The 1,131,273-nt window shown below is 40.4% G+C and overlaps 45 protein-coding genes and 1 long non-coding RNA gene across 68 annotated transcripts; 33 read left to right on the top strand and 13 right to left on the bottom strand.

Moving 5' to 3' along the window:
- The first annotated feature begins 3,567 nt into the window (after nucleotides 1-3,567).
- Nucleotides 3,568-11,988, top strand: LOC137279685 (uncharacterized). Its single transcript, XM_067811833.1, has 5 exons — nucleotides 3,568-3,689; nucleotides 6,681-7,093; nucleotides 8,537-8,614; nucleotides 9,356-9,436; nucleotides 11,024-11,988. The coding sequence occupies exons 2-5, from the start codon at nucleotides 6,697-6,699 to the stop codon at nucleotides 11,686-11,688; spliced, it is 1,221 nt and encodes a 406-aa protein (XP_067667934.1). The 5' UTR covers nucleotides 3,568-3,689; nucleotides 6,681-6,696; the 3' UTR covers nucleotides 11,689-11,988.
- A 3,555-nt stretch (nucleotides 11,989-15,543) lies between these two features.
- LOC137292304 (selenocysteine-specific elongation factor-like) lies at nucleotides 15,544-26,256 on the top strand. The gene is made up of 7 exons (XM_067823822.1): nucleotides 15,544-15,988; nucleotides 17,847-18,016; nucleotides 18,724-18,816; nucleotides 19,915-20,091; nucleotides 21,984-22,067; nucleotides 22,898-23,594; nucleotides 24,213-26,256. Exons 1-7 carry the CDS (start codon nucleotides 15,709-15,711, stop codon nucleotides 24,359-24,361), a joined length of 1,650 nt encoding a protein of 549 aa, XP_067679923.1. The 5' UTR covers nucleotides 15,544-15,708; the 3' UTR covers nucleotides 24,362-26,256.
- Nucleotides 26,257-33,872: 7,616 nt separating this feature from the next.
- Nucleotides 33,873-68,766, top strand: LOC137273109 (contactin-4-like). Its single transcript, XM_067805568.1, has 30 exons — nucleotides 33,873-33,903; nucleotides 34,646-34,748; nucleotides 36,508-36,677; nucleotides 37,128-37,406; nucleotides 38,044-38,189; nucleotides 38,279-38,417; nucleotides 39,099-39,226; nucleotides 39,891-40,038; nucleotides 40,474-40,593; nucleotides 41,167-41,328; nucleotides 43,082-43,230; nucleotides 43,757-43,877; nucleotides 46,816-46,953; nucleotides 47,450-47,584; nucleotides 48,085-48,293; nucleotides 48,544-48,637; nucleotides 50,137-50,412; nucleotides 51,086-51,328; nucleotides 52,778-53,065; nucleotides 54,104-54,196; nucleotides 54,534-54,667; nucleotides 55,111-55,189; nucleotides 55,833-55,900; nucleotides 56,017-56,245; nucleotides 58,338-58,545; nucleotides 63,496-63,669; nucleotides 64,168-64,255; nucleotides 64,541-64,583; nucleotides 65,304-65,436; nucleotides 65,744-68,766. The coding sequence occupies exons 1-30, from the start codon at nucleotides 33,873-33,875 to the stop codon at nucleotides 66,513-66,515; spliced, it is 5,100 nt and encodes a 1,699-aa protein (XP_067661669.1). The 3' UTR covers nucleotides 66,516-68,766.
- A 560-nt stretch (nucleotides 68,767-69,326) lies between these two features.
- Nucleotides 69,327-70,037, bottom strand: LOC137273101 (putative uncharacterized protein ENSP00000383309). The gene has a single exon (XM_067805557.1). It carries the CDS (start codon nucleotides 70,035-70,037, stop codon nucleotides 69,327-69,329), a length of 711 nt encoding a protein of 236 aa, XP_067661658.1.
- A 622-nt stretch (nucleotides 70,038-70,659) lies between these two features.
- LOC137279659 (uncharacterized) lies at nucleotides 70,660-84,363 on the top strand. 2 transcript variants are annotated; one of them, XM_067811831.1, is made up of 7 exons: nucleotides 70,660-71,000; nucleotides 76,190-76,420; nucleotides 76,657-76,771; nucleotides 78,775-78,883; nucleotides 80,542-80,693; nucleotides 81,556-81,663; nucleotides 84,105-84,363. In XM_067811831.1, the coding sequence occupies exons 1-7, from the start codon at nucleotides 70,697-70,699 to the stop codon at nucleotides 84,337-84,339; spliced, it is 1,254 nt and encodes a 417-aa protein (XP_067667932.1). In that variant the 5' UTR covers nucleotides 70,660-70,696; the 3' UTR covers nucleotides 84,340-84,363. The 2 variants fall into 2 exon arrangements, with proteins under 2 accessions (XP_067667932.1, XP_067667933.1); XM_067811832.1 differs by lacking the exon at nucleotides 84,105-84,363 and adding an exon at nucleotides 83,065-83,353 and having other exon boundaries at nucleotides 70,683-71,000.
- A 6,362-nt stretch (nucleotides 84,364-90,725) lies between these two features.
- LOC137279643 (uncharacterized) lies at nucleotides 90,726-96,871 on the top strand. The gene is made up of 6 exons (XM_067811829.1): nucleotides 90,726-91,125; nucleotides 92,844-93,074; nucleotides 94,042-94,271; nucleotides 94,576-94,727; nucleotides 95,356-95,472; nucleotides 96,355-96,871. The coding sequence occupies exons 1-6, from the start codon at nucleotides 90,819-90,821 to the stop codon at nucleotides 96,581-96,583; spliced, it is 1,266 nt and encodes a 421-aa protein (XP_067667930.1). The 5' UTR covers nucleotides 90,726-90,818; the 3' UTR covers nucleotides 96,584-96,871.
- A 4,302-nt stretch (nucleotides 96,872-101,173) lies between these two features.
- LOC137279627 (uncharacterized) lies at nucleotides 101,174-106,636 on the top strand. The gene is made up of 6 exons (XM_067811828.1): nucleotides 101,174-101,480; nucleotides 102,296-102,526; nucleotides 103,536-103,765; nucleotides 104,070-104,221; nucleotides 104,687-104,803; nucleotides 106,393-106,636. Exons 1-6 carry the CDS (start codon nucleotides 101,174-101,176, stop codon nucleotides 106,619-106,621), a joined length of 1,266 nt encoding a protein of 421 aa, XP_067667929.1. The 3' UTR covers nucleotides 106,622-106,636.
- A 4,476-nt stretch (nucleotides 106,637-111,112) lies between these two features.
- On the bottom strand, nucleotides 111,113-122,777 carry LOC137279611 (equilibrative nucleoside transporter 4-like). Its single transcript, XM_067811827.1, has 8 exons — nucleotides 122,389-122,777; nucleotides 119,181-119,655; nucleotides 118,058-118,132; nucleotides 116,550-116,797; nucleotides 115,094-115,313; nucleotides 114,070-114,257; nucleotides 113,188-113,428; nucleotides 111,113-112,515 (listed from the first exon to the last, which is right to left on the bottom strand). Exons 2-8 carry the CDS (start codon nucleotides 119,626-119,628, stop codon nucleotides 112,361-112,363), a joined length of 1,575 nt encoding a protein of 524 aa, XP_067667928.1. The 5' UTR covers nucleotides 119,629-119,655; nucleotides 122,389-122,777; the 3' UTR covers nucleotides 111,113-112,360.
- A 25,738-nt stretch (nucleotides 122,778-148,515) lies between these two features.
- On the top strand, nucleotides 148,516-159,339 carry LOC137292288 (sodium/potassium-transporting ATPase subunit alpha-like). The gene is made up of 19 exons (XM_067823821.1): nucleotides 148,516-148,852; nucleotides 150,691-150,867; nucleotides 151,228-151,431; nucleotides 151,634-151,747; nucleotides 152,055-152,189; nucleotides 152,328-152,445; nucleotides 152,825-153,093; nucleotides 153,343-153,541; nucleotides 153,920-154,031; nucleotides 154,249-154,381; nucleotides 154,577-154,769; nucleotides 154,888-155,063; nucleotides 155,172-155,308; nucleotides 155,445-155,764; nucleotides 156,145-156,394; nucleotides 156,698-156,872; nucleotides 156,998-157,128; nucleotides 157,325-157,426; nucleotides 157,548-159,339. Exons 1-19 carry the CDS (start codon nucleotides 148,820-148,822, stop codon nucleotides 157,666-157,668), a joined length of 3,099 nt encoding a protein of 1,032 aa, XP_067679922.1. The 5' UTR covers nucleotides 148,516-148,819; the 3' UTR covers nucleotides 157,669-159,339.
- Nucleotides 159,340-170,373: 11,034 nt separating this feature from the next.
- On the top strand, nucleotides 170,374-180,032 carry LOC137292272 (tetraspanin-18B-like). Its single transcript, XM_067823820.1, has 8 exons — nucleotides 170,374-170,592; nucleotides 171,100-171,179; nucleotides 174,014-174,235; nucleotides 174,674-174,748; nucleotides 176,319-176,426; nucleotides 177,704-177,913; nucleotides 178,695-178,778; nucleotides 179,348-180,032. The coding sequence occupies exons 2-8, from the start codon at nucleotides 171,126-171,128 to the stop codon at nucleotides 179,402-179,404; spliced, it is 810 nt and encodes a 269-aa protein (XP_067679921.1). The 5' UTR covers nucleotides 170,374-170,592; nucleotides 171,100-171,125; the 3' UTR covers nucleotides 179,405-180,032.
- Nucleotides 180,033-181,175: 1,143 nt separating this feature from the next.
- Nucleotides 181,176-185,764, top strand: LOC137292256 (uncharacterized). Of its 2 annotated transcripts, none has more exons than XR_010957324.1 (4): nucleotides 181,176-182,652; nucleotides 183,303-183,542; nucleotides 184,057-184,284; nucleotides 185,330-185,764. It is a non-coding gene; the product is annotated as an uncharacterized lncRNA (long non-coding RNA). The 2 variants fall into 2 exon arrangements; XR_010957318.1 differs by having other exon boundaries at nucleotides 181,521-181,630.
- Nucleotides 185,765-189,758: 3,994 nt separating this feature from the next.
- LOC137279595 (gamma-secretase subunit pen-2-like) lies at nucleotides 189,759-198,184 on the bottom strand. Its single transcript, XM_067811826.1, has 4 exons — nucleotides 198,031-198,184; nucleotides 194,179-194,265; nucleotides 192,164-192,268; nucleotides 189,759-190,506 (listed from the first exon to the last, which is right to left on the bottom strand). Exons 2-4 carry the CDS (start codon nucleotides 194,237-194,239, stop codon nucleotides 190,367-190,369), a joined length of 306 nt encoding a protein of 101 aa, XP_067667927.1. The 5' UTR covers nucleotides 194,240-194,265; nucleotides 198,031-198,184; the 3' UTR covers nucleotides 189,759-190,366.
- Nucleotides 198,185-198,459: 275 nt separating this feature from the next.
- Nucleotides 198,460-484,334, top strand: LOC137292176 (splicing factor U2AF 35 kDa subunit-like). Of its 2 annotated transcripts, none has more exons than XM_067823739.1 (8): nucleotides 198,460-198,585; nucleotides 200,795-200,882; nucleotides 203,128-203,194; nucleotides 208,236-208,309; nucleotides 210,519-210,590; nucleotides 213,183-213,316; nucleotides 213,452-213,547; nucleotides 214,744-215,199. In XM_067823739.1, exons 1-8 carry the CDS (start codon nucleotides 198,542-198,544, stop codon nucleotides 214,886-214,888), a joined length of 720 nt encoding a protein of 239 aa, XP_067679840.1. In that variant the 5' UTR covers nucleotides 198,460-198,541; the 3' UTR covers nucleotides 214,889-215,199. The 2 variants fall into 2 exon arrangements, with proteins under 2 accessions (XP_067679840.1, XP_067679849.1); XM_067823748.1 differs by lacking the exon at nucleotides 214,744-215,199 and adding an exon at nucleotides 484,325-484,334 and having other exon boundaries at nucleotides 198,507-198,585; nucleotides 213,452-213,564.
- On the bottom strand, nucleotides 216,861-225,370 carry LOC137292190 (persulfide dioxygenase ETHE1, mitochondrial-like). Its single transcript, XM_067823758.1, has 7 exons — nucleotides 225,018-225,370; nucleotides 223,077-223,221; nucleotides 222,326-222,511; nucleotides 220,072-220,164; nucleotides 219,611-219,700; nucleotides 218,900-219,016; nucleotides 216,861-218,485 (listed from the first exon to the last, which is right to left on the bottom strand). The coding sequence occupies exons 1-7, from the start codon at nucleotides 225,249-225,251 to the stop codon at nucleotides 218,445-218,447; spliced, it is 906 nt and encodes a 301-aa protein (XP_067679859.1). The 5' UTR covers nucleotides 225,252-225,370; the 3' UTR covers nucleotides 216,861-218,444.
- Nucleotides 230,400-265,252, bottom strand: LOC137292052 (TPR repeat-containing protein DDB_G0287407-like). Its single transcript, XM_067823603.1, has 26 exons — nucleotides 264,899-265,252; nucleotides 262,472-262,648; nucleotides 261,602-261,739; nucleotides 260,880-260,918; nucleotides 259,635-259,830; nucleotides 259,024-259,167; nucleotides 258,324-258,532; nucleotides 252,282-252,443; nucleotides 251,765-251,869; nucleotides 251,065-251,132; nucleotides 250,455-250,536; nucleotides 250,001-250,140; nucleotides 248,955-249,017; nucleotides 247,554-247,602; nucleotides 246,204-246,346; nucleotides 245,031-245,202; nucleotides 242,262-242,357; nucleotides 240,271-240,416; nucleotides 239,432-239,537; nucleotides 237,335-237,484; nucleotides 235,810-235,928; nucleotides 235,366-235,510; nucleotides 234,741-234,855; nucleotides 234,132-234,375; nucleotides 232,082-232,290; nucleotides 230,400-231,551 (listed from the first exon to the last, which is right to left on the bottom strand). The coding sequence occupies exons 1-26, from the start codon at nucleotides 265,169-265,171 to the stop codon at nucleotides 231,547-231,549; spliced, it is 3,495 nt and encodes a 1,164-aa protein (XP_067679704.1). The 5' UTR covers nucleotides 265,172-265,252; the 3' UTR covers nucleotides 230,400-231,546.
- On the top strand, nucleotides 271,271-655,298 carry LOC137292233 (anaphase-promoting complex subunit 13-like). Of its 2 annotated transcripts, XM_067823819.1 has the most exons (3): nucleotides 271,271-271,352; nucleotides 274,965-275,212; nucleotides 655,288-655,298. In XM_067823819.1, exon 2 carries the CDS (start codon nucleotides 274,974-274,976, stop codon nucleotides 275,199-275,201), a length of 228 nt encoding a protein of 75 aa, XP_067679920.1. In that variant the 5' UTR covers nucleotides 271,271-271,352; nucleotides 274,965-274,973; the 3' UTR covers nucleotides 275,202-275,212; nucleotides 655,288-655,298. The 2 variants fall into 2 exon arrangements, with proteins under 2 accessions (XP_067679920.1, XP_067679919.1); XM_067823818.1 differs by lacking the exon at nucleotides 655,288-655,298 and having other exon boundaries at nucleotides 274,965-275,301.
- On the top strand, nucleotides 305,676-318,553 carry LOC137273082 (uncharacterized). Its single transcript, XM_067805534.1, has 6 exons — nucleotides 305,676-305,806; nucleotides 307,957-308,102; nucleotides 313,625-313,706; nucleotides 313,935-314,136; nucleotides 315,851-315,989; nucleotides 318,269-318,553. Exons 1-6 carry the CDS (start codon nucleotides 305,676-305,678, stop codon nucleotides 318,337-318,339), a joined length of 771 nt encoding a protein of 256 aa, XP_067661635.1. The 3' UTR covers nucleotides 318,340-318,553.
- LOC137279579 (L-proline trans-4-hydroxylase-like) lies at nucleotides 319,385-329,965 on the top strand. Its single transcript, XM_067811825.1, has 9 exons — nucleotides 319,385-319,442; nucleotides 323,613-323,691; nucleotides 324,232-324,313; nucleotides 325,030-325,140; nucleotides 325,601-325,692; nucleotides 326,592-326,682; nucleotides 327,320-327,449; nucleotides 328,022-328,173; nucleotides 328,645-329,965. Exons 1-9 carry the CDS (start codon nucleotides 319,430-319,432, stop codon nucleotides 328,744-328,746), a joined length of 852 nt encoding a protein of 283 aa, XP_067667926.1. The 5' UTR covers nucleotides 319,385-319,429; the 3' UTR covers nucleotides 328,747-329,965.
- LOC137292023 (uncharacterized) lies at nucleotides 336,351-339,233 on the top strand. The gene has a single exon (XM_067823579.1). The coding sequence runs from the start codon at nucleotides 336,737-336,739 to the stop codon at nucleotides 337,964-337,966; it is 1,230 nt and encodes a 409-aa protein (XP_067679680.1). The 5' UTR covers nucleotides 336,351-336,736; the 3' UTR covers nucleotides 337,967-339,233.
- Nucleotides 340,969-361,860, bottom strand: LOC137279563 (coiled-coil domain-containing protein 191-like). Its single transcript, XM_067811824.1, has 18 exons — nucleotides 361,692-361,860; nucleotides 361,408-361,446; nucleotides 360,946-361,081; nucleotides 359,067-359,264; nucleotides 358,141-358,316; nucleotides 357,019-357,123; nucleotides 355,267-355,385; nucleotides 354,652-354,826; nucleotides 353,477-353,667; nucleotides 352,478-352,748; nucleotides 350,732-351,366; nucleotides 346,854-346,936; nucleotides 346,020-346,102; nucleotides 343,642-343,743; nucleotides 343,153-343,331; nucleotides 342,907-343,024; nucleotides 342,196-342,350; nucleotides 340,969-341,698 (listed from the first exon to the last, which is right to left on the bottom strand). Exons 1-18 carry the CDS (start codon nucleotides 361,776-361,778, stop codon nucleotides 341,539-341,541), a joined length of 3,012 nt encoding a protein of 1,003 aa, XP_067667925.1. The 5' UTR covers nucleotides 361,779-361,860; the 3' UTR covers nucleotides 340,969-341,538.
- LOC137292005 (PR domain zinc finger protein 10-like) lies at nucleotides 364,297-386,207 on the top strand. Of its 2 annotated transcripts, none has more exons than XM_067823561.1 (16): nucleotides 364,297-364,329; nucleotides 368,275-368,485; nucleotides 369,274-369,531; nucleotides 369,636-369,791; nucleotides 370,128-370,277; nucleotides 370,570-370,648; nucleotides 375,960-376,241; nucleotides 376,981-377,096; nucleotides 378,366-378,471; nucleotides 379,238-379,384; nucleotides 379,511-379,623; nucleotides 380,305-380,484; nucleotides 381,154-381,226; nucleotides 381,721-381,941; nucleotides 382,286-382,350; nucleotides 383,034-386,207. In XM_067823561.1, exons 2-16 carry the CDS (start codon nucleotides 368,315-368,317, stop codon nucleotides 384,919-384,921), a joined length of 4,005 nt encoding a protein of 1,334 aa, XP_067679662.1. In that variant the 5' UTR covers nucleotides 364,297-364,329; nucleotides 368,275-368,314; the 3' UTR covers nucleotides 384,922-386,207. The 2 variants fall into 2 exon arrangements, with proteins under 2 accessions (XP_067679662.1, XP_067679669.1); XM_067823568.1 differs by having other exon boundaries at nucleotides 364,313-364,329; nucleotides 368,302-368,485.
- On the bottom strand, nucleotides 387,092-400,669 carry LOC137279547 (uncharacterized). Its single transcript, XM_067811823.1, has 10 exons — nucleotides 400,288-400,669; nucleotides 398,231-398,331; nucleotides 397,942-397,981; nucleotides 397,253-397,401; nucleotides 395,311-395,432; nucleotides 394,376-394,533; nucleotides 393,374-393,476; nucleotides 392,678-392,858; nucleotides 391,027-391,168; nucleotides 387,092-389,299 (listed from the first exon to the last, which is right to left on the bottom strand). Exons 2-10 carry the CDS (start codon nucleotides 398,291-398,293, stop codon nucleotides 389,217-389,219), a joined length of 1,041 nt encoding a protein of 346 aa, XP_067667924.1. The 5' UTR covers nucleotides 398,294-398,331; nucleotides 400,288-400,669; the 3' UTR covers nucleotides 387,092-389,216.
- On the bottom strand, nucleotides 404,447-438,787 carry LOC137279511 (uncharacterized). 3 transcript variants are annotated; one of them, XM_067811821.1, is made up of 13 exons: nucleotides 438,637-438,695; nucleotides 436,693-436,754; nucleotides 425,888-425,945; nucleotides 422,655-422,715; nucleotides 415,777-415,797; nucleotides 415,387-415,432; nucleotides 415,002-415,153; nucleotides 411,420-411,589; nucleotides 409,709-409,851; nucleotides 408,844-408,955; nucleotides 408,327-408,522; nucleotides 406,779-406,932; nucleotides 404,447-405,634 (listed from the first exon to the last, which is right to left on the bottom strand). In XM_067811821.1, the coding sequence occupies exons 4-13, from the start codon at nucleotides 422,712-422,714 to the stop codon at nucleotides 405,576-405,578; spliced, it is 1,113 nt and encodes a 370-aa protein (XP_067667922.1). In that variant the 5' UTR covers nucleotide 422,715; nucleotides 425,888-425,945; nucleotides 436,693-436,754; nucleotides 438,637-438,695; the 3' UTR covers nucleotides 404,447-405,575. The 3 variants fall into 3 exon arrangements, with proteins under 3 accessions (XP_067667922.1, XP_067667921.1, XP_067667920.1); XM_067811820.1 differs by lacking the exon at nucleotides 425,888-425,945 and having other exon boundaries at nucleotides 438,637-438,734; XM_067811819.1 differs by lacking the exons at nucleotides 425,888-425,945; nucleotides 436,693-436,754 and having other exon boundaries at nucleotides 438,637-438,787.
- Nucleotides 454,558-464,564, bottom strand: LOC137292153 (uncharacterized). Its single transcript, XM_067823701.1, has 9 exons — nucleotides 464,550-464,564; nucleotides 464,076-464,121; nucleotides 463,706-463,854; nucleotides 461,958-462,124; nucleotides 460,022-460,161; nucleotides 459,210-459,324; nucleotides 458,079-458,274; nucleotides 456,575-456,725; nucleotides 454,558-455,756 (listed from the first exon to the last, which is right to left on the bottom strand). Exons 3-9 carry the CDS (start codon nucleotides 463,706-463,708, stop codon nucleotides 455,698-455,700), a joined length of 831 nt encoding a protein of 276 aa, XP_067679802.1. The 5' UTR covers nucleotides 463,709-463,854; nucleotides 464,076-464,121; nucleotides 464,550-464,564; the 3' UTR covers nucleotides 454,558-455,697.
- On the bottom strand, nucleotides 537,822-596,660 carry LOC137291963 (uncharacterized). Of its 6 annotated transcripts, none has more exons than XM_067823525.1 (11): nucleotides 596,163-596,448; nucleotides 562,968-563,028; nucleotides 556,273-556,293; nucleotides 555,885-555,930; nucleotides 555,500-555,651; nucleotides 551,874-552,043; nucleotides 550,168-550,310; nucleotides 549,290-549,395; nucleotides 548,767-548,962; nucleotides 547,176-547,329; nucleotides 537,822-539,625 (listed from the first exon to the last, which is right to left on the bottom strand). In XM_067823525.1, the coding sequence occupies exons 1-11, from the start codon at nucleotides 596,219-596,221 to the stop codon at nucleotides 539,567-539,569; spliced, it is 1,167 nt and encodes a 388-aa protein (XP_067679626.1). In that variant the 5' UTR covers nucleotides 596,222-596,448; the 3' UTR covers nucleotides 537,822-539,566. The 6 variants fall into 6 exon arrangements, with proteins under 6 accessions (XP_067679626.1, XP_067679646.1, XP_067679652.1 ...); XM_067823545.1 differs by lacking the exon at nucleotides 596,163-596,448 and adding an exon at nucleotides 587,083-587,182; XM_067823551.1 differs by lacking the exon at nucleotides 596,163-596,448 and adding an exon at nucleotides 567,367-567,530.
- LOC137291947 (nicastrin-like) lies at nucleotides 611,211-639,553 on the top strand. Of its 2 annotated transcripts, none has more exons than XM_067823503.1 (15): nucleotides 611,211-611,300; nucleotides 616,107-616,202; nucleotides 616,791-616,914; nucleotides 617,399-617,532; nucleotides 618,428-618,576; nucleotides 619,036-619,290; nucleotides 625,127-625,288; nucleotides 625,673-625,897; nucleotides 626,573-626,742; nucleotides 627,575-627,761; nucleotides 627,942-628,029; nucleotides 628,567-628,715; nucleotides 629,027-629,153; nucleotides 629,827-629,924; nucleotides 634,918-639,553. In XM_067823503.1, exons 1-15 carry the CDS (start codon nucleotides 611,222-611,224, stop codon nucleotides 635,038-635,040), a joined length of 2,166 nt encoding a protein of 721 aa, XP_067679604.1. In that variant the 5' UTR covers nucleotides 611,211-611,221; the 3' UTR covers nucleotides 635,041-639,553. The 2 variants fall into 2 exon arrangements, with proteins under 2 accessions (XP_067679604.1, XP_067679612.1); XM_067823511.1 differs by lacking the exon at nucleotides 634,918-639,553 and adding an exon at nucleotides 631,103-631,245.
- LOC137279485 (cyclin-dependent kinases regulatory subunit-like) lies at nucleotides 640,651-646,418 on the bottom strand. 2 transcript variants are annotated; one of them, XM_067811818.1, is made up of 4 exons: nucleotides 646,308-646,418; nucleotides 645,010-645,083; nucleotides 644,242-644,369; nucleotides 640,651-643,496 (listed from the first exon to the last, which is right to left on the bottom strand). In XM_067811818.1, the coding sequence occupies exons 2-4, from the start codon at nucleotides 645,066-645,068 to the stop codon at nucleotides 643,432-643,434; spliced, it is 252 nt and encodes an 83-aa protein (XP_067667919.1). In that variant the 5' UTR covers nucleotides 645,069-645,083; nucleotides 646,308-646,418; the 3' UTR covers nucleotides 640,651-643,431. The 2 variants fall into 2 exon arrangements, with proteins under 2 accessions (XP_067667919.1, XP_067667918.1); XM_067811817.1 differs by having other exon boundaries at nucleotides 646,318-646,405.
- On the top strand, nucleotides 648,055-655,507 carry LOC137292224 (succinate dehydrogenase cytochrome b560 subunit, mitochondrial-like). Its single transcript, XM_067823806.1, has 6 exons — nucleotides 648,055-648,117; nucleotides 649,312-649,362; nucleotides 652,061-652,162; nucleotides 652,866-652,927; nucleotides 653,821-653,984; nucleotides 654,474-655,507. Exons 1-6 carry the CDS (start codon nucleotides 648,101-648,103, stop codon nucleotides 654,579-654,581), a joined length of 504 nt encoding a protein of 167 aa, XP_067679907.1. The 5' UTR covers nucleotides 648,055-648,100; the 3' UTR covers nucleotides 654,582-655,507.
- Nucleotides 655,508-657,285: 1,778 nt separating this feature from the next.
- On the top strand, nucleotides 657,286-661,924 carry LOC137258296 (succinate dehydrogenase cytochrome b560 subunit, mitochondrial-like). Its single transcript, XM_067795932.1, has 6 exons — nucleotides 657,286-657,302; nucleotides 658,822-658,929; nucleotides 659,774-659,872; nucleotides 659,977-660,038; nucleotides 661,217-661,380; nucleotides 661,817-661,924. The coding sequence occupies exons 1-6, from the start codon at nucleotides 657,286-657,288 to the stop codon at nucleotides 661,922-661,924; spliced, it is 558 nt and encodes a 185-aa protein (XP_067652033.1).
- Nucleotides 661,925-671,491: 9,567 nt separating this feature from the next.
- Nucleotides 671,492-713,420, top strand: LOC137292033 (protein capicua homolog). 2 transcript variants are annotated; one of them, XM_067823595.1, is made up of 18 exons: nucleotides 671,492-671,582; nucleotides 675,970-678,650; nucleotides 696,090-696,275; nucleotides 696,953-697,113; nucleotides 697,614-697,799; nucleotides 698,113-698,266; nucleotides 698,992-699,191; nucleotides 699,832-700,090; nucleotides 701,014-702,796; nucleotides 703,037-703,155; nucleotides 703,696-703,866; nucleotides 705,399-705,569; nucleotides 705,963-706,525; nucleotides 706,833-706,972; nucleotides 707,499-707,644; nucleotides 708,289-708,450; nucleotides 708,859-709,002; nucleotides 709,428-713,420. In XM_067823595.1, the coding sequence occupies exons 2-18, from the start codon at nucleotides 675,983-675,985 to the stop codon at nucleotides 709,715-709,717; spliced, it is 7,503 nt and encodes a 2,500-aa protein (XP_067679696.1). In that variant the 5' UTR covers nucleotides 671,492-671,582; nucleotides 675,970-675,982; the 3' UTR covers nucleotides 709,718-713,420. The 2 variants fall into 2 exon arrangements, with proteins under 2 accessions (XP_067679696.1, XP_067679689.1); XM_067823588.1 differs by having other exon boundaries at nucleotides 708,856-709,002.
- A 1,454-nt stretch (nucleotides 713,421-714,874) lies between these two features.
- On the top strand, nucleotides 714,875-718,992 carry LOC137279459 (uncharacterized). Of its 2 annotated transcripts, none has more exons than XM_067811815.1 (2): nucleotides 714,875-714,956; nucleotides 716,467-718,992. In XM_067811815.1, the coding sequence occupies exon 2, from the start codon at nucleotides 716,467-716,469 to the stop codon at nucleotides 717,595-717,597; it is 1,131 nt and encodes a 376-aa protein (XP_067667916.1). In that variant the 5' UTR covers nucleotides 714,875-714,956; the 3' UTR covers nucleotides 717,598-718,992. The 2 variants fall into 2 exon arrangements, with proteins under 2 accessions (XP_067667916.1, XP_067667917.1); XM_067811816.1 differs by lacking the exon at nucleotides 714,875-714,956 and adding an exon at nucleotides 715,508-715,601 and having other exon boundaries at nucleotides 716,467-718,986.
- A 4,898-nt stretch (nucleotides 718,993-723,890) lies between these two features.
- On the top strand, nucleotides 723,891-725,762 carry LOC137273071 (NXPE family member 3-like). Its single transcript, XM_067805527.1, has 4 exons — nucleotides 723,891-724,612; nucleotides 724,719-724,768; nucleotides 724,969-725,130; nucleotides 725,239-725,762. The coding sequence occupies exons 1-4, from the start codon at nucleotides 723,891-723,893 to the stop codon at nucleotides 725,760-725,762; spliced, it is 1,458 nt and encodes a 485-aa protein (XP_067661628.1).
- A 2,372-nt stretch (nucleotides 725,763-728,134) lies between these two features.
- On the top strand, nucleotides 728,135-738,109 carry LOC137292160 (hepatitis A virus cellular receptor 1 homolog). Its single transcript, XM_067823714.1, has 6 exons — nucleotides 728,135-728,328; nucleotides 731,879-732,074; nucleotides 732,662-732,985; nucleotides 735,691-735,864; nucleotides 736,187-736,303; nucleotides 736,471-738,109. Exons 2-6 carry the CDS (start codon nucleotides 732,011-732,013, stop codon nucleotides 736,608-736,610), a joined length of 819 nt encoding a protein of 272 aa, XP_067679815.1. The 5' UTR covers nucleotides 728,135-728,328; nucleotides 731,879-732,010; the 3' UTR covers nucleotides 736,611-738,109.
- A 19,610-nt stretch (nucleotides 738,110-757,719) lies between these two features.
- Nucleotides 757,720-1,123,033, top strand: LOC137292078 (uncharacterized). 2 transcript variants are annotated; one of them, XM_067823625.1, is made up of 12 exons: nucleotides 1,114,329-1,114,922; nucleotides 1,115,407-1,115,733; nucleotides 1,116,163-1,116,258; nucleotides 1,117,215-1,117,382; nucleotides 1,118,944-1,119,057; nucleotides 1,119,235-1,119,280; nucleotides 1,119,628-1,119,674; nucleotides 1,120,228-1,120,314; nucleotides 1,120,701-1,120,787; nucleotides 1,121,039-1,121,143; nucleotides 1,121,968-1,122,078; nucleotides 1,122,278-1,123,033. In XM_067823625.1, the coding sequence occupies exons 1-12, from the start codon at nucleotides 1,114,865-1,114,867 to the stop codon at nucleotides 1,122,286-1,122,288; spliced, it is 1,257 nt and encodes a 418-aa protein (XP_067679726.1). In that variant the 5' UTR covers nucleotides 1,114,329-1,114,864; the 3' UTR covers nucleotides 1,122,289-1,123,033. The 2 variants fall into 2 exon arrangements, with proteins under 2 accessions (XP_067679734.1, XP_067679726.1); XM_067823633.1 differs by lacking the exons at nucleotides 1,114,329-1,114,922; nucleotides 1,115,407-1,115,733; nucleotides 1,116,163-1,116,258 and adding an exon at nucleotides 757,720-757,860 and having other exon boundaries at nucleotides 1,122,278-1,123,030.
- LOC137292201 (mucin-5AC-like) lies at nucleotides 764,661-771,399 on the top strand. Of its 4 annotated transcripts, none has more exons than XM_067823776.1 (6): nucleotides 764,661-764,801; nucleotides 766,587-766,772; nucleotides 767,391-767,679; nucleotides 768,412-768,585; nucleotides 769,132-769,248; nucleotides 769,415-771,382. In XM_067823776.1, exons 3-6 carry the CDS (start codon nucleotides 767,466-767,468, stop codon nucleotides 769,585-769,587), a joined length of 678 nt encoding a protein of 225 aa, XP_067679877.1. In that variant the 5' UTR covers nucleotides 764,661-764,801; nucleotides 766,587-766,772; nucleotides 767,391-767,465; the 3' UTR covers nucleotides 769,588-771,382. The 4 variants fall into 4 exon arrangements, with proteins under 4 accessions (XP_067679877.1, XP_067679895.1, XP_067679869.1 ...); XM_067823794.1 differs by having other exon boundaries at nucleotides 764,692-764,801; nucleotides 767,357-767,679; XM_067823768.1 differs by lacking the exon at nucleotides 764,661-764,801 and having other exon boundaries at nucleotides 766,476-766,772; nucleotides 769,415-771,399.
- On the bottom strand, nucleotides 793,668-798,915 carry LOC137258288 (ependymin-related protein 1-like). The gene is made up of 5 exons (XM_067795920.1): nucleotides 798,790-798,915; nucleotides 797,477-797,584; nucleotides 795,593-795,677; nucleotides 794,894-795,067; nucleotides 793,668-793,675 (listed from the first exon to the last, which is right to left on the bottom strand). Exons 1-5 carry the CDS (start codon nucleotides 798,913-798,915, stop codon nucleotides 793,668-793,670), a joined length of 501 nt encoding a protein of 166 aa, XP_067652021.1.
- LOC137279443 (large neutral amino acids transporter small subunit 1-like) lies at nucleotides 821,023-838,250 on the top strand. The gene is made up of 10 exons (XM_067811814.1): nucleotides 821,023-821,808; nucleotides 822,417-822,542; nucleotides 823,578-823,677; nucleotides 823,892-823,936; nucleotides 824,869-824,992; nucleotides 825,223-825,326; nucleotides 825,833-825,929; nucleotides 826,985-827,134; nucleotides 837,030-837,207; nucleotides 837,851-838,250. The coding sequence occupies exons 1-10, from the start codon at nucleotides 821,193-821,195 to the stop codon at nucleotides 837,937-837,939; spliced, it is 1,629 nt and encodes a 542-aa protein (XP_067667915.1). The 5' UTR covers nucleotides 821,023-821,192; the 3' UTR covers nucleotides 837,940-838,250.
- Nucleotides 890,840-894,898, top strand: LOC137279427 (uncharacterized). Its single transcript, XM_067811812.1, has 8 exons — nucleotides 890,840-890,929; nucleotides 891,189-891,234; nucleotides 892,504-892,550; nucleotides 892,830-892,916; nucleotides 893,990-894,035; nucleotides 894,197-894,240; nucleotides 894,386-894,466; nucleotides 894,663-894,898. Exons 1-8 carry the CDS (start codon nucleotides 890,842-890,844, stop codon nucleotides 894,746-894,748), a joined length of 525 nt encoding a protein of 174 aa, XP_067667913.1. The 5' UTR covers nucleotides 890,840-890,841; the 3' UTR covers nucleotides 894,749-894,898.
- Nucleotides 906,463-912,210, top strand: LOC137258279 (uncharacterized). Its single transcript, XM_067795909.1, has 6 exons — nucleotides 906,463-906,468; nucleotides 907,879-907,981; nucleotides 909,604-909,909; nucleotides 910,614-910,732; nucleotides 911,072-911,240; nucleotides 912,203-912,210. Exons 1-6 carry the CDS (start codon nucleotides 906,463-906,465, stop codon nucleotides 912,208-912,210), a joined length of 711 nt encoding a protein of 236 aa, XP_067652010.1.
- LOC137258275 (uncharacterized) lies at nucleotides 912,398-920,922 on the top strand. The gene is made up of 4 exons (XM_067795896.1): nucleotides 912,398-912,731; nucleotides 913,438-913,556; nucleotides 913,896-914,064; nucleotides 920,804-920,922. The coding sequence occupies exons 1-4, from the start codon at nucleotides 912,398-912,400 to the stop codon at nucleotides 920,920-920,922; spliced, it is 741 nt and encodes a 246-aa protein (XP_067651997.1).
- LOC137258268 (uncharacterized) lies at nucleotides 921,977-931,079 on the top strand. Its single transcript, XM_067795881.1, has 8 exons — nucleotides 921,977-922,021; nucleotides 925,483-925,837; nucleotides 926,470-926,628; nucleotides 927,543-927,665; nucleotides 928,750-928,816; nucleotides 929,338-929,384; nucleotides 929,951-930,034; nucleotides 930,955-931,079. Exons 1-8 carry the CDS (start codon nucleotides 921,977-921,979, stop codon nucleotides 931,077-931,079), a joined length of 1,005 nt encoding a protein of 334 aa, XP_067651982.1.
- LOC137279385 (uncharacterized) lies at nucleotides 940,073-948,564 on the top strand. 2 transcript variants are annotated; one of them, XM_067811811.1, is made up of 6 exons: nucleotides 940,073-940,080; nucleotides 944,558-944,631; nucleotides 946,281-946,586; nucleotides 947,231-947,349; nucleotides 947,684-947,852; nucleotides 948,368-948,496. In XM_067811811.1, exons 2-6 carry the CDS (start codon nucleotides 944,571-944,573, stop codon nucleotides 948,463-948,465), a joined length of 753 nt encoding a protein of 250 aa, XP_067667912.1. In that variant the 5' UTR covers nucleotides 940,073-940,080; nucleotides 944,558-944,570; the 3' UTR covers nucleotides 948,466-948,496. The 2 variants fall into 2 exon arrangements, with proteins under 2 accessions (XP_067667912.1, XP_067667911.1); XM_067811810.1 differs by lacking the exon at nucleotides 940,073-940,080 and adding an exon at nucleotides 941,735-941,878 and having other exon boundaries at nucleotides 948,368-948,564.
- On the bottom strand, nucleotides 991,306-995,453 carry LOC137279369 (uncharacterized). Its single transcript, XM_067811809.1, has 3 exons — nucleotides 995,153-995,453; nucleotides 993,126-993,260; nucleotides 991,306-991,778 (listed from the first exon to the last, which is right to left on the bottom strand). The coding sequence occupies exons 1-3, from the start codon at nucleotides 995,451-995,453 to the stop codon at nucleotides 991,519-991,521; spliced, it is 696 nt and encodes a 231-aa protein (XP_067667910.1). The 3' UTR covers nucleotides 991,306-991,518.
- On the top strand, nucleotides 1,002,872-1,021,832 carry LOC137258259 (uncharacterized). Its single transcript, XM_067795869.1, has 19 exons — nucleotides 1,002,872-1,003,393; nucleotides 1,006,302-1,006,628; nucleotides 1,007,722-1,007,808; nucleotides 1,009,126-1,009,230; nucleotides 1,009,476-1,009,524; nucleotides 1,010,094-1,010,140; nucleotides 1,010,443-1,010,520; nucleotides 1,010,663-1,010,740; nucleotides 1,010,882-1,010,959; nucleotides 1,014,271-1,014,420; nucleotides 1,016,713-1,017,024; nucleotides 1,017,815-1,017,883; nucleotides 1,018,717-1,018,782; nucleotides 1,018,965-1,019,069; nucleotides 1,019,310-1,019,367; nucleotides 1,020,525-1,020,559; nucleotides 1,020,688-1,020,765; nucleotides 1,021,105-1,021,215; nucleotides 1,021,386-1,021,832. Exons 1-18 carry the CDS (start codon nucleotides 1,003,306-1,003,308, stop codon nucleotides 1,021,188-1,021,190), a joined length of 1,896 nt encoding a protein of 631 aa, XP_067651970.1. The 5' UTR covers nucleotides 1,002,872-1,003,305; the 3' UTR covers nucleotides 1,021,191-1,021,215; nucleotides 1,021,386-1,021,832.
- LOC137292168 (uncharacterized) lies at nucleotides 1,071,102-1,081,283 on the top strand. The gene is made up of 7 exons (XM_067823726.1): nucleotides 1,071,102-1,071,259; nucleotides 1,073,866-1,074,201; nucleotides 1,075,395-1,075,475; nucleotides 1,076,165-1,076,278; nucleotides 1,076,671-1,076,757; nucleotides 1,077,725-1,077,789; nucleotides 1,078,680-1,081,283. The coding sequence occupies exons 1-6, from the start codon at nucleotides 1,071,172-1,071,174 to the stop codon at nucleotides 1,077,760-1,077,762; spliced, it is 744 nt and encodes a 247-aa protein (XP_067679827.1). The 5' UTR covers nucleotides 1,071,102-1,071,171; the 3' UTR covers nucleotides 1,077,763-1,077,789; nucleotides 1,078,680-1,081,283.
- Nucleotides 1,083,425-1,095,092, top strand: LOC137292119 (uncharacterized). Of its 2 annotated transcripts, XM_067823663.1 has the most exons (12): nucleotides 1,083,425-1,083,940; nucleotides 1,084,134-1,084,457; nucleotides 1,084,824-1,084,919; nucleotides 1,089,766-1,089,909; nucleotides 1,090,868-1,090,975; nucleotides 1,091,178-1,091,223; nucleotides 1,091,578-1,091,624; nucleotides 1,091,879-1,091,965; nucleotides 1,092,248-1,092,334; nucleotides 1,092,625-1,092,729; nucleotides 1,093,453-1,093,557; nucleotides 1,093,762-1,095,092. In XM_067823663.1, exons 1-12 carry the CDS (start codon nucleotides 1,083,889-1,083,891, stop codon nucleotides 1,093,770-1,093,772), a joined length of 1,212 nt encoding a protein of 403 aa, XP_067679764.1. In that variant the 5' UTR covers nucleotides 1,083,425-1,083,888; the 3' UTR covers nucleotides 1,093,773-1,095,092. The 2 variants fall into 2 exon arrangements, with proteins under 2 accessions (XP_067679764.1, XP_067679771.1); XM_067823670.1 differs by lacking the exon at nucleotides 1,089,766-1,089,909.
- Nucleotides 1,123,034-1,131,273: the final 8,240 nt, after the last annotated feature.

Genomic DNA, 1,131,273 nt, shown 5'->3' with positions numbered 1-1,131,273 from the left:
AATCGGGAACGATGATATGTGGCAATCAAGTCAGCGAGCCTGACCATCCGATCCCGTCGCCTCTTACGACAAGCATAGTCACCTTTCATGGCAAGCATGGTTTGCTGAAGCCCTTTACTGCCCGGGACCTTCACGGGTCTCTTGTTTATGCGAATTAGTAATGCAGCGTATAAACTGCATGTCAATTTGTTCGTTATGTTCACAGTGGCGGCAGAAACCTCAGTGACTATGAAAGCATCATATCAGTTTTCGCTGTTCGCTGTGCAGTAAAGACGTGTCAGTATGCATCATCGTTAAATACTGCTTGGCACACCCAGTTATCAGCGACTTCCATACTACGACTAATGATTGTGTGCGTGAGTAAATTTTGCTTTACGCCGCATTCAGCAATATTCCAGCTATATGGCAGCTGTCTGTCTACACAATCCAGTGATCAACAGCATGAACATGTATGTATGTATGAATGTATGTATATATGTATGTATGTATGTATGTATGTATGTATGTATGTATGTATGTATGTATGTATGTTATGTTATGTTATGTTATGTTATGTTATGCATGCATGCATGCATGTATGTATGTATGTATGGTAATTATGTATGTATGTATGTATGTATGTATGTATGTATGTATGTATGTATGTATGTATGTATGTATGTATGTATGTATGTATGTATGTGTATGTATGTGTATATATGTGTGTATGTATGTTTGTATGCCTGTGCATGTGTGTCTCACACGCACTCTCTCTCCCCCTAACTCCCTGAGCGTATGTGTGTGCGTGTGAATATGTGTGTGCAGCCTGCTACATGCGTGTTGTCACACCGGTATGTAAGTGGGCGTTGCTGGACTGCAGTTTGGGCTTGGTTTGATGGAATTCGGTGAAGTTGACGCTCGGATGTTACTGAAGGAGAAGACCACTGGGAGAACAGCCGTTTCACAAGCTGTGTCAACTCTCTAACCAGATAGGATATTGAGTTAAAATATGACACCCAAAAAAGACCTTCACACTACACAATATGTAAATGACCGTCTAACCATCGTACAACTAAGCTTGTCATAAGATGCGAGTAACGGGATCGGGTGGTCAAGCTCGCTGACTTGGTTGACACATGCCATTGGTTCCCTGGAATATTGCTGAGTACGGCGTTAACTAAACTCACTCACTCACTCAATATAAAATCGAAACATGACCAGTAGGAATGACATTCAGAGTATTTATGTTTACAAGACGATCGGCCAGTCTGCTACGTAATCTTATGATTGAGATGCGTCTCTATTCCTTAACCATGTGATGAAACAGAATTCATAAGAAATCCGCGATTGCCTGTGTTCACTGGATAGGGGGAAATGCTCCCTACTATAATTGTATGTATTTGAATGTGCCAATGAGGATCAGAAGCACACTGCACTCAAGATCTTGAGAAGGTGTGTTCGCACTGAGTGTCTGTAAGCCTTGTGATGTGAACGCTAACTTCCCGGCTGTTTTCGTACGCTTTTCGCGATTGTAGTACCCGGGTCCATACGCTTCCTCAACCCGAGTGAGTGAGTGAGTGAGTGAGTGAGTGAGTGAGTGAGTGAGTGAGTGAGTGAGTGAGTGAGTGAGTGAGTGAGTGAGTGAGTGAGTGAGTGAGTGAGTGAGTGAGTGAGTGAGTGAGTGAGTGAGTGAGTGAGTGAGTGAGTGAGTGAGTGAGTGAGTGAGTGAGTGAGTGAGTGAGTGAGTGAGTGAGTGAGTGAGTGAGTGAGTGAGTGAGTGAGTGAGTGAGTGAGTGAGTGTAGATTTACCCCGCTTTTAGTAGTAATCTACCAATATCTCGACGGTTGACACCAAAAATGGAGTTCACACATTTTACCCACGTGGGAATCCGAACCCGGTTCTTCGGCGTGAGGGGCTGTGAGGTAACCCTGTGCTTAAACCGTTCTCTCGTCACGCTGGAGATCCTGGTTCGATTCCCCACATGGGTACAAGGTGTGAAGTCGATTTCTGGTGATATTATTGGAATATTGCTACCAGCGGCGTAAAACCGCACATACTTACTCACTCCTCGTCGTGACGAGCCGAACGCTTTAACTAGACTACACCAACGCCCCGCCCGGCAAACATCTGTAGTATAATATGTAACCAGCTAGTAACTTACAACTTTACAAGTTAACACTGTTCTTGCTGTATCCCTCACCATTGAATCTGTTAAATCGTTAACGTTGTCTCCAATATGAAATGAATCCATGCTCTGTTGTTTGTGAACACCCATCTACCTTCACCGGGGTTTAAGTGTATAGTTGGCAAACCTCATTATTTTTCTCAACATACTCGTTATGCTCTTGTAAAATCGTTATAAAAAACGAAAAATATTTAACTGTATTACATGACAAATCTTTGAGAAGAATTTTCTGTAAATTCAGAGACTCCTTACGTGATTTCAGTGCACTCGGAGCGTAAATGTAACAATCTGAATCCAAGTGAAATTACATGTGTAACATGTAACAGCAGCCACGTCGAAGATAAATATTATATGTAATTTGTATGTAAGCACTGTCGAGACCCGCGAAATACATGTCTTCCAAACTTAAGTACCAGATCAAAGGATCAACATTTTATTTATTAAAGTCTAAGAATGAAGGTGTCAATACCTCTGCTGCTCGTTTTCTCAAGCAGTGTGTATTTATTGATGTAAAGCGTCCTAAATATGTAGACTTTGAAAATACGTAATTGCACCATGGGTCGTTTGGCATAAGATACTGAATAAACTGTCTGTCTGTCTGTCTGTATTTTGTCATTTACGTTTGTGAGGGACATATCCTTTAGTTGAAAATGTATATAAATGTTTCACTACGCATTTAATTATGTTATATAAAATGAATTGTGAATGTATAAAGAACCCTTGTGACAAGAGTGTGATGTTTTCACCGTATTAGTAGAGCAGATATTGAAAGATGGATTAGATGGTAGGTTTGTGGTGAATGTGTTGCTGTGTTCAGTCAACTAAGTCTGGTTAGAGTAATGTTGATTATAGGCAAACTATGGATTGGTGTTTATATATGCACATCTCTTGGCTTACGCATTTTAGGATTGTGTAGGCATTCGTCGAATCCTTGTCTGCAAAATAAGCCCCATCACAGGTTAACTAATCGCTTCAAAAGCTTTACCGGATGAAGATATTCACATGCACAATTCCAAAACAAACCAAATTAATCACCCAGGCATAGTTTATCATGGGAAAGTGGGAAAGGGAGCACAGATGTAGGGGGATTGCCGTGGGGGAAGTATAAACCGAGGGTACTAACAACTTCCAGTATCAAGCAACAGGCAGCCGTGGGGACGGGTGCGGCAGTGCTGGGGACCTCAAAGGAACACAAAGCTACTATTATCTATTGAGGCTCGCGATGGACGGAATCACAACGGTTTCTTATACAAGATATAAATAAGACTAAATATCCCAAGTTGACTAAGATACGACTGATATTCTGTCGGCTTTCACACACCCCCTCACTGACGAGGGACAAAATATGACTCATGCGTTGTCACGGCTTTTTCCGGAGACCTCTGTAAAAGTCTGCCTCCTTGTCATCTGTTTACAGTGTAGTAGAGGTTGTCGACTGTGCCGCTGTAATATAATTCCCCTGGTACCAGCGTTGCAGCCACGTCGGGGGGCTGACACAGTTTGCACAGTTGATACTAGTATCAGGTAGGCCCCGTATCAAATATGCATGCTTACTTCATAAACTATCAAGTCTCTTAATGCAGCTTTACAGTATAATCATATCAGTGTCTGTTGTGTAGTCCTAATTTTGATATGCGTTATGTTATACAGTTCAGCTCCTATTGTCTCGTAGTTTCGTGCAGTTATATGAAATATGACTGTTACGTCTCTTCTTAAGGGTTCTAATTTACACATGGCAAAGTGTGTGAATAAATTCCTGGTATTTCCTATAGCTGAAACCCTGTTTCCAGATACTGCTTATGGTTGTGAAAACTGTCCCTTACGTGTTACATACAACGATGCTGTGATGAAGGCATCCCTTACGTGTTACATACAACGATGCTGTGATGAAGGCATCCCTTACGTGTTACATACAACGATGCTGTGATGAAGGCATCCCTTACGTGTTACATACAACGATGCTGTGATGAAGGCATCCCTTACGTGTTACATACAACGATGCTGTGATGAAGGCATCCCTTACGTGTTACATACAACGATGCTGTGATGAAGGCATCCCCTACGTGTTACATACAACGATGCTGTGATGAAGGCATCCCCTACGTGTTACATACAACGATGCTGTGATGAAGGCATCCCTTACGTGTTACATACAACGATGCTGTGATGAAGGCATCCCCTACGTGTTACATACAACGATGTCCTGCTGTAAGCATCCCCATGTCACATACGATGCCGTGCTGCAGGCATCCCCTATATGTCACATACAGCAATGTCAAGCCGTAGACATCCCCTCCATGTTACATACAGTGATGTCCTGCTGTAGGCATCTCCTACATGTTACATACAGCGATGTCCTGCTGTAGGCATCTTCTACATGTTACATGCAGCGATGACGTGCTGTAGGCATCTCCTACATGTTACATACAGTGATGTCGTGCTGTAGGCATCTCCTTCATGTTACATACAGCCATGTCGTGCTGTAGGCATCTCCTACATGTTACATACAGCCATGTCGTGCTGTAAGCATCTCCTACATGTTACATACAGCCATGTCCTGCTGTAGGCATCTCCTACATGTTACATACAGTCATGTCCTGCTGCAAGCATCTCCTACATGTTACATACAGCCATGTCGTGCTGTAGGCATCTCCTACATATTACATACAGCCATGTCGTGCTGTAAGCATCTCCTACGTGTTACATACAGCGATGTCCTGCTGTAGGCATCTCCTACATGTTACATACAGCGATGTCCTGCTGTAGGCATCTCCTACATGTTACATACAGTCATGTCCTGCTGCAAGCATCTCCTACATGTTACATACAGCCATGTCGTGCTGTAGGCATCTCCTACATATTACATACAGCCATGTCGTGCTGTAAGCATCTCCTACGTGTTACATACAGCGATGTCCTGCTGTAAGCATCTCCTACATGTTACATACAGCGATGTCGTGCTGTAGGCATCTCCTACATGTTACATACAGCCATGTCCTGCTGTAAGCATCCCCTACATGTTACATACAGCGATGTCCTGCTGTAGGCATCTCCTACATGTTACATACAGCCATGTCCTGCTGTAAGCATCTCCTACATGTTACATACAGCCATGTCGTGCTGTAAGCATCTCCTACGTGTTACAGACAGTGATGTCCTGCTGTAAGCATCTCCTACATATTACATACAGCCATGTCGTGCTGTAGGCATCTCCTACATATTACATACAGCCATGTCCTGCTGTAAGCATCTCCTACGTGTTACATACAGCCATGTCGTGCTGTAGGCATCTCCTACATGTTACATATAGCAATGTCCTGCTGTAGGCATCTCCTACATGTTACATACAGCCATGTCGTGCTGTAGGCATCTCCTACATGTTACATACAGCCATGTCGTGCTGTAGGCATCTCCTACATATTACATACAGCCATGTCGTGCTGTAGGCATCTCCTACGTGTTACATACAGCGATGTCCTGCTGTAGGCATCTCCTACATGTTACATACAGCGATGTCCTGCTGTAGGCATCTCCTACATGCTACATACAGCGATGTCCTGCTGTAGGCATCTCCTCCATGTTACATACAGCCATGTCCTGCTGTAGGCATCTCCTACATGTTACATACAGCGATGTCCTGCTGTAGGCATCTCCTACATGTTACATACAGCCATGTCCTGCTGTAAGCATCTCCTACATGTTACATACAGCCATGTCGTGCTGTAAGCATCGCCTACGTGTTACAGACAGTGATGTCCTGCTGTAGGCATCTCCTACATATTACATACAGCCATGTCGTGCTGTAGGCATCTCCTACATATTACATACAGCCATGTCCTGCTGTAAGCATCTCCTACGTGTTACATACAGCCATGTCGTGCTGTAGGCATCTCCTACATGTTACATATAGCAATGTCCTGCTGTAGGCATCTCCTACATATTACATACAGCCATGTCCTGCTGTAAGCATCTCCTACATGATACATACAGCCATGTCGTGCTGTAGACATCTCCTACATGTTACATACAGCCATGTCGTACTGTAGGCATCTCCTACATGTTACATATAGCGATGACGTGCTGTTGACATCCCTCCATGTTACATGAAACAATGTCGGGCGGCAGGTAAGTTACAGAGAAGAGAGCACATGTTACAAAGAAGGATTGTGTATAATAATCACGCACATTGTACATATATGCATGTCCCGTATGGTAGTAGTTTGTTCATGAACACGTTAATGTAGACACTTTTCACTCTTTAGTACCTCTGTACCCGTCCTCTCATGTATTAACACTTTTATTCTGAACACTGATATTGTAAGTTGTGCTCATAATAAGCGTGCTTCCTTTTACTAATGAATACAAATGTTAGTACTACGACATGGCGAATCGCCTCTTTATCGACTTTACCTTTTCTTTCATGAACAATTAACATACGATTTGTGATTCACGTTACTTCATATGACATAAAAGAAACGAAATGTTCCCGTGAACACGTGTTTCTTCAAATTTCAGTTAACTTAACAACACAATGACAGAGCGCCAAAGTAGGTTGTCGCCGACTACGACAGACCAAGCTGACCCACAACTTCTGGGCGCATCTGATCACTACTTACAGTCACTTCCGGCCTGTACGTTCGTCTCTTTCGGTAGTCCACCATCGCCGGAAATTACGTATCCCTACGAAAGGACGGACCTGACCCCTGTGAATCCACTTCACCTCAAGCGCCCTCCGTCATACGAGGAGCATATGGAGCGGAGAGCAATGGGGCATCGTTATGGTTACGGTAACACAGACGGCAGTCTTCTCGCCGGGATGTGCCAGACAAATCGCATGACAGAGACTGCAATATGTCCAGCGGGTGAACTGGTCGACACAGCAAACTTGTTGAATGATATAATGGACTATATTGTGCAGGATGGCCAAAGTAAGAACAATTCCACGTTTTTCCCAGCATGTTTAAACGATACGACATATAGACTATTCATCTTTAAAAAATAGCTAGATATAAAAGGTAAGAAGATACAGTATGGTTCAAAATTATTGAGAATAGCTAAACCATTTCATATTATTAAACGAGAACAAATCAGATAAAATTGAATGTATTGTGAAAGTGAACTGACCTTTTCATGTTGTGTAGGTAACAATTTAATATTTTATCAAGTCTCCTTGAGCTTCACGGCACAGTCTAAGACGGGTAGGCATACTTCCTATCAGAGAGGTTAGTGTCTCGTGAGTTATGCTGTCCCAGTATCGGACCACTTCTCTCTTCATGTCTTCAATTTTTGTCAACCCCTTTTGATTCACACATTCCTTCATCATCCCCCAAATGTTCTCAATGGGATTTAAGTCAGGACTATATGCAGGAAATGGTAATGCAGTCACATTTTTCTCCTGAAACCACTGCTTGGCATGTTTTGCGGTGTGTTTAGGATCATTATCTTGCTGCAAAATCCAGTCATTTCCATAAAACACATGTGCACTTGGAAGGAGAAAATTATCTAATATGTTAGTGTAGCGTTGACTTGTCAGATTTCCCTCAAACACACACAGCGGGGTCGTTCCTAATAAGGATATCCCTCCCCATACATGAAACTTTGGGCTGTATTTAGGTCGTCGATACAACGGTGCTGATGCAGACTTTGTCCATATTTTCACATTATTGGGATATACCCATATTGAGCTTTCATCAGTAAAAATCACATTTTCCCAGTCAAAGTTTTCATGTGCCAAACACCACTCAACACGCCTGTCTTTATGTTCTTGTTTCATGAGAGGAGAAGGAATTCCAGTCTTTTTCTCCCATCCAAGATCAATCAAATTTCTTCTAACTGTAGATTTTGATACAACTGTTGATCCCCTTTCTATCATTTCATACCTGATGTTGGAGATGCTTGCCCTTTGCTTTTTAGACGCTAAAATTCCCAGCCGGACGCGATCTGAGAAGTCCAATTTTCTGTGTCTCCCTGCTCCTTTCTGGTGCCCAAAATCCTTTCCCTCTTTACAATTCTTCCTAATCCTATACACAGTAGAAAGAGGAGTTCCTGTTCTCTCTGCCAATGTATTTACATCATCAATTCCTTGATTACACAACTCAAAAATCAACCTTCTTTTATCTTCAGCAGACATTGTTGACAGTGCTGAGGAAAATGACGTCTGCTACAAATTCAGGGGAGGTAACTCTAATTGTACTATACTCAGTAGGCCAAGATGAGTTACCTCCCTGATACCATTACTTAGTTTTAAGTATCAGTGAATCAGTTGAGGTGTTAGGATAGCTCAAAGTAAGAAGAAAAATTCTCAATAATTATGAACCAGACTATATATATTTTCAACATCCTACAATGGATACCTTTCTTCTGTCTCACAGATGTATTCATGATCCCAGAAGCTGGCCATGCACATTGCGAGGAACAGACTTTCCAACAACCGCTGCCCACGTGCGTCTGTGAGTCTGACTTCTTGAAATTCCACAGGTCTTACTAGCCTGCGATATAATTTTGACTAAACTTTGAAATACAAGTACTTAATTCATTTATCAATCGACTTGCAGCGAGAGGAAAGTATTTCACATGGGCAGCACTTCCTTATACAACTGAATTGTGACAGTGATAATATACAAATGCATATATTATGGAATCAAAACAGGCACTCTGCTTTTGGCTGTTTTTAGATTTTAGAAACATATGTTATATATGATAATACTCAGTAAAGTACATATTTTAACACGGTTGGGGGATGGGTCGAATGTATGTTGGTTGAATATATCCAGCCTCACCTAGTATTGTATTTTGATTGGTTGAATATATCTAGCCACACCTAGTCTTGTATTCTGATTGGCTGAATATATCCAACCTCACCCAGTGTTGTATGCTGATTGGTTGAATATATCCAGCCTCACGCAGTGTTGTATTCTGATTGGTTCGGTATATACAGACTCACTCAGTACTTTCACTGAAATCAAACGAGTTGATCTTTGTTTGTATCAATCAATCACTCACACACTACATATTCTGTTTCAAGTTTGATTGATAACCGTTGAACATTTTGGCATCGCTGCATGTTAATATTTGATAAAGTAGCGTCAAACTGTCAGGGGATATTAAGACAAATACAAACCAAAACAAATTAACAAAATTCTGAATTCAGAAACTATCGTCAAATATATTTACGTTATAATCTGTTTTAGCGGTGAAGCAATCTACAGCTGAAGAACATCGAAGCAGCCAAGTGACAGATCTGAGACAAATTGCATCACTTCTTCTTGCAGGTAAGCTTATGGCAAATCTCAGCATTGAGTATAATGTAAGCCAAATGTCAGTCCGAAGCAACAGTTGAATTTTTAAGATATTCCCTAACCCGAACATAACTGGTCTGGGTCGGTCTTAATGAGTACTTCGACAGTCATAATTTAAGTGACCACTTCACTCTTCTTTCCTGAGTGAGTGAGTTTAGGTTTACACCGCATGCAGCAATATTCCAGTTAATGATCGAGTCTGGACCAGACAATTCATTGATCAACGGCATGAGCATCGAACCGATGAATTATGTCAACCAAGTCAGTGAACCTGAACACCCAATCCCGGTAGTCACCTCATACGACAAGCATAGGTTACTGAAGGCCAATATTTTAACACACGGACCATCAGGGGTTCTCGTTTTATTTGTTTTGTTTTGTTTTGTTTTGTTTTTTTGTTTTTTGAGGATGGGTCACGTTTTAACCGATCCTATCTGTCGTTCTGCCGTGTATGTTGCAATTAAGCAGGATCCGACTGGTGTGTTAAGAGCATTAGCAGTCTGTCAAAAAGCGTTTCTGACCAAATCGTGACAAAATCTAAATAATAATTATTCATTATGATTATTGTTGTACAAAGTAGTCAAGTAATTTTTCGCTGCCCTTCCCACCTATTTATAACAGTTTCGAAACGTCACAGCCACGTCACTATTATGGGGACTTGACACATCCGACCAGTTGTGTTCATTTATGACGCATTTCCGGCTTGTGGATAAACACCTAAGAAATCATAATAAATTACCACATGTTTTAACAGTTTTATGGAGTTCACCTTTAGGAAGTAATACCCATCCTTGTGCACATTACCATAATTACGAAATTCCTATATCACATAAGATGCATTTGTTTCAGTCCAAAATGTAAACTGAATGTGATAAGCACTGCTCTCTTAATACCATTCACAAATACGATATCAGTGTCACGCTGAATTTTGCTTGTATCCGATATATATGTACACGATAACGCGAAAACAACAGACGTCTGAGCAATTAGAAACCTCACACGGGCACATGGGATGATGGTAAGAAGGGTGATCAAGCGTCCAGTCGTGACCATTCTTCACAAGAGAGGTCATCTGGGGTGGTGTTTACCCCGACGTCATTGAAATTTGACGTCATATAGGACGGTGAATTGGTCGGATGAGAGTCACCTGTTATGGATCTGTCATGGTCTGAGGTTGTCTCTCCAATGATTGTAAACTAGACTGTGTTTATGGATGAAAATAAGTCATAACTCGCGATAGTCTTTTACAACAACGCTGTAACCAAATTCTCATGGTCTACTATCAGCTCCGATCTGAACTAGCGGTTGGGGCATTCTTCATTCTTGGGCGCCGAGCACAGTCACTGGATCCACCTGCACAAGCTCTCTCTCTCTCTCTCTCTCTCTCTCTCTCTCTCTCTCTCTCTCTCTCTCTCTCTCTCTCTCTCTCTCTCTCTCTCTCTCTCTCTCTCTCTCTCTCTCTCTCTCTCTCTCTCTGTCTCTCTCTCTCTCTGTCTCTCACTAATCGCCACAATCGCCACATATACGTTGTGACAAATTACTTATATCTTATCTTTACAGGTGGTGGTCAGGTACAACTGTGGCAATTTCTTTTGGAACTGCTCACAGATCCGGACAATGAGGTGTGCATCAAGTGGGAAGGTTCCGAGGGAGAGTTCCGAATGACTGACCCGGAGGAGGTGGCAAGACGCTGGGGATTCCGACGCAACAAGCCAAAAATGACATATGATAAAGTGAGTCGAGCCCTGCGGTACTATTATGATCGACTTATCCTCAATAAGGTGCCTGGGAAAAGATACACGTACAAGTTCAACTTCAACATGCTGATGAAGATGCAGAAGACGCATTCAGATCCCAAAACACATTCATCTGCCAGTTTCCTAGCCGACAAAAGTGTTCTCCATAGACTGATTGAAAGCGCGACAAACCCATTAAACGGTAACCAGACCCCCGTCACAGAAGAACGTCTGTCACCGTTATCTGTCCAATATGTCCTATCACAGCAGTCTTCAGCTGAACCATCGATGCGTTACCATACGTCAAGTGATTTCCAGTGGACATGTTCAGACAGTGACGTTCTGACTCGAGACATCAGTTCACAGTACTCACCTCGTAACGCTGGTTACGCACATATTCACTCCCACAACACAGCTCAACGTCTTGACGAGAACACATTTCATCAAGTCGGCAATAAACACAGACTGATCTCGTGTGGCTATTACTAGAGGTGACTTGAGATTTTGTTTGACATTCGCTCAGTATTATCATGTTTTTCCTTCTCATCTCCTTGCACGAATGTCAGTTGCACGCCTGTTACATGTCCGAACTCTTGGTGACATTTCATGCTGGGACAACCCTTGATTCACAATGCATCGACCGTAACACATTAGAAACTGTGTTGTGTGGATCAGCGACTGATGTTGTTATGTAGCACCATGTCCCGGTGGTGCTTCGGCCATTACTGGGTTATAACCATGTATCCCTTAGTCTGTTGTGTATGAAAGTAAAGATTATTTTGTAATAAACCGGATACTTTGGATTATTTTCCAAAATCACAACAGTCGCGTTTCCTGCTGACTGGGTTCCGTCCTATTGCGCAACTTAATACAATATTCATTTAAACATTTTTAGACAAACTCATTAAATTGGCTATATAGATAGTAATCAGGATTATTTGACACATCTAATCACTTGTACATTGCAACAGCTACTCACCTTCTAATCCTTGCAAACTCGTCATGCAGCGTTCACATCATACGTTACAAATACAAGCTTAATAACACACAAAACAGGTGTAACCAGTGACACAGATGAAGTGTCAATCATTTTACGACCTCATCAAACAGGGGCAGTTTGTGAAGTGATGATCAGCGTCATGCTGCCTACACCACCACATAAAATGCAGAAATATATTGTACGATTTTTTTAAGTTTAAAAAATTCATTTGTAAATACCATATTATTATGAAACGGGGATTGGAATTAACTGTAGTTGTTTGAAGTGTCTCTTTTCACTTTCACACGAGAAAATTCGGATCTCCTAAAATGTCATTGTCGCGGCGTTTTGATACCGCTACAACTTATAAGAATATACTTAAGAATATTTACACGTGATCGAACAAGACGTTTAAATTGATGGGATGACAAGTCCACTGTTAACAAATGTTTCCTTGCCTGCACGTGTTCGCTTCAAGATACATTTGCATTTGCGAACTGCTAATTTCCCTTAGAATTCACGAAACAGGTTGGAAATAGATAGATTTGACGTTTGTCACATCTACACTTATATGTGTAGCCGCTCTATTCTGATTACTGCAACGAAATCGACACGTAGATCTACTTCCCCAGTTTTCGCGCACACAAATATCTTGACGTACGTATCGTTTAGCTGTAAAAGATTTGATTTAAATTCCACAGTCAAATATTGTTTATAACGTCGATTCCAAACACAAATTACACACATACACACTCACGTAATATGGATCACGATTGTGCTGTTTGTGACGATGAAGATGATCTTTGATTGGCATTCTAGACGTTGATGTTTTTTACGGTATACAACATCTACATTTTGTATTAGCGACGTTTCAACAGAGATTATAATGTCGTTGTCAAGCAAGTGATGTCAAGTGACATCACTTGCTTGAAACTTCACTTGCTTGACACATCACTTGCTTGACAACGACAGAAGAATCGGTCGAAACGTCGCGAATACTAAATAAAAAGTTGTGTATCCATAAAAAAGTCCTCATCCTTCAATGAAAATGATATGTACTAAGAATTCGATATAATCCGACATCCTCGTTATACGACAATCTGCTGTGCAGCGGACGATGTCGGATTCAAGAGACTTGACAGTATACCAGTTAATTACCGGCTGTGATTATTACTGACAGCACCTAACATACACGTGTGGTTCCGGAAACTCAGCACGGCTATATATCTAATGATATGAGTGGTATTTTGGCTGCACGTACCACAAAGTTTGTGACTTATAGTTACAAATACAATAAAACACTTTTCAAAATATGTAGTTCCTTTCAAATATTCCCTAAGTACCAAGGATTATATTTTCGTTTGCACATCAGTTCATTTTCACGGGGTAATGATATGTTTTCGACCTGGAGATACACCAGATATTCAGGATGCTGACAACCCGCTCTAGCAGCATCTACCTTCTGGTGTGTACGAAGGTAATTTCACATGGTTTCTGTGTGATGAATACCAATGATAATAGGTTCCATGTCCATTTCATCATGACCACCATTAAACATATACCTTAATTACACAACTGTGTATTTGCCCGCACAATGCGTTGGTAAAGGTTTTTGTTTTGTCTGTGTGGGGTGTTTTGAATTTTGAATACAAGAAAAGACTAAAAGGACGGTTTACTTTAACTATTTAATCACGGGTATGTCAAGACATCCGCTACATCCTATACATCGACGTGATTGTTAAGCGCGTGCATAAAATGATCGCCGTTAAAAGCAAGAAGTGATGGGATCGAGCAACGTGAGGAGAAAATGCGTCCATTCAAAGTGCAAAGCTTCTTACTCACATTAACCATTACCATTCGTACCATCATGCACACGCTGAACATAACCATAGTTCTGGCAGAGAGGTTAAATATTTGTGTGTGCTGAACACTCGGGCTTATGTGGGACATAAAAAATGATGAGAATAGGTTATAACTTTCGCTGATGTAGGATATGACACAATCATGTGAGTAGATTATAGCTCAGGCTGATGCAAGATGAATGAATGAATGAATGAATGAATGAATGGTGTGAATGGTGTGAATAGGTTATTACTTTCCTTGATGTATGTATGATATAACACTACCATGTGAGTAGGTTATCGCTCACACTGATGTGATATAACACAATGGTGTGAATAGGTTATATATCTCACGTCGGTGCATGGCAGGCCATGGTCACATGAGTGCTACGCATAACAGTCACTTGGATGCAGAATATCAATAGATTTCATATATAACATGCAAGTGACATCAGGATATAGCAGAAAGGAGTGGATTGAGTGAACAGTCTCTCGAATTTATTGTGTAACACAGTCACAAGACAGTTGAATACAACAGTCACGTAAGTCTTTGACATAACACAGTAACGTGTTAGCATGATTACTTTGGTCAATGGACACTTTAATACAACACGAGGCGATGGTGGGCAGTACAAGCATATTATATGACTGTTGTACAGAACAATGTTGCGTTTCTGCAAAACCGCCCCAGAGCGTTTATAAGAGGACATAGGGTACCTCGATTGGCCATAAGCGAATCATCATTAGTGAAATACCCATTGACTTGTAACCATGTTAATTAGCTCTTGCAAAAAAGAATTTCGTGAATTTAGTTCCGGTCGAAATATCTTCAATACCTAGTCTATACATAATTTCCGACCCGTGAAGTTCTGGGGTAGAATAGGCCTTCAGCAACTCATGCTTGCCATAAAAAGGTGGCTATGTTTGTAGTAAGAGGCGGCTAACGGGATCGAGTGGTCAGGCTTACAGACTTACTTGACTTGACAGATCGATGCTCAATTAAGCTGTTGATCACTGGATTATCTAGTCCAGACTCGATTATTTACAGACCACCGCCATATGTCGCTGAGTACGGCGTAAAACTTAACTCACTCACTACACTCAATTTCCATTCAATTTACCGATGAATATTAATAAAACATTATGTAACTATTTAAAAAACCACACATTAGACATACCAGTCAGGTTTAACAGTCCTGACTATAGGATAGATTAAAAGTTGTGCTTATGTACGGTAACTAATCAACGGAAAGATGGAAGAAAAGTATATAAAGGTAGTTGGAGATAATTTCCAAGATGTTTGCAGAATATCAAAATAAAATGACTTCTACTCCATTTATGATTATGAAAATTATTCTTCCAACAGTTAATTAGCATGTAAGTCTATTTCAGTTTCACAAATGATGACTCACTTATTTCCATGTACTGTATAACCCATGAGAAGAATATTCAGTAACCAGACCGCGCTCATTGAACTCCACTGAATACCATCAACCTCCAGCGAGCATTCGACCATTCCGTTTTGATACGATTTTGTTTCGCTCCGATTTGAGCCAGGGACATGTTGCTGTGTACTAAAGAACGACAACTCATGGTTACCTTAGCGTGACTAGGTACGGTCGTCGCTATTTCGTGAACCAAGGTGGAAAGTGAGTTGTGTCAACAGATTTCACTTCTGATTTTGTGAAAATGGAATCAAGGCAGTTTAATTTCAACGTTGGGGTGTTGGGACATGTGGACAGTGGGAAAACCAGCCTGTCAAGGGCGCTGAGCTCAGTTGCCAGCACGGCGTGTTTTGATAAAAACCCTCAAAGCAAAGAAAGAGGTATTACTCTGGACCTTGGCTTTTCGTCATTTACTGTGCCGCTTGATGATGAATCAAAGGAAAGGTTTGGTGGACACGACCGAGTTCAGTATACACTTGTCGACTGTCCTGGCCATGCAAGCCTTATCAGAACAATTATTGGAGGTGAGGTTCACTCATAGTCATAGCCTTATAGTAGGCTAGAATTGCTGAATCATGTTGGTGAGGGATCCACCCGTATCCCCACCCCAGTCAAAATTAGAAACTGACATGCATACCTCACTCTGAATATGTATTCAGAAAACTAGAACAGGTATGAAAAACAATCAATTAACTTATTTCAGTGTTGGAAAATTACACTGAGGAGGGTGGAGACCCGTGAAGATCCTGGGGTAGAATAGGCCTTCAGCAACCCATGCTTGCCATAAAAGGTGACTGTGCTTGTCGTAAGAGGCGACTAAGGGGATCGGGTGGTCAGACTCGTTGACTTGGTTGACATATGTCATCGGTTTCCAATTGCGCAGATCGATGCTCATGTTGTTGATTACTGGATTGTCTGGTCCAGACTCGATTATTTACAGACCGCCGCCATATGGCTGTAATATTGCTGAGTGCGGCGTAAAACTAAACTCACTCACTCACGAGGAGGGTGGAAATATTCTATGTAATAAGAGGGGGTACAGGCGGAAGTCTTTATAATCAGTCTTTAAAATCATTAAAATCAATAAAAAAGAATTCCTTACAGTACTTTATTAGCTACTCATGATGTACTCATCATCCCTTTCACTACTGCCGATCATGATTTTATGTAATGCGGTGAAGGGGAATCATGACAGTATAATTAGATGTCTTCTAACAACTAACTGTAATCGCCATTTCGAATTTCTCATGACGTAATGGAATATTAATTTATGAAATAATACATATATTTATATCATAATGTAACCTCCAATTATTATTCATTGTGTGAATAGAGGGTTCGTCTCTCCCATAACAGTTACTCCACAATGATTGGAGAACAATAACGGTTATTCAACAAAGCTAAGAATGGAGAATGTTAACAGTTATTCAACAAAGAATGGAGAACAATAATGGTTATTCAACAAAGAATGGAGAATATTAACAGTTATTCAACAAAGAATGGAGAACGATAACGGTTATTCAACAAAGAATGGAGAATATTAACAGTTATTCAACAAAGAATGGAAAACAATAACAGTTATTCAACAAAGAAATTGATGATGGTACAACAGACATTTTGCAATGCTTGGATTTTCAGATCGGTACTTTATACCAACGACCAGAGGCAGTGTTTGCCATGAAGCCTAAAACCTGCATATTTTACATACAAACTATCTCTAATATGCAGTAAATTTAGAATCTTGTGTCATTGTGGACACAATGCTACTGGACCCTTAGTTCAGATAATCTAAAGTTTGGTTTCTGTGAGATTGCGGTGATTGAGGCGTTTGATCAATGTAGATGAAAGTATCTCTTGTGTAAATGTCAAGATATAGAGTGAGTGAGTAAGTTTATGCCGCATTCAACAATATTCCAGCTATATGGGGGCAGTCTGTAAATAATTGAGACTGGACCAGACAATCCAGAGATCAACAACATGAGCATCAATTTGCACAATTGAGAACCGATCACAAGTGTCAACCATGTCAGCGAGTCTCACCATCCGATCCAATTAGCTGCCTAGGATGGGTTGCTGAAGACCTATTCTACCCCGGGGACCTTCACAGGTTGGATATCTTAGAGTTTGGAATGTTGTTGTAGCGTACTGATGATAGGTATGAGGTTATGTGCTCTAGCAATGTGTTGGACTGAGATGTGAGTAACGTCCCCTTGTATCACTCTTGCGAAGTAAGGCAAAAAAACATTCAAGACACGTGTTAGCAGACAACATTTAGTTCTGTACTTTCTGTTTTGCCAAAGTTAAGAACGCAACAGCTGTAACAGATTTCAGATGCATTTTGACAACTTTGAAACATCTGAATGTAGACTTTGTGATTTCCAGGTGCACAGATAATAGATATGATGTTACTGGTGGTAGACATCGTAAAGGGAATGCAAACACAAACAGCTGAGTGCCTTGTCATTGGAGAGATACTCTGCCGCAAAATGATTGTTGTGCTAAACAAGATGGATCTTTTACCACCAGAGAAAAGATCTTCTGGTTTTGAAAAGGTAGGAGTGAGTGAGTTTTACGCTGCATTCCAGCTGCATGGTGGCGGTCTTTAAATAATTGAGTCTGGGCCAGACAATCCAGTGATCAACAGCATGAGCATATAGATCTGCACAATTGGGTAGCGATGACACGTATCAACTAAGTCAGTGAGTCTGACCACCTGATCCTGTTCGTCGCATTTTACGACAAGCATGGTTTGCTAAATGCTAGTCTTCTAATCTGAACCTTCATGGGTTGAAAAAGTAGGAACACAGTACATATAGTCTGTATGTGCAGGTCAGGCTAGTGTGAATAATAAGGAGATAGAGCTATTATGTTTTTCATTGTTTATGTATTCAGCTTGTGATTCAAGATTATAGTTTGTTTCAAGTGAAAACGTATCAATGTATTTAACTTTGAATAAAAAAGTAAATCAAATAAAGTGAAATTAAGAAAATTATGACCATTTAGATCTGAGAATTTTGTTTAATTGAAGATAAAAGTTGTGTAACAACTAATCATAGTTTCAAATCACCATTATGGGTTGGTGTTACAAGAGGTAATGGAAGACATGCATGCTTTTAAAGAATACTGTAAAGGTTATGAGAAGGTTAGGTTGTTTGAGGTCAAAATATGCTTTAAATTTTGGTGAATATGCATGAATTTAGCCCTGTGTTAATATTTTTTATATTATGCTTTGCACTTGACAACCAATGTTTACCATCAGATGAAGAAGCGCATGCTGAAGACACTTGAGACGACACGATTCCGAGATAGCCCAGTGATAGGAGTGTCTGCCTGCCCAGGAGGCAAGGACGATGTAAGTGAGTATGGTAGACAGGGTATAATCATTACCAGTGATGGTTTGATTAATTGAAATAGTCGACCACTTGTCGCAGTGACTTAATGATCATACAATCAGTCATGTTTTCTCATAATCAAACACAAACCCTTCTAAAAAATTTGGTGCACTTGTTTGAATTAACAATTTTTTTTCACCAGCTTGGTTTGGTCTTTTACATTTCCAAATCACCACAAGCTCATTCATGATTGAATTTATCTTAAAGACTCAAGTAAATTTATATTCTTAACTTATGAGTCATCCTTTAAAGATATTAAATTTGCAAATGCAGCTTGTGCATTTTGAAAAAATAACCTGAAAGAACTACATATATTTTCTTTATGTTTTGTGCATTAACAAACATAACCAGCAAAATTAAATAAATGATGCCATCCAACTATTATTTTTCAGTTGTAATGAAGCAGTCATCAAGTATGATGGCCAATTCCCAACGCTAAAATCGATGATAGTTTAGTTACACTATGATTCTGTGTTTGCAGGTTTAGACAGTGTTTAAGTATGTTTTTATTTATTCATATATTCACTCATGTACTCATTTCTTCACCCTGTGATCTATCATATACCATCCATACAATGATGCACACCAATGCACTGATAGGTAGTACACCAGAATGTGTCTTCCAGAAGAATTTGTCAGTCGTTAATTGATCTGTGGTTATCAGATCATTTCATAATTTATATCTTTAAGCACCAATGCGAAATGCACCCATCACATTTTGACATGGATATCAAACTGTAACACTTAGATAGACAAACAAGCAAGTCTAAGACAGCTACAGTATTCAAAGTCAAACTAACATAGTTACAACAATCTTTTGACAGTCACAAAATAAGGGAATACCACCCAACTCGAGAGTGATGTAGCTTGTTTCATGTCTGAGCTTTGCGGTAGGGTAGCCAAATGGTTAAAGCATCTAGTTGTCTCACTGAAGACCCTACATGGATACAGTCTGTGAAGCCTATTTCAGATGTTCCCTGTCATGATATTGCTAGAATATTGCTAGAAGTGGCATAAAACCATAATTAATCAGTTACTCCTGAGCTTATATTTTCCAGGATGTTGTACCAGAAGGATTGAATGATCTTATTTCCTTGCTGGGTCAACACACATATCTCCCTCAGCGTTGCGCATCTGGAAGCTTCATCTTCTCAGTGGACCATTGCTTTGCTATCAGAGGACAAGGAACTGTCCTTACAGGAACTGTCATAGCTGGAAAAGCCACAGTTGGTGATGTAAGTATTTTTAATCTATGTTGTGTGTTAAACAAAGAAAATCATTTGCCCCCATCTTCTTTGTGAAAGGAGGACTGGGTATTGGCTTTCTAACTTATTGTCATTATTGTTGTGCATACCTGTACGATACAGCAGAAATGTTGACTGGTGTATGATCTATGCTGTAACAACCATGCAGTGATTGTGTTCACTGCTGCAATGAAAACAAAATGCAAAGTTGACACTAGTTACTGTAAACAAGCAGCTGTCCTGGTAGTCTAGAAGGTAAAGACGCCGGTTTGATGCCCAATACAGCTACAATTTGTGAACCCAATGTTTGGTGTCCCTGCCATGATATGGCTGGAATATTGCTAAATCTGCGTAAAACCAAACTCACTCACTCACTACTGTAAGTTTTGCAAGTGTGATACTTCCGGGAAAACTACGGCTTACTTTAGCTTGCAAAAATATCATGACACAATTGGCTGGTCAAATGCAAAAAATGATCAACAAATAATGTCTCTCATCATATTTTTATCATTCACCAGTTCATATAATCAACAACACTTCTAGATAATACATCAATTAAGCAATGAAACAGCTTGGTGGAAGAGTGATTGCGAGCGTTACTAGTACTTACGTGTCAAACAAGTGATACTCAAACTAAGGTTACTCAATCAGAACGTCTGATAGTCCAGACATGCTCCAATCACAAGACACCCTTACTTTGTCTTTAGAGATTGTTCAAGAGGCAAATATCATCCAACAGGCATGGATAGGTTTCATCTCATTTATCTGGTGATCAACAGCATTGGTGATGTCATTGTCTTTCACATTCACCGACACTTCCTCACCATACCAGTGACTAACCTGATCTTTCATCACAGTTTAAGGCATATCAAGCCTGTGTAGCATGTGTTGTTTTGTAAGGACAACATCACTGATTTCTACACACGGACATACTCTACTGAGCTCAGTTAAGGATTAACAGCAACCTTTCGTGTGTGATTAGATTTACTTTTGGTAGAACTTGCAGATGCAATATTTTCAAGAGTTAGGCAAGCTGCAAAAAATATTGTGACTCAAAACAAATTACAATTTACAGTATGTGAAAACCAACGAGCTGTTACCATCGTTACAGAAAGTATCCACAAAAACAAATGAATGTTACACTGAGAGGAATGGAATTTTATGCAAGCAGGCAGCATTCCTGGTGCATGTGAGCTCTCCCGTATCCAATCAGTCACATCTCAATACAGAACTGGATAGGATATCTGAGATGGGGCCAGCTGGTGCCACTTGTAAGATACAAAAGTCTTTAAAACATCAAACGTATTAGGAATGCGGTCAATCTATATTTGCTGTACTGAGCATCCTAAAGGATAGAACATTCATACTGATATAATTGTTCCTTAGTATAGAATCAGACAAGCTGAAAGTGGATGTTTGTTGTGACTGCCATTGAATCAGACATGCTGAAAGTGAATCATTGTTAAAATTAGAATTGAATCAGAATTGATGAAAGTGGATCATTGTTACAATCAGAATTGAATTAGACTTACTACAAGTACAATCAGCAATGAACCAGGGATGTAGGGTGTACATAAGGGTGTATACAGGGGTGTGGGGTGCACACAAGGGTGTATACAGGTGTGTGGGATGTATTCCCTTGTATACACCCCTGTATACCCTTGTATACACCCATGTATACCCTTGTATACACCTCACACCCCTTTTTACCTTTGTACACATGGGTATACATGGGTATATATACATGGATATGGGGTGTATACAACGGTATACAGGGGTGTCGGGTGTATACAGGGGTGTGTACAGGAGTGATTTGTATTTCACTGATACTAGAGCAGTTACACTATCATCCAATAGCTGATCAACTGGGTTCTGTCTTTCAGACGCTGGAATTCCCAGCAATGAAGGTCAGCAAGAAGATCAAGTCAATACAGATGTTCAAGAAGCCAGTAGATTCTGTTCAGCAGGTATCTGACAAACAATGCTTGAATGGTATTATTTTACAAATTCAGACAACTTGATTCAATCTCTGTCATATGTCTGTCAAGTGTTAACTGAAGGGTGTTGAAGTAACTTCATTAATGCTGAAATAGCCATTTGCTTTCATCTGATGAAAGGGACCAATGACATCATCTGTTTCTATTTTTTGAGCTAAATGAATACTATCCACACAACCTTCAGCTTTGAAATAGCTAACCATCAGATTGTGTAATAGTTTCCAAGCAATATTCCTGATACATATGTGTCGTTTGAGAGAGCATAATCTTTGCATGTTACCTCACTTTAAAGAGAACTTCAGGACCCTTTGTTACGTAATTGTTTGGAAAAGACACAAATGCTGAAGTAAGCTACTAGTATCTGCCAAATTGGATAGTGTTTATAAAATCTCTTTTTGCGAAAACTGGTCACATGACATTTGATGGCAGTTGTGTGTGTAAAACCCTGATTTTTGCCCCCATTTAACCATGAGACTGTTTATATTGTATGGCTTCTCCATATTAATGGCCTACTGGATTATGCTGGGGACGTCAGGTAGCCAGGTTGAAGTGTTTGCTCAACATGCTGAGGACCCAGGTTTGATTCCCCATATGGATACAATGTGTGCCCATTTCCGGTATTCCCCACTACAATATTTCTTTAATATTGCTAAAAGGGACTTTACACCATACTCATTCACTCACTCTGTATTATGCTTAAATTTCATGGATGTCACTAAATGATTCATTTTATAATTTGTATTTAGGAAAATAGTATTCAGTATTAAGCAGTGATAAATACATGTTTTTATGTATTTCAGGGAGACAGAGCAGGTGTCTGTGTAACTCAGTTTGACCCCAAACTACTAGAGCGTGGATTTGTGTGCACCCCAGGCAGTCTTTCAACAGTAGTAGCTGCCCTAGTATCAATACACAAGATCCCTTACTTCAAAGGAAATATCACCAACAAATCCAAGTTTCATATAACTTTAGGACACGAAACTGTAATGGGCCGAGCTTCCTTCTTCAAATGCAGTAAAGGGAAAGATGGCCCAGAATTGAAAAGCTTTAACTTTTCACAAGAATATGACTTCCTGGATGACTTGGCGGAAATCTGTGATACAGCACCAGAACAGTCTGTTGACAATTTTGCTCTTCTGGAGTTTGATAGGCCAGTGGTTTGCTTGCCATCAGCAATATTCATCGGCTCAAAGCTAGATTCAGACGTTGATGCAAATATCTGTCGTCTTGCTTTCCATGGGAACATATTAGAGTCATTTGGTGATGCTGATTACCAGACAACTGTCTTACCCAAAGTTAAAGTTGTTAAGATAAAAAGGCGAGAAGGGCTTATGGAGCGAGCCACAGATAAGTACACTGTGATTGCCAAAAACTTGTTCAAAAAGGAAACGGACATAACATTATTTACAGGGATGCAAGTTGAGCTTTCATCTGGACAGAGGGGTACTATACAAGGGAGCTTTGGAAAAAGTGGAAAAGTGAAGATTTCACTTTCAGGTATTGTTCACTTGTCTTTCTCTTAGATAAAGTGGAATAAATTCATGTTTTCCCTACCTGTATCTAGTGCAATAAATCCATTGTGTCCTTCACCAGTACTAAATTGTTAAATCAAGGGTTACTTGGTTTTAACTCTGAATGGTTTGCTGATGTTCAACCTCTCTGGTTTCATATTCACAAGATATTCCCTCACAAGATAGACATCAAAGATGAACTGGTAAACAAGTAGCTAGGTTGGGGCGATGAGGTAGCCAAATGGTTAAAGTGTAGGTTTGTCACACTGAAGAGCAGGGTTCAATTCCCCACAGGCTGTCACATCATGATATTGCTATAGTATTGCCAAAAGCAGTGTAAAATCTCACTCACTCTCTCACTCACTCTCACCCATGGTAAGGTAACACTGGTCAAGTTATCAGTTATCATGACTCTTCTTTCGAGTTTGCATGGAAACCAAGCTACTTTCCTGCTTACTTCCTTGTTTCTGGATGTCAACTGACTCTAGGGGACATGATGTTGTTGTAATATATCACTGTAATATATGTTTTTTTCAAATATTAACTGTCAGGCTAACACCAGGCAATGAAGGTGGAGGTAACATTCTCTATTTGTTTGTTTCAGAGGGGTTGAGTGATGAAGCATATGAGAAGTACTCCCACACCAAGAAGAAGTCCACAGAGGACAGTGTAGTGGATACTACAGGATCCATAAAGGTTATCCTCAAATTCAAGAGATATGTATATGATCCCCTGAAAGCTATGAAACAGTAACAATGACAGTGAAAGATGACATTCTCTTCAGTGATGATATTCATTTAGGAGAATAACATCATGTGTTGGCCAATTTCTTGGTGTTATTGAGTATTTGAATTCATTTGGAACTGACGATTGTAGCTGGAGGTTTCAAATGAAAAAGTCTCAAGCTACAAATACTCAATAACACCTGGAAATTGGACAACACATGATGTTTATTGACGTTGTAAACACAAAGGTAAACCAAAAGGCCCACATGGGTATTACTGTCTGCACTCACTGACATTGAGTACAGCAGTGAAGTGTCATCAGCTGGCTGTTTCAACTGGTTCCCATGGTAACGTCTGGAACTGCTCATTTGTAACAATACCACTGCTGACAATGCAACAATACCATCGTATGGGATATTTATATGTATGCAGCAAATAGTCTTGCAATTTCCGGAGATCGAAAACCATTTGATCATGCTTTTCAACCAATCAGATTAAAGAACACAGTGATTTTTGGTTTACATTTGAATGTAGTAACAATATCTGACTTGTTGGTCAGGCTACTGTGTAATATAAGGAGATTGAAAGACTCAGTGATGAACGGTGTATTATTTGCTTGGCGCCATGGAGCACTAATGACAGTGAAGCAGATTTTCTGTATTGTTATTACACTAGTCAACCGTCAGAAACAGACTGACAAGTATGACTACCCAGTAAAGTTTACCAAAGATTATTTGTTTATGGATGACAACAATCTGAAAACAGCATGCGACCAGTCTACACTTTGAGTATTAATCAATCACAAGCCACTTTTTGTGAGCACAAAAACAAGTTGTTTCAATTATGTTGTTCTGCAGAGAGACAATGATGAATAAATAGTGGACAACGGGCAAGATTATCAAAATGTGGCACAACAGAGGTGCTGTAGCTAATATCTGAGGAGGCCAATGAATGGACAACACATCTTTGTATAAATAACAACTGAACAACAAAAGAGCAATATTTGAGTATGTTGTAGCATATGTGATTGTTTTGAAAATAAAGCCTCTTTTGAAATGTGTCTTTAGGCTATCATCACACTACAAGAATCCACAGACTCTCAAATCTCTTCCATGTCAACTCCCACGCTAGGAAAACCTGTTCTGCTTGTAACTGTTACATATTGTTATCAACAACAAGCTATTAAATGTATTGTACAATCACTTCAGTATTGTTACAACTTCTAACCAGGAAGCCTTCTTGACATGACCGTTACTGTTATAAAGCAAAACAGATGCCTTTTCAATCACCCTGCATTGTGTATGGTAGACCAAGTGTAGTTTAAAGAACCCAAGAAGCAATTCAAACCCATAATTTGATTTTTTGTTTTTGTCCTGGTTTATCAGGCACATATTGGTTTCTGTCACACTGTAATGCAGTTATCCTTTGTTACTAGAGAAAGATCTAGTTCTTTGTTCATGTATTTAGGAGGTGATCCCATGACAGAGCCACACTTCTATGTAATGCTGTAACACGCAAGCGTTGTAATAACAACCCACGGTCTTAGCATAGGTCGTCAGCAACTAACGGTAACTATACTTGTCTTAAGAGGCGACTAATGGGATCGGATGTTCATCCTCACTGGATTGTTTGGTCCAGACTTGATGATTTACAGACCACCACCATATACTGTAGCTGGAATATTGCTGAGTGCAGTGTAAAACTAGACTCATTCACTTACTCACTGTCCTTTAATTATGCAAGAGTGATTGTCCATGATTTTTGTTAACTATAAGTCACTTTATTGAAAGTGGAGGATTATTATGGTTATGATAACATATACATCACACACACACTCACAGGGATGCAAATATACCGAGAACTTAAGGTTGCAGTGACAATTGTTGATTTGCTGACAAATAAATTAAAATGTGACTTGCTAAATGTGACTTGTGGTTTTATTTTCGTTATGGGTATTGCGACCCGTGAAGGTCCAGGGTAGAATATTGGTCTTCAGTAACCTGTACTTGTCGTAAGAGTGACTAACGGAATTTCTTACATACTGCCACCATGTAGCTGGAATATTGCTGAGTGCAGCATAAAACTAAACTCACTCACTCATGGGTATTGCAGTGTGCACAGTTACTTTAAAACAGCATTGTGAGTGAGTCAGTGAGTTTAGTTTTATACTGCACTCAGCAATACTCTAACTATATGGCGGCGGTCTGTAAATAATCGAGAGTGGACCAGACAATCCAGTGATCAACAACATGAGCATCGATCTGCGCAATTGGGAACCGATCCCGTCCGTCGCCTCCTACGACAAGCATAGTCGCCTTTTATGGCAAGCATGGGTTGGTGAAGGCCTATTCTACAGGGGACCTTCACGGGTCAAACACCTTTGTAGGCACCAGTGTATTTCATATAAGCAAAAGAAGATGAGCATGTTAAATCCACACCAAAATCACATACACGGGTCAGTGCAAGGGTAACAGCAAATTGAAACTACTGTGGCAATTTGTACCCATTTTGAGTATATACATGAGCGTTAACTGAACACCAACGGAATCCAAAGGAAACCTTGAGGAGCAGTCTCATTCTTCAAGACACTGTTCCTTCTCATGTAACACTATACATCGGGACCCGTGAAGGACCCGGGGTAGAATAGGCCTTCAGCAACCCATGCTTGCCACAAAAGGTGACTATGCTTGTCGTCAGAGGCGACTAACGGGATCGGGTGGTCAGACTCGCTGACTTGGTTGACACATGTCATCGGTTCCCAATTGCACAGACAGATCGATGCTCATGTTGTTGATCACTGGATTGTCTGGTCCAGACTCGATTATTTACAGACCGCCGCCATATAGCTGGAATATTGCTGAGTGCGACGTAAAATTAAACTCACTCACTTTTCAGGACACTGAAACACACATAAAATCAGGTGCATCAATCTACGTCTCATCAGTCGTCGGCCACTTGTTCACACGCAGCAAACAGGATGGATACTTGGATCTTTGTTTATACTGTGGTGTGTCGGGAGACTGGGTCCTTAGCATTGTATGTAGTTCAATATCTCGGGATACTGTGATCGATGGCTTTGTTTATATGTCAGTGAGTCAGGAGATTGGGTCCTTAGCATTGTTCTAGTTCAATATGTCAGGAAACTAGGATCGACAGTTTTGTTCATATGACGGTGTGTCTGGAGATTGGGTCCTTAGCATTGTTTACAATTCAGTGTGTCAGGATACTAGGATCGATATCTTGTTCATGCGACAGTGCGTCAGGACACTGGATCCTTAGCGTTGTCTATAGTACAATGTGTCAGGAGACTGGGATCGATAGCTTTATTTATACTTCAATGCGTCCTGAAACAAGGATCGATAGCTTTGTTTATACTTTAGTGTGCCAGGAAACTAGGATCGACAGCTTGTTTATGCGACAGTGCGTTAGGACACTGGATCCTTAGCTTTGTTTATAGTTCAGTATGTCAGGAGACAAAGGATCGATAGCTTTTTATTTATACTACCATGTGTCAGGAGACTAGGTCCTTTGCACTGTTTGCAATATTTAAAGTTCAAAGTTGTCAGGAGATTGGGTCCTTAGAAATGTTTATAGTTCAATGCGTCAGGAGTCTAGGATCAATAGCTTTGTTTTCACTTCAGTGTGTCATGAGCGTTCTTTACACTTCAATGGCAGAAGTTGTATGATGTAGGGTGTTTCGGGGTTTTTTTTATCTTGAAATTTAACATACTTAATGGAAGAAAAATGCTGTATTTTGAGGTCAAAGGGACCCTTTGACACAATCTGAATGAATGAAATGTATAAAAATGACTTATGTTTTATAATCAGTAGTTCAGGAAAGAGATGGTATAATTTGAAAATGAATGGATGGATGCTATGTGAACAATTCCTTCAGCTTTTTGTCAGTGGGTCGAACAATTCACTTTACTGAAGGAAAACGTTGAATATCTCAAGCAGGTGACTACCGCAAGCGGCAGCTGGTAACACTCTCCGTCCGTGTATTGTGTGTACAACAATGTCGCACACATAGTCTATGCCTGAATCGATTATTTGGTGCGCCATATGGCCTCCACGATATCATCGATAAATGAACAAATATGTTATTGCTTTATTCATCTAGTTATGTGGCATGCACGTATTTACGCATAAGGTACCTCTGACTAATCGGCGACATGGATATACTGGAGTGTTCTTACTTTATCTCAATCACTGACCTCTATTAGTTTAGGTTACGTTCAAGATTTCAGTCTACAAAAAAGTGTGATCGGGCTGTGAGAAACATTCGATTAATTGGGAGATATCGCCTGTACCTGGATCTTTGTTCACCGACAGTCGTATGCAAAATAGAAACCTGTTGAATTGGATATCTTGGAATCATATCTGTATGGATATGCAGTGACGCCATGGTAAGTCTCTTTAACAATTATATGTGAGGTGATGTAAACGTAGGTGTATAGGAGACCTCGTACCGGTGGGTTATAAATATTATTGACCATGAGATTTCTCTTGTGCGGTCAGATTGATGTCACCGGATATGATATAACTTAATGATGAGGTGATTCGTAAATGTGATCTCGAATTTCACCTTTGAGAAATTGCATCGCACGTATTGGAGACAAACAAATATAAGGTGAATAAAGCCTGTTGTACACTTGATAGAACAAATATTACCGAAAAGGTAATAAGTGAAAGAACCGTAGAGGCAATAATCATGCAACTGACTGTACAGGCGAGTCATGTTGCCAGCAGCCAGAACGAAATGTAGAAGGGACTTCTTGCTCAAAATTATATTAAACTGTAAAGATGAGATTTCCAAATTGAACAAAAAAGTAACGTTTGCTGGCATGCCTGTACAAGCTTTATTACGCAGTATTGTACTGCTTGCACACCCTGACGATGAATACATGTCCATGAGTATGTCAGGCGTGGCCCGCAATACCTGGAAGATCAATCTCCAGCTCCAGCTGGTATGAGATGTAATGGGCAGGCTGATCGATCTGATCATCTCACAAAGCCTGTGCGCCATTTATGCACAGGAAATATGTGGCTGTGTGTTTGTGTGTGTGTACATGACAAAAGTAGAGATGCCAACCTCTATGATTTTATCGTAGTCGCTACGAATTTTAACTTCAAACTACACAAATACGATTCCACTGGAAATCCTACGAAATCTGTATATAATCAGAGCTATCTAGCCAAATATCATCTGGCAACTGACCCCATTTGCACATTTTGTAATCAAGAAGAGGAAGATCTTGAGCACATCTTATTCAGATGCCCCGAATATGATGAAATCAGGTCAACAGCCAACAACAATCTTAAAGAAGCCCTTGAAAACAGAAATAATGAATGGGCTCAATTCATCAATATAATCAAGAGGAGAAACGAGAGGGTACATGCAAGGGCCACGACGCCAGAGGCATGCTCCACTACCTAACCTAACCTAATCTGTATATAATGCATTAAAATTGGGTAATATAGACAGTAACAAACAATACCTTTGCGATTTGACACATTTAGTTCCTGCGGAAATAATTTAACCACGTGACTGTAATATCGTTCATTTTTTTCTCAGAATGCCTCATGATTTTGTTTATTTAGATGACAACGAATTTTATGGCCAAACTACTAATTTTGAACATTGAAACTACTAATTGCAACACTTTGGGGTTGGCATCTCTGCAAAACTTCATGAAGCCGTATTTGCTCACATATATAAATTGCTCCTGAAGTATCTACACTTGTTTCGTTAGAGCCCGTCCATTTTATGTAACTCGGGTTTTTAAGTTAAACAATGTATTTTTCTCTCGTTGATCTCCTGGAACAGAAGACCCTTGAAATTTACCAAAGTGTTTTGCATCAACAACTCGTATGTCGTAGATGAGCTAGACGGACTTTAGATCAAGGCTCAGTCCAGGCCAGTGGAATATCTCAAAGCTGCAGAACGATCCCACATCACGGAACCATTGTAGCCTAACGTCGTTATCAATGAATGTGAAGTGGGTAACCTATGGCTGATTATCAAAATAACAAAGAATCTCCTTTGTGTAGCACTGACCAATACGATTTCCTCGTGCAGTCACCAATGTTTTACAGTCACTGGAGACACATCCAACAACATAACAGAGCTTCCGCCAAAAGGAACAGTAGTAGGAATGGTCTTGGGCTCAAAAGTATTGTTACTTCACCTCCATACTCTCAGACGTCCGTTTGTAACATGAAGCAGTAACCTGATTTCGTCTGACCAAAGGACCTGTCTCCAGGTCCGACAATTCCATCGCCGTCCATGACAACCCCTCTGCAGAAGTTGCCATTGATGTTGATGTGTTAGAGGCCTGATGACTCTTGGGCATGCTACATCAAGCGCTTGAGACGGTTACCCGAGGTCTTCATTGACAAACGTCTTTTGGACATCCTTTAAATGAGTGCACGTGGCAAAGAGTCCATGCGTCCGATATCAGGAAAGGGAACTCTCTTCCGCTGGAGTAGTCTTCCTGGACTATTCTGGTCTTAGTCGATCCTTGACAGCGGCAGATTGGTCATTCTTTTCCAGATAAGCCTCCTGATGACGGAAATTGACCCTTGATTGCCTTGAATACTATGTCAGCTGTATGCACTCCCACTGTCTTCCAAACCCGTCCTTCCAGCAGCCATGTTACAGAGCGTATGCATGCAAGACGGAACGAACATTTCCACCACAAAACAATCAATTTAAACACCAAACTTTATTTTAAGAGATTACTATTAAAAGTGTATAGTACGACTACTATTGTAACACTAGGTGTAAGCAAGCTTCGGTCTAAGTCTTCATTTAGGACCATAAAGCGATGTACTTAAAGTATACACTTTCAAAAGTCGGTGATCGGAACACCTTATGCAGTAACGTTGATGGACCACCAAAACACATCCGATATTAATCTAGTTGCCAGTTTCAGTAGCACCGCACGTGTACTTGGAATACTTCCAGATTTACTCACTTTCAAGGAAGGGCATTCAGTCTCTGCATACCATACTTTCTTTCACAATTGTAGTGTTTTCATATCTTTTAGCTTAGCGTGTATTGCATTCATATTTCGGATCTGATTTTAAGGTAAACCAGTTATCTGTCATCTGCAAATCACCTTTTGTATAAACCCTAACACGTCCAGATGCAGAATGAAGTTTCTGTACAAGACCGTTTTGTTTCTCACTGTTTGGTACAACCTATTTTGGCGACGAAGGGGACGGAGTTTTGCATGTCGGACCCCCTTCCATGTCTTGCAACCACAAGTGAATGTCCCATACACTGGAGTAGGTGGCATGACATGTTTGCAAACTGCCTGCTGGTCAGTGGTAAATTGATGAACATGTCTGCAGCAAATCATAAGCCAGTCCTCAAGCGTGCGCGTTTGATACAATGCCTGGGCACTGAAGGACAATACCAGAATTGTGGAGATACTCCTGAGCCCAGCAGTATACTGTCTCAGCTTTACGCACCGGTGTCACTGGATGATCGTGATCACAGATCCATTTTTGCTCAAGGATCCACTCACCAACTCGCCACACCATTATGAACTGATTTGCCTGTATACATTTTACTGCCTGCTCAGTAAAGAGGATCTCCACGACAGTGATCTCAAACACCACTTATTCGTTTCCTTTCTATGGATAACACCGAGCTCCGTGCCAAAGAAGACGCCAGTTTATCGTTGTGGAGTCATTTGTTAATGGCATATGTATGGCATTTGGACAGATGCAATACTGATCATTTGAAACATGTCAAAGCGCTGAATGATTGATCGATCCTGTTACAATGAGTGAGTTAAGATTTTAGCCACCTTTGCAGTATTTCAGCTGTATCGTGACAAAGTTTTATGTCCATGATATAAAAGTTAGATCATAAAGTCCTGGTGTTAAAGAGCTGTAAAACGACTAGAGTATTACATGTATAGATGTACAACGGACACGGAACCTAAAATGTATCTGATTATTAATGAGAACACAAGGTGAAAATGGTCAATGGATCGCCAGTTATTGTGTTACTAATCGTAAAGATTCGGGTTCGAAGTGATCTTCCGTAGCCCGTGTTTGTCATAAGAAGTGACTAACGGGAATCGGGACCAGACTATCCTGTGATCAAGAGCATGAGCATCGATCTACACAATTTGGACACGATGACATGTGTCAACCAAGGAAAATTTAAAGTTACTGAGTATTGTGTTACCAGTGATTCCAATTCTTCCATCTGAAGGCGATGTCGTGAGGGTCAGAAGCAATTCAATAATTTCCGTGAAACAATACATATCACTTAATATTAAATATTTTCGTTTCCTGGTTTCTTCACGTTGCCAAGCTTTCTGTTTGACTTTGGGTGCCATTCTGGACAAGGACATTGGAACACTTGTACTTTCAGGTGTTTACTTATTCGTTTCCATGAGTATATGATGGGTATCTTTTGCATGTGAGGATGAAAAGTAACTCTTAAACGTTTCACATTCAAAATCAGCTCACCCGTCTACAAGTTTCCTTCATTTAAGGTGACGCTTCTGGGAAGCCAACTCACCGTGCCAAAATATATGCAGTACGTGAGACAGAACGGTTTTTGCCTTGATAAAGATCGCTTTTGTATTGCTGCCAAGCAACAGTGACTTGCTACTAGCAATCGCCAACATGTGAATCTTTAAAGAGAATGTCGATATGAACTGTAGATGATGAATTTGCTGAGACTGTTCAACACCTTCCCAAGGGATATCCTTCTCAGGGGATGGTATTACTCGATATGTTACCGTCTTCGCCATACCTGTGGCGTTCACTCTGAGGTTCACACAGGCTCCAAGTCCTGGGTCCGACATGTCCGGGGCGTCATGGAAATGGTGGTTTTGAATTTCTTAGGAATAGGCCCACATTCAGTCTCTGACGTAATAAACCTGATATTGTTCTATTTTACAGCATGAATGAAAAGTGATTGCCAAGATTCAGGAAAAGCATCATCAATATGGGGACCTCGTCTTTGAAATATATCGTTCGCAGCACATAGTCTCTGTCGTTCCTCTAGGTACCCATTCTTCGGTGCCTCCAGATTTCCTGGATGCAGATCTCTCTAGTACCCGGGTTCTCCACCGAAAGTACTGCCATTCTGCAGACGGCAACAGTGTTAGCAGTGTCTCCAAATACCCCGGGAAGTGTTGAGTGGGTTCTGCCGGCGCTGTGGTGACATGGGCTGGGGAGGAGCCTTACCAGTCGGAACATGATCTTAATCGTTAAAACATTCCGCGATTTTACCGATAAAATAAATAGTTAGTAGTACTCAAAAATGAAGTAAATAATTAGTATTGTCTCCACGTATGATGCATAAGCCACCCAATTTCCTCTTTTGTCAGTGTTGTTTCGTATTACACATTAAAACTGAAATCATGGTTGTCAGAAGTTGCATCACATCTGCTCAGTTCATTTCATTACGAAACCGTAACGGATCTGGAGTCTGTTTCGTTTGATGCTGATACCGAGGGAGGAGGGATATGAGATGGTGTTCGGAGTGATCTCCAGTACATACTTAAACGATGGTTGAAAAATATCGTATACGCTACCTGGGTAATACCTGACAACGGTTATGCAGACCCCGCTCTGGTAAACTTAAGTATTTTGATACTGCGACATCATATTCTGTTACTGGGCGCATTCGTGGCACTAGTCTGTCGCAATCCATCAACCACATTATTTTGCCTGCTGCCAAGTCCTATTTGCACTACTCTAATAAAGCAAGTCTGGATTTCCTCAGGTTCTGAATATCTGGTTTCCCTAGGGCTCCTATTCACTTTTAATGGGCTTGTTTGTTAGTATCAAAATTACATGTATTCATCTGAAGTCTCTCTTCATGACAGCCTGTTTTTCGGCCATTTTACAGAACATCATCACCGACTGACGGACTGGGGTGCGTGGCATGTCCTCTGTCATCGTACACTGTTATCAGCCATGAATTGCAGTGGAGGCGTGTTTCTTGTATGTCTGTTGACTGTATCAGTTGGTAAGTGACGTGCACATCTCCGTGTCTTGACTGACCTTATGCAATATGGTAATAACTTGTACTTTCTGCCGATGGTCTTTTTGAGTGAAAAGGTACCGACGAATTTCACTGTAAACAAAATAGGTAATTTTTATTCTGAGTTGAATAAAATTCTGAGATTTAAATGTCCAATTGGCAAGGTACAGTTATGAAGATTCGCAATCTATGTTTCTCTTTATTCGATTTGCTTTTTTTTTTTTTGTTTGTTTAAAGTGAAATTCATCGATAAGGTTTCACTGCAGACAGACCGTTTATAACGTTCTCTTCCAGCACTTCAGTTCACCAGGGAGCCGAGTGACGTCGTTGTCGGACCTAACGCCTCCGTCTGGTTTGAGTGCAGTGCAACAGATGATACAACGACTGTGTACTACAGGTACGTATGTCAAAGTACGATGTGTCAGGACAATGTGCAACAGGTTTCTGTACCCGAGTTTTATTTATCATGAGAATGTGTATACGACGTACCTTGTCGATAATTTGATGGTGTTGGTTGGCAACCATAACGACAATGTGTATAACTAAGGTCAGCCGTCACATCGTAGTATGAATCTGAACTCCCTGGGGAGTATAAAACTCTAGCTACTACTAGGCGCACGGGGTTTATTGTTGCTCTCTCATCCCGACGAGGTAACCACAATGTGTTTGCACGTATTCATATGGCCACCATCTGGTGATATACCACCGGTTCTTTAATGTGCACAGGGCTATGTACTATACACTAGGGGTTGTAGCAACACTGAAATAGTCTGTACACAAAGTTGACTCCAAGGTTTTTACACCCGGTCACTGGTGGGCTCGATCCCGACACCTCAACCTCGCTGGATCACTAGCCTGGCGCCTTAGCCAGCTCGCCCACCCAATCCCAAATAGTTCATTTTTATATTTTAATTGCAAATACGAAAACAGATCCATTTGTGCCGCGGATTTGATGGAACATTGCTAAATGCGACATAAAACCTTACTGAGTCACTTACTCCACTTGCTATGGGGATAACAATTTGATGAAACATTATGTTGAAGGGAATTCATCAACGCTTTAATACCAGGAGTGATCCCTATTCAGTTAGTGAACAGGTATAATTCATCATGAAATGATTCAATAATTTCACTGTGTGCTATTTAGACAAAATCTTCGAACAGAACTCGAATATATATGTTTGAAAAACGTCTCATTTATACAGATATATCATTCCATACACTTCCTTGTTAAATTAATACAAATATTCACTACACGATGTCAGTATCCTCCCATTACAAATAAAAATCTCATCCCAAAATATTTCTGGCAATTTCCATCTCTCGATAAGATGATAATGAAATAACAACTAAGCTTGGAGAGTACACATGTCTTGCATTTAAATGGTTTCTGTCACAATGACCAACTCGCATGTTGATTTTTGCAATTGTTCGTCATTGCCTCCATTGTCATCTGCCATCGATACCTCTGATTTTACAGGCGCTTCCTGTGTTTCTGCACTATTCTGACATGAAATACTTTGCACAATGGCATCATCAATAAATATAGTCAATATAGTAAAGTAATAGTAATGCCATCGATGAATTGTAAGGCAAAATGCAGTCACGCTTGACGAACACCTGTTAGTGCTTTAGAATGTTCCTCTAGTTGATTTTGGTTGACGTTCTCATTACACTAACGTTCATCAATTGCTCCAAGGTGAATCTGAGACGTTAAGAGATGGGCCGCATAGGACCAATTTTAACCCACCACAGTAAATCGGTTACTCGTTTCATCTGTGAAAACAACTTTGTTTTATGGCCTAGCGATTGTTTTCCCACATTTACCTCACAGTACAGTTGAAATGATATAAACTGGAATTGCTGATGTCGGGATTGTCTTGACCCGACTCGATTATTTAGAGACCCCCGCCATATAGACGGAATATTGCTGGGCGAAACCAAAGAATCAAACATGTCCCGGAATTGCACTGGGCATAAGTATCATCACCAAACATACTTGATTTATCCTCCACATTAGTAGTAGAAAGAGTTATGGAAGTTGTAAGAACTCTCGTCACACAAGTTTGAGGACACAAAATTAAATCCCATAGTTATTCATATTTATTGAAATTGTATGAAAGCTTGAAGGTTTATATCCATATTGTTCTTGTCAGTTGGCGCTTCAGAGACGCTGATCTTGTCCCAGACCAGAACACCTTGATCTATGCTAACGGCAGTCTTCTGGTGAAAAACGTTCAGCCACAAAACACCGGAACCTATGTTTGCCTCGCCCTTACCGGCAGACAGAGCATTTACTCAATACCCGCAAACCTGACACTAGCAAGTAAGTGTAAATAGTACATCGTCTGTATGACGCTTGACCCACTTATATTTTTATTGTTAACTGGTAATGTCAGAACAAACTCAACTTCTTACCTGTTGACATCTCTCATCATCTGTCAAGAATTGGTCAGCGGGTGCACTGAATAAATATGTTAATGAGCGGTGCACTACACATTCATCAGCGGTACACTCGACAAGCATATTCATTGTGAGCACATTAGACCAAAAGTATGCTCAAAGGCAAAAGTTGTTGTGACTGACTGCCGCGATAGTACATTCAAACAAGCATCGACTGTGGAGTGTCACGATCTAATGTAATTCCAAGGACTGTCCATGGAAAGGGCGACCTGTTCGAACAACAAATCTCTGGTAAACAAGACCAGACCAATATAATAACGAAACGTCGATGAAATATTGCTTATTACTATAATATTTGTATCTTCTAACACAGGTTTGCCACCGTTTGCAATTGACCCTACAAGCCATACAGCAAGAGTAGGTACATCAACCTCTCTCGAGTGTGCCGTGGAAAGTGTACCCTTCCCTGTCATTCTGTGGGTGAAGGATGGCATGCTACTGACGTCAGGGAATGTTACACAGACTGATTACAGAAGCACATTGACCATCCCCTCTGTGACGTACAGAGACCAAGGGTACTACAGCTGTGTGGCAACAAACACAGTCCTCCTCCAGTCCACCAACAGCAGCCAAGCACTCCTCACAGTCCAGGGTAAGGCACCCATCCGCAACATATTGTAGTGTGGTTATGTTAGTTATAATAGTTAGTTACAGTTAAAACATATACAGTGGGGTTAGTGCAAGAATGACCCTTTAAGATCCGAGGTAGAATGGACAGCCATTGCTTGCCATAAAAGGCGGCTATGCTTGTCGTAAGAGGCGACTAACGGGATCGGGTGGCCAGGTAAGCTGCGTTGGTTGACACATGTACGTCATCTGTTCCCAATTGCGCAGATCGATGCTCATGTTGTTGATCACTAGATTGTTCCAGACTCGATTATTTACAGACCGCCAACATATTGTTAGCATATTGATGATAGCGGCGTAAAACTGAAGTCATCTGCTCCATCGCTTACACATCGACAGCGGTTTTGACATCCATGTGCTCAGCACACGCGGACACGTAGTGCTTAACACAGATGGACACACGGTGCTCAACACACATACACATGCACGAAAAGTAGCTCTTACATAAATATTGAATTCACCAATTACTATGCTTACCTCTGTATTTGTGTACACATATCATTCCAACATATATATTCCTAAGCGCACAGTTTCTTTGTAAATGACATGTCAGTTTCTGCAGGTGTGTCTTAAACTCATACCCATACTATCGTCACCATTAGGTAGACCTGCTCTTGTACTCCCACCCAGAAATGTGACTGTTCCTGAGACGTACACTGCAGTGTTTGACTGCGTAGTCATAGGTAACCCTCGACCCGATGTAACTTGGCTCAAGGTTGATACGAAAGGACTCCAAACTCCCCTGACGGTGAGTAGGTTTGGTGTTTCCATCCAAAGTGTACTGACAACAATCGGAATATAGATAAATATGAATACATTTATGTTCTAAACTTCCAGTTCCAAGGTAGAATATCTAAATACCCAAATGGAACGCTGGTACTACGTGGCGCTGTTAAGGAAGACGCGGGACGATACACATGTTTTGCCCGGAACGCCATCGGGGAGGATAGCGCTACTGCCAGTCTAACGGTAGAAGGTCAGTGTCGGGGTTTCTGGGCTTTTACTTGCACTGGTCAGAATCCACTGGCAGATAACGGGTATCAAACATACACTACCCATCAAAAGTGTAGACTCACGAGTGTAGATGTAGTCACTTGCTTCAGTCAGCTGTTCTAAACTGATGATTTTCATGATTGTAGTGTATGGTAATATCGATCTGGGTGGTACTGTGAGATGAACATGATTCTTCAGCGACTGTTCCCATCCCGTGATCTAAGTGGATTTTTAAAATCAGTGAAACATATTCTGACAAGCTCAAAACTGTTTTTAAAATGATTAATTGTGTTTATGTTGAGTGTATAAACGATTCAATAAATGATACAGTTTAAATAATAGTTAAAATGTGCACATAGGGAATTTTAAACAGCTAATCGAACGGGTTATGAACTCCGTGCACTCCATGCGTTATATTATGGCGTCATACGATTGTTAATGATACAGCTACTTAGCTGAGAGTTTGTTGGTTACACCCCTGGGAGTGGTGACACAGAAACTTGTTAAAGAGTCATTGACGAATGAAATTACAGTATTTTACATGAAGGTGAGAAAATGACGTAAACGTTTACACAAGTGCACACCATGTATGTGCAAAGATACCCAAAGTTCTGCTGTCGATGGCTGTATTCAGATTGCTATGATTATTTTTTGTTTTATGCAGGACCTGCACGTTTACCAGTGATATTTCTTACTCCGAATACTACTACTCTGACCACGGAGTTAGGGTCCGCAGTCTCAATGCGATGTGTGTCAGAAGGGAACCCAACTCCCCGTGTCAGCTGGAAGAAGGTGAGCACGCCAGATGATTACTGGTGAAACCCGGATGCGGTGGTATGCATCCCGGAAGTACGCCTTTCATAGAAACACTCCTGTCATAATACAGTGTATGAACACAATGCCATATACAAATATATGTTACATATTGAATTTTAGCTATTAAGGACAATTAATGTTTTGGAGAAATTCATATAACTAATCCCAGGCGTATCAGAATTCACCGAACCCGTGAAGGTCCGGGCTAGAATTGAACTTTAGCAACCCATTATGGGTTAACCCGCAAGAGGCGACTGAAGGGATTCCTGACATGGTTGACGCATGTCATCGATTCCCAATTGTGCAGATGGATGCTCATGCTGTTGATCACTGGATTGTCTGGTTCAGACGCAATTATTTACATATATAAACCTGGACTCATGCTGAGTGCGGTGTCAAACTAAACTCACTCAGAATTCAACGGCCACTCAGCATTAACCTGGGTGTAATTTGCCTCATCATTCAGAGACTACCCCATGTATAGAGATCATAGCGCCTCCTACAGGGCCCCATTGATACATGCGTCATTTAGTGGTGTGTAACAGATCATATGCTGGCCAGTATATTAGCCAGTGGTGCTCTTGTTGCGTGACAAATGCCTATCAAACACCCAGTATTCTTGTTATGTATATATCCGCAGGCTAACGGCTCGCTCTCCCCCAATGTGCTGGTGACTGGAGGGGTGCTGACCGTGGATCGTGTCGAGAGGGAGAACGACGCAGTGTACATCTGTGTAGCCGTCAACGGTCTTGGACAGACGGAGAAAACACTCCGACTATCCGTACAGTGTAAGTGCATCTAGCTTTCTCTATACCCCACTACTCTACATACTACAGTGTTAGTGCATCTACCTTTCTCTATACCCCACTACTCTACATAATACAGTGTTAGTGCATCTAACTTTCTCTATACCCCACTACTCTACATACTACAGTGTTAGTGCATCTAACTTTCCCTATACCCCACTACTCTACATACTACAGTGTTAGTGCATCTAACTTTCTCTATACCCCACTACTCTACATACTACAGTGTTCAGGACTGAAGTCCTGCCCCATATTTTATGTGGTTCTTATCTCCAACGTGACATACCAAGTGTAGATATAATAAATAAGACAAAATCCCATGTTTACCTGTTGTTTGATTGTCATTATTTCTTTATGATTAAAATAAATCCATGTCTTTTTGTATTTTGGTGTTTATATACTTTTATTGGTGTCCAGATGGCCCCGTGATGAACGAAGGTCCCGTGAGCCAAGAGGCCGATATAGGGACAGCTGTACAGATGATTTGTAGAGTAACTGCAAACCCTCCCCCAGTCTACACGTGGCTAACACCAGCTGGTAACACAATTACCTATACATATCAGAAATAGCTCTATTGTGAGTTACCAACTGTGTCACTGTGTGAGTGAGGATGCGACGTAGGAGGAATGTTGAGAAGTTGTCCTGAGGCACTGCAGTCAAAGGCAGGAATAGGGGCGATTGTGACGTAGTAGACAATGGCAGGAATATCGAGCCATTGTGACACATATCTGACATATCATGAGTTTGATTTGACTATAGTTGTAATATATTCATATGTTTGATAAGTGTTATTTTGTCTGTTCCCCGAACTGACCCGTGACGGGTAGGATGGGCCTTCAGCAACCCATGCTTGCCCTAAAGGTGACTCTCGATCTGCCTGTCGTAAGAGGCGACTAACGGAATCGGGTGGTCAGGCTCGCTGACTTGGTTGGTACATGTCATCGCTTCCCAGTGGTGCAGATAGATGTTCACCCTGTTGAGCACTGGATTGTCTGGTCCAGACTCGATTGTTTACAGACAGCCGCCATATAGCTGGAATATTGCTGAATGTGGCGTAAAACTAAACTCACTCACTCACCCTCTCACTGTTCCATTAACGTCGTCACCTAGGCAACGTGAGTGTCACCAGTGGCAGTGTTGATGGAATGATAGTCACCGCTGGGGGCAGTCTACAAATTACAAATACTCGGCCCTCGCATCATGGAACGTACACGTGTCTGGCAGCCAACAGCATTGCAACCATCTCAGCAGCAGCTGTTCTCAATGTCAAAGGTAATGCATAAAACATCCAGGACGTTTCGAAGACAAAACCCAAGGGATCTGGACATGTTAATCTTTATATTTTCTTTAGATATTTTATTGACGCCCTTACATGACAACTGAAGTACTTCTATTAATATACAAAAGGTGACTATGCTCGTCGTAAGAGGCGACTAACGGGATCGGGTGGTTGACACATCGATGCAGGTCGATGCTCATGTTGTTGGTCACTGGATTGCCTGGTCCAGGCTCAATTATTTACAGACATCCGCCATATAGCAGGAATATTGCTGAAAGCGGCGTAAAACAAAACTCACTCACTCTATTAATATAACATAATTATGCGAATCCCGGAAATTTACTGCTTAAAGAGGTTTTGAGACTTCCCTAAACATACCATGATATATCATCAAGAGAGCTGAAAACAATATTATGTATTAACTTTGAAAGTGTTGATCCCTAGTTAGCTTTCGGTTGTGTGTATAGTCGCCAGTGAGCTCCCTGTGTGCAAATCGAGTTGTTTGTCTGTAATCTACCTTTACGAAACTGAAAAGTTTAATTGTTGGTTCATAAACAAAGTTCTATTTTTATGGGTAATGTAATATTTGACCATAATCTGATCTTAATTGACTTTCAGAAGCGATGTCGGCACTTGAATACTATATCAATATTTGCAGCATATTCTTTACCTGTTGTTGTATCTATCACCCTACGTCCTGTGCGGTATGTGTCCGTGCATATTTATTATGTCATCGACCAGATGCAAGTCAAAGGTCGAGCAATGGTCTAAGTACAATGTATGTACAAAATGTGACGTTTGCCACCCACACTCTGTGCATAAACTGGATATCTTGGTCGTTTCTACCATAGACATGGACCATTTCGGTTAGTGTGTTATCATCAACAATGCATTGTCTTTGACCGCTTGGAAACTATAGCCTGAAAATACACCAATCAAGCAGGGTCACCTAACGGATCACACATACAATACGGCAGTTACGTTTGTGATTGTGTCGGTTCTTTTCTTTTTGTTGGAATCCGCATGCTATCCCAGCGTTCTTGACTGGTTCAGGCCTCTGTTGCGTCACCCGTAGCTGTAATTTATAGTATTATTGCGTAGTCTCATTCAGTCAACAAAGACGAAACACGGTTTCATTATGGAATTGACTGAATAGCTTAACCATCTCTATGACCTCATAATGTGACACTACGTTACCAAAATATGTCTATCTCGTACATAGTCTTCACATTTTTTAAGTTCAATTTAATCTCAATTGAATGTCATATCACATTTCTATGCTATCTTGTTGAAACTCCTAGCATCATATATGGTTATGTTTTTATTGACGTTTGAAATTCATAAAGTAGTTAGCCGACGTATTGTTTCATGTTTTTTAGTAATATCCGAATATTTCATAAGTCGTCTACAACGAAAAGATGTGTGAAAAAAACCCATTTAGTGTGGATTGTCTCGCATGTTTACAAACTTAATTTTATTAAAGTTCAATGATTCTGTTGTGGTGATATTGATAAGGTAAGTAACCTGGTTCGATGAGCGTATCGTTTACCTCATACTGGAAAATAATGTTGCGTTTCGGTATGGCGTGAACTGTCATTGGTCTGACTGTCGTTGGTCTGCCTGCCTACGTACATACTTCAGACAAATCCGCTGAGCAAGCTAACAGTGATCAACGTGTCAGTTTGTGCTTTCATCGGCCTTTTCAGAACTTACCTGTAACCATAGTATCTATGTGTCTGTCTTCAGGACCCCCTAGGTTTACGTCCACGCCAGCTGGTCAGATGGTCAATGATGGGGAGACGGTCAGATTCACGTGTCAGGCGTCTGGATACCCATCTCCAAGTATACTGTGGACCAAAGACGATATCATGCTACGCACCAATGACAAATATCAGGTAATAATCATTATCAGGTACCCTTTCCTCCACCTATAACATCATCACATACCCTGTCCCCCAACTGTGACACTATCAGGTGCCCTGTCCACTATCTGTGACACACAGGTATCCTATCCTATAACTTTGACACTATTAGGTACGCAACCCCCCAACAGTGACACCATCTGATACCCAATCCTCCAACAGTGACACCATCTCAATATCCTACCCAATATCCCAACTGTGAAACTATCAGGTACCCTATCCTCTGACACTATTAGGCACGCTGTCGTCCAACTGTGACACCATCACGTTCCCTATGTTCCAACTGTGTCAATATCAGATACCCTATTCTCTAAATGTGACATTATCAGATACCCTATCATCCAACTGTGACACTATCAGGTACCCTGTCCTCCTACCGTGACACTATCGGGTACCTTATCCTCCAACGCTGACACTATCAGATACCCTATCTTCCAGCTGTGACGCTACTCTGCCAGTGTACACACTGAATGTGCAATGTTGCGTGTTCTTGTCATAGGTTGATGCAAGTGGGACCCTGGTCATACGACGGGCTGGCAAGGAGGACGCAGGCATCTACAAATGTTTCGCCAGGAGTACAGCAGGGCAGATAGATGCTCCAGCAACTCTTAATATCATAAGTTGGTCAAACTCATTTTACACATTTTTGTGAACGATTTAAGTTTTAATCCTCTTTTACCAATATTCCAGCAATATTCACACATTGTTCCCATGTGGGGAACCGAACCCAGGTCTTCAGCGTGAAGAGTGAAAACTAAGCTACCCCCACTGCTCTAGACATTTATGTCTCTCTGTGAGTGTTAATAGTGTTGCTTATACAAACGTCAAGTTACAGTTATGGTAAACAGTTTAAATTACACTTTCAGTTTAGTAGGCACACACCTGTCACTCGTGTTTTCCAAGCTATCAAACATAATAGTCACAATGTTTAACGTTGTCTTCGTCATGAAGGGTGCACAGACTTATATCTCTCAGGGAAATGTTCAAATATCTGCCTATTGCTATTTTGAAACCATGGGGTCTGCAACAAATTACTTCTACCGTTATTATTTGTTTGTAAAAGCATAATCTGGATATCGTGCATATGCAATAATCTACTTCATTTTTAATGGTTAAATGCAGGAATATGTGAAGTGAACCTACCACAAGCACCTGTGTGCATTGGCGTCGAGCTCAACACTGAAAACACGAAGACACGTGAATTGTTTCTATACATCCTTTTACATTAAGCACCAAATAACACGCCCATACAATATAATATCCTCAAACCATCCAAAGGAAATAGATTTAAATCTGGGTTCTTTTCTGCAGACTCAAACTGTATCAAATATTGGAATGATATCATCGGTAAACTATACCACTGAATTATCCCTTATCTAAGCTGTAAAGATTGAAAATATAGTCTGGTTCATAATTATTGAGAATTTTTCTTCTTACTTTGAGCTATCCTAACACCTCAACTGATTCACTGATACTTAAAACTAAGTAATGGTATAAGGGAGGTAACTCATCTTGGCCTACTGAGTATAGTACAATTAGAGTTACCTCCCCTGAATTTGTAGCAGACGTCATTTTCCTCAGCACTGTCAACAATGTCTGCTGAAGATAAAAGAAGGTTGATTTTTTAGTTGTGTAATCAAGGAATTGATGATGTAAATACATTGGCAGAGAGAACAGGAACTCCTCTTTCTAATGTGTATAGGATTAGGAAGAATTTTAAAGAGGGAAAGGATTTTGGGCACCAGAAAGGAGCAGGGAGACCCAGAAAATTGGACTTCTCAGATCGCGTCCGGCTGGGAATTTTAGCGTCTAAAAAGCAAAGGGCAAGCATCTCCAACATCAGGTATGAAATGATAGAAAGGGGATCAACAGTTGTATCAAAATCTACAGTTAGAAGAAATTTGATTGATCTTGGATGGGAGAAAAAGACTGGAATTCCTTCTCCTCTCATGAAACAAGAACATAAAGACAGGCGTGTTGAGTGGTGTTTGGCACATGAAAACTTTGACTGGGAAAATGTGATTTTTACTGATGAAAGCTCAATATGGGTATATCCCAATAATGTGAAAATATGGACAAAGTCTGCGTCAGCACCGTTGTATCGACGACCTAAATACAGCCCAAAGTTTCATGTATGGGGAGGGATATCCTTATTAGGAACGACCCCGATGTGTGTGTTTGAGGGAAATCTGACAAGTCAACGCTACACTAACATATTAGATAATTTTCTCCTTCCAAGTGCACATGTGTTGTATGGAAATGACTGGATTTTGCAGCAAGATAATGATCCTAAACACACCGCAAAACATGCCAAGCAGTGGTTTCAGGAGAAAAATGTGACTGCATTACCATTTCCTGCATATAGTCCTGACTTAAATCCCATTGAGAACATTTGGGGGTTGATGAAGGAATGTGTGAATCAAAAGGGGTTGACAAAAATTGATGACATGAAGAGAGAAGTGGTCCGATACTGGGACAGCATAACTCACGAGACACTAACCTCTCTGATAGGAAGTATGCCTACCCGTCTTAGACTGTGCCGTGAAGCTCAAGGAGACTTGATAAAATATTAAATTGTTACCTACACAACATGAAAAGGTCAGTTCACTTTCACAATACATTCAATTTTATCTGATTTGTTCTCGTTTAATAATATGAAATGCTTTAGCTATTCTCAGTAATTTTGAACCATACTGTAGATATGGACTAAAACACGGCACTGTCTTACACCCAAGTTGGAATAAAACATATCCGATTAGATATTATTACATTTAACGTACTCGATCATATACAGATTATGCTCCATTTAACACTGACTTTACTTTTCAAAATCGTTCATAATGTCGACCTTTCAAGGGAATTTAACTCTTTGTAATATCATGCCCCTTGTTACAGGAATATGTAAAAGTGTCGTCTATATTGTATACACATAAACCCTGATAGTTCATACGTCCGTATGTAATCAATCGGATAATTTGTGAATTGGTATGTATCATGACAGCTTTAAATAAAACACATTATGTTTTGCCAACAAGGTTCCAGCAGAAATAACATGTGATGGTCCGGGTTAGAATACTGATCTTCTGTAACCCATGTTCGTTGTTAGAGGCAACTATAGGGATCGGGTGATCAGACTCGCTGACTTGGTTGACGCATGTCGTCGAAGCTTTGTTAGCGCTAAGATAGTCGTAAGATAATGTATGTCACTTACGAATATCTTAGCGGTAACAGAGATCCGAAAATCTTGGCCCTGTTTGGTACTGGTCCACGATTTCGAACCTTTCATAGCGTTAATATAGTCGTAAGTGACATACTTTAACATAGACTTACGACTATTTTAGCGCTGAGAGAGAGCTTAAAAAATCTAGGCCCAGCTTCTCTAGTGCGCCGAGCGTACAAGTACCCCGCCCTAGTATTTAGTAGTAGTGACACTGCATGCTGCAGTTTGTGGTATTCATGCTGCAGTTTGTGGTATTTGCATTGGTATTATGTGAACACATTTCTTTACTGACTCCGCGGACAGGGTGATGTACTGAAGATTGAGGTCTGTATTTCCAGGAGTCCCTTATTTCACGCTGCCGTCGTCCAGTGTATTAACGGTCGGGTTAGGTGGGGATGTTAAACTGGAGTGCCAAGCCATGGGGGACCCAGTCCCCATACAGAAGTGGGAACGAAATGGCAGCGCTATGATTATAGGTGAGAACATTCTTTAAATGGAAGATACGTAGATCGATGTATGACATAGTTCTACACATATATGTTTTAACATTTCATCCACCGTTATCCAAATGGAATTAAGAAGTCATTATAATATTCATTTCAATAATCTTCACGTGAAATATGGACGTATGAGGTGCTCATGAAACTAATGTTCCGTCAACATGTGACTGGAATGGTGGTTTTGTGACTGCTGCTCCAATGTGACACAGATATAGGCAAAAAGAGCTTGGCAGTAGGTAAGCAAAGAAACAACTCTAAGATTTGTTTGTAAACGTTTCTATAGCGCTGTCAAAATGTGTTTAGTATTGATGTTCGGCCGAAGTCACCATTAGGGGTATTGGTGAGTCCTACTCACGTGATCGTCACGTTTTGAAGAGTTTCAAATTACTCTCACTCGATGGTGCAGGTGCTGTATGAAGTGAGGGTGGCTAGGAAACAGCGGTGACCACCGGTTTTGTTGGTGGTGTTTCAGATGGCAACATGAAGCTGTTCCCTAACCACACAGTGCTGATAGATGACATACGTAGCCATCAGTTTGGAGAGTACACATGTGTGGCAATGAATATAGGCGGGGTCAACTCAACTGTTGTCACCATTTTGCCCGGGGGTACGTATCACAGAGCGAGTGCCAGCTCAACCCATACTCTTTCAAATAAACGCAGTTCCTCAGTCAGCGGGACAATATTCCAATGGCATAGCGCTTGTTCTACCCTTTGCTGAGGTACTGTCTGTTAGTAAACGCTGAGACTTCACCGACTGAGCATATGCAAAACGTCAGCAACAGCTATGAAGGTCATTTGGGAACACATTAATCCATTAATCGCGGTTGTGATAACACGTAGTAGTAGTATACGTAGTAGTAGTAGTAGTAGTAGTAGCTGTAATAGTAGTAGTAGCAGTAGTAGTGTAAATAGTAATAGGAGCAGTAGTAGTGGAAGTACATGCAATAGTAGTAGTAGTAGCAGTAGCAGCAGCAGCAGTAGTAGTAGTAGTAGTAGTAGTAGTCGTCGTCGTCGTCGTCGTAGTAGTAGTAGTAGTAGTAGTAGTAAATGTAGTTAGTAGTAGTGGAAGTACAAGTAGTAGTAGTGATACACACTTATCTTGCAGATTTTCCTTTCCTAATCACAAGACCACGAAACACTACCTCTGTCCTGGGGACCAATGTAACGCTGCAGTGCAGGGGACAGTCCCGAGGCCCGTTCTCTATACGATGGACGAAATCCAGGCGAGGTGGCGGCAGTGGGACCCACATCGGTACCAGCACGGAGCAGTCTGCCGGAGTTGGAGTGAAGCTGAATGGAGACCTTCAGTTTATTGTGAGTTGTTGACTGATCCACGGCTTCGGTTTCTTCAAACAATCAGACGACATGTTGCCCATCTGTTACGGAAGTGTGATATCAAAACTCAGATGGCTGAAGGCCTTAAACATACCGCCCGTTCAAGTGCATTCATATATACAACACTTTTTTATCTGAACTGTAGAACTGTTTCACACAGAGAATTTTCAAGTGGTGTTTGTAATTACTGGGTTTTTTTCATAATGATTAGTTTAATATCTTTTGACAGAGTATCCGAAAGTCTGACGAAGGTTGGTACACGTGTTCCGCCGTCAACACCGAGGGCAACGTGACTGCCGATCCCGTCTTTGTGCACGTACAGAGTGAGTTGTGGTCAAATGTAGCACAGAATTTCAATTTCAGTGACGATGGCTGTAACTTCATCTATTTTGTTTGGTTTACACATGTGTTAAAGACTATGCCACGAATATATACGTATGACCTCTATCTTCCTTTGACCTCGTGATAATATGTACTGTAATGTACATGATCGTTCGGAAACACCAAGATTTGGGGTAATTTGTGTGGGGGACTCTTACATTGGCATCCATTGTGCGGATTCCTTTCCATGAATTCTTATCACCGGTGTTCATGCGTTTGTTGCCATAGGACCGTTTAGTGGTGAGGGCGTCGAAGAGCGGAAGGTGGCGGGTTTGATCCCCCGCGCGTCATACCAACCACAGGCAAACTGTAGCGCAAATGGGGTTTGCCAAGCATAGAGAATATGACAAGTCTTCATATATGCGAGCGAAGCGAGGAGAAGTTGACAACGTACTTTCCTCGCTTCGGATCGAAAAATATTTTTCATCTTAAAATAAAATATCGCCACCATCAAAGGTACACTACCATTTCCTCACTTGACTGTGCTCTCACATTTCCTCCCCACGTGATTACTCACGTGAAATATGTTTTATTCAACATTTTAAGCGCCTCTCGTGGTATTCGGGTCGTTCTTCACCTCCATTACCCCTGTCAGCTTCCGGTTGAACGGAGTGACGGAACAAGAATAAGCAGAAATTAAAAGAAATACCATACTGCCTAATTCTATCATGAACCTGTTTTGGTTTATTTGTCTTATCTGTTGTCGCTAGTGTTAGAAGTTTCGTAACGTTTATTCAACATAAAACACTTCGTGCGTAATGGGTGAATGAAGCAGGGGAGGTAACTGTAAGGATTCCATCTGGAATAATACCCTCCCGTTCATTCACTCCGTTAAACCGGAAGCTGGAAGGAGGAATGGAGGCAAAGAACGGTCTGATCTACCACGAGTAGCGCTTAAAATGTTGAATAAAAATATTTCACGTGAGTAATTGTTCAACATGGGGCTGGAAATGTGAGAGCACAACCCACTGAAGAAATAGGTGTATACTTTTGGTGGTGGCGATATTTTATCTTGACATGAAAAATATTTTTCGAACTGAAGCGAGGAAAGTACGTTGCCAACCTTTGCTCGCTTTGCGCGCATGTAAGAAGACTGGTCATTTTCTCTATCCTGCGCAACCCATTTGCGCTACAGTTTGTCCATGTGCCAACAGACGTTAAAATATGTTACTTGTTTGCTCCCGCCTGTCGCTCGGCATTAATGGGTACAAAGATTAGTCGTCTAGATCTCTGAGTCAGTATAATAAATTCGAGTGGGGTATTCATGCTTAACTGCGACATGGCATCTGAGTGAGCTAACACTATACAACCAGCTTAAGTCTGGGCTAATACAGACAGACACACGCATGCACGTCGTCATATATGCGGAATATTCTTAAGTAAAGCGTCAAACCCAATTTCACCTCACCTTGTTGTCTTAGTATGTATATTGTTCCTTCAGCACCGCCGACTATACTGTCCACCAACAGTACAGTGTCCGTCCTGGAAAACACTCACGTCCAGCTCAGCTGTAATGTATCGGGGGACCCAGCACCAACCCTAAGGTGGAAGTCACCTGCGGGTACACGGGTGACGCCCGCCACAGTACAATACATACCTACAGGCTCTCAACTCAACATAACATCCGTGAATTCAGAGGCAGACGGGGGATGGTGGACGTGCGAGGCTTGCAATATGGTGGCGTGTGCGATTGGAGGAGTTCAGCTTCTTATAGAAGGCGAGTGAGTGAGTGAGTTTAGGTTTACGCCGTACTCAGCAATATGCCGGCTATATAGCGGCGGTCTGGAAATAATCGGGTCTGGACCAGACAGTCCAATGATCAACAGCACGAGCATCGATCTGCACAACTGGGAACCGATGACATGTGTCAACCAAGTCAGCGAGCCTGACCACCCGATCCCCTTAGTAGACTCTTACGACAAGCATGGGTGGCTGAAGGCGTATTCTACCCTGGACCTTCACGGATCCTTATTGAAGTTAGGGACGGGATAGCGTGGTTGAAGTTGGCGAGGATAGGCTACGTCATATGCTAAAAGATAGGGCTGGGATATAACTGATTATTACAGGAGGAGAGCAGTTTACAGTTGCTGGTATAGCGTGTGTGTGTGTGGCGGGATATTGGTAGATGGAAGTACAATCTTTCCTTGTGGTGCACTGTCAGTATTAGATACCGGGGTAATCTGACTCTCTGACTTTCCTAACAGGTGCTAGTGTAGACAATAGCACTGTCCTTATCAGGGACAAAGTGCAATCACCCAGCTGACCCGAAAAGTAACTCCCAACAATATTGTCGTGCTTTGGTTTAGACGAATTCATAGAAATCCATGACCGAAGAAATTCACCTCGTCTTAACTGTAATGAAAGTAACGACTAGGTGTTGTTTATGACAGGAGAACCGGTGATACGCTCTGACCAGTCTCTGCGGAATGCTACAACCGTGGCATTGGTCTGCAGGGCGTTTGGACTGCCCAAGCCCACCTTACGGTACTTCCGAGGGTCTACAGCTATAGGCCAGTTGACTCCTGGACACAGCGTGGTGGGGGCTTGGCTCTATATATCAGTCGCCACTCTTGGAGACACGTACACGTGTACAGCCGAGAACAGACATGGATCAAGCACCAAAATATTCACAAGTAAGATATGATGGAAATATGAAAACAATGTCCTCAACTGCTTGAATGTACTGTATCATATACGGAAATCACCGAGGTTTTGCAAATGCAAAACGGACATAACTCTAAATCTGCTTTTCTTGTCTCTCGCAAAGTGTAGCGATTTCTACAAAGGGTTTGTACCGGTGCTTCGAACAACCCAAAATTAACACGTAGCTTTTCGGTAAGATAAATACGTTGTTCACAGGTCCCTCGGGGCCCATGGGTTGATGTACCCTCGATGTTTGTTTATTTTCCACTCGCTCTTCGGGCTCAGAGAACATAAACAATCATCGAGGATTCATGAACTCTTATCGTATCTCACACATAAATGTCGATATCTCATTGGCTTAGCGCTCTTCTATTATTTTCAATGTACTCCATGCACAAGCGAGGTACATTGCAATACACCCCGCTGCCAATAGCATCTCACTCAGTACTTTGTGGTACTTACATTTTTTTTATTTCGAATAACATTGCATGACGCACGATGCACGGAAATTGCCGATGTTTAGTGAATGGAAATCAATGGGTGGGGGATAACTCTAAATCTGCTTTTCTTGCGTCGTGTGCAAAATCTGACTCTCTTTCCAATTAATTAATCGTGGTCCCCTCGTGATTGATGATATTCCCTACGTGGCCAGTGAACAACTACAACGACACCAGGAACAGTTTAACCCTGAGGTAAACCAGGGTAGACATGCATTAAGTAGTCTTGATTTAAGACCAGGGTCCCTATCCACAAACCGTTCGTATTGTTGCGACATGTCGTGACTCTATAGCTTACCGTTTCCATGATTTCCATAGACTTACATGTTAAGTGTAGTATTTATAACTTTCATTAAGTGAATGTAGGATGGATCTTCGTAAAGTTTACAGGCAAATGTGAAATCATCTCTGCTGTGCACACATTATTTTTGTTAAGTTTCCAGACCACTGTTTCACTACTAACATTTGTCAACTTACGTATGATTCCACAGTGCACAATCCCATAGACCGCCATGTTAAAGGAGTTCTGCACTGTGTATATTCTGATCAACTTGATCAACTGACATTCGATAAATAAACAACGGAAAATGTAACAGACATTATGTGATTGTAGATGAGATGATTCCTCTCAAATGTCTGAAATCTGACTTGGATCTGACTTGGATCTTTACATTCAAAAAACATTATTCATGCTATAATAAATTAACATGTGCCTCTGTGGAAACAATGTCAAGTGCTCGAGTATAACTGGCATGGATTTGTAGGCTTAAAATGTCGTAGAACTACGAACGGTTTGTGGATCGGGATCCAGAATAGTATCAAACGTCTGAACAGGAAACTTGGTAACATCTGGACTTTTGCTTGCATTCAAGAGTACACATATTCTGATTATTTTGTGTTCACAGAGTGAACTGTTTACTGTTTACTTTATCACTGCTGTAGAACCCGACACGGGACCCTCCTTCTCGTCAACGAATGTCTCATCGAGGGAGATAACTGTCACCTGGGAACCTGTTGAGATATCCGGCAACTTATTTGTGACTGCAGTCCACATGAAATACTTTACGTCGAGTGCGATTTCACCGATTGTTTCCGAAGTCTCCGGAATGCCGCCCTACAAAGTGACGGGGCTCCTGCCATACACAACCTATGTGTTTGCTGTGGCTTTGAGCAACGTGTTGGGAGCGGGTCTGTATGGTCCTTCTCTCACCGTCACAACCGCAGCAGAAGGTACAGTACTCTGTAGTGAACGTGAGAAAGTGATGTCCATTGTTCTTGTCCATTTCTATTTTAAAAAAGTAAAATTGTACATTTGATAATCTTCTTCATACCTAATACGACCCGTGAAAGTCCCGGGGTAGAATAGGCCCTCGGCAACCCATGCTTGCCATAAAAGGCGACTATGCTTGTAAGAGGCGACTAACGGGGTCGGGTGGTCAGACTCGCTGACTTGGTTGACACATGTCATCGGTTCCCATTTGCGCAGATCGATGCTCATGTTGTTAATCACTGGATTGTCTGGTCCAGACTCGACTATTTACAGACCGCCTCCATATAGCTGGAATATTGCTGAGTGCGGCGTAAAACTAAACACACTCACTCAAAATCACTCATACCTAATACAGACACGCTTATTGAATAAGTATGCCCAGTCGGTGTAAGCCGTTTAATCACATTCACTGTGGTAGGCATTTAAATATCTAACGTGTAAGGGTTACTAGCCTATACTAGTTTCACCCCCGACAGGGTACACTTTGTAGGTGAATTGTCAAAGTCATAAGGAAACAACCCGATCCACAACAACACAATGTCGATGCTGCGGTATTTCGAATAAAGGAACATACCCATCACCTAACATTCAATAATTCATCATACGAATGTTCAAATTCAACCAAAGCATCTATGCTTATTCATCAATACTGAAAGAAGCACCCTCTTATAAAACATGGATCCTGGAGCCTATGTAACAACATGGGTGTAGGTATAATTTACTTAATTTTACATGTGCGCCAGTGGACCAGTTTGTGTGGTCGACTGTTGATTCGAATCCGACCTTCAGATTAAAATCTGGACACATACTACATGCAGATGTCGTATGCACATGTATTCATACAGTTATAAAATACTACATGCAGACGTCGTATGTGTCTCCATCACTATAATATTCGCAAGCGACTTCAATGGAACTGAAGGTTAGATCAAATATATTTATGCAACGCCATGATACTAAATGTCTGTGTCCCATCATTTCCACTAACTGTGTTTCAGCCCCTACATCCCCTGTCGCCGTGGCAGCTCGTGTGTTGAATACAACGGTCACAGTCACATGGTCCCACTCACTACATCTGAACGGAAATATTGGTATGTAGTACATTGTATTTACATATTCCAGTTAAATCGACTACAATCATTATTGTATAACAAGCTTGACAAACCGTACAGACGTGATCTATGTCTGTGTTCCCGTAGGCTAATGAAATATTCGTCAGTGAAAATCGTTGGTCCTTTCAATTAATCTAGTGAACCTGAGAGGGGAACACTGCTTTACTCTTACGATACGAGGTACAATATGATTGCCCAGCCTCAATGTGCTGCCAAGAAAATACCAATTGTGCGTTATAAAGGGCACCTGATGACCTGTCGTTGTATCTCCGTCGTTAGTTGTTGGTGTAGTGGTTGTGTATGTGTGTTGTTCTAGATGACGTGGCGTACCGAGTCTCCCTGTGGGGGATGGGGACCAGTGGAGAATATGACACATCTGCCAGGCAACAGACTCGTTCTGCCAACAGCACACTGGAAGCCAGCATTGATGTCGAGTACGGTTCTTACCAGGTAAAATATTGTCCTCCTTCCAGTGAGATATAAGCCCACTGTTGACCAAAGTGCATAATGTTGCCTTGATTTGTTTAGAATTTTGATTGTTTTTGGCGAACGTAACCTACAGCCACTGATAATCTAAGAGATGGCGTAAATCCTGCTGGGAAATGATGTAGGAAGAGAAAGTCACTGTAAATCCTCTTGGTCCCCTGTAATGTGGTCGACCCCTGGTTGTTGGTGGTTTATAGCCTGGTTCTAGTTGGTAAGAATGAATCTATTCTACTTCGTATTTTAATGATGGTCAGGTTGGTTTTATTTTACAAACTGTGATATACCCACCTATTTTACTGCCCTTTGACCACAGATAACTTAAAATGATTATCTTTGTTCCATCGCTATATGGCTGTAATGTTGCTGACGTCATGTAAGATTTTAACTCACTCACTCACTCTGACCAGGTGACAGTAACAGCAATCAACATCGCCATCAACATGAGCAGTGAGCCTACACGCGTCAGTGTGAATGTCGCCAAACCAGGTATATTGAAACTGTTGTGGTTACAGTCTATGTATATGCGATGTATCAACTGCATTGACGTAATCTGACTAGTGCTGCGAGTTGGTTGAAATCTCACAACTGATGACTGCTTCATAACCAACGAACAATCATCGAAAATAATTGGTTAGCGTCATTTTTCATATTTGCCACACCAGGTTGTTACTATAGACATGTACAACACGATGTGATGCAAGGTACTCCTTTACACAGATGACACTATAGCACTATACATGTACAAAACTTTCCCGAGTGAACAAGGAATATTCAGTAATGGCTTTTCAGTTAATGAAGTGAGTTTTCTAAGCATTAAACAAGTTTTCAGGCCCTGACAACTTCTAAAATCTGTTCCATTGTCAAGAGTTTCGAAGATAAAAATAGCAGTTCCAAAATCGTTTGTGTTCGATTGTGAGAAAATGTGATCGATTGCTTCGTCGTTTGGTCACTGCTACCAATCTTCGATTATTTGATTAATCGGAACACCTCTAACTCTGACCTAAAGTATATAAAAATAGTTAGTAATGGTATGTAGGACGTATATACTGTCATCATTCTGGATATATGTTGCATTGGAAGGTATGTCCTTATGTCTGTGTATAAGATTCAAAGCTGTGTCTGTCTGCAGCGCCTGTGTTTGTGCCAGAGGTCACAGTGTACCCCATCGACCACCAGTCAGTGTCTGTCACATGGAACGTAAGTAAACATACGTCAGCAAATATGTTGTATCCTATTGACACTACACCAAATAATTCGCCTTATGAAGTTCTGTCATTTCGTTAATGTGAAACGAGTTTTTGTATCTCACCTAGACATCGAACACCGCCGCCCCCGACGACATACAAGGCTATGTGATATTCTATAGAAAGGTGGACAGAGACGACAGGGAATTTTCCTCCATGACAATTGACAATGCTACACAAGAGTCAGCCGTCATCTCCAATCTTGAGGAACAAACTACATACGAGTTTACTGTAGCAGCTGTAAATCAAGGAGGTCAGGGTCCGGTGTCTCGTGCAGAGTCAACAAAGACCAAACTGAGTACGTACTATATTGATGATGAACTAATTAGTACTAACCTATATAAAGTGTGTTAATTTGCACGTTATATGTACTACTTCAAACAATTGATAGGAACATCCGGTACTTTGTATTCCCTTTTGTATAGATCAATCTGTGATGTCTTGGGGAACATTACATACATACCGCAAGTACACATTCAGGTGGAATCCTTTTGGTGGCCGTCAAAATTAATGGCATGTAAATTTGAACGTTCATCAACGCAACCGTGTTCGTTGTCACTCGACGCTGAGTGCTACCCGACGCTGAGTGCCACCCGACGCTGAGTGCTACCCGACGCTGAGTGCCACCCGACGCTGGGCGCCACCCGAACAAGGCCATGCACATCATACTCGAGCTTTTTTACCAGCGACGTCACAACACACGTGGGTTTAAAACTGGGGCTCGCCGATACGTTTCAGTCTTTGGTTTTGGAAACGCCATAACGCTGAGGCCATTTAATGTTGTTGGTCGTGGCATTGTAGTTGCATGGCTTCACGATGGTACGAAATGGGAGAGCTCGCATGACTCCTTCAGAGACGAGTCACCCTAGGTCACCATTTATTGTTACGCTGTCAAGCCACGTGAAGAATATAGAACCGACCACATTCAGGTAGACCCAGATCGGAGCCCAGAGGTGACGTATGCCACGTCATCGTGATGGTCTTGCGTCAGAGATTCATCGCCACCAATGCACTCCAATCGCGACTGACACGTCAGCTCAGAGACTTCTCGTGGCATGCATCCTGCTGTTAGGCTCTCTTCCTTGTCCTGCATGGTGTTGGGACCATCAGCTTTTGGATCCTCGGTTTTATTGCTGTGTTGTCCTCGGATGAGTAACATTAGTTAACAGTACCAAGATGGTCGTATATATTCGGAAGGCGAGGCGAGGGTCAGTAATGTGTCGCCCTCAGGACTGGACAGATGTGGTGCATGGCAAATGGTCAGGCTGTGAGTGAGTGAGTTTATTTTTACGCCGCACTCAGCAGTATTCAAGCTATATGGTAGATGCCTGTAAATAATCGAGTCTGGATCAGACAATCCAGTGACCAGCATGAGCATCGATCTGCGGAATTGGGAACCGATAACATGTGTCAACCCCCTCAGCGAGCCTGACCACCCGATCCTGTTAGTCGCCCCATAAGACAAGCGTAGTCGCCTTTTATGGCAAACATGGGTTGCTGAGGGCATATTTTACCCCAGACCTTCACGGGTATCATGCTTGTGAAGTGAGGGTTGGATTTGTTTCGCAGGATAAGCTTCCACGTACACATTTCAAATTGACTGGTATCCAGTAGAGGAATGAGATTGTGGACCACATGTCATTCCTCAACAAAATGTCTCCGTCCCGTTACAGTAATAGTCCGCGTATTTGGCGCTCATATTTAAGCACGTTGCCTGCTCCAGGCTCTCAGTACATTACTTTTCCCGGTCGCAGCACAATCTTTCCGATGCTTTTCAACTCCCTTGGGATCATACAGCCTTGCTACCTGCTAGACGCAATGAACTAAACACTCACATTGCTATTACATTCTCACAGGTACCCAGTTTACAGATGGGTGAACTGAGACAATGTGGATCTAAGTATCTTGTCCAATAATACGACTAGGGATGTGCCCACCTCGGGACCCAACCTAGGTGCCCCTACCGTGGATCGAACTCTGACCTTCAGCGTCATAGGCAGACGCAATACCACTGGACTATTGGTCCGTCGTGTTTCCTTCAGGCAGACATTATCGCGGGCAGCTCCATATACACTTGTCAGGTCAATGAGAGCTCGAGTTACATATACATATTACTTAACTACGTGGTTTGGCATATGACTTACCATATTGACAACTCACACCCCACACACTTCAGTACAACGAACAACACTATTCAGTTTCACAGATGTGATCAGAAAATCAATTAAATGATTACAGTCTCTAAAAGTACCCAACGTGTTCTGGCTGTCTTTGAGTGTTCCCATACATATTAGAGCTAGTACTCCTGAACTTCAGCTAATCGTCTCACTCTGTATTATCGTTTTCATTCTTAAGCAATGGGTGAAGACAATGTTATGTGTTGTTTTCAGAGCTGTTCAGTTTAGCAGCATACACTGGGGTGGACCTGGGTACTAGCGGCGTGGCGCTGGCGGTGCTGGCTGGCTGCATCTCCCTCCTGCTGCTGCTCCTGGTTATGCTTTGTATATGTTTACAACATCGTCGACTCAAGAAGATGGACAGCGTGTCCTTCCTCAAACCCTCGCACAGACTAGATAGGTTCTACCTTGAAAACCCCAAGTAAGTGATCTACTGGCTCAGACACCACATGTAGAAGGCTTCTTGAGTTGCTGTCACTATGCTAGGACTAATATTCGTGGTATCTTTTATCCATTTTCGATTTTCGGTGCGCAGGTTTCCAATAAGTGTCACAAAATTTACTTCTCAAACGAGCTGAACAAAGTATAAGATGCGTCAGTTGTGGCTTGGTACGGTATAAAAGAGTGTATACTCCCAAGGTGTTGAGGCTGCTAACACGACGAGCTGTTGAGATTTGCAAAAGATACCACCGCCTTGAGCAAGCACTAGTTGCGTGGATATGTCCGTTATATTGATATCCAATAATAATAACACGCGTTGTCTGCCATCTTGCCTGTTGCAATTATTTGTTACATGAACCGTCCCAGAAGGTTATTGCAAAACTTAGAAGGTTCTAAAAGAAGACTAGAGGGCTGCCATGGTTGACTGTCGCGCAAAGTAATTTGACCACGTCATACTCGGACTCAAGGGACTTCACTGGCTGCTCATGAAATTTAGAATTATTGAATTTAAGACTTGAAACATATTTTTAAGGCAAGACATGGATTGTCACCATCAAACATAATTATGTGATTCGCAAACTGAACACAATGGTGAAAATGGCGTGTGGATTTCACTGACGGTGCCGTTTACTTTACCGTTGACTTTACCTTGAGACTATCAAACAGAATATGAATGGTCAATCGTACATTAATGACATCTGTTTACCATATTCGCATAATCATGCTCTGAACACAAGGCCATATTTGGTCACATCGAGCAGGGGTCGCAGGTGATATCTACCGTGTCCCTCCAGGAGCCCAAATCCCAGTCCCTGATGTTTTGGGATCGCAGAGAAATCCTCTAGTGCAAAATCTTGATGTATTTAAACAAGTCCTTCATGGACAATAACACCCAGTCATATCCAACATCTAATACAGTGAATTAGGGGGGATTTTACTGAATTTGGCGACGGATACACAAGGTTATTCTTGGTTAATGATCCTTAATGTGATTATTTTAGTATTATATACCAGAATCTTAGAAATGTCCGCATTTGCTAGCGTCGTGCGATCTTTGTTATGAGTACTGCAACGAGTCTGATTGTCCGCTGTTCGCTTCTCTGCATCAACAGCAGTTTTTCCGCTCCTTTTTGCGTTTAGATATGCCATTGAATATGTTATCCAGATTTTATATTTAAACTCCCTGTAGCTCCTTTCCTATGGTTAATGGTAATAAATATTGGTGTTGAGATAAATTTTTCCACGTGTACATTTAGAAATTAATTCCTGCGTCTGCATTTAGTTTTTACTGGGGACAACATGGTACCGAAAGTAAACGTATTTTTGTTTCTGCTTAAACATAATGCCGGTAACAATGGCTGAAAAGTAAACAGATATAACTGTTTAGTTTACTAGTATGTAATATCGCATTGACGGTCATCTTTCATGTCTATTTCAGTGTCGAATTGCATAGAAACCCTGATACTCTTCTCTATTAGCTAGGTCTGTATGAGGAGAATACTAAAGCGCCTGCCTGCCTGCCTGCCTGCCTGTCTCTCTGTCTCTCTGGATGTCTGTCTGCCGACTTGCACCCGCACAAGCAATTACCTGCACGCATGCCCGTGGTTGCAGCGGCTACCTCCTGCACACACCTCAATAGAGGAATAGGGATTTCATAACCTGATACCCTGACAACCCTCACATAGAAGGGATAAATACCTCTGTGCATGACTAGCAGTACCATGCTTCTCTCGGGGGTAACACGATTCCATATCTACCTCATTGTAGGGATGTCACCCAAGCCTGTAGGCGACGTGCAGATAAAATGACCCACACCACTCATACGTCAGGACAATATTGAGGATTAGTTATTATTAAAGTCGGTGAAACTATCATTAATAAAGTTATACTGTTACAATGCTCCAAACTGCATATAACACTAAAAGTGAATGATATGCTCAACGTTCAAGCACACATTTAAGCACATACTGTAAGACGTTCTTTCCTTTGGTTTTACTTGATTTATACGTTGTAAAAGAATACTATCCTTTCTTCAGTTTTGTAATACAGCCTTCTATTCTTCTTGGGGACAGACACTAGGATTTCCTACCTATAAAAAGCATGACGCAAAACTCACCAAACATCCCATCAATGTTACGAAAAGTGCACCATCTCCCCCGCAGCACTGATATGGTGTGTGATCTATGGGTGACTTACAAGGCTGCAATATGATGTCTCCTGTCAGTGTCCCCCTACCTCTGTGGTTGCATAATGTGGTGGTGGTGCAGATTCGTGGCAGGGTACCCAATATATATAGCCTTGCACCTAATGGTGTGGGAAGCATGACAGAGTATAACGACAAGATACTGAGCGATTACAGGAAGCGCGCTTAGATAACGTGTCGTTAGACCTCCCATGTACTTGCCTTGTGTGGATTCTGAAATCACTTACAATAGTTTAGCTGACACACGACAATGATGTACGTAGCTGGGAAAATGGTCGTTAGGGAAAGGCTCACTCCCGCCTGTCATCAGACTTTGAATATGCACACCTGAAATTAAACAGAATAAGCGAAACTCTTGCACTATGACTTGCATAATGATATGTCTATTTCCTTGCATTGTCATCTTGTAGAAGTGTGCATGTTATGATCTTGTTCTAACAGTGCAGGTGTTGGTCGACACAAGTTTACTGATGTATATAAATTGGACATGTACTGGCTGATATTCTAAACAGACGCACCTCTTTATCATCGTCTAATAGCCTAACATGGTGGCGGCATTGTTCGAGACAATCTGCATGGGGATGTGTGCACTTCTGTATTTTGTACAAACTACTGATGTATGTAGGTTTGTTCAGGACCATGATGCAAGGTGACCTCTTGTCCACTTGGTGTGACTAACTCTCTGTGTGAGATAACACAAGCAATGGCGTCTGTCCCCATCACTCCCCAGAATCTGTGTGGTAGATGTAGTGCTCCCAGCAGACAACTGATTCAGTTATAGTTCATAGAGGCAACTGTAAGTGGAAATCATGCAAACGATGACTGACCAGTCTAATGCCCGGACCCGCACTTGTTCGACATGTGTGGTATGCAAATATTCGTTGTTTGTTTACTGTTTTATTCATGTTTGTACCTAGTTATACTGCATTCTATTCTCAAAGTAAAATCTCGTTAGGTTTTTTGTCAAAGTGAAAGAAAAAAATCACAAAACATATCCTACCAAGTCATCTTGTTTCAGAATGGTTCGAAATTGATGCATTGAGATAGCAAATAGCCATTCAAAATCCTATTTTGCTACCTAAAAAAACATACAGTAGCATCAACTTGCTACCTGGTATTTTAGTGACTAGCCGTCATTTGCAGAGGAAAGATCTTCACTTAAACGTAACGATGCTACATTTTAATTTCCCAAAAATGTTCATTGTAGTTTTTCTCGGTCACCTACGCATCACAATACTCGCACGATTGTGATAGAAAACCTGTCAGCTCAGTGCGCATGTGCAGAAGGATAACATTACTGCTTCATGTTTCGTAATGGACATTCATTTCCTCAAACAGTAAGGGCGATACAACGCTGTCTGCTAATACAAGTAAAGGTATTTTTTACATAACTTCAGACATACCAGTATACAGAGGTGCTTAACACCCTATTAACTGATTATGTGATGTATTTTACGCAATAGGAAAAATGCTGCTACGTGGTAAGGGACTTTATTACCTATTTTTAATCCAAGTAGCAAGTACTTGCTACTTCACAGAAAAGTTTTGAACACAATTCAGGTATACTTTACTTCCTGTGTGTGGCTGTACTGTTCTGTGATAATGTCTGGAAACGGTGCATTAACCAATTAGGACGTTTGTAGATGTCAAAACCAGTGTGGAAACTTGCAGTCCGTTTGTAACTTACGTCACTTTTCGCGCTGTTCATTTAGTTGTTTTGTTGTTGGTGGTGTTGTTGTTGTTGTTAGTGTTTGTGTTTTTATTTCATTTTTTAATTTTTTTCATTTCACTAATTAATAATTTTATTTTTTCTGTCTGTTGTTTTTATTGTACTTTGCGTTGGTTCGATTCGTCTATTTGTTTTTGTGTTAGATTTCCATTCACCAGTACCATTTAGTCTCAAACAGGCTGTAGTCAGGATTGAAACCACCAGTCACGGGTTTGTGTGACCGAACACTGCACAGTGCGACAGCTCAAACGTCTGGCCTAACTGTGACTCTCATTGCACTATTATACGTAGGACATACAAGAGTACAAACAACCACACAACACGAATAATTTCCAACATGTTTCAGTGTTATCTGCGGTCAAAGTGGTCCTCCCGGAACTTAAAACAGGGACTCGTCACTTGTTACTATTTTTGAAGTTCTTCATGTACCGTTACAAAGTAAGGCTATCGAAAACTGCTAGAGAATCTGTATTCCAAAACTGTCTCAAGTTCTGAGGCTATGATGGCTTGACGCACAGACCTCAGTGATCCAGAATGCGGACAGTAAACTGGCCAGGACGAACCTGAAAAGAGACGATGCCTCAGGTTACGACGTTGTATAAACACCGTGACGTATGTTGTCAATAGTATGTAACTGGCGGCATGACGCGTGGCCGTCCAGTGTGCAGGGTCTAGATTTTCGAAGCTCTGTTTGCGCTAAGATAGTCGCGAGGTAGTATATGCATGGCTGTTACGACTGTCTCAGCGATATGAGAGCTTACAAAATCTAGGCCCAGATGATTCCTCCGACCCGTGAGACGTAATCCAGTAGTTACAAGAAAGGATTTCCGGTGGCTCTCTCTAGCAACATGTTCGATTGTATGTTCGGGTGTATACATGTGATATCCTCTGTTCATCGCTTACGTTATAACATACGCTAAGCTGACAAACGTAGGATTTGTTATATATACCTATTACTTGCAGTACTAGTGTTGATACAGAGACCTATTCTGTTGCAGGGGTCTGTACAGAGACAAGCCCAGGCGCCGGGGAGCCAGGATGGAGGGCAGGGGATTATACACTTTTACTAACACTGGCTATTTGTGGGACTTTGGTGACGGGATATCAGCGGACAGCGATGTAGAATTAGTTAAATCAACGTGGCTTCCGGACACCGGCAGATATAATCCAACGTAAGACAGCAGCAAGTGAATGTGTTATCTGTGGTAGACAAAATGAACGATTTTATCCGCAGCCAAATCTCTGACTCGTTCAAACAGAAAACACTTTTGAAGCTATTACTTAATCATTCTCATCACCGTCAAGTGGACGGCATGTCCTTGACCGTGAAGATCGGGGTTTGAATAGGCCTTCAGCAATCCATGCTTACTACAAACGGGGATTACGCTTGTCGTGAGAGGCGACTAATGGGATCGGGTGGTCAAGCTCGCTGACTTGGTTGACACATGTCATCAGTTCCTAATTGCACAGATCAATGCTCATGCTGTTGATAACTGGATTGTCTGATCCAGACTCGATTATTTATATATAGCCATATAGATGGGATATTGCTAACTAAACCCACTCACTCGTTACTTTCCCAAGCTTCTGTTGAAATCAAGCGTTGTGCTATAGCGAAGGGGGAAGTCATTGCATTAATGTTTCATATTACAAGTGTACTATATTTCCAGATTTCAAGTTGATCACTCACGACTACTCGAGGCCTATCATGACGACCAACGTGCTATCAGTTATGTGAAACCACCACCGCTTGGAGAGGTATAATAATAATAATGCATACCTATAAATTGGTTGTTTAATTGTTGATACCTCAACTCGATCTAGCTTTCTTACGTTCGTTTTTGAAAATGGGTAACCTGTAATTGTTGGTGACATTATGCACAAGCTAGCCATGAAAATACAAAGAGCTAGAGGTTTTTTATGGGCCGGTATTTGATATGGAATGTATAACATGTCCGTCATATACTGGTCCGATAGATGGATCCCTGCGTTATTGTGTTCTTGTATTCTTGTATTTACTGGCTCGGCCCAATATTTTGGCAGATCGAGATTCTCCCGGACATTAGAATCGACACTGCCAATACAGGTGAGACTTTATTTCCCTATTGGAACCAACAAAGAGGCAATGTACACATCACTTGGTGCTAATACTTCTAAATATCTGTCTGTACACATTGAAGAAGAAACTTGATAGATAATTTTTTGCTTTGTTACGTCTCCTATCTTTACCGACCTGTTACTTGAATCTAACTGATTTCAGCGCCCATAACAATGCTTATCTTACCTCACACATAAATGTCGTTTTCTGATTGGCTGAGCGCAATAACAATTATGTATATTTCGAATAACATTTACTCACGTATGATGTACGGAAATTGACAATGTTTTTGCAAATCGATCGAAGGGAGATAACCCCAAATCTGGTTTTATTGTCTGCAAAATATAGCGATGGCTACAAAACGTTTCGTACCCGAGCTTCAAACAACGTTGAGGCGTCCGGTCAGATAAATACGTTATTCACTGGTCCTTGGGGGCGCATGGGATGATGTACCCTCGATGTTTGTTTCTGTTCCCTTCGCTCTTAAGGGCTCGGGGTTCATCTTCGACTAGTGAACAACTTATATTGTCGCATAGTGTTGGGGACATGATTACTTGCGGAACATATTGTTGTCATATGGTCACCGATCCCTGTTCACACATCAGTAGGTATCCAAAGAATATGTTGATGTGAATACGATTATATTCATATTCACACATGTATTTCATATTGGCTAGGGCTGACAAATGTGCATTGTTGTGTTTGTAGGCGCTGGTGTACGATACGATATGTCAAACGGTGCCGAAAATTCCAATGTTCTGGATAATTTCATCCTCCAACCAACGCCAGCAGTTTTCCACTTTGAAGGGACGTCCGGTGGAGCTATTGACCAAGAGAGCTGGTAAGTGGTTATATGACCAATAGCAATGGGTCAGAAGATCATCTTTTAGAATCGAATAGATTTGTTAGTCTGCTGTTAGTTAACTTATGCCGCGTCTGAGTGAGGGGGTGAGTGTCTATAGTTTCACGCCGCTTTTAGCAACATTCCAGCAATATCACGGCGGGGGACACCAGAAACGAACTTCACGCATTGTACCCATGTGAGAATTCGAACCCGGGACTTCGGCGTGACGAGCGAACGCTTTAACCTCTAGAACACCCCACCGACCCGATGCCGCGTCTGAAGTATAAATACTTTCTATTCACAGGGACAAATATTCCGCAGACCGTGTTGCGCTGGATGCAGACTATATTGAGGAGTTTAAAAAACCATCGTTTCGCACAGATGATCCCAATTCTGCCCTCCAGCCTTTGTTCACTCCATCCCAGCAGCGCATAATGTCAAGTGAAGAGAATGTTCCAAAGGACCTCTCGGACCTTCCAGTCGAAGCTTTTATTGGAGACACAAACATTCCACTAGTCGAGTTGGAGCCTGCAGCTACAAATAGCCATACTAATATGGGGGTGGCAGGAACACAAAGAGAGCACATGTCACTAGAACCCCCCGGAACGGTAGCTACTATTCATGGAGACTCTAGGGGAAAGGATGAAAGAAAGACAACTCCTGATCGTGTTGAAACGTCAGCTCCACCTGGTACGAGTGTTGGTGAGGATAACAGCGATGACGTGCCACCTCTTGTCAGAGGATTTCCTGCTGAATCAACATCGGGTGGTAAGGAAATGAGCCCATTATTTACCGACCTCTCTCCGTTACAAAGTCATGTGACAGAAGATCCCACCGCGCCATCCGATGTGCCGACCTATGTTAGCTCTGCTCGTCTACAGCTACAAATACCATCTGATAACAGACCACACACAAGTGCAGACACAGATATTGATGAATTTATTGAAAATGCACCAGAACCGGAATCTGATGGTGCCAGCATTCATTCTTCAGACTTATTCACTGACAGCGAGGATGAAACTCAAGCACCACTGTTTATGGATGATCAGGACAGGAAAACAGCTGCGTTGTATTAAGGAACGGCCAAGACAGCCCATGTACTGATGCAGCAGTGTATGTTTGCTTAAATGTAGGTCCATGTATTGTTGCAGGATTGAACTTGTATATTCTTGCAGCCCATGTACTGATGCAGCAGTTTATGTTTGCTTAAATGTAGGTCCATGTATTGTTGCAGGATTGAACTTGTATATTCTTGCAGCCCATGTACTGATGCAGCAGTTTATGTTTGCTTAAATGTAGGTCCATGTATTGTTGCAGGATTGAACTTGTATATTCTTGCAGCCCATGTACTGATGCAGCAGTTTATGTTTGCTTAAATGTAGGTCCATGTATTGTTGCAGGACTGAACTTGTATATCCTTGCAGCCCATGTACTGATGCAGCAGTTTATGTTTGCTTAAATGTAGGTCCATGTATTGTTGCAGGATTGAACTTGTATATTCTTGCAGCCCATGTACTGATGCAGCTGTTTATGTTTGCTTAAATGTAGGTCCATGTATTGTTGCAGGATTGAACTTGTATATTCTTGCAGCCCATGTACTGATGCAGCAGTGTATGTTTGCTTAAATGTAGATCCATGTATTGTTGCAGGACTGAACTTGTATATCCTTGCAGCCCATGTACTGATGCAGCAGTTTATGTTTGCTTAAATGTAGGTCCATGTATTGTTGCAGGATTGAACTTGTATATTCTTGCAGCCCATGTACTGATGCAGCTGTTTATGTTTGCTTAAATGTAGGTCCATGTATTGTTGCAGGATTGAACTTGTATATTCTTGCAGCCCATGTACTGATGCAGCAGTGTATGTTTGCTTAAATGTAGGTCCATGTATTGTTGCAGGACTGAACTTAAGTATATACTTGCAGTCCATGTACTGATGCAGCAGTTTATGTTTGCTTAAATGTAGGTCCATGTATTGTTGCAGGATTGAACTTGTATATTCTTGCAGCCCATGTACTGATGCAGCAGTTTATGTTTGCTTAAATGTAGGTCCATGTATTGTTGCAGGACTGAACTTGTATATACTTGCAATTCATGTATGGGTGCAGCGATCTATGGTTGTATACAGTTGCAGTCCATGTACTGGTGCGACGATGTATGGTAGAATAAAATGTCAGCACATGTATTGCTGCATCAGTCTCTGCTTTGTATGCAATGGCTTTTTGTGGAGAACACCCAACACAGGCATAGGCTATAAGGTTGATAAGGGTATTACACTCGTCAGATGTATTTAGATGTATTCAGTGGCATCTCACTTCCTATATGTATGACTAACATTATCAGTACACCATTCTCTGTGTTGTCCGCTGATGTCATTTGTTCCGTTGTAATCAAGCTAATCTGGATGATTGTAGGCAGCACTAGTTGCTGCGTCACTCCTGTATGTGTGAAGATGTATCCTAGCTAATGACCTTTGGTATGAATATCCGATATCCTATAATTCTGAGATTCTCTCTCTACAGTAGTTAGCCAGTCTAAGTAAACCTAGTGTCAGTATTATTCGTTACACTCCTCTACTGAGTCTAACAAATCCTAGTAGTGATATTGACCAATCAGAGCACAGATTCACATACCTTTTAAACTTTACCTGAAAAGGTTCCGAATGCTTTGTCCGCACGATCGTGTCCGGGTGATATAGAGCACGCTACAACATTGTCAAGAGTGAGAAAGATGTCGCTGAAATTTGCGTTTTCGTCAATATTAAGGGATGTCAACTTGCGGAAATATTGTATAGTAAACATATATGTATATAGTCAGCATGTCATCAGAAAGCATAAAACGTATATATCACAGATCAAACATCTGTGTTTATGTGGATTTTGATTTTTGAGGAATACGTGTCGGTAACTGGCGAATTTTGCATGTCCCACCAAGCTCTAAGCAGTAACTGTTGCCTGATTGGTTAAACCCGTTCCACAGACTTGCGTTTGATTGGACGGTCATAGGTTGTTCGAACGTTACCTGGCGCGATCTCCTTCTAGGGTTTCTTAGACTTGTAATGTAATAATACTGAGTTTACTTAGATTGAGTATTTAGCATGGACACAGTCAAACTGGAAAACATCATCACGTTTGTTACTAGGGTCAACTAATGTTTCAGTATAAACATGATGTATAATGTCAATCTGATTAGCCATTGTATATTTATGTACATTGAAGCGCTCACCCCCTCATTATCATATAATAGTAACACATTTCCATCTCTTTTCTTGTACATTTTCTACTTAAAATGTTCTCACGTATTTTTAATAAATAATTGCACTACCACAGTCCTGTGTTGATGTCATGATAACCGCTCTGAGGGTACAATTGCAGTGGTAGTTAGTGCTTGGAATTTGTACTGAGCCAGTTTGTTTGTTCAACAGAGCTGCAGAGCTAGATATTTATTATTAACCTATGAGCCTCATCTTCAAAATCAGTTTGACACAGAGTATTGTTCATAGCAGACACTGTAATTTTAGTTAACAATCTAAAGCATAATTATTTTTCAAGCATTTTCTGGAACAATTGCTGGGTTAAGAAAAGTATTCTGTGCATGAAATATATGTTTTCCGAAGTAAGTCTTGCACGTTGCCATGGTTACTCATCATCAGCTCTGACGAGAAGATATGATGTTACGGTAACCATTAATGTCTTGACAGTTCGTTTCCTGTTTGCAGCCATTGCTGCAAGGCCTGCGTATGCACTTTGAGCTTCAATTGAAATATCTTCAGTCATTATCATTGTGTCCTAGCCAGTGCCTTTTGCACCAGATGTTGTTAAATGCCCCATGTCAGCAATACTTATCAGTTTCTTGTCTTACTTAACTGCTACCCATGGAGGCTCAGACTCAGTTTTGTCCATGGCGGATCCATTTCAGTGTTGTCCAACCAAACAGCTTCCCATGACGAGTCCGACTCAGTCTTGACATGCTGAACAGCTTCCCATGGCGAGTCCGACTCAGTCTTGTCATGCTGTACAGCTTCCCATGGCGGGTCCGACTCAGTCCTGTCATGCTGCACAGCTTCCTATGACGAGTACGACTAAGTCTTGTCATGGTGTACAATTTCCCATGGCGGGTCCGACTCAGTTTTGTCATGCGGAACAGCTTCCCATGGCGGGTCCGACTCAGTCTTGTCATGCTGAATAGCTTCCCATGGCGAGTCCGACTAAGTCTTGTCATGCTGTACAGCTTCCCATGGCGGGTCCGACTCGGTCTTGTCATGCTGTACAGCTTCCCATGGCGAGTCCGACTCGGTCTTGTCATGGTGTACAACTTCCCATGGCGAGTCCGACTAAGTTTTGTCATGCGGAACAGCTTCCCATGGCGAGTCCGACTCGGTCTTGTCATGCTGAACAGCTTCCTATGGCGAGTCCGACTAAGTTTTGTCATGCGGAACAGCTTCCCATGGCGAGTCCGACTCAGTCTTGTCATGCTGAACAGCTTCCTATGGCGAGTCCGACTAAGTCTTGTCATGGTGTACAGCTTCCCATGGCGAGTCCGACTCAGTCTTGTCATGCTGAACAGCTTCCAATGGCGAGTCCGACTCAGTCTTGTCATGCTGTACAGCTTCCCATGGCTGGTCCATTTCAGTGTTGTCCTACTAAACAGTTTCCCATGGCATGTCCGTTCAGACTTCCCAACAGGTGGTTTGTCTCGCCCCCACTGACCTCGACAAATGCTAACTATCATGAACAACTGCAGATGTGATAGAAACACGTGAAAGTACCAATGATATAGTAACTAACATCAATACAATACGTGACTCCTTTGTGAACGGCGATTATTGTGATCATTCGCCATTCTGTGGAATGAAAAAGGTTTGACATAGTAGTTTATTCCTCGGAGTATCTCAACATGGGCACATACTGATTGCTGGATTACTAGACATGCTGGAGTTGTCCTATGTGAATTGTTCAGCAGACCCGGAACGTGTCGTGTACTTCATGACTCACGTCACCAAAACATGAAAGTGCTCGTTGATCATTGCTTAATTTGTTCTTTGATAATGTTCCAAATGGGCTGAAGTCTAACCTTAAAACAAAAGCAGGCTTCATAGGTCCATAACTTGTAAATTGATTATCAGAGATTTGTGCGTGGTAACTGGTTCATGAAAAGCAGATGTATGAACAGTTGTCAGTGAGAATGAACATAGGTACACTAATGCTATATAAACACTCCTTCAATCTTATCGGTTTTGGTCTTACACGCTATTCACCATGATAGTAACTGCGACGATCTTGCTCACTGTGGCGACATTGGCCGTGGCTGTGAACCCACAAAAAGTTGGGTCTTTTCCGGTCAAGAATGCTGCCTTTACCAACATATACCGAACATTTGATAAGAAGACAAACAAAACGTCGTATGATTTGCTGATAACCTCTTTCGACGCAGTTCCCTTCAGCACGGACTATGCGTACATTGTGAGAGATGTGGGGCGTTACATGGAGAACGTAGGAGCTATCAAACCGCAAACACTGACGGACAAGGTCACCTGGCCAAATGAGATATCAGGCGTTCCACGTATGTTTAGTTTCTGTTGTCTATTACAGTAACCGGGTCTAGGTTTTCGAGCCCTCCTAGCGCTAAGATATTCGTAAGTACCATACATTAACATTACCTTACGTCTATCTTAGCGCTAAGAGACCTTCGAAGGACTGGCGTTTACTTTGTGAGAGTTTGTTGGAGTGGGAATCTTCACACTACTTACGAATGCGCCTGTATTCTTCACCAAAGCCATGAAACGTCAGACTCATTGATATGCTTTATTGAGAAAGCATAATCCCACATAAAACATATACTGGACAAAAATAGTTAGGGATACATGTATATGCAGATTTTAAAATTGTGAATAATGATCTATTTATTGGCTGACAAACTGATAAAATATCAATCATAAAAATACCATAACTTAGTTTGCCCAGTATATTTTACTTGAATGAATCTAAGAGCTGACGGCGTGTACCTATCCCGTGGACAAGAGAAACTGAGTCAATACCAAGTGGCAATGTTATTTGGCGGTTTGTTTGAGCTAGAATATTGAACATATCATTCGAACAAGAGTTCCAGATGTAGAGTGCACGGAAAAGGTTCAAAGTTAATTTAAAGTCTGGAAATTTGAGACAAGACGATGGAACATGATCATTATACTTAGTACTACGAATTTAAATTGCATGCCGGTAGGCGTAATACTAGAAAGTATATTTGTGTAAACTTGTTAAAGCTGATAATTATCGTGTATATCACGATGTGTTCGTAGTAATAGGTAGAAAATCATAAACACAATAACACGTTAATATATTTTATAAATGCACCTGTATAAATCGCCCACTACACCTGTAAACGCACATAGAGAGGACCTTCACATAGCTTATTGTGGACATTAAAATTAAACGTATTTATCATTCAGCTTTGTGAATGTATACTCTCCCCTTAAAAAGAATTGCCACCGTAGATTGAACTCAAGAAACTGAAGGCAGATACACCATTCAATTTATCTGTGCACCACTCTGACCCATTAGTTTGTCCACTGTCGGGTATACCCTCTCCTCCTGCTTTCACACAGTGTTTAGGTTCGGAAAGCGTCTCTTGACTTACTGACTAAAGGCAAGTGTTGTGATTAAGACAGGTTCAGTATGCTTGAGTCCATGACTTGCAGAATTTGGCAGAGATTTCTGCAGACATGGAACGTAATGATCTGCAACACACCTGGCATTCTATTGCAGAAATCGAAGTTCAATATCAGTCCACCAGAAACAAGCTAGGTATTCATCTGAAAGCCGCAAAATCAGTTCAGAGCATATAGATAGGTTGAGGGGGTTACACTTTACCATTTGTATAAAACCAACAAGCATTGATATGTTGATGATACAGTCCATTTGTAGTTGGTTAAGCAACTTTCCTATTTTTAGGACATAAATTCTCACAGAGTTCGTCTGATGTTTTGATTCTGATCAGCGTTTAATTTGTTATTTTATGTCTATTAGTTAGCATAACTCAAAACCCGTTCAATATTTTTAGACCAAAATTAGTAGATATAATAAACTGAACCTATGGTTGTGTCTTTTGCTATTTGCAGATTTTTGGCATTTATTTTCATGGAAACGTTTTGGACTTATGGGCGGGGTGGCCTTCAGTTCCGGATCATAACTCAAAAACCGTTCATTATTTGTTTTGCAAAACTTGGTAGATATATCAACCTAAAGTGGTGGTACTTTCGCTGTTTACGGGTTTTTTATGATTTATTATTTTCTCGGTTTCCATGGAAACGTTTTGGACTTAGTCTCAAAAGGGAATTGAGTGTTTCGTTTCCGGAGAGGTCTTAATGTCTTTTAGCAATACTTGTCAGATATATGAAGCAGATCTCAGAGTGGTACCTTGTGCTATTTGCAGATTTTTGTCAGTTTTGTGTTTCTGGGTTTGCATGGAAACGATTCGGCCTTAGTCTCAAAAGGGACGAATGGGCTTCGTCGGCGCAGCACAACTCGAAAACGTCTTGATATCTTTCAATAGATCTTGACAGATCATGGGGGCGGGGGGATATGTCATCTTCTGATGACTCTTGTTCGGAACTTCTCATAAAGCATGTGTGCTTTTACTTAATAAAACAAATATACATTTAGAAACTTATGAACTGCTTCGGTTATTTGCACGTACCTGTTCTCAAACCGCCATCCTGTACACCATTACGGGAAGAACTATAAGATCAAAAGACAATCATGTTGTACATGATGACTGTTTGACCACAAAGGATCCTCGTCCCTTTCTCAATCGTTTATATGTGAATCAATTCTGGAGGTCGGGGTTTGATTAATGTTGAGGCTCTTCACAAAATTGCGGAACTTGCTTCTGACTTGCCTCGCGTGCATCCCAAGTACAATGTCGTCAGACTTCCCATTGTTCTCGATGCCTTTGGTTTGGTACTACCTGATCTCCAGGCGCAGATCAGAAGACTGTCTGGGTTCTCCACCGGGAGCACATCCCTGCTGTGACTCTGGGTAATGCAGACGGCTACATTGTTTGGGAGCCTCCATGTTCTCCTGAAAAGTTCTTCATTGGTTCGACTAGGCCGCGTTTCCTGGGAGAAGTCCTATTCCCATGATGAGCCTTGCCGGCCTGACTGTGCCAAGATTACCTGAACCCTCACTGTCTGTGAAACATCGTAATAATACATTAGGGCCCGGGAAAGGAATTCTTTTTACAACAGCTAGCCATGCAGCATGGATGGTTACAACTATTATTATAGTCTGTATATGATGAAAAAGTATCGATGAATTTCACTTTCAACAAAAAGCTAGAGCGAATGAAGTTGAATTAAGATAGCGACTCCTCAGAATTTTACCTTGTCAATTCACATTTAAATCTCAATATATTTTCCAACTTAGAATAGAGTCTGTTTAACAAACGATCATAGTTTAAAATCGCTATTAATGTTTGTATTACAAGAGGATATGCGCATTAGATGAAACACTGAGAACAAGTAGGGTTGGTCTAAGTTAACGCGCATCACATATCGCACGTGCATTTGTTTTACTGTGCCACATACTGCGATCTTGTGTTCTTTTCTTTCAACTCCGTTAGTCACAACTGGCTACAATATTGCCGATGTGACTTAAAATCTTAACTCACTCACTCTTACAACTCCAGATTCAAATATTACAACTAACATAAGAATTCAAGGTCCTTTTGCAGACATTTCTTCCGAAGTATCTATTCATGGCATTCTGCCAGTAACACCGGATTACACGAATAGAACCTTTAGTTTTCTGTTATCAAAATTTATCAACGTTTACTTTTGTAGTAATTTCCTCTTCAGTATATCATCTATGAATGCTAACTAATCAACGAAAAGATGGAAGAAAATTATGTACATGTTGCTGAGAATGATTACCAAGATGTTTGTAAACTCTATGAATATAATGACTTCTACACAATTATTGAAGATTATTCTTGCAATAGTTAACTAACATGTGCATGTATGGAAATGTCACTAATGATGACTCACTTATGACCAAATACTGTGCCTTGGCCTACCGGGACTATCATTTCCACTCCCTTCCACGACACCAGCTTTGCCTTTATCTTCTCGTTTAACGGCTGTTCTTGAATATCGTCACTCATGAATGGTCCTTTAGTTTTCAATGTTCTTTTCTGGTATTTTCTGGCTATCTAAGTCGTCCTTCAACTTTCACGTTACATTGTGATTGGTATTCCTTTCATCTCCCATCTCCAATTCTTCCAATTTATTGTTAAGACATTCACTACCTGAGTTCGTTCTTCCAGTATTTTAAGTGTTCCATACATCAGGCAGGATGCATAGGTAGGTACCGTGCCTTCAGTGTGGAACTGATCACCTGAGCTGAGCTGAGCTGAGCAGAGCAAGGACTTCGATTTTGTAGATTTCTGCTACTATACGTCATTTCCGGTTGTATACCCGGTTTGACTAGTCAAACCTCCACGACTGTTCAGTTCTACATATATCGCTACATCTTTGTGAGACTGGCCAGTCACATGCAGCTCCTCGTGTCTCAAGATATCGATGAGTAGAACTCGTTCAACCGTTATTTGAGTTTGAATGTTGTAATTGTACTGTACATTCTAAATATTGTTGAAATCTGAAAAGCCAGGCCACCGTCAATGACTGTAGCAAGAGAATTGTACTTTACGACATGTTGCCGGTGGGGATTTAAGTAATCAATACTGTTCAATAATACGAATACGTTTCGTGACATTAGACAAGTGACACAGACAAGTCTAAAATATCCAGTATTGTGCACTGAGCAGACTCACAGCAAGATACAACGATTCACAACAGAGCTTTGTAGTGCAATGCAACTGTCAAATCTAAATCTAAATCTAAATCTATAATGGGTCACAAATATTATATCAACTCACCAAACTCTTGGTTTACGGTGAAACAGTTATGCTAAATGTTACGCAACAGGTAGTCTTGAATGTAGGCTGAACGTTGACGAAGAGGCAGACAGATTGGGGATAGATCGGATGTTGACATACGAGTGTAAGTCCGTGTGTGTGTCCCGTTAACACAACAACCGGCCTTTATATACACAGTCACTGATGCTTGAGCATTCCAGCGAAGTATGGAACCTTCGTGTTTACCAACAGTCTAAAGACACACCCAACGAAAAGAGTGTCTAAAGGGAGGCAACTCTAAAGTGCTACCTTAAAAAGCGTGCAACTAAAATACTATTACCGTGATACGAAATGTGACCCATAATAACTATCAAACCTCTAGAAATTGTAACCCAATAATAACTATCACTTAATCAATATTACTACAAATTACAGAATACACTCTCTCGTAACAGTATACCATCGGAAATATTCCTAATACTATAGTAACACTCATCAAAACATGTTTAATTTCTATTAAGTTCTATTAAGATAATAGGCGAGTTCTGAAAAACCTTCACACCCAAAGGCAGCTGTTCACATGTATGATATTTGCACATGATTTTGAGCCATTTAATGCATGATCCACGTGGAATTCATCTGCGTAAAGTTTGCAGTTGTATGTATGTGTGTATATATGTATGTGTGTATGCATGCATGCACGCACGCACACACGCATGCATGCATGTATGTATGTGTGTAACATAATAGTGAGTGCATAAGTGAGTCTAAACTCTAAACTGATGGGAAGTATATTATGTAAAAGTAATTAAAACCAAGTATTCGGTTTCCTTTAATAGAGAACGTTTTCAACACCAGCATGGTTGCAATCCCAGATGGATTCCTTGTTCCTTTCAAGACTAAAGGTGGAATAAAACTGGTGAATATTAGTGGAAGTGCATTTGGTGCCCCGGTGCTGATCACAGAGGAGTCTGGCGAGGACTGGTTCTACCACAGAGTGCAGTGGGTGGACATGGACAACGACGGGGACTACGACGCCCTGACATGCCGAGCTAGGAAACCTTTGTTTGGTAAACTGACTTCACGTTATGTAGCGTTCAGCTAATTTAGATATGCTAAATTGCTATGAAATGTCATCTTTGAAAAATATGTGATTACGTATCAACGGGTTTCGATTGAGGATTTGAAGACTAATGTAATGTAATGTAATGTAATGTAATGTAATGTAATGTAATGTAATGTAATGTAATGCTAATTGTATTATAATCAGTGTTTATGTTGTGCTATTTTGTCCTGAAATGTATAGGATCCGAGGAAGGGGAACTTCTGTGGTACGAAAACCCTTCCACTCCAACTGTGCGCCCTGGGTGGACTCCCCATGTTATCGCCAAAGGACCGGATGTGTACTTTGAATATTATAGGTAGAATATAATAATATATATGTTCAATAATTTAATATGATTAATCCCATGTGATGATGCTCTGTCCAAATGTGCATGGGTTTGTATACATGTGTGACGTGCCATGATAGTATTAAAGTTCAAAGCGTCGTTAACACCATTCAGTACGTCTGGTCAGCCTCCTTATCGTTTGACGAAATACCCGTGTAATTGATGAAATCATCGACAGGTCTCACTACAAGGACGGAAATATACGCTAGTTCTAAGACTTTCATTAATGTCACGCTATTGTAACATTCCCTACTATTGTTCTCTGCGAAAGTGTTTTAAAAAGTGCGCTTTATCTATTGTTTTAATTGGTGAAAAGATGATCAAATCACTTTGACTTATTTTCGACTGTTAGTCTAAACCGCCAGTCATTAAACAAAACTGGAAATTTGCGTCCAGTTGGTCCGACACCAATTAACGGTTACTCATTGACGTATCATCTCAGCAGATAAATATGTATAATAGTTTAGGCACAACATTCATAACAAAAGCCGCAACGTTTCATATGTAAGAATGATAATATCACAAGCTGGACTGGAAGTCGCCCTTGAACGCCATTGCAGTCTTCATATGAAAGAGTTATGGAGTGCTACCTTCTACTTACTGCTCTTTCGAACTTTGTTATAGAGCACACACATCTATGATGATTGCACTACCTTATATCTGTCAGAAGAGCATTTCTACGATTGAAAAGGTTAATTTAACAAAATTTAGCATAATGTCCCTTGCAGTCGTATACTTCCATCCACGGTGCTCCTTAATACACTTACAACTACATATGTCAAGAAATGGACATTGCTTACATTTCGTATTCATGGTTTTAAGAACCTAGTCGTTATAGCCACTGATGTGACCTCCCAAGATGGCCATGTTTGGTTTTCAGCTTATCTGAGGTAACTTCTATCTGTATGTTGGACTTCAGGAACTTCTAAGCTCTCCCTTCCATCGAATTTGTAAAAGTAAAAGAGTTTACTGTCCTTAAATTATGTCATGGAGTACAATGAAGTTTCTGCATGGTTTTATTGTCAGTACATTCATCATTACACCAGTAGGGAAAGTAATGATCATTGTTCTTGAAAGTGTTTTATTGGCATAACTGGTTAACTTACCTATGACGCCGATTAACTGTTGTGGGCAATTATTTCCATTTAAAAAAACATTAAATTGTACCTATTTCTATGATCTTCATGATGGATAATACATTACACACGCATGGAATGAGTATACCTTCGTCGTATAAGCCGTCAACCGCCCTCACTACGGTAGTTATAACTACCTTGTCAGGGTGATTAGCATATGCTTACTCTGCGATCCCCTGGACCGAAAGGAACGCGCAGTGATCGGATATAACACAGGCTTAATAGACCAGTAGACATGTAAGGACTACGGCGTGCAGCACGAGGGTAGGATGCCCCTTCACTGGCGTCCCAGTAGATGTTGACAGCAATATTAAGAGCAGTTTTGAGAGTTTAAGAAATAGTTACTATTTTTTAAAGGTTCCTTGTGTGAGCAAAACTGAAAATTATCCAGAGAATACACGTTGGGGCGGTGAATTGGACCCACATGATATTGTCAGAGTGGGTGGCATTTCTAAAGAGAAAAACTTTGAAAAAGTAGTAGAAAATATTAGCACTGTGGAGTTCGCAAACTTCTACCACCGCTTATAAAATAGAGTGTAGATTATGTTTTGTGGCGATCATCTGTTGGAAGCTGCACATGAAAGCGTCTTACAACAGTTTGTACCTATTGCCGAGACCTTGAGCCACCACGTCCATACCACAATAAGGAAGGAAGTGGACACGTGTGACATCACACCACCACTAACATCAGCTGGACAAGTGGTGGCGTCCGTGGCGACCGACTTGTCATTCCAGACGAAGAGAAGTGGAAATATGAGTAAACATGTATCGATCTGTTGTAAATAGTCACAGAACAGTCAAAGTTGTCACCCTTAAATGAATTTATATTCTCACTAGGCTCAACACTCCGAATGGCAACAAGAGCTGCATCTTCACTGCACAGTTTTTCACGAAGAGTCTATCTGTGTATTGGACCGAGAGTGGGAACTGGTTGAATAGTGACGATGTGAGTAGTCCAATATTTCTATATCGATGTTTTTACTCACCCACAGGGATGTTAGGCCATTCGTTCTATTTTTTTTTTTTTTTTTTTTTTTTTTTTTTTTTGTTCCCTCTTTTTGTGATACTCTACACTTCTTGAGTGTCGAGAGAAAACAGAGCAAACTTAGTATACGAATGTTTTAACTTAAGAAATACATTTCTATATGTGTTATATTTTGTATTCGGTCTACAACCGTTGAAACACATTTTAGCTGAATCAGACCAGTGGCTGTTGTGTTGATCCTGATAAAAAAAATGGCCAGCGGTATTACACAGTTCACCTGTATCCCATCCGTCTAATGTACCAGCTTCCGGATACACGAATGGTACTTTGCCCACACTGATTCCAGTTCGCTTGTGCATGTCACAAAAAACTGACATGCACTGTGCCTTGGTAAAAAGTGGTGTGGTCTGATTGATTGTTTGGATCAGTATTATGCTGCAGGAGACAGTCTTGGCCCTCTCAAAAGACATGTCACCAACGACCTAACTGGTGTCAATATATTTCCCGAATCCAAGCCGCCATGAATGATTTCTCTAAGAGTTTATTTCAAGCCTAGACGCAACTGTGCTCCATCAACATATATTTGATACCATGAGGATGAACGATCAGTAACTTTGGTTAAAATTACACATTACAATAATAAAGTGGGTTGTGAAATTGGGTGTAACGTCGCGATCACGAATATCAAACCTTTTGGCAGAATATGTCGTTACTGTTTTTTTATAAAGTTCAAAATTCAAGGAACACAACAAGGTATGTCATATGGCATTCTATGTCTTCATCACCTCGACTTCGCTGTGCCCACTTTTGACTTCCGGCTAAGTCGGTCTTTACGCATGGTACCGAGAGAAATGACAATTTTGTACCTTTGTGAGTGGACCTGGGACAAACCCAAGCTTTTTCGTGTCTACTCTTCACCAAGACAATGGAAAATCACTAGATTGTCGTGTACTCGAATGAACTATGACATCAAAAACATGGCATATACGTCTCGTCGCTATGACGTCACGGCCAAAGTCTGGATTTCGATACGCATGTCGTGGGATTAGGGCAGTTGGTAGGTGCCTTTCAGATAGCAACATTATCAGAAATGTGTTTGACCTCTTATCATATTTTAAGAAGCTATATTCAACATGTTCTTTTAAACAATATCAGAACACCACTAACAAGTTTCTCTGTAAATAGTTTATGTTCCCGTACAGGAAAAAAATACGTTTGAACGAAATTCATGACACATTGTGAATGGAATAATCATTTTCTAAATAAGTATACAATCATATGTACCAAGTATGGAATATCAAGCACGGAATACCTTGCTTTTCTAATAGAATATATTAAAGAAGATAGTGAGAATGGGTACGGTATTTTTGGCCATGAGGGTTTTACAGCCCAGTACATGTCTTATGACCTTCTCCAAATCACTCATCAACATGTACAGAAATATTCTTGTACATGTATTTCCTTTTACGACGTTTCTCCTATTATGCAGCAAGGTGACCGATGGACACACTGCCTAATTAGATGCCACTGACAATGAACGTAATGTCTTGAGTATGTAGATGAATAAGATTTGGGTGATCATGGTCCTGGAAGTTTTGATCTTTTTATTCGCCTTCCAGGTGAAGTCCAGGATAATCGACAACACTACAGGTGCAGTGTTCGATGTTACAGTAAATGATATAGGGAATGACGGCAGCTTGGACCTTTTAGTTACCACTAACAACGCGGCGAATGGCTCAGTACTGGCGTATGAAATCCCTCCTGATTTCAGGTAAAAGGTCACCTTGGGTTTATATCCAGTTTCCGATTTTCATTTACAGATGTATATCCAGTTGTCAAGATGAGTGAGTTATAGTTTTACGCCGTTTTTAGCATTATTCCAGCAATGTACCCATTTGTGGAATCGAACCCGGGTCTCAGGCGTGACGAGCGAACGCTTTAACTACTAGACGAGGTGTGCGAAAAGAAGTCACTGAAAAAAGGTCCTCTGGAAAAAAGTCATGTCTTGAAAAAGGAATTTTTTTACCAAAAGAATAAAAAGTATATTTGGGTTTTTCATAGCGTTTATTGACTTTCATGTTTTGTATATTCATACAACAAATGTAAAATAAGAACACCTCATGTATGCATAACAGAGATTTACACCTTCATTCCACCTATATAGTATTGGTGAGTATTAATGTCTAGTGATGCATTAACACTATAATATTGTCTACTCCATGTAAATGTAAGACATTTTGACTCTTACAACTCGTGCTTTTGAAAACATTGTCTTAGATTATCAAAGATCAATTTTAATTGCTAATTTGTCTGTATGTGAGTAATTCATGTTCAATTTATCTATAGAAAACCCATATGTGTGAGTTATCAATGTTTGGGTTTTGACTCTTGATCTCAAAACTGACGAATAAATAGGTTTTTGGTACAATAAGGCTTTTGTCGAGGACTTGTTTTCCTGCAATTGTTCAGGTTCATATATGCATATGCATCTTATCCCATGTACTTAGATCGATGCTCAAGCTGTCCGTTACAAGATTGTCTGTCCCCTTTCTTTTTACGGTCCGGTGTCATGTAACGGGAATACTGCTGAAGGCGAGGTAAGACAACATACAAACTTATATTCATGTCTTCAGGACAGGTGCATTTCCTCGGCATTTGTTGGCGTCTGGCTTTAAACCAAGAACGCAGGGGATGGGGAAAGGAGCACCCGGGTCGGCGTATCCTATCAAGTACATCGTTCCGTAAGTCCTGTTAATGGATATATTTATGTTGAAAAATGAGTTCATCACTGTGAAAAGAATCAAATTTCATGCCCGATTATAAACAATACCCGTTTATGATATGTGTATTTGACATGGAAGGGCATACATATTCACTTCGAATTGATATGAATGTGTCATTGCGCTTAAAAATAACTGAGATGAAACAATTTGTCTTTGCACAAACTTTTAGTTTAGTAATGCAGAATGGAATATAAATTTTAGTCAGTAATTGATGAGAGAGAATCAATCACGTCGGTAACGCTTTGAAGCCAGCGTCATCTGTAATATCGTCTGCTCAGACACCACAGTAAAAGCTGAAACCTCCCTTGCTGTTTACACTAACGGTGGTACCCCAAATTGCTCGAAAGATTTGAATCCACGTTTCAGTATGACTGCTATTTATTGCTAAAGCAATGTGTGTTCAATTCCAAGGAACTATGATATCAGTTCAGTAACTGTGCGACTCAACACAGGTGTCATGGTTCCGTGTATGTGCAACTCGCAGCTTCTAACAACTTGTACGTTTTTCAAATCGCTCTGAAACTTTCCAGTTTGGTGTAAAATCGTATCAACAATCTATACTGAACAGCAAAAGAAACGCAGCTCTGGACTTTTTGCAAGTATTTTAACAGAAGACATAAACAGGAACGCTTATTTTTATGAGATTTCATTTTTTTCGAAAAGTGTGTTTCTTTTGCTGTTCAGTACATTATATATAAATTTAGATAAGTGTAATTTATAGTAACAAAGACACTTCTAATCCATAAAAATATCTCTGGTGAAAAGAAAATCCACTGTGATGCTCGGAATTTGCAAATGACATGGACCAATATCAACAATGATAACAGGTGTTTGCGAAACCTGCCCAATCAGTGGTATCCGTCACAGACAGGTTTCAATCGTAAGGCTGTTCGGATCTTATAAAAAGTACATTATTTAGTTGGGCATATGCTTAACCATGTTTATTCTAATACCACTGCCATGTCTGACATCTGGTATAAACATACTCGTCATAGCATCTATAGACGCGATTGTGTGAATTTGGTAAGTTTTATTTGTTCAGTCAGTATGTATCTGTTCCTCGTGTTCAGTCCAAATAACAACGGTCTTCATAACACATGCTTCTCACAAAAGTCGACTATGCGTTGTCGTAAGAGGCGACTAACGGGATCGGGAAGTCAGGTTCGGTGATTTGGTTGTCAGATGTCGGTTCCGAATTGCGCAGGTCGACACTCATGCTTTTGGTCACTGGATTTTCTGTTCCAGACTCGATTAGTCGATTATATGCAAACCACCGCCATATTTTTGGAATATTGCTGATTTCGGCGTAAAACTAAACTCACTCACTGACTCACAAAGGTGTTTCCTGTGTTTACGTAGCCCATACAAGCGGCCATTTATTGTGTCCGGCGATGACGACGGCCGTGCCTATGTCCTCCTGTGTACTTCATATGACTGGACATATAATCTAAGTCCTTTCCTCGATGTGGGTCAGGGCACAGTTGGACAAATAACTGTTGAAGATGTGAATGAAGATTACAAGTTGGATATATTTGTGCCTGCATATAACCAGGGTCTCGTACATGTGTACCAGTACAATCCGTGAACAAATATTTCATATTTACAAGCAAACACATGTTGAGGGAAATAAAACCATTCTTTAATACCAGACTGGGGTATTTATTAGGCGGTGAGCCTATATCCGTTAGTCTATCAGGATGTCAGATGTTGTTTGTTCCATGGTCGTTAAAAGAGACTTCCTAAAGAACCCTACAGCCTTGTGGCTGAGCTGAGTGGCCCATTGTGACTTGAAGACAGCCACTTACTGTTCACCATACGCACTTGCTAAAACACACACAACCACACACGCTCTCTCTCTCTCTCTCTCTCTCTCTCCCTCTCTCTCTCTCTCTCTCACACACACACACACACACACACATACACGTTCGCACAGGCACTCGTACACACTCTATCTTATATCTTAGTTACATGAGCGGCTCGGTAGCCTAGTGGTTAAAGCGTCAGCTCGTCACGCTGAAGACCCGGGTTCGATTCTCTAAATGCGTCCAATGTGTAAATCTCATTCCTGGTGTCCCCCGCCGTGATGTTGATTGAATACTGCCGAAGGAGGCGTAAAATCAAACTCACTCTTATTCACATATTTTATGTTTTACAACAACTTGTATAAGTGAGTGTGGATTTTTCAACGCACCATCAGTATATTGCAGCCATTAACAACTTGAAAGCAATCGGAATGATTGCAGTATCTATATGTCTTTAAACGAGGTCATTTCTGCATAGTGGTTAAGACACTGTATGTGCTAGAAATATGACCTGACAAAGACATCTTAAAGGTACGTACAGAGCATACAGATTGAGAAAATATTATTATATTTTGAAACTCCTTATTTGCCAAACAGTCGAAAGAAAGCGCCCGTTATTTTGTCGGGGGATGATGACGGTCGCGCATATATACTATATGCTGCACAAGATGACATACGCGATTGGACTTACACGCTACAACCATTCCTTGACGTGGGCGAGGGAACAGTCGGACAGATTACAGTTGAGGACCTAAAGCAAGATGGCAGTCTGTACATTTTTGTGCCGGCGTATACTCAGGGCCAAGTACATGTGTTCCATTACCAGCCTTAACCCCGTCATTAAACATTATAAAAAGTGTGTACATGTTCACAGTTGATTGTTTTCGTTTATTTACCTAGTTCTTTACCTTTACAATGTATCAAAACCTTTGATCTTGATACCTGTCGTTGGCTAGGCTTTCGGAGCTGATGCCTGGACTAGCCTATCGGAGCAGATATCCAGACGTACTGATCAGGGCTTCGTGAACACAGAGTGGCGCAGTACTTCAGATAGGACTATGCTTTGGTTAAAACCTTAGAGTCAACATTGTGGACTCGTTCCATGTTATCACAAACCCTAGTGTACAGTACACAATCCTGTGCACTTAAAAGAATCCAAGAGTCCGTTGGTATATGACCAAATGGTGGCTTCAAGAATACGTGCAAACACCTAGTTAGGTACAGCAACGTGCATTTAAGTTAGACCAGGTATCCCAGTCTACCCAGGTGTGAATGGGTACCTCGTTAGGCTGAGAAAGTCACCTGAACTCGGTGCGCCTAGTGGCAACAAGGGGTGTATACTCCCCGGGGAGTTGAGTTATAATAAGACGTGCCGTCGACATTGACATCCAGTGATCGAGGATGAACTGGATATCGGCGCTATACAATAGTTGTATGTATGTATGATATACACTGTGCAAAGAGAGACGAGTATTTTTACTTACTGATCGCATTTCACAACGACACATAATATAAGGATGTATAGCCCCTGTTTTCAGTTTATGCAAAACCTTGTATATACCATACCATGGAGATACCATGAGAGCCATCAAGTCAATGAACTTTGTGCATGATCTGGGAAATCATTTTAGAAATGATAATTGCAGTTGAATACAAGGGTTGTGAAAAGACAAAATCATGGGAAATGGTTTCAGTATCATGGAAGAGAACCGTTCCTTATTGCGTTTGATGTTCCAATGATTTATCAAATACTATAGAACTACTATATCTTTCTCGGAATTAGATGTCGCTCGTGTCAAACAAATACGCCACATATTTTACCACTTTAGAGATTGTGCTTTGTTTGGTGTTCCAAGACACATTCTTACAGCAAGGCAACAATAATCGCCAGTCTGTGGCACTGCCACTACCACAGAATGGTAGTTTTGGATTTTGGACTTTTGAAGGATGAGTGTCTCAGAGCAACGCACCAACAGTCAGCAATCAAAGAAACTCCGGCACCGCCACTTCGAAAACGAAGTTTGACAACCAGTCGTCACGATTAAGCCCTGTCAAACTTTTGCGTACGCCTCTAAGTTCCTTATGAGAATATTTCAATACGCCTGTACGCTCAAAATAGAAAACTTTTCCGATTACTTTGATCTGTGTCTGGCGCACATTTATTATGTAAATAACGAATTCAGCGCATTCATTGCAAACGAGTTGCGTATGATTGCGTAACACTGTTTGTCTTGCCGCAAATAGCTGCAGATGTAGTGCGCATGCCGAACGTATTTCGGACGCATCCAGCGTGGTTTTGCGTATGCTCAAAACTATCACGCATACTGGGCTTTAGTATGCGCATCTCGGCGTACATAAAACGTACACAAAACGATTAAGATGCGTGTAAGAAGCGTACTATGCGTACTACTGCGTATGACAGGAATATCAATCCGCAACTCATAAGCAGGGACGTAGCTACCATTAAAAAACAAAAAGCTATTACTAATCAGGTTGGGCAAGCCCTCAATACTCCCTGAATATACAACTTTGGAGTCTGTCAGGTTTACACGGAAAGACTCGCCTTATTGGGATCAGGATATAAAGAAGTGACAGGGCCCTTCCGCACTCAGTGTACTGCTATGAGCTATTCGTACATAACGATATTTAGAAAGCACATATGGTGATAGGTAATAATCAAGAGTGAGTGAGTGAGTTTAGTTTTACCCCGCACTCAGCAATGTTTCAGATATCTGTAAATAACTGAGTCTGGATCAGACATTCCCGTGATCAAGAGCATGAGCACCCGTTAGTCACCTCTTACGACAAGCATGCTCCCCATTGTGGCCAGCATTGGTTGCTGAAGACCTATTCTACCCCGGATCTTCACGGGTCTGTTGATACCAGAGGTAATATTCAACAGGTTCGGTTACAGTGGCTACAACATCTGTTGCCCTCCTTTATGTTTGAAGTTGTAACATGATTCTTCTAACATGAATTATGATAAACCGGTACACACAAAAAAACCCAATTGGAAACGCTAACAAATGGGCATTGCATACTTTTGCACATGTTGATTTATTTGATGAACCACCGGTGACGCATGTCAGGATTCATGATAGCAGCATGAACTATCACAGCTATTTACAGAATATCAACGCTGAGGTTGATTCATGGGAAAGTACTGCTGGACGGTACAGTGCCATTTATGTCTGCACATAGCCGGCCATTTAAGGATAGGTTTTAGGGGAAACCACGGCACCTTGTACACATGGTAACAAATAGCAATCAACCGACTCATTTTCCTGGAGGACGTCTGTTTGGCTAAAAATTTTGCTGCCCCTGACAATGACTTCCACTTGCAATCGCCAAAATGTGATTTCTTGGGAGAACCTTAACATAAAACGTGGACTGTGTTATGAATTTGCTGAGACTGTTCAACCAACACATTGTCAGTGGTTGTCCAGTGTGATGACATAACGTGTTGCTCCTGTAGACGTCTTCGCCATGCATGTGTGTTTCACCCCGAGGTCCACCCAGAGTACAACTCTGTCAAGGGGCTCGTGGAATAGCCCAATATAGAGACGTAGATATGTCCAACTCAACAAACCTAATCATGTGCTCTTTAATTAAGACAATGGATAACAGCGCCTCCTGGGATAAGTCTTATTCACTATATGGGGTGCGTGTAGGGAGGTAACTGAGCTGATGAGCTTTAGCACCAAAACCCTAATACTAACTAACTAACTCATAATATATAGCAGCTGAAAATGAGCCATACAGTTCACTCAGAAATTTCCTGAACGTATCCCAGCTGAATGTCAAGAGTGAAATATGTGCTTGTTAGGACCTATGAAACAGTTGTATTAATCATGAACAGTCGATGAAGGATTCGTACTGGAACATGGATAATATACAGGTTTAATTTCTCTTTATGTGGTTAACATTTCTTAAGTGTAATTCATCGGTACGTATACAGACTATAGGTATGGGTGTCCTGTTGTCGTGGATGATTTGCCCGGTGACGTGTTCGTGAATACCATGTGAAGGTGCCAGTCACGGCGATCCCAACACACACCAGAATGAACAACCCCCAAAAGTCTGACTTGAACTTCACGAAAACGTTAAATCCGTCTACTCCGTGTTCCGTGCCTAACGCTATCGTTCTGATAACACGTCACTGTGCGGCAGTTGTGACACTTGATCGTCGTCAGTGTTATTTGTCTGTCGGTATATCGTGACTGCCATCTGCTCTTTGCTCACTATGAAGCATACATGTGAGCTTTAAACAATGTCAGAAAACCTCCTGTCTGGTTTTCATCTTTTATCACTGTAATGTATGTCACACTCTACATGTTGAATTTTTCACGGACCGTGTTCACATGCTCATCATAAAGGGAGCATGCACGAAATTAGTGTACTTGCTCAAAGTTTTTAATATGTTGTGAATGAAATAACCATTTTCTAAATTTTTAGATAGGCATACAACTTGGCATATCACCCCAGAATGTAATACACTCCCCTTTGTAAAGTTATGAATACTAAGCTTTACCGACTATATTGTGAAACTCCTTAATTGCCGAACAGTTCAAAGAAAGCTCCTGCACTTTCAAAGAGACCTACTACCTGATCCATTCCTTGACGTGGGCGACTGAACAATCGGACAGGTGACAGATGGCCGTTGACGATTGTCTGTCGGTTGGACAGTTACATGTGTTTTATTACCAGTTTTAGATCCGTGAAGATCTGGGTTAAAATTGTTGTTCAGCAACCCATGGTTGTCGTAGGATGCGTTTTACACGATCGTGTTATCAACATCGATAATTTAGTTGACACATGTTATCGTATGCCAACTCTGTTGATTGCTGGAATGTTTTTTCCAAACTCGATTTGCAAACTGTGGCCATGTAGCTAGAATACTTTTGACAGTAAGCATGATAAAACACATCTGGGTTTTTCTTTAATTTTTAATTCTTTATCTTTAAAACCTATCCTGTTCAAAATGTTTTGTCCAAATAGAACAATCTGAAAAGCCTCAAATGAATCGGCTGCCCATTGTTGTCCCTAAAGCTCAACTCAACTAGACTAAGGTTGTGAAAAGCTCGAGATCACAAATTAAGGTCTGTTTTGCAACCAGAAAACAGGTTTGGTCTTGGACGAACCTGACTTTGAGTATAATGACCATTCGTAACTACTCGTGTCTTTCCGTGACCTACAAGAAGACTCGTACCCCTCTCGTGCGCCATTATTGCCAAGAATCATGGCAAACTATTCAAATCCCGCGTAGTAAAATAACATTTAATGGCGGAACCTTTGAACTTTGAAACTTCGCTAAACTATACTAAAGACAATTTAAACATAAACTGTGAGCTACACGATGAACAACGTTCAACACTGAAACATATCTGCAAAGGGAATGACCGGATTGCTGTTTTGCTCACGGGGTGTAGGATCTTGTAAGTGCTATGTTTGGAAATTCAGAGTTACTTTTCTTTGATAATATTACTACACTATTTTAATCTCCATGCACATTTGCGCTGAGACAGGACCCAGTCGTAAACATGGCCACGAGGGGAGTAGGAGTCACCATCCAGCTTGCCGGAATGACACGAGTAGTTACGGATGTATAATGACTAAAACCTTAATTGAAACACGTTTGAAAAAAAAATAGCAGTTTCCCTGAACTTATTCACCTTCGTATTATGTTTCTTAATCCAGAGAAAAAGTATGGATTGGCAACTTTGAAGCCGGTCTGGTAACATCTGAGAATTACCAGAACAGTTGTCTGGCTGAAATTTTGGGAAGTTTACAACAGTGCCATGGGGACGGTTTCTGTTGTTTATGATTGATGGCCGAGCAGTGTTTGGAGAAACACTGCATATGCACTAGGGAGTATCTTGGAGCAAAAACTGTTTGGCTTGGGGTTCAGTGATGATGCAGTAGTGACACTTACTTCATTGACAACTAGACCCTTCTCTTCATGCTGTACGGATTGAACGTAAATATCCTGACTTTGATGGACATAAATGTCAATCGATCATGAAAATGTGTAGAAAGCGTTAAAATCGCTGGTTAAATAATATTAATATGTAATTTGACAAAGGCAAAATCCTTGCATTGTCATATTCTTTTCAATTAATTTCAATCATTTTGCATATCTATAACAATACTGTCTGTTAAATAGGTCGCATTGTTTACTTTATATTCCTGTCTACAAGATACAATTGTACTGTATTATTGACAATCATCTATTTTTCTGATATCTCAATAACCACATCTCAATTTTTATTTTATGAATACCAGGTATGTCCTCGCCATACATTCCTCGGTCATATGTTCAACTATTTACATCCGTGAGACCTACAGTCTAACACTGCTCTATCGAACTAGCACTTGTCTCGAATCCATTCTGTTCATCATTTCCGGTTGAGTCAAGAATTTGAAGTATTTCTTTAGATCCCATCCACTAAGAAACAAAGGCTAGACATAGTAAGCATCCATTTCTAGGTCAGTCAGGATTCATAATTCTTAGGCAAGGTGTGTATAGACGCACCTTGTTAACATCTTGTGATACTAGATAAATACCTAGAGTATTTACAAGAGAGGTTCAAAACATTAGTGTCAAAACTGTGCACTTTTCCTGTTGAATAACACCAGTATTTTGTGTGCAAGTTTGTTTATATACTGGACAAAGATAGTTAGGGATGCTGGTATATGTAAATTTTGAAAATATGAATAATGATCTATTTATTCACTGATACACTGACAAAATATGAATAAGAAATACCAATATCCATACCTTATTTTGTCAAGTTTACTATGGGCTGTGAATTGTTTATTTCTGTCCTTAAACCTTAGTATGAGACCATTATGTGTGATCTAACTGTCTATCTCAATCCATATTGATATGCTCTGACCTTCCTCCTCACGTATTATGGTGCAAATATAGTCAATCATTTTGTGTAAACACTATCTTCGTTTCAGGAGTGTAAAGAATCGTTATAAGAGATGTTATCATGACAAATAACAACCCCCTATGCAAAACAGTATTATAGCACAATACACAATCGTTGTGCAAAAATATTCTATGAAGGAAGATACATGTATATAGCATCAATAAAAAGTGTGCAAATTGTTTGACCTTTCCCAGGTTGGAGTGGCTTAGAGCTCCCATTTTTATCACTACTAAAAATGCTTTACAAGTAATCGTGACAGCTTTTATCAACTCTAATCTCCAGCACATATGAGCAGATGTACGGCAAGCCCATCAGATAAAGGTCAAGAAATAGGTACTTATTGGCGTGGATCACTGGCCACATTACATAAGACAGTATGTTGCATAAGTGCCTGCTTGTGTTGGCGCTGTTGGCGCCGTCTGGGCGATGTGCGTCAGTGAAATTATTGGGGCGTTTCCATGCAAAACAAGCAGCTTTCATTCAAGTAGAAGAGGACATACATGCTGTCAATGTTCTTGACCGCTACAACCTGTTTATAGCAGCTTTTAGCGGATTCCCTTTTTCAACAGACCACGTGTACGAGGTAGCCGCCATTGGACGCCAGTTACCAACCATAAATAGCACGAAAATATTGGATGTGTCCCACAAAATTACTTGGCCAAATGAAATCAGTCAGGTTCCAGGTAGGCGCTTGAACAGTTATACCTGGGTTCAGGGAATAGGCGAGAATAGGCTGCTGTGACTATATATATGCACTGACTTTATGTGCTGTCGTGGAACACACTCTGGCTTAAATCAATATTTGTCATTGCTGCCAAATGCCATGTACATTTAACTTCATGGACCGTAGTCTGGATTTGCCACTTAATCCACTGGGTTTCACCTGAAGGTGTGTCGGACATATATATATATGTGTGTGTGTGTGTGTGTGTGTGTGTGTGTGTGCGTGCGTGCGCGCGCGCGCGCGCGTGTGTGTGTGTGTTACCATTTATTTGGAAACACTGCCTAGTCAAACCCACCAAGAACCTTTCTGGGAATATGAAGGCTCCCCAACACTGCAGCCGTAGAGTGTCAGAAGAGTCGTGCTCCAGGTGGAGAACCCAGGTACTCTCCTGATCTTCGCCAGACCAGTACAGTACTTGGGATGCAAGCGAGACATTTCAACAGAGGTCTGCATATTTATTATGCTTTTCTGGAGTCTTGCCATTCACATTTCTGTCAAAATGTAGAAAAAATTCAATGATATAAATACTTTCATTGGCCTGATCAAAACGGACAAGATCACGTTTGTTAGCTGGAATTCTGCTGAGGCTCTATATGGACCTATTCCAGAGAAGTTGGAAAGCATAATTTTCCATGATGCGTTGGACGTGTTCAAGGTTGTACCATGGATGGGCATCGGGATCAAAGCGACAAGCATGGCGGAGACGGTTATAGAACCAGCTCTACCATCAAGTCGTTATATTGTTTTTTGCCAAGGAAGGAACAGTCTCACCCAATTTATGGCATTCATGCTATAATGGTTTTTTTTTAAGATATGCTGTCTGTGCCAAGGAAGGTGTTGGGCAGTCTCCGTAAATTCATTTATATAGTCCTAATTTCATGTTAATATCTTAATTACGAATCATATTCTGGCGAAGTGCGAGTGGGAAGTGACTGACCTTAGGCAGCAAAAAGGAAGTCCTCAGTCTCACATTTGAGACCAGTCGACTTCATCAAGGCGAAGGTGTCGATTGGATTGCTGTTCCACACACAGCATGTGCACACGCAATACCACCATGCATCGCTGTACCGTCCACCAGCACATCGCTCTCAACAAAATCAACCTCAAATTTCAGGTTCGGTCCAACAACATTGGTACGTTTAAAATAGTTGTGGAATGCCTTGCTTTCATCATGAATCTTGACATGTATCACCACAGGATCATCCGATAAATAAATATGTGCCAAGTACACAATAAAGGTTTATCATGAAAAGCCTCCACATTAATTAAACCCCGACTTCCGGAAGTGATTGGCATATATAAAGGATTAAGAGAGGTACGAGGGTGGTTGACTCTGTCCTCAGACATGAACCTTCTGGTCAGGCAGTTAAGACTCTGGATGTTCTGCTTGATCCTATCAACTACTCCAAAGGAATAGGAAAGGACTTATTGGTGGCTTTCACTTTGTTTCCAGCATTTAGCTCGGAGCTCCAGATTTTCTTTAAGCGACATTTATGCTCGACCCTAAGTTTATCTTCGGGATTCATTATTATAGGAGAGGGGGAGGGAGAGAGCGTACGAGTAATGTTTCATTAGAGTAGTCATTTCCAAAACGTTAAAGCTTACTGTTCATTTTCAGTTGTCAGCAAATTGCTTTGATGTAATTACTTTGTCCTAATCAGGAGAATGTACGTTCAGATGCAGTGTTCCATAAGGAACTGGTAGTCGCAGCTGGGGGGTTCCTGGTACCCCTGAAGACTCATGGAACTATTGGCCTGTTTGATCTGTCTGTGTCCCCTCCTCGTGGCCCGTTCACTATCACCAGCAGTGCTGACAGCGCCTGGTTCTACCACAGAGTCTTATGGAAAGACATGAACGGGGACGGGCGGATTGACGCTGTGACCTGCAGAGCTAAGAAGCCGTTGTTCGGTGAGTCATGGGAACTAAGTATGACCAGTTTGTTAAAAACACGTGAATGATAGGGGCTACTCATGCACTAAACATCGGCTACTATACACCCTGATCTCGACATATGGCAAGCAACGATGGTAGAGAAACCAGCACAGCTGAAACTCATTCCAACCGTATTCCAAAATACCCGCTTGATTAATTGTCTAGCTTCAACACGTGTGTGTGTGTGTGTTGTTTAACGCATCCCCCATTCATGCTGTGTGAGGGCGGAAGAAATAGGCAGATGCGAAGACATGTTTGGAAATACCCTAACCTTGCTAATCAGCGCTTTCACCAGGCGTTCGGAGCAGCTACCCAGCAACATACAAAAACGTCAGCAGCAAATATAGACCTCTCCTGGTTGCAGCAAAACGTCATCAGTTCGTGACTGCCAGAAATTACCCGCGGAACGCCATTGTCCTTAACGTGCCTAGTCTGCTCGGTGTATTCGTAAGTCTGGTCTCCAGGCACAGAGGCAATGCAGCTGCATCCATCAGAGGCATAAACGTTTAAACTGGGTTAAAGCTCACTTCAGTTCGGGCAGTACATTCACTGTTGAGTAGAGATATTGTCGCGTTGGTAAACATTACCAATTCAGTATTTCCCTGAAGTTCAACATGACTGCTATGTAGTGGGATCGGATCTCTGTTCCCTACATTGGGGCCCGATGACAGGTTAAAGTCTAAGAGTCATTATGTGTGCATTAAGTCGTCATTTCTTGATTTGGGACCCATATCTGTTCACATGTTCGTGTCGAATGTAAAATGAAATCACTCGCCGTTTCTGTATGTATTCGTTAGTTTACATATTGAACCGAATCCGTGTCTTTGGAGAACCTTTATTGCTTGGTGTATTTCGCGTCTCTGTCTTTAACAGGAATCGGTGACGTCAGAAATCTATGCCATTCCATTCCGTGTTCTTGTAGGTGACTTCTCCACTGTTTCAGGTCATGCACAAGGAGAACTGGTGTGGTACGAGCATCCAGCAACAGGTGCACTGGAACACCCCTGGACCATGCATGTCTTAGCCAAAGGCCCCGATGTGTATTTTGACTTTCTCACGCTCAAAACTCCAGGCGGAACATTCGACTGTATTGTGACTGCCGGATTCTTCTCCAAGAGTCTCAACATCTACTGGACGACGGACCCAAGTAACAAGTGGAATGACGCGTCTAAGGTAACTGTCATTCCAACTGACTTGGCGACATTCAGTTATGAAATGTAAATTCTTAATGATCAATTAGCATTGAGAGAATAATGCTCTGCAAAAATTTAGATATGAAGTTAACTACGAATGATGATGTCAGTATATTTTATATACTGTTATCTGCTTGTGTAGATGTATCATGTTGGATTTGACCAACATGGATTCTTCCATAAACGTTTCAGTCAATTATTAATGCTCTACGAAACATTTAACAGGCGATTCATATCGACTTACAATTTATGAAGCAGGTGAGGGAATATGATCCGTGTTTCAGATCAAATCACGTGTCATTGACAACACCTTCGGAGAGGTGTTTGATGTGCAAGCTGTGGATCTCAACGGCGATGGTGACCTTGACCTCCTTGTCAGTGGTTATGATACCCAAAGTGCAGATGTATACAGCTTTGAGATACCAAATGACTTCAGGTACTGAACACATACGCACGTGAAAGTTGAAAGGCACATGAGGGAAAGTCATAATTGTGAGCACAGGTTCAGATTATCACTGACAAAGTAAAGGAAATATGTATTTGTGTATGTAAGATGGGACAAGTGATTGAGCGTTTACTCTACTCAGCGCGTAATATCATCCCTAGTTAAACATTCAATGATCAGTGATAATTGCATAGCATAGGCAGAGGGTTATAACGATGTTTTCACTGCACACAAGAAATGCATATGACTTTCTTAAGAATATGCAAGTGGGGGTAAGGGACCTCTTTTGTTATACAAGACTATGCTTGTCGTAAGAGGCGACTGACGGGATCGGATGACTTGGTTGACACATGTCATCGGTTCCCAATTGCTCAGATCGACGCTTATGTTGTTGATCACTGGGTTGTCTGGTCCAAACTTGCTTATTTACACACCTCCGCCATACAGCTGGAATATTGCTGCGTGTGGCGTAAAACGAAACTCATTCACTGTAATAAAGTTCGCTTGTTCTTCAAACTTGTTTCTCTGCTCCCATTAAACCTCGTTCAATACAAAACTTCCAGATGCACTAGTATGACGTTCTATACATATATGTGTGGACTGTGCTATCTGCTGGCAGGACCGAGAAGTTCACACGTCATACACTGGCTTCAGGCTTCAGTCCGCGACAGAAAGGTTCGAGCCACGGGGCCCCAGGTTCAGCACAGATTGTGTACCCCACAAGCAGCACCAAAGGGTAACCGTTGTCCTCATACTACATTATCCTCCCTCACTAGACAACTTTCAACATACCATTGGCGTTTACAATGCACTGTGCATTGACCGTCATTGTTATTTACTTCTCACACAAATGTGGCGATCTTATTGTCATTTTCTCATTTTCTGAAACATTTAAAAGCATTTTTAAAAACTCGATTACTTACAGACCTCCGCCATATACATGTAGCTGGAAAATTGCTGAGTGTGGCGTAAAACCAAACTCACTCACTCACTCCAGAGAAATGACGTCACATTTAGGAATCGTGATATGCATAGAGTACGTAAAGAGTGTCTTCACTACTCTACAAGGTGAACTGCTGCGCGGTTGAGAGGTTGAGTGTCATTAAATTGATGTTTTTGAGGAACATTCAATGCAATAGTATTTTATATTATTCCATATATTTAGAAGACTTATTGTCATTAAACACGTGTGTGCTAATTGTAAAGATCCACACGTGTAAATGTGTGAAGCGCCCGCCATGATGTTGCTGGGATATTGTTAACTTGGCGGAATAACCTTATTCACACACTAATTGTACAGACACCTGCGACCTTAATGGGCCAATCTAATGATTTATGATAAGTTCTTGTGTTCACTCTTACCACAAACATTCTTTCAGTATACCCTACTACAAGTGGCACCAACTTCTGAAAGACAGGATACCAGCGTTGTACAAACCTGTCCTCTTTAATCGAGTGTGCCCCATTCCTTAGCCCTGTATTGCCAAGATGATGATGGCCTCATGACCACGTGCTGAATTTCTGATATCATGTCTCTGGTTTGAAACTTCAAATTTACCAATGTAATTGTCAATGGTCGTGGTTGAGAAAGTATTCCGTACGTCGTTTGTCTCTATAGGAAGCCTTTGGTTCTGTTATCGGGGGATGACGATGGAAGAGCATACCTCCTGAAACCATCGTCAGCGTCGGCCAGTGACTGGACGTACGACAAGGAGACGTTCCTTGACGTCGGACGGGGCACTGTTGGAGAACCCGCCGTCAAGGATGTGGACGGGGATGGCTATAAGGAAATATTTGTACCTGCATATAATCAAGGTTATGTGTATGTGTACACATTTAAACAATAAATGGGACGCATATTCCTTTCACTCTTAATGTTACATATTACATTTGGCTGTTGAAATTACATGCAGAGCGTTGCACAAACAAATGTTGTCTCGTTTAGGTACTCTGATCTGTTAGTGAATGCAAAATGTAATCTGCGGCTTTTATAAATATCTGTTAATGTATACTGCCGCACTTGGAATACACATGCATCTTATCAGGAAATATTTTAACAAATGTTAATAAACTAGTGAATTTTGTAGACGCAATAAACGGACGCGTTTGGGAACCGTTGTCTGAATTCAAATCCAGTTTGGTGTTTCCTGGTTATCACATATTCACATGTTCTCCGGGTAAAAATGCCAGGGCAAAATGTTCCTCAAAATGCAAATGCAAGTGCTGTCCCTGTAGTCGGATGCATTTAAAGCATGGACATGACGAGAGCAGCTTGAAGCCATGAGTTTGAGTTTGAGACCGGAACTCTGCAGACAGCATCCGTTCACGTCAGAAGAACGGTCAACAGCAAACAAGAACAGAGGGGAACACAACATACAACCTTGTATTACAATTCCACTTTGCTGTGTCCGTGAAGTAGGTAATTTTGATTTCTGGTGATTAGGTAACTCACTATGAGAGTGTGGAATCGAATTCCGGATGGATGAACGCAGTAGGCTTAGTCTGTTTGCAGTCTGTTAAAAGTGAAATTAAGGTTGCCAATCCTCATAACTTACCTTGCCAACTGAACATTCAAGGAATTTTATATCAATGCAGTTGTCGGAGCACTCTGATGAATTTCACTGTAAACATAGACCTAAACTAAAACTGAAATTAAGGTTGCCAATCCTCATAAGTTATCTTGTCAATTGAACATTTAACTCACAGAATTTTATATCAATACAGTTGTCGAAGGACTTGTTAATCATGAACATAGTGTCAACGCGTAGTATATTGAGCGTTTACTGCTGGGGAATCAGTTCGGTATTAAATGAAGAGTTTGGTGATGATGACGAAGGCATAGTTTAGTTCGAACTTCTGTAGTTGCTTACACAATACATGACAAACAAGTATACATGAATGAGGTGAGGGGACCTCCAGCTCAACCCCAGGGCCTTTAATGCGAGCTGTATAGTCCTGCTCGCGGTCGTCCCTATACAGTCGGAATATTGGACACAGCCGGAAAAGATGTGAGCATGCACAATATGTATACAGTGGACAGGCAAAGATTCAGCAATTGGTAAATGGAGAAACAACAGCACTTCCTTCTACAGATGATGTGCTGACAGACACAGCCAAGGGGATGACCAATAAAGACCATAAATGTCTTATAGAATAATTAATGGAAGTGACAAAAAGGTAGCTGACAAGACACTTGGCTTGGCTTCATAGCTTGGGTTTTTTAGAAATATTTGGACGCTAACTGTCGTGAATTACACACTATAACAATAGTATCCACAATGGCCAGTTATCAGCACTATATAATACATAACTACAATTTTCATCATTTTGTGTTTACATTTGCCATTTAAAAGGTCATTTTGGATCTGTTTATGTTGCCATTGAGTACAACTGATGCTTGGATACAGTTAATGGAAATGTATTGATAGTATGAAAAAATATTGCATTTTGCGTTATTTTTTTGTCATGTGTACAACGGAAACATCAAAGAGCATCCATATAAACAGGTCCAATGACATTAAATTATTGATCGCATTTCGCAGCTACACATGATACAACTAGCTTAGTTATTATTGTGTGTACAAATTTTGCAACAAAACTTAAAAAACTCACTTCACGGATTAAACGTATGGATGATATATGATGGACATAAATGTCAACTGATCATGAAAATGTTTAGAAAATGCTACAATCGCTGGTGAAATAATATCAAGACGTAGCTGGACAATGGCAGGATGCTTGTTATGTATAAAATCATTTTACCTGTTCAATTTGTTTGATATTCTTTCAATTAATCTAAATCATTTTGCATGTTTATGACACATAGTGGCTAATGAAATATGTCGCATTTTTTACTTTATATTCCTGTATGCAACAGTTGTAATATATATAATTGACAAGACAAATTGGATCTTTGTTTTGGATGCAGAAGGAAGGTTTCTGTAATGAGAATATCCACTCATATTTTTTCTAATGTCTCAATAGGCTAATCTATCGGTCATGTACATTCAACCAATTAGTACATTTTATGAATATGAGGAATGCCCCCACTAAACATTTATGGGTGATATGTTGAGCTGTTTACGTCTGTGGCTCAGAGGCGTGCAGTCAAACAATGTTCCGTGAAACTTAAGCTTACCTCGAATCCTTTTCGATCATCATTTCCGGTTGAGTCAAGAATTCGAAGTATTTCATTAGATCCCATCCACTAAGACACAAAGGTATTTCACAGTAAGCATCCATCTTTAGGTGAGTCAGGATTCATCATCTTTACGTATGTAGACGCACCTTCTAGCACTACTATGACTGACAGGAAGTACCTAGAGTATCTACATAGGTCCAGTGCAAGCGAGCTTCAAAACACAAATCGCATGCCCATTGCTACTGCGTACAAACCTACACGCTTTTGAGATTGAATAATACCACACGCATGCCCTGCATTTTTTAGCAACCTTGTATACACTGTGGTCTGCGAATTGTTTGTTTCTGTTTCTGAGAAAAAAGTGAATGAAATTCCCCATATGTAAACAGCCATCACTTCAATTTTGGGAACACATGTGTTTTTATGCTACAAGACTGAAATGCATTTTGAGACGTCTGGCGTTTGTAGTGATTTCCCAGCAATGATACTACATGTTCCTGCAGCCACTGAGTTCGACGTTGGTTATACAATGGAATACGTGTGTTGGAAAACGTGTATCAAATATATGTCGTAGTTTTTCTATTATCATTTCAGAAATAGATTTGACTTTATACATAAGGGATATGCAATGCAACGCCATCATTTGTGTTCTAAACGCCCAGCTCAGTTCGTATTGATATACACTGAAAATATGCGCGATCAGTTCGCGTAAACACTATGTTCATTTCTATTGTATAAAATGAGTTAACAGTGATCCCCCCATCCCCCATGCGAAACAATATTATAATACAATTCATAGTCGTAGCCCAATAATATTCTACGAAGCAAAAAAAAAAATATACTCAACGCCAAGAAAGATACGCGAAATTCATCAGCAGCTACTGTGACGGCCATACAGTGTTGAATGGGTCTCTGGTACATATTGATTCCGTTAACACCGTTTTTCACGGCAAAAGAAAAATGGTTACCACAAACGCAGCATACAAGACGTCTCACGTCACTAAAACGTGAACTCAACGGTTTTCATTTTTGCTTTGCATGATGTTCCCTCACTGACGATGCTACCTAAGGAATGGATTCTGCTGTCACATTTTCATGTAACAGTGAGCATGCCACATTTATGTGCTATCGAAAGCTATATTGAGGCAGGCTGGAGCATTCAATGCGTCGCCAGGCAAAACGGAACACATCAGTCCACCACCTACAGCCTGCCTCACCGCTATCAGCACACAAACACAGTTGCTGACCACGCTACATTGTGACCTCTCATTTGTAAATCGCCTCACACCAGCTACCAAAAGACCCCGTAACACCACAGGAAGACACAACAGACCCATCAGCAGCAACACTGTACGTCGCCGTCTCACTCATACCCATCGTCGGTCACGCTTGATAGACGCCACACACGTGTTCAGCTTAAGTAGGCAGCAGTCCATCACAACTCGCGCAATGGACAGTGGCAGATCATTGGCTTCTGAGATGAAAGTCGCTTTTCTATCAATACCGCTGAGAATATGGAGTCGCCAAGGTAAAAGATTCTCAGAACTCTGTGCTATGGAGAGAGATCTTTGTGGAGGACCCTCCCTCATGTTTAGGGTACATCGACAAAGTGTTGAGACCAGCAAGTCGCCCACTTTTGTTGCCCATAGACGTCATCTTGTTTTCGTCCAGAACAACATCCAGGCTATGTATTGGCCAGTCTTAAGCCACGATTTGAATCCCATCGCAAACGTCTGGGATGAGATGAAAAGACACATTCACCAGGACAGTTCAGGAGGTTCATTCAAGGTTTCTTCAACAGCATAGGGAGGAGACTGCAGCTGTTGCTGATTCCAGTGGAGGTCACATCCGTTATTGACGTTAACGTGTGTTTCCCAATAAAGGACAATTATTGAAGCCATGCGTTGTGTGCATTTCATGTTGTTTTATTGGATGTTCATGCAATGTGACGAATAAACATGCTATGTGCTTTTTCGAATTATCATTTACTTTTGTGACAGTTAGAAGAAAAAAACACCATGCTTTCACTCATTGTCGATATCATCATTTAAAAAGATTCCCGTTTCTTTTGGCGATGAGTATATATAACCTCAATAAAAGCATGATACACTCCCAGGCTGGAGTGTTCGTAGAGCTCCCATTTTTATCACTACTAAAAGGTTTTGCAAGTAATCGTGACAGTTTTTATCAACTCTAATCTTCAGCACATATGAGCAGATGTACGGCAAGCCCATCAGATAAAGGTCAAGAAATAGGTACTTATTGGCGTGGATCACTGGCCATTACATGAGACAGTATGTTGTATACATGCCTGTTTGTGTTGGCGCTGTTGGCGCCGTCTGGGCGATGTGCGTCAGTGAAATTATTGGGGCGCTTCCATGCAAAACAGGCAGCCTTCATTCAAGTAGAAGAGGACATACATGCTGTTAATGTTCTTGACCGCTACAACCTGGTTATAGCAGCTTTTAGCGGATTCCCTTTTTCAACAGACCACGTGTACGAGGTAGCCGCCATCGGACGCCAGTTACCAACCATAAATAGCACGAAAATATTGGATGTGTCCCACAAAATCACTTGGCCAAATGAAATCAGCCAGGTTCCAGGTAGGCGCTTGAAATACCTGGCGGCGTTTCTGATATACGAGAAACACTGTGTGTGGATCTCCTTCAGTTCAGGACCCGTAGGAATGGACTACAATGATTATATATATGCACTGATTTTATATGCTATCGGGTAACACACTCTGGCTTTGATGGTATTCTCTGATAAAATTCATAGCTGTCATTGCTGCCAAACAGCCATGTACATTTGTCTTCATGAATGGTGGTCTCGATTTGCCACTTAATCCACTGGGTGTCACCTGAAGGTGTAGTGACAATATTGGGTCGTGATTTGTGGTGTCCACCGTGGCTCGAATAGTGCTGTCTAAATGCAGTTGTACGAATGGACACTACATAAAAAATAAGCATCATTACGAAATGAAATTTGTAAGTAGAGCTGTTATAGAAAGCGTTCGTTCAAGATTAGTGAAAGGTGAATTGGACATTTCAGTTTAGAAACACATTGATTGACATTTTTTGGTTTTACATATGCTCTTTTTATTGACTGACTTGTTTAATTTTAAGTATTTTTCATTTTTGTTTTATTGTTTAAATTCGATGGGGTGGGGGTGAAGTGTGTGTGTGTGTGTGTGTGTGTGTGTGTGTGTGTGTGTAGGGTAGGGGGGATGGAGGGGTAGTGGAGGTCTGATATTTTCATCTGTTTCTTGGCCCCTTTTCGTCCTTTGAGTAATGTTTCATTAGACTAACTTTAGAGCTCACTGTTCATTTTCAGTTGTCGGCAAAGTACTTTGTTGACAATAATTACTTTGACGTAATTACTTTGAAGCGGTTGCCTAATCAGGAGAATGTACGTTCAGATGCAGTGTTCCATAAGGAGCTTATAGCCGCACCTGGGGGGTTCCTAGTACCCTTGAAGACTCATGGAACTATTGGCCTGTTTGATCTGTCTGTGTCTCCTCCTCGTGGCCCGTTCACTATCACCAGCAGTGCTGACAGCGCCTGGTTCTACCACAGAGTCTTATGGAAAGACATGAACGGGGACGGGCGGATTGACGCTGTGACCTGCAGAGCTAAGAAGCCGTTGTTCGGTGAGTCATGGAAAATTATGATGACCGGTATGTTTAACGGACGTTAATCAAAGGGGCTACTTGTACAACAGATATACCATATACCCTGATCTCGACATATGGCAAGCAACGATGGTAGAGAAACCACGGAAGCTGTAACTTTGCGGGCTCATTATAAAATGCCCTCTTCAGAAAGTAATTGTCTAGCTTGAACATTTGTGCTTTTGTTCTTTAACGCAGCTCCCGTTCCTGCTGTATGACGGCGGAAGAAAAAAAAACGTATGCAGATGCAAAGGCATATTTCAGACATAACCTAACCTTGCAGATGTTTTGGGTGTTGACCAAATTATAATCAGCAGCGGGTGTTCAGAGCAGCTACCCAACAACATGCATATGGTCAATGGCGAGCATAGGCCTGCCTGGTTGCAACAAAACGTCATCAGTTCGAGACTGACAGAAACGGCCAGCAAAACGTCATTGTCCTTAACCTGTCTAGTCGGCTTGATGTATTCGTTAGTCTGGTCACGGAGGCACTGCAATTGAATCTTTTAGTGGCATAAACGTATTAAGTGGGATAGAGACCATTTCAATTGGCAGACAAGAGTTCAAGTACATTCACCTAGGAGTAGAGATACTGTCCAAAACTCAAATATCGTAATGTCCAAGTGTGGCGTAGATAACGAGTTCAGGATTTCACTGAAGTTCAAAATGATTGCTATGTAGCGGGATCAGATCTTTACGGCTTACAGTGGGATACGATGACAGATTAAAAAGTCATTATGGGCATAGTAAGCCATCATATCGTGATTCAAGACCTCTATCCCTTTACATATTCATGTCGAATGTTATTGTAAAATCCCTCGCCGTTTCTGTATGTCTTGGTTAGTATACATTGAATCGAATTCACGTGTTTACAGAATATTTATTGCTTGGTGTATTTCACGGTTCTGTCTTTAACAGGAATCGGTGACGTCTGAAATCTATGCCATTCCAATCCGTGTTCTTGTAGATGACATGTCTACTGTTTCAGGTCAGGCACAAGGAGAACTGGTGTGGTACGAGCATCCAGCAACAGGTGCACTGGAACACCCCTGGACCATGCATGTCTTAGCCAAAGGCCCCGATGTGTATTTTGACTTTCTCACGCTCAAAACTCCAGGAGGAACATTCGACTGTATTGTGACTGCCGGATTCTTCTCCAAGAGTCTCAACATCTACTGGACGACAGACTCAAGTAACAAGTGGAATGACGCGTCTAAGGTAACTGTCATTCCAACTGACTTGGCGACATTCAGTTATGAAATGTAAATTCTTAAGGATCAATTAGCATTAAGAGAATAATGCTCTGCAAAAATTTAGATATAAAGTTAACTACGAATGATGGTGTCAGTATATTATATATCGTTATCTGCTTGTGTAGATGTATCATGTTGGATTTGACCAACATGGATTCTTCCATAAACGTTTCAGTCAATTATTACTGCTCTAAGAAACATTTAACAGGCGATTCATATTGATTTATGAAGTTTATGAAGCAGGTGAGGGAATATGATCCGTGTTTCAGATCAAATCACGTGTCATTGATAACACCTTCGGAGAGGTGTTTGATGTGCAAGCTGTGGATCTCAACGGCGATGGTGGCCTAGATCTCCTTGTCAGTGGCTATGGCGCCCAAAGTGCAAATTTATACAGCTTTGAGATACCAAATGACTTCAGGTACTGAGCTCTTACACACGTGAAAGTTGAGAGGCACAGGAGGGAAAGTCATAATTGTGAACACAGGTTCATAATTGTGATGACAGCTTTCACCGCTCATCCTCAAGGAAATCTCTTGATATCCAGAGTGTCACTGATAAAGTAAAGGAAATATGTGCTTGGTGTGTATGAAAGACATACGTGTCTAATGTGTGAAAGACAAGTGATTTACTTGCGTTTACTCTAGTCAGGAGAACGAGTCATCCCAAGTTACACATTCAGTGATCAGCGATGTACATGGCATAATACAGGCAGAGGGTTTAATGTTCTAACGACGCCCTTCACTGCTCACAAGAAATGCATATGACTTTCTAACGAACAAAATTCTTGTGTTGTGAATTTCATGTGTTCTTCACACTCGTTGCTTCTCTGCTACCAGATGCACTAGTATGACGTTCTGTATATATATGTGCAATCTGCTGACAGGACCGAGAAGTTCACACGACATACATTGGCTGCAGGCTTCAGTCCGCGACAGAAAGGTGTGGGCCACGGGGCTCCAGGATCAGCACAGACTGTGTACCCGACAAGCAGCACCAAAGGGTAACCATTTTCCTCACATACAACTATATACATTATCCTCATTAGAGAGAACTTCAAAGGTGCAATGTGCATTTTCCATCATTGGTATTTCTGATTGACTTATCGCTCTTCTACTGTTCTCAATGTACCCTGCTTACAAGCGAGTAACATTTCCATGTACCCCCTGGGAATGCCGAACTCATTTGGTACTTCGTCTTCGTATTCTTTCTGTCGAATAACATTGAATCACACATGATGTACGTAAATTACCGATGTCTTACAAATGCAAATCGATGGAAGGGAGATATGTCTAAATCGTTTGTTTTTTCTTGTCATCCGAAAAATCTAGCGATGGCTACAAAACGATTTGTACCCGTACTTCAAACAATTCAAAACTAACTCTGGGTGTTCACAAAGATAAATAAAATACGTTGTTCACTGGTCAAGCGGGGCCCATGGGTTGATGCACTGACGATGCTTGTTTTGTTTCCTGTGCCCGAACATAAACAACCAGTGCCGGTACATCAACCCGTGTGCCCCTTGTGATCAGTGAGCATTTTTATGTATGATATTGACAAACTTGTAGCAAAGATTAATTCATTGATGCATTGTGATATTCTACATTTCATTACACACAACAAGAATTATCTCGGATTTTAGAGTATCACCGGGAAAGATTACTGTTCTCAGTTATTGTATTTGACGAAACATTGCAAAGCCTTTTTTTCAGTAGTGCCAACTTAATGTGGCTTTTGATATTTCTATGCCACATAGTTGAAATGAATACTCTATGTACAAGTGCTGACTGAAATAAATATAGGAAATAGATCGTTTCACAAATGTATCATATCAAAGACAGGGTATACATTCTTCACGATGCTTCGCATGTCTTCACCAGGTGGGGCAAAAACAAGTTGTAACAGATGTTAAAAGAAACATGCTCGAAAAATAATTGCTAATGGTTTCTAGTGCCAAACTACACGCGACTCAAACTTCAATCCATTATTCATTTGCATTCTTATTCATATATAGATAGATAGATAGACAGATAGATCTTTTATACATATATATATATATATTATATATATATATGAAAACACACACACCTACTGAGGGAGGGAAAGAGAGAGATGGCCTATTATTATTAAACACATGTTTGCTCATTATGAAGACCCACATTGGTGAAGCCCATTTATGGTGTCCCCAGATGTGATGTTGCTGGAATATCGCTAAAAGCGTCGTAGAAAAACTTACTGACTCACTAACTGTAAAGATACGTTAGACCTTAATGGGCCAATCCAATGGTTTATGTAAAGTTATTGTGTTCACCATCCTTATATATCCTACCACAACTGATAAGACACCAATGTGGAAATATAACATGGCAACGTGGTATCTTCTCGTCTATCGAGTGTGCCCTACGTCCCAGTCCTGTAGCGTCTTGGCATGTGTCTACATAGCTTACAGACACTCCTCATTGCTATGACGACGATGGTCTCATGACCACGTGCTGAATGTCTTATATCATGTCTAAGGTTTGGAGCTTCAAATATAGCAATGCGATTGCCGATCGTCGTGGCTGAGTAAGTGTTTACTATGTCGTTTTATAGGAAGCCTTTGGTTCTGTTATCGGGGGATGACGATGGAAGAGCATACCTACTGAAACCATCATCAGCGTCGGGTAGTGACTGGACGTACGACAAGGAGACGTTCCTTGACGTCGGCCAGGGCACTGTTGGAGAACCCGCCGTCAAGGATGTGGACGGGGATGGCTATAAGGAAATATTTGTACCTGCATATAATCAAGGTTATGTGTATGTGTACACATTTAAACAATAAATGGGACACTTATTCCCTACACTTACGTTTCAATTTGCCGTTTAAATTACTTTATTAAATTATTTGTGCGTTTCACAAATATATGACGTGTCTTTTAGACATTCTGATCTGCTAGTGAATGCGAAATGTTATCTACTTGTTTTAACATCTGTCCATATATAATGAACTTCTAACACACACACGTCTTATCAGGATATATTTTAACAAATATTTATGAACTAGTGAATGTTCCAAATGCAACAAAAGAACGCATGTTGGAACCGTTGTCTGAGTTCAACCTCAATTTGGTGTTTTCTGGAAGCAGACGAGATCACATATAAGCATCTTCTCTCATTAAGATTGCCAGAGTAAAATGTTCTCCATGATGTGTAAGCTGGATTCATTTAAAGCATGGACATGAAGAGTACAGCTTGGAGCCATGAGTTTGAGTTTATAAGGACGTCCTGAAATTCGCAGACAGCATCCGTTCACGACAGAACAACATTCAGCAGCAAGCAAGAATTTTAAGTTACTGGCACACATCAGCGGTCGATCGAGAACACCAACAGCGGCAAATACAGCTCGTAGCCAAACTCATCCAAAAACCAAATACTGGCTGTGTTAATTAACTACGCGACCGACGTCCTTTAGGGTGAACCAGTGTTTGCAACCAGACACCGCCAAGCCCAACGTCAATTTGCCTATCACTGTAGACGGCAACCGTAGAATTGTTTTTCCCAGAATCACGGAACTGCATTTCATGTGTGGGTGGTAGAGTGCATGCGTACGACGTCGAGATCGTTTACGCCAGTGCATGTGTCTAAGGGCAAGGCCGACTTGTATCATGGTTAAAGGAGTGACCTTCTTGAAGTATGAGTCCAATTAAGGGTGTTCCCCGCCATGATGTTACTTAGATATTGCTAAAAGCGACGTTAAATTAAAACTCACTCACTCACGCTATGTGCCTGAAGGTTTGAAGTCTGAAGAGTTTCCATCGTTCATGGTAACGTCACACCCTAGCGTCAATTGACATCTAAGCATGATAAATCACGTCGTCGTACAGCAAGAACAATCAGGAACTCATGAGATTAATTTACTGACAAATTCAACAGATCTGAATCCCTGACTGAATCTTTGTGGGAGATCACAGGACATAGTGTTTAAATGTACATCTATCAATATTTGTGTCTGGGATGGTTGGGGCTCCACAAGACAATGCCAGGATAGTGTTACGGTTAAGAATTTGCCGTGACAAACAATGTAAGAAATCCCCCGTGAACCAGCAAAACATTTAGGCAAATAGAGCAAGTTATACAAGGTCACGAGTCAATTTCACGATACCGATTTCAATACAATACAAATGAGACAAAATCTAAGGCAATGGGTCACAAAATATAATCTAGCAAACTCACCAAAGTCTTAGTACGAGGAAGAAACAGTTATGTAGAATGTAAACACAGCGAGCGGTCTGGCGGCAGCTATGAAGATTCAGGCGTTGACAAATGCAGAAAGATATTACTCCAGTTAAACCCTGTGTCCCCCTCAACACGGCAACTAGCCTTTTTATATATATTATCAGTCATTTCTCGAAAGTTTGGGCACATACTGCCGTCGCCAACATCGTAGAATGCCCCAGAATAACCTCCCAGAAAACCTGAATCCTAAAAATGCGGATCATCAATTATACGAAATGTGACCCATTATAATTATTATTCAAAACACTAAACATTGTGACCCAATAATAATCATTACTTAATTAATAACATAATATACAGAAAATACACACTTGTAACAACAGTAGACATGTAGGATTCCCTGTCCAATGGCCACAATAGCATGGGTTTTTTTGCCTGAGAATGATATCCTGTTTACTGTGTCATTTACATGACCCTCTATTATGCCTATATTATGTTCTTTACACACGAAAATAGTGTTGAACGTTTGTGGGTCAATGGCGCATCCAACATTCTAGCATGCATTTAGGTCTCTTTGGGCTTTCATTGGTCAGTCAAACGTTTCAAACAGCAACGTATCCTGAATAGGGCTATCTGCGTACGCCAGTATTTATTAACAACGACTGTTTTCGTGAGCTTATGAACTACATGCACTGGTTACAATATATAGAGTTGATTCTACGATAAGGCTCAAAATGTGCACAGTATGTTTCCATGATATTCGCGTTCATCTATTTTGATAGCCAAGTCCAAAATCAGTATCGGTATATTCTGTTTCCTAATCTGGGGATTAATCGTGTATAAGTGTTCATTAGCGCCAACGCGAGATTGTGCTTTATGGTACGGGGACGGTAGAATGTTTGGGTTATCTTTCCTTATTCATGTCTTCTTTAAAAAGATTAAGGCTCGGGGACTCATATTTGTGTATATCATCATCAATTCGTAAACAGGATGCCGGTCTTCATTTTTATTCTGTCATCCGAGTAGGTCTCTATATCAGAAACAGTAATAGTGGATTTAGTAATAATGGATTTGAATTGCGCTTTTTTCATACCTGGATATTATGCTCACAGGTCAAAACGACCTTATAATTTGCAAAATGCTCACTCACAAGAAAGTTTCCAACCAGTCAGTAGGTGAAATATAGGCCGTGACCTGTTGGAATTGTCACGAGTTGGTGACCAGTGTAAACTACAATTACAATACATGTTAGCATAAATGGAACAAAGGCATACAAACTCACGACCGGCAATTTTTTTCAGCACCTAAACAATCGTCAATTCTTAGTAACGTGAAAATAATTTGTACAAGCAGCGTGCACGCAACAAACACTTACGCATGTAAAGTGCACGTCATGCGTAAACATGAGCATGCAAATTGCGAATCGCTGACTTAAAGTCTGTCTGATGTATTCACGAATATGGTTTTAGAATAAATGTACTTTTATATGAACACAAGATACTTTTTTCAGAATTGGTTTTTGGATCTGTAATTTTTTTTTATTACTTTCTTTCTTACGAGATTTTGTGTGAAGCCGATTACACAGTGATAATGCTGGAATATTGCAAAAAGCGGAGTAAACTCATGCTCACTCACTTCAATCTTTCGAGATTTGTCTAAATATATCCACGAAGAGTGCTCACAGTCAAACTGCAGTCAATGTTATCTAGCTTGCATGTACAGACTGATCCAAATCATTACAAGTCGCCTTTGTTTCGATGGGAGAGTCGTCTGTCCTTAAATAACTATTTAGCTGAACACAATTAAATGCAAACAGTCCAAATAATGATACAAAACCATCATCAACATGAACATCACACGTCACAATCACATATTTCAAGTTTGTGGGCAATCGCTTTAACCACATGGGTACAATGTTCGAAGCCCATTTCTGGCGAAGCCCATTTCCGGTGGTAATGCAGGGATATACCGAGGAGTTCTCCCAGCACGGAAACTAAGATCTCAACACCGGAACTTTCTGACAGTGCCACAATACAAACTCAAGCAATTTGGTCAGAGATCTCATGAAAAGTTTGCCCCAACATGTGGAACTTTCTTTCCCAAGATCTGAATCGTTCTCCTGCATTTCATTCATTGGAAGTTGGTCTCAAAACCTGTCTTTCCTGCTGGACTTAGTCGTCATTCTTTCCTATGTATGTTTTGAATGTTGTGATAGGGTATACTGCAAGCGTGTAAAAGAGGACATTATAAATGTCCACTATTATTTTGGTTATTGATAATGATATAGCTAAAAGTGGAGTAAAACCAGACTCACTCAGTCGAGTCTGAAATGGAATACATCAACCCGAAACTGAACACATTCACTTTGCATGACACAGACTGCCAGTCAGTTCTCTGTGTACTACACACACACACACACACACACACACACACAGAGAGAGAGAGAGAGAGGGGGGGGGAGAGAGAGGGAGAGAGAGTGAGTAAAATATTATGTTAACGGTTACACAAAATTCGATCGTCACCCCTCAGACCTGCCACAGCAGGTCATTTAGAATTTGGATATATAATATTCCTCAAGTATCACTGTCACAAGTATCACTCAAAATAGTACAATGCTCTTGTGGTATTTGGAGTAGTTAGTCATGGGTTGGGGATGACCAGTAGATAATTATTAGTAATGTTACTGTGTCGAAATCCATGATACTACAACGTATACAGACTGATTAGGTTCCGGTGCCCACAACAAGGGCGACAATCCCAGTTGAACTAGCCCAATGAGGCACGGGAAGGCGATAACAGACTGGGCTTAGAATTTCGGAGCGCTAAGATAGTCGTAACTGTAATATATTATCATTAACGTAAGATTCTCATAGCGTAAAGAGAGCTTCGGAAATCTAGGCCCGGAGCTGAAAGGTAGCTCCAGGGAGACCAGAGCCTGAACCTGAGGAAATCCAAACTTGCTTTATGTAGGGTTTTAGCATTGCTAAAGGGCTTGGCAGTAGGGAACACAATGCGGTTCAGGTACTGTGAGACTGTCCTGACGGTTGCGGCACAGGGTTTACATAGTGCTTCACCAGAAATGCCAACAGAACCCAAGTTACTTGTTGTATTGTTTATTCCAAGCTTACTGTACGTAATACCTATACATGTCAATACATTTTAACATATCAATACATAGGTTACCTTTCCGTTTATTATTCACAGTGTGTTGTTGGATGGGGATACAGGAGGGCCGTTTACTACTGTTGGAATGACGGTGAATAAGGGCGGGGTTGTGAGGTGGCATTAACATGTTCTCATGTCACAGAGGAGGTCCGATTCAGAATACTTATCTTCAGTAACTCGTGCTTGTTGTAAGAGGCGACTGACGCTCTCTGGTGGTCAGACTCGCTTACTTGGTTGACGTATGTCATCGGTTCCCAGTTGAGCAAATCGATGTTCATATTGTTGATCACTGGATTGTCTGGTCCACACTCTATTGTTTACAGACCGCCACCATATAGCTGGGATACTGCTGAGTGCGGCGTAAAACTAAACTCATTCACTCATGTCACAGAGAATATGTTGTTTTGATTCGTCGCAAAGAAAGTATACGTTGTGATGCCTATTCGTCATTTCCTTCTGTGCTGATTTCCGGTTGGCTAAGCAGTTAACCATGCTATTGACACGATACGACGAAAGAGTTTATGTGATCGGGCTGTGGGACTCGGGAACTGAACTAATATAATGACTTTGTACCCTGCCGAGAGGGATCGTTGAAATATCGATCGCTTGATTGTCTGGTCCAGAATAGTACAGAATATGTACTGGCTGATTCCTCCTAGCGAGGATATCGCTAAGCGTGACTAAATAACAAATAAGCATGTGTCAAATCAACTGCCGTTCTTCTTCAACGTTATTGAAAGCAGCGTCTGATCAATAAACACCCAGTCATTTGTCAAATACGCTGTGTGTATATATATTATGTTGTTATATGAGTAATGTTGTCACAGTGGGCGGACATGCCCTGACACTCGCACAAAGGTCAAGCTGCGTAACGTGTTAAAGTATGCGTGTTATTTCAAAATAGGATCAAGAACCGAAATAGAAGCTAGTGTGGTATTCGACAGTGGAACATCTGCCACATCTGTAAATTATCTGTAGTGACGCCAAGATCATAACTGAATGTTGTTTGTGAGTATCATAAGATAGAGCTAGGTGTGGTATAGGATGTGATGAAGGTGGGTAGTTTCTTGAGTACTGGTATGCTGACGAGCGGATGGGTATTTAGGCCTCTGGTTTGGTAGGTTTGAGTGTATTGGATGAGATATGTATCTGGGTAGGGTATATATATCCGCGGACTATGTCAGGTAAAGGTGGTGTTATAGGGGTGGAACTGCGTAGCGTTGATAACTGCACACGGATCTGTTGTTTGGTGAGGTCCCAGCCAGACGTCCAGGAGGTACGCTGCACCAGAACCCGTTGTCAGTCCCAGGCTGTAGGACAGAGTCATGATATTGCCTGCAACATGAACAGCACTTGTTGATTGAACGTCGCATCAGTGTAACTTCGTCATCAAATACTGAGGGGATACCAATACGGGATCACTTGAAAAAAATAAGTGTTCCTTTACTTTTTTCCAGGGTTTCTTCACAAGCTTTTTATCGCATAGTTTGTGAAGAAACTTGCGATAACATAAAGGAACCCTTGTGCTCTCTCTCATGTGTTCTCTTATTTTGTCCCTCAGTATATAACTGTTGGTGTCTGACATGGACTATAGCTTTACATCACGTGATATACACTGTGCAGCATAGCTTCACATAACATGACATACACTGGGCAATATAGCTTCACATAACATGACATACACTGAGCAATATAGCTTTACATCACATGACCTACACTGTGCAATATAGCTTTACATCACATGACCTACACTGTGCAATATAGCTTTACATCATATGACATACACTGTGAAATATAGCTTTACGTCACATGACATACACTGTGCAATATAGTTTTACATCACATGACCTACACTGTGCAATATAGCTTTACATCACATGACCTACACTGTGCAATATAGCTTTACACCACATGACATACACTGTGCAGCATACTTCACATAACATGACATACACTGGGCAATATCACTTCACATCACATGGCATACAACGTTCATTACTCACTTACCACATAATTCTCTCTGTTCCTCTGACACTTTCGATGGCGCTAGGATCATCGGAACACTGCCAAAGTAGCCGTTGGTGATGCCGAGGATGATGGAGAGAATGATGGGCCAGCCATCTCCCTTAAGTGTTGGAGAGAGACGTGGCGTAGCACACAGCATGAGCAGCGGCACTAACACCACACGGCACAGGGTCAGCACTGCCAGCCGACACGGGGGCCAGTCGTAGTTTACAGACGCAACCACCTACAAGACAGGCACAATGACAAGCTACAGTGATCAACGGACGGGGAGGGCCATCAGTTCCATTTCTTAACATGCATCAAAATCACCTTCCCAATTTGACCTCCCATCTGAATGTTAGGGGGACATATATACCCCTACTAACAAACCCTGACGTTGAAGCAGGGGACACCAGTTTGACTATATTGAAAGGATGAAATTGAAGATGAGTGCCATATCTTACTGACATGTCCATTGTATATGAATGCAAGGTCTGTTTTGATTAACACATGTGGTGATGAATGTGATAGTTTTAATGGTTTTAATGACAATCAAAAGTGTACTATATATCTGTGTGTGCGTGTGTGTGTCCAGCGTATGTCTTATGTTGTATACAAAGCATAGCTATATAATGCCTAATTCAACTGTATATTAAAATTTTTATAATAATGATGGAATAATTTAATTCATTTTTCATACTACATACCGATCTATATATTAATTTTTATCTTCGTCTCTCATAACAGTGGCTCATCTTTTAATGCTTTTATGTACTGAATCGATTTTAATGTTGAGACTTTAACACAACTATGTGTCTGTCTTTTAGGAATCACTGTTGATGTACGCACATAGTAGGGGTTGCAGATTACCAGACTCTATCTTACCTTTCCAATAAAGTCAAACAGATTGAACACCGCCATCAATAGAATCGGCATCCATGTTCCGATGTGGCAGCTTATTACTTCCGACTCAATCCCCGGAAATAGGCACAACGTCACAAAGTAGGCTAAGCCTATTGATACCATATATGGCCAGACTGTTCTCGACACCTCGTACCTCATTTCCAGTCCCTCTGTAAGTAAAGGTACATAGAGTTTCGTTTGTTTGTTTTTTATTGTTTTTATATATTTTTTAAAATTCTTTTTATTCATTTCAGAACGTAAAGTTATATAGTTCTGTACATGTAGATATTTATGCCCTACAGCTGTCTTGAAGTACGAGTTGTTGAAAATAGTTTACAACCGATAGATATCTAACAGTCGTAAGTGCAAACGAAATATGAGCAAAATGTCTTATCAATGTCTATTTTACAAATGAAACGGGCATATTTGGGGATGGGGGATGGGGGGTGGTTTGGAAATATTTGGAGGTTTTTTGTGTTTTCTCTTCTTTTTTTTTTCTTTTTTTTTTTTTGGTGGCGTTGGTGGAGCCAAGGGGGGATTTCAGTGACCCCCTGCACGTCCCCTTTCAAATTCTTGGATCCGCGCGTGTTTTTCGCCATTGCTTAATCACTGTTATGTTATCTGTTCCCATATCGTATCTTTCCCTTGCCATGGTAAATTATCGATGACGTACACATACATGGACGTAGCTCCCATTAGAACAAAAAAGCAATAAAGCTTAAACAAAACGATTGAGATGCACACAAGGAGCGTGCTATGCGTACCAGTGGGTATGAAAAGAAATGTCAATCTGCAACTCATAAGTAGGGGCGTACCTGCCATTAAAAGCAAAAACCCCTGGCTTACACATGATTGTTGCTAAACACGTTGGGCAAACCCTCAATACAAACTAAATGTAAAGCTTTGCAACATATCACGTTTACACGAAAAAGATTGCTTACTACGCGCCTGACATATCTATCAGAATCGACATGTAAACGAATAATCTGTCAAGATACCATCTCACTTTTAAATGCTGATACTTTAGGTATGTGCATCTTATAGTGTTGGCCTTGGAATGTGACTTCTGCTTCATTGGCTCGTGTGATATCGTTCACGGAGGCTTGTCCGGTGACGGGCTGTACGGACTTGGCGTCGAACTGCCTAGAGGGGTCTGTCGGGGAGGTTGGACTCTGAATGACTAATACGCCGTAGTGCTGGCCGGTGCTTGGTTCCTGGAAGTCGACCTGTATGAGAAGACGCATGGCATCTGTAGCACCTTGCCTTAACATTATACACAGTCGAGCACCATTGTCTCGGTATCTGTGGGACCAAGACATAAACAATCCGAAAATATGGAGTTACCCGATATCTATATCGAGTTAAAAGAAGGATTTTGCCGGGACCGAGATGTTGTATCGAGACATCCGTGTTATCGAGTTATCAGAGTTCGACATAACGGTGTTTGACTGTAATAATTATGATGTAACGCCAGTTCGTTCAGGAAAATCGTTAAAAGGAGATCGTTCTAAATGGAATACAGTGCCCATCAATCCCATGGTGGCTGGTCAGAAGTCCCTTACATCAATATATCAGTATATTTATATAGCTATGGTACGTGTACAAGAATCCTGACGCTCGGCTATGTCAGGTGTTACGACGACAATAAAGTGAGAGTTAGTGAGTTTTACACCGCTCTTAGTAATAATCCAGATATATCGAGGCGGGGGGACACTAGAAATGGTTTTCACACAATATGCCCATGTGGGGAATCGAACCCGGGTCTTCAGCATGACGAGCGACCGCTTTAACCACTATGCTACACTATCGCCCAGACAGAGGTAAAGCGTTTTGACTGTATATGTGGGATCAAATCACTCAACTCTTGATATACATACATCAGGTCGATAGTGTAGCGATTTGGGACTGCCATCCTAGTGGTGGCTCCAGTTTTCACCTTGGAAAGCAAATATACTGGAGCACTTGTATTTCAAGATAACAATGATCTTCAACAACACATGCCTAATGTACACAACTTTGTCGTGAATCGAACTTGAAATCGGAGAGTAAAATTGTGGAGTGATGCCTTTGATAAACACATATGTCCGAATGCAATGAAAAATGTACGTATTTAACCTACACTACAATTCGACCGGTGAAGGTACGGGGTATAATAGGCCTTCAGCAACCCACGCTTGCCATATAGAGGGCTACTATGCTTGTCGTAAGAGGCGACTAACGTGATGATCGGATGGTCAGGCTCGCTGACTTAGTTGACACATGTCATCGGTTCCCTATTGCGTAGATCGATGCTCATGCTTTTGATCACTGGATTGTCTGGTCCAGACCCGATTATTTACAGACCGAAGCCATATAGATGAAAATATTGCTGAGTACGGCGTAAAACTAAACTCACGTACTACATAACAATTCGATATAACTAGGCATCAATGAAAGAAATGTACACTGCAATCAAACCTTACCAGGCCTACTTCTTCTGTGTACGTGTTGCCTTTAGTGATCCCTCTCTGGTCCTCCGCCAGGCCAGCACTTTCACAGAGGCTGACATAGAAGCGAACAAAATCCGTGCGTCGAGTGACGTGGAACACGATAAAGCACATCCACACCAGTGATATGGAGACGCAGAAGAATATCATGGTGTTCACCTTTTCGTCCTTCAGTAACGCCTTCGTCAGGATCCTGTTCATAGATATGAGGAGCCCAGCAGCACCTGTGGACAAGGGGAAGTCACTCAGGCAACTTTTAGAAGCTCATCACCACATTGTTAAATGCCCCTTCACACGTATTTCGAACTGATAGGAATCATGTCACAAACAAAATCTTTCCAAAATTCGAACCGCATTTGGAAGGGAATGTCAAAATAAACATTTTTTTCAAGCTTTATGAGAATCTATGCTATCAGTCGTTTCAGGTGCGATTCGGCGGTGTGCTGATAACTTCAGGACGTTTTGACTGTATTCCAGGTGCATTCGAGGTACATGCGTGTATTCCAACTTCAGTTGAAATATCCCCATACATCTAAAGGATATTCCACCTGAAGTCTAGCAGTAATCGCGATACATTAGTGACATTCTTATAGGATTTGAAAGTGGCCTGTCTTTTCTCTTCTTCCCTGAATGTATTCAGAATGCTTAGAATGCAGTTCGAATGCAGTATAAATACTTAGAATGCAGTAATGTTGCTTAGAATGCAGTTCTAATGCACCTCATATGCCGTTCAATATTTTTGTCCACTTTGAATGTACCATAAAAGTTTTGAAAATGTTCAAAACATTCCGGAATGTCACAAGAATTGGCCCAAATAGTTGGAATGCATTCGGATTGCAGTAAGAAATTTTAGAATTGAGTTCGAATTTCCAGGAATCTCAAGAAATGTTCATTCCAACCGCATTCCGGCTTATTCCCCCTCAAATGTGAAGGGGAGATACCCCGTTCTGCAAGATGACCATGACCTAATAAATACTGTAAAACATCCAAGAATGACCACGCAAGTCTAGAATATGGGACACATCTAGATTTCCACAGCTTCTGAAAATGACGAAAATCCAAGGGCTCCTTTTCATTATAATCGGTTTCTTATACTATAAGAACTTTTTTGTTTGTAAAATAGGTTCATATCAGAGATTAGCTATTCGTCTCGCCTATAACTTGTATTGGGACATGAGAACATACCTCTGACTCCAGGGGCCCATTTGCCAAAAGCTGATCTACTTCTCGTTGCTGAGTTCCTAAGCTCTTAACATGAAAGAGTTCTATGATTGTGGATGGTTCGAATCTCATGTCCATCCGGTGTTCGGCGAAAAAATAATTAATAAGGTTTTACTATAAAAAGGGTCTTGTTTACCAAGGACAATTTAACGGGTAATTTTCTACAGAGAAAAGCATTCCTGTAATCGTCCATCCATATTTGATACTTTAAACTGTGGTAAGACTAGGCTGTGTCCACTGGTAGGCGTGATCTTTTGACTTACTTTCCCCGGTCATTACAGCCTGTGTGTAACGTCGAGGCAGCATACTGGTGAACCCGTAAAAACTCGACTGTTGAACTGAAATGTTAAACATCAGTATCTGGTAAACAGGTTTAAACTGTGTTACGGGTTTAAAATCATACAATGTAAGCTGTAACTAATTTAGAATTTCAAGAACAATTGTTTATTGATTGTTATTGCACATTCAGAGCCCAAACAACGTGTAGCTGATCATTAAATGAACTCCTATTTCCCAAAATGTGATAGTCTCCTCGTTACTGTCCGCGACATCGAGAACAAAAAAACACACAGAAATATTAACATGCTGTCTGCATCAGCACATATGTCTGTCAGACTGTTATACATGCTATCTCTAGCACTATGTGTGTGTGTGTGTGTGTGTGTGTGTGTGTGTGTGTGTGTGTGTGTGTGTGTGTGTGTTTCAGACTGTTACACCTGCTGCATGTATCAATACATATTATGTGTCAAACTGAAGTTATACATGCTGTCTATCAGTAAATGTGTGTATCAGACTGTCTACTATTCTTGCTGTCTCTATCAGTAAATGCGTGTGTCAGGCTGTGTGTTACACGTGCTGTCTCTATCAGTAAATGTATGTGTCAAACTGTTTGTTATACGTGCTTTCTGTTAATAAATGTGTGTCAAACTGTCTATGATACGTGCTATCAGTAAATGTGTGTATCAGACTGTGTTACATGTGCTTTCTATCAATAAATTTGTCTGTCAGACTGTCAGTTATACGTGCTATCAGACACTCTTCCATTCTTGCCGTTTTTGAGTAAATGTGTATCAGACTTTCATTTAATATTGCATCAGAGTAACATTCAAAAACCAATATCAGTCAAAATATGCTTTTGCCTTTTTGTCTTTTACTTAGCTGCAATTAGCGATCCAAGTTCCTCACCGGCACTGGCAAAACTCACAATGTTTTAACGAAGTAGAATATCCTAGATCCTATCATTGGGTAAAGATACAATGCAAAACCTGCACATATCCAAGTGGCACCCTCCCTTCATATTACAGATAGCTTGGTTCGAAAATAACATGGACGTTTTATTATTGTGCGTCAGTTCAGTATTTTAAATGTATTCAAAATCATCCGTACCTGTGGAGCCTACTGCAACAATGGCAACAGCGCCGAGCGTTATCGTGTAGGCCATGTCGTGCGTAAATACTTGGAACCAGACATCACACAACGCGATAATGAGGAGCATGACAAATGACAGTAGATACCCAAACGTGATCCTTACAGGCAAACTCAGAGTCTCCACAAGGGCGTTATTGATACATACGCTTATGAAAGCAACGATGATGTAAGTTAAACTCATATCAAAGATGATCGTGGTTCCCGGAAACCGACTCTGATAGTAATCAACTGCTGTGATGAAACTGTTGTAGGGAAGGAGGAAGCCCGCTCCAGCAAGAACCAGCCCCAGATAGATGCAGCTGCAGGGGTCATGCGGAGGGGTCAAGCCATCGCGTGATGTCACTGGCCTCTTTTTCAGCTTTGGCGACCTGAGCTGACAATATCCTCTGGTTAGGTTTTCATCCATGTTGCAGGATTATACCTTCATCTGAAACTAATAGAAAAATAAAAATATAAGGTCGATACAATACCATCTATAATTCTACAATAACTTAATTAAATCAAGGTGTTATTCTTTAATTGCATTAAAATCCCATTTTCAAAAGAATGTCATGTCATATCAGTGCTGCCTGAAACGGATGGCAAATGGTGTGAGATCTAGCATCTATGAGGTATTTCCTCATGATATTTGGATACGTTTTTCTTTTGTTTCAATAAACTCTTCTTCTTCTGTCAAGATCTTGATGTTGTTTTCCATGTGTTTATAGTCCAATAAAAGAACCGGAAACTGAATTACATACGATGGGGACGCACAACAAAATGTATACAATCAAACAACATTACACAACGCAAAGTCCATAGCAGTTTGTTGTCATCTTCCCCTCTCAGATAAAACAGTAATTCAGCTGTCACTGGACGCTCCCAAGAGAGCGCCTATTACACCATTATTCTCGGCGTGTTGATGACACGAATATCAGGTGTGGGTTGACAAGGCGCATACTCATATATATCCAGGGTCGATTGAGTAACCGGCTTAATCACCACATTGTCCGTAATTAAGTCAGTGTAGATCATGTATATGGTGGCGCCCGGGAGCCTAGGCATGGTACTGACACAGTGAATACTATACACCTAAATCTTAATTTCGAATTGTTTGAAGTACTGATGCAAAACTTTTTGCAGACACCGCTAGATTTTGCAGACGAAGAAAAAGGCAGATTTAGAGTTATACCGCTTCCATCAATTTGCATTCGCAAAACATGGGTAATTTCCCTACATCTTACTGATTAAATGTTATTCGAGACAGACAATCGCAGCTAGAAGTATCAATTGAGTTCGGCATTGCCAGCAAAGTTTACAGATATATTACTCGCTTGAATGCCGCGCACATTGAACACAATAGAAGAGCACTCAACTAATTAGAAAACATGTATATGTATGGCAGGATAAGCAACAATGTACGTAGTATGACAACTCTACAGTTCCAAGTATTTCAATAATTCTTATTGTCCTTCACGGACAGTGGTGGGTGTCTTCCTAGGTCTAATGGAGAACTGCTGTAGAACACTGGTGCTACTGTAAAGTGTTGCGTGGGTCTTTCGCATGAGAAAAATATTTAGGAAATGAAGACCCTGTATTGACTTCTGTTTTTCACTTAAGGGACAATTTTAGGCTTGGACTTTACTGGTTGGCGCGGCGGAGTTGGCATTCACTGATTGTGTTTCATGTTGTAGGTAGGTGGGTGCGTGGGTGGGTGGGTGGGTAGGTAGGTATGTAAGTAGGTGGGTAGGTTCTTCTCGGGAGAGATCGAATTTCTTCAGCCATTTCTCAGACTTGATGTGAACACAAACAAAGGGACGTCACTCTGAGGTGGGCACAGATGTAATCGACAGGACTGGACAAGAGCCTGCCATGTGTAGTAGGAATCAGAACAAGTCGTATGACTTACAACTCGGCAGCAGCCAGACCTATGCGATTTAAAATCGTTACGGGTATGGTGTTCTGAGGGGTTAACTGTGTCGCATGCTAAAAGCCGTTACTAAACAGCATGTGAAAGTACCAATATTTCATTATCGAGGCAACTGAATGTTTCTGGATTAAACAAACACTACCTCCTCTGATAAGTAATATTCCTTTTCCTCAAACATAACGAGGACAACATACGTACAGCTACATGCTTCGGTTTTGTTGATTTGGGTTTTCTTGTGAGTATTGTGTTCTTGTGAGTATTTGGGGTAAGGGTAGTGTGCGTGTGTGTGCGCACGTGTGTGTGTACATGTGCGTGTGCTGTGCTGTGCTCTGTGTGTGTGTGTGTGTGTGTGTGTGTGTGTGTGTGTGTGTGTGTGTGTGTGTGTGAAGAGTACCTTTCACTTGTATCACACGTGAGAAAGACGATTCCCAGTCATAACGACTATCAATGACTCAAAATGACAGACAGGAATTCAGCGTAGTATTGGATAGAAACTGTGATTATGACAAACTGACACCGAGATGTTCTCATAATATGACTGCCGAAGTTTGACAAATCTTTGAGTTTTTCACATGCGAGAAATTAACAAGCATGACAACGGCGTTAACTGTCACGACTATTGGTGATTAACTGGACTCATTCATCATTCTCCGTGTTTAGCAGATTTACCTCTCCCAAAACTGTCTAGCAAACATTATGTAAATGATGACGTCATTTGAACTATGAAGGACTTGTACAAGGAGTTTGCCTTTTATACCACCGTGGCCTGGATACCTCAGCGTCGTAGACAGATGTGGTGGGCCTAGGCATTGCTTCATTAAGCAGTCAGTGAAAATCTCCATTAACACAGTGCATCTTTTTGGCTCATGCAAGCAACCCCTCGTATTTCGGAGTTTGGCAAACTGGAGAAAGCAATCAATGTTATGCTGAAGGAACCCAAACCACAAGTAAAGGGATGTACTTGTAATTGCCTATATATATTGCCTTAATACTTGAAATAAAAATTATAAAGATTCTATCGCTGTAAGTAATGTACGACGTCACTGACAACGTCCCTCGCATCTTCTGATGCCGCATATGACATATATACGTTGTGCTACACTGGTTGGGTACTCCAGTTTGTGCAACCATCGCTCCGTGTGATATACTCTGGAGATAAACACGTTACCTGATCGCAGATCCTAAACATGACCTGCTTGTACACAAAAGACCGGTCTCCCACCATACTGTGGAAATCTAGGAACTGACGATACTAACCTTGTTTTCGTCCACAATGTCAGCCCGAGCCTCGAAAGTCCTGCCTCGGTACAGAACGCAATTGCCAGCAGTACACACAGATGGAACCTAAACAGACATCTGTAGTCCTTTCCTCAAATGTCTGAGAGAACACATGCTCCAAAATGAGGACATCTACGGAATATCAGTATCTACTGTCAAGTATCAAGCTAGTGGTCACTTGGCACGCAAGTCTGTGGCTACAGCACGACGCCATGCCAGCTCAGTGTATAATCGATTACCATGTCATGCACAGCCTGACGTTCGTGTGGTCCTCTTGGGCTTGGAATAACCAAACGATCGTCTTCGCGGGCGCGGTTAGTTGCGGTATTCAGATCCCTTGTGTTCCGTTTTGTATTATTAGCAGTATCGCCATTTGCACGTGACAACATCAAATGTGTAAACATACATGACTCATAACGATTGCAGTGTTGTTAATTACACACGAGAATGTTTCATCGATCTTTGCTAAGATTTATTCATACACATATAGCTAATATAGGCGTGCATCTCATCAGAACTATATGCCATAGTCGGCACTAGATCTCCTGTTGCATAATACGTGTGTATATACCAGTCACCACTAGATACACCTATACATAATACATCTATATCTGACACTTGATCTCCCCATATACAACGTATCTGTATGTGTAAGTTGGCGCTCGATCTCCCCATCTGTAACACATATTTATGAGGCAGACAGCGCCCAAGCTCTCCATTTGTAATTTGTCTATATCTGTAAATTGGAACAAGATCTCCCTGTATGTATAACTCATCTTTACATGCAAATCGGCTCTATGTTCCTACAAATATGCATTGCGCCATTCTAACACTTGATACTCAGCTGTGGCAAGACGTGTATGGCGGTGTGTTGTCCTGTGCATAGAGCTCCAGTCACAAATCAGTCGACGTTAAGCAACGTCGGGCGCGGAGGGGCATTGTATGGGTGACCGCAGCTTGACTCCAGAGAGATTCTAGAACGTGTGGTACATGTGGTCATACCGAATACAAGCAGGTCTGTTCCAAATTGCCTCTGGAGAAAATGGGTACCCGGTGGGATAAGTCATGTGACTATAACCTTCCAGCTAACGGGCACCTTAGGTTATCCGGGATGATATGTGTTAATGCGCTTTAAGTACACTATCGTGTACAGCGCAATATAAATGTCATCATTATAATTATCATTATATGACTCCTTATATGATGTCGTGTAACAGTGTATGACATTCTGCCTATCGTCCATCTATGCCACCAGTTGATGTTGTGTGCATTGGCAAAGAAATACCGTTAACTGTTTACTCCATTGCTAACTCGTTGGCCTGCTTCAGTATCGATCTGTCACATAGTCAATCAGCTAGCAATGAGATCGATAACGCACTTCCCCTCTCCTTACAAATGAGGAGGTCGGGGCATGATTGATTCTCTGCAGATTGAGAATAAACAAAGTGTTAACTGTTCTGTATTCAGTGCACTGATCTTCGTGTATCGGTTACACATATACTGTTTAAAAACGTAGGGGAACTGTACTTGTAATGTACGAATGTCGAAATTGGTAGATATATGGGATTGAATCAATGTTGATTCAATGTTGATTCAATGTTGAATCAATAGTGGATGCTTCGAGAGTGTATCACCACATGGATTTCATTAAAAGCAAAGCTTTTCGTTCAGTTATTCCCCTTGTTAGGTGACTGGAGTATGACATGAAAATTTCAGGTTTACATGCAGTGTGTTTGCAAGTGGTGATCACGTGAAACTGTTCAGCGCGTATTTATCAATTTTTTATGTACCTCCGTAGGACAAAGTGGGTGATCCCCTCCCTAAATTCATCATCACCCCCACCCCGCCCTACCCCCAGCCTTAACTTATGAACGGTCACTTACAGCCAACACTGTGCCCATGTGTATGACATATTCTGATATTCAGCATGGTCGTGAAATGGGAAATACATGGATGGTGTGGCAACCAAGGTGTCTTCCAGTCTGGGTATTCCCGCCTAGTAGACCGGGGCGTGTCCAGTTACACTCTTCCAGGTTCTTTGAAACACAGTTGTAGCTTAATTAATAATCACGTATTTATTTCGTAAATTTCCACAAATTTGAATTTTCACATCAACCTTTCGCCCGAAATGAGACGTGTGCGCATAGAGTGGACGAGGTATACTCTGTGTTATAGTGTTCGATAATGAAATGAAAGTTGAATGAATGTTTTCAAAACCTCTTCTCTGAAACTTTCGTTCCTCTAGAAGGGAGTGTCTTCTCTACAGATGAACATATCATCTAGGTAGTGGGAAGTATCATCTCTGCAGATGAAAATATCGTCCAGGTATGAGGAAGTCCATATCCAATTGTGCAGAGTAAGTAGCAGCCTTGAAAAGGTAAAATGGGGTTTCGTTAATGAAAGTTTATTAATCAAATACATATTAATAATTTTACAGATTAATAAAACTGATATTATGACATGGGACGATTAAATGTTGAGCAATGAAACAAAGAAAAGTAGTCACTTTCAGTCTTCTTATCACCCATATATCAGAAATCCGACAACTGGGGCGTCCTAACGACGAGTGGTCGCGACGACAAAATTAGTACCCCTTTTGTACATTAAATCTGGATTGGTAACGAGTAGGACATTGTGTAAATACACATATCTTCAGAAGAACGTATTCTGCTGTGTGTATTAATATACAATGTACACGTTAGTGTTAACTGTGAATGGACAATTAAAAGGAATTTATGTAAATAGTAACACAAGAAATAAATAACCAGAGCGGTATCCGAGCTAGGCAGTGTAGCATCTAAATTATATTATTGTATCCAGAATGAATATATATTGTGATTACTATTCGAATCTTTATCTTTTAACCCATAAAATCGTGGGGCGGTGGGATAGCCTTGTGGTTAAAGCGTTCTCTCGTCACCCGAAGGCCGGGTTCTATTCCCCACATGTTTACAATCTGTGAAGTCCATTTCTGGTGACCCCCGCCTAGATGTGACTGGAATATTCCTAAAAACGGCTTAAAACCTTCGCTGACTTTATGCAGACAATCATGGAAGCGACAAGGCATGCACCAAATGTAGAATTGTCAGCTTCTGTCATCCCATCGCATAGGGATGCGCTGCCCTAGCGTATCTCAAATGTGTTCGCTGGGTGACAAGTGTCCATTGACAGCTGCCCTGGCATATGACTGGTTATGTTCTGCTGGAGATAACCAGTAGGAAAGATATGTACTCTTGTGCTTTCCTACTGAAACAAAAACGACGCCCATGTCGGAAGATAAATGGCACTCGATTACTTACTCTGATTACAAGTCGTCTGTCCACTCTAACATATGCAGCTTTCTCTCATCTGCGGTTGAGAGACACTTGAATCCCCTTTTCGTTACACAGTCATTCTGAAAATACGATCTTGTGCACTAGTTGTCGTCCATGGTTGACCAGACAGACGTGTGTGGTCAACTTAATTTGTTTGGATTGTAATCTGCTATTTACTGACTATGAAACATTTAGAATAGTGTCGTTGTGTTTGGCTGTGTTCTAGCTGCCAGCATATTCCTGTCGTGACAAATGCCGCATGTGGAAAACGTTATTAAACAAGTGCCAATTGTCTGCGTGAGAGGATTCAACATTGTCGCTTGGGTATTTTTTCATTATCGATACTCCTTATGTAACACATAACAACGACACCAGAGAGAAAATTAAATTGGTATGAGACTTGATTTGCTGTTGAATCCCTGGACAGACATTTTTATCGTACGTTTGTCTACGGGACGTCATGTCTGAAGAAACGGAACAGATACTTGGATTGTACATTGTTGAAATCTTTGAAATACGCAAGTTGTAAATGCTATCATTTTGTTTAACGTCTGTTTATTTGCTGGTCAGTCATACTCAACAAAATCCCAGCTATATGTAACGATAGTCAGTAAAGTTTTTTGGTGATTGACATTGTGAGCACTATTTGTGTCACGATGCCATGTCCCCAATCATCTGATGACTCGATACCGTTACTTGCTGAAAATGTAATGTCAGAGTTAATTCCATCGTTTTTGAATTGCTGTCTTTCTCACGGTAAACGTGAAACAGGTGCTTGACGAACCGCCAGTAAAATATTCATGTTTTGCCAGTGGTTGATATAACAGTCGTCCTTACTTTTCTTAAGTCTGTTTGCAGTGTAAACGTACCGATGAATTTCACTTCAAACAAATATGTAAACCAAATAAAGTAAAATTAAGACTACGAATTCTTATGATTTTACCCTGCCAACTGAACATTTAAATCTCAGAATTTCAGCGTAGTATAAAACGTTTATCACAAACGATCATAGATTCAATAGCTATTACTTGTTTGTATTACAAGGGGGTATGCAGATTAAATGAAACAATGAAGAAAATGTAGTGTTGGATGAAGTTAACTCTCATCATGTACCTCACGTACATTTAATTCACTGTTCCAACTACTGCGCTTACCCCCTTGTAATACAAACCGGTAAAAACGATAAAAACGTTAATTATGCCTTGTGTGCAAAAAATGACATTTTGAAGACGAATATCAAAGATTTGATTCCCCACATGGGTACAATGTGTGAAGCCCATTTTCTGGTGTCCTCCGCCGTGATATTGCTGGAATATTGCTAAAAGACGGCGTAAAACTATACTCACTCACGTTTACCAAAGAAGTACTATTTGTATCCTACTGCACATAAATTTAACACGTCAATGTCACAGATAAATCCAAAAACTTAAACCAGTTACCATTTTGTGTATAGACAGACATACAGATTTATTTAATAAAGAGACATTGAGCTCATGACACATACTTTCATTTCATATCTTTAAAATGAGAATGTAGCTGCTGAACAGGCACAGGTGTGAGGTTTGTGATAAATAGTATTATATGGACAACAAAATGCATTTATACATCTTTGTTTTTTAACAGCTGAGCCTTAGTGTGTACCAGTGATAACTGAAGGGCTGAGTGCTCTGGATTAGTGAGTGAGTTTTCTTTTACGCCGCACTCAGCAATATTCCAAACATATGACGGCGGTCTGTAAATAATCGAGTCTGGACCAGACAATCCAATCAACAACATGAGCATCGATCTGCACATATGGAAAACTGATGATATGTGTCAACCGAACCTGACCACCCGATCCCGTAAGTTGCCTCTTACGACAAGCATAGTCGCCTTTTATGGCAAGCATGGGTTGCTGAAGGCCTATTCTACCCTGGGACCTTGACAGGTCGCTCTCGGTTAGCAGTGATGGGTTTACATTTACTATGAAGAGTAAAGACATCACAGTATACCAGTAATAACTACAAGGCTAAGTGCTTATGGACTATAGCGTTGGTTCTCAGTTTCCATAGTTTATATAAACACAAACATATACTATGCAGAATAGAGATATTATCGAGAACCAGTAATAACTACAAGGCTAAGTATTTATGGGTCAGTAGTGTTGGCTCTCAATTTCAATACTTTATATAAACACAAACATATACTATGCAGAATAGAGATATTATCGAGAACCAGTAATAACTACAAGGCTAAGTATTTATGGGTCAGTAGTGTTGGCTCTCAATTTCAATACTTTATATAAACACAAACATATACTATGCAGAATAGAGATATTATCGAGAACCAGTAATAACTACAAGGCTAAGTATTTATGGGTCAGTAGTGTTGGCTCTCAATTTCAATATTTTATATAAACACAAACATATACTATGCAGAATAGAGATATTATCGAGAACCAGTAATAACTACAAGGCTAAGTATTTATGGGTCAGTAGTGTTGGCTCTCAATTTCAATACTTTATATAAACACAAACATATACTATGCAGAATAGAGATATTATCGAGAACCAGTAATAACTACAAGGCTAAGTATTTATGGGTCAGTAGTGTTGGCTCTCAATTTCAATACTTTACATAAACACAAACATATACTATGCAGAATAGAGATATTATCGAGAACCAGTAATAACTACAAGGCTAAGTATTTATGGGTCAGTAGTGTTGGCTCTCAATTTCAATACTTTATATAAACACAAACATATACTATGCAGAATAGAGATATTATCGAGAACCAGTAATAACTACAAGGCTAAGTATTTATGGGTCAGTAGTGTTGGCTCTCAATTTCAATATTTTATATAAACACAAACATATACTATGCAGAATAGAGATATTATCGAGAACCAGTAATAACTACAAGGCTAAGTATTTATGGGTCAGTAGTGTTGGCTCTCAATTTCAATATTTTATATAAACACAAACATATACTATGCAGAATAGAGATATTATCGAGAACCAGTAATAACTACAAGGCTAAGTATTTATGGGTCAGTAGTGTTGGCTCTCAATTTCAATACTTTATATAAACACAAACATATACTATGCAGAATAGAGATATTATCGAGAACCAGTAATAACTACAAGGCTAAGTATTTATGGGTCAGTAGTGTTGGCTCTCAATTTCAATACTTTATATAAACACAAACATATACTATGCAGAATAGAGATATTATCGAGAACCAGTAATAACTACAAGGCTAAGTATTTATGGGTCAGTAGTGTTGGCTCTCAATTTCAATACTTTATATAAACACAAACATATACTATGCAGAATAGAGATATTATCGAGAACCAGTAATAACTACAAGGCTAAGTATTTATGGGTCAGTAGTGTTGGCTCTCAATTTCAATACTTTATATAAACACAAACATATACTATGCAGAATAGAGATATTATCGAGAACCAGTAATAACTACAAGGCTAAGTATTTATGGGTCAGTAGTGTTGGCTCTCAATTTCAATACTTTATATAAACACAAACATATACTATGCAGAATAGAGATATTATCGAGAACCAGTAATAACTACAAGGCTAAGTATTTATGGGTCAGTAGTGTTGGCTCTCAATTTCAATATTTTATATAAACACAAACATATACTATGCAGAATAGAGATATTATCGAGAACCAGTAATAACTACAAGGCTAAGTATTTATGGGTCAGTAGTGTTGGCTCTCAATTTCAATACTTTATATAAACACAAACATATACTATGCAGAATAGAGATATTATCGAGAACCAGTAATAACTACAAGGCTAAGTATTTATGGGTCAGTAGTGTTGGCTCTCAATTTCAATACTTTACATAAACACAAACATATACTATGCAGAATAGAGATATTATCGAGAACCAGTAATAACTACAAGGCTAAGTATTTATGGGTCAGTAGTGTTGGCTCTCAATTTCAATACTTTATATAAACACAAACATATACTATGCAGAATAGAGATATTATCGAGAACCAGTAATAACTACAAGGCTAAGTATTTATGGGTCAGTAGTGTTGGCTCTCAATTTCAATACTTTATATAAACACAAACATATACTATGCAGAATAGAGATATTATCGAGAACCAGTAATAACTACAAGGCTAAGTATTTATGGGTCAGTAGTGTTGGCTCTCAATTTCAATATTTTATATAAACACAAACATATACTATGCAGAATAGAGATATTATCGAGAACCAGTAATAACTACAAGGCTAAGTATTTATGGGTCAGTAGTGTTGGCTCTCAATTTCAATACTTTATATAAACACAAACATATACTATGCAGAATAGAGATATTATCGAGAACCAGTAATAACTACAAGGCTAAGTATTTATGGGTCAGTAGTGTTGGCTCTCAATTTCAATACTTTATATAAACACAAACATATACTATGCAGAATAGAGATATTATCGAGAACCAGTAATAACTACAAGGCTAAGTATTTATGGGTCAGTAGTGTTGGCTCTCAATTTCAATACTTTATATAAACACAAACATATACTATGCAGAATAGAGATATTATCGAGAACCAGTAATAACTACAAGGCTAAGTATTTATGGGTCAGTAGTGTTGGCTCTCAATTTCAATACTTTATATAAACACAAACATATACTATGCAGAATAGAGATATTATCGAGAACCAGTAATAACTACAAGGCTAAGTATTTATGGGTCAGTAGTGTTGGCTCTCAATTTCAATAGTTTATATAAACACAAACATATACTATGCAGAATAGAGATATTATCGAGAACCAGTAATAACTACAAGGCTAAGTATTTATGGGTCAGTAGTGTTGGCTCTCAATTTCAATACTTTATATAAACACAAACATATACTATGCAGAATAGAGATATTATCGAGAACCAGTAATAACTACAAGGCTAAGTATTTATGGGTCAGTAGTGTTGGCTCTCAATTTCAATACTTTATACGGATACAGATACAAACGTATTCTATGCAAGGTAGAAACATGGCGGTATGTCAGTAAATTCACTATACCTTGCGACACATAATGAGATTTAACATAGGGTATAAGTGGATATATGTAATTCTCTATGTGTATAATGATATGAGACTTAGACACATTGCAGCACAACCGAATTGTTTATATTGTACATTGTTAGATCGTATCTAATAGCCAACTGTATATGTAGAATGGGTCAGTGGCTTCCACCACAATCAATAAAGATTGACTGAAATGGCCAAGGTGACAACATACGGTTAAAGACAGATGATGCAGTGTCTGTTTCATAGGAGATTTCCCATCCTGTGTCCTACAATAACGACTTTCTCTACGAATATCCTGATTCAAAATCATCTTTTTCACGTCTTTTCCACGGGATTGGTACAAATTAAAGACAGATTTCTTTTCAGTTCACAAAGTAACACACCAGTAACCACATCTACGCATATCCTATACACAGTATGTGTGGAATATTCCCTGTGAACGTTTTTTCACAAGAATACATGGCTCTGTCTCAGTACTTCCAGTGAAAAGAGAAATTTTCTTCTGTTCGATACAACATAAATTAAACTTTCATATATAGTGCACACAGATCCCTTAGAGTTTGGAGAATATAAGTAATTTTAGAATTTGTGTGAGATCCAGTTGTAGAGTTATGAGAATATCGCGAGTATATTATCCCTGCTTGTTCTCAAGTTAGATCTGGTGACATTTGACACTTATTTCCGAACACAGCCCACACCAGTAGAACTGGGATGTGTTGAGGGAGTAAATCTTCATGTCAGACACAACTGCAGCACTAATGAGTGATAAGAACCTTTGTATATGTTGTGAAATTCCAATAAATTATCCCTCTGCAGATTTGCTTAGTCTCTGAAAATGAAAAAAGTCTCAGGGCTCCTTTTCATCATATTTTATGTTGTTGTTTTGTTTTGTTTTTCTTTTTGACTATGGGCTTTTTTCTGTAAGATATGTTTATTTCAGAGACCAAGAGACCAATGGTCAGTCTACTTTTGGCCTTCATTGTACCAGTTCCTGTGATGTGGAGCAACTGAAGCGGACATACAATTCACCAAAACTGCCTTTCAAGTATTTGTTATCAGATCGTTATCCTCCTTTCGGCCTCAAAGGCATTGCCATCAGAAGAATGATAATCGTAATTATTCACGTTGCGAAACGAGTTTGAAAACTATTTCTGTTAGTGTGAATTATAGTTGTCCTTCACTGACATGAAACTGATTGGAGATGGTGCTTCAACATCCAGGGGATCTGTACAACACCTAGGTAGTCTGCACAACATCCAGATGGTCTGCACAACATCTAGGTGTTCTGCACAATGTCTTCCTTTGCGACTAACGGGATCGGGTGATCAGGCTTACTGTCTTGGTTGGCATATGTCATCGGTTCCCAGTTGCGCAGAGAGATTCTCAAGCGGTTGATCTCTGGATTGCCTGGTCCAGGCTCGATTGTTTACAGACCGCCGCCATATAACTGGAATAATGCTGAGTGCGGCGTAACACTAAACTCGCTCACTTTCTTGTACCGCAGGTTAGTAATGGTCTTGTCGTAATCTTGATATCCCACTGAATCATGTTGTATATCAGTATTTAACAATTCTGTTTGTTAATGTATATGTCAAGGGTTCTCTAATGGCAGGTTGCCAACGGCGACGATGTATCTATGTTTATGGGGTTTGTATGTCGCCCTGAAAGTGTCTCACTTGCAAGATTTATTACATCATGACTTTGAAAGGTCATATTAATCTTCAGGCGTTCTTGACTGATTTAGCCGAGTTATCACATGACTATCACATGGGGACAGGGTCACGTGTCTCTCTGGGCTACTGAATCCCACGTCGTGCCCAATAGTCAGTGTCCGTCATGCGTCAGCGACCGTGGAGTTCACTACCTCCAAGGCATGTCTTCATCGTGCTAGCGTCTTACGAACGTTCATTTCACAATGTAACACCATTTATGAACACCTCAGGATGATCTACCCCTGGTCTCATGTCGGGGTGGAGGGTCGCACCTGTAGGCTGTATAGTCTTTCAGGGCTGACAGTTTGAGGCCAGTATTCCATTCCTAAACACAGACAAGGTACAGATGGATCCTGTAGTAAAGACAATGATCTGTTCCTCAGCACGTCTGCAATAGAATTGTAAATTTGTAAATTTGTACATTAACTCTAATGTAAAATATAGATTTTGATACACTGACAAAACTCATTCATATTTTTGGCTTCCTTAGAATTAGGTGACTAGTTTCACTCGACAGCAAAATGAATAAAGGTACATGGGCACTAATTATCACAACATAACATATTGTTCAATAGTATCAGTATGTTACCATAAGCCATACCAGTGGAACTTATCCAATCCTCAAATTAACTCACTATCTCGGTAAACTGACTCTCAGGGAAAGCTTAAACGACACATCTAAACGAAGCGAAGGACAAATCACTGCAGTTTCTTCTAACAGGAGGCATGTCATAAGAAATGCCGAGTTTGTGGTACTGATGTACTGATAATTCTGGTGGCTTAAGAATGAGCTGCTACCGCCTCTTTACGTAAGAAATCAACAATCCCCATGACGTCAAATTCTAATGACGTCGAACATGACTCTACCTGACCGAGTTTGGTGGTTTTGTTAGACAAACAAGCGTGGAAGCCACTCTGAAGTCGGATGAAGTCTCCCAAACAGATGACATTCGTGATCGACCTGTTGTCGTGAACGCTATAAGTTTGTTGAACGCTGTTAGTTTGTTGATGTTCGTTTTTCCTTTTTCCTTTTTTTTTGTTTTGTTTTTTTGGTTGTGTTTTCTGTTTGGTCGTCAACCAACACCTCATGTAATAACCCTCACTAACATGCCAGCAGTCTGCACATGCACATTACTAACTCGCCATCTTTGAGCCAGTTGGGGAGGCCCTATACTTGCTTGTAATGAAGCTATGGAGCTTACTGAGACTTGATATTTGTTTGATAGGTGATGGTCGCCTTTAACCGTACAACCTCAGATTTAAAATTTATGTGCGCCCGATGGATTCAAATAGCATTCAACCACAATTATGACTGATCACGACAAATGGTTGTATGGAGATTAAAACTAAGAGCAGTTGCGATATTTTCATGAGAATATGAGCCAACGAGGTGTTGGCTGTTAAGTAACCTGCAATGACCTTGTGCTATTTGTGGATCAAGCATGTGTCAGTGCTGCTATTCCTGGACTCATTGACACCGAAGAGATACAACACCTCCGTACTGCTGGGCTTTACGAGGCATTGTACAGGCTTCCCTGGAATATATTCTTATGGTGTCCTGGCATGTGGAACTATATACACATATGTTGTCCTGGCATGTGGAACTATATACACATATGTTGTCCTAGCATGTGGAACTATATACACATGTTGTATTGACATGTGGAACTATATACACATATGTTGTCCTAGCATGTGACACTATATACACGTATTGTGATTGCATATCGAACTATATACCCATGGTGTCCTGGCATGTGGATCTATAAACACATGTTGTGCTGGCATGTGGAACCATATACACAAGTTGTCCATACATGTGGAACTATATACACATGTTGTCCATACATGTGGAACTGTATACACAAGTTGTCCATACATGTGGAAGTAAATACACATGTTGTCCTGGCCAGTGGATCTATATGCACATGTTGTCCAGACATGTGGAACTATATACACATGTCAAACCAAGCTGCACTTAGCTGCAAGCTAAGTATAGTATCATTCCAACAGTCGGGTATACATCCTATTCTGTCAGGCTAACGGTCAAGTATAAATGTAGGTCTGACTCACTTATACTCAGGCATTTATAGAGAGCTGTCTTACAGTTAGTTATTTACATAAATCTGTCTGACTTTTCGTGGGGTATTTTTATAGATCTGTCTGACTTACAGTTAGGTATTTATATAGATGTCATAATGAATAATAATAATGATAAATGACATCGCCTCTGCACCGCGTTATTGCTTGAAACTGATACCGTCAAGTAACCTGTCAATCAAGCTGACTTTTTCTGCGGCTCTGTGACCCCGTCAATGTCAAACGACTGCGTGTCACACAATCAGAATGACGTCACCTTACAACACGCGCCGAGCCGTGACAGACAACTGAAAGCCCGTGCTGTGTGGGGTCAGTGATTGTTTGTGTGAAGGATAATGCATTTCCATACCTGGCAAACAAGCGAAAACGTGAGGTAATGTTGTGTAAATGAAACTATCGAACTAGCAACAGGTTACTCTCAACAAAGGCATATTTTTACCCGGAGCGTTGTGGACCCATGCAAATTACTATGTTACGCAAACCTGTGTTAAGCCCCTTTGTCAGTGTTGTCAACGCGAGGCAATCTATTTGAAGTTGCGCATACACCGCTCGATAGCTCCGGCTTCATCTGGACGGATTACTGGAAAGACAAGACAAAACCTGTCTGTACTCATTTCGTTAAATATATACCACTGGTCCGCTATTTCTTGATACAGTGTGGTTATGTTTGATGTTGGATCCAGAGCACAGTGAACAGAGCCGTCAAATGGGAGAAGAATCCATGCAAAGTTTCAAGACATATTCGGTGTACAAGTGTGAAATGCAACGCCAATGTCAAACATGTGTCAAACGTACTTTTAGGAGCACGTCAATGTAGTAAATATATGTTTACGTTACTGATATATATATATAGATAGATAGATATAGATAGATATAGATAGATAGATAGATAGATAGATAGATAGATAGATAGATAGATATACACACACATACATATATACATACATATATACATACATATATACATACATATATACATATATATATGTGTGCGTGTGTGCGTGTGTGCGTGTGTGTGTGCGTGCGTGCGTGCGTGCGTGTGTGTATATATGCCGGACACTGAAGATCAATTCTATCCCGGATCTTCACGAGTTTCATAACAACACATAACAATGTCCCGTAGATCATCAGTAAGAACACATTGTGTGATTCCTGTCTTCAAACAATAAACCATTATCTAACTTGACCTTTTGTCGTATGCTAAACTGAATGAGTGGAAGATACACAGAGCCCAGCCAAATCTGCTAATTATACATGTAGTTAAACAAGAATGTGTGTAATCGATAGATCTGTGTGTTGTGTCCTTCCAACATGAGGTTGTCTCATTATCGTCATATCTTTATTGAGCTAATGATAGTTACAGCCGGTCAGAGGAATACGACCTGTATCTCACCTTACATATAACGAGACATTACACAGTTATAAATAACTAGGTGCGTGGTAACAGCGCAGATAAAAGCCTCGCGTCAATTGCCACATCCATCATATTCCACCTATATCATTTTATATATATATATATATATATCTATATCTATATATTCTCGATTATGTGTGTATGTATATGTATATGTGTATATGTGTGTGTGCGTGTGTGCGTGTGTGTGTGTGTGTGTGTGTGTGTATAGGTATAGGTATAGGTATATAAATAGGCATGATCTACACAGACACACGAAATTAGTCTATATACAGATATCCCCCGCACATGTACACTACACAGAGATATATACCGAACTGATGGTACACTGGCTACACACAGAGATATAACCAACAAAGGTACACTACTTACACAGATATACCCAACACGGGTACACTACACACAGATGTATACCCAACACAGATACACTACACCAAGATATAACCAACAAAGGTACGGTACTCACAGAGATATACCCAACACAGGTACTCTACACAAACACAGATATAACAGACAAAGGTGCACTGCACCTAACAGATTCACTACATATAGATATACCCAACAAAGGCACACTTCACACGTATATATACACGACACATACTTTCGCCACCAGCTTAAGGCATAGCATAGGAATCAACTTCAACACCATTAACATAGGCGTCCTTTGTACTGCGCATTACACAAATAAGGAGAGGTTGAGTAATGGTGGGTGTTCGGCAGTCTGATCCTTAATTGGCAGTTTATCGGCTTCGGTCCCGCTTCACACTAAAACGCTTATATACCGCGAATAAAAAGTTAAGCGCCAACCTATTTCAAAACTAAGATGCGAAGCTGTGGAAATGTTAGGCTGAACTAACTGGGAAGACCAATCCATATTTAGAGAAGGTTCATCTGGTAACTGATTTAGGGGTGTCATTATCATTTGTGTTTACAATGAAAGGTAATATTGTTACAGATATGATGACACAGCTTTTTAAAGCAAAATAACTATTTCTGTTGTGCTTATACAAGACCATTAAACTTGTTAAAAGTGGCAATCATGTGACCATGTAACAGTCATTTCTGATTTTCTTTTTTTCAAAACAGGCTTTGTTTCTAAACTAAAAGTACTAAACCAACTTATTCTGCAAGATTCCCCCTGTGCCAACCTACATTTTTGCAAAATATACAGGGTACAGGTTCACGGTACAGCACATGTGGTGAACAAACGTCAGTGTGATTCTATTTACCCAACATTAAATGGGTACCCAGTAAGAGGAGATGTGATATCAGGATAAACCCTCTAGCATCTCACAGGCATGGTGTGTGCATGGATAGATACTATTTATTGGTATATTATGCACCTGTGCGTGAACAGATGACCCGGTAATATTGGCGTGACCTACACCTGATGCGTGAACAGATGACCCGGTAATATTGGTGTGACCTACACCTGATGCGTGAACAGATGACCCGGTAATATTGGCGTGACCTACACCTGATGCGTGAACAGATGACCCGGAAATATTGATAGAACAAGTATATATGGATGACAACTTCTTAAATTCTAGAGCACAACGTTTCGATACAAGTTGTATCATTCAAGATACAACGACTAGTACAATGAACTACAAGTCATAACTTTCATTGTCATTAGATACCATCGTCATCACTCATTAATTAGCCTTTTGTTGCACACACACAGAGAGAGAGACGACTAATTAACGAGTGATGACGATGATAACGATGATATCTGATGACAATGAACGTTATGACTTGTAGTCAGTAAATTAAAATCATGATGCTTGTATACACTGATGGCCCAGTAGTCCGCTAGTCATAGATCCACGATCCATAGTGGTATCGCTTTGGGATTCACAGGTTGTAGTATATGATTTGATCAGGTGAAACGCTTAGTTTCAATTATAAACAGATGGACTGATATTTAAGATGTATGATTGAGTTTATGTGTTTATGGAAAACGTTCCGTACAAGATTGAGTCTACGGAGAAGCCATTGGTATAGCAAAATCTATTTTCTCTTATAACATCAAATCTAGGACATATAAGGAAATGATGGATTTCTTAATACTTTTAGTATAGAATATAACATTCACTTGCAATTGTTCTCATCTTGTACATTAACCATATTTGCAGAGAAGTGCATTGGTTTCAGAAACTACCTAAACAAATTGATTTTCTGACCGGTCATTCGTGTTATCGCCAGTGGCCACACTGTCCCATAAGATCGCCTAAGCCCATACTGGCTTCATGTACACATTACCTACCTTCATAATACACTGCTGTTCAGCTGTAGCGAGGGGCCTAGTATCACAGCTGCCTCGTGTATGTGAGGTCATGCATTATCTCTGACCTCGGACCCTAGCTGATCTTTTATTGCTACAAAGTAGGGAGCGACATAGGCTTTATATTTAACCACGTCACATTGACTGTGGTCTTGAGACAAGCAGTGGGACTTTGTTGAATAGTTATTTGTCAGCGTTTCCTAAACATGCTTTTGCAAATTAATGTATTTTGACGAGAGTAGATTGTAGTACAGCTTTTCCCAGCAGCCAGTCAACTGTGACAGGTTGTGACACACGCGCCGAGCAGGTACAGACCACGGTACCTGGTGGTGGTGTAGGCAGTAGTGCAGATCACTCTGTCAATATGCCCCGAGAACGAAATGTCGATATATCCACTGCAACACGTTCACACTTTGAACACATTCAATTTTACTTATTTTCTAAACTGCATGACTGAAGGAACAAATATCTTTCATAAACTAATACTTCACGTGAACATACATCACTTTAGAAAATGATAATGCTAATTCTTATTAAAACATCGATAGCGCGGTTACACATACGGTCCGAGGAGCTTAACGGTGTCCACCTCAGCTTCAATTGAGGTGACCCATTATTACGTCTTTCACTGGTGCACAAAGACGTTTCACCTCAGGGCAGTGTCGATGTGTATGACCGTTTTGTCCTCTACCTTAGAGCTGGAGTGAGACATAAAGCGAGGCCTCATTTCCTCGGGCAATACAATGTCGGCAATATACACCGAGCTGTCAGAGGGAAGTGAGCGCCCAAGGCGCTACATACTCATGGTTTATTCCTGGTCTCACACTGACAGAACCACTCTCTTTCTCACATTCACACATGCAGTCCTCTCTCACACATTCACACAACCTCTCACTCACACACATTCTCACAACCTGTCTTTCGCATTTACACATCTCGCTCTCTCATTCACACACACACACACACTCTCTCTCTCTCTCCCTGTCTCTCTCTTTCTCTCTCTATCTATCTATCTCCCCCCAACACATTCACACAACCATTTACTTTTCACACCTGTCGCTCTCATACACAGTCAGACAACTTCTCGTTCTCACACATTCACGCAACCTCTCGCTCTCACATTCACACAAACTCTCCTTCTCTCTTACTTTCAGGCAACCTGCTCCCTCACATTCATATGACCTCTCTCTTATTCACACAATCTCTCTCTCTCTCTCTCACCTCTCTCTCTCTCTCCTCTCTCTCTCTCTCTCTCTCTCTCTCTCTCTGTAACCTTTTGATAAACCAACGTGATCAAAAACTATACGCAGCATAACAGTGACATAAAGGTGAAGTACACTTGGCACCCCCTACCCCCGACCCACTCTGTGTTAAGTATTACACCTCACGTTTTATATCCATAACAAAAGGAGATTTGCGTTTTGTGATTCGGCAATTCCGTGATCGTTGCATTTGTTGAACATATGTGTAAACAATTATGAGTTTGTCTTACGTTTTCTATATGTAATGCGATAAAACCTAACGAAGTTCTTGCCCACTGCTTGTAAACCGAATAACCTCCCAACAATGTTCACTGTGACGCAATGTGTTAGTTAGTTTAGGAACGTGATATGTGAGGACATTTCCGTCACGCTGTCACTGCCGGGGACTCCGGTCATAGTGACTTGAGACCGTCAGTGCAAGACGGGACTTTACACTGCCTCCACAGATGAGCACATTTAGACGCCACATTGGTGTGTCTCACAGGTCCCAAACTACATTATTTTGCCCACTGATTTCTCTGCAATCCTGAAAGCCTTAAATGGAGCAAGTCTAGATTTCCTCACGTTCTGAAACTCTGGTCCCCCTGTGTCTCCTTTTCAGTTAAAATTAATTTGTTTGTTTCTGACTGAAATGTTGCAGTGGTCTAGGGCCAGATGGCAGTGCTGTTGTCATGGTTACAATGTGTTTTCTTTGTGCGGAAATAATCGTCCAAAGTAACCAGCAAAAGGTTATCTACTGTGATAAAATGTCCATTGTTCGGCCAAATGTTTTGAGCGTCGTTGAGTCGATGTTGACACTACAGCTGTAGCTGCGATCCTACCGGACAGAGAACTAACAGGTGGATCCCAGTCTGTCGCCTTAACTGTCACCCGTTCTTAAACAAGCGATCTTCATTAGCGATAAGGTGTTGATTACTCCCAGCTTCACAACATAGGCTGACTATCACCGTAGAGCCAAGATCGATAAGTGCAATCAAGGGGTTGAATTTGTGGGGCTACCACCTTATCCGGCACATGCTGACCTACCGCTCTATCCGTTATTTGTTAGCCTAACACCCTGTCCGATATGTGTCAGCCTACCACCCTGTCCAGTACCTGTTAGCCTAACACCCTGTTCGGTATCTGTTAGCCTACCACCCTGTCCGGTATGTGTTAGCCTACCACCCTGTCCAGTATCTGTTAGCCTACTACCCTGTCCGGTATGTGTTAGCCTACCACCCTGTCCGGGATGTGTCAGCCTACCACCCTGTCCGGTATCTGTTAGCCTAACACCCTGTCCAGTATCTGTTACTGTTAGCCTACCACCCTGTTTGCTATCTGTTAGCCTACCACCCTGTCCAGTATCTGTTAGCTTACCACCCTGTTCGCTATCTGTTAGCCTAACACCCTGTCCAGTATCTGTTACTGTTAGCCTACCACCCTGTTCGGTATCTGTTAGCCTACCACCCTGTCCGGTATCTGTTAGCTTACCACCCTGTTTGCTATCTGTTAGCCTACCACCCTGTCCGGTATCTGTTAGCCTAACACCCTGTCCAGTATCTGTTACTGTTAGCCTACCACCCTGTCCGGTATGTGTTTGCCTAACACCCTGTCCAGTATCTGTTACTGTTAGCCTAACACCATGTTCGCTATCTGTTAGCCTACCACCCTGTCCAGTATCTGTTAGCCTACCACCCTGTCAGGTATGTGTTAGCCTAACACCCTGTCCAGTATCTGTTACTGTTAGCCTACCACCCTGTTCGCTATCTGTTAGTCTACCACCCTGTCCAGTATCTCTTAGCTTACCACCCTGGTCGCTATCTGTTAGCCTACCACCCTGTCCAGTATCTGTTAGCCTACCACCCTGTCCGGTATGTGTTAGCCTACCACCCTGTCCGGTATCTGTTAGCTTACCACCCTGTCCGGTATGTGTTAGCTTACCACCCTGTTCGATATGTGCTAGCCTACCACCCTGTCCGGTATCTGTTAGCTGACCACCCTGTTCAGTATCTGTTAGCTTACCACCCTGTTCGCTATCTGTTAGCCTACCACCCTGTCCAGTATCTGTTAGCCTACCACCCTGTCCGGTATCTGTTAGCCTACCACCCTGTCCGGTATCTGTTAGCCCACCACCCTGTCCGGTATATGTTAGCCTACCACCCTGTTTGGAATGTGTTAGCTCACCACCCTGTTTGGTATCTGTTAGCCTACCACCCTGTTCAGTATCTGTTACTGTTAGCCTATCACCCTGCCTGGTATCTGTTAGCCTACCACCCTGTCCGGTATGTGTTAGCCCACCACCCTGTCCGGTATATGTTAGCCTACCACCCTGTTTGGTATGTGTTAGCCCACCACCCTGTCCGGTATCTGTTAGCCTACCACCCTATCCGGAATGTGTTAACCTAACACCCTGTCCGGTATCTGTTAGCTTACCACCCTGTTCGGTATGTGTTAGCCTACCACCCTGTCCAGTATATGTTACTGTTAGCCCACCACCCTGTCTGGTATCTGTTAGCCTACCACCCAGTCCGGTATGTGTCAGCCCACCACTCTGTCCGGTATCTGTTAGCTTACCACCCTGTACGGTATGTGTTAGCCTAACACCCTGTTTGGTATCTGTTACTGTTAGCCTACCACCCTGTTTGGTATCTGTCAGCTTACCACCCTGTCCGATATATGTTAGCCTACCACCCTGTCCGGTATGTGTTAGCCCACCACCATGTCCGGTATCTGTTAGCTTACCACCCTGTCCAGTATCTGTTACTGTTAGCCTACCACCCTGTCCAGTATCTGTTACTATTAGCCTACCACCCTGTTTGGTATCTGTCAGCGTACCACCCTGTCCGGCATATGTTAGCCTACCACCCTGTCCGGGATGTGTTAGCCCACCACCCTGTTCGGTATGTGTTAGCCTACCACCCTGTCCGGTATCTGTTACTATTAGCCTACCACCCTGTTTGGTATCTGTCAGCGTACCACCCTGTCCGGCATATGTTAGCCTACCACCCTGTCCGGGATGTGTTAGCCCACCACCCTGTCCGGTATCTGTTAGCTTACCACCCTGTCCAGTATCTGTTACTGTTAGCCTACCACCCTGTCCAGTATCTGTCAGCCTGCCGCCCTGTCCAGTATTTGTTACCCTATAGCCCTGTCCAGTAGGTGATAGCCTACCACCCTGTAGTCTCCATGTAGATCCTTGTGAATGCACTATGTGTATAGACCCATATTAATGTAATATCTGCTTCTGACTAAAGTGAATATAGTATCAGTATCAGATTCTATGTGGATGTACTATCCCTATCAGATCCGCGTCAGTGTACTATCCGTGTAGACCCATGTGAATGTACAATCCCTGTAGACCCATGTGAATGTACAATCCCTGTAGACCCATGTGAATGTACAATCCCTGTAGACCCATGTGAATGTACAATCTCTGTAGACCCATGTGAATGTACAATCCCTGTAGACCCATGTGAATGTACAATCTCTGTAGACCCATGTGAATGTACAATCCCTGTAGACCCATGTGAATGTACAATCCCTGTAGACCCATGTGAATGTACAATCTCTGTAGACCCATGTGAATGTACAATCCCTGTAGACCCATGTGAATGTACAATCTCTGTAGACCCATGTGAATGTACAATCCCTGTAGACCCATGTGAATGTACAATCCCTGTAGACCCATGTGAATGTACAATCCCTGTAGACCCATGTGAATGTACAATCTCTGTAGACCCATGTGAATGTACAATCTCTGTAGACCCATGTGAATGTACAATCCCTGTAGACCCATGTGAATGTACAATCCCTGTAGACCCATGTGAATGTACAATCCCTGTAGATCCATGTGAATGTACAATCTCTGTAGACCCATGTGAATGTACAATCTCTGTAGACCCATGTGAATGTACAATCCCTGTAGACCCATGTGAATGTACAATCTCTGTAGACCCATGTGAATGTACAATCCCTGTAGACCCATGTGATTGTACAATCTCTGTAGACCCATGTGAATGTACAATCCCTGTAGACCCATGTGAATGTACAATCCCTGTAGACCCATGTGAATGTACAATCTCTGTAGACCCATGTGAATGTACAATCCCTGTAGACCCATGTGAATGTACAATCCCTGTAGACCCATGTGAATGTACAATCCCTGTAGACCCATGTGAATGTACAATCCCTGTAGACCCATGTGAATGTACAATCCCTGTAGACCCATGTGATTGTACAATCCCTGTAGACCCATGTGAATGTACAATCCCTGTAGACCCATGTGATTGTACAATCCCTGTAGACCCATGTGAATGTACAATCCCTGTAGACCCATGTGATTGTACAATCTCTGTAGACCCATGTGAATGTACAATCCCTGTAGACCCATGTGAATGTACAATCCCTGTAGACCCATGTGAATGTACAATCTCTGTAGACCCATGTGAATGTACAATCCCTGTAGACCCATGTGAATGTACAATCCCTGTAGACCCATGTGAATGTACAATCCCTGTAGACCCATGTGAATGTACAATCCCTGTAGACCCATGTGATTGTACAATCCCTGTAGATCCATGTGAATGTACAATCCCTGTAGATCCATGTGAATGTACAATCCCTGTAGATCCATGTGAATGTACAATCCCTGTAGATCCATGTGATTGTACCATCCCTGTAGACCCATGTGAATGTACAATCCGTGACATGTCCATAAAACTAGTAGACCATGTCTTCTACTTCCTGGGAAGGATCACAGCACATTGCCTGTGCTCATCTTGTGGATGCTGAGTTTGGTGCAGGTGAACGGAGATGCAAAGGGAGCAGACACCTGCTGTGTTAGGATGAGGGAGCCTAAAAAAACTCGGTGCACCAAAAGGCAGCAAGAGTTGTATACTCCCAAGGGAGTTGGGATTGAAATATGATGTGCTGTTGAGATTGACATCCAGTGAACGAGGGGAAAATACCAGTGCCTTGAGCATGCACTAGTGCGTGGATATGTGCGATATCTATCTATCTATCTATCTATCTATCTATCTATCTATCTATCTATCTATCATTGCATATGCCTGACTTTTTCTCTTGAACCCAAGAAGGGAGTGTATTTCATCAGTAGGCTAGATGTTGTAACGGTTGCTCCGTTACGTGGTTTGCGGAAGAGGCGACTAACGGTGTCGGGCGGACAGGCTATCTAACTTGATGGACACGTGTCACGGTATCCAATATTTATAGATCGATGTATATGCAGATATGCAATCGTGGATTGTCTGGTCTAGACTCGATCATTTACAAACCGGCACCATATAGCTGGAACACTGCCGAGTGGGACGTTGAACAACAAAACAACTGTCACGTGGGTAGTTTACAGTTTTGTGTGGCATGTGTCGCTCGTCGTCAGCTGATTACGCAGCGAATCCGTGAATGTCCGGAATAGAATAGGCCTTCAGCAACTCATGCTTGCCATAAGACTCGCGGACATGGTTGACACATGTCCTCGGTTCTCAGTAGCAGACCGATGCTCATGATGTTGATCATTGGATTATCTGGCCCAGACTCCATTATTTACAAGCCGCCGCCATATAGCTGGAATATCGCCGAGTTCGGCGCAAAACTAAACTCACTCACTGATTTCATAGCACACCCATATTCGTGATCGCAGGTTGACTTATAAACGACATCGGCACAGACTTCGGGATGAAATCAGTTGTCTTTGACTTTTAAGATTTCACTGGAGCAGCATGTTCACATGTTTGACTCGTCCATCAGATACTGTTCCGTCATTTTAGCGCACCTGTCACCTGGGTAGGGGGGTGAAGATAATCCTCACCGTAAAGCAGGGTACGCAGTGCATGGACGGGCGCCTGTAGTGTGGCCTTCATCAGGTGACTGAGAAGGAAGCCTCCTCACATCATTGCGATGTAATGTGAGATTCAAGTGGTTTCTCTTAATCACTGAAAACAATCTCATTAGCCAGGGACGCCAAATCATGTCTTATGCCAATAAAGGGGCACCGGGTATGAATCATTGCCACTCGGCCGTCACTCAATCTGTGTCTGCTGTTCCAAACTACATGGACGCAACGGCATGCGTGCTGATGAGGGATACGTGTAGTCGACTGAAACTCTCTTGCTTGTTTATCCGAGGCTGCAGCTAAGGAAAGATCTATATATAATTATGCACTACGGAAAATAATGAGGGTCAAGGACTATGAGAGACTTTTTATGCAGTCTCTCTATCACATTCACACAACCTCTCTCACACGCACATTCACACAACCTTTCTCTCACACATTCACACATCTCTCTCGTCTCTTATTCACACGAACTCTCTCTCTCATGTGTAACTGCAACGTTCGTCATTGTGACCATGACGTTATCAGCCTGTTGATGTTATCAAAATGTCAAATATCTCTTTCTCACATTCACACATGCAGTCCACTCTCACACATTCTCACAACCTGTCTTTCGCATTCACACATCTCGCTCTCTCATTCACACACACGCACTCTCTCTCTCTCCCTCTCTATCTATATATCTATCTCCCCCCCAACACGTTCACACAACCATTTACTTTTCACACCTGTCGCTCTCATACACAGTCAGACAACCTCTCGTTCTCACAAATTCACGCAACCTCTCCCTCTCACATTCACACAAACTCTCCTTCTCTCTTACTTTCAGTCAACCTGCTCCCTCACATTCATATGACCTCTCTCACTCTCTCTCTCTCTCTCTCTCATGTGTAACTGCAACGCTCGTCATTGTGACCATGACGTTATCAGCCTCTTGATGTTATCAAAATGTCAAACGAGCCATAAACATTCATTGAATTATTAACAGAGGTACAGAGGTGGTATATTGAGTATCAGAGAGCACACAGTAGACCCGCTATTGTGTTTGATAGCTACGCCAAGGCGACGACTGCATGGACACATTTAACACTAAGTTCAAAACTTATACATTTCTATTCATTGATTCTTTACAGAAACCATCAGTAGTTACGTATAAATGGAAGCATATGTTTGTATGGGCCGGTAGGCACTTCGCACAGTACGACGGTCCCATCAAACTTCACAAACAGACTCAAAAGTGTCGGTCTTGATCGGGATTGGAATGTTACGTGAACAAAGAAGCTGAGCCAACACGAATCTTTGTTTACAGGTGGCCAGAGGGAAGACATTACGTAATTGTACGTAATATTACGTGACAGGTGATGTGTCAGGTTTATGGCCGGCGTTGTTTGTTTCGGACATCCGTGATACCCTCAGGTCACCCCTTGAACATTCACACTGCTCTTTCAATACGATCTATTATTGTACCATAACCCTTTGCTTCTCTGACCCATGCGTTATTATATTGATTTGGGGGTAAAATCAAAACTCGTTAGGAATTTCCGCAACATATAGCCTGTGAAAGGTGAAAAACATAAAATTGCTCAAGTTGGTTGTGGTGGAATAGAATACTTAACCATGTCAAATCAGGAATGACGAAAATAATTGTGAATGTAATTCATCATTTTTGCTGCATTTATATACAGTTGCACATGTACATCAATGTCTCTATCAAGGATAATCTACAACAATCTCTATATAGTCTGCCTGTCTGTATAAACAAAAGGAGACACGGTGACCAGAATTTAGAAAATTGCTTAAGTGATCTGTAAATTTTAGCTGTGTAATTCGTAAGTTAATATAAGTATGTGGGTTCTTCCTGAAGCGAAAATAAACTGTTGCTTGTTCCTCTCGTGCATACGAAAGCTACATTCAAGTCTAAGTTGTTAAAGGCCACCAACATTTTACATATTAACTTGTTACAATTTTAAATGTAATATATGTATATCCTAGATAGTTAGTATTATACTTTAATAATGACTAAATGTCTTACGACACAAGGAGCACCAAACTGCAAAACCCGCGTATGTTTACTCCTAAAATCGGGAAAAACTTGGATAAAAGACGAATAGCCGCTAAAAACAATAGATCAATCTATAAATGTCAATTAGGTCGCTCAGCCAGGTATGACAACGAACCGTTGACTCACCTGGCATGAAATGCATGTGCTGGTTATCTCAAAGATATTGTCGGTATTGAGTTTCATCTTAACCGAAGATCGACAGGACTGGATATTGTTTGTAAATTGATACGATGTGCCGTTTGCTTCACCAGTTTAATTCCCCGAAAGGATTATCATTTTTCAACTGACATGTCAATACGACAGTCATACTCCAACTACCGCCAGCGACACGCCAGTTTCAGTTTGACAGTAATTAAAAATCCGCATCTTCAATCTCTACTAAGGTGTCTCCTTTCTACGTTTCCTATCTCCTTACCACCGGGACTGTAGTTAGGCGGAACGTGTATTATTTTACCAGATATTTCACACTTCACACATTAACAACACAAACTGTATACATACAAATGCGAAGTTTTATTTTCAATTTACGACCGTAGTTTAAACATTCAATCTATTCGTATTACACGCGAACGAAGGAACATTCATAGTCTGTTAGTGAATACTGTCTGACCGAGCTAGTTTTATTGATATATAGTCTAACATAGATCCACTGTATTAAAAACTGCATGTTTATAACGGGCTTCATCACAATCCGTACCGCTACCCTCAAACTACTTCCCAACACAAGTAGAGCTCAAAGCGGGTATTTGAATTAAAAACATGTAAACTATTAAAATATATATACATTTCCGACAAGTGCATAAATTTTATACAGACATAATTTGTCGTTAAAGGCACCAAGATGGCGTTGACGTAAACGATTATATTGGAGTAGTACTCGTGTTGTCTTCGTGCAATACCAATGACACAATATTACCTAATGTTACCCATAAATTAGGAAACCGGTTCGACTTTTGTCCCCGTCTTCTAGCGGTCAGCCGGTGACCTAGTTTTGACTGTTGCAAGAGGTCTGCCAATCAAATTCAAGAAGAGGCTGAGAAGGTGCCTCCTCGGGACAATATAAAACCGCTGGTGAACCGAACAGCGTCACCAGTTGCTGTGCATTGGTGGTCACGGGCACTGTGAGCTCCGGCCGCCATTTTGGACAGATTACCCTTCTGATCACGTGATATAGGAACCGGGGAACATCATTGTTCAATAGTATTTCACTACGCACTGTTAATAGCGTAGTTACTTCTTTCGTTAACCAAACCTAATACCGAGTGTTTCTCGGTAGTTAGGTGGAATATTTCGAAATCCTCCGGAATTTTCCTTGGTGACGTCACTTGATTGACAGCCCTCAAGCTCACACATACGTCACGCTTGTGAGAGACCGCCCAATCGAAAATGGCGTCGAGTAAGGTGTCCAAGGCAAACCAGGTGAGTTTCTGTTCTGATTTTACAAATATATCGAACAAGATGTGTGACATATGACTATGGTTGGTGTATCTGCCCTTAACATTGTCTCAAGCTATTTTTCTTATGGTTATCTCTTCGCTGGAGAAGTAGACTCTCAAAATCACAAACGCACCTTCTGAACATGGCGTGCCATCATTGGTTTCAAGGGCCTAGGTCAGCCCGCATACCTCGTTCCCGCTACCAGTTGTGATTGGAAACTGTAAAGGCACTTTTTCTATAAGAGCATACATGTTAAACAAAATAGTCAATGCTGCATTTGCACCATGACCATTGTGGTATGTTGAAAAGCATTCTCGGCTCGTGCTTGCAATTACAAATTCGAGCTGGTTATGAATATTCATGAGCATCCTCGGAGTTTGAAGGGCAAATGCTCCACGGACATTTCACTAGAGTAAATAGGAAAAGCTTTTTTTTAATCAGTAAGATGCGCGTTGAGAAGTTTTAAAACACCGAATGTACATGCGGATCTTTGATATTAGTAATTACATGCGTTGCCAAGCCTTTTTAGAATCTTCTACTTGCATGCGAGCGCATTGTCCTTTTGAAGGATAGAATTAATTATGGACAAAAATAGGCGCTACTGCCGGCATTTTTAGCTACTGAATATGCGTCATGTCTGATAATATCCATTTGTTTACTAGGAAACTCGAGTATGCCAGAAATTTGTCGATCGTAAATGGTGATCCGATCAGTTCACAATGCTTGAATGAGTCTGAAGTCCCGTTCGGGGTTTGCCCAATCAAGTTTACACCCGCTGTATTTGGCACGTTTTGCGTATTATTGATTGTACGTTGAGCTTGTTTATTGCTTAAAGTGGAAGACTGTTTACACTTCTGCCAATGATCAGTTAGAGGTGACCTTGTAAGATGTTTGTAGAAAGTGAATGAAAAGTCATGTGATCTCTCACGTGATAACAGACTTAGCTACCGTGAAGAAAAACTACAGTACATCTTGTCAAGGATAGTGAATGTGAACAAACTGGATGATTTCAGAGCGTTGTAATTTTATGATGTGAACATGAAGTTTAGTCTATGGTTCTTAATGTACTTCAGAACAATAAGATCTCCAAAGACGAATGCAATGTGAGTGTCATTAAAGTGTACATTTCACTACAGTTAGTGCTACAACATGCTCTGTTATGCTTCATGAAGACTATATAGGTCAAGTAAACAAACGCTCTGACTTGACCTCAGCCTAGCCCAATTTTAGCGTCTTTTGGTCTAATGAAACAAACACACACCATGAAGGTTATGCAGGTTTTCTTGTATCTGAATATTCACAAGGCATCGCAGATTTTCATTTTTTTCAGATAATATTTGCGAATTTGCATATTTCACTTCACATGTATTCAGGGTTCCTGTGTGGTCAGTTTGGGGGAACATTTTTAAATTTGAATTTATACTGGCATATTATTGCATCCAGTGACCTGAAACAGAAAGCACTCAGTTTTTATTATACTTGATTGAGCAAGGTTTTTGGAAGTCGGGAATGTATTAATAGAAGCTGTAATGTAAGTTTTTACTTGATTTGATATAGATATTTGATTTATAACAAACAAATAATCGTAATTGCCATGATGCTTTCTCAACTGATGTAACGTGAAATGAACGCTATTTTTAGGTTGAGTTGTGTACATAGTTGCCAGTGACATATTAGAATTTACACTGTAAAGCCATTATGCATAACTTTATTACATCAGTCAGGATTGTTGAAACCTACATTATGGGCGTTGTCTAAAAGCTCATAGCATTAAAATTTGGTTAGAATCTGTTTCTGCTATTTAGTTCTTTCTGTTTCAGCCACGGGCTGAGAGCTACCGCTATGCGGTCACACCCAGTGAAAATGATGATAAGAAGAAGTCGAAGAAGGAGAAGAAGAAGGAAAATCTTGATGAACTCAAGCAGGAGTTGGAGATGGAAGAACACAAGATTCCACTCGAGGAGCTTTATGAGCGACTTGGAACAGATCCCAATATGGTATAAAACCTTTACTCCAGATTTCATCCATTGGAAGTCTTGCATATCCTACAGCTCATCTGTCATCCTCAAATATTACTTATTTTTTCATGGCAAGTTTGAATAAAAACACACTGACCTATTAGTATTGACATGCTGATGTAAAGTTACATTTGTGTTCACTATGTTGTACTTCATGTGACAGTAAGTTCTTTAGTGTGCTCACATGGTTGCAGTAAAGTAATCACAGACTACAAGATTTAAGTGACAACACTGAATCGGTTAGTCACTGATGGTTTAATTATTTGGCATATAAAGAAGAGGGTTTTGACATAGTGTCTTCTATATTTTGTCTCTATAAGCCTTTTATCACATTTTCAGGGTCACAGTATTGAGAGGGCAAAAGAAATTCTGCTCAGAGATGGTCCAAATATGTTAACACCGCCTAAAACAACACCGGAATGGGTCAAATTTTGTAAAACATTGTTTGGTGGCTTCTCTCTGCTACTGTGGATTGGGGCCATTTTGTGTTATATAGCATATTCCATCCAGGCTGGCGCCATGGAAGATCCACCGGGTGATAATGTGAGTCATCTGAAAGTTCATATCTTCACTGTGTGTTTGAAACTAGCTGAAAATTTAAATGAATCTCTACATTTTTAAATCGGGGATTCTTGATGTCATCTGAATTTTATCAATTCTTTGTCCTCCATATAATTTTATGAATGAAACCCGAGGAATCCCATTTTTTGTCATGATGTTTTAACACTGTGACAATCTGTTCCAGTTGTATCTAGGTATAGTGTTGACGGCTGTTGTGGTTGTCACTGGATGCTTCTCATACTATCAAGAGGCTAAGAGTTCAAAGATTATGGATTCCTTCAAGAACATGGTCCCACAGGTAATAATATATTTATTGGTGAATGATATTGTATTTTTTCATTGTTTTGTTTTAGTAAAGTTTGTGGTCACATAATTTTTATTTTTAATCAAGGTAGTCTTTCTGTTAATTGTCAGCTGATGACATAACATATGGCTGGAGACACAGCTTTAGGGCTTGTTCATGTTGAAGCCAGGTGTTGTTGAAACATTTAGACTGCTAAGGAAGTTTGCCTCTTTAGTTCCCACTAAATTGTAATTCTTTTGTTCAGTATTATCAACACTGATGTCTTTGTCACATGTTTATTTGGAAGTTGTTGTCATTGTAGTTTGCCGTGGCTATCCGAGCTGGACAGAAGCACAATATCCATGCAGAGGAGCTTGTCCTTGGAGACATCATTGATGTCAAGTTTGGAGACAGAGTCCCTGCTGATATCCGTGTGATCACAGCTCACAGCTTCAAGGTATGTCTGCTCATTGTGTACAGTACTTGAATGTAAGCCAGGTTCATATTTTGTAGTTTGAAATTTTATTCACTAATCGTGTCCTTGTCTGGTGGTAGAGGTGTGGTTTATTAAAACTGCTGAATGCTGTCTTTGCAGGTGGACAATTCTTCCCTGACTGGAGAATCTGAGCCCCAGACTCGTACTCCTGACTTCACACATGAAAACCCTCTTGAAACAAGGAACTTGGCCTTCTTTTCCACCAATGCTGTCGAGGGTAGGTTACTGTCAGGGCTGACCTGTACTTTGTTAATATGTTTACGAAGTAGCAGGATATTGGGCCTTGTAAGTTTCAGATGTTTGTCTGATCCACTGAAAATTCACAGGACCCATAGAATAATAATTAAACTCATGCTTTTCTTATAATCCTAACAAACATAAACAATATAGACAGTAAACATGTGTCATATGACAGCTTCAAGCAAAGTCATGAAATATACAGTGAGACACTGCGGCCTGCAGGATATAGACTTCAACCGAACCATCCATGAATCTGTCGGATTTGAGGGTCATAGTGTTAGTGCATCAAATTTGATAAATGTTCAAAGTCAACCTTCAGTAAACCTTTCTGAACACTGGATTTGTTTGGTTTGCAGGAGATTGCCGTGGCATTGTTGTTCGTACTGGTGACAAAACTGTAATGGGTCGTATTGCTAACCTGGCCTCTGGTCTGGAGGTTGGTGAGACTCCTATTGCTAAGGAAATTGCTCACTTCATTCATATCATCACTGGCGTGGCTGTGTTTCTTGGAGTCTCCTTCTTCATTATCGCCTTCATCTTGGGTTACTTTTGGCTGGATGCTGTCATCTTCTTGATTGGAATCATTGTCGCTAATGTCCCTGAAGGTCTGCTGGCTACTGTCACAGTAAGTAACTTTAAGAGATGTCGATAAATGGTATGGTCTCAGAAAAAGTATTGATGTATTATTGCATAGATGTATCATTGCATCCCTAGTAACTATATGTGGTTCCATTACCTGTTTAAGACCTCATAGTGCCTCATACAGTTCAGTAGCAGAAAATGATCTAAACTTCCAATATGGACTGTGTAATGCCATGAAGCTGAGATCAGGAAGTGATAGCCTGCTACACAATGGTATTTTGTATTTTCACAGGTTTGTCTGACACTCACTGCAAAACGTATGGCCAGCAAAAATTGCCTTGTGAAGAATTTGGAGGCTGTTGAGACCCTTGGATCTACATCCACCATCTGCTCGGACAAGACTGGAACCCTGACTCAGAACAGAATGACTGTTGCCCACATGTGGTTTGATGGCCGTATTGTCGAGGCTGACACCAGTGATGATCAGTCCAGTGAGTAGATCAGATATATGCAACAGTTTTGTGTCTGTGTTACATAAATTGCAAGTTTGTAGTGAAAACATGCCAACAGTCTCAGCTTCGAAAATTGCTACGAAGTAACTTGTTGCTAGTTGCTAGTGTACTCCAGTACAGTCATACATGTAAAGTCTCTTGCCCTGATAATTATTCAAAATAGGTCCATTTTGTTACAAAGATGTTTTTAAATAAGCAACAAAATTAACATTGGAATATCAACTTGACACGTGTACAATGTGATGTGCAAATCTACTTGCCCGAAAAGGAAAAATGCTGCACTGGGATGTAAGGCAATGAGTATTTCCACACCTGATATTGCAGATTAAATGGTGCATGGTTGTTTTGTGTTTACAGATGCCACATACAGCCGCACTGACCTCACCTGGATGAATCTGGCTCGTATTGCTATGTTGTGTAACAGAGCAGAGTTCAAACTTGGACAAGAAGACACCCCAATCCTCAAGAGGTGAGTGTTCATCCCATACCTTAGTTTACATTACAGTAGATTTTATTTGCTGTGTCTTCACATAATTATTACAAAGCAATGGATTAACAGTACTCATGTCATAGGCTTTATATTTACTCCCAATGTAGAAAATAATCAATAATGACAAACTGGTATCAGTTTCATAACCTCACAAGTCTTACTTTGTAATTTATGTGACATTATTTTCTCTTTTCAGAGAATGTAACGGAGATGCATCTGAATCTGCCCTGCTCAAGTGTGTTGAGTTGTCCATCGGAAATGTCACTGAGTTCCGTCGTCGCAATAAGAAGATCACTGAGATTCCATTCAACTCGACCAACAAATACCAGGTAAAATCCTACAATTTTTTTTAAAAAATGTTATGTTTATTTAATAATTCTATCCTAAAGAATTTAGGCCTTTCCATTGGCAACCTTATTTGCTGTATTTCTTTGCGAGTCATAAACTTAAGCTGATCATCGAGTGCACTGTTGCTGAAATACAACTTTGTGGAAGAGGATGTCAATCGCTGTTGTGTATTTCAGGTTTCCATCCATGAGACTGAGGACCCCAACGACCCACGCTATCTTTTGGTGATGAAGGGAGCTCCAGAGAGGATCATGGACAGATGTAGCACAGTACTTCTGAATGGCAAAGAACAACCCATTGATGATTCTTTCCGTGAGGCTTTCAATGCTGCTTACCTTGAACTCGGAGGCTTGGGAGAGCGTGTACTCGGTATGTAAAACATTTCTGTATACTGTAATTTATTATGTAGCTCAAATCATTTTGTATCAGTAAAGTAAGACATTTCATTTATGCAAGCCCTCATTTCATCATGACTTTATATTTTCAGGATTCTGTGACTACTTCCTGCCAATCGATCAGTTTGCCCCAGGCTTCAGCTTTGACCCTGATGGTCCTAACTTCCCCATTACCGGTCTGCGATTTGTTGGCCTAATGGCTATGATTGACCCTCCCCGTGCCGCTGTGCCTGATGCTGTTGGAAAATGCCGAAGTGCTGGAATCAAGGTAGGTTCTGTTAAACCTTTGATATTTTGCAGTTGTGTGAAAATGGAACAGTGTTGGAAATATGTTTTATGTTTCAAATTTAAAAACATTGTGTTTTTTGTTTTATAGGTTATTATGGTGACTGGTGACCATCCCATTACTGCCAAGGCTATTGCTAAGGGTGTCGGTATCATCTCAGAAGGAAGTAAGACTGTAGAAGATATTGCTGCTGAGAGAGGAATTCCCGTTGAAGAAGTTGATCCAAGGTATGTTACAGACATGTGTTCATTCTTACAGACAACTAAAAAATCAAACCATCGAAATTTGGACAAGCTCTCTCATATATAATAAGTCGGATGTGTCAGACTTACTCCAGTGTTCTGTACCCTGTTGTTTTTCCAGAGAAGCAAAGGCTGCTGTTGTCCATGGCGCTGATCTCCGAGACATGACCCCAGCTCAAATTGATGAAATTCTCCGAAACCATGGTGAAATTGTGTTTGCCCGTACCTCCCCACAACAGAAACTGATCATTGTTGAAGGCTGTCAACGTCAAGGAGCTATTGTAGCTGTAACTGGTGATGGTGTCAATGATTCCCCAGCCCTGAAGAAAGCTGATATTGGTGTTGCTATGGGTATTGCTGGAAGTGACGTCAGTAAACAAGCTGCTGACATGATATTGCTGGATGATAACTTCGCCTCCATTGTTACTGGTGTTGAAGAAGGTTAGTAATGGTTGTGAAAAGAAAGCTAATGGTGGTGTTGGAGGGTGGTTGTTAAATTGTAGCAAGGATCAACATCGGTCAGTAATGTTCACCTGTGCTATGCCACAACAAGCTTGCTTATCAGTTATAGCTGTATACAGATCTTTAATGCCCTTCATTTATTCACCACAAAAGAGTTGTAGTCATGTCACTCTTGTTTGTGATGTGAATTTTGCCAGTCATGACATGTGGCAAATTTCATATCAACATGTATGATTTCTGGCTGTTTAGGGTGAGGTTGATCATGCTAATTATTTAAGTCATAAGAATTCTCTGTTATCCTTTATTTAAGTTTGTTTGTTTAAATGATTGTTTGTGTAAATGACTGTTCTTGCTTGCAGGTCGCTTGATCTTTGACAACTTGAAGAAGTCAATTGCCTACACCCTTACCTCCAACATCCCTGAAATCTCACCCTTCCTGCTCTTCATCCTGGCTGACATTCCTCTGCCTCTTGGAACCATCACCATTCTCTGCATTGACCTGGGAACTGACATGGTCCCTGCTATCTCCTTGGCCTATGAACAAGCTGAGAGTGACATCATGAAGAGACAGCCTCGTGATCCAGTCAAAGACAAACTTGTAAATGAAAGGTAAGAATAATATTGTTTTGCTAATATTTGTAGAGTTCATTCATCCTGTTCAGCTGCACAAAGGCCATTTGGTCATGAATATTTCATGTAACTTTTAACAATTTACTATCCAATGGCTGCATTGTCTGGCTGACCTCAAACCAGTTTTGTCCTTGGCCTCATAAAACTAAACTCTCTCGCTCACTCAACCTCCTCAGTACTATCAGCTTACTATGATACAGCTGGATAGAAAAGAGACAACTAGAATAACACTAGCTTAACAGTATACCATTTTAGTGCAATCTTTATGTTCTTGTGTTTCAGATTGATCAGTATGGCTTATGGGCAGATCGGTATGATCCAGGCATCTGCTGGATTCTTCGTGTACTTCGTGATCATGGGCGAGAATGGTTTCTGGATGAGCAAGTTGTTGGGTCTGAGAGAGGAATGGGACTCCTTGGGCATCAATGATCTTGAAGATTCCTACGGACAGGAATGGGTATGTTAATCAGCTGACCTGAACTTGTTTCGAAGAAGTTTAAAAGTTCTGTTAATTTGATTGCTGAAGTACTTTGGGTATTTCAATTCTTGATTGTGCTGACAAATATGTTTGTGTTTTTTCAGACTTATTCTCAGAGGAAACGTCTGGAGTACACCTGCCACACTGCCTTCTTTGTGTCCATTGTGATCGTGCAGTGGGCTGATCTGATCATCTGTAAGACCAGGAGGCTGTCCTTATTCCAACAGGGAATGAAGTAAGTTCCTGAATTTGTGTACTCTTGATGATGGAGACTGAGATTAATGAAAACTATGTACTTCTGGAACCGTGCTAAACATTTTGAGACTTATGTCAGCTTTTGAAGTCCAGTTCGTGTCCTTGCATCTTCGTTATTGATTGCTTATGATGTGGTATTTGTGTAGTTTTACATTGCAATATGTCTCTTGTTACAGAAACCACAGACTGACTTTTGGTATATTCTTTGAGACTGCCCTTGCCGCCTTCCTGACATACTGTCCTGGTCTGGACCAGGGTCTGCGTATGCAGCACTTGAGGTCAGTACTTGAGACTAACATCTGTAAATTCTTTCCTTCCACCTTGAAGTTTCATCAACTCGCTACTTGACAAGCACTACTTGTATCCTGAAGTCTTAATCCATGTTTGTTTGCTTTGCAGGCTATCTTGGTGGTTCCCAGCCATGCCGTTCAGTTTGGTCATCTTTATATATGATGAATGTAGAAAGTTCATCCTGCGACGAAACCCCGGAGGATTTGTAGAGAGAGAGACATATTATTAAGGATTGTTCATCCTTAGTAAGGATAATTTAGGATGACCATAGAATCTTCAAATGCCATGGGGTGGGGATTTCGCAGGGGAAAAGAACATTGGGAAATGGGGATATTCACTTGGGTCATTCAGATGTGAAAGAAAGTGATTTTATGCTCAGGAGCATTTTTATGGTCTTCGCTATGATGTCATACTGCATTTAAGTGAACTATTATTGCAAGTGATCCTGTCGTTGTTACCTGCAAGCTGGAGGTGTGTGATTGAGAATCAGAAACATGAACCACCCGTTGTCCCCTGTCCAACTATTGGGAAGTGATGCAGGCAAGATGACTGCCTTACTACAGTCACTTCACAGCTACCGCCACCGTCTTGTGTGGCTAGATCTGCCTCTTTCATCGTGTTCGATGGTTCACAGCACACACATACTTACTCAAGATTAACTTGTAGCTATAGAACACTCTGCATGGGCCATGTCAGCTGTAAGTTCCGACAGGCTTTGCATAGATTTATTATTGTTATTACTCTTGGATATAATTTAATGGAATGATTTTAGACGACAGAATTTTTATCATAAATCTTTATTGTACAAACTGTTTAATATTTTTTGTGCATTTTAGTATGTATTTCGCCATATTTTTCAAGTTGTGATTGTAGTTACATGTGTATGTCTGTGTCCGAGTGCCCTGGATATGATAGAATGGATGATAATTGCACTTCACGTACCAACATATGCTTTTATTTTGTTCCCCACATTCCATGTTAAAATGTGACATTGACTGCACACCAGAATTAATTGATGAGGAGCAGTTCCAGTGTTCTGGACAGCCCCATCAAACACATGCACAGAAAAAATGGGTCTGTCACAAGAGTGGAGTAAACTTATCATCATTTCCTTGTCACTTTTGTCTGTATATCACTCATTTAAAAAGAAATCTGAACATCTGTTCAAAAGTTTGGGGAATTAAAATCACAATTTGTGTTTGTACTATAGACCTTAGGCTTTATTTCCTATAAGAGAATTCTGTGTTACATGTGGAGTAGTGAAATGTTGGGCAGTTTTCAACTGTTGTCATGTCTGCCAGATTGACGCCCATGTAAGCTGCTATTGTAAAGCATCACGCATCCCTCCTCAAAACAGCATAAAATACTCAGATACAACTACGTAACTCCTGTAAGAGTTTGTATCTATTTATCAGTTCCAGTTTGAATATTAGTCCACACAGTTCATGTATTGGATTTCATTTAACCAAGAATGTGGGAATTGACTAATGCCAGAATTGTAACAATCAAATTTGCATCAAGATTTGATATTATTTGTTGTAAATGACTCCTTACCAAATAATGCAGTTGATGTTAGGTTGCTATGTATCAGTGAGATCATGCATGTAGAATATGCGACTGAAGGGTCCATACTTCTGTTTGTTTTACATACTTTTTCTGTTACACGTTATCTGGCACGGCAGTAATGATTGTTGATTTTGTCCTCAACTTTGAGAGAGATATATGTATGTTATGACATATGCAATACAAATGATTGTAAATGTGTGAAGTATGTTGCTAGCCACATGTCACTCCACTGTGTAGGGACGGCCTCGCCTGGTGGGCCACCATTGCATTACATTGTTACATCTCCGTGGAATTTTCTTTGAGGTTGAAAAAATAAAGTCATTTAGGCTGACAATTTGTGTTATGTGTGCATTCTCTCAGGCTTAAACAGACTTCGCGGAAATATCTGATCATCTGATGGGGACAGTATTTCCAATCCATGTCAGGCTGTGCACATGCTGTGTTCAAATGGAATACCTCGCCCAGGCGATATTGAACAATGTGCTAACAGACAGAAAACTTTCAGTAGGCTCCACCTAAGCTGACTAATGGCATAGGTACATCTAACCCATTACACCCTTACCTGGCTAACTCAGTGTTCCCTGGATATGAGATAACATTAGTGTGCCTCCTACACACACGCTGGCGCTGTGAGAATTAAAAACTATTTTTTGTCTTTTTTTAAAATATTATTCCCCTACGCGAAAGGTTTCACACTACAATAAAGCTTGATATTTTTTTCTGTGAATCATTTCGAGTCCGGGGCCATTTTTTTTTTCATTTTTCTTTGTCCTGTCTTTAATCTTCGTAAAGACTCGGTCAGGACCTGTGCCTCCACGTGGCCAGACTGTTGACAGATGACATTCGTTGACCTTGTTTGACGTGGTGTGAGAAATTAACTTCTCCACCTGGAACTTAGTTCTCAAGATGGCGTGTATCTAATGAAACATACTTTATGGAAAGGGGCATTTTATGAAATATATTAAGACTGTCTATTCTTACTTCGCTCTTTATGTGCAATTACTACAACCTGAGGAACATGATGACCAGCTCATAGATTATAAGATAAAATCTGACCGCATTACGGATTCAGGTCAAGATAATTAACTCACAGCAGGTTTACTATTGTTGGTGGCCTTGAGGGATGACGACATGGATACTGCCAGCAGCCTGATCCAGAAAGTCGTCTACTAACCAGTCTGGAATTGTAGTATCGGCCTCTGCTTCATGCAGCCAGTGTGGAAATATGTAAAGTGTTCCAGGAAGCTAAGTTATGCTACTCGAATTTGTAGCATTCTTGTAGAGCAGTAAAGGAAATTGACTTGGCCAACCATCATACTTACATAGGTTTTCTCTGTTTGCCCCTCACACAATAAACTATCAGGTTCAATGCAGTGAGGTTATGATTTTCATCCCACTGTAGTGATGTACAGTATGGTTCAAAATTATTGAGAATAGCTAAAGCATTTCATATTATTAAACGAGAACAAATCAGATAAAATTGAATGTATTGTGAAAGTGAACTGACATTTTCATGTTGTGTAGGTAACAATTTAATATTTTATCAAGTCTCCTTGAGCTTCACGGCACAGTCTAAGACGGGTAGGCATACTTCCTATCAGAGAGGTTAGTGTCTCGTGAGTTATGCTGTCCCAGTATCGGACCACTTCTCTCTTCATGTCTTCAATTTTTGTCAACCCCTTTGGATTCACACATTCCTTCATCATCCCCCAAATGTTCTCAATGGGATTTAAGTCAGGACTATATGCAGGAAATGGTAATGCAGTCACATTTTTCTCCTGAAACCACTGCTTGGCATGTTTTGCGGTGTGTTTAGGATCATTATCTAGCTGCAAAATCCAGTCATTTCCATAAAACACATGTGCACTTGGAAGGAGAAAATTATCAAATATGTTAGTGTAGCGTTGACTTGTCAGATTTCCCTCAAACACACACAGCGGGGTCGTTCCTAATAAGGATATCCCTCCCCATAGATGAAACTTTGGGCTGTATTTAGGTCGTCGATACAACGGTGCTGACGCAGACTTTGTCCATATTTTCACATTATTGGGATATACCCATATTGAGCTTTCATCAGTAAAATTCACATTTTCCCAGTCAAAGTTTTCATGTGCCAAACACCACTCAACACGCCTGTCTTTATGTTCTTGTTTCATGAGAGGAGAAGGAATTCCAGTCTTTTTCTCCCATCCAAGATCAATACAATTTCTTCTAACTGTAGATTTTGATACAACTGTTGATCCCCTTTCTATCATTTCATACCTGATGTTGGAGATGCTTGCCCTTTGCTTTTTAGACGCTAAAATTCCCAGCCGGACGCGATCTGAGAAGTCCAATTTTCTGGGTCTCCCTGCTCCTTTCTGGTGCCCAAAATCCTTTCCCTCTTTAAAATTCTTCCTAATCCTATACACAGTAGAAAGAGGAGTTCCTGTTCTCTCTGCCAATGTATTTACATCATCAATTCCTTGATTACACAACTCAAAAGTCAACCTTCTTTTATCTTCAGCAAACATTGTTGACAGTGCTGAGGAAAATGACGTCTGCTACAAATTCAGGGGAGGTAACTCTAATTGTACTATACTCAGTAGGCCAAGATGAGTTACCTCCCTTATAGCATTACTTAGTTTTAAGTATCAGTGAATCAGTTGAGGTGTTAGGATAGCTCAAAGTAAGAAGAAAAATTCTCAATAATTATGAACCAGACTATATCTATAAAACTACTCAGGACATATTTTTGAAATGGCAGTTTTAGTTACACGAAATATCAATACATGTTTTATTACCTATTCAAAGATGGACACAAATGGTAATGACTGTAGTTTTGCTGTAGATGATGTCAAATGACAGGGATAAAACTGAAATATCCCAGATTTTGTCTCCAATCCTGCTGCGTATTTGTCAAAGTGAGCGCGAAAGGGGAGGCCTTGTCTATTTCAGGGCCCCATTCTTTGAGCACTTGACATATATCAGAGGACCAGTTGGAGTGTAGGTGGAGTGGATGTTTCCGAGTCTTGTTTATAGTTTATGCATGAATAGTCATATATATATATATGTCCATGTTCCAAAGTTTCCCTGATCACACCCTAAGTGTGAAGACTTAATGTTTTAAATTTGATTTAAAATCGAACGCGTAGCGTCAGGCTAAATGTTCCTTACTGGAGGAATGACGTGCTGTTTACCGGCCCTCCTTTCAGGTCGTCCTCGTGTTATCTGTACAAACCATATATCGGTATATGGTATCTGCTAATTGTTGCAAGTTGGAAAATTGAAATATTACAAAATGATTTTACTGGTCACGACCTCGAATGTACAAAATTGCTTATTACGGAGTTATGTCCCTTCCTTCGTGCGTTTGAAATTTATACATTTCGTGAACATTTGATCTGAGAAACGCCTGCAATTACACCTATGTGTGGTCGCTATTTCATGGTGTGTGGAATGGGAAAGTTCAAATGACACTACTGAAGCTAACATATGCCATGTTTGGGATTACGCTTTCTCAGTAAATATATACTACCTATCAAAAGTTTAGACTCACTTAAAGCACCCACTACGTGTTATGTAGATACATGGATATATCGAAGATGGATTTCTCCTCAAACTTGGGATAACAGATGAATTTCACGAGGATCATGTATCAAATTGCTGGGAAGCATGTGCAAATACCTGCGCGTAAGGTGAACGTGTGTGTTAAGAATTCGTCGATTTGTACTGAGTTTTATCATTTATCAAACTGATGGCAATAATCTTTTCATCGCAAAGAATTTGTTATACGATACGAGTACACCGGTTCATGTGTAAACAGTACCTTTAAACAGTTTGGTATATTTTGCAAAATCTAGTTCAGAACAGTTGACTGATGTAAGTGGCTACAGTTACACTAGTTAGTGTAAAGTTTTGATGGGTAGTATATGCAGGACACCACACAGGACTCGCACCTCCACTTCCGCCATGTGCTTATACCACGACATGTGTCTGGTATTGAGCATGCACATTTACCGTGCTTCATCTGTCTACAAAAGGTGGTGCCGTAAATCATTTACCCTGAAAATGGGTCTTTTTGCGGGTTTAAATCCCGGATATACACCTTGTTTTCGTGAGGCAGCCATCCGAGTGACTATCGCTTCTTTGCAAAACTCTTTTCAAGTTAACATTTAATTTAGATATATTGTGAGGAGCTACCACAAAAAAGTCGTCATGAGGAGCGACCGCAAAAAAGTCGGCCACACCTGGAAAATAATACAAATGCATCCTCTTCTATGTTTTATTAATATACATGTTACCTGTCAACCTCAGCCAAATTGGTCTTGCTGTGTTCCAGCCTTACGATCCCCGTTTAGTTTGACCTTTTAGTTTAGTAAAATCTGCAATAATTGCATCACAAACTTTAGGAAACAATATGCTGGTGGTAGGTAGAAATCAGCTGGAACCAAACACAGATATTAAAGTTCCCCAACAACGCAATTTGAAAACGCAAATCGCTTGTTTGAATCACACTCCTATGCAACGAAGACTTGGCATAACATGCTGGCTGGCCGCATGGAACTCTGATAGGAGAGTGATCTTGGGCATGATTTTTACTTGGGACCATTTCAAACATTGGACATGGAGAATAGAGTGAGTGAGTGAGTTTAGTTTTACGCCGCTTTTAGCAATATTCCAGCAATATCACGGCGGCGGACACTAGAAAATAGGCTTCATCGAGAATAGAGTTAGACCTACTAGTTTTGGGTCGCCCGTCGTACATCAGTTGTATACTGTCACTGTCTTAGCATTTTATACAACAGACATCAAGGTTTATCTTTCCTCACACATAAATGTTGTTTTCTGATTGGCTGAGCGCTCTTCTATTATTTTCAACGTACCCCGCTTACAAGCATGGAGCATTTCAGTGTACTCCGCTCGGAATGCTAAACTAATTTGGTACTTTGTGGTATTAATTCTTTAGATCGAACATTGAATCACGCATGATGTACGGGAATTACCGATGTTTTGCGAATGCAAATCGATGGTCGGGAGATATTTCCAAAGCTGTTTTTCTTGTTTGTTCTTTATTTTGTACCCATGCTTCAAGCAATTCTAAATTAATATTGAGGTGTTCGGTTGCATAAATTCGTGGTTCACTGGTTCCCTCGGGCCCATGGGCTGGTGTACACCAAGCCATGTTCTTCTCGTGACCAGTGAACAACGCATGGTATATCTACAACTGGCATCAAGGTATATAGTATCACTGTCACTGAATGGGTCTTAGCACTACATACAACTGGCATCAAGGTATATAGTATCACTGTCCCTGAATGGGTCTTAGCACTATATACAACTGGCATCAAGGTATATAGTATCACTGTCACTGAATGGGTGTTAGCGCTATATACAACTGGCATCAAGGTATATAGTATCACTGTCACTGAATGGGTCTTAGCACTATATACAACTGGCATCAAGGCATATGGTATCACTGTCACTGAATGGGTGTTAGCACTATATACAACTGGCATCAATGTATATAGTATCACTGTCACTGAATGGGTCTTAGCACTATATACAACTGGCATCAAGGCATATGGTGGCATCAAGGCATATGGTATCACTGTCACTGAATGGGTCTTAGCACTATATACAACTGGCATCAAGGCATATGGTATCACTGTCACTGAATGGGTCTTAGCACTATATACAACTGGCATCAAGGCATATGGTGGCATCAAGGCATATGGTATCACTGTCACTGAATGGGTCTTAGCACTATATACAACTGGCATCAAGGCATATGGTGACATCGAGGCATATGGTATCACTGTCACTGAATGGGTCTTAGCACTATATACAACTGGCATCGAGGCATATGGTATCACTGTCACTGAATGGGTCTTAGCGCTATATACAACTGGCATCAAGGCATATGGTATCACTGTCACTGAATGGATCTTAGCACTATATACAACTGGCATCAAGGTATAGTAGGGATAGGGGAAGGGTCGTCTTGATTGTGTAGCTGTTAAACTTTTGTGTATTTGATCCTCTGTGGCACTGGTAACCAGTTCTTTTTTTTTTTTTTTGGCTTTTTGTTGTTGTTGTTGTTGTTGTTCTTGTGACTTCGACTTTTGATTTTATTACAACTGGAACCTTCCTGATCAGATAGGATGGCTAACCTTCCAGGACTGAGTTACAGCAGTCAAGACACAGGCATGAAACAAGGAAATGGCGCTTCTTTTGTTCATGTTCTTTCGTTAGTGGGTGGGGTTTTTACGCTGCTTTTAGGAACATTGCACCAATATCACTGCAGGGGAAACCAGAAAAGAGCTTCACACATTGTATTCATGTGGGGAATCGAACCCATGTCTTCGGCGTGACGAGCAAACGCTTTAACCACTAGGCTACCCCACCACCCATTGTACTTTCGCACAAAGGGAATGTTGCGGATATGAAAATAAGATTTCTTACAGACAGAATTCATGTGAGACTAAAGCGTCATCTTTGCATCGAAAATGACAATGTTGAAAATGTTGGTTAAGGCTGATCTTATGGTTGCAGATATGGAAGTTTGACAATATGTCAAATGTCTCGGTGTTATGGTGAGAAGCTCTGTTAAGCTTTAGATAATAGGATGCCACCCATTCTTTTATCTCGTCAACGCATGTTTCTAGCCCTGTGACAGATATTCATGATTTAACCAAGTGTTGCCTTCGTGTAAATGGAACATGTGATCATGCGATGTCACCAAGTGGCGAGTTGTAGATTGTGAACAGTACTTGGGCCCAAATCTGACCCTTGCCAGCCATACAGCAAATCTAATGAGACACAGAGGAATTCCATCAGTGACAACACCTTGCCGCCTGCCAGTCATGAGGATTCACACCAACCCAGAGACTGTCCAGTACAGTGCGATGATCAATGTTGTCAAATGCAGGTGACAGGTCTAAAGGAACAAGAAAAGCTGCTCCGGTGGACCCCACTGCTTTCTGGGTGTCACTTTGCACTTTGAGAAGGGGGAGGATGTCAGTAATGTAGTTGTGGTGGCTGTGGTTGGCGAAGTGTTCTTCCAGTCTTGGAGCGACCACACTTTCAAGGACTTTGGGCAAAGACAAATTAGAGACGGGGCGATATCTTGATACAGTTTCCTGATCAGGGCCTGCTTTTTAAGGAGAGGTTAATTATAACTTCTTTGGGTGACGCATGAACACACGTTTCACTGAGCGATGCGTTGATAACGTCTTTATGGGGACAGTGATGCTGATGCACTTATTGAACATCCAGGATCAAGACTTACAAGACGTTTCAGGGCTCTGTTTGATGATCCTTAACACCCCTGTCATGCTTGCTGGTCGAAACACTACAAGTAACACTTTCACCTTCACTGAACGTGTCTTAGCACTATATAAACAACTGACATCAAGACATGCTGCCAGGTCACCATCAGAAAACTGATAAACCGCTACCTGTAAACAGGTCAGACCCAAGTCCTTCCAAGATAAGGAAGACCGAGAGTCAGGACACCCGTCAACAAATCCATCTCTGGAACGGTGACGGTACTGGGAGAGAGTTCGCTTGATGGACTAAAGTTGTTTCGATCTGTTCAGAAACGATGGTACACTTCTGGTTTTCCTCATAGAAGCCTCACACCACCAGAACTGTTCCAAATTACTTGCACAAAGTCACCGTCATCAACCAGTGTGTTCTCCAGACATTAACCCTACTGGACATTTCTTGGATCATCTTGATCGACCGCTGAGATAGCGTGTACCATCTCCAGTGATATGGCCGGACTTGAACAGGCACTCCAGGACTCATGGATCAGGATTCATGCTGATGACGTCAATGATGAGGCGTGTGTTGGCGTGCATGACTGCCCAGGGTGGTCACACACGCTACTGATGACGTTGGGCAGATAGATTTTAGAGTTATTTCGTGAACTATGGTCCGTTTGGTCACATTTGAGACCGATGGAATTGCGCACAAACACAAACTCCAAGAATTGCAACAAAACCAGATTTTGCACAATTACGATGGTTTCAGTATAGAATTTTAAACCAAACCCTTCCATTTGGAAAGCATTTGTTTAAGATTGGATTCTTAACAGCAAGGCTGAATCCAGTATAAAGCTTACCAAAGAAACAATTCGGTTGGGCTTTCCTTCTAAACGAAATGACGTTTTAAAAGTAATCTGTCCCTAAATAGAAAACCTAATTTTCAAAGTTTATCTTAGACACCAGGATCAATTTTCCTGGCTTCGATTCAGAGGAAGTTAACAAACTACTATAACAGAACAAAAGCCATAGGTTACTTTAATTTAACACATTTGTCAAATTTGCGCTGGTTATTGGAACCACTCCATTCAAATATCCTATTTGATGAAACTTATTTTTGGATTTATGACTTTGGGCCATTTACCATGAGCAGTTTGTTTGAACCATTCTATTCAATTACCCTTTCCGATGAAACTTCTTTATTGCTGTACGAAAATATATGATATTGTTTAAATGAAACATGTTATGGCATATATGATTTGCTGTACAGCAACAAAAATGTGGAATTAAAAACATATTTTAAAATAATCTCTATTCTTTATAGGCGAGGTTTCAACGCATATTCTTATGCCGTTTGAAATGTCGTCTATACAGAATAAAGGACTTGTACATCCAAACAATAGTCCCCATTCTTTAAGTGAAACAAAGTCATCTGAACATAAATCCGATATCGAAAAGAATATCCAATGACAACTTTATTAATGGAGTTACACTATAACATCCTATACAGTCATGCCCCGTATATCCGGACATCTGTGTTTTTATTATCGTCCGGATAAGCGGATTTTAGGATATCTGAATCACGGGTCATCTGTACAAAGAGACGTGCAAAGAAACAAACATAGTAGGCATCAGACATAATCTTTATTGATTACACATAAACAAATATCAGTGCATACAAATTACAATGTCTCATACCTGTCTAGTAAGGGCTTGTTGAAGGATACTGCTCCTTGTATCTACAAATTTCTCTGTTTTCCCTCGCTAAAATGGCAGGCCGTTTACGTTTGTTTGGTTGACTTGCCATTTTGATCGACTGCCTTATCCATTAGAAGCTTAGACTCGCTAACGTAAATGCAGATTTTGCAAAATATGTCTTTCTGCTTAAAAGTACTGTTTACACATGAACTGATGTATTGTAAAACAAGTTTGTAACATTGAAAAGATTGTCGTCACGAGCTCAATAAACGATAAAAATCGGTGAAAATTGGCGAATTCCCAACCAAATTTTACATAAAATCACAGGCGTTCACATGTGTGATATTCAGACATTCTTTCCAGCAATTTGATGTATGATCCTCGTGCAGTTCATCTTCACAAGGTTTCGAGTTGGTTCCCCTCAAATTAGTGGAGAAATTCATCTTCGACGTCACCACAGTATCCTATAGTGAGTGTTTTAAGTGAGTCTTAACGTTTGATATGTAGTATCTACAGTGGAAACCGCCTACGCACAGACAGCAAACTACACAGACAGGATAACTAAACACTGTTCTTTAGTCCCAACAAATTTCGTCATTTCTTATCACTATTACAAAACCAGCAAGTCAGTTCAGGGACATCTTGAAGGTTGATGTTACAGTACTTATCAGCCATAAACCGCTGAAGCAGTTCCTAGTAGACAAATAGAATTTTTTAACTTATACCTAACCATGCGTCAAATATCATCAAAGAATGTTGGGGCACACATTCCAGTTAATATTAGTCTGGCCCTCATTTGTCCCAGAATACTTAACATTGTTATTGGTTTATAGTTACCGACATCCTCGGTATATCCCGACTACTGCTACCATGGCAACAATTTCCGACCATGATTCCAACAAAATAGCCACAAATTCCAAACTGTCATCTTGTCTAAAACGTTTTCAACGAACATAAAACATTCACTATCGAACCCTTTTGTTAAACTCCGTGGGACTAAACAATCCAATAGTATATGTTTTACAGTTTGAAAGAAAACCCGATTTAATGTTGATACTTGTTGCACTATATTTTCTCAGCCCTCCATTTTGACAACAGTATTGCGCGTACTATACATAGAACAGGTTTAGACGCACGTTACGCGTTGCTAACACACCTATCAACGATTAATCTTTTAAAGGGTCACATGCACGCCGGTTCTTTTTTTTTCTTTCTGTTTGTCATTTAAACAATTTGAGACACAGTCACACAGGTTCAATTTACGACTGGGGCAGCGGAGTAGCTTAGTGGTTAGAGCGTTCGGTCGTCACGTTTCATTGAGTGTTTTTTCGTTTATTAGTTTTCGATTTAGATTGCAATTTATCGGTACGTCTGAGCCGAACAGACTGTAGATGAATACAGTATTATGTTTCAGTCCCGAAATGAGCTGACGTGACATAAGCATGATGTCAAAGTCGATCTACCAAAAGGACACTTACCAGAGACGTACACCGTGTACATGATCTGGACTACCAGTTTTTGGACTACCTTGTTTTAAGAAGGCCAGTATCTAACGGCGAGACAGCGGTGCTGGCATACATTCTTTCTGTATCAAAGAGAAAGTCTACTGCAATATGTAGTATAGGCCGAATATATAATATACCGAGGCATTTTACAATCACTGATACACCACATTCCACACGCAACATTAATGTATCTTTATTAGCACAATCACCACTTCACCGCATACCACCCTGGTCAGTCAGTGAGTGAGTTGGGTTTTACGCCCTACTCAACATTATTCCAACAATATGGCGGCGGCCTGTAAATAATCGAGTCTGGACCAGACAATCAAGGGATCAACAACATGAGCATCGATCTGCGCAATTTGTAACCGATGACTTGTGTCAGCCAAGTCAGTGAGCTTGACCACCAGATCCCCTTAGTCGCCTGTTACGACAAGCATAGTCACCTTTTATGGCGTGCATGGGTTGCTGAAGGCCTATTCTACCCCGGACCTTCCCGGGTCCTATCCAGGTCAGAATAACACAATATCTTCATTGACCTAATCATCAGTGCATGCCACCCAGGTCAGAACAACACAATATTCGTTGACACAATCACCAATATATGCAACCCAGGTCAGAACAACACAATATATATTTGTTGACACAATCACTAGTACATGCCACCCAGGCTAGAACAAAATGATATATTCTTTAGCAACTAATTTTTACCCGACATCATGTTTGTCTAGGCAAATCAATCTCGTTATCAAATAAGGTTGACTTGGCACGTAGGAATCACTTTCTCTTCTAGAGAAGTGAACATGGAGGTGCGACTTTGTACAAAGCTCGCTTCATCATCCTCAGACGTGTATCACTGGTCACGCTTCTAAAAAGACTGTATTTCACAACACTGGTCATGATCACCACATCAGAGTCAAGAGATAGTGACTCAGTATCGTACCGACACAATATTCCCAAACAATGTGTTTATGCTCGATAGGGTCCTTACCTACAGGCAACGTGGCCCCGATGATGGTTATGTCAACAATCCGACACCTGATAAGTTTATGTGACGTAGGTTCTCGTGATCAGGTACCTGCGCTCACTACTTAAACGCCATTTGGGACTTGATATCGAGTGGACTACAGATCACTTGTAAGTTTAACAATTTCCACCATGTTTTGTTTAGCGTGTTGTCATGAAATGGTTACTTGTTTAATGGTTAATGTGTTTAGGGCTGATGAGAAAGTAATGAGGAGAGTAAAATCTTTAATAGAGAGAGTATTTTGAACAGCTACTGCCCAGTTCATGATGAATACTGTTTGTTGTAATTTGTTACCTGTGTGGTTATATCTTGTAGTTCTGTGTCTGCATGTGCCTGGTAAGGAGACTGGGTCTTGACACATAGTGTCAGTACTTTTCCTTCAGTTGATATATATTGTGTCCGGTTATAACAAGGCAAAAAGTAATCGTTAGTTCCTCATTACAAATGTCAACAGCCGACGTGGCAGAGCGAGAGGTTTTTGACTGGCGACAACACGACAATATCGTGCAGTCCGTGTAACCAATATACGTGCATCCGGGTTCTGACACAGCGGACTATCCACCGTTAGAGTATCCATCTCCAGCTTGTTTACAACTCTCAAGCGTATTGTGTTTCAGCGTCAGTACAAGGGATATCTAACACAATGGAAGGCGGTTGTTCGAAGGTCTTCCTCATCATCATAAATGTCATCTTTATGGTGAGTGCTACCCACGCCCCAATACCTGTATCTAATATGTTCCCACCACACTGCCCATCAGTCTGTACGTGATACGTCCACACCTCACTGCCCATCTGTCTTTATCTGATGTGTCCACACCTCACTGCCCATAAGTCTGTATGTGATACGTACACACCCCACTGCCCATCAGTCTTTATCTGATGTGTCCACACTCCACTGCCCATCAGTCTGTACGTGATATGTCCACACCCTACTGCCCGTCAGTTTGTACGTGATATGTCCACACCCCACTACCCATCAGTCTTTATCCGGTATGTCCACATCCCACTACCCATCAGTCTTTATCTAATATGTCCACACCCCAATACCCATCAGTCTTTATCCGGTATGTCCACACCCCAATACCCATCAGTCTTTATCCGGTATGTCCACATCCCACTACCCATCAGTCTTTATTTGATATGTCCACACCCCACTACCCATCAGTCTTTATCCGGTATGTCCACACCCCACTACCCATCAGTCTTTATCCGGTATGTCCACATCCCACTACCCATCAGTCTTTATTTGATATGTCCACACCCCAATACCCATCAGTCTTTATCCGGTATGTCCACATCCCACTACCCATCAGTCTTTATCTGATATGTCCACACCACACTGCCCATCAGTTTGTACGTGATATGTCCACAATCCACTGCCCATCAGACTGTATGTGATCCGTCCATACCTAATCGTCCATTAGTCTGTATCGGATATATCCACACCCTACTGCCCATCAGTCTGTAGCCAACATGTCCATACACCCATGTAGATCAGTATTGGAGCTGGATTTATGCGACATTAGAGCCGATGCACTAGTATGTAGTAGCTGAGAACTCCTTCAGGGAAGGACACGCATGGCACTCAACACGGGAAACATCAGATAATTACACGTGAGACACTATTTTGTGGCTACATGTGTCTACATGTGTCTACATGAGCGACATAGACTAACACACCAGGTCTAGGCAGTTTATCGACAAAGAAGATTGTCGTACCGTACCTTATCACGGGCCTATCTAAAGTTAGCTAGTATCAAAGTTCACCACATTCTGTCCACAATCTCACGTCCTTGCACAGCGAACCAAATACTTTGTTTGTTTATTGATTAACGTTGCACTAAGCAATATTCCAGCTAGAAGGCGCAGTGTGTAAATACTCCTGTCTGGAGCAGACACTCTAGTGATCAACACCATGATCATCGATTTACGCAACTGGCCAGCCAAAAAGATAAGCATATATTGTAGGTTAAAAGAAACTTGATGCCATGATATGCCATGTAGTTAGTGTCCGCGTGCTGTGACATGCTGTGTGGTAAGTGTTCTCGTGCTGTGATATGTATGCCCTATTGTTAGTTTTCTAGTGTTGTAATATGTTCCGTGACTAGTACTCTAGTGAGGTGATGTGCTCTATGGTTAGTATTCTAGTGATGAGATGTGCTCTATGCTTAGTACCCGACGAACTTGGTCAATATTTTGTGAGAGTTTGTTCAACAACCTTTTTCATTTTTATAAAGGAGAGAAATTCTGGGAAAAAAAATCAAGATAAGCGTGTCATTGAGCGTTATACATTTGTTAGTTTTCGAGTTAGACTGCAGTTCATCCGTCGGCTTTTGAGCCAAACGGACTGCACGTCATGCCAAAAGGACTGTAGCTGCCGCTGAAACCAGTTTTTTTTGGAAAGCCAAACCACACCTAGTGCCTTAGACAGGAGGTGAAATCATTTTGAAACTATGTGCTGAGTAAACTATGAAGACATGTTCCAAGACTAATATTACCACTACTATTACGGTCACTGACGTTTTCTCTGGTTTCGTTTGTTTGGTTTTGTGACGTATGTCACAATTTTCAACTTTAATATTGTTTGGCTCTAAATTTTCTATTCATAGATATGAAATGGTTTGGAATGATATTTAACATAAACGTTTTGTATCGAATGAAATCAACAAACATCTAAGTGTGGTTTTCTTGTCACGGTAAGGACAGTGAAGCATAACGGCTGTGACAAAGAAGAAACCAGGTGTGACAGGTCCTTTACGGTAGTGACATTATATACTGTCACAATGTCACTATCGTAACATGACGTCAACAGTCTAAGATATCACTCTCCCAAATTTCACTAAATCAGCTTTTAAAGTAAGGATAAAGAAACGGCTATTATTAAAAATTTCATTAATATTTCAAAACTCACTAGCCATGATATATTGTAAAATGAGACAGCCTAATGTATTTGTACATCAAATGATTTCTATACTACAAGTTCTCCGACTTCCATTTTTGTGGAAGGTTAGGCGTCTGACTTTGTGTGCTGGCTATTAGGTGTCTGACTCTTAAGGTGTGGGTTCGATCGGACCTAACCTTGCACAACTTCTACAATCTGTACGTCACTAAGAAAGTGCTATCCAGCATATGTAACACATTACACAGGTTAAATGATTTCAGCTTTACATTTTTTTTCCCTTTCAAAATGACGTCACAAATTACTTAACGGTAGTGACACAATTTCGTGAAGTTCCTCATGAAAAGGTGAAATATGATAAATGAAATGGCATTAAACTTGCATATTTATATTTTGACATTAAGCTTGCATATCATAATTTATATTTTGTATGTTCAGTAATCTGCTAAGGTAATCAACAACATTTCAAAGTAAAACGAGCAAACACAATTTACAATTTTTATCTACATGAAATATACACTTATAAACAGATGGGCTGTTCTTGAACTTCTCCACAGTTATATACAATATAGAAGTTATGTACAGGGCCTGTTACACGCAAGTGTATGCCTCTAACTGTTATGTCTCTCTAGATCTTTGGCCTGGCCATCCTGATTGCTGGGATCGTTTTCAAAGTTGGCTTTGACGAAATCAAAGATGCTTTGGTGGACAACGGTGATAAGGTGGACTTCAACCTGAAGTATGCTGGCGAGACTTTTGGACTGATCGTCATTGCCTTCGGCTGTGTCATTCTTCTGATCGCTGGCCTTGGTTGCCTCGGAGCCTGTTGTCAGTGGCGAGTGCTGCTCGGCATTGTGAGTTAATGTGTGAAATCTGTTGTTGAAACAGTTTTACCTGTGTCTGTTGAGGTTAGATGGAAGTTCACACACACACACACACACACACACACACACACACACACACACACACACACACACACACACACACACACACACACACACACACACACACACACACACACACACATTTGTTTTTAATACTTTGTTACTGAAGGACATCATTGTCGTTGTAATGTATAAATGCATACTAATGTGTTACAGTTTGACATCATTATCGTTGTAATATATACGCACACTGCTGTGTTACAGTATGTCGTCATTATCGGTGCAACATATAAGCACAGTACTGTCTTACAGTATGACGTCAGTGTCGATGGAATTTATATGTATAGTAATATGTTACAGTATGGCGCCATTGTCGGTGTGATATACATGTGTGGTACTGTGTTACAGTATGGCGTTATTGTCGGTGTGATCCTGCTGGCGGAGATTGTGGCAGTAGCCGTTGTGCTGGCCAAGGGTAGTGAGGTATGTATTCTGTGTTTACGGTGTGTTATGGAACACCAGACAATCAATTCCGACGAACACAGTTATTTACACTCCGCAGTGATATGCAAGAACATAAAGCTTATCCTCTTTTACTTGGTCACAGCTGAAATTCTGCAAAGGCATTTAGAAGTGTGTGTAATAATGAAAGACAAATCTTTTGGATAACAATTTCTTGATTCTTTTCACAAGGTTTCTGCGCTGATAATGTTTTAGTAACACCTTGAATTATACAGTGTATCTCAATCATTCTTTAGGGTCCGAAGAACATAAATTTGGGAAAATCCAGTAGCATTTCTCTGTGCCACGGCTCACTAAAAATGAAAAGTTGCGAGCCATGGGAATGCTTGAAGTCTGAACATCCCAGTGCAACGTTGCACAGCAATTTAACGCGCAAAGGAACACTATGTCACTTGTGGAGACGTTATAATAAAAACACCGTCGTTGCACACCGTCTCCGAAGTGGTCATCCACCTGTAGTTACGGCACACAGCGATCGTTGGATTCGAATAAGCCACAGTGAGAGTCGGAGCAGTTCCTGGTGTCAACAGGATATCGCAAAAGACCATTCGCCCACGTCTGGCTGCTACACTTCCTGCCATACCTCAAATATTGACATTATGTCACCAATTTCTACGACTACAGTGGTGCAGACAACAGCTGCGGTGGAGAGCATGCAAGTGGAGACTTCACTGGAGAGTCCAGATTGCTCTTGCACAGCACTGATTGCTGAATCCATATCTGTCCCCCTATCGTCCACGTCAAGGAAATGGATTGTGACGCTGGCAAACCCCCAACCCCTGAACTTCAAGGCAATAACAATAACTTTTGCCTTTGAGTATACATCTGATGGGTGGCAGATCCGCTCAACAGAGATAGTACGAGGGTGGGTTTGAAGATAACGTGCCACTCAAACTGGCCAGTAGATGCTCCCCAAGACTGCCCGGCAAGCAATGCCATCAGGTTAAAGCTTGGGCTCCTTTGTGAAGATGACTCTATTGACCTTGTGCTGCACTTCATGCGTGCACGTAGATGACGTGCTAGCAGGACGTTACTGATGGAGTCCCTAACGGTCCCTAACATCGGATGTCTGCTGGTAACGAATTCAAGTGACAGAATGATGTGTCGATGAACAACAAAACGCCTAGCAACAGCTGTGGTTTCAAGCACGCCATGCTCATGCTGTTGATCACGCCGTGCGACGTAAAACTAAACTCACTCACTCAAACCAGCTGTAGTAATAACATACACATGGGTGAGGTAGTTGTTAGACTGAGACTTACAGACTAAAGTGAATTCATCACCTGTAATAACTTGAAGTATACAATAACCAACGCCCTTCTGCAACACTCACTAACTGCTCTGGTGTCTAGGGGGCGGTGGGGTAGCGTAGTGGTTAAGGCGTTCGCTCGTCACGCCGAAGACCCGGGTTCGATTCCCCACATGGGCACAATGTGTGAAGCCCATTTTCTGGTGTCCCCCGCCGTGATATTGCTCGAACATTGCTAAATGCGGCGTAAAACTTAACTCACTCACTCAATCTTGTTTCTAGGCAAAGGATGTCATGGAAAAAGGCTTAAGAGAAGCTCTGAAAGGTTACGACGACGCCGTCGCGAAAAAGAATGCCAAGGATAAATCCTTTGACGCCATCTTCTCCACCGTGAGTAGACTGGAGCAGAGTATTGCTAACACCCTTTGTGTTATGTAGCATCTCGTCCCCCGCTTAGCGACAGGATACAACTAAGGTTATCCCAGTTACCAGTGTTATCCAGAGCGGCATACAGGTGTATTGTCATAACGTCCGTAAGAATTATGTTGGTTATAAAGCCTTATAACGTAATACATTGCTCTGGTGGGTTATGCCTGGTAGGTATGGGGAGGATCTACCTAACTACCTTCCTCGAACTGCAGGCCTTTATACGTATGCTTGGGGAACATCTAACTATTTTGTTTAGACCCGTGAAGGTCCCGGGGTAGAATAGGTCTTCACCAACCCATGCTTGCCACAAAAGGCGACTATGCTTGTCGTAAGAGGAGACTAACGGGATCGAGTAGTCAGGCTCACTGACTTGGCTGACACATGTCATCGGTTCCCAATTGCGCAGATCGATGCTCATGTTGTTGATCACTGGATTGTCTGGTCCAGACTCGATTATTTACAGACCGCCGCCATTTAGCTGGAATATTGCTGAGTGCTGCGTAAAACTAAACTCACTCACTCTAATTATTTTGCTTAAATTTTAACACAGATCATTATATATGGCACTCTTCACAGTTACCGGAGCCAATATCCCCCAAATCCTTGCTAAATTTAATCAACGTTTCCTCCACGCATTAAAGGACAGCTATGCTTCTCTTTGGTATGAAATCTTATTATAATAATGATAATGATTATTATTGTGATTTGTCAACATGCCAGTCGTTGTGACGAGATCGACGACAGGCGACGCCATATTTGTTACAATCTTCCCTTTCTACCTGTGGCCAGTGTGTCAATAGTTTCCCAATCTTGTTAGTCAGTCTTTCCAGCTATGCCTGGAAGTTACTTGCCCCCAAAATAATTCACTAGCCCGAAATTTGAATGTAGACATGGGCTTCATCATTTAGCGGCTGTTACGATGAACAATGTAAACTTAGTCTCAGTGTATTTCGTTACACCCCACCAGTAGTGGAGTGTAACAAAAAGTACTGAGGATAAGTTTACTTAGACTGAATTAAAGAGTATCATAACCTAACAAGTAGGAGATACTGATAGACATGTATTTACAAAATGACTCCAAGAAAATTCTCAAGTCAGTAGGGCTAGCAACTGTGGAGATTTACTGGCCCGCCTGGATTTTTAACAGTCACAGTTGGTGTTGAACATACACATTACATACAGAGTACACAAACTAGACTTCTTAGACGACTAATAGACAACTCATTGTGTCCATCCAGTTCCAATGTTGCGGGGTCGACAACTACACAGACTTCCAGGACCCAGCCATTAATACCCAGTGGGATCCACGTAATACCGAGAAAAAGATTCCCGTAGCCTGCTGTAAGAAGACAAACTACGAAGACATTGGAAATACCACGTTCAATGATCCAGACATAAAGCAATGTTTGGGCATCAGCAGCATGAACAACGATTATGCCTATACTACTGTGAGTATATTACTATGCCTAGTGTAAGTATATTACTATACGTGTGCCTTCTGTATGTACGCATGCATGTAGTCTTTCCGATATGGGGCGGTAGGCCAGATAGAACCTTGCAAAGTGCAGCATTATACAACAAACTAACGTCCTGTCTGCACTCAGTGTAAATAAACATTATAATTGGCTAACTGACGAAGGGACACAGATTCATGTACCCTCATGTTAACATAACTCAGCATCGAGGGAATATCAACCCATGGGCCCGAAGGACCAGTGAACAACGTATTTATGTTACCGAACACCGTAATGTTACTCTTTAATTCTTCTAAGCATGGGCATAAATGTTTTTGTAGCCATCGCAAGATTTTGCTAACAAGAAATACCGAATTAGAGTTATCTCCCTTCCATCGATTGGCATTCGCAAAACATCTGCAATTTCCGTACATCATAAATGTTATTCGAGATAAAGAATTCCTAACAGGAAGTGCCAAATGAGTTCAGCATTCCCAGAATGTACATTGAAATGTTACGCGTTTGTAAGCGGGGGTACATTTGAAAATAATGGAGGAGCGCTCAGCCAATCAGAAAATGACATCTATGTATGAGGTGAGACAATAATATATCCAGCCTCAATGTGAGTAGAAACACTAGTATATCTAGTCTGGATGTAAGTAGAAACATTAACAAATCTACCCTTGATTTGATATGAAACATTTATCTAGCCTCCGTGAGAGTAGAAATATTACCACATCTAGACTGACGTGTGTAATATCGGCTTTCGTTCCAGGGTTGCTACACCGATCTGCTGGACTTCATTGACCACTACAAATATGTAGCTATTGGAGTTGGTGTCACTATCTTTCTGATTGAGGTACGTGCATGTGTAAAGTCAGTGCAAAAAAAACCAAACATCTAACTGCATTCTCCATGAGGTAATTCACCCCTGTTGGTGGAGTGAGATGATCGCCCATTTCTGCGGATGTAGCTGATCTCTCCTTGTGATATCTGTCATGTTGCCCATTCCTATTGATGGAGTGTGGATATCGCTAATGTCTGTTGGTGGAGTGTGGATATCGTTAATGTCTGTTGGTGGTGTGTGGATAACGTTAACGTCTGTTGGTGGTGTCTGGATAACGTTAATGTCTGTTGGTGGTGTGTGGTGATCGTTGATGTCTGTTGGTGGTGTGTGGTGATCGTTAATGTCTGTTGTTGGTGTGGTGATCGTTGATGTCTGTTGGTAGTGTGTGGTGATCGTTAATGTCTGTTGTTGATGTGTGGTGATCGTTAATGTCTGTTGGTAATGTCTGTTAGTAGTGTGTGGTATACACAAATGTCGGAACTGTTCATGCACGCGGGTGCCTTTGCCGACCAGTATGTTTGAATGCTGACCTGAAGAATGTCCATTCACTACTTGCAATTAAGTCCTTCTGTGTGTTTCAGCTACTGGTTATCGTGCTGTCCATCTGCATGTGTCGGAGCAGCAGCAAATATGTATAGCCGTAAAGAGCCTACACGGTCGAGCCGACGTCGTGTGCTGGTTTGATTTTACAGATAATAGTGACAATTGCTTCCATCTGTCTCTGCCGTGCAGTGTCTGTGGATTAGGACCCGGATGTACGAAGACACGACACACACTGCTCGTCAGTGATCATGTACTATGTGAATAATTATTGTCTCTGATGGACTGTACTTGCTGCGAAAATGGAACTCAAATATACCTTGCGTTGTATATAGATTGCTACAATGGGTCTGTAGGCCATAAAAGACCGAAATGCTCTGAAAAAATCCTAAGGGCTCAAAACATCATTTCTCCTAATTGACTATGAGGTTAGACCTTAATGATCAAAGTTGTACACATGTATCAGCTTTTCAGTCACCAAGGTACGCCACAGTACTCATACAGCTCCTGTTGCTTCACCTTTCTAAATATCCGTGTTATTCAATGCTTGTAATTTTATTTGAAATTATTTGTTGTGGTCCGCGATTTGTATCCACAAACTGAATAAGGACACACGTAGGCTCATCATCTTCACCCACACATAGTTGTTCCAAATATACATTGTTATGTTTCATTGTCAAATCACGGGCCATAGTCCCGTCAAATAAAATATTCATTCTTTTTCAATTTCGTCTTGAATTTTAACAATTACACTCAGCATGTACACGTGAATATGCTGATATGTACCTATATATACACACACGAACCCTGTCATCCTTATGACAAACACATTAACCCTACCATGCTTATAACCGACACAATAATTAACCCTATCTGTTACCATAGGTTCATTAACCCTACCACCCACATCACAGCCACATTAACCCTACCATCCTTATAATCGACACATTAAATAACCCTGTTACCACAGGTTCATTAACCCTCCCTGCCCTATCACAGCCGCATTAACCCTAACAGCCTTATCATAAATACATTAATCCTGTCATCCTAATCATAAGCAAATTAACAACGTCATCCTCACACACGAACTCTGACATCCTTAATTATCATACACACACAACCATGTCACACTTATCAGGACTCGCTGGTCACACTATAATTAGCACAAACCTATCATTCTTTTGACACAAGTCATTGCCGTGAAGGTTACAATTCAAACGGAGTAAAGTCATTCGATGGCGGGCAGAAACATGCTATTCTGTACTGAGCTAAACACTGCTTTAGCGGGTAGAAACAGCCCATTCTGTAATGAGCTGAACATTGCTCTAGCTGATAGAAACATGTCACTCCCTTATGTCAGACTGGAAAAACTCGAAGACTTCTTGGTCAGTTTGAAATCTCGTTCATTTAATCAGGGAATACCAAGCTGTCTCCGACATAATCAGTTCAAAAGTTTTGTGATGCATGCACAAGAAGGCATAATGTGGCCGATTGTACGATGACGTAGTGCGGGGGGGTTTGGCCCCATGCACTGTAGGGATATGGGTGTGATGATGTAATGCTGCCGGACAAATTTCTCACACAGAACAGGGCGGTGGGGTAGCCTTTGTGGTAGAAGCGTTTGCTCGTCACCACTAAGACCCAGGTTCGATTCTTCGTATAATTACAATGTGTGAAACTAATTCCTGGTGTTCCCCGCAGTGATATTGCTGGAACGTTGCTAAAAGCGGCGTAAAATCTAAACCCACTCACACATGGAACAAACGGATGACGTCATAAGCATAATTTGTGACATTTTAAGGATGATTAAGTAGTCATGCAGGTGTGAACCCCCTGTGCGTTACTGGGCCACTGCCTGCAACAGACGATATTGTGAGCGATCGTATGCAACTTACATACACGTTTCATACATCTAGGACAGATTCCTATTGCAGTCCGTGGAGACCCTATCTCCGTTAACGGAGGTGTCTCAGACACGTGGATACACGTTAGTCCTTGTACATATGTGTCTCCGGAGATTCGCATGTGACAGCTAGTGCTTCGAGATCATTGTTCGGGTCGTAATGGAACAGAATACCACGCCATGTTGCCGCATCTGTATGGACTTCGCAGGCGGGAACGTAACGAGAATATGTAATAACGTCCCCCGAGCACGCCTCCCTGTATCTGCACGGAAAGAACGCGTCTAGGGTGTACTGATCGATAAAACGGATCAATGTGCATCAGACCAGCCGCCACGTTCTCTTCACTCTCAAGAAGAGGAGTACTTCCACGCCACAGTCGAGTCCTTCGCCACCAGGAGTCGGCCGCCATCTTCGAGATTGGTATGTTATCGAGCTGTGTCCACTAGCGGCGCTAGTTGATTGGCTGACCTGTGTTTCTGCTCAGTTGATATCAAATGTGTATTTTCTGTTTGTGCTTATTTCATCGTTTACGTTGAGCGAGGAGCAGTCGTCTTGGTTACAGGGAGGAGGCTGCAGGTCATATACACCGACGTGTAGACAACCAGCAGTGCAGTCTATTAATAATTCGAGGGTGTGCAGTGAGTGAATCATATCGCACTTTATCGACCGCGTTGCTACGCAAACAATGGAATGTGTATTAAATGTACCAAAACGACATAAAATTCATAAAACCAAATACACAGCTCACGGACTATATTAAACATAACTGGCAATACAGGGACGATGCCATTATAATCAACACAGCAGAGTGCACGTGTAAACCAGGGGTGTAGCTACCATTTAGAACAAAAAAGGTTACACGTCTGTAGTCTTGACTCTCAGTCCCTGAACCACATTATTTTCCCTACTGACTTAAACACTGTCAAGCCCTCTTTGCAGTGTTAAAGCCCTAAATGAAGCAAGTCTAGATTTTCCCCGGTTTAGGATCTTCCTGGGTCTCTTTTCAATTTTATGTGGCTTAGTTTGTTACTATCAAAATTATATATATATTCAAAGACTAAGACATGATTGTAGCTAAAAAGGTTGGGTACTATATGCCTCAATGCTATATGAATATAAAGCTTTGCAGCCTGCTGGGCTTACACGAAAAACATGGCTGACTACGCGCCTGTAAACTGTCATCTTGGCGATATGACCCCGGGGACAGTCGAAGATGTGCTCATTAAATGAATTCTTTCGATAGTCAGTAGACTCCAAAGGCTCCACAGACTCTGCGACTGAAATGGTGCCTATGTGACGTAGAGCCCAGCTCAACTCAGCTGTCATTACTTTGCCCCCACCGTTGCAACACAGACTGCACGCAGAGGCAAACAGGGTGTCACGGTGTCCTTGTTTGGGCTAGGACGAAGATGAACCAGGAGGGGGTCAGTAATCAAGCGCCTGTAAGTTTCCTCGTGTCACATACATTTATGAACCATGTGACAGATCACAATAAAATGTACTGGCACATGTTTTTATGCTCTGATCACAACGAAATCTAAGGTTCGTTTTGTGGTGTAGGTTAGCGAGACAAGGCTGGAGTGACAGGTTGATAGGACAAGGTTAGCGTGACAACGTTGACCTGACAAGGTTGGTGTGACAAAGTTAGCGGGGTAAGGTTGGCGTGACAATGTTGACGTGATACGGTTGACGTGCCAAGGTTGACGTGACTAGGTGGACGTGACAAGGCTAGCGAGATAAGAGTAAGGGTGACGTGACATGGTGGACGTGACAAGGTGGGCGCGACTAGGTTAGCGTAACAAGGCTGACGTGACAAGGTTAGCGAGACAGAGTGGACATGACGCGGTTGACGTGACAAAGTTAGCGGGACAAGGTTGACGTGGTAATGTTAACGTAACGAGGTAGACAAGACAAGGTTAACGTGACGTGGTCGCCATGACAAGGTTAACATGACGAGTTCGACGTGAAAATGTTGACCTGACAAGCTTGGTGGAATAAGGTTGACGTGACAAGGTTAGCGTGATCAAGTTTGTCGTGACAAGGTTAACGTGACGAGGTTGACGTGACAACATTAGCGTGGTTTACGTTACAGGATGGCTCATTGTCGGCGGGACCAATGGCGTCTAGCGGTGTTCCTCCTCGTCATGATGGCGTGTGAGTGTGTGTTGATCTACTTGGTCATGGAAGGCGAGCACGCTGCTGCAAGGCGGGCGGTTGTGGCCAGACACAAAACAGTACCTGTCTCCACAACACCACAGACCACACCAAGAAGTCTCCTCAGACAGGTCCTTCTCAGGGACAAACAGCTTTAATGCTTCAAGGATATTCACTGGTAACGAATAACAATTATTCTCTCAACCCCAGTTACGATGCGAGTGTGTCTGATGATGTGGTTATATAGCTGACAGCTGTGGTACTGATGAATTGACATCAGTGCTACATATCTACATACTGTCTTCATTTCACAAACAAGATAGCATGTTGGCTCAGTCTGAAACCCGCTACCCCATTCAGCCCGTGACGGTTACGGTGCATAATGGCACCTCCATTGTCACCAGACAATACATGTGCGTGCTGCTTCTGAAGATTCTGAAGACTAGTATAGGCCTACAGCTACCCAAATTTGTGCTTTGGATTCTCGCTGACTTGATTGAACCATGGCGTAGTATCCCAGATGTGTAGAATGACGTCAGTCAATGGGTTGTCTAAGTTGCCTCGTTCGCTTGTCACGCGGAAGACTCGGGTTCGATTCCCCACATAGGTACAATGTGTAAAACTCATTTCTGGTTTTCTCCCATCGTGATATTGCTGGAATATTACATGTTTAAGCACATGAACTATAACAGGTACAGAGCTCCACAAGTGGGAATATTGGTGGATCTTCCAGGCACCGTGAATGGGTCACACGGTTGCCTCCAGACCGGACGTACTTGAAGCACCACAATGCATGTAGCGGCCACTCTGCCCTCGATATGATAGACTGGAAACGACTACCTCCATGTACAAGGTCGCTCTGGTTGATAGAGTGCGTGGCATATTCTCAAATCATTCCTCTACAAGCAACGAAACTGCAGGTAGGTTTCTGTATTCGAAATTGGCCCTTGGGTACGTTTCCCTGTACAGGGGTGGACCTCGTGTAGGATTCTCATAACAGGGTGGACCTCGGGTACGATTCTCTGTACAGGGTAGACCCCGAGTAGGATTCGCTGTACAGGGTTGAACCTCGTGTAGGATTCTCATAACAGGGTGGACCTCGGGTACGATTCTCTGTACAGGGTGGACCTCATGTAGGATTCGCTGTACAGGGTTGAACCTCGTGTAGGATTCTCATGACAGGGTGGACCTCGGGTACGATTCTCTGTACAGGGTGGACCTCGAGTAGGATTCGCTGTACAGGGTTGAACCTCGTGTAGGATTCTCATAACAGGGTGGACCTCGGGTACGATTCTCTGTACAGGGTGGACCCCGAGTAGGATTCGCTGTACAGGGTTGAACCTCGTGTAGGATTCTCATGACAGGGTGGACCTCGGGTACGATTCTCTCTGCAGGGTGGACCTCGTGTAGGATTCTCAGTACAAAGTGGACCTCGTGGTGGTGTTATTGTACAGGAGTAGACGGACATGGATTACCCACATGGGTGCAATATGTGAAGCCCATTTCTGGCATCATCCGCATTGATATTGAGGGAATATTGCTTATATTTAGGGTCATGTGTCAGATTATGTTTTGTCCTCTTATCCCTATTTCCAGATATTTAATCATTCTCCATTCTCATTTGAACCCAACCGAACTAAACGTATAATAGACAAAGAAGTGAAGTAAGGCTGACAGATAGGTTAGTTTGGCTGGTTCGGGTTCCTCCCTCATTGTCCCTGCCTTTCTGCTGCCTGCCGTCTCTCACTTCGCTTGCCTATTGCGGCAGTATTCAATGACTATGAACGATTATCAATCCGCTTAGGTACATGGACATATATAACCTGCCGGGCTGGTTATAGCTTGACTAACCTTTCTGATCACTGACAAGTCTACACGGCAAATACTGATATTATGAACAAATACTGGTGACAACAGTACTAAATGAGAGAACGGCTTGTCATTGCAACATGTTTTCTGTTACAGTCTGACAAGACCACAGCTGTAAGAGGTTGGAACTTTGTAGCAGCGAAACAGGTTCTGGAATATCCAGATGTGATGCTCTGACTACTTTTGGATTCCATTTACCCGCATCAGAGGTGAACCTCAACTACTGTGATAAACACTTTCTCTTTCTTACAAGTGGTTTAGACATCGGAAGGTTGAAGGCCCACAATAGCAATACAGCACAATACATTACATCCAGGCGAATAGTGGCACTGTATCTTGGTTGTTGCATTTTCTTGCAATTTGCTATTTAATTTTCTTATATTAGTGTCTTGATGAAGATGTTTTATGTCTTGTCTTTTGTCATCATGATATTCCATTGCAGAGTGTATCTGCTGGGCACACACTTGTCTGAACAATAAAGATGACTGGTGCTTTGGTGACATTTTACAATAAATACATGCAGTTGATAAAGTTGTGTTGTTATTTGTCCAGCGTCTGTATTGTCTGCCACAGGAGCTGTCCCCAGTTTAGTTGTTACCTCATAATGCTAGTACTTGAACCCAAGTATGCTTCCATGGCCCAGATTGACAGTAGCCCTCCAAAGAAAGTTGATGTTTCATTATGACAGGGGAGTATGCACTCTGACCTACAATACGTGAGCGAGTGAATTTAGTTTTACGCTGTGCTCAGCACTATTCCAGGTGCAAGGTACGAGTCTGAACTGACCTAGTCGCCTCTTATGACAAGCATAGTCTCCGTTTTTGGCAAGCATGAGTTGACCTACCATAAGCGTACAGGAAGGCAGGAAGGAGAATAGGTCTGGGGGAGAATGTCAACATGTGTATAATCATGGTGAGGGTTGTTAGTTAGATTGTACAGATGGCTGCTTAATTTATGTGTCAACATACTGGTTCTACTGGTACAGCTGCACTATAACACAGGCCAAATGGCTACCACACACTGTCTACATACTGGTAATACAGATACACCTGCTACACACTGTCTACATACTGGTTGTACAGGTACAGCTGCCACACACTGTCTACATACTGGTAGTACAGATACACCTGCTACACACTGTCTACATACTGGTTGTACAGATACACCTGCTACACACTGTCTACATACTGGTTGTACAGGCACAGCTGCCACACACTGTCTACATACTGGTTGTACAGATACACCTGCTACACACTGTCTACATACTGGTTGTACAGGTACAGCTGCCACACACTGTCTACATACTGGTAGTACAGATACACCTGCCACACACTGTCTACATACTGGTAGTACAGATACACCTGCTACACACTGTCTACATACTGGTTGTACAGGCACAGCTGCCACACACTGTCTACATACTGGTTGTACAGATACACCTGCTACACACTGTCTACATACTGGTTGTACAGGCACAGCTGCCACACACTGTCTACATACTGGTTGTACAGATACACCTGCTACACACTGTCTACATACTGGTTGTACAGGTACAGCTGCCACACACTGTCTACATACTGGTTGTACAGATACACCTGCTACACACTGTCTACATACTGGTTGTACAGGCACAGCTGCCACACACTGTCTACATACTGGTTGTACAGGCACAGCTGCCACACACTGTCTACATACTGGTTGTACAGGCACAGCTGCCACACACTGTCTACATACTGACTGTACAGGCACAGCTGCCACACACTGTCTACATACTGGTTGTACAGATACACCTGCTACACACTGTCTACATACTGGTTGTACAGGCACAGCTGCCACACACTGTCTACATACTGGTTGTACAGATACACCTGCTACACACTGTCTACATACTGGTTGTACAGGTACAGCTGCCACACACTGTCTACATACTGGTTGTACAGATACACCTGCTACACACTGTCTACATACTGGTTGTACAGGCACAGCTGCCACACACTGTCTACATACTGGTTGTACAGGCACAGCTGCCACACACTGTCTACATACTGGTTGTACAGGCACAGCTGCCACACACTGTCTACATACTGGTTGTACAGGCACAGCTGCCACACACTGTCTACATACTGGTTGTACAGGCACAGCTGCCACACACTGTCTACATACTGGTTGTACAGGTACAGCAGCCACACACTGTCTACATACTGGTTGTACAGGCACAGCTGCCACACACTGTCTACATACTGGTTGTACAGGCATAGCTGCCACACACTGTCTACATACTGGTAATACAGATACACCTGCTACACACTGTCTACATACTGGTTGTACAGGCACAGCTGCCACACACTGTCTACATACTGGTTGTACAGGTACAGCAGCCACACACTGTCTACATACTGGTTGTACAGGTACAGCTGCTACACACTGTCTACATACTGGTTGTACAGGTACAGCTGCCACACACTGTCTACATACTGGTTGTACAGGCACAGCTGCCACACACTGTCTACATACTGGTTGTACAGGTACAGCAGCCACACACTGTCTACATACTGGTTGTACAGGTACAGCAGCCACACACTGTCTACATACTGGTTGTACAGGTACAGCTGCTACACACTGTCTACATACTGGTTGTACAGGCACAGCTGCCACACACTGTCTACATACTGGTTGTACAGGCACAGCAGCCACACACTGTCTACATACTGGTTGTACAGGTACAGCTGCCACACACTGTCTACATACTGGTTGTACAGGCACAGCTGCCACACACTGTCTACATACTGGTTGTACAGGCACAGCTGCCACACACTGTCTACATACTGGTTGTACAGGTACAGCTGCCACACACTGTCTACATACTGGTTGTACAGGTACAGCTGCCACACACTGTCTACATACTGGTAGTACAGATACACCTGCTACACACTGTCTACATACTGGTTGTACAGGCACAGCTGCCACACACTGTCTACATACTGGTTGTACAGGCACAGCTGCCACACACTGTCTACATACTGACTGTACAGGCACAGCAGCCACACACTGTCTACATACTGGTTGTACAGGTACAGCTGCCACACACTGTCTACATACTGACTGTACAGGCACAGCAGCCACACACTGTCTACATACTGGTTGTACAGGTACAGCTGCCACACACTGTCTACATACTGACTGTACAGGCACAGCAGCCACACACTGTCTACATACTGGTTGTACAGGCACAGCTGCCACACACTGTCTACATACTGGTTGTACAGGTACAGCTGCCACACACTGTCTACATACTGACTGTACAGGCACAGCAGCCACACACTGTCTACATACTGGTTGTACAGGCACAGCTGCCACACACTGTCTACATACTGGTTGTACAGGTACAGCTGCCACACACTGTCTACATACTGGTAGTACAGATACACCTGCTACACACTGTCTACATACTGGTTGTACAGGCACAGCAGCCACACACTGTCTACATACTGGTTGTACAGGCACAGCAGCCACACACTGTCTACATACTGGTTGTACAGGCACAGCTGCCACACACTGTCTACATACTGGTTGTACAGGTACAGCTGCCACACACTGTCTACATACTGGTTGTACAGGCATAGCTGCCACACACTGTCTACATACTGGTTGTACAGGCACAGCTGCCACACACTGTCTACATACTGGTTGTACAGGTACAGCAGCCACACACTGTCTACATACTGGTTGTACAGGCACAGCAGCCACACACTGTCTACATACTGGTTGTACAGGTACAGCAGCCACACACTGTCTACATACTGGTTGTACAGGTACAGCAGCCACACACTGTCTACATACTGGTTGTACAGGTACAGCAGCCACACACTGTCTACATACTGGTTGTACAGGTACAGCAGCCACACACTGTCTACATACTGACTGCACAGGCACAGCAGCCACACACTGTCTACATACTGGTTGTACAGGTACAGCAGCCACACACTGTCTACATACTGACTGCACAGGCACAGCAGCCACACACTGTCTACATACTGGTTGTACAGGTACAGCAGCCACACACTGTCTACATACTGGTTGTACAGGCACAGCTGCCACACACTGTCTACATACTGGTTGTACAGGTACAGCAGCCACACACTGTCTACATACTGGTTGTACAGGCACAGCTGCCACACACTGTCTACATACTGGTTGTACAGGCACAGCTGCCACACACTGTCTACATACTGGTTGTACAGGCACAGCTGCCACACACTGTCTACATACTGGTTGTACAGGTACAGCAGCCACACACTGTCTACATACTGACTGCACAGGCACAGCAGCCACACACTGTCTACATACTGGTTGTACAGGTACAGCAGCCACACACTGTCTACATACTGACTGCACAGGCACAGCAGCCACACACTGTCTACATACTGGTTGTACAGGTACAGCTGCAGCATAAAACACTCAAACTCATGGTGTTTAATATATACATCAATGCTTACTCCTGTCTGAAAGAAATTGAGACGGCAAATAACAATGTACAATTATCTTTATTATTTCACATTGCAACCAATGACCTAGTACCACAGGTTAATTCCAGACAAACCTTGGTCCCTCAATTTGTTGTTGGTGTTTTAAGTGCTACCGCAAGGTACTGAATGTGATATATTCCAGACCGTGTAAAACCTAAACAAAGATATACAAATGAGTTAAAAGAGTGTAAGTGAGGAAAATATGAGTGTAGGTGTCAGGTTATTGTCACGCATACTAAACCTTGACAATATAGACTCATTCATTCTTCTTGGACTGCAAGCAGCAAGTGATGATGGAGACAGATCCCACAGACTTACACCTGCGACACAGAACTAAAGTAGTCTTACATCTCATTGTAGTGAGGACATTATCATACACACTTAGTAACCTGTTGAAAGTGTTGTCCACGGATTGCTCTTAAAAGAACACAGTGACCTTTGTTACATCACCATATAATTACTCTCTGTTTCATTCTTCACATTCATTCCTTAGATGACATATATACAGCTTCGTGATATCTGACAGGATTCCAGCTAGCCTGTCCTGCTACTAGCAGGGCACAGAATTGTGTCCTCCCCTTTATCAGCAGTCACCAATGAGTGGCCCCTACGGCTCTCCTTTAGGAATGATGAAAGACATGTAGTCAGCTGTTGCTCCCCACGATGCCCGGTTCAGCTGGAAGATGACCACCCATGTGACGAGGGCAGCTGTCCATATCACCGTACCTATCAGTGACCGGATCACATCTGTAACATGCCACAACACAATCAGTTACATCTGTAACATGCAACATTAGAAGCTGAATGTTTCTCTCAAGAGAAATATGGTCTGATGTAGCAGTATTACCCGAGCCAGTACACTTGGTAAGGCGTACATCAGACCATATTACCGTATTACCCGAGGGAGAAGCATACAACATATTTTTCTGATCAAAATGTTAAATATCCAAAATATTTTATCTTGCTTGAAGATCACTACCAACTGTAACCAAAATGGAGTCTGTCTTTCAAATGGATATTTAAAATCAGTAAAACATATTCTCAAAAGCTGAAAACTACTACAAAAATGACCATTATGTATAAATTGAGAGTGCAAATAATTCAATGTATAAAATAGTTTAAAGCGATGAAAGTTGGTAAAATGAATGTCTACATTATGAACAGAAAAACACCCAATCACAAAGTTTTTGAACTCTAGGCACTGTATGCTTCACACTATGACATCATACGATTGTTAGTGATACAGCTCCTTGGCAGAGAGTTTGGCAGTTACCGTGGCAGCGGGTATTATTTGTCCCATTTGTCACCCTCCTGGAAGGGGTGACAAGGAAACTTGTTAAAGCAGCATTGACCAATGAAACTACAGCATTTTACATGAAGGTAACATTCAACTTCATCTGCAAATGGTACGCTATTTGATCTTCGAACTGTTGTAGGGAATACATGTAACTTCAAGTCACCACATCTTGTGCCCTGAGTGACTGAATATGGTGGTAGGCACCGTTTACATATATGTGTTCATATTTCACCACAATAAGCTGTACAGACTGAAAGGGGTTGGTTCAGGACCCTCTAAAAGACAAGGGAACACACCAACAAATAACAACAGACTAAACAGCATGATGCCATTGCTGAAGACAAAGAAGACTATACTCCATTTGACTCAAAAGCGAACTGATGAATTTCAATCTAACTCGAAAACTAATACACATAAAATGCTCAATGAAATGCTGATCATAATCAAAACATCAGACCAACTCTGTGAATGTAAACTTATCTAGCCTTCCACTGTGATGTTTCAGTGAAGACTGTCATACATTTACCAAACCAGTAAATGATATTCTGCTGTTGAACAGAATTTTCTGGCCCATCTGCTGAAGGTTCCTGTTACATAATTTGTTATCCTGCTCGTAGTTTTGTTAATCTGAGTGTATGTAACCTTAGACTTACAAACTTTCATAGTCTCACTTCAGTGTAATAAATCATTAGCTTATGTCTCTGCTAGATTCAAAAACGTTTTTGCAGAAACATGACTTTAAACTTAGGACAAATGGTCACTCACACTCCTGTAAATATGCATTGTTTCCGTTGCTACTTCAACGGTTCAAGTGTACAGTTGTGTAGTTTTTTAAGCAAGAGGTTACATGATAATGAGATTATTACCCTCCTCAGTCACAAACATACAATTGCGTCTCTCTTTCTGAGAGATAAGGTTCAAATACTACATGTGACACAGCCCGAGCAGGTACTAAAATCTGTATCTTACTAAAATGTAATCCCTAAAAAATTACATGCCACATCAAACTGTCCAATATCTCACATGTGCTTGCTTTTAGTTATCAGAAACACGTACTAAATTCATTCACAAGTTGTACACTGAATGCTGCTGAAACATTAGACATACACGTTCTGATCTGTTTCTGTTCTTCATAAGGGGGCTTCCTGAATGCTTCGTTGAAAAACCAAAAGAAGTTGATGAACCACAGAAATGGCAGCAATGCAAAACCACCTGAAGAATAGAAAACAACACAGGTGACAAGACAATTTCTACCTTTACATTTCACTGCAGCAGAAATATGTATGCAATGCAGAATCTAAGGCCATACCAATTTTAATTCATGCTTTACGGAATTTTGTCCTCACAAACTTAAAGACAGAAGGGCAAGAAAATAAGAATAAAATCACCAGTCAAAGTAATATTCCTTCTAAACACTAAAAGTATTTTACTTTGGAGAATGTATGAACAGTGTTCGTGTTAATGCATGAACATGCATTTTTCAAGCAAAAAAATAATAAAACCATGCAAAAAATATTTTGCACATTTGTATGCATAGATTCTGATCATGCATAATTTTAAAAAGTACCTTAAAACGCACATACAGACATTGACAAACAAAAAATTTTAACATGATTCAAGATTGTACTGAAAATTTCACCCGCAAAAGATTTGGACTACATATTTATAATTTTATTTCTGCACACACTCTTACAAAACTTACCGTGATCACTGATGAAGTGTATATTTGGGGCGAAAAAACAATCTAAAAGATGTTTTCTTATAAGTCTACATTTTTTGGCCAAAAAAACATTGGATTTTAATCTGAGCTTTGAAAGTTTCTTTCCCCTTATTCTTAAAAGTATACAACCTACAGATCTGTAAAACAAGAAATTGGTTTTGCCTAAAGTAAGATAGTCCGGTACAGTTTGATATCAGAGATATACTCCACAGTGATGTACGTAGACAGAAGGTTTGTAAATGACATACCAGTACATCCAGTTTCGTGCATTAAGTATCATTATGTTTAAATGATGTAAACCTGAGGCCTCAGTTAAAATAATTACTTGTTTGCTACAAAATAGCAACCAATTTCTCTTGGACAAAACAGCACAAGAAACACTGGAGTGTCGAGGGTGAAGCAAGGGTTACTGTTTCTGTATGAGGGGCTGTAGGACATGGTCTGATAGTAGTATAAGCAGTGCAACAATTCATCCAGGTGACCTAACACATTGAAAACTTTAAACATTAAGTGAGTTTTACGTCGCCCTCAGCAATATTCCAGCAATGTGACCAAAAATGGGCTTCACACAATGTACTCATGTGGGGAACAGAACCTGTGTCTTTGACATGAGCGAACACTTTAACCATTATGTTACCCCACCGCTCCGAATACTTGAAAAACTGAACATGAGTTCACATTATCACTATAGCTTATAAAGTCCTCACTTTGTCATCTCATCATGCTCATGCACAAGCCCTTTACTTTTCAGATGACCCACTGACCACACCCCAGTTTTGTGTGGGTATATTGTCAACTATCTGTGTCAAGATCATGTAGTTGGGGGCCAAAACTGGGTTTCAGTCAATGATAACTAGGAAATGGTGGGTGTCATCGGTGGTGATTAATCGACCAATCATCCATGATCATGTTTACATTAGGTTTTAATCGATTGCATGTGATGGTAGCATAGAGATCGGCAAACCACACTGGTGGGGTACACCAAAGTATCCTGCCTTGTCATCACTCATTGAACTGTGAAGCATTTCAAGTTTGGGGTCATCTCACATCTTTTATGACTATCATTTTTCTAAATCTTTAATCCTCACTACGACACAAGGGCCTGTGATCTCATGACATGTCCTCATTTAAAACAAAACCATATTTTACATATAGATGATAAAAACTATCTGACTTAATTAATCTTGGAATTACAGTCCCTGTACCACATCAGATGTCTCGCAGGGTGGTTGGGTAGAATAGTGGTTAATGTGTTGTCTTGTCACACAGTACAGCCAGGTTCGAATACCCACGTGGGCACCATGTGTCAAGCCCATTTTTAGTCATGTTGCCCCCACCATGATGTTGCTGGAATATTGCTTAAAGCAGCGTAAAAACAAAGTCAGTCAGTCAGGTATCTCACCATGGTAGTACTTTCTACACAAGTCTAGCTTATCCTCATTCTTCACTCTCCGCAGATCCATAGTACTATTAGTAGAGACTGTCCAACCTGTCACACAAGAAACAAAGTAATGTTAATGACAATATGAGAAAAAGTATGTCAAACTTTGTAGAAATCCCCGATCTAAATGAAACACAGCCATCATCTCCAGCACAGCTATTGAACCTGAGAGAAGGAAAAGTCAGTTCATATTTCTCTTCTGCAACCTCACAAACATGGCAGTGAAACTGATTCAATTTGGTCCACTCAGAAGCCACTAGGTCAAAACATCCTTTCCAACAAAATATGAAAAAAATATCAACAGAATCAATTTGAGCACAGAGTAAACCAGAGTACATTCACTATCCTTTCTGAAGAACTGGTTTCCATACTGTTATCACCAAGTTACACTTCCTGCATTTATGCCCATGGTATTTCACAATAATAAAGGACAGCAAAATATCATTCTTTGTGGTAAGTAACACAAGAAAAAAAATTAAAGATATAAACATGAATCCTATAAAAATGTTTACCTTAATCAGAGAGGATGTCACACAACCTATATAACAGCAAGTTCAAGTTACTTATTCTTTCCTTCACAATCAAGCTACTGTGAAAAAACACTCAACTAGTTACACAATCAATTATTCAAGGTTATATTACAATATAAACATATAGTATTTCACTAATGATCTGATAACTATCACAGATAACTGTGAGAAAACTTCTATTTGCACCGCCATGATTGTCTTCTGCAGCTTTATACAAGGGGATGTCAATAAGTTTTGAGCCTTGAGCTTTTTTCATACCCAGGTGTCACAGCCTATGGTACGACATTGAACCTTGGGGTGTAGCTGATGTGATATATAAGTTTTGGTATCCTGCTCTCAGAAGTTATTGAACAGATCACATTGACAGAAAGAGACCACCCCCTCGCGGCAGTGAAAATGAATAAAATTGAGTATAGATCAGTAATTTTAGTTCTTGAAGGAAACTCGACGAAGAACATTGAAGAAAGGCTTTTAGCAGTTTATGGGAAGTCTTCCCCTTCATCTGCTACCATCAAACGATGGGTCAATGAATTTAAGCATGGTAGAGAGAGTCTTGAAGGTGACCCCCATCCAGGTCGTCCAACAACAAGCACTAGTCAGGAAAACATTGACAGAGTGCATAGACTTGTGCTGGAAAATCGTCGAATCACACTCCACAAGTTAGAGGAGACCACAGGCATTTCACACGGATCCATTGAGACAATTCTTCATGAACATCTCGTCATGTCTAAGGCGTGCGCAAGATGGGTGCCAAGAATGCTTACAGATGAAATGAAGCAAACAAGGGTCACCATAAGCAACTCCATGCTAACCAGATACAACAAGAATCCAGAAGATTTTCACTTTAGGCTAGTAACCTGTGATGAAACCTGGATCCACCACTATGATCCTGAGAGCAAAGAAGAATCCACGGAATGGAAACATGTCACTTCTCCCAGGACCAAAAAGTTCAAAGCCTCCAGATCAGTGCAGAAGGTAATGGCGACAGTCTTCTGGGATAGCAAAGGCGTCATCCACACAGATTACTTACCAAAAGGAAGAACAATGAATGGGGAACATTACGCTAACTTGTTGGCAGTGCGACAGTCAATCAAGGAGAAGCGCCGGGGCAAGATCAGACGTGGTATTCTTCTACATCAAGACAATGCTCCAGTACACACCTCTCGCGTTGCAGCCGCTGCTGTCCAGGAATGTGGGTACGAAATCTTGCTGCATCCCCCATACTCTCCAGACCTGGCACCAAGTGATTACCATCTGTTCCCAAATCTCAAGAAACACTTGCGTGGTGGCAGATTTCAGGATGATAATGAGCTTATTGCTGCTACTGAGGCTTGGTTTGAGGACCAAAATAGCGCCTTCTACAGAGATGGCATCAGCGCCTGGCAGAAAAGATGGAACAAGTGTCTTGACTCACAAGGGGACTATGTTGAAAAATAAATGTGGTTCATACCAATATTTTGTGTTTTTCTATGCAAGGCTCAAAGCTTATTGTCATCCCCTCATACATAACAACACGATCAGTGGCAGTGCAGTGAGCGGGGTGGATGTGTCAGGTTAATTAAGTATGAGAATTAATCCTGTTTCATTAATTCAACTAACAGTGGAGTAATTTTGTAAATACCAGTAAATATGATGGTAACTGTTCTGCAGTCAGTATATGACTGGTGCTTATTACTGTTCAACCTGAGCCACGTTCCATTAAACAATTGTAACTGCCATACTGGCTAGAATGTAGTTTACTGGACACAGCACCAGCCACCGCCACAGAGCAAATACCTCACTATAGTGCCTCCACTCTTTACGATACTTAGGGTTGGGGTTGGGGGGTAGCGATTGGCACGCTTTATAATCCTTAGGGGTAGGGAAAGGCACCCTTTACGATCCTTAAGGTCAGTGTTTGGGGTTAGGATCTGGTACCCTTTCTGATCTGTTAGGGAGCGCTAACTAATGTGAAAAAGTGTGCATGGTAAAAGGGCAGTACTCCTTCACTAGGATCATTACTGGCTAGTGACCAGCTATCACCCTGTACCAATTATCTGCAATACTTTGCTGTAGCGCTTGCGCAGACAGATTTATTTGTACTTCTGTAGTATTTCACATATTCACACATCCGAAAACCGATGGGTTACAAGATTTAAAATTACTGTGAGTATTTTACTTTGTATACGATACAAATATGAATCCCTCGGAAGATGAGATCCAAACACGTTGAGGTAAGTCACATGACCAATACTGTATTGACATCAAATTTCATAAACAATGCGAATTGAATGAAAATCATCCAGGCTGTGTTGTGAGTCTATGACTTGACAATTCAGCCCATAAAAAGTGCAGATTTTAATTTGTCTGAACATACCCATAATGCCAACATTCAATCACTTAACACTGAATTGACCCAAATTTCCATCCCTATTTTATGAACTCGACAGATACCATGCAGACGAACAAAATGTACCTGTCAATTTTCAACTTCATCGTTTCGTTTTCCCCCGAGAAAACAAACATTGCCAGAATTGCAAACAACTCAATATGTCACGTTTGATAAGTTCAACCCAGCTGTGACATCTCTGTTTTCCCATCAGCTTATATCAGCATCCGTCAACATCCATAATGAGATCGAGTTTTGTTCTTTTAAATTTCTTTTTTCAAAACAAATTCCAAATATGAAATTTTTTCAATATGCCAAGGTTTGAAACACGATAGTTTCATTACCAAATTTATGTCAAATTTGGTGAATAACATAAAAAAAAATTCAGATATGGCGATAATTGGTCTTGTTACTTGTTGAGATAGCACAATATACACTACTGCGCTTCCTGCTGACCGCGTTTCGGAGAAACACGATCGGCAATTGTAAACAAGCAGAAAACATCCGTGAACAGCTGATCTATCATCAAGATAAATCTTATTTCTTTCCCTTAAGAAATAATGGAACAAATCGTTAAAATCCGCTTTAAAATTGCGATAACTGGTCGCTAGCCAGTAGTTTTCTGACGCCTGTGTTTACTTCCGCTGTAAGAAGGTGTGTTGGATCACTTCAACATTGCTAGTACTAGATTGATGGCTAGTGTTTCAGATGCAGTTGTCTTTTATGTTTAAGTTAGTGAGAATTTTTGCAGTCGGTTATCTTGTTATCCCGAAAACAACAATTCTCTCTTTACTTAATCTTGGGAGTCCGAAAACCAATAAAACAAGGATTCGGGAAATTCACATCAAATATGAAGATAGTATCGGAAAACTGAATCTGTTGATTTTAATTAGTACCACAACTACGCACACTTACCAACAAAATCCAAATATTATACACTGTCCTTTAATTTTGCATTAAAGGTAGGCAAATCTTTAAAAGTGATTCACAACTTCCGTCGTATTTACCAAATGATGTCAACATAACCTGTACAAAACGTCACTGAAGTGATAGCGCACAGAAACAGTAAGCTGGGCCCCGTCTCGGAAAGGAAGCCGGGGACCAGCTTAGCAGAAACATTGCGCAATTTATCGAAAAATACAGTTTGCTGAGAACCTCAAACTCGAAAACATTTGGTCCCAGTTTATTTTCCGGTTTTTGTTGTGTTTTTTTAAATATATTTCTAGTCATATGTATCTGTATACACGAATGTTTGGATAAAAATACCCAAAGAAAAATAAATAGTAAAACACGAGGAGTAAACGTCCATAGGACGATTTCTAAACTCCACATTCGCTTTGAACTAAAGCGATACCTTTCTGTGGGATTAGACAAAGGGAAAACGAAATTTCAGCACTGTCAGGAGTGTTAGAGGTTAACCCAGAAGATGGCTGAGTACTTGGCGTCAATTTTCGGTACAGAAAAGGATAAGTAAGAGGCGTTTTGTTTTATAGTTTTAGTTGATGAATAGCAAATTTGCATACTTAACCCAGCGGTTTAGTTATTCACATGAAAGTAGACTCACTCAAATGTATGTGTTATATTATACACGCCTCACTAAGAATGAGGGCAATATTGGTCCGCAATATCTTATGGCTACCAAGGTTGATCAAATGAAATAGTTATCTGGAATTATGTCATTATAATTATAAGCAGTTGAGTGTGTATGTCATTTACAACTTGTAAGAGATTGCTACCATAAATTCCAATAGGTGCCAATTACTGGATATGTTTAATCAATATTCCCAGTCGTTAGCTTAACAAGTTGTGCTTAAAGATCTACATTGGTGCTTAGTTTCATATGCTGAGGAAGTGAATTTTAAACCATATGAATTTGGATATTCTCTGAAATTTGGATCTCAAGTTACTGAATGAGCATTTAATTAATGGCCCAAGTAACATGGATTTGATTTTAATGTCCTTTTATGAAGTGGTACAGGTAGTTTAGTTCAGCAAGAGCATGACAGTTTAGTTTCAAATGAAATTTATTCATATCAAATGCCAGTGTATGAAGAGGTAAATCAAACCCATTATTTTAATTTATACAATTCTTCCTACATAAAATGTGTTACTGATTCAAAAATATCATTATTACAGCAACTGATTTTTCGCTGATTGTGGATGTTTGTAAACAGTAAACTGTCATAAACTTCATAAATTGTGTGACTTTCATACCATATAGATTGGCACCGGCACTCCTTGATGAACAAACCAAATTGGGGGACGGTGCTGCAGATGCTTTATCACGAGTTCCAAACTTTAGAGTGAAGTTTTAAGTTTGGAAACATTTTCAATCGATCTCTTGCGCAATCATATCTGGGTCATGACAGTGAAGTTGTTTCTAAGGAAAGGGAACAGTAATTTCAGTACCTAAAGCATGTCTTACACTTTCAGTTTCACAATATTTTGCAATACATATTGCAATACACCAAAACATATCACAATATATCGCAATCCGAAAATATATCCAACCTTAGTTGTGTGTCAAGCTAAAATTTCTAAAGTTCGAATTGTTTTTGATAGAAAAAGGAAAATTAAACATGATAATTTTTGTAATGTTTTTTTTTTATATGCATATGTTGTATTTATAAGTAACATTCAACGAAAAAGTGTATGACCACAAATTAATCAATATGGATAAATTTCACTGAAATTGATAATAAATACTGATGAAAGGACACATGCAGTAGATTAAATATTGATGAAAGGACACATGCAGTAGATTATGTTAAGCATCATGATAAATGAAGCATATTTGGTGCAAAAGCTGAAAGTCTGGTCACAAACAATTTCTCTGAAATTAATGTAATAAATATGAAATCATGTCAAGTTCAGTAAAACTTATATTCAGGTCACTGACAGAGATCTCTCCACAAACAAAAACCCACATATAACACAGTTATTTGACCTGCAGTATATACGCTTTGGGGTTTCTGTTGACATGGTTACCATTAGCTGATATTTCCTCAAGATAACATCCTTTAATATTGCCCAAAACACTACTTTCAGTGTCTGTTTACTCACCGTTGTCATGGTTGTACATACGCAGTGTGCATCACCCAGAAGCGAGCGTACGCTAAATAGCATTCAGAATTGTTCGGTTACGAACCTTTTTGAGATAAAAAGTTCAAAAGGTATGTGTGAATGTCCACTTCAGCGATTTGGTAAGATGTTCTGATTGGTCAATCTCAAAGGTTACCTGACGCGACCTCCCATAAGGTCTTGTTAGACTCAGTAGTGGAGTTTAACGAAAAGTACTGAGGATAAGTTTACTTAAACTGACTTTCCGCTGTGCTGTTTATGTTTTGGGAAACTGGACAGCTAGTGTACAATCAGTATGTAGCAAACAGGAACACAAATAACAAAAAACCCTGTTAGTCGAATTGTTTTGTCAGTTGTCAGGATTTGTCACTTAATCAGCTAAAATAGGGGTTGGGCCAGTGCTGGAGTATGGGCTAGAGTATTTTGTTTGAAATAATTTCGTTCACAGTTCTTGTATGTATATGAGAATGTGATAATAATTGTTACTTAAAGTGATTAAAGTAACTATTGCTCTGTGCCTTGTGGGATGCCTGTGATACCATGATTATGTATCTGTATGCACATTGCATTGTAACCTTTGCGGTTCTTTCCTTTACAGAGTCAACTGTTCCTTTTACTTTAAAATTGGAGCTTGTCGACATGGTGAGAGATGCTCTCGACTACATAACAAACCAACATTTAGCCAGGTATGTGATTGTCAAACATTCTTTTTGAAAAATGAAGTTGATGTGATGCAGTTGAATGGAAGTTGCGTTTAAACAGTATGCCATCTGTTTTGATTATTGATTCATTTTATGTTCCTGAAATTTTGTGGAAAGAGCCAAGATCATTCATTTCTTTTAATCACGCAACGTCACTAAGATATGGCCCATTGTTGACAGCACAAGAGGTTTGAATTCAAAATTCAAATGTCCGCAAGGATGGTCCTATTGAAAATCTATTTGAATCCATTACATTGTTTATTTTGTTCACAAATTTGATAGAATTGAGAAAATATGACATTAGTAACTGAAGCTGTACAGTGCACTCTGTCCAACTGGGACTCCGTCAGATTGCTCTATAACTGATGTAATGCTTTGTTGTCAAAATGAAAAAGCTCTGTATGACAGACTCTCATTATTTCAGATTTCAGAGCAAAGTGTTACATGTGAAAGCATTGCTTTCTAATCTGGACTGAGCAGGAAGTCTGCTTGGCCAATTTACCTTCAATAAGCAACTCATTGATTAATTTTGGTATTTTGTCTACAAAATACAGGTCTGTTCATAGCTTGACGAAGGAGCAGGTGTTTTCTTCTGGTGCAGGTGTTGGCTTGCAGCATAATACCCACTTTAGCTTAGACACATATATTATTTAGACCCATGTTTAATTACATGTTTGAATATGCAAGCATTGATTAAGGTTTTGTGAATGTAATCTGTTATGAAATCATGGTTCTAAAAATACAAATATTCCTGAGAATATAACACGTGATTGAAACAAGCGATTTGCTGGGCTGGTCATTGATTGGCTCTAGTTAGTCAGTTCACCAACCTCTTGCCCAGGGAATAATTCGAGCCTTCAAGTATTGATATAGGAAATTCAGATACAGTGGAAGCTAGCTAATGCGGACTCGATTGCGACCGACTTTTGTGTCCGAATTGGACTGGTGAGAGTCAAGAGTTAGCTCCCTTGACCAGGAGATATGCAACTAAATGAAGAAATGAACAAATTAATAAGTAAACGTACTGTATAAATTAATATTTTATTCAATGGTTTGATTGACAGCATGGCCATGCTTTACTTGCTGAAATTGTCCCTGAGGTCGATTAGTTTGTTTTCTGCAAACCGCCGATTCAGTACAGAGTTTTGCATCACTGTTTCTAACTACAAACCACATTGCTGCATTTGGACGTCTCTGCTTCAGTGGGGGCTCAGCCATTTTGTCACTAATGAGAAATTACTGGAGTATCGTCTTTTTATAACAAAATCGCATACCATCAAAATGACACTGAGTAAGTCGTGTCAGCTTGCTGAACTGCTTTGTTAATTTGTTTTGTTAATTGGTTATCATCACACCTAATAATCTGTTTGAAGTCGGTAATCGGCTAACTACAAAGCACTTCCGCCTCAGGCAGTCCCGCTAGTCTGAGTTAATTAGGAATGTTTTCATAGTAAATTACCTTGAAGGGCAGAGGTTTCAGTCCTAAATCTGAGTTACATGAAGTCCGAATTAGTTAGCCTATATGTAATGATAACTTAGTTAACTTCTGCCAGGACCAACAATTCGGTTCGAATTATGTAGAAAACCGAGTTATTCTGGGTTCGAGTAAGACAGCTTCCACTGTAGCTGTTTATATTGGACTTCTTAGTTGGTCCCAAGCCAGTCTGAATTAAGCAGAGTGCACTGTATATTATATGCTTTTGGGATGTTAATCAATTTCCACTTCTAACCATATGAGCATCACTTTGGTATATAGTGTCTATACAAGGATTGATACAGTCATTTTTAACCCAAAATCAATGGTAACTTATATTACTGGAGCGATTATCAAACAATTGCTTTAGATTGCACCAGCAATTATCTTATGCTCTGGGAAACTATTTGATAGTCATCATATTCATGAACAAACTGAACATCAAATTAATTTCTCGGGATGAACATTTTTTCATAAGTTCACTGGACAATAGCGCTGTGTATTGGCAAATAAATTATTTTGCAATATATTCCGCTAGCCATATTGCGATACATATTTCGATGTATCTAGAACTCAAGTATTTGACAGTTTGTGTTTGACAGTAAATGCCACTTTAAAGTGTAAAGTCATAGGTACCCATTCTCTTTTGTGATGGTACAAGTACATTGCAGTATTACGTCTGGAGGCATATATTGTCTGTGGCACAACTGAAAATATGCCATTTGTATTACATACTTTACTCCTATTTGTGTTCAGACGGTGCTGCTGCAGAATCTGTACCTGAATCCCCAGAATGCAGCTCTCACAGCCGATGGCTCCCACAGTGAGTAGCCTACCTCCACACTTGCTTCTCCTGCTGTTGTTGTAGTGCATACTGCCTTACAGAGATGCCAACCACTCAAATTTTGGAGGAGTTTCTCCAACCTTCCATTATGCCTATAAAAAAATCCAATTTTGTAGAAAACACAAATATGTTTCCTAATTTAGATTGTTTGGAAGAATTTTAGTAAATAGCCAGTTAAATATGTTCTTTTGAGCTAAGCCCAGGAATTGCACATCTCCTGGATCTCCTAAATCTGAAGATTTTCATAGCACAGTCCTCCAGTCCCCCACCGTCGAAAGGTGCCCAAGCCCCTCACACTCACACCTAACTCATACCTTCAGGGTTCGGCAATTGCTTTTAGCAAGGCATGACTCCACTTTCATTTGATTAAGGATTGGCATCTCTGGGTGTGTCAGTTCACTTCCTTCATTTTGTCTACTATAACATGTCTCTATGTTGTGATGATGATTGTGCTGAAAGGAAGGTATTGGCTGATGGTGGAGACCTTTCTATCCATACAAATAAGGGTTTTACACATGTCCATGCTGAAGTAAAGCATAACATGAAAGTGCATGCTTATAATTATATAACTTAAATGTTGGACATCACATAAAACCTTGTGTCATCTATGAGTTGATCATAACTGATCCTCCAGCTGTGAAATATGTATACTGAGAGTTTACACGTGCCTTGGTGCTTTTACAGGCCTCGATTTAGTGCTTACTTGCACTGTGCAACCTAGTTAGTTGTCAGACTTGCACCAGGTGCAGATCAATTTTTCAGTGGGTAAACTTATGAATAACTCATCTTAATTTTTTCTACATATTGCAATTAAAAAACAGTGCAATTGGAATTTTGGTGGTGCTGCTAGGCTTTCATGTTAGGTTGCATCTGGAGGAAGTAGGTTTATATTTCTTGAATCAAGCCTTGTTTTACTGATATTTTTTCACATCACATCATTTTGAAATGTGATCTTATCAGATTATTTTTTTTGGTTTATGTCAGGGTACCTTTTTTCACAAATGAATTTTAGTGTAGGCATCTTCATGTATAGTTTAATTCTTGCATGTAGTATTTGACAATGTTTTCAGTAAGCATGTCTATCTGTCTGAGTGCTGCTTCAACTCTTCATTCCATGCCCTTTACTGTAGATACCATTCCATTTCACTACAGTGTATGCCTGAATCAAAGCAGTATGTCACTTGGTCATGTCATTTATCAGTGTCATGTGCTCTTCATCAAGACAATGGGATATTTTTACAATTTGTCAGTAGTAAGTTCTATGTAATTGCTCGGTACATGTAGCTGTGTTATATCATTCCTTGAGTGCCATGTCTTAGTAGTATGTGTGACGATCGATAGTTTGATATTTATGGGCAGCTCAGAATACAGGAAGTACCAGATTTGTTCACTTCCATTTATTTACCTAAACTACTTCAAACTTGTTTTAATTTCATATAAACAGTACTATGCATTCATTTGGGAAATGACTTCAAATGAGACAGTTCAAGGTGCAAAGACCTATTGCAATAACATTGCAATGGTAGGTCGCAGTAGACATTTGCTGCTGCAATAGTATGTTGCAATCGACTATGTTGCAATAGGATGTTGTAATAGACTATCGCTATTGCAGTAGTTCTTTCCCCTTCAATAGTCGCCCTAAATGTTTTAACAGAAATTGAGTTGCTAATGAAAAATAATTCCTGGATAGCTAGCCACACCTATCAGGCAACTGTAATTATTCCAAACCTGTATTTGAAAACCCCAAACTGTTTATCCGGTCACACTCTCATTCTCACAGCTGTGGCTATTTCAAATGTAACACTACAAGTAACAGGAAATCCTGCTTTGGATGATAGTCAAGTTTTGGGGTTAGTGAAGGGATGGGTTCTGATTTATTAAGCAATGAATCAAAATGGCATGATTATTGTGATGTTTTACGTTTCATTGGATCATCAGAAAGTATGGGCACACATATTTTCACAAAGGCACACCTAAATTATCTGTCTGGTGCCCTGTGGCACCCTTTGTAAAAATTGCTCTTCTGTCTTGAGGTTCATTTGAGAAGTACTATTTATTTATTTGTGAAAGTAGACAAGATATTCCACATACTGAGAGTGATGGCATTATAAATGGTGAAATGTAATGGTGTCTGGATCCTTCAGTAAGTGGCAGTGAAAGGCCTGTCTGTCTTTTTGTTTGACAATGCATTCATAATGACAATAATTTTACAGTATTCTGCTGCAACCAGTCTATCTTGAACTGTAATGAACATTTTATTTCAGTATCCATGTTTTGCTTTGATTTTGTTTTTGTAACTTGTTTCTTTGCCTGTTCTGGGGTGTTGTATGTGATATGTACAATTGCACCAAGTGATGTACTGTATCCATGTAATCTCTACCATGTAATGACCATGTTCTCTTTATCAGCATACAATTTGCAAGCTGCTATTGGTTACAATTACTTGTAGGTAACAAGCTTGAAGGCACCTCATCATAGATGGGCTCCAACCTTGATGTAGAAGTTTTCTGAATATCTACTTGCTCTTTCAGGATTGCATGTTGCTTAATGTCATGATTGTCGTTGACACTTCACTTTCATCCTGTTTCTGTAATTGGGGGTCCATAAAAAATGTAAAAAACACACTTCTGTTGTGTAATAACATTATATCATTGAATATATGTTAGGCTTAGTGTAAAACAATACAGTTTGACACCATTTACTACCCACAATGAACCTTGTGCTGCTTGTGCTTACTGACATGTGACTGCAGTGTCTGAATTGTACATTTGATACCTCCACGAACTTGCTAAAAAATCACAAAGGTAACTCTGAGATACTACTTTATGACAAATGTTATGTTGTACTTGTATTGTTTGGATATTTGTCACTGTGTTCTGTGTACATATGTGATTGTGCACTAATATGTTGAAAGTATGTATGCTGAAGCATTTCTTCAAATAATAACATTATCCAGCCAGTGTTTCATAACTGACAAATCCTAGGCTAGAGGAATAGGGGAAGTATATTCATTGAGTGTTTTGTGTTTGTTGTCTGTGTATGGGGTGTGTATGTGGTTTATTTTGACAGTGTCTGGCATGTTTATGGTGACAGTCTTTGCCGTGTGTTTAGTGTCACACACGTGTGTTTAGTGACAGTGTGTGACGTGTCTGTAGTGACATGTTTGATGTCTAGGGCTGCATCAAATACACTATGTGTCACAAATATTGGGCAACAGCCCCCCCTCCCCCTGATTGTTGACTGATAGTTTGTCCTTGTAATAACCACTGATCTGACATGATGCTCAAATTTGGTATGCAATAGACTAATAGTGCTAGTCCACAGTACCATGTGCAGCAATTGCAAACTAACATTACTTGCACTACTGCAAGGCTAGTTCTTATTCTGTTCTTGCATATCTCATCTTTTTGAAAATGGACACAAGGACTCAAGTAAAACATGCTCCATTAAATAAATGTAAATATTCATTCATATTTGGTTCTGGTGACCACGAATAACGAATTGTATTCATGAAGGGCTGCGATTTGATTCACTGAATCAGTGTAAGATTTGGGTGAAATTTTGAGTGGGTCCAAATTGATGAAAATAATGTTTCTGGACCCCTTCCAATGTTAAATAGATGGGCAGATGTGAAATAGAGGGGGTCCTCACTGAATTTGAGGAGTCAAAACACTCCAAAACACTCTCTTGAGCCAACACTCCTGAATATTAGAGAGTATCGTAACAGATTGTTTGTTTTCACTGTGCTCATTGAGTTCATTGTGTTTATGTTGTCACTGTGTGAGGCATGTAAGTTTGTTTCGTGTATGCGTGCGTGCATGTGTGTGTGCATGAGTGTGTGTGTGTTGTCACTGAGTGAGGCACGTATGTTGTCACTGTGAGGTGTGTATGTTGTCAATGTGTGGGGCATGTATGTTGTCACTGTGATGTGTGTTTCACTGTGTGAGGTTTGCATGTATGTTGTCACTGTGCGAGGTGTACATGTATGTTTCACTGTAAGGTGTGCATGTATGTTGCCACTGTGTGAGGTATATGTTGTCACTGTGTGGGGTGGGTGTGTTGTCACTGTGTGAAGGGTGCATCTTGTTATTATGTGAGGCATGTATTTTGTCAGGTGCATGAGTGTGTGTGGCATGTGTTGTGTGTGTTGCCACTTAGTGAGGCACATATATTGTCACTATGAGGTATGTCTTCTGTGTGAGGTGTGTATGTTGTCGCATATTAGGCTTGTGTGTTGTCACTGTTTCAGATGTGTATGTATGTTGTCAATGTGTGGGGCATGTATGTTGTCACTAAGTGGGGCATATATGTTGTCATTAAGTGGGGCATGTATGTTGTCAGTTAGGTGTGTGTGTTGTTGGTGTGTACACTCTGACAGTATGTATGTTAAGTCACAGTGTATGTGTCTCTGTATGTTGCCTGTTAGTAATGTAACCGGATGAAGTGTGTACATTATGTCACAGAAGCATGGTGTCTTGTATACATTACTACACCAGACATTCATGTGTATTTTTGTTTCAGTCACTGTCGACGAAGTGGAAGCACAACAGGAGTTTGACGATTTTTTTGAGGAGGTATTTACTGAATTAGAGGACAAGGTAATTGATACATGTCATCTGATTTCAGTGCTGCCAGACCCACCCACAGTTACCTCACCATCATCGTTGACATCAGAAGTACAGGCCTCATGTACTGTTTGTACTGTGTCTTGTGTTTCTGTTGGTGATCACACATAGGAGGACAGACAGATTAGTAGATTTGTGCAACAATTTAAACATTTGTTAAGAAGTAATCGCTTCAGTGTTTTTCTGAGAAATTGTATTGTGGCAAGGTCAGTCCTCCTTGTGTGGTGTCATGTACAAGTCACACACATCACCCCATGTGATCATCGTCCAGTAACACCCACTTTGTTTCTGTTTGTAGCCAGCGGAGGGTATTGTTATGATTATAGCTAAGTAATTTCATTGTCATCATATGTGAATTAATGGCCACCATTTTTGTTTTTCCCACTCTATTTTAGTCCAAATGGACGAGTTTGAGATTCAGCAGCACTATGACGAGTTTTTTGAAGAAGTTTATGTTGAAATGGAAAAGGTAGGCTGCAGCTCGTCCCCAACCCCTCAGCAACTTACATCATTAACATTGTGACTCCCTGCTAATGCATGTCAGTCTTGCTATTCAGGACTGGCATACTGCACTAACCACTACTTACAGGATCGTTTACACACTTGACACTACAGGAGTCTTAGTTTCATATGTGTTTGGAGATTACAGTTGAGCCTTTAAGACCAAGCATGTCATTGCACTGAGTATTGTGACCATAGACATTTGCTTTGTTAAGGTTTAGCCATAGTTAGCTGGACCACGAATCCAATATTTGATAGGCCTTCCACATGTTTCAGGTCACATAAAAATATTGATGTGTATGCATCAATAACATGAAACTGTGACTTTCACTGGTATTAAGGAACATAATGGGAATGTTTGCTCTGAATCAAAATTTGTCTTCAGTTTTGATTGTATCAAATTTCATTTAGCTTTTGAAGGGAAATTTGGAGAAGAGACATCTTGTGGTTTTCAGTTTTTGAAAGAAGAGCATATTATGTTGTGTCATTCTTGGAGGGGCATGTTACATGACAGTGTTGGTGGACATGGTATGTTGGATGTCGGTTGCCATTGGCTCCACGTAGGCTTGTCTTAGCATGAATATTGAAACATGGCTTGCATGTGGTATTTCATTCATCATGTGTGTAATTCATTTATCATTTGTGCTTGGGCGCTGCACTTTTAACCATCCAAAGTAAAATGGAGTGTTGATTGTTGAGGTAGTATTCAATGGTTACAGATGTAGAAGGAATGTGATGCTCATTATGTGGCCTGTGTAGGATTAACTGTAGCCTGAAAGTAACACCCAAGCATGTTTTCAGATATTAGGAAGGCTAGTACATGTGTATTGTAAAATCAAGAAAATCAAATCTAATTTGTATTGTCCAGTGTTCCTTGGACAACGCTAAATGAATTCATGTCCTTGTTACTTGAGTTAGAATATCCAAATCAATCACAGACTTGATGTACGTGAATTAAGTCACATGAACGGCAGTGTAATGCAGTAAGCCATTTTGACAGACAGTTGTCAACTGGGAGAAATGGATTTAAACCCAGTAGATGCTAAAGTGATTTTTAGTGACTTAAGTTCCCTCTGAATTTAGACTGGGGATTCCTGATATGTGGATTGTCTGAAAGACAAAGCTGGTCGCCAGTTGTGGTACAGTATGATAATATAAGTTACGGTTCTCACAAAAATTGTATTTATAAGTGCTTTCCTTGCTTGATGGGAATTTAGAAGTTGGATTAACGTATGTTGTGGATTTACAACTTCTTAAATATTTACAGTTCAACATTTCTGGGCTACTTGACAAGATGTAGCCCAGAAACAACATATTGTAAATATCAAAGAAGGTGTATGTCCATGTCATATGTCGTTATGTGCTTTGTGTGGTCAGTCCAGCAAGGGGAATTGTATCTGAAACATCACTTACCTAAACATGGTTTTAATGACATTATTTGAAAGATTATTAACAGGTATTTTTTTTTTCAAATTATAATTATACTGTTACGTGTTCGAAATGGTATACAAGAAAAAATATCTCTATATTAGCTTGACTACCTCTTGTCTGCTACCTTTTATCTCTTCTTTTTAAACTTTGTTCCCATTGGAATCTCTTAAATAATGTGAATTAGATGTGAAACCTAAGCTTCTAAGTGATCACAGACTGGACAAATTGTCCATTCCAGAAACTTGGGAATTCACAAGCCAAAACCTGTTTTTTAGGCATTATCTCATTTCATCTTTGGTTTAATGTATTGACTTTGATCTGGAAACCTACTGATCAGATGTTACTTGTCACAGCTTGTACCAGAGAATTTTTTAACAAGGCTGGCAATAGACCCGATGCCTTTTCAGATTTGGATATATTGCTCACATTTTTAGCCTTATTCATTATTAAACATGGTTTTATGTTAAAATTATCACTGAATGCAATAGTTTGTGTGTATGACCAGAAGTTTAGAATGCAGTGAAGGGACAGATTTGATTACTACCTCATGTGTTACAAGTTACTTAGGAACATTGGCATTTTAAGATGCTAAAGAGTGAGAGACGTGTATTCATAATTGAGTTTTCATCACCTACTGAAATTGGAAGGAGATATAATATTGTAAGCAGGAGAGTTTAGTGAGGAGCCGTAACTACCACAGTTTGTTGCTCTTTGTCCCTGCATAGTTACATGTATGTCTATTTCAGTACGGTGAAATCGAGGAGATGAACGTGTGTGACAATCTTGGAGATCATCTGGTGGGGAATGTCTATGTAAAGGTAAGAATCATTGAATCCATCTGTACATATCCATGGTGGGTTTTCATATTGCCTTGTCCTTTGTAATTCCTGGGAGTATAGGACATTGCCCCATCAGAACTTCAAAATTCATGTAACTAACGGGTTCGGGTGGTCAGACTCGCTGACTTGGTTGACACTTGTCATCGGTTCCCAATTGCGCAGATCGATGCTCATGTTGTAGATCACTGGATTGTCTGATTCAGACTGGGTTATTTACAGACCTCCGACATATAGCTGGAATATTACTGAGTGCGGCGTAAAACTGAACTCACTCACTCACTCAAAAATCACATTCTAGTGACTTAACTGACCGTCATACCCCAGATGCACAGATTAATGAATCTCATTGCATCTATTGTGCTACAGTTTTATGATGCGTGTGGGGTATTGTCCTTTTGGCTACAAAACAGGTATGTGGAAATGTCATGTGGGGAATTGTCCCATTAAGAATTGTCTCTACACCAGTTCCTGGACTGGTGTCTACTACCACATGTCACCAATATTATAACTAGTGTTTGGAATCAGGAACTAAATCCACTATTGATTATCAGAGGACTTGTGAATGATTATAGATTATAAACGAAATATATGCAATTGTATTGTCATCACCTGTCCAATGCATTTTTCCCCAGTGTTTAATCTAATTAATGTTGTGTATACCTAATAATGTCATGCAAGAAAATGCATGCATGCAGGAAAGTCACTGGAATTGTAATTAAACAATAAAAGTGTTTAATATTATATAATGTGCTTAGCTTTACGCTCTTGAGCGCATGTTTGTAAATATTCCTCAAATTTAATGGTTAGTTTACTTCATTTGAGTGTGTTTACTAAAACAACTAAATTCCTTTTGATCAAAAATATGTTTTTTTTACAATAGATAATAATTTGTAATCCTTCTTTTGATAAATTTTCTATTATTTTCAATTATAAGAACATCACTAATTACAACACATTTTACCACAAACACCTAAAGTGCTCAAATTTTCCCAAATGATGAAAACAGTGTTGCAAGGAATCCTAAGTTGGTCCCATGTACACAAAGCAGCACTGTCGACCTGCCAGGGTTGAGGCATGTTTGTGAAATCATGATCATCACTAGCTAGTCATAAACATCAACAGTCTTTGATGAGTTACAGGTCATAGGTCAGTCAGAAAAAGAATCTATTCTTCAATTCTACAGGGTTTAGATTTGACAGTTAGTGAAGTTTTTTTCCAATGTCACTTCAAATTTCAACATTTTGCAAAATGTAAACAGTGGCTCTTCAGCCTTTTCTAACTGTTGCGTAGCTGTCAACAACTGCTTCCAAGAAAATAAGTAGGTCAGATGATTCAATTATAGTGTGGCCAGCCGGGTACAATAATATGGCACGCAAAACAATAGGCTGTTACAAAAAACAAGCTCATAGGTATTACTTTTTAGCATTGAATAAACAATTTTCTTTGGACGGAATATTTTTTTATGTTGCAATGTTGAAAATAATAGGAACGGCACCTACCACTCAATTCACAGACAAGTTCAATTTGCCTCTCTATTTATTTGGTGTCAAAATTGATTTTTAGAGACTGTCAATTCGGTGTAACATACATCTAATTTCCAAACACAGTACATTTATCTCCTTATTCAACTATAATAGAACCCAAGGTCAATCCTGTGCTACCATAGAATGGACGCTTGTTTCATTAACATGATAAACCCCAAGTTTCCATTTGACTTCCACAAGTGACAATTTATGTAGTAGTTTCTAATGTTGGAATGTGTGTGGGAGTGAGGCCACTGACAAACTAAGCAGTGCTAGTATGACCTCTATATTTTGCCGTCAGTGATTAAGATCATACCTTGATAAAAATAAAGAAGACTGTTTCCTTTGAAACTGCTGACATTATATGTGTGCTGTAATTTGTTGGACTTAGAAATGTAGTGACATTCACCATATTGACTGATAGTTTGAGTGGTACTGGAATACCGCAATCCATACACAGAGATGCCAAGCACTCCGATTTTGGAGGAGTTACTCTGATTTGTCTTTAGAAAATCAGATATGTTTATGAATTTTTAATGTTTGAAAGAATTTTAGTAAATAGCCATTTAAATATGTTTATTTCACTTAAGTATTACCTGGTTAAGTATGCCCATAAATTGCATATTTCCAGGCTAAAATCTAAAGATTTTGATAGGGATACACTGAAATTTGATTTTAAAAAATGAGCAACAAATATACTTATGAAATGTCGTTAACATCAGACTAAGAATAGATAACTGATATTGCAATACGACATTAGGTAGTAATTGTCAGATGGTGTATTGATTGGTTAATGCCTTGATTTATGGAATTTCAGTTTTTAGTCAGTGATGGGTTGTTTGAAATTTTTAGGCTGAGCATGTCAATATGGTAAACAGTCTACATTTCCTTCCCATGGTTTTTCAGTGCCATTGAAAGCACCTGCAGAAAACTGAAAGCAACAGGGACCGAAACAGGATATTTTTTATATAAAACTTGAGACAAACTAAAATAATTCACTGTCCAATCTCTTTCCAAGCTTGTAACATGTGTTGACCATTTGTTTTAGTTCCGTTATGAGGAAGACGCTGACAAGGCTGTGAATGACCTCAACAATCGCTGGTTTAATGGGCGACCCATCCATGCTGAGCTGTCACCGGTGACTGACTTCAGAGAGGCATGTTGTCGGCAGTATGAGATGGGGTGAGTGGGGAAAGGTTTGCAATACAGTGTCTTATGTTATAAAATATTCAGCATTCTATGGGTAGTTATTAAAGTTCGTATGTTCATATGTCCTGTGTACAACCCATAACCTGATGTATCTGATTCTGTTATCAGTGAGTGTACCCGTGGAGGATTCTGCAACTTCATGCATCTGAAACCTATTTCCCGGGAACTGAGACGAGAGTTGTATGGTCGACGCAGGAAGAAGAGGTGAGTTGGAGGAATAGGTGTTATTCTGGTGCACTGAAGTTCCCTTGTCTGAAAGACATAGTCATTAACAGTGCATCCGTGACACACACAAACACTCATTCTATTTTTCAGCCATGAATAGTTACATTACAATATCACTACACAAAAATCATACATTGTACATGTTGAAGAGTCAGGTCACTGGCGACGGGTGAAGGTCTGGGGTAGAATAGGCCTTCAGCAACCATGCTTGCCATAAAAGGCGACTATGCTTGTTGTAAGAGGCGACCAATGGGATCTGGTGGTCAGACTGACTGACTTGGTTGATATGTGCAGGTCGATGATCATGCTGTCAATCAATGGATTGTCTGGTCCAGACTCGATTATTTACAGACCACCGCCATATAGCTGGAATATTGCAGAGAGTGGCGTAAACCTCAACTCGCTCACACACTCATTAACAGCACTTCAGCCAGGATTTTTGTGAGTGTTTCCACTTGGCACCTTTGCTAACAAAATGTGTGCCATGCAGTTGAGACTTTCGCCATTCATGGTAGCAATGGTATAGAAGACCTGTAGATTTCATTAAATGTTGCAACAGTGGGTATGGTCTAGTATTGAAAAAATAGTGCCATTGCATATTTCTCAGCGTGAATGGCACTGCCTGGCTAAAGCACTGCATTAACCATATGGAGACCATGTGTCATCCTTCCATGGCATGTTTCAAAAGATAGGACCTAGGAAAATGTTAAACTTGAAGGGTGCACCTAGCAATGGTATTTCAAAAAACCCTCAGACACATTAAATGAAACTTGGTATGTAGGTTTTTGGTAATAAAATATTGGTTTTAGCAGCTGAAAGCTGTGTGATTGATCTCCATTAATATTGTCTCTTAAGTTTTACCTGTGGGAATCATGAAAATTTGACTTGCCGTTCTGCCACTATGGCATGTTTCATAATCAAATGACCATTATGTAGTGTTTTAGACATCAAAGTGAAAAAAGGAATCTGTTACCAACTTGTATGCACTCTAATCTTCAGTTACTTAGGACTTGGTTACCAAATGTTGAACACCAAGGTCAACTACCTCTTTCAGAAACATTATCTCAAGCCCCAAATACTCATCATTATATATATTATCAGATTGCAGCGTTCTTGGTAATGATTAAGTGTCATATCAGCTCATTATATGACTTAACTTTGTTCTTTTCTTTTAGATCAAGATCGAGGTCACCACCCACACGCCGAAACCGCAGTAGCAGTAGGGAAAGGGATCGACGTAGGTCTCGCAGCAAAGAGAGAAGGTCACGTAGTCGTGAGCGCAGGAGGTCCCGGTCACGTGACCGACATGGACGATACTGAGGGAATCTGGATAAATATTTACCATGCTACTGTGGTGAAGTATGAGGAGTAAAAGAATTGATATTTTTTTTCCATCACAGAAATGTATCATTGTGACGTTATCTTGAAATGTCACTTAAGAAGATGGCATTGGATGTTATGTTAAAGTTCTTTGTCTCTTTCTCTTCTCAGCAGACACCTATGATGTTTGGTTTGATTTGAAATTTTCATGTTGATTAAAAAGACATCTGACAGATCCATAATGTCATCATTGTGCAACATGCATTATTCATGTTTTAATTGTAATATGAAATAAATACCTTTTATAGATACATCATGTTTTGTTGTGTTGAATATAAAGGTCATTGATATCCAAAGCAGTGGTTCACCGCGTGTGTATAGGATAAAAATACTCATTGTTCTTTGAAAATTTAGCATGTATCTTCCCTCTCCTTGGTCATGTTAGATAAACACTTTCCAACTTTTTGCACAGGAGTAGAACCCAGTGATCTGACATGTGAAGATCATTTGTAGATATTCTTCATGAAATATTCGGAATCTCTGAAAGAACTAGTGAACTCTCATATCCTAGTGATACGATGATTGAGACAATCCCGTCTTCATGCCAAAGTTGATACTTTTGAATCAGCAAGTAATGCCACCACTATTGATTGAGCTTTCATTCATTTGACTCATCATACTGCACGTGAATCTATCTTGAGGGCTCGGGTAGACATTGGCTGGACTTCTCTTCTTGTGTGGCATGGCACATCGTTATCAAGGACCAAAGCAGAAGTCTGCTGAAATATGCTGCAATATGTTTTAGGTCTTATTTGTTGGGCATATGCATGCAACAAACTATTATTAGAGGCGTTTTACTGTTTTTTGACGCCTTGCCTCTAGGTGTGGCTTATGACACACTGCTGATGTTAGGTGTTATTCTTTCATGAATGCTTTTAAATAGCTGGGAGAAATCTCTCAGCACTGAAAAGAAAAGGTGGAAACATGTGGATGGTACCACAATTATTTGTATTTATGATTTGGTGAATTCTTTCGCATGGTGTAATCCTCCTTTGAAACATTTTGGTGAACAGTCAAAGTCCAGGTCATCATTCTGTTTTGTTATGTATTGTAATTTGTCAGATTTGTTGCTTGGCTACCATCAGAAGCAGAAAGCATTGTTTCACATTTCTACCCTTACATATATCAAATGCATTTTGGTTACACATTAACTCTCTACAATGCAAGATGCCATTCTTAGAGCAGGTTTTGAAAAGATAAATTAGATAGGTAAGGTAAGTTCTCCAACAAACTTGAAAAGAAGTTGACATCCATAAATCTTGCTTTTCTTAGCATAAGTGTAAGTCTAGTTCTATCAAGTTTCTGTGACAATGACTTTGAATAAAAATTGGCTGTAGTGCTTCTTCGCAGTGTAAATCTAGTTAACTAGAGAATATACCGTCACCAAATTTGGGGCATGGCAAAAGTTTCATTTGGCATAAGGCAAAGAGTTTCATATGTTTACATTCAACAATATCACCAGTGGTGATGACCTTTGTTTTCACCTGCATTATGGGATACACAAAATACCAGTCAATAGTCCAGAAAGGAGTAATATTTTTCGTTTACTCCACAGAGAATTCCAGTTACATGTATTCGGCAACGGTCTGTAGGTAATCAAGTCCAAACAATCCTGTGACCAATAGCATGAGTATCGATCTGTGCAATTGGGAACTGATGACTTGTGTCCACCAAGTCAGCGAGCCTGACCACCCGGTACTATTATTCGCCTCTTAGGACAGGCATAGGTTACTGAAGGCCAATATTCTAACCCAGATCTTCACGGGTATAGCCTGCTACTGAACTTGAGTTTGTCAATTGTGAAACATAAAAACACATGATGAGGAGGGGCAGCCTCCCATACAGGTATTACTCTGAGAAACCAACCTGACTCTACCTGAACATGCAAATATTTCAGAAAATACAAACATCATTTGACTCCCATGTTTAATGTCAGCAGTACAAAGTCAAAAGACTGAAATATCATTTGATATACTTGATATGAAATGAAATTATCAAAATAATGTATAACCTGACAAGTCACAACCTCATACTGTCCAGTTATACACAACATAAAACACATTTACAGGAATGGTCGGGGGGGTGGGGGGACTGTCTCTCCAATGTTTTTAATCTCCACTGTCAGATAACCTGCCAGAATGTACTCTAAAAATGCCTTCTAACCTAAGACAATGATTTCAACCTGTTCACCAAACTCAGAACATAATTTCATTTTGGTCACGTCAGACCACTTCACATCCTCCATGTCTCCATGGTATGCATTCCGATAAATCTCCACTATACCCTGGAAGCATCTACTGCTCGGCCTGTTGAATTTATTACCTCCCTTGACTGGCTTTTTATCCTATTAGGTGACTGATGGGAAGTTGAGCGTACCAACCACTACTCGCTTTTGCTTTTTAAATTATCTAACCAACTGAACTTGGCAACACAAATGATGCAGAGGTATTCTGAAAGAGGTGGAAGGAGTTATTGCAAATTTGTTTACAATTTCAGACATGTCAGTTTGAATGAGTTACATTACGAACAAACTTACACAGTTGCAACTGCTTTCTTTGTTTACACTGGCAAGCTTGATTGTAATGGCGGCTTAGCTGATTGGCTTAACTGACTGAGAATGCAGAGCCAGCAAGGGGAGGTAATAAAATTATCTGTCTGAGCCATAGTGATGAAAATCAGTGACGAATTCTTAACCAAACTCTACACCAAGAGGCAGCTGTTCCCATGCACAATATCTGCACATGCTTTTTATCAATTTGATACCATGCAGTTCATCTGCATACAGTTTGCACTTGGTTTCCTCAAGTTAGTGGAGAAATTCATCTTCGATGTAACCATATATATATATATATATACATAACATAGTGAGTGCTATACATAACGTAGTGTGTGCTGCAAGTGAGGCTATACTTTTGATGGGTAGGATAGATGCTGAAGAAAACATTGTGACAACTCACTCAATGTTTCAAATCTGGATAAAAATTCAATAAATGTGGACTTATAAAGTAAAATCTAAGTTTCAATTGTTAGTAAGTATACTGAACTTTTTACTGCTTGTTATAAAAATATTTGAAAAAAAAAGATTCCATATGTGAGATAATTATTTCTGAGTGTCATGAGATATAACCTTGAAATTCTAAGTTGAGTGAGTTTAGTTTTACGCCGCACTCATAAGTATTCCAGCTACAATACACTGGTCTGTAAATACCTGAGTCTGGACCAGACAATTCAGTGATCAACATCATGAACATCAATCTTCAAGACTGGTCTCAGTGAGCCTGACCACTCAATCCCATTAGTCGCATAAGCCTATTTGGCATAGAAAGAGAGCAATGAAATGAACCACTATTGTTTTTAGCCCAGTGCAACAAAGAAAAACATGTTAAGATTTGTGTCAGCCTCCAGGCTTTGGCAGTATTGAAGTAAAGATCCCAGGCAAGAGAAGGCTGTGAGAGATGTGAGTGAATGGTTCTGATGACACTCGGTGAAGGTCCAATCAAAACACCCCACACACCATGTTAGCAGGCAATGCACGATCTGCAACAGCAAGCACTCCATTTACTTCCAGCCACTGGAAAGTATGAAAAAAGGTTAGATTCGTGAAGTTACTTTCCTCTGCAGTCTCTGTAGTAGCACTACAGTTTGCCTGTGTAGGCACTGGCGATGCCCTACAATACTGAACACTCACCTGTCTGTTCAGATAGACACTGCAGGAGTCGACACTCACCTACCTGTTTAAACAGAGGCACTGAAAGACACAACACTGCAAGACCTGACCCTCAACTGTCTGTTCACACAGAGAGATACTGCAGAGGCTTGATGCTCACCTGTCTGTTTAGGCAGAGTGACACTGATGTTAACTGATTTTCACCTGTCTGTTTAGGTACTGATGTTAACTGATTCTCACCTGTCTGTTTAGGTAAAGTGACACTGATGTTAACTGATTTTTACCTATCTGTTTGGGGTAGGGCAACTTGAGGTCTTCCATTATTTTAATGAATTGCTGCTTGGGTTTAGTGAGGCGAGGGTTGTACTTGCGCTCCTCAGCAACTGTAGTCATTGTCTGACCTGCAAGACAAGCAACACAGTGGAAGTTGTTAACCAGATAGTTCTCCAATAGTGCTGAAGTCTTGAGTGACAAACTCTGATTTTTCCTAGTAGGGGGGGGCAGACTCAAGGAGGGGACAAGTCACAAAAGTCCCTGACTGGCCAAACCCTCGCCGATTATATCCCCTTGCATTACATGTCGGGGGATAAAAACAGTGTCGAACATCAAGCATGTCAGTTACTGTAAATAGCTGACTTTTGAGACAAATGGACTGTAGTCATGTGCCGAGTAGGCTGCTAGCATCTCTCACCTGTAAAATCATGTGCAAGATAGGCTGCAAGCATCCCTGACCTGTATAGTCATGTGCCGATAATGCTCCTAGCATCCCTTGCCTGCATAGTCATGTTCTGAGTAGGTTCCTAGCATCCCTCACCTGTATTGTCATATGCTAGGTAGGCTGCTAGCATCTCTCACCTGTTTAGTCATGTGGTATGTAAGGTGCTGGCACCTCTTACCTGTATAGTCATGTGCAAGCATCCCTCACCTGTATGGTTATGTGCTAGCATCCCTCACCTGTATGGTTGTGTGCTAGGTAGGCTGCTAGCATCCCTCACCTGTATAATCATGAGCAGGGTAGAGACGGAAATTGTCTGGAAGTGAGAAGATCTTGTTGTGTACCGAATCATACAGCACACCTGAATTCCCTGCAACACAAAACAAGTTGAAATAAAGCACAACACCTCATGTACAAATCAGCTTGGATACCAAGAGGATGAAGTATGTTTTTTTGTGTGTACAGTCTTGTATGTACATGTACACGCATGCACTCACTCATGTTTTTCTCCATGTACATTTCCGTACACATCCTCTTATACATACACACTCTATTATAGCTACACATTCCATAAACTTGATGCTATAAACTCGAATTCCTTATGAAGACACCAGTTAATTTCAGCACCAAGTAGACAAAATCAACTGTCAAACTGTCTTCTGCAACCATTGCTAACACACATCATGATCTAGAATAGAGTTACTGACACACGAGAGGTGACAATGTCATAATTGTAGTCACCTTGCTGGAAGTCCGTCCGCCCACAGCCTCTGACAAGAATAGCATCTCCTGTAAAGGCCATGCCTTGCTGCTGCCACACATAGGTCAGGCATCCTGCAAGCAGCAGATACTCAGTGCACACAATTGCAATGAAGATTCATGTAAATTCAATACAGTAAAGTTCACTTATAACGTACACGCTTACAACGAATTGCCGGTTAAAACGAACAAATTCAGAAGTCCCGACTGCTTTCCTAATTATTGTTATGAATTAACTACCATATACACTGAACACTGATAGTACGAATTATCTGTTACAACAAACAATTTGACGGGTCCCTCTGTGCTATTTCACGCGTTAATTGACGTGTTTACAACGAACAGCTGATCCGAATCCACTCGCGTGTCATCTCACGTGTCACCAATTAGCTTGTGAAAACAAACAGGCTTCCTCACATGGGATCAAGGGGATAATAAAATAAACTTACCTGTGACTGACATTGTAGCATTACCGATTTGTTAAAGATGCATATTAAAATACATGATTGATGATGAAATGAATGATCCATGACAATTATATGTTCGTTGGTTTTGTCTTATTTTATTTTCTGTGTGAACATGATCTTGTTTGAAACCAGTGGCGTGGTTCTAGGTAATTTCTGAATATTCACGAACATTCCCAAATCGCTTAGAACGAACTTCGCTTACAACGAACTGAAAACAACAGTCCCTTTGAGTTCGTTATAAACGAATATTACTGTATTTGTATGTTGTTTGATGATGATGAAGTTAGCAATATTGAAGCTGCTTCCTAGCAGCTTTCAAACAAGTGAATCTAGACCAGGCTATAGTATGACAGACCACTGTTATGGTATGACGAACCAATATCAGGGTATGATGGAACACAGTATAAGGTTATACAGACTATAGTCAGGGTATGACGTCACACACAGTCATGCAGACAATTTTCAGGGTCTGATGGAACACGGGTAGGGTATGGCTGAACAATGTCAATTTTGCACAGACCGCTGTCACAATGTGAAGAAACACTGTCAGGGTATGACAGAACAAAGTTAGGGTATGACAGACCACTGTCCTTTTTTCACAGAACACTGTCAGGATATTATGTAACATGTTTGGGGTATGACAGAACACAGTATCTTATGATGGAACACAGGGTATGACATAATACTGTCAGGATATGACAAAACATTGTCTGGGTATGACGAAAAACTGTCAGCATATGAAGGAACACTGTCATAGTTTTACAGAATACTTTCTGGGTTGTATATTTTGCAATTAATAACACAACAATGCCTGCTGCTGAATGGTTTTCGACGGGTATCATTCACAATTTCTTAATTTCCACACTGTCTACCAGAATTGCTTGTGTCACTAACACTTTGAACAGTTAAAGGTCACATGCAACCAAAAAATTGAATATACTGAAAACACAGTTATCACTTGCTCATGATATATAAAATGCATTGGTGATTGTGAAAAAACAAATAAACAAAATTAAAAGCATATAAACGCAAATCAAAAGTGCAGTATTTTGTACTTAGGTTTACCTCCCTCGAAAAGAAGCCGTCACGATACAGAACCCAGTCAGGGCCAGTGGATGTGCACTCATGTGTAATGTCGCCTTGTCATTGGCGACTGGTTCATTTGCTGATACGCTTAGCCGGCTCTCTGTTTATGGTTTAAAAGCCCGATAGGTGTATAGATGTTAATTTCAAACTGCAAATGGTCAGTAATTCAAGTTGTGCATTGCATTAAATGTCATTAGCAGACAGGCAGGCAGACATATAGGTGTCAATAAACCAGACATTGAGTTTTCTCTGTGACAGTCTGCTTATAACAATCAACAGGTGTTTGTTTTTTTATGTAACAAGTAGATTATTTCCTTGTTTATATACACAACCAAGATCAGACTACTGCTCACGATCTCATACTCCGGACAGGCATACTGTTTCAAGCTCTGCGAACCTACTCACTATGCATGCTTTATGAGCGCAGCGCAGCAGAGCTGTTGAAACCACTTTTCCCCCCAGCACCAGGAGAAAATTAGTGAATCGTTTGAACTCCGATTTCGCTGGCTTTTCTTCATCACGTTTTTTTTGTAGGTTTTATTGGCATTTTTGATGATATGTTTCAGTAACTGCATACTGATAGGCGTCAGAATCTGCAAAGTTGTTTTACATTGCATGTGACCTTTAAACATAAGCCAAGTATATGGCATGCTCACTGGAATACTGCTACCTAATCATCTCACCGTCGGTGTGTCCGGGTGTGCTGCGCACCTCCAACTGATGTGAACCAAACTTTATGAGATCTCCCTCCTTCAGCTTTACATCCGCAACAGCTTTGCTGATCTCTGCTATCATGCTCTTACATGTCGGCAGTCGTTTCTTGATCTCCCCCGTCCCTGTTATGTGGTCAGCGTGTACATGGGTGTTCACTGAAACAACAGGAGGTTAGCTTGTACATGAGTGTCCACTGAAACCCACGAGGTCAGCTTGTACATGGGTGTTCACTGACACAACACAAGGTCAGCTTGTACATGGGTGTTCACTGACACAACACGAGGTCAGCATGTACATGGGTGTTCACTGAAACACAACATGAGGTCAACAGGTACATGGGTGTTCACTAAAAATGAAACACAAAAAACATCAGGTCAGCATGTATAAATGGGTGTTCACTGAAACATAACACAAGGTACCAGGAACTAAACTGTCAGTCAAGACTAGTTTCAACAAAGTCACTTGTTTAAATATGATTGTGGATAGTGGATACTGCAACGACAAAATGTGTTCTGTTTATCAGTTCAATTACATCTTCCTGAAGTATCTGATGTCAGAGTAACTATCTGGAGCACATTCCCATCTAGACAACTCCTGCTGCACACCAGCGTTTTTGAATAGTTGCCCCATCCAACCACCACTTTAAAAATAACTGCCAGACAAGATCTCTGGTAACTGCTTGCTACATAATAACATAAAAGATCTGAGAAAATAGTTTACCTGCATAAACCAGATTGAGGCCGAGGTCTTTGACAATTTGGCAGTCTCTTTCCACCATTTCAATGACAGGGTCAATTAATACTGCCTCATTGGTCGTAGTGTCAGCTAGCAAGTATGTGTAAGTAAATGACTTGTAGTCCAGCAGCTGCAACAAAGAAAAATTGGCCTTTTTAAAACATGTTCCAAACTCAGCTGTTCATCATACTTGATGGCAGACTGTTAATAATAGATTTGACAAGACAATCCTGTGATCTGCAGCATCAGCACTGATCTCCTCAATTCGGAACTGATGACATGTGTCAACCAAGTCGGTTAGCCTGACCACCTGATTACATTTGTCACCTCGTACAAAAGCATAGTCACCTTTTGCGGCAAGCATAGGTTGCAGAAGTCCTATTCTAACCTTATCTTAATGGATCCAGTGCACAACACACATACGATTGCTCACTTAATGTCAAGACTAATGCTCTATCTTGTGTTGACCACAAAACATGAAGTCTGTACATCTTCACAAAGGACCAGTCCTATCTCAACTAAATATTATCCTGATCTTTTGATCACCTGGAAGTTACATCACACATTAAGCTGGTGATGTTAAGGTTGTGCAGGTTGCAAATGTTATTATGCAACTGAGCTGCTACCTCTACAAAAGCACTGAAATCTAAGCCTAGACTTTTTGTGCTATCATCAACTGATAATTTCAGGTAATAGTGCAGAAATAGTACTGTTCACTTTAACTTCATAATGTATTTCAGCAAAAGTGTGATACTCGCATTAAATTTGGTGAGACATCAACATTTTAGTCAGAACGCTAAAGAAAGTGTGATCTTCGTTTAAGTTCTTAGAATTAAATTGCAACAGATACAACAGCTTGCCAAATGTTACTATTTCTTTAACTCCAATGAATTCTCGTAATAGCTATTACCCCTGTTGAGCAGCTACCATGCTTGTTAGTCAAATGTCTTCTCATAATATACTCCTCACAAAAAGTTAAGCAACAAAACTTTTGTCTCATTACACTTGCATTTACTGAAATTGCAAATCATGGAATTTTGCAATAGAAAGCAGAAACATCTGTTCACACAGGTAACAAAATGAAATGAAATGGTATTGAACAATAATATACTTACAAATCATCAAAAGCATGTACCTATAAAACAATCATGCTAAATGTGCTGCTTTGATGGAGAAAAATGTTACCATTAAAGTTAGTCAGTTTTTGAAGCAGTGTTCAGAAACATGTCTGACAATCAGGAGTACTAAAGCATGCTAATCTTTTCATTGATCAAATGAGCCTTTAAAGTTGCTGTTGTGGATTGTTCTGTCCATCTCTCAATAACGCCTGTTCAAGTTGATCCAGCGTCTGGGTGTAGCCCTTGCAGTAAATTATGAAGGGTCCCTCAGATGTACCAAGCATGTTGGAAGGGATTAAGATCAGGTGACCTTGAAGGCCAGTCCATAGATATGTGTGACGATGTTATTCTATACAGCATCATTAACAACTCTTTCTCGTACATTATCATCAATACAAATAAAGCTTGTTGTGTCTGAGGAATGATCAATGTTATCAGATAAACCAGTTCGACAGTCACTAAAGGTTATGTATTCTTTGAATACTTATCTTTAAGTACCATGCCAACAAAAATCGTTATTATCGAGATTGATGAAGATATTTGTCTACACTGAAAATACTTGTTGCATATGTTGTTTTTTTTATTGAAGACTACAGTCGTTTAAGCTGCTACATTTAAGAGTATAACGAGGCATATTCCATTCAGGGTTGTCAAATGAGAAATAAAATATCCCTTAATTGCTGCCATCCCAGCACCCCAGTGACCCCGGTTACAAAGTCACTTGTTAGTGTACAAGCGGTACGAGCGTCGCTCGTATGTAAACAAGTGTACAATGAAAGAAAGTCTTCCACACCATTCAACAACTTACCTGTCTAAATATGAAGTCTTGATGTTTTCCTGCGAATGATGACATGCTCCGGCAATTCTTGTTGACATCTGTGTTCTGACTTGAACGATCAGGATGCAGACGATCTTGATATAAAAGGCACCTGTTGGCCGATGTAAACAGGGTGGCAATGGAGAATTGATTAACGTATTTCTGACACGCCAGTGTCATTGGCTTTCCCACAACTCCGAGACATTTCTTAATTATATTATTCATGGCTGAGTGGAGAGGTTACTAAACAGTGCGCCTATCTGTAGCAATTACCAACACCTAAAGTCCCCTTGTTGACATAGTACGTACAGCAACGTGTTTGTAACAGGGGTTTACGCATGCGCAACACTGGAGGCGTGTTTGATGTAGCCAATGACCAAGCAGACTATCTTCTCCGCCCCATTCACATGGAACTCACGACCTTGAAGATTAGGAAGTATATGCTTCCGATCACGATCCTGTCCACAAATAGTTCCGTCGTCTTTTAATATTGATCCATTGGCAGTGGATCAATAACCACTGATTGACGTTCTCTTTGTTCATTCATTCATTCATTCATTCATTCATTCATTCATTCATTCATTCATTCATTCATTCATTTATTTATTTATTTATTTATTTATTTATTTATTTATTTTTGTGGGGTGGGGGTGGTGGGTCATTCACATTGTACATGCAACTCCATAAAAAATCATCATCACCCTCTTAGCCATAATTTAAATTTTGGACGACCCTAAAATGTTTTTGAGTTACGTAGAACAATTAAGAGGAACCTAGCTCCCTTTGACCACACATTTCACCTTACAAGTACGTAATATCTACAGTGGACAGTTATAGCTTCCTTGAAACGGCATTTCAGCCAACGACATATATCTATTATTGCAGCAAGGCGTGCATCGATGTTCATGCTGTTGATTGATGGACTGACTAGTCCAGACAAAGTGCGGTGTTAACCCCCTGGATGCCGAGTTTGTTTTTTCTTTCAGGCGCACATTTTCGTAAGGTTTGAAAAGTGAACGTTGTGCGCAGAATTCAAAACTGTGAAGTATTTATATATGCGTGGTATATTTAGAATTTTATTGGACTTCAAAGTGAGGGATGTAGAGGAAGGACATATATGTCCCCGTGGCATCCAGGAGGTTAAAGGAACACTGATCCATGGCGATTCATGTCTCGCAGTGGTCAATGTCAGGTAGTCAACACCTGCTCCCTCGATCGTGACGAACACAGAAACTGGGCAGCTGTCACCTTGGCACAACTTCTTCAACTCAGCATCAGTAAATGACTATGAATATTTTACCTCACAATCGACAACAAAACATTTGACAGGTGTGTTCTTGTTTTTTCACCATGACAATGACTGTTGACGACTCAAACTCGGACGAAAGTTATCGTTCCTGACAAGGACACTGACGCAAGCCGAAACTAGGTCACAGTCCGTTTTAGCAAAATGTTGACAAACGTCCACAATTGTGTTTCGTCTTCTTTAAAAAGGGTTCACCATTCTGACGTTTTCTTGTGTCCTTGCATATTTTCACTGTTTTGTAAGTTAACGTTAAAACAATTGACAAGTTTTGTTTCTGTTTTGTAGCCAACAAAAGTGCACTCACCTTCAGACACGAGTAGACTGGATGGACACATTTGCGATACACGACTAAATCTTGAATATATGATTATAGTTGTTCAAAACAAACTTTTTAAGGGGAATTGGTTAATAAAACGCAATCAAACGAAATTTGGAAACTGCTGAATTGTGTTTTTTTCATACCGTTTTCTACGGTACTACATTGTGGTTCGGATGCGATTCTATTGAGCTTGAGCCGTTTCTGGTTTCATAGGCGCAAGAATACAGATCAGCTGATTTAGTATGCTTGAGTATGTACGTACTGCATATTTGTTCTGTGCAACATCCAACAATTACGTTTTTTAAGTTTTGAAAAATGCACGATTAGTACAAGCTACGTTGCATCTTCATATCTGCCACTTAATGTCACGCCATGGCAGAGGTGAGTTGTTATAACAGCTCCGCCCCCGACCCCTAATCAAAATCAAAATTGCAAATTGACATGCATATACCTTTAAAAACCTAGAAATCTGTTTGAGATACGAAAGCTTGTGAATTTTACGGTGTATTAAAAGCAGATAAGAGGAAATTACAAAACTTACAGAATGCGATGCAGTGTCACAAGCTGTCTTTCCATCATCACACATTGACATGATGCGTGGTTAACATGAACATGACTGGTCTGCCAACTGTAGTTACAGCTGAAACTCTCTGATTCCCATATCGTATGGAAAACGTCGTCAAACAACGGCGTCTTTTGGTGACTTCACGACACCGCGTCAAATACCAGCTTCCAGTGGAGAAACATTGGATTTGCGAACCATTTAAAGGACCACTAAACTCAATTTTGGGGTACTCTTTTTATCACTGCATATGAAAGACTTCTGGTTAGTCATAAACGGAACTTGTGGTTAATAAATACCAAGCGCTCAAAAGTTGCTAAAACGTCGTCTTCTTATCTCTCGCCCGCAAACGAAACCGCAGACTGGTTACGTATCTCTGTCGCCAGAGCCCTACAGTGACGTCATAGAAGGAACCGATTTTCAGCTCGTTGTGTAGAAAATGTGTAGGAAGCTCGTCATTTTGCTGATTTCTCGACGTCAACAAAGACATGCCGAATTGTTGTGTTGCCGTCAATAGCTCCTTGGGGTCGGGTGATGGTGTCTCTATGCACAGATTTCCACCGGAAACCGTAGTTTGTGCTTAAATTGCTTGTTAGTGTGTACGAAGCGAGCGTTGTGGAAGCCTGTGGTATATACTAAATCGGATGGCTCGCCCCTTACCACGCTTTATATTACACGCAATATTATATTGACCTCCACCTCACTTCCAAGAGTGAAATTGTTATGTTATAAGCAATGTCATTCAAAATCCTATTGTCCATCAATAAACTACATATTTTACTACCAGTAGAAAGTAATTTTGATTTTGTAAGTCGGTAAAAACAAACTTAAATAGCATTCATTCTAAGACAGGGCGCCGCCATTTTTGAAAATCGTGAAGTCAAATCCATTTGAATTAATGAGATTATGGTTTGTTTTCATCAGGTTAGGAAATCAAAACTACTTTCTACTAGTAGTTAAATATGCATTTGAATCATTACCAAAAGGATTTTGCATGACACAACCTGTAACATAACCTAAGCGAGGTCGGTGTCGAAGTGAAGATACTGCGCGATAACTTTCTTCACTTGCTAAATTTGCTTGGTTTGTATGTAGTTGTCACTCACCAGTATGTAGACACTTGTCAATATGCGTCTTTATACTTGGTCTCATAATCCTAATTTCCTTATAATCATACTTGTATGCATTTTGAAACTTAATGAAAAGAAGCGATCTGCGAATGTATAACAGGAATGTAATTTATAGACATTTTAGAGTTATCCTATATGAATCAGAATTCGCATGCACGCCCTAGTGTATGTCGTCTGCATCATCACACTTCACGACGAAAACAATGATTCTGTTGAAAGCTACGACAACTGAATAAAAACAAAAATGCAGATATTAAAATTAAAGTTATAGGAACAATGTCAGACTATTACCTTGTTAGAGTAATGTATCCATCAATATCCACAAAAAAACGAGTGGTATATATTTCATCTGCAGAATTCCAAAGTGATGTGTCTTTTAACAGTCTAAAATACGAAAACGTGATGTATCGTTTCAGGTTTTTCACATTGCTGTATAGTTTCATTGGGCTTCAAGATGTGTGTCATTCTATCTAAAAAGTTATTTAGTTAGCCAATAATGAACAATCAACCAATGAATTGGCGGTTAATCCTTTGAAAGAAAGGTGTTGTTTTTACATAGACAGACACGACAAAGTGTATTCCGCATAGATTAGTAAATGTACATACATAAACACTACCTTTTGACAAATCCCCCATTTAAATCCCCATAAAACTAATTAATCAATCAGCGTGTTATCGGTTAATCCTTTGACCGATCCAGACACAAGAAATGCCAAATGGGGGCCTTTGTCGGGTAATCTAAGTGGCGTTACCACTAATTATACCTGTTATAAATTCATTAACTGAGCATCAAGTGAATGATGACAAATAACGTTTAGGTTTATACCACGTAACACAGATTACAACCTAGCAACACCAAGTGATTTTGACAGAATCGTCTATTTGAGAACAAGGGTTGTAACTCGAAAGCTAGGCAAAGCAGGAGACAAAACTAAAAGATAGTAGATTGTGAGCACATAGCTTTCATTTTTCACAACAGCTGTCGCGATTTCAGGTTTGTACAAACCTGTAAACGAAATAGTTTAACCCCTGAAATGTAGATGAATACTGCACAGACCCTCATTTCTAAATACGTCACGGAGACGCGCCGCTCTGATTGGTTGAAATTTCGTTTGCGGCTGAGAATTGTACACTGTTGACAAAAAGGTCGATTTAAGTTAATTAAAGGTCGAAATGAGTAGTTTTAATGACGAGGTTTCATTTATAACGATGTCAGCAAGTGATTTTGCATTTGTACCCTATTTGAGTATATGTGACCTTTACCCTGTTCGTGGGAGTTGACTGAAACCGTTTTGCTTCATTCAAACAAGTCTAATTTGCCATTGTCATGTGTCAGTGAGTGACTTAATTTAGTTTTACGCGCACTCAGCTATATTCCAGCTATATTAAGGCGGTCTGTAAATAATCAAGTGTGGACCAGACAATCCAGTGATCAACAGTATGAGCATCGATCTGTAAAGCTTAGAACCGATGAGATGTGTCCGTCAGGTTATCGAACCTGACCACCTGATCCAGTTAGTCGCCTCTTACGACAAGCATAGTCACCTTTTATGGCAAGCATGGGTTGCTGAAGGTTTATTCTACCCTAGTTCTTCACCAGTCGCCAGTGTCATGACTCTTCAACATGTACAATGCATGTTTTGTGTGTAGTGATATTGTAATGTAATTATTCACAGCTGAAAAATGTCGGTGTGTGTGTTGACAGCATGGACTGATGTGTCGTGAATTATCAACATGTATAGGCCTGATGCCACGATGCCATTTAGAAAGTGGTCAGTTGTAACATATGTCATATTTGGGATTACACTTTCCTAGTAAAGTACAAATTGTAGCATTTTGGGGTTGAGTCCCACTTGGGATTCGAAGCCGCACCCTCAGAGTCAGGCACCTAACCACCAGCACACAAAGTCAGCTGCCTATACTGCTCAACCACCATGACTTCCACAAAAATGCAAGTCAGACAACTGGTAGTCCAGACTGCGTACTTTGGGTACCCCTCTGATACGTGTCAATTGTCATGGCTCCCACAGCTGAAAGCTATGATTACACAATGCTGTTTAGACTTATTAGACTTTATTTAAAAGTAAAGTAACAGCAGAGAGGATATAAATATTATTATACGATCTCTGGTAATATATAGAAATAGTGTTTGATTTATCACAGTTGGCTGGCAGTACACATACATAAATGATCGGGTGGAGGTCATCTCAGATTGACAATGCAGGAACACACATGACTTCTATTGTTTTCTAGTACCACAAATAGGAAAACATAACAAATTCTTCAAATTAAAGACAACAAGCATGAACATAAATACCCAGTCACATCCCAAGTCTGAGACATTTCAAAGAGCCTGTTACCCGATACATGGAATATTGCATGCTTAAAACCATCAAAATGATATATTTTCTGAGGAGTTTTAATAGCGAAAGTTAGAGCGATACCTGCCTCAAATATATCTTCTTGTGTGATATTCACACCAAGCTTCGAAAAGACAGGCATTTAAAAATATCAGCCAGATAATCAGGCTGGTGGAGATCTCTTGCAGGCAGCATGACACGATAGTTGCCAGCCTCGGGCAGGTGGGCAAGCGGTTATTTCGATCACTGCCTGACATAGCCAGCACTCAGTGACCCTCCATGGGGTATCCTTGTATTTGGTATATCACAACCATCAACCACTTTCAACAAACTTAGCAGTGCTTTACGGGGAGAATGTATAGAATGAACCAACTGGACATTGAACAAGAATATGCCACAACGAGATTGTCTCAAGAATAGAGGTGGATCCACAGGACACCTACGAGTTTGATTTTCATAGTAAGTTTCGTGATGGACAATTGTTCTCTAACACTGTCATCTGACATAAAAAGACCAATGCAAATCCCTTTCACACTGTTAACTTATCGTATTGCTTTCATGTCTAGTCTTTCCTACACATGCTCTTCAGCTGCCTCTCTAATAAATGCGGTTACATATAAATGGATGTGAGTGGAAGAAAGGAAAGCTAGTCATCAGACATAAATCAAGAAATGATTCAAAACATGTCAAATGTCCAGTGTCGTCTTTTTGAGCAGGAGAAACAAAGCTGTCCATGTTATTATCTTCTTGGGGAAAATACTCTCAATGTTTGCTGGAAGTCAGTTGTTGCTCAGGAGCCAGACCTGAGAGCTGATGACAGATCACTGTCACTTGACTCCATCTTCATCCTAAAACATACAAGACCACTGTCTCAAACACTCCCCTGCACAACACAAGAGGTCAATCACATCAAGTCTCACACTCTCCTCTGTACAACACAAGACAATCACACTGAGTCTCACACTCTCCTCTGTACAACACAAGAGGTCAATCACATCGAGTCTCATACACTCCCCTGTACAATACAAGAGGTCAGTCACACTGAATCTGTCACTCTCCCCTGTACAACACAAGAGGTCAATCACACCAAGTCTCACACTCTCTTCTGTGTAAGACCAGTCAGTCACACTGAATCTCACAGACTCCCTTTGTACAACACAAAAGGTCAATCACACTGAGTCTCTCACTCTCCCCTGTACAATACAAGAGGACAATCACACAGTCTCACATGCTCTTCTGTACAACACAAGACCATACACTGAGTCTCACACACTCCCCTGTTCAATGCATGAGTCACACTGAGTCTCACACACTGACCTCATTATCAGCAGTTATTCTCAGTATGAATCTTGGTGTATCTTGTGTTCAAAAAGCTTACCTAGATCAGGGAAGAGCTTGAGGGCCTGCTGCAGTACATCTGCTGCCATGCGTTGCTTGCCTACCTCTTGACACCACTCCACAAGTGAAGCATAGTGCTCTGCCCTGGCTCCAACTGAGCGCCAGTACTGCATGGCTCCTTGCACATCCCCACTACAGATAAAGCGTGTCACAGCTTTCTGCTTCATCAGATGCAGGTTGTGAGGGTATCTGTAAATAAAGGAGCTCTGAAAGGTACAGGTTGTGAGGGTATCTGTAAATAAAGGAGCTCTGAAAGGTGCTGGTTGTCAGGGTATCTGTAAGTAAAGGAGCACTGTAAGGTGTTAAGGTTGTGAGGGTATCTCTAGGTAGAGGAGCTCTGTAAGGTACAGGTTGTGAGGATATCTGTAGGTAAAGGAGCACTGTAAGGTACAGGTTGTGAGGGTATCTGTAGGTAGAAGAGCTCTGAAAGGTGCTGGTTGTGAGGGTATCTGAAAGTAGAGGAGTTCTGTAAGGTACAGGTTGTGAGGGTATCTGTAGGTAGAGGAGCACAGTAAGGTACAGGTTGTGAGGGTATCTGTTGGTGGAAGAGCTCTGAAAGGTGCTGGTTGTGAGGGTATCTATAAGTAGAGGACCTCTGTAAGGTACAGGTTGTGAGGGTATGTGTAGGTAAAGGAGCACTGTAAGGTGCAGGTTGTGAGGGTATCTGTTGGTGGAAGAGCTCTGAAAGGTGCTGGTTGTGAGGGTATCTATAAGTAGAGGACCTCTGTAAGGTACAGGTTGTGAGGGTATCTGTAGGTAGAGGAGCACAGTAAGGTACAGGTTGTGAGGGTATCTGTTGGTGGAAGAGCTCTGAAAGGTGCTGGTTGTGAGGGTATCTATAAGTAGAGGACCTCTGTAAGGTACAGGTTGTGAGGGTATATGTAAGTAGAGGAGCAATGTAAGGTGCAGGTTTTGAGAGTATCTGTAAGTAAAGGAGCACTGTAAGGTACAAGGTGAGGGTATCTGTAAGTAAAGGAGCAAATTTCAGAATGTTGTTTACAGAAGATGATGATTTAAAAATTATTCTGCAACAACACTAAAATACCATCCCAGTGCTCAGCAACTCTTCTGTGATTGTCCATTAGGAGGAGTAGACTTAATTCCCCAGCATGACTGCTGTGTCTTAGGCAACATCTGCACATTTGTTTATCCTGTGAAACAGCACCCCCTGGGGTCTGGTTGCATTTGCAGAATTTGTTAAAAACTTGATTTGTTCTGCAAACCCATTTTTTCCTCTGTACCATCCTAGGAAACTTTTGTCAGATGGTAAATGAATAACAAAAATTGCCGTCAGTTACACTGCAGTTTCAAAATTTGATGTGTTGAGCATAATTATGTCCAGCTTTGATTTGTGAAAGCTGTCTCCCTTTTTTTGTCATCATTTTGTGTTGAACTTCAGATAGCTAGGATATATATTTAGGTCTACATGACACTGCGACTGTATATGTACTAAACATTTGTACATTATCAACTTTTCCTTGGATACCTTTGGAGGAAGGCATTTGTGATTAATGGTGATGTATTGGCTGCCCTAATCCTCAAGTAGTATTTACCAGGACATGCTGAACATTGACACATCACTATTTCGCCCTATGCTCATTACTTGTTTGATCCCACTGCCATGCTACTGAATATACACAAGCACAGAGATGCCAACCCTATTGCGGGCCTAAGTGTAATCTGGAGGTCAAACAGTGTAATTTGAACCTAACAAGCATAATACTTGTCTGCCAGTCACTTTCCGGTGCATGTTTTCATAAAAGATTCTGGACACAATGCAAGTGACCAATCATTATGAAGCTCCATACAAGGAAAAGTGTTGGTCCTGTGACACAAAATGCTGTCATTCCGTACAAAGTTAGCACTTCTTCCCCGTGAAATTGTATCAGTTTTCATTGATTTTCGTAAAATGAGTAGAAAAGTATAATTTTAACATATTAAGCGTAGTGGCTTAATTTAATGGTCAAAATCTTAATAAAGCGTAAGGGTTGGCATCTCTGCACGCATAGTGCACACATTATATTACTCACACAGTAAGGCCATGGTCAAGTGTTTCCTCTTTAGGGCGGTCAGGTCTGGACTTGGCTGGTCTAACCTGATCAAGCTGGTCGATGTACAGAAATGTAGCTGCTGTCTTCCGTGGACTGTGAACCAGTGCCTTGAGAATGCGATCTGCTTGGTCATATTGACCTCTGTCCAGGTAGTGTTTAGCCATCGTGTTGTGCACCCATGTAAGGCACTCACTCATCCGACCTTGAGAGGTCAGGGCATCAACTATAATATCAACAACACAGGACGATCAGCACTTGTGGCAGTGGACTGGAGAGAGAGTGAGTGGGTTAGCATAGTTTTATGCCACACTCAGCAATATTCCAGCTACATGGCAGTGGTCTGTAAATAATTAAGTCTGGACCAGACAATCCACTGATGAACATCACAAACATTGACCTGCATGATTGGGAACTGATGACATGATTGTGTCAACCAAGTCAGCGAGTCTGACCACCTGTTACCGTTAGTCACTCTTACGACAAGTGTTGGTTACTAAAGATACATTCTCACACAGACCCGCACGGGTCAGTGGATGGGTGTCTTACACAAACTGGTGTTATCTGTCATGACAATATGTGCGTACGTACATACAGTCCAGTAGTGGGAGGTGGCATCTTCATACTTCCCCTGGTGCAAGTAGCCGTTGACGAGGTTCTCAAGGCAGTTGCGGTACTCTTTGCTCTCCACACCATAGCTGTTTGCCTGAAAAAAACCCAAACAAACCACACACATAAATACATACATCACACACTTGACAACACACATCACAGGTGTAAAAGCACACATCACACACTTAAAATCACATATCACAGACATAAAAACACATCACACACTTGAAATAACACATCACAGACATAAAAACACACATCACACACTTGAAATCACACATCACATACATAAAAACACACATTACACACTTGAATACTCACATGAAAACACATGAAAAAACACCACACACATCAGTACACACACCACACATCAATACACACAACATGCACGAATACACACATGAAGACATCACACGTATGAATACAAACTCCACAGACATGAAAACACACACCACACACATGGATACAGACACCATCAACACGAATACACACACCACACACATACTACACACATGGATACACACACTCTACACATGTAAACACACATCAGTCCACACTCTCCTCCATACAGTGGTGAACAGTTATGTAAGATAAGGTAGAGTACCTGGTAGATGTGAAGGGCCTTGAGTGTGTACTCCTCCACCCGACTCCAGTCCTTGCGGGCCCCCTCTAGTGTTCCCAGGTTTAGGTAGGCTGTGGCCAGGGTAGGGTGTTCTCTGCCAACTGACTTGGCCTTCACCTCCACTGACCTGGGGACAACAGAAGTGGCATCACTGGATGAGTCAGACCAGATACCAGTCAGGAGCAATAGCTCTCAACACAATGCTGTAGTCCAGAAACAACCACAGTGGGAAACAATTAGAATGTGCAACTGGCTCTAGGTGCTAGTGTAACTAATTGGAGTAGTACTTTACCGTAAGCTTAGAAACAGGTGTATCTTACAGGAAGTAGAACTTCACTATGTGCTACTGGTGCTGGATACAGTTGTATCTTACTGGAAGTAGAACTTCACTATGTGTTACTGGGGCTAGATACTATTGTGACTTACTGGAAGTAGTACTTCTCTGCCAGATCGAGTTGATTCATGTGTTTGTAGGCTAGGCCAAGGTTGGTGTACAGGTTTCCAATGGTGTGTGGCACAGAATCATAGTGGACAGCTTCATACAACTGAAAGAATTCAATGCATTGACCCCTGTACAAATGCAAGGAACTCTCCATGACAACACTGTAAGATACTGGTACAACAAGCACCCAGTGAGATACTGGTAGGTATAACTATCATCCAGTGAGATACTGGTATAACTACCACCCAGTGAGATAATGGTATAACAACCACCCAGTGAGATACTCGTATAACTACCGCCCAGTGAGATACTGGTATAACCACCACCCAGTGAGATACTGGTATAACTACCACCCAGTGAGATACTGGTATAACTACCACCCAGTGAGATACTGGTATAACAACCACCCAGTGAGATACCGGTATAACTACCGCCCAGTGAGATACTGGTATAACTACCACCCAGTGAGATACTGGTATAACTACCACCCAGTGAGATACTGGTATAACTACCACCCGGTGAGATACTGGTATAACTACCGCCCAGTGAGATACCGGTATAACTACCATCCGGTGAGATACTGGTATAACTACCACCCAGTGAGATACTGGTATAACAACCACCCAGTGAGATACCGGTATAACTACCGCCCAGTGAGATACTGGTATAACTACCACCCAGTGAGATACTGGTATAACTACCACCCAGTGAGATACTGGTATAACTACCACCCGTTGAGATACTGGTATAACTACCACCTAGTGAGATACTGGTATAACTACCACCCGGTGAGATACTGGTATAACTACCACCCAGTGAGATACCGGTATAACTACCATCCGGTGAGATACTGGTATAACTACCACCCAGTGAGATACTGGTATAACTACCACCCAGTGAGATACCGGTATAACTACCACCCGGTGAGATACTGGTATAACAACCACCCAGTGAGATACCAGTATAACTACCGCCCAGTGAGATACCGGTATAACTACCACCCAGTGAGATACTGGTATAACTACCACCCAGTGAGATACTGGTATAACTACCACCCGGTGAGATACCGGTATAACTACCATCCGGTGAGATACTGGTATAACAACCACCCAGTGAGATACCAGTATAACTACCGCCCAGTGAGATACCGGTATAACTACCACCCAGTGAGATACTGGTATAACTACCACCCAGTGAGATACTGGTATAACTACCACCCGGTGAGATACTGGCATAACTACCGCCCAGTGAGATACCGGTATAACTACCACCCGGTGAGATACTGGTATAACTACCACCTAGTGAGATACTGGTATAACTACCACCCGGTGAGATACTGGTATAACTACCGCCCAGTGAGATACCGGTATAACTACCACCCGGTGAGATACTGGTATAACTACCACCTAGTGAGATACCGGTATAACTGGGTGTAAAACTACCACCCAGTGAGATACTGGCATAACTGGGTGTAAAACTACCACCCAGTGAGATACTGTGACAGTTCACCTTGAGAGCAGCAAGGAACTCTTCTACAGCCTTCTTGGGGTTGTCTGTCCTCAGCTGCACCAAGCCCAGGTTCACCAGACAGTCCGCCTCATTCAACTTGTTGCCATGTTTCTTGTGGTAGATTTCAGACTCCCTCAGTAGGGGCTCAGCCTGGAATGAACATGGCAAAGAGTAAGTAGGGCACATGGTAACTTCAAATGTTCACATGATCTAGATATTAAGGGCACACTGTAGCCTAATATGTTCACATGTTGTAGATTTTAGGAGCACATGGGATGTGTAATGCAAACATGATCTACATTTTGGGGCCACACATAAAGTCTACATGATCTATATTTTAGGGGCACATAGCAACCAATAATGTCTAAATGATCCAGATTTTAAGGGCACATGGCAACCTATAATGTCTACATGATCTATATATACTGAACATCATTGAAAACGCACCACCTGTAAATTTTGAAATAAGGCAATAGAATCTTTTGGAAATGGAAAATTAATGGTGGGAATTTTGATAATAACACACTAGATCGTAAATAACGCTCTACAGTAAAAAACGGATCGTTCGAACACATCATCGAACACATCACATGAAAACAACAAAATTCATGCACATCACACACGAAGGGCACAAATTGCATGCAGAAAGCATGCTGTTCAGGGGTATAAATGACCTTCGGCACAAAACCGTTCTCATTTTCACAGTACTTTCGTAAGTAAAGTTTTTTCGCCATGCCAAGATTGTCACCAGAGGAACGAGAACAGGCCTTGGGTATGTTGCAGGTCGGCGCTTCAAGCAGAAACATTGCACGACGATTTGGGTGTCATCATTCGACCATTCTGAGGCTTGCTAACAGATACCAACAAACAGGAACCAGCAGGGACCGGCAACGCCCAGGTCAGGCACGTGTTACCACCCCTCGTCAAGATCGAGACATTGTACGGCGCCATATTCGGGATCGAACCTTGCCCGCTGCCAGAACCGCCAACGCTGTCCAGGGTCGATGTGGTTTGATCAGCGCTTCCACCGTCCGACGCCGTCTCCGTGCGGCAGGGTTACGTTGTCGACACCCTTACGTTGGACCCATCCTGACTGACAGGCATCGCCGTGAACGCCGACAATGGGCTGAACAGCATCGTGTGTGGTTGTTACGACATTGGCATGGTGTGGTGTTCTCCGACGAGTTGCGTTTTCACTTGCGAAATGCTGACGGGCGTCTACGGGTATGGCGTCGACGGGGTGAACGTTATCATCAGGATTGTGGTGTGCAAACCGATCGGTGGGGTAGAGGCAGCATTATGGTGTGGGGAGGGATAAGTTATCACCACAGAACCGCTCTGATTGTTTGTCGTGGCAGAGTGAATGCCGTTTACTACCGTGACAACATTCTTCAGAACAACGTCGTTCCCTTCTTTCACCAGCATCAAGATCTGCACACATTTCAACATGACAATGCACGAGCCCACACTGCACGTGTTTCGATACAGTATCTGGCTAACAACAACATTCCTCTACTTCATTGGCCTGCATTGTCACCAGATTTGTCACCCATCGAACACTTGTGGGATTACATCGGCCAACGCCTCGCACGTTGTCCGCAGATCAACAACCTTGGGGAACTTGACAATGCCTTGTAGCAAGAGTGGAATGCAGTGCCTCAGGACTTTATTCAGAGACTTATCCGTTCAATGAGGAGACGTTGCACAGCTTGTGTTGCTGCTAACGGGTGTCATACACGCTACTGACTTTCCATTTTGACCCCATCTTTATTTCATTGTCAGCTGCATTAAATCTTCACAGTTTTGCTTGATTTTTTTTTGCTTCTTTTCTTTATCAAACATTGGTCTACACAAATATGTAAAATTTACATAGATTGCTCACTTCTGCTCTTAGAAATCCACAATTTTAGGGGTGGTGCGTTTTCAATGATGCTCAGTATATTAGGGGCACATGGCAACCAACAATGTCTACATGATCTAGATTTTAGGTGCACATGGCAACCTATAATGTCTACATGATCTAGATTTTAGGGGTAGATGTAGAGGTTGATTCACTGAGGCAGGGTATAATGTCAGTCAAAGGAGTCTACTGCGTACCTCTGCATACTGCTGCTGTTGGAAGCGAACCAAGCCACGGCCATTCAGAGCCCAGGCCAGTTTAGTCTCAGCTTGTTTAATGTCCACTACTCCACTGGCAATTGTGCTAGAAAAGAAGCATCAGATCTGTTATACAGCATTAAAGAAATTCATGTGAAAAACATTTGTTAAGGAAGCCTTATGAAAACATGTCTATACACATAATAAACTACATTAATGTTTTCACCACTGCAGTAGGACACAGCAGAAACATATTTTCATTTCATATGAGAAGAATGTATACATTTTCTGTCTTCTCAATCTCACTATCACACAGACACTACAGACTGGCTACAGGTAACACCTCCAGCAGTCGCTATGTACTCCCTCCATTACTGGATGACCTGTGTATGTAGTGCCTCCATCACTTCGTGGCCCTGTCACACAGACACCTGACTACAGGTAACACCTCGCACAGCATAGCTACATACTCCCTCCATTACTGGATGACGTGTGTATGTAGTGCCTCCGTCACTTCGTCTCCCTGTCACACAGACACCTCGCACAGTAGCTACTTACTCCGGCCATTACTGGATGACGTGTGTATGTAGTGCCTCCGTCATTCCGTCTCCCTGTCACACAGACACCTCGCACAGTAGCTACTTACTCCGGCCATTACTGGATGACGTGTGTATGTAGTGCCTCCGTCATTCCGTCTCCCTGTCACACAGACACCTCGCACAGTAGCTACTTACTCCGGCCATTACTGGATGACGTGTGTATGTAGTGCCTCCGTCATTCCGTCTCCCTGTCACACAGACACCTGACTACAGGTGACACCTACCACAGTAGCTACTTACTCCCTCCAGTACTGGATGACCTGAGCATGTAGTGACTCTGACTCTTTGTATTCTCCCCTGTCACACAGACAACAAGCAAGGTAATATCGATGTTCTGAGAGGAGATCTTGTCTGGTTGTCTCCTCACACTGACCCTTCAGCTTCTCCTGCAATACAACAACATAATCCAGTCTCCTCTCACTGACAGGGGCGGTCACATAGCCTTGTGGTTAAAGCACTGGCTCGTCATGCCAAAGACCCGGGTTCAATTCTGCACATGGGTACACTATATGAAGTTTATTTCTGGTGTTCCCCGCTATGAAATTGCTTTAATACCACTAAAAGCGGCATAAAACCATACTCATTCATTCACTGACAATGACCCTCCTCCTCCTGGCAATGTCCAGATGTTATGATCGATTAAAACATTTGTGACATGGCATTGAGTTGGAGTTACAATGAAGAAGGTGTCATTTTTATTAAAAGATCTTCTGCGTAGATATCGGGTTAAAATTGACAAATTTGACACACTATGACAATTTCAAAAATGTTCCTCACCTACAATAACGAATGTAGCAGGTATAAATAGTTCAGTATTATAGCTTATGTTTCCTAACACAAAGTAAAAGAACTCATGACATCACTCACTCACTGAGTAAATACAGTTTGACAGGCTGTAGTCAAGGTGACACAACATCTTATTAACTGGCATTGTATCAATAATAATTACTTGTCTTCAAAACCGTGATGATTATGATGATGATAGAAAACAAGGAAATGTGACAAAAATAAATACAGTGGAATCAGTCAGATATGGACTCTGTGTTATCCATTTTAATTGAAAAATTCTTTTAATTTATCATTAAAGTGTGCTTTGAAATCCAGACTCAGACTTGATATAAGATTGCTTTGTAATCAAAAAGCAGCTGACCAAGATAACATTTCATCAAATAAACATCTCTGTTAGTCCTCTCCACATTGGTTAATGACTAAAATCATTGTATTAACAGATTTTTCCAGTGGAGTATAAATAACATGTTGAGTAAAAATAAGAACGAAAAAGAATGATTCAAGATGTTGGGTGTCCTTCACAAAGGGAGACAACTCATCAAAGCAATGAACACGGTAATTGACAGAAGCAATCTGGACAAATAAGGCTACATAAAAATAATTAAATGTTTCTTGGGCACATTTTTTTAAAAAATGACGAGGGCGGTAGAATTTTTATCAAAACTTTTTTATTGACAAGAAGTGACAAATGAGGAACTCAGTTTTTGTTTTCTTTCAGAAATACAGCTGGGGAAGTTAAAAGGGAGTTGTAGATTCAGTCACTTTCGTTCTTTCTGACACTTTCTGACGTTGCCAAGAGAAATTTATTCTTTATAAATGGCAAAAAAAATCTGTTATGCACACAAGTAAAAGTGACACTCTGATGCCCGAGAAACATTTCACTTTTTGTATTTAACCTAAGTTGGTCCCTTACTGACAGATTCCACTGTATACAATAAAGTCAACACTCTTGTCATGCCCAGAAGCAGCCACAGAGAGTCAAATTACAATATATGCAATATACTGATGGTGTCCAACATGTCATGTATACTCCGGATCCGTATCACTCACTAAATGTTTTAATTATACATGTGGTTACAACGTGTATGAATTTCTCCACTAAGTTGGGGTAACCAACTGCAAATCTTATGCAGATGCAGTGCACATATCGTGCATGTAAAAGGCTGCATTTTGGTGTAAGGTTTAGTTAAGAATTTGCCAATTTTCACTGAGTTTTATCATTTAATGAACTCATGACAATAATCTATTCAACAGTACAAATTTGTTTTACAATACATAATTTCATGTGTAAACATTACCCTCAAACTGTAGGGAACATTTCCAAAAATTACTTTAAAACAGTTGCCTGAAGTAAATGTCTATATTCATCCTAGTGAGTGTAAACTTTTGATGGGAAGTATAGTTATAAGGACACAGCAGTGTCTAGTACTGGTGGATCTTACTAAGGTTTGGATGATCTTGTGTCCGGCCTTTGCCACCCCATCCTTGCATCCTGCTAGGTCCATGAAGTAGCGCACGTTCTCCAGGTGAAACAGGAGCTGTAGCAGGAAGACGGGATTAACACAACGTACCTTATACCTACGGAGGGTAGAAGGGTAGCTGGACATTCTACCTGTATACAGTCATCCCTTGCCATTTGGTGGTTTCACGTTACTTTAAACTGACACTGTGCGCATGCGCAAATCAGGTGAAAAAATATCCTCTGGCCATGTTCCAGTTTGGTGGTATGACTGTGCTATTAGTGTAAATACTCTCTCAATAAAAGTTGTTATGGAGATTATCTACACATGACAAATGTTCATAACTGAGAACATAGAAAGTCAAAAATTAATGTGAAACCAATTAATAATGCAGGTCTTTGGTCTGTACAGGTTAATGTGCGTTCTACAAACATTCATTGGACACAACATCTTGTTTCACCCATAAGCACCAGGGGTGGTTGATTCATCAAACAGAAGACAAAATATAAACACACGTTCTTTGACACTTACTGTCATGCAGACAGCTATGCAGACGTGCACATGGGAGCTAACATGCAACTGCCTACAGGTAAAGATTTTAACTTGTACCGTTATTGAACGTTCTGATATATCATGTAAGGTAATCCCCAAGCAGGGGAACCAGAGTTGAAATTGCTCTTCAGCGACCCAAGTTGGGCGAATAACAGATCCGGTGGTCAGGTTAACTGACTTTTTATCGACAGATGTCATCATATATCCCAGTTGTGTAGATCAACGCTCATAGCTACTGATCACTTGATTGTCTGATGCAGATTTGATTATTTACGGACTGCTGTCATATAGCTGGTATATTGCTGAGTACAGCATGAAGCAAGTAAACCAAACCCAAAGAAGGGGATAAGACATGGAGATGTGGAAGGGATAAGACATGGAGATGTGGTATGTGGAAGGGATAAGACATGGAGATGTGGTATGTGGAAGAAATAAGACATGGAGGTGTGGTATGTGGAAGGGATAAGACATGGAGGTGTGGTATGTGGAAGGGATAAGACATGGATATGTGGTACGTGGAAGAAATAAGACATGGAGATGTGGTATGTGGAAGGGATAAGACATGGAGGTGTGATATGTGGAAGAAATAAGACATGGAGATGTGGCATGTGGAAGGAATAAGACATGGAGATGTGGTATGTGGAAGGGACATGACATGGAGGTGTGGTATGTGGAAGAAATAAGACATGGAGGTGTGGTATGTGGAAGGGATAAGACATGGAGGTGTGGTATGTGGAAGGGGTAAAACATGGAGGTGTGGTATGTGGAAGGGGTAAGACATGGAGATGTGGTATGTGGAAGAAATAAGACATGGAGGTGTGGTATGTGGAAGGGATAAGACATGGAGGTGTGGTATGTGGAAGGGGTAAGACATGGAGATGTGGTATGTGGAAGAAATAAGACATGGAGGTGTGGTATGTGGAAGGGATAAGACATGGAGGTGTGGTATGTGGAAGGGATAAGACATGGAGGTGTGGTATGTGGAAGAAATAAGACATGGAGGTGTGGTATGTGGAAGGGATAAGACATGGAGATGTGGCATGTGGAAGAAATAAGACATGGAGATGTGGCATGTGGAAGGGATAAGACATGGAGGTGTGGTATGTGGAAGGGGTAAGACATGGAGATGTGGTATGTGGAAGAAATAAGACATGGAGGTGTGGCATGTGGAAGGGACAAGACATGGAGATGTGGTATGTGGAAGGGGTAAGACATGGAGATGTGGTATGTGGAAGAAATAAGACATGGAGGTGTGGTATGTGGAAGGGATAAGACATGGAGATGTGGTATGTGGAAGGGATAAGACATGGAGATGTGGTATGTGGAAGGGATAAGACATGGAGGTGTGGTATGTGGAAGAAATAAGACATGGAGATGTGGTAAGTGAAAGGGATATGACATGGAGGTGTGATATGTGGAAGAAATAAGACATGGAGGTGTGGTATGTGGAAGGGATAAGACATGGAGATGTGGCATGTGGAAGGAATAAGACATGGAGATGTGGTATGTGGAAGGGATAAGACATGGAGGTGTGGTATGTGGAAGGGATAAGACATGGAGATGTGGTATGTGGAAGAAATAAGACATGGAGATGTGGTATGTGGAAGGGACATGACATGGAGGTGTGATATGTGGAAGGGATAAGACATGGAGATGTGGTATGTGGAAGGAATAAGACATGGAGATGTGGTATGTGGAAGAAATAAGACATGGAGATGTGGTATGTGGAAGAAATAAGACATGGAGATGTGGTATGTGGAAGAAATAAGACATGGAGATGTGGTATGTGGAAGGGATAACACATGGAGATGTGGTATGTGGAAGGGATAAGACATGGAGGTGTGGTATGTGGAAGGAATAAGACATGGAGATGTGGCATGTGGAAGAAATAAGACATGGAGATGTGGTATGTGGAAGAAATAAGACATGGAGATGTGGTATGTGGAAGGGATAAGACATGGAGGTGTGGTATGTGGAAGGGATAAGACATGGAGGTGTGGTATGTAGAAGGAATAAGACATGGAGGTGTGGTGTGTGGAAGGGATATGACATGAGATGTGATACGTGGAAGAAATAAGACATGGAGATGTGGTATGTGGAAGAAATAAGACATGGAGATGTGTTATTTAGAAGGGATAAGACATGGAGATATGGTATGTGGAAGGGATAAGGTATGGAGACATGCTGAGAACATTTTACCTTCTGTGCAGGTGGAGCTGTTCCTCCTGCTGTCTTCTTTGCTTCCTTTTCCTGCAGTGTCAGACTGAGCGTCTTCACTGCGTCATCATATGCTCTGATGTACCAGTCCGTCACATCGGTCAGTGAGTGCCCAGTACACTTCCACAGGTCCAGCAAACTGTATTCATCCCCTCTGAACACACATCATCTATACAGCATGAGGCTCAGTCAAAAAGTAGTCAGCCTAACTAACTTTTCGATGTCCAATGTTTGAAAAGCTTCCTTTTTATTATAAACAAATTATTAGCTATGCTATATCCAAAATTTCACATATGTGGGTAATGTGTTTGACGAGATATCAGACATCTATCATTTGGTACCTCTTAGGTAATGGTATGCAGTCAGAGAACCGACACTTGTGTGACCATTCAGTATGTAGATCAAACCCTTGGTACCATGCATGAATAAGTGAGTGAGTGAGTTTATTTTTATGCTGCTTTTTTAGCAATATTCCAGCAATATCACAGCAGGGGACACCAGAAAATGGGCTTCACACATTGTACCCATGTGGGGAATCGAACCCGGGTCTTCGGTGTGACGGACGAATGCTTTAACCACTAGGCTACCCCACCGCCCCGCATGAATAAGTGACAACATTAGTATAAGTATTGTCCTTATGATTACGCCATCTGAACGGGGATTGGAAAGTGTCTCCAAACAAAGATCTTCAGTAAACATGAAGGGGGAGTTATTTTAACAAGCAACTGTTTTAAGTTTCAAATTGCTTTCTTTATTAAAGTTTTTTAATATCTAAGTTTGATTTCAGCAGGCTTCTACTTACCTCAAACACACAAAATTGTTTCTTCAAGTCTGTGATGCAATTTTTGCAGATTTTGCATATTTTGGGGGAACCAAGACAAAAAGTCAAACAAAAAGGGGATCATGAGGCTGGCTGGAATCAGCAAACGAATTTGCTTGAGATGGACAGATAAAATGTAGAAAAATTAAAAAAATAAACCATAAGAACAGCTGTCACTTCATGAAACAAAGTTGCCCCAAACAACTACATGAACATTTTGTGAACCTCATTATACGTCAAATGTCGGCTCATACCTGTAACATGAGAAGGTCTTTCTCAGATATACTCAGCAGTCACATGGACTAGATTCATTTACATAATGTCAGTGCACTTACTTCATCAGTGTGCTGAACACATTCAAGTCAGTCAGAGTCTTGCTGAGCCCTTCCTTGTCTCCTATTTCCTCTAGTAACCATGGTAACTCAAATGCAGGACGTTTCCGTATTGAGAAAGGCACTTGTGGCCAGATAGGGTGGCTCTGTCAACACAAGGACATTCTAGACAATACATCACCAGTCATTCCAATTCATAAAAAGTGAAAATTATATAAAGATCTATGAAATATATATATGAAATATTTATAACATATTTACAGTAACATTCTATCTTTTGATAACATACAGGATACCTGAAATGACTGGTGTCTGCATCACCCAATGGAGGCTGTTCACATTAACTGGGTGGAATGTTTTATGAGATATCATGTTTATTTATGTTTTAAAAGTAGTCAAAGTGTTGTGGAGACCTGGAAAATAAAGTCAAGGTCACCAAAATCAGCTGGTGTCTAATCCCCAAATGTAGACAGTCACCAGATTTAAAGACATTATGTACAACAATTCAAGAGATATCATGAGAACAAGAACTAGGACGATGTAGCAGTATTCGAAATAATTGCCGGCATGGAGGTCCAGCACCAGTTGTTATTTTATCGGGCCAGCAGTTATAAATATCTGCAGGCCCTTGTGGCCTTCAGTAAATCAATTATCTGTCATCTCTTTTTTCAGCTGGAACCTTTTCCATAATTTGTTTTAACATTTTAATTAATGTTAACTTACAGCTTCACTTCCTGGCATTTCTGCACTTTTGCATAAGGAATGTCAACACCAGTCTTTAAAAACAAACAAGAACTTTGAGAACCTTTGTGCCCATTGGCTTTGCTGTCTTGGTTTCGTAGAAACAGTGTGAAACTGTGTACTCAATTTTGTTTTTATTGGTTTGACTATCAAAATGGGCCTGCAGCTTTCATTCAATGCCTGTAGATTTTAGAACCGACACTGCCAAGCAGCAGCAGGCTCAGATGGACACCTGCTAAATTGAGTATTGCAAACACTGTGACGTAGGGACACTACTGAAGACATAGTTTACAAATATTATCATTATGATGTACACAACTGCTGTTTGGTTGATATATGTCACAACAGCCCAGTAACTGTCTGATTATACATAATATACCTGTGATGACTGCCCCTGTCATAAGAGTCCTGACTACCCCCATAACTTGTATGAATGTTTACAATTCCATGCACATCATCTAAATAAGTTAATACACTGTGGGTCTCTCACTCGCTAATCATTCTAAGTGAGGCCTCAGCCACTGTTCTAGGTATGGACCAGTCTGGACTATATGCATCCTGTGATTGAATGCAATGAATAATTGTTATGTAGGAAAACATTAAAATTCATACCTTACGTTTGTCTCCAAAATACTGTATCAAAATCCTTAAGGCTGATGACCTGAAAAAGAGACAACTGGTCTTGTCTTGAGCGTGTTTTTCACTGTAACACGGCGACATGGGTTTATTTTGCTGTACCCCAGCACAAAGGGTATCCTTCATTGAAATATAATTACATCCATATGCATCTATTTCAACTACAGTTTGTAATGTAACATAAGTTGTATATTGTAGTTGAGGGTAATACAGTCTGATGTACACCTCTTTGTAGCACACAAGCCGGAAGGCACGGGTTGACAAACATATCAGACCATATTAACTAAGGGAGAGGCATGAAATGTATTTATCTTACTGACATGTTAAATGTACAAAATATCATTTTATTTTATTTTGAAGATCTCTACCAACTGTGACATGTAAACAAAATGGACTCTATCTCTCAACTGGATTTTTAAAATCAGTGAAACGTATTCTCAGACAAAATTAAAACTGCTATAAAAATGGTTAATGTTTAAGCTGTGTGTGCATACAATTCAGTGTGTTTAAACAATGCAGTGAAAGTAGGTAACATACTGATAGACACATATTAGATGATCCTGCGCACTAAACGCCTTTGTGACAAGAGAAGCAGTACAACGAATTGGGCAAGTACACTTGGCTGCTACAGGTAGTTTGACGATTATGCACGTGCAATACATGCTAACCGTGACATGAAATCAACACCGCATATTCCTTCGAATGATAAGACTGCAATTTCAGGCATAAGATACTGATATTCCACACTAACCTTTAGTTAAGACGAAGACAAATAGGTGATTGGGGCATTGACAAGCATTTTAGATATTCAACAATTCTGTTTAAAAAAACCCCAGGAAAATGTCATTTGCTTCGTGAAATGGATTGGTGGTCCTAAACATATTTGCTCAGTATATTGTGTTGATTCAATTCGTTGGGATTGTACCTGTTCCCTAATCGAGTGTGCTATAACAATTCATGTGTGAAATGCACAGGGGAAAATGAACTTCTCGATATTTATCAGACAACCTGTCTCCCTCTTGTTTCAAGTGGATTGTTCTGTGGGGCGTTCCCAAGTATGCAAATTGGTCATTTGTCAGGTCGTGGATCATCTTATATGTGTTTACCAGTAAATGTCTACATAGTGAACTCAAAAACAGCTAATCGGATGGGTTTCGCAATCCCTGCATTGCATGCCTCCCTTTATGACATCATATGATTGTTAGCAGCTTCTCAGCAGGGAGTTTGGCAGATACCATTTTTCTAGTTGTCACCCTCCTTTGGAGCGGAGACATGGAAACTTGTTAAAGCGTCACTGACCAATGAAATTCTAGTATTTTACATGAAGGTAAGATTATACTTGAAGTAATATCACATAACAGAGATGAAGCTAGTGACCTGTCTTGTGTAGATGTGAGGTACCGCTTCTCTACCGCATGTCCTAGCTGAGGGAAGGAGAACCTGTAACAGGACAAGAACAGTCACACTACCAATATGATACTGCTCACACATGTTTATAATGTTTTTTCTGAACACTGTTGAACCCAGATTATTCAGATGTTTTGGTTCCACTCAGAAATCGTCCAGGAAATGACACATCCTATTAACTGGATCAAACAACCAAGACGTATTGATGATGTATGGTGAAAATTTATTGCTGTACTTTTTTAAAACTTAAAACTGCATTTCTTGCGTTGAAAACATTTGTCATCACCTCAAAGTTATGCCATCTGTAGAATGTAAACTTCTGGCCAGGATCACATAACTAAATCATTTTTCCAATAAAATCTCAGGGAATGGTTTGAAAATTCACTGTTTGGGTCCAGAAACATCACCAGGGATCTGGCTGGGTGAGTACAAGTACTCAAGGCAAAATTTGTTTCTCCTGAAAGCCATCCTGAAGATGCATTTTCTGGATATACAGGGTCCAAGTAAACAGGGTTCCACTGTATGTCATATATTCAGTAATCCTTGATTCTGTCAACTGACCCACCAACAAAAACAGGACCAATGCATCAGGCACCATTCCCATGAGTTTGACAGCCATCACTGGATGCATAAATGTGTATACACAATGGGATATTGTTTAAATAATAAATTTGCCCTTCCAAACTATTAATAAACGTGAGAGTACCATACTTTTCTGATTCTAATTTCAAATGACCATTTTGTATGCATGAATACTATTTATGTCTCTATTTTACCTCTGGCCCTCAGTAATGTCACCTCAGGACTACAGTAGTGAAAGGAACTGTGTCAGTATATTTTGTGTACTCATACAAATACAGATGGGCCAAGATTTTCAGTGCTCTGTTAGTGCTAAGTGCCATACAGTAACATTACCTTACAACTCTCTAAGCCCTATGAGAGCTTCAAATATCTAGGCCATGGTCTATGACAACATTTAGTTCTACTGGAAACTTGAAACATGAAATGACAATCACCTGAGCAAACCTGAGCGTAGAACTATAAAGTGTTCCAGAGCACAGTACAGTGGCAGCCATACTGTGATAGGGATGTTCAGTACCTCCATGATTTCACTCTCAGACAGGCCTTCGTGTGCAACCTGCAGTAGCTGGAACACCTGCAACATCATCACACCACCCTGTACACCTCCAACATCACAACACCCAGTATACCTGCAACATCATCAGACCACCTTGTACAGTAACACATCACCATCAAAACACTCTTGCCATCTGTACAACATTAGGACACACCCTTTCACACACATCCCACCTGTACAATATATATAGGACTCACCTTTCACACAAGTACCACTGGTGCAACATTAGGACACACCCTTTCACATGCATCCCTCTTGTCCAACATTAGGACACACCCTTTCAGAAATGTACCGCCTGTCCAACATTAGGGTACAGCCTTTCACATACTTACCATTTGTACAACATTTGGGCACTCAGTGATGTTGTAGTCAGCTTCTAACCGTTCTAAGAGTAAGGCACACAGTTCCTCAATGCTGGAAAAAACACAGCACTTAATGACTCGAACAGCATTTTGCAAAAAACTGATGAACATATATAACTTTCTTCAATCACAGATATTGAAATTTTAATCATCTTAGACAATCAACAACTTTGCCATGATCAACACATGTACAGTATCTGGGAAGATAGTTGTTGTTATGTTTGTACCACTCTCAGTCCAAAGCTGATCATGATAGTTTAACAAGCTTTTTGTCTGATACTGTTTATTTACCTTACTCTACATACACAGGAGATACTATTTACGCTATGCGCTAATCCATTTACAAACTAGCTAACCATTTACATTCACCCTCATACAAACATTTTCATACAAGCTACTTGAAATAAAACTGATGCAGATGCTCCCAATTTCTTAGTCTTCTAGTCAAGAATATTTTGATGTTTATTCTATCGATATAAACAACATATACAATTGTTCATCTGGGTTTGGCTTTTGATAAATATCACATACAATTGCTTCTTTATTTGAGAAACACTAACAAGTGAAAGATGGCACAAACCTGTTGGATTTGAGGAGAGAGTTAATCTTGTCATCCAGCTGTCGGAAGGAGCCAAACACCTCCAGCTCCTACAGAACAATAACATAAATAAGCTGAAGCTTCACACATGGTTAAATATGTCCAGTCAATCACTCTGACGTACAACAACACTTGGTTACCTGCTACATGTTGGTACCAAGTCACCTGGCACCCTGATGTACAACAGTACCATGCTACCTGCTACATGTTCGCACCCAGTCAAACACCCTGATGTACAACAGTCCCAGGTCACCTGCTACATGTTGGTGTCCAGTCAAACACCCTGATGTACAACAGTGCCAGGTCACCTGCTACATGTTGGTGTCCAGTCAAACACCCTGATGTACAACAGCACCAGGTCACCTGCTACATGTTGGTGCCCAGTCAAACACCCTGATGTACAACAGTGCCAGGTCACCTGCTACATGTTGGCACCCAGTCAATCACCCTTACATACAACACTGCCACATTACCTGCTACATGTTGGTGTCTAGTCAAACACCATGTGAAACATTAAATATTAAGACAGGGGATCATTAAATATTCACTAAAACATGTTTGTGAATTGTCTAGGGAATAAAAAATATTGATTTGAACTGATATCCTTCATTTCAAGTATCCATTTATTATTAAAACGCTGTTATTCCTAGTGTTGTAACAGAGATACAATATGAGATCTGACCGCAACAAGGATGTTGAGGTAGAGAGGACTGCTGGTGTTTGTGTTGTCCACCACTCTCTGCAGCTGTTCTTTAGACAAGGACTTGCCATAGCCACCCAGAGCTTTCTGTAAACAAAGTATACAACCTCAGTTACTTCCATTACTTTCTTCACTATCAACTCCTTTCTGCACATGCCCAGTCAAGTAACATTCAAAAATTTGTATTACTGGCAGATTATTGGGCATCAGAGTGTGTGGCTGTTTGGGAGAGAGAGAGAGGGAGAGAGACTTATGTTGACAGCATGGTGTTTGTATGAGTGTATGAGAGAGATAGAGAGGGATAGAGACATATTGACTGCATGGTATATATGTGTGTATGAGAGAGAGAGAGTGAGAGTGACTTATGTTGACTGCATGGTATCTCTGTGTGTGTATGTTTATGAGAGGGGAAGAGACTTATATTGACTTTATGGCATCTGTGTGTGTATGAGAGAGAGAGAGAGGAGAGACATGTATTGACTGCATGTGCCTGACTCACCTCACAGATCTGTTTTCTATGTGTAACTTCCAGGCCCTCGACAGTGAGGTGGCGGTAGTGTCGATGTGTCAGCAACTCCTCCAGAACAGCAGCGTCTGTATTGACGGTGGACAACACTATCTTCACTGTTTTGGGTAGTGTGTCTGGCAACCAGAATAGTGTCTGCAAGGAACAGTGTTACTGTGACCAACACAATAATATTGTCATCATAATACGCTATGGCGGACCTCCCATATGTCCAACAGAGGAAGGAGAAGGGATTCTTCAGTGTGAGTCAGAAGGGAGGGTCACAGGGGAGAGGGACAGGAGGCAGGGGGAGGGGTAAGGGTAAGGGCAGTGGGAGGCATGAGAGGGTTAGGGTAGGGCAGTGGGAGGCAGGAGGGAGGGTGAGGGTAAGGACACTTGGATGTGGGAGGGTGCTCGGGATAAGGGCAGTGGGAGGCAGGAGGGAGAGTGAGGGTAAGGACACTTAGATGTGGGATGGTGCTCGGGATAAGGGCAGTGGGAGGCAGGAGGGCGGAGTGAAGGTAATGACACTTGGATGTGGGAGGGAGCTGAGGATAAGGGCAGTGGGAGGCAGAAGGGAGAGTGAGGGTAAGGACACTTGGATGTGGGAGGGTGCTCGGGATAAGGGCAGTGGGAGGCAGGAGGGAGAAGTGAGGGTAAGGACACTTGGATGTGGGAGGGAGCTCAGGATACGGGCAGTGGGAGGCAGGAGGGGGCATGGGGGTAGGGCAGTGGGAGGCAGAAGGGAGGGCTGAGGGTAGGAGCAGTGGGAGGTAGGAGGGAGGGTGAGGATAAGGACAGTTGGATGTGGGAGGGTGCTGAGGATAAGAGCAGTGGGAGGCAGGAGGGAGGAGTGAGGGTAAGGACACTTAGATGTGAGATGGTGCTCGGGATAAGGGCAGTGGGAGGCAGGAGGGAGGAGTGAAGGTAATGACACTTGGATGTGGAGGGAGCTCAGGATACGGGCAGTGGGAGGCAGGAGGGGGCATGGGGGTAGGGCAGTGGGAGGCAGAAGGGAGGGCTGAGGGTAGGAGCAGTGGGAGGTAGGAGGGAGGGTGAGGATAAGGACAGTTGGATGTGGGAGGGTGCTGAGGATAAGAGCAGTGGGAGGCAGGAGGGAGGAGTGAGGGTAAGGACACTTGGATGTGGGAGGGTGCTCGGGATAAGGGCAGTGGGAGGCAGGAGGGAGGGTGAGGGTAATGACACTTGGATGTGGGAGGGTGCTCGGGATAAGGGCAGTGGGAGGCAGGAGGGAGAAGTGAGGGTAAGGACACTTGGATGTGGGAGGGAGCTCAGGATACGGGCAGTGGGAGGCAGGAGGGGGCATGGGGGTAGGGCAGTGGGAGGCAGAAGGGAGGGCTGAGGGTAGGAGCAGTGGGAGATAGGAGGGAGGGTGAGGATAAGGACAGTTGGATGTGGGAGGGTGCTGAGGATAAGAGCAGTGGGAGGCAGGAGGGAGGAGTGAGGGTAAGGACAGTTGGATGCAGGAGGGTGCTGGGGATAAGAGCAGTGGGAGGCAGTAGGGAGGAGTGAGGGTAAGAGCAGTGGGAGGGAGAAGGGAGGGTGAGGGTAGGGGCGGTGGGAAGCAGAAGAGAGGGTGAGGGTAGGGAGCTGAGAAGGGAAGGTGAAATTAGGGGCAGTGTGAGGCAAAGGGAGGGTGAGAGAAGGGATAGGGGTTGACAAGAGGGCAAAAGAGGAGGAATAAGGGTGCAGGATGGGAGATTTAAGTGGGCAAGAGATGGGGAGAGGCTTAGGGAGGCAACACCTGATCGAGGGGCTGTGGGAGGCAGTAGGAAAGAGACAAGGTGGGAGCAGCAAAGGGAAGGGACAAGATAGGAAGGGAGGGACAAGATAGGTAGGGAGGGACAAGATAGGAAGGGAGGGACAAGATATGAAGGGAGGGACAAGACAGGTAGGGAGGGACAAGATAGGTAGGAAGGGACAAGATATGAAGGGAGGGACAAGATAGGAAGGGAGGGACAAGATATGAAGGGAGGGACAAGATATGAAGGGAGGGACAAGACAGGTAGGGAGGGACAAGATAGGTAGGAAGGGACAAGATATGAAGGGAGGGACAAGATAGGTAGGGAGGGACAAGATATGAAGGGAGGGACAAGACAGGTAGGGAGGGACAAGATAGGTAGGGAGGGACAAGATAGGAAGGGAGGGACAAGATGGGAATCGAGGGACAAGATAGGAAGGGAGGGACAAGATGGGATGGGACAAGATAGGAAGGGACAAGATAGGAAGGGAGGGACAAGATAGGAAGTGACAAGATAGGAAGAGACAAGATAGGAAGGGAGGGACAAGATAGGAAGGGACAAGATAGGAAGGGAGGGACAAGATAGGAAGGAAGGGACAAGATATGAAGGGAGGGACAAGACAGGTAGGGAGGGACAAGATAGGTAGGAAGGGACAAGATATGAAGGGAGGGACAAGATAGGTAGGGAGGGACAAGATAGGAAAGGAGGGACAAGATGGGAATCGAGGGACAAGATAGGAAGGGAGGGACAAGATGGGATGGGACAAGATAGGAAGGGAGGGACAAGATAGGTAGGGAGGGACAAGATAGGAAGGGAGGGACAAGATGGGAATCGAGGGACAAGATAGGAAGGGAGGGACAAGATGGGATGGGACAAGATAGGAAGGGACAAGATAGGAAGGGAGGGACAAGATAGGAAGTGACAAGATAGGAAGAGACAAGATAGGAAGGGAGGGACAAGATAGGAAGGGACAAGATAGGAAGGGAGGGACAAGATAGGTAGGAAGGGACAAGATATGAAGGGAGGGACGAGATATGAAGGGAGGGACAAGATATGAAGGGAGGGACAAGATATGAAGGGAGGGACAAGACAGGTAGGGAGGGACAAGATAGGTAGGAAGGGACAAGATATGAAGGGAGGGACAAGATAGGTAGGGAGGGACAAGATAGGAAGGGAGGGACAAGATGGGAATCGAGGGACAAGATAGGAAGGGAGGGACAAGATGGGATGGGACAAGATAGGAAGGGAGGGACAAGATAGGTAGGGAGGGACAAGATAGGAAGGGAGGGACAAGATGGGAATCGAGGGACAAGATAGGAAGGGTGGGACAAGATGGGATGGGACAAGATAGGAAGGGACAAGATAGGAAGGGAGAGACAAGATAGGAAGTGACAAGATAGGAAGAGACAAGATAGGAAGGGAGGGACAAGATAGGAAGGGACAAGATAGGAAGGGAGGGACAAGATAGGAAGGGACAAGATAGGAAGGGAGGGACAAGATGGGAAGGGACAAGATAGGAAGGGAGGGACAAGATAGGAAGGGACAAGATAGGAAGGGAGGGACAAGATGGGAAGGGACAAGATAGGAAGGGACAAGACAGGAGGGGAGGGACAAGATAGGTAGGGAAAAGATAGGAAGGGAGGGACAAGATATGAAGGGAGGGACAAGATGGAAAGGGACAAGATAGGAAGGGACAAGACAGGAGGGGAGGGACAAGATAGGTAGGGAAAAGATAGGAAGGGAGGGACAAGATATGAAGGGAGGGACAAGACAGGTAGGGAGGGACAAGATAGGTAGGAAGGGACAAGATATGAAGGGAGGGACAAGATAGGAAGGGAGGGACAAGATATGAAGGGAGGGACAAGATATGAAGGGAGGGACAAGACAGGTAGGGAGGGACAAGATAGGTAGGAAGGGACAAGATATGAAGGGAGGGACAAGATAGGTAGGGAGGGACAAGATATGAAGGGAGGGACAAGACAGGTAGGGAGGGACAAGATAGGTAGGGAGGGACAAGATAGGAAGGGAGGGACAAGATGGGAATCGAGGGACAAGATAGGAAGGGAGGGACAAGATGGGATGGGACAAGATAGGAAGGGACAAGATAGGAAGGGAGGAACAAGATAGGAAGTGACAAGATAGGAAGAGACAAGATAGGAAGGGAGGGACAAGATAGGAAGGGACAAGATAGGAAGGGAGGGACAAGATAGGTAGGAAGGGACAAGATATGAAGGGAGGGACGAGATAGGAAGGGAGGGACAAGATATGAAGGGAGGGACAAGATATGAAGGGAGGGACAAGACAGGTAGGGAGGGACAAGATAGGTAGGAAGGGACAAGATATGAAGGGAGGGACAAGATAGGTAGGGAGGGACAAGATAGGAAGGGAGGGACAAGATGGGAATCGAGGGACAAGATAGGAAGGGAGGGACAAGATGGGATGGGACAAGATAGGAAGGGACAAGATAGGAAGGGAGAGACAAGATAGGAAGTGACAAGATAGGAAGAGACAAGATAGGAAGGGAGGGACAAGATAGGAAGGGACAAGATAGGAAGGGAGGGACAAGATAGGAAGGGACAAGATAGGAAGGGAGGGACAAGATGGGAAGGGACAAGATAGGAAGGGAGGGACAAGATAGGAAGGGACAAGATAGGAAGGGAGGGACAAGATGGGAAGGGACAAGATAGGAAGGGACAAGACAGGAGGGGAGGGACAAGATAGGTAGGGAAAAGATAGGAAGGGAGGGAAAAGATTGGAAGGGAGGGACAAGATGGAAAGGGACAAGATAGGAAGGGAGGGACAAGATAGGAAGGGAGGAACAAGATGGAAAGGGACAAGATAGGAAGGGAGGGACAAGATAGGTAGGGAAAAGATATGAAGGGAGGGGCAAGATAGGAAGGGAGGAACAAGATGGAAAGGGACAAGATAGGAAGGGAGGGACAAGATAGGTAGGGAAAAGATAGGAAGGGAGGGGCAAGATAGGAAGGGACAAGATAGGAAGGGAGGGACAAGATGGGAAGGGACAAGATAGGAAGGGACAAGACAGGAGGGGAGGGACAAGATAGGCAGGGACAAGATAGGAAGGGAGGGACAAGATAGGAAGGGAGGGACAAGATGGAAAGGGACAAGATAGGAAGGGAGGGACAAGATAGGAAGAGAGACACACGATGGGAAGGGAGGGACAAGATATGAAGGGAGGGACAAGACAGGTAGGGAGGGACAAGATAGGTAGGAAGGGACAAGATATGAAGGGAGGGACAAGATAGGAAGGGAGGGACAAGATATGAAGGGAGGGACAAGATATGAAGGGAGGGACAAGACAGGTAGGGAGGGACAAGATAGGTAGGAAGGGACAAGATATGAAGGGAGGGACAAGATAGGAAGGGAGGGACAAGATATGAAGGGAGGGACAAGACAGGTAGGGAGGGACAAGATAGGTAGGGAGGGACAAGATAGGAAGGGAGGGACAAGATGGGAATCGAGGGACAAGATAGGAAGGGAGGGACAAGATGGGATGGGACAAGATAGGAAGGGACAAGATAGGAAGGGAGAGACAAGATAGGAAGTGACAAGATAGGAAGAGACAAGATAGGAAGGGAGGGACAAGATAGGAAGGGACAAGATAGGAAGGGAGGGACAAGATAGGAAGGGACAAGATAGGAAGGGAGGGACAAGATGGGAAGGGACAAGATAGGAAGGGAGGGACAAGATAGGAAGGGACAAGATAGGAAGGGAGGGGCAAGATAGGAAGGGACAAGATAGGAAGGGACAAGACAGGAGGGGAGGGACAAGATAGGTAGGGAAAAGATAGGAAGGGAGGGAAAAGATAGGAAGGGAGGGACAAGATGGAAAGGGACAAGATAGGAAGGGAGGGACAAGATAGGAAGGGAGGAACAAGATGGAAAGGGACAAGATAGGAAGGGAGGGACAAGATAGGTAGGGAAAAGATAGGAAGGGAGGGGCAAGATAGGAAGGGACAAGATAGGAAGGGAGGGACAAGATGGGAAGGGACAAGATAGGAAGGGACAAGACAGGAGGGGAGGGACAAGATAGGAAGGGAGGGACAAGATAGGAAGGGAGGGACAAGATGGAAAGGGACAAGATAGGAAGGGAGGGACAAGATAGGTAGGGAAAAGATAGGAAGGGACAAGATAGGAAGGGAGGGAAAAGATAGGAAGAGAGACACACGATGGGAAGGGAGGGACAAGATAGGAAGGGACAAGATAGGAAGGGAGGGACAAGATGGGAAGGGCTGAGGAAACATTCTTGATACCTTTTTTGTCTTGCCTGGTGTCTCCATTTTGTTAAGGCCATCTACCACTATGACAACGACAAGTTTTGCCTTCTCTGCCCTCTGCAAGCATGTCTCAAGATCTGTGATGATCTCCTGAACGTTCAGTTTGGTGTATCGAACAACCTTGCCTTTCACGTCCAGGTGTTGGGTAAGCTCCACCACAAGTCTCCTCAAGATGTTCACAGCCTCTGTCAACACTCACACAATCATCACCTTACACAGATAAGGAACACATGATATCAACTGACAACTGATTCCACTATGCGTCATCCTGGTAATAAGACAAAATCGCCCAGATGCCAGTTCTATACCAGTTTACATAGCTAAAACAATCTTCTCAACTCTACTGCAGTTGTTAATGAAGCTGTTCTATTTAAACAAGATAACAAGGAATAAAGTACCTTTATTCAAAAGCTAAAGATGAGTAGGGGTGATTTTGCCTGTTTTTATGTTAAGAATGGGGTGAGGGGTTGGGAGAGAAGAAATCTGTCTGTACAATATGAATGTGTGGTCGACATAACTGTATAGTTTACTGATTACAACCACTTATAATATCTGTGTGGTCAACACTGCTGGATATTTAACTGATTACACGTACTATTTCAGACATCTGCCATTCACACATTAATGTGATGTCAACAGACATAGTTGTTATAATAAATAACAAGTAAACTCTTACTGTCACTGAACTGGCTGCAGCCGATGTAGTGGCTGATGACGAGGGCCTTAGGCTGGATCTTCCTCACATGAGCTCCCCAGTTGGCCAGCAGTGCTGACTTGCCTTGCCCTGCCTCCCCGGTCACTACCACTCTCTCTGATGTACCTGGAACATACCACACACAGCACTGATAACATACCACACACAGGACTGACACTCAGGGCAGACAACATACCATACACTGGGCTGACAACATACCACACACAGCACTGATAACATACTGCACACAGGACTGACAACATACCACACACAAGACTGACCACATACCATACACTGGACTGACAACATACCACACACAGGACTGACAACATACCACCCACAGGACTGACAAACAACATACCACACACAGGACTGACAACATACCACCCACTAGACTGACAATATACCACACACAGCACTGATAACATTCTGCACACAGGACTGACAACATACCACACACAAGACTGACAACATACCATACACTGGACTGACAACATACCACACACAGGACTGACAACATACCACCCACTAGACTGACAACATACCACACACAGGACTGACAACATACCACACACAGGGCTAAAAGTGCTTACCAGACATGAGTGCCTTGTCCAGCTGTTTGAAGTACTTGTCTCCCCCTACATACAGACTCTGTCTGGCAGACTGGAACCGGTCGTGGTCAACCTGTTCCGCCTGGCGTTCTGTCACTCTGCTCATTTCTTCATCCTCCTCTGTCAGCAGAACCTTGGTCAAGTACTCCCAGATGGCATTGAACATGTGGTTGGTGCCCTAAAATGAAAGGTTTACAAAATACAGCGCACTCTGTCCAAGGTGGACTCTGTCTTTCTCGGATAGCTGTCTAAAATGGACTGAACTTGAGGTTCGAGCTTTCAGGCATCAATATAACAAATGTCTGTGAAACTCAGACTGCTCTCTAATTCACATTTTTAGTCGGTCCCAAGCTAGTCTGAATTAAACAGAGTTCACTGTGATGCTTTTAATGGTTTTATAACATTGTTTTTCAGCAGGAAGATGTTATCAGAGGAGTTGCTCCCAAATATCCATTTATCCTAAACCCTACAGGTAACAAACTGTGCCGTGTTACTCAACAGTGTAATGCCTGACCCCAAGCCTGTTCTACAGTACATATGCATACCAGTGGTAAGGCATATGGTCCATCACACAATCTGATTCTGTAACATGCTTTGTCACACAAAAGCCGACTTCTCACTATGTACCACTGAACCTTAGTGGGTAAGCTGTTTTCATACTCTTACATCACATGAATGCTATATGTAACATGGTACGTGTGAAGTTGTTCACTGCATGGTCACAAGGGGTATATGGGTTGGTGTACCCTTGATGTTCCCTGAGCCCCAAACGACCAGTGAACAATGTGTTCATCTTACCTAACACCTCAATGTTAATTTTGAATTGTTTGAAGCACACATACAAGTCTTTTTGTAGCCACCACTAGATTTTGCTGACAGGAAAAACAGATTTAGAATTATCTCCCTTCCATTGATTTGCATTTGCAAAACATCGGTAATTTCAGTACATCACATGTGATTCAAAGTTACCTGAGATAAAGAATTACTATCATGAAGTACCAAATGAGTTCAACATTGCCAATGGGGTACATCGAAATGTTACTCATTTATATGTAGGGTAAACTGAAAACAATAGAAGACCACTCCGCAAATCAGAAAGTGACATTTATGTGTGAGGTAACATAACAAAATATAGATGAACATGATGTCATGAACATGACATGAATGCTGTCTTTAACACAGTACAGTCTAGATGAACACGACACAATGAACACATTAAGACTCTACCTCCTCTGGTGAGAAGTAATCCATGTGTAACGATATTGTCTGAAACAAAATAGAGAAAATCAGTATTTCCAGTTTCAGTGACAAAATTGTATATACAAGATAAAAATTTGTATAAACACTGAATGTATAGAGCGGATAGAAAAACAAGGATAAAATTTTTCCAAAATTTTGGCAAAACTCTGTGAGTGGGAGAGGGGATTGAATCAGAAGGATAAATGAATTCCAGATCTTAAAATCCATTTATATGGTGCCAAATTCCACACAAGGTATGCTCACTGCACAAACAATCATGGTACATTATTACCTTATATAACCAAAGTTGCTTATCAGGCACTAAAAGATTACAGTCACATGACTTATCCCACCGAGTACCCATTTTCTTATGGATGAAATGACAGAAATTTTAACAAGCTCACTTACCAAACAAGGGCATAGCTATTATTGTAAAAAATATCTTGGTCTTACACATGATTTAAATTGTTGCTAAAATGGTTGGGCAAGCCCTCATTACTACCTAATATAAAACTGTGCAACCTATCGGGCCCACACTATCCACAATTTCGAAATGAAAGTTACACTGTACTCTAACCTCACAACTGAGGTACAGGGGTAGAACATGTATTTCGGCTGGAAGTCAGAAATACAGAAATTCTGACAACTCCTTGTTATGTTTCTGATATGTGCTGACATGGATTGTGGTTTTAGGAGCTAGTTATTTTCACCTTGCTTTTGGTTGCCTCAATTTTTCGTTTGAGACTGTCCAGCTTCTTCTTGGCTTCAATGCTCTCGCAGCGGAACTTGACAGCTCCTTTCTTGTCACCAGCCTTCTCAAGACTTGAAGCCTTTCCATCATCATAGCCCTGTACATGTATAACCAACTGTCAGCCCTGGACATGTATACATCACAACTGGCACATCTGTACATGTATAACCAACTTTCAGCCCTGGACATGTATACATCACAACTGGCAGATCTGTACATGTATACATCACAACTGGCAACCCTGTATGTGTATAACCAACTGTCAGCACTGGACATGTATAAACAACAGTCAGCCCTGTACATGTAAACTGAACTGGTAGTCCTGTACATGTATACACAACTGTCATCTCTGTACATGTATACACAACTGTCATCTCTGTACAGGTATACACAACTGGTAGCCTTGTTCATGTATACATGTATACACAAATGGCAGTGGTGCACATATATGTATACATGTATGCACAACAGTAAGCCTGTACCTGTATACACAACTGGCAGCCCTGCACATGTATACACAACTGGCAGCCCTGCACATGTATACATGTATACACAAATGTCAACTCTGCGCATGTATGCACAATTGTCAGCCCTGTACATATATACATGCATACACAAATGGCAGCCATGTACATGTATACACAACTGTCATCCAGGGTACATGTATACACAAGTGGTAGCCCTGTACATGACTACTCTACTGTATACAGCCTTGTATGTAAGCCAGAAAGATCTAGTCTACATGGGATGAGAGAACTCCCTGCATCCAAACAATATGTCACTTCAACCTTAATTCATTCAACACCAAGACTGATCACACCAATCTCACCTTGTCCCTGAAGCAGAAACAGGCTGGAGTTGCCCCTGGCTTGTTGAGGTGTCCTTGCAGGAACTCAAGCTCGGTCACACTACAGTCACGCTTGTTCTTCAGCCAGGGGTAGCGACTCAAAGCTTTGTCAATGTTCTGCTGGAGAGCAGTGTCCTGGAGACCATGCCACCCATATCTCTGAAATTGAACAACGCCAACAAAACACTCTACACTGTGGAACAGTTGGATATTTAGAAGAGATATGCTGGCTGCCACTAAAGGCGACTAAGCTTGTCGTAAGAGGCAGTTAATGGGGCGGGGTGGTTAGGTACACTCACTTGTTTGACACATGTCATCGGCTCTCAGTTTTGCAGGTCAATACTCATGATGTTGATCACTAGATTATTTCTAGACCTGCACGGCGGCCGCCATATATTTGGAACATTGCTGAGTGTGGTGTAAAACTAAACTCACTCACTGCTATCATAGTCTAATTAATGATCCTGACACTTCTTTTCAAGTGAAAGTATAGAAGTGAGTAGTGAGTCAGTCAGTTTAACTTTATGCTGCACGAGAGCAGTCTGGAAATAATTGAGTCTGGACCAGACAATTCAGAGATCAACAGCAGGAGCATCAATCTGCGCTGTTGGGAACAGATGACATGTGTCAACCAAGTCAGGGAGCCTGACCACCCAATCCCGTTAGTGGCTTGCTGAAGGCCTATACTACCCCAGACTCTCATGGGTGTATACAAGTAAAAGATATAATCAGTAACTTTATAAATCCAGTAGGTTACAAACAGTTTAACAATGCCAAATGCCATGTTGATCATAGGCATCTTTTAAATGTTTTCAAATTTCATGGGCTGGTATGTTTTTGATTGGCTATGGACTGCTGATATATATTCTCAGAAACAAAATATATAGTCTGGTTCATAATTATTGAGAATTTTTCTTCTTACTTTGAGCTATCCTAACACCTCAACTGATTCACTGATACTTAAAACTAAGTACTGGTATAAGGGAGGTAACTCATCTTGGCCTACTGAGTATAGTACAATTAGAGTTACCTCCCCTGAATTTGTAGCAGACGTCATTTTCCTCAGCACTGTCAACAATGTCTGCTGAAGATAAAAGAAGGTTGATTTTTGAGTTGTGTAATCAAGGAATTGATGATGTACATACATTGGCAGAGAGAACAGGAACTCCTCTTTCTACTGTGTATAGGATTAGGAAGAATTTTAAAGAGGGAAAGGATTTTGGGCACCAGAAAGGAGCAGGGAGACCCAGAAAATTGGACTTCTCAGATCGCGTCCGGCTGGGAATTTTAGCGTCTAAAAAGCAAAGGGCAAGCATCTCCAACATCAGGTATGAAATGATAGAAAGGGGATCAACAGTTGTATCAAAATCTACAGTTAGAAGAAATTTGATTGATCTTGGATGGGAGAAAAAGACTGGAATTCCTTCTCCTCTCATGAAACAAGAACATAAAGACAGGCCTGTTGAGTGGTGTTTGGCACATGAAAACTTTGACTGGGAAAATGTGAGTTTTACTGATGAAAGCTCAATATGGGTATATCCCAATAATGTGAAAATATGGACAAAGTCTGCGTCAGCACCGTTGTATCGACGACCTAAATACAGCCCAAAGTTTCATGTATGGGGAGGGATATCCTTATTAGGAACGACCCTGCTGTGTGTGTTTGAGGGAAATCTGACAAGTCAACGCTACACTAACATATTAGATAATTTTCTCCTTCCAAGTGCACATGTGTTTTATGGAAATGACTGGATTTTGCAGCAAGATAATGATCCTAAACACACCGCAAAACATGCCAAGCAGTGGTTTCAGGAGAAAAATGTGACTGCATTACCATTTCCTGCATATAGTCCTGACTTAAATCCCATTGAGAACATTTGGGGGATGTTGAAGGAATGTGTGAATCAAAAGGGGTTGACAAAAATTGAAGACATGAAGAGAGAAGTGGTCCGATACTGGGACAGCATAACTCACGAGACACTATCCTCTCTGATAGGAAGTATGCCTACCCGTCTTAGACTGTGCCATGAAGCTCAAGGAGACTTAATAAAATATTAAATTGTTACCTACACAACATGAAAAGGTCAGTTCACTTTCACAATACATTCAATTTTATCTGATTTGTTCTCGTTTAATAATATGAAATGCTTTAGCTATTCTCAATAATTTTGAACCATACTGTATATGTTTAAAAAATGTTAATGTTGATATGAGAAAAGATGTTGAAGTAACTTAATTGATAACAAAATAAACACAGCTGTACATGTAAACTTTCTGCATAGCGCATTGAAGGCAACATGCAGACTCTAATGACAAAGATTTGGGAGTTTGCCAAAAAACAACACTTTGTTACATTATATACGGTAATCAGCTGATCGCGATGACCATTTTGAACTGGCGTAATCGCACCTGTCCATAGAATCCGACGAATATGTCACATCTGTCAACCTCTTTTAGACATATGTTGACGGTCTGGGCGTTGTCTGCAGCCTCTGATGTGATCCCCCAGCGCATGTCGACGGGTACAAACTGCACCCCTCGGGAGCTGCACAGGTGTTGAAGCTGGGGGAAGTATTTACGCGTCAGTTCGTCTCGCTCCTCTTCCATTCCCCCAAAAGGTGAGGAGAAAAAGATACGGCATGTCCGTGGATCCTTAAGTTTGCCTTTGAAGCTTTTAGCCATAATAATAATCTCAAAGTCTATGTCATTTGGTAAATGTGATGTGCTAAACGGAAGTCATCGATTCTCGCCAACCGTTGTCACTGTAAACAGGAAGTTAGCAGTTACCCACGATCTCCCATATCCTCCTAAAACTAGCAATAGAACAATGTTGACAGTCGTCGGAACTCAGAACAGTGATCACGCTTGTTATGCCATTATTTCAGGAAAACAATAGAGCTCGTTTTTCAAAGTATTTTTCAACGATCCGCCACGTTAATATATTAACGATTCTATCGATCAAAGTGGGTTCGAGTTTGAACATGCACGATTTGAACACCGGCTTGCTAGCAGTCTGTATACAAAGGCCCAAAGGCAGTCAGCCGTCACGTGTGGCTCTGGGTAGTCTTCGTTTTCTTGAAATGAAGTTGCCTTAAAATATTACCATTTCTGTTGTATTCCGAAAGAGGTATACATAAGAGTTCCTAGCTCCCGTTCCCCGATCCCAAATAATATTTATGAATTGACATTTACTGAATTGAATTACTCACAAAACCTAACACAACAATTACTACAGTAGAGGACTTACAAAAATTACTAAAAGAGCCTCAGTTAAGTACAGTACATAGGGTTGAACCACTTATAGTCAAGTTAGTGTAACCTGAGTTAAAATAAAGAAAGAACATGGGGGAACGAAAAGAACTCTTTCCCCTAAAAAAAGTCCAACATTTTAATTTCCAGTGAGTGTTTATGTTGTTTGGTTTTTGTTTGTTTGTTTTTTGTTTTTGGTTGTTGTTTTTGTTGTTTTTTTTTTGGTTTTTTTTGTTTTTTTGTTTTTGTTTTGGTTTGGTTTTTTTGGGGTGGGGGATTAAAGACTAACCTCTGTAACCTACCGAACATGGGTTAGTCGTACCTACCCGGACCGCTTATCCAGGTGGCTGATAGCGGTTAGTAGTAGCAAAGCATGCAGGGATTCACTTTCAACCGTGTGCGCATGAGTCATATTTTACTGAGAACAAAATATATTTGCCAATATTGCAGCGTAATATGAACAGACTCCTCGAATTCAAACACTACACTGTTGTCCCTACTATAATTTTGTTTGACAACTGACAACTGTTTTAGCTGTCTGATTGGCATTTTAGAAGTCGGTGAGTAATACGAAAGTAAGATTCTTTATAGATAACAACTTCTTTTATTAATCTTGCTCTCTTGTAACTGACATTGTGTTAAATAGACTGATCATTGTCGCCTCTTTTGTGTTGTTGCTTAATTACCAACCTATAAAATAACACACATAGAAAGGAAAATAAAATAGTACTTCCACTTCATATTCATGACACATATGTCCGGGAAACATTCATTTTTTTCAGCCTGACATATAGCTGGTTGTTTGGTAAAAAAAAACCTTCTTTAGTTTTTGTCACTGCGTTTCCGTGCTACTTCGTTGCTTTTTCCTCAGATGACTGCTGTGTAACTACACATAGGTTATGTATAATCATGATATTTACACACCACAAGGTGGCATATACATATTACTATCTAGTAACTGAGCTAATGATATTAAATATTCTACATTTCTGTGCAATTTTTTAGTCGTACGCACACCACACGAGCGCAAATCTCGCACAACGTTCACTTTCCAAACCTTACGAAAATGTGCGCCTGAAAAAAAACTCGGCATCCAGGGGGTTATGAAATAATGTTCGCTCTGCCATGTCTTTCGCTCTGTATCGTGACGTCGGTTACATTGTGATGTAATGCAAAAGTTTTCGATGCGAGAAAGAGGAAGGGGAGGAATAGGGCGTCTCAGTGACGCCAATACATTATGACGTCAAATGCAAAAAAGGTAACATCACCGTCGGTGTCCGACCCACACTCTGGCGCAGCGCTGACTTATCATAACATCGCGGTACTCTGCCCAGGAAAGGCTCATTTGAAAATTCAATAGGTATGTGGTGCCCAAGTGCAAACTTAGACTAAGCCATAGTCTTTGACTATATAAAATTTTGATAGTGTAAAACAAACCCATTTTATTTGAAAAGGAGCCCAAGGGAGACCACAGATTCAGACCCTGAAGAAATCTAGACTTGCTTCATTTAAAGGGGCACTGATGCGGAGCATTTTCCGTGGACTGGTGTAAACTTTTGTTATTGTTTTTCTCCCGTGAGTACCCGGATGATATCCCAGAATTCGTGACTGGTTCGTGACCTCTGCTGCGCAGTCCGTAAGCGCAATTGATAGTTTAATTATAGACAGATCAACTGAGGTGAAGTCAATTGTACTTCATTACAAATGTATTATGAAAACAAATGAAACACTTTGAAGGTTAATCATCTGCCAGTGGTAGAAATGGTAAAAAACTAATAGGACGGAAAATAACGAAGCCAATGTACGTCTCTATATTTTGCCTCATAACCCTAATTAGTTTATTGTCATATTTGTATGATTCTGAAAATTAATAAAAGAACACACGATTTGCTTATACTCATAATAAATTTCTAACATAACAGCAACATTTATACATTGTATAGATTGCCAATGTGGATCCTATTTCACATACATACGCGATCTAGTGTGTGTTTTCTGTCATACAGATTCTGCTGAATGCTACAACAAATAAATTAAAACAAAATGCAAACAATGAACGTAAAACAGACTAATTTTATAGCAACAGTGTCAGGCTACTACCTTGTTCAGGAATGTATCCATCAATATCCACGTAAAAGAAATCGTATTCCATTCATCTGCAGCTGGTAAAATAATCCTGCTCTGTGTCGCGTGTCTTACAACTGTCTCATTTGCGAAAAAGTAACACATCGTTTCACGTCTTTCGTTGGTGAAAACTAGATAAACCTCTCATTGGTCTCCCAAGATAGCACACCTGGCAACTAATTGTATGATGTCCACTATTCTAAGTAATTTAGTTGACCAATATTGAGCAATCAATCAACGCAAGGGTGGTTAATTCTTTGAAGGGAGGATGTTGTTTTTGCACTCACACTTTACGACAGGGTGTAGTCATCTACACACACTGCCTTTTGACAAATCCGCTAGAAGAACAAAAGTAATTAATCAATCAGTGTGTTATCGGTTAATCCTTTGATCGATGTTTGTTTTTGTAACTCAGGTGATAAACCCTCTTGCATCACTTACATGCACATATTACATAACATACAATACATTTGCCTTTACAGACCTTAATTTATAATGTTGAGTATTTACTCCAGACAGGAGAAATGCCAAATGGGAACCTTTGTTGAGTAACCGAAGTGGTGTTGCTACTAATTATACCTGTTATAAATTCATGAATTGACCATCAAGAGAATGATGACAAATAACACGTGTAGGTTTACACCATCAAACGCGAGTTACAGCAAGGAAGATGTAATCTCTGTGTCGCATGCAGCCTGAAAACACTTATGGGCCGAAACTGTTTTGAGGATACCAACGGAATGTCGTTACATAAGGAATACACACAGACATTTGCTGTGTACTTTGGTAAATAAGTGAAATAAGTTTTTTTTACGTAAGACAATTTTCAGATTTCTCTACCAAAGCCAAGGTCATCGTTTTTTTTTTGTTTACGAATTCAAATAAATCAACTGTGTGTTTTATTATCATAAATAATAAACCATTGTAGCTACCATAGCTACCAAAATTTACGTATGCTATTTGCTATCACAGCTCAACCAACACTCAAAACTACCTAAATATAAAGCTTTGCAATCTTCCGTACTGAAACAAATGGGTTGCTACGTGCCTGTAGACATCATATTTTCATGTAACATGATTAAATATAGAGGTTAAAACACAGAAATAGGATCAAATTGGATCAGTAAGTATACCATCCAAGCATCCGAAAAGAACTACACTGCTGGGATATATGGTTACGATCAGACAAGGAATACATGGATATTTTTAAACAAATGGCATGTGATGGGCATCCGGCCTCCTGACTATTTAAGTGAAGAAATTTTGCTAATATGGACAGGAGCCCAGTTCCTTTGTCCGTCACGGTCGAAGGAGTGGGCGCTGACCAATTTGCGGTCTGCTTTCGTAATTAGACCGTTGGCGAGAAGCATTATTCGCTCCGCATCAGTGCCCCTTTAAGGCTTTTAGCACTGCAGAGAAGGCTTGGCATTAGGCAAAATAGTCTGGCAGGACTGTTCAAACCTTGTTGCCGCGAGAGCCGCAATGGGTATGGGAATCATTACCTTTCTTTCTTTTTTTTCAAATCACATCACCCATTGACCACAATGCATTAAAACTGTTTTAGTAGCTTGTCCGTTGTTTAGTTGACATATGTGATTGGCGACTTTTTTCTCGCTGAAATTTTCAATTAACAATAATCTTTTTATGTTTATTTTTTTCTTTAATCTTGCAGTCTCTTTTACTGTGTCTGCTATTTATTATTTTATTTCCTATGCGTAGAATCTGTTCTAAAATAAAATGATCCATGCTGATGCGTCAGTGTATGGAAAAGGGCAATTTCAGCTTTTACTCTGAAGTACATTTTATTGGTATTTTTTGTTTGTTTTGTTTTCTTTCGTTTTGATTTGATTGTGTTAAGTTTGTTTGTTTTTTTCTTTTTAACAACTTTGGTTTGTGTGATTGATATGTTGCATCAACAGAGATGTTTGGACTAGAATTTTACATGAAATGTATTGTTACGTCTTAGCTTCAAATCCAAATGTCATTACCGCAACGGCGGCAAAAATACCGATTTTAGAAAATATGGTCGTAAAGTTTGCTTAAAACAGGTATAAAACGGAAAGAGTTGTTGGGTGTCACATATGTGACTGTTCACATATATAATCACACAATAAATGGTCATTCTTCACTTATTTTTTCTTTTTAAGTTTTTAGCATGAATGTAAAGAGAATACTTGAAGCACCAATGGCTCTTATCTCAAAATGTTATCAGATAAGAACAAAACATTGAATTTCTTTGACCCGATCGTAAGTTAAAATGCTTCATAAATAATTCGTCAAAAGTGTTTGAGTACACGCTTGAGGCAGCTAGTTTGTTATCCATTATTTACGGTAACATTGGTTATTTACAGTAACACGATAACTCGACCATGTCCATCGCCGGTTCAGCAACATCATTTTCAACCCCGTTTTCTGTAAATGTCGCTTCCCGGACTGTAAACTTATCGTGGATTTTTCACTGAAGTATTGATTACTAGTATATGGAATGCTCGATTACATCGATAAGCGAACGAATTTGAACGATGGGTTATCGACAGCCAACAGTTGTATGGAGGATACTAAACGACACTCCGTGTTATACCAATTAAACGAGTTAATGATTTAATATCAAATCAAATGCGTGTTTTTTTTCTCAGAACCACGCAGTTATGGGAGAGTGAGTTGAGTTTTATGTCGCACTCAGCAATATTCCAGCCATAGGGCGGCGAGTCTGGACCAGACAATCCATTGATCAACAGGATAAGCATCGATCTGCGCAACTGGGAACCGATGATTTCACAAGAAGAGTGCTCATCGTGTGAAGAACACGTGGAGAACATTCTTGTCAAAGATACTTAGACTGATTCTGACTTTGCCTGTTCGTCTGATTCAGGTGGCAGTGGCACTAAATGAATCAACAATGACCGACAAGTTATTGTCCCAACTTTGTTTTGCACATGCTTAAGTGTATACCTCACTAAGAGTATTCATTAAATACATTATTTAAGACATTATCTCTCCTCTGTTTCCAGTTTTTAATACAGGGCTAGTTACATGTTAACAGGGAGAGCAACATGTTTCAGTTAATGGGTTATCAGCCCCGTGGGCTTCCTGTGTATTTTTTTTTTTTTTTTTTTTTTTTTGAGTGGGGGGTGGGGAGTTCCATACACTGCAGACAACTAGTCTCTGAAATGAAAATATTTTACAATACAAAAGTTCACAGCCGTGAGACTTTCTAAATCTACTTTTTGATGCAGTAGATTATCAAATTTTCTATCAAAATGCCTCAAATTATTATTGCTTATGAAACAGGGTTTCCTACCAGTTTTAAAATGCATGGCAATCTCAGTGTTGTCCTGTCGCCGATGTAAGCGCTTAGATTTTTGCGCGAATGACTGGTGGATTCAGTTTACCAGTTTTAAGGTGAAGGTCTAAACTAACTTGAATCCGTCTCAAATAGCGCAGTATTTGTGTTCTTGTATTTGCTCGCACAGCGATCATTCATCTTAAGGTATGTTTGCCGAATTGTGATAAATTTGAAACCAGGATAGAACGCATTTTCAGATTTAAGATTTGGCTACTGCAGTAGCAATACGATAATTTATGTTTAGGCGGCATTTACCCCTACCCTGACTTCCGGGGGCCTGTAAAGTGCAGTCAACCCTCGAATAGAGTCTAACATGATGAAAACAGTTAATTTAGAGAAATTAGTATTCCGAAGTGGTTGTTTGCCTCGAGCCCAGTAATTTCTGACTCTTATATTCTTACCGATTGTCTTAAGTCTCATATCCATGTCTCAAAACATTGCTAAGCATGAAAGACAAGCGAGCATTGTGTTATATATCACAATATATGTAGATCATTAACAACACATACACATTCTGTGTTAAAAAGCAAGAGTATTCTATGTGAGTACTCATTCTATATTATCACCAAAATGACACAGCAAATGAAACGGTGAGCATGGATTATTTTTGTGATGTGAAAGTGCACTTTCAAAATTAGCATTAACAGTCTAGTAGAATAGTTTGTTGAATTACCCCTTTGAAACTAACAAATGTATATGTCTCATTCAGAGATAATAACTTCTGATAGCAAAGTATCCTGCATCTTCAAACCACCCCTTAGAAGTGAATAATAGTTTAAGATACAAGTACTGTGTGTAGTTGTGAATTCTAAGGGAAATTTCCTATTCGAAATCGAAATATCTGATACTAGCTTATGGAATTCAAAAGTATCACATTAATGATCATGGCATCTGTGATTTGTCAAGACACCAATAACCACTGTTATATTTGTGGAGGTTGCTCTAGGAAAAGAACAAGAAAGTTGAAGTGATAATATTTTTTATGATGTCAAAATCTCATTTTGTGTGTGCCAGTTAAGATGCTAATTACATCATTAATCTATGTATTTCACAATCAGGTACATTACATACTTGTCAAAAGTAGTTAGTTCAAATGTTGAACTGTCTTAGTGATAAATACATATGCTTGAAATGAAATAAAACCAAAACCACGAGATGCGAAAATTAAGGCCAAATCGTCCATCTTTGACCATGTCAACAGCCAAATATAGTTATACTTTGTGCAGCTTTTCCTGCTGGTTTCAGATACCCTGTTCTGCCATTTGTCAGATGTTATTACTGAGGATGTGCGGGGAATGATCATTGCACAAGGAAATAGGGATTTCAAAACAAATAAAATGAAAGAATAAAACCTGATTGTGGTATTAATGTACATCCAGTTTTTTGGATAGTGTTTGAAAAAATTAGACAATATTCCTATTGTCAGAATCTTATTGCTTACACTTGATGCATTTTATTCATCAGTGTATTAAAGACAACACAAGCCATGATGTCAGTGTGGTGGTGGAAGTATGTGTGAGCTTGTGTCTGGTGGTCAGAGGTAGTGTGGGTGAGCTTGTGTTTGGTGATCAGAGGTAGTCTGGGAGAGCTTGTGTTTGGTGATCAGAGGTAGTGTGGGTGAGCTTGTGTCTGGTGATCAGAGGTAGTCTGGGAGAGCTTGTGTTTGGTGATCAGAGGTAGTGTGGGTGAGCTTGTGTCTGGTGATTAGAGGTGGTGTGGGTGAGCTTGTGTTTGGTGATCAGAGGTAGTGTGGGTGAGCTTGTGTCTGGTGATCAGAGGTGGTGTGGGTGAGCTTGTGTTTGGTGATCAGAGGTAGTGTGGGTGAGCTTGTGTTTGGTGATCAGAGGCAGTGTGTATGAGCTTGTGGCTGGTGATCAGAGGTAGTGTGGGTGAGCTTGTGTCTGGTGATCAGAGGTAGTGTGGGTGAGCTTGTGTCTGGTGATCAGAGGTGGTGTGGGTGAGCTTGTGTTTGGTGATCAGAGGTAGTGTGGGTGAGCTTGTGTTTGGTGATCAGAGGCAGTGTGTATGAGCTTGTGGCTGGTGATCAGAGGTAGTGTGGGTGATCAGAGGCAGTGTGTATGAGCTTGTGGCTGGTGATCAGAGGTAGTGTGGGTGATCAGAGGCAGTGTGTATGAGCTTGTGGCTGGTGATCAGAGGTAGTGTGTGTGAGCTTGTGTTTGGTGATCAGAGGTAGTGTGTATGAGCTTGTGGCTGGTGATCAGAGGTGTGTATGAGCTTGTGGCTGGTGATCAGAGGTGGTGTGGATGAGCTTGTGTTTGGTGATCAGAGTTAGTGTGGGTGAGCTTGTTTCTGGTAATCAGAAGTAGTGTGGGTCATCAGAGGTAGTGGTTGTGAGCATGTGTCTGGTGATCAGAGGTTTTGTTGGTGATCAGGTGTAGTGTAGGAGATCAGGGGTAGTGTAGGAGATCAGAGGATGAGCTTGTGCCTGGAGGTAGTGTAGGTGAGCCTGGTCATGAATGATAGTGTGAGTGATCACAGGTAGTGTGGGTTAGCTTTTCATGTGTAGGACCAGGTAATGTAGCTGCACGTTTGCTCCCATATGTTCTAGAATTGGATTATATGTTTTCCACACCTGTTTTTCATGAGTAGGAATTTAATACTAAACATGGAAAGAAAGGTCCGAATGTCTATGGTCAGGTCAAGTGTCTGGGCAGCAAATACCCTGAGCTCATATCACTGCTTTAAGGGACATGAGTACAGCAGATATGTAGATTTTGATAAAGAAGGGCATAATCACAAATTCTTCAAGATTATTTTTGAAGAAAAGAAGTAGGGTGAAACTGACAATGAAAATGACTTATGAAAATGTTCCCTGAATGGGAACAACATGCCCATGGGTAAAAGCTGGTGTCAGTGTTTCAGACCCTGTGGGGTTTTAGTGATTGGGTTGGCACCATGTCTGCCAGCTTCTGCTTCAAGTGTTTTCACTTCAATACAGCACTGGTGGACAGAAGGATTCGCCCAAACAACCCCCGTTCATGGACACACAGTAACGTTCGCGGGAACGCATTTGCAACTGAACTTTTCTGCTGAAACATGTGCAGTTTAGCATGTGGTTGTTTGTACTTCGATGTTTGACTTGAATGAGAGCAGTCACACTTTGGTGGCTCTCTCTATGTTTAATTGGGTGTCTTTGGGAGTGAGTTTGGGTCTAGTTTGTAGACATATGGTTGAAAATGATGGAGATTACACATTTGGTGTATCTGTGGTGTAGTGTCATATTTTGGACACATTGTAGTATTGTGTTTGGATATTATAACTGTTGTGTCATGCTTGGACACACTCTGATAGTGTCTTATTTGAACACTTGAATGATGCCCTTTTTGAAGACATTTCTAATGTCGTAGTTGGTATGTGAGCAAATTGAGTATATTTGAGCAAATTGGGGTTATTCATATTTGGGAATAAAACTATGAAATAAAATTTAAGAAAAGTGCTCTGTTATCATTTGACTTAGTATTCACAAGCTTCCACTGCGAACCAACTGGTAAACAGCATCAGTCTATCATACACAATGCTATTTATTTAGTAACCATAGTCAGAGTCAAGTTACAAAAGACTGAATGGTGAAGCATAACCATCAGCAACTAAAACAGAAAGGAACATGAATCACTTATGATGTCACTGGCTTCATGCAGTATTTGTTGAGAGAAGTTCACTGTCAAAAATTATTTTATGGTGTTTTCAATTATCAATGATCAGTGTTTCATGTGTGCATCATGTTCAATATTTCAGGTGTGCACCATGGATAGTGAAGTGCAACGAGATGGTCGCCTGATGGACATCATAGATGAGAAGTGGCGTGAAGACAGGCTGCCGATGGAAGACATCATGGTGCCACAGTTAGAGCTGCCTGAGATAGAGCCAGACAATGGTCCCACTACAGAGACTCTCCGCGAACAGGAGCAGAAGTGGTCTGACCTGGCGCTGTCAGTGTTGCATGATCAGCCACCCACAGCAGGCAGCAGCTGATGAAGCCATAAGTCTCTGTGTGCAGGACAGATGTGGTGTCTGATGAGGCCAGGCTGACCATCTGATACTCCCTCTTTGTGTAGGACAGATGTGTGTGTCTGATGGGGCCAGGGCTGGCTGTCTCATGCTGCCTCTGTCTGCAGGACAGATGTGGTGTCTGATGGGGCCAGCCCTAGCTGCCTGATGCTCCCTCTTTGTGTGCAGGACAGATGTGTCTGATGGGGCCAGGACTGGCTGTCTCATACTGCCTCTGTCTGCAGGACTGATGTGGTGTCTGATGGGGCCAGCGGTAGCTGCCTGATACTCGCTCTTTGTGTGCAGGACAGATGTGTGTGTCGGATGGAGCCAGGGGCTGTCTGTCTGATAGTCTTCTACACATCTAGGATTGTGGTGTCTGATGACAAGTTTTTGTAATAACAGATAATGTGTGCAAAGAGACTGATGTTTCTATGGAGCAGGTTCATGAATGAGTTCTATCCAAAGAGGAGGAACATGTACAGACAGATTTGTGTCAGGAACAATATCGTTCTCCTTTCATGGAAAGCAGCCTCTACATTATCAGTACAGGACAGTTACGTTATGTGTATGTGGTAGTTAATAAAGCTTCCATCCATTCTGATATGGTTAGTAATATTGTGAGGCGGTTAAGGCAAAAGTTGGGCAATTTGGGTTAAAAGCACCAAACTTGGCACACTTCATCATCGAACCATTCCAAACATTTCTGGATATGGATCCACCTCAGCAGTGTCCCCTGGTGGCAAACATTCCAAGACGGCAGCCAATTTGACAGAAATCTCTTATGATGTCAGTCTAATCAAGTTTGATGCTTTTAACCCTGCACAATTTTGACAAAATCCTGGCCATAACCACCCACTAATACTGGATAGCGACCAGTTATCGCCGTGTACCAGTTACCGCCAACACCTGACTGTAGCGCTTGTGCAGACAGCTTGGCTTGTACTTCTGTTATACTTCAAATATCATACACTTCACAAAAGTGATAGGCTATGACAGTTGAAATCATTGTAAGTAGTTTACATTATAGAAGTTACAAACATGAATCCCCTCGGAATACTAGACCCAAACACTTCAGCGGATGTCAAGAGACCATTAGTGTGTTGACATGCAATTTCATAAATGAAGGGAATTGAATGAAAATCATCCTGGCTATGTTGTGTATCTATGACATTACAGTTCAGTCCATAAAAACTGCAGATTTTAATTTGTCAAAGCTTACCCATATTGCAAACACTCAATCGCTAAACTCTGAATTGACCTACATTTCGTGTTATGGACACGACTGACACCATGCGGATGATACTGTCAAATGTAACGGGCAGTTTCCACTTTATCTCTACTTTTTTTCCCAGAGACAAACAATACCAAGATTCAAACAACTACTCAAAAAGTAACTTTGTTAAGTGCAATCGCGCAGCGACATCTCCCGTCAGCTTATGAATTACATCAGCATCTATTAACATTCACAAGGAGAGCGAGTTTTGTTCTTTTAAATTTCTTTTTTTAAAACAAATTCTAATCTTGAAATTTCTTCCATATTTCAAGGTTTGAAACACAATAGTTTTATTACCAAATCTGTGTCACATCTGGTTGATAACATGAAATTTTCAGAAATGGTGATAATTGGTCTTCTTAGTTGCTGAAGAAGCACATTATACACAACAGCGCTTCCTGTTAACCGCGTTTCAGAGAAAGACGACTGGCACTGTAAACAAGCAGGAAATGTCGGTGAATAGCTAACCTATCATGATGATAAATTTTGATCCCTTATGTGACGAAACATGGAAACAAATTGTTAAAAAACTCTGAAAAATGGCGATAACTGGTCGCTAGTCAGTATGTATTTCTTTGATGTTACATGTAACAGTGTCAGGGGATTGGCAAGAATGCATTTGTATTGTCTTGCCCCACATTAAGCACAACAGAGACAGTCACAAGCAAACATCACATTAATTAAGAAAAACAAAACACATATCCAAATTGTTGAGTATGGGTACCAAGTGAAGTTCCCTGGAGTTTGAAAATGTAATATCAGTACAGTCTTAATAGAGTAGGTAAATACATGTACAGTTATAGATTTTATATATACTAGAAACAAAAATACGGGAACAGTCATGTGTAAATTTAAACATGGTCATTAATACTCCAAGGTAAATGCAACTTGAGTGCTTAATGGTCACTTTAAACTACATGTTGGAACATGCAGTGAAGCAACTGATTCAATGTTCGTTGAGTTTGGGTGAAATAACACGCAATGCTTGATTCAAACACCCAAACACAACAGCCTAGTGCATGTGGAAGACATGTTGGCTATCCATGTCTAACTGTTTCACGATACCTCATTATGCTGGCACTTTAACAACACCATCAGTATGAACTAGTATATGTGTCCCTATAAGTGCAGGATTTATCACTGTAACATTAAACCCTATTTCACCTGACATCTTCCTATTTATTTATTTAGATCCAGATCTTATTTACCAAGATCCATGAGTGGCTTTTTTCTTCCTTTAGAGATCGGTCAGGTGGTATGAAAATATTTTGGAGAATCTATACTAGGCTTCATGACAATGAAAGTAAAACCAAATTATTTATTTGATGATTTGTTCCTTATGTAAAGACTGACAAAATGTGATGATTAGTTCTGTATGTATACAAGACTTACAAAATTTGATGATTAATTCCTTATACAGGACTGACAAAATGTGATGATTATTTTCTGATACAAGACTGACAAAATCTGATGATAAGTTTCTAATACAAGACTGACAAAATCTGATAACTAGTTTCTAGTGCAAAACTGACAATATCTTATGATTAGTTGATTATGCAAAACTGGCAAAATCTGATGACCAGTTCCTTCTACAAGGCTGACAAATTTTGATGAGTCCCTTATAACAGACTGACAAAGTCATGTGACCAGTTCCCTATACGTGACTGGTCAAGTGACCTGCAACAACGGCCACATGACAATGACTATCAGATAGAGCTGGTCCGTATCATAAGTCACATGGCCAGTCTGAAGTTGCGCATTCTTCTACAACACTTGCTGAATATTCCTTGACCAGACAGGTCAGAGGTCACTTGACAGAAGCTGATCAAGGATTGGCTTCCAGATGGTCACTTCAGTAAATATCTGCGTTGATTATACCTGACAGGACTGAATCGGACTGCTCACTTACTCCTAATACCACAGTTTTAATGTGAGGGTCTGTTTTATGTGAAAGAAACGGCCACAGTGACTTGAAAACCTGCCCAAACATTTGAAGTGAAAACGTCGAGGTAGGTGGTATATGCATTATGGTAAAGGAATAAGAAATATTAATTGGTTAAGTAGTCGCTTGCATATCTTTTCATGTCATTAATGAAGTAAAACAGCAGGATATGTAACACCTAGGTTCGCAAACATTTAGTGTCGATAATTTAATTTGACACTAATTCTTTTTACAGAAATAACCATTTGTCATTAACTTGAGTGACAATAAGTAACCGTGACAAGTTATATTGTTACTTGCTACAGTGAATGCAGGGCTATTGCGAAGGGTCTAAGTTTGCAGAGAAAAATATAAGTTTCTGCAAGTGTTAAATATGTATGTGTTTAAATACATGACAAATCATGTCAGGTCACAGTGAGACACTTTCAGTGAGTAGCTCATGCTAAATAACGTGTCATATGCTGAAATATAATATTCACACAATAACTGAAGTTTTCATCGCAGTAGAATGTAATTTACCCGTCATCCTCTCTATTTGGTGAGTACCAGTCAAGGTCCAGGTTAGAATACTGGCGTTCAGTAAACCATGCTAGTCATAAGAGGCGACTAACGGGTGCTCGCTGACTTGGTTGACGCATGTCCTCTGTTCCCGGTTGCGTAGATCGGTGCTCATGCCGTTGATCATGTGGTCCAGACTCAATTATTTACAGACCGCCGGAATAGCTGGAATGTTGCTGAATGCTATGTAAAACTCAACTCACTCACTCACTCCTGTTACTGGACCTTGACTACCTTTAGCCACGCGTGAAAGATCAAGGTAATTGTGAGATTTCGCAATAAGAGATCTTCATGCAGTCAGTTCTGTTGTCTTACGTTGGACATGTGTTGTACATTACTGTCGTATTGAAACACACATGATGTGAAGTCATGGACTATAATTGTATTGTAAAATACCTATCCGTCTTCATGTGCTTGAGTAAAATACTTTCAGAATCAATGAAAAAACATTGTATTTCGTGAGCAGATCTTCGTTGACATATACTAGTGAGCATCAGAAAAGGTGACAGAGACCCGACAGACAACATGCATATGTTACAGCTGGGTTGCTGTACTCGTATGTGAACACATAAGCCTCAACCCTTATTGGGGAGTGAAACATTCTTCTTTATTCCACGTGTATGTATATCTGACACAAAAAACACTCACTCTCCTCTCTTTTTCCGGAGTTTTCTCCCTTTTTGTACATCATAAAAAACGGAAAAGTAACATACTTAACCGAGCAAAACCCATGTACTGGTAAGAAACTCTTGACGGGTTCACTTACCCGTCACATCACTCTCCCCCTAATGAAAGGATTTGTGATTAACCAAAATTTAATAATAGGTCGGAAGTATGATACCAATCTAACAACAGTGCAGGGCCCTTGCACTAGTGTGAGATAAGTAGGACACTTAAAGCTTTACAGATCAAACATGCTGAATTATCGATGAAATGTTGTGAAATATCTAACTGAATGCAATGGATGTATCAATCGCCTTCATAAAGAATATGTGACACATGTAAGAAACTAAACTATATAGGTGAGATAAACTTCAAGTATGCATACAATGCAATGTCAAGATGATTAATACTGGATATTGAGCAAATATATAGTATAATAATAATACTGTTTAACTGAGTACTAGTAGATAGTGTTTGTTTCGAAGGAAGCAAACCGACTAGAAAAAACAATATATCAAATTCTATACCATACACTGCATAAGTAACCAGAATCATGATAGATGCATAGGTAACTAACAGAGTATAACATGATCAAATATTTACCAAATTGTTCACAACTGCAGTATTTCACAAGGGTTCATGATCAGTCCCTGTGGTCCAGTGAAACATATACAATGTTGAAATTGGCATTTGAATGCACCATCATTTTCGTGGTAAAGTCAGAAACCAGTAAAAAAAAATGGTTAAACATATTCAAAATACCATTCATTGGCTTTGTGTTTCCGAAAGGGAAACTGATTCTTCATTATTAGTCATGTGTTTCGAATTCTATTCATGATTCACATTTCAGTGCTGTCGTGAAACTAATGTCACAATGATAACATTAGAACTAGCATGTATGTTACAACTGGGTTGCTGTACTCGTATGTGAACACATAAGCCTCAACCCTTATTGGGGAGTGAAACATTCTTCTTTATTCCACGTGTATGTATATCTGACACAAAAAACACTCACTCTCCTCTCTTTTTCCGGAGTTTTCTCCCTTTTTGTACATCATAAAAAACGGAAAAGTAACATACTTAACCGAGCAAAACCCATGTACTGGTAAGAAACTCTTGACGGGTTCACTTACCCGTCACACATATAACACTTATACACACATGAACAACTATGAAGCACCTTCCAAAACTATTAAGCAATGTAGGTTGCCTTTAGGTACAAAAACCTTACTTTGTACATGCTTTCAAAACTGCATTCTTCGTCCGCAATGGTATCTTTTGCATATTTAATTAGGATTAAAACAAAAGGAAACTGAAATTATATACAAGTGTATTTGCTGTCCGAGGGGAAAATATACAAAAGCCGTGAATATCAACAATTCTGGAAAGTATGGTCACCATGATTTGGCCACCAATCAGATTGTCATACAGCTCTCAAAGACTGATTGTTGTGTATGTATGAAGCACCTCTAACGATCACATCAGTACCTGGTGTAGCCACCAATCTGACAGCCACCACCTTATGCGTACGAATGTTCAGCATCGGAATCTTGTGCCATACCCTATGAAGGTCCTGCGTCAATTCCTGAAAATTCTGAACGGGAGATTCGCTAGCTCGAATTGGGGTTTAAGACAATCCCAAAGATGCTTCGATGGGGCTCATGTCGGAGCTCCTTGTTTCGATGTCCTTGCTCTACAAATGGGCGATGACAACTCGAAAACGATGTAGCCTACCAGTGAATATCAAACGCCTGGCAAGGGAATAGTTTTCTCAGTGTGGCACTTCCTGTGTATAGCGTAGATCAATGGGTGTCCCAAGCACAGTAATGAAATCCAACTTATAGTCATGCGAAATACAATCCACACAATGACGGAATCACAACCAAAGGATTCAGTTGCATGGGCCATGTGTTGGTGAAATGTATTGGTACGACGTCTCCAAACGCGACAACGGCCGTCGGTAATATCCATACGTTCTCGGAGCCTGTGCCTCCCTGTGAGGAAGGGACGACTTTTCGGACGACGTTCCCACAGACTATCAGCTGTAGCCTTCTCTTATGGGCACTGGTGGAAAGTTTCTCAACTGGGTCCCCGGATAGAGCCTGGCCAGAGAAGCATGAACATCGCATGTCCGTCTTCGGTCTTAGACGATCGTTACTTCACTGGTCAAACCCACTACCGACCGTGTGGCGTCACGTCAGCACCGATGTTGCAACCGGACACCCCGGCCATCAGTATTTTCTGAAAGTCGACGATTTGTTATGGTAAAAAAAGTAAATTTTTATCTCTGGCGTCTTTGAAAAATCAGTTCATAAAAGTGTGTAGCGCATATACTGCTATTGGTGAATTTACAACCCTGTGCATTTGATGCGTTTGTAGCACGTGGGTGTGCGATCAAAGGTTGTGCGATCAAAGGTGCGATCAAAGGTTTTGTGCGATCAAAGGTTTTGTGCGATCAAAGGTTGTGCGATCAAAGGTTTTGTGCGATCAAAGGTTTTGTGCGATCAAAGGTTTTGTGCGATCAAAGGTTGTGCGATCAAAGGTTTTGTGCGATCAAAGGTTTTGTGCGATCAAAGGTTTTGTGCGATCAAAGGTTGTGCGATCAAAGGTTGTGCGATCAAAGGTTTTGTGCGATCAAAGGTTTTGTGCGATCAAAGGGTGTGCGATCAAATGTTGTGCGATCAAAGGTTTTGTGCGATCAAAGGTTTTGTGCGATCAAAGGGTGTGCGATCAAAGGTTGTGCGATCAAAGGTTTTGTGCGATCAAAGGTTTTGTGCGATCAAAGGTTTTGTGCGATCAAAGGGTGTGCGATCAAAGGTTGTGCGATCAAAGGTTGTGCGATCAAAGGTTTTGTGCGATCAAAGGTTTTGTGCGATCAAAGGTTGTGCGATCAAAGGTTGTGCGATCAAAGGTTTTGTGCGATCAAAGGGTGTGCGATCAAAGGTTGTGCGATCAAAGGTTGTGCGATCAAAGGTTTTGTGCGATCAAAGGTTTTGTGCGATCAAAGGCTTGTGAAATATTGTCTAAAGTATATGTTTTACACTTGCATGCCAGGACACAAGGGTGTGATCACCTGTTTGGACTGAAATTTCAAAACTGCACCAGGATTTAGGTGCTGTTGAAGTAATGTTCATATGCATATACAGTCGTTCCAACTTATCATGCAAGTGACTATATTGTATTCTATGACAAAGGTATTATTTCCACTTGTCACAGTATCTTGTAACAAAAGCTCTTGTTTGAATGTAAAATATAGAACATAGAAAACATGTAAGTGTATTACCTTTATTATTTTTGTGAATATGGAAAAAAATCCTTTTCCAAGTGTTGAATTTGAAATGTGATGTGTCGAAAACACACTGTTGAACGTTCACGTTGTTCCTTTCGTCACTGCCAACGACGAACAACTGTAATATGTGACGTCTGTCAACACCTGTCCTTTGAAGAGTCTGTAGGCTCTGATACCTGCTGCCCGGAGACGTCTACCCACCGTGTAACAACTGACACGGTGATCAAGGGAAGTTGCTGCTGATGACCTTACCGTCAGCTAACGTCTTCAAATGCCGGTCTCCAGCTGGGGTTGTTACTTGCAGTCCCCCACTTATTGGTCTGTCCTATGTCTGTCCCGTCTGCCTGTACCGTTGCAGCACTCTACAGACAGCTACACGGATGCAACCAAAGGTTCTTGCAACACTGGGGTGTGCCGACCCCATCTGGAGCATACCTGTGACTATCTGACGTTCAGCTGCCTGTGCATACCTGTGACTCTCTGACGTTCAGCTGCCTGTGCATACCTGTGACTATCTGACGTTCAGCTACCTGTGCATACCTGTGACTCTCTGACGTTCAGCTGCCTGTGCATACCTGTGACTCTCTGACGTTTAGCTGCTGATAGTCATGACATATTTGTGGCGATCTTTTTCAAAGTGCATGTGTACCCTTTCCGCAGACGAACTTTATACCCAAGTGAAACGCTAACAGATGCCCAAATTCATGGTTTATACACTTGAACACTTCGACGTTTTATTCACCATGTGCACGTGAGTTTCACTGCAGGTACTAAAGTGCGACGTTTGGGCGACATGTTTCAATGTATAATTTACCTACGAAAATAGGTTTTTAAAATTTGGCAAATGGTAACTTTTGATACACTTTCTTTTGCCGGTCAGTTTATATTAATTTTCCTCATATGAATTGACGTTGGCTAGCGGTATGCTCGCATCAATCAAATTACATTTGTGACGTCGTTCCATTGTCTACTCGCTGTATTACTTTTCAGGAATGGAGCTATGCGACCAGTTTCACTTTAGAGACTTCATTTGTCATTTTGACATTTACTTTTGATAAAAGAAATATCCCCAATACGTTGAATGTAATTTAAGTAGGGTAATATCCTCGTATCTCTCCATTCCTTGAAAATAGGGTCCACCAAGGTCTCGATTCCAGTATTTTTAAGGAATGGAGAGTGTCTTCGGACACTGCCATATACTGAATATCTACTATTTTTAATGGTAAATAATTGAAGTCAGAACAATTGTTAATTCCTCGACATGAGGCAATGTGGACCTAATCATTCTGATGTTTGACTTTTTTCTACATGTATACATACGATCGCTCCTATCACTCTGATTCAAACCGTAATGTAGTTTAAAGATTTGTTTTCAAAATATTAATTCTTATTTGAATTCTAAACCACACCGTGATATCTTGGCTTGTGTGATTTACTGTATGTAGTATCGCTATTCCCAGGAGAGACTTGGTATCCACAGCAACGATTACATGGAAACAGATGCTATCTCACTGTCCTGTTGACCTTCATTGAATATGTGACATCGCCTGGTTATCATGTTTGTGTGTTTCCATACGTGAACTCTGTGGACCCGACAAGCTGTTATCTGTCCCACGCTGTTCCACTCGGCCATCTAGAACTAGGTCACTGTCCTGACCCAGTGCTGCACAACAACCTGACCACACCCAGACCACCTTCACCATCACACAGCCGATGTTATGTTAAGGTGACGATGAGACGTGGACAGCTTTTAGGAAATAGCCGTCAGTTGTCAGTTACTGCTATCCATTAGACAGCTTGGAGTAGACGCTACTGTCAGGCCTAATCAGATTACCTCACCCGCCAGGTAGCGATGGACAAATTATCTTTTTACCAAACGAACTTCAACCTGTACCCTGTACCAAATATACTTGTGTATGTGATCTAGCATTTGCTTACAGTAATTCTTGTCACAAACAAGGTAACAGTTTGGACCGTCATTTTCGTTTTAAAAAATCAGGACAAAATGCTTTTTTATTTTAACAATCAGTTTTCTCAAATCATCGAAATTAACACATTATTATTTATGCTCATGGGTTCAATATCATACCGAAACATGAGGCGCATGAACCTATTCAGACAATGACCTGATTCTTCCAAACATTCCGAATTTTCTCGTAAGAAAGTGCAAATAAACACCATAAACAATTCTGGTTAGACTGAATTCCAATTCCTTGTTTCATGAGAAAATAGTATTTACAAGTTAATCTTAGTTTTAAACTTTAATTACACCGTATTTCTATACATTATGTCAAGTTCTATACTTTATGTCAAACCAGTTATAATAAAGTGTTTAAAATGTCACAATTCAGACATACACTGGCATTAACCCATCTTCTAATAAACACGTTATGAAAAAAACAAAACATAAGAACCATTCGTAACTACTCGCAACATCTTCTTGTAGGTCACGGAAAGAGGCGAATGGTTACGAATGTATAAAAACCTGTCTCTCCATGTCACGAAAGTAACGATAAACGGCGGCTGTGAATTCTCCCTGGACTATCGCGAGAAAAGCACAGGCGAGGACATCTTGAAACGGAAGTGTCTGCCCAATAGACGAATTTCAGACAGAACCGTACGGAATCGCTTGAAAGCAGCAGGCCTCCGTGTCATACGACCTGTTGAACATCCTCTGCTAACAGCTGCTCACAAAGCTCATCGTCTGGGCTGGTGTAGGGACCGTATGAACTTGGCATTGTGAAGAAAGGCCCATTTGTCAGATGGGAGTAGATTTTCACTTTTCATGACAGATAGCAGAATCCGTGTTTGGCGACGGAGGGGCGCTGCTTACACACAGAGGACATTATAGAACAATTCCCGCTTGATGGTATGGGAATGCTTCTCCTATCATTTTAAACTGCCTCTGGTGACTGTAACAGGCAACCTCGGTGACGTTAAGAATCAGAGAGACATCTTGCAACAGGTCGTTGTTCCACATTTTGATTACCACCCTCTCCGTACAAGGCCTGGCCATTTCAGCTCGAGGAATACGACAAAGACGACCTCTAGTGAAAAATCTTGCACAATTTGATGTTGCGCTCCATGAGGAATAGAACCAATTGCCGCAAAGGCAAATCTAACGCCTTCTTTTGTCAATGAGGAGACGTGTTACTGCAGACGGCGGATGCACCAGATATTGAGGTTCATGTCAGATTTGAGTACTGCAACATTCTTTTTGGTGACATTAGTGCTCCATTGACGTCTGACCAACAGTATATTGTTGCTGTTAACATAGTTATTCTGTCACCTGTTTACTGAGTTTTGTACGGTCGTTTTAAAATGACCATGGTCGAATGAAAAAGTAACACAATTCATGCAGTTTTGATGTCATTTTATTGTCAATACTCTATTTATCTAACAATAACAGGTTTTATCCCAATTGTTAGCATTATCATATAGCACCATTGGCATATCTAACAGCGGAGTTCCAAAATCCTGGTGTTACAATACATTTTTCACAGACGTATATTTATGTATTCAGGTAAATGAATTAGTCTAAACTTCTGGACCGTGTACCCAATAGGACGAAACCCAGTCCACAGGAAACGAGACTGTTCTGTAATCAATGTTTTGACAAGTTTACTTTATAATAATGATTTCGCTGCTTTTGCCTTAATCGTTGTCTTATTTTGACGGCCATGCCGATTACACGTGGAATCATGTACACATTAAGTCAGTTCACTCTACGCTTCCTGTGACTCATATATCAAGGGCATCAACCTTCGACTGGGCGTAACGCTGAAATGAGCAAATGATTGACATTCTTTGCGTATGCCGTTGATGTTCTCAGCACTGATATCTGTAATATCGTGATGTCGGGAGACTGTACATCATCAACAAGCAGACATGCTAGGTCGCCATGCTGATGTCCCACATGAAATTACTGATACCAGACTTCTTTATCTGCGCTAGTTTCGACCTACGACGCTCTCCTGAATGCTCATTATACTGAGATCAGATGTATGCATTCAGTCATTCAGGCTTCCGCCAATATACCAAGGTCAGATGTATGCGTTCAGCCATTAAGGTTTTCGTCAATACATCGAGGTCAAATGCATGCGTTCATCCATTCAGGCTTCCGCCAACATACAGAGGTCAGATGTAGACGTTCAGTTAGTCAGGCCTCCACCACCATACCGAGGTCAGTTGCATTGGAAGCTTTAGCTATGGATATTGGTACATTAAGGTCAAGGAAGTGTATGCATATTTCCTGTGCATGATCATTTTGCAAATGGCATGTGTACACATGATATAGTCATGGATACTCGTAACAGAAAGAAAATGTGCACTGATAAATTTTTAAATTTAATTTGAAAAAAAACAACGACAGCAAAGTTTCCGTGAACTCTAATAGTGGGATATTGTCATCGCAGGAAGAAGCCGGACAGTATGTGTGTTTAATGTCCTTGACATTCACATTAGGAGTCCAAATGCGGGGCAGGAGTCAAGCAACCGATTACCAGTTATGTCTTCCATCATCAGAAGTGGATAACATGCCATCTTCCCTGCAACTGTTCAGCCAGATCGGGAACATTGTCTTGCATATTTGTCAGAAACCATCCTGCTTACCTTCATGCGACATCCACGATTCTTCTGTACAGATCACATTCTGTACAGGATTTATTTATCCAAAACACCGTTTAATTTTTATGGTCAGGCTTAGTGTAAATTCTGTACGTCTGAGACGTACCGATACCGATGAATGGTAATTTAACACAAGAACAAATAGACATAAAGGGATCAAACCAAATCGAAGTGCAATAAAAACAACATAATGATGAGGGGAAGTATCAAAATCTTGGTGGTGAAATAAATGGTGAAATACATGAGGCTTTAATTTATGATTACGCACTTTTGATACATCTTTGTTTTCGATTAAATGAAACTGGACAGACGGCATCTCTTAGAGATGGTTTTATTCGATAAAGCTGGACAAGTCACGGAAGAAAAATACTAGAATGACGACACGATTTCAGATCAAATACCTTCAGAGTTGGAATCTGAATCCAAATCTGACTCAGTACCAATGCTACCTCTGTCCACTCTTAAAAAACCGTGAAATCGTTAAATACCTGAGACTTTTATACTGATGTGTAGATTTTGTATAAACGTGTACAACATATCACGTATGCAAATTGCCCGGTATTTGACGTTCTTCCTGTAAAGTTCACCTGTTGGAGACATCCCTGGGAATCTTTTGGATGTCATCTGTTTGCAGATGATACTCAACAGTATCTGAGTTTTAGGCATATTGGTGGAAACTCAATTCAACAAATATTCTCTGTAATAACCAGCTGTGTGTCAGGCTTTGGTTCATTGATAGCTTCCTCGAGTTGGATGAAGCACAAAAGTCACTTTTTGGTAATAGCTATAGACTTTGTTGCAACTATCAGTAACTATTAACTATCATCACAAGCCTCAGACTTTGTTGCAACTATTAGTAACTATTAACTGTCATCACAAACCCCAGACTTTGTTGCAAGTATTAGTAACTATTAACTGTCATCACAAACCCCAGACTTTGTTGCAACTATTAGTAACTATTAACTGTCATCACAAAACCCAGACTTTGTTGCAACTATTAGTAACTATTAACTGTCATCACAAACCCCAGACTTTGTTGCATGTATTAGTAACTATTAACTGTCATCACAAACCCCAGACTTTGTTGCATCTATTAGTAACTATTAACTGTCACCACAAACCCCAGACTTTGTTGCATCTATTAGTAACTATTAACTGTCATCACAAACCCCAGTCTATATTGAAAACGACATAGTTCTCATACCACTAGGAACAAACAAGTCTCTATCATCAATATATTCGGACAATATTCAAGTCCTATCCAGTGCGGAAATAGTGTTTGGAGCATCAATGCATATGATAACACACTTACAGGTTCCTCTGAAACCGATACCGTCAGATAACTATTGTGTCACGTGATATTAACTAGCCATTTGCACAGGTGCAGTAAGGTGATAGAGGCAGTACAACAGGAGACGGGTGTAGGGTGGATATGAATGAATGAATGAATGAATGAATGAATGAATGAATGAATGTCTTTATTTCCTCCAGATAGGTCCGAAGATCCAGAAAACATGGTCATGCAATTATATAACTAGGTAACAGAGTATTCAACAAGCGTACATACACACACACACGCATATATATATATACATATATGTACAAGCATAGGATATGGGAATATTTCTCCAAATATATACAGGTCACCAACCGTCAGGTCTTGGCTAGATTATTACCACAAGTGATTGAGGATATCTTTTAGTTTATACAAATATTTTGAGAACTCTATAATAGTAAAATGCCGTGTTGTTTCATCAATATCACTGTTATTGGCCCCTAGAAAGAATGCTAGCATGTCATTCTCTTCCATCATCTCTATTTTGACATACATTTCAACATCAAGATTATCTATTAGAGTTGAGAAGAATACATCCCTCTCTGAAAGCAAGCATCCACAGTTTAGGATAACATGGAGATAGTAATCATTAGCAAAAGTGTTACAGTTTTTACATTCTTTTGATATTTTGGTTCCGGATCCAATTCTTATTACATACTGCAGTTCTTCTCTCAGTTCTGGATATAACAATGTCATGCTGTATAACATATGAGGTGAAAGTGCTGTGTGTATTTTAAAATATCGAGACAGGTCAGCTCTGCATGATAGTTTGTATTTCCATGCTTTTTCCTCGTGGATACTTATTTCATTTACTACAATCTTTCTCCAGTTATTTTTCGTCGGGAATTGTCCGGTGCAGATATAGTGAAATACATGGTGCATTAGGTTATATTTCTTAGCTGTTGATAGCAACACGCCACATAAACTGTCTAAGTTCTTAGAATGAGAGTAATAGAGTGAGGTAGATGCACAAAATATTGTTTTACAGATTGGGACACATGATATATTACAAAGACGCCCAAGCAGCTGTAGTCTGCATTTATCGATGTAGCCAACCATTGTCCAGAGTCCTAGATCAGCAATAGTGGCATCAGTGGGAGAGCGTTTATCAAAACCTTGTACAATTCTGGCAAAGTAGCGCTGTATACTTTCAGTTAGTTCAAGATCTTTACCATAAAGAGTGGGTAATAATTCACAGCCATAGAAACTCGTTGTTAATATCATTCTTTTCCATATCTTAACACTTGCATACTGATGTAGATCCCTGCTGTTTAGACCAACAGAGATGAGGGAACTAACAGTGCGCCTTGCTTTAGTACAGCTGTCCTCAATATAAAGCTTAAAAGAAAGATTACTTTGGAGAAGGACACCCGCGTATTTTACACGATCAGACATAGGTATGTCATGATCTCCAAGGTGATAAGCATGCGTACGGATTAGTTGCTTCTTTTTATGAAACACCACAATGTTACTTTTTGATGCATTATAGGTTAGTCGCCATTTGGATGCATAATTAGCAACTGTGTTTAGAGCTAATTGTAGACTTTTAGGACTGTAACTAATAAGTGTAGTATCATCAGCAAGTAATACACATGGCAACCTGATATTATATAAGCATATTCCAGTGTCTAGCTGCCGGAGTTCAGTTATGAGGTCATTTATATACACAAGAAATAACCAAGCTGAAATGACTCTACCCTGACCGATGCCTTGTCTAACAGCAAAAGTGTTTGACTGTTCACCCTTATACTGAACGCACGCATACATGGAAGTATAGCAGTGACGTAACAGAGACCACATTTTACCTCTTATACCTAGGTGATAGAGTTTAACAAAGAGACCTGATTGCCATATTCGGTCAAAGGCCTTCTCATTATCTAGGAATGCGGTGTAGATACACGACCCCCTATTAAGATAGGTTTGCACACATTCAATAAGGGTAAATAGCGCCATGACTGCGCCATGTTCTTTCCTAAATCCGAATTGTAGCACATCGGGAAAATTACAAGTATTTTGGGAGGTCCACTTTTCTAGTCTTTCTAAAAGAATTTTCTCAAAAAGTTTACTTAAACAAGATGTCAGCGTAATACCTCTATAATTGGCAGGGTTTGATTTATCCTTTTTACCCTTGTAGATGGGTATAATCATACCGTGTCTATACGCAGTGGGTGTGTACTGCAGTCTAAGAATAGCACTGAATAGTAGTGCTAATTTCTTTACCAAAAGCTCACCACCAAACATCACATGTTCATTATTAATTTTGTCAGGGCCAGGCGATTTGTTTCTACCCAGTTTGTCAGGTAGTGTGTCGGCTTGCCGGCTTCTCACCAGTTCTATAGTTTCATTTCCATTTAGTTTATAGACACTTTAGAATTTGTTATTGAAAACTGTTTAAAGGGCGCGAACATTTAGACGATGAATCCGGTAATGTGGATTGCGTCTTGTAATGATTTGTCTAGAAATATTTTGAAAGTTTGAATTAAAAATTACGTATCATTCAAAGCTTGTCAAATGTAAGAGAAGGATAACAATATATGGAAGAACGAGTTCCTTTTTACAGTGAGAGTGACGTTTCGTTCTATCAAAGTTAGAGTGCAAGTCACTGCGATAAAGATGCTCGTCCATGTATTATTATTCTTCCTCCAACGTCTGAATGCCTCCCAAAGACCTTACCAATGCATGTTTTGGTCTGAAAAATGCACTCATCTAACTGCAAAATCATTTCTTGTAGCTTCAAACACTGACAATGTATACGCCAGGCTTGTTTACACCCAGTGTCCATCAGGCGTCAGCACACATAACGCCAGTGATCTCGCACATTCGAAAAACAACTCAAATGTATCAATAATTTGATTTTAAAATCAGTAACAAAGGTTCGGTATTAATTAATCTAATCATGTTTTTTAGTCTTCATAGATTCTTTAATGGATTTTTGCCTGCATGTATTGACATCGGATGGAATGAATCATTGAGTCGATCAGAGCTTTGAATATTTTTTGTTTTGCACATTGGTCAGATCTTTTATTGATAATATTGAAAGGAAAGGTGAATCCTTTGTACGTTCCGTACGTGCTTGGTTTTCTCAACTGATGGTATACGAATGGTGTTTACACTGAGATTACATTGCTCAAATGTTCAGCTGAATTCTACCAGTATAAATAATCAATAATTAGTGCGAAATGTGACTAATGAGCAATCAGGAATTCTACAGATGAGGTTAGATTATACGCCTTTGGCAATAGCTGATGTTAATATTTAACGCATCACATAGCTGATTAGTTGTCAGGTTTCTGTGGAGTCTCACTTGAAGTCATTTCCCCAACCATCTTTATCAATCCTCATCAGTAACAGCTATAGTCTATTTGCTGTTTAAAGGTACCGATAAATTTCACTTTAATTAAAATAAGTGAATCAAATAAAGTTAAATAAAGATTACGAATCCTCATAATTTTACTTTGCCAACCGATCATTATTTTGAATTTTTTTTATTCAGCTTAGGATAAAAGTTTTTTAACAAACAATCATAGATTCAAAACGCTGCTATTGGACGTGCGGTACGTGATGAGCGTTAACTTTGACCAACCCCACGTGTTCTTGCTGTTCCATTTAATGTGCATGTGTTACAAACACAAAAAATATAGCGTTTTTAATCTATGATCGTTTGCTAAATAACTTTAACTTAAGTTGAATAAATTTCTGATATTTAAATGTTCAAATGGCAAGGTGAAATTAGGAGGATTCGCAATCATAACTTCACTTTATTCGATTTACTTTCTTGTGTAAAGTGAAATTCGTCGGTACGTTTTCACATCAAACAGACCACAAATAACACCACTCGTACAATGACAGAATATCGTGGATATCTTATAGTCAATGTATTACAACCGTTGTCACAATGGAGGACCGGGTGTTAACTGTTACAGTGATATTCATATCTACGTTACCCTTTTCACCGAATTTATCTATTTTAATGTGTAGATAATAAAAACAACAACATTGTAAGTGCATCATGTGAAAAAACTAATTTGAATGACATTTTAAGAACAAGTTGTACAAGCATATGTTTATCACGTCAACATGTAAAGTCTTCAATTAAACGAAACTTCGGAATATTTAGCTAGTTCGTTGGTGCTTTTGACTTTGAAAATCCGAGTCAGGTTGGATAGGACCAAACATGGGGTGTTGGTCATGCTAGCTCGTGCTAGATTGGCTGATGATATGAGTATATGATTGACAGAAAACCATCCCATGTTGAATAATCTCTGATAACCTATATCAAACACTGGCATAGTTGGACATTGTAGAACATGTCTGTAAAGTGACGTTAAGCAGGGGACAATCACCTGATAACAATGTGAGCACCATGTAGGACATCCATGAGAACGCAGCATGCCCTAACACTGCCTACATTTAGAATTCAGCACCACAATTTTTCAGCACAATTTTATATTACATCACAGTGCCTCATTGCCATGTTTTACATTGATACCGTCAAGACTGATTTGCTCACGTCTGCTTCACAAATAGTCGGTTATAACCGAACGAGTCTTTGCGGGGGTATGGAGCAGTGGCTGGTTGGTTCCATGCATGGACAAAATGGATGAAACCATTATTCGTGCTAACCTGGATCCAAATTCAGTCTAAATCCGCTATCAACTTTATATGTCTGGAGGACGTTGTGTTGCTGGTATATTATGGAAATAGTATGACCTCAGGCTTTCGTCAACCACTCAAACGCAAACCTACCTCCTCCCGCATACCCGTTCTGAAATGGAAACTGCACAATCCAGCTTTATACTGCAAGGATGTTTAACAGTGACAGAGGAAGTGCGGAAACAAAATCCGCATCACTTATGAACATGTTATTATATACTCGTGACGTTTCAAAGGTCAGTGTTCATAACATGACCCTCACGACTCTATCGAAAACCTCAAGCAACAGTTCAATTTACGTTCTTACCTCTTTTCAGGATGAACACCTTTAAAGCACTGCTACTCCTAGTGGCCTTCATGTGGCAGGTACGTGCACTCGCGAAACTACCTTACTGACCTTCATGCGGCAGGTACGTACATCTGTGAAACTACCGTACTCACCTTGACGTGGCAGGTACGTACACCTGTGAAACTACCTTACTGACCTTCATGCGGCAGGTACGTACACTTGTGAAACTACCGTACTCACCTAGACGTGGCAGGTACGTACACTTGTGAAACCACCGTACACACCTTGATGTGGCAGGTACGTACACCTGTGAAACTACCGTACACACCTTGATGTGGCAGGTACGTACATTTGTGAAACTACCGTACTCACCTAGACGTAGCAGGTACGTACACTTGTGAAACCACCGTACACACCTTGATGTGGCAGGTACGTACACTTGTGAAACTACCGTACTCACCTAGACGTGGCAGGTACGTACACCTGTGAAACTACCTTACTGACCTTCACGTGGCAGGTACGTACACCTGTGAAACTACCTTACTGACCTTCACGTGGCAGGTACGTACACCTGTGAAACTACCTTACTGACCTTCATCTGATAGGTACATACATCTTTGAAACTACCTGACTAGTCTTCGTGTGATAAAACCACGCGTTACAAACTCTACATACATTTAACTTTACTTCTGTACAATAACATGAACAAAGTTTTTTACAGTCTCACAAGTCTGAGAGGTTCATAGTCATACATAAACTTAATCTTAATGGTAAGAACATTGATATGGAAAGGTAAATGCAGCTCTTTGTGTGCTTATTGGGTCCTATAAACGACGTTTTACTACATACTGTGAGGCAACTGAATCATAATTGGTTGAACAGCAACAACAGCCAAGGCAGTCTTCCCTTGCAGCGTGGTAACTGGGCACTGGTAGTTGTGAATCGGTTTTGATGGGATTGGTGCACAACATATCAGGATGTTTTCCTGGGTCTTCCAAAGCGAAGTCTGTCCTATACTGTACCAGTGGCCTGGAATCTGTTCCTCAGTCTGTGAATGACAGAAGCTAGGAGACACAGAGGGAGATTCACCATCATGTAACCATGCAATGGCCCTCCTACTGTCGTGGACGGTTTTCGGTCTCAACTGTGGCATGATGAAGAAGCTGTTTAGCTTTAGTACTGTCTGTAGCTTCTCTAAAAGGAAAGTGTTGCACAGGAAGTCTGTCTTCCACATGCGCTAGGCCGTTATGCTTCGGTGTTTGAATCAAACTCGGTGCTGGTGTGTTTCAGTACACTTGTTTCTTGGTGTTATATTTAACAATGGTTTCATTTAACTCAGTGCCAGCGAAAATTGAATCAGTTGCTTCACTGCATGTTCTAACATATCGTTTAAAGTGCCCGTTGAATGCACAAAATGTTGCATTTACCCTAGAGTATAAATGACCTCACCATGTTTAAGTTTATGTATGAGTCTCAAATGTTCGGGTGTTTCCATACTTTAATTTGGTAATAACATTGTAATATTTGTAATATATATTTATGCGGCTTATCACATGAACAGTAAAATTTTGAAATAATCAGTTGTATTCATATCACAACAGGAGAAGCCATCATCATCAGCAGCAGCAGGAGCAACTCCATATACAGTAGGTATGTGTGAACTTTGTTTATGGTTACATCAGGCTTATGGCACTGAAATATTTCAGGCATCAAATGTTCTTTTCAAGTTCGTGATGTCGTGGCACGGACAGATCTTCATGACAAACACTACTAACCTACATGGCACACCACTACCCTACATGGCACACATCACCACCCTACACGACACACATCACCACCCTACATGGCACACACCACCACCCTTCATGACACACATCACCACCCTACATGGCACACGTCACCACTCCAAATGGCACACATCACCACTCTATATGGCACACATCACCACCCTACATGGCACACATCACCACCCTACATGGCACACATCACCACCCTACATGGCACACGTTATTACCCTTCATAACACACATCACCACCCTTCATGACACACATCACCACCCTTCATGACACACATCACCACCCTTCATGACACACATCACCACCCTTCATGACACACATCACCACCAATCCTGACACACATCACCACCCTTCATGACACACATCACCACCCTTCATGACACACATCGCCACCCTACATGGCACACATCACCACCCCACAGGAACACATCACCACCCTTCATGACACAGATCACCACCCTACATGACACACATCACCACCCTACATGGCACACATCACCACCCTACATGGCACAGATCACCACCTTTCATGACACACATCACCATCCTACATGGCACACATCACCACCCTACATGACACACATCACCACCTTACATGAAACACATTATTACCCTTCATGACACACATCACCACTCTACATGGCACACATCACCACCCTACATGGCACACATCACCACCCTACATGGCACAGATCACCACCCTTCATGACACACATCACCATCCTACATGGCACACATCACCACCCTACATGGTACACATCACCACCCTACATGACACACATTATTACCCTTCATGACACACATCACCACCCTACATGGTACACATCACCACCCTACATGGCACACATCACCACCCTACATGGCACACATCGCAACCTTACATGACACACATCACCACCCTTCATGACATACATCACCACCCTACATGGCACACATCACCACCCTACATGGCACACATTATCACCCTTCATGACACACATCACCATCCTACATGGCACACGTCACCACTCCAAATGGCACACATCACCACTCTAAATGGCACACATCACCACCCTACATGGCACACATCACCACCCTGCATGGCACACATCATCACCCTACATGGCACACGTTATTACCCTTCATGACACACATCACCACCCTACATGGCACACATCACCACTCTATATGGCACACATCACCACTCTACATGACACACATTACTACCCTTCAAGACACACATCACCACCCTACATGGCACACATCACCACCCTACATGGCACACATTATTACCCTTCATGACACACATCACCATCCTACATGGCACACGTCACCACTCCAAATGGCACACATCACCACTCTATATGGCACACATCACCACCCTACATGGCACACATCACCACCCTACATGGCACACATCACCACCCTACATGGCACACGTTATTACCCTTCATAACACACATCACCACCCTTCATGACACACATCACCACCCTTCATGACACACATCACCACCCTTCATGACACACATCACCACCCTTCATGACACACATCACCACCAATCCTGACACACATCACCACCCTTCATGACACACATCACCACCCTTCATGACACACATCGCCACCCTACATGGCACACATCACCACCCCACAGGAACACATCACCACCCTTCATGACACAGATCACCACCCTACATGACACACATCACCACCCTACATGGCACACATCACCACCCTACATGGCACAGATCACCACCTTTCATGACACACATCACCATCCTACATGGCACACATCACCACCCTACATGACACACATCACCACCTTACATGAAACACATTATTACCCTTCATGACACACATCACCACTCTACATGACACACATCACCACCCTACATGGCACACATCACCACCCTACATGGCACAGATCACCACCCTTCATGACACACATCACCATCCTACATGGCACACATCACCACCCTACATGGTACACATCACCACCCTACATGACACACATTATTACCCTTCATGACACACATCACCACCCTACATGGTACACATCACCACCCTACATGGCACTTCACCACCCTACATGGCACACATCGCAACCTTACATGACACACATCACCACCCTTCATGACATACATCACCACCCTACATGGCACACATCACCACCCTACATGGCACACATTATCACCCTTCATGACACACATCACCATCCTACATGGCACACGTCACCACTCCAAATGGCACACATCACCACTCTAAATGGCACACATCACCACCCTACATGGCACACATCACCACCCTGCATGGCACACATCATCACCCTACATGGCACACGTTATTACCCTTCATGACACACATCACCACCCTACATGGCACACATCACCACTCTATATGGCACACATCACCACTCTACATGACACACATTACTACCCTTCAAGACACACATCACCACCCTACATGGCACACATCACCACCCTACATGGCACACATTATTACCCTTCATGACACACATCACCATCCTACATGGCACACGTCACCACTCCAAATGGCACACATCACCACTCTAAATGGCACACATCACCACCCTACATGGCACACATCACCACCCTGCATGGCACACATCATCACCCTACATGGCACACGTTATTACCCTTCATGACACACATCACCATCCTACATGGCACACATCACGACTCTATATGGCACACATCACCACTCTACATGACACACATTATTACCCTTCAAGACACACATCACCACCCTACATGGCACACATCACCACCCTACATGACACACATTATTACCCTTCATGGCACACATCACCACTCTATATGGCACACATCACCACTCTACATGACACACATTATTACCCTTCATGACACACATCACCACCCTACATGGCACACATCACCACCCTACATGGCACTTCACCACCCTTCATGACACACATCACCACCCTTCATGACACACATCACCACCCTTCATGACACACATCACCACCATTCCTGAGACACATCACCACCCTTCATGACACACATCACCACCCTTCATGACACACATCGCCACCCTACATGGCACACATCACCACCCCACAGGAACACATCACCACCCTTCATGACACAGATCACCACCCTACATGACACACATCACCACCCTACATGGCACACATCACCACCCTACATGGCACAGATCACCACCTTTCATGACACACATCACCATCCTACATGGCACACATCACCACCCTACATGACACACATCACCACCTTACATGAAACACATTATTACCCTTCATGACACACATCACCACTCTACATGACACACATCACCACCCTACATGGCACATATCACCACCCTACATGGCACAGATCACCACCCTTCATGACACACATCACCATCCTACATGGCACACATCACCACCCTACATGGTACACATCACCACCCTACATGACACACATTATTACCCTTCATGACACACATCACCACCCTACATGGTACACATCACCACCCTACATGGCACTTCACCACCCTACATGGCACACATCGCAACCTTACATGACACACATCACCACCCTTCATGACATACATCACCACCCTACATGGCACACATCACCACCCTACATGGCACACATTATCACCCTTCATGACACACATCACCATCCTACATGGCACACGTCACCACTCCAAATGGCACACATCACCACTCTAAATGGCACACATCACCACCCTACATGGCACACATCACCACCCTGCATGGCACACATCATCACCCTACATGGCACACGTTATTACCCTTCATGACACACATCACCACCCTACATGGCACACATCACCACTCTATATGGCACACATCACCACTCTACATGACACACATTACTACCCTTCAAGACACACATCACCACCCTACATGGCACACATCACCACCCTACATGGCACACATTATTACCCTTCATGACACACATCACCATCCTACATGGCACACGTCACCACTCCAAATGGCACACATCACCACTCTATATGGCACACATCACCACCCTACATGGCACACATCACCACCCTACATGGCACACATCACCACCCTACATGGCACACGTTATTACCCTTCATAACACACATCACCACCCTTCATGACACACATCACCACCCTTCATGACACACATCACCACCCTTCATGACACACATCACCACCCTTCATGACACACATCACCACCAATCCTGACACACATCACCACCCTTCATGACACACATCACCACCCTTCATGACACACATCGCCACCCTACATGGCACACATCACCACCCCACAGGAACACATCACCACCCTTCATGACACAGATCACCACCCTACATGACACACATCACCACCCTACATGGCACACATCACCACCCTACATGGCACAGATCACCACCTTTCATGACACACATCACCATCCTACATGGCACACATCACCACCCTACATGACACACATCACCACCTTACATGAAACACATTATTACCCTTCATGACACACATCACCACTCTACATGACACACATCACCACCCTACATGGCACACATCACCACCCTACATGGCACAGATCACCACCCTTCATGACACACATCACCATCCTACATGGCACACATCACCACCCTACATGGTACACATCACCACCCTACATGACACACATTATTACCCTTCATGACACACATCACCACCCTACATGGTACACATCACCACCCTACATGGCACTTCACCACCCTACATGGCACACATCGCAACCTTACATGACACACATCACCACCCTTCATGACATACATCACCACCCTACATGGCACACATCACCACCCTACATGGCACACATTATCACCCTTCATGACACACATCACCATCCTACATGGCACACGTCACCACTCCAAATGGCACACATCACCACTCTAAATGGCACACATCACCACCCTACATGGCACACATCACCACCCTGCATGGCACACATCATCACCCTACATGGCACACGTTATTACCCTTCATGACACACATCACCACCCTACATGGCACACATCACCACTCTATATGGCACACATCACCACTCTACATGACACACATTACTAACCTTCAAGACACACATCACCACCCTACATGGCACACATCACCACCCTACATGGCACACATTATTACCCTTCATGACACACATCACCATCCTACATGGCACACGTCACCGCTCCAAATGGCACACATCACCACTCTAAATGGCACACATCACCACCCTACATGGCACACATCACCACCCTGCATGGCACACATCATCACCCTACATGGCACACGTTATTACCCTTCATGACACACATCACCATCCTACATGGCACACGTCACCACTCCAAATGGCACACATCACCACTCTAAATGGCACACATCACCACCCTACATGGCACACATCACCACCCTGCATGGCACACATCATCACCCTACATGGCACACGTTATTACCCTTCATGACACACATCACCATCCTACATGGCACACATCACGACTCTATATGGCACACATCACCACTCTACATGACACACATTATTACCCTTCAAGACACACATCACCACCCTACATGGCACACATCACCACCCTACATGACACACATTATTACCCTTCATGGCACACATCACCACTCTATATGGCACACATCACCACTCTACATGACACACATTATTACCCTTCATGACACACATCACCACCCAACATGGCACACATCACCACCCTACATGGCACTTCACCACCCTACATGGCACACATCACCACCTTTCATGACACACATTACTACCCTTCATGACACACATCACCACCCTACATGGCACACATCACAACCCTACATGGCACATCACCACCCTACATGACACACATCACCACTCTACATGACACACATTATTACCCTTCATGACACACATCACCACCCTACATGGCACACATCACCACCCTACATGGTACACATCGCCACCCTTCATGACACACATCACCACCCTACATGGTACACATCACCACCCTACATGGCACACATCACCAGCCTGTATGACACACATCACTACCCTTCATGGCACACATCACCACCTTACATGACACACATCACCACCCTACGTGAAACACATCACCACCCTTCATGACACACATCACCACCCTTCATGACACACATCACCACCCTTCAAGACACACATCACCACCCTTCATGACACACATCACCACCCTACATGGCACACATCACCACCCTACAGGAACACATCACCACCCTTCATGACACAGATCACCACCCTACATGACACACATCACCACCCTACATGGCATACATCACCACCCTACATGGCACAGATCACCAGCCTTCATGACACACATCACCATCCTACATGGCGCATATCACCACCCTACATGACACACATCACCACCTTACATGAAACACATCATTACCCTTCATGACACACATCACCACCCTACATGGCACACATCACCACTCTACATGGCACAGATCACCACCCTTCATGACACACATCACCATCCTACATGGCGCATATCACCACCCTACATGACACACATCACCACCTTACATGAAACACATTATTACCCTTCATGACACACATCACCACCCTACATGACACACATCACCACCCTACATGGCACACATCACCACCCTACATGGCACAGATCACCACCCTTCATGACACACATCACCATCCTACATGGCGCACATCACCACCCTACATGACACACATCACCACCTTACATGAAACACATTATTACCCTTCATGACACACATCACCACCCTACATGGCATACATCACCACCCTACATGGCACATCACCACCCTTCATGACACACATCACCACCCTGTCATGACACACATCATCACCCTACATGACACACATTATTACCCTACATGGCACACATCACTACCCCTCTTGACACACATCACCACCCTTCATGACACACATCACCACCCTACATGACACACATCACCACCCTACATGGCACACATCACCACCTTTCATGACACACATCACAACCCTACACGACACACATCACCACCCTACTTGGCACACATCACCACCCTACATGGCACACATCACCACCCTACGTGACACACATCACCACCCTTCAAGACACACATCACCAGCCTACATGACACACATCACCACCCTACATGGCACACATCACCACCCTTCATGACACACATCACCACCCTTCACGACACACATCACCACCCTACATGGCACACATCACCACCCTACATGGCACACATCACCACCCTTCATGACACACATCACCACCCTTCATGACACACATCACCACCCTTCATGACACACATCACCACCCTACATGACACACATCACCACCCTACATGGCACACATCACCACCCAACAGGCACACATCACCACCCTTCATGACACACATCACCACCCTTCATGACACACATCACCACCCTACACGACACACATCACCACCCTTCATGACATACATCACCACTCTACACGACACACATCACCACCCTTCATGATACTCATCACCAGCCTTCATGACACACATCACCAGCCTTCATGACACACATCACCACCCTTCATGACACACATCACCACTCTTCATGAAATACATCACCACCTTTCATGACACACATCACCACCCTACACGACACACATCACCACCCTTCTTGACACACATCACTACTCTGCATGGCGTGACGGCCTCATTAGTAAAACGATAGTTCGTCTAACCGAAGGCCCAAGTGTTACGTCCATTGTGAGTTCCCCGAAGTGATATACTAGCAAAATTGTTCATTCAAGGTGATGTAAAAGCTTTTTCATTTACAAAATCGTGTAAAATCGTTTTTATTCAACAGTGAGTATGGGAATGTGCGTCGGGTGAGGAATACTGGTGAACCACGACGTGAAGATATGAATGTAAAACAGGTGCTTAGAAAACTACCTTGTTTATGATTTCAGTCTGTACATCCACTGATGAGGCGACGCTGACTCTTGTAAACAGCTCTTACACAGCTGTCTTCGAAACTGGATGCAGTGCAACTGGGCCGACTTACACACTTGACAAGTCTTGTCTAGGGGTACATACCAGAGGAAACTCATTAAATTAGCAAATTATTAAATATAGTAAAGTACATTCTTCGGATATCGGTTTATAGTAAAACCTAGAGGTATATTAACAGTGAGAATGCATACAATCACATATTATCGTCTAGATATACTTTAATAATTAAATAAACTGACGTCCAAAGGAAAACTCACAAAAGAATTACCAAGAACAAATCAACACACTAGTAAGGACATTGTCCAAACACGACAATTAACGTGAGTGATATACATTCACGACAAGCTTGGCAATCTGAAACTACAAGTGCAATCTTGGTACAGAAAACAGGTACCGATAAAACAACACCACGGAATAACACGAACTGGCCCGGTTATGATAACGACAGGAGCCAACCGTGCCCACAGTGCTCTAGGTTTTCGTTGTACCCCACTGATGCAACGTATCGGAGTTATTGACAGACCAGGCTGTGTGAAACATGGCCATGGTATATGCGTCCAATGAAGGCCAGTATGTACCTACTCCGGAATGGTTTCCCTAACAAAGACATAATCAACTGGCATTTGCAAGGGTTGAAGTGATTACAGCAGACAGTTACCTTCAAGACACAATCTGAGTCAGAGACTGAGATGTTCGCAGACTGACCGTCTGTCGGGAACGACGTGATTGACATAGGGCCATCTTCACTGGTGTTCTGTCTGTTCAGAGCTGATGTAAGACATCCTGACTATATAACATTACTAACACCAGGTACCATACCGCTCAGTTCCACAGAACCTTCGCGCAGGTAAACAACGTCAGCGTATACCTGAGACCTGCATCTGGCCACACTCTCTAAAGCCCATTTTTAAGAACCGGGCCCTCTGCCGTCCAATTCTACTGAACCTTCACGCAGGTGAACGCCAGCGTACTGCTGAGACCTGCACCTGGCCAGACTCTGTACCACCCAATCCTACTGAACCTTCACTAGGTAAACAACGCCAGCGTATTGATAAGACCTGCACCTGGCCAGACTCTTTACCACCCAATCCTACTGAACCTTCACTAGGTAAACAACGTCAGCGTACTGCTGAGACCTGCACCTGACCAGACTCTGTACCACCCAATCCTACTGAACCTTCACTAGGTAAACAACGTCAGCGTACTGCTGAGACCTGCACCTGGCCAGACTCTATACCACCCAATCCTACTGAACCTTCACTAGGTAAACAACGTCAGCGTACTGCTGAGACCTGCACCTGGCCAGACTCTATACCACCCAATCCTACTGAACCTTCACTAGGTAAACGAAGTCAGCGTGTTGAGAAGACCTGCACCTGGCCAGACTCTTTACCACCCAATCCTACTGAACCTTCACTAGGTAAACAACGTCAGCGTACTGCTGAGACCTGCACCTGGCCAGACTCTTTACCACCCAATCCTACTGAACCTTCAGTAGGTAAACGAAGCCAGCGTATTGATAAGACCTGCAACTGGCCAGACTCTATACCACCCAATCCTACTGAACCTTCACTAGGTAAACGAAGTCAGCGTATTACTGAGACCTGCACCTGGCCACCCCACCTGTAGCTAACCGTCAAGCACTGATCAAGGTCCTCCGAGAATAATGGCGTCGTATTATACGGGACGTTACGAAAAACTCCCTACTTCGGTCCACCAGAAATTTTTTGTGTCTCATGTAGCAGATTGTGGTCAAACAATCTCTCTGTGTGACGTGTCGTGAATGAGGTTATGGATGTGTGTATTTCGGGCAACTGTCAGGCTATTTCTGCTTATTGTATATCAACGACTGATTCCGTTGATATTTTAATCTTGTTATACTTCATGCATCTATCTTTTATGATTTTAGATTATCGCTATGACAACTATGATCACGTTTTCGTTTGGTCGTCAGTTTAGTGCTTTTTACATCGACATCAACAGATTGTAAGGTCGGTATAAAATATGTAATTAAAATGTTGAATCAAATATCCACCAGAAAAACATCTTCCTATACATGAAACCTCTCACGTCACCTCAAGTCATCGGAGGCCTCGGCACAATCAGCCTCAACATAACATGCGTAGTGCCACCAGACGGAGTAACGGCTACACCAGACATCCAAGTGAATATGGTGTCTCCATTGAGGTTAGTAGACGTCTTTAACCACTAGAGAATGCATAACTGATTAACTGACCAAGGGCGGCTATTTCAATTTTAACACTTAAAATTGTAATTATCTTGATGATCTTCATCATACCCACTGCACTACATGTGTGTTAAATAATTATGCCCTCGTGGTATTCAATCACCCACTATGGTATTTTTGTGAATAACTACCTTGAGAGGGTTATTAACCTGCACATCAAGAAGATGTCGGTAGTTACGTAGATACAGAGGCAAAAGTCATTGTGACATGCAAGTTTAATGATTGTGTTGATCTGATCGACATCAGCATCATTGTTCTGACTGGTAGACATTTGTACCGAATCCAGAAAGTCATTCACAAGGTAGCCAATGAAAACAGCCCACGTCACAATGAGCTTGGCCTCGTGAATATTTAATCTGCGTGTGGTAAAGAACATTCGGTCTTTATGGCGTGTATCCTTTTGAAATGACTCAGTAATTTGAAGGTGAAGGTAATATATGTGCTACAATAGTATGTATGGCTGAAATGTGTGCTACAATAGTATGTATGACTGAAATATGGGCTACAATAGTATGTATGACTGAAATATGGCCTACAATAGTATGTATGTCTGAAATATATGCTACAATAGTATGTATGACTTAAATATGTGCTACAATAGTATGTATGACTGAGATATCTGTTGCAACAGTATGTATGATTGTAATATGTGCTACTTTAGTATGTATGATTGAAATATGTGCTACGTTAGTATGTATGACTGAAACATGTCCTACAGTAGTATGTATGACTGTGATATGTGCTACTATAGTATGTATGACTGAAGTATGTGCTACAATAGTATGTATGACTGAAATATGTGGTACAATAGCATGTATGACTGAGATATGTTCTACAATAGTATGTATGACTGAAATATGTGCTACAATAGTATGTATGGCTGAAATGTGTGCTACAATAGTATGTATGACCGAAATATGTGCTACAATAGTATGTATGGCTGAGATATGTTCTACAATAGTATGTATGACTGAAGTATGTGCTACAATAGTATGAATGACTGAAATATGTGCTACAATATTTTGTATGACCGAAATATGTGCTACATACAATAGTATGTATAACTGCGATATGTCCTACAATAGTATGTATGACTGAAATATATTTTACAATAGTATGTCTCACTGAGACATGTGCTACAATAGAATGTATGACTGAGGTATGTCCTACAGTAGTATGTATGACTGTGATATGTCCAGCAATAGTATGTATGACTGAAATGTGTGCTACAATTTACTGTTTATTTGGGGTGAATGCTATGATGTGTTTTATGACTTGTCTGCATGTTATATTAGTTTACATCTCAGGGATACATGCTACAACAGCTGTGGCATATGTATGCTCCGGTATTCAGTATCATTGACATAATGCTACAACAATCTGTATGGCTGGGGCTCATTGTACAAAAGACTACACGGCTTAGACATATATGTATGTTGTTACGGTTAAAAATTTACCGTGACAAACGCTGGAAGAAATCCGCTTGTGAACCAGCAAAACAGAGTCGATGGGTCACAAAATACAATATAGCAAATTCACCAAAGTCTTAGTGCGAAAGAAAACCATCTATGCAGAATGAATAAACACAGCAGCAGATAATGTAGATTCAGGCGTTGACGGATTTTGATGATCAAGCGTTGGCTGTGATGTATATACTCCAGTTAATATGAATGAGTGTCGCCCTCAACACGGCAACCAGCCTTTTTTATATATACTCAGTCATTTCCCGAAAGTTCGGGCACTTAGGAATATCGTCAACACTGTAGAATGCCATCGAATAAGACTCCGGAAGTAAACACATAGAAAACTAAGAGCAGATAAATTCCCGAAAACCAGAATCCTAAAAGTGCTGACCATCTATAAAACGAAATGTGACCCATCATAATTATTATTCCAAACACTAAACGTTGTGACCCAACAATAATTATTTACTTAATTAATATACAAAAACAAAAATATACAGAAAATACATACTCGTAACAATGTTACAACTCTCAACATTATCTATTTCCATGTCAATTGGGTTCTTTTCTAATACTTTGTCTATGCCACAAGGAGAGATTTTCATCACGATCATCGTTTTTGTCAGTCCAACGGTGGAGAGTCACCCTTTCACTGCAGTTACAATGATACTGTCAAAATCCGACCCAACTACCACAACGGTGACTGAAGTGACCCAGGCCACGCTGGGCGAACACCTGTATCTCGTCATCAAGAGCGAAGTAAAGGCAGCAGGTATATGGTTATACGGAGACAATACTAATGACCAGTGATTGATTTCATGCATTCTGAATGTAAGTAAATCCTTATTCACCATTCGTGGTACCGGTTGTTGCTGAGAACCCGTACATATCAATACGCTATAATATTAATTCGCACCAGCATCATGGACCCGTGAAGGTCCCGGGGTAGAATAGGCCTTCAGAAACCCATGCTTGCCATAAAAGGCGACTATGCTTGTCGTAAGAGGCGACTAACGGGATCGGGGTGGTCAGACTCACTGACTTGGTTGACACATGTCATTGGTTCCCAATTGCGCAGATCAATGCTCATGTTGTTGATCACTGGATTGTCTGGTCCAGACTCGATTATCTTCAAACAGCCGCCATATAGCTGGAACATTGCTGGTTGCGGCGTAAAACTAAACTCACTCACTCACTCTAACATCATGTCACTGGCAAAAGCACAAGTTTATGTACAGAGCGGCGATAGGAATGTCTGTGCATTAGCTTAGTCGCAATTTGAGTTTGTTCACATCCACATTCTGAGCAGCATTTCAACGTAAACTTATCAGGTAGCTTGTTTAAGTGACAGTTTAGAAGTTGGTATGATGAGGATTAAAACTTTTATGGATAGACCCTGGCAGTGGTACGTCGCATCCACTACAAGAAAAACGTGGTCTATCCATTAAAGTCTTCATCCTCATCATCAGGTGGACGGGTGGTGACCCATAGATATGCTGTTTAGCATGTAAGGTAATTTAGCTGTATGGTACGTGATCTCTCTCTCTCTCTCTCTCTCTATCTCTCTATCTATCTATCTATCTATCTATCTATCTATCTATCTATCTATCTATCTGTGTCTTTTCCACACAGAGAAAACGATGAATGTGATGTAATGTTACAGTTCAACAAGTCTTTCTTTGTTGTTGGAGTACTCTGTTTCCTTTAGTTTTAAGTTGCTATTAAGTGTTGCTCAAAGGGCATGTGGTTGTAGACTTTAAACTAGGCTTCTGGTATAATTTCGTCAATGTCTCGTTCCCTTTTTATGTGACTGTGTAACTTTCCTTGAAAATGATTTAGTATTGAATATTGCATATAGTAGTATAGAATATATGCATCCCTTGTTTCTCCCTGTACAAGATCGTCCTGCATATTCTATAAAGTTTGTCTTTATGTTGTATTCAGTTGAAAATTCGCCCAACGTTAAGAACGTACCGTCACTCTTGAGTAAATCATTGGTGAATTTAATGTTTACTTTTAAGTAGTGTTTATATGCCACAGGTTTCTTAGCAGTGGTGATATTGTCATTTGCCCATATAAATTGTTTTGTTGTATCTGCCATATCGAGTTCTTGTAGTGATTGTATGCTGCATAAAACGCACGATGAATTTTAGGAATAATAGAATTCCGCAGATAATGATTTCTGTTGGAATGTTGATATCTATCGGAGCTTTTGTTATGTATCGATTGTGTATGTTCTTCCGAACTCAGAGTTCGTTTGAGACTGTGTTGTTCCTAAAATGAGGGGTACATTAGGTTACCATCTTCACATGTCAGTATTGCGGTAGTACTTTATGTTTTGAAGGATTTATCCTTTAACACAAACTTAAAACGCCTTTTTCGTAGATCGTTTCTTCTAATCAGTTTTGGATTAGGAAGCATGGTTAAAAGATGGTTTATGGAAGGTAGAATCAAAATCTTGAAAACTGTTATTCTGCCACATAGTGTCACTCGGGGTCACATTGTCATTGTTAGGTACTAGACTTTTATTTTATCTTTATAATTATAATTTCGTTCAACAATTTCTACCTTGTTGGAAGGTAATTGCTAGTAAATTAAATGCTTTGGGATTATTATTATTAATTTTTGTTTGTTTGTATTTTTTACCAATCTAAGTCCATGCATTTACAGTATTGCGTACTAGATACATGTTTAGAGCCTATCCATATTATTTTGGTTTGGTATGTTTATTTTGCTTACATATTAATTGTTGGTTGAATATGACGATACTCCTGTGTATATGTCTCCGCAGTTGCATGCAATTTCGCACACATCTAGGATTTGGGATGGATGGACTCAGTGGGACCTTTTCCGTTTTCATGTAGCACATGCTTGTTGTTTAGTGTTCGGTCTTAAGTGAAGGTGTCGTCTGTTTAGTCAGTTCTGGTGAGCAGTCTGTCGATCTGGTGACTGGCTGGACCTAGGTATAGGATGTTGATGATGGGACTCTTTTGGACTTTGGACCTTTTTGCCGGGTGGCTAGGGTTTTGCGTGTGTGATTTTTGCACTAGACGCTGAGGGCAATAAGGATGCAGTTGAGGTTATGAATTTCTTATCTGAGGCTGCCTGAATGGCAGATGGATGTCGCTCGTCGAGTGAGGCTGCCTGAATGGCAGATGGATGTCGCTCGTCGAGTGAGGCTGCCTGAATGGCAGATGGATATCGCTCGTCGAGTGAGGCTGCCTGAATGGCAGATGGATGTCGCTCGTCGAGTGAGGGTGGCTGAATTATAGATGCATGTGGCTCGTTGGGGGAGGGTGGCTGAATTGCAGATGGCTATGGCTCGTCATGTGAGGGTGGGTGAATTGCAGAAGGCAATGGCTCGTCGGGTGAGGGTGGCAATGAGAGTGGTGAGACAGGTAGTTAATGTGCTGGTTCGTGTTGGTTTGCGGCTGTGTGGATGGCGTCTTGGTTGTTGGATAGTTTTACATCGAAAAAGGGTAATTGGTGGTGGTTTTCTGTGTCCACTGTGTATCTGAGTCTGTGGTGTAGACTGAGGTGGTCCTGAATGGGCTCGGGGTTCAAATCCTTTTGTCTAGGCTGGTGAAGGTGTCATCTACTTTCAGCGTTGGGGCTGTGAGGGGAAGGTTGTTCAAAGCTAGACATAAATAGTTCTGTAATATGCGGGAGGCCATAGGGAGGCCACAAATCTTCCGGTAGACCTTGCCATCCAATGTGATGTACGAGGTAGTGAAACAGGAGGCCTTTAACTTTAACATGCTATGTGGTATGGCTTGTGTCCAGTTGGTAAATGTGAGTCTGTAACTTGCTGTTTAGGATTTGGAGGGCTTCTCGCAGTGGTATGTTGGGGACGAGTTCTACTACATCGCAGTTGACTTGTGGACGTAGCTGGTTTAAACATATTTACATTCTTAAACAATCTGGTTTGGAATTCAATACAACTTCGCTTTTGTTAACACCTTACCGGTAAATATATCATGTGAACAAACTACACAATAACTAGATACACAAAAAACGACAACTTAAATCATATATGTGCATTGTATCTCCTTATGACCCTTGAGCTGGCAGTTACATCTCATCAGTCCATGTAATGGTCTGGAACAGTTTATCAAATCGCTTAGTCTTATTGACTTATTGACGTTGTTGTTAGCGGGGGATATTCCGTATAACACAGTGTGGAGACTGTGGCCATTTGCATAGTGAGTATAATTTCTAACAGCTTTGTATAACATACACGTAAAACGATAATGACAAGGGTATTCAGGGATGTGAGAGATGTCTCTGTTTACTTCATTCGCGTTCAAATCACTACAGACCCGTGAAGGTCCCGGGTTAGAATAGGCCTACTGCAACCCATGCTTGCCATAAAAGGCGACTTTGCTTGCCGAACGGGATCGGGTGGTCAGGCTCGCTGCCTTGGTTGACACATGTCATCGGTTCCCAGTTTCGCAGATCGATGCTCATGTTGTTGATCAATGGATCGTCTGGTCGATTATTTACAAACCGCCGCCATATAGCTGGAATATTGCTGAGTGCGGCGTAAAACTAAACTTACTCCCTCACTCAAATCACTACAGCAGAGCTTATGTTGACAGTGTACGATGTGACAGAATGGACTGCCATAATTCAGATCAAGATAATTATTGGATTCATTATTTTAAGAAGAGATTTGAATTCTCCGGTTGAGTAAGCGAATACGAGGTTATCAAATAATTTTGTCAGGTAGAAATGACTGTACGTGTATTTTAGTCCTACAATTTATTGTTTGTAGCTTAGATGTATTATGGAGATTATATTGTCGGTTTTCAGAGACAGATTTAGGAACAAGGTCTCTTGTTTTATCAGTTTTTTATCACGCCTTCATTCTTTTAACGGTTTAAACTTTGTTTCGTCATAACCGTTGAAGACTAAGAGATTGATGATCTTTCGTGCAATTATCCCAGATATGACAACACTAGTCAGTGAAGCCTGGCTTCTTTAAGTTTGTTGGCAAAGGTACGGGATTGTACGACTAGCCTTCATTTCCCAATGGTGCTAGTAATGTTGTTGAAGTCTGAGCCCCGGAGGCACACACATATTCAACCTTTGAGTGGATAATTTATGGATTTTGAAAGTGGCTCTGGCGTAAGGGGACCATGGGTTTCTTTGGGTTCTGTTTATTTCTCTGTTGGTCTGGAGTTCTTGGAGGGTTTTCCTTGTGCTGTCTTTCCAAGTTACCTGTAGGGTCTTTTATGTATGAGGATCTTGCAGGCAGCGGTTTCTCTGATGGTCTGATCATGTTTTAATTCAGCTATGCCGCTTGTCTCATCCCGAGTTAGTTCAGTCTTGTCGGACGTCTTTAATGCGGCGATGAAATGTTGTCTCAGATAGTCTACGTTAATATTCTTTGCTAGTTATATATTCATTGCAAGGATGTTGTGGATATGAAGCTGGATATGAAGCGACATCCTAGCCTCTTATTGACACTGTTCACTACTGTAACTATGGTGTTCTCAGAGTTTCATTTCTTATTGGTTATTCCACAGAGCCCCCGGAGAGGGTAAATTACTGTAAGAAACATAAACATTAGAATGGCTAGCACTCAAGTGGTGAAAAGTATGGATTTTAGATAAGATTGTAGAAAATTTGACATGATTCAGGCTTTATATGATGGAATATAGCAATACACTGATGAGATCGGAAAAATATTCATTTACATGATTGTGATAAAATTTGGATGGCGCCAGTCTGAAAGTTAGGAAGAATTTTCCTGTGTTCAAAACATGTACTTTGTAAAGGGAAGTAACTCTAAAACTACCACCTTAAGATACCAGCCTGCTAAAACAAACCAATGGAGTGTGGGTTCAAAACTGGTGAACCACTACCAACGGAAATTCATTACTTATAGTTTTTACTTTTAAAAGTTTTTTTGTTTTGCTTTTTTTGTTTTTTTGTACAGAAGGTATTCCATTGCAATGAATAAAAAATAACACCTTGCATGTGGCCACACGGAAAGAGGTTGCCTTTAATTTTGCAAGTTGAACAAATCATGATCAACCGATCGATCGGTTAACACCATACAGCTGTTTTTCAACTGTTATATAAAGTTGTATACTGAAATGCACCAACCAAACAACGTACGACGATTACCCTTTTCAAGCCATGTTGATTATCATTAGACGATCTCACCAGTATGCTGCGTAAATTTTGCGGATAAGAACAACTCAGAACCACAGAGAGAGGTGTAGTCGATTATCACATGGCATCAGACACAGCTGTCTGGGATTGACCAGTTGTTTATCGCTTCGGCAGGGGGAGACAACGTTTTGATACCAGAGAGCTGTTCGGCTACAGGTGGGAACGATACAGTAGACTTGTGGACCCTCAATCCTAGGTAGGTGCTACCAATATCTGCGACCATCCAATGACAATAGATGCTGACAAGGAAGCACTGGCACTTGTATGCACGGAATTCATCTATAAGAGTTTTTTTTAATATTATAATCAACGCCAGTATTACAGTATTGTTAGTTTCCGATTTAGACTGCAATTAATCCGTCGGTCTTTGGGCCAAATGGGATATTATCAAGACGTATTGTCTGTACTTATATTGTCTTTCCAGCGGTGGTGCCAGTTGCGGTAGCCTTCAGACTACACTGTTCGGGAATTTCACAGTTGATAGGAAAGTAGTACAACTGCGAGGGAAGAATGAGGATATCACATTCGCAGATCTATATGCTTTCAAGTTCAAGACCAGTGCCACCATCACGTACAAATGCACTGTACTGGTGTGTCCGAAAGGTTCAAACGGCCAATGCAATAATGTATGTGCTAAGCAGAGCTGCGATTATGACATGAATGATTAGTACTCCAACCTTTGTCGCAATACACATGTTTCTTTCACAGAGATCGTTTTGTAAGCCACATTCGCTTACCGCCTTGCAACCTGTCTTGCAACAGTTTTCAAGGAAATTATTGAAAAAATTGTTTCCTAATACCGACCCAATAGAATTTTGAAATGGTTGTTAAGATATAGAGTAGGGTGGGAGAAACTCTTATGAACCTTACTACAGGTTAAAAAAACATGTTTCAGACTAGCCAGCTTCAGCCAAGATCAGAACCCTGTTAAAAATGTGTATGGACAATAAAGGACAGACCAAACCAAGAAGGACTTAGCAATATTGAGGATATGAAATAGAAGAGGTTAATATTGGGATATCTCTGTATCAAACTTTAATCGATAGTGTACCACCTAGGCGCATACAGTTGTGTAGTGCAGGGCAAGAAGGTCTCACAAAGCACTGAAAAGACGCTTAGACTGTAAGAGAATCATACCTCAACACATTCATCTAAATACAACTTCTATAGTTGACCTGCATGTAATAGATATTTGCCGAAACAACTTTCTCAATAATTTGTTAGAATACTATATATGTACAAGTAAGTATAGATAAGCCGCCAGGCTGCTTGACCACAGGCAAATACACTGATGCCCTACTTTCCAAGGCCTACAGACAAGGTCGTTACTTGCCAGGGAGATGACGTTTACCTGTCAGTATCCTGCACGTATCTTAAATATATCATTAAATCCTATCGTTATTCCTATCTCATTACACTTTGAACACGTGTTATTATAACTTTATTCGTAGATTTGATATTATAATAATAATCATAATTATATGCCTATAATACTACACCCATACTTTTAATGGATGAAAAAGGTTCTGCATAATCTACAGCTTAAGGCATGTATGCATGCTGAGGCATCTCGAGAGATGCGGTCGCATACAGCCGTCCATAGTTATCACATAGTTATCACATAGTTATCACATAGTTATCACGGGGTGACGACTGGTGAAAATACACAAGATATGTCACCTGGGAAAACAGTTTGAAAAGCTGGTGTTCCTTTCTGATAACAACTATGGTGGAGACATTTTGACGAGGTGTGAGCATCCTCATAGCTCAAGACATTGATGTGTCATTTTACAAGTTTCATGAAGAAATAAATGAATTACATTCGCCATTTCTATCAGATGACGCTAAACAACTGAACGGATATCAGTCTTTTCAAGCATGTAGGAGGACTGCCATGTACATCTGGTACTGTCATGCACTCACATCAGGATCCATAGCATTCAAGATAACAAGGCATCACACTTTTGTGGTCAAACACATACATCAAAGTCGTATGATGCGAATATTGATAATGGTTGAACACTTGGTTCAAGTCACGCTGTAATTTTTCTGTCATGTCAGACGATGTTAGATTATGTCGCTAGGAAAGTAGGTGTAACAGAGTTGCTCTCAGTTGTGTGAATTGCATATGTGTGTACTCATCAAAACCAACCAAACCACCAAATGGCAGCGTCATGATAAAGGTACAAGAATGTGTAGAATGTATTGACAAAGACATGATTACACCCCTGTCTCAATCTCGTACCTCCTTCTTCCTGTAATCTATCGAACCATTATTAGATTACGTGTATAGTGTAATTGTGTCTTTACAGCGAAAAGGTTATTCATCCTATTTTGCAGGAGCTGACTTCAGTGAGAAATCAGAAATGCTTTAAAACTATAAAGCGTCGAAGCGTTGAAAGCAAGTCGGTCGTGCCACACGTCAGGAAGACAGTGTCTGCAACGCTGACAGTCTCGGACTTCCACGGGCTTTCTGAAGGTAACCCTCTAGATGATCGTGAGTCTGAAGGTAACCTTCTAGGTGATCGTGAGTCTGAAGGTAACGTCTAGATGATCGTGAGTCTGAAGGTAATCTAGTTGATTGTGAGTCTGGAGGTAACCTTCTAGTTGATCGTGAGTCTGAAGGTAACCTAGTGGATCGTGAGTCTGAAGGTAACCGTCTAGTTGATCATGAGTCTGAAGGTAACCTTATAGGTGATCGTGAGTCTGAAGGTAACCTTCTAGTTGATCGGGAGTCTGAAGGTATCCTTCTCGTTGATCATGAGTCTGAAGGTAACCTTCTAGCTGATCGTGAGTCTGAAGGTAACCTTTTAGCTGATCGTGAGTCTGGAGGTAACCTTTTAGCTGATCGTGAGTCTGAAGGTAATCTAGTTGATCATGAGTCTGAAGGTAACCTTCTAGTTGATCGTGAATTTGAAGTTAATCTTCAAGTTGATCGTGAGTCTGAAGGTAACCGTCTAGATAATCATGAGTCTGAAGGTAACCTTCTCGTTGACCAGGAGTCTAAAGGTAACCTCCTAGTTGATCATGAGTCTATAGGTAACCTTCTAGTTGATCATGAGTCTGAAGGTAACCTTCACCTGAAGAACAGACTAGGATCTGTCTCGAAACGTTGTGACCTTGTATAATAAAGAAGTTGAACCATCAAGCATTTGTACTTTGGTTCCTCCAACTCCTAAATGCCTTTAAAACAACTTCAACCTTCTAGCTGATCATGAGTCTGAAGGTAACCTTCCAGTTGATCATGAGTCTAAAGGTAACCTTCTAGTTGATCATGAGTCTGAAGGTAACCTTCACCTGAAGAACAGACTAGGATCTGTCTCGAAACGTTGTGACCTTGTATAATAAAGAAGTTGAACCATCAAGCATTTGTACTTTGGTTCCTCCAACTCCTAAATGCCTTTGAAACAACTTCAACCTTCTAGTTGATCATGAGTCTAAAGGTAACCTTCCAGTTGATCATGAGTCTGAAGGTAACCTAGTTGATCGTGAGTCTGAAGGTATTTTAGTTGATCATGAGTCTGAAGGTAACCTTCTAGTTGATCGTGAATTTGAAGGTAACCTTCAAGTTGATCGTGAGTCTGAAGGTAACCTTCTAGATAATCATGAGTCTGAAGGTAACCTTCTCGTTGATCAGGAGTCTAAAGGTAACCTCCTAGTTGATCAGGAGTCTAAAGGTAACCTTCTAGTTGACCACGAGTCTGAAGGTAACCTTCTAGTTGATCGTGAATCTGAAGGTAACCTTCTAGTTGATCGTGAGTCCGAAGGTAACCTTCTAGGTGATCGTGAGTCTGACGGTAACCTTCTAGGGGTTCGTGAATTTGAAGGTAACATCTAGATGATCATGAGTTTGAAGGTAACCTTCTAGTTGATCGTGAGTCTGGAGGTAACCTTCTAGTTGATCATGAGTCTGAAGGTAACCTTTTAGCTGATCGTGAGTCTGAAGGTAATCTAGTTGATCGTGAGTCTGAAGGTAACCTTCTCGTTGATCGTGAGTCTGAAGGTAACCTTCTCGTTGATCGTGAGTCTGGAGGTAACCTTCTAGTGGATCGTGAGTCTGAAGGTAACCTTCTCGTTGATCGTGAGTCTGGAGGTAACCTTCTAGTGGATCGTGAGTCTGAAGGTAATCTAGTTCACAATGAGTCTGAAGGTAACCTTCTAGCTGATCGTGAGTCTGAAGGTAACCTTGTAGGTGATTGTGAATTTGAAGGTGACATCTAGATGATCGTGAGTTTGAAGGTAACCTATGTAGTGGATCGTGGATTCAAAGGTAACACATCTAGTTGATCGTGCGACAGGAGGTAGCAGATGAAGTTGATCCCGAGTCCCAAGGTAACACATCTAGTTGATCGTGAGTCCGAGGGTTTGTGCACATGTAGCATGTCCTTGGTTTAGAAGCGGTCTGATGCACCGTCATAATTATGGTCTAAGACACGTCGTCATAATGATGGTCTAAGACAACCCGTCATAATGATAGTCTAATACACGTCGTCATAATGATGGTCTAATACACACCGACATAATGATGGTCTAAGATACACCAGACAACGTCTAAGACACGCTGTCATAATAATGGTCTAAGGCACACCATCATAATGATTGTCCTATGTAGGTGAAGACCTATGCATATATTCACCTAAACAAGTAGAAAAGAAGTTTGTGGTACAAAATACATGTCCCCCGTTTCCATTTTCACCGTTCTTCATCTACCCATATACAGTCAGAAAGTTTACAATTTGAGAATATCTCATGTTGCAGGCAGTCAAACTAGAGTGGAAGGTGTTATGCTGTTGGTGGCTATGCTTACAAGTCTCCTCTTGTCGAAGTGAAGTCATCAGGCACACACACGACAGCAGTGCAGTGCACACGTGCACAAACACTCTCTGAAGATCCTCTTGAGCCTTTTCCAAGATCAACAACTGACGTTTCAATAGTAAATCTGTAAAATGCATGAACACTCTGATACAGTGCAACTTAACCTCAAGCGTAACTGTATGAAATTGTAAAAAGTCCATGATGTGATCAATAAATTGTTGCAGCATTCGTCCGGCGTTTGTAGCGACCCACATTATGCATCTTCAGTCTATGAGCACGCACGGGAGCAGTTCACTCTGGCTGGCTGCTCATGGCTTTCACTGTTGTATACAAGTGTCAGCATGTAGGGTAATAATACAAGAGAGTAATGTAATGTGAGGGTATCAGAGTATTGATAAAATAATGTAACAATGTATCAATGAAATAGTGTAACAGAGAACCACTGTAATAATGTATCAGAGTATTAATGTAATAGTGTAACAGAGTATCAATGTAATAGTGTAACAGAGTATCAATGAAATAGTGTAACAGAGTATCAATGTAATAATGTAACAGAGTATCAATGTGATGAAGTTCCGACATTTCCCATCTCCTGACACTGTTAAACTGACTGGTCTATTGTTGCAACGAACATTGATAGGCTTTTCTGATGGGTTCATCCATAGCTTGACATTATTACAGCGAACACTGACAGATTTGTCTGATGGGTCCGTCCATTGTCCAAGGCTTTAAACTGTTCGCATTTAAATGGTCTTGCCCTACCAATAACAATACCCCTCTGGAAAAGCACATAGCGCATTCACTCCTTGCAGTTCCTTATTATTCGTGGTTCTCTACATGAATCAATACATACAAGTTTCACTGAATTATCTGTTCTGCTCCACCAGCAGCCTGCACATGGAGCTGAGCATGTTTATTTGTTGAATAATGTAATTGTACACTATGCGATGTTTGTTTTAACTAAACTTATGCATTGGCAATGAAGCGTTGTCTATCACACATTGTGGCACAGCCTATCGTGTTACGTATGTATACAGTGACCTACTTGCCAGCGCAGTACGACCTAACGACTACACCAGCTGGTACCAGACCACACGCAGCGTCATGGCTCTCACAGGTAGGTACCTTTCCTTTTCCGCGATGGCTCCCATTCGTAGAAAGAGGGTGTTGTGGTCATTGCTCTTTAGGAGACTATATAACTGATCCTTTGTCCGAGGTACTATCGTGCGTTATGTAACAGAGATATTTATTACTGAAAGTGCCAACCCTCTCATACAGCCATAAGTAAGTTCAAAATGGATGACAATACTGTTACTTAATGCCAGCTAATTAATGACCGCTTGTGTTGAATATTGAGTCTCTCGTGCAGACTGTGTGTATGAAAGTGTATTAAGCTACATTTTTCAGATCGGACAACGCTTAGATCGCTTTTTGACCGTCCTTGGACTTTGTATGAAGTTGTAGACTTGTGCTATGTTTAAACATAAGTGCTACCATAACTGATCACATTCAAACATCTTTTAACATGTATCAACAATTATTCCGTGTTTGCCCTTCACATAAGCCAAGCTGCAATGCTTTAAGCTTGGATTTCCTTTCCATCTTTTGGTGGGAAGTCTGGGTTGTGTTCAGTACGAAATACAAAAGACTAAATGACACTTTAAACGGATGCAAAGCAAACAACAAAGCAACAGTTACTTTTTTCCAAGATGGAATGGTGTGAGAACTTCGCGAATACTAGCAGATAGGACATCTCCATCACCAACGTCACATGCTTCTACTGACAATGGAAAGCTGTTCCACCACTTGGGGCAGGGAGGACAGGGGGTTCATGAGAATGTACTTAATGATCATTGACGTTTGATCGATGTTTTGTTTATTTTCCCCTTTCCGTAAGTCCACTCCTGAGTGACTGTCACGAGGTGATAAGGTTACCTGTAATCAGGAGACCTTCATTCAGCGAGGTGAAACACTCCGTCTGCAGGTCCTGTAACTGATCCAAACCGTGGGTATCCATTCGGGGACACCACACTGCAGAGACAGAGTGCCAGTCGGCTGTGGTAGACAGGGTAGCCATACGGGGATTCACTATAGTCTGTTGCAGTAAACAAGATTTATACTCTGTTCATCTATTCATGTGCATGTAATAACATCCATGACATTCTATCCACATACAGAATGTATTCTCATAATTTACTCATAAATGTGCCTTTATTAACAAGCACATTTACATTTAAACCTCAACCAAATGTGACACAAGTCAAGTCCCTTTTCCCCATTTTCAATTTTTGTGTGGAGATTCAGGTACTTTCTTCTTGGTGCCAGTCTACCACCAGACTGAATCTTATGGGCCTAATTTTTTTAAGCTCTCTCAGCGCTAAGGCAGTCGTAAGTGCCATACATTAACATTAACTTACGACTGTCGCAGTGCTGGAACAGTCGTGGCTCAGTGTAAATGTATGACACTTACGATTGTCTTTGCGTTAACAGAGTTTTGAAAATCGAGGCCCTGGAGAAGAACAATAGGGGACTGTTTCTTTTTGATCATATTCACGAACTTGTATATGTTTGGATGGTTGGTACCTAAGTTGTTTAGCTTCGACTGCCAACCTTCCTGGGTGATTGGTGCTGGAACTATTTGTATGCAAGTGGTGCCAAATATTGCGTCCATCCACTTCGACATACTGTTCGGTTACGTAGTCAGTGAATTTCACAATCCTAGCATCTTCGAAGTCATGCAAGGACATTCAGCCAGACGTCGTCTATGTCACGTGGATGGAGGAAAGGCTGGGCATAGGCATGGCGGATGAGTCTATTTACACTGGAATCATTGTTGAAGAGTGTCTGGAGACCACATTGATGAGTTTTTCTCCGGAATCGTCCGACAGTACTGCACATGCATGCTTACAGTTGGCAACTGGCAGCATTGTGGGCAGTTTGTTCAATGTCTGTGAAGATGGTCATTGGTGCCAAAGGAATGTTGTTATCGGCAGCTTTTTAACAATCTGGAAAATGTAGCCAGGCACTTATCTAGAAGAAGGTCATGAACTAGAGGAGACATCTTATCTTCAACAGCAGCATGGATGGTATGCAGTTGTTGATAGATTTCTGGGCACATGGTACCATCGCTCAAGTAGTAGAGGTCTCAGGTTGTCAGTGGTTGGAAATATGAGCATCTTTTCGTCCTTGCCCCGTTCCTCGAGGCTATCGCAGCGCTACGACTATCGTAAGTCAATGTTAAAGTAAGGGAGTTAAAATCATCTTGATTAGCGCTACGACAGTCGTAAGTCTATGTTAAAGTAAGGGAGTTACAATCATCTTAGCGCTACGACAATCGTAAGTCTATGTTAAAGTAAGGGAGTTACAATCATCTTAGCGCTACGACAATCGTAAGTCTATGTTAAAGTAAGGGAGTTACAATCATCTTAGCGCTACGACAATCGTAAGTCTATGTTAAAGTATGGGAGATACGACTGTCGTAGCGCTACGATCGCTCGCTTTGAGGAAAAGGACCCTGGTGAAGTAGGAATTCGCCTCCAGAAAAGGTTTGAATGTAGACTGGAGGAAGCTATACGTCAGAGGAGGTGATGGGTAGTTCGTATTTTTGACATTGAAGGGTACAAAGTGGCCTGTACACCGTAGTAGGTTGGCACATCTTTGATCACATCATCTTCTTCATTGGTAGCTCGAAAAAGAACAATATATATGTATATAGTACAACAAATATATGCACACTCATATACACAAATAGTGATGTAATTTGGGTTTTCTTTATGAATTATGCAAGTGTGACTAATCAAGTATCACATTATTTTGTACATTCGGCTTACCCATCAATTCTTCTTGGTATATTGTTGGCTTACTCTCATTTCGAGCTTTACATTTCAGGTTGAATAAGAATTCCTTGGCATGCTGATCACGCCATGATCCAAACCTCGGGTATCCATTCCTTGACGTGCTTATCACGCCATGATCCAATCCCTGGCATGCTGATCATGCCATGATCCATTCCTTGACATGCTGATCACGCCATGATCCAAACCTCGGGTATCCATTCCTTGACATGCTGATCACGCCATGATCCAATCCCTGGCATGCTGATGACGCCATGATCCAATGATTGGCGTGCTGATCACGCCATGATCCATTCCTTGACTTGCTGATGACGCCATGATCCAATCCGTTGCGTGCTGATCACTCAAAGATCCAATGCTTGGCGTGCTGATTGCTCCATGATTCGATCATTGGCGTGCGCCACGATCCATTCCTCGACTTGCTGATCACGCCATCATCAAATCCCTGGCATGCTGATCACGACATGATCCATTACTTGACTTGCTGATCACGCCATGATCTATTCCTTGATTTGCTGATGACGCCATGATCCAATCTCTGGCGTGCTGATTACTCCATGATCCAATCTTTGGCGTGCTGATCACGCCATGATCTAATCCTTGGCGTGCTGATCACACCATGATCCAAACCTCGGGTATCCATCCCTTGACGTCATGGTCCAAACCCGTTATCAAGTACACCGTGCCCATGCCTGTACACCGTTAATCATGAAATGCAGGTCCTCTAGGGTTTTCCCATTCTCTTCCCACAGAGGTTACTCCTGTCATATCTTCCTACGTAACCTAGCTCTGTTCTAATACGGCCATATTTCCCGCACATCGAGAAATCCCCTTGCGGCAAAATCTCGCAGCAGGAATTATCTCCCTTGTTACTATCCAATCAGAACACGCGTTAAATAGACTTAGCTTCAATGTGGCGGCCCCCATAGAGTTGGTTCATCAACGTGCGAAGGAACGATTCGGTATTTCATGTTTAACTGAAAATCAGAAACTGGCAATAGAGAGTGCGGGGATCAATCGCCATGATATGTTTGTAGAAACAAAAACTGGTAGTGGCAAGTTTTCCCGATGCATTCGGAAATTACCGATCTTGCGAATGATCACTCTTGAAACAATGTCTCTGATTGCACAACTAAATCTGTACGCCTCCAATCGCGAGTCCTGAACACTTACACCATGAAAGGGTCGTATTAGAACAGAGGTAACGTTGGAAGATATGACAGGAGTAACCTCTGTGGGAAGAGAATGGGGTTTTCCCTCCCCTTTCCACTTTCTATGTAAACGTACTTGATGAATTATTCATAGCAGACGCATTAAGTAGTGTGTTGGCTTGTTTACCACTCCAGTCATTGAACAACGATCTGTGTATTATACTTTACACGTGGGTACAGTGTAATTGGTGATATCATATCATATCATATCTTTCCTTTCAGATTTTAACTACACATCGCCCTTTGAGGCTACTGACGAGATGAAAAGAGGATTTGATGAGAAGGGGCATGTTATAATCCGGTATGTGTTATAATCCTATACTGTCATCTCTAGAACCTTTGAAGCAGTATCTTCTGCTATCTTCTGTAGGACCTAGGCAGTATCCTATACTGTCTTCTGTAGGGTTTATCATGCACTTTCTACTGTGACACCTTCTAGGCAGTACCTCACATATCTTCTAAAGCTAAACTCACTCACTCACTCACTCAAGGCACTATATAATATGCTGGCTCTTATGGGACCTGCTTGACAGTATTCGGCATTATCATACAGTGACATCTGGGCAATACATGGTACTGGCATCTGGTGTCCCATGAAACTAACTCGGTTCTTAGTGTTAAATGTATTGTGTGAAAGTACCAGAGAATGTGTCTTCTCAGACCTGTTACCTTTCTGTCATCCTTAGCAGGTATGTCAGTCGTCGCTGATTTGTAGGGGACCTTACAAATTCATTAAGTGTCTAGGGATTCCGTTATTAGTAAGTAAATGCAAGAAATAATTTTGACATTGCAGTGAGAACCTGTAGTGTTTGTGTTGAATGCACTGTTTGCTTTGTTTCAGTGGCTTGTTGGAGCCCGACGAGCTGCTGAAGGTGACCCGTGCCTTCGAGGAGAGTGAATACATCAAGTCTAATGCATATTCGGTGAGGAGCGGAATAGATTCAGTTAACAACATGCTGTAGTAATAGAACTCACTGCTTCTTAATTTCAATGAACACAAGACTATGCTGCAAGAATACAATCCGTGAAGATCCGGGTTAGAATTGAACTTCAGTAACCCACGCTAATTGTAAGCGGCGATTAACGGGATCGGGATCACATTAACGGGACTGGGTTGACTCATGTCATCGGTTCCCAAATCGATCGTTGGATTGTCTGGTCACGACTTTACAGACAGCCGCCATATTGCTGGAATATTCCTGAATGTGGTGTAAAACTAAAATCAATCACTCATCACAATCAAAAGAATAGAACCCACTGCTTCAGTTTCAAGTTTTATTGCAACGTAACTAAAATATTAAATATACTGGATGTTTCTTCTTATACGCTATAAGACTCTAAAAAATTATGTTTCCAGAAGCGATTCGAAGTTAATATTGTAGAAAATGGCAAACGTATATTAGCCAGACAGCTGTTATATTGGACAGCACGTTACATACATACATGCATACACACACACACACACACACACACACACACACACACACACACACACACACACACACACACACACACACACACGCACGCACGCACGCACGCACACACACACACACACATACTTGCAAAGCATGCACGCACGATGTGCCTTGGATTTGTTTTATGTGGACATAAAGTGAATGTTTGTCAGTACGTCTTTCAGACAAGTGACGGCACCGGAAGGAAGACTCGTGTAGCATGCTGGAAACAACCAGGTGATGACGTCACAGGTCTTGTCACGCGCTGTGAAAGGGTTGTAAGGACTTGTGAAAAGGTATATCCAATAATACTGGGTACTGAATAAAACTATTCTGGTTCAGTGAACGCTTGTTAACCTACACACATGAATGGCTATGTTCTGTCGGTAATCTCTCATACTCTCAGGAAAAGGAACAAACCTAAATTGGTTCAGAAATCACATTTAAGTTGTAATTTTAATGCTACATGCGATTGGAGAAGTCCTTCCAGTAAGTAGTTTGATAAGAAAGACGTTTACCCCAGCAACAATTTGATCTCTCGTGCCTCCACGGTTCTGACTGTTAGTTGTTTAAGGGTCAGGGTTGGTAATCTCAAGCCTTTGTTCCTGGATCCATAGGGTAGGTAATCACAAGCCTTTGTTCCTGGATCCATAGGGTAAGTAATCACAAGCCTTTGTTCCTGGATCTATCAGGTAATCACAAACCAACGTATCTTTAGGGACTCCTTACATTGTAATGTGTTTGTTGTGTTGGCAGCTGCTGGGGGGCGAGGTGTACCACTACCACTCCAAGATTAACATGAAGGAAGCGATGACGGGAGGACAGTTTGTATGGCACCAGGACTACGGGTAACGGAGACTGATGCTTAGTCCCTGAATATATATAACTTTGATAGTAACAGGCACATCCATTCACACTAGAAAGGAGCCCCTGGGACACCAGTCAGAACCACGATTTGCTTTATTTAGGGCTTTAGCACCGCAGAGAAAGAGTAAGGCTGTAGGGAAAATAATGTGCTTCAGGGACACTGAGACAGACTACAGCAGATAACGGCGGTAAATCATATACACCCGATGAAGGAGCAAGCACACGCCCCGAAATGTTGTGTTTTCCACATTAGAGAAGTTGACATCCATAAATCTGGCTTTTTTATCATATACACTGTTTGTGTTTAAGCAGATTTTGAAAACAAGTCACATAGTTTGTGTGGGACAATGGGCGATCTATGTCAACAGATAGGATGGTAGTAAACCGTGTATGATGTTACTCAGGTTACCCTTTGACGTTAATGCTACTACAGTTGTGTAATCAAATCTATCGTCGAGACTCAGGTTACATTAGGCTTTGACCTGGAAGCAACTCGGTTAAAATATGTATCTTTAACATAGATAAGCCGGGACCTGGTGAGTCTGCACTTGTAGGGAAGTGACTTATCATTTTACGGAAACAGGATAGAGGTTTGATACTCATCTCCGCCGGCCGTTGCCATTATTTCAGGCTAAACATTACGCTCTTCCACTCACTGACGCAGATGTATCAAACATATGATCTCCCGTTGGCTCAATATAGATGCAACCCTCCACGTGCGTTTGTAGATGGTTTGCCAGGGGAGTGTTGCCAAAAGCAGTAGTGGTATACTCACTGAAAAACCTACAAATCCATCCACCCATCCATCCATCCTGCCATTTATACAATTGTTCGAGAACACGAGTGTCCACAGCTAATGACAGCCTTGTCTACTGCCCAGGTACTGGTACCAAAACGGGATCCTGTTCCCTGACATGGTCAGTGTCTTCATCGCTCTGGATGAAAGTGTTAAGGAAAACGGCTGTCTGCAGGTACGTGAGACAGTGAGTGTTCTGTATGTCGGCAATGTTCTGTGTGTCGGCGGTCTGTAAATAATCGAGTCTGCACCAGACAATCCAGTGATCAACAGCATGAGCATCGGGCAATTGGGAGCCGATGACATGCGTCAACGAAGTCAGCGAGTGTGACCACCCAATCCCGTTAGTCGCGTCTTACGAACATCTGTACACTGGGTAGCAGAGTGACACTGTACCGGGGTAGCAGGGTGGCACTGTACCAGGGTAGTAGGCTTTTGTCAAGATAGGAGGGACTGTATCAAGTACGTTGGTGTGTTACAGATAGGTATTGTCAGTTAGGAGAAGGCGCCGTCTACAAGTATCACGAAATAAATTTTTCTTCGCATGGATGAAAAAGGTGGCAGTCTCCTTGTTTCCGTGCAAGAGCGACATTGCCATTAGGACATGTGATGAGGTGTTCTAACGGCGCCACATGTTGCCTTGTGTTCCGGCATCAGTCGCAACACTTGACCATTAGTCAGCCGAACACTGACCATGGTGTAATGAGAGTTAAAGTTGGGCTAATCACGTTCTGTTGAAACTTTCTGCCTCCGTGTTGACCTAAACGTGTTATGTGGAAACGTGCAGCCCAGTCACTGTGTGTTTGTTTCAGATACTTGAGGGCTCACACAAATGTGGCCGTATCGATCATGGGAGAGTCGCGGGGCAGACGGGGGCGGACATGGCAAGGGTGGAGCAAATTAAAGGCGCACTTCCCCTGAAATACGTCGAGCTGCAGCCAGGTGAGCTTTGGCATGCCATCTGGAACAGTAGTATTGTATAGAATGGATAGTCTTTGGTTACATTAAGTATATATTCTATTACTGAATGAGTGACTAATTGTGATCAGTTAATGTCATTAACCCACTATACGGTTAAAGAGCCGGTTGCTACCAGCTAATTGTGATTGCAACCATCGTGGTTCGGGGAATAGGGATATGCGCATACAATATATGAAGTGATTTGTTCACTGACGTTGAAACTTCAACAGAGTGAGGGATGAATTTTGTTTGAGGGCCGTTGCAAGTCCATATAAACTCACACAAAGTTAAAAAGTAAATACACAGTCGTGGCGACCTCTGGCAAATACATGATATCAGACGGTCGTGATTCTAAACAATAACTTTGATTTTGAATTTTTGAAACATGTTTGTAAAGTGAGATAGATGAGACATCAATATTATTATCGGAGTGTCAAATACGTGCGATTGTGATATGTGTCATAGGATGTGGTAGAGTTGATCTTTGCACAAACAAATCCGGAACCTTAAAGATTCTCAGAATGTCATTCCGTCCCACCATTTGGTGTTTGTAGGGGACGCAGTGTTCTTCCACTGCAACGTCCTGCACACAAGCAGCCCCAACGTGAGTGACAGACGCCGCTGGGTGTTCATCTCCTGCTACAACAGGGTCTCCAACAAAGCAGTTACTCAGCACCATTTCCCTTCGTGTGGAAAACTGGATATTGTAAGTAGCTTGCTGTGACAGTCGCCTAGTTAACCAACAACACTCTTGACCAAAGACACGTGGGTGCTCCAGGTGAAGAACCCTCTACTCTTAGTCTCGAGGGCTGAACTGGTGATTACAGTCCCCATATTGTTCAGAGTACATCGACATTGTGTGATTGGTGTGTGACTGGCCACAGATAGTGAAACTGTCGTTGACAGGTATACTTGTATGTCTGTGTTGTCCAGGAGTGTGACTGGCCACAGATAGTGAAAATGTAGCTGATACCTGTGTTTCTGTGTTGAGCAGGTATGTGACTTGCCACAGATAGTAAACATGTAGCTGATACCTGTGTTTCTGTATTATGCAGGTATGTGACTTGCCACAGATAGTAAAAATGTAGCTGATACCTGTGTTTCTGTGTTGTGCAGGTATGTGACTTGCCACAGATAGTGAAAATGTAACTGATACCTGTGTTTCTGTGTTGTGCAGGTATGTGACTCAGCCATCAGGAACTGCACTAACCTCACAGACATGTCTGCTAAAGACTTCCTGGACCCCAAGGACAACGCCCTGATTTCAGCTGCGCGATAGAATTGGATCTGGCAGTCCTACTCCCGCGTTCATGTTGGACCTGGGACAAACTCTGTACCAACAGTTCCTGCAACACTGGAAATCGAAGTTACAGTTGAAAGTTGCTCTTATCAAATTGTCTACATCAAATGCTTTATTCTTACGAATTCAATATAATTCTTACAAATTATTAAAATATTACATTAGCATTGGTTTGTCGTTGATATGGCTTTTCAACTACTTTATTCATCTCTCATGAGAGCTTTCAATGGAGATGCCGACAGATGCTGCGTACCAAAAACTTGTGATACTTAACGTCGGCTTCTTAATAACTGGTCCATGCTACCTTAGTGATAATGTCCCCTAAATAGTCCCCCGATTCACAGACAAAATAGCTACTTACGGGTATCTTGGAGAAGGGGTCTGGGTGAACGTCGGAGGTTTCACACACAGGCTCTCTTGTCTTTGCGACGATTACTTTTAAAAAAAAATACACGTGTATACACACACACACACACACACACACACACACGTGTGTGTGTGTGTGTGTGTGTGTGTGTGTGTGTGATGACCCCGACTCGAAAAGCTTATCATGATAAAGCCGGACACGTCAGTGTTTATAGGATTTGGAGTTTATATGATCTAGTGTTTATAGCATTTGGCGTTTATGGGATTTTGTGTTTATAGGATCTAGTGTTTATAGGATTTTGGGTTTAGGATGTGATATATATAGGATTTGGTGTTTATGTGATTTGGTGTTTATAGGATCTAGTGTTTATAGGATTTTGGGTTTAGGATGTGATGTTTATAGGATTTGGTGTTCATAGGATTGAGTATTTGTTTTTCAGGGGGGTTTTCAGGGCTTTCTGTGAAGCATTGAACCCAGATTACTGTGTACCTTGACAATTCAGAACTACCCCATGACGTGGCATGAAGAGTGCAAGGAGAACATAATATCAGTACTCAAAACTTGCCTTTGCCCTATTTACGGCATGTGGATTGCTGTAGCTACTCACACCTGGGTGTCATTGCCCTCTATATGCCATATGTGAATGAATAAGGGTTTGCATCAGTATTTCTAATTTCAAGAACTTGGGTTATTGACTCGTTGTTTCGTGATAAAGTTATGTCACTTTTGACGGCAGTTTCTAAAAGCCAAAATGAAAGAAATTGGTAAAATATGACGTGTATCAATAATGAGCTCTTGCATTAATTTCATTAAACAAACAATTTGATACAATTAGTCATCACTGTTGTTTTCTACATAGATGATCAGCTGTTTTTATCCTTCGCATTTCAGAGTTACATATTCAACAATCAACATATATACATGCATTCCAAATAACATTCACTCTTGGATGCTTATCTAAACCGTTCACACTATATAACATTCATATTCACATTCACACAATTCATACTATTTCGGAAGAAGAAATGCTGTTAGTGTTAGTCTGTATCTGCTTAATCTTCAGTTTAAAACCAAAATGTATTCACTGTAACAAGTAAAAAAAACAACAACATCAATCCTGATTTAATATTTAACCATGATCAAGGTTGACTATTTGACGTATCGCCTTTAATCCGTTTGCAGCAAAAACGTACCGATGAATTTCACTTTAAACAAAAAGTAAACGGTACAAATTGAAATTAACATTGCGAATTCTCATAATTTTACCTTGCCAATTGTACACTATATTTCACAATTTTATTCACCTCAAGACAGAGTGGTTTATGAATGATTATAGTTTCAGATCGCTGTTATGCGTCTGTTTTACACGGGGGTATGAATATTAAATGAAACACCGAAAACAAGTAGAGCTGGTCGATGCTAACACTCATCACGTACTGTGCGTGTATTTGTATCACTGCTCTAAGTACGGTGCTTCCCCCTTGCAATGCAAATCAATAACCGTGATCTGAAACTATGATCTGATCTATAAAATTCTGAGATTTAAATGTCAGTTACACTTACGCTGCCTGCACATGCTTTTTGCAATAGTAAAGAGGCGATAGATGCTTTCATTGACACTAAATATCAATTGTTCATTCAAAAACGTTTAGATTCACGTATACTTGTTGCATTGTTCGTAGATTGGAAGGTGGAACAGCCACGTGAATGCTTGAATGTTGGTTTTAAATAAGCATCCACACTGTCTGACCCCTCGAGTACTCGTGTCCCAAATTTTCGACTCCTGAGAGCTCTAACCTTAATTTAACGTTAACCTTAGTCAGAAAAAAAAAATAAAAAAAGAAATCCAGCCGACTCCTTCGCTTGGATGAAATCGGCTGGTCTTAAAATGTGATTCTTAACGAAAATATTGACATGCCGACATTCAAATGAATTTAGAGAGACTGTGCAACACCTTGTCGATGGATGCCCTTCGTTGTCACAAACAACATATCTAGAAAAACAACAATATGGTGACATGACTCGTTGTTTCTACAGTCGTCATCACCATACCTGCGGCCTTGAATATATCCATGGAGTCAGGGAAAATGGTGATTTAAAGTTTCTTTGTAATAGCCCATTAACTGCCTCATGAGAATTTCGGTCAACAACCCTAAGCAAATGATGTTTCTGTCCCTTTTGACAGCAATGTGATTAGCAGGAATCCGGATAAGCATGATAAATATACGGTCTTCGCCTTTGAAATACATCTCATGCCATGCCTCCCAAATACACTGACATCGGGATCCCCATTGTTCTCGGTGCCCTTGGTTTGGTTCCCCCTGACCTTTTGGCGCAGACGAGCAGAGTGCCCGGGTTCTCCATCGGGATCAGAGCCCTCCTGACACTCAGGATAATGCAGAATGCAGCAGTGTTTTGGAGCTTTCATAGTCTCCGGAAAGTTCTTCGTGGGATCGTCTAGGCAGCTTTCCTTTGACAGAAGTACCATTCGCTGTCTGGGCTGCGTGTAGAAGGAGCGAGGGGGATGAGCTGATGATGGGCCTTACCAGCCTGACTGTGCCAGGATCACCCGAACCCTCTCTGCTGCATTTTCACCTCAATCTCTAAAACATAATGATTATTCTTGTAATCGGCGAAATGTCCGATCATATTGTTTAAACAGCGCTAATAACGACATTATCGCTTACAAATAAAAAGATATAAAAAAATGAACCATTTCTGTCAGTACGAATGGTTTCATCTCTACATCTAAGTTGCTCCCTTACAGATGACAGTGTTTTTCCGCTTTGATAGCACATCCGCGAAACATCTTCAGGTCACCCTCTGAATGTGGCAATCAAAAGAAACAACTAGACTATATCCATTGTGACATGTGTTCAACATTGAGCACCATTCAGTCTGTGTGATCAAGATCAGTCTTTATTTCGGAGCTTAAAAATCACTCACCTCGAGAGCAGTCATGGCCCTTATTGGGGCGATGGCGTAGTCTAGTGGGTAAAACGTTCGCACGTCACGCCGAAGTCCCGAGGTCGATTCCCCACATGGGTACAGTGTGTGCAGCCCATTTCTGGTGTCCTCCGCCGTGATGTTGTTGAAACAATGCAAAAAGAGGCATAAAAACGAACACACTCTCTTTTTCACTCACTCAGTCATGACCCGTGTTACTTGTGAGTTTCCTTAACTTTGTAGGTGTTTTCTTCCTAAATAGACTTACTAATTCCCAGCAAGTGCAGGATGAAAGTAGGATCAAACTATATGTGAAAGCAAACTTTAGGAACACGGGATACACAGTAAAGAAATGCCATGAAGTTCAGTCGTAAAAGACGTGTGTCGGCTATTTAAGGAAACATGGTTAAATAGTTGTCCAACAACTAGATATAAACCACAATGTGATGAATGGATATAGTTTTACGCTGCACTCAGCAATATTCCAGCACTATGGCGGCGGTCTGTCAGTAATCGAGTATGGACCAGACAATCAAGTGATCAGCAGCATGAACATCGATCTGGGCGATTGGGAACCGATGACATGTGTCAACCAGGTCGGCGAGCCTGACCAGCCGATCCCGTTAGTCGCCTCTTAAAAAAAGCATGGTCGCCTTTTATGTCCAGCATGGGTGGCTACTGACGAAACACTCTAACCCGGACCTTCACGGGTACCACTATTGAAGCACAGATTTTAGGCAACGTAGCGTCATTCCAAAACATTGTCTTTCCTGAAATATACAGATTTCAAGATATTGAAAATTGAAAACAATCATATAAAGACTTAATAAGCATATTTCGGAGCTATTTCTTGAAAACTAAAAATCGACATTATCTTCATACATTTTAATTCTTTCGGGGCAAAATGTTATGTAGTATTAAACGCACTTTGTCCAAGTTAACTGCACGATTCTGTACCCGCAGCTATGTGTTTCCATGCATTCATGTGGCCACAATCTGGTCATGTACCAACGAATTCGTGGGCTCTTTTAAGTGCACAAGATTGTGTACAGAGTTCTGACAATACTGAATGAGCCTGCACACAATGTTTACTCCAAGGTTTTCACACCCGGTTGCAGGTGGGCTCGATCCCGCCACCTCAAGCTAGCTTGGTCACTAGCCTGGCGCCATACCCAGCTCACCCACCGTGCCCCCATAATAATGCCCCACCATTACTTTGTAAACTCCGAAACATGACTAATAACTTACAGTAAGAGATGATGTCATTTCTTTTGTTTAGAAATGCTCTTACATTGTTAGACTTCCTATTTCAGATGGCTCTCGGCTGTAAGTTTTCGGTGATTGTGTACATCCGCTTTGACTTCCTACATAGAACAAGAGTCACGTGATATCAAAAGAATAAGTATTAGAAGTTCACAGTCTATATGTAGTTTTCAATACCCTGGGAACGAACATTTGATTTTGATTTAAACATATTTTATTCAGTGAAGACAGGAATTAGGAACAAGTTATCCAACTTAGGTAACCCTCTCCCGAATATTTACGATATGATAGATGATATACAACAACATACCTGTGATAAAGAAAGAGATGTAGTACAGAAATGATAGAGATCTATGTGCAGAGATAGCTATTTACATTTATGAAAATGTACACAGCATTCAAGAAAAACCCTTGCTATTTGAAACGTACTACTGAACTGCTTTAAATATTACATGGTTTTGAGTACATGATAAGTTCTTGCTCCCATTTAACAATAAATTTAAATTTAAAATATCATCACATACATGTAATTTTACCAGGTTAAACACTTTCGCTCTGTGGTTTTGTAGATATAAAATGAAATGTGGTAATGCACCTTCATACCTGATAGATTTACTTACTCAGACTGTTAGTGACTATACAACTTATGATCTTAGAAACTCTGAAGATTTTGTAAGACCATCAGTTAGTGACTCTACAACTTATGATCTTAGAAACTCTGAAAACTTTGTAAGACCATCATATAGACTTAATTTAAACATCCATGTCAGTCTTTTGTCCCATCAACTGCAGTATTATGGCATAACATTCAATTAGAAAAGCGAATGTTATCATCAACAGAGACCCCTAAGTCATATTTGAAAAAAAAATACTATTGACATGGCACCATCATATTTTTACAGGTATACGCAATGGAGATATTATTCATACTCGTTTAAGATATCATGTAAGTGAATTGAATTACGATTTATTTAATGCTGGCATTAAGTCAAATTCAAAGTGTATGTGTGGCTATATCTGTGAACATGTTTATCACGTCATGCTTGAGTGTTTCCTACAAAATGAACGAACATTTCAGTAACGGAGATTACATCCTCTGGCAAATCAAGCAGGGAATTACCATTAACCAAAGCTTGAAAATTTTGATTTTGATTTTCCCATTTCCTGATGAGGGGGCAATAAGTAGCCCAGAAACGTCGCGTTGTAGACATTAAAGAAGTTGTAAATCTATACAGTACCATTTGTTGTCATGTCACTCACCAGCATCTAAATGTCATTCAAGCAACCAAGTCTATACACTGCTGGGATGCTTCAGTACAATCAGGCAAGAACTGCCGGGGATAATTTCAAATACATGGAATGGCATCTGGTGGGCATCCACCCTTCCTAATGTCAGATTCCCATCGTTTTAACACAGACATTTAGGGGATAGGCAGAAGCCAAGTACGTTGATAGATAGATAGATAGATAGATAGATAGATAGATAGATAGATAGATAGATAGATAGATAGATAGATAGATAGATAGATAGATAGATAGATAGATAGATAGATAGGTAGATAGATAGATAGATAGATAGATGTCATTCATTCTCTCACGTTATAAAATATTTTCTGGTTTGCCTTTTTTTTATTATTCCAAACGTAACCACAACCATTTTGAATAAAAATGCACTTAGATTAATCATCCAATTTCGCTTCCCATTTTTACCATCATATACTATCATCGTATTATAACATGTCTTAGGGAATCTGATCAATAAAATAGTATTGGGCTCACTTTAATATCTGTTATTGTAAAGAATGGTTTGTATGACACCTCTGTCAAGTATGGATATTTCTGATCAACCCAGCTCAGTGTTAAGAAGTCAATGAATTCACTCCGACAAATACATGCTGGGTGTCTTATTCAAGCTGGGTGTTTTTACGCGAACTTTTATCAAGTAAATACATATTAGCAGGATTTAGTTCTTTTGTGCGTGTTTGTTTTTTTTCTCTTTTTCTTTTTTGCTTGTTTGTTTGTTTTGATTTGTTTTGTTTTAGAATGGACAGAAGTGAATTCTGAACCAAGCTGAGGGTCATCAAGTATGATATTATGCCCTTGACTCTGATACTGGGATCTTCGTATGAAAGTATGAAAGGACTCTCCTTCGGGCAAGTCATATCTCCCACTGTTTGCCATGTGCTTGTAGATTTGGTAGACATGGGAAAGTTCCAGATGGTTAATTCTCATGTAACAGAGTGGTAGATAATCGTCTATCGTGTATAACTCTAAAACTAAGTTATATCCGTATCTAACTGACACGGGTGTCTGTTTCTTCACACCTTTCCCCTAACTTTAATTTATAAGGAGGTGTCATAAATCCTATTTTTTTAAAGAATACCACCCGAAACATGAAAATATTATTATTATCATTATCGATTTTGTATTTGTAAGTAAATGGGAATAACAAAACATATTACCGGACATCTTTCAGAAAACACGCGGGACAGCGGAAGCGTTCACGTCAACGAAAACTATTTATTAAGCTTAGCTAGGAACTACGACTCTAAAAACACGTCGTGCATTGTATATCGGTCATTTTAATTATAACTTTAAATTGACTTGGAGTGTGAATCATCTGATGACACACGGTCAGTTGAGACACAATCAAATTTCCACCCCAAAACACATTCATTACATTAAAATTCCCTCTTACTTGGGAATAAACCTTGAATGGGCCTGTTGGCTAAATATAGACAATAACGTCAGTTCTAGAATCCTGCCTCACGATGGGGCAGCATACAGAGGTACTACTAAAACAAGACAAGTATTATATAAACGGTTCATATTATATACTATGTGACATTTAATTCGTAGATTTTGACTAGAATATACAAATATATAAACAGTGTATTGCAATTTAGTATGGTAATAACATGTTGGATGAAACGAAGGAAGTAATACCGGATTTGGTTCGTGTATACAATATGTATTTAAACAGTTGTAAGGAGAATATTATATGTGATTGTTTACATCATACGAGAAACGACGAGAAGCTTCATGTATTGATAGCGTTTACCTTATAAATACAACCACTTGTGTGAATTACTCACACCCTGTTTGCAAATGACTAAGATGTTCCAAAGTTAAATATTTCTGAAGTCAGACGAGAGATCTCGTTTGTTGGGAAGTCTTGACGTGGATAGACCTAGATTCAGAGGGAGAAGCTCTGTTCTGCGGATTCGATCGATATATCTACCGACTGAAACAGCAATATATATTTACAGTGCCTGCAAAGTTCACTTGTCACCATTTTGACAGTGTCTTCGTGTGAGTGTTTAAACCTTGAAATCGATACACAGTAAGCTGATTGTGAAAACTGAAGGTAGTTATTGTGACTAGTTCGGGGAAATGAAGGTACACGATTATTCAGTTTTAACGGATATTCCATTCATTGACATGTTTCGTGTTGGGCCTCCTCATCATCACGGATTGTGTGAACACGGAAGTGGATATTTCTCTGAACGGATCCCTGCCACTGGATCTCCAGACGTCAACAGAAGGCGTGGCAGGTCAAGAGAGGTTGTTATTCCCATACAGATTGAGGGGAGGGACGCGCCACACAACACACAACCATTGATAGATCTTACGGAGGATTCCATTCCAAGTCCAAACAGAAATAATAACGGAGTAAATAGCCGTTCAAGGAACCGGAGAAGGGCTCAGGCAAGTTCTCCAAGTCAGAGAAGCAGCAGCCATGTTGGAGCCAAATCTGGTCAAGACAATTATGTGTCAAGTTTTCCAGTTTCACAAGGAGCTCAATCATCAGCAAGAGGTCGATATTCAGATGACATTCAAGCCTCATCCCAGCAACCTCACCCGTCAGATTCATGTCTGTCTGATGAGTTAATTGATTTGTGTATGTATGAAGACTTAGCATGCGATTCTGCATCGGATGTGTATATTACTGAGAGCTACAACAGAGCCTTCTTTGCTGAGTCAAAACCAACTTCCTCCCACAGTGACAGCGTTCTGTCAAACCAAGTAGAGACCCCATCAAGGAGGAACCAAGATTCAGGTAAAAGGGTAACTCCAACACCAAGCTACCCAGTGTATCGATACCTCAAATCCAAACTGTCATCAGACGGACGCCAAATTGATTACATTCGTGGGGATGGCAACTGCTTTTTCCGAGCTCTGAGTAAAGACATTTATGATTCAGAAGAATTCCATGAAGATGTGCGTCAAGCAGTAGTAGACTTGGTGGAAAAGTTCCCTCGAGAGTTTGAACAATTTCTGGATGCAGGCACCCAAATGCCTGATCATATCAAAGAAATGAGAAAAACATCAACTTGGGCCTCATCAGCTGAAATATATGCTGCAGCTACACTACTTCAGCGTGATATTTACGTCTTGTCTCCTGATCATTCTGGTGATGCTTACAACTGGATGCTGTTCAAGCCCCGATTCACTTACACCAGGGACACATCCTACCATCCATGTTTCATTACCCTGTGTCACACCCATGGTAATCATTACGACAGGATCACACCCAACCATGGAAAGTGTAACTGTGATTATGAACCTCCTGCTCTGTCAGGAGTTAGTGCCTATGTGGATTTAACCGGAAAGGACTGCTGAGATATCCATTCTCCATGTACAGTTTGTTTGTTCACTGTGTATAGCATTTTGTAAACATTTAGTTTGTTGATATTCTTAAACATAATTCATGCTGTCAGTAATTATTATTTGTCAGATATTTCCTGTCTTGACACTTATGTTTGTAACATTTTGTCAAAGTTTTGCTTATTTATGATTAATTATGTGTTGAAAATGAAATCATTTCATTACAAGAGCTTGAGCCAGTAGATTGTTCTTGATTTATGCATCAGAATTTTGTATTGTACAATGAAGTTATCATTTTGCTTGTATTATTCATCATCGTGCCAGCTGTAAATATTCTTTATGTATATCACTGTTACCATGTGTCTTTCACCAAATACTTGTCAAGTGAGATGTAAAGAAGAGTGCCTGGTCTAAAGAAATCCACTCATATTATACGACCTTGATGTATTCAAACAGTCATGTAACTAAGTGAACATATCTAGTCAACGTTGGTTTTCTGCAGCACAACAAAAATATCAGATTCTGAATGTTAACATGTAGCCCCTGAAAATATATGCCACTGATCATATCGTGGAAACAACTTAATTTCCTATGAAAAAGTGAGATGGGAGATAAAGAACCTGTAGAAGTGTTGGTTTGTTTCAAGTTCTTTGAGAGGCATTTTAGAAGTTGTATTATGTGTGCAGGTAACAATGTTCTATGGAAAGTAAACTTCTTTATTGCAGTGCGTGTCACGTTTAAGTGTAGGTACTAATATCATTATCATCTCTTCCTTGATAATGGTGTTACTACCTACATAAAAATGTCACACTCTTGTAATAATGAAGTTCACTATCCATAGAACTTTGTTTTCCTTGGTTTGGTTCACTTAGATAATTGCCCTACTGTACAGGGTTGATGGGAGAGACGATCATATCAACAAGGGATACAGACAAGAAACCATAGAAATGATCACAAAGTATGAAAATTAGGGTGTTTTGGTACCAGCAGTGTCAGTTAATCTTTTACCATGTTCACAAACGGAAGTCACATCTCAGTTCCTGGAATTTTTTTCAAGATTTTATATTCCGAGTCGACGTGTTTGCTACTATCCAGCACCATCCCTTAGGTAGATCCAAACCTGATACAATCTGTCATACTATTTGACAGTGATATCCTGCTTGCTGCAGAAAACCACATCCTATTAAGGAAGAACTAGCTTCACCTTAGTATGTATCCTGTAACAATCAAAAGTGCCAAATTTCTATTGACATGTTCAAGTTAATAAATGTGTTATTGTTTATGTTGCATTTGTGTTTTAATAATTTTATATGTGTTACACAGCTGAACTGGACCAGGGCTGTAGGTAAACCTGGGGTCACTTGCAGAATCACTTTTGTGCAAGAGTGGTAAGAGTTATGATTGCAAATGTAATCTCAATTGCCAATGGCTACAGTTAATTGTAGCTATGATCATTTATGTGCAAGTGAGCCCTGGGGAGCAAAGGGGCTCCCCCCTATAATTTCACAGGTTACTCTTTATGCATCAAAGTATTGATATAACTCTCTTTTAATGGTGACTACCGACTACTTGACAAAAGTTAACTATGGTCCTGTGGACATAACAATTTATTGTCACAATGTACAGATGACCAACTATGTGCTTCTCGGATTGTAGTAGAACAAAGGATGAGGAAGGAGGACCATCTGGAAATGTCAGATTTGAAACGTACAAAAGATGCAAGATAATCATGGAAATGTGGTGTCCGATGGACACAACTGTACAACCTTAAAGTTCTAAGGATGTTTTGAGACCAATGTAAGATTACAAAGGTAATTCTACATAATTTCTTTACCGCTTAGAACTGAAAATATGACTTCTACAAATGTAATTGCAGACAACTATTCCTCCAGCCATGCTCGCTTAAATTTGTCCCCAAGATACAGTGTTTAGATCTGCTGGTCTGACTGATGTACTTATACAAGCTGCTCCCATTTGATATAATGTATTTGTTTATTGTTCAACAACACACTTGGTAATATCTCATTCGTGTGGACCAGACAATCCACTCAAATAAGTTGACATGCAATCACTTCACAAATCCTGATGACCTGGTCCTTTGTCATGATCATCCTCAGTAACATGATCACTTTCTTTCCTCCATTGATCTGACATCCTGTAACATCCATACAAAGCACCATTAATATTGTCATCTGCCAACCTGAGGCAGACCCAATATCTGCCATGACAACATGCTGGTGAACAAACACCTACAGATATGATCCTTCTGTTTTGAATAAGGTCTAATGAGGGAATGAGTTTAGTTTTACGACACACTAAGCAATATTCCAGCTATATGGAGGTGAGTCTGGACCACACAGTCCAGCATGAGTGTTGACCATTTGGGAACCAATGACGTGTCAACCAAGTCAGTGAGACTGACCACCTGATCCCATTAGTTGCATGGGTTACAGGAGGCCAGTATTCTAACCTGGACCATCATGGGTTGATTAAGGCCTAAAGGACAATATTATTATGACTCTTAAGCAGTGAAAATGAAATTTTCAAGCCTAAAAATATAAGCTGTGTTTTAATGGTATTTGAATAACTGTATTTGAAGAACTGTGTTCCACACATGAATAATCAGATCTCTGAAGTTGGACAAACTTTGGTATTTCATGAATATTCCTGAACAAACACCAAAACAGGTACACATCTTAATCATATTAATTCAAATGTACTGCTGACCCCTCTCAGTGTCCTCCACTTTATGATTTAATTGAAAGAGAAGACTAACAGGATCGCATGATCAGGCTTGCAGACTTGGTTGACATGTTATCGTATCCCAGTTGTGTAGAACCATACTAATGCTATTGATCACAGGATTGTCTGGTCCAGTCTCATTTATAGAACACCACCTTAGAGCTGGAATATTGATGGGAGTGGCGATAAACAGCAAACAAAACTTGACTTGGAGTCAAATGATAGTGAGGTTACCTAAAAACAATGAATTCAGAGGAAACAACAAATGATAGAGGTTGTTTTCATGACTTTATACACTTTTTACAGATCATTCTTCAATATCATTTTCATACATAAAATAAAATCTTAAGGTCATTTGAGGTTATGATAAGTCAATGTACAAAACAAAATATACAATAAAAAGTATGGAAATTACACCATTATAAGCCACGAGTAAAGACGTAATACAATCAATGGTTCTGAAAATAACTGATGCTATCAGTTACCAGGCCACAGTGCTTAATACCTGTTTGGGCAGAGAAGGAAATGCTACAGTCTGTTTGGCTCAAAAGCAGGCTGATGAATAGTAGTCTAACTCAAGCTAGATTGCTTTTGAGCCAAACAGACCTGATGATGAAGCAAGAATGTGCTTTGAAACATTGTTATTCACAATAAAGCAGTTGACATGCATAATTCTTGCTTTTCTTAACGTGTGGTTACATCACTACAACAGACCCAAACGTCAGTTCAGCCTCCACACTGTCCTCCACTGTCTGTGGTCTCATCACTGGAGTTCAGTGCTGACCTTCAACTGACCCTCAAAGTCAGCTCAGCCTCCACACTGTCCTCCACAGTCTTTGGTCACATCACTGGAGTTCACTGCTGGCCTTCAACTGACCCTCAAAGTCAGGAAGAAGATGAGATACTTTCTTCCTCATCTCATTTCTTCTCTTCTCTCGTTCTAGTTCCCTCCGTCTCTCCTCAGGCAGACTGCGCCATACTGTAAACATCTTCTTCTTCAGGCTCCTGAAGTGACAAGTTCAACCAACATCTAAGAGAATACACCGGCAAAGCTGACACACACTACAGCATTCACAGGGCTAACCCCCGTTTCACATCGAACTACGACTGTTGTACTTTTATACTGTAACATAGTCTTACAACAGTCAAAGTGCTATGACAGCTTTCTGAAACGGGGTCCAGATCACCATTACATGAAAGACCTTATTTTTTGCAATCAACCTGTGTGTATCTGAAGACACTCATCTTCATCATGTCACTAAGATGACTCACCATGTTTTCATTATGACACTGAAGAGATTTTACCATGTGTACATTATGACACTAAAGAAAGTCACCATGTTATATTACGACACTAAAGATATTCACCATGTTAACATTGTGACACTAAATAGACACACCATATTTACAATATGACACTGAGTTAGCCGAGTTATAGAGCCCTGTTACTGGTGCTAACATATGTGTCTCCCAGCATTACATGCACTTGTATAGCTACTGACCAGATGTGATGTTCTTTGGCCGCTCTCTCTCGATCCCATGTTGCAAACTTCTCCTCAGCAGCATAGTCTGCCCAGGCATCCATGATGGTGTGTAGCATCCTTCTCTCTCGGAACCTCCTCGCTTTCTCCATCTCAATCACCAGGTGGTGCTTGTACTGTCAGACACACATTACATATCTTGTACAGTCAGACACAGGTTACACAACTTATACTGTCAGACACACATTACACAGCTTGTATTGACAGACATGTTACATAGCCTGAAGTGTCAGACAGATGACTTACATACCTTGTACTGTCAGACAGATGACTTACATGACTTGTACTGTCAGACACACGCTACACAGCTTGCACTGCCAGACACATCACATATATGTCTTGTATTATCAGACACGACTTATTTGTCTTTTATTGTCAGACACCTGATGTAAATGACATGTATTGACAGACACCTGATGTAAATGACATGTATTGTCAGACACCTGATGTAAATGACATGTATTGTCAGACACCTGATGTAAATGACATGTATTGTCCGACACATGGTTTATATGACTTGTATTGTCAGACTTGATGTATGTGGCTTGCATTGTCAGACACATGATGTATATGGCTTGTACTGTCATCCAAATGACTTGTATGGCTTGTATTTACAGGCATATCTGACACACATCAATGGTGCATGTGTTGTTTTTGATAGAGCGTGCTTACCATTTTCCATTGAGTGAAGCATCTTTTGACAGCAAGGAAGCTGTTCATCTCATCTGCCAGCTGCTGCTTGTCCTCCATCACAGCTGATGTGAGTTCCCTCCATGACACCAGCACCTTCCTAAAGGAGACAACATAGTCCATATATAGCAGTGTATAACAAAACCATCGCTGTTACGGAGTAGGCTGTCATAGCAGTTTGGGCAGTGAGTAGATTCAATAGGAGTCACCGAATATCCTGTTACCTACCTCAAGAGATGCTCCTTGTGGTGTGTGATGGCCCGCTGCTGGTTCTGGTGGGCCATGAGCACCAGCTTCTGAAGTGGCCTGATACCGCGGTACTTCATGACTGACCGAGTGTAGTGAGCCTCTGCCACTTGGGTCAGCTCCTTAATCTTCTCCAGGTGGCGCTGCTTCTCCACCTCACGCTGACAGGAACAGAGAAGACATCACTTGCTATGTCCACAGAAAGGCAGTGTGTAGGCTCTTAAAGGCTGGACTAAGGTCAGATATGCCAGTCATACTCTCATCAGCATTATAGATTTGGCTTTTCATTCAAACATTAGGTTTGCCCTGTTCTACTGTCACACAACAATTATGTTGTGTATCAAACATAAAACGTGGAAATAATAAGCACAAATATGTAATGAGATCTATTTTCTATGTTTTACAAAGAACTTTCAACAGAGAGAAACGGGCATGGTGAAAATGATGCACTGGCTTCCAAACATCTGTCACCTGCTTCTCCATCCTCCTCTTCTCCCGGAAGGCTGCAGCACGTGCCTTTTTTTCTTCCTCAGCTTGCTTCCTCAACTCCTCTTCTTGGGCTTCCAGCAGTGCCTACGACAGTAACATTTACAACACATTACAACCTACAGCAACAGCAACATACACAACACAGTAGTCCCTATAGCAACAGAAACATGTACAACATAGTAGTCCTTACAGTAACAGAAACGTACAACACAGTAGTCCCTAGAGCAACAGTAACATGTACAACACAGCAGACGTTAAAGCAACAGTAACATGTACAACACAGTTCCTAGAACTTCAGTAACACAGTAGCCACAAAAGCTTCAGTAACGTACAAAACAATAGCTCCTGTAACAAAATAACATGTACAACAAAGCAGTTCCTAGAGTAACAGTAAAATGTACAACACAGTAGCCCCTGTAGCATCAGTAATATGTACAACACAGTAGCCCCTGTAGCAACAGAAACATGTACAACATAGTAGCCCCTGTAGCAACAGAAACATGTACAACACAGTAGCCCCTGTAGCAACAGTAACATGTACAACACAGTAGCCCCTGTAGCAACAGAAACATGTACACCACAGTAGCCCCTAGAGCAACAGAAACATGTACAACACAGTAGCCCCTGCAGCAACAGTAACATGTACAGCACAGTAACCCCTGTAGCAACAGAAACATGCACAACACAGTCGCCCCTGTAGCAACGGTAACATGTACAACACAGTAGCCCCTGTAGCAACAGAAACATGTACAACACAGTAGTCCCTAGAGCAACAAAAACATGTACAACACAGTAGCCCCTGTAGCAACAGAAACATGTACAACACAGTAGCCCCTGTAGCAACAGAAACATGTACAGCACAGCAGCCCCTGTAGCAACAGAAACATGTACAACACAGTAGTCCCTGTAGCAACAGAAACATGTACAACATAGTAGCCCCTGTAGCAACAGAAACATGTACAACACAGTAGCCCCTGTAGCAACAGAAACATGTACAACACAGTAGCCCCTGTAGCAACAGAAACATGTACAACACAGTCACCCCTAGAGCAACAGTGACATGTACAACACAGTAGCCCTTAGCATATCAGTAACATGTACAGCACAGTAGCCCCTGTAGCAACAGTGACATGTACAACACAGTAGCCCTTAGCATATCAGTAACATGTACAGCACAGTAGCCCCTGCAGCAACAGTAACATGTACAACACAGTCGCCCCTGTAGCAACAGAAACATGTACAACACAGTCGCCCCTGTAGCAACAGAAACATGTACAACACAGTAGCCCCTGTAGCAACAGAAACATGTACAGCACAGTAGCCCCTAGAGCAACAGAAACATGTACAACACAGTAGTCCCTGTAGCAACAGAAACATGTACAACACAGTAGCCCCTGTAGCAACAGAAACATGTACAACACAGTAGCACCTGTAGCAACAGAAACATGTACAACACAGTAGCCCCTGTAGCAACAGAAACATGTACAACACAGTAGCCCTTAGCATATCAGTAACATGTACAGCACAGTAGCCCCTGTAGCAACAGAAACATGTACAGCACAGTAGACCCTACAACGGTGAGTTAGTGAGTTACAGTATCATGTCACAAGGACAATGTTTCCGCCATATCATGACAAGAAATTAGACACTGAAACATAGACACTAAATGTAGTATGAATAAAAAGCCTGTTATTTATGGACAATACATCAACTAGATCATCACAGACAATTTAAAACTAACAGTTTTAAAAGAAAACATTATTTATCAACAAGACAAAATACAATTGGCTATAGACCTTAATTAGATTTCTACTATTGATTCAGTCACTGGTGACAATTGATGAGTTTAGGAAAAGTAAACTAACAAATATGGTGCATTGAAAAGTCTGGCATGCATTCATATACTTCAGATGGTGTGGAACTTCCATACCCTCTAAGGGGGATAATCCATGAACTGAATTGGTTTTCAGTAACCCATGCTTGTTGTAAGAGGCAACTAACAATATACGGTGGTCAGGTCAGTTGACACATGTCATTATATCCCAAATGCGTTGGACAATGTTCATGTTCACTGGATTATCTGGTCCAGATTTGATTATTTACAGACGTCATATAGTTGGAATATTGCTGAGTGCGGTGTAAATCTAAACTCACTTAGTGTGTATTGCCTCCACCACAGGAAAGAAATCAAAGACAGTCACAGAAATATCCCTCTGCTACAAGCCGCTTCGCTTGCATATATGAATACTGGTCATTTTCTCTATGCTGCGCAGCCACATTTGCGCTACAGTTTGCTTGTGTACAAGCTGAGGTCAAGGCTATCTACCCACTCCCAACCAGTACAAGACAAGTGAGCTCACCAGTCTGTCCTCTTCCTCCTTCTTCCTCCGGGCTTCTCTCTCAGCCTTCAGCCTCTTCCTCTCCTCAGCCCGGTCCTCCATGTCTACAACATACACACATGCAACAGGCGAACACATTAACAGAGATGTGGATTACATATATGTGTGAAGATAAAAAAACCACTATCACTATCCAAACACACTATAGTACTATCGCTAATCATTGGTACCATCAGTATCCACTGGTAACGACCTGACAGCCAGGATACTAGACATTCATGGTACATCAGTATCTACTGGTAATGACCTGACAGCCAGGATACTAGACATTCATGGTACATCAGTATCGACTGGTAATGACCTGACAGCCAGGATACTAGACATTCATGGTACCATCAGTATCTACTGGTAACGACCTGACAGCCTGGATACCACACATTCATGGTACATCAGTATCTACTGGTAATGACTTGACATGTGTAACTACTGGTAACCATCAGACACTTGTTGCACTACCATTTGTAGTTCTTTCTTCACTACTAATTCTGACTTTACTTGATAACATCATCTCCGCCACTAACACTTCACATACCACTAACGCTTCACATACCACTAACGCTTCACATACCACGAATGCTTCACATACCTCTAACGCTTCACATACCACTAACACTTCACATACCACTAACGCTTCATGTACCACCAACAACAGAAGACAGTCTACTGTTAGATTGATACAGTTAGACAGTTATACAGTCTGTATCTGACATTGGGCTGTATTTGAGGACAGACTTTTATGTTTGGATGAGTAAAGTGCCTGAGCATTCTGTGCTATATTGCCCCAGTTGTACCTACTTTTGAGAACTTGGAGATACTTGGTGTTGTTAGTCGTGTTCGACGTGGATGTCCGGGCAGACTGGAGATTGCTCACACCAGACCTGCAGAGATACAACCACTGATGGTCAACATACTGTCAAAGTTGAAAAGAACAAAGTACAAGAACAAACACTTTCATCACTTAATGTCCATCAACTCAAACTCCATTGACACAGACATCATTGACAGATGGTAGGAAATTATCCCAAACAATAAATGTCACTCAGATGTCTACTTTAGTTTAAGAAGAAATGAAATCTGACAATAAAATAGATTGATATTTTTCAAAACAAACCTCAGCAGGAATTAAAAAACTATACAAACCTGTAGAGGTTATAAATTCTTTGAAAGAAGGCCTCTTAGGGGTGCATACATATATATAAGCATTTTTATGCCCGTTAAAAATCCCCTGACAGGTGTAACTATATTTTGCAGTAAAATACTTACAAAACAAAAACTTATGTCTTGTGAGACTACCCTTACAGGGCCCCACTAGTACCCCATACAGCCAAAAGAGCAGGTAACTCTAGCCATCAACCTTGTACCTCACTTTTCATGCTGAACAAATCAGACAGAATGAGGGAAGGCCAGTGGCTGTACCCCAAGGAGGAATTTCTTCAAAGAATTCATAACCTCTACAGGTTTGTATAATTCTTTTTCAAAAGAAGTCCTCCTTGGGGTACATATAAGCATTAGACAGACTCGAAAGCCAGGAAGTGGTATTCTGTCTGACAGGGTGTGTGACTAAGGCGAGCACCCATACTGTCAGGCCTATGATATTGTGATTGGCTGATGGGAAACACACCCACCTATAAGTCCCACCCCTCGATCCAGTCGTTTGAGTGAGTGTAAACATAGCAGACTTGTTAAAACAGAAACTTGTACATAGCACACAGCTGCTAAGTGGAGAAAAATGGAAAGTTAAAGCCAGGCACTGATCACCAGATGGAACCTGACCCCAAGTGCAAAACAGAGTTAGTCATTCATAAAGCTCACATGACCAGAGAGTCACTAGTGTGTCCACTGTAGAGAACCTGGCCAAACTGAGCACGCTCATGTGAGTGTTTGTCCAGCTGATAATGATGGATGAATGTGCTCGGCTGGGTCCGAATAGCCATTACGCAGATCTCCTCAATGGGCAGAGCAGTAGCATACGCTTTTGACTCGGCTGCTGCACGAACCGAATCTGTGGAAGCTAACCCCTTGTGAGTATAGGCCATACAAATCACCGACACTATCCATCGTGAGATGGTTTGTGGATTGTGGATGACAGGTCTTACCCCTGCCATAACAGCAAAAGAGTTGTTTACAGATATTCACAGTCATCTTAACATATGCTTAAAAATTTTACACACATCCAACACATGTGAATTACGGTGTGTGTTACTGGGCGCAAGAACCATACAGGCAGGGAGATCATGTGCACTATGGTGTGTGTTACGAGATGCAAGAACCGTGAAGGCAGGGAGATCGATAGGTCATGTCAAATCGATATAAGAATGATTGGAATCAGGCAGCCGAACTGACCTGATCCTTAAGAAAATTGGTTAGCACCAGGTCCACAGACATAACATCCATGTCCTCGACCTGTCTACCAGATGGGACTGCAACCAAAAATTTCATCCTCCAACATAACATACGATGGATGACCGGACGCAATCTGTCCACGCATGCTGAAAAAAGCTGCACAAGAGGGTGTTGCCCTAAAAGACCCTAAAAGAGCACTCTCAATGGGAACATGGAAGGCTGTAATAGCCGTAGAGTAGCCATGGATAGTAGATGCGGCTAACCTGGCTTCTTACTGAGTCTGTAAGAACTTTAATATCTCAGCTACAGTCGAAGAAAAGGGATCGAGAATCCTTCTATATCCAGACCAGCGTGCATTACAGCCCATGTATCCTCATACTGTGCTTTAGTCAAATCCCTCCGCAAAGCCAGAATTGTGTCTGCAACTGGTGCAGGAATTCTGCTTGCTTGGAGGTGATTCTGGACAGTGGCCAAGCCACTCAGTGAATGATGGGATAGAGAGTTTGGTCGCTGAGGTAGTAGTACAGGTGGCTGTACAAACAACCCAAGTATTACCGGTAGTCAGCGCTGAGATGACCACAGAGCTGCAAAAGGAACCTAGAGATCAGTGGTAAAGGTGGTAACGCCCTCAGAAACCTGTCCATCCAATCGAGCTGGACGGTATCAGAGGTGATTGCTGTCAGATCCAGGATCGGTGAACAAAAACTGGAATCTCACCTGCAACAAAACGGTGGCGATATGTTCTCGCACCTGCCACAGGGATGACCCAAGTGAGAAGCCATAAACTTCCCCTTGCTGGTCCCGAGCCCCATCCTCATCCATGGCCTCCTCCTCCCGCTCCTCCAAGAAAGACTCTCATTATCGAGAGTCAACTCGGAGGTAGCAACAGAAGAATCCCCTAACAAGGACATGGGATCAAGAAGAACCGAGGTGCCAGGTGCACTCAATCCTAAGAAGATCTCGTCAATGGGCAGAGCAGTAGCATATGCTTTTGATGTGGCTCCTTCTCGAACCGAGTGAGCTTTTAATCTGTGGGAGCTAGGCCCTTGTGCATGTAGGCCATACAAGTCACTGACTCTATCCATTATCTAGCCTCATGTAAGAATGTCGAGTTTTGATTGGTCCATGTGACGCTGACAAAATGCCATGTACATTCATCACGATCCGCCAGCGGGAGTATACGACTTTTATACTCCCGCTGCGAAAGTCATATCCTCCCGCTACGCCTCCGTGACGACGCGAGAAGTGAGAAAAGCATGCATCAACAAGCCTTTAGTAACGTGCGGTGCATTGAGGTCAAACGATCAGCTGGTGTCAACATGGCAGCAAGTCGATTCGATGCGTGTTGTTTTGTTTTGATTTAGTGAAAACATTCAGCTAGATAAATGCGTTATCACATCATGTCTCGGGAAATACAGGGTTTTATCAGTCCCTCGTAAGGTTGTATTCCCTTACTCAGGACTGATAAAACCCTGTATTTCCCTCGACACGATGTGGTAACTTATATAGTATAACTTATAAGTGTTACCCCTGATATGTTCTATTGAAGGGATGACAAACAGCTGGTTGAACAATGACAGCCATTTCCTGACAAGCAGGAGACTATGCTGAGTTGCACCTGAAGTACATGCCTGTGCTGTTCCACCAGGATGTTACAGGATAGCTTCTCACACAACTATTTCCATGATCCATCACCAAACATCACATTTCAGATTCTACTAGGTGCAGTGGCTTCAGGACCATGTGTTTTATTTATGTTTTATGCACTTGTCCCTATTTCGAGTTATTTAATCATTCATCATTTTCTTTTGAAACCAAACGAACTGTAGTATCGATGGATATTTGAATCAGTCTCATTCCTGTTTAGATGGACTCAACTGCAATTGAGAACTAAGTTTTCTCCAACTTAATGGAAAATTTACATGCGTCCATCATTTCCAAGCTAATGGTCCATCAGAGTAGATAGTAAATGTTGCTGGATAGAAAGTTGGCGCTTTTACCAGACACATGGCAGTACTGACTGAGTGTGTACGGTGTTATGTCACTTTTAGCACTATTCCAGCAATATCACAAAGGAGGACACCAGAAAGGGCTTAATGTGTTTTACCCAAACTCAGGTCTTTGGTATGACTTGGTAACACTATGCTGCGCCATCACCCCTCCATGGCATTAACACATTTCGATCATTTTATAGGTTCTGCTTCCTTGCAATTACCATGTGTACAAAAATATCTTAGTTTTCAAAGATAAATGGGAAATTAGACTGATTGGAAAGATTGGCTCACAGAAGTTCAGTGACGGGTAAATGCCTGCAACAATTAATGTCTTACCTGGCAGTTACAGTACTGTGTCCTGTGGAATCAGTTCTGGCAGTTTCCATGGCAACATTTGTAGCCTTCTCCTTGGTAACATTATTTCTTTGTTTAGACATATCTATCTGTGGTTGACCATTGTCAGACAAATTATTCATTAACTGCAGTCCAGTCCCAGGTGGCTGGTCACTCATGGGAGATAACCCCTGCTTAGTAAGAAGCTGTTGTATCAGTTGTTGCCTAGCAACCTCTTCTAGATGCATCTGTTGTTTCTGCTTGAACTGCAACTCTTCAATCATGCGATGTTGTTCCTTTAACTGCTTATGCTGATCATGCAACATCTTTTGTTGTGATGTATATCGATGTTCAAAGTTATTTACAACAAAATGGGTATTCATCCATGGCTGTTTGCCAAACCGACGTCTAATCTTGGTGTCTGTATGATGCGAGTTCTGTTCCATGTCTCCACCAGCTAGACTGGCAATCTCCTCATTTGTCAGGTTGACATGACGTCGTGTAACTTGCCACGCTTGAGTGGGTAGCTTGTTTGGGCGAGACTTGGTACCGGTCACTGAAGAGTCACTTCTGCTGGATGCTGGGTCAACTTTTGTGGAACCTTGGTGGTCTCTGGTTGGTTGTTCAAAGAAGTCCTCCTGTCAAAAGGAAATGAGTGACACTAACCAGTGGGGGCTGACACTTTCATGATGACTAGCAAGAAATGCTTCTCACAATGCTCCAACTCTCATAACACCAATAAATGGTGAATAAATTTGATGTGCAACTTCAAAACATGAAATACTTAGTCCACGTGCTGACATACTACACTTTCTGACACTGAGAGAATATGTGTACATGGAATCACCGATAGGACAACCCTTCCTGGCATAATTCTTTTTATTTTGACAGGTTTTTATTTCCCTATGGAAGGGCACGTCACCTTCTCGGTGAAGACAGAGGGACAAGTTGGAGAGACGTGTGAATGTATCAACTACACCCTACTCTGTCGCTGTCTGAGCAATGGTTTGATGTCATGTAGAGCATGCCCAGTCCCCAGCAGCAGTCAGTACTATAAGGGCAATGCTATATTTCACAGTATTATCTGACGGAGGGCAGAGGGCAGAGGGCAGAGGGCAGAGGGCAGAGGGCAGAGGGCAGAGGGCAGAGGGCAGAGGGCAGAGGGCAGAGGGCAGAGGGCAGAGGGCAGAGGGAAATGATAATGCCTTGAAAAACAGTGTCACACCTATTACAGCTAAAACAGATGGAATGTCTAATAAAATAGGAATAAAACCAACAGCACAAGTTTTGAAGCATGTACTGCTAAAATCAAAAGACGGTGGTCACTGACACACTCATTACAAAACAGGTGACATTACAATTGAGAGTGACGACATTTGACCTTGACCTTTGCCCATACTGTCAGCTGCCATTTATTTCATTGTTCCAGTCAACGTTTACGTTGCTGTATACTGTAATTTATGGTACAAATGTTATGGTTGGCACTGACAAGAAAGTGCATGATGGCACAGGGACATGTGACGAATGTGCCAGACATATCGTCAACTTGCAACCCCAGTTCAAATGAGCCATAGGTGATTGAACATCAACAACTGAGCTGCTTATGATGTCACCTAACAACAGGCTTGATAACGGTTCATCGTTAATCATTATCATTGCGAGCATTATCAAGTTACAATGGCTCGCTCATTTCTGATAATGTGTGGGCATTTTAATGATAATTCTAGTCATTTTAGTTATATGACATACCAGGTCCTCCACCACCATGACTGAGTTGACACCACCATCCTTCTTCCTCCCAAAATCCCCAGCATTCTTTCTGTTGTCCTCCTCTTCCCTCTCACTCCACAACTTGCCGCTTGCCGCAGCGTCAAGCAGCGCCATCATTTTGCTGCGTGTATTGTTCTGCTCCTCTAGCAGATGAAATCGGTCCTTCTCTGTTTGCACAAAGGTCTGCCATGCTGTCAGGCAGCGGCGCAGCAACACATAGCGGTGATGCTGCTCTGCAAGTTGCTGCTTCCTGCAAATATACAAATCAGGGTAACACCTCTACAGTCAACGCATGAGAGATTACTCTTTCTGTAGAATCAACTCGACCTGATTACAGTATAGTCAACTCATGACCTGATTACTGTTTATGTACAGCCACCTCTTGACCTGATTACCATATAGCCAATTCATGATCTGATTACTGTACAGTGACCTGATTACTGTTTATGTAGTTTATGTACAGTGAACTCTTGACCTGATTCCTGTTTATGTAGTTTATGTACAGTGAACTCTTCACCTGATTACTGTTTATGTAGTTTATGTACAGTGAACTCTTCACCTGATTACTGTCCAGTCCACCCATGAACTGCTTACTGTACAATGAACTCTTGACCTGATTACTGTTTATGTACAGCCAACTCTTGACCTGATTACTGTTTATGTACAACCAACTCTTGACCTGATTACTGTTTCTGTGCAGCCAACAGTTGACCTGATTACTGTTTATGTCCAGCCAGTTCTTGACCTGAGTACAGTTATGTACAGACACCTCTTGACCTGATTACAGTTATGTACAGCCAACTCAAACACTGATCAATGGCAAATCAACTACCTACATCAGCTGACTGCATTCAGTGTACGAACTGAGCTAGGAGCAGGCACCAGTGTACATCAAAACACAGCACCTACAACATAAATCCAACCATCATCCCATAAGATAGGAAACTTACAAGGATTCATTTTCAGTGATGTACACACCTATGCATATCCAGTACTGACTGTTCATACTGCCTTGTCTCGACATCCAGACGTCGAGTGCGTGAGTATGACCTCCAAGCATTCCAGGCTCGGAACAGCAGCTTCCAGTCTGCCAAGGCCCTTGCCTTCCCGGTCTGCAGACGTCGATCCAACACAACCTTGTACCAGGCTGAGAAGTGGCGCTGAAGGCACTGGGGAGACAGGAGAAGATAATGTGGCCATAATCGCATCAAAACCTATACCTCTTGCTTTGAAGACATTGTAAACCATCACTGGGAAGTTGTAACAGTATAATGAATATTAGCAACAAACATCATGAGAGTTGTTATTTAACCAGGATTATGTTGCACAGTATGTAGCTCCTGTCAACACAGCAGCACCTGACATCTCTATGATCTTCATGTACATGCTGCACAGTATGTAGCTCCTGTCAACACAGCAGCACCTGACATCTCTATGATCTTCATGTACATGCTGCACAGTATGTAGCTCCTGTCAACACAGCAGCACCTGACATCTCTATGATCTTCATGTACATGCTGCACAGTATGTAGCTCCTGTCAACGCAGCAGCACCTGACATCTCTATGATCTTCATGTATAGTTTGCAAGAAATGGAAGCAGGCAAAGATCAATTAATGCTTCAAGAAAATAACTTTTCAGTAACCATGTTACTATGATCAAACTATGATTACACGATGCCATTTAGAAAGTGGTCAAATGCAACATATGTCATATTTGGGATTTCACTTTCTCAGTAAAGTACAAATTCTAGTCCTTTTTTGGTTGAGTCCCATCCAGGATTTGAACCCGCACCCTCAGAGTCAGGCACCTAATCGCCAGGGATGCAGAGGGGTCATGGTCTTGGTCACACACCTATCAGAGGGGTACACAAAGTACGCAGTCAAGACTACCAGTTGTCAGACTATCATTCTATGGAAGTTGCAGTGGCTGAGCAGGCTAGGCGGCTGACTTTGTGTGCTGGCGATTAGGTGCCTGACTCTGAGGGTGCAGCTTCGAATCACGGATGGGACTCAACCTAAAAAGGACTAGAATTTGTACTTTACTGAGAAAGTGAAATCCCAGATATGACATATGTTGTATGATCAAACTGCTCACTGACTAAGAGAGAGTATACTCTGTAGGTTATAAATGTGGGGGTTCCACCGGTGTTACCTTCAGGTTTTTACCCGACTGTTTAATCTGGAACTTGTGGACTCTGTCGTACATCTTCCGTTGCTTCTCTTCCTTAGCCTGCTGCTGTTGTTGTTGTTGTAGTCGTTCTTGCTCAGCCTGTCTGCTCAGCTCCTCCCTCGCCTCCTGGTCCAGCTTCTCACGTGCTCGTCGCTCTCTGTAGCACATAGAGCACATCAGTGACTTGGTCTTGCTGAGTATAATCCTACTTCCTGCTCATCTAATGTGACAACTTCCTTTTGCATGCATGATATTGCAACATGGCACAGAACAAGTTGAAACGTTTTCACATTTTCAGAGTTCATCTTCACAAATGATTCTATGAATCCAATATTACATGCTGTTATAAAAACAAATCATGGCTTTCAAATTTAGTTGGTTCAGCACTAATTTCTAAAAAAATCATCATACTGGCATTTGAACCACTTAAGGTAAAACATGATAAATATGCACATTTTGAAAAAAAACATGTAACTGTACTATGGGCCTTTGGCCTAAAATACTGAATATACTGTCTGTCTGTCTGAAGTACTTTCCAACTTTCACAGTCCATTTAGGACAAAGTGATGACATGTTGTAAAGTGTAAAGATTCTCACCTATCTCTCTGCTCCTGCTCCTTTTGTCTCTCCTCCTGCATCTCCTTCCTGATGCGAGCCATCACCTTCTTCAGCTCCTGTTCCTCTCTCCTCGCCTTCAGATGCCGGTCTCTCTCCTCCTGCACAACAGTGCAAAATGACTCAGTATTCCTCCCTGTCTAGTTCCACCCACTCCCTGTATCATCATCTGTCTAGTTCCACCCACTCAATGTATCATCATCTGTCTAGTTCCACCCGCTCCCTGTCCCACTGCCTGTATCATCATCTGTCTAGTTCCACCCACTCCCTGTCCCATTGCCTGTATCATCATCTGTCTAGCTCCACCCATTCAATGTATCATCATCTATCTAGTTCCACCCACTCGCTGTCCCACTCCCTGCATCATCATCTGTCTAGCTCCACCCACTCAATGTATCATCATCTGTCTAGTTCCACCCGCTCCCTGTCCCACTCCCTGTATCATCATCTGTCTAGTTCAACCCACTCCCTGTCCCACTCCCTGTATCATCATCTGTCTAGCTCCACCCACTCAATGTATCATCATCTGTCTAGCTCCACCCACCCAATGTATCATCATCTGTCTAGTTCCATCCACTCAGTGTATCATCATCTGTCTAGTTCCACCCACTCCCTGTCCCACTCCCTGTGTCATCATCTGTCTAGCTCCACCCACTCAATGTATCATTATCTGTCTAGTTCCACCCACTCGCTGTCCCACTCCCTGTATCATCATCTGTCTAGTTCCACCCACTCCTTGTATCATCATCTGTCTAGTTCCACCCGCTCCGTGTATCATCATCTGTCTAGCTCCACCCACTCAATGTATCATCATCTGTCTAGCTCCACCCACTCCCTGTATCATCATCTGTCTAGTTCCATCCACTCAGTGTATCATCATCTGTCTAGTTCCACCCACTCCCTGTCCCACTCCCTGTATCATCATCTGTCTAGTTCCACCCACTCAATGTATCATCATCTGTCTAGTTCCACCCGCTCAATGTATCATCATCTGTCTAGCTCCACCCACTCAATGTATCATCATCTGTCTAGTTCCACCCGCTCCCTGTCCCACTGCCTGTATCATCATCTGTCTAGTTCCACCCACTCCCTGTCCCACTACCTGTATCATCATCTGTCTAGCTCCACCCACTCAATGTATCATCATCTGTCTAGTTCCACCTACTCCCTGTCATCATCTGTCTAGTTCAATCCACTCCCTGTATCATCATCTGTCTAGTTCCACCCGCTCCCCGTCCCGCTCCCTGTATCATCATCTGTCTAGTTCCACCCACTCAATGTATCATCATCTGTTTAGCTCCACCCGCTCCCTGTGTCATCATCTGTCTAGCTCCACCCACTCCCTGTATCATCATCTGTCTAGCTCCACCCACTCCCTGTATCATCATCTGTCTAGTTCAATCCACTCCCTGTATCATCATCTGTCTAGTTCCATCCACTCCCTGTATCATCATCTGTCTAGTTCCACCCACTCCCTGTCCCACTGCCTGTATCATCATCTGTCTAGCTCAACCCACTCCCTGTATCATCATCTGTCTAGCTCCATCCACTCCCTGTATCATCATCTGTCTAGCTCAATCCACTCCCTGTATCATCATCTGTCTAGTTCCACCCACTCCCTGTCCCACTGCCTGTATCATCATCTGTCTAGCTCCACCCGCTCCCTGTGTCATCATCTGTCTAGCTCCACCCCTACCATACATCCTAGCAAACTGTCTCTCTGCACTCACTGACCTGGATAACCATCTGCTTGGCCTTATGCAATGAATCCTTTTTCTCCTGCTGTTCTCTTCGCTTCTGCTCCAGCTCACGCTCTCTCTTTTCACGGTTTTCCTTAACCTGACAATCAAAAGGAGACATTTGTTACCAATTCGTTAAGTTCAGATAAGATTTGTCAAATTACTTGAACAGGTATTTCAACGTTTCAATGTATTTGACAAGGCTCAGTTAGAAAACATAATTCCAGATCCCAAGAATCTAACATGGGCACCAGACAGATCTCATGGAAAACTAAAGCCTGACTGATACAGACTTAGTGCAGATGTTATATTACTCAGACTACAAAATGATAAGATGTCATGGCAATTTATCAGTGGTTGTTGTTATCCTTCAAATCTGCACTTCCTTCTTATAGACATAACGTCCATGTCCCTACCTGCTCTTCTAAGTAGGCAACACTGTACACAACATCACAAATGTGGGGACATGTCAAACATATTCTTCCATTTGTCACTATCACAGCACAGCTATGACACTAGACATTGTCCATCACATTAAACCATTGACACGGTATTTAGATAAAACATATGCCATACTTTGGATGACACTTTTGTTGTACAAATTCTAGTGCCTCATGCTGACCGTGAGTAAACATTAGGAGGCAACAAATGAAATACTTGTATAATATTGACTGTGAAGGAGTGATTGTTAGTGGTACACATTGAAAAAGTAGTTAGCGTTACCTCACTCCTGTTGTTCATATACACGCTTGAATGTACAAAACGTTCGGTGAAGTGAGGGTTTATTGAAGTGAGACAAGAATGATTCAAAGCCTTTCAAGACCAACTTTGTGTTCTATTTGTCAAGTGCTGACAGAATGCCTATCTGAAAATACTTACATACTGCTACTTCCAACACTGTTTCAGTTCTCAGGAGCAAGCATATGTCCACTTAGGAGACTTAACAGTGAAAGCATTTCTGAGTTCACTACTGACATCAATGGATTTGTTGCTGAAAGCTTTTGTTTGATCCATTCCATGGCATGTTTCCAATAGTAGCAATGAGGCTGATTACACTTGAGTCACCATGTCACAATATTAATGTGGTGGATTACCCAAACCTGAAAGAGTGGCGCACCTGCTTGTGCCGGAGTTCCATCTTTATCCTAGGGTCATGCTTCTTCTTCTTCTCCTCCTCTTCAAGGCCAAGGTCATTAAGGAACTCCTCCCTCACCACCGGTTTCTGCATCATGTTGCTCAATATTATACCCACAGCATCCTCTTCATCAGAGTAGTTGAGGGTGGAATAAGGGTCTGGGATCATAGCAAAAGATTAGCAGTGAGGATGGTGTGTCCTGTTTTAGTGCACTACTAACCTGGAGGTGATGCCAGTGCAATGGACTAACTCATACTACTCAGGAGACTGCACATATCTAATCAGGATTATAATATAATCACATTAGTTCAATGACATAATTAAATAAAAGAGCATTTTCTCGGTTTGCGGAACACCTCAATAAGCAAAACATAAATATGAACAAAACAAACATTTCTCTCACCGTAACCTGAAAAATGGAATGGAGGGGTCATGCAATTCTCCAATATGACCCCTCATTCTTTTCAGTTTCTCTTTTATTTATTTCAGTGATTCTTCTCAGTTTGTCACATTAGACTATTTTTTGCAAAAGGAAACTTGTTTCAGCATCAAATAATGTAACTTCTATGGTAAATTTGATATGTTATACTTATTTTGACTCATGCTATGTTGCTGATCTGAGTTATCTCCCTTTCAACAGTTACCCCGCCAAAACCATCTCAGGTGAAAACCAAACTCACTCACAGTTTCATAGTAGTTCACATGAGAGTCAGACAGTAAATCTGTTATCTTTGGTAATAGTGCAAACATGCAAATACTTATGCTGATACAGCATGACATGTCTTACTTGAACCATTATCATGTCTGGATGATGCCATGTAAATCATTTAGTACAGTTCAATGACATTCAATTTGCTTACACTGATTTTCCAAATCACACCTCATTACAGATAAAATTACTTGTGTACCTTTGTTTGGTATTTTGACCCTTGACCTTGGTGTGACATCCAGCTGCCAGTCATTGACACAGTCGTCAAGGAGATGATCCCATTCCCTCTTGACCTCTGCCTGAACAGCCCTCTGATGCCAAGGGTCGTTATGATCATCATCATCATCATCATCCACATGAAGTTTCTGTTGCATCCAGTCGCTAAGCAACTCTTGAGCTACAAAACAAAGTACTGAACATGTTGAATTTGAATCATGTACCGAGTCAGTTCTCAGCATCAATAACCATGACAGATACATTTGTCAATCACTTTGTATGCTAATAATGCATTAATGACAATACATTTTGAAAAAGAGTCAGTCAGTTTTTCAGGCCATTCACAAATCCTAAAGAACAAATTGTTACAACATCTCTAACAAGAGGCATCTTTATGAAAATATTCCTGACACAAGGGCTTGTAAATCTAAATATTGCGAGTTAGGTATTTATTGTCACTAAGGGGTTCTTAGCACTATATATAAAAGGAAAGGGATGTACCAATGTCAACACACCAAGTTTGTTTCAGCCTAATTCAACAATGACCACCAGATCTTCATGGGTTCCAAACAGAAAAACTAACAATCTCCAAATAGGCATCAGTCATCCTTGCTAAAAATGTCTAAATATCAAAAGGCAATAGTTAACAAACTGATTTCCATGCGTGTAATTTCATGAAAAAAAAACACAATTACTTTTAAAGATATGGTCTGGGGAGAATATTGTTACCATGAGACAGATGAAAGGACAAACTAATTACTATGTTACCTAACAAGTGGATAAAATAGTTAGTTCACATTTCCTCAGTCTTTAACCTTTTGTCACTCATAAAAATGATATGATGTATTACAGCTAAAGGACATGAACTCTCATTTTACCAGATTATCACCTTTCACGTTGACCATGTTTGAACACAACTGTTCGACCCTTTGAACTAGGGCTGCAAACAATTCAGTTCGATTCATCGAAAATCAAACGAGTATCACTAGTTCGATTCGATATGTGAATGCTGTTCTGTGTTTAAGCATCATATTTATTTGTTTGAAAAAGGTTACATCATTTACATTCCTGATTCCCGAGATAAATGTTGGAAAAAGTTTTCAGTGTGATATGTTTTGTTTAATAAACTCTGAGAGTCAAATGAAATCTGGTGTTTCCACTTGTATACGGAATAAACTTGAAAATGATCAAGGCCTGGGTGAATTGTTGCAGCCCTACTTTGCATCATGGTACAGTCGAGGCCTGTTTATCCGAACACTTGTGTTTTCATTGAAATTGTCCATAAAGTGAATTTTCCGATATCTGAACCATGGGCCATATGTACAAAGAAGCGTTCAAAGAAATGAACTTAGTAGGCATCAGACACAATCTTTATTGATTACACATCATAGGAGTTTGGATAATATCCACATGACGAAAGCTGTTAGCAGTTGTCTTTTCACTTACAGCTGCCGAGGCTTACTTGATCAACCGGACTAATTAATCATAATAACCTACAAACTGACACGCATCAAAATCAACTCAGTGTTACCTTCTACTCTGAGGTTGTTAATCTTCTCACACTTCAAAGACTGCCGACTTTTTCCATGTTACGGCACGCGAGGCCTTAGGTAATCGCGTATGTAAACATACAGGTGCTCAACCATCCAGATATACGAGACAAAAAATGGACATAATTTAGTGTTTTGTATGTGAAAATGACTGTACAGTTACGGAAACCTGATTTCCGGATAGGTGAGTAGTTTTACAATGTTGTGGATTCGTTTTAAGGAATTTTCGTTCAGAAGGCAAGTTTTCCGGATATCTGAGGTTTGGATAAACGGGGCAAGACTGTAGTTGGGAATAGTAACCGGCATCCTCACCTTCAGTCAAAGCTGAATCTTGTTCTTGCACATGTTGTCTGGTTTGCTGGGCAGCATACTTCCCTCTCTCTCTTCCAGAGTAATGGTTCAGTCCAAAGACAGTCTCTGCTGCTATGTCTGAGGCCTGCTCCACTTTCTAAATCAAAAGGTTGAAAAATTAAAACACAACTGTATGAGTGAGATGCTCTTTGGGTCACTTCGAGACTTATTATCTAAACATTTTGCATGTTTGGATCTACTTGTCATTTCGGTACATATCAAACGAAATTTCTACTGACCAGCCAGTCACTTGTGAACAAGTCATTGAGTGAACATGCTCCCTTTTGCAAGTCCCTCCTTTCGGACCTGGTAATTGTCGTCTACTACTTGCAAGTTTAGCCCAACACAAATATGAGAATGCCTATTTTCATGACATTAGTATACCAAAAAATTTCACACACACAGAAAAAAAATCAGCCTTACTGTTATCCAGTCCTGAATGTCATTCTGGGTTTTGCAGTTCTGAAAAATACAATGTTACCGGATATTATTACATTATTTTCATGTACACAATATCTTCATCAAAATGGCAATAACGGCATCGCTCCCAAATACTGAAAACGATGATCTTGTCTTTGCACAAGCACGTGGTTACACCATGATCAACAAACTGTCAAAACTACGAGGCCGACTATCGTATGATAGGGCGTATAGCAGTAAAACGGATTTTACTATATCTTGAATGGAGATTGTAAACTGCGTGGCACCTGCGAGCGAGAATACACTCTTGAAGAGGACTTTGGGGTTTGTCTTTTCCATTTATAAAGCCCAGATTTGTGAATGGCATCATCCATTGCAGATATTTCAAGACGTTCCGTTGCAGGTCATGCACTTGTTCGAGCGAGTCGCCATGTCTAAACAACATGGGTTATATTAAAAGAATCCGAATAATTTAAACGAAACGAAGTAAGCAAACATCTCCCAATGCGTCAAGCATGGCATTGCGTTGGCAAATTTTATATCGCCGTCTGTTGCCGAATTGAAACACAACAATTTTATTGTAAATATAAAAATGTGAAATGAGTGAGACATTATTTTGCCACGGGATTATGACCATGCCCAATCAGTGACAAATAAGGGATCACATGAAGGCAAAACTGGAAGAAACATACAGGAACTGTTGATCACTGGACTGCCTTGTCCAGACTCGATCAATGACAGACCGCCGCCGTATAGCTGGACTATTGCTGAGTGCGACGTGAAACAAAAGTCAAACACTCCGTTTCTAAAGGTGGTAAATCAAATTCAGTCACTGAACATTAGCCGTATTTTATTTGGAGATAAGCGGTAAAATAACTGTATGGTTTAAAACGTCTTTAGATTTAAATCTTCACTCGTGTGGAATCACGCCGGTTAATCACGCGATTAGTTCTTGCAGTTAGTCACGATGAGGCAGAAATATTGACGATTTTACTGAGAATCCCAACTCGCTGACTCATCAGAATACTTTAACGTCCTACAACTCCGTATAACCTTTATGATTAGGATGATTTGGTATCCAAGGTTCGAAATTAACGCAGCCGTGAAGGTCCCGGGGTAGAATAGGCCTTCAGCAACCCATGTGTGCCGTAAAAGGCGACTATGCTTGCCGACAGAATACCACTCGGGCCCACAAGTACAGTTGTTTTCTGCAGGTCCTTATGGCCGACAGCTTTTTCATCTCCAATGACTATGAGTACTATTTAGGGGAATATACCATTCGGTAGTTTTTAGTTTTTTATCTGCTGTTGTCTATCATTTTCGAGAAGTCAGTAACATTACTGAGACATCATCATTTAGCCTATACAGAGACTATATTATATGGTCTCTGGCCTATAGAACCAGTTATCCGAATGCATTAAAAAGACTTGTCATTCCCTACTGTTAGATTACACTCCTTAACTCGATTTGCTAGTTGTTTTAATTTTTTTTTATTTAATGGCAAGGACCAGCACATTATAATCCATCCTCGATATCTCCAGGGTATACGTTCCGACAGAGACCATATAATGGTCTCTGGTTCCGATAAGTCTCCACTATACCCTGTATGCCGCAGCGCGATAAATTTATTACCTCCCTTGGCTGGCTTTTTATCCAATCAGGTGTCTACGTTAGGACGTTGAGCGAACCAGTCACTTTTTAAAGTATCTACCCGATTAAACTTGGCAACACAAACCATGCATAGGTTCTCTGAGAGAGATAGAAGGAGTTCTTGCATATATTTCTTAAAGTGTAGCCTATAAATTTGTCTCTATGATTCCCCCAAAATCTGAATCGCACTGCCAGCAAACCTTGGCGGTTGCGACCGCTACCTTTGTTAACACTGGCAAGCTCGGTTATAATGGCGACCTAGCTGATAGGCACTGTGAGAATGTGGGGCCAGCAAAGGGAGGTAATAAAGTTATCCGACTGGGCGGTAGATGCGTCCAGGGTATAGTGGAGACTTATCGGAACGTATACCCAGGAGATATCGAGGATGATCATAATCAGGACCGACAACTTTTTATGGTTCAGGGTTAGGGTCTGCAACTCATCAGGGATACGGCAAACACTGTTTGTACAAAGCTCCAGATAAGGCGCGCATTTGTGTATTCTACTCAATCAAAATCACATTTACTCAATTAATTATAAATACAGGAGTAAAAAAATCATAAGAATCACCCAAAACCCAAAGTAAAAGTACTCAGTTCTTTAAGTTAGTGGGAGTACACAACGTGCCAGACATGGGAGTAAATACCCAATTGCTTGAAAAACTATTTGGAGCCCTGGTTTGTATCGTCGGGAAGAGGAGAGAACTGGTTCATTGTTCCAAAAGAATTACAGTTATTTCAGTCCATTCATTACATGGAGGAAAGAGATATAAAAATCAACATGATCGTTTAGCTTTGTGATGATTAAACACAGTGCGTTTAATGATCCATTTCTAGTTTCCTTGATTTGCATGAATTATCTGAGACTTCGTGCTTAATTTTACTGAGATTCTTTGGCAGCAGTAGGTGAATGGGGCAGTGGAGTAGTCACAACATATGGAGATACTGCATTGAACGTAACCCTTTTGTGTTCTGAATCTTTTGTGGCGCTGTAGCCACGTACACACCACACACACCACATATCACACACACAACACACTTGACTGGGCATTTCAGCATAATGCATCCATGCAACTTTAGAACATCTCTTGGAGTTCAATAAAAAGGAGCTATTTCTTAAAAACAAGAACGATTAAGTTTTGTGTCTTATTATTAACTTGATTCTTGGTTCAGTCAGATTCAGAATAACCATTTTCAAGGAACCCACATATTTTCATGGCGTCAGTGATCACGTGGTAGATCCACGAGAGGAAACGAGACTTGAGGCAATCGGGAGGTAGGTCAATTTTCATACAACGATATTTCTTGTAAATTTTCTATTTCTGCTTGAGAATAGTGTAAAACACTTTGCTAACGAAACGAAAGAGCATGTGCTATAACCCTTTGAGAGTTTTATGATGGTTTAATGCCCAGAACTGTGTCTTTTGACCGAAAAAGTGAGAGAGGAAATCGAGGTCAACTTGCCCCCCACCCACTCGGGCCAACGATGGTGGTACCTTCCTAAACTGCATTATTTGCCGTGAAATGGGTCCGTCCTTTATGGATCAGTCTAACTAAGGGGTGCGGGGTCGTTAATGGGCTTAGAAGATTCCAAATTTGACGGACAATACCATCTTAGTTCGATTAAATAATATAGTGGTAAGGATTTATCGAATATTGTATAAAAATGCGGCTTCGTCGCCATTAGCATAATTTATATCGCAAGCTCGACGTGTCGGCCATATCAGCCGCAGCAAGTTAGAGTCAAAGTGGCATTGTGCACCACGTCCCATTAGCGTAGTTTGGTATCACGGTCAGATTTTTTCAAGTACGAAAGGGTGTTGACACTTTCTTCCAATAATCGTATCCTTGTTACTGTCATAATATTAAAGCGCACATAAGCCCGTTAACTGAATATTAAGCCCAGTGAATGCTTACAACTACCAATAAATGTGTGTGAAAGGCTTCTGACCTTTGCGCACTGACAGATGTTTTGTCAATGGGACCTTCCCACCCATACCCCCTCTTGTCTTTAATGACAGGGACAGCTTCCCTGTTGGATGTGCCCATTTAATATCATGGGGTGAAAGTCAGTAAGAATTTAATTATCTACTAACCGTTACATACAAACAAGAGATACAGATGTTAAACTTACTGACAACATCACATTACTCTTTTATTTTTGTTTTACACTATATCATGCCCTTAGTGGCCTTTGTGTGCATGCCTCACCTTAATGAATTAAACTTGTTTACCATAAGTTCAAAGTTAAAAGTTATGGGAAATTCTGTTGTTTTTCTCTATACCACAGTGGCAATGTTCTCATGGTAATCAGCATGCATGTTGTTATATAAGTTTTCTGACCTGTAATTTACAGGTGTAAATCCATCTTTAGTCCATGCCAGCAACAACAGTTAAACAACAAGTAACCGTAAGCCCGTCATGTTGCCAAAGTATACCTTCAGCTTCTGGTGATCTGGAACTGCTTTTATACTTAGTTCCTGACAAATAATTCATTCTCATAAATGCTAAAAACAATATATTTTTCCCGTCAAAGTGTCGTTATTTCAATGTCCATCAATAGCAGGCTTCCTTCTTATTCTGACTAAATTTAGCAGATATTAGGAATGCCACACAACACAATACTTTTGCTAAGATGCTATAATTGTTGATACATTCAAAACTGTATATTTACACTATATGTAAACTATATTAAGTTTTACAAGTTCCAGTTTAAATATGTTTATGTATCATTTGCATTTTGCAATTGTATCACACTTTTTGGCGTTATGAGTGTTATAAGTGAATATTTCTCATCTACAAAGGTGGGATATTAGAACCTTTTAGTATCTGAGATCCTTTCATGGACAATTATAAAATATGAAATATTAATGTAACAAAGTTTTCAAAATAATGCAGCAAAAAAAGATATTGTGATAAGTATTGAATTGTGATATGGGTATCGTGATACATATATCAATGAATGAACCTTTTAATATCTGAGATCCTTTCATGGACAATTATAAAATATGAAATATTAATGTAACAAAGTTTTCAAAATAATGCAGCAAAAAAAGATATTGTGATAAGTATTGAATTGTGACATGGGTATCGTGATACATATATCAATGAATGAACCTTTTAATATCTGAGATCCTTTCATGGACAATTATAAAATATGAAATATCAATATTTAAAATGTAACAACATTTTCAAAATAATGCAGCCAAAAAAGATATTGTGATAAGTATTGAATTGTGACATGGGTATCGTGATATATATATCAATTAATGAACCGTATGTATCGTGACATTCTAAGTAGATATATTCACTTCCATGTCACCATATAGCTGATAATGTGATGCTATAATTAACCATGTGACATTCAGTTTTAACTACGTCACTGACTCACTCTTTTACTTGATGTCATCTCTACTGATTTTTGCTGTTTAGTGTGTAACCCGATATGGCCTACAAAAAATGTTGTGGTCCTTATATTACCCAACCGACCTTGGATTCTGGTGCTGACCCTATTTTTTTAAGTGTTATGAATAAAATAAGCTTTCAGATACCATTGTTTTTTCGCAGTAATGATGGACATCGACCATTCTGAATGAGAAAGTCGACATGATGACTGCATTGTTAGCTTCATTGAATAAATAATTACACATTGATAAATGTGTTATTAGTTCGTACTTTGAGACAAAATGTAATAAAACATAAATAAGAAATCGTCATACCAGCACTAAATTTTAAAGAGGTGTAATTGGAACCTGGACATTTTTTTCATTTGTTGTATATTGACTATGGCATGAGAACATTGAGAGGTTGATGTTGATAGTATCTTTTGGCCAGTGTAATGGCAGTGAATGGGTTAAGTTTGTGCTGCTTTTAGCAGAGTTACAGCAATGATACGATGGAGGACACCAGACATGGGCTTCCCATATCGTACCCATGTGGGGAATCAAAGCCTAGTCTTCCGTTTCATGAACCAACACTTTGACCTCTAGGCTGCCCCACTGTTGGCTTCATTGTTAGAAATTACAGATTTTCATATAAGTATTTGTTGAGGAATGATAAGCAGCCATGACAGTTTAGAATACTGATTTGCATGATAAAAATACTTATAGATTCACATTGATGATTTACATTGTTGTTATTTGCAATCTCCATTCTTGACGTCGGTAAAGAATTTTTCTGCTCATGAGGATAATTTCACTGGATGGGTAGTTTCAGCAAGGTGAAATCAGGCTCAAACCTACCTGTGGCTACATATTGGTCTCAGGTATTTGTTTACATACAGATATTACTGGTTACTGGCATTGTGACATGCATCTGGCAGCTGTAGCACTTGCACGAGGGGGCGGTGGGGTAGCCTAGTGGTTAAAGCGTTTGCTCGTCACGCCGAAGACCCAGGATCGATTCCCCACATGGGTACAATGTGTGAAGCCCATTTTCTGGTGTCCCACGCTGTGATATTGCTGGAATATTGCTAAAAGCGGCGTAAAACTAAACTCACTCACTCTCACACCCTTGCACGAATCCTCTCTCCTCCATCTTTAATAATGATCACCAAACTCTTCCACACTCAGTACAGATATAATACCAGTGTATGAAATAATGGCCCATCCGAGTGCCTGAGATGGGCTAGATTTCTAATGGATAGTCAAAATTTACAGCTAGCCAGCCCGATGGTCGGGTGCAAATTTTAGATAAGATAAGATGTGATAATATTTTATTGTCCATATAGTGGAAATTTTCATTGCACAGTTTCAGGTCTCAGTCACATTAAAATAAACATAAAAAAACATCTATACACAACAACAGCATCAAAGAACAGCAATCTCGAAATTACGTTCTCGAGTATGTTATGTTCCATGCAGTTGAGTGGATTCTTAGTGTCTGGTCTAGTTAAATCCTTTTTGGGCTGGTAACATTTTGAAGTTATCAGCCCTGATGTGTGGCTGAGCTTTTGGCTTATTTCACATAAGCAGTGCTTATACACAATGTAATCATGCATGGCTCGCAAGAGGCAGAGGAATAGAGCAGAGCAGTCTTCAGGAACCATACAAATCTGACTGATTTATTAGTTATGGTTTCATGGCACACCCAACGCATGATGTCAAAGACACAGGAAAGGTGTACAGACACAACTGTTGTAAGACTGTGAAGTCATATGGATTGTTCCTATTCTTCTAGTGGATGTGACTACACTAGGATGTTTCATTTCATGTCATTCCAGGTAAGAGTATTATTTCCCATAGAGTAGCTGCAGACCCACCATGGAGGACCCCCCAAGTCCTTCCGGTAACCATAATTGGGAACAGCCGGACCAGAGTCAGTTTGTCACAGCATCCTCATCCTCCATGAATCCTGCATCACCAGCGCCGCAGCAACCACAGCAGTATGATGCCAACAGTGCACAGTCCATGCAGGCTTATAACCATGTACAGGTATGTAGGCTTATGACCAGGTACAGGTGTGTCAGTGATACAGGTTTACACCCATGTGCAGGTATGTTAGTGATGCAGGACTATAACCATGTACAGGTGTGTCAGTGATACTGGTTTACACCCATGTGCAGGTATGTTAGTGATGTAGGTTTATAACCAGGTACAGGTGCACTGCCAGACTTCAGTGTTTTCTAACTGCCAAATGTTAGTGCACTGTGATAGCCATACCATGGTTTGTAGAAAGTCTAGACCTTAGTCTAGTAAGTGAGTGAGTATAGTTTTACACAGTGTTTAGCAATATTCAATCAATATCAAGGCCAAGGACACCACAATTGGGCTTCACACATTTGCCCATCTGGGGAATCGAACTCAGGTCTTTGGTGTAATGAGTGAATGTTTCACCACTAGGCTACACCACCATGCAGACTTGGGTCTATGCAGTGCTTTGTTTGAGTGCTTACTTACTAACATTTAAGTAAAATTGCATTTTTGTGGTGAACAAGATCAAGGGTATCATTGATGTATTGTCATGACTGAAGACATGATTAAATAGAAACATTATATTACCTGTTTACTGATCAGCTGCTATTCCAACATGGCCCGTGTTCATGGTGGTGAGGAACATAGCCAGTGTTCAATTTGGTGAGGAACATGGCCAGTGTTCATGGTGATGAGGGTCAGTTTGGAAAAGGAAAACAAGTAGGCTCAGGTTCAGATATTTTTATCCTTATTTATTATAAGTTCAGATATTGTCATGCTGCAACCAGTGATCTACATTCTCTTCCCAGGCTGCTGATTTTGAGGAAACACACTACCAGTCCATGCGGCCCTCAGCTACATTCTCCGGGGAGTACAGCGGACAGCAGGCGGATGTGTACCAGGCTGCACACTCCACGTATGAGAGGATATCTCCGGTGGATGACTACCGCGAGGTGGCAGCGGCTGCAGGAAGTGATGGGATATCTTCCTACTCTGCGATCCAGCCGGCAGAAGCACCTCAGGTTATACGTATGTCTGCTGTAGACAGCAGCTCCCTGCAGCAACAGGTACATTCACACTTGTCCTCTATCTTCAAAACTTTGTTCATCTTGATTCAGTAGCTTTTTACAGGATGTATATATACTTCGATTAATGCCCTCTTGTTGTTTAGGGTTACCAAGTGCATCAAGTGGTTTTGGATCAAGATCATCGAGTTGTGGCTGTACAGAGAGTTATCTCCCCTGCTGACTGCACAGTCAGTCAGTCATCTCTCAGTCTCAGACAAGATGGCTCAGAGGCACAGCCAAACACTGCTCTACTGCCTGTGGTAAGAGTTACCTCCCTTATTCTGTAATGTTGCAAGGCTGAATTTAGGAACACATTTAGAATATGTGTGACCACCGTCCAAAAGGCTTTCAGTTCATTTTTGTGTAATGTTGGAAAATGTGCATTTTGCATCAGTTTTATTTTCTTAGCAATGATCCCAGGATATATGGCAAAGTGAGAACCCAGGATATATGGCAAAGTGAGAAACAATGTATTTGGTTTCATTACATTTACAAAACACAGAATCTAATTATATGACAGAAACACTCCATGCATATGGACTGACTGGTGTAAAGTATTAAGAAAACTTAAGGCTTCACATGTCATGATGTTGCAGCAACCTCAGCCGAGTGGTCCGCCCTCCTATGTGACGGTGCACGTGACGTCCATGCCACAGTTTGCGTCACACGGCGAGGTGAGCACGTCTGGAGATTCCCCTCTCATGTCACAGTCGGCTACACTTGAGGACAGAGACACCCACAGAACGGTATGTCACACTCTGTCACAACATCTGAATTACAGTCATTGTTTGCAGGAATAGATGTAAAACATAGAGGCCTGGCCCTTTCCCTTGGCTGAAAAGAAGTGTATGTTTGAAGTTTCAAGGAATTGTTGTTCAGAACATAGTAACGGAATGCCGTTGAGACTGCCATCTTTATTTCCAACAAACTTGAACCTCTAAAATATTGGCAACGGCAGACAGGGAGTCAAAACCATGGTGAATCTGTAGAACCACTATGCTTCCGTTGGTAGTTGATGTGTTGGAGTGCATGTTGCAGGATGACAGAGATCTTGACAGTTTGAGTGGAGAGCCGGACACCACTCAGGAGGATGTCCATGACTACAGTCACACACATGGTATGTACAGGCCACATCCACGCTCATGGTATGTACAGACCACATCCACGCTCATGGTATGTACAGACCACATCCACGCTCATGGTATGTACAGACCACATCCACGCTCATGGTATGTACAGACCACATCCACGCTCATGGTATGTACAGACCACATCCACGCTCATGGTATGTACAGACCACATCCACGCTCATGGTATGTACAGACCACATCCACGCTCATGGTATGTACAGACCACATCCACGCTCATGGTATGTACAGGCCACATCCACGCTCATGATATGTACAGACCACATCCACGCTCATGGTATGTACAGGCCACATCCACGCTCATGGTATGTACAGACCACATCCACGCTCATGGTATGTACAGACCACATCCACGCTCATGGTATGTACAGGCCACATCCACGCTCATGGTATGTACAGACCACATCCACGCTCATGGTATGTACAGACCACATCCACGCTCATGGTATGTACAGGCCACATCCACGCTCATGGTATGTACAGGCCACATCCACGCTCATGATATGTACAGACCACATCCACGCTCATGATATGTACAGACCACATCCACGCTCATGGTATGTACAGACCACATCCACGCTCATGGTATGTACAGACCACATCCACGCTCATGGTATGTACAGGCCACATCCACGCTCATGGTATGTACAGGCCACATCCACACTCATGGTATGTACAGACCACATCCACGCTCATGGTATGTACAGGCCACATCCACGCTCATGGTATGTACAGACCACATCCACACACATGGTATGTACAGACCACATCCACACTCATTGTATGTACAGACCACATCTACACACATGGTATGTACAGGCCACATCCACGCTCATGGTATGTACAGACCACATCCACGCTCATGGTATGTACAGGCCACATCCACGCTCATGGTATGTACAGACCACATCCACACTCATGGTATGTACAGGCCACATCCACGCTCATGGTATGTACAGACCACATCCACGCTCATGGTATGTACAGGCCACATCCACACTCATGGTATGTACAGGCCACATCCACGCTCATGGTATGTACAGACCACATCCACACACATGGTATGTACAGGCCACATCCACGCTCATGGTATGTACAGGCCACATCCACGCTCATGGTATGTACAGACCACATCCACACACATGGTATGTACAGACCACATCCACGCTCATGGTATGTACAGACCACATCCACGCTCATGGTATGTACAGACCACATCCACGCTCATGGTATGTACAGGCCACATCCACGCTCATGGTATGTACAGACCACATCCACACACATGGTATGTACAGGCCACATCCACGCTCATGGTATGTACAGACCACATCCACACTCATGGTATGTACAGGCCACATCCACACTCATGGTATGTACAGACCACATCCACGCTCATGGTATGTACAGACCACATCCACGCTCATGGTATGTACAGGCCACATCCACGCTCATGATATGTACAGACCACATCCACGCTCATGGTATGTACAGGCCACATCCACGCTCATGGTATGTACAGACCACATCCACGCTCATGGTATGTACAGACCACATCCACGCTCATGGTATGTACAGGCCACATCCACGCTCATGGTATGTACAGACCACATCCACGCTCATGGTATGTACAGACCACATCCACGCTCATGGTATGTACAGACCACATCCATGCTCATGGTATGTACAGACCACATCCACGCTCATGGTATGTACAGACCACATCCACGCTCATGGTATGTACAGACCACATCCACGCTCCTGGTATGTACAGACCACATCCACGCTCATGGTATGTACAGACCACATCCACGCTCATGGTATGTACAGACCACATCCACGCTCATGGTATGTACAGGCCACATCCACGCTCATGGTATGTACAGACCACATCCACACACATGGTATGTACAGGCCACATCCACGCTCATGGTATGTACAGGCCACATCCACGCTCATGGTATGTACAGACCACATCCACACACATGGTATGTACAGACCACATCCACACTCATTGTATGTACAGACCACATCTACACACATGGTATGTACAGGCCACATCCACGCTCATGGTATGTACAGGCCACATCCACACTCATGGTATGTACAGGCCACATCCACACTCATGGTATGTACAGACCACATCCACGCTCATGGTATGTACAGGCCACATCCACACTCATGGTATGTACAGGCCACATCCACGCTCATGGTATGTACAGACCACATCCACGCTCATGGTATGTACAGGCCACATCCACACTCATGGTATGTACAGACCACATCCACGCTCATGGTATGTACAGGCCACATCCACGCTCATGGTATGTACAGGCCACATCCACACTCATGGTATGTACAGGCCACATCCACGCTCATGGTATGTACAGGCCACATCCACACTCATGGTATGTACAGGCCACATCCACGCTCATGGTATGTACAGACCACATCCACACTCATGGTATGTACAGGCCACATCCACGCTCATGGTATGTACAGGCCACATCCACACACATGGTATGTACAGGCCACATCCACGCTCATGGTATGTACAGACCACATCCACACTCATGGTATGTACAGGCCACATCCACGCTCATGGTATGTACAGACCACATCCACACACATGGTATGTACAGACCACATCCACGCTCATGGTATGTACAGACCACATCCACGCTCATGGTATGTACAGACCACATCCACACTCATGGTATGTACAGGCCACATCCACACTCATGGTATGTACAGACCACATCCACGCTCATTGTATGTACAGACCACATCCACGCTCATGGTATGTACAGACCACATCCACACACATGGTATGTACAGACCACATCCACGCTCATGGTATGTACAGACCACATCCACGCTCATGGTATGTACAGACCACATCCACACTCATGGTATGTACAGGCCACATCCACGCTCATGGTATGTACAGACCACATCCACACTCATGGTATGTACAGGCCACATCCACACTCATGGTATGTACAGACCACATCCACACTCATGGTATGTACAGGCCACATCCACACTCATGGTATGTACAGGCCACATCCACGCTCATGGTATGTACAGGCCACATCCACGCTCATGGTATGTACAGACCACATCCACACACATGGTATGTACAGACCACATCCACGCTCATGGTATGTACAGACCACATCCACGCTCATGGTATGTACAGGCCACATCCACGCTCATGGTATGTACAGGCCACATCCACACTCGTATGTACAGACCACATCCACACTCATGGTATGTACAGACCACATCCACGCTCATGGTATGTACAGGCCACATCCACACTCATGGTATGTACAGACCACATCCACGCTCATGGTATGTACAGACCACATCCACGCTCATGGTATGTACAGACCACATCCACGCTCATGGTATGTACAGGCCACATCCACACTCGTATGTACAGACCACATCCACACTCATGGTATGTACAGACCACATCCACGCTCATGGTATGTACAGGCCACATCCACGCTCATGGTATGTACAGACCACATCCACGCTCATGGTATGTACAGGCCACATCCACGCTCATGGTATGTACAGGCCACATCCACACTCATGGTATGTACAGGCCACATCCACACTCATGGTATGTACAGACCACATCCACGCTCATGGTATGTACAGACCACATCCACGCTCATGGTATGTACAGACCACATCCATGCTCATGGTATGTACAGACCACTTCCACGCTCATGGTATGTACAGACCACATCCACGCTCATGGTATGTACAGGCCACATCCACGCTCATGGTATGTACAGACCACATCCACGCTCATGGTATGTACAGACCACATCCACGCTCATGGTATGTACAGACCACATCCATGCTCATGGTATGTACAGGCCACATCCACGCTCATGGTATGTACAGACCACATCCACGCTCATGGTATGTACAGACCACATCCACGCTCATGGTATGTACAGACCACATCCACGCTCATGGTATGTACAGACCACATCCATGCTCATGGTATGTACAGGCCACATCCACACTCGTATGTACAGACCACATCCACGCTCATGGTATGTACAGACCACATCCACGCTCATGGTATGTACAGGCCACATCCACGCTCATGGTATGTACAGACCACATCCACACTCGTATGTACAGGCCACATCCACGCTCATGGTATGTACAGGCCACATCCACACTCGTATGTACAGACCACATCCACGCTCATGGTATGTACAGACCACATCCACGCTCATGGTATGTACAGGCCACATCCACGCTCATGGTATGTACAGACCACATCCACGCTCATGGTATGTACAGACCACATCCACGCTCATGGTATGTACAGACCACATCCACGCTCATGGTATGTACAGACCACATCCACGCTCATGGTATGTACAGGCCACATCCACACTCGTATGTACAGGCCACATCCACACTCATGGTATGTACAGGCCACATCCACACTCATGGTATGTACAGGCCATATCCACACACATGGTATATAAGGGCCACATCCTCACTCATGGTATGTACAGGCCACATCCACACTCATGTTATGTACAGGCCATAACCACACACATGGTATGTAAGGGCCACATCCACACACATGGTATGTACAGGCCATATTCACACACATGGTATGTACAGGCCACATCCACACAGATGGTATGTACAGGCCACATCCTCACACATGGTATGTACAGGCCACATCCACACTCATGGTATGTACTGGCCACATCCACATACATGGTATGTACAGGCCACATCCACACTTGTGGTATGTACAGGCCAAATCCTCGCTCACTGTATGTACAGGCCACATCCACACACATGATATGTACAGGCCACATCCACACACATGGTAAGTACAGGCCACATCCTCACACATGGTATGTACAGGCCACATCCTTGCTCATGGTATGTACAGGCCACATCCACATACATGGTATGTACAGGCCACATGCACACTTGTGGTATGTACAGGCCACATCCACGCTCATGGTATGTACAGGCCACATGCACACTCGTGGTATGTAAAGGCCTAACACCCACACATGGTATATACAGACCACACTCTTATGCTTGGTATGTACAGACAACATCCACACAAGTTACAGAATGCAACACCATATAATTTGTGTCTCTGTTTTTTAACCTTTATATGAGCGTGTTTCAATATAAACTGGACGTTCCCTCCACACAACGTCTAGACTTGTGATATGTTGTGGATGTGACCTTGACCTGGTCTCCTGTTTCCTGCAGCATCCCGCAGCTACCTGCACCCCTCCACCACCTACTCCAGCACCACCTCGGCCATGGACTCCGAGGCCCTTCACTCCACCATGCCAGGACCATCCTCCCTCACCTCCTCCAGCAGCCATGTTGTGATGGACGCCACGATGGACAGCAGCCACCTCTCCTCATCACACGAGGCAGCGATGAGTTCCTCACTTGATACCTCACTGCATACGCCTGGGGATGTCATCGTCATGGATGCTGGCATGGATCGGTCAGTTGGGAGCTCAGCAATAGGACCAGATCTAGGTGAGAGGGTATGTTGCAGTCTTTGACTGGACAATGGACAGGTGTTGCGTGGGTGTGTTTTGAATACTAAGCCCACAGGTGACACTCAGGTAGTTTAAGTAGCACAAGCTTGGCTATTTGTCTCCTGTCTGCCGTGTGTATTGCAATATATGGTGAAAGTGTAACATATGGTTTAAGACAATGAAATGACTGAATCCTATCTTTTGAAACAATGCCACTGGCCACTGGCCACTGTCACTGTCAGGACTTAGATGTGATTGTACAAGAGATCAACTGAAAATGTTTCCAAACTGAAGAGATCACTTTAAAGTGCACACAAAAGCATTTGCAGCAACACCCACCTTTTGTGACCAATATACATTCCCCAAACTATTGATGTATAGTAATATAAAAGAAATAAAAATGTTATTAGTATTTTACTACTAGCACAAAAAAGACAGGTGAACTGGTTTGAGAGAAGTGTTCTGTTTTGTATTGTAAAGTTTGAATTGCAATATGCTGGTTAACCAGTATTATCACCCATCCCTAGTAGAAATTAGTCTTGATAGATTAGAGGAATAGTTTTACTATGTTGTAAAACGGTCAGGGATCAAGGTCACAACTTTGAAAAACTGAAATTGTCTAGGGCATTCTTCCAAAAGAGACCATAATGCTACAACAGTAGTAATGCCCAAACTTTATTGTAAACATATCTTACGTGAGGCAGTCTAGGACTTATCAGCTGTACTTGTCTGTTCAGCTCAGGCAGTGGCAGACAGCATGGTGACTGGCAGCGATGCAGCTCTGGGGCAGGTATACAGCAGGTCCGTGGATGATGATGACAAGGAGAACGATCCTCAATCAAGTCATGGACGAGTAAGTGCATCAGAGGGTATAGCTATCACGGGTCAGCATGTTGTATACCTCAACTTGTTTGGGTCTCTAGGTTCAGAAGGGTCCCAACCAATCACTTGTTTTTCCTAAAGGCTCCATCACACATGGAATTCACAGGATAAGGAGAATCAGTCAGAAAAAATAATTTCATAATAATAAGCATGAGTCAGGATAAGTATAAAATACCAGTTTTAATCAGAAAATTACATTTTCCAAAATTCAAACCACATTCAGGAGAAGATGTCAAAGGGAACAATTTTTTCAAACTTTATAAGCACTCCCAAATGCTGTCTCACATTTCAGTGACAGATGACCATGTTTTTATGCGATACAGTGGTGTTCTAATGACGTCCAGACTCATTTAAACTATGAAGCATTTGGGACATTCTGTCTGTATTCTGGGTACATTCACGCTGCATTCCAACCTCAGACAAATTATTCCGATACATTTGAAGAATATTCCACCTAAAGTCCAGCAGCAATCGAGACACATTTCAACTCAGTCAAGGCACATTTGAAATACTGGTATTCTGACAGGATTTGAAATGGCTTGTCTTTTCTGTTCTCTCTAAATTATGTTCATAATACTTAGAATTTAGTTGTAATGCTTTAAGAATGCTTAGAATGCAATAAAAATAATTAGAATGCAGTTTGAACACATGAGATATAGTCATGAAATCAATCCTGGCAGCCATCACAACTGAAATATTGCAGGCTGCTGCAAGAAACGTCAAACAAAGATATGAGCAGTCAAAGAATCTACTTGCCAAAAGTTGTCATATTTCTTATGTGCAGTAGGTTCTGTTGTGTGACTGTGAACAATATCAAGTAAGCATACTTGATCACAGAAATGTTACTCGACTCTTTTCACCAAGAGGTCATAAAGATCCGGAATTGAACAGGCCTTCAGCAACCTTTGTTTGCCACAAAAAGCCAACTATGCTTGTCATAAGAGGCGACTAACGGCATCGGGTGGTCAGCCTTGCTACTTGGTTGACACATGTCATTGGATCCCAACTGCACAAATTGATGCTCATGCCGTTGATCACTGGATTGTCTGGTCCAGACTGGATTATTTACAGACCGCCACTATGCAGCTGGAATATTACTGAGTGTGGCGTAAAACTAAATTCATTCACTCAGTATTCAACAGGTGACTTAAGGCTGTGTAGAAACCACCTTCACTGAATGTTGTCTGATCTCTGTAGCTAATATCTACAGTGTCACCAGGGTAAGGATCATGTGTTTCAGGTGAGAAAGTCCAGCCGTATTGCAACGTTAGACCAGGAGCAGGCCTCCACGTCCTGGCGCCGCCGCCACACTTACATTCCCAAACCCTACAACTCGGATGAACTGTGTAAGTATCTCATTTCCGGGATCTTCTTACAGCATGATGGTAACCCTTGTCAGAATCTGGGGGCTGCACAACACAATGCCTGTAAATACAAACAAATATTACTGCAACGTGTAGGAAGTGCTTGGATTTAGAGTTTTTGTATCTGCAATCACCACTGTGTATTGCAGTTCAGATTTCCAGAATGAGTGTCATGCACTAAATATTGCAGGGATGCCGACACCAGATTGTGCAATTGGGAATCTGAGCCCCTTAAGACAGAAGGAAAATAGGAGTTTTCCTACAAATTCATGATCCCTATAAATTGTTTCACTCTAGGAATGAAACACTGCATTTTCGTGGCCACAAGCGATGCTTATACAACTTACACTGGTTTGCAGTACTCTGCAGCAGTGTTTGTGAATGTTAAGTGAGTAAAGTGAATAGTGCATGGAGTTTATCAGGCAGCCTACTCAACTCCTGGATTACTTTCTTGTGTAAACAATTTGAGACCTGTAAATAAAGATCCTAGCCCTGCAGTAATGCAGATTACCTTTATCTTTGTTATATTTTGAAAAAAATCAGAGTGAATTTGGCTTTGCTGAAATGGAATTGACATGCACTTTTGGGGATGATTCCGATAAAGTTCGGGAAGGTAGGAATCTCTGAAATTGTTGGGCGGATCATGAGTGCAGTGTTCCTTATATTCTTGTTATTGATTTCATGGGCAAGTGCCGTTGTTGGTTGAATTGATGAAACAAATGTGATCAGCCAGTGTGTTTGCATCCAGGGTGTGAAGAGTGTATGACTACCTACCCAACTGAGTGTCCTGTCCACCGACTGTCCATAGTGCTGGACAAGGTGGTGCTGTCCCGGGCATGGTCAAGTCTGCCACCGCAACTACAGATCTACCGCCTCAGTGAAACAGGAGGGGCAGGTAACTCTTCACTCTTTAATCACAGATAATGAGATACCATTGAATCATGCTTTTTCCTGTAAGATGTCAATATTCTTACTCATGTTACCTGACTTTAGTTAATTCAATGTATGTATTGTCTTTCAGACCTGGGAGTGTTTGCGAAGAAACCAATCCCCAAGTATACCCAGTTTGGTCCATTTGTGGGAGATTTGGTGGATTCTCAGGACAAAGTCACTGTGCACAAATTTCCACTGATGGTATGATGTATTTTGAAGAAAGTCTGTGACACATTTGATTGCCTCAGCAGCAGGGCGATGGGGTTGCCTATAGGTTAAAGGTTCACTCATCATGCTGAAGACCAGGGTTCAGTTCCCCACATGGGTACAATATGTGAACACATTTCTGTTGTTCCCTAAATACAGCATAAAACTATACTCACTAACTCACTCCTCAGCAGCATGTGTCTGTGTGCTACATGAAGCTGCTATTACGATGACATGTACAGACTGTTCTAGAAGAATCAAAATGAATAAGAATTCAAGATGAATAGATAATTGGGGTATGAGAAAATGAGATTACTGGTGTATGAGGAGATTAGTAGATACCTGGTGTATCAGCAAATGAATAGATAATTGGTGAATGCAAAGATTAGGAGTTAACTAGTGTATAATGAAATGAGGAGATGACTATGTATGAGGAAATGAGGAGATAACCGGTGTATGAGGAGATAACTGATGTATGAGGAGATGAGGCGATAACTGGTGTGTGAGGATATAACTGGTGTATGAGGAGATAACCGGTGTATGAGGAGATAACTGGTGTATTGGGTGAAGAGGATATAATTGGTGTATTAGGTGGTGAGGAGATAACTGGTGTATTAAGAGATAACTGGTGTCTGTGGTAACTAGGTCATGTGGTTGTTGTTTCTGCTGCTGCAGCTGGACCGGTCTGACAACACCCTAGCCTACTTTGAGACCTCTGATGAGAACAAGTGCAACTGGATGATGTTCGTAAGACCAGCAGAGAACTTCATGGAGCAGAACTTAGTGGCTTACCAGCACGGTCAGGACATATTCTTCACTGTCACCAAAGCCATTGACACAAGACAGGAACTGAAGGTAACCTTGAACCATTATCTAGCCTCATGAGTTTTGATTGGTTCACGTGACTCTGATAAAATACCATGTACACCCGTCACGATAAGCGAAGAGGGTGTACAAAAGTCATATTATCATGCAATGCTGTTGTGACCACTTGAATGTAGAAAAGCGTGCATCGCCAAGCCTTTAGTAATGTGCACTGCATTGAGGTCAATCAATCAACTGGTGTCATCATATCAGAAAGGAAACATGAACCATGGCATCTCCCATAAATAATAACAAGTCGATTTGATGTGTGTTTCTTTGATTTAGTGAAAACATTTGGCTAGATAGATGCATTACCTCATTGTGTTCCCAGCTTGGGGAACACAACCTTACTCGGGACTGATAAAATCCTGTATTCCCTGGACACAATGTGATAACTTATATTGAGGGAACAGGAATCCAACACACTTGTTTCAGTTGTGCCCTGAATCCACCTGCTAGCAATGTGATGTCATCTTGTTATAACACCTACTGTATTTTCAATCATTTTCTGAAAAGTGAATGGTCGTAAGTTCATTATATTTTTCAAAGAATTCTGTTTTTGTGTAACATGGTGTTGCATAGAGGTAAACTTTTGATGAAAGATGACAAATGTGTCTATATTTTGTTGTACAATCTGAGTGTATGTGTTTGTACATCCAGGTGTGGTACGCTGCCCATTATGCCACTAGGATGGGGCTGAAGACCCACGACATGACACAGGAAGACAGAGATGGTGGGTAGTCATCTCACAATGTGGCCAACACAATATCACTAACACACATGTATGGTATAGTCAGAAAGGCAAAACAGATGTTGCTGGAGATTGTGTGGATGTCCAATGGCTTGTTGTCATTGATCTCTCGTTAACATAACCATAACTACTGTGGTCAGAAAACAAGTGAACAATTCCCAGTTAAGCCATCAGTTCATGCGTGACGCATATGAATCTCAATTTCAATGTGGTGTTTGTGTGACCCAGACTCCCTTGTCCACAAGCAAAAACATTTTTAAAATCAATCTCAAACAATACCTTATTGAGCAAAACAGGCTATACGACCATGATTCATGTTTTCCTCAAAGACTTCTGTTGTATATGTAAAACAAAAACAGGTTCAAATATGCCATGGATACTTAAGTGTCATTTCTGGTATTATAGCTTTTCTTTTACCCTTTAGTATATGTGGTAGTTTTGATGGTTATGAAGTGTAAGATGTGAATGTGTTTCAGCACTTGATGAGCAGGAATATCGCTTCCCATGTTATGAGTGTAACAAACGCTTCAAGACATCTGTAGCACTACAGCGCCATCTGCTGGGACATGAGGAAGGCACTGCGAACCAGGGCGATGATGATGAATTCGATGAGAAGGTTGAAGCCCGCAGTAAGGCCAAGAAGCGATTGTTCACAAAGGGAAGCCTCTTCAAGGCACGGGCAAGAGCAGGGAAGAAGGTCAGTACTCAATATTCACCATAGTTATCCAGAATTCATTTATAACTGGTATTGAAATATGCATCAGGTATATGTGTCAGAATAATCAGAATTTTTGCTGATTCTGTTGTTCCTGAGTGTCCACTGGGCCAATCAGTTGTTCCTGAGTGGCCATCGCTGTGATTCATTTGTCCCTGAGTGGCTACCAGCCTGATTCGGTTGTCCCTGAGCTGCCACCAGCCAGAGTCTGTGTCCCTGAGAGTTCACCGGTCCACTTCAGTTGTCCCTAAATTCAGTTTATGATATAATAGCATATGCTTTCCTGTGTGTACTGTATTTTCATTAGTCTTGTATTTACATAACAGGATGGTCTTGGAGAAACATCAGGCTACCAGTGGAAGAAAAAGTCCACCAGTATCTACTTAAACAAGTGAGTAACATCAGCTGCTCTCCAAGTGGTCAGTGGTGTTCACTGAACTAGATCCTCAGTCCGTAGCATCATCATCAGCCTATCTTTAGGTGGTCAAGGGCACAGGGAGCTAGATCATTAGCATCATCATCAGCCTGTCTTTAGGTGATCAAGTGCACCAGGGAACAAGATCATTAGCCAGTAGCATCATCATCAGCCTGTCTCCAGGAGGTCAAGGGGCCGAGCATCATCATCAGCCTGTTTTTAAGTGGTCAAGGGCACCAGGGAACTAGATCATGAGCCAGTAGCATCATCATCAGCCTGTTTTTAAGTGGTCAAGGGCACCAGGGAACTAGATCATTAGCCAGTAGCATCATCATCAGCCTGTTTTCATGTGGTCAAGGGCACCAGGGAACTAGATCCTTAGTAGCATCATTTTCAGCCTGTCTCCAGGAGGTCAAGGGGCCCAAGGAAGTGTTCCTCCACTAAGTCTCACTCTGACATTGCCACTCTCCCATGTCATAACATTGTTGTCATGTCATGTATTGTATTTGGTAGTAAATCATTGCTAAAGCTTGTTAACAGGGAAGCATGGTTATGGAGAAGGAATACTATTCAACAAACTTTACGTATTACATCATGTGTTGTTCTGTATGACAAGGTAACTGCTCATCCTTACATGTCTTTATATTATTTGGCTTCAGGACCCTGAAGAAGTATCAGCGGCGACCTCACACTGAGAAGATCCGCCAGACCATCAAGTCTCTCTACAAGAAGAAGGGCAAGGACACTGGTGGGAATGAGTGGGTGTGCATGCACTGTGACCTCACATTCGACAACTCTAACCTCCTAAATTTGCATACGCTGACCCATGCTGCAGAAGATGTTGGTTTGGATGAAATCAAGAAATTTGCGTGTGATGTAGGAGAAATGCAGAACACCAACTCAGATAGTGACATGCGCACTGAGGATGGTGAAATTGTTAGCATGGAGACATACCTTGCCTGTCCAATGTGTCACCGACAGTTTGCCAATAAGAGAGACCTTATAGACCATGCCTCTGAGCATGGAAAAAGCAAGAAGAAATTACTGAATCCAAACAGACCTCATAAGTGTGAAAAATGTTGGAAGGCATTTAGCTCTCAGGATCGTCTTCAGAAGCACATGTTGTGTCATGGCGAGGAGGACAGCAAGCCCCTGCAGTGTGATGTGTGCTACAAACGTTTCATGAACAACTCCGCACTGGCCTGTCACATGAAGACTCACAGTGACAAGAAGTACTACGAGTGTCCCATATGTCGTCTTGGATTTGACCAGATCACCACCATGAAGAATCACATAGTTCTCCACGCTCAGAGCGGCTATTTTACGTGCCCTGAGTGTGGGAAGCAGTTTGATGATTATCATATTATTCGTAAACATATGAAGGCGTTCCATTCTGAAAAACGTTATCCGTGCCCCGAGTGTGATAAAGTGTTTCCTCGACAGGACAAACTGAAGCTTCATATGCTTAGACACTCTACGCATCGTGAGTTCATGTGTGAGAACTGTGGGCGTCAGTTCAAACGGAAAGACAAACTAAAGGAGCATATAAAACGGATGCATTCTCTAGAACGGGAGGTGAAAAATGCTCATAAGGGTGACAAGTCTCCATCCAAGAAATTCATTCCGAAAGTGTCTCCAACTGACTATCACAGGTTCATCTACAAATGCCACACTTGTCTTTTAGGGTTCAAGAGACGGGGCATGCTGGTCAACCATCTTGCCAAGAGGCACCCAGAGATTAAACCTGACCAGGTACCTGAACTCAATCTCCCTATCTTGAAAACCCAACGAGATTACTATTGTCAGTATTGTGATAAAGTATACAAATCAAGTTCCAAGCGGAAGGCTCATATCATTAAAAATCACCCTGGTGCAGATCTGCCAATCAGCAGCAGGAAGAAATGCCTCATTCCGGAGATCCCCGGACTTCCGAACCCAACCTATTCCCAGACAGTCGGCTCCATCACAACCATGCCCCACTCATGTCAGTTCTGTCATAAGCAATACGCCAGTAAGGCGAAACTTATGCAACATCAAAGAAAGAAGCATCCTGACTTTGTTCCCCAGTTACCTGACCGACCCAAGATGAAGGATGAACTTCCTCTTCTTGAAGCTGCCCAGCAGCCAGAGCGCTACGAAGAGGTGACCGCAACTGTCCAGGGAGCACAGCCTGAGACCCTGCAAGCTGCTGATCTGCTGACTCAGGCCATGAGTGAGCTGACTCAGACACTGCAGGAGTACAGGCCAGGGGAGTTCCACATCACGTCCCGCCTCCCAACCATGGTGATCACTCCAGCCCAACACCCCACCCAGCAGCACACCACCATCGAGCTCAGCCATCTGGGACACGCCCTGGCACACACACAGTTTGCTCAGGTTGCCACTTCTGGAGCCACAGTGATTGCTGCGGCTCCACCTCCAACAGGCCAACAGGCAATTGTTGCTGGTCATCCAGTGTCAGTGTCAGTTGTCACAACCAACCCAGGACAAACTCAAACTATTCAAGTCCCAGTGTCAACATGGGCCAATTATCAGACTTACCGATAGACAGACAGCCAGGCCTTGGCAGACTTTCCTGAACAGATTCAGAGCGTGAAACGTCTTATGTATATTTCTTCAGAATCACAGCTTAGCTACATCTTCTATTATATATTTCAGGCTATTATTTCATATTTTGATAACTTTTGGCTACCCTCTTTGATCTATGCCGTCTCTTTGTATGTATTTCTGTTGAATGGGATCATTTGTCTTGCTAATTAGCTCAAGAAAACACAGAACTTGAGCACTCAACTCGTAGTTCATATATGCATCATTAAGATACGATGTCCAGATGTGTCAGAAGTCATGATGTGTGCCAGTAACTGCTGCACTTACCTAGCACAATTATTTACTTTCAACACAATGCCAGTGCTCAGTGCTGACGGTAATTGCAGTTACTTCCCCTCCACATATCTGTTTACACCTGGCTCGTCTGCTGTGCAGGATGCAGGGAATCAAATCATGTTGTCTTTGATTAATTACGTGTTATTTTACCATTTGGGTTGTGAAGTGCTGCACGTATCAGCATACAAGACATATGTTTCCATACATATGTTACACGCTTATCTTGTAGATATATGCAGTCTTCGTAATATAATGTTGCTTTGATACGAAGGCTAAGTGAAGACAACTGCTCATGTTGGTATGTGTTCACCTCACTGTCACTGCGTCCTGTACAGTGCTTTTTCTCACATCTGAATGCATTGTCTGCCTATACTGAATATTACATATGTATTATGTATGCTGACAATCAGAGTTTATACCGAAGGTTGATCTGTTCTGTTTATGTTTATTTATTCAATGTGTTTTTGTTATAACATGCAGTCTGAGCAGATATGAACTTTTGGATAAGCATTCTTTCAAGGAAACTCAGTCAGGATATGACCAAGATAGGTCTTTTTTGTAGAGATATTATGGTATTTTGGCTTAGTGACATAGAATGACATGTTTATGATTGGCTACGACAGTGATTGCCTTCAGCTTATTGCCCTCGACTTCCCAGTGTATGGGGTCTCTGGTCCATTGTGATAGGTTCACATCATGGTGTAATGGAGGTGAATGGTACTCTGGACAGTCGTGGATCAGCTTGTAGAACATTTAACTGTTCACACAGGTCTGTCAGTCCTAGTCATAATAGACAATGGGTATTATTTATTTTGTTGTGACATAACTTAGTTGAACGACATGTTTTACCAGCATGACCGAGCTGACACGTCTTTGTTTGCAAGATATGCTTCCTTGAGAGTTACATGGTACTGACATTACTCTTCGGTGTAATAAAACTTTACAATTGATGCAGGAACTGTTGTGAGATGTGTCAATATCTAGTGCCTCAGCAGGAATGTAACCAAGGTGACAGTCAATTCCTGGATGGTCAAAGTCAGCAGAAGGTTCCAGTGAAACATGAAGGATACAGCAACAGTGATCAGAGCTGGTTCAAATCACACAGGGGCTAACGTTGGTAAAACTACCATGGCCAGTGTCACTGTCACAAACCTTTAAGTCAACACTTCTCATTCCACAGTTTGTAGAAGCAGGGCAGAGGTGACAGAGATTATTTACCCTCAGCTTTTCATTACCGTGTGGGTTTGTTTCTACTAGATTGGACTGCCTACACACAATTCCATTTAGAAAGAGATCAAATATTTGGGATTGCACTTTGTCAGTAAATTACAGATTCTAGCGCTTTTGTTGGGCTGAGCTGCATTGGGATTCGAACCCAGAGTCAGGCACCTAATCCTCAGTGAGACACTTAATCCACTCAGCCACCATGCCTTCCCCAGCTAGAATAGTCTGGACTACATATGTATCCCACTCAGATAGCTGCTGTAATACACAGTATACTGACTCTGACTGAGTTTAGTTTTGTACCGCACACATCAATATACCAGCTATATGGTGGAGGTCTGTAAATAATCGCGTCTGGAACAGACAAACCAGTGGCCAACATCAAGAGCATCGATCTGCGGAATTGGGAACCAGTGACATGTCCCAACCAAGTCAGTGAGTTTGACAACCGGATCCTGTTAGTTGCCTCGTACGACAAGCATAGGTTACTGAAGGCCAGTTCTAAGCGGATCTTGACGGGTTTTATTGACTCTGAGCTGACGACATTGTTTTAACAGGACATGACAGAATTTAGAACGAGTGCCCGTATCTATAACTGAACAAGACGACATCTATACCAAGGTTTATTTCTTTCATGTATTTCCAAAGCATAGCAGTACACACAGCAAGTTTAGGCGCATCACGAAATAATCAACACGCACAACATGCAACATAACTACAGGACAGCAGCCAGTCACAATGTGAACAGGGCATAATTGTTAACAGACTGCACATTTTCACATTTTATAAAATCAAAACACACTCAGAATTTGAAATGAGTTTGTTCAAAATGATCAGTTTAACAGTGACGGGAAATTTCGTTTGGATTCAGGCTAAATTTCATCTTTCTGTAGTTGTCAGGGTGATAAGTATGGATGCGTATTGGGGTCAAAGTCTAATTTCAGCTTCCGTAGCTGTCAGGGCCATAAGTATTGAGGCGTGTGAGGGCCATAGTCTACATTTCAGTTTTCCATAGTTGTCAGGGCCCCGTAAGCCTAAGATCTCGTAATTTTCCTCGTAGCATTCCTGCTTCCTATGCTTCAGTATAGGAGGTACCAATGCTACGAGAAAAGTTACGAGACCTTAGGCTCACGAGAGTTTTGTGAAACGGGCCCCAGGTTCATAAGTGTGGAATCATATAAGTCTAAATTTCATTTTATCATTTACGTAGACGATGCTAACAAAAGATACTGATAAGTTTATGTGAAGACCTCCCCCTTACAAAGACAGATAATGATTAGATAATTTGGTTGTTAGTCATGTATAAACGATACGTAGCTCACTGAAATGAGGTATGCCGACATCAAAAATTTACAGTAAACAATTACTATCTAAGCCATTTGTAATATCATGGATGTAAATTATATACAACAAGGGTCCAAGGACTGATCCCCGTGGAACCCAGCTAACACAGCCCGCTGAGATGAGTTTAAATCCTGGATGACTATATTCTGTGTTCTATCATTCTGATAGCTTCTGAACCAATTTAATAGATTGCCCTTAATACCGTAACGCTCCAGTTTATCTTTTGCCTTTATGTCACACTACATCGAAAGCTTTATTTATGTCACAGAATTCAACTCTAATTTCTTTACCTTGATCTAATGTTTATGATGTAAAGGTATAGAGGCATGCTAATAGGTTATAGGTTGAGTCACCGGACATAAAACTTGACTGCAGGTTTGAAGGTATAATATTGATTATCTTTAAGGAACATGAATAAGTATTCGGAGACACATTTTAAAAAAACCCAACAAAATACCCCAACGATTTTGGTTATTACTTTCCAGTTTTAAAAAACAAAAAAAAAAAAAAAACCAATCAAAAAAACCAACCAAACAAACAAAAAACATTATTGATATATGATTTTTCTTTACTTTAAACGAGATGCATGCGTTGTTTTTGGAAAATATGCATTTTGTTTTCCTTAAACAAGTCACCTGCTTTTTAAATGCGAAAATCAGAAACTACTTTTACATGGCCACATGACGGCCGTTTTTGCCAAATGAAACCTAAATTTAAGTGTTGTATAGGCAGGATAGGAATAATTATTTTACTCCAAAAAGCACCACCATCATTTGTTTAACGATATTTCCTTTAATTGTAAACACAAATGGTTATGATATTCCTAAATGAGTTACCAGAGGAACCTTCTCTAAATATCGACAGGTCATCCAAATCTTAGGTTTGAAATTAATTGGCGCTTAGCGTTTTATTCTTGATATATATAATGTATGCATATGCTCAACATCAGGATTAATCTTGACGTAAACTGCAACGCCCAATCATCTTTATGGAATATTAATTTGGAATGTAAATATCATCTACGCAGATGTAAGTATCTTGTACGTAGCCGTACGTATCAATTTTTGCGCAGAAGCAAGAATCATCAACGTATACGTAGGTGGAGGTGCCGTGTACGTACGTAATGTATCTTCCACGTATCTATGTTTTATGCAGAAGAGAGTATCATGTACGTACATGTAAGTATCACTTGCGTTGTCGTAGTCGAATGTATCTGCTATGTATCTATCTCATACGCAGAAGAGAGTACCATCTACGTAGATGCAGCTGTCGTTACATTGCCGGATGTATCTTCTACGTAGACGATATATATTGTGCAGACTGTGGAATTATTATGCTTATCGACAACACCTTTAAATATATACCCCGGGTATAGAAATGATAGCATGTGTTTACACCAGAAAGCGGGAACATTTCACACCAGCCGCCATTACAGTCACGAAGAGGAGCAGCCTCTCCACAGTTGTAACTGTCCCTGAAATATAAGAGAATAACAGTGCATGAGAATAACATGCACTGTATCTATAAAATTACACCAAGGTAAGGGAATGCCTTCCGTACATACAGAACACAACAGTATATATGACAGTAAAATAAATCGTATTTTTTAAACAATGTATTCAAACAAACTGGTCTAATCTTCACGCGGGACAACGGAGACGGAGTCACCCTAGTGTTCTCTGTTGTAAAAAGTCGATATAATGTTGTTAAGCAGAAGTAGAGAAGGAGAAGTTAAGTAGAATTACATATTATTCCACATAATTCACTTAATAGATAACACAGTAAGACACAGAATCCGACATCTTTGTGTAGCATTCCTGCAGATCTTTCGTTCGTTATGTAGGTTGATTGATTGGTTGGTTGCTATATAACCTCGCACTCAGCAGCATTCCAGCCATATGAATGCGGTCTGTATATAATGCAGTATAGACCAGACAATCCAGTGATCAACAGAATGTACTCAACTAGGATACAATGACATGTGTCAACCAAGTGCGTGAGCATGGTCACCTAATCCCATTCGTCGCCTCTTACGACAGGTATGGGTTATTGAAGATCAATTCTCAACCGGATCTTCACGGTCTCGACCTGCAGAACAGGAACGCTGCTAATATACATCGTTCTACCTGCTGAAACCATATTTGAGACCTTCATGGGATATTCAGCATAACTGTCAGACCATATCAATATCGGTTTAAATGCAACGTTAACACCTTTCCTAACCGGGGAATAGAAGACTACACAACGTACTTGTACACCCTATCTATGAGGAGGTATGTTACATCTTTCCCAACCTGCGTGTACTAGCTGTACTACTTTCCAAGCTACCACACTGCATTTGGACCAAATACATATTCAAGCAGCACATTTCGCCAGACATCCGTTCACTGTTGAGGAAATATGACAGCACTGGCTATCACGCTGCTATCAGTTCCTCTTGAAACTCAGAAAGTCTTTCAGACATTGCCAAATGTTGTTTCAGATGCTCCTTGCTTAACCACTGTTAGATGGTGGGCAGCAGAACTGAAGACGGGACCGGAAATGTTGATCCAAAATTATGATCACGTCGGCTGCCACCACTGACGATGCTGTTGAAACGAATGGTGTGATTATGGGTGACCCTCACAGCCTCGGGTCACATGACCAACACAACAGATATCTCCCATGAGATTTGAGAGAATGACCTGGCATGGATCAACACCAGGTTACAAGGCGCCTAAATCACAAATGGTCCAAATACCACATCTTGTATGTAGCTCATACATAAGGAGAATGTGCATAGGCTGGATACAGACAATTGAGTTAGTGGCGTCATGTGTAACTCTATAAGACCCCCCCCCCCCCCCCCCCTGTCATTAAACATGCTCCCTATTCACAAAGTACGGCATGTCCGGGTTTCCATCACACTCAGTACAGGAAGAAAGCTGTCTAGCCAGGTAATTAATATACATGATAACGTATGTTAGATTTGGGATTACAGTTCTCTCAGTTAAAGTCCACATGCATAAAGACATGATATTGACGCTAAACTACTGTGCAGGGTCTTCTTTAGAAAGTCAGGGAGAAGCCTTCCTCGGAGGAGCAATAAACCAAATGGACACACCATACTGAGGTAGGGGACATCGCATACCAATCCCCCGCCTCCCCCCTCCCCCCTACCCCCATGACTGTTGGACCCTACCGGTCCTGAACATCACTTACCGCTTGATGCTAAGCTTTGCTTCAGCTTAATCCTGGTTCGTGCTGTCAAACCTGCTTCAGCATGGACGATGTCATGTGGCATACTGACGAAACGCTTCCGACGTTTATTGTAGTCTTGCCTAATGTAGCAACTATTGCTTGCCTGCAGTGAGAAACAAAGATATTCGGTTTTAAAATTATAATCAATGTTGGTTTTAGGATATCAGATTTTGCAGAATATCATGACTAAATGAGTTCTTAACATTCCTACCATTATTGACACTATTTTCAGAGAAAGTTATGTTTGATTGTATGGATTTTTGTCCCCCAAAAGAACCGAAGAAACCATATTGAATGACATGTACATATTCACGAATAGTATTTGACTGTCTGACAGGAACTCCTCGTCTTCTGTTTAATACACGAATAATTCAAATTCCCGAATATTAGAGAAAAGACTCCTGGTAAAATGATTATTTCAAAATTTGTTTTGAAGAGTCAAGATACTAACTGTGATATATCAAGAGGTGATTTGGATACTTTTGGGTACTTATGTGACTATTTAATGTTTCTTTCTCAATATTTATGATTCACCCCCGAGAAACCAATCCATACACCCCGTGAAGATCCTGATCTTCAGTAACCTATGCTTACAAGTCGACGAGGAGACTATAACGGGATCGGGTGGTCAGGCTTGCTGACTTGGCTGACACATCTCATCGTTTCCCTGTTGCGAAAATCGACGCCCATGATGCTGATGCTGATCATTGGATTATCTGGTCCACACTCGATCATTTACAGACAGTCGCCATGTAGCTGTGATATCACTGAGTGCTGTGCTGACCAACCAACCACCCACCCACCCACCCAACCAACCAACCAACCAACCAACCAACCAACCAACCAACCAACCAACCAACCATTAAAACTTGTAGTGACACTTGGGTGTCTTCTTTAAGAAAGATACGCTTGCACACAGTTTGAAAACTGGATGCTCTGATACGAGTGACATGTTGCTGTTTAATTGTGGAAACAAATGGCGTAGTATCATGTGGCAGTATGATTTAATGTGGCATGTGGCATGTTCCTTAGAGCAGACTGTGCGTCCATAGATGTGGCGATTTGATGACTTCTTTCCATCTGAGCGGTTTCCCAATTATTTAGGAAGTATTGGCTACTACAATTAAACAGCGAATTCCTGCTAGCTTTCAACACTATTCCTGAAATACCGCGACCATTTCGCTTAGTCTCTAAATAATATAATTTTGATTGAAACAGATAAACCTATTTAAAGTAGAAAGATCCCCAGTGAGATGTAAAATTCCCGAATCTGAGGAAATCTGGGCTTGCTTCATTTAGTTTTACAATTGCAGAAAGGACTAAACAGTAGGAAACACAATGTGAGTTTGAGACTGTGAAAGGTAAAAGTGATATGTGTTATGTTGGATATTTGGCATTTGTCTAAGGTGACCCTTAGAGTGTCAGAAAAGAAGTATTGTGGGTCCCAATCCAGGTTCGCTGTTAGTATATTTCTAGTGTCAGCGACACATTCGAGTTCGTGGGTTTAACCGAAGTGGTAAACATTTAGCTTCTACTGCCACACAGCATTACTGAAGTGCTGTGCAAAACAGTAATGGATCGAACAATATTCTCCTTGAAATATTGCGATTACCCCGCATCTTCTTTGACGGCGCGACGAATGTGGCGAACATACGAGCACTGTGCACTCAATGATGAGGTCGGAGTCGGGGTAGCTGGCGAACTTGAAGCCGTACAGGGGAGCCCAGGCTACGTCAAAGTCATTCGCTTGATCAATGGTGAATTGCCCGATGACGCCATTCTGCTTTGTGCATCTGTTCAATATACGTGTGTACATGTAATGGCAAGGTTTTCACTGTCCCCACAAGAATACACACGTGTCCAAAATGTCCCAGCTGTAAAACAGATATGCTCATAATGTCCCCACAAGAATACACACGTGTCCAAAATGTCCCAGCTGTAAAACAGATGTGCTCACAATGTCCCCACAAGAATACACACGTGTCCAAATGTCCCAGCTGTAAAACAGATATGCTCACAATGTCTCCACAAGAATACACACGTGTCCAAAATGTCCCAGCTGTAAAACAGATATGCTCATAATGTCTCCACAAGAATACACACGTGTCCAAAATGTCCCAGCTGTAAAACAGATATGCTCATAATGTCCCCACAAGAATACACACGTGTCCAAAATGTCCCAGCTGTAAAACAGATACACTCACAATGTCTCAGCTAGAATACACACGTGCCCAAAATATGCTCACAATGTCCCCACAAGAATACACACGTGCACAAAATGTGTGAACTGTAAAATAGATATACTCACAGTGTCCCATTATCCCCCTGCTGCAGCAGAGTGAGTCTGACAGACCTGTTGTCGGCAGGGTATGCTTCACACAGCGTGGGAACAAGCATATAGGAGGCCCTTCCTGTAAATATAACATCACATATTTACAAATATTCATAAAACCAAAACCAAAAGAACAAACAAACGAATGACGACTATGTCAACTCTTTTCTCCTTGTGCTCCAGGAACCAACACGAAAATGGCCTGTAAAGGTCTGGGTTGAACCAGGCCTTCAGCAACCCGTGCTTGCCTCAAAAGGCAACAATGCTTGTCGTAAGAGGCGACAACGGGATCGAGTGGTCAGACTTGCTGACTTTGTTGACATATGTCAGATCGATGCTCATGCTGCTGATCACTGGATTGTCTGCTTCAGACCCGATTATTTACAGACCGCCTCCATATAGCTGGAATATTGCTGAGTGGGGCGTAAAACTAAACTCACTCACTCACGTCTACAATCGCGTCTAGACACCTGTGTCCTGTGAGTGACAAGAAGGCGTGCATCAAACACGTCAGAGATCCCGTTTGTCGCTTCTTACGACACGCGTAGTCGCCTTTTATGGCCAGCAAGGGTCTATTCTACCCCGGGACCTTCACGGGTGCGATTGCAGACGACGTCATTTTGCAAGAGGGCGGGATTAAAACAGCAAACCAAACATGACCCTTGATTCATGACGGCATGTGTTAATAGCAATAGCACTGGTAAAGCGTTCCATTAAGTCAGGGCAGTCAGTGAGTCCACTTTTCCACAAGTTGTACTCCCGAGTTACCCCGGCTACCCCCTCCTCTTCCTCACTGGCCTCACCTTCTGCACACACACACCCTCCACACCTCCTCACTGTCCTCACCTTCTGCCACTTCCCCTGCCCCCTCCTCATTGGCCTCACCTTGAACCTCTGCCCCCTCCTCATTGGTCTCATCCTGTGCCCACCCCCCAACCACACACACACACACCCTCCACACCTCCTCATTGGCCTCACCTTGTGACCTGTCGTTGTAGATGGTCAGCATAACTTCTTGACCCAGGTACATGGAACTCACACTCGATGCTGTCATTGATGTATTGAAGTCTGTTTTAGCGGGCAATATGGCCATATGTAATGTCGGTAGTACAACCTCCTCCAAATATGAAACGTTTCTGAAATGACTAAGGCATCGTGACTCGATGTCCCATGCTAACCATAACTGTGAATATTCCCACAAGGCCGCATTAGGAGTCTAACATGTGCATGTTATTATTTTCAGGTACAGTCTTGATTAAAGGATTGTCTTGAATACCTGTAACACGCTCGCCGTGAAGAACTTTCATCATCACCACGCCCATACCATCCAACTTTATGTTTCATATTTGGATTATGAAAATGCATATATGGAAATGACATATTGTGTCTACAGGCTGCAAGGGTGCCTATAGCCACCATACTTAACATGGTGATAGACAGAGCTGACATGACACTCCCACGTCCAGACATATATGTGCACACCCATAAACATATAATCATTGCACGTCTCTTGGAAAACCGCCGACAATAATGGGTGAGTGAGTGAGTGAGTGAGTGAGTGAGTGAGTGGGTGGGTGGGTGTGTTTAGTTTTACGCCGAACTCAGCAATATTCCAGCTATAGGTGGTCCGGAAATAATCGAGTCTGGACCCAACAATATAGTGATCAACAGCATGAGCATCGACCTGTGCAATTAGGAATTGATGACATGTGTCAAACAAATCAACGTGCCTGACCACCCGATCCCGTTAGTCGCCTCTTACGACAAGCATAGTCACCTTTTATGGTAAGTATGGGTTCCTGAAGGCCCTATCTATCCCGGACCTTCACGGGGCCCGGCAATAAAACGAATAATCTTTCACCAAAAATGCAAACAAGTCGAATCGCAAAAGAAAGATTTGAATGTTCGCTTACTTTGCTGGGGTGGTGGTTATTTGACTGCTGTTTTGACATGAGTCAGTGTTCACAGTCAGGGTGAAGCCTGCGGCGTTGGGCTTGCTGAAATCTAGTACCTGTAGTATATACCCGTTGTTGGCCTGTTAAAACAGAACGAGGTGTTAGGGAAATGACTGCAAGATTGCCAAGATCATTTCAATAAAGCATTATAAGGAGTTTTAAGATCTGATTTACATGAAATTGTACCAGTCATAACAACTATGATCCATGTTTGTAGTGCCTAGGTTTGAGTTGCCGCCCACAATGGCTTTGTGGTAGAAATAGAGTTATCTACCCTTATCATGCTTGCGGCCCCTTCCCAGGGATTGTACACACGTCCTTTCCGCGATCACTGTTTTATCTTCTAACTCAATACTTAACTTGACTTCCTGCTCAACCTCAACGTCATGCGTTTAAAAATAACTTTGACAATACCTTTGCAATAATGCACTATTTTGTGTAAATAAATTTCTGGCAAACAAAGACACACTTACATCATCAACCACAAGTTGTTTTCCTTCCTGGGTTGAAGGGCCGGTGGGATATCCAGTGTAATGTGTGGCTAGTTCAACCATGTGATAAGTACCATGTACAGTGCACGACCAGTTGTTCTTTAGTTTGCCTTTACTTTAGTTGAAATAACATGAACCTACGTTTACCAAAGTTTGGAAGAGCAATTCTCCATACACGTGAATTCACCAACACTTTGTCACTAAACATATACCATCCATGACATGACATACTTAAATCAGATACACCAGTTTAGATTCTTCTAATCTCATTCCTAAATTCACCAACAACATGCGAGAAATAAGAAACGTTGCTAAATGATTAAATAGATTTGAGACAATACACAAACACTACACAGAATACTAACTTTCTGTTCTTTCAGTTATTGTTTATGTATAATTATATGAACTAAAAAAGATCTGTTGAAAACGAAACTTCTGGGTAAGTGCTCATTGTCTTTAATTAGGAAGAAAATCCACGCCATATTTTTTCCAGAATGCACATTCAGGAGTGCTACCACTCTGTAGTAATCTGACCCGTGATGGTGTGTGTTAGAATATTGGCCTTCAGTAACCCATGCTTGTGGTAAGAGGCGACTGACGGGATAGGGTGGTCAAGCTAGCTGACTTGACTGACCCGTGTCATAGGTTCCCAATTCCGCAGATGTGAGTGAATAAAGGCGTGGACGTTTCACTAATGTGTGTTACTGAAGGCCTTTATGTTTCTCTAATGTGTGTTAATAAAGGCCTTTATGTTTCTCTAATGTGTGTTAATAAAAGCGTTGATATTTCTCACAACATTAACACTGGTCCAAGGGTATTATGAATTGTGTGAACCTGAGGTTCGACCTACGGCCAATATGCTGCTGTTGCCACCAGACCATATACCCCAGTGACGTGATGGCTTGGATTGCTCAACCTTCACTATGAAATTAACAGCAGGACCATAGTTAACTTTTTCTTCTAGGTGAACAAGATCATGAACTGTTACGTGTGGTGTACAATCATCAATATTTAGGAGTACTTTTAACCGAACACATCTGTTACATGACAAAAGCCGTATCCAAATCTGCGATGCCATGCAATGCTTTGCAAAATCCCAAAATCTGGGTTGTCTGCCCTTTAATGTATTTACCAACGTATATCATTCCATGGTCTGCCCTTCATGGTTAATGTATCAACGCTGATCGTGGACAACCTGGGTAGCCTTCACTCACAATGACATCGCCAGTGTCGGCACTCATACATGCTGATATGGGTCAGTTTTGAGGTCGGTACTCAACTTATCTTTGTTTGCCAGTACGTGCTGTACTGACATTGTCTTGACATTGGCACCAGTCCCCACTGATTCAGATGCAGTGTTTGCTTACTATGTTTTAAGTGATGTTATAAATTCTAGCATGATGCCTTACTTTACATGACGTGTTCAACAAGTGGTCCCCGGAGTTAAGTGTGAAGTGTCGCATAGCATCAGAACAACCGGGTCCGCTTCCAAGCACAAATATCTCACGAGTATCACTGGTGTTCAGAAGAACGTTGATAGATCCATTTGTGATACAGCCTGAAGTATAAGATACATCATATACTAAAGCATTTTATTCTTCCTAGCCAGCGCCTCACGACCTCAACTATGGAGGGACATTTGAGTCCAGGATAACGTTGTATGCTGTGTGGAATAAATAACATGTACCCTCTAGACGTGACGGTGTGGGAGGATTTTATCGGTACTTTTTTTCTGGGGAACGCTATTTTCTTTGGTATACTGGTTGGTTGGCTCGGTGTTTAACGCCACACACAGCAATAGTCCAGCTATATGGCAGTGGCCACTAAATGATTGGATCTGGACCAGACAATCCAGTGATCAAAAGTATTCTCATCGATCTGCACAATTGGTATACAAAACATGTCAACCAAGGCACCAAATCAGAGGTTGTTGAATATCCTAGCCCGGATCTTATTGAGTGTTCTTTCAAATGGTTACATACTCATTCTTATCAAAGTATATAACTAATGGTATTGATCTGATTACACTGATTACGTTAAGTATACCTGTATTGAAGAGATATATTTGACAAAGTATGTAAGCGTTCCGTTGACTCACTTATGTTGAGGGGGTTTGACTGCACATTAGCTGTCATAACCTACAACAGAAGACAGCGCGATAAGCATCTTCATTAGTGATATATACCAATATATGATGATAGATAACAAATAATTTGATTTCTTCGACAAAGATTGTCTTCTTGAACACATTTGTTGACACAACACGTCAGCATTATTACACTTCACAACTGAATTAAGTTATGACTGCAGTCAATGAAAATACGAAGCAGTTTAATGAAACCGAAACGCAAGTTTTGAAAGGATGCATAAATCTGTGATTCTCTTACTTGAGATACCCATACAAGAAGCCATGCACCCAAGGTCAGCCGTGCACCTAAGGTCAGCCACATGCTGAAGCAGTGAGGTATCGTGTGATATAACTTGATCACTGGAAAGAACAAAGACACAAAGACATACAAATACACAAACACACATACATATACCCAGAGACCGGCAAATTTTGCCTGAACTATTGCATGATGCACGTGCATCTCAATGTCAATGTTGCGTTTGTGCGAACTAACCTCATTCTCAAACAATACTTTATTGGGAATGCAGGCTTTACGACCATATTTCATGTTATGATTACACAATGCCATTTGGAAAGTGATCAGATGTATTCCCGGATTCGAACCCACACCCTGAGAGTCAGGCACCTAATCGCCAGCACAAAAAGGTCAGCCGCCTAATCAGCTCAGCCACCACGACTTCCAAATGAAAGTCGGACAACTGGCAGTCTAGACTGCGAGCTTTGTGTACCCCTCTGAAAGTCGTGGTGGCTGAGCGGGTTAGGCGGCTGACTCTGAGGGTGTGGGTTCGAATCCCGGATGCGTGAATGAGTTCATATTTAACGTCACATCGGCAATATCTGAGCCATATCGTGACGAGAACATTCAACAATGTGCATTATAAAAACCTGTCAACGAAGGACAGTAAAACAACTAGAATATCACAAATGGGATTAAAACTAGTGTGGAAAGTTAAAACTAATATCACTATTCGGGCAACACAATATATAAACAGTCTATAGATCGCCATCAACAGAAGGTAGATCACCATACTAGGGACCATGGGGACTTACAGTGCCTTTGCTACCTGCATGGACCCTAGTTGGATTTACACCATCCCTTCAGCTGTTAGCAGTTTAGTCACATGTAGCCACAAATTAGAAATACACATATACAACGATTAAAACAGTGGAAAGTCTAAACGTACATGGAATGTTTTGGGACTTACCCCCTTTGTAAGTACAGCCACTAACAACTGAAGTTACTAATCTAAACTACCATGAATTAAAATGCAACTGTCTACAGAACATGATAATCAAAATTCAGTTATGAAATCAATTTCTTTTAAAACTCCAAGAATTAGATGAGAACTTACGGTGTTAAAAAGGTCCTTAATTGTTTTTACATTGAAATATTTATCCCTTATGATGGAGAATTCAACACAGTTCCCGGATGGGACTCAACTAAAAAAAGTACTAGAATTTGTGCTTCACAAAGAAAGTGTAATTCCAAATATAACAGGTGCTACAATTCATGTTTTCAACATGAACGGTTCAGATGCACGCACGCCATTTATACTTAAATGTCACTTCAAATATTACGACGATTTTTCCCTTTCAGTATATGTTACAGTCAGATTGTGAAATCAGTCAGTTCGTGAAATTGTATGTAGGTTCTGCACGTGTTTCTCCGCGACCAACAACCACAATGGCTGATGTCTCCGTGTATTAGTGACAATAAGTGATGTTCAAATTCTGATACGCTTTTGTAGATAAGAGAAAAGTCATAAAATGACTGCAGTATATTGACATATAAACTATATTACTAAACATTTCTGTCATTGTAAGATGACCAGCATCCGTAGTTAAGTCCGTAGATAACTTCTAATCTGATATCTCTGTGCGATTACTAGGAACGAGCAAACACGCCTCTCTACGTATGACTTAGACTATACCGGCAAACGCTCATATACTCCCTGATAAATCAGTATGCTCAAAGCAATAATGACAGACGATGCCATCTGAGAGATTCACGTCAGCAATCAATTCGTACATGTTACTTCTGTCCTTTCAGATGGACCTCAATCACATGCAGAAATATTCAGGGGTCGAGAGAGTTTAGTTTTACGCCGTTAGCAGCAGTGTCACAGCGGAGGACACCAGAAACGGGCTTCACGCATCAAAATATACAAATACACATACAGCTACATATAGACACATACACATAAATATGGACACAAACACGCAAACACATTGTCACGAATACAGAATAAACTTTTCATTGTGTATTGAAAACTGAACAACAAACGAACAGAAAATAAAGGAACTGATACAAACCTGCACCAAGCAGCTTATAAATTTGTTGATATGACTCACTTCAACCTCAACTTCATGTGACCTTGAATGTCAGTTGTACATTTGGACTGTCTAGTACACTTGATCCCGACAGTGCACACTCTCCTATCTCCTAAAAATATATCTATAGCCTTACACGTAACGCTGTCTTATGTCCTCGCTATACTGTCATGTATCCGCGTTTTACCGCGTCGTTTCGTCACAATAATTCTTACGTTCCCAAGCAATATAATCTTGGTACCGCCACAGTCACCGCACTTATGAACACCCGTCGAAATAGGTTGCTCAAACGCTGCATGTTTCTCAGTCTGTCATCAGCCTGATATGAACAAACGCCTGCATGAACGACGCCGATCTTGGACTCAAGGGAAAATACTCGGGTTTACGTCAGTCTCACGGATGGTATTAAGGAATGCCCAGTAGACAGTGATCTAACCGCGCAGGCACCGAGGCTTTCGGAAAAAACGGATGACTAACAACTGGTAATCTTGGTACTGTGTGTGTACTCCTTTGAAAAGTGAAGCATGAAAACACAATGCTTTCTAGAAAGTGGTCGAATGTAGCAACTTTGGTGTATTTGTCCGTTGTTCGAATCACATTAAACTCTCAGAGGTACCCGCATCTTATTGCCAACATACATTCAGGTATATTTGACCTGAAGACATGCACTGATTCTCATCTTTTTGGTATATGTTAATCAGGTTTATATAGGCCCAGCAAACATGTCGTGGCTCAAAACACAGTGGACAGTTAAATTTCTCTGTATATTTAAATTATTGGATGTCCCCAGAGGAAATCAATTATATGTTGAAGAAAGTGCACTCTTCCAAAGAGAAAAGCAATATCACTGAAAACTGTTATCTTATTCCATGTTGGCCGCCATATGGCTGGAATACTGCTAACTGTGGCGTAAAACATAACTCACTCATTCTTATTTCATGTTGTGTAAATCAAGGAAAATAAAAGGTGCAGCATTGAAATTATGTAGAACATTGGTATCATTTGTATTTGGTAGACATTTCACAAGAATGACTGCCATCGTATGACATATTGTGATGTGCCTATACTCCTTTCTATGATATTGTGTACTATGTTCTTGTACATTATGGACCTGTGGCCTTCAGTATAAATAGAGATTGACTGATTGAGAGTCATCATAGTCTTTACATATGTCCAACTTGTATGCTCACCTCTGACTGAACTGCACTGCAGGTCCTTGACACAGATCGAATCAGTTGTTTGTTTTGTTGTAGAATCATTCTACATTCTTCCTACAACATGTTGAACAACTATTAAAGGGTCAATGACGTACACGTTTATCGATCTGGTCCTACAGATAATCGATTGGTACCTGGAGGGCAAGGGAGGACACTGACATTGTTATTGGCCAGGTAGTCCACTGTACCACGTCTATGAGGTCTAGCATTGTCCAGATGGTACAGCTCCCTCGGGTGGTCGGGTAGAAAAGACGATGCACGTGAGGACCGAGAATCTAGTCGATATATCGAGCGGCCGTTAGACTGACTGCCTTGGACGAGCTCTACTTCCGATCTGCAGAGCTATGAGATGGCACCCCACACCATAACACCACCTAACCTTATCTGTCCACTTGCCTGATGCGGTTAAGTGCCAAACGTTAATTGTGTAGTGTGCAGCCACGCTGTCTTCCATCATAACGCTTGAAGGGATATTGCGATTTATCACTGAAACATACGTGCAACTAGTTTCGAGGCTTCAGGACTCGTGGACGTCTGGCATGCATGCATTTCTGCCTTTCAGGGTGGCTTGCAATTGTCTGTGACTCGCAGTGTTCCTGGTCTTAGGTGGTCATTTGTCGAACTGGAATGCACGAAACGATCCCAGAGTTATTGTGCTGCGACAAACGCTGAAGGTTCTCATTTTCTCATCCAGTAATTTCAAGGGTCTTGGATGAATTTACGAGATGGTTTTTGGCCTGTTATAGTCACAGGTTGTACTCCTGTTTGCACATGAAAAGCGATAATTGCGGCTTTCGGTTGTGTTCCATAAACGTTCATGCTGTTAAAATCTCAATAATGATCGACAAAAACATTCAAAATAGTTTATGCGGCATTCGCTCACGCATGTTCTTCTAAAGCACACTAACAATCATTTGACATATGCGTGCAAACTTTCGATTATTATTATCAAATTTTATTCTGCATTTCTTTTCTTTTGAGAAGTGTATGTACACAGGTGTGTCCCCAAAGTTAAGTAAAAAGGGAATATGAATAATATGTCAATGTGGGTGGATTTGAATGATTTAAAGTGCCAGTACACAGTAGTAATTTAAAATGTTATAGTGAATAGAGATTGTTTTGCAAGGCGGAAGCATGTTCTCCTACGAGGGCCTTTCTTGTTTTCAAAGTACGAAAACATGCGTAGAATTCATTCTTGTTTTTTGTATATCAAATGTTTTGTGTATCAAGTATATAATAATTTCAAAGTTTATATTTCAACAGCATATTTTGTTATATTGCCTCGACAATGCAACTTACTTAACAATGTTAAGTCCATGTGAAAGCAAAAAATATATACTAGTACACATTGTATATTGCACTTGCACATCCTATTTGTTATATACAGGTGTCTGTTCCCTATAACATATTTTGTCACTCCTGTATTCACACATTCAGTTTATATTGACTGCAGAATTTTGTTTATTTTATTTGTCATTCAATTACTCAGACACGAGTGCTATTGTTTCTGTTCTGACCGTTAGGCTGATTTGACTGATTGTGCGTGACTGTATATGTGGTGGTCACATTAACCTTACTTGGGTTCTTGAGTTACTACATACCTGTGACATGGTAGTATATACTCTTCAGAAAATGTAGGGGGTCTTCATGTTTTATTTACGATGAAAAATATTTAGGAGATTTATCGGAGTCAATCAATGTTGATATGATTTTGTTGAATGTTTTGAGAGTGCATCACCATTTGCATTCCTTACAACCATAGTTATTTGGATTGTAGTCGCTGAAAGATGATTAGTGTATGGCAAGTAATTTGCATGTATACGATTTTGATTTTAAGACAAAAGACTAGAAACAAACACTAACAAATATGTGATGCAAGATGATTGTAAAAATTAATGTTCTAAGTGATTTCTCGACCTTCTTGAAAAAAACGTCAAAATCAAGAAAGAGACCCCATGCACGTGTATGGGGCTACTGCATTGTGCACGTGCATATCATGCGTTGTGTTTAGGAGTGGTAATAGAGGGGAATGGTGGTATGTTCATAAGATGTCTGTTCTTGAAACGCTTGTTAACGTTTACACTTCCTATCCAAATTGAAAGTTCATTATCCCCTACTTTTATGAAGAGTATATATTGTGAAAAGGGAGAATACATTTATTAAAAAAATAGGTTCCATTATTACTGGCCAAAGTCTCAAATGTTTAAGGGATTATGAAATATATGTCATATGTTATGTCAACAAACTGAAACTCGAAGCGTATTATACGGTCATTTCTACATGACGCATCCTGACATGTTGTAATAAGTTAATGAAAATAGATGGTGTCGGATTCTGTGTGAAATGTTCGCCCTGCCCCACATAGCTATACTGCTATGATAACACCCATACCTGTACGCCACTACGACCTGTAGTGCCAGGTCAAGAGTGCCAGATAACAAGTCACAGGTTTCAGGCGCGCACAGGGGAGAATTCTGCACTACAAATTACGGCGTATTTGACAACTGTCAATCCAGTGCCTTCAAGCTGGTGTGACGGGAGTCATCGAGATTCTAAGTACTCAAAGACCTTCCATATCCAATCTGTCAGATAATGTTTCCGTATCATGGTTTCGTTATGACTGAGTCGGTTACACCTGTTTCCACAAAACCAGTGTATTCCGGTAACAAATCACTATATTCACCGTGTCCATCATATCACGGAACTCCATTGAAGATCCTGGCTGGAATTGGCCAGCGAAGTGCCAGATAAAAGGTAGCACATTTATCAGTAGAGTGAGTGAGTTTAGTTCTACACCGAACTCAGCAATATTCCATCTTTATAGCAGCGATCTGTACATAGTCGAGTCTGGGCCAGACACTCACGTGATCAAGAGCAGTATGTTAGACTGATGAGTGCTGTACAAAATGCAGCAGAGATCATGATTGGGTTTGAAGTACCGTTTATTAAAGATATTCCTTTTAAAATAATCAGATTTTATTGTTTACAAGGCACCAAAGCGTACAATGACTCAATGTTCAAAGGATATCAAGCTGAAGAGATAACATAATCAATCTAATCAACCACTGGAAAAGATTACAAACAAATATTTTTCGGATATATCTCCAGAGTCAACAATAGGGACTCTTGAATAATTTTACATAAATATGCTGCAAAATATGTGCTAATTAAAATAGGCTCATAGGCTCTAACATGATAATTCGTATAAATTAATATGCTAAAAGAGTATCAAGTAGAAGAAATATAATGATTCAATCGTCCATTCCAATCAGTGTGCGTACATTTGTTCTGTTGCGCAACGTTATGAAAACATACTTAATAGCTTTTTCATCGGAAGCGAAAAATACCAAATTTCCATGCATGTTATTCTTATACAAAACATCGTGATACTTAAACAGGTTCATAGTTCCTCATGTTATAAATTAATTGAACGTCATTAAGCGTATACATGCAGGAAATCATCGCGGATATGTGTTAGGATACACTGTAATTCGGATGCTGATTACTGAGAATGAATATATACTTAGAATAAAGTGATAAGTGCCACCCAGTATATTTTGTTAACAAAGGGTGTCTGATAGGAAATCTGAAATAATTACTATTGTAACTGGTTTAGTACGTTTCAGTCTAAACATTAAACCATTATTTATATTATCTTTCACTTTAAACAAGATATATGCGCTTTTTGAATACAGGTGTGTTGTTTTCCTCAAACAAGTTGCCTTTTTTGAAAAGTAAAAATCATTAATGCATGCTATATGGTCAGTGATTGTCATTTTTGACAAGTAAAATCCTTGTTTAATAGTGTTGTAGAAGCAGGAAAGGAATAGTTATTTTTTAATTGCCGGTACAAATGATTATGATATTCCGAAGTCAGTCACTAAAATAACTTTCTCTAAAGATGGATTCGTCTTTCAGATTATTTTAGTCTAATATTTCCACAGCATCACATGTTACTTTTGAAATAGGGTGACGCTTAACTTTTTATTCGGGGTATATATGTCATCCGTCTGGGTGTTGTGGCCACGTGTGTTCACGGTGGGGTCCTGTAGATCACATGAAAATGTACACAAGCGCTACCAGTCCCCAGATCCCCGTAAAGCACCTTGAAGCTGGAAACAGAAACGAAGGATACAAGCATCAGTAAATATAAAGGTCACACTGAACTAATACACGAATGAATTGTCAGACACGTGCTACAACATTGTAGCTCACCTTAATACGTAATCAACAGCCTAAACCGACGAAACATAGCAAGAATAGAATGTCTGCCATGGGGGTAATAGCAAAACCCTTTTATGGTAATGTAGATAGCAAAGCATGTGGAGTCTCAGGTCCAATGTTCTTGCGGTTACGAGAGGGGAAGCGCGTGCAGGGGTTGTTTGGGTGTTTATAATGTCAGGAAATATATGTGGAATTAAAATGTCTGATTAAATATTGGAAACAAAGTACATTACTGAACTCTCTAAATAACTACACATAGTTCAAGGTATGATGCATTTTAACACAAATGGCTACATTTTGGCAAACAATGTTCCAGATTTCACACAAAGATTCCAGAACCACATTCGTGCATCACATTTCAGTGTATTTTTATTAACAATGGTCGAAGAATGGCAACACAAATACTGAAATCAAATCAGAACAAATTATATTGCCGTCAGTCGTGGGAAACCGTATCAAAAGATTCATTTCTATTGGTCAAGTGGTTAAAACCCAACGGACGATGGACAAACGAGCCATGAGTTAAGGAAACTTGACTTTCAGTCAGGGTAGATAAACTCAGGTTCACGAGTTTAAAATATGTGACCTGGGCCCAATTGCACAACGCGATCTTAGTGCTTCGACTATCATAAGCCTATGTTGGAGAATGGGTGTTACAATCATTGTGGCGTTAAGATCGCTTTGTGCAAGTGTGCTCTCCCTCTTAGTGTCTCGTTCATACATTTTCTTTGCCCAGATTACGATTACGTATGTTGGTAGAATTCTGTTGACCGAAGGATATGAATGGCCAGATTGAATATCCGATGAGGTATTTACTCCTTAAATATAGCGAAGAGGATCTGTGCAAAGACATTAAGCTGATTTAAGCTTCAGAATAATTACTCGGTTAATTATCACTTGTATTGATGAACAAAATACAGGCGAGATAAGGCAAAGAAACGAGTCTTAATACTGGAGAGATAACTTCTCTCGGGCAGTTCATCTGTTGGGATCTGATTTGCGTATAGACGAAACAAAATGTTCTGTACACACCGCTAGCTACCAGTGGTTCTTGAACGCTGAACGTGGCTCTCAGGGTCGCCCTTCCCACGCCACTATCGCCGACTCCAACATCTCTCCTCCGCCTCTTCTTTGAGTAGCCAGAAGTAGGGCTCACAAGACTACATCTGCTACCGCTATTCAAACTCTTAAGATGACAAAGAAAACAATGGGTTTTAACAGATGTGTATTCTGATATTCTGATTTCGATGAAGTTGTGACATTGACCATTTTAACCTGTCAAAACTAAACCCTTTTGGAAGTGGTCCATTATCTCTGAAAGCGATGCAGTAATGCTGAAAATAGGCATTCTGTTTATGATACTGATGCTTTCAGTACATTTCTTCATACTGTCTTAATACTAATACTGAAGATCACCACAACCAACTGGATCAGGATTCACAGCTGATCCTAAGAGCTGACTCTAACGGAATCAGGTGGTCTTGCTCGCTGATTTCGTTGACACGTGTCATCGCCTCCCAGTTCCGCAGATGGGTTGGTGACAACACACTCGATAATTTATCGCCGCCATATAGCTGGAATGTTACTGAGTGCGGTGTGAAACTAAACTCACTCTCTCACAGCTGATTCTAGCTCCACTGGTTGACAGAACTGGGCATATGACTAAAACAACACACAGGGTCCTAAGTTGATGTTTGGATTAACCTAGCACAACGCTTAAATACTTTAGATAGAACGGAAGTGATGGGTAGGTCGTCTAAATGTGTAACATGAGCCAGTGGTCGGCATGCTGCATCCAAGACCGTCTGTAGCCGACGTCGCATTGGCGATAATTTGCAGTCAAGGACAGTTTGATGTTAAACTAAAGAATACCACCTTTGATCACCATCGTTCTTGCAAGGGTCATTGACCAAACATTGTCTTTCAAATGAATTAAGGTTGACTTTGGGCTTCCTTTATGGCAGATTGTGGTAAAGACGAAATACGGCGCTTTCATGCCATTAAAGTCACACGGAAGCATCGTTTCAAAGATATCCTTGATGGAGTGAAGGGCGACTTTGACCAATCAACTTAACAAAAGCTATGTTTATATCTGACGTTCAACTCAAATCTCATGTCTGATGGTCCATTTACAACTATAAACTATTTATTTAATTAAAGAGATAAAATATCAGTTGCTGTGACACCCTGTCACTTAATACCCCGTACTTGTCATGGAGAAACACATGTATTCTAATGTGTACAATATAATGTACACATTGTACTCACACCCAGTTCATTTAGTCATGGAAAGAAAGTAGACCACATTACACCCAGAATACATGGGCACCGGGACATTTGCACGACTTCATCAACAGGACAGATCAGTTTCCTTTATCAGAACCACAGTGTAGGACATATACGATAGGCTGCACCTCAGAGACACTGTATGACCAGGTTTGCATTACTAGTTCTGCTGAGGAGAGTAAATTGAGTAATTGTTTGTAAAGTTGTTGGTATGTTGATCCATTCAATTCCTGTGGTTTAGTTCCTTTGCTTCTAATAACTATATACACATTTCAAAAATAAGGATTTAGTTACCCTTTTCTCGCAGTGGCCAGTTCGTATACCATCCACTGCATCATCGTTGGGGCATATATACACAGTACACTCCAGTACCACGGGTGCGCCAGGGTAGCCTTCAAACTTGAACGGGTACAGGGTGGCATAAGCCATATCGTATTCATTCATCTTTGGAACGTTGAATGTGCTGAGCAGTTTGTCTTCATGAGTACATCTGTAATTGGCACATGTGTTCATGTACTTTCAAATTACCGTAATCTGAGAAGTACCGAGAAAAAAGAAATGTACTTTGTTTTCAAGGCTTATATAACACATCGCGTGATTCCACTTTGTGAGAGTTTGACAAAAATAATGCTGGTTTCCGTGACACGACTGATGTTTAATCTTGAGAGATTTTAAATAAATGTTATGACATTACTTTTGGTTCTAAGAAACCAATCGTTTCGGCATTTCTGTTAAGCGTGTTTGAGTGAACGACTGTACACAGTTGTAGTGAATGACAATAGGTCTGTTTTGACAAGATGACTTCACGAACTGTGTGTTTGTAGTACTGTCCTCCAACAATGATAGTAAAGCATCCTTTTTGTGTCCTTGAGGGTAGGCAGAGCACGTGGACGGGATCAGCATGTAGGACATTCGTTTACCACCTGTAAATAGAAGATATTTATCTCAAGTGTATCATTCTTTATCCTGAACATCAGTCAGATAAACCCGTCAGACACTACATGCTCTCTCGTATAGATTATATTGACTGATACTTTTAAAACCAAAATATTTGCACAAAACAAATCTTGATCAAAGCAGTTACATTTCAACATCAAGACATCAGGAGGAGCAAGTCATTTGTGTAGTTCGCTGTAATATTCTACATGCCACTTTTGTCGGGTATGTTTTGTATTGGAGGTGCACCTGGTTTTGTATATTTCACCTCCTGTGTGTAGAACTGCCGTTCTGTCATCTCTCTGTCTGCCATAAAAATGTCAGCGCTTCCCTTTCTTTATCCCAAATTGCACATCCAAGAATTTTATAATGCGCATCTCATTCGTAGGAAATGGTAAGAACTGTGACCAATTTAACATTAACAAACACCAGTTTGAGCTCGTCTTGAGAGCTAGCATGAAATAGACCTAATTCCCAGACCTGTGAAGATCCGGGATAGAATTGCTCCTCAGCAACCTATGCTTGTCGTAAGACGTGACAAACGGGATGGATGGTCAAGCTCGCTGACTCGGTTGTGTCATCATCTCTGATTGCATAGATCGATGCCTATGCTGTTGATCTCTGGATTGTCTGGTTCAGACTCGATTATTCAGTCCGCCGCTGGAACAGTGCTAAATTCACGGAATATCCGTCTGTTCTGCAAGTTATCAAATATCAACCAACCCACTCTCTTTACTTACGGAGATCGTTGTAAACAACTAACTTCACTTCTTTGCCCAAAGTCAGTGAGTTTTGGGGTTTTTGTAAGTCTGGAGCTGGGGATCCCTCAAAAACGCCTATCTTTAATGCGGGCAGCACCAGTTCTGAGGCAGTCGCTTTCACGCTGAAGATGAAACAATGTGTGCAACATTATACATAATACGATATATCTCATATAGAATAATCAATCGACTAATCAATAGAAATATCATTTGACATATCTGGAAACTAAAATTCTTTGACTTGCCACTGATTCCGTTACATGACGTGGAAGCCATGTGTATTATGGCAACATAATTCATATTGAAGAAACCAAACCATGGACTGGAATGAAAGACATAATTGCAAACAAAGACATATACGTGGTATTTATCCAACAAATTCACTTGTGAAGCAATACATCTCTGGTGTTAATTGTATTAACCACACACGTCACACATACGTTATACAGCAAAACCGTTCATGATTCTTTTTCATGAATTTGACTCCGCACGTAGGTATAAACATTGTAACTGTCCCTATCTACCCACTCACTCGTTTCCAAACAAATTGCAAACTATATATATCCGGCGGTATTGTTTACATAAAATCTTAAACGTTGAAAACTGCTCAACTCATACTGAGAGATTGGAAATCTAGTGTAAACCGTCTGATGGACGACACCAAGAACTGGTTGAGATAAAGTCCGTGATTTCATTCATTCGATACTCTTTTTTCACGAGAACGAAACTGCTTTCAATTGGGAGATGAAGTTGTCATGGTTTTATATCTGTAGCTCTTTGATGTGTGATTTCAGAGAGGGAAATTTTGTGTTAGCGCGAGGCTTTGAATGGCACCTTTAAACGTATCCAACCACAAGGTAGAGGACAGCAAGAACTGCTTTATCTCTATTCAGGCACAACTGACATACTATTCAAAACGGGACATTTTCACGAGCAAGAGCGAAGATGCGTGACAGGGCGTCTTTCCATTGTGGATTCGTCTAACTAAGATCAGGTTGTGCAATGAAGAAAACAATTCATTTGTAATATTTCAATAAAGCAAATTAAATCACTGAAAACGTCCAATAAACAGAAACATTTGTCTTAGTTTTCAACAGGTGTGCAATTGTGGTTGCATTACCCCAAGGACGTATTACTGATTGACTCGTCCGTGACCTCGGACTTTGGATGGCTGTCTGCCTACAAAGGCAACGGGTTAGGTTTTGTATCGACACTGCCAGTTTAGAGATTTTTACTATATCATCTGGGGAAATCTTATTAATGTCTATTTATCTGTATGGTCACCTTATATCATGTTCATCAGTTTTATGTTTCTTATAGTTAGAGTAGCAATCGTATGCAGAACGGCTGTTCTTTAGACATGAACTTAGAAACATTTGAGTTTACTATTGTTATGCTAATATTTCTACCTGAATTATCATGGTTAGGAATTTCACTAGCGTCAGTCGAATCTGGGATATCATCCTAAAACGAAATGAACGCAAATGTAAATCCCCAACCCCATCCCCAACCCCCACGTCACCTGGCGATTTATTTCTTAATATTCTTAATATTGTAAAGTTTAGCAACTTAGAGTGCGTTTAACATCATTTGGAACTATTTGAAGTTGCATTGTGGAGTGTTGTTGGCACTTTATCAAGGCGTATGAAGCAATGTACAGTCAGTATCCCACGCTATCTCAAGAACTCACCTCACTGGCGGTACAATTGACACACTGACCGGATCTCCATTTGTGTCGGGAATGCAGGTCACTCTGTAGACAATGGAACCAATCCCTCCCATGACAGTTTTCTTGCCTGTTGATATGGTGGGAAGTGTTCTATTGTGTGCTTCGATGAGAAATGCACCTTCCTTCGTGTCCTGTAACAATACACGACATATTACGTCATTCTGATCTCTGTGTGAATCATCATTTCACGCTTTCATTTATCATCATTTCATTTATCACCATTTCAGCAGATGGAGTTCGACATTCTTTTATACAGATGTTACATGATATATTCTGTAACGGTGGGTAACCTTGCGTTAAAGTTTTCACACAATATATTTTACAAAGGTGACACAGCACTGATAGTCTGTCAAAAAGTACCTGAGCAATTATATAGAAAACCAGATACTCGATGATTTGCATACATGTGAAACATACGGTCTCACCGTAGGCAAGTAAGTTTGTTCAAGAATTACCTCTGTTCACCCAGCAGAAAATGGGTACCCGGTGAGATAAAGTCATGTGATTATAAACTTCTAGCGCCTAACAGGCACCTTGCGTTATCCGGGGTAATAATAATGATGTTCAGTATGATATGAGCTTAGAGCATGTCCCTCAGTGATGTGGATAAGGCGCAATATAAGTACGCTTCTTATTATGATTTAGAGATCAGGATAGAATGTAGCAGAGAGGGTTCGGGTAATCCTGGCACAGTCGGGTCGGTAAGGCTCATCATCAGCTCAGGGCCCTCGCCCCCTCAACACACAGCCCAGACAGCGAATGGGACTTCTCCCAGGAAACACTGCCTAGTCGAACCCACCAAGAACTTTTCGGAGAATATCGGAGGCTCGGAGGCTCCCCAACACTGCATTACCCAGATTGTCAGAAGGGCTGTGCTCCCGGTGGAGAACCCCGGCACTCTCCTGATCTGCGCCAAGAGATCAGAAGATACCAAACCAAGGGCACCGAGAACAATGGGGAGTCTGACGACTGTGTACTTGGGATGCAGGCGAGACATTTCAAAGGCGAGGTCCGCATATTTATCATGCTTTTCCTGAATCTTGCCAATCACATTGCTGTCAAAAGGGACAGAAAATTCTATGATATAAATCATTTCATTGGTTTTATAAAAAAGGACAAGATCAGGTTTGTTGGCTGGAATTCGTCTCAGGCTGTATATTGGCCTATTCCAGAGAAGTTTAAAAGCGTCACCATGGATGGACCTCGGGATCAAAGCCACAGGCATGGCAGAGACGATAGTAAAAGCAGCGAGCCATGCCATCATGTCTTTTAAGATAAGCTGTTTGTGCCAAGGAAGGGCATCCACTGACAAGGTCTTGAGCAGTCTCTGTAAATTCATTGCAAAGACGACATTTCATATTGATATTTTCTTTAACAATAACATTGTGGCGATTGCGAGTGGGAGGTGACTGGTCCTGAGCAGCAAAAAGGAAGCCCTCAATTTCACATTTGAGACCAGCCGACTTCATCCAGACGAAGGAGTCGGTTGGATTGCTGTTCTGTTCCACACACTGCATGTAAACACGATGTAATGGCTTCTCAGACAGCTTCTCCACAAAGGACCGACTCTGGGCAGACTTGGTGAAGGACTTCACCTGGTTTACTCCCATCACTGTACCGTCCAGCAGTACATCGCCATCAACAAAATTAACTTCAAACTTCAAATTGTGTCCAACAACCTTGGCACGCTTAAAATAGCTGTGAAATTCCTTGCTTTCATCGTCAGTCTTGACACGCATCACCAGAGGATCATCTGATAAATAAATATGTGCAAAAGTACACAATAAAATTCTATCATGAAGAGTTTCCACATTAATCAAACCCCGTCCTCCCGAATTGATTGGCATATATAAACGATTAAGAGAGGAACGAGGGTGGTGTGCACTGTTATCGGACATGATCCTTCTAGTCTTGTTTTGTCCAATCAACTACTCCAAAGGAATAGGAGAGGACTGGCACAGCAACAATATTGGTGGCTTTGATCTTGTTTCGAGCATTTAGCTCTGAGCTCCAGATTTTCTTTGAACGAGATTTATACTCGGCCCGTAGTTTATCTTGAATCTGGGCATTCTGGAGCATTCCAAGATAGGTGTAGGCCTGATCTTCCACAAGATGCTCAATAACTCCTCCTCCTTGTAACCTGACCGATCCATTATTAGTTACCTTGCCACATTTCAAATGAAGAGTATTACATTTGTCGAGGCCAAAAGTCATGCCAATATCATTAGAGAAGGACTCGACAAGGAGAACCTGTTCTTTCAAATTGGTCTCTCCTTTGGCAAGGAGTTCGATGTCATCCATGTAGAGGAGATGAGTAAGAGGTGTTGGGGATCTGTGCTGAGGAGGTCCGGGATGGTAACCCTCCTCCCTATCGAGCAGAAAACTCAAAGAATTTAGAGACAAACAAAAAAGCAAAGGACTAAAGGAATCCCCCTGGAAAATTCCCCTTCTGATTGGAATAGATTCTGAAGTCTGCAGCTGCCCTTGTGAGTACATCTCAAGTTGAGCCAATCAGCAACTCATTAAAGACTTGAGTGAATCAAGTAGTCGCTCAGGGAGGTCAAGTACTTTGTCCACCTGAGTTAATCAATGATTCTTCTGATCAATACGACCAATCTGAAGACATAGGTAACGGTTCAGAGTACGGGGAGACGACTGACATAATGCCACGAAAGGATATGTAACCAGTTAATGTCACCTTAACTTTTTCATCAAATACCTGAACTGCCGGCATTTGCTATAATCAATGGTTTTCACTTAAGGACATTACGTTTTTGTCCATTTTGGAACTGAATGATTACAAACCGAAAAGATATGTCATCACTCATTCACTTACATATTTTGAGCACAATAACTATCTCTAAGTTTGGTTCAGTTTGTCAGATATTTTACGCCATTTGTAATGGGTACAGCTGAAAAGAATCTTAATGACAGGAGAAAAAACGACGTAAACAAAAGAGCTTGATCTGATACATACCGATGTTACCCCTTAACATTCACAACATTATCGAAAAGCACATATTTCATATTCCATATTCAATATATTCATATTCCCCATTCATACCATTTTTCAGCCCTATAGGTGCTAAAGATACTGCGTGTGTTACTGTTGTCGTCCCTTATATAAGTAGGACTTACAAACTGAACCCTTTGTACAGAGCACTGGTCTTGAATCAGTGAAAGCAAAGAAGGTTGGTGAAAGAACGGCAAATTATTCTATGGGTTTTCTTCCCTCAGACGTAAATGCGGCTGACCAGGTAAAATACAGATCTTGTTGTTAGCTTATTGGCAAGTCAAACTCAGATGGAGAAAAACATGCATATAATTACTGTTTTATCTCCCTGCCATTAAAGTTTTGGTATCACACTTCTGCATGCAATGTGTTTGCCTAGCCTGTGCAGTGGCCTCTACGTAATATTTAGAACTAACGTTTCTCACAGAGATGTTAAGTCGTTTGTTAACCAATGAGATTAATAAGATGTTGTTTAACGACTGAAATCTGCTGATGTGGCTGAAACCGGGGGAAAGTACAATGTCACTTACCATACATGAAGAGGTAAGATTCACATCCTTATCGTCAATCGTGAAGTGGTTTGTACGATTGGGACATGGTGATGGCACATTTCCAGTGACAAAAAGATCGAGGTGGTATGAAGTGTTTTGATGTATGCCGACCGAGCTGTCATTGTAACAAGCTGGAACAAAAGCAACATTATCTTTATTTCCATGAACGTGACGTGACTACATGTTAAATAGACTGAACTCAGTTTGCTATCTCAAGTTGTAAATACGGAAGTAGTTTGCAGAAACAAAGTGAAAATAATCGCGTGCTGGAATTAGCTCTCAATCAAATATATCCATTTATTACACAATCCGTAGTTCTTTGGGTATTCAGAGGATGGAATCTCACAAGCTGAAACATACGTACTGATCTTGAAGGGGTGAACCAAAGGCAGGTTTGATGGCCATAGATGCTGTCAAACAACAAAACGTAACATTATTCCGTGAGAAATACTCAAACTGAACAAAACCACTAAAGAACAAAACACTCTACGTATACCGATTACCATGACCTCTATGGTCTGCACGAAGACTTGCACATTCTATAGCATTGTCTAAGACCATGAGTGGTTTGTTATTCTTAGTCCACAAGGACGTAATGAACTAACAGGAAAATTATCATTGTCACAGCAGTGGTCATTTACCTGCAGTATCAACTGACACTTTACACCTATACACCCAAACGAAAACGTGAACAATCTTACAAGGGGTATATGAAATACATATCAAGATTGGGTTGATAATATAATGTGCTCACAGTTGGAATTGGAGTCGTAGTCTGAAACACAAATGTTTGCAGTATGAGTAATTATCAGTTTGTCAGTCACATTTGAGTACAACATCATTGGCAGTATTCTTTAATAACATGCTGTAATGTTATATGGAAACAAAAGCACAAAGAAACACTACAAAACACTGTGTATCGATTACCATCACTTCCTCGGTCGAGATTGAGACTTATGTTCTATCACATCGTCTAAGCCCATGAAGAGTTTATTATTGTCTGGCTACATGGACATAATGAACTTACATTAACATTAGAATTGTCACATCTTCAACAGAGGTCATATAATATAACAATCCCACTAGTGACAAGCTGAATAGCAACTCTGCCCCTCTTGAAGGATTTCATGCTTGCGAAGGAACAGCACAACTTTATCAAACAGGAACGATAACTCTATGCCTCTTCGTACTTAATATCACCAAAGCATTCGTTCAGTATTTTGCTGTTTTTGTTTTCGCATATTTATTTTAAAGAATTAAACCTCCTTGCTACAACTGAAAGAACTGAACGAATATTTGTTAGAAACACTCAACTGATACTTTTAGGCATTCATTTTGACATAGATTTAGAAAATATGGTTGAGAACCATTATGCAGATGAATTGTCCCAAATTACGAAAGAAATAAGCACCTGGTCAGCACGATCACGTACTCCCTTGGGACGAAACACAGTTTTGAAATCACTCCTGCTTCCTAAATCACCTATTTCCGATACTCCCAAATCCTCCAGACCATGTTTTAGTTAAACATCAAGATCCATGTTTTAGTTAAACATCAAGATCCATGTTTTAGTTAAACATCAGGATCCATGTTTTAGTTAAACATCAAGATCCATGTTTTAGTTAAACATCAAGATCCATGTTTTAGTTAAACATCAAGATCCATGTTTTAGTTAAACATCAGGAACCATGTTTTAGTTAAACATCAAGATCCATGTTTTAGCTAAACATCAGGAACCTGTTTTAGTTAAACATCAGGATCCATGTTTTAGTTAAACTTCAAGATCCATGTTTTAGTTAAACATCAAGATCCATGTTTTAGTTAAACATCAGGAACCATGTTTTAGTTAAACATCAAGATCCATGTTTTAGTTAAACATCAAGATCCATGTTTTAGTTAAACATCAGGAACCATGTTTTAGTTAAACATCAAGATCCATGTTTTAGTTAAACATCAGGATCCATGTTTTAGTTAAACATCAAGATCCATGTTTTAGTTAAACATCAGGAACCATGTTTTAGTTAAACATCAAGATCCATGTTTTAGTTAAACATCAAGATCCATGTTTTAGTTAAACATCAAGATCCATGTTTTAGTTAAACATCAGGAACCATGTTTTAGTTAAACATCAGGATCCATGTTTTAGTTAAACATCAAGATCCATGTTTTAGTTAAACATCAGGATCCATGTTTTAGTTAAACATCAGGATCCATGTTTTAGTTAAACATCAGGATCCATGTTTTAGTTAAACATCAGGATCCATGTTATAGTTAAACATCAAGATCCATGTTTTAGTTAAACATCAGGAACCTGTTTTAGTTAAACATCAGGATCCATGTTTTAGTTAAACATCAGGATCCATGTTTTAGTTAAACATCAAGATCCATGTTTTAGTTAAACATCAAGATCCATGTTTTAGTTAAACATCAAGATCCATGTTTTAGTTAAACATCAAGATCCATGTTTTAGTTAAACTTCAAGATCCATGTTTTAGTTAAACTTCAAGATCCATGTTTTAGTTAAACATCAAGATCCATGTTTTAGTTAAACTTCAAGATCCATGTTTTAGTTAAACATCAGGATCCATGTTATAGTTAAACATCAAGATCCATGTTTTAGTTAAACATCAGGAACCTGTTTTAGTTAAACATCAGGATCCATGTTTTAGTTAAACATCAAGATCCATGTTTTAGTTAAACATCAAGATCCATGTTTTAGTTAAACATCAGGATCCATGTTTTAGTTAAACATCAAGATCCATGTTTTAGTACCATGTTTTAGTTAAACTTCAAGATCCATGTTTTAGTTAAACATCAAGATCCATGTTTTAGTTAAACTTCAAGATCCATGTTTTAGTTAAACATCAAGATCCATGTTTTAGTTAAACATCAAGATCCATGTTTTAGTTAAACTTCAAGATCCATGTTTTAGTTAAACTTCAAGATCCATGTTTTAGTTAAACATCAAGATCCATGTTTTAGTTAAACATCAAGATCCATGTTATAGTTAAACATCAAGATCCATGTTTTAGTTAAACATCAGGAACCTGTTTTAGTTAAACATTAGGATCCATGTTTTAGTTAAACATCAAGATCCATGTTTTAGTTAAACTTCAAGATCCATGTTTTAGTTAAACATCAAGATCCATGTTATAGTTAAACATCAAGATCCATGTTTTAGTTAAACTTCAAGATCCATGTTTTAGTTAAACTTCAAGATCCATGTTTTAGTTAAACTTCAAGATCCATGTTTTAGTTAAACATCAAGATCCATGTTATAGTTAAACATCAAGATCCATGTTTTAGTTAAACATCAGGAACCTGTTTTAGTTAAACATCAGGATCCATGTTTTAGTTAAACATCAAGATCCATGTTTTAGTTAAACATCAAGATCCATGTTTTAGTTAAACATCAGGATCCATGTTTTAGTTAAACATCAGGATCCATGTTATAGTTAAACATCAAGATCCATGTTTTAGTTAAACATCAGGAACCTGTTTTAGTTAAACATCAGGATCCATGTTTTAGTTAAACATCAAGATCCATGTTTTAGTTAAACATCAAGATCCATGTTTTAGTTAAACATCAAGATCCATGTTTTAGTTAAACTTCAAGATCCATGTTTTAGTTAAACATCAAGATCCATGTTTTAGTTAAACATCAGGAACCTGTTTTAGTTAAACATCAAGATCCATGTTTTAGTTAAACATCAAGATCCATGTTTTAGTTAAACTTCAAGATCCATGTTTTAGTTAAACATCAGGAACCTGTTTTAGTTAAACATCAGGATCCATGTTTTAGTTAAACATCAAGATCCATGTTTTAGTTAAACATCAAGAACCATGTTTTAGTTAAACATCAGGATCCATGTTTTAGTTAAACATCAAGATCCATGTTTTAGATTTACATGTAGAGGAAAACCAGACAAAATTAAAAGGGACATTATTGCATATCCGAAACATGTTCCAAAACGTGGTGGATTAGAGGTACCGAAAATTGAAAAGACAACTGATGCCAAAAAGCTTGGATGCGTAAGAAAATTATTACAGAAATCATATAAGTGGAATTATCTTTTTCTTAGACAGATGACAGGTGAAATTTACCTATGGTCTGCAGATAGTAATTACATTAAAATCGTGCTACTCCAACCTTAACTAATCAGTTTTTGAAAGTTGTGTTACTTGCTTGGGCCTGGTTCATATCTAAACAAAAAAGATACTATTGCAAGTGAATTTGAAATCCATTCACAGTCTATCTGGTGTAATGAGGACATATTAGATAACAAACCTATTCTGCATAAATACTGGTACAACAATGGAGTTGTATTTGTATCTGACATGATGACAGCAGAAGGAAAACTTGTATCATTTGATGACTTTATATAAACTCAAAACTAATTTCCTGACCTATGAAGGGGTCAAACAAGCAATTACTACTCACAGGTCACAACATGTCACAATTCTGAGCACTTAACCGACACACCCTTTAAATTTCTGTGCTCTAAATTTAAAACCGAATACTATAATAAAAACTAAAAATCTAAACCTTCTACCAAAGGACTGGGAAATAAATGGAAATGCACTCACAGCACTGATCCAAGATGGTTGCAATACAGAATTATTCACAATACTCTACCTACAAAACGGTTTTTGCTTAAGATCAAGTATATAGACTCTCTCATTTGTTGTTTTTGTGAATATAACATTGAATCAATTACCCATCTCTTTTTCGGCTGTGAAATTGTTCAAAAAATATCTGAAAAAACTCCAGTCATGGCTCTTAATATTCCGTTGCATTCCACAAAACAGAATGAGATCAAAGGGAAAAATAACAATCCAATTAAAGCCATAATACTTGTTGTGAAACAAGTTATCCTAATACACAGTAGACATTCAACTGAACCCTTTCAGTCATGTGAAAAGGGAGATAATTAAGTATTTTGACATTACAAAATATGTTTATTCCTTTCTTGGGGTGTTGACAAATTCTTTTCTTTTTGGTCATCTCCACATGCATTTTTCCAGCACTGTAAGGAGAGCAATGGATAATCTCGTCTATGTTATCTATGTTACGATGTTAACTATGTTATCTCTCTCATATCCATCCATCCATACATCCATCCATACATAATTGACATTCAGCAGCCTCTTCCTATAGAAACACTATTTATATACCATGTACCACGTTTTGACTGAATGTACAGTACCTGTAAATGAGCGAAAACAATTAAATAAAAAAGTATGTTTGTTAGACACATATTCTGACGTAATTATTACCAGATGTTCACCTTAAGTTTCCAATTATATTTCTGAATAGGGTTTAATAATTACACACGCAACCAAAAAATCAAGCATAAATAGAACACAATTATCACTTATTTATGACATATAATACACATATATGCTGCTTGTAAAAAAACAAATAAACAAAATTATAAGCGTACAATCGCGATTCAAAAGTGCAATATTTGGTACCTGTGCTTACTTCCCTCGAAACGAAGCCCTCGGAAGACCGAACCCAGTCATAGCGGGTGGATGTGCACTCAAGTGTATTCTGATTGGCTGGTTCATTTGCAGACACGCTGAGGGCTCATTGTGTGCACAGAAAGATTATCTGATTGATGGGCATTTTAGAAGTATGGCGAGTCACAAGAAAGTAAGATTCTTTATGGATAACAACTTCTTTCATTGTATTTGATGCGTCGTGTCAGTATGGATTCATATACCGTTGTCAAACAAAATCATATACACTAGAAGTTGTTATTCATAACGAATGTATAGGGATATGTTGGGTTTTGTAAATACATGTTCTCTGAATTTGCGTCCCATCCAGTCAAAAAATTATCTCAGTAGAGATGGTAAACTACTGAGTGGCTGGAAACTGTCATTCGTCCAAGTACAAAGCAGGGCTTAAAACTGACAAGAGTTTGCGTCAGTTTCCGTCAGATCCAGTCATCCGAGAAAAATGGATGTAGTTTGTTTGCAACCCACAGACATCAAACATGTCATGCGTACAAATATCACACCTGCCTAATTACATAATGTGGCAGAGACAAGACTCGGGTGCACGACTCATAAATCAGTTTATTTTGTTTATGGCGTATAGCCTGATACCTGTTAAGTTCAAATTGCATGTGGTCAATGATTGAAGCTGTGCATTGCATAATGTCTTCAGCAAACAGACAGGCAGACATATAGGTGTCAATAAACCAGACATTGAGTTTTCTCTGTGACAGAGGCTGCTGTCCACAATCAACAAGTTCTGTTTTTTTTTATTATTGTTTTTTTTTTTTGTTGTTGTTGCTGTTGTAACGAGTAGATTATTTATAAGTTTGTGTACACAATCAAGATTAGACTACTGCTCACCAACTCATACTCTGGGCATGCATACTGTTTCAAGCTCTGTGAACCTAGTCACTGCGCATTCGTTATGGGGGCAGCACAGCACAGCTGTTGAAACCACTCAGCGCTGGGGAAAATTTAGTTTTCATCGCGTTTTTTTACGCGTTGAATTGAACTTTACAGGTTGAATTGAAATTATTGATGGTATGTTTCGGTAACTGCTTACCGAAAGGTATCGGAATCTGTAAAGTTGTGTTGTATGATGCATGTGACCTTTAAGACAACAACATAATGCCATAAACGATTGATCTCATAACGAGCATCGAGACGGGGTCATTTGGAGGTTGTTTGTTGTTTGGAGGTTACGGTAAGGGGTGAGTGGTGACAAATGATTAAATCCTTCCAGAGGGGCACGAGTCGCTATCGGCTTGTCCGGAATAACTCGAGTTGGTGACGAATGCCCAGCAAATCCGCCAACAATTTCTCGTATGCTGTGGCTATTGACAAATATATTTTAAGGGTAACAAAGATCAATAAAAGCATTTTCAAACTGTGATGTCACAGCCTGTGGTGAAGTAACTGGGATCGCAGACCTTGTCTAAAACTGTGAAGTTGAGTCAAGCGGATGACGGCCAATATAATGGCTTTCAGTGGGCTGACATACAACAGTTATCCATATGAGTAATTCAAGGTCTGACGTGAAAAGAAAACCTTCAGAGAAAACAACATTATGGAAATTGTAAAATTGAAAACAAGGTTTGATCTAACAACTCAATAACTACTTGTAACTAACTTTCCATATGATTTTCATGATATTAAAGATTTTAGTTCTTTCGATGTTATTCAGCCGTTATAACAGCTCAGATTGCAGCATACAAAAAGACACTCAGGAAGTAAGTCTTCAAAACAAGGTTTTCCGGCACATTAGTGAAATATGTAGGCCAAACACCCAAACCAAGAAATCCAGTGTTAAAATGTAATTAAGGGATGGTTCAACTTCATAGTAATGTACTGTTATAGGAATCAAGATAAAGCACAATATCAATATACATATATAGAGTACAATATACAATATATATATATACATACATACGCACGCACTCATACATACATACATACATACATACATACATACATACATACATACATATATATACATATATATATATATATATATATATATATATATATATATATATATATATATATATATATATATATATATATATATATATATATATATATATATATATATATATATATATATATAAATGCCAAATCAACACTTACAGCAGCATGTATACTCTCCAGCCACACAGCAACAAACAAGGCAAATAGGAGCAACTTCATCCTGCAAGAGATATGTCTAGTTTCAGTTAAAAGATAGAGCTGAAGCATCTGGGATTACGTGACGTCTGATAATATATAATATTTTGTGATAATTTTGTGATATATTTCATTGTTATCTTTTTGTGATGACCATGGCACTTTGATTGTGCTCCTCGGTGTTATCGTTTGTGACATCTGAATATCGTATATCCATGACGGAGTGAAAGTTCGTACATCAGGGTCTGTACAGATCTTTGAGATCCACTCATGCCACAAGTACTTACGCTATACTCAGTTTTGCTGTAAGTATGTGCTACTGGTGTAGGGTTAAGCAAAGGGTCCTTTTGCGAACAGGTTTAATGTCAATACAGTGGTGACTATTCAGTTGTTCAGGTCCAATCTCCAGTTCATATGAGTAATGGACCGTATAAGTGAAACAACTAGTCATTATTAAATTATGATGCTAGTATTGTGATGATGCAGTTAAAGCTAAATATGTCCTTGACCTGGATCACGCCATGGCACTTATTGCCAAACCAATTGTTGTCAACTTTACATGTCATACAGAGAATGCTTTCTGGATGAAATCATCTATCACAGAAACTCGTGGTTGACTGATGTTCAAAGTTGAAGGTGTCATCATATATTACATATACGGTTACGTTTAGATTAGAAACGGTTATACAGTATTTCCCGTGGATGAATCTGGCAACAATCACTACTTCATGGTTTGATGACACTACTGCACTTGCCGCTATATATACTGCTACGTTTAGATTAGAAACGGTTATACAGTATTTCCCGTGGATGAATCTGGCAACAATCACTACTTCATGGTTTGATGACACTACTGCACTTGCCGCTATATATACTGCTACGTTTAGATTAGAAACGGTTATACAGTATTTCCCGTGGATGAATCTGGCAACAATCACTACTTCATGGTTTGATGACACTACTGCACTTGCCGCTATATATACTGCTACGTTTAGATTAGAAACGGTTATACAGTATTTCTCGTGGATGAATCTGGCAACAATCACTACTTCATGGTTTGATGACACTACTGCACTTGCCGCTATATATACTGCTACGTTTAGATTAGAAACGGTTATACAGTATTTCCCGTGGATGAATCTGGCAACAATCACTACTTCATGGTTTGAAGACACTACTGCACTTGCCGCTATATATACTGCTACGTTTAGATTAGAAACGGTTATACAGTATTTCCCGTGGATGAATCTGGCAACAATCACTACTTCATGGTTTGATGACACTACTGCACTTGCCGCTATATATACTGCTACGTTTAGATTAGAAACGGTTATACAGTATTTTCCGTGGATGAATCTGGCAACAATCACTACTTCATGGTTTGATGACACTACTGCACTTGCCGCTATATATACTGCTACGTTTAGATTAGAAACGGTTATACTGTATTTCCCGTGGATGAATCTGGCAACAATCACTACTTCATGGTTTGAAGACACTACTGCACTTGCCGCTATATATACTGAGAGATACAAATAAATGTTCTGGAAACTGGAAAATATTAAATTTGAAAATTAAATTTTGCGGTGAACCTTTATTTGTTTCTCTCAGTATATGGTCTTTTTGTAAATGGTTGTTATTCCCCTTAACAAACAGTCACAAGTAGTCTGACCAAGAGTCATGTTTTCCTGTTACTTAGTAAATAAAGCACCGTGAAAATGAAAAGTCATTGTAATAAGCGCGAGAAATGGACGCTTTGTAAAGGTGTGAGAGATGCTATGAAATATATAGATGATCAAGAGGTCATAAGATTAGATTTGAATGCACTTTACGAGAGAATTGATAAGTTGAAAGTTGAAAGTTATGTCAATGATATCCAAGCACGAATATAGGAAAAACATCGAATAAAAACAGTTACGACATGGTCATCTGTGGTAACCCAAAAGTGGCAGCATTAGGCTTCCGTAACAGATAGGTCGTGCTACGGTGAAAAAAAAGAATCGGCGGGGCAAATGTTTAACACAGCATCCTGGACAAGAACTTCACAAACACTGCTGGGACAATCTGGACCTTAGGTACAACCAGATGGGAACGCACGTATTGAAGAGCTGGAACATAGCTCGAAGCAGGATCTTTGAATCGGAATCTTAGAGAGTACGAGATCTACTTCCGGTGTCAGAAACAGCGTTTCATCAGGTGTAAAGGGGAAGGAGAATTTGTAAAGTTTGTAATATAAATGTAATCGAAGGCAAATACACAGTTCCATTGTGTCTGTCCAGCATACTAGTGCACGAGAACCAAGTATCTGAACACCGATTTCTTTGAACAACAAAACGTTCCTATCTGAGACAGACAGACACACACGCTTTAACTTCCTACCTGACAGCCAGAGAGGTAATCACTCTACTAAGGCAGGATCAAGTACGACTTCCTACCTCAGACAGCCAGAGACAGACAGTCCTACGGACAGATCAAGTGCAACATCTTACAACTTCCTACCTGAGACAGCCAGGGAAACATTCACCCTTCTAAGGTTGGATCAAGTACAGCATCCTACCTGACTCAGAGAGACACCCACGTTTCATCTTCCTGCCTGACGGCCATGAGACAATCACACTACTAAGACTGGATCCAGTACAACGTTCTACCTGAGATAGCCAGAGAGACATTCATGCTACTAAGGCTGCATCAGGTACAACTTCCTACATGAGACAGCCAGAGAGACATTTAAGAATAACTGCCTACCTGAGACAGAAAGAGAGACATTCACGCTACTAAGGCTGAATCAAATACAACTTTCTAAACGAGACAGACACACGCAGGGTACAACTTTCCACCTCACGTCCAAAGAGACAATCACGGTACTAAGGGTGGATCAAGTACAACCTCCTACCTGAGCACAGCCAGAGAGACATTCAATATAATAATACTGGATCAAGTACAACTTTCTACACGAGACAGCCAGAGAGACAATCAAGTACAACTGCCTACCTGAGACAGACAGACAAACATTCACGCTACTAAGGCTGGATCAAGTACAAGTTCCTAAGCGAGACAGACACAGGCACGCTACAGCTTTCTACCTGACGACCAGAGAGACAATCAGGCTATTAAGGCTGCATCAAGTACAACTTCCTACTTGAAACAGCCAGAGCGGCATTCATGCTACTAAGGAAAGATCAATTACACCTTCCTACCTGAGACAGACAGGGAGACATTCACGCTTCTAAGACTGGATCCAGTACAACGTCCTACCTGAGACAGAGAGAGAGACATTCACGCTACATATTCTGGATCAAGTACAACCTCCTACCTGTGACAGTCTAAGGGATACATTCACGCTACTACGGACAGACCAAGTACAACTTTCTACATGAGGCAGCCAGAGAGAAATTCAAGTACAACTGCCTACCTGAGACAGACAGGGTGACATTCGCGCTACTAAGGTTGGATCAAGTACAACTTTCTATAATAACACTGTTATTAATCTTTTCAAACAGCTACCTGGACATAGGGTTACTACTCAAGAAGTAAAGGTTTCATTGTCTAAACCTAATACAAAAGTTGATCAAATGTAATTTCTAAACATAAATAAATCGTTGATGTATTAATGCTCCATGCACTCTTTCACTTAACATGGTCGGTTTGTTAATTTGTGACCAGTTAAACTGTACTAATAGGGTGTTCTATATAGCAGTAGAACTGTACCAAAAACATACTCAATACAGCAAGTAAACTGTACCAGCAAGATGCTGTATACAGTAGTTAAACTGTGCCCAAACTGTTCTATCCAGCAGTTAAACTGCACCACATAAGACGCTCTACATAGCAGTTAAACTGTACTTATAAGATGCAATATACTGCAGTTAAACTATACCAATAAGATGCTCTATACAGCAGTTAAACTGAACCAATATGAAACTGTAGCAATAAGATGCCTTTAGCACATCGAAACCGTTGATGATATAGTTTTATTTTACTTATTAAATAGCGTGCCAGTGTTAATTTACGTTACTCCTTACCTAGTCACAATACTTGCCCAAGTTTACTGGGTTCTTTTAAGTGCACAGTGTCTTGTAATCTCTATACAGATATCCGTGGTGACATGTTCAGGAAACTTTATAATAATTCACTGTTACCATTATCTGCCCCAGACCTCTTCATTGCTATAATAAAATATAATATTAACTGTAACGCTTTAGCCGCAGGGGTTTTCAATATGTAGGAACGTCGTCTTAAACATCGCCCGGAATTGTGTTTAGTTAAGGAAATAATAATGATATTGACAAAATGTTTTACTTATCCACGAGGTGCATTTGTTCTGTGGAGTCCTTTTGTATTATATGCATCATCTTTGTATTGACAATTATTTTATGAGTTTTGCACTCAATATATTTAACGCAATTTTAATGTATAATCGTGTCCCATAGTCCTGAATAGGCTGTCGATGAAAAACATTTCCACATGTTGAAACGGCCGTGACATGGAATAAACTAATTCTCTTCTTCTCTTAATCTTCTTCTCTTAATCTTCTTCTTCTTCGACAGCTCGCCCGCCACGCCCCCATTATACATGTACAAGTTCAAGAAGAGCCGTGTCCTGATTCGCTGGTGAGAACAGCGACTACAGTACGGAACAGCTCTCTGTATTCACGTACACACACCAGTGAAACATTGACAATATGGTACCTGAGACATAAGTAAGGCTTGGTAAACGTCATTAATATAGTTTGAGATATTTAACCTAATAGCAGGATAGTTTTACCAGAAACCTTGCGGTGGCATAGTCCTTTAAACCTTTTTTTTGCTTAAAGCGTTAAAACAAATCGGTTTGTCAAGAACACACAAATCGATTATTTTAACGGATATAATCTATCCCCATCTCCTAAATCTCATAGAAAAGATAACAACCATTCTCAAGGGTAATGTTTATGCTTCTCCATTTGGAATAAACAAGAACAGGGGGTAATTAAACTGGATACTGATGTTGTAGACAAAGGCAGTTTGATGTAGAAAAGTACTTACAGGACATAGCCTCTAGACTAGAAGAGCATGTACAACGCAGTAGGCGTAACAATCACCTGCTGTACGGTGTACCGGATATTGGCGACAAAGAGATATATACAGAAACAAAAAATAACGCCTTGACATTTGTGAAAAAGCTGGTCCCCAGAGATATAGAAAGGGTACACAGGGTATCCTCCAGGTCGAGAAGGAATAGGGAGTAAAGACCACCAATTGTTCGCATGGCCAACTGGGAAGACAAGTGGCTCTCGGTCTAGATGAGGAATGTGCAGAAGGAGCAGGGTGTGGGCATCGCAAATGATCTGACTAATTAGCGTGATCTGTCTAGCGTAATGAACCATACCGACATCGTATTGACGTCATTGCGCGAATTTCATTTGGAATTTGGAATTTTGGTCTTGGCCTTATTGTTGGTCGAAAACATTTTAGACCTCGAAATTTGTTATGTTATGAACTTTGCCTAGACTCTTATGCCCCGAAGGCGGTGGCTCATGGACCAATCTGGTGCATTATAATTATTTTTAATTCTTTTGCCGGAGTATATTCCAGCACATGTTGGGTACTATCATGGAGAGAACTTAGCTTGGGCCGTGGCAAGTGAGACTGATCTAACGTTGTATCGATACGAAACAGAAAACTACTTTCGTGGCACCGATATTCACATTGCTCAGTTCGATAACAATGAAGATTACAGTGAGTACTATTGTGACTATATCACACGCTCTTTACATGCTTCTGATACAGGTAGTATATTTAACGTCACATCGGCAATGTCTCAGCCATATCGTGACGAGAACATTTAATACTGAAATGAAATACATGTATTGTATAAAAACCTGTCAGCGAAGAATATCACAAATGAGATTAAAACTAGTGTGGAAAGTTTAAAACTAATATCACTATTCGGACAATACAGTATAAAATCAGGCTATAGGTTGCCAGCAACTGAAGGTAGATCACCATACTAGGGACCATGGGGACTTACAGTGCCTTTGCTACCTGCATGGAGCCTAGTCGGATTTACATCATCCCCTCAGCTGTTAGCAATTTAGACATATCTAGCCAAAAATTAAAAATACAGATATACTACGACTAAGAACAGTGGAAAGTTTAAATTTACTGTGAATGTTTTTGGACTTACGTACCCTCTCAGGAGGACAATAATTTTACAATACTTCAACCCCCTTTGAGGGTACAGCCACCAACAATTCAAGTTACAAATCCAAACTTCCAATAATTAAAATACATCTATTTACACAACATAATTTCAAAATTCAACCAAAAAATCAATTTCTTTTAAAAAATCAATAATTAAATGAGACCTAACGCTGGTAAAAAGATCCTTAATTGTTTTTTGTTTTAACTGTAAAATACTTATCCCTTGTGATGGAGAATTCAACACAGTCAAGCAGGATATGCTTGACTGTAACTCTCTCATCACAAGAGATACAAAATTGAGGATCCTCACCTTTTAAAAGGTATGAATGAGTATATCTAGTGTGGCCAATACGACATCGTCTTAAAATAACCTCTTCAAATCTGGACTGACAACCCAAGTAGGTGTAACCAATATACGGTTTTATTTCATGTAATTTATTGATACCTACTTGGGTGTCCCACCTCTTCTGCATCAGACCACGGATATAAGATCTAATGGTGGCTTTGTAATCACTGTAAGGAATAAGAAGTGGTGTCACAGATTTGTTGAGTGCTGCCTTGGCAGCAAGATCAGCCATTGCGTTACCAGAAATGCCGACGTGGCTTGGTAACCAACAGAAGACGATGTCGTACTGGCCAGTAGCAAGATTATTATACAATTCAATAATGTCAATTAAAAGTGGATGTTTACATGATACATTTTTAATAGCTTGAAGGCAAGAAAGAGAATCAGAATAGATTATATATTGTTTACGTTTAGGGTGTCTTTGAATATGTTTTAGAGCTGTTAATATGGCGTTAGCTTCAGCTGTAAAAATAGAACTATTATCCGGTAACCTAGAAGATATTGTTCTGGATCCAGTGACAGTGGCACAAGCTACTGCGCCACCGTCCTTGGACACATCTGTAAATAAGGATTTATAATTGCTATATTTATCTTTCAATTGATTATATTCTTGTTTATACTGTAATTCATTCGTTTCTGATTTTTTAAGTGATGTTAATGTTAGGTCAACTTGTGGCCTAACCAACTGCCAAGGAGGAGAAGAAAGAAGACGGGAAGGAGCTATATGGTTCAACTCAATGCTGGAAGCAGCAAGAAATGGCTTAATTCTGAGCCCAAGAGGCGGAACAAGGGAAGACTTTTTGTTGTACAAATCCTCATAGAGAGGATTAAAAACACAATTAAATGCGGGGTTAGACTCATTAGAAGCTAATTTTGTAATGTATTGTAAAGATAGTTTGATACGACGTAAGTTGAGAGAAGGCTCATCAGCTTCGACGTATAGACTGTCGATAGGAGAGGTTCTAAAAGAACCGAGACAAAGTCTTAGCCCTTGGTGGTGCACAGGATCAAGTAGTTTTAGGTTGCTTTGACAAGCGCCACCATATACGATGGAGCCGTAATCAAGTTTAGATCGGATCAGTGATCTATATAAGTGAAGAAGGGTAGATTGATCCCCTCCCCATTTTGAATTTGAAACAACCTTTAATAAATCGAGTGTCTGCAGGCATTTGTCTTTAAGGGATTTAATATGTGTCAAAAAGGTCAAATGTGAGTCGAAAATAAGTCCCAAGAACTTGGCCTCCTTGACGACTTTGATGGGGGTACCACTGAGAAATAACTCTGGTTCTTTATGGGGTTTGTATTTACGACAGAAGTGCATACAATCGGTTTTTGATTTAGAAAATTTAAAACCGTTTTCAAGACACCATTTATCAATTTTCTTTAAACACAGCTGCAGTTGCCGTTCAATAGTATGCATATTCTTACCGCGGCAAGAAATATTACAATCATCCACAAATAAATATCCATCGATTAAATCGTTTAAAACTTTGGATAAACTGTTGATCTTGACGCTAAAAAGAGAGACTGACAAAATACTGCCTTGTGGAACACCCTGATCCTGATTATAATGATCAGACAGGGTAGAACCCACACGGACTTGAAATTGACTGTTATTTAAAAATTTAGCAATGAATTCAGGCAAACGACCTCACAAACCGAAATCATGTAAATCTCTCAGTATGCCATATTTCCAGGTTGTGTCATATGCCTTCTCAAGATAAAAAAAGATAGACACAGCATGTTGTTTATTAATCAGTGCGTTTTTCACAAATGATTCTAAACGCACTAAGTGATCGACTGTACTTCTGTTTTGACGGAAACCACACTGTATATCTGTTATGAGGTTATTTGTTTCCAAGTACCAAACAAGTCGATTATTTATCATGCGTTCCATGGTTTTGCAAACACAGCTAGTTAATGAAATCGGACGATAATTGGATGGATCCATATGATCACGTCCAGGTTTAGGTATTGGTACTACTATGGCATCACGCCATGGAGAAGGAAATTTCTCGGTAGTCCAAATATCATCAAAAACTGATAAGAGCGTCTCTAAACAGGATTCTGGTAAGTGCTTCAGGAGTTGATAATGTATGTTATCAGTTCCTGTAGCAGTGTCATGAGTTTGATCAAGACCAATATAGAGTTCATGAATAGAAAACGTTTCATTATAATCTTCCCCATTCTCAGAATTGAAATTAATAGTTTTCTTTTCTTCCTGTTTTTGATATTGCTGGAATTTTGGTACATAATTTGAAGAGGAAGAGTGTTTAGCAAGAGTTTCGCCCAGTTTATTAGCAATATCTGAATTGTCAGTAAGCAATTGATCTCCATGTTTAAGATGATGGATAGTGGATTTAGTACCTTTACCTTTTATTTTCTGGACCATGTTCCACACCTTGAACATGGGTGTCCGAGAATTTATTTTAGATACATAATTTTGCCAAGATTGGCGTTTGTTCTGTTTAAAAGTACGCCGTGCTTTAGCATTTAAATTTTAAATTTATTTAAATTATGCACCATAGGATGGCGACGGAAATATTGTTCTGCTTTTTTCCTTGCCTTCCTAGCTTGTTTGCAGTCATCGTTGAACCATGGTTTTCGAATATGTGGAACTGCAGATTAATTTGGTATACACTCATCAGCTATGGAGTTCAATTCATCAGAAAAGCATTTAATAGCTTCAGGAACGTCAATAAAACGTTCAGGTTTAAGCTTTTCTGCACACAGTGTTTCATATAAAGCCCAGTTAGCCTTTTTAAAATTCCGCCTTGATGATGGAGGAACATCAGATGGAATTACAGCTTTTAATATAGTAGGAAAATGGTCACTTCCACAGAGATCATCGTGGACTGACCATTCGAATTTATTTAGTAGTTCTGAATTTGTGAGTGACAAGTCGAGAGCAGAGTAGGTCCCTGTGCCAGGGTGTAAATATGTGTTGGAACCATCATTATAAATACATAAATCATTGTCAGAACAAAAGTCCTCCAACAGTTTGCCGTTAGCGTTTGTAGTTACACTACCCCAGAGTGGGTTGTGGCCATTTAAATCTCCCATTATAATACAGGGCTTCGGGAGCTGATCATATAGAGCTTGAAGATCGGTTTTAGCAAACGCCGAAGACGGTGAAATATATAGAGAGCATAGCGTAAACGCTACATGTAAAGTAATTCTCACTGCAACAGCCTGCATATTAGTAGTAAGTGGAACAGGGCTTTGAATAACGTTTTGTCTGACTAGAATGGATGATCCTCCGGTGGCTCTATCACCTGGAGGTGAAAAACAATGATATGCATTAAAATAACGAAGGTCAAATGTATCTGTTTGTTTTAAATATGTCTCTTGGAGACATAACGCTGAAGGTGTAAAATCTTGGACTAATAGCTGTAATTCATGTAAATTAGTCCTCAATCCTCTGCAGTTCCACTGTACAATATTACTGGAATACACTATCTCTTTGGTGGGTTAATAGGGGATCTACCCCTCACCTTTTTCGAGGGCGACAAGCTATGTGCCCTGGGATGGAAATTTTCTGACACTTCCATGGCCTCAAACGATCCATATTTATTAAATAATTTTACAGGATTTTCTGAACCCTTCTGGGGTCTGCCACTCTTTTTTGAAGATTCTGTTCTTGAGTCAGTTTTACTTTGAACAATATTCTTCGAGCTTGTTTTTGATCGTGATTTGTGAGTTGACTGAGACAATGATTGTTCTCCAGATACAGATGAAGTCTGACTACAGGACTGTGACCCCTCTTTAGATACCACCTGAGTGTTGACAGAACATGTCAAGGTTTGAGTAGACAGGTCGGGTGCAACGAACTGAGCATTATTTGTTTTAACCCACGTCAAATCTGTCTGGCAATGTATCGACGAGGTAGTTACTTTTGAGGTATATTCAGGAGTTCTTAAAACTGATGCAAATGATTCAGTATGTGCTGCAGATTCCACAAGTTTTTTTGGCGTCAGAAAAGCTGACGTTCTGGGTGAATTTAATCTTATTGATTTCCATTTGTTTTTTCCAGACTGGACACTCTTTGGCGAAAGACGAATGATTTCCCGAACAATTTGTACACTTTTTATGGTCACTGTTACAGTCTTCTGTGACATGAGTATTCTCACTACAGTGGGCGCATGTAATGGGCTTGGTACAAGTGTTAACACCGTGCCCATACCTTTGACATCTAAAACATCTCAAAGGATTTGGGATGTACACGTCAACTGAAAGACTACAATAACCTGCTTTAACAGACTTCAGAGGATTTGGCGATGAGAAGGAGAACAGATAAGTATTTGTTTGCACCGTTTCATTGTTTCTGCGGATCGTGAATCTTTTAACATAAATCACTCCCTGATCTTTCATCTCAGAAGCAATATCTAACTCTGACATATCAGCAAACAATCCATCTCTGTCTCTGATTATGCCTTTACTGGTATTCAGAGTCCTGTGGGCAGTGATAGAGACGGGAATTCCAACAAATACTTCTGTTGACATGAGGTTCTTTGCTTGCTGTTTTCTGTTGCATTTAACCAGCAGAGAGCCTGAACGCAAGCGTCTAACGTTTTTCACCTCACCTGCAATGCCATGTATACCCTTGGAAATGGCGAAAGGGTTAAGTTTCAGTGGCGTCTTGTCAATAGTTTCTAGAACTAAAAATCGTGGCCAATAGTCGATTGAGTTGGAAGGTCGTTGGTCGTCATCATCGTTGTCAAGTTGACGTTTATTGCGTTTTTGGGGGATTTGGTATTCCATAGGTAGTATATATGTTTCATCATCCGAGCTCCCCACCCACCACGGAGTATCACAAAGGACAATGCTAAACACAAGCGGGTCTCCAACTTGCATCACCAAGGATACTCAGATGATATACTCCAGCAGAAAAACCAAAAGATTAATTCTTCCACCAGATTGGCCCATGAGCCACCGCCTTCTGGGCATAAGACTCTAGGCAGAATTCATGTAAACAAAATTCAAGTCAAATAATATTCTGAACAAAGGTGCCAAGACTAAAGTTTTAACAATTCCAAATCAAATTTTGTGCAATTACATATTATCTATGCACAGGGCTTGGCATGACCAGCCGATTGGTTGAACCGGGCCCATTCAACCATCCGTCTAGGTGAAGTCAGGGCCAAAGTGGTGTATTGGGCATTAGGAACACTGGTCCTGCTCCCATGCCCTCAACCACCAGGATCCCCTCCTCCACCGACACAGGGCCGCAACCCACGGCAAACGGGTTGGTGGACCAAATATCCCCCCGGGTCCACTACGGGGGTGTTGGCGAGCTCTTGGCGTTACCCAGCACCCACCACGAGGAGGTGGCTCGCCACGGGTGCCTCATGTGCAAAATATAAGGACGATAAACGATTCTTTCGTAAAAAACATCGCCGTGCAAAACGGCAGTTATATACAACAGATTTGATCTATGAAGCAGCAGCAGTTCCAAATTAAGAAACGTTACAAACGCTACAAGGGTAATACTGACAATTTCCCATATGAATCTCAAACAAGTTACAAGGGGAAGGATATTTGCAGTCTGTTTGGACGCAACGTCCCTTCACTAGCCACTCCTTGCCCAGATGTAAAATGTGACTATGTACATGCCCAGAATGTGAAAGAGCGAAATGCTAATATTGTAACAACAGTTGATATACATAACGCCGCCGGATCACCACTACAATGTCCATTCACTGAAGACTAAATCTACTTTGCAGTAAAACGACTTAAAGTACGAAGGTCGCCTGGTCCTGACGGTATATTGAATGAGCACATACAGAAGGCTGGTAGATCGTTGTTGCATCATATTTCCTTACTATTCAATGCCATTATAATGTCTGAATACATCCCTAATTCATTTTCCATAGGTCAAATTCTTCCAATACACAAGGGCCACGGTAAACCAAAACATGACCCTGGTGATTACAGAGGAATAGCCATGTCGTGTGTATTAAGTAAACTCTTTGAAAGATTTCCCCTTAACAGAATAGAGTCACGGATAGATTCTAAGATAGAATTCCCCCATCCTCTGCAATTTGGGTTTAGGCGTCACTAGGGTGCTGAAACGGCCTTACCTACATTAAATGAAAATATTGCATTTACAATGAAAGGATGTCGCCTGATGTCTATAAGTCTATAGTTTTAATGAGAAGATAAAGCTAAAGCACGTAGGATCTCATGACGTCTGATTATTTTGTGACAATTTTGTAATGCATTTGTCTGTGATTTTTGTGATGACCATGGCCTTTTCCATAATGCTCCTCGGTGCTACCCTTTATGACATCGGATTATCGTATGTCTATGAAAGTGTTGGCATTCGCACACCAGGGTCTGTATATATCTCTGAGATCCACTCATGGCGTGGCACAAGTAATTACGTACGATGTACTCGGTTTTATTGTAAGTATGTGCTACTGGTTGTAGAGTTAACCAAAGGGTCCTTTCGCGGACAGGTTTAATGTCAATACAATGTTGACTATTCAGTTGTTCAGGTCCAGTCTCCAATAATACACTTGTAAACAATTAGGCATTGCTTAAATCATGATTAGTATTGTGATCATGCAGTAAAACTATAGATGTCTTTGGTTCAGATCACACCGAGACACTATCTGCCAACACAATTTGCTGCCAACTCTACATTTCATACAGACAATACTTTGAAATCAATACTTTCTGGATGATATTATCTATCACTGATACTCTTTGCTGACTGATGTTCAAAGTTGAAAGTGTCATCAGATATTACATATATCTTAGAAAAGGTTATGGATGAATCTGGCAAAAATCACTATTTCATGGTTTGAAGACACTACTGCACTTGCCCGCTATATATACTGAGAGAAACAAATAAAGGAACACAGGAAAATTCAAGTGTTCGTTTAGTTTCCATTTTATATCACTACAATGATATTTAAAGCTGGCGATGTAAACTGAAAAATATTAAAGGAACGCTTGACTTTCGCGGTGATCCTTCAGTTCTTTCTCACAGAATATGTTCTTTTGTTCAAATTATGTTTATCTCCCTTGACAACTAGATACAGCTTCACCTAGCTCAGAACAATAGTGAACTTTTAGTGTCACACAGCAAATAAGGCTCCGAAATATCAGTGCAATGGTGGTTCTACTGGTAATGAAGAGGCAAAACCTGAACGATTCGTAAAGGTGCATGAGAAAAAGAATGCTATCAACTATACAGACGAATTAGAGGTCCTAAGATTAGATTTGAATGCACTTTTCGAGAGAACTGATGAAGCTGAAAGTTGAAAGTTACGGAAGTGAATTCAATCTCGAATCTCGAATCTCGAATACAGGAAGAAAAACGAAGAAACATTTACGACATGGCCATGTATGGTAACTCATAAACAGAGAACCAATGAAGCCTATACTGAAAGGAAGCCCAAGATTGTGGAGATTTTAGACTGTGGTATGGAAGTAAAGAAACTGCAGCCTTTAACAGGACGAGACTTACCTGCCTTGACCCAAGACCAGAACTACCGTGGTATGGATAAGTGACGTACTGGGTAAGTCGTGCTACGGAAAAAATGAGTCGGCGAGCAATTGACTTATACAACAACCTAGAGCAGAACTTTATCAACATTGCAGGAACACTCTGGGCCCGAGGTACAACTATAAGGGTAGTCTTGTTTTGTAAGAATGATTGCGCATTTTCGCCTCATTTCGTGACTCTAAGTAAACTTAGCCCCAGTGTTGTTCGTTACTCTCCTACACTGGGTCTAACAAAACCTAATAGCAGGTTGCGTATGGTAGCCTTTGAGCGACCTATGAGCGTCCAATCAAATGCGGGTTTGGTGGGGCTTAGAGAATATACTGGCCACTTGAGGCCATCTTCCTCAACAAACGAAAATCCGCATGTGACACAGACATTTCACCTGCAATATATACGCTTTTTGGTTTATGTTGATATAGGTACCATTAGCTAATATTTCTGCAAGCTGACATCCTTGAATATTGCCAAAAACGCTAGTTTCTGTTTATTGACTGTTGTGGCATGCTCCATGTGCAACACCCGGAAGCGATCGTGCGGAAACTATAATTCGGAATCGTTCGGGCGAACCTTTGGTTGTGTGAAAGTTCGAAAGGTATGGGCGAATGTCCACTTTCAGGATTTAGTAAGCAGTAAGTAGTCTGATTTCTATATCTCAAAGGTTACCCGTCGCGACCTCCTACTGGGCTTTGTCACATCCAGTGTAGGAGTGTAACGAGTAACACTGGGGCTTTACATAGACTGTGGAAAAACAGTATTTAGTACTCACTAAGTTAATGAGTTATGACCAGTAATTTCAACAGTAATCTTATGGCAATATGGTGTCCGATCATGTTTGACAATGGTGCCTGAACTCGTTGAGTGTCATCCAAAACAAAGTATATTCAGGCACACTGTTTAGGTGTCAAGACCGAGTATCGTGCATTGTTTACCTCTTGACTGTGAACATGGTACAACTGAGTATTGATTACTCACCCGTTGAAGATATCACTGTTTAATGATTCTACAAAGTTATTACACACCGCTAATAACGTACGTATGACGTCAAAGTGTTTTACAGTTATGACGTCACAATGCTAATACCTCTGTCAAAATAGTATTAGACCTTGCTAATCACGCTCGTTGATTTCTTAGGAAAGAAGAACTTTGCCCGATATTATTTTGCTAATGTTGAGTGAGTAATAAATAGCACTATATTTATGAAATTCGTGAATGGTATCTGTATCTAACTCTCACAAAGTCATGTGAGATTATAGCGTGAATACTTATTTCAGTCCACAAAGTCGGTTCCAGAAAAGTAATCTTATCTCGATTCCAGGTGTGTCGTTTGTGGTGATGGGACATCAATGTTAACGTATATTGACAGTTTTTATCTTCTTTTGCAACAGTTGCATGGGTTACCACGTCATAATTAAAGATTTCATTGTCTAAAATATTCATGTTAAAGGAGAGTCGTGGCGGGCGAGCTGTCTGAGGTGAATCCAGACACGGCTCTGCTCTCTTTTAAAATGTATGTTGAGGACCAGATACGGCTGGATTCGCTAGTGAGAACTACAACATGGACCAGCTGTCTGTATTCACGTACACAAACCAGTGAAGGTCGGTGGGTGAAATATATGGTTTGTTAGCGTTAATAGGTAAGGGTTCATAAACGCCATTAACATAGCTTGAGCGTGAGATTTTGAACAGAAAACTTGCAACAGGATAGCATAAGCGTTTAAACCATTTGTTCCAGGCGTAAAAACGATTGATAAGAACACATAAATCGATTCAGTTAATCAATACATTCTGTTCTTATCTCTTAAATGTATAAAAGATGTGCAGGATATTGTGAAAGGTAATGTTTAGTACTTTCTTCAACTTCATACGCCATTTTGGAATAAAATGGAAATGAGGAATGGTCCATACCTGGCGTGTTCTCAGCGACGGCAGTAACAAAACACACACCCAGATATTACGTCAACTCTCTAAAACGCCTGCTTGCTGTTATCTACATTAAGTTCAAACTGGGACAAACTGTTGCGACTTTCAGGGTTGTGCCATGTTTCGGTGGTACACTGATAAAGACGACTACACGTACTGACAGAGAGACACACAGAGAGAAAGAGAGAGACAATAGGGCAATGAAAATATCACCTATGGTTTCAGTTGTAGTGTACAGTTCTGTAGATATAGTGATGCTTTAATTACCTAATCTGAATGACTCGATGGTTACTAAGACAATAATTTGTGTCTGTGTTCGAAAAGGTGCAGTCTATTAATAACGTTGGCTGTTATGCAAGGACAAGGCAAACGTTTTTTTAGACTGTAGCTTAAATTCTGTACTGAGCGACTGTAAGTGTTGGCTATTGCGGTAAAGTGACTATTTCGATAGCTATAGGCTATTGATACAAATGTTGCACCCACGGAATGGGGTGCCCGAAACTACAAGAAATAACAGTAAGTTGGTAGTCGATCATCATCTTTTGATGATGTACAAGATGGAGTAGATGACAAAGACACCTGACGTCATTCTGTGACGTGATATTTTGTGATGCTGGCTAAGACAACTAGTTATGACTAAAAGAGGCACATATCCAAAGCGTCTACTTGCTTTTAACCAGATCGATAACTTACCATTTTTATGGGGTACCTGATACAATACAATTTTAGACTAAAATATGTATATCAGTTCTAGAGGGCTAACACACTACCTGGCAAAACAAAGTGTTGTCTCGACATTTTCCAAAACACATTCATTAAGTCTGAAAGCACGATAATGTCAAAACTGGAGAATCAACGTTTCCAATATAAGGTAACTAATTCTCTTGCCCAATGGACATAATTATCTTGGGAAGTACCTGCTTCCTACAGTTCATATTATAGGTATAGTAAAAGGATTATCTTTCACTGCAAAGAGATTGGTGATCAAACCATTTCCTTAACAGATACCATAACAGCATTATGTAACGGTTTTCATAATACCTATTCTCATATTTAGTGTTGAACAAACACCTTATACAGTATGGAACATGTTCACGTCATTCACACAGCATGTACAGCCTTAGAACTACTTTCATACATACAGAGTGTTCAAACATTTACAGGTATCAGCTGGAATATCCATCATATATCAATCACATGATCTACCGTCACAGTGATTAAGCTAACACATTCATTTGCAGTTTCTCATGGTTGGTACTATATGCTTTCGCGGTACTTGCCTTGGATACCATACAACTAGGTATCTGTGAAACTGGAGTAATAGATAGGTCACTGGGATAATGTGGCAATAGTGTCCACTGTAATCTGAGCTTTGACCCAACTCTTTGTAAGTCAGTCTTGCATGTCTCGCTCTGTCAAATCGTCTAGCAGGTTCCTCTGTGTTAGAATGTCTGGGGTGGACAATATGTTCAGAAGAATCACGAACATCTGATTCTGCACTGTCACTACTACTTGACTCTGGTTCAGTCTGGTTTGTATTTTTGAGCCTTCTGTCTCTGTGTCATTCCTCACATTCAAATCAATTAAGTGTTCACTAATGCCAACGAAATCCTGCTCATCTTTTGAGCTGTCAGAAGTACTGTTGCCAATGCTAGGTTTTATCCGTTCATGATCCCCTGGTGCTCTCCTAGGTCGCTTTCTCTGTGGCAGATCAATCTGGAATAGAATGTTATCTCATGGAATCAACAGATTCGTAAACGAGACACCCTTCCCTCTGGTTTGACCACATACACTGGACTTGATTGGTCTGCATTCTGCTGGTTCAACTACAATATGGATTTGTTCCTCCCAGTGTGAACGCAGCTTCCCGGTACCACCCCTCTCGTTTAGGTTCCTGACATGAACTCGATCCTGTGGTTTCAATACTGTGCAGTGAGCTTTCATGCTAGCGTGTTCTCATGACCTCTCAGCGGACTCTTTCATTCGATCACTCACAAGATCTCATGCCAGCTGCATGCCAGTTTTCAACAAACTGCCGATAACTTTTCCCTTCTCCTTCCAGATCAAATATCAAATCAACTGGTAGCCTTGGTGAGCGGCCATACAATACGTAGAAAGATGAGAATCCAGTCACTTCATGTTTGGTACTATGCATGTACAACCTGATTTACTTGATCTTTCCAGTTGAGTTTCAGCTTGTTAGGAAGTGATTTCAACATCTCTAGCAAAGTTGTATTGAAGCGGTCAAGTTGTCCATTCCCTCGAGGGTGATATGGTGTTGTTCGTGATCAAGCAACAGAACTTAATTGCGTGAGGCGTCTAACAATGTATTCTCCAAGTTTTGTCCTTGGTCATGGTGAATCCTTGACCAAAAAATCATACAGCGGGATAAAAAAACCATACAGCGGGATAAAATCATTGAATAATTTGACATCTCGTTTGAATATTCCCTAACAGCATCTTGAAGATCTAATGGTAGACGTGATTAGATATCTGCATCAACATCACACTTGCCAGATCTGTAACGAATGTAACGAAATCTGGGAGTTCAGCAACCCGTCTGTCTGGCTGCATCCATTTGTCCGACTTGATGACATAGGTCAATGGATTGTTGACGCTAAATACAATGAAACTTGGCACATAATGCAGGTAATCACGGAAAGGTTCTGTGCCAGCCCACTTCAGTGCTAGAAATTCCAATTTACCTGAATGTAGATAATAATTCTTGTCAGCTGGAGTAAGAGGTTTTGATCCATAGGCCACAAATCTCAGTCTCTGAATGGATTCCTGGTACAAGACAGCACCTAAAACATCTTGCGAGACATCTGTGTGAACCACGAAAGGTACACCTAGCATGGTCAACCAGCATTTCAATAATCTTACACGACATATCTTGGTGACTCTGTGTCCACTCAACTTTTGTGCTTAAAGGTACCTTTCCCATGTCCTTCTTTGACCTAGACTTGCCCTTAAGCTTGGACTTGGTTACAGGATTTGCTTGGGACTTGAGCAAGACATACCGTAGTTTTGCTTTTCTTCAGAAGTCTGGAATGAACTGTCAGTAATAATAACCCAAGAAACCGAGTACCTTTCTGAGTTCACCTAATGTACCAGAAATCTTGATCCTCAAGTGTTACATCGCTTCCATGTCGACCCGATACCCTGCCTCACATACTAGGGTTTCAAGATAGCGAACTTCATGTCGAAATAATTGGCACCCATGAAGAGCCACCTCCTCGTGGTGGGTGCTGGGTAACGCTGAGTGCTCTTCTCCAATGTGGACCCGGGACAGAATGTGTCCACAGCACCCCATTGCTTGTCGTAAGAGGCGACTAAATTGGGCAACCTGTTTGCCGTGGGTTGCGTCCCGTGTCGGTGGAGGGCGGGATCCTGGTGGTTGAGGGCAGCTGGGCCTTTAACTGCGTTCCATTTGCCCAACACACCACTTCGGCCCTTACTTCGCCTAGACATGTGGTTGAATTGGCCCGATTCAACCAATCGATTCATGCCAAGCCCTGTGCATGGACTATGTATGTGTCATTGCGCAAATGTGATTTGGAATTGTTGTGAATTTTGGTCTTGACACTACTATTGATCTGTAACTTTTTCGATTGTGAATTATCCAAATTATGATCATATGAACTTTGCCTAGAGTCTTGTGCCAGAAGGCGATGGCTCATGGGCCAATCTGGTAGACTAATTATTTATAATTCTTCTACTGGAGTATATCATCAGGGTATCCTTGGTGCTGTAAGCTGGAGGTCCGCTCGCTTTAGCATTGTCCTTGTGATACTCTGTGGTGGTTGGGGAGCTCGGATGATCAACGAAATTAAACGAACCATGGCTTATGACATACCCCCCACCCCAAAAAAAAAAACAACAAAAAATCCACTTGAAATTGATCCTGTTGATACTGACCACAGACCGTCTCTATCGATTGAGTATTGGCCACGTTTTCTTGTTATTGAGACTCCAGACAAGACACCATTAAAGCTGAACCCTTTTGCAGTATCTAAGGGTATTCAAGGTATTGCTGGGGATTTTAAGAACATTAGACGCTTACGGTCGGGTGCGCTGTTAATTGAATGCGGAAAAAGGCAACAATCAACCAATCTGATGAACATTACATCTTTCGAGGGCATTCCGGTCATGGTCTCTCCGCATAAAACCATGAACACAAGCAAAGGTGTCGTGAGGGATCGGGATCGATTGTTTGATGATATGTCGGACCTTGATATAGGATCTGAAATGAAGGATCAAGGTGTGCTCTATGTCAAGCGCTTTTCAACTCGCAGAAACAATGAAACCATCAAAACAAATACATATCTGTTTACTTTTTCATCGCCAAATGCTCCCAAATCAGTGAAGGCAGGCTACTGTAACATTCCAGGTGATACCTACATCCCCAACCCGCTCAGGTGTTTTAAATGCCTGACACACACAACAGAAGATTGTGACAGTGATTATAAAACATGCACCAATTGCTCAGGCGACCATTCTTCATTTCCTAAAAAGTGTCCAATTTGGAAAGAGCAAATGGAGATCAACAAAATAAAATTCACTCAAAATATCTCTTTTTCTAAGGCCAAAAAACTAGTAAAGAGATCTGATCTTCCAGAAAGTTATGATACACTAGCAAAAACATCATCGGGGTCTAGTTCTAAAACAACATCAACCACAGGCTGTCAAACAACCTTGCGATTAAATTGCGATTCTCCACAGCTTTTGTACCCTGCTATATCATCACAGACTGAGAATCACTTCCTAGTACATCAAAGTCTTCTTCTGCTCACAAATCATCATCTCAGTCACACTCAAAGTCTCAATCGACAGCTGATAGTCAACAAACGTGGAAAGTAAACCGAAGCCAAAGCCTGATGCTTCAAAACAACAAAGTGGCAGAGCTCAGGGGGTCACAGAACAAAATTCAATTGTTCAATAAATACGGGTCTCTTGAAGACATGGACGTTTCTGAAAACGTCCATTCTAGGGCACATAGCTTGTCGCCCTCCAAACGAGTGCGGGGTAGATCCCCAATAAATCCCCCCAAAAGATAGTTTATTTCAATAATATTCTGCACTGGAACTGCAGAGGACTGAGGACTAATGTACATGAATTACAGCTATTAGTCCAAGATTTTACACCTTCAGCGATATGTCTCCAAGAGACATATTTAAAACAAACAGATATATTTGACCTTCGTCAATTTAATGCATATCATTGTTTTGCACCTCCGGGTGATAGGGCCGCTGGAGGATCATCCATTCTAGTCACACAAAACGTTATTCAAAGCCCTGTTTCACTTAATACTAATATGCAATTCTACAAAAACATTGAAAAAACTAACTGGTCTTTATATGAAACACTGTGTGCTGAAAAACGTAAACCTGAACGTTTTATTGACGTTCGTGATGCTATTAAATGTTTTTCTGATGAACTGAATTCCATAGCTGATGAGTGTATACCAAAGTCCTCCGCAGTTCCACATATTCGAAAACCATGGTTCAGCGATGAATGCAAACAAGCTAGGAAGGTAAGGAAAAAGGCAGAACATTATTTCCGTCGCCATCCTATGGTGCATAATTTAAATAAATTTAAAATTTTAAATGCTAAAGCACGGCGTACTTTTAAACAGAACAAACGCCAATCTTAGCAAAATTATGTATCCAAAATAAATTCTCGGACACCCATGTCCAAGGTATGGAACATGGTCCAGAAAATTAAAGGTAAAGGTACTAAGTCTACTGTCCATCGCCTTAAACATGGAGATCAATTACTTACTGATAAATCAGATATTGCGAATAAACTGGGCGAAACTCTGGCTAAACATTCTTTCTCTTCTAATTATATACCTAAATTTCAGTACTATAAAAAACAACAAGAAAAGAAAAATATTAATTTCAACTCAGATAATGGAGAAGATTATAATGAAACGTTTTCTATTCATGAACTTCATACTGCTCTTGATCAAGCTCATGACACTGCTACAGGAGCTGATAACATACATTATCTAGCCTTACGTAAGATTGGTCCACGTGACTCTGATAAAATACCATGTACATCCATCACGATCCGCTAGCAGACTTTTATACTCCCGCTGAGAACGTCATATCCTCCCGTTACGCCTCGGTGACGACGGGAGAAGTGAGATAAGAGTGCTTTGACAAGCCTTTAGTAACGTGCGGTTCATTGAGGTCAAACGATCAGCTGGTGTCAACATGGCAGCAAGTCGATTCGATGCGTGTTGTTTTGTTTTGATTTAGTGAAAACATTCAGCTAGATAAATGCGTTATCACATCGTGTCGAGGGAAATACGGAGTTTTATCAGTCCCGAGTAAGGATGTATTACAATACGAGTAATACAACCTTACTCGGGTAAGAAGACTCGTATTGGAGGAGGCGAGGGGAGTACAACCTTACGAGGGACTGATAAAACCCCGTATTTCCCTCGACACGATGTGATAACTTACATTATCAACTCCTGAAGCACTTACCATAATCTTGTTTGGAGACGCTCTTATCAATTTTTGATGATATTTGGACTTCCGGAAAATTTCCTTCTTCATGGCGTGATGGTATAGTAGTACCAATACCTAAACCTGGACGTGATCATACGGATCCGTCCAATTATCGTCCGATTTCATTAACTAGCTGTGTTTGCAAGACCATGGAACGCATGATAAATAATCGACTTGTTTGGTACTTGGAAACAAAAAACCTTATCACAGATATACAATGTGGTTTCCTGAAAACAGAAGTACTGTCGACCACTTAGTGCGTTTAGAATCATTTGTGAGAAACGCTGATTAATAAACAACATGCTGTGTCTATCTTTTTTTGATCTTGTGATAACGCATATGACACAACCTGGAAATATGGCATTCTGAGAGACTTACACGACTTCGGTTTGGGAGGTGGTTTGCCTGAATTCATAGCCAAATTCTTAAATAACAGACAATTTCAAGTCCGCGTGGGTTCTACCCTGTCTGATCATTACAATCAGGATCAGGGTGTTCCACAAGGCAGTATTTTGTCTATCACACTTTTTAGTATAAAGATAAACAGTTTATCAAAAGTTTTAAACGATTCAATTATCGTTGGCTCGTTATTTGTGGATGATTTTAATATTTCTTGTCGTGGTAAAAATATGCATACCATTGAACGGCAATTGCAGTTGTGTTTAAACAGAATTAATGAACGGTGTCTTGAAAACGGCTTTAAATTTTCTAAATCGAAAACTAACTGCATACATTTTTGTCGTAAATACAAACCACATAAGGACCCTGAACTATCTCTAGATGGCACGCCAATTAAATTTGTTATGGAAACTAAGTTCTTGGGTCTAATCTTTGACTCACACTTAACGTTTTTACCACATATTAACTCACTTAAAACTAAATGCCTGAAAGCACTTGACTTGTTGAAAGTGGTTTCAAATTCTAAATGGGGAGGGGATCAAGCTACCCTTCTCCATCTATATCGATCTCTCGTGCGTTCTAAATTTGATTATGGCTGCATCGTCTATGGTGGAGCCTGCAAAAGCAACTTAAAACTGTTAGATTCAGACCAGCATCAAGGTCTAAGACTTCGTCTTGGCTCCTTTAGAACTTCAAATGTTGACAGTCTGTATGTCGAGACTGATGAGCCATCTCTTGAGCGTATAAAATTAGCTTTACAGTATGTAACAAAACTATATTCAAATGAGTCAAACCCTGCATATAACTGTGTTTTCAATTCTCCGTATGAGGATTTCTACAATAAGAAATCTTCTCTTGTTCCACCTCTTGGTTTACGAATAAAACCACTTATGTCTGCTGCGAGCATTGAGCTGGAAAACATAGCTCCTTCCCGTCTTCTTTCTTCCCCTCCTTGACGGTTGGTTAGGCCACAAGTTGACCTAACATTAACGGCATTTAAAAAATCAGAAACGAATGAATTACAGTATAAACAAGAATATAATCAATTGAAACATAAATATAGCAGTTATAAATCCTTATTTACAGATGGGTCCAAGGACGGTGGTGCTGTGGCTTGTGCCACTGTCATTGGATCCAGAACAATATCTTCTAGATTACCAGATAACAGTTCTATTTTTACAGCAGAAGCTAACGCCATATTAACAGCTCTTAAATATATTCAAGAACACCCTAAACGTAAACAATATATAATCTATTCCGACTCTCTTTCTTGCCTTCAGGCTATTAAAAATATCTCTTGTAAACATCCACTTTTAGTTGAGATTATTGAATTGTATAATGATCTTGCCACTGGCCAATACGACATCGTCTTTTGTTGGTTACCCAGCCACGTAGGCATTTCCGGTAACGTAATGGCCGATCTTGCAGCCAAGGCTGCACTCAACAAATCTGTGACACCAGTTCTTATTCCATACTCAGATTATAAAGTTAGCATTAGAACGTATATCCGTTATCTGATGCAGAAGAAGTGGGTCACCCAAGTAGGTATGAATAAATTGAATGAAATAAAACCGTATATTGGTTACACCTACTTGGGCTGTCAGTCCAGATTTGAGGAGGTTATTTTACGACGATGTCGTATTGGCCATACTAGATATATTCATGTGCACCTGTTTAAAGGTGGGGATCCTCCGTTTTGTATCCCTTGTGATGAGAGAGTCACGGTCAAGCATATTCTGCTTGACTGTGTTGAATTCTCCATCACAAGGGATAAGTGTTTTACAGTTAAAACAATGAAGGATCTTTTTACCACCGTTAATTCTCATTTAATTATTGGGTTTTTTTAAGGAAATTGATTTTTTGGTGGAATTTTGAATATCATGACGTGTAAATAGATGTATTTTAATGATTGGTAGTTTGGATTAGTAACTTGAATTGTTGGTGGCTGTACCCTCAAAGGGGGTTAAAGTATTGTAAAATTATTGTCCTCCTGAGAGGGTACGTAAGTCAACAAACATTCACAGTAAATTTAAGTCTACCAGGATTTTAATCGTAGTATTCATGTTATTTTAATTTTGGCTAACTTTTCGTACAATCGCCAGCAGCTGAAGGGATGGTGTAAATCCAACTAGGATCCATGTAGGTAGCAAAGGTACTGTAAGTTGCCATGGTTCCTAGTGTGGTGATCTACCTTCTGTTGTTGGCGATCTACAGTTGTTTTTTATATTGTATCGTCTAAATAGTGCTATTAGTTTTAACTTTCCATGCTAGTTTTAATTGAAATTGTGATATTCTAGTTGTTTTACTGTCCTTCGCTGACAGGTTTTTATAATGTATACATGCTGTTTTTCATTGTTGAATATTCTTATCACGATATGGCTGAGATATTGCCGATGTGACGTTAAATGTTAACTCACTCGAAATAATTCACACTTATTTCGTTTCAGCTTTATACCCTTCAATGTCAGCCTTCGGGGTACAGTTCTGACATCATCCATATGTTTTTGGAAAGATGAACTGAACATAATCAAGGAAACATAATCAATCACATCATCAAGGTATGGGATGCAAATCTCATCCTGTACATGTAATCCCTCTAAACACTCGTTCATGAGTGGAGCACAAGTCAGTCCAAAAGGAATACGTACCCATTTGAACAACCCCCATGGTGTGATGAACGCAGTCAGGTATCGACAGTTTTGTTTAACAAACTCTCGGTGATACACTTTTGACTGATCTAATAGTGAGAACCATGAACTCCCTCCTAAACTCTCAGGTGCATAGTGGATTTTAGGAATTGGCATCCCGCCCTTGGCCACTTTTAGGTTTAACTGTTTCTATACAAAGTCTGAGACTTGAGTCACGTTTCCGCACTCATACCACTGGTGATGTGTAAGGAGACATGGACCTGGTAATCCATTCCTTTTCCAATCGGTCCTGGAGGTAGTCCTTAACTTCCTCGTGTAGAGGTTCCGGGATAGATATGTCTTCTGCACTGGTTCCTTATCTGTAAGCTGAATAGTACCAGATCAGGTGAACTGCCAATATCATTGTCGTCCTTTGAGAAAACAGCTGATTCCACCCGAAGCATGTCCCGAACAAGTACTTCCTGCTCAACAGAGATTACGTGATGACAAATAAATATCTGGATCACACTTACATACAGTGTTGTCTTCCTGAAGACTATTCAGTGTGTTCACAGATGCAGTCATTTCTTGCACTTGATAGGAAAAGCAAACCTCGTTGGTTCTCATGATCCAGTTACAGTCTTGGGCTGTAAGATGATGTCATGTTTAGTAATGTTCTGGACATAAACTGTTGTCTTTGATAAAGGACGCCCCGGTGACTCTGAAAACTGTAACGCTTCTGGCCATGGAGACTTCACATTTGGTTCAAACAAAGCATGTCGGTCTTCCTGTGCCACACATATGCGAGCCATATTCTTCATGGCAGTCACTTGACCCTTAGCGCACAGAGTCTCATGTCGACCTGTCTGTAGCCATCCAAGTGTTTCTTCCTCTTTCTGAGTCACACCTTTTCTGAACTTCAACTTCTTTTGATCAATGTTTGGCATAGCACACTCTAACAATGTAATAACAGACTTATCTGAGGCATTACCATCTAAACTCTGCACAATACCAACAATCTCTACTATCACATTATACCCAATGATTGGTACATCAGGCATGCCATCTGCCAATATCAGCACAGGAATTGCTAAAGTAGGATTCTTAGCAGCACTATCTAAAATAATAAATTCTACTTCAGCACACCCAGCAAACTGCATAACAAACCCATTTGTTCTTTGATTATTCCAACCCTGGTCCTTAAACGTTCACCTAAAGGACTGATCTCAAGTTCAGGTAATTTATCTTTCACACAACGATTAGGAAGAATGATCACTTGAGCACCACTGTCCCATAAAGCAGATGTCTCTATATGATTGATAGAGCAATTCACTAAACTTTGACCAGAAATGTTTTTTAAATTGTTCTCTGCTTTGGAGACAGTTCATATACACTTGACCACTACATAGAGTGTTGGTCCATGATGAGTTCCATCGTCCTGTTGGGACCTCGGTGACATCATAGCCTCGATCACTAATGATCCTTTTTTAGTTGACCCCTCGAGGTTTCCCAGTTTCATCCTCTTTTTGCAACCGGCCTTGTAATGGTCAGTACTGCCACATGTAAATCCTTGATCGCAAGATATCATCTGAGATTCCTTGCTCGGTGGGCACAAAGGGAGTCTTCTGTTACTAAATGGTGGTGACCCTGCTTACTGTGTCACAGAGTCATGGTTGATCTTGAGCTCTCCCCCCGTAGAGAGATCTTCTTGAGTTTATTGTCAGTGCAGCCACTTCAGATGAAAGTTTATCTGGATTCCTCTTTTTCTGTACAACTTCAGGTTGCACCACTTCATAGCAAGTGTAACGTTCACGTTTCCCTCTAAGTAGCTCCTCAAGTGAAGACCAGGTAAGATAGCCTTGATTACAGCGGTCACAATTTCATAATCCTCAACTTCTTTCTTTGTCCCCACATCTATTTGTTGAATTAAACTAGTGCAGTAAAGTTTATCTTTTTGTCCTGGCTCCCCAATATGCCCTGTTATTCTCCCCATTTTGCCCTAAATTTGCCCTATTTTTTTTTATAAATTTTCAATAGTTCTTGTTGGAACTTGGCCCACTCGGCCCTCTCGGCCTCGCGTGCCTGTTGCCTGGTAAGCATACTGGCTTCAAGGACCTCCTTCTGACCATCACTCCAAGGCACAACCATGTTGATCGATGGTCACGGGTTTCTTAATGATGATGTCAGCTATGAGGCTGTATTCGAAAGATCACAACGGACACAACAGCAAACCGCACTGGGATTCATCGCATGTAATCCTGCACACCATACTTCAGATCATAGACCTCATGCTTACCATCCCGGTCGAGCCCCTAAAACGTTAAACACGTCGATAAATTTCCATTTTTATGGGGTGCCTGATACAACATAATTTTAGCTTATACGTGTTAAAATATGCATGTCAATTCTACAGGGCTAACACATACTTTTCCGATGCATTAGTATTAGACGCATACTACTGCGATAACTATTACAATAGTTCTGCCCGAACAAGTTTTGTCATAGTTCAGATTTAACATATACTTTGCAATAAAAACAAATGCATTTCCTGTTCTTTTTAGCTTTTGATGAATGGGCTTCAAGCAAACAACCCTCAATTTACATTAAACATATCTTTTTACCACCAGTTTAGATAGACTTTAGAACACAAGAACATGAAAACAGAAGGTTGCTTCTGTTGTAGTAGTTGTGTATGACACTGATCAAATGCTTAGAATAAGAAACACAAAACTACAAACTTAACAGAGGTTAGATCAATGATTCTTCATTCTTCATTGTAGTAAAAGCTTTATTCATTTTGGTTATATAGTCAAGCATATTGTCCAAAGCCAAGTGGACAGCTAAAGGTATCTTGGTGACCAGTAGGAATTGAAAACACTTCTGCTTGAAACATTGTATCATCACATGAAGGATAGAATATTCATATTACTACATTCAACAACAACAACAACAACAACAACAAAAGCAAGAATACGCTAATGGAAGTGGTTGAGGTTAGGCTGCTGACTCTCTGTGCCTGACTCTAAGGTTGCAGATTCGAAGGATGTACGATCTAATGGCAGCTCTGTAATCGGAGTACGGGACCAGAAGTAGTGTCACAGGTTCGCTGAGTTCTGCCCTAGCGGCAACATTGGCCACTGTGTGACCAGAAAAGCCAATCTGGCAGCAAAACACGATGTCAAAATGGCCAGTAGTAAGATCATTATATAATTCAATGATTTCTAATTTTGTAAAAGGAATATAGAGGCAGAAACCAGGGAAAGGTCTTTAGGAAACATCTCAACACCTGAATTACTTGAACATTTACAATATCAGTTGTTCATTTATTGATAAATGACGGCTAAATTCATTTAAATGTCCCAGTTACGAATTTGATTAATCTTTTGGGGTTAAAGTAAATGATTAATTGTTCGATGCTATGTGTGCAGGAGATGGAATGTTATAAATGATGACAAACATACGACCGTGGCATGCTTCTAGTCTGCTCTTGATATGACCACTTCTACCAGTGCAGTGTCTTAGTTTGATCGTTACGTGCCGGACTAAAGCATGAAGCTTTTTGCAAAGTGCTGGGTTTAGGGAGCTCACTTTCCGAGAAATCTGATATGGCAAGCGTATGTGTGTCCATGTATTGGAGCCTATGTTCAGCGTTAGGCCAAAGTTATTCTGTGTCATCGTATGTGTATTCCTAAGACTGAGACACCCATTCGTCACCACTGACCCTTTCCTGTAACCCCCAAGAAGAGGTGTCCCCCTCCCTCTTGTGGCCAAACTACGTTATTCTGGGACAAGCCTAACAGCGACTACTACTCCTCTGGTAGGATTGCATATTGGTGCATGAACACTTCAAACAAGAACGATAACTATATAAGTATATGGATGGGGACTTCTGGTCCAGAAACGTTAAGTTATATAATACATATAAAGTTGAAATCCATGTACTTGTCCTTAATATTCACCATGACTCTCACGAACGATAACTGTTTGATTCCAATGGTTGTCAATATCACACACGCATTCGTATGTCGTGTTGCTCTTTTCGTTTTTCTTTGTATTTATTTCGTGTTATGATGATGTGTTTTTCTTAATTATGATATACCATTAATTAACTTTTGGTTGCTATGTGTGACAAAAGTTTAAAGCACTGAAGATGGATTTAAACTCGCATCTTGTACTTGAGGTTTTTTCTCTTTGTTTGTTTTGCTTCCGGTCACCGAAGACACTGGGGCTCCAGTAATTTCTAGTATGGCGGTGGTCTGGAATAACTTTTGTTAGAACACACCAGACCTGTATAATAGGTATATAAGGGGTGGTTGGTGAGATGTAAAGGGGACGACTTTGGATTTTCGTTCATCTGTTTGCTAACATCAACGTTTGAAGACCGACCACTGAAGAGCCCTCGTCTACATTGAACATTTATTTGGCAACAAACTTCAATCAGTATGTGAAAGGATCAAGACTTTGGTAACTATAGGCATTTAGCTAATATTTTAGATTTGTGGTCTAACGGTGCTGTGATAGAAATGTCTGTAATTTCTAAACCGTCACACTATTTTGAGGAAACCTCCTTGATACAATTAAATGAAGGACGAAATCTATATTTGTTAAACCGGTATTCTCATGTAATTATTGTCAGCTGTTCTTACATTTCCAAAAATATTTTTTTAAATAGGGTTTAATTTCAAACGTGCATATTTATTGAATATGCAAACAGCTACAATAAATCTCAAAGCTGACACTCAAAACTTAATGTAATATATTTCTCAAATTTGACATTCGTACGTGTATCCGTGTTACTTTAACCCTTAACATGAATAGGATGAAAAAAATATGACTGAATCCAAAATGTCAGACTACAATGTTTCCACAGATATAAATTATAATTCCAATGATAAATATTGTTAACATTGATGAGTAATTATACATAGATGCAATGTTATTGTTTGGAAACTCGAAGCTATTTATAATACTAAAAAAAAAACAAGCCTTAATAGCTTCATGTGTATATATATTTCAAAAATGAAGTTTATTTCATTTACTCAAAGGAGGCTCAAACGATTTCATTTAAATTTTAAATAATACACCTATTACTTTGCTGTGTCAAGGGCTATGATTCAGTCTAAGATTGGGTTGCGGGTAAGAGTTCCTCACGTTCCCAAATAATTGGATAACTTAATATATACTAACAGTCTTAACAAAACCTTACACAACAATTGCCTGTTCAATAATGACCACAGATTTTAAGGAGAACCTTGTTAAATAGACCAGAAATATTTTTTCAGTTGTCACCCTCCTGGGAGGGGTTACACGGAAGCGCGTTAATGACATTAACGTATTGTATATGAAGGTAAGATAAAGTAGTATATCTTATGAAACGGGAGAATACATCGACTGAAAAGCTGGGTTCCATCAATATTGGGCAATGCTTACAATTCTGGTGTCCGATGAAGAAAAGACATTATGTCATTAATCTTATATGATTATGTGATATTTTGTTACCAAACTGAAATTCGAAGTATGTAAAATGGTTATTTCTATATCATGCATGATAATGCTACCTTATGACATGGAAAGGTCTTGAAAATGGTGTCGGATTCTGTGTGGACTGTTCGCCCTGCCTCACATCGATATTCTGCTATTAATGATAACGCCCATTTGTACGCCATTAAGACCTGTGTTGATTGGGGAGTGCAAGATCACAAGTCACAGGTTTCTGGCGCGCAAAGGGGAGTTAATTCTGCACTACCAATTCTGGCGTCTTTGAGGACTCTCCCTCCAATGCCTACAGGCTGGTGTGAGGAGGGAGATTCATAGCACTGACTGACCTTTTATCTCATCTGCGAGATAATGCATTTCCATATCATGATTTTGCAACGATTGATTCAGTTACAGCTGCCCAAACAAAGTCAGTGTATTCAGTTAACGAATCACTACATTTACGGTGTACATCATGTCAACACGAGTGAAGATCCGGGTTAGAATTGGCCAGAGAAGCGCCATACATATAGATAGCCCATGTATCAGTAGAGAGTGAGTGAGTGGTTTTATTGTTACGCCGCACTCAGCAATACTCCAGTTATATACCAGTGATCTCTACATAATCGAGTCTGGACCAGACAATCCAGTGACCAACAGCATGACCATCAATCTGCTCAATTGGGAACCGATGACATGTGTCAACAACTTGAGCGAGTCTGACCATCCGATTCCTTTCAACAAGCATGGGGGCAGTATTCTAGCCCTGGCCTTCACGGGTCATTTATAAGTAGAACTAATGATATTGCGTATGACCAAAATACAGAAACCATGACAACAGTGTGTGAGACTGATGAGCACTGTACTAAATACAAAAGAGGTCTTGATTGGGTTAGAAATACCGTTTATTGAAGATATTCCAATTAAAAATAATCACCTTCTATTGTTTACAAGGCACCAAAGCGTATAATGACTCAATGTTCAAAGGATATCAAGCTAAAGAGATAACATAATCATTGTAATCAAACAGTGCAAAAGATTACAAAGAAATAGTTTTTTAATACATCTCCAAAGTCTACAGTAGGAAATCTTTGATAATTTTGCATTATTATGCTACAAATATGTGATAATGAAACATTAGGCTCGGATATACTAATTCGTTTCTATCGTCAATGGAACAGCTGTTACGGCCAAAAAGTATCAATTGCAAGTAGCAGAAATATAATGATTCAATCGTCCATTCAGTGAGCGTACATTTGTTCTATTACATAAGGTCATGCAAACATACTTCATAACTTTATTATCATCGAGAAATACGAAATTTCCATGCATGTTATTCTAATACAAAACATCGTGATAATAAAACAGGCTCACAGCTACACATATTATATATTAATCGTATACATGCAGGAAATCACCGCCATGTGTTAGGATACACTGTACATTTGGATGCTGATTACTGAGAATGTATACTAGTATACACTTAAAATAAAGTACATTTTGTTAACATAGGGTGTCTGATAGGAAATCTGAAATACTATTGTAACTGGTTTAGTACGTTTCAGTCTAAACATTAACCATTATTTATATTATCTTTTACTTTAAACAAGATGCGCTTTTTGAATACAGGTGTGTTGTTTTCCTCAAACAAGTTGCCTTCTTTTGAAAAGTGAAAATCATTAATGAATGTTATATGGTCAATGGTTGTCATCTTTGACTAGTAAAACCCTTGTTTAATAGTGTTGTGTAAGCAGAATAGGAATAGATATTTTTGCTTTAAATAGCGATACCATCATATCTTTAACAATACTTCCATTATTTGTCGATACAAATCATTATGATATTCCGAAGTCAGTCACTAAAATAACTTTCTGTAAAGATGGATTCCTGCATCCCAATTATTTTCCAAAAATTTCCACAGCATCACATCTTAGTTTTGAAATAGACTGGCGCTTAACTTTTAGTTTGGGGTATATATGTCAACTGCCTGGGTGTTGTTGCCACATGTGTTCACGGTGTCCTGTGTATCACATGGTGATGTACACCAGCGCTACCAGTCCCCAGATCCCTGCAGAACACCTTGAAGCTGGGAACAGAAACTGCAGATTCATCTACACGAAGGCTACAAGCATCAGTAAATATAAAGGTCACATTGAACTAATACACGTGTGAATTGTCAGACTAGTGCCACAACATTGTAGCTCACCTTAATATGTAATCAACAGCCTAAACCGACGAAAGATAGCAACATTAAATGTGTATCATGGGTGTAATAGCAAAACTCTTTTATTGAAATGTAGATGTAAACATTAGTAGCAAAACATTTGGAGTCTCAGGTTCCTTGTTCTTTCGGTTTCTAAAGGCGAAGGGCGCTCAGGGGTTGTTTGGGTGTTTATAATGGCAGGAATACATTTTGAAGTCAAATGTCTGATTAAATGTTAGAAACAAAGTACATTATAGAACTCTACATAACTACACATAGTTCAAGGTATGCATTTTGACACAAATGGCAACATTTTGGCAAACAATGTTCCAGGTTTCACACAAAGATTCCCGAAATGAATGTTGAGTCCTCTTACTAGCCTCTCGTGCACCACATTTCAGTGTATTTTTATCAACAATGGCCGAAGAATGGCAACATAAGTACTGAAATCAAATCAGAACACTAAAGGATATAAATGATCAGATTGAATATCCGATGTGGCATTTACTCCTGCAGCTCAAATATATTGAAGAGGATCTGTCGATTTAAGCTTCGGAATAATTATTTAGTTAATTATCACTCTATACAGGTCAGGTAAGGTAACGAAACGATTGTTAATACTGGAGAGATAACTTCCCTCAGCCAGTTCATCTACTGGAATTCGATTTGCGTATACACGAAACAAAATATTCCGTACACACCGCTAGCCATCAGTGGCTCTTGAACGCTGAACGTGGCTCTCAGGGTCGTCCTTCCCACGCCACTGTCGCCGACTCCAACATCTCTCCTCCGTCTCCTCTTTGAGTAGCCAGAAGTAGGGCTCACTTGACTACATCTGTTTGTCCCGGTATTCTTAAGATCATACAAAAATACATTATTCGTTTTAGCCTGATAAAACGATACTGACATTGGCTATTCTGACCTTTCAAAATACAAACTAAAACCTTTGATTTCTATCTGATCAATCATATCTCACAGTGATTTGGTATTGCTAAACGTAGACATTGTGTCTGTGGTCGGCATATTTCTTAGTTCACGTTCTACTTGGCCACGTGTGATGGAATCCTCTACTCTTGTAAGTCTGTCATAAATTACATCTCTCAAACAATGACGAATTGCGTCCAATTGTCAGTGGACGTAAAATTCTACTGATTATATCAACACAGGCACATCTTTCTTGAAACATACATCAGGAAATTCATTAATAATGTACCCGCAGACACTCGTGCACGGCTGCAAATAATACGAGCTGTGTAAATTGATTTAAATGAGACTAAGGTCTTGATTTTAGTCTCTGTTGTGTTCTCATAACTCCTTAAACTTTCTTTAAACATTCTCCACACAGAAAATAATGTTTTGAGTGGGCGTTGACGTAATATCCGATCGATCTATGCTCAACAATACACTTATATATCCATAACTGAAGTCAGACCACAAATATTTCAATAAGTTGTTAAAAATTCTTATTTGCCTCATCTCATTTACCTTTGCCACCGCCTCATGTTGAAACTAGCGCTATACAAATGGACTGTTATGTGTCATGATATGATATCTATGTGTAATATGAAATGTGCCGATCTGGTCGACCCACACGACAGTTTCGACAGTGTTAGAAACAGTGGGAAAAGTGCATCTCAAACTGGAGATGAGCTTCAAAAATTTAGAGTTGTTAGGGTGAATGGACAGACGTAATCGGCTACAAAGATGGAACGCGCATGCTTGACGTCATCGTGTCACATTGGTACAAGACATCGTTGCTGTCAAGAGTGGTGGTGCACCATATCGAGCCTGCCAAGTGGTTAAAACATCAACGTCGAGATACGTCATTAACCAGATGCCCGTATGCACGAGATGCACGACAGTAGGAGCCGGGTCAGACTCTGGAACCAGCTGCAAGTCTCTGGTCGTTAAACACTGGGTACCCGGGGTCATTATACCCTGAATACTCGAGTAATAGTTCTGTTGGGGAGAGTAACATGTCATCTGTTCTCAAATGCGAAGATCAATGTTCATGTCGTTCATCGCTGGATTGTCTAGTCCAGACTCGATTATTGACAGACCACCGCCATATAACTAGAATACTGCTGAGTGCGGCGTAAAACTAAACTCACTCGCTCACTCTTATCGTTTTTTAATCCATTTGATACCTGTGAGTTTTGTTGCAGTGTAACTACATACGCATCTGAATAATAAGGAATTAGTTACCTGTTTCTCGCAGTAGCCAATTCGTACACCATCAACTATATCATCCTTCGGGCAGATGTACACAGTACACTCCACTACCACGGGTGTGTCAGGGTAGCCTTCAAACGTGAACGGGTATAGGGTGGCATAGGCCATATCGCAGTTGGTGGTATTTTCGACGGTGAATTTGCTGAGCAGTTTGTCTTCATATTTACAACTGTAATGAATACATATGTTTGGTTTCTCAATCAGAGGATCGTAATCGGAGACGTTCTCAGGAACATAGCACACGTATAATGTTAATTCACTATCACTATGTATGCCAATCGGGGCGGTGGGGTAGCCTAGTGGTTAAAGCATTCGCCCGTCACGCCGAAGACCCGGGTTCGATTCTGTTCATGGGTACAATGTGTGAGGCCCATTTTCTGGTGTCCCCCGCCCTGATATCGCTGGAATATTGCTAAAAGCGGTGTAAAACCAAACTCACTCACTCACTCTATGCCAATCATTTGATTACAAATTCAGATATCATATTGCTGAATGATACATAATATTAAACTCACTGACTCACAAATCTAATCTCATTTCTGCAAGGCAATTATATATGAAAATAAGGAAATAAAAACGTGTTCTTTTTTTAATCACTAGTTATAGTTTGAATCATTGAGATGACTTTAATGTGATTTTATAGTCTATCGGGACTTCAAATAAACTGTCTTAATTTTAGTTAAGAATTAGATATAATACACCAGTTCATGGAAAAGTGACAGTTTGCTGCTGGTTACCGCCACATTCAGTGTTCCACCTATATCATTGTAGTGTATTCTTAACTGGACGACACAATAAGGTCGGAGTCATCATGAGCACAGGCCTGCACAATTAGGATGGTTGTTATCCAACAATGTAAGCTATTTCCTTTGTTTCCAAGAGTGTACCTCACAGTCACGGTCTCTAAATACCAGAGTATTCAGTGTTAGACACCACTAGCATCAATGCGCAACTGAGATACGATGTCAAGGATCAACCAAGTCAGCCAGTGTGACCACCCGATTACGTAGTCGGTTCTTATGACAAGATGGGTTGCTGTAGTCATATTGAGAAGCCGGCATAATGTTGCAAACGAATTATTAAAGACTGTAATTGTGTATGTACGTATTCGATTTGATGTTATCATCCAGCAATGTAAGCGTTGGTTTCGTTTTCTGTACGATATCGGGGTAAGCGTCACATCGTGATGGGATCAGCATGTAGGGCATCTTGCCACCACCTGTACAACAAAACATAATACATGTATTACTTGTACAATTATAACTCGTGTACAACTTACTTTCAAACAATGTTTAACACATCTTATCTGACCTCAACAATGCATCAACACATCAAGGAGGTGAAATATCAGGTGTTATCTTCTACAAACTAATGTAGAAACTGACGACTGCTTCCAACAGCTATTATTGAAATCCTGTTGCTTTCGTATCCGGATTAGAACTCATCTAGAGTTCTGATTAAAGTCAAATACAGAATGGTTCTTCTTTCTTCACCTATTTTATCCAGATTTATTAGATATTTCTGCATATATTAATGGCACATACTGTTACTACTTTAAAATTAGACTTGACCATGACTGCTGTTTTTCAATGAAGATGTGAAGCATCTGGAGTTACATGAACTGCGTATGAAAATGAAACATACAGCGTTATGGATTACAACTTCTTGTTTATTAAGAATTCGATATAGTGTACCAGTTCAGTTGCAGCCCTGCTATCTAAAAGTGACAGTTTGCTGTTGTTGTTGCTGTTACCGCCACAAACGACTTATTAGAGATTTGTTTATTAACAATACGTTGTAATCCATAAAGCTGTATGTTTCATTTTTAACCAACTTCTAGAATGCCCATCAAACAAGGAACTACGTATGGATTGCTACCTTAGTGTACGTATGACCCACCAGCTCGTTTGACTTACGTCGGTCATTGTAAATAACAAGTTTTTCTTCCCTGCCCAAAGTCAACGCCGTTAGCGGTGTACTGGTAAGTGGCGATGATACTTTGAAGACGCCTATCTTCAGGTTGGGTAGCACGAGTTGTGAGGCAGTTGCCTTGACACTGAAATGAGAGAATGCACAGGAGTAAAGGAAATAGAATATTTCTAATGCAATGAAAATATCCATAATATCATTTAAAATGTCTGTGGCCGGTGGGGTAGTATTGTGGTTAAAGCGTTGGCTCGTCACGTCGAAGGACTGGGTTCGAATGCTCGCATGGGTACAGTGTGTGAGGCCCATTCCTGGTGTCCCTGCCATGATATTGCTGAAATATTGCTAAAAAGCGCCGTAAAAAGTAACTAAGTCCGTTGAAATGTCTGACAAGTAAAGCATTTGACTTCGCCCTCATTCAGATTAAAGAAGATGTAAGTCACGTGTACTATTCCCACAGAAGCGTGTGATTCATAACAAAACCATCAAAGGACTGGAATGAAAGACCGAAACAGAGAGTTATAAGTTACAGAAAACAGCAAATATTTTAGAATTATTGCAGCCAGTTTTTATTCATCATGCAAGAGGCCCCTGAAATAAAGTTCAACTTGTCTGTTACCATGTTATGCCCCTTTGGTTGGAGAGGGACTGAAGTTCTGATATTTCTGGATTTGTCAGCATCACGTCCGGCTTCCATTGTATCACTGGTACGACTCAGTCCACACTCTGTTGCTTAGTTACCAGGGGGGTCACTGTGGTACAGTCGTGAAAGGTGTCACAATTCGCCATACAGAGTTGCATGATTGTGGGTTCGAAAACCGGTTCGCCTGATTATGTCTCTCGGTTTGTCAGGACCATACCCGGGATTGTAGGCTTCATGGACCTGAACTACAATACTGCAGCTTCCCCGCATATTTAGCCTCCATTCTGTTATTAACATAAACACTGCGACTGTCTGTCCACTCGGACGTTTACAAATGATTGCAAACCATATTGTTTACAAAAATGTTCAGCTTTGAAATCCTTTCATCTCATACTGACCGAGAGAGCGGAAATCCAGTGTAAACCGCCAGTTCTTAGTCTGATGGATGACACCGTACCAACAACAGGTCGACATGTCGTCAATGATTTCATTCATTCAATATTCCTTTCAAACGAAAAAGAAACAGCTGAAAGTTCTTCCACCTGCTCCCATTTAGTAAAGGAAGCCGTCGTGGTCCTATTTAAAGTGTGTGGTTTTCGGCACTGTTTTTCGGTTTATAGAAATAAGAAATATTGGCTTTAGTTTACAAAAACTAAACCATTGTACCACTGAATGCAAATAACAAACCGCTTCACCAGTACGGCGCATGACGTCACCCTGGCCGAAGGCGTTTGATGGCTGCCAACCAGGTAAGGCACAGGTTAGGATTTGTGTTTCCACTGCTAGTGTGGAGAATTTCATGGCGCCGAAGAAGGGGCGTTGTAGGCTTGTAAACTTTGATGACTTAAAATATCATTTTGGTACATATTATTAATGTGACTATGTTCTGTGTTGCTGATGGAACATAAAGTTACTGTAGAAGATATTGTCATCATATTTTGGGGACTTTGTTCAGTATGCAGTCCGGATGAAACCAAGCGTGAACTTTGACATGTAAGTTTACTACTGTTATGTTAATATTTGTACCTGGATTATCATGGTTAGGAATTTCATTGTCGCCACAGAACGAAATGAACACAATCTAAATCTCACCACTCCTCACCTTACCTGGCAATTAATTTATTACTTAATATTTCAACTTTAGGAAATTTGTGTGCAGATAGGCGTTTCATATGATCGGGAAGTTGCTTCGTGGAATGTTAATATGTGCTGTTGACATTTGACCAAGGCGTATAAAACACAAGAATGTACAATCGGTATCCTTCGCCATCTCAAGAACTCACCTCACTGGAGGCACAATTGACACACTGACCGGATCTCCATCTGTGTTGGGAATGCAGGTCAGTCTGTAGACAATGGAACTGCTTCCTCCCACCACATATGGTTTGGTAGGTTTTGTGGAAACCGGTCTGTCTTGCACTTCAATGAGAAATGCCGCTTCCGCTATGTCCTGTAACGATACACACTATCTGTTTCATGTCTGATTTGGGATTTAGATGTTTTAGGCAGCTTTTAGTGGTTCGCTCATCACACAAAAGACCCGGGTTCAATTCCCCATAAGGGTACAATGTGTGAAACCAATTTCTGGTGTCCCCTGTCGTAATATTGACGAATATTGCCAAAAACGGCGTGAAGCTATGGTCACTAACACTTTTGAACCGCCATATGACGCTTTGGTTCATTTGAAACCATTTCAGCAAATGGAGAGATATATTTTCATTCACACAGTTGTTTCAGTCTAGATTATCTTTCCATGAATAACCTTGTGTTGACGTGTTATATTTACACAATGTATATTTACTTTGCTGTGTGTATAATGTTGTGGTGTGGTGGACAGGGATATGTCCGATGCAGTTGTGCAGGTCCGAAGAGAGATGTGGGACCAGTGGATGCAAGTGTTTAGATGAAGTCGTTGTCACAGCAGCCAGCTGTGCAAAAGCAGGTAACCTGTGAGATAAGCTAGTCAGAGTTTGATAAGTGATTTGACAGTTCAACTGAATGGTTTCTGTGATATATGATATACATTTTGAGATGAGATACTCAACTATATATTGTTTTATGCATGATTGACTTTGAATTCCACGTTAGGACTGAATGCGTTCACACGGTATATTCTACTTCAATTCTATTTTACCTAGATGTACGATTTGTAGAACAGTTCTGTTATAGCGTCGACAAATGATTAACATTCAACCTTTGTGATCCTGACAGCACTTTAGTCATTTCATGTGATGAGTGACCATGATTTGTTGTCATTTTGTGTAATAACTGAAATATTCTGTCACTACACGTATTGTCTAGTGTTCACAGGCACTTCACGAAAGGACTGATTCATTACTGATTATACAGACTGAATGTAACATATATATCGCACACATGAGATACTGTAGCGTGTTGCACATGTACTATTCCTGTGCAAGAGGTGAAGATACACAGTGAAATATTTACACATTACATCGAGCTGACTACCGAAAGGTATACTACGACACTGCTCTGCATATTGCCAAAGGCACAGGGAATGTTCGGTCTGATAAAATATGTCTGTGTTACCTGCCGGAAAATTGCATCTCTCTCACCTCAGTGGATAATCACCACTGAAGGGCATGTGAAGCGCAGTCCCTAACTATCTCGGAGGAAAAGCTACACTGACTTCGCCTGATGTTTATGCTGATGAGGCCTGAGTTTGGTGAGTATGATGCTGGGATTGAAACCTTTGATCAACGTTTTCTGGTGCTAATAAGAGATGCAACTCTGCACAGTGAACTGCCTTGCCTAAAATGACAGGGCAACTGTAAGTGTTATAAAACTAAATAGGAGCGCCGAGAATTTGTTTTGTGCAAAATCACGTTGGATTCAGAAAATACACTTTCACTTACAATATATGAAATAATTTTCAAAGCATCAATGAAGAATGTGCAGTATATTGAAGAAACGCAGCCCCTATTGCCATTACTACTCCGATTTTAGAACCACAGACCACTGGAATTTGAAAGAGGGAATAACTACTTATGCGCAGGCAAATGTCACGTACCATACATGAAGAGGGAAGGTTCACATCGTTATTGTCAATCGTGAAGTGTTGTGTACGATTGGGGCATGATGGAATATTGCCAGCGACAAAAAGATCGAGGTTGTATGAAGAGTTTTTATGTATGTCGACCGAGCTGTCATTGTAGCAAGCTGGAACAAAAAACAACATTATATTCATTGACGTTTTCATTTCCATGAACGTGACGTGACTACATGTTAAATAGACTGAACTCAGTTTGCTATCCCAAATTGTAAATACGTAAGTAGTTTGCAGAAGCAAAATGAAAATAATCGCTTGTTGGAATAAGCTCTCGATCCGTAGTTCTTTGGTTATTTAGTGGGTGGAGTCTCACAAGCTGAAACATACGTACTGATCTTGAAGGGGTGAGCCGAAGGCAGGTTTGATACCCGAAGATGCTGTCAAACACAACAGAATGCAACATTATTCCGTGAGAAGGGTAGGGAAGTTACATATTTTCCACATCTACTTACCACATAAACATTATCATTGCTACATCTACAACAGCGACTCTATGCATAGCCTCCACAATCCCTGAATAATTAACCACAAAATAACAAAACTCTCTACCGATTACCATGACCTCTCTGGTCTACACGAAGACTTACATTCTACAGCATTGTCTAAGACCATGAGCGGTTTATTATTCTTAGGCTAAAAGTACACAATGAACTTACCACAAAATAATCATTGTCACAAGAGCGGTCATTTACATACAGTATCAACTGACAATTTACACCTATACACCTAAACGAAAACATGTACAATCTTAGAGGGGGTAGATGAAATGCATATCGGGATCGGGTTGATAATATAATGTGCTCACAGTTGGAATTGGAGTCGTAGTCTGAAATAAAAAAAGTTTGGAATATGAGAGGTTTTCAATTTGTCAGACTGACTTCAGAACAGAAACATTATTAAACGATTCTTTTATAACAAACTGTAGTGTTACATGGAATCAAACGCAGAAAGAAACGCTACAAAACACTGTGTATCGATTACCTATTACCTACTGAGACCCTAGTGAAAACTTATACCATATTATATGGGGTAAATGAAAGCCGTATCAAGATTGGGTTGATAATGTAATGTTCTCACAGCTTGAATGTTCTCCCCTTAAAAATTGTTTCAATATTGGAGGTTTTCAATTTGTCAGTCAGTTCTTAGAACTAAAGACTTGTTCTTTAACAGCATCAAAGACCATGAACGTTTCGTTATTTGTAGGCTACAAGGACATAATGAACTTACAGGAAAATTGTCATTGTCATAAGAGCGGTCATTTACATACAGTATCAACTGACAATTTACACCCTTTCACCTAAAAGAAAACTTATACCATATTATAAGGGGTTAAATTAAGTACACATGGGGATTGGTTTGATAATAGAATCTACTCACTTTTGTAGTGGTCGGTTAAAACAAAACGTTTGCAGTGTGAGAGGTTTTCAATTTGTCAGACAGATTTCAGTACTATTGCACTTTTAGTAGTATTCTTTTATAGCTGTAATGCTATATGGAAACAAAAGCACAAAGAAACACTACAAAAACGGTGTACACTGCCACCACTTCTCTGGGCGTGATAAAGACTTGTTCTTTAACAGCATCAAAGACTATGAACGTTTCGTTATTTGTAGGTTACAAGGACATAATGAACTTACAGGAAAATTATCATTGTCATAAGAGCGGTCATTTACATACAGTATCAACTGACAATTTACACCCTTTCACCTAAAAGAAAACTTATACCATATTATAAGGGGTTAAATTAAGTACACATGGGGATTGGTTTGATAATAGAATATACTCACTTTTGTAGTGGTCGGCTGAAACAAAACGTTTGCAGTGTGAGAGGTTTTCAATTTGTCAGACAGATTTCAGTACTATTGCACTTTTAGTAGTATTCTTTTATAGCTGTAATGCTATATGGAAACAAAAGCACAAAGAAACACTACAAAAACGGTGTACACTGCCACCACTTCTCTGGACGAGATAAAGACTTGTTCTTTAACAGCATCAAAGACCATGAACGTTTCGTTATTTGTAGGCTACAAGGACATAATGAACTTACAGGAAAATTATCATTGTCATAAGAGCGGCCATTTACATACAGTATCAAGTGACAATTTACATCTTTACACCTAAACGAAAACAGTTTACACGCTGACACCTAAAAGAAAACCTGTACCATATTAACAGGTGGAAAGTTAAGTACACATGGGGATTGGTTTGATAATAGAACATACTCACTTTTGTAGTGGTCGGCTGAAAGAAAACGTTTGCAGTGTGAGAGGTTTTCAATTTATCAGACAGATTTCAGTACTATTGCACTTTTAGTAGTGTTCTTTTATAGCTGTAATGCTATATGGAAACAAAAGCACAAAGAAACACTACAAAAACGGTGTACACTGCCACCACTTCTCTGGGCGAGATAAAGACTTTTTCTTTAACAGCATCAAAGACCATGAACGTTTCGTTATTTGTAGGCTACAAGGACATAATGAACTTACAGGAAAAATTTCATTGTCATAAGAGCGGTCATTTACATACAGTATCAACTGACAATTTACACCCTTTCACCTAAAAGAAAACTTATACCATATTATAAGGGGTTAAATTAAGTACACATGGGGATTGGTTTGATAATAGAATCTACTCACTTTTGTAGTGGTCGGTTAAAACAAAACGTTTGCAGTGTGAGAGGTTTTCAATTTGTCAGACAGATTTCAGTACTATTGCACTTTTAGTAGTATTCTTTTATAGCTGTAATGCTATATGGAAACAAAAGCACAAAGAAACACTACAAAAACGGTGTACACTGCCACCACTTCTCTGGGCGTGATAAAGACTTGTTCTTTAACAGCATCAAAGACTATGAACGTTTCGTTATTTGTAGGCTACAAGGACATAATGAACTTACAGGAAAATTGTCATTGTCATAAGAGCGGTCATTTACATACAGTATCAAATGACAACTTACACCCTTTCACCTAAAAGAAAACTTATACCATATTATAAGGGGTTAAATTAAGTACACATGGGGATTGGTTTGATAATAGAATCTACTCACTTTTGTAGTGGTCGGCTGAAACAAAACGTTTGCAGTGTGAGAGGTTTTCAATTTGTCAGACAGATTTCAGTACTATTGCACTTTTAGTAGTGTTCTTTTATAGCTGTAATGCTATATGGAAACAAAAGCACAAAGAAACACTACAAAAACGGTGTACACTGCCACCACTTCTCTGGGCGTGATAAAGACTTGTTCTTTAACAGCATCAAAGACTATGAACGTTTCGTTATTTGTAGGCTACAAGGACATAATGAACTTACAGGAAAATTATCATTGTCATAAGAGCGGTCATTTACATACAGTATCAACTGACAATTTACACCCTTTCACCTAAAAGAAAACTTATACCATATTATAAGGGGTTAAATTAAGTACACATGGGGATTGGTTTGATAATAGAATATACTCACTTTTGTAGTGGTCGGCTGAAACAAAACGTTTGCAGTGTGAGAGGTTTTCAATTTGTCAGACAGATTTCAGTACTATTGCACTTTTAGTAGTATTCTTTTATAGCTGTAATGCTATATGGAAACAAAAGCACAAAGAAACACTACAAAAACGGTGTACACTGCCACCACTTCTCTGGGCGAGATAAAGACTTGTTCCTTAACAGCATCAAAGACCATGAACGTTTCGTTATTTGTAGGCTACAAGGACATAATGAACTTACAGGAAAATTATCATTGTCATAAGAGCGGCCATTTACATACAGTATCAAGTGACAATTTACATCTTTACACCTAAACGAAAACAGTTTACACGCTGACACCTAAAAGAAAACCTGTACCATATTAACAGGTGGAAAGTTAAGTACACATGGGGATTGGTTTGATAATAGAATATACTCACTTTTGTAGTGGTCGGCTGAAACAAAACGTTTGCAGTGTGAGAGGTTTTCAATTTGTCAGACAGATTTCAGTACTATTGCACTTTTAGTAGTGTTCTTTTATAGCTGTAATGCTATATGGAAACAGAAGCACAAAGAAACACTACAAAAACGGTGTACACTGCCACCACTTCTCTGGGCGTGATAAAGACTTGTTCTTTAACAGCATCAAAGACCATGAACGTTTCGTTATTTGTAGGCTACAAGGACATAATGAACTTACAGGAAAATTATCATTGTCATAAGAGCGGTCATTTACATACAGTATCAACTGACAATTTACACCCTTTCACCTAAAAGAAAACTTATACCATATTATAAGGGGTTAAATTAAGTACACATGGGGATTGGTTTGATAATAGAATATACTCACTTTTGTAGTGGTCGGTTAAAACAAAACGTTTGCAGTGTGAGAGGTTTTCAATTTGTCAGACAGATTTCAGTACTATTGCACTTTTAGTAGTATTCTTTTATAGCTGTAATGCTATATGGAAACAAAAGCACAAAGAAACACTACAAAAACGGTGTACACTGCCACCACTTCTCTGGGCGTGATAAAAACTTGTTCTTTAACAGCATCAAAGACTATGAACGTTTCGTTATTTGTAGGTTACAAGTACATAATGAACTTGCAGGAAAATTATCATTGTCATAAGAGCGGTCATTTACATACAGTATCAACTGACAATTTACACCCTTTCACCTAAAAGAAAACTTATACCATATTATAAGGGGTTAAATTAAGTACACATGGGGATTGGTTTGATAATAGAATCTACTCACTTTTGTAGTGGTCGGTTAAAACAAAACGTTTGCAGTGTGAGAGGTTTTCAATTTGTCAGACAGAGTTCAGTACTATTGCACTTTTAGTAGTATTCTTTTATAGCTGTAATGCTATATGGAAACAAAAGCACAAAGAAACACTACAAAAACGGTGTACACTGCCACCACTTCTCTGGGCGAGATAAAGACTTTTTCTTTAACAGCATCAAAGACCATGAACGTTTCGTTATTTGTAGGCTACAAGGACATAATGAACTTACAGGAAAAATTTCATTGTCATAAGAGCGGTCATTTACATACAGTATCAACTGACAATTTACACCCTTTCACCTAAAAGAAAACTTATACCATATTATAAGGGGTTAAATTAAGTACACATGGGGATTGGTTTGATAATAGAATCTACTCACTTTTGTAGTGGTCGGTTAAAACAAAACGTTTGCAGTGTGAGAGGTTTTCAATTTGTCAGACAGATTTCAGTACTATTGCACTTTTAGTAGTATTCTTTTATAGCTGTAATGCTATATGGAAACAAAAGCACAAAGAAACACTACAAAAACGGTGTACACTGCCACCACTTCTCTGGGCGTGATAAAGACTTGTTCTTTAACAGCATCAAAGACTATGAACGTTTCGTTATTTGTAGGCTACAAGGACATAATGAACTTACAGGAAAATTGTCATTGTCATAAGAGCGGTCATTTACATACAGTATCAAATGACAACTTACACCCTTTCACCTAAAAGAAAACTTATACCATATTATAAGGGGTTAAATTAAGTACACATGGGGATTGGTTTGATAATAGAATATACTCACTTTTGTAGTGGTCGGCTGAAACAAAACGTTTGCAGTGTGAGAGGTTTTCAATTTGTCAGACAGATTTCAGTACTATTGCACTTTTAGTAGTGTTCTTTTATAGCTGTAATGCTATATGGAAACAAAAGCACAAAGAAACACTACAAAAACGGTGTACACTGCCACCACTTCTCTGGGCGTGATAAAGACTTGTTCTTTAACAGCATCAAAGACTATGAACGTTTCGTTATTTGTAGGCTACAAGGACATAATGAACTTACAGGAAAATTATCATTGTCATAAGAGCGGTCATTTACATACAGTATCAACTGACAATTTACACCCTTTCACCTAAAAGAAAACTTATACCATATTATAAGGGGTTAAATTAAGTACACATGGGGATTGGTTTGATAATAGAATATACTCACTTTTGTAGTGGTCGGCTGAAACAAAACGTTTGCAGTGTGAGAGGTTTTCAATTTGTCAGACAGATTTCAGTACTATTGCACTTTTAGTAGTATTCTTTTATAGCTGTAATGCTATATGGAAACAAAAGCACAAAGAAACACTACAAAAACGGTGTACACTGCCACCACTTCTCTGGGCGAGATAAAGACTTGTTCCTTAACAGCATCAAAGACCATGAACGTTTCGTTATTTGTAGGCTACAAGGACATAATGAACTTACAGGAAAATTATCATTGTCATAAGAGCGGCCATTTACATACAGTATCAAGTGACAATTTACATCTTTACACCTAAACGAAAACAGTTTACACGCTGACACCTAAAAGAAAACCTGTACCATATTAACAGGTGGAAAGTTAAGTACACATGGGGATTGGTTTGATAATAGAATATACTCACTTTTGTAGTGGTCGGCTGAAACAAAACGTTTGCAGTGTGAGAGGTTTTCAATTTGTCAGACAGATTTCAGTACTATTGCACTTTTAGTAGTGTTCTTTTATAGCTGTAATGCTATATGGAAACAGAAGCACAAAGAAACACTACAAAAACGGTGTACACTGCCACCACTTCTCTGGGCGTGATAAAGACTTGTTCTTTAACAGCATCAAAGACCATGAACGTTTCGTTATTTGTAGGCTACAAGGACATAATGAACGTACAGGAAAATTATCATTGTCATAAGAGCGGTCATTTACATACAGTATCAACTGACAATTTACACCCTTTCACCTAAAAGAAAACTTATACCATATTATAAGGGGTTAAATTAAGTACACATGGGGATTGGTTTGATAATAGAATATACTCACTTTTGTAGTGGTCGGTTAAAACAAAACGTTTGCAGTGTGAGAGGTTTTCAATTTGTCAGACAGATTTCAGTACTATTGCACTTTTAGTAGTATTCTTTTATAGCTGTAATGCTATATGGAAACAAAAGCACAAAGAAACACTACAAAAACGGTGTACACTGCCACCACTTCTCTGGGCGTGATAAAAACTTGTTCTTTAACAGCATCAAAGACTATGAACGTTTCGTTATTTGTAGGTTACAAGTACATAATGAACTTGCAGGAAAATTATCATTGTCATAAGAGCGGTCATTTACATACAGTATCAACTGACAATTTACACCCTTTCACCTAAAAGAAAACTTATACCATATTATAAGGGGTTAAATTAAGTACACATGGGGATTGGTTTGATAATAGAATCTACTCACTTTTGTAGTGGTCGGTTAAAACAAAACGTTTGCAGTGTGAGAGGTTTTCAATTTGTCAGACAGAGTTCAGTACTATTGCACTTTTAGTAGTATTCTTTTATAGCTGTAATGCTATATGGAAACAAAAGCACAAAGAAACACTACAAAAACGGTGTACACTGCCACCACTTCTCTGGGCGAGATAAAGACTTGTTCCTTAACAGCATCAAAGACCATGAACGTTTCGTTATTTGTAGGCTACAAGGACATAATGAACTTACAGGAAAATTATCATTGTCATAAGAGCGGCCATTTACATACAGTATCAAGTGACAATTTACATCTTTACACCTAAACGAAAACAGTTTACACGCTGACACCTAAAAGAAAACCTGTACCATATTAACAGGTGGAAAGTTAAGTACACATGGGGATTGGTTTGATAATAGAATATACACACTTTTGTAGTGGTCGGCTGAAAGAAAACGTTTGCAGTGTGAGAGGTTTTCAATTTGTCAGACAGATTTCAGTACTATTGCACTTTTAGTAGTGTTCTTTTATAGCTGTAATGCTATATGGAAACAAAAGCACAAAGAAACACTACAAAAACGGTGTACACTGCCACCACTTCTCTGGGCGAGATAAAGACTTGTTCTTTAACAGCATCAAAGACTATGAACGTTTCGTTTTTTGTAGGCTACAAGGACATAATGAACTTACAGGAAAATTGTCACTGTCATAAGAGCGGTCATTTACATACAGTGTCAACTGACAATTTACACCCTTTCACCTAAAAGAAAACTTATACCATATTATAAGGGGTTAAATTAAGTACACATGGGGATTGGTTTGATAATAGAATCTACTCACTTTTGTAGTGGTCGGCTGAAACAAAACGTTTGCAGTGTGAGAGGTTTTCAATTTGTCAGACAGATTTCAGTACTATTGCACTTTTAGTAGTATTCTTTTATAGCTGTAATGCTATATGGAAACAAAAGCACAAAGAAACACTACAAAAACGGTGTACACTGCCACCACTTCTCTGGGCGTGATAAAAACTTGTTCTTTAACAGCATCAAAGACTATGAACGTTTCGTTATTTGTAGGCTACAAGGACATAATGAACTTGCAGGAAAATTATCATTGTCATAAGAGCGGTCATTTACATACAGTATCAAATGACAATTTACACCCTTTCACCTAAAAGAAAACTTATACCATATTATAAGGGGTTAAATTAAGTACACATAGGGATTGGTTTGATAATAGAATATACTCACTTTTGTAGTGGTCGGCTGAAACAAAACGTTTGCAGTGTGAGAGGTTTTCAATTTGTCAGACAGATTTCAGTACTATTGCACTTTTAGTAGTATTCTTTTATAGCTGTAATGCTATATGGAAACAAAAGCACAAAGAAACACTACAAAAACGGTGTACACTGCCACCACTTCTCTGGGCGAGATAAAGACTTGTTCCTTAACAGCATCAAAGACCATGAACGTTTCGTTATTTGTAGGCTACAAGGACATAATGAACTTACAGGAAAATTATCATTGTCATAAGAGCGGTCATTTACATACAGTATCAACTGACAATTTACATCTTTACACCTAAACGAAAACAATTTACACGCTGACACCTAAAAGAAAACCTGTACCATATTAACAGGTGGAAAGTTAAGTACACATGGGGATTGGTTTGATAATAGAATATACTCACTTTTGTAATGGTTGACTGAAACAAAACGTTTGCAGTGTGAGAGGTTTTCAATTTGTCAGACAGATTTCAGTACTATTGCACTTTTAGTAGTATTCTTTTATAGCTGTAATGCTATATGGAAACAAAAGCACAAAGAAACACTACAAAAACGGTGTACACTGCCACCACTTCTCTGGACGAGATAAAGACTTGTTCTTTAACAGCATCAAAGACCATGAACGTTTCGTTATTTGTAGGCTACAAGGACATAATGAACTTACAGGAAAATTATCATTGTCATAAGAGCGGCCATTTACATACAGTATCAAGTGACAATTTACATCTTTACACCTAAACGAAAACAGTTTACACGCTGACACCTAAAAGAAAACCTGTACCATATTAACAGGTGGAAAGTTAAGTACACATGGGGATTGGTTTGATAATAGAATATACTCACTTTTGTAGTGGTCGGCTGAAAGAAAACGTTTGCAGTGTGAGAGGTTTTCAATTTGTCAGACAGATTTGAGTACTATTGCACTTTTAGTAGTGTTCTTTTATAGCTGTAATGCTATATGGAAACAAAAGCACAAAGAAACACTACAAAAACGGTGTACACTGCCACCACTTCTCTGGGCGAGATAAAGACTTGTTCTTTAACAGCATCAAAGACTATGAACGTTTCGTTTTTTGTAGGCTACAAGGACATAGTGAACTTACAGGAAAATTATCATTGTCATAAGAGCGGTCATTTACATACAGTGTCAACTGACAATTTACACCCTTTCACCTAAAAGAAAACTTATACCATATTATAAGGGGTTAAATTAAGTACACATGGGGATTGGTTTGATAATAGAATATACTCACTTTTGTAGTGGTCGGTTAAAACAAAACGTTTGCAGTGTGAGAGGTTTTCAATTTGTCAGACAGATTTCAGTACTATTGCACTTTTAGTAGTATTCTTTTATAGCTGTAATGCTATATGGAAACAAAAGCACAAAGAAACACTACAAAAACGGTGTACACTGCCACCACTTCTCTGGGCGTGATAAAGACTTGTTCTTTAACAGCATCAAAGACTATGAACGTTTCGTTATTTGTAGGCTACAAGGACATAATGAACTTACAGGAAAATTGTCATTGTCATAAGAGCGGTCATTTACATACAGTATCAAATGACAACTTACACCCTTTCACCTAAAAGAAAACTTATACCATATTATAAGGGGTTAAATTAAGTACACATGGGGATTGGTTTGATAATAGAATATACTCACTTTTGTAGTGGTCGGCTGAAACAAAACGTTTGCAGTGTGAGAGGTTTTCAATTTGTCAGACAGATTTCAGTACTATTGCACTTTTAGTAGTGTTCTTTTATAGCTGTAATGCTATATGGAAACAAAAGCACAAAGAAACACTACAAAAACGGTGTACACTGCCACCACTTCTCTGGGCGTGATAAAGACTTGTTCTTTAACAGCATCAAAGACTATGGACGTTTCGTTATTTGTAGGCTACAAGGACATAATGAACTTACAGGAAAATTATCATTGTCATAAGAGCGGTCATTTACATACAGTATCAACTGACAATTTACACCCTTTCACCTAAAAGAAAACTTATACCATATTATAAGGGGTTAAATTAAGTACACATGGGGATTGGTTTGATAATAGAATATACTCACTTTTGTAGTGGTCGGCTGAAACAAAACGTTTGCAGTGTGAGAGGTTTTCAATTTGTCAGACAGATTTCAGTACTATTGCACTTTTAGTAGTATTCTTTTATAGCTGTAATGCTATATGGAAACAAAAGCACAAAGAAACACTACAAAAACGGTGTACACTGCCACCACTTCTCTGGGCGAGATAAAGACTTGTTCCTTAACAGCATCAAAGACCATGAACGTTTCGTTATTTGTAGGCTACAAGGACATAATGAACTTACAGGAAAATTATCAGTGTCATAAGAGCGGCCATTTACATACAGTATCAAGTGACAATTTACATCTTTACACCTAAACGAAAACAGTTTACACGCTGACACCTAAAAGAAAACCTGTACCATATTAACAGGTGGAAAGTTAAGTACACATGGGGATTGGTTTGATAATAGAATATACTCACTTTTGTAGTGGTCGGCTGAAACAAAACGTTTGCAGTGTGAGAGGTTTTCAATTTGTCAGACAGATTTCAGTACTATTGCACTTTTAGTAGTGTTCTTTTATAGCTGTAATGCTATATGGAAACAGAAGCACAAAGAAACACTACAAAAACGGTGTACACTGCCACCACTTCTCTGGGCGTGATAAAGACTTTTTCTTTAACAGCATCAAAGACCATGAACGTTTCGTTATTTGTAGGCTACAAGGACATAATGAACTTACAGGAAAATTGTCATTGTCATAAGAGCGGTCATTTACATACAGTATCAACTGACAATTTACACCCTTTCACCTAAAAGAAAACTTATACCATATTATAAGGGGTTAAATTAAGTACACATGGGGATTGGTTTGATAATAGAATATACTCACTTTTGTAGTGGTCGGTTAAAACAAAACGTTTGCAGTGTGAGAGGTTTTCAATTTGTCAGACAGATTTCAGTACTATTGCACTTTTAGTAGTATTCTTTTATAGCTGTAATGCTATATGGAAACAAAAGCACAAAGAAACACTACAAAAACGGTGTACACTGCCACCACTTCTCTGGGCGTGATAAAAACTTGTTCTTTAACAGCATCAAAGACTATGAACGTTTCGTTATTTGTAGGTTACAAGTACATAATGAACTTGCAGGAAAATTATCATTGTCATAAGAGCGGTCATTTACATACAGTATCAACTGACAAGTTACACCCTTTCACCTAAAAGAAAACTTATACCATATTATAAGGGGTTAAATTAAGTACACATGGGGATTGGTTTGATAATAGAATCTACTCACTTTTGTAGTGGTCGGTTAAAACAAAACGTTTGCAGTGTGAGAGGTTTTCAATTTGTCAGACAGAGTTCAGTACTATTGCACTTTTAGTAGTATTCTTTTATAGCTGTAATGCTATATGGAAACAAAAGCACAAAGAAACACTACAAAAACGGTGTACACTGCCACCACTTCTCTGGGCGAGATAAAGACTTGTTCCTTAACAGCATCAAAGACCATGAACGTTTCGTTATTTGTAGGCTACAAGGACATAATGAACTTACAGGAAAATTATCATTGTCATAAGAGCGGCCATTTACATACAGTATCAAGTGACAATTTACATCTTTACACCTAAACGAAAACAGTTTACACGCTGACACCTAAAAGAAAACCTGTACCATATTAACAGGTGGAAAGTTAAGTACACATGGGGATTGGTTTGATAATAGAATATACTCACTTTTGTAGTGGTCGGCTGAAAGAAAACGTTTGCAGTGTGAGAGGTTTTCAATTTGTCAGACAGATTTCAGTACTATTGCACTTTTAGTAGTGTTCTTTTATAGCTGTAATGCTATATGGAAACAAAAGCACAAAGAAACACTACAAAAACGGTGTACACTGCCACCACTTCTCTGGGCGAGATAAAGACTTGTTCTTTAACAGCATCAAAGACTATGAACGTTTCGTTTTTTGTAGGCTACAAGGACATAATGAACTTACAGGAAAATTGTCACTGTCATAAGAGCGGTCATTTACATACAGTGTCAACTGACAATTTACACCCTTTCACCTAAAAGAAAACTTATACCATATTATAAGGGGTTAAATTAAGTACACATGGGGATTGGTTTGATAATAGAATCTACTCACTTTTGTAGTGGTCGGCTGAAACAAAACGTTTGCAGTGTGAGAGGTTTTCAATTTGTCAGACAGATTTCAGTACTATTGCACTTTTAGTAGTATTCTTTTATAGCTGTAATGCTATATGGAAACAAAAGCACAAAGAAACACTACAAAAACGGTGTACACTGCCACCACTTCTCTGGGCGTGATAAAAACTTGTTCTTTAACAGCATCAAAGACTATGAACGTTTCGTTATTTGTAGGCTACAAGGACATAATGAACTTGCAGGAAAATTATCATTGTCATAAGAGCGGTCATTTACATACAGTATCAAATGACAATTTACACCCTTTCACCTAAAAGAAAACTTATACCATATTATAAGGGGTTAAATTAAGTACACATAGGGATTGGTTTGATAATAGAATATACTCACTTTTGTAGTGGTCGGCTGAAACAAAACGTTTGCAGTGTGAGAGGTTTTCAATTTGTCAGACAGATTTCAGTACTATTGCACTTTTAGTAGTATTCTTTTATAGCTGTAATGCTATATGGAAACAAAAGCACAAAGAAACACTACAAAAACGGTGTACACTGCCACCACTTCTCTGGGCGAGATAAAGACTTGTTCCTTAACAGCATCAAAGACCATGAACGTTTCGTTATTTGTAGGCTACAAGGACATAATGAACTTACAGGAAAATTATCATTGTCATAAGAGCGGTCATTTACATACAGTATCAACTGACAATTTACATCTTTACACCTAAACGAAAACAATTTACACGCTGACACCTAAAAGAAAACCTGTACCATATTAACAGGTGGAAAGTTAAGTACACATGGGGATTGGTTTGATAATAGAATATACTCACTTTTGTAGTGGTTGACTGAAACAAAACGTTTGCAGTGTGAGAGGTTTTCAATTTGTCAGACAGATTTCAGTACTATTGCACTTTTAGTAGTATTCTTTTATAGCTGTAATGCTATATGGAAACAAAAGCACAAAGAAACACTACAAAAACGGTGTACACTGCCACCACTTCTCTGGACGAGATAAAGACTTGTTCTTTAACAGCATCAAAGACCATGAACGTTTCGTTATTTGTAGGCTACAAGGACATAATGAACTTACAGGAAAATTATCATTGTCATAAGAGCGGCCATTTACATACAGTATCAACTGACAATTTACATCTTTACACCTAAACGAAAACAGTTTACACGCTGACACCTAAAAGAAAACCTGTACCATATTAACAGGTGGAAAGTTAAGTACACATGGGGATTGGTTTGATAATAGAATATACTCACTTTTGTAGTGGTCGGCTGAAAGAAAACGTTTGCAGTGTGAGAGGTTTTCAATTTGTCAGACAGATTTGAGTACTATTGCACTTTTAGTAGTGTTCTTTTATAGCTGTAATGCTATATGGAAACAAAAGCACAAAGAAACACTACAAAAACGGTGTACACTGCCACCACTTCTCTGGGCGAGATAAAGACTTGTTCTTTAACAGCATCAAAGACTATGAACGTTTCGTTTTTTGTAGGCTACAAGGACATAGTGAACTTACAGGAAAATTATCATTGTCATAAGAGCGGTCATTTACATACAGTGTCAACTGACAATTTACACCCTTTCACCTAAAAGAAAACTTATACCATATTATAAGGGGTTAAATTAAGTACACATAGGGATTGGTTTGATAATAGAATCTACTCACTTTTGTAGTGATCGGTTAAAACAAAACGTTTGCAGTGTGAGAGGTTTTCAATTTGTCAGACAGATTTCAGTACTATTGCACTTTTAGTAGTATTCTTTTATAGCTGTAATGCTATATGGAAACAAAAGCACAAAGAAACACTACAAAAACGGTGTACACTGCCACCACTTCTCTGGGCGTGATAAAGACTTGTTCTTTAACAGCATCAAAGACTATGAACGTTTCGTTATTTGTAGGCTACAAGGACGTAATGAACTTACAGGAAAATTATCATTGTCATAAGAGCGGTCATTTACATACAGTATCAACTGACAATTTACATCTTTACACCTAACGAAAACAGTTTACACGCTGACACCTAAAAGAAAACCTGTACCATATTAACAGGTGGAAAGTTAAGTACACATGGGGATTGGTTTGATAATAGAATATACTCACGTTTGTAGTGGTTGACTGAAACAAAACGTTTGCAATGTGAGAGGTTTTCAGTTTGTCGGACAGACGAATCAGTACTATTGCACTTTTAGTAGTATTCTTTTATAGCTGTAATGCTATATGGAAACAAAAGCACAAAGAATCACTACAAAACACTTTGTATCGATTACCTTCGCATCTCTGATTTACACGAAGATATATATTCTACCACGTTGTCTAAGACCATTAGTGGTTTATTATTCTTTGGCTACAAGGGCATAATGAACTCACATTAACATTTGCATTGTCACATCTACAACTGCGACCATTTACGTCCAGTATCAACTGACAGTTTACACCCATATACCCTATCGAAAACTTATACCATATTATAAGGGGTAAACGAAAACTATATCAGGATTGGGTTGCTAATGTAACGTTCTCATAGTGTGACTGTTCTGCCCCATAAAAATGTTTGCAGTATCGGAGGTTTTGAATTTGTCAGACAGTACTGCAACATTATTAGTAATATTCATTTATAACACACTGTAATGTCACATGGAAACAAAAGCGCAAAGAAACACTACAAAACGCTGCATACACTGCCACCACTTCTTCTATCATATCGTCTAAGAGGATTAGTGGTTAATTATTGGCTACAAGGAAATAGGGAACTGGTATTAATATCAGTTTTGTTACATCTTTAACAGAAGTCATATAATATAACAATCAAACTTATGACAAGTTGAATAGCGAATTACTTACTCCGTTTGGAAGAAACATAGTTTAGAAATCACTTCTGCTTCCTAAATTAAATACCTATTTGCTACAGTCCCAAATCACAATGTTTTGGATAAACGTCAAGAGATTTATATGGAGAGGAAAACCAAACAAAGTTAAAAGAGACATTATTACATCTTTTCCGAAATACGGTGGATTAAAGGTACCAAAAATTAAAGAGACAATAGCTGCCCAAAAGCTTGGATGGGTAAGAAAATTATTACAGAAATCATATAAGTGGGATTATTTTTTTTTGTTAGACAGAATACAGGAATAATTTACCTATGGACTGCAGATAGTAATTATATCAAAAACGTGTTACTGCCACATTAAGCCATCAGTTTTTGAAGGATGTGTTACTTGCTTGGGGCTGGTTCATATCTAAGCAAACAGGTACTATTGCAAGTGAATTTGAACTCCAGTCGCAGTGTATCTGGTGTAATGATGAAATATTAATAGATAACAAACCCACTCTGTAAAAATGCTGGTATAACATGGGAGTTGTATTTGTATCTGACATGTTGACAGCAGAAGGGAAATTTGTATCCTTTGATGAGTTTATAGAACTATAAAAACACAAAACTAATTTCCTGACCTATGCAGGGGTCAAACAAGCAATTACTCCTTACATGTCAAAGGCAAATATCTCACAGTTTTCAATTTGTCTTAACTAAAAATTCAGTGAAAAAGGTAGCAAATATTTCTATGAAACACTCCTGTGCTCTAAATTTAAATCCGAATACTCTAATAAAAACTGAGACAATCTGAATCTAAACCTTCTACCAAAGGTATGGTAAATATTTAATATTATCCCATGGAAATGAACTTAGAGTATTGATCTAAGATGGTTATAATATAGAATTATTAACAATATTCTACCTTCAAACCTGTTTTTGTGTAAGATCAAGTATAGAGACTCTCCAAAAGGTAGTTTTTTTGTAAATATAACATTGAATCAATCTCTCTTGGGACTGTAAAATTGTTCAAAATATCTGGAAAAACCTCCAGTTATAGCTTCTTTATAGCTTTTTTATGACTTGTATGTTCCGTTGCATTTCAGAAAAGAGAATGTCTTGCATGGGATCAAAGGGAAAAATAATAATCCAATTAATGTATTATATATATACTTATTGTGAAATAAGTTATCCTGAGACACAGTAGAAATTCAAATGTACCCTTTATCAGTCGTGTGAAAATGGAGATAATTAAGTATTATGACATCACAAAATATGATAAAATGAGTGGGCAAATTGTCGATAACAAATGTTTGTTAGACACGTATTCTGACGTCATTATTACCAGATATTTACCTATATTTCCAATTATATTTTTGAATACGGTTTAATAATTACAAATGGGAATTGTTTTGATATGAATATACATAAAAATTATGGAAAAAACTGCCACATTGAGTTCCAAAGCAAAAATGAAAAAACAATATTTCTCAAACTGAACATGCCCGAACCTTGGAAGCACACATACAATCACAACAGCCCCGCAAGTTAGTCAGATTATACACTCAGTTGGACAAGTGAGAAACGTTGTGTCAACAAACACACGTTCGTGGATTTGAATCTCTCATCGTCAGTCGCATTATTCTTATCAAAAAACTTCACATTAGACCGCAAAATTCTGTCAGCTACGCTCTCCGTACTTTCAGCATAACCATAGATATACTGGACAAAATAATTAGGGTTATTGGTATTTTCATGATTGATTTTTCATCAGATTGTCAAAGAATAAATGGATCGTTCATAATTTCAGAAATTTACATATATCCCTAACTATTTTTTACCTATTTTCCTGATTTTTCTAAACAACATAAATCAATGAACGATTTATCTCATAACAATCATCGTGACGTGGTCGAGTCTATTTGGAGGTTACGGAAAGGGGCGAGTGGTGACAAATGATTAAATCCTTCCAGAGGGGCACGAGTCGCTATCGGCTTGTCCGGAATAACTCGAGTTGGTCACGAATGCCCTGCAAATCCACCTACAGTTTCTCGTATGCTCTGGCTATTGACAAAGTTATCTTTAGGGTAATAAAGATCGATAAAAGCCTTCTCAGATTGTGATGTCACAGCCTGTGATAAAGGGACTGGGGTCGCGGGCCTTGTCTAAAAATGTGAAGTTTGAGTCAAGAGGATGACGGCCAGTATAATGGCGAACATAGTTAAAACTTTCAGTGAGCTCACATACAGTAGTTATCCATATGAGTAATTCAAGGTCTGACGTGAATAGAAACTCTTCAGAGATAGAAACATGAAAATTGTAAAACTGAAAACAAGGTTTGATCTAACAACGCAATAACTACTTGTAACTAACTTTCCATATGATTTTCATGATATTAAAGATTTTAGATCTTTCGTTGTTATACAGTCCGTTATAAGAGCTCAGATTGCAGCGTACAAAAAGAGTGAGTGAGTGAGTTGAGTTTTACGCCGCACTCAGCAATATTACAGCTATATGGTGGCGGTCTGTAAATAATCGAGTCTGGACCAGACAATCCAGTGATCAACAACATGAGCATCGATCTGCGCAATTGGGAACCGATGACATGTGTCAACCAAGTCAGCGAGCCTGACCACCCGATCCCGTTAGTCGCCTCTTACGACAAGCTGAGTCGCCTTTTATGGCAAGCCTGGGTTGCTGGCGTACAAAAAGAGACTCCGGAAGTAAGTCTTCGAAACAAGGATTTACGGTACATTATGCATTATTGAAAAATGTAGGCTTAACACTGAAACCAAGAACTCCAATGTTAAAATGTAACTAAGGGATTGTACATAACGTCATAGTGATGTACAGTTATAGGAATTAAGATGAAGCACAGTATAAATGTATGCTAGAACTATTACCATTTAAACAGATAATGATTTTATATATATCTGAATGCCAAACCAACACTTCCAGTTTTAGCCCGTATACTCACCTCCCAAACAGCAGAAACGAACAAGGCAAATAGGAGTAACTTCATTCTGCAAGAGATATGTCTAGTTTCAGTGAAAAGATAGAGCTGAAGCACGTAGGATTTCGTGACGCCTGATTATACATAACATTCTGTGATAATTTTGTGATATATTTTATTGTTATTTTTTGTGATCACCAATGCACATTTATAGTGCTCCTAAGTGTTACCCTTTACGATATCTGAATATTGTATATCCATGAAGGTGTGAGAATTCGTACATCAGGGTCTGTACAGATCTTTGAGATTCACTCATGCCACAGGTACTTACGATGTACTCAGTTTTGTTGTAAGTATGTGCTACTGGTGTAGGGTAAGCAAAGGGTCCTTTTGCGGACAGGTTTAATGTCCGGTATACAAACTTGACTACTCAGTTGCTCAGGTCCAATCTCCAGTACATATGAATAATGGACCGTATAAGTGAGACCAATTAGTCATTGCTTAAATTAGGGTGTTAGTATTGTGATGATGCAGTTAAACTTACAGATGTCCTTGACCTGGATCACGCCATGACACTTATTGCCACTACAACTTGTTGCCAACTCATACAGACAATACTTTCTGGATGAAATCAGCTGTCACTGATACTCTTTGTTCACAGATATTCAAAGTTGAAGGTGTCATCATATATTACATATGCGGTTACGTTTAGATTAGAAACGGTTATACAGTATTTCCCGTGGATGAATCTGGCAACAATCACTACTTCATGGTTTGATGACACTACTGCACTTGCCCGCTACATACACATAATTAGAGAAACAAATATAGGGATCACAGGAAAATTCAAGCGTTCGTTTAGTTTCCAGTTTTAATCACTACAACCCTACTCAAAGCTGGTGATGTAAACTGGCAAATATTAAAGGAACGCTTGAAGTTTGCGGTGAACCTTCAGTTGTTTCTCTCAGTACATGTTCTTTTTTTAAATTGTTGTTATTCCCCTTAGTAGTATAGGGAATGACAGTTCTAAAACACTTTCAAGAAAAGTCTCTACAAAGCCTTATTTACTAAATAAGGCTTTGGTTGGACCCTTAGCTCTTGCTACTATTACCCCTACTACAAAAAAGTTGGCGGTAATTACTGTGCCTATGAAACAGTTTAACGTGAACCCTTGCTACTATTACCGTGTGTTGGTAGGAGGTAACACTGTGCCGTACGGTACGATCAATAATTCTTCTCTTACAAACCCCCTACCCGGCCCATCCCTCAAGTAGTACAAGTTAGGTTCGTCGGCTTTCATATCCACTTTATCTATGTTGTAAGTTTTGACTGACCATATAGGATCGGTGGCCCGCTTACGGCTATCACCCTCGTGTTCCCCCGGCTGGTATAGATACCTCACTAGGGCCCTATCTGGTATCTGTTTCTCCTTCCCACGCAATGGAGCGGCCGACTCTGCAACTATTGATTTTAGTTTGATAGCGTCTGCCGGTTTCTTACCGGTGAGACGGGTGACTTCATGGTTGATTGCCGACACCACCTTGGGTAACCTCGTGACCCATTCAGTCGATCGTTTTCCAGGGGTGGCCATCTCCCTAGCATACTGATGACCGAACAAGCGCTCAGCCAAAGTCCTATTAAATCTCTCAACTATGGCTTGGCTGCGATGGGCTCCGGCCGTGCCACGCCTGACCTTTGTATCGTGTTTGGCTAGCAGTTGTGACACGGCACCCATGAACTCCCGTCCGGGGTCAACTTGCAGCTCTGTTGGCCACGTCAGCGGGCTGCGTTTGTATATGCGTTCGAATCCTCTGGCTACCTGGGCCGAATCTTTCGTGGTCAAGGGTTCGGCTTCCTTGTAACGACTGGCTATGTCCACTACGGTTAAGGCATACTTGTAACTCTTGTCGTGGGGTAGGAACAGTAGGTCTGCCTGGTGAACGCTATTAGGTATGTTAATACCGAACCTCCTTCTAGGCACGTAGCGTGGTGCCGGCAAATAGATCTGCCACAGGGCTTGTTTTTCAAGCCACGCTTTGGCTTCCTCCGGGGGTACTCGCGCTATTTTAGCTAGCTTATCTACTGCGCTAGCTCCTTTCCAGTACCCACGCGGGCTGTAGTAAATAGCCTCAAATTTTTTCATGTCCATACGCGTATGTGTTTATCCCATCAATAGCTATCCAACGTTTCGTGTCCATAGGCGACAGGGACGTCTTGTTTATAGTCAGTCCGTATATCTTATGTCCATCACTTCTAAGTGTGTTCATTTTATGCCTAAAGGTACGGGTCTTGAACAGGGCTTCCTTGAATCTGGCGTGTTTGATGTGTTGTTTCACCACATACTTCTTAACCCCCTTAGCCTTCCGGATCTCACTATTGTCGGCTTTCAGTATGGAGTACATCTTAGGTCTCAAACCTATGTACTCGGCTATGGGCGTGCCAGCACACTCGTCCTTCATCTTACCTAGGACCTTTTTATTTACCGTACTGTGTATGGCATGGGTCTTAGGGTAGTCGCTGGTGTCGTATAAATCGAGGTGTTTTTTCATGTCCTCGTACACGTCCTCGGTTCGAATTTCTATCAGCAGGGAATCCGTGTCAGTGTACAGCACTTCACACCTGTCGCCGTTCTGTTTCTTGAGCTCGTTGTAGTAAAAGTCGTACATCAGGTGTTTGGATAAATCGAGGATGCTCATCCCCACGTAAACAGGCCGGTTGAATTTTATGTGGCTTTTCTTCATGTGTAAGGCAACCAGGTTGTCTGTGAATATCTTACTACGGTTGAATGCCGGACTGGCTATCAATCTCCTGAGCTTGTCTTCCTCACTCGACCGAACCAGCTTCACGGTCACGCGTTTCCTCAGGTTCTCCATAGTCTTACCAAACACCGAGTTGTTCATGAGCTTGTAGAGATTTTTCTCAAAATCACTGGTGGCTTTTTTTCGTAGGTCTGTGTTCATTCTGATGTAGGGCTCCATCCATGGGCTCTGGTCGAACATGAGTACCCTGTGTATTTTGGTCAGCCTCATACCCAATGACAGGTACAGCTGTAGGTTGCGATAGTGAACGATGTACTTGGTCTTATTCATTAAGTTAGGCACGAGTTTTTCAACGTCTGTCACACGCCCACCTAACAAGTTATGTTGGTACTCAGACATCCAGTCTGGGTTAACCCTCATACGTTCGGGGGCCAGGGGGTAGCTGTTGTGTGATGTGTGTAATTCCTTGGTATACTCTAAGTCAACCTCGAGGATATACCCTTTGTTCGAATCTGGTGCAACCCCCATAGCATCAACGTGGGGTACCCATTCGAATCCCCCTGTAGGTAGATACTGACTCATGGCCCAGCCGTACAGGTTGTTTGCATCGAGGTAGAGAATGTGATTGGTTGGCTTGTTAGGATCGTAACCTTTCACGTATTGATTATTTGCTTTAGCGTATCGTTTGGATGCCATGGAAATCCCACCTCACAAGCCTTTCTCAATGAATAGGTGCATGTCGTAATCTGTGAGCAATTCCAAATTAACTCCGGTCTTTTTAAGCAAGGCGTCCCACGACAGACCTGGGCTGGTGTAATACCATGCGGGGTCGAGTTTATACTGCTTGAAACACGTCCGCCTAAACGTCTCAAACGTCGGCTAACAGCAGTACATCTGTCCTCAAGTACAGGTCGTGATAATCACCCAGGTTCTTACAACCCAGTTTATTCCATACATTAGTCGCGTGCGAGTAATCATCTCGTGAGACGGACGCCTCATTCAGCTTGCTATAAAAGCAGTCAATAGGGGGTAGTCTGGTCTCGGTGAACTTGACCCAACTATCCATGTACTCATAGGGGTACACACCCTTCCTCATAAGCAGGGGTCTAGCCTCGGCGTCTGTGTATCGATCGGTGATAGGGAAGGTATTGTTGGCCTTGACCAGACTGTCGAGTGACGACAGGAGGAACTGAAACGAGTCAATGAACCTAAGTCCTTTTAAGCTGAAGGAGATGTATCTCTCCATGTTGTTGGGGATGCACGTTATATTACCATCGATTTTCGCGATGGCCTGCATGATCAAGTGTGAGTCGTACCCTCTCAAGTTGTGAAAGACAACGGGGATGTTTATTGTCGTAGGGTTGATTTTAAGCTTGAGGTTGCACGCGCTGTGAGCGGCGCCTCTATACTTACCAGTTATGTGGCAGTGATCTCTCACCGAATCACCGTTAAGTGGTGAGTCACACACGTGACAGTTAGTGCTACTAGCGTGAGCTAGTTTGTCGACTCGGGTCATACGCATGGGAGCGATTCTATACAATGCATTCCTAATAATTTTTTCTTCCTCCTGCAAACACTTTAGAAACCTTTCAGCCGCGTCAGGGCCCCTATACACTACCGGAGCTTTCGTTTCCCCATCACAACGGACGACAATGTATCCAAACCCACAGGCTTTATGCTCTTGTGTTTTGTGGATGAAGCTACCACTGGGAGCCTCGCCGGCGGCACCACTGGGGGGTGTGGGGGATTCCCCAACCACCAAGGCTTCGAAGTCGGCGTATATGATATAAGGCACAGACATTTGGTTCTTGTGGTTACTGAATTTTAGGATTTTGTTATCTTCCTTAGGCATGTCGACTCGTATGGCCGTCTGCCCCACACCTTGGCAATCCTCCCGGTGGGATTCTAATAAATCAGCTCGACTGAAACCGTGTAGGCATCGTACACAAAAGTGTTTTTCCCCATCGTGTTTCGACTGGTCGTGCAACAACCGGCTGAGATGTTTTATCCACGTGTAGTGAAACTTTTCACCTCGTTGGATCATGAATATATTGATAACGCGACCCACGGGTCCACCCAATCTGTGTACTATTGTTTTGTTACCTTCGTGTCCAAAGACATTTATAGCCAGATTATTCTGTTTTTCTACTTTAGTGATCTGGGATATGGGGGTGGGTTCATCTACACCATCCCAGTTGAGCCCATCATCCTGAGGATAATTAGAAGGCCTGTTCGGATTAGTGTCAGCTGGAAATAAGGCTGACCTGATAGCTAACCTCAGGCAATCGTTTCCTCCATTCTTAACGTTTACTATGGCATGTTTGTTCTTATAGTAGGGGGGCAAGGCTAGGTATGACCCACCTCTGAACGGCACGTAGTTAGCTATGTCTAGATAGACATTATCGATTTTATCTACAGCCCACCCGGACCCCAAGTGTGTGTAGCGTTCTAGGTATTCTCGTATCTGCTGAAAACTGGTATCGATTGATGTGTCAATGGTCTCTGTATGTGTGACGACCTCTTGTTTACCTCGGAAGTAAGGCTGAACATACTCAGTGGCCCCTGTGGGCCCCCCAACCTGCTTATCGAGCGACATTTTCACTGTGATCTGAAACTTGATACTTCCTAGGTTATTTAGTTCCTGGTTGACCTTATCAGCTATCAGAGGCTTGATATCTGTAATGTCTATGTTTCTATCAACGTGCATGCGCCAACCTCTCAAATAGTTGCCTACAGCACACTCAGTGCGCACGAACTGTAGGTCAATAGCTCTATTCTGTCGTAATAATTCTAAAAGTTGTGGTTTTCTCATACGGGAATACCCGCCTAAACCCAAATCGTGTGCCTCGGCTTTCAGTTGTTTTACAGTGGGACGTGCTACGGGGGCATGTGATAACAATGCGGTTAACCCGGCTCTCCCCAGGTTTGAATAACCCGTGTATCCAAGCTGTTTTGCTTGAGCTTTTAATTGTTTTACCGTAGGAGGGGCTTCTAAACCTAGTAATCTCAACAATGCTGACTTCCGCATTCGAGAATACCCGATCACACCTCTCTGTTTTGCCACCCGCTTAAGCTCGCGCACAGTAGTCATAGTGTTTACACCTAAGAGAACCAATGTCTAATTGGTTCACAGATAAAAAATATGTTTCAATTCTGTATATTTTTGGCATTTATGTCTTTCGGACCAATTCTTTCGGAAGTCTTCTATCAGCGAGGTATCATGTGATAACAATCCGACTAACCAGGTTCTCCCCATGTTTGAATAACCCGTGTATCCAAGCTGTTTCGCTTGAGCTTTTAATTGTTTTACCGTAGGAGGGGCTTCTAAACCTAGTAATCTCAACAATGCTGGCTTCCGCATTCGAGAATACCCGATCACACCTCTCTGTTTTGCGACCCGCTTAAGCTCGCGTACAGTAGTCATAGTTTACACCTAAGAGAACCAATGTCTAATTGGAGTCTATCTTGAGCAGTCGTCTACGTTCTTTTATGTAGCCCTTTTTATTCTCGTAGATGAGTTGATGTCTGACTACGTTCGCTCCGTGAGCTTTACATAGACAGTAGTGCCCTTTAACCCCGATACCACACACAGAACACGTGTAGTTAGGACTTCCCATATGGAAACAACAGAACCCCTGATTCCTGCATTTCCTACCACAGGCCTCGGTCTTCCCCATAAGTATGTATTCGCATCGGTATGGAGCGGGTCTCATGTTTACTTATATGGGTATTTTAATTTAATTGCTTCGCAACCAACGCAGTAGCTGCTATACCCAACACTATGAAGCCCAGTTCACGATCCATTTGTCCCTTGGATGGTGTGTAGTACTGAGCGAGTGTGGGTTTATTGAGCGGTTCCAATTGTTTACCAGTTAGTAGGTAGTATTCTTTCATTGCTTCATCGACATCGTTGAATGTTTGAACGGCATGGTTTTCACGCGTGAGTTGTTCGTTAATAAAATCGATCCTCTGGAGGCGTTTTTTAGCGTACTCGGCCTGTGGCCTTTGTAATTTCTCAGTAGCGAGATCGTGCCGCTTCCTTTCTTCCTGTATTGCGTGGCCATCTCGTAGTTTCGAGAAGAGGAAATTACTCCCGGAAAATGCCAGGGCATTCACTAACGCCCCACCGACCATCATAGCTATCGTGGCCATCCTATATTTATTTCATTATATTTTCAGGTATTATTCCTTGTTTTACTAGGATGTCTTTTGTGGCCATCGCCATACCAAGGTTCATTATGAGCATACCCATATCCTGCAGGTTGAAATCTAGCTTGATAGTTGGTTGTTTAAGCACCATTTTAGTCAACCGAGCGTACCCTACGGCTAGATTGGCGACCACTGTGGCGTGGTATGCGTCGTTGACGAATGTTTTCCCCTCAGACATTATGTATATGATACAAAAATATTAAAATTATAACATGATATGCGGGTTGACTGTGGGGCCTGCCGGCGGCGTGGGGGTACCCCCAGGGTTTCCCTCACTGTGGGAGGGTACCCCCACGTATAACCATGTTATAACCACGGCAGCAGTTACGCCTACAGCCAACAACAGTCGGGTTGGGTTGGTCACTTTATGTTGGTTACACCACCGTTTTTTACCGGCAGCTACTCTCTTAGGATTCTTCTGCCTGGTTACTGTTGGGGGTACCTCCACTGAAGGGGTCTCCACCGTCACCTCGGGAGGGGTTTCCCTCACTGTTGGGGGTACCCCCACTTCCCCCACTGGTTCCTGTGCAGCATCCATCTATACTATTATTATTATTCTTTCTCTCAAATTGACAATGCTTTGCCGTGATAATCGCCGCCGTCACTGGAGCCAACAACATGCCATATTTGTGGTACAGCTCGCAGCTGATAGAGCTCACGGCGTGTTCGATAAAAGGGTCTTTATCTAGGTCCTCCCACAGGTAAAGTCGGCGCTCTGGTGGAATGGGAAGGAAGTATGACACAATACCGGTGTATATCTGGGTCATAGCCGATCCTATTGTCTTTGTCATTTCTGCTCCGAGCCGGGACTCGTATCTAGCGTACAGCTTATCGATTTCTTCGGCTGACATTTTGTGAATTTTATCCGGAGTGTAGTCTCCAAAGTAATGTTTGGCTTTGCCGCCAACAGCCAACGCCACCAGTTTCTCTCGCTTATCATCAGTGGGGGTACACCCCACAGTGGGGGAGACCCCAGGTACTAACTGTTCGAGCAATTCCTCACACTCCATCTTATAATATAACAAGTAAGATTTAGTTTTAACTATATAATACCCGATGCAGACAAAACACAGAGAAATGAAGGTTAAGTTGCACACGACAAACACTTCAAATATCATAGCTTTGCTTAGCTTTAGCTTAGCTTTTGCTTAGCTTTGCTTAGCTTTGCTAAGCTTTAGCATACTCTATATGCTACTGGTTGGTCGGTTTTTAGAACGAGCTTAGCGTGTTTAGTTTCAGCGAGCTGTTTCTTCACCCGTTCCCGTTCTAATTTGCTCATCACATCGTTCTCTCTCAAACACTCCTCGAACGAATCCCAGTCCTTGCAGTGAAATAAGGCCACCCATCGCGTCTGCTCCCTGAGGTCTTTCAACACCGAGTTGAACTTCTGCGTTAGCACCCAGACGCTGTGATTTGCATGCCGGCCGGAGAAGGCCAGGTACGATAGCATGTCTCTCTTTTTTGTTATCTCACGATTAGCGCTGCAGTCGTCCAGTATGAACAGCGTCGGTTCCCCTTTAAATTTCTCGTGAAGAGCTTTCAACCAGTCCTGCAGGCGTGTTCCAGGGTCGATTTTGTGTACGTCCGGGTCCGTCATCACCCAAGGTCGCGCGTACGTTTTATTCATGCTCAGAGTAGGGCACATGATAACGATGTTATCGAACACATCCTTGTAGTAACCCTCCAACATATCCAACACGAAAACGGTCTTCCCACAGCCAGTCTGCCCGCACACTATGGCGCAGTGTGGGTCAGTGGGGAGGTCAATATATGGCTTGCACGAATCTCCCATTGTCTATATTAAGTTGCACGTCCATAATAACGTACAGATATAATTTCAACTTACCAGCGGGTTGAGCCTTCTTAGTAATCTGGATGGTTATCCCTTCGCTGCCGTTATCTATACGGCGCCCGCTACCGTGCAGTTTATCATCATCCGTGGATCGCATGTCCAACCATAGGGCGTACTTGGTGGTCAGGTATTCACCGATCTGCACGGAGCCGAGGTCCAGGTCCTTTGTTATATAATGGGGGGTCCCACCCACTGGTAGCTTTTTTATCTCATCCCACTGCTGGTGTGGTCTCATACCATGACTGAACAGCTGGTTGGGCACGCCCTCGATGGTCACTTCCACCTTTTCAATCTCGGGGTTGAAAAACTTCTCGCTGTCCCTCCGGAATGGCTCGTAATCCTCCACGGGGACGACCAGGATACCTTTCATCGATCGCGCCGGCACGTTCAGGTTGATATTCCACACAGTGTCGCTCTTATCTCGAACGACTGATCTATGCCTCAGTACGCGATCGTACAGGATAGCCATCTTCCCAGAGTACTGGCTTCGAACCTGCCTGGCCAGCTCCGGGCTAGTGACCATGTCGAACTCCAGAGAGATGTTGTCTATGGCATAACTGGCCTCATCACCGTTCGGCGTACGCACTACTTTGCTATAGTCGTTAAACGTGAGCTCGTATTCGAGCCTATCACCCAGCGCGGCCTGGTAAAACGGCGCGTGTCCCGTGAGCAACTCGAAGTCGAGCGGCACGCAGAATCGATTCCCGTATGCTCGAGCGATGGCCTTTTCACCGTCCGTTAGCTTGTCTTGCTGGTCTTGCGTGAAGGCATACCCTATGCGCAACCGGGTTGATTTGCTGATACCCTGGTACACATCATTGACTCGTTCTCCCTCGCTTTTCCAGAGATCCCCGTAGCAGTGAAACACGTCGCTGTCGTCGATGCTCAGCACCTTGTTACCGCTGATCTTGACGGTCGTTTTCTTGATGATAGCTCGACCCACGTTCCGCACTAGCTCGCGTTTGTCGTTGTCGGAGGTCAACGTGATATTGAACGCCAGTCGAACAGTGCCTGGTACAATGAGGTCATTCTCACCAAGGTTTGGAAATCTAACCAGCAGAGTTTGATTCTGGTCTATCTTGCTGGGATTGTTGGTGATGGTCACCGACTGGCGCATGGCTCTGACGCCTAATGGCTCTCTCAATCTTCTGAAAGGATCTAATTTTCTGCCGTACATTGTTATATAAATAAAATATATTTTTAATATAAAACAATGGCCGAAGACATAGAAATGGATGATATGCGGGACGATAGTGCCCCTGCAGTCGATGAAGAAGAAACTTCATTTACTAGTTTGCCATTGAGCCAAGAACTTTTGGAAACAACGGTAGATGATTATTACGAAAGATTAAGAAGAGATAAAAACTACGTTGAACCACAGGGTCGAGACTATAATAATTTTTTTATTGATAATAAGGGTGTTCTACGCCTTAAGTCTAACCCAGGGGTTGACCTCTTTAACAAGCGCAATAAAAAACCACTGGCCTTGTCAACTCTAGCCAGACTCCATAGTACCGAATTTATCCGTGAAAATCTAAACATGCATGATTACGGTGGTGCAATACCTAAGGCCGTTGTTGAAGATCTGCAAGCTACCAGATCCAACCTCACCACTAGAGATGAAATGACACCACAGCGTGCTACAGAAGCCTCGGACAGCATAGAAAAACTGTTGAGCACCTACTGGGACAAACCGTTACCGGGGTTTGACTTTCCGGTAAGGGAACTGCGCGGCTTAAACGAAGCCGTGAAACGCGTGCGTGGAGAACTCGTGAACAACATGGGGAAACTGAACGAAATCGACGAGCACATCGCTAGGGAAAAAACCAAACTCAACGAAACTGAAAACGATGATATGAAGCGTCGTATCAATGAACGACTACGCGATTTAGAAGACGAGAGACGTACACGATTGGAATCCGCTTCCTCGAATCGTGAACAGCTTCGATCCCAGATCAGTCGCATTCGGGAAACAATCGATAGAATACTGAACGAGGATACAACTTTAGCCAACAGGATTCGGATATTGTTCCGGGAGCAAGGGATCACCATCGCCAGCATTCTGACTGCATTGGGTTTCATCATATCAACCCTGGTGGTGTCACTGACAGGGGGTACCCCTGTGGGGCCTGCCGGCGGCGGGGGAACTCCCACACCCGGCGGTGGTGTTAAAGATTGGATAAAAAAACTTGGGGAACGCCTAGCTAAACTGGCTGGTAAAGCCGCCGAAGCCCTTCCCGGCATCCTGGGTAGCATCGTCTCATGGTTGTTGAGCGCTCTGGCTAAAACTGCCACGTGGCTCAGTCAAAACCTGTGGGCAGCCATCGTCGCCGTGGCGGGTCTGGTGTACGTAGCGGTTAAGAAATCTTTAACCAAATAAGTCCCAAAGCTACTCCACCAACCACCAGGGCCGTTTTATTATCAATATGCTGCTGATAGGAGGGTGTGGGGGGGTACCCCCACATGAATATGGGGCACATGAACTTTAGACTTCGGGGGCGGCGCCACTATACCCGTTTCACGTGGTGGGATGTGTGGGATATAGGTGGTGTTAATATAGGGGTTGATACCCAACTTTTGATCCGCCGTGGCTATGACTATTTTGTTGTTATAACCCACCACTTTTTTAACTCTCAGTTGCATATCACTCGGAGCCATGTACAACCCCACGCCGAACACGTAATTGACTTTCGATCTGGCGTATTCTAACACGTTTTGGTAACGGTCGATGGCCCGCGGGAGATCAACTGGAGAATTGATAGCATCCTCAACGTTGGAAACGAACTGTTTCTGAGCGTCGAAAGCAGTTCCCTTACCGATGATGTTGGAACGCATCATCGACTGCGCACCCAACAGCGCCCACACGTACGTTCGAATCGAGTCGTTCAACCTGACTACCCCGGCACGAGTGAATCCTTTCGACGTGTCCAGCATGAACATTTTCCACCCGTCTGCGGTTGACTGCTCCACTTTCTGGACTGTGAAAGCAACACCACCTTTAAAGTTCATACGATCATCCCTCCATTCATTACTCGACAAAGCAAAGTCCTGGCGTAGTATATCTCGTTTCAGTAAATCATCACTGACTTCTTTCACTGGTCGCGCGCCATCATAAGGAATACCCAACCCGTGGTTCGGCCCCGGCAAACGCCAATCCGTCTTCGGGTTTATTTCGAATTCATTGCAAATACGTTCGTAGGCCCGTCTATCGTACGGGTTGTTTGTTGCGTCCCACGCTTTGTCCTGTGGGAGGGGGGCGCTGATCTCTTTAAGGATACGTCTGACCTGGTAGTACACGTGGAACTTGAACACAGACTGACTCAGCGGTCCACGCCGAGTGTCGGTCAATGTCACACCACACCCCGTTGTAGCGCACCACACGGCAAAGTTGAATTGATTCTGCCAGAACTGCATAGGGTTGTTGAACCAAGCGTGGACTGCCTTGACGTTTGTCACCGAAAGCTTATACTTATCGAACACATCTAAAAGCTGGGCATTGAAATACAACCCAGGAGCAACCACGATCTTCATGGGGGAGAAATCTACGTCCAGTTTAGGGTAAAACACACCAGGGGAATACATTTTAAAACTATTATATAATGAGCATATATACTCTAACATGTACATAACACTTCCAGGAATAACGAGCGGTGAGGCCGTTCAGCTGACGCACGCGATCGATAACACGTCAGGCCAACTCGAAGTCGCACTCTGCGATATCACCTACCTACCGCAATGGACTAACATCAACGTCAGCAACAATAAGCTGTTCGTCAGTGGAACTCGCAGCCAGATAACTGACGGCTACTACAGCGTGTGCTCTCTAAACGACGAGGTCTTCAAACCCCTGGGAGCCGAACTCAAGATGAACGACTCAAACGGTACAGTGGTGTTAATCAACAACGGAAGAAACCCCTTGAGGCTCGGCCGACCATTAGCGAGGATACTCGGTATGTCTCCTGACGAGATAAAACCAACAACAACCGTCACAGGCACGAAGTTACCCGATCTAGTACCGTACCAAGAGCTGTACATTCATCTCGGTCAGGTGAGCACAACGTACAACATTCAAGGAGGTCACCCTTCCACTATACTGAGAGCAGTGCCGGTGAAAACTGAGAAATACAACGACGGTAGAACCGAGTCGTTTTCACCACGGCAGTATAAGAGATTAACCCAGGGCAACATACCTGAGCTGACAATATCGGTGTTAGATATAAATCATAATCCTGTAAATATAGGATACCTCAGCTTAACGCTTCATGTAAAATGACCAGTGCACAAGGGCCCGGAGTGAAAAAATGCGTCAATATCGGGATCTCCGACCTCGGAGACACGAGCGGTTTCGACGCTCCCAGAGTAGATGGTACATCGTACGCCTTGCAACTGAAAAACAACATTTACAAACGCGTTGAAGTCCACTCCGGTGGAACCCTAAGTGATATAATAGATACCACAAGAGCAAAAGTCAACACTAAGTACGCCCTTGTCAACACCGGTAATAATAACTGGATAATATACCCATCGTTCGGGGTTAAACTGTTCGACTTAGACGATGTTGAGAGCACTACCGTCGTCCAAAACAAACCATATATGCTCGTCTTCACCGAAGATGACAAGTGGGTGTTGTTACCTGATAACGACGACTGGTTTCTCAATATTAGACTCGTCTCTCCCTACGTGTTCACGGATAACAAAGACAACCACCTAAACAAAGTCGTGAACAATGGAACCCTGCTCGTGGCTTACGTCCCAACTCAGAGACGTAGCGTAGTCGTCAGCCCACTCAACACTATGGCAGCCCACATGCTAACGAGTAAACCGGCCATACAAAATGTGAAATTGCAGTTGGTGTCTGAATTCGAAGGCGTGGTCACTATACTAGAGAGTCTACCGGCAAACTCAACACTGATCATCAAAGTCTACCTAGGGGAACCATCGGGGAATGATGTCGAGATCGTGAAGGGGATTAAACTCGGGTGGGTGAAACGACACCAGTATCAAGTTTGCAACGTTTACGTGCGGGTTGGTGGCGACTCCAACACCAGTCTGCAGGGGGTCAACGTGATCGTGGAAAACAAGATATCACTAACCAATATCTTCCTACCTGACAACATACACTTCATGGGTATGAAGTTCACCCCTGAACTATTATCAAAAAACCAGTTGGAAATTATATCGTAAATAGTATAACAATGGCCAGTCATCGTCCCAACACTACGCTTAACGACCTAGGAGATACGGAAGGATTCGATCAGCCTGGTGAGGAAGACGCCTTATATATCCTGCACTTCAAAGACAACGTGTACAGACTGGTGTCGTTATCAGATTTAAAAGAGCCCAAATGGTTGATCAACTTAACACTCGCCTCACCTTATATCACAATAAACACAGATACGGGGTATGTCTCTAAGATTAGGAACAATGGTATCTGGGCCGGGGATTTCATTCCGGATAGTATATTCATAGCAACTACTGATACCTAAAAAAATAGGTTAAAGACTGCAGTAAAAAATAAATTAGCATTTATCAATTATTCTTTTAACATATATCTTGATATATCCTCCCCTTTCACACTCATCATAGAAGTCTTCTTTAGTGATTTAGACAATGAAAACACCTCAAGAGTACACCAAATTTTACCCGGGGTGTCAATACACTGGTTTGACGAACACCAAGGCCAATATTGTCGTATTGTTATGCAACGGGATACCCACGGGGGTTCTATAAACCGCTTAATAAACCTCAGTGGGGTTTTTATTACAACAGGAAAGTCTATTAGATTATCACCTATTACCCTGAGTAGTAGTCTAGAACTTATAGACTTCAAATTAATTTATAGAGTATTAACTGAAACCCAATTAAAATATCTTTCAAAACATATATTATAGATGGGTCTGTACCCAGTCGTAGAGGAAGTAGCGAAGACGCTGGAAACCGTAGATGGGTTCCGCTTGAGGCAGTTATGTGACGTGAAACGCCAACTAGAACAAGACCGTGACACGCGGAAAGCACTATGTAAGAAGTACAATAGAGCTTTCAATATCGTGGACGGGGCTGACACTACCCTTATGGCAACCAGCATGGGACTAGGGGCTGCAGGTGTTGGGTTGTTAGCTACCATCGTGGCTGCACCTATAGTGCTAGGTATTGAAATAACAGCTGGGGTGGCAGGGTTGGCAGGATTGGCGCTTAAGTTAGTATCACGCAGACTTCATCGTAAGGCATTGAAACACGACGAGATCAGGGTTCTGGCCGAAGCAAAGCTGAACACAGTGAGTGAGCGTATTTCCACGGCACTCTCTGATAGTAAGATCTCAGAAGAGGAGTTTCGTTCAATCCTCTCTGAACTCACAAAATATAACGGAATGAAACAAGATATTCGATCCAAGTCTCGTAAGTCTGCTATCAGCGAGGACGAGAAAAAAAAGTACATAGAACAGGGGATACAAAAAGCCCTGCAAGCCTTTATTATGAACACCAAAGAGATCGTAGGCGGTTCACGTTAAACTGTTTCATCGATATAAACGTGACATAGGCACAGTGTTACCTCCTACCAACACACGTTAAACTGTTTCATAGGCACAGTAATTACCGCCAACTTTTTTGTAGTAGGGGTAATAGTAGCAAGAGCTAAGGGCCCAACCAAAGCCTTATTTACTAAATAAGGCTTTGTAGAGACTTTTCTTGAAAGTGTTTTAGAACTGTCATTGTATATACTACTCCCTTAACAAGTAGACACAACTTCACCTTAGTCGGACCAAGAGTGAATTTTTCCTTTTACTCAGCAAACAAAGCACGGTAAAACTGATAATAATCATTGTAACAGGTGCGAGAAGTGGACGGATTGTAAAGATGTGTGAGATGCTACGCAATATATAGATGAGCAAGAGGTCACAATATTAGATTTGAATGCACTTTACTACAGAAATGATGAAGTTGAAAGTTATGTCAATGATATAGTCACATGGTCGACATGGTCACCTTTGTTAACCCAAAACACATAAAATGAAACCTATACTGAAAGTAAGAACGTGATTCTGGTGATATTAGACTGTGATATGAAAATAATGAACCTTCGCCTTTATAGGAAAGAGATTTCGAGCACACAGGTTGTCAGCACTGAACGAAGACTTAGCATTGTATGGATGAGCAACAGGCTGGATTACGAAAGCAGCGAGAATTGACATTGAAAAAAATATTTTATGCTACAAAAGTGTCACCTTTAGGCTTTCGTACAGGATAAGTCGTGCTAGGGGAAAAAATCGGCGGGGCAAATGTTTGACACAGCATCCTGGACAAGAACTTCACCAACACTGCAGGGACAATCTGGACCCTAGGCACAACCAGATGGGAACGCACGTATTGAGGATCTGAAAGATGGCTCGAAGCAGGATGTTTGAATCAGAATCATAGAGACTACGAGATCTGCTTCCGGTCTAACAGACAACGTTTCATCAGATGTAAAGGGGAAAGAGAGAATTTGTAAAGTTTATAATATAAATCTAATCGAAGACGAATATACGGTTCTACTGTGTCTGTCCAGCATACCAGTGCACGCGAACCAAGTATCTAAACACCGATTTCTTTGAACAACAAAAGATTCCTACCTGAGACAGACAAACACACACACTTTAACTTCCTACCTGACAGCCAGGGAGACATTCACTCTACTAAGGTTGGATCAAGTACAACTTCGTACCTGAGACAGCCAGGGAGACAGTCACGCTACTAAGACAGGATTAAGTACAGCTTCCTACCTGAGACAGACACCAACGCTACAACATCCTACCAGACGGGAAGCGAGACAGTCACTCTACTAAGGCTGGATCAAGTACAACTTTCTACCCAACACAGACAAACGCACGCTACAACATCCTACCAGACGGGAAGCGAGACAGTCTCTCTACTAAGGCTGGATCAAGTACAACTTTCTACCCAAGACAGACAAACGCACGCTACAACATCCTACCAGACGGGAAGCGAGACAGTCTCTCTACTAAGGCTGGATCAAGTACAACTTTCTACCCAACACAGACAAACGCACGCTACAACATCCTACCAGACGGGAAGAGAGACAGTCACGCTACTAAGGCTGGATCAAGTACAACTTTCTACCCGAGCCAGACAAACGCACGCTACAACATCCTACCAGACGGGAAGAGAGACAGTCACTCTACTAAGGCTGGAACGAGTACAACTTTCTAACTGAGACAGGCAGGGAGACATTTAAGCACAACTTCCTACCTGAGACAGGCAGGTAGATATTCATGGTACCAAGGCTGGATCAAGTACAACTTCTATAATTACACTGTTTTCAATCTTTTCAAACAGCTACCTGGACATGAGGTTATTTCTCAACAAATAAAGGTTTTATTGTCTAAAACTAATGACCCTTATGAGAAAGTTGATTTTACGTAATTATCAAATGTAATTTCTAAACATAAATAAATCGTTGATGTATTAATGCTTCATGCAGTCTTTCACTTGTCACGGTCGGTTTAATTTGTTTATTTGTGACCAGTTAAACAGTACTAATAGGGTGTTCTATGTAGCAGCTGAACTGTACCAAAAACATACTCAATACAGCAAATAAACTGTACCAGTAAGATGATCTATACAACTGTTAGCTGTAGCAAAAATGTTCTATCCAGCTGTTAAACTGTACCAATAAGACGCTCTATACCGCAGTTAAAATGTACTTATAACATGTTCTATACAGCAGTTAAACTGAACCAATATGAAACTGTAGCAATAAGATGTCTTTAGCACATCGAAACCGTTGATCATATAGTTTTATTTTACTTATTAAATAGCGTGCCAGTGTTAATTTACGTTACTCCCTACCGAGTCACAATACTTGCCCAAGTTTATTGGGCTGTTTTAAGTGCACAGTGTCTTGTAATCTCTATACAGATATCCGTGCTGACATGTTCAGGAAACTTTACAATAATTCATTGTTACCATTATCTGCCTCAGACCTCTTCATTGCTATAATAAAAGATAATATTAACTGTAACGCGTTAGCCGCAGGGGTTTTCAATATGTAGGAACGTCGTCGTAAACATCGCTCGAATTGTTTAGTTAAGGAAATAATAATAACATTGATAAAATGCTTTATTTATCCACAAGGGGAATTTGTTCTGTGCAGTTCTTTTGTATTATGTGCATCATCTCTGTATTGACAATTATTTTATGAGTTTTGCACTCAATATATTTAACGCAATTTTAATGTATAATCGTGTCCCATAGGCCTGAATAAGCTGTCGATGAAAAGCATTTCCACATGTCGAAACCGCCGTGACAAGGAATAAACTAATTCTCTTCTTCTCTTAATCTTCTTCTTCTTCTCCTCCTCTATTGTGCACTAGGGGTTGTGACAACACTGAAAGAGTCTGCGCACTGAGTTGACTCCAAGTTTTTACACCCGGTCCCAGGTGGGCTCGATCCCGTCACCTCAAGCCCGCTGAACCACGAGCCTGACGCCTTAGACAGCTCGCGCGCCCGCCACGCGCCCATAATACATGTTCATGTTCAAGAAGAACAGAACAGTGTCTGGATTCGCTGGTGAGAACAGCGACTACTGTACAGAACAGCTATCTGTATTCACGTACACAACACAGGGGCTTGTATCGCTTTGAAACGGCGTTCGAAAGACATATAGATGTATAGACCCTACCCTAGTATTATATAAAAGGAAAGGGATGTAACGAAGAAACCACCCCCTCCTCGATCAAAGTTACATGTTACCGCGTAAAATATTTTTAAGGCCCCATCGAGGCCAACGGATCGAAAGCCAGATGATTTCCCTACACAATGAGCTATAAATGGTCACAATCGGATCATTATTTCAAAAGTTATACGCTACGAATCATCGAAAACAGCTACCTCCGCAATTTCACGCCAAAATCATGGATCACCCAATACGGCGAAAACTCACCTTTTAAATTCGTTTATTAATTCCAGCCACGTTGGCAGCACCAGCGCTGGGCCGGATTCGATCGGCCGCGGTATTCCGCGGGTCGGAAAACTTATTGCAACATCTACATGTCATTTTTTCGACAGTAAGCAAGCATTTTCACCAAAATAGCCGGCAATCCTACTCACATGTCGGCCATAAGCGACCTTGACATTCAAGTGAACTGAGCAGATCCGCACAAACTGACTCGGGCCATCCGATTGGCCATTTCCACTGTATATTTTGTTTCCAACCAGTCGGATGGCCCGAGTCTGTAACTTTGATCGAGGAGGGGGTGGTTTCTTCGTTACACCCCTTTCCTTTTATATAGTACTAGGGTAGGGTCTATACATCTATATGTCTTTCGAACGCCGTTTCAAAGCGATACAAGCCCCTGTGGTACACAAACCAGTGAAATATTGACAATATGGTTTGAGGTATTTAACTTAATAGCTGGATAGTTTTACAAGAAAACTTGCGGTGGCATAGTCGTTTAAACCTTTTTTTGCTTAAAGCGTTAAAACAAATGGGTTTGTCAAGAACACACAAATCGATTATGTTAATAGATATAATCTATTCCCGTCTCCTAAATCTCATAGAAAAGATAACAATAATTCTCAACGGTAATGTTTTATGCTTCTCCAACTTCATACGCCATTTTGTGATAATATGAAAATGAGGAATGGTCCATACCTGGTGTGTTCTCGGCGACAGCAGTAGCACAACTGATGCCCAGGTATGACGTCAACTCTCTAACACCCACTTGCTGTTATCTACATTAAGGACAAACTGGGACAAACTATTGCGACTTTCAGGGTTGTGTCATGTTTCGGTGGTACACTGATAAAGTAGATTAAAAGTATTCAGAGAGAGACAGAGATAGACCGCGAGAGACATACAGAGAAACAGACAGAGAGACAGAGAGACAGAGAGACAGAGGACAGAGAGACAGACAGACGGTCAAACTCCGGCCCTGGGCCCCGTTTCACAAAACTCTCGTAAGCCTAAGATTTCGTAACTTTTCTCGTAGCATCCGTAGCTCCTAGTCTTTGAAGGGCATTTAGAAGTGAAATGCATAAGAATGAAGATTTTTTTGGATATCAACTTCTTTATATGAGAACACAACGTTTCGGAGTTAATGCTTACTCCTTCATCAGGTCCTTCATCTTCATCCTTTGTCAACCAGCTGAAAGAATCCAACCTCACAGGCACCATGGTCAGCTACGACGTCGTGGACCTCTTTACCAACATCCCATTAGAAGAAGCCCTGGACATCCTTCGCAGCAAGTTAGCCAACAGGATAGATGACTTGGACACCCACCTCACCATAGACAGCATCATCAACCTCGCCCGCAGCTGCTTTGACACCTCCTACTTCACATTTAATGGTAAGATATACAAGCAGACCCACGGTCTCCCCATGGGCTCACCTCTTTCTCCCCTCATTACAGAAATCTTCATGACCTCCTTCGAGGAAGCAGCCCTCTCCACAGCTCCGTTCCAGCCCCTGTGTTGGTACCGCAAAGTCGACGACACCTTCACCACCATCGTCAATGCCAACGACCCCAGCGAGCTCCTCAACCACCTCAACGACCAACATCCAAGAATCAAGTTCACCATGGAGACTGAGACCAACCAACACCTGCCCTTCCTTGATGTGTCCCTCCACACCACAGACGATGGACTCAGAACCTCAGTATACCGCAAGCCGACGCACACCGACCAGTACATCCACTACAACTCCTGCCACCATCCTCAGATCAAGCAAGCTATCATCGCCACCCTTACCAGACGTGCCAAAGCCCTCTGCCATCCTGATGCCCTAAACAATGAACTGGACCACCTCAGAAAGACATTCACCATACTAAACGGTTACCCTCCCCAGCTCGTCACAGCCACCATCAACAAGACCCTCAAGGACCGAGAACCCCGCCTCAAGCCTCCATCACCCATCAGAGTAACCATACCCTACCTTGGCCCCATCAGTCATCAAATTTCACGCCTCATCATGACCAAAGCCAGCATCGATGTCACCATCTCCAGTGGCAAGACCATCAAGACCTACCTAAAAGCCAACGGTAAAGGATCCAGCTGTGAACACCCTAACCCGAGAGGATGCATCTACCAGATCCCTTGCAACTGTGGCGACCTATACATTGGAGAAACGCTGAGACCAATCAACACCAGAATGAAGGAACACCAGACCTCTGTCAGCAAACTCGACCAGAAATCGGCCATCTCTGAACACATTCTCAAGAACCCTGGACATTCAATCCGATGGGAGGACACTAGGATACTATCTACCAACAACAACTGGCGCCAAAGGAAACTGCAAGCAGCCATCGAGATCCGGAGACAGAAACCAGCAATCAACCGTGACCAAGGAGTGTACCTACCAAGTGCCTGGGACTTATTGATAAATTAATCTCATCTATCTATGTATTCATGTATAGCCAATCTACCCGTGTACATCCTCATCTACTTGTGTTTGTACATCATCAACCCCCATGTAAACATGCCCATCAACCCTCATGTAGTCATGTACATCATCCTTAATCCCCAATCATGTGTTATGTAAACATCATCCACCATTGGCTTCCATCCTTACCCCCTATCATGTACATCATCCTTACCCCCTACCTGTGTTATGTAAACATATCCCATCATCTGTAATGTATTACCATTGGCTTCTATCATTGTTATCATAACTGTCGGGTTCCAATCAGCGCTTGTTTATACTGGCTTCCAGCTTTCGTTAATTCATTCCACTTGTTACTTTGTTATTGTTTTACCTGTACATATAAATATAGCTCTGTACCCCATTCTCAATCACCTGATGAAGGAGTAAGCATTAACTCCGAAACGTTGTGTTCTCATATAAAGAAGTTGATATCCAAAAAATCTTCATTCTTTTCCGTAGCTCCTGTCTTACAGCATACCAGAGAAACGTTACGAAATCTTAGGATTGCGAGAGTTTTGTGAAACGAGCCCCAGTATCAGAACTAGAGGAGGTAAAGAATGTCATTATCAAACTGTTAAAAGATACAGAACAGAGGTAATCTGATGAGAGACAGTCAGTTAAGGAGGACATCAAAGAAATGAAATCAGACATTACAATTTCAAAGGAAGATTTCAATTCAAGATAATTAAACTGGATACTGATTGCTGTAGACAAAGTCAGTTTGATGTAGAAAAGTACTTACAAGACATAGCCTCTAGACTAGAAGAGCATGTACAACGCAGTAGGCGTAACAATCTGCTGTACAGTGTACCGGATATTGGCGACAAAGAGACATATACAGAAACAAAAAATAACGCCTTGAAAGGTCTGAAAAAGCTAGAGACGTAAAGGGGATTCCACTCCTGATCCCCAGAGATATAGAAAGGGTTCACAGGGTATCCTCCAAGTCGAGAAGGAATAGGGAGTCAAGTCCAACAATTGTCCGCATGGCCCACTAGGAAGACAAATGGCTCTCGGTCTAGATGAGGAATGTGCAGAGGGAGCAGGATGTGGGCATTGCAAATGATCTGACTAATTAGCGTGATCTGTCTAGCGTAATGAACTATACCGACATTGTATTGACGTCATCGCACAAATTTCATTTGGAATTTTGAATTTTGGTCTTGCCCTTATTGTTGGTCGAAAACATTTTAGACCCCGAATTTTGTTATGTTATGAACTTTGCCTAGACTCTTATGCCCCGAAGGCGGTGGCTCATGGACCAATCTGGTGCATTATAGTTATTTGTAATTTTTTTGCCGGAGTATATTCCAGCACATGTTGGGTACTATCATGGAGAGAACTTAGCTTGAGCCGTGGCAAGTTAGACTGACCTAACGTTGTATCGATACGAAACAGAAAACTACTTTCGTGGCACCGATATTCACATTGCTCAGTTCGATAACAATGAAGATTACAGTGAGTACTATTGTGACTATATCACAGGCTCTTTACATGCTTCTGATACAGGTAGTATTCCATCCACACGCTTAAACCTGACTGGAAGAAAGAAGGTTTTCATAATCTGCATAGTGAAATGCACAATTGTCGACGTCAGTTGGTGACAAAATGGGACAGTGAGGGACAAAAACGATGCTGCATGTGCAAAATATAAGGACGGTAAACGACTCTTTCGTAAAAAAAACATCGCCGTGCAAAACGGCAGTTATGTAAAACAGATTTGATGAAATCTATGAAGCAGCAGCAGTTCCAAATTAAGAAACGTTACAAACGCTACAAGGGTAATACTGAAAATTTTCCATATGAATCTCAAACAAGTTACAAGGGGAAGGATATCTGCAGTCTGTTTGGACGCTACTTCCCTTCACTAGCCACTCCTTGCCCAGATGTAAAATGTGACTATGTACATGCCCAGAATGTGAAAGAGCGAAATGCTAATATTGTAACAACAGTTGATATACATAACGCCGCCGGATCACCACTACAATGTCCATTCACTGAAGACTAAATCTACTTTGCAGTAAAACGACTTAAAGTACGAAGGTCGCCTGGTCCTGGCGGTATATTGAATGAGCACATACAGAAGGCTGGTAGATCGTTGTTGCATCATATTTCCTTACTATTCAATGCCATTATAATGTCTGAATACATCCCTAATTCATTTTCTATAGGTCAAATTCTTCCAATACACAAGGGCCACGGTAAACCAAAACATGACCCTGGCGATTACAGAGGAATAACCATGTCGTGTGTATTAAGTAAACTCTTTGAAAGATTTCCCCTTAACAGAATAGAGTCACGGATAGACTCTAAGATAGAATTCCCCCATCCTCTGCAATGTGGGTTTAGGTGTCACTAGGGTGCTGAAACGGCCTTACCTACATTAAATGAAAATATTGCATTTACAATGAAAGGATGTCGCCTGATGTCTATAAGTCTATAGTTTTAATGAGAAGATAAAACTAAAGCAAGTAGGATCTCATGACGTCTGATTATTTTGTGACAATTTTGTAATGCATTTACGTGTGACTTTTGTGATGACCATGGCCTTTTCATAATGCTCCTCGGTGCTACCCTTTATGACATCGGATTATCGTATCTCCATGAAGGTGTTGGCATTCGCACACCAGGGTCTGTATATATCTCTGAGATCCACTCATGGCGTGGCACAAGTAATTACTTACGATGTACTCAGTTTTATTGTAAGTATATGCTACTGGTTGTAGAGTTAACCAAACGGTCCTTTCGCGGACAGGTTTAATGTCAATACAATGTTGACTATTCAGTTGATCAGGTCCAGTCTCCAATAATACACTTGTAAACAATTAGTCATTGCTTAAATTATGATGTTAGTATTGTGATCATGCAGTAAAACTATAGATGTCGTTGGTTTAGATCACACCATGACACTATCTGCCAACACAATTTGCTGCCAACTCTACATATCATACAGACAATACTTTGAAATCAATACTTTCTGGATGATATTATCTATCACTGATACTCTTTGTTGACTGATGTTCAAAATTGAAAGTGTCATCAGATATTACATATATCTTAGAAAAAGTTATATTAGAAAAGGTTATATTTCCCATGGATGAATCTGGTAAAAATCACTATTTCATGCTTTGAAGACACTACTGCACTTACTACACACTATATACACTGAGAGAAATAAATATAGGATCACAGGAAACTTCAAGTTTTCGTTTAGTTTCCATTTTATATCACTACAACGCTATTTAAAGCTGGCGATGTAAACTGAAAAATATTAAAGGAACGCTTGAATTTTGCGGTGATCCTTCAGTTGTTTCTTACAGAATATGATCTTTTGTTCAAATTATGTTTATCTCCCTTAACAACTAGATACAGCTTCACCTAGCTCAGAACAATAGTGAACTTTTAGTGTCACACAGCAAATAAGGCTCCGAAAACTGCAATATCATTGCAATAGTTGTTCTACTGGTAATGAAGAGGCAAAACCTGAACGATTCGTAAAGGTGCATGAGAAAAAGAATGCTATCAAATATACAGACCAAATAGAGGTTCTAAGATTAGATTTGAATGCACTTTTCGAGAGAACTGATGAAGCTGAAAGTTGATAGTTATGGAAGTGATATTCAATCTCGAATCTCGAATACAGGAAGAAAAACGAAGAAACATTTACGACATGACCATCTATGGTAACTCAGAGACAAAGAAACAATGAAACCTATACTGAAAGGAAGCCCAAGATTCTGGAGATATTATCGATAAGAGATAATTATATTGTGGTATGGAAGTAAAGAAACTGCAGCCTTTAACAGGACGAGACTTACCTGCCTTGACCCAAGACCAGAACTACCGTGGAATGGATGAGTGACGTACTGGGTAAGTCGTGCTACGGAAAAAATGAATCGTCGGGGCAACTAATTGACACAACCTAGACCAGAACTTTACCAACATTGCAGGAACAATCTGGGCCCGAGGTACAGCTATAACGGTAGTCTTGTTTTGTAAGAATGATTGCGCATTTTCGTCTCATCTTGTGACTCTAAGTAAACTTAGCCCCAGTGTTATTCGTTACTCTCCTACACTGGGTCTAACAAAACCTAATAGCAGGTTGCGTCAGGTAACCTTTGAGCGACCTATGAGCGTCCAATCAAATGCGGGTTTGGTGGGGCTTAGAGAATATACTGGCTACTGACGATCTTCCTCAACAAACGAAAATCCGCATGTGACACTGACATTTGACCTGCAATATATACGCGTTTGGGTTTATGTTGATATAGGTACCATAAGCTAATATTTCTGCAAGCTGACATCCTTGAATATTGCCAAAAACGCTAGTTTCTGTTTATTGACTGTTGTGGCATGCTCCATGTGCATCACCCGGAAGCGATCGTGCGGAAACTATAATTCGGAATCGTTCGGGCGAACTTTTGGGTGTGTGAAAGTTCGAAAGGTATGGGCGAATGTCCACTTTCAGGATTTAGTAAGCTTTGGTCTGATTGGTAGATCTCAAAGGTTACCTGTCGCGACCTCCAAATGGGTTTTGTTACATCCAGTGTAGGAGTGTAACGAGTAACACTGGGGCTTTACATAGACTGTGGAAAAACAGTATTTAGCACTCACTAAGTTAATGAGTTATGACCAGTAATTTCAACAGTAATTCTATGGCAATATGGTGTCCGACCATGTTTGACAATGGTGCCTGAACTCGTTGAGTGTCATCCAAAACAAAGTATATTCAGGCACACTGTTTAGGTGTCAAGACCGAGTATCGTGCACTCTTGACTGTGAACATGGTACAACTGAGTATTGATTACTCACCCGTTGAAGATATCACTGTTTAATGATTCTACAAATTTATTACACACCGCCAATAATGTACATATGACGTCAAAGTGTTTTACAGTTATGACGTCACAATGCTAATACCTCGGTCAAAATAGTATCAGACCTTGCTTGACTCGCGTAAAGCTGCCATCACGCTCGTTGAGTTCTTAGGAAAGAAGAACTTTGCCCGATATTATATTGCTAATGTTGAGTGAGTAATAAATAGCACTACATTTATGAAATTCGTGAATGGTGTCTGTATCTAACTCTCACAATGTCATGTGAGATTACAGCGTGAATACTTACTTCAGTCCACAAAGTCGGTTCCAGAAAAGTAATCTTATCTCGATTCTTAGTGTGCCGTTTGTTTTGATGGGACATCAATGTTAACGTATATTGACAGTTTTTATCCTCTTTTGCAACAGATACATGGGTTACCACGTCATAATTAAAGATTTCATTGTCTGAAATATTCGTGTTAAAGGAGAGCCGTGGCGGGCGAGCTGTCTGAGGTGAATCTAGTCGCGGCTCTGCTCTCTTTTAAAATGTATGTTGAGGACCAGATACGGCTGGTGAGAACAGCGACTATATCATGTAGCAGCTGTCTGTATTCACATACACAAACCAGTGAACGGCGGTGGATGAAATATGTGGTTTGTTAACGTTAATAGCTAAAGCTTGATAAACGCCAATAAAATAGCTGGAGCATGAGATTTTCAACTTAATAGGTGGATATTGTTAACAGAAAACTTGTAATGGGATAGCATAAGTGTTTGAGTTAATCAATACATTCTGTTCTTATCACTTAAATGTATAAAAGATGTGCAAGATATTGTGAAAGGTAATGTTTAGTGATTTCTTCAACTTCATACGCCATTTGGGGATAAAATGGAAATGAGGAATGGTCCATACCTGGTGGGTTCTCAGCGACGGCATAAACAAAACGTACACCCAGACTCCCTAACACACCTGCTTGCTGTTATCGAGATTAAGGACAAACTGGTACAAACTATAGCGACTTTCAGGGTTGTGCCATGTTTCGGTGGTACACTGATAAAAATGTCTACAAGTACTGACAGAGAGAGACAGGGAGAGAAAGAGAGAGACAATAGGGCAATAAAAGTATCACCTGTGGTTTCAGTTGTAGTTTACAGTTCTGTAAATATAGTGATGCTTTAATTACCTAATCTGAATAACTCGATAGTTACTAAGACAATAATTTGTGTCTGTGTTCGAAAAGGTGCAGTCTATTAATAACGTTGGCTGTTACGCAAGGACAAGGCAAACGTTGTGTCAGACTGTGGCTTAAATTCTGTACTGAGCAGCTTTAAGGGGTGGCTATTGAGGTAAAGTGACTGTTTCGACAGCGATTGGCTATTGATACTATAAGATGACGTAGATTCCGAAGACATCTGACGTCATTTTTTGTGACGTCATATTTTGTGATGCTGGCTAAGACAACTAGTTATGACTAAAAGAGGCACATATCCAAAGCGTCTATTTGCTTTTAACCAGATCGATAAATTCACATTTTATTGGGTACCTGATACAACATAATTTTAGGTTAAAATATGTATATCAGTTCTAGAGGGCTAACACACTACCTGGCAAAACAAAGTGTTGTCTTGACATTTTCCAAAACTCATTCATTAAGTCTGAAAACACGATAATGTCAAAACTGGAGTATCAACATTTCAAGTATAAGGTTACTAATTCTCTTGACCGATGGACATCGATATCTTGGGAAGTACCTGTTTTCTAAAGTTCACATTATAGGTATAGTAAACTGTAAAAGGATTATCCTTTACTGCAAAGAGATTGGTGATCAAACCATTTCCTTAAGAGATACCATAACAGCATTATGTAACAGTTTTCATAATACCTATTCTCATATTTAGCTGTGAACAAACATCTTATACAGTATGGAACATGCATATGTTCACATCATTCACACAGCATTGAAAGCCTTAGAACCACTTCCATACATACCGATTGTTCAAGCATTTATAGGTATCAGCTGGAATATCAATCATATATCAATCACATGATCTACCGTCACAGTGATTAAGCTAACACATTAATTTGCAGTTTCTCATGGTTGGTACTATATGCTTTCGCGGTACTTGCCTTGGATACCATACAACTAGGTATCTGTGAAACTGGAGTAATGGATAGGTCATTGGGATCATGTGGTAATAGTGTCCTCTGTAATCTGAGCTTTGACCCAACTCTTTGTAAGTCAGTCTTGAATGTCTCGCTCTGTCAAATCGTCTAGCTGGTTCCTCTGTGTTAGAATGTCTGGGGTGGACAATATGTTCAGAAGAATCACGAACATCTGATTCTGCACTGTCACTACTACTTGACTCTGGTTCAGTCTGGTTTGTGGTTTTGTAGCCTACTGTCTCTGTGTCATTCCTCGCAGTCAAATCATTTAAGTGTTCATTAATGCCAACGAAATGCCTGCTCATCTTTTGAGCTGTCAGAAGTACTGTTGCCAATGCTAGGTTTTATCTGTTTCTGATCCCCTGGTGCTCTCCTAGGTCGCTTTATGTGTGGCAGATCAACCTGGAATGGAATGTTATCACATGGAAGCAACAGATTCGTAAAGGAGACATCCTTCCTTCTGATTTGACCACATACACTGGACCTGATTAGTCTGCATTCTGCTGGTTCAAGTACAATGTGGATCTGTTCCTCCCAGTGTGACCGCAGCTTCCCAGTACCACCCCTCTCGTTTCCTGACAAGAACTCGATCACCTGGTTTCAATACTGTGTAGTGAGCTTTCATGCTGTAGTGTTGACCTCTCAGTGGACTGTTTCATCCGATCACTCACAAGATCATATGCCTGCTGCATGGTTTCATGCCAGTTTTCAACAAACTGCTGATAACTTTTCACCTCTCCTTCCAGATCAAACATCAAATCAACTGGTAGCCTTTGTGAGCGGCCATACAATACGTAGAAAGGTTAGAATTCAGTCACTTCATGTTTGGTACTATGCCTGTACAACCTGATTTACTTAATCTTTCCAACTGAGCTTCAGCTTGTCAGGAAGTGATTTCAACATCTCTAGCAGAGTTGGATTGAAGCGGTCATGTTGTCCATTGCCTTGAGGGTGATATGGTGTTGTTCTTGATCAAGCAACAGAACTTAATTACGTTAGGCGTCTAACAATGTATTCTCGAAGTCTTGTCCTTGATCATGGTGAATCCTTGCTGGAACCATACAGCGGGATAAAATCATTGAATAATTTGACATCTCATTTGAATATTCTCTAACAGCATCTTGAAGATCTAATGGTAGGCGTGATAAGATATCTGCATCAACATCACACTTGCCAGATCTGTAACGAATTGTGAAGTTGAAATCTGGGAGTTCAGCAACCCATCTGTCTGGGTGCTTCCATTTGTCCGACTTGATGACATAGGTCAATGGATTGTTGTCGCTGCAGACAATGAAACTTGGCACATAATACAGGTAATCACGGAAACGTTCTGTGGCAGCCCACTTCAGTGCTAGAAATTCCAATTTACCCGAACGTAGGTAATAATTCTTCTCAGCTACAGTAAGAGGTTTTGATCCACAAATCTCAATCTCTTGTTGGATTCCTGGTACAAGACTGCACCTAAAACATCTTGCGAGACATCTGTGTGAACCAGGAAAGGTTCACCTATATTAGCATGGTCAACTAGCATTTCAATAATCTTACACAAGATATCTTGGTGACTCTGAATCCATTCAACTTTTGTGCTTGATGGTAGCTGTCCCATGCCATTCTTTGAACTAGATTTCCCCTTTACCTTGGACTTGGTTACAGGATTTGTTTGGGACTTGAGCAAGTCATACAGCGGTTTTGTTTTTCTTCAGAAGTCTGAAATGAACTGTCAATAATAACCTAAGAAACGGAGTACCTTCCTGAGTTCACCCACTGTACCAGGAATCTTGATCTTCAAGTTTTACATCGCTTCCATGTCTGCAGGGTCGGCCCGATACCCTTTTCTCAGATACTAGGGTTTCGAGATAGCGAACTTCATGTCGAAATAATTCAGACTTATTTCGTTTCAGGTTTATACCCTTCAATGTCAGCCTTCCGGGCACAGTTCTAACATCATCCATATGTTTTTTGAAAGATAAACTGAACACAATTACATCATCAAGATATGGGATGCAAATCACATCCTGTACATGTAATTCCTCTAAACACTCCTTATGAGTGGAGCATAAGTCAGTGCAAAAGGAATACGTACCCATTTGAACAACCCCCATGGTCTGATGAACGCAGTCACGTATCGACAGTTTTGTTTAACAAACTCTCAGTGATACACTTTTGACTGATCGAATAGTGAGAACTACGAACTCCCTCCTAAACTCTCAGGAGGGATAAGGTATACAAAGTCACAAGTCACAAGTCGAGTTATGACTTCTTCAAATCCAGACTGATAGTCCAAGTAGGTGTAACCAATTCAATAATTTAAAGCATATTATTTATTTATACCTACTTCAGTGTCTCACTTCATCTGCATGAGATCAAGGATGTACGATCTAATGACAGCTCTGTAATCGGAGTACGGGACCAGAAGTAGTGTCATAGATTTGCTGAGTTCTGCCTTAGCGGCAAAATAGGCCACTGTGTGACCAGAAAAGCCAATCTGGCAGCAAAAGACGATGTCAAAACGACCAGTAGTAAGGTCATTATGTAATTCAATGATTTCTAATTTTGCAAAAGGAATATAGATGCAGAAACCAGAGGAAAGTCTTTAGGAAACATCTCAACACCTGAATAAAAACTTATTAGAATTACTTGATATCAGTTGTTCACTTATTGATTAATGACGGCTAAATTCATTTAAATGTCCCAGTTACACACTTGATTAATCTTTTGGGGTTAGAGTAAATGATTAATTGTTCGATACTATGTGTGCAAGAGAAGGAATGTCATAAATGATGACAAACACACGATCGTGACATGCTTCTATTCTGCGCTTGATATGACGACTAACAGTACAGTGTCTCAGATCCGAGTTTGATCATTACATGCCGGACTAAAGTGAGTGGGTGAGTGAATGAGTGAGTGAGTGAGGTAATAATTAACGTCACATCGGCAATATTTCAGCCATATCGTGACGAGAACATTTAATGCTGAAATGTAAGATATGTATTTCATAAATAAGCCTGTCGCCAAAGGACAGTAAAACAACTAGAATATCACAGTCACAATTTAACACTAGTGTGGAAACAAATATCACTATGGGACAATACAACATAAAATCAGGCTATAGATCGCCAACAACTGAAGGTAGATCACCATACAAGGGGCCATGGGGACTTACAGTACCTTTGCTACCTGCATGGACCCTAGTTGCATTAATATCATTCCCTCAGATGTTAGGAATTTAGTCACATCTAGCCAAAAATTAAAAATACACATATACTACGATTAAAAACAGTGGAAGTCTAAACGTACATGAAATGTTTTGGGACTTACGTACCCTCTCAGGAGGACAATAATTTTACTGTACTTCAACACCCTTTGAGGGTACAGCCACTAAGAATTCAAGTTACTAATCTAAACTACCATGAATTTAAATGCAACCATCTACAGAACAATGATGAAATCAATTTCTTTTAATAATCCAAGAATTAAATGAGAACTTACGGTGTTAAAAAGGTCCTTAATTGTTTTGACATTGAAATATTTATCCCTTGTGATGGAGAATTGCTTGACCGTGGTTCTCTCATCACAAGGGATGCAAAACGGAGGATCCTCACCTTTCAATAGGTATGAATGAGTATATCTAGTATGGCCAATACGATATCGCAGCATGATTACCTCTTCAAATCTGGACTGACAACCCAAGTAGGAATAACCAATATAGGGTTTTATTTTATGTAATTTATTGATGCCTACCTGGGTGTCCCACTTCTTCTGCATCAGATCACGGATATAAGATCTAATGTTAGCTTTATAATCAGTGTATGGAATAAGAAGTGGTGTCACAGATTTGTTGAGAGCTGCCTTGGCAGCAAGTTCGGCCTACGCGTTACCGGAAATGCCGACGTGGCTTGGTAACCAACAGAAGACGATGTCGTATTGGCCAGTAGCAAGAATATTATACAATTCAATAATGTCAATTAAAAGTGGATGTTTACAAAACATATTTTAATAGCCTGAATGCAAGAAAGAGAGTCGGAATAGATTATATACTGTTTATGTTTAGGGTGTCTTTGAATATATTGAAGAGCCGTTAGTATGGCGTTAGCTTCTGCTGTAAAAATAGAACTGTTGTCTGGTAATCTAGAAGATATTGTTCTGGATCCAATGACAGTGGCACAGGCCACTGCGCCACCATCCTTGGACCCATCTGTAAACAAGCATTTATAATTGCTATATTTATGTTTTAATTGATTATATCCTTGTTTGTATTGTAATTCATTAGTTTCTGATTTTTTAAATGTGGTCAATGTTAGGTGCACTTGGGGCCTGACCAACTGCCAAGGAGGAGAAGAAAGAAGACGGGAAGGAGCTATGTTTTCCAGCTCAATGCCGGGAGCAGAAAGAAAGGGTTTAATTCTATGTCCTAGAGGCGGGAGAAGAGAAGACTCTTTTTGTATAAATCCTCATAAAGGGGTTTGAAAATACAGCTATATGCAGGGTTAGATTCATTGGAGTATAATTTAGTAATATACTGTAAAGCTAACTTTATACGGTGCTGCTCAAGAGATGGTTCATCAGCCTCAACACAGAGATTGTCAATGGGTGAAGTTCTAAAAGACCCAAGACAAAGTCTTAGACCTTGATGGACAGAATCTAATAGTTTTAAGTTGCTTTTGCAGGCTCCACCATAGACGATGGAGCCATAATCAAGTTTAGAACGCACGAGTGATTGATAGAGATGGAGAAGGGTGGCTTGATCCCCTCCCCATTTAGAATTTGAAACCACTTTCAACAGGTCAAGTGCTTTCAGGGAGTGGGTTTAGGGAGCTCACTTTCCGAGAAATCTGGTATGGCAAGCGTATGTGTGTCCATGTATTGGAGCCTATGTTCAGCGTTAGGCCAAAGTTATTCTATGTCATCGTATGTGTATTCCTAAGACTGAGACACCCATACGTCACCAATGACCCTTTCCTGTAACCCCCAAGAATAGGTGTCCCCCTCCCTCTGGTGGCCAACTTACGTTAATCCGGGACAAGTCGAATAGCGACTAGTACCCCTCTCGAAGGATTGCATATTGGTGCATGAACACTTCAAACAAGAACGGTAACTATATAAGTATATGGGTAGGGACTTCTGGTCCAGAAAAGCTGAAATCCATGTACCTGTCTTTTATATTTACCATTTTCTAAATGACTCTGAAGAATGATAACTGTTTGATTCCAATGGTAGTCAGTATCTGTTGTATATATGTTGACATAGTCCAAAAATCCTCCATGTTGGTTCTGACATCATCAAACACCTGCGTGACCACACTTCGTCAATGGCCTTGGAGAACACCAGGGTGTTGACCCATCGAGGCCCGTGGGAAACTGGTTCGGAGGGACTCGCGCGCTGAATGACTGTGGGGTGACACATCTGGGACCGACTGGGGGGTTCAGTGACCGGGCACCCGTGGAAAACCGAGATCACGCCATCGAACACCTGTGTGACCTCATTTTCACCGAACACTGTGGTGGTATTGGCCCCGTGGGAACCGTCATGATATATCGCGCCATGGCATCACCCCATTCTTTAGGACCAATCAACAAGTACCAATACTTACTGGTTTACAAACCAGTTTCATCCAGTTTCATGTCTTACCTATATAAACCCCATCATGAAAACACCTTGCATCACTTGCCGACTTGCTCTGTGCTACATGTAGACACTTGCCGATTTTGACAAGTACACTACACACACACACACACACACACACACACACACACACACACACACACACACACACACACACACACACACACACACACACACACACACACACACACACACACTCAGCGGGCGGCCGCCCATTAAGGCATGATGAATCACCTCCCACAAGAGTGTAATCGCACTGTTTATGAATACAGAAAACACATGTGTCAGATGCTCGGTTTGAAAACGTCGCACGCGCCCGTGAACCTGTCGCGTGTACAGGAAATATGTTATGGCTTAGAGGGCGGGTTGTTTCAACAATCACCAAAGGGATTAAATTAGGTCATATAATTGACAAGCTGATATAGTCCGTGTAATCACGAATGTCCCTTTTTATATTTGTCAGATGCACTCCGTTCTTGAAGAAGTCCTACAGGCGACAACTAATCAGTCTTTCCAAAGATGTATCCTCACTTAAAAGATATATTAGACACAATTTGTCTTTCTTTCTCCTTCAATACCTAAACTAATCGACCTACTGTAAACCTTAATTCTGTCTTCATCATTGACTTGCAAGTGATCTATCGGTGTACCCGGCTGACAAGCTACTTAACAGAGCTCATTAGTAATCAAGCTGGTGGCCTGGCGTGACAGGTGAAGCCAAAAATTCACTTTGAAAATATTTCAACAATCCAACAAACAATCCAACAGTTACAATGTTTGCCACAACGCAACTGGAAATTTAAGGAGGATTGGCCTCATTTACTGCTCCTGGCAGTCAATAAACATACGACCCCAAGCACGCCACATAACCAAAACAGAGAGGATCAAAGAAAATAGCTTTCACAAAGGATTCCGCGTATTGGGCCCCAAACGTCCAAACGTCATCCTAAGTTATCCTAAGTCATCTCTGCGCTGGAGTGTGATGGCTGACGGTTCCGAATTGCGCAGATCGATGGTCATGCTGTTGTTGGTCTTAGATTGATTATTTACAGACCGCGTCCATATAGCTTGAATATTGCTGAGTGTGGCGTAGAACTAAACTCACTCTCTCAGTCTAAACGTTTGACGTGTTGTATATATGGAAATACAGTATTTAGCACCCACTAAGTTAAAGAGGCATGACCAGTAATCCTATGGTAATGGCTATGACAGTGGCTATGGAAATGGTGTCATCATGTGATGGCGTCCCATCATGTTTGACGATGGTGCCTGACCTCGTTCGGCGTCATTCAAAACATAGCATATTCAGACACACAATGTGGGCGTCAAGATCGGCAATCGTCCAGTTTCTGACTGTGAACATGGCACAAATGGGTATTTATTACCTACGAGGGCGAACATATCGTTGTTCATATTTATCATACGATGCCCTAGGGCAAAATGTCACTTTGTCATGGTGATGTGACGTCATGAGCAAAGCCATGACCGCCATCGAAAGATGGAATTGAATGACGTTTACGTCAAACCCAGAATCATTTATTACCATTAGCTGAATTGTTGGTTCATGGAACAACATTCCCCAAGCTTTCTTCAATCGCTTAGTGTGTCTCTGCATCATCGTTGTCTGCGACGTCCTCAACATACATGTTACAGGAGAACAGAGTCTGGATTCTCTGGTGACAACAGAGAAGCTGTACCAATAAGATGCTCTGTACAGCAGTTAAACTGTACCAGTAAGATGCTTTATATAGCAGGTAAACTGTACCAATAAGACGCTCTATACAACAGTTAAACAGTACAAATAGGATGCTCTATATAGCAGGTAAACCGTACCAAGATGATGCTCTATACAGCAGGTAAACTGTACCAAGAAGATGCTCTATACAGCAGTTGAACTGTACCAATAAGACACTCTATACAGCACTTAAACTGTATCAATAAGATGGCATTATTTAAACTGTACGAATAAGACGCTCTATACAGCAGGTAAACTGTACCAATAAGACGCTCTATACAGCAGGTAAACTGTACCAATAAGACGCTCTATACAGCAGGTAAACTGTACCAGTAAGACGCTCTATACAGCAGGTAAACTGTACCAATAAGGCGCTCTATACAGCAGGTAAACTGTACCAATGAGATGCCTTATACAGTATTTGAACTGTACCAATACCATTCTCTATACAGCAGTTAAACTCTTCCTATAAGATGATCTATACGGCGTGTCTGGATTCACTAGCCTGGCGACTCAGACAGCTCGCCCGCCACGTTCTCAACATACATGTTGAAGGAGAAGGGACACTACAACATAGAGCAGCTGTCTGCATTCACGTACACCAGCCTGTGAAAGGCGGTGGGTGAAATATATGGTTTGTTGGAGTTAATAGGTAAGGCTTGATAAAAGCCATTAATGTAGCTTGAGCATGGGATTTTCAACTTAATAGCTGGATAGTGGTAACAGAAAACTTGCAATAGGATAGCATAGGTGTTTAAACCTTTTGTTCAAAGCGTAACAACGATTGACAAGAACACCCAAATCGATTCAGCTAATGAATACATTCTGTTCTTTTTTCTTAAATGTCATATAAAAGATAACAATCGGATGGATGTGCACGATATTCTGAACGGTATTGTTTTGTGTAATACGACATTTCTGGTTAATATGAAACGAAGAATGGTCAATATCTGGTAACACATCGTCGGTGACGTCAGTTACAAAACGTACACCCAGATATTACTACGTGAGACAGCCAGAGAGACATTCACCCTACAAAGGTTGAATCAAGTACAACATCCTACCTGAGACAGACATTCACGCTACTAAGGACAGATCAAGTACAACTTACCACCTGAGACAGCCATAGAGACATTCACCCTACAAAGGTTGAATCAAGTACAACATCCTACCTGAGACAGACAGAGAGACATTCACGCTACTAAGGCTGGATCAAGTACAACTTACTACCTGAGACAGATAGGGAGACATTCATGCTTCTAAGGCTGGATCAAGTACAACTTACTACCTGAGACAGACATTCACGCTACTAAGGACAGATCAAGTACAACTTCCTACCTGAGACAGACATTCACGCTACTAAGGACAGATCAAGTACAACTTCCTACCTGAGACAGAAAGGGAGACATCCATGCTTCTAAGGCTGGATCAAGTACAACATCCTACCTGAAACAACCAGGGAGACATTCACGCTTCTAAGGCTAGATCAAGTACAACTTAATACCTGAGACAGACATTCACGCTACTAAGGACAGATCAAGTACAACTTCCTACCTGAGACAGCCAGAGAGACATTCACGCTACTAAGACTGGATCAAGTACAGCTTACTACCTGAGACATCCACACAGACATTCACACTACTGAGGCTGGAGCAAGTACAACCTACTACCTGAGACAACCATAGAGACATTCTCGCTACTAAGGACAGATCAAGTACAACTTCCTATCTGAGAAAGCCAGACAGACATTCATGCTTCTAACAACAGATCAAGTACAACTTCCTACCTGAGACAGCCAAAGAGACATTCACGCTACTAAGGCTGGATCAAATACAACATACTACCTGAGACAGACATTCATGCTACTAAGGACAGATCAAGTACAACTTCCTACCTGAGACAACCATAGAGACATTCACGCTACTAAGGACAGATCAAGTACAACTTCCTATCTGAGAGATACCATTCATGCTACCAAGGACAGATCAAGTACAACTTCCTACCTGAGCCAGTCAGGGAGACATTCACGCTACTCAGGCTGGATCAAGTACAGCTTACTACCTGAGACAGCCACACAGACATTCACACTACTGAGGCTGGAGCAAGTACAACCTACTACCTGAGACAACCATAGAGACATTCTCGCTACTAAGGACAGATCAAGTACAACTTCCTATCTGAGAAAGCCAGACAGACATTCACGCTACTAAGGCTGGATCAAAAGCAACATACTACCTAAGACAGACATTCATGCTACTAAGGACAGATCAAGTACAACTTCCTACCTGAGACAGCCACTCTGCTAAGAACCGATCTAGTACAACTTCGTTGTAACACCGCCACGTAACCACACAGAGGAGACGTGTAAGAGATTGCCCGTTACGCGATACACCCGTTATCTGAATAAAACCTCGTAAGAAATTTAATAATTGTTACCTTAAATGTACAATAATTAAATTCCTTACGATGTATTATTCAGATAACGGGAGCATCGCGTAACGGGTAATCTCTTACACGTCTCCTCTGTGTGGTTACGTGGCGGTGTTACAAGGAAGTTGTACTATAGATCTATCCTTAGCAGAGTGAATGCCTGTCAGGTAATATCGGGCAAGTAATATCCACGTACTCCAGTATATTGCTCTAAGCTGTAGTGTATGAATCCGAGATAAGTCACCTTGAAACAGTTCGGAAGGTTAAACTAAAAGCGCTCGGTATCACCTCAATATATACTGGTTAATTCTAATACGCTAATGATATAGTGAGAATCATACGACAGATATTTACTATGACTATGGACAGTTTTACTTTTTTCCCAAGTTGAATTGGAAAGGATAACACAGATATCTGCCCGCACAGAACTAATTCATGATATCAGTTCTTGGCTAGATTAGATTAATGTACGATCACCAAACACACTTTATGTTTAACAATCACCAAAGGCACTACATTAGGTCATATAATTGACAAGCTAATATAGTCCGTGTAATCACGAATGTCCCCTTTTATATTTGTCAGATGTACTCCGTTCTTGAAGAAGTGCTACAGGCGACAACTAATCAGTCTTTCCAAAGATGTATCCTCACTTAAAAGATATATTAGACACAATTTGTCTTTCTTTCTCCACCAATACCTAAACTAATCGACCTACTGTAAACCTTAATTCTGTCTTCATCATTGACTTGCAAGTGACCTATCGGTGTACCCGGCTGACAACATGGTGGCCTGGTGTGACAGGTGAAACCAAAAATTCACTTTGAAAATATTTCAACAATCCAACAAACAATCCAACAGTTACAATGTTTGCCACTACGCAACTGGAAATTTAAGGAGGATTGGCCTCATTTACTGCTCCTGACAATCAACAAACATATGACCCCAATCACGCCACATAACCAAAACAGAGAGGATCAAAGAAAACAGAAAGGATTCCGCGTATTGGGCCCCAAACGTCCGATCAGACATGCTTCATGTTCATCATCCCACGTGAGACTTTACTTCGTTTCAAAGAAGATCCTGCAGGTGTAACCAATGATGTTAACAGTCAGCCGGAAACAACTAATGGCTCTTCCTCTGACGAAGGCTGGCTAAGAGATTGCTTCAGTTTTCAGATTTCATGAAAGACCCGACCTTAAAAGGACTCAAGATCGCTCAGCTCAACAACAGCCATATTAGGTTGTTGAATCTGCTTTGTCAGCTGCGTGCGAATATCAAACCTGAATATGGAAAACTGAAAGTGTTCAACCAGGACAAATCTCCATGCCTGGATGTGCCTTTGATGATCCACAATATTCATCACTTTAACAGTTTCAGATTTTCACCTCCTCCAAAACTTGATGAAAGAATAGTCATGACTCTATGTCGGTCATCTATCGTGAACATCTACTAAAACAAAAGCGTATCGACTTCATATATTTGCATCCACCATTGCTGTCCATGTGTTTCATACCTGATGTTCAATCTGGCTGTCTTGTAGAGACCGAATGTGAGACCCAACAGCTTCGGTGTTCTACCACCCACCACAGGTTTTCTGATCTATGTCGTCCGATAGCTCGTACAAAGCAGGACTGTTAAAGCATGTAATGACCCTATCCTGGGAAGGTGGATTGTAGGGCTTCTGAGAAAGCAATCTCACTAAACAGATAAACTGAGGCAAATCGCACGTGGAGGTGATCCGAATGGTATTTGTCTCAGTGGGTGATATCGTTGGTAATCTTTACATTCCCTTAAGGATTTGGCAGACTACGACCTACATAAACAGTACTGTCCTACCCGGGGTTGCTGCTATCAAGGGGAAGGTGCAGAGCAACGGAAACAGCAGGGGTCATATGGTAAGTGTTTTGAAGTACCCAGAGGGGTTAGAATACCCGTGGAATATTCCATCACAAGGGATGATTGTTTTAAATCACGAACTAGGACGGACCTTTATGAAAACAGTCAACATTTAATTATTGTATTTTAAAAAGAATTAGATTTGTTATTTGATTTGTAAATAGATATATCTTTTATGACTGAAAGTTTGAATTAGTAACTAAGCTTGTTAGTGGCTGTATCTTCTAGTGGAGGTGAGGGTGTGGGTGGGGGGTTAAAGTACAGTAAAATTATCGTCCTCCTGAGAGGGTACGTAAGTCCACAAACATTCAAAGTACATTATAACTTTCCACTGTTTTTAATCGTAGCATGTGTGTGTTTATTTTCACAGGCTAGATGTGTCAGAAATTACTAACTGCTTATGGCATGGTGTAAATCCAGCTAGGGCCCATACAGGAAACAAATGTAGTGTAAGTCCCCATGGACCTTAGTATGGTGATCCACATTCAGTTCTTGGCGATCTATAGCCCATTTTTACACTGCCTTGTTTCAGTCACGATATGTGTCACGATATGTGTCTTTAAATTTTAACTCACTCACGGTCTGCATCGAGTAGCGCAAATAGGGTTGTACAACAATGAGAAAAATAATCAGTCAACTCTGTTTGCACTACAGTTTTCCTTGAGGTGTAAACCAAAAATAGGATTATCATCATTTCATAATTATCATCTTGATTTGGCCTGATTTAACAGAATGACTGATGTAACTTATTCCGTCCCTTATATGTCCACATATGCCGGAATATTGTATTTGTCCACATTTACCGGGCTATCTTATTTGTTCACATATACTGGACTATTAGTCGCGCCATTAGAATTCTCTCCCTCCATCAACCACACGTTGATGGTTATCACAGATTCGTATTTTAATTGTTTGTCACCTTTGTCGTGACTTAATGAGTTGAGATGCCTGTGTCCAAAATTCAGTTCCTGACCTTCTAGGCGAGCGTAATTACCTCCCATCGGCGTGACAGAAACCTGTGATTGTTGGTTCGAATCTCGAGTGGAACTCATGACGTTTCTATGTTTCTGTGCCCATGCTCTTGGTTTCACCACAGTGCTACACCTTTGCAGTATTTCAGGATTTGTCCATATTCTATTTATCATGAAATGAGCTTTACTAATTGTGAGGGTGAGTTATAACGCCAGAATGACACTATGTACACTGGGTAGATTCGAGTAGCAGCACCTTCAAAACAACCGTGTACATCGGCAAAAGTCAACATGAGGTACAGGTTTTCATTAAACTAGAATATTGATAAATTCAACAGAAATATGCAGGTGTGCAGACGTAACAATACGCTGTTGTAAAGGTACCCTGATATTACCCGACGAGGACCTCAACGCCCCGGCATGTTTGAACGTGTTGACATCATCCCTTATTCATATGATAAGAATATAGCCTAAGAAGACTCAACTGGAATGTTTACGCGTGAAACAGATTTAATAAATTCATGAATGCACAGCAACGGATCTGGTGTTAACATATATGAAAGATTACCTAAATGTCATGCGAGATTTTCATTATCGATAAATGACAATGGTATGCGCTTGCTCATGGCTCTACAAACTTAATTAAAAGTGCAAAAAGTGATAGGCGGGTTTCTTCATGGCTGCTCACTGGTTGTAGCAGGTCCTAACGAGATTTTGAGTTCGCTCTTAAGAATGTCAAGGATAGTACCTTCTTGATGTGAATACATGTAGGTAACAGTTCATGATGTGGTAACCAAGGAGACAAAGTATCCAAACTTTTTTTCAGATTGTTCTTTGGTACTTCAGGAGGATGATGGTCATCAGGAGTGACCTCAAAGGTACATCTGTTAGAATGAGATCATTTAAACATGCAGGAACTGACTGATGGTAGCATTTGTACACACGAGTCAACATTTTGAATAGAACATGTACAAAATGCCTGTGCAGTGATATAAGGACTGGTGCAGTGTGTGAAGGATGCTAAGTCCCGGTAATAAAGTAAATGATTTTATCTGAACTGCTAGATAATAACCCAGGTTCATGTATGCCCAACCTCTGGTATGGCACTGAGTGTGATAGCCAGACAGACATCGACCAGCTAAGTCAAGCTGCACTCCAGGAGGACTAAGCTTGAGTCAGTGAGTGTGGTTCCTATAGTAACAACCCAGCAACGTCAAGGTAGACGGGGCGTGTCACATGATATGAGGGCGTTCCTAAAGGTGGTGCAGAGGGTATGCATTAAGGGACTGCGTTATAATGTTTCTAACGAGCTTGTGGAATTAAAACACACACATTCACTTGACTACCTTCTTCCTCGGGTAGATTTGTCATTTGTACATCGTTTTATTTGAAGCTGTGTCACTGCACAGATCAACAGGTTTGACCAGAGAGTGGTCTTACCCACCCGCCCAGAATCAGGAATACAGCGTGAAGAGATGACACTGAGGATTAGGACAATTAAACTCACGCTGTTATTTTGCAAGTATCACGGATACGCGACGATTGTTCTCAATACCCCGTTCGCCATGTCTGCACGTGAAAGACACCCGAGTTGGCTGCAGTGTCATTGATCTTATCATGCATCGAACAAAATATCATGGTTGCTGAGACGCCATTGTCCATTATTGTATTTGATAAGAGAAAGTAATTACAAGTAAGTCATATCGTTTTGGCGTCTTGTGCAATACAGAAATGTGTCTTCGTCATCACAGTCTAGTTTCCGATCATGATCTAAATGCACGTGTGAATATTACCCATGAAACATTTGGACGCACTAGTGTAAACGTAGCCATTTTTTCAGTCAGCTACTCTACCGTTGATTAAGAATATTCAATGCTGGTTAAAGGTACTATTTACACATGGACGGATGTTAAGTAATAGAATATTGTCACGAGTTCAATAAATGACGAATTCATAACAAAACGGTTCACTAATACAAAGCTGTTCACATGCATGATATTTGCACATGCTTGTCAGCAAGTTGATGCAGGAACCTCGTGCATTTCATTTGCATACGGTTTTTAGTTGGTTACCCTATGTTATTGGAACAATTTAACTTCGATTTAACCATATAAGTAGATGGAGAGATACATAGCACATCGCGATTGCTTCAAGTGAGTCTATACTTTTGACGGCCCGAGAACGTCCGGGGTAAAATGGGCCTTCAGCAACCCATGCTTGCCATTAGAGGCGGCTAAGTTTGTCGTAAGAGGCAAAACAAAGGATCGGGTAGTCAGGCTCGCTGACATGGTTGATCACTCTCCTACCCAGAATTTCATGCGGGGAGCCTACATAGTACCTCTGCCACAGGCCAGAAAGATGTGAGGAATCGTTACATCTTACACAGTTCAGTCAATATAATGACTCTACATGAGTCTACACATCTAATTAAACGCCTTTGTGAAAATGGTTCAGTTTCACTTTACGGCTCCACGTGTTGTCATCGAAGCCTAATGGAGAGCAAGCGATGCAGCCGGTTTGAAAAGCAAATAGGTATTGTCAAACCTTAATGACGCAGTGATGCTAAGTCATCTCTGCGCTAGAGTGTGATGGCTGACATGTCATCGGTTCCGAATTGCGCAGATCGATGGTCATGCTGTTTATTACTGGACTGATCATTTACAGACCGCGTCCATATAGCTTGAATATTGCGGCGTAGAACTAAACTCACTCACTCACTCACTCTAAACGTTTGACGTGTTCTATACATGGATAAAACAGTACTTAGCACTCACTAGTACAAGTTAAAGAGGCATGACCAGTAATCCTATGGCAATTGTTATGTCAGTGGCGTCATCATGTGATGGTGTCCCATCATGTTTGACGATGGTGCTTGAACTGGTTCAGTGCCATTAAAAAATAGCATATTCAGACACTCCATGTGGGTGTCAAGACCGGCCATCGTGCATTGTTTAACCCTTGACTCTGAACATAGCACAAATGGGCATTTATTACCTAAGGTTTAGAAGCATTTACTGCTAACAACGACGGAGGTCACTGACACACTTACAAATATAGACACGTCACAGAACAACACAGATGACGTCACCATTGAGAGTGACAAAAATTGACCCTTACCTTTGCCCATACTACCAGCCGCCATTGTTTTCAGTGCTCAACAACGTTAGACTTATTTCCATTGCTGTGTGTTGTAATTTATAGCACAATTGTCATGGCTGGCACAGGCAAGAAAGTGCATAATGGCCCAGGTACATGTGACGAATGTGAGCCACATATATCGTCATTAATGAGTTCAAGTTCCAACTAGCATTAGGTGATGGAACTTCAAAAGCTGAACTGACGTCAACAACAAGCTTGATAATGTCCCATCGTCAAGCATTTTGGGGACATTATCAAGTTACAGTGGCCCGCTCATTTCTGATAATTCTAATTATTTTTAGCTATAATACCTACGAGGGCAAACATACCGTTGTTCATGTTTTTCATACGATGCCCTAGTGCAAAATATCACTTTGTCATGGTGATGTTACGTCATGGACAATGCCAGGACGTCAGGGTCTTTCTGTGACGTTGCTTTCTACATGTACCGACGGCGGGTAGCCGGTCCAGGTTTGAAAGTAGATGTGTTTCTTCTGGACAGCTCAGAGAGCAGTGCACGTGTGTACAGACGGCGAGGTAAATGGTATGCTGATGCGTACGTTGTACAGAGTCGGTATTTTAATGGAGAAAACGTTATGGTTGGGGAATCACATCTGAGGCTCTGACACAACTTGACGTTATCAATAGCAATCTCACAGGTCTGTGTCTGGAATGAGATCAGCGGGCCTCATGTGCAACCGTTCATTCAAGGGCAGAACAGTCCGGATGCTTCCCTCATCAGCTGTGTCTTAGGACCTAGTCCCAAAACACACACACACACACGCACACACGCACACACGCACGCACACACACTCATCCCCAACCTCAACCCCATCGAGGGATGAAATGGAACGACGTTTAGGTCAAGCCCAGAACATTAGCTGTATGGTTTCTTTAAAGTGATAACCAACACAAAATGTTTACATGAGGTATCTCCGAGCACACAATACCACAATTTGCTATAAACGAATCATACTACGCCATCTTTTCTGCATACTATAAGTATGAGTGAGTACGCCATATCTTTATATTATTTCAAAAGTCACCCAAATGTTTTTCATGAATGACCCAACTTTCAAAGCAATTATCTCGAAAGCAGGTTTGTGTCGGATATTATTATTTTTTTCCGACCCATTCAATTCACACAATAATGTACTGTAATGTAAACATAAACAAAACGTTGATGCATTAATGCTCCACGCACTCTTTCCCTTGTCGTGTTAAACTGTACCAATAAATAGCTCTATACAGCTGTAAAACTGCACCAGTAAGACGCTCTATCCAGCAGTTAAACTGTGCCATTATGATGCTCTATACAAGAGTTAAACTGCACCAATACGATGCTTTACACAGAAGTTACACTGTACCAATACAATGCTTTACACAGCAGTTACACTGTACCAATCAGGCGCTCTATACAGCAATTAAACTGCACCGATAAGACTCTCTATACAGCAGTTAAACTGTACCAATATACAGCAATTATACTGCACCAATAACAAGCTCTCCACAGCAGATAAACTGCTCCAATAAGACACTCTCTACAGCAGTTACACTGTACCAGTACGATGCTCTCCGCAGCAGATAAACTGTACCGATAAAAAGCTCTCCACAGCAGATACACTGCACCAATAAGACACTCTCAACAGCAGATAAACTGCACCAATAAAAACCTCTCCACAGCAGATAACCTGCACCAATAAGACACTCTCAACAGCAGTTAAACTGTACCAGTACGATGCTCTCTGCAACAGTTAAACTGTACCAATACGATGCTCTATACAGCAGTTAAACTACACCAATAAATAGCTCTCCACAGCAGATACACTGCACCAATAAGACACTCTCTACAGCAGTTAAACTGTACCAGTACGATGCTCTCCACAGCAGATAAACTGTACCGATAAAAAGCTCTCCACAGCAGATAACCTGCACCAATAAGACACTCTCAACAGCAGTTAAACTGTACCAATAAAAAGCTCTCCACATCAGATACACTGCACCAATAAGACACTCTCTACAGCAGTTAAACTGTAGCAATACGATGCTCTCCACAGCAGTTAACCTACACCAATAAAAAGTTCTCCACAGCAGATAAACTGCACCAATAAGACACTCTATCCAGCAGTTAAACTGTTCCTATAAGATGATCTATACGTCAGTTGAGGACAGTTCACCAGCCACGTCCTCAACACACATGTTAAAGGAGAACAAAGTCTGGATTCGCTGGTGAGAACAGCGACCGTAACATAGAGCAGCTGTCTGCATTCACGTACACAAATCAGTGAAAGGCGGTGGGTGAAATATATGGTTTATTAGCGTTAATAGCTAAGGCTTGATAAACGCCAATAATATAGCTTGAGCGTGAGATTTTCAACTTAATAGCTGGAAAGTGTTAACAGAAAACTTGCAAAGGGATAGCATAGGTGTTTCAACCCTTTGTTCAAAGCTTAAAAACGATTGTCAAGAACACACAAATCGATTCAGTTCATAAATACATTCTGTTCTTATTTTTTAAATATAAATTTATATATCAACTCCATACGCCAATTTTGGATAATATGAAAATGAAGAATGGTCTATACCTGGTAGGTTCTCGGCGACGGCAGTCACAAAACGTGTACCCAGATATTACGTCAACTCCCTAACACGCTGCTTGCTGTAATCGAGATTTAGGACAAACTATTGCGACTTTCAGGGTTGTGTCATATTTCGGTGGTACACTGATAAAGACGACCTGACGTATTGACAGAGAGAGACAGAGAGAGAAAGAAAGAGACAAAAGGGCAATAAAAGTATGACCTCTAGTTTCAATTGTAGTGTACTGTTATAGTGAGGCTTTATTATCTGGTAACCTGAATAACTCAATAGTTACGAAGAGAACAATTTGTGTCTGTGTTCGAAAAGTACAGTCTATTAATAACGTTGGCTATTATGTAAGGACAGAGGGAACGTTGTTTTAGACTGTGGCTCAATTTCTGTACTGAGCGGTTTTTAGGGGTGACTGTTGAGGTAAAGTGACTATTTCGATAGCGTTAGACCATTGATGCATACTATAACTGCGATAACGATGGATTATTGAAACATACTATTGCACCCATGGAAAGGGGTAACCAAAATAGCGAACAGTAAGTTCAGTCGATCATCAGCTTTTAATGGTGTACAAGATGACGTAGATGACGAAGACTCCTGACGTCATTCTGTGACGTCATATTTTGTGATGCTAGCTAAGACAGCTAGTTATGACAAAAAAGAGGCACACAGCCAAAGCGTTTGATTGCCTTTACCCAGATCGAAATATTATTGTTTTTCATTGGGTACCTGATACAAAATATTTTTAGCTTAAACGTGTTAAAAATATGTATGTCAATTCTAGAGGGATAACATTTATTTTCCAAAATACAATCATTCATTAAGTCTGAAAACACGGTAATGTCAAATCTGGAGTTTCAACATTTCCAATATAAGGTTACTAATTCTCTTCCCCGGTGGACATCGATATCTTGGGAAGTACCTGTTTTCTAAAGTTCACATTATAGGTATAGTAAACTGTAAAAGGATTATCCTTCACTGTAAAAAGATTGCTGACCAAACCATTTCCTTACGAGATACCATAACAGCATCATGTAACAGTTTTCATAATAGCTATTCTCATATTTAGTGATGAACAAACATCTTATACAGTATGGATCATGTTCATATCATTCACATATCATATACAGCCTTAGAGACACTTCCATACATACAGATTGTTCAAACATTTACAGGTTTCAGCTGGAATATCCATCATATATACTGCATTATCAATCACATGATCTAACGCCACAATGTTTAAGCTAACACATTAATTTGCATGTTTCCCACGGTGAGTACTATATGCACCACCGGTACTTGCCTTGGGCACCATACAGTCCTCTGTAATCTGAGCTTTGACCCAACTGTTTGTACGTCAGTCTTGCCGGAGCATCGGCAAGCAGTTTCCTCTGTGTTAGAAGATCTCGGGTGGACAATATGTTCAAAGAATCACTAACATCTGATACCGCACTTTCACTGCTACTTGACTCTAGTTCAGTCTGATTTGTATTGTTTTAGCCTGCTACTTCTGTGTTATTCCTCACATTCAAATCAAGTAAGAGTTCACTAATGCCAACTAAATCCTGCACACCACTTGAGCTGTCAGAAGTACTGTTGCCATCGTTAGCTTTTATCTGTTCATGATCCCTTGGTGCTGTCCTACGGCTTTTTCTCTGTGGCAGACCAACCTGGAATGGAAGGTTATCACATGGAAGCAACAGATTCGTAAAGGAGACATCCTTCCTTCTGGTTTGACCATATACACTGGACTTGATTGGTCCTTGACTTGACTTGGATCTGCTCCTTCCAGTGTGAACGCAGCTTCCGAGGACCACCCCTCTCGTTCAAGTTCCTGACAAGAACACGATCACGTGGTTTCAATACTGTGTACTGAGCTTTCATGATGTAGTGTTCTCGTGACTTCTAAGTGGACTGTTTCATCCGATCACTCACAAGATCATATGCCTACTGTATAGTATCATGCTAGTTTTCAACAAACTACTGATAACGTTTTCCCTGTGCTTCTCATCCCAGATCAAATATCAAGTCAACTAGTAGCCTTGATGAGCGACCATACAATAAGTAGAAAGGTGAGAATCCAGTCACTTCATGTGTGGTGCAGTTGTATGCATGTACAAACTGATTTACTTGATCTTTCCAGTTGATTGTTAGCTTGTCATTCCCTTGAGGGCGATATGGCATTGTTGTTGACCCAGCAGCACAAATTAATTGTGTGAGGCGTCTAACAATGTATTCTCGAAGTTGCGTCCTTGATCATGGTGATTCCTTGTTGGAAAACCAAACCGTTGGATAAAGTCATTGAATAACTTGTCTACTGCTGTAGTTCCAGACTTATTTCTTGTTGGGTACACCTGTCCAAAGCGAGTAACGTGATCCATGATGACAAACAGGTATTCATATCCACCTTTAACATAGTCTACAGGATCGCCCCAATGCCCTTCCTCAGATACTAGGGTTCCAAGATAGCGAAATTCATGTTAAAAATTTCAAACTTCAGTTTTATACCCTTCGATTTCAGCCTTTGGAGTAGAGTTCGTATCCATATGTTTTTGGAGAGATGAACTGAACACAATCACATCATCAAGGTATGGAATGCAAATATCACCCTGTAATTCCTCTAAACCTTCGTTCATGAATCGCTGGAAAGGAGCATAAGTCAGTCCAAAAGGGATACATACCCATTGGAACAGTCTCCATGGTCTAGTGAACGCAGTCCGGTATTGTCTTGTTTAACAAACCCTTGGTGATACGCTTTTGACTGATCTAATAGTGAGAACCACGTATTCCCTCCTAAACGCTCAAGTGCATCACAGATCCTAGGAATTGGCATCCTGCCCCTGACCACTTTTAGATATAGATGTCTGTAGTCTATACAAAGTCTAAGACTTGAGTCACGTTTCCACTGGTGATGAGCAAGAAGACGTGGACCTGGTGATCCATTCCCTTTCCAATAAGTCCTAGGGGTAGCCCTTAACGTCCTTGTATAGAGGTTTCGGGATAGATGTATATGTCTTCTGAACTGGATCCTTATCTGTAAGCTGAATATCAAGTGAACAGCCAATATCATTGTCGTCCTTTGAGGAAGCAGCCGATTGCTCCCGAAGTATCTTCCGAGCAAGTATTTCCTGCTCGACAGATAAATTACTTGATGACAATTCGATATCTGGACCAAACTTACATTCGGTGTTGTCTACCTGAAGACTATTTAGTGTATTCACAGATCCTTGGCCCAATATCTTCTTAATTGTGCTCTGCATTGGAAACAAGCAGTTCATATATACTTGACCACTATATATACTGTTGGTCTGATGAGTTCCATCGTCCTGTTTGACCTCGGTGACATCGTAGCCTCGGTCACATATGGTCCCTTTGTTGTGTCAAATCTTGGCTTCCTGGCTTCATCCTCTCCTTGCATCCAGCCCTGTAATGGTTAGTACTGCCACATCGCAAGATATCTTCTGAGAGTCTTCTGTTGCTAGATGGTGGTGCCCCTGCTTGCTGTGTCACAGAGTCATTGTTTTTTTAGCTCTCCCACTTGTAGACTGAGTTTCTTGAGTTCTGCTCTAAGTGCAGCCATTTCAGATGAAAGTTTATCTGGATTCTTCTCTTTCTGTACAACTTCAGGCTGCACCACTTCATTGCAAGTGCAAATCAGTACTCTGATTAGATCCTAAAATGAAGACCAGGTAAGATAGCCTTGATTACAGCGGTAACAATTTCATAATCCTCAACTCCTTTCTTTGTCCCTATACCGATTTGTTGTAGGAAAGTTGATCTTTTGTCCTGGCACCCTAATCTGCCCTACAGTTTCAAAATCCCGTTGAAGTGACAAATCAATATTAGGATCAAATTTACATTCCTCTTCCTGAAGACTATTCAGTGTATTCAAAGATGCAGTAATTTCTTGCACTTGATAGGAAGGACAGACCTCAGTGGTTCTAATGATCCAATCACAGTCTTGGCTGTAAGATGATGTCATGTTTAGTACTGTTGTCGTTGATGAAAGACGCCCTGGTAACATGACAATTAAGTGACTCTGCAAACTGTAACCCTTCAGGCCATGGAGACTTCACATCTGGTTCAAACAAAGCATGTTGGTCTCTCCATACACTTGCGAGTCGAACTTCACATCAGTCACTTGACCCTTAGCGCACAGAATCTCACGTCGACCTGACAGTAACCATCCAATTGTTTCTTCCTCTTTCTGAATGGTATGAATTTTCAATAGTTCTTGTTGCAACATGGTCCTCTCGGCCTCGCGTTCCTATTGCCTGGTCAGCATATGGGCTTCGAAGAGCTCCTTCTGACCATCAGCTCCAGACACATATATGTTGATCGATGGTCACGAGTTAGTTAATAATGATGTCGGCTATGAGGCTGTGTTCGAAAGAACGCAACTGACACAACAGCAAACATCACTGGGATTCACATCGACTGCTACAACGTACGCATCGCATGTAATCCTGCACACCATACTTCAGATCATTGACCTCATGCTTAACATTCCGGACGAGCCCCCAAAATGTTACACCTACGTAAGGGGTGACTGAAACACCGAAAGATAACAGTAAATTGATCAGTCGATCATAAGCTTATAGTGATGATGCCGTGGACGACATCTGACGTCATTCTGTGAGATCATATTTTGTGACGCTGGCTAAGACAACTACCGATGACTAAAAGAGGCACATAACCCGAGCGTCTGCTTTTAAACACGTGGATAAATTACCATAGGGTACCTTATATAACATAATTATCGCTTACACGTGTTAAAATATGTATGTCAATCTAGAAGGCTAACACATATGTTTGCGATGGTGATAGACTATTGATGCTGCTACTGCCATGACTATTACAATAGTTCTGCCCTAACAAGGTTTTCACATTTCAGATTTAACATGTACTTTGCAATAAAAGCAACTGCGTTTCTTGTTCGTTTCAGTTTTTAGTGAATGGACTTCAAGCAAACCACCCTCAATTTCCATCAAACATATCATTTTGCCACCATTTTAGATAGACTACAGAACAAAAGAACATGAAAACAGAATTTTGCCTCTGTTGCAGTGGTTGTGCATGACAATGATCAAAGCTTAGAACAAGTAACACTGAACTACAAACTGAACACAAGTTAGATCAATAATTTTCCACCGTACATTACAGTCATATTGGTCATATTGTCAAGCATATTGTCCAAAGTCAAGTGGACAGCTAAAGGTATCTTGGTGACCAGTAGGAATTGAAAATACTTCTGCTTCAAACATTGTATCATCAAGTAAAGGATACGATATTCAAATTTTCTGAAAAATATTTATAACATTCAACAACAACAACAAAAGCACGCTAATGGAAGTCGCGGTGGCTGAGCGGGCTAGGTTGCTGACTTCCTGTGGTGGTGATTAGGTGCCTGAATCTAAGGGTGCAATTCGAATCCCGAATGGGACTCAACTAAGAAAACTACTAGAATTTGTACTCTAAACCAAGGCTGTTCCCTGCGCTACGGATATGTTGACAGAAACAGTCCTTTTGCTATTCATAGTCACATAGTCGATTTATTGTCATTAAGTCATATTCCCAAATGAATTATTACGATTGATTCCTAAATAATTGCAGTGCATCTATGGTTCGATCCGTCGTTACACCCCTAGCGGGTTTCATCATTTTATTAGATATGCCTCTGTCAAGGAATACCAAAGGCAGGATCCTCCTCACCTGTAAACAGGTATTCATCTTGTATGGCCAGTGCGATATCGTTGCATAATGACCTCTTCAAATCCGGACTGACAGTCCAGGTAGGTGTAACCAATTGTATATAATTCAATAATTTGTAATTTTGTAACCGGAGGAAGGAGGAAGAAACCAATGGTAAGTCTTCAGGAAACATCACAACACCTGAATAGAATTAACTGAACATTTACAATATCAGCTGTTTAATGATTGGTTAATGACGGCTAAATGCATTTAATTGTCCCAATTGCGAATAATCTTTTTTTAAGTAAATGATTAATTGTTCGATGCTATTGTGGCATGCTTCTGTTCTGCGTTTGACATGACCAGTGCTAACAGTGCATTGTCTCAGATCCGAGTTTGATTGTTACATGCCTGACAAAAGCATGAAGCAAAGTGCTGGGGAAAAAACATATTTCTGGTGTCCGGTTTTGATGCCCTCTTTCCGAGAAATCTGACATGGCAAGCATATTTGTCCCGATGTTTTGCACCCTATGTTCACCGTTAGGGAAAAACTATTCTGTGTCATCGTATGTGTGTATTCCTAAGACTGAGATACCCATTCGTCACCACTGACCCTTTCCCGTAGCCCCCAAGAAGATGAGTCCCCCTCCCACTGGTGGTCAACTTATGTTATTCCGAATAGCGACTAGTACCCCTCTGGTGGGATTGCATATTGCTGCATGAACACTTCAAACAACAACGATATAAGACATGTATATGGATGGGAACTTCTGGTCCAGAAATGTGTGATACAATAAGTAAAAAGTTGCCATGTACTTGTCTTTCATATTCACCATTTTCTAAATACGGTGGTGGTGTGTTTGTTAGAATATAATATAATATATATGTATAATAGGTACATAAGGGATGGTTGTTGAGATGTAGAGGGGACGACTTTGGATTTTTGTTCATCTGTTTGCTAACATCAACGTTTGAAGACCGACAACTAAAGAGGCCTCGTCTACACTGAACATAAAATAGCTAACAACCAACATTATTCCGTATATGTGAAAGGATCAAGACTTTGGTTACAGTAGGTATTTAGCTAATAGTTTAGATTTGTGGTCTAACGGTGCTGTGATAGAAATTTCTGTAATTTCTAAACCGTCACAGTATTTTGAAGAAACCTCCTTGATACAATTAAATGAAGGACGAAATCAATATTTGTTGAAGAGGTATTTTAATGTAATCATTACCAGCTGTTCTTATATTTCCAAAAATATATTTTTAATATGGTTTAATTTCACAAGTGCATGTTTATTGAATATGCTAACAGCTACAATAAATCTCAAAGCTGACACTTTACATTTAATGTAAAATATTTCTCAAATTTAACATTCGTGTAGCCGTGATACCTTACCCTTTAAACTTAACATGATGAAAAAGGTATGACTCCAAAATATCAAACTACAATATTTCCACAGATATAAAATAAAAGTCTACTGATAAAGATTAATATTGAGTAGCAATTATATATAGATGTAATGTTGTTGTTTTGAAACTCGAAGCTATTTATTTATAATATTTGTTTTAAAAAATGTTGGAAAGCTTACGAACAATCTCCAAAACAACCTTAATAGCTTCGTGTATATATATACATTGCAAGAATGAAGTATATTTCATTTACTCAAACCAGAGACAAACCTTTTCATTTAAATTTCAAATAATACACCAATTACATCTCTCTAAGTCTCTTCCTTCCATCAACGTTTCATGGTAAAAACCTTCTGTGTATTTGTCATCATTGACCTTATTAATATTCACCTGTGTCTCAGAGACTGTCATGGATACCTAGCTATCAGTTGGTATATGTTTGCTGTGTCAAGGGCTATGATTCAGGTGACACAGGGTGTCAGAGTTCCTCCCGTTCTCAAATAATATGAATAATATAATATATACTAAAATTCTAAACAAAACCTTAAACAACAAGTATTTGTTAAATAACGACCTCAGAGTTTCATGAGAACTTTGTTAAATAGACTTTAATGCATTTAAATCACAATTATTGTGCCAGAAAATCCTATTCACCCTCCAGCTTGAAGCACTTTGTCACGATATGCTGGGTTGTCCCATGGCCTATCGGAATAATATATGTGTACACAGTGAACTCAGAGCCAGCTAATCGAACGGTTTTCGAACTCCGTGCACTGCATGCGTCATATTATGACGTCATACGAGTGTTAGAGATACGGCTTGTCGGCGGAGAGTTTGGCGGTTACCGTGGCAACGGGTAATACTTTTTTCAGTTGTCGGCCTCCTGGAAGTGATAACATTGAAACTTGTTAATGACATTAAATTGTTGTACATGAAGGTAAGGTAAAGTATTACGTATTATGAAATGAGAGAATACATTAACTGAAATGCTGGGTTCCATTAATATCGGTTAATGGTTACAATTTTGGTGTTCGATGGAGAAAAGACAATATTTGATTCATTTTATGTGATCATCAAACTGAAATTCGAAGCATATAAAATGGTTATTTCTATATTATGCATGCATAATGCTACTTTTAATATGGAAATGTCTTAGAATGGTGTCGGATTCTGTGTGAACTGTTTGCCCTGCCTCAGGCTATATAAATATACTGCTATTAATGTTAACACCAATTCTTGAACGCCATCACGACTTGTGTTGTTTGAGGAGTGCCAGATCACAAGTCACAGGTTTCTGGCGCGCACAGTGGAGTTAATTCTGCACTACCAGTTCCGACGTGTTTGAGGATTCTCCCTCCAGTGCCTTCAGGCTGGTGTGAGGAGGGAGGTTCATAGCACTCAGTGACCATTTATCTCATCTGTCAGATAATGGAATTCCGCGTCGTGGCTTTATTCAACTGACTGTTACAACTGTCCAACAAAGTCAGCGAAGCGCTGTACATATAGGTAACGCATTTATCAGTAGAGTGAGTGAGTGTAGTAGTGAGTCTTACGCCGCACTCAGCAATATTCCAGCTATATAGCAGCGATCTCTACATAATCGAGTCAGGACCAGACAATCCTGAGATCAACAGCATGAGCATCGATCTGCACAACTGGGAACGGATGACATGAGTAAACAACTTAAGCGAGTCTGACCATCCGATCCCTTTAGTCGCCTCTTTCAACAAGCATGGGTCACTGATGGCCAACAGTCTTGCCCTGGTCTTCACGGGTCATTTATCAGTAGAACCCATGATATAGTGTATGACCAAAATATAAAGAAACCATGAAAACAACGTGTGAGACTGATGGGTACTGTACTAAATAAGAAAAAGGTCTTGACTGGGTTAGAAGTATCGTTTATTGAAGATATTCCAATCAAAAATAATCACCTTCTATTGTTTACAGGGCACCAAAGCGTATAATGACTCAATATGTTCAAAGGATATCAAGCTGAAGAGATAACATAATCATTGTCATCAACCAGTGCAAAACACTACAAACAAATAGTTTTCGGATATATCTCCAAGGTCTACAGTAGGAACTCTTTAATAAGTTTGCATTATTATGATACAAAATATGTGCTAATGAAATAGGCTCAAAGGCTCCAGCAATAATCCGTAATAATTTGTTTCTAACGTCAATCGAACAGTTGGTATACTCAAAGAGTATCAAGTAGAAGAAATATAATGATCCAATCGTCCATTCTAATCAGTGTGCGTACATTCGTACAAACATGCTTATTAACTTTGTCATCAGAGGCGCAAAATACGAAATTTCCATGCATGTTATTCTAATATTACGGTAACGCTATTTTTCAGGGCATTATCATTTGCAGAAGGCTGAGGTCTTAAATTAACTGTCCGACGAAGACCGAGCTCTCTTGCAAATGATGCCCTGAAAAACAGCGTTACCGTTATTATAGCTAAAATGAATAGAATTTTTAATAAAATAAGAATAAAACCAGCGGTATCGGTTTAGAAGCATTTACTGCCAACAACAAACGACGGAGGTCACTGACACACGTTTCACAAATAAAGACACGTCATAGAACACAGATGACGTCACTATTGACAGTGACGACATTTGACATTCACCTTTGCCCATACTACCAGCCGCCATTGTTTTCAGTGATGAACAACGTTAGACTTCAAGTCGATATTTTCATGGCTGTATGTTGTCATTTATGGTACAATTGTTACGGTTGGCACAGGCAGGAAAGTGCATAAAGGCACAGGTACATGTGACGAAAGTGAGCCAGATGTGTGATCAATAATGCAGCTCAGTTCAACGGAGCCGTAGGTGATTGAACTTCAACAGCTGAGCTACTTATGACGTCACCTTGATAATCGCCCGTCGGCAAGCATTTTGCGGGCATTATCAAGCTACAGCGGCCCGCTCATTTCTGATAACGTGCGGGAGTTTTAATGATAATTCTATCCATTTTAGCTATAATGCAAAACATCGTGATAATAAAACGCTCATATTGTAAACTGATTGGACGTCATCAAGCGTACATATGCAGGAAATCATCGCCATACATTCGAATGTTGATTACTGAGAATGAATATATACTTAGAATAAAGAGTTAAGTGCCACCTAGCATATTGTGCTAACACAAGGTCATAGGAAATCTAAAAAAAGTACTATTATAAATGATTTAGTACGTTTCCGTTTAACATTAACCATTTATGGCATCTTTTACTTTAAACACGATGCATGAGCTTTGGGAAGACAGGCGTTCTTTTGAAAATTGCAAATCATTAATGAATGTTATATGGTCAATGGATGCCATTTTTGACACGTGAAACCCTTGTTTAATAGTGTTGTATAAGCAGACTAGAAATCGTTATTTTGCTTTAAAAAGCGTAAAAGCGGTACCATCATATCTTTAACAATACTTCCATTAATTGTCGATACAAATGATTATGATATTCCGAAATCAGTTGCTAAAATAACTTTCTCTAAAGATGGATTCATCTTTCCAATTATTTTGAAAACAGACTGGCTCTTATCTTTTTATTCGGGGCATATATGCCAACTGCCTGGGTATTGTTGCCACTTGTGTTCACGGTGGGGTCCTGTACTTCACATGAAGATGTACACCAGCGCTACCAGTCCCCAGATCCCTGTAGAGCACCTTGAAGCTCGAAACAGAAACGAAGGATACACGCAACAGTAAATACAAAGGTCACATTGAACTAATACACGAGTGAATTGTCAGACACGTGCCACAGTATTGTAGCACCTGAAGGGGAAGGACGTGAAGGGGTTGTGTGGATGTTTTTAATGGCAGGAAATTACTAGCCTCTCGTGCACCACATTCCAGTGTATTTTTATCAACAATGGCTACACAAATACTGAAATAAAATCAGAACAAATTAGGTTACCGTCAGTCGTGGGAGAACGTGTCAAAAGATTCATCTTTATTGGCCCGGTGGTTACTGGGAAGATGGTTAAAACCAAACGGACGATGGAGAAACGAGCCATGAGGTAAAGAAACTTGACTTTCAGTCAGGCTAGATACACTCAGGTTCACGAGTTTAAAATGTGTGACCTGGACCCAGTTGCACAAAGCGATCTTAGTGCTTCGACTATCATAAGCCTACGTTGGAGAATGGGAGTTACGATCATTGTGTCGTTAAAATCGCTTTGTGCAAGTGTTCTCTTCCTCTTAGTGTCTCGTTCATACACTTTCTCTGCCCAGATTATGATTACATATGTTGGTAGAATTCTGTTGACCGAAGGATATGAATGAACAGAATATCTGATGTGGCATTTATTCCTGCAGCTTAAATTTATTTACGAGCATTTGTCCAATGAAATAAAGCAGATTTAAGCTTCGGAATAATTATTTAGTTAATAATCACACTATACAGGACAGATAAGGTAACCAAACGATTCTTAATACTGGAGATATAGCTTCTCTCAGGCAGTTCATCTATTGGAATCTGATTTGCGTATACACGAAACAAAATGTTCTGTACACACCGCTAACTATCAGTGGTTCTTGAACGCTGAACGTGGCTCTCAGGGTCACCCTTCCCACGCCACTGTCGCCGACTCCAACATCTCTCCTCCGCCTCTTCTTTGTGTAGTCAGAAGTAGGGCTCACAAGACTACATCTGCTGCCGCTATTCAAACTCTTAAGACGATAAAGAAAACAGTGGGTTTTAACAGATGTGTATTCTGATATTCTGATACGTTGTGACATTGACCATTTTAACATGTCAAAAATCCACCCTTTTGGAAGTGGTAAAATATCTCTTAAAGCGACGCGGTAATGTTGAGCATAGGCATTCTGTTTATGACAGTGATGCTTTCAGTATATTTCATTATACTGTCTTTTATTACGCTAACGTTCAGACGCGATCTGAAGATCATCTCAACCAACGGGAATCTCATAGCTGATTCTAAGGGCTGATTCTAACGGGATCCGGTGGTCAGGCTCGCTGATTTTGTTGACACATTTCATCGGCTCCCAGTTGAGCAGGTCGATGCGCATGCTGTTGATCACTGGATTGTCGGGCCCAGGCTCTATAATTTACTGACATCCATCATATAGCTGGAATATTGCTGAGTACGGCGTGAAACTAAACTCACTCTCTCGGAGCTGGTTCTAGTACCACTGGTGGGTAGAACTGGTCAAATGACTAAAACAACATACATGGCTTCAAAGTTAATGTTTTGATTATCCTGGCACAACACTTAAACACTTTGCAACGGGAGTAATGGTTAGGTTGTCTAAATGTGTACCGTGAGTGGTCGGCATGCAGCATCCATGGCCGTCTGTAGCTGACGTGGCCTTGGCGATAGTTTGCAATCAAGGACAGTTTGATGTGCGTACGCGAGTTCAGCTAAAGTACACCACCTTTGATCACCATCGTCCTTGCAAAGGTCATTGGGTAAACATTGTTTTTTTCAAATGAATTAAGGTTGACTACGGGTTTCCTTAATGGCAGGACATGGTAAAGACGAAGGATGGCACACCCATGCCCTTAAAATCAGACAGTCCAATCATTTCAGTAGAGATCCTGGATGGAGTGAAGAGCGGCTTTGACCAATCAGCTTAACAAAAGATATGTTTATCTGACGTTCAACTCAAATCTCATGTCTGATGGTCCATTTACAACTATGAACTATTTATTTAATTAAAGAGATAAAATATCAATAGCTGCGACACCTTGTCTCTGAATACACGTAGTTGTCCACAGAGAAAAGTCACTACACAATGTTTGTGGGAGAGATTTATATGTTCACATTGTACTCACACCAAGTTCATTTAGCCATGAAAAGAAAGTGGACCACATTTCACCCGGAATACATAGGCGTCGGGACATTTCCACAACTTCATCAACAGGACAGATCAGTTTCCCTTTTCAGAACCACAGTGTAGAACATTTACTATAGGCCACACCTCAGAGACACTCAATGACTAGGTTTGTGTACATTACTAGTTCTGTTGTGGAGAGTAAATTGAGTTGATCCACTTTCATTCCTGTGGTTTTAGTTCTGTTGCTTCTAGTAACTATATACACATTTCAAAAATAAGGACTAAGTTGCCGTTCTCTTGCAGTGGCCAGTTCGTATACCATCAACTTTATCATCCTTGGGGCAGATGTACACAGTACACTCCACTACCACGGGTGTGTTAGGGTAGCTTTCAAACTTGAACGGGTACAGGATGGCATAGGCCATATCGTAGCCGGGCTCCTTGGCTACGGTGAATGTGCTGAGCACACCATAACACCACCCAACCGTATCTGTCGACTTGCTTGATGCGGTTAAGTGCCAAACGTTAATTGCGTAGTGTGCAGCCACGCTGTCTTCCATCATAACGCTTGAAGGGATATTGCGATTTATCACTGAAACATACGTGCAACTAGTTTCCAGGCTTCAGGACTCGTGAACCTCTGGCATGTTTGCCTCTCAGGGTGGCTTGTAATTGTCTGTGACTGTGACTCGTAGTGTTCCTGGTCTTGGGTGGTCATTTGTCGAACTGGAATGCACGAAACGATCCCACAAAAGAGTTATTGTGCTGAGACAAACACTGAAGGTTCTCATTTTCTCATCCAGTAATTTCAAGGGTCTTGGATGAATTTATGAGATGGTTTTTGGCCTGTTATAGTCACAGGTTGTACTCATGTTTGCACATGAAAAGCGATAATTGCGGCTTTCGGTTGTGTTCCATAACGTTCAAGCTGAAAATCGCAATAACGATCGACAAAAGCATTCAAAATAGTTTATGCGGCATTCGCTCACGCATGTTCTTCTAAAGCACACTAACAATCATTTGACATATGCGTGCAAACTTTCGATTATTATTATCAAATTTTATTCTGCATTTCTTTTCTTTAGAGAAGCGTATGTACACAAGTGTACCCCCAAAGTTAAGTAAATGGGGAATATGAAAAATATGCCAATGTGGGTGGATTTGAATGATTTTTGGTAGTTATGTTAGCTATGACAAAGGGGCTATGTGCGTACAATACATTAAAGTGCCAGTACACAGTAGTAATTTAAAATGTTATAGTGAATAGAGATTGTTTTGCAAGGCGGAAACATGTTCTCCTACGAGGGTCTTCCTTGTTTTCAAAGTACGAAAACATGCGTAGAATTCATTCTTGTGTTTGCATATAAAATAATTTCAAAGTTTATATTTCAACAGCATATTTTGTTAAATTGCCTCGACAATGCAAGTTACTTAACAATGTTAAGTCCATGTGAAAGCAAAAAATATATACTAGTACAAATTGTACATTGCACTTGCACATCCTACATGTTATATACAGGTGTCTGTTCCCTATAACATATTTTGTCACTCCTGTATTCACACATTCAGTTTATATTGACTACAGATTTTTGTTTATTTTATTTGTCATTCAATTACTCAGACATGAGTGCTATTGTTTCTATTCTGACCGTTAGGCTGATTTGACACTTGGGCGTGACTATATATGTGGTGGTCACATTAACTTTACTTGGGTTCTTGAGTTACTACATGCCTGTGACATGGTAGTATATACTCTTCAGAAAATGTAGGGGGTCTTCATGTTTTATTTACGATTAAAAATATTTAGGAGATTTATCGGAGTCAATCAATGTTGATATGATTTTGTGTGCATCACCATTTGCATTTCCTTACAACCATAGTTATTTGGAATGTAGTCGCTGAAAGATGATTGGTGTATGGCAAGTAATTTGCATGTATACGATTTTCATTTTAAAACAAAAGACTAGAAACAAACATTAACAAGATGAGTGTAAAAATTAATGTTCTAAGTGATTTCTCGACCTTCTTGAAAAAAACGTCAAAATCAAGAATGGGCCCCCATGCACGTGTACGGGGCTACTGCGTTGTGCACGTGCATATCATGCGTTGTGTTTATGAGTGGTAATAGAGGGAAATAGTGGTGCGTTCATGAGATGTCTGTTCCTGAAACGGTTGTTAACGTTTACTCTTCCTATCCAAATTGAAAGTTCATTATCCCCTACTTTTATGAAGAGTATATATTGTGAAAAGGGAGAATACATTCATAAAAAAAATGGGTTCCATTATGACTGGCCAAAGTCTCAAATGTTTAAAGGATTATGAAATATATGTCATATGTTATGTCACCAAACTGAAACTCGAAGTGGATTATATGGTTATTTCTACGTGACGCATCCTGACATGTTGTAATAAGTTAATGAAAATAGATGGTGTCGGATTCTGTGTGAAATGTTCGCCCTGCCTCACATAGCTATACTGCTATGATAACATCCATATCTGTACGCCACTACGACCTGTAGTGCCAGGTCAAGAGTGCCAGATAACAAGTCACAGGTTTCAGGCGCGGACAGGGGAGAATTCTGCACCACGAATTACGGCGTATTTGACAACTGTCCCTCCAGTGCTGGTGTGATGGGAGTCATTGCATCGAGATTCTAAGTACTCAAGGACCTTCCACATCCAATCTTTTAGATAATGTGTTTCCGTATCATGGTTTCATTATGGAGTCAGTTACACATGTTTCCACAAAACCAGTGTATTCCGGTAACAAATCACTATATTCACTGTGTCCATCATATCACAGAACTCCATTGGAGATACGGGTTAGAATTGGCCAGCGAAGTAGCACATTTATCAGTAGAGTGAGTGAGTTTAGTTTTACACCGAACTCAGCAATATTCCATCTTTATAGCAGCGATCTGTACATATTCGAGTCTGGACCAGACACTCACGTGATCAAGAGCAGTATGTTAGACTCATGAGTGCTGTACAAAATGCAGCAGAGATCATGATTGGGTTAGAAGTACCGTTTATTAAAGATATTCCATTTAAAATAATCATGTTTTATTGTTTACAAGGCACCAAAGCGTACAACGACTCAATGTTCAAAGGATGCCGAGCTGAAGAGATAGCATAATCATTGTAATCAACCACTGGAAAAGATTACAAACAAATATTTTTCGGATATATCTCCAGAGTCAACAATCGGGACTCTTGAATAATTTTACATTATAATGATACAAAATATGTGATAATGAAACAGGCTCCTAGGCTCTAACATAATAATTCGTTTCTAACGTCAATCGAAGAGTTGGTATACTCAAAGAGTATCAAGTAGAAGAAATATAATGATTCAATCGTCCATTCTAATCAGTGTGTGTACATTTGTTCTATTGCGCAACGTTATGAAAACTTACTTGATAGCTTTTTCATCGGAAGCGAAAAATACCAAATTTCCATGCATGTTATTCTTATACAAAACATCGCGATAATTAAACAGGCTCATAGCTCCGCATATTATAAATTAATTGAGCGTCATCAAGTGTACATATGCAGGAAATCATCGCCATGTGTTAGGGTACATTGTACATTCGGATGCTGATTACTGAGAATGAATATATACTTAGAATAAAGTGATAAGTGCCACCAAGTATATTTTAACACAGGGTGTCTGATAAGAAATACTATAATTATAATTGGTTTAGTACGTTTCAGTCTAAACATTAACCATTATTTATAGTATCTTATACATGTACTTTAAACACGATACATGTGCTTTTTGAATACAGGCGTGTTGTTTTCCTCAAACAAGTTGCCTTCTTTTGAAAAGTGAAAATCATTAATGCATACTATATGGTCTGTGATTGTCATTTTTGACAAGTAAAACCCTTGTTTAATAGTGTTGTAGAAGCAGGATAGGAATAGACATTTTGCTTTAAAAAGCGGTACCATCATATCTTTAACAATACTTCCATTAATTGTCGGTACAAATGATTATGATATTCCGAAGTCAGTCACTAAAATAACTTTCTCTAAAGATGGATTCGTCTTTCAAATTATTTTAGTCTAATATTTCCACAACATCACATGTTACATTTGAAAAAGGGTGGCGCTTAACTTTTTATTCGGGGTATATATGTCATCCGCCTGGGTCTTGTGGCCACGTGTGTTCACGGTGGGGTCCTGTAGATCACATGAAGATGTACACCAGCGCTACCAGTCCCCAGATCCCCGTAGAGCACCTTGAAGCTGAGAACAGAAACTACAGATTCATCTACACGAAGGATACAAGCATCAGTAAATATAAAGATCACATTGAACTAATACACATGAGAATTGTCAGACACGTGCCACAACACTGTAGCTCACCTTAATACGTAATCAACAGCCTAAACCGACGAAAGATAGCAAGAATAGAATGTCTGCCAGGGGGGTAATAGCAAAACCCTTTTATGGTAATCTAGATAGCAAGGCATGTGGAGTCTCAGGTCCAATGTTCTTGTGGTTTCTAGAGGGGAAGCGCGTGCAGGGGTTGTTTGGGTGTTTATAATGTCAGGAAATATATGTGGAATTCAAATGTCTGATTAAATATTAGAAACAAAGTACATTACTGAACTCTCTAAATAACTACACATAGTTCAAGGTATGATGCATTTTAACACAAATGGCTACATTTTGGCAAACAATGTTCCAGATTTCACACAAAGATTCCAGAACCACATTCGTGCGTCACATTTCAGTGTATTTTTATTAACAATGGTCGAAGAATGGCAACACAAATACTGAAATCAAATCAGAACAAATTAGATTGCCGTCATTCGTGTGAAACCGTATCAAAAGATTCATCTCTATTGGTCAAGTGGTTAAAACCCAACGGACGATGGACAAACGAGCCATGAGTTAAGGAAACTTGACTTTCAGTCAGGGTAGATAAAATGAGGTTCACGAGTTTAAAATATGTGGCCTGGGCCCAAATGCACAAAGCGATCTTAGTGTTTCGACTATCATAATCTTCTATATTGTAGAATGGGTGTTACAATCGTTGTTTCGCTAAGATCGCTTTGTGCAAGTGTGCTCCTCCTCTTTGTATCTCGTCGATTCACTTTCTTCGCCCAGATTCTGATTACGTATGTTGGTAGAATTCTCTTGACTGAAGGATATGAATGGCCAGATTGAATATCTGATATGGCATTTACTCGTGTAGCTTAAATATATTTAAGAACATCTGCCCAATGCAATAAAGCAGATTTAAGCTTCGGAATAGTTATTCAGTTAATTATCACTTCTACAGGTGAACAAAATACAGGTAAGATACGGTAACGAAATGAGTCTTAATACTGGAGAGATAACTTCTCTCAGGCAGTTCATCTATTGGAAATTCAATCTGATTTGCATAATTCACGAAACAAAATGTTCTGTACACACCGCTTGCTATCAGTGGTTCTTGAACGCTGAACGTGGCTCTCAGGGTCGCCCTTCCCACTCCACTGTCGCCGACTCCAATATCTCTCCTCCGCCTCTTCTTTGTGTAGTCAGAAGTAGGGTCCACATGACTACATCTGTTCCTCCCGATCAAACTCTTAAGATGATAAAGAGAACAATGTGTTTTAACAGATGTATATTCTGATATTCTGATTTCCATGAAGCTGTGACACTGACCATTTTAATATGTCAAAACTAAACCCTTTTCGAAGTGGTCTCTCAAAGTGACAATGCTGAAAATAGGCATTCCGTTTATGATAGTGATGCTTTCAGCATATTTCTTTATACTGTATTAATGCTGCCCTAACGTTCAGAGCCGATCTTAAGATCACCACAACCAACGGGGGCCGACTCATGGGTGATTCTGGGAGCTGATTCTAACGGGATCAGGTGGTCAGGCTCGCTGATTTCGTTGACACATTTCATTGGCTCAGAGTTGCGCAGATCGATGCTCATGCTGCTGATCACTGGGTTGCCGGGTCCAGACTCGATCATTTACAGGCCGCCGCCATACAGCTGGAATACTGCTGTGTGCGGCGTGAAACTAAACTAAATTCACTCCCTCATAGCTGATTCTAGCACCACTGGTGGATAGAACTGGTCACATGACTAAAACAACACACATGGCTTCAAAGTTAATGTTTTGATTAACCTGGCAACGCTCAGACTCTTTGGATGGAAGTGACGGTTAGTTTGTCTAAATGTGTAGCGTGAGAAAATGGTCGGCATGCTGCATCCAAGATCGTCTGTAGCGGACGTCGCATTGGCGATAGTTTGCAATCAAGGACAGTTGATGATGTACGTACGAGTTCAACTAAAGAACCACCACATTTGATCACCATTGTCCTTGCAAAGGTCACGGGGCAAACATTGTGTTTTCTAATGCATTAAGGTTGACTTTCGGCTTCCTTTATGGCAGAGTGTGTAAAGACGAAATATGGCGCTTTCATGCCCGTAAAGTCAGACAGAACAATCATTTCAGAGATATCCTGGATGGAGTGAAGGGTGACTGCGACCAATCACCTTAACAAAAGCTATGTGTATTTGACGTTCAACTCAGATCTCATGTCTGATGGTCCATTTACAATTATAAACTATTTATTTTATTAAAGAGATAAAATATCAATAGCTGTGATATCGTGTTACTGAATACCCCGTACTTGTCATAGAGAAAGGTCATCACACAATCTTTGTGGGAGAGATTTATAATGTGCACATTGTACTCACTCCCAGTTCGTTTAGTCATGAAAAGAAAGTGGACCACATTACACCCGGAAAGCATAGGCGCCGGGACATTTGCACAACTTCATCAACAGGACAGATCAGTTTCCCTTATCAGAACCACAGTGTAGGACATTTACGATAAGCTACTCCTCAGAGACACTGCATGACCAGGTCTATGTACACGGCATTACTAGTTTTATTGTGAAGAATAAACTGAGTAAATGTTTTTTTTATCCATTTGATTCCTGTGGGTTTAGTTCCATTGCTTCTAGTAGCTATATACAAATTTCAAAAATAAGGATTTAGTTACCTGTTTAGCGCAGTAGCCAGTTCGTATACCATCAACTTTATCATCCTTGGGGCAGATGTACACAGTACACTCCACTACCACGGGTGCGTCAGGGTAGCCTTCAAACGTGAACGGGTACAGGGTGGCATAGGCCATATCGTGGTCGGTCGTCTTGGCTACGGTGAATGTGCTGAGCAGTTTGTCTTCCTGTGTACATCTACAATGAGCATATAAAGTTCATTTACTTTCAAATTAGTGTAATCCGAGGATTACTTAGGAAAAAAGAAGTTTACTTTCTTTTCAACACCTATATGATTCCATTGTGTGAGAGTTGGTTCAGTCCAATGTTATTTTCTGTGATACAATTGATGTTTAATCTTGTTAGATTTTAAATAAATCCGTGTGATGACATTAGCGACCTAATATACCAATCGTTTCAGCACGTCTGTTTAATTTAGTATGTTTGAGTAAACGATATTACGCAGTTGTAGTGAATGACAGTAGGTCTGTTTTGACACGCAGAGTTCATGAACTGTGTATTTACGTTGTACTACTGTCGTTCAACAATGTCAGGGACGGTTTCGGTTTCGTTCCGTCAGGGTAGGCAGAGCACTCGGACGGGATCAACATGTAGGACATCCGTTGGCCACCTGCACAGCAAATAAAATGGTATGTATCTCAAGTGTTTCATTCTTTATCCTGTACACAGATGACAGTCATATAAACGCGTCAGACACCACTTATTCTCTCAAATAGATGATATTGATTGATGCTTTTACAACCAAAACATTTGAGCAAAACAAATCTTCTTGATCAAAGCAGTTACACTTGAAAATCAAGACATCAGGAGGAGCAAGTCAGTGTAGTTCGCTGTAATACACTACATGCCACTTTTGTCGGGTACGTTTTGTATTGGAGGTGCACCTGGTTTCGTATATTTCACCTCCTGTGTGTGGAATTGCTGTTTCTGCCATCTGTCTGAGGTTGTTAACACAATCTTAAAAATGTCAGGGCTTTCTTTTGTTACAACCAAGTAGTATCTTCAAGTATTTTATAATGTGCTTCTTATTTCTAAGAGAATGGTAAGAACTGTGACCAGTTTAGACAACATCAACACACATCAATTTGAGCGCGTTTTGAGAACTAACTTGAAATTAATTCTCGGACCTGTGAAGATCCTTCACAGAATTGCTCGTCAGCAACCTATGCTTATTATATGACGAGACAAACGGGATGGATGGTCAGGCTCGCTGACTTGATTGTGTCATCATATCTGCGATGCCTACGAGTATGCTTTTGATCTCTGGATTGTCTGGTTCAGACTCGATTATTCAGTCCGCCACTGGAATAGTGCTAAATTCTCTTAATATCCGTCTGTTCTGCAAGTTATCAAACATCAACCAACCCACTCTCTTTACTTACTGAGATCGTTGTAAACAACTAACTTCACTTCTTTGCCCAAAGTCAGTGAGGTTTGGGGTTTTTGTAAGTCTGGAGCTGGGGATCCCTCAAAAACGCCTATCTTTAATGCGGGCAGCACCAGTTCTGAGGCAGTCGCTTTCACGCTGAAGATGAAACAATGTGTGCAACATTATACATAATACGATATATCTCATATAGAATAATCAATCGACTAATCAATAGAAATATCATTTGACATATCGGGAAACTAAAATTCTTTGACTTGCCACTGATTCCGTCATATGGCCATGTGTATTATGGCAACATAATTCATATTGATGAAACCAAATCTTGGACTGGAATGAAAGACATAATTGCAAACAAAGATTTATACGTGGTATTTATCCAACAAATTCACTTGTGAAGCAATACATCTCTGGTGTTAATTGTATTAACCACACACGTCACACATACGTTATACAGCAAAACCGTTTATGATTCTTTTTCATGAATTTGACTCCGCACGTAGGTATAAACATTGTAACTGTCCCTATCTACCCGCTCACTCGTTTCGAAACAAATTGCAAACTATATATATCCGGTGGTAGTCTTTACATAAAATCTTAAACGTTGAAAACTGCTCAGCTCATACTGAGAGATTGGAAATCTAGTGTAAACCGTCTGATGGATGACACCAAGAACTGGTTGAGATAAAGTCCGTGATTTCATTCATTCGATACTCTTTTTTCACGAGAACGGAACTGCTCTCAATTGGGAGATGAAGTTGTTATGGTTTTATATCTGTAGCTCTTTGATGTGTGATTTCAGAGAGGGAATTTTTGCGTTAGCGCGAGGCTTTGAATGGCACCTTTAAACGTATCCAACCACAAGATAGAGGACAGCAAGAACTGCTTTATCTCTATTCTGGCACGACTGACATACTATTCAAAACAGGACATTTTCACGAGCAAGAGCGAAGATGCGTGACAGGGCGTTTTTCCATTGTGGATTCATCCATCTAACTAAGATCAGGTTGTGCAATGAAGAAAACAATTCATTGTAATATTTCAATAAAGCAAATTAAATCACTGAAAACGTCCAATAAACAGAAACATTTGTCTTAGTTTTCAACAGGTGTGCAATTGTGGTTGCATTACCCCCAGGACGTGTTACTGATTGACTCGTCCGTGACCTCGGACTTTGGATGGCTGTCTGCCTACAAAGGCAACGGGTTAAGTTTTGTATCGACACTGCCAGTTTAGAGATTTTTATTATATCATCTGGGGAAACTTTATTAATGTCTATTTATCTGTATGGTCACCTTATATCATGTTCATCTGTTTTATGTTTCTTATAGTTAGAGTAGCAATCGTATGCAGAACGGCTGTTCTTTAGACATGAACTTAGAAACATTGGAGTTTACTATTGTTATGCTAATATTTCTACCTGAATTATCATGGTTAGGAATTTCACTAGCGTCAGTCGAATCTGGGATATCATCCTAAAACGAAATGAACGCAAATGTAAATCCCCAACCCCATCCCCAACCCCCACGTCACCTGGCGATTTATTTCTTAATATTCTTAATATTGTAAAGTTTAGCAACTTAGAGTGCGTTTAACATCATTTGGAACTATTTGAAGTTGCATTGTGGAGTGTTGTTGGCACTTTATCAAGGCGTATGAAACAATGTACAGTCAGTATCCCACGCTATCTCAAGAACTCACCTCACTGGCGGTACAATTGACACACTGACCGGATCTCCATTTGTGTCGGGAATGCAGGTCACTCTGTAGACAATGGACCCAATCCCTCCCATGACAGTTTTCTTGCCTGTTGATATGGTGGGAAGTGTTCTATTTTGTGCTTCGATGAGAAATGCACCTTCCTTCGTGTCCTGTAACAATACACGACATATTACGTCATTCTGATCTCTGTGTGAATCATCATTTCACGCTTCCATTTATCATCATTTCATTTATCACCATTTCAGCAGATGGAGTTCGACATTCTTTTATACAGATGTTACATGATATATTCTGTAACGGTGGGTAACCTTGCGTTAAAGTTTTCACACAATATATTTTACAAAGGTGACACAGCACTGATAGTCTGTCAAAAAGTACCTGAGCAATTATATAGAAAACCAGATACTCGATGATTTGCATACATGTGAAACATACGGTCTCACCGTAGGCAAGTAAGTTTGTTCAAGAATTACCTCTGTTCACCCAGCAGAAAATGGGTACCCGGTGAGATAAAGTCATGTGATTATAAACTTCTAGCGCCTAACAGGCACCTTGCGTTATCCGGGGTAATAATAATGATGTTCAGTATGATATGAGCTTAGAGCATGTCCCTCAGTGATGTGGATAAGGCGCAATATAAGTACGCTTCTTATTATGATTTAGAGATCAGGATAGAATGTAGCAGAGAGGGTTCGGGTAATCCTGGCACAGTCGGGTCGGTAAGGCTCATCATCAGCTCAGGGCCCTCGCCCCCTCAACACACAGCCCAGACAGCGAATGGGACTTCTCCCAGGAAACACTGCCTAGTCGAACCCACCAAGAACTTTTCGGAGAATATCGGAGGCTCGGAGGCTCCCCAACACTGCATTACCCAGATTGTCAGAAGGGCTGTGCTCCCGGTGGAGAACCCCGGCACTCTCCTGATCTGCGCCAAGAGATCAGAAGATACCAAACCAAGGGCACCGAGAACAATGGGGAGTCTGACGACTGTGTACTTGGGATGCAGGCGAGACATTTCAAAGGCGAGGTCCGCATATTTATCATGCTTTTCCTGAATCTTGCCAATCACATTGCTGTCAAAAGGGACAGAAAATTCTATGATATAAATCATTTCATTGGTTTTATAAAAAAAGGACAAGATCAGGTTTGTTGGCTGGAATTCGTCTCAGGCTGTATATTGGCCTATTCCAGAGAAGTTTAAAAGCGTCACTTTCCAGGACGCCCTGGACATGTTCAGGGTCGTACCATGGATGGACCTCGGGATCAAAGCCACAGGCATGGCAGAGACGATAGTAAAAGCAGCGAGCCATGCCATCATGTCTTTTAAGATAAGCTGTTTGTGCCAAGGAAGGGCATCCACTGACAAGGTCTTGAGCAGTCTCTGTAAATTCATTGCAAAGACGACATTTCATATTGATATTTTCTTTAACAATAACATTGTGGCGATTGCGAGTGGGAGGTGACTGGTCCTGAGCAGCAAAAAGGAAGCCCTCAATTTCACATTTGAGACCAGCCGACTTCATCCAGGCGAAGGAGTCGGTTGGATTGCTGTTCTGTTCCACACACTGCATGTAAACACGATGTAATGGCTTCTCAGACAGCTTCTCCACAAAGGACCGACTCTGGGCAGACTTGGTGAAGGACTTCACCTGGTTTACTCCCATCACTGTACCGTCCAGCAGTACATCGCCATCAACAAAATTAACTTCAAACTTCAAATTGTGTCCAACAACCTTGGCACGCTTAAAATAGCTGTGAAATTCCTTGCTTTCATCGTCAGTCTTGACACGCATCACCAGAGGATCATCTGATAAATAAATATGTGCAAAAGTACACAATAAAATTCTATCATGAAGAGTTTCCACATTAATCAAACCCCGTCCTCCCGAATTGATTGGCATATATAAACGATTAAGAGAGGAACGAGGGTGGTGTGCACTGTTATCAGACATGATCCTTCTAGTCTTGTTTTGTCCAATCAACTACTCCAAAGGAATAGGAGAGGACTGGCACAGCAACAATATTGGTGGCTTTGATCTTGTTTCGAGCATTTAGCTCTGAGCTCCAGATTTTCTTTGAACGAGATTTATACTCGGCCCGAAGTTTATCTTGAATCTGGGCATTCTTCAGCATTCCAAGATAGGTGTAGGCCTGATCTTCCACAAGATGCTCAATAACTCCTCCTCCTTGTAACCTGACCGATCCATTATTAGTTACCTTGCCACATTTCAAATGAAGAGTATTACATTTGTCGAGGCCAAAAGTCATGCCAATATCATTAGAGAAGGACTCGACAAGGAGAACCTGTTCTTTCAAATTGGTCTCTCCTTCGGCAAGGAGTTCGATGTCATCCATGTAGAGGAGATGAGTAAGAGGTGTTGGGGATCTGTGCTGAGGAGGTCCGGGATGGTAACCCTCCTCCCTATCGAGCAGAAAACTCAAAGAATTTAGAGACAAACAAAAAAGCAAAGGACTAAAGGAGTCCCCCTGGAAAATTCCCCTTCTGATTGGAATAGATTCTGAAGTCTGCAGCTGCCCTTGTGAGTACATCTCAAGTTGAGCCAATCAGCAACTCATTAAAGACTTGAGTAAATCAAGTAGTCGCTCAGGGAGGTCAAGTACTTTGTCCACCTGAGTTAATCAATGATTCTTCTGATCAATACGACCAATCTGAAGACATAGGTAACGGTTCAGAGTACGGGGAGACGACTGACATAATGCCACGAAAGGATATGTAACCAGTTAATGTCACCTTAACTTTTTCATCAAATACCTGAACTGCCGGCATTTGCTATAATCAATGGTTTTCACTTAAGGACATTACGTTTTTGTCCATTTTGGAACTGAATGATTACAAACCGAAAAGATATGTCATCACTCATTCACTTACATATTTTGAGCACAATAACTATCTCTAAGTTTGGTTCACTTTGTCAGATATTTTACGCCATTTGTAATGGGTACAGCTGAAAAGAATCTTAATGACAGGAGAAATAACGACGTAAACAAAAGAGCTTGATCTGATACATACCGATGTTACCAATTAACATTCACAACATTATCGAAAAGCACATATTTCATATTCCATATTCAATATATTCATATTCCCCATTCATACCATTTTTCAGCCCTATAGGTGCTAAAGATACTGCGTGTGTTACTGTTGTCGTCCCTTATATAAGTAGGACTTACAAACTGAACCCTTTGTACAGAGCACTGGTCTTGAATCTGTGAAAGCAAAGAAGGTTGGTGAAAGAACGGCAAATTATTCTATGGGTTTTCTTCCCTCAGACGTAAATGCGGCTGACCAGGTAAAATACATATCTTGTTGTTAGCTTATTGGCAAGTCAAACTCAGATGGAGAAAAACATGCATATAATTACTGTTTTATCTCCCTGCCATTAAAGTTTTGGTATCACACTTCTGCATGCAATGTGTTTGCCTAGCCTGTGCAGTGGCCTCTACGTAATATTTAGAACTAGTTATATAACGTTTCTCACAGAGATGTTAAGTCGTTTGTTAACCAATGAGATTAATAAGATGTTGTTTAACGACTGAAATCTGCTGATGTGGCTGAAACCGGGGGAAAGTACAATGTCACTTACCATACATGAAGAGGTAAGATTCACATCCTTATCGTCAATCGTGAAGTGGTTTTTACGATTGGGACATGGTGATGGCACATTTCCAGTGACAAAAAGATCGAGGTGGTATGAAGTGTTTTGATGTATGCCGACCGAGCTGTCTTTGTAACAAGCTGGAACAAAAGCAACATTATCTTTATTTCCATGAACGTGACGTGACTACATGTTAAATAGACTGAACTCAGTTTGCTATCTCAAGTTGTAAATACGGAAGTAGTTTGCAGAAACAAAGTGAAAATAATCACGTGTTGGAATTAGCTCTCGATCAAGTATATCCATTTATTAGACACTCCATAGTTCTTTGGGTATTCAGAGGATGGAATCTCACAAGCTGAAACATACGTACTGATGTTGAACGGGTGAGCCGGAGGCAGGTTTGATGGCCACAGATGCTGTCAAACAACAAAACGAAACATTATTCCGTGAGAAATACTCAAACTGAACAAAACCACAAAAGAACAAAACACTCTACGTATACCGATTACCATGACCTCTATGGTCTGCACGAAGACTTACATTCTATAGCAATGTCTAAGACCATGGGTGGTTTATTATTCCTAGGCAACAAGGACATAATGAACTAACAGGAAAATTATCATTGTCACAACAGTGGTCATTTACATACAGTATCAACTGACACTTTACACCTATACACCCAAACGAAAACGTGAACAATCTCACAAGGGGTAGATAAAATACATATCAAGATTGGGTTGATAATATAATGTGCTCACAGTTGGAATTGGAGTCGACGGCTGAAACACAAATGTTTGCAGTATGAGTAATTATCAGTTTGTCAGTCAGTTTGAGTACAACATCATTAGTAGTAATCTTTAATAACATGCTTTAATGTTATATGGAAACAAAAGCACAAAGAAACACTACAAAACACTGTGTATCGATTACCATCACTTCCCCGGTCGAGATGGAGACTTATGTTCTATGATATCGTCTAAGCCCATGAAGGGTTTATTATTGTCTGGCTACAAGGACATAATGAACATACATTAACATTAGCATTGTCACATCTTCAACAGAGGTTGTATAATATAACAATCCCACTAGTGACAAGCTGAATAGCAAGTCTGCCCCTCTTGAAGGATTTCATGCTGGCGAAGGAACAGCATAACTTGTTCAAACAGGAACGATAACTCTATGCCTCTTCGTACTTAATATCACCAAAGCATTCGTTCAGTATTTTGCTGTTTTTGTTTTCGCATATTTATTTTAAAGAATTATACTTCCTTGCTACAACTAAAAGAAGGAGGAACGAATATTTGTTAGAAACACTCAACTGATACTTTTAGGCATTCATTTTGACATAGATTTAGAAAATATGGTTGAGAACCATTATGCAGATGAATTGTCCCAAATTACGAAAGCAATAAGCACCTGGTCAGCACGATCACGTACTCCCTTGGGACGAAACACAGTTTTGAAACCACTCCTCCTTCCTAAATCACCTATTTCCGATACTCCCAAATCCTCCAGACCATGTTTTAGTTAAACATCAAGATCCATGTTTTAGTTAAACATCAAGATCCATGTTTTAGTTAAACATTAGGATCCATGTTTTAGTTAAACATCAGGATCCATGTTTTAGTTAAACATCAAGATCCTGTTTTAGTTAAACATCAGGATCCATGTTTTAGTTAAACATCAAGATCCATGTTTTAGTTAAACATCAAGATCCACGTTCTAGTTAAACATCAAGATCCATGTTTTAGTTAAACTTCAAAATCCATGTTTTAGTTAAACATCAAGATCCATGTTTTAGTTAAACATCAAGATCCATGTTTTAGCTAAACTTCAAGATCCATGTTTTAGTTAAACATCAAGATCCATGTTTTAGTTAAACATCAGGAACCTGTTTTAGTTAAACATCAAGATCCATGTTTTAGTTAAACATCAAGATCCATGTTTTAGTTAAACATCAAGATCCATGTTTTAGTTAAACATCAAGATCCATGTTTTAGTTAAACATCAGGAACCTGTTTGAGTTAAACATCAGGATCCATGTTTTAGTTAAACATCAAGATCCATGTTTTAGTTAAACATCAAGATCCATGTTTTAGTTAAACATCAAGATCCATGTTTTAGTTAAACATCAAGATCCATGTTTTAGTTAAACATCAAGATCCATGTTTTAGTTAAACATCAAGATCCATGTTTTAGTTAAACATCAGGATCCATGTTTTAGTTAAACATCAGGATCCATGTTTTAGTTAAACATCAAGATCCATGTTTTAGTTAAACATCAGGATCCATGTTTTAGTTAAACATCAAGATCCATGTTTTAGTTAAACATCAAGATCCATGTTTTAGTTAAACATCAGGATCCATGTTTTAGTTAAACATCAAGATCCATGTTTTAGTTAAACATCAAGATCCATGTTTTAGTTAAACATCAGGAACCATGTTTTAGTTAAACATCAAGATCCATGTTTTAGTTAAACATCAAGATCCATGTTTTAGTTAAACATCAGGATCCATGTTTTAGTTAAACATCAGGATCCCTGTTTTAGTTAAACATCAGGATCCATGTTTTAGTTAAACATCAGGATCCATGTTTTAGTTAAACATCAAGATCCATGTTTTAGTTAAACATCAGGATCCATGTTTTAGCTAAACTTCAAGATCCATGTTTTAGCTAAACTTCAAGATCCATGTTTTAGTTAAACATCAAGATCCATGTTTTAGTTAAACATCAGGAACCTGTTTTAGTTAAACATCAGGATCCATGTTTTAGTTAAACATCAAGATCCATGTTTTAGTTAAACATCAAGATCCATGTTTTAGTTAAACATCAAGATCCATGTTTTAGTTAAACATCAGGATCCATGTTTTAGTTAAACATCAAGATCCATGTTTTAGTTAAACATCAAGATCCATGTTTTAGTTAAACATCAGGATCCATGTTTTAGTTAAACATCAAGATCCATGTTTTAGTTAAACATCAAGATCCATGTTTTAGTTAAACATCAAGATCCATGTTTTAGTTAAACATCAAGATCCATGTTTTAGTTAAACATCAGGAACCATGTTTTAGTTAAACATCAAGATCCATGTTTTAGTTAAACATCAAGATCCATGTTTTAGTTAAACATCAAGATCCATGTTTTAGTTAAACATCAGGATCCATGTTTTAGTTAAACATCAAGATCCATGTTTTACTTAAACATCAAGATCCATGTTTTAGTTAAACATCAGGATCCATGTTTTAGTTAAACATCAAGATCCATGTTTTAGTTAAACATCAGGATCCATGTTTTAGTTAAACATCAAGATCCATGTTTTACTTAAACATCAAGATCCATGTTTTAGTTAAACATCAGGATCCATGTTTTAGTTAAACATCAGGATCCATGTTTTAGTTAAACATCAAGATCCATGTTTTAGTTAAACATCAAGATCCATGTTTTAGTTAAACATCAGGATCCATGTTTTAGTTAAACATCAGGATCCATGTTTTAGTTAAACATCAAGATCCATGTTTTAGTTAAACTTCAAGATCCATGTTTTAGTTAAACATCAGGAACCTGTTTTAGTTAAACATCAGGATCCATGTTTTAGTTAAACATCAAGATCCATGTTTTAGTTAAACATCAAGATCCATGTTTTAGTTAAACATCAAGATCCATGTTTTAGTTAAACATCAAAAACCATGTTTTAGTTAAACATCAGGATCCATGTTTTAGTTAAACATCAAGATCCATGTTTTAGATTTAAATGTAGAGGAAAACCAGACAAAATTAAAAGGGACATTATTGCATATCCGAAACATATTCCAAAACGTGGTGGATTAGAGGTACCGAAAATTGAAAAGACAACTGATGCCAAAAAGCTTGGATGCGTAAGAAAATTATTACAGAAATCATATAAGTGGAATTATCTTTTTCTTAGACAGATGACAGGTGAAATTTACCTATGGTCTGCAGATAGTAATTACATTAAAATCGTGCTACTCCAACCTTAACTAATCAGTTTTTGAAAGTTGTGTTACTTGCTTGGGCCTGGTTCATATCTAAACAAAAAAGATACTATTGCAAGTGAATTTGAAATCCAGTCACAGTCTATCTGGTGTAATGAGAACATATTAGATAACAAACCTATTCTGTGTAAATACTGGTACAACAATGGAGTTGTATTTGTATCTGACATGATGACAGCAGAAGGAAAACTTGTATCATTTGATGACTTTATAGACGTATATAAACTCAAAACTAATTTCCTGACCTATGAAGGGGTCAAACAAGCAATTACTACTCACAGGTCACAACATGTCACAATTCTGAGCACTTAACCGACACACCCTTTAAATTTCTGTGCTCTAAATTTAAAACCGAATACTATAATAAAAACTAAAAATCTAAACCTTCTACCAAAGGACTGGGAAATAAATGGAAATGCACTCACAGCACTGATCCAAGATGGTTGCAATACAGAATTATTCACAATACTCTACCTACAAAACAGTTTTTGCTTAAGATCAAGTATATAGACTCTCTCATTTGTTGTTTTTGTGAATATAACATTGAATCAATTACCCATCTCTTTTTCGGCTGTGAAATTGTTCAAAAAATATCTGAAAAAACTCCAGTCATGGCTCTTAATATTCCGTTGCATTCCACAAAGCAGAATGAGATCAAAGGGAAAAATAACAATCCAATTAAAGCCATAATACTTGTTGTGAAACAAGTTATCCTAATACACAGTAGACATTCAACTGAACCCTTTCAGTCATGTGAAAAGGGAGATAATTAAGTATTTTGACATTACAAAATATGTTTATTCCTTTCTTGGGGTGTTGACAAATTCTTTTCTTTTTGGTCATCTCCACATGCATTTTTCCAGCACTGTGAGGAGAGCAATGGATAATCTCGTCTATGTTATCTATGTTACGATGTTAACTATGTTATCTCTATCTCATATCCATCCATCCATACATCCATCCATACATAATTGACATTCAGCAACCTCTTCCTATAGAAACACTACTTATATACCATGTACCACGTTTTGACTGAATGTACAGTACCTGTAAATGAGCGAAAACAATTAAATAAAAAAGTATGTTTGTTAGACACATATTCTGACGTAATTATTACCAGATGTTCACCTTAAGTTTCCAATTATATTTCTGAATAGGGTTTAATAATTACACACGCAACCAAAAAATCAAGCATAATTAGAACACAATTATCACTTATTTATGACATATAATACACATATATGCTGCTTGTAAAAAAACAAATAAACAAAATTATAAGCGTACAATCGCGATTCAAAAGTGCAATATTTGAAATTGGTACCTGTGCTTACTTCCCTCGAAACGAAGCCCTCGGAAGACCGAACCCAGTCATAGCGGGTGGATGTGCACTCAAGTGTATTCTGATTGGCTGGTTCATTTGCAGACACGCTGAGGGCTCATTGTGTGCACAGAAAGATTATCTGATTGATGGGCATTTTAGAAGTATGGCGAGTCACAAGAAAGTAAGATTCTTTATGGATAACAACTTCTTTCATTGTATTTGATGCGTCGTGTCAGTATGGATTCATATACCGTTGTCAAACAAAATCATATACACTAGAAGAAGTTGTTATTCATAACGAATGTATAGGGGTATGTTGGGTTTTGTAAATACATGTTCTCTGAATTTGCGTCCCATCCAGTCAAAACATTATCTCAGTAGAGATGGTGACCTACTGCGTGGCTGGAAACTGTCATTCGTCCAAGTACAAAGCAGGACTTAAAACTGACAAGAGTTTGCGTCAGTTTCCGTCAGATTCACTCATCCGAGAAAAATGGATGTAGTTTGTTTGCAACCCACAGACATAAAACATGTCATGCCTACAAATATCACACCTGCCTAATTACATAATGTGGCAGAGACAAGACTCGGGTGCACGACTCATAAATCAGTTTATTTTGTTTATGGCGTATAGCCTGATACCTGTTAAGTTCAAATTGCATGTGGTCAATGATTGAAGCTGTGCATTGCATAATGTCTTCAGCAGACAGGCAGATATATAGGTGTCAATAAACCAGACATTGAGTTTTCTCTGTGACAGAGGCTGCTGTCCACAATCAACAAGTTCTGTTTTTTTTTTTATTGTTTTGTTGTTGTTGTTGTTGTTGTAACGAGTAGATTATTTATAAGTTTGTGTACACAATCAAGATTAGACTACTGCTCACCAACTCATACTCTGGGCATGCATACTGTTTCAAGCTCTGTGAACCTAGTCACTGCGCATTCGTTATGGGGGCAGCACAGCACAGCTGTTGAAACCACTCAGCGCTGGGGAAAATTTAGTTTTCATCGCGTTTTTTCAACTTTACAGGTTGAATTGAAATTATTGATGGTATGTTTCGGTAACTGCTTACCAAAACGTATCAGAATCTGTAAAGTTGTGTTGTATGATGCATGTGACCTTTTTAAATATAACATAATGCCATAAACGATTTATCTCATAACAAGCATCGAGACGGGGTCATTTGGAGGTTGTTTGTTGTTTGGAGGTTACGGTAAGGGGTGAGTGGTGACAAATGATTAAATCCTTCCAGAGGGGCACGAGTCGCTATCGGCTTGTCCGGAATAACTCGAGTTGGTGACGAATGCCCAGCAAATCCGCCAACAATTTCTCGTATGCTGTGGCTATTGACAAATATATTTTAAGGGTAACAAAGATCAATAAAAGCATTTTCAAGTTGTAATGTCAAAGCCTGTGGTAAAGTAACTGGGATCGCAGGCCTTGTCTAAAAATGTGAAGTTTGAGTCAAGCGAATGACGGCCAATATAACGGCGAACATAGTTAAAGCTTTCAGTGGGCTGACATACAACAGTTATCCATATGAGTAATTCAAGGTCTGACGTGAGAAGAAAACCTTCAGAGAAAACAACATTATGGAAATTGTAAAATTGAAAACAAGGTTTGATCTAACAACTCAATAACTACTTGTAACTAACTTTCCATATGATTTTCATGATATTAAAGATTTTAGTTCTTTCGATGTTATTCAGCCGTTATAACAGCTCAGATTGCAGCATACAAAAAGACACTCAGGAAGTAAGTCTTCAAAACAAGGTTTTCCGGCACATTAGCGAAATATGTGGGCCAAACACCCAAACCAAGAAATCCAATGTTAAAATGTAATTAAGGGATGGTTCAACTTCATAGTAATGTACTGTTATAGGAATCAAGATAAAGCACAATATCAATATACATATATACAGTACAATATACAATATATATATATATATATATATATATATATATATATATATATATATATATATATATATATATATATATATATATATATATACGCACGCACTCATACATACATACATACATACATACATACATACATACATACATACATACATACATACATACATACATATATGAATGCCAAATCAACACTTACAGTAGCATGTATACTCTCCAGCCACACAGCAACAAACAAGGCAAATAGGAGCAACTTCATCCTGCAAGGGATATGTCTAGTTTCAGTTAAAAGATAGAGCTGAAGCATCTGGGATTACGTGACGTCTGATAATATATAATATTTTGTGATAATTTTGTGATATATTTCATTGTTATTTTTTTGTGATGACCGTGGCACTTTGATTGTGCTCCTCGGTGTTATCCTTTATGACATCTGAATATCGTATATCCATGACGGAGTGAAAGTTCGTACATCAGGGTCTGTACAGATCTTTGAGATTCACTCATGCCACAAGTACTTACGATATACTCAGTTTTGTTGTAAGTATGTGCTACTGGTGTAGGGTTAAGCAAAGGGTCATTTCGCGGGCAGGTTTAATGTCAATACAGTGGTGACTATTCAGTTGTTCAGGTCCAATCTCCAGTTCATATGAGTAATGGACCGTATAAGTGAAACAACTAGTCATTATTAAATTATGATGCTAGTATTGTGATGATGCAGTTAAAGCTAAATATGTCCTTGACCTGGATCACGCCATGGCACTTATTGCCAAACCAATTGTTGTCAACTTTACATGTCATACAGAGAATGCTTTCTGGATGAAATCATCTATCACTGAAACTCGTGGTTGACTGATGTTCAAAGTTGAAAGTGTCATCATATATTACATATACGGTTACGTTTACATTAGAAACGGTTATACAGTATTTCCCGTGGATGAATCTGGCAACAATCACTACTTCATAGTTTGATGACACTACTGCACTTGCCGCTATATATACTGCTACGTTTAGATTAGAAACTGTTATACAGTATTTCCCGTGGATGAATCTGGCAACAATCACTACTTCATGGTTTGATGACACTACTGCACTTGCCGCTATATATACTGCTACGTTTAGATTAGAAACGGTTATACAGTATTTCACGTGGATGAATCTGGCAACAATCACTACTTCATGGTTTGAAGACACTGCTGCACTTGCCGCTATATATACTGAGAGATACAAATAAATGTTCTGGAAACTGGAAAATATTAAATTTGAAAATTAAATTTTGCGGTGAACCTTTATTTGTTTCTCTCAGTATATGGTCTTTTTGTAAATGGTTGTTATTCCCCTTAACAAATAGTCACAAGTAGTCTGACCAAGAGTCATGTTTTCCTGTTACTTAGTAAATAAAGCACCGTGAAACTGAAAAGTCATTGTAATAAGCGCGAGAAATGGACGCTTTGTAAAGGTGTGTGAGATGCTATGAAATATATAGATGATCAAGAGGTCATAAGATTAGATTTGAATGCACTTTACGTGAGAATTGATAAGTTGAAAGTTGAAAGTTGAAAGTTATGTCAATGATATCCAAGCACGAATATAGGAAAAACATCGAATAAAAACAGTTACGACATGGTCATCTGTGGTAACCCAAAAGTGGCAGCATTAGGCTTCCGTAACAGATAGGTCGTGCTACGGGCAAATGTTTAACACAGCATCCTGGACAAGAACTTCACAAACACTGCAGGGACAATCTGGACCCTAGGTAATAAATGGGAACGCACGTATTGAAGAGCTGGAACATAGCTCGAAGCAGGATCTTTGAATCGGAATCTTAGAGAGTACGAGATCTACTTCCGGTCTCAGAAACAGCGTTTCATCAGGTGTAAAGGGGAAGGAGAATTTGTAAAGTTTGTAATATAAATGTAATCGAAGGCAAATACACAGTTCCATTGTGTCTGTCCAGCATACTAGTGCACGAGAACCAAGTATCTGAACACCGATTTCTTTGAACAACAAAACGTTCCTATCTGAGACAGACAGACACACACGCTTTAACTTCCTACCTGACAGCCAGAGAGGTAATCACTCTACTAAGGCAGGATCAAGTACGACTTCCTACCTGAGACAGCCAGGGAAACATTCACCCTTCTAAGGTTGGATCAAGTACAGCATCCTACATGACTCAGAGAGACACCCACGTTTCATCTTCCTGCCTGACGGCCATGAGACAATCGCACTACTAAGACTGGATCCAGTACAACGTTCTACCTGAGATAGCCAGAGAGACATTCATTCTACTAAGGCTGCATCAGGTACAACTTCCTACATGAGACATCCAGAGAGACATTAAAAAATAACTGCCTACCTGAGACAGAAAGAGAGACATTCACGCTACTAAGGCTGAATCAAATACAACTTTCTAAACGAGACAGACACACGCTGGGTACAACTTTCCACCTCACGTCCAAAGAGACAATCACGGTTCTAAGGGTGGATCAAGTACAACCTCCTACCTGAGACAGCCAGAGAGACATTCATTATAATAATACTGGATCAAGTACAACTTTATACACGAGACAGCCAGAGAGACAATCAAGTACAACTGCCTACCTGAGACAGACAGGCAAACATTCACGCTACTAAGGCTGGATCAAGTACAAGTTCCTAAGCGAGACAGACACAGGCACGCTACAGCTTTCTATCTGACGACCAGAGAGACAATCAGGCTATTAAGGCTGCATCAAGTACAACTTCCTACTTGAAACAGCCAGAGCGGCATTCATGCTACCAAGGAAAGATCAATTACACCTTCCTACCTGAGACAGACAGGGAGACATTCACGCTTCTAAGACTGGATCCAGTACAACTTCCTACCTGAGACAGAGAGAGAGACATTCACGCTACATAGTCTGGATCAAGTACAACGTCCTACCTGTGACAGTCTAAGAGATACATTCACGCTACTACGGACAGACCAAGTACAACTTTCTACATGAGGCAGCCAGAGAGACATTCAAGTCGCGCTACTAAGGTTGGACCAAGTACAGCTTTCTATAATGACACTGTTATTAATCCTTTCAAACAGCTACCTGGACATAGGGTTACTACTCAAGAAGTAAAGGTTTCATTGTCTAAACCTAATAAACTTTGTGCAAAAGTTGATCAAATGTAATTTCTAAACATAAATAAATCGTTGATGTATTAATGCTCCATGCACTCTTTCACTTGTCACGGTCGGTTTGTTTATTTGTGACCAGTTAAACTGTACTAATAGGGTGTTCTATATAGCAGTTGAACTGTACCAAAAACATACTCAATACAGCAAATAAACTGTACCACCAAGATGCTCTATACAGTAGTTAAACTGTACCCAAACTGTTCTATCCAGCAGTTAAACTGTACCAATGAGACGCTCTACATAGCAGTTACACTGTACTTATAAGATGCAATATGCTGCAGTTAAACTATACCAATAAGATGTTCTATACAGCAGTTAAACTGAACCAATGACTCTATACAGCAGTTAAACTGAACCAATATGAAACTGTAGCAATAAGATGCCTTTAGCACATCGAAACCGTTGACCATATAGTTTTATTTTACTTATTAAATAGCGTGCCAGTTTTAATTTACGTTACTCCCTACCTAGTCACAATACTTGCCCAAGTTTATTAGGCTGTTTTAAGTGCACAGTGTCTTGTAATCTCCATACAAATATCCATGCTGACATGTTCAGGAAACTTTACAATACTTTCACTGTTTCCATTATCTGCCTCAGACCTCTTCATTGCTATAATAAAAGATAAAATTAACTGTAACGCTTTAGCCGCAGGGGTTCTCAATATGTATGAACGTCGTCTTAAACATCGCCCGGAATTGTGTTTAGTTAAGCAAATAATAATAACATTGACAAAATGTTTTACTTATCCACAAGGTGCATTTGTTCTGTGCAGTTCTTTTGTGTTATATGCATCATCTTTGTATTGACAATTATTTTATATTTAACGCAATTGTAATGTATGATCGTGTCCCATGGGCCTGAATAAGCTGTCGATGAAAAGCATTTACACATGTCGAAACGACCGTGACAAGGAATAAACTAATTCTCTTCTTCTCTTAATCTTCTTCTTCTTCTTCTTCTTTTTCTTCGACAGCTCGCCCACCACGCCCCCATTATACATGTACAAGTTCAAGAAGAGCCATGTCCTGATTCGCTGGTGAGAACAGCGACTACAGTACGGAACAGCTCTCTGTATTCACGTACACAAACCAGTGAAATATTGACAATATGGTACCTGAGATAAAAGTAAGGCTTGGTAAAAGTAAGGCTTGGTAATATAGTTTGAGATATTTAACCTAATAGCTGGATAATTTTACCAGAAAACCTGCTGTAGCATAGTCGTTTAAACCTTTTTTTGCTTAAAGCGTTAAAACAAATCGGTTTGTCAAGAACACACAAATCGATTATTTTAACGGATATAATCTATTCCCATCTCCTAAATCTCATAGGAAAGATAGCAACCATTCTCAAGGGTAATGTTTTATGCTTCTGCAACTTCATACGCCATTGTGTGATAAAAATGAAAATGAGGAATGATCCATACCTGGTGTGTTCTCCTGTGTACCTGTGTGTCGACAGCAGTAGCACAACTGATGCCCAGGTATTATGTCAACTCTCTAACACGCCTGCTTGCTGTTATCTACATTAAGGACAGACTGGTACAAACTATTGCGACTTTCAGGGTTGTGTCATGTGTGGTACACTGATAAAGTAGATTAAAAGTGTTCAGAGAGCGAGAGACCGAGAGAGACCGAGAGAGACATACAGAGAAACAGACAGAGAAACAAAGAGGCAGACAAATGGTCAAACTCCGACCCTGGGCCCCGTTTCACAAAACTCTCATAAGCCTAAGATTTCGTAACTTTTCTCGTAGCTCCTGTCTTACAGCATGAAAGACACGTTACGAAATCTTAGGCTTGCGGGAGTTTTGTGAAACGAGCCCCAGTATCAGAACTAGAGTAGGTAAAGTATGTCATTATCAAACTGTTAAAAGATACAGAACAGAGGTCTGATGAGAGACAGTCAGTTAAGGAGGACATCAAAGGAATGAAATCAGACATTACAATTTCAAAAGAAGATTTTAATTGGAATAAACAAGAACAGGAGATAATTAAACTGGATATTGATGCTGTAGACAAAGGCAGTTTGATGCAGAAAAGTACTTACAGGACATAGCCTCTAGACTAGAAGAGCACGTACAACGCAGTAGGCGTAACAGTCTCCTGCTGTACTGTGTACCGGATATTGGCGACAAAGAGACATATACAGAAACAAACAATAAACGCCTTGACATTTGTGAAAAAGCTAGAGACGTAAAGGGGATTCCACTCCTGGTCCCCAGAGATATAGAAAGGGTACACAGGGTATCCTCCAGGTCGAGAAGGAATAGGAAGTAAAAACCACCAATTGTCCGCATGGCCCACTGGGAAGACAAGTGGCTCTCGGTCTAGATGAGGAATGTGCAGAGGGAGCAGGGTGTGGGCATCGCAAATGATCTGACTAATTAGCGTGATCTGTCTAGCGTAATGAACTATACCGACATCGCACAAATTTCATTTGGAATTTTGAATTTTGGTCTTGGCCTTATTGTTGGTCGAAAACATTTTAGACGCCGAAATTTGTTATGTTATGAACTTTGCCTAGACTCTTATGCCCCGAAGGCTCATGGACCAATCGGGTGCATTATAATTATTTTTAATTCTTTTGCCGGAGTATATTCCAGCACATGTTGGGTACTATCATGGAGAGAACTTAGCTTGGGCCGTGGCAAGTGACACTGATCTAACGTTGTATCGATACGAAACAGAAAACTACTTTCGTGGCACCGATATTCACATTGCTCAGTTCGATAACAATGAAGATTACAGTGAGTACTATTGTGACTATATCACAGGCTCTTTACATGCTTCTGCTACAGGTAGTATCCCATCCACACACTTTAGGCCCTATCTTAAACCTGACTGGAAGAAAGAAGGTTTTCATAATCTGCATAGTGAAATGCAAAATTGTCGACGTCAGTTGGTGACAAAATGGGACAGTGAGAGACAAAAACGATGCTGCATGTGCAAAATATAAGGAAGGTAGACGACTCTTTCGTAAAAACATCGCTGTGCAAAACAGCAGTTATGTAAAACAGATTTGATGAAATCTATGAAGCAGCAGCAGTTCCAAATTAAGAAACGTTACAAACGCTACAAGGGTAATGCTGAAAATTTTCCATATGAATCTCAAACAAGTTACAAGGGGAAGGATATTTGCAGTCTGTTTGGACGCTACTTCCCTTCACTAGCCACTCCTTGCCCAGATGTAAAATGTGACTATGTACATGCCCAGAATGTGAAAGAGCGAAATGCTAATATTGTAACAACAGTTGATATACATATCGCCGCCGGATCACCACTACAATGTCCATTCACTGAAGACTAAATCTACTTTGCAGTAAAACGACTTAAAGTACGAAGGTCGCCTGGTCCTGACGGTATATTGAATGAGCACATACAGAAAGCTGGTAGATCGTTGTTGCATCACATTTCCTTACTATTCAATGCCATTATAATGTCTGAATACATCCCTAATTCATTTTCTATAGGTCAGATTCTTCCAATACACAAGGGCCACGGTAAACCAAAACATGACCCTGGCGATTACAGAGGAATAACCATGTCGTGTGTATTAAGTAAACTCTTTGAAAGATTTCCCCTTAACAGAATAGAGTCACGGATTTATTCTAAGATAGAATTCCCCCATCCTCTGCAATTTGGGTTTAGGCGTCACTAGGATGCTGAAACGGCCTTACCTACATTAAATGAAAACATTGCATTTACAATGAAAGGATGTCGCCTGATATCTATAAGTCTATAGTTTTAATGAGAAGATAAAACTAAAGCACGTTGTAGAGTTAACCAAGGGGTCCTTTCGCGGACAGGTTTAGTGTCAATACAATGTTGACTATTCAGTTGTTCAGGTCCAGTCTCCAAAAATGCATTGTAAACGATTAGGCATTGCTTAAATTATGATGTTAATATTGTGTCATACACTAAAACTATAGATGTCGTTGGTTTAGATCACACAACAACACTATCTGCCAACACAATTTGCTGGAAGCTCTACATATCATACAGACAATACTTTGAAATCAATACTTTCTGAATGATATTATCTATCACTGATACTCTTTGCTGACTGATGTTCAAAGTTGAAAGTGTCATCAGGTATTACATATATCTTAGAAAAGGTTATATTTCCCATGGATGAATCTGGTAAAAATCACTATTTCATGGTTTGAAGACACTACTGCACTTACTACACACTATATACACTGAGAGAAATAAACATAGGATCACAGGAAACTTCAAGTTTTCGTTTAGTTTCCATTTTATATCACTACAACGCTATTTAAAGCTGGCGATGTAAACTGAAAAATATTAAAGGAACGCTTGAATTTTGCGGTGATCCTTCAGTTGTTTCTTACAGAATATGATCTTTTGTTCAAATTATGTTTATCTCCCTTGACAACTAGATACAGCTTCACCTAGTTCAGAACAATAGTGAACCTTTAGTGTCACACAGCAAATAAGGCTCCGAAAACTGCAATATCATTGCAATAGTGGTTCTACTGGTAATGAAGAGGCAAAACCTGTACGATTCGTAAAGGTGCATGAGAAAAAGAATGCTATCAAATATACAGATCAGTTAGAGGTTCTAAGATTAGATTTGAATGCACTTTTCGAGAGAACTGATGAAGCTGAAAGTTGAAACTTATGGAAGTGAATTCAATCTCGAATCTCGAATGCAGGAAGAAAAACGAAGAAACATTTACGACATGACCATCTATGGTAACTCATAAACAAAGAAACAATGAAACCTATACTGAAAGGAAGCCCAAGATTCTGGAGATATTATCGATAAGAGATAATTATATTGTGGTATGGAAGTAAAGAAACTGCAGCCTTTAACAGGACGAGACTTACTTGCCTTGACCCAAGACCAGAACTACCGTGGAATGGATGAGTGACGTACTGGGTAAGTTGTGCTACGGAAAAAATTAATCGTCGGGGCAACTAATTGACACAACCTAGACCAGAACTTTACCAACATTGCAGGAACAATCTGGGCCCGAGGTACAGCTATAACGGTAGTCTTGTTTTGTAAGAATGATTGCGCATTTTCGTCTCATCTTGTGACTCTAAGTAAACTTAGCCCCAGTGTTATTCGTTACTCTCCTACACTGGGTCTAACAAAACCTAATAGCAGGTTGCGTCAGGTAACCTTTGAGCGACCTATGAGCGTCCAATCAAATGCGGGTTTGGTGGGGCTTAGAGAATATACTGGCCACTTGAGGCCATCTTCCTCAACTAACGAAAATCCGCATGTGACACTGACATTTGACCTGCAATATATACGCTTTTTGGTTTATGTTGATATAGGTACCATTAGCTAATATTTCTGCAAGCTGACATCCTTGAATATTGCCAAAAACGCTAGTTTCTGTTTATTGACTGTTGTGGCATGCTCCATGTGCATCACCCGGAAGCGATCGTGCGGAAAATATAATTCGGAATCGTTCGGGCGAACATTTGGGTGTGTGAAAGTTCGAAAGGTATGGGCGAATGTCCACTTTCAGGATTTAGTAAGCTTTGGTCTGATTGGTAGATCTCAAAGGTTACCTGTCGCGACCTCCAAATGGGTTTTGCTACATCCAGTGTAGGAGTGTAACGAGTAACACTGGGGCTTTACATAGACTGTGGAAAAACAGTATTTAGCACTCACTAAGTTAATGAGTTATGACCAGTACTTTCAACAGTAATCTTATGGCAATATGGTGTCCGACCATGTTTGACAATGGTGCCTGAACTCGTTGAGTGTCATCCAAAACAAAGTATATTCAGGCACACTGTTTAGGTGTCAAGACCGAGTATCGTGCACTCTTGACTGTGAACATGGTACAACTGAGTATTGATTACTCACCCGTTGAAGATATCACTGTTTAATGATTCTACAAATTTATTACACATCGCCAATAATGTACGTATGACGTCAAAGTGTTTTACAGTTATGACGTCACAATGCTAATACCTCTGTCAAAATAGTATCAGACCTTGCTTGACTCACGTAAAGCTGCCATCAGGCTCGTTGAGTTCTTAGGGAGGAAGAACTTTGCCCGATATTATATTGCTAATGTTGAGTGAGTAATAAATAGCACTACATTTATGAAATTCGTGAATGGTATCTGTATCTAACTCTCACAACGTCATGTGAGATTACAGCGTGAACACATACATCAGTCTACAAAGTCGGTTCCAGAAAAGTAATCTTATCTCGATTCTTAGTGTGCCGTTTGTTTTGATGGGACATCAATGTTAACGCATATTGACAGTTTTTATCCTCTTTTGCAACAGTTACATGGGTTACCACGTCATAATTAAAGATTTCATTGTCTAAAATATTCGTGTTAAAGGAGAGCCGTGGCGGGCGAGCTGTCTGAGGTGAACCCAGACACGGCTCTGCTCTCTTTTAAAATGTATGTTGAGGACCAGATACGGCTGGTGAGAACAGCGACTATAACATGTAGCAGCTGTCTGCATTCACGTACACAAACCAGTGACCGGCGATGGATGAAATATATGGTTTGTTAGCGTTAATAGCTAAAGCTTGATAAACACCAATAATATAGCTTGACCATGAGATGTTGAACTTAATAGCTGGAAAGTGTTAACAGAAAACTTGTAATGGGATAGCATAAGTGTTTGAGTTAATCAATACATTCTGTTCTTATCTCTTAAATGTATAAAAGATGTGCAAAATATTGTGAACGGTAATGTTTAGTGCTTTCTTCAAATTCATACGCCATTTTGGGATAAAATGGAAATGAGGAATGGTCCATACCTGGTGGGTTCTCAGCGACGGCAGTAACAAAACGTACACCCAGACTCCCTAACACACCTGCTTGCTGTTATCGAGATTAAGTTCAAACTGGTACAAACTATTGCGACTTTCAGGGTTGTGCCATGTTTCTGTGGTACACTGATAAAAAGTATTGACAGAGAGAGACAGGGAGAGAAAGAGAGAGACAATAGGGCAATAGACGTATCACCTATGGTTTCAGTTGTAGTGTACAGTTATGTAGATATAGTGATGCTTTAATTACCTAATCTGAATAACTCGATAGTTACTAAGACAATAATTTGTGTCTGTGTTCGAAAAGGTGCAGTCTATTAATAACGTTAGCTGTTATGCAAGGACAAGGCAAACGTTGTTTTAGACTGTGGCTTAAATTCTGTACTGAGCGGCTTTAAGGGGTGACTATTGAGGTAAAGTGACTGTTTCGATAGCGATGAACTATTGATACATACTATTACTGAGATAGCGAGAGACCATTGATGCATACTATTACTGAGATAGCGAGAGACCATTGATGCATACTATTACTGAGATAGCGAGAGACCATTGATACATACTATTACTGAGATAGCGAGAGACCATTGATGCATACTATTACTGAGATAGCGAGAGACCATTGATGCATACTATTACTGAGATAGCGAGAGACCATTGATGCATACTATTACTGAGATAGCGAGAGACCATTGATACATACTATTACTGAGATAGCGAGAGACCATTGATACATACTATTACTGAGATAGCGAGAGACCATTGATGCATACTATTACTGAGATAGCGAGAGACCATTGATGCATACTATTGCGATAACGATAGACTATTGATACAAATGTTGCACCCATGGAAAGGGGTAACCGAAACAGCGAAAAATAACAGTAAGTTCAGTCGATCATCAGCTTTAAATGATGTGCAAGATGACGTAGGTGACGAAGACTCCTGACGTCAATCTGTGACGTCATATTTTGTGATGCTAGCTAAGACAGCTAGTTATGACAATAAAAAGAGGCATATAGGAGCGCCTGTTTGCCTTTAACCAGATCGATATATTACAGTTTTTTATTGGGCACCTGATACAAAATATGTTTAGCCTAAACGTGTTAAAGATATGTATGTCAATTCTAGAGGGCTAACGTTTTCCAAAATACAATCATTCATTAAGTCTGAAAACACGTTTATGTCAAATCTGGAGTATCAACATTTCCAATATAAGGTTACTAATTCTCTTCACCGGTGGACATCGATATCTTGGGAAGTACCTGTTTTCTAAAGTTCACATTATAGGTATAGTAAACTGTAAAAGGATTATCCTTCACTGCAAAGAGATGGGTGATCAAACCATTTCCTTAACAGATACCATAACAGTTTTCATAATACCTATTCTCATATTTAGCGGTGAACAAACATCTTATACAGTATGGAACATGTTCACATCATTCACACAGCATGTACAGCCTTAGAACCACTTCCATACATACAGAGTGTTCAAACATTTACAGGTATCAGCTGGAATATCCATCATATATCAATCACATGATCTACCGTCACAGTGATTAAGCTAACATATTAATTTGCAGTTTCTCATGGTTGGTACTATATGCTTTGGCGGTACTTGCCTTGGATACCATACAACTAGGTATCTGTGAAACTGGAGTAATGGATAGGTCACTGGGATAATGTGGTAATAGTGTCCACTGTAATCTGAGCTTTGACCCAACTCTTTGTAAGTCAGTCTTGAATGTCTCGCTCTGTTAAATCGTCTAGCCGGTTCCACTGTGTTAGAAGGTCTGGGGTGGACAATATGTTCAGAAGAATCACAAACATCTGATTCTGCACTGTCACTACTACTTGACTCTGGTTCAGTCTGGTTTGTAGTTTTTAGCCTGCTACTTCCGTGTCATTCCCCACATTCAAATCATTTAAGTGTTCGCTAATGCCAACGAAATCCTGCTCATCTTTTGAGCTGTCAGAAGTACTGTTGCCAATACTAGGTTTTATCTGTTTCTGATCCCCTGGTGCTCTCCTAGGTCGCTTTCTCTGTGGCAGATCAACCTGGAATGGAATGTTTTCTCATGGAAGCTACAGATTCGTAAAGGAGACACCCGTCCCTCTGGTTTGACCACATACACTGGACTTGATTGGTCTGCATTCTGCTGGTTCAAGTACAATATGGATCTGTTCCTCCCAGTGTGAACGCAGCTTCCCAGTACCACCCCTCTCGTTAAAGTTCCTGACAAGAACTCGATCACCTGGTTTCAATACTGTGTAGTGAGCTTTCATGCTGTAGTGTTCTCATGACCTCTCAGTGGACTGTTTCATCCGATCACTCACAAGATCATATGCCTGCTGCATGGTTTCATGCCAGTTTTCAACAAACTGTTGATAACTTTTCCCCTCTCCTTCCAGATCAAACATCAAATCAACTGGTAGCCTTGGTGAGCGGCCATACAATACGTAGAAAGATGAGAATCCAGTCACTTCGTGTTTGGTACTATGCATGTACAACCTGATTTACTTGATCTTTCCAACTGAGCTTCAGCTTGTCAGGAAGTGATTTCAACATCTCTAGCAGAGCTGGATTGAAGCGGTCAAGTTGTCCATTCCCTTGAGGGTGATATGGTGTTGTTCTTGATCAAGCAACAGAACTTAATTACGTTAGGCGTCTAACAATGTATTCCTTCACTGCAAAGAGATTGGTGATCAAACCATTTCCTTAACAGATACCATAACAGCATTATGTAACAGTTTTCATAATACCTATTCTCATATTTAGTGGTGAACAAACATCTTATACAGTATGGATCATGTTCATATCATTCACATATCATATACAGAATTAGAGACACTTCCATACATACAGATTGTTCAAACATTTACAGGTATCAGCGGGAATATCAATCATATATCCTGCATTATCAATCACAAGATCTACCTCCACAGTGTTTAAGCTAACACAATTGTTGCAGTTTCTCACGATTGGTACTACATGCACTAGCGGTACTTGCATTGGGTACCATACAACTGGCTATCTGTGAAACAGGAGTAATGAGTAGATCACTGGGATCATGTGGTAATACTGTCTCCTGTAATCTGAGCTTTGACCCAACTCTTTGTAAGTCAGTCTTGCCGGAGCATGCCTCTCTCTGTCAGGTCGCTTAGCAGTTTCCTCTGCGTTAGATGGTCTCGGATGGAGAATATGTTCACTAACATCTGATTCTGCACTGTCCCCACTACATGACTCTGGTTCAGTCTGGTTTGTATTTTTTGTGCCTGCTGTCTATGTGTAATTCCTCGCATCATTTAAGCTGTCAAAAGCTGTTTGACCACATACACTGGATTTGATTGACCTGCATTCTGCTGTTCAACTACAATATGGATCTGTTCCTTCCAGTGTGAGCACAGCTTCCCCTTTAAGTTCCTGACAAGAAGACGATATCACCTAGTTTCAATAATGTGTAGTGAGCTTTCATGTTGTACTATGCTCGTGACCTCTCAGTGGACTGTTTCACCGATCATTCAGAAGATCATATGCCTGCTGCATGGTTTCTTAGCAGTTTTCAACAAACTGCTGATAACTTTTCCCTTGTGCTTCTCCTTCAAGATCAAATATCAGATCAACTGGTAGCCTTGGTGAGCGGCCATACAATACGTAGAAAGATGAGAATCCAGTCACTTCGTGTTTGGTACTATGCATGTACAACCTGATTTACTTGATCTTTCCAGTTGAGTTTCAGCTTGTCAGGAAGTGATTTCAACATCTCTAGCAGAGTTGAATTGAAGCGATCAAGTTGTCCATTCCCTCGAGGGTGATATGGTGTTGTTCTTGATCAAACAACAAAACTTAATTGTGTGAGGCCTGTGAACAATGTATTCTCGAAGTCGCATCCTTGATCATAATGAATTTTTGCTGGAAAACCAAACCACGGGATAAAGTCATTGAAACACTTGTCTGATGCTGTCTTTCCTGACTTATTTCTTCTTGGGTACACCTGTGCAAAGCGAGTAAAGTGATCCATGATGACAAACCGGTATTCATATCCACCTTTACACTGTTCAAGGTGGACATAGTCCATGGAAATGAGTTCAAAAGGTGCTGTAGTGCAGATACTCTGAGCTGGAGCTCTGTCTTTCTTCTTCAGACATTCACATTTGGTTGTCACATAATCCACAATGTTCCACTTTATGTGTGGTCATTAAAAGCGTTCTCTTGCAAGATGTACAACTCTGTCTGTACCTAGATGACCCATCTTATCATGCAACTCTGTGTAGACTGTCTGTCTGTGTTCCTCTGGTAAAACCAGCGGCCTTCTGACCATTCTGTCCCCTCGCTGAGTGTCCCGCCAAAGAATACCATAGTTCACAACTTCAGGCTACTCCACTCGCCCATTAGCGCATGAGTTCCCGGTCTGTTATCTCTTCGGTCACGTGGTGTTGGGCGACTTATATCTGGGTCATTCCTCTGTGAGCTTTTCATATCAGCTGCTGATAGCAATTGCTCTCCTTCACAAGGAATTGTTTCACTTTTGTCAATTTCCTTTTGTGCTGCCATAAGTTCACAATTCAATGTTGACATCCAAGCAAAGTTCTTTGAATCTGTGAGATCAGCTGCTTTGCAGACTGCACTCCGCATTTGAATGCTCTTTTGAATATTTTTAACAGCATCGTGAAGATCTAATGGTATGCGTGATTGCCAGATCTGTAACGAATTACAGTAGTTGAAATCTGAGAGTTCAGCAGCCCGTCTGTCTGGTTGCATCCAGCTAGGCTGCCTTGATGACACGGGTCAAATGATTGTTGTCTATGAAGCCAATGAAACTTGGCACAAAATGCAGGTAATCACGAGAACGTTCTGTGACAGCCCACGTCAGTGCTTGAAATTCCAATTTACCCGAACGTACGTAATAATTATTCTCAGCTGGAGTAATAGTTCTTATTCCATTGGCCACAACTCTCAATCTGTTGCTGGATTCCTGGTACAAGACTGCACCTAAAACATCTTGCGAGACATCTGTGTGAACCAGGAAAGCTTCACCTAGCATGGTCAGCTAGTATTTCAATAATCTTACACAGGATATCTTGGTGACTCTGTGTCCCCTCAACTTTTGTGCTTGATGGTAGCTGTCCCATGTCCTTCTTTGGCCTAGATTTCCCCTTGTTTTGGACTTGAGCAAGTCATACAGCGGTTTTGCTTTTCTTGAGAAGTCTGGATAGAACTGTCACCCACTGTACCAGGAATCTTGATCTTCAAGTTTTGCACCGCTTTCATGTCAGCAGATACAAGGGTTTCAAGATAGCGAACTTCATGTCAAAATAGTTCACACTTCAGTTTTATATCCTTCGATTTCAGCGTTAGGAGTACAGTTCTGACATCATCCACATGTTTTTGGAAAGATGAATTGAACACAATCACATCATTAGGGTGTGGGATGCAAATCTCACCCTGTAATCCCACTAAATACTCGTTCATGAATCGCTGAAAAAATTCCATCCTAACTCTCAAGTGCATCACAGATCCTAGGAATTGGCATTCTGCCCTTGACCACTTTTAGATATACAAAGTCTAAGACTTGAGTCACGTTTCTGCACGCATACCACTGGTGATGAGTTAGGAGACTTAGACCTGGTAATCCATTCCTTTTCCAACTTCCTTTTGTAGAGGTTTCGGGATAGATGCATATGTCGTTTGCACTGGTTCATTATCTGTAAGCTGAATATCAAGTTCCAGGTCAGGTGAACATCCAATATCATTGTCGTCCTTTGTGAAAGCAGGAGATTTCTACCGAAGCATCTCCCAAGCAAGTATTTCCTGCTCAACAGATAAATTACTTGATGTCAAATCAATTATTTCTGTACCAAACGTACATTCGCTGCTGTCTTCCTGAAGACAATTCAGTCACAGATCTTTGGCCCAATATTTTCATAATTGTGCTCTGCTTTGGAAACAAGCAGTTCATATATAATTGACCACTATATATACCGTTGGTCTGATGAGTTCCATTGTCCTGGTGGACCTCGGTGACATCGTCCCTTTGTAGTGACCCCTCTTGGTTTCCCGGCCTCTTCTGAGATTCGTTCACCAGTGGGAACAAAGGGAGTCTTCTGTTACTAGATGGTGGTGCCCCTGCTTGCTGTGTCACAGAGTCATTGTTGTTCTTCAGCTCTCCCACTTGTAGACTGAGTTTCTTTAGTTCTGCTCTCAGTGCAGCCATTTCAGATGAAAGTTTATCTGGATTCTTCTCTTTCTGTACTTCAGGCTGCACCACTTCATTGCAAGTGTAACGTTCACTTTTCCCTCTAAGTAGCTCATCACATGAAGACAGCGGTCACAATTACATAATCCTCAACGCCTTTCTTTGTCCTTACATCTATTTGTTGAATAAAACTAGTGTAGGAAAGTTTATCTTTTTTGTCCTGGCTCCCCAGTGTGCCCTACAGTTTCAAAATCCCGTTGAAGTGACAAATCAATATCAGGATCAAATTTACATTCCTCTTCCTGAAGACTATTCAGTGTATTCAAAGATGCAGTCATTTCCTGCACTTGATAGGAAGGACAGACCTCGGTGGTTCTAATGATCCAATCACAGTCTTGGGCTGTAAGATGATGTCATGTTTAGTAATGTTCTGGACATAAACTGTTGTCGTTGATGAAAGACGCCCTGGTAACATGACAAGTGACTCTACAAACTGTAACCCTTCAGGCCATGGAGACGTCACATTTGGTTCAAACAAAGCCTATCAGTCTTCCTAAGCCACTCACTTGTGAGTCGAACTACACGTCAGTCACTTGACCCTAAGCGCACAGAACCTCATGTCGACATGACAGTAACCATCCAAGTGTTTCTTCCTCTTTCTGAATGGTATGAATTCAATAGTTCTTGTTGCAACAGGCACCCATGAAGATCCACCTCCTCGTGGTGGGTGCTGGGTATCGCTAAGTGCTCTTCTCCAATGTGGACCCGGGACAGAATGTGCCGACAGCACCCCATTGCTTGTCGTAAGAGGCGACTAAATTGGGCAACCTGTTTGCCGTGGGTTGCGTCCCGTGTCGGTGGAGGGCGGGCACCTGGTGGTTGAGGGCATTTGGTCTTTTAACTGCTTTCCATTTGCCCAACACACCACTTTGGCCCTTACTTCACCTAGACGGGTGGTTGAATGGGCCAGATTCAACCAATCGGCTGGTCATGCCAAGCCCTGTGCATGGACTGTCTATGTGCCATTGCACAAATTTGATTTGGAATTGTTTTAACTTTCGGTCTTGGCAATACTGGTGATCTGTTACTTGTTTGATTGTAAATTATGATAATATGAACTTTGCCTAGAGTCTTATGCCAGAGGGCGATGGCTCATGGGCCAATCTGGTAGATTAATTACTTATAATTCTTCTACTGGAGTATCATCCGGGTATCCTTGGTGCTGCAAGCTGGAGGCCCGCTTGCTTTAGCACTGTCCTCGTGATACTCCGTGGTGGGTGGGGAGCTCGGATGATGAGCCACATGACACCAATCATGGCTTATGAAATACAAAAAAAAAACAAAAAACGTCCACTTGAAATTGACCCTGTTGATACTGATCATAGACCGTCTCTATCGATTGAGTATTGGCCACGTTTCCTCGTTATTGAGACTCCTGACAAGACACCATTGAAGTTGAACCCTTTCGCAGTATCGAAGGGTATCCAAGGTATTGCTGGGGATGTTAAGAACATTAGACGCTTACGTTCGGGTGCGCTATTAGTTGAGTGCGGCAAGAAACAACAAGCAACCAATCTGATGAGCATTGAATCTTTTGTGGGCATTCCGGTCACGGTCTCTGCTCACAAGACCTTGAACACAAGTAAAGGTATCGTCAGAGATCGCGATCGGTTGTTTGCTGACATGTCCGAACTTGATATAGCATGCGAAATGAAAGATCAGGGTATGCTGTATGTGAAGCGCTTTTCAACCCGAAAAAACAATGAAACATTCCAAACAAATACCTATCTGTTTTCTTTTTCATCGCCAAATGTTCCCAAATCAGTGAAGGCAGGTTACTGCAACATCCAAGTTGGAACCTACATCCCCAACCCGCTCATGTGTTTTAAATGCCCGAAATATGGACACGGTGTATCTACCTGCACATTGTCTGTTGTGTGTGCTCACTGTGGTGAGAAGACACACACAACAGAAGATTGTGACAGTGACTTTAAAAAATGCACCAACTGCTCAGGCGACCATTCATCTTCGTCAAAACAGTGTCCAATATGGAAAGAGCAAATGGCGATTAACAAAATAAAATCTACCCCACATATCTCTTTTTCTGAGGCAAAGAAACTGGTGACGAGATCTGACCTTCCAGAAAGTTATGCTACAGTAGCAAAATCATCATCTGAATCCAGCTCTAAAATAATAAAATCATCAACAAGATGCCAAACTACCTTGACTTGGGTCAGTTCCGACCCCCCACGGGTGTTATACCCTGCTATATCATCCCAGACTGAAGAATCACTTCCTACTACATCCAAGTCCTCTGATCATAAGTCATCTTCACAGTCACGCTCTGAGTCTCATTCAACAGCTGACAGACAACAAAATGTGAAAACTAAACCCAAACCTAAGTCTGATGCTTCAAAGCAACAAAGTGGCAGAGCTCCAAAAGGGTCACAAAATAGAATTCAGTTGTTCAACAAATATGAATCTCTTGAAGACATGGACGTATCTGAAAACGTCAATCCTAGGGCACATAGCTTGTCGCCCTCAAAAAAAGTGCGGGGTAGATCCCCAATAAATCCACCCAAAAGATAGTTTAGTCCAATAATATTGTACAGTGGAACTGCAGAGGATTGAGGACTATTGCATGAATTACAGCTATTAGTCCAAGAGTTTTACACCTTCAGCGATATGTCTCCAAGAAACATATTTAAAACAAACAAATCCATTTGACCTTCGTCAGTTTAATGCATATCATTGTTTTTCACCTCCGGGTGATAGAGCCACTGTTTCACTTAATACTAATATGCAGGCTGTTGCTGTGACCATTTTCCTACTATACTAAAATCTGTAACTCCATCAGATGTTCCTCCATCATCAAGGCGGAATTTTAAAAAGGCTAACTGGGCTTTATATGAAACACTGTGTGCTGAAAGACTTAAACCTGAACGTTTTATTGACGTTCCTGATGCTATTAAATGCTTTTCTGATGAATTGAACTCCATGGCTGATGAGTGTATACCAAATTCCTCTGCAGTTCCATACATACGAAAACCATGGTTCAACGATGGCTGCAAACAAGCTAAGAAGGCAAGGAAAAAAGCAGAACATTATTTCCGTCGCCATCCTATGGTGCATAATTTAAATAAATTTAAAATTTTAAATACTAAAGCACGGCGTACATTTAAACAAAACAAACGCCAGTCTTGGCAAAATTATGTATCTAAAATAAATTCGAGGACGCCCATGTCCAAGGTATGGAACATGGTCCAGAAAATTAAAGGTAAAGGTACTAAATCTACTGTCCATCATCTTAAACATGGAGATCAATTACTTACGGATAAATCAGATATTGCTAATAAACTGGGTGAAACCCTCGCTAAACACTCTTCCTCTTCTAATTATTTATCGAAATTCCAGCAGTATCAAAGACAAGAAAAGAAAAATATTAATTTCAACTCAGATAATGGGGAAGATTATGATGAAACTTTTTCTATTCATGAACTCCATACCGCTCTTGATCAAGCTCATGATACTGCATCAGGACCTGATAACATACATTATCAACTCCTGAAGCATTTACCAGAATCCTGCCTAGAAACTCTTCCTATATTTTTGATGATATTTGGACATCGGGTCACTTTCCGTCTTCATGACGTGATGCCATAGTAGTACCAATACCTAAACCTGACGTGATCATACAGATCCGTCCAACTATCGACCTATTTCACTAACTAGCTGTGTTTGCAAGACCATGGAACGCATGATAAATAATCGACTTGTTTGGTATTTGGAAACAAATAACCTTATCACAAATATACAATGTGGTTTCCGGAAAAACAGAAGTACTGTCGATCACTTAGTGCGTTTAGAATCATTTGTGAAAAACGCGCTGATTAATAAACAACACGCTGTGTCTGTCTTTTTTATCCTGAGAAGGCATATGACACAACCTGGAAATATGGTATTCTGAGAGATTTACATGATTTCGGTTTGGGAGGTCGTTTGCCTGAATTCATAGCCGAATTCTTAAATAACAGACAATTTCAAGTCCGCATGGATTCTACCCTGTCTGATCATTACAATCAGAATCAGGGTGTTCCACAAGGCAGTATTTTGTCTGTCACTCTTTTCAGCATCAAGATCAACAGTTTATCCAAAGTTTTAAACGATTCAATTGATGGATCGTTATTTGTGGATGATTTTAATATTTCTTGTCTTGGTAAAAATAAGCATACCATTGAACGGCAATTGCAGTTGCGTTATGGTAAAAATACGCATACTAATGGATAGCAACTGCAGTTGTGTTTAAGCAAGATAAATAAATGGTGTCTTGAAAACGGCTTTAAATTTTCTAAATCAAAAACTAACTGCATACAATTTTGTCGTAAATACAAACCTCATAAAGACCCTGAACTATCTCTAGATGGCACGCCGATTAAAGTTGTGAAGGAAGCCAAGTTCTTGGGTCTAATCTTTGATTCACATTTATCTTTTTTACCACATATTAAATCACTTAAAACTAAATGCCTGAAGGCACTTGACTTATTGAAAGTGGTGTCAAATTCGAAATGGGGAGGGGATCAAGCTACCCTTCTCCATCTATATCGATCACTCGTACGTTCTAAACTTGGTTATGGCTCCATCGTATATGATGGAGTCTGCAAAAGTAACCTTAAACTGATTCTGTCCACCACCAAGGTTTAAGACGTTGTCTTGGGTCTTTCGGAACTTCACCTATTGACAGTCTTTACGTTGAGGCTGATGAACCATCTCTTGCACAACGCCGTATCAAATTATCTTTACAATATATCACAAAACTATAATCTAACCAATCTAACCCCGCATATAACTGTGTCTTCAATCCTCTTTATGAGGATTTGTATAGCAAAACGTCTTCTCTTGTTCCACCTCTTGGGCTCAGAATAAAGCCGTTTATTGCTGCTGCTGGTATTGAGCTGGACAATATAGCTCCTTTCCGTCTTCTTTCTTCTCCCCTTTGGCAGTTGGTTAGAGCACAGGTTGACCTAACATTAACTACATTTAAAAATCAGAAACGAATGAGTTACAGTATAAACAAGAATATAATCAATTGAAACATACATATAACAATTACAAACCCTTATTTACAGATGGGTCTAAGGACGGTAGCGCAGTTGCTTGTGCTACAGTCATTGGATCCAGAACAATATCTTCTAGATTACCAGACAATAGTTCTATTTTTACAGCAGAAGCTAACGCCATATAAACAGCTCTTAAATATATTCAAAGACACCCGAAACGTAAACAGTATATGATATATTCCGACTCTCTTTCTTGCCTTCAGGCTATTAAAAATATTTCTTGTAAACATCCACTTTTAATAGAAATTATTGAACTGTATAATAGTCTTGCTACTGGCCAATACGACATCGTCTTTTGTTGGTTACCCAGTCACGTAGGTATTTCTGGGAATGTGATGGCCGATCTTGCTGCCAAGGCAGCACTCAACAAATCTGTGACACCACTTCTTATTCCATGCTCTGATTACAAAGCAAGCATTAGAACCTACATCCGTGATCTGATGCAGAAGAAGTGGGACACCCAATTAGGTATAAATAAATTACATGAAATAAAACCGTATATTGGTTACACCTACTTGGGCTGTCAGTCCAGATTTGAAGAGGTTATTTTAAGACGATGTCGTATTGGCCATACTAGATATACTCATGTATACCTATTGAAAGGTGAGGATCCTCCGTTTTGTATCCCTTGTGATGAGAGAGTCACGGTCAAGCTTATCCTGCTTGACTGTGTTGAATTCTCCATCACAAGGGATAAATATTTCAAATGTCAAGGATCTTTTTAACACTGTTAATTCTCATTTAATCATTGTTTTTTTAAAAGAAATTGATTTCTTGATTGAATTATAGTATGTTCTGTAAATAGATGTATTTTAATTATTGGTAGTTTAGATTTGTAACTAGAATTGTTAGTGGCTGTACCCTCAAAGGAGGTTGAAGTATTGTAAAATCATTGTCCTCCTGAGAGGGTACGTAAGTCCAAAAACATTCGATGTAAATTTAAATCTACCAGGTTTTTAATCGTAGTATTTTTGTTGTTTTTATTTTGGTTAGTATTTTGTACACTCGCCAGCAGCTGAAGGGATAATGTAAATCCAGCTAGAGTCCATGCAGGTAGCAAAGGTACTGTAAGTCCCCACGGTCCCCACGGTAGTATGGTGATCTACCTTCAGTTGTTGGCGATCTATAGCCTGTTCTTATATTGCTTGTCTAAATAGTGATATTGGTTTTAACTTTTCATGCTGGTTTTAATTAAACTTGTGATATTCTAGTTGTTTTACTGTCCTTCGTTGACAGATTTTAGAATGTGCATATGTTTCATTTAAGTGTCCTCGTCACGATATGGCTGAGATATTGCCGATGTGACGTTAAATATTAACTCACTCACTCATGCTACTAAGGACAGATCAAGTACAACTTCCTATCCCAGACAGCCAGGGAGATACTGACGCTAGTAAGACTGGATCGAGTTCAACTTTCTATAATTACACTGTTTTCAATCTTTTCAAACAGCTAAATGGGCAAAAGTGTAATCCTCAACAAGTAAAGGTTTTATTGCCTAAAACTAATGATTCTTGTGAGAAAGATTTTACGTAGTTATCAAATGTATTTTCTAAACATAAATAAATCGTTGTCATGGTCGATTTGTTTATTTGTGACCAGTTAAACTGTACCAATAAGATGTTCTAAGTAGCAGTTGAACTGTACCAAAACGATACTCAATACAACTGTATACAACTCTATACAACTGTACCAAAAATGTTCTATCCAGCAGTTAAACTGTACCAATAAGATGTTCTAAGTAGCAGTTGAACTGTACCAAAAAGATACTCAATACAACTGTATACAACTCTATACAACTGTACTTATAACATGCTCTATACAGCAGTTAAACTGAACCAATGAGGCACTCTTTACGGCAGTTAACCTGTACCGATATGAAAATGTACCAAACACATCGAAACCGTCGATCATATAGTTTCCTGAACGTTGTTGTACCCGCAACTAGGTGTTTGCACGTATTCACGTGGCCACCATCTGGTCATATACCAACGGATTCGTGGTTTCGTTTAAGTGCACAGGGTTGTGTAATCTCTATACAGATATCCGTGCTGACATGTTCAGGAAACTGTATAATAATTCACTGTTACCATTATCTGCCTCAGATCTCTTCATTGCTATAATGAAAGAAAATATTAACTGTAACGCTTTAGCCGCAGGGGTTTTCAATATGTATGAACGTCGTCTTAAACATCGATCGAATTTGTATTTATTTAAGAAAATAATAATAACATCGATAAAATGCTTTACTTATCCGCAAGGTGCATTTGTTCTGTGCAATTGTTTTGTATTATGAGCAGCATCTTTGCACTGACAATTATTTTATGAGTTTTACACTCAATATATTTAAAGCAATTTTAATGTATAATCGTATCCCATAGGCCTGAATAGGCTGTTGATGAAAAACATTTACACATGTCGAAAATACGTGACAAGGAATAAACTAATTCTCTTCTCTTAATCTTTTCTTCTTCTGTAGTGCACACTAGGGGTTGTGACAACACGGAAAGAGTCTGCGCACAGACTCCAAGGTTGTTACACCTGGTCACACCGAGCTCGACCCCGTCACCTCAAGCCCGCTAAATCACTAGCCTGGCACCTTAGACAGCTCGCTCGCCCGCCACGCCCCCAATATACATGTACAGGTTCAAGGAGAACAGAGTCGTGGCTGGTGAGAACAGCGACTACAGTACGGAACAGCTCTCTGTATTCACGTACACAAACCAGTGAAATATTGACAATATGGTACCTGAGATAAAAGTAAGGCTTGGTAAACGTCATTAATATAGTTTGAGATATTGAACCTAATAGCTGGATAGTTTTACCAGTAAACTTGCTGTAGCATAGTCGTTTAAACCTTTTTTCGCTTAAAGCCTTAAAACAAATCGGTTTGCCAAGGACACACAAATCGATTATGTTAACGGATATAATATATTTCCATCTCCTACATTTCATAGAAAAGATAACAATCGTTCTCAACGGTAATGTTTTATGCTTCTCCAACGTTATACGCCATTGTGTGATAATAAAAACATGAGGAATGGTCCATACCTGGTGTGTTCTCGTCGACAGCAGCAGCACAACTGATGCCCAGGTATTACGTCAACTCTCTAACACGCATGTTGGCTGTTATCTACATTAAGGAGAGACTGGGACAAACCATTGCGACTTTCAGGGTTGTGTCGTGTTTGGGTGGTACACTGATAAAGTAGATTAAAAGAATTCAGAGAGAGACAGGGAGAGACCCAGAGAGACATACAGAGAGACAGACAGACGATCAAACTCAGGCCCTTTACCCCGTTTTACAAAACTCTCGTAAGCCTAACGTTTATGAAACAAGCCCCAGTATCAGAACTAGAGGAGGTAAAGAATGTCATTATCAAACAGTTAAAAGATACAGAACAGATCTGATGAGAGAGAGTCTGTTAAGGAGGACATCAAGGAATGAAATCAGACATTACAATTTCAAAAGAAGGTTTCAATTCGAATAAACAGGAACATGAGATAATTAAACTGGATATTGATGATGTAGACAAAGGCAGTTTGATGTAGAAAAGTACTTACAGGACATAGCCTCTAGACTAGAAGAGCATGTACAACGCAGTAGGCGTAACAGTCTCCTGCTGTACGGGGTACCGGATATTGGCGACAAAGAGACATATACAGAAACAAAAAATAACGCCTTGAAAGGTCTGAAAAAGATATAGAAAGGGTACACAGGGTATCCTCCAAGTCGAGAAGGAATAGGGAGTCAAGTCCAACAATTGTCCGCATGGCCCACTGGGAAGACAAGGGGCACTAGATGAGGAATGTGTTGAGTGAGCAGGGTATGGTGATCGCTAATGGTCTGACTAATTACTAGCGTAATGAACCATACCGACATCGTATTGACGTCATTGCACAAATTTGATTTGGAATTTGGAATTTTGGTTTTGGCCTTATCGTTAATCGAAAACATTTAGACGCCGAAACATGTTATGTTATGAACTGTGACTAGAGTCTTATGCCCACCTTCACCCCTCCTCCTACCATTTACACATGCAAAGGGATCGTCAGAGATCGTGACTGGTTGTTTGCTGGAACTTGACATAGTATCAGAAATGAATAATCAAGGTGTGTCTTATGTAAAACTTTTTTCAATCCGCAAAAAAACAATGAAACTTTCCATGCAAATACCTGTCTGTTTTCCTTTTCATCTCCAAATTCTCCCAAATCACTGTAGGCAGGTTACTGTAAGATCCAGTTTGACACCTACATCCCCAACTGCTCAGATGTTTTAAATACCAGAAATATGGACATGGTGTAACTACTCGCACTTTGTCTATTGTGTGTGACATCTCACCACAGTGAGCACAACAGAAGATTGCCACAGCGGTTTTAAAAATTGCACCAACTGAGCGGTCGACCACTCATCTTTTTCTAAACTGTGTCCGATTTGGAAAGAGCAAATGGCGATTAAGAAAATAAAATTTACCCCAAATATCTGTTTTTCTGAGGCAAACAAAACCGATGAGGAGAGTTGACCTTACAGAAAGTTATGCTACAGTAGCAAAATAATCATCTGAGTCTAGCTTAAACAGCAATAACATCCACAAGCTGCCAAACTACCTTAACTTGGTCACATTTTAGGGCACATAGCTTGTTGCTCTCCAAAAGTCTCCTCTCCTACTAGTCTGCAGGCTGTTGCACGGAGAACTACTTTACCATCTTTATATGATTACATTTGAAATGATGGTTCCAACACATATTTACACCCTGGTACAAGAAACTCGACTGCTCTCGACTAGTTACTCATAAATTCAGAATTGCTAAATGACTTTGAATGGTCAGTTCCACGAGGACCTCTGTGGAAGTGAGCATTTTCCTACTATACTAAAATCTGTAACTCCATCAGATGCACCTCCACATCAAGGCGGAATTTTAAAAAGGCTAACTGGGCTTTATATGAAACGCTGTGTGCTGCAAAGCTTAAACCAGTACGTTTTATTGACGTTCCTGATGTTAGTTAATGTTAGTTTTTTTTCCTGAAGAACTGAATTTCATAGCTGATGAGTGAATACCAAAGTCCTCTGCAGTTCCACATATAAGAAAACCATGGTTCAACGATGAATGCAAACAGACAAGGAAGGCAAAGAAAAAAGCCGAACATTATTTCCGTCGCCATCCTTTAGTGCATAATTTAAATATATTCAAAATATTAAATGCTTAATCTAGGCGCACCTTTAAGCAGAATAAAAGACAATCTTGGCAAAATTATGTATCCAAAATAAATTCTCGGACACCCATGTCCAAGGTATGGAACATGATCCAGAAATATTAAAGGAGGTAAAGGTACCAAATCTAGTGTACATCAGTTACTTACCGATAATCAGATAGTGCGAATAAACTGGGTGAAACTCTCGCTCAACACTCTTCCTTCTAATTATGTGCCTAAATTCCAACAATAACAAAAACAATTAGAAACTATTAATTTCAAATCAGATAATGTGAAAATTATAATGAGACATTTCCTATTTATGAACTCCCTACTGCTCTTGATCAAGCTCATGATACTGCTGCAGGACCTGATAACATACATTATCAACTCCTCAAGCACTTACCAGAATCCTGTATAGAGACGCTTTTGCATAATGTTTGATGACATTCGAACGTCAGTGAAACTTCCTACTTCGTGGCATGACACTATAGTTGTGCCGATACCCAAACCTGGACGTGATCATTGGGGTCCGTCCAATTATCGACCGAATTCACTAACTAGCTGCGTCTGCCAAACCGAGGAACCCATGATAAATAATAGGCTTGTTTGGTATTTGGAAACAAATGACCTTATAACAGATATACAGTGTGATTTCGTTAAAAACAGAAGTACTGTCGATCACCTAGTGCATTTGGAATCATTTGTTATAAAAGCTCTCATTAATAAACAACACACTGCGTCTATCTTTTGTGATATTGAAAAAGCGTAAAATATGGCATTTTAAAAAATTTGCATGGCTTCGGATTGCGAGGCCGTTTGCCTCAATTTATAGCCAATTTTTTAAACAATTTTTTTGACAGACAATTTTAAGTTCTCGTGGGTTCTACCCTGTCTGATCATTACAATCAGGATCAAGGAGTTCCACAAGGTAGCATTTTGTCTGTCACCCTTTAAGTATAAAGATAAACAGTTTATCAAAGTTTTAAACGATTCAATTGATGGATCGCTATTTGTGGATGATTTTAATATTTCTTTCCATGGTAAAAATACGCATACTAATGGATAGCAACTGCAGTTGTGTTTAAGCAAGATAAATAAATGTTGTCTTGAAAACCGCTTTAAATTTTCTAAATCGAAAAACGGTTGTATATATTTTTGTCGTAAATACAAACCACATAAAGACCCTGAACTATCTCTAGATGGCACTTCCATCAAAGTTGTCAAGGAGGCCAAATTCTTGGGATTAACTTTTGAATCACACTTCACGTTTCTGCCTCATATTAAATCCCTTGAAACTAAATGCCTGAAGGTATTTGACTTGTTTAAAGTGGTTTCAAGTTGGGTGGGCAGTTGATCAAGCTGCCCTCCTCCATCTATATCTATCACTGGTCCGTTCAAAGTTTGATTATGGCTCCATAGTCTGTGGTGAAGCCTGCAAAAGCAACCTAAAACTATTAGATTCTGTCCACCCACAAAGCAGAGGTCTTCCGTTTTGTATCCCTTGTGATGTCCTGCTTGACTCTGTTGAATATTCCATCACATGTGATAAATATTCTAAGTTCTCATTTGATTATTGCATTTTTCAAATTTTGTAAATAGATAAATTGATTTTGTAAAATTATTGTCCTCCTGAGAGGGTACGTAAGTCCACAAACTTTCAAAGGTAATTAGCACTTTCCACATTTTAATCGTAGAATATATGTCTTTTATAATGTATGGACAGATTTCCTAAATTACTAATATCTGAGTGGATGATGTACATCCAGCTAGGATCCATGCAGGATGCAAAGGTACTGTAAGTCCCCTTGGTCCCTAGTATGGTGACATACCTTCAGTTGTCCAAATATTGCTACTATTTTTAACTTTCCACACTAGTTTTAACTGTAACTGTGATATTCTAGTTGTTTTACTGTCCTTTGACAACATTTATTTCATAATATATACATATTTCAAATATTGCCGAGGTGACGTTAAATATCAACTCACTCACAGTGATCATATCATGAGCTCGTGTTAAATTTGATATTGGAAAGAAGCACTTTTCTTCAACCATGGACAGTTGGACTTATAGTTCCCTTGCATAAGCAAAGAGATTTTGAATTATGTGGATAACTATGGAGGCATCACTTTATTGAGACTATTTAGCAAAGTGTTCTTTCCGATTTTCAATAAAAGATTGAACTTTTATTTTATTTTATTTTATTTTATTTATTTATTTTTTTTTGGGGGGGGGGGGGTGGCGGTGGGGGGGGGGGTTACTTTGGATAAAATAAATGAGTCACAGTCAGGCTTTAGACAGGGATATACTACTGATAACATGTTCAAACTGCATAGTGTTGTACAAAAATATCTTAATATCCAAGGAGGTAAAGTTTATACATTGTTTGCTGATTTTTTGAAAGCTCAAAGACATAAGCTATAACATTTATTTAAAATAAGTGGTCTACGTAGTAAAATAACGAACTTTTTAAGCAACATTTATGAGAATGTGAAAGCTTGTGAACTATCAAACTCTTTTGATAGTCTTTTGTACAAATTGGTGTTAGACAAGGCTCTGTACTCAGTGCTTTATATTCTCCTTCTTTATCAATGCTAATTGAAAATAATTGTGGAAATGGTATTCAGTTACAACCCGATGTGTTCCAGCTGTTCTTTTGTTGTTTGCAGATGACATTGCTCTTATTTCAAGTACAATTGTTGGTCTCCAGAAGTTTATCAGTGAATTAGAAAGGTATTGCGAACAATGTAAATTGAACGAGACGACATCAGCTAGCCGTGCCGAGTCTGATACCAAAATCTGATACCATTAGGATCATTTGTCCTTTGATCAATACATGTACCAACATTTGTCAACATGTCAATGTCCCATGTATTTTAATTATACTTGCACGTCAAATATTGTCACTATTTTTGTTTTAAAAAACCCAACTCTTTTGAAGACAAACGCTCGGCGACATTCAGGGTTATTGTCATAGAAAAAAACATTTCAAGACAATCTGTAATACTTCATATATTCATACAACATAACTCTAAAGTTATATATCCAAAGTGCACCGAAATTCAATTCCATATGTCTGTTTAAGTAAATGTCTAGTAACACCTTCACACGTGTGGCGTTGTAAATGCCTATATGTATAAAACATCGAGAGAAGCGGACGGATTGCGCGGCTAGTCAGGGCGTCGTTCTCACATCAGCCTCTTGTGACTCATTGACCTTTGAGATGAACAAAAGTACTGTCGCAAGATAATAACAGGCACGTGGTGTGCTGTGATAAACACCTTGAGGGAACCAATACGTGGCTATCGAATCACGAGCTTAAGGTTGTTCTTTCACATATATACCACGTGGGTTGACTATTTGGTCAATATCTGGGTGTATTCATTTTTGTAAACAACCTCTCAAAGGGTTTGTCATCATACCATCTAGGGCGGTTATCTGACCAACTCTCGGTCCGATTCCGAGAACAAGGCTCGACTTCGCCTCACCATTTTTCTCGATATCACACCTGCAGATGAACTTTACCCTTGGCAGATCGGATCTGATAACCCATTTTCTCTATCGCATTGGCTTTGCTTGAAACGTCTTCAACTACTGAATGACAATGCCTGCACGCTGCAGTTAACAAATTGAAACTGGCGATATTTCCTCGCCCTTTTAAATTCATCTCAGGGTCATTTCAATCGTCTGAAAACTGAATAGTTATTTACATGGCATGCTCGTAGGTAGTTTATAATTAATGCTTTGAGTTAGGCAAATGACGAATTTTAAGATACATTATTATAATGTCATGAAGATTATAGGAGGGGCGGCGGGAAGGGGGCGTGTCACCGGTTGCGTTGTTTAAAATTTTATTTTCCTCATATATCACCGTTGTCTAGGAGATTGCGAATACCTGTTCATGTTTGTCCGTTATTAACAAAATGTTGATCCTTCTTCGCCATAACATTTTTTTCAAATATAATCAGCATTTACAAGTGTTACAAGAGTCTGTACTAAACATTGTAAGTGAGTGAGTTTAGTTTTACGTCGCACTTAGCAATATTCCAGCTATATGGCGACGGTCTGTAAATAATCGAGTCTGGACCAGACAATCCAGTGATCAACAACATGAGCATCGATGAGCATCATCAAGTCAGCTAGTCTGACCACCCGATCCCGTTAGTCGCCTCTTACGACAAGCATAGTCACCTTTTATGGCAAGCATGGGTTGCTGAAGGCCTATTCTACCCCGGGACCTTCACGGGTCCTAAACATTGTAAACATTATAAAACTAACATTTCGATACAAATCTCGCTAACGTTTTGCTCACATTGTATTCTTATGTAGGACACAGCTAACACTTTTCCTTATTGGATGTTTAATAGGCAGTGTTTAGTTTGGTTTCAGTTTTAATGTGTCTCGGTTCAACACTGCATTTGTTTCCTGATGACTGAACGTCCCAAAGACAAACTTTCAGAACTGATTGTAAGTTACGTGGATGTGCATACATGAGGATATTAAAATTTGTTATTGACTCGTTCTGCTTAACCGTCTTGTTCACTCCGGGGTCGACAGCAATACCAATCGTCCTTTGTTTTCCTGATCAAGTTCGATTCCCACACACTGCCCTGTGGTTCATAGATTTTTTGGGCATTGTGTGATAAGCCAGTTACGTCAACTGAGATAACAATACTGAACATTGATCACAGGTGTGACCTGTCTCAAGTAGACACTCTTAGCTTTATCTGAGCACCTCGGTACGGTTTGTCAGGTGATTGAGCAACAGGACACCTGGCTGTTATAGTACAACAGCCATGAGAAATCCCAGAAATAGTTAGCGCAAAGTCCCTGCAACACACTTTTGTAGATAATTGATGACTATCTGTCAGTCATAAATAGACATCAACATCTAATCTGTTGGCTCGTGAAACAAAATATGTGAATAAACACTTCACGCTTGTGGGACAGACTGTCTTTTACATTCCAGTGGCGATTCATGGCTATTTTAATCCCATTAGTGGATTCATTAGATTTTATATATTTCCGGAACACTGAAGCATATTTAAGCATGCAGAAAACTATACCAAAAAGGAAAGAAGGAAAGAATTGCCCTCCTTACAGAAATATCAATGCCGGGAGATTTTCAACTAAAGTGAACAGATTCTGTTTCAAGTGTAGTTCGCCCAAAACTCATACGCTTCACGGTGGAATTAAAAGAATGAGACAAAAAACTTTCACCACAATGTTTTTCGACCACTCATGATTTTCTACTCAACATTGTCCTGACATGGAACGGTTAAAAGACGAAATGTGAAAACTATATACATTCAGTTTAAATCACCTCGAGTTCTAGCTTAAAAAATTAACACAACAGATACATTAATGGAAACGTCCAATTTCGATTCAAGAACAATATTCTACACCCCTCAGTTCAATGGGCGACTCCGTGGTTCAGGGGCTAAAGAGGGGTCAGAGACTTTGAACCCCCACCTCCCCTTTTAAAATTGCTGGATCCGTCCATTAATTCCATTTCTTGGGACTGTGAAATATCTGTGACAAAGAATGAATTTTCACTACGTCAATTTCATAATCACAAAAATCACAAAGACTCCACTCTCATTGTAAAAAAGTTCCTTGTAAGTGATTATCCATCATCAGAAAATGTACGCCATGAAGACCAGGAAGAAACACAAGCGTCTGTACACTATGTGATAGGATATGTGCAGACCTCTTGACTCACGGCGTGTGTCAATGTGAGCCGGCTACCAACCTGAGGGATATCCTGTGGTCTGCATCAGTTGTAGTGGTCCCACTGAGATCAGCGTATGTCTTCACAAGAAGCCAGATGTAGATATTGCTGCATTCCTGTCGTCGTGCAACCTGTCTATGGAGACCGATGCAGAAACCAGACGACTATATGGCAAGAGTGACATAAAAGACTTTTCTATCTTCACCCCATATTTTCTATAGCGCATAGCAATGTACATAAAACACCTTAATCTATCCTTAAATCTATGTAAAATACTTTTCGTCATGTCCTTGTGTCTCCTTTCGCGGATATGAAAGAATCTATCTCAAGTGATATCTCTATCCCCCAGCCCGACCCCCAACCATTGCCTGTGACACATGTCCTGGCACACCGTTTGAGACGACCCCTCCTATCTGTTTCTTCTTGCAGTCCGTTTGAGGTAGAAACGGATCGATGAATTTTATCATTGTACAAAATTGCCACATAAATATAAATAGTAAACATGTTTATCATGTATTAATACCCAACAGCTTATATGTGAATTTTCCACACTTAACAAAAAAGTTGTTTAAGAAACTATCATCATCGAAAACACAAATGTTGTTATCAATCGCGGCGGGGTGACACCGCAGAAACGGAACAGCCACTATCTCGTCATGCACAGGATAGACATGCATGGTGAAATATGAAGTTGAATGCTGACGTGAAACAGTTGATGATCATAAAAGTGTACGATTGTTTCCGTGCTGAAACCCAAAGTGCAAACCATTTTATCCCATTAATAAATTCCGGAAGCGGGCATCAAAAGCTTTAGGAGTATCAGAAAGGGTACTGACAAATGTTCTGTAACACAAACATTGTGAGGGTGATGCGAAGCCGGTAGGGGTCGTGTCAAAATCACACAAATTAAAACATTTGGACAACTTTCAAAAGAACCTTGTAAGGCAGCCTGTCAACAAGCTCCATTTTGAGAACAAATGCGTGTCGATGAAATTTTTGAAAAAGCATTTGAATCAACATCACAACCTTAGAGCATCAAAGTACACATTCTAGCGACTCTTACACTCTTTCGGGTATAGTTATAAGTACTCTGTGAACGCCCTGATATCGTCCACTTGAGAGACAATTTTCTCAGGGTAATAAAGAAGAAGGGTTCAAGCTCTACCAGAGAAGTCTTTTACCAGTAATGGACAATGTCCACTTACCACAGCGTGCAGGACCCCGACCTTGACACCGAACAGTCGAAAAGGTGATATGACAGCATGGCCCGACAAATTTCAGATCACACAGTCTTCAAAGGCAACGAAGCCTCAGCTATATTCTCCAAGGTGTGGAATCAGGTCTGTTAGCTGCCAGATAGGTGACGTTTACCTGGTCGAATCCCGTACCTGCGATTGACGGGTCCTTACCCGAACTACGGTATACCCCCGTACTTCGGTCCTGCCGATAGGGGATGTGCGAGAGGTACAATGTCAGTACCCGGGGGCCCTTGGAGCTTTACCGTAGTTCCTCCAGCAACCACAAGACGATGATCTTCGTTCAATAGTTTATTTGAAACAGTGTTGCTGGACAACCCACTCTATGGTCACTTTATAAGACTTCAGCCGCAAAGCTTCCGTCTTAAGCCAAATGCTGGTGCCTTTTAAGATAGTTTTCCGACGATTCCTTGTGACCAAACACCAAGAGTGGGGGCGCACCAGACTCCAGACCCTGGGCTTTGCTACCGCTTAAAGCTGGGTCCCTACGTCACAGCCAACACCCTCTTCTTTTTCGCCCATTGGTCAAAAACCCTTAACACTACATACTTTTTCACTCCCCCATCCTTATTCCGTACCCCCAATACCATATTTGTAAAGCTGTGAGGTGGATTCCAAGAAACTCAAGGTATCTACCTCCTAACCATATATGTCCCGTGGAATACTACGAACTGCTGCCGAGGTCCCCGGACAAGTTGCTCCATCTTGATAGTACCGTCCCTATACTTTTACCTAATCTATGAGTCATCTCGCCTTGCCCCCACTAAGTTCTGACGACCTACTTTCATGCTTATTTCCTCCGCAGCCGATTACCTACCTCTCCTACATTGTATATGTTTTCTACCTCACAGGCCTTTATCTATTATTTCCCATTCTGAATATACTATTAGAACACCTTGATCACTTATTATTAATAACATCATTCCTAGATCTAAATATCATAACCACAATAATAATTCCTCGGCCATGATTCGCTATTATCATAATAATCATAATTCCATGCCTCTGATAATATGAGATCATAAAAAACCACAAAGGTGAACCTTTCTGCAAAGTTGACAGTTACATAAAAAGTAAGGGTCACGATATTTTCCGACTTGCACCCTATCACTGTGACCTTAACCCCACTGAAATGATATGGGGTATTCTCAGAGGAGATATTGCCAGATCAAACACTTTTAGATTACGTAACGTGGATGTTTTGGTTAAGGATATCCTTTACAGGTCACAATGTTGTAAAACACAACGTTGCAGAATCTGATACCTTTCGGTATGCACTTACCGAAGGAAATCATCAAAAATGCCAGTTCAGCCTATAAAGTTGAAGAAAGCCCGCGAAATCAGAGTTCAAACGATTCACTAAATTTGTACACATGACATGTATGTTTATGTCTGTGGATTGCAAACAAACTAAATTCGTTTTTTTCTCGGATGATTGTATCTGGTGGAAACTGGTGCAAACTCTTGTCAGTTTAAAGTCCTGCTTTGTACTTGGACGAATGACACTTTCCAGCCGTGCAGTAGTTCACCATCTCTACTGAGACGATTTTTGATTGAATCGAACGCAAATTCAGAGAACAATGTATTTACAAAGCCCAACATCTTTATATATATTCTTTATGAATAACAACTTCTTCTAGTGTACATGATTTTGTTTTGACAACGGTGTATGAATTCATACTGAAACGATGCATCAAGTACAATAAAAGAAGTTGTTATCCACAAAGAATCTTTCTTGTGACTCGCCATACTTCTAAAATGCCCATCAAACAGATCAGCTTTCTGTACACACAATGAGCCTTCAGCATATTAGCAAATGAACTAGCCAATCGGAAGTCGTCGTTACACTTAAGTGCACGCCCACGAGCTATGACAGGATTCGGTCTCCCGATGGCTTCGTTTCGAGGGTCGTAAGCCCAAGTACAACATATTGCATTTTGAATCGCGATTGTATAATTTGGTTTATTTGTTTTTTTACAAACAGCAATGTATATTATGTGTCATGAATAAGTGATAATTGTGTTTTGATTATGTTTGATTCTTTGGTTGTATGTGACCTTTAAAGTTAAAAAATTCACGACTGAAACTTCGCAAAACTGTGTCAACAAGGTAACTAACGTCACTGGATAAGGTTACTGGTCTCGGGATGACTTACAACAGGCAAGTGTCATCGCCGAGACTGTAGTTTAACAGATATTTCACACTTTGTCATATTAACAACGTAAATTGCTGATATAAATGCGAAAAACATTTTTTTTCTATTTCCGACAGTACCTCTGTCACATTGTGCAAGTGGTTTGACAGTTCGACACCCTTCTCTGTAGCATTGGGTTTGCACTAGAATGGAACACTATCTGAATCTTTATTCTCAAAAAATGACAAATATAGCACGATGCAGGTATATTCATAGATTGATTCCCTTAATACTTCCCTAAAGCTTCAAAGTACATATGCCTGTAATTGAGGAGAAAAAACAAAGGGGGAATTTCGATTCAAACGGAGAGAGCGTTTACTGAATACACGTTACTTGCATAATCAAATTTACTTATTTACAAAAGCATCCAAGTATGTTATAATTCAATGCTCAAGTTAAAGAAATATACTGCCGTCTAAAGGAAATATTTTGCCATTTAGAATCTTAATTTTGAACCTACCCCCAGGAAAATCTACAGAAACATGCAACAAGGTAATGGCTACGTATGTGTAAAGACAAATTTCTCGTCTCTCGAACTGTTTCGCCCAAACGCTCATTTTCTGAAAAAGTATCATGCACGTGCTAGCTAAACAGTATAAAAGTAACTGATGACACAAGAATAAAAGAACACACAAGAAAAATGACACGCCTGACCCAAGAGAGACGGAGAGCCATAGGAATACCCCAACAAGGACCGTCACATGCCTTTTATTGCGAGAACCTTCGGCTACAATCGGGTATGCATCACAGGTTGTTTCATGGTCTCGGATGAGAGCAGGTTCTGCGTGTTCATAGCTGATGGGTGAGTGAGTGAGTTTTACGCCGCACTCAGCGATATTCCAGCTATATGGCGGCGCTCTGTAAATAATCGACTGTGAACCAGACAATCCAGTGATCAACAACATGAGCATCGGCCCGCGCAATTGGGAACCGATGACAACCCGATCCCGTCAGTCGCCTCGTGCGACAAGCATAGTCGCCTTTTATGGCAAGCATGGGTTGAAGGCCAATTGTACCCCGGATCGTTCTGGGCGTTATGCGTCTACATATGGTATGGGGAGGAATATGTGGTGAACTGAAAACAAGGTTTGTCATCATTCGACGTACAGAGATGAAATTCTGCCGCCTGTAGTCCTTCCAGCCATTCACCAACAGCCACATGGCATTGTCTTCCAGCATAATAAAGCAAAACCTCATACTGCCAGACTGACAAGTGACAATGTGAAAAACAAAGAACCCCCACGTCTTAATATAGCCAACTGGTTTATCAGACAATCCTATCGAGCAGTTATGGGACCATCTCGACAGGCGGATTAGCAACAGACCAGTACCCCCAGGAAACGTGAACAGCTGGAACAGTGCATGAATGATGCCTGGCAACAGATTCTACGCTACGTGTTTAGACGTCATACATGATTGACGTCATACATGCACTGACTTATTGTTGCTTGTGTCAATGCTCAATGAGAACATACTCGCTACTGAGGCAGTACTGACAGAAGTGAGTGAGTGAGTTAATATCTAACGTCACAGAGGCAATATTTCAGCCATATCGTGACGGGAACAAAACACTGAAATGGAATACATGTGTATTATACAAACCTGTCGACAAAGGACAGTAAAACAACTAGAATATCACAATTTGAAATAAAACTAGCTTGGAAAGTTAAAACTAATATCAATATTTAGACAATAAATATAAAAACAGGCTGCAGATCGCCAACAACAGAAGGTAGATCACCACACTAGGGACCATGGGGACTTACAGTAACTTTGCTACCTGCATGGACCCTAGTTGGATTTACACCATCCCTTCAGCTGCTGGCGAGTGTACAATATACTAGCCAAAATTAAAACAACAAGAATACTACGATTAAAAACCTGGTAGACTTAAATTTACTATGAATGTTTTTGGACTTACGCACCCTCTCAGGAGGACAATAATTTTACAATACTTCAACCCCCTTCGAGGGTACAGCCACTAACAATTCTAGTTACGAATCCAAAGTACCAATTCTTAAAATACATCTTTTTACAGAAACATATTGCTCAGAATATAAGCAGAATATGCTTGACCGTAACTCTTTCATCACAAGGGATGCAAAATGGAGGATCCTCACCTTTTAACAGATATGCATGAGTATATCTAGTGTGACCAATACGACATCGTCGTAAAATAACCTCTTCAAATCTGGACTGACAACCCAAGTGGGTATAAGCAGTGTAAGGTTTTATCTCATATAATATATTTATTCCTACTTTATACTTTATACCACTTCTTCTGCATCAGATCACGGATATACGATCTAATGGTGACTTTGTAATCACTGTAAGGAATAAGCAGTGGTGTCATAGATTTGTTGAGTGCTGCTTCAGCAGCAAGGTCAGCCAATGTGTTACCAGAGATCCCTACATGGCTGGGTAACCAACAGAAGACGATGTCGTATTGGCCAGTAGCAAGATCATTATACAATTCAGTAATTTCTATTAAAAGTGGATGTTTGCAAGAAATATTTTTAATAGCCTGAAGGCAAGAAAGACAATCGGAATAGATTATATATTGTTTACGTTTAGGGTGTCTTTCAGTATATTCAAGAGCTGTTAATATGGCGTTAGCTTCTGCTGTTAAAAATAGAACTATTATCTGGTAATCTAGAAGATAGTGTTCTGGATCCAATGACAGTGGCACAAGCAACTGCGCTACCGTCCTTAGACCCATCTGTAAATAAGGATTTATAATTGTTATATCTATGTTTCAATTGATTATATTCTTCTTTATACTGTAATTCATTCGTTTCTGATTTTTTAAATGTAGGTCAACTTGTGGCTTAACCAACTGCCAAGGAGGAGAAGACGGATATGAGCTATATTTTCCAGCTCAATGCTAGAAGCAGCAAGAAATGGCTTAATTCTGAGCCCAAGAGGTGGAACAAGGGAAGACTTTTTGTTATACAAATCCTCATAGAGAGGATTAAAGACACAATTAAATGCGGGATTAGACTGATTAGAAGCTAATTTTGTAATGTATTATAAAGATAGTTTTATACGGCGTAAGTTGAGAGAAGGCTCATCAGCTTCGACGTATAGACTGTCGAGAGGTTCTAAAAGAACCGAGACAAAGTCTTAGCCCTTGGTGGTGCACAGGATCAAGTAGTTTTAGGTTGCTTTGACAAGCGCCACCATATACGATGGAGCCGTAATCAAGTTTAGATCGAACCAGTGATCTATAAAAGTGAAGGAGGGTAGTTTGATCCTCTCCCCATTTTGAATTTGAAACAACCTTTAATAAATCGAGTGCCTTCAGGCATTTGGCTGTAAGGGATTTAATATGCGGCAAAACGGTCCAATGTGAGTCGAAAATAAGTCCCAAGAACTTGACCTCCTTGACCACTTTGATTGGGGTACCACTGAGAAATAGTTCTGGGTCTTTATGGGGTTTGTATTTACGACAGAAGTGTATACAATTGGTTTTTTATTTAGAAAATTTGAAACCATTTTCAAGACACCATTTATCTATTTTGTTTAAACACAGCTGCAGTTGCCGTTCAATAGTATGCATATTTTTACCAGGGCAAGAAATATTAAAATCATCCACAAATAAAGATCCATCTATTAAATCGTTTAAAACTTTAGATAAACTGTTGATCTTGATGCTAAAAAGAGTGACTGACAAAATACTGCCTTGTGGAACACCCTGATCCTGATTGTAATGATCAGACAGGGTAGAACCCACACGGACCTGGAACTGTCTGTTATTTAAAAATTAGGCTATGAATTCAGGCAAACGACCTCGCAAACCGAAATCATGTAAATCTCTTAAAATGCCATATTTCCAGGTTGTGTCATAAGCTTTCTCAAGATCAAAAAGATAGACACAGTATGTTGTTTATTAATCAGCGCATTTTTCACAAATCTGTTTTTACGGAAACCACATTGTATGTCTGTGATAAGGTTATTTGTTTCCAAGTACCAAAACAAGTCGATTATTTATCATGCGTTCCATGGCCTTGCAAACACAACTAGTTAGTGAAATAGGTCGATAATTGGACGGATCCTTATGATCATGTCCAGGTTTGGGTATTGGTACTACTGTAGCGTCACGTCATGAGGGAGGAAAGTTACCCGATGTCCAAATATCATCAAAAATATTTAGAAGAGTTTCTAGGCAGGATTCTGGTAAATGCTTCAGGAGTTGATAATGTATGTTATCAGCTCCTGTAGCAGTGTCATGAGCTTGATCAAGAGCAGTATGTAGAACATGAATAGAAAAAGTTTCATTATAATCTTCCCCATTATCTGAGTTGAAATTAATAGTTTTCTTTTCTTCTTGTTTTTGATACTGTTGGAATTTAGGTAAATAATTAGAAGAGGAAGGGTGTTTAGCAAGGGTTTCGCCCAGTTTATTTGCGATATCTGATTTATCCGTAAGTAACTGATCTCCATGTTTGAGATGATGGACAGTAGATTTAGTACCTTTACCTTTAATGTTTTGGACCATGTTCCATACCTTGGACATGGGTGTCCGAGAATTTATTTTAGATACATAATTTTGCCAAGATTGGCGTTTGTTCTGTTTAAAAGTACGCCGTGCTTTAGCATTTGAAATTTTAAATCTATTTAAATTATGCACTATAGGATGGCGACGGAAATAATGTTCTGCTTTTTTTCCTTGCCTTCCTAGCTTGTTTGCAGTCATCGTTGAACCGTGGTTTTCGAATATGTGGAACTGCAGAGGAATTTGGTATACACTCATCAGCAATGGAGTTCAATTCATCAGAAAAGCCTTTAATAGCATCAGGAACGTCAATAAACCATTCGGGTTTAAGTTTTTCAGCACACAGTGTTTCATATAAAGCCCAGTTAGCCTTTTTAAAATTCCGCCTTGATGATGGAGGAACATCGGATGGAGTTACAGCTTTTAATACAGTGATGGAGGAACATCTGATGGAGTTACAGCTTTTAATACAGTAGGAAAATGGTCACTTCCACAGAGGTCATCGAGGACTGACCATTCGAATTCATTTAGTAGTTCTGAATTTGTCAATGACAAGTCAACAGCAGAATAGGTCCCTGTACCAGGGTGTAAATATGTGTTGGAACCATCATTATAAATACATAAATCATTGTCAGAACAAAAGTCCTCCAACAATTTACCTGTAGTGTTTATAGTTATACTACCCCAGAGTGGGTTGTGCCCATTTAAATCTCCCATTATAATACAGGGCTTCGGGAGTTGGTCATACAGGGCTTGAAGATCAGTTTTGGCAAATGTCGAAGACGGCGAAATATAGAGTGAGCATAGTGTAAACGCTACATGTAAAGTTATTCTCACAGCAACAGCCTGCATATTAGTAATAAATGGAACAGGGCTTTGAATAACGTTTTGTCTGACTAGAATGGATGATCCGCCAGTGGCTCTATCACCCGGAGGTGCAAAACAATGATATGCATTAAACTGACGAAGGTCAAATGTATCTGTTTGTTTTAAATATGTCTCTTGGAAACATATCACTGAAGGTGTAAAATCTTGGACTAATAGCTGTAGTTTATGTAAATTAGTCCTCAATCCTCTGTAGTTCCACTTATTTATTGGAATAAACTATCTTTTGGGGGGATTTATTGGGGTTCTACCCTTTCTAGAAGGCGACATGCTATGTGCCCTGTGGGATGTTTCGGACACATCCATGTCCTCCAATGATCCAAATTTGTTAAACAGCTGAATTTTGTTTGCTGAACCTTTCGAGGCTCTACCACGTTGACATTTTTGTGATGAAGATAAATTTCTTGATTTCACCGGATGTTTTGCAATGTCTTTCACATTTGTTTGAGAATCAGATTTACATGGTGAGTGGGATTTAGAAACCTTAGATATAGATGCATCCTGAATACGGGATGAGTCTGGAAGTAATTCTGCAGTCGGAAAGTGTATATTTGAAATTACGAGGATCCAAAAATTCGCCAAGACTTACAAGGATAAAATTTTCAAATTTTTACATTACATAATGTAAGACTCAGGGCTTGGCGTGACCAGCCGATTGGTTGAACCGGGCCCATTCAACCACCCGTCTAGGTGAAGTAAGGGTAGAAGGGGTGTGTTGAGCAAAGGGAACGCGGTCACAGGCTCCCAGTGTCCTCAACCCCCAGACTCCCGTGCTCCTCCGACACACTGCCGCAACCCACGGCAAACGGGTTGGTGGACCAAATATCCCCCCGGGTCCACAACGGGGGTGTCGGCGAGCTCTTGGCGTTACCCAGCACCCACCACAAGGAGGTGGCTCGCCACGGGTGCCAGTACTGACAGGACTTGACAGGACTTCCAGAAGAATTTTATGCACATGGAATTGAGCAACTGAAACACCGATATGAGAAGTGGATTGCCACCAAGTGTGATAACGTAGAAAAATAAAATATTAAAATTTGACCAAATCGTTTGTTGTCAGTGTTAGGCTTCGAACTAGAATATGTAAAAAGTGTGATGTTTGTATCAGCTGTGTATGTATATGTTCAGTGTTAATGAACACTAAAACTGCACTGATTGTACTTACTTCGGAAATATACATGTTGTAACCAAGATTATGTGTGCTCCACCTGCCAACATCAACCTCATGTATTAATTCGCCAGCTATATGGTCAAAGTATACTACTATGCTGATATATGTACACATGTTCTGCGCCCATGGCCTGATTGCTTCATTTTCTGAGTGAAAGTGTCTGTCTTAAAATTGAGCTCGGCATACCGCAGAGCGGCAAACGGTCCTGTTTGCTGAAACGGAAATAAAGGAAAATCTAGGGTAATTCTCCAGTGTATTCTAGGGCGTGATGATCTGAAAATATAATCGCTAATGACAGTTTAGTGACTGCTTTGTGAAACGCATCTGAACACATCTTTAACAAATAAAATGCAGGTAACTCCATATGTAAGATATTGTGGACTCCTTACTTTATGATGGTTCAAAACAACTGGTTGCTCATCGTCAGACAATACCTAAAACATACAACACATCCTTGTTAGAAGCTGCTGAATCTCCATGCAAATTTCTGTATGTAGTATTTAAGAAAAGAAACGCATGACACAGAAATTTCTTGCGAAAATGTATTTTCAAACATGCATCACTCGTCCACAAACAGAGATTAGTGCATGAATTTTTGCATCAGACTGGACGAAGGGAATGTTTATACAGCCAAGTGGATAATTTTAGATAACGGGGGTTAAAGGGCGACGTCGGAGCACGGCCCTTGCGTCAGGGACGTCCTGGCTCTTAGTTCAATCTCTCTCAACCTGTTCCGTACAGTCTGACCGGACATCCTCATAAGTCCAGGCATCCTGGCTGCTGTGCCCTCTACCATGGCAGGACGATCACGCATATGTAGTACCCGGACGTACCGATTCTGGGCTTACAGCATGAACTCCAGGTCTGCCTGTACTAGGACGGCCATTTGTTATTCCCGTTTGGTTGTAACGAGCTACAAGTAATGATATCGTGCTCAGACCAATATTCAGAGGGATGGCAACAGAAGATTTGTTATCTCCAGCGTTTTTTCAATGCCGATGTTCGCTGTCGCTGAGTCAAAACGTGAGATTTGACCTTCACCACAGAGATTTGACCTTGAAAATCTTTGAAAACGAATACCGATTTCCGAAGGTAACGTGGAGTTCTATAGCCAGACAGTGCATGCTCTTTGTTGCACAGTTTCAAGTGGAAGGTGATTTCTGTTTCATTGTGGTGATACCTTTTCGTCATTGTAAGAAATCTCATCAACATTTTCAGGTAAAATCCAAAAATGTACTTGTGCAATTGTGTAAATCATGTTATCAACACTTTTGATACATACTTTGACGTTTTCCTTTAACACATGAGGCAATTAATATATTTTTATGAATACAAAATACATGTGCGTTTCATTTTTGGGGGAGTATATAAGTGTATTTCGTCTTTTTTGAATGACAGTTAACATAGTGCTAGTTACAGAGAATTCGCTTCACTGACTGCCACGAAAAAGAATTCAGACCATGTTCACACCTCTTGCCGAGATGGTGTTCTCTCATTTGTGAGAGCTCCCAGTTGTGAGACGCATTAATTAATGGCTGAGTGCACATAGGTGGTGCTTCCCCGTCCCTACAATGAAAGTGGGAACAGCCCTGTTTCTGAAGCGTACCCACGGGAGGCATGGTTTATTCATGTATACTTAAAGGTCACATGCAACCAAAAAGTCAAACATAATTAAAACACAATTATCACTTATTCATGACATCTAATATACATTTCTGCTTGTTAAAAAAAGAATAAACAAAATTATAAGCGTACAATCGCGATTCAAAAGTGCAATATTTTGTACTTGGGCTTACTTCCTTCGAAACGAAGCCCTCGGGAGACCGCACCCAGTCATAGCGGGTGGCTGTGCACTCAAGGGTAACGACGACTTCCGATTGGCTGGTTCATTTGCTGATACGCTGAGGGCTCATTGTGTGTTCAGAAAGATGATCTGTTTGATGGGCCTTTCATAAGTATGGCTAGTCACAAGAAAGTAAGATTCTTTATGGATAACAACTTTTTTTATTGTACTTGATGCATCGTTTCAGTATGGATTCATATATCGCTGTCAAACAAAATCATTTACACTAGAACAAGTTGTTATCCCTAGAGAATGTAAATAGAGATGGTGGGTTTTGTAAATACACGTTCTCTGAATTTGAGTTCGGTCAAATTAAAAATCATCTCAGCAGAGATGGTGAACTACAGCGTGGCTGGAAAGTGTCATTCGTCCAAGTACAAAGCAGGACTTGAAAGAGTTTCCGTCAAATCAAGTCATCCGAGAAAATGACTGTAGTTTGTTTGCAACCCACAGACATAAAAACATGTCATATATACAAGTATCACACCTGCTTAATTACATAATGTGGCAGAGACTGGACTCGGGTGCACGAGTCATGAATCAATTTACTTTGTTTATAGCGTATTGCCTGATAGGTGTTAAGTTCAAATTGCATGTAGTCAATGATTGAAGCTATCTATTGTATATTGTCTTTAGCAGACAGGCAGGCAGACATACAGGTGTCAATAAAACAGACATTGAGCTTTATCTGTGACAGAGGCTGCTTACCACAATCAACAAGTTTTTATGTAACGAGTATATTATTTACTTGCTTGTGTACACAACCAAGATTAGACTACTGTTCACGACCTCATACTCCGAGCATGCATATTGTTTCAAGCTCCGCGAACCAATTCACTGCGCATGCGTTATGGGCGCAGCGCAGCACAGCTGTTGAAACCAGTCCCCCACCCCCCCACCCCCCACCCAGCGCTGGGGGAATTAGTGAATCGTTTGAACTCCGATTTCGAGGGCTTTTTTCATCGCGTTTTTTTTCAACTTTATAGACTGAATTGGCACTTTTCATGATTTGATTCGGTAAGTGCATACCTAAAGGTACCAGAATCTGCAATGTTGTGTTTTACGTTGCATATGACCTTTAACGCAGAAGACCTTGTTCGTTAAAGAGCATTTATTATTTTCAATGAAGAACATCGATAGACACAGAAATAAAGAAATAGGGCATCAAAGGTATGATTCGCCCAGGTCAACATTGATAATTGTTGAAGGACTTCCATACAATGGTGATCGAAAAGAGCAGTCAAAGGTCAATAAAAAATATTTATATTAAACAGTTATTGCAATCAGATTTTATGTTTTTCTGTGAAATAAATGGACACCCCATAAGTACATCCGTTAACATAGACATTATATAAAAATGGACTAAAATGCTATGTTGTATTGGCAAATCAAAGATCATTCTTTATAATGTTATGCGTAATTTATATTCTTCAAATGCTGATCTTAATTTGTCATTGTTATCATTTTTCATTGCTATCATTTTTCATTGTTATCAAGTGTCAAGTGAATGTTATCATTTGTATTTGTAGAATGTTATTTGTACCAATTACCTTATGACATGTAGGCTCTGGTTGACTAAATTCAGAACTTCAAACCACTGGTTGCCCATTGAAGCAAGTCGTTGTTAGGAAAATGGAAGATGTAAACAAATTAGCCGGTATTATACATCATCTGTCTGTGATGAACTCCACATTTTCATTTTCAGTCCAGCACTAAATGCCATTAGACACCAATTTCTTTCCCAATATTTCTGTCAACAACCTAAATGTTTTAGCATCTAACAATATGCTGTACGTTCCCTATGTCACTATGTGATTTTGAGAGTAAAGTGTACGTTCTTTTCTGTTCTGTTCACAAGGTTAGTTACATAGCTAAATCCTTATTAGTTACGGTTAATCCATTTTTCAGATAGATGAGTATGGTGTGATTTCATTAGTTAATCACCTACTTCACTGTCTCACAACTGGGAGTCTCAAATCACAAATGGGAGTAGACCGCCGAGATATATCTCGGGCTATAAAGACCAACTCAGTTGCCAACGACGGCGGCCATCCTGCGGCAGAAGACAGAGGACCTGGGGTGTTGCTGTGTGTGGACGAGACCCGCAACTCATTCTATCTCTCCACCATGGATGAAGACAGAAGACCTGGGGTGTTGCTGGGTGTGGACGGGACCCGTAACTCATACTATCTCTCCACCGTGGGAGCGGCAGGCTATGCTTTCGGGGAAAGAGCACAGAGTAGTGATTTTACATTCGCTTCTTGGGCGACATTTCCGTTCCGTTCACCCAAATCTGCAACACAGGCACTGATACATCTTCAGCTGTAAGTTCCCTCCTTCCCCCTTCAGTCGGACAAATATTATTGACAATATATTACATAAGTTTAGTTAGTTGTGGCCCTTGTTTTATCGTTTAAAATACTGCCTTTTTAAGGTCCACAGAGTTGATGTTCCTATGTGTATATGTATATGCACATGTAAGCTTTGTTAGTACTACATGCACATGCGCGTTACTGAATAAAATATTAAGCAGTGTATAAAGTAGTCTTGAGTGAGTGAGTGAGTGAGTGAGTGAGTGAGTGATTGAGTGAGTGAGTGAGTTTAGTTTTACGTCGCTTTTAGCAATATTCCAGCAATATCACGGCGGGGGTCACCAGAGATGGGCTTCACACATTGCACCCATGTGGGGAATCGAACATTCTTTAGCGTAACGAGCGAACACTTTAACCGCTAAGCTACCCCGTCGCCCCAAATAGTTTTGAAATCCAGTCTGTCCGAGGACTAGCTGTCTAAAGTGACTAGCCTCTGACTGTGTGTGAAATACTTCCCTTACTTTTTTAATAGGACGTTTTTCCAGAACTACACCCTCGGGGACGATGGGCCGGCAATGTTTCATACAGTGTATGAGGGTATAAGAAGTGCATTTTTCATAAACATGGGATCTGGACGCACAGTTTGGGCAAACCAAGGTGCGATTCTTGGATGTCATGCTAATGCATTTAAAGGTCACATGCGACCAAAAGAACAAACCTAATTGAAACAGAACTATCACTTATTCATGACATATAATATACATTGCGGATTGTGAAAAAAAGCTAAAAAAACCTCCACAATTATAAGCGTACACTCGCGAATCAAAAGTGCAATATTTTGTTCATCGGCTTACTTCCCTCGGAACGAACCTCCCGGGAGACCGAACCTAGTCAGAATGGGTGTACGGGCACTCAAGTGTAACGAAGACTTTCATTGGCTGGTTCATTTGTTGCTACTAAGACGGCTCATTGTGTGTATGTAGAGATGACCTGTTCGACTAGCGAGTGTGGTGAGTAATAACAGAATAATATTTTTACGGATACCAACTTATATGGATTAATATACCGTTGTCAAGCAAGAGTGATAAAGGTATATAAGTCCATTCCGAAACGTAGCATTATATTAGAACAGAATAAGGTGCAAGCTACAGTGAGGACTGTAGTTACTCAGGACACCATCGGTAATATGTCTGTGAAAAATAGAAAGCAAAAAATGTTTTGATCAAGATGCAGAAATATCTGCAGAGACTGCAGGAGGAAAATGGTCCCAGCGTTTCTCCATGGTGTGGCCAACAACATCAGACTACATGAAACTCAGTAAATAAATGTCAGTTAAGTCTTGCAAGTTGTCAAATGTCAAAGTGCCGATGTAAATAAACTGTGAAAAAGTTCGCAAATGTATCAGTGCAGATGCAAAGTACTAAAACTTGAATATCTAAAGAAGGGTTTTTCTTTCCAGAACAATTTAGTACTTTTTTACCGGTGTTTTTTTTCCGAGGACATTTTTTCCGAACACCTTTGACCAGTGCATTTTTATTACTGCAGACCCAAGGTGTTTGTAATGACAAGAATATCACTTGTTCTCCACCTTTGCCAACAGTCAAGTTGCAACTGCCTCAGCTAATCGTTATTGGGTTTTGTGAGTACTCTCGCCAAGTGGTGAGGGCAAGGGCTCTGTGAGGAAGGTTCTGTAAGGAAGACAAGGGAGGCTCTGTAAGGGGTGTAGTTACCATGGGGATCATGCTTGCTTAAGTTTTGCCTTAAAAAGATCAGTTGTTATGTATTTTAGTTTACAAAAATTACGCGTGTTCGTTTTAAACGGGTGAACTGGCCTTATAAGCAAAAGCGTTTTGTCTTTTTTTTAAATAAATGAATGAATGAATGAATGAATGAATGAATGAATGAATGAATAAATAAATAAATAAATAAATAAATAAATAAATAAATAAATAAATAAATAAATAAATAAATAAATAAATAAATAAATAAATAAATAAATTCTGTTGAGTTCCGAACCTATTTCAACTTATAATTTGTTCTGATGTTCACGCTTTCTATCAATGACAAATAGAGTTACTTCCCGTGGAGAAAGCCGGAAGTACAAAATCATGGCGAACTTAGCAAGGAAGTGGATAGTGCTTTCTGTTGAATTAATCTTCGTTTCGTCCTTGTTGCTGAGTTATACAGGTAAATAATTCGTCTAGTGAAAGGGCGGATCCTTAGGAAATATACTTGCAAAATGTGACTTCCTTTACTCCAGAGAGCTTTCAACAGTGTAGTTTGTGTTATTGATCGGAAAAACTGAAGTAACCATGACTCACTGACACTGGAGGAGGTTGAGACGAATAGTTCAGTGAATATGTGTACAGACGTCAGTAGGGATATACAGCACATAATACTGAACATGTAGGGACGCACACAACTAAACCCGCACCCACGCGAAGACAAAATCAAAATCGTTGGCCATTGTGACTGTCAAGTCACGCGACTTATCCAGAGACTCATTCACGGTCCTTTAGGCTGATCAATCATCCCATTTCTTGTCGGTTAGTTGTATTTTAGGGCACTTGTTAACTTTCTGATGTGTTCTGTTTGAGAAAACGGCGAGAATGCAGTTTACCGGGGGTTAGGGTCGGAGCGCTGATTAATCTGAAAAAGTGTGCCCGGTAAAATGCAGTACAGCCGGGAAAAATCAGGGGTTGATCACGAGAAAATATAGAACTAGCCATTTGTGAAAGCACCCATTCAGTGCTCCTGACATGATTTAGCTAATGTTGGTACTGTATTTATGGGGAGTGGGTATTATTAGTCCAGTATATACCTGGACGACTTTGCACTATACCAAAGTGTGCTGGACGACTCATTCTAGGCCTTGGCTTGAATACAAATTTATTCATGTGAACTAGGGTATTATGAATGTTTCTGTTACCCACTGCTTTCAAATATGTGGGTATTTCAGTGACTTTACTCACCTAAGTATATGTCACTGAGTTTGTTTACTGAGCAGGTATGTACAGTGGAAGCTGTGTAAACTGACACCTTTCAAATCCGGCAAGTTGTCAACACCAGCATAAAATCTTAGTCCCGTCTGTGGGTAGTACATTTATCATCATTAAAAGCTCTGCAACTTGGCACCTGGTATTTCCTGATCTCGGCATGAAATGAGCCACCCGAATACATGTTTATATAGTAATCAGCACTGTCTAATTTGGCGTGTGGTGAGGAGTCAGCCAGATGTGTATTGTCACAATTAAAACCAGTGTGGAAATAACAAGGAATTATGAGCATGTTCAGTCGCTACAAGTGTTAACTGAATGTTTGTTCAGTATTGATAAACAAGTACATGTACTTTGTGGCTTGACGCATGTCACTCATAGGGAATGCTGAATAGGAAGGGTTTTTCAAACACCAACAGCCGCTCATTGTGTCAACATAGCATATATTAGCAAAACCAGCCAAGCTGACACATACGGGGAACTTCCTTCAGATCAGAAAGTAAAATTGATAGAAGACATTGAGACTATCCCTTGGCTATTTCAGAGTGAACTTGCTACAATATAACAAACTGCCAGACAAACTGTTTGAGATATTGTTAGGAAGAAAGACTTCTATCAGTCTACGTTTGAACAAAAACATTGGCTCCAAACGCTTCAGTGAGAACAGCAACTTTCATTGCATCAACAATGGTTTCTGGTCGTCTGCAGGAAACATATACCAATTTCTGGTCCCATTCTGAAAGAAAAGGCTCTTCAGTTTGCATCAGAACTGAACATTGGCAATTTCAAAGCTTCAGATGGCTGGTTAGCGTCATGGAACAACTGAATAATTGAAAGTCAGTAGCGAGAGTGCGAGCATCAAGGTAGAAAATACTGTATTATTTGTTTGTGGATAACGCTCTAAGCCGTGCCCACGGAGTGTCTCTCAACAATGTTACACTCAAGTTTTTTCCTGCTAACACCACGTCTGTGTTACAGTCTCTTGACCAAGGAATCATTTAGGCATTTATAGTAAGATACAAATCGTATCTCCTGAAGTCCCTCATTACAAGCATGGAAGGGACTGGTTCGACAAAAGGGTTGACAAAATCTGTCATAGTGCTGGACGTGGTTCACTGGATTTCAAGAGCATGGCCCAAGACATCGGAAGACACCATTAGGAAGTTCTTTGCCTCCTGTGGTTTTGATGTTGGCCTATCAGAGAGTAGATCGATGAGGAGGATGACATTCCCCTGGTTAGACTCATGACCACTCTCTCTCACCTGACATGACGACAGCAGATTTTGTCGAGAGTGACATGGCCATCCCTACAGAAAACTCCGACAACCAGGAGTAAGAGGATCAGCTGTTGGCGGCAGCAACCAAGAAGACAAAATGCTGTCCTCCTCCGACAAAGAGACAGAGGTTAGAAAGTGTTGCAGAGAAAATCATTCTCGAATCATCAATTTTGAATAGACAAACCGAGATGTCTGATTTTTTTCAAATGTGTTCAAAAATATCTAAATAAAAGTGACAATGAGCTGAAATCTTTGTCTTGTGTATTGTATTGTTAATGAGTGCAGTATTTGAGAGTAACTGACACAAGAATGTTCAATTCTAGTTGGACCCGTGAAGGTCCCAGGGTAGAATAGGCCTTCAGCAACCCATGCTTGCCATAAAAGGCGACTGTGCTTGTCGTAAGAGGCAACTAAGGGGATGGAGTGGTCAGGCCCGCTGACTTGGTTGACACAAGTCATCGGTTCCGAATTGCGCAGATCGATGCTCATTTTGTTGATCACTGGATTGTCTGGTCCAGACTCGATTATTTACAGACCACCGCCATATAGCTGGAATATTGCTGAGTGCGGCGTAAACCTAAACTCACTCACTCACTCACTCACTCACTCACTCACTCACTCACTCACTCACTCACTCACTCAATTCTAGTTGTTTATAATCTTGTGAGCTCTACAATTCAGCATGCTGTTCAAATTGAATTCTTTCTTCAGTCCCAATGGGTGCCGGTTTAGACAGCTTAAAGTGTATTACCTTGTGTCACAGCTAATCAAAACCAACTTAAATATAACGGAAATGACTTCATGGACAATCACTCATCCTGTGCTGACAGTACAATACCACTCCTGTATTGACCATACATCTTGATAGCAATCAATGTTGTTTTCATCACGCAAGCAAGTTTTATAAATGTGTTTTATACGCACACATGTGCTTTAAACTTTTTGCATATTTAACATTATGAATGGTTAATTGGTATGCACTAATTATATTTCAGTGCATGGTTGGAAATTTTCTATGTATATTTTACCCAGATATACAGCTTATGTGGACCCCTTTTCTCTTGATAAAGGGTTGACTTATCGGATTAACTGGCAACATGGTCAAGCTAGGGTTAGCTTGAAACTGGTACACTAGTAGTAGTGTAGGATCAGTGCTAACTCCAGTGCTACATCAAACCTGTAATCTAAAAATGGTCTGCTGCAGTATTTAAAGGGGAACAGCTCACAGTCATCTACTCAGTGTTGTCTTGTTTGCCCAGGGCACAGTCCCCACAATTCCAGTCAGCAATTGGCTTAGCTACAGATGTGAACTCCATAACGCAGAGGAGGAGTCCCCTTGAATTGAATGTTTGCTGTTTTTCCAGGTTTCTCTTAATCAAACCTTTAACATCACAAAGTGGTCTGTGAAGTGTTTCTGTACAGAAACTGTAAAGCAGTTTAGTATGCAGCAGATATGTGTGCATGTGTGTTATACTTGTAAGAACGAAGTTTATTTCATATACTGAAACCAGGGACAAACTTTTTTTATAGAAAATGTTCACATTTCAAATAATACACCAACTACAACTCTTTAAGTCTCTTCATGATAAAAATCTTCCCATGTATTTGTCATCATTGACTTCATTATTATTCACCAGTCTCCGAGGTTGTCATGGATACATAGCTATCAGCTGGTATATTTTTGTTGTGTCAAGGGCTAATTGATCAATCTGAGACTGGGTTATGAATCCATACCTGATGTTGTCAATAAATTATTGATCTTTGGATTAGCCCTTACCATCTTGAATGATTAAAGCACATCAATGTACTTACATGAAAACGCCATATTTTGTTCCAAGGATGAGACAATAATATGTTGATTGACTACATGTTACTTGTGAATGCGCGTGGAGTAAGAGTAGCACCAGTTGTTTCGTTCAGCTGCCATCTTTCTGAATACTCAGGTGTAGGTGTATGTTTAGTTAAGACTTTTTAAGGATTACTGATTCTTGTCACTTGAAACGATGTTTAACAACTGTGGTGTCAGCACCATGGTTCATTTGTTTTGGAAAATTCTGCATCATGGGAGATAGCTAACGGCACCTTATCTCTTCCAGTTAGTGAGTTACCGTATATACCCGCATATAATGTGACCCATGGTATAATGCGACCCCCCTCTACACCCCTTCAAAACTGAGGATAAATCATATACCCTGTGTATAATGCGAACACGGATGAAGCACATCACTAGCGCCAATAAAAAAGTGTTTTGTCATGCGTTGTTTTTTTTATACGAAGCTTTGTGGAGCATATTACTCCAAAATGACCTAGAATGAACACATCCAATAAATACATGTTTTTCTTGCATTGTTGTTTTTTCTACAAAGCTTTGTCGAGTGTATAACTCCAAAACAAGTCACCAGTCTATGTTCAAACGGTGTGACATGAAATTGACACCCATAAAATATAAGTGAAGTCAAAGTTCAGTTTACAAGTGATTTATTTTGTACAGTTATGTGACCTTGTAGCAGAATTACAGGTCAGCTGCCGTGAATCCTTCAAATTCAGTGTCGGATTCATCGCCACACAAATCAAATCACTCCATGCGGCTGAATCCTTTATGTCATCATAAATGTAAACCAACACTGAAGCTGTTGGAGATAATTTGTGGTCTTTAAAAGTTTCTTAGCCTCCTTGAATGAAAACCAGTGTGACTTATTCTTTGCATTTTTTTGTTTCAGATGCAAAGAGAACAAAAGAGAAGATTTATATTGACCTTCAGACTCAAAATGCTTGTTTCCGGTCTCTGAATGCCACCCACCAGATAGGATGTACATGTATGTATGGGAATCACAGGGGCCGTAGGGTCTTTATGAATTTGTTTTTAATCATAATTTTTCAACCATTATAGTTTCATGTGTTTCTATTGGTTAGATTAGTCCACAGACATGTTGTATCAGCATAGTGTAGTGGATGGCAGAGGGGAGAAGTGAGTGAGTGAGTTTAGTTTTACGCCGCACTCAGCAATATTCCAGCTATATGGTGGTCTGTAAATAATCGAGTCTGGACCAGACAATCCAGTTATCAACAACATGAGCATTGATCTGCACAATTGGGAACCGATGACTTGTGCCAACCAAGTCAGCAAGCCTGTCCACCCGATCCTGTTGGTCACCTCTTACGAAAAGCATAGTCGCCTTTTATGACAAGCATGGGTTGCTGAAGGCCTGTTCTACCCCGGGACCTTCACGAGTCAGAGGGGAGAAGGCACAGAATATTCGAGAAACATTTCCAGCTACTTCGTTCTTAATGTGATTGCCACTCTGTGTCTTGTTTTGTAGCAGTTGATCATCATGGATAATACAAGACCTTATGTGACTTGTGTGGACTGTGTGTAACCACGGTAACATTTGTGTATGTTCCAGCGTCCTCCGAGGGCAACGTGGGTGTCCTCCACTACCTGGAGACACAGGACGACTACAACTGGATACTGAAGGATGGCCCAAACCCTCCCTATGTTGTCTTGATGAACTCACTCGAGTTCAACAGGTACACAGCAATCCACACAGTCAGACTGGATGGTGTCTAGTAGTGTAACTCTTGAACCAGCCTTGATCAAACAGTCCAGCTATTTACACGATTAGCATTGATCTAATCAGGTGAAATATGCTGGCATCGACCTTTTGTCGGCCTCCTTTCACAAAAGACTGAGGCTACTAAGGCTACAGAATGTGAAAGAATGGGAGTTAAGGTTAATCTTTGTAAAGCTTGCCTCTTGAAAAGGTGAGATTTTGCGCCAAGTTTTAGAAGATGAAATGTTGTATGTTCCCCAGGGAGTTGAGATTGAAAATACTTTGTGCCATTGTGATGGACATCCAGCGATCAAGGGGAAAGCCCTTGAGCAGTTGAACCAACTGGATATCAGCGCTACACAAGTATCTAGTAGTATATTAGTATAGAAGTAGTAGTAGTTGTACCATCTTTATGGGGTGGATTTTGCACCATGTTTTCAAGGTGAAATGATGTGTTGTAGCACTAACCTTGACCTGCTGGTAGCCTCACAGCGAGTGAACGGGATACTGGTCATCAATGTGCTTGAGAATCAGACCTTGACCCCATTTCCGGACCAGTTCTCCGCAGACAAGTCATGTCCAAATGATGCATATGGTAAGTAACCTGGAAATGATTGTGACAGTTGAACTGTGGTGTACCTGCTTGACAACAAAATTTGAATTTATGTGAAATTGTTACCTTTAACAGAATCAAAATGTTGTGTATGATATGGTTATCATCATTCTTTGTCACCTTAACTTCTAAAATGCCCATCAAACAAGATTCAAATACTGCTCAGATTTGCAGCATCTCAGTAAGGCAAAGAGTTTGTTTGAGACAAACATCATATGGACATTGTTAGAGATAGTGTTATCTGTGTATTGGACCCATTTTCATGTGCATTGGTATCTTTCCCATCGGTTAAAGAAATTTTGGAGGAGATTTAAAAAATATCTTTAAGAATGTGTACTAACCAAAACATTACTTGACTGTAGTGGTGAAAGATCTACCTCTTTGAAATGTGTAGTGGTGACAGATATACCACCCTGAAACATGTGGTGGTGACAGATATACCTCCCTGAAACATGTGTAGTGGTGACAGATATACCTCCCTGAAACATGTGTAGTGGTGACAGATATATGGCCCTGAAACATGGGTAGTGGTGACAGATATACCTCCCTGAAACATGTGTAGTGGTGACAGATATATGGCCCTGAAACATGGGTAGTGGTGACAGATATGCCTCCCTGAAACATTTTGTAAGGGTGACATATGCCTCCCTGAAACGTGTAGTAATGACAGATATACCGCTCTGAAATGTGTAGTGGTGACAGATATACCTCCCTGAAACGTGTAGTGGTGACAGATCTACCTCACTGAAACCTGGTCCAACTAAACATCTGTTTGGAATAAATGATGCTTGGAACATGCTGACAGTCAGGGTTGCAAGTGTTACCATGGTTACTCCTGTAGTGCTGCTTTGTTCATCATGATGCTGCATTGTGTCAGGTATGTACCACAACAACAAGAACTACAGCAGCTGCAAGAAGCAGAAGTGGAACGTGGCGGGCACTGACGTGGGCATGATGTTCAAGGACTACAGCATCCCAATGTTCTCCCTTCCTAACGAGGATGATGTCAGCAAGCTCATCAATATGGTTAGTTGTTGTCCACAGAGCATACATGTATCAGCAGGATTCTTCAAGTTCAACGTTTCATCAAATGTGTAATAATGAAAGCAAGCATGAGAAAACTCACTGCATCAAATTACCTCACAACAATTCGTGGAGCCTGAACCAAGTCCTGGATGGTTATCAATATGTGGCTGAAACTTTGTCATTTTGTTTAACATTTGAAATGGATCAACTATGGATACACTGCAGGGAAAATGAACTCAAGGGGAACATTAATTTTATTCGTTACGATTGTAGCTTATGAAAAACATTGAGATTGAAGTATTCTGCGAATGCCCATAGCCCCTCCAAATACCAACTTGTTAAATGCATTGTGGTTATGACATTATTTACTGTATTACTTATCAAAGTGAAAATAAATAGTAGTCTTGTTGTCTAGCTTTGTGATAAATCTCTTGGTTAATTGCTACATTGTGTTGACAGTGCTATGAGAGATTCAACCGGCCCATCAATGGTGTCCCACGTAACTATCCACTATGTGCCGTCCAGCTGAATGACCGGATGGACGCAGCAAAAGACAGTGTGACATGTACCAGAAGGACAAACAGACTTACAAACCTGAGCAATCCCGTTCGCTACTGTGACCCTCTGGGAGACAAGAACATTGTGGCTACCGTGAAGACTGTCAACTCGACAGAAGAGAGGCCAGAGAAGTCGGTGATAGTGTTTGCCACCAAGGTATCGCTTTAAACTTCCACAGATCAACTAATATACTCACTCATGTACAGGTTTCAAACAAAACACTGTTCACAGTTGAGCTAATGTACCCTCTCATGTACAGGTTTCAAACAAAAAACTTCTCACAGATCAAGTAATGTACTCTCATGTGGAGGTTTCAACCAAAACAAAACACTTCTCACAGATGACTTCTCCCTCATGTAGAGGTTTCAAACAGAAAACGGCTCACAGTTCAGCTAATGTACTCTCTCATGTAGAGGTTTCAAACAAAACACTTCCCACAGATCACCTTATGTACTCTCTCTCTCTGTTTAAGTCTCTTCAAGGTCATTGCCCTCAGAGTTGTTAAAATCTCCTAGTCCACATGGCTCTTGAAGTATTTCTTCAACATAATTACATGTGAATATTTTGGTTAACTATCTGTGCATGACTGGATTGATGTAGGTTATGGCTACTGTCAGCTGACAATTTTTCATTTTGATTCTGTTAACAGGTTAGTGCATCAGTCTTGCCCCAAGGGCAAAAGTAAATAATTTTGTTTGTTTGCTTAACAAAGGGGAATCTTAGTAAATACAACTTGTCTCTCAGTAAGTACTTACAAACTTGAAATTCGTAGCAGTATTCTGTTTAGTCTGAAGTCAAGGAATTAACTTCTAAATAGAAGTGCTGTCAGATATGATCAAGGGGAGAGAATAGTGGCTGTTGTCATCTTGAATTGTCTCCCCTTGGCAAGACTGTCCCTTAAACCTCCATTAGTTCCACTGGGGAGGACTTTGAGGCATGGCCTCATGGGAGTCAGTTACTGTAGTTATGTTAGCAAAACACAAGCGCTTGTCTCATAAGGCAGCTGCTTTAACCAGAAACATGATGTCCTTTATCTCATTATTGGTCTGTCCTTTTCACACTGGTAGATTTTTCCTTATCCTGACTAATGGTTATTATGCTTATCTCCTCCCTCTATGTGAAGATAGTGGAACACTTGAAATCCCTTGAAGTTCCCTTCTAATTCAAGCAGACATACAATACACTCACCCATCGGGAGCCTTCCTTTCCCACCAGTACATGACCAACCAAGCTTGTCACTTTCTCCTTCATTACCTGATGAGGGCGGTTCAAGGCAATACGGCAATAAGTTTTTGCTTATTTTTTGGTCCTTTAAACTTACTTGTGTCGTATTCGGTTTTTGGATTGTAATTATTATCATCATGATGTAAAATTATTGTTGAAATTTGTACAATTTCATGTGTTTTGGACACTTTTCTTCAACTTAGGCTTGGCCTCAGCTGATGAAATTGTGCTCCCAGTGTCAGTTACGTCTGTCGGTGGTGGATCTGCATATATAATAAGTCCTTCATGCAAACATGCAAACCTATTTATTCTTCCACTGTTCGCTGTGAATGTTATAAGAATTTATCTGGTTCAGTATTTTATATTTATATACTGTTCAGAGGCGTGCTAAGGACAAACAATGTAGGTTCTCTGAAGTCACGTCTAATAAATTGGTTGATTCTGCATCTTCACTAATACTTCCTAAGGTACAGATCATCAGCACTCCTGATCAAATTTCAGCATGTGTTAGACCTTCATCAATTATGTTGACAACAACGCTACAACCTTCAGAGAGAGTACTGTACATCCTCAAGACTAAGCCTTCAACTACTAGGTCATCGTTGACACAGTGGTCCAGCTCTTCTACAAAGTCCTTCAGCGACGACATCGTTCCACTCGACAAATGAGTTGTGCAGAACAAGCCTCAGCGTCTGTGAGACCTTCATTAAATGCATCTGCAACAACGCTGCAATTTTCAGAGGTCTACTATCAACGCAGACATCCACAACATCTACACTCAACTCGTCAGATGCTTCTCTGCAAATCTACAGTCACTTCATGGGCTGTACCCCTCGACTCCTCATACAACAGTGAAGTATCCGAATCAACACATCCTGTCCTTAACACTCGAGAACTGACTCGGCGACTGCTTGCAAGCACCTACAGCACTTCAGCAGGAAGGGTTCCCAGCATGCTTCATCAAGACACTGCAACTTAAGATACTGGTCATGAACGTTGAACACAGGCCTACATCCTTCACAGGAACATGCACGTGTGCATGCATGAGTACATGTGGCGATTGCGAATTTTTCTACTAGACTGACAGATGCGGAAGGAGCAATCCAACATTCGTGGTTTAACGTCAGAAGATTCCAACTTCGAAATGAATAAGATGATTTTATCTTCTCTACTTACTTCGCCAAAAGATCAACTATTCATCTCCAAACATCTGGCACTTACATCAGGTCGTCGTACACTGGCAGGGAGGAATTCAACAAGATTACTTTGATGCTTCATGGAACCTGGTTACTACAATCAACCTGTACCAAGGTGAGCAGGCGTTGAAGTTGCTTCACAATGTCTGCATAAGATGACAATGGTATTTTCTTCAGTTGAAGGACACTGACACATCTACCAGGAGGACAGATTACCAATGTCATTATTAAGCAGCATAAGTTACCACGCGCTTCTACTCAGCCAGTTATACACATGCTCTCTCGTGTATCTCCGGGACAAGCAGAACAGTAAAGTTATGGACAAGCCAAATGCGAGCAAGTGAATCACTGACTGCACAAGATTTCATGATGATCATTTGGCTGCAACACCAGTTTATGTCTCATCTGGAATCTGATTGGTCCTCGAGAAACAATGCCATGCAGAGAATGAGGCTGTTATTCTTGCGTCAGGAAGTCGTCTACAGATATAAACACTTCCCATGTTAGAAAGGTTGCATTTACGACCCAGATAGCAGTCTACAGCATCATTTGATTTCCAAAGGCATAGACGTCTTCTAACAGCACATTCAACGCTGTTTATCTGGAGGCTTGCAGCAACATACGACAGTTTCTGCCGCAACAGCCAGGCAGGTATAAATAGATTTCACATGGATGACAGCTTGCTCACAACTTTCAGTGTTGGCAATCTGAAGAGGAAGAATGACGCATCTTCATGGGATATCATCAAAATTACAATACCAACATCTTCATTACACATCTTCATACTACCTCACCAACTGTTCCTGCAGCAATGAGCATGGTGTACACAGAACGGTGTAGTATTACTGGAAGATTGCTGATGAAGTCAGATTTGGATCTGACGCAAGTTCTTCATTCCGGGAAATGTACCTAGTGTTGAGACAAGATTCAAGCCTGCCTTGGCAAGTTCTACACTCTTCTGAACTGCAACAGTCATCTCTATGTAGAAGCGTCGATACATGGTCAGGGTGCCCACATAGACAATGAAGCTGCAGCAGGAATTTGGGCAGGCAACGAATGCCCTGTGCATATGAACCACCTGCCGATGGAAGTTGTAATCAATGCAGTTCGACAATGATCAACTGCATTGAGGAACAAACTACTGATGGTCCACACCAACAACTCCACAGTAGCATTGTACATTAACAAGCAAGGATCAATATGATTTCACATGTTGCTACAGCTAACCTTTCATCTCTTAGACATCGTTGACGACTTGAATCTCTACATAAAGGCATACCACATCCCAGGTGTATGCAGCATCATGGTAACTAGGCTTGTTCAAGCTTGAAGACACAGACGCAGATTTAAGGCACCTGCTTGGAACTTGAATGTTGTACTCCAACATTTCACCAAGGGCACTCAGAGGCCTCTAGATCAGACCTCCTTCAAAGTGTTGACACAGGAAACACTGTTTCTACTCACCCTGGCAACATCAGCACAGACATCAGAAATACGTGCTCTGGACATCAGTCGTACACGATTCCACAGTGATCATCGTGATCTCAAATGTGATGGAATTTTATTGCCAAAAATGAACTGCATGGACAACTGGTACGACAATTCCACATCTCAGCATTATTGACAGTTCTCAGACCACAAGATTTATCATTATCCCAGTCAGAACATTGAAAATATACCTACTGTGCACTAAGTCAAGGAAAGCAAAGTTGAAACACCTAGTCATCCTACGATATACTGAGACATCTACAGAAGTATCCGGCTGCTCTATCTCAGTATGGATGAGATCTGTTATGCTGAGGGCCTACAAAGCAGCAGGACTTCAACCACCGCAAGTCCCAGTTCACATGAAGTAAGAACCTTAGGTTCAACACCTGCTTTATGTGGAAATTGCTCGCTTACAATGATAATGGAGGGCTGCTTCTGGAAATCATCACATGACAGAGCCACGGAGGAAGTCTCTGGCATTCGCCAGTTTGGGCCATTTGTTGTAGCTAACGATTCCACAAAGGCGCTGAGTTACACTCACCCCTTTTTTTGATGTACTCTCTGATTAGGACATCATGAAGAAAAAGTTGCTATAGATATCTAGTTGGAGGAAGAAACTAGTATATCTATAATCTCACTCTTTGTCACGTGACTGTAGAGACCATGACGCTCAGCAGAGTGAAATAGTTGAGAGTCCGTGCACACATCTAGAACACTCTAGCATGCATGATTATGACCCTGTACTCATAAGGAAGATACTTGTACATGAAGAAGGGTCACAACTGAAAACTTGACATACGGTTGCATTAGAGTCTTGCAGGATACTAGCTGATCTATATATCACCATGTTCCAGTCAACAAATGCTTCACGAGAAGACAAGTTCAATTGGATTTGATCTCCATATCTCACAAATGAATATTGGAAGAACAGGACCGACCTACTGCCATCATAGTTCCTGAAGCGGGGACAGTACTGGACATACTTATATGGTAGTCAACAGAATCCAGCATGGACTGACCCATCGCCGTTTTCGTCAGATTCCCTATGCATGATTTGCATGAGTCAGGATAAGGAAAAATATGTAATTTTCTGAATAAAATTCATATTTTTGACGTATCCTGACTCGTGGCATCAGGCCCTCCCTATTGCCCCTCTCAGGCGACTGGAGAGGGAGGAGATAAGCATAACAAGCATGAGTCAGGATAAGTATAAAATATCTATATAATTCAGAAAATTACATTGTGGATGAACTTCAGTCAGAGGAGAGCACTATATTCTTTTGCTACTGATTCTAATGTAGTTGGCTCCAAAGTTTAATCAGATTCTCATATTCATCACTACATTCAACAAGACAAAGCAAGTTAGTGCTCCAAAGTTTAGTCAGATTCTCATATTCATCAAGACATTCAACAAGGCAAGGCAAGTTAGTGCTCCAAAGTTTAGTCAGATTCTCATATTCATAAATACATGCAACAAGACAAGGCAAGTTAGTGCACCAGTTGATACTGTACCAATATACATACATTTACAGAGTGACAAACACAATATCAGATGGTACATGTCATATCACTTCAGACTGAACATTGGCAAATAGTGTCTGAAAAAAGTTATAACAAGTGCCATCTGAAATAGTATTATGACATTCAGTATGATGTACAATCTGAAATCGTGTCATGACGTGCAATCTAAAAAAGTGTATGACATGCAATCTGAAATTGTGTTGTGACGTGTAGTATCTGTAGAGTTTGAAGTAGTGTTCTGATATGAAGACTAAAATAGTGTTTTGACATGTAATCTGAAATAGTGTTATGACATGGAGTTCAAACTAAATTAGTGTTATGACATAATGTGCATTCTGAAATAGTATTATGATGTGTACAATCTGAAATAGCGTTATGACATGACATCTGAAATATTGTAATGACATGTACAATCTGAAATTGTGTTATGACATGTGACATCTGAAATAGTGTTATGATGTGACATGCAGTCAGAAAATGGGTTATGACATGTACAGTCTGGAATAGTGTATTGACGTACAATCTGGACGAGTGTTGTGACACAAGTGTTTTCTGTGTGACAGATGGACTCACTGGCAATGTTTCACAATGAGTATCCTGCCTCAGACTCCACGGTGACAGGTATTGTAACACTGCTGGCTGTGGCAGAAGCCCTAGGTGCAGTCAAACACGAGATCCAGAACAATTCCACTGCCAAGGACATCATGTTCACCTTTTTCCAGGGGGTGAGTCAGTGACACTTTCCACATCAATTAATACACAATTTCATTAGAAATTTGTTGTGAAAATCAGCCTTGACAAATTTCTTGGTATGTTGTTTTTTCCTGTTTTTTGCCTTCAGCTTCTTATTATGTTGACTGCCTCTCAAGAGTATACTTGTAATAATTCAGGTCACATTTGACACTACCAGTTATCTTGTAGCTACATCAGTGGTATTTTAAAACAAGTTTCACATATAGGCAAACAGGCACAAGAAACAAGCATCTCATGGCGTTCTTTGTTAATGCCAGAAAAAGGCTTAGCCTCAAGAAAAAGCAAGATGAGCTGGATAGCTGTATGAGTTGTTTCACCCTCCCGTGTGTGGCTTCATGGACAGAACTGTGTTGCAGGAGTCATTTGACTACATCGGCTCCAGTCGTATGGTTTACGACATGGAGTCCAACTCTACCCAGTTTCCCCAGGAGATCAAGAAGAACGTTGTCAGTCTACAGGAGATCCGACTGGAGAACATACACAGCTTCCTGGAGGTCAATCAGGTCGGGCTGCGAGATCAGGGCAAGCTGTGGATACACACCGACCCCATCACCAGACCCAAGCTGGAAGACCCCACTCAGGTAACCAGGACAGTGTCTCAGTCAGTATCTCACTCAGGTAACGCTCAATATCTCACATAAGTAACAGGGACAGTATCTCACTCCAATAACAGGGGCAGTGTATATCACAGGTAACAGGGACAGTATCTCACTCAGTATCTCACTCCGATAACAGGGGCAGTGTATATCACAGGTAACAGGGACAGTATCTCACTCAGTATCTCACTCCGATAACAGGGGCAGTGTATATGTTACTCCAGTAACACTTAGCATCTCATGCAGGTAACGGCAGTGTCTCTTGCAGGTAACAGGCAGTATCTCACACAGTATCTCAAGCAAGTGACAGGGGCAGTAATTCACTTAGTATCTCACTCATTTAATGGGCAGTATCTGTCTCAGCTAACATGGGCAGTATCTCACTCAGTATCTCCCTCAGGTAACACTCATTATCTCACACAGGTAATAGGCAGTGCGTCTAACACAGGTAATAGGCAGTATCTGATTCAGTATCTTGCTCAGGTGACAGGGACAGTATGTCAGTATCTTACTTAACTGTGGTAATATATTTGTTTCAAGTCAAATAATCCATGGTGATTATCCTTGTTTCTGCCTTTTATATTGATCTAGTATTGTGCAGATATTTACAGCACTACCGGGGATATACTCTTCTGAGGTTTCTAGTTTCTCTTTACACAGCTCTCTGACATGATCAGTTCCCTGAAGACCATTGGCTCATCACTGAATGTTCAACTCGACAATGTAACAGATGATATGCCGCTCCCCCCAGCCTCCGTTCAGAGGTTCCTGATGAAGGCCAATATTCCTGCAATCGTCCTGACCGACCACCAGAAGGAGTACACCAACAAGTCAGTATGTCTCCCAGAGCACTTGAAGACCTCATGTCGCCATTTAGCCTCAGGTTGTGTGATGTTACGTCTCATTGTATGTACATGAGCTTAATGGTTGACCTTCAGCATTGTTATCTTGATTTTTGACCTGCACCATTGTTATCTTACTGGTTGAGCTGCAGCATTGTTATCTTGATTTTTGACATGCAGCATTGTTATCTTAATGGTTGAGCTGCAGCATTGTTATCTTGATGGTTGAGCTGCAGCATTGTTATCTTGATGGTTGACCTGCACCATTGTTATCTTACTGGTTGAGCTGCAGCATTGTTATCTTGATTTTTGACCTGCACCATTGTTATCTTACTGGTTGACCTGCAGCATTGTTATCTTGATTTTTGACATGCAGCATTGTTATCTTAATGGTTGAGCTGCAGCATTGTTATCTTGATGGTTGAGCTGCAGCATTGTTATCTTACTGGTTGACCTGCACCATTGTTATCTTACTGGTTGAGCTGCAGCATTGTTATCTTGATGGTTGAGCTGCAGCATTGTTATCTTGATGGTTGAGCTGCAGCATTGTTATCTTGATGGTTGAGCTGCAGCATTGTTATCTTAATGGTTGAGCTGCAGCATTGTTATCTTGATGGTTGACCTGCAGTGCTATCATCTTGACACATTTCCTCCTTATGTTAAGCCAACATGTTTATTTCCACATGTTATCTTAATGGTTGAGCTGCAGCATTGTTATCTTGATGGTTGACCTGCAGTGCTGTCATCTTGACACGTTTCCTCCTTATGTTAAGCCAACATGTTTATTTCCACACTGGTTAACACCTGTCTCTCTCTGTAGGTTTTTCAATAGCCGCTTTGACCTGCCCAGCATGATTAATGTGACTGACCACGGCAACCAGTCAGACCCATCAGCTGACACACAGACCCAGTCTCTCACAGACGTCGCTACCACACTGGCTCACTTCCTGTACAAACTGTCAACTGGCAACACCGCCCCCAGCACCCTCAAGGCAGACAAGGACATTGTGAGTTATCAATGTTGCTGCAGTCATGTCTTCTGAACTCTGTCATCTTGATTCTGGTGGATCATATCTATATTCCGTCAGAGCTCCAGATAAGCTGTGTATTTGTGTATGATGGACTGTAGAAAAGTTGAAGTACGCTAGAAATATATGTGCTGACACAGTGAGTCTCTGTTGCTCCAGGTGGAGAGTCTCCTCCAGTGTTTTCTGTACAACCAGCACTGTGAGCTGTTCCGCAGGAGCATCGACCCAGATGATGCAGACAGCCTGGGTATGTTATCTTATCTCATCGCACTTTGATCATTTTATAGTGGAAGAAAACTTCAGTCTGATTGACTGATTGATATTACTTTGTGGTTACGCACACAGTATTTTACCTGATGATGTTTTAAGGCTCTTGAAGTTTGCTAATGATCACCACTTTGATGGGAAATGCATGAAATTTTAAATGGCTGTTAAAATAGCTGTAGAAAAGTGGCATGGAGAGGATGGTTGGCAGCTTGTTTTATGTGTGTTCCGTAGGATACAGATAGTCATGAGGGGATGGTCTGCAGCTTGTTTCATGTGTGTTCAGTAGGATACTGGTCATCATGAGGGGATAGCCTGCAGCTTGTTTCATGTGTGTTCAGTAGGGTACAGGTCATCACAAGGGGATAGCTTGCAGCTTGTTTCATGTGTGTTCAGTAGGGTACAGGTCATCACAAGGGGATAGCCTGCAGCTTGTTTCATGTGTGTTCAGTAAGATACAGATCATCATGGATGGGTAATATGCAGCTTTGTCAATTTGATTTTTGTTTTTCATTTACAGAAAAGGCGAAGAAGCCGTTTCCGTTCTATGTGAGTGTGAACGTGAACACAAATCAAGTAACGACTTTGACCCATCACATCCTGGCTCAGTACCTCGGGGAGGAAATAGCTGTTTCTAAAGATGCCTGCAAAGCTCCTGACACAGACAAGGTGTGTGAGGAGCTTAGAATTCTCATTCCACACATCATTGTAATGAAACCTCATTGAACTGACTCACTTAACTAAATTCTATTTTGTGTAACACCTTTGTGTTTTATTCAAATTTATTTTTAAAGACAGCATGAAGTGAGTTAATGTTTCATTAGGAACAAATGTACCAAACTGCTGACCTCCGTAGATGCCATAGATATATTTGAACAGTGTCTTGTTCAGCTGTGGCATTTTCTTTATATTTTACGTTCAACAAACATTGGATTTCTGTGTCTTATTGACTTCAATTGTTTATCATTTCTGCCTTTTAGACACATCAGTTTCTTTGGATTCAAGGAAACTTGACACAAAGTTCTACAGGCAACACTCGTGTTGGAGCCTGTATAAAGTCTACCTCCATGTTAACTCTAGCCAAGTCTCCAGCATTTGATATTGATGGTAAGTAAAACAGTTATAAGATATCCTAGATAAATGGCTAGAATTTTCATTAAAATGACTGCATGTTATCAGAAATGAGCGGGCCACTGTAACTTGACAGTGCCCTCAAATTGCTTGACGATGGGCTATTATCACGCCTATTATTAGGCAATATCAAGAAAGGTACCAGTATAAAGTCTACCTCCATGTCACCCCTGAAGATCACTTTAGAATTCATCTCCATTAGCTTCATGCTAAGAGGCAACCAATGGGATCAGGTGGTCAAGCTTACTGACTTGGTTTGCACATGTCATAGTATCCCATCTGCATATATCAATGCTCATGCATGTTGATCACTGGTTCGTCTGGCCCAAACACAGTTATTCACAGACTGCTGCCTTATAGATGGAATATTGCTGAGGGCGGACTCACTCACTCACTCACTCACTCACTCACTCACTCACTCACTCACTCACTCACCCACCCACCCACCCACTCACTCACCCACCCACCCACTCACTCACTCACTCACTCACTCACTCACTCACTCACCATGTTAATGAGGTGAAGATCAAGCCAGTTAGCTCTTACTGTTCAACAGATTGACTGTTTTCCCCTGACAACAAACATTGTTTGGTGGGGCCCTGACCTAGTGTGGAGATGTGGGTGAGTGATATTGATGGGTTTGTTTCAGGCTATGACTGGCTCTCTGGGACCTACTCTACATGGACAGAGAGTGTATGGGAACCTCTCAAAGTCAGGATATTCCTCGTCCCTAGTCAACAGTTCCAGGTAATAGCAATTCTGTGTCATTTCTCTGGGGTTTTTTTTCGATGTAACATCATTTTCTCAGTTCTCTTCCACATCTGTACAATATCTGACACGTTTCCTGCACCAACTGCCAATAGGCAACTTTCTCCTCAACATTGCTATATCTGCTACACTCAGTAGGTAGGGGCTGACTAAACTGACAACTGATAGGGTAGAAGACTTCAATGGGACTAACTTCAGTGACAACTCACAGAAGGTGCAGAATCTAGTCCTAGTGAAAGTATATGTAGGACAAGGACTGCTTTGGAAGAAATCTGTTGCCAGAGCATTGAGAATGAGATGTATCAGTGCCAGGTTTTTGCCATTCTTCTTCCTCCTTGACAAAGTAAGAGGACATCAGCTGTTTGTGTATCCTCCCGTATATCTATTGTAGCTTCACAGATTGTATGTATGTAAATACCTGCTGCTGAGATGACCTTGAACCTCAGTGAGTCTTGTCAGAATCATATTTGGAAAGACTAATTCATGGATTCTGTTTTGAAAGTCTCATGATCATGTTACTCAGGTACATGTGTGCTTTCATTTGCTTTACACGCCCCTTCAAATTGTATCGCACCTCTGAACGAGACAAGATGTGTCATTAATTAGCTATACAGCAATGTAACAGTAATCATCCCCCAACTGCTCAGCTTAAACCTGTATTTGGTATCTGCTCTGTATATTTGGTGTTGCCATGGTTACCTTGTTACCTATACACGTACCAGTGTCAGTTATTGTCATATGCTTTCAATATATTGAATTAAGCCATGTATTTATGCTGTGTAAATGTGTATATACTTGTATGAGTTGCTTATGATGTTGAGAAAATTTGTCAAATTCTTGGTATGAAATGTTACTGAATATAATCCGCAAAATGGACTCTTTTTAACTTGCTTTGGGAGTGTTTAAATAGTTTTGTAATTCTGTGAGTATGGTGGTGTTTCCATAACAGCATTAAAAGAAAATTGACATGGTTTATGGGACTTTGCCAGCAATTAGGCATTTGAAATGACTACTGAGATTTGGCAGTCCATAACACATGTGGGGGCAGTTTTCATCAAGTAGCATCTGCTACTCTGATGTATTCATTATTTGATTATTTGAGATAGTCTTAACACCTTCATAAGATAATGTTTTCATGACAACTACTTTGCTTTCAGGTTTTAACCCTTTGTGTTGGGATAGCCATTCTACTAGTCTCAATGATAGTAGTATATTTTGTCAACGGGAGCGCAGATGTAATATTTAACACTGGCTCAAGCCAGACGCCACAAAGTTGATGAAAGCAATGTAAGCCCTGATCTGATGTCTCCGGAACCGTAGACCTTGGGTGGTTGGGTACATTCTCAGCATGGCTTCCTTAGTTTTACATGCAAGCACTGCCGATTTCGTACATGAAGCATTCAGCCACATAATTCATTTTCATTTTGAACATCTTATTTTGTCTTAAACTTTTGCTTCCTAGATATTTTAAGCATGTTCAACATGCTTTGACATAATTCAGCATCTGCTTCCACCTAGAAACTTAATCAGTGTCACCAGTCCTCACAGAATGTTTGTAATAATAGTTGATTAGATGTAGAGTTTACTTGTTTTGTTACTGATGATTTTACTGGTAGTCAAAAGCTTAATGACCTAAACCCCTGCTTCAGTGAGTTCTGTAAATTACAACACCTGAATACTTGATACCAGCTACATCACCTCAATAACTGACACCAAGGGCTACTACATCACCTTGATGCTTGACACCAGGGTTAGCTACAGCCCCTTGACACCAGGTGCTGCTACATCACCATAATACTTGACACCGGGGACTGCGACAGACACTTGACACCAGGTGCTGTGACATCACTTTAATATTTGACACCAGTTGGTGCTACATCACCTTAATCCTTGACACCAGTTGCTGCTACATCACCTTAATCCTAACACAAGGGGTTGCGACATCACCTTAATACTTGACACCAGGGGCTACTACATCACCTCAATGCTTGACACCAGGTGCTGCAACATCACCTCAATACTTGACTCTAGGAACTGCAACAGACACTTGACACCAGGTGCTGTGAGATCACTTTAATATTTGACACCAGTTGGTGCTACATCACCTTAATCCTTGACAACAGGTGCTGCTACATCACCTTAATCCTTGACAACAGGTGCTGCTACATCACCTTAATACTTGACACCAGGGGCTGCGACATCACCTTAATACTTGACACCAGGGGCTGCGACATCACCTTAATACTTGACACCAGGTGCTGCTACATCACCTTACCATACTGATGGGTGTAACTATTTCTTCACCTTAAACCAAGTAGATATGGTATTTCTCTATATCTCTGCATAATAAGTGTGACGTCATGACACTATTGCTGCTGTTGTCTCCTATGTAACTGTTTGTTTAGGGTCTCACCCACAGAAAGGGGATAGACATTATGTTTGGTGGCCGCAGGTAGTGTGTGTAGGAGATGACAACCAGGGGCTCCTTTCACGAAACAGCCTTAACGAAGGTTAACCTGAACTCACATTCTTTAATATTGCACTAAGCTTACCTTAGTGACTTACGATCACCTTACTGCTTTATGAAAGAAGGCCCTGGGAAGAAGATTTACATCTGGGAAGTCCAACTTGATGAGGATGTACCTCAACAAAACCTATCTACGATTCCAAAATCTGTCTATATGTGGTGTCCGTCATGACAACAGCTGTCTCCCTTAGATAGTTGTCTTGTGGGAGGAATGTGCTCAGATGTTGCGCTTGCAAAATGAAAGACAAAATGATTCTTTTGCATGGCTTTTCACCAACTTGAAACATGATTTCGCTTCTACTAACAGCATGTTGGTTTACTTTGTCCTGAACTGAGTTAGTCAGACTGTTTCAATAATAAACCCTGTCCCCACAACATTTAGTATCAATGAGATTATCTGATAAAAGCAGGCCTACCTAAATGTTATTCCTTCTCAAGCAGTTTCCAAATTTTATTCCATGTTTAACACAGAACAGAAGCTGATATCGAAATGAAGCCTGTATCCGACATCACTTTTTCGCATAGTTTTGAAGAACAAGGTGTGAAAGATATACTGATCATGTTTACAATCTGACATGCTCCGGACATTTTGAAGCTTTTGATGTTGTTTTGTGACTGTTGTTTAGTAACATGGCAGCTGAGTAGTTGCTGTGGATTTAGTTTTTCTGGTTTTAGTTTCCTGGGATTTAGTTATAGCTCGGAACTAGAGCAAGGTGTGGGAAAACCTGCCATGCCATGTTCTGTCAACATCTTGTCTAGATATATACTCTATATATATACTTGTCTAGATATATACCCAGTATTGGATTAAAATGTAATTAGGGGTGAAAAATGTGTCTCTGAAATAATCAAATACATGTATTTCTGAAATGTAAACTGAAACTGAAAGCAGGAAGTGTTTTGTATGTTGTTCATATGAAGTTCTTTGTGAAAATTCATTTCAAACACAACACTTTTAATCACATACCATGAATCTCAAATCACTTATGGCCAGCTAACTCTAGCCAACTGATGGGTTTACACGAATACATTCACACTATTTCACTCTATCCTGTATTTATATGAATATTTTTACAACAGTCTATGTTTATGTGAATACATTTACTGAATTCACATCATGCTGTGTGCGTGTGAAAACATTCACTGCATTCTGTGTTTATGTGAATACAGCACTCTGTATTTGAGAATACATTCATGTTTTGCTGACCCTTGAAGTTCCGAGGTAGAACAGGTCTTCAACAACTCATGCTTGCCTTAGAAGACGACTCTGCTTGTCGTAAGAGGCGACTAAGAGGATCAGGTGGTCAGACTCACTGACTTGGTTGACACATGTCACCGGTTCCCAGTTGTGCAGATCAATGCTCATGCTGTTGATCACTGTATTGTCTGCTCCAGACCCGATTATTTACAGACCGCTGCCATATAGCTGGAATATTGAAGGGTAAAAATTAATTCACTCACTCATTCTAGTGATGTCAGTCACTGGATTGTCTGGTTCATTGTTACCTGACCACCATCATTCAGCTGGAATATTGTGGAGTGTGGAAACAGACAACAGATGACCACAGCTTATGTTTTTACTGTAAAGTTTGATCTAAACCAGCTCATTTCACCCTGGCAAGCTTCTAGTAATCTATGCAATTAAATATGTGCCCTGTTGTCACTGACTGGTAGCCAAACTATGTGTCCAGTGCTGTGGTCAGTCGTTGTAATCCCTCTTGCAGTAGCCAGCTTCATCACATCTCTGACCAATGAGCATTGGCAAAATCTCTTCTACAATCACAAATATACTCATGCCTGCCAGTATTACATACGCCTCAACTTTTTTTGAATATCACTTATAGGATGTAACTTGTTCAGAATTTGTGCATATCAGTGTTTGTTTGAACATTAACCCATTAAACACTTTGACAGTGGAAGTAAATGTTTGCTTTTAATGTAGCGGATGCTTCTTAAATACATGGATGACATTTACCATTGATCAAATACACATGCAAAAGAGGATGTTCAGTGCTAAATCAATGGGTATCTTATTAAATGAATTAATTTGTCTTGTGATCCGTTGGTAAAAGTTAATTATAGTGTACATTTTAGATTATTGTGTACAGTGAAAGCTGCCCAAATCGGCATCTGTCCAATCTGGCAAAATGTCAACACCAGCATAAAGACTCAGTCCTGTTTAGTACATTTATCATCAGCTCTACAATCCAACACGTTGTCTAAACTGGATTATTTCTTCAGTCCCGATGAGTGCCGGTTTAGACAGCTTCCACTATATATATATTTTCAGAGGGCTAAAGGTGTAAACCAGATAAGCATTAGGCCATATTTTCATCATATGTTGTGTGTTTCATTGGCTTGATCAGGAATCATACCATCTTTGTGGTCCTTTGAAGCAGAACTGATTGCACATGCTTCTTATGGCGTGAACATTTTCTGTTTCAGACTACAACTTTAAGTCTTGGGGTTGTGATCATGCTGGTGTCTTTTGTCATCGTGTACTTCATCAACGAGCAGTCAGATATATTGTTTTCACACCCAACATCTAATAGATATTACACATATTGAAACTAGGTAAAAATCAACTTATTTTAGTCTTCACTTCGGTTATGGCAATGATGGTCAAGGTCATCTTGATAGTCAAGGTCATATCTTGCCATCTGTATGTCCTGTACAATGTTCATGACTCAGGTAAATGATCAGTAATATTTAGACAGTTTATAAATATTAGCCAGTTGTCAAACTTGTTTCTTCCCTTCATTTTAGTTTCATCTCTGTATTTCACTGTCTGAAATATACACAAAGAATTGGTATCACCTGACCAGGATGTCTTTTTCCATTTTAACGTTTGATGATAACCCTGTGCTTTTGGAGCTGCATCATCTGAGAACTAGCAGCTCCTGAACAGGTCATCTGGTTTTATCTCTCCTGATGAAATGTGCTGTTATGGCCAGATTTTGTGAAACTTGTTTGATTTTTTGTTGGGTTACCATTGATTGTACCTAAGTTGATCTTCATCATTTGTGTTTGAAGTGGGTTAAACGGGGTTGCTCAGGGCCCACTTGCACAAAGCTTGTACATTGATTGTATCTCTCATTTAAGATTGCTTTGTGCAGATGGCACCTGAAACTACAACAAGCTGGATGAGTGGACAATCAACCAGAAGTACAACCATATTACAAAATGTCTGTCTTCTCTTGTTCAGAGTAGAAATATACTGCACTGTAATATGTCATTGCTCTAATAGCCATGCACCCTGTAGATGTACACTATGTGCTATAAATGCCTTACTAATTGTCTATGGGTAAAGGTGATTAACTGTAGGCAGTGTATGAAATGAGGCCTGTCCAACTGCCTGAGATGGGCATGATTTCTGATGAACGGTCTAAATTTACAGCTGGCCAGCCTGATGGCCCTGTCAAAATTTAGGAAAACATGTTCCAGTAACATTCATTGGATTGTCTTGTCTGGTTAAATCCATTCTGATGTCTAGCGGTGTTTTTGGCTTATTTCATTCACTGCTGAAAGCTCCCTCAAGGTTCCATATTTTCCTAGAACATTCCAGTCTTGCTTTGGGACCATATAGGTGTGTAGATATATAGAGGCATAGTTGGTAGTCTGTTGTCCTGTGTGAACATGGTTGTCAGGAAAGGCGGCACCTTTCTGGTGAATTCAGTTTCACATGAATATACTCAAATGATGATAAATCCAATGTCTTGGTTCTTTGATACCCTCATGTTATGGCTTTTTGGTCACCTGACAGTCGCTGTTTTTCTCACCAAGTACATGAACATCTGTAAAACATCTCTCACTCTTTAAAGATTGCTTTATCTTAAGGAACAAGTCATCATTGGATTAAATGTTTGTGATGGCACACCTCCCTTTATATTGAAAACATGGCTGTCCAAAAATGTGTGTCCAAAAGTATTTTATCAGACAAAACCATTCACTGAAAATAAGAGATACTGTACATTAATCTTCAGATATCATGTTCTATATCATAAAAGGCGACTATGCTTGTCGTTAGAGGCGACTAACTGGATTGGATGGTCGGGCTCACTGACTTGGTTGACACGTCATCGGTTCCCAATTGCGGAGATTGATGCCCATGCTGTTGGTCACTGGTTTGTCAGGTCCAGACTCGATTATTTACAGACCGCTGCCATATAGCTGGAATATTGCTGAGTGCGTAAAACTCAACTCACTCCCTCACTCACTTACTCGTGTTCTATATCATACAGACAAGTATGGGTTACATTACACAAGGGATGCCACGATACATCAATGCATCAATAATTGTCCGAAGGCAATACAATTATTGATACATTCAAAACTGTGTCGATATTTAGTTTTGAAAGTATCACTTTAAATGTGTTTATGTATCATTTACATATTTCAATTGCATCCTGATTTTCTCTATGTAATGAGTTATAAATGATTGTTTTTCATGAAACTAGAACTTTTTTTATCTTTGAGGATACAGAATATTTATCTTTTCATGAACAATTATAAAATATGAATTATTAATGTTCAAAATGTAACAAAATTTATGCAGTAATGCCACGAAAGTAGGTATCATGATGCGTATGGCATTGTGACAAAGGTGTCGGAATACGTGATCAATTCATGTAACTTATGTATTGTGACATCCCTACATTACACAGTAAGTAGAATATTTGGAGGGGAAATAAAGTGTATTGTAGTCATCTGACACTCTCTACCTGAAATTCTGACATATCATTTTCAACATAATAAGTGCTCACCACACTTTTCAAGGGTGGTCAGTTATTGTTAAAACTGTTGTCAGCTCTATGGTAATAATAAAATGTAATTTAGATGTCAGTGAAATGAAATATTTATTAATATTCCAAAATGTTCAATGTACACAAGAAAATATGAATCATCATTTGTTTCGGCCATTTATTAAGACTTCTTCCACTTTCGTCTGGAAGGGGGATGTCAATAAGGAGAGTACTGTTGGTTTATATGTATTCCATGTTTTCATGGACTGTTTAAGAAAACGAAACTGAATATATTTTTTCAGATCAACAGATACGGTTTTTAATTCCGAATGATTGACTAAGAAATACTCAGTTTATTCCTGGTCCTAGGTTTTCAAAGCTCTCCAAGTGTTAGGATGGTTGTAAGTGCAATACATTAAGGTTAACTTACAACTGTCTTAGCCGTAAGAGTGATTACAAAATCTAGACCCAGGATGATAGCACAGGGATGTGGAAACTGTTCCGGAAATAGTGAGTCATGTGTGAGCTATGTTGTGTATTGTACAGAGGGGAAACCTGTGGTGGACTGTGTTTTAAACAGCAGTAAGAGTATTTCAGGCCAGACCAATTTTATTTCTTGTTTTACAGATCTGCAGGTAGTTTCCTTTTAGAATAAGGAAAAATAAAAATTATAAATACATGTAGTATGTTTTTATTGGCCCAAAGTGTAAACTCACAAAGACATTGTTTTTGATTGTTTTTTTGTTTTGTTTTGTTTTTGCCCCAGATACACTTTATAAATTGCCAGAAGTAAGATACTTCTAATATTCAGAATTATTACCTGGACTGGTGATTTTACCTTTTCTTTTTTCGTCCCGCCTTAAAGTTTTCTGAAGACAGAAATCTGTAAACCAAGAAATGAAATTAGTCTGGCCTCAGTAAAGGTTAACAGATCAGATATTTATATGCTTTAGCTTTAAGTTTTTGATGTGTATTTCCATGAAACATTGTAGACCCTGCCACATTTACATGTTCGTCGTTGTGTTGTCATAGCAGCAAGTGTTGATTGAAGTACCATAAAAAACAGAGCATTGTGTTTGATAATGTCTTCAAGGTTTTATGTCTCACAGTGTGTATTTTATATAAGATACAGTGAAAGTTTGGGAAGGAAGAATTACAAAGCATTATGTCCAGAGTTAGTGTTTCGGTCATATGATGTAACTTGTAAATAGAATTCATGAAAACTGCTGACTGCTCTGAAACTTTCCAACTGAATTTTATGTTTGTCTTAATTGCAGACAGTTTCTTCAATACCTTCTCTTTCGGTGTTTTATTTTTTCATATAATACTCTTCATGTGCTGAAGGGGAGGGGAGTTGTGGACAATGTGTCACGACGGGTCTTCCTGACTTAGTGGGTGGGGAGTTGTGAGGAGTACCGTATTTGTTTGGGTTCCAGTCTGTTAGCATACATGTACTGTGTAGTCAGAGCATGAAAACATTTTTGATGACACAAAAACTAAAAAAAATGCTCAATCAGCGTTATTGTGTTTGTAGCTGCAAATTATATATAGTTGAGTGTACCTGTACATTCCATCATTCAGCTTTTTAATTATCCATAATTTATACATCTCACGCATGTATATATATTTACCATTGAAATGAATCGTTGTTGAAATGCATTTGTCCTGACAAGTCACTGAACCATCTTCATGCTTTTATGCCGTTGCCATCGATATAAAGTTTATGTTGTACATCTTGCATTGGAAAATGATAGTGTATATGTCCTGGTCTTGTGTTGTTAAGTGGTATAGTTTGTGTCATAGCAACTTTTTGTTAGGCTTTGTTTGAAGATTATATTTTCAGTCACCAGAATGTTTGGGCTTAGTTATGTACCTTAATTCCCAATACATGAAAAAGCAGAATTATCATTCTATTACATACTGTTATTCCAGTAATAAATCATTGCATATTTAATGGGTGGCCACTTTTTAAGCAAAGCAGTTGTATGCTTCTCCAGTAGTTTGAAGGATCCCATTTAGTTTGAGCTGTCTCAGTCAAAGCAGAGGCAGCTTCATGATGAAGAAGCAGAATCAAAAGCAGCTTTCCAAGAAAATGGCAGCGCAGGTTTCCTTTAGGTTTACTCAAGAGTTAGGAAGGAATCAACTAAATTTAAACTCCTGGAACTAACCCAACACAATAAGGTTATGACTTACAGGCAAAATATTTTGATCACTCTTTTATGTTCTGAAGACCAGTTTTTCATGTGTATATGTCTATTTTGTACATGAACATTTGTAAATATTAACATTTTATGGTCGAAAAATGTTCTCTTGTAAATAAAGTATCACAATGACCTTCAGTGTTGTTCTTTGAAGGGATATAAGCCCCCATGAAGTGACCTATTGCCTTAATATTATCATTTGTGCATGCTCAAAGTGCCAAGACATTATTAACCCGGATAACCTAAGCTGTGAGGTGCGAGGTTATTAGTCACATGACTTATCCCACCAGGTACCCACTTACTGCAGAGTGTATAGAGGCAGTTTTGAACAAACCCTTGCCTAAGGTGAGACCACGTGTCACTTGTTCTTCGTTGTGGGTGAGGAATGAAGTGCTAAAGACTCTGGAATCAAACTGATGAACACAGTTACCCATCCAAGGATTGTCCGTGCTCAAATGCCACATGACTCTTGCAATTGCATCACTCACACCCTCATAATGTCTGGTCATAAGACTGCTAGGTGACTATGCTTGTCGTAAGAGGCGACTGACGGGATTGGGTGGTCAGATTCACTGATTTGGTTGACACTTCGTTGGTTCCCAATTGCGTAGACTGATGCTCAAGCATGTTCATCACTAGATAGTCTGGTCCAGACTCGATTATTTACAGACTGTTGCCATATAACTGGAATATTTCTGAGTGAGGCATAAACCTAAACCCACTCATAAGACGGCTGAAAGCAGAGTAAAACCCACCTTGTGACATAACATAGGTGTTTCTTTTCACACTGTTACATGATGTTTTTCACAGTTACACAGACTACTATCGGATTATTTATCAAACTAATTCTACAGATTCAGCTTGATATGAGGCTGACACATAATGAAGTGGAACAGGTAAGGGTATCAGAGATTCCAGTCAGTTTCTGTCAGTCACTTTACTGCATTGCAATACTTGGGCAATCACACACTCTATAGCTTGAGTTTTGTCTAAGTTCACTTTACAATTTGCTCCCACATCAAGCTGACAGGTTTTAATATAGAGTATACTGTTCCAGCTGTATACCGTTCCCACCAAGATACTGCTGGAATACTGCTAAAAGCAACGTAAAACCATACTCACTCAGTCCAACCCCTCACTGGCAACATTACCCATCATCCAATACAATAGGTCATTGTACTTGATCTCATAGAGTAAGTGAATCAATGTTTCTGCTCTATGACAAGACACAGGTACAACTGATAACATTTAATGGCAGTAGGTACAGTTACAACAGTGTAAAGTTAACACATAACAAACATGACTATAAGAAGCTCACATTTCTTGTGGTCTGTCTCACTCTAGACTTAATGCAGTAATTGTATGACAATCTCTGCTCAACAGGGACAATTATTTACCTTGGATGTTAAGTATTTTCTACACAATTCATGGTTTGTTTAAAGAAGGTTAGACTGGCAAAAAGAAACAGTTAGTGCTTAAATGTTCCCCTAAATTTTGTTTGTTGATCAAAATACAAAGAGTACCAGTGTTTGGGCAAACCAGCTGTGAAGACAAGATTAGGGAAATACTTAGCCAGTCATAAGCTGATTTCAGTCATCAGTCCAAGTGAATGATATCCTGAATATCAGTAGCACCACTGGAGATCAATGATAAAACCCTGCTGAGAGTCATGCAGACTCAAGGTTATTGGTGCAGACACTTATTGGTTAAGCAACTAAATGCAGTTCCAAGAATGTTCAGACTATATCTGGAATTATGCTTATTTGTGAAATACAGTGTTAAAGCATCTACAGTTTCTACACAATAAAATCTGTCCAAACATAGTCAAGGACTATCAAGCTACATCTTGTACATCAAATACAATGAAAAAAAGAGGCATGGAATGTTACCATTCTTTTTCCCTCATTGAATTGTGGACCAAATCTTTTGTACAACAGAGCAGACCTAGATTCAGAACACCTGAAAATTATATGGGCCCAACAAGAAAAAGATTTCTACCTACATTTTTTTTGCAGATAACTAAAACAGCTAGCAACTGCATCAACGGCTTGTGGAACACCCAGCTACTTCAGACTATAATGCAAACAATATAGGACATCCACTCTTCATCTAGTGTATGTACACTAGTCAAAATAACAATCACTGTGAGTCTTGTGCATTTTCATCTAAGGCAAGCACACTTGGCATATATTTATGTAGTTGTAACTATCCAAACAGGGTTCCTGACATTTTCCTGAATGTAGTCAACAATCTAAAAGACCAGCTGTTCTTAGCTACTGCTAATCAATTTACTGAGAAGTGTCAAAGAGTATGAAACAAGTAACAAATAATTTACAATGATACTAAACCTGCAAGAATGAATGCACCATTGTAGAAAATTGATGCATACATAACAATTAAATTTTCCTCACACAAACTTCAACTCTGATCTTAATAAGCCGACTCTGGATTGTTCATCCAGTTTGCACGAATGTATAGAATGGACATTGCACTCAGATGGACTCACAATAATATCCAATTCACAGGATTATTGTTATGAAAGTTTCAGTTCTACATGTAATTATTACATCTTACAGTGCAAATCAAAGGTGAAATTAAGGTAAAATATTATACAGAAGCAAAAAATAGAACAGGTATATCCCACATTTTCCAAATTTCTTTTCATGTTGTATTAAACTGGCTGCGTAATGACCACAAAGAGGTTCTTTCATTGGTTTCTCTCTTAATTCATGACAGATGACTCACGCCAGGTAAACAGGTCTCATCACCAGCTCATTTGATTAATGTGAACTGAAAAGAAATTCACTCTAAATGAGAATGTAATCCCAAATCAGTCGTTGTTGGAAGTTACATAAAGTTATGAATCAAAGTTGGCCATGTCTTAAAAAGCATCTGATAAATATCATCATGATAATACTGAGGATATTGAAAGATAACATTATAACAGCCTCACAGGGGGAAAGCAACATTAGCATATTTCAAACAACTGTTTATTTCACATATTTTAACCCCCTTATGTGCAGGTCTACATACATCACAGAAAATAAATGTGGGTGATACTCCATCACTTCAGTAATGTGACAAGCTTGTTAAAATCACATATGATTTGAGTTAAAAATGACAATAAACAAGAGCACAACATTGACATGATCATTTCAAATATAGTACTTCCTAAAGCAATATGAGATTAGAAGACAAATTGTTGGAATAACATTACTTGAGCAACAAATTTACCATTAAGGGTAACACAACACAAACTCAGAATATACCAGTACCCAAAAGCTTATAGAAAATTGAATCAAGCAAAATCCAAGAATCTTAAATAAAAAGAGGCAAGAAGAGTTGTAGACACATGAACTTATGCTGAGTTTTGTTTCTTGTTCAATATTGATGTCAGTACTCAGTTACGTCAAGGCTGATGCCAAAACAGATCAGAGACTGATATTATAAGTAATGCTCCATTAGAAGAGTGGCACAGCATCAACGAAGTCACTGAGTAAGAGGTTACTAACAGGATCTGGTGGTAAGGCTCGTTGACTTGCTTGACACTTCATTGGTTCCTCATGCTGTTGATCACTGGGTTGTCTGGTTCAGACTCGATTATTTACAGACAGCCATATAACTGGAATATTGCTGAACTCACTAAGCTGAAGATCTGGTTACTGGAGAACAAATATGTAACTGAATGCCCTTGGGTTGGCAACATTCTTAAGGATCAGATCTACACTTGTTTGATACATCTTAATCTCATGTTACTGAAGGAATTAAGCACCTATTCACAATAGCAACAGAACATGTCTTTATGTTGATAATAAAAATATATCAGCATTGAAATAAAAGTTGACAAAATCCCCATTATATTAATGTAACCAAAGCTGGCTGGCCGTTCCAAAGTCTCTGAACACTACTATGGCACGGTGAAAAACATGGGTCCAGCGTGCCTTAGGACCGTGCCACTGGGATCTCTGTCCAACAAAATAACCATCACAACCATAGTTGAAGGTGGGGTGATTTGTTCACCCATGATTCACATGCTGCTGACTGGCAGGCAGGGGACGCCGGAACAACAGAACATGGGGCTCTGCAAGAGATAATGTTTGTAAATATGCAGGAAAATATGTAACTGCTTCTTTGCAATGCATTCTACTGATAGTGGGGACTTGAATATACTTTTATATTTAGCTAAATGACAGAGAGAAACTGATCTTAGCTAGCTGAATTCTCATGAGTCAGTTGAGTTTACATAATACAAAATCTGTGCAAACAGCAAAGGGATTTAACAAAACTAATTTGTTGCAACTGCACAGTGTTTCCGATTGACACAGAAGATGAATGCAGTTCTTGGGAGTTTAGTTGCCATCAGGAAAACTGGCAATCAAGAGCATAATGTAGCAAATGTGAATCTTGTTCACTATTTTCATTTTGACAAATATGAGTCAATCACATTTAGTTGCTGCAAGACGTTTTTAAATGAAGTCATTTGAGTTCTTGACAAACTAACATCTAGATCATATTTGCAACCATTTTAGTTCAAGCTCTAAAGTGTGGTGCAGAGGATCGTGTAGTGTTATGGGTTTGTTGAGTGCAGCACGGTGTAGAGATAAAAGAGGGCACAGTGCTGTGTGGTGTAGAGAGGAGAGTGGTGTGGAATGAGTAGAGGGTGGAGCATTCAGTGAGGAGCATGGTGTACAGAGTAGAGGGCGGTGTAAAGTGCGGCACGTGGTGAAGTGTGGTGTAGAGAGTGGAGTGTTCTAATGGCATGGAGTGTGGTGTAGACAGTGGAATGTGGTGCAGTCTGTTGTGCTCAGCATGGAAAGCCTGGTTACCTGGTGAGTGCATCATGTAGTGTATCCAGCCTGGTGACTGCTGTACTCCCAGGTTTCTCCACTCAGTCTCTGTCATCAAATGGTTTTTTGGTACCTGCTTCGCTATGTCTGACGGCAGGATGACATGTCTAGGAACAGCAAGACAATGAATAGAGCATTTCAAAGACTATTTGGTACTCTTAAGTGATTAAAAATACACAGAGGGTCCTGGGCTTTCATGCTGAATTTCAAACACAGATCATCTTATAACTGAAGGGCGATACCCAACATTCTGTGAATTCATGGTTCACACACGATCAGTTTTAAGACATTTTCAAAGATTTACATTAAGATCAAATTGTTTTGGGTTTGTTTCAAATTATTCAGAATTTCACTTAATTTCATTGTCAGACTGGATGGTTTGTGGAATCTTATATATCATCAACAGTCCACACACATTTCAATTTCCATCAGTCAAAATACTGACTTTTGACAGTTTTATCTGGATGTAGCATGAGACCCATATGTGATTCACGGATAGCATAGAGGCACTTAACACAAAGTGATCTCTGCCCTAAGACTATTGTAAACCTTTATAAAAGTGTGGGATTACAGTCACCACAGCACTAACAGCACAACCAGGGTCATAACAAAAACATTCACGAAAAGTTAATCCAATCATATGTTTTGTTAAAAAAATATTAACTAATGTAAATGAAACTATCTGTGACAGCACTATAATTATCCTATTGTTTTTGTTCATCCTTTGGTAATACTATGTTTATTTACCTGTATTCAAACTTTTCATCGTAATACTTCTCTGAGTAGGTGATTTGGTTGACAGGCATTTTGGAGAATTAAGTCTGAAAGAGAAATCTCCTGCTATTACTCATGAGTCAGTTAATTCAACAACTGAGACAAGCAGTTACTTGTAGCAAGCTGAACCACCCAACTATATTCCTGGGACATATTTGATGTCATGGAATAAAAAGGCACATATTTTGTAATATTTGGAACTGACCCAAAAAATCTTGGATTTGAATCCCACTTGACATTTTTTCAAGCAAGCAGAAAACAGCAAAGGCTCCTCTTTGTTTTACATCATTTGAATACATGTTGTTGTGGTTTTTTTTGTTTTACCTTTTTTCTTGTATTTTATTTTTGAATATATACATTATGAATACAACGAAATTGTTTTTGTCCCAATAAAGCATTTGTCCTGAAACCATACCTTCCTGGTGATAACCATTAAGAATGTATTAAGAATGTACAACTGCATAACTCTCTAACTCTGCACACAGGATTTTTGCCTTGAAAATTAATTGTTAATCTGTATAATTTCAGTGGGTTCAGGAGGAGAGGGGGTAAGAGTTTCGCTCGTAACCCCCATCCCATCTAAAACAAAAGTTACAAACTGACATGTATGCATACCTCACCATAAATAAACATTCGATAAACAGGTACAGGTATGAAAACAAATCGATGAAATTATTTCAGTGTTGGAATATTACACTGGGGAGGGACTCCCCTGGGCAAATTTACTATGTGAAAAGAGAGGGTTACAGGAAGAACTCTTTCCTCCATCCAAAACAGTCATTTGCGTGCCTTTCTGTTATATGGTTTGGAAATGAAAATTGTTATTTGTTTCACATAACGACTAAAATGAGTTAGTTGATGGGTGATGTCATTTTCAACAGAACAGATTATAAGATTAATACGAAATTGAATTTTACACTCACGAACACATTGTAAATTATGCAAATGTTCGCTAGGATGTGGCTGCAAATAGGATTATTTGATCATTTTCGTTATTGCAAGAGATTTGTATCGATATTGAAAATAAATCAAACAAAACACAAACGCCTCTAAAAGCCTTCCGTTGTGTTGTCATATTTTGTGTAAAATAACAAGTGCCCCGAATGACAGTCATCGCACTGAGAACGCGACGTGTGAGATGCCGTCTGCTTGAGATGTTGAGGACAGCGAAGAAAACAACATTATTGTTATCAAGAATGATGTCTCATCAAACACAAATGGTAACATGGGCTGCACAAACGAAGTTCTGGAAACACTGGTCAGAGACGTACACAATTATACCTATATGCACAAAATATAGTGCTGGTTGGGTTTGTTGACAAAATTCATGCGTCGCGCGCCTGCAGTTTGAAATCTCGCGGTATTTCACATCGTACGATAAATACTATTTGTAAGACACCTTTCAATATCACTAGTGTCGTTGAGAGGGTGTGAGTTCATTGCTACATATGTTTGCATGTGAAGTGTTTTGATATCATCCAGCAATGATATTTTAACCCGAATATCAGTAAAATATTTTATTTCTTGAAATGTTACATGGAATATAATCCAAACAGATAAGAAACTTTGCAGTAAACACCAGTTTCACGCTTCGAGCGTTCACTCGCGCCATTTGAAAACGCTCCGGGAACACACAAAGTGATGTTCATTCAAAAGGAATGATAAGAAACACAAACCAATACAAATGCTATAGTTGTAGTTGTCTACAGAATGATGTGTAAACAACCACAAACAAAATATGGATGCACAAAGGAATTACACCCAAACAAACCATACATCCATGACACCACCACCAAAACTGGAACATGCCATACTACCAGGAAACATGTTCGTTTGAGTTGTCACGCCTTTCTTGTCCGGTTAAAATCAAACAGTCGGATTATCTCTAGGCAAGATGTAAGTTTGCAAGACTGAATTCCCTTAAACAACAGGCACATCATTCCAGATGCTGTACATTCAGTTGGTTTCAACATCTATCCATGGTTCCCCATCTGGACGCTCGCTCATGATGACGTTATATATCCATGTGATGAACTCTAATGGCACCAAGTCAGTACTCTCAGAACACCTCAGCTTGGTTTTAATTTTTGTTAGATATATTTTTATTTTAAATATTTATTACAATTTTTGAAACATCCCATAATGCGAAACACACATAAGTACCAGGCCACGTGTTGCTTTTCGTTCAAGTTCAAATTACATAAATAAACTCGGACTTTCTTTTGCCCCTCAGTTTATTTTATTTCACGAGCAAGAAATCCAGCAACGAGAGGTGACAGACATTTGAGCGTACATGTAATTAAAAAATGTGTGCAACAATGTGTATACATGTCTGTTTTTCGTTGCAGTGCCAACCCAATGAATTGAGATGCATAGTCAGCCCTGTATCAACTCCTATTCAACCAGGGATAATCTACTACATGCAGTTAGAATCTCCCTGATTCAACAGTGCATCCTCTCCCCTAGAACTCGATTTTAACCAGCGCGATGCGCATTATTTAATGATTTTGCCCATGGCATGAAATAATAATTATCTATATTGCCGTCATATAGGTGTATTGATTCTTTTTGCTCTAAGAAAGTGTGTGTGTGTGTGTTTGAGAGAGAGAGAGAGAGAGAGAGAGAGAGAGAGATCTGGAAGTATGAACAGCTGTGGACTTCACCTCTAAATGAAATACATGCGAGTGTTTGACACAGTTCTCAACTGTTGTCAAGGGCAATACCCAATAAGATGAAATAAAAGAAATGTGACGATTGAAGTTTCGGTGGCGTAAATACAAAGTAAATAGTCGTCGACAAATACAATTTACAAAATGGTGTCATATTGGTATTTGTGAAATTAATATTATTCCACATTTCCGAAACAGATAAAACTCTGTTTACATCCTATTAATCTTGAAATTATATAGGTAGTAAAAGCTACTAAATTTTTGTCTAACTGCCTATACGGTTTACGTAAAACCAACGTTTCATTTCAGTTACAGTGATAGGAAAAATAAATTTCGCAAATTTTGTGTTCGTTTCAGTTTCCTTTGCTGATAATTTACTTCCTCCAGCAGACAAGATGGCGATGCTTTTGAGGTAGTAGCGATGTTGTCAATAGTTATTTCACACTTACCATTCACTATTTACTCATGAATTAAATAACTAGCTGTGTGCTCGAGCAGATCTCTGTAGTGAAGCACTAGTCAATGACTTGAAGTGCTAACTATCCTCTTGTAGCTTATGTGTTTGTTATGCAAAGCAACTCTTGAAGGACGTCGCTGTTTTTGTGTTTAATCTCATTCCCGTTGAAAATGAACCTTCTTTCTGCTGCACATTTGCTTGTCATGTTCTAAATTGTTAACGCACACATAATGCATTGTGTAATTAAGAAAAACAATTTTTGAGAGCAGCCGACTTGTTATTCACTGACCTTCACCTCTGTGACCTTGATTGGCGTTTTTGATAATTCGAAGAGCCCAATCTCACCCAGAGATGATCCAGTAAACCTTGGTCACGTCGAAGAATCAGATAGAAAGAAATACGATAAAGAAACTGGCCTCATTTATAATATTTTACTCAAAACGTAACATCTAACATATTCTGTTGTTGTTAAAGCGTTGGCTTGTCACACCCCACCTGGGTTTGAATCCGCAAGTGGGTACAATGTGTGAAGCCCATTTCTGGTGTACCACACCATGGTGTTGCTGGAATATTGGAAAGACTTCTGCCCATATGCCCCCTAAAATGTCATTGTAGGCAAATGATATCACCAGAATATATATTCCTCATCTGGTAAGGGAGGGTTTTAACATGTATTCAGTTGTATCTCAACATACTGAAATACATATTACTTTAAAAAATGCCACTCAAAGAAAGTTTCCTCATTGTAAAAATTGGATATGGGTGGAAGTCTTTGGCAGAATATTTTCTAACCTAGTAAAAGCATTGTAAAACCATGGAGTTCACATGGCACCAGTCAATATTCAGTGACTTATCTTCTTGTTTCTTCCATCACTCTATGTTATTGCTGTTGATAACAATAGAAAAGAACAATGTTATTTTTTTATTTTTTGTAAAATTATATAAATCTTCTCTCTGTAGGAACACATGAGGCACATTGGGTATGAGGAATCCAGTTGATCTGGCTGGTACAAGTGGTTAGAGTTTGATAAACATGATACAAGGTACAAGTGATTGACAGGTGTGGTTTGGGCTGCCCAGTTCCTAGCACATGTTATGAAGACTTGTTTCACAATTCAATTGTTACACCAGTGATATGTTGTATTACAGATCAGTGGGCAGGCAGTGTCTGCTGAGGCAGCATGCAGTCTTTGTCAATAGGTATGTATTTCCTAACATACTGACCACAGGCAACTTGTTTATTTGTATACACATACTACACTGGAAGTAATCCATACTTCAACAGGGCTCCAGAATTAGGCAGTATTGGCATATGTATGGATACAACATATGCTCGATACTGTAGGAAATGATTTAGGAAATGTAGCAGTTATTTAATACAGCAGTGGTGTACCGTCTTAGAATCAGTGTACAGTCCTAGAATCAGTTACAGCCATATTATTCTGAAAAAGTGACTCGTGAACGCCCGGGGATAGAAAGGCCTTCAGCAACCCATGCTTGCCATAAATGGGGTCTATGCTTGTCATAAGAGGCGAGTAACAGGATCAGGAAGTCAGCCTCGCTGTCATGATTGACTCATGTCATCGGTTCCCAATTGTGCAGATCAATGCTCATGTTGTTGATTACTGGATTGTCTGGTCCAAACTCGATTATTTACAGACCGATGCCATATAGCTGGAATATTGCTGAGTGTGGCATAATACTAAACTCACTCTCTCACTGAAAAAGTATTGTTTTATTGTTCAGTTTCCCACAATATAAGATAAATATGAAGTTAAACAATATAATATTATCTTTAGGAAAATATAAAGAAACACTGTTATCTCCATGGGAATCGGTTTTAGCATCTTCACTTGTAAGTTTACAAAGTTACAATTCTATATACGACAAATATCTATCAAAATGTAAAAGAAATCTATTTATAAAGAAATCATAATTTGTCCTTTAAAAAATCAATTCCACACATTCACTTTTTTTCAAGTTCTTTTGTCGAGCAGGCTGCATGAGAACTAATTAATATTCAGGAGCAAAAACTGCCAATCTCATTTGTTCCTTGAATTGATCTGCGAGCATGTGACAAACTTCATGTGCTCACCATGTTCCATTCTTCAAATTGCGCAACCCGATACCGAAACTGATACAGGTATTTCAGGTTAGCGATATATATATATATGTTATTGAAAGAAAATTCCTTGAGCTGCATTTACACACAAACATTTGACTTGTATGTGGCAGCTGAAATATTGAGTTGTTTCAGTGTCATGAATGCTGTAGAACATGCTGATACAATGCTTTATTACAGTACTTCACAGAATAGATTTTTCTATTTCAACGTGAAGAGAACATCTTTGTTCACCCTTCAACAACACAAAACAGAAAGACAAACATTTATTGTTTTTCTTGATGATCCTGTGACACAGCAAGTGTCCGTAACTTAATAGCGTTAACAATTGACAACCTGGAAGGTAGTTGGCTGATGTTGGTGTTTGACAGTGAATTGACAGTACAAACGATTATAATCAATTGATTATCGATTGGACAGAAGCGATAATCAATATGACAATATGTAATGATAACCAGCTATAGAAATAATACTCTAAGTTATCAGAGCTGAAAATGGTGTTGGCCATGAGGACTTGATAACAAAGGCTGTTGGTGTGTGTGGTTTTCAATTGTCTTCGGGCCTATTGGCAAACAAGGACAAGTTGGAGCGATGCAGAGAACACATGTAGAAGAAGTAGGTGGTACACAGTAATGAGCAAACCCATTTGATTTGTGAAAGCTAGAGCAGATGGAGGCTAGTGCTCAAAACATGCCATGCTCAAAACACTTTAACTTGGTCGGTGTAGCAAGTCAGTAACTTAATCATGGAAAATCTGGGGCCCCTTCCTTCACAATGGCAAATGCCAGTGAGCGGCACTCATACATGCTAATCAGTTGTCAGGTTGATGCTCAACATATCCTTGTTTGCCAGTAAGGACTGGCGTTAATTTCAAACGCTGTTTGAGATACATTATGAATAACAATATAATAGAAAGCTTTGAATCTGCATGTAGCTTAACATTATTTCAGAAGGTTTTAGTGTCACTGGTGTATTAACAACTGTGGATGAGTGGCTGAATCTGATGGCATATTTCATAGTCATGGTATCACTATTTTAGGTATTGTATTTGTAACACCTCCACCATCAGTGCTCCAAGGGTCTGACCCGTGAAGGTCCCGGGGTAGAATAGGCCTTCAGCAACCCATGCTTGCCATAAAAGGTGACTATGCTTGTCATAAGAGGCGACTAACGGGATCGGGTGGTCAGACTAGCTGACATGGTTGACACATGTCATCGGTTCCCCACTGCGCAGATCGATGCTCATGTTGTTGATCACTGGATTGTCTGGTCCAGACTCGATTATTTACAGACCGTCGCCATATAGCTGGAATATTGCTAAGTGCGACGTAAAACTAAACTCACTCCCTCACTCCAAGGGTCTATGTTGATCATATTACTGGATCCTCCACATATTGCTTTGTGGAGTTCACAATTTTTATACCACCAAATCAACTTGCATTCTCGTTCTAGCAAGAGGGACACAGACTACTCCGACCAGTGTCAGCGGACAGACTGCAATCAGCAAACAGCAGTTACCTCATTTGACATTGCGTACAACTTCACTCATGCATTGTTATCTGCTGTACACACTGTTGTAGGATTCACTTAAAGTCCCTGCATGGAATATTGTTTATCAGACTTCCATGATTTGTACAAGGTTCATGTCAAGCCACTGCATTCATTGTGTACATCAGTAGTGAAGTGACGATGAAGTAATGACAGTGTGACATGTTTGAAGTAGAAGGTCTTATCCTAATTCTGTTGTTCTCAGTGTGTCTGTCTGATGTTTTCCAGAATTCCAATGTCTTCAAGTACAGCCTATGAGGAAATGAGGAAGTACTGGGACAAAAACAGGCAGCTCAAGCGCCCTCTCTCACCTTTCCTTTCTTCATATAGGTAAGTGTTCAGTATGCACAAAAGTATTACTGTAGACAAAATCATACATAATGACTGATGACAGGCACATTTTCTACTTTACTATGCCATCTACATCCAGTGGTGACCATGCTGTCAAACAGTGTACTGCAGTGGAATAAAACTGATCCTTTATCATGTTTAATAACCTTTCAATAAATTATGTATCCAAAAGTGAAACAATAAGAACAGACTCTGTCAGACTTCAATTTATGTTGAAGCCACACTGGCTGTGTGGGTTAGATCGCTGGAGATTACGTGTCTACAGCCTAAAAATGTACTAGATTCTGTATTTTACTGAGAAAGTGTATTCCCAAATATAACATGTTTCATTTGACCAATTGTGTTTCCTTACAATTGTCAATGAGTGATATTTCTATTGCAACATAGCTCCCAAACCTTATACTTCATGACTGCAAAGCATTCATTCATGTGTCATGATGGTGATGCATATATTTATGGATTACAGTACCTGGGGATATCATCCCAATAAGTCGAGCCAGGAAATGGTCACTGAGATGGCAGTAACTATAAACTTATTGATACTGACTTAAATTTTTGCTGTGGTCCATTTTCAGATGTTTATTACTGTCATTACATAATCAATATGTTACACTTTTATGGCTCACATATTGCTGACTACAACATTTATCCCAAGTAAAACAATGTATTTTTTGTCTGGCAGGCCTCATCTCGCCATGTCTATGTCACTGACTCATCGAGTAACTGGTGTTGGCATGTCAGTGGGTGAGTGTACCAGGCCGATAGAGTAACGGGTGTTTGTGTCAATAGAGTATACTAAGCGCACTGAGTAATCGGTATGTTATGTGAGTATACTAACCTCATCAAGTAACTGGTGTGCTCATGTCAGTAGGTGAGTATACCAGACCAATTGAGTAACCAGTGTGGGCATGTCAGTAGGTGAGTATCCAAGTCTCATCAGGTAATCTGTGCAGGTTGTTAGTATGTGAGAATACTAAACTCATCGAGTAACCAGTGTGAGTATATCAGTAGGTGAGTATACTAAGCTCACCAAATAGCCAGTGTTTTCATGTCAGTGGTGAGTAGCCAGTGTGTTTGTGTCAGTAGGTGAGTATACTACGCTCATCAGGTAGCCAGTGTTTTCGTGACAGTGGTGAGTACCCTGTGTGTTTGTGGCAGTAGGTGAGTATACTAAGCTCATCAGGTATCCAGTGTTTTCGTGTCAGTGATGGGTATTCTAAGCTCATCAAGTAGATGATTCCAGACCAACTTATAAGGTAGAGTAGAGTTTCTGTGGTACTTGTGTGCAGCATGATTTTTGTAAGTAGAATTGTCAGAATATTTCTACAACGGTCTTACCTATGTCTGCTTGACCTGATGGTGTTGTGTTACTGTTGTGTCGGGGATTTCTGTCCTGCTGCTGTGTCTCCCAGAGGGCTACCCCTACTCTCAGTCTGACTTCACTGTTGTGTGTTACAGGTGTGTTGGTGTCTCTGTCATGCTGTTGTCACTTCCAGAGGGCTACCTCTACTCTCTGTCTGTCTGTCTGTCTGTCTGACCTCACTGTGTTGTGTTTGGAGTCTCAGTGTTGTTGTGTATCCCAGAGGCCTACCTCTACTCTCTGTCTGTATGTCTCACCTCACTGTAATGTGTTACAGTTGTGTCGGGGGTCTCTATCCTGCTGCTGTGTCTCCCAGAGGGCTACCCCTACTATCTACAGATGATCAAGGACTTGTCCCTGGGCCCGGCTATCATCACTGGGATGAAGTACACTCTAGCTCTGCCTGTCACCTATCACTTCCTTAATGGAATCAGGCATTTGGTGAGTCTTATGAGGGTATAGTTCAAGTAATTATTATTCCATGTGTTTTGCCAGGCTCAGTTTGTACAACAAATGGATCTTTTGGTCAAGCAATTTCTGTAAATTCCGGCTGGCATTTCAAACAAATTTAAGTTTGCATGAGTTTTTCACTCCAGTACATTACACCCTCCCATATGGGTCATCAGTTATGAAAGTCCCTGTATACATCCCTGTATACATGTAAAACACATACTGTCTGACTTGCATTAATCCCTGTATAACACATGCAGCCTGACTTGCATGTATCCCAGTATAACACATACTGTCTGACTGGTTTGCCTATACTGGATAAAAGATAGTGTATTTAGTTTTAGCATCGATGTGATGACTATGTTAAAGACTGTGTTCTCTTGCTGTCAGCCACCAGTCTGTCTGCTTACATTCCATACCCACATGCCAAATGCAGTCTGAAACAACATTCATTCACCTATGCAATTTTGTGTCTTGCAGGCATGGGATGCTGGATATGGTTTTGCCCTGAAAAACCTGTACCAGTCTGGCTACTTTGTCATGGCTCTCTCCCTGCTCGTATCCACAGGATTTGTTTTTGGTATGTGAAATAGGTTTCCATCTCAAGCCGAGTTGACAAGCCATCATCATAACATTGCTAGCAGCCTCACCAGATCTCGGCACACAGTCCTGCCTGAGAGAGTTATGTTCTTGCCTGCACAAAGACCATCCGAATACCACCAGTTTGTTAAAAAAACGGATTGTACGTGTGATATGATGTGTGGTAGATCTGTGTGCTTGACAGAACATGATCGTCACATAAAACAACTTGTGAATTCAGTTTCATTTCAAACATAAGATTTTGTCAGGGGTATTTTACACTGAAAACGTCAGTCTTGTCACGAAATTGCTGAGTTTACACTGTGAATTCAGGTAGGGACCAGCTGTATGATGTGTCCATCATACTGATGTTAATTTGCAACTGATCAGACCTGAGATGTTTTGTGCCCTGATATCTTCTTTATTAGTGAAGCTATGACTTACTCTGTTAATGTATTGCATGTGGTGTGTGGTTTAAGGCTATTGTATGCAACGTAAGACAGGTGATAGTATTCAGTAATTATAAGCACATACAAATTTGTAAAATGTGCATGCATCTTAAAGATGGGATATGGTTTTTACAGCAGCTTTCTATTTTAGTCAGGTCAAAGGAAATTTGATAACAGAAATTTGTGGCTGTGTGAAATGCATTCTTTGGAATTCACCATGTGAAGTTATTTCGTTTGTGCTTACTTGTCTTTTTGAATATTGTTAGATGGCTGTCACAGAATTCCATTTTGTGGAAATGTTGCTTTATGGTTTCAAATACAGTACCAATCATGGATAAAACAGAACTACAGATTGTTTGAACAGAACAGACAGAATGCCAGTTTGTTGGATAATGTATATTCACATGTGTGATAAACATATGTAATATACATGCTTACATTGAAATATATGTTTTGTTGAGTATTTCCAGTAAATATATAATGGTTGTTGAGTGTTATGTCATATTTTCTGCCATGGTATTTCTGCAACAGAAGGAACTGTTAATGCAATAACTTAATACTGCCATGCCTCGCGCAGAATAGTTATTAAGCCCAGACCAAGGTACAGTATTCTGGTTTTGCAGAACCAGAAATACTTGCACTGCCGGCACCAAATTGTTTCAAAAGTGTACAGCATTGCTCTTTGTCAATATTCTTCACATATTCCTTTAGCATAGATTGGCTCATTGTATCACAGGACTGCAGTTTCATTCGCCCACAAACATGAAAATTACAAGCCCTATTCAACTTAGATCCACATTCTTTTACAATCGGGGATAAGTAAGATCAGTCTCCATACTATACACACAAACAAGGGATTAGAAAAGCAATCTGAAGAAATATTTAGTGTTCAGTGGTAATTGGTGTCGGCAATACATGTTTGCTTTCAATGACGATCATAGAATATGTACGTTTTACAGCTGTTTGTGGTGTTCTGTGTGTATTTTATTTGCAAATACAATAACTATTTGCTGTACTGCCATGACCGACTGTTTCCATAGAACATGTCTGGATGAGAAGGTATAACGCTGAGGACAGGATCAGACAGAGGGTAACTGCCTCCCTTATGTTAATCTTTGGTCAACATTTTTAACCTAGCATCCAGGTTGTCGAGCATCTGTATCTAGACAAATGGTTGTCACAACCATAACATATATGTTTGGGGACTTACAATGTAGAAAATAGGACTGACATTTACAATCAGTGCCACTCACTGTCAAACGCTAAAGGCCCCAATGTATCGCATTAAGGGTACCTATATCGCAATATATTACAATACAATTTTGATGGGAACAAACAGTCTACTGTCAGTATATCTTAGCAACCCAAACAATGGTCTAAAAATAAGACTACATGGGATTTTACCCAAACTACAGACTTGTGCCAGTTATATTGGGCCATTTAATGTAATTTCCACTTGTATGTTATGTCAGTGATTTTCACGTAGTGAGTTTCTGATGGATCTTTGTAAAATTTAAATGTGAATCCACCTCTGCTCTGCATAATTTTACTTAAAATTTCCGACTACTATTTAACTAATGACATTGCATTTATTAACTCACTTGCGGTTCAACAATGCACAATCCTATAGGCCGCCAAGTAAACAACCACCACCTTTGATCACCATCGTCCTTGCAAAGGTCATTGGGCAAACGTGTTTTCTAATGAATTAAGGTTGACTTTGGCCTTCCTTTATGGCAGAGTATGGTAAAGACGAGATATGGCGCTATCATGCCCTTAAGGGAGTTACCGGCACTGTGTCTATGTTTATTAAATTGTTAACAGTACCATTCAAGAAATAAGCAACGGAAAATTAAACAGAAGTTATGTGATTGTTGGTAAGATGGTTCTTCACAAATGTGCAAAATGTGACATGGATTTTAGTAAAGTCAAGTAAAGTCATGAAAATTATTTGTTACACTAAATTAACATGTAAGTCTATAGCAATAACATCGAGTGGCCCAATATGATTGGCACGGGTCTGTATGCCAAGTCATCACTGCGCCGGCATCAACGCTGTGCAGTTGATACAGAAGACCTAAGTGCTGTGCGTGAACTTACATTATAAGTGTGTCACGGTTCAAACTTAATATTAATCAACAACGATTGCCACTATCACACAACATGACGATCGCAGCTTTAGGTCGTTGTTCACCATTTCAACCTCTTGTTTGCCAAAGTGTGTTTCGTTAAATATTTGGAGTTTTGTTTTAGATACATTCAAGATGGCGACACTACTGAGGTATTGGGGATTATATTCATAGGATAAATCAACAAACGTTGTTGAGCGTTAATTATGTGTTCAAAGACCTTTATTACATTGACTTTATGTATGATTGTTGTGCTAATCGGTAACACTTATACACTGAACAGTAACAGGCTATAGTCTAGTATGGTTGCATATTTTTAGTACTCTCAAACAAAAGTTCAACGTCACAAGACCATTAGATGAAAAGTGGTTTGGTTCTTCCTGCCATAATGGTGATTAACAAAACCAGTCTTACTAATATATCTTATATGCATAGCTAAATCACTATTCACTTTTCAGTACGTTATTTGTAAAGAAATGCACGACTTCCCCTCTGAACAACCTTGACAAGGGCAGATAACCCATAACAGTTCTTTACAAACGGATGTCCTCAAGTTGTAAACAGGCACTCTCAGGTTAACTACCTAGAGCTCCATGCAACGTCGTCACTGCGCCGGAGCGTGTAAACATAACACTATCGCTCTCAAATACTACAGTAGTCATTCGGTCTGATGAAAATTACATTGTACCATTCAACCCTTTTTCGCTGGCCATGTTTCCTTGCTAGTTTCAGATTGTAAGGAGGTTAACGTTTAAGACAACAGGGAAGGGTTAAAACTGAAAACTAAACTTTCATTTCTTCACCATCAGTAGGTTTTTGAGAAAATGTGTTCCATTTGAAAAACGAAGCTAATGATGGACAAACAAAATCAGTTCCTATCCTCACTGACCCAAATCGTAACGGGAGATAATTATTAACGGCAACAGTCATCGCCATCATCTATTACTCTCACCCCGTTGTCTGAGTAATAGAACTGTGTACAGAGCTAATTCCTTTTCCCGTGTTAGGATCTGCTGCACAGGATCTGCTGCACAGTAATAAACTGACTCCACCTAACAGTAACAGTGTTCAATCTAACACAAACGTTTAACTGTTACTTGTAACTAGTCACACATGCAAATTATGATTCCAAGTCCATAGATTACAAGGAAGCCTTTTTATTGAAGTCATCCCGAAACATGAGTCTCATTAACCTATTCAGACAATGACTTACGTTACAGCCGATCCGAATTTTCTCGTGTAAAAGTGAACATAGACACCAACACAAACTCTGGTTACACTGAATTCCAATTCCTTTTTTTCATAAGAAAATGGTATTTACAAATGAATGTTAATTTTAAACTTCTGCCATGATTCAAGAAAATACTGGCTTCTGTTTGGTCGTTCAGAATCCCCAACCCCAAAAGGATTTAACCAGACCAGACACCAAGATATATGATGAATTTACCCAGATGAATGGAACATCTAAAAGAATTACCAGACCATCGGGCTTCCTGGTTATAAATTTAGACCGGCTGTTAGAAAGCTAGCTCGTCTCGGGCAGTCGGAGGGACCTTGTTTCGTACACCAGTATTGAAAATGTGTAACTCGTTGATTCAAACACCCCAAAGCTATCTTACAATTGGTTTATGAAGTGGGTAGTTCTGACTGCTCTACATTACCACTCACCAGGGCACTGGGTGGCTTTGTATGTAACGGATGCCTCTTTGTTTGTACTGTTATCAGAGCACTGAGCAGACACAACCTCCTGAGTCTGCGACTGCCTAGCATCAACACCAGGTATGTTTACGGGACAATAAATAGAGAATCTCACCCAAGTGTCTACTGAAAGTAATTATATTGATAAAGTTAAAATATCCGTGACTTTCCGAGGATATGTTTACCTTCATCAACGAGTGTTGATGTATTTGATGTCAGTAGCCACGAGTGTGAAATTCTATTTATCATAAAAAGTCTCTCCTCATTAGTTTTCAATGAAAAATTTACATCTCGAAATATGGTACTATCATTAGCCTTGCAGTGCAGAGGTGTCATAGCATCGTAATGTCATCAAAAGTTCATGCTTTCATAGCGTTGTCAGGAGACTACAAAATTCACTGTTTCGTATCACTGTGCTTTATGTCTGTTCGTAACTAAAACATATATTTTGTTGCATGTAACATGCCATCAACAGGTTTTATGGGCGTTATTGTTTCAATCAGCCACTGTCAAGGTATCTTGCTTCTAGCAGTACACATCTTCTGTCGTCTTGGAAGTAAATATTTCAAAGTACATTCAAGAGGCTATGCTCCACATGGTAGGCTTGTATGGTAGGGGCGCTACTAATTATTCCTTGGACCCCATAATGTTAATCCCTACAAACAGGGAGACCCCGGTTAAATCCTGGATACGAATTGATAGTGTCTCACTGGACAGTCGTAATTAGTTGTATGTCAACGTCTAAAGTGTTGAGCTAAAAGCCGTTGACTGTAACGTGTATAGGGCAACACTGCAGAAACAATCGCATGCATCTTTCAGATCGATTGACTGGTTATTTCAAAACAGCAATAGCAGTTAATGTTTTGACATTTTAATAAATTTCTTGACGTAGTAACTGATGTCTGTGTTACTATGGTGATGACAGGGTGTCCATGACGTCATCGCGAGGATATGAGGAAATGAAACAATACTGGGACAAAAACAAAGAGCTGAGACGTCCACTGTCTCCCTTCCTGAGATACAAGTAAGTTCACAACACCAAGGTATGTCCGTGTGTAAGAAACACAAACAGGCACTCACGCACACGCACACTCGCAATGGCAACTACAACTGTCTATTCTCTTTCAGACCTCACCTTCTGATGTGTATGTCTCTCACTCACAGAGTCACGGGGGTGTATCTGACTACAGGTGAGTCTGCGCACGCCGGTGAGTGTGTCTGTGTCTGTGTTTTGCTGTTTGTTCTATGTGCACTATATCAGTTGGTACTTTGCCCTGCTGCTGTGTCCCCCAGGGAGCTACCCCTACTCTCTGTCTGCCTGACCTCACTGTGTTGTGTTACATTATGTCGAGTGTCTGTTCTGCTGCTGTGTCTCTCAGAGGGCTACCCCTACTCTCTGTCTCACCTGTGTTGTGTTACAGTTATGTCTGCCCTGCAGCTCTGTCTCTCAGGGGGTAATCCCTACTGTCTGTCCGACCTCACTGTGTTGTGTTACAGATATGTCGAGCTATTCTGCTACTGTATCTCTCAGAGGGCTACCCGTACTCTCTGTTTGACCTGTGTTGTGTTACAGTTGTGTCTGCATCTCTGCCCTGCTGCTCAGTTTCCCAGAGAGCTACCCCTACTCTCAGTCTGTCTGACCTGATTGTGTTGTATTTCAGTTGTGTCGGGGGTCTCTATGCTGCTGTTATGTCTCCCAGGCGACTACCTCAAATCTGTCCTCACCTCACTGTGTTGTGTGTGGGTCTCTGTCCTGCTGTTTTGTGTCTCCCAAGGGGCTACCTCTACTCTCTGTGTGTATTTCTCACCTCACTGTGTTGTGTTGTCCTGCTGCTGTGTTTCCCAGGGGGTTACTTCTACTCTCTGTCTGTATTTCTCACCTCACTGTGTTGTGTTACAGTTGTGTCGGGGGTCTCTGCCCTGCTGCTGTGTCTCCCAGAGGGCTACCTCTACTCTCTCTCTGTATTTCGCACCTCACTGTGTTGTGTTACAGTTGTGTCGGGGGTCTCTGCCCTGCTGCTGTGTCTCCCAGAGGGCTACCTCTACTCTCTCTCTGTATTTCGCACCTCACTGTGTTGTGTTACAGTTGTGTCGGGGTCTCTGCCCTGCTGCTGTGTCTCCCAGAGGGCTACCTCTACTCTCTCTCTCTGTATTTCTCAATTCACTGTGTTGTGCTACAGTTGTGTCGGGGGTCTCTATCCTGCTGCTCAATCTCCCAGAGGGCTACCTCTACTCTCTCTCTCTGTATTTCTCACCTCACTGTGTTGTGTTACAGTTGTGTTTGGGGTCTCTGCCCTGCTGCTGTGTCTCCCAGAGGGCTACCTCTACTCTCTCTCTGTATTTCTCACCTCACTGTGTTGTGTTACAGTTGTGTCGGGGGTTTCTATCCTGCTGCTGTGTCTCCCAGAGGGCTACCCCTACTATCTACAAATGATCAAGGACTTGTCCCTGGGCCCGGCTATCATCACCGGGATGAAGTACACACTAGCTCTGCCTGTCACCTATCACTTCCTTAATGGAATCAGGCATTTGGTGAGTGTTCATGGAAGACTCACGAATTCTGATTTCCGCATTGCGAAATTGGTTCCGTTATTAGGGAGGGTCCAATAAAACCCCTTTGTTAAAATTAATTCTTCATAGGTGTAACCTAGGGCGTCAGCTTGACGACGTTATTGACTATTATCCTTCCCATACCTTCTATGTTGACCTGAAATCAACAAAAACAATTCGAGCTAAGGCGTGGTGATCACTGGATTAATAATGTCAACATACGCTTGAATTAGTGTGATATGTAATGTAATCGAAGAGCAATTTGTGAACTCTGAAAATTTCACAACCTTGTAACAAAATCGTTTTAATGCATTCATTATGACAAAGATGCCTTACGAGAATCGTTCAATACACTATGTAGATATAAGATGGTTGCATCTCTTTGTTGACAGTAAGAAATAACACACATTTGTTCCAGGTTTGGGACGCTGGTTATGGATTTGAGAAGAAAGACATGTACATCTCGGGTTACCTCGTTTTAGGGCTGTCCCTCGCAATATCATCCATGTTGGTGTTTATGCTTTGACATTGCCACGTCACCGCCCTCATCATTACACCAGACACCAAGGGACATTACCTGTATGAGCTAAAATAAATATTTCATAAATATTATTCGCATGTAGAATTTATCACTCAGACAATGTAAACTGATCTTCAGTTTACCGATCCGTGTTGCAAGTGGGGACCTACGGGATGGGATCGGGTGGTCAGACTCGCTGACGGATAACGCATGTCATCGTATCCCAGTGGCGTTGGTCGATGCTCATGCTATAGATCACTGAATTGTCACTCGATTATTTACAGACCCCGGCCATATAGTTGTAATATTGCGTAAAACTAACCTCACTCACCTAAGGGTTAAAAGATCTTCCTACTCCCCAGTTCAGCTTGGATGGCAAACCTTACAAACTAGAGGGTGTGCAAGGTGTGGCCAACACTATATTCCCGCTTTACGACCACCACCCTGGTCGATGCTGGACTGGGGATACTTAGGGTCTGCGGGTTGGACATTAAAACTACATGTCACCAGGGGCGGGTCCAGGAATTTTGAAACCACAGACATCACCCCCCCCCACACACACACACACCTCCCTTCCGCCAACACAAAAAGTAATAAAACTATAAATAACAAAAATATCCCAAAACTGTTCTATGTGATCTTAAGTCAGTTTTCAAAAGTTTTCATTTCAGTTTTCCGCCCATGTGTCACCCTCATCACAGTTGGTCTTTCATGAGTGAGTTTACTGCAGCGTTGTCGATCATGAAAAGAAAAGAAGCTTTATTCTTGAAAAGGACTAAAGGATATCTATATTAAGGCTATTTGGAAAGTGGTAAAATGTGACATATGTATTTTTGCTTTCTCATTAAAATACACAAATATAGCATAACACAACACAAAATACAACAAGAGTGCTGGGGAGGTACAGACCAATGCAACAGGTATTCGGACACTTGACACAATTTCCATAGACTTACATGTTCATTTAGTGTACCATAAATAAGTTTTATGAATTTGATTTTCGTCAAATTGTGCACACTTGTGGAGAAGCATATTAACTACAGTTACGTAGTTTCTATTTTATTTTCCGTTGCTTATTTATGGAATAGCGACAATTTAATCAACATGTTTACAGTGCCATGCACGCCTTTTACATGGCGGCCTGTGGGATTGTGCATTATGGAACCACGTAAGTTGATAATTGTGATGCCATTAGGTAAATAGTGGTCGGAAAATTGAAATGAAATTATGTGCGCAGAGCAGAAATGATTTCCAATTTGCCAGTCGAATTTTACAAAGATCCACCCTAAACTCACTTCATGAAATTATTTATGCTACAGTGAAATAACATGGAAATTACGTCAGGTGTCCGAATACTTTTTGCATGGATCTGTACCTATTTTCAGCTTGCGTTGTCATGCGTGAACGTCCACTTCTTGGACAGTCTAAGGTGACCCCAGTCTCTCTGTAGCCCTGAATAAGCCTAATAACGTGATACGGTGGCACCCGAGGGCGTTGGCAACAGCATTGTGTGTCGATCCCATCTGCACCATCCCTGTGGCGCTTTCTCTCTCTCTTTAGGTAATCGTGGCATATTTCTCATACTGGTGTACCATGCTATGCATTCTGAAGAATCATTCTACACGTGAAATGGATGCAAATACTGTTTGAATATTGCTTCGTTTTGGTGACTGATATTGTTGTGTGTGACTGACATGTTGCAAACAAAACTGTTAGCAAGGATAATTTCAGATGTTCTTAAACACTTTTTCACAACATTAGGACAGGGTTTACTTGATTTCACATATGCAAATCAGCAGAAAATATTCTATAAGACTGAAATCATAGGAATGATTATTTTACAATTTTACATACTCTACAACGGCCTTTCAACATCACTTTTGGGCATCAAATCACTCACTGGTTTATGTCGGCATGGTCGAAAATAGGACAATTTATCTCTTATGAAAAAGACGCCTTTTCACCTAAATAAGAATGCATTTGAGATTTGTTTTTCATATTTTGCCTAAAGCCATGTTGTTCATCATTCCTCTAAACTAATGCCAACTAACATGTCTTTGATAGTCTTTCAGTAATTCATAGAGGATGAAGGGTAACGTTTCTTCCGGCGTTCAATGTGTCACAAAGCGTGTATGGAGCGGGGTCAGACTAGTGTCGGAGTAGAAGGAGCAATGCAGGCCTTAGACGTCTACTGCTCTGATGAAATTCACCGACTGGATTCAAATAGCACGATTACGCCAGACAGTTCTTGTTTTACGGTTTTCAGGTCATGCATGAGTATACCAGAAATAGGCGTTACATGCTGAAACAGTTTCTCATTCCGGGCGTTTATTTTGCTCTATGGCCTTAAAAATAAGACTGATATCGGAATCCTGCATTTGCGTGTCTGCAATGCAATATTTTGTACTCCCTACGTCATATGCTTTTCAGCTGACAAAACGACAGTTAAATATATATATAAGTTTTATCGGGTAATACGGATATGCGTTAGGGTGTACACAACATTGGGTAGTTATTGAATGTGATTCAGTCTCCCAATCTAAAGACTGAGGATAAATGCAATGAGTGTCACTGCCTATAAACCGTCAGGGGAAAACTCGTGGAATGTAAACGCCTCCGGAATTAACCCAGAGGCCCAGTGTGAGAAAAGACAATTAAAGCTGTACATAACAATGCTCATGTTGTTGATCACTGGATTGTCTGGTCCAGACTCGATTATTTATAGACCGCCGCCATATAGCTGGAATATTGCTGATTTCGGCATAAAACTAAACTCACCCACTCACTTACTACTGAAACTTATGCTAAGTTTTGTGTTCTACTGTGTGAACATCTATTTGTTATAATTTTCATTAAGAGGCTATATATAGGCCTGTGTACTGGCAAACACATTGTGTTGCAATTTATTGAGATTCAGGTACACGTACTGCGCTACGTATCGTGGTATATTTTGTTGTTTTAGTATAACACTCTTGTAGACTAACCATTAAAGTTGACGAATAACCATGCCCTCAACAGAGTAAAACAGTATGGGTTGTATCCATAGTTTCGTAAACATCACGACGATAAATATTACTGTAACATGTCTATGAATATATTTTGCATCTATCGTGAACATTGTGGGATATCCTGATAAATATGTGTGTATAAATAGACAGAATAATTACATTAACTAAGATATGAGGAAACCCTTATGTTTGGTGATAACATTTATAATCTTTCACCACAAGTCCTCCGATAATCGATTGTGGATTTAATCGATAACACTAGAACTTGAAAGGCTGTGTACATGTGCAGCAGCTTCAACATGTAAACCATAATATTCATATATTTCATAACGATATCGGGGCGGTGGGGTGGCCTAGTGGTTAAAGCGTTCGCTCTTCTCGCTGAAGACGGGTTCGATTCCCCACATGGGTACAATGTGTGAAGCCCATTTCTTGTGTGCCCTGCTGTGATATTGTTGGAATGTTGCTAAAAGCGGCGTAAAACTATACTCCCTACTTTCAGTGGTACTCGTTCATGCTCAAGGCTACTTGGACAGTTCTATAAGATCCTCGAAATCTAACAGATTTTGTGTAATCGTCGTGTTACTTCCAGTAAGATGCTACGTCCCGGAGACAATATATCTATCGACTGTCAGTATTATGTTTTCATATCTGCAAAATGGAGCAACAAACATTTTGTGCATGAATTCTCAGGCATGCATTCCCTATTGGTGGTGCGTGGTGCTGTGCTTTGAAGCTCAGGTTGAGCGTGGAAAGACCTTGGATGGGTGACCGTGTTTGACAGCTTGGATGTTTTTAAGAACATCAGCCCTGAACCACACCGAAGCAAGTGAATGAATGAGTTTAGTTTTACACTACACTCAGCAATATTCCACCTATATGGTGACGGTCTGTAAATAATCGAGCATGGACCAGACAATACAGTGATCAACAACATCAGCATCGATCTGCGAAATTGGGAACCGATGACATGTGTCAATCAAGTCAGCGAGCCTGACCACCCGATCCCGTTAGTTGCCTCTTACGACAAGGATAGTAGCTTTTTAAGGCAAGCATGGGTTGCTGAAGGTCTATTCTACCCCGGACCTTCAGGGGCACGAAGCAAGTGAGTTTGTTAAAACATGCCTCTACTCACCAAGCAGGAAATGGGTATCCGGTGGGTTAAGTTATGTGACTATCAACGGGCAGCTTGGACTATCCGGGGTAGTAATAATCAGTTTGTTAGCGCTGTGAGCATTCACAGTAAAGTGTTGTGCATTGTACATGCGCTTATTACTTCCAAAGACGATATTAAAGGGGGGTAACTCGTTAAGGATTACGTTGAAGATTTCAACGTAAACACAAAACAACAATAGGATTGTAGTTTCTTCGGGTGTTGGGTGGGGAAAATAGAAAACTGCAAATTTGGGAGGGGGGAAGTTGAAGAGAGGGGGTACAGGGTATGCATTGCTGTGTATCGCTTTGACGTTTGGAAGACTAGTCCGGGTTCTCAGATACTTTTCAGCCCATCGATCTCTCTTAGTGGTAACCAGACTGACGCGCACACAAAATACTCTTGTGTACCCTCGGTACTCTTGTGTACCATTGTAAACAGATAGTGAGTTTTACGCCGCTTTAAACAATATTCCAGCAATATCACCACAGGGGACACCAGAAATGGACTTCACACATGTTATCTTGCAATCGGTGGAACGAGAACAACTACATACGGTTTAAGTATAGGGTTGTGAGATTTGAACTCGTCCGCCATATAGAGTACCGGATACTTTCTGTATTTTTATTTTGTTTAGGGTACATTTATGTGGTACCTGTGCCGACAACGACCGACCTCTTTCAGTACTTGAATTCATCAAGAAGTTGTCTTGACAGAGCAAGGAAGTGATTCTACAATTTTCTCTCTCCTATCCTTGTGTTACAGTGAGTACGACTCTAGATTGCTAATACTTGCTTAATACCCATCTGCACCGAAGGATCGTTCTCATTAGCTTCGAATTAGGAAAAATGACTTTGTATATACCTAGAGTTATCTCCCTTGTTCACAGTAATCATCTCTAAATGCATTTAGATTGAAGAAATTCAAGGAAACGCGATCCGAGAGACAATCGACTTCCATCAAGAAGCAGTTCTTAATCCATAATTAGGTCAGTTTGACTGCTGCGCGCATTCGAATATGTTGGCATCGGAATGTGACTGAATTATCTCCCTTTGTACTCGTAAACTCGCCAGTCGGCTTTTCGGACACATTCTCTTAAGTCCAAGGCGAGTTTCCACCAAAAATATGTGCCTGAAGGAATATGTTGTTTTTTGTTTTTTGTTTTGAAGCCACAACAATTTTTATAAAGCTTCAACAAATAAGAATGCTTGAAACCTGGGTATGCGCACTCATACCACTCTATTCTTGTTCAGTCAGGCTCTAGGTTCGTGCCACAGATATGTAGCCTACTGAAGGTATCAATATACACAAACGTACCCTTGGACGAATCCATTTCGCAGTGTGTCGTTTTCTTGATAGGAACAGTCATAGTGGTGAAGGAGATGAATTTGATTACGTTATAAAACAAACGGGCAGGAAGCAAAAAATTCACAGTACCACTCACACAAGCTAACGGAAATACGGCTACGGGTTGTAGGTTGAGGATTGGACACGTCCGACGTCTAGGATGGGCTAACGGGTACGTTTAACTAGTTTGAATTATATGGGGTACGTTTGCATATACTGGGGAAATATCTATGTCACATCTTGCTAAGTATACTACACTTTTACATCATGCAAGATTATATAATATTATATGGTCTCTGGTGTGACAGACTCGGTCAAGGGAGCCCGCGCTCTTCTTGTGGTGTTGTAAGGGGAGTAACTCTGTATAGAGAAGCGCACAGCCCATGTACATACCAACATGTGCCCAGCTCGCCACACAGACTGAGAGTGGACAGCCACTACCGTCCCATCGACGAAAGTCTGACCGGCCGCAGAGTGCTCAGAAGATAAACACGGCTTTGTTCAAAGGCTGTAGCGGAGGGTCAGATATTGGGCTGAATTTAGCAACATTCCAACCCTACGACGGCCGCGGGGAACGACATTTGTCGACTGAGACATTGTTTGGTGTTCGCTGATTCTTGAAACCACATACTCTACAACTCTATATAGGCTCCCTGTTGAAACTGTTCGAGTCTGGACCAGACAGTCAAGTGATTGAATTTATAGTCAGGAAATGATGACACACAGGTAACTTCCCATAAGACACTGGGTTCATTGCCATTCTGACTACTCTCAGTTTGAAAACCTGTACCAGTCGAGTGGCTTTTAATTACTACCTCTCTCCCCTCCATCTTGTAGAGTGCTTCACTAATATGTAAAAACAACTATAGTTGTACCAGGTCTATACAACATTTACAGCTGATTACACAAGTCAGTGTTCTGGAAGAGTTCAAGCATACTCATATACTGAGTTACACGATATGTCATATACACTACATAATAAGTGAAGTAAGAAGATATGGTGCTATATAATAATTTGAAGTATGGGCAAAACAAGCTATACTGATACTGCCCGGTGAATCGGCCTATTGACGAAGATACAAGAGTCCGATATACAGGGCATATTTCTTGAGCTCACAAAAATATGTATCGTAACATTTTGTCAACAGCAAGTACACAAAAAGTACATCCCATGCCAAAAATGGGTACAACAAGGAGAGCATTTAACTAGTGCCACTTTTATTTTCTTTCTTAGCGATTTAAAGAATAATCTATGTTAGAATGGCTGGATATAACTTCGCGTTATCTAATGAAAATGAATTACAAATCTGCTTGCAACTGTTGTTGCTACTTTAGGTTGATGACACTGTCTTTATTTGGCTTTACTCCTAACGCCCTGCAAAAGTCTCTAGATTCATTTTATGAACGACCTGTGAAGGTCCGGGGTAGAATAGGCCTTCAACAACCCATGCTTGCCATAAAAGGCGGTCATGCCTATAGCAAGAGGCGACTAAGGGGATCGGGTGGTCAGACTCGTTGACATGGTTGGCACATTTTATCGGTTCCCATTTGCGCAGATCGATGCTCAGGCTGTTGATCACTGGATTGTCTGGTCCAGATTCGATAAGTTACGCCCACTGCCATATAGCTGGAACACTGGTGAGTGCGGCGTAAACCTAAACTCATTCACACCGTTTATGAATATCTCACTAACATTAGTATTTGGTTCAGACCCACCTGCTAAATCGAAAATGATATTTAAATTTGAGGAGAAGATAGACCGCTCAAACCAACACATTTCATGGTTGGTTGCATAAGGTTTAATGAAGCTGTACCCTTGGTAATGTCTGCCTTGTATGTACCCAGATAGATAAGACAACATTAGGTATTAATTATAGTCAGAAAGCGGCCTGTTGCATCAGTCTTTCCAAACCATCCTTTCTGTACTTGATCATTTGTCAGACATTTGTGAATTCACATCTGCTTCTCATTCTGCTTGGTAGACTTACAACTAGTATCTGAAATGCACAATATTACAGAAAAAAACAGTTCATGATATAAACAAGTATAATGCGAAAGAGACCTAAGACTCTCTAACTTTGGAGATTCAGAATTGGTACACAATATGGACTTGCGTGGGCTTTTTGGGTATATTGGTTTCAGGGCCTGTATGACACACTGTAACTAATCTGGTTGATTACGGCATTACACTGATTACTAATATATTGATGATGTTGATATTATAGATTGCATTTTGAGAGGTGCTATAGCTCACTGGATCCCTTCATTTCTAAGGGACGCAACTCCGTTAAAACAATCAGTGGGTTGGGTTTAACGCCTATTTTCAAGAACCGTGTACTGTACTGAACGGCAGAAGAAAATCTAGATTTTTGTCAAGTTTTTGAATGAAGACATAAACATGCACGCTTGCGTTTCTTTTGGTGGTCAGTATATTTATATCACATCAGCTACGATGCCACATCCTATCAATCACACCCATCACATCAGCTACGAGGATAGCGATGCCAACGGCGACTACCTAAACGACAACGTCTAGCTGTACTCATCACATAGACTATAAGATCTTGTCTCTCAAATGAACATTTGTTTATTTATTTGTTTGTTTGGTTGGTTGGTTGCCAGAAACAACAATTCTTTTTGAATTTTGATATACCGTGAAAAGTCAGCCCAAATAGTTACTGGAAACATATCCCAATTATCTACCAATTGTCAATCCCTCTTTATTTGATACTAGTTTTCAAACAGGAAAACATTCGGATACTTCCTCGTTGATGATTTTTTGCAAAAACAGAGTAACATACCGGAAGCATGCGAAAGACACCGAATGGGGTCACGTACAGTGATTCACGTTGTAAACAATCAGAATAACTCGGTATGATTTTTTCTTACTGTTTAGGTGGAGTTCAGAGTAATATATATAGAAACTCGTGCATTGAACATGACCTAGAATTTATCGTCCTTCCTGCAAAATTCCAGCTCTTGCGTTGGCGTCCAAGATAAAGATTTTTCTCGGGACTAAAAATAGATGCTTTAATATAAATTACGTTCTTCGATTCGTACGTGGTGGGTTTGAGTCTTTCAATAGATCATATATTCTGAGATTTACTTTCGTAGGTGATGTACCCATTTGTAATAACATCGTCAAATACGGTGGTTTCGACGTTACTAGTATGGGCTTTGTTTCCAAGGTATTTATCAAATCGAGAAAGGTCCTATTTGCCAGGACGCGACATATTTATAGTTACATGAGAACCACCGTCATTGTTGTTTTTGGAGAATTGGTAATAATCAGACAACATGTATCAACTGCCTGTCGGTCGCGTATCATCGACTACTCGTATCCTCTCTGATCGTGTCCAGCTTTCAGGTAATATAACCAGGACATAGGGAAATGACGTGTATTGGATTTGTAATAATTACTTATTCGCCGCTAAATACTGTGAAAGTGGCATTTCATCATGTAATATGTTTTATCGTCACAGGAGGCACGCTATCTGCCTCGATACGACTGAGTCACTGCGTTTTGCAATCCTGTCCAGGAGAACGTGGGCCCGGATCGAGCCCAGCCAACAAGTGTAGTAACTCTCATAGTAACTGCATACAAATACACACAAATGTGCGTCCCGTGTTTCCATTTACAGCTGTTGACCCACATAGCTGTTATTTGATTGGCTAATAACAAGAACCCTGGATATGAGCGTGCGCTCATTGGTTCTATCCGATGTGACGTATTCATTATAACCCTTTGTTCGATAAATGGATTATAACCCTGGATTTCACGAGGACTATATCTTTGATACTGCAACATACACTTGCATTTGCATATGTTCCAATATAAATGCACATTGTATGTCTGCAATTTGCACCTACGTTACAATGCAACGCTAATGCAAAATGTTGTTGTGGTAGTCTCTTCGCTGATAGTAAATCCCAGATAGTAAACGATGAATGTCAGCCACAACATTAGCTAGCCAATCAATGCAGTGGAATCCATCTATGAAAGGTCACGTGACTGGTTGGGCTCCCAATTCATCCAATCAAACGAGGGGGCATAAGCTCATTCACCTTTTTTAGCTCAAGCCAGTTTCCCAGCTTCGAGTGCTGTGGAAATGGTCAACTCGAAGAAAGACTGCCTGTAATATGGTGACCGTTCAAGGTAAACCAATTGTCTTTTCTTCATCGTTGACTCATTTCGCAACAGTACTGTTACAATATGTTTTGTTGTCTATTCAGTCTTCGGTTCAAATTTCATGTACTTCCAAACTGAAAGGGTATGAAAGTTGCCGGAATGTTACAAACGCCTGTCCTCGATTCGTGATAAGGCGTTCACCGAAGACGCAATTTGTGGCAAATTTAGCCATATAATTGCCCAAACCGTTAATCTCGTTTGAGGTGAGACCATTCAAAATGAATCATAGTTACATGTCCGTGAACAAAATATGAACTTGTGGTTCTAATAAGTCCAACTTCGGAGATCAAACGTGTCGCATATTTCTCTACCGGCGAAGCCATTTTGTTGTCATCGGTAAAGCTGAGCGAGGTCAGCGATTTGCACGGAGGCGAACCAACTGGGGTGACCGCTTTCTTTGTTGAAATGTTTCTCCCGATTTAGGCGACGCCTTAAGATGCCACTCGCATAAACTGTCATGTTGTCATTTTTTGTATGTGAAACTTGCGTTCTCTTCTTGTAGTATTTACACAGGTATTCGAATCACCACTACTCCACTGTCTATGACAGTGCACGCGACCTATTTGACAGTGAACTTAAAATGGGTGGCTGGAGTTATGAAGGACCAAATCACATGCAGTCATAGGCAGATGAAATAGGCTGTCATGTTTAAAGCTGAAATACGTTAATTTATGTATATAATATTTACAGGAATATAGCACCTTTTCAGTGATTTTAATACCTTTTCTGCGATTATTTCAAGACTGACACTGATGAGGGAGTAGTACCAAATATTGCAGTCTGTTTCTAAATATGAGTGGTGTGTGTGTCATCATTGTACTTAAAATTATTTCACTCATATGATGAAGTGCATGTATGTGTATGTGGCTGCACGTACTAGCCCAGACTTTTATAGTGCTAGCTCACTGGCCGCATAACACTCAGACAGCTGACTCAGAGTTGACAACTCTTTGCGTACCCATTAATGCCAAGAGCCAGGCAGAGAACAATTCTAAGGTCTTTTGGTTTGACATGGCCAGGCATCGAACCCACAACCTCCCACTCTTCGGGTGAATGCTTTAAACAGTATACCATGGAAACAGTCTTATTTATAAACACTTGAAGCTGAAGTAACAAGGGAGACATACACTAGCTGTAATTAGCGATGGGTTAGTAGGATATTGTTTTTGACCTTAGAAATACAGAGAGGTGGCATCACATCTTGTATTGCAGTTTTCTAACAAATGAGGAAGGATGCTTTTGGAAAATTCTAAGCCCACCTGATGTGAATCTTGGAAATACTGCCTTAAAATTAACAGTTATGTTCAAATGATTGTAAGCTAACCCTTTTAATGTCTACTTTTGCAAGTCCTTGATTATTAGACTGTCTGTTTTGTCATATAATTTTACCCTGCCTTAATATTTATTGTTATTTTCATTTCCAATTATAGTGATAAACATGGAAATTGTCTGACATTGAAACATCAACACAGTTGCTGTGATGTCCTTGTATGGCTGGATTAATTCAAGGTCCAGAACAGCACAAATAACACAATAACCCTCCGGTTATTAATGTAGACTATCGCTTATTTTCTGAAAAAATTCTAAGTTCAATCAGAATCAATCACTGGTTAAATGAAGGCGTGAGTAAGTGAGTTTAGTTTTATGCTGCACTCAACAATAATGGGATCTGGACCAGACAATCCAGTGATCAACAACATGTGCATCGATCTGCGCAGTTGGGAACTGATGATGTGTGTCAACCAAGTCAGTGAACCTGACCACCCAATCCTGTTAGTCACCTCTTACGACAAGCATAGTTGCCTTTTATGGCAAGCATGGGTTGCTGAAGGCCTACTCTACCCTGGGACCTTCACAGTTCGATTAAATGAAGGAGACCCAGTGAGATGGGGTCTTCTGAATCCAAGTCGCTTATAGCAACTGTCCAGCAATATTACAGTACGGGACACCAGACGTGGGTCACACAATACATACCCATGTAAGGATTTGAACCCATGTCTTTAGTGTTATGAGCAAACATACCTTAATCACCAGGATACCCCACTGCTGCACCTAACTTGAATTACACACACCATGTGAGTGTGACAGTAAGGAGTTAATTTTCCTTACATATGAGCAACGTCACTGTGAAGCATGTTCACATACCCAGCTGTTGCAAATAAGCTATCAGGTTACTTTGTCTCACCAACCCAGCTTGTAGTGAATTGGTGCATTGGATGTGTCCATAACTGAGCAACATGACAGTCACCCCACCCCTTGTAATCCTGTGGATCTGTCCTTAACTGTGCAACACGGTAACCACCCCACCCCTTGTAATCCTGTGGATCTGTCCTTAACTGTGCAACACGGTAACCACCCTACCCATTGTAATACTGTGGATCTGTCCTTAACTGTGCAACACGGTAAGCACCCTACCCCTTATAATGCTGTCGATCTGTCTTTAACTGTGCAACATGGTAACCACGTTACCCCTTGTAATCCTGTGGATCTGTCCTTCACTGTGCGACCAGTGTAGAATAACTGACAGTCTAAGTAAACTTAGTCTCACTGTATTTCGTTACACTCCACCAATGAATCTAACAATCAAAAGCGAGACTTTTAAATAGATTTAACCATCAGACAACGGCTACTGTTTAGGGATCAGAGGGACTTTCAAAATATTCAGGTCACAGACACAGATCTCTCCACAAAAAATCCCGCATATAACACAGATATTTGACCTGCAGTATATACCCTTTTGGGTTTCTGTTGACATGGTTACCATTAGCCAATATTTCTGCAAGATAACATCCTTGAATATTGCCAAAAACACCATTTTCAGCAATTGTTTACTCGCTGTTGTCATGGCTGTACGTACGCCGTGTGCATTACCTGGAAGCGAGCGTGCGCTAAATAGCATTCGGAATTGTTTGGGTACGAACCTTTTCGAGATAAAAAGTTCAAAAGGTATGTGCGTAGGTGCACTTTCGCGATTTGGTAAGCTGTGTCCTGATTGGTCAATCCCAAAGGTTATTTGATGCGACCTCCCATAAGGTTTTGTTAGACTCAGTAGTGGAGTGTAACGAAAAGTACTGAGGATACTTAGTTTACTTAGACTGGAATAACTGGGTAAATTCATTACGTTTTGTGAGGGACAGGAAGAAGTTATATCTGTTTGTTGGTTAATACCATCTGAGAAACATTCCAGCTATGTATATGAAGGCAGCCTGTAAATGATTCCAGACATAACAATCCAGTGATCAACATCATGAGCATTGATCTGTGCAACTGGGTCAGCGAACCTGGACACTTGATCCAGTAGCAGCTTTTTATGATGAGCATGAGTTGTGAAAGACCAACTCTCACTCAGATCTTTACAGGTTGACTGCAAGTGTATGTACTAGTATGCATGACACAACACAGGGAGGGGAGACAGTGTACATGACACAACACAAGGAGGGGAGACATCAATGTACATGACACAACCCAAGGAGGGGAGACAGCATCACAGTGTACATGATACAACACAGGGAGGGGAGACATCAGTGTACATGATACAACACAGGGAGGGGAGACATGACAGTTTACATGATGCAACATAAGGAGGGGAGACAGCATCACAGTGTACATGATACAACATAAGGAGGGGAGACAGCATCACAGTGTACATGATACAACACACAAAGGGGAGACATCAGTGTACACGGCACAACACAGGGAGGGGAGGCATCATTACAGTGTACATGATACAACACAGGGAGGGGAGACACCATCACAGTGTACATGGCACACACATGGAGGGGAGACATGAGTGTACACAACACAAGGAGGGGAGGCATCATTACAGTGTACATGATACAACACACAAAGGGGAGACATCAGTGTACACAGCACAACACAGGGAGGGAGAGAGACTATCACAGTGTACATGACACAACACATGGAGGGGAGACCTCAGTTTACATGACACAACCTAAGGAGGGGAGACAGCATCACAGTTTACATGGTACAACACACAAAGGGGAGACATCAGTGTACACGGCACAACACAAGGAGGGGAGGCATCATTACAGTGTACATGATACAACACAGGGAGGGGAGACACCATCACAGTGTACATGGCACACACATGGAGGGGAGACATGAGTGTACATGTCAAAAGAAAAGGAGGGGAGATATCATCACAGTGTACATGACACAACACAAGGAGGGGAGACACCATCACAGTGTTCATGACACAACACAAGGAGGGGAGACATCATCACAATGTTCATAACATAACAACAAGGGCAGTGAGGGGTTGTGCAAAATTTGAATGGTGTGTTGCGTTTAAATATTTCATTTCACTTTTAATAAAATATTTTTTTCATTGCAGATCATGCCTAAAGATGACAAGACGTAGCGACAGTCGCCCTAGGCGTGGTCGATCTAACAGCTCTTCACCAACAGGCCCCAGACAAACCAAATCCAGACGCAGACATGCAAATCCGACATCAGAAAGCCCGGCCCCTGTTCCGGAGGAGTCTCCTGTTCAGGAAAACAGCACTGAAGTAGACACAAAAGGCAAAGACGAACAAATGGAGCAGACAGCCAAACGCCAAAGTCAAAGGAATGCTAGCAAAGAGTCTGAGGCAAAGAAGCCAACTCCTGCAGCAAGTCTTAAAAGCACACGCACTCCTCGGGCTGGGAAGAAAGTTGGTATGGAGCTTGATCAGGAGGCAGCTTCTGAAATGCCGAAGCCCTCGTCTTCTGTGTCACTGGCCACCAGCTTGCCTGTCACCCCTAGCAACATGCCCAAACCAGAACCCGTGGATAATACCCCTGGTGATTCAGGTATTGAGAAGTCTCCAACTGAGCTGCAGGTTGTGAGAGCAATAGCCAAGCCTCCCAAAAAACGTAAAGCAAATGATATTGAACCAGAACTAGTGGTGTCTCCCCCACCCAAACGACCTGCTATAGACTTAAATGAATGGAAGAATCAACGTGTTCTTGCAAAAAGAGAGACTGTGTTCCAGCCTGGTGTTGTGAAACAGATTCGCCAGAATCGACACATTGGAATTTGTTTTGATGATAAAACTTTAATCTATTACAACGATATCTTGAATGCCCCATTGTGTGACATCATATCAGACAACTCCCCAATGGGGATGCTGGTTTCCATAGGAACAAAAGTGTGTGTTAGAATCAGTTCTGAAGAAAATGTCTTCTATGAAGGTATTGTGATGGAGAAAAAAAATGCACCTGTCATGTATAAAATACACTTGGATAACAAACCTGAGAACAAGCCTGAAGACTGCTGGGTGACTCGGGCCAACATCCGGCTCCTCCAACCTCCGTGGTACGAAGATATGGAGGACACCTTCTCTGAACCGGAGCACATGTATCAACCCATACCAGGTGGAAGTGTCTATAGAATAGAGAGGCCTGCTTCAAGTGTTGCAAGTATTGCAAGCTTTGATAAAAATGACTCATCTGAAGATGAAATGACGGCAGAAAATCTGAGCTTTGACTCTTCTGGGATGAGTACTCCTAGATCGGGCAGTGCAACGCCGGGTGCTCGTTCTCAGAATGGACGGGAACGCAATAAGCAGCCTCCTAAAAAGCGTGAGTCTGCACGTAGTCGGAGTGCCCAGTCTACAGAAAGTAGCCGGTCGAGTACTCCTCGATCTCCCCTGACTACAAAATACAAGAAAGGTGATGTTGTGTCCACTCCCAATGGAATAAGGAAAAAATTCAATGGAAAGCAATGGAGAAGGTTGTGCTCTAAAGAAGGATGTACAAAAGAGTCTCAGAGGCGTGGTTTCTGTTCAAGGCATTTATCACTGAAAGGCAAAAGTCTTCGTCAAGCTCCAACTTTTCCGGGGTGTCGGAAAGGAGAGATGAAGGAGGGTCAGATACAGTGGACTGACCAGTCAAGAGAAGGTGAATCAGATCACGATAGACTACATCAGCATCAGTTTGATATGGATGAAAAGGAGGCAGCCAATATGTTAGTCTCATTGGGAAACTCCCGATCAACAACGCCAGCCTTCTCTCCAACGCCACAGACACCCATCTCACCCCGACTGTCGGCCCAATCTCCACCAGGGTCAGCCATTTATAGAAGTGGGTCAACATCCTTCACCCCTATCTCCCCGCACACGAATCCACAGAACCCTGGTTTCATCACCTCTCCCTCCCGATCATGGAGTGCTGGCACATCCAAGTCGAGCACCTCGTCAGAACATGTATCCCCGGTCACACCCCGATTTCCTCCATCTTCAGGTGGCCCTTCAGCCTTTCAGCCGAAGATTAATGTCATTGACCCAAATGTTTTACCCAAGCCCAGGAGTCTGACCATTGCTGCAAGACAAGACTCTATTGTGAATGAAGATTCCGGAATCGAGATTCAGCAAACAAAGCCAACAGATCTGCATTCTGCACATACTTCACATACAAGACAAAACTTGTATCCATCTGGAGCATGTTCCATTCTCACTTCAACAATACAGCAGCGTCTAGCTGCCCACAATGCTGAGATGGCTCGGGAAACAGCTTTTGTGACAGTGTCTCAGCAGCAGGCCCACGCAGGGAGAGAACAGAGAGCATATTCTGAAAGTGGAGTCAGGAACTATTCTGGTCTGGTTTCAGGAAAGAGTCACTCCATGGACCATGTGACTGATAGACATATTGCCATAATGCCTGACCATATCAATGGTGGGAGACTGCCTCGACCTTCGCACCAGGAATATGAACAACAATTGCATCATGGGATGCAGGAACGTGTCCATGATGCACATTCTAATGTTCCAATGGAGCTGACCAGTCGGGCGAGTGTGAGTGTTGCCAGAAACACCCTTTCTCAGAACACTGTTGTCAGCCAAGCACATACTGGCCTGCAACAACAGCTCCACCAAGCTACACAAAATACTGCTCAACAGCAGACTTCAAGTTACCACTCTGGAGCTGTACATCCAACGGCATCAACCCTGTTGCCAGTGTTACCGGTGAATGACCACCCAAAGGAGGCTGCTCCAGCAGAGCGAACCAATCACATGAGGGACGACCATTCTGAAAGTAAGTGTTGACAATATTTGTAAGGTTCACCTGACATTGCAGTTGTCATTGTGTTCAAAGACTAAACACCTCTTCCAGTTCAGACATGCATCTTGGATTGTAAACTGAATGCCAGTTGTGGGCAGAGGGGTACAAAAGTATTTTTTCGTTTAAAGGAAAAATATATATGCAAGGTTTACATTTCAGTCAGAATGTACAGTAACTGAGAGGAGCTATTCCAGTTCTGCCGCCTTTAGGTATTTCTCGATCAATCTCTTCCACGTTACTGTTACTACTGTTACTAGACGAGGCTTGAGTTTGGGGGCTCACATTTTGTGCTATTTGTGTAAATGTTCCTACTTTGTTCCCACTTAACCAACCAGGCTGCAACCTTTGTATCACCAGCATTTTCTTCACATAAGGTGGCAAAGTCCAGTTGAGATGATATGATAAAAAAATCAAGACCAAAACTGGATTTTACTTCATGAATCGTATCACTTCATTTTAGCATATTAAAACCATATAAGGTATGGAATTATTTATGTCTGTTTCAAGATAGACATAACTCACTTCCCATGTTCCTCATGAACCAGATATTATTTCATTATGCAAATTTAGTTCCACAAAAATGTACGTCTACATTTTTAGCATGTTCATCAATGGTAGGAAGTGGACTTTTGAAGTCAGTTAACTCCCTTGTGTCAAGGAGATGGTGTGATCTATGTTGACAGAAACAGGAACAAGTACACTGGATTGACCATATTGTATGATTTGTACCTACGTCAGGTTTCAAATTATGTTAGGTATATAGAGGATACCAGGGGTCTGGTTGAGGTCTTCTGTCTGAACACAGATTCCACACTACTGTGTGTGAAGCCCATTTTCATGTCCCTACAGTGATTTTGCTAGAATATTGCTAGAAGCAGCATAAAACCTTACTTACTGAACACTGGGACGTCCCCTATTTCGGCTTATTTTTAAAAACTCAGCGACTGCAGATAGCATAGTTTCATGGTGGTGTCACAGGACCAGGTGTTCAGATATTTTTGTGAAACTGTATCTCATAGATAAACCCACCCCCTTGTACAGCCTGCTCTTTTTGTCCTCAAAATTTGGCTTTTCACGGTAATATATGGTAATTATTGACAAGACCAGTGGTACTATGCCAACTCTTGTAGATTTAAGTAATTATAATTGTGAAAGTACTATGTATAGCAGTCGCTGACTTCCAATGACATATCCGTGTTCTGACATGACATGTGTGCAAAACATGTCTGTGACCTCCACTGGTTGTGTTGCAGTTGATAGACATGTTCATAAATCATGTCAAACATTCGGGTTCAGAATGATCAGTGGGCTGGCAACAATGAACATGGAATACTCAAAAAACATACCATCTGGGGACTAGACAGAATTACTAATCTAAATTTTTTAAGGAAAGTGAAACACTAGAGGGACAACTTGTTTTCTCATGTGATCCAGATATAGAAAGTAAGCGTCTTGTAGAGAATCTACTGTGGACTAGCTGTATGTATCTGGTGATGTTTATGTAAGCAGAATATTGTGTTTTCATCATGTTCATTTAAAACATCTGGGAAGTTGTGTGGTTAAAGTGTTCGCATGTCACGCCGAAGACTCGGGATCGATTCCCAACATGGGTGCAACATGTGAAGCCCATAACTGGTGTCCCCCCCACCGTGGTATTGCTGGAATATTTCTAAAAGCAGCGTAAAACCAAACTCACAAACATCAGATTAAGTAATTCTAACAATGCCATTATTTCAGTGGGATTAGTAATCTGTGGATGATGGCCGTATGTTTTGATAGCCATGAATCTGTTTTACTTTAGATTCTTACTAGTCTTGATATGAATGGGAATATGTTCTGCTGACTACATGACTATGCAGCCCAGCTGGTGTTCATCATAGACTGCATTGATGAAGCCATTCATCCAGTGCTTTGTGTAATAGAGCTGACTGCTCCAGTGTTGAAGGTTCTCATCCCTGACTGCACTCATGTCTGGTGCACTGTAGGCCAACTACTGTTCCAGCGTTGAAGGTTCTCATTCCTGAATGAGCTCATCTCTGGTGCACTGTAGGCCAACTACTGCTCCAGTGTTATAGGTTCTCATTCCTGAATGAGCTCATCTCTGGTGCACTGTAGGCCAACTACTGCTCCAGTGTTGAAGGTTCTCATCCCTGAATGAGCTCATCTCTGGTGTACTGTAGGCCAACTACTGCTCCAGTGTTATAGGTTCTCATTCCTGAATGGGCTCATCTCTGGTGCACTGTAGGCCAACTACTGCTCCAGTGTTATAGGTTCTCATTCCTGAATGAGCTCATCTCTGGTGCGCTGTAGGCCAACTACTGCTCCAGTGTTATAGGTTCTCATTCCTGAATGAGCTCATCTCTGGTGCGCTGTAGGCCAACTACTGCTCCAGCGTTATAGGTTCTCATTCCTGAATGAGCTCATCTCTGGTGCACTGTAGGCCAACAACTTTTCCAGTGTCGTAGGTTCTCGTCCCTTGATGAGTACACTCTTGTGCACCATGGGTCAAGTATTGCTCCAGACCTTGAATACTCCACCATGCAGTCCTCATTCAATTCTTAGGCCCAAGCGACTGATTATCTAGGATACTCTGGAAGATGCAGTGATATTGACAAAACCTCACACGTTAACATGTCACACTGAACTTAATTAGTGTCAGTTTACAAGCTTGTGGGAAGGCATAAAGAATGAGAACTTGGGATCCATACCACGTAGATGCTGTATGTTACTGATGCGAGTACTGGTGCTAGGATTCAGGGGACATGTCACCTATGTCTGTAACCATTTGTCAAACTAATGATACGAGCAGTTTGGTTTCCAATATCACCTGTGGAAGCACCAGGTATAAGAGATGCAGTGCAGTTTGTTGTGCTGGTGCATGTTGTATTGCGTCTGCATGTCCATGTATAAGCATGGTGATCTGAATACTGGAAGATCACGAATCAGTGTATAATATATCTGAATGTCAGATTGTTGCCTTCAAGGTTAGTAATCTGAGCATGGTGAGCATGAGTGGGCTGGAATTTAGCTGTAGTTTTGCTGCAGCATCAACATTATTGCTGGCTGCCATGCTGGGATGAGACAAGAAGAAGAATTTTTTAGATAGTCACTAGTGGTTGAAGAAAACATGATGAAGCCATTCATCCAGTGCTGTGTGTACATTTTATGTTAAACATGTAGTCGAAGAAAATGTCATTATCACTGTATGCCATATTTGTGCATTTTTGGATGAGACAGCATTTCAGTATTCTACTTCCTTATAAGAAACTACATCAATACAGCAATCATCTTGAGGAATCCAGCCTTTATGCTCAGGGGAAGGATCATTTATCACAGCAGTGTACACTTATTGCTCAGGTTATTACTGCTGCTACAGGGAGCTTGTCCTTGTGTTCACATAATCCAGGGTGATTTTTAAGCAAGTTGGTGTGAAATCTAACACTGCAGTTGGCCTCGTCTCTCCACAGATTCACAATAAGAGTGACCTAAATAACCGGTGAACTCCATTTTCTGCAGTAGTTCTGCCCTCAATAATGTTTGTGTTCATTGAGTGTTGTTTGTGTGATAATACGTTGTAAATGCACATGTTTTTGTTTGTGTTCAGTCTTTTGATTAGGTTGTGAAAATATGAGCGCTTGGTTCAGCTTGCTCTGGCTGTAGTGGCTGAGATCAGCTGGGAAGACTCCATGCATTTCATTATCCTCACTCAGGGCTATCCTGTCACTTGATTGGCTGGTTTGTGCTGACATCACATTTTTCACTTTAGGGCTGAGTGCACAAGTGTAATCTGATTGGTCAGATGTGTTCAAAGAACTCTTTTGATTGGCTGTTGATGATGTAGTCAGCATTTCAGTGAGAATGCAGTTTGTAATCTACATAAGCCATCAGCAGGATGTGCAGACATTGCATAGAGGCTTAGGACTGGCCTAGTTACTGCTGCAGTGTAATCTTGCACTTATAGTGTGCATTGGTGCATTATTTGCACAACACTGGTGCAACATCTGTCCAAATGCTTACAATAATTAGACACATGTATTTTTCAGCAGGCAGTTTTGCAAAGCATATTGAAACTGAAGGCATGTGATAGACTGGGTTTCATGTAGAAGTTGAAACAGCCCACAACAACACAAAAAAACTGACCCCACATCACAATATCCCTAAAGCAGAGTAAATCACAGTTAATTACTTTTATAGATATTTTGGTTATCCTTGCTTGATGAATGTTAGGCCTGCTGCAGGTCTATGTTCCAAGTCAACAATTAAAGTCATCCTTGTACACTTAAGGTGAAGCAGGCTAAAACCTGAGTCACTGTAAGCTCTGTCATCTTGAACATTTTCAGAGAAGATATTAACAACATGACGGAAGTTTGAAGTGATGTTAGTTTGTGTTATGTTATTATTGAACAAGGAAGTTCAAAATCTCAGATTAATGTATTAAAAATGTGCACTTGAAATTCTTTTGGAAGTAGAAACATGAATTATTCGATTCTTAGTTGAACTTCCTCAGATATGGACCTGATGTATTTTAATAACATATTTGAAAAATCCAAACATTCTTCTTTGATATAATCCAAGAATTTAAAAAATCTACTCTTTACAAGCAGTGAAGTTCAGTTGGGATATTAACTTTTTTAAAGAGTGTATTAGTTATTTTTAATACATTTTAACTGCTTTAGTTACTTGACACTTTATTGATTGATTGAATAAATGATTGCTAATTAACACTGGTCATATACCTTGTTAATCATTGTCCACGCATTACAGTCAATTTATGAAATCAGTCAGTTAATGAAATGACTAAATATTTTCAGTCATTTCGTGAAGTGACTAGGAGGGTCAGCTGTTTCACATCATTTTGTGTATCAACAATCAATATACCTGAGTCATTTCAGTCATTTCATTTCATCTATGTGTGGTGGACAGGGGTTTGTGATGTGTGGCTGCTCTGGACACAGCAAGTGACAAACAAGCAGGTGTAAATACTTCAGAGCCAAGTGCAACAGTTGCTGCCACAATACTTTTCACTGTATATAATCCTTTTTTGTAGATTAAGAGAACTTTCGTGAAATGACTCAAGTATATTGATTGTTGTTACACAAAATGGTGCAAAATGGTTCACCATTTCTTCCGCACAGATCTTCACTCATTGGTGACTTGTGACCAGTGTGGCTTTGGTGACTTGTGACCAGTGTGGCTTTGGTGACTTGTGACCAGTGTGGCTTTGGTGCCTTGTGACCAGTGTGGCTTTATCAGTCACTGATTTTCATGTAAGGATGACACAGACATAGGTTTAGAAGTAATTATTGTCTCTGATGTTTACAAGCATTGTTTTATGTTTACTGACTGGTGTGTTCTAGCTCTTCCTCTGTCCTCATTGTTTGTGGTGAGGCCTACTCCTTGTTTGTGGTGAGGCCTATTCCTTGTTTGTGGTGCAAGACGTGTGTATAGTTGCACTGTGATATGTAACTTACTTCACAGGACATGTATAGATGTACTGTGATGTTAGAGACACAAAACTGTATACATGTAGTTTAACTGTCATATGGAGACACAGGATGTTTGTCGAATTGTACTGTGATGTTAGAGACACAAAACTGTATACATGTAGTTTAACTGTCATATGGAGACAGGATGTTTGTAGAATTGTACTGTGATGTTAGAGACACAGGACTTTTGTATAGCTGTACTGTGATGTTAGAGACACAAGACATGTACAGTTATACGATGATGTGGTGACACAGGACGTTTGTATAGTTGTACTGTGATGTAGAGACAGAAGACTGTATAGTTGTACTGTGATGTAGAGACAGAAGACTGTATAGTTGTACTGTGATGTAGAGACAGAAGACTGTATAGTTGTACTGTGATGTAGAGACAGAAGACTGTATAGTTGTACTGTGATGTAGAGACAGAAGACTGTATAGTTGTACTGTGATGTAGAGACAGAAGACAGTCAAAGTAAACTTAGCCCCAGTGTTATTCATTACTTTCCTACACTGGGTCTAACAAAACCTAGTATCAGATCGTGTCAGGTAACCTTAGAGATTGACCAATCAGAGCACAGCTTACCAACTTGCGCAAGTGGACATTCGCACATGCCTTTGAACTGAACAATTTTGAATGCTATTTTCCCCATGATCGCTTAAGGACAATGCTCATGGAGCATGCCACAATCAGTGAATAAACACTTGCCGAAAATAGAGTTTTGGGCAATACTCAAGGATGTCAGATTGCGGAAATATTAGCTAATGGTAACCACATCAACAGCAATCGAAAAGCATATACATACTACAGGTCAATGATAAGTGTTATATGCTGATTTTCGTTTTTTGGGAGATCATTGTCAGTGACTGATGTATTTTGTAAGTTCCACCAAACCCTAAACAGTGGCTGTTGTCTGATTTGTAAAATCCGTTTAGCCATCTCGCATTTGATTGGACGGTCATAGGTCACTCAAAGGTTACCTGACGCGACCTCCTACTAGGTTTTGTTAGACCCAGTGTAGGAGTGCAAGGAATAATACTGGAGCTAAGTTTACTTAGACTGAGACACATGACTGTACAGTTGTACTGTGATGTAGAGACACAAAGCATGTACAGTTGTACTGTGATGTAGAGACATAGGATGTTGTATAGTTGTACTATGATGTAGCGACACAAAACTGTACAGATGTACCGTGTGGTAGAGACACAAGACTGTATAGGTGTACTGTGATGTAGAGACACAAGGCATGTACAGTTGTACTATGATGTAGAGACACAAGCTGTTTGTATAGTTGTACTGTGATGTAGAGACACAAAACTGTACCGATGTACTGTGATGTAGAGACACAAGACTGTATAGGTGTACTGTGATGTAGAGACACAAGGCATGTACAGTTGTACTATGATGTAGAGACACAAGGCATGTACAGTTGTACTATGATGTAGAGACACAGGATGTCGTACAGTTGTACTATGATGTAGAGACACAAGCCGTTTGTATAGTTGTACTGTGATGTAGAGACACAAGATGTTTGTACAGTTGTACTGTGATGTAGAGACACAGGATGTCGTATAGTTGTACTATGATGTAGAGACACAAGCCATTTGTATAGTTGTACTGTGATGTAGAGACACAAAACTGTACCGATGTACTGTGATGTAGAGACACAAGACTGTATAGTTGTACTGTGATGTAGAGACACAGGATGTTTGTACAATTGCACTGTGATGTAGAGAAACAGGACATTTGTATATTTGTACTATGATGTAGAGACACAAGCCATTTGTATAGTTGTACTGTGATGTAGAGACACAAAACTGTACCGATGTACTGTGATGTAGAGACACAAGACTGTATAGTTGTACTGTGATGTAGAGACACAGGATGTTTGTACAATTGCACTGTGATGTAGAGAAACAGGACATTTGTATATTTGTACTGTGATGTAGAGACACATGGTGTGTGTATCAATAAGTTATACTGTGATATGGAGACACAAGATGTGAACAGTTATACACTAAACATGTTTAATGTGAAGAGTTAAGTCCAAAGATGATCTGCGGCTCTTTTAGAATATTTTTCAAATGTACATACTGGATCCTGTGTTTTTTTGTGAAATTTTTTGGGTATAAGCAAAGTGTATGCATGTTCTCAACACGGAGGTTGTGGTTGTGGTGGCCCTGTTGATTGACACTACTGTTGCTACATATCCTGGTCTCCACATGGCCAGGTAGACATGCCTGGTTGTGTGGCTTCCTCTTCACCTCAACAATGTGGCCTCATTCACCATCATGACAGACAACTGCTGACCAGGGTTAATTCATATACACCTGATGACAAGGATGGCTTAACATTATCCCCTTAGTGGCAATTCTTGATCGATATGAACAGCTGATGGTAGTGGTTGATTTCAACAGAGACTATATATTGGTATATGGTCTTGAATTCAGTTACCAGTAAAAACAGAAGTTGTGACCTTTCAATGTTTACTTTTGATTTACTCTCAATTATCAATTTAACATGCTTCTGGTGTGAATACTGCAAATGTTATTGCTTGTCATTTCTTGAACCCTTTGGGTTTGTGTCACTGACCTTTAATGCGTACAGTTGTGTAAGGCATGTCTAATCAATGATCAGCATCACTAGGTGATAACTGTCGTACATTACAGTGATATATTGTCCCATATCACATGGTGGCTGTAGCTGCCACTAATCAATAGCTCACAGATTGCACGTCAATAGCACACTGACATCACTTTCAGCCCATCTCATTGGCTGCTTCTTGCGTCATTCACAAATATATTTGTATCCTTACATCACAGATGGCATTATCATACCTTTTTCCACAGCCTGCAAATGTCAATCAGGCATTTTCGGTCTAAATTTCTTACTTGACAAAATTTCGTTTTCAGAAATTGTGTTCAATAAATCTGTTAATTTAAAGGAGTTTATGATTGTTGAAAACTGATCGCTAGCTAGTACATGATTTTAACTCCATAGTTTGATTGCTACTTGGCAGTGGTTCTAACATGTGAAGTCCATGCATGCATTAAGGTTTGTTCTTTTAACAAAGTGCATGGCAGTTTGAGTCAGCAGATAGATACTCAAACATTCATAAACGCAAAATTGGAATATATGTAATATATATATGTAAGTGTACTGTGTTACACATCCATCTATGAAGAATTTGATTTCTTGCAATAATTAGTTCTCACAGGAAATTTGTGCCTTTTGACAGTGTTGTCATGGTAATAGTTGCAATGTCACATCAGTTGATCAATATATGTTAACATTTAGCAGCCTCCATGTGCTTCAGAAATTGTTAGATATCACCATGGTGATATCAGCACATGGAACAGGGTGATGTTCCTCCAAAGTATTTGTTTAAATTCTACTCAAACGAGTGGACACAGTTAACTTGAAGTGAAATATTGTCAGAACATTTTCTCTCTCTATCATTGATACACCGCAGACACACATGTCTGGCTTTCTGTTTGTTACAGTAGATGGCCATAAATGAGTCTTCATTAGTGAAATTCCCATAGACTAGCATGTTAATTAACACTTGCTGGAATAATTTTCATGAAGTTAGTTTCAGTCAAATTACTTTCAGTAGTTATCTATCAGCTGGGAAAAAACCTCAGCTTTATGCACATAGTTTCCATTCAGTTTTCCGATGATTTTTAAGAAAACTGTAAATTTAAAGAACATATGTGAGACGTACCTATCTGGTATAACATGACTGTCTATAGGATAAATTAAGAGTTGTACTTATGCCGTGCTTAATCAGGTCTTATTCAATAACTAATCCACGGAAAGATGAAAGAAAATTATGTACACATTGCTGACTGATTTCCAAAATGTTTGCAAAATGTCAAATAAAATGACTTCTACTCAATTTCTGAAAATTATTCTTGCAACAGGTAATTACCATCCAAGTCTATGGGAATTTCACTAATGATGAAACACTAAATATGACCAACTACTGTAGTAATAAGTTTGTCTTGATAATTAGGATTTGGATGACATTTTAGGAATGGGAAAAGAGGAAGGAGTTATCAAATGTGTAACAATGTTTCATGGTTCATTAAGCCATGCCAATTTTATTTCTTGTTTTATGGATATATTTTTCAAGCATAAGGAACAAGTAAAAATAAGTTTTCCCTGCTCAAAATATAAAATCGTAATGTTGATGTTATATAAATGAAATACTCTTGAAATCAGTGTGAACCATAACTCACTCAACTTGTTTTAGTTGATATAAACAAATCAAAAGAGTAAACATGGAAACTCACGTGGGTTTTTACCTTGACTGGGGATTTTTTTGTATTGGTTTTAGGGTAATGAAAAATTGATATTTACTAATAAAATATAGTATGCTTTTTGCCATGTTTAGTAATTTTTTTTTTTTTTTTTTTTTCGCACTTTGTGAAGATCATGTTGCATTAAAAATGTTGATGAAGGTCATCCTGAAATTTTGCAAGCATTAATTGATGGAAGGTCAATCAGTTCAATCAGTGCATGTCAGTTAAATGAGATAAATGCTATTTAACAAATAAATTTCAAATGGATAACATTGCATATATTGAGAAGACCTTTGAATATGACAAATACTAATGAACTGCAAGACACAGCATTGTTAGCATCCTTCACTATGGCCATTGGTGAATTTACAAGGATTAACTATCCCAAGGCTGTTGGTTAGCCAACTGTGTCAGTGATCATGGGAGCGAGGAAGCATGTTGAAAGGTCTGATTCAAATGGTAGGCAATGATGACCAAACATTTCGAGTAATCGAATGCTGCATTTTGACAACAATATTCTTGTCCATGGTGAGAAATAGTCTACGACTGCCATTTGCCACACATTCCTTTGTCCCTGAATATTACTAATAGAGGCTTAAAACTAAACTCACTCACCCACTCACTCACTTTACTAGTCACATGCCATTGGTGCTGCATTTATCTTTAACATTGTTAAATCTGTAGAAATCATCAAAATTTGTCAGGTGTTGGTGACATCTTAAAGGAAATATGAAGTAAATACGACACATGCCATTTTCAAATTAGGCTGTATCTGCAGAACAATATAAGTCCTTGAGCAACCTACTGACCCCTTTCCCAGCACATGTAAATGGCAGGGTTCTTGATCTGCTTGGCCCCAGGTTGGTGCCAGTAATAGAAGGAGCACAGGCTTCATCCAGCTGTAGTGGGCAGGCCCAGGAGCATGACTTGCCAGCCTTGTCACATGTATTTACAGATGTCAAATGACGTCTGTTGGCTTAAAATATATTTAAGAATGAGGACAGACAAAAGGCTTGTTAAATGTGGAACCGGGGCTATGAAGAATGGATGACGGTTTTGAGTTACTAATGTGGATGGCCTCAGCCAGAGGACTGATGTGTGATATGACCTGTAGTGACATGTAATTGGTTCATTAGATAAGAACAGAAAGTATCAACCAGAGATATTGGTTGGGAAGTGTTCTGTGGAAACCAGTGGAACTCTCGAGAAGAGCTGTGTGTTGTCAACTGCCCTGCCTGTGTGTGTTGACCTGTGTGTGTTGACCTGTGTGTGTTGACCTGTGTGTGTGTTGACCTGTGTGTTGCCGTGTTTGTGCTTGCCTTTGTGTGTTGGCCCATGCATGTCTTGACCTGGGTGTTGCCATTGTGTGTTGAGCTGTGTTTGTTGACCTGTGTGTCTTGACCTGTGTGTATTAACCTGCGTGTATTAACCTGCGTGTGTTGACCTGTGTGTGCAGAATGTGTAGTAAGGCTACTGAGAGGGGAAACTGCTTGTCATGAAAGATGTTTAAAAGTCATAAATACAAGTAAAATATTTTTTGCAATGTTCATAAGAATCTGATTGAATCTGATGACCCAGCAGTAAGTGTTTATTACATGCAACCATGAATTGTTACCATACCAAATCTGAACTAGCTGACCTAATGATTCATACTGATTCCTGTGTCAACTCATTGTATTGTATGTGTGTGTGTGTCTGGGTGTATGTGCCTGGGAGAGGGAGGCCTGCTCTTCATCTTACGGATGGGAAACAAAATATATGATGTATGTCCACCTAATAGACCCAAACCCAACTATGTGTATGTAATCTAAAATGAATAGAAGATCTAGAACTAATTCATTTCATGTGGAGATAAATAAAACATAGGTGTTATGATCATTTGACGATTGCACTTAATGTGCTAAATGTGATGAAACTTGGTCAAGCCCTCAGTGGGTTATCTATTGATATCAAAACTGTATAACTGTGATGCCTTGGTTGTCATTCCCAGGTGCAGTGTTTTGCCAGTGTATAGAATAAGATTGTTGTTCTTCGTATTCTGCACTTATATTAGTTATTAGTGCAGCTTGGTAGCATTGTTTTCAGCCCATTATCCCAACGCATGTCCATGTTATATTCAGCTCATACTCTAAACTGCAATATATGTGTCACAGTTGTCTCAAAAATAATTTTTATTCAGTCCAAATATTTGTATCATTAACGTATGCTGCTTCTCACAATACAACTGAAATATTGCTGGTGTTGTTCAGTTTTATCTCGCTCACTCACAGCACCATTCCGGACGAGGTATTTATGTCCATTCCACCTTTATGCAGTGATGATAATTGTGATTAAACCCTAGTATGGTATATTAATCACCAAAGGCTTGAATAACTATGTTCATGTTTTTACACATGAATCAAGTCATATGGTTACTGAAACAATTCATGAGTCCTTGAAGCGAACAGATTGAATAAACTGGACGTTGCTGTTCATATGATATTAGTTGTTAAAGGAATTTTAATTTTCAAGTTATGGTTTCACAAACTGAACTCTAGCTGAACCTTCTTTCATCATGGCCCAGTCTCTTGTTGGCCTGCATACCACCACCCATTATTGTATTTGTCAATGTACAGTTATAAATACGCTACTACCTGACTGCCATCGTGGGCCAGGTGTTGAATGTACACAACCCTGATCGCTCGTCTGGCTGTGGTATTTATAGATCTGACCTGCCGAAAAGACCACATCCACTATAGAGCTGATGAAAACTTTTGCTATGAAATTTGCAAGTGAATAATCATCAGTTTGTTACAACTTGTCTGAGAGGCATTTACAAGATCGAGTACTGAGAAATGAGATCTTTGGATAAACAACTTTTTTATGACATCTCTTCAAACTGAAAGAGAAAAAGTTGTACACACAAAGATTTCCCTTTGTTACATTTGGCTCTAGATATTAGATATTTATTGCATAGCATTCCATGAAGAAACACTAGTAATATTCTATTAACTACAAATATAAACACAGCAGTTACAAACATATAGAAATACAGATACATAAATGATGTACATTACAACAATTTTACAAATCATATATGTAATATCACATAGAAACAGTATGAGACAATGGTAATTTGCAAAATTCATTTACAATTGTAAATGTTTTGAGATATTTTAGAAATAGTTTCAGGACTTCTATTTGAAAATGAGGCTAATAATTGTTATGAGAGTGTAGCCAATTTTTTATGATGAAAAAGCAATGTTTTTAGTAGTGATTTCCGTTCTTTCCTATACTTAGTACAAGATATTAAATAGTGTTGTTCATCTTCTAAGACATTGCATGTTTCAGAGAGATGTTGTTCTAGTGGGATTGCAGGTTTTATATATTTCCCTGTTTTAGTATTGAGTTTATGATTGCTTAATGGTAACTTTGCCAAATGTGATCTTTGTTTTACAATGAAATACGGTGGATGCTGTCTATACCGGCACTCACTAGGGTTGAAGAAGTTACGTGGTTCAGATGACGTGCTGGATTGTAGAGCTTATGATAAACGTACAAGCCACAGACGGGACACAGCCGGTGTTGACAACTTTTCTGGATTGGACAGATGCCAGTTTTGGCAGTTTCACTGTAGATAATTCTCAAGTTTTGTGGATGATTTAACCTATATGTATGTTATTAATTTGCTGTTTGATGTGGGAGAATCACTTATGGAGTGCTTGAACATGTCTTCACGTTTGGACTGGAGTATGCTCATGCAAGATATATTTCTTGTCCTGTGTGTGACAGTTACTTTTCTACCAGCACCTTACATTTTGATTTGTTTATTTGCTTGATATATCGGCTGTTATTAACTATTTTAGAAAACTGCTGTTCATGTACCTGTTGACTAACTTACTGTGGTGATTACTGTTTGACTGAAGGTCCATGTTAGAATATTGACCTTCAATATGATGCATGTCTTAAGAGATGACTAATGGCAATGGATGGTCAGGATAGCAGAATTGGTTGAGGCATGTCATCGATTTCCAATTTCGCAGATCGAAGTTCATACTCAAACTCACTCATTCACTCACTGACTGACTGACTGACTCACTCACTCACTCAAATTGAATTCGGGACCCAAATTGCAGGTTTGAAACATTGTTGGAAGTCATTCCTGAATTATGGACTTATTGTCAACAGCCTTTGAGCAGAATATGGGCTGTATGTCTGTTGCACTATATTACTTCACTCCAACATATGATAGGCATTGAAAGCTTGTAGCACAACATAAACAGCCCTGGGAAAAGTAAACAAGCCTTACAAGGTTTACACTGCTTGTCATGGCATCATCTCACTCGGTGTGGCAGTTGATAGTGCAGTGTTTTGTGTGTCGCACAGATTTGCATCCAGTATGCAAATGTAGTGAATGGTAGCAGAAAACCCCAAATATTGCATCCAGAGACACACAAATACTGAGAGCATATGTACAGCAAATCATCAGTAGTTATGTTGTATGTTATTATATTCAGCATGTATGACCAATGTCCATATGAAATCTGATTTATTCCAGTCTCTGAATGCAATTATCTGAACATGCAGTACACTGCACCTTTTCAGTACTCTACATGACCGTCATCTTACCAGCATGGGCCTGTAACATTCATTGATGAGGGTGTAGCTAACACTCTGTAGTTAATACTCTGTAATGACACCTGTCATATGCAGAAAAATCATCGTGGCACAGTGTTACCACACATCCTTTGAGTATTGCACCAACAGAAACATTGCATTTTGTAACCTGTCATTTTGCATATTATTTGTGGACGTGCCCACTTTCCATAACTGAAGGACGATGGACTATCTGCACGTCTACAGGCTTATACATTCTTTCATCCTGAAGACCCTGGTTCAATTTCCCACACAGGTACAATGCATGTGTGAAGCCCATTTCAGGTGCCCATGAAATTGCTGGAATATTGCTAAGGGCAGGGCAGAACCAAACTTAACTCACTCACTGCTCCAAGTCTAACTGACCAACTAGGATTGAATAATGTTCAAATTCATTGTTGACTGATGTGTCCAGATTCCTTGTAGAATGCTAATGTGTTCAGATTCCTCTTTGAATGATATGTCCAAATTCCTTGTAGATTGATGTGTCAAGATTCCATGTAGAGTGATGTGTCCAATTTCTAGTAGAATGCTGATGTATCCAAATTCATAGTAGAATGCTGATGTGTCCATCAGGTACATGAAGCTGACATGGAATGGGAGTGTTTAGACTGTAGGCAGGGGAAGGTTTGTCTTGGTTGACACTGGTTGTAGGCCATGGAACAGTCAGTACATTGTTAGGGTTTGTCCTGTGACTTGACTGTGAAGGTGTTTGTCATGCAGCTTGAGGAAACACTTGAGGCCATACTCGTAGGATGATACTCTCAACTGCAGTGCTCAGAATAGCCACATCAACTGCGTCATTCCCTCTGAACCAGTCCCAATTACCGCTAGTATCACTTTAGATTGGATTTCACTGGGAAGTTGAAGACGTAGAGATGGCTATTCAGGCTCCAAGCTTCCTGATAAGCTGATATGAAATATAATAATGTGACTTTAGCTTTGGCTGGTGGAAATGGAGTTGTGTACCTACTAAACAGACTCGTGTGTGTGTGATGACGGCTAGGCTAGGACACACATCTGCAAGATGGTCATCACACTCCTGCCTGGCAGAAAACATACTGATGAAAATCACTTCATGACAAAATAAATTGAATAAAGGGAAATTAAGATTGTAAATTCTCATACCTTTACTTGTCAAATGAATATTTAAATCTCAGAAGTTTATTCAACTTGGGATAAAAGTTGTTTAACAAACAATTATAATTTCAAATCACTATTATTGCTTTGTATTACAATGGGGTATGCATTTTATATGAAACGCTGAGAACGAGTAGGGTTGGTCTATTTTAATGCTCCTCACGTTCCGCATGTGCATTTCTTTCATTGTTCCTTCTGCTGCGCTTGATTTGTATTACAGTGGGGTATGCATTTTTAATGGAACACTAAGATCAAGTAGGGTTGGTTTGTTTTAATACGCCTCACGTTCTGCATGTGCATTTGTGTCACTGTTCCATCTGCTGCATTTCGCCCCTTTGTAATACAAACCAATAATAGCAACTTCAGTCTATCATCGCTTGTTACACAACTTTTATATAAAGTTTTACCATTTTGTTCAAGGTGATATTCATCAGTGCATTTTCACTGCAAACAGACTGTAGCATGACAGAAAATGTACCATTTGGTGATGTGTAGCTAATAAGAGATGAAACATGATTTACACATTTTAGACCCATGAAGGTCCAGGGTAGAATAGGCCTTCAGCAACCCATGCTTGCCATAAAAGGCGACTGCTTGTCGTAAGACGTGACCAGTCGAGGTCTTTGTTGTAGTGTGTAATAAACATAAGTGGTTGCGGAGATATTTAGCAGTTTGTATGTTGTGAAAATGATTTTAGGTGATGTTTCAGATAGCGGAAACATTTACTTACATTGGTGAAATAATGACTGTATTTTGAAGGTTTGATCTGGACTGTTGTAGTAAGTGCTGATTTTACTGGCATCATATTCGTCCAGCTGGCTGATTGTGTCAGCTTGACTACAGCCATACTACATGTACAGACCAGTACCAAAAATATTCATCACTTGATATGTTAATAAGCATAAATAATTTTCATTCTTTGCTTTTCATAAGATCCGAGTTATATCTTGCATATTTGTGATTAATCATGCTTCCTGTAATCATATAATTTCTGTTTAATTTTCCATCGCTTGTTTATTGAATGGCAACAATTAAATCAACATATGTACAATTATAAGTTTTATAAGTTAACAAAGTATACCTCTGTCGTTAACTGTAATAGAGACTATTTCAATGAGGTTTGCTCAGACTGCTATAATCTGTACTCTCATAAATATGCTGCCATGCCTAACCATATAAATGCCTAGATAAATAAACAAGTTAATTAATTATCCAAAAAAAATTAACCCAAACAAGTAAACTGCTGTGAGCTCCTCTAACATGGTGACCTGTGTGATTGTACATTGTGGAACCATACATAAGTTGATAAAAGTGATGTTATAAGTTAATTAGTGAGCGGAGAATTGAACTGAAATTGTGTGTGCAGAGCAGTGTATCAAATTTGACAAAGATCCATCCTAAACTCACATTGTGAAAAATATTTATGCTACACTGAAATAACATGTAAGTCCATGGAAATGTTGATACCATCAATGTGCGCTAATGTCCAGTGTTAAATAGCACAACAGCGTACAACTGATACTGTAGTCCATTTGGCTTAAAAGCATACCTATGAATTGCAATCTAACTTGAAAACTAATAACCTTGAAATACTCAATGAAATGCTGATCACAATCAAGACATCATACCAACACTGTGTGGGGTTTGCAGAATTTTGGTTGTAAAAATTAAAAAGTTGTTTTAAAACTATCATTAAAATATTGACACAGTTCCCTGTTTGTTACGAGTAGGAGTGCAAAGAAAGGATCAGCCAAGTTGTACTCTTTTAAGCCAAACAGACTATACTGTTGAAGCAGTAGTTTGATTCCTTATATTTCATGGCAAATAACTTGTTTTTTGTCTCTTTCAGCATCTCGAAATGAGATACGTGTATACCCTTGGCACTCACTCGTTCCTTTTCTGACCAATACGGGACCAGCTGTTCCAGCAACCCCCCCAAATGGAGCAAGTCACTCACCCCCTCAGTCAGCCACTCCACCCCCTGTTGTCAGCAAACAGGACCCTCCTCAAACAGCGCCAGGAATGGGGGATACTTGTAAGTAATTCACTTGATCATCTCTATGAGACCAGGGCCTAGATTTTCAAAGCTATCTTAGCGCTAAGATAGTTGTAAGTGCCATACATTAGCATTAAGTTTCTACTATCTCAGTGCTAGGAGAGCTTAAAAAATTTAGGCCCAGACAGTGATGGCTGTCCGCGATGCCTGCCAGATGCTGGTCACTGATCAGTGTTGGTGATGCTCGTTCACCTGCAGAGCAAAATCAAACATCCTGCTCAGTGCTATGACCAAGCAGTTTCTCTGATTAGCAGTTTCTGTGCAAGTTAGAAATAGGAGGTGGGGTACCTGGGTAGAAAAGATGGATCTGTCCCAGCCCTACCTTGCATTGTTTGCTTGCATGGATTTGCTTTCAAGTCAGAGCATACTCTTCGTGCATTTAGCCTCGCTGAGTACATGTCAAATACAGTTGGATACACCAAGCAGACTATACTGTTGAAGCAGTAGTTTGATCTCGATGAAATAAATTTCCTGTCGTAGTACTCACAAATATGTCTTTAGTTTGATTCAGAAGACAGTTTTGATTCATTAGACAGCATCCATTAGAAGTTCAAGCGTACTTGTAGTACCCCTGGCAAGTATCCAACAGCAGCGGTAAGTATTTGTTGTTGTGGGTATATGGCTGAAAGTGTAAACTGTCAACACTTTGCTTCCAGCCTTTAAGGTGGATGATGACATTGATGAGGATGATGACGACGTTTTTGAACCAGCACCAACTGATTCACCTAAGAAGTCAATTGCCAGGTCCCCAACCAAGAGGCGAACACAGTCCCTGAGTGCTCTGAAGGACAAGGAGGAACCTCGGAGCCCACGCAAGGTAGGACTATACAACATTTTCCCCAAGAGCATGCTCAACCTAATTGTAGTTTCTTGATTATCTACAAAACACCCAAACGACAGTCATGTTTGAGGAAGTATAGCTAGCTCCAAGTTAAAAAAATGTCCTGATATTGTCTTAAAGTAGCATTTAGTAGATGACCAGGATATTTTATGGATTAACCTTCTTTATTCTTTCCACACAACATTCACCATCATGAATGGCCCTGTAGTGATCCTGAAACGTTGCATAGAAAGAATAAAGCAGCTTAATCCATAACATATCTTGGTTGTCCTGATATTTCCTAGCAAGAACTAAAGTGCTGTGACAAATTTCTCCGTACCAAACAGACCCGTCACTAACTACTAAGGGCAGAAAGAATTGTTTCTCAAAGTATTGAACCATTTAAGCAGATGTTTGTTCCCACATACCCGGGCTAACATCAGTAAACCATGAAATGTAGAGACAGTAAGCTCAGTGTATGCCATCCTTGTGTCCAGTCTCGAGACAAAGACCACATCCGCCGGCCGATGAATGCCTTCATGATCTTCAGTAAGCGACATCGAGCTCTGGTTCATCAGCGCCATCCTAACCAAGACAACCGCACAGTCAGCAAGATCCTTGGGGAGTGGTGGTATGCCCTCGGGCCAAAGGAGAAGCAGAAATATCATGATCTGGCATCACAGGTATGCACTGTCACCTTGATTACAGGAAATAGAAGACATTTCTTACTATACCCAAGATATTGCCCAGTCTGTCTCACTTCTGATTCTGGCCATGTTCATTAGGGACTGGTGTAGCTGGAACATTTGAGTAAAGATCTTGGGGATTTGTATGTATAATCTGCTGATGCAGTTAGTTGTGCTTCAGCGATCACTAAAATGTTTTGAGCAGGTGACTGAAAACAAAATCCTTGGTTGATAGCTGTGGGATATGCTTCATGACATTTGAAAGTCGTCACCATTATGTTTGGGTCAATGTCGCTGTTGTTTTTTCCAGGTGAAAGAGGCCCACTTCAAGGCCCATCCGGACTGGAAGTGGTGTTCCAAAGACAGAAAGAGGTCAAGTACCATTGCAGCAACATTGAAGCAAAGGGGAGGTAACCGACGTCTGAGTTCTACTGAGGACATGTCTGAAGCAGTTGGGGACATTGGTGAATATTGAAATTTGTGTCCTGATGAATGATTGTTTGTAACTGTAGGTGAATGACTATAAGTAACTGTAATGGAAAAAAAAGATCATATATTCCACAGTTAATAAGCCAGCTGATGATACCATATTTTGATATCTGTCAGATATCTGTCCAAAACAGTGCCTTCGGTGTTTGCTGTAATCCTTCACTAGAACAGGGAATGCATAAAGTGGTTATACCTGAATTACCTCTTGTCTACGACATGTGATGTGCGAAACTGAATGAAGAAACTGCAGGCAGTGTAACAGCCACCCCTCCTGTATATTCGATATGAGAAGGTCATAGTCATTGGTCATTGTTGAAGACATTAACACAGTTGTCATGGTCAAAACATTGTGTGTGTGGAGTGTGTACAAGTGTATGTTATGTTGGGATAGATTGTGCTGCTGTGTGTGGGCTAGTGTGTACAGCTGTGTCCGGGTAGTGTGTAGAGCTCTTTGTGTGTGGGCGGGGGGTAGTGTGTAGAGCTGTGTGGGGGGTAGTGTGTACAGATGTGTGTGGGCTTAGTGTCTGCGTGCGCGCGCGCATGCATGCGTGTGCAGCTGTTTGGGGGGTAGTGTGTAAAGCTGTGTGTGTGGGTAGTGATTACAGCTGTGTGTTGGATTAGTGTGTACAGCTGTAAGTCATGGTAGTGTGTACAGCTGTAAGTGGTGGTAGAGTGTACAGCTATCTGATGTGTGCTGCAGATGACAAGCTGGATCCAGAGGCGCTTGACCTGGAGGAGCGCGAGGCTGTGACCAGCCTGGAACCAGAGTCAGCCATGCCACTGCCCCAAGGAAGCATCAGCAGCTTAATGAAACAGAGATCTCTAAGCTTCTCAGCGGGGCAACAGGATGAGGTCCGCAGCTTCCTGCCACCTACCTGCAAGTCCTACCAACAGCCAGAGGTCGGTGTTCATGCAAGGACCAAATTCTTTATGTTTGTTTTTTTATGCCACTAGAATGATGATTGATTGACCACAGTATCATCTGAGAATCACAAATTGCTTTAGAATGTTAGAGTCTTTAATGTAAGGATTAGAAATTAAAAAGATTTGAGTTATATTATTGACAATATCAACCAGTCTTCATCACACGTTCTAGAGAATAATGCAGTGTTCATGAATGGTGTTTCAAAGTAACAGGACATTGGGTTCTGTAAGTTTCAGATGTCTGTCTCACCCACTGAAAATTCACAAGACCCATAGAATAAAATTATACACACATTTCAGATTTAACATTTCTCATAATTGGCATTGAAATTATTACCATTATATAATGACAAACATTATAAAGATAAATTTATAAACAGTGAACAAGTGTCACATGCCACAAATAACAACTTCAGACAAAGTTATTGTGACATATTCAGTCAGACACTGGGGCCAGCAGGTTGGGGACTTCTGATGGCAAATCTGCCGGATTTGTCAGAAGGTCAGACACTATTCGCAAACACTGTAATGACAATGTTATTTTGATTCATCTGGCCAATAAGAACATCTGAAGAAAAACCCAAATCCAATATATGTGTTCCTTACGTTTCTGCAGGCCATGGCAGTGGAATCTGGGGGCATCTCAGTGGGCCGACCACATCAGCTATACCAGCAATCTGGCTCTTCCAACAACCCCCCTCGCACCACTGTACCATTCCATGATGGCCAATCCACACACACCTCACAGCCATCTCAGATGTCCCAGCAGCATTACAACTTCACCCAGGAACAAGTGAGGCAGTTTCATCGCAGCCTCGGCTCAAAAGGGGATGATGATGACAGCGATGATGAGAAGATGGTTATATGTGAAGACGGTAAGAAAGAATTTTGGCAGGATTAAACAGAGTTCCAGATAAGCTGCATGTTTGTATAAAATATGCTGTAGAAAAGTTGAAGTTAGCTAGAAAAATAAGTGTCAGCATATGAAAAATAAATATTGATTTTTACACTCTGTCAAAATAACAATGGGTATTTACTCAGTACATCAAAATCATGTTGCGTATCACATAATCTAAACCAGTCGAACTTAAGCTTTTCCAAATATTCATGATTAGAAAGTTCTTTGATAATTCTAAAGACATTTGAAATGTGTGAAAGAGATAGAAAACCAGTCGTGGTTTGTTAACCCTTCACTGATTGATCCATCTATAATTAATGACCAATCTAAAGCTGAACCACATTCTGGCGGTATCCTGTTATGCAGTCAGTTCTGAAGGGTGATGTAATGTATGTCTATTACCTATGAGGGCTAAAATATTGAGTTCATATTTTTCATACTATGCCCTCAGGAAAAATATCACACAGTCATTCTGACATGACGTCATGAACAATGCCATGATGTCAAGTTTCTTGCTCTTCCTCAATTTCACAACTTTGGTAATAAACAGAATATTATAGTCATGCTCGTATCATACTATGTTTATGACATTTGTGCCTAAATATTGGTATATCACTCACTCAAGCTAGGGAAGTACCAACATTTAGGCACTCGTGTCATAAACGTAGCATGACATGGGCACTCATATACAATCAAGTTAAAGTTCATAGTTTGGAGTAATACTCTTACAACATAATGTCACCTCTGGAGTTTGGTGTTAAGGTCTTCCCTTCATACATTGTTTTGGAGGCAAAGTAATTCCCTAAATATTCCCATTTTGCCTTGCTATGCTGAAAGGATACTGGTATTATCTGACTGCTTAGTCTCTGAATCTTACAAGCTGTTTTCTGTTGTGCCCAGAAAGTGGTGTCAATGCTGCTGGTGAGATGGGTGGCATTGACCTCAACTGTAAGGAGCATGTGTCTGACAGTGAAACAGACAGTCAGACAGAGGAAGACACACTCATTGAGAACAAGGCATTCCCCCAACAGCGCTTCTCCCCAGTCATGAAGAACATCACCCCTGCAGACATTGCTTACCGTCCCAAACCCATCCGTTGCATGCCTGATCCTCAGATGGAGATGGATGTGAGCTCTCCCATCAACAAGCAGCTGGCTGAAGGGCTGCTTATGCCAAGACCGTCAAGCACAGGCTCCAGCTTTCAGCCAAAGGGAGCCGTGTTTAAAGCTAAGTCTCGTGATGGCCGACTTATGTCCGCCAGTTCTTTAGACATGCTCAATGAAGCTCGTGAGGACGAAGGCAGTATGTACAGCACTAGTTCGCGTATGCCTGGCACACAGCAGCAGACAGTCAAGCTTGGCCAGATGAAAATCCACAACATCACCATGACCCAGGACAAGCAGCAGCTTATTGTGTCCTCCAACATGCAGACAACTCTTGGAAAGCAAAATGGACGGGGTCCAGTGATGGGAAAGATGACACAGAAGTCCCGAGCTGCCAAACCCGTGCCTCAGAGTCCTCTTCCATACTCTCCAACTCAGGCATCTCCTGTGTCCTCACATCATGCCACACGGCCCCCAACAGCCAGTACTGTCCAGTTTCCTTCCACACCGCAGGTGATGGTAACTCATGCAGGTCATGTTGGTGGAAGTGTGGCACCAACCTTTTCCACAACGGACAAACCTATCACAACTCCCATCCCTATTGCCTCAAAGCCTATTCACAATCTGCCACAGACAACATCATCTAAAACTGCCTCTGTTAACAACGTATGTATTCCCCAACAGACTCTCTTGACCAGCAACAATTCTAATGGCAGCATGAAAAATGTGAGCACAATTCTGTTACAGAGCATTCCAAGCAGCCCCTATGGTATTCTAAACTCCCCAGCTGTTAGTGCTGTCACTGCAAATAAACTCAACAATAGTGCTACTGTGCAAACTTCGGTAAACTCAGGTGCATATGTTACAACATTACGCAACATCGCGCCTCCCCAGAGCGTGCAACAGCAACCGCAACAGCAAGTTCAGAACCTGGCCTCCCCAGCTCTGCTTACTAATGTGGTTCTGAAGACCAATCAGTCAAGTCCTGGCACTGCCACCATGGCCATCCAACAGCCCCAGACACCCACACAGCCAACCCTGCAACCCACGCACGTCCAGTACATCCTACCCTCAGTCCGAGTCCAGCCTGCTCCCCCAGGGGGCAAAGTACAGAATGTTCTGCAGATGGCCTTGCCGGGAGGTGCTGTCCAGCAGAACATTGTTGCTGTGGCCAGCAATAATGTAGGCCAGCCTGCCCAGGTCCAGACAAGTAACTTCCAGATTAGCACAGCACCTGGTGGGCTCCGAATGACAAACTCTCCTCAAAACAAGGTGTTGCCACAGCAGCAAACACAGACTTTGATGGCAGCACCCAAGCAGCACCCTCAGCAAACAAAGGCTGTTGCCATGGTTACACAACTGGTGACTGTTAATCCTTCACCAGCAGTGCTGGCAACATCCCCGCATCACATACAGCTAGGTCAGCCTGTAGTGTCCCTCACCGTGGCACATCCCTCAGTGCAGCATCAGATGCAGCCCACACAGTCACAGAGTGTCATATCACAACAACTACAGCAGCAGCAGCAACAGCAACAGCAACAGCAACAACAACAGCGCATTCTCTTGCCTTCTACACAGAAGTGAGTAGATTCTGAAATTCCATATAAAGGTCAATCATGCAGCCTATGGTAAAGTGTTCCGATGAAGTAGCTGAGCATAATATGCATAAGAAACTGTATAAGCAGGTGTTAGTTATCAGGATGAAGATTGTTTTCATAAACAAAAAAACATGTTTTCAACTTTTCTTGATTAAATCAGTTTTGAAAATGTATATTTTGTGTAATGTTCCTGTTATCAGGTCATCTTTGATTTGTTTCTAGAATTGCGTATGTCCAGCAAGGGACAGGCATAGCCGTGCCTGTGGCGACGACTCCTCCGGGAAACAAAGCTGAGGTGTCCCATGCTTACATCCCAGCCTATGTTGGCTCTGTGCCTCAAGGTAGGTGGTAACACTTGCCAGAATCCCACACTGGCCAAGTAATTCATGACTTGTAAAATCATTGTTAGTTAAGACAAGAAATAGTGGAAACGGATGTTAACCCCCATGTTGTTGTCCAAGGTAGGTCTGGTAGATACAGCTTGATTTCACTGCCTTCTCTTGATCTGTAAAGGCAACACACAAGGTGTCAAAGGTTCAGGAGCCTCTAAAGTATGATTCTCAATGGAAGAGTGACTGAGTTTAGTTTGACACTGCCCTCAACCCTCCGGCTATATGGTGGTGGTCTGTAAATAATCGAGTCTGGATCAAACAATTGAGTGATCAACAACATGCGCATTCATCCGTACAATTGGAAAACGATGACATGTGTCAACAACGTCAGGGACCGGCCATAGTCACCTTTTATGGGTTGCTGAAGGCCTATTTTACCCCGGACCTTATTGAATCTCAATGGAAGAAGATAGCTAGTTTTCTGCTACAAATGTTTAGTTGTCTTTTCTTTCAATGATACTTTAAGAAATGGTCTGTTTTTGCCAATAGTGAACCAGAGCACCGTACAACAGGTCTTGATTCAACCACAAGCAGTCCGATCTCCATCACTTGCAACCAGTCCAGCACCACCTACACAGCCAAACATTGCCCCCAAACCTCAGCTGTCTGCGCACAAGACACAACAGAGCCCACCACAGGCTCAGAGTCCCATGTATTACGGTATGTAAACCTAGTGCCTCAGGTGTCATGTCAAGTAGGCCTAGTGCCTCAGGTGTCATTTTATATAGACCCTAATGTGTCAGGTGTTGTGTCTTGTAGACCTAGTGCCTCAGGTGTCATGTCTTGTAGGCCTAGTGCCTCAGGTGTCATTTCATGTAGACCTAGTGCCTCAGGTGTCATATCTGGTAGGCCTAGTGCCTCAGGTGTCATGTCTTGTAGACCTAGTGCCTCAGGTGTCATGTCTTGTAGACCTAGTGCCTCAGGTGTCATTTTATGTAGACCCTAATGTGCCAGGTGTTGTGTCATTTAGACCATGTGCCACAGATGTCATCTTATGTAGACCCTATGTGTCAGGTATCATGTCATGTAGACCTTGTGTGTCAGGTGTCATTTAGACCTAATCCTAATGATGCAGGTGACATGTAGATCTAGTGTGTTGGGTGTCGTGCCATGTAGACCTGATAGCTCATGTGTGATGTCATGCATACCTAATACCTGAGGTGTCCTGTCATGTAGATCTAATGAGGCAGGTGTCATGTCATGTAAACTTAGTGCCTCAGGTGTCATGTCAAGTAGACCTAGTGTGTCAGGTGTCATGTCAGGTAGACCTAGTGTGTCAGGTGTCATGTCAGGTAGACCTGGTGTCAGGCGTCATGTAATGTAGACATAGTGCTTCAGGTGTCATGTCATGTAGACCTAATGATGCAGGAGTAACATCATGTAGACAGTGGCTCAGTTCAGTGGCATGTTTTATCATTCTCAGCTCCATGGGGAACTATTGCAGCCACTAGGCTAGAGTTAATGTGGCTTTTCAATCCTTATCCAGTGCTTTGTCCATTTTTGTCTGCATGTTGCTGTACCAGCAACAAGGTGCTTGCATGTATTCACTTCTGATTGGAGTTGACGTTATAGCTCTTCCAGTGACGTACATCAGTACATCAGTGTCACAGGTACTGACTACCTCGCTGTGCAGGACTTAAAAGCTTATGATGATATAACATCAAAACTGTAAACACAAAACACCTGGCCACTGTTCTTCACCAAAACCTGCTGTAACTCACTGTCAGACCAAACAAGTGTTCATATTTATTTACCTTGTCAAACAATCTGTAGACAAAGTCAAACCCTGTTTCCTCAGACCCTGTATATCCAGAACCATTTATTAATTAATGTTTATATTACTGCCAAAGACTGTCTGCAATGTGAAGTGAGCGAATGGTCGAAGGGGAGATAATTGTAAAATATGTTATTTGTTAAGTTTTTGGAAATTGTAGGTGTTGTCTCTGCTGTAGAAATGGATTCGAATAAGATTCTAGCTTTAGTCTTTCAAATGATACAGGCAGTAAATTATGTGCAAGTTGTGAAATGCAAGGGGTCTACAAAACTTTATATCAGATTGTTATGTTTAATAAGAGCATAATTGATATAGCACAACAGCTTTATTATCACATGCCGGTCAGTTGATGAACGATTGGGTTCCAAAAGTGAGTCTTGCCCAGTTTGTATTTGTCATTACTTCTCATTGTCTCCAGGGGTTATGAATGTGCGGTCTTCCAGCTACATCACTTTCCCCACAGATGGGAAGGGAGAGATAGGTTACATCAGCAACCCTAACTTCCAGACTCGTCCTACTAAGGTGAAGGCCACCCTTGCCAGCATCCCTGTTGCCACGGAGAGTCTGCAGAGACCACCGGTCTCTCAAGGTTAGTCATATTAACCCAAAGGTGTACTCTTTGAGAATTCAGTAATTTTAAGTAGTCTTCGTAAGAGTCCAGTTTCCTGTTGGAATCCTGAATACAGTGTGTGAAGACAATATTTTGTCCCCCCCAGTGTGATATTGCTGGAATATTGGTGCAAACAATGCTCACTCACTTTCTTTTATGGGGTGGTTTGGTAGCCTAGTGGTTTAAGCCTTCACTCGTCCAGCTGAAGACCTTGGTTCAGTTGCCCACATGGGTACACTGAAGCCTATTTCTGGTGTCCCATCCTGTCATATTACTGGAATGTTGCTAAAAGCAGTTTTTAACTAAACTTATGGTCCCACATTCTCTATTAATGTTGTTGTAAATAGTTACCTTCATGGTTTATTTCCACAGGGCGCCAGGTGTCAGTCAGCTCTCCACGCCCCTCCCCATCCCCAGGATATCATTTGTCTCCTAGTCCTGGTACCCCAATACACTGCAGCCCTGTCCCATCCCCTACCCCCATTCACAGACCACCTCCACCCCCACAGCCTGTCATGACACAGCCCCAAGCAGAAACTCAGCCGCCTCCACCACCTCCTCAGCCTCTCCAATCAGCCATGAGCCAAGGGCGGACAACTGTGGACACTCGTGAAGTCACATTCAGCTTTGATGTTATGAAGGACTCTGACAATGGGGAGAAACCTCAACGGGCCTGTAAAGGGAAGAAATACACTCAGCTTCGTGAGTCTGAGATGAGGGTGAAGAGGAAGAAGCCCAGCCCCCTGTCCGACATCCATGAAGACCAGGGGTTGCTGTCACAAGAGTCCTCCCCCAACAGAGACCAGGGTGAGGGGGATCACCAAATGATGGAAGCCACGCCTGAGACACAGTCCAGTCCTGCAGCAGCAGCAGCAGCAACAGCAGCATCAGCTGCATCCTCATCAGCAGCAGCATCACCAGAAACACCGTCACAGGTGAGACATCATCATCTTCATCATCATCATCATCAATCCAGAGTTGATAATTAGTTTGCAGTTGATGAAATTGTAAAATTGTTCATTTAGTACTTTTCTAGAAATCGGAATGCCAGACTAAAGTCTTCTCAAAAGACAGTACCAACAAATTCAGGAGACTATTTCAATATCAATACCCTTGTTGGAATACAACCACCAGTGTCTTTCAACAAAACGAATGTATATGATAGTGCAAGGTATAGTTCACCTGTGTTACAGACACTTTAATGATTTCTTTTGTTGTTGATATCATTGTTGTTTGCTCCAGCCCAAAGCCAAGCACAAGCCCCCACCTCTGTCCGTCCCTCCACACGTACTGCAGACTTCTAGCAACCCTATGCCTTCACCAAGTCTCAACAGCCCACGCAGGAGCTTCTTCAAAAAGACAGTGGACGATGGCATGGACAAGTAAGTGTTGAAACATGGCTCAGGAGCCGCAACACTGGTCACCTGTATATGGTTACTACGTCTATAGTATCAGAGGCAGTTCACTACATTCACCTGCAGTACTACATCTGTAGTGTCAGGGACAGTTAACTATACTCACCTGTAGTACTACATCCGTAATGTCAGGGGTAGTTCACTACATTCACGTGTACTGCTACATCTGTTGTGTCAGGGGCACGTCACTACATTCACCTGTAGTACTACATCTGTAGTGCCAGGGACAGTTCTCTACATTCACTGTAGTACTACATATGTAGGGTTTCTTGCCTTCCAAGAGAGTTTTCTTTTCATTCTATTTTTAATAATACTATGCAGTAACTGTAGAAAAGACTGATGTAATTGTTGACACGACTGCCTTCCTGTATGTATAGATTGTTTTATGCAGGATAACTAGGCAAATGTAAGGGTATGATTTCTTTGTGTCATCCCTCTGTCAACAAAGTGTGTAAGCAGCTGAGTAATAAGTATTTTCTAAACGGTCCCTCAGGGTGCTGGAAACCGTGAACTTTGAGAGGAAGTTTGAATCCCTTCCTCAGTTTGTGCCTGAAGAGACAGAGTCGAAGACTCCCATCCCCCAGAGTCCCCGGGCGATCATCAATGTCTACAGGAAGAGGAGGAAGGTCTCCGGACTAGGTGTGTACATCATGTTGGTCACCAAGTATATTTGGTTACAATTTTTATCCTTCCATCATTTAATGCGTGGTGATATAGTCAACTTTTCATCTCTGTTTCTGTCCATTAACATTTCGTTTCCAGAGCAAAACTAAGAAACTTGTGCAATATTTTACGACAAAACAGAACATAAAGTGGTACCTTTTGCTATTTACAGTCTTGGGGCATATTGTTTTTCACTACCGACAATTTCAGGATATCCATTCAGATTTAGTAACAACATAGTGGTTTGGGCTTTATTTCCGGAGCACAACTCGAAAACATTTCAATTTTTTTCAACAAAACTTAGCAGATATATGAGACATATCCCAAAGTGGTGCCTTTTTATATATGCAGATTTTCTTCTTCTCAGTTTCCATGGAAATCATTGGGACTATATCTAAAAGAATCAAGTAACTGTCAGATGATTTTTTGTGTCAAATGTATGAGGTGGGGTGGGGGATTTGTCATCTTATGATTACTTTTGTTTTTAAAACCTATAGCATGAATTTTGTTTTCAGTTTACCTAAACTCTTTTATCTAATTTATTTTGGTTGTTATATATGTGGACAATAACTGTTATTGAATGTTGTGGTCCTCATTGATGTACGTATTTGTGTGTCCAGTGAAAGGGGACATCGGGGAGAATGACAGCAACAAGTTTTCTAGTGAGTCCGAGACAACCACACCGAAGACTCCTCACAGTGCCAGATTTGAAGACGCCAAATTCTTTGGGTCCAACTTTAATCTTGAAGCTTTAAAAGATCCTGATTTTGTGAACAAAATGAGTGAGTGTATATATCTTTTCATAATCTGATGTCTTAAAATGAGTTTATTGACTGTACTTGGCATCACAGCCTTACTACATGCAGACTGGTTCAAGGCTGTCCTTGTGTTGCATCACCTTTTTATATAAATGCGAGCGGATTTTGCAGACTACCTGCAAGGGGTTGCCCTTAAGGGTCCCATTAAAAAGAAGCCAGATCTCGATGCTAAGGTGGTAGTAAGTCCAACACACTGGTTCATGATGGCCATGTTACTAAGATTGTTTTATGGAATGAGGGCAAATAAACAATGTCTTGACATAGTAATGAATTGTTTTTTTAATGTAATTTTTATGCATATAAATTGAACCTCAGACTTTTTTTCGCAATTTTCTGTTCCTCTTGACATTGTCTTGAAATCTCTGTTAGCAGGTTTGTGGGAATGTGAGGATTTGAACTCCCCCCGCACTCCAAAGACTCCAAGTTCCCCTGGTGCATTCTCCAACCGCCGACTGCTGGACCAGAGACGACAACTTGTCATGCAGTTGTTTGAGGAACAAGGGCTGTTTCCTACAGGTAGGTGGACATTATAGCAGGAAATGTACAAACAGGCACTGTTGATTACGTGTCATCTCAAAGTGTACTTAGTCAATGTATTTGGGACGGGTTATAATATTGGCCTCCGTAACCTGTGCTTGTCATAAGAGACGACTAACAGGATAGGGTGGTCAGGCTTGTTGATTTGGTTGACATGTCATCAATTCCCAGTTGGGCAGATCGATATTCATGCTGTTGATCACTGGATTGTCTGGTTCAGACTCAGTTATTTACAGACGATGCCATTTAGCTGGAATATTGCTGATTATTACTCACTAACCAGACTCTGGAGTAGTTAAAAACCAGTTAAACTGGAATTATATTTTCTTATAATTCCTTAGCATGTGATGTGATATTTATGTAAGATCACTGGCTCTTGGATGAACTGTTTTACATTCTTCCAGCACAAGCCACTGCCGGCTTTCAGTCCAAGCACCAAGACATCTTCCCTACTAAAGTATGTCTCCAACTAAAGATCCGTGAAGTCCGACAGAAGATGATGGCCCAGTCTGCTGCAGCTACAAAGGATTTTGAGGAGGGCCACGGTCCGCTGACGCCCAACACCCTGGAGGCCCAATACATGGCTGCTGTAGCTGCCTCCTCCACGACCACCACCTCCAGCTCAGCAACTGCCACTGGACCCAACCCTGTGTCAAGCGCTGGCCAGATGTATCCCCCAAACACCCACCCTTGAGTCAACAGGGAGGGGTCACACCTCACCAAGTCTCCACATGGGGAAATTAGATTTTAACACTGGGAAATGTCTGTTGCTCAAACCCAAAATTGTAAAATCTATTTTTGACTTTGATATGTAAGAGTACTGCTTTGTGCTTTGAAGTAAGACCTATTTGAGAGGATTATCAAATTGGTCTGTTTGTCAGTCGAGTGGTTTGATGGTGTTTGATCAGATTTGTCTTTCTGAAAGGGAAGGTATTGTGTCTATCAACGAACTTTAACGAACATGAAACACATTATGTCCAACCTTTTTAGATGGAACATTTTGTTTGATAAGATGAATGCGTGTATTAGAGAGAGTTGAAATGCATTTGGAAAAGTGCGAAAGATTTTACGCATTTTAATTTGGTTGTTGCTTCATCTGTTAGACTTAAGTTCTGTTACACTTGTTGGTGAAACTTGGTTTCACTGTGACATTCGTCATGCGGTTTTACCATAGAAAGGAAAGAAGAAAATATAAAGTGATAACACAGCATCACTGAAACTACTGAAAGACTTCATCGTTTGGTAATGTTTTATTGGAACTGAAGTAATCCTGTTTATTTTCCTATATAAGTATTGGAAAAATGTGCTTATAAGTAGTGCTTTTAAGATTGTGCTTGAAAGTTCTCGGTATTTAAAGGTATGAGATGATGAATCATTGTTGAGTTTGCTACTCTTGTGTTGCAATAAAACCATATGTTAACTTTTCTTTCCAATGCTTCAACAATAAATTATGTTCAGCCCTGTGATAAGGTGTTGACGGCGGTATGGAAAGAGTTGTTGATGTGATATTCTGCCGTGGTGCAGGTGTTCATACTGGCAATAGCTGTCACTAGTAATACAATGCCTGGCATGAATTCTGGTAGATTTTACAGGGCACATTCTGTGGAAAATTCCACACATGAGTTAAAGAGATTTGTGTAAGTGTTTATGAAATGTTGGAAATGTAATGTTCACCAGAACACAGATGGTTTAAAGGTTTGTCATTGTTGTGGCAATCAAACAGTCCTTTGTGAAATAGTGCTCGCCTGTTTCTGTAAAGTGTACAAATGCATGTTATAGCTAACATTTAATATTTAACATGAAATGTTTCTTATAGATTTTACGAAATTCATTTGTTATGTTTCTGAAGGCAGTTTCCATATGATCTTGCTGCAGTGATGGTGCTTGTCAACAGTTTGTGGGAGAGGTTTCTGTGCAGAACGTTCATGTAAACAAAAAGTCATGATCAGTATTCATGTGTTATACTGTGGACAAGTCAGTAAAAACAACAGAATTTGTCAAATGCTAAAAATTACTGATAAGTGGTAATACCATCACAAAAGTATGATGTGTCGGCTTTGTATGGTACTGTTTTAGACAGAAAATATGATTTCATAATTGTTTTTCTGGGCTCTGTTCCTCAAAAGGTGATCATTGCAATGACAGTCATGAGTCTGTATGGGAGCTACGATCATGTTAGTGCTACTACAGTCGTAAGTCTGTGTTAAAGTATTGGAGTTACGATCATCTTAGCACTACAATTGCTTTGAGGAATGGGGCCCTTGAAGAATTAAGTGAATTTAGAGCTTGTACAATGAATATTTTGAAAGTTTCTGTAAGAGGAACATGTTTGCTCATTGACTAAATTGTTGAAAAGATGGTGCTGACACATGCTGAATGATTAAATTTTCAGAGACAAACACAGCACAGAATACCTCCTTCAGATTCTGAGAATTTGTACACTCAGATACAATGTGAAAGAATTTTGTTGTTGGTGGCTCACTCTGATATAAGGGAGACAACTCTAGCTGAATGTTTCCAAAGGAATATTTTTGCCTTTAACTGTAGGCAGAGTGTTTTTATATGAAATATATCAACCATTTCTATTTTTGCACCAATAATGACTTTAGCACTTGTATATCCACTAATATATCAGAGGCTACCATGATATAAATGTTGCTAATTTTATACTTGTCACACCCCAATGTCTTGGTGAAATCACTTACTGTACCATGGAGGCATGGTCAAATGCTGGGAACCTTTTATGAAGGGTATTCTTTAAATCGGACTCAAAATGGCATGGAAATGTATAAAAACAAAGATATTATTTGGCATTCTTTGTTTACCAGTAGGTTTCTAAAAGTCATGTTTTAATTTGTGTGCTCCAAACAGGCCGAGATATTTATTGATTAGAAATAATTTAATGCGGAGATGATATACCAAGACATTCCGGTTGATGTATTTATCCATTGTAGATTCACAGGATGTGAACACTGGAAGAAACTGTGATAGTCTAGTTGGTTTACTTAAACACTTGCTACGTTGTTACATGTGTGTGTGTGTGAACAGTGGTTAGTTTATGACAATACATTTTAAACATTGTTAAACTTGTTAATATGTACATTTCTTGTAAATATTTTTGTGTAAAATAGAACATCTCTTCATCTTTATAAGTCTTTGTTACCTCTTCTGAAGTTGATCAAGAGTGAAACTCGAAGCATTTATTTCTGATATCTGACACTTTGTGAAACACTGGATGCAGAAGTGACACTGCAGTGGACATGATCTTTCTGTGGGGGATGTGTTTTGAACGCCCACATTGTTTTGTCGGTTGCAGGTTGGCTTTGTCTACTCATTGATGTTATTTTTCTTTTGTATGTCAACATTTTTGTGAAGTCAAATTTCTGTTATTGTTTTAGAGGTTATTTTTTGGCTCCAATGTTTTAAAGAAATTTTGTATCTTCCAGTTTGATAGCAAATCAGTTCCTGAACTTTTTATTTGAGGTTATTAAGGTAAATGTGTTTACCCTTGTGTTTTACTTATCACTTTAAAAATTTGTCTGATTACACTTAGAATTTAAGGCGCTATACCCTTCACACAAGTCTGCCTGTGTGGTGTAGTACCCCTTTTAGAACTGTATTCCTTAAGCAACACTGAGAACTATTGTTTATGTCAGATGTTAGCCCCACAATGCCTATCTGTAGGTTTAATTTGATGTTACCAAATTCACTAGCCATGTGTTTCTTTCTGACAATGGCTTGTTTCAAAGTGGTCACGTGTCAGTCTGTCGTGGAGATCTGTATATTTTCATGTATGATTATTGGCATTTATTATCAGTCACAAGTCAGTCATGTTTTGTAAATGTGTCATTTCATTCCTTTGTTCTTAGTTATAGCTTAGTTAATCATAATGCACAAACATGGCCAATGTTTTACAAAAAAAACCTCTTTGTATTCTTTGAATATGTATTTTATCAAGATTTTGACCAGAAGAGGCACTTTGGGGGTTCTTTTGTATCATGTCGAACAGGGACAAAGTGTTTTCTAAGGAAGTAAAAATTTTCTTTTCTGAACTAATGAAATAATATTTCCAAGCAGTTATGCAGGGAGTGTTGAAACTTTTTAAAGACTCTTGAAACCGGAAGGCATCCACAAATTCAAAATTCTGACATGACTTTGTGTACATGCATTTTTCAACATTTTCGAGTATTTAAGTGTGTTCCTCAGGAGATGCAGATGTTGCTTAAATACCCTTAAGTGGAGGTGAATCAAAAAGTCTGTTACCCAACTAAAGTGAACATGGTATGTATACAGTTTGTTTTGTACATAGTGTATATGTTGGTTCTGGATGGCCACCAGAGGGCTCCAGATGTCAAGGTCAGTGCAAGATAATAAACCATTATTGTACCATCTGTCAAGGAGTGGAATGTTTTCATTTTTGTTTTACTGCCCTCAATCCTGAGGTGATGCTTGTATCATTTCACTGGCACCTTTCAGCTCTGAGAAACAAAGAATCATTATCACCCATCTGTTGAGCGGATCCTTGCAAATCAAAGAGATGTAACCTTGCACCTAATACCCAGACAACTTTTTTCATTGTGCCTGCTGAGCATTCAAGATGAAAGCAAGAGTATAACTTACAGAGGGATAATTTACATGAGAGTGTCTTCTATTTTCTCTGATATACAGATTGGTTGTGGTTTTGAAAGACAAAGCCAGGATGAGTGTAGGTGGTTGTTCTTTGGGAGGTTCATGGCAAGTGTCATGGTATGGCTTTTGTTGTAAGGTAAAACTGCATCCCTAAAACATTATAGAATTACATCAGATTTCATATTTAGAATTACAGTATGGCTCATGAGTCATAAATGTCAGGTATGTAAAGAATGTCGTGAGAGGATGGTCTATAGCAGTAGACAATGGAAAGTTGAGACAGAACACATTTGTGGTGAAAGACATAACCGACTGTAGCTTACATGAAAACAATTAACATTTCAGTGACAACTGGCGAGTTGCGGAGCAGTGCTGGATTACATGTATCCAGTCACGACACACAATATTCATCCACGACACGCACTAGTGTAAGGTCGGAAACCGTAATCAAAACGAGTTGAAACGTGACCAAAAGTCAGGCGAGGTTCGAACCAATCAAATAAACATGTTTGGCACCAAGAGCTCAGCATGCGAATAGTCCGAGCACTGCATTTCGGAAGGTCCAAACAGTTTCCCAGCCTGGTGCATGAATATATTGGAGTTTTAGTTCAACAGCAGAAATACTGTTTGCGTTCTTGAAACATTATGTTTACCGCACCTCAACCCACCAGGCAAATAATCACCTTAGGAGCAAACGTCGTGTGAAAAACTGTGAACTTCACTGCACATCAGTTTCGTGTGTTTAGCGTTTGGTAATATGAACTAGCAGTGGTGATGTATAGAATATTCATGAGGACCCTAAAGTTCGTATATGGTACACTGAACTAGCTATGGTGATTCTTAAAATGTAAGGACATTATTACGTGATTAAAAAAGTCGTTATAACGAGTTTTGAACGCCATTATATATCGAGATTATAAGTCGTTATTTGGAGATTAAGTCGCTATAACGAGATTATTTTGTGGTGGATAAACAAATGTCCCTTCGGGAGCTTTGTAATTCATTTCATGAATATTCCAAATGAAGAAGTGATGCAGGAAACTTCCTACGCCGCACGCCCAATCAGCGAGTCTTTCTTTGCTGTGTGGAGATGTGTTTATAAATAGAAGTTAGGAATCCCCGATAGCGTTGGGCAAGCACACGTTTCGCTTCGACATTTACTCTAACAGCAGTTACCCCCCTTCTGTATATGATAATGCATTACATTTCGAGCTCTTTCTTTGAAGACTATTCAGGTTTCATCGCCATATTCTAGGGACTTCCGATGTAACACAGTTGTTCTGTGGTGTCCGTGATTTTCAAAGGTTGGTATCTCGAATTGTTCTGTAATTACCAGCTAAACCCCAGGAAAATATCAGCTGCATCCAGTTCGAGGTGGATCTCCCTTTCCCACCCGCTCAAACGAAACCTACTGATAGCGAATGAGGACGTTTTGTGTGGATATATGCACTTTCTTCATACTGTTTCGACATTGATTCCAATGTCACTGTCGAGGTTGTCACCACATGACGACAGTGACAGTTTAACGTAATACAACCCGTATTTAAACACAAACCGTGTGGTTTATAATAAGAGCACAGGGATGTAAAACTACCTGCCTGTACATCACGCTTGCCAGTTCAAACGGCGCCAATGTACATCGATATCCTGGCTCGGACAGTTCGGTTACCGAAGGGTTTAGTGGATAAAACTTATGTGGAAGTGTTCTACTTGGAGATATAGACCAACACTTTCGGTATGTATTCGTGAATTCCCACCAAACTATAATGCATATAAAGCATTTGAGAATATAAGCTTTCAGTTTCATACGTTGTGGTTTTACCTAAAAAAACGAAAGTAGAAGTGTGTTCGTCCTGTCGTCCTTGAGCATACACAGCGGATACGTGATACTGTGATTCGTTTCTCCCTGTAGATGCCACATACTTCTCGTGGACGATAGTTACATCTTCGTAGGTGATACCCAGAACGAAACTTTTACACATACGTATAAGATAATGTCATTTACGCATGTGGTATTATAATCTACATGGAAGAAATATTATCAACGCTTGCCTCTGGTTACCATATTTTGCCATATTTACCATATTAAGTGACAACAGCTATTGCTTACATTTGTATGATCTAACATTCTTACAAAATATTAATGCACTATTTGTTTTACTTCAAATTTGACGTAATCGGGGTACATTCTGAACACCAAATAAAGCAATTTTACATGAGTGTCTGAATTCTGTAAAGTTCATTTTTCTTTCAACGGTTGTACTTTAAGCTGATTTCCTTAAGTTGTGAAATTAAGGAAAAAAGTACATACAATCGAGACTCGAAATATGTTTATATATTTATATATACTGCTGTATATGTATATTTGATACTATTGATATATGTTTGGATAAAGTATTTTCCAAAGAAGCACCAGAAGAGTTCGGAATTCCCAGCGGTGTACATTGAAAATAATATATCGCCTGTAAGCGGGGTACATTGAAAATAATAGAATCGCGCTTTGACATTCATGTGTGAGGTATGATAATTGATATTATTGATATATGTATGGATAACGCATTTTAACGTCTCTATAAACTACATCCATCTAGGAGCGGAACTTCACAAGACAATGTAACGATTGTTTGTTTACACTTTTTATGTGTATATATTATCGCGCTTTTTGGGGCTGAGTCCCATCTGGGATTCGAACCCACACCGCTGAAGTGAGTCGCCAAATCACCAGCCACAAACACCGTTATAGCAAATGTAATATGGATTCTCAAGACGGCGTCGCAACCTAGATGAAAGTGACCCTCTCATTTGATGTTTCAGATGGCGACAAACATTGCCCCACCAGCAGCAGATAAACACGTCTCCCAATGTCAGGTGTGCGTACAGCGACAGAAACACGTGTCCGCCGCGTGCAGGTGTCACGACTGCAACATGGACATGTGTGTGGACTGTAAGTTCACGCATTCTGTGACATGTGCATCTCATGACGTCAGAAGCATCCCCCACATCCCCGAGGAAGGGTCGAGCGTTGACATTGAGATGCTGGACGCAGATGGAACGTCGGCAAATGGAACGGCCAGTGTTTCCGGAACGGGGGATGACAACGTGCCATGTGACGGTGACATACCCAGATTCTCCCTTCTTAATGAGTTTTCCACTGCTGTTGATGACTGTGACGAGGTGTCTCCCGACATCAGGTCGGTGTTGGTACTAAAATCAGGTGTCATTTTGGCTGCGGATTGGGCTAACTGCTGTCTGAAGGCTTTTAACCAAGATGGGAACTTTCTAGGAGATCATTACTTCGATAAAATCGGCAGAGACGCTGGTCGAATACACGGAATTTGCTGTCAGGACGATGACACGGTCCTTGTCACGCTTCCGTCTCTGAGAAAGATCGCCACGGTCACTGTCAAGTTACGGGGAGGTGTAGTGAAGTTTTCGGTAGTAATACATAAGACCCGAAGAAGATATTTCGGCATTGCGCATCTGTCTGAGATCAAACAAATCCTGGCTGGGACAACAGACACCGTGGACATTTTAAGCTACAATTGTTGTTATATCACATCACTCGAAAAAAACACTTTTGAAAATCCGTACAACATGACGACCGAGTCCCCCAGCTCAGTCATAGTTTCTGACACGGGGCGTAACTGTTTGTTCCGGATTCATGCAGACCAACGAGTAAAGAGAGTACCTGTAGCTGATCCAACACTTCGGCTTAGAGGAGTCACTGTGGATGGCAATGGAAATATATTTTTCTGCGGTTTGAGGAGCGAAGGAATCGGATGGGTGAACAGCAAGGACGAGAGTATGGGTGACGTGATGCCTGACGGGTCACAACTCCGTGATGGTGTGGGGATCTCCTTCCAGAAGACTAACCGTGGTCGGCGGTTGGCCGTGTCCGTCAGCAGGGGCAACGTGATGGTCTACGATGTCACATATGGCGTTTAGAAACAGAATAAATGCCAGAACTATGCCTTGTGCTCGTTGAAAATAGATGACCTTTTGAAGACCCCGTGGAAGTACTCGCTCATTTTCCCCCTTTATTGAATTTGAACGTCATTAGCTCATGGTGTAATATACAGTCAAGTCTCGTCACCCACTGCACGGTTAATTGAGCTGTCAGATTAGTGAAGATGTCGGAGTAAGTAATTGAGGCTAAACGACGTTATTCAGCGTCGGATAAAGCCGATTGTTGGATAAACGGGGTCGGATTAGCCAGATTTGACTGTAATGATTACTATAATGAGGTCTTATTTCATATTAGATAGTTTCCACATCTTGCCAACAAGGGTAGCCATGCCTGTAAAGTACTAGCCCACATGGCTATTCACTAGCCCGAAATTTAAATGTAGATGCGGGCTTCACCGTTTAGCTGGTAGTAGCACTATTCCAGCAGCATCACGGCGAGGAACACGAGAAATGTGGGGAATCGAACCGGTTCTTTTGCGTTACTCGCGAACGCTTTAACCTTGAGGCTACCCCACCGTCCCAATATGTGATTAATACTGTGAGCCTAAATATGATTTTGCTATAAATCAACTGTTTTATTGATGTATTAAGTATTGAACAATGTCATTAAACAAGGAAGTTGTTCGCTATTCAAAGGTATGTTACGTAATACTGCCACATATTCGTACCTTGTTAATGGAAACTGGCTTTTCATATGCATGGCTGTCCTAAGATTGTGGAGATATAACATGTTTTGAACACAGATGTAGAGATATTCAGTATTCGAAGTAGATTTGCGTTCACCACTATTTCTGCGTGACCATTGTGCTTACAAGACTTTCAGACTGGTACATTTTGAAACGTACTCCGAATATAGACCTACTACGTGTTCTGCGTGAGTTTAGATGCATGAGAGATAAACTTAATGTACAGCAATATCGATATGATAAAAATGTAAATACTGAATTACTGAAGTGAACAAAATGTAATTGGAATGTCCTCCGAGGTGAATATCATGTGACTTTCTTATTGGTTTGTCCATACCATGTTGAAAGCAGAAAGCATTATTACCAGCAATTTTTTTTATTCTCACCCAACACATGAGTACTTTATTTTGTCAATGTGTTCCCAAAATTTAGATTACAAAAAATCTTGCAATCTTTTTGAAACGAAATCTAACAGTTTAAATGAGAATATATACTGACAGATAAAAAACCCCATAAAGTTAAGAAAAAATGAAATCTCATAATTTAAAAAGTAGACAAAAACAGAGGTGGGTTTATTTTGCTTTTCAGTATATGTAAATAATCACTTTGATGTCCATGAACAGGTATGTACACTTTTGTACTTTTGGCCACGAGCCTTGAATACGAATAAACTTCTTATTAATGTTTTCACCGTCTTGACATGCATTCTTCGTACGGTAAACCAGGGGATCTGACGGTTACAGAGTGCGGTTTATTTGGCATCGAAGTACGACAGTGGTCGTTGCTCCTCCTATCAACATCTGCTTTTTCACGTCCAAATATACCCGTGATATCACAGATACCCCGCTACTACTCTGGAAACTACTCTCCGCTTTCCGTGTCTACAAGAAGACCTTTCGTAACTACTCATGTCATTCCGGCAAGCCGGATGGCGTCATGTTGTAGGTCACGGAACGAGACGAGTAGTTACGAATGACAAGAAGATTTGTCGGGATGATACGAGTAGTTACGACTGAAGTGGTGTGTAAGTGGAGCGGCCACCGCTAGATGGCAGCGGGAGTCTACCATGATGACATCCAACAACTGGACGGGTATAGTCGAGTACTGACTTAGTGTAAGTAGATGTAATGTAGGTGTAATCTTAGGGGGAACTGTCCACGCGTTATTTAATCAGCTCACAAGTTGGAGGCACGATTCACCCTAGATTAACCTTGTATTTTGCCATGAACCGTTCGACCCCCTGGCTTTCGGAAGTGGCGTCACAAACCCCATCAACCCAATTCAACTCATACGATGCCTGAATTGAAAGGTTACGGAAAGGGACGAGTAGTTACGAATGTGAGCATCAATGAAGTGGATCAACACATGCTGGTCGTTTGATTCAGAGTTTCCATTATAATGACATGCTGGATGTTGGTTTGCGTCCACATTCCCAAGTCAGACATGGATAGCTGTAAAGATCCGGGCTTGAACATGCCCCCGTTTGTGCTTAACTGACCGGTGTTGAATATGACCGTCACTGGAATGTTTGGTCCAAACGGTTACAGACCGCCGTCATACAGCCGTACAGTCACTGAGTGCGGCCTGTTAAGGGTGAGGTGTAATACATGGGTGCTTATATGTACCCGGCAAGATCTACTGTCATTCCTACTTTCAATGTCTGACTAGCTTGCAATAAGACCATCTTGTTGACATCTTCAGATGTACTGAATCCCCTCTCACTACAAGGCTCAGCTAAATAAAACCTATCTTTTCTGGGCCCGTGAAGGTGTCGGTTAGAACGTTCATCTTGAGTAACTCATGCTTGTACGAGGCGACGAACGGGTGGTCAGACTCGCTGATTTGGAAGACCCATGTCATCGGTTCCCAACAGCGCAGATCGATGCTCATGCTGTTGATCACACGGTAGATTGGTCCAGTCTTATCATTTAGAGACCGTTGCCATATATCTGGAATATTGCAGAGTGCGGCGTAAAAATAAACTATCACTTGCTTACCTTTTCAGATTGCTATTCCAGTCTGTAGAATTCCAAACCGACATCTTGCTGCGCTATGATCACGCATATGGAGTTTACATATAGACTAAGTATAGACTCTACTGATGTAACATATAGACAGGATTAATATATCGTTTATTGAAAATAAGTATATGTACTATACTTAACATGGAATTTATCCCACAATAGACCAACGGGATAGAGGGGTGGGGGATGGGGTGGGGTGGGGCTTTTGAGGTGATCTGCAAACAAGCACCATGTTGTGGAAGATGTCCGATCCTGGGCTAAGTTGAGGATGCTACGAATTAGGACAGTTTTTATGGATATGCAACTTCTCTATAATGTATTGGCGACGTTTCGACATACGTTCTAATGTCTCCATTCTTTATCATAAGTCTGTGTTTACGCTCAGCAGACATTGTCCCGGAGTTTCCGTAAGTCATTTTTTACAACCATACGCTATAAAGAATACCTGCAAATACTGATTGTACTAGCAAATAAAATAAATAAAATAAAAAACATGAGTGGTTTTACATATTTTAATAAATACTAAAATGGTAATCCATTTAGTACATAGGAAAACCTAGAACCGTTACGTTTAGGGAACAAAACAACCCCTGGCGTGGTTTCTTATTAGAATGATAATGACAGATTTATACTAAATCCAAAATCATCAGCACCTCCGTGCATTTCAGAAGGTTGCGTTTGGGTTCTGGAAATAAATTCACTTTCACTTACATTCACAGATACGACACTATTTTGGAAATATATATGTAAAAAGCACTTCGGAATATGCACTATTGGTTACGAGGGATGAGAGTAAAGAAAGGTATAGCCTCTGAATTAAATGATTTCTAGACACATGACTGCCGATTTTAAGTTTAAGTATTTGTTGAACCATACTTTACATACACCCTTAAAAAAAACAAAACAAACCCAAACAAACAAAAATTGAAATTAAAAAATGACACTTACAGTTCTGTACACATATATAAACGTAAACATCATTTGGGGTTTCACATTGTTTCTGGAATGTTTCAGACGATCATGCTTGACCAAACGCAACAAAAAGTGATTTTGAACGGTTTAATCACTGCTGATTGTCAGGATGTGCGTGGATGTCATGTGGCGCGGATATCAGGCACAATGGCTGTTTGTCACGCCCAAAACATAAATACAGCATGTGACTATAAAAGACCCAAATAAATCTCACAATTTCATCCACGATCAAAGTACTGTACACGAAAATGGGACGTCTCAACGCTGCTCAGGCAACTGGACGGTTGCATGCAATAGGTGGCGAATCAAAGAGTGAGGTGGCAAGGATCTTCAACGTTCATTCCAGCACAATATCTCGATTGTGGGATCGATGTTGTCAAACAAACTCGACAAAATACCGTCCAAGATCAGGAAAATCTGAGTCACCACACCTGCCCAAGCTCGGTACATCCGGGTAACCCACCTATGTGACAGCCATCGTCCCGCACGTTGGGCGGGGGGCGATCACATACACCCGGAGATCGGAACTTGTGCTTGTCCTGGCAGTCTGACGGCCAATCAATACAACGACCAGATCCTCCGTCCGGACGTCCTTCACCTTGTTGACCGTCATCGGCAGCACTTCCATAAGACAACGTCACAGCACGTGTCACCGTGGACTACCTTGCCACTAACAACATCAATACCCTCCCTGGTCCTCCAGATGCCCGGATATAAACCAATCGAACACCTTTGAGATCAGATCGATAGACGGGTACGTCGACGTCGAAATCCACCACAGAATCATCAACAGTTGTTCCACATGCTGCAGGAGGAATGGAGGAGGATTCCACAACAAAACATCCAACCACTCATTCGATCTGTACCCAGGAGGTGTCAGGCAGGGGTAGCAGCTGGAGGTGACCATATGAGGTACTGACTCCAACACCACCCGGTTGACAGCAGTAATAGTTGTGATGACTGTTATTCTCATGAAATATGGACAAGATAGCAATGCATTGCTACATAAAATTTAATTCATGTATCTTTGTTTTCTGTTGATCTAAACGTCCTTGAATAACACACAAATTTTCATTGATATTGGGTTTTACGTTTCTTTCTTTCTTTTTTTTTGAAGAGTGTATTTTCATGATCTTAAAAAGATCTTAAAGGCCTTCCGCCTCAGGAACTATCCTTCAGATTTGTGTGCGCTAAAAATTGTGTTTCCTTGATTAAGGGAAATATTTTGGGGATGACTACTTTCAGCGTTCACATTCAAGTTTCACATACAGGTGAGGTAGTAAGGGCGTTACATAATGGCGCAATCACCTCGCAACGCTTCACTAAGACTGTTGTTTGTTGTGTTCACAGTCTGCATCGGACTCCTGGTTTTCTACTGGACAGTTTGTGCGTGGTAAGAGAAAGTCTTCTATAAATGGATGAAATTCTTTATCAAGGGAGTTTTTATGCATCGTGTCTAAAACCTGGGGAGTTTCTGTGAATGAAGCGCCCCAAGTTAGTGAGGCTGCCCCATCCTTACGATGTGTAAAACTAAACTCAGTCACTCAGCCACGTCTAGAATGGAGATGATATACAAAGTGCGGTGAAGATGTATAATTTCATGTCGATGTCAAGAGCGGTAGGTTTGTGAAGTGAATGATTATTAAGGGAGATATTCACAGTATAGTTGAAGACGGACTCTTGGAACATTTCTAGTATGTTTATAAGTTCAAATACTTATGAGGAAACGAAATAGTGAATAATATATATACACACACATATATACATATATATGATATATGTATATGTATGTATATATATACAACATTTTTAATATTTAATATTATTAAAATGGCTAATTTAAAATATGCGAAGAATGATTTCAATGCGTTTTCGTTTTTTAAACGTTGAACTATCGTTTTGAATACAAACTTGAACTAACACAGAGAGTCTGAGACAAAAAGACAAATGTATGTAACTCCTGCATGATAACTAAATCCCTAATCCCAAATGACGTCTAACGTGAACACAGAATTAGTGACCACCTGAGTCTGTTGGGTATTAAAGGTAAGGAGATTAAATTAATGAACACAGACTTCGACAAACGTAAGTCGACACATTTCTGAAACATCACGGCCCATGGAACAGGTACTTGTAAGAAAGAGACACGTTCTGTCAGATCTCGTGTGACACTCTAGCTGTGGAAATGTCCGAACTTATCCGAAACGTGATATTGTGGGCGTGGTCGACATCGTTGGGTTAGCTGAGATATCATATCGCTTGTGTGACCTTGTTACCACCGATGTCACCAGAAATTCCGTTGCTATGCTGACGTCCAAAGTTTTATGGACGTGTTATGACGTGTATGTAGACTTTGCGATGACGAATTTCGAAGGTAGGTCAAATGACGGTATCATTGACAGTTGATAAAATATTACTTACAAATTTAATAATGTCAAGAAAAGTGTCTGGATTGCGGGGGCCGGGTAAGGTACATTACTTGTAACGCATTTATGGAGTTTCAAATGGTTCGTTCCACAGGTCAACATTTCCAACAAATCGGACACGTCACGGAAACCACCCGGATGAACCAGTAGGCTTTCTGTCGGACATGTCCACTGATGACACAGACGTCGTATTTCCCGAGCGACTTCAGAGGCTAAAACACGAAGACCTGTTTACGGAATTCGACGATAATGTTCTGAACGGGCTATACGAGGATGGGGAATACGTGATCGATTACAGATTCGACGGGGATCGAAGTATCAATGAGTTAGCTATAGCGAATGCTTCTTATTCTGGACTTAAACTTGTGAATCCAAAACCATATTATAAAGTTGGGGACGTCATACTCGTATCAGTCGAGTTGCTGAATGGATACAACAAACGACTACTTCGAGGTGGGGACAGAGTCAGGGTTTGGATAAAGGAAGTACGTCAAGGCGCATGCGCAATGGGATATGTCGTTGATCACCGAAACGGAAGTTATAGTGGCTTTGTTCGTGTCTTATGGCCAGGACGGGTGGAGGTTCTCGCGGCTGTCGTCTTGTCCAGGGAGGCTGTGAGGGTGTTGTATAAGATCCACAGAGAAGGACACTTAGTAAGGCAGTTGTTTGCCATATTTCAGAGGAGATTTATGTATGAGATGACTCTATGTGGCCCCTCCCCCTTTTTGGCCGGGTACTCGCGAGTGTGTAACCTGACAAGGCGACATTATGGCCTCCCGTGGTACTGTGGACATCCGGAAGTGCTGACATGCGCAGAGTGGACCCGGATAGGTGGTTCTCAGCCACCATGGCCGATGTTAGAAGAGGAGCGGAAGCTGTTTGAAAGGTATATATATGTGTGATATGCAAATTAAGCAGTCGTATACTTTATCATTATCAATACTGATTCATTTGTATATTGATGGGATTCATGACATAACTTCCAATTGCAGACATAATGTACAGCAAAATGTGCGCTCGTACATCACCACGGAGGTTCATGGTAAGATTTATATTATTGTTATATCAGAAATGCATCTTATTTGCGAAGTCGGTAAATTATTCGTTCACGTAATGTTGTAAATTTACTGGGGCCCTATAGTTAATATACATCCTATCAATTTCCGCTAAGTATCGCCAATTGCAAGAGTCGACGATCATAGTCCTATGTCACAAATCACTCATTTATGTCCTCTTGTCCAGGCAGAGACCCATTCACTGTACAGACACCATGCAACCAAATTCCAGCACTGGTCACGTGGAGACAAACGCCCCCTGTCGGCTACTTCCTCAACTGGAAGTGGCGTTCCACGGCCTGCACCAACACTCTTCCTGACACTGTACGGAGCTGGGACCTGTGTCTACGTAACAGAAGAATATGGCTGCACGGAGACTCCACATTACGCCAGTGGTTCTCCTATCTGAAACAACGTCAGAATGTGACTCTGGTGTCCGATGTATGACGCTACCCAGCTTGGCCGCTCCCATCGACTCTATACAACTCGGCCTACAACTACGCTGTATTCTGGGGGAGCCACGAGCTGCCGTTTACAAACTCCGGTGAATTTACGCCACTGGAGGCCCACAAGGCAACTCATGTCTATATAGACGAGCTGCCAAGAGGCAACAGAGACATCGTCATCATCCACTTCTACCTCCACTTCACCGCCTACCCTCCGACGTTGCTTAGGACACACGTCAGACGAACAGTTCAATCAGTGAAGGCACTTCTGAAACGAGCACCCCAAGCGAAGGTGTTCGTAAAAGGCCCCCACTCGTTCCGCATCACTACGTACGCACGTGGTGTGATCGAGGACTACTGGGGGACTATTCATCAACAGATACTGAAGAAAGAATTTGAGGAAATCCAGGACAAGATTTATTACTTGGATTTCTGGGACATGAGTGTTGCATCTGAGAATAACGACGTTCATCCCAACATGACCCTAGTAGGCCAGATGTGGCAGACGCTGCTTGGGTACATATGTCCGAACTGATATCTTAGACCTTCAAATCTACACCTTTCATCTGGGTGTCATGGCTTCGTTGGTTTGGTTAGGCGGGGAGGTGGCCGACTGGTTAAGGCGTTCTCTAGCAGGTTAAGATCACATTCCGTGTTTAGGTACGTTGTCTGTAGGTATTTTCCGCTGCCCCTGCTATGATATTGTCTGATATCAATGTAAACGGTTTTACCTGTAAAACGCCTGTCTGGCTTCACGTGTCCCAAGACTTCAGTGATGTAAGAAACAATATGTAGAGAGACTATTGAGGGGGAAACAGCTATTGTGACAGCGAAAGTCTATTGCAGCATCTGTTGCCAACAACTATTGCAATACTATCGCAATATTTTTTTATATTTGAATTGTTTCAGTTGAAGTCATTTCATAATGAATGTATGGTTTCGGTCTCTGTTAATTACTGACAGGAAACTAGAAATCCAAATCAAGCTTCGGTGAGAGGTAACAGGGGCAGATGTCAAAGTGAACTAAGTTGGTACTCCATCATTTTTGCGTATTAAACGCAAGTAAGTTACTAAACTATCGATAGTCACACATACTATTGATGCATTGATAGTTTATCGTTTCAGCTACCGATTAATTGCTGTCGGAGATTCAACAACTGCAATCCATCGATAGTCCGATTCATCATTACAGACCTCTACTGTTCTCTATTTTGAACGCTAGTATTAGGTGGCGGTTAGTTGTTTTCACTGTCGTGACGTTGTCCTTTGGCTTAAGTCTATAGCTTATATGGATGTAACTGCTGGGAATATGGATTAAAGACATCCAATAATCGGCGCTTACATTCTAATGTATGGTAGAAATCCCATGACGTCACATTTATCAACTTCCGTATGGGTTCCACGTGTTAAAGGAGTTCTCGTCACTGTACATACGTTGATTAACTTGTTGCCATTCGACAAGTAAGCAACGGAAAATTAAACCGAAATTGTGTGATTTTGGGTAAGATTATTCCTCGCAAATGTGCATTTTTTAAAAATTATATATGCTATCCCAAATTAGCATGCGTACGGAATTGCGTCAATTGGCCCAATATAACTGGCACTGGAGTCTGGGTACGTCTGGGAAACTGTGCGATGCACCGTGAGGATGTGAGCGGTGTCACAATGTAGACCTGAGATTGGCAGAACGGCCGTTTGACGTTTTGCTGAGTGATCTTGAGTGATCGTGAAGTGGAACGTAAATGTTGACGTTATCCTTGCTACTGTCACAACTGAGCACTTGATAGCAAGAATGCACTGTGACCAGTTATACAGTCTTGACACAGCAGCAGCCAGCTATCCAACTATCAAGGTTTTAATGCCTGATGCCTAATAAGGCATTACATATGGCTGACGATGTTTCAGTTTGACATACAGGTTTACATGTAATTCTCATATCGTGACTAAACGTTATGCTGGGAGTGACAAATACCGACAAAGGAAAAAGTGATAAACGAAAATAAACAGAGGAGATTGTGTAATTGCCTAACTTGCTCCTAAATATATAAGCTTCTGAAAGCAGGCGACATCTGAAGAGTCTTGCTTGACAACGGTTGCTTGACAACGATATAAGGATCCATACCGCATCATATGTGATAAAGAAGTTGGTATCTATAAAGAATCTTATTCTCTTATTACTCACCAACTTCTAATAATGCCAATCAAACAAATCAGATGACATCTCGTTGTTTGGACTCAAAAGTCTAACACCTGCGGGAAGAGTTCCATTAGGGGAGGTAAATGTATTAGGAAGTAAGGTAGGGGAGGTAATTGTACATGTTAACATTGTCCATGTTTGAGCGTATTCTTCTCTTGGTTATTGATGACCTCTTTTAACGAAATAAACTGATCTCGTGCATATGTGGAGATAATCAATGACAACGTGGCCTGAGGTGTGTAGTCTGACATGACAATGACAAATCAGTCTGATGACATGTCAAAATTGAAATGTCTAACTGAAATGTAAGCAAACCACAGAAACAGGCTCGCAAAGATTATACCGAAGTGCCATAATCTCCAGTTGCCAAATGAAGATTTCCCTCTCTTCTATATAGGGTTCTTGTAGTGTTCTTGGAATCTGTGAAGACCTGGTTTAGATCTGTTCTCCAGGAAGCCATGCAGGATCACTGATTTAATTGACACGTCTTATCGTATCCCAACTGCGTAGATCGACGTTCATGCTGTTGATCACTAGATTCTCTGGTCCAGTCTAGATTATTTACAAACTGACGAGAAATCATATGATCTTTCATCATCAGATTGTGAATGGTAAACATGACTTGACAAGGCCACATAACCCATGCTATCCCCGTCGTTATGAACCCAAATCATTTTAAAGTACTTCCGGGTTGGAAACGTCCACACTCTGGTTACTATTTACAATATCTTGTGACCTGAGAAATGCGCTTGAGTGACACAGTAGCTGCTGTCATTGAGGGTGTATCCACATGTTATACAGACAGTTAGTTCGTGTTGTCAACACTGACCTGGAAGAGAGGAAGCTTCAGCTGACACATTTGTGTTCCGACTAGAGTTTATTTTAGACTGCACAGGGAACATAGGTGAGTACCCGTCCACCCGGCTAAGATGACACACTTCTAGCAGTGTAATGCGAAACGCAGTACATCTATAGTGACACACAGAAACGTACAATGAGGATATTGGCAGGCTCCAGTAGGGCTATCAGTAGGGCACGGCAGCCTTACACTTTTTGCGAACACCTGGTGTCATCACTGATTTGCAGTGATCCATGCACAAGATTTTCACTACCCGTTTGTCCTGTACACCAAATGTCATCTCTGAGGAAAGCTCTAGCTGATTATTAGTTTATATAATATACAGCAAACATTGAGGCAGTATGTTACTTAGAATGAATAGTATGTGAATGAGGAAGGTGGACATGTATCTGTGAAGAGGTACGCGAACCTGAGCACATGTCTTACATCCAAATAAACCAAAGAGTGAAAGTAAAACTCATCAGCCGCTGAAATGATCTCGCATAGATGAGCGAGTAGTTTTACTCCGATTTTAGAAAATGTCCAGAAATGTCACTGTAGGGGACACCAGATATGGGCTCACATGGACGTTGTACTTCCGTACATGATGAATGAATGAGTGAATGAATGAATGAATGAATGAATGAATAGCTCGATGAATAGACCCCGTGTGTTCACGTTCTGATCACATCCATGTAGTTTACGTACACGTGCGCAGATGGGTGTACACGCTGAACAAACCGGGAGATAAGTGTCAAGTGGCCAGTGCGGTAAAGTGACAAGGACATACTTGTTTGAGAAGATAAATACCCAGCTGATTGTGTAACGTTATTGTACCTTGTAACTGGATACGATAGCACATCACCTCAGCAGCACTCAGCATCGAGACCCCGGGACGCTCGTGGCAGTCATATTTCATATACAAGCAGGGAGTAATGCAGTTCAGTTGGAAGTACAGTGAAACACCGTTGTGTGGAACTTTCATACGTGGAACCAAGGGAGGAAAAGTCACCAAATTCGTTTTAGCCATTATTTCAATGTTGTGCTGGACCTTGTTTAACTCGATGTATTTACGTATATCTTGAACTTCAAAACAAAGAAGTGGAGGATAATACTGTCCTCTGTAGACAGATCACCACTGCAGTGATAGGTGAGGATGGTGACACTGACACGGAAAAACCCCTATATCTGACTTCGTTTGTCCTAGGGGCTTTGGGTTATCCTAGTGGTTAAGGCGTCCGCTCGATTAACCACATGGATACAGTGTGAGAAGCCCATTTCTGGAGTCCCCCGACGTGATTTTTGCCGAAATAGTGCTAAAGGCGGCGTAAAACCATACTCACTGTTTTGTACATGATTCTGGAATATGTCGAAGTTATTCACAGTATACAATAATAATCGAAGTATTCTAATGAATGAGGGCTTTGTACTCTTGGTAAAAACACACACCTTTGCACCTGATCTCAGTATCTGTTACATGTGTACACACGGCTTGTTTACTGTCAATATAAACGACACAGGGATTATCGGACAGCCCCAGCCATCCCAGGCTGTTGTGTCATTGCTACATATACACACAAGTGTACTCTCTAGGAGATCCGGATCTTGAATCTTGCTGTTTTTCGAGTGGATATTGTCTTAGTAAAGTCGGTGCAATGTAATTCCCCTTCTTAATATTCACGGGGAATACATTTGAACGTTTTCTCAAAATTCATTTATTGGAAAGAGAGTCAAATGTTTTCGTGGCCATCGTTAGATTTAGCGGATGACAACAGAAAAACAGACTTATAGTTATCTCCCTTCCATCGATTTCCATAGGTAAAACATCGGTAATTTCCAGGCATCGTGCTTCATTTAATGTCATTCGAGATAAAATAAAAGTAATTACCACGAAGTACCGAATGCGTTGCTGTTGGCAGCGGGGTGTATTGCAATACACCTGGCTTGAACACGGGTACATTGAAAACAATACAACAGCCTTCAGCCAATCAGACAGTGACAATTACGTATGCAAGCCCGAACACATACCGTGCGGTATATATTTTTCATATCATAAAAAAACACGTAATGAAAGTAGAAATCATCAGGCTGCTGATATGACCTCGCATAGATAAAAGCTAGCCTGTTGTATTCCCTGAGACACGGGTGGATGAATGGATGGAAGGACGTGCGAATCTGACAGATGAATAAATGAATAGCTCGATGGATAGACACCGCGTGTCCGCCGTTTTGTTCACGTGTACAGAGGGAAGTATACACTGAAAATAATGGGATATAATTTCGCAGTGCTGTAATCAGGTGCATAATTCGGTAAAGTGACAATAACTCCCTTGTCTGAGTAAATAAATACCAAGCCGTCTGTGTAACGTCATTGTGTCTCGTGAAGGGTTATGTACATATAAAATACTAGAACAGCTTAGGAGGCCCTAAGCCAATCAGACCACGACGTATATGTGTGATATCAGATAAATTTACTGACTACGCCACGGAGACTCCACTGAAGCCGGTAGCCGCCTCCTTCACTCCCCCACCCCTCCCGCATCCCCACCCCACACCCCCGCACTTGTTTAACTATCATTTCAATGTTGTGTTGAACGTTGTTGAACTCAATGCATTTACGAGTACCTTCAAGATAATACTGTTTTCTGTAGGGTGTAGGATAATACTGTTTCTTAAGGATGTAGGATAATACTGTTACCGCTGCAGTTTGCAGTGACAGATAAGGATGGTGCCACTGGCCCGGACAAATCCCTATATCTCACTTCCTTTGTACATTATTGTGGATTATGCCGAATGTATACCCGGTAAACGCATCGTGTCAGATGTTAGTGTATCTAAGTATTTATGGGGGTACCTCACTGTGCACCCTGCCTTTGTTTAAGGGTGTGAATCGGTCACCCGTAGTTAACTAACTGACAGTGGGGGATTAACAACGGATTAAGTACACCCCGTTCTGAAATTTATTGTACCACAGTATATAACATACACACATGATACATGAAACATGATACTCGACCCCTTTAAATTATAAAAAAAGAAACATTATACGAACATACTACATGGCATGCGTGATACTCGCATTTTCGTCACCACGTGTCTTATTCACCAAGAAAGTGAACGATGCATATAATATTCACACATGATACATGAGACATGACACCTTTAAATTATAATACAGACAACATCATACGAAGATGATACATGGCACCTTTACATTAGTGCCAATATGGCCCGCGACCTGTTATGGCTGACTGAATACAAGGTCCAATCTGGGAGTTGGTATAACGAGGTGGCCCAATCTTGGAGTTGGTATAACGAGGTTGCCCAGTCTGGGAGGTATGACACTAACTGGGAGGTTACCACCATGGCACCTTTTCTGGGCACATAGCAGGTGTCATAACATTTAGCTGGTGTTGGGGGAGGGGCACAGTGAAGTTAAACCGTGTTTATGTGAATGACGATTTTGTACTCTTGGAGAAAATACACAAGGACAGCCCCAGTCAGCTCAGAGTGGTGTTTCATTGCTACGTTCACACACAAGTTCCCTCTCCAGTAGACAGAGATGTGTGATATTAGGCATGTGATTTAGAGACTCAACCAAAGAACATTATTTCAGAGATACATGTGAGAGAAGACTGCGAACTGTGACAGTGCCCTGAAACATCGGAACTGCCTAGAGCCGCCACCACCATACCAATGTGTAGAATACCACAATTTCTGAACAGCTGTTAGGGACAACGCTGACTATATGATAATCATGTATCGGATTTTGTTGATTCTACTGGCATTTGTTGGCTTCATGGAACACGTAGGTAGGTGTTGGTGACACACAACAGTATTTTCTTTACATATACTTCTATCTACCTGATATTGGTATTCATATTTTATAAAATAACATTGCCAATTACTGTTTTGCATATGTTCTTTAGGCAGAATTGTCAATCCAGTATCTACATTATAGCATTAATATGGCGTACTTACAAGAACGGTGATGCAATACACAACTCCTGTCAGAAAGCGATCAAATATAACACCTGGGTATACAGCTTTAAATACTTTTTGAAGGTGATGGGTTCGAAACCCGAGCAGGATTCAGTACTATAAAGTACTAGTTCAGCGTCTTTTGGTCTGCAGCTATAAATTCATCGGCATATTAGAAATACCTGTTTCTCGAAAAAAAGAATATGTATGTACCCAAAAATATTAGCAATGGCAAAATAACCTTCAAATAGACTTAAAGAGATGGTTATATATAGAAGATGACACAAACGACATTGAAACATGTATTTACTCTGAATGCAGAGCAGCATAATCTCCATCTTTTGTATTTCACATTCTACTAAATAACCTATATATCCACGGTGTTAGTGATAGATTTATATATGCAATTTTTTATCAGATTCTTTAGTCCTGACAAGTTCCCCTTTGACAACGACAGACGGAGAAGTCTTCACCCTGATCTGCAGCAGTAACACAACTGGTGGACAAGATAGACAGTGGAACAGAGATGGTAATTTAGTCTTCACCACAACACAAGGTTTCTCCAGTCCCATTGTATCCAACCCTTACGACTTCAACAGGTATCTGTCAGGACGTATCAATGTGAGCTGTGATGCCTCACAACACAACGTGACTCTCAGGATCAACTCCACCATAGACAATGGATCCAGGTGGCAGTGTGTGGATGTTGTGATCAGTCCGAGGAGCAACACGTTGACGATATGTGAGGCACAATCTTTTCTGTATTCATTTATGATCAATAACATAATCAGTTGTTGGAGCACCTTCACAATTCACCATCACAACTTCTCGCAAGGACCTGTGCCATAAGTCAGTAAGACAAGCAGCCAGTTTGTGAGAATCCGTCGGACGGGAACGCGCGACATTCGGGTTGGTAGCCAGACAGCTAACCGTCTGACTGACAACTATGTCCACAATGTTACACAAGGGGCAAATTTATCACCCTCCGTGACGTTACAGAAATGAACGGAAAGAGACGATTAGGTCACGGACAATTAGGTTAGGGTAGTCTTGGTGTCTCGTGACCTTAATCTACGGACCATTGCCGAATGACTCCGATTCCATTTGGCACACTCGTCCCACTTTTGTAATCTGCGAGATACCCTGTGGTGTGGACTTGCCGATATGGCGCGAACTGAACACGGTTGTTGACGTCAGGAGTCGTCGAAATCAGGGTGCATGCACGAATGACGCGCGCGCGCGCGCACACACACACATACACACACACACACACACACACACAAATGAAATAAAACTAAAACAATGAAAAGAAAATAAATAAATAAAAAATGCACAAAACTTACCACCTCAGCACCCCCGCAATACAAACATATGAGCGCACTAGAAGAAAAATTAGATAATTACGTTAGATAACAAAATACTAATATTGAAACTGGTGCTTGTAAAAAATCGGGCTTCCGCACAAAAGCAACTACGGGAAACTCTCATCATCGTTGGGCTTATTCAATGCCATAGCTAGTAAAGATGAAACAGTGAGCAGAGCTTTCAAAACGAAACATTAGTCTCTATAACCTGTTCAGACAATTCAGATTTTCACTATTTCCGGGTTTCCAGACAGACAGAGCAGAGCACACTGAACGATAGAGGACGCTGTACGAGTTGTTTGCAAGGATTTCAACGAACGTAGTCTTGCATTATACATGTGCTTAGATGTCTCAAATCAAAGTGATTAATATTTTCTTATGCAGTTAAAATGAATTTGTCTATAAATTCTAGACCGAATATTACACTATGTTGCACAATAGGACCAGTCTAAGTAAACTCCATTCTCTTCCAACAGTGGTTACTTGTCACATCTTCCTACGTAACTTCTGTTCTAATACGCCCCTTTCATGGTGCGAGTATGCAAGACTCGTGATTGGAGGCAATCGGATTTAGAAGTGCAATCAGCGACCTTGTTTCAAAAGTGATCGTTCGAAAGATCTCGGTATTTTCCGGATGCATCGCGAAAACTAGAACCTCTTCTCGAGCGCGATACTCAAATGTTTCTTCTAGACAGAACTCAGTCACGTCGTATTTGTTTCTCCACACAGTCTAAGTAAACTTAGTCTCAGTGTATTTCGTTACGCTCCACCACTGAGTCTAACAAAACCTAGTAGAAGGTCGCGTCAGGTAACCTTTGTGCAACCAATGGCGGTCCAATCAAATGCGAGACAGTTAAATAGATTTAACCAATCAGACAAAGGCTACTATTTATAGATCGGAGGGACTTTCAAAATGTTCAGGTCACCGACACAGATCTCTCCACAAACAAAAATCAGCATATAACACAGTTATTTGACCTGCAGTATATACGCTTTTGGGTTTCTGTTGACATGGTTACCATTAGCTAATATTTCCGCAAGATAGCATCCTTGAATATTGTCAAAAACACTGTTTTCAGCGACTTTTAATTCACCGTTGTCATGGTTGTAACGTGCGCCGTGTGCATCACCCGGAAGTGATCGTACGCTAAATAGCATTCGGAATCGTTCGGGTACGAACCTTTTCGAGCTAAAAAGTTCAAAAGGTGTGTGCGAATGTCCACTTTCGCGATTTGGTAAGCAGTGTTCTGATTGGTCAATCTCAAAGGTTACCTGACGCGACCTCCCAAAAGGTTTTGTTAGACTCAGTAGTGGAGTGTAACGAAAAGTACTGAGGATAAGTTTACTTAGACTGACAATAGGACGAAACCCAGTCAACAGGGAATATTACTGTTACGTAATCAGTATTTTGCCTTGACGCACTTACTGAGCAAGACAACCTTGTTGCTATGCGGGCGTCATAAGGCATTGTTTCGAGAACGTCATTTGGAACAAAATCATATAAAATTACGTAAAAGGGTATTATGACGTATTTATCAAGTTTGTGATGCTGTATTCTAAAGGTAGACTCATTTGTATTGTCAACACGACACTCACACGCATCCAAAACATACCAACCGTCATTTTTAAGGTTTCATTAAAGGAAAGATCAATCTTCAGCAGCCGGTTACAATAGGACATTTACATTATGCAACAGGGCGCAAACGAGCGATTTTTACAATATTTCCACTTAACCATTATCGAACCAGGTATCCTGTGCCTTATGTGCACATGCAAGTTACATACCAACTATGTTTGTTTGTAAATCTATATTCATCCTGTCTACATTTGATTTAACCTCGTGGTGACTACAGTTATCGCTCTCAGACCGTTCCCGCCTGTCACAATACAACAGTTAACTGACTGTCCATGATACAACTCTGTCGTAACTACTGATCATTCACTCACTCAGTCACTCTGTCAGTCAGTCAGCCACACACTCACGCACACACTCAGTCACTTAGTCACTCACTCACACAACAAAATGTGACAAATGGTTTAACCTTTTTGTAGTCCACTTGTAAGCTTGTTCGCTTTGCTTCAGATTCGGCCTCAACAACGACTGTTTCACCAACTACAACATATTCTCCACCAGTTTCTAGAGTTTCTACGACAACAAGCACTATAACAACCTCACCGTCTGCGTCATCAATCCCCCCAGGTGACACTAGCAGGTCCATCAGTACTTTCCCTGTTACAACGCCAAGTCAATGTCCAGGTAGGTCTGTGAAGGATACAATTCAGATCTTCAGGACTAGTAAGACGAACACGTATTTCTAATAAAAATCGTTAAAAATGCGAACGCCTCCTCATCAATATGAAGTCTGAAGCTTAAGCTACAGGTTGTCACTGAAGTAACCATCACTGGACACTCTGAGAAGGTGGCATAACCTCACCAGACGTACATACTGTTTCATGTCTACCATGATACCAGTTAAACATATGCTTTAATTTTAGTATTGTTTTCTCATTGTTTGAAATTGCGTACATATGAGCGCTGACATGATGTGAGGATACTGAGTTTGATTTCTCACTTATAGCATGTGTCACCTCTCCTGGTGGTGTAGCAGCTGGAACTGTTGGCGGTGCTGTGTTGGGCAGCGTCTTCACTGTCCTTATCATGGCTCTGTGGATGCACAAAAAGAACAAGTACAAAGGTATGCTTTAGGTGTTGCACACATGATTTATACCATAAATTAAAATCACGCTGGAGCACAAGGGACGTAAACGAAAATGTGTCGAAAGATGGCCTGTATGTTAAAAATAACAGGGGTAGTTTGCTCCGTACTTGAAGTAACATTTGACGGAGTGTTATTTGTTTAAGATGGCCAAACTCCAAACGAATACGCCTCTACATCAGCGTACGAAGACGTCGATCACCAATACGCCATGGCTCCGAGGCAGTACGTCAACACCGTGCAGGATTCGGAGACACCGGACTACGAGAATACAAAACAGGGGTAAAGGAGACACTTCCTACTACAATACTACACAGTGAACATCCTGGTGGTGCAGAGACACCACACGACGTGAATACAGACAGGAATCACAGGAAACACGGCCTACTACATCACTACACAGTCAACACTGTGGCGGTACAGAGACACCACATTACGTGAATACAGACAGGAGACACAGGAGACACGACCTACTACAACACTACACAGAGAACACCGTGATGGTACAGAAACACCACACTAAGTGAATGCAGACCTGAGACACGACCTACTACAACACTACACAGTGAACACCGAGGTGGTACAGAGGCACCATACTAAGTGAATGCAGACAGGAGACGCGACCTACTACAACACTACACAGTGAACACTGTGGTGGTACAGAGGCACCACACTAAGTGAATGCAGACAGGAGACACGACCTACTACAACACTACACAGTGAACACTGTGGTGGTACAGAGGCACCACACTAAGTGAATGCAGACAGGAGACACGACCTACTACAACACTACACAGTGAACACTGTGGTGGTACAGAGGCACTACACTACGAGAATACAAACAGGAAACACGACCTACTACAACACTACACAGAGAACACCGTCATGGTACAGAGACACCACACTACGTTGCGCATTATAAGCTTGCGCATTATAAACGCAAGGCAACTACTAAACTATCGATGTTCACACACAGTGTTGATGCAACGATAGCAGCTTTTCGCTTCAACTACCGACTAATTTCTATCGGTGAATCAACAGTTGCAATCCATCGATAGTCCCATTCATCGTTATAGCCCTCTACCGGTGATATCTATTTTGGTTATTTGATAATATTGGATGTCGAGTATTTGTTCTCATTGACGGCGACGTTGCCCTTGGCTTTAAGGCGTAACTGACATCATCCTGTGACATCACATATATCAACTTACATATGGTTCCACAATGCACAATCTGATAGGCCTCCATGTTAAAGGAGTTATGGGCACTGTACATACGTTGATTAACTTGTTGTCATTCGACAAGTAAGCAAAGGAAAATGAAGCCCAAATGTGCAAAATGTAACTTGAATCTTCCGAAATATTAAATTTATGAAAATTATTTATACCACACCAAATTATCATGCATATGGAAATTACGTCAACTGACCTAATATAACTGACACGAGTCTGTACGTCTGGGAAACCGTACAATGCGCCGTGAGGATGCGGGCTGTTCCACAATGTAGACCTGAGATTGGCAGAACGGCCCTGTTTGACGTTTTGTTAAGTGATAGTGAAGTGGAACGTAAATCTTGAAGTTATCCTTGCTTGTGTCACCTAATACAGCATTTCAGATGGTTGACATTTTTTCAGTTTGAAATATTCTTGTGGTAGGTCTTGATATCATTAAGGCGAAAATACCGAATTTAACATAAAACGATCGAATTAGCTGAGCAATAATAGACATATCAGTAATGAATTGACAATTCAAACAGTCATTGAAATAAATCTGTACACGTTGGTTTTTAAGCGTATTTATATTTCTTACACTGTACATTCTAATATGTGACAGGGATGCATTTAATTAATGGAAATGATACGTACGTCCAAAATAAAAAGAGAATTCAGTCATATTTTCACCTCTGCCAGTGGAGCCAAAACAGAAAAAGTTCAACACATTTAATATGTAATGCTCATATCCTGACTAAAAGATGTGTTGAAAGTTACAAATATGGGATATAAAGGAAATAAAACTCTAACTGTGGAGATTGTGTAAGCTTCTGAAAGCAGACGATATCTCGTTGTTTGGGCTCACAAGTCTAACCCCTCCGGGAAGAGTTCCACCGCGGGAGGTAACCGTGCAATGCGAGATAACTTTATTAGGAAGGAGGTTAGGGGAGGTAACTGGCTGAGGTTTTCATAAAATCTTTGATTTAGGTACCAGAACAAAGAAGACTGTTAATTAATGAGTGCATACAGACAAGGTAAAATTGTCCATGTCTCAGCATATTCTTCTCTTGGTTATTGATGACCTCTTCTAACGAAATAATCTAATCGGGTGCATGTGTTGAGACAGCACGGTGTGAAGTCTGTAGTCTCTGACGTGACAATGATAAATCAGTCTGATGACATGTCAAAACTGAAGTATCTGACCGGATCTGAAACGTAAGCAAATCACAGAAACAGACCCACATATCAAAGTATAAATTACACCCAAGCCCATCATCTTCGGTTGCCAAAGGAAGATTGCCCCACCCTTCATTGCTGGTTCCTGTAGCGTTGTTGGAATCCGTGAAGACCTTGGTTAGAATTGGTTTCCAGGAACCCATGGTCGTTATGAACCGAAACAGTTTAACGTACTTCCGGGTTGGAAAGATGCAAGACCGAGGTACTATTTACAATATGTTGTGACCTGAGAAATGCGCAGCTTTAGTAAGCAAGCTTGAGTGATACAGTGGCTGCTGTCATTGAGGGTGTATCCACATGTTATAAAGACCATTAGTTCGTGTTGTCAACACTGACATGGAAGAGAGGAAGCTTCAGTTGACACATTTGTGTTCAGACTCGAGTTCAATTCAGGTTGAGCAGGGAACATAGGTGAATACTCGTCCACCCGGCTAAGATAACACGTAAGTACTGGTATAACACTTCTAGTAGTGTAATATGAAACAAATACTTCTATAGTGACACACAGAGATACTACAAGGAGGATGTTGTGATAGTGGCAGGATCCATGTACTACCAGTAGAGCACGGCATGCTGACACTGATCGTGAACACCTGGTGTCATCCCTTATTTCATGTCATTCATGCAGATGGTTTGCATAGCTCGTTTCTCCTTTACACTAAATTGTATCTTTGAACAAAGTTCAAACTGACAACACACATCAAACACTGTTACAGTATGTTACTTACTTAGAATGAATAATAAAATGGAAAGAAGGAAAGGTATGCTATAAGTTGTTCACTGGTCGCCCGAGGGACCAGTGAACAGCGTATTTATCTTAAGGAACACCTCAATGTTAATTTTGAACTGTTTGAAGCATGTGTATCGGTTCCTACACATCAACCAACCTGTGTGAATCAAACGATTCGAATCTTGCATCTTGCTGTTTTTTCCCGTAGGTTTTGTCTTGGTAAAGTCGCCGTGATGTAATTCCCCTTCTTAAAATTCACAGGGAATACATTTGAACGTTTTGTCAAAATTTATCTATTGGAAAGAGGGTCAAATGTTTTTGTAGCCAAATGTTTTCGTAGATTTAGCTAACGACAAAAGAAAAATAGATTTAGTGTTATCTCCCTTCCATTGATTTCCATTGGCAAAACATTGGTTATTTCAGAGTCCAGGCATCATGTTTCATTTAATGTCATTCGAGATAAAATAAACGTAACTACCACGAAGTACCGAATGAGTTGCTACTGGCAGCGGGGTGTATTGTAATATACCCGACTTGTACACGGAGTACATTGAAAACAATACAACAGCCTTCAGGCAATCAGACAGCGACATTTATGTATGAGGCAAGATAAATGCAGGTGTATCTGCAAAGAGGTATGCAAGCCTGAGCACATAACGTCCGGTCGTCATATCGTAATGAAGCCACGTCATGAAAGTAGAAATCATCAGAGTGCTGAAATGACCTCGCATAGATAAAAGCTAGCCTGTTGTATTCCCTCAGACAGGGATGGATGGATGGATGGAAGGACGTGCGGACGGACAGATGAATGAATAGCCCTGTGGATAGACACCGTGTGTCCGCCTTTATGTCCACGTGTACAGAGGGGTATATATATTGAAAATAATGGGATATAACTGCGCTGTACTGTACTCAGGTGTATGATGCGATAAAGGGACAATAGCTTCCTTGTCTGAGTCAATATATATCAAGCCGTCTGTGTAACGTCATTGTATCTCGTGACAGGTTGTGTACATTTAAAATGCTAAACAGTTAAGAGGGCCCTCGGCCAATCAGACCACGGCGTATATGTGTGAGGTTAGATAAATTTACTGACTACGCCACGGAGACTCCCGGAAGCCGGTAGCCGCAGCCTTCACCCCACCCCTCCCTCATCCCAATCCTGCACCCCCACTCTTGTTTAGCTATCATTTCAATGTTGTGTTGAACGTTGTTGAACTCGATGCATTTACGAGTACCTTCAAGATACTACTGTTTTCTGTAGGGTGTAGGATAATACTGTTTCTGAAGGGTGTTGGATAATACTGTTATCGCTGCAGTTTGCAGTGATAGATGAGGATGGTGGCACTGGCCCGGACGAATCCCTATATCTCACTTCCTTTGTACGTTATTGTGGATTATGCCGAATGTATACCCGGTAAACGCATTATGTCAGATGGCAGTGTATCAAAGTATTTATGGGGGTACCTCACTGTGCCTTTGTTTAAGGGTGTGAATCAGTCACCCGTAGTTAACTAACTGACAGTGGGGGATTAACAACGGATTAAATACACCCCGTTCTGAAATATATTGTACCTCAGTATATAACATTCACACATGATACATGAAACATGATACTCGACCCCTTTAAATTATAAAATAAGAAACATCATACGAACACAATACATGGCATGCGTGATACTCGCATTTTCGTCACCATTTCTCTTAAGCACCAAGAAAGTGAACGATGCATATAATATTCACACATGATACATGAGACGTGACACCTTTAAATTATAATACAGAAAACATCATACGAAGATGATACATGGCACCTTTACATTACGATACATAAAACATGATTCAAACTTGAGCCATGGCGGCTTAGTGCCACTATGACCCACGACCTGTTGCGGCTGACTGAATACAAGATCCAATCTGTTGAATCTGGGAGGTATGACATTAACTGGGAGGTTATCACCATGACACCTTTTCTGGGCACATAACAGGTGTCATAACATTTAGCTGATGTTGGGGGAGGGGCACGGTGAGGTTAAAACGTGTTTATGTGAATGACGATTTTGTACTCTTGGAGAAAATACACAAGGACAGCCTCAGTCAGCCCAGGGTGTTCTGTCATTGCTACATGCACACACAGGTTTCCACTCTAGTAGATAGAGATGTGTGATATAAGGCATGTGATTTAGAGACTCAACAAAGAACATTATTTCAGAGACACATGTGAGAGAAGACTGCGAACTGTGACAGTGTCCTGAAACATCGGAACTGCCTAGAGCCGCCACCACCATACCAATGTGTAGAATACCACAATTTCTGAACAGCTGTTAGGGACAACGCTGACTATATGATAATCATGTATCGGATTTTGTTGATTCTACTGGCATTTGTTGGTTTCACGGAACACGTAGGTAGGTGTTGGTGACACAGAATAGTATTTTCCTGACATATACTTCTAGCTACCTGATAGTGGCATTACATGTAATAAAATAATATTGTCACTTACCCTGGTGCATATGTTCTTTATGCAGAATTGTCGATCCAATATTTACATTATATCATTAATACGGCGAACACACAAGATCGGTGATGCAATACACAATGGCGGTCAGAAAGCGATCAAATCTTACATCTGGGTATACACCTTTAAGTACTTTTTGAAGGCACTGGGTTCGAAACCCGAGCAGGATTCAGTACTATAAAGTACTAGTTCAGCGTCTTTTGGTCTGCAGGTATAAATTCATCGGCATATTAGAAATACTTGTTTCTCGAAAAAAAGAATATGTATGTACCCAAAAATATTAGCAATGGCGAAATAACCTTCAATTAGACTTAAAGAGATGGTTATATATAGAAGATGACACAAACGACATTGAAACATGTATTTACTCTGAATGCAGAACAGCATAATCTCCATCTTTTCTATTTCACATTATACTAAATAACCTATATAGATCCCCGGTGTTTATAAGACTGTGATATATTTATATGTGTATTTCTTTATCAGATTCCTTAGTCCTGACAAGTTCCCCCATAACAGCGTCAGAAGGAGAACTCTTCACCCTGATCTGCAGCAGTAACACAACTGGGGGACAAGACAGACAGTGGAGCAGAGATGGTACCGCACCACTCCTCCTGACAACACGAGGTTCCACAAGTTACACTGTAGATAATCCTTACGTCTCCAACAGGTATCTGTCAGGACGTGTCAATGTGAGCTGTGATGCCACACAACACAACGTGACTCTCAGGATCAACTCCACCATAGACAATGGATCCTGGTGGCAGTGAGTGGATAATGGGAGCAGTCAGAGGAGCAACACGTTGACGATACGTGAGACACTATGTTTTCTATATTCATTTATGATCAATAACATACAATCATTTGTTGGAGCACCTTTAGAATTCAGCATCACAAGTTCTCGTGGGGACATCTGCCATAGGTCAGGCGTCAGTTAGACAAACAACCAGTTTGTGAGAATCCGTCGGGCGTGAATTCGCGACGTGTGTGGATAATCTTTGTGGCAGTGTGTGGATAATCTGATCATTCAAAGAAGCAACACGATGACAATAAGTGAGGCACTGTGCTGTCTTTGTTCATTATCAACAACATGACATCATTAGTTTTGTCAGGACCAAGCCATTGGTCGACAAGTAAATAAACATTCAAGACATGCATCATTTTGGACATTTCCTCATCTATAAGATAGATGATCATCACAGACGGTTGCAACAGGACATTTAGATTTCGTAACCAGACACGAAACAGTGATTTCTAATATATCTGTAAATATCTGTACTTTAGCATAATCTCAACCAAAATTATGATGAGATGTACAGAAACACGTTCAAACTGTACACCTACTAACTAGCTGTAGGTATTCCTTTGCAAGATTAATATATCCCAAATCAGAGATAGTGTCTCCATTCTGTATTAAATCGAGATAACTTAGCAACTAAAGTTTTCGCACTTAGATTGTTAATGCCTGCTACAACTCACCAACTTATTTTCCATGACACAACTGTCATACGGTTCGAATAATGTAAACCATTGGTCACTCACTCACTAACATAACGAGACTACGACGAGATGTTTTAACCTTCTTGTACCTGTTAACTTGTTCCCTTTGCTGCAGATGTCACTGTTCCCCAGACACAAACGTCTACACACTCTACATCAGTTTCTACAGTTTCTACAACAACAACTACGGCATCCTCATCCGCTTCATATGTGTCAATAGTTCCCACAGGTGACATTAGCTTGTCCATCAGTACTGCCCCTGTGACAACGACACAACAATGTCCAGGTAGGTCCGCGGGATTTATCCTCAGGTATCTTTTGGACAAGTAAAACAAAAACATAGTTCGTAAGGCTGTCTTACCCACAAGGCTAGTGATCTTAGAGAGCTTGGAGGTGCCGGTATCGAGTCCACCCGTGACCGGGTGTAAAAATCTCAGAATCAACATTATGTGCAGACTCTTTTCAGTGTTTTCAAACCCCCTAGAGTACAAGACACAACCCTGTGTGCTTTTAAAAGAACCCATGAATCTTTTGGTAAATGATCAGATGGTGGCCACATGAACATGTGCAAACAGTTAGTTGTGGGAATAGCAACGTGCAGTGAACATGGACAAAGCCCTGTGACTATGCGCTCCAGTCCACTCAGCTGTAAATGGGTACCTCGTTAGGACGGGAAAGCGCCTAGAAGCTGAAAGAGTTGTATGTACCCAACTGAGATTGATAATGCAAGGTGCCGTTTAAGAATGTACCGTTTGAGATTGCCATCCACTGATCGAGGGAAGAGAACTTGTGAAGTGCCTGAGAGTGATCTACAAGTAATAATTCATATAGGGAGGGCGCCATCGAAATGTGGGATATCTATTAGTATTAGTAATAATTAAAGAAAGTCCTAGAAAAGTGAATGATTGGTCACCTCTTGATCGATATCGATTTAAGACATCAGGATCTCGGGCTACAGGATTGTCACATAACGAATCATCATTGAAGACATACATAAACTTAGTTCGACAATGTGATCTTATTTGTCATTAACTCTTATAGTACTCATTGATGCACGTGTATCTAACAGGAGTTCGATAGCAGATACGTGTAGGTATTTGTATCCTTGTCTGACCGTTGAGCTGATTGTATTTCCGACCACATTTCTGCACATAATTTATCCACATGTTCAGTTTGACGATAACTGTTACCGCGGGCCCCGAGACCTGAAATGATGCGAGTTTTGACTCCAAATACTCACTGGTATTTCCCATTTACAGCATGTGTTACCTCTCCTAGTGGCGTCTATGTAGCAGTTGGAACTGTCGGCGGTGCTGTGTTCGGCAGCCTCGTCACTGTCCTTATCATGGCTCTGTGGATGCACAAAAAGAACAAGAACAGAGGTGTGGAACATACCTTGTTACAGGTGTTACAAGTCTGATTTTGTACCATCAAAAAATAAGAATGTTTGTACATTAAACATGACTTGACATAAGTGACAAAATGCTTACAAAAGATGTATGTTAAGTATAACGGGGATTTAATTACACTCCACACTTGATGTAACATTTGAAGTGTTATTTGTTTAAGATGGCCAAACTCCAAACGAATACGCCTCGACATCAGCGTACGAAGACGTTGATCACCAATACGCCATGGCTCCGAGGCGGTACGTCAAAGCCGTGCAGGGTACAGAGACACTTGACTACGAGAATACAAACAGGGAAACAGGAGACACGGCCTACTACAACACTACAGAGTGAACACCGTGGGGGGTACAGAGACACCACACTACGTGAATGATTTTATGAAAACCTCAGCCAGTTACCTCCCCTAACCTCCTTCCTAATAAAGTTAACACTCATTAATTAACAAAGTCTTCTTTGTTCTGGTACCTAAATCAAAGATTTTATGAAAACCTCAGCCAGTTACCTCCCCTAACCTCCTTCCTAATAAAGTTACCTCGCGTTGCACAGTTACCTCCCGCGGTGGAACTCTTCCCGGAGGGGTTAGACTTGTGAGCCCAAACAACGAATACAGACAGGAGACACGGTCTACTACGGCACTACACAGTGAGCACCGTAGTGGTGCAGAGACGCCACACTACGTCAATACAGGCAGGAGACACGGTCTAATACAACACTAAATCTTGGATTTAGGTACCAGAACAAAGAAGACTTTGTTGATACGTGTGCACAGACATCGTAAAATTGTCCATGTCTGAGCATATTCTTCTCTTGGTTATTGATGACCTCTTTTAAAGAAATAATCTAATCGGGTTCATGTGTTGAGACAGCATGGTGTGAAGTCTGTAGTCTCTGACATGACAATGATAAATTAGTCTGATGACATGTCAAAACTGAAGCATCTGACCGGGTCTGAAACGTAAACAATTCACAGAAACAGACCCGCATATCAAAGCACACAAAAATTACACCCAAGCCCATCATCTTCGGTTGCAAAGGAAAGATTGCCCCACTCTTCATTGCTGGTTCCTGTTAGAACCCGTGAAGACCTTGGTTAGAATTGGTCTCCAGGAACCCAAGCATTCCGCAAGGAGCGACCAACGTGATCAGATAGTCAGCCTCCCTGTTATCGTATCCCATCTGTGTAGATCGATGCTCATGCTGTTTGATCACTAGATTGTCTGGATCAGACTAGATAATTTCCAGACTGCAGAGAAATGCAGGTATTCATAGTCACACGGTGTAATGGGTTAAACCTGTTATTTCGTAATATGATCTTTCATCATCAGATTGGTGAATGGTAAACATGACTTGACATGGCCACATAACATCAGATAGATTCAGCCATAGCCAGGTCGTTATGAACCGAAATAGTTTAACATACTTCCGGGTTGGAAAGATGCAAGACCGAGGTACTATTTACAATATCTTGTGACCTGAGAAATGCGCAGCTCTTGTAAGCAAGCTTGAGTGACACAGTAGCTGCTGTCATTGAGGGTGTATCCACATGTTATACAGACAGTTAGTTGGTGTTGTCAAGACCGACCTGGAAGAGAGGAAGCTTCAGTTGACACATTTGTGTTCAGACTCGAGTTCAATTTCGGTTGAGCAGGGAACATAGGTGAATACTCGTCCGCGCGGCTAAGATAACACGTAAGTACTGGTATAACACTTCTAGTAGTGTAATATGAAACAAATACTTCTATAGTGACACACAGAGATACTACAAGGAGGATGTTGTGATAGTGGCAGGATCCATGTACTACCAGTAGAGCACGGCATGCTGACACTGATCGTGAACACCTGGTGTCATCCTTTATTTCATGTGATTCATGCAGATGGTTTGCATAGCTCGTTTGTCCTTTACACTAAACTGTATCTCTGAACAAAGTTCACACTGACATAACACACATCAAACACTGTTACAGTATGTTACTTACTTAGAATGAATAATAAAATGGAAAGAAGGAAAAGTATGCTATAAGTTGTTCACTGGTCGCCCGAGGGGCCAGTGAACAGCGTATTTATCTTACCGAACACTTGAATGTTAATTTTGAAATGTTTGAAGCATGGATATCGGTTCGTACACATTAGCCAACCTGTGTGAATCAAACGATTGGAATCTTACATCTTGCTGTTTTTCCCGCAGGTATTGTCCTAGTAAGGTCGCCGCGACGTAATTCCCCTTCTTAATATTCACAGGGAATACATTTGAAAGTTTTGTCAAAATTTATTTATTGGAAAGAGAGTCAAATGTTTTTTGTAGCCAAATGTTTTCGTAGATTTAGCGGACGACCAAAGAAAAATAGATTTAGAGTTATCTCCCTTCCATCGATTCCATTGGCAAAACATCGGTAATTTCCAGGCGTCATGCTTCATTTAATGTCATTCGAGATAAAATAGAAGTAACTACCACGAAGCACCGAATGAGTTGCTACTGGCAGCGGGGTGTATTGTAACACACCTGGCTTGAACACGGGTACATTGAAAACAATACAACAGCCTTCAGCCAATCCGAAAGATAAATGCACATGAAAAGAGGTATGCAAGCCTGAGCACATAACGCCCGGCCCTCATATCTTAAGAAAACCACGTAATGAAAGTAGAATGCATCGAGTGCTGATATGACCGCGCATAGATAAAAGATAGCCTGTTGTATTCCGTCAGGGATGGATAGAAGGATGGATGGAAGGACGTGCGGACGGACAAATGAATAAATGAATAGCTCGATGGATAGACACTGCGTGTCCGCCTTTTTGTCCCCGTGTAGAGAGGGAAGTATACACTGAAAATAATGGGATATAACTGCGCAGTGCTGTAATCAGGCGCATAATTCGATAAAGTGACAATAACTCCCTTGTCTGAGTAAATAAATACCAAGCCGTCTGTGTAAGGACATTGTGTCTCATGACGGGTTATGTACATATAAAATACTAAAACAGCCTAGAGGGCCCTCAGCCAGTCGGACCACGACGTATATGTGTGAGGTGAGATAAATTTACTGACTACGCCACGGAGACTCCACTGAAGCCGGTAGCCGCCGCCTTCACTCCACCCCTCCCTCACCCCCTCCCCGCACCCCCGCCCTTCTTTGACCATCATTTCAACTTGCTGTTGAACCTTGTTGAACTTCATGCATTTACGAGTACCTTCAAGATAATACTGTTTTCTGTAGGGTATAGGATAATACAGTTTCTTAAGGGTGTAGGATAATACTGTTATCGCTGCAGTTTGCAATGATAGATAAGGATGGTGACATTAGCCCGGACAAATCCCTATATCTCACTTCCTTTGTACATTATTGTGGATTATGCCGAATGTATACCCGGTAAACGCATTATGTCAGATGTCAGTGTATCAAAGTATTTATGAGGGTACCTCACTGTGCACCCTGCCTTTGTTTAAGGGTGTGAATAGGCCACCCGTAGTTAACTAACTGACAGAGGGAGATTAACAAGGGATTAAATACACCCCGTTCTGAAATTTATGGTACCAAAGCATATAACATTCACACACGATACATGAAACATGATACTCGACCCCTTTAAATTATAAAAAAAGAAACATTATACGAACACAATACATGGCATGCGTGATACTCGCATTTTTGTCACCATTTCTCTTACACACCAAGAAAGTGAACGATGCATATAATATTCACACATGATACATGAGACATGACACCTTTATATTAAAATAAAAAAACAAAACACAAACAAAAAACAAAAAAAACCCCCAAAACACCATACGAATATGATACATGGCACCTTTAAAGTATAGTTAAAGGTCACATGAACCAAATCTAACACTTCAGCATCCCGTTATACAAATAATTATGACCGTATTGATGTAACAGTGACACAAAATATATAGAAACCGGTGCTTGCAAACAATTGCACATTCGCACATAAACAACTACTGGAAACTCTCAACGTCGTTGTTCTTATTCCATGTCCTAGCTAGTAGAGATGAAACAACATAGAGCAGAACGAGACTACCCTGTTGCTATGTCGGCGTCATAAGGCATTGTTTCCAGAACGTCCTTCGGAACAAACTCATATGAAATTCCATAAAGGGTATTATGACGTATTTATAAAGTTCGTGATGCTGTTTTCTCAAGGCAGACTCATTTGTTTTGTTAACACTGCAATCATACACATCCAAGACATGCAACCGTCATTTTTGAGATTTTACCAACTGAAAGATCAATCTTCAGCACACCCCGGTTACAATAGGACATTTATATTGTGTGACCAGACGCAAACGATCGGTTTCTACAATATTTGTATCCCGTGCCGTATGTGCACTTACAAGTTACACACCGGCTATATTTATTAATAAATCCATATTTAACCTGTTTACATTTGTTTTAACCTCGTGGTGACTAAAGTTATCTCCCTTAGACTGTCCGTGCCTGTTACAACACAGGAGGTAGCTGACTGTCCAACTATGACGTAATCGCTGATCACGCACTCACTTACTCACAAAAGAGAACGTAAGACGTAATGTTTTAACCCTTTGGTAGTCCATCTGTTATCTTGGTCGCATTGCTTCAGATTCGGCTTCAGCATCACCAACTACAACACACACTACACCAGTTTCTACGACAACAACCACTACAACAACCCCACCGTCTGCGTCAGAAGCTTCCCCAGGTGGCACTAGCATGTCCTTCAGTACTCCCCCTGTTACAACGCCATGTCAGTATGCAGGTTATTATTATTATTCTTTTTATTTCCTCCAAAGGAGAGTACAAGGATATGGCGAAGCATTATTTACATAGATTTACAGATTGATTTGGCTATTTTGAATACTTTGCTATGCACTACAAAAAAATAGAGGTGAAAATAGAAAAGTCTTTTATGACTCTCTTGGAGTATAGCTGGCTGGTTTCTTCGTCGATTTGTAATGGTGGGTTGCAGGACAACAGACATGCAACAATGTCTACATCTGTCTTTCTGTGAAGACATAAGCTTATCTCAATGGGACCAACACAACTGATGTCAGACCACAGGATATCCCTTAGGTATGTAGCCTGCTCACATTGACATACACCATGAGTCAGGAGGTCTGCGCATACTCTGTCACAGAGTTTGCACACCCCTGTGTCTCTTCCTGGTCTCCATGACGCACATTTTCTGATGATGGATAGAGCTGCTCTTTTCAGTTCAGGGTAGTCCTTGGAGATCAGCCAAGCTGTATGAGGACGCAGTGTTGGGTGGATGGTCTTGAAGTGTTGGAGATCAGGGTCTGAGTTGAGACGTGTGTTCCAGTTGGTGACCTCTGTGTTGTGAACGGCTGTCTTTACAATTCTTTTCCATTTCTGTTGTGTTTCGAATATGCCTGACTTTAGAAAGTTCTCCATATGCACCAGTAGTCTATGTTTTCCGAGGATTCTGTATATGTCTGGAATAAAACCAGCACTGGGTCTTCCGCCGTTGTATCTATGTAAATACAGCCTGGTCCTGAGGATTTGGCGTGGTAGAAGATACTTCTTGTTATTACACAGCTGTCCAAGGAATAGGAGCTTCTTAATATCAATATGTGCTTCTAGTGGAGTCCAGCCGATGAGTGCACTGCATATGTCAGTTCTACTGTGGCGCGGGAGGCCTTGTATGAGTTTTAGGGCAAATCGTTGTGCTCGTTCTAACGCTAGCATCTCATGACTGGTAATATTGGACCACAGTTCACAACCGAATAGTGCTTTCGGTATAGCAACTGATCGCAGTAGCTTAGATGAAGTCACTGGACTTAGCCCATGTGGATGACAACCTGATCTAGAGAGTGCCATTGTGGTCGATTTCAGTTTGGAACAGCTCTGTAATGTTCTCTCCCAGGAGTTGAATTGGGAGTTTAGGATAATCCCAACATGCTTGATCTCTGACACTGCTGGAACTACTTCCTTGTATAGACGAATATGTGCCATCAGCTTGTCCTTTTTGCCAAACCGAACGACTTGGGATTTTGATGGTGAGAAGGTGAATCTTCATGTTGAACTGTATTCTTGACAGATGTTGACCATGTCCTGTAGATTTGCGTTCACTGGGCTTATTAAGGCAATGTCATCCGCCTGTGTTGGTGCCGCAACATGAAGGTCAAGAATCATTGCACCTTTCTTACTTTGACTGAGATGTTGTAGTAGACCATTTATGTAGAGTAAGTATAGTTTAGCGGAGAGGACGCTTCCTTGTCTCACACCTCTGTATAGTGGTCTGCGTCTGCGTCAGAAGCTTCCCCAGGTGGCACTAGCATGTCCTTCAGTACTCCCCCTGTTACAACGCCATGTCAGTATGCAGGTAGGTCTGTGAAGGATACAATCCAGATCTTCTGGACTAGTAAGACGAACACGTATTTCTAATAAAAATCTTCATCAATATGAATTCCCGAAATCTGAAGCTTATACTACAGGTTGTCACAGAGGTAACCATCCCTGAAGACTCTGAGAAGGCTGTATAACCTCACCAGACGTACATACTCATTCATGTTTACCATGCTACCAGTAGCTTAACTTCAAACATATGGAGTGATGCGTTTTCATATTGTTTGAAATTGCGTACATAGTTTCTACACATATACAATAGCCAATGTTTATTGTTTAGAGTATGTATTGTGTTGGAGCCAAGTTACAAAGACTAAGTTTGATAGTGTTATCGTGTTTGTCATGCACATTTGTAGTATTCATTGATGTACTTGTGTATCTAACAGGAGTACGACATCATATTCGTCCTCGTGCGAGGAAACCGTTCAGCTGATAGTAATTCCAACTCTGTTCTGGGAACCTTAGTCATGGGCACTTTTCATGACGTGAGGATACAGAGTCTGATTTCTCACTTATAGCATGTGTTACGTCTCCTGGTGGTGTAGCAGCTGGAACTGTTGACGGTGCTGTGTTCGGCAGTCTCATCACCGTCGTTGTCGTCGCCTTGTGGATGCACAAAAGGAACAAGTACAAAGGTGTGTTGAAAGTGTTGCACGCATGATATGTACCACCAATAAAGAACACGAATTGTACTCTTAAGCTGGGGCAAAAGTGATGTAAGCGAAAATTTGTCAAAAGATATAGCCTGCATGTTAAATGTAACAGGGGTATAAAAACACTCCGTTTGTGAAGTAACATTTGAAGTATTATTTGTTTAAGATGGCCAAACCCCAAACGAATACACCTCTACATCAGCGTACGAAGACGTCGATCACCAATACGCCATGGCTCCGAGGCAGTACGTCAACACCATGCAGGATCCAGAGACACCACACTACGAGAATACAAACAGGGGTACATGAGACACGACCTACCACAACACTACACAGTGAACACCCCGGTTGTACAGAGACATCACACTACGGTGTTCATTTAATAAGCTTGCGCATTATAAACGCAAGTAAGCTACTAAACTATAGATAGTCACACATAGTATCGATGCATTGATAGCAGCTTTTCGCTTCAGCTACCGATTAATTGCTATCTGTGATTCATCGATAGTCCGATTCATCGTTATAACCCACTACCGGTGATCTCTGTTGTAAAACGATAATGTTGGATGTCGGTTATTTGTTCTCATTGACGGCGACGTTGCCTTTTGCGTTAAGGCGTAACTGACATCATCCTATGACGTCACTTTTATCAACTTACGTATGGTTTCCACAGTGTACATTCTCATAGGCCGCAATGTTAAAAGAATTCTCGGCACTGTACATACGTTGTTGTCATTCGACAAGCAAGCAACAGAAATATTAAACCGAAATTATGTGATTGTAGGTAAGATGATTCCTCGCAAATATGCAAAATATGACTTGGATCTTACAAAAATTAAATTCATAAAAATTATTTATGCTACATCATATTAACGTGCATATGGAAATTACGTCAGTTGGTCCAATATAACTGGCACGAGTGTGGGTACGTCTAGGAAAACCGTACAGTGCACCGTGAGCAGCAGTCAGCTATCCGAACTATCAAGGTTATAATTCCTGATATCTAATAAAGCATTACATATAGCTACCGATGTTTCAGTCTGACATATTCACGGTAGTCTTGATATTTATTTATAAGGTGAAAATAATGAATTTAACATAAAACGGTCGAATTAGTCCTTCAAGAATGGATGGATAGATCAGTAATGAATTGACAATTCTAAAGGTCATTGAAATAAATCTAATCTGTACACATTGTTTTTTAAGCCTATTTATATTTTTTACAATATACATTCTAATATGTGAGAAGAATGCATTTCATTAATGGAAACGGTCCGTACGGCAAAAATAAAGAGAGAATTCAGTCACATTGTCACTGAAGTAAAATTATCACCTCTGCCTATGGAGCCAAAGTAGAAAAAGTTCAACACAATTAAAATTGAATGTAATGCTCATATCCTGACTAAAAGATATGTGGAAAGTGACAAATAGCCTTCCCAGATAAAGGAAATAAAACTCTGTAGACTGTGTAAGCTTTTGAAAACAGATGACATCCCGTTGTTAGAGCTCACAAGTCTAACCCCTTCGGGAAGAGATCCACCGTGGGAGGTAACTTTATTAGGAAGGAAGTTAGGGGAGGTAACTGGCTGACCTTTTCACAAAATCATTGATTTAGGTACCAGAACAAAGAAGACTTTGTTAATGCGCGTACAAAGACATGTTAAACAGTGGTTCACTTGGTTATTGATGACCTCTTTTAATTAAATAACCTAATCGGGTGCATCTGTTGAGATAATCAAAGACAACATGGTGTGAAGTCTGTAGTCTGACATGACAATGACAAATCAGTCTGATGACATGACAAAGGTATCTGACCGGATCTGAAACGTAAGTAAATCACAGAAACAGACCCACATATCAAAGCACAACATCATCCTCGGTTGCCAAGGGAAGATTGTCCCACTCTTCAATGCGGGTCCTGGCACCGTTGTTGGAGCTCGTAAAGACCTTGGTTAGAATTGGTTTCCAGGGCCCGTATTCTCGAAACGTTCGTAGCCTTAAGAATTCATATCTTTGATCGTAGTCAATGTGTTGAGAATGAGCTTAAGAAGTTCGTAGGGCTACGAACGTTTCGAGAATAGCTAGCCAGGAACCCAAGCATTCCGCAAGGAGCGACCAACGTGATCAGATAGTCAGGCTCCCTGTTATCGTATCCCATCTGCGTAGATCGATGCTCATGCTGTTGATCACTTGATTGCCTGGTCCAGACTAGATAATTTCCAGACTGCAGTGAAATGTAGGTGTTCATAGTTACACGGCATAATGGGTTAAACCTGTTATTTCATCATATGATCTTTTATCATCAAATCGTGAATGGTAAACATGGTTTTAACATGGTCACATAACAGCAGGTAGATTAGACCGCATCCCGGTCGTTATAATTATGAGCCGAAATCATTTCACGTACTTCCGGGTTGGAAAAGTGCACGCCCTTGTGAGGACAACCCGTGAGTGACACAGTAGCTGCTGTCATTAATGGTGTATCCACATGTTACACAGACAGTTGGTTGTCACCCCTGACCTGGAGGAGAGGAAGCTTCAGTTGACCATAGGTGAGTACTCGTCCACCCGGCTAAGATGACTCGTACGTACTGGTATAATACACTTTTAGCAGTGTAATGTGAAACGAATACTTCTACAGTGATACACAGAGATGCTACAAGGAGGATGTCATAACAGTGGCTCGGTCCATGGACTACCAGTAGAGCACGATATGCTTACACTTATCGCGAACACCTGGTGTCATAACTGATTTTCAGTGATCCATGCACATGATTTGCACAGCTAGTTTGTCCTTTACAACAAATAGTGTCTCCGAGGAAAGCCCAAACTGGTTACTTTTTTTATGTTGTGTAAATACAGGTGTTAATGCAGTTCAGTTGACACGAAGCTCATGAAGTACAGTTAAACACTGTTGTGTCGAACTGTGTGGAGCAAACGGTTGTCTCCAAGTAAAGGCCTCCAAATTCGTTTTGGCCATTATTTCAACCTTGTTTATCTCGATGTGCTTACTTTTACGTTCCGCTTCAACACATCAAAGTGTAGGGTGTAAGATAATACTGTTATCTGTAGATACATCACACCTGCAGTGGTAGATGAGGTGGTAGATGAAAAATCCCTTATCTCACTTCCGTTGTTCTTTATTCTGCAATATCTCGAAGGTATTCCTGGTTCCGTGTATCAAAGTATTTATATGAATGAAAGGTTTGTACACTTCAAAAAATACACATATTTGCACTTGATCTGCACCTGATCTCAGTATCTGTTACATGTGTACACACGGTATATTTACTGTTACTATAAAAGAGACACAGACATTAAAGGACAGCCCCAGACAGCTCGGGGTACTGTGGCATTGCTACATGTACTCAGGTTTATTCTCTAGTAGACAGAGATGTGTGATATAAAGGTTCCACTACACTATATCAGAATCACATGCTCCTGGAACTCACACGGACAGAGGCCTGTGACAGCTGTGATTGGATGAAATAGTGTAAGATGTTCTTTTAGAAGTACATCCATCTAGTAATTAAAACTGATCACTATTTTAAGTATCTAGTGCTGTCATTTTTATCACCATGACTCATACTTATGTGTGCATCGATATTTTCAAGTAGGCGACATTGGGTGGGGAATGGAGGGTTGATGTGATCCGCTATCTGTGCTTGGAAAAATCGCCAGGCTGTACAGCTATGCACGTGGAATGGCTGTTGATAGCCTGGATATTTTTAAAAGGGTTACTATAGAAGTCTATGGGAAAACATTTGGTGTCTTGTAACCTGTAAGATATGTGATTTAGAGACTGACAACAAAGAACGTTATTTCAGAGATACACATGAGAAAAGGTTGCGAACTGTGACACTGCCCTGGAACATCAGCACTACCTAGAGCCTCCAACAACATGTAGAATAACGCATTTTTTACACTGCTACGGACAACGCTGACTGTATGATGAACACGTATCAGATTTCTCGACTGATGCTGCTGATATTTGTTGGCTCTGTAGAACACGTAGGTAGGTGTTGGTTCAATGGAATAGCATTTTCCTACTGTATGCGTTTAACTGCTAAATGTAGCTAACATATACCATAATATAATATATTACCATTTACCCTTGTGTCTATGCAGACTTATCTTCGCAGTTCAGTATTTGCATTGTCGTATTAATACGACTCACAACAACTGACATGCAATACACAATGCTTCTCAGAAAACGGTCAAATGTAACACTTGGGAATACAACTTTGAGCAGTGTGTGAGGGCATTGGGTTCGGATCTCGACCAGCATTCGATACTACAAAATTTTAGTTAAGCGTCTCTCGTTCTGCAGCTACAAAGTGATCAGCATGTTATCAATATCTGGTTCTCAAAAGTGAAAGAATGAAAAGAATATCTTTACGGGCTCTCTATGATAGCGGCATGTAAAGCACCGATAAAGCAGAACCACCACTGGCTGTTTACAAGTGGAAAGTACGTAAAAGAAAATCAGCTCTCTTGCAAAAGTCATTCATTTCATGAGACTGTCATGTCTAATCGTAGCATTACTTAGGTATTCATCTTTAAAGTAGGTTCTGGAACATTTTGAATAAAGTATAACCCCCTACTGCCATTACATCTAGTATGAATCAAAACATACTTCATCAAGAGTAATCCTGTGACAACTACAAGGTCATTTGCACATTTTCTGTGCTAAAAATATAACAGGAAGTGACGCGTTATGCAGATTCAACCTGTTACAAATTGTGTGGTACGTTTAAGGCCGCAAGACAATATTTTGAAACGTTGTTCTAACCTTGATTCCAAATAGACAAACCATTCAGGTGTTTTGGTTGAAAACATGATGATAATACTAATGTGAATGAAAATTCTTTTTACCAATGAACCTGTTTAGATTCGTTACCTCTCACAGTAAACGTTTCACAGTGTTACCTGCTTTTACCGCGTGTTACAGTGAGAAAATAGCAATAACGCGATAATAGAGTTGCTTTCTATTTTCTGGGCAAACGAGGCAATCGGGGTTGTCACGAAAATACTAGTATTGAATAATTTGCGACAGTGCCTCATTGTATTTGACAGACATTGTTGCTTTCTATTTTCGGGGCAAACGAGGCAATCGGGATTGTTACGAAAATACTAGTATTGAATAATTTGCGACAGTGCCTCATTGTATTTGACAGACATGAAGATTAAGCATCCGTCAGTTGAAAACATATACAAAATTACAAATTCAGTAGCCGATCTTAAGCCCGGTAGAGAAAGCATTAACTACCACGATAACAGAGGGTCCCGTGATACTTACCTTTTAATGCGGAACAACATTAACTCCATCTTTTGTATATCGCCCTAAACTTATTAACGTATGTAGATCTCTGGAGTTTGTGATATGTATGTATGTATGTATGTATGTATGTATGTATGTATGTATGTATGTATGTATGTATGTATGTATGTATGTATGTATGTATGTATGTATGTATGTATGTATGTATGTATGTATGTATGTATGTACGTACGTACGTACGTACGTACGTACGTACGTACGTATGTATGTATGTATGTATAAATATAAAATTATATATTTTATGTTCAATATCTATCAGGTTCTTTAGTCCTGACAAGTTCCCCTTTGACAGCGACAAACGGAGAACTCTTCACCCTGATCTGCAGCAGTAACACAACTGGGGGACAGGATAGACAGTGGAGCAGAGATGGTACATTACTCTTCATCACAACACGAGGTTCCACAAGTTACACTGTAACCAACCCTTACGTCTTCAGCAGATATCTGTTAGGACGTGTCAGTGTCAGCTGTGATGCCACACAACACAACGTGACTCTCAGGATCATCTCCACCATGGACAATGGATCCAGGTGGCAGTGTGAGGATAATGGGAGCAGTCAGAGGACCAACACGTTGACGATATGTGAGACAATGTGCTTTCTTTGTTCATTATCAACTACATAACATCATTTGCTTCGTCAGGACCAAGCCGTTGGTCAACAACAAAATAAACATTCAAGGCATGCATCATTTTGGACATTTTCCCAACTATTTGACAGATGATCAGCACAGTCTGTTACAACATTTACATTTCGTAACCAGACACAAAACAGTAATTTCTAAAATATCTGTACTCGAACATCTGAACCAAGGTATCCTGATGAGATGTACAGAAATACGTTTGAACTGTACACCTACTAACCAGTTGCTTTGCAACATTAATATATCCCAAAACAGAGATAGTGTCTACATTCTTTATTAAATCGAGATAAATTTATAACTAACACGTTGGCGATATGGGACACACAATGTTTTCTATATTCATTTATGATCAATAACAAATAATTATTTGTTGGAGCACCTTTAGAAATCAGCATCACAACTTCTCGTGAGGACCTCTGCCGTAGGTCAGGAGTCATTAAGACAAGCAGCCACTTTGCGAGAATCCGTCGGACGTGAACGCGCGACCTTTGGGTTGGTAGCCCGACACCTAACTGGCTTACTGACAGCTATATCCATAATGTTACACAATGGGCAAAGTTATCACCCCCCGGAAAGAGTCGAATACGTCACAGACATTTAGGTTACGGGGAGTCTTGGTGTCCTTAATCTACGGACCATTGCCGAACAGCTTCGATGCCATTTGGCACACTCGTCCCACTTTGTAAATTACGAGATACCGTGTGGTGTGGAATGTGCCGATATGGCGTGAACTACACACGGTTGTTGACATCAGGCGGAGACGTTGAAATCAGGGTGCATGCGGGAATGACGTACTTTTATAACAATCATCGAGTGATTTTGTGACACAAAAGTGTTGTAGGAACACTGGAAGGGTATCGATAATGTGTTTCCGTTAGCAAAAATTTCCACATTAAACCATTTCATAGTGTACTTTCGACGTTTTGTGGCTCCTGTTTTTGCATGAAAAACAGTATTAATAATGCCAAAGGAAAAACAACCCATGGTACTGTACTCAAAGCAATATACCGGCCATCTACCTATTGGATTAGGTCATTTACGCTAACCCTAAACCCCTCGAAATAATCCTAATAAAAACAGTCCTTTGACCGAAAATGGCACGAAAATGGCTGACGAGTACCGTGTACGGCTTCGAAAATTAAAATGCTAATAAACTCCATTTCTGTCTAATGATGCAAATTACTGATTGAAACATACTTGTGTAATAAGTTTACTTTTCATATAATGCAATTGGCCCTATCAGATACGTTGAAACCGAACAAGAGAATACATTTAAATAATTAAATTGACTGCGAATAAAGAGTATGGAAGAATGTGACCGATATTCTTGCTAAATTAAGCACAATAAAAAAAAAATAAAAAACGTAGCACCTCAGCACCCCGCAATACAAACATATGAGCGCATTAGATTGAAAGTAAAAACTAATATTGAAACTGGTGCTTGCAAAAAATTGCGCATCCGTAAATAAGCAACTAGGGGAAAGTCTCAACATCGTTGGGTTTATCTAATGCCATAGCAAGTAGAGATGAAGCATCAATGAACAGAGCTTTCAAACCTGAACATTTGTCTCAAAAACCTGTTCAGACAATCACCTACTTTTTAACCGATCCGAAGTTTCTCGTGTGAAAGTGAAAATACGACCTCACTAACACCTCTGGTTACACTGAATTCCAATTCCATGTTTCACAGGAAATTTATATTTACAAGTGACTTTTAATAATAATTTAATTTAATCACACCGTATTTCTTTATTTTATGGCGAGATGTAGGCAGAATGACCTTAACTAAGACAACGGAGACTGTCCGTGTTTGATGAAGTCGTAAATCATTCACAATGCATCTGGCTCACTGGTTTTTATCTTTTTTTGCTTATTCGGTAGATAGAATGACCTTAACTACTGGTAAACACATATAACATGATCCACGACCTGACAAATGACCCCAATTTGCATACTTGGGAACGCCCCACAAAACGATCCACTCGAAACAAGAGGGAGACAAGTTGTGTGATGAATATCGAGAAGTTCATTTTCCCCCGTGGGTTTCACGCATGAATTGTTATAGCACACTCGATTTGGGAACAGGTACAATCCCACCAAATTGAATCAACACAATATACTGAGCAAATATGTTTAGGACCACCGATCCATTTCATGAAGCAAATGACATTTTCCTGGTTTTTTTAAAAACAGAATTGTTGAATATCTAAAATGCTTGTCAATGCCCCAAACATCTATTTGTCTTCGTCTTAACTAAAGGTTAGAGTGGAATATCAGTATCTTATGCCTGAAATTGCAGTCTTATCGTTCGAAGGAATATGCAGTGTTGTTTTAATGGGTAAAGTTGACTTTTCGTCTGCTAAATATTAAATAGATAATAACTACGTATAGTTAATTGTGTTTCATTTAACTATTTAATATGTTAAACGTTATCTGTTACTGAATGGTGGTGGCTAAATCAGAGTAGCAAGGGGGAAATATTTTTATCCCATAACTTTTTACCTATTTCTCTGTACGGGCTGATTTCCGTCAGGGTTAGCGGTGTTGATTTCATGTCACGGTTAGCATGTATTGCACGTGCATAATCGTCAAGCTACCTGTAGCAGCCAAGTGTACTCGACCAATGCGTTGTACCGCCTCTCTTGTCACAAATGCGTTTAGTGCGCAGGATCATCTAATATGTGTCTAGCAGCAAGACACCGCAGACTGTCCGTGTTTGATGAAGTCGCAAATCATTCACAATGCATCTGGCTCACTGCTTACACCTGTTATAAGTTTGTTTTCGCTTATTCAGTGTAGTTTTGTAACGCACAATGAGACTGATATAATACGAATTCCGTAGAGGCAGAGCCTCGTTTTGGGATTTTCACTATTTCCGGGTTTCCGTTTGTCAGAGCTCGCTGTACGACAGAGCACACTAAGCGACAGAGGACGCTGTACGACGTGTTTGGAAGGATTTCAACGAGCGTAGTGTTGCAATATACTAGTGCTTAGATGTCTCAAGTCAGACTGATTAACATTTTTGTATCCAGTTAAATGAATTTGTCTATAAATTCTTGACTGGTTATTACACTACGTTTCGCAATTGGACGGAACCCAGTCAACAGGGAACGTTACTTTTGCGTAATCAATATATTGCCTTGACGCACTTGCTGAGCAAGACAACCTTGTTGCTATGCCGGCTTCATAAGGCATTGTTTCGAGAACGTCCATTGGAACAAAATCATATAAAATTACGTAAAAGGGTATTATGTCGTATCTATAAAGTTTGTGGTGCTGTATTCTAAAGGTAGACTCATTTGTTATGTCAACAAGACAATCATACACATCCAAGACATGCAACCGTCAATTTTAACTTTATGGTAGTTCATCAGTTATCTTGTTCGCTTTGCTTCAGATTTGGCTCCAGCAACGACTGTTTCACCAACTACAACACACACTAGTCCAGTTTCTACAGTTTCTACGACAACAACCACTACAGCAACCTCACCGTCTGCGTCAAAAATCCCCCCAGGTGACACTAGCATGTAAATCAGTACATCCCCTGTTACAACGCCATATGAATGTCCAGGTTGAAGGATACAGTTCAGATCTTCAGGACTAGACGAACGCGCATATCTAATACAAAATTTTAATCGTAAAAAAGCGAACGCCTCTTCATCAATATGAATTCCTGAAGTCTGAAGCTTAAGCTACATGTTGTCACTGAAGTAACCATCATTGAGAAGGTGGTATAGTCTCACCAGACGTACATACTGTTTCATGTCTACCATGATACCAGTAGCTTAACTTTAAACATATGGCGTGATGCGTTTTCATATTGTTTAATATTGAACACATAGTCATGAGAGCTGAAATGATGCGAGGGTACTGAGTTAGATTTCTCACTTATAGCATGTGTTACGTCTCCTGGTGGTGTAGCAGCTGGAACTGTTGGCGGTGCTGTGTTCGGCAGCGTCATCACTGTCGTTATCATCGCCCTGTGGATGCACAAAAGGAACAAGTACAAAGGTGTGTTTTAGGTGTTGCACGCATGATTTATACCGCCAGTAGAAACGAATTGCCCACAGAACAAGGTGAGGCACATGTGACTTAAACGATATTCGTGAAAAGATATATCCTGTATGTTAAACGTAACAGGGGTATACATGCACTCCACATTTGAAGTAACATTTGACGGAGTGTTATTTGTTTAAGATGGCCAAACTCCAAACGAATACGCCTCGACATCAGCGTGCGAAGACGTCGATCACCAATACGCCATGGCACCGAGGCAGTACGTCAACACCGTGCAGGATACAGAGACACCAGACTACGAGAATACATGTACAAACAGGGGTACAGGAGAAACGGCCTACTACAACACTACACAGTGAACACCGTGGTGGTACAGAGACACCACACTACGTGAATACAGACAGGGATACAGGAGACACGGTCTACTACAAAACTACACAGTGGGAACAAGACACCACACCACGAGAGGAGTACAGGAAACACGGTCTACTACAACACTACACTGTGAACACCGTGGTGGTACAGAGACACTAGACTATGTGAATACAAACAGGCGTACAGGAGACACGCCATCCACAACACTACACAGTGAACACCGTGGTGGTACACAGACACCACACTACGTGAATACAGAGAGTAGTACAGGAGACACGGCCATCTACAACACTACACAGTGGTACAGAGACACCACACTACGTGAATACAGACAGGAGTACAGGAGACACGCCATCTACAACACTACACAGTGCACACCGTGGTGGTACACAGACACCACACTATGTGAATACAAACAGGAGTACAGGAGACACGGCCTAAAACAACACTACACAGTGGTACAGACACACCACTTTATGAGAATACAAACAGGAGTGCAGGAGACACAGCCTACTACAACACTACACAGTGCTACAGAGACACCACACTACGTGAATACAGACAGGAGTACATGAGACACGGCCATCTACAACACTACACAGTGAACACTGTGGTGGTACACAGACACCACACTACGGTACGCATTGATAAGCCTGCACATATATATTTGTGACAAATATGCATTATTTTAAAATTATATATGATATACCCCAAATTAACATGCATATGGAATTACGTCAATTGGCCCAATATAACTGGCACGAGTCTGGGTACGTCTAGGAAAACCGTGCTATGCACGGATGTGGGCGGTGTCAAAATGTAGACCTGAGATTAGGAGAACCGCTTTGTTTGACGTTTTGCTGAGTGATCTTGAGTGATGTGATCGTGAAGTGGAGCGTAAATGTTGACGTTATCATTGATACCGTCATAACTGCGCACCTGATAGCAAGAATGTACTGTGTGCAGCAGCAGCCAGCTATCCAACTATCAAGGTTTTAATTCCTGATGCCTAATAGGGCATAACAATATGGCTGACGATATTTCAGTTTGACAAATTCATGTGGTAGGTCTTGATATTTATAAGGTGAAAATAGTGAATTTAACATAAAAGGATCGAATTAGTTGAGCCATAATGGATAGACAGATCAGTAAAGAATTGAAAATTCAGAAGGTCCTTGAAATAAATCTGTACAAACTGTTTTCAGCCTATTTATATGTCTTACACTCTACATTCTAATATGTGACAGGGATACATTTAATTAATCGAAATGATACTATATGTCCAAAATAAAAAGAGAATTCAGTCATATTTTCACCTCTGCTAATGAAGCCACAGAGACAGAGAAAGTTCAACACATTTAAAATGTAATGCTCATATCCTGACTAAAAGATATGTTGAAAGTGAGAATAGTCATCTGGGATAAAGGAAATAATACATTAGCTGTGGAGATTGTGTAAGCTTCTGAAAGCAGATGACATCGCGTTGTTAGGGCTCACAAGTCTGACCTCTCCGGGAAGAGATCCACTGCGGGAGGTAACTGTAATAGGAAAGAAGGTAGATGAGGTCATAGACTGAGGTTTTCATAAAATCATTTATTGGTACCAGAACAAAGAAGACTTTGTTAATTAATGCGTGTACAAAGACATATTAACATTGTCCATGTTTAAACGTATTCTTCTCTTGGTTATTGATGACCTCTTTTAACGAAATAATCTAATAAAGTGCATGTGTTGAGAGGAAGAAAGACAGCATGGTGTGAAGTCTGTAGTCTGACATGACAATGACAAATCACTCAGATGACATGTCATGTCAAAACTGAAGTATCTGACCGGATCTGAAACGTAAGCTACTCACAGAAACAGACCCGTATATCAAAGCAGTCAAAATTACACCCAAACCCATCATCTTCGGTTGCACCCCACCCTTCATTGCTGGTTCTTGTAGCGTTGTTGGAACCCGTGAAGAACTTGGTTAGAATTGGTCTCCAGGAACCCATGCATTCCGTAAGGAGCGACCAACGTGATCAGATAGTCAGGCTCCCTGTTATCGTATCCCATCTGTGTAGATCGATGCTCATGCTGCTGATCACGAAATTGTCTGGTCCAGACTAGATAATTTCCAGACTGCAGAGAAGTGCAGGTGTTCATAGTTACACTTCGTAATAGGTTAAACCTGTTATTTCGTAATATGATCTTTTATCATCATACTGTGAATGGTAAACATGGTTTTAACATGGCTACATAACAGCAGGTAGATTAGACCGCATCCCGGTCGTGATGAAACGAAATCATTTCACGTACTCCCGGGTTGGAAAAGTGCACGCCCTGGTTAATATTGCAATATCTTGTGACCTGAGAAATGCGCATTTCTAGTTAGGACAACCTGTGAGTGACACAGTACCTGCTGTCATTAATGGTGTATCCACATGTTACAAAGACAGTTGGTTGTCACCCCTGACCTGGAGGAGATTAAGCTTCAGTTGATCATTGGTGAGTACTCGTCCACCCGGCTAAGATGACACGTAAGTACTGGTATATTACATTTGTAGCTGAGCTGCATATCAGTGAAACGCATGCCTCTGTAGTGACACTCAGAGATACAGCAAGGAGGGTGTTGTAACATGAACTTCCAGTTGGGCACGGCATGCTTACACTTCTCGTGAACACCTGGTGTCATCACTGATTTTCAGTGGTCTATCTACAAGATTTTCATTGTTTGTCCTGTACATCAAATAGTATATCTGAGGAAAGCCCTAACTGGTTATTATTTTACACAATATACAGCAAACATTGGTGCAGTATGTAACTTCAAATGAATAATATAATGTGAATAAGGAAGGTATACATATATTTGTGAAGAGGAGTGCGAACCTGAGCACATGTCTTACACTTAAAATAAACCAAGGAGTGAAAGTAAAACTCATCAGCCGCTGAGATGATCTCGCATATATAAGTGAGTGAGCATAGTTTTACTCCGCTTTTGGCAATGCCAGATATGGCCTCTCGTGGAAGTTGTACTTTTGCAGATGACTGATCATATGGATTAATGGAGAGATAGATGGATGGATGAATGAATGAATAGCTCGATGGATAATCCCCGCGTGTTCACGTTTTGATCACATCCATACGTGTATACGTGTATACGCTGAACATACCCGGATAGAACTGCCAGGTGGCCACTGCGGAAAGGTGACAACACCTACCATATTTGAGAAGATAAATACCCGGCTGATTGTGTAACGCTATTGTATCTTGTAACTGTATATGACAGCAATTAGCTACCTCACTGACTACACCATCGAAACTCCGGGACGCTGGTGGCAATCCCATGTTATATACATACAGGGGGCAATGCTGACCAATTGACACTTCAGTTGGAAGTACAGTGAAACACCATTGTGTCGAACTTTCATATGTGGAACCAACGGATGTCTCGAAGGAAAGGCCACCAAATTCGTTGAAGCTGTTATTTCAGTGTTGTGTTGGACCTTGTGAAGCTCGATGTATTTACGTATATCTTCAACCTCAACACATCGAAGTGTAGGATAATACTGCCATCTGTAGACAGATCATCACTGAAGTGGTAGATGAGGATGGTGACACTGACCCGGGAAAATCCCTATATCTCATTTCGTTTGTCCTAGGGGCGTTGGGTTAGGCAAGTGGCTAAGGCTAGGCTAGCTCGTCACGCTAGAGACCAGGGTTCGATTCCCCACATGGATACAGTGTGCGTAGCCCATTTCTGGAGTCTCCCGGCATGATTTGGCTGGAATATTGCTAAAAGCGGCGTAAAACCATACTCAATCTTTTGTACATTATTCTGAAATAAGGGCGGTGGTGTAGCTTTGTGGTTAAAGCGTTCGCTCGTCACGCCGAAGATCAGGGTTCGATTCCCCCCATGGGTACAATGTGTGAAGCCTAATTTCTGGTGTCCCCACCGTCATATTGTTGGAATATCGCTAAAAAGCGGCGTACAACTAAACTCACTCACTCACTATTCTGGAATGTGTGGAAGGTATTCTCTTTACGTCAATGTATCGAAGTATTTTTGTGAATGACGACTTTGTACTCTTGGAGAAAATACACACCTTTGCACCTGATCTCAGTATCTGTTACATGTGTACACACGGCTTGTTTACTGTTACTATAAACGACACAGGGATTATCGGACAGCCTGAGCCATATGAGGGTGTTGTGTCATTGCTACATGTACACAGTTTACTCTCTAGGAGACAGAGATATGAGACAGACTGACAACAAAGAACGTATTTTCAGAGATACATGAAAAAGGTTGCGAACTGTGACACTGCCCTAGGAACATCGGAACTGCCTTGATCAGCCATCAACATGTAGAATAACACAATTTTTAAACTGCCACCGACAATGCTGACTATATGATGGCCATGTACTGGATTTCTCAACTGTTGGTGCTGGCATTCACTGGCTTCCTGGAACACGTAGGTGGGTGCTGGTTAAACAGAATGGCATTTTCCTGACATATGTGTTTACGTACCTAACAGTGGTATTATTTATAATAATGCATATTACCACTTATTCTTCTGCATACGTTCTTCAGGCAGAATAGTCTTCGCAATCCGCAATCCAATGTTTGCATTGTAGTATTAGTACGACTCACAGCAACGGTCATACAATACACAATGCCTCTCGGGAAGTGGTCGAGTGTAACACATGTTGTATCTTGGAATGCACATTTGAGTACTTTAAAAAATCATTGAGTTCGAATCTCGATTTGGATGCAATGCTACAAAGTACTAGTTCAACGTCTTTCGCTCTGCAGCTACAAAGTCATCAGCATGTTTACAATACATGTAGTTGGTTCTCGAAAATGAGAGAATGTCTATGCACATAGTAACATTAGCGATGACGAAATAACCTTCAGTAAGAAAGACTTAAAAAGATGGTTCTATAAATGAGATGACACTAACAACATTGACGCATGTGTTAATCACACTATATTTATTAATTTATATAGATCCCTGGGGTTAAAAAGTTTGTGATATATTTTTATGTGCAATATTTATCAGGTTCTATAAGTTCTCACAAGTTTCCCCATGACAGCGACAGACGGAGCACTCTTCACCTTGATCTGTAGCAGTAACACAACTGGTGGACAAGAGAGACAGTGGAGAAGAGATGGTACCTCACCAGTGTTCACCACAGTGTTCCACAAGTTACAGTGTATCCAACTATGACGTCTTCGTCAGGTATCTGTCAGGACGTGCCAATGTGAGCTGTGATGCCACACAACACAACGTGACACTCAGGATCATCTCCACCATGGACAATGGATCCAGGTGGCAGTGTGTGGATACTGTGATCAGTCAGAGCAGCAACACGTTGACGATATGTGAGACACTATGTTTTCTATATTCAATTAAACACAATTAAAAATATAAAAATGCACCAAAACTGGTGCTTACAATAAATTGCTCACCGTACATAAACTGGAAACTCCCAACATCGTTGGGCTTATTCAAAGCCATAGCTAGTAGATGCGATAGCGAGACAACCTTGTTGCTATGCTGACGTCATGAGGTGTTGTTTCGAGAACGTTCTTTCGAACAAAATCACATATTATTACATAAAAGGTTATTATGACGTATTTATAAAGTTCGTGATGCTGTATTCTAAAGGTAGACTAATTTTTGTCAACACGACAACCATCCACATCCAAGACAAGCAACCGTCATTTTTGAGGTTCCACCAGCGCAAAGATCAATCTTCAGCACAGCCGGTTTCAACAGGACATTTATGTTATGTAATCAATAACAGTGGTTTCTACAATATTTGTACGTCACCATTATCAAACCAGGTATCCTGAGCGTAATGTGTATTTCCTAGTTACATACCAGCTATATTTATTAATAAATCCATATTCAACCTGTCTAGATTTGTTTTAACCTCGTGGAGACTGAAGTTATCTCACTTAGACTGTCCGCGCCAATCACAACACAACAGTTAGCTTTATGTCCATGATACAACTATGACGTAACTACTGATCATGTACTCACTCACAACAGAATGTGACTGAGACGTTATGTTTTACTGTGAACTTGTTACCTTGTTCGCATTGCTTCAGATTCGGCTCCAGCAACGACTGTTTCACCCACTAAAACACGCTCTACACAAGTTTCTACAGTTTCTACGACAACAACCGCCACAACAAGCTCACCGTCTACGTCAGCAGTTCCCCCAGGTGACACTAGCATGTCCATTAGTACCTCTCCTGGTACAACGCCATATGAATGTCCAGGTAGGTCTGTGAAAGATACAATTCAGATCTTTTGGACTAGCAAGACAAACGCGCATTTCTACTATAAATTGTGAAAAATGCCAACGTCTTTCCATCAATATGAATTCCTGAAATCAGGAGCTTTGGCTACAGGTTGTCACAGAGGTAACCATCACTGAAGACTTTGATCAGGTGGTACAACCTCACCAGACCCACATACTGTTTCATGTTACCAGCAATAGCTTCAAACATATACGTTTTCATATTGTTTGGAATTGCATACATAATTTTACACATAAACAATAGCCAAGGTATATTGTTTAGATTATGTAGTATGTTTGAACCACGTTACATAGACGATTGGCAAGTTTGATAGTGTTATCGCGTTTGCCATACACATTTGTAGTATGCATTGATGCACTTGTGTATCTAACAGGAGTACGACAGCATATTCGTCCTCGTGTGAGGAAACCGTTCAACTGATAGTAATTCCAACTCTGTTCTGTGAACCTGAGTCATGAAAGCTGAAATGACGTGAGGATACTGAGTTAGATTTCTCACTTATAGCATGTGTCACCTCTCCTGGTGGTGTAGCAGCTGGAACTGTTGGCGGTGCTGTGTTCGGCAGCGTCTTCACTGTCGTTGTCGTCGCGCTGTGGATGCACAAAAGGAACAAGTACAAAGGTATGTTTTAGGTGTTGCAGACATGATTTATACCATCAGTTAAAAACACGCTGGGGCACAAGGGACGTAAACGAAAATTTGTCAAAAGATAGCCTGTATGTTAAGCGTAACGGGGTTATAAGTTCTCTTCGTGCTTGAAGTAACATTTGAAGTTATATTGTTTAAGATGGCCAAACTCCAAACGAATACGCCTCTACGTCAGCATACGAAGACGTTGATCACCAATACACCATGGCTCTGAGGCAGTACGTCAACACCGTGCAGGGTACAGAGACATCCGACTACGAGAATACAAACAGGGGTACAGGAGACACGGCCTATTACAACACTACACATTGAACACCCTGGCGGTACAGAGACAGTACACAATACATGTGAATACATACAGAAGACACTCCCTGCTACAACACAACACAGTGGACACCGTGGTGGTACAGAGACACCACACTACGCGAATACAGATAAGGGTACAGGAGACAAAAGAATATAAGAGTTCAGAAAGGTATGAAGGAAAGTATCCATTTGGAAACCAGGACTCGACCTATTGTTATAGTTATCTAGCATACTAAAGGAAGGAGACAACCTAATGCGATTCCGCACACCACAGGGCCACCTGACAATGAGAATGTTTTTTGCTTACCGACAGTGTATGACCAACATTTGAATTATCTAAAGATCAAGGCCTAGATTGTCGAAGCTCTCTTAGCGATAAGATAGTCGTAAGTTAATGATAACGTATGACGACTATTTCGAGTTGAGAGGGCTTCGACAATCTAGACCCTGGTACAACAGGGAGAACATAGGGATACAGGTTCTATATAGGTTTTATTGTACACGATCATACGCATGTGTTCACCATCGCAAAAAATATTATATCCTTGCTACTTATAGTGGCGGTGCGGTGCGGTGCGGTGCGGTGCGGTGCGGTGCGGTGCGGTGCGGTGCGGTGCGGTGCGGTGCGGTGCGGTGCGGTGCCAAGTGGTTAAAGTGTTCGCCCGCCCAGATTCGATTCCCCACATGGGTACCATGGCTTGGAAAGACAGTCATGTTGAGAAAGGTGTACCACAATCACTGCTGTCGCATCACCCGCATCTCATTGATACTGTGCATGCAATGGAACTAGGGCACCAAAGTATGTATATTAAATGACTGAAATGGACAAGCCGTGAGTGAGTGAGTGAGTGCGAAGTGATGCATGTGTCAGCCTTCTCCGACCTTGGAGGACCCATACCCACGAGTGAAGTACTGGCACAGTCGTTTACAACCGGCAATTGAACTCGTAGTGACAGGTTTCCATCATGACCAAGGGACACAACTCAGCACGCCATATCGTGCCTCCTAATCGGACTGTGACTTAAACAGCATATCAGAGTCCAGCCTTGTGTGCAGATTGAATCATTCGTTAGCTGTGATTGGATTCTTGTGTCAGATGTTGTGCTTTTCAGATGTTCGTCATCCTGTAAGTAAAACGGAACAGATATTTTCAAGCGGCAGACGTCTATATGTATATTTTTCCACAGCTGCCTGTACCCGAGAAAGGAATTAGTTGTGGTGGACTTGGTTTATTTTAAACAAATAACTAACGAAGTCAACCGGAGATATTTGTTGTTGTTAACCTTGGTAACCCCTTCTGTGCTCGCCCTTGGACCGTTCATAATTTTTTGTGACTAGGGGTGTGATGATGATTTTTTATGGAGAATCATGAACTACCCACCCCCACCTAGAATTATGCACGAAAATGCCTCGGTGATACCTGTCCAAAGTGACAATAATTTTCTTGCTTATATAGTTAGGTCCCCTTCTTGTTTTTCAAATCGGTTATAGTTTCCCCGTGTTCACAAAACAGGCTCGGCCTGTGTAACCTGTGTGACGAATCATGGAAACAGTGGGCCCCATGCGAAACCCGTGTTGACGTTTAATCCAGGTTATCATGATTGGTGTAACTCTACTCAGAGGTACGGCACACAGGTTAAGCACCCTTTGAATCACGTCATCGATAAATTTAATGTTTCCATAGTTACAAATAACAGAATGTTTATTATGTTAATATGTATTTGTTATTCATGAGAGAAATATTACTCTCGATACAAATGTAGTAAACATATAAATGCAGTAAACAGTCAAGCAAAAGAAACGCATTTTTCGAAAAAATGGTATCTCACATCTGATTTCCTCAGAAAGTATTGACGTTAATTGCACGAAACATCCCAAACGTTTCTATGAAATACTTTCCAAGGCAGAATACGAACAGTGGTTCCGAGTATACAAGAGTGTTCAAGATTGGTTATGAATCAATGGATGGCACTCAGTACTGACTGACTGAGTTTGGTTTTACGCCTTTTCAGCAATATTCCAGCAACATCACGGCGGGGGACACCAGCAATGTTGTTCCCACATTATACCCATGTGGTAATTCGAACCAAGGACTCCGGTGTGACGAGGCAAGGCTTTAACTACTAGGCTATCCCACCGCCATCACGTTAAGACAATGACATCGATCACTTGGAGTGAGTGAGTGAGTGAGTTTAGTTTGACGCCGGTCTATAAATAATCCAGTGATCGACAGCTTGCACATCGATGGGGAACCGATGATACGTGCCAACCAAGTCAGCGAGCCTGACCACCCGATCCCGTTTTTCGCCTCTTGCGACAAGCATAGTCACCTTTTTATGGCAAGCATGGGTTGCTGCAGGCCTATTCTATCCCGGAAGTTCCCGGGTCACATCACTTGGAAGCTGGTACCCCAGAGCATTGCCCCATTTACTGGGGCAACTATTGTTGCAACTGCTGCATCATCCGCTGACATTTGTCAACGAAGGCGAACAAGCGGTTCTCAGGTTATGAAATCGAACGCAAGCAGTTAGTTTGGAATAGCTGATCTTGGTGAATTGAGTTCAGTCGCGGAAAACCCGAGTCACATCATTCGCCACTCATGGTTATATAGCCCCCACCCCGGGAAAGTTTCAAAGTGTCTTGCTTTTACAGATCCGGATAAATCACACAAGGAACACCCATCTGTAATGTAACCAGTATATCCTCGTGAGCCACGCCTGGCTCAGCTCGACGCGGCAGACCCAACTACAACCTCTTTTACGTCTCATTGAGTATGCAGCCCATTGAACACTGTCATTGTGAACCTGAACAAACCACTGCTTTCACCAGCTCAACAGAAATGTAGGTTAGTCTTAACACCTAAACGTTGTATAGGATTTAGTATGACAGCTTGTTGTGTTGTGAATGGTTCTGACTGAATATAGTTCTGTCGGCTGACTGTCGCCTTGCTAAGTCAGGTTTAACGCTACATACCTGCATGGTAAGTCACACAGAACACAAACATGGTCACGACAAACCCGAGATATACTTGTATATGTTGCTGTTGGAATGCATCTGAACATCTGGCCATCAGTAACTGATTAGTGTGGACAATCTGCAGTTTTCTTCATGTCTAGTGCTCATGGAGTCATAGTGCGTGGTATGGGTCATTTCTACGTCCTATTGTTGGTGGTGTGGAGTTGTGGGGCCGGGACTGTTGATGGTGAGTAAATCACGACCTCCTATATAGCATGTCAGATATTGTTTGAACATATTCAGTAATGGTCTAACCATAAGGAGACAGATGAAATGGTCTAACCATAAGGAGACGGATGAAATGGTCTAACCATAAGGAGACAGATGAAATGGTCTAACCATAAGGAGACGGATGAAATGGTCTAACCATAAGGAGACAGATGAAATGGTCTAACCATAAGGAGACGGATGAAATGGTCTAACCATAAGGAGACAGATGAAATGGTCTAACCATAAGGAGACAGATGAAATGGTCTTTCCTGCCCACAATTTTGTGACGTATTGTCAGGCTAGATAACAATAGCTCTTCTGGGAGACGTATACTGATGTAAACCACCGATATAACTCATGGCTAACACACATGGCCAGATATTGTCATGTACTGTCTCATGTCCTGCCACAATATCAACTAGGCCCCACTTATCGTGGGTTCGAATTTAAAATGAGCTTTCTTCTTTTTGGTCCCTGCCTATGTTTTTAACCAAAGCGGCGAAACCTACATCACTTGGATCTTCCCCAACGTGTAGGTAATAGACCGTGATCTGACATGAGCACTGTACATAGTGTCGATGACAGCTTGTTCCTAATATCTGTAAAATTGATTTGAATTTCCTAAAATCATTTATTTCTCGTTTAACAGTTACAAAACTGTTTTGGAACTCTCCATGTAAACAAAAACCTGTTATTTACCATAATCAGTGTAGCTGTGTTGGTGTCACTGCTTTGCCGGCACATATGGGAGGATGATGAAGTAGAGGTTTAAATACGTAAATGTTTATTCGAGTGAAACCTCATGTTTTCGCACAAACGTTTATTAAGGATAGTGCTTTCTCTGTTGTGAGTGTAAGAGAGCGATCGTGATGCGAAAGTCATGGTGTTGTCAAGAACACTTTTTGGATGTGAGTGATGTGACGTGATGTGACATAATGTGACATAATTCCCACGGTGCAAATAGACGGTTGTTAGATAGCTTGGATTACGTCACCACTAGATTGTGTCAGATGTTTCAGAAAATCGATACTGTCTATATAGTTGAAGTTTTTCATTTGCCATTCAGGATTTTGTAAACACTCTAGAAGAAATTGATAACTGACTTTTAAGATTTAGAAAATTGCAGTGGTATAACTTATAATATTCAATACTTTTTTAACCGATACGTTTTCAGGTTCTCTGCGACTGACTTCATCTCCTGCCAGTGCAACAGAAGGGGACTTGTACACTCTAGTGTGTACCAGCAATAGTTCTGTCCCACTGAGAACCTGGTTCAGGGAGACTGTTCGCATACTGGAGACACGTTACACTAGTACCAGGTGTGATTCGGTTGTACTAAATGCTGAAGTTTTCGATGCCTACCTGCATGGACGTGTTGATATTAAGCTGGTGACCTGTGGTATCTTCCAGCATAATGTGACCCTGAGAATAAACTCTTCATTAGACGACAGAACCGTGTGGCGATGTAAGGATAAAAGTACAGATGAAAATAGCAATACATTCACAATAGGTGAGTAGATATTGTCAGGTACTGTACTCTAACCTGTAGACAATGAAACTGCATGGTGATGTAAGGATACAATATTTTGACAATAGGTGGGCAGATATTGTCAAGTGCTGTACTCTCTCTTGTAGATTGTCTGGGTTGTCTCGCCCTGACTCATGTATTTAGAAGCGGTAGTCATAAAGAAGACAGATTGCTGAATTTGTTTGTTTTCTCTAGATGTCACAGATGGACAGCCAGCTACGACCTCGATATCTGATGCTGTTTCATCCTCATTTGGAGACAGTACAGGTGACGTAACGTACTTTGTCTTGATGGGCCGAACCGAAGTAGGCCTACACTGAAGAAGTGAAAGACGTCACTTTAGGATCAAGATCTCGAACACATGCACTACGATATAGGAAAAACGTGTATTGAAACACATACATAATTGATATATTCTGCCAGAGGTGACTCCATAAACAATATCACTATCATGTCTGTTGGCTTCCAAAGTATTACTGATTATTGTTCGTCATTTCTTACTCCGTTCCTTATATTTGGTACACTTACATATTGGACACCCTGAGGGTTAAATTATCAGGAGCATAATTATTAGTCTCATTTCGTGTGTTTAAGAAGTAAGCAATCGAACAAAGTGATAACAGACAACAGATTTCACACTTAGAATGTAGACCCCTTGTTCGCTCAGAGTGCTCGATGTAGGACATTTAAGGGCTTCTTCCCATCAGCTGTGTGGGTATCATCAAACGATGGATCATGCTAGAATCATCACTCACTGTAGTTGAGACAATGTGCTGGTTAGTATCTAGCAGGACAGTAACGATGTATCGAAGTATTGGTGGATTCCTTTAGTTGAGTATCCGATAGGAATTCATCGATGGTAGAAACGAAAAGACTATCGACCCATCGATTGTATGTGTGACTAACGCTAGTTTAGTTATTGACTTTATTTTTATTAAATATGTATGTTGTTGTGTATTTTTTATGGTTTGGGTGCAGATTTGCAGCTTCGTTGAGTTTATGTTGCAACTGTTTGCTTGATCTGGTTTTCAAGTTTCTTGTCAGCTATTCGTACAGACTGGAACTAGTCCGGCTTGTTTATATTACAAATAAACGATACATTTATTTGGGAATTGACTTCAAATACGACAGTTGAAAGCTGAGTAGTTGTTTCCCCCTCAATAGCCACCCCTAATATCTAGTATGTATTCAGCTGCATACACACAACGTATTCTACAGCATCTGAAAATGCGAGATTGACTGCAAATTGTAATTGATATTCATAATAATAATCCATCTCTGCATTGTACTTCATCCTTTCTTTGACAGTTACAAATGTCCTATCGATAAAGAGTTACGTTTCTTTAGAAGAGGATGACAGTTGGTGAGCTAGAAAACATGTAAATAATATCCACACATCTAATTTGAAATTGGTTTTGTAAATATACGCTGTAATTATTCGCACGTATGTTATAATCAACAGAAAGTACACCGGTAGTGTCGTCCCTGACGTCCACGCAGACATCAGTGACATCACCTCAACCAGGTATAGTGTATACGTTGTCTTAACCCTGCTATCCTATCTGTCTACATAATAGTTGACCGGACCCAGTTCTTTCTAATTCTCCCCGTGTAACCTTGACCATTATCATATAAGGGGGTATGTGAGGGACATTCTAGAATTTTCGCGATATCGAACTTGGAAATGAACTTGACAAAATAGAACGAAATTCGGCGTTTCTCGTGATCTTTTTTATTTAGAACTAGCACCTTCTGTCAAAAGTCAAAGCCAAACTTCTTCACTAAATTTTCACGCCTTGTCGCCTCTCCTCACTCTATCATAATGTAGCCTCCGGAGGCCGAGGGGACGAGTGAGTGAGTTCATATTTAACGTCACATTAGCAATATTTTACACGAGAACAAAAATAAACATTATAATGGAACCGAAGGGGCGAGATGGCTATGAGTGTTCCATATATGACGACAGATATGTTGTTTTTATGTTTATCGTTTACAGATGCATCAGTGTTGTCAAAATTCATTGTGTGTATATCAGAGATCCTTTGAAGGAGTGTAAAACGTGCCTGACATATTTAAAACCTCGTAGAGGAAATGCTACGTAAAATTAAGTCAAGAAACGTATTTAAAAAAGGTCTTATAAACCAACACACGACTACTCATTCCACGAAAGCATATTTTAACAAGCCCTTGTATTAAAGCATGGAGATATTGCTTATCAATGTTCTCCTTTCCTTGCCAAATGACTCCTGAACTTATTCTTCAACTCAGTCAAGATTCCGATAAACGTGATTACCGTTGCTCTTAGCCGTCGGTTTCCCTTCATCAAACTGGAGTATATACAGGTCGAGGATGAGTTGGCGAGACACATTCTCTACACGACTGTATAAATAGAATGCACTCAGTATATTGCTTCTTTGCTCTCTTTAACAGTATTATGGTTAGAGGGTGTATTTGGTAGTTCTGTGGGAATGGAATAACACACTGGATGCTTTCACTAAGGGGCGCAGGCCCCTGTGTCTTTTCGAGGATTAAATATTTGAAAAATATGCGTATATAAATTTGAGATGACTCCTGCTCGAAATGCTTCCCAGTACACTATATCATGACAAGGACGGACACCTCAGTGCACCTCACTCGCGGCCTGATTTGCCGATCGTACGCTACCATCACATGCAATCAATTAAAAATTTATGTAAACATAATCGACCACCACTCATGACACCTACCAACTCCTTATTACTATTTTTTAAAGTTGATTTAAAGCCAATTTTCACCCTCAGCTAAACGATCTTGACACAAACAGATGACGATATATCCACACAAAACGGGTGTATGGTCGAGGCAAGCGCTCTGGTTGGTTGATGCTCGTTAATGATATGTTTACAACTGGTACTTTATTTCGAGAAGTCATTGCAGGAATATTTTTTTTCACATTTGATCCAACACAAGTAGTCGATAAAAGTAAATATTCCCGCGAATTTATAAAGAATGTGTAAATTTACAAACGTTGAATTTTGAACCGTAATTTCCTCGTTAGTCTATGCTCTAATTATGTAGTACTGTTTGTTTCAGAAAATGAACTACCTATCATCTACATTGCCGTTGCTGGGGGTGTTGCTGTTGTCATCATCATTGTCATCGTTATCAGCGTCGTCGTTATAAGACGGAGGAAAGGACAGACAGTGAAACTAGGTAGTTTCCTCATTCTCTGTAAAACCGAGCCTGTTGTAGAATGTATTGTAAAACATATGTGCCAAGTGGTCAAACAGCAACTGCCTTATTTCCATCCTCTTTGTTAAAAGAACCGTGAACGTCCGGGGTAGAATAGACCTTCAGCAACCCTTGCCTTCCATAAAAGGCGAGTATGCTTGTCGTAAGAGGCGACTAACTGGATCGGGTGGTCAGGCTCCCTGATTTGGTTGATACATGATATCGATTTCCCATTGCGCAGATCGATGCTCATGCTGTTAATCACTGGATTATCTGGCACAGACACGATTATTTACAAATAATCGCCATATAGATAGAATATTGCTGAGTGCGGCGTAAAACTAAACGCGTTCGCTCGCTCTTTGCTAAAAAGAAGGAACAGTGCCCACAAGATGAAAACAGGAGAGAGAGAGAAAGAGGAGACAGAACTCTTTTGTTCCTATTTATACGATCCATGAAGATTCGGAATAGAATAGGTCGTCAGCAACCCATGCATGCTACAAAAGTTGACTATACTCTTCGTAAGATCATGTTGTTGATCACTGGATTGTCTGGTCCTAACTCGATTATATACAGACCGCCGCCATATAGCTGGAATATTGCTGAGTGTGTTGTATAATTAAACTCACTCACTCACTCACCCATATTAATATTTTATATACTATTGTTTAATGCGTATTTGATCCGGCTTGTAGCTATGTTAAACCATCGAACTCCCAGAAGGCTGGGTTCCTGCAGGAAGAAAACCCACAAATTGATCTATGACAGCCGTACCGTGCAGCTACTGCAGAACTACATGGATACCCAAACCGGTCAGGCGAAATCTAAGAGGCGAAGCTTTATCTTTTGGTGAAGAAATGTCACTGAATGTATGGCATGCAATACTTCAACATGTGCTATATGATTGTAGGTGAAGACGGTAACGTCGTCAAGACAACGGAGGTGTAGTCGTACCAGCCGTGTCCATCAGGCCAGGAAGAAGTAACCATGGCAACCACGAAGTGAACATATGGAGGGTCCTGATAAGACCTAGACTAACAACTAGTCTCTGAAATGAACATATTTTACTGCAAAAAAAAAACGTTCATAGTGAAAAAAATAATTCAATGAAATGGAGCCCTGAGACTTTCCTCATTTTCAGAAGCTATGGAAATCTAGACTTGCCACATTTTCTAGACTTGCGTGGACTTTCTTGGATATATATACTTAGGGTCTGTACGACAGACTAGATAAGACCATGCCAAGCAAGTTTGAATGTTGGACAGTAGCAGTTCCTGGAGACACCGTAGGTCCACGTCAGTTGTCGTCAACATCCCAGTCGTTACGTCTTGCTGATGACCTTGAATGACGACGCTGATGGTGAGACCCTGTAGCAGATCCATTCACTGACGATGAGGACGCGTGTCAGATAAAACTGTACCATCCTGAAGAGTCACTGGCGTTGTAATTCCACAGAGATTGCACATGCGTCATGTTGAAGTAACGTCACATCCTGGGGTTGTGGCTTCGGTATTCTGCGTCCGTGTGTGTTGTGTACCAATTGTGCGAATGTGTGTTGTGCGTGCATGTGAATTGCGAGTGTATGTATGAGGGCATGTGTGTGTTATCCTTGCGAGCGCATTCCTGTGTTATGTGTGTCTTATTGTCAGTGACATGTCCGACAAACTATTTGAAAATCTCAAAATACATACATTATGTATACACAGTTGATCGAGTTCACTGAGAAATGCATAGCTGCACTACAGAGACCTGATTTTGCGATTAGATAATAGATAGTCTCAACTATACATTCGTACATCACTCGTTAGAAGCGATGTAAATCAGCGCATGTACACACTTGTTGTCTTTTGATTTAGGCGAAAATTGAGCCAATCCACTCGTTTATGTATAAATATATAAATATGTTTAAACCATATCCCTAATAACTACCTATTAAAATATCCCTCAACTGCCTTAGTTTCCATTCTATGCTCCACAAATGAAAATGTAATACGCAATCTTGCCCTCTATGTAAACCATGTTGTTATCCTTAGAAGCAAGATCTTATCTGAACTGTAATTTCTTTCGCGAAATGTCTGTAACACGTGCTGATAATATACTTATATTACTTGTACATGGGCCGGAGACCTTAAGTACAATAAATATCTTTGACTTTGACTTTGACTTTGACAATGTGATTGTTTTGAGACAAGAAATGCCAAGAAACATTATCATCGCTCTGGAAATCTTACACATGTTGCTTCAAACATGATTGAATATTTGAGCCAATTTGAGCACAAGATGAAGTACCGACTGACTGACTGACTGACAATACATAGTTTCAGTATCATTCAGCGTGACGTTATTAATTCACTGAGGATAATGAATAATGACATATTGGGAATAATGAATATTCAAAGGTTTCACAACATCGTATAGGAGACCAGTTTTAAGGAAAAGTTAATCTGAATGATATTTCAGCTGACACTTTTCAACATAGAGTGAACATCTTTTCAGTCTAAATAAATATAATCCCTGAACCGTACTGCGAGAAAATGTTCGACACCAGCTTTACATACTTTTACATATGAATGTATGTTTTTTAACCCCCGAGTCAGCAACATTTTGCTAATGCTGGTCGGCTGATAATAGAGTCTTGACCAGAGAAACCGGTTACCCTTGACCACCGACCCATCAGACTATATCGCGTGGTCATTACCTAGGTCCTGGGTGGCGGCGTGTGCACTGACCTCAGGTCTCGAATTAAATGACGATAGTAACGTCGAGGTCGGACAGTCCTTCCATGGGTCACCGTAGCAAATTTCTATTATATGTTGAATCAAAAATGGAAATAGTAAAATATTGGTTGAAATCATAAGTATGCCATTTTACAGAGTGCCTTTTCTAAATGTTACAATATAATGATTTTGTACGATAGACATGTGATTGGGTTACAGATGTCAAATATTTATTGAATATATTGGTTTCGGTAATATATGGCTAGAACACGGCACAGGCCTGCATCCATGCAAATCTTCTTATATCCATTAAAGAAAGGTTTCCATATATATCTATCTATTTCTGTCTGCCTCTCTCACTAGACGGACGGACGGACAGACAGACAGACAGATAAATAGATAGATATATAGATCGATACATAGATAGATAGATCGATACATAGATAGATATATAGATAGATATATATCCAGACTTGGCTTGACCAATTATCTGTCTCAAATAAATGATTTCATTAGAGTATGTTTAAGCTCTCTATATGCAGATGAAACCTTTTTATTCTATTGAATGTTCGGAAATACAGAATCACGCTTACAAAATTTCGTTGCTCCTATCATGATTCGTTATTTGAATAAGGTAGATATATTGGAACAACAGCAACAACAAACAAACAAAACAAAACAAAAAAGAACGATACAATGTGTAAAATGTGTGAATCGAATCTGATTGTAGATGAATATTATTGTCTTTGTGTCTGCCCAGCACCACGCTTACATAAATAATATTACATTGATGATATTAATACTATTGTGCATCACAATATTTATAACTCTATATCTCCATTAACCTATTCTAGCTAGGAACACCTGGAAAAGTTATCAATACTTCTGTACCGTGGCTTTTTACACAGAAGAAATGCACTCCCTACTGCCTCATAAATGCATACAGTTAATATATATATAGAGAGAGGCATACAGAATAGGAAGACTGGATATCTTTATGACACTAACTCGTCACTCATGTGAAATTCCATCTCACTGGGCTAAATGTCCAGCTGCTCTAATGCCTCGTTCAGTCTGCTCTGAAGGTACGTACAACAGTCGGGGTTGATCTAAGTCAACCCGTTCTGAAAGAGTGTACAACAGCTAAGAGTTGATCTAAGTCAACCCATTTTAAAGGGCTGTACACCAGTAAGGGGTTGATGTAAGTCAATCTATTTTGAATGGATGTACAAAAGTGAAGGGTTGATCTAAGTCAACTCATTCTCAAGGGTTGTACGACAGTAAGTGGTTGATCTTAGTCAATCCGTTCTGCATGGCTGTACAACAGGCGGGGATTGATGGACATGTATATATAGCGGTGATAACTGGTTTCGAACCTGCAACCTTTTGCTTTCTATTTTTGCTGGACTACGAAGGATAGCTGTAAAGAATGAGATTGTTGGTCAGCAGGAACCATGTATTCCTCACAAGGCGGGTACTGCGGAGTCGTATTCAAGTTGCTCCATCGTTTGCGGGCTGTTCCCTCAATATTGTTCTGCTCAGTGCATCAACCCAAAACACATGCACAAACTGAAATGATACATATTTGTGCTTTACGTTCATGAAAATGAGACATATTTGTGTTTCTTACATTCATGACTGTTCATATGTTGGATAAAGGAAAGCCTTCCTTCGCGCGTTTACATTTTCTACCAAAACCTACGAGTCGTGTTTTATCCTTTACATGAAACATGGTTACACAACACCGCTGACACCGGGCACGGTTTTGTGCAGTGGACTGTACAGCCCTCTGTCACACAACCTGTCTACATGACGAAAAGAGATTTCCTGGAATCTGACATAGGTAATGTGCTACTTACGGCAACCCTGCACCACATCACCGCCAAACAAAACCTGTTTTTCGTTAAGTCCCTGCGTGTCCCGTTAATATTACTCATCAGCGTCCCGACATCGCGAGCCGCGTCATTAGCGGAAAAATATAATGGTTCATGGACGACGTATTTATTATTACACTTCCTTAGCATTATATATCACAAGACAGCTGAAGGTGTGGTTGCTATGAGCAGATACGTGTCACAGGTATTTAGACAGTTTTCAGGATTGTTATGGCTAGTCGTTTTCACATTTATCAAGAAATACTGATATTTTATATTGTTTTAACGATTTTATTTCTTAACGTGAATTCGATACATCTCGTTTAGAGATAATTATAGATATCTCCAACAAAATTCACGGCATCGCAAAATGAATTGAGGATATGTCGAAGCATATGTTAAGATATCTTAAAGAGGATATCTTGAACTGAGTAAGAGGTATCTCAAATAGAGAAAACGTATTGATAAATAGCTGGTAATCGAAATTTGCATTTTCAGGAATGTCACTAATACCGGATGAAACCATCTATTTGTCCTACATGCATGAATTCTAAAATTAATGCATATTTCTGATGATTCGACCAAGGGTAACTTCCCAATGACGTTGTTCTACGCATTATACCATGCACGACTTGGTCAATTCTCGATTCTGAATATAACTGACAAATGCAAGCGTGGAAAATATTGTCTTTGTCTCAACATTTCTGAAAATACACGCACTATAACTACTCTATCGATGCTGGTGTTGGGTCATTTTCCTGTCGAGAACGCCATCCATTGTATAATAAATGTACATATCAAGTAACAGGAGGTGTCCAACATTTTCCTCGGCGTATGTCCTCGTATCAATTTGCTGATTAAGCAAATTATCGACCTAGGTCATCCATATGGAAACTTCCCAACACACTGAAGGATAGTAGTGCGTACATCATTAGTCGAGTTTGACTGTGAGGAGTTTTCAATCCTTCAGAGTCAATCGCCTGTCTTTCTTCCTTCACACGAGACCAGTGTTACTTGTAGATTTATGATTTGAATTTAGGAATTTACCTCACTGATGTCAAAAATGAGCCTCCCTTGTTTAAGGATTATGCACCGCTTTCGATGTTTACACGGAACACAAATTGTCCTGCATGGCAAAATTCATTTATGTATACACGGTGCATTGCATGAACATATCAGTCAGTTTCTGTTGCGGAGAGACAGTTGTCTCCCTTAGTAAACGAGACCCGCTTCGAGTGGGTTTTGAATCCGAGATTTTTTCCAATCATATGCATTGGTTTGTTTCACACTAATACATCCCCCGCCGGATCTGCTGACGTGCGTAAGGTCGGGGTTATAAGTATAGGAGAAAAAACGCCTCCGAAGTTTTGGTAGAGAATGTAAACCTGAGGGGTAGGGAAATCCCGAGGGGCGTAGCCCCGAGGGATTTCCCGACCCCCGAAGGTTTACATTCTCTACCAAAACTGAGGAGAAGTTTTTTCTCTTGCTTATAAACCGTCATTTTAAATATTGCGTTATAAGGAATTAGGACCTCACTATACCGCGAACATTCGGAATGACAGCAATGTCGCAACTCTAATGCACAAGTTAGAAAACGCACGGGATTTTCACGCAGTGCACGTGTTTTTTGTGAGTGAGTCAGTTATATACCACGTGGTTACTTGAATCCGCTCATTGCTAACCATGGCAAACCAGAGCGAAGACGAAATGTTTTTAACACAGTCGCAGTTTAAGAAAGATGATGACAATGCTGCTGCTGCTGCTGCTGCTGCTGATGATGATGATGATGATTTTCTGTTCCGTTTCGCGGCACCTTTGACTGAGGAAGATATTGAAAGGAAATTATCTCGATGTGTTCCAAGAACGACAAGGTACAAAAATGATTGGGCGAAAGGAGTATTCAGGCGATGGCAAGAAGAGCGTCGGACGAGGTCAATGGATGCAAACATCGCGCTGTCGTCGTCCGTCTTGACTGAAGACTTGCTGGATATGACTGCTAAAGATATAAATACAGCCCTAAAGTATTTCCTATTCGAGGCGAGGAAAGTGGACGGGACTTGCTACCCAGCTGTTACTGTGTATGGGCTATTCACGGCAATAGCGTCACACTTGAAAGCTAACAAATCTCCTTACAATCTGATGGAAGGCGAAGAGTTCCAGGACAGCAGACAGGCACTGGACGCATGCATGCGTGAGAGGTCCACAGCTGGTCTTGGAGCAGACGTGAGAAAACCTACAGAGGTGATAACTCGAGACGAGGAGAACACTCTGTGGGAGAAGGGGGCTCTTGGAGAAGGCACGCCGCAAAAACTCCTGGACACAGTCCTCTACTTAACTGGTGAGTTGCATTTTGCATTTGATTTCCCTGTCGAAAAGTCGGATATTAGCAATTTTGGCATTTACAATCAAACCTTCACATCGAAAATAAATGTGATTAACTGGAACAAAATGCCCGACTTCACTTTGAGGCAAACCAAACCAAACAAAGTTTGGATGGATATTTTGAATCCCGTGTTAAGACCAAAATAGATAAACATTATATAATTGTGTACGGAATTTTATTTTCCAGGACTTAACTTCGCCTTGAGAGGTGGAAAGGAACATCGGAGTTTAAGACTACACCAACAACCTCAGATTACAGGCCCACATACAGACCAGAACGGCCGCAGGTACCTGCAGTATGTGGAAGACGTCTCTAAGACAAATGCCGGGGGAGTGAAAGACAGGAAACTGCAGAAGAAAAAGGTGCGAGCGTATGAAAATACCAAGAACCCGGAACGATGTTATGTGCGCCTTTTCATGAAGTACAAGTCACTTTGGTATGTATTAGATGTTTTCTGATACATTTCTGATACATGTTATACATTCTTTAGATATACCACTCATTTAATCACATCATGCGGGTGACTTGACCCATACTGCATGTAAATTGTCTTATAATTTTACTCCCTGATGATGATTGCACGCATTGGTTTAGGGGCATATAAATGACAAATGCAAACATTTCATACTTAATTGATTCTATGTCAACACAATTTAACTTTCCAGCCTACCATCTTCAACTCGAGCAAATGCGTTTTACTTCACCCCGATGAAGAAACCTAAGGATGGAAAATGGTACCTAGAGTCGCCCATGGGCCACAACACAATCCAGACAACGGTGAAGAGAATATGTGCTGAAGCCGGAATTGAAGGAAGGAAAACGAACCACTCGCTCAGATGCACTGCTGCTACCCGTCTCTACGAGGCAAACATAAGCGAGCAACAGATTTGTGAACAAACTGGTATGTAACTCAATGAATATCTGCAAAACACGAATGAAACTTGAAGTGACTGGGCCAAATTGCAATTTGGCGATTTTAAATGCTAGAACTTGTGATGTCAACATGTGTTATGGTTAACATGCCAAGATCCGGGTTCGAATCCCAATGATGGCCCCAAGCAAAGCGATTACAATATCATATAAATTGCTTTTCAAACTGTTATGTACAATTTGAAATGACTTATCAAGATGAATTCTTTTATTGTAGGTCACAAAAGCGAGGCAGTGAGGGTTTACAAGAGAACCAGTGATCAACAACAAGCAATGGCGTCAGATGTTCTCTCATGTTCAGCTCCAAAGAAAACTCAGACGTCTGCGACAGTGTCGGTTCCTACTTCAGAGGGAGATTCCGGTACAACACAAACTGTCGCTCACGGAAGTGTTACAATGACGTTCAATTTCAATTAAAACACTGTTGTCAGAGTTTTTGTTTTTCCTTTCCTGTGAATGCAGATTTCGGTGGCTGATCGCTCCAAACCGGTACTTTCGGGACGAGGGTTTACTCCTAGTAAAACCTGGGAATAGGTTTTACTTAAATCTAGTTAAACCTATTCCCAGGTTTTACATTGGGAGTAAAACCTCTTACAGGGTATTGGTGCAAGTAGAAAGGATAATGACCATTAAAGGCAGTGATCAGAATTAGGTTTATAAGAATATTGAAAACCCCATAATCCACTCTCAATCATTCTCTCAATCATTTATTGCATAAACATGAACAGCCTTGTTAAACAGGTTACTGATGATGGACTTATGTTAAATACTCGACTCAACTACAACAAGTTATATAGTCGGGTATACGGCCAGACATTGTTGACCCCACACTAATGTAGCAGCACTAACTGTAGATCCGATGCATTATCCTTTTCTGTTTATGCGGTGGATGTTAAGTTTTGCTGGATATACTGGTTGTGAGTATGTGCCATGCTTTGTTATGTAGGGTATTTGTTTTTCCGTATACCTAGACATACATTCAAAACCATGTCATAACACATATAAACGAAGTCATTTCCAAATTGTGCTAGTTAGGCGGGCTAGCTATGTCTGAAAATAAACAGCCATCACGTTAATCCCCGAAATTTGAATGTAGAAATTAAGCAAAACGATTATGCAAAATAGATGAGAATACGACATTGTCGTCATGGCGCGGGCTTCATCATTAAACTGTTAATAGGTTGAACATGGGTTAAAGTGTATTAATAGTTGGACAGAGTGATATGTTTACAAACCGATCCCATGAACATTCACTTCCCACTGACTGTGGAGATTTAGGGGCCCGGTTGTATTTTAATAGCCACAGTCTAGCGGACCACGGACTATTTAACGCACTGCCTATATACCCTCTTACTGACCAGGGTCTCACAAGTCTCAGCTTCTATTTTATTGTGGAAGAAATGGGTTTTATTACGGGTGTACTAGTAGACTACTAAAAATGGCAACAACGGGTACCCGTGGGACTATATCTGGATAATAAATACAACATGGTCGAATAGAGCGAACATTCTAATGGAGACCTTCATGTTGGTGGCCCGTCAACAATATTCGTTATTTCAATAGAATCATCATGTGCCGAATTACATTTTTAGCAGGTTCACTCCAGTTATCCACGTTAATTGACAGTTTGAACAACGACAGTTACAACAGTCGCGTATCGGGACGTGTCTGTGTGACTTGTATTCTCACCAAACACAATTTGTCTCTGAGAATAGACTACATCGTCGACAATGGATCTATGTGGCTGTGTAGGAATGCTGTTACAGGGGACAGCAGCAACATCATAACAATAGGTGAGCAGCTGCCTGTCTGCAGGTTCAGTGACCAGTTAACACAGAGCAAATAGTTCTACATTGTTCCCACTGTGACGTCATTTGACAACAGAACTGATAAAGGAATCAACGGGCCATTATTAGTTCCAACGGCCCGCTCATTTCTGAAAACAGAACGGCGGCTTCATGGTAACTCGATCCATTTTAGCTTTAACTCTATGATATATTCATCATTGTCAGGTCTATGAACACAACAGACGTGTTTGTTGTCATTATTTGATTTCTTATTCATAATGAACGATCATATCATGTTCAGATTTGAACCATCAACGGACAGCTGCTGCAACAATAACACCATTGTCACCACGAGCAACTTCTCCATCACCATCAACACCAACTTCGACGACAGATGTAGGTGAGATATCACAGATCTCTTAAACGTGATCCACGGTGTGAAGATCTATTCATGCAATTCATAACGAACGAATCATTACGAACAGTCGAAAATAACAGGCGATTGCTTTTGGACTTTCACCGCACATGTTCTATCCGCCGTGTGACCTTTGGATAGAGCAGAAACTCGACGGTTCCAAATACTACTGCTTCTTGTTGCCTTGCCTTGCGCTCGGCATGGAGGAGGCGAAGCAAGGACTGGGCAGATGAGCGTCGATATGCTGCTGTGTCACATCAATGTTTGACTGCAGCTTGGCATCTTAGAGGGTTAATACTGAACATCTGCAAAGGTCACTAGCTATCGGTCGTTGTCTTAACCTCGACCTTATACCGGATTGTAGCTCATCGCGCAGTGATACAATCATTTTGTACACTGCTGCTTTTACACCTGGGGTTCCTGGTCAGAACTGGATGCAGCTGTAGTCTGTTTGACTCCAAAGCAGGCCGATGAATTGCAGTTTAACTCGAAAACTAGGAAGTGTAAAACTCTCAATGAAACTTCATACTATCTCTGTGAATGTTTTCATAATTTCCGTCCTTAAAAATTGTTTAACAAACTATCATGAAAATATCGGCATAGTTCACTATTGTTACGAGGGAGGGGTGCAGAGAAAGGGACAGCCAGCTGTTCGAGAAGCACGCGTACAAGTGCCAGTAAAGTTATATACTCATTAACCTGTGATGTGCCGTTTTCATCCACTTGGCACAGCATGAGTTGGTATGATGGTTTGATTACGATCATTGAGTATTTTATGTTTTATTAGTTTTCGAGTATGCAAACCACGTATGCCGTTTGCTGAATCTAAAAGACCTCACTAACGCTACCAACAGCTGAGGAGCACTGTAACTTACCTTGTATCACTGTCTCATGACAACATAAACGGTTTCAGGAAAAAACCTTCGTCGATGATTCACCCTCGTTTCAGTGACTGGTCTACCAAGTCGTCTACATTGCTGTTGGAGTACCAGCTGCTGTTGCTGTTGTCAGGATGGAGGTCTTTCAAGAAAGATAAAATAGTCACAATCATTCTCTCTCTGTTTCTCTCTCTGTACTGACAAAGGATGGAGTCCTTTCAAAAAAGGTAAAATGATTCCAATCATACTCACGACACTATCTATGGTTTAGCATGCGATATATACAGTATACATTTTAATGCCACCGTTTGTATCCAGAAGGAGACATGGCATCATACAAGGGTTGCATTATAGCCATGCAGGCCAGTTATAGGCCTAATGCAATCAACAAGGTGATTGAGCTGAGTCTCCGGTAATATAACCTGAATGACTGGATACTTTCAGCATGTTGGGGCCGCAGGTTATGTTTCATAGGTGGCAGGAACTGTATTGTTACGTGTGTTATCCCATCAAGGATACAAATTTACCTAAAGCATTAATGAGTTTACAAATTAAGGTACGTATACAACATGCAGCCAGAGTAGTTGGCATTAGATCTAGAAGAAAATATCTTTGAAATGACTTCTGTTCAAGAAAACCTCTGGCAAATCGTATTATTTCCAGTTTGGCATGATAACCATGGTATTATACCTGTACCTGTCGTAAGAAATGGTTTGAATTAAGGAATTGTTCATGTCTACATATGTTTACATTTCCTCCATATCCATGGATGGAGTGTCGATAGTTTCATGCACCACATGCACTGGTCATTCAAAACCTGACAAAATCACAGTCCATACAAACTAAATATAGCTGAAACAATACAATGCCAAACGTCCAGTCGCCTGTTCACCTGTCCACATTTATGAAGGCATTTTCGTGTTATTATTTATTTGATCTGCTAAAACAACACGCTCTGTGTTTATGTTCTTTGTGTGATCGTTTAGAAGCCGGGGATACAGGACGACAGTGACCCTGACATTGTAGCTGGTACGTTTCTAAATTAGCTGCTATTTTAGTACATAACAAGCTCGTAATTAAAGTCGTCACTGTGTAAGTCGCATATATGACCTACACGTAGCTCTACTGCTTGCCCTTGTGACGTCAACGTCGACGTTGTCTCACTGTAAAAAACAGAGTAAATGTATGATTTCGTCTTCCAGTTGAAAATGACACTCACGTAGATGACACTTCATTGGACTTTGAGTTGACTCAAATGGTTTCAAGCCTTTATTCTACTTTTCATCAAACGTTCAGTAGTTGCGCACGTGTCTATGTGAATAAAACTTTGATGTACGTCCTACACTTTTCTCTGTAGTAGAGAACGACATATATGTTGATGACGGCGACTCATCAGAATGGTCTTCAGACAGTGATTACCACGAGGTCACAGGTGAGGCTCTTTGACCACAGCCAAATTACATGATGCTATAACATGGAAGGTGCTTCCTCACTGCTTCTCCAACAGTGTCTCAATATGAGAGTTTGTTTGACTAACCCAAACCTTGTCAAACAAAACATTCAAGGTTCTGTATAGTTTTCACCATCACACTGAAGTTAAGTCTTTCAATTAGACCGTTCAGAATCGTTTGACAATGGTAATCCTTATAATCATGGTGTGATTCGATTTGGCTCCGTATGTCATTTTAATGGTTGAGCTGATTTCAACAATTTTTTGAGTAATATATACTATCCAAAAGAGAAACGCATAAACGAGAAATCTGTTGCGAAAATGTTGTATTTTCAAACATGTATGACTCGTTCACAGATAGATGTTAGTGCATGAAATTTTACACCAGTTTAGAAGAAGGAATGTCTATACAACCAAGTGGATACTGTTAGATAACGGAGACGTTGAACGCGATGGTGACGACGTAGCACGACCCCAACTTGGGGTTTTCTGTCTCTCAGTTCAATTTCTTTCAAACCGTTCCGTACAGTTTGACCTGATATCTGAAGTACAGGCACCCTAGCTGCTGTGCTCTGACTCGTGGCAGTAGGATATCACGCAACTGTAATACCCGGATGTACCGATCTTTGGCTGCATTGGTATCTCGAGGTCTGCCTGTACGGGGACGGTCATTTATTATACATGTTTGGTTGCAACGAGCTACAAGACATGGTATCTCGCTCAGATTAACATTCAGACGCCTGGTAACAGAATATTGGTAATCTCCAGCATGCATTCTTTCAGTGGCGATGTTCCGTGTTGCAGAGTCAAGACGTGTCGTACATGTAGTGGTTTGACCTTGAAACTCCTTAAAAACGAATGCCAATTTCTGAAAGTAATCTGGATTTTATTGCCGGGCAATGAATGCTCTTTGCCGCACAATTTCAACTGGGAGATGATTTCTGTTGCGTTGTGGCGATGCCATTTCTGATCCTTGTTAGAAATCTCATCAAAATCAACATTTTCAGCTTGTCTATTTTTTACTTGCACAGGTGTGAAAAATCATGTTATGAACACTTTTGTTAATATTTGACGATTGTTTGAACACTACAGGTAATGAACAGATTTTGTAAAATACAAATCGCCTATGTGTTTCTTATATGAAACAGTATATCCCTTAGTTAATGGCGTGCCTCCTTATTTCAAGACAAGTCCCGAAGTGAGGCAGATCCTAAACACTAATTATGAGCCAAGCTAAGAGGACAAGCTTGGAGGTAACAAACCATATTAGAGAGAACCGTGGCTTCGACACATGATTATAGGAACCTGGCACACAAAAGGACGCGACACGTTCATCTACAGAGTCGTCAATATCTAAGTCAGCGGTGCCTGGGGATCAGTTTAATACTGTCGGTTTAATGTACTGTTGGTCCAAATGTGGAGTAACTTGAGGCATATCGTAAAATATTTTGTAGTTCAGTTTTCAAAACGATGAACGATGGCTCAATGACGAGAGACTGTGAGCATAGCAGTGTATCATACCAGCTTCCGATTGCTTATTATCAGACTACCCTAAATGTGTATTTTATTTAACAGACGTTCAGGTGAAGAACCCAAAGTCCGATGTGGAGGAAATTATAGAGGAATTACTCGTAAATATGGAAGATCTGTAAATCTGCCCGACATGCGTCTGTGAGCAAATGAGAAGCATAACATTATTTCTAATCTGTGGAGTTGTTCAATCTTTGCTCTATCAGCGACATTCAGACAACGTATGATATAGTTTGTTTTTTTATATGTGATCATATTTTGAGCTATAGATGAAACATGCCCAATTCTGTGTAAACTTACGTTAGCTTTACAGCATCTACTACTATCATCAGGATACAAAACGCTGTAGGACCCAACGATTGGGAACACGTTGGGTAGCATGTGCTGCAATTAGGTGTGGAGGTTTAGGAAAGTGTAGCAATAAAATTTTGGTAGACTAAGTTATTGTGTGAAATTTCATTGTTGTTACACAAAAGACGCAAAATGGCAGACCTTCTTAGTCTTTTCACGAAGTGACTGACATGTTTAGTCATTTCACGATTTGACTGATTTCACAATCAGACTGCAACTGACTTCACTGACTGACTGTGACATGGAATGTTCATACTGACATTGTCGCATATATAAAACAAGAAGATAAAGTTGAAATACGTTTGGCAAACGTTTTCAGATGGTTTAATCTATACCTGCGTCTTCTTGCCGCTAGTCAGTAACTGACACAGGCAGTAGCAGTATGACGTCACACAGGAACCCATGACACCATGCCGACAATAGCATTGAATCCTGTGGACACGTCATGCTTTACCATTCAGTTTATATCCAGATTTTATAATTAAACATAATTCTTCCATGAGTAAAACATTACAATTGAGTTCATATATCAGAAAAACCCTGAACTTGACATTAGCACATTTGTTAAAGAGTCCACTGAGAAGAACTGTACGATAGGTACAGCTATTACAGAGAACACCTAGATAAATGTGGTAATATCAGCTTGAATGTTCGAAATTGGTTAGTTTTGTACACATGCATATGTGCGTGTGCGTGTGCGTGTGCGTGTGCGTGTGCGTGTGCGTGTGTGTGACAAATTCTAGTCTTGACAAATATCAGTTTTATGAAGCCCTCCCAATCTGGTGTCACTTTGAACAGTATTCAAGTTACATCACAGCTGCTCGACTGTTTTATATCATGATATATACTCTGCGTCATTAATTAAGGGTCAAGGTATTGGTATCACTGTTTCTTACAAGTTGTAAAATCTTCTTTTCTGTTTGAAACATATATAACTGAATGAAAACTTTCTTAATAGAAATGGCATTATTACCTTTTTTAACATTCGATACATTCTGATACAAATGGCACATTTTTTATTCGAATTGTCAAATTATGCAGATGGGATATCCATCTGCCACTTAGTATCAATATTTTGCACATGCATGTGGCTCGATCCATGGAAAGTGGAGAACAATACACATGCACTGGTGCTTTTTCATTGCCGTTCACAGGTTAGGTTCGTGTTTGAAATTGCAGCTTAAAATGATACCTTTTTTGACACTCGTTGAGAAGGAGTTCGGGTGTTGGACGTTTGGAATGTGGTCAATGTTTGTATGGTATCGGTCATAGTTTGGGTAGGGATAACTCCCACTGGACATACTCCACTGCAGGTGGTCGACGGCATATGGTTATGCATGGCTTTTATGGTCGACTCCCTTTATTGCAAGACGACAGGTGCCTTTTGCGATGTGCTTGTGGTAAAGAGCCTGTGAGAAGGTGCTTATGGTAGAGTATGTGTGGTAAAGAGTCGGTGACAAGGTGCCTATTGTAGTGTGCTTGTGGTAAAGAGCCTGTGACAAGAAGAGGCTATAACGAATAGAGCCACTGGAACAACAACTAGATCAGCTAGAACACCTGCAACGGCTAGATTTGGAGTGGCTATAATAATCATAGAAACTAGAACAGGAACACTATACATTTAATAATCGTGCTTTTTATTTGACGATAAAAGATGATAGAGAAGTTTGAAAATTTAAAAAAAAAATCTTTGAACTTTAATTGACAAAAAGGACCAAATATCATCGAAGTGCATTTTGCAAATGAAGTGGCCAATGGCTTAGACTTAGACCACATGGAAACTATGTAGAAGCTTCTTGAAGGTTTTGTTAGGACCCTGGAAGACAAAGACCAATTATTAATATCACGAACTCACTGTATGCTTGCATATCGAAATACCCAGTGGTTACCAATCGTGGCGAATCACGTCCTACTGTAGACTAATTTTTAGTCTCTGAATATTTAATTTTTATAGTCACACACGAACTCATTTAAATTAAGAAGGAGCTACAGGGTGACCAGAGATCCTGAACCTGAGAAAATCTGGACTTGCTTCATATGAAGCTTCAGCATTACAGAAAGGGCTGGGCAGTAGATTAAACAATGTGGTCGAGGGACTGCGAGGTAGACTTGTCCTTCTGGTATACTAATTACAGACACCTTTATCTCCTGTAAGGAAATCAGACATCTGCAGACCTAACCGATATTTCTGTCACTGATGGTCCAAGGATTGATCATTTTTCAGATGATGTAATTATCGATAGAGAATACACGATAATAATTGTGTTCTTACCTCGACCTTCTTAACAGTAAATCGGAGGAGAGAAGATAGTGTTGTCTCGTAAGCCGGGGAAGATGTTATTGTAGCCGATCGATAAAAAGGAGTTACCTGAAACACACACACAGTTGGTTAGAATAGTCGGATTTCGAATTGCGTAGATTGATGTTCATTTTGTTAATTTCTGGATTGTACATATTCGATTATTTTCAGAAAGCTCGTATTCATCTGGGATACTGCTAAGCGCGGTCTTAAACAACTACAAACAAACAAACATAAAATCGCATGGTCCAAACACTGTGTGGTGAGCTTGGAAGCATCATCGGGTGGTGGTTGACATGTCCAAACACTGCTCTGGACGTGATGAACTGGAGGGTCGGGTCTACAGTTGCTTACTTAAAGGTGAAAACAAACAAGTCAAGGTCACCTTGTCAATGAGTGAGAGAGTTTGGTGCGTGTGTGCACCTACCGGCATTGATCAAGGTGACCTTGTGAGTCAGTGAGGTTGTTACGCATGTGCGCCTTCCAACACTGATGAAGCTGAGTTTGTGAATGAGTGAGTTTGTTGCGCGTGTGCACCTACAAGTACTGGTCAAGGTGACCACCTCGAGTGGATGAGTGGATGAGTGGATGAGTGAGTTTGTTTCGTGTGTGTGCACCTACCGGCACTGGTGAAGGTGACCGTGTGAGTGAGTTTGTTGCTTGTGTGCACCTACAAGTACTGGTCAAGTTGACCCTGTAAGTGGATGAGTGAGTTTGTTGTGTGTATACACCTACCGGCAATGGTCGAGGTGACCTTGTGAGTGATGACTGGGATACATATGTCATCTGACACGATGGCTGTGTATTTGGAGGTGACGCCATCTTTGGTTCTGACGTAGCTGTATCCTCTGGTGTCAATGACCTTTGTGCCAAACCCGAAGGAGAAGGGTCCAAAGAAATAAGCACCATCTGAAATATATTAAATGGGCTTGGTTATACAGCTAAACTGTGACACGTTTCTGTATTCGTTATGTTAGAAGATGTGTTTCAATGACAAGGAGAAATAATCAATGATTCTAATGTCCTTTAATGAACAAGGCAATCGTTCACACAAACATTTCACAATTCGTCACTCTTCTTGTCATGTTATATCTATTGTAAGATCTGCTTGGGACACAATAAGTCTGGTGTCACGTCATCACACACCTGGGCCTAGATTTTCGAAGCTCTCACAGCGGCAAGATAGTCGTAAGTGCCATACTTTAACATTGACTTGCGCTAGGAGAGCTTCGTAAATCTGGACTTTGTACGTACCAGAAGACACTGAGGTCAACAGTCATGTCATCACCCACCTGCATGTACCAAAGAGACACTGAGGTCTACGGTCATTTCATCACACACCTGTATGTACAAAAGGGACACTGAAGTCTACCCTTGTCTCAGTCCATACACACATGTACATGTTAGGTTGACATATATTATTCTGGTAAGTACCTGGAACACATGTATCTTGGAACTCTTCTTTCATGGCGAAAGTCTCGCAGAGTCTCTTCTGGGGGTTAATGCGGTAGCCCACATTCTGAAACATCAAACTTGCTGTGATATGTGAAGTAACCACCCATCCTCAACCCTACAAAGCATGTGAAGACAAGGAAGCAGAGATTCATCACACTGACAGATAAGGAATGAACAATATCCACCTCTCACACCTTTATATTGGGACAGAGTGAGACAGTCTTTACTATCAAACAGTATTAACAAATAGTTTTAGATATTACAAAATCAAGTTACCAAATGACAGTAATATAATTACACTATCACATATGTTTGTTTAAAACAAGCATGTAACTATAAAAACACATCTCGATATCATATACGTGAAAAACGGACTAGAGATCGCAACAACTGAAAGTAGATTACGACTTACAGAAATTCTGCTACCTTCATGGACCTGCGCAGGAGTGAAGGCACCCTTTAGGTGCCATCCTGCTGCAACATGACGCTGAGTTCCTGTATTTGAATAGGAGCAGGATGATCTCGAACATGTCGACCCTGTAGTGTCGCCATTCAAATCGCCATCAGCAATAATGAGGTGTATTAATATTATGGGTGCGTCAGCGAGTGAGTGAGTGAGTGTGTGAGTTCCGTTTTACACCGCTTTTAGCAATATCACGACGAAGGACACCAGAAACTGGCTTCACATTTTGTACCCATGCGACGAATCGAACCCGGGTCCTCGGCGTGACGAGCCAAAGCTTTAACCACCAGACTACCCTAACGACCCTAGTTCTCCTATGAGTTGTGACTACACCATATACATGGTGTACCTCCACAGAACTATTGTTGGTTGTTGCATGGATGTCAGAGGTTCAGGGGTTCATTCTATAGTGAGGATCAACAATTCATAAGTACACAGCACCGGGCATATGTTAACGAATTGAGGGCACACAAGCAATTTCAGACGATGAGCACCGAATGTGTCAGCATTCTGCATTGATGCAGGCCTGTCACCTTCGGTTTTGTGAGTCACTGAGGTCACTAAATTTGGTAAACGTTATAGGGATGATAATTCCCTATCAGAGGAAGGACTTGACTGAATTCCTGGGACGTTGTTGGGTTATTCAGATGACGCCGTAAGCGTCTCTCCATTTCATCCCAGACGTGTTCCGTTGGTGACAGATTAGGGAATCCTGCTCACCGGGCTAACACATTAACACTGGTCCAATTAAGATACTGCTGTACCGCTAGGTCAAGGTGTCGTCTGGTGTTAGTGTGTTCTGCTGTGTCGTTCACACGCAGAAACGGTAAATCAGCGACTAGCAAAATCTCATTTCGGCACCTCAAAGCGTTCGTTCAAGCTACCCTCAATTACAATCTTTGCTACAGCCGTTTTCCTACACTAGATCATAATGCATCTGCCTCTGTAACAACTCCCCCTACAGAACACAAGACCTGACATAAAGTTCCTATGTGTGCCTATGGACCCTAGCTGGATTTACTCCCTCCATTGAGCAGCTGGTTTTTGCACTGAAGCTATCAGATAAAAATACGGTAGATCAAAATCTTCGTCGAATGTTTTGGGACTTACGTATTCTCTCAGGAGGACAAGAATTGTACAATATCCTATTTCCCCTTTCTACAATCACAATGCATGTCCCTAGTTACCTTTCTATATCCACGATACACATTCCCAGGTGCCAGTCTCAATACCAATCAACTAGTTGTAGTATTTAATAGCAATAGTAGTAGTAGTAGTAGTAGTAGTAGTAGTAGTAGTAGTAGTAGTAGCAGTAGTAGTAGTAGTAGTAGTAGTAGTAGTAGTAGTGGACAAGGAGAAGGAAGAGGACGGGAAAAATATATTCAGGCTTAATCTCCCACCTTTCTGTAGTCGTAGATGACCTTGAAGGTGTTAACGTTACCGCTAGTGTAATTGCCTTCGACAGCGTACCTCCCGTTCAGAGCGTCATAGGAAACAGACTGTAGGCCCTGAAATTTCATACACAAGAATAAATCGTATTGTACCTCTAGCCTTCAAGTTAACCGTCCTCTAGCCGTGTCACATGATCCACGTGGAAAATATAAAATCCACAAGTATATGCGCCATTAGTATCTTCTCAAAACAAACAGTTGCATGATTAAAAAATGGTACTTAATTTGCTAATAATCGCCACGAGTAATGTCACTGCTTACGTCGCAGTGGAGGAATGTTCTCGACATTCTTATTAACCAAAGATAATGATTTCTTTATAATGCCTCAGTATCCTATCTTTATGCATCCTTGAACAGGAAAATATTACTACCCTGAATTATACATATAAATGCAATTAAATTGTTTTATCGCAAGAAAATCCTGGTTAATTAATTAAAGTGATTTTTTAAGGTCAGATGGTGTTCACATTGGAGCTTACAACGAAAAACCTCAAATAACAATAATAACCACTGCAGATTATGTAACAAACAGTAACAGAATTGTGTCAATAAATTATGACCAGTGAAGTTTGATATTCAACTTCAGACATGCCCCTGCGATACATAACATGATGTCTGACACATTTTCCAATAATGGCTAGCCATCAGAACCACGATGGCATCGGGGGCTAGTAATAAAACAATGGAATACATTTCAGACAGAGATAGCTGATCGGAGGCAACGACAGACACCGACTGTGTCGCCTTTACAAGTGAGTTGGCTGAAGTGAAACCAGCGAACATGGATACGGACATTGCCAAACCTGGAAGCCAGCTTCATTTACTATTATGAATACAGGTACGGATGTTGCCAAAGGTAGGAGCCAGCATCATCTACCATTATAAACATAGATACGAATGCTGCCAAATAGCAGGTGGCTAAATCTTGTTCAATCATGAATATAGATACGAATGCTGCCAAATAGCAGGTGGCCGCATCTTGTACAATCATGAATATAGATACGAATGCTGCCAAATAGCAGGTGGCTACATCTTGTTCAATCATGAATATAGATACGAATGCTGGCAAATAAGAGGTGGCCTCATCTTCTACAATCATGAATAAGTACTTCAGTGACAGAAGCCAGAGCGACATCACCTAGAATCATATACATGGATATGGTGAAAACAAACCTTAACTCATAATGAACACGAACAGGGATTTGAACTACGATTTTAAACGGCCTTGTCTAACCACTCATCAATACTGCGTGATTACACACCTCATACGCCCCGTCGGGGTCGACACGTGTGACAAACTGGTACGCCTCCCACTGTGACGGGGGACAGCAGATGCTGCCGAGTGCAGTACTTGCCAGCCCAGCAAGAAGTAACGCCAACAAAGTCATTGCCATTTCACCAGGTCCTCAGCCGATCACCGTGAGTTGTGAGAGCGTAAGTGGTTGATCTCTACGAACCAGGGCCATTTTATAGCACATTACATTGCCTAACCCGATACACCACTCCTCCTGTCTTATATAAGACTATGTGATGAATAGCTTACCTATTTACACTAAGAGTACTTTCACACACTTGTATCGAAATGTGGAATTACTTGCATAAAAAACAAGCAAACAAATAAACAAAAAAAGTTCAGATACTTGTCAAAGGTAAAAAAAACCCTGACATTTCTTTTCTTGGGGTAGCCGAGTGGTTAAAGCATTGGCTCGTCACGTCGAAGACCCGGTCTCGAGTTCCCACATGGGTACAGTGTGTAAAGCCCATTTCTGATCATGTACAGTGATTCTGTACAGTGATGTTTCTGGAGTAATACTAAGAGCGGCGTAAAACCAAACTCACTCGCTCACTCACTCACAATCTTTTGTCAAATATGAGATATGTCCAATGCAAATTCTAAATATACCATGGCAATGACAACTTCAGTACATGACGATACGTACAATTACGCACCACGAAGGTGCACGCTTAGAGCGTTACAATCTGTTCATTGAAGTCAACTTTGTGTGCAGACTCTTTCAGTGTTTTCTCAACCACTTATAGACCCGTTAAGGTCCCGGGGTAGAATAGGTCTTCAGCAACATAAGAGGTAAGAGGCGACTAACGGGATCGGGTGGTCAAACTTGCTGTATTGGCTGACACATGTCATCGGTTCCCAACTGCGCAGATCGATGCTCATGTTGTTGGTCACTGGATTGTCTGGTCCAGACTCGATTATTTACTGACCGCTGCCGTATGGCTGGAATATTGCTGAGTGCGGCGTAAAACTAAATTCACTCACTCACTCACTCGCTCTTTGTGTCACTTGTGTTTGAACTAAACGAATTCTGGATACATGTTATGTGATTTTTTTATATTGTAGTGATGTAGCATTATAACGTGCAGGAAAAAACGAACATATTGTGAGTTTGTGTGGACAACAGTGTTTGCCAGCTGGCCATCAAGGGCCTGCTGCTGCCTGCAGACTATAAAATCTACAGGCTCTGAATGAAATACGCAAGCCCGTTTTGTGAAACAAAAATTAATTAAAAAAATAGACTTTACACAGGCTCACACAGTTTTTACGAAACTCAGTCAGTAAACCTATGGCGCAGAGACGTTTTTATTTGTTTGAAAGATGGTTATAAAGATACTAGTATTCCTTTGCGCACAGCGCTGAAATGAAACTAAGTTATCGTAACATCGAACGCTCTTGGACAATCATTCTCTTTGCGTAGCAAAGATCACCTAACTACCTATTCTCGAAACGTTCGCGTCCTTACGAACTTCTTAAACCCAGTCTTGGGTAACAGGTTGGTTATGATCAAAATTAAGAATTCATAGGGGTAGGAAAGTTTCGAGAATATGGGCCCTGCAGTTACTAGATGACCAGAGCAAACACAATGGTCACCTGCTGGACACAGGAAGAACAAAATCCAAGCACGAACCCACCCTGTACATGACCTAGCGTGTGGATATGACCCGGCATACATGACGTTCGTCCCTCGCTGCCACATACCTGCAATTACACAAGCATCAAACTGTGAGACAATCAAACTATGAATTGATGGTTTGATACCTTTGTCAACGTTTGCTTGCGAAGGAGAGATAATCAGAAAGATAACACAACTTGCAGGCATTAGTTACTTCTCCACAGGAGAAAGTACATATTTGAACTTGTCACTAAAAGTACACCTTGGACAGCCATGATGGATGGTTGCCGGTTATCTAGGTTGGTAAATTAAGTACGCCTTGACATGGTAGAATGTTGAGTATTTCCTCCCTATTCACGTAACAAGTTAAAAGTTGGGTTTATAGGCCAGTGGCTCGGTCGTTGCTTGTCTCCCATTAACGATGTCACTTGTAGCAAACAATCTCTTAAACCTCTTGATGTTTCAAGTCGAAGTTTATCAGGTGAGCAACCAATGTTGGGTATTGGTGATAAGTTTTCTTCAGAATATGTTAGAGATTATAGGCGTCACGTAATAGGTCTTTTCGCTGTTGTCACACACATATTCTACACGTTCTCAGGCCTACTTACTCATCTGTACCACCAGATAATGTGAAAACAAATCATATTTACTAACCACATGTTCACTGAACATATTTGAAATTGCTCTGGTCAATGTTCAGAATTAGATTAAGCAAAGGTCCAAGCGTTTGTGTTAGCAGCGCGACTCACACCGATTTACTGCAAGTTTACGCAAAATGACGAGTAATGTATATTTTTCTCCAAAAAAGGGTCCCACCGACCCTGACACATACTAAGACACAGTATATCCTCATTTATCTCAATGTTCATTACTAATAACAAATTGTACGATAAGTGATAACTTTCTATAGAAATTCACAAACAACATCAGTATGTGCAGGGACTGAAATGATAGTACGGAAGCCTTTTTATACGGATTGAATTTTCAAAATGCTATGTTGAATTTTCAAGATAGCAAGATGAATTTTCAACATACTAAGTTGAATTTTCATGATACATAGTGTCGAATAATAGCGAAGCGTGGCCCTAATAGGCTTCCGTACTGGACAGTTAAGATCCTATGTTGAAATTTCAAGATACTAGATAGTATGTTGAAATTTCAAGATATTATGACTTTGTTAAACTTTCAAGATAGATAGTATGTTGAAATTTTAAGATTCTAAGTTGAAATTTCAAGAGACTAAGCTGAAATTTCAAGATGGTATGTTGAAATTGCAAGTTAAAAATAAATCTGATGGCCCCAAAAGGCTTCCGTACAAAACAGATACAAAGTTTCCAAAGTGAGAGTCATTTAATACATGTTGACACACTTGAAAGTTCAAATTGCTAAAATGGTGACAGTAATGGCCTAGTAAGGCAAAACTAACGCTGTACTTCCAATGATATCATTCAGTAAGAAAATCATTCAACAAAATTCTGATGCAAAACTTTCAACTTTTTCGTCAACGACAAAGTACCTAATTTTCTGTTCAAAGTGGGTGACCGCCCCTGACGTCACGTCCACGTTCTCTTTATTTCAAACAACAACCAGCCGACTCCCAGTAGCGCAGAGCATCCATAGAGAAAAACTGGGTTTGCAGGGCATTCTAGTCGATAAATGGCACTTGGCGTCATTCGTTTATTGTCTGTGCATTTCGTTGTAAACTATCAGAAATTGTTTTGGTTGGTTGCAAAACAATTGTCAAAACTATTAGGAATACGATCAAAATAAATCATGGAACTTTGTGATCTCTGACATAGCAACTCGAACGCAGCTATTCATTTCCCAGTAACAAACCAGCGTATCTTTCTATTCAGGACCCAGATTTTCAAAGCTCTCTAGGCGCTAAGATGGTCTTTAGTCCCATACATTAACATTGACTTACGGTTATCGTAGTGCTAAGACAGCTCCGAAAATCTAGGGCGAATTCTTTGAATGTCTGACAGTTTTACATGTTGATTTATTGACTATTCGGCGAACTAAATAGAGCATCAGCAAAATATTCAAAGGTCTTGAATGTACATCATGTCTGATCCGTCTTTTGATCAGTTGTCACGGCTTTGCGTTTGAAATAAGTACCAATTTAATGTGTGGCGGCCTCTGCACCCAGCAGTTTGCTGAGTCAATAACGGAGAATAATTACCCCTGGTGACTTGTAAGGGAAACTACCCTTGACACTGAGCATGCTACTAATATATAACAGTACTAGTAGCTACTAATATTTAACCCGGTGGCACTGACATGAGCCAAACTTATACCGGTGCAAGGAGTGTGTGAGACTCTCAGTGGCCTTGTGAAAAGCCATATTTGCGTATCAGGGTCGAAATAATAGCACATCTACATGAATAATTAGAGATGGACAAGATGTTTGTATGCAAATGCATACTTTGCCTATCAGAAGTTTCGCCCGTGGTTTTACAGAAAAGTTCTGCAAATTCATTGCATCTACAAAATCTAAACTTCTGTTACCATTTTCAGGTGGATCTCATAAGGAATACTGACTTTTTAAGCATACCCATAATTCAAGATGATACTACGTCCCCTCCGTGAAGATCCGGGTTAGAATGCGTCTTCAGTAACACATGCTTGTCTTAAGAGGTGACTAACGGGTTCGGGTGGTCAGGCTCGCTGACTTGGTTGACACATATCAGTACTGGATTGTCTGGTCAGACTGAGTATTTACACACCTCTACCATATAGCTGGAATATTGCTTGGCCGACACATGTCATTGGTTCCCATTTGCGAAGATCGATTTTCATGCTGTTGGTCACTGGATTGTGTGGTCGACACTCGATTATATACAGATATACATATAGCTGGAATATTGCTGAGCGCGGGGTAAAATTAAATTCACTCACTCCCCAACATTTGCTGAGCGATACTGTCATAGCACTGATTCCCTCCACCGTGGAATGTTGTGGGGATAACTCACTGTCAGCGTTACACGCCATGGGTTGTCATACATTATGTCAAGGCTTGTTGTCAGCCACTGCTGAGACAGGTTCGCTGACACGTGTATGGTCGGAATTGTGTTTTTCGACGAATCGTTTAATTTCTACACAGCTATCAGTCAAGGTAAGCCGATTTACAAAGCAACGATGAAGCTCTTGTCAACAGCTGAGCGGTTTATTTGCCCCGTATGATCTCAGGCATTATCCGTCGTAACAGTGCAATGCCTCAAGGCATATGAGAGTATAAAATATTTCCTCGCTATTTCAAGTATGCATCATTTGCGGTGGATAAATATATGACATACAGAGAGTGAGTGCGTTGGTTTGGAAGGAGCGTGAGTCTACGGGAAGGATGCTGTGCATATATTATATCATAATGATAGAAGCTATGAAATATGATAAAAACTAATAAGTAACCAACTAGTTAAACATAAGTCAAACAAAAGAACCAATATTGAGACGGTAGTTGTCTGTGTCCTGTTTCAGATGTTGCTGAAGACGTGTAACATTCGTGCGGTCTGAAGTCTAACACCAGCTTTGCTTCGGCCTTTCCCCCATTTACCGAAATGAAGTCCTGCATAAATTGCCATCGAAGCAAAAACAATGAAGGTTCTAAAGTGTTAAGCTCTAAGTAACATGTTGGCATGTTCTAAAATAACATACTACTCAAAACAAGGTAAAAACAAACCCCACAATAAACAAAGTCACAGACGTATGAAAATATCAAGAAAATGATATGACATGACATAACATCATACGTGGAGATAGGGAATGCGTTTTTATTCTTTGAAAGGTTTTGATTAATTGAATACGAGTTATACATTTAGAGTAACGGACAATATTTGAACAATATTAGTAGATCAAACGTAGTCATAACGGCAACATGAAATTTAGTTCCTCTGATGTACAATATTCATTATGACTAACATTCCATTTTCAAATGAACAGGTTAATGGACAGCGATTAATTTGGACAAACTGATAATATTAATGGAAATGATTTATGCATTTTATCATGTAATTTGGTGAGAGAATACAATTATTACGATACGATAACCTGTACTTTCACGTAAAAACATTGCATTTACATTGTTACTGAAACTGTGAGTCTATTTGGAAAAACAAATGGGAATAATAAGATGCGCAGGTGCCTGTTTGGTCTCGCTGTATGCGTTGCTACGCAACACATACCTCTTAAACGACGTACGACGTGGATGTAGGACCCCGTGGTACGACATGGATGCGACGTGTTTGTGAAACGGTCGTAGAGGAGGTCGGAAGAAGGTCGCATATAAGGCCGTATGGGCTACGGCGTTCTAAATTAAGGAGGCTTTTGTGAAACCCAGCCCAGATTAATGGTAATGATTGAGAGTGGCGTAATTCTCTACAGTTTCCTGTCTTCAATGCCACGTGGACACTTTTAACACGGCCTTGGGTACCTCGTCGAAATCTGGGATATATCTAGGCAATACCTCGAAAATACCTGCCTGCCCGACCCCCCGGGACGATGTATTTTTCACACATACTTTTAGACTCTCAATTTCACCTGCCCTACGGTCGGGTTAAAATGTAGACATGTGTATTTCATCGTATTTCAGGATAATAAATCATTATTAATACCCTCGCAAAAATAAATGATGACATCTGAAATAAGCAGATACTTTAAATTATTCTTGCATTAAGTTTTAATTTAAGTATGCTAAATACATTAGCATTTTTGCGGGCAGTTAAGTTTTGGTCAGGGCTGATAATTTTTACATCTAACTAGCCATGTGGTCTGGCTGAATTATGTTCAGGAATTTCATACCCTGGTTTGATTTGGATTTACTGTTATTGAAACTCATGAGTTGGCGGGTCTAAATGTATACCTATACACAGAAGAACAGCGATTGTCCAACCCAATCTTGCAGGTAATAGCAGCGCTTTCTCTATGTCTCGGTTGAGGTGGACACAGGTCAGACTGTGATGTATCACATTTACGACAGGTCTCCGCAGTATCCAGGTGGATCCTCCAACCTCATCCACAATGGATGACAGATGGTGCTGTATTGTTATCACTGATGGTCAAGGTGCTTTTATCCCATTTGTACTGAGTTTGCTGACAGTAAGGTCATTATTTACGAAGTCTTATTCAGGGAATATATAGAGAGAGGGTTGAGGGGTGAGTTTCAACCATATCGTGACTTAAAAGGATCATAGTTACATAACGCGTAATGTTATGTCTTAAAATATGTACAAAAATCAGTAAAAGAACTATAATGTCACAGTTAGAGATATAAAACCAGCATGTCATGAGTGGAACAACATCTGAAATCTGCATTTCCCGGTCCTGCTATTTTGATAGTCCTCACTAAACGTAGTATACATTTTGTTCCTGTAAAAGATACTTTTCTTCCTGTAATCTGCTTTGAGATGTGCAGTCAACAGATTCCTAGGAATACTTGTTTTCAAAAGCAAATAGTTTGCATGCGTTAATACCTAATGTATTCCACAAAACAGAATAATGACGATAAGTCAGATTGATTCCAAACATTGATTCTGGGTTCCGTCCAAATGCCAGTCTAAGTAAATTTTGCCTCAGTACTTTTCGTTACACTCCACTGCTGGGTCTAACAAACCCTAATGGGAGGTCGCATCAAGTAGCCTTTGAGATTGACCAATCAGAACACAGCTTACCGTATCGCGAAAGCGGACATTCGCACATGCGTTTGGAACTTTTTATCTCGAAAAGGTTCGTACCCGAACGATTCCGAATGCCATTTAGCGCACGATCCGTTCCGGCTGATGCACGGGGCGCACGTTACACTCATGACAACAGTGAGTAAACAGTCCCTGAAAATAGTGTTTTGGGCAGTATTCAAGGATGTCATCATGCAGAAATAGTAGCTAATGGTAACCATGTCAACAGAAACCCAAAAGCGTATATACTGCAAATTCAAATAACTGTGTTATATGCGAATTTTTGCTTGTGGACAGATCTGTGCCAGTGACCTGACTATTTTGCAAGTCCCTCCGATCCCTAAGTAGTAGCCTTTGTCTGACTGGTTAAATCTGTTTCGACATGGTCATATGTCACTAAAAGGTTACCTCACTCGACCTTCTACTAGGGCTGTTTAAACTCATTGGTGGAGTGTAACGAATAACACTGAGACTAAGTTTACTAAGACTGCTCCCATTGCGCAACTTTGTACAATAATCAGTCCAGGATGTAAAGGCCAACTCATTCAACTGAAATATATGAATACTATTCAGCATTATTTGATACATCTAATCAATTGTATATACAGCACCACTCAACGTCTGATCCTTTCAAACACGTCGTGCAGTGTGCTCTGTCGTACAACGTGCTCTGACAAAGGGAAACTGTAAATCGTCGAAATCTCAAAACGAGGCTCAGTCGCGGTCTGGTACGGACTTAACATTCTATTGATCACATTGTACGTTACAAAAATATACTTAATAGGCACAAAGAACACATACCAGGTGTAACCAGTGATTCAGATGAATTGTGAATCATTCAAACCTCTTCAAACATGGACAGTCTGGACATGCTACCTCATCATAAAGTGTCGGAATGCGATTTTTTTAAAAGTTAGAATTAAAATTCATTTATAGATACCATTTTCTGGAATCCAAGTGTAACCAAAGTTGTTTGTAGTGTCTCTTTTCATTTTCACAAAAGAAAATTCGGATCTGCTGAAAAGAAGGTCATTGTCTGAATCGGTTAATGAGACTCATGTTTCGGTTTGAAATGATACATTTTCAAATAATACATAGTAAAACGTGGAAAATGACCCTCGTGCTATAGGAACAAAGCGCCCGTGACCATAAATGTCTAAGGGCTTCGACAAACTGATCATCGACACTGATGTTTGGTCATTCTAGAAGGTAGTGTCTGCCGAGAATGAGAGGATTGTTCTTTAAGAACAATTCACATTAACCCAATGGATATTGCCATGCCGACAAAACATTCAGCGTTATCATATTAGCGTTGGTTGACTCAGATATATCACCAGAATTTGTTCAGTCGTAAATCAAACATCAAGTCCCCCTACTTTTGAAGAGAAAAGCGGCACCTACCACATGTAAACGTCACCAGATATGTCAAGGCGAAGGTGATTTACCGCTGGCTTCTCTGAGAACGTGGTCGAGCAAGTTCGAATAGGTGAACATAGTTGAACTCAGCGGGAGTGTTGGCATGCATGTTTGCACGCTTCACGCCGGGACCGCCGACTTCAAATTGTGGCAAGGGCAATGCATACACTTGCATGTCGAGGTAAGGTCCCGAATGACCGAATTTGGCTTAACGCCGCTTTCATTGATATTTCAGCATCACCACGGCGGGGAACACCAGAAATGGGCTTTACACACTGTACCCAAGTGGGGATTCAAACCGTGTTTTCAATGTGACGATAAAACACTTCAACCACGAGGCTACCCGAAAAGGTCCCGATCATGATCATGCGTGTAAGACGGATGGTTTGTCTGTTACCCACAACAGTCCTGTGTGGGGAAAATTGTGTGTGAACTGAACTTTATTTTCAAGGGCGTAGCTACCATTATGAATCATCCGGGCTTACATACAATTGTTGCTGAAAGGTCGAGATCATTTGGGAGAATGTCCCTTACCGTATTCCATATTCAAGCCTCGAATACTATTTAAATATAAAGTTCGCCAACCTATCGGGCTTGCTCAAAACTCGGGCTTGCAAAACTCTCCGGTCGCATTCTGCGGAATTAAAGGTACATGTTTACATCGGTATCTCCCAGTGAGTTTAGTTTTACGCCGCACTCAGCAATATTCCAGCTATATGGCGGCGGTCTGTAAATAATAGAGTCTGGACCAGACAATCCAGCGATCAGCAACACGAGCATCGATTTGCGCAATTCGGAACCGATGACATGTGTCAACCAAGTCAGCGAACCTGACCACCCGATCCCGTTATTCGCCTGTTACAAGCTGAGTCGCCCTTTATGGCAAGCATGCTTAAGGCCTATTCTACTCCGAGACCTTCACGGGTCGTATCTCCCAGTAATATATCTTACATGCATGTATGATACACAATGCATGTATGATACACAATGCATGTATTATACACAATGCATGTATGATACACAATGCATGTATGATACACAATGCATGTATGATACACAATGCATGTATGATACACAAAATGCTAATATATACATAGCGCGTGACGAGACAGCCTGAGGTAAATGAAGACGTGTTTCATCTACAGACTGCAGAGTTCATGCATTTCAGACCCGTGAAGACCCGGGTTAGAATTAAGATGACATGTCATCGTATCCGAATACGTTTGAATATTGCCAAGTGCAACGCTGAACGGCAAACCAACCAACCAACCATGCATTTCAGTAGCACTGGGGGAACCGGAAGATATTATGGTTCTATGACTTTGACCCTGACAGATAAAGATCTGTTTTTGAAAAGCAGTTCTGAAACATCTATATTGTATTGCTGTTAGCATGTTAAGATTAAATTTCATAATGTTTAGTTCGAATTCAGAGGTCCCGTTTCACCAAAGGAAAACAAATAGTCCTCCTTTACGTCGCTCTTAGGGAGGCATGTATGCAATCCCAGAAGGGACATTGTCGCTTTGTCGCATTGTCGCGTTGTCGCTCTCTCAAAAACAAGCAAAATGTGGTGAAAATGGGCGAAATGTCGCATTGTCGCGTTATCGCATTGTCACGCTTTGATTAATTTTCGCCTCATTTTGCTTGTTTTTAAGAGGTCGACAACGCGACAATGCGACAACGCGACAATGCGACAACGCGACAACGCGACAATGTCCCTTCTCGGATTCCATCGGCATGGTTATAATTATGCAGAAGCATTGCAGTATTTTAGGTGTTACGTAGAAAGGAAATACAATGTGAGCTGCAAATCGTGTGTAAGTAAGTAAGTAAGTAAGTAAGTAAGTAAGTAAGTAAGTAAGTAAGTAAGTAAGTAAGTAAGTAAGTAAGTCAGAACTGGAGTGGACATTTATTACAATGTGTTTGCAATCTGTTGGGAATATGTTGGGATATTCGAGGTGGATGAAGGAGCTCCGAAAATGTAGAATAATGTATTGTGAGTTTTATACCGTTTCATCAGACACTAAATTAGAGTTGGGTATAAATAAAATAGGGTAACGGTGCATTATCTTATGTTGTGCGATTTCTAATGCATTTGGGTCAACATAAGATAATGTACACTTTCTAATGCATTTTTTCTGTTGTTGGCGATCTATAGCTGTTTTTTATATTGTATTGCCTAGTGATATTAGTTTTGACTTTCCATGCTTGTTTTTATTCAAATTGTGATATTCTAGTTGACAGATTTTTACAATATGCATATATTCCATATAAAGGTTAAATGTCCTCTATAAGAATATTAACCCATTCACTCATTCTAATGCATTTCTAATGTTATAACCACTGTTTACCTGTTGACGGGATAATATCGAAATCTGTATGATTTGACACTAATCGTGACACGGCTTTGAAGAGATGTTGTGTCAAATGTCACAAATTCAGCATTGGCATTGATGCCGGCTTGACAACATTGACGCACAGACGACAATAAGCGGTTGAGGAAAGTTTGGTGAAGTTTGGTAGTCCGGAGTAACAGCAGGCCATGTGTTTGCCGGAAGTACGTGTGGACGAACATTAATTTGCTGAAGAGTGAAGAGGGGTGAGACGAGATGTGATGAACCCACTTACCATAACGCTTTCATCACCAAACTGTCGAGGTTGAACAACGCGCGCGTCACCATCTGTACACGCTTTCCCTACCATCAGAGCTGTCCATATGAAATCTCGACTCGCCAGTAAATCACCCCAATCTTGTCTCCTGTGTACCGTAGATGCTGTGAGCACGAGGCAAGCCATGTCTGTCGGTGAGGTCGGAGCAAAATTGGATGCATGACAGACCGTTGGGACCGGAAGTTGTCCTCCCTCAGTCGGTTCCATAGTCCTGGAACTGACTGGACGTCAGTCAGAATTGGTCTGAGCAGTCAAACTGACAGTCTGGAATCGATTCCGCAAAGTAGTCAGCCAAATGCCGTTCTCTTGCTGATGTGGACGGCCGGTTGATCTCTTGTGTTCCAATGATAAACATCTCCATAGAGCTTTGACGGACACTTCGTTTTTGCCGTTCCAGTCTCCAGTATACCCACGGGGCGAAGCCACTGCTTCACAACGGAGTGTGAGAGCCAGCTGCACGAGGGCACGTACTTCGTGACTGCCACAATGCTGCGTATTGGTACGTGAATCCCTTATATTCAAGACACTAGTTCCTTCAGTTACATCTGAAAGCAGCATTTATAGTGGAAGGACATCAACTGGCATGAATACTGGTAGTCAAGGAGAAATCTAGAATTGCCTCCCTTTCACAGAAACCGATTATCTCTGTTTGAAATCTAGCAGTCGCAAGGAGTATGTTGTCCTTTATTTTCAGCACAATGCCGTATTTGTGGTACAAGAAGTACACACACAGTGCTTTATCTGGAATACGGATTAACGCTAATTCACAAAGTCATAAAGATACCAGTGCCTTTAACTGCGTTCGAAATACCCGCCTGGACGCCCGCTCGATGTCATATTTTCAAATGGACTGTCCGGTTCTCATATTCATGATCACCCGTCCGACTAAATACATTTTTTTTAGTATTTTTGTGGGAAAGTAAGTTTAGGTCAGGGCTGGCAAGTTTTATATTTAACTAGACCTGTGATCTGGCTGAAATATTTAGGAGTTTCATATCCTGTCGTACTGAAACAGTGTTTAGCGGAAGCGTTTTGAACTATGACCAACTGCTTCGAAATACCACAATCGCCTGCTCAGTCAGAAGTAACTCCGGGATTTGGGTATCGTGCCGACACATTGTTGACACTCAGGATCGAGTCTCCTTGGCACTGTGGAAGGAGAATTCTAGATGGGCCTTAAGAACGCGTCAGTCAGTCTGTCATAAGGAAATAAAAGTCTTGCAAACATGCTATTTATGTACAGTTTTACGATACTACTAATAATTTGCAATGCACAACGCAGTTGTGTACGTGTTTGCTACAACAGACAACAGGAAAACACGCGTTAGTTTTGACCTGACACATCGAGAGTGGTGATTTCAGCATGTTTGCGAATCAGTGGCTGGGATGAACGCACGTCGAGATGTCAACAGATACCAGCTGTGGCCGGTGATTTTTAACGCGGAGATAAGTCGCTGTGCGCTTTGAACAAAAGCTAGAAATAACTGAATGATTGTAATTAGATGACTGTGGAGGTTTAGACACATATGCCTCCACACTGCTTATTATATGTTTCGACTGTGATTGGCAGACATCATCAGAAGTTGCCCAGTAGGAAAACGTAAATATAGACTGGCAAACGATCAAATCCAATATTTGTGTTGGGTGAACCAATGTTTGTGGTCAACGTGAAGGTCGCGCCTTGCAAACGCGTTCCCCCTGAGTATATCATGGTCTTCCATACTGAAACGTATGTTCCCCACGAGGAACTACGTGTCACATGAATACGATGTGTCCTCAGGCGAGGGGAGGGTTTCGATATATGTCCCTGTTCATCAACACAGAAAATGGTCGTTTATATTCTTCTTCTCGTCTTTTGTTTTCTTTCTTCCTCTTGTTCTTTTATCCATATTATCTCAAGGTCCCGCTTGTCTACAAAACATTCCTGCCATATACCTGTTGTACAAAGGGATCTAACCTTCATACCTTAATGTAGGCTTAATGTAGAGTATGGTAGTTTTGTAGAACAGCGTCCTGGTCTGCAGTGCTAGTAAATGTGTTTCTGAAAATATATGTAAACACATATATAAATGAAAATGTCTTGTTGGTACCCAGTATTCAATTATTTTTTAAATCCTGCTCTACCGTTGTTGCTTGCAATGGTATTTCCAAGGTTCTTTACAAGGTAGTACAAATTGGTCAAAATGCCTCTGCAATGCTAGCAGTGTCCATACATATATTCCTTGGCTTTGTCAGTTTCATAATTTCCACAAAGGTTTTTAATATTTCTATTATGACTACCGTTTGGCAGGTCCCTCATGACACAAATTCTGGATATATGTTTAAAATATACTTTGAACTGAAAAAATAGTTCTATAGCTCTAAGGTACACCTGTTTATGAAATCTAGCTCAATATACATACTGCTGTGATTATGATTGTTATGACGCAGATGGAGCTGATATTTTCACACGTGGCGTTGTCATGAGGAAGACCGACTCAGTTTTTCGTCGTCAGCTGGTACACAAAGGGAATGCTTCTCCGTCCTAGATTATGATCTCTGTCACATGTCTCCAATAGGCTCGCCATGATATTGTTAGAATATTGCCAAGGGCGGCGTAAAACATTACTCACTCCTGGGATAGTCAGCATCTGAATCCAGCGTGTTCACTTACGTTAATTATTAAACAGTAGGAACAGTTTTCAGGATTGTAAGTTGCTGTCCTAAACTCCATGAAACCGTAATCAGGTTCGAAAACCTAAACAAACCTCTCTTGTCACATTCATTAAACTCCTCAAATGCCACTTGGAAGGGTTATATAACACAAAGGCAAAATGTGATTGTCAACACCGTATCACACACACACACACACACACACACACACACACACACACACACACACACACACACACACCTTGTAAGGTTACAAGGAACACGACGTACAGCATATTCTTATTCCGTTAATGCGATTAAAACAGTTCTGGAGGCTACATTCATGTTGCTGACACTGGTTTGGGATAATGGTTAAAATGCTGTCATATGATACTTAATTACTACCATGTGCATTTCATGTAATTAGATCTAAAGGAGGACACAATCCAAATAAAAAAAGAAAAAAGTGCGCCTTTCTGATGAGCTCAGTCTGACACGAGTTAGTTATTTGAAGCTCATGACTATAACACACTCATTGTAGATGACTGACAGTTATACCTGAAAGACTGTTGAATATCCTCCTGGTATATTCATTAATGCCATGGTTTTGACATTTTGTTTTTGAAATTTAAATAGAATACATGAAATCCTGTGTTTCTGTCCCCAAGCGAAACTGTGGCCACTGGAGTGTGTCACGCTTCATTCGCACTTACCACAACAGTGAACAGCTGCGTTTTGGTGTAAAGTTAGGTTAAATATTCGCCAATGTTCACTGAGTTTGACCTCATTTATTTAACTCATGACATTGAATTTGTGTTACAATACATCACTTCATGTGTAAACATCACCTTATTTTGCACAAGTTAGTTTAGGACAGTTGAACATATTACCCCGTATCGTATTATTGTTTCCCCGATTATATGTTGGATAGGTAACGCTTTAAAGTGACGCATTAATTGTATTTAATTTATCGGGTTTTCAGGACCTAGAACTGTGGCTGTCGTATTCGTTTTGGGGCAACTGTCACTGTCCTATATACTATTTGTTCTTCTTTGTGTTCATATATGAGTTCTTCTGGATGACGACCGGCTCTCCTAGATGCTGATCATTGTATTATGTAATGAATGAGCTTGCGAGTTGGCAAGGAGCTTTTCGCAGCTCTGAAGTCTTTCTAAACTACCTTGCAAAAGAAACCATAGGTCCTTTTCAAATTTAAATAAAAAAACCCAGAATATGGTAGATATTAATGCGAGATTTTGTTTTGTATCAATGCGTCAAACACATTTCAATATCTGCACATTACTGGAGAATAAGATGTGGAAATTATATATCAAGCACCAATATTTGGGTTATTATTTACCAGTTTGGTCAATGTGTGAAAAACCAACGGCATTTTCAAGTTAACCATACTTTAAGTAAGTGATAATTTAACTGTCAATATCGCGTGTGACCTCCTACGGCATCAATACAAGCCTGTAAATGTCGCCTCGCGGACGTTGTCAAACGTCGCATGACGTTACCGGATACGGCGCCGTCCCTGTCAGTGCCGTCCCTCCTGGGCGTTTTAGGGAGGGTGTTGGCGAAGTCGAAGTCGTCTGTTCAACTTGTCCCAGGAGTACCACCCCATACCATTACGCCACAACCGCCGGAAAGATGAACCTCACTAACCCAAACTGGGGCTAATCGTTCACCTCGACGCCTAAGTACCCTGTCTCTGCCATCGTTGCGGAGCAAACAAATTTGACTTTCGTCACTAAAAAGCACTCGTTGCCAGTTTCGCACTTGCCATCGTAGAACTTGTCGCACCCAACGCAACCGGTTCTGTCGATGTCGGAGGGTCAAGACCATGCCGCCGGAAGGGACGCCGAGCTCTAATTCATGCGGCTCTCAATCTTCTCAACACTGTCCACATGTTGATGCTTCGACGCTGTGCCGTTGTCGCAATTGACGTTGCCATCAAAAAGCGGTTTCGCGGATAAAGAGTGCGGGTGTAGCGGTCTTCTTGTTCGCTGGTGATACGTGGTCGTCCACTTCGTGGCCTGTCCTGAGTTCGCCCTGTCGAACTGGAACAATCTTGAAATCTTGAATTCTTGAAATCTTGAATTCTTGAAATCTTGAACGCTCGTGCCACATCGGCTTGCGTGGCACCTATATTTACCATACCTATGGCTCTCCCTGCTCCTGGGTTAAACGAGGCAATACTTTAATGTGTTTTTGTTACGTGACACAGGAACGTGTACAAACGTCGTTTATACCCAAGCTCTGCATGTGCGTTTTCGCATAGCACATGTTTACCACGTTCTTACAGCGGTAACGTTACCGTGATGTCCATTGCGTTTTGGCTGTACGTTTATCACCCTCTGTACTTGTGCACATATCACTATTATTATCCAGAATACCATTTGTGTCTTAAAGTATTTTGAAAATTGAAAACTGAAAACATGTATTTCCTTTTGCAAGAGAGTTTGTTACAAAATCAAACTTGTGGCTAAATCGTGAATGAAAACTTGAATGAAAATAATATTTACATACCCTATGTACCTTTGCTTAACTATAATGCGAACGCATAGTAGATTTACATGTACGCATGTGTGTATATTTGCAAATATGTAAATATGCGCACATATGTAAAGTATGTACATATGAACATGCTCTGAAGCAGCTCTTGTGGAATGAAGCCCTATTGAGTGTCTGAAGCGTGTTTTGACGTGCGTTTCGAGTTCATCTCATAGGTATTCTAGCAACCTTAGATTTCTTGATCATAAAGACCATGACAAGACATTGACGTTAGAATTGGCAAGGTAGCCTAAAACGTTCATTTTCGTTTGGCCGGTGAAAAAGAAATTGTGATTCATTACTGAACCAGACTCGCCTCCAGTTTCTAAGATTCCAGTTCCGGACTTAATGACACCACCGCAAGTGACTGCGCCGATGGAAGTCTCTCCAAGAATGAGCGACAAATGCCCACTTCACGCAATCGATTCCTGACAGTTTGGTAGGAAATTCTTCTCAAACCAGGGATGCGTTGTGCAGTCTCCACGGCTCTGGCGAAACGAGTTAGCAGTTAGCAGCACGGAAGCATCTGTCCTGGATTTTTACCCTGTCCGCGGCTTGGATAGTATTGTGTATTCCGCAAAGGCACTTTGTAAATTTCATATTTGCATGATGACATCAATGACATTATTGGAGCGCCATGGCAGGCAGCGACATACCTGCGGCTAGTCTTGGATAATAAATGTAGCAACACATCACTGTTTTAGATAATGACATGTGAGGTAATTTTTGATTTGGGTGTGTACAATGTTTATTTCAGTTCAGAAAGAAATATCTTAACCGTCATGGTTAAAGTATTATACTATCCAAAAAAGAAACGCATAGGCGATTTGTATTTTTAAAAATCTAGAATTACCTATTGTGTTCAAACTAACGTCAAAATATGTACCAAAAGTGTTGATTACATTATTTTACACAATGGCACAAGTAAAAAGTCAATTTTACCTGAAAATTTTGATTTTGATGAGATTTCTCACAAGTATCAGAAAGGCATCGCCACAACGCAACAGAAATCACATACCAGTTGAAATTGTGCAGCAAAGAGCATTCACTGTCTGGCAATAAAATCCATATTACACTGACCTAAAAAAGAAACGCATAGCTGAAATCTCATTTTTAAAGTAGATTTTTTCGGAAAATATGGAATGGAATGACAATTAATGTAAATATTAAGTGTTTTTTATAGTCAATACAACCAAAACAGACAAACAAACACAACCTCTGGTGATTATTCGCCACACCACAGCACCTTGAAAACGCTTTGTATAATCTGCACGTGGGAAAATCTGAAAGCATTATGCACGTGCAAATGCAGGATCTCAATCTTGATTATGATGGCTATAAAAGGGGACAGGTCCTGTTGCGATTCATTCTTCGAATTTCTTTCTATGCGACGCGAAAAATGCCAAGGTTAAATGAAGAAAACAGAAATAGAGCCATTGGACGTCTGGAAGCTGGGGAAAGTCAGTCATCAGTTGCCAGACGTCTGAATGTGAGGCAGAGCACGATTTCCCGTCTCTGGCAACGATACATGCAACACAACTCGACCAGAGACCGTCCAAGGAGTGGGAGACCAAGGGTGACAACTCCAGCACAAGACCGCTACATCCGGGTGCTTCATCTGCGTAATCGGGCCGTCACTGCTACGTATACCGCTGATCACGTTCCTGGGCTGCGTAGAGTCTCTCCACAAACCATCAGGAATCGCCTAAGAGAGCATGGAATTCGACCTATGCGACCTCATGCAGGACCTGTTCTGCATCCCCATCACCGTCGTGCACGTCTTCAGTGGTGCAGGAACGTTCGGGCATGGAACCTCTTGAATTGGAGGAGGATCTGGTTCAGCGATGAGTCTCGTTTTCTGCTGTACAGACATGATGGAAGGATGCGTGTTTACAGACGTCGAAATGAGAGATATGCTCGACATTGCGTTCGTGAGGTCAACAGACACGGTGGTGGAGGTGTAATGATGTGGGGAGGCATATCTATGAACGGCAGGACACAGTTGGTGCATGTGCAAGGGAATCTCAATGCTGTACGCTACCGGCATGAAATTCTGAACCGTCATGTTGTTCCTACAATTGACGCTAGAGGGGAAATTTTCCAGCACGACAATGCAAGACCGCACACAGCACGCATTACCACGGATTTCCTTGCCAATAACAACATTACAGTTCTTCCATGGCCCTCAAAATCGCCGGATTTGAACCCAATTGAACATTTATGGGACCAATTGGGTAAACGGTTACGACGTCGACAGCCGCAGCCACAGACACGTCTACAGTTGGTGAATGCGTTGCGAGATGAGTGGAGAAGAATCCCACAAAGGCGGATACGACGTCTTATACAGTCAATGCCCAGGCGATGCAGAGCAGTGATTGATGCCCGTGGTGGTCACACCCGATACTGACTTTCTCACTATGCCATGGAAAATAGAGACGCTTAATACCACTGTGAATGATTGTATAAGTCTTGACACACATTTGTTAATACCCGTGTGAATTATCATTGCTCAAGTTCCATTACTTTTTGTGCAATTTCAGTTAATAAATCATCTCTCATAACATTGGATTTTCACCTATGCGTTTCTTTTTTGGGCCAGTGTACTTTCAGAAACTGGCATTCGGTATCTAAAAGTATCCACTTGGTGGTATGGGCATTACCTTCTTCTATACTGGTGTAAAAGTGAAAATACAACATTTTGGCGACAGATTTCTCGTCTCTGCGTTTCCTGGTTTGGATGGTGTAGTTACTACATAGGAAATTCTGCCTTTTCTCAAATACCAAAAACATAGACATGGATAGGTTTTGATTTACATATGAATTAGAACTAGTCATTTGTTGTACCATTTTCTCATAAAAGCGAAAATATCTGAAATAGTTCAGTGGGATTGAGATCGCTAAAGAACGAACATTCAAGACAACGAATACACATGGCACAAAATCTCTCAGCTGCAGATAATATTTGCTTTCTGTCCACAGCACTCATCAGCTTGTGCGTGTGACTAATACAGCGTAATATAAACATTATTCTGGACATCCGAGTTGTAATTTTTAAAAAATCAAGTTTCAGAGGACCAGAAACAGAAAATCTCTAAACCGAAATACCTTGGACTTTTACAAAAGATTGTTAGTTTTCATTATCAGCACATCTTTGATGAATCTGTTTCAAGAAAATATCTTTACTCCTACTCTTTGTGTATTTCAAACATACCCATAACCAAATTATTATGTATCAGTAGAAGGTTCACATCAACGATATGTAAAAGAACATTCACAGGTAATGACGCCAATATCAGCTTGGCAAGGAAAGCATAGTGAGTCCCAAAACTCACATTGATGGATATTTCATTAAACTGACTAGTCAGAGATATTAACTATCTACCCTAAGATGGGTACATAAACTGGCTTTGTGTACCTACCCCAAAACTGTCTTACTTGGAAAACACCTGACAGATACAGTACCTACAGACGTTCTGGACCCCCTTCGATAGATAGATATATGGTAGATAATGCGGACACAGTTATTCAATTGGATGTCGTTAGTTACTCCCAGTCGTTACGTTCATCCCACTAACACCAGAGATATAGAAAAAAGCTGTCCTGTAATTACCTGCTGGGAAAGCTGATTTCGACCGATTACACTGTAGTATTTACAAACATGTACATATTAAATAATGGACAGAAGTCAGACTCATAGCCTGCTGAACCAGTTATTGTTACAGCGTTCACCAATGTCCGTTTTTCTCCTGATGTCCACGAATGAAGGGACGCTGATGAAATTATCGCGAAAAATAACTCTTGGGGTTTGTTGTCTCCCATTGTCAAAACAAGGTCAGCGAATGAGTCTTTTGCAATTGTACCTTCTCCATATTGCGTTACGTGATGTGACAGACATTGCACCAAAACATCCGTTAACATGAACAAGCCTTTTGACAGTCTTTCTTTTGTCAGGAAGAAAAAATAATCTTTTATTACAACTACATCAGTGCGAACTGGAAATATCTGTGACTGTATAACAGCACTCACTATATATTGCATACGACATTGTTACAGCAATTCTAATGAGCTTATTACATGTTATTTATAGCTTGTCATATAATCCTCATTGAGAGCCTCGTTCTGATACTGAAACATGAAAAATAGTTCTTCAAGCAGTAAACCACACATTCTGTTAAGATGGAGGTTGATTTAACACGACACAGAACATGTTTAACAAAACCTTCATCAGCTGTATTTACGTCTCCCTTTACCTTATCCCTATTGCCATTGTTTTTGTGTCTGCGTTTGTTTGATCCTCTGTGATTCATTGTATATACATGTACGTCCCCTGCCTCCAGTCAACTCTGGTATACAGTATATTTCGTACTCCTGTCTTTAATCGTGAAGAAGGGGCAAGAGGCAGCCTGAAAACGTCGTGTTATTCATTAAAGTAGACGTTGTCATCCATATACTCGCCTTAAATTACTAACAATACCATTGGTAAATGTCCCAAACTGGCATTCTTTATATAGCATTGAAGATGGTCCTATCCGTGAGAGTGCATCAGCTTCGCCAATGTTTCAGAATGATATAACCTTGTCCCAAAGCGTGAACAATGCCCATTGTTGACAAAAACTCATTGTGATAACAATGTTTCGTTTAGAGAGAGCGTCCTTTAATTCCAGTGAATGTATCATCGATATCCCATTGTGGTCTGTAGAATGAACGCTTGGTTGTTATGTCGCATTGAAATTATATTGGATATCCTCATAGCGATATTACAGACCCTTAAATATTTTCCCATTGATTGGTAAACAACCGTCGGGTCGTATTACCCGGTACTGCAATGTGTCTATTACGTGTATCATTCTGTATACTTGGACATGTACATATATATCTATTTTGATCTGAAATGGTCATTGTATTCATTGTTATCATAACATTAAGCGTGAATACATCGAGTTACAATGACATTGCCATAGATATCACTTTACTTTTAATTAAATCCTGATACTGATGTGTGTGTATTGCACAGCTCACTGTATTGTAGATACACGCACGCACGCACGCACACACGCACGCACACACACATTAGATGGATGGAAGGATGGATTATAGACAGACAGACAGATAGATAGATAGATAGATAGATAGATGGATAGATACGCAGGTAGGTAAGTAGATAGATAGATGTTACATGTTTCCTCACTCTGGGAACATCTCAAGTTCACCAGTTTGGTAGGTTTAGCTGTCATACAGGGCCGGGATTCTAGTGTGCTATGGTTATATGGTGTAAGAAGCAAGATTGGGAAAATGGCGAAAATCTTAAGATTGACTGTGGCTTTCTTTCTACACATTGCTTATGTGTAATGCCATTTTAATTTCATGAACATGAGTTTATGAGACCAAACAGTAGGAGTCCAATGTTAGGCTTTTGAAACATTTCTAGAGAACATGTGGCGGTGGACAGACAATCTGCACGCTCACATCAGGATGGTACTGACCGGATTTACTTAGGGGACAGCTGTGTCAGATTATTTACAGTAATCACCTGGCGATTCAGATTCATTTCATTCTTGATTCAATCTTTTGAATAAATACATACCTGAATAAGTCCAATAGAAAAGTAACCTGTATATATATACTCGGACCAGTTGCAGCGTGGATTCCTTGTTGCCTGCTAATCTTGCGTAGAGCAGTCACCACGGAACGCTGCCTTCCGTATAAATATTGAAGGTCTGATTATTGCGCTGATATTGCTCGATAGAAGAAGGATTACATTGGACTCGTGCATTTAACATATTTAACGTTTTCCATGATTACTACCTGTTTTAAATGGCAGTTTTTAAACGGAACTCCGCAAGCGTAGATTTACATTCATCAGTGAAGGATGGCCAGGAAGAGATCTTCACAATTCAAGCTTACAGCAACTTGGCTTACCAGCCGGATGAGATTGAACCGTGCTCATCTACCGCAGGAACAGCAGATTCTGATGCTACACGCTCGTCAAAGCGTAAGTCCTCTTCAGGCTCTCCGCCGACTCTGAAGAAGTCCCTCAATCTGCTTCACTGTATAGCTGTCATGATTGCCGTCACTGGAAGCAACTCCATCTTTGTATCAGTTGGCGTCATCGTAAGGTCTGCTGGATCCATTGGAGCCACCCTCATCGTGTGGCTTGCAGGCGGACTCATCAACATGGGCATGGCCCTGTGTTATGCAGAGATGGGCGCCATGTTTCCTTACGCAGGGGGATATTATACGTATGTCCTGAATGTCCTTGGTTCCTTGCCAGCGTTTCTGATAATGTATGGGCAAATAACATTCATAGTGGGACCAAGCTGGGCCCTTCTCGCCTACACGTCGGCCTTGTATATTGTGAACGCCATCTTCCCTGGCTGCGTCAGTGAGGATGTTGAATTAGGGATTAAGTTGCTTGCTTGCTGGATACTTGGTAAGTAAAGGCGACATCTTGAGATATTTCCACATTCACTGAAATATGGGATATTTGAGATTACACTTTCTCAGTAATGTACAGATTCTAGAACTTTGGATGGGTTGAGGCCCATCTGGTATTCGAATCCAAACAGTTAGGGTCAGGCACACAAATTCAGCCACCTAACCCGCTCAGTTAGTTTTGTGGTGTACTCCCGCTCACACATGCTCTCTCTCTCTCTCTCTCTCTCTCTCTCTCTCTCTCTCTTTCTCTCTCTCTCTCACACATATTCTCTATCTGTCTCACGCTCTCGCTCGTACTGTCTCCCTTTTTCTCGCTTTCTCTCTCTCACACACTCATTCTCTCTATCCCCGCCTCTCGTTCTCGTTCTTTCTGTCCTCCTCTCTCCCCTCTATCTCACACTCCCCCCCCTCTCTCTCTCACACACACACACGTGACCTTATTTGCTTGCATTTTACTGAAGATACCTAAATACTTATTTGTTACCGAAGCTTCTTGTGACAAAATTTTCCTTCATCAAAATATTAATTTTATATATAGTTTTTGTTAAGTCATACTAATTCTCCAGGTGCGTACTCCTGGTGATGAAGCTGTTCTGTTTTCAGTGACAGTGGTCGTCGTCAACTGCACGTTCATAAAGTTCGTTACCAAGGTTCAGACATTTCTGACTTCCACCAAGATGCTTGCTCTTCTTATCATCATCGGTGGAGGGACTGCAGTCATCGCACAAGGTATACAAAACATAAATGATAACAGTAGTGATAACATGATAACAGTCGTGTGAGGCAACCCCACGCTTTTACTGAATACCTTTTTGCTCCAAGATATTCTGTTGTGCACATGTAGTGTTTATGCGGCGCCAAATACAAACTCGGCCACTAGGCATAAAGAAAAGTGCAAGAGAACAAAAGAAACCAACTTTTGTCCGACCGACCAGTAGAGCCTTCCCCGCCGCTTACCAGTGACGTCGAATTTGACATCAAACTAGCCCTGTTGCTTTCCGCTGTAGAGATAACAACAGACTTTGGATAGAACGTGTGGTTTTGAAACCATTCTGGTTGTAACACGCCACCGAATCGATGAAAGATTCCGATTCTTCGAAGGGCCTCATCCCCCAAAGCAACTGTGGTCGACCTGAACACCGACGATCCCTAACGTTATCAGGTCCTGACGTTGTCTAGCCTATCGGCTGATAATCAACAAGTGACGAGCATCCCATGCAATAGGTCACACTGGCATGCCAACATTCTACAATCCAGCATTTCAGTACCGTGCCATCCTTTAGCACTTGTCAAAGTGTCATCTTTCAGCAGTTGTCAACCTGCCATCTGTCAGCAGTTGTCAAAGTGCCATCTTTCAGCTTTCGGTTGTCTGCTTGGGCCCATGTATGTCTCTTATCACAAACGAAAGCAGTCAATTTTCCAAGTTATCGAGGTGTAAGGACAGTTTACTTAAACTTGATATTTGTTTAATGACGGGTTCACATATTGCACGTGATCGCTGCTTTGGTCGTAGTACGTACATATCTGAACTGATCTGACACTGAATAGAACAAACGTTCAAAATGAGATGTGGTGAGATGGCAAGCAGTTGCTTACCTTCCACGACTCACAGGTAGTTTATAACCCATGGCATTCGAGAGCACAAATGCCGGCTGGCCGAGGTAATGAGTAAAGAGCCTTGATAGCCATTCACCGGAGGAAAGTGGCATTTTGTTACATACAGCCATATAGAACTTCAATATATGTTCTGTTGTTGACTGACAGGTAAAGCAGACAACTTTGAGAATATATTTGCTAACACCTCGAGAGAACCGGGAGAGCTTGCAGTCACCATCATCTATACCTCGTTTGCATATGGAGGATGGTGAGCTTCCTTTACACAATAATTTAACAGACTGAATAGGATCATATACTCTATACTAAAAGCTTTATCATTACAATCTCCAGTATATACAATATCTACACACAAATATATACTTACGTCACAGACCCAATCTGACCATTCACACGTATACACAATATGTATTTGAGAACTAGGAGTTTCCCAAGAGCTGACTTGTGCTATATGCTGTTTCCAGGCAGGTCATGATGACAATGGCAGAAGAGATAAAGAATCCTGGAAGGTGAGTGGAATTGTTATTTGTGTCTAGTTCTCTATGGATTGCTCTTCCGCGTTATTGAACCTTTCCTGCGATCGTGTTACACGTGACATTTGTTGGAAATTTAAGGTTTTATGTAAATTTCAAAGTACACGCATAACAGCGGTCTGTAAAGCAGGGCAAGCGAACGATGTTGAGGCACTGTTCTATTTAGTAATGCCCACAAGGACTTGAAGCGTCATATAATCATTAGTGTCTAGAATGTGGGTTCTATAAAGATGTATCTGATAGTGAATTATAGACAGGACATCGTACTTCGAAATTTATGAGGCCTAGATATTAGATTAGATATTAGAACCGGTCACCAAAACATAAGTTTGGCCTAAATCGGGTTCATGTCATGTTATTGAGAAAGCGACATCCTCAAATACTTGTATGTTGTTAAAATATTTTTATATGTTACAGTAGTTTTACAGCCTTTAGCTCAGTATCTATGCCATGAGCTTGTAGGAGGATGCCCATCTAATGAACAGTCTAGAGGAAAGCGTTAGTCAATTCACTAGCACGATAACTTTATGTAATTACATATTTAAATAGTTAAATTTTCACCATCACCAAAAAGTTATAAAGCTTCATTAGAATGATGAAAATGACACATTTTGTTAAAATAATGAACTGTTTATTTTAAAAAAATAGGCTGGCTGTTTCACAGTTGAAACATGTCTTCCACTTTTAGACTTGTCTTTAACCCCACGTCTGTCTTTCTCTTTCCTTCTCTCTCTCTCTCTCCACACATGGTGAATGTGCCACCTGATTATGTCAAAGAAATAAAAAAATGCTTCAGAAAAACAAGAACACAACAACAAGAGATTTTTGCGCTTTGATGAAGAACCATGGGAAATATTCTATCGCAGTCTGTATCCGTGTACCACTACGTGTCATTCTCTCTGTTGCAGGAATCTCCCTCGTTCAATATATATTGGTTTCACCATCGTCATCATGAAGTATATTCTAGCAAATGTCGCCTACTTCACCATGATCAGCCCCGCAGAGATGTTGCAGTCGGACGCCGTGGCGCTGGTGAGCTGTTACGGATGATGTGTGATGCCTTGGGTCCTTCGATACATCATCTTAAATCATCTTATATCATGTCTTATATCATATTCCTCGCCTCTACACCGTAGGAGAAATAAAATGATTACGCTTTCCGATAGCAGAATACAAATGAATTCTAATTAAAAAATCTACAGGAGAGTTGCCGTTGCTGAGAGCTAGAAGATTTTTCTTTAACTCATGAATGTTTTCCACAGATGTTTTCGCAGCGTCTGTACGTTCCCATCTCCATTGTCATCTCTGTCCTCGTCGCAACCTCGTCAACAGCAACCCTCAATGCTGCCGTCATGGGACATTCCAGGTGAGCATGTAGGACACTTTCAGGGACAAACCCTGGTGGCTTGTGAGCAGTCAGAAGGACAAGACTAGAGTATTTATATACTGTCATGAACATCTAAGATGCCGCCCCACGAGCGTCACGAGACAACATGCACTCACTGGTACTCTTTAACAAACATTTTATGATGTCATATCGCAATCACTGGCAGTCATAACGGCATCCAATTCCTTTGCTGTGGAACCACCATTACTTAGATTACGTAGCAATACTTTGTAAAACCGTCATTACGAAACCTTCATCACAGACAAGGAATAATATCATTATTTGTATAGCTGTACCTTATAAATAAACACGCAGAAACACACACACACACAGACAGACACACGCACACATACACACTATTGAAGTTAAGAGGCTATCTGATGGCCTGAACTTGTGACGCACATTACCAGCATTTGTACTTACAATTCCCTTTATTCATAAGACAACAAAGTTTGTGCACGGGTTATTGCTATTGTTGTTTACAGACTTGTGTTTGCGGGCTCAAGGGCGGGTCACATGCCGCTGATTTTCGGCATGATTCATCCAAAGTACCTAACGCCAAGGCCTGCTACGTTTTTGCTGGTAAGTACATATAATACAAAATCACAGTTACTGATTTGAGCGCGTAAACTGACGAGCTAAAGAAACTACACAGGTTTTGTTTCTTCCAGTAGGATATAAATAACAAAACCATTTGATGAAATGGAAAATGTATGTTGAAGCACACTGCAAGAGGCATGTTTTATTCGCAAAATGGCATTGTAACAATACACAGTGAAGTAGGGTTGACCGCCGCAGACGGTACATACGATTCTGGAAGGTCATTCCACACAGCGACCCATACGCCAATAGCACGAAGTCGTTTGGTCACTGTGAATCGGCTCACGCGCTGACTCAGTGATGTTGCAGCTGATGACGTCACCAGCAGCATCTGATTGCGTAGGTGAATAAGCCGCGGATAGCGACCCTCATGGGGTGTTGTGACTCTGGAACGTCCACTTCTGGGTCGATCACGTGTCTGGCCTCTCATACTGTCAAACAGGAGAATAATGGTTTGTCAAATCAATGCCCTTGCAATATGGTTGTTGAAAATACCCATTTGTGACAGTCCTCTGGTCCATTGTCGTGGCGCCGACGTCAATATTGGAATTTTCTCGTGAGAATTGTGTCAAGTGATTGTTCAGTCTTCACGATAAAGATGTTTTATACCCTCTGTACAAAAAATGGTCGTTCATGGAACAGTAATCACCATTTTGCGAAACATAGTGCAAAACACGTTTAAAATGTTTTGGTTGCATTTTAACATAAGAAACATGACTGTTGCTTTCTATACATTCAATGTTCTGTTAGAACGCATATTTGAGAATGCAGCAACAATTACACCAGTGTATTTTCTTTTGCTCGTCAGCTTATTTCATACACTTATCTATCTGTGAAAATGCTGTTCACAATTTGTCTTCAGCAACCCTTGCATTTCTGCAGAGTGGGCAAACTGAATCATGTGGTGAAGCCTTTGATTGGGTTGACGCATGTCATTGTATTCCAGTAGTGAATGTCGATGCTGATGCTGTCAGACAATGGATTGCCTGGGCCAGAGTCGTTCATTTACAAACCGCATCCATCTTCACTTTACACAGCTTTCCTGCGGGATGATCGTGTTGTTCATAGGGGATTTAACAACCATGATGGCCTACATTGGCTTCTTCAGCACCATCTCAGGCATCGTTGTCATCATGTTGCTGCTGTACCTGCGAGTGAAGAAACCAAGCGTTGACAGACCGTATAAGGTAACTGCTCGTTGTTGTTCGGGACGATACACTCCGGATGTACCGTGATATGCAATGTTCAGTCAAGCATCATCGAGTGAGTAATCCTGAATGGTATTCCATCAGTCTGGCGACTGGGGATACTAGAAATGTGCCTCACATATTGTAGCCATAAAAGCAAAAGATTAGCATTCAACATGACGAGAGAATACTGACACTACCAGCATACTCTCCCGCCCCTAGCTGGAAAGTTTAGAAGTTTTTGTCTCACATCGGAAGACCATATTTACACAAATATGTAGTTTATCGTCTTTGTTATTAGACAGTGTGCGAAATAGTTTACACATGTTGCTAACGAATCGGACAAGAAAGTTACTAGCCCACAAAATTGTTTCACTAGTATACAAATATACATATGACCGCAGAGCTTTACTGACCCAGTTGGATTTTTACTAGCCACGGGCCAGCGGGTCCGTGGCTATTTTGCACACTGTTGTGAGGAACTCAACGTTTCGAACATTATGGGAAAGAGTATGAAGGAAGCACTGAAAATCAGTGATGAGATCAGGTGTTTATGAAAAGGAAGACCATGCTCTGATCTACCAGGAACATCGGCGTTCACGAAACACGCCTAACAATGATTGTATAAAGGCGAGGTCCACTACTTTAAACCAGGGTATTTGACCATGTGCCAAATAGTAACCAGGGCCTCCTTTCGCGAAGCGCTGTGGTCACAAAGGTAACCTTGAGGCAATGTTAAAGAACAAGAGTTACGATTACCCATGGTAACGATTGGTTTGTGAAAGGAGCTCCTGTCCGCGTAGGTGCAATACAAGGCGATGGGATCGCCGAAGCATGGTAAAAAACATAGATATATCAACTGATGAATGGTTCCAGTCCCAAACTAACCGGCACCCGTGAAGAGCCACCTCCTCGTGGTGGGTGCTGGGTAACGCTAAGTGCTCTTCTCCAGTGTGGACCTGGGGCAGAATGTGTCCACAACACCCCATTGCTGGTCGTAAGAGGCGACCAAATTGGGCAACCTGTTTGCCGTGGGTTGCGTCCCGTGATGGTGGAGGACGGTAGTCTGGTGGTTGAGGGCAGTAGGAGACTGCACCATTTTGCTCTCACTGCTCAACACACCACTTCTCCCCTTACATCACGTAGACCGGTGTAGAACTGGCCCAGTTTTATCAATCGGCTGGTCACGCCAAGCCCTGAGCTGCAACTATGTAATGCTCAAAATTTATGAAACTGTTAATTTTTGTTTTTTCATGCTTGGCAAATTGAGTTTGTAATTTAAAATGAATCATTTTATGTATGTTTTTGCCGAGAGTCGTATGCCCAGAAGGCGGTGGCTCATGGACCTGGTGGATCTATTAATCTTTTAATTTTTCTTCTGGAGTATATCATCCGGGTATCCTTGGTGCTGCAAGCTGGAGATGCGCTTGTTTTTTGCATTGTTCTCCGTAGTGAGTGGGGAGCTCGGATGACGAATCATTAACACTTAAGCATGGAATACCAAACCCCAAACAAAAAAAACAAACGTCCACTTGACAATGATTATGATGAATAGCGACCTTCGAAATCTGTTGATTATTGGCCTTGTTTCTTAATTCTTGAGACTCTTGATCAAACTCCATTAAAGCTGAATCCGTTTGCTATATCAAAAGGTGTCCACGGAATAGCAGGAGAAATTAAAGACGTCAAACGGTTGTGTTCAGGATCTCTGTTGCTCGAATGTAATAGAAAACAACGAGCAACCAATCGGCTGTCCACTGAAATGTTTGTTGGAGTTAAGGTTAAGGTCTCTGCACATAGAACTCTGAACACCAGTAAAGGTATTGTAACAGATCGAGAACGCCCATTTGCAGATATGACTGAGTTTCACGTTGTATCAGAAATAAAGGAACAGGGAGTGATATATGTAAAAAGATTTTCAAGTCGAAAAAATAATGAGGTTGTTCCAACTAGCACGTATCTGTTTTCGTTCTCTGCACCAAATCCACCAAAATCAGTCAGGGCAGATTACTGCGATGTTAACGTTGATGTGTACATTCCCACACCTTTGCGGTGTTTTAAATGCCAAAAATATGGACATGGTGTGAACACTTGCACATTGTCTGTTACATGTGCTCACTGTGCTGAGAATACACATGTAACAGAAGACTGTGAAAGTAGCTCCAAAACATGTGCCACGCAAATCACTCAGCCTTTTCTAAGGATTGTCCTATTTGGAAAAGCAGATGGAGATCAATAGGATCAAATTTACCAATAACATTAGTTTTGCAGAAGCCAGCAAGTTAGCATGGTCAACTGATCCTACTGAAACATATGCCTCCATCACCAGAAAACCACCAGAAACAAACCTAAAGGAAAATACTTCACCAGTAGTTACGTTGTAAGATATAAGATAAGATATGGATGTATCTGATAACATCCACCCTCTGGCACATAACTTGTCGCCCTCTAAAAAAGGTGCGGGGTAGATCCCCCCAATCAACCCACCAAAAAGATAATATCTTCCAAACACATAGTACAATGGAACTGTAGAGGACTGAAGACTAATTATAATGAGTTACATCTATTAGTCCAGGATCTGGCACCATCATCATTTTGTCTGCAGGAAACTCATCCGAAACAGACAGATACTTAAAATTTACGTCAGTACGATGCGTATAATTATTTCTCACCTTCGGGTGGCAACTGGTGGATCTTCAGTCCTTGTTAAGCAGAATGTTATCCACAGCCATGTACCACTGACAACAAATCTCCAAGCAGTTGCAGTGAGACTTACACTTCATGTTGTCTTTACATTATGCTCACTCTATGTTCCCCCTTCTTCAACACTTCACCTGACTGATCTCCAAGCTCTCTATGATCAACTTCCGAAACCATGCATTATATTGGGTGATTTTAATGGTCACAATCCACTCTGGGGTGGTACAAATACGAACAGTAAAGGTGTGCATTTTTTAATGATGATTCAAGCACTTATCTTCATCCTGCAACCGGCACATACTCTTCTCTAGATTTGTCTCTTACAGACTCTAAGCTACTGAATGAATTTTATTGGTCCGTTCACGACGATCTCTGTGGAAGTGATCATTTTCCAACGATATTATCTGAATCTTCTCCGACTGATTCTTCATCAAGATTGAGTTTTTCCAAGCCGAACTGATCCTTATTTCAAACTCAATGTACATCTAAATTAAGACCCGAATATTTCAGTGATAGTGCTGATCCTATTCAGGTATAGTCTGACGTTTTAAATGTAATTGCTGATGAGTGGATACCAAGATCCTCTACAACTCCACATGTGCGAAAGCCATGGTTTACGACAGACTGTAAAAATGCTAGAAAAGCAAGGAAAAGGGCAGAGAAATAGTTCCGCCATCGCCCAATTGTCCACAACTTAAACAGATTTAAAATACTGAATACAAAGGCGCGTCGTACCTTTAAACAAAGCAAGCGACAATCTTGGAGGAACTGTGTCTCTAATATTAATTCACGCGCGCCAATGTCCAAAATATGGAACATGGTTCAAGGAATTAAAGGCAAAGGTTCAAATTCTGCCGTTTACCATCTCAAATCTCAAATTGCAAATAAAATTGGCGAAACTCTTGCCAAGAATTCTTAATTGGCAAACTTCGTCCCTGAGTTTCAGAGATATCAGAAACAACAGGAGAAGACAAAACTCAAATTTGAATCAGAAAACGGTGAAAACTATAATGAAGTGTTTTCATTACATGAGCTGTATACTGCTCTTGAGCAAGCTCATGACACAGCAGCGGGTGATGACAATATTCATTATCAGCTGCTGAAACACTTGCCTGAACCATGTCTGGTCACACTTTTAGATATATCTGACCAAATATGGACATTTGGAAACTTTCCTCCTTCATGGCGTAATGCCATTGTAATTCCTGTACCCAAACCTGGTAAGGATCATACTGATTCTTCCTTTTACAGACCAATATCTTTAAGCAGCTGTGTCTTTAAAACCATGGAGCGAATGGTAAATAACAGATTAATTTGGTATCTGGAAACCAATAACCTCATTACAAATATTCATTGTGGTTTTCGGAAGAATAGAAGTACCATTGATCATTTGGTACGTTTAGAATCCTTTGCCAAAAATGCTCTAGTAAATAAACAAGATGCAGTATCAATATTCTTTGATCTTGAGAAAGCGTACGATACCACCTGGAAGCATGGCATTTTAAAGGATTCACATGATTTTGGGTTGAGAGGTCGTTTACCTCATTTTATATCACAGTTTTTAAAAGACAGACAGTTTCAAGTCCGATTGGGTTCAACCCTGTCTGACCATTATAATCAGGATCAGGGTGTTCCACAAGGCAGTATTTTGTCTGTCACTTTATTTAGTATTAAGATCAGCAGTTTATCCAAGGTTTTAAACGAGTCCACTGACGGATCACTCTGTGTGGATGATTTTAATATTTCTTGTCGCGGTAAAAATATGCATACTATTGAACGGCAACTACAGTTGTGTTTAAACAAAATAAATAAATGTGTCTTGAAAACGGCTTTAAATTTTCTAAATCCAAAACTAATTGTATACACTTTTGTAGAAAGTATAAGCTGCATAAGGACCCTGAACTATCTTTGAATGGCACTCCTATCAAAGTTGTCAGGGAGGCCAAGTTCTTGGGTTTAATTTTCGATTCTCATTTAACCCTCTTACCGCACATCTCTTAAAGCTAAATGCCTGAAAGCACTAGATTTGTTGAAAGTTGTTTCTAACTCAAAGTGTTGAGGGGATCAAACTACTCTCTTACACCATTATCGATCACTGGTCCGTTCAAAACTCGATTATGGCCCCATCATATATGGTGGAGCCTGCAAAAGCAACCTTAAACTTCTTGATTCTGTCCACCATCAAGGTTTAAGACTTTGTCTTGGGTCGTTCAGAACTTCACCTATTGACTGTCTCTACGTTAGGGCCGCTATACCATCTCTTACACAACGTCGTATAAAATTGTCTTTACAATACATTACTTAGTTACAGTGTTCCCAGAAATTATTGAGAAAATCTTTGTGTTTTTCTAATGATGCTAAGATTGGAAAAAGGGCTTTCACTATGTACTAAGCATACTAAATAAGGGAGACACCTCTTGAAGGCTTAGAAGGCAGCTCATTACGTCAAGAGTTATCTCCCTTGTCTGAGCAGACGGCTTCCTGTGTTGACATGGCAGAATTTACAGCAAGAGAGAAAAGAAAGCTCATTCTAGATGATTTTGAAAGGGGTGAGGCTGATGCTAAAGTGTTAGCTTGTAGACATGGTATTCCTCTGTCTACAGTATACAGAACTTTGAAGAATATTCAAACAGGAACCGGGATAGAGCACAAAGCAGGGGCAGGAAATTCAGTGTTGTGGATCGCCGAAGACTTGGGCAGATTGTGAGTAGGGGCAAATTGAAAAGTGTTGAGAACATCAGAAATGAAATGATTAGCAGAGGAAGTCCTCAGGTATGCAATGAAACAGTAAGGCAGGAATTACAGAGACTTAATTGGGTGAAAAAACGTGGAATTCCCTCGCCGTTGATGAAAGATGCACAAAAGGAAAAACGTTTAAACTGGTGTCGGGCTCATGAAAATCAAGATTGGAATAATGTTTTCTTTTCGGATGAAAGTTCTGTTTGGCTTTTCCCTAATTGTGTGAAAATTTGGACCAAAGATACTGTCAAACTTATCTACCAGCGACCAAAACATAGCCCGAAGTTTCACATGTGGGGTGGCGTATCGGCTCGCGGAGTGACGCCATTGTGTGTGTTCACGGGAAACTTGACAAAAGAAAGATACGTTGACATTCTAAATGGTCACCTTCTTCCGACAGCACAAACATTGTATGAAGATGATTGGATTTTCCAGCATGATAATGACCCAAAACACATTGCGCGCTACACAAAACAGTGGTTGTCGGGCGAATATGTTCAAGTTTTAAACTGGCCCAGTTACAGCCCAGACCTAAACCCAATTGAGAATGCGTGGGGAGTCATGAAGGACAGAATAAATCAAAAGGGACTGAGAAATATTGAAGATATGAAGGCCGAGGTGGTCCAATATTGGGATACCCTGTCACACGATTACCTACAAACTTTGATGGGTAGTGTGCCTAGGCGTATTCAGGCATGCATTGCTGAGCGAGGAGGTCTAACAAAGTACTAAAACAAGACTGTAAAAGGATGATGTTTTAACATGTTTATGTAAGTAAAACGCCAGAAGTTAATAAACGTAATGAGTTACATGACGCAACATGATTCTCAATAATTTCTGGGAATACTATATATTCTAATGAATCTAATCCTGCCTATAACTGTGTGTTCAAACCGCTTTATGAAGATTTGTGCGAAGGGATGTCAATAAGTTTTGAGCCTTGTGCATTTTTCATACCCAGGTGTCACAGCCTTTGGTACGACATTGAACCTCGGGGTGTAGCTGATGTGATATATACGTTTTGGTATCCTACTCTCAGAAGTTATTGAACAGCTCACATTGACAGAAAGAGACCCCCCTCACGGCAGTGAAAATGAATAAAATTGAGTATAGAGCAGTAATTAAGTTTTTAGTTCTTGAAGGAAACTCGGCGAAGAACATTGAAGGAAGGCTTTCAGCAGTTTATGGGAAGTCTCCCCCTTCATCTGCTACCATCAAACGATGGGTCAATGAATTTACGCATGGTAGAGAGAGTCTTGAAGATGACCCCGTCCAGGTCGCCCAACAACAAGCACTAGTCAGGAAAACATTGACAGAGTGCATAGACTGGAAAATCGTCGAATCGCACTCCACGAGTTACAGGAGACCACAGGCGTTTCACACGGATCCATCGAGACAATTCTTCATGAACATCTCGTCATGTCTAAGGTGTGCGCAAGATGGGTGCCAAGAATGCTTACAGATGAAATGAAGCAAACAAGGGTCACCATAAGCAACTCCATGCTAACCAGATACAACAAGAATCGAGAAGATTTTCACTTTAGGCTAGTAACCTATGATGAAACCTGGATCCACCACTATGATCCTGAGAGCAAACAAGAATCCATTGAATGGAAACATGTCACTTCTCCCAGGACCAAAAAGTCCGTTACCTCCAGATCGGTGCACAAGGTAATGGCGACGGTCTTCTGGGATAGCAAAGGCGTCATCCACATAGACCAAAAGGAAGAACAATGAATGGGGAATATTACGCTAACTTGTTGAGGTAAGTGCGACAGTGAATCAAGGAGAAGCGCCGGGGCAAGATCAGACGTGGTTATTCTTCTACATCAAGACAATGCTCCAGTACACTTTTCTCGCGTTTTCTGCCGCTGTTGTCCGGGAATGCGGGTACTCGTAGATTTCAGGATAATAATGAGCTTATTGCTGCTACTGAGGCTTTGTTTGAGGACCAAAATGGCGGCTTCTACAGAGATGGCATCAGCGCCTGGCAGAAAAGATGGAACAAGTGTCTTTATTCACAAGGGGACTATGTTGAAAAATAAATGTGGTTCATACCAATATTTTGTGTTTTTCTATGCAAGGCTCAAAACGTATTGACATCCCCTCGTATAACAAAAAGTCTTCTCTTGTTCCACCTCTAGGGCACAGAATTAAACCATTTATTTCTGCTGCCGGCATTGAACTGGAAGTATACCGCCTTCCCGTCTTCTTTCTTCTTCTCCAGGGCAATTTGTTAGGCCACAAGTTGACCTAACATTAACATCATTTAAAAAATCAGAAACAGATGACTTACAATATAGACAAGAATATCATCAATTAAAAAACAAATATACCATTTACAAATCCTTATTCATAGACGGGTCCAAGAACGGTGGCGCAGTAGCTTGTGCCACGGTCTTTGGATCCAGAACAATATCTTCTAGGCTGCCAAATAGCCGCTCTATTTTCACAGCGGAAGCTAACGCCATATTAACGGTTCTTAAATATATTCAAAGACACCCTAAACATAAACAATACATAATTTATTCAGACTCTCTTTCTTTCTTTCGATTAAAAATTTATCATGTAAACATCCACTTTTAATAGAAATTATTGAATTGTATAATGATCTTGCTACTGGTCAGTACGACATCGTCTTTTGCTGGTTACCCAGCCACGTAGGCTGCCAAGGCAGCACTCAACAAATCTGTGACACCACTTCTTATTCCATACTCTGATTACAAAGCTAGAATTACAACTTACATCCGTGATCTGATGCAGAAGAAGTGGGACACCCAGGTGGGTGTAAATAAATTACATGAAATAAAACCGTATATTGGTTACACCTACTTGGGTTGTCAGTCCAGATTTGAAGAGGTTACTTTACGACGATGTCGTATTGGCCACACAAGATATACACATAAATATTTGCTTAAAGGTGAGGATCCTCCATTTTGTGATGAAACAATCAAAGTCAAGCATGTCTTGCTTGACTGTGTTGAATAATCCATCACAAGGGAAAACTATTTTAATTCACAAATTATGAAGGATCTTTTAAATAACACAAGTTCTCATTTAATCATTGCATTTTTAAATTGTAAATAGATAATATATTGGAAGTTTAAATTCGTAACTGTGCTTGTTAGTAGCTGTATCCTCAAAGGGAGTTGAAGTACCGCAAAATTATTGTCCTCCTGAGAGGGTACGTAAGTCCACAAACATTCAAAGTAAATTCAAAGTCTCCGCTATTGTAATCGCAGTATACGTGTTCTGTTAAATTTATGGCTAGATGTGCCTAAATTGCTAACGACTGAGGGGGTGGTGTAAATCCAGTTAGGGTCCATGCAGGTAGCAAAAGTAATGTAAGTCCCCATGGTCCCTAGTATGGTGATCTACCTTCAGTTGTTGGCAATTTAGAGCCTATTTTTATATTATATTGTCCTCTATAGATAAATTGTTTTAGGTATATAGTTACTAGTTTTACATTCTTTTCTGTGATATTCTACTTGTTTACTGTCCTTTGTTGACAGGTTGTTATAATACACATGTATTCCATTTTAGTGGTTTGTTCCCGTCACGATATGGCTGAAATACTGCCGATGTGACGTGAAATATTAACTCACTCATTCACTCACTCAAACTAACCTCCGTAAACCCCACGGAATCTGAATACGAGATGGAGAGATGGTACATCCTATGTCCATCACATTAATCACACTAAATACCAACTCTGACAGTACAGACCACGCTTCATCTACCATGTCTGAGCTGGGTCTATTTGTCCCCTGTTGCCACATGTACCCAAACTATCAGCTATATACTTACTCCCTGTAATGTAATGGTTGCCCTTCTTATCTCGTCCATAGTTTATGTGTTTGGGTGTGGGGCAGATGAAGGAGAAGGCAGGGGTAGGGGGAGGGAAAGGGGGAGAAGGACGCAGATGAACGAAACTCTAACAGGATATGCACTTAGTACTGTAAATGCGGTTAAACATGTGTGCCCTACATGACTCAGAGCCAGCAGTGGACGCATGTACATGCTCTGGCTTTTGGAGCGTAAATACTGTATACAATATACGTTCCTCTTCTGTAACAGCTGTGTGTGAAATACATATGGATTAATCTTGATTGCCCCGACTCATCATTCCACTTCCCCGCTGACATAAAAGTACCTTCCCAATCATAAATACCCAGTTAGAATATTGGCCTTCAGTAACCCATGCTTGTCGTGAGAGTCGACTAACGGGATAGGGTGGTCAGGCTCGCTGACTTGGCTAACACATGTCAGTGCTGGATTGTCTGGTCGAGTATTTACACACCGCCGACATATAGCTGGAATGTTGCGGAGTGTGGCATAAAACTAAAGTCATTCACAAAGATCAGTCTCTCCCTACCACTCATCCGATACTACAGACAAATTGGGTAATTGGGTTTGGCGGTTCTTCGTTGTTATGTGTGCAGGTGATATGTTCCAGACAATGCTCTGTGTGCCTATTGTCCAACTGATTGTCAACCTGGCTGTACTAGTGATGGCCAGCTATCAACGTCCCCATCAGCTGGGCTTGGCACTTGCCATCCTGGCCGCTGGTATCCCACTGTACTGGTTCGGAGTTCTGTGGAAGAACAAACCAAGAGAGTTCACCAACATTGTCGGTAAGGCCACTGCTAGGTTCAAATGGTATGGAGCATGTAACATGGAGATCAGTACCTATGTTCCAGGAATTTCTAGGCATAGGTTCGAGTCCCAAATAAACAGTCTTGGCTTGATAGTACCACAAGCATGTCATGCGTTAATGAAACAGCCTGAAAACAGCTTTTGCAACTACCCACACAGGCATTAAAAAGGATGGAAATACACAATATTCACTTCTCTGGATTTTGAAAGCGTTCTTACATAAAGGTAGGTAATTTCCCATTTGACTTACTACCTCTGAGTGCATTTGAACATTGAACTGCTGAAAAGTATAATCGTGTAGCAAATTTCATTTACCCGTGAATAATCTACCGGGACAGAATTAGTCTTCAGAAACACATTTGTTTTAAGAGCCGGTTACGGGTTCGGGTGGCATGACTCACTGACGTGGTTGACATCGTATCTCACTTGCGTGGATTGATGCCCATGTTGTTGATCACTTGATTAATCTGGTCCATACCGCTGACATGTAGCTGAAATGTTGCCGAACGCGGTATGACAACCAAACAGATAGTTTATTAATGGCAGGCATGTAGACAACATTGTAGATTGAAACATGTTATATATGTGTTTTTATGAAACGGAATCCTTTGGTACTTGCAGAGACCATGACAGTATTAGCTCAGAAGGCTTTTGTGGTTGTAACGGCGCGAAATGAAGAACACTCAGCGGGTAAAGGCGCCAAAGAATGACAGCAGCTGCCAGTTGTTGAAACTGGGAATACATTAATTTATATGGCGAAGAAAGTTGTTGGCACAAACTATTGGCACCCTTTTGCCATCATCCTCTAGTATCCAGTTCGTTACGTTTTCTTATTCGTATGGACAGTGTGGGATAACCTAGTGGTTAAAGCGTTCACTCGTCAAGCTGAACCCCCGGGTTTGATTCCACTCATGGGTACAATGTGTGAAGCCTTGTTAATTGTCTGCACTAATGTACTAATGTGCATGATTAAATAATGAAAACAGTGCAGGTTACATGCCATTAAATTTTACTTAGTGCATGACTGACTCAGTGTTTCCATTGCACAGTCACGATCTGAAAATAATCGAACCGGCAATCCAGGGAATGAAAACTGCCTTTACCTGATTCAGATCTCTCTTTAGGCCGACATCCCTTCCGATGTATCTAAGACTATTCAGTTACACTGGATGTAATACACACATGTTGAAGCTAAGTGAGTGAGTGAGTTTAGTTTTACGCCACACTCAGCAATATTCCAGCTACAGGGTGGCGGTCTGTAGATAATCGAGTCTGGACCAGACAATCCAGTGATCAACAGCATGAGCATCGATCTGCGCAATTGGGAACCGATGACATGTCTCAACCAAGTCATCGAGTCTGACCACCCGATCCCGTTAGTCGCCTCTTACGACAAGCATAGTCGCCTTTTATGGCAAGCATTGGTTCCTGAAGGCCTATTCTACCCCGGGACCTTCACGGGTCTGTTGAAACTAAGACCACTGGAATGTAATCAGCCGCAGTATCAGCCATAAAACTACACTCACCTTGTTTACTGTCTGATTGAGTCGTGGCTATTTATCGGGACAGACTGGGTATATCACACTCTGGATATAACAATGCGATTCTGCCAGCTGAGTAATTATAATACATTTGAAAAATATTCCGTTGTTCTATATGTTGTAAGTATCCAGAAGGAGAATCATCATGTGTGAGTCAGAATATCGGAGAAAGAAGGAATGTCAGTACAACAATCACACTTTCCGCTGCGTGATCTTCGAGCGTTACGCATGCGATTCCATATGAATCAGACCTTCAGTATTAGGGAACGTATGATATGACATGTTAGTCTCTACATCTAATATTGCCACATCAACCACACTCCCAGTGGAAGAGTAGCCAATAAACAGGCTTGGAATGCACTTTCTTCAATAAAGGTAGAATCTCTCACTTCGGGGAAAAGCTAATGACTTGGAAACAACAAAACACACAAACGCCTTTTACATTTGACGAAAGGTACAGAACATAGTCTGGTTAAGTGAGAGAATAGCTTACCTGTACATACAATGTGTTTCAAAATTAGCTTTCAGACCGCATGAACGCAGGCACATACACAAATGTAAACCCATGTACACATGCAAGTATATTTAGACTCTCAAAGCAAGTACACATAAACACATATACATGTACATACGCAAGCACGCACAGACAGACAGACAGACACAGACATACACATTTGTCGTACGTGATAACACCCACAGCAGTGACCTCAGTAACCTATATGTTATAAGGATGAGTCATTTTGCTTGTCATCCTCTTGGCCTTATTGACGACTGATCTATACTTAGTATCACACCGAAACGAAACATCAGATCCTTGTGTATTGTCAATGTACTGACGAAACATACTTGTTTTTTGCAACAAAAAAAAAAGAAAAGAAATTTACTAAGAATCAATATTGCCATATTTTTTCCATGGAATACCCAAGAAGTAACAGGAGTACAACAAACTTGCGCAATCTAAATATGTACACCCAAGTGGTTTCCGATTAATGACATCCTTGTAACAGGCTCTCTGAATGAGGATCTTTATTTAATGATCTGTCACGTGGTGATATGTAAACATCTAGTGGCAACTGGCGCAGAGAGTCCGTGCTGGAACTAAACGTCTGTAACCTCTGGTCAAGAAAGTTTGTTATATGCTGTTGTTTCGCAATGCAAACTCAAATGATGTTGGTGCTGTTGCTATGTGCCTTGAATAGAATTAGCAAGGTCAAAGGTAAGTGTTTCAAATTGTTTTTTGATATGGGCCTGTGTTTTACAAATAGCGGTTAGATCTTACAAGTCATGTCGACCTCTCCAACATATAATACGGCATGGGACTAATAAGACAAACGTAGGAGACATGTGCGTGATATCATGTATCTCACACCTACATACTCACACACGCACTTCACAAGGAGCATTCCGTGTATATCTTACAAGGGCGAAACGGTGGCCTTGTGGGTAAAGTATTCTCCCTTCATGGCGTGGACGTAAGTTGGACTTCTTACATGGCAACGATGTGATCATTTCTGCCCAATGCGACGTAAAAGCAGATTCACTCATTGATATGCACAGACTGATTTCATTTAAACATAGTTTATTCATAAACGTGAAAGAGATTGGGGATAACTTCAAATACCCACTAGCACGGGTGTACATACATGCATTTTCAATTTGACACATCTTGAGAAGAACTAAAACAAAGATAGTATACGAAAGTTAAGAGAGAAGAGAAAAAGAGTGGTCACTCAAAACGTTTTGATTGATGAGTAGAGAAGTTTGAAGACACAAACGCATTCATTCCGCTGAATAATCATATCTGCACTTCGCAGTAGCCTTAATGACCTTAATCCTTGTGTAATTGTAGTGTCACGTTTTACAGTACTTCTGAAATTTAAGAAGTTCCTCTCTTTGAAACCTGTACAGTTTACATTATAATACGAAGTGATGTACAGACTTTAGACAGATGTAAAACTTTCTAAGATATAAATCGTGATATAAATCGGAATAATGTGCTTTTCTTGACCTTTTTGTACACTTAAAATAAATTGAACCCAATCCCATACAAGTTTGGCATTTTACGATTTGTCTGCCAATATGTCTAACACACTCAAAGGCTTTGTGGAAGAATACCTCATATAGATGTTTCAGGCTAATGTGCATGATTAAATAATGAAAACATGCAGGGCATATGCCGTTAAATTTGACTGCATTACTGACTCAGTGTTTCCGTTGCACAGTCACGATCTGAAAATAATCGAACCGGCAATCCAGTGAATGAAAACTCCCTTTTCGATCATCTTGCCCCTATCTGATTCAGATCTCTCTTTAGGCCGACACCCCTTCCGACGTATCTAAGACTAATCAGTTACACTGGATGTAATAAACACATGTTGAAGCTAAGTGAGTGAGTGAATTTAGTTTTACACCGCACTCAGCAAGATTCCAGCTACAGGGCGACGGTCTGTAAATAATCGAGTCTGGACCAGACAATACAGTGATCAACAACATGAGCATCGATCTGCGCAATTGGGAACCGATGACATGTGTGAACCAAGTCATCGAGCTTGACCACCCGATCCCGACAAGCATAGTCGCCTTTTATGGCAAGCATTGGTTGCTGAAAGCCTATTCTACCCCGGGACCAGTTATGTCAGTACCGCAGAATGCACGATCCAGTTAGAAGCAAAGGTAAATTAAGGGGTAATTTATATAAAACCCCGAAATTGCTTTTTTTTAAATAGATATACTGAAAATAGATATGTTCATGTATCACATTTACCATAGATATCTACCCACTGTGACACTGACGGCGAGGTTGTCGGGGACTATAGCGTTGGGAGGACGTTGTTCTTAGTGTCGGGATGAGTAATGACAGGATAGTCAGAGGCATATGAATAACCACATCGAGCAAAGTCATGCAGTGTTTGACACAAGGAAACAGCGATGTGCAGTCATATTCCTGTCTCGCATACAAATGAAAATCTGATGACTGTCATTTTCCCCCCTTGTTTCATGTCAACATTTATACTTTGTAAAAAGAGACAGATCATTGTTAGATGCTTATAGTTGATTGCTAACGCTGACTTTGCAACTGATTGTCTATTCTATCCAGGTTCTTTATTAAGCTGCCATATTTTGGTTTGGCGTAACAAATAAGAACGTTTTCAGCTGACGTTTCAGTACAAGGTTTCTTTAAGACATTAGACATTGTCTTTTAGCCCGGACCGTTTTGAAGAGTTTCCCATCAACAGCCACTGATGGTGAACTGCTGACCATGGTCTGCATCAAATCGACAGAAGACTACAAAGAAGTGTCTTGGATTCGCGATGGCACTGAGGTCTTTGAGACAGGAATTGTATCCATTTTCTCCAGTTTATCCAATACCTGTGATATTGACTCCCGTGTCAAGACCAGCTACCGGTCCGGGCGCATCAGTGCTCACTGCGATGCTCTCCAACACAATGTGACCATCAGGATCAACGCCACTATAGATAACGGTACTTCTTGGTGCTGCAAAGACACAAGCACGAGCAATATAGTGGCAATAAGTGAGTACTAGAGGGTAGTCATGTTGTATATTGCATGAGAGTAGAATCTTTTACTGACAGGCTGGCAACCAAGCATTTACGGGGCTTGACTGGCAGGTCCTGAGTCACACGTAGGGTGATTTGCAGGAGACTGGCATCTTTTGCTATAACACGTCTACTCGGAAAAGTATGCTGCAAGCACAAACTACTAATACCACGGGGCACTGCTTAAAAAAAATGACAATTTGATTTTTCTTTATCTTCAATGCTTAAGAACTCGTTTGTGAAGAAAGTAGACTATGTCTCTAATTTAAACCTTTAACAATATGACCTATATTTTGATATGACATGACATAGGTTACAAAAGAAAATGATGATTTTGTTAGACACGATTCTCAATTATGTGTATTTTGTTTGTCTTCCCATTCTCGTTGTGGGTGATGCTGGACATGAAACACATTATTAGCATGGCATGTTGACTTTATCTGGTGAGAACACTTTAGCCATCGTCAAACATACATAAAGTGAACATTGGATCAATGATAAAGGTCATTTATAAAGAATGTGTACATTCCACTAGACGTCAAGGACAATCCGCTTCGTACTACAACTACAAGGATTACAGATGTATCATCATTAGCAACTACTGACACAACCAGCATCCAGACTCATAAACCAGGTACGTCGCATCATTCTGCATATTTGACATGTCGTAAATACAATCAGTGAACTTGAAGATGGGCCCACCTCAGCTAAAATGTATGTAGATGGCTCAGATAGTGGAATAGATGTAAGATTAAGTACAACGTACATAAATATAGCATATTGTAGCATATATGTATGATTAAGCACAATGTGCAAATGTGTGCAGATGTCTAAGATTGTAGCATTTACGTATGATTAAGCATAATGTTGAGGGTGTGCAGATGTCTCAGATTGTAGCATATATGTATGATTTAGTACAATGTGCAATATGCTCAGATGTCTCAGGCAATAGCACGTATGTGTGATTAAGTACAATGTTGAGGGTGTGCAGATGTCTCAGACTGTAGCATATATGTATGATTTAGTACAATGTGCAATGTGCTCAGATGTCTCAGGTAATAGTACGTATGTGTGATTAAGTACAATGTTGAGGGTGTGCAGATGTCTCAGACTGTAGCATATGTGTATGATTTAGTACAATGTGCAATGTGCTCAGATGTCTCAGGTAATAGTACGTATGTGTGATTAAGTACAATGTTGAGGGTGTGCAGATGTCTCAGACTGTAGCATATGTGCATGATTTAGTACAATGTGCAATGTGCTCAGATGTCTCAGGTAATAGCACGTATGTGTGATTAAGTACAATGTTGAGGGTGTGCAGATGTCTCAGATTGTAGCATATGTGTATGATTTAGTACAATGTGCAATGTGCTCAGATGTCTCAGGTAATAGTACGTATGTGTGATTAAGTACAATGTTGAGGGTGTGCAGATGTCTCAGACTGTAGCATATGTGTATGATTTAGTACAATGTGCAATGTGCTCAGATGTCTCAGGTAATAGTACGTATGTGTGATTAAGTACAATGTTGAGGGTGTGCAGATGTCTCAGACTGTAGCATACAGTATGGTTCAAAATTATTGAGAATAGCGAAAGCATTTCATATTATTAAACGAGAACAGATCAGATAAAATTGAATGTATTGTGAAAGTGAACTGACCTTTTCACATTGTGTAGGTAACGATTTAATATTTTATCAAGTCTCCTTGAGCTTCACGGCACAGTCTAAGACGGGTAGGCATACTTCCTATCAGAGAGGTTAGTGTCTTGTGAGTTATGCTGTCCCAGTATCGGACCACTTCTCTCTTCATGTGTTCAATTTTTGTCAACCCCTTTTGATTCACACATTCCTTCATCATCCCCCAAATGTTCTCAATGGGATTTAAGTCAGGACTATATGCAAGAAATGGTAATGCAGTCACATTTTTCTCCTGAAACCACTGCTTGGCATGTTTTGCGGTGTGTTTAGGATCATTATCTTGCTGCAAAATCCAATCATTTCCATAAAACACATGTGCATCTGGAAGGAGAAAATTATCTAATATGTTAGTGTAGCGTTGACTTGTCAGATTTCCCTCAAACACACACAGCGGGGTCGTTCCTAATAAGGATATCCCTCCCCATACATGAAACTTTGGGCTGTATTTAGGTCGTCGATACAACGGTGCTGACGCAGACTTTGTCCATATTTTCACATTATTGGGATATACCCATATTGAGCTTTCATCAGTAAAAATCACATTTTCCCAGTCAAAGTTTTCATGTGCCAAACACCACTCAACACGCCTGTCTTTATGTTCTTGTTTCATGAGAGGAGAAGGAATTCCAGTCTTTTTCTCCCATCCAAGATCAATCAAATTTCTTCTAACTGTAGATTTTGATACAACTGTTGATCCCCTTTCTATCATTTCATACCTGATGTTGGAGATGCTTGCCCTTTGCTTTTTAGACGCTAAAATTCCCAGCCGGACGCGATCTGAGAAGTCCAATTTTCTGGGTCTCCCTGCTCCTTTCTGGTGCCCCAAATCCTTTCCCTCTTTAAAATTCTTCCCAATCCTATACACAGTAGAAAGAGGAGTTCTTGTTCTCTCTGCCAATGTATTTACATCATCAATTCCTTGATTACACAACTCAAAAATCAACCTTCTTTTATCTTCAGCAGACATTGTTGACAGTGCTGAGGAAAATGACGTCTGCTACAAATTCAGGGGAGGTAACTCTAATTGTACTATACTCAGTAGGCCAAGATGAGTTACCTCCCTTATACCATTACTTAGTTTTAAGCATCAGTGAATCAGTTGAGGTGCTAGGATAGCTCAAAGTAAGATGAAAAATTCTCAATAATTATGAACCAGACTATATGTGTATGATTTAGTACAATGTGCAATGTGCTCAGATGTCTCAGGTAATAGTACGTATGTGTGATTAAGTACAATGTTGAGGGTGTGCAGATGTCTCAGACTGTAGCATATGTGTATGATTTAGTACAATGTGCAATGTGCTCAGATGTCTCAGGTAATAGTACGTATGTGTGATTAAGTACAATGTTGAGGGTGTGCAGATGTCTCAGACTGTAGCATATGTGCATGATTTAGTACAATGTGCAATGTGCTCAGATGTCTCAGGTAATAGTACGTATGTGTGATTAAGTACAATGTTGAGGGTGTGCAGATGTCTCAGACTGTAGCATATGTGTATGATTTAGTACAATGTGCAATGTGCTCAGATGTCTCAGGTAATAGTACGTATGTGTGATTAAGTACAATGTTGAGGGTGTGCAGATGTCTCAGACTGTAGCATATGTGCATGATTTAGTACAATGTGCAATGTGCTCAGATGTCTCAGGTAATAGTACGTATGTGTGATTAAGTACAATGTTGAGGGTGTGCAGACGTCTCAGACTGTAGCATATGTGTATGATTTAGTACAATGTGCAATGTGCTCAGATGTCTCAGGTAATAGTACGTATGTGTGATTAAGTACAATGTTGAGGGTGTGCAGACGTCTCGGACTGTAGCATATGTGTATGATTTAGTACAATGTGCAATGTGCTCAGATGTCTCAGGTAATAGTACGTATGTGTGATTAAGTACAATGTTGAGGGTGTGCAGACGTCTCGGACTGTAGCATATGTGTATGATTTAGTACAATGTGCAGTGTGGGTAAATATCTCAGGTTGTAGCATATACGTATGATTCAGCACCATCTACAATGCTGGTCTGATCATATAGTATGACATTCCCAGAACCAAGCATGTCTGACATTGACATCATCTTCGCAGATTGCGACGTATCACGTGATGTCCTGTACTTCGTGGCTTCAAGTGTGGGTGGCGTTGTGGCTGGTAGCATCGTGTGTGTCGTCATCTTCATCATATGGTTTAAAACGTGCAGGAAAAGAGGTCAGGATTGTTTTTCTTCCCACTAAATTTGTGACCTAGAATAACATTTGTTTATAAGTGTCAGCCAAATACAACGAGACCACTTTATTTACACCAAAACGAATAACGTCTAATGGCGGTACCACAACGTCACTCAAACGTAACATCATTTGTAAATGCCCTCAGGTTGTCGAAGGAACTAGGAATAAGCAAGAGTAAAATGGTATGCTTGCTAAATACAGTATTTCGTACTGCTTAAGTACTTTTTTCAAGTCACCTGTTTAATTTCAGGAACCGAATTAATCCTTTTGTATTGACTTTGTGTATCTTAAAAAAATAACTACACAACAAATAAACAAAACAAAACAAAACAAATTCAAAACAAACAAAACCCCCAAAACAGTAAAAATAACCACGCCAAAAATAAAACACACACAAACACACACACACACACGCACACACACACACACACACACACACACACACACACACACACACACACACACACACACACACACACACACACACACACACACACACACACACACACACACACACACACACACACATTCAAAGTAAACCATTTATTCTTTATAGCGCCATATCTAGACGCATTGTTCATCTTCCAGATGCCAACGTGTACGACTCTACATGTCATAATGAAGACACGGGGCACCTATATTGTCCAGTTGAGCATTGGACTCAGGAACCGAACTACGTCAATACAGAAGTTGTCGGTGTTACCAACGATTTGACTGCTACTGCTGGGGATACACCTTATTACAGCTCTGTGGGGAACAATGCTGCTGGGAGGGCCCCTCTTTTCTTGTGAAAAGTTGGAGATATTCCACAACATAGCCATGGTGTCATGATGACACGTTCTACGTTTGGCCATGCTGATAATTGTGCATTGCTTTTCTATTTGAAGCTGGTTTCAATGTCTAGGCTTTATATCACCCCTGGTGCCGAGGTGCACATTCTAGTGAATCTAATTGTTCATTTTAGGTGGACTACTCATTTGGAACAAGTAAATAAAGAAAACCTTGACTAAATTCAGATAGTGTTGGAGACTGACGAAGCTGTGTGATCGCGGTGTGATACAGTCTCTCTATACTGCGGACTGAATGTCCATAAATCACCTGTGATAACGTCCAAGTCTCCGCCATTCAAGTATACATAGCTGTACACGTAGCTGTACACATATTTTCATAGATAGTTGTACACATATTTGTATACATACTTGTACACATATCTGTATGCATAGTTGTAACATGTAGTCGTATACATCGTTGTACACATAGTTGTACACATATAGTTGTATACATATTTTTACAAATATAGTTTTACACATACATTTGTAAATATATTTGTACACACATAGTTGTATACATATTTTTACAAATATAGTTTTACACATACATTTGTAAATATATTTGTACACATATAGCTGTATACATATTTTTACAAATATAGTTTTACACATACATTTGTAAATATATTTGTACACACATAGTTGTATACATATTTTTACAAATATAGTTTACACATACATTTGTAAATATATTTGTACACATATAGTTGTATACATATTTTTACAAATATAGTTTACACATACATTTGTAAATATATTTGTACACATATAGTTGTATACATATTTTTACAAATATAGTTTACACATACATTTGTAAATATATTTGTACACATATAGTTGTATACATATTTTTACAAATATAGTTTACACATACATTTGTAAATATATTTGTACACATATAGTTGTATACATATTTTTACAAATATAGTTTACACATACATTTGTAAATATATTTGTACACATATAGTTGTATACATATTTTTACAAATATAGTTTACACATACATTTGTAAATATATTTGTACACATATAGTTGTATACATATTTTTACAAATATAGTTTACACATACATTTGTAAATATATTTGTACACATATAGTTGCATACATATTTTTACAAATATAGTTTACACATACATTTGTAAATATATTTGTACACATATAGTTGTATACATATTTTTACAAATATAGTTTACACATACATTTGTAAATATATTTGTACACATATAGTTGTATACATATTTTTACAAATATAGTTTACACATACATTTGTAAATATATTTGTACACATATAGTTGTATACATATTTTTACAAATATAGTTTACGCATACATTTGTAAATATATTTGTACACATATAGTTGTATACATATTTTTACAAATATAGTTTACACATACATTTGTAAATATATTTGTACACACATAGTTGTTAATTGTTTATAACATCCAGGAATGGATGTGTTCTTTCTCCGCTTCTATTTATTTTATACACAAATGCCGGTATCAGCAGTGTGTCACAATGTGTAACTGTAAACTTTGCAGATGACGCCGCACTGAGAATGACTATCGCTCAGAAATCACAAACATTCTTGACTGGTGTAACATCAACTTCCTTAAGTCTAATGTTAAGAAAACTAAAGAGCTGATTATTGATTTTCGTAACAATAAATATAAGCTGTTGCCAATTACCACTAATAACGAAACCAAAGATGGAGCTGAGGAATATAAGTATCTTGGCACAGTGATAGATTGTAAGGTTACCTGGAACAGTATTACTGATGTACAATGAAGGACTAAAGCGGCTGTAGTTTTTATGTCGTCTTCGTTATTTTAAGACTGACTCAGCCATATTGTCATTATTTTATCAGTTGTTTTTTTTATTCAAAGTATTTTCATTTTCAATGTTCATTGCTGGTATGGGAGTTCTGTCTGTTCAAAATTGATGTAAACTTTCCAAAATTGATTACAGAGCAAATAAAAGTTTTGGACTTATAATACAAGAGATCACCACTATTTACAAGTAACAAATAGAAAAGAAAGCACGTAAAATTTTAAATGAAAGCCCTCATGTCTTATTTCCTGAATTTCAACTTCTTCCTTCTGGCCGACAACTGCCAATAGTCAGGACAAACAGGACTCGAAGTTCTTTAATTCCAGCAAGCATCAGTGCTTTAAATGAATTTCTAAATGTTTGTTGATCTTTTTATAATACGTTATCGATTGTTTCAGGCTGTTACATTGATATAATGATATAATGTTCCTCAGCAAACATTTTAATGTCACCACCATATAGCCTTGAATGTTAAGTAGTCATATATTCATCATTTAAACCTCATATTTTGTGCGTTGTGTAGTTTTTGTTGTATTGTATGCGCTTTCAATGCAAACAGTGCAGAGCAAGTTTCCTTCGGAATAATAAAGCGAGATATCGTGGATTTAGACGTTTGTGGATAATATGAATGTTGCTGATTACATTAATCTTGTTGGGAGTTATGACAAACAGTCGTAGCTGTTATTTTCCATAGGTTACGTGTAATCTGAGCGAGTGAGTTTAGTTTAAAACTGCACTTAGCAATATTCCAGCTATATGGCGACGGTCTGTAAATAATCAAGTCTGAACCAGATAATCCAGTGATCAACGACATGAGCATTGATCTGAGAAACGATGACATTTAATAAAGAAGTCAGCGAGTCTGACCACCCGATACCGCTTGTCGCCTCGTATGACAAGCATCGTCGCATTTTATGGCAAGCATGTGGTTGAAGACCTATTCTACCCCGAATCTTTACAGGTCACACAGCTGGACTACTGATACACAAACAAACGAAATATACAAAAGTGGTTTCCCGATGGTTTCAGAAAGGGCAAGGTAGGGAAAGTGAATCTTGGTGTTCAGCGTTAGTCCACGCACGTTATGTAGTAACTAGGGGCAATTCTTGTACTGAACAAACTTTATAGGTAACAGCTTCTTTTATTTTCGATACATCTTTGTACCGTTTGTAGCAATTCCTGCCATAGTGAGTGAGTGAGTGAGTGAGTGAGTGTCGGCTGCAAGTGCCAATGGTCCGTGTTGCGTAGACCGCTTCTAATGATGTCAATGACTGCATTATCTGGTCCAGAGTCGAGTAAGTACAGGCCACCGTCATATAGCTGGAATGTTACTGACAGCGTCGAGAAAACAAGACAGAACATAGTATTACCATGACTGACTACCATAACGGAGGCAATTACAGAAAATGACTTGACAATCTCTACAAGAACAACAGCTAGAATGCATTCCCTTATCAAGAAAGAACACGAGGTCTCACGTGGTTCCCTCACCGGGAACATGAAGGTGCATCCAAACCCAACTCGGTCCTTAGTACTTGAATACTTTTACAAACCCTACTATCTGGTCAACTCATGTATATGGCATGCGTAAACCTTCAACCCTGTTATACGTCTCAGTCTGCATTGCAACCGGTTGAACATTGCCCGTTGAAGTACCGACTGCTTTCACCAGCTCAATAGAAATGTAGTGTGGACGACTCCGAGATAGGTGATATACTTGCATATGTTACTGTCCCACTACGTACTGCAGTAACGTATTATCTATGCACACGACAATCTGCAGTTTCCTTTCTGCTTGTCACAGAGTAGGGAATGGATAATTTATACATGTTTGTATTGGTGGCGGGGTGGCGTGTGACCGGAGTTGTCAACGGTGAGTAAATGCCAAATCATATTTCATATACACTCCTTGCTTATAAAAAACTTAGATCCGTAAACAGATTTTCACAGTTAGTCACAAATACCGGGTCAGAATACAAACATCGAAACATGACAACAACTGTGCAGCTGGTAAAACCGAACATTTGTTTCAAAAGCTAGATCTGCATCAAACGTTAGACTGGTAAAGATTGTCAAGTCATTTTCTGTAATTGCCTCCGTTATGGTTGTCAGCCATTGTCCAGTAACGGTCTGATGACATAACAGTAGTTAGTAAGTGACCAGTAACGGTCTGATGACATAACAGTAGTTAGTAAGTGACCAGTAACGGCCTGATGACATAACAGTAGTTAGTAAGTGACCAGTAACGGCCTGATGACATAACAGTAGTTAGTAAGTGACCAGTAACGGCCTGATGACATAACAGTAGTTAGTAAGTGACCAGTAACGGCCTGATGACATAACAGTAGTTAGTAAGTGACCAGTAACGGCCTGATGACATAACAGTAGTTAGTAAGTGACCAGTAACGGCCTGATGACATAACAGTAGTTAGTAAGTGACCAGTAACGGCCTGATGACATAACAGTAGTTAGTAAGTGACCAGTAACGGTCTGATGACATAACAGTAGTTAGTAAGTGACCAGTAACGGCCTGATGACATAACAGTAGTTAGTAAGTGACCAGTAACGGCCTGATGACATAACAGTAGTTAGTAAGTGACCAGTAACGGCCTGATGACATAACAGTAGTTAGTAAGTGACCAGTAACGATCTGATGACAGAATCGTAGTCAGTAATTGACCAGTAACGGGCTGACGACAGTTGAGATGTATCGTATCCCAATTGCGTAAATAGATCACCAAGCTGTCGCACTTTATAACGCTTTTTGCATGTTTTCTTTCACTGGCGACAACGCGGCGATGGACCATCTAGGATTCCAGAGTACCGTACGGTCAGAATAAACAAACAAACCAAAAACATATGTCTTCCTGAAAATAACTTTATTTTTATTTTATGCATCATGACACCGAACGGAGAATAACTTGTTTCAAGAACTTCAGAACTGCAGAATGGCCTGCAGGCAGTATAATCTCACTGGATGGTCTGGTCCAGATTTACAGACCGCTCGCACATAGCTGGAGTGAGTGAGTTCAGTTTTAGGCCGTACACAACAATGTTTGAAATATTCCAGCTATATGGCGTCGGCCTTTAAATAATCGCGGCTGGACTAGACACTTCAGTGATCAACAACAGGAGCATAGATATGAGCAATTGGGAACCCATGACATGTACCAACCAAGTCATCGAGCCTTACCACCCGATCCCGCTAGTCGCCTCGTACGACAAACCCAATCGCCTTTTATGGCAGGCATAGGTTGCTGAAGGCCTATTCTACCCAGTATCTTCACGGGTCAGTGTAATTTGTATTCATTGAACTCTTCAAATGTACAAAGAAGATGACATGTGGGTATATGGCCGACAACAAACTTAAATGCAATATAGTAGTAAACATTGAAGTATTCATTGATAAAACATGTACCAAAGGAATCATTTGCTTCAGATGTCTTGTATTCTCCTGTTTTCACATTCCGTAAGTTTGCACTGAGTTTTCTAACAGTGACACATTGCTGAAATGACAAATAAAACAAGCTTGCTATTTCCAGCTGAAAAATCAAATTAGCATTGGACCGATTTGGAAACAAAACATTTAAAACATCTCTCAGTATCAAAGAGACTCGGGAAGATGTGGTTTCGTATTGGTTTTCAGCAACTCATTCCTGTTGTAAGAGGCTAATAACCGGATTGGGCGGTCAGGTGACTCGGTAGACAGATGTCATCGTATCCCAGTCGCGTAGATCGCTGCTCATGCTGTTGATCACTGGATTGTCTGTTGGAAGTTTGCAGACCGCCACCATATTGCTGGAGTATTGCTGAGTGTGGCGTTAAAGAACAGAAATAGAAATCTACTGATATATGACGTATATATCTGACACACCAGACTGGCACACACTACTAAATTGGTTAGCTTGTTTCAAGCCAGGATAAACTGATATGTATCCTTTAGGAGACTCAGATACTAAATAACACCCGGAAATTGGCCAACACATGATGTTTATCGACATTGTAAGCAAAAAGGTAAACCAAAGGGGTTTTACTGTCTGCACTCGTTTACATCGAGTAGGGGTCCAGCAGTGAAGTGTCATCAGCTAGCCGTTTCAGCTGGTTCCCATGGTAGCATCTGGAGTTGCTCATTTGTGACGTCATTCTAACTTTACGTCACAATATGACTTGAATGACGTCACCACTGTTGATGACACAACAAAACAATTGTTTACGTGTCAATACGCAGTGAATAGTCTTGCTGTTTCCGGGAAGCTAATACCATTTGATCACGTTTTTCAACCAATCAGAGTACAGAACACAGTGGCTTTTGGTTTACAATTGAGGTCAAATAAGGATAAAGGCTGACAAATAAGAAGGTCATTTATATACTAAAATCAGTCACTCACAGGTTATGGTGTGATCGAATAAAAACAGGTGAGGTGAAATGGGATTTAACGTTTCGTGCACATGAAGACGTGTATATGTGTGTATGTGTGACTGTTTGTACTAGACCAGACTTCAGGTGCTTTGAGAGTGCTAGCTGAATGAGATACCATGCCACAGTTAAGCATGAATAGCTTGAGAGTAGCTTCCCTTTGAAGAAGGTATCAAGAATAAACAGAATTGCTAAATACAAAGTATTTGTGACGCAACGGTTGCTATATCAAGCATTGCCAGCGACAGGGATACTTTCATTTCAGTTTATTAAGTTGATATCTTTAATAGACTAATTAATCCATGTAAATATCACAATATATGACAAAATATACAACTGATCATCAAGGAGGTCATTCACAAAGAGAGGTCGGATACTGAAGAAAACTCAAGATCGTCGTTCAGTGTATCATGGATTTATTATTGTTCACCCACGTGTGAGTCGTCAGTTAAAACTGTAATTTGGGGAGAAGGATGCGAACGTTCTTTTACAGATTGTGTTTGCATGGTTGTAGACTTGTAAGACTACTCTGCAAAAAATGAAATATACAACTCCGTGGGCTGAGTGTAGAGGCGACAAGGGTACCTGAGCTTGATGAGGAGCATAATGACCGTGTTAAGACCACCCGCACAATTTATTACTGTATTTAGAGACGTAACGGCTGCTACAAGTGATAATGCAATGACGGAAAACTTCCTGCTGGTATGAGCATGTTAGCGAGATAAGTCACAATGTGCACTGTGAACAGAATATTTTAGGGGCAAATGACAGAAAATCAACTTTGTCCTGATTCATCCCGCGAGTAAATGAATCACAATCCAGATGCGGGATGAATCTATTATCCAGACGTGCGTGTTACAATACCCAAACCTCCATGGAATAGACATATACCGTCCTATACGAGTTAATGATAACGGTTTTCATTAGTACAGGTCCTGGTTGACTGTGTATATGGTATGAACAAATCGTGAAGTCGATACACAAGTCCAAGGCAATCTTTCATGTGAGATAGTAGGACAGTGACAACAGCATGTGTTTTTGTGTTTCTCGGTGGAATAATTAGAGGATGGATATTTTCACTGTGCTTGTGTGAGATGACCAGACGTTTGACAATTTCAGGATTTTCATAGTCGGTATTGAAATTTTGGAAGTTTTGAGTATCGGGACATCTGACAGGGAAAATGGACAATCTGTTAACAGTCGTGTTGTTATGTTATAGCATTGTTCCTTCCAGTGGAGGTAGGTGTGACTGCATATCACTACACTACAAAATTATCAGAAGGTATAATTTATGTAACATGTTGTTTGTATAATTTACCATACATCGCTGGTATTGAATGGTGTCATCGCGAGAAGATGAGAAATCTTGCTGGTCATTCAGCTATAGAGACCTTAAAGGGTACCGATGAAAAAGTATCGACTATGTGCACTCATGGAACAGCCACACAAATAGAGAAAAGACCAAAAACAAAAAAAGCCCCCAAACCAGAAAACAACAAAAATTTAAAAAATAAAACGAAAAATAAACCATGAACGAAAACACACACTCAATTAACACAATAAAACACACTTGATGTTTTCGATTCCATACTAAATATAGCATCATCCGGGCGTCTTTTGTCCACTGTCCCTCATCATCAATGTCAAAGTATCTATGTTGCAGGTAGCTTGCTTCTGACTGCTTCACCATCTACAGCAACAGAAGGTGGCCTTTTCACCTTAACATGCGGCAACAGAAATAGTGGTAGTCGTGCTATGAACTGGTATCTGAATGATACTATGGCTTTCAGTAGCAATTATGAGCCAGGACAGCATAACAACTGCACGTTAGGGAGATCGAGCTCATCTTCGTACAGGTACATGGCAGAACGTATCACAATAAGCTGTGACACCCACCAACACAATGCAACTCTCACAATAAACTCTACCTTAGACAGTGGATCTGTGTGGTTTTGTGAGAACAACAGTGTTTATAACGTAGCACAATTTACACGAGCAAGGAGTGTCCATTTGATTATACGTAAGTACTTTTTGTTTTCGTCTTAAACATGAGGTTACTAGCTAACAGATCGATAGTCGCCGACAGAAAAGATGTGTTACAGATTATCGAAATGAAATTAGTGACATCGGTAATATCGCACATTATATTTTGTGACAGAATATAGTTTTAATTTACTCACGCAACACACAAAGTGTTTTATTACGGGCTGCACGTGAGTAATGTTCAGGTTGCCGTTTTGTCAGTGACCTATGTATAAACATGTCACCGCCCATGAGTGGTGTGATATATATATTTACTTCAGACATTTTTGTCATTTTTGCACAAAGTTACCTCCACGGTAATTATCGATAATAGATCGATTTTCGATTACGGTTATCAAGTCCTATAATCTACATCGGCAACCTGCTCTAAAAGTTATGGATAGTGAATTACATATTTTGCACGTATCTAATCACCATTCATATATTAACAAATATTCAGCTGTCGGGATAGAATGATTGATCTTTTGCTTATCATCCGCCACGTTGAGACATGAAAATGTTGCTATCGAATTTTCTTGCCAGAGGTATCAACTGTGAGAACATCGACATGTGGGTTTTGCTTACAATCTTCAACACTGGAGACGTCGATTCCTGATAACAACATGAAGGATATACAAAACGGTAAACCTGAGATTGCCTTGCTGACGCATGTAACGCTTCCTTCGCTTTAGGATTATTAACTCCATTAAGTAAGATTTATGAACTGTGCATTAGAAACCATACCGTCTATATTGCTAACCTCAGGTATGAACAGCTGTGACAGCTTAGGGTGAGAGAAAGAACAGGAAAATAAGTTCCCCAGTCATGTTGACAAATGATTCTGTCCGAAATGTTTTGTAACAGTAGTAAACATACTCAGCTAGTAATGAGAACCTTGGTAATGTAAACATTGCGTGATATTATATGTCCTTGATACTTTGATCAGACCTCTACATGGCCGCTGTTGGAGGAGCTGTTGTAGCTGCCGCCGTGTTTGTCCTTGCCGTTTTGTGGGTCTGGAGAAGGTTTCGTAACGGTATTATGTCAAACATATCCAAGAAATAATCAACCTAACTGCTTTAATGTCACAAATACCTGCATACTACGTGGACGTAAGTTTGAATATCTGTCTTTACAAACTATACATACAAAACAAAGAAGACACGTGTTGTGGATTCAGTTTTTCATGTACAGTATGGTTCAAAATTATTGAGAATAGCTAAAGCATTTCATATTATTAAACAAGAACAAATCAGATAAAATTGAATGTATTGTGAAAGTGAACTGACCTTTTCATGTTGTGTAGGTAACAATTTAATATTTTATCAAGTCTCCTTGAGCTTCACGGCACAGTCTAAGACGGGTAGGCATATTTCCTATCAGAGAGGTTAGTGTCTCGTGAGTTATGCTGTCCCAGTATCGGACCACTTCTCTCTTCATGTCTTCGATTTTTGTCAACCCCTTTTGATTCACACATTCCTTCATCATCCCCCAAATGTTCTCAATGGGATTTAAATCAGTACTATATGCAGGAAATTGTAATGCAGTCACATTTTTCTCCTGAAACCACTGCTTGGCATGTTTTGCGGTGTGTTTAGGATCATTATCTTGCTGCAAAATCCAGTCATTTCCATAAAACACATGTGCACTTGGAAGGAGAAAATTATCTAATATGTTAGTGTAACGTTGACTTGTCAGATTTCCCTCAAACACACACAGCGGGGTCGTTCCTAATAAGGATATCCCTCCCCATACATGAAACTTTGGGCTGTATTTAGGTCGTCGATACAACGGTGCTGACGCAGACTTTGTCCATATTTTCACATTATTGGGATATACCCATATTGAGCTTTCATCAGTTAAAATCACATTTTCCCAGTCAAAGTTTTCATGTGCCAAACACCACTCAACACGCCTATCTTTATGTTCTTGTTTCATGAGAGGAGAAGGAATTCCAGTCTTTTTCTCCCATCCAACATCAATCAAATTTCTTCTAACTGTAGATTTTGAAACAACTGTTGATCCCCTTTCTATCATTTCATACCTGATGTTGGAGATGCTTGCCCTTTGCTTTTTAGACGCTAAAATTCCCAGGCGGACGCGATCTGAGAAGTCCAATTTTCTGGGTCTCCCTGCTCCTTTCTGGTGCCCCAAATCCTTTCCCTCTTTAAAATTCTTCCTAATCCTATACACAGTAGAAAGAGGAGTTCCTGTTCTCTCTGCCAATGTATTTACATCATCAATTCCTTGATTACACAACTCCAAAATCAACCTTCTTTTATCTTCAGCAGACATTGTTGACAGTGCTGAGGAAAATGACGTCTGCTACAAATTCAGGGGAGGTAACTCTAATTGTACTATACTCAGTAGGCCAAGATGAGTTACCTCCCTTATACCATTACTTAGTTTTAAGTATCAGTGAATCAGTTGAGGTGTTAGGATAGCTCAAAGTAAGAAGAAAAATTCTCAATAATTATGAACCAGACTATATATATTGAAACTCCCATACTTTAACATACACTTACGACTGTCGTAGCGCTAAGATGATTCTAACTCCCATACTTTAACATGGACGTACGATTGTCGTAGCGCTAAGGTGATTGTAACTCCCTTACTTTAACATGGACTTACGATTGTCGTAGCGCTAAGGTGATTGTAACTCCTTTACTTTAACATGGACTTACGATTGTCGTAGCGCTAAGGTGATTGTAACTCCTTTACTTTAACATGGACTTACGATTGTCGTAGCGCTAAGATGATTGTAACTCCCTTACTTTAACATGGACTTACGATTGCCGTAGCGCTACGGTCGGTCGCTTTGAGAGGGGCCCTGAGGCGATCCCGAAGATGGCTGACGACGATGTACCGATAACGTCTTTGTGACGTCACACGAGACTGTTCCCTACGTGGATGGTTATACACACTTCCTATGGCCCTATGCTGTTGCTGCAACCTCGAAATTGTCGTTTTGTGGACATGGAGGTGATAAGCAACATCTCTCTGTTTGGCCAGCATCCGGCATTCCATCTCTTGGTTCCTTTGGGCGTTGGTCAGCCGTGCATCGCGAATGTCAATGATAGCCATGTCTCAACCTGTGCTTCTATGGGAGCTGAGTGTGTACATCGCACATGCACCACGGTTTTCTGTTCATCCAGCTGCATTGTCATCACAAATGCTCTTGGGTGTGTTTGAGATGCCACGTCCCTTGTGATTTTAAAACGTGGGATTCGAACCTAAACATCAGAGCTGTGCATTCTTAACCACCTGCTTTCACCTTAATGCAGTGTTTTGCAAACAGCAGCATCTCTAAAACTTAGTGTAGAAAACAAATTCTAATATGCATTTTAACGCCCCTCAGCATACAATAACATTTGTCATCTCAAAACTGCCTCAAAAACACCGCCTTTTCAAACCAGAAAGGTTTACATGCCACAAATTATTGGTTCAAAATCATCTGCTGATTTTTTGCGCAAGCTAAGAATGGATCATATAACACATAACCATAACACAGCCAACTTGAGTTATGCTGGGGAATAACGCCCACGACAAAATATATTATTATTACCTCGGATTATACAAAACGATTTCTGAAATACTGTGTACCTGTGAAAGTGTATCGAGAATTATATTATATTGTCAATCCAGGGAGACAGATAGATGGTGTTCCAGACGTTCCACATGCTGCATGTCCCAGCACAGTCGACATATACGATTCTCTGTCTGCACCTGATGACGTGGAGCACCAGTATTGTCAGGTGCAGGGCGGGGCCGAGGCACCAACCTACGTCAATACAGAAGCTGTCAAAGCTGCGACGGATATGACAGCTGAGGGTGATTCTGGAGATGCACATTATTACAGCTGTGTCGGGAGTACATAGTAGGAGCATAGTACCCTACGTTATTAAGAATCGAATTATTCCCGACACTATCATCAATGAACTCGTCCCATTATTCTCACATGCTACATTAATTTATTGAAATGTAGATACGTATTTCTTAATCACTTTTCAGGTTTTTCAGCAGGAAATATATTGTATATTTTGGTTCCTTGTTATGATTTTACTTTCCTTGACTATATCATAGCTGTGAAATAAAACTCTCGAGACATATATAATCGTCAACCTTTTCTGTTAGTTTTTGAAAACATGTCGATTTGTTTCGATTATTGTCAACATTACATGAACATATTAAGGAGATTCTCCAGGTGTCTGTGACTAGATATCATACGATCAGCATAGAGAAGTACGAATAATCTAAGCATGGTGGCCATCAAGATCATCTCAACGCGACTGATAACGGCTGGTGACCACATATAACACCAGCCACTAGAGAGATCATGGTCAAATATAGAGAGGGAAGTGTTTATATGGAGAAAGGCACAGTTTATTTTCTGATTAGTAGCTTTCCCTCATGAGTCCGATACTCAACCTCCCTTATCCATACAGCTCAAGTATTCAATGCCTGGATGGCACACGTTTAGAGTTGCAACCGAGAACGATCTTGTTATTTGGAGTGACTACTGAGGAGGAAACACCTATTGCCATAGCAACAAACAACTGGAAAATATTATTGTGGTAGTTACGGTCTTACTATAACACAACACACTATAATTGTGATAGTGACTTTCTAATGCAACACACTATAATTGTGATAGTGACAGTCTAATGCAACACACTATAATTGTGATTGTGACGGTCTAATGCAACACACTATAATTGTGATAGTGACAGTCTAATGCAACACACTATAATTGTGATAGTGACGGTCTAATGCAACACACTATAATTCTCATAGTGACTGTCTAATGCAACACACTATACTTGTGATTGTGACGGTCTAATGCAACACACTATAATTGTGATAGTGACTTTCTAATGCAACACACTATAATTAATTGTGATAGTGACGGTCTAATGCAACACACTATAATTGTGATAGTGACGGTCTAATGCAACACACTATAATTGTGATAGTGACGATCTAATGCAACACACTATAATTGTGATTGTGACGGTCTAATCCAACACACTATAGTTGTGATAGTGACTTTCTAATGCAACACACTATAATTAATTGTGATAGTGACGGTCTAATGCAACACACTATAATTGTGATAGTGACTTTCTAATGCAACACACTATAATTGTGATAGTGACTTTCTAATGCAACACACTATAATTGTGATAGTGACTTTCTAATGCAACACACTATAATTAATTGTGATAGTGACGGTCTAATGCAACACACTATAATTGTGATAGTGACCCTCTAATGCAATACACTATAATTGTGATTGTGACGGTCTAATGCAACACACTATAATTGTGATAGTGACTTTCTAATGCAACACACTATAATTAATTGTGATAGTGACGGTCTAATGCAACACACTATAATTGTGATAGTGACGGTCTAATGCAACACACTATAATTGTGATAGTGACGGTCTAATGCAACACACTATAATTGTGATTGTGACGGTCTAATGCAACACACTATAATTGTGATAGTGACGGTCTAATGCAACACACTATAACAAATTGTGATAGTGACGGTCTAATGCAACACACTATAATTGTGATAGTGACTTTCCAATGCAACACACTATAATTGTGATAGTGACGGTCTAATGCAACACACTATAATTGTGATAGTGACTATCTAATGCAACACACTATAATTGCGATAGTGACGATCTAATGCAACACACCATAATTGTGATTGTGACGGTCTAATGCAACACACTATAATTGTGATAGTGACTTTCTAATGCAACACACTATAATTAATTGTGATAGTGACGGTCTAATGCAACACACTATAATTGTGATAGTGACTTTCTAATGCAACACACTATAATTGTGATAGTGACTTTCTAATGCAACACACAATAATTAATTGTGATAGTGACGGTCTAATGCAACACACTATAATTGTGATAGTGACTTTCTAATGCAACACACTATAATTAATTGTGATAGTGACGGTCTAATGCAACACACTATAATTGTGATAGTGACGGTCTAATGCAACACACTATAATTGTGATTGTGACGGTCTAATGCAACACACTATAATTGTGATAGTGACGGTCTAATGCAACACACTATAATTAACTGTGATAGTGACGGTCTAATGCAACACACTATAATTGTGATAGTGACGGTCTAATGCAACACACTATAATTGTGATAGTGACGGTCTAATGCAACACACTATAATTGTGATTGTGACGCTCTAATGCAACACGCTATAATTGTGATAGTGACGGTTTAATGCAACACACTATAATTAATTGTGATAGTGACGGTCTAATGCAACACACTATAATTGTGATAGTGACGGTCTAATGCAACACACTATAATTGTGATAGTGACTTTCTAATGCAACACACTATAATTAATTGTGATAGTGACGGTATAATGCAACACACTATAATTGTGATAGTGACAGTCTAATGCAACACACTATAATTGTGATAGTGACGGTCTAATGCAACACACTATAATTAATTCTGGTAGTGACGGTCTAATGCAACACACTATAATTGTGATAGTGACGGTCTAATGCAACACACTATAATTGTGATAGTGACTTTCTAATGCAACACACTATAATTAATTGTGATAGTGACGGTCTAATGCAACACACTATAATTGTGATAGTGACTTTCTAATGGAACACACTATAATTGTGACAGTGACTTTCTAATGCAACACACTATAACAAATTGTGATAGTGACGGTCTAATGCAACACAATATAATTGTGATAGTGACTTTCTAATGCAACACACTATAATTGTGATAGTGACGGTCTAATGCAACACACTATAATTGTGATAGTGACTTTCTAATGCAACACACTATAACTGCGATAGTGACGATCTAATGCAACACAACATAATTGTGATAGTGACTTTCTAATGCAACACACTATAATTGTGATAGTGACTTTCTAATGCAACACACAATAATTAATTGTGATAGTGACGGTCTAATGCAACACATTATAACTGTGATTGTGACGGTCTAATGCAACACACTATAACTGTGATAGTGACGCTCTAATGCAACACACTACAACTGTGATAGTGACGGTCTAATGCAACACACTATAACTGTGATAGTGACGGTCTAATGCAACACACTATAATTGTGATAGTGACGGTCTAATGCAACACACTATAATTGTGATAGTGACGGTCTAATGCAACACACTATAATTGTGATTGTGACGGTCTAATGCAACACACTATAATTGTGATAGTGACGGTCTAATGGAACACACTATAATTGTGATAGTGACGGTCTAATGCAACACACTATAATTGTGATTGTGACGGTCTAATGCAACACACTATAATTGTGATGGTGGCGGTCTAATGCAACACACCATAATTGTGATAGTGACGGTCTAATGCAACACACTATAATTGTGATTGTGACGGTCTAATGCAATACACTATAATTGTGATAGTGACGGTCTAATGCAACACACTATAATTAATTGTGATAGTGACGGTCTAATGCAACACACTATAATTGTGATAGTGACTTTCTAATGCAACACATATAATTACTGTGATAGTGACGGTCTAATGCAACACACTATAATTGTGATAGTGACGGTCTAATGCAACACACTATAATTGTGATAGTGACTTTCTAATGCAACACACTATAATTGTGATAGTGACGGTCTAATGCAACACACTATAATTGTGATAGTGACTTTCTAATGCAACACACTATAATTAACTGTGATAGTGACGGTCTAATGCAACACATTATAATTGTGATAGTGACGGTCTAATGCAACACACTATAATTGTGATAGTGACGGTCCAGTGCAACACACTGTAATTGTGATAGTGACTTTCTAATGCAACACACTATATTTGTGATAGTGACGGTCTAATGCAACACACTATAATTGTGATTCTGACGGTCCAGTGCAACACAGTATAATTGTGATAGTGACTTTCTAATGCAACACACTATAATTGTGATAGTGACTTTCTAATGCAACACACTATAATTAATTGTGATAGTGACGGTCTAATGCAACACACTATAATTGTGATAGTGACGGTCTAATGCAACACACTATAATTGTGATAGTGACGGTCTAATGCAACACACTATAACTGTGATAGTGACGGTCTAATGCAACACACTATAATTGTGATTGTGACTTTCTAATGCAACACACTATAATTGTGATAGTGACTTTCTAATGCAACACACTATAATTAATTGTGATAGTGACGGTCTAATGCAACACACTATAATTGTGATAGTGACTTTCTAATGCAACACACTATAATTGTGATAGTGACTTTCTAATGCAACACACTATAATTGTGATAGTGACGGTCTAATGCAACACACTATAATTAATTGTGATAGTGACTTTCTAATGCAACACACTATAATTGTGATAGTGACGGTCTAATGCAACACACTATAATTGTGATAGTAACTTTCTAATGCAACACACTATAATTGTGACAGTGACTTTCTAATGCAACACACTACAACTGTGATAGTGACTTTCTAATGCAACACACTATAATAAATTGTGATAGTGACGGTCTAATGCAACACACTATAATTGTGATAGTGACTTTCTAATGCAACACACTATAATTGTGATAGTGACGGTCTAATGCAACACACTATAATTGTGATAGTGACTTTCTAATGCAACACACTATAATTGCGATAGTGACGGTCTAATGCAACACACCATAATTGTGATTGTGACGGTCTAATGCAACACACTATAATTGTGATAGTGACTTTCTAATGCAACACACTATTATTAATTGTGATAGTGACGGTTTAATGCAACACAATATAATTGTGATAGTGACTTTCTAATGCAACACACTATAATTGTGACAATGACTTTCTAATGCAACACACAATAATTAATTGTGATAGTGACGGTCTAATGCAACACACTATAATTGTGATAGTGACGGTCTAATGCAACACACTGTAATTGTGATTGTGACGGTCTAATGCAACACACTATATTTGTGATAGTGACGGTCTAATGCAACACACTATAATTGTGATTCTGACGGTCCAGTGCAACACACTATAATTGTGATAGTGACTTTCTAATGCAACACACTATAATTGTGATAGTGACTTTCTAATGCAACACACTATAATTAATTGTGATAGTGACGGTCTAATGCAACACACTATAATTGTGATAGTGACGGTCTAATGCAACACACTATAATTGTGATAGTGACAGTCTAATGCAACACACTATAACTGTGATAGTGACGGTCTAATGCAACACACTATACTTGTGATAGTGACTTTCTAATGCAACACACTATAATTGTGATTGTGACTTTCTAATGCAACACACTATAATTAATTGTGATAGTGACGGTCCAATGCAACACACTATAATTGTGATAGTGACTTTCTAATGCAACACACTATAATTGTGATAGTGACTTTCTAATGCAACACACTATAATTAATTGTGATAGTGACGGTCTAATGCAACACACTATAATTGTGATAGTGACGGTCTAATGCAACACACTATAATTGTGATAGTGACGGTCTAATGCAACACACTGTAATTGTGATAGTGACGGTCTAATGCAACACACTATATTTGTGATAGTGACGGTCTAATGCAACACACTATAATTGTGATTCTGACGGTCCAGTGCAACACACTATAATTGTGATAGTGACTTTCTAATGCAACACACTATAATTGTGATAGTGACTTTCTAATGCAACACACTATAATTAATTGTGATAGTGACGGTCTAATGCAACACACTATAATTGTGATAGTGACGGTCTAATGCAACACACTATAATTGTGATAGTGACAGTCTAATGCAACACACTATAACTGTGATAGTGACGGTCTAATGCAACACACCATAATTGTGATAGTGACTTTCTAATGCAACACACTATAATTGTGATAGTGACTTTCTAATGCAACACACTATAATTAATTGTGATAGTGACGGTCTAATGCAACACACTATAATTGTGATAGTGACTTTCTAATGCAACACACTATAATTGTGATAGTGACTTTCTAATGCAACACACTATAATTAATTGTGATAGTGACGGTCTAATGCAACACACTATAATTGTGATAGTGACGGTCTAATGCAACACACTATAATTGTGATAGTGACGGTCTAATGCAACACACTATAATTAATTGTGATAGTGACTTTCTAATGCAACACACTATAATTGTGATAGTGACGGTCTAATGCAACACACTATAATTCTCATAGTGACTTTCTAATGCAACACACTATAATTAATTGTGACAGTGACTTTCTAATGCAACACACTACAACTGTGATAGTGACTTTCTAATGGAACACACTATAATAAATTGTGATTGTGACGGTCTAATGCAACACACTATAATTGTGATAGTGACTTTCTAATGCAACACACTATAATTGTGATAGTGACGGTCTAATGCAACACACTATAATTGTGATAGTGACTTTCTAATGCAACACACTATAATTGCGATAGTGACGGTCTAATGCAACACACCATAATTGTGATTGTGACGGTCTAATGCAACACACTATAATTGTGATAGTGACTCTCTAATGCAACACACTATAATTAATTGTGATAGTGACGGTTTAATGCAACACACTATAATTGTGATAGTGACTTTCTAATGCAACACACTATAATTGTGACAATGACTTTCTAATGCAACACACAATAATTAATTGTGATAGTGACGGTCTAATGCAACACACTATAATAAATTGTGATAGTGACGGTCTAATGCAACACACTATAATTGTGATAGTGACTTTCTAATGCAACACACTATAATTGTGATAGTGACGGTTTAATGCAACACACTATAATTGTGATAGTGACTTTCTAATGCAACACACTATAATTGCGATAGTGACGGTCTAATGCAACACACCATAATTGTGATTGTGACGGTCTAATGCAACACACTATAATTGTGATAGTGACTTTCTAATGCAACACACTATTATTAATTGTGATAGTGACGGTTTAATGCAACACACTATAATTGTGATAGTGACTTTCTAATGCAACACACTATAATTGTGACAATGACTTTCTAATGCAACACACAATAATTAATTGTGATAGTGACGGTCTAATGCAACACACTATAATTGTGATAGTGACGGTCTAATGCAACACACTGTAATTGTGATTGTGACGGTCTAATGCAACACACTACATTTGTGATAGTGACGGTCTAGTGCAACACACTATAATTGTGATTCTGACGGTCCAGTGCAACACACTATAATTGTGATAGTGACTTTCTAATGCAACACACTATAATTGTGATAGTGACTTTCTAATGCAACACACTATAATTAATTGTGATAGTGACGGTCTAATGCAACACACTATAATTGTGATAGTGACGGTCTAATGCAACACACTATAATTGTGATAGTGACAGTCTAATGCAACACACTATAACTGTGATAGTGACGGTCTAATGCAACACACTATACTTGTGATAGTGACTTTCTAATGCAACACACTATAATTGTGATTGTGACTTTCTAATGCAACACACTATAATTGTGATAGTGACTTTCTAATGCAACACACTATAATTAATTGTGATAGTGACGGTCTAATGCAACACACTATAATTGTGATAGTGACGGTCTAATGCAACACACTATAATTGTGATAGTGACGGTCTAATGCAACACACTGTAATTGTGATAGTGACGGTCTAATGCAACACACTATATTTGTGATAGTGACGGTCTAATGCAACACAGTATAATTGTGATTCTGACGGTCCAGTGCAACACACTATAATTGTGATAGTGACTTTCTAATGCAACACACTATAATTGTGATAGTGACTTTCTAATGCAACACACTATAATTAATTGTGATAGTGACGGTCTAATGCAACACACTATAATTGTGATAGTGACGGTCTAATGCAACACACTATAATTGTGATAGTGACAGTCTAATGCAACACACTATAACTGTGATAGTGACGGTCTAATGCAACACACCATAATTGTGATAGTGACTTTCTAATGCAACACACTATAATTGTGATAGTGACTTTCTAATGCAACACACTATAATTAATTGTGATAGTGACGGTCTAATGCAACACACTATAATTCTCATAGTGACTTTCTAATGCAACACACTATAATTAATTGTGACAGTGACTTTCTAATGCAACACACTACAACTGTGATAGTGACTTTCTAATGCAACACACTATAATAAATTGTGATTGTGACGGTCTAATGCAACACACTATAATTGTGATAGTGACTTTCTAATGCAACACACTATAATTGTGATAGTGACGGTCTAATGCAACACACTATAATTGTGATAGTGACTTTCTAATGCAACACACTATAATTGCGATAGTGACGGTCTAATGCAACACACCATAATTGTGATTGTGACGGTCTAATGCAACACACTATAATTGTGATAGTGACTTTCTAATGCAACACACTATAATTAATTGTGATAGTGACGGTTTAATGCAACACACTATAATTGTGATAGTGACTTTCTAATGCAACACACTATAATTGTGACAATGACTTTCTAATGCAACACACAATAATTAATTGTGATAGTGACGGTCTAATGCAACACACTATAATTGTGATAGTGACGGTCTAATGCAACACACTGTAATTGTGATAGTGACGGTCTAATGCAACACACTATAACTGTGATTGTGACGGTCTAATGCAACACACTACAACTGTGATAGTGACGGTCTAATGCAACACACTATAACTGTGATAGTGACAGTCTAATGCAACACACTATAATTGTGATAGTGACTTTCTAATGCAACACACTATAATTGTGATAGTGACTTTCTAATGCAACACACTATTATTAATTGTGATAGTGACGGTCTAATGCAACACACTATAATTGTGATAGTGACTTTCTAATGCAACACACTATAATTGTGATAGTGACTTTCTAATGCAACACACTATAATTAATTGTGATAGTGACGGTCTAATGCAACAGACTATAATTGTGATAGTGACGGTCTAATGCAACACACTATAATTGTGATAGTGACGGTCTAGTGCAACACATTATAACTGTGATAGTGACGGTCTAATGCAACACACTATAACTGTGATAGTGACGGTCTAATGCAACACACTATAACTGTGATAGTGACGGTCTAATGCAACACACTATAATTGTGATAGTGACTTTCTAATGCAACACACTATAATTGTGATAGTGACTTTCTAATGCAATACACTATATTTGCGATAGTGACGGTCTAATGCAACACACCATAATTGTGATTGTGACGGTCTAATGCAACACACTATATTTGTGATAGTGACTTTCTAATGCAACACACTATAATTATTTGTGATAGTGACGGTCTAATGCAACACACTATAATTGTGATAGTGACTTTCTAATGCAACACACTATAATTGTGATAGTGACTTTCTAATGCAACACACTATAATTAATTGTGATAGTGACGGTCTAATGCAACACACTATAATTGTGATAGTGACGGTCTAATGCAACACACTATAATTGTGATAGTGACGGTCTAATGCAACACACTATAACTGTGATAATGACGGTCTAATGCAACACACCATAATTGTGATAGTGACGGTCTAATGCAACACACTACAACTGTGATAGTGACGGTCTAATGCAACACACTATAATTGTGATAGTGACGGTCTAATGCAACACACTATAATTGTGATAGTGACGGTCTAATACAACACACTATAATTGTGATAGTGACGGTCTAATGCAACACACCATATTTGTGATAGTGACGGTCTAATGCAACACACTATAATTGTGATAGTGACGGTCTAATGCAACACACTATAATTGTGATAGTGACGGTCTAATGCAACACACTATAATTGTGATAATGACGGTGTAATGGAACATACTATTGTAATAGTGACGGTCTAATGCAACATACTATTGTGATAGTGACAGTCTAATGCAACACACTATAACTGTGATAGTGACAGTCTAATGCAACATACTATTGTAATAGTGACGGTCTAATTCAACATACTATTGTAATAGTGACGGTCTAATGCAACATACTATTGTAATAGTGACGGTCTAATGCAACATACTATTGTAATAGTGACGGTCTAATGCAACATACTATTGTAATAGTGACGGTCTAATGCAACATACTATTGTAATATTGACGGTCTAATGCAACGTGGGACAGTTATAGTCTAATGCAACATAGTAGTGTATATATATATATATATATATATATATATGATAGTGTAGTGCAGCATACAATTGCGAGAACTGTAGTGTACTGAGACCAGTTATTGCAATACAAATCAAAGAGTTGTTTTTCTCTTTTGAATTGTTTCATTTGAAGTCATTTCTCAAATGAACGTATAGTTTATAAAAATATAAAAAACGCCGAAATGGTTACATACGTTTCTAATAAGAGACATGAAACCCAGATCTAGGAACCATATACCACATCAACTCAGTGAAGCTGCACGTCTGAACCCAAACCTCCTGTATTTTGCGCTGGGCATTTATCAACAGAAGTCAGTTACTGAAATATCGATACTCACACATACTATCGATGCATCGACGGTGTTTATATTAGTTTGCACTATAGATTTATTGCTGTCGGAGACTGAACAGTTGCAATCGGTCGACACTTTGACGTGTCGTTATAGCTCTACTTTTAATAACACATGCACAGATGTCATTACGTAAGGTGACGCTACACCAGACCTCAGTATAACTAGCAAACCATGTTCATGTAAACATTCTGACATATCCACCGGCATCAGTTACAGACATAATCCCATTACATACGTTATGAGGCTAAGAAGGGGGTGATGGCTGCCTGTGGAGTTTAAGGGCCCCGAGTATATTCCACAAACGTCATTATGAAGAGAGAAGAGAGAACATTAAGTCTTGTTATCCGTGTTGATAACACTCCAATGCATTGTAACCATGTAATTACTTCGTATGTGTGTAGTGCTGTCATTAAAGTCTTATTTATTTGTATTGATTTTCATTACCCACTCTATCTCAAAAGGACTCAACTGCTGCCGCAATGGAATGCTCGTGATCAGGCCCACTTGCACAAAGCGATTTTAGCTCTACGACTATCTTCAGCCTATATTGGAGAATGGGAGTCGCTAAGATCGCTTTGTGCAAGTAGGCCCAGACTGGGTATGTGTGGTCTACGCCGTGTGAATCAAGAATCGCCGATGGTCTCGTGCTTGCTTTTGGGTGATTCCTGAATCAGTCTCAAACTTGTGGTAGGTTCACATGTCTGGAGGCGTCTTTATGAATGCCATGGAGAGGTCAGTGTAAGGCAAGAAGGCAGGTCAGGGGACGGGTCTGATACGATTTATGCTTTGGTAGTATTCAACTTGAAAGTTGATTAGATAATATCTTTGAGTGGCATTTAAAGATTGTTCAAAATCGCATTAGATTAGATGTAAATGTGACGGGTGTGTCGTTTATCGACATTGACGTTAAATGTATTAGCAGTTGAGTGTTAGCAGTTGAGTGTTAGCAGTCACAATTTACATAAAATCGCGAAGGACTGATGTCTGAATCAGCAAAGTAAGTAGTTTTCACTTGTAAGTTTCCAGTTTGAATCATTGATTGTTTTGTTTTGAAGTGGACGAGGGGTTCCTGTTTATAACATCAGTTTTGATTATTTGAATGAGGGGTTTCACGCTCATGATCAATGTTCCATTTTAGATTCTATTTTTTACAGGTACTCTTGCCAATGTGCAGGTCACCGGGGAATTCCCAGCTCTCAAGAAGGATTTTCTCCAGTTATCCAAAAATAACATTTCCATTTTTGACTTCTCGTAAGCCAGTCAGTATCAAGGAAAAAAGATAACTCACAGATTGTGTGTATGTGTGCGTTGATAGTAAGTTTGAGTTCTGACCGCTTATCAGATGGCAGCAATTCTGAAACAGCCAATATGCTGTATCTAAAAACATAATATCTCCTTAGAAGGTAACAGGAAAAACTCTAAGCCACAGCGCCCTTCCCATTAAAAATATGTCACCACTCAGCTATGCTGACATATCCACATTGAAATCAATATAATACATTTGATGTCTTTTTGTTTACTTCCGGACTTCGCAAAACTCCCACTGTAAGATGGCGGCCTGTAAATATTCGAGCAGGACGAGGAAACCACTGGCTGGCGTGCCCCACATAAATGTCACTTTGCCCCTAGTGTCCCGACCCATGCGTCTTTCTTTCATTGTGAATGCTATCAGTGTGTCTGTGTAATTGTGAGTTTAACTGTAATCATGAGAGTAAAATACGAGCATCGCAAATGATTTTCCTGTAGATTATTCGCATCTGATTTTCACGATAGTATGTGTTTTTATCAACGGTCCTACTCCCTACTTCCTGCTTTAACAGTCCACCGTTATTTTGTATTGTGTATTTATCGGTAGATAAGCTGAATGGAGGGATTGTGCTGAAGCAAACAGGAGCTGTTATGGATTCAGTCGGGAATTACATAATTTGAAATGATGAAATAATGTGTTGCAGACTCAATGACTTTAGGGTCACAGCCATATGTTTGGTTGCTTCTTTAACGCCACAAATAGTCGGGACCTGATAACCTAGTGATTGACATTAAAAGCACCTAGGACGTCAATCACCAAAGATTCTGGCCACCCGATCCCGTTACTCGCCTTTCACGACACGCAGGAGTTCCTGAAGGTCAGTTGTACACAGATCTTAGACGAAAATATAGGAAAACAGGTCTCATTATTAAGCATTGTAACATGAAGACTGTGAGATGTCGTCAGTGTTCCTTCTCAGGTGCAGCCTAATCGGGATGGAACAGCTACCCAGGCCAACCAGAAGATCTCAAAATCTGACGTCTTTCTTTCAACAGCTCTGACTGTGACTGTGCGCTTCGAGTATGCAACAAGCATGGAGTGATACCCGATACAAATGTCCTGTTGCTATTGTTATTATACTACCCATCACAAGTTTAGACTCACTAAAAAGATTCATTATATCTTATGTATACATATTTGATTACTCCACTACCTAGGGGAACCAACTTCAAACCTGAAAACCACGTGCAAATATCGTGCAGGTGAACAGACTCGTTTTGGAGTCAATTTATGTTAATAAATTCGCCAATTCTCACTTAGTTTCATCATTTATTGAACTCATGGTAATAATAATTTCAATGTTACGAATTTGTTTCACAACACAAAGACTCATGTGCAACCACTTCCTATAAACAGTATGGAATATTTTGCAAGATCTAGTTAGAGCAATTGGCAGACAAAAAGTGGCTGCGTTTAGGCTAGTGAGTATAAACGTTTGATAGGTCGTGTATTGATGTACTGCTGATAAGGCAGACCTGTAGTGAATCTGGATAACAGCTGACGACAGTACTCGTTATCGCGATAGTGTCTTCCTCATAGATATCTGTCGTCCTTGATTATAGTCACGGTTATTTCCACGGACCTTTCAGAGACACACTATATCTACAGACGTGAAGTCGTTGTGACTGGTATTCAAGTGTTGGAGAGACAGAGCAACACTCCGTAATATTTACAGCAATGACACAGCGGCTGTGAACACCATTGTTGATGAATGCAGTAAATACACTTCTGTTTTCATTCTGTCCAAATCTGTTTAATTTTCCGTTAAGGAATCAAGATTCTCGCTTTGATTTTTCTCATTCGTGCCCTTACATGTTGTTTTTGCGATTTCGTCGTTTATTTCCATAGCGCGACTTTAAGCGCAGTCCTGTGTAGGATATATCTTTCCTCTTTTCAGTAAGTTTAGTTTGAAACCGAGTTCTTTCGTCATGAAGCAGTGTGTCACTTCCCGTATGTGTCGACCAACGTGCGTTCACAAAGTAGTTCCTGGTTATGTATGCAAGTTATTGAGAATAGCCAATTTTATAGCGATCCAATAGCAGCCACACTGAATTCAACAAAAGAACATATTCATTCTGTGAATATATGTGCTTCATTTACTAACGTTTGGTACTTTACAATGTAATCCGCTGATAAATGTGTTTCTCCCTGGATTCATACAGGATATGTAGTTCATCTGACAGTGTTTCGAGTCACTGACTACTCTTGTGATAATTTCAGTTGGGCTTTCAGAAGTAACAAGTGTTGATGTTATAGAGCGTCATGTGTATATCTAGACTCTATCCGTTCAATCTGATCGCAGAGCCTCAATGAGCTACACCATCCTGGAACTCATGTCTTCATGATCAATAAGCGAACGTATAAGATGATGGAGAACCCCTTGGTACTTATATTGCTGTGTAATTTCGTTCTTCCTTCCAAAGGAGGTGAGAGCCAAACTATTTCCTTTGGTAAATACCACAACACACGGTGGGTTTATTTATGCATGACACAGTATCTGTTTTAAAGCTCATTTGTATTAAATGAACTTTTGAGCTGATAACACATAACACTTTTAGATAAATGTTGTCGACTACTAAATGAAATAAGAAATACGGTACATCAATTACCTGTATGTCCTTGCGTAGCCAATACGGAAGGGGTACGATGTTATGAGTAGTTTCTCAGCCTGGGGCCCATAATTTGAAGTATATCCAGAATATGTTAAGGGCATTAGACCTTTCAGTAGTATAGGGAATGATAGTCCGAAAACACTTTTCAAAACCCCCTCTAAAAAGCCTCATTTACTAAATGAGGCTTTGGTGGGACCCTTAGCTCTTGCTACTATTGCCCCTACTACAAAGCCACGCCATCACGTTTACCGTGACTTGGCAGGCGGTAACACTGTGCCGTACGGTACGATCAATAATTCTTCTCTTACAAACCCCCTACCCGGCCCACCCCTCAAGTAGTACATATCCACTTTATCTATGTTGTAAGTTTTGACTGACCATATAGGATCGGTGGCTCGCTTACGGTTATGTTATGTTTATATCAATGAAACAGTTTAATGTGAACAGCCTACGATCTCTTTGGTGTTCATAATAAAGGCTTGCTGGGCTTTTTGTATTCCCTGTGCTATGTACTTTTTTTTCTCGTCCTCGCTGATAGCAGACTTACGAGACTTGGATCGAATATCTTGTTTCATTCCGTTATATTTTTTGAGTTCAGAGAGGATTGAACTAAACTCCTCTTCTGAGATCTTACTGTCAGAGAGTGCCGTGGAAATTCGCTCACTCACTGTGTTCAGCTTTGCTTCGGCCAGAACCCTGATCTCGTCGTGTTTCAATGCCTTACGATTAAGTCTGCGTGATACTAACTTAAGCGCCAACCCTACCAACCCTGTCACCCCAGCCGTTATTTCAATACCTAACACTATAGGTGCAGCCACGATGGTGGTTAACAACCCAACACCTGCCGCCCCTAGTCCCATGCTGGTTGCCATAAGGGTAGTGTCAGCCCCATCCACGATATTGAAAGCTCTATTATATTTTTTACATAGTGCTTTCCGCGTGTCACGGTCTTGTTCTAGTTGACGTTTTACATCACATAACTGCCTCAAGCGGAACCCATCTACGGTTTCTAACGTCTTAGCTACTTCCTCTACGACTGGGTACAGACCCATCCTATAATATATATTTTGAAAGATATTTTAATTGGGGTTCAGTTAAAAATCTATCAATGTATTTGAAGCCTATAAGTTCTAGACTACTAGTCAGGGCAATAGGTGAGAGGCTAATAAAATATCCTATTCTAATAAAAACCCCACTGGGGCTTATTAAGTGGTTTATAGGACCCGTGGTATCCTGTTGTATAACAATACGACAATATTTGTCTCTGTAAGACCAGCGTATTGCCACCCCGGGTAAAATTTGGTGTACTATTGGGAAGTCTTCATCGAATGAATCCGTACAGAAGACTTCTATGATGAGTGTGAAGGGGGGGGTTATTATTTCAGGATTACTAAATGTTAATTTATTTTCGAAGTAAGTTGATAACCCATTTTTGTCGTAACCATCAGATCGTCTGGGTGCTAACCCCCTCTCCGGAATGAAATCCCCGGCCCAGATACCGTTGTTCCTAATCTTAGTGATCCAATTATTTTCGTCTATTGTGATATAAGGTGAGGTGGGTGTTAAGTTGATCAGCCATTTAGGTTTTTTAAAATCTGGTAACGGCACCGGTCTGTACATGTTGTCTTTGAAGTGTAGGATGTAGAATTCATCTTCCTCACCAGGCTGATCGAATCCATCTGTATCTCCCAGGTCGTTAAGTGTAGTGTTGGGATGATGATTAGTCATTATTATACTATTATGATATAATTTCCAACTGGTTTTCTGATAATAATTCAGGGGTTAACGTTATACCCATGAAGTGTATGTTGTCAGGCAGGAAGATATTGATTAGTGATATCTTGTTTTCTACGATCACGTTGACCCCCTGCAGACTGGTCTTGGAGTCGACACCCACCCGCACGTAAACGTTGCAAACTTGAAACTGGTGTCGTTTCACCCACCCGAGTTTGATCCCCTTCACGATCTCGACATCATTCCCCGATGGTTCCCCTAGGTAGACTTTGATGAACAGTGTTGAGTTTGCCGGTAGACTCTCTAGTATCTTAACCACGCCTTCGAATTCAGACACCAACTGCAATTTCACGTTTTGCATGGCCGGTTTACTTGATAGCATGTGGGCTGCTATAGTGTTGACTGGGCTGACGACTATACTACGTCTCTGAGTTGGGATGTAAGCCACGAGCAGGGTTCCATTGTTCACGACTTTGTTTAGGTGGTTGTCTTTGTTATCCGTGAACACGTAAGGGGAGACGAGTCTAATATTGAGAAACCATTTGTTATCGGGTAACAACACCCACTTGTCATCTTCGGTGAAGACGAGCATATATGGTTTGTTTTTGACGACGGTAGTGCTCTCAACATCGTCTAAGTCGAATAGTTTACCTCCGAATGATGGGTATATTCTCCAGTTGTCATCACCGGTGTTGACGAGGGCGTACTTAGTGTTGGCTGTTGCTCCTGTGGTATCTATCATATCACTTAGGGCTCCACCGGAGGGGATTTCAACGCGTTTGTAAATGTTGTTTTTTAGTTGCAAGGCATACGATTTACCATCTACTCCGGGAGCGTCGAAACCGCGTGTGTCTCCGAGGTCGGAGATCCCGATATTGACGCATTTTTTCACTCCGGGCCCTTGTGCGCTGGTCATGTTACGTGAAGCGTTAAGCTGAGGTATCCTATATTTACAGGATTATGATTTATATCTAACACCGATATTGTCAGCTCAGGTATGTTGCCCTGGGTTAATCTCTTATACTGCCGTGGTGAAAATGACTCGGTTCTACCGTCGTTGAATTTCTCAGTTTTCACCGGCACTGCTCTCAGTATAGTGGAAGGGTGGCCTCCTTGAATGTTATACGTTGTGCTCACCTGACCGAGATGAATGTATAGCTCTCGGTACGGTACTAGTTCGGGTAACTTCGTGCCTGTGACGGTTGTTGTTGGTTTTATCTCGTCAGGAGACATACCGAGTATCCTCGCTAATGGTCGGCCGAGCCTCAAGGAGGTTCTTCCGTTGTTGATTAACACCACTGTGCCGTTTGAGTCGTTCATCTTGAGTTCGGCTCCCAGGGGTTTGAAGACCTCGTCGTTTAGCGAGCACACGCTGTAGTAGCCGTCAGTTATTTGACTGCGAGTTCCACTGACGAACAGCTTATTGTTGCTGATATTAATGTTAGTCCATTGCGGTAGGTAGGTGATATCGCAGAGTGCGACTTCGAGTTGACCTGACGTGTTATCGATCGCGTGCGTCAGCTGAACGGCCTCACCGCTAGTTATTCCTGGAAGTGTTATGTACATATTATAATATATAAATTATATAATATAATATGGATTTAGCACACTTGAAAATCGTGGTGAATGCAGATGGTACGGGGTTTAAAACAACCTTTATTGATATCTTTGAAAAGTATGTCGTGTCCGTTAATAACGCGCAGGCGGTGGTAAACTGGAATCAAAACCCAATGCAGTTTTGGCAGAACCAACTCAACTTTGCTGTGTGGTGTGCGACGACAGGGTCGGGTGTGACACCAGACTATGGTATAGACGAACTGAGTAAGGCGGTTGTTTTGTTTCATATTTATTATCAAACGAGACGAATATTGAAGGAAATAAGTGCTCCTCTTCCCCAAGATAAAGCGTGGAGTATGACGAATAAGCCCTATGATAGACGCGCTTATGAACGTATTTGTGGGGAGTTTGAGATTCCAACGAATAAAGACTTTCGCCTTCCTGGTGTGAACCATGGTCTCGGTATAGTTCTCGTGTACTTCTACAGGTCCGGAAAATATTATGCCGGTTCTAAAGATGGTTCATACAACCCAAACCGGCATACATTTACAGGCCCCACAACGAATGAAAAGATCCATGTCAGCTGTATAAAGCAAACCAGTCCTGATGCAGCCACAGCCTGGACTAAAATGATCTCAAAAACATCGAAAGGATTCACTCGTGCTGGTACAATACGCTTGAACGATTCGATTCGAACGTACGTGTGGGCGCTGTTGGGTGCGCAGTCGATGACGCGTTCTAACATCCTCGGTAAGGGAACTGCTTACGACGCTCAGACACAATTCGTTTCCAACGTTGAGGATGCTATCAATTCTCCAGTTGATCTCCCGAGGGCCATCGACCGTTACCAAAACGTGTTAGAATACGCCAGATCGAAAGTCAATTACGTGTTCGGCGTGGGGTTGTACATGGCCCCGAGTGATATGCAACTGAGAATAAAAAAAGTGGTGGGTTATAACAACAAAATAGTTATAGCCACGAAGGATCAAAAGTTGGGTATCAACTCCGATATTAACACCCCCTATATCCCACACACCCAACCACGTGAAAAGGGTATAGTGGCGCCACCTCCGGAGCCTAAAGTTCATGTGGAGGTACCCCCGGGGGGTGTGGGGGTTTCCACCACCTATCAGCAGCATATTGATAATAAAACAGCCTTAGTGGTTGGTGGGGTAACTTTGGGACTTATTTGGTTAAAGATTTCTTAGCCGCTACGTACACCAGACCCGCCACGGCGACGATGGCTGCCCACAGGTTTTGACTGAGCCACATGGCAGTTTTAGACAGAGCGCTCAATAACCATGAGACGATGCTACCCAGTATGCCGGGAAGGGCTTCGGCGGCTTTACCAGCCAGTTTAGCTAGGCCTTCCCCGAGTTTTTTGATCCAGTCTTTAACACCACCACCACCGCCTGGAGTTCCACCGCCGGCACTTGGGGGTGTGGGGGCACCCCCCACCAGTGACACCACCAGGGTTGATATGATTAAACCCAATGCAGTCAGAATGCTGGCGATGGTGATCCCTTGCTCCCGGAACAATATCCGAATCCTGTTGGCTAAAGTTGTATCTTCATTCAGTATTCTATCGATTGTTTCCCGAATGCGACTGATCTGGGATCGAAGATGTTCACGATTCGAGGAAGCGGCTTCCAATCGTGTACGTCTCTCGTCTTCTAAATCGCGTAGTCGTTCATTGATACGACTCTTCATATCATCGTCGTCAGTTTCGGTGAGTTTGGTTTTTTCCCTAGCGATGTGCTCGTCGATTTCGTTCAGTTTCCCCATGTTGTTCACGAGTTCTCCACGCACGCGTTTCACGGCTTCGTCTAAGCCGCGCAGTTCCCTTACCGGAAAGTCAAATCCCGGTAACGGTTTGTCCCAGTAGGTGCTCAACAGTTTTTCTATGCTGTCCGAGGCTTCTGTAGCACGCTCTGGCGTCATTTCATCTATAGTGGTGAGGTGGGATCTGGTAGCTTGCAGATCTTCTTTAACGGCCTTAGGTATTGCACCACCGTAATCAGGCATGTTTAGATGTTCATGGATAAATTCAACACCACCATTGCGGCTGGCTAGAGTTGACAAGGCCAGTGGTTTTTTATTGATCTTGTTAAAGAGGTCAACCTTTGGGGCAGACTTAAGACGTAGAACACCCTTTTTATCAATAAAAAAATTCTTATGGTATATACCCTGTGGTTCAACGTAGTTTTTATCACTTTTTAATCCTTCGTAATAATCATTTACCGTTGTTTCTAAAAGTTGTTGGCTCAATGGTGAACTAGTAAATGAGGTCTCCTGCACATCGGATGCCTGGGCACTAGCGCCCGGCATCTCATCCATAGGTATGTCTTCATCCATTAGTATTTAAATATATTTTATTTATATATAACAATGTACGGTAGAAAATTAGATCCTTTCAGAAGATTGAGAGAGCCATTAGGTGCCAGAGCCGTGCGACAGTCGGTGACCATCACCAATAATCCCAGCAAGATAGACCAGAATCAAACTCTGTTGGTTAGATTTCCAAACCTTGGTGAGAATGACCTCATTGTACCAGGCACTGTTCGACTGGCGTTCAATATCACGTTGACCTCCGACAACGACAAACGCGAGCTAGTGCGGAACGTGGGTCGAGCTATCATCAAGAAAACGACCGTCAAGATCAGCGGTAACGAGGTACTGAGCATCGATGACAGCGACGTGTTTCACTGCTACAAGGATCTCTGGAAAAGCGAGAGAGAACGAGTCAATGATGTGTACCAGGGTATCAGCAAATCAACCCGGGCGCGTATAGGGTACGTCTTCACGCAAGACCAGCAAGACAAGCTATCGGACGGTGAAAAAGCCATCGCTCTAGCATACGGGAATCGATTCTGCGTGCCGCTCGACTTCGAGTTGCTCACGGGACACGCGCCGTTTTACCAGGCCGCGCTGGGTGATAGGCTTGAATACGAGCTCACGTTTAACGACTATAGCAAAGTAGTGCGTACACCGAACGGTGATGAGGCCAGTTATGCCATAGACAACATCTCTCTTGAGTTCGACATGGTCACTAGCCCGGAGCTGGCCAGGCAGGTTCGAAGCCAGTACTCTGGGAAGATGGCTATCCTGTACGATCGCGTACTGAGGCATAGATCAGTCGTGCGAGATAAGAGCGACACTGTGTGGAATATCAACCTTAACGTGCCGGCGCGATCGATGAAAGGTATCTTGGTCGTCCCCGTGGAGGATTACGATCCATTCCGGAGGGACAGCGAGAAGTTTTTCAACCCCGAGATTGAAAAGGTGGAAGTGACCATCGAGGGCGTGCCCAACCAGCTGTTCAGTCATGGTATGAGACCACACCAGCAGTGGGATGAGATAAAAAAGCTACCAGTGGGGGATTACATAACAAAGGACCTGGACCTCGGCTCCGTGCAGATCGGTGAATACCTGACCACCAAGTACGCCCTATGGTTGGACATGCGATCCACGGATGATGATAAACTGCACGGTAGCGGGCGTCGTATAGATAACGGCAGCGAAGGGATAACCATCCAGATTAATAAGAAGGCTCAAACCGCTGGTAAGTTGAAATTATATCTGTACGTTATTATGGACGCGCAACTTAATATAGACAATGGGAGATTCGTGCAAGCCATCTACTAGTGGGGGGTACCCCCCCATACCCCCCAATAAACTACCAACCTCTGGGGGGTGTGGGGGTCTCCCCCTCCCCACTGACCCACACTGCGCTATCATATGCGGGCAGACTGGCTGTGGGAAGACCGTTTTCGTGTTGGATATGTTGGAGGGTTACTACAAGGATGTGTTCGATAACATCGTTATCATGTGCCCTACTCTGAGCATGAATAAAACGTACGCGCGACCTTGGGTGATGACGGACCCGGACGTACACAAAATCGACCCTGGAACACGCCTGCAGGACTGGTTGAAAGCTCTTCATGAGAAATTTAAAGGGGAACCGACGCTGTTCATACTGGACGACTGCAGCGCTAATCGTGAGATAACAAAAAAGAGAGACATGCTATCGTACCTGGCCTTCTCCGGCCGTCATGCAAATCACAGCGTCTGGGTGCTAACGCAGAAGTTCAACTCGGTGTTGAAAGACCTCAGGGAGCAGACGCGATGGGTGGCCTTATTTCACTGCAAGGACAGGGATTCGTTTGAGGAGTGTTTGAGAGAGAACGATGTGATGAGTAAATTAGAACGGGAACGGGTGAAGAAACAGCTCGCTGAAACTAAACACGCTAAGCTCGTGCTAAAGACCGACCAACCAGTAGCATATATAGTTTGCTAAGCAAAGCTAAGTAAAAGCTAAGCAAAGCTAAGCAAAGCTAAGCAAAGCTATGATATTTGAAGTATTTGTCGTGTGCAACTTAACCTTCATTTCTCTGTGTTTTGTTTGTATCGGGTATTATATAGTTAAAACTAAATCTTACTTGTTATATTATAAGATGGAGTGTGAGGAATTGCTCGAACAATTGTCGCCCGCAGGCCCCACTGATGACAAGCGAGAGAAACTGGTGGCGTTGGCTGTTGGCGGTAAAGCCAAACATTATTTTGGAGACTACACCCCGGATAAAATTCACAAAATGTCAGCCGAAGAAATCGATAAGCTGTACGCTAGATACGAGTCCCGACTCGGAGCAGAAATGACAAAGACAATAGGATCGGCTATGACCCAGATATACACCGGTATTGTATCACAATTCCTTCCCATTCCACCAGAGCGCCGACTTTACCTGTGGGAGGACCTAGATAAAGACCCTTTTATCGAACACGCCGTGAGCTCTATCAGCTGCGGGCTGTATCACAAATATGGCATGTTGTTGGCCCCAGTGACGGCGGCGATTATCACGGCAAAACATTGTCAATTTGAGAGAAAGAATAATAATAATAGTATAGATGGATGCTGCACAGGAGGAGACCCCAGTGGATTCACAGGAACCAGTGACGGTGGAGACCCCAGTGGTGGTACCCCCAACAGTAACCAGACAGAAGAATCCTAAGAGAGTAGCTGCCGGTAAAAAACGGTGGTGTAACCAACATAAAGTGACCAATCCAACCCGACTGTTGTTGGCTGTAGGTGTAACTGCTGCCGTGGTTATAACATGGTTATACGCCTCCCACAGTGAGCCACCACCCAACAGTGAGGTAACCCCCAACAGTGGGGGTATGGGGGTATCACCCATGGTAGACCCGCATATCATGTTATAATTTAAAATATTTTATATCATATACATAATGTCTGAGGGGAAAACGTTCGTCAACGACGCATACCACGCCACAGTGGTAGCCAGTCTAGCAGTAGGGTACGCTCGGTTGACTAAAATGGTGCTTAAACAACCAACTATCAAGCTAGATTTCAACCTGCAGGATATGGGTATGCTCATAATGAACCTTGGTATGGCGATGGCCACAAAAGACATCCTAGTAAAACAAGGAATAATACCTGATAATATAATGAAATAAATATAGGGATGGCCACGATAGCTATGATGGTCGGTGGGGCGTTAGTGAATGCCCTGGCATTTTCCGGGAGTAATTCCTCTTCTCGAAACTACGAGATGATCACGCGGCTGAAATACAGGAAGAAAGGAAGCGACACGATCTCGCTACTGAGAAATTACAAAGAGCACAGGCTGAGTACGCTAAAAAACGCCTCCAGAGGCTCGATTTCATTAACGAACAACTCCAGCGTGAAAACCATGCCGTTCAAACATTCAACGATGTTGATGAAGCAATGAAAGAATACTACCAACTAACTGGTAAACGATTGGAAGCGCTCAATAAACCCACACTCGCTCAGTACTACACACCATCCAAGGGACAAATGAATCGTGAACTGGGCTTCATAGTGTTGGGTATAGCAGCTACTGCGTTGGTTGCTAAGCAATTAAACTAAAATACCTATATAAGTAAACATGAGACCCGCTCCATACCGATGCGAATATATACTTATGGGGAAGACCGAGGCCTGTGGTAGGAAATGCAGGAATCAGGGGTTCTGTTGTTTCCATATGGGAAGTCCTAACTACACGTGTTCTGTGTGTGGTATCGGGGTTAAAGGGCACTACTGTTTATGTAAAGCTCACGGAGCGAACGTAGTCAGACATCAACTCATATACGAGAATAAAAAAGGCTACATAAAAGAACGTAGGCGACTGCTCAAGATAGACTCCAATTAGAGATTATACACACCTACGTATAGCTATGTCTGTGGAAAACATATTCAAATATGAACTGGCCTTATGGGGCAGCTTCAGATTTAAGATAATAGTGGACGTGGTATGGATTAAAGAGGGTGTTAAGTATACTCACCCCTTCGAATGGGAGCGGGATATCGCGTCTCAATACCATATAGAACGTTTTTCGAGTATAAGTGAATACAAGGAATACTATAACCAAGGTGAGTACTGGATTGAAACAGCCACACTATATATTTTACCAGGTACGTGGGGCGATTTGACAGAATGTCTAGAATTGTACCCGGCCACCAGAAAATATTTTTTAAGAGTTACTGCCGACCAATTAGACATTGATTCTCTTAGGTGTAAACACTATGGCTACTGTGCGCGAGCTCAAGCGGGCCGCAAAGCAGAGAGGTGTTATCGGGTATTCTAGAATGCGGAAGCCAGCATTGTTGAGATTACTAGGTTTAGAAGTCCCTCCTACGGTAAAACAGTTAAAAGCTCAAGCGAAACAGCTTGGATACACGGGTTATTCAAAACTGGGGAAAGCCGGGTTAACCACATTGTTATCACATACCCCTGTACCCACTGTAAAACAACTGAAAGCCGAGGCACACGATTTGGGTTTAGGCGGGTATTCTCGTATGAGAAAACCACAGCTTGTAGAATTATTACGACAGAATAGAGCTATTGACCTACAGTTCGTGCGCACTGAGCACGCCGTAGGCAATTATTTGAGAGGTTGGCGCATGCACATTGATAGAAACATAGACATTACAGATATTAAGCCTCTGATAGCTGATAAGGTCAACCAGGAACTAAATAATCTAGGAAGTATCAAGTTTCAGATCACAGTGAAAATGTCACTCGATAAGCAGGTTGGGAGTACCACTGAGTATGTTCAACCTTACTTCCGAGGTAAACAAGAGGTCGTCACACATGCAGAGACCATTGACACATCAATCGATAATAGTTTTCAGCAGATACGAGAATACCTAGAACGCTACACACACATGGGGTCCGGGTGGGCTGTAGATAAAATCGATAATGTCTATCTAGATATAGCTAAATACGTGCCGTTCAGAGGTGGGTCATACCTAGCCTTGCCTCCCTACTATAAGAACAAACAAGCCATAGTAAACGTTAAGAATAGAGGAAACGATTGCTTGAGGTTATCTATCAGGTCAGCCTTATTTCCAGCTGCCACTAATCCGAACAGGCCTTCTAATTATCCACAGGACGATGGGCTCAACTGGGATGGTATAGATGAACCCACCCCAATATCCCAGATCACTAAAGTAGAAAAACAGAATAATCTGGCTATAAATGTCTTTGGACACGAAGGTAATACAACAATAATACACAGGGTCAGCCCGGTGAAGGATTGTCAAGTTATTAATTTATTCATGATTCAAAAAGGTGAAACGTATCACTACACGTGGATAAAACATCTCAGCCGGTTGTTGCACGACCAGTCGAAACACGTTGGGGAAAAACACTTTTGTGTACGATGCCTACACTGTTTCAGTCGGGCCGATTTATTAGAATCCCACCTGGAGGATTGCCAAGGTGTTGGGTAGACGGCCATACGAGTCGACATGCCTAAGGAAGGTGAAAATATCCTAAAATTTGACAATCACAAGAATCAAATGTCTGTGCCTTATATCATATACGCCGACTTCGAAGCCTTAGTTGTGGGTGGGGATTCCCCCACACCCACTAGTGGGAGTTTCACACACAAAACACAAGAGCATAAAGCCTGTTCGTTTGGATACATTGTCGTCCGTTGTGACGGGGAAACGAAAGCTCCGGTAGTGTATAGGGGTCCTGACGCGGCTGAAAGGTTTCTAAAGTGCTTGCAGGAGGAAGAAAAAATTATTAGGAATGCATTGTATAAAATCGCTCCCATGCGTATGACCAGAGCCGACAAGATAGCTCACACCAGTAGCACTAACTGTCACGTGTGCGACTCGCCACTTAACGGTGATTCGGTGAGAGATCACTGCCACATAACTGGTAAGTATAGAGGCGCCGCTCACAACGCGTGCAACCTCAAGCTTAAAATCAATCCTAAGACAATAAACATTCCCGTTGTCTTTCACAACTTGAGAGGATACGACTCTCACTTGATCATGCAGGCCATCGCGAAAATCGATGGTAATATAACGTGCATCCCCAACAACATGGAGAGATACATCTCCTTCAGCTTAAACGGACTTAGGTTCATTGACTCGTTTCAATTCCTCCTGTCGTCACTCGACAGTCTGGTCAAGGCCAACAATACCTTCCCTATCACAGATCGATACACAGACGCCGAGACTAGACACCTGCTCATGAGGAAGGGCGTATACCCATATGAGTACATGGATAGCTGGGCTAAGTTCACAGAGACCAGACTACCTCCTATCGACTGTTTTTATAGCAAGCTGAATGAGGCGTCCGTCTCACGAGACGATTACTCGCACGCGATTAACGTATGGAATAAACTTGGTTGTAAGAACCTTGGCGATTATCACGACCTGTACTTGAGGACAGATGTACTGCTGTTAGCCGACGTGTTCGAGACGTTTCGGCAAACATGTTTCAAGCAGTATAAACTCGACCCCGCATGGTATTACACCAGCCCAGGTCTGTCGTGGGACGCCTTGCTTAAAAAGACAGGAGTTAATTTAGAATTGCTCACAGATTACGACATGCACCTATTCATTGAGAAAGGCTTGCGAGGTGGGATTTCCATGGTATCCAAACGATACGCGAAAGCAAATAATCAATACGTGAAAGGTTACGATCCTAACAAACCAACCAATCACATTCTCTACCTCGACGCAAATAACCTATACGGCTGGGCCATGAGCCAGTATCTACCTACAGGAGGATTCGAATGGGTACCAAACGTTGATGTTATGAGCATTGCACCAGATTCGAACAAAGGGTATATCCTCGAAGTTGACTTAGAGTATCCCAAGGCATTACACGCATCGCACAACAGCTATCCCCTTGCACCCGAACGTATGAAGGTTAACACAGACTGGATGTCTGAGTACCAACATAACTTGTCAGGTGGTCGTGTGGCGGACGTTGAGAAACTCGTGCCTAACTTAATGAATAAGACCAAGTACATAGTTCACTATCGCAACCTACAGCTGTACCTGTCATTGGGTATGAGGCTGACCAAAATACACAGGGTGCTCATGTTCGACCAGAGCCCATGGATGGAGCCCTACATCAGAATGAACACAGACCTACGAAAAAAAGCCACCAGTGATTTTGAGAAAAATCTCTACAAGCTCATGAACAACTCGGTGTTTGGTAAGACTATGGAAAACCTTAGGAAACGCGTAACCGTGAAACTGGTTAGATCTAGTGAGGAAGACAAGCTCAGGAAATTGATAGCCAGTCCGGCATTCAACCGTAATAAAATATTCACAGACGACCTAGTTGCCATACACATGAAGAAAAGCCACATAAAATTCAACCGACCTGTTTACGTTGGGATGAGTATCCTCGATTTATCCAAACACCTGATGTACGACTTTTACTACAACGAGCTCAAGAAACAGTACGGCGACAGGTGCGAAGTGCTGTACACTGACACGGATTCCCTGCTGATGGAGATTCGAACCGAGGACGTGTACGAGGACATGAAAAAACACATCGATTTATACGACACCAGCGACTATCCTAAGACCCATACTATACACAGCATGGTAAATAAAAAGGTCCTAGGTAAGATGAAGGACGAGTGTGCTGGCACGCCAATAGCTGAGTACATAGGTTTGAGGCCTAAGATGTACTCCATATTGAAAGCCGACAATAGTGAGATCCGAAAAGCTAAAGGGGTTAAGAAGTATGTGGTGAAACAACACATCAAACACGCCAGATTCAAGGAGGCCCTGTTCAAGACCCGTACTTTTAGGCATAAGATGAACACGCTTAGAAGTGATGGACATAAGATATACGGACTGACTATAAACAAGACGTCCCTATCGCCTATGGACACGAAACGTTGGATAGCTATTGATGGTATAAACACATACGCGTATGGACATGAAAAAATTTGAGGCTATTTATTACAGCCCGCGTGGATATTGGAAAGGAGCTAGCGCAGTAGATAAGCTATCTAAAATGGCATGAGTATCACCAGAGAAAGCCAAAGCGTGGCTTGAAAAACAAGCCCTGTGGCAGATCTATTTGCCGGCGCCACGCTACGTACCTAGAAGGAGTTTCGGAATTAACATACCTAATAGCATTCACCAGGCAGACCTACTGTTCCTACCTCATGATAAGAGGTACAAGTATGCCTTAACCGTAGTGGACGTAGCCAGTCGTTACAAGGAAGCCGAACCCTTGACCACGAAAGATTCGGCCAAAGTAGCCAGAGGATTCGAACGTATATACAAACGCAGTCCGCTGACGTGGCCAACAGAGCTGCAAGTTGACCCCGGACGGGAGTTCATGGGTGCCGTGTCACAACTGCTAGCCAAACACGATACGAAGGTCAGGCGTGGCACGGCTGGAGCCCATCGCAGCCAAGCCATAGTTGAGAGATTTAATAGGACTTTGGCTGAGCGCTTGTTCGGCCATCAATATGCTAGGGAGATGACCACCCCTGGAAAACGATCGACCGAATGGGTCACGAGGTTACCCGAGGTGGTGTCGGCAATCAACCATGAAGTCACCCGTCTCACCGGTAAGAAACCGGCAGACGCTATCAAACTAAAATCAATAGTTGCAGAGTCGGCCGCTCCATTGCGTGGGAAGGAGAAACAGATACCGGATAGGGCCTTAGTTAGGTATTTATACCAGCCGGGGGAACACGAGGGTGATAGCCGTAAGCGAGCCACCGATCCTATATGGTCAATCAAAACTTACAACATAGATAAAGTGGATATGAAAGCCGACGAACCTAACTTATACTACTTGAGGGATGGGCCGGGTAGGGGATTTGTAAGAGAAGAATTATTGATCGTACCGTACGGCACAGTGTTACCGCCTGCCAAGTCACGGTAAACGTGATGGCGTGGCTTTGTAGTAGGGGCAATAGTAGCAAGAGCTAAGGGTCCCACCAAAGCCTCATTTAGTAAATGAGGCTTTTTAGAGGGGGTTTTGAAAAGTGTTTTCGGACTATCATTCCCTATACTACTCTTTCTGTAACGTCAGTAGCACGCTGTCATAAACAGGTGTTGCCAGCTGCCTCGCATCATCATGGTCGATGTATTTATGTTGCAGGTAGCTTGTTTCTGACCGGTTCTCCATCTACAGCAACGGAAGGTGGCCTCTTCACCTTAACATGCGGCAACAGAAGTAGTGGTAGTCGTGCTATGAACTGGTATCTGAATGATAATATGGCTTTCAGTACCAATTATGAGCCAGGACAGCATAACAACTGCACGTTGGGGACAACAAGCTCACCTTCACACAAGTACAAGGCAGAACGTATCACAGTCAGCTGTGACTCCCACCAACACAATGTAACTCTCACAATAAACTCTACCGTAGACAGTGGATCTGTGTGGTCTTGTGAGAACAACAGTGTTAGTAACGTAGCACAAGTTACACGAGCAAGGAGTGTCCATTTGATTATAAGTAAGTGTTTATCCTTTGTTTTCACGCTATGCTCCTCATTGTGTATCAGTGGTAGTCACGTAACCTTGATTGCATTCATTATAATGTTCCTACTGCGTCTGATCTCCGTTTCTTCCTATACTTTTCCATCTTGAAGTTTAACCATGGTAAAACCCTGCGCTGTGCACAAAAAAGAGAAGTGAAATGTGGTTGTCGGAGGAATTATGTGAATAATCAACTGTTGATATGTAACTCTAATCATCACCGATTTCGTCAAATGCCACGTGAAGGTAATTTGTTCTCAGTATCTTGTATGGTCCCATGAAAATACAAACCTACATCATGGAACCAAACAGGCTGATTGTGGGCTGGAGCATTTCACCCACTTTTAAGGCAGTGGTTGTGGCAACTTTGTGAGGCTATGTGGTTGTTGTTGACGTGAACATCCCATAAAGAGAAACCTTTGTGATGGGCAAGGTAAATGGGCCTAGTTGCCTGAACACCTATTAAAACTCAAATTATCTATCTATCCAATAAAGAGCTTGCGGGTGATGGCAGTACTTGGGTGCCGGAGTTCCGTAAAAAGATCATTGTCAGTCTTGTCGAGTGAGGGCGTTGTCGTCTTGCAAACTGACGTATGAGAGGTAACAGCCCACTTCTTTACACGCCCTCCACCAAACATATCCACCGTCTGTATGCAGTTTCGAGCACGGCGTAATCACGATGTCTTCTTTCGCAAAACACGCCACTAAATCAAATACGTATCCAACGCTATTGTGGCCAAATTCTTTCCCTGATCTGGGCAACGCAGCTGATCAGCCCGAATGATGGTCACGGTATTTCTGATAACTGTCCCATAGGTTTGTAAAGGTGTTTGGTGATGCGTGCAAAAGCCTGTCTATGGCTGAAGCTGAGTCGAGTGTCTTCCGTCAGCCGGTTCTATTGTTGAAGTTGAGTCACTGTCAGTCTTCAGTGCCCTACAAATGTGACAAACGATTCGTGTTTTCACAGTCTAATAAAACATGTTGAATGTTTTCTTTTGCAGGTTGGTTTGTTTGGTTCGTACATGGTTGTGTTTTCACGTTCCTCTCGTTTTTTCGCTATTTTATGGGTCATAATTTCCGTTGCATGCACACATGTGAAATTCATATTTTCTATTCATCTTTTTGTCCATTCTGTTACTTTTGCGGGTTGTTTTGCTTGGTATTGGCAGAGACATTTGTGCTATCACAACTGTCCTTCACTTTTGAGTTGAACATAACAGTCTGACTTTGTTTGATAGAGGTAATGGCAAAAGAATCTACAAGTACTTCGACATATGAATCGTCAACCTCGACATCAGCATTCGTGACATCTAATACTGATAACAACACACGAGATGGACCAATCAGTATGTTCATGCTTTACTCACAGTTTCTTTTACCTCTCAAAATATTTATTTTAGTGTAACATCTCTACAGTAATGCTGACCGGATCCGACAAACAATACGCATATCATCGCAACACCCAAATGAGGATGAGTTTGCATGCAAATACGATTCCCACGTTTTCCACTGACTTACATCTACTGTTCAGCCTTTCGGATTAGTGGTGATGCAAACCTACATTCCTTGGATCATATATTAACACATAACGTCACGTGAAGTCTGCATGTCAAGCTGTCTTTTATAACACACTATACAGTGTTTTACAACAGCGATAATGAAACATCCACTACACATGACCGCAATCTGTGCATGGTTGAGCTTATGTTCTTTATGTTTGGAAACTAAATCCAACCCCACACCAAACTTTAAATTACAATTTATCAATCATTAATATGTTTGACCTTTCAAGATGTCTACATGTATGTTGCGGTTGGAGGGGGAGGTGCCTTCATCATTGTCTTCATCCTTGGAGCCGTGTGCCTGTTGAGAAGGAAACATGGTCATGGTATATCATTTTATCGTCTGAAATATTCATTCATGAAACACGTTCCCTCATCAATGTCAATGCTACTTTAACTGCTACACATTTTCAGTATTAACTGCATTCTTTCTATTGAAAGTTGTACATGTATGTGTATCTAGTACAAACATTTCCGTCTGTCAAGAAGGCGTCACTGATAAGAATCGACATTTATTCATGAACGTTCGTTTTAAAACTGTACATACACCATGTGTCTTTGTATAATGTATAACGTCTCCTTTAGGACATTCGGTTAAGGAAGAGCATCCAGTCATTAACAGCGGAAACATGTGAGTATTTTAACGTTGTTTTGGAATCCCAGACTCATTGTGGTTGGCAACAACCTAGAATCTGATGGACACAACGTTTCGGAGTATATTCATACACCTGCATCGGGTGAATGACGAATGAGTAAGAACAAACAATGTACTCAGAAATTCGTGTCCCCCCAGATAAAGAAGTTGACATCTACAGACTGTCACCTCCGTCTGTATCACTTCCTCACGCCGTTCAAAGACTTTAAGCAACGTGGACATTTATGTATGGTCTGTTATCAAACAAAGGAACCCGTGAAGGTCCCGGGGTAGAATAGTCCTTCAGTAACCCATGCTTGCCATAAAAGGCGACCATGCTTGTCGTAAGAGGCGACTGACGGGATCGGGTGGTCAGGCTTGCTGACTTGGTTGGCACATGTCATCGGCTCCCAGTTGCGCACATCGATGCTGATGTTGTTGATCACTGGATTGTCTGGTCCAGACTCGACTATTTACAGACCGCCGTCATATAGTTGAAACTAAACTCACTCACTCACTCACTCACTCAAACAAAGGATGAGAAATGTATTATGCTGCTAATAGGCCAAGGTGAACTGGCCCCATGTCCAGTGTCCATATGAGAAAGTTAGTATGAATGATCCGAGCCATAATGGAAGTAAGTGTTAAAAAAATGGAATTGTTGCGTATTTGGTAACGCTATGAAATCAGACAAAACATATGATAATGTTAAATGGCTTAGCTTGATATTCCATCAGCAGACTAGCTACATTGTCTGACAATATGCATACTAATACGTTAAGTGTGCGTTACTGAAAGCGAAACCGTGTGTGAGTGAAGATGGTTATACTAAATTTCAAGATTGTTCAATACAGTTTATCATGATTGACACTCGACAATAGACAATGTTGCCAAAGTACATTCTAGTGTAATTGCTATGGCCATATAATTGATTCATCATGACATAGGCAAGTTACGGAACCCTGTGGATCTACGTATATTTGTTTATTCACCACTTTCCAGCATTATTCTACAATGTCAGTTATTCAACTTTTCCGGGACTATTGTCAAGACAAATCGAAGGTTAATCATCTCAAGGTTAATTGGTATTTGCCCTTTCAGATTTGACTGTTAATGGATGTGCCATAACATCCATATAAAAATCAACATTGAAGCGAAATAATTCTAAACAATGGAAAGTTCGTTTTAGAATATGCATAAAATCTGTCCTAATCTTACTTTCAAAACTACTTGAATAGCATTTGTGAAATTTGATACATCTTTCAGAAACACGGCTTTACAGCTTTACTCAAGTGAAGAGGACGACATTATGGGTGTGCATATTTTATAGATTTTACAAAATAATTAATACCTGTGCATATGTCCTATTATAAGTGGAAAACGCAGCAAAACCAAATGTTGATATACCAATTCTTTTGCACATATTTAACACACACACACACACACACACACACACACACACACACACACACACACACACACACACACACACACACACCACACACACACACACACACACACATTAAAGTGTATATATATATATGCATCGGTCACTTGCACGACACTCGTACAGGTTCCGTTGTATATTGCAGTGGAGAATGACTTGTATGAGAGGTCATCGGATGTGGTCAGTCCAGCTACTCAGGATCTCAGGAAAGCGGACGATACCCAAGTCGAAGGTGTGTGTTCCCTTACCAATATAGGCGCTACTAGGTCCACTAGTAGAATAACATGCCTTCAAAGATCATCATACCTACGCGGTGACACTCCAAACGACCCTCACCGCATCCGGTCACATGCCAGAGGAACCCTTCCGCACTGTGTCAGATCCCAGAACGAGCCCCTCCTTAACATTTCCATCCACAAACGAGCCCTTCCCGATGTTACCTGGTCAGATCCCAAAAGAAACTCTTCCCTGTCCTCTCGCATTCCAAAATGAACTCTCTCCCCTGTCTTCTTCAATCCAAAAGCGAACCCTTCATGTTACCTTGCTACAACCCCAAAACGAACCCTTCCCTATCCTGCTGTCCGAACCCAGAACGAGTCTTTCCGTATCCTGCCAGATATAAACGGGTCACTTCCCACCTGGTTCTAAACCCAAACGATCCCTTCCTACCCTTGTCACACCCAAAACGATCCCCTCCCTCCCGTTTGACATCCTGGAAAGACCCCTTCCTCCAATTGTCACAACCCCAAAATGAACCCTTCCCTCCCTTGTCACACCCCAAAATTAATCAGTGGTAGTGACGGATGTATATTGTTCCTGACAAGGTTATGGAGAACAAAGCAGGGATAGATTCCACCGTTCCTTCACTTTGTTTTCACTTTGTCTTGAGCCCAAATAAGGACATTGCATTCAGTTACCTCATCCAGTATCAAGATAGTTTATAGCATATAATGCCTACGGTCCTTGTACATAGCAAAATAATGACAGGCAAAGCGTTGACAGAACTACTTCCAGTAGTAGTGAAAAACATGACATTATGTAATTAGTTGCCAGAAGAAATCAGATTCTTTCTTAATATGTTAAAACCACAGCTAATATTAGATAGACATATTCGTCTAATGGCAGTAAAAATCTGATGTTTTCCTCTTAGGATATTCTGTGGAATATACTCCAGGGGCATTCTGAAATCGATATATACATCCAATTTATATAGTAGGTGAAATTTGTCTTCCTTACTTGCCGTACAAATCACTCTAGTCCAGTTCACCTGTTCTCACCTGTTATATCGTCTTCATGTTTCTATAGGATACACTGTGAAGGAGAGTCCGCCAGCCATTGGGGATGGAAACGGGTATGTCATTTACCATTTTTGGAAATTCCAGGTTGCATATATATATCTAATGTTACTCAACAGTGATCTGTATATTCCATGCACTGGCAAAAAGTAACCTTGTTTTGGAAGTTACCTGTATGTTTCTGTTGAGAAATAATATATTTGCATATTTCTTTCAGACACCCAACTTTCCAACAGGACTCCAGTGACGACGACATAATGGGTGAGCACATTTCTGTACATTTTTAGACATAATGCATAATTGCGAATATATCACATTTCAAGGGGGAAAACGACACTACTGTTGATATGAAAGATGTTTTTGCGTTGCGTTGTTTTGACACTGAAGACAAATCTGCTTATTGCAGTGGAGAATGACTTGTATGAGAGGTCATCGGATGTGGTCAACCAAAGTACTCACTATCTTGAGAATACAGACGGGGTCTCAGGTTTGCAGACTTAAACTACCATTTCGAAGTTAACTAGTTCCAGAAACGACAACATTTACTTATTTACTAGTCATGCCATCTATTTTGATAAACATACAACCATCTGGTTACGAAAGATTGTTCAACACGTGAAATGGCTTTTACTGGCCTTTGAGCCTGTGTAAAATGTACATAAAAGTTGTGTATGTTGTTTCAGACGGCGAGGCGAACAAGGCGAATAAAACACTACCGGACCCTGCTCCTGTTATCGCCAGTGCTGACACGGGAGATGATCTGCCATAAGAACTGCATAGATTACTCCCTTTATTTAATATTGATTGATATAACTGATTCAAGGAAATGAGTGCTATCTTTAGGTTTCATTTTTTTGTTCGTTGTTCAGCATTTCCCCGTGTTCTGAATAAGGTAACAGTATTAAAGTTCAAAAATGGATTTCTGCCCTTGGAACTTTGACTGGGGAACAGGGGGTTAGTAACACACCAAAGACCCGTCTCCAAAAACAAACGCACACACTGCCACATCCAAAACATTTCTTTTTCCTGGAAAAAATCAAGATTTAAACCTTCCCCGCTTACACAATCCAAACCATATCGTCCCCACTCTGACACAACACAAACCACATCTTCCCTTCTGTACCATAAACCAAACCACATCCTCTCTTCTCTGACACAATCAAAAGCTGACCCTCCCCTCCTCCCCCCCCCCCCCCAAACCACATCCTCCAATTTCAGACACAACACAACACAAACCGCATCTTCCGCTCTCTGACACGACCCACACCACATCTTCCCTTCTCTGACATACCCCAAACCACATCTAATCCTCTCTGACACAACCCAAACTGTTCGTCCCCACTCTGACATAATCCAAACCACATCTTCCCCTCTCTGACACAACTGGAATCACATCTTACCCTCTCTGACACAACCCAAGCCATATACCTTCTTCTCTCCGACACACCACATACGACATCTTACCCTCCCTGACACAACCCATACCACACCACCCCTATGACGCAACCTGAACCCATATCTTTCCCGCTCTGACACAACCCAAATCACATTTTCCCCATTCTGAATCAGTCCGAACCACATCTTCCAAACACAACCCAAACCACACCTTCCTCTTTCTGACACAACCCAAACCACAGCTTCCTCTTTCTGACACAATCCAAACCACATCTTCCTCTCTCTGACACAACCCAAGCCACTGGAACGGAGGCTGGCTGTAAATAAGAAACTCTGGTCATGACGATATGTTGTTGAATTCACTGTATCGAACCTGTCGCCTCATACCTCTTACAAAGCTTCCTTTTTAAAAAACCCGAAAACATTGCTTGGAGTTAACATGTTTTAATACATTGATTATACAGTCGTGGGCAAACACCTGGGAGACATAACTGGATATCAGATTGACATCATGTGACATAGTATACTGAAATCCATAAGAAACGCATCACCAGAATCAAACGTTTAAGCTCAATGATAAATGCAAACAGGGAACTTGTCCCACCTGACGCTGAAATGGTCAGTCAAGATGGAACGACAAGAACCAAAAAAGAAAACAAAAGGAAGAAAGAAATGTCAGATTCGGCCACAGTCACCACAAGCGTCGAGCACAGCCAGACATCTACGACGTCACCACTGCGATACGGTCTGGGGACGGATGATACGTCATCGTTCACGACTGGTAGTGGCTGTCCTGGATTCCGACGTCAAACTGTTCAGTGTGTGCGGACGATGTGGCGATCTTGTATCGTGACACGTGGTTCGCCTGGGGTTGGTAAATCACGTGTTGTGCAAGCTGCAGTTTGTCGTCGGTGCTGTGATAACCTAATGATTTTATCTGTGACAATTTAAAATCCTGGCCACTTGATCTGTAGACAAACCAGCTTCAAGAAACTCAACAGCTCTTTCTCTCTCAACCACAGATAAACGTGGCATTATGCAAAGTGCACAATTTAATGCTGTTAAAAATTACGATGTAAAGTTAGTACATAGGTTGATGTCAGTACGTTGTGGAATCGCCACGCTTTTTTTATGCATTGTCATGTGATTTGCATTTCAGCAAATGGTGCATCGCATGTATCTGTCATAGTCAGATTACGGGGGGATTCAGGATTCGTTTTGATCAATCATAAGAGGGCGATGGTGCAATGAAGTAAGGCTAAATGAAAAAGTGAAATCTGTCTCGGGCACTTTCGCGTCACTTTTACTTGTGCGGGGGGCAATTTTATATTGCCATTTTAAGAAAAATTGACTTTGCAGCGCCCCGATCATCCATTTGTCCCCTATAAGCGTCTGCAAGTACGAGTGTGACTGAATCTACAACTCATAAACGTGTCCTAAACTTTCCAAGCTGAGAGAGAAAAAACTGTGTTCCTCCCTGCTCATTTTGTTTTCTGTCGAAATTTAGAAAAACGTCCTACCGCTCTCATCACCTTTGAAGAAATTTTTAAAATTATTTCTGCAGCCTAATGCACCTTTGTGAAGTAGACAGCATCAAAGATGGTGTGTTTTTGTAGGTGTATCACAAGTACTCGTGTTGTGTATCATACACACGGGTTGTCTGTCACAGACTTGTTCTAGTCTGAGGTGATTGTGTCACTTGCTGGTTTTCTGTACCGGTGACACGCTGTGCATATGACTGCTGTGCTTATCAGGAAGAAGATACAGCCACATGTGGATCCAAACATGACGTAATTATACAGAGCACGGTCTGTGAAACCTGAAAACGATAAGAAAAATATTTATATGATACATGGAGGAAACTGTTCAGAAACAAATATCAGCTCTCTTCAAATGCGTATTACTATCTCCTCTGGTTGTTGTTTCGACATTGTAATGTAGCAGAGAGAGGTTAGGTGGACAGGATATGTATACTGGATACTGTTATGTTGTGTTGATTTGTATCCCATATCCTATAAGTGACTTACCCAGCACAGAGTAGGGAGGGTCCTGCGTGGCTGATGGTGAGGAAGGCGTGGTGTTACCGTAGTCTCTCCCTGAGATGAATCATACAAAGTATACACAAAATCAATTACATATGTTGATAATAATACTGTGATGATAGGTCCTATTCATACATCGCCCTTATACACGTACTTGTGTATACTGAAAGAGCTAACATTATTACCCCGGTTCAACCTCACTGCCGGTGAGGGGCCAGAAGGTCACTTATGATTGTGGAGGTTTCCTGACCCGACTGGATTTTTAGCAGTGGTTACTTTACACACTGGTATTTGGGATTCTACGAACACGGAAGTGAAACTGAGGCACAAGCAATGTAACTGCTTGGGTCGCCAGGATTTCACAGTTTTGTTGGCTGCCGGAAAAAGAAAACATATTTCTTTTTACGTCCTGGTTTGCCTAGTCAGATGAGGCATGCGTATTTGATGAATGTGTTCAACAGTTCCATAACTTTTTTCAAAATATTGATGACTGGATTGTCTGCTTTAGACTCCGCGTATAGCTGGAATATTGCTGAGTGTGGCATAGAAGTAAATTCACTCTCACTTTACAAAGTTGATAAGTGCTGAATCAATTGGTTACAAACGCTAAGAACTCACCTTCTGTAAATGTCTAGTCTACAGTGTGTGTATGGGGAGGGCTATTAAAAATGTTTGTCCCAGTACATGTTTTATATATTACGACATCTAAAAGGGATGGTGGTGATTCATGGCTTGAAAAGAATTGCAGGGTAACCTGATCCTCTTGACATAGGCATATATATCAAATTATGTGTATACATGTTTGTTTGTGTGAGTTCAGGTGTAGATTTACAGTTTAGGTGGTTTTAAAGCATATTAACCTGGGCACCGTTTCACAACGCCATTGTAGTGCTACGAATGTCGTGGCCTTGTGAAACAGGACCCTGCATTCTTATTACCTGGCTTAATTATCACTTAAAAATGTGGGGTAATTATATAGATAGATAATTTGATTTAAGAAAATCCTAAAAGGTAATGCAGAATCGAACTCACTATCCCATGCTCTCTAGTCGTTAACATCGACATCTGCTCGATCAAAGAACAGCAAGAGTTATCCCCCCTGGAAACTCAAGCTCAAAATGGACGTCTGCGCGTTCCGATATACAATAGCTCCAAGGGAATGACGTTGAGATGAGACTATTCAGGTCAGTGATTATGCTTTGTTCATTTTTGCGTGTTTTCTGTCCCCAGCAAACCATCCTTGTAGTTAGAGGAAAGTACATTGACGCAAAGGCGTCGCTCTGCGACGGTTGCATGCCATTGTATCCACATTCGTGGGTCATTGCTTATTGACTGATAGAATCTATCTTTTCCAATCTAGTGTGTCTTTCAGGCTTGAATATTTGCAGATCAACATCATGTATCTTGAATGTTTGGTTCTACAGGGTTCACACGGGCTTACAAAAACCTGAAATTGTACTCTAAAAGTCCTTTTTAATCCGATTTAGGTCTTTATTGTCAATGATTTACCCCCAGGTATTCCATAGTCCAGTATATAGTAGCAGAACCTGTCAAGTATTGAGTTTACATGAATCTAATACATCATACACATTTCTGGCAAATATCTCCATCAAATCTTTCCCAGTGCAGCGTTGTTGCTAAGAGTTTTTTTATTTTATCTGTAATGGTCGGCCCCACGTTTGACCAGCCATGTGTGTATTTAATTATTATGTGTTGCATGTAGATCTTTAGTGTTTCTGTATTTCCTTAAATTACTTTTTGGTTCTTGAAAAAAACAAACTAGAAGGCCTTAGATTCGATGGCTGATATTCTGCACTAACCGTTATATAAATACAACAGCAAACAAAAACAAAAACATCATTATATACTGCAGAATATGACAATACCATATTTTCAGTCCCTTTAGCAATGTTAGCAATGGTAGCAGAAAAAAGAGACACCTATGACCTATAATATATGCCACAGATGATCACTGGAATGTGTGTAAATAATACTGTAATATTGTCAAAGATGCCCTAATCACAGATACATGTTATTGGTTCATTGCTTTTGTAATCAACACACATCAGTCTGAGAAATAATGTAATAAGTAAAGAGTGTATCGCAAATATCATTTGGCTGTTGATGCAGGGAGTCTGTTTTAGTAAGGTGAATAACCCTTATTTTAGTTTGCTGACATTTATTCTAAAATTAAAGTAATGTTACTAATGAAACATGTTTCTCCCAAATAATACTATTATGCACACACAGAGGAAATTATACAATTTGAGAACTTGGAAGTTTTACTGTGCATAGTGGATATACCCATTTCAGATATATTTTACATTCCATTGAAAAACAGACACACAAACAAGCGATATATGTTTCATTTTGGGAATATTGAGGTCAATTTTATTCTTCAGTATTTTATTCAACAGTCGTTCTTTTGACCCATATTTTACTCACGTTTGCTAGGTGACTTAGTACACTTAAAAGGCATTATCCCACTTTTTAATGGATGTATGAAATATTTTGTTCAAAATTATCTTAATAGCAGCAGACCTAATCCATAAAATCTGATTCTGTTTAAGAGTTTGAAATGTGACGCACATCATCGGCTAGTGTGGGTGAGTGAGTGAGTGATTGATAGAGATTTAGTAGCAGAACCTGTCAAGTATTGATTTTACATGAATCTAATACATCATACACATTTCTGGCAAATATCTCCATCAAATCTTTCCCAGTGCAGCGTTGTTGCTAAGAGTTTTTGGGTTTTTTTTATCTGTAATGGTCGGCCCCACGTTTGACCAGCCATGTGTGCATTTAATTATTATGTGTTGCATGTAGATCTTTAGTGTTTCTGTATTTCCTTAAATTACTTTTTGGTTCTTGAAAAAAACAAACTAGAAGGCCTTAGATTCGATGGCTGATATTCTGCACTAACCGTTATATAAATACAACAGCAAACAAAAACAAAAACATCATTATATACTGCAGAATATGACAATACCATATTTTCAGTCCCTTTAGCAATGTTAGCAATGGTAGCAGAAAAAAGAGACACCTATGACCTATAATATATGCCACAGATGATCACTGGAATGTGTGTAAATAATACTGTAATATTGTCAAAGATGCCCTAATCACAGATACATGTTATTGGTTCATTGCTTTTGTAATCAACACACATCAGTCTGAGAAATAATGTAATAAGTAAAGAGTGTATCGCAAATATCATTTGGCTGTTGATGCAGGGAGTCTGTTTTAGTAAGGTGAATAACCCTTTTTTTAGTTTGCTGACATTTATTCTAAAATTAAAGTAATGTTACTAATGAAACATGTTTCTCCCAAATAATACTATTATGCACACACAGAGGAAATTATACAATTTGAGAACTTGGAAGTTTTACTGTGCATAGTGGATATACCCATTTCAGATATATTTTACATTCCATTGAAAAACAGACACACAAACAAGCGATATATGTTTCATTTTGGGAATATTGAGGTCAATTTTATTCTTCAGTATTTTATTCAACAGTCGTTATTTTGACCCATATTTTACTCACGTTTGCTAGGTGACTTAGTACACTTAAAAGGCATTATCCCACTTTTTAATGGATGTATGAAATATTTTGTTCAAAATTATCTTAATAGCAGCAGACCTAATCCATAAAATCTGATTCTGTTTAAGAGTTTGAAATGTGACGCACATCATTGGCTAGTGTGGGTGAGTGAGTGAGTGATTGATAGAGATTTTATACTGTTTTAGCAATATTTCAGCAATACCACAGAGGGGCCTCCATAAATGCGCCTCACACATTGCACCCATGTGGGGAATCGAACCTGGGTCTTCTGTGTGACAAGCAATGATTTAACCACTAGGCTACCCCACCACCCCAGCAGCTAAAGGAATCCTTCAGACACTTAAGTATAATAAGGTCATATCTGATGACATCAAAATAATGATGTAGTAATGAAAATATTATAAAATCCCTCACCGATTCACTGAATTCAGATTCAAACAAGTGAAATATGATGTAAGACCATATTACTTCTAAATATTGTATAAATTGTATATTTTATTATCGTTTCCCATAGGTTACAATATATGTCAGTAGTGACCACTGACTTCAGATCTCGCACAGCCTAAAGGACATAAAAATACCTGTTATATTAAGCATGATGAGGACATGGGTGTCTCTTTTTCTGCTAACATTGCTAACCATGTCTGAAGTGATTGAAAATGAGAATATATTACTGTCATCTTCCGCAGCCTACAAATGATGTATACTTAATACCAATCAAACATCCTCTCCATCGGTGATCCCTTATGGAAGAAATAACACGTCTCACCTTTATTTCTTGAGAAAAACTTAAATTTTTACAATGATTTACTCAAATCAGTTTGACAGTTTGAAATGGCTGAATATTTAGCTCAGATGCATTTTTAAAATAAAAAGCCCAAACAACTCAAGGAATGTATCCATCAACCTCAAATTGTCTACTATGTTTGAGTTTAATATCAATTTGAGTTCATTCTGGAAAATGTATTTTTTCCGTTTTCTCAAATTTGTGTTAAAACTCAAGACTGTCAAAACTGAGACTTAAGTTTGTTTTGAGAAATCAGGACCTGATGTTATGTTATATGTTTTAACATTCATATATTTTCCCTCAATTATTCTTAATGAAAAAAGTAATAAACATATACTCGATATGCACTCTCTTTTGGTATTACACTTAACAGATACACTAGAATTTTATATGTATTTTCTTTTGATACCCATTAAGCTGTCAACAATTGGCACTTCAATTTGTGTGTTGATCTTATTCTCACTTGATTCAAGGGAGACAATTCTAAATGTGATATTGGTAAAGCATGCCCAGAGAAAAAAGCAGATAGAACATGCCATTCTGTTGAAGTGAGTGAGTGAGTGAGTGAGTTTAGTTTCATGCCGCACTCAGCAGTATTCCAGCTATATGTCGGCGGTCTGTAAATAATCGAGTCGGGACCAGACAATCCAGTGTCCAAAAACATGAGCATCGATCTGCGCAATTGGGAACCCATGCTAGCCATAAACGCCGAATGTGCTTGTTTCGTAGGAGGCGACTAACAGAGTCGGGTGGTCAGGCTAACTGACTTGGCAAATGCCATCGGTTCCCCACTGCGCAGGTCGATGCTCACACTGTTGATCACTGGATTGTCTGGTCCAGACTCCATTGTATACAGACCGCCGCCATATAAATGAAATATTGCTGAGTGCGGTGTAAAACTAAAACTCACTCACTCACTGTATCTATATATGTGTGGATGGGTGGTGGTGTGGGGGTGGGGGTGGTGGTTGATTAGGGGTTGGGGGTGGGGAGGGTGTATGTATGTATGTATGTATGTATGTATGTATGTATGTATGTATGTATGTATGTATGTATGTATGTATGTATGTATGTATGTATGTATGTATGTATATATGTATTGAAACGTATGACTGGATATATCACTGGCCCGGTTTGCACTTTATTCACGATGCAAGCTGCTACTTGATGAAGATGTGCTGCTAATAGCTAGGTAGGTTTATTAAGCTTTCGGGGAGTGGTGTGGTGTGAGGCTCGTTCAAAAGCGCAGTGAACAGCATTCCCGTGATATCTTGGTGTTGCAGCTTGATGTCAGAGTAGCAACTCGATGCTGACAAATCTGGACACCTAATCGTTCTGTCCTGGAATTCAAACCCTAACTATAGTAGCGTACATATTCTGTGAATGTTGAACTTTGAAGTAGTTGTTTTTAGAAAATAAATAGACATGGTAGTGTTATTTGAAGTGAGTGGCATCTGCTCTGTCATGTCTGTTTCCATCCCATCATCCACAATTGTTTATGTCCATGCAGAAAAGAAGTGTGATTATAGTTTACTCACCAAATGTTGATTTAGCTGTGACAGTGTGGAGAGCTAAGCATGACAACAGCATCAGAAGTGTGCCCATGTTAAAAGGCGAGGATTTCAGGAAGCTTTGTTGAGTTGGACTCTGACCAGGGGAAGAGATCCGGAAATGATGTTAAGTCACAACTATCTTATAAATACTCGGTCACCTCGAAGTATTCGTGTAGATGCAGATTGACTAAATGTTGGTTTTTGAATAATAAGGAAACACGTTTGGAATTTAGTGTAACTTTCTAACAAAAAAGTCTAACAAAGTTTTGAAATGATAAACTTTATATCAGGAAAAAATTCCGTGGAGATAACATTACACTTCCGTACGCACAATGAAAGCTTGATATGTTTGCCCCAAACCAACATGTGACTGTGTGATTCCTATCATGTAACACAAGAGTAATACTGACAGGATCTATGATGCGATATGTTTGTACCGGTGTATTTATAGAAGTGTAAATATGTGTCATTGTTACGGGTCTTCATGTGAGCAGTGTCATGCATCTGTGTTGACCATAGGCTGATTGTAAACATCGGCTTACCGTTGGGTGACGGCCCGTACTAATGATGTAGAATAAAAATAATTAAGAGGCTTTTAAAATGAATCTTTAGTAATAAAGAAGAGAGAGTTGATGGTTTGCCTGGGATGATTTCAAGTTATATATTTTCCATGGATTCGTTACAGATGCGTATAGCTGTCATCTTAGCAGTGAAAAACAAAAGCGTGTATACCTAACATTACGTTACAAAGAGACATGGTTTGTGGGACAAAGTTGACGGACGAACACTGTATAGTGACATGGTGTATGGTTTTGGATGGTGTATTTACAGTGCATGGGTTTCTATCATCATACATGATCACCCCGGTCTCCCAGATCTCGATGGAACACATTTTGACGTACGTTAGACAACTGCCAAGGGTGGGGCATACGTTTCGTCGCTATATAGCCAGTATTGTGTATGTGCTACCACCAGATGGTAAAATCAGTCATTTCCTTGAAATGACAAAAACTTTCACCATTTCGGGATGATCTTTTCATGGTCCTGTCTATTTATGAGTCTTTCTCTGCTTATATGATTGAACATATGATTGTTTGTTCATTCATCCGTTTAGGCAGTGGTATTTTCCCGTGTGTTGCCACTTTACGCTGAAATACATATTCGTCTTTGCATAGGAAACAGGTGTGCCAGGTCAGAAGATAGGTATGGTTGATGACGCTCATTTAAATTTACAATCCTGCTTTAGATTTCATAGGCGGATCCAGAGATGGGGAGGGGGTGTTTGCTGTTGCAATGTTATTAAATGACGATTGAAACTGGTGGAAATGTGCGAACAGATGAGTGATACCAACAATCGGATAAAGTCGCTCCTTTCCGATCATCGGATAGATCCATGTTCAAGAAATGACACGTTGAATAAATTTGTATAACTCTATCCACAAGAGCCGTCAAAGACGCACACAAGCGCACATGCACACACAGACAAGTTCAAGATATTACATTTCACTGATGATGTCCCGACTTTGACCCAGCGGTACCTGGGATCCAAAGTGTATGGTGAACTTTTCTATATATATTCATGGAAACAAAGGAACACATGGAATAACAAGCAATAACATTGCAAAAGGTGCAGACCCGTGAAGGTAGAATAGGTTTTACGCAACCCATATTTGCCACAAAAGGCGACCATGCTTGTCGTAAGAGTCGATCGGATCGGATGGTCAGGTTAGCTTATTTGATCGGCCACATTACATTGTCTTCCATTTGGGTAGATCAATTCTCAAGCTGTTGGTCACAGTATTGTCTGGTCCAGGCTCGATCCAAAACAGACCACCGAAATCTAGCTGTAGTGCGGTGTTAAAACACCCGACAAGGCTTTAAAGGCAGTCAAGTCCCATGTTTGATACAACCACAACAGACACAACGCGCGCGCGCGCGCGCACGCACGCACACACACACACACACCATTCCCTCCGGGATGATGTTACTATTACTAAACGCGGCGTAAAAACACAATCAGTCCACTGTATCTATGAGATGTCACTCGGGCGTTATGCTGCAACATAATGTCTGTTAATGTTATACATATTTTACAAATGTAATGCATCGCCCTGTCGCATAGTCCACTTAAAACTATGGAACTAGGAATCAGAAGCCCTTTGCACGACTTGACTAAATCAACAGCAGAAATTCTCCAGTTCGTGACGCAGATCATGCTTTTTATTGTGTATACGGCGTTTCCGAGTCAATTCTTGCTCCGTCTCTGTGTGAACCAGATAAAGAGGCAGAATATACTACAGACACGACAAAATTATGACAGTGTGCTGATATCGAGGACAGGATGCATAGTTATCTACACATGGCATATCGCCGTTACTAGTCACTGTCTCCAGTTTTCTTGACCAAAACATCTTTCTGTAACTTCATCAGATTTTTATGAAAGGAAACATAACAATAATTATCATAACTTGATTTCCAATTAAAGGTTATAGTATTACAAATTCTTTAACGTTTTCTGGCTTTATGTGATATCCGCGTCCATTCGTGTGGTAAACACTTGAAATAAGAATCTATACAATCGGAAACATTATACATCTATACATTGTAGACCCTGCTAGCTTTAATGAAACAGCGTATGACACAATTACACGAGTCTACTTTGATGATGTTGAATACTGACTTGTTGACCCCGAACTCTCAACAAGGTAAGTCAACTGGATCGAGAAGTATGAACTCGTCACATTCATATCAGTGTTCACGAATAGTGTCTGACCCTCTGACGAATCTGGCAGATTCGCCAGTGGTCAGATAGAAATCACCAACCCGCCAGCCCCAGTGTCTGACTGAATATTTCACAATGTGTTTGTGCGAAGTTGTTATTTGCGGCACGTGACACTTGTTTGCTGTTTAGAACTCTTATGTTTGTTATCCTATAATGTTAACAATTTCAGTGCCAACTATATGAAATGTTGAATCTGAAGTGTTTGTTTAACTTTATTCTGTGGGTCCTGTGACTTTTCAATGGGTCACATAGACATCTGAAACGTACAGGACCCAATGTCCTGTTACTTTGAAACACCATCGTGGACACTGCGGAGGAGATATTAAGTTCTAAGTAGGAGTTAGTGTGTCCTACGAAGATGATAGTAAGTCCTACGAAGGAGATATCATGTCATACGCAAGAGATATTATGTCCTACGTATGAGGTATTACGTATACTACTTGGGAGATATTAAGTACTACGTACCAGATACTATGTCCTACGTAGGAGATACTAAGTTCTACGTAGGAGATATTATGACCTACGTAGGAGATATTAAGTAAAAGATATTGCGACGAAAAACATTTCCCCATTGCTCTACTACGCTTCCGTAATTATCCGATACTCTGTGCAATCCGACATTTTTCCCGTCCCAGTGAGTGTCGGATTGAAGAGAGTCCACTGTACATCAATTCTTCAACTCAGTGCGAGAATACCTCTTTCCTGGGTTTTACATACAGTTTTAATTGAGGTAACTCAATTATACTGAGGTATGGAATTTTCTAAGGATGTTTGCGAAATTGCCATACATCTTAACCATGGCTGGTTTACAGCGAGTGGAGTAGGTGACGCCGCATCGGAGTACATCACATCCTCTGGCATTAACCATGCAGACTATGATGCCAGATTTGCTTTCCACATGTAGAATCCCCGAATGATCAACAACTTTGAAGGCTTTCACAGCAGACTCAACTGAACCCTGCCTCATAACCACTGATACACGGGCAGATTTATCGTATTTATCGCAGATTTATTTATTCAGTAGATAGAGATCGCAGATGGAGTCAAATTTTCTTGTTCGTTTATGCTGTAAACATTTTGTTTCGCCTTGGCCCAGTGCTTATAGTGCTTTGTCTTATTTGCCATACACAAGTATGGTCCATTCCATTCTAAACCCTCAAGGTAATAGGAAGGAGATTAGGTGTGTAGTCATCTATGAAGTTTGCATAAGGGTGTGTAACTAGTGGGAGGATACGGTATACTCTGTTTTAATCAAGAAACAATGATGAACTGTGGTTGAGGTATCTCCGTGGCTTAACACTATTATCAGTTTGTAAGAGTACAAGAAACACCAAACACACCCCCACCCATCCACACTTGAAGGATAAAACCCCATGCATTTGACTGATATACCAATCAACATTAGCAACCGAACACATGTTGTCTATAGACATTGAGTAATCTGTGGAACGATACGGATCAAGATCAAGTTATTTTTCAGTACTTTCCCACATTGCTTATTCCCAAGGAAAAACCCTAAAAAAGAGCATTAATGGAAAGATCGATATTTACCTGTGTATGGTGGTATCTATAACATTACATGTGGCTTTTAAGGGAAGACCTCAAACTGAATCTAGTTTGAGTTTTGAAAGGAAACACACAACTGTGTACATGTTTGTCTTCTACATACATTCAGCATTATCGATGTAACTGTCAACCCTTTTTCGGAAGGTGTTCGTATATATCTCCTCATAAATGTTAAAGATCATCAAAGATGTACTAGACTTGATTTTAGATTTGTCTTTTCTTGTTTTTCTTTGTTAGGGCAGAGTGCAGGATGAGGCTGCTCCCTTCACTGACACATGCCCTTTTGATAGCTTTCGTGATACAAGTGGGAGGTAACGTGTCAATCTTCTGTTTTATCTACAGTCATTTCATGAGTAATAACGAATGTATTCATCCAAAACTGAAAACAATAACATGCTTGTTGGGCACCGACTTTTCGAAAGTGAAGACGGAGGTAGGATTTGTCTGTTATTACTGCAAACACAAATGAAGCGATTATTTCAATACAATTCTCAAGTATATACAATCAAGTCTGCTTCATATCCTACGGGATCGGAATGCCTGGAAAATGCTTCCTAAAGTGATGCATCATTTGTAGTGCGACTGCAGCCTTCAAGTAGCACTGTCTAAAAAAAAGTTATTTATAACTTTCAAGGGAGTCTAGCTTCAGAAATCTGTTCAGTGATATCAGTTTAGCTCTGTTAAGTGATATCAGTTTATATGCATTGGTAGTGAGTTAAACATTATAGAAACAATTGTGAGTACATTATACGCCTAGGAGTAGTCGACGTTGCTGAGTACAGTTACGCAGTGCTACAGACGACCCCATCACAGACCCTCGTGTCATTGCGAGGATTAAAGATTTTTTTTAAAATATATGATATGAAAGTTTTGAGAATACCACCAACTGAAACGTTTCACAATACAATATATGTAGACGTGGCCGGACACTTCAGTGTACCCGACCTGCTTTGCTGATCGCTTTGCTACATTGCATGCAATCGATTAAGACTTCATCTTCAAGCCGGGAGTTCATCTGAAAATTTTTATCTTTAACAATCCTTTAATCATAGTAGTGATACGAGAGATTTTGGACCCCATCTAGGAAAAGGTCGATCAGCTTCTGATGAAACACGTTTTACTGAAGATGAAGCGTTATCAAACCGATCATCTCTCGAAAGTGGTGTTATTCCAGCTGTCTTAACAACCACCACAATCAGAAGGTGATCTTGCCTTTGAAATGTATATCACATTTAATAGTGCAACTGCTGCAGTTAAGCATGTAGATCTGTTGACTGTGTTATACGGAGGGATGAACATGTTTTTTGAAACGTGACCCAATTAATTTGATGAGTGAGATTAGTGAGATTTTTATCCCTCTCACGTGAGTAAGCTTAGTTTTACGCTGCTCTCAGCAATATTCCACCTATGTGACGGAGGTCTGTAAATAGTCGAGTCTGGACCAGACAATCCAGTGATCAACAGCATGAGCATCAATTTGCACAAATGGGAACCGATGACATGTGTCAACCAAGTCATCGAGTCTGACCACCCAACCTATCGCGTTATTCGCCTCTTACGAGAAGCATAGTCCCCCATTTGTGGTAAGCATGGGTTGATGAAGACCTATTCTACCTGGATTTGGCTGATACATGTCACTGTATTCCAGTTGCATAGATTGATGGTCATGTTGCCTGGTCCAGACTCGATTATGTACAGACCGCCTCCATAAAGCTGAAGCATTGTTGAGTGCTGCGTTAAAAACAAACCAAACTGCACATTTAAGGTAGTTGCATCATTATATAACACCACATCGTTAGATATCCTCTTCATTATCATATGAACTGAAGTATATACATCATGTTAATTAGACTCATATTGAGACATCGTTGTAACTATATTCAATACACAGTCATGGCCAGTACCCTTGCCTTAAGCGTTGAAATATTCACAGACGCATCAGAAACAAGTACATCCTGCCCGAGCGCTGCCTGTATCGGTCAGCCTGTCAACATCACTTGTGACATCACGGGAGAATACGAGTCTATTGGGTGGTCCCGACCAGATAATTTAGAAGTTGTCACCTGCCTGCGGAACAGTGGTAAATGCTACATAAACTCTCCGAATTATGAGACAGTTTTGGTTTCTGACAAAAAACACATACTTCGCATCAAGAAGTTTTCGACGCGTGATTCAGGTACCTGGAACTGTCGTGATGGTACGAATCCTCTCAAGAAAACCTGTCACGTGACTGCACATGGTAAGCTCAGCTGTAACATATCACTGATTTTTTTGTTTTTTATACAAATGAATATACTTGAAACAGCATACCAGTGAAATAATTGTGGGAGAAGTAATATATATTTGACAGAGATATTATTCATATGAACTTGCTAAATGTCGTTCTTAAAATGCATTTGTAGATGACATGTTTTGTGGATAACAACTTTCATTCTTTTTAGAACGTTTCATAGCTTGACGATAAGCCTTTTCCTTGATGAAGATGCAATAATTAGCTCTAAAACGTCGTATAAAAAATAAAAATAAATTGTTATCCATAGAACGTATGATATTCACGCTGTATGTACATGTCATGCAACATAGGATTTTGTGTCGAAACGAGCACATATCAACAGCATAATGAACTATGGTGTAAGGTATTACCCTTACAATACACACTGTACTTGATGGGATACTAGGCTGAGGCAGTTGGATAGTCTCACAAAGAATGAATTATGTCTTGATCTCTCTGATACTGACTTGTTTGTCTCCTGCCCTCAGTTTGTGGTGTTTCATCGTATGACTGAGTGCAAGATTCATCAGGGGCTTCTGGTATAGGACCATGTGCCTTGTACCTTGTACTTCAGTATAGATATGACGAATGATTTTAAAACGTGTTTCGTGGCATCTTACAGATACATGTGAAATATTACTGAACCGTTGAAAGTGTGATGTATTTTTCAGAGGACCTGAGTGATGTAGCATCAAGACTGCACGTTAATTGTGTACCCCTTAGGAATGAGACGTTCCGTGTTTTGGATGTATGTATGGGGTTGAGCGCTGATCCAAGAGTTAATGTCACGGTGAGGCAATCCTTGACTTGTATTTGTAACTCTAGCAAAGGCCAATACTGACGAGCATGTGATAAATGTCACATCCTGTGTAGAGTTTGATTGTATGATTGAAGTGTTCATGTTAAATACTGTATTCCAGTCCAGATGTTTTTGGCACGACCAAGGGCCACAGCTCTGGAAAGCAAATTGTATCAGCATTGTTATTTGTGTTATTGCAAGTTTGTTATTGCATGAGTGGGTGCGTCTATCCCTGTTCACTTACTTACTCAATAGAAAACGGAAATTGCAAAATTGAACAATGTTGAGTCGGGACAACAGAGTGTCAGTTATGTTTTTCTTTTTCTTCAGTTGAAACTCTCGAGTGGTGAAGGGACATATGATGGGTTGACAGGCGATGTTGAAGCCCCACTTCATGGTGCAGCCCATGAAGTCAATACAACATGTAGTGTTGTTGGTCCTGGAACAAACTGCCTCGAAGTCTCCCAACAACAACGGACAGCTGTGTGTTCACGCCCAGGTAATGAGGTTATAACTAGTGTGGCTAGTGTATTTCCCCTTGTCATGCAAGTGTGCTTTTGTGCCTGTGGATAATGTCTAATCAGTTAGAGAGTTTGAGCTCAAGTTAGCTGACATACTGTAGGATACAAATATGCTAGAGATACTTTAAACGGTGTGAGACGGAGAGTGGTTGTATGGGCTTTTAACGAATTACTGCATGACTAGTAGACAGTAGTATCAGACGAAGTTGCTAAATGAAAAGACTTATGTATGGAACCTGGATAGTAATGTTATTATATTTAATAATAATACTGTCAAGCGTTTCAAGTCGTGGGTCAACTCATACTTTTTATATTCAAACAAAAAATCTTTAATCCTCACAGTGACATGAGGGCCTGTGGACCCCATCTGGTAAATGGTTGAACAGTGTCTGATACGATGAAACAGTTTTTACTGAAGGTGAATTGTTATCAAACCGGTGATCTTTGGAAAGTAATGTTATTCCAATTTCCATCAGAACCGCCAGCTTTGGAAGGTGATCTTGCCTTGGAAATGTATACCACATTTAACAAGTGCGACTGCTGCAGTTAAGTATGTAGATCTGTTGACTGTTGTATACAGCAAGGTTGAACAGGTGACCCACTTTGGAGAGTGTGATTAGTGAGATTTTACTTCCTCTCACGTGACCTCACAGTGAGTGTGTTAGTGAGCTGAGTTTTACACCGCGCTCAGCAATATTCCACCTATGTGACGGCGGTCTGTAAATAGTCGAGTCTGGACCAGATAATCCAGTGATCAATAGCATGGGCATCAATTTGCACAAATGGAAACCGATGACATGTGTCAACCAAGTCATCGAGTCTGACCACCCGATCATGCTAGTCGCCTCTTACGAGAAGCATAGTCCCCTTTTATGGTAAGCATGGGTTGCTGAAGGCCTGTTCTACCAGGATTTGGCTGATACATATCATTGTATTCCAGTTGCATAGACTGATGGTCATGTTGCCTGGTCCAGAGTCGATTATGTACAGACCGCCTCCATAAAGCTGAAACATTGTTGAGTGCTGCGTTAAAAACAAACCAAACTACAAATTTAATGTAGTTGCATTAACATATTACACCATATCGTTACATACCCTCTTTGTTATCATATAAACTGAAGTATATACATAAGCCATGAGCGTTGAGATTGAAATGTTCACAGACGCATCAGAAACAAGTACATCCTGCCCGAGCGCTGCCTGTATTGGTCAGCGTGTCAACATCACTTGTGACATCACGGGAGAATACGAGTCTATTGGATGGTTCCGACCAGATAATTTAGAAGTTGTCACCTGCCTGCGGAACAGTGGTAAATGCTACATAAACTCTCCGAATTATGAGACAGTTTTGGTTTCTGACAAAAAACACATACTTCGCATCAAGAAGTTTTCGACGCGTGATTCAGGTACCTGGAACTGTCGTGATGGTACGAATCCTCTCAAGAAAACCTGTCACGTGACTGCACATGGTAAGCTCAGCTGTAACATATCACTGATTTAGTCTTTTTATATTGATATATGTACTTGAAACAGTAGACCAGTGAAATAATTGTGGGAGAAGTAATATATATTTGACAGACATAATTATTATTCATATGAACTTGCTAAATGTCTTTCTTAAAATGCATTTGTAGATGACATGTTTTGTGGATAACAACTTTCATTCTTTATAGAACGTTTCATAGCTTGACGATAAGCCTTTTCCTTGATGAAGATGCAATAATTAGCTCTAAAACGTCGTATAAAAAATAAAAATAAATTGTTATCCATAGAACGTGTGATATTCACGCTGTATGTACATGTCATGCAACATCGGATTTTGTGTCGAAACGAGTACATATCAACAGCATAATGAACTATGGTGTAAGGTATTACCCTTACAATGCACACTGTACTTGATGGGATACTAGGCTGAGGCAGTTGGATAGTCTCACAAAGAATGAATTATGTCTTGATCTCTCTGATACTGACTTGTTTGTCTCCTGCCCTCAGTTTATGGTGTTTCATCGTATGACTGAGTGCAAGATTCATCAGGGGCTTCTGGTATAGGACCATGTGCCTTGTACCTTGTACTTCAAAATTGATATGACAAATGATTTTAAAACGTGTTTCGTGACATCTTACCGATACATGTGAAATATTACTGAATCGTTGACAATGCGATGCATTTTTCAGAGGACCTGAGTGATGTAGCATCAAGACTGCACGTTAATTGTGTACCCCTTAGGAATGAGATATTCCATGTTTTGGATGTATGTATGGGGTTGAGCGCTGATCCAAGAGTTAATGTCACGGTGAGGCAATCCTTGACTTGTATTTGTAACTCTAGCAAAGGCCAATACCGACGAGCATGTGATAAATGTCACATCCTGTGTAGAGTTTGATTGTATGATTGAAGTGTTCATGTTAAATACTGTATTCCAGTCCAGATGTTTTTGGCACGACCAAGGGCCACAGCTCTGGAAAGCAAATTGTATCAGCATTGTTATTTGTGTTATTGCAAGTTTGTTATTGCATGAGTGGGTGCGTCTATCATTGTTCACTTACTTACTCAATAGAAAACGGAAATTGCAAAATTGAACAATGTTGAGTCGGGACAACAGAGTGTCAGTTATGTTTTTCTTTTTCTTCAGTTGAAACTCTCGAGTGGTGAAGGGACATATGATGGGTTGACAGGCGATGTTGAAGCCCCACTTCACGGTGCAGCCCATGAAGTCAATACAACATGTAGTGTTGTTGGTCCTGGAACAAACTGCCTCGAAGTCTCCCAACGACAACGGACAGCTGTGTGTTCACGCCCAGGTAATGAGGTTATAACTAGTGTGGCTAGTGTATTTCCCCTTGTCGTGCAAGTGTGCTTTTGTGCCTGTGGATAATGTCTAATCAGTTAGAGAGTTTGAGCTCAAGTTAGCTGACATACTGTAGGATACAAATATGCTAGAGATACTTTAAACGGTGTGAGACGGAGAGTGGTTGTATGGGCTTTTAACGAATTACTGCATGACTAGTAGACAGTAGTATCAGACGAAGTTGCTAAATGAAAAGACTTATGTATGGAACCTGGATAGTAATGTTATTATATTTAATAATAATACTGTGAAGCGTTTCAAGTCGTGGGTCAACTTATACTTTTTATATTTAAAAAAAAAGTCTTTAATCCTCACAGTGACATGAGGGCCTGTGGACCCCATCTGGTAAATGGTTGATCAGCGTCTGATACGATGAAACAGTTTTTACTGAAGGTGAATTGTTATCAAACCGGTGATCTTTGGAAAGTAATGTTATTCCAGTTACCATCAGAACCGCCAGCTTTGGAAGGTGATCTTGCCTTGGAAATGTATACCACATTTAACAAGTGCGACTGCTGCAGTTAAGTATGTAGATCTGTTGACTGTTGTATACAGCAAGGTTGAACAGGTGACCCACTTTGGAGAGTGTGATTTTACTTCGGCCTACCTTTAGAATACAGCACCACAAACTTTACAGACACGTCATAATACTATTTTACGTAATTGGAAGTGATTATGTTCAAAAGCACGTTCTTGAAACAATGCTCTATGACGTTGGCATAGCAACAAGGTGTGTGTATAAGCTCCGCTCACTGATGTTTCATCTCTACCAGCCATGTCATTACAGAAACCCAAGGATGTTACGAGTTTCCAGTAGTAGTTCCCGGTGGATGCGCAATATTTTGCGAGCACCAGTTTTAAATATTTTTTCTTAACCAATATGCTCATATTTCTTTGTATTAGGAAGTGCTGAGATGTTATATTTTGTGTATTTATATAGTTTGTACTTTTAAATTTAGTAAGAATGACTTACATTGGTCACATTGCGCCATGTTTTATTATTTGCAGTTTTGGTCATTTAAAATAATCTAAATATATTCTACATTTCAGTTTCAGACGTATCTATTTGGATCAAATGAATTATAACTGTAAACTAATGTACATACATATCTTTCTCATTCAGTAATTTGCACCATTACAAGGAAATATTTATTTTTCGAAGCGGAAAGAATTCATTACATTGGATAAAACGGCCATTTTCGTGCCCGTTCTGTGAGTGTATTCTATTTATTAGAATTATTCCAAGAGTTAGGGTTAGGGTTAGGGTTAGGGTTTAGGGTTAGGGTAAGGGACCTAATCCAATATAGTAGGTAAATGCATGAGGACCAAATGTTCACCTTTTCCATTTTTAATACTTTGTTCACAAAGAAAAATGGGAGACCAAAAACATCAAAATTTAAAAAAACGATGAAATGCTTTAATGTCGAAATTTTGTGCTGACGGATATCGGCCTCCAGCAACTTTCACCTGTAGATCTACATATTTCCAATAATGATTCGAAGTCTAACTCACCCTCGTGCCGTCACCAAACATGCCCATGTCTCACACATTTCTTAGCGCAATCCACATTATCCTTACTGGGTTCCCTACAACACTTTTCTGTCACGAAAGCACACAATGATTTTTATCCCACCACATCATTCATGCATGCAACCTTGAAATCAACGTCTGACGCCTGACGTCAACAACCGTTTTCAGTTCGAACCATATCGTCTCATTCAACACAGCATGGTATCTTGTAGATTACGGAATAGGACAATCGTGCCAAATGATATCGGGACCATTCAGCAATCATCAGTAGACTGAAAGCACTAGGCACCAAGTCTAACCTTCCTAATTGTCCGCAACCAATTCGACTCTTTCCGTTCATTTCCGTGACTGGAATGACTAGCGAAATTTGCACATTGTGCAACAATGTGGACGTAGCTCAGTCGGTTAGTTGTCGGGCTAACAATCCGAAGGACGCGGCTTCGCGTCCGACGGGTTCTCACAAACTGGTTGCCAGTCTTACTGACATGTGACCTACGGCTGGGAACGTCCTCACGAGAAATTGTGGTACTGAATTCTGTAGGTGCTCCTTTACTTCCTCTCACGTGACCTCACAGTGAGTTGAGGTTTACGCCGTGCTCAGCAATATTCCACCTATGTGACGGCGGTCTGTAAATAGTCGAGTCTTGGCCAGATAATCCAGTGATCAATAGTATGAGCATCAACTTGCACAAAAGGAAACCGATGACATGTGTCAACCAAGTCATCGAGTCTGACCACCCGATCATGCTAGTCGCCTCTTACGAGAAGCATAGTCCCCTTTTATGGTAAGCATGGGTTGCTGAAGGCCTGTTCTACCAGGATTTGGCTGATACATATCATTGTATTCCAGTTGCATAGACTGATGGTCATGCTGTCTGGTCCAGACTCGATTATGTACAGACTGCCTCCATAAAGCTGAAGCATTGTTGAGTGCTGCGTTAAAAACAAACCAAACTACACATTTAAGGCACTTGCATCAGTATATAACACCACATCCTTATATATCCTCTTCATTATCATATGAACTGAAGTATATACATCATGTTAATTCGTTGTAAGTACATTCAATACTCATTCAAGTCATTGCCACTACCCTTGCCTTAAGCGTTGAGACTGAAATGTTCACAGACGCATCAGAAACAAGTACATCCTGCCCGAGCGTTGCCTGTATCGGTCAGCGTGTCAACATCACTTGTGACATCACGGGAGAATACGAGTCTATTGGGTGGTCCCGACCAGATAATTTAGAAGTTGTCACCTGCCTGCGGAACAGTGGTAAATGCTACATAAACTCTCCGAATTATGAGACAGTTTTGGTTTCTGACAAAAAACACATACTTCGCATCAAGAAGTTTTCGACACGTGATTCAGGTACCTGGAACTGTCGTGATGGTACGAATCCTCTCAAGAAAACCTGTCACGTGACTGCACATGGTAAGCTCAGCTGTAACAGATGACTGATTTGTCTTTTTATACTGATATATGTACTTGAAACAGTAGACCAGTGAAATCATTGTGGGAGAAGTAATATATATTTGACAGACATAATTATTATTCATATGAACTTGCTAAATGTCTTTCTTAACTCATTAAGGCCGAGAGACGCGTACGGGGGGCAAATGAATCAGCTTCTCATAGTGAGAGCCGCATACTAGGGGTTATAAAAAGCACCTCTTATTCAGCGAGAGCCGCGTATTGGAGATTTTAAATTTTAAATTCGTAGTGTACCTATTATTTCAATCAATTTAGCAGTAATGATCAAAGATTAGCTTTTCTTACGAGAGAGTTTACTTGCTGTGTTAATCAGAAGAACTATTAATGTGTTTTGATAACAATTGCTTGGAATGTCGGGGCAAATGGCAAATGAACACATGTCTGAGAGAAAAGGGATTATGAGATGTTGTTACTGGAGGTAAGTGTTTGTTACTCGTCATTGAGAGTGAATACTAAGATACTATGTCTGCACATTGATTGAATTAACGGTGAGAAGGTTACAAAACCTTCTTCTAAATTAAATCATTCATTCATTCATTTTGTGGAGTCCATTGTCAATCTTCTGAAATTCGTTTGCTTTCAAAACAAATATAAGTACGCCCATCTTGATAAATATTTAGGAAGATTCAACTGCAAGTGTATACATCACAATAAATCAGTATCGTGTAACTTATTTTAATTCTATAATACATGTACTTGAATGTGCAGATTATATTGAAATGTTCAGCAAGCCATTATGTTTGATGTACAAGTAGTGTGCGCAAAATGTATATGCAAATAAATACTATCTCTACTCAATGGTTGGATTGGATTATAAGGGGTAAAATAATCGGATTGAAGCGCTTTGAGCGCTTTAAAGAAAAATAAACTCGTCAAAGTGCTTGTTAGTCCTACATGTACGTTTCAGGCATCCTTACGATTACGTATGTTCACGATACACAAACTTTTCATGATAGCTAGAGTTGATAAAACCGGAATCCAGCATATCGATTGGTCAACGATCAAACCAATAGTCAATCTGTATCCAAGCTGTCTAGTGACCGAACATGCTTTTCAGAAATTTAGCCCACGCCCCCATCACCTGTCATTTCCTCTGTGACAGGTATCTCATGGTACGATTGGTCATAGATAAGAAATCAGCCACTATATTGAACAGTTGAGATACAAAACGTCCTATTCGGAAATTTTGATGACGCCCATCACATGACCCTTTGTCTTATGCATGTGCAAGGAATAGCATTATACACTATGCATACATGTATGTTCGTGTGATAACGTATATTTTCTGCGTTAAATCTAGATGAACCAAAGTGACAAACTGTGAATCTGTTCCATGTAAGTCACACATTAGCTTATTAGTACTTACCTTAAAATATTCAGTATGTACTAGCAACGTATCAGCGAAAACGCTTCTTTCATAGAAGATTATTAGGCGTGTGCGTAAATTCTTCTTTACAACCACTGACATAGATGTTTTGAACAATTTAACCTCACACAATGATATGAATGGGACAATTTGTTTAAGTGTGTCTTACATACAAAGAATACAAACATGTGTTACACACGCCACCAAAAGTCTACAAGAGAAAGTGTATTAAAATTACGTATAACGTTACATATATGACATGTATTCACTCCTGCTTTCTTTCAACATGTACCATTACAACGCAATTAAACAATTACACAATCAGGACTTGCTCGTATGACGAGACAGTTTCCTGTAATCTCCGAAACCTGCCAGGGATATCAGGCGTGAATAGCCCTAATTAGTCTCGCAACAGACAGCCAGGCAATCAGCACGGGGATCCAGGTGTTGAACAGTGAAGTGGCTGTCGGGCTTAATGAGTTAAAATGCATTTGGACGAACATGAGTACGTGACATGTTTTGTGGATAACAATTTTCATTCTTTATAGAACGTTTCATAGCTTGACGATGAATTTTTTCATTGATGAAGATGCAATAATTAGCTCTGAGACGTCGTATAAAAAATAAAAATAAATTGTTATCCATACAACGTGTGATATTCACGCTGTATGTACATGTCATGCAACATCGGATTTTGTGTCGAAACGAGTACATATCAACAGCATAATGAACTATGGTGTAAGGAATTACCCTTATAATACACACTGTACTTGATGGGATACTAGGCTGAAGCAGTTGGATAGTCTCACAAAGAATGCGTTATGTCTTGATCTCTCTGATACTGACTGTTTTCTCTCTTGCCTCCAGTTTATGGTGTATCATATCTTGTATGACTGAGTGCAAGATTCATCAGGGGCTTCTGGTACAGGACCACGTTTTACTTTAATATGAATATGACGAATGATTTTAAAACGTGTTTCATGACATCTTACCGATACATCTGAAATATTACTGAATCGTTAACAATGCGATGCATTTTTCAGAGGACCTGGGTGATGTAGCATCAAGACTGCACGTTAATTGTGTACCCCTTAGGAATGAGACGTTCCGTGTTTTGGACGTATGTATGGGGTTGAGCGCTGATCCAAGAGTTAATGTCACGGTGAGACAATCCTTGACTTGTATTTGTAACTATAGCAAAGGCCAATACCGACGAGCATGTAATAAATGTCACATCCTGTCTAGAGTTTGGTTGTATGGTTGAAGTGTTCATGTTAAATGCTGTATTCCAGTTCAAATCTTTCTGGCAGGAGCATTTGCAAAGGACACAGCTCTGGAAAACAAATTTTATCAATATTGTTATTTGTGGTATTGCAAGGTTGATATGCGGGCGGGCGTTTATCCCTGCTCATTCACTCAGTCCATAGAAAAGGGATGTTGTGAAATTGAACAATGTTGAGTCGGGACAACAGAGCTTCTATTATATAATTTTTCTTTCTTCAGTTGAAACTCTCGAGTGATGAAGGGACATATGATGGGTTGACAGGCGATGTTGAAGCCCAACTCCACGATGCAGCCCATGAAGTCAATACAACATGTAGTGTTGTTGGTCCTGGAACAAACTGCCTCGAAGTATTCCAGCGACAACACACAGCTGTGTGTTCACGCCCAGGTAATGAGGTTATAACTAGTGTGGCTAGTGTATTTCCCCTTGCCAAGCAAGTGTGCTTTTATGCGTGTGGACAATGTCTTATCGGTTGGAAAGTTTGAGCTCAAGTTAGCTAACATTCTGTAGGATACAAATATGCTAGATACTTCAAACAGTGTGAGACGGAGAGTGGTTGTATGGGTTTTTAACGAATGACTGCATGACTAGTAGACAGTAGTATCAGATGAGGTTTGTGACTGACACCCAACCTTTACCTTGCAAGCAGTGGTATCACAGACGGGGTTGTTTTGTAATACCTAACTTTTTCCTATCAGAAAATAGTATCAGCCGACGTTACTGAACGAAAAGACTTACGTATGGAACCTAGATAGTAACTTATTATGTTAAGAAAAAAAAAAACAAAGGAAAAAAAAGGAAAAAAACACACACACACAAAACCCCAGAACATGCCATTGTGTCTCTGTGCCAGTGTCTTGAAACATAAAGCATACACTTACACACATATGATAATTTTCATAATTTTGAAGATTGCACGATAACATAGAGAATTTAAGCTGACTTACGTAACTAATCCATGCCCGTTAATTTTGATAAATTGTTACAATTACAAAGTTTTCTTTATTCTCATTGTAGGTAGGCCTATAGCTAGGTCGAATCCTCACATGCATTCGACAGGTCATAAAGATAAACCCACGCTGAGTGGTGCAGTGGTCATCGTTGGTGGTGTGATGCTGGCGGTTAGAGCCCTGTGAATTACTTTGGCTTACATCTTCAGAAGGAAGATCAGACAGTATTATTCGATTCACTATTAACAGATTGCAATAGAGACAATAAAACGTTCCTAAATGACATCATCTTGTTGCTTAATATGTCTTGTCTGAGGTAGCCCAAAGACAACGTCACGCTTGGCTACCTCACTGTTCCATTTACGTTATTGCGTTGTGATTTGATTGGAAGGAAACTTGAAGGGATGCGATAGTTAGACATTACCGATTTGTGAAACACGATCACTTAACTGTAGCTGACAAACATACATAAAGGCTTGAATGTAACGTACTACAATGATGATCCCCGGTTTTGATGTGGCATAATAGTTGAGTTTAAAATAATGGTAACATGGTTTCACGAACACATGGCATCGACAGTATTTGATAGTGGTTCAAACATGCGTTTGATGCAGTAGGAATCGTACCAATACCTGGGATTCGTCATGGCGGTTTACACAAAAATCTTCTTCGCCCAAAGTGCTGGAAATAATCTTTAAATTTTACAAATACTGGACGTTCAAAGGGCTAACGTATCAATAAAAATACTCGACAGAGATATGTATGCATTGGAGTGCGGGAAACACACGGACCATGGCAAACAAAACACAACATGGTCTGGTCTTGCAGATGACATGTCAATGCGTTGAACCACGGCCTATGGGGAAACAACTGTACGATACTGGTAACACAATACATGTTTGAGTTAGATCAGTTGAAAGAAGCACAATCATTACCTATTCACCAGAGTAAATACTGTATCCTTTAGGAAAAACTGCCACGTGACCTCGAAATGTAAACACGGCTTGTGAATCCCACCCGACACGTCTTGAGGAAGACGCCCTTACATCAACACAGCATGCACACGTATGATCGGCTGTGTTCCTGTAGGATTACATCTAGTGACGACGTAGCTCCTGCTTTGTGACGACATGTTGATAATTGCTGTTTGTTGTACGTTCTGAACTAGAACATTTACCTGTTCCCTGATGTGTTAGATCGACTGTTCGTTTGTTTGCGTCTGGTTCACTATCCACTGACTATGGAGTATCATACAGTCGCATTGATTGGAATGCTATGTATACATGTGACTACAGGTGAGGTATTGGATAATCTACTTTTGGTACTGAAGAGGCCAAGTAATGTGCTGTATTATGAAAAGTATGATGTATGATTACACACTAGGCATACGATGGAAATGTGTGTGTGCGTGCGTGCGTGCGTGCGTGTGTGTGTGTGAGTGTGTGTGTGTGTTTGTTAGGGCTCGGACGGGTAACCCGGATACCTGGGACGGGTGGGTAATTGGTTGTACCCATGTACCCGTCTTCATACCTGGACCCGCTTTGACCACGTGAGTAATAAATGAACAATTGATTGAATAGGAGTTTTTGTGTCACAACTTTTATTACTACGAGATTATGTCCGTTGTTTGAGATTGTTGACTAAATGTGCTCTGAAAACTAACGAGATATCAACTGTCGACAACTAAGCATGCAATATGTACCAAAGTTGCACGTAGTTAATTGTTTACATGTAAAAGACTCAGGAACGCAGACATCTGAGAGTCTGAACAGAAGAACCGCCCCTTGTTCACATGCCATATAAAAGCAATTACTCAGTTAAAATGAATGTTTCAACTAAACCATGATAAAACATAAACAAGAGGACAAAGTCATCAATATCCATCGGTAAGCTACTCTTTAAGAATACGTCAACTACATACGACAATGTCAAATATGATATTGTACTTGACACTAATCTAACGAAACCATACATGTCTAAGCTATTCATATACCAGCATGTTTGTATCAACAACGGACTGCGTGGGAGATTTCATGTTTTCATGTACATCAGTAATGTTCATTATGAAAATAGAGTGGTACTATTGGATTATGTCACTAGGTTCATGAATACCCACAAAGTGGAAGTAGAGTAGTGAAAGGTTTGAAAGTTTTGCTCTAGAATGCAGCACTACCAACAGTTTCAGTCAGAGTAAAACATGTTGCCATAGAAATGAAAAAAAACCCAGCAACATATACATATGGAAATTAATTAAGCAACACCAAATTCAAAGACACATAAAAACTTAACAAAGTTTAACGAAGTAATTTTGATGATTGATTATTCAATTTTGATGTATTGACATACAGCATGAGCTTTTCATGGGTTGATATGACGCGCGTGAAGCTTGCACAGCGCACGTGCATTGCTTTAACCTCAACTTTCGAAAAATGCACTTTTTCCCTGGGGTGTTTACAAGCGCAGGTTGTCGATTGCATTCGGTTTTTCATTCATTTCAATGTCATGGCACGTAGGAAATTATCAGAGGCCACTCGTTGGCAAATAATCGGCATGAGGAATGCTGGTATGTCTCTAAGACAAATCGGGACTCAAATCGGACGACATCATTCCATAATTTCAAAACTTTTGAAAAAATACCGGGCCACTAATGAAGTTAAAGACCTGCCTAGACCAGGAAGACCCAGGAAGACCACAGTCCGGGAGGACAGAGCTTTACTGAGACTTGTACGGCGCAGGTCCTTCGACTCGAGCTCTCGGTTGAGACAGGAGTGGCTTCCAGGGAGACCCATCTCGAACAGGACTGTTCGGAATCGTCTGAAAGCTGCAGGATACCGGGCAAGGAGGCCAATCAAGCGACCCAGACTGTCTCCAGCCCATAAGGCAGCCCGACTGGCCTGGTGTAATGACCGTTTGCACTGGAACATTGCCTCTTGGAGGAAGGTCCATTTCTCAGATGAGAGCCGGTTCTTGCTGCACATGGTGGACGGTCGTACTCGGGTCTGGAGGCAGAGGAACACAGCAATGGCTCCACGGAACATCCAGGAGACTGTGGCCTTTGGGGGAGGTTCCGTTATGGTATGGGGGTGCATTTCCATGAACTGCAAGTTGGATATCATTACCATCCGTGGCAACCTTAACGGTGTTCGTTACCAACAGGAGGTTCTTGACAGGGCTGTGGTACCTCATTTTGAGAACCATCCTCTGGCAACGAGACCCATATTTATGGACGACAATGCTAGACCTCACAGGGCGCATGCTGTAAATGATTTTTTGCGGCAAAATGCAATTGACAGAATTCCATGGCCTGCCATGAGCCCTGACCTCAACCCCATTGAACATTTGTGGGACTTTATTGGCCGTCGTGTGAGGCAGAGAGACCCACCAGTCCATAATCTCAACGAATTGACGGCTGCCCTGCATGAGGAGTGGAACAGGATCCCCCAGAATCAGATCCGGAGACTCATCCAAGGAATGAGGAGGCGTCTGGAATCGGTGGTGCGTGCGCAGGGAGGACACACTAGATATTGATGAAAGTCGGTGTGCAGACTCTCAGATGACTGTTCTTTCTTTCCATGTGACATTTGTGTTAATACACCTGACAACAACGTCTGTGGATGAATAGTAAATTGTGTCCATTTTTTCATGAATTTAAGACAGTTTTAAGAATTTGGATTTCGTTGCAATAAAGCAAAGTCTTGATACTTTTTCCCTTTAAGTTGTTTGTCAGAGATCGTCTGTTGAATAAAAAAAGTGTCAAACTATATCAACCCGGCATATTTTGATTGTCAGAACACTTCAAAGTTGCTCCAATAGAAAAAATTGGGGTGTTGCTTGATTAATTTCCAGGTGTATATTTTGTCCAAAATCCAAAACTGCCAAGTTTAGTGAAGAAGCATTGTTCTGCTCCGGAAAAGAATAAATTGCCCGCACGGACGGATTAGTCCAAAATTGATAATCCCCACAAAATGTGTTGCTGTGGACAATAATTATAGTGCAACAATATTTGCAATGTACTTAACATTGTACGTTAAATTCAGTTAAATTGTTTTTGAAACCGTTTTTCATTCAAATTTGTGATTGATTTTACTTAAACTTGTCAGTGTCACATCCTGTCAATATATCTATATCTAAATAAAGCAATATGACTATGAATAAGAAAAACGTATTCGATACATTGGAGTGTGAATCTGATATCAACATTGTTTTCTTTGTTTAATCCAGTGCATTTTTCAAAGAATAAGAGGTAACATTGTATCCCATTCGTTATAACGATGATGTGCATTGTGCAGTACTTCTTTACATTACTTTGTGAAGTAATTACAGTTGTTTGAACCTCCTTGTTTTTCGCGGAGGGGTGTTTGTTCAGATCTCCCCACACCGATAACGTATCCCCTCCATTGTGAGTATGCTGCGCTGAGCACAAAATGCACTTTGACTTAGTGACTGAAGCAGCGGATTAAAAAAAATATCCTGAAATATCTCTCTTAATCTCGGACATAACTGGTTAATTGAGTGGGTGAATAAATAACGATTTAAAGTCACATGGGCAATATGTCAGCCACATCGTGCCAAAAAACTAGTTCTAAATTCATAATACATATACTATATGAAACCCTGTACGTACGTATGTATGCGCGTTTATGTATGCGTGTGCGTGCGTGCATATGGGCGCGCGTGTGCTGGTGTTGGTGTGTACGCGTTTATCAGCAGTTACGACCAGTGTTACAGACAAGTGATGTTAACCAGATGGTTTATTCAACAGAGGCAATTACTGTATCTCCGTTCAGAAAGCCAGTTCTAGCGAGCTTCCCTTCCCGAGCCACAGACGGGGGCCTATATAAACTGATGTGTAACTACAATGGCAGAACAGCCGATGGGGACTTCTTTGTTGTGCGGGTATTCTGGTACAGAGACAATAACCTCGTGGTCATCTCACCATCGGGGGCAGTGACCCCACCTGACCTGGACGGACGGATCAGAGTGGAACATAACGCCTATCAGCACAACATATCTATCAACATCAATGCCAGCATAGACAACGGTTCCGTGTGGTGGTGCAGTGATGACTTTACCAGGCAAAACAGCAATAACATAACTATCAGTAAGTATAAAGTAAATCACCTTACCTTAAACATTGAGATAATGCTGACAGGTTATTAGTACCAGCAATAACAGGGCTGTGTACAGGCAAATGTGTTGTATTGCGATTCAGGTACCCGTAGTGCGATACTTATTGCGGTATATTTGGGACTTAAGTGCTTGACATTAAGCCACAGTAATTGTACGTGTCAATTTTAGTTTCTACGTTATAAGCCCCTAAATATATATGTCACGATTCTGATAACACCATTATAACAATTATATGGGATAGTTACAAATGTTATTACCTTATTTTCTATATACAATTCATTGTCTTATTGTGTATACAATTCTGTTAAATAAGTATAACTAAATCAGATTTTACTACTAAAGGACACACACATACAGACATACAAACAGTAAGACAACGTTATACGAGCGAGTTTATTATCTTGTAAACCCTCTTTACTCATGAACACTCCTAATATATTTCAAATTCAAATCCGTTCAGATTACCTTGGTATGGCTCCAGAGCAATGTTGCTTAGATGCAGTTAGTCTTGTGAGTGAAAGGTGTCCGGTATATCGGGGTTTAACAGGATGCGATGTTTTCGTGTATGACATGTAACAACTAAACATTTCACACTATCGGCAGGTTTCAGTGATGCAGATATAACACCGACAACGACGTCACCGTCATCATCTGGTACAGATGCATCGTCCACGACATCGTCCACAACTGCAATAGTTTCAAGCACGACCACGTCTGCATCCACTTCTCTCAACGATGTCAGCAAAGCAGCAATCGCTTTAGGTGTGTAAATTTGTAAGAGTGAGTGTTGTTTAATGCCGGTTACAAAGGAATTCCGGTTACAAAGGTACATCCCACAGTGTGTGGTACCAAAGTCCCTTCGATTTAACACAATCACTCCAGGGGCATAGCTACCATGGTAAAAAAGACCTGGCTTACACATGATTGTTACTGAAATGGTTGGGCAAATCCTTGGTTCTGTCTAAACATAAAGCTTTGCAACCTATTGGGCTTACAAGACAAAACAAGCTTGCTACGCGCCTCGCCCATACGATCGGGGTATATTTGAATATAAGGAGACCATCATAAACTGTTATTGTCGTCTTTCAGAATCCACATCGTCTACTACAGATATTGGGGCAAGTGTGTATTTGTGTGGTTCTGGAATATCATAATAACAGGGGAACGGACTCGCATTCATAGATGACATTCTTTTAATACTGAGTGAGTGAGTTTAGTTTACGCTGCACGCATATTCCATCTATAAGGCAGTTATCTGTAAATAATTATGTCTGGATCAGACAATTCAGTGATCAACGGCACGGGCATTGATCTGCGCAACTGGGAAACGTGAGTCTAACCATCCGATCCCTCTTACGACCATGATAGTCGCCTTTTGTGGCTGCATGGGTTGCTGAAGACTTATTCTATCCCGGATCTCCATGTGTTATCCCGTATCTCCATGAGTTATCCCGGATCTCCATGAGTTATCCAGGATCTCCATGGGTAGATGACACTTAATAATGTTTTAACCTTTAAGTTCAAATAACTTTCTCAAGGATGTCACACTCTGGATTACACATCAAAGGCAGGGAAGAACCCGACACCGACATAGAAGCGGTTCATGTTATCTGAATTCCCTTAACGCTCACGCTGAGTATATATCGTATATTTACAAAATACTTCTACTTTGACAGATGATGATCACACATCCTTGATCTCAGTCATAGCTGGGATAGTGGTGGCCGCTATCGTCATCATTATACTCCTCATCGTCGTGATGACAACTACTTCAAGAAGAAGGGAGGCGTTGCGGGAAGGTGAGTTAGTGAGTTAGCCAGTCACTAATTGTGCTAAGCGAGCAGGGGCAGTGGATCAGTCTTGTGGAAAGGTTGTTGGCTCTTGTTCGCTTCCCTAAATGGGTACCATGTGCGAAGTCCCGCTACAGGCTATTGCTGGAATATTGCTCAACGAGGCATAACCCTATGCTCACTCGCTTGCACTAAGCGAGCAAACTTATGATGATGAATTTCGGATTCGAACCCGCCATCATATTTGATCTGTTGCGAGTAAGGGTGGAAACAAGTTCCCTACGAGAAGGTAAATTATTGCATTAGTTCCACCAAGTGAGGTTGGTACATGCACCATTAGCGATGTGACGTCACAGTAAACTTGGCAGTATTGGCCTCTGGTTGTTTGGAAAATTCATATTGCAACCTCTCGTGTATAAATGATGTTAAAAATAAGAACCGTTCTACAGATGTAGGTCCCGGGGTAGAATAGGCCTTCAGCAACCCATGCTTGCCATAAAAGGGCGACTATGCTTGTCGTAAGAGGTGGTCAGACTCGTTGACTTGGTTCACGCGTGTCATCGGTTCCCAATTGCGCAGATCGATGCTCATGTTGTTGATCAGTGGTTTGTCTGGTCCAGATTCGATTTTCTACAGACCGCTGCCATATAGCTGGCATATTGCTGAGTGCCGCGCAAAACTAACTCACTCACTCACTGGACAGCAGGTCGGCTGTAATGTAGAATGACTTTCGTAATACTGAAATGTTCACATCGTCTATTATCATATTATCAACTAGTCGTGTTACTATGTATTTTAATATGATGGAGGTCGAGTATTACTTACTTATCAATACATGTTTTTACGCTTCCCAGAAATTGATTTGTTTAGGGTTCTAAGACCTATAAGATATTCTAAGACAATATATTGTTTTCCTGAAATGAAAAATATTACATACACGAAAAACACAGTTTTAGCGTATTAACAATATTCTTTTTATGGCCTCCCAATTAATAGCGATGAGCAAATAATTGTTACATTCGTGGTCTGACATTACATAAGTGACATAATGTCATCTGCCATAAATACCGTGGTTGTGTTTCCCTACACACAGGAGATGGCAGCCTGTCAGAGAGCTTTCACCAAGTGGATGTTAGGTCCAAGTACAAGGGTACTGATGTGTGAGTACGCGTTAAACAGTCCTTCCACAGACTTAAATGTTTTAGGCAACCGCACTCAACAAGCCCGGGCTTACACATGATTGTTGCTAAAAAGGTTGGGCAAATCCTCAATACTGTCTAGATATAAAGCTTTGCAACCTATCGGGCTTACACGAGTAAATTGGCTTGCTAGGCGTCTGTCTTTCAAAAGGATATTTAACTAACCTATTTCACTTTACCTCACCTCAACACCGTATGGTTTTATATTTACTTAAATGTGTCCTATTTATTGAAATGATGTTTTACACACTTGCTACGTGCGAGACATAAGGTTAACTGTCAACATTAGCATACCCAGTCCTGCCAAGAACTCTCATTGTTACAATTATGGCGTTGCCGAATTCTGAACAGTGTGTGTAAACAGTCTACTGTTCATGATCATACACTGTCATGACGGCCTCAGCACTACACATTCTGTTAGGGCTTTACAGAAATCTTCAGACAGTTCATCCTATTTTCTAACTTGTTTCTTTTTGCTTCAGGAACACTGTTTTGGAATATGTGAATACGCCTTGGGACAATAATTCAGGTATGGTATTATACCCCCAAAAACCCCAAAAATAAAAACCCCCGAAAAAACACCCCAAAACAAGTAACAAAACAAAACAAAATAAACAAAAAGTCAAAACGACTGGGCATTCACATGATTTTTTACAAATGGTAATCCGTCAATGAATCATACTGACTACAATATTCTTTGATAACAAAACATTACCAACACAATTAGTATGTACAGTAAACAAGTTATTCTCCGTATAATTACTTTGAAAGGTGTCTTTCTGTCAGTCATGACTGTTTTTCCATCAGCATGTATGTGAATGTTTTGTTAGTCATCTTTACATGTGAATCATAACTGAAATGTAGGTATTACATTCGCCCTTCAGCGAAAGCCTATGCGTGTCTCCATTTGGTGGTCATTCTACAGGCTATCGGACTTACACGTGCAAAATGATAGCATGTGATTCACCAACGCAGGTATTTACAATCGCCCTTCAGCGAATGCAGGTATTCATTTTTGAAACAATGTGCTGGCATACTAGACAAGTGTGTCAACTGGCAAGTGCACTGATGTTTATTGTCTTTATCCTTCCCCAGTTGTGCAAGAAAACGTGTTATACCTCCGGTCATCTGATGTCCTGTCCCCCCGGCCCTCCCAGCGTGTCTCCCCAACCAGCACAGGTATCGGTCACTTGTTCGTGTTTCAGTAAAATTTCTTCTTTCCGTATTCTACAATTTATAGGACATTTCTCAGATGCTGATATGTATTTCTTCTCATTGAGTCTCTGTCATGTTCACATCAGCCGATAATGTTCTTTGTAATACCTGTAGGAGATATACATGTATTGGTTAACACACACACAAGGAAATTCAAGAGCCTTTTTAATAGCATTAATTGCCTATCAATTTGTGTGATTAACTCACACACTAGCATTCGAAATTCGAGTGCGGAGACAGGATATATAGGGATGAAACCATCACTAAGAATATGTTAGACATGTATTTAGCTAGCGACAGCGTATGCCAATATAAGTATTCATTATAAAATGTTGGAATACCATCCGTTGTGTTTTTTTCTCAATAGTGCAGAACATATTCATATCAAATAACATTTAGACCGCTTTTTAAAGAAACAAAAATGTTTGTTAGGGAGTGACATAAACATATCTAACTGAAAAGCAGTGACATGTTTGACAGGCGATCTCGATTCATTCTGTCTAATTCAGCCCTTGAAGACAGTTTAATCCCCTGGGAGAAACGCTCAACAAACCATGTAGGATTGTCCTTAACACGCCGAGGCGTAATCAGCGTTACTCCCACCTCACTCACTCATACACGTTTACCGAACGAACATACGCATGTCTCCTTGAACCATTATTTTCACTGAGTAAGCTTCATTTTGTTTTGAGAGGCAGTGACTTAGACTAGTGGTTAAGGCATTCGATCGTCACGCCGAAGACAAGAATTCGATCCCCACATGAGTACAATGTGTTAAGCCCATTTCTGGTGTACCCAGATATAATTTTACTGAAGTGTTGGAAAGCGGAGTAACATCTCACACACTGACTTTCTCTGTAATGCATTTTATGTTATATTTCCAGGATTATATGCGCAAATATACAAGCCTAGGAGTTCCTTTGAGCAGCGCGTGTCAACCAGTGATGTGTTCGTGGATGACGTGTTCGCCAGGCCTTGCAAGATACCCCGAGTTCAGCATGTGTCATGACTCCGATGAAATACACTCCTCGGTGGCCTTGGAACATAGATTTAAGTTCCCTTACAGCGCAACAATGTGATGACACATTGAAATTTAATAGTAAATGTTGTGTGAATATCTTTATTAATATATTTGTTTAGTAGTGTACGACAAACCTCTACACTGACGTAGAGACAGAGATAAAATGTTTTAAAATAAATCATTTTTATATCCGTGCTCAACCCCTGTATATCAATTCTTCCTTTACTCAAGTAGGCGCTGGGTTAGCCCTGCGATTCAAGCATTCGCTCGTCACGCCGAACGCCCAGGTTCGATTCTACTCATGAGTACACTGTTTGATGCTCATTTCCGGTGAGCCCCCGCCCCCACCGTGATTTTGATGAAATATTGAAAGACGTAGAGTCCACCTTTCCCATTCACTCCACAGAAGTATTGAGAGCGTCATCATGTGCTCAGATTTATGTTTATAACAAATACTCGATTGTTAGTATTTCCGTGTCATGTAGCAATCTTGTTTGTACATATATACACACTATAGGTATAGTGGTGATTTATCGGAACGTATTCCCTGGCGATGCCAACTCATTTGGTAGTTCGTGGTAGTAATTCTTTATCTTGAATAACATTGAATCACGTATGATGTACGGAAATTGCCGATGTAATGCGTTTGTAACTCGATGAAAGGGAGATAACTCCAAAATCTGTTTTACTTGTTTTGTATCCGTGCTTCAAACAATTCAAAATTAACGCTGAGGTGTTCGGTAAGATAAATGCATTGTTCACTGATCCCTGGGAGCGCATGGGTTGATGTAAACTCGATGTTTGTTTATGCTCACTGAGCAACTCATAATGTAGCAACTGCGATATATTGTTCACATTCGGCTTTGACATGGAAAATATTTGTAGATTCATTTTGGATAAATTCGTAAATGAAGATATATTTGTCAGTGGTAGATAAGTTGCATATCGCTGAAACAGCTCTACGGCGTAAAAATGCACTCTCACTCATGCCTTCGTTACCGCGAAATCGTGAGGACACTAGGTGTAAGGGAGGTAACTCGTGAAGGAATATTGATGCGCACTTGAATATCTGTTTCGTCTGTTCTTGTGACTCGATATGGCAATACCAGTATTCTTAATGCCGGGGTCGATCCCTATGCAGATCCATGAATTTCACTGCTATAAATTTTGGGCGTGCCACTGTTGTATCATAGTGTCGCAAAACGGTATTTTCATATCAGTTACTTTTCAAAGTTTCCATGTGACGAGTAGTCATGATTTGTCAGTGTACGAACTGAAAATGTTTATAGCAATTGGATTAGAGGAAGGCGTGGAGTTCTTGTCCAATGCCTGGTGGCTATTTGATCAAGTAGTTAATAGCAGCTTGTGTTAAGGTAATATGCGTACTTTCTGTTTGTATGTAATTGAGTCCAGACCAGACAGTCTGGTGCTTGGCGCCATGGACATCGCAGGAACTTCGAATCTCGGTAGTCGCCTCTCATATTAACCACCACAGGGGATTATTTTAAAAATCGACTCCCAAGGGAAGCAACTCTGAGTCGATTAGGTTTTGGTGTTAACATTCCTTTTGGCGATGAAATTACCTACGATTTTTCAGGTCAATGTATTGGGCGCAAATAGGCCTCTTAGTGGCCAGCACCGCCCTAAAACTATACAACCAACCAACCATTAGCGTTTTGTGTTTGTGCTTGAAGAAGTATGGAGTCAGCCCTGTTAACACAGCTCACCTGAGTTGCTGTCGATATATCTAGAACCATGTGAACATTTCTTTCCTTTCATATACCGGGAAGTGATATTATTGGTGACCGATTCGCTATCAACCACGTAAAATAACTGGCTATGTTCCCCTAAAAATGTATACAACGTGAATTCAGCGAGAAGCCATGAAATATCGAAGAAATGTAAATAATTCAATCATCAGATCGTCAACCTTTATACATTTCAAACTGTGATATTTTAAGGTTTATAACAGGATAGACAGAATACAGGACGTGCTCACTAGACGCTTTATAGGGGATACAGACTAAACTCACGGAAAATGTGATCAGCACATAATTGAAGATGAACAGACATTGAATCAGAAATTTAATGTTTCATACACTCTGGTGCAAAACATTAAACCCGAGTGATCAGACAGACCATAACAATGTCGTAAATCTAACATACAGTTGTCATTGACATTACGGGTTTTCCCCACAGTTTGTTGTCGCATTTAACGCATTTTGATAAATAAATATGATGAATGTGTCAAATTATCTGTCCTGTTATTCTTTACAGCTCGCTTCTGCATGGATCCCATAAGTCATAGCTACATATGCTCTGCATAACATTTGCCACCCGTTATGATCCGGGCTAGAAATCATCTTCAATAATCCATGCTTGTCGTAAGAGGCGACAGACGGAATCTGGTTGCCGGGTTCACTGACTCAGTTGGTACATATCATCGTATCCCAGTTGCGAACATACATGGCCACTATATTGGTCCAGTCTCGATTATTTGCAGACCGCCGCCATGAAGCAGGGATAGTGTTGATTGCGGCGTAAAGCTAAACTCACTCGCTCACTTAAAAATTGCCATCATGTCGTATTATCGCCCGTTGGTTGTTAGCCGAATTAAAGCACGACAATGTAATAATGCGACATTTCGACAAATGGATGGCTCAAAGGTAGTGCTTTCGCACGTTTCAGCACTTTTTGCATGATTTCTTTTACGGGCGGCAACGCAGCAATGCTCCCTCTAGGATTCCATAGTAAGGTGTGGTCATTGTGTCATTGTCCACCTGAACAGCCGACTGCTTTCACCAGGTGAACCGAAATGTAGGTTAGTGTCAACACCAAACTATGGAATACTTTGAGGGACATTCTCGCACTTTTGTGTTTTTAGGTTTGTTTCCAAACGTCGCGATCGCGAGAATGTCCCTTACAGTATTCCATAGTTACATGTTATGTTCCTATAGTTCCTTAAAATTGCCTTAGATTCGATGGCTGATAATCTGCACTAACCATGTTTTATAAATACAACAGCATCACAGGAATGTGCGTAAATAATACTGTAATACTGTCAAAGGTGCCCTAATTACAGATACACAGTATTGGTTCATTGCCTGCGTAATCAACACACAAAAGTCAGAGAAGATGTAGTAAAGTCACTAAAGAATGTATTGAAAATACCTTTTGGCGTTTGATGCGCTGAGTCTGTTTCAGTAAGGGGAAAACCCATATTTCAGTTTGCTGACATTTATTCTGAAATCAAAGAAATGTTACTAATGCATCATTTTTCTCTCAAATAATACTATGCACACACAGATTTCTCGATTTGTGGATATTACTTTAATGTCCTCATTTTGGGGAGTCCCTTCTCGACTCCTAGATTCCAAGCCACAACGAGTGCGCTGGTGTCTACCTCATGGTTAATTCGAAAAACGGCTGATTAACTGCCCCATACATGATGTCATCATCCTCGTGCTGCTGACGTGTGGATGACGTAATCGGAATACGATGTACAATAGAGTTGGTGTTACAGCTACAGGCTGTATTCCTCTTGTTAATACCAGAAAGGTCTAAGCCTTACTATTACATCATCATCCATGATAAATGACGACACTGGGCTCCAGAATAACACCTAGAGACTCTTCCCTTAGCTGACACCCTGAGAATATATCAACTTTAAACCTTAACATGACACAATTACCAACTGGTAACTTAAAACTCAGACTATGTCATACCCCTGCAACTTTCGAGCCCATCATGAAGAAGGCCTTAACTTTCAACTGTTACTTCTTCAACTGGAAATCCTCACTTTAACACAGTGATTCAGAGTTATTTCACATTGAAGCGTCTTAACTTTCTTTCTCAGGCGGGCAGGATATCGCCTTGCCGCATCATCACTGCTAGGCAGACCACTTTCTGAGTTGATCTTTGGATTTGGCACCGTCACCGGACCTGGGCTTGGTCTGATCGATTGCGTAGGCAGTCTAACCAACTCTTTCAGCTGCTCATCTGTAATGTCACACCTGGGTGGTGAGGTAGGTATCTTCTTGACCCTCTGGTCCAGGCCGGGACGTAGCAGGTCAAGTCTGGTGCGTAGTTTTCGTCCTAAGAAGAGGTCTGCAGATGATTCCATGGTAACAGTGTGAGGCGTCGCCCTGCATATGAGGAAGTTTGCTAACATCTGCTTCACTGACGTGGAATGTTCATTCTTCTCTGAAGCGAGGAAGTGTTTCTTGAATGCTGATTTGACAATCTGTACACTGCGTTCAGCTGCCCCGTTTGAGGCAGGATGATAAGGGGGTGTCAAACTGTGTTTGACTCCATTCTTCTGTAAGAATTCTTTAAATTCTTCAGATATAAATCGGGGTCCATTATCGGATAGCACTTCGGTTGGCAAACCATATTCTGAAAATAGTACCCTCAGTTCCTCAATGGTCCTACTTACTGTTGTTGAGGACATCAATATCACCTCGATCCATTTAGTCCGACTGTGTACCACTATTAAGAACCTCTGTGATCAGAACTCGCCAAAGTCAATATGGATCCCCTCTCAAGCTCTCCTGGGATACACCCATGGGTATAATGGTGTAACCGGTTCTGTGAGCTTTTGTGATTGTTGTGATCTTGTCATCTACAGGATTTATTCCTTCTGCATCAATGCGATGGCCCAGCTATTCTGTTGACCTTGTGATGAACTTGCATTTTTCCAACTGGAGCTTCATACCATTCTGCGCCAATCTTCCTAGGACTTTATCCACCAATACGAGCTGTTGGGCTTCGTTCTCTGATCCCATGAGGATTGTCATCCAGCAGGACCTCTATTCTATCTATTCCTCTGAGAATCTGTACCATCACACACTGAAATATTGCTGGTGCCGTGGAAACTCCGAATGTCATTCTCCGATACTGAAAGAGGCCTTTATGAGTTTTAATCACCAACAATTTCTTCGTATCTTCGGACATTTCAGGTTGCTGATATGCATTGGACAGATCCACCTTGCTGAAGACTTTAGCTCCCACTAGTTTGGAGAAAAGATCCTCCACTTTTGGCATAGGGTAAACTTCTCTCTTCAAGGCATGAGTTGATGGTCACTTTGTAGCCTCCACAGATTCTTATGGATTTGGCAGACTTTGGCACCACCACGATAGGGGATGCCCAATCTGCTTTTTCAAACTTCTACAAAATTCCATCTTTCTCCAGTCTATCTAATTCTTTCTCCATCGTCTCTTTCATAGCATAAGGTACCGGTCTTGCTCTACAAAACTTGGGTACTATTTCAGGCTTTACCCGAATATCTGCTTTAAAGTTCTTAATAGTCCGTTTCCCCCCCAACACTGTTTGGTAACTTTCAAGTACATATGTTATTGCCTTCCCTTGTGTGTCTACAGCATAGACGTCTGAGAGCTGCATATTCGTCCCAGTAGAGGTACTTTCTCTCCTTGAGCAACAATTAGTGGCAACATCGTTCTTCTTCCCTCGTACTCGACTTCAACTTTAACCTTTCCAAGGATTGGTATTCTGTTTCCTGAATAACCCTTGAATCTGATCTTTGAATCTTGTAAGGGTAGATATGCAAAGTTCTTCCTGTATAGAGTTTCCCCAATAACCGATACTTTCGCGCTAGTATCGATAACAAACTCTTGAGGTTCTCCATCCAGCCTGATTACAGACTTGAACTCTGACCCACTTGCCTCCTCGAGGGTGTACACCATACAAAGTTGTTCCACGTTATCATCTTCTGAGTCATTATCAGAGCTTTCAAGTTGATATGCTCTTCCCTTTTGTTTATGCCGTCTCCCTCCTTCCCTCTTATGTCTGTTGGTGTGAGAATGTTGATGATTCTGTTGTTTCCCTTTACTTGCTCTTGCTAAATGACCTTCTTTTCCGGACTGATGACACTTCTTGTTCTTTCGAAAACATCTATCAGCATTGTGATTTCCATTACATCTGACCCGTGAAGGTCCCGGGGTAGAATAGGCCTTCAGCAACCCATGCTTGCCATAAAAGGTGACTATGCTTGTCGTAAGAGGCGACTAACGGGATCGGGTGGTCAGACTATGACTTGGTTGACACATGTCATCGGTTCCCCATTGCGCAGATCGATGCTCATGTTGTTGATCACTGGATTGTCTGGTCCAGACTTGATTATTTACAGACCGTCGCCATATAGCTGGAATATTGCTAAGTGCGACGTAAAACTAAACTCACCCACTCACCCACTCCATTACATCTATAACAGTTTCTTGAAATGCTCTTGCCTCTCTCTTCTCCGTTGATGAAGTTTGTTTTACCTGTACGTGTTCTGTTTGTTGTAGTTTGAAGGTCTGTGTATCCTTGTCAGCCCTTTCCATAGCAGCAGATATTTCACAGATATTTCTTCCATGTCAACCCTTTGTGTGTCAAAAACGTTTTTTGAATGTTCTCAAAACGTAAACCTGCCACCAGTCTGTCTCTTAAATATTCTTCAAGCGTATCACCAAAGTTACAATGAAGGACAGCAAGCTTCAAATCAAGTATGCAATCAGCAACAGCTTCATCTTTACCTTGATTTAGTTGGCTGAAAGTGAACCGATCCCCAATATCATTTCGATGTGGCTTGTAATAATCGGTAAGTCGAGTTTTCAGCTCTGGGATTGAACGCTGTGACACATCGTTGGGAGACTCTAAGGATATCAACAGTTTGAAAGCTTGAGGGCCGACAGTGCCGAGAAATGTATTCACTTCATCCTCTTTCTTGATTTTGTATGCTTTCATCCATATTTCAAATCTCTATATATGCGAACACCAATCTTCTTTGCTCGAGTCGAACTCAGAAATAAGACCAATGCGCGCCACCATCTTGTTTCTCGTTCGCCTCGCCAATTCTCGTGAGTTTTTTCAATTTCAAAGTGACTGTATCCTTATGTGTGAGAGCTATGACAATCACGATTTTCTTACAAATGTTAACAGATATCTTCAGTTAGCCCTTGTTACGCATTCCTTTAGAATCACGCACCACCACTAAATTGTCCACACATATGCGATCTATAATCGACGAGGGCCTATTAGCTGATGTGCATTCTCTTTTTGGCGGCTCTAAAAGTACATTCCTTTAGAGCGTTTATGTTTCTTACGACCGAAAACCCTTTGCTCCTGAAACAAAACTACCGTTAATAGATCCCTTGGATCCCATCCTCGTAGTGTACTCAGGTTGGGGTGTTCCTTCTCAACTCCTAGGTTCCAAGACACAATGAGTGCGCTAGTGTCAACCTAATGGTTTATTCGAAAAACGGTTAACTAACTGCTCCATACATGACGCCTCGTGTTTGTGATGTGTGGATGACGCAATCAGAATACGATGTACAATAGAGTTGGTGTTACAACTACTTAAAGCAAATACAGTACAATTACCATTCCAGATCTACGTCACATTCCACTAAAACAGACATACAAACAAGCAATGTATGTTTCATTTTGGGAACGGGAGTAAATGTCTCAAGAACATTCTTCTTGAGTCCATTGTATTGCTTAGTATTCTTCTTCACCTCACAGACCTACTTTTGACCCATAATTTGCACACGTTTGCTCTATGCACTTTTCAATAGCAATCAATATGATTATGTTAACAGTGTATTTAAAAGGTATTGTCCCACTTTGTTATGTATATATGTAATAATCTGATCAAAATGATATTGATATCAGCACCACTAACCCATAAGTTCTGATTTTGTTCAAAAGTTTGAAATGTGACTTACATCATCAGCTAGTATGAGTGAGTGAGCGAGTGAGTGAGGTTTTAGACTGCTTTTAGAAATATTTTAGCAATATCACAGAGGGCATCAATAAAGGGCCTCACACAATGCACCCATGTGGGGAAACCAACCCGGGTCTTCTGTGTGACAAGCAATGATTTAACCACTAGGCTATCCCACCATCCCAGCAGCTAAAGGAATCCTTTAGATACTTCAGTATATTAAGGTGTTACCTCATCAGCCTCAAATTGTCTACTATGTTTGAGTTTAATATCAGTTTCAGTTCATTGTGGAAAATGTATATTTGTCTGTTTTCTCAAATTTTATGTTAAAACTCTAACCAGTCAAAACTGAGACATAAATTTGTTTTGAGTAATCAGGACCTGACGTTAAAGTATATGCATAAAAATTCATATACATTTTCCCTCAATTATTTTGAATGATAAAAGTAATAAACATAGACTCGATATGCACTCACTTTTGGTATTACTATTAACAGATACACTAAAACTTTATAATTATGGTTGACCACATGTCATTGTATCCCATTTAGGTAGTTAAATGCTCATGTTGTTGATCACATTATTGTCTGGACCACCCCTCTATCAAAAACAGACCGCCGAGATCTAGCTGTGATGCGGCGTTAAAAACACCCGACAAGGCCTTCAAGGCAGCCACGACCCATGTTTGATACAATCACATTTGAATCAGCAACCCCTCCCTCCTCACTTCCCTCCGGGATGATGTTACTAAACAGCCCACTGTAACTATGAGATGTCACTTGGGCGTTATGCTACAATATGACCACTGTTAGTATTACACATACTTTACACATGAAATGCATCACCCTGTAACATAGTCCACTTAAAACTAAGGAACTAGGAATCAGAAGCCCTTTGCACGACTTAACTATATCAACAGTAGAAATTCTCCAGTTTAGAACGCTGGTGGTCCTTTGAATTCTTTATACGGCGTTTCAGAGCGAATTCTTGCTCCTTCATCGGGTTAATGAATCACGTGACATTTGATTAAAATATTTGCCTGTTGTTTAAATGCGTTGTATAAATTTGTGTCCGCCTCACTACAATATAAAGACTTAATATCCGTCTCTGTGTGAACCAGATAAAGAGGCAGAACATACTACAGACACGTCAAAAGTATGACAATACGCTGATATCGAGAACAGGATCTCAGTATACTTATGTACGCATGGCATATCGCCGTTACAAGTCACTACATCCGGCTTTCTTGACCAACACATCTCTCAGTAAGTTCATCAGATTTTTATGAAACATAACCATAATTATCATCACTTGATTTCCAATTTAAGGTTTTAGTATTACAAATCCTTTCACATTTATGTGATATCCGCGTCCATTAGTGTAGTAAACACTTGCAAAAAGAATCCATACAATCGCAAACATTATGCATCTATCCATTGTAGATCCTACTAGCTTTAATAAACAGCACATGACAAAATTACTCAAGTTTACTTTGGTGATCTTGAATGACGACCCCGAACTCTCAACAAGGTAAGTCGACTGGATCGAGAAGTATGAACTCGTCACATTCATATCAGTGTTCACAAATAGTGTCTGACCCTCTGACCAATCTGGCAGATTCGCCAGTGGTCAGATAGAAATCACCAACCCGCCAGCCCCAGTGTCTGACTGAATATTTCACAATGTCTTTGTGTGAAGTTGTTATTTGCGGCATGTGACATTTGTTTGCTGTTTAGAAATCTTATGTTTGTTATCATGTAATGTTGATAATTTTAATGCCAATTATAAGAAACGTTAAATCTGAAATGTTTGTTTAACTTTATTCTGTGGGTCCTGTGACTTTTCAGTGGGTCAGATAGTGGATCTGAAACTTACAGGACCAAATGTCCTGTTACTTTGAAACACCATCATCAACACTGTCGTATCTGACGGGACAGCCAACGTTAAAGGTTTTTGTCTTGCAAGTTTATTTGTATTCAGGTTATTCGGGGAGCCTATGTTGAGATTATTCCTGGCTTCTTATGCATCAACGTCTCAGCACCTGGTTGGCCTCGCTTTACAAAGATATGGTAGCGCTACGACTGTGGTATCTACGATAGCCTTGGGACATTGGGCCCCAAGCCTGGGACTACCGTGAATCTCGATCAAGTATCTACTGATATCAGTTATATCAACATGAGATGATACAGTCACAATTAATGATGATATAATTGATATCAGCAGATACGAAGATGAGATTTCATTATCATAAAAAACACTCTTAATTAGTTTTTAAGGACAATTGTACATCTCTAAACACTGTACTACCTTAGACTTGCAGTGAAGCAACGTCATAACATTGTGACGTCATCTAAGTCATGATGTAATAACTCTGTCAGGGCACCGTGCAATATCTGCTTCCGAAACGATATCACCTTTGACATTTAGAGAATAACCATCTCGATGCGAGTGATTACGGGAGATTACGGTGGAAATCACGTTGAACATTATGTTAACGAACAGTATGTAATGGATCCAAGGCATTCGTATATGACTCGGAGGTATCGGTCGGCCAGTGTGGGCCGAAATAGATGTACTAAGTTGCATCCCTTGGCCGAGCCAGGATGTTCTTTTTACTGTATTTCTACGTAGAGTGCATATGTGTCAGGTACATTCTGTTTTTTTGTATAAATCTTATTTTATCCACATCACTTGAAGCTCGGCTATAGTCAAGTTCTCTATATATTGAAAACTCATTTTACCTTTCTTACTTTCCAAGCAGATAACCTGACAGAGGGAAGAAAATAATGACATTGTATAAATGAACGGATAATAAAGTGAGGTTACAGAACATTTCGTCTTCAACAGGAAGAGTAGAAATCAAAACAACAGGAAACATCTGTTTTGTGAGCATGTGTAGTGACTGTGCCTTGGCTTTACATACCGAAACAGAATGCAAGAGCATCCGTTGCGTCATGCAAAAGTATCGACAGATTTGTACTCAATTGATATTCTTAGAAACAAACAGTGTACACAATTGTCAGCAATGGATATATACTAGAGGGATCTCAACTAACTATTAAGGTACGTTACTCATTAACAGTTATGATAGCCACATATAGGAATGTTATCAATGGATTTGAACGTGCAATTGTAATATCATTGATCACATGGTAATGATGCCAAAAGCATTACTAATTCGAATATGTTCGTATTGAAGTTTAGGTTAACATATCATTATAAGGTCTGTACAAGATATTATGGAAATAACTTTGAAAACAGCGTCTGGGGTTGGTGGTTCGACCGCTTCAGTGTCATGGCAGAAAGTGATAAAAACTTTCTTCCTTGTTCCATTGTTCTTGTTTCACTGTCTGTTGGGCATTACTGTCATGTGTTGGACCTCCTATCTGTTGCACTTCGTTACACTTTACCCTTATGTGTTGGATATTGCAGAGGGCGTTGCACATGAGTCATAATCTGCGTGCACAGACCTGTCTTAGACTATCGGTGGCAACTTGCGGTGGACGTATTATACCCAGAACTTCATATCTACCTTACCATACCCCAGCCGTGTGTGTGTGCGTGCGTGCGTGCGTGCGTGCGTGCGTGCGTGCGTGCGTGTGTGTGTGTGGATATCCAGCAATTAATTACTGCACTTAGATCAAGGTTCATGTCACCCTAACGTAACAGTGACTTGCATTGCTACTATCTAACATCCTGCATAACCAAGCATTTCTTAGCTTACTAACCATACTTCATTATCCGAATCTTAAAAAAACATAGATTGAGTGCTAAAGGAATACTAAGTGTTACGAAGGTGATGGTAGGTTCTACGTAGGAGATATTAAGTTCTAAGTAGGAGTTAGTAAGTCCTACGTACATGATAGTACGTCCTACGAAGGAGATACTAAGTCCTACGATGGGGATTTAAGTAACATAGTTCTACATAGTCCTACGTAGGAGATACTATGTCCTGCGTAGGCACTGTTCACGAATAGTATCTGACCCTTTGACCAATCTGGCAGATTTGCCAGTGGTCAGATAAAAATAACCAACCCGCCAGTCCCAGTGTGTGACTGAATATTTCAGTGTCTTTGTGTGAAGATGTTATTTGCGGCACGTGTCACTTGTTTGTTGTTTAGAAATCTTATGTTTGTTATCATATAATGTTAATAATTTCAATGCCAATTATAATAAATGTTAATTCTGAAATGTTTGTTTAATTTTATTCTGTGGGTCCTGTGACTTTTCAGTGGGTCATATAGACATTTGAAACGTACAGGACCCAATGCCCTGTTACTTTGAACCACCATCGTGAACACTGCGTAGAAGATATTACGTTCTAAGTAGAAATTAGTGTGTCCTACGAAGATGATAGTAGGTCCTGCGAAGGAGATATCATGTCATAAGCAGGAGATAGTATGACATACATAGGAGATACTGTGTCCTACGTAGGACATAGACAGAGATATTAAGTAAGAGATAATGCGAAGAAAACGATTTCCCCGTTGCTCTGCCATGCTTCCATAATTATCCGATACTCTGCGCAATCCGGCATTTTCCCTGTCCCAGTGTGAGTCGGATTGGACAGAGTCCACTACAGAATAGAAAACTCTTTACGTGTTTGCATGAACATCAATTCTCCAACACAGTGCGAGAATATCTCTTTCCTGGATTTTACTCACGATTTTAATTGAGGAAACTCAGTTATACTGAGGAATGGAATTGTGCTAAGGATGTTTGCGAAATTGCCATACATCTTAACCATGGCTGGTTTACAGCGAATAAAGTAGGCGACACCGCATCGTAGTACATCACATCCTCTGGCGTTAACCATGCAGAAGATTTCAGTGATGAAGTGGGTAGACTATGATGCCAGATTTGCTGTCTACCTTTGGAACCCCCGCACAATCAATCTTTGAAGACTTTCACAACAGAATGAACTGAACCCTGCCGCATAACCACTGAAACATGTACAGATTTATCGTCGCCGTTCAGTAGATGGAGATGCAGATGGAGTCAAGTTTTCTTGTTTGTCCATGTTGTTAATATATTGTTACGTCTTGGCCCAGTGCTTATAGTGCTTTGTCTTATTTGCCACACACACTTGAAGGATAAAGCCCCATGCATTTGACTAATCATATACCAATCAATATTAGCACCCACATACATGTTGTCTATAAGCATTGAGTAAAGTGGGGAAAGATACGGATCAAGGTCAAGTTTTTCTTCAGTACTTTCCCGTATTAACTTATTCCCAAGGAAAATCCCTAATAAATTTACCCGTACTGATGTTATCTATAACATTACATATTGCCAACTTGACAGCCTCATATTCAACAGACTGGTAGTTATTGTTAGTTGTTTCTCCCCAGCTGAATAGATGCTGAAGTTGATGTAGTTTATGCTTGGCAATAGTCCTCGTCTTGTAATCTTCATGTTGTTACGATATCATTCACCGTCCACCATCCTTGTCTTTGTCAGTAATGGGTAATTTCACTCATATCGTTCAACCAGTTAGGTTACCCGGAAGTCTTGCATGTGGCCGTTAAGGAAAGGCCACAAGCTGAATCTATTTGAGTTTTTGAAAGGAAACACATAACTGTGTACATGTTTAACTTCTACATACGTTCAGCATTATCGATGTAACTGTCACCCCTTTGTCGGTATCTGTTCGTATATATCTCCTCATAAATGTTAAAGACCATCAAAGATGTATAAGACTCGATTTTAGATTTGTCCTTACTTGTTTTTCCCTGTTAGGGCGGAGTACAGGATGAGGCTGTTCCCTTCACTGACACATGCCCTTTTGATAGCTTTCGTGATACAAGTGGAAGGTAAGGTGCCAATCTTCTGTTTTATCTACAGACATTTCATGTGCAATAACGAATGCATTCATCCAAAAATGAAAACAATAACATGCTTGTTGGGCACCGACTTTTCGAAAGTGAAGGCGGAGGTAGGATTTGTCTATGTTATTACTGAAAACACAAATGAAGCGAATATTTCAACACAATTCTCAAGTATAAACAATCAAGTCTGCTTCATATCCTGCGGGATCGGAATGCCTGGAAAATGTTTCCTAAGGTGATGCATCATTTGTAGTGCGACTGCAGCCTTTTTCTGAAAAAAAGTTATTTATAACTTTATCATTTTTATTTATAACTTTCAAGGGAGTCTATCTTGAAAAATCTGTTCATTAAGTGATATCAGTTTAGATGCATTGTCAGTGAGTTAAACATTATAGAAACCGTTGGGAGTACATTATACGTCTCGGAGTAGTCGACGTTGCTGAGTACAGTTACGTAGTGCTACAGACGACCCCATCACAGACCCTCGTGTCATTGCGAGGATTAAAGATTTTTTTAAAAAAGAGATATGAAAGTCTTGAGATTACCATCAACTTGAAACGTTTCACAGTACAATATATCTAGACATGGCCGGACACTTCAGTGTACCCGACCTGCTTTGCCGATTGCTATGTTACCATTGCATGCAATCGAATAAGACTTCATGTAAAAATAGCCATGAATGATTGACCTATCGATCACCACCCATACGTATGTTGTACTGTGAAGTGTTTCAAGTCGAGGGTCATCTCAAAATTTTTATATTTAAAAATATCTTTAATCATCGCAGTGACACGAGGACTTTTGGAGCCCATCTGGCAAATGGTCGACCTGCTTCTGATACAATGAAAAACTCTTTAGTGAAGATGAATTGTTATCAAACGGGTGATCTCTCGAAAGTGAGGTTATTCAAGTTGTCGTAACAAACGCCACCTTCAGATGGTGACCTTGCCTTTGAAATGTATATCACATTTAATGGTGCAACTGCTGCAGCTACGTATGTAGATGAACATGCCTTTGAAAGGTGACCCACTTAACTTGATGAGTTTGAGATTTTAATCCCTCTCACGTGACCTCATAGTGAGTGTGTGAATCAGTTTAGTTTTACGGCACGCTCAGCAATATTCCAGGTATGTGGCGGCGTCTGTAAATAATCGAGTCTGGACCAGATATTCCAGTGATCAACATCATGAGCATCAATTTGGGAACCGATGACATGCGTCAGCGAGCCTGACCATCCTATCCCGATAGTCGCCTCTTACGACAAGCATAGCCGCCGGTTTTTGCAAGCATGGGTTGCTGAAGGCCTGAAGACCTATTCTACATGGATTTGGCTGATACATATCATTGTATTCCAGTTGCATAGACTGATGATCATGCTGTCTGGTCCAGACTCGATTATGTACAGACCGCCTCCATAAAGCTGAAGCATTGTTGAGTGCTGCGTGAAACAACAAACCAAACTACAAATTGAACATGGTTGCATCAGTATATTACACCACATCGCTATATATACTCTTCGTTATCATGTGAACTGAAGTATATACATCATGTTAATTCGTTGTAAGTACATTCAATACTCATTCAAGTCATTGCTAGTACCCTTGCCTTAATCGTTGAGACTGAAATATTCGCAGACGCATCAGAAACAAGTACATCCTGTCCGAACGCTGCCTGTATCGGTCAGCCTGTCAACATCACTTGTGACATTACGGGAGAATACGAGTCTATTGGGTGGTCCCGACCAGATAATTTAGAAGTTGTCACCTGCCTGCGGAACAGTGGTAAATGCTACATAAACGCTCCGAATTATGAGACAGTTTTGGTTTCTGACAAAATACACATACTTCACATCAAGGAGTTTTCGACGAATGATTCAGGTACCTGGAACTGTCGTGATGGCACGAATCCTCTCAAGAAATCCTGTCACGTGACTGCACATGGTAAGCTCAGCTGTAACAGATCACTGATTTTGTTTTTGATACAAATGTATATACTTGAAACAGTAGACCAGTGAAATAATTGTGGAGAAGTAATATATATTTGACAGACATATTATTCATATGAACTTGCTAAATGTCTTTCTTAAAATGCATTTGGACGGACATGAGTACATGACATGTTTTTGGAATAACAACTTTTTTCTTCATAGAACGTTTCATTGCTTGACGATGAATTTTTTTCCTTGATGAAGATGCAATAATTAGCTCTAAAACGTCGAGAATAAAAATAAATTGTCATCCATAAAACGTATGATATTCACACTATATGTACATGTCATGCAACATCGGATTTCGTGTGGAAACCAGTATATATAAACAACATCATGAACTATGGTGTAAGGTATTACCCTTACAATACACACAATACACACTGTCCAGTCTCACAAAGAATGAGTTATGTCTTGATCTCTCTGATACTGACCTGTTTGTCTCCTGCCTCCAGTTTATGGTGTATCATATCTTGTATGACTGGTACAGGATACTTCAATATTAATACAACGAATGATTTTAAAACGTGTTTCATGACATCTTACAGATACATCTTAAATATTAATGAATCGTTGACAATGTGATGCATTTTTCAGAGGACCTGGGTGATGTAGCATCAAGACTTCACATTAATTGTGTACCCCTTAGGAATGGGACGTTTCATGTTTTGGACGTATGCATGGGGTTGAGTGATGATCCAAGAGTTAATGTCACGGTGAGGCAATCCTTGATTTGTATTTATGTCTCTAGCAAAGGCCAATACCCACGGGCATGTGATAAAGGTCACATCCTGTGAAGACTTTGATTGTATGATTGAAGTGTTCATGTTATATATTAAAATGCTGTATTCCAGTCCAAATCTTTCTGGCACGACCAGTTGCAACGGACACAGGTCTGCAAAGCAAATTTTATCAACATTGTTATTTGTGTTATTGCAAGGTTGATATGAAGGCCTGTTCACTCACTCACTGAATGGAAAACCGATGTGAAATTGAACAATACTGAGTCGGGACAACACAGCATCAATTGTATAATTTTTCTTTCTTCAGTTGAAGGTCTCGAGTGTTGAAGGGACATATGATGGGTTGACAGGCGATGTTGAGGCCCCTCTTCACGATGAAGCCCATGAAGTCAATACAACATGTAGTGTGGTTGGTCCTGGAACAAACTGCCTTGACGTCTCCCAACGACAACGGACAGCTGTGTGTTCACGCCCAAGTAAGGAGATTATAATTAGTGTGGCTAGTGTCATGCAAGTGTGCTTTTGTGCCTGTGGATAATGTCTTATCGGCTGGAGATTTTGAGCTCATGTTAGCTAACATTCTGTAGGATACAAATATGCTAGAGATACTTCAAACGGTTTGAGACGGAGAGTGGTTGTATGGGCTTTTAACGAATTACTGCATGACTAATAGGCAGTGGTATCAGGCGAAGCTGCTGACTAACACCCAACCTAGCAGACTGTAGTATCAGGCGAGGTTGCTAAATGAAGAGACTTACGTATGGAACCAGGATGATAGTGTTATCAATTTAAAAAATCCAACAAAACATGCGAGTGTGCGTTTGTGCCTGTGGATAATGCCTTAAAACATAAAACGTGCACTTACACATATAATAAATTGAGTCATTGCACGGTAACATTGGGAATTTAAGCTGACTTACGTAACGGATCCATGCCCGTCAAAATTGAATCACTTGTTACAATTACGAAGTCCACTTTATTCTCATTGTAGGTAGGCCTATGCATTCGACAGGTCATGAAGATAAACCCACGCTGAGTGGTGCAGTGGTCATCGTTGGTGGTGTGATGCTGGCGGTTAGAGGCCTGTGAATTACTTTGGCTTACATCTTCAGAAGGAAGATCAGACAGTATTATTCGAGTCACTATTAACAGATTGCAAAAGAGACAATAAAACGTTCCTAAATGACATCCACTTGTTGCTTAATATGTCTTGTCTGGGGTAGCCCAAAGACAAAGTTGAGTACCTCACATTTCCTTTTACGTCATTGCGTTGTAATTTGATTGAAAGGAAAGAGATGCGATAATTTGACATTACCGCTTTGAGAAACACGATCAAGTGACTGAAGCTGACAAACACACGTAAACGACGTGACGCACCTTATTACATTGATTATCACCGGTTTTGAGGTGGGGTAGTAGTTTAATTAAATGCAAACTAAATACACGGTTTCACGAACACATGGCATCGACAGTATTTGATAGTGGTGGTTCAGACATCCGTTTGATGTAGTAGGAATCGTATCAATACCTGGGATTCGTCATGGCGGTTTACACAAAAATCATCATCGCACAAAGTGCTGGAAACAATCTTCAAATTTTACAAATATGGAACGTTCAAACGACTAACGTATTATCAAAAAAAAACAATGCTCGACAGAGAAATGTATGTATTGAAGAGTAGGAAACACACGGACCGTGGCAAACAAAACACAACATGACGACTCGAACCTGGTCTTTCAGATGACATGCCAATGTGTTGAACCACAGAATATGGATAAAACTGTACGGGTTAGATCAGTTGAAAGGAACACAGTCATTACCCATTCACCCAAGTAAATAATGTATCCTTTTGAATGAACTGCCATGTGACCTCGAAATGTAAACACGACTTGTGAATCCCACCCGACACATCTTGAGGAAGACGCCCTTACATCAACACAAGATGCACACGTATGACCGGCTGTATTCCTGTATTCCTGTATTCCTGTAGGATTACATCTAGTGACGACGTAGCTCCTGTTTTGTGACGACGTGTTGATAATTGATGTTTGTTGTACGTTCTGAACTGGAATCTTTACCTTTTCCCTGATGTGTTAGATCGACTGTTCGTTTGTTTGTGTCAGGTTCACTATCCACTGACTATGGAGTATCACACATTCGCATTGATTGGAATGCTTTGTATATATGTGACTTTCTACAGGTTAGGTATTGAATAATCTACTTTTGGTACTGAATTAGCCACGGACCTGAAGTATATGAGGCAAGTCATACTATAGGAGTGATACAGTCTAAAGTAATGTGTTGTATTACGAAGAGTATGATGTGTGATTACATACTAAGTATATTTAACACTGATCTAACGGACCCACACATGAGTAAACTATTCATGTACTAGCATGTTTGCATCCATAAACATATTTTTAATGTTCATTCTGAAAATAGAGTGATACTATTGCTTTAGGTCATTAGGTTCATGAATACCCACAAAGTGGAAGGAGACTATTGGAAGGTTTGAAAGGTTTGCTCCAGAAATTAGCACTACCAACAATTTCAGTGAAAGTAAACCATGTTGCCATGGAAATGCAAAAGATGTTTTGTTCAAAATTCGAAACTTCCAAGTTTGGCGATGAAGCATTGTTCTGCTCCGGAAAAGACACGCACGGAATGATTAATCCAACTGAATAATCCCCACAAAACGCGTTGTGGTGGGTAACAATCATAATGCAATGGTATTGGCAACTTACTTTGTACATGAAATTCAGTCAAAAACAGCGATTGTCTTTGAAACCGCTTTTCATTCAAATTTGTGATTGATTTTGACTTTAACGTGTCAGTGTCAAATCCTGTCAATATATCTATATATAAATAAGCCAATATGACTATGAATGAAAAGATAAACATATTAGATACACGGGAGTGCGAATCTGATGTCAACATTGTTTTCTATGTTTAATCCAGTGCACTTTTCAAAGAATAATAGAGGTGACACTGTATCCCATTCGTTATAACGACGGTGTGCATTGTGCAGTACTTCTTTACATTACTTTGCTACTTTTAATTTAAATGGTACACACTCTTTTTCTAACACCGTCAATTGTATTTTGCCTGTCGGTTGCTGGAACGGCTGTTGTTTGAACCTCCTTGTTTTTCACTGAGGGGTGTTTGTTCAGATCTCCCCACATCGACAACGTATCCCCTCCATTGTGAGTATGCTGCGCTGAGCACAAAATGCATTTTGACTTTGTGACTGAAGCGACGGATTCAGAAAACATCCTGAATCATCGCTCTTAATCTCGGCCATAACTGGTTTACTGAGTAGGTGAATGTTTTGTGATTTAAAGTCACATGGGCAACATATGAGTCATATCGTGCCTAAAACTAGTTTCATAGTGCATATACCATATGGAACCCTGTCAACGAAGGAGAATTCAACACAGCCAAGTATGACATGCTTGACCGTGTCTCTCTCATCACAAGAGATACAAACGGAGGATCTTCATTTTTCAGCAAGTATTTGTGGGTACAATGTACCGTCGAATGATGACCTCCTCAAATCTGGGCTAACGACCCAAGAAGGTGTAACCAATACAGGAAATTGGTTCTATTGATGGGTAATAATTCGCAGTTAGTGTTATAACAGGTACCCTTGGTCGAGTAAACAGCTCCTAGTCTCTAGTATGTATGTATGTATGTATGTATGTATGTATGTATGTATGTATGTATGTATGTATGTATGTATGTATGTATGCATGTATGCATGCATGCTATCTTGCCTCAAACATAAACGTCGTTTCTCTTATCGGCTGAGCCCTCTTCTAATATTTTCAATGTGCCTTGCATACATCCCAGTAGCATTTTCTATGTACCCCGCTGCATCCCGCTGTCTCTCGATGCATCAATGGCTGAAGTTAGTAGTACTACGACAAAGTACCAAATAGATCAGCATTCCCAGCGGAGTCATCACCGATATCTACAAAGAATACATAAATGGTGATTGCCAAGGTTAATCGGTTAATGAAAAACGAAAGTGATATGTGATTAGTACGCCCAATTTCCTAGCGTAAACACCGGATTGGACAGAAAGCCAACCAAGGGAGGTAATAAAATTGTCGGGCCGAACCGTAGAAGCAGGGTGTATAGCGGAGATTTATCGGAACGTATTCCCTGGAGATACCAACTAATTTGGTACTTCGTGGTAGTAATTGTTTCTCTCGAATAACATTGAATCACGTATGATGTGGTGAAACTACCGATGTTTTGCGATCGTAAATCGATGAAAGGGAGATAACTCAAAAAAATATTTTTCGTGTCTGGAAAATCTATCGATGGCTACAACAAAGATTTGTATCCGTTCTTCAAAGAATTCAAAATTAACGCTGAGATGTTCGGTAAGATCAATATGTTGTTTACTGGTTCCATGGGTTGATGTACCCTCGATGTTTGTTTTTATTTCCTGAGCAACTCATAATGTAGCTACTGCGACAGATTGCTCATATTCAACTTTGCCATGGAAAATATTCGTAGATTCATTTTGGATAAATTCGTAAATGAAGATATATTTGCCGGTGGCATGCAGTATGTTCCAGCTCTGTAACATGTCAGGTGTAGGCGACCATGACGCTAATCACTACATAATGTATTCTCAATAAAGAAGTTGTTCATCCATAAATTAAGCTTGTCCTTATGTAACTAGATTATCTACAGAAAGTCGTAGTTTTGATGGAATATTGCTGAGTGCGGAGTTAAAGAACAAATGCACAAGTAATGAGTTGTCGCGATTTGTTTATTGCTTTTATACAGAATGGTAGATAAGTTGCATACCGCTTAAACAGCCCTACGGTGTAAAAACGCACTCTCACTCATGCCTTCGTTAGCGCGAAATCGTGAGGACACTAGGTGTAAGGGAGGTAACTCGTGAAGGAATATTGATGTGCACTTGAATATCCGTTTCGTCTGTTCTTGTGACTCGATGTAGGAATACCAGTATTCCTACAGCTATGCGGATATAACAATGTATACAACGTGAATTCAGCGAGAAGCCATGAAATAACGAAGAAATGTAAATAATTCAATAATCAGATCGTCAACCTTTATACATTTCAAATTGTGATATTTTGAGGTTTATAAGAGGATAGATAGAATACAGGACGTGCTCACTAGACACTTTATAGGGGATACAGACTAAACTCAAGGAAAATGCGATCAGCACATAACTGAAGATGAACAGACATTGAATCAGAAATTTGATGTTTCATACACTCTGGTGCAAAATATTAAACCCGAATGGACCAGTGATCAGACAGACCATAACAATATCGTAAATCTAACATACAGTTGTCATTGACATTACGGTTTTTCCCACAGTTTTTTGTCGCATTTAACGCATTTTGATAAATAAACATGATGAATGTGTCAAATTATCTGTCCTGTTATTCTTTACAGCTCGCCTCTGCATGGATCACTTAAGTCGTAGCTACATATGCTCTGCATAACATTTGCCACCCGTTATGATCCGGGCTGGAAATGATCATCAATAATCCATGCTGGTCGTAAGAGGCGACAGACGGAATCTGGTTGCCGGGCTCACTGACTCGGTTGGGACATATCATCGTACCCCAGCTGCGTACATAGATGACCACTACATTGGTCCATTCTCGATTATTTGCCGACCACCGCCATGAAGCAGGAATAGTGCTGATTGCGGCGTAAAACTAAAGTCACTCACTTAAAAATGTCATCATGTCGTATTATCGCCCATTGGTTGGTAGCCAAATTAAAGCACGACAATGTAATAATGCGACTTTTTGACAACGCGGCGATGCCCCATCTAAAATTCAATACTGAGGCCTGGTGGGAAGAAAACATGAATCTTCATGAAACGAACTTTATTTTTAACTGTGAATCATGATACCGAACTGAGAATAACTTGTTTCAGAGACACTGGACGATTTTGAAATGTTTGCTGGTGATGTACTATGAGATATACCAGAATGGCCTGCAGCCAGTAGAATGGATGGTCCAGATTCGATTATTTACAGACTGCCCTGACACAGATGGAGTGACTGAGTGAGTTTAGTTTCAGCAATACTCCAGCTATATTGCGTCTGTAAACAATCGAGTCTGAACTAGACAATCCAGTGATCAACAGTATGAGCATGATTTTTTGCAATTGGGAACCGGGAACATGTTGTAAGCGCTAGTGATGCTCATGATATCAATCACTGGATTGTCTGCTCTAGAGTCAGTTAAGTACGGACTGCTGTCATATAGCTGGAATGTTACTGAGACATTCGAAAAAACAAGACAAAATATACATAAACAAATTACACACCAAACAGAATCTACTGTGTCCTTCCCTTATTAAGAAACAACACGAGGTCTCACATGGTTCCCTCACCGGAGACATGATGATGTACGTAAGTCCATCCAAAACCAACAAGTCACTGAGTACTCGAGTACTTTTACAAGGTCGACTATCTGGTCAGCTCATGTAAGTGACTTACATAAATCTTCAACCCTATTATATGTCTCAGTTTGTATTGCAGCCTACTGAACAGTGTTATTGTCCTCCTGGCCGACTGCTTTCATAAGGTGAACCGAAATGTAGGTTAGTGTCAACACCAAACCGATGTATAGGTTTTGGTGCTGCAGTTTGTATTGCTGTGAAAGGTTCTGACTGAAAGTGGAGCCTTGCTAATTCTTCTCCTGCTAAGGTAGAGTCGGGTTTTATGTCGCATATGCAGGAAGACATGTCCTACTTATGAAGGACACAAACATGGCCACGACACAGAAACAGGTGATATACTTGCATATGCTACTGTCACACTACGTAATGCAGTAACGTATATCTGTGACAATATGCAGTTTCCTTACTGATTGCTACAGAGTACGGAATGCATAATTTATACATTTTTTTGTTGGTGGCGGGGTGGCGTGTGACCGGAGTTGTCAACGGTGAGTAAATTCCAAATCATATTTCATTTATTCCAAGCGAAATTGTATTATCCATGCTAGATTCTCACAGTTGGTCACAAATACCTGGTCAGAATACAAATAAATATTAATTGCAACATGACAAGTTTACTGTGCAGCTGCTAAAAGGGTACATTTGTTTCGCACACCAGGTCTGCATAAAACGTTTGACTGGTACAGGTTGTCCAGTCATTTTCTGTAACCGCTTCTGGGTCTGTCGATTCCAATTCGAATCGTTATTCACGTGCTGGTGGGACTCGCCAAAGTGGTACAGTTTTCTACCACAAGATCTTGCCACTTCCTGAAATAACTGTGCACCACGTTTGCCTGCTCACTTTGATCAGTTCTGAATTGACGTCATGTTAATCACTGACCAGTAACCGGCTGGTGGCATATAGTAGTAAATCATTGACCAGTGGCGGTCTGATTTCACAATAATACCCAATCAGTGACCAGTCACGGGCTGATGTCACAGTAGTAGTCATTGATCATAAACGGTCTGATGTCACAGTAGAACTCAATCAGTGACCAGCGACAGGCTGATGTCAAAGGAGTAGTCAATCACTGATCAGAAATACTAGCCAACGCAGTACACATTTAACTGTTATTTTCCCAGGTTCACTGCGACTGACGCCATTCCCTGTCATGGCCACAGAAGGTAACTTGTACACACTGGTGTGTACTAGCAATAGTTCTGTACCGCAGAGAACCTGGTACTGGGGGGCTCCTGGCGTGCTGGAGACTCATTACTCCAACACTAGTACCAGGTGTGATGCGGTTGTACTCAATTTTGGAGTTTTTGATACCTACCTGTCTGGACGTGTTGACTCTGCCACCTGTAGTATCTTGCAGCATAATGTGACCCTGAGGATAAACTCTTCAATAGACAATGGAACTGTGTGGCGATGTAAGGATAAAAGTACAGATGAATATAGCAATAGAGTCACAATTGGTGAGTAGATATAGTCCAGTACAATACTGTCTCCTGTAGACAATGGAGGTACATGGCAGTGTAAGGATAAAAGCACAGATGAAATAAGCAATAATATATCTATAGGTGAGTAGATATTGTCAAGTACTATACTCTTTCCTGTAGACAATGGAACTGCATGGTAGTGTAAGGATAAAAGAACAGATGAAACTAGCAATATTGTTACAATAAGTGAATAGATATTGTCAGATAATGCGTTTCTTCAGCCTAGAATGTTCTTTTATATATATATATATATATATATATATATATATATATGTGTGTGTGTGTGTGTGTATGTGTATATATAACTATATGAACAAACTAAACTCATTATGCTGTTGTTATTTTCACTTGAGACGGAACATATTTGGTAACATAATACCGTCCTTCTAAAAAACGTGCAACACCTGATGTTGTGAATGTTCAATTTTACAAGCAGTATGCGTTGTTATAGCCAGTTCCATGAGGTGAAATCTTATGTTTGATATGAGACTTGAAATGAACAAAGTGTAAAACGTCAGTATATTTGTTTTTACCAGATGTAACAAATGAACCTACAGCTTCAACTACTTCCCCTACAACTACACCACCTACAAGTACACTACCTACAGCTACGGTGTCTACAAGTACGGTGCCTGAAACTACAGCTGATGCTGCAACATTATCACCAGCTGTCAGTAACAGTTCAACATATACAGGTAATGTAATTTATTGTATCTGACCTTCATGTAAAATGCATCAATTTCATTGGAAAATGAAGAATTATCAAATTTCCGTGTCACGCCTGCTAGGCTGACAACAGGACAAAAATATTACCCGCTGCCACGTTAGCCGCCAAACTCTCCTCCGAGAAGCTGTATCGCTAACAATCGTGTTACGTCATAATATGACGCATCAAGTGCCCGGAGTTCGAAAACCGTTCGATTAGCTGTTTTGGACTTCACAATGATGGCATCTATTTCGCCGACTTTCATTGTTTTAAACTGGTGGTCGACTGATGATGCGTCCCAGAGCCGTTGCCGGCGTTTCCGTTGCCGCAGATAAAGAGTACGCTGAGTAGCACTTCCTGTGGGGTTGTCACACGTGGTCTGCCTGATCGTGACATGTCTTGGGTGTTGCCAGTCTGCCTGTAATGCTGGAACAAACTGATGATGGTACCACGTGGTGCGCATCTCCATCATACCCATGGTCCCCTCTCATGGCGGTGAAATGAATTCCTTGTATGCACCTCCCTCAGGTAATACGGTCTGACGTATGCCTTTCTGTAGCAGTATCCTGATATGCCTGCTTATTACCCTCGAGAGAAGCATACAGTTTATAGTATTTGTCTTAGTGGGCTGCTCTACATTGTATCATGAAAGTTCTGAAGTCGATTAACATGTAGACGTTTTACATCATACCCTAGCGGCGTGGATACATGTTCATATTTTCAACCATGAGTTTGTTTTGGAACCGTCGGAGACTGAGTAGGTCTTCAGGTTGCAGGTTGCATGCTTGTCATAAGAGGCGACTAACAGGATCGTGTGGTCAGGCTCACGGACTTGGTTGACACGTGACATCATCTCCAAACTGCGCAGATCGATGATCACTGGATGTCGATTATTTACAAACTGCCGCCATATAGCTTGAATATTACCTGAGGGAGGTGCTGGTGCGGTGTTAAACAAAAAAGAAAACGAAAATTTGTGGTGGAACAAACTCGCGATTAAAACGCATACTCTCCACGTTGAAGATCTGGGTCCGACACACAGGCACACAGACACACAGACACACACATACCCTGATCCATGTTAACTGGCCTATTTTTCTGCTATTTATTTCAAAGAGAGGCAAAAAAAAAGGAAAGGTAAGGTCAGCAACAGCAAAAACTTTGTAGATATCGATATCCATTTTCCATTATTTCATGGGTTAGTTTTTAAAAAAACCGCATGAAACTGATATCCAATCTTGATCTCTGGACAAAGAAAAAAAGGAAGAAAATAAGAAGAAAAAATAAAAAAACAAAGGGCCGACACAGGGTTTGGGGCTGAACAGAAGTATCATCGGGAACAGACGATCGTCTTGCTACTCTTCATTAAGTAACTTGATCTCTTACAGGCAGTCAGCTGACTGTCATCTACATTGCCGTTGGTGTATGTGCTGCTGTTGTTGTTGTCATCGCCATTGTCATCGCCGTCACGTTCGTCGTACTTTCTAGAAGAAGGGCAGCACAAAAAAAGAAACTAGGTACACTAACACTATACATTGTGGCTAACCCTTTCCTGGCGCTCAACCGGTACAGCAACTCAACTGCCTCAGGGGTGGAAATTACGCCCCCAAACTAGTTGTTACATGATGTGCCTTTGATTGCATTTATATACTTTTCTAGAGAGTAGGGGATCACAAAATATCAATAAATTTTCACGACAAACGTCATATCATATTATTACCAAAAACACGCCCTGTAATGTGTACATGCCTCTCGTATGAACTCCAAACACTGGCTGAAGAGTCATTCCTAGTTTCGGCAATGTCAGTGCAAATCGATTCATATCTCGAGGTGGGTAAAGAGGTCTCTATGTCTCTGCCATTCACATTGTTTCTGCTAAGCATGCAGTTATATTTTCACTTCATTCACTTTCTATGAAAGGGCGATGACCTGATGTGGTGATTATGGATATAGGCACGAAGGAGGCTATGGTCACCAGTGTACTCTCTCTCTCTCTCTCTCCTCTCTCTCTCTCCTCTCTCTCTCTCTCCTCTCTCTCTCTCTTCTCTCACTCTCTCTTCTCTCTCTCTCTCCTCTCTCTCTCCTCTCTCTCCTCTCTCTCTCCTCTCTCTCCTCTCTCTCTCTCTCCTCTCTCTCTCCTCTCTCTCTCTCTCTCCTCTCTCTCCTCTCTCTCTCTCCTCTCTCACTCTCTCCTCTCTCTCTCTCTCCTCTCTCTCTCTCCTCTCTCTCTCTCTCCTCTCTCTCTCTCTCCTCTCCTCTCTCTCTCCTCTCTCTCTCCTCTCTCTCTCTCTCTCTCTCTCTCTAGGACAGTTTACATGCCAGAGTTTCCCCGCTACAACCCCAAGTAGGGATTCTTTCTCTCTAATGCACACATGATAATGATAACTATTTATTTCCAGACTTTGATGAACCAAGGGACAAATCCACGAGTGTTCCTAGCACCATCTCTCGCCCAGTGATGTTTTCTTGGAAGACTTGGAGTACACCCGACCCTACCAGATACCTACCAGTTCAACATCAGTCATGACTCTGGATGAGTGGCATACGGATATTCTCTGTGACGTAATTCAAGAGCAGTATAACACTGAAATTAGTGTATTCCTTCACTTAGTTCATAGATGCATGGACCTGACACAAGAATCCGTGCTGACAATATGAGATGACTGGCCATTTGACATTGTAAACATGAGGTAATGTCTCACCGTGTTACGCGATGGGAAAATGTGCGGCAACGATACAAATAACAAAGCGTCACATGTTTATTGTTTTATGCTCAGCTTATAACACGCCATTAGTGAATGTATACATATGTGCATGTGACGAATGGTTGGTTTTATGTATTTGTTTTACCTCCCTGAATCACACGAATGCGTGTGCTTGCGGGCCTCTGTATTTAAATCTGCAATATGTCCTCGGCCCTCATCCACTGTCATTATTTGAACGTTTTACCATAAGCTCACTAATGTGCTGTATATGAAGTTCGTTACGAATGATATGACAATATCTTAACGACGATAACATATCCCTTGCAACAGCGTTATATCATGATCACGAACTGATGGTTCATAAGAATAGTTCAAATACTGCGATGCTTACATTAATGTGAACGGTTTTTCCAAACTAAACTTAGTTTATGGCAAGGAAAGAGGGCAATGTAATTCGTTGATTAATTGACAATAACATTAATAACATATTGTTGTTTTCGTTATTTTCGTGTGTCTCTAAATTAATTCTTAAAGTGGTATACGAACCCGCTCACTCACTCTGTCACTAAATTCCACTCACTCACTCACAGTTGATATGGAAGAGGAATGCCCTAGGCCAGCTGGATATAGGGAGAGTTTCTGAATTGGACTTTTTAGTTAGATGTGATAGAAGGGAGGCAACTCGTACAGCTTCCGCTGAAGAACTCCAAGTTAATTTTGAATTGTTTGAAGCACGGGTACAAAGCTTTTTGTGGTCATTACTACACTTTGCTGACAAGAAAATGAAATTTTGAGCAATCTCCCTTCCATCGATTTGCATTCATCGATAATTTCCGTCTCAGTGTGATTTGAGATACAGATTTTCTGCCACGAAGTACCAAATGAGTTCGGCAATCCCAGAGGGGTACTCACATGTAAGGGGGGTACATGGAAACTGAAGAAGTGGGCTCAGCCAATCAGAAGACGCTCAGCCCTTCATTTATAGTGAGTGAACGAATTTAGTTTTACGTCGCACTCAACAATATTCCAGCTGTATGGCGGCGGTCTGTAAATAATCGAGTCTGGACCAGATAATCAAGTGATCAACAACATGAGCATCGACCTGTGCAATTGGGAACCGATGACATGTGTCAACCAAGTCAGCGAGCCTGACCACCCGATCCCGTTAGTCGCCTCTTACGACAAGCATAGTCGCCTTTTATGGCAGGCATGGGTTGCTGAAGGCCTGTTCTGCACGGGGACCTTCACTGGTTCGCAGTACGGAGAATGCAACTTACTATAACAGTGGACATGATGCTGATAGCTGGAGTCACATTTCGGGACTCAAAGTATTAGTTTAGTTGTACGCCGCACTCAGCAATATTTCAGCACTATGGCGGCCGTCTGTGAATGATCGACATTCCAGTGACCATCTAATCGCCTGTTACAAGTTTATTTGTTCAAAGATTATCTGCCACACGAAATGCGAGGAAAAAACAGTATATGAATGCCTTTATCTTTATTAACAGAGACTACAATGCATGTGATGAAATTCCGTACTGCTTCGCGATATTGATCCTCTGGTAACAGAATAAGGTGAATATAAAGAAAACAGTAAATCCCTATGCAACTGATTCGGCAACGATTCCACATACAGAGGTTTGCTGGGCTATATTGTGGTCTATATGTCCTCATTTGTCAGAAAACAAAGCCACCACAGCTGAGGATCCGTTATTACAAGACGTCAATCTTATGAAACACACTTACGTACATAAACACTGATACATTCCCAATAATCGTGGAGGAGATATGAGCAGCTGGTAGATATGATAGTTGTCTCGGAGATACCTCCATACGTTTCACGGGTATCTATACAGCAGAGCAGGAAGGACTGGCACATTGTGGGCTGCTGAAGCAAGTCCCTGTTCCTGTCCATTCTGTCATGCACAGCTTCTCACGATAAGGATCCAGTCCTGCTGTCCACTCTCTCTGTGGTATGGCGGAACAACAAGGTATCTAGACATGGAAAGGTGGCAGCGAGGGGAACTTGTGTCATAATCAATTGTCAAACAACTAAACTTTGTCTCTGCAAAGTAGATTCCTTTGCAGATTTTAACCTCAATGCTCAAAACTGTAAATATGAGCTGAAGATGTGGATACGGATGACGATGTAGATAAGGTTTTGGAATGTAGATTTGTATCTAGGCTGTAACTGAGGTAAGTGAGTAGAGTAAGGGAAGGATGTGATACTTCACAGACTTTTTATGTCCCAAAATGAACATCTATTCTGAGTATTGTTTGACTCAAATGCTGTCCTTTCTCTCATGTTCCATAATTCCATAATAGGCGACTAACGGGATCAGGTGGTCAGGCTTGTTGACTTGGTTGACACATGTCATCGGTTCCCAATTGCGATCGATGCTCACGTTGTTGGTCACTGGATTGTCTGGTCCAGACTCGATTATTTACAAACTGCCGCCATATAGCTTAAATATTGCTAACTAAACTCACTCACTCAATCTTGCCGGATGGAGTGAGTGAGTTAGTATTTAACGTCACATCGGCAGTATTGCAGCCATATCGTGACGAGAACGATTAATTATGAAAATACAAATGAATTACTAGCACGGACATTGTAAAACCCTGTCAACGAAGGACAGTAAAACTGACTAGAATCTCACAGAAAAGAATATAAAACTAGTGAATAGACCTAAAACAATGTATCTATAGAGGACAGTGCAATATAAAAATGAGCTATAGGTTGCCAACAACTGAAGGTAGATCACCATACTAAGGACCATGGGGACTTACAGTACATTTGATTCCTGCATGGACCTTAGTTGGATTTACATCATCCCTTCAGCTGTTAGCAATTTAGACAAATCTAGCCATAAAGTAAAAACACACTTATTCTACGATTAAAAAGCTGGAAAACTGAAATTTACGTCAAATGTTTTTGGACTTACGTACCCTCTCAGGAGGACAATTATTTTACGGTACTTTAACCCCCTTTGAGGGTACAGCCTCTAACGATTTGAGTTACTAATTTAATCTTCCACTTTTAAAATATTTATCTATTTACAGTTCGGTTAACAAATTTAATTCCCTTTAAAATGCAATAATTAAATGAGGACTAACACTGTTAAAAAGATCCTTCATAGTATGTGAATTAAAATACTGATCCCTTGTGATGGAATACTCAACACAGTCAAGCAAGATATGCTTGACTGTGATTCTTTCATCACAAGGGATGCAGAACGGAGGATCCTCACCTTTCAAAAGGTATTCATGTGTATATCTGGTGTGGCCAATACGACATCGCCGCATGATGACCTCTTCACATCTGGACTGACAACCCAAGTAGGTGTAACCAATATAGGGTTTTATTGCATGTAATTTATTTATGCCCACTTGGGTGTCCCACTTCTTCTGCACCAGATCACGGATGTAAGTTCTAATGCTGGCTTTATAATCAGAGTATGGAATAAGAAGTGGTGTCACAGATTTGTTGAGTGCTGCCTTGGCAGCAAGATCGGCCATTGCGTTACCGGAAATACCTACGTGGCTGGGTAACCAACAAAAGACGATGTCGTATTGGCCAGTGGCAAGATTATTATACAATTCAATAATTTCTATTAAAAGTGGATGTTTACAAGATATATTTTTAATAGCCTGAAGGCAAGAAAGAGAGTCGGAATAGATTATATATTGTTTACGTTTAGGGTGTCTTTGAATATATTTAAGAGCTGTTAGTATGGCGTTAGCTTCAGCTGTAAAAATAGAACTGTTATCTGGTAATCGAGAAGATATTGTTCTGGATCCAATGACCGTGGCACAAGCCACTGCGCCACCGTCCTTGGACCCATCTGTAAATAAGGATTTATAATTGCTATATATATGTTTCAGTTGATTATATTCTTGTTTATACTGTAACTCATTCGTTTCTGATTTTTAAAAGTCGTTAATGTTAGGTCAACTTGAGGCCTGACCAACTGCCAAGGAGGAGAAGAAAGAAGACGGGAAGGAGCTATGTTTTCCAGCTCAATGCTGGCAGTAGAAATAAGTGGTTTTATTCTTAAACCAAGAGGCGGAACAAGAGAAGATTTCTTTTTGTATAAATCCTCATACATGGGATTGAAAACACAGGTATATGCAGGGTTAGACTCATTTGAATATAGTTTTGCTACATACTGTAAAGCTAATTTTATACGTCGCTGCTCAAGAGATGGTTCGTCAGCCTCGACATACAGGCTGTCAACACTTGAAGTTCTAAAGGAGCCAAGACAAAGTCTTAGACCTTGATGGTGAACAGAATCTAATAGTTTTAAGTTGCTTTTGCAGGCTCCACCATAAACAATGGAGCCATAATCGAGTTTCGACCGCACGAGAGATCGATATAGATGGAGAAGGGTAGCTTGATCCCCTCCCCATTTTGAATTTGAAACCACTTTCAACAAGTCAAGTGCTTTCAGGCATTTAGTTTTAAGTGATTTAATATGCGGTAAAAACGTTAAGTGTGAGTCAAAAATGACACCCAAGAACTTAGCTTCCTTCACAACTTTAATTTGTGTGCCATCTAGAGATAGTTCAGGGTCTTTATGTGGTTTATATTTACGACAAAAATGTATACAATTAGTTTTCGATTTAGAAAATTTAAAGCCGTTTTCAAGACACCATTTATTAATCTTGTTTAAACATAACTGTAGTTGTCGTTCAATGGTATTCATATTTTTACCACGACAAGAAATATTAAAATCATCCACAAATAATGATCCATCAATTGAATCGTTTAAAACTTTAGATAAACTGTTTATCTTTATACTAAAAAGTGTGACTGACAAAATACTGCCTTGTGGAACACCCTGATCCTGATTGTAATGATCAGACAGGGTAGAACCCACGCGGACTTGAAATTGTCTGTTATTTAAAAATTTGCATATGAATTCAGGCAAACGACCTCGCAAACCGAAATCATGCAAATCTCTCCAAATGCCATATTTCCAGGTTGTGTTGTATGCCTTCTCGAGATCAAAAAAGATAGACACAGCGTGTTGTTTGTTAATTAGTGCGTTTTTAACAAATGAGTCTAAACGCACTAAGTGATCGACAGTACTTCTGTTTTTACGTAAACCACATTGTATATTTGTGATAAGGTTATTAGTTTCCAAATACCAAACAAGTCGATTATTTATCATGCGTTCCATGGTCTTGCAAACACAGCTTGTTAATGAAATCGGACGATAATTGGACGGATCCGTATGATCACGTCCAGGTTTAGGTATTGGTACTACTATGGCGTCACGCCATGACGGAGGAAAGTTACCCGATGTCCAAATATCATCAAAAATATTTAGGAGAGTTTCTAGGCAGGATTCTGGTAAGTGCTTCAGGAGTTGATAATGTATGTTATCAGCTCCAGTAGCAGTGTCATGAGCCTGATCAAGAGCAGTATGGAGTTCATGAATAGAAAACGTTTCATTATAATCTTCCCCATTATCAGAATTGAAATTAATAGTTTTCTTTTCTTGCTGTTTTTGATACTGCTGGAATTTAGGTAAATAATTAGAAGAGGAAGAGTGTTTAGCGACGGTTTCGCCCAGTTTATTTGCGATATCTGATTTATCAGTAAGTAACTGATCTCCATGTTTAAGATGATGGACAGTAGATTTAGTGCCTTTATCTTTAATTTTTTGGACCATGTTCCATACCTTGGACATGGGTGTCCGAGAATGTATTTTAGATACATAATTTTGCCAAGATTGGCGTTTGTTCTGTTTAAAAGTACGCCGTGCTTTAGCATTTAAAATTTTAAATTTATTGAAATTATGCACCATAGGATGGCGACGGAAATAATGTTCTGCCTTTTTCCTTGCCTTCCTAGCTTGTTTGCACTCATCGTTGAACCATGGTTTTCGAATATGTGGAACTGCAGAGGACGTTGGTATACACTCATCAGCTATGGAATTCAATGCATCAGAAAAGCATTTAATAGCATCAGGAACGTCAGTAAACCGTTCGGGTTTAAGTTTTTCAGTACACAGTGTTTCATATAAAGCCCAGTTAGCCTTTTTAAAATTCCGCCTTGATGATGGAGGAACATCAGATGGAGTTACAGACTTTAGGATAGTAGGAAAATGGTCACTTCCACAGAGGTCATCGTGGACTGACCATTCAAATTCATTTAGTAGTTCTGAATTTGTAAGTGACAAGTCGAGAGCAGAATAAATTCCTGTACCAGGGTGTAAATATGTGTTTGAACCGTCATTATATAAGCATAAATCGTTATCTGAACAGAACTCTTCTAATAGTTTACCCTTAGTATTCGTAGTTGTACCGCCCCAGAGTGGGTTATGGCCATTCAAATCTCCCATAATAATACACGGTTTGGGGAGTTGATCATAGAGGGTTTGAAGGTCGGTCCTCTGAAGAGTTGTGATACATACAAAGAACATAATGTAAGGGTAACATGTAAAGTGAGTCGGACGGCAACTGCTTGAAGATTAGTAGTGAGTGTAATTGGGCTATGGATAACATTCTGTTTGACTAGGATTGAAGATCCTCCAGTGGCTCTGTCACCCGGAGGTGAGAAACAATTATAAGCATTGAAATGACGTAGTTCAAAAACATCTGTCTGCTTTAAGTAAGTCTCCTGCAGACAGACTGCTGACGGCGTACAATCCTGGACCAATAACTGTAACTCATTATAATTATGCCTTAGTCCTCTGCAATTCCACTGTACAATATTGTGAGAGTAAACTATCTTTTGGTGGGGTTTATTGGGGATCTACCCCGTATCTTTTTGGTGGGCGACAAGCTGTGTGCCCTAAAATGGACATTTTCGGACACGTCCATGTCCTCAAGTGATCCATATTTGTTGAAAAGTTTAATCTTATTTTCGGACCCTTTTGGGGCTCTGCCACTTTGTTTTTGGGAAGAATCCGGCTTATGTTTACCTTTGCCTTTAGCAGTTTGTTGCACATTACACAACAATTGAGACCTTGTGGTAGACTGAGATAACAAATTTTGATCACGATCTGGCTCTGGCTGACTTTGAGACGTGCCAGGAAGTGGCTCAGCAGTTTGTGTAGATATTGCAGGTGCAAAAGTCTGTGGGGAATCAGTGTTCACCCACGTCAAATCTGTTTGACAGCCTGAAGTTGATCTGGTTGCTTTATTCGTCGCCTCAGATGATGTCTTAGTTTTTGAAGCATATGTTTCTGTTAATTCAGATCTCTGAACAAGCTGTTTTGCCTCTGAAAAACTAATATTTTGAGTAAATTTCAGTTTGTTGATCTCCATCTGCTGCTTCCATACTGGACACTCTTTTGAAAAAGAGGAATGGTCTCCTGAACAGTTAGTGCATTTCTTATAACTACTGTCACAATCTTCTGTTGTGTGTGTCTTCTCACCACAGTGAGCACACACAACAGACAATGTGCAAGTATTGACGCCATGCCCATACTTCTGACACTTGACTTGCCGGATGGACATGCGGTCACCTGTAGCAAAGCAGAGATCTTGTCATTGTCTCTGTCGTGTATGCAAAGGAAGGGCAATCCATCAGATGTTTCGTTGAAGCTGTGTGGTAGATTCACCTCGCGTCTGGGGGAAGTGGCGGCATCCTCTTTCGTCGCTGCTTGTAGAGTCCACTGTTCACTGAATAGAATGACTTGAGTGCCGCTGCTTCGTCTCGGTCCACTCTTGAAATACCCTGGTCGTAGATGGTCGGTACATTTGTTGTCTCAGTCTGCACCCGTCGCCTCAGAGCACTGGAAATCTCCAGAGCTGTTTGATTTTCTGTCCTCCTTTCTGTGATGTGAAGTACTCAACTTTCTTTGGGTTTGCCACGGTTAGCAATTATAAGACTTTGGTTGCAAGCATTTTAAAGCAACGTATTTCCTTCTGTATACGGTAAATATCTCTCAGTAAATTGAACTTTTCCTTCCCACTATGTTTTATCCCACTATGTGTTTTTCTATCCTCCAACAGAGGGAGATGGAGCATAGCCTGTGTTACTTGCTCACTGCCCTCTACTCCCCTAATCCCAGTGTAGGCATTAGTGGACACTACTCGGCACAGTTCAAGTGCGTGAAGGCAAGCGTTTCGCTGTCATTACAAACTTTGTAACTATTATTCCCTGTTGATATTTTTCCCTGTAGGCATTAGTAGACCAATTCCCCCTCCGCAACACCATGGAGTCTTAGCCACAACACACACTGCGTCACCACGACGTCTCCACACACACCGGGTGTTCTGTTCACACCTTTTGAGAGAGCACGTGCCAGCTGAAATCTAAAACAAACATTTCTTACCCAACAATGCTGCCGTTCTTGTCCATTTTTTCTGCTGTAGTACGCTCTCATTCTTGATTGTTAGATAGGGGCACTTGCATACCATCACACCATCACTCATCTATGGCAGAAGGACAAATATACTTGTATTATGTGGACTGATGGGTGAATGTTCCGATTATAAATTAAAAATTAAAGTATTGCAAATATATGATTTTGCACCCGCATACAACAATTTATATTCATAGCATAATTCTGTTTGTTAGTATGATTATTTTGTATGGGACATCAAGAGACAGCTTCTCAAAGGAGATGGTTTATTGATATCCAGAATGCTGTCATGTCACTGAGTGCTATTGCAAGAGATCTTGATTACAATCAGTCGAAAGCTGACGTTACGCGCAGTCAGCGTTCTTGCAGACTATGAGTGTTAACTACGAAGGCAACATTTCAGCCATATCGTGATTCAACCACGTTGTAGATTTTTTAGGATTAAAAGTAAATTATACACACCTGTCCGCGAAGAGCAGTGAAACAGCTAGACCACCACAGATATAAATTTAAAACTAGCAATTAAAATAAATTATTTTACCTCGAATGTTTTGGCATTTACGAAGAGTCTCAAGAGGACAATAACTGTACTTTAACCATTTTGAAGATACAGCCCTGAACAATAGCAGTTGGTAATCTAAACTACCAATAATGAAACGTTTACCTATTTACAAAACATATAAAAAAAATTCTGATTTTTTTATGTGGTTAATGGCATTAGGATTAGGTGGACTTGTGACCCATCCAATTGCCACAGCGTAGAAGACGGGAAGGAAATATATATATTTTCCACCTCATTACTAGCAGCAGAAATAAATATTTAAATTCTGAGTGCGGAACAAGAGAAGATTGTAAAAAATCCTCACAAAGAGTTTTAAAGACACATTTAAATGCAGGACTAGACTCGTTAGAATATAGTTTGGTAATATATTGTAAAGATGACGTTTATACAACGCTAGGTAAGAGAAGCCTCATCGGCCTCGACGACGTAGAGACTGTCAACAGGAGACGTTCTAGACGCTCAAGACGATACAAAACAGAGGCCTTGGTAGTGGGCTGAATCTAATACTTTGAGGTTGCCTTAGCAGGCTCCACCATATACGATGGAACCATAACCAAGTTTGAAGCAGAGCAGTGATCGATATAGGTGCAGAAGGGTAGTGTGATCCCCCTTCCCAGTTTGAATAAGAAACGACTTTCAATAAATCGAGTGCCTTCAGGTATTCTTCTTTAGGTTATTTTAAGTGAGGAAAAAGTAAGTTAAGATTTATAGTCACATCAATGCTTCAACCACATCGTGACTATTAACATGTTATAATGTGTTACGAGAGTGTATTTTCTGTGATTTTGAGTTGTAATTGGATCACAATATTTAAAGTTTTAGTGTTACTTATTATGGGTCACATTTCTTACAAAGAATTATTTAAGCGGCAGTACTTTAGAGTTATCTGCTCGTGGCTTTCTATCTGTTGACTTCCGGGAGACTGTTCTAAACCATTCAGCGTTAGTGCACGAAATTTCAGAAAATAACTCAATGTATATATAAATCCTAGTTGCCGTGTTGGACGGATACGGCCACATTTACTGGAGTAGCATCATCAATCTGCGTCAACGCTTAATCTACATAACCGCTGCCGGAATAATTAGAATACCACATACATAATTATAACACTAGTGTGAAAATCTAAAATATCGTAACTATGAAAGACAATACAACATAAATGAAAGTTGTTTCAGCAGCTAAACCACCATACTGCGGAAGGAAAGCTAAGTGGGAGTCAAAACTTAGACCTAAGACCTTGTCCTCCTCCAAGATGGGCTTGCCATTTCGAGATAGATCTGGATTCTTATGCGGCTTTTATTTCTACAGAAGTCTATACTAATTAGTTTTCGACTATGAAATGTTGTAGCAGTTTTCAAGACACCATATATTTATTTTATTAAAAACAGCTGCAGATGCGTTCACAAGTGTGCATATTTTTTACTGCAACACACGTCAAGGTTACGTAAAGGTGACGTAAGGGGCCAAGTCGTGCGTTGGGCAACAGAAAGACAGTTCCAGTTCCTGTTGCCCTCAACCACCAGACCCCCGTCCTCTACCGACACGTGGGCGCAACCATGTTGCTCAGTTCGGACGTATATGTCCCTAGGTCATCACCACAAGGTGGTTGCTGTTGACATCTGTTGACCTTGACATCAAACACAATCAGACAAAATCCGAACGGACACGGGTGTGTCACTAATGGGGTTTTTGAACCTCCTTCCTCCCCACTCCTCCCCTTTGTACACAATATTGTTGTATATAGTCAACAATATTTCAGATATATGGCACCGTCCTGTAAATAATAGAGTCTGGACCAGACACTCCACTGATCAACAGTATCAGCATCGATCTGCTGATCGTGGGAACCGATGATATGTGTCAACCAAGTCAGCGATCCTTATCAGCCGGTCCCGTTAGTCGCCTTTAATGGCAACCAAACCCCATCAAGAATGTGACGCAGTACCATAAAGTCAGTATATCCGCAGCTGACACAGTCTGAGAGGAGGAGTGTCTGGAATGTCATAGCAGTTGGAGGAGGTCACTCGACATATATATACTTGTTTATACTAACTTCATTTCATGAGGATTTAGCAATTCCAAATGACTAAAACAAACTCAAAGAAGACGCAAAAAACACACTCTGATTCACATAGTGAAATTGACACCACAGATGACGAAATTGTTGGACAACTGTGTAATTCATAGCGAGGAACTTGTCCCAGGCTTGTCGTACTTGAAGCACCAGGGGATCGTACATTGCCTTCATATTCTCCATTTCTGTGTCAAAAAGTCATAAAATGTATAGTTCTAGATGTATCTAAAGTGAAGAAAACCCTGAAGTTTGGTGCCCTGCTGATTGAATGCAGGACGCATAAACAAGCTAGACTGTGCTAAATTGATTGGTATCAAGATGAAAAGCTACGGTTATAACCTCCACCTTAGCAAAGGGATCATCCGTCACGGAGATGATCGTGATTGCAGTTAAAATGAGCTCTTCTGGAGACAATCGTTTCGGAACTCAGTGACCAAGAAGCTCTTTTAGCTGGAAACATTTAGGAAAAATGGGAAAGTGTTACCTTCCAATATGTCTTAGGTCTTTATGGGTTTCAACAAGTTATAATGATAGAGGTAAGGTAGAAGATTTTTCTTCATAAACATAATCTTGCATATTTAACAATGGTCGTAACACGTATTTACGGGAAAGTACTCAGCGCTGGATTTCTGAGTGGCGGAGGCCTTTCTCTCTAACGAATTTGCCTGGTCGGTCCAAAATCATGGATGTGGTACTGATCATTTTCTCACAATACTTGAGACCATCAGTCCTTCGCAGGATCTACCCATATCTACATGGAAGTTTACCAAAGCTGTCTGGCAGACTTTTAATACGCCTTGTCATGCAAAGTTGAATCCTGAAACTTTTATTCACATGGGTGAGATTAATACATTCCCTGAGACACTGGTAACTTTTGCTACCACAACTGTCCCTAAGACCTCAATTAATCCACGTATTATCACACCATAGTCCAATGATGATTGCAGAAAGGCTAGAAAACAACGAGGAAAAAGAGGAGAGAGCATTCAATAAATATTCCTTCCAGGATAATTTGAATAATGTCAGGGCTACACGAGCTAGAACTCATAGATGGGTACAGTAATGCAGATGAAAGAAATGGACACAACTTGTTTCTAGGATAAAACTACTCCTTTCAAGATAGTGTGGGCTATGATGCGAAACATCAAAGATAAAGAAATGGACACAATTTGTTTCTAGGATAAAACTACTCCTTTCAAGATAGTGTGGGCTATGATACGAAACATCACAGGTAAAGAAAGAAATGGACACAATTTGTTTCTAGGATAAAACTACTCCTTTCAAGAGAGTGTGGGCTATGATACGAAACATCACAGGTAAAGAAAGAAGTGGACACAATTTGTTTCTACGATAAAACTACTCCTTTCAAGAGAGTGTGGGCTATGATACGAAACATCAAAGGTAAAGGACCTGGTAACACTGTACAACATCTTCATACTAACCTGTCTATTAAAAATTTGTTTTCGTGAATTACAAGAAGCTTTTGACAAAGCCCACGATACACCATCAGGGCCTGATTAATTACATTTCCAGTCACTGACATACCTACCTTAAGAATCTGGGAAACTGGAAATATCGCCCCTTCCTGACATGAAGCAGTGATTAAACCATAAAAGAACCAATTACCGCCCTATAGCTCTAGCCGGCCGTGTCTCCAAGACCATGGGACAATATGATCAATGCTCTGCTCGTCTAGCATCTGGAATTAAATCAACTAATTACAAATATTCAGTGTGGTTTCAGGCACCAGAGGAGTACTACTGAGCAGTTGTCAGATTATTTATTATTTTCAGAATCATTTATTCGTGATGCTGTTATTAAAAATCATCACGTTTTCTTTTCCTTTGATTTAGAAAAAAACCTCCCAAAACATATGGAAATATGAAATTTTGAAATATCTACAAGTGATGGACCTTTCTAGGTATTTAGAAGATAAATAATTCAAGCTTGAAGTTGGATCGACTCTTTCTGACGTCCATCACAGGAAATGGGTTTTACTGTATGCGCGCATCGACTTTACTGGCTAAATTACGAGTACTAGATTGAGGTCAGGTAGAGTTGGTCTAAGCAAGGTCAGGGCCTTAACAGACCACGGCCTGTCTAAGAACAAACAGCGGCATAAAACATATGCCCAGTAATGTATTCGAGGATGTCTACATTCCGTTACTCACACATGTCAACCCACATAGACTGGTTTGTAGTTGTCTTGCCATTTTAGGTTAAACATCGTATAGGATGTACCGGATGAACAGGATAACGGTACAGTTGGATTATACATTGATAATGTTCTTAGTAATCAGCGTATAGGTTACGTGATGGCCCTATCTATTTGATGATGTGCTGGGGATTAAAAAGTCACTCACCAAACTCAGGATTTTAAATATGTCAGCTGTCAAATGTCTGTCAAAATCAAAATCTTACTCACAGGTACTCTTAGCAACTCGCGTATGCTGTTATATTTAATTCTACTCACTCACTCATTCTATTTATCGATTTGTTTTTTCACATGACTTCCCTGACGAAGACTATCACGATAATAATGTGTATATGAATAACTACAATGCCACAGGAATATCATGATAATAATAATGTGAATGTAAAGTACCACAATACTTGGTTACATGGCTGTAAAACATCACTACATTTCACAGTCCTCCACGCCAGTACCGTTTCAACAGAGAACAGTCATATATCTACCGTCTCAGTTTCAGTGGAAAAGAAAGAAAATATCATCTATTCCAACGACATGAAAACAAAACTTACTTCGCCTTTTAACTTTGGGAAAGTTGCAAGGGTTCGCATCGTCCAATGACTTGCATCCTTGTCAGATAGATGGCACGCTAGCCTGTCAATGCCGTATGCAAAGCTCACACACGACCCTGCTTGGCTACACTTAAGGTTACACAGCTTGATTCCAATACCATGCACTACGTTCTGTTCTGCCGACTGTCCTTGGTTGGCAAACATGTGAATGAGTAGCAGGACAGGTAGCGCCATACTCTCAGCTCTTGGGTAGAAGTGTATGTACAATAGTCACACGAGTATACCAGTCCTTGTGGTCAGTTGGAGCTTGATGTTGCCGTCAATGTCTCCCTGCAGAAATTAACCATGTTCTTCGGATATACTAAGTTGCCCGCGAGTCATTAACCACAGTGTATGCGTCAATGCAGCTCGAAGTTGTCTCCACAGATTATACTCAGACAGTTAACTGAGGGTGGAGGTAATCTATTTGCCTGTGCATTAATTATCCATTTATCTACAGAATAGTGAGTGAGTCACGATTTTAACGTCAGCTCGGCAATATGTGAAAATGTTGTTAAATAGCCTGTCATCGAAGGACTGTAAAGTAACTAGAGTTTCTGAGATGGTGTTAAAACTAGCAGTAGCTGAATTATACCACTATTTTTAAAATGCCATCTATTGTACAGGTGAAGTTAGTATCTGCACGAACCGAAACGTCGCACTCATTTTAATGAACAAGTTAACTATCCATACAACCTGGTTTTCTCGGCTACTTACCAGTGCGTTGTCAATCAAGGATGAATGTTACAAGGATGAAGACGTTACATGTCCGATGTAAATGGTATCGGTAAGAGTGTGAGAAACACATTCCTCTCGGACTACTGTGTTGTTATCGTTGTGATTTTGATCGTGATGGTTTGGGGAAAGATGTACATCAAATCTCTTTGATGCGCACTGGATATCGCTGTTGAAAACACCATACCCAGAGGCATTGGTTGACTCGGAAGTTTGACAAATCCGTAAAGCAAACCCAACCTTCTGATTGGTTCAAACAGCCGCATGCACTGTGACTAATAGACGCGGACATCCACAGAAGAAGAACTGAACTCTTCATAATTAGCTGTATACCCCTTTCTGTTTTTCTAATTCTTATTCTATTTTAGAAATGCAAACATACATATGGGGTGGTACAGTAAAATATACATAAGAATCCACATAATAGTTACAGAACACGAGTTTCCACCTTATCTCCATCGAGTGATTTCAGTTGTATATTATAGTGTCAAGTAATTTTACAACGGGTGAGTGAGTTAAAATTGTAAGTCTCATCGGCAATATTTCAGACTAAAGCAAGTTATGATGGCTTTAACTGAACAGCTAGTATGAAAATCTAAATTATCTTACCTATGAAAGACAATACTATATAAAAAAACGTTCTATGGATCGCCAGTTACTGAAGGTAGACCACCATACTACTATCTCAACGGGAACTTACTTTACTTTTGCTACCTGCATGGACCCTAGCTGGATTTACACTTTCCCTCTTTAGCCAAAATTTTAAAGAACAAAAGAGACGAAATATCTAGTACTTTATTTCTATTCCTGCTGCGAATCTTAAGATACACACACACCTACACATTAAAATAACTCACAAACGCGAGGAAAACAGTATATAAACGCTTGTATCCATATAAGTGGCAAGACAATACATGTGTTGAATTCCGTATTGGTTCGCGACATAGATCCACAACAGGATATTGGGGATATGAACATATTTAGTCAACCTTTGTGTATTTTAACTCGAATCCATTGATTCGGCAATTCTACATACAGATGTTTGTTGGTCTATATTGTACTCAGTTGTCTCAAAACAAAGTCACCACACTACAAGAAATTGTTGCCAAAGATCCGTTATTAGAAAAAACTCAATCAGTTGCTGTCAATTGTTTTATTAAAGATACATACAGACAAAGACACAATCATAATAAGCGTGGAATAGATATGAACAGCTGGGATAAATAGTTGTTCTGGGATTTGCATATCACAAACGTGGGAACATTTTCACATATATCTATACAGCAGAGCACGAAAGACAGGAACACTGTATGCGGCTGAAGCAAATCCCTGTTCCTATCTATTCTGTCATGCACAGTTTCTCACTACAAGGTTCCAGTTGTAGAGTCCACTCTCTCTGTCGTCTGGCGGAACATCAAGGTATCCGGACATGGAAAGATGGCAGTCATGACGAAGGATGTCATAATCAAATGTCAGACAAGTAAATGTCTTCTCTGCGAGGCAGGCTTCACAACATTCCTTTGCCGATTTTGACTTTGATATTTTATCGTTGTGATCGGTGATACCCAAGCCTCGGTATGTGGTGGATCCGGCGCCATACGATTCGCAGCCTGGGGAATACAGAGCCGCACTGGTGATATTACATTTACCATTGAAACACGTGCCATGCGTGTACGAAGGCAGATGATAGAATTCTATTACATGGGGGATCCATTTCTAGTTTTTTGTAGACCAGAATAGGACCAACGATTTCACTAAAAGGAACTAACCTACAAATGAATAGAGACAACGCTCAATATAAAACGTCTACGTTAATGGAGGCCATTCATAACAATGTGCTACTGTCAGTCTAAATTTTCGTCAGACCCACGGACAAGAACTATGCATAGAACCTGCATTGCCGTAAGTAGTTATGTCTTACAAGAACTCTGTAAAAGACCTGACTTTCCAACACTAACGTACGTTTTGCACAGCTGTTGTTGACAGGGTTGAAGCTGAAACCTGGTGTACATTTGCAGGTCTCGGTGAAGCTCGCGAGCGTCCTCTCTGCTGGACAATAGCCCCATAGACAAGAACTATGTATAAGACTTGACTTTCCAACACTAACTTACGTCTTACACAGCTGTTGTTGACAGGGTTGAAGCTGAAACCTGGTGTACATTTGCAGGTCTTGGTGAAACACACGAGCTTCCTCCCTGGTGGGCAGTCAGAGTCCGCCAAGCATCTCATGCCAAGGGCTCTACCGATAGTGAGACCTGGAAATGTTCTCTGTTATATATGTCTCAATTTTGCAGAAGATTTCAGAAAATGTATATTTCAAATATTCCACACAAACACAACGATCACATTCCATGTCCAGGTGGATTAACGTTGTCTAATTCATTCACAAATGACCATGGCCTTCTCTAAATATTCCGTCAGTATGCAAGTTTGGGTATTCTGGTTGTCTCCCACCATTGAAACAGTTTGAACATGTATGGAACATGAGAGAAAAGAAAGCATTTCAGTCAAATAATATTCAGAAAAAGAGTGTACATCCTGGTACACAAAACGTCTATTATTTCTATGAAGTATCACATTTACATCCTTCCCTTACTCGCCTCACTTGTCCTAATGTGGACTCAAAACTACATCCCCAAACCTCATCTACACGGTCATTTGTATCGACATCGTCAACTCACATACATCCCTAGTCCTTAGTATAGTGATCTACTTTCATTTGTTGGCGATCTATAGCATGGTTTTGTCATCATTTATAGTCCAAATGGTGCAAAACATCGCTGGAATGAAAACTGGCTATAGAGACTAAAAGGTACGCTTGATGTTCCTATGATCCTTTATTTGTCTCTGTCAGTATATTTAGTATATTACGCATTGCCTAAACAGTGCTGTAGTTTTACCGTTACATGTTAGTTTGAATTCTAACTGTGATTATCAAGCTGTTTTCCTGTCCTTCAACTACAGGTTTCAAAATATACACATATTCATTTTTAGCGTCAAGTTTGTCCTCGTCACGATACAGCAGAAACATTTCCGGTGTGACGTTAAATATAAAACTCACATACATCCTCACCTTCGCCGTTTTCCTTGTCATTTTATGAACGTCATGTACAACCTCTTCTCTAGTCTCAACTGCGTCCTGGCCATCACTAACATTATCACCCTCATCTTCATCCACAACCGTATCTTCACCATGATCTCCATACTCACCCATAACAACATCAACTTCTACATCTTCAACTACACCATTAAATTTCTCCACACCCTCAACAACACCATGGAGCCTTACCGCCAACACACACTGCGCCACCACGACGTCTCTCCACGCACCGGGTGTTCCGTTTACAGCTTTTGATGGAGCACGCACCTGCTGAAAACTAAAGCAATCATTCCTTAAAACCAGCAACGTTAGACTGTTCTTGTCCAAGATATGACGTTAAGAAAGGCGTCTGAGGAATCTGTTTTTTGCTGTTGTACGTTCTCATTCCTGGCTGTTGAACAGGGACACTTATATACCATCACACCTTCATTTATCTGTGGCAAGATGAAGTATATACATATGTTTGTTGGTATTATTAGTTGAGAAGTTATCAGTTGATGTCCCTTATCAAATAATAATACTAATTATAACAAACATAATGAATACCCACATACCCAAATATATTCATTATGTTTGTTAGTATTATTATTTGATAAGGGACATCAACTGACAACTTCTCAAAGACGACAAACGATTGCTAATCGGAAGGGCATGTCACTGAGGGCTACTGCACGAGAGCGTATTTGCCATCCAGTGAATGCCAGCACCGTCAACATGCAGGTCAACCATGAGTGTCAACTCCTAAGGAGGATAAGCCTTTCAAGCAATAATGATATCTTATGTCAAGTGGCATGTTCAAAACAAACTGGCTTCCACACGTCGGAAATTGCATTAATTCGGTAAGGTAAAGATCTTTTATCCCAGGAGCATAGAGTAGCACGGCCCATTCGGTGTCAGTCCGGACGTCACTGCAATCTGGGGTCAAGTTGAATGTTCGAGTGGACGTATAAAAGCGTCCTTTCATTTATGACTGATGACCGAGCACAATTTTGGTGCTACAGAACCACGTCATTTGGACGACAAAATCAGACAAAATCTGAATGGACGACGGGACATCACTGACGTGTTTTCTTAAAACAACCATTTCAATGACCATCCAATGAACACAATGGAAGCATGCATACACAACATTGTTCGGGCACATCATCCACAGTACAAAGTAATGACAATGATAATGTTCTTAGCAATCAGAGGGCTTTATCTATTTGATATGGGTGAATGAGTTAACATTTTACGTCTAATCAGCAATTTGTCGACCATTAAGTGACGAGAAACATTCAAATGACAGTACAACATTAGAAAGTTATCCAAATTTGAATCTAAAACCTAACCATTTGAATTGATAAAAGACTTTATTCGACACAAAGATCAACGTGACCAATGTCATGCCAATAAAATACGAGCTATAGACCAGTAGTTTCCAAAGCAGACACTAGTCTCCAAAGCCAGACCACCTTACCCGGGATCATGGGGACTTACAATACTTTGGCTTGCTGGAAGTATTTCAGTCAAACCCTTGACCACTGTCAGTCGTAAACAAGCTAGCCATACATTGAAATATGTCAAAATGTGTGGGCATAAAATACTGATTTTCTACTAAGTACCACATTACCATTTAGACCAACATGCTATCATCAAATGACAATCTGTTAACAATACTTCAACTCCACTGACTAACACTGATATAATAATATTAGCTATCAATTGCGTCAACCTGAGTTAAAATATATTCATTCAACTTATCTATTTGTTCATGCGTTGGAGATGTAAAATTCACTCACCAAACTGACCGTTTTAAATAGGTCACCTATCATATGTCTGCCAAAATCAATTGTTATTCAAATTCAGAGGAAGTCACGTATGGTGTCACATGTTGTTTGAAATCTCATCAATCAAACTCATCAACGTGTACTATGTTCACATGTATGTTGTCACCAGTTCGGTATTGCTACGGCCTGTGTAGTGAAGGCCGTCAGCAGTATAATGTCGATGGTAGAAAATGTCCAGCTCACCTTAATTATGTCTGGACCGTGAATCAAACTCAGTGCTGCCTTGTGGGTTTGTTTCTGATGTATTGTATACTACAGTAGTTTGGACTCGGTGTACCCCTTAGTGAGTGAGTGAGTTAATATTTCAGCCATGTCGTTACATGCATGATAGTTTGATAGTGAAATGAAATATGAATAAATTATAGAAACCTGCCGTCAAAGGGCCATAAAACAACTAGAATATCACAGTTACAGTAAAAACTGGTGTGGAAAGTTTGTTCAGATACGGGATTCAAATCCTGAATATGAATTTCTGTTCACATTCCGGAGGTTTCTTTTCTAGATTCAGCACTGCATTGTGTGTGTGTGTGTGCATGCGCGCGCGCTTCCGTGCGTGCTGGCAGGCAGGTATCTGTACTAGGTGCTCCTTATGATTCTGGGTATCTTATAATTATATACAACCAAAGTACAGTTTTCCATTTTTAAACCTTAAGTTTAAATTTGAACAGTTTAATTTAAAACTAGTAATGAACTCTAAAATATTTTAACTATGTATAACAATAGAATATAAAGGAATCTATATGTTGCAAACGGCTGAAGATAGATCACCATGCTTGGGATTATGGGGGCTTACAGTACTTTCGCTTCCTGCATGGTCCCTAGCTGGATTTAAACCATCCCTTCAGCTATTAGTAATTTAGATAATCTAGTTACAAATTTAAAGACTGAACATTTATACCACGATTAGAACTACTAGTAGGTTTGAGTATTTATTAAAAGGTGAAGATCCTCCGTTTTGTATCCCTTGTGATGAAAGAATCACAGTCAAGCATGTCCTGCTTGACTGTGTTGAATACTCCATCACAAGGGATAAATACTTTAATTCACGAACTGTGAAGGATCTTTTTAATTCTGTTAGCTCTCATTTAATTATTGCATTTTTAAAAGAATTAGATTTGCTTAATGAATTGTAAATAGATAAATATTTTATGCTTGGAAGTTTGAATTAGTAACTTAGAGTGTTAGTGGCTGTATCCTCGAGGGGGGGTTAAAGCACTGTAAAATTATTGTCCTCCTGAGAGGGTACGTAAGTCCCAAAACATTTGAAGTCAAATTTGATCTTCCATTTTGTCTTAGCCGTAGAATATGTGTCATTTTAATTTGTGGCTAATCTTGCTTACAATCACCATCAACTGAGGGGATGATGTAAATCCAGCTAGGGACCATGCAGGTAGCAGAAGTACTGTAAGTCCCCATGGCCCCTAGTATGGTGATCTACCTTCAGTTGTTGGTGATCTATATAGCCTGTTTTTATATTGTATTGTCTGAATAGGAATATTAGTTTTAACTTTTCACGCTAGTTTTATTTCTTATTGTGATATTCTAGTTGTTTTACTGTCCGTCGTCGACAGGTTTTTATCATATACATAGACTCCTTTTTTAAGAATGTTCTCGTCACGATATGGCTGCAATACTGCCGATGTGACGTTAAATGTTAACTCACTCACTCACTCACTAGTAGGTTTAGTAGTAGTAGCCTTATTAAAATTCTGCCTTGATAATGGAGGTACATGGTCACCTCCCTACCACGGACGTTTTCAGGCACTTCCATATATTCAAGCTATCCGAATTTGTTGAATAACTGAATTATATTTTGTGACACGCTTTGGAGCTTTATCGCTGAGTCTTTTTGAAGAATCCGGCTGTTCACCTTTGCTTTTAGTGAGACTTTGTTGAAACTTTGCTGATGACTGAGAAGATGGTTCAAGATCAGGGGATGTTTCTAAATGTATTTGCGTCTCACTGCAAACAAGTTTTCACTGACATAAACAATGTTGTATGCCTCAAAATAGAGAAAAAAACATTGTCATTGCGCACAAAGAAATCATCATACTTGGAATGTATGTCTCTCCTGCCAGCTCGACTTTCTATGTTGCAGTCAATAAATCTATTCCCATCGACATGCTAGATGAATGGCTCACTCAACATCGCGACTCGAACTCAGAAGTTATCATCTGTGGGGACTTAAACGCTAGAGTGGGCAGTGGTAACAACCCACCAGAGACTTTCGACACTGAACGGCTCGACAACAGTGCCTTCCCGGATGAAGACCCTGTGTTACTCGACCAGAGACATTCATGCGATAACGTTATAAACACGTTTGGCCGTAAGCTTTTAGATCTATATTTTGCCCACAAGCTGTACTTGTTCAATGGAAGAACAAATGGAGATTTGGATGGCAACTTTACATATATTTCTAATCAAGGATGTAGTGTAATTGATTATTTCATTAGTTCTGTTGATGTACATCATATCTGTAAATATATGCATATAGGTACTCGTGTAGAGTCGAAACATATGCCAGTGAGTTTACACTTGAAGTGCACTACCGAAGTGACAGACAATGAGGCTGAACGTAAACATGAACAATCACGAGGTGAGTGTAGATATAGGTGGGAGGATAGCAAGATTGATGTATATCTACAATCTCTAAGCTATCTGTGGGGGAATGAAGACCTCAACGATTATATAGAGAACGATGTTAATCGTGCAGTTGATGAATTTGTATCTGTCATTCTTAGAGCCGCTGATTGTATGAAAAAGCCTCTTAGAAACAAAAATAACCCCAATACTTCATTTTATAATCATCATTGTAAATCTGCTAAAAGAGAAGCAAGACGTTCGTTAAGACGATTTAGAACACAAAAATCATACGAAACAAGAAGCATGTGTTGCAAACTAAGGAATGACTATAAAAATATATGTAGAAAATCAAAGGCCATGTTTAAACTCAAAAGTAGAAATAGATTAAATGCAACATTATCAGATCCAAAAGCATTTTGGAAAGAGCTCCGATCCATTTCTGGAGGAAATAAGCCACAACCTCCGATCGACAAAAATATATGACTGGATCATTTTAATACAGTTTTTAATAGAACTGTGACCAGTGATACAGTACCTTTCGAATGTCAAGATGTTAAGGATTGTACTGATGATGTAGATGCTACTATTCTTGAATGTGATTTCACTGATTCTGAAATTACATTAGCCTTAGATCATCTAAAAAGAGGAAAATCTCCAGGTAATGACGGTATAATTGTTGAAATGCTTACATGTTGTACACATATTATTCTACCTTTTCTTAGAAAGCTTTTTAATACATTGTTTCATAAAGGTGTTTTCCCAGACAATTGGACTAAAGCAATTATAATCCCCATACATTAAAAAGGTGAACGAGACAATCCCGATAATTACAGAGGTATCTCCCTTCTTTGTGCACTCAGCAAAATATACACACGGATTCTTCATACCAGACTTTCAACATGGGCAACGATAAGAGATAAAATACCCGAATTCCAAGCCGGCTTTAGAAAACAGTATTCTACAACTGATCACATTTTCACCCTAAACGCAATAATTCAGAAATGCTTATCAAGAAAAAGGAAAAAAAGTATATGTTGCTTTCGTAGATTTTAAGAAAGCGTTCGATTCTGTCTCGCGATATAAACTTTGGTACTGTCTTCAAAACTCTGGATTAAATGGTACAATGTTAAAGGCGATAAAAAGTATATATGCATCTGTTAAAGCACGTGTAAGATGGAACGATAACGTTCACACAGACTACTTTGACTGCCCGGTCTGTCTAAGCCAAGGGTGTATTTTAAGTCCACTTCTTTTTTCCTTCTTTATTGGTGAATTGTGCACGGATATCGTAGAGAATGGTAAATTTGGTGTACAGCTGTTTCCTGACTTTTTAGAGATATTGCTATTACTTTTTGTATATTGTTACTATCTTGGTATTATATTTTCATCCACATTTAAAATGAATAAATGTACAAACGATCTAGCACTAAGAGGAAAAAGGGCATTATTGCAAATTTACAACTCAAGTAAGATTGATGTGGTTGATCCGAAGGTATTCTTTAAAATATTTGACTCACAGATTCAACCAATATTACTTTATGGAGCGGAGATATGGGGGGTTAGCCGCATTGAAAACATAGAAACAATTCATGTCCTCGCATGTAAGAAATATTTAAATGTATGATTACAAACGCCTAACGTTATAATATATGGTGAATGCGGACGATATCCTTTATACATAAATGCCTTATGTCGAGTTATTAAACATTGGTTAAAACTTATAGAAATGCACCCTGGTAGAATACCCAAAAAATCATATGACATGTTATTGTATTTAGATAACATTGGGCAAAATAATTATGCTTCTCATATTCGTAATATACCTTTTTCACATGGATTTGGCTTTGTATGGTTGGCACAAGGTGTAGGTAATAAAGTCGATTTCCTTAGATGTTTTAAAGATGTATGTATAAATATGTTTTACCAATCCTGGCATTGTACTCTTCACAGCAGTTCCCGCTACGATTTGTATAGAGAGTGTAAAAGTCTGCTGGTTACTGAGAAATATCTAAGTGTTATACACGAATTCAAATATCGTAATGTTCTTATTGAATTCCGAGCAGGCTTACTACGATTGAAACAAAATGAAGGAAGATGGCTAAATATTGATGTATCTTTACGCAGATGTCCTCCATTTTCTTTTAATATGCAAGTATTATTCTGAAGAAAGACTGCGTTATTTTCCTCATGTCTAAAACCGAATTCCAAATATATTTATATTCAAAAGCTTGTTATCCTCAGCGTCCAGGGAATCATTCTTAAATGCATGCAAATACATATATACTGCTTACAAAAAGAGACAGGCTTTGTTAAACGCCTAATTGTTCTACGTCATGTTCCAATATATTCTGATTGTATATGTGTTATATGTATATGGGCCGGTGGCCTTCATGCATAATAAAGATCTATGACTATGACTATGAGACGTACCGGGAAGTGATTCTCTTGTTTGAGTAGATGTAGTCTGTGGGTGAGAAAAGGTTAGGGGAATCCGTTTTCACCCATGTCAAATTTGTCTGACAGCTAACGGATACAGTAACTACTCTAGATGTTGTTTGAGGCGTTCTTCTGGCAACGGAAGTATAGCTTTCTGTTTGTTCTAAGCTTAGTACGTTGTGTGTGTGCTGATGTTTTGTGTGAACTTTAATTTACTTATTGCTGTTTCCAAGCAGGACAGTCTTTAGAACAAAGTGGCTGATTCCCTGAGCAGTTGGTGCATTTTTTGACAGAACTGTCACAGACACTGTACAGGAACTTACGCTATGGCCACATTTTTGGCATTGAAGCACCTGAGAGGATTCGGAAAGTTTATGTCAACATTTGCAATAGCCGGCCTTAAGTGATCTTGGAGCAGAAGGTAGGGAAAAGGAAAACAGATAAATGTTTTTGAACAGTTTCATTATTTTTACGAGTTGAAAAAACATTTCATGTAGAGACAATATCATTTCAGAGACAATATGTAATCCCGACAGGTCAACGAGTAATCTAAAACGGTCCCATACGATTTCCTTACTCGTGTTGAGTGTTTCTATATGCTGTGATGGTGACAGGAATGCCGACAAACTTCTTAGTGTTCAGCAAGCTGGTTGATTGTTGCCTTTTGGTACACACAAAGGACAGTGCACCAGAACGTAATCTTTTGATATTCCTTACATCCCCAGCAATGCCTTGGATACCCTTCGACACAGCAAAATGGTTAAATTCTAACGAACAATCTTCAGTCTCAACAACTACAAAACGTGGCCAATAATCGATAGGTTTGGAGAGTCTAAGGTCAGTATCAGTAGGATCTTCCTCAAGCAGACATTTTGCGTTTTATGGGGTTTTTCATACGCCATGGTTATTTTTTAAAATTTCATCATCCGAGCTCCCCACCCACCACGGAGTATCACAGGGACAATGCTACAGCAAGCGACTCTCCCACATCAATACTGTTTCGGCGGTAACCACTCTTGTATAACTACCGTCTCATTTTCAGCTCAAAAGAATTATTACTTATTCATACGACATGAAAACAAAACTTACTTCGCCTTTTAACTTTGGGAAAGTTGCAAGGGTTCGCATCGTCCAATGACTTGCATCCTTGTCAGATAGATGGCACGCTAGCCTGTCAATGTCGTATGCAAAGCTCACACACGACCCTGCTTGGTTGCACTTAAGGTTACATAGCTTGATTCCAATACCATGCACTACTTTCTGTTCTGCCGACTGTCCTTGATTGGTGAACATGTGGATGAGTAGCAGAACAGGTAGCGCCATACTCTCAACTCTTGAGTAGACGTGTATGTCTCAGAATATATCAGTGTTTAAGTCAGTTGGAGATTGATGTTGCCGTCGCTCTTGATGTAGCTCTGGAGAAATTGACCACTTTCTGCCAAAATATTACAGTTGCCTGCGAGACATTAGCAACAGTACAAGCTTCAATTGATCTCGACGTCGTCTCCATAGTTTATACCCCATTAACTGGGAAAGGTAATATTTCTACCTCTTGCAATATGAATATGTGTTCATTAATTATCCATCGATCTACCCAAAAGAATGGATCCTCAAGACCCCAGTATTGGTCGTAGAAAGCGACAAAACTGGGCAACCTTATTGCGTTGGATGCCCACCACAGAACTTTAAGCCTGATTTCACCAAGATGGCTGGTAGAATGGGCCCGGGTCTATCAAACGGCTCATCCCGCCAAGCCCTAATAAGTATTAATAAGTATTATGCACATTTTTTCATTTTTCCAAACTTTTTCCGTGCAGAAGCTCCACGGTGAGCATGTGACGTGAAGGCTAAATCTTATTCGATATGGACACCACTGTCCTGTAGCACAAGGCATTGAAGAAACATTGGAGGTCAAAAAGGGTAAAACGTTCGATCTGGATATTTGCTCATAAAATATGCAAAAAAAAAACCAACAAAAAAAACCCCAGACCAATCTTAAATTTTACTTTCCAACAAGTCATTTACCAACGTTAACCAGGAGGAAATGCATAGTCTGGGATGTTGGACGATGCCTGTCAGATATGAACTTGACGGACATTGTTACAGAACGTCTCTCATAAGTGTTGCTGATGTAAAACGATTCTCTCCAAGAAAAGACCATAGAAGTCACGAAGACGAACACGTATTTATTCACAGTTGGTGTCCCAACATAGCCGGACTCACACAAAGCAGTCTGCTGCAATTTAAGGGTCAACCCTTTATACCAAATCCCTCTAGATGCTGTCGTCATAAGTATGGTCATGGCTCAAAGTCATGTCGCAATCCAGTTGCATTTCATAGATGTTGTTGAATATGTGATAATAATAGATATGTGAGTAATTGTCTTCTTGTTTCCACCATCCCTCATCTACAGATAAGGCTGTTCTCGCTCAAGAAAAAACTACAGTTACAGCTTCTTAAATAATTTCATTTATTTCAGGAGGTTGCGAGATCGACCAAATGTGGTCTTGTTCTTATACTACATGCTGTTTTTAATGTTAATCGGCTGTTTGTCACAACATATCATGTATATAAAGCTTCTCACTGTTTGGTTGTATTCACAGTTGGCTTGATAACGGTGTAAGAATCTACATTGAAACGTCGCTGAACGTAATAAACAGGAAGTTGTAATCCATACAGTTGTATGCTTCATTTTGTACTCATCAACGTCTAGAATATGTTTATTAAACAAGTAAAATATACTCCAAATGATTATATTTCAAGACTAAATGCACGAGTGCCTATGTCCAAAGTAAGGAACGTTCGGTACTTAAAAGGCGAGGGATCTAAGTCGAGCATCAATCCCAAGAAGAAGAAATGAACTCTATTAATTTTAATACAAATACTGGGGAAGATTTTAACGAAATATTATCAATTCATGAGCTCCATACTGCTCTTGTGGAATCTCATTATACTGCAACAGAAGCTGGTAATATCCCTTTCTTGACGCACTTACCAGAATTACGTTTGGAAATCCATTTAAACTTTTTACGTTTGAACGTCGGGCAATTATCTTCAGATTCCTCAAATTATCGACCCATTTCATAAACCAGCGGCAAAACCAGTTTGCAAAATCTTGGCCTGCTTGGTCAACAATAGATTAACAAGGCACTTAGGATCTAACAACGTAATTACAAATCGTCAGTGTGGATTTAGAAAATAAATGATACACCATCAGTTTAATTGTAGTCATTTGTGAGTGAATGAGTTACAATGTATCATCATATCAGCAATAATTCAGCCATATCGTGACGGGAACATTTAATTCTTATACATAGTAATATATGGTAAGTTATATACACCTGCCATCGAAGGGCGGTAAAACTGACTAGAATATCAGAATATCAAGAAATAAAACTAGCATATATACCGAAATTGGAACTTTAGATTAGGACAATGCAATATTAAAAGAGGATATAGATCATAAACAACTGAGGGTAGACCCCTCTCAAGGGACCACGGGGACTCACAGTACTTTGGCTACCTGTATGGACCTTAGCTGGATTTATACCATCTCTTCAACCATTGGCGATGGAACTAATAAAGTAACAGATATTCTACTATTTAAAAATGATTAGAGCTAAACAGGCTTTGTAAGTTTAGGGACTTAAGTACCCTCTCAGAAGGACAATATCTTTACAGTACTTTTAACCCAATTCGAGGATATAGCCACTGACAATCTAAGGCGTACTAATCTGTTAGTAAACTACCAATCATTAAAATACATCTATACACAGAATATATCAACCAGAATTCATCAAAGAAATCGATTCTTTAACAAACGCAATAATTAACTAAATAACGAACCGACAGTGGTGAAAAGATCGTTAACTTATACCTTGAAATACAGTTTGGTTCAAAATTATTGAGACTAGCTAAAGCATTTCACATTATTAAACGAGAACAAATCAGATAAAATTGAATGTATTGTGAAAGTGAACTGACCTTTTCATGTTGTGTAGGTAACAATTTAATATTTTATCAAGTCTCCTTGAGCTTCACGGCACAGTCTAAGACGGGTAGGCATACTTCCTATCAGAGAGGTTAGTGTCTCGTGAGTTATGCTGTCCCAGTATCGGACCACTTCTCTCTTCATGTCTTCAATTTTTGTCAACCCCTTTTGATTCACACATTCCTTCATCATCCCCCAAATGTTCTCAATGGGATTTAAGTCAGGACTTTATGCAGGAAATGGTAATGCAGTCACATTTTTCTCCTGAAACCACTGCTTGGCATGTTTTGCGGTGTGTTTAGGATCATTATCTTGCTGCAAAATCCAGTCATTTCCATAAAACACATGTGCACTTGGAAGGAGAAAATTATCTGATATGTTAGTGTAGCGTTGACTTGTCAGATTTCCCTCAAACACACACAGTGGGGTCGTTCCTAATAAGGATATCCCTCCCCATAGATGAAACTTTGGGCTGTATTTAGGTCGTCGATACAACGGTGCTGACGCAGACTTTGTCCATATTTTCACATTATTGGGATATACCCATATTGAGCTTTCATCAGTAAAAATCACATTTTCCCAGTCAAAGTTTTCATGTGCCAAACACCACTCAACACGCCTGTCTTTATGTTCTTGTTTCATGAGAGGAGAAGGAATTCCAGTCTTTTTCTCCCATCCAAGATCAATCAAATTTCTTCTAACTGTAGATTTTGATACAACTGTTGATCCCCTTTCTATCATTTCATACCTGATGTTGGAGATGCTTGCCCTTTGCTTTTTAGACGCTAAAATTCCCAGCCGGACGCGATCTGAGAAGTCCAATTTTCTGGGTCTCCCTGATCCTTTCTGGTGCCCAAAATCCTTTCCCTCTTTAAAAGTCTTCCTAATCCTATACACAGTAGAAAGAGGAGTTCTTGTTCTCTCTGCCAATGTATTTACACCATCCATTCCTTGATTACACAACTCAAAAATCAACCTTCTTTTATCTTCAGCAGACATTGTTGACAGTGCTGAGGAAAATGACGTCTGCTACAAATTCAGGGGAGGTAACTCTAACTGTACTATACTCAGTAGGCCAAGATGAGTTACCTCCCTTATACCATTACTTAGTTTTAAGTATCAGTGAATCAGTTGAGGTGTTAGGATAGCTCAAAGTAAGAAGAAAAATTCTCAATAATTATGAACCAGACTATATTTATCCCGTATGATGGAGAATACGCCTCACCGTGCCTCTCAGACAACTCAAGGCCTCATAAGGCCAGGATGGTCATGGAATTTCCTGGGCATCAGGTGTAGAGTAGCAGGAGTGCTCGCCTGACCTCAACCCAGTTAAGCCTGCCTGTGCCGGTTCCATTGGATCTACCAGGACTCCGTAGAGATCTAGCAGAGGAATGGAGTTCATCAAGCTGTGTTTCTGCACTTGATATTGTCATTTCGGGGGGGTCATTTGACCCTTTATTTATGACGATTAGTATATATATGGGGATATAATGGGGGTTATTAATGGAAAAACAATCTCTGTTGTAAAATCAAAGGCGAACATGTGGCAACATCGAGAGTGTGTCTTTGGAGTTTGAAACTCAAATGACACATGTATCAGGACCTGACAACAGCACCCAAGAACTTGCAAACTCAATCGGTAGCAACAGCAGTGGCCGAGGAAGACCTCTAGAATACAGTGTATGAAACTCCTAAACTAAAGATGGAAGCCCACATCAGCGAGAAACAATATTTGCTCCAAACCTCCAGAATGTATAGTATATGCGTTTCTAATCCTGAACGTTCAAACACTTTTCATAAATTTTATACTTGTTCAGTCACGTATTCATTGTTCTAACGTGCCTTAGGGACAAATATTAAATTAGCGCTGGAAGCGTGATTGCCCGTGCACAATATATCATGCAAATAATTGTGTTAAATGAGCGTATATTTACATTTCAGTACGCAAATAATAGGTAGATTCACTTTTACGTAATTTCATGGTTACTTCAATATTCAATATTGACATTCTCTGTGTCGCAAGACAGCATTGTCCCATTCTACGGACCTTCACAGTATATTTCATCCGTGAAGGTCCGGGTTAGAATATTGATCTTCAATAACCCATGTTTATCGTAAGAGGCGACTAAATGAATTGCACGATTCAAAACATGCAAAGGGTAAAACAAGGGGACAAGGCAAAGGTTATATTGGATCTTTTCTGGACTTTCTGGCGATACGAATAAATAAATAGGTATGTGCCACTAATGTGTTGACCGTTGGCTACCTTGACCCAGGCGCATAGCGGTGGTCCATTCGTCACTCAATATCAGGAGCGTTGCATTAATGATCTTTGTAACGGCTGTGGAATAATGCAATACTGCAATGCAAAGACCCCTCAAACTTGTTTCATCTTGATTTGTTTACTGAGATAATTTTAAAGCACAGGTTCAACATTAACAATGATGACAGCATACTGTACCATATATACGATGCGTTCGAGTTGCAAAAGCTGCAGTCACTGCAGCAAAAACATTCGCGTTAAAGTGCTGAAAAAATATTTATAAAACAATAATCACGGAAATAATATGCAGTTAAAATGTAAATCCGTGTTAAAACAATATAGAATTTCTACTCAAAGTAAGAGAGAAGCGGGGACGGCTTGAATGGATGTTTGCAAAGATATTACACCCTGTACAACCGACAGCACAGACGACACTCGATACAGCTACAAGACCCACCCAATACATGAACTATCAATAAAACAAAAACAAAAAATGTAAGAAAGTTTAACACAACTACAATTTATGAAGCATATGGGACAATTTGTGAAGGTGTTTGTATCATTTCATCCAAAGAAATTTACACAGCACCCAGCAGGGCATAGTGAAACACAAGAGTTCATTTCAATAACACCACACAAACGCCTATACTATCAGCACAGAGGTTTTGAACCTCTATCCCGGTGCGTTCATGGTGTCATTATGGTACAGTATTTATAAACCTATTCTTGAAAGTAAGTGGCGTAAATGCGTGTTCTGTTGTTTCAGTGAACAAAACAGTTGTTGTCATGACAAAGGCTTTCAAATCAACAGCATCACTTTGATCTCCTTTAGAACCCCAGGTCTCACGATTTGATCCCGCTAGACTTGCGTCTGTTCCCAGTCATGAATGAAGTTACAAAACATGTTTCTTTTCTCCTCAGAGATATTGTGTTTGTCATTTGGGGCGTTACAGGTTTTGCCCCAGCAACATCCAGTTTGTTTTAGTTTCTTACATAAATAATCACATTCGTATAACACAACAAAAGACGATGACGTCGTCAGACGCACTGTGGTTGCACATGCATGCAGGGGAATGCACATGAAAGCCTCTATTCTTCCTATCGCTGGTTCAGATGCAATTTGATGTTGTCAGCATTGACACCTCTCACCTCTCCATAAAAAAGAAGGAAAAAACAAAACAAGTATCAATCAACTCAGTGTTCAGTGCTCCGTAAACCAAAGACAAAATGCTCTACTTTTTTGTACTTTTTTGCAATGTTTAAATTTCAACTAGAACATTAATGGTTCGATGGTTCGAGCATCGATTATTTCACCTCACCAAATATGACAATGCCTTTTCCTTCAGCATAGGGGTTATGATCTGCTACGCTCTAGACGTCATCTTGGTAGGTTATCTCTAAACCTATCCCTTAAAGTAAGTACAAAATAAGAAGTGTGCTCTGTTACCATGACAATGGACTAGTTAATTGCCATGACCAGGTCCTTCAAACCCACTGTATCACTTTGATCTCTCTTGCAACCTTTCTTCTCCTGATCAGACTCGGACTGACGTGGGTCTTTGGACAAACACAAACATTATGTTGTCACAGTAAGTTGTGGTACTATATTATGGTCGTGCAAAACACTAAACACTGAACTCTAGAGAGAAAAGAGAAAAAATTAACAAACAATTTACAAACGATGTCAAAAGAAATGAACAGACTTCTATATATTGAACATATTATTGTACATAATTTGTTAAGGTGTACCTGAATGAGTATCTGGTTCCGCTTGAACTCGAAAGTAATTGATTATTGCCGATTTCATTTATTCTGTCTAAGGTTCAATGTAAAGACTATGTCCCATCATTTGATATTTATTTGCAAGTACGTTTCAGCTACGGTGTCAAAAACAGTAAAGATTTCCAAACACGGGGAGGCCTGAACAATTGCATTTCTTAAAATCATGCTATAAAGTCTTTCAACATTTCATACAAACAACAACGTTGTAAGCAAGAAATGAAATTGCGAAAAAGCATGCAAACTATTCCAATTAATTCCCTTTAGAATATATTTGAATTGTCAGTTCAGAACAAACGTCAGCTCAGTTACCATAGGCACTCCCGCTGGAAGAAGTCAACGTCTGCTCTGTCCGTTTTACGATTATATGGGCGAGATGCAAACCATGTGACTTTATTCAGGTAACAGATTTTCTGATGAAGGTCAAAGTCGGCCGACTGGCAGATGGTGTTGCTGATGCAGAACGCAGGGCAGGATTCGTAAGTTGACCGGCGTTGGACTTGGATGTCGTAGCCGGCGACATATGAGGACTTGTACACGGTAACGTGTTTGGTGAAGGTGAAACATTCTAAAAGGTATTTAAAAAACGACATAGTGAGTGATAAGTGGCATTGTAATGATCAACGCAAGGCCACAGTTCAAGGTAAATAAAGTCATTGCATAATTTGATGTTATGCCACATTTCAATGCAATAAGACAAAATAAGAAGTCCGATATGCCGCCCTGCCTACACGATGTGAAAACCAACATTACTGAATGTGTCAATGTGTTCAGCGTATAAATCAATATAACACTCTCCCCACATTTGTGATATATAATGTGAATAAAAAGTCCCACCCAGTATATTTTGCCCATGTAGGTTGTCTCACAGGGAATCGTTGAAAAACGAACAAAAAAAAAACACCATTAAAAATAGAATTTGGTATAGTACTTTGGGTTTAAAAACATAACCATTATGGTACTTGTCTTTTGCTGTAAACAGGATGCATGCTCCTTAAAAAGGTTACCTTCTTTTGAAGTTTAAAGGTGTTGTATAAGCAAAATAGTTATTTTGCTTTATACGGCAGCGCCAACATATATTTAAACATATATACTTTAACTGTAAATCAAAAAAATTCTATCCAATTATTTTAGCTTAACATTTCCACAACTTTTCATCATAGGTTTGAAAGAGACTGGCGTTTATCTTTTATTCTCGGCACAGTTTTATCAAAAGAAAGATCATCGAGGCACTGGCCAGAACGTTCAGGCACCGGACAATGTCTGTAAAACGTAATTCCTAACATAATCAGTGGAACTAACAGCAACCAGTGCATTACATTATGTCACGTGGCATTATTTAATGCACTGTTCTGGTGGTTCCATGGAACCGTTGAATAGCAATCCTGCTGAATTATTGCGCAGGATACTGGCTTACAGAACATACTAGGTTGCACAGAATTGGGTACCGGTGACATTTATTAAAACCATGTGAATCATTACTGTACAAATGTGTATGACAAATTTAAGTTTAAACGTTGCTCCGATGACTGAATGCCTTTCTGGAGATTCCTATGTTGGAAATATATAATTGTTGCATTGCTGTTTCAGTCTCTCGCCCCACTATCCTGAGATAAGCATGTGAAATTGAACTATTACTTTACAGTCTTTCTAAGCACCTTCGTTCACATGCCTAGAAAGAACCTCTACGAAAACGATAAAACCGGGCGTGTTTCAATGTTCTTGTTCAGAACCTGATGGGGACTTCAGTTTTGAGTTTGAATGAGTGGCAAGGGTATGACTGGAGTGAACTAGCTCACATTGATACGCTCACTCATGTCCACATTCACGCACGAACACAGTCACCTAATCACAAATGAGCGATAAACCTCACAAACCGCGATATTCACACAGGATAAGTGTTCATTCAATGTACCTGTGAGGATGCGACAGACGTCTCCGTAGATCCCGTAACCCACGTCACATCTGCAGACTCTGTCTCTACAGTGGGAGTTGGAGAGAGATGCACAGTCCACGTCCAGTTCACAGTCTGACGCTACCTTGGCCAAAGCTGAAATTTAAGAAAAAGACATTTTTACACACAAGTTTTGACAAGCCGTCTATCTAGTTTAACGTTTACATGTTCGTATTAACTCGTTTGTGGAACATTTAGCGGTGTGAGATCGTTACATTGATATAAAGATAACATTTTAAACAACTGGCTGATACCATCCATATATGTACCTTTGATCCACCTAAGTTCAGTAAATAGCGAAAATCAGTCATTTTCAGACCCCAGGTAAACGGTTACGTGTCAACATTTTTCGCCAACAGAAACGGATTAGGGATTGGGGATCCTGGTCCTGAATCTAACTGTTTTGTTCAGATTCATGTTGCTACATATTTCTCTATATTTCTCTACATTTCTCTTTTACGTGACCAGGTAAAATTATTTATCAAAGGATCTAGTGGACTAAAAGACTTAATATCTAGGTCTGGAAGGGAGGTAAATTGGTGTGTGAGCACTGGCAGTATTTGAGATTCTGGGACTCGTTCCCTTCCTCTTAAAGTGAACATTCTTGTGGACCATGAAAATATGATTTTCCTTTTCTAGATGCTTTTCGAAAATTGATTCAGTCACATTTTGACGTCAACATTGAAAATTATGGCAGGTGCCTTACAGTCTTTTTTTGCCCAGCGTAATGGACTATGTGGTCATTGTCCCTCAATGCTACTCTTAGATCCAGTCCAGATTAGAATGCCGTTGTGGTAATTTATGTGATCTACCCTCTGTTGCTGGCGATCTATAGTCTGCTTTTATATTGTATTGTCCATATAATGATATCAGTTGTTCTTCTGTCCTTCGTCGACAGGTTATATTATATACATATGGTCCATGTTATTGTTAAACATCGCCACGATATGACTGAAATATTGCCAATGTGACGTTAAATATTACCTCACTCACTCAGAAGTGCTTTGGGTTTTTGTTGTAAAAATATTCTCTTCGCCGCATCTTATTGGAAACCCCACCCACTGTAATAATTGCAAAGTCAAAGTAACAAATGCCCAGGCTAATAATGACTCACTTTCGTGATAGTAGGACTAGTGGGTATGGCTGCGGTCAATCCAGTGTTCAACAGCATGAGCACCGTTCTGCCCATTTAGGAACCGATGACTTGTGTCAACCAAAATCATCAAGCCTGACCACCCGTTAGTCGCCTCTTACGACAAGCACGGTCGCCTTTTGGGCAAGCATGGGTAGATGAAGCCCTATGCTAACCCGGACCTTCACGGGTCTAACCTTTTATGGGTAGCATGGGTTGCTGAAGGCCTTTTCCGCCCTTTTCTATTATATTTTTATAATATGAACATTTCACCCAGCATATCATTGTGACATTGGAAGTAACACATTCACACATTCAACTTGCGTATTATGTCTAGTGGACATACTCAGTGCAGCTCAATTCCCATTATTGCTGAGCATCGTTGTACTACCAGTAGAATTCTGTCATGAGATTTTTAATATGGCATGATGCTGGAGCCGTGGACATTGACCCGTGTAGGAGTGAGTGGGTAAGTAAATCCAGTATATCACAGATATCTATTTTAACTTGAACTAAAAAGGCGATGTTAAAACAGGCTACAGATGGCATACAACTGAATTCCATCATGCTAGGGACTGCTGGGACTTACAATGCATTTACTTCATGCATGATCCCTAAGCTGGGTTAACAGTGTTCCAGGTAAGTTTCGCACAACAACTCAGTGGTAAATCCCAACCGCCCCACTCGGTGTCTTTCTTTATGTTCACCGATAGACCGATGATTTATTTATTTGCCTTGAACTGGACATACTACATATATCTATCTGATGTTGACAGATTCATTTAAATGATAAAAACTCCAATGAAGTTGAAAATATCTTGATCCCCTAAAACATTCGATTTATTTCATTACTTACGTTTGTTGGTTTGATAGAGCTGATAACCAGGTGCGTTCGTGGAGGCAACGCTGGATCCCTCAAACCGTTCCCGTAGAGCCACGCATACTGGTCCCATAGGACTGAAGTGGAAACTGACACAATATTTTTCCTTCAGACACTCGGACATACATTGAAGCCTGTTCAGATCTTTTACAGTCCACATTTCCGACTGGGAAATTTTCATGTTATTATAAATGTCAACTTTCTTTGCCGAAAATGCTTGATATGTTTCAGTTACAGCAAGAGTTGGCAAAACCAGAAGCAGAAACGTTCCTCTCATTATCGGCTGTTCTCTCAGCGGTTTCAACGGAGAAAATATCAAATATGTATTGAATCCTCAATGCATATCCTAAACACACTCGCAGTATTGATTATCAATGCTGAAAACTTACCGTCGCTTTCTCGCTGACTTTCCTTCCATACAGATGCAGCCCTATGCGTACCGTTCGAACAAAGGATGCTGCATATGACCCAAACAAAGATGTTTGAGCATTAATTCTCGTCTTTATTTCTATGAGGGCATTGTACCACACGTTCAATAGCACACTTTGAACTTACTTAACCTGAACTTAACCACCACCCATCCTGTGAGGCGAGGTACGGAATCATTAGACTTATGGTGTTTGGGTTTGTTCCCGTGTGGACCCGGGACAGAATGTGTCAACAGCACCCCATTGCTGGTCGTAAGAGGCGACCAAATTGGGCAACCTGTTTGCCGTGGGTGGAAGACAGGGTCCTGGTGGTTGAGGGCAGTTGGGCTTTTAACTGCGTTCCACTTGCCCAACACATCAGCTCGGCCTTTACTTCAACTGGACGGGTTGTTGAATTGACCCGATTCAACCAATCGCCTGGTCATGCCAAGCCATCTTTGCTGTATCCAAGGGTATTCAAGGTATTGTTGGGGATGTTAAAACATTAGACGCTTGCGTTCGGGTGCGCTGCTGGTTGAATGCGGGAAAAAAACAACAACAATCAGCAAACATCATGAACATTAAATCTTTCGTGGGCATTCCGGTCACGGTCTCTGCTCACAAAACCTTGAACACAAGTAAAGGTATCGTCAGAGACCGGGATCGATTATTTGATGATATGTCAGACCTTGAAATAGTGTCACAAATGAAAGATCAAGCTGTGTGTTATGTCCAGCGTTTTCCAACTCGAAAAAACAATGAAACAATCAAAACAAATACGTATCTGTTTACCTTTTCCTCTCCAAATGCGCCCAAATCAGTGAAGGCTCCAGGCTATTGTAACATTTAGGTTGACGCAAACATCCCCAACTCGTTAAGGTGTTTTACATGCCAGAAATATGGACACGGTGTGACTACTTGCAAATTGTCTGTTGTGTGCGCTCACTGTGGTCTCTAGTGAATTTAAAAAATGCACCAACTGCTCAGGCAACCATTCATCTTTTTCTAATCAGTGTCCTATTTCGAAAGAGCAAATGAAGAAAAACAAAATAAAATTTTCTCAAAATGTCTCTTTTTCTGAGGCAAAAAAGATGGTAAAGAGATATAATCTTCCAGAAGGTTATCCTACAGTAGCAAAAACATCATCTGAGTCCAGATCTAAAATAACAAAATCATCCACAAACTACTTTGACTTGGGTAAATTGCCACTCTCCACAGCTTGTGTACCAAGGTATATCATCTCAGACTTATGAATCACTTCCACGTACATCAAACTCTTCTTCTTATCACAAATCATCATCTCAGTCACATTCAACGTCTCCGTCGACAGCTGATAGTCAATAAACTGTTAAAAGTAAACCTAAGCCAAAGCCTGATGTTTCAAAGCAACAAAGTGGCAGAACCCCTAAAAAAAGAATTCAGTTGTTCGATAACATATGGGCCTCCTGAAGACATGGGCGTATCTGAAAACGTCCATTCTAGGGCACATAGTAAAGAGTGCGGGGTAGATCCCCAATAAATCCCCCCAAGATAGTTTATTCCAATAATATTGTACAATGGAACAGCAGGGGATTGAGGACTAATTCACATGAATTACCGCTATTAGTCCAAGATTTCACACCTTCACCGTTCTGCCTCCAAGAGACATATTTAAAACAAACAGATACATTTGACCTTCGTCATTTTATTGCATATTATTGTTTTTCACTTTCGAGTGATAGGGCCACTGGAGGATCATCCATTTTAGTCAGACAAAACGTTATCCATAGTTCTATTTCACTTATTACTACTAACAGGCTGTTGCAGTGAGAATTACTTTGCGTGTAGCGTTTACACTATGCTCTCTCTTTATCTCTCTGTCTTTAACGTTTGCCAAAACTGATCTTCAAGCCCTATATGACCAACTCCCGAAGCCCTGTATTATAATGGGAGATTTAAATAGGCACAACCCACTCTGGGGTAGTGTAACTACAAACGCTAACGGTAAATTGTTAGGGGACTATTGTTCTGACAATGATTTATGTATCTATAATGATGGTTCCAGCACATATTTACACCAGGGTGCAGTGACCTGTTCTGCTCTCGACTTGTCACTCGAATGAATTTGAATGTTCAGTCCACGATGACCTCTGTGGAAATGACCATTTTCCTACTATACCAAACATCTGTAACTCCCTCTGATGTCCCTCCATCATCAAGGCGGAATTGGGCTTTATATCAAACACTGTGTGAACTTCATGGCTGATGAGTGTATATCAAAGTCCTCATATCTGGAAACCATGATGGTTCAGTGATGAATGCCAACAAGCCAGGAAGGCAAGGGAAAAAGCAGAACATAATTTCCGTCGCCATCCTATGGTGCATAATTTAAATAAATTTAAAATTTTAAATGGTAATGCGCGGCGTACTTTTAAACAGAACAAACGCCAATCTTGGCAAAATTATGTATCCAAAATAAATTCTCGGACACCCATGTCCAAGGTATGGAACATGGTCCAGAAAATTAATGGTAAAGATACTAAATTTAGTGTCCATCATCTTAAACAAGGAGATCAATTACTTACAGATAAATCAGATATTGCAAATAAACTGGGTGAAACCCTCGCTAAACACTCTTCCTCTTCTAATTATGTACCTAAATTCCAGCAGTATCAAAAACAACAAGAAAAGAAAACTATTAATTTCAATTCAGATATTGGGAAAGATTCTAATAATTATCCCTACTGCTCTTAATCAAGCTCATGACACTGCTCTAGGAGCTGATAACATACATTATCAACCTCTGAAGCACTTACCAGAGTCCTGTTTAGAGACGCACTTATATATTTTTGATGATATTTACAGTTCGGGGAAATTTCCTTCTTCATGACGTGACGCTATAGTAGTACCAATACCTAAACCTGGACGTGATCATACGGATCCATCCCATTATCGTCCGATTCCATTAGCTAGCTCTGTTTGCAAGACCACGGGGCGCATGATAATCGACTTGTTTGCTACTTGGAAACAAATAACCTCATAACAGATATACAGTGTGATTTCCGTAAAAGGCAGAAGTACTTTCGATCACCTAGTGCGACTGGAATCATTTGCTAAAAACACACTAATTAATAAACAACACACTGTGTCTATCTTTTTTGATCTGGAAAAAGCATATGACACAACCTGGAAATATGGCATTTTAAGAGATTTACATAACTTCAACTTGCGGTGTCCGTGTGGGTTCTACCCTGTGTGATCATTAATAGATGGATGGTTTTAATATTTCTTGTGAAAAAAAATATGCATACTACTGAACGGCATCTACAGTTGTGTTTAAAGAAAATAGATAAATGGTATATTGAAAACGGCTTCAAAGTTTCTAAATCAAAAACCAATTGGATACTCTCCTGTCGTAAATACAAACCCCATAAAGACCCAGAACTATTTCTAAGTGGTACCCGAATCAAAGTGGTCAAGGACGCCAAGTTCTTTGGACTTGTTTTCGATTCACATTTGACCTTTTTGCCGCATATTAAATCCCTTAAAGTCAAATGCCTGGAAGCACTGTATTTATTAAAGGTTGTCTCTAATTCAAAATGGGGAGGGGATCAAATTACCCTTCTTACCCTTCACTAATATAGATCACTGGTCCGATCTAAACTTGATTACGTCTCCATCGTATATGGTGGAGGATGTCAAAGCAACCTAAAACTACTTGATCCTGTTCACCACTAAGGCCTAAGACTTTGTCTTGGGTCTTTTAGAACCTCTCCTATCGACAGCCTTTACGTGAAATCTGATCAGCATTCTGTCAACCAACGCCGTATAAAACTATCTTTACAATACAATACAAAATTAGCTTCTAATGAGTCTAATCCTGCATTTACGTGTGTCTTTAATCCTCTTTATAAGGATTTGTATAAAAAGGCCTTCCCTTGTTCCGCCTCTTGGGCCCTGAATTAAGCCATTTCTTGCTGCTTCTAGCATTGAACTGGAAATTATAGCTCCTTCCCGACTTCTTTCCTCTCCTCCTTGGCGATTGGTTAGGCTCCAAGGGGACCTAATATTAATTACATTTAAAAATCAGAAACTAATGAACTACAATATAAACAAGAGTATAATCATTTGAAACATAAATACAGCAATTATAAATCCTTATTTACAGATGGATCCAAGGACGGTGCCACAGTGACTGTGTTGAATTTTCCATCATAAGGGATAAGTATTTTACGGTAAAACCGTTAAGGGTCTTTTTAACGCAATGGGTGCTAATTTAATCATTGATTTTTTAAAGGAAATGGATTTCTTGGTTGAATTATGAATAATATGTACTGTAAAGAGATGCATTTTAATAATTGGTAGTAACTTGAATTGTTAGTGACTGTACCGTCAAAGGGGGTTGAAGTGTTGTAAAATTATTGTCCTCCTGAGGGGGTACCGTAAGTCCCAAAACATTCCATGTACATTTAGACTTTCCATTACTTTAATCGTTGTATATGTGTATTCTTAATTTGTGGTCCTATTATTCTAAATTGCTAACATCTGAAGGGACGGTGTAAATACATCTAGGGTCCATGCAGGAAGCTAAGGTACTGTAAGTCCCCATGATCCCTAGTATGGTGATCTACCTTCTGTTGTTGGCAATCTATAGCCTGTTTTTATATTGTATTGTCCGAATAGTGATATTAGTTTTAACTTTCCACGCTAGTTTTAATTCCATTTGTGATATTCTAGTTGTTTTACTGTCCTTCGTTGACAGGTTTCTATAGTAGACATATATTTCATTTCAGTATTAAATGTTCTCGTCACGATATGGCTGAGATATTGCCGATGTGACGTTAAATACTCACTCACTCACTCACTCACTCACTCACTCACTCACTCACTCACTCACTCACTCACTCACTCACTCACTCACTCACTCACTCACTCACTCACTCACTCACTCACTCACTCACTCACTCACTCACTCACTCACTCACTGGGTTTGTAGATTTAAAGGACTCGAGAGCAGTTCCCCGGGACTGATGTGGATTTTCTCATCGTTTTCCCATCGTATCTGGATGATGTCCTATTATTCTTGACTGGTTCGCGAACCTTGCAACACCACGCAAGAAGAAGCTGATAGCAGGAGGACGTATGCTCACATTGGTTAACAAAGAGGAAAAACAGCTTCTTACTGGATTGTTGGGTAGAATATGCCTTCAGCAACCCATGCTTGCCATAAAGGGCGACTCAGCTTGTCGTAAGAGGCGACTAACGGGATCGGGTGGTCTGACTCGCTGACTTGGTTGACATATGTCATCGGTTCCCAATTCGATCGATAGATCGATACTCATGTTGTCTGGTCCAGACTCGATTATTTACAGACCGCTGCCATATAGCTGGAATATTGCTGGGTGCGGCGTAAAACTAAACTCACTCTCTCACTCACCCTTACTGGATTTAGTAGGGAAATGTAGTCATCATAGAGACCCATAAAATATTCAGGTATTTTACAAACTGGCTTCAACATGTGTCCATCTAGTCTATCATGATGACAGTTCCAAAGTATTTGGAAATTACTTCCATCTTCCTGTCGTGATGTGTCAGGTTTATAGTCTTATCATGGTTAATGTATCACCATACTTTATTCAATCTGGGCGTTTTACGAATTTGTATAATAATTGTAATATCTCATTGAACCACTTTATCACGTATGTTCAGCTTTATGTATATATTGATTTTAAACTAAATTAGATGATCATCATAAATGATTTCTTGAATGTATTAATGTGTGCCGGTAAGAGGTTTACGGCGAGCGAAGGGTGATTATTTTAAGTCATATTCTTTGAATGATGTTTTTAATCACTGTCTTACTTCATTTAAATAGATTGAATAAATTGAAACGCTATATATTCTTTAGACATAGGTAGAATATGATTGTGACCTTTATTTTTTCAAGATTACTTGTGGATGCGTCCTTGACGGGGGATCAAGTGATGGAAACTTCTGTCACCGTTAGATCAGCCAATTTTGTTCACTGAATGTTCATAGCATCAGTCTTAATCGGCTACATTTTGATAAATGGTAGACATTGCGTAGATTGATTTTGTAAATCCATTTGGGAAACTGTGCAGGTAAAAAACGTATTTTAAGTCCTGACGGTACCAAGTATATATGGTCACATCAAAGACAGATTTCACCGATTTCGCCACTAAGTTGGGGGAACTAACAAACCAGCTGAATTCCATGCATCAAATGAACAGCGTGTGCAAAATCGCACATGTGGAGAGCTGCGCTTTGGTGTAAAGTTTTCATGACACACTTCTTTAAGAATTTGTTTTACAATACATCAGTTCATGTGTAAACAGTACGTTTTTTACAGTATGGACTATTTTGCAAAATTCATTTTTGAGCAGTAACACCAATAACACTCCAAACTTTTAATGGGAGGCGTATAAAGTATAACTAAAAAATATTACTACGGCGTTTTCAAACATGTCTCAGATAACATTTGCACAATCCCTCTGCCAACAAGGACAGTGTTATCAACACTACCATCATAATGTATGCTTACAAACAATTGATGCCTGTACGTATAGCCAATTATTAAAGAGTTCCGTCCGTACCCCCGTCGTTATAGAATATTTCCACATTCCCCGGTTTAATATTCCAACACTGAAATAGGTTCATTGATTGCTTTTTATACCTGTTCTAGTTAATCGAAAGTATATTTAGGGTCAAGTATGCATGTTGGGGTAGGGGTACGGAGCAACCCTTACCGCCAATTATTTGAGAACATTTCCAATATGTACTCGACTAAGTCACAACATTCTGCGTCGGGTTATTGATACAGGTGACATTGTTTCCTTTTTCACCCTAGCTCCCGTTAGTCCAGGATACTTCGCCATGGAAGAAAGTTCCGCGATGTGCGACTATATGATGTAGACCAGCGTGAGTGTTCATTAAGAAATATCACAGCATATTGACATGAATAGAAACAATTTCGTTTATGTTACAACTGATTTCCAAATTCAATTTCAAAATATTTATGTATAAATAGTTATTCGATAATAATCGCTTACAGACGTAAGCATTTGTTTCAATTAACCATTGAATGTCCTTCTTGACAAATATATTCGTCAGTCTGTTGACACCAAGGTCACAATGAATCGATAAATAAGTGTTTCCTAGAAGGATGCTGGACACTCGTAATGTCCCGACAGGAAACGCTGTTGACCTAATTCAAGGAGATAGTCACCCTGTGCAGCGTTTAGTGCCAGATTCCCAAGGACCAGATGCGGAACTAGGGCGGTGCGAACAGTTTGGGAGCAACAAGACTCCATCTCTGTGGCAATCAACTGACATAGTTCTTTTATAACAAAACATAAATGCAGAACAGTTACAGTTGTAGGAGTGTTCAGTGGACAGTTGGGTGGGTGATGTTGTTTAGTGGTAACACACTCAGCTGCATGAGTGATGACTGAGAGTCTTTTATCTCGAACCAGTCCAACCAGTGAGCGACAGTTTAAGCCCCGAGTCCGAGTGTCGGGGTACGAAGACATCCAATACAGAGAGAACCAGACACCGGATCCACTGCGTCGTCACTTCCGGAGGTTCTACGGGGCCAACCAGTAGTCCATATAGGGATGTTCCCATTGTAACGACAAACCCTGAAATTGGATGACTGTATATGAGGATTAGATACACTATTGGTAATTCAGTCAGCAGTTGTGTGGATATGAAGGACACGTGGTGATGAAGTTGAGAATATTCGGTGAAATGGATGTTCCTCCAATCGCTATGTTGTTCGTGTGGATATACAGTTTGAATCAATGTGGACATTGTGAGTATGTTTTGTTCTATGTTGTTTAGCGCGGAAGACAAATATTACTGGCGTTTAACGAATGCTATCCAACGTTCAGTTAAAACACATTCCTGGCAAGTAGATGTTTTATTGTTGATTGTAGCTCGACTGCTCGTCAGCCTTTCACGTTTAATGTTTTAATACGTTAAAGGCTTGCATTTACACATGTTTTGGTTTGAAGAATTATTCGAATTCAGTTTTGCTTTCAAATCAATTTTGCCTTCAAACAATTGTTAAAGTGTAGAGAGTCAGAAGAGAATGTTGAAGGTGTTACTTACTTAGGTCATGAAACCAAAAGAAAGACCAGAAACTATGACAACTTTCTGATACCGTACAGTGGAGCAGTGCAGCATTCGCGGAATAAAAGTGACCCATGCGAAAAAATGGAGTGAGTGAGTTGAACCAGTATATATAGTGATCAACAGCATGAGCATCGATCTCTGCAACTGAGAATCGATGACACGTGTCAGCCAAGTGGGCGAGCCTGATCACCCGATCCCGTTAGTCGTATTGTACGACAAACATTCGTTACAGAACTCGGACCTTCACGGGTGCGAGACGGTGGACACGCAGCATATCTTGTGAGGTTCGTCACAGTTGCTTACAATATCAAACGCATGTGAGTTTGGAGGGTAGATTATTCCATGACATTTTCTTCGGAATGTATTGCGATTATTTGCCAACAGTTAAAAGGTCAATATTATTCAAGCTCCGCATACGCAAACCAAATGTAAAAGCCTGTTTGTTAAAGTGTTCCCTCACCGAAGGTGGAGTTCGACTCCCAGCAGATCCATTTTTGGTGTCCGTCGCCCTGGCGTAGCTGAAATTGCGATAAACTGGCGTAAAATGTGACTTACTCACTCACTTGGAAGAAAAAAAAACATGTGAGAAGGCTAATATAAGATAGCAAGATATGCACTGTGATTTTAGTGAAATCAGTGAAAAATACACACAGGTTCATGACCCAAGATAAGAGGCCGCCGTCATGTGCCAGGGGTACTTTGTGCAGAATCAGATAATGTTGTGCCTAGGGAAGTTAGCTGAACGGCGGCTGCTACTGTTACAGCAGGACATGTTTATCATTTTTACAAACACCGGGTGTCAGCAGTGATTTTCTATTCCATCTATACAATAATTTTAACAGTAATGTTTCCTGTACACTAATAAATCGCTGTCCTATGACAATAAAAGTAAATGTAAGCATTCTACTATTTTTAATCGCAGCATTTTATTTATTGATATTTTTATTTCTATTTTTATTTATGGCTAAATTTGTACAACATTGCTAATCGCTGAAAGTATGATGTAAATCCAGCTAGAGTCCATGCAGGTAGCAAAGGTACTGTAATTCCCCATGGTCCCTAGTGTGGTGATCTACCTTCGGTTGTTGGCATTCTATAGCCTGTTTTTATATTGTCTTGGCATTTATAGTTCAAATGTTTTGGGTTAATTACTAATTTTATATTTATAACTGTGGTAATCTAGTTGTCAGTCTGAATCACAGAATGGCCTTTGCCTGCAGCAGATTTCATGAGAATATAGCAATTGGTTTGTGACATGTATTTTCTTTGTTAATGATACCGTATCAGTCAGCACTAACGTGACACATAATGATGTTACAAGACTAGATGTGTGTAACTGTATCAATATCGTGTAAATAATTAGACAAACAGACACAGAGACACATCTAATTCATAAATGTAATCGGTCGTTTGGGTTATTTTTTTACAGAGCGCATGGACATGGTCATCGTTACATAAATTACTAGACGGAGTGTGATATTATGGTTCTTGGGATTTATAAGCTATGCACATGTTTTTTTTTTGTTTTGTTTTTGTTTTGTTTTTTAAATATGGATTCATAAAAGAGATACTTGATATGTAGCGAGTTCTTACCGCTGCATATAAAGGACACCTGATTATTTTCGTTGTTAATAATGATATGTTTTATCAATTATTTTTACTAATTATTTACTTTTCGCCTTCTTTTTCGATCCTAGATATACTTTCCGAAGAAAGAAACGCATATGCGAATTGTATGATTAATAGTCTATTAATTACCTTTTGTGTTCAAACAATGGTCAAAACAAAGGTTTTGATAACATGATTTTACACAGTTGCACAAGTTGAAAACGATTTTACCTGAAAATGTTGATTTTGGTGAGATTTCTGACAGGGATTAGAAAGGCATTACAATGCAACAGAAATCCCCCTCCAGAAATTGTGCAGCAAAGAGGATTCACTGTCTGGCAATATAATCCAGATTGCTTCCAGAAAGTGACTTTCGTTTTGAAGGAGTTTCAAGGTCAAATCATTACGTCACGGTTTGACTCTGCGGTACGGAACGTCGATATTGAAAGAATGCATGCTGGAGATTACCAACCTTCTGCTGCCAGGTGTTGTCTGAATGCTAGTCTGAGCAAGATGTCTCGCTTGCAACTCGTTGCACAGGTTCAACCTCGAGTTACACTGTAGCCCAAGAACTGTACCTCCGGGGACTACTGGTGCGTGCTCGTACTGCCACGGGTGAGAGCACAGCATCCAGGGTGCCTAGACCTAAGAGGATATCCGGTCAAATTGTACGGAACAGATAGAAAGAGATTGGTCTGAGTGACACCGAGAGACGTCGGGGTCGTGCTACGTCGTCATCATCGCGCTCAACGTGTCCGTTATCTAACAGTATCCACTTGGTTGTATAGACATGCCGTCTCCTAAACTGGTGTGAAATTTCATGCTTTAAAGTCTGTTTATAGACGATTTATACATGTTTGAGAATAGAACAGATTTCTCGTCTATACGTTTCTTTTTTGGATAGTATATATCATTTCCAAGGTGTGTGGTGTCAAAAGTGTTTGTGTTTGAAAAGGTAACATTTCGCACTGCTTCAGGTATGTTACAACTGTCTAGTTACCCAGCCCTGGCGTCATTGGGAATGTCGTTCACCATGTCATGCAGCAACAATGACAGCGGAGGTCGTGCCAGAAGCTGGTACAGGGATGGAGACATCATATTACGTACCCGCTACGTGTCGCTGACGCAATGTGTGACTGATGTCGTCAATGACAACTTGTACAGAACCCTGTCAGGACGTCTAACTGTCAACTGTAGTATTAACCTGTATACATTGTCCCTGCTGGTTACTGCTTCAGACAACGGGTCAGCGTGGTGGTGTCGGGACGAAGTGACCGCCCGGACGAGCAATACGTTAAAAATATGTGAGTATTTCTTGCAAAAAGCTGTTCTCTAGGATTTTATTATAACGCATGTAGATAACTGTTTTAGGGGATGGACATCGTATCCTAACTGGAAAACGTATAACACATGGCTGTGCTCGCGAAGCAAACGGTAGGTGGAGAGTGAGTTTTGTTTTACGTCGCTGAAACTGCAGCTTTCTAAAATGATTTAAATTCCGACAGGACTGAAAATACCTGTCCTTGACATGGCGAGTGACATAGGTGAGTGATTGAGTCTGGATTTACGACGCTCTGGTTTAGCAATCCAGCAAATCCAACGGGGGACTTCACACCTTGTAACCATGTTTGGAATCGAACCCATGTGTGTCTGGCGTGACAAGCGAGCGTCTTAACCAAAAGACTACCCAACCGCGCCAGACAGGGAAAGAGGAGAGAGAATTCAGCGCTCTGTTTAACATGTTTAATATATCATGCCAATAGAGAAATCCCAAAGACACGTGCAACTGTCTATCTAGCATCAGTGTAACCTAATGTCATCAAAATATGTACTTATTGTTACCTTGTCTGGCCCTCGGCATTATGGGAAGAACAACGGTCAGTGTACGGGTACCCATGCGACACAGTGGTATGGAATGTCTGTCAGTGCCAGACGATAATAGTCCAGACTCACGGCAACAATGGTCCAGACTTTAGCAATGGTATAAACAGAAATACTTGTGCATGCACGCTGCACTAAATGTGCAGTGAACTTGTAAGTGAAACATCAGCTCCCCTTATTATCTTCATCACTGACCCTAGAGGATGCGGGATACAATTTGTTCATTAGTAGCCCATGCTTGTCGGAAGAGCCGACTGGCAGGATCGGGTGGTCTGACTAGCTGAGTTGGTTGACAAATGTCGTCGTAGCACAATTACGTATCCCAGAAGATCGATGCTCATGCTGTTGATCACTGGAATGTCTGGTCCAGACTCTGTTATAAAAACACTGCCGCCATACAGTTAGGATAGGGCTGATTAGGGCTATGCGCAACAAGTATGATATATAAATCTTCATCATCAGGCATACTTCATCTTATTGCTGGGCCATTCATCTGCTTCATATTTTCCAAAACAGTTGTGAAGGAGACATCAGTGACATCAACATCACCACCTCCAACGACGACGACGACACCAACATCCCCACAGTCAACCCGTGATGGAGGTAAATTTGTATATTTATGTCCGTATTTTCACTTGAGAAACATTTAATGGTTCTGATACACAGGGAGATAAACAATGACCAACGCCTTGTCAGCGGCAGAATGGACACAGAGCAAAGAAAACTGACTCATACGTAAAAACAAAAGACTATGTCGGCCCCGTCTGCCGCTGACGATATGCCAACACGCTTGCTATGATTCATGGTCACTGTAGTCTAAGGGGCGGTGGGATAGCATAGCGGTTAAAGCGTTCCTTCGTCACACCGAAGACCCAGGTTCGATTTCCCACATAGGTACAATGTGTACAGCCCCGATCAGGCGTTCATATTACTGGACGCGGGACCCGTGAAGGTTCCGGGGTGGAATAGGCCTTCAGCAACCTATGCTTGTCATAAAAGGCGACTACGCTTGTCGTAAGAGGCGACTAATGGGATCAGGTGGTCAGGCTCGCTGACTTGGTTGACACATGTCATCGTTTCCCAATTGCGCAGATCGATGCTCATGTTGTTGATCACTGGATTGGCTGATCCAGACTCGATTATTTACAGACCGGCGCCATATAACCAGAATATTGCTGAGTGCGGCGTGGAACTACACTGACCCACTCACTCACTGGAAGCGGCGTAAAACTATATTCAGTCAATGCCATGGGTTGCAGAGTATTGACAATGCGAAACTTGAAAGGAGGGAGACTTTCTTAGAGGCCAAAATTAGTCTTAACATTTAGTTTAAATCAAAGATGAACAGACTTTGTCAACGTGAAGCTCTTAAGGCAAAAACATGGCATGACACCAGTTTACATTTTCAGATGTTAAGCAGATATCCGCACTCAAGATACATTCGTTTACTGACCCTTCAAAGAGAGCACAGCTTCAGACGTCAAAGAACACTTTGTTAAGGTGTTCAGCCCATTAAGTAATACTTATCCGGAATTTAAATTTCAAAGGTGCTGATGGATGGTATGCGTTTGCTGTTGTGGCATTCAAAGACGTGTATATTCTTGGATGGGAGCAACATGTCCGTGGTTTAACTCTGGTTCCAACACTCTGTACCTTAATTCCAAAACGAAGCGGGCGAATGATTTTAACAACGATAACACATGAACGTGGTGAACCTAGATATACAAACAGATTATTGTTTTATAAATGAACAGAATTTAACAAAAAAAAACAGCTTGTGTTTTACTAGATCAGCTGCAATACGTTTCTGAAATGATGTGATGTACCCGTCAGCTAACTCTATGTTTAATACAGTAACCTCAAAATTCATTTTTTGTTCAGTCAACTCATGATTTTACGAAGCCCATCTGTTGCACGCAGGTGTCCACATCGGTGCTGGTGTGGGAGGAGGTGTTGTAGTTGTCATCGTCGTTGTAGTGAGTGTCCTGTGTTTGCGAAGAAAGGGCGACCGTCATGTACATAACGGTAAGAAATAGATCCTAACCATGCCTTCACTTTGTGAAGCCCATTTCTAGCGTACACCGCCGTGGAAAATTGACAAATGCTGACTTAAACCTTCTGCACTTACTCACATTATCATCATATTATAAAACTCTTTGTGTGTGTGTGATGTGTTGAGAACGGACGCTGTTACAAATGAGTAATCTTTTTCAAAGCAACATCTACGTCTGATCAGGAGTATTAAAAATATCCTTTCACTTTATTTGTAGGCAGTAGCGGAGACGACACAACCCACTTGGGAAGTTCCACCAGCTATGCGTGAGGACCTTTGAATGAAACTTTAAAGAATATCGTCTCCGAGCTCGTCCCGCCCTAGACTCATTTCGTTTCCCCACGGGTACAATATGTGATGCCCAGTTTTTGTGGTACTTGCTGTGTCTGAAATACTGCTAAAGAGGCGTAAAATCATCCTCACTCACTTAGTGTATGAGCGATATTTCATGTATTGGCAGTGAGGATATACCGGTCAGAAAAGACAATGTGTTTGAACCCTATATTTGCTGTGTTAATTAATACCATGCGAGAGCTCGTCGATATACTAATGGCATCAGTATTTAAACTATACTCGTCTTTACAAATGAACGTAATCCGCCTGTTGGAATCAGGAGACTAAAATACGTCATAACAACGTCTAAGTGTTATAAATATTATCAATAATACTTTGTGAACTATATACCAGTTCTCATTTGCACACATGACGTTCAATGCGACTCAATACTACCAACATCGTTTTAACGACATGATAATACAAGCTGGATCAGACAGCTTTGGAATGAATACGGTATAACGCATCATTTGTCAGAATATATGAAACGTTTGCGTTTCAGGAACCTTGGCATGAAAGGTGGTCAGGAAACCAACAAAATAATACTTGGTGAGAGTTGAAAATGTCAATATATGTCTTTCCTTACTCTACGTTTTACATAAAAAAGTCGAAGACTACAATTGCAAGTTATTCAGTCTTCATTGTACGACAGCAGCAGTTGGGCTGCCCACAGGTTGAAACCTTAGAGAGTTCCTTCAGTCGCACAGGTTAAATAAGTGAAGCCAATGCCTGGTGCTGTCTCACCGTCTCATTATTCAAATATTGCTAAAATCGTACCCTCTACTACTACGTTAGTTTTTAGAACCACTGAGCACAGGACATGTTTAGAAGATAGACTTTGTTTGTTTCAGTGGACAATGATATATATGAACGTTCAAGTGACACGACTCCATTCCATCAACCTCTTGTGAATGTTCCGGTTACAACAGGTGAGGAATTTTGGGAACTTTCCTTTCTAGTCATTTACAGAAGAAGAAAAAACTTTGGTAAAAGATGCCCAATACTGTACAACCACGGATACCATGTTAAGTCTTGTGTAGGGTGTCTGAAGATAGACTTTGTTTGTTTCAGTGGACAATGATATATATGAACGTTCAAGTGACACGACTCCATTCCATCAACCTCTCGTGAATGCTCCGGTTACAACAGGTGAGCAATGTTGGGAACTTTCCTTTCTAGTCATTTACAGAAGAAAAAAAACTTTGGTAAAAGATGCCCAATACTGTACAACCACGGATACCATGTTAAGTCTTGTGTAGGGTGTCTGAAGATAGACTTTGTTTGTTTCAGTGGACAATGATATATATGAACGTTCAAGTGACGCGACTCCATTCCATCAACCTCCTGTGAATGTTCCGGTTACAACAGGTGAGGAATTTTGGGAACTTTCGTTTTTCAGGAAAACCTTTGGGAAAAGATCCCCAATGCTGTAAAACCACTGATACCAAATTATATCTTGTGTAGGGTGTCCTGTTAGAAAATTCCACTGTTCTTTGTGATACCACGGGCACTGGAAATCGGATGGTCCTGCAGATCTTGCTGTCAATGGATGTTGTAAGGTTTTCATTCCCCTCTTTCCAGGACCAGATAAGCTGGTATATTGCTGCGGTGTAAAACGACATCACTCGTTAACTGTCGTCTTACTACCTTGCTTTGTCAAAATGCCACACTTGCTTAAATAACAAACTACAATTTTGACAATAATAATGACATTACTTTCCAGGACACGAGAACGCACTATAATGGACGGTTCCAGTGGACAGACTGTTCTACCACTAAGGGAACTTCCGTTTCTCAATAAAACAGTGATCAGAAATATTGCTTTCTGTTTTTTACCTCCCCCTTCCGTTTTGTGATCGGTTGTCATCAGACACAACATGCCTTCGATATATCGAAAATGGAAACTTGTCTTATTTATTGATTCATACCCTTGTATTGTTTTGCAACATCACTAGGCAGAAGTGCCGGAACAAATACACAAAACCGACACACACACACACACACACACAGAGTGAGAGAGAGAGAGAGAGCTTAATCATCGATGATGATTCCCAGTGAGAGAGAGAGACTGCTTAATCATCAATGATGATTCCCACAGAGAGAGAGAGACTGCTTAATCATCAATGATGATTCCCAGTGTATACTACTGTTTTCAGAAGCAGGGAAGTGTACCGTACATATAGTGCGTACATGAAGGATTCTCCACTCTGTCGTTACAGAGTGAGTGAGTTCAGTTATACGAGGCACTCAACAATATTCAAGCTACATGGCATCGATGTGTCAATAATCGAGTCTGGATTCAGACAATCCAGTGATCAACACCATGAGCATTGATCTGCGCAAATGGGAACCGGTGGCATGTGTCAACCAAGTCAGCGAGCCTTACCACCCGATCCCGTTAGTCGCCTCTCACGACACGAATAATCACTTTTTATGGCAAGCATAGGTTGCTGATGAGCCAGGTAAGTACTACTCTCACGTTATTACCTGGCGAAACTGGATATGTCTTCATGTAACATGTGCAGAACATCTCATGACCAGCTTATAGTTGCCATTCAGGCCTGCTAAATAACATGGTAAGGGGAACAAAGGCACTCGACACCACGTTGCAGCGTGATGAATGGCCTTCAAGAGGAAAATCAACAGTTCAGTTCATTGTGTAGCCAATTGTGAGTACATAAAATGTTTTCACTATATTTGTCTATGAAAGCATTTGTAGAACACTATGATCTGGTAGACAGGTAAATCATTGAGTAAATATCTGTCACAAGTTCGCAGAGTAAGGAATAAATTAAGTTTAGCATAAATCATTATTAAACTATAACCTGGGTGTATTTACATTTGAGAAATGTATGTATTGTGGGCCTCAGGCCTAAATTACCGAATAAACCCGTCTGTCCGCTAGACAGGACTGGGTACTGGCAGTTGAAAAATCTTGTTAAGGGTCCCTATTGAGGAACGTCGAATGAATTTCCCAAGAAGCAGGTCCTTAGATTTGCTTTGAATGCTGCCAGTTCATGATGTGGTTTCAGACTGAATGCCAGAGTGTTCCAAAGAGTAGGTCCGGATGTGTCGAACTACTCCGTCTGTGATACTCCGCCATAGACAGTTTTTTAATACTAGGAACAATTTAAAAGATACAGCCCAAGTTTATATGGGTATTCGTTTTAGAGATGAAGCAGTGGAATTCTATCTGCACGATAAACTCAATATCTGGTCGATATCCCGTGAACATCAATGTGGGCAGGGCATCTTTTGCGTATACTTGGCATTAAGACAACAATTGACGGAGTGCTGTTTCAGAAGATATTTTCTTACTTTTTAATAGTTTTTTTTTGAAAAATGATTTACACAAGCGATGACGGGTCAGAATATAAGACCCCTTCGGGTAGTCCATTACAGCTACTTGTCCCAGTTTTATGATTATTCTGTTAGTCCCTGTTTTGGCAGAGAAAACTGGCACCTTAACGGATCAGTGACACACCGGTCCATTATAAAGGGCATTAGCGATTCTCTTGTCTCTGTTTCAGAGTGTCCTGACCTTATACACGTTCCTGGAGCATGTTTATTTCCAAGGATCGGAGGGATATGGCAGCAACAAAAATGTCAGTCACTGTGGTGTCAAATAGCATACACTTAATTACTATCGATTGTAATGGTGCTCGTGAAGGTGCGGGTTAGAATTGACCTTCAGTAACCCATGCTAGTCGTACAAGGCGACTAACGGGATCGGGTGGCCAGGCTCGCTGATTTGGTTGACATGCCATCGTATCCCATTTGCGCAGATCGGTGCTTACCCTGATGGTCACTGGATTGTTTGATCCAGACTCGATTATTTACAAACCACCGCGATATAGCTGGAATAGTTCTGAGTGCGGCGTAAAACTAAACTCACTCGGTCATTCACGCATGTAATTGTACGATGCCCATCCTGTTGCTTGAAGCATCACAAAATGAAGTATATGTAATTGTGAGAACATGCAAGCTTGAAATTATATCCGAAAGTCTATCGTCTGCGGTGTTCTTAATCGCTTTTAAAGACAGGAGGAATGGGCCGGCCACATTTGAAGATTGTTCATTGATTGTATGCATCAGTGAGCGAAACCATATTTTAAGTATTATAAAACAACACACCATGACATTCTCCTCTGGGTCTTTAAAACGCTGTCGAATCTGCATCGGTGAGCATGACTACATGCAGTAATGGGTAGTGAACGTCTAACGTTCACATTGAGGTCATGACTGTTTCAACAGGATCACATTTCATTGTGCATACTTCATGGATCAGCAATAGCTCTCTCTCTCTCTCTGTGTGGGTATTGGAGGATGTCCGGCCTAGGCAAAACGTCGCATTCTTGTTATACTGTTAGTACGAGACAGTGATCGAGTCGCAGTTGGATAAGCCGCGTCTGTGCAAATAGTATTATATCCTGACAACATCGTCATGTTTATCATGCACTAGACAATAATGGCATGCGCTGGTGTACAGTGTTGTGGACGACAACGGCAGAGGGTGAGCATCGTCAACAACATGGACAGCACGTTCATATAGATGTATGATGGTGTACAGACTGAGGAAAGACCACGGGTGGAGGATTAGCCCATCAGGTCTCAGTGTGACGAAAGAGGTTCTCAGCTGAGGAATGGCTTATGAAACTCTCCCTGAATCTACAGCTGATGCTGCATCGTCAACGTGAACACAATTGACTGTGTATTTTCCAGCGTGTTTGTGGCTTCCATCCTTCAAAGTTACATTGATTCATTCAAGTGGACGATGGAGCATATTCGTATCCTGATTCTGCTGTGCGGATGTATTCCCCGAACACAGGGTGAGTCACGCTTGTTGTTGATGTAGGATCTGTTAGATCACCCACATGCATCAAAGAAAACAACCCACACGCCACTAATTTGTTGTGCGAGGACAGACATATAGGCTCATATTTCATGTGAGGGTTAACTTTGTCATGATTCAATAAGGAAATGTTATCCACGTATTCCCTACGCGCAATTCGCAACACGTGTAATCCACCTGACCAGTTACTCCCCTGTACGTACCAGGAGCCATACGTTTGCCTAGTGATAAAATTGAAATGATATGAATTATCAGAGTCAGTTACATCTGTTCTGAGGTTTACTGGACACTAACAGGATGCTAGTTATTTATTTCGACACTAACGACCTTGACATTAACCCTTTTCACAAGAGTTGCTTCCCTTTGACCATTAAGCCATTTGCTGTGTTTTGGACTGTCCACGTCCTTGCGAGAGTGAGTAAATATTACATGAAGCCGTATCAGTACTTCTGTATCTATTCGGGGCTGGAAAGACAAATATTTTGAAAGACACATAAAATATAACTTCAGTCAATTATCACGAAAAAGAGTAAACAACGGCATTCACCAATTAAATGTCTGTTCTTATAGTTTAATTTGCTTCGGATAAGCCATCATTCAACGAGGTCATGGACCTGAGCGCATTTTCTTGATAACATAACATAGCACATGCAAATACATGGTTGCAATCGAAAATCGATTCGAGACTATTAACCTTCTAGCACCACAGGCAGCCTGGGTAATACTAATCACATTGTGATTGTCAGCGCTTAGAACTCGAACGTGTAAACGATGTAAGTAGGTGGATTCCCTACCTCCACTCCTCTCCCTCCCTATAGTTTTGGACAATACAATAAAATGAGCTGTTGATCAACAACAGCTGAAGGTAGATCATCACACTTGGGACCATGGAGACTTACAGTACATTTACTACCTGCATGGGCCATGGGTGGTTTTGGACAATACAATGTAAACATGAGCTGTTGATCACCAACAGCTGAAGGTAGATCACCACACTTGGGACCATGGAGACTTACAGTACATTTACTACCTGCATGGGCCATGGGTGGTTTTGGACAATACAATGTAAACATGAGCTGTTGATCACCAACAGCTGAAGGTAGATCACCACACTTGGGACCATGGAGACTTACAGTACATTTACTACCTGCATGGGCCATGGGTGGTTTTGGGCAATACAATGTAAAGATGGGCTGTAGATTACCAACAACAGATCACCATGCCAGGGACCATGGATACTTACAGTTTTTTTTTTCTACCTGCATGGATTATATTATCCTTTCAGTCACTGGCGACTGTAGTCGAATGTAGCCATAAATTAAAACCACAAAAATACTACGTTCACAGAAAATGTTTACACTTACTGTGACTGTTTGGGGATTTATGTAACCTCTCCGGATGACGGTAACGCCGTGTATGCTGCTTGGGAGACTTGTTACATGGATGTCCAGTATCTCTTCAGAATGAGACCCGTGAAGGTCCGGGATAGAATAGGCCATCAGCAACCCATGTTTGCCATAGAAGGCGACTGTGCCTGTCGTAAGAGGCGACTAACGGGATTGGGGTTGATTGGTTGACACATGTCATTGGTTTCCATTTGCGCAGATCGATGATCATGTTGGTGATCACTGAATTTTCTGGTCCAGGTTCGATTATTTACAGACTGCCGTAATATTGCTGGAATATTTCTGAATGCGGCGTAAAACTAAACTCACTCACTCTTCGGAACTCCTCGATGACGAACAGACCCAACTGGCCAGTGTAGTGTGTACTCGTAACAAACAGTTCTAAACATTTTGCTCGTGTCCAATAAGGAATATTTTTATATTTATGTTTTATTGTAGTATTTATTATTTCTTTTATGTTTTGTCTTCATTTGGTAGCTTCCAACAGGCACACTTGAGGAACTTCCTTAGCCATTTTGATAGGTCCATTCTAGAAATGAGCTTCAAGACTAAATGTCTCATTTGTAGCATAATTTAACAGTAAATAAAGACCCAAATCAAACATATATCTTCCTGTTGTACTTCCGACTGAATGTAAGGTCAAAGAATCGTAAAACCCCACAGCAAAACCCCGAATAGTAAATAGTTAATACTGATGGTTATATTTTGCTTACAATATTTTCACTTATGATGACTTTCACATTATAATTAATTCAAACACTCAACTCACGCTGATTGTGTAACTTTTAAGAGTGAAACTAAGACATGATAAGCGATTAACAATTGTATAGATATGATTGCTTTGCCAAATACTTTTCTCGCAGGGTCGATTCAGTTGGTGGCATATGTGACAGGGTCCACTTACACCATGGTGTGCAGCACTATCACCGCCAGCCAGACCATCGACTGGTTCAGAAATGACCAGCTGGTGATCCGTACACGTGCTCTTTCGACAACCCGGTGTAGACTAGAGCACGAACCCAGTGCATATGATACCTACCTGTCAGGACAGGTCAATGTGAGCTGTGACTTTTCCCAACACAATGTGTCCCTCAGGACAGCCCCACCCATAAACAGATTTTCTGTCTGGCAGTGTGAGAACACTGGACGAGAAAGGAGCAACAGAATAACCATAGGTAAATACGTGTCATCCTTTGTTTCAGGCTCTATGCCTGCAACTTGTACATGTTCGATTGTAACAGACGGGCCAGTAATTGACAAACTGACCCACGACGTCTGGGTACAATAACATGCCAGCAAACGCACAGAATGTTTGGAACCAGCTCAAATTCGAAATTCCACATACGAAACCCGAATTGCTTGTAAGCTGAAATTTACAGCCGCGTATAAGGTCTCTATAGATGTGAGCTTGAGAGAGAGAGAGAGAGAGAGAGAGAGAGAGAGAGAGAGAGAGAGAGAGAGTGAGACAGAGAGAGACAGACAGAGAGACAGAGAGAGAGAGAGTATATACATAAAAGTTGTCTCAATTTTCCATTAAGTTGTCTAAAATAAGTGTACATGTTTCAGTACATGAAATGACTATCAGAGTACAAGATAAACCGATACTAGGTTTAGTGATGTCATCGGAAGTGTTAAACTCGGACCACACGTCAACACATCTCTGCAGTAAAACTTGTCGTACATCACTATGGAGAGGACAAGGGGCCGAAGGTCCGCTTGCTGAGTTTGTGATTCACTGAATTCAGCCATTCACTCGTTTTGCCATTTTTCAGAGTTGAAAAGTACAAATTGGATTATGTTTGATGGGAGTCCCAACAACGTTAGCTATTTCAGCTAGAGGCGACCCCTATCAATTATCCTCATCTTTAAATTGTGACATGGATAGCAGCCACAGCACCTACAGCATCGTCTGAAATTAACGTTCATTGGGGAAAAAGCTACTTCTTGCAAAATATTCTTTTTCAGAAACAAGTTCGACAGAAGCCCCACGAACCAGGACACGTGCAGGATCCATATTTTCCACGGCTTCTCCCGGTAGGTGTTCGTTTTCACTTATGCGTGAGTGAGTTTGGTTTTACACCGCTTTTCAGCAATGCCACGGCTGTGGAATCAAACCCAGTTGTTCAGCGTGACCAGCGAACGCTTTAACCACGAGGCTACACCACAGCGCCTTTTGATAAAATATAAAATAAGAAACAGTGTAGGGATTCCAAAAACATCCATAAGGTAACAATGTCAAGGTACTTCGCCTTCATCCGCTAATTTCAGCGCAACAACCCACGCAGCTTTCTGCCGTTCGAGTTAGCACACTGCTGGCATCTACACTGTCTGTAACTTTTACAGAGCGGAGAATAACGTGTAGTTTAGTTGGCGTCCAGTGGTTATTGGAGACACTGGATGAGCTTTTCGTTTAGAATCCCTGATTGTTCCAGTGCGGGCTGGTCTTCCGTAATTCAACTTATAATGACTTAGATAGCATTTCCTACACCAGGTGTTTCATCTACATCCACGATACTCACGACGAATTCGGAAACGCCGACTGTTGGTAACATTTAGATGCTAAGATGATTATTACCAGGTTTATTATATTATTGACAAGTAATTTTGACGATGATGATGTTGGTGTATGTTTCTCCAGTTATGATTGTTGCGCGTGAATTCAACATATACAGTGGAAGCTGTCAAAACCGGCATCTGTCTAATCCGGCAAGGTGTCAACACCAACATAAAATTTCAGTCCGGTCTGAGGCTTGAAAATTTATCATCGGCTCTACAATACGACACGTTGTCTAAACTGGATTATTTCTTCAGTCCCGATGAGTGCCGGTTTAGACAGCTTCCACTGTCGTCATTTCGTTTCTTGACAGGTACACCTGAAACCTCAACTGCATCCACGACGATGCTCATGACAAACCCGGAAACGTCGACTATGGGTAACATTTGTAATATTAAGATGTGAAGTTGTTTTTCTATCAATATTATACTTTCTAATACTTTTTATGATGAAGTGTCTTCTGTATGTGCTTCTTCGACTATACTGAAGGTATGAACAAAGTTTGTAAAGTAATATGTAGAATTGTTACTGCAACATGACCGTTAACTGTACAATTGGCAGCGGTTTACGTCGCTGTTGGAGCTGGAGTTGGTGTTGTCATCATCGTCGTCTTTGTCGTCATCGTTGTGTGTGTCAGAAGAAGGAAAGGACCGTACTCACGTGCAGGTAAGATGTACTCCGGGACATGTCGAGCTTTCAAGGAGTTCTGACGACGACGTTACCTGAAGGTACTTACCTGAAGTGCTTACCTGTCAGTACCCAGCACCTGGGATGGCTTCATTTTCCCATTCGTCTATAACCCATAACAATGACTATCTATCACTCTCCCTTCTCGTATTTCATTGTCTTGTAAGCTTCACATCTAGCAGGAAAATAATAGAAGTACACCACTATCGTCATTCACAGCCAGTGAAAGGGACATGGCTACTGATTTCCTGGCACCAGCACCCATCGACAGCAACGTGTGAGTACACTTATATAGATGCATAGATAAAGTACGCACGGCTCTGCCATGACTAATGTGCTCGCAGGAACCGGTGTAATTCCGTAATAAAACACCTGAGGAAATTGCCTTGAAAATTATCATGAGTGTTCAAACACATGACAATAACGCATTTTTCAGTGTAACACTTGTATGTTTGAGATTTATGACAGCACTACATCCACAGCTGGTATGGAATATGTTCTTTCGTGTACTTTCATAAGCTGAAATGAATGGTAAACCATGAGGCGCCCCGTAAAGGACCTAGGTGTGAAATCGTGAAATCAATTATATAACAGGAAATTTACATTCAGAGATAACATGATACAGACCACTTAATAAGTTGACGGTGACTTTCATCTTTCCGCTATACTTATTTTAACCAACCGACAACCAAGACTAGGCAGGGTTTGTACCCATTCCACACAGTGCAGTTCTCGTGACTGGAGATACCTCACTCACCCATGCATTCCAAGGAAATGGTCTAGTAAATTCCAAAATTGTCTCGAAGGCAGACAATTCAAGAATGACATACCAGATCATTTTACGTTTGTTCACGCCACTGGAGGTTCCTAAAGGATTGTAGTACAAATGTGCTACGTTGTATAACGCTGATTTAATACAACAAGCGACATTTTAGAGGGTTGGCGGAATATTTGAGCAGGAAGTAGTTGATTGCACTTCGTAATATATATCCATACATCACAAGTAATCTGGAATTGCCCGTTTCCTTCATTTTAGATTAGTTATGTCATATATAAGTATGCATGCTGTTGAGATAAGACTGTTAGATTTTATTCAGAAAACATTGTCGAATACTGTCTAGATATCATTGTTGAATACTGTTCAGAAACATCGTCGAATACTGTTCAAATAACATTGTTGGATACTGTTCAGAAAACACCGTCGAATACTGTTCAAATAACATTGTTGGATACTGTTCAGAAAACATTGTCGAATACTGTTCAAATAACATTGTTGGATACTGTTCAGAAAACATCGTCGCATACTGTTCAAATACCACTGTCGAATACTGTTCAGAAAACACTATTGAATATATTAGAAACGTATGAAGATTAATTCATTCGCTCTGGGAGATGTATAATATGTATCTAAGATATTTTGCACGTCTATTTCAGGGGCGAGGGGTTAAAAGATAAAGAAAGAGTACTTGGTGAGTTTGTAATAAGACACATCCCGATGTTCATTTTCTTTTAACAAAACCAGGTACAAAAAAGTAAGAGTTCATGAAAGAAACAAGTTCCAGAAAAAAGTAGCTTTACCATCGTTTGTATATTCCAGTGGAGAATGACTTATACGAGGGTTCGGCGGATATCACAACAAGTCGTCAACTCACAGAGAGTGATCACGCCGTCACTGGTTCGTGTTACATAGTTTCTCAACGGTTACCGCGTTTATAACGTTACTGATACAATCAATGCAATAAGTAAAGCACCAAGAGACACGAGTTGTTCAGTGAAACAAGTAGTAGACACGTGCTTTACGAATAACCAGATTTCAGTTTTAGCGACTGATTCTTAGCAGCGTATTCTTGTCAAATCTGTCAAAGTTTGATATACTAGTATCTCTTTTAGGCATATGAGCTTTTTCATCGGTTTGAAATGTGTTTGTAATATGCTTGTTTGCAGTGAAGCTCAAAAGCTTATTATGTGCGACATTGGAAACAATGCTTTCACTGTAACATCTTACATGTTCCAGACGTTTACACCGAAGTCCAGAAACCAAAGAAAGCTAGGAAGGCCCAGACAGATGAAGCTGAATATGTCAACATGAACGAACTGTAGACAAAACCTGACACAGACTAGGCCGGTAGGCACCTATAGAAAACATGCCATTACCAACTGATCAAGAATACCCGTTATTCCTACCATGGATCTGGATGAGTACAGTTTGGACGAGTTGTTTATCATTTTTGGATTACAAGCGAAGATGCTAACAATTTGTTTTTCAATTGCTTGTTATTTATCATCTTGTTTCAGGGATTAAAACTGACACCCTGAAGGCAGAGGAAATGCAAAGAGGACAGGAGTTTGAGGAAAGACCCAAAAGATGCCAAGTTGGTGTCATGCTGGTTCACGGTGTTGACAATTCTTGAAACAGTCCACGCCAACAGGATTTGGACCCGCAAACAGACGATTGTGGCACGCGGAAGGCATTACAGTCTACACAATGAACTGCAGTGCTTCCTAGCAAGGAATAGACAAAACGTACATGAATGACCATGTCACATAAATGTGTGACTTTTTTGTCATTCATAATAGATATAATATACTGACAACATATTTATTCAGTCCACGAGAAATTGCTGTTGAAATATTGAAACATACTTTTGTATAGATATATTAACATGGTAATACCACGCCGAAGTTCCAGATCTTCCTGGACAAAATTGATTTCTGAAGACAATAAACACTGTGTCAAAAGTCCTTTCCTCCATTAAGCTCAACATTTGAGCAACTGTCTGACTACAGCCTGTAAGAGGCTGGTCCATGTGAGGTAGACTAGGTACTAGCAAGATTCATGTCGGGTTTCGATAACAAGGAAAGTAAACGATTCTTATCTCTCTGTCCGCGTGCGTGTTTTCCGTGTGAAAACACTCCGGGTATTATTCATGTTATCCCAGGCAAATATAATAGCGACTTGTTACCAATGCTAGCAGTGTCGACTCGCCACGACATCAGTATAACTTGGAATACCTTCGAGGCAGAATCTGGGTTCCATTAAATTCCCGTTCCAAGTTCTTCTAAAGCATCACATTTAGCTTTTACCAAACCGCAGTAGCACTTTAAACAATGATACACCTCCATCGGGCCGGTCACCTTCTGGCTTACTTGGTATAATCGTCTTTCCATGAAATGTCCAATTGTGTCACATGCCTCAGCGATGCTTTTAAAAAGTGCAATGCAAGACGTATAGTGAGTGAGTGAATTAGAATTTATCATCACATCGGCAATATATCAGCCATATCATGACGAGACCAATTTAATTTATATCAGTTCTAAAGTCAATAAATTGAAAACGTAAACCTGTCATCGAAGGACAATATAAATACTAGGTTATCACAGATATGAACACAAAACTAGCATTGAAAGCTAAAATATTGTAATTAAAGAGGACAATACGATTTAAAATACGGGCTATAGACCGCCAACAGCTGAAGGTAGATCACCATGATAGGGTCCGTGGGGACTTACAGTACCTTTGCTACGCAAGACCTATAACGAGGGAAAAAATAAGTGATCACATGAAAGCACAAGTGTTCCATTTTTATTGCGGAACTTGTGAAATAACCTGTGAAAAAATGAAGGAACACTAGTGTTTTCATGTGGTTCGAACCTTATTTTGTCCTTTCAGTATATGTGGAGCATTAACACAATGAGACTATAAGTATGTGACTATTGTTTTGCATATTTTGTTGTGTCACATGTTTCTGCGGATTTCTTGTTTGTATAAGAGATACAGCATCTTTTTCGTGTGATCATCACGTCTTGACACTGACTACTACAAAGACATTTGATGCTTATATTCAAGTGGGCATATCTGAATCTCTAGAAAATACATGACATCGTTCACGGAAACAATATTATTGAAGCACAAGGGTTTGTAGTTTGATACCAGACACCCGTATGATCATACCGAAATATGAGTCTCATTAACCTATACAATGTCGTGATATACTTTTCAGCCGATCCGAATTTTCTCGAGTGAAAGTGAAAATAGACACCACAAACAACTCTGGTTGCACTGGATTCCAATTTCTCTTTTCATAAGAAAATATTAACAAATTAACTTTAATGTTAAGCTTTAATAACTCCGTATTTCTATGTTTTATGTCGAGGTTGAGGCAGCATACCTTAACTAAGAAATCACAGGCTGAGCCTATTTGATAAGGTCGTAAAATGCTTCACAATGCATCTGACTCACTGGTTACACGTGTTGTATGTTTTTTACGCTTATTCAGTGAATTTTAGTAACTCACAATGAGACTGACATAACATCAGTTCCGTACTAGACCGCCAAAGCTTTTCTAGCGGCAGAAACTCGTTTTGAGATTTCCACGATTTCCAGGTTTCCCTTTGTCAGAGTTTGTTCTACTACAGAGCACGCTATACCACGTATTTTTCAAAGATTAAAAAGGAACGCAGTGTTGCAATATACAAGTGCTTAAACGTATCAGATCATAGCGATTAATATTTACGTATCAAGTTAAATAAATTAGTCTAAAATTCTGGCCTGTTTATCGCGTTCAGTCGCGCAATAGGATGGAACCCAGTAAACAGGAAACGAGATTGTTCTGCAGTCAGTGTTGTGACTTGGTGTGAACAACTGTAAAATGGTCAACCTTTATTATTCTTATACTTGTTGTTGCCTAGGCGGAATGGCTAAAAGAGAACAGAGTAAGGCCTATTTCAGTAGTAGCGTCAATGCCTAGATTAGTTCACGCGGAGATGGGCATGAGCATGAAGCATGAAGCATCGTGCGAAACATGCTCACGTGGATTCGTGACAGAAAGCCTGTGCCGGAAAACAACACTTCTGAAAAAGTGGTTTACTACTTTACATCGTGCAGTTATCAGTAACTTTTGCAATTCTATTCTCTCTCGCCATCTCTCCCTACATCCAGTTGCTGCTGATACTTGCTGCCTAAAAGCATTAAACAATCTTGCGTAAAGAAAGTTAGGACATTGCTGACGATGTCTCGACAATGAGACATCAAACTTTGTTTGATATTACAGGGTTTACTAACACAACAGGTAGATGAGGTTTTATTGTACTATTGCTTCTGTAATGTTAACACAGACGGCCAGTATAACTGTCGTAACAATAAACAGTATTCACGCGGCACTTCTGTTTTGAGACATTATATACACATCATGATATGAATTTTATACTTATTTCGAGACAAAACACAGACGGTTTTTCTACCATTCAGCTGTCTATTTTGTTATGATATTCAAAATTACGTGCAGAATCACACATCCACTTTTAAATTCGTCATTTCCACAATATATATATATACAGTCAGGCCGCGTTACTCCGGACCCCCGACAATCCGATTCCCGCGATATCCGAACAATAGCTAGCTGTAACCAATCTTGTTTACTATGTAAACTCATTGCCTGTTGATTCAGTAATCCGGTGCTTCACTCTCCGTATCCGAACGTTAATCAGCGGTAACAGATTAGCTAATTACACATAGTTTTGCTTCATTAATCCGGCGGTACATCAAAAAGGTTGGGATAATCCCTTCATACCATGAGCCCCATATATATTGCGTAAAGAAAGTTAGGACATTGCTGACGATTTCTCGACAATGAGACATCAAACGGCGGTCTTGTCTCTGCAGTTCGGACTGTTGACAATCAAGTTACATAGGTGCGCCCATTCATAATAACAAAGAAAACCAACTGTGACACGGTCACGCATGCCTTAGTATTCACGTGACCAGGTCAAGTTGAACATGCTGTAGAACATCATTTTATTTCATGAAGGACAGTTGTGAGCATCTCCCCCTGTAGTGCATTGTGGATAATAATGGCAGACGTCCTGTACAGTATCACTACCCCGACCGTTTCATCTGTTATCACCTGAAACAGTACACGGACTTGATTAACAAATTGGTTTCTTGGAAGTGGGATAAAAGCTGGGATATAAACTCTGCTTCTTATCATTCTACTATTGATGATACAAGAAAATAAAAGTGTCGTACTCCTCTACTTTTCTATATCTCCTATTTTTAAATATTCATATTATCGTCCAGAAACAACCAAGGCCACAAGAGATACATTTCCAAATGCATACTTAATGGTATTGATTCTCTGATTTATGGTATGATTCTCTGTGTCTGAGCATTAGAATAATGAACACTTTAATTAAACAATTCAATAATTATTGTTGCTGTTAATGTGTCACCACATAAACCGACAGAGTGATATATACTACCGAAAAGAAATAAGGGAACTAATGAAATAATAGCGAATTTGAAACTGCTTTAAATATCCACTAAATAAATTTAAGGCGTCACGTTCAATATCTGGTGTGTCCACCATGTTGGGCAACACATTCACGGCACCTTGATGGCATGCTGTTAATTAATTTCCGGATGGTTGCCCGTGGTATTGCCCGCCATTCCTCATGGAGAGCTGCACCAAGCTGGGCCAGGTTGGCGGGTCCTGGGTCCCTGGCGTACACCCGTCGACCAAGAACGTCCCAGAGATGTTCAATTGGGGACAGGTCTGGGGACTTAGAGGGCCAGTCCAATGTCTGGATACCTTCTTGTCGGAGATAAGCGGAGACAATTTGGGCCCGATGTGGTCTGGCATTATCATCTTGGAATACAAAATTTCGGCCGATAACTCTAGCCAATGGAGCCACAACAGGACGCAATATTTGGTCAACGTATTGCTGACCAGTCATGGCTCCGCTAATGATGACCAAATCTGATCGTCTGTCATGTGTAATCCCACCCCACACCATGACACTAACACCTCCATATCGATCATGGTCAAGAATTGCTGCTCTGGCATATCGCTCCCCACTCCGACGCCAACAACGTTTTCTGCCATCTGTGAATCGTAGGCAAAACCTTGACTCATCAGAGAACATGGTGTAACGCCAGTGGCGCATAGCCCGTCCCTGATGCTGCCTAGCCCATGCCAATCTTTGGCGCTTATGGTGAGCTGAAAGGGTGACACCCTTAAAAGGCTGTCTTGCTTTCAGACGAGCTTGATAGAGTCGGTTGAAATGCGTCTTCCAGTGAGTGTGCGGAATTCTTTTTTGATGGCAGGGGCCGATTTAAACCTATCGCGTAGAGCAATTAACGTAATGAGACGATCCTGTCGTGGTGTCGTTGATTTTGGTCTACCACGCCCAGGTCTCGTTGCAACCCCACCCGTTTGACGGTACTTATCCCAGAGGCGTGAAATTACACTTTTTGATTTACCCATCTGCCGGGCAACTTCACATAATGATGCCCCCCAACCCCCCCCCCCCCGTCTATCATCCCCACAATTCTCCATTTTGTTGCTTCACCGAGATACTGCCTCGGGGGCATTTCTGTCAGTAAGTGTCAATCTCTATTGCATTAGTGATTGCGACTTCTCCAGTACATGTACAGGAGTTAACTTCTGTATGCACGTATAGCACGTGCTGGGCATGCATTATGCGAAATTCCATTGTCATTGGATGTTGCGTTTGGGAGATACGCCACGATGACGGACCCTGTCACAGTCAAAGTCATCTACATTCAATTTCTTGCTTCCCTTGTTTTCTGTCGGTAGTATATATATATTAAATGCAGGATTTATTCAGAGTTACGCCTGACAATGCAACGTCTACCAATGGAAATGTAACGGGGATGGCTCGACAACTGAAAACCAAGCTCCGTTGTGGCTGTAGTTCGGATTTATTGCTGTAGTTGACTAATAATACAAGTCTTAAACAATGTATATGGATATATAAATCTCCGTCAAAATAACCCTTTATATCACATTCAAGTTATTGCACATTGTTCAGATAACAATGGTTCAACTACCACTGAACATGGTTCAGTTACACAATGAGATTCTTAGAAGTGCAATTATGGAACACTTTTGGTGTAGTACCAAACAATGAAATATCAGACTGTCTTACCATCTGTGGAACAACTTGCATCAAACTGACCACATGTTGTGAGGCAACAAAATTATACACCTGACCCAAGGACCTAAAATATGTATGCATTAATTAGCATGGAAATGCTAATTCTCACCAGAAAGGTAAACGTACAATCTGTTTGGACTCAAATAGTAATCTGAATCCACTGTATGATTTGTTTGATTGGCATTATTAGAAGCTGGTAAGTGATAAGAGGGTAAGATTCTTTATGGATAACAACTTCTTTATTGCATATGATGCGACGTTTCGGTATGGATCCTTATACCATTGTCAAGCAAGAGTGGAGTAATACATCACAGAACAGACTTATATACATGGACAGGGATAAAGTAATAACAACACGTAGGTATGAATCAAAGGCGGGGGATTAACAACAACAACAATGGGTGGTAGTAATGATGAGACAATAAGAGGAAGCCAATAGCGGCTGTAGCTGTGACAAAGTATACATGGCTGATAGGGTAATTAGTAATGGTGGCTGGTGAGCTCTAATCTGTTATTTTTATGAGTTCACTGTATGCCGTTGGGATGAAATATCCCTGATCTCTGTTGATTGAGGGCTTGTGTCTCCTGATTTGAACTGCTTCTGCCAGTTTTCTTTGGGTGAAGTCCTTGTGGGTTTTGGATAATATCTCTACACTGTCCCAAATTATGCTGTGATTGGGACATTTGATGATGTGGTCGGATATAGCAGATTTCCGATCTGATTTGGTTGTAGATGATAAGTGTTCTTTGATTCTGATGTTTATGGGCCGGGAGGTTTCACCTACATATGCCTCGCCACAGTCGCGATTGAACTTGGTGAAAACATGGCGGAGGTGTTCTATTTTTGCACTTTCTGCACTTGGACTGTTGGACTGTTGGAGGAGAGGAGAGACTGCTCGTGTGTCCCAGAGACACTGTGTTCTACAGTACCGCCCAGCACCTAACAGAAATCCTTGCCTCACTCGGAAAAACAGCGGACTCCTTTATCTCCGACTCCAGTGACTTCTGTACCAAACTCCTCAAAATTACCGAAGCTGACCAAATCCTAAGCTATGACGTTGTGGACCTCTTCACAAGTGTCCCAATAGATGAAACCCTACAAATCCTCCGCCGTCGCATATCTGAACTGGAAACACCCCTTGACACCAACCTGACCATTGACTCCATCATTGCCTTGAGCTCTGCCTGCATCACCTCGACATACTTCACCTGGGGAGACGACTACTATGAACAAATCCACGGCCTGCCCTCTGTCCCCATTACTCACAGAAATCTATATGACCTCCTTTGAAAAGCAAGCCCTCAGCACCTCGACCATCAAACCCACTTGCTGGTACAGAAAGGTTGACGACACCTTTGTCATCCTACGTCAAGACCAAGACCCAGCTACCCTCCTGCAACACCTCAACCAACAGCATCCCCGGGTCCAGTTCACCTTAGAAACAGAAACAAATGACCAGCTTCCCTTTCTAGATGTCCTTGTAACTAGGTCCCCAGACAACAAGATAGAAACCAGTGTCTACAGAAAGCCAACCCATTCCGACCAATACATTCATTTCGACTCCAACCATCCCCTGAAAACCAGAACTGGGATCATCTCTACCCTCACCAGACGGGCCATAAACCTCTCCTCCAACAGTTCAAGTGCAGAAATAGAACACCTCCGCCATGTTTTCACCAAGTTCAGTCACTACCCACCAAAGTTAGTTGATAAAATCATTAGATCCACGCTCCACCCGACAAGAAAAGAGCCCACCAACAAACCTGAACCAGCACCTATCCGCATCGCGTTACCCTTCATTGCAAAAACCTCCTACCACATCAGCCGTCTCCTAAAGCAACAAGCAGGCATTGAAACCTACTTTACCAGTTCTACAACGCTGAAAACCATGCTCAAAGCGAATGGCAGGAACACCTCTAAACAACAACAGCCACCGAAAGGGGTCGTCTACAAAATCAACTGCGACTGTGGCGAGGCATATGTAGGTGAAACCTCCCGGCCCATAAACATCAGAATCAAAGAACACTTATCATCTACAACCAAATCAGATCGGAAATCTGCTATATCCGACCACATCATCAAATGTCCCAATCACAGCATAATTTGGGACAGTGTAGAGATATTATCCAAAACCCACAAGGACTTCACCCAAAGAAAACTGGCAGAAGCAGTTCAAATCAGGAGACACAAGCCCTCAATCAACAGAGATCAGGGATATCTCATCCCAACGGCATACAATGAACTCATAAAAATAACAGATTAGAGCTCACCAGCCACCATTACTAATTACCCTATCAGCCATGTATACTTTGTCACAGCTACAGCCACTATTGGCTTCCTCTTATTGTCTCATCATTACTACCACCCATTGTTGTTGTTGTTGTTGTTAATCCCCCGCCTTTGATTCATACCTACGTGTTGTTATTACTTTATCCCTGTCCATGTATATAAGTCTGTTCTGTGATATATTACTCCACTCTTGCTTGACAACGGTATAAGGATCCATACCGAAACGTCGCATCATATGCAATAAAGAAGTTGTTATCCATAAAGAATCTTACCCTCTGAATCCACTGTAAGTGAAATTATTGACAACACCAACTTCCAACCCTGAGTCAAAATATACCTCCACAATTTTAACCTTGTTATATATTTTGTACTTGTTACAGAATGTTTCATCAACAGTGTACCGTAGCCATCACACTTATTATGACTCTGGGACTAATAGACAATCTGTACAACCACAATACAAATATTTCTCTAAAGGTCAGAATAACTGAATGAAGAATTGAGATTATTCACCAATATTCACGATATGAACTAATGCTTAATCAAACTGATGAACATTGAAAGGACATACAAGTCAATGGTGATTAATTTCCCCAGGTGATAATGAATATATGTGTTAGTATTGTGTTGCGAGTAGCAAACAGATTTACACTTTAACTTACATGTTTCTGGCAGTAGCAATTCCTATCTCTGGCCTTAAAAGAGGAGAATGGCTTAATACATATACACGTAGCATGTATTTCATGTACTATTACATTCAATGTATGCACACTAACGTCAAGATCCATCTTGAGAGACTCAGTTTATTCTGTCGTCCACAGTTTTGGTTGTTGTAAATAAAAACGATATTTGCAGTTTATACTGTCGCATCGCTATCTGTTTTCGGGCTTCTTAATAATGCAGTTTAAATTGGCAAGGCCAATAAGCATAACAACTGACTTGTAATTTGGTAAGTTAGTACTATGAGAATCAACTTAAGGATACATTGTGAAGTTGTTTGCTTGTTGACACGACATGCAATGGAAAGGAAAGTTGATGACACAGAACATGCCATGATCGTTCGTTTGTAATGACTTATAACGATCCTCCTGCCCACATAGCATCGAACAATTAATCATTTACTTTAACCCAAAAGATTCATTAAGTTCGTAGTGGGGACAGATGTATAGATGTTCAATTTATTCTATTAATGTGTTATGCAAGCGTTGAGATATTTCCTACAGACTTTCCCCCTGGTTTCTTCCTCCTTTTTTCACTTACAGCATAGAATCCAGAAGAGGGGAATATTACCCAAAATCAATTTTAACAATTCCTAAAACATATGTAAATATGATCCATACGATTACACAAGTTAGGAATGGTCTCAATTGCTCAAATATGCATTATGTGGAACAAATTTGTTAAATTGGCCACACTTATGAATAAGAATATTGACTCGTCTTGGTGGTTATTTCCGGGTTATCATACCCATAACAGTTAGCACATAAGTATTGATGGATAGTTTGTTTGATATTACAGGGTTTACTAACACAGCAGGTGTACTATTGCTTGTGTAATGTTAACACAGACGGCCAGTATAATAAAGTATAGCTGTCACCATTCACGCGGCACTTCTGTTTTGGGACATTATATGCACATCATGATACGAAATGTATACTTATTTCTAGACAAAACACAGACGGTTTTTCTCTTGCAACTTTCTATTTTGTTTTGGTATTCAAAATTAAGAGCAGAATCACACATTCACTTTTAAATTCCTCGTCATTTCCACAATATAAATTTTGATTCTAATGGCCTCAGAAAACAACTAACAGAAAACCGCAAAAGTGTCAGTTAGGTGCTGTCATCATGTTTTTCGTAGGAAACATTTGTGAGCTCCAAGAGGCTGTTCATGCAAGTACTTGATGCTTGACCTCAGTGAGAAAGTGAAAAAGACATTGAATGAAGAATGAGGATTTTTTATTACGGATATACAACTTTGTCATGTTCATCTTCTCAACGTCTAGAATGCCAAAGAAGTTTTCTTAACGCCTCATAACAGGAAAAGAAATGGCTTTCCTTACCGCGAATTTCAAACCGCAATACCTGGATTGAGTGTTATCATGATTCAGCATTATGGATGGTTGTAGCGACTGTTTTCCAGTACTGCGCTCCCAGTGTCATGAAAACCGGTGACCAGAAACTTTTAAACAATATACACCTGCTGGCAAACTGGAGGCACCCAATGAAAACCATATGTTATTACACATTATTGTTTCTTCAATTAGACATTTAGACACGACCAGTACGCATTCCTGGTTCTCTTCACGTTGTTAATCAGTCGTCAACTGAATTATCACAATGTTCTATTAATGATCAGTCCTTCCCCAAATTGTGGTCTTGAAACAAATAACATGGTCAATTTAATATGATGATCAGATAACCATGACAACGGCCCTTCTAACACATGCCATCTCTATAGTTTGCAAAAGTCTACTCCATGTCTACTCCTTGCCATGTCATGATCAGGTTTCGATTCCCCACATGGGTACAGTGTGTGAAGCTCACTTTTGGTGTCCCCCGCCGTGATGTTGATGGAATATTGCTGAAAGCGGCTTTAAGCGGCCTCACTCACCTTGAAATGTCAAGAGAAGATCTTTTCAGTACTGCCGTGTTTTACGTCAGTTCAGAAAACTGCAGTGCACATACTGCAATTATGAAAGTTTCAATATTGGTCTCGCCATATAGGAACACTTGAACACGCGCTCCTTGTGAGTGACTGAGTTAAAACTAATCGTCACGGGCCCCTTGTGTGTGTTAAGTAAGTGTTTTACGTGCGCAATCTAGTATGCTAGTGAAGGATCGCCTGCCTGGACCAGCTGAACTGCATTTGGAATAGGTGGTATTTGATTAATGCTCTTGTGTACCTTATTGCATTTTATATGAATACCATTGCACTCTATATGAAATTTCATTTTCAGTTTTGCGTCTTTGAAGAAACAGGTATACACCGAAATAATTATTATCTCTGCAAGAGCTTGTTTAGGAAAGCTCACTTATAACCCCAAATAAAAATATTCACTGATTCAAAACGAAAAAGGCTGTAACATGCATTTATTCCAACATCTGAACCTTTTATGTAAGTACATTTAATGAGAAATTCTCACGCATATGTTTTATTCAGCAACGCTAAAAGCACACGTTTCCAGTGGTGATATCAATTGCGATCTTGCCATCACTCTAGGTTGTTTTAGCTACCACTACAGCAGATAAAACGAGACGTCATTTTTTCTACTGATAGGCACTTTACTCACAGTATCCTGTGTAAGTGTTCACCCTGTATCTTGATATCTTGGAATAGAAACACAACATTTGATTTCAGGCCGAACTTAAACTGGTCAGTGTGTAGGATCCAAGATAGAAGGACAAAACACCCGACGCTGTCTGTGTTTCGCTGTTGCATTCTGAGTAGTGACTGTGATTTCTGCAAAATAGACGTTTGGTACCATTGCAAGAATACTGCCCTGTTAGGCTTTCATTAGAGTACTTAACATTGTTGTGTTTGATGACCATACAGCCTCGGGATGGCGGTATGGACAGCTATCTTCCTGTTGGGCATCACTGTCTGGTGTGCCACAGTTCATCCGTCTCTTGCAGATGATTTTCGTGTATTTCACTATCAACAAATCGCCAAGGGAAGAGAAGATCCTGGAACCCAAGAACTCTTCGAGAATATTCTTTCACCCATTGCTTGCGCCGTTCACGCAGTGATCAATTCCAAAGGAGGATATGCCTATTATCGATATAAGAGACTCTGCCTCACGACGTCCTTTTTCTCCCCCGAACCAAATCTCGGGAACAATCGTACAATCTATTTGTCCACCCAGTTCAGTGTTTCACAGGTAAGTGTTAATTCATAGTACACATGAATAAGCTCCAAGTAACAACAGAAGAAATGTGCCAGCCACTTCATGCATAATGGTATGGCAATGATGTGCATTCATCACACTTACTGGTGATCGTAGTGCTGGGTAGACCTTTGATCACCCAATTCGAATCCCAGTTCGATTGTGTGTGATTTGTCAAGTCTGTATCTGCGTTCTTAGTACATATGTAAGAAATGCAACTCTCCAGGTTTTCATCCCACTTTAAGTGTAAACAAAACCAAACTCACTCACTCATATAACTGCATTGAAGACGATACAACTTGCAAAGACATCCATCCAGACACTGATATTGTTCTTTCGACCCAGACAAGTCAGGGTTGTCTTTCAATATATGTGCATAGATTTAAATACTGAACAAATGCGTGGATCTCATTTGTGTGTTCTACTTTTGGGTAAATCAGTGGAAATGAAGTGTCCATTTTACATTTCTTGGATGATTGTAAAAAGACAACAACCCTTGTCTTTGTCCGCTGCGAGCGGATAATGTGATTCATATGCATAAAGAAACAGATAAGCAAAACATGGAACAACACATGTAGTATCCGCAGGGATGCTTGCTTCTTCCGTTAAATATTGTGAAAAGGACAGTACGATGTCTTGACATGGGACTTTCTTGTTCATTTCCTTTTTGTTCATATTTTGGCTCTACTTTCAAAAACATGGCCTGATGATATTTTGGTTTTACTTTGAAACACAACATCTCTCATCATCACATTTATTGACAGATGGCAAATGTATAAGGGTAAACGTGTATAAATTTTTATTCATTAGAAAGATGATGTTTAATGTTATGTTAATATCTTAAACCTAGCAGACTGGACAAAGCAAGATCCGGGGTCAGACGCCAATGGACCAAATGACTGTAGTCCACAGAGATGGGTCATCAAATGGTAGAAAGTCAACTCATAATTCTGCCAGACGATCACCAAAGAGAGTAAAAGTGTCGAGTCGATGGCGTCATAGGTCAGGGTTTCTCTTCGGCAAAGGATTTTCAAGATCGTGTTATCTAGAGGGTAAAATACTTCTTGTTTTTCAACTGTCTTGTTTCGCAGGAGCCCAGACACAAACGTTAATTTAACATATATTTAACCTTCATTTAGTATCTACCTATCGTGCAGAACCATAATCAGGGAGAATTTCCAGACGCATAAAACGTTGTGTGTGCATAGCATTTTCATTTCTGTCTTTCCACTTAGGACAGGCCCGTACCATGTCCCTGGTGTCAGTGGGTTGTGCTACAAATGAATCTTTCAAATGATACACTCTAGTGACCTTAATGCGCACAAGTTTGAAAGATTAATACCTCCAACATCATCTTGCTGTTGTGGCCATAGATATGAAGACTCTTCTATTTTTTTTATACTAAAGGTGGCAACCTAAATTCAATTTTATTTGGAAACAAAAAACTGTTCCTCAATAGAAAATAAAGAACTTTTAATTTCAGTGCACTCATCTATAATTTTAACAGGCAGATTTGATCCACAATAACGTGCATGTATGACATACATACATGTATACTGTTAAACCATGATTAACATAACGTCTCTTTTTTGCAACACTGTATATCATTCACACTGTACATTCATCATGCCATGTTTACTCCTCTTTCCACTGTATCCCCAAGCGGTGTTTATATAAGTTCATGCTTGCTTGCCAATCCGTTTCCTTTCAATGGAAATATATATGTTTAAATCATTTGAAACACACACCATCATTAATTGCTCTTTGACATGTCTATAGCTTTTCAGCCAAGCCCTTCCAGGATGGACTTTATCATACGGAGCAGTGACATAGTTCTTGTCACCACTGGTGGATATATCTTCTATCTTAACATTCAGCGCCAACAGGTAGTATATGAAACCAGAGTACATTGCAGTGGCGTTACCGGTGTCAGCTACAATCCCTCGGAGTGTATGTTTCGGCTGACTACACAATCTCTTTTGACACATGTGAATATGGTGACAGGGAATAAACGCAGCGAGATGGTCACACGCAAATGTAAATATTCCCAACAGTTCACTTATTTGATGTGACTAAAACGGAAAAAGTTCAAATTTAAGATTTGTGTTTGAAAATAGCAAACATCAATCGTTCACCATTCATGATACGAAAGTACAAAATAATCTCTGTCGTTATGAACAAGAGATCGATACCATTAGCTTACCTGTGTTGTATCATCACAAGTCATTTCTGGCATGATGAGACACTAAAGTACAAAGGTGTGTAATCGCACTCTTGACTTTTAAGTTCCAGACGAACTGAAGACAATAGAGGACCCTATGAACTATTTGAAATTCACACTTCGCCGCTCAGCCATTGTGCTAGAAAGTACTGTCAAGAAGTTTGGAGGAGGAATGACCAGATCAATACCGGTGAAACATCCGCTTGATGTTATCATTGACTCTCAGAAACGGTAAAAACCTACATGTGATTGATCATGATCATGTTATGTTTTTAAATGTTTTCGTGACACACACTATTTAATTTACCATTTTTCAAAATATCTTTTGCCAATATGTCAATTCGTATCAGATGAAATGAGAATTAAAGCAACGGCTTTGGTGATCAAACATGGAAGTAGGAACATGAAGTTAGAAACGGATTCGGGATTTGGGATTCGGGATTCGAATCCCGAATCTGAATATTTTGTTCAGATGTATGTATGTATGTATGTATGTATGTATGTATGTATGTATGTATGTATGTATGTATGTATGTATGTATCATGTATAAAGTATGTATGTATCATGTATCGCGTATCATATATGTATCATGTGTGTATCATGTAGCATGCATGTATGTATCATTCATGTATGTCTGTATGTATGTCTGTATGTCTGTATGTCTGTATGTCTGTATGTATGTATGTATGCATGTATGTATGTATCATGTATCATGTATGTATGTATCATGTAGCATGTGTCTATCATGTATGAATGTATCATGTATGTATCGTGTAGCATGTATATATCATGTAGCATGTATGTATGTATCATGTATGTATGTATGTATGTATGTATCATGTATGTATGTATGTATCATGTATGTATCATGTATCATGTATGTATGTAGCATGTGTATATCATGCGTCATGTATCATGTATGTATGTATGTATGTGTGTATAATATATGATGTATGTATGTATGTATGTATGTATGTATGTATGTATGTATGTATCATGTATGTATGTATCATGTATGTATGTATCGTGTGTGTATCATGTATGTATGTATCGTGTGTGTATCATGTAGCATGTACGTATCATGTATCACGTATGTATGTATCATGTATGTATCATGTACCATGTATTGTATCATGTATCATGTATATATCATGTATGATGTATGTATCATGTAGCATGTATGTATCATGTAGCAAGTGTGTATCATGTATGTATGTATCATGTATGTATCATGTAGCATGTATGTATGTATCATGTATGTATCATGTAGCATATATGTATCTATGTATGTATCATGTATGTATCATATAGCATCTACATATCATGTATCATGTATGTATCATGTAGCATGTACATATCATGTATCATGTATGTATCATGTAGCATGTACGTATCATGTATCATGTATGTATCACGTATGTACCATGTATCTACGTATCCGTGTATGTATCATGTATCTATGTATCTATGTATATATCATTTATCTACGTATCTACGTATGCATCTCGTATCTATGTATGCATTTCTGTATATACGTATCTGTCTATGTATGTATCTCTGTATCTACGTATCTGTCTATGTATGCATCTCTGTATCTACCTATCTGTCTATGTATGCATCTCCGTATCTACTTATCTGTCTATGTATCTATCTATGTAGGTATCTATGAATGTATCTATGTAGGTATCTATGAACGTATCTCTGTAGGTATTTATGAATGTATCTATGTAGGTATCTATGTAGGTATCTTTGAATGTATCTATGTAGGTATCTATGTAGGTATCTATGAATGTATCTATGTAGGTATCTATGAATGTATCTTTGTAGGTATTTATGAATTTATCTATGTAGGTATCTTTGAATGTATCTATGTAGGTATCTATGAATGTATCTATGTAGGTATCTATGAATGTATCTATGTAGTTATCGATGTAGCATAAATGTATCTATGTATCTGTGTATGTCTCTATGTATCTATGCATCTGTGTATCTATCTATGCATCTGTGTATCTATCTATGTATCAGTCTATTTATCTATGCATCTATCCATTTATCTGTGTATCTATGTATCTATGTATCTGTGTATCTATCTATGTATCTATCAATATTTTATTTTCAGACTCGGGATTATACTCTTAAAAACATGAACACCCAAACTAACATTTTCCCATATTTCAGCCTCAACATTGACTTTTCTTTATATTCGGGTTTCGGCATTTGAATCCCGAATCTGAATATTTTGTTCAGATTCGGAGTTATGAACATCAGTGTCAATATACATTATCTCATTCCTTCTAAGGTACTGTGGACTGCTAGTAAACCTGGGTTTCGTAAACACATGAACACCCAGACCTACACTTTACCATATTTCAGCCTCAACATTGACTTTTCTTTATATTCGGGTTTCGGCATTTGAATGCCGAATCTGAATATTTTGTTCAGATTCGGAGTTATGAACAACAGTGTCAATGTACATTATCTCACCCCTTCTAAGGTACTAAGGGCCGTTAGTAAACCTGGGTATCGTAAACACATGAACACCCAAACCTACATTTTTCCATATTTCATCCAGAATCGGGATTCGAATAATTTTGTACGCTATCCAAAGAGTGATTAGACACAACGAGAATGGATACTGTGGCACCATTCATAAGGAACAATGCATCAGTTGTCTCAACCCACGTTATAGATGTTTTGTGGGTATAATGAACAAATAATACTTTTATATGTCCTCTTTCATGTTTCTAAGACAGTGTAAGTGCATCTGTATTTACATTCTTCTCCTGTCAAATGTTCTACAAGTATTTATGAATTTATATGTTATTGTGTAAGAAGTCAATGAATTGGTAACAACAAGAAATATTACAGATTTTAGCTAGACGTTCACAATATTTACGCCCGTTAAACATGACTGACCTTCCCCAAATCGGTTGCTTTCATTAATGTATTTGCGCATTTCAGTGATACGTCGTTGTTCGCAACTTGGCATTCCCATAATTAGAATAAAACGTTTTTTACAAATGAAATTTCGTCATTAGTTCCGTGAAAGATAATTTAAAACAGAAACGACGCGTTTAAGGGGAGACATTTTCAAATCATAGTATTATCAAAATCGTGAAATCGTGATTGTAATTATTAACAACATAAACTACAAACCATACGCCCATATACACACATAACGTTAGTAAGCTGAGACGACTTGTGTCCTCACAAACACAAGAACATATAGGATTTCTTAATGTTGCATGTGAAAACTGTGATGAAATGAAACTAGAAACGTTAATGAAATAACTCTAAATTCATACACATTTGTAGACAGTTAACAATGATTTGTGATGACTATCAAAACACTGACATACGTTTTGAAATGTGTTTGCTTTATTTTGTTAACTCCATCTTCACTATATTTCCTAAATGTTCTATCAGATGTCAGTCCCATTGCTCAAGGCGTCTGGAAGAAGAAAGAAAATATCATAGATTGAACACGTGTGGTAGAAAGCCACTAATGGTTTTGTGTCTTGCGCATGTATTATGGTATGTCGCGATACTGACCAAGCTTTAGTCAACGATACAGTGATAGATGTAAAGTCAGTATATGCGAGGACTATGTATTTATTTCACTTCTTTGTATCGCCTTCGTGTGCTCATAAAATTACATGTTGCAAGTAAAAGTGTGCGTGGCTAAATACAAACGATGCCGTTTTCCAACTCTTCCACGGACTGTTCTTCCCTGAAGCAACAGGTAGTATTTGCCAAATGGTCTATTTTTAGGTAAGCATTCGTTTTGTCGTTGAAGTATTTTACTTTAGTGGCATGTTTAGGCATGTGTAATTAGGAGGCACTGATAAACCTAGAAGTCCTTTGTCTATAAATGGTCGATGCTGACAAACGCTGACAAACGAAAAGCAAAAACTAAGGAGCAGTGGTCAATGGTTAAAAATACGATAAATTTTTCCTACTCGATTTTTTTCTTTGCAGTATGATATGTTTATTTGTTTACATCTGTTGTAATCGCACTTTATTACATCTACTGTTTGGAATCAGTGTCGCATGGATGAATGACAAAACGAGAAGGATAGGATATACGTGATGGGAAACACACATGCAGGCATGTACTGTGACTGGGGGTGAGGTGGGGTGGGGTGGCGTGGATATTGATGTAAACATAGTGCTGGATATTTTCTTACAAGAAATATTGCATTTTAAGGTCCATGTCAAACCGAGGATAAAGGATAATGTACATTGACACTGTTGTTCATAACTCCGAATCTGAACAAAATATTCAGATTCGGCATTCAAATGCCGAAACCCGAATATGAAGAAAAACCATGCATTGTTCCTTATGAATGGTGCCACAGTATCCATTCTCGTTGTGTCTAATCACTCTTTGGATAGCGTACAAAATTATCCGAATCCCGATTCTGGCTGAAATATGGTAAAGGGTAGGTCTGGGTGTTCATGTTTTTACGATACCCAGGTTTAATAGCGGTCCCTATTACCTTAGAAGGGGTGAGATAATGTTCATAACTCCGAATCTGAATAAAATATTCAGATTCGGGATTCAAATACCGAAACCCATATAGATAGAGCTATAGAGATGCATACATACATACATACATACATACATACATACATACATACATACATACATACATACATACATAAATACATACATACATACATACATACATACATACATACATACATACATACATACATACATACATTTAAATTAAGGATTTGAATCCCGAATGTGAACAAAAAATTCAGATTCGGGATTCGAATCCCGAATGTGAACAAAATATTCAGATTCGGGATTCGAATCCCGAATCCCGAATCCCGAATCCCGAATCCGTTTCTAACTTCATGTTCCTCATGGAAGTGTGCTGTACAGCAAGACGAAAGGATGATTGTTCTTTCAGCTCCTTCCTGTGGAGCAGTGTAATAGACGGCGCAATCACAATCACCGAGTTACCTTACTTTGGTAAAGGAGGGCGTTCATTACAAACAAATATGAAGACATTAAACAGTTTTCAAACAGAAAGAAAATGTAAGTACATTTAACGAACTGGGCCTTGATTTCCGAAGCTCTCCCTTAGCGCTAAGATAGTCGTAAGTTAACGTTAATGTATGACACTTACGACTGTTTTAGCGCTAAGAGAGCTTCGAAAATCTAGGCAAAGGTCTCGTCCCAGGCTAAAGTAGATTGCAGCAGTTAGGGTCATGCCGTATGAATATCAAAATGTGAAATATTGTGTGTCGGCGCCGACGAAGGGCCATATTCTAGCAATATCACGGGGCACTTCAGAAATAGGATATACACGAACCCGAACCCTCGGAGTGACGAGCGAAATGTGTAACCACAAGGTTACTCCGCCGATCTATGAATTGCTTCATGGCAATCCCTCGCCCATCGGGTTCAGTGAACCTGAAGAGATATCAAGGGTACATCACACCATGTCCCACTTGTGACCAGAAAATGACGTATAATATAATGTGGACTCACCACAAAATCTCATATGAAATTCCTATGTTTATACGTTAGTTTTGTTAGTTTCCTTGGATTAAAATCTTCACATTGAAGTTAGACTCTGGCCGACTTTGCCTATCAATGAAATGGTCGGAGGGAGGAGCAAGGAGTGATGCAAACACGGAGTATGAAATTAAACTGAGAGTAAAGATTACTGTGCAGAGACATAGAAACAGACTAAAATAAATTCCAAAAGATAACTGAGAATCAACCACTTCACAATACTGATATTCTAACTTGTGATTTGAATGTCTTTAGAAAACAATGTCCTTCGCCTTACCACTTGATATATTTTACCATATAATGTACTTGATTGCTTGTAAAAAGCCACACACAAGCATACTTATCTTACCTATAAATGTCATTTTCTGAACAAATCAATGTATCCCGCTTAAAAACGTGTATTATAATACTTTCTATGGTCTATGTTTCGGCTGTTGTCGGTATTGACTAATTGCCTACCTCTGGTACTCCTTATCACGATCCTTGCTTCAAACAGTTCAAATTTAACATCGAAGTGTTCAGTAAGATAAATATGTTGTTCACTGACCCCTCAGGCCCATGGGGTAATGTTACCCTCTATTTGCTCTTGTGTTCCCCTCGCCATTCGTGTTTGGGGAACATGAACAAACACAGAGGATGCATCAACCCATGCCCCGTCGTGACCAACTCATTATACATATGTGTGGTGGTCCTGTGTGAAGTGTTCTGGTCACGAATCAGTTAAAGTTAAGGGTCGTCGAGCACGGAGAGTCCATGGACCGGAGACGGTGAATGGCAGCTTGCCTCCTGAGAGTTTCTAAGACACTGGTCCTGCCATCCTTGGCAAGTGCATTTGCTCAAAACTGACCTTGTTCACCCAGCAGAAAATGGGTACCCGGTGAGATAAGCCATAGTAGATATTATTCTTCTAACTATTATCCTTTAGCTCGGGTTATTCGGGGTAATACTGATCAGATTCTGACTACAGCGTCCAGTGAGAAACTACAGACCCACGCAAAACGTATTCGGCAACTTCACGTCATGTCAATAGACGTATATGTTATTTCAGTGTAGCATCAATAATTTTCATGACTTGAGTTTATGATGGACCTTTGTGAAATTTGACAGACAAATTTGAAATTATCTCTACTCGTTTCAGTTCCATTTTCCGACCACTATTAACTAATGACATCACATTTATCAACTAACGTATGGTTCCACAATTCGATAGGTCGCCATGGTAAAGGTGTTCACGGCACTGTACAAATGAATAAATCGACTTGGATCTTACGAAACTTAAATTCATGAAAATTATTTATGCTAAATTAACATGTAAATCTATGTCAAGTGTCGAACACCTTTTGCACGTCTCTGTAATCGGGTGGATACTAGGCTCTCCATAACTGAATTATGATTATGAATCCTTATTATCTGTATTCAATGATGTATACATATTTGCCACAATATTACCAACATTCATTCTTCCTTAAGTCTGAAAGATGACACATCCCAGCCCTCCTTAAAGGTCACATGCAACCAAACAATCAAGCATAATACACAGTTATCACTTTTTCATGATACATAAAATGGATTGCTGAGATTGCAGAAAAACAAATAAACAAAATTCTAAGCGTATAATCGCAAATGAAAAATGCAATATTTTGTACTTGGGTTTACTTCCCTCGAAACGAAGCAGCTGCGATACCCAGTCAGGGCAGGTGGGTGTGCACTCAAGTGTAACGAAGCTTTCTCACAAGTCACTGGTTCATTTGCCGATGCATGTAGGCGGCTCTTTGGTTATGGCTTATAAGCCCGATAGGTGTTAATTTCATATTGCATATGGTCAGTGATTGAAGTTGTGCATTACATGTTGTCATTAGCAGACAGGCAGGCAGACATATAGGTGCCAATATACCAGACATTTCTCTGATTTTTCTCTGTAACAGAGTCTGATTACGGCAATCAACATGTTTTTGTTTATGTAACGAGTAGATTATTTACTTGTTTGTGTACACAACCAAGATTAGACTACTACTCACGACCTCATACTCCCGGCAGATATATTGCTTCAAGCTCCGCGAACCTATTCACTGCGCATGCGTTATGAGCACAGCGCAGCATAGCTGTAGTAACCAGTTTTCCCCGGCTCTGGCGGAAAATTAGTGAATCGCTTGAACTCCGATTTCGCTGGCTTTTCTACATCGCGTTTTTTATTATTTCTTTCCATAAGTGCATACCGAAAGGTATCAGAATCTGCAAAGTTGTGTTTCACGTTGCATGTGACCTTTAAACATCAGTATATGGCATCCTTACCGGAATGCTGCTACCTAATCATCTCACATCGCGGTTTTTGATTCCACCTTACGTTGCATGTGACCTTTAAACATCAGTATATGGCATCCTTACCGGAATGCTGCTACCTAATCATCTCACATCGCGGTTTTTGATCCCACCTTACGTTGCATGTGACCTTTAAACATCAGTATATGGCATCCTTACCGGAATGCTGCTACCTAATCATCTCACATCGCGGTTTTTGATTCCACCTTACGCTGCATGTGACCTTTAAGGGTCATCTTTTACCATCATTATGTATTGCAGCCGGAATGATACTACTGTGCAGTTCGGAAGGATTATTCGAAGAACCGTTTCCTATGAAGCAAAGTGGAAGCTGTCCATGTACAAAGCTGATTGGAGGAGTGTGCTTGGCTATAAAGGAGTGGAACAACGTATTGTTTGCTCTCATACACATCGATGAACTGAAACAAAAGTAAGTCCAAGGTTACATAGTCGTGCACCATAAAATACCGGTGCATACATGGCTACTGTCAGACCCATTAGAGGAACTATCAGGGAAACAGTAACAGTTACTATAATCTTCACTGTCTGTTCATTGTATTGATCTTATTCTTTTCTTGCTCTGAGTCTTAGGAAGCTATACAAAATATGAATAAAGTAAAAATACAAACACTCAGGTAAACGCTATGTCATAAATGTGTTTCAGCGCCGTATACCGGTTGTTTAATGGCCAGAAGCAACGGAGCCTTGTACCGCGAACCCGAGTACCGGACTATGATGACAAATGGGAGATTCAGGTAGAAATATAGTTATATGATGCAAAGTAAATGTATTCCCTTTGTAATTTACTTGTCGGCCATAAGTGACCTTGAAATTCAAGAGATCTGTGCAGATCCGCACAAACAGACTCGGGCCATCCGATTGGTTGGAAATAAGATATACAGTGGGGATGGCCACCGCGACTATTTAGAGTTTCGCAATTAGGATTTGTCCTTTATAAATTATTTGTTTCTTAGTTTCTTACATCAGAAGAGTTTCCTTGAAACACTCAAGCTCTATTGCAATCGATCCATCAATCATCGGGCGGCTCTCCCCTTCTCTCCGCGATGCAACATAAATCTCACTCTTGCATTTTAAATATGTAATAATCATCATGGTTCACACAAAGTTTTGCTTATCCCTTTCAAACAATGATGCATTGTTTACTTTTTTCAGCCGCTTTTCAACTTGATGGATAATCAAGAACCACGTCCAAATGATTGGAGAAGTTAGTCTCCTGAATCTCTTCAGCGTGGAGGGGCAAAGCGCAATAGAATGTGTATTTAATGATGAAATGGCTCTGTTTGTTGCCATGTATAAATGCATCCTGAAGATTCGTTTGAATAATTGAACGAATTCATAGTAGATGTTTTGTTGTGCGTGAGTGATGTTAAATGTATGTGTATTTAGGTGAATGGAAAAGTTTTGGTTATGTAATTAAAGGCAATGTACTTGAGTTGCTCACTCTGCAGTTCATCTGTATAAGGTTTGCAGTTGGTTCCCCCAAGTCAGTAGACAACATTCTCTCCGATGTAACCACAGTAAGTGAATCTAACGTTCTGACGACTATAGTGCGTTTGACTCAAAAGCGGACCGATGTATTGCAATGTAACTCGAAAACTAATAAACATAAAATACTCAATGGAAAGCTGATCATAATTAAATCACCATCCCAACTCTGTGAGGTTTTAGCAGAATATTTGTCCCCAAAATGAAAGAAGTTGTTTAACAAACTATCAGAAAAATATTGACACAGTTCACTGTTCGTTACGAGGGAGGAGTGTGGAGAAAGGGACAGTTAAGTACGCAAGAAAGCAAGGAGAGAGCACAGTACAGGTTAATGAATAAAAAATTCTGTCGGCACTTGTGCACCTGCTTCTCGAACATCTGGGTGGCCTAGCGGATAAAGCGTTCACTGGTTACGTCGGAGACAAGGGTTCGATTCCCCACAAGGGTACAGTGTGTGAAACCTTTTCACGATCTGTGTAAGTTACAGACAGTGAAGATGCCAGCAGTGTGCTAACTCAAAGGGCCGATAGCTGCGCAGGTTATATCTCCTTCTTAAATTGTTGAAGAGGTGTTTTTCTTATTGCTCATAGTTCTGCTTATAACGCAAATGCAATTTGTCTTCAGTAATTTTGATGTGTTACCTGCGTTGTAATTCCATGATGATTTGGTGTCTTTTTCAGGTAAAAACGAATTATCTATTCATTCCAAAAGTGGTCCTCATACACAGCAATAGGTTATCATTGTATAACGCACGTGTTAACTACAATAGAATTTGAGAACATACATGCGTGTGCCTGGTGTTTTATACTTGTTTGTTACAGATCGGTCACATGTTTATCGCCGTGATCTTAGCTGTGATCCTTTTTGAAAAGTAAACAAAATATTGAGAATATTACTGGGGACGTTATTATAAGAGTGAGTTATTGATCATTCCACGTCACCACAGAAAGCTGATCGCCCTTGTTTCTGAACCTCCTCTTTTCAACTAGCCTTTTCTACCTGCGTCATTTTCGCACTCAAAATATACAAGGGGTGTGACATTCTGTAATAAAACTTAACCCCTGGTGCAATATATTCTACAAAGCGAGGAGATGCGGTTCATGAACACGCTATCGAGGAAACAGGATGTTTAGTTTCTTATGAAAGGATGAGGAAATTGAAACATATTCAGTTACATCCAACGATGACACGAACGATGAACACGAAATTCGTATTGAATAAATGAACGAAAAATCGAAATCAAGTACCAGACGCTAAAACTGGATCAGTGTCACCACATAAACAACCAGAACATTGCCACCAACTGTATGTCGTCATTAACCAACAATATATCTACGTTAGGCATTTTGTTGTTATGTCACATCTTTCCGCAGTAACGTCGGGGTAAGTAAACATGTTATGTACTGCCTGTAAACAAAGGTCATCATAATTCACGTGAACTATAAACTAACATGACATTGATAAGGAAACAAATATGACTTCGAAGTATAACTGGGTTCAGAAGGGTTGTTATCGATGGAAAGGAAAGAAAACTAGAAAGAGCAGTTAAATGGGGATGAATGTCCCTAATTTAGGATTTTGTTGCATGCATGTATAATAGGCAAGGGAGTTATCTGACTATAAACTGCCACTCTTAATCTTTGAAGAAGAGCCACTAATTTCATCGCCCATGCATCGTACCGCCAATATCTCACCTGTTGACCAGTGACTCCAGATGTAGTATTTCTTGAAATTGCCTAAAAGGCTGTTGGTCCCTGGTTAGGAATGGCGATAAATAATCTGAACCCACATAACGGAAAATAAAAGCGGATTTCCACCACAAAATGCATGAAATTACTTGAATATTCCGATCAATCATATGACAAGAAATGCAGATGTAAATATGTAAATTCGGAGGTGTAACTTTGCGAAAGTAAAAAAAAAAACCTTTCTGGATGAAATGATTCACATCATTTTCACATCACGCATTACGGCTGAGGCCTGACATGTCTGTCCGTGGATTATTGACAAAACATTCATTCTCTGAAAATAGCTTAGACGCAGAACATGAATTTGTGTAGGAAAACAAAAACGTATAATTTCTTTCACCAGTGAAAATATACGATGTTATGACACGATTTTCATATCGATAATCATTCAAATATTTTCTATTGACGATGTAGGATTTTGAATTTAATCTGGTTCACTCTTTCAAACATCTCGCGCCAGTTAACCTCATAGGCGATATGGTTAAAAGGGGGATAATTATGTTTGTTTTCTCGCGTCCTTCGATATATAAGCAACGAGCAGTTTTAGACTTTTCTCGTCATTTGTAAATTTAGCTCTTTTTAAGCATTATTGTGTTGTCAATCTACTAGAATCTAAGACTAAGAACTTGACTATAGTCTACATGAATAACAGAAGTACATAAAGATTCTGAATTGTCGTTTAGGAAGTGAAATGTGAAACAAAGACATCATCATGCGATATTTCCGAGTATTGATCATGTTAGCCCGACCTAGTGATTTGAAATGTCGCGACATTGATTGCACGGCGCAGCTAAACTTGAACTTGAGACTTTTAACTTCCTTTACTGGGGAAAAATGTGCATAACTACGTATTTATTTATATACCTAGCAGGGCTAACCAGTTTCCCTGCAATAGCGTTAGATGGAGAAATCTTTCATAATGACGTGTAGTCTAAATACAAGTTACAACGGCATTGACTGGTTTATCAACCGGAGAAAGAACTTCCAGACGCAGACCGCGGAAAGCGGTTGTGAAATATCCATTTTCCAGGCAGACATTTATGACTTATCAAGCCGAATAGGAGTAAACTGCAATACAAGTCAACATTCCGTGAATCTGAGGATCAACGCCACTGTTGACAAGAACCTGGAATGGTTCTGCTCTAATGCGGACGCCAATGACATTAGTAACGGCATAACGATAGGTAATTTAGGTGTATATATATTTATACTGAAGCAAGTGTGTCATATTACTTATACGAAATCCGTGCCACATCATTTATTGCTCTCGCTCTCGATCGGCCGCTACAAAATTTCACACGCGTCTCGTTGTATGACAAACTTGGTCATGTAATAATACCTATATATGACAATGTGAGGGATATGAGAAGTGGGCGGCGTAAAACTCACTCACTCACTCATATTATAGCTTATGCCTTTACGAATTATTAAGGCATTCTAACTTTCTATTTGTTGAGCTACATGCAAGGTTCGGTCCTGTCGCAACCACACCAGCTGCCGGGCCTAGGCACTAATCAGAGAGAAATGACACAGGTGATATATTTATTGATTTTTTTGTAGTATAAAACGTGGCATCATATTTGCCTGCAAGTTTCATATAAATTCTAGCAATATTGAGTAAGTCTGCATCAGTTGTAAGCCAGAGCACTGGCAGGGGAATCTGCTATCTGAACCAGGAAACGTCGGTTTCTTAATTTCCACTGCACTGAAGCATAAGGCCAGAAGTCGATGTCAGTTACTAAGGACGCAAAGGCCACTCGTTCATTTTCCCATTATTCCTTGTACGCATTTCAACTAATGCTTGCACAGATTACCCAGGTAGTCAGTTCGTTATAATTAGTCGGGCTAGAAGGCCGTCGTTATGGACGTTGTGTAATGTACTTAAGCGTGTGTCGACAATCCGTGGATAGATTCCAGTTCTTCGTGATGGGTCACCGCCTTACCATCGGACGCTACACTGGACTTCAGTCAGTTATGAATAACGTCGTATCATTGGATTATGAACATTCAAAACACGTCCCTAGAGTGCATTGTATTTTCATTTCACAAGCACGCACTTAAACCAACTTCCGTATGACACATATCCTTGAGAAAAAAAAACGTTTTGCGAATTCGCGTAATTTACAGAAACATATAGTTTTTGTCGCCACAAAACAAACTGCTGTCAATGGAAGTTCCCAAACTATGGTATGGCCCTAGTGTTAAGGTTTGATCATAGCGTTGATTCCCAGGACTAGTTTAATGTTACAGGGGCTCAAGAAGTGAACTAGAGTCAGTAGAAACAATACATGTACATGTATTCCTTGATGCTAGTTTTTCTGTGTGTTACATACCCTATGTGTTGGAGATGGTCATCGTTGTGAGAGAAATCATTGGTGAATTTCCCTGTGTACATTCTGAAACAGCTGATACATTGCGTAAGAATATTTTGGTTACTAAAGATCTAGTAATCTTTAATTCCAGTGGAGGCTAGGAATGGAGATGTAAACATGAGACGGGTGGTCCATTTAAGTCTTGCGATACCTGTGCATCACACACGTGACACGGTGAGCCGATCAGTTCTGAGTATTGGTGCATGTACATATCAGTCACGTCCTGTCTTCTGTCCTGTGTAGTCGTTATGGATGTATGTTTTGGGTGCCGGCTGCCTTGGTTACTATTCCTTGCATAAGTGACTGACCACGTCAGTTATTTCACGTATTACATGTAGAAGAGGAAACACACCGCGAAAAGGTGCAACAAACAAGGAAACTATTGACATAGGTCTTGATAAAACGTCAAATGTGTTGTGCGTGAAGTAAATAAGGTTTCAGTCAAGATTACTTTCATTATAGTGGACAGCTTCTCACCACGTGTCTGGCTGCGTGGGTGTACGTGATGTTAAACGAAGGCCTTATTGAGTAAGTGGTGATATGTTTGCCCTGTATGTCCAGTTCCTTAGAAACCGAGTAGTCCAAGCCTCAGTACGTGACATATTTTGATGAGTAAGTAAACGCCACTTTGAGAAGTTAGTTGACTTTGGAGAGCCTTGCTGGTAAGAGGCGACTAACGGGATCGGATGAGCAGGCTTGCTTGGTTGATGCCACTCATCACCACTCGCCGCTTTCCGTAACCTTCAAGAAGTCGCTATTCAACTTGTCACGGTATAACACGAGCTGGTCCCCAATGGGTTGATGCTTGTTATCGTGGACGAATCACGTAAACTAGAACATATGCTCATGGAAAGAAATAAGGAAACATACGAAAGTACACGTGTTTCTTTATTCTTTTCCAGGTTTCTCAACAAGGTATGTATTTCACTTTGGGTGGAATTCTGGATATACAGAAAGGAATACTTGTATTTTCACGTGTTCCCTTATTGCTTCTATGAGTATATATAGATGGTCTGTTTGTACATGTATATGTATGTTGCAGGTAGCCGCTGCATAGCTTGAATGTTATTTTCTGTACATCGTTAGACAACTGAGTTAAACGAAGTCTGCAAGTACTGACGTCCCTTTACACATATATGCTAAATGGTGATGGCTGAACAAGAAGGCAGAGGTTCTGAAGCTAAGCTCTTGTTAATAAGAATACGTAAAACTATAAGTAACAATGTGTGTACGCCTTACGCTCCAGGGTTTAAACTTCAGCTGCTTAAACTAGTTTTCGACATCAAACTGTTCATCATGTTCAATATTTATTGTGTTCCTGTCGATCTTCACTGTGCTAAAAGTGGAAACATTTTCATGTCACGTCATACATTCAGATACAGTGACCCTTGAACATTACTTAATATACCACAAAACTAAATTCTATCATTGTGTTATTTGAGTTTAGATCCTGCAAATGAATTAAATTAACTGAAGGTTACATAAGCAGATTAGCAAGTCGCAGTATTGACTGTTGTAGCCTCTGTATCGATACATATGGGACTGTTGGAAAAATGGGATATAATTATAAATAATATCATTTCAATCAGACTGTCAGAACTGTGTTCCATTCAAGCATAAATAATGGTGGTGTGAGTTCGTATGCAAAGCTCTCAGGTCACATATCAGATGAGGTCAAGCAACATTGGTCATGGAGAGTCCTTGACGGCAGCTTGACTCTTCTGTCCCGCGCCACAGCACATATGTTACCTCACCTCATATAGGTAGCGGTGGGATAAGTCATGTGACTATTAACCTAATAGCGCCTGCGTTTGCTATGTCCAGTGTAATAATGCTCATCATGTGTGCTTTGAGCATATCAGCGCTATACACGTGGCCTATGTTTGAAAATAGTGTAAATTCAGAATACCTGAACATGGTGCGGGGGGCTTCGTAGAGGGCAGAATACCTGAACATGGTGCGGGGGACCTCACAGAGGGCAGAATACCTGAACATAGTGCGGGGGACCTCGTAGAGGGCAGAATACCTGAACATGGTGCGGGGGGCCTCGTAGAGTGCAGAATACCTGAACATGGTGCGGGGGACCTCACAGAGGGCAGAATACCTGAACATAGTGCGGGGGACCTCGTAGAGGGCAGAATACCTGAACATGGTGCGGGGGGCCTCGTAGAGTGCAGAATACCTGAACATGGTGCGGGGGGCCTCGTAGAGGGCAGAATACCTGAACATGGTGCGGGGGACCTCGTAGAGGGCAGAATAACCTCAACAGGTCAGAACATCTCGATACGGTGCAGGAGAGACCCCGAGGTTAGGTCGAAATTCCAAACATGGTACATGGAACCTCTTTGAGATGAGAATAACCTCATCAGATAAGAATGCCACTGCACAGTAATGAGTGAGTGAGTATAGGTTTACGCCGCACTCGATATTCAAGCTGTATGCCTGCGGTCTGTAAATCTGGAAGTCTGGACCAAAGAAGCCACCCGATCCAGTTAGTAGTATAGTCGCCTTCTGTAGTATAGTCGCCTTTTGTAGTATAGTCGCCTTTTATGCCAAGCATGGGACACAGTACTGGAGAGACTATAAGGAAGGTCGGAATACTTAACAAAGCTAGGCACTTTGTGACCTCACAGGTATCGAATGATGGAAGCTCGTGTGTATATTTTCTCATTTCACATGCATCGACAAACATTGTCAGATACATGTACACACACACACACACACACACACACACACACACTCACACACACACACACAAACATGTCTACATACATGTGTAACGCGGAACAACATACTGTAGCGTGCAATTACATTTAGTGTGTCATCAGGAACATACAGGTTTCAACTTCCATCAAAACGTCTCACGACTGAGAATAACACTGATAACAGTAGTAACGTGTTCATGGCGACACTATCTCCACGTAAGTAACACTGACTATCACAAACTAATATGTCTCAAGTAGGTGTTGAATTTGTCAAGTAGAGATTTCAAATGTTTGGTCGTTCTTTAAGATATTTATTCGCATTTGCTAGTATTCCTTTCTTGATATATTGAAAGAGAAGGAATTTCCACGAATTAATAATTTCCCTCTATCTTCTTCGGTGGCTGTAAGATATTTATAAAATCATTTGATATGTCCATAAATAACAAGAGAAAATCATACATATACCATATAGTATCACACTCTCTATATATACAGTATCACAATGTATGTCAGGAGTAAGGTTTGGTAGGGGCATTCAACAAATGCCTAAACTCAACGTGCAGCCATGTATCTTTATATCTATCTACACCATGTAAATTTAATTCGAAGCAAACTTTCTCTTCTCGCAGACGTAGACGTGTTGTAAGTGCACTCCGGAACTGTGTCCGGAATATTTAGGAGTGAAGCATGGGTGAGGCTTTTGGTCGTGTCTGTGATCTTGTGGCAGTTCGTGACGAACCTCCAACATGATCAACATCGGGAATGCTATGTTATAGTGATTTGGTTGCATACATTAGCGAACGTATGAAGCCATAATGAAGATGAATTAAACACGGCATGGATAGTTAAAAGCTCTCGTTAAAGAATCGGCCAATGACCGAGTGAGAATAGCTTTACGCCACACTCAGCAATATTCTAGCTACGTTAGCGGTATGCACATACTCGAGTCTGGATCAGACAATCCAGTGATCAACAGCATTAACATCGATCTACGCAGTTGGGATACGATGATGTGTCAAACTAGTCAGCGAGTGTGACCTCCCGATCACGTTAGTCGCCTCTTACGACATCCATTGGTTAGTGAAGATCAGTTCTAATACGAATCTTCATAGGTCATGTGCGTAATAAGAGTGATTAATAATGAGTGGTTCAACATGTTTCAAGACTTGTTTTACGAATGAAATCACATTATAACGCTCTACCTCTTTGTTCTGCTGATCATTTAACTGAGTTGGTTAATATCGCAATCCGGTTCTGATTCAAACTGTTTTTTCTTCACAGGCGAAACAAGAGTCTTTGTATCTGCCAGTACAGGAACTCCAGGAGCTGCTCTGGTTGTCATCATCATCATCGCTGTCCTCATTTGGTGTGTCAAGAGGAGGAAGTGCCGTCACCCTGTAGTTGGTAAGTAAAGAGCTACGGGGTTACATGTCTCGAGTTTTGAATTGTGAATGAAAATATATGGATAGCCATTACTGGCTTGTTATCAGTGGTTAAACGTCAGAGTGGTCCCGTGCATAGAGCTCAGGTCACAATCAGTTGAAAGGTAAGCACAGTTGGTCACGAAGAGTTAGTTTGGGAAGAAAGTTTGTTCAAAATTGTGTCTGTCCACACAGCAGTAAATTGGGTACATGGTATGATACGATGGTTGCCTGAACTGAAGATTAAACCCCTGGTATTTTCCAGAAGGAGTGTTCTGTATCCTTTTACCAGGGGTAATATGTCAACGCTTTGAGCATGCAATGTAAATTGGCACAATTCAAATGGACCATTATTATAGTTGTTGCTGTTGTTGTTGTGAGAAGATAGAACTATACAGGGTTGCTTACGACATGATGGCATTCTTTAAACGTTGTCACTTTTTATTCAAGACATTTTAAGGTGCAGCATTTGCGTGCGTGCCATAACGAGTTACACCTTTTTCAGTTACAGAAAATGAGGATCACAACATGAAAAGGTAATTTCATTCAGTAAAATAAATCTTTCTCCGTCTACCTGTCTCTCTGTCTATTTCTATGCAACATCCCTATTCAGAGCAATCATTGTTAGTGCCGCGTTTTCGTTTCTAAAGCGTTGTTTCTATTCTGATTAGAATGACGGTCTATGTCTCATTGGAAGAATGTCATTGTTTACTTTCCGAATCAACAAAGTGTATTGCAAGTTTACATACGTACATTGTAGATTTCCCTTCTTTGACGTGCTTGCTGTGTTGTATATATGGTGGCGGTCTGGGAATAATCGGATCTGGACCATAAAATCCAATGACCAACAGCATGAGCATCGATCTACGCAGCGTAGACAAAAGATACAAGACATAAGATTTATACAAAACATATCTTTGTGACAAACAATTTCTAGGCAGCATCTGTATATGTGAAGAGGCATGTTAAGATTGCCAACCTTGGACGACATTTGCTTGATTTTTGGAGTTCAGTTAACTAGTAATCATGTGTGGTGAAACAACGCCTTATTCACTGAGGTGTGTGGACTTATTGTAGCGAGGAGACGGAGGACACAGAAGGACACTTGGAAGATATTTTGGGTAAGTGGTCGTTTGAACGTCTTCAGCTGAAATACTGTTGACACCCATGTTTTAGTGTTGCCCTAATGTTATGTAGAAACCATTTAACTTAAATATACTCTTAAACAAGTAGGAGATAATGAACTTTCAATTTGGATAGGAAGTGTAAACGTTAACAAACGTTTCAAGAACAGACATCTTATGAGCGCACCACCATTTCCCTCTATTACCACCCCTAAACACAACACATGATACGCACATGCACAACGCAGTAGCCCCATACACGTGCAGGGGGTCCCATTCTTGATTTTGACGTTTTTTCCAGAAGGTGGAGAAATCACTTTGAACATTAATTTTGACACTCATCTTGCATCATACATTTGTTAGTGCTTGTTTCTAGTTTGTTTTAAAATGAAAATCGTATGCATGCGAATCACATACCATACTCCAATCATCTTTCAAAATAACTATGGTTGTAGGGAAGTGCAAATGACGATGCACTCTCCAAACATTCAGTAATATCATATCAACATTGACTGACTCCGATAAATCTCCTAAATATTTTTAATCGTAAGGAAACAAAAAAACATATATATAAATAAAGATCCCCTACTTTTATTGAAGTGCATATGTTCAGCTTATGTATGAGAACAAGAATGATCAGCAAACCATTTCAAAAGTCGCCGTTTACAAGTCTGTTGTTTATTTCATACGATAAGGTTCCTCTGACATATTTCTGTATACATATGGGCAGATCTGCAGTCTCAGTATGGCTCAACCAAGGAGAGCTCTGGAAGGAAGTTATGCATGATATTCAAGATATAAATTTATTTCGCCGCATATTGTTAGACCTGAGCTACTATAGACCTATGTCTGGACTTGAACCCGTGTCTCGTTGTGGCATTTGAATGCATTAACGACTTGGGTACCCGGCAGATCCCATTTATCAAAGTAGTGAGGACAAAGTTGTATATAATGGTTTCCGTCGTTGACTTAATTAGCTGACTGTTTTGAATATGGCTACATGTTTCAGTGATGGTGGACAACGTATGTTACGTTGGGTTTCTGGAAGTAGAAGAAGAAGATCTTGGACAATTACAAGGTGAGCTATTCTACAATGGGTGTTGGTACCAGTTACATGACATGGCCTGTAAACTAACGAGAATGAACACAGCGATAAACGCCATGACATGACCTTGGTACAAAGATGAGCTCCCTTGCTTTGGCATCAACCACCGTGGTCACTTAAATGAATGAGGAACAAGTGTTGATGCCAGAATGTTGGAGATTCCTGCAGACTAATCAGAATTCATATGATGCTTTTCATATTTCAAGCGAAAGACGTTGAAATATGGTACTTGTTGGCCCCTGCTTGGCGCTCTGCATTAATAAGTACAACAAGGACTGGTCGTCTCGGAGTCAGTATGATGTGTCTGGGTGGGGTATTTATGCTTAACTGAGGCATGGTATTTTAGTGAGCTAGAACTATAAAACCAGCTTAAGTCTGGGGTAGGACAAGCAGCCACACATACACACGCATGAACGAAATATTCTCATGTACGACATTGAACCCCATTTCACCTCACCTAAAAAGCAAGATCGCCTACTAGTATCTCATATGTAAGTTAATTTTTATGCATACTGACATTTGTAATTTTTAGGAAGCCCGAAGTTTTTGGGCAAGACTACAGACTCAGTGGGTCAAAAGAACCAGACGTGAGTGCTGAATGAACATTTGATACATAGAATCGGATTTAAATCAGTTGAGCACGGTGTTTAATCTAATATATCTCGGTGTTTAATCTAACATATAGTCTTTTTGGAGACAAAATTATAACACAAAGCACAAAGAACGCCAGCACCAAGTATATTGAACTAAGCTAGCAGATTCCATGTCCGCACCAACACTGTCATTCATGATAAACATCTCTTACCTCAGTGTCGCATAGATATGTTTACAAAGACAGAAACTATCCATGGATATTAAAATTGCAGCGTTTGTGTAAACGTTAGCGAGAGTGACGATGGCGCAAACAGTGAGAATGAAAAGATTGGTAAGTTGTTCTATTCTTTCCTTTTGAATTCCTTTAAGACATTTTTAATCTTCCAGATTCGATCCTGCCCATGTAGGGCGTAGTGAGGTTGGGTAACAAGGAAGCGAACATGTTTGTCGTTTTCCCATTACACTCTACTCTTTGCTCTTAACACGACTGGCGTTTTCTCTCTGAAATCGTACAGAGTGGATGTGGGACATTACGATCATATAATCACTGCAATTTTTTTAAACATTTTCTTTGCATGTCATCGGTTCCCAATTGTGATTCCCGTGCTGCTGATCAATTGCGCAGATCGAAGCTCATGTTGTTGATCACTGGATTGTCTGGTACAGTCTCGATTATTTACCAACCGCCTCCATATAGCTGAAATATCGCTGGATGCGCTGTAAACCTATACTCACTCACTGACATGGGCCTACATTTTCGAAGCCCTCTTAGCGCTAAGATAGTCGTAAGTGTCATACATTATCATAGACACACGACTTTCTTATCTCTAAGGGAGCTTCGAAAATCTAGGCCTTGGTGTTTATCGAACAAAGCGTTTCAAAGCAGTAACTTTTCCTTTGCATTTACGCCGCAGGGCAGTGCAACTACGGAAAAAAATAATCTATTTTTGCAACAAATTCGTAACTGAAAACTTGTGAAAAGATACTTAAATGTATATTTGCAGATGACCGAGTGAAAGCACAAAATAGGCCCTAAAACAACCACCTGGACTGCGCTGGTGTATGTTCGTACAAAAGGAATAGGAATCGCTTCAGATTTAATTCAATGAAAATTGAGATTCAAATGAAACTCAGCAACGAGGTCTGCCAAGTTTCGTCAACATGTGACACTGTAATATGTCCATGTATTGTTATGATGCTGAAGCAATAAAACGAAATACTTATTGTGAGACGTCGTTGTGGTGTTTTCCACACGGTCTTGGATACATTAACTGCCGCAGCCTCCATCAACTTTGTGCTCTCCGGAAACCTTTCCACGTGGGGTTGAATACTGAATCCGAAATCGGGAAATTTCGTCCCTCGTATGTTTTGTAGGCTGTTGCCTGTAGGTTTAACGAGGAAGTAAACACCGCATATTAGACATGTCTCTATTTCATGCTGAAAGGTCTGCATTTAACTGGATGCTACTCAAACCGGCATTAAACCCTACTTACACGTTCAGACAAAATCATATAAGAACAGATGTCTGTGAGGAATGTGAATATACAGATGTAAAATGTGAGCAAATGAACGTAAATGAAAACAACATAAACACTGTCCCGAATCTACAATTTGACATTTCCTGCTCACTACGTGACACACACGCGCGCGCACACACGCGCACACACGTTGAAATTGTTATGCTTTGCAACAACTGTTGCACAACCTTTCCGTGACCAATGGTACACCTCAGCAAATTGAGGTCATTGGTCCGCCTCCATATTTGAGTGCAGGATGCTTCACAACAGGATTTCCTGCAGTTGGTTCAAGTGATTCTTATATCGACTGCCAGTAGACTATAAGACCTTCTCCAGACAGCATCATTTGTTTCACACAGTCACAGGCCACACCAGCCATGGAGTTATTTAATGTGTCCTGCACAATTATCCACACACTGAATACATTGGTGAACAACAGTAAGTTTAACTAAATATATTGCTCAGCATGCTTTCAGGTAAAACCCTAAATTAAATCTATTTCCTAATGTAACGTTTTACCATGGGAGTGTTACACGGGGTTCAAACTTGTAACTCCAATTTATCCCGACACTAGATATTGGAATAACAGTAAAAGAAGTCGAAATAGAATGTGAGTTCACCCGTAGAGATTCTGATTAGTGTGCAGTAACTGTTGCTTGTCGCATGATGCGACTAACAAGGACGGGCAGACTCGCTGGCTGAGTTCACAAATGCCATTGTATCCCAGTTGCGACGATCGATGCTCATGCTGTTGATCGCCAGATTGTCTTCTCCCGACGAGATTATTTTCAGACCGCCGACGTATAACTGGAATATTACTGGCTGCGGCGTTATGCAAGAAACCAGTGAGTGAGTCAGGATGACGTAACGCCGCATTAGCAATATGCCAACAATAATGGACTTCACACATTGTACTCACTTAGGGAATCGAATCCAGGGCCCACTTACACAAAACGATCTTAGCGATACAATGATTGTAACGCCCATTCTCCAATATAGGCTGGTTCAACTCGACCCAGGTCTTCAGCGTGATGAACCAACGCTTTAACCCCTGGCTACCCAACCGTCCTTGCAAGAGTTGAATTGCATTGAAACGTGTTCGAATAACTATGCACAAACGTCATATAGGATGAACGCTCTCTGTTAAGCATGTCGATTCAAGTATCACCCAAACTGTACATGTTATCCAGGTTTCGTCAGCCTGTCAGCAGCAGAGGAAGACACAGCAAACTTCACTCTAACATGCAGAGTCAACAACTGTTATACTGACTGGTACAGAAATGGAAACATCTTCTTCCAGACACAAGTATTCGATAATGGATGTAAAATTATTCCCAGGAACAATGAATACTACGACTTCTCACGCAAAACCAGCTTGAGTTGTGACGGGACGATATATAATGTCACACTGAGGATCAGCAACGGAAGGACAACAAGAACAGATTGGCAGTGCGGTTTGGAGACCAGTAGAAGCAACATCATATACATAGGTAAAAAGAACGGGACATTTACTTGTAGTGGTAGATGAAATGCGACAAGGAAAGTAATTCAACCTGTCAATTCAAGTCTGATGGTCTTTAGAGCCTTCGCCGCCTTTAAAGTTTCAGAAGGTATCATAACCATTATATTCCAATGATCATTCTTTAACAGCATGCTTGTCACATGTTGCCGTTGAGATGGCATCAGTTCTGACATTCACGCATTATCTTACCAGAGTCAGGAGGGTGGTTCCATTCAGTTTGCGAAACAGACCTTGCCTTTGTCACTTGGTATGACGGTATATTGAAGATATATTGAAGATTTAGAAGTGTACATGGGCTGGCGAATAACTTCTTTCATCAGTAGTTGGATCTTTTAGGACTAGCGTGATGAGTACGTCTTTATGCCGTTTTAGCAATATGAAAACTCACTGATGGGACACCAGAAGTGGGTCTTCAGCTTGACGTGCGGACGCTTTAAACTCCCACATTTCCCCACGATTAGGAGAAATTGCAAAGGTGCTATTGTGGCCTATACATAAGTTATGTGAACATATGTTGCTTACAGGTGAGAACAAGTCAGGAAACCGCACTGGTGTTACTGTCATCATAGCTCTATCTGTGGCAGGACCTGTGTGCATCTGCATCATTGCTGTGGTGTGGACTGTGACAAGGAGACGTTCTTGCTGCGTCGGTAAGTAGTATCCGGATGGCACTGTGCTTGCAGTTGCTGCAAAAACGTTCTATGGGCAAGTCAAATATGTATATCTACGATACCTGCATGAACTCCATGTCAAAGTAATCGATTGTCGCCACTGGAAGTGAGGTAGGTGATGCCTTCTGTTCAGTGGCGGTTCACGTTCTCTGTAAATAAGCTATCATGAGTTTGTTAAAAATTTGAAAAAAATGCACCACGTCATTTCCTAAATACACATAACGTGTTGTTCGAATGGTACAGTTCCTTTTTACTTTGCAGGCTCGCGGACACCGATGAACAGGTAAGAAATATATCAAATGACACCTTATCTAAATATACGTGTCAAGACGTCATCTCAAAATCAATATATTTATGTAATGCATATTTTGTAATGTATATATTTCAGTTCCTGTTTCACCCAATGACAAACCATGTTGTAAATAAATGATGTTCAGCCAAATGAATACCAGATTGGTACCTAAATAGACCTTACACTGAGAAAATGCACGGCATATATTTGTTCTTATTTGCTCGTTTTCTGTCGTGTTTCAGTGTCTTCATCGCTGCCTCTTCAGAAAATGACAGCGAAGAGATTGGTACGTGTTGTGTCTTTCTGTTATCACACTTTTTATCACTCAGACAAGTTGTGAAAAACTGAAACCCGCATTGTGCTTCTTGTGCATAGTCAATAGTTGTGCTTCTTTTCTGTTCACATTAATCAGCCCTTGTTTGGCACAACGTCAGTGTGTTTGCAGTTTTACATTTCACAGTTTTTGTCAGAATCAAGTACTTCCGCCTTTCATTATACAAAAGATAATCTATGCTCTGTACTTCCTTCTTTGACTTGTTCAGCCCATCTGTTTCCTGTCTTTCCTGGTTGTTCGCACATTTACCACACACAAACAATGGTGTTATGTTCCTGTACAATCTGAGATGATGATATTATATCCTATACAATTGTAAGGGCCTGATGTTGTCTGTTACGATTGGTGTTTGTCATGCACAGTGTATGAGTGTTGATGGTCGTCTGATGTTGTTTGTGATAATGGTGTTACGTCCTGCACAATGAACGAGTTTGAGGTTTGGTATTGTTTGTGACAAGTTTTATGGTGTTATGTCTTGCACAGTGTACGTGTTTTGAGGGTCTGATGTGGTCTGTGATAATGGTGTTATGTCCTGCACAGTCTCTGAGGTTAGAGGGTCTGATATGGTCTGTGATAATGGTGTTATATTCTGCACAATGTATAGGTGTTGAGGACTTGATGTTGGCAATGATAATCGTGTTATGTCCAAAACAATGTATGAGTGTTGAGAGACTGATGTGGTCTGTGATAATGGTTTTATACCCATCCTATACAATGTATGCGTGCTAAGGGGCTGATGTGGTCTGCGATAATGGTTTTATATCCATGCTTTTCAATGTATGCGTGTTGAGGGTCTGATGTAGTCTGTGATAATGATGTTTTGCCCTGCACAATGCGAGAGTGTTAAATAAATTTCTTGCTTTCTGTATGCCTGTCATACACACAAGTGCAGCTGTGATTCATGCTATAATTGAACGTATCTCTCAATTTGACCTGTCTTGTACATGTGCTATGTTGTAGAGATGGTGGATAACCAATGCTATGAGGGTGTGACAAGGAGCGATCTGAAACAGATGAAAAGCGAGACATCATAAGTGTGTAGACACTCTCTGTAGTAAACACTACAACATTATACGTGAGTGACTGGTCATGTCACAAAGTAATTTAATGGGAGAGAGGATGAAATCTCAGTTACTACAATCGTACTGATTTTTAGGAAGCCATGATCCTAAGATTCTTGGTGAGTGTGTTGAGAATTCAATTGCTCAAAAGTGTCTAAACTCAAAGGAAAAGACAATGTGTGCTTTGTTTGTCGATTTTGAGAAGGCGTTTGGTTCAATACAGAGAGAAAAACTTTGGGGGTAATGCAAAATCATGATATTAGCTCTAAGATGTAGAGATTGCTACAGAAGATATATGTAAGATAATGTAATAAGGTTTGCATCAGATACTATCATGAAATCTCAGACACCTTCATTTACAATGTTGGGCTTAGACAAGGCTGTGTTTTGAGTACTTTCCTCATCTCAATGTTCTTTAATGAATTTGCTACGATAATACCACACAATGGTATCCATGATATACAGTTGCACCCCTATTTGACACATTGGTATTTCGTTATTTTTATTGTTGTTTGCTGATATGATTTGGTTTGCAACTGATGTTGTTGCATTACAAAAGGATATACATGAGTTGGAACATTATTGCAATTAGGCAATTAGGTTAATATTGAGAAAACTACAATTGTTATATTTTAAAAAGGGAGCAAACAATTATAAAACTGAAAAATGGTATTATGAAGGACAACCACTCCAAATCTCACAATCATATAAATACCTAGGATTCTGCTTCATTAATCGTCTTGGCTTTTCAGCACATGCTAAATATTGTTCCACACAAGCCAGAAAGGTACTTATTGGGGTTCTCAAAAGCATTTACAAACTCGAAGATATTGATTATCATTCCCTTTTCAAAATATTTGATACAAAAATCCTTCTTTTTGCTCGGTTTAGGTGTTCCTCAGATGGCTTGGCAATCGAAGCAGGGTGATGTCGTAAGATAGAAAGACAAAATAGCATTCGTACATTTTGTGATCTTAATTGTATAGAAGATGAATATCACTTCATCTTAATTTGCCCATTCTACTTGAGCTAAGCAAAACAAATGTCCCAACATATTATTATGAAAATCCTGATAGGGTGAAACTTTCTTTGCTGATGAACACTGATGACAATGTCGTTATCCGTACGTTGTCAACCTTTATCTACCAGGCATTGTATCTACGAAATAAACATAATGTATAGAAAGTATGTATTTATATTGTTATTTTAGGCTTTATGATAGGATATGATATCTTTTGATATGTGGTATGGTATGATGTGATATATATGTGATTTGTGATATTGCGTGATATGATATGTTATTGTATGGTGTGATATGAGGCATAGTATGGTATGTGGCATGATGTGATATATGGTATGATATAATATGATATGATGTAGTATGATATGGTATAGTATCATGTTATATGGCATGCTGTGATATGCTATAATACGTGCTATGACGTAATAATGGGTCTTATGATACGATGTGATACGACACAGTTGTTACGAGTATGTATTTTCTGTATATAAATTAAGTAATTATTATTATCAAGCCTCATGTAAGAATGTCGAGTTTTGATTGGTCCACGTGACTCTGATAAAATACCATGTACATCCATCACGATCCGCGAGCAGGAGTATAAAAGTCCTGTACTCCCGCTGCGAAAGTCATATCACCCCGCTACGCCTCGGTGACGACGCGAAGTGAGAAAAGCGTGCATCGACAAGCCTTTGGTAACGTGCGGTGGAGTGAGGTCAAACGATCAGCTGGTGTCAACATGGCAGCAAGTCGATTCGATACGTGTTGTTTTGTTTTGATTTAGTGAAAACATTCAGCTAGATAAATGCGTTATCACATCGTGTCTCGGGAAATACGGGGTCTTATCAGTCCCTCGTAAGGTTGTATTACAATACGAGTAATACAACCTTCCTCGGGACTGATAGAACCCGTATGTCCCTCGACACGATGTGATTACTTATATTATTTGGTCACAACATTTAGTGTTATGAATATTAATTATGATGGATCACATTTCGTTTTAATAGATGGTCAACACTTTAAGGATTCTGGTTTTCCGGAATTTATCTGCTCCTAGTTTTCGATGTGTTTACTTCTAGGAGACTTAATCTAGGGCATTCTACAGTGTTGACGATGTTCGTTTGTGAAATTCATATTTGCTGGCGTTACATCAACGCCAACGCTTGAAAACCCATCAATGCCTGACCTACATTATCTGCTGTCACAACGATTGCTGTGTTGACATTTTGCATAGCTGTTCTCTCTCATACCAAGACTTTGGTGAGGTTCTTGCATTTAGAAGTCGGTATTCTAATATGCAACAAAATGTTATGGATCTCAACTTCTTCTTTATGGTTTTCCCAAAGTTTCTGGGCTATAAGACTTTGGTGAGTTGGATATATTGTATTTTTGTGACCCATTGACTTAGATTTTGTCTCTCTTGAATTGTATTTGTAATCAGCATTGTGAAATTGACCCGTGACCCGCTCTCGTTGCATAATAATACAATTTGAACGTTTACGACTTGTCTTTGATCTGTTTTGCTGGTTCACGGGGGATTTCTTACATTGTTGTCACGGTAAATTCTTAACCGTAACACAGTATGTATAATGTGATGTTTGAGGATGTGATAAATTTGATGCGATATGACATAGTGATGTGACTATATTATTCCTTTCTATGATTTTGTGAACTATGTTCTTGTATATTGTGGTCCTGTGGCCTTCAGTATGAATAAAGATTGATTGAGATGCCGCAAAGAGTAAAGTATTAACGACAGGTCTTATGTTAGCCACAACCTTATGAAGAGCTCATATAATATTAACAACTCAGTTAGTTTGTTAAGGTAAATGTCCCGTGACTAGTACACATTGAAGAAAGAGAGTCAGTAACATTGTGCTTTCTGATTGTGCAATGTTCTTAAAATGCAGCCAAAGGATTGTATTGATATGCAAATGGAAAGATATCGACCTGGTATATTGTAGGCGAGAAAGCCGCTAGGTCGTGTTTTCATTGGATGGTGATACCACTGATGTCATCACATGATCACGGTGGTGCTACAAGGGGAGGCAACCGGTAGATTGCCTGATGAGGTGCGTCCAGAATCGTTAACGATAAAGTACAATCTAGATAAATAGTTTTATGATCTATCACTGCGTTGGAACTGTTGAGTGAATGTGTGGGTTCTCGCCGCTGTTGGTAACATATTTAGAAATTTCACAGCAATGGGCACCAGAAACAGGCATGACGAGACTGTTGACGGGATCACATCATGTTCCCGTAGAGGGTTTGTTATGCGTATATTTATCTATTTATGTCTGTATACATGATTATAACACGATTACAAAGCCTTGTATGCTCTCATAAGAAGACAAAAGCATTTTCCCCCTCCTTGGTCTTGCACATATTCATTTACTTGTTTTTGCTCACGACAAAGTGTTGTTTTCTAATGTGGACTCTCTTTCTTCATTTCTGAATTTGGATTGAAAGTTAATATGGCAAACTGAAACATAATGGTAGTCAAAAAGGGAGATTCAGGATGAGTGAGTGAGTGAATTTAGTTTTTTTTTAATTTAGTTATTGCACTCAGCAATATTCCATCTATATAGCGAGTCTGGACCAGACAATCCAGTGACCAACAACATGAGCATCGACCTGCGCAACTGGGAACCGAGACATGTGTCAACGAAGTTAGCGAGCCTGACCACATGATCCCGTTTGTCGCCTCCTACAACAAGTATAGTCGCCTTTTATGGCAAGCAAGCGTTGCAGAAGGCCTACTCTACCCCGGGACCTTCACGGGTCAGATGTGTAAAATACAAATGAATAGTATGAATTTGATGGGAAAGAGTTAATTGATGTATATTACCATAGATGCCAAGGTATGTATTTCAGTCCTCAACTATCGTGGGAATATGTTATTAGAAGAGGAGCCATGGAAGGGAAGCGAGCTTTAAATAGTGTTCTACATACATTGAGTACGAACTGTCCTTTAAGCTTAGTACTTTTGTTCTTTTAAAAATTGGTTAACTTGTCACTACAATCTTCAGCGGCTGAAGGGATGGCGTAAATCCAGCCAGGGCCGTTGTAACTAGCAAAAGTAATGTAATTCACCATGGCCCGTAGTATGGTGGTATATCTTCAATTCCTGGTGATCTATAGCCCATTTATATTTTTGTCTTGTTCTCTCGTAATGGATATAGGATATAGGATATTTAAATAGCATATAGGATGTTTATATAGCGCACATATCCACGCACTAGCGCGTGCTCGTTTAAAGAGCTGTCTGCTATTTTTACCTTCTCTGTTATACTACAGCATTTTTAATGTTCTTTGTCAACAGTAACTTTTGAACTTATTTATGATACATGATAGGTAAATGATTGTTCTCGTCACGGCATGGCTGAAATATTGCCTATGTCATAATAAATATTAACTCACTCACCTTTCGATTGAAAAAATATTACCAATCTTAAACGGATATGAAATACCGGGATATAAACAATACGATGAAACACATGGAATTCAGTTAATAGCTTGTAAGAGATATTTACAACTGGCAGTGAAGCCACCAAATTCTGCTGTCCTTGGTAAATGTGTGCCGCTTTTCTCTACTTGTAAACACTTAAGTAAGAGTCATTAACTATTGGCTAAAGACAAACCGGATGCCTGACCATAGATAAGCGGAAGGTCACTTCTCTTTGATGCTAATGACAATGTAAATATAGTTGCCAAGGTAGGAAAGAGTTTATACTCAGGGATATGTATTGATTTATGCATAAACTTTATATAATAAATAAATAAATAAATAAATAAATAAATAAATAAATAAATAAATAAATAAATAAATAAATAAATAAATAAATAAATAAATAAATAAATAAATAAATAAATCGGGAGATTGAATATTATTTCATTTGGGTTCTGGATCACTTTCACACTTAAGAAAACTATAATTATCAATATCACAAAAATGTCTATGGATCAGTTTGTTGCCTAATGTTAAAGAAAAACGATTAGACTATTAGACATGTGTGCACGCATTGACATCATGCTTAGAATACTTTTATTCTATTACTATACTACTTTATTATTACACACATGAATCATGGTATGAATATATTATCACGCATGTGAATGCTGTTATATTGTCGTAGTATTATAAGTTAGTCTGAATATGAACTGAAATAATGAAATTGATTGCATCGTTGAAATATTTTAGAGACATTTAAACACTGCTAGAGTATTCACAATTCCCTTTGATGGTCAGACACACTGATCTGTAACTGCGTTAATTAGTTAGGTCTTCAGAGGAAAGTCTGGAAGACCTATTGTTATTACCCGAATATTCTTCTTCTTATTATTATTACTTGTATGGATTTTGTGCCAGCTCTCCCGACCTAATCGCTGGATGGTTTCCGATGATACTTTCAGGGATGTTAGCCTGTATGCTGAAAGGTATACCATGAAAAAAAAATCCAAATGTCTGGCTTCCGGGAAGGGTAGACAACTCAAAATATGAAAAATCTTTCACCCTCGAAAACTATATGAGATAAATGGACCAAAATTTCACTCAATGTAGACGACCCGATTTCCCATTGATTGCACATGCAAAGCAAGTTAGCCGGCAGGTGAAATATTCCGCTATTTTTGAAAAAAAACCCGACATTTCCCCTGAGTTTGCGTTTTGACGGTGCCTGTCTTTGAAAATCCTCTTCTCCAGAACGACATACAGCAGAATCAAGTTCGACAAACCGTTACAAAGCCCATATCCTGGAAAGCGTAATTCGTTCAAGGCATCGTGATATCTTAACTAACTTCGAAGTTATCTCCCTTGAAAGTTGGTCAAATTTTCAAAGACGAGTTTTCATAGGGTTCATAAAAATGTAATAACTCTGCGAAAACACAATGAATTTCATCGTTGAAGGTACCAAACTGTCATGATTGAATGGGAAACATCTTTGCTTCACATTATGGTTATGTAAAAATCAATACTTACGTCACAATTACGACGCAAACACACCCTGTCAGAATCAACTAAAGTTTTAACAAAATGTTCCCTCGCCCGCACTGACAAAGAGATTTCTATTTTCAACGCCGCGATGGCATAGCCTAATTAGAACTCGAGTGTCTCTTCAACTGCATTACACTGGGTTAGCAATGAACGTTCACAGAAAACATGAGCGGTAAGGAAATAGTCGAATCTGTAACAGTGACAGAGTTGAGGTTTACGCCGCACTCAGCAATATTCCAGCTTTTTGGCTGCGGTCTGTAAACGATCGAGTCTGGACCAGAAAATCCCGTGATCACCAGTATGAGGATCGATCTGCGCAATTGGGAACCTAACACAGGCCGTACCTCCTCTGTTCTCAGGTCTACAATCAAAGCAATAAGTGTTCGGGAAATGTGAGGCTCTAATCTTTCCAGTAGATTGTATATTTTAGTGTGCCTTTGTTGTTTTTTTCCTGCAGTTTGTGAATTTTGTGTTCGTGTCAGCAGCGTTAAATCAGTGTCATATTAATGTGAAAAGCGCTCAAATGGACGGTCCAGATAGGGTCCAAAGAAACTGTTCAAGTGAAAATAACCTTGGTGGGTGTATAGGGGAAGTCTGAAGACCGACAGTATTGCCTTTGAGTCAATCCTAGTTGTTGTTTATTATGGACCCGAATCGGTTTCATTTAAAAGAACATTATTCACTGTGACGTCAGAAATTCACTCAAAATGAGTAATTCTTTGATGATAACACAGTTTGCTTTTTAAGGGAATACACCTTATCCTCCTTGTACAGAGTGTAATCTTCTAGATGAATGTAAAACGCTTGATCTAAAAATGTTTAGTCACGTGAGCTTCTCACTATCTTCCTCGTTGAACCACATAAACATTTCTCGGTTCCCTGACACCACAGTTACCCGGATGTACATTGTTTGTGCTCACAATGAACTTTGTAAACGAGTGGAAACGAAGCATCGTTTGTCTATACAGAAAGTTTCTAATGTTTATAGTCTCGCGATAAGAATTCTTCTTGACGTTGTTGTGTGCCTGGTATCCCAGTCATTCATTAATTTGTTCTTGATCCCGCAATGACCCAAGTGTTTCAACGTTATCATTTCAAAGGAATAGGAATGATTTCAAGAAAGCCCAAGAGTATTATTGTCAGTAAACACTACACCATTTTAATCCCGAGGAACGTTCATTGTAGCCAAAGTCATAGGCGTAAATTCCATGCACAAGGGTGTGGGTGTGAGTGGGTGTGCCCTGACAACCTTTACTTTGCAATGATTTATACACAAACAGACGCTCCTTTTATCTCTCTACCCCTACTCCCTCTCTCACATACTGACACTCTCTCTCTCACAGAGAGAGAGAGAAAGAGGAAGAGAGAGAGAGAGAAAGAGAGAGAGAAAGAAGGAGAGAGAGAGAGGTAGAGAGGTGGTTTGTATGTAAGTGTAGCCGGCTATAGCCAATACCCCAAATAAACCGCCGGTTTGCGATACCCCAACACGATTACTTGTCGAGATAATAACTGTTATTGTCAAACATAGAAACAAAACGTCACTCACTGACAAAAACATACCTGAACAACTGACGTTCCGGCATCACCAGGTCACATCAATAGTGATACTTCTATAGTTCTCGACTGTAGGTTCGGGGGGAGTTCCACGGGATGTGACGTCATTTGTTTTAATGCAGATCAGGGGTAGTGGCCATGGTGGCAAATAATATTACAATACCACTAGTCTGCACATTGTCTTGTCTACCCTGACTGACTACTCGAATACCGTTACCATCATGACAACATCGACGTTTAGAGGAGACGTACCTATTTGCCATTGTCATACATTACAATTAAGTCGCCTTATTCGCGAAATAGTGTATATGTTTCGAGCTTGAACACACTGAACGAGCAAGACGAAATTTGTAATCATCAACTGACTCTTTGTGAGTAAGAATTTCCTGTGGTCAAGAGGCATACTATTTCCCAGTTACATAACTGTGACAATGTATTCCCGATGAATCATCGATGTAAAAGTGAGTCGAATCTGGACCAGACAATCCAGTGATCAGCAGCATGAGTTTGGAACCGATGACACATGTTCTCCAATTCATTGAGCCTGACCACCCGATCCCATTAGTCGCCTCTCACGGCAACTATTGCCTTTGTGGCAAGCATGAGTTCCTGAAGACCAATTCTACCCCGGATCTTCACGTGCCACCAATGTCAAAATACAAATTACATCGCATTGTATAGTTTGAATAACTTTGCTACACGAAATATGTTCTGTATTATAATCTAATGTTGTTCCTTCAATGTTGTGAAATTGCTTTCGTGTTGAATTGTTTTATATGCAGGCTGAGTGAGGTTTACAGCGAGAAGGAATCGAGTCTGGACCAGACAGTCCAGTGATCAACAGCATGATCATGGATCTGCGCAACTGGGAACAGATGAGATATGTCAACAAAGTCTCTCCGACTATCCAATCCAGTTAGTCGTCTCGTACGACAAGCACGAGTTACTAAAGATCAACATTCTACATTCAACATCTGCTATGGATGTACCGACTTTCTGCGGGTTTCTTAAAATTTTAAAACAAGTTTTGAACAATAGCTAGCGTAGTTATCGAACAAATTACCCAATTACCTAAACGTCTGTGTACTTTACTGACTCGATATAAAATTTGAAAAACCGATTCTGAGAGATAGTTTCACTATATCTTGTCTTTCAATCACTATCAAACTAATCTCTCCTCAATTCGCCTCGTCATGCATGTACTTCATGCACTGCTTAGTTCTAGGGAATTATAAACAGACATTTTCCACAATGATCTGTTCACAACCAGGCTCAGATTTGGCATAGAGATTAAACAGTAATGTTTATATCACGTGATATTAATGACTGATAATTTACGTAAATTTCAGTTCACAACATAGAACAGAAAGTAATGGGCAGTCTTGAAATATGTTAATACATATAGTTAATACGTCCCCACTGTTGTTTCAGGTGATACCCATTCCGATAAACAGTTGTAATTCTGTCAATAATTTAAAAAAGAAACAACAGTATCGGTCGCCCTTATCGATACATGTCCGGATTTGAAGGTCAGTTTGTGACCTTTTAAAGAGCGGTTATGTACCTTCGTGTTTGAAGCGTTCGCCGAAGACCCGAGTTCGGTTCCGCACATGGGTGCAATGTCTGGTACTTTTGAAATAATTAGAATACAATAGTTTGTTATTTCTGTTATTTCAAAACGTGCTTATGTAATATCCATTATCTGAACAATAACGCCTTTTTGGCGCCGCGTTTAACAGTATTCCAGGCGGGGTCACCAGAAAACGGGCTTTTCACATTGTACCCATATGGGAAATCGAACCTGGGTCTTCGGAATGACGAGCAAACACTTTAACCAATAGGCTACCCCGCCGCCCAAGTCTTATTAAACTTCAGTACACACAAGGTGGTAGGCGAGTTCATTTAGCAGTGCTATTTGATATGGAGATTGTTGTGTATTCGAACTGCGTGGTAGACGTAATGCTGTAGCATAATACGTCATTGCTTCAAATGCACTGATGGATTACAAAACAATAGTCGCTGACTCAGTGCAAAACGAAATAGTTAGATTAAAGCACTAAACAATGTCATCAAGCCAGTGGCTGTGGCCGCCTCAATATATAGCAATACTGAGATGTGTACACAAGGTCTACACAGTCTGGTCCGGGATCTGGAAACACGGGAATTTAAAGAAAATATGCGCATCTCACTGTTACGTGCAAAGACGTCTGGTATTTCATTGGCCAAGAAACATTATAGGGAGACTCGTGTTTGTCATAATGTTGGAATTCATTGTGTCTGGTTAAGTTGATGGGTGTCACATATAATGTTAACACGGATTTTTGACATATTCAAATGGTGGTTTTGAATATGACGGAGATGAGAACGTTGCTGTGTGATCTGTTTGTGTATATGTTGATCCGACAATTTATACATACTGAGGGTAAGTGTTGTTTCTGTTTCAAAGATACGTCCTTTGTGCTATTTTGATATATCACTAAGATGCAGGTAATGCACAAAAGTGCAATCAATGACATCATACTAAGCCTTTAAGGGAAAGGAAACTAATAACTGGTATTCATTTATAACGATTGCATAAACACAAGGCAATAACGTCATCCGCTGACGTGTGTTCAGTATACATAACTTATAATTTCTAAGTTGATTTAAAATCCTTTACTATTTCATCTTACTTCCATTTAATCAAAGTGCATGAATGTACATATATGCCGTGCAGTTTCTGTCACCACACCATAGCTAAGCATACAATAGCATATAGAAGTTTCTGGTGTTTTAAATTTCTTTATCAGCACATGCATATAAAAATAGTAATATTCAGACGTCCATATAACGTGTGACCCGTTATGTCTAACCGACACCGATATTCCCATAATGTATTGTTCTGACCTCGTGCAGAGAAATGTAAACAATACCCCCCTGAAACTGATTTCCTTTGTCTATAACATTCGTAAGGACAAATGCTTCGCATTATCATTGATTTTCAACCCCCTAACGACATTTATATTCATAATCATAATTATATTTGTCTGTGTGATTATTGTGTTCCGTCTAGTGCAGCACACACTGATTCAAGGTATGCACCTGCTACGACTAGTAGCAAACATCAGGAACAACACGCCACTCGACATTAGGCAAATATCGAGTTTCAGTAAACGGAAACTTGGAAAATCAGTTGATTTCGTTGGTGACAAGCAACCCTGGTGGCCCCTCAATTTAGGTAGAATGGTATCGTGTCGTTGAGAATTTGGTAAGAGATGGTGGTTGTCAGCTATCAAGCATAAGCCAAATGTACAGAACACGGATCTTCACCCTTAAGGATGCATCCCTTCGCAGAATCACAAGCCTTGAAGTCAAAGCGTCGCCGCTTGTCTCAGAACGGTCGTTATCGGCTAAAATCAAAGGACATGTCAGACGCCTGTTGTCCCCCACAGAGATCAAAACAGCAATACTAGCCTGTTGTCAATGTAACTCAATGTATCTGGAATTTGACGTCATTCTGACGAATATGTTTTGCGCCGTAGAAACACGATATATGCACAATCTGAATGACCAGTTTTGAATCACTGATATCGTAGCCATGGTTGTTCGATGACTACCTTCTGAACCGAAGGCCAATCCTTATGGACTACAATGCGATTGTGCACATTCCGTTGGTAAGTTCTAACGTCAATAGGTCATTCCTCCGGGGTCTGCCAGGAGTCCAGGACTAAGCCTATTAAAAGGAAACACGGTGTTCTATTGGAACAATACCCTGACGTCACACACAACGTTTGATACAGTCGTATCAGGGAAGTCACGTTTTCTTCTCTGTAAAACAACACATTTTATGTCAGCTATTCCATGAGGGTCAAATTGTGAGGGTCGACATAGTATGGGCAAATGAGGTTTGGTTAAGTGCCCTCACTATAGGGTGTCGCGTTATATATGATACCGATGTGTCGTGAGCTGACACTTTGTCGAGATTGCTTCACACCGCTTCAAACATTAGTGTTCTGTCTGAGCACACCCGTTGAGCTATTAAGCAATTATCCAGCTGCCATCCTTAAGCAATCACTTTGTCTGAATCGTGGAGCGAGTAAATATGTTTTAATTGGCATTTACAGATGCACACAGTTTATCAGCAGGGAGGGGATCACGATATTGACATTTGCTTCAAAGAAAACGTTAAAAACTGTTGCTTTTGTAAGACCGGCGGTCGTTTTGACATGTGTTTCACACGGAGGGAAGACACGTGGAGCGTCTCAAATGTTTGTTTTGGCTGTTGTTAAACGCAGCACTCAGCAATACTCAAGTTATATGGCGGCGGTCTCTACATATTCGAAACTGGATCAGAAAATCCAGTAATCAACAGTATGAACATCAATCGACGCGAATGACATGTGTTAGGGAGCCTGAGCCACCCGATTCCGTTAGCCGCATTTAACGACATACATGGGTTAGTGAAGACCAGTCGTCTTTATAGATGTTTTGCCGATAGAACTTTTGTGTTCATTTACCTTTTTATACATCACTCATATTTACAAAGGTTCGACAACATCCGGATTTCGCAAATTGCAACCATCTATGTACATGTATTCGATCCCACATCTTCGACTCGATGGGAGGAGCTTTAACCACGCGGTTACCAAATGTAATTATCACTAATCAAATCAACCATGACAATATGTCAACCAAGTCAACGAGCCTGACCACCTCATCCCGTGACCCGCCTCGCACACGACAAACAGGAGCTGGTGAAGACAAATTCTAACCCGGTCTACTTTCAGTTGTTGGCGATCCTCGGTTCTTTGTATATTGCATTGTCCTAATTTGAAGTCTTATTTTGGATAGAAATTCCAGAGTTAAATTTATTTATTGATATTGTGATATTCTAGCCGGTTGTATTGTCCGTCGATGACCATGAATTACTATGTAACAGTTAAATGTTCTCGTCACAATATGGCTGAAATATTTCCTCACTCACTCTAACCCGCATATTGTATCTTCTATATGTTTCACAAGTGTTTTGCTACTGATATCGTTTGTTAGGTTCTCTAGTATTGACGAGCGTTCCAGCAGCAGCAGCAACAACAGACAGCGACGTCATCACTCTGATCTGCAGCAGCAGCTGGGGCAGGGCCAACAGATACTGGTACAGGGATGAAGACGTCATATTCCGGACAACCGAGTCCCTGCCCACCCTCAGTAAGGCAGCCATATCCAACCCATACGTGTACAACAAGTATCTGTCTGGACGGATCAGCGTCAGTTGTGGGGTCCTCCAACACAATGTGACTCTCAGGATCAACGCTACTATTGACAGGGGAACAGAATGGTGGTGTAAGGATACCGTGAAGAGCGAGACAAGCAACCACATAACATTACGTAAGTTAGATTTATGCTGCAGCTGTGAGTTTCAGAAATGCTCCCAATACTCTATGACAAAACGGCTGATTTTGACATTTCAGTAGAACTTCTTTCCTACACGTAGATCAGTTTCAGTAGCTCCAGCCTCCGTATTCCTCTGTTTCACAAATTTGCCCTTTCCTATTGACTATTGTACAATGTTTCTTGCTTTAGGATTACAGCAAGGGCTCATAAAAGCTTTCAGAAAAAATATGGTTGGCATGTGGATGGTATTCACATTGGTGACCAAAATTATAGTGTTTCGTTAACACCTACCTTTGTCATAGGAGGGCAACAATCAACGTTCTTTCTATTTTATGGCCTTTTTGGGTGTGTGCTAATTGTAATTAATGGCATTCACATAAGATGGATTTATGTTTTGTACAGGGGAGGTCAACACTCAATGATTGATGACCCTAAGTTGTTATCACTCCATCATTGCCATGTCGGGTAAAAATGATTCATAGTCCAATCAGTATTTATCACGTATGGCATATCGACAGGGCATTGTGCCCTGGCCTTTGAGGGGAGCACATCTGGGAGATTAATATGAGGTTTTATCAGTTCTGTTCCAGAAGTTAGTATCGCGTTGAGTTGTGTGTGAAGTTGCTTGACTGATATGTCACAAAACTTAAATGAAATGAATTGACTAGTTTATAAACCCGTTATTGCATGTTTTCATTTTACATGGCCATAAATAGTTTGGATACTGTAGCCTAACATGTATCATTCATAAGTGAATAAGTGAGTTTAGTTTTAGATATATGCTGAGTGCTGTAAATAACAGAGTCTGGACCCGACAGTCCAGTGATCAACAACATGAGCATCGATCTGCGCCATTGCACACCGCAATTGGAAACCGATGTCAACCAAGTCAGCGAGCCTGACCACCCGATACCGTTGGTCGCCTCGCACGACAAGCATAGTCGCCTTTCATGGCAAGAAGGGTTGCTGAAGATCTATTCTATCCCTGACCTTCGAGGGTCGTCATTCCACAGACATCTAAATGAATGTTGGGGCAAAATGGATGACTGGCATGAACTACCTGTTTCTGAAAGGAGTGAATGTCTGAATGTGTGCATCATGTAAGACATTGCTGTTGCTATTGCCTTGTCCTGATATCGTGACAACGATTAGAGACATTCAGCGTTAAACCCTATTATCGGTTTCAGTTTCTTCTGAATCTGCTGATCTATCAAGACTTACCAAAAGCGGTGCAATCGGTGCCAAAGGCAACGGTAACATACAAACAAGTATGGAATGTATGATTGATTTCTGGCGATGATAAGCGAAATATTATAATCAGATTGTGAATATGTATCGTGTTGTTTACCATATTAAACACAAGATGTACCTGAATGTATCTGATTGTGGGTCGTGGTGTATCGACCTATTCCATGTAAAAGAAATAACTGTTTTCAAAATGTATAAGAAAGACAGTCATACATGGCGAATTTTGAAACTGCAAATAACTGTATTTGTGCCCAAGTGTGCAGAGCAATGATAGCGCCAGTCAGCGATATTCAACCTGTCATGGTGACCTGTTGTAATCAGGCACGTGTAAGCCCAACCTTTTTATCTAGTGGTAGTTGCGAGTCTGACTAAATGGCTTCCTCCGCAATCGACAATCAAAGACACGACACAATCAGCAGGGCCACACCATATCAGTACTCATTGCTCATTTGATGATTGCTCAAGATAAAGAATGTCAAAATCCAGGTGAAGTAAGCGATGTCGGTGTTGGAGAGGTTTATTTGACACAAGCCAACAAGCTTAGGTTACTATGAATTGTGATATTTTATCATCTGAACTGATCTGATCACTCTGAACAAACGCTGGCCTGACGTGAGTGGACTGCACTGTTTAATTGTACAACCAATGTTGACACCGAAATAAACATGACTGACTTTCTCAAGGAATGATTAATTTCCTTTTATTTCAGACTTGGGTAGCAACACTGTTATTTACATAACTGCCGGGTCTGCCTGTGCAGTTATACTCATCATCATTGTTGTCGCTGTTTTGTTTGTTAGACGAATACGTCACAGATCTGGAGGTAAGACAATATTATTAGAAGGATCACCCGGGCGATGAGCAGCACAGTAAAGGGAAATGCTTCCCCAATGCCAACAGTATGACTACATGCACTGGAGTGGCTACTACAGCTGTCTGTGACGACCTGGCTTACAAATATTTTCACCAATCCATGCTTATCGTAAGAGGCGATTAACTGAATCTGGTTGGAAAGGTTCGCAAATGTGGATGTTAGATGTCATCGTATCGCAGTTGCGTAGTTAATAATTTGATTATCTGTTCCAAGTTCGATTGGCTTACAGATCAACGTCACACCCATGGAATTTTGTTACATTTTGCGTTAAACAACAGCAACAACAACAACAAAATGTTCGAAATAAATTTATTTTTATTATAATGACGTTCATGTTTCAGTCCCGCTGGATGACACGGTACACACAGTGTCATCAGAGACGTCACCAGCTGATGACCACAAACAGTACCAGGAACCAGTGATACAAGGTATATTGTTTGTCTCGATTAAACGAATAGTGTTCCTTTCCTCTGTTACTTTGAGGTAATCAAACATGTTTGAAATCATTGTACGCAATATATTTTCTTTTAATTTGTGCAGATAACATCCGCGTAGTGATAAACTTTGGAATATTATAGACATTTATATTGACTATACGTTCACGTGAAAGCCATTTGTTATTTACATGCAAATCCTACATAATCGTGAGTGAATGAGTTTAAGATTTTAAGTCACATCGTCGATATTTCAGCTATATCATGAGTATACACACGTTATAATTTTTCATTAAAAAAGGTAAATTATAAACACCTGTCAACAAAGGACAGTAAAATAACTAGTACATGACATGTTTCATTAAAACTAGTAATTAACACTAAAATACTTTAACTTTAGATGACAATACAGGCTATATGGTGCCATATTATATCACTATGCTAGGGACCCTACATGATCGCGGCACACGGAATGTTAAAGGTCAAATGCAACGTAAAACACAAATTTGCAGATTCTGATACCTTTAGGTATCCACTTACCGAAACAAATCATGAAAAGTTGAAAAAACGCGATGAAAAAAAGCCCGCGAAATCGGAGTTCAAACGATTCACTAAATTCCCCCAGCGCGAGGGGGGAACTGGTTTCAACAACTGTGCTGCCCTGCGCCCATAACGCAGTTTAAGGTTTTAAGTTACATCAGCAATATTTCCGCTATATCATGACTATATGCAGGTTATAATGTTACAATAAATAATGATAAATTATAAAAACCTGTCACGGAAGGACAGTAAAACAACTAGTATATGACATGTTTTATTTAAAACTAGTAATTAACACTAAAATACTTTAACTTTAGATGACAGTACAGGCTATGTATTGTCAAATTATATCACCATGCTAGCGACCCTACATGATCGTGGCCCACCGGATGTTAACTACAGTAATGTTTGCTGTTGTCAGGTGCTTACGTCCATGTACGGAAAGACAAGGTCAAATGACACATTGAAGAGGAAACCCAGACATCGGTGTGTGTACATGTATATGTTTCTCATTCTCTTCACCAGAGAGGCCCGATGGATAAGTTCCACGGGTCATAATGGCTGTAATGTCAGTAGTCGCCGGTCCTTGCGCGCGCGTGCTTGCCTGTGTGTACGCATGTGCGTGTGTGTGTTCACAATGGCATCAAACACAACCCGGTAGTAATACCACTGCTTTACAAGTTGAAACGCCTTTCAAGGTCGCATTTTAAAGATTAAGCAGGGCCGGAAAACATATTACAGGCTTTACGGTTACAGTCCGATTCTTTTTCGATAACATTCTGCGTGGGTGAGTTGACTTTTACGCCACTTTCAGTAGTATTCCAGCAATATCGTCGGAAGTGTGTGTGTGTGTGTGTGTGTGTGTGTGTGTTACACATTCTATCCATGTCTGGAATCGAACCCAGGCATTTGGCAAGACGAGCGAACGCCTTAACCACCGGACTACCCTACCGTCCCAAATGCTGAAGGAAACCATGCGGAAGAGTTCCGTGTTATGGAAGGGTCATGTGATCCACTCCTATTGCTGCTTATCTATTCTGGTCCGAGACAAATGGTAGGAAGGTATCTCCCTTAGTGTCAAAATCTTTGCCGAAATGAAATGGTATTCAATAAATGATGATATTTTATATAGCACCATATTGATAGTACAGTGAGGACTGGTTCATCATACTACCCTGCATATGCCGCCGCGGAACAGTCATATCACTGGTGTCTTTAGCTTAGTGTCTCTGGATCAGGCAAACCAGTGGTTGATAGTATGAGCAGATAACGCTTAATTTCTGGGAATCTACTGAGACTCAGTCATACTTAGACATAGCTCGAAGTCTGACTACAACGGATAATCACATATGATATACATTATTATGTATTTCAAGACGCTGTCTGACAATAGAGATTTACTGTGGCTCATTCCGGTGTGCGGATCAGGGAGGATGCATCCAACCTTAAAATGGACCAGTTGTAACAGAAGCTACAAGCTCATGGAATCTGTAGTGGTTATCAGTTGTTTCGATAATGCCGTCATGTCGCATAATGCTCCAATGATCCAATGGTCCAAAATAAACAGTTGAACAAATTATCTCAAATAAACAATCAGCAGAAAGAAAATATACTCATGGAAAAAATTAAGGGAACGCATGTTTCTTAGGGCAATTCAAAATTTATGTTTACTAAATTCAGCGCCGTGTATTTTCGTGAAGAGCAGTTCACTCAAACTCACCATAATGCTTTCCATGCACGTGGACTACATGCTCCTGAAGTTACATGCACTTAGATTTACATGTGACATGTACATGCACTGTCAAACACAACGGTTAAAAACATTGTTAACATGGCGAGACAGTACTTAACTTTGGCACAGAAATGGGAGGCAATTGGCATGGTTAGTGGTGGAAGCTCATTACGACAGGTTGCAACAACTTTTCACAATTACACGATGCCATTTAGAAAGTGGTCAAATGCAACATATGTCATATTTGGGATTTCACTTTCTTGGTAAAGTACAAATTCTAGTACTTTTTTTCGGTTGAGTCCCATCCGGGATTCGAACCCGCACCCTCAGAGTCAGGCACCTAATCGCCAGCACACAAAGTCAGCCGCCTAGCCCGCTCAGCCACCGCGACTTCCACGAAATGAAAGTCGGACAACTGGTAGTCTAGACTGCGTACTTTGTGTACCCCTCTGATGAGTGTAAATTGGAACGGCTCCCACGGCCGAAAGCTATGATTACACGATGCCATTTAGAAAGTGGTCAAATGCAACATATGTCATATTTGGGATTTCACTTTCTTGGTAAAGTACAAATTCTAGTACTTTTTTTCGGTTGAGTCCCATCCGGGATTCGAACCCGCACCCTCAGAGTCAGGCACCTAATCGCCAGCACACAAAGTCAGCCGCCTAGCCCGCTCAGCCACCACGACTTCCACTTTTTGCCGGCCATTGCAACACCCGGACACCTGCAGCCCCCAGTCTGTCCCGACAAACATGAGCGATGTGAGGGTGGGCATTGTCATGCTGGAACTCGAACATTCGATCCGCGCAAAGGTGATCACAATCGGGTTCAAGATCTCGTCTATAACGATCATGCTGTTTCATGGTGCAGGCACTGTGACGTTCCCCAACGCGTCTCCAAACTCGAATTCGACCGTCATTATGACCTAGTATGTACCTACTCTAATCACTAAACATGGTGTTTCTCCATTGACGTACGGTTTTTCCTCCATGATTCCATGCCCACTGCAGTCTCAAGCGCTTGTGTTGCTCAGTCATGTTGATTACAACCAATGGACAGCGGCTTTTAGACCAGCCGATTTAAGACGATTACGCACTGTACTTGTTGTGGAAGTCGCGGTGGCTGAGCGGGCTATGTCCTACCCCATTCAACATTTATGGGGTGTTCTTAGCCACAATGTTCGGGACAGACCTGTTGAACCCAACAATTTAGATGAACTTTACGTGCCTCTCATGGAAGAATGGCGTAGAATTCCGATTGGCACCATCCGTACACTCATTCGCAGCATGCCACGACGATGCCAAGCAGTTCTCCAGAGACACGGGGGACACACCCGATATTGATTTTCATCACTTGACATAAGCCTTTCCATCTGTATGAACTTTGCTGTTACTGTTTCAAAGATTAAAAATCACAGCTATTTCATGCGTTCCCTTAGATTTTTCCATGGGTATATTACAATGCTTAGTAAATATAAAAAGTGTCTGAAGAATCTACTAATACACAGACGATAGGATGAATATGTGTCGGTCACATACTTTATTTATTTCCAATAACAACACGTTGTCAGTACGAATCGCTCAGTAGAAATAGGCGTTGTATGTGTACAAACAAATCTTGCTTGCTTCTATTGTCATTGATAAAGTCATATTTTATGTGAGCGATTTAGTCAGCTTTTCGTCAGCTGGTGACTTTACTGTACGGCGTGCAGAGCTGGCGTGTCTGTGGTTTAATGTTCAAAGGAGATATAATGTACCAAATCCAGAACTTTCTGTTAATGTCACGAGCATAGCCATCGATAGATTAATGTATCATCCAAACCTGTGTACAGGAGATATCGCTTGTGTGAGATCAGACGATATCTCCTAGGAGATATCGCTTTGACAGTAGATCTTGCACAATTCCTGACAATGCTATGGCGTCATGGTCATGAACTTGATGACGTCACAATGTTATGACATCGGTGCACTCCAAAATTAATACCAGTGCTGTGTTCAGAGATGTGCATTTTTAATTGAAATGACGAATGGTTCTGGATGATGTATAGAATCTCACCCTCGTGTCTGCTGACATCAGTTATATCAAGACTCGTACATAAAGGTAAAACCATCCTCGGCAAGCCTCGTTTCTTTGTTATTTTATCAACTCGTGTTGATATATTGGACATCTGTAGACACTTGGGTGAGATTATCTATCTCTTAGGCAAATGGAACAACTCATGCCTGTATTAAATACATTACCATACTAAGATCGTCTCTCGTTATGTCATTGCATTTTAAGCCTCCCTCAAACGCATACGTATAGCTTCCTTCGCTCGGCAGTTTGTGTTTCGACACTGACAGGCATCAAACTAGGATATTCATCCTCTTTGTAAAATCCTACATCACTGTTCCACCATCGGCTTTAGCATAGGGATGTGTACTTTTATTAATTATCTTTTCATGGCATTTAATGTACAGGTGTACATTCATAATATGAAAATGCGCATTCATTCGACTTTGTAAAGTCGATAACATCTGCATTCCTCACGCACACTTAGAGCTAGAGGTATTCGTGATTAACGTGATAACATCAGGCACAAACTCGGTCAGAGTTCACTCTTACACTCGTTGTTGATTAGATGATACCTCATGACAACACAATATATATATATATATATATATATATATATATATATATATATATATATATATATATATATATATATATATATATATATGTGAACCTGTATTTCAGCCATGTCTTGGCCACGAGGATGGGTCCCAAGAATGCTTTCTCACGTCCGCAATGGCATGACGTCGAATACCCTTTAAAACTATCACCCCTTTACCTACATTGTATTTGACCATGGTCTTTACAAATCACAAGTAATCGAAACCGGAAAAAGCATATAGCAGCTACCTTCGGTGATCTGAAAACAAGTGATTCTGAATCACATATTACGTGAGATGTTCACAGAATTGATATTCTCTCTCCATGCAACTCGGCTGTTAGTTGTTGACTTTACATACCTATTCTTTGGTAGAAATGGTTTCTAGTGTTATGCCAATACGGTAAACAACACGCCTACATTCACAATAAGCACAACGGCTTGAATACTGGTGGGTTTCTTGTAATCTTCAGCTGTGATTACAACACGATACATCTTCCTTGTACAGCGAGATGTCGGTGTCTCTTTCTTGGAGATCCGGATACTCACTTGTTCGGAATATCGGTTAGCCACCTAATGTTAATAGATACGATACTCTTTGGTATCATAGTTACAAAGATTATGTATTAACCCCCGACAGCGTGTTTGGATCTCCATATTTCAAATATGAGTTGTTATAAACCCGTCTCGGCGTTTTACAACAATCACGTACTTGAGTGACCGGCATAGGCGGACATTATGTCGTCACTGATTTACAGTGATCCACTTGATCACTCTTTGATGACATTATACCGTATTCTATGGAATAAAGAAGTAACATCGATTGCAGACATTACAGGCATGTGCCGCAAGTATATGGACACAAGATATGCTGCTGATCACTGGATTTTCTGGTGCAAACTCGATTAGTTACAGACCACAGCCATGTAGCTGGAATATTGTTGAGTGAGGTCCTAAGCGACACAGGAACAAAACATCTTACAAGCAAACCAACCACATACCAGCAATCTTGAGAGAGTGAGCGAATGAGTTTAGTTTTACGCCGCTATTAGCAATGTTCCAGCAATATCACGGCGAGGGATACCAGAAAATGGGCTTTGCACATTGTACCCATGTGGGGAATCGAACCCGGGTCTTCGGTGTGACGAGCGAACGCTTTAACCACTAGCCTACCCCACCACCCACCAGCGATCTTGTCTTGTACCAGTTAGTAATAAGGTCGGAAACATAACACATGCTTCACTGACATTTTTCTGCAGAACGGGATTTGTTGGAGGGGATACAGCAGTAGATATAGTTAGCAGAGTTTAACAGTAGCAATAAACTGACTACAGCTGGCCTATCCGCACCACTAGTAACACTGAGAAGTTCAGAGTTACATTAAACAGATTTAAGCCATTGTAAAACGATACGTCACCGCGAATCGGGTAATTTGGGTAAGTTCTTTACGTGTCCTTTTTATCTTTCTGAATGTTCATATGTCTTAATACCTCATCATTGCTATAGGTTATTGACAGATGTAAATCATAACTGTTTATACAGAACTGACAGCGACGATGCACATCAAGTTCAAGTGGATTTGTATGACTTGGATTACATGTGAGTCAAACATATCCTTGTCACTTCAGCTGATGCAGTTACAGGTATGTCAACATGAATGCAGTGCGTGCAGTGATACCTGTGTATGACCTTCAGCTGCTTGTGACTGAAGCTATAACTGTACATAACAACTTCCTCTTAGATGCACTTGGATTCTATCACGTTGTGGGTAGTCTGATACACTAAGCGTGATGTTGATAACCGTCGCGGGTGTTACAAAGGACTCCCAACTATCATTGGTGTCGATGTATGGAGTTATTGAGACTCTGTCGTAAACTCGGGTTTACCTCGTTCCATGGATAGAGATTTGTGGTGTCAGAAAGCTGTAAATGTAACAGGCATTATGGGTGAAGTGTGAGACGAGTAACTTCTTTGAGATGCATGTAGAAGTTGGAACAGAAAGGAAGGAAAACGATAAACCGAAGAACAACTTCTTCATTGCTGTGACCGCGACGTTTCGGCATATGTGCTAACACCGATGTCGAGCAAGTCATGTAGACAATAAGGATAGAGGAGTGATCCCGGAGTATCTGACTTTCGTGGATAGATGGATGGATACAAAAGAGACGAGTAATTCCATTGACAACTCGCTTTGTATACAGTCATGATTTTTCTACTTCCGTTTGTGTTTCTCGGTGGCTGGGTAAATCAGGCAGGTGGGTATTTTGTTTAAAAGTAGGCTGCTCATTTCATAATTACATGACTATGATACCAAGAATATTATTTTTCGTACAATATATAAACAGTTGCAGTACAGTATAAACATCTATCTATCTATCTATCTATCTATCTATCTATCTATCTATCTGGTGTCTCATTGAGAACATGTTCTGATTCATGTATTATCAGGTTCCTTAGTCCTCACAAGTTCCCCTGTGATAGCGACAGACGGAGAAGTCTTCACCCTGATATGTAGCAGCAACACAACTGGTGGACAAGACAGATACTGGAGGAGAGATAATATATTACTCTTCACCACATCACAAGGTTTCTCCAGTCCCAGTGTATCCAACCCTGACGTCTTCAACGGGTATCTGTTAGGACGTGTCAATGTGAGCTGTCATGCCACACAACACAATGTGACTCTCAGGATCAACTCCACCATAGACAATGGATCCTGGTGGCAGTGTGTGGGTAATCTGACCGGTCAGCGGAGCAACACGTTGACAATAAGTGAGACATTAACAAAAGCATTTCCCTACCATTGTCTAGTACCTACCTTACTAATGTCAATAAGTGAATGACTAGGGTTATACGCTACAGATATCAATAGTTCACCAGTATCATTGTACAGGTCAATAATTAGTGGAAACTGTAAAGGTTCCAATGGTATTCTTATATGGCATTATAACATGTTTAGACCTTTATCGTAATTTTGACGTTTATTGTCATTGTGTATGAAATCTAATGAAGCTAATGTTATATTGCCTTTCCATATCAAAATAATATGCAAAAAACGTATTTCAAGCAAGCTTTATGATCATATCCATTATCTTTGAAATGAAAGTGTTGATGAAATAAGAGAGCAACATGCTTCAGATGTAACGGCACATCAAACAACAGTAACGACAAAAACCACTGCAGCTTTAGTCACAACAGCGACAGACACAGATATTGCTTCGACTGGATCAACAGGTAACAGACGAGAGTTTATTGAGTGACTAACATATAAACTGAACAGAATCGTAACTTCCTCGTGTTGTGTTCCGTCTTTGGTGCCTGATTATCCATAGTCCATTTGCATAATGTTCTGATATAATTAGTCATATTTTGATTCTACTGCCTTTTGTCCATTTGTCCTCTTTTCCTGTAAATTTGATTTATGTATTATTAATGTATTTTGAAATACATACAACCTGACCTTTAATCTTAACTCACTCATGTGACTTCAATTAAGTGACATCACAATCCAGTGGATATAGTGATGCTTTTGTTTAATCTAGTGTGTCAGACACGGCTACTAATGTAAATAACTTTATTTTCCATATTGTATTTTACTCAACATGACTCATTCCAAGCACATGCTTTCTCTAAAATACATGCCCGGGCTTAAAAGACAAACGCTACTTTTCAAAGTTCAAAGGGACAGAGTCTTCAGTGTAGTTAATTGCTCACCACTTTTCGAGGTAGTGTTCTACATGACCAGTAGTTACATAAATCCAACATGTTTTTCTGGTTCTAGTTAGGTTATCATGCACGTTCAACAAGCGTGAAGGTTGCATAAATATGCATTACCAATTATACCCCGACTAAGGAAAATACTGGATTGTGAATACTGGTTTATCAAAGTCACTCAGAGGTATATAAAATAGTTATATACGAGGGGAAGTCAATAAGTTCATAGAAGTGGGTGCTGATATATCCTTGGTGATGTTGTCATTGGTGTCATTATTGAGTTGATTCATCTGTGACTCTGTATACTGATACCCAACCTTCCTCGAGCATTTACTTGAGAGTTAGAGCCTTTAAAAGACGATTACCCTGCACAAATCATGGAAACCTCCAAAACTGAGTTTCGTGCAGTTATCAAGTTTCTCACTAAAGAAGGTGTGAATGCAACCGAAATCCACAAACGCATGATCAATGTGTATGGCGAGGAAGCCCCTCAATATTCCACTGTGGCAAAATGGTCAGCTGAGTTTAAGCGAGGTCGCAGCTCCTTGGAAGATGACCCACGGTCAGGAAGACCTTCTGAAGCCATTACAGAAGATACAATTGCCCGGATCCAACGCTTAATTATGTCCGATCGGAGAATAAAGGTGGACGAGATAGCTTCAGAGTGTGGCATTTCACATGGAAGTGTTTGCACAGTGATCCATGAACACCTGCACATGTCCAAGGTATCCGCAAGATGGGTCCCTCGTAACCTAAATGCACATGATCGTCACCAGAGAGTTGAATCCAGTCGTGAGCTGTTGGACATCTACAACGCTGATCCTGATAACTTTCATGCTCGTCTGGTTACTGGGGATGAAACCTGGATTCATCACTGGGATCCCGAAACCAAACAAGAATCCATGCAGTGGAAGCACAAGCATTCTCCTGCACCCAAGAAGTTCAAAACACAACCTTCTGCTGGCAAGATCATGGCAACCGTTTTCTGGGATTCAAAGGGTGTGATTCTCATAGACTATAAACCACCTAAAACTACGATCACAGGGGCTTACTATGCTGAATTGTTGAAAAGATTGAGAGTGGCCATCAAAGAGAAGAGGCGTGGGAAGTTGACAGCTGTAGTCATGCTTCTCCACAACAATGCACCAGTCCACAAGAGCCGTGTTGCACAAGCTTCTCTTCAACAATGTGGCTTCGAACAACTAAACCATCCCCCATACAGTCCAGATCTGGCCCCCAGCGACTACTATCTGTTTCGCAATTTGAAATCTCACTTGCGTGGAACAAGATTTGCCAATGATGATGACCTCAAGGCAACAGCAGAGGCGTGGCTGAGGGACCAATCTGAAGACTTCTATTTCAAGGGCATAGACAGTCTCAAAGACAAATGGGCAAAATGCATCGAGGTTCAGGGAGACTATATTGAAAAATAAAACCAATATCACAACCATTGTGTTCTGTTTTATATCGAGTTCTATGAACATATTGACTTCCCCTCGTATGTCTGAATTTCTAACACGGTATGTATTTTTCACAAATCTTAATCCACTCAATGCTAGTCCAACCCCATTCGACAGGAATGCAGAATGATGACATCTCCAAATAACACTTGCAATAATTATACAACGAGTTTATGTGTCACATGAATTATGTATGGAATGCATTAATTCTCATCTCTCTAAATATATAATCTTCACTATATTTATATACCTTATCGTGACGATATGGCTGAAATGTTGCCAATGTGACGTTAAATATTTACTCACTCACTTATATACCTTAAAATGAAATGCCTGCGAATTAAAGATGTGATCGCCAAATTTCTCGGCACACAGTCGCAAATAACGGCTATTCAGGCACACCACGTCGAGTGGTACCCAGTCTACTATTTTTGTTACAATGACATATTTTAAAAATAATTTAATCAATATTGTTTGTTCTTTTTCTTTCATAAGTTTCCCATTTTCTAACAATTAGTAACTTGCGGTTTAAACAATTATAAACAAAACGAATCTCAATGTTACATCACTGATTGGACGAATAGGAACGATCATTGCAATGTAAACAAACAACTCTACATGCATCGTGATGCCGAAAAATGTGCTTTCCTTTTGATAGATCCAACTATTTTCTCTGGAATTAATTACATTGGTATGATTAGGTAAATGTTATTGTCTTTGTGCAGAAAGCGAATTTATTTTGAATTTGTTAGATAAACCATCTAAGATTGACAATGTTGCCAGCTGTAGGTAACGCGTAAGGGCGAGGCCAAACACGCTTTTTTCTAAGTGTCGAGACACGACGCATGTTTGAAAACACGCGTTCATTAGCAGAATCCGAACTCATAGACTTTAAAAGAAAACAACTCAAAACCAGAATAATGAAGATCATGAAAAAATATCATAATATTTGTAATGGTACCCATCCTTGATGAAACCAGAGGCACGTAAATAAAATATGCTCGAGTTGGAAAACGACCATTGATACATTTTCTAAATTGAATCAAATTCACATAAGATCCAAACTATACACAAGAATTTCAATCTTATTCAACTGTTTACTGTTAGACATGTTCAGCTGCAGCTGTCATTTGTTGCTTGTGTTGCAGGATATTTCCCATTCCCATATTTTTTTTTCAATTTAGCCGCCGGATCTCTATTTTTACAAATCCAAAGTCAATGATTTTCGAGTTCGATGATTTACAAAGAATGTTCTGACTCAAGGAGATACTATAAAACATCAGAGTGTCATAACAATAACATTATATTGTTCTGTGTATATCGTCACAAGGAGGATAATTTTGATGACTGAAGATGTCATGAATGAAATATATTTTTCTTTCGCAGTAACGGACGAAACCAGAGCTAGCGTAAAAATGTAACGTAAATGGATTTCATAAAAATTAACGGCTGCTTAAAAAGAAAATCCTCATCATCAATGTGAATGCTTTTCACTTGCTTTTTTATGGAAGTCGTGGTGGCTGAGCGGGCTAGGCGGCTGACTTTGAGTGCCTGACTCAGAGGGTATGGGTTCGAATCCCGGATGGGACTCAAACAAAAAAGTACTAGCATTTATACTTTACTAAGAAAGTGAAATCCCAAATATGACATATGTTGACCATTTTCTAAATGGCATCGTGTAATCATAATGTAGCTTCTGCCACAATTGCACTTTAGGAGAATTTGCATAGTCTGGTTGCTGGTACCTATACATGTACATATCTTCTCCCTGTAAATTCTGGTATATATAATATGCCTTGTACTCCTGTCTCTATCAACTGAAGAGGGGACAAGAAGTAGCCCAGAAACGTCGTGTTAGTCAATACAAAGACGTTGTCATCAATGTACTCGTCTTATTATATTCAGCAACTTCTAAATGCCTCTCAAGAATCCCAATACAGTGATGACACAGACAAATGAAAACCATTGCCATTAAGATACGCTGTTCCAATCAAGGTTAAGAAAATGGAGGCAGCCATCTTGCTTCGATCCAGTAAACCTCTAAACTCTAATAAGTCCTAATTAGGAGATACCATGTACAAATTAGGAGACAGTAAGTCCTACTTAGGAGATACTATGTCCTAATTAAGAGGTACTAAGTCCAAGTTAGGAGATCGTAATTAGGAGATAGTAAGTCCTAATTAGGAGATATTCAGTCCTAATTAGAAGTTGATAAGCACTAATTAGGAAATATTAAGTCCTGCTTAGGAGATAAAAGAATCAGGCTGTGGCACTAGAAAATATCATTTGTTTTTTATATGTTTTCTGATATATAATTTTATATAAAGTTTATGTAATTTTTAATTTGTTGTCCCGCGGATATTTGCCGATACAAATATACGAAATTAAAGTCCGATAATCATGAAATATCGGTAATACGAATATTGATATCGGTTTCCGCTAATTTGACATTTTTTTCGGTTCCTAATATGAAACGCATTCGGCTGTCAATCGGGTAAAATCAGGAAAATTCACATTATTTACTTGTAATTAACCTTTGTGCGCTTGAAATTATCTGGATATTTTTGGGTAATAATGTTTATTATTCTATCAAGCATTAATGAGACGACTATTCTTTCAGTTGTGCTTTATTTAATGAACACACCGACTGTTTGAAACTACCCACCCTCTTATCAACGAATTAAATGAATTCAGCATCCTAAAGGTTAACAACGCAGTTATGGTAGAATGGAGATAAATCCATCAAATTTAGAGCTATTGTGATTTTGTCGTATACCTCTGATTTTCCAGCACAGTATGAAAATTTCCTAATTAGACCATGTCCATTGTGACAAGACAACATGCAGTTGTATGTGGCTGACAGTAGAGACACTGATGTGATCACACTGACATTATTACTGCTTCAGATGCTAATGTGTCAAAGACGTCATCTTTCTCAACATCAACCACCACATTCACCAGCACCACCACCACCACCAACAACAACACCTATGGAAGACCAATATTAATGCCTGGTTCCACAACCGCCACCACCTCCACCACGTCAAATGGTAATTTACACAATATACTTTACCGTTTGATATCCTTCAAGGTATAATTACAACACACGTACATCGCCCGACATATCTCTGAACACTGCAATCACTAAGATGGGAATATCCTCCGATAGACGAATGCCACACCTAACATTTGTTAACTGTTTTGGACACTGTAGTGTCCTTTTCCTGCTGTTTGTCAAATACTACGTCTCATCGAGAGAACCCGAAGGCATGTATTCGCGAGTTGAGACGAAACGGTTGAGAAAATAGTTTTAGCCTTCACGAGTCTAGATATAGGCCACATCTGACAACATTACATTACATATTATATGAAGAAATAGACTGTGCATTATATAAATTGTAACACCAAAATGTTCCTTCTCGAAAACGTGCCATCAGCTGTTCTGATCAGCAGTTATTATAAATGCCATCAACGCGTGTACAGTTAAGTTCCTAGTTTAAAGCTTAACAAATATAATACTAACTTTAGAAACAATATTTGAAAACCTACTTTGTGAAAGCCGTTGGTTCAGTGGGAATGGCGCGTATATACATGCAAATAAACAGCGCGGCAATCCCTGCAAAGATCATTTGTTTGCTCGCATCGTTGACTGGGTAAGAAGGTGTCAACAAAGGATCATCAGAATGCTTGAGAGCTTTCGGCGTCTTTCCTATTACCCAGAAGAAACAAATGCAGAACATATATGTTCTACAGTATCGCCGAATCAGACACCTGTTATTTTGTACAAGTACATGCCTAGTCGTACTAGTCATGTTGAATGATACTATAAACGCACACAGAATGCTTCTCGCAAAGGAGTTCAAATCCCTAGCGGTAGAGATGCTTTGTACAGTTGGGACCTAAATGTGCTAGTGTGCTGATTGGTATCATGTCCTCATTAACATAGGTATCGTACCAATAAATCATGGGGACCATGAAATGTCATCACCCAGTCTTTCATATGTCCAGGCCAGTCTGACACCACTGCCGCTGGAGCAGCTGGTGGAGGTGTTGCTGTCATCGCTGTTGTCATCGTCGCAGCTGTTTGTATCAGAAAAAGACGTCGCTCTGTTGAAGGTAATACTTATAGTGATTGACTTATAACAACTCATGACGATCGGGAGTCATTCCCAGTGATCCATGATGAAGGTTTATCTAAATGTGTATTTGCTTAAAGGTTGTACTCCCACATGAAGCTGACAAACAGTCGCGTCGGGATTATCGTTTAAAAACCCAACTCACTTACTCCCACCAACTAAAATTTGCATTTCTCTTCCAGATGCAGTCAGGGATAAAAGTCGACGTGATAGAAACCCGTCTAGAAGGTACGTCTGTGTCTGTAGCTCTCATAATAACAGCCATTTCCAGCCATCATCTCTCTTGAAAGCACAGTGACGAGGCTTACTTGTCTTTGATTTGGGGAACGAAAAGATTCCACTGGGAATAAGAGCCACGTTTATATATCAGATATATTGATTTGTCTCTTACACGACAGATGAAGCTAGGGGTGTTTTGACATAATTCATGTTTACGGGTGTTGATTATTGCATGCACATTTCTGGGGCTATGATCATCAGTGTATTCTTTGCTCTCATGGCACATACTTTCATGTCTATCACCTCAATTATTGCTTCTTACTTCTAATCTGACTATTTTAATGTTATTGATGTTGATATAAGTGCCGAGATGCTGACTGAAAGCGGCGTGACTGGAGAAGACGAAAAAGGTAAGTTACTGAACACTTTTCTCAAGTGATGGACACATATGTGCAGCAATGAAATAGTTTGAACAGAGTATGCAATCCGAACTCAATACACATCAACATGTTGAAAGTTACCACATGTGACATTTACAAACCCTCAATATCTGAAAATGTGATAGCGAGAATGTCCCTTACAGTATTCCATAGTGAATGTGATACATTTTATTTCCAGAATAAATGTGAATAAATTACATGGCGACATTTCATGCATATTTCAGTCATGATGGACAACATCATATACACCAGTTCGTCTGAGGTATTGCCGGCGGAATACAGTATACAGGGTCACAATCAAGCAGATAAAGGTAACGAAAATGATTGCATCACCGAGATGAATTGATTTATGAACGTCATTAGTTTGCAAAATACTGAATATGCGCTTCTGGTAACCCGTTACATGTCTTCGTGGTTGGAGGTTCTGTCTCAAAAGTTTATCCCATAATATTATTTGTAGAAAACAGCACGCTTCCCTTCTACGTTTTTACTCCAGACACTACTTGAATTGTTGATTATAGGTGATTAAAGGATGTGATGGTGATTAAAGGATTCGAATACATACAACTTTATTCATAACTTGCATATTTCAGTCGTGCAGGACAATATTTTGTATACCAGTTCGTCGGATATAGCGCCGGCTGACTACAGAACTGAAGTTCCGAATCCTGTTGGTAAAGGTAACAATATATCGCTCCTACGGATTCCAGTTTCAAACGAATTCCCGTGCGAATCGTTTTTTGGAAGAGCATTAGATTTACATCAAATGAACTCGCACATGACTGCATGAATTTTCCTAATGGTCTTCACGATTTAAAGTTGTTTTATCAAAGGTACAATTATAATACAATACATTCGGTCTACCTTTTGCAAAATCTAACAGATCACGGAACAATTATTATACCATATTCAGCGTGAGTTCTTCTGCATGCATGACATCATTTCAAGTTGATGTCGCTGCTGTTGCCAGATGTCTACACTGAAGTGAAAAAGGTGAAGACGAATGCAGACCAACATGAAGTTACTGACATGTATGCAAAACCACACAAAGGACTAATGGAAACACCAAATGAAGGTGTGTCAAAGGCTGTTTATAAAAAGTGGAGGCATATGACTTATGCTTTCAACTATCAACTATCAAATAAACAGACAAATGGATGACCGTGTGCATGAATGGTTTGTGTAACGCCGCGCCAGCAATATTAAAGCTATTTGGCGCCTGTCCGTAGATAATCGAGTCTGGGCAAGACAGTGGGTTGATCAACCGCATGAGCGTCAATGTGCACAACTGGGATACGAAGTCATCTGTTAGTCTCCACTGACGACAAGCACAGTTTGGATAGGACCAGTTCTAACCCGGATCTTCACGGTTCCAAACATAGGGGATGCGATAGAATCACACACAGATGTACATTTGTCCTTTACTTTGCAGATCATACAAGACTCTGCAAATATGTATGAGAGTGACGAAAACGAAAGTATGCTTCCGTGAATGGTTAAATGGCGGAACAAGTCTAAACCATTACATTTATCCAGGCGCAACTTATAACTATCAGAAACGTGTATCTGAAACGTTATAACGTAATTCTGATCGTTTTGGGTTGGTTTAGACATGTGGCCATTAGCCAGTGCAGTTCTATATTCCCACAAAGCCTCAATCAATAATCAACAAAGATCAATAATCGATGCAGTATTGTGTCGACGCAACTATATAACCCGATCATTCAGCTGTAATGTAAATAGGACGAAAAGTCCTTCATAGTGCGTTAGTTTAATAAATGTCCTATTTTCTGTTAAGAAATGTATGCTCAAGTGAATAAAGTGAAGAGCAGGGAAGAAACGGGTGAGAACATTGACGACATGTACGCCAAACCACAGAAGGACAAACGGAAGAGCAATGCAGGTATGCTCGTGGTGGTATATGTTTTACGGTCTAAAGAGAGAAGTGAGTAACATTGTCATAATATGTTGCTGATAGAAGTCTGCAGAGACTAGCATTCAACACTAGGACTAGCACGTGAATGCATATTTATACAACAAGCCAATCCGCATCATGCATTCCGTGATGACATTCAGTAATAATGCCTGTCAATATTTTTTTTTTCAGATACTGATTGATGTACCAAAAATGTCTTCTGAGGCACGCGAAATTAATATCGGTGCTCATGTTCTCGCCAATGCCATAATGCCCTCAACAAAAGCTTACTTATATTTTTCAAATTAAAAAAATACATCCAAAATGATGCTGTGCATTATTGCTTGCACAACTTAAAAAGAAATACTTGATGCATTTGTTGACGTGTTATCAGTGTTTGTGATCTTTGTATCGTTTTTGCTCATCGATCGAAGAATGCAAGAGATTAACTTGAAACATCTACAATATATGATCCATCAAGATGCGTATACCAACGAGAATAAAGCGAAGGACAAGGAAGGAACAAATGAGAATACCGAAGACACCTCAGAAGATGTGCCTTTGCAAGCGCACTATGAGTATACAAATGAATGCTTTTTTCATCGTTTTTTACTCAGGGATCGAAAGATGCTGTGAAAATAGATTGAACTATCTATAGATATTATCACATGACGTGTATAAGTTTTTTACGTTTTTGCTGCTCTGTTTTTAAGTATAGGCTTGGTAACAAAATAGGCCCCGCCCTGTCGATGTGGCAGGAATCTTCCTATCCTTTTATCACCACTGGTTGTTTTCAATAAAATGTCTGTGTGTATACATGCATGAATATTAATATTCATTATAAGCATTTCTTCCTGAGTAATACTGTGTGTCAATAGGGACGGGTTTGTAATATCTGAAGGAATATTTCACACAGTAAAATGAAGTGTTACAATGTTTGTTCTGTATTTAACGAATACCGCAAACTGATAATATATGTTCAGAACAACATGAGCATATGTCTATGCTCAAGTATCAGTCACATTTTTTTCTGTTGTCCAGAGTAGTTGTCTTAAGTACCAGACTAGTGATCCAGTGAGCCTGAAGTATCGGGATCGAGACCACCTGTGAGTGGGTGTAAAAGCCTTGGTGTCATCTTTGTGTGCAGACCCTTTCAGTGTTGTCTCAACCCTAGCTGTAAAGTGCACTTAAAAGAACCCACGAACCCGTTGGTATGTAGCCAGACGGTGGCCTCATGAATACGAGCAAACCCCCACTCGAGGGTACAGCAACAAAGTACTGTGACTATGTGCCCCTGTCCACCCTGCCCTCATAAGGATAGGAAAGCAGCGATAACTCGGTGCTCCAAGTATCAGCAGGGACTTGAGACAGATAATACGATATGCCGTTGAGACTGCCGTACAATGACGGAGAATGGGGAAAAATCCCAGCGCCTTGAGCATGTACTAGTTGCCTGGCTATGCACTATATTAATACTCTATAAGACATGATAATAATGAGAAGAAATAAAAATAATAATTGTCTTCTGATCGTCCCTTTCTTACCTGTTCTCTCAATGCACATTACATCATCTGACATGAAACACATATCACCATGGTGATCTCACTTGCCGATTTTGGAAAACAACTCAACCGGCCGTAAAATCTATTTGTTGAACAAAGAAGCCAACACTCAAAAAACAGCAAAACTATATTTTAGGTCACATCAACACATGTACTGTGCATTAGACTATAGCAAAGTTTGTAACATATAGAATTCCAGCACACACAAATAAATAAATTTAATTTGATAAAAAATGTCCCTGTGAGATGAGAGATTCCTACAACTGGTGAAATGTCTTCAACTGGAATTTTGCATGGCAGAAAAGGCTGGTTGATAGGAGTCCTCTATACGTCACCGTGCAACATATCCATATCTAACCTGTCAAAGCTTGTGACATAATCTATTACGACGACCTAGTGATAACAATAATGATTTAGCAGAGACGACCAAACTTCCTTGTTATGTTTGTTCAGATAATGCTAAGGAAATAACGCCCAACCATCAGGTTTTCCACATTAAATTTAGCCGCGGTGTCACGCCCGTCGTAGACACTTCTTCCTGGTCCATATACTTCAACTCACGATCTGCAACGGGTTATACTTCCTGATCTCACATATTGAGTGTGTGAGTGAGTTAAAATATATCGTCACATCGGCAGTATTTCAGTCATATCGTGACGAGCACGATTAATTACAAAAAAGACAGAATAATTAATGACACAAGTCTTTGAAGGGCATTTAGAAGTGAAATATATAAGAATGAAGATTTTTATGGATATCAACTTCTTTATTATGAGAACACAGCGTTTCGAAGTTAATGCTTACTCCTTCATCAGGTGAATGAGAATGGGGTACAGAGCTATATTTATATGTACAGGTAAAAAAATAACAAAGTAACAAGTGGAATGAATTAACGACAGCTGGAAGCCAGTATAAACAATCACTGATAGGAAGCCGACAGTTATGATAACAATGATGAAAGTCAATGGTAATACATTACAGATGATAGGTTATGTTTACGTAACACAGATAGGGAATAAGGACGTTGTGCAAGATTGGGGATAAGGATGACAGCCAATGGTGATACATTACGCATGATTGGATGATGTTTACATAACACACGATTGGGGATTAAGGATGATGTACATGATTTACATGAAGGTTGATGAACATATTACATGAGGGTTGATGATGTACATGCACAAGTTGATAAGGATGTACACGGGTAGATTGGGTATACATTGCCACACTGTTGTGTAAACATGGCTTCAACAACAACTGGTGCCAAAGGAAAGGACAAGAGGCTTCCGAGATCCGGAGACAGAAACCAGCAATCAACCGTGACCAAGGAGTGTACCTACCAAGTGCCTGGGACTTATTGATAAATTAATCTTATCTATCTTTGTACATTCTATCTATGTAATTCATTAGTGTTTACACAACAGTGTGCCAATGTATAGCCAATCTACCCGTGTACATCCTTGTCAACTTGTGTTTGTACAATTATAAAAATGGGGTATAGATTGCCAACAACTGCAGGTAGATCACCACACTAGTGACCATGGTGGTCTCACATAGGCTACTGAGGCTTCAGTTTTGGGCACGTGAGTTAATAGTTTGTTTTTACGCCGCTTTGGACAGTATTGTAGATATAGTACGGCGTGCAGGGATGCAGGTCTTATAGTACTATCGGAAGTAGAAACATTTCATGCCAGGTGAGACGACTTTTCGTCGGCATAATTAGAATAAATAGGATTTAATATTTACTAATTAGGACCTATTAGAGTTTAGGGGTTTTGTACTGGATCCAAGCAAGATGGTTGACTTCGTTGTCTCAACCTTGATTGGAGTAGCGTTTTCAATTGGAATTTGTATTTATTTATCTGCGCCATCACTGTATTGGGATTCTTGAGAGGCATTTAGAAGTTGCTGAAAATAACAAGACGAGTATACTGATGACAACTTCTTTTTATTGTTTAACACGACATATCCTATTTGCAGTTGTGTATATTTGATAACGAGTAACAGCCGAAAAAACAGTTTTTGTCTATTTCTGACAGTAATACAGAAAATCGTCCCCTCTTTGAACTCCAGTCCCATAATTAGTGGGAGCCAGAACTCGACCTGATGTTTATTGAAATGTAATTTTGTGACGATCTTAAACATGGGTGTTCATAGTTTCATCCACTGGTTTCCTCAATTTCAACGACTGGTTTCTTCAGTTCATATTACCTCCAGGCTCCTGTTACATTGTAGACAGTGTTTTGACCAAGGGCCATACAGGGTCTAGGACAATTCCCACCCGGACAATTCCCACCCGGACAAATGCCACCCGGACAATTTCCACCTAGGGCAATTCCCACCTAGGACAATCCCCACCCCAAAATAAAACTAACATGAAGAACATATTTCAGTTTCAACATTCATTCATTTAAAGGACCACTAAACTCAGTTTTTGGTACTCTTTTTACCACTGCATATGAAAGACTTATGGTTAGTCATAAACGAAACACCATTTTTTTTTCAAAATAAATGTGTTTAATTAATACCAAGCGCTTAAAAGTTGCTAAAACGCCGTCTGCTTCTCTTTCGTCCGCAAACGAAACCGCAGACAGGTTACGTAACTCTGTCGCTAGAGCACTACAGTGACGTCATAGAGATAACGATTTCCAGTTACATGCATAGAAAATGTGTAGGATTTTGCTGATTTCTCGACGTCACCAAAGACATGCCGAATTGTTGTGTTGCCGTCAATTGTTACTTGGGGTCGGGCGATGGTGTCTCTATGCACAGATTTCCACCGGACCCCGTAGTTTGTGCTTAAATTGGTTGTTAGTGTGTGCAAAGTGAGTGTTATGGAAGTCTGTGATATATACTAAATCGGATGGTTCGCCCCCTACCACGTTTCCAGGATAGAAAATGGAGTTCAAGTTTCATCGAGTATATAAAATCAAGACTGCTAACTACACATTGCTGATCAAAATAATTTTGCATGGATATAACGCTTTCTTCCTCGGAAACAATATTATGGTAAGTAGTATTATATTGACACCTTATATTGACCGATTCCAAGAGTGAAAATGTTATGTTATAAGCAATGTCATGTAAAATCCTAATGTCCATCAATAAAATACCTTTGAAAAGTAATTTTGATTTTGTAAGTCTGTGAAAACGAACTTAAATAGCATTCATCCTCAGACAGGGCGCCGCCATTTTTGGAAGTCGTGAAGTCACGGGCTGAAGTCCGTTAGAATTATTGAGATTATGATTTGTTCTCATCAAGTTAGAAAATCAAAACTACTTTTTGCTGGTAGTTAAATATGCGTTTGAATCAGGCCAAAAGAATTTTGCATGACACAGCTTTCAACATAAGGACTTCTTCCAACGTATCAAGGTGGGGGTCGAAGTAACATTAATATTGCAAGCAATGTTATATTGACCTCCACCTCACTTCCAAGAGCAAAATTGTTATGTTATAAGCAATGTCATGCAAAATCCCATTGTCCAACAATAAAATACATATTTTACTACCAGTAGAAAGTAATTGTCCTTTTGAAAGTCGGTGAAAACAAACTTAAATAGCCTTCATCCCAAGACAGGGCGCCGCCATTTTTGAAGATCGTGAAGTCAAATCCATTTGAACTAATGAGATTATGTGTGGTTTGTCTCACGTTAGAAATAAAAAACTACATAAATATGTATTTGAATCATTACCAAAAGGAGTTTGCATGACACAACCTGTAACATAACCTTAGCGAGGTCGGGGTCGAAGTGAAAATACTGCGCGATAAATTTCTTCACTTGCTAAATTTACTTGTTTGTAACGTTCACTCACCAGTATGTAGACACTTGTCAACATACGTCTTTATACTTGGTCTCACAATCCTAATTACTTTATAATCGTACTTGTATCCATTTTGAAACTTAATAAAAAGAAGCGATCTGCGAATGTATAACAGGAATGTAATATGTAGACATTTCATCGTTTTCCTGTATGAATCGTAATTCGCACGCACGCCCTAGCTGTATGTCGTCTGCATCATTACACTTAACGACAAAAGCAATGATTCTGTTGAAAGCTACGACAACTTCTTAAAAACGAAAATGCAAATATTAAAACTAAAGTTATAGGAGCAATGTCAGGCTACCTAGTTCGAGAAATTTATTCATCAATATCCACAAAAAACAAGTGATGTATAATTCATCTGCAGATTTCCCAAGTGATGTGTCTTTTAACAGTCTAATATACGAAAACGTGATGTATCGTTTCAGGTTTTTCACGTTGCTGTATACTCTCATTGGTTACCCAAGATAGCACACCTGGCAACTAATTGCATAATAATGTGCGTCATTCTTTTTAGAAAGTTAATTAGTTAGCCAATAATGAGCAATCAATCAATGTATTGGCGGTTAATGATGTGAAAGAAAGGTGTTGTTTTTACATAGACACAGACACGACAGAGTATATTCAGTATAGATTAGTAAATGTACATACATAAACACTACCTTTTGACAAATCCCCCATTTAAATCCCCATTAATCAATCAGCGTGTTATCGGTTAATCCTTTGATCGATCCAGACAAAAGAAATGCCGAATGGGGGCCTTTGTCGGGTAATCTAAGTGGCGTTACCACTAATTATACCTGTTATATATTCATTAACTGAGCATCAAGTGAATGATGACAAATAACGTGTAGATTTATACCACCCAACACGGATTACAACCTAGCGACACCAAGTGATTTTGACAGAATCATCTATGAAAACAAGGGTTGTAACTTGAAAACTAGGCAAAGCAGGAGACAAAACTAAATGACAGTAGATTATGAGAACATATAGCTTTCATTTCTCTCAACAGCTTTCGCGTTTTCAGGTTTTTATAAACCTGTAAACGAAACAGTTTAATCCCTGAAATGCAGTTGAATACTGCACAGACCCTCATTTCTATACCCACTATTAAAGTCACGGAGACGCGCTGCTCTGATTGGTTGAAATTTCGTTTGCAGCTGAGAACTGTGCACTATTGACAAAAAGGTCGATTTAAGGTAATTAAAGATCGAAATTGGCAGTTTAAATGACGGGGTTTCATTTATAACGATGTCAGCAAGTGTTTGTGCAATTGTGCCCCATTAGAGTATACCTTTAGCCTTTAGTGACCTTTAGCATATGTACCATATAAAACAAACATGAACTATTACCTTCTTCTTGACATGCTTTATTATCAGTTTTACTGATCCTATTTAATACGTAACAAATGATAGCATTTAAGTAAGGAAGCATTGTTCTGTGACATACATAAGGTTACTGTAACTTTTAATGATATTGCCATGTTTGCATGATATTGACATGTTTGAATGTTTACTGATGTGGCGTGAACTCAAGTTCTCTACAGTCTAATATTGTGGACACAGCTTCGTAAAAAGTCTAGACACCGTCTGTTGGGGTACAGCATGCCGTCATAAGTATTCGGAAAAAGAACATGGCGGTCAGTACGTGCGGTTTCGCCTCATTGATTTTTTGTAATAATAATTTGAATTAGGTCAGTATAAACAAACTTATCTTACCTCAGTATTTGGTAATATGACCTTTAGAGGTAAATACTCGCAAAAGTTGCCTAGGGATGGTGTTGTAGATCGATCTCGATCTTATGTACAGGACAGACCTACTTCTCCACACACGACGGATGGAATGTTCCAAGTCGGCAACGCTGTTTATATTTTGAATGTTTTTGTGAATTTCCTTTTTATGTTTCTACCACACATTTTCAATAATGTTTAAGTCAGGAGACTGGTCAGGCCAGTTTAGACTGTTTAAACCGTTGATACGGCGAAATTCCTGCACTACACGAGCCCGATGTACCGGTGCATTATCATCTTGACAAAGGTAGCCATTATTTGGATAATGACGAACAATAACTGGCGAGATGTTGTCATTTGATATATCAATGTACTTCAGTGCATTAATATTGCCGTCTACAACCGTCATTGTCCCCTCGCAACTGTAGGTAATACATCCGAAAATCATGAGTCCAAAGTTTAACGTTTTACGTGATGGTGGACAGATACAGTCACCTAGCCATTCTCTGCCGACTTTTCTCCAAACTCTCACACGACTGTCAGAGCCCACTATAACTTTGCATTCATCGCTGAAGATGAGACGGCTCCAGTAATCAGCAACATTTTGCTGCACCTCACGAATTCTAATGACTTTTCTCACCGAACGTTTATGAAATCATCCCGAATGAAGTTTTCTCTCAACAGTTCGCTTAGAGAAACTTCTGTCTCTGCTATCAATAAAAATATTGGTAATTTCGTTCAAGGAGGTCCTGCGATTCTTTTTCACACGTGACGAAAGTCGTTGTTCTTTTTGAGCCTTGAACAAAACTAGCCTTCCACGTCTTCGGCGATTTCCTATATTTCCTTGAGTCAAATATCTGTCTAAATAAGTAAATGGTACTTGAAGGCACTGCAACTATCCTGACAATTTCAGATCTTTTTAGCAATGCTTCAAATAATGTGAGGATCTTTTCGTTTACACTCGATGACAATTCCTTGCACAAATAATACTTTTCGACAAGATGTTTAGAAATAGGCTGATGGTTTAATAGTAATTATCGAGTTATCCGAGGTTCGACCTAATTGCTACATAGTGAATGAACTAGAACTGGAATGACACTTATCTTGATTATACTTTCACGTGAAAACCATCTGTTATTACTTGCAAAATCCTACATAATCGTGAGTGAATGAGTTTAAGGCTTTAAGTCACATCGTTGATATTTCAACCATATCATGACTATAAACACGTTATAAGTTTACAATAAATGAAGGTAGATTATAAAAACCTGTCAGCAAAGGACAGTAAAACAACTAGTATATGACATGTTTTATTTACAACTAGTAATTAACACTAAAATACTTTAACTTTAGATGACAATACAGGCTATATGTTGCCATATTATATCACCATGCTAGGGAAAATGCATGATCATGGCAAACGGAATGTTTACTACAGTAATATTTGCTATTGTCAGATGTTAACGTTCATGTACGGAAAGACAAGGCCAAATGACACAATGAAGAGGAAACCCAGACATCGTTGTGTGTACATGTACACATGTCTCATTCTCTTCACCAGGGACGCCGGGTGGACTAGTTCACGGGTCATGATGGCTGTAGTTTGGTCCTTGTACGTACGTGCGTTTGTGTGTGTGTGTGTGTGTTCACAATGGCATCAAACACAACCGGTAGTAATATGACTGCCTTATGAGTTTGAAAGAAATGCCTTTCAAGATCGCATTGTAAATATTCAGCAGAGCCAGAAAACGTATTACACGCTTTACGGTTACAGTTCGATTCTTTTTGATAAAATTCTGAGTGGGTGAGTTGGCTTTAACGCCATTTCCAGCAACATTCCAGCAATATCCCAGCAAAATCGTTGGGGAGCACACATTCTGCCCATGTCGGGAATCAAACCCAGACATCCGACATGACCAGCGAACGCCTTAACCACCGGACTACCCTACCGTCCCGAATGCTGAAGGAAACCATGCGGAATAGTTCCGTGTTATAGTGGGGTCATGTGATCCACTTTTAAAACGTTGTCCTACTGCTGCTTACGTATTCTTGCCCAAGATAAATGGTAGAAAGTTATCTCCCTTAGTTATGGCTACAATATTGCCGATGTGACGTTTATTATTAACTCACTCACTCACTATCTCCCTTAGTGTCAAAGTCTTTGCCGAAATGAAATGGTGATAAGTCATGTTATATGAAATAGCGCCATATTGATACTGCAGTACTATACTGGATCATCACACTGTCCTGCATATGCCACGGCGGACCAGTCATATCACTCGTATCTTTACCTTAGTGTCTCTGGATCAGTCAAACCAGTGGAAGATAGCAGGAGATATCGCTTTTACAGTAGATTTGGCACAATGCCCTGACAATGCTATGACGTCATGAACTTGATGACGTCAGAATGCTGCAAATGTAATGCCAGTGCTATGTTCAGAGACGTACATATTTTCATTGAAAACTAATGACGAATGATCTTGGATGATAAATAGAATCTCACCCTCGTGTCTGCTGATATCAGTTATATCAACACCCGTACATAAAGGTTAAAAAAATGTTCCTTTGTCAACTCGTGTTGGTATATTTGATATCAGTAGACACTTGGGTGAGATTCTCTGTTAGCCAAAGAAGGTACATATTTCACATTTATTATTATTTTGACCAAAAACTCACAAAGGGCTGGGCCAGTCATCTGATCACTTCGAATCAAACAATGTATGTAATGTATTAAATATATTACCATACTAAGATCGTTTCTCGTTATGTCGTTCCATTTTAAGCCTCCATGAAACACGTACGTATAGTTTCCTTCGCTCGGCAGTTTGTGTTTGGACACTGACCTGCATCAAACTAGAATATTCATCCTCTTTGTAAAATCGTTGTGCCATCATCAGCTGTACATTGTGATGACACATAGGTTTTGGGATCGGGTTGTATGTTATGGTTTCCCAACAGCGTAGATCGATGCTCATGCTGTCAGTCATTAGCCTTATGATGTCTGTGAAGGGAGTATACATCTGGATAAAAAAGAATAAAACTTTAATTGTAATACAAATTGACGTAAATTGTAATATAATTTCAGCTGCAGTAAAATGTAATAAATCTTAATAAAATTAATTGCTGACTTGTTGTATTTGACTGATGCATTTAAAATAATGTGTAGAAAGTCACGTCAAACTTTCTGTAAGGTAGTCAATGTTTGTTGACCCTTATTTGTTATGGGTGTACTAAGGAAAACAGAGGCGGTTTTGTCGGTAAGACGATAAGACAAGGGCACTGGTGTTTATTTTCTAAAAAGTCAGCTGCAGTCATGAGAAGTATCGCCAAATAATGTCTAATAAAAGTTACCAACGTCCCAGTAGTGTCCATAGATTTTAGAATCTGATAATAATGCAGAATGTTACACTATTTGTTTTATAAATGACAAAATTTAATTCAATCATATTGAAAGGTTCTCGAACTGGAAGTACTAAGCTTATTAAAAAATCCATCGCCAGCCTTTTAGGGGCTGATAAAATGTTTGTTTTAAAAGGTGGATCATAAATACACAGTCACGTTTTAGTAGTTTTTATATGGTATGTTAGATATGGTTCCGTTAGAACCATCACCCCCTGTGTCTTTAAATACATTAGATATAGCCGTTTGGACATCTAATACATAATCAAACTCTACTCAACAGTTTCACGCTCCAAACTGGACTATGGCTCCACTGTCTATGTTGGTCAATGCAGAAGCAACCTTAAAGTTGTTTATATTATCCACCATTAAGACCTGAGTGTTTGTCGTGGATCTTTCCGCACTTGTTCAATCATCAGTCTATACATCAAGGATTGTGAGTCTTAAAATATCAAAATTTAATTATCTTTGCAATATGTCCATAAACATTTTTCCGAATCAGTCAAACCTACTTGTACCCGTATGTTTAATCCTCTTTATGAGAATACTAGAATTCGAATAAAACTGTTTCTTTCTGCTGGTAACATTTAACATCTCCTTCTAGCCTGTTCTATTCTCCTCCTTGGCAACTGGTGAGGTCACAAGTATACTAAAAACTGACCACATTAAAGAAATCTGAAATATGATCCATTAAGAAATAAATTTTAAGCTTACAATGCCTTTTTTACAGATGGATTCAAGGATGGCGTTGTTGCTTGTGCCACTGTCCAGTGATAAAGAACAATATGTTCTCGATTACCCGATAACAGCTCTTTCTTTACAGCTGAAGCAAATACCACATTTACAGCCATAACAATATATTTATAAACACCTGAACATAAACAATACATATAATCTTTCCGACTCTATTTCATGCGTCCACGCTTTAAAAATGTGTCTTCTTAACATCCACTTTCAATAAATAATATTGAATTAAATAATGATCTTGCTACTGACCAATACGACATCGTTTTCTCTTTCTCAGTCATGTTGGAATTTCTGTGTAATACAAGGGTCGCTTTTGCTGCTAAGGCAGCACTCAACACATCTGTGACACCACTTCTAATTCCATACTCTGATTATCATCACCTCTTATATCCATGGCCTGATGAGTAGTGGGACATCCAAATAGCCACCAATAAATAAAGTCAACTAAAACTATCGCTTCCTATTACATGGGCAGTCCGTCCACTTTGGAGGAAGCATGTCCTTCCTGACTACTGATTTGTCCCTCATAAGGGATAGGTAAATCAATATGAAAGTTTTTTTTTCTTTTTCACTACTGTAAATTTTTATTCAATTAGTGTCCTATTTCAAAGAACCAGAATTGTTTCATAAATTCTCATATGTTTGGTAAATAGATAAGCATATCATAATTATTTTAGACCCTAAACCATGATTGTTCAGGACTGTATCCACACAGGCAGTTAAAGCGCTATAAAATATTGTCCTCACACCCTACGTAAGTCCCCAAAAGTTCAAGTTAAATTTGAACTTACTACTTACCGCATGGGCGTCTTTTATGATTTATAGCTAGAATGCCCTAATTACTAACATCTGAAGGGATGGTGTAAACCCAGCCAACGTCCATGCAGGAGGCAAATGTACTGTAAGTCCCCACGGGCCCTAGGATGGTGATTTACCTTCGCTTGTTGGCAAACTACAGCGTGTTTTTATATTGTATTGTCATTCATAGTTAAAACACTTAAGATTGAGTTACTAGTTTAAAATCATATCTGTGGTAACCTAGTTGCTTTACTGTTCTATGCAGACAAGTATGTTCTGTAAGTTACTATTTTTTATTCATTTATAAATATACAACTTTCTTAATTAGTCGCAATATGGCTGAAGTACTGACGATGTGAAATTAAGTGTTACCTCACCCACTCCTAGTTAGTCCTTCAGGACGGCGAACAGACACTTACTTTAAACATTGTCCCAGTTTATGAAACTGTAGGTACGTTTATGTGATCGTGAACGTCAGACATTAGGGATATAAAATGTGGATATTGTTTGTGTCGCCTTTCTTGTTGCTCACAAGACTGAACAGAAATGCATCGCCACAATAGTTCCGGGTAGGTATGCAGTATATTTTCCTCGTCATGTCTGATGGCAAAGTTAACATGGCTAGGTTAACATGACACATATCGTAAACATACCAACACAATCGCTGTCTTATATAAAAAGGTCTCGGCCTACCTCTCAACATTTTATTACTTATGATATGAGCTCGATTATGTAACTCGAAAACATCAGGTATACAATTTGTACTATGTGTCGCTATTCTTGTGGTAATGATGTTGAACGTTAATGGATCACCACAATAGGTCTGCATAAAAATGTAGTCTTTCTCTCTGTAATGTGAAGCAGTTATCTAAGTCCAGGTCACTAAGCCCCACCAGTGACACAGAACAAAGTTCGGCCTTAGCCCAAAGTAATACCAGAATCTCTCAGCAGGAGTAAAATGTCAGTCACAAAATCAGTATGATTCCGTCCAGGTTATTGCCAACAAACAAGGTATGAGGACGTGGGTGACAAGTATCCAGACTGAGATTAGCAGCATAAATTTACTGTAAATAAACAAAGCGGAAGGGTTCAAAGCACGAGCTAGAACCTTTGAAGGTTATAAACTTTTGGGGACACCTGCAGTTTACGGGTCCCTGCCTTCGGCAGTCACCCGGAAGTAGAATGTATTCTATAGTAACGTGTACGCGCCTTCGGCGCAGCGCGTCATATATAAAAGAAAAGCACGCGAGAGCGGGCTGATCTCCGTTAGGAGGCATTTTAGACGAATTTAGAGGTCATTTTCGTGTTTACTGGCAAAAGTTTAGTTTAAAACTTCGTCTGAAAGAAGTCTGAAAGACGAGAGTTTTAAACACGAATTTTAGTAATACTCCAAAACATTAATCCAATCGTTAGTGATCAAAGGGAAATCCTCATGACGTTCCTTTTCTCTGATTGGTCAAATGTGGACGCACGTGTCGAATGTTCCAAATAAGGTAGTGGGTTACTAGGAATGCCACAACTTGAATGAGATGGGATATGTGCATGCGACAGTAAATCATAGTAAGGAATTTGTGAATGCAGAGAATGGTGTGTGCACAAACATAAAACTGAGAGTACGTGGAGAGTGGTGAAAGCGTCCCTGCCCAGGTATGGAACTGCGAAAGGATTGTTTGATAGTTCATCGTGAGGTAAAAATATTTACGTTGTTTTGATGATCCTTTTGTAACATTTCTTGCGTTTATCCGCCGTGCGTTTGACCCCCAAAAAACACCATGCATACTTTAATGATTGAAATTGAACATAAAGAAAATGGTGTTCAGGATTCGGATAAATTTAATGCAAGCGGAGGTTTGTCCTTGTAATGTAAGTGAAGCGTTTTGATATTAGACATCAAATAAACTTACCTCTTTTTGTTTATTAGGAATAGAAAAGAAATGATAAGTAATATGTAAAAATAATGTAGGGGGGCACCTGCCCCCCTAAAACCTCCCATTCTGTTGAAATATGAGATTGCAAAAAAATCATACACTCGGTTAGCACTGGGAAATTGTATCGTGATCTTAAAAAATGAATAAACACTGCAATTGACAATACCATGACATAATACTGACCCTAAAATAATGTTGAGGAATGAAGGTCTTGAGCTGATTCTCGATTATAACCCAAAGGTAATTTAATAGGTCAAACAAGGCCATAAAACAGCGGCAGTTACTCGCCGGAGTAAACAAAAAATGGCGTCAGCGTTAGTGCTCGCTTCGATGTAAATATGGCTTCTGCGCATGTCTGTCACGTACACTTCCGGGGACCCGTAAAGTGCAGTTTACCCAAACTTTTGTTATATATTGTGTAACTGAAATATGACTACACTGCAGTCAAAGATAGTAGATATTTATTTCGTTTAGATGAACCATTTTCTAAAAAAATATATGGTTGATGTGACAATAACTGTATGGTCACGTCATCCAGGAAAATGGTAAAGAGCGACAATGGCGAGTGCCTACATGCCCCAGCCATTCCCTCTCAACTCTGATCGTTCATGTACTGTAATAAATACATCTTTTCAAAACTTTGGTCGAATGAATACATAACTATGATTCTTCGTGTTTATACCATCGGAAGGGGTTGAAGTAGCGAAAAGTATTGTCTTCCCAAAATGGTACTTAAGAACACATCATTCAATGTCTGTTGAGCGTTGCCAGAATTGTAATCGTAGAATTTTTGAAGGTTAAATTTATCGCGAAATTGCTCAGAATTCGCCAACAGCTGAGGGATGATATAACATCCAGGTAGGGACAATGCAGGTAGCTAACGTACCGTGCATCCCCAGCATGGTGATTTACTTTCTGTTCCTGGCGATCAGAAGCCCGTTTTTCATTGTGTTTTTTTTTCAAAATGCTTAGCATTTTACACTCAAACAAATAATATGTGATAAACTAATCGCTTTTCTGTCTTTCTCCTGTTTTCAGTATTAGATGAATATGCCGAGTCGCACAATTTCTTAAAGTCAAAATCTGATGCTGGCTGTATCAGGATCAGGACCAGAAGAAAAACTTTCAAGATCAACCGGCTGACATTTTCCCACATCAAAGTTTGGAAGTACATTATAATCACAATCAGAATTAAATAACATCTCAAAATCTGAATTAACGTCAACTTAAAAAATGTCTATGAAACTGTATTGTGTAACAAACACATCGATGTCGGAATCACTAATACTGCATAGGCTTACCGAGTCCCACGATGTTCACTGATGCACGTGTCACGATGTACGTGAATAAATAACCACCGCCCTCCCATAGTTGAGCACGTTTAGTTGCGTGTTTTAACGACACGTTTGGTCATGGCCATGTACAGCTAGAACAGCCCTCCATGGCTCGTGAATATCACAAGAAGACTGGTTTGAGTTATACGCTTGATCGAACTTTGCTTTAAGTAGGAGAAAGTCTTCAACCTCGCTATTATTTTCGCACGTGAAGCTTATCTCGGCCTAACGGCCTCGAACAAGCCTCACGTGCGAACATAATAGGGAGGTTTCGGACATTCTCCTATACAGATTTACCAGTTAGAATCCTCAAAGAGGACAGAGGACAAGTCTTTGAATGTCATTTAGAAGTGTAAATACATAAGAATGAGACAGAGGACAGTTTGATATTTTATATCGATTTTATATCTGGACGAATGTTTGTTGTGACATATGTAGTTAAGATCACCCTTGATGCCAGGGTTATCATATTTTACAAGATGTATGTGTATCAACCTGTAGGTAGCCCAACTCAATTCAGTCCTGCCAATGCACCTGGACACTACTGAGTGAGATAAAATATACCGTCAGATGGACAATACTTTAGCCATACCGTGAAGAGTGCAGTAATGTAATATATCACAAGTGAATATAATTAGAGGGTAAAAGCCTGTTTACGAAGAACAGTAAATTTTCTAGTATCACAGATATCCATTTTAAACTAGCAATTCAACATTTCAGCTGTATTCGGAAATGCAGTATAAAAACAGGCTACAAATTGACAACAACCGAAGGTAGATCACCACACAAGGGACAATGTTACTACTTTCAAGCAAAATCTGTCAACTCATTGTTATCTCGGTAACAATTTTAGATTTTTCAATTTTTATTACAATTTAAGTCTTTATTACTGTTTACGTCAAGGGTTATTACTGTTTGTCGCAAGTAATACGAGTTACGTTTTCTTATTATTATTTATGTCATAACACAGGCTCTCTGAAGTCAAACTTGAAGCAATGAGCCGTCAGGTACAAAAGCAAAAGGAAAGAATTTCCTTACGTTTGAAACAAAATGCATTTGACAATGTGAGTTTTACATGGAATTGGCGATTTTCAAATGTTTGTTAAACCACTGAGTCCATATATAGAAACTCAAACTAGTACACATTTAATGTGACGTGACCAGTATCTAATAACCTATGTCCACCATATGGGTCGTGTGAACTGTCATATAATAATGTTTTAAGCTTCCTCCGACAGTTTTTCCTCATTCTGACAAGCAAGTTACCCTTGAAGATCCGTGTAAGAATTTGTCTTCAGTCACCCAACCAAACATGGCAGACTTTCGTGCTACAAACATCCACAACACAGCACAACATATCACAGCACAACACAAAACAATCTAGCACAGCGAAGCATAGCACAAACTACACTCCATCCTTGTTTAACTGAACAAAAATTGAAATATTTCACTTCTCAACACTAGATCGGGATATCCAGACATGGTTGATGAAAATATGATGAAGATGTAAACCTGCTACCCTGACGCACGCTTCAACTCTCACCCACTGCACATCTGCGGGGTACAAACTCGGGTTTAAGGCCCGCCGAGAGAGCACTTTAACCACTTAGCTACCCCTCCGACAATACTTATCAAATGTTCATCTCTCAAGACAGAAAAAATACATTGCATATTGAAACCATTTGTTCAGTCAACTGGTTTATGACCCCTTGTTTTGATTCGTCACACAGAGAGAGTTATTCAAACCATTCGTTGTGAATCGGCGGCTCCCTAGACAGGCTTGATGTGAGTCTCGGATCTCTACTTTCGACAGTGTATGATACTGTGTCCACTGTCAAATGGATCTTGGAATTGGTTTTCAAATGAAAATGAACTTGAGAGCCCAATATAAAAGTACAATCATCATGCACTCATGGAAAAAAATAAGGGAATGCATGAAATAGCTGTGACTTTTAATCTTTGAAACAGTAAGATAAAAGTTCATACAGATGAAAAGGCTTATGTCAAGTGATGAAAATCAATATCGGGTGTGTCCCCCATGTCTCTGGAGAACTGCTTGGCATCGTCGTGGCATGCTGCGAATGGGTGTACCTATGGTACCAATCGGAATTCTACTCCATTCTTCCCGGAGAGCCACGAAAAGTTCATTTAAGTTGTTGGGTTGATCATTGCGGTCAAGAACATCCCAAAGATGTTCGATGAGGTTAAGGTCAAGACTTTTACCCGACCATTGCAATACCCGGACACCTGCAGCCCACAGTCTGTCCCGACAAACATGAGCGATGTGCGGACGGGCATTGTCATGCTGGAACTCGAATATTCGACCTGCTGTACGCGCAAAGGGGATCACAATCGGGTTCAAGATCTCGTCACGATATCGTACATCTGTTATCCTGCCATCAACACGCACAAGATTTGTTTTGTGGTTAAAGGTAAACCCGCCCCACACCGTAACAGAGCCCCCGTCCATAACGATCATGCTGTTTGATGGTGCAGGCACTGTGATGTTCCCCAACGCGTCCCCAAACTCGAATTCCACCGTCATTATGGTCCAGTGTGTACCTGCTCTCATCACTAAACATGGTGTTTCTCCATTGACGTACGGTTCTTCCTCCATGGTTCCGTGCTCACTGCAGTCTCAAGCGCTTGTGTTGCTCAGTCATGTTGATTCCAACCAATGGACGGCGGCTTTTAAGACCAGCCGATTTAAGACGATTACGCACTGTACGTGAACAAATTCTGACGTTTGGCCTTCCGTATTGATTTTGGAGGAGGATTTGAACCTGTCTCGCAGAGGAATAAGGCACAGGGTCCGGTCATCCCGTGGGATGGTTTTCTTTTTCCATCCGCGACCACGCCTCATTAGAGCGTCCCCTCACCAGTCGCACTATAGAGATTCCAAAGTCTGGATATAACGCTAACAGACTTGTGAAAAGTTGTTGCAACCTGTCGTAATGAGCTTCCACCATTAACCATGCCAATTGCCTCCCATTTCTGTGCCGAAGTTAAGTACTGTCTCGCCATGTTAACAATGTTTTTTTAACCGTTGCGTTTGACAGTGCACATACATGTCACGTGTAAATCTAAGTGCATGTAACTTTAGGAGCACGTAGTGCATGGAAAGCATTCTGGTGAGTTTGAGTGAACTGCTCCTACACGGCGCTGAAGTTAGTAAACAGAAATTTTGAATTGCCCTAAAAAACATGCGTTCCCTTAAATTTGTCGATGAGTATATAAATTATCAAAAGACACAATTCACACTAGAATAGTAAATGCCCCTACGTATGTGCTTCCGTGCTTTCCTGAGTGTTCCTTTGGCATAGGAATGTGTACTTTCATTAGTCATCTTTTCAAGACATTTAATGGACACGTGTACATTCAAAATATGGAAATGCGCGTTAATTCGACTCTGTAAAGTCGATAACACCTCCATTCCTCAAACACTTAGAGCTAGAGGCATTCCGGATTAAGGTGATATCATCAGGCACACAGTCGGTCAGAGCTCACTCGCTGTTGATTAGATGACACCTCATGGCAACATCCATTATGATACAATCTTCCTAGCTGAGATTTCAAATATGGAGTGCCCTATCAACTTATGTCTTGTTTGACAATTTATTGGATGGGGAAGTCAAACTTTCATCACTGGTTAACTGCACATCATGCCACACTGGTGGCGTGGATGAATGATATCAATCACTTGCACAGTGATTGATTGTATTTGCAGTCACAAACTAGTGCAAATGTTTTCTGTAGAATTGGATGATTATGCCGCATTTTCCTTGTATTGGATCTTTGCATTTGGAATTTCCTGAGTCCATTTCAGAATTTGGTGAAATTAGGGATAAGCATCTAGGAACTAAGCACGTTTGTAATATGTAATACGAACCTGTAATTCAGCTATGTCTAGGCCACAAGGTCCCAAGAATGGTTTCTCACGTCCGTAATGGGAGGACGTCGAGTACCTTTTTAAACTGCATATCACCCCTTTACCTACATTGTATGTGACCATGGCCTTTAAAAATCACAAGTAATCGAAATCTAGCCGCTAGTTTCGGTAACCTGAAGACAAGTGATCAAGTCTGAAAACACATATAACGTGTAACGTTCACAGAGTTGATATTCTCCATCTGTGCAACTCGGCTGTTTGTTGTTGAGTTTATGTACTACCTATTCTTTTCTAGACATGGTATATAATTTTATACCAATACGATAAACAACACACCTACATTCACAATAAGCAAAACGGTTTGAATACTGGCGGGATTTCATATAATCTTCAGCTATGATTGCAACACCATACATCTTCCTTGTAAGGTGAGATGTCGGTGTCTCCTTGTTAAAGGTCCGGATACTCGCTTGTACGGAATGTCGGCTAGCCGCCTAATGTAAATAGATACGATACTCTTGGGAATTATAGTTACACAAATTATGGATTTACCCTCGACAGCGCGTTTGAATCTCCTTGACTCAAATATACATTGTTTTAACCCCACTCGTCGTTTGGCAACAGTGACTTACTTGAGTGACGGGCGTAGGCGGACATTATGTCGTCAATGATTTACAGTGATCCACGCAAACAACACACTTGATCACTCTTTGTTGCAGTGTTTCTGTCATTATACCGTGTTCTATGGAATACATAAGTAACATCGAATGCAGAGATTACACGCATGTGCCGCGCAAATAAATCGACTAACAAGGTATCGGATTAAGTTTTCATTTTGTTTTTAGAGGTGTTTGGCTGTTAAGTTGTGCATTTTTCTGCAGCACAGGATTGGTTGTTGTGGAGTATATAGCAGTAGATACAGTTTGCAGACTTTAACAGTAGCACTAGACTGAATACAGCTGGCTTACCCGAGGCACTAGTACCACCGAGTAATTCAGAGTTACATTTTACATATTTAAGCGAGTGTAAATAAATGCGTCAGCGCGAATCGGGCCATTTGGTGAAGTACTTTACGTGTTCTTTTGTCTTTCTGAATGTTGTTAAGTCTTAATGTCTCATCATTACAATAGGTTATTGTGTGATTGAGTGAGTTTAGTTTTACGCCGCACTCAGCAATAGTCCGGCTAAATGGCGGCGGTCTGTAAATAATCGAGTCTGGACCAGACAACCCAGTGATCAACAACATGAGCATCGATCTGCACAATTGGGAATCGATGACATGACATGTGTGACATGTGACCACCCGATCCCGTTAGTCGCCTCTTACGACAAGCGGACTCGCGTTTTATGGCAAGCATGGGTTGAAGGCCTATTTTACCTCGGGACCTTGACGGGTCCAATAGGTTATTGACATATGTAAATCATAACTGTTTGAACAGAACTGACAGAGACGATACATATCAAGTTCGAATGGATTTGTAGGGCTTAGGTTACATGTACGCCAAACATAGCCTTACCACTTCATCTGATGTAATTACAGGTGTGTAAACATGTACGCAGTGTGTGCAGCGATACATGTTGTGTATGGCCTTCAGCTGCTCGTGACTCGAAATACAGCTGTACACAACAACTTCCTGGTTTGAGATACACCTGGGTTGTATCACGTTGCGGGTAGGCTGTTAAACCAAGCCCGATGTTGATAAACCAACCGGGTGTTACAAGGGACTCCAAACTACCCTGTATTGAGTTATTGCGAATCGTACATACCATGGTTTACCTTGTTTCACGGACAGGAATGTGTGATGTAAAGAAAGCTGTACATGTAATACGTGTGATGGGTGAAGTGTGAGAAGAGTAACTTTAGAAGTTGGTACAGTAAGGAAAGATAAGAATATATGGAAGAACAACTTCTCTTTGGCTGTGAGAGCGACGTTTCTGTGTAGGTCCTAAGACCGTTGTTAAGGAAGTGGTGAACAGCACAAGGATAGAGGAGTGATCCCGGAGGACCAGACGTGCGTGGATAGATGGATGGATATAAAAGAGACGTGTATTTCCATGTAATATTGGAGACTCACGTTGTCTATGGTCATGATTTTTCCACTTCTGTTTGTGTTTCTCTGTGGCTGCTTTAATCAGGCAGGTGAGTATTTGTGTACGAAAGTAATCTGCTCGCGTCTCCATTAAAATGACTCTGATTATACCAAGATCATTTTCGTACAAAATCTGTACAGTAACTCCAGTTTTGATAACAGCCAAGAATGCTCTGTCCGAGGAATATACCGCTGATACACAATATCTCCTTATCGTTTCTGGATGTCAGGCTTTTGTATTAAATTTTGCAAATGATATTGAATCCGCATTTTCGGACAAGGATATTTACTTGCAGATATGGAAGCAGCAGGTCTACTATCTATCTATCTACCTGTCTCACTGTATATATGTCTATCTGATTATCCGTCTCCTCGGAATGTCTGTCTGTTTGATTGTCTGTCTGTCTGTCATCAATTACCAGCAACTTATAATTGTTTACAATGGAGAGATATTCCTATCCCTCTACAGTGTGAAAATGAACGTATATGACTGGTGTTTAATTGCGAACGTGTTCGGTTTTCATGTATTTTCAGGTTCCTTGGTCCTGACAAGTTCCCATGTGACAGCGACAGACAGAGAAATGTTCACCCTGATCTGCATCAGTAACGCAAATGGTGGACAAGATAGACAGTGGAGCAGAGATGGTACCTTACCAGTCTTCACCACAACACAAGGTTCCCCTAGTCTCGTAATAGTCAACCCTGACGTCTACAACAGGTATCTGTCAGGACGTGTCAATGTGATCTGTGATACCATACAACACAATGTGACTCTCAGGATCAACTCCACCATAGACAATGGATCTGCGTGGCAGTGTGTGGATAATCAGATCTCTCAAAGGAGCAATAACGTGACGATATGTGAGGCATTAACAACAGCTGATTTTCAGTCATTTCCCTACTTATTGTCTAGTTGTCTAGACTTAATTGACTAGCTAATGGCAATATGTGAATGAAAAGGATTGTGCACGACAGATTCGAATATTTCTCCAGTATCATAGTACGGTTCATTAATTGGACAGTGAAATCTGTAAAAGTTACAATTGTATTCTCACTTGGCGTTGTGACATGTTTATAATACAATGACAAGCAAGGCCTTGATCGTAATTTTGACATCTGTTGTCATTGTGTGTGAATTCCACATGTCATATTGCCTTTTCATATTCAGATAAAATGCAAGAAGGTATTTCGAAAACATGTAAAAAATCAATATTTGTGATTACAATTATCCATTGTGATATTGTCTTTGAAATGGAAGTGTTGATGCAATAAGAGAACAACATGCTGCAGATGTTACGGTAGATCAGGCAACAGTACCCACAACAACCTATGCGACTTCAGTCACAACAACGACAACGACAGATGTAACTTCGTCTAGATCAGCAGGTAATAAACAAGTGTTTATGAAGTGACTAAAAGATAAACTGTAATGATACCTCGTGATACTTCCTCGTGTGGGGTTCCGGCTTTGGTACCTGGTTATCCATGGTCCATTTGTATAACGTACTGATATACTTAGTCATAGTTTACTGTTAGAAATCAGTTTTGCACTGTATCTTTCTGTGACCCTGTCTTCTGTCCACCTTTTCTGTATATTTGATGTGTGATTCATAAAATACATGCCCCGGCTTAAAAGACAAGCGCTACTTTTCAAAGTTCAATTACTCGAGGTTACTGGTGCGGATAATTTTAGATCTACATTGTATTTCTACATCCATGTTGTATGTGATTATATATACACATCCTACTGTTCAATTATTTGGTTAAACTAAATGTCCCAGTATTTTAAAAGATAGTTTCAATAAAGCTGTCAACTACGCTTATACGTATAAGATTCAAAGTGATATCATGTCTCTAAACAAAGGCTTTTGTATATTTTAGCACTTTCGGCTCTTTTCCCTTCAATTTGTGACATGTAATGTCAAACAAGTGCACATAATAAGAAAGAAATTTTATGGTTACATTTACTAACATGTTCAGTAGTTGTATTTTATTGTCTTTTCACTTTTGTTATAAAAAAACACAAAGAGGGGACAAAGTTGTCATTGTCATTAATAGTTCACCATTAATTGTGACCAGGAGTTACATAAATCAAACATGTTTATCTGGTTTCAGTTAGAATGTTATGTCATTATGTACTTACAGCAAGTGAAAAGTTGCAGAAAAATGTATCATCAATGTATTAAATCAAAGTACAACTATTATAATTTCGTTGTATACCTCTGTTTTTCTAACACAGTATGTTTAATTCCTAATTAGGCCATGGTCGTTGTGACACGACAACAGCTGTGGCTGAGAGTAGAGACACTCATGTGATAAAACTGAAATTACTACTGCTTCAGATGTTGTGTCAGAGACGTCAACTTCCACAACGTCGAATTGGCATAATACTCCGTCAACCACCGCCACCACTACCAGCAACAACACCACCACCACTGGAAGACCAATCTCATCGTCTGGTTCTACAAACACCACCAACACCAACACCAACGCTGCTGGAGTGTCAACAGGTAATTTACACAATATAATTTACTGTTTAATATCCTGCAAGGTGTAATTACAACACACGTACTGTAACATTACCCGATAAATCCCTCAACACTGCAGTTACAGGCCCCCCTAAGTAATTGAAGGAATTACAGCAAATTTGAAGGAATTGCATCTCAAATGTAAACAAACGCAGCCCACTCGCGAAACAATTGCAGCCACATCGACAATTTAGCGGTAATAACTGAAACACATCGGCCATATCGGAAGCAATGTCGGTAATACTTGAAACACACTCGGCCGTCTTCGGAGATTTTTCGGCTCACATCCGTGATTTGTCGGTAGCGAACGGAAACTCACGCAACAAAACATGACGTCGTTCGAAGAAGCACCCGTCTCGGTGAGTTGTGCATTTGTTACTTGTGATAGACACTAAAGTGGCTATTACATATAGCATGTTGCTTGTCAAATACTACGTTTCATGGAGAGTAGTCTAAAGGGTATGCTTTGTTTTAAACAAAAAGAAAGAAAAGGGATTGGCAAACAAGCTCACTGGGCTTATTTAAATGCCTCTGCAGAACACGTACACGTTTACGGAAGCTATTGACATACAAATCAGTTGCCAAAACAGTAGTAGAATGGATTGGTACCACAAGGTATGTATTCCGGAGGTGTGACGAAACGGTTGAAAAAATATTTTAACCTTCATGAGACAAGATACAGACCCTATTTGACAAACGATATAAAACACATTACGTATTATATGAAGAAATAGACTATGTACTGTATAAATTGAGGCGCCAAAAGTTGCGGCTGTTCTGGTCTGCAGTTTCTATAAATGTCACGAACGAATATACACTAAAGTTCCTCGTTCAAAGTTTAACAAATAAAATAACAACTGTAAAAACAATAGTTTGTGAAAGCAATTGCGCCAGTGGGAATGCCGCGTATATCCATGTAAACAACACTGCGGCAGTCGCTGCAATGATCATTTGTTTGCCGCATGGTTGACTAAGTAAGAAGCTGTCAAGACAGAAACTAAAGGAGACAACGTTCAACGGATGAATGTTGTTCCGTCACTCAATGCTAATAAGACTAAAAATTGTGATTTCTATTGCGACTGCGTATGAATTCTTACATGTTCTGTACTTAAAGTGTTGGGCAACAGCTTCAGCCCAGTAGTATGTTCATAACGTTTGTATTGTTCATAACTGGAGAAAAGAGTGTTATATAATAGTCATTTTCCCCATGATTCTTTTATTCTTGTGATTTTTTTCCATGATCTGTTTTCTATCATCGATGCTCTTGATAGAACATAATGCTCTACAGTATCGCCAAATCAGATACTTGTTATTTTGTACAAGTATATGCCTAGTAGTATGAGGCATTTTGAATAATACTGTAAACACACACAGAATACTTCTCACAAAGGAGTTCAAATCCCTTGCGGTACAAATTCTTTGTACATTTGGGACCTAAATGTGCTAGTGTAGTGCTTGGTGTCATATCCACCTTAACATTGGTATCCTACCAATAAAACAACGGGACTATGAAACGTTATCACCCAGTCTCTCATACGTTCAGGCCAGTCAGACACCATTGCCATTGCCGCTGGAGCCGCTGGTGGAGCTGTTGCTGTCATCGCTGTTGTCATCGTCGCAGCTGTTTGTATCAGAAAAAAACGTCGCTCTGTTGAAGGTAATACTCATAGTGACTGACTTACAACAACTCACCACGAGTCAGTTTCAATGGTTCGTTATGAAGGTTTACCGAATTGTGTCATCGCTGAATGCTTGAATGTACTCCTTGTACATGAAGCCGACAAACAGTCGCATCTGGATTATCGTTTAACTAAAATTTGCATTTCTCTTCCAGACAATGTCAGGGATAAAAGTCGACGTGATAGAAACCCTTCCAGAAGGTACGTCTGTGTCTGTAGCTCTCACAATAATAACCATTTCCAGCCATCATCTCTCTTGAAAGCACAGAGGCTTACGTTATAATTTGAGGAAAGAACAGATTTCCACTGTGAATAAGAGCCACGTTTACATATTAGATATATTGATTTGTCTTTTGCACCACAGATGAAGCTACAGGGTCTTTGACATAATTCATGTTTACAGGTGTTCATTATTGCATGCACATTTCTGGGGCTATTATCATCAGTGTATTCTTTCGCCTCATGGCCAATACTTACATGTGTATGACCTACATTTCTTCTTGCTTCTAACTGACCTGACTATTTTAATATTATTCTGTTGATATAAGCGTCGAGATGCTGATTGAAAGCGGCCTGAATGGAGAAGACGAAAAAGGTAAGTTACTGAACAGTTGTCTCAAGTGATAAACACATTTATTACCCACGTGGTACTTCGTAAAGGTGTTTCATAACAAAGTGTTATGACACATATTTTCTTGTGATTAGGCGTCGTATAGGAAATACGTTGCCTCTAGGCAGCGTACGTTTTGCTGGAGTGAAACGGTTGACATTCCAGTCACAAATATGATGTATTAATCCGCGTTACATGGTGCTATAGAGGAAAGCAAAATATTGCTTTATTTTAACGGTATTTTCACTTTTTTAGAACGTGGGTAATAAATAGGATACAAAACTCGTTCCCCTTTCATATCAAGTTTATGTCCCGAGTGAAATCATTTTAGTTTGTCACGAGCTTTAGCATGTAATATCCTATAAATGTGCAGCAATGAAAGAGTTTGAACAGAGTATGCAATCCTAACCCAATACACATCAACATATTGAAAGTCGTATTACCAAATGTGACATTTACAAACCCTCTTTATCTGTAAATGTGATACATTTTTATTTCAAATGGGAATAAACCTGGAGACATTTCATGCTTATTTCAGTCATGATGGACAACATCATATACACCAGTTCGTCTGAGGTAGTGCCGGCGGAATACAGTATACAGGGTCACAATCAAGCAGATAAAGGTAACGAAAATGATTTCATCACCGCGGTGAATTGATTTATGAACGTCATTATCTTGGAAAACACTGAATATGTGCTTCTGTTAACCCGTTACATGTCTTCGTGGTTGGAGGTTCTCTCTCAAACGTTTACCTCAAGCATATTATTTATAGAAAACAGTACGCTTCCCCTGGAAATTGAACACATATGAAATGTTTTGGTTGGTATATGAAATAGTCATTGTTCCTCTTAAAAGTAAAGTTTACGTTTGGCTTAATATTACCTTTGTGTCAAAGTCCCAATTATTTCTGCGATTTTACTCCGTACACTCCTTGAATTGTTGATTATAGGTGATGGTGATTAAGGGATGCGAATACATATAAAATTATTCATAACGTGCATATTTCAGTCATGCAGGACAATATTTTGTATACCGGTTCGTCGGATATAGCGCCTGCTGATTACAGTACTGAGGTTCCGAATCCTGTTGCTAAAGGTAAACAATATATCGCTCCTACGGATTCCACTTTCGTTTTTGGAAGAGCATTAGATTTACGTCAAATGAACTCGCACATGACTGCATGAATTTTCCTAATGGTCCTCACGATTATAGTTGTTTTATCAAAGGTACATTCGGTCTACTTTTTGCAAGATCTAACAGATCACGGAACAATTATTTACCATACCCAACGTGAGCCCATCTGCATGAATGATACTGTGTCAAGTAGATGTTGCTACTGTTGCCAGATGTCAACACTGAGGTGAAGAAGGTGAAGACGAATGCAGACGAACATGAACTTACTGACATGTATGCAAAACCACACAAAGGACGAAAGGAAACACCAATTGGAGGTAAGTGTTCCAGAGGCTGTTGGAAGGGAAATATATAAAAGTGGGGTGATATGACTCATGCTTTCATAAAAATTCAACAAAACAGTCAAATGAATGAGCGTATACATGAAACTAAACGAAGGTTGATTTGAATGGATTGTGTAATGTCGCACCAGCAATATTTAAGCTATTTGGCGTCGGTCCTTAGATAATCGAGTCTGGGCAAGACAGTGGGATGATCAATCGTATGAGCGTCCAGGTACACAATTAGGATACGAAGTCAGAGAGCCATCCCGATAGTCTCCACTGACAAGCACAGTTTCCATGGGACCAGTTCTAACTTGGATTTTCATGGGTCCAAACATAGGAGAAGAGGAAGAATCACATACAGATGTGCATTTGTCCTTTACTATGCAGATCAGACAAAACTCTGCAAATATGTATAAGAGTGACGAAAGCACACGTATGCTTCCTATAATGGCTAACTGGCGGAACAAGTCTAAACCGTTACATTTATCCAGGCGCAGCTCGCAAACACCAAAAACAGGTATCAGAAACGTTATAAAGTAATTCTGGTCGTTTTGGGTTGCTTTAGTCATGTAGTCACTAGCAAGCGCAGTTCTACATTCCCAGAAATCCAAGATCATGCATGTAAATGCCCCTGCATTGATGGGGATGATATCGAATTTCTGTGAACTAATTAGCTCAAAGTCTATCCGTACATCAATAATCGATGGAGTATTGTGTTGGTGCAACTTTATAACCCATCATTCAGCTATAATGTAAATAGGACGAAAATGCATTCAAAGTGCGTTAGTTTAATAAGTGTCGTATTTTCTGTTAAGATATGTATGCCCAAGTGAATAAGGTGAAGAGCAGGGAAGGAACAAGTGAGAACACTGAAGACATGTACGCCAAACCACAGAAAGACAAACGGAATGTCAAGAGCAATGCAGGTATGCTCGTGGTGGTATATGTTGTTGGTCTAAAGAGAAAAGGGAGTAACATTGTCATAGTATGTTGTTGATATAAGTCTGCGGAGATTAGCATTCAACACTAGGACTAACACGTGAATGCATATTTATACAAGCCAATCCGCATCATGCATCCTGTGATGACATTCAGCAATAATGCCTGTCAATATTTCTTTTTCAGATACTGATTGATGTTCCAAGAAATAGGTCTTTTGAGACATCGGTGCTTATGCTCTCGCTATTGCCACAATACTCTCAACAATTGCTTACTTATATATTTTAAACTGAATAATACATCCAGAATGACGCCGTGTAGTATTGCTTGAACAACCTCATATCAAGTAAGGGCAATATTTTCTGAGACCAAATTTAAAATGAAATACTTGATGCCTTTGTAGACGGGCTATCAGTATTTGTGATATTTGTGCCATTTTTGCTCATCGATCGAAGAAAGCAAGAGATTAATTTGAAACATCTATATGATAGCATCCTTCAAGATGTGCATGCCAACGTGAATAAAGCGAAGGGTAAGGAAGAAACAAATGAGAATACTGAAAAGATGCATGTACGCCAAACTTCAGAAAGATTTGCCTTTGCAAGCGCACTGTGAGTATAATGCTTTTTGTACCGTTTTTACTCAGGAATCGAAAACATACAATGAAAATAGATATTTATAGATATTATCACATGACGCGTTTCATTTTTACGTATGTGCAGCTCTGCCTTGAACTATATGCTTCGTAACAAAATATGGCAGGAATGTTCCCTATCCTTTTATCACCGCTGGTTGTTTTCAATAAAATGTCTGTATGTATACATGCATGAAGATTACTCATTATTAGCATCTTTTCATGAGTAATACTGTGTGTCAATAGGGACGGGTTTGTAATCTCAGAAGGATTATTTCACATAGTAAAATAAATTTAAACTGTTACAATTTTCGTTCTGTTTTTAACGAATACCACAGCCACACCCATCAAAACCATCATCAGGGCAAATGGTAGGAAACATTCCACAACAAAACAAGAGCCTAAGGGTGTGGTATACAACATCAGCTGCAGCTGTGGCAGCAACTACATTGGGGAAACATTCAGACCACTGAACATTCGCATCAAAGAAGACAAGACATCAACAAACAAAGCAGACATAAAATCAGTCATTTCGGAACACATCACCAAATTTCATTACCACAAAATCAATTGGGACACTATCAAACACTCTCCAGCAACAAACATGATTACAAGCAGAGAAAATTGGCAGAAGCTATTCAAATCCGCAGACACAACCCTTCCACAAACAGGGATCAGGGTATATTTCTTCCTAACCAGTTCGACACTTTAATCAACAAATATTAACCTCTGGCTTCCGTCACTAATCCTTCATTAATTGGTCCCCTTTAACGCCGCTTCAGTCAGTATTGTAGATTTTGTGCGACGTACCAGGTCGAAATGGGAGGAATCGTGAAGGGATGCAGGTCTGATGGTACTGTCGGAAGTACCCGTGAAGGTCCCGGGGTAGAATAGGCCTTCAGCAACCCATGCTTGCCATAAAAGGTGACTATGCTTGTCGTAAGAGGCGACTAACGGGATCGGGTGGTCAGACTAGCTGACTTGGTTGACACATGTCATCGGTTCCCCATTGCGCAGATCGATGCTCATGTTATTGATCACTGGATTGTCCGGTCCAGACTCGATTATTTACAGACCGCTGCCATATAGCTGGAATATTGCTAAGTGCGACGTAAAACTAAACTCACTCACTCACTCACTCACTCACTGTCGGAAGTAGAAACATTTCATGCCAGGTGAGAAGACTTTTCGTCGTCATACCTGGCTGATCAACCAAATTGCAATCACTAGTCTATTATTTTCAGCAGCTATTTTCAAATTTTATTTAGTCTTTTTCTAAGCCAGATGTTCGGGTAAACACGCTTTTTCTGAATATCCTCTTACATATCCCACTGAATGAACAGTTAAGCCAAAGTTTAGAGATTTCGACATATCCTATTTACAGTTGTGTATATTTGATACAGAGTAACAACCGAATTAACAGTTTTTTGTCTATCTCTGACAATAATTTAGAAAGTCGTCCATTCTTTGAACTCCAGTCCCAAAATTAGGGGGAGCCAGAACTCGATCTGACGTTTATTGAAATGAAATTTTGTCTTAAACATGGGTGTTCATAGTTTCAGCAAAAGGTTTCCTCAACTTCAACCACTGTTTTTTCAGTTCATATTACCTCCAGGCTCTTGTTAAATTGTAGACAGTGTTTTGACTAAGGGCCATAAAATCTGTGTAACATTAAAGATTTCCACTCAGTGACGGGCCCTGTCTTTGACTGCGAGGGAGGCGAACCATGCTAGCGTAAGGATGATTGGTTTAACCTAACAGCCACCAATATTCCAACTGTATGGTGCTTGTCTGAAAACTACGGCAGCGCATTAGGGCCACGGTGTCACTATCTCCTACGTAGGGCTTACTATCTCCTACGCAGGACTTACTACTTAGTATCTCGTACGTAGGACTTAGTACTTAACATCTCCTACGTAGGACTTACTATCTCCTATGAAGGACTTATCTCCTACGTAGGACTTACTATCTCCTACGTAAGACTTATTATCACCTTCGTAGGACTTACTATATCCTACGTAGGACTTATTATAACCTTCGTAGGTGATATTTAGTCCTATGTAGGAGATATTAAGTCCTACATAGGCGATAGTGACACCCAAAAAAATTTTCACCGTGGCCCTAATACGCTGTCGTAGAAAACAACCGATCATGGAAGAGGAAATCTAAACAGGATCTTAACGCGTACCAAGAGTACAGTTTCGGGAGATACCCACATTCATTCGTGTCATGTAGTTGGTCAGTAGATGTTACAACACAACCTCCCAGGTTGGTATTCAAGTAGTTCACCTTCAGCAAATGATCTGGTCCGCAGTTATGGATCTTTGCACATTTCATTGAAAAATCGTTTTTGTTTATTTCAGCAAAAATATTATCGCAGAATCCTCTTGGACAGTTTTCTCATAATTCTGACAGTTGAAATGTCTTGCACAAATGATACTTTTCGACAAGATCCACTTTTAAAACGTTTTAAAACGCTGCTTATCTATTCTGGCCCCAGACAAATGGTAGAAAGTTATCTCCCTTAGTGTCAAAGCCTTTGCCGACATGAAATGGTATTTAATAAGTTATGTTATTTTATATAGTGTCATAATGATAGTACAGTACTGTGGACTGGATCATCACACTATCTTGCATATGCCGTCGCGGACCATTCATATCACTGGTGTCTTTACGTTAGTGTCTCTGGATCAAGCAAATCAGTGGTTGATTGTATGAACAGAATCTGATAACGATTAACTATTTCTGGGAATCTACTGAGACTCAGTCATACTTAGAAATAGCTCGAAGTCTGGCCACAACGGATTATCACACATAATATACACTATTATGTATTTCAAGACATTGTCTGACAATAGAGATTTACTGTGGCTCATTCTGGTGTGCGGATCAGGGAGGATGCAACCACCCTTAAAATGGACCAGTTGTAGCAGAACCTACAATGTCATGGAATTACGGTCTATCAGTTGTGTCGAGACTGACGCCATGTCCCATTGTGTTGGAATGGTCCAAAACAAACAGTGGAACAAATGATCTTAGATAAAATACCAGCAGAAAGAAAGTATCATAATGCTCAGTGAAGATTAAATGTCTGAAGAATCTTCCGATACACTGACGATGGGATGAATATGTGTCCGTCACATATTTCGGTGGGAAAGTGCAGTTAATAACGGCACTGTTTCACCATATTGCAGCTTTTGCACAATATCAAAACGTTGTCAGTACGAATCGCTCAACAGAAATAGACGTTGTATGTGTATAAACAAATCTTGCTTGCCACTGATAAAGTCATACTTTATGCGAGCGATTTTAGTCAGTTGTTCGTTAGCAGGTGACTTTACTGTACAGCGTGCAGAGCTGGCGTGTCTGTGGTTTAATGTTCAGAGGAGATATAATCTACCAAACCCAGAACTTTCTGTTAATGTCACGAGTATAGCCATAAATAGATTAATTTATCATCCAAAACTGTGTTCCAGGGGAGATATCGCTTGTGTAAGATCAGAATATCTCCTAGGAAGTATCGCTTTGACAGTAGATTTTGCACAATGCCCTGACAATGCTATGACGTCATGAACTTGATGACGTCACAATGCTATGACATCGTTCCACTGTAATTTTAATGCCAGTGCTGTGTTCAAAGACAAACATATTTCACTGAAACGTACTGACGAATGATTTTGAATGATAAACAGATTCTCATCCTCGTGTCTACTGATATCAGTTATATCAGGACCCGTTCATAAAAGTAAAAATATTCTCAGCAAGCCTCGGGTATTTGTTACTTTATCAACTCGTGTTGATATATGAGTATTTGATATCGGTAGACACGTGGGTGAGACTCTCTATCTGTTAGCCAAAGAAAGTACACATTTCACATTTAGTATTTATATTTTGACCAAAAACGTACAAAACTAACTTACAGGGCTGAGCCGATCACTTCAAATCAAACAACTCATGCCTGTATTAAATACATTACCATACTAAGATCGTCTCTCGTTATGTCATTGCATTCTAAGCCTTCATCAAACACGTACGTGTAGTTTCCTTCACTCGGCAGTTTGTATTTGGACACTGACCAGCATCAAACTAGGATATTCATCCTCTTTGTAAAATCCTACATCACAGTTCCATCACCAGCTGTACATTGTGATTACACTTAGATTTTGAGATTGGGTTCTGTGTTATGGTATCCCAACAGCGTAGATCGATGCTCATGCTATCCGTCACTGGCTATATGATGTCTATCAAGGGAGTATCCATCTGGATAAAAAAAGAATGCATACCTTAGGGAGGCTGCTATGACGTAAATTGCAATAAAACTTAAATTGTAATACAAATTGACGTAAATTGTAATGATTTAAGCTCCAGTAAAATGTAATAAATATTTAAGTAAATGGTAATAACACTTTTAGTCATTTGTTAATATATCATATATGCTAATTAGTGCGTGTTTTGAACTCAAGAAATAAAGGCCTGGTGAGAACCTCCTTTATACAGTATTCCATACTCCCTACACCAGTTCGCCTGTTCTATTCTTCTCTTTGGCAATTGGTGAGGTCGCAAATAGACTAAACACTGACCAAATTAAAGAAATCTGTAAAAGTGGACACAACTACAGTAAAAAATAAATTTGAAAATTACAATTCCTTTTTCACAGATGGTTCCAAGGATGATGGCGCCGTTGATTGCGCCACTGTCCGATGATAAAGAACAATATGTTCTCGATTACCCGATAACATGCTGAGCTCTTTCCTTACATCTGAAGCAAATACCACATTTACAGCCATAAACGATATTTATAAACACCTGAACATAAACATTACATATAATCTTTCCGTCACGCTTTAAAAAATGTGCCTTCTTAACATCCACTTTCAATAAATAATATTGAATTAAATAATGATCTTGCTATTGACCAATACGACATTGTCTTCTCTCACCCAGTCATGTTGGAATTTCTGGTAATACAAGGGTCGCCTTTGCTGCTAAGGCAGCACTCAACACATCTGTGACACCACTTCCAATTCCTTGCTCTGATTATAAACCTATCATCAACTCTTACATCCATGGCCTGATGAGGTGTAGTGGGACACCCAAGAAGGCTCCAGTAAATTACGTCAACTAAAACTTTCGGTTCCTATTACATGGGTTGTCCGTCCACATTTCAGGAAGTCATTACGCGACGATATACACATGAATACTCTTAAATGATGAGGATCTTTCTTCTTATATCCCTTGTGATGGAAGACTCACGGTCGATCATGTCTTTCCTGATCCTGATTTCTGTTGATTTGTCCCTCACAAGGGATAGGTGCAAATGTAGTTCAATATATGAGTATTTTTATTTTATTTTATTATATATATTTTTGAAACTCCTTTTCATTACTGTAAATTTTTATTCAATTAGTGTCCTATTTCAAAGAAATAGAAATATTGCATACATTCTGATATGTTTGGTAAATAGATAAGTATTTCATAATTAGTTGTTTAAACCACAAACCGGGATTGTTGAGGACTGTATCAACGGTTAAAGCGCTATAAAAATATTGTCCTCAGAGCCTACGTAAGGCCCAAAACGTTCAAGTTAAATTTAAACTTACTATTTACAGCATAGACGTCATTTATGATTTATGGCTACAATGTCCAAACTTGCAAACATCTGATAGGATGGTGTAAACCCAGCATGCAGGAAACAAATGTACTGTAAGTTCCCATGGGCCCTTGTATGATGATTTACCTTCGGTTGCTGGCAAACTATAGTCTGTTTTTATATTGTATTGTTATTTATAGTTAAAACACTTAAGATTTAATTACTAGTTTAAATTTATATTTGTGATAACCTAGTTGTTTCACTGTCCTTTGCAGACAAGTATATTTTCTAAAATTGCTTTCTTTTATTCATTTATAAATATGCAACTTTCTTAGTGGCAATATGACTGAAATACTGACGATGTGAAATTACACGTTACCTCACTCACTCACTTCTAGTTAGTCCTACAGGACAGTAAACAGAAAGAAAACACTTACTTTAACCGTTATCCCAGCTAATGAAAATGTACGTACGTTTATGTAATCGTAGACGTCAGGCATTAGGAACATAAAATGTGGGTAATGTTTGTGTCGCTGTTCTTGTTGCTCACGAGGATGAACAGAAATGCAGCGCCACAATAGTTCCGGGTAGAAATGCAGTTCCTGTACATTTTTCCTCGTCATGTCTGATGGCTAGGTTAACATGGCTAGGTTAACATGACGCATGTCGTAAACATACCAACACAATTGCTATCTTATACCAAAACGTCTTGACAGTATAAACTTCATGCAAATGGTGCCAACGGTAAACTTAATGTACATGAACAAAGGGGAAGGGTTCAAAGTACGAGCTAGAACCTTGGAAAGTTACAATTATTTTGTTATATATAGTGTAGCTGAAATATGACTATACTACAGTCAAAGAGAGTAGATATTTACTTCGTTTATATGAAACTTCTTTTAAATATATAGTTGATATTAAAATAAGTGTATGGTCACGTCATCCAGGAAAACAGCAAAGAGTGACAATGGCGAGTGACTACATGCACCAACCATTCTCTCTCAACACGATCGATCATGTACTGTAAGTAATATAGCTTTTTTTTAAAGATGAATACATAACTATGGTTGTTAGTGTCTATACCATCGGAAGGGGTTGAAGTAGCGAAAAATACTGTCTTCCCAAAATGGTACTTAAGAATACAGCGTTTGTTGCGCTTTGCCAGAATTGTAATCGTAGAATTTTTTTAGGTTAAATATATGGCGAAATTGCTCAGAATTCGCCAGCAGCTGAGGGATGATCCAGACAGGGACAATGCAGGTAGGAAACGTACCATGCATCCCTAGCATGGTGATTTACTGTCAGTTATTGGCGATCTAAAGTCCGTTTTTTATTGTGTTATTTCAAAATGATTAGCATTTTACGCTCAACTCAAACTAATAATGTGTGACAATCTAATCGTTATACTGTCTTTCGCTTTTATCAAAAGGCACATGTCTATATGCAAATACCTAGGACATACCATTTTATGTCGTCACGATATAGCTCAAATATTGCAGATATGACGTAAAATATTAATTCACCCACTCACTTCCACATCTTGTTTTCTGAGATTTGTGATGCATGTATTGCAGATTTTGTGGTTTGGGAGAACCAAGATAAAAAGTCAGGCAAATGGGGATCGTGAAGCTGGAACATAGCAGATAAACTTGCTTAAAGTTGACAGATAATATGTAGAACAATAAAATATAAAAAGGCTGAATTTGTATCTTTTTCTAGGTGAGAATGACTACTGTTTGCACGCCCCTCGTAGATATACCCGTCAGAATACAGACCCTCTCCCCAGCCCCAACTTCCCCTCAACTCGACATGTAATTACGTGTGTTAAATTTGCCCTTTAGAATCCCCCAAACCTCGACAGATATTTGCCTCAAACACATGATATGGTGGACATTTCGAGATATTATATCGATTTTATATCTGGACGATTGATTTGTTTGTGTGATATATGTAGTTACGAGCACTCTTGATGCCAGGGTTATTATATTTGCAATATTTACCAACCTGTAGGTCGTCCAATTCCATTCAGTCCTGTCAACGCACCTGGATACTAGTGTGTGAGATAACATTTACCCTCACATGGACAATAGCAATTAGTAATGATATCGTAAATGAATAAAATCAGAGCGTAAAGCATGTTGACGAAGAACAGTAAAACTACTAATGTCACAGGTATCCATTTAAAACTGGCCATTCACTCTAAATATTTGAAGTATATTCGACAATGCAATATAAAAACAGGCTATAGACTGCCAACAACCGAAGGTGGATCAACACTCTGGCGACCATGGTCAACTCTTTCTTCAGTTATCGCGGTAACAATTTTTAGAGTTTTCATTTCTTTTGCTTACGGTTTGCGTTTTTATTACTGTTTACATTACGAGTTATTACAGTTTGCAACACGTATTACGATTTACGTTTGTTTTACAATTTACGTCGTAACACAGACTCTCTGAAGTCGAACTCAAGGCAATGAGCCGTCAGATACAAAAGCAAAGTAAAGAATTTCCCTTCAGTTGAAACAAAATACCTTTGACAATGCGGATTTTACCAGGAAATTGTGGTTTTCGAATACATGTTCCATTTGTAGAAAGACAAATTAGTACAAATTTAATCTGACGTGAGCAGTATCTAATAATCTATGTTCACCATATGCGTCGTGTGAACTGTCATACAATTATGCATATGGTGTTTTGAGCTTCCTCCAACAGTTCTTTGCTCATCCTGATTAGAAAGTCGTCTTTCAAGATCCGTGTAAGAATTTATCTTCAGCCATTCAACCAAACGTGGCAGACTGTCGTGATTCAAACATCCACAGCACAGCACAGGACAGCACAGCAGAGCAACAAACTACAGTCCACCCTCGTTTATTTACCTGAACGAAAAAGAAATATTTTGCTTCTCAGAAGTAGATCAGGATGTTCTCTCGGGGTTAAAGAAGATATGATGAAGATGTAA

This window comes from Haliotis asinina, chromosome 1, assembly GCF_037392515.1.
Source record: "Haliotis asinina isolate JCU_RB_2024 chromosome 1, JCU_Hal_asi_v2, whole genome shotgun sequence".
Lineage (NCBI taxonomy): Eukaryota > Metazoa > Mollusca > Gastropoda > Lepetellida > Haliotidae > Haliotis > Haliotis asinina.
This window is presented reverse-complemented; position numbering and strand designations above follow the sequence as displayed.

Bases quoted from the DNA above. Each gene is read 5' to 3' on its own strand.
- LOC137279685 (XM_067811833.1), top strand. From the start codon at position 6,697: ATGACAGAGCGCCAAAGTAGGTTGTCGCCGACTACGACAGACCAAGCT. The intron at 7,094-8,536 runs GTAAGAACAATT...TCTGTCTCACAG, and splicing joins TATTGTGCAGGATGGCCAAA to ATGTATTCATGATCCCAGAA. The intron at 9,437-11,023 runs GTAAGCTTATGG...TTATCTTTACAG, and splicing joins TGCATCACTTCTTCTTGCAG to GTGGTGGTCAGGTACAACTG.
- LOC137292304 (XM_067823822.1), top strand. From the start codon at position 15,709: ATGGAATCAAGGCAGTTTAATTTCAACGTTGGGGTGTTGGGACATGTG. The intron at 18,017-18,723 runs GTAGGAGTGAGT...GTTTACCATCAG, and splicing joins GATCTTCTGGTTTTGAAAAG to ATGAAGAAGCGCATGCTGAA. The intron at 22,068-22,897 runs GTATCTGACAAA...TATGTATTTCAG, and splicing joins CAGTAGATTCTGTTCAGCAG to GGAGACAGAGCAGGTGTCTG.
- LOC137273109 (XM_067805568.1), top strand. From the start codon at position 33,873: ATGGTTGAAAAATATCGTATACGCTACCTGG. The intron at 48,294-48,543 runs GTGAGTTGTTGA...ATCTTTTGACAG, and splicing joins ATGGAGACCTTCAGTTTATT to AGTATCCGAAAGTCTGACGA. The intron at 63,670-64,167 runs GTAAGACAGCAG...CTATATTTCCAG, and splicing joins ACCGGCAGATATAATCCAAC to ATTTCAAGTTGATCACTCAC.
- LOC137273101 (XM_067805557.1), bottom strand. From the start codon at position 70,037: ATGACAAGACTGAGTCGGACTCGCCATTGGAAGCTGTTCAGCATGACA.
- LOC137279659 (XM_067811831.1), top strand. From the start codon at position 70,697: ATGATAGTAACTGCGACGATCTTGCTCACTGTGGCGACATTGGCCGTG. The intron at 76,421-76,656 runs GTAAACTGACTT...TGAAATGTATAG, and splicing joins AGCTAGGAAACCTTTGTTTG to GATCCGAGGAAGGGGAACTT. The intron at 78,884-80,541 runs GTGAGTAGTCCA...TTCGCCTTCCAG, and splicing joins ACTGGTTGAATAGTGACGAT to GTGAAGTCCAGGATAATCGA.
- LOC137279643 (XM_067811829.1), top strand. From the start codon at position 90,819: ATGTTGCATAAGTGCCTGCTTGTGTTGGCGCTGTTGGCGCCGTCTGGG. The intron at 91,126-92,843 runs GTAGGCGCTTGA...ATGTACGTTCAG, and splicing joins TGAAATCAGTCAGGTTCCAG to ATGCAGTGTTCCATAAGGAA. The intron at 94,728-95,355 runs GTACTGAACACA...ATCTGCTGGCAG, and splicing joins GAGATACCAAATGACTTCAG to GACCGAGAAGTTCACACGTC.
- LOC137279627 (XM_067811828.1), top strand. From the start codon at position 101,174: ATGTTGTATACATGCCTGTTTGTGTTGGCGCTGTTGGCGCCGTCTGGG. The intron at 103,766-104,069 runs GTAACTGTCATT...TCCGTGTTTCAG, and splicing joins AGTGGAATGACGCGTCTAAG to ATCAAATCACGTGTCATTGA. The intron at 104,222-104,686 runs GTACTGAGCTCT...ATCTGCTGACAG, and splicing joins GAGATACCAAATGACTTCAG to GACCGAGAAGTTCACACGAC.
- LOC137279611 (XM_067811827.1), bottom strand. From the start codon at position 119,628: ATGGATGAAAACCTAACCAGAGGATATTGTCAGCTCAGGTCGCCAAAG. The intron at 114,258-115,093 runs GTGAGATGGTAT...CTTTACTTACAG, and splicing joins TAAAGTATCAGCATTTAAAA to AGGGACTGGAAATGAGGTAC. The intron at 112,516-113,187 runs GTAAGTGAGTAA...TTCATGTTGCAG, and splicing joins GGAACAGAGAGAATTATGTG to GCAATATCATGACTCTGTCC.
- LOC137292288 (XM_067823821.1), top strand. From the start codon at position 148,820: ATGGCGTCGAGTAAGGTGTCCAAGGCAAACCAG. The intron at 153,094-153,342 runs GTAAGTAACTTT...GTATTTTCACAG, and splicing joins GTCTGCTGGCTACTGTCACA to GTTTGTCTGACACTCACTGC. The intron at 153,542-153,919 runs GTGAGTAGATCA...TTGTGTTTACAG, and splicing joins CACCAGTGATGATCAGTCCA to ATGCCACATACAGCCGCACT.
- LOC137292272 (XM_067823820.1), top strand. From the start codon at position 171,126: ATGGAAGGCGGTTGTTCGAAGGTCTTCCTCATCATCATAAATGTCATC. The intron at 174,749-176,318 runs GTATGTATTCTG...TCTTGTTTCTAG, and splicing joins TGCTGGCCAAGGGTAGTGAG to GCAAAGGATGTCATGGAAAA. The intron at 178,779-179,347 runs GTACGTGCATGT...TGTGTGTTTCAG, and splicing joins TCACTATCTTTCTGATTGAG to CTACTGGTTATCGTGCTGTC.
- LOC137279595 (XM_067811826.1), bottom strand. From the start codon at position 194,239: ATGGATCTGCGGAGAGTGAAGAATGAGGATAAGCTAGACTTGTGTAGA. The intron at 192,269-194,178 runs GTGAGATACCTG...TCTATTCTTCAG, and splicing joins GTGTAGAAAGTACTACCATG to GTGGTTTTGCATTGCTGCCA. The intron at 190,507-192,163 runs GTATGTCTAATG...GGCATGTTACAG, and splicing joins ACAGAAACAGATCAGAACGT to ATGTGATCCGGTCACTGATA.
- LOC137292176 (XM_067823739.1), top strand. From the start codon at position 198,542: ATGGCTGAGTACTTGGCGTCAATTTTCGGTACAGAAAAGGATAA. The intron at 200,883-203,127 runs GTATGTGATTGT...ATTTGTGTTCAG, and splicing joins ACAAACCAACATTTAGCCAG to ACGGTGCTGCTGCAGAATCT. The intron at 208,310-210,518 runs GTAGGCTGCAGC...TGTCTATTTCAG, and splicing joins TTTATGTTGAAATGGAAAAG to TACGGTGAAATCGAGGAGAT.
- LOC137292190 (XM_067823758.1), bottom strand. From the start codon at position 225,251: ATGAATAATATAATTAAGAAATGTCTCGGAGTTGTGGGAAAGCCAATG. The intron at 223,222-225,017 runs GTAAGTTGTTGA...TCTTTGTTGCAG, and splicing joins AAGACTTCATATTTAGACAG to CTGCTGGACTACAAGTCATT. The intron at 218,486-218,899 runs GTAAAAATCAGT...TTGCTGTTGCAG, and splicing joins GCCCTACCCCAAACAGATAG to ATCGTGCATTGCCTGCTAAC.
- LOC137292052 (XM_067823603.1), bottom strand. From the start codon at position 265,171: ATGGCTAAAAGCTTCAAAGGCAAACTTAAGGATCCACGGACATGCCGT. The intron at 245,203-246,203 runs GTAAGTGCACTG...ATGTGTGTTCAG, and splicing joins GTGTTCAGCACACTGATGAA to AGGGGATGAATACAGTTTGC. The intron at 242,358-245,030 runs GTAAAATGTTCT...TTCCTGCTACAG, and splicing joins CAGCTCCACCTGCACAGAAG to CTCCTGTTTCACCTGGAGAA.
- LOC137292233 (XM_067823819.1), top strand. From the start codon at position 274,974: ATGGATAGTGAAGTGCAACGAGATGGTCGCCTGATGGACATCATAGAT.
- LOC137273082 (XM_067805534.1), top strand. From the start codon at position 305,676: ATGAAACCTCTCACGTCACCTCAAGTCATCGGAGGCCTCGGCACAATC. The intron at 305,807-307,956 runs GTTAGTAGACGT...CGTTTTTGTCAG, and splicing joins AATATGGTGTCTCCATTGAG to TCCAACGGTGGAGAGTCACC. The intron at 314,137-315,850 runs GTATGTGCTAAG...CCTATTTTGCAG, and splicing joins CAAACGGCCAATGCAATAAT to GAGCTGACTTCAGTGAGAAA.
- LOC137279579 (XM_067811825.1), top strand. The intron at 323,692-324,231 runs GTATGTGTTATA...GCTTTGTTTCAG, and splicing joins AAGGGGCATGTTATAATCCG to TGGCTTGTTGGAGCCCGACG. The intron at 324,314-325,029 runs GTGAGGAGCGGA...TACGTCTTTCAG, and splicing joins TCAAGTCTAATGCATATTCG to ACAAGTGACGGCACCGGAAG.
- LOC137292023 (XM_067823579.1), top strand. From the start codon at position 336,737: ATGAAGGTACACGATTATTCAGTTTTAACGGATATTCCATTCATTGAC.
- LOC137279563 (XM_067811824.1), bottom strand. From the start codon at position 361,778: ATGGATGATGCCATTCACAAATCTGGGCTTTATAAATGGAAAAGACAA. The intron at 355,386-357,018 runs GTCAGTGAGTGC...ACTGTTGTGCAG, and splicing joins CCAAGCAGATGGTTATCCAG to GAGGAGAGAGACCGGCATCT. The intron at 354,827-355,266 runs GTGAGAATCTTT...TATGTGCTACAG, and splicing joins GAGCAGGAGCAGAGAGATAG to AGAGCGACGAGCACGTGAGA.
- LOC137292005 (XM_067823561.1), top strand. From the start codon at position 368,315: ATGGAGGACCCCCCAAGTCCTTCCGGTAACCATAATTGGGAACAGCCG. The intron at 378,472-379,237 runs GTAAGTATCTCA...GTTTGCATCCAG, and splicing joins CTACAACTCGGATGAACTGT to GGTGTGAAGAGTGTATGACT. The intron at 379,624-380,304 runs GTATGATGTATT...CTGCTGCTGCAG, and splicing joins TGCACAAATTTCCACTGATG to CTGGACCGGTCTGACAACAC.
- LOC137279547 (XM_067811823.1), bottom strand. From the start codon at position 398,293: ATGTGGCTGACCTTAGGTGCACGGCTGACCTTGGGTGCATGGCTTCTT. The intron at 393,477-394,375 runs GTGAGGCCAATG...TTATATTTACAG, and splicing joins CTACAACGACAGGTCACAAG to GAAGGGCCTCCTATATGCTT. The intron at 392,859-393,373 runs GTGAGTATATCT...TATATTGAACAG, and splicing joins CAGGGGGATAATGGGACACT to ATGCACAAAGCAGAATGGCG.
- LOC137279511 (XM_067811819.1), bottom strand. From the start codon at position 422,714: ATGAAGTTGCTCCTATTTGCCTTGTTTGTTGCTGTGTGGCTGGAGAGT. The intron at 415,154-415,386 runs GTACGTATGTTT...CTTTTGTTCCAG, and splicing joins GGTTCACCCCTTCAAGATCA to CTTGTTACAATGACAGCTCG. The intron at 408,523-408,843 runs GTTCGTGAAGTC...TGCCAATTACAG, and splicing joins GACAGTACTACAAACACACA to ATGTACTCATGAAGACAAAC.
- LOC137292153 (XM_067823701.1), bottom strand. The intron at 458,275-459,209 runs GTACATACACAA...TATTCATTACAG, and splicing joins GATAACATCAAATCGAATAC to TTGTAAATATGAAGACAAAC. The intron at 455,757-456,574 runs GTGTGTACGGAA...TTCTGTTCCCAG, and splicing joins AGAGCCACTGATGGCTAGCG to CTTCAAGGTGTTCTGCAGGG.
- LOC137291963 (XM_067823518.1), bottom strand. From the start codon at position 596,221: ATGCTGTCATATCACCTTTTCGACTGTTCGGTGTCAAGGTCGGGGTCC. The intron at 550,311-551,873 runs GTGAGTTCTTGA...TTTCATCTTCAG, and splicing joins TCAATTGTACCGCCAGTGAG to CGTGAAAGCGACTGCCTCAG. The intron at 547,330-548,766 runs GTAACTAAATCC...TATCATCTTAAG, and splicing joins CTGGCTACTGCGCTAAACAG to AGTTTGATCGGGAGGAACAG.
- LOC137291947 (XM_067823503.1), top strand. From the start codon at position 611,222: ATGGCGAACTTAGCAAGGAAGTGGATAGTGCTTTCTGTTGAATTAATC. The intron at 616,203-616,790 runs GTATGTATGGGA...TGTATGTTCCAG, and splicing joins CCACCAGATAGGATGTACAT to CGTCCTCCGAGGGCAACGTG. The intron at 625,898-626,572 runs GTAACCAGGACA...CTCTTTACACAG, and splicing joins AGCTGGAAGACCCCACTCAG to CTCTCTGACATGATCAGTTC.
- LOC137279485 (XM_067811818.1), bottom strand. From the start codon at position 645,068: ATGCCTGTCAACCAAATCACCTACTCAGAGAAGTATTACGATGAAAAG. The intron at 644,370-645,009 runs GTAAATAAACAT...TGCTGTTCCTAG, and splicing joins GATGAAAAGTTTGAATACAG to ACATGTCATCCTGCCGTCAG. The intron at 643,497-644,241 runs GTAACCAGGCTT...TATCTCTTGCAG, and splicing joins CTACATGATGCACTCACCAG to AGCCCCATGTTCTGTTGTTC.
- LOC137292224 (XM_067823806.1), top strand. The intron at 652,928-653,820 runs GTGAGTGTACCA...AATGTGTTACAG, and splicing joins TGGTGTTGGCATGTCAGTGG to TTGTGTCGGGGGTCTCTATC. The intron at 653,985-654,473 runs GTGAGTCTTATG...TGTGTCTTGCAG, and splicing joins TTAATGGAATCAGGCATTTG to GCATGGGATGCTGGATATGG.
- LOC137258296 (XM_067795932.1), top strand. The intron at 658,930-659,773 runs GTATGTTTACGG...TGGTGATGACAG, and splicing joins CTGCCTAGCATCAACACCAG to GGTGTCCATGACGTCATCGC. The intron at 660,039-661,216 runs GTGAGTCTGCGC...GTTGTGTTACAG, and splicing joins GGGGGTGTATCTGACTACAG to TTGTGTCGGGGGTTTCTATC.
- LOC137292033 (XM_067823588.1), top strand. From the start codon at position 675,983: ATGACAAGACGTAGCGACAGTCGCCCTAGGCGTGGTCGATCTAACAGC. The intron at 678,651-696,089 runs GTAAGTGTTGAC...TGTCTCTTTCAG, and splicing joins GAGGGACGACCATTCTGAAA to CATCTCGAAATGAGATACGT. The intron at 699,192-699,831 runs GTCGGTGTTCAT...ACGTTTCTGCAG, and splicing joins AGTCCTACCAACAGCCAGAG to GCCATGGCAGTGGAATCTGG.
- LOC137279459 (XM_067811815.1), top strand. From the start codon at position 716,467: ATGGCGACAAACATTGCCCCACCAGCAGCAGATAAACACGTCTCCCAA.
- LOC137273071 (XM_067805527.1), top strand. From the start codon at position 723,891: ATGTCCACTGATGACACAGACGTCGTATTTCCCGAGCGACTTCAGAGG. The intron at 724,613-724,718 runs GTATATATATGT...TTCCAATTGCAG, and splicing joins GAGCGGAAGCTGTTTGAAAG to ACATAATGTACAGCAAAATG. The intron at 724,769-724,968 runs GTAAGATTTATA...CCTCTTGTCCAG, and splicing joins CATCACCACGGAGGTTCATG to GCAGAGACCCATTCACTGTA.
- LOC137292160 (XM_067823714.1), top strand. From the start codon at position 732,011: ATGATAATCATGTATCGGATTTTGTTGATTCTACTGGCATTTGTTGGC. The intron at 732,986-735,690 runs GTGAGGCACAAT...GCTTTGCTTCAG, and splicing joins GAGCAACACGTTGACGATAT to ATTCGGCCTCAACAACGACT. The intron at 735,865-736,186 runs GTAGGTCTGTGA...TCTCACTTATAG, and splicing joins AACGCCAAGTCAATGTCCAG to CATGTGTCACCTCTCCTGGT.
- LOC137292201 (XM_067823768.1), top strand. From the start codon at position 767,466: ATGGTACCTCACCAGTGTTCACCACAGTGTTCCACAAGTTACAGTGTA. The intron at 768,586-769,131 runs GTAGGTCTGTGA...TCTCACTTATAG, and splicing joins AACGCCATATGAATGTCCAG to CATGTGTCACCTCTCCTGGT. The intron at 769,249-769,414 runs GTATGTTTTAGG...ATATTGTTTAAG, and splicing joins CAAAAGGAACAAGTACAAAG to ATGGCCAAACTCCAAACGAA.
- LOC137258288 (XM_067795920.1), bottom strand. From the start codon at position 798,915: ATGACTTTGTTGGCGTTACTTCTTGCTGGGCTGGCAAGTACTGCACTC. The intron at 797,585-798,789 runs GTGTGTAATCAC...ATGAAATTTCAG, and splicing joins ACCCCGACGGGGCGTATGAG to GGCCTACAGTCTGTTTCCTA. The intron at 795,678-797,476 runs GTGGGAGATTAA...TTGATGTTTCAG, and splicing joins TCATCTACGACTACAGAAAG to AATGTGGGCTACCGCATTAA.
- LOC137279443 (XM_067811814.1), top strand. From the start codon at position 821,193: ATGGCAGTTTTTAAACGGAACTCCGCAAGCGTAGATTTACATTCATCA. The intron at 827,135-837,029 runs GTAACTGCTCGT...GATATGTTCCAG, and splicing joins GCGTTGACAGACCGTATAAG to ACAATGCTCTGTGTGCCTAT. The intron at 837,208-837,850 runs GTAAGGCCACTG...TGGTACTTGCAG, and splicing joins AGAGTTCACCAACATTGTCG to AGACCATGACAGTATTAGCT.
- LOC137279427 (XM_067811812.1), top strand. From the start codon at position 890,842: ATGTATGTTGCGGTTGGAGGGGGAGGTGCCTTCATCATTGTCTTCATC. The intron at 891,235-892,503 runs GTGAGTATTTTA...TACATCTTTCAG, and splicing joins GTCATTAACAGCGGAAACAT to AAACACGGCTTTACAGCTTT. The intron at 894,241-894,385 runs GTGAGCACATTT...TGCTTATTGCAG, and splicing joins CAGTGACGACGACATAATGG to TGGAGAATGACTTGTATGAG.
- LOC137258279 (XM_067795909.1), top strand. The intron at 909,910-910,613 runs GTAAGCTCAGCT...TGTATTTTTCAG, and splicing joins CTGTCACGTGACTGCACATG to AGGACCTGAGTGATGTAGCA. The intron at 910,733-911,071 runs GTGAGGCAATCC...CTTTTTCTTCAG, and splicing joins ATCCAAGAGTTAATGTCACG to TTGAAACTCTCGAGTGGTGA.
- LOC137258275 (XM_067795896.1), top strand. From the start codon at position 912,398: ATGAGCGTTGAGATTGAAATGTTCACAGACGCATCAGAAACAAGTACA. The intron at 912,732-913,437 runs GTAAGCTCAGCT...TGCATTTTTCAG, and splicing joins CTGTCACGTGACTGCACATG to AGGACCTGAGTGATGTAGCA. The intron at 913,557-913,895 runs GTGAGGCAATCC...CTTTTTCTTCAG, and splicing joins ATCCAAGAGTTAATGTCACG to TTGAAACTCTCGAGTGGTGA.
- LOC137258268 (XM_067795881.1), top strand. From the start codon at position 921,977: ATGGAGTATCATACAGTCGCATTGATTGGAATGCTATGTATACAT. The intron at 922,022-925,482 runs GTGACTACAGGT...GATGTTAACCAG, and splicing joins TTGGAATGCTATGTATACAT to ATGGTTTATTCAACAGAGGC. The intron at 927,666-928,749 runs GTGAGTTAGTGA...CCCTACACACAG, and splicing joins AAGGGAGGCGTTGCGGGAAG to GAGATGGCAGCCTGTCAGAG.
- LOC137279385 (XM_067811810.1), top strand. From the start codon at position 944,571: ATGAGGCTGTTCCCTTCACTGACACATGCCCTTTTGATAGCTTTCGTG. The intron at 947,350-947,683 runs GTGAGGCAATCC...TTCTTTCTTCAG, and splicing joins ATCCAAGAGTTAATGTCACG to TTGAAGGTCTCGAGTGTTGA. The intron at 947,853-948,367 runs GTAAGGAGATTA...TTCTCATTGTAG, and splicing joins AGCTGTGTGTTCACGCCCAA to GTAGGCCTATGCATTCGACA.
- LOC137279369 (XM_067811809.1), bottom strand. From the start codon at position 995,453: ATGAGAGGAACGTTTCTGCTTCTGGTTTTGCCAACTCTTGCTGTAACT. The intron at 993,261-995,152 runs GTAAGTAATGAA...CTTAAATTTCAG, and splicing joins GCTCTATCAAACCAACAAAC to CTTTGGCCAAGGTAGCGTCA. The intron at 991,779-993,125 runs GTACATTGAATG...AATACCTTTTAG, and splicing joins CGTCTGTCGCATCCTCACAG to AATGTTTCACCTTCACCAAA.
- LOC137258259 (XM_067795869.1), top strand. From the start codon at position 1,003,306: ATGAAGTTGAGAATATTCGGTGAAATGGATGTTCCTCCAATCGCTATG. The intron at 1,006,629-1,007,721 runs GTGAGTATTTCT...TTTCCAAAACAG, and splicing joins GAGCAATACGTTAAAAATAT to TTGTGAAGGAGACATCAGTG. The intron at 1,020,560-1,020,687 runs GTGAGTTTGTAA...TGTATATTCCAG, and splicing joins AGATAAAGAAAGAGTACTTG to TGGAGAATGACTTATACGAG.
- LOC137292168 (XM_067823726.1), top strand. From the start codon at position 1,071,172: ATGGTGGTTTTGAATATGACGGAGATGAGAACGTTGCTGTGTGATCTG. The intron at 1,071,260-1,073,865 runs GTAAGTGTTGTT...ATCGTTTGTTAG, and splicing joins ACAATTTATACATACTGAGG to GTTCTCTAGTATTGACGAGC. The intron at 1,075,476-1,076,164 runs GTATGGAATGTA...CTTTTATTTCAG, and splicing joins CAACGGTAACATACAAACAA to ACTTGGGTAGCAACACTGTT.
- LOC137292119 (XM_067823663.1), top strand. From the start codon at position 1,083,889: ATGATTTTTCTACTTCCGTTTGTGTTTCTCGGTGGCTGGGTAAATCAG. The intron at 1,084,458-1,084,823 runs GTGAGACATTAA...AACATGCTTCAG, and splicing joins GAGCAACACGTTGACAATAA to ATGTAACGGCACATCAAACA. The intron at 1,089,910-1,090,867 runs GTAATTTACACA...TCATATGTCCAG, and splicing joins CACCTCCACCACGTCAAATG to GCCAGTCTGACACCACTGCC.
- LOC137292078 (XM_067823625.1), top strand. From the start codon at position 1,114,865: ATGGTCATGATTTTTCCACTTCTGTTTGTGTTTCTCTGTGGCTGCTTT. The intron at 1,116,259-1,117,214 runs GTAATAAACAAG...CTACTGCTTCAG, and splicing joins AACTTCGTCTAGATCAGCAG to ATGTTGTGTCAGAGACGTCA. The intron at 1,120,788-1,121,038 runs GTAAACAATATA...TACTGTTGCCAG, and splicing joins TCCGAATCCTGTTGCTAAAG to ATGTCAACACTGAGGTGAAG.